Source organism: Scyliorhinus torazame, chromosome 1 (genome assembly GCF_047496885.1).
Source record: "Scyliorhinus torazame isolate Kashiwa2021f chromosome 1, sScyTor2.1, whole genome shotgun sequence".
NCBI classification, from domain to species: domain Eukaryota; kingdom Metazoa; phylum Chordata; class Chondrichthyes; order Carcharhiniformes; family Scyliorhinidae; genus Scyliorhinus; species Scyliorhinus torazame.
Window position 1 is genome coordinate 101,337,579 of NC_092707.1, and position 896,038 is coordinate 102,233,616.

General features: G+C 48.6%; 5 protein-coding genes and 1 pseudogene across 23 annotated transcripts; 4 read left to right on the top strand and 2 right to left on the bottom strand.

Annotated features, from left to right (window-relative positions):
- The first annotated feature begins 75,388 nt into the window (after nucleotides 1-75,388).
- Nucleotides 75,389-75,613, top strand: LOC140416043 (ATP synthase membrane subunit K, mitochondrial pseudogene; annotated as a pseudogene).
- A 28,266-nt stretch (nucleotides 75,614-103,879) lies between these two features.
- pisd (phosphatidylserine decarboxylase) lies at nucleotides 103,880-313,174 on the top strand. 12 transcript variants are annotated; one of them, XM_072498774.1, is made up of 8 exons: nucleotides 103,880-103,974; nucleotides 137,772-137,845; nucleotides 160,309-160,493; nucleotides 292,825-293,061; nucleotides 305,137-305,275; nucleotides 305,598-305,744; nucleotides 308,999-309,159; nucleotides 311,488-313,174. In XM_072498774.1, the coding sequence occupies exons 1-8, from the start codon at nucleotides 103,919-103,921 to the stop codon at nucleotides 311,710-311,712; spliced, it is 1,224 nt and encodes a 407-aa protein (XP_072354875.1). In that variant the 5' UTR covers nucleotides 103,880-103,918; the 3' UTR covers nucleotides 311,713-313,174. The 12 variants fall into 12 exon arrangements, with proteins under 12 accessions (XP_072354875.1, XP_072354884.1, XP_072354928.1 ...); XM_072498783.1 differs by having other exon boundaries at nucleotides 160,312-160,493; XM_072498820.1 differs by lacking the exon at nucleotides 103,880-103,974 and adding an exon at nucleotides 117,460-117,482 and having other exon boundaries at nucleotides 160,312-160,493.
- Nucleotides 313,175-313,437: 263 nt separating this feature from the next.
- sfi1 (SFI1 centrin binding protein) lies at nucleotides 313,438-604,027 on the bottom strand. Of its 5 annotated transcripts, none has more exons than XM_072498747.1 (34): nucleotides 603,983-604,021; nucleotides 603,366-603,494; nucleotides 603,051-603,161; nucleotides 600,604-600,774; nucleotides 596,607-596,678; nucleotides 594,959-595,069; nucleotides 580,466-580,560; nucleotides 574,721-574,838; nucleotides 562,908-563,010; nucleotides 551,576-551,732; nucleotides 539,096-539,257; nucleotides 528,588-528,658; nucleotides 525,760-525,852; nucleotides 507,473-507,570; nucleotides 500,534-500,600; nucleotides 470,903-471,033; nucleotides 464,027-464,108; nucleotides 462,712-462,890; nucleotides 440,149-440,224; nucleotides 431,500-431,595; nucleotides 428,323-428,399; nucleotides 425,731-425,833; nucleotides 423,504-423,600; nucleotides 377,270-377,430; nucleotides 373,758-373,832; nucleotides 372,220-372,294; nucleotides 367,228-367,404; nucleotides 365,556-365,845; nucleotides 355,553-355,648; nucleotides 347,692-348,025; nucleotides 341,370-341,532; nucleotides 335,838-335,958; nucleotides 318,095-318,191; nucleotides 313,438-315,356 (listed from the first exon to the last, which is right to left on the bottom strand). In XM_072498747.1, exons 3-34 carry the CDS (start codon nucleotides 603,155-603,157, stop codon nucleotides 315,249-315,251), a joined length of 3,963 nt encoding a protein of 1,320 aa, XP_072354848.1. In that variant the 5' UTR covers nucleotides 603,158-603,161; nucleotides 603,366-603,494; nucleotides 603,983-604,021; the 3' UTR covers nucleotides 313,438-315,248. The 5 variants fall into 5 exon arrangements, with proteins under 5 accessions (XP_072354848.1, XP_072354855.1, XP_072354838.1 ...); XM_072498754.1 differs by having other exon boundaries at nucleotides 603,366-603,491; nucleotides 603,983-604,020; XM_072498737.1 differs by having other exon boundaries at nucleotides 335,850-335,958; nucleotides 603,051-603,494; nucleotides 603,983-604,027.
- A 59,467-nt stretch (nucleotides 604,028-663,494) lies between these two features.
- Nucleotides 663,495-738,214, top strand: eif4enif1 (eukaryotic translation initiation factor 4E nuclear import factor 1). 3 transcript variants are annotated; one of them, XM_072498867.1, is made up of 18 exons: nucleotides 663,495-664,036; nucleotides 664,537-664,658; nucleotides 670,646-670,719; nucleotides 672,147-672,280; nucleotides 679,736-680,025; nucleotides 680,854-681,055; nucleotides 690,942-691,111; nucleotides 695,310-695,448; nucleotides 706,488-706,676; nucleotides 707,339-707,574; nucleotides 708,857-709,031; nucleotides 710,252-710,337; nucleotides 711,105-711,253; nucleotides 716,280-716,370; nucleotides 722,585-722,711; nucleotides 730,134-730,481; nucleotides 734,695-734,877; nucleotides 736,731-738,214. In XM_072498867.1, the coding sequence occupies exons 2-18, from the start codon at nucleotides 664,557-664,559 to the stop codon at nucleotides 736,934-736,936; spliced, it is 2,901 nt and encodes a 966-aa protein (XP_072354968.1). In that variant the 5' UTR covers nucleotides 663,495-664,036; nucleotides 664,537-664,556; the 3' UTR covers nucleotides 736,937-738,214. The 3 variants fall into 3 exon arrangements, with proteins under 3 accessions (XP_072354968.1, XP_072354975.1, XP_072354983.1); XM_072498874.1 differs by having other exon boundaries at nucleotides 706,488-706,526; XM_072498882.1 differs by lacking the exons at nucleotides 695,310-695,448; nucleotides 706,488-706,676; nucleotides 707,339-707,574.
- Nucleotides 738,215-742,272: 4,058 nt separating this feature from the next.
- drg1 (developmentally regulated GTP binding protein 1) lies at nucleotides 742,273-754,619 on the bottom strand. Of its 2 annotated transcripts, none has more exons than XM_072498895.1 (9): nucleotides 754,441-754,619; nucleotides 748,443-748,566; nucleotides 746,372-746,547; nucleotides 745,767-745,836; nucleotides 745,391-745,560; nucleotides 743,606-743,736; nucleotides 742,783-742,950; nucleotides 742,571-742,693; nucleotides 742,273-742,478 (listed from the first exon to the last, which is right to left on the bottom strand). In XM_072498895.1, the coding sequence occupies exons 1-9, from the start codon at nucleotides 754,477-754,479 to the stop codon at nucleotides 742,379-742,381; spliced, it is 1,101 nt and encodes a 366-aa protein (XP_072354996.1). In that variant the 5' UTR covers nucleotides 754,480-754,619; the 3' UTR covers nucleotides 742,273-742,378. The 2 variants fall into 2 exon arrangements, with proteins under 2 accessions (XP_072354996.1, XP_072355007.1); XM_072498906.1 differs by having other exon boundaries at nucleotides 754,370-754,582.
- A 129,590-nt stretch (nucleotides 754,620-884,209) lies between these two features.
- LOC140410611 (POZ (BTB) and AT hook-containing zinc finger 1-like) lies at nucleotides 884,210-885,726 on the top strand. Its single transcript, XM_072498918.1, has one exon. It carries the CDS (start codon nucleotides 884,509-884,511, stop codon nucleotides 885,724-885,726), a length of 1,218 nt encoding a protein of 405 aa, XP_072355019.1. The 5' UTR covers nucleotides 884,210-884,508.
- Nucleotides 885,727-896,038: the final 10,312 nt, after the last annotated feature.

Genomic DNA, 896,038 nt, shown 5'->3' on the forward strand with positions numbered 1-896,038 from the left:
ATCTACCTAACCTGCACATCTTTGGACTGTAGGAATAAGCCTGAGCACCTGGAGGAAACCCACGCAGACACGGGGAGAATGTGCAAACTCCACACAGACAGTCAACCAAGGCTGGAATTGAACCCGGTCCCTGCCGCTGAATATTGAATATAGAACTGAAGACAGAAGTGAATACTGTCAAGAAGAGAAGAAAGGTGTGCATGAATATCGCAATTTTCACAACCTCGGGATGTCCCAAAGTACATTACAGTTGATTTAAAAAACAAATTAAAAACTAATGAAATAAAATAGAGATGGAGAGTCAGGTGATGTGTTGTTCCTGCATGATGTGAGAGCTGGTGGGACCCAGTGACCACGTCTGCAGTAAGTGTTGGTTGCGTGAGGAACTCCGGCTCAGAGTTTTTTATTTTTTATTTTTTTTAAAATAAATTTAGAGTACCCAATGCATTTTTTCCAATTAAGGGGCAATTTAGCATGCCCAATCCACCTAGCCTGCACATTTTTGGGTTGTGGGGGCGAAACCCACACAAACACGGGGAGAATGTGCAAACTCCACACGGACAGTGACCCAGAGCCGGGATCGAACCTGGGACCTCGGCCGGCTCAGAGTTGATGAGCTGGAGCCTGAACTTCGGACACTGGGACACATCAGGGAGGGGGAGAGGTACCTGGACACTGTGTTTCAGGATGCAGTCACGCCCCTTAGATTAATTACCTTGAATTCAGCCAATAGTCAGGGACAGGAGGGTGTGGCTGCCAGTACGGCAGGTAGAGGGATCCAGAAGGTAGGGTTTCAGAAGCCTCATCCCTTGACCTGTCCAACAAGTTCAAGATTCTTGCTCCCTGCATGGATGGGAATGGGGACTGCACGGAGGATAAGCAAACTGACCACAGCACCGTGGTAAAGGGAGCCACTCAAGTGGGGGGAGAGAAAAGAAATGTAGTCAAATGGGGGATAGCGGAGATGGTTTAGCACAGTGGGCTAAATAGCTGACTTGTAATGCAGAACAAGGCAGCAGAGCGGGTTCAATTCCCGTACCGGCCTCCCCGAACAGGTGCAGGAATGTGGCAACTAGTGGCTTTTCACAGTAACTTCATTGAAGCCTACTTGTGACAATAAGCTATTATTATTGTTATTATAGTTAGAGGCATTGACACTGTTCTCTGTGATCAGGATCGAGAATCCTATACGTTGTGTTGCCTGCCTGGTTCTCGGGTTTGGGATATCTCATCTGGTTGCAGAGGAACTTGGAGTGGGAGGGTAAAGATCCAGTTGTCGTGGTCCACGTGGGTACCAATGACATTGGTAGAACAAGGACAGAGGTTCTGCTAAGGGAGTATGAACAGCTCGGAGCTAAAATAAAAAACAGAACCAAAAAGGTAATAATCTCTGCGTTACTAACTGAGCCACAAGCTAATTGGCATAGGGTCAATAAGATTAACGAGGTAAATGCGTGGCTCAAAGGAGTCTTTTCAGGATTTTGTTTTTAACTTGTTCACGGGATGTGGGAATCGCTGACTGGGCCAATATTTGTTCCCCATCCCTGAGGGCATTTAAGAGTCAACCACTTTGCTGTGGGTCTGGAGTCACATGTAGGCCAGGCCAGGTAAAGATGACAGATTTCCTTCCCTAAAGGACATGAGTGAACCAGATGGATTTTTACGACAATCGACAATGGTTTCGTTGTCATGGTCATCATTAGACTTATTTCCAGATTTTTATTGAATTCAAATTTCACTGTCTGCCATGGCGGGATTCTAACCCGGGTCCCAGAGCATGACTCTGGGTCTCTGGATTACTACACCAGTGACAATAACACTACGCTACTACCTCCCCTGGCAGCCGGTGACTCGTGGTGTGCTTCAGGGGTTGGGTCTGGGACCACAACTTTGCACAATATACATTAATGATCTGGAAGAAGGAACTGAAGGCACTGTTGTTAAGTTTGCAGATGATACAAAGATCTGTAGAGGGACAGGGAGTATTGAGGAAGCAGGCAGGCTGCAGAAGGACTTGGACAGGCTAGGAAAGTGGGCAAAGAAGTGACAGATGGATATGGTGAAACGGCATTTAGCCTTTCTGAAAGTGGAGAAATGTCTGGGGACTTCACAGGAGCAATATCAAATAAAATTTCACAGCAAGCCATAAAAGGATATATTAGGTCAGATGATCAAACCTTGATCAAAGGGATACGCTTTAATGGACATCTTAAAGGAGGAGCAAGAGGTCTTTGTTACTCATTCGCTCGTAGTGTGTTTCACTGGCAAGTAAAGTTACCTCGAGGTTATGACAGTGTGAGGCCACGCAACAGTCCAGAACTTACTGCACAGGGACATCAGGCCTGGCACAAAGAGCAATTCCTTTACGATGTGTGTGTGTGTCTGATTGCACAACATTCTTAAGGGAGGGGGTGGCACGGTGGCGTAGTGGTTATCACAGCGCCGGGGACTCGGGTTCAATCCCAGCTCTGGGTCACTGTCCATGTGGAGTTTGCACATTCTCCCCGTGTCTGCGTGGGTCTCACCCCCACAACCCAAAGATGTCCGCTAAATTGGATTGGCCACACTAAATTACCCTTTAATTGGAATATTTAGTTTTTAAACAAAGGGAACCATGCAATGCAACAACAGGCCCTGCACAGCAAAGGGAAATTAGAGGGAACATTGCTGACAAAGCTAGCATTTATTGTCCACTCTGATTGCTCTTGTGAAGCTGATGAACTTCTGCAGTCTTTTTGGTGAAAATATTTCCACAAAGCTAACAGGCAGTTCCAGAATTTTGACCCAGCAATAATGATAAATCGGCAATATATTTTGAAGTCAGGATGGCGTATGACTTGGTGGGGAACTTGCAGGTAGCAGTGTTCCCTTATGATGCACGATCAATCACTGCTGAAGCAAGATTGTAGTCCAATTGAAGGCTTTAATGAACAAGTAGTTACCCCAGCAGCTCCGGTACAGAATGACTGCTGTGGGTGAAACACAGACTCTTATGCTCCGCCTACTGGGCGGAACCAGCAGGCAGGTTCTACCACTCATACTACAGTATAAGGTACATCCCACCTAGGTACCGCGATACCCCTAATATAGCCTACCACATTCACCCCCTGTTTAAAAAAGAGTCCGGCGGGGGTGGTGGCCTTACTTTTACACTGTTAGAGGTTATAGCGGTACCTTTCGGTGCCTTTACCTGCAATACACGTATTTACAGACAATTATTTACAAGTTCATTTTACAATGAAACTATCAGCCGTTCGGGGACCCTGGTTGTCCTCTGTGATCGTCGCAGTCCCGGCGGTGATGCTGGCGTTGGCTCGGGTATCCGTGGCTCTGGGAGCGGGTCGTCTTCAGCTTCATCGCATCCGGATGGGGCCAGTGGGAGGACGGATCCTCCTGGGAAGGGGGCTGCGGTGGTGTGCGCCGGTGAAAAAATGATTGGGGTTGGTGGGGGGGGGGGGGGTGAGGGTGGGTATCCAGCGGGGGCCAGATCCCGGAGGGAGACCATGTCTTTTCGACCGTCGGGGTGCGCCACATAGGCATACTGGGGGTTAGCATGGAGGAGACGTACCCTCTCGACCAGTGGGCCCGTTGTGTTTGCGGAGTAGGACGGGTCCGGGGGCTGCCAGCCATGTTGGGAGCGAGGTCCCCAAGGAGGACTTCCTAGGGAAGGCAAGGAGACGTTCATGAGGTGTTTTGTTGGTAGTAGTGTACAGTAGTGATCGGATGGAGGGAAGTGCATCGGGGAGGACCTCCTGCCATCGGGACACTGGGAGATTCTTGGACCGTAGGGCCAGTAGCACAGCCTTCCAGACCGTCCCATTCTCCCTCTCTACCTGCCCGTTTCCCTGGGGGTTGTAACTGATCGTCCTGCTGGAGGCAATGCCCTTGCTGAGCAGGAATTGACGCAGCTCGTCACTCATGAAGGAGGACCCCCTATCGCTTTGGATGTAGGCGGGGAAACCGAACAGGGTAAAGATGCTGTGGAGGGCTTTAATGATGGTGGGAGCCGTCATGTCGGGACAGGGGATGGCGAAAGGGAACCGGGAGTACTCATCAATCACATTTAAGAAATACGTGTTGCGGTCGGTGGAGGGAAGGGGCCCTTTGAAATCCACGCTGAGGCATTCAAAGGGGCGGGAAGCCTTCACCAGGTGTGCTTTTTCTGGCCTATAGAAGTGTGGCTTGCACTCCCCGCAGATTTGGCAGTTTCTGGTTACGGCCCTGACCTCCTCGGTGGAGTAGGGCAGATTGCGGGTTTTAACAAAGTGGAAGAACCGGGTGACCCCCGGGTGGCAGAGATTGTCATGGAGAGTCCGGAGTCGGGCCGCGGGACAGGGCATCAGAAGGCTCGTTGAGCTTCCCGGGACGATACAAGATCTCGTAATTATAGGTGGAGGGCTCGATCCTCCACCGTAAGATCTTATCATTCTTAATTTTGCCCCGCTGTGCATTGTCAAACATGAAGGCTACCGACCATTGGTCAGTGAGGTGAGTGAATCTCCTACTGGCCAGGTAATGCCTCCAATACCGCACAGCTTCAATGATGGCTTGGGCCTCCTTCTCGATGGAGGAATGGCAGATTTCTGAGGCGTGGAGGGTGCATTAAAAGGCCACGGGTCTGCGTGCCTGATTGAGGGTGGCAGCCAGAGCTACGTCTGATGCGTCGCTCTCGACCTGGAAGTGGAGGGACTCATCGATTGCGTGCATCGTCACCCTGGCGATGTCTGCTTTGATGCGACTGAAAGCCTGGCGGGCCTCTGCCGAGAGGGGAAAAACCGTGGACTGGATTAGTGGGCGGGCCTTGTCCGCATAATTGGGGACCCACTGGGCGTAATAAGAAAAGAAGCCCAGGCAACGTTTCAGGGCCTTGGGGCAGTGGGGGAGGGGAAACTCCATGAGGGGGCGCATACGTTCAGGATCTGGGCCTATGACTCCATCATGCACTATGTAGCCGAGGATGGCTAGACGATCGGTGCTAAACACGCATTTGTCCTTGTTATAGGTTACGTTAAGGATTTTTGCGGTATGGAGGAATTTGCGGAGGTTGGTGTTGTGCTCCTCGTGGCGACGGGTTTGCAATCGGGGGTAAGGTTTGCAAACAGGAAAGGCGGGTCAACCTTGAGGGTCATGAGGCCGCAGATGGTGAGATTGTCGAGGTACGGGAACGTGGTCCGCAGACCGTACCGGTCAACCATTCGGTCCATCTCCCGTTGGAAGACCGAGACCCCATTTGTGACACCAAAGGGAACCCTTAGAAAGTGGTAGAGCCGCCCATCTGCTTCGAATGCAGTGTACTGGCGGTCGTCCGAGCGAATGGGGAGCTGGTGGTAGGCTGATTTAAGGTCTACTGTGGAGAAAGCCTTGTATTGCGCTATCTGGTTGACCATTTCAGATTTGTGGGGGAGAGGGTACGCGTCGAGCTGCGTATACCTGTTGATGGTCTGACTGTAGTCTATGACCATCCTATGTTTCTCCCCGGTCTTTACAACCACCACTTAAGCTCTCCAGGGGCTGTTGCTGGCCTCGATAATGCCTTCTTTTAGTAACCGTTGGACTTCCGACCTAATGAAGGTCCGGTCCTGGGCACTGTACCATCTGCTCCTGGTGGCGACGGGTTTGCAATCGGGGGTAAGGTTTGCAAACAAGGAAGGCGGGTCGGCCTTGAGGGTCGCGAGGTTGCAGACAGTGAGGGGGGTATGGGGTCGCCGATTTTGAACGTTAAACTTTGCAGGTTACACTGTGTAGCGCACAAAGACTCACGAGAGACGAATAGAGATGAAGTCGATGAGGCTTTATTAAGCGTGACTTGTTCCCCGCAGTTCAGTAACAGACTGGCCTGCGGGGGAGAACTCCTGGTTCTTATACTCCACCTTCAGGGCGGAGCTAGAGGTCAACAGCCAACCAGGACCCAGGATCTGTCAGCCAATGACATCACGGCTTCACAGTCCCACATGACCCCTAATGCATACTACCACATTCACCCCTTGTTAAAAATGGACCCGGCGGGGTGGTGCTTCGCATGGTGGTAGAGGTTTACAAGGCTGGTCCTGGGAGGAAAAACTTTTGCATGTCATCACAGTATGTACAGGGTTTTTTTTTTGTTTTGAACTATTTACAGTATTCGTAAGAGGGAAAAAAGGGAAAAAAATTCTCGTTAAAGTCCACAACATTCTCGTGTTACACCGATGCCACAGGTCGGTCGGGCGGTCTGGTCGTCCTTGTCGATCGCCTCAGCCCCGGTTGTGGTGGTGCTTGTTCCAGTGTTGTCGCCTCCGGGAGCTTTACGGTTTCTGCTTCAGCTTCACTTCTGGTCGGACCTGGGAGGAGGACCGATCCTCCCGGGAAGGGGGCTGTCGCGGGGTGCGCCGGTGGCAGGGAGGGGGTGATTGGTGTTGGGGGGGTGTGCGTGGTGCCGGCGGGCGCCAGATCTCGCAGGGAGACCGTGTCCTGTCGGCCATCGGGGTACTCCACGTAGGCATACTGCGGGTTCGCGTGGAGGAGGTGAACCCTCTCGACCAACGGGTCCAACTTGTGCGCCCGCACATGTTTCCGGAACAAGATGGGTCCTGGGGCCGCCAGTCAGGTCAGCAGCGACGTTCCAGAGGAGGACTTCCTGGGGAAGACAAGGAGGCGCTCATGAGGCATTTGGTTAGTAGTGGTACACAGTAGCGACCGGATGGAGTGTAGGGCGTCCGGGAGGACCTCCTGCCACCGTGAAACTGGGAGATCCCTGGACCGTAGGGCCAGTAGGACGGTCTTCCAGACCGTGCCGTTCTCCCTCTCTACTTGCCCGTTCCCCCGGGGGTTGTAGCTGGTCGTCCTGCTCGAGGCTATACCCTTGCTGAGCAGGAACTGGCGCAGCTCGTCACTCATGAAGGAGGACCCCCTGTCGCTATGGACGTATGCGGGGCAACCGAACAGTGTGAATATGGTGTTAAGGGCTTTAATGACTGTGGCCGCTGTCATGTCAGGGCAGGGGATGACGAAGGGGAAACGGGAGTACTCATCCACCACGTTCAGGAAGTACGTGTTGCGGTCGGTGGAGGGGAGGGGCCCTTTGAAATCCAGACTGAGGCGTTCAAAGGGACGGGAGGCCTTGATCAGGTGCGCACTATCCGGCCTGAAAAAATGCGGTTTGCACTCTGCTCAGATGTGGCAGTTCCTTGTGACTGTACGGACCTCCTCCACGGAGTAGGGGAGGTTGCGGGACTTTATAAAATGGTAGAACCGAGTGACCCCCGGGTGGCAGAGGTCCTCGTGGAGGGTTTGGAGACGGTTAATTTGTGCGTTGGCACATGTGCCGCGGGATAGGGCATCGGACGGCTCGTTCAGCTTTCCGGGACGGTACAAGATCTCATAGTTGAAGGTGGCGAGTTCGATCCTCCACCTTAAGATCTTGTCATTTTTAATTTTGCCCTGCTGTGCATTATCGAACATGAAAGCTACTGACCATTGGTCAGTGAGGAGAGTGAATCTCCTGCCGGCCAGGTAATGCCTCCAATGTCGCACAGCTTCCACTATGGCTTGGGCTTCCTTTTCCACTGAGGAGTGGCGGATTTCTGAGGCGTGGAGGGTTCGGGAGAAAAAGGCCACGGGTCTGCCAGCTTGGTTAAGGGTGGCCGCTAGAGCTACATCGGAGGCGTCGCTCTCGACCTGGGAGGGGAGGGACTCGTCGATGGCGCGCATCGTGGCCTTTGCGATATCCGCTTTGATGCGGCTGAAGGCCTGGCAAGCCTCTGTCGACAGAGGGAAGGTCGTGGTCTGTATTAGGGGGCGGGCCTTGTCTGCGTACTGGGGGACCCACTGGGCGTAATATGAAAAGAACCCAGGCAGCGTTTTAGGGCTTTTGAGCAGTGAGGGAGGGGAAATTCCATGAGGGGGCGCATACGTTCGGGGTCGGGGCCTATTATCCCATTGCGCACTACATATCCCAAGATGGCTAGCCGGTTTGTGCTAAAAACGCACTTGTCCTCGTTGTATGTGAGGTTCAAGGCTTTAGCGGTCTGGAGGAATTTTTGGAGGTTGGCGTCGTGGTCCTGCTGATCGTGGCCGCAGATGGTTACATTGTCGAGATACAGGAACGTGGCCTGCAACCCGTGTTGATCAACCATTCGGTCCATCTCTCGTTGGAAGACCGAGACCCCGTTTGTGACGCCAAATGGGACCCTTAGGAAGTGGTATAATCGCCCGTCTGCCTCGAAGGCTGTGTACTTGCGGTCACTTGGGCGGATGGGGAGCTGATGGTAGGCGAACTTGAGGTCCACGGTGGAGAAGACCTTATATTGGGCAATCCGATTGACCATGTCGGATATGCGGGGGAGAGGGTACGCATCTAGCTGTGTGTACCTGTTGATGGTCTGGCTATAGTCTATGACCATCCTTTGCTTCTCCCCTGTCTTTACTACTACCACCTGTGCTCTCCAGGGACTATTGCTGGCCTGGATTATGCCTTCCTTCAGCAGCCGCTGGACTTCGGACCGAATGAATGTCCGGTCCTGGGCGCTGTACCGTCTGCTCCTAGTGGCGACGGGTTTGCAATCCGGGGTGAGGTTTGCAAACAAGGATGGGGGCTCAACCTTGAGGGTTGCGAGGCCGCAGATAGTGAGTGGGGGTATTGGGCCGCCGAATTTGAAAGTTAGGCTCTGCAAATTGCACTGGAAGTCTAATCCCAGTAATGTGGGCGCGCAGAGTTGGGGAAGGACGTAGAGCCTGTAGTTTTTAAACTCCCTCCCTTGCACCGTTAGGGTCACTATGCAGAAGCCTTTGATCTGTACGGGGTGGGATCCTGCAGCTAGGGAAATCTTTTGCGCACTGGGACGGATGGTCAAAAAACAGCGTCTTACCGTGTCGGGGTGGATGAAGCTTTCTGTGCTCCCAGAGTCGACCAGGCATGTTGTCTCGTGCCCGTTGATCAGCACCGTTGTTGTCGTCGTCTGGAGCATCCGGGGCCGTGCTTGGTCCAGCGTCATTGAGGCCAGACGTGGTCGTAGTGCTTCAGCGTCTTCTTCGAACCCCGTGGAGCCGTCGATGCTGGGGCCCATTGTTGCCGTCCAAGATGGCGGCGGGGGTGAACAAAATGGCCGCCCCCATGCATCGCACATGGCTGGGGGGGGTCACAAGATGGCGGCGGGGGTGGACAAAATGGCCACCCCCATGCGTCGCACAGGGCTGGGGGGTCCCAAGATGGAGGCGCCCCTCCTCCCCTCGTGGTGGCCGGGACCCAAAATGGCAGCGCCTGCGGGTCGCACATGGGGCGCTGGGGGGGTTGGGAGCGTTAGAAACGCGCAGGACTCCTTGTTCTCCGGGGACAGCGGTGGCTGGGACCCAAAAGGGCTGCGCCTGCGGGTCGTACATGGGGCGCTGGGGGGGGGGGGGGTTGGGGAGCGTTAGAAATGCGCAGGACTCCTTCTTCTCCGGGGACAGCGGCGACCTCCCGGGACCGGCACACAGCCGCGAAATGGCCCTTTTTCCCGCAGGTCTTGCAAATCGCTGCGCGGGCCGGGCAGCGCTGCCGGGGGTGTTTCGCCTGGCCGCAGAAATAGCAGCGGGCTCCCCCGGGACGACTTGGCGTCTGAACCGCGCAAGCCTGTGGGATGGGGGGGGTTTTGTCGCGACGGGGGTCCATGGAGCCCAAGGGGCTGCCGCGCGGTCGGGGCCGTAGGCGCGGGCGTTTCACGCGGCCACATCTAGTGAGGCTGCAAGGGCCCGTGCCTCTGAGAGTCCTAGCGACTCTTTTTCTAAAAGTCTTTAGCGGATTTGGGGAGAGTTCATACCAGCCACAAACGCATCGCGAATTAACATGTCCGTGTGTTCAATCGCGTTTACCGGCGGGCAGCTGCAGGCCCGTCCCAAAATTAGCAGCGCGGCGTAGAATTCGTCTAGCGATTCTCCGGGACTTTGCCGTCTCGTTGCGAGTTGGTAGCGTGCGTAGATCTGGTTCACTGGGCGAACATAGATGCTCTTGAGTGCTGCGAACGCCGTCTGGAAATCCTCTGCGTCGTGGATGAGAGGGAAAATTTCCGGACTTACCCTCGAGTGCAGGACCTGTAGTTTCTGGTCTTCTGTGACCCGGCCGGGGGCCGTTCGGAGGTATGCTTCGAAACAAGTCTGCCAGTGTTTAAAAACTGCTGCTGAGTTCACTGCGTGGGGGCTGATCCTCAGGCATTCCGGGATGATCCTGAGCTCCATAGTCCTTTAAGCACGCTTAATAAATTGTAGCGCACAAAGACTCACGAGAGACGAATGTAGATGAAGCCGATGAGGCTTTATTAAGCGTGACTTGTTCCCCGCAGTTCAGTAACAGACTGGCCTGCGGGGGAGAACTCCTGGTTCTTATACTCCGCCTTCAGGGCGGAGCTAGAGGTCAACAGCCAACCAGGACCCGGGATCTGTCAGCCAATGACATCACGGCTTCACAGTCCCACATGACCCCTAATGCATACTACCACACACTGGAAGACCAGTCCCAGGAGTGTGGCAGCGCAGAGATGGGGGAGGACGTAGAGTCAGAAGATATTGAACTCCACGCCCTGGACCATGAGGTTGGCTATGCAGTATCCCCGGATCTCCACAGAGTGGGACCCAGAGGCCAGGGAGATCTTGAGATACCCTCAATTACAACTCAGGAGAGAAGATTGATAATTTAAAGGCTTTAATTAACAGAGAACCAGACAGCTGCCGAGAAGTGTGCTCACTGCATGCTGCCTACTGAACGTAACCTGAAATACAGTTCCCTGAGAGCGGAGCCGGAGTCCCCCAGGGTTCCAAACCCGGTCTTAAAGGGGCCTATGCATTAAAGGTACTTGAGTATACAGATATCATTCATTACAGATCTTTTGTTTAATCGGGTGTACAGCGAGGGAGCAGTGTCTTACCGTATTGGGATGGATGAAGCTCTCTGTGCTCCCAGAGTCGATCAAGCAGGATGTTTTGTGCCCGTTGATGAGTACCGACGTCGTAGCGGTTGAAAGCGATCGGGGCCGAGATTGGTCCAGTGTCACTGAGGCAAGTTGTGGCAGAAGCTGAGAGATCTCGTCGGGCGATTCACGACCACCCGAGTTGGAGGTCCTGAGACATCATCCAAGATGGCTGCCCCCATGAATCGCACATGGCCAGCTGGGAGATCTCATCAGGCGATACATGGCCAGCCGAGTCGGGGTCCTGAGACGTCATCCAAGATGGTTGCCCCCATGAATCGCACATGGCCTGTGAGTAGAGGAATGGCAGCGGGCCCAGTTCGCCTGTGGAGACAGCGGCAGCCAACCGGGCCTGGCATAATGCCACGAGATGCCCCTTCTTCCTGCAGCCCTTGCAGATTGCGGATCAGGCCGGGCAGCGTTGCCGCAGCTGTTTGTTTTGCCTGGAAAAATAGCATCGCCCCCCCCTCCCCCCCCCCCGCCAGGGTTTCCTGGCTGCCGCACTGCACAAGCTTGTGGGGAATTTAGGGGTGCTTTGGAATCGGCCGCGGATGGGGTCCACCCTGTCCATGCGGGTACCGCACGGTCGGGAACATAGGCCTGGGCATTGCGGGAGGCTACATCTAGGGAGTGCGCAAGTTTCCGTGCCTCTTTAAGCCCTGGTGTGTCATTTTCCAGCAGTTGCAACAAAAGGATCCCATATTAAGAGTTCGGTGTGGTCATTGACTGAGACTTGTGGACAGTTACAGTTTCTACCTAACACTAACAATGCATGGTAAAAATCGTCCAGTGAGTCCCCTGGGATCTGCCGTCTGGTAGCTAAAAGATGCCGAGCATATACCTGATTCACAGTGCGGACGTAGTGCTCTTTTAACAAAGTCATTGCGTCCTTGAAACTGTCCGCGTCTTCGATAAGTGTGTAGATTTCTGGGCTCACCCTTGAGTGGAGGACTTGCATTTTCTGTGCCTCCGTGGGGGTAGTCGGGGCCGTCCTGTTGTACCCGTTGAAACATGCCAGCCAATGTTTAAAAGTTGCTGCTGCATTTGCCGCATGGGGGTTGATTTGTAGACACTCTGGCTTGATGCGGAGAGCAGCCATTCTTCAATTCTTGTTCATTAAATTGATGCACGATCAATCACTACTGAAGCGAGATTGTAGTCCAATTGAAGGCTTTAATGAACAAGTAGTTACCCCAGCAGCTCCAGTACAGAATGACTGCTGTGGGTGAAACACAGACTCTTATGCTCCGCATGCTGGGCGGAACCAGCAGGCAGGTTCTACCGCTCATACTGCAGTATAAGGTACATCCCACCTAGGTACCGCGATACCCCTAATATAGCCTACCACACCCTACATCCATTGTCCTTGTCCTTCTAAACAGTAGAAGTTACAGGTTTGGGAGGTGCTTTCAAAGAAGCCTTGACGAATTGGTATAGTGCACCATGTAAATGTCACACACTGCAGGGAGTGAATGTTTAAGGAGGTGGGTGTGATGCCAATCAAGTGGCCTGCTTTATCCTGGAAGGTGTTGAGTTTCCTGACTGTTCTTGGAGCTGCATTTGTTCAGACACACGGAGAGTATTTCATCACATTCCTAACTTGTGCCTTGTAGGGTGTGGACAGGTTTTGGAGCATCAATCTCCAGTTATATCCAGCCTCTGACTTGTTTTTGTAGCCACAGTATTTATGTGGCTGATCCAGTTAGGTTTGCAGTCAATGGTAATGCCCAGGAAATTAATGGTGGAGGATTCAGTGATGGTACTGCCATTGAATGTCAAGGGGAAGTGGGATAGATTCTCTCATGTTGGAGATGTTGTTGCCTGGCACTTGTGTGGTATGAATGATACTTGCCACTTATCAACACAAGCCTGAATGTTACCCAAGGGTGGGATATTCCCCACAATGCATTAAGTGTAGGACATGATCATCTCTTGGCATTGCTTTGGCCAGATGCTAGGATATGCTTCATTCAGCCCAAGCACTGGAATCCTCATTCACTGCTCTCTAATACTGCACTTCTGGGAATAAACATGAGGATAATTATTCATTTAGGAAATTAGATTATATGGGGGGAGGGGGGCTGAGGCTTCCCTTCAGTGAACCATCCAGCACCAACTTGCTAACAGGAGCTTGTCCATTTACCGAATTGCCCTGGGGATCATTATTATATCGGGGTGCAGGTTGTGGAGGGTGGGTGAGGGGGGGGCGTGGACCCGTGGAGGTTCAATCAATCAAGAGAAAAATAATTCTCCTTCTTCTCCCACATGCACAGGGCCAACTCACGTATAGGGCTGGATTCTTCTGCCCCGCCCGCCACAAGAACGCCACGGGCAAGAATACGACAATGGAGAAGTCCATTAACCTCGGGCGGGATTTTCCGATCGCCGGGCAGACTCGGCCGGAGAATCCCGCACATAGACTTTTTTGTCATAGGGAAAATGGTGCTTTCAGGGGTAACAAAGTTGGAATATTGCGATTGTAATCTCCGACAACGCGCCAATTACATGGACATGAGTTCGGAGAAGGACTGGGCCCAGCACTCCCCATGGAGGCATACAGCTCTCCTCGCCGATAAGGAATTCTGCACAAAGATATCCCAAGCCATCAACGGTTATGTTACCAGCAACCAGAATGGGGAAGTCTCACCTTCCGCATTCTGGGAGGCACTGAAGGCTGAGATCAGGTGTGAAATCATAGCTTATGGGGCCCGAAGGGACAGGAAAGAAAGGGTAGCCAAGCAGGGGCTGATTGACTCTATATTGGAGGTGGATCGGCGGTATTCCACAGCCCCAACAATGGAACTGCTGACAGAGAGGAAAGCTGCAGATGGAATTTGATCTGCTCTCCACAAGGAAAGCAGTCCTAGCTATGCCAGTCACGGGGGGCCTTTTCCGAACATGGAGACAAGGCCGCCGCATGTTGGTGCACCAACTAAGAAAGCAAGCAGTTGCAAAAGAGATAGCACAAGTTAGAGACAGAAATGGCTGAATGGTGGAAGACCCAAATGAGCTTAACAAGGCCTTTGCAAACTTTTACCGAGGCCTGTACACCTTTGAACCCCCAGAGGGGGACTCGGAGATGAAGCAGTTCCTCGACAGACTGTACATACCAGGGGTGAGGGAGAATAGAAAACAAGGGCTGGAAGCACCGCTAGAGCTGGACAAAATTGTGCACTGCATTAATTCCATGCAATCAGGAAAAGCGGTGGGACCGGTTGGGTTCCTGGTAGACTTTTACAAAACATTTTCAGCAGCACTGACCCCGCGGCTGCGGGAGATGTTCAATGACCCTGCTGCCCTCGCTGGCCCAGGCCTCAATCTCACTGATCGCCAAAATGCCTGCTGAATGTAATAATGATCCCATCCGGGGAGAGGACCTCAGAGGTGATCATCACCCTGGACGCTGAGAAAGCCTTCCATCGAGTAGAATGGAGGTACCTCATAGAGGTGCTTGAGTGGTTTGGGTTTGGTGCAGTGTTCACCGCGTGGGTGAAGCTCCTGTACAGCGCTCCCATGGCGAGCTTGTGGACAGATGCCATCAGCTCCTAATGACGAATGTGATATAAAATAGTTACTTTAGAGATATTAGTTAATGTAATGTAGAGGTAGGCCAGTCTAATTCTGGTGAGTTCACAGACAAAGGATTTCAGACCGCATGGCAAAGCAGGAAGAGGTGTGTCCACCAAAGGAGGAGAAAAGGATGCTGGGTAATAAGGGGCCAGAGGAAGGGATTGGAAGTGAGCCAATCAGAATATATCAACAGGTCAGGAGGGATATAGGATGACCTATGGGCATCGTGTATGTGAAACTTGATGCCATTTGAATGTATCAGTACAGACTCCTTTGTTCCACATCCTCACTTGATTCCAGAAGTCTACGGAGCAGGATGTGCTTCGTGCTCCTGAGAATTGAGGAAAGCTTGCAAGCTAAATAAAATAACTAATGCTGTACCTGCAAATCCATCTCGACTTTTATTGAGGCCAGACTGACGGGTAAAGAAACTTGGGATTTAACACTAATACTTTCAGCTGCAAAGAGGAACAAAGCAGGGGTACCCATTATCCCCCCTCCTGTTTGTACTGTCAATTGAGCCACTGGCCATCACCCTTAATTCGGCAGAATGGTGGACGGGGGCAGCACGGTGGCACAGTGGATTAGTTCTGCTGCCTCACGGCACCGAGGTCCCAGGTTCGATCCCGGCTCTGGGTCACTGTCCGTGTGGAGTTTGCACCTTCTCCCCGTGTTTGCGTGGGTTTTGCCCCCACAACCCAAAAGATGTGCAGGGTAGGTGGATTGGCCATGCTAAATTGCCCCTTAATTAGAAAAAATGAATTGGGTATGTCATGATATTCAGGTAAACATCATGGTGCAAACATACATACATACTGATGGACAGATCAACGGACCAATCAATACACACACAACACCACAGCCAATCACAGGCAAGAGCATACACACTATAAAATGGGGAACACGACACTTCCCGCTCATTCCAGCAGGAGACAGCTCAGGGCACAGAGCTCACAGCAAGCCACTCAGACATCCACCATGTGCTGAGTGCCACTCCAAGATAGTGTTAGGGATAGGTCCACAGATTCAAGGGTAATGAACGAACCACAATAACCAGCTTACCATTGTAAATATTGTTAGCAATAAAACTGAGTTGTACTATCCGCAACCGTGTTGGTTCGTCTGTGTAGCAGAGCACCCAACACGACAGGGTACACTAAAAACAATGTTTTTTTAAAATGGTAGACGGGCATTCGCAGAGGGGGCAGGGAGCACAGAGTTTCACACTATGCAGATGACCTGCTCCTTTAAGTATTGAACCGCCTAGCCAGCATGGGAAAGATAACAAGACTTCTTAAGGAGTTCAGTGCCTTCTCTGATTAAAAACCTAACCTCGGAAAGAGTGAGATTTTCCTGGTGAACCCCCGAGAGGGAGGAGCAGAGCTGGAAGAGCTACCGTTTAAAGTGACCCAAACCAAGTTCAGGTTCCTGAGGATACAAGTGATCCACACCTGGAGGCGGCTTCACAAGTGGAACCTCTCTAGCCTGGTGGAAGAGGTGAAGAAGGACCTTCAAAGGTGGGACTCACTCCCTCTTTCGCTAGCGGCAAGAGTACAAATGGTCAAAATGAACATGCTGTCTCGATACCTCTTTGTATTCAGACCACTCCTGATCTTCATCCTTAAATCCTCCTTCACCAGGGTCGAAAAGCTAATCATGGCCTTTGTCTGTGGGTGGGGTGTGGGGGTTGGGGGTTGGTGGGGGGGGGGGGGGGGTTGGAGTCCCTAGGATACGTAAGACCATCTTGCGGGCGACACGTGGGAGGCCTAGCCCTACCGAACCTCCTATTCTACCACTGGGCGGCAAACACAGAGAGGGTGAGGGGTGGCTGAAGGAACCGGAGGCAAACTGAGTCCAAATGGAGGAACCCTCCTGCTCGGGGATGTCTCTCTAAGCTACTGCACCACTCCCGCCCCCCCCTGCACACACACTCCAGGAGCTTTCTGGTAGTGGCCACACTGGTGAAGATAGCTACCATGTTTGGGACGTGGGGGCAGGGCAGAAGGACATTGGGAGTAAAGGACATGTACATGGACATTAGACTGGCGACGCTGGGGCAATTCTCGGAGAAGCTCCAACTCCCGAAAGGGAGTGAGCTCAGAAACCTGCAGCTGCGTGACTTTCTCCTCAAGGAGACAAAAACATTCCCCCAGAGACCCAGACACACATTTTTGGACACAATGGTAAGGTAGGACCTGTTAGGGGATGACAAATGTGGCGGCATTTACGGACGACCCATAGAAAAGGTCACGACCCTGCTGGATGAGACCAGATGGAAATGGGGGGAGAAGCTGGGCATGGAGGTAGGGGTAGATTTATAGAGTGAGGCACTGCACAGGATCAGCTCCACCTCCTCTTGCACCAGGCTAAACTAAATGCAGTTCAACATGGTGCACAGGGCGCACCTTTCTAAGACACATGAGCGGGTTCTTCCCGGAGGTGGATTTTAATTGCGAGTGGTGTCAGGGGGGCCCACCCAACTACACCCACATGTACTGGTCCTCCACCATACTCAGGGAGTTCTGGACAACATTTTCTGAAGCCATGTCTAGGGTTGTGGGGGTCAAAATGGAGGCATGCCCATCTGTGGCAGTCTTCAGGGTGTCAGAGCATCCCGAGCTCTGGGCAGGGAAGGGGGTGAACGCACTGGCCATCCCCTCACTTATCGGCAGCTGGAGACTTCTGCTAAGTTGGAAGTCGGCAGCACAACCCAGGACCTCGAAGTGGCTCTCAGGATTGATAGATTCATTGATTGATGGCTCCTTCGAGGAGGGGAAAAGGTGTTAGCTGGGTTTATGAGGGAATGGGAGGGGCAGAGGGGCAGATGTTTTGCAACCACTGGAGAGGGAGTTCTTCTCCCCTGTACACAAGGTGCCGATACTGGGTGAGGTGTTTTCGAGAGGAAGCGGTAGAGGGGTTGCTTGGAAGTGTGTGGGGGCGGAGGGGGGGCCAGCTGGGACTTGGGCCGGGCTGGGACTGGCTTGTCAGACAGGTCCTGGTAAGATAGCCATGGCGGGTAGGAAGGGTGGGGGGGGGGGGAGATGGTGAGAGACCACCGGTCAGAGTGATGGTATGGAATGCGAGAGGGCTTGGGGGACCAGTGAAGAGAACACAAGTTTTCTCGCATCTAAAGTGTCTGAAAGCGGTGCTGTTACAGGAGACTCGTCTGAGGGTAAAGGACCAGATGAGGCTGATGAAGGGCTTCTGGCTTCGATAGTAGGGCACAGGGGGTGGCTATACTGGTGGGTAAGCGAGTGAGCTTCCAAATGGAGGCGGTGGCTGGAGACCATTCAAACCTACCTTGAAAACTCAATGGGGGAACAGGACTACACCCCATCGAAATGAGTGTAAATATAAATAAAGTAAAAGGTTCCGGCGTTGATAACAAATATAAATGTAAATAAGATAATGCGTGTGCGGGGATCTGGGTCACAGGGAAAGTGACAACCTGTTGTACAGATGTTTATGAAGTTGCTATTGCTGGTTTCTTCTTTTGTGTTCTTTCTAATGGCTCTCTCTCTCTTGGTATGTATAGATCTTGTTACTAAATTTTTTAAATCCCAATAAAAATATTTTTGAAAACAAGACTGTTTGAAAGAATAATTCGCTCCAGGAGTGATTGCATGAAAATAAAAGGGCTTTGGTATTTCTCAAACAAAACTTTATTATAAACACAATATTAAACTTTTAAACTCACACCCGAAAAAGAACACCTTACAATTACCCCTGAACACTACTCTCAATTTCCCATTACACAACAAGAAAAGAAACATATATATATTCTAGCTTTTGTTAAAACCGCTTCAGACTCTGGCTGAATGTCTTCAAATAGCTGCTTCAACTCAATTGCTTCATCCTCTTCCTTGTCTTCAGACAAGACTGCTCTGCTTTTAAAATATTATTACTCTTTTTTTAACTATCCAACTGGGGAAAATATTGCCTTCACTTGTGGTCTAAAAACAAGGGTTGCCAGATCAGACTTCACTTCCAAATGCTTTTCTCCAAAACACTGCCTCTCACCACAGCTTTCTCCAAAACTGCCTCTCTCCATAGCTTCTCAAAGTGTCTCCTGGCCTTCCTTGTATCCACCCAGCAATGACCTCACCTTCCCAAACTAAAAAACAAATTAACATTCCAGGGTCTGAAAGAATGTTCATTCCCATTGACTTCCTGGGGCAAACCACTATGCATTTGCCCAGACTGAAAACCCCATCTCTTCATCAATTTCACCTTCTGGCAGCTAAAACCACCCAGACCCTGCAGAACAGAATGATTATTATTTTTAAACATGACTATTGCAGTCAAACACATTCTAACCCCAGGCTTTTGATCCTTAAATTGCCCAATACATTTATGATCTAGTTTTCCTAAAATAGTTCAATCATCACAAGCCCTCACCAGCAGAGCTTCTCCTTATTTTAATTTTGTACTGCACCATTGCTGGAAGATGATGGTACAGAAATTTCATTGCCAGACCTGTCTGAACCCTCCCTGTATGAGTTTGGAAACCCCTTCCAATGTCCTGGAGCTACATATTCAGCTTTCCCTCCCTCACAGACCTCCCCAGCCTCCCCTTATATTCCTTGATCCCATTGTGCTCCTGCTGCATATCTGTTTGATAGCCCCATAACATTTTGAAGTGGATGTGCCTATGCTCCACCCCCCCCCTCCCCCCTCCCCCATCTTGAGGCCACTTATACCCCATACCCACTCTCCCGTCTGAGCACAACTTTCCCAACTCGTAACCCTCAGTATAGATCTAGCCCTGTTGCACGTTCTCTGCCTGATGCCAGTTGTCCCCCTTCCCCAGTACAGCCCTAGTCCTCCAGTCTATGAGAAGCAACCCCTGCCATGCCACTGGTCTGGTAGGCAAAGAGTTATCTGCGACAACTCCCTGAAGGTGATGTGGTGCTGTTTGCGAAGCCAGGAGCTGATTCCTGCAAGCGCTGGGCGATGCAAGATGGGCTAACTCACCTCAAAGTGAGGAACAAAGTGTAGGTTGGAAGGTGCACATTGCTCATGTACCATTGTAAATCACACAGCCTGATGATCCAGGGGTGGAAGGGGGAATGGTGAGATTCCAGCGCACAGGGCTTAGAATGAGATGCAAATGTATTTAAAATTATGTTCCCGACGCGTCACAGCAGGAAACGCGACCCACCAGTGACGGCTGGAACGGACAATCGCAACCTGGATTTACAAAGACGTAAAACAAATTTTTGGCCGTTTCTAGGTATTCTCTGCTCCCAGCCGCCTTGCCACCCATCCGAATGGGGGTGGAAAATCCCAGCCCAGGTCTTCTGCATGGAGCATGAACTAACTAATTATCTGAGGAACTGTAAATAGTACTGAACACTCTGTAATCATCGGTGAACATCCCCACTTCCAATCTTATGCGAGAGGAAAGGTTATTAATGAAGTAGCTAAAGACGGTTGGGCCAAGGACACTGACTTGCGGCGATGCCCTGGGACTGAGATGACTGGCATCCAACAACCACAACCATTTTCCTTTGTGCCAGGTATAATATGAGTCAGTGCAAAGATTTCCCATCATACCCATAAATATCAATTTAACTAGGGCTCATTTTGGGGCAAATGCTGCCTTGATGCCAAAGGCAGTCAACTCTCATCTCACTTTTGGAATTCAACTTTTCTTTTTGTGTTTGGACCAAGGCTGTAATGAGGTCTTGGAGGTGGGTTTCCCTGGCGGAATCCAAACTGAGCAGTGGTGCAGTTCCTAGTGACTAAGTGCCACTTGATAACACCGGCAACCCCTTCTATTATCTTGCTGATGATTGATTGTAAACTAATGGAACAGGAATTGGTCAGATTGAATTTCTCCTGCTTTTTGTGGGAAGGACATACCTGAGCAATTTCCATTGCAGGTAAATGCCTGCAATACTGGAACAAGTCTCAGCACCACACCTAAGAGGTTGCTAACTGGAAGAAAATGTAGGTCTTCTTCAATCAACAATGCAACTCCATCACCTTTTCCTTTCTGTCTGTCCTTCCTAAAACTGAATAGTCCTCAATGTTTAGTTCCCATCCTTGGTCACCTTGGAGCCTTGGCTCTGTAATCCCAACTATATCATATTCCTTTTCATTTATCTGTGGAACTAATTAAACCATTGTACTTTGAATGCTCCACGCGTCCAGGTACAAATCTTAAGACTAGTCCTTTCAATGTTCCTTGTCCTGTCCTTACTATTTTTTACAGTGTCATTTGTCATGGGAGTGTCCCTTTAAAACAGGTTTTTGTCTTATCACATGGCTTCAATGATGTTAGCTCAGTGGGCTAGACAGCTGGTTTGTAATGCAGAACAAGGCCAGCAGTGCGGGTTCAATTCCCGTACCAGCTGAGAATTCTGAATTCTCCCTTTTGTTGCTAACTTTGCCTTAGTTTAATTGCTCTGTTTTATCACCTTTGCTCCTGAGTCGCCAGGTATCTTTCTGATACCGCCACGTGGTTCAAGTCCGAGTAATGATCAATAATCCAATACACCGATTAGTAAGATTTAAATCAAAGCACATTTATTATACACAGTAATCACTACTCATGCATAAATTCTACGTCTAAGCTACTTCTACAACTAACAGGCCTATACTTAACTTGGAACTGGCCCACCAGGTCACGGAAAAAAATGGCCTTTCATTCGGGTTCTGAGCCTGCAGGATTCGAAGTTGGTACAGATTGATAGCTAGGAGCGCCTATCTCGTAGCGAGCGTTGAAGTAAGACTTACAGGTTCGATCGGCTGCTGAAGAGTGACGAGAGCTGGAAGACAGAGCGCCTTGAACTTGGGGCTCTATTCTTATAGTCCCCAGGGGCTTCCCGCCTTTCGGGGCGGATCCTGTACCTGGTTCCAAGTGATTGGACTTTGTCCCAATCACTTGGTTCGATTTTCTCCAATGCTGGAGCGGTTCCCTGATCGATGGGCGGTCTTGAGGTGGTCGTTCACCTCCTTTTGTGTAGGCTTCTGCTGGCGCCGAAGAGTCTGGTTTTGCTTTGTGTGTCTAAATGTTGCTTCTTGTTCCCGGGGATTGTTCATTAGCATGCAATTGGCGGGTGTTTTGTTATGCTGATGGTTGCTGGTATCGATCTTGTCTGGCCTTTCCAGAGGTAAATACACAGCCAACCTGCAGCTGCTCGTTTTTGTCCTGTTGGCTGACTTTCCCATCAGCCTTTGCCGTTCGCCATTTTTAATCGGGAGTTGGCCATTTTAAGTGGCTACATTCCCCCCTTGTGATCCTAACGCGAAGCACGAAGGATCACATAACTATGTTGCTTTCCATTCCCTGACCTGGGGGGGGCGGGGGGGCACTTCCTTCATGGCCTCTGCACTGACCATAGTTATGCAAAAAAATTTAAACTAACAATTCTAAGGGCGCTATGTCAAACAGGGACATGCATTACAAAACAATAAACTGGGAACCTCTAACTATTCTTAATACACTATACTCACTTAAACATTTCATTATCCTAACTTCCTCAACCATACAAACAAAATCATAGCAGTTTATACACAATTTTCCTGGCTTGGCAGTCAAGCTCAGGATCGTACAATTTGCTCATGAACAGTTCTTTACATTTCTTTATTTACAATAAACGCAAGTGAATGCTCTTTATTATAGATCGCGGGGGTCGGGGGTCTGGTCGTATCCGAAAATAGGGGATCTGATCCTATATACCGGGGTTCGTGCGCGGTAGGCTTTTCTTCTCCATTTCCGTAGATGCATAGTCTGCACTATGCAGCAGAGTATCGCTAATACCAGTAAGGTTTCTATTACATAGGACAGGGAGTACCAGGTTATAAACCTGGCACCCCAAGAGGATGTGGTGTCGCTGGTGACTGGGCTCTGTGTACTGCAGGGAAGTGAAACATTAACGGCTGGGGGGCTTGAAGTCATGGGGTTCGCGTTCACGCGCAACCAAATGTCCATAAAGATGATGCTGATCCATGTGAAGGAAGTCCTCATGGCTCTTCTCTTTCCTTTTCTTTCTTCTCTTCTCCGATCCTGGAGCTTCTGGAGTTCTGTGGAAACAAGCATAATGTCTGTAACTATCTTTGTTTAATGTCTCGTACGATAGTGTGTCTGTCCTGTAGTACCAATTACTCCCTTTATAATTGGTCACTTTAAAATGACTCCCTTATTTTCTTTTCCAAAAATCGAATTTTACGACAAGACACACTTCCAAATAATGAACCAGTGCGAGCCGTCTCGCAGACTGTGCAATTTACCATCCAAATGTTTCAGGATGTAAATAGCATGTGGTTGGCAACCTAAAGGTTACTTAAAACAAAACAAAACTTTTTGAACGAAAAGTGCCAAATTGAGGTGCGTATGGGCCGCGACGGGTAAGAGTTGGATGGAGTCCCCGGGTAGGACGGCTACCAATGCCGTGTCTCTCCTACCTGAGCGTAGTTGACCAGAGGGGGGGTTCCCAGGCAGGGCGGGTCCCAAGCCGTTTCTCCACTGCCTGAGCAACCGACAAGAATGGGCAAAAAATGTAGTCAGCATGGTGGGGCTGCCGTAGTGGTTCTTTCATTCGAACCAGAAGGGCAGTTACGAACGGGCGTCTGGTACCTTAACCAGTCTCTGCAGACAAGTCCTCAGAGGTTTCTGCTGAAAAGGCGTGCGGACAAGTTCTCAGAGGTTTCGGTCGAATAGGCGTGGGGCAGTGAAATGTTTTTTTCCCTGTCGGACATACAACATTTAACAAACTTACAAACAACATAAAACATTCTGCAGGTTCCATCAGAAAGGACACCACTTCTCCCAAGCGGTTCCTTTGAAATATCATCTGGACACCTCAGTTCTCGGTTGTGAACAGGGTCGCAAAGGGGTTCTCGGTTTGGGAGTCAGACCCAAGGTCGTCATCTTCTCCCGGGTGCCAAACTCTTGAGTGTATCAGGGCTGAAAGGGCTGCATGGTGTGAGGTGGGGTTGCTCTCGTCGTTACGGACGAGTCGGAACAAGTTATCTCGGTGCCAATAGTTGGTGTCTAGCTGTGTGGGGACAAAATCGGGGTCGTCAGTGTGGTTCGGTGGTCGGTGGTGGGGTTTATTTAGGAAAGTGATCATCAAGGGATCACTTGGATCGTAGTCGGAATCGCTGGGTGTGGGTCCTGTTGCATGGGGATAGTGGGGAGGCGGGCTGTGGCTGTCATCCGAATCACAGTCGCTGTCTCTGCTGCTGCAGTCTGTGGGCGTTCCGGGGCGGAGTGTATACTTCGGGGTGGAGTCAAGGTCGAGTCCGTGGCTGGGCTGGACGTGTTGGGGGATGGTAGGGTTACATTGGCGGTGGGCGGGGTGTGGTGTGCTGCGTCGAGCATGACGTGGTGTGCGTGGTTCGACTGTGTTCCATATGCCTTCAGCTGGTTTATATGGAACCACGCAGTCTTACCGCTGGGGTACTTTATTTTATACACGGAAGGGCTTACTTTTTTAAAATATATTTATTAAAGTTTTTTAACACAATTTTTCTCCCTTACAAACAATACCCCCCCCCCCCACCCCACCCCGTAACAAAAAAACGAGAAATAGCGCAGAGCAAGATATATACATGGCAAAATGATATATTTACACAGCTTTGTACACTGGCCCTCTCCCGTACGTGCCAGTTTCCCCAAGCCTTCATGTTATCTCTTGCTCATCCACCCTCCCAGGCAGTCCCCCCTTTCCTCGCCCCCCCCCTCCCCGGACGTCCCCGTCCCCCGTCCTCCGACCCCCCCCACCCCCAAGGTTGCTGCTGCTGCTGACCGACCTTCCTCTAACGCTCCGCGAGATAGTCTAGGAACGGTTGCCACCGCCTGTAGAACCCCTGCGCAGACCCTCTGAAGGCGAACTTAATCCTCTCCAACTTTATGAACCCAGCCATATAATTTATCCAGGCCTCCAGGCTGGGGGCTTCGCCTCCTTCCACATTAGCAAGATCCTTCGCCGGGCTACTAGGGACGCAAAGGCCAGAATGCCGGCCTCTTTCGCCTCCTGCACTCCCGGTTCGTCCGCTACTCCAAATATTGCTAGCCCCCAGCTTGGCTTGACCTGGACTTTCACCACCTGAGATATTGCTGCCGCCACTCCTCTCCAGAACCCCTCCAGTGCCGGGAATGACCAAAACATATGGACATGGTTCACCGGGCTCCCTGAGCACCTTCCACATCTGTCCTCTACCCCAAAGAACCTACTCAACCTCGCCCCCGTCAAGTGCGCTCTGTGAACCACCTTAAATTGTATCAGGCTGAGCCTGGCACACTAGGAGGAGGAATTAACCCTACCCAGGGCATCAGCCCACAGCCCTTCCTCGATCTCCTCCCCCAGCTCCTCCTCCCATTTACCCTTCAACTCTTCTACTAGTGCTTCCCCCTCTTCTTTCATCTCTTGGTGTATTTCCGACACCTTGCCCTCCCCGACCCATACACCCGAGATCACCCTATCTTGAACTTCTTGTGCCGGGAGCAACGGGAATTCCCTCACCTGTCGCCTCACAAAAGCCCTCACCTGCATATATCTAAAGGCATTTCCCGGGGGTAACTCAAACTTCTCCAGTGCCCCGAGGCTCACAAACATCCCGTCGATGAACAGGTCCCCCATTCTTCCAATCCCCGCCCGATGCCAGCTCTGGAACCCCCCGTCCATCTTCCCCTGGACAAACCGGTGGTTACCCCTGATCGGGGACCACACCGATGCTCCCATTGCACCCCTCTGCCATCTCCACTGGCCCCAGATCCTTAGCGTTGCCGCCACCACCGGGCTTGTGGTATACTTTGTCGGCGAGAGCGGCTGCGGTGCCGTCACCAACGCCCCCAGGCTCGTTCCTTTACAAGACGCCATCTCCATCCTTTTCCATGCCGCCCCCTCTCCCTCCATAACCCACTTGCGGATCATCGCCACATTTGCTGCCCAGTAGTAGCTCCCCAGGTTTGGCAGCGCCAACCCTCCTCGGTCCCTACTGCGTTCCAGGAACCCTCTCCTTACTCTCGGGGTCTTATTCGCCCACACAAACCCCATAATACTCCTACCTACTCTCTTAAAAAAGGCCTTAGTGATCACGATGGGAAGGCACTGAAACACAAACAGAAACCTCGGAAGGACCACCATTTTGACCGACTGCACTCTACCCGCCAGCGAGAGCGGTAACATGTCCCATCTTTTGAAATCCTCCTCCATTTGCTCCACCAACCTTGTCAGATTCAGTTTATGTAGGGTCCCCCAACTCCTGGCTATCTGGATCCCCAGATACCGAAAGCTCCCCTCCGCCCTCCTCAGCGGTAGATCCCTCTTTCTTGGTCCCCCGCCTGTAATACAAAGAGCTCACTCTTCCCTACATTGAGCTTATAGCCCGAAAACTCCCCAAACTCTCTTAGAGTCTGCATGACCTCCACCATCCCCTCCACGTACAGCAACAGGTCATCCGCATATAGCGACACCCGATGCTCTTCTCCCCCATGGGCCACCCCCCTCCATTTATTAGACTCCCTCAATGACATGGCCAATGGTTCGATCGCCAATGCGAACAACAGGGGGGACATGGGGCACCCCTGCCTCGTCCCTCGGTACAGTTGAAAGTACTCCGACCTCCGCCGGTTCGTCACGACATTCGCCATCGGGGCTCTGTAAAGGAGTTTAACCCAACTGATAAACCCTCCCCCGAACCCAAACCTACGCAGCACCTCCCAGAGGTACTCCCACTCTACTTGGTCAAAGGCCTTCTCCGCGTCCATAGCTGCCACTATTTCCGCCTCTCCCTCCTCCGATGGCATCATCATCACGTTTAAGAGTCGCCGCACGTTAGTGTTTAATTGCCTGCCCTTTACGAATCCCGTCTGGTCTTCATGGATCACCCCCCGGGACACAGTCCTCGATCCTCGTGGCAAGCACTTTTGCCAGCAACTTTGCATCCACATTGAGGAGCGAGATCGGCCTGTACGATTCACATTGCAGTGGGTCCTTGTCCCGTTTTAGGATCAAAGAAATTGTCGCTTCCGACATTGTCGGGGGCAGGGTCCCCTCCTCTCTTGCCTCATTAAAGGTCCTCACCAGTAGAGGGGCCAACAGGTCTACGTACTTCCTGTAGAACTCCACCGGGAATCCATCCGGTCCCGGGGCCTTCCCCGCCTGCATACTCCCCAAACCCTTGCTCAGCTCCTCCAACCCAATTGGTGCCCCCAAACCAGCCAGCTCTTGCTCCTCCACCCTTGGGAATCTCAGCTGATCTAGGAATCGTCTCATCCCCTCTTTCCCCGCTGGGGGCTGGGATCTGTACAGCTCTTCATAAAAGGCCTTAAATACCTTGTTTATTTTCGTCGCACTCCGAACCGTGGCTCCCCTTCCATCTTTGACTCCCCCTATTTCCCTCGCTGCCATCCTCTTACGGAGCTGGTGTGCCAGCATCCGACTAGCCTTTTCCCCATACTCGTAGGTCGCTCCCTGCGCTTTCCTCCACTGTGCCTCCGCCTTCCCTGTGGTCAACAGGTCAAACTCTGTCTGGAGTCGTCGTCTTTCCCCAAGTAATCTTTCCTCCGGGGCGTATCTCCTGTCCACTCTCAAAATCTCCCCCACTAACCTCTCCCTTTCCATACCCTCTGTCTTCTCCCTATGAGCCCTAATGGAGATTAGCTCTCCCCTGATCACCGCCTTCAACGCCTCCCATACCACCCCCACCCACACCTCCGCATTGTCGTTGGCCTCCAAGTACCTTTCGATACACCCCCTCACCTTCCCACACACCACCTCATCTGCCAGCAGTCCCACATCCAGCCGCCACAACGGGCGTTGGTCCCTCTCCTCTTCCAGCTCCAGTTCCACCCAGTGCGGGGCATGGTCCGAAACGGCTATGGCCGAATACTCCGTCCCCTCCACCCTCGGGATGAGCGCCCTACCCAGAACAAAAAAATCTATCCGGGAGTAGGCTTTGTGTACATGAGAGAAGAAAGAAAATTCCCTGGCCTGCGGCCTTGCAAACCGCCATGGGTCCACTTCCCCCATTTGATCCATAAACCCCCTAAGTACCTTGGCCGCCACCGGCCTCTTTCCAGTCCTTGATTTGGAGCGGTCCAGTGCTGGATCCAACACTATATTGAAGTCCCCTTCCATTATCAGGCCTCCTTTCTCCAGGTCCGGAATGCGCCCCAACATGCGCTTCATGAATCCTGCATCATCCCAGTTCAGGGCGTATACGTTTACCAACACCACCCACGTCCCTTGCAGCCTACCGCTCACCATTACATATCGCCCTCCATTGTCCACTACAATAGTCTTGGCCTCAAATGACACCCGCTTTCCCACCAATATTGCCACCCCTCTATTCTTCGCGTCCAGTCCCGAGTGGAATACCTGTCCTACCCATTCCTTTCTTAACCTGACCTGGTCCGCCACCTTCAGGTGTGTCTCTTGGAGCATGACCATGTCCGCCTTCAGTCCCTTTAAGTGCGCGAACACTCGAGCCCTCTTCACCGGCCCATTCAGGCCCCTCACATTCCACGTTATCAGCCGGATTGGAGGGGCCCTCACCTCACCGCCCCCCCCCCCCCCCCCCCCCCCCCCCGACTAGCCATCTCCTTTTCTGGGCCAGTCCCGTGTCCACGCCTCCCTCACCCTCCAGTCCCCCAGACGGGGGACCCCCGTCCCGACCACCTCTTCTGTGTCCCATTCCCTTTCAGCCAGTGCAGCAGCAATCCTTTTCCCCCCCCTTCCCCCCCTCCCCTCCCCCCCGCTAGGCCCCGTCTAGCTTTTTTGCTCCCCCTTGTCACTCCCGTAAGTCAGCTGACGCCTGCTGACCCCGGCTTCCCCCGCCGTCCCATTGACATCCCCGTGTGGGAGTCTCCCGATCAATATGCATTCCTTCGTTCCCCTTCCCGCCTTTCTTCCCACGCGCGGGTAAAAACCCCACGCTTTCCAAAGCCGGCTCCGTCCCCTCTGGCGCAGCTCCTGTCGCGGCCTTGTCTCTCTCCCCCAGCCCATGTAACATTTCCTGCGCGTGATTGACCCCCTATGTACAACAACCATCACACATCAAACCTCAAACATCCCCCCCACCCTCACAAACCCTCAGTTAGAGTCCAACTTTTTGGTTTGCATAAAGGTCCACGCCTCTTCAGGCGTTTCGAAGTAATAGTGTTGGCCCTTGTATGTGACCACAGTCGCGCTGGCTGCAGCATTCCGAATTTCACTTCTTTCCGGTACAACGCCGCTTTGGCCCGGTTGAAACCCGCTCTCCGCTTTGCAACCTCCGTGCTCCAGTCCGGGTATATTCGGATCTCTGCATTGTCCCACTTACTGCTCCGCTCCTTGTTGACCCATTTCAGGACCCACTCTCTGTACGTGAACCGGTGAAACCTCACCACCATCGCCCTTGGCGGCTCATTTGCCTGGGGCTTCCTCGTCAGCACCCGATGTGCCCCGTCCAACTCCAGCGGCCTCGAAGGGGCCTTCGTGCCCATCATCGCCTCGAGCATCGTGCTCGCGTATGCCCCGGCATCGGCCCCCTCCACTCCTTCAGGGAGACCCAGGATCCGCAGATTCTTTCTCCTCGACCTGTTCTCCAGGTCTTCGAGTCTTCCCGCCCACCTCTTGTGTAGCGCCTCGTTGTGCTCCACTCTCACCGCCAGGCCCACGAGCTCGTCCTCGTTCTGACTGACTCTTTTCTGTACCTCCTGGATCTTAGCTTCGTGGGCCTTCTGGGTGATCCCGAGTCCTTCAATTGCCGAAAGCATAGGCGCCAACATCTCCTTGCGCATCTCCTCGTGCTGCTCCTCGAAGCAGCGCTTGATGAACTCCTGCAGCTCCCCTTTGTCCCTGGCCGCCGCCATTTTGTTTTTTTCCCCTCGCTTCTCCCGTTGCTCCAGTGCCGCTTTTTTGGCCGTTGCACTTCTGGTCCGTTTCATAGAAGTTGGAGGGGGACCTCTCTCTTCCCTTCCCCACGGGTTGCGTCAAAAAAAGTTCCGTTGGGGCCCCTCCATCGAGCCCGAACGTCCGTGGTAGCGGGAGCTGCCGAATCGTGGTAGCGGCAGCTGCCGAATCGTGCGGCTTAGCTCCGCATAGCCGCAACCGGAAGTCCGGAAGGGCTTACTTTGTCCGCAATGGAATACGGACCCGAGTATTTTGGTGACAGGAATGTGCTGGGGTTATATACAGAGAGCATAACTTGCTGTCCTGTACTGTACTCAGTCGTATGCACTGTCTTGTCGAAACAAGCCTTGCTCTGTTTCTTTCTGGTGCACAATTTTACAGCGGCTGCTAGCTGCGCCTTTTTAACATTTTCAACTAATTGCTGTACTGCTTTCTCGTGTGTGAGGGCCGTCACTTCGGGGCTGGTCAAGTCCAAACCTAATAAAAATTCTGTGCCTTTTATGGGGCGTCCGGCCATGAGGGTGTGTGGGGTGTAACCTGTGGAAGTAGAAATTGTGTTACGCAAAAACATCAGCGCAAAAGGGAGGACTGAGTCCCAAGTGGTGTTGTTCTGCTGGACCATTTTTCTGAGGGTGGATTTTAGGGTCCGATTCATGCGCTCCACGATACCACTCGACTGTGGGTGGTACGCTATGTGGAATTTTTGGGTGATGCCAAATATTGTGAGGACGTTCTGCATGACACGTCCCGTAAAATGGGAGCCTTGGTAAGATGCAATGCTGCGGGGGAGTCCCCATCTTGTAAAGATGTGGTGGGTCAAAATATTGGCTGTGGTTTTTGCAGTGTTTGTGCGGGCTGGGAATGCTTCCACCCATTTCGTAAATGTGTCAATTACCACAAGTACATATATATAGCCATTCCTGCAAGGGGGCAATGGTCCTATAAAATCAATCTGGAGGTTAGCCCAGGGGCCATTAACGGGTCGGGTGTGGCTGAGTTGAGCCTTTTTGGCATATCTGTCCGGATTATTCTGGGCACAGATAACACAATTCTCGATGTACTGGTTTACATCTTCCTTTAAATTCGGCCACCAACAAAGCTGCTTGAGATGGGCTGTAGTGGGATCAATTCCCTGATGTCCATGACTGTCATGGAACAAACAAATCAGTTGATTCCTGTCCTGTTCAGGAACCACATAAAGGGTGTCTTTTAATACCACACCGTCATGTGTGGTCAGTGCATTTTTGAACCTCTCATAGGGAGCTGGATATTTTCCTTTTACAATCTCCCTGAGATTGCTGTCCTGCTTCTGGGCCTCCACTAGATCCTCGATCTTTGTCTGTGAGACCTGAACTGCTCTCACTGGAGCACTTTCGGGGGGTGTCCAAAAATGTCCATGTCTGGAATTTGCTTTAGCCAGTGCGTCGGCTTTCACATTTCCAGGGGGGGAGGAACGATGGTGGCTGCGAATTTTGATTATCCCAAAAGTCCTGTTCTGGGCTCGCTCTAAAATGTGACGGAGCAATGGGGCTGAGGGGAGGGGTTTTCCGTCTGCGGAAACAAATCCTCTTGCTTTCCACAGGGGCAGAAATTCCGTGAGGCTGTTGCAGACATAGAGGCTGTCCGAGTATATGTCTAATGGGCTGGGGAAGGAATCTGGGTGTCCAACTATATATGCGATGGCCGCAAGTTCTGCTGCCTGCGCGCCTAAGTGGCCTGGAAGTTCTAACGATATTTCCTCAAGGGCACGTCGCTGCGCGTCCTTGACATATATACCGCAACCTGTTATGCGCTTCCCATCCAAGACTGTGGAAGATCCATCCACATAGATCTTTATGGGCTCACACGTGTCAGTGTGCTGGGGGCTCTGGGTTGAACTACCTGTCTGTCAGGGGGGTGTTTTTGCAATAAAGGGGCCTGTGTTGTGGTGTGGAGAGATAATTTCACATTCATGGGGGGTTCCGGGGTACTGTAAGTTGTCGGCTAAATAGGTGTGCATCTTTGTCCTTTTCACAGTGATGTCCCGTCCCTGCAAGAGAAGGGTCCATCTAGCTGCTCTAATCTGACTTACTGTACCGTCCTTGAGTCGTCCGTCCAGTAAAAGTTGGGTGGGGGTGTGTTCGGTGAGAATTGTAATGGGGTTCAGTCCGGTAATATATGAAAAATACTGCACTGCCCAGAATACTGCGAGCAGGTGCCTCTCACAGGCTGAAAATCCCTGCTCCACAGCATCTAAAAGTCTGGAGGCATAAGCTACGGGCCTTAACTGGTCGTGCCGTTCCTGGAGGAGCACGGCTGAAAGGGTGCGGTCTGTGGTCGCTACCTCTATGGCGTAAGGGGAAAGCGGGTCTGGAACTTGTAGTGCGGGGGCTGCTATGAGTGCCTGTTTTAAAGAGTCCACAGCATCCGTATGCTGCGGAAGCCATTCCCAGTGGGCTCCTTTCTTTAGGAGGTCTGAGAGGGGTGCTGCCTTGCTGACAAAACCGTCAATGTGGTTTCGGCAGTAGCCAGCCAGTCCTAAAAATGACCGGAGGGCTGAAACGTTCTGGGGAAGGGGCAATTTAGCAATCGAGTCAATCCTTTTATGCTCGATCTCGCGTTTACCATGTGTGATAATTGTTCCCAAATATACCTTTTCTTCCAAAATCTGGGCCTTTTTGGTGTTGACTTTACAACCGATTGAATGTAAGAGTTCTGGAAGTTCGGACAGAAGCTCAATGTGCTCTTCCTTGGTGTCTGTCTGCAGTAATAGGTCATCTACGTACTGTACCAGACATTCGGGGTGAGGGAATATGGCTAAACCATTTGCCAGCTGTCGGTGGAAAATGGAGGGGGAGTTGTGGAAGCCTTGTGGCAGACATGTCCACATGTACTGCTGTGCTTTAAAGGTGAAGGCAAATTTGTACTGGCACGCCTTTGCCAATGGAATGGACCAGAATCCATTACTGACATCCAAAACCGTAAAGAATCGGGAATTGAGTCCCTGCTTGAGCATGGTCTCGGGACTTGTTGCTACTGTGGGGGCTGCTGCGGGGGTGACTTTGTTGAGTTCCCGGTAATCGATGGTCAGTCGCCATGATCCATCGGGCTTTCTCACTGGCCAAATCGGGGCATTATTATTGGAGGCTACTGATCTGAGTATGCCTTGCTCTAATAAGCTTTCTATTACCTTGGAGATTTCTCCCTCTGCCTCTTGGGCAAATCCGTACTGTTTTTGGGGTCTAGGGTCTAGGGTCTTGGGGTCTAGGGTCAGGTCCTGTTATTTGTCATCCAGTCATCCGTCCAGTCGTGCTTGTGGGTCGTGAATGCTGCCCTGTTCTTTTGCAGAACTGCCGTAACCTGCTTGTCCATACTAAGAGTGGTCGGGTTGAACCAAAATTTGCCTACGTCGCTAATTTTGTTTGCGTACTCTCCTATGTTGAGCGTTGCGGGGGCTCTTGCGGATTTTGCCATCTTCCAGACACACTGGTTGACTGGATCGAATGAAAGATTATGGGAATTCATGAAATCAATTCCCAGAATGTGTTCTGCTGTGTGGGGCAGGTCAACTAAAACCACGGGGTGCTTGGTGGCGATGTTACCGATTTGAATGGATACAGGGTTCTGTGATGTGTCCCTGCTGTGAGTGGCCTGTAATGCCGCTGAGGGTGATAGTGGCTGTAGTGGGCAATGTGTCTTTTTGAAACATGGTGGAGGAATTTATTGTGGTGCGGGACCCTCCTGTGTCCCATAGAAATTCGATGGGCTGTCCCCGAATTTTTGCTGCAACTACCGGTCGTCCGGACCTATCCCAAAGAGTGTCGCAGACCCAACTGGGGGAGCCCGTACACCGTCAGTCCGTTCCGGTCAAGTCCATCTGATCTGAACGGGCACTAACGCTATGAATGGGCTCTTTCTTTTTCTTACTCAGAGTGCCCGTCTGCTGGGCTCTCTGTGGCTTTTTAGGGGCATTGCACTCTCTTGCGAAGTGTCCCAACTGTCCGCAGTTGTAACACTCCTGTAACTTGGGTGGGGGGCTGTTCTTTCCCTCATTCACCCATGCGGGGTTCTGGTGGGTTTTTACTGCCTGCATATCTGCTCCGGCCTGCTTTTCCTCGGTATTCTTAATAGCGGGTTTACTTTGAACAGATTGCTCCCAAGCGTGGGACAATCTTTTCACTACCCACTTCTCGTTATGGGCCTCCTCTGAGGGATCATAACTCGTGTAGGCTTTCTGTCCTGTTTCGGTGGCATGGGAGATAAGGGTGCGGGTCCATTTGGCCATGTTGTCTGGGGACAAATGGGCAGGGTCTAAGTCTCCAAAGACTGCTGCAAAGTGAATCCACAGGCATCCAGCAAACGCTGTGGGGTGCTCGGATTTCTTTTGCCTACATTTGTTGAGGCCATCTACGGGGTCACCCCGGATATACCCGATCGCATCCAGGATCGCGGTATGCATTTCTGCAAGGGTGCCTCCTCCTACATTCTGTGGGTCGGGAAGGGCTGCTGCTACTGAAGGGTCTAAACTTAAAACCGTGAGCTTTACATGCTCTCGCTCATCCAGGCCGTACATGGTCGCCTGATGCTTAACTGTGGCAAAGAAATGGTGGGGGTCTGAGGTGGGGAGGAGCGGTGTGATCTTATCACAATTGGGTCACTGTTAACGGGGTGGAATATAGAAATTCCTCATCGTCCGATGTGGCTGTGCGGTGGGTGGTTACTGGGTTCATTGGAACTTGAACTATCTGCTGTGTGGGGGGTTGGGGCGCTTTTCTCTTTTGTGGCTTTCCCTGTGCACATGTTCCCTGAACATATCTCTGCGCTGTTTCGTTCAATTCTTCCCAATCAGGGCCGTCTTCCTGATCTAATTTGTCTCCAAAGGTTTCCTGGAACTCTTTCTGAACAGAAAACAGCGATTGCAGCTCTGCAATCTGCTTCCGACACTTTGCGTGATCTAGCGTGCTTTGTCTTTGTTCTGTGGTGGCAGCATGGAGTGCTCTTAATGCTGCTTTGAGATCGCTGCACTGTCTCTGTAATGCTTCTACCTGTTTTTCTGTTTCCTCATGTACCAGGACTGCACGTTGCGTTTCCTGATAGGCCTTTTCGTATTGAGACTGGAAGCTGCTTAAGTGTGCCAGACAAGACTGGTGTGCCCTTTTAGCATCCTCCACCTCTCCATCTTTTGCTGCCAACTTCCTTCTCAATTCCAAATTCTCCTTTTCTACCTCACTTACATCGACCTTACTCATTCGATGTATGCCCTCAACTTCTTTCCGGAGCATCCTGACGACATCCTCTGTGCCTCGCAATTGTGCCAAACAGGACACGATTGCCATCGGCTTGCGAGCTTTCCCTAAACTCTTTTTGTGGATCTCGCTCAGGATTTCCCACCAAGTATGTCCTATACTCCCGGGACCTGATTCCTCGTTGTCACAGAATTCATTCCAAAGGGGCCATCCTTTCCCTTTGAGATATTTCCTGATCTCTTCCTCCCAAATGGGACACTGTCCCACTCTACTGCTGCTGGTCGCTGCGACCGCAAATTCCTCTGGGTTCATTAGGCGCTGCATTGCCTGCATTGCCATCTTTCCTATCCGAATGCTGCTCTTCAAATTTTGGGACAGGGGTATTAATCCGAATGCTGCTCTTCAAATTTGGGACAGGAGTATTAAGGCGGTGCTGTAAATATGAGTACGGTTTTCGCTACTTTCCGATATACAAACTTCCGACAATTTTGTCGCAACAAAAAATCTATCAGTTTTACCTTATCGCCCTGTTAGTTACGCATGCATACACATACTTCCGAATTATGAGTATTGATCAGAACTGCTTGAACACTTGTGGTTTTCTGTTTCCAATTGGATCTCTAATTCAAATTCTGGGTTCTCCTGGAGTGGTTTTCCACTTCTAGATCAGGTCCCGTCAGGATGTCGCCAAATAATGTTGCTAACTTTGCCTTAGTTTAATTGCTCTGTTTTATCACCTTTGATACAGCTTTTTTTAACCTATGTCATTCGTACTGATGTGTATGTCGATGACTGGTTATTCACCCTCCCCTCCAGAATATCCTGTAACTGCTCTGAGACATCCTTGACCTTCACACCAGGGAGGCAACATACCATCTTGGTGTCTCATATTTGGCCACAGAAATGCCTATCTATTCCCTTACAATGCCTATCTATTCCACTGAAACTATTGCATTCCTACACCTTTTACTCCTCCTCTGCAGCAGAACCAACTGTGGTGCAATAAGTTTGGCTACTTTCCCCTGAGAGGCCATTCCCCTCAACAGTATTCAAAGCGGTATATCTGTTTTGCAGAGGAATGGCCACAAGAGATCGCTGTCCTGCCTGCCTAGCTCTCTTGCTCTGCCTGGTAGTCACCCATTCCCTTCTTGCCTGTGGAGTCTGAGCCTGCAGTGTGGCCACCTTTCTGTACTTGCTATCCATGATACTCTCCACCTCGCGGATGCTCCACGGGGTCCCCAGTCGCCGCTCCAGCTCAAAACCCGGATTTCTAGGTGTAGCTGGAGACACTTCCTGCACATATGATGGCCCCGGACACTGAAAATGTTCCCAGCCTCAAGCATGGAGCAAGAGGGGCAAACCAAGGCTTTGAGTTCTCCTGCTATGACTTACCCTTTTAAATTAAAGCTGTGGAAGGAGCTTGATATTGGATTCCTATCCAATTCTCTATGGTCCTTCTTTCCTTGTCTTCATGACTACCAATTATAGCCCTTGCAGATTATAACCACAAAACTTATTTTCAAACGAGAAGTGATGAAAGTTGCAAAGACTAAACTTATAAAACAAAAAAGAGGGAAAGACTTACCAATTCAATTCCCATTCTGCTTCAAATTCTCTTCTTGTAACAATACAGCACGAACACCCACATCACTTGAATCAATTAGCACCTTAAATTGCTTGGCATAATTCGGAGTGGCCAACACTGGTGCATTGGTTAACATAGTTTTCAGATTGTCAAATGCCTCCTGACATTCTGACATCCAATGAAATTTCCTGTGTGTTTTCAGAAGTTCAGACAGTGAAGCAACCACACTGCTAAAGTTTGGCATGAATTTCACTCATGCCCAGAAATCTCAGAACTTCTCTTTTCGTTGATGTGATTGGGAACTCCCCCATAGCTTTAATTTTCACATTCCGTGGAGCCATCTGACCATGTCCAATCATATGGCCTAAGAATGTGACTTGGGCTTTCGCAAATTCACTTTTAGCTAAGTTTACCACAAGGTCAGCCTTCTGTAGTGGATCAAACAATTCCTTCAAATGTTCAAATGTTCCTTCCACGTTTGACTAAACACTACCAGATCGTCTATATACACTGCACAATGTTTTAGTCCATAAATGACCTTGTTGGTCAGTCTTTGGAATGTTGCTGGCACATTCTTCATTCCAAACGGCATAACTTTACATTGATACAGACGTTTGGCCGTTACAAAAACCTAAACGTCTCTCACCCTTTCTGTCAAATTTGGTGATAAAATTTGTTTGTCCCACCTTCTTAATACAGTGTTCCAAACAACGATTTTTTTTCCTTTTCCTGGTAACTGTGGATCCAGACCACAAACGCCCGAGGTGGCTCCCCAGCTTGGGGCTTCTGTCTCAGCGACCTCTGGGCACGATCCAGCACAGGAAGGGCCGCAATTACCTCCTCCCCCACCATTTCCCAGAGCATTGCGCCATGAATTTCAGAGGATTTGGGCCCTCCAATCTCTCCAGCAATCCAACCACCCTCAGATTTTGTCTTCTCAACCGATTTTCGAGGTTGTCTATCCTAACCCTCAGACCTTTATTATCGGTCGCCACCTTCACCATTTCCACTTCCAAGCCAGCAATCTGGTCGCTCTGCCTCGACAGAGCAACCCCTACCTTCTGCAGCTCCGCACCTTGCTGCTTCACCCCTTGTCTACCTTGGCCAAGGCCTCTCCGATTAAGGAAATTGCCACCACAATTGCCTTCTCATGCTCACCAAAACCTCTTGGTGCAGCTTCTGTAACTACGCAGCCAAAATATCCAGGGTTAGGGGCGTGGCCCCAGCACTATGATCGCCTCTGCCGCCATTTTATTTTTCCTCAATGCTCTCAACGTTGCCGATTTTGAAGTTGTTTCTTTCTTCTTTTGGTATCTGGTTTGACACCTGTTCCACATCCCTTGCTGTGGGGGACTTAAACAAACAAATTAGAAAGTTTGAGCGCAAGTTCTAAGCTTAAAAAGGAAAAAGATCGCAATCCAAGGTGAGATCCTCCACATGCCGCCATATCGCTACATGCCGAACTGGAAGTTTTAATGATATCATTCTTAATCATGTGTTCAAACTCTTTTTATACCTGTGCCAGCTTTAGTGCATTGAGTCTATATGGATGTTGCTTTTCCTACATCCACATCCTAGTACTTCCCAGTTTGTTCTCACATATAGCTCTATGTGACTGTAATAACAGTTTTGGATCACTTTGATTTTCCTCTGGAAGGTAACTAAGTAATTGATACCAATTTCTTATTACTTCCTCATTGTCCAAACTAATTTAATTTGAGGAATGTCAAATTCAGAATCATCGGGATTTATTTCTTCTGAGATATAATAATTCTCCTTCTGCTTTCTTTCCCTATCAAAATACCTTTTGACCATATTAACATAACACACTCTTCTATCTGGTTCTTATCAAATAATTCACATCGCAATTTCCATTCAATTTGATAAGACCCACTAAATCTTGCTTAATGGTTCACCTACCACTGGTAATAATACCAATACTTATCATTGCTTCTGCATATCATTTACATGCTATTCCACCATTTGAGAGGGAGAGTAAGTCAGTACACAGCCTACATTGTTTATTTTTTCCCCAATTTTTCCCCCCCCCCCAATTAATGGGCAACTTAGTGTGGCCAATCCACCTACCCTGCACATCTTTGGATTGTGGGGCAAAACCCACGCAAACATGGGGAGAATGTGCAAGCTCCACACGGACAGTGACCCAGAGCCGGGATCAAACCTGGGTCCTCGATGCCATGAGGCAGCAGTGCTAACCACTGCGCCACCGTGCTGCCCTTGCTGTGACAATTTTAAATGCTTTCTAGCAAAGTCACCAGCCCTAGTTAATCTCTCCCTAAGTTTGACACATAGTCCAACAATGTATTCTCAGAAAGCTGACTCACCAATTGCTCCTTAATCAGTTAAGAAGTGGCCCCCTTACCTCATGGTCAAAAATCAATTCGAATGGACTGATTCATTAGCTGCATCCCTAATTGCAAATAGTACAAATGGAATTCCTTTATCCAAATCCTTTGGATAATCCTGACTATAGGCCCTTAACATGGTCTTTAAAGTTTGATGCCACCTTTCTAACGCTCTCTGTGATTCTGGATGATATGCAGTGGATTTAAATTGCTTCACTCCTAAGCTATCCATAACTTCCCTGAATGACCTCAACATAAAATTGGATCCCTGATCTGATTGGATTTCTTTTGATAGTTTGTATCTGGTAAAAAATAAGTAAATGTCTAACCTCGGACCTCAACTGTTTACAATTTATATAAGCAGGGACAGAATGTAATATAGCAAAATTTGCAGGTGATACTAAAATAGGTGGGAAAGCAGGCAGTGAAGGAGAGATACAGATTTTACAAATGGGTACAGACAGGCTAGGAGATTGGGCCAACATTTGGCAGCTGGAGTTTAATGTAGATGAGTGTGAGGTTATACATTTTGGCCGAAAAGATAGAAAGGCAAATTATTATCTAAATGGAAAGCATATTCAAGATGTGTCTGAGCAGAGGATCTGGGTGCCTTTTTTCATGAATCACAGAAAGTTGCTATGCAGGTACAGCATGTTATTAAAAAGACAAATGGAATGTTAGCGTTTATTGCAAAAGGACTGGCGTATATTAGAGAACTGTTGTTACAATTATATAGGGTGTTGGTGAGACTACATCTGGAGTATTGTCATCTTTTTATTTGAGGAAGGATGTGGTGGCATTGGAGGCAGTTCAGAGGAGATTGACCAGATTAATTCAGGGGATGAACGGGTTGATGTATGAGGAGAGATTAAACAGTTTGGGCTTATACTCGCTGGAGTTTAGAAGGATGAAAATGGATCTGATCGAGGTGTATATAATACTAAATGAGATTGATAAAGTAGACGTAGACCAAATCTAGAATGAGAGGTCACAGATATAGGTTGAGAGGCGGTAAATTTAGAACTGAGATGAAGAGGAACTACTTCAAGCAGAAGGTGGTGAATTTGTGGAACTGTCTGCCCCATAGACCAGTGGAATCTGAATCATTAAATGTTTTCAAGAAAGAGATTGATTATTTTTGATTAAAAAACAGGTTAAAGGGATATGGGCAACAGGTGAGGACGTGAATTTGAAACCAGGAAGAGATCAGCCATGATCTGGTTGAATGGCGGAGCAGGCCTGAGAGGCTGAATTGCCTACTTCTGCTCCTAATTCCTGCGTTCCTATGTTCAAACAAGGAATTATACTTTTTAATCCTGGACAAGCCCCTCATTTTGTTAAGGTCCCAGACCAGATCCCAACATTTGTTAGGCTGCCTAATAAGAACCCCAAACACTAATTTTTCATTTCTAAAACTGTGAGGAAATGATACTTCGCTCCAGGACTGATTCTACTGACCAAATCAAACTTTATTCTGAACTTGGGTTAAACACACTGACATCACAGAAAATAGCTTTTCAATTAAAGTTAAATAATTCTTAAAGTAAAAGGAAACCCTTTTTATGGCTTCATACCTTCTCTATTTCCAATTAACAAAAGCCCATCACAGGTCAACAGCCAGTTATAAATAAAATGAGCAAAAACAAGGGGCACAATTCTCCCATCGGGAGACTCAGTCCCGGCGCCGGAGTGAAAACCAGAGTGTTTCACTCCGGTGTCGGAGGCCGCTCCCAGCCCCCTATTCTCCCGTCCCCGGGGGACTAGGAGCGGTGGCGCCGCCGCATAAAAGTGGCGCCGCGTAAATGATGCAGCTGGCGCCGCGTAAATGACGTCATCTGCACATGCGCAGGTTGACCGGTGCCAACCCGCGGCGTGCGCGGTTGCCGTCCTCCCCGCGGCCGCCCCGCAAGAAGATATCAGATGGATCTTGCGGGGCGGTGGAGGAAAGGAGGTCCTCCTTCAGAGAGGCCGGCCCGCTGATCGGTGGCCGATCATGGCCCAGACCCCTTTTGAGTCCCTCTCCCGGTGCAGGAACCCCCTCCCTGCCCCACAGGCCCCCCCCCCCCAGCGTTCTTGCGCTGTTCCCGCTGGCAGCGACCATGTGTGGACGGCGCCGGTGGGAACCTGTCGTGTTGGGCAGGCCGCTCGGTCCATCTGGGCCGGAGAATCGCTGAGCACCGATTCTCCGAGCGGCCAGCCGTGATTCTCGCCACGCCGGTTTGGGGGGGGTGGGAGAATCGCATGCAGGTGCCTGGGCGGCGTGGCGGGACTCATGCGGCGCCCCGGCGATTCTCCCCGCCGGCCTGAGGAGGGAGAGAATTCCGCCCAGGGTTACTTGTTGGACACTTGAATAGAGATTTATTGGAAACACTGCTTGAAGAGAAAGAGAGATTCTTTCAGGAAAACAGCCGGCAGATCCTCCTGGCTGTACTAGACTATTGCTTAACCAGACAGCTTTTGGCAAAAGCTGCTGCTCAGCTTAAACTCCAAGCTAACAAAACTCCAAGCTAAACTGCTTACTACGTACCTGCTTCCTCCCATTATCATAGAATTTACAGTGCAGAAGGAGGCCATTCGGTCCATCGAGTCTGCACCGGCTCTTGGAAAGAGCACCCTACCCAAGGTCAACACCGCCACCCTATCCCCATAATCCAGTAACCCCACCCAACACTAAGGGCAATTTTGGACACTAAGGGCAATTTATCATGGCCAATCCACCTAACCTGCACATCTTTGGGCTGTGGGAGGAAACCGGAGCACCCGGAGGAAACCCACGCACACACAGGGAGGATGTGCAGACTCCACACAGACAGTGACCCAAGCCGGAATTGAACCTGGGACCCTGGAGCTGTGAAGCAATTGTGCTAACCACCATGCTACCGTGCTGCATTAATTACATCATTAATCCCACTCAGATGCCCTGACCTGTTTACTCAAGTCTAAACACAATATCTCAAATGATCAACTCTCCAGGAATCTTCAACAATCATACCAAAATTCCATTTGTCATTATGTAGGTAAACGATTACATGGTTGGAATGAATGATGATCTCACTTTTACGACAGCTTAATCACACCTTTTATAGACACAGAGTCTGCCTGTTTCTTAAACCAGGATTTTAAAAAATATTAATGCAACAGATATATATATACCTCAAACCAGGATTTTAATGACTGCAATTGATATATATATTACAATGTATGTAAAAATTTCCTCCATTAATCACAAATGGAAGAACACTAATGAGAGGACCAGCTTTAGTTTCTACTGCAGGAGATTGGATTATCAATGCAAATCAGCCATGATTAGATTTACTCATCAGCCAGCAAATTATCTCCTAACCCTGCCTCGCCGTCTGAAATATAATTAGGAACAATTGATTCATTATTTTGATTCTTCGGTTCACATGGAGAAGATGTTTCCACTTATGAGGGAGTCTAAAAATAGAGGCATTAATAATAAGATCGTAAGTAACTAATAAATCCAAGAAAAGGTTCACGAGAAACTTCTCTCCCCAGGGAATGGTTAGAATGTTGAACCTGTTCCCACATGGAGGACTGGTGGAAAATGGCATAGACATCTTTAAGGGAAAGCTAGATAAGTGAGAGAAAGGGACGGAAGGATAAATTAAGTCTAGTGGGAGGAGTTTTGTGTGAAGCATAACGCCAACGTATAGCAGTTTGCAAGATTGGGGAATTGGCCCTGATAATGTAAAAGCAGCCAAACCAATTGTTGCTTTGTAGGAAGAGATTAAGTGGGAAAACGTCCATGGTATATTAAGAAACAGCCAAAGGCACTGGTACTGCAAAGGCTATGGGCCCAATGTTTCGGTAATGGTACTGAAGCTCCAGAATTTTCCGTGCCCCTGGCCAAGCTGTTCCAGTACAGCTACTACACTGGCATCTACCCAGCAATGTTGTCCAGGTATGCCCTGTACACAAAAGGCAGGACAAATTCAAACTGTCTACTTACCGTCCAATCAGTAACATTATGGAAGGGGTCATCAGCAAGTGCTATCAAGCGGCACTTGCATAGCAATAAGCTGCTCACAGATACTCAGTTTGGGTTCTGCCAGGGTCACTCAGCTCCTGACCCCATTATAGCCGTGGTTCAAACATGGACAAAGAGCTGAATTCCAGATGTGAGCTAAGAGTGATTGGCCATGACATCAATGCTACATTTGAGTTAGTTTTGCATCAAGAGCCCCAGCAAAACTGGAGACAATGGGAGTCAGTGGGGAGGATGCTCCACTGGTTAGAGCCATACCTGGCACGAAGGAAGATGGTTGTGCTTGTTGGAGGTTAGTCATCTCATTTCCAGGACATCACTGCACAAGTTCCTCAAGGTAGTGTCCTAGGCCCAGCCAATCTTCATTGCTTCATCTATGATTTTCCTTCCATAATATCAGAAGGAGGGTGGTGGCTGATGATGTTCAGCACCATTCATGATTCCTCAGACACTGAAGCAGTCAATGTCTAAATGCAGCAAGGTCTGGACAGTATCCAGGCTTTGGCTGACAAAAGTGCCAGGCAATGACCATCTCTAACAAGAGAGAATCTAAACATCGTCCCTTGACATTCAATAGCATTACCATCACTGAATCCCCCACTATTAACATCCTGGGGGTTATCATTCACCAGAAACATAACTGGACTGGCCATATAAATACTGTGACTTCAACAGGGGGCTAGGAATCTTGTGGTGAGCAACTCACCTCCTGACTCCCAAAGCCTGTCTACAAAGGCCCACATCAGGAGTGTGATGGAATACTCTCCCTTTGTCTGGTTGAGTGCAGCACCAACAACACTCACCAAGCTCATCCAGGACAAAGGCAGCCCGCTTGATTGCTCCCCCTTCCACAACATTCACTCCCTCCACCACCAACATGCCGTTGCAGTTGTGTGTACCATCTACAAGATGTACTGCAGTAACTCACCAAAACTCTTCAGACAGCGCCTTCCAGACTCACGACCACTACCATCTAGAAGGACAAAGGCAACAAACATAAGGGGACACCACCACCAGGAAGCTCTCCTCCAAGTCACTCACCATCCTGACTTCAACATATATCGCTGTTACTTCACTGCCTCTGGGTCAGGATCCTGGACCTCCCTCCCTAATAGCACTGTGGGAGTACACCACATGGAATGCAGCAATTCAAAAGCAGCTCACCACCACTTTCTCCAGGGATGGGCAGTAAAAATAATAAAGAAAAATCCAATGGAAAAGTAAAATGCTGCAGATGCTGGAAATCAGAAATAAGGACAGAATTGCTGGAAATATTCAATAAGGAATTAATCTGCGGAGGGATGTTATCCAGAAGGGTCTGTCTACTGCATGCTCCTAAATTTAGTCTGTACAGGGAAGGCTACACATTCCTCACAGTTCTACTTGTTTGTCCACGGACAATTTACATGTCAGCAGTCATGACCTACATAATGCAGATTGGAGGTAATTAGCAAAAGAACCAGAGAGGAAGACTAGGAGACTTTTTTTTTACATTGCTACGACCTGAAATGCACTTCTGGAAAGAGTGCTGACAGCATACTCAACAGTAACTTTCAAAAATGAATTTAGAAAAATATTTGAGTGGAAATGTTTTACCGAGCATTGGGGAGAGCGCAGAAGAGTGGGTCTAATTAGTAGCTCTTTCAAAGAGCCAGCACTGTCACAATGGACAGAATGATCTCCATCTGTGCTATAAGATTCAATGATTAAAGATTATTTTCATGTCCGTCCTTTCCTGTGAGCAATGAGAGGACAAAGTTATGTAGGGATATTTTAGTTTTAACCAATCATGGAACTTCCCATAGAATTGCCCATAGATCAACATGAAAATGAACTGAAGACAGAACTAAAAGGGAGACAAGTGACCAACACAACAGCACCAAGATGACTGAATGAGGAGCCATGGGTGTCCTAACCATGTTCACATTACTCACCTTTTAAACTAGGTTTCAGCTGAGGCTTAACGGTAGCAATCTTACCTCTGAGTCAGAAAATTGTGAGTTCAAGCCCCACGTCAGAGACTTGAGCTTGAAAACCAGGCTGGTCACACTGAGGGAATGCTGCACTTTCGGAGGTGGTGTCTTTGGATGAAATGTTAAATCAAGAGCCATGCTTACCTGAAAAATTCGGGCATTCTTCAGCATTTATAAAAGTTCATAAGCAATCAATGCTGATCTGACTCAAATGGTGCAACTTAGAATGTGCATTCATTCACGCGAATAAAGGTTCCTTTATAATGAACACACTTGAAAAAAATCCCTCAGTGAGTATTTTTTAAAAATTTAGAGTATCCAATTATTTTTTTCCAATTAAGGGGCAATTTCACATGGCCAGTCCACCTACTCTGCACACCTTTTGGGTTGTGGAGGTGAGACCCACGCAGACACAGGGAGAATGTGCAAACTCCACACGGACAGTGACCCAAGGCCGGGATCGAACCTGGGATCTAGGCGCTGTGAGGCAGCTGTGCTAACCACTGCGCCACCATGCCACCCTCTTAAAGCCCTCAAAAATGCTTGGAAGGCATAGCTGCTTGCCAAGGTCATGAAAGTGGCCTTCTTCGTTCGGAAGTGATCATTAGTAATTGGAAGCACTTGAGAATTCAAGGAAATAATGCCTTCGCCAACTCTGAGGAAAAGGACACTGTGCCAAGGGTGGCACGGTAAAGAAATAGTCAACAACATAATTAAAAAGTATATGTGGCACCACTAGAAGTAACAGTCAGTGGAATTAAATTTAAAAAGTATGCAAGAAACTAAGAAAGCTAGCAACTTGTATGCAAGAAACTAAGAAAGCTGCAACAGCAGGGGAGGGCAAAGTGCAGGAGAGCGATAGTTATAGGGGACTCTATAGTAAGGGGCACAGATCGGCGCTTCTGTGGACGTGAAAGAGACTCCAGGGTGGTATGTTGCCTCCCGGTGCCAGGGTCAAGGATGTCTCTGAACGAACACTGGGCATCCTGAGGCGGGAGGGTGAACAGCCAGAGGTCATAGTACACATAGGTACTAACGACATCGGCAGGAAGAGTGATGAGGTCCTGCAGACGGAGTTCAGGGAGTTAGGCAGTAAGTTGAAAAGCAGGACCTCTAGGGTTGTAATCTCAGGATTACTCCCTGTGCCACATGCCAGTGAGGCTAGAAATAGGAGGATAGTGCAGCTAAACACATGACTAAACTGGTGGTGTAGGAGGAAGGGTTTCAGATTTTTGGACCATTGGGATCCCTTCCCGGGCAGGTGGGACCTGTACAAGAAGGACGGGTTACATCTAAACTGGAGGGGCACTGATATCCTGGCTGGGAGGTTTGCTAAATTGACTCGGGAGGATTTAAACTAGTATGGCAGGGGGGTGGGAACCAGAATGTGAGCTTAGAAGGTGTAATAACTGAAGGGGAAATAGAGAACCAAAATAAAAGAACAACATCACCCTCAGGCAGAGCAAAAAAGGTGACAAGTGTGAAAAGGGTCAATGCAGGATTGAGGGTGTTGTACCTAAATTCACGCAGTACACGGAACAAGGTAAATGAGCTTGCTGCGCACATCGAAATTGGTCGGTATGATGTTGTGGGCATCACAGAGATGTGGCTGCAAGGGATCAGGGCTGGGATCTAAATATACAAGGATATGTGTCCTATCGAAAGGACAAGCAGATGGGCAAAGGGGGCGGGGTTGCATTGTTTTTTTAAAATATTTTTTATTAAGGTTTTTTAACAACACAATTTTCCCCCTTACAAACAGTAACCCCCCCCCCGTAACAAAATAACGCAAAATCTCCCTGAGCAAGATATATACATGGCAAGATGGTATATTTACATAGCTTTATACACTGGCTCTTGGCCGCACGTACCGTTTCCCCCCACCCTCCATGCTATCTCCCGCTCGTCCATCCCCTCAAACAATCTCTCGTTCCCCCCCCCCAGGGTTGCTGCTGCTACTGATCGACCTTCTTCTAAGCGGGGTTGCATTGTTAGTAAGGAATGAAGTTAAATCGATAGCAAGGAGCGATATAGGATCAGAAGGCATAGAATCTCTGTGGGTAAGGTTGAGGAATCGCAAAGGTAAAAAAAACTCTGATGGGAGTTATGTACAGGCCCCCTAGCAGTAGTCAGGAGGTGGGGCAGAAAATAAATCAGGAGATAGAAAATGCATGTAAAAAAGGCAATATTACAATAATCATGGGGGACTTCAATATGCAGGTGGACTGGGAAAATCAGGTTGGTAGTGGATCCCAAGAAAAGGAATTTGTGGAATGTCTAAGAGATGTTTTTTTGGAGCACCTTGTGACAGAGCCTACTAGGGACAGGCAATCCTGGATTTGGTGATGTGTAATGAGGCAGACTTGATTAGGGATCTTAAGGTGAAGGAACCCTTAGGGAGCACAGACCACAATATGATAGAATTTATCCTGCAGTTTGAGAGGGAGAAGGTGCAATCAGAAGTAACGGTATTACCATTAAATAAGGGTAACTACAATGACATGAGGGAGGAGCTGGCCAGAGTTGATTGGAAAAGGAGCCTAGCAGGGAAGACAGTGGAAAAGCAATGGCAGGAGTTTTGGGGGGTTATTCGGGAGGCACAACAGAAATTCATCCCAAGGAGGAGGAAACATGCTAAGGGGAGGACAAGGCATTCATGGTTGACGAGGGAAGTCAAGGACAGCATAAAAGCAAAAGAAAAAGCAGACAAAGTGGTGAGGATTATTGGGAAGCCAGAGGATTGGGAAGCCTTTAAAAGCAAGCAGAGGACAACTAAAAAAGCAATAAGGGGGGAGAAGATGAAATATGAGTGCAAGCTAGCTAGTAGTATAAAGGAAGATAGGAAGAGTTTTTTTCAATATATAAAAGGTAAGAAAGAGGCAAAAATAGACATTGGACCACTGGAAAATGTGGTTGGAGAAGTAATAATAGGGAACAAAGAAATGGCAGATGAACTGAATAGTTACTTTGCATCAGTCTTCACGGTGGAAGACACCAGTGGGATGCCAGAGCTCCAGGAGAATCAGGGGGCAGAGGTGAGTGCAGTGACCATTACTAAGGAGAAGCCTCTGGGCAAACTGAAAGGTCTGAAGGTGGATAAATCACCTAGACCGGATGGACTACACCCCAGGGTTCTAAAAGAGATAGCTCAGGAGATTGTGGAGGCATTGATGATGATCTTTCAGGAATCACTGGAGGCAGGAAGGGTCCCAGAGGACTGGAAAGTGGCTAATGTAACACCCCTGTTTAAGAAGGGAAGGAGGTAGAAGACGGGAAATTATAGGCCGGTTAGCCTGACTTCAGTCATTGGTAAGATTTTAGAGTCCATTATTAAAGATGAGATCGCAGAGTACTTGGAAGTGCATGGTAAAATAGGACTCAGTCAACACGGTTTCGTCAAAGGGAGGTCATGTCTGACAAATCTGTTAGAGTTCTTTGAGGAAGTAACAAGGAAGTTAGACAAAGGAGAACCAGCGGACATGATTTATTTAGATTTCCAGAAGGCCTTTGACAAGGTGCACTGTTAAATAAGTTTGAGAGCCCATGGTATTCAGGGTAAGATCCTGGCATGGATACTGGACTGGCTGACTGGCAGAAGGCAGAGAGTGGGGATAAAGGGGTCTTTTTCAGGCTGGCAGCCGGTGACTAGTGGTGTGCCTCAGGGGTCTGTGCTGGGAACACAACTTTTCACAATATCCATTAACGATCTGGAGGAAGGAACTGAAGGCACTATTGCTAAGTTTGCAGATGATACAAAGATCTGAAGAGGGACAGGTAATACTGAGGAAGCAGGCGGGCTTCAGAAGGACTTGGACAGGCTAGGAGTGTCAAAAAAGTGGCAGATGGAATACAATGTGGAAAAGTGTGAGGTTATGCACTTTGGAAGGAGAAATGGAGGCATAGACTATTTTCTAAATGGGAAGATGCTTAGGAAATCAGAAGCACAAAGGGACTTGGGAGTCCTTGTTCACGATTCTCTTAAGGTTAACGTGCAGGTTCAGTCGGCAGTTAGGAAGGCAAATGCAATGTTAGCATTCATGTCGAGAGGGCTATAATACAAGACCAGGGATGTACTTTTGAGGCTATATAAGGCTCTGGTCAGACCCCATTTGGAGTATTGTGAGCAGTTTTGGGCCCCGTATCTAAGGAAGGATGTGCTGGCCTTGGAAAGGGTCCAGAGGAGGTTCACAAGAATGATCCCTGGAATGAAGAGCTTGTCGTATGAGGAACGGTTGAGGACTCTGGGTCCGTACTCGTTGGAGTTTTAGAAGGATGAGGGGGGATCTTATTGAAACTTACAGGATACTGCATGGCCTGGATAGAGTGGACGTGGAGAGGATGTTTCCATATAGGAAAAACTAGAAGCAGAGGACACCACCTCAGATTAAAGGGACGATCCTTTAAAACAGAGATGAGGAGGAATTTCTTCAGCACAGAGGGTGGTGAATCTGTGGAACTCTTTGCCGCAGAAGGCTGTGGAGGCCAAATACTGAGTGTCTTTAAGGAAGAGATAGATAGGTTCTTGATTAATAAGGGGATCAGGGGTTACGGGGAGAAGGTAGGAGAATGGGGATGAGAAAAATATCAGCCTTGATTGAATGGCGGAGCAGACCCGATGGACCAAATGGCCTAATTCTGCTCCTATGTCCTATGGTCTTATATTCTAACTCTCCAAAGCTCTTCGAAAGCACCTTCCAAACTTGCAATGTCTGTCGCATAGAAGGACAAGAATAACAGTAGATGCAAACAGACATCACCACCTGCAAGTTCTTCTCCAAGGCACACACCATCCTAACTCACCATTACTTCACTATCACCGAGTCAAAATCCTGGAACTCCCTTCCTAAATGCCCCTTGGCCGCTGCCGCTAGTCTTGATTACCTGGGTTGGATTCTCCAGTGCCCCAGCCGCGTGTTTCTCAGCGTCACTCTGTTCGCTGGCAGTGGGATCCTCTCTTCCGGCTGCTGTCAATGGAATTTCCCATTGAAGACACCACACACCGCCGGGAAACCCACAGGCAGGGGTGCACTACCAGCGGAAACAGAGAATCCCAATGGCAGGGGAATTCCGGCCCTGATCTCCGAGATCCAGGCGCTAGGTGGGCAATGCAGCTCCGGAACCACAGGACGACCGCATCAGCCTCCATAACCTGTAACCCGCTGTCAGCAATGATGAGGAATTCAACAGTCTACTGGGAGGAGTCACCATAGCCCAGGCTCGGGTCCTCTCCAACATCCAGGCCCTGCCTACCCAACAAAACTCAACATCCCAGCAAGATTTATGCCTGAAGATGAAAGATCAGAAAAAGGTAAAAGATAATGTGAATACATTTTTGAAAAGAAAACATGGCCCAATGCATAGATAAAGCTTTCATTGGTGGCTCGAAAAAAAACCCTGGCACTATTTGCAGAGTTGGGGATTTCTCCTTGGTGTCATGGCCAATACTAAATGGACAATCAGGTCATTTATTTAATTGCTGTTTTCGGGAGTTTACCATGTGCAAGTTGGATGCAGCATGTTCCACATTATAACACAAGCAGAAGCCAACAGTCTCTCGTTTCAATGAATATGTGGTAATCTCACTTAAACCTACTGTTATAACCCTACAGGAAGCCTAGGGATCTGCAACCTCAGAGTCCCTGTGGCCTCACCTGAGATGGGGAAGGGGGCGGAGCTATCCTCTTAAACCAGAGACTGCTGGGACATAAATACCCGGCCCAGTTGTGGGCCGACGTGGGAGACCCTTTGGGGAGTAGGAGGTATAAATATAAAGGAAATAAATCTAACTTTTTCTACAGTCGTCACTTCTGAGTGGTCGCTTGCCTGAGACTTTACACTGGCAACGAGGAGACGCCACTTCCTCTGGATCAGGCCCACCTCGATTCGGCCTCAGGAGGTTTCCATTCAGGCAGTGGGGATGCCACTTATCGGTAAGCTGGAGGTGTTCCATGCCGGGACTGGGGATTGGACACAGTACACTGAGCCAATGCACTATTTTGTTCAAATGAATAATGCTGTCGGGGACAACAGGCAGACAGTGACCCTCCTAGCGTCATCAAAAGTTTGACTTTTCCGGACTCACCCAACACCCGTCAGTTTACGGATTTAGTTACCCTGGTAGGCAACCATTTTGACCCAAAATCACCGCTAATTGTCCGCTGTTTCGTTTCCACGTGGCTTCCCAGAACCTGGGAGAATCTGTAATGGAATTCCTGGACTATTTGCAGAAACTCGCCGAGTTCTGCATGTTCGGTCCGACATTATCTGAGGCTCTCAGAGACCGGCTGGTCTGCGGCATCCAGGATGTGGCAGCTCAAGAGCGCTTGTTGGGAGAGACACATCTTGGCCTGAAGAAAACAACCAAAATAGCTTTGTCCCTGGAGGGTGCTGAACGCGGTGTCCAGGAGCTTCGGGGAATGCACGTCCTAAGCCTAGGATACCCAGAAGGTCACAGAGTGCCCCTCTCCTGTGCTGTAATTCTAGACTCCTGCCATTGGAGAAGCACTCCGGGAGACCTGGACCAATGGCAACACTTTCCCAGCGAAGCACACTGTGCCTCCTCCGGGCAATTCACGGATTGGGCTGCTCCGGTCGTGACGGTAATGAAGCCTGACGGTTCCGTCCGCTTTTGCGGAGATTATAAGATGACAATCAATCGAACATCCAATTTGGACCATTATATGATACCCAAGATTGAGGATCTATACGTGAGGCTCAGCGGAGGGCATACCTTCACCAAGCTCGACATGAGCCAAGTGTATCTTCAATTAGTTCTGGACCGGGCCTCGCGGAAAAATGTAACCACCAACACACACAGGAGTTTGTATGAGTACATCAGGCTGCCATTCGGAGTTTCTTCAGCATGTACCATATTCCAATGAGTGATAGAGAATATGCTCCGAGGAATACCACAGGGAGAAGTTTATCTGGATGACATATTGATCACCAGTTCTTCCGACCAGGAACACGTGAAAACCTGGAGGACATGCTACATCGATTCGAGGCGGTCGGGCTCCGCCTATGATGTAAAAAGTACATTTTCCACACAAAGATGTAGTCTACAGGGTGGACAAAAATGGGCGAGACCCAGTGGGCGATAAGGTACTGGCAAACTGACAAGCACCCATGTCAAAAGATCAAACAGAACAGCAAGTTCATCCCAAACTTGGCAACAGTATTGGCCTGCGCACCATTTGTTAAAGAAGAGTAAACATTGGGTTTGAGACCTGCCACAGCAGACAGCTTTCGACAAAGTAAAACGACTATCATTGTTGCATCTGCTGATGCACTTCAACTCGTTAAAACCTTTATTGCTAACATGCGATGCCTCGTCCTAAGGCATCGGGGCCGTCCTGGCACACCAGATGGACAACGATATGGAGCGGGCCATTGCGTTCGCTTCACACACTTTGACGGCAGCAGAGAAAAATTATGCCCAAATAGAAAAAGAAGGTTTGGCGCTGGTTTTCGGAGTAAAACTGTTTCATCAGTATGTCTATGTTCACAGTTTATATGGACCATAAGCCCCTGTTAGGGTTGTTCAAGGAGGACAGGGTGATTTCCCCTGGTGGCGTCTGCCCCCATTTCAGCGTTGGGCTCTGCTCTTGGCAGCATATGAGTATGGTTTGGAACATCGCCCAGGGATGAAGATTCCGCATGCAAACGCCCTGAGCCGCCTCCCTCTGCCCAACAGTATGCCAATGCCGACAGCATCAGACAAGGTGATCACTCCCCTACACTTTATGGACTCTTTACCTGTGACGGCAGCCCAAGTAAAGGCATGGAAACAAACAGACCCACTATTAGCCAGGGTCTGCCACGTAGTGCTGTACAGGGCCCAGCATCGCACCCTCCCAGAGGTCCTAGTGCTTTTACCACAGGACTGGCTGAACTTACAAGACCTCCACAGTGGAATACCTGTTGAAAATGTTGGCCCGGACTTCCGGGTGCGGCGATGACCAGCTGAGTCGCACGTTTCGGCAGCTCCCTGTGAAACGGACTTTTGGGCTCTTGATAGGAGCCCCAACGGCAATTTTAACGGCTGAAAACACCGTGCGGTAAACCAGAAGGGTGTTCCCCCTGGACACGGATGGAAAAAGGAGAGTAAAGTGGCCGGATTGCAGCGGATCCTTTGGAACAACGGCAAGGAAGGCAAGCAGAAACCAAGATGGCGTCGGAAGGTGGCAGTTTCATATGGGGCCCTGAACAACAAGAGTTTTTGAAACGCTGCGTGGAGGAGATAAAAAAGGAAATGAAGAAAGAGTTGTTGGCCCCGATATTACAGGCGATTGAAGGGCTGAAAGAGGAACAAAAGACCCAGGAGCAGGAGCTTCGGGTCGTGAAGGCGAAAGCAGCAGAGAATGAAAACGACATACAGGGCCTGGTGGTGAAGTCGGAGATACAGGAGGCACACCAGAAACGATCTGTGGAGAGGTTGGAGGCACTGGAAAATAACGCAAGGAGGAACAACTTGAGGATTCTTGGCCTTCCTGAAGGTGTGGAGGGGGCGGACGTCGGGGCATATGTGAGCACGATGCTGCACTCGTTAATGGGAGTGGAGGCCCCGACGGGTCCGTTGGAGGTGGAGGGAGCATACCGAGTTATGGTGCGAGGACCGAGAGCAGGAGAAGCTCCCAGAGCCATAGTGGTGAGATTTCTCCGTTTTAAGGATAGAGAAATGGTCCTTAGATGGGCGAAGAAAACTCGGTGTAGTAAATGGGAGAACGCGGTGATCCGCGTCTATCAAGATTGGAGTGCGGAGGTGGCGAGAAGGAGGGAGAGCTTTAATCGGGCCAAAGCGGTACTTCACAAAAAAAAGATAAAGTTTGGAATGCTGCAACCGGCAAGACTGTGGGTCACATATCAAGGGAGGCACCACTACTTTGAGACGGCGGATGAAGCGTGGACTTTTATTGTAGAAGAAAAATTGGAATGATTGGACTACGAAAATGAACGTTTGGACAAAGTGGTGGGACGAGTGGGGGGGGGGGGGGCGAAGAGGGATTGTATGATTAATCCTGCGGTATGGTAACTTTTCTTTCTCCCACAGGTGGTGATGGGGGGAGGTGGGGAGGGAGAGGAGATGGGGCGTTGGCCATGGGAGGCGGGGCCGAGGGAGAGGCGCGGGCTTGGTTCCCGCGCTATGATAATTATGGCGGGAATAGAGAAGCAGGAAGGAGGGGGCGCCGCACGGGGCGAGCCGTGATCACGGGGGGAAGCCGAGGTCAGCCAGAGTTTGCTGACTTCTGGGAGCAACATGAGGGGAGTATTTACGCTAGCGGGGGGTCTAGCGGGGGGGGGGGGGGGAGGGGGGAATTACTGGGTTGCTGCTGCTGGGGAAAGGGGGGAGTGGGTGCGGGAAAGGATGGGCGGGGGGGCACCGTCTGGGAGAAATACAGCCGCGTGGGAACTGGGCGAGAAGCTGGAAAAAGATGATGGCTAACCGGCAAGGGGGGGGGGTGGGAAGCCCCCCAACTCGGCTGATCACGTGGAACGTGAGGGGGCTTAACGGGCCGATAAAGAGGGCACGAGTACTCGCACACCTTAAGAAACTTAAAGCAGATGTGGTCATGTTACAGGAAACGCACCTGAAACTGATAGATCAGGTTAGGTTGCGCAAAGAATGGGTAGGGCAGGTGTTCCATTCGGGGCTGGATGCGAAAAACAGGGGGGTGGCTATATTAGTGCGGAAGCGGGTAATGTTCGAGGCAAAGACTATAGTGGCGGATAACGGGGGCAGATACGTGATGGTGAGTGGCAAATTACAGGGAGAGATGGTGGTGTTGGTAAACGTGTATGCCCCGAATTGGGACGATGCCAATTTTATGAGGCGAATGCTAGGACGCATCCCAGACCTAGAGACCGGAAAGCTGATAATGGGGGGAGACTTTAACACGGTGTTGGAACCAAGGCTGGATAGGTCGAAGTCCAGGACTGGTAGGAGGCCGGCAGCAGCCAAGGTGCTTAAGGATTTTATGGAGCAGATGGGAGGGGTGGACCCGTGGAGATTCAGTAGACCTAGGAGTAAGGAGTTCTCGTTTTTCTCCTATGTCCATAAAGTCTATTCATGCATAGACTTTTTTGTGTTGGGTAGGGCATTGATCCCGAGGGTGAGGGGAACGGAATATACGGCTATAGCCATTTCGGATCATGCCCCACACTGGGTAGACTTGGAGATAGGGGAGGAAACAAGAGGGCGTCCACCCTGGAGAATGGATATGGGACTAATGGCAGATGAGGGGGTGTGCTTAAGGGTGAGGGGATGCATTGAAAAGTACTTGGAACTCAATGACAATGGGGAGGTTCAGGTGGGAGTGGTCTGGGAGGCATTGAAGGCGGTGGTTAGGGGGGAGCTGATATCAATAAGGACACATAAAGGGAAGCAGGAGAGTAAGGAACGGGAGCGGTTGTTGCAAGAACTTTTGAGGGTGGACAGACGGTATGCGGAAGCACCGGAGGAGGGACTGTATAGGGAAAGGCAAAGGCTGCATGTGGAATTTGACTTGCTGACCACAGGCACTGCAGAGGCACAATGGAGGAAGGCGCAGGGTGTACAGTATGAATATGGAGAGAAGGCGAGCAGATTGCTGGCACACCAATTGAGGAAAAGGGGAGCAGCGAGGGAAATAGGGGGGGTGAGAGACGAAGATGGAGAGACGGAGCGGGGAGCGGAGAGAGTGAATGAAGTGTTTAAGACATTTTATAAAAAATTGTATGAAGCTCAACCCCCGGATGGGAGGGAGAGAATGATGGAGTTTTTGGATCGGCTGGAAATTCCCAAGGTGGAAGAGCAGGAAAGGATGGGATTGGGAGCACAGATCACGGTAGAAGAAGTGGTGAAAGGAATTAGGAACATGCAGACGGGAAAGGCCCCGGGACCGGACGGATTCCCAGTTGAATTTTACAGAAAATATTTGGACTTGCTCGCCCCGCTACTGACGAGGACCTTCAACGAGGCAAAGGAAAGGGGACAACTGCCCCCGACTATGTCAGAAGCAACGATATCGCTTCTTTTAAAGAAGGAAAAGGATCCGCTACAATGCGGGTCCTACAGACCAATCTCCCTCCTCAATGTAGATGCCAAGGTCTTGGCCAAGGTAATGGCAATGAGAATAGAGGAATGTGTCCCGGGGGTGGTTCATGAGGACCAAACTGGGTTTGTGAAGGGGAGACAGCTGAACACGAACATACGGAGGTTGTTAGGGGTAATGATGATGGCCCCACCAGAGGGTGAAACGGAGATAGTAGTGGCGATGGATGCCGAGAAAGCATTTGATAGAGTGGAGTGGGATTATCTGTGGGAGGTGTTGAGGAGATTTGGGTTCGGAGAGGGGTATGTTAGACGGGTGCAGCTGTTGTATAGGGCCCCAGTGGCGAGTGTGGTCACGAATGGACGGGGATCGGCATATTTTCGGCTCCATAGAGGGACAAGGCAGTGATGTCCTCTGTCCCCATTACTGTTTGCACTGGCGATTGAGCCCCTGGCGATAGCGCTGAGAGGTTCCAAGGGATGGAGGGGAATACTTAGGGGAGGAGAAGAACACCGGGTATCTTTATATGCGGATGATCTGCTACTATATGTGGCGGATCCAGCGGAGGGGATGCCAGAAATAATGCGGATACTTGGGGAGTTTGGGGATTTTTCAGGGTATAAATTGAACATGGGAAAGAGTGAGCTGTTTGTGGTGCATCCAGGGGAGCAGAGTAGAGAAATAGAAGACCTACCGTTGAGGAAGGTAACAAGAGACTTTCGTTACCTGGGGATCCAGATAGCTAAGAATTGGGGCACATTGCACAGGCTAAATTTGACGCGGTTGGTGGAACAGATGGAGGAAGATTTCAAGAGATGGGATATGGTAGCATTGTCAATGGCAGGGAGGGTGCAGGCAGTTAAGATGGTGGTCCTCCCGAGATTCCTTTTTGTGTTTCAGTGTCTCCCGGTGGTGATCACGAAGGCTTTTTTCAAAAGGATAGAAAAGAGTATCATGGGTTTTGTTTGGGCCGGGAAGACTCCGAGAGTGAGGAAGGGATTCTTACAGCGTAGTAGGGATAGGGGGGGGCTGGCACTACCGAGCCTAAGTGAGTATTATTGGGCCGCTAATATTTCAATGGTGAGTAAGTGGATGGGAGAGGAGGAAGGAGCGGCGTGGAAGAGATTAGAGAGGGCGTCCTGTAGGGGGACCAGCCTGCAGGCTATGGTGACAGCCCCATTGCCGTTCTCACCAAGGAACGATACCACGAGTCCGGTGGTGGTAGCTACACTGAAGATTTGGGGACAGTGGAGACGACATAGGGGAAAGACCGGAGCACTGGGGGGGTCCCCGATAAGAAACAACCATAGGTTTGCCCCGGGGGGAATGGATGGGGGATATGGAATGTGGCAAAGAGCAGGTATAACGCAATTGAAAGATCTATTTGTGGATGGGAAGTTTGCGAGTCTGGGAGCGCTGACCGAGAAATATGGGTTGCCCCAAGGGAATGCATTCAGGTAGATGCAATTGAGGGCTTTTGCGAGGCAGCAGGTGAGAGAATTCCCGCAGCTCCCGACACAAGAGGTGCAGGACAGAGTCATCTCAAAGAAATGGGTGGGGGACGGTAAGGTGTCGGATATATATAGGGAAATGAGAGACGAAGGGGAGACTATGATGGACGAACTAAAAGGGAAATGGGAAGAAGAGCTAGGGGAGGAGATTGAGGAGGGGATGTGGGCAGATGCCCTAAACAGGGTAAACTCGTCGTCCTCGTGCGCCAGGCTAAGCCTGATTCAGTTTAAGGTATTACACAGGGCACATATGACTGGAACACGGCTCAGTAAATTTTTTGGGGTGGAGGATAGGTGTGCGAGGTGCTCGAGAAGCCCAGCGAATCATACCCATATGTTTTGGTCATGCCCGGCACTACAGGGGTTTTGGATGGGGGTGACAAAGGTGCTTTCGAAAGTAGTAGGAGTCCGGGTCGAACCAAGCTGGGGGTTGGCTATATTTGGGGTTGCACAAGAGCCGGGAGTGCAGGAGGCGAAAGAGGCCGATGTTTTGGCCTTTGCGTCCCTAGTAGCCCGGCGCAGAATATTGCTAATGTGGAAAGAAGCCAAGCCCCCGGGGGTGGAGACCTGGATAAATGATATGGCGGGGTTCATAAAGTTAGAGCGGATTAAGTTCGTCCTAAGGGGGTCGGCTCAAGGGTTTACTAGGCGGTGGCAACCGTTCGTCGAATATCTTGCGGAAAGATAGATAGGGGAGAACAAAGAAGGCAGCAGCAGCGGCCCAGGACTTGGGGGGGGGGAGGGATGGGGGGGGATGGGGGGGGTGTGGCCTGAGACAAGGCAGTTGCCAATTAGGGCTAGTTTTTATTTTTTGTTATTTAATATTTATTTATTTGTTGTTGTTTTTGTTTAAATTTAAAAAAGGTCATTACTATCTGTATTGTTACAATGTTGTGTAAAGGATGCACAATGTACTGTGTTGGTTGACCAAAAATTTTCAATAAAATATTATTTAAAAAAAAAAGAAAATGTTGGCCCGGAGCTACGTCTGATGGCCCAGAATAGGTGCAGATATCGAGAAGTCAGCGAAGCAATGCACACGGTGCCAGGAACATCAAAAGCTCCCCCCTACAACTCCACTTCACCCATGGGAATGGCCAGACTGGCCATTGTCGCGCCTCCATGTGTATTTCATGGGGTCTTTTCAAGAGGGGATGTATCTAATCATCGTGAATGCACATTCCAAATTGATGGATGTTCACTGAGTGACCTCGACGACATCACGAGCCACCAGTGAGCAGCTCCATACACGGACTCCCTGAGATACTGGCATCGGACAATGGCACTGCCTTTACCAGTTCTGAGTTGGACAATTTTCTAAAACAAAATGGGATCCTCCATGTTCGAACTGCACCTTACCACCCGTCATCCAAGTGTTGGCCGAATGAACGGTGCAGACGTTTAAACGCGGGATGGGGAAACAGACCTTGAGTTCCCCAGTAACCTGCCTCGCCCGTTTTCATTTTTCTATAGGACCACCCCGCAGGCAACCACCGAGGTAACGCCGACAGAGCATTTGATGTGCACTTGGTTGAGCCTCGTTTCGCCGGATATCGGAGAAAGGATCGGCGACCATCAAGAACCAGCCAGAACGAAACAAACCAGACCCATTCGGGAATTTCTAGCAGGCAATGCCATTTATGTCCAAAATTTCACGATGTGGATCCGGGAACAGTAATAGAACAGACTAGTCCAGTCTCATATGTACTCTAACTAATGCCGAAGCCGGGCTGTACAGATGCCCAAGGACTGGCCGAGGTCCCCAAGGCCGGTAGTGCCCTTCCTCCTGAATAACGGCCGTTGATACCCAGTGAGGTGTCTGAGTCCCTCGAATCAGAGATGGGGGAGGCCGACTTGTCAGACCCAGAGTCAGACATGGAGACTTTACCCACAGAAGCCGAAACAGGTTCGGTGGTGACCACAGGGCAAAGCACAGCAGAACCACCCAGATGTCTGGCCCAAAAACAATGCTGCCTGGCCCATTACACCCTCTGGTCCTGGCACAGCGGATGCTGGATAGGCAGCCCTGGTCAAAGACAGCAAAAGATTCCCCCCCTCCTGTTGTCAAAATGAAAGACGTATCGGAATTGGGGGGGGGGGGGGGGTGCAGGGGATGTTATGACCCTACAGGAGGCCCAGGGATCTGCAACCTCAGAGAGCCTGTGGCCTCAACTAAGTACGATCTATCTAGATGAAGGGGTGGAGCAACCCACTTAAACCAGAGACTCTGGCAAGGTGGGATGGTCTCCCTCTGTCACTGGCGGGTCGGGTACAGGCGGTTAAAATTAATGTGTTGCCGCAATTTCTGTTTATTTTTCAATGCCTACCGATTTTCCTGCCAAAGGCTTTTTTCAGGGAGATTGAGGGAAGGATTACCTCGTTCATATGGGGAGGGAAGGTAGCCAGAGTGAGAAAGGTACTGCTACAGAGGGGAAGGCAGGCAGGGTGTTTGGGTCTTCCGAACCTGATGTACTACTACTGGGCAGCGAATGTGGAGAAAGTGCGGAGCTGGGTCAGAGGGGTTGATTCCCAGTGGGTCAGAATGGAGGAGAGTTTGTGCAGGGGGTCGGGACTGAAAGCACTAGCAACAGCGCAGCTCCCAATAGCTCCAGGGAAATACTCAGGGAGTCCGGTAATAATAGCTTCATTGAAAATCTGGAGGCAGTTTTGCCAACACTTCGGGTTGGGGGCAGGGTCAAGGGAAATGCCGATTCGGGGGAACCACAGATTTGAGCCAGGGAGGTGGGATGGAAATGTTCGGAAATTGGAAGAGAAGGGGATTAAGACGCTAAAAGATTTGTTTCTTAGGGGTCGGTTTGCAGGATTGAAGGAGCTGGAAGTGAAGTATGGGCTGGAGCAGGGAGAAATGTTTAGATACATGCAGGTTCAAGATTTTGTCAGAAAGGAGATACAGAGCTTCCCGGAGGAACCGGCCTCCACATTTCTGGAGGAGGTGCTGACCACAAGGTGACTGGAGAAGGGGGTAGTGTCAGTGGTGTACGGGGCTATTTTGGAAGAGGATAAGGCACAACTGTAAGGGGTCAAAGCAAAGTGGGAGGAAGAGTTAGGAGAGGTTATAGAGGAGGGGGTCTGGTGTGAGGTGCTCCGGAGAGTAAATGCCTCCATCTCATGTGCGAGGTTGGGGCTGATACAGTTGAAGGTGGTATACAGAGCACACCTCACGAGGGCGAGGATGAGCCGATTCTTTGAAGGAGTAGAAGTTGTGTGTGAGCGTTGCGGGGGGGGGGGGGGGGGGGGACGCTAATCACGTTCATATGTTTTGGTCCTGTCCAAAGCTAGAGGATTACTGGAAGGAGGTTTTAAGGGTAATTTCCAAGGTGGTGCATGTGAAACTGTACCTGGGTCCCCGGGAGGCCATGTTCGGGGTGTCGGACCAGCCAGGGTTGGAAACGGGTACGGAGGCAGATATCGTAGCCTTCGCCTCATTGATCGCCCGAAGAAGGATACTGTTGGCATGGGGAGCAGCCTCTCCACCCTGTGCCCTGGCGTGGCGGGGGGACCTGTTGGAATTCTTGACTTTTGAGAAGGTTAAGTTTGAACTGAGGGAAAGGACGGAGGTATTCTACAATTCATGGGCATTATTCATTATGCACTTTCAAGAACTGGATAACATCGAACATTAGTTGGGGGGGATGAGTGGGAGGGTTGGAGGGGAGAGGGGCTGTGTGTATTAAGGGTGACTATGGGTGATCCCTAATTCCTTTTTGTCATTTGATTATGTAAACATGCGTGCTAATGTTTGGGGGTTGGTGGGAGGATGGGACCGTTGTTATTGTTATGGGGATTGACATATTTGTTGCTGATTATTGTTTATTGTTGGTGGGTGTAAATCTGGAAGAAAATGTGAAAAAGGAGGAGAATAAAAATATATTTTTTTTCAAACCCAGAGACTGCTGGGGCTTCAATACCCTGGCCCAGTTATGGGCCGACGCGGGAGACCCTTCGGGCAATAGGAGGTGTAAATATATGAGGAAATCTAACTTTTTCTACGGTCATCGCTTCCGAGTGGTCGTTTGCCTGAGCCTTTACACCTACAAAATACTTAAGGAGATAGACAGGGTAAATGCAGGTGTCATGTGAGATTACCTTTAAGAAATGGGTGTTTTAAAAAATGGACTATATTATTAGACCTGTTTGCGTGTGTTGTTTTTTGAAATGATAAAGTATATTTCCTGTGTGCATTTCTTAAAGGATGGTGAAACGGTGAAAAATGAAACCATCTTGACGTTGATGATTTTTGTTTGTGGGGGGGACGTGTCATGTGAGATCACCTTTAAGAAATGGGTGTTTATAAATGGGTGTGTATATAAATATCTGTAGTGAGAGTACCTTGAAGAAATGGGTGTTTATTACTGCAGTGATGTCAGAGAGGGGGTGGAGCTGGGCTGTGTGTCAGTTTTTTACTTTCATTTTAGGCTGTTTGCTGCAAGGTGTGTTTTAGTTTCGTTTTCAGAGCTGGATAGTTGCAGTCACAGCCAGAAAGTGTATTAGAATCTCCCTCTGTAACCTAAAGACTGTAAATCGATCCTGGTGATTTAAAACTAATAACAGCAATGACTTTAACCTGATGTGCTTCTGGTCAAAGGTGTTTTAAATCTTGTGGCTGTTAAAAGGAAAGCTTAAAGGATTATTTAGTGTTGTATTCTTTGGGGGTTGTATTTGAATTGATGGTTGCTAAGATGTTCACTGTATGTTTTATAAAGGTTAACTTGAGTTCATAGAATAAACATCGTTTTGCTTTAAGAAATACTTTTCCATTTCTGCTGTACCACACCTGTAGAGTGGGCCGTGTGCTCCCCACACCACAATCTAGTTAAAGTTATGGGTCAGGTGAACTCCATGATACACTTTGGGGTTCTCTAAACCCGGCCCATAACACAGGTAAGATAGTTCCCCTGGTTGGGGAAGTCTAGAACCAGGGGACATAATTTCAAAATTATGGGGATGAGGAGAAATGATTTTACTCAAAATCTTTGGAATTCTCTACCTCAAGGGGCAGTGGAAGTTAAGTCATTGAGTCTGTTTAAAGCAGAGATTGACAGACTTCTAAATACCAATGACATCAAGAGATATGAGGATAGTGTGGGATAAAAACATTGACGTGGATGATCAGCCATGATTGTATTGAATGGCGGAACATGTTTGATGGGTTTATCATAGATTATCATAGAATTTACAGTGCAGAAGGAGGCCATTCGTCCCATCGAGTCTGCACCGGCTCTTGGAAAGAGCACCCTACCCAAGATCAACACCTCCACCCTATCCCCATAACCCAGTAACCCCACCCAACACTAAGGGCAATTTTGGACACTAAGGGCAATTTATCATGGGCAATCCACCTAACCTGCACATCTTTGGACTGCGGGAGGAAACCGGAGCACCCGGAGGAAACCCACGCACACACGGGGAGGATGTGCAGACTCCGCACAGACAGTGACCCAAGTCGGAATCGAACCTGGGACCCTGGAGCTATGAAGCAATTGTGCTATCCACAATGCTACCGTGCTGCCCTTCTGCCCGTGAACAGCCTACTTCTGCTCCTATGTTCCAGCGCTGGAGTGTCAGCCTAGATTTTAAGCTAATGTGGGGGGATGAGACTTTCTGGCTGATATTGCCAGTGGGATCTTCCAGTCCCACTGACGGCGAACCCGTGCCGTGGGTATCTCCTCGACGTGGGATGGATTCAGTGAGAAATCCCATTGACAGCGGCGGGACCAGAAGATGCTGAGAAATATGCTGCGTGAGGCACAGAAAATTGCCCCCCCCCCCCCCTTGTCTCTGGACTTGAACTCACAACCTCTCAGACACCAGACTGCTACCCACTAAACCAAGGCTGCCATCTTTTCGGCGGAACGTGGCTGGTACCCGCAAGTGACTAATTGAAGAGACTGGCTGTGGGAAGTTATGTGATGTAACCTCCTGTAGTACATTAGACTTTGCAGCCTGACTTGAAACTGGAGACATTTGTTTTGTGAAGGTCCTTGTTGTTATCCAGACGAATAGGGTTGGAACATCTGGTCACAGATGTCGCAATTCGGTTGACCCAGATATACAAGTTTCTATTCCAAACAGGGGATTCCAATGTACCAGATCACTTCCCATAGCACACAATTGATGCGCAAAGAAATATTTCATGCTCATCCAGGAAAAATAAATATTTGCCTGAATTATTGTGTGCATGTGCCAAATACCAGATTGTGCTTGTGAATTTGAGAATGTTAGAGTTTAAGCAATGCTTCAAAGCATTAACGGGAATCACTGTAGTAGCTTAGTTGAAATGACATCTTAATGGGTATATGTCTTTCTTCTCTGTCCCCATATCAATGGCATATGAGGCAGACAAAGAATGTGTTAAATTCATGAAACTTCATGCTTTGTTTGACTCTGTCCCACTCAATCCAGAGAAGTCTTGTGACACTGTGGGCATTGTCCCTGTCCCTGCCTCTGGGTCAGGAGCACTGGGTTCAAGTCCCACTGACCAGGGACAGTCACACAGTGGGACCAATCAACACACACAACACCGCAACCAATCACCAGTGAGAGCACACGCACTATAAAGACAGGGGGCATCAGAGTTCCTGCTGATTGGGGTTGCAGCTAGCTAGGAGGACAGAGCTCACAGCCTGTAACACAGACAGTCACCATGTGCTGAGTGCATCGACTGGTTAGGCCAAGGCAAAGGTCTTTAGTTAAAGCTAGTATTGTATTCACCCACAATCTGAGTATGTTTATACAGTTAATGATTCAAGTGTTGGTGACCTGTATGTGATCCAGAACACCCAACACATCATGATACCAGGAGTTGAGGGATATTAGCACTTCTTAGACCTACCTGCAAGTGATCTGCCTTCCGCCAGCAGTCCCCTTAGTTTGAGGCTATGCCCCCTAGTTCTGCTTTCACCCGCCAGTGGAAACAACCTGCCCGCATCTATCCAATCTATTCCCTTCATAATCTTATATGTTTCTATAAGATCCCCCCTCATCCTTCTAAATTCCAAGGAGTACAGTCCCAGTCTACTCAACCTCTCCTCGTAATCCAACCCTGTCAGCTCTGGGATTAACCTAGTGAATCTCCTCTGCACACCCTCCAGTGCCAGTACGTCCTTTCTCAAGTAAGGAGACCAAAACTGAACACAATACCCCAGGTGTGGCCTCACTAACACCTTATACAATTGCAGCTGAACCTCCCTAGTCTTAAACTCCACCCTCTAGCAATGAAGGCCAAAATTTCATTTGCCTTCTTAATCACCTGTTGCACCTGAAAACCAACTTTTTGCGACTCATGCACTAGCACGCCCAGGTCTCTCTGCACAGAAGCATGTTTTAATATTTTATCATTTAAATAATAATCCCTTTTGCTGTTATTCCTACCAAAATGGATAACCTCACATTTGTCAACATTGTATTCCATCTGCCAGACCCTAGCCCATTCACTTAGCCTATCCAAATCCCTCTGCAGACTTCCAGTATCCTCTGCACTTTTTGCTTTACCACTTATCTTAGTGTCGTCTGCAAACTTGGACACATTGCCCTTGGTCCCCAACTCCAAATCATCTATGTAAATTGTGAACAGTTGTGGGCCCAACACTGATCCCTGAGGGACACCACTAGCTACTGATTGCCAACCAGAGAAACACCCATTAATCCCCACTCTTTGCTTTCTATTAATTAACCAATCCTCTATCCATGCTACTACTTTCCCCTTAATGCCATGCATCTTTATCTTATGCAACAACCTTTTGTGTGGCACCTTGTCAAAGGCTTTCTGGAAATCCAGATATACCACATCCATTGGCTCCCCGTTATCTACCGCATTGTTAATGTCCTCAAAAAATTCCACTAAATTAGTTAGGCACGACCTGCCCTTTATGAACCCATGCTGTGTCTGGCCAATGGGACAATTTCCATCCAGATGCCTCGTTATTTCTTCCTTGATGATAGATTCCAGCATCTTCCCTACTACCGAAGTTAAGCTCACTGGCCTATAATTACCCGCTTTCTGCCTACCTCCTTTTTTAAACAGTGGTGTCACGTTTGCTAATTTCCAATCCGCTGGGACCACCCCAGAGTCTAGTGAATTTTGGTAAATTATCACTAGTGCATTTGCAATTTCCCTAGCCATCTCTTTTAGCACTCTGGGATGCATTCCATCAGGTCCAGGAGACTTGTCTACCTTTAGCCCCATTAGCTTGCCCATCACTACCTCCTTGGTGATAACAATCCTCTCAAGGTCCTCACCTGTCATAGCCTCATTTCCATCAGTTATAGCCCTGTTAGTACGCATGCAAATAACACACTTCCAAATCTTGGAGGTTTGATCAGTATCGTTTTTTCGCTTGTGGTTTTTTTTCTGTTTCCAATTGGATTCTAATTCAAAGTTTGGGTTCTCTCGAAGTGACTAGGCCACTTCTACGTCGAGTCCCGTCAGATGTCGCCAGTAATGTTGCTCTGTTTCTCTGGTTCTAAATATGGCGGTCAATGTGGTCGCCTTCCTTAATCCTAATTATGTTTGCTTTAGAGTCGCCAGGTATCTCTCGATACCGCCACAAGGTTCAAACCCATGTACTGATCAAAGAGCCAATGCACCAGTTAGTTAGTTCAAAGTCAATACTATTTATTTACAAACACAGTAATATCTACACATGCACAAAGTACTACAAACTAAACTATGTCTAACGCTAACGCCTATACTTAGCTTCGGGTATCCACTCAGTCAGAGGACCAATGGCCGTTGTTCGGATCTGAGGCTGTTGGGTTCAAAGAGGTACAGGAGAACAGCTAAGGTCGTCCGTCTGGTAACGAGCGTTGACCTTGGACTTACTTGCTTCTGGTGCAGCTGGTGAATGTGTCTCTCCGCTTTGAGAGCCGAGTCCAAGAGAGCGATTCTCTCTCGGGGGTTTCTTCTTATACCCGGAGGGGCTTCGCGCGCTTTTGGGCGGGCCTTAAACTTGGCCCCAATTAATTGGGCCGTATCTTGATCACTGGTATTGATCTTGACCAATAAAGGGGTGGGTGCCCTTATGGCTGGGCATGTCCTAGGTGGCCGTTGGCCTGGCTTTGTTTACGCTTTTGGTTTGGGGAACTGGCACCGGGGTGTCTGGAGCTAGATCGGTTGCTTGAGTGTCTTTCCTTTGTTCCTGGAGATGGGCCATCAATATGTTAATTGACCTACAGTTTCAGTCTTGTCTGGGAGCTGCCTTCTCAATACGCATACAGGTTCTGTGCCTGCTTGCTTTCGTAACATTGTCCATAGTTCCCTACATTCATTGCGAGCATCCATTTTGTATTCTGGAAGTGGCCACCCCAAATGGCTGCAGCACGTCTTTCGGGACTTGTGGGAGGAAACCGGAGCACACGCAGACACGGGGAGAACGTGCAGAATCCACACAGACATTGACTCAAGCGGGAATCGAACGTGGGACTTTGGTGCTGTGAAGCAGCAGTGCTAACCACTAGAGGTGGGCAATAAAAATGTTGACCTAGCCAGCAATGCCCACATCCCGTTAAAGAATTAAAAAAACAAATTTACTTTAATAAATGAAAACGACAATGATAAATGTAGCTCTACCTAAATAAGAGTCAGTATGTTCAGAGAAAAAGGTTAACTGAGCAAATACGAACATCTAGGGTGGCACGGTGGCACAGTAGTTAGCACTGCTGCCTCACGGCGCTCAGGACCAGGTTCGATCCTGGCCCCGAGTCACTGTCCATTTGGAGTTTGCACATTCACCCCGTGTTTACGTGGGTCTCACTCCCACAACCCAAAATGTGCAGGCTAGGTAGATTGGCCGCGCTAAATTGGCCTTTAATTGGAAAAAATAATAATTGGGTACTCTAAATTAAATTAAAGAGAACGGCACGGTGACACAGTGGTTAGCACTGCTGCCTATGGCGCTGAGGAGCCGGGTTCGAATCCCGGCCCCGGGTCACTGTCTGTGTGGAGTTTGCACATTCTCCCTGTGTCTGCATGAGTTTCACCCCCACAACCCCACTAAATTTCCCCTTAATTGGAAAAAATAATTGGGTACTCTAAATTTATTTTTTTAATTAATTAATTAATTAGTGAAATGAAAAAAATAGGAACATCTAGGGAGATGCTGAACCAAAATCTTCAGAGGCTGGAGTGCAGATAGGAAAAGTCAGATATAGACAAGGGTGATTCTGGGTTTTATTGCGGAGTGGCGTTGAATATTATAGTAAGGACCAGGTGTTGGCTCGGCCCCAGTTGATAATATTGGGAGCAGTTCTGCTCCCACTTACAAAAGGGAAATTGCAGGTATAGAAAGGGAATACTGACAATCCACGTGGAATAATGGAAGGTTATGGAGTGAAATTTCCCAAGTGTCGCTCTTTGGCACACATTGGGAGAAAATATTGCAAAATTGCTCAGTACCGGCCAAATGCTGTACAACTGAGACTGGGACTGCGTGACTTTGGGATCTGCTCTACTAGTGCACGCCAAGGTTGGCCCATTGGAATTAGTTATTACATAAGACTCTGAAAGTTGTGGGCTAGAAATTCAATGGCGCCACATTTGTTTAATAGGTGACACAAAAACATCCAAAATGGCGGGTTGTGAGTATGCGCACATTCTAGGCATGAATTTTAGGCCCCACTAGGGATAGGATCAGAGGTGACCAGGAACTAAAAGCACCAGCACTGGCCTTGTGCTGGTTCCATGACTCCATCCTGAGAGATGGATAGGTTCGGCAGGGCTACCTGCCCACATGAGACTGGGATTTTCCAGACAACCTGCAGGCTCCCATGGGTGGTGGGTGCCAGTTTAGGTGCCTAGAGACAGCCTCCGGGAAGCAGACCCAGGAGGAATGGGGGAGGGGTGGGGGTGCAGTGTCCCAGGCAGACCTAGAAGCCCTCCCTGCCTATGGGTACTGCAGAAGTCACCAGTCACCCTGCAGAGGGGTTTCCACACTGCACCTTCTCCACCCACACAACGATGGAAGTTGAAGAGCCAGCACCTCCATTTTGGGGGGCATTTTCTCTAGAACCATAGAATTCCTACAGTGCAGAAAGAGGCCATTCAGCCCATTGAGTCTGCACCAACTCTCTGAAAGAGCACCCTACCTAGGCCCATTCCTCTGCCCTATCCCCATAATTCCACCAAACCTACACACCTTTGGGCACTAAGGGGCAATTTAGCATGACCAATCCACCTAACCTGCACATCTTTTGGACTCTCTTACTTACCTTCTACTCCTTTCCAGCCAGAACTCCTCTGGCTGACCCTCCAGCTTTGAGACCCTGCCCACCACATGTCATTGGATGTCGCGTCCTCCCTCTACTCATTAATTCGCCATCCCGGGGAAAATCACATTGAATGACTGTTTGCCATTCGGTGCAAGCTTCAGAACCACATTTCAACCTCACAGCGAGGTTCAGGAACCCGCAGGTCTGGCTGGAGCCCTGGACCCCAGCCCGCAGGATGAACCGACGCCAGGCCGGTGGAGATACTTTTATCTCGTGCCCACCTCCAATCCCAGCCCTCTTAGTGGGAAGTGTGCTGCCATTGTGTTAGCATAAGCATCAAAAAAGAGGTCCAGGGCCTGTGCCCCAAACAGGTATTTGGTCCTTTCCAGATTCAAACCAGTTTGGAGCTGTCATTGGCAGTGGTGTAGAAAAGTAATGGAGCCATGACATTGTCTGTCAGATTAGAGAAGAGGCAAGGAAGAGGCTTTTGTGGCTTCACTTTGCTTATTCACCAGCTGCCTTGTGCGAACAAATAATTATGCTTTTAATTCTAACAGACTTTGTTTGACCTCTTGTTCCTTTCAACATATGATAAAAGCATCGGGAGGAAGGGATCTTGCCATACACTTGATAGATTCTGCAGATATTTCCTCCCAGGGGAAACGTTAAAACTTAAAAATGAGTCTCAGAAACTAAGCTAAGGCTTTTTTCTAAGAAAAGGGTAGCAATTCCAGTAAAATGCAAGTGAAAGGTTTATTACACACAGTAACGGAGCAGGTTGTTCAAATGCATGCAAAAAGCACGAACAGGAGGAAATATACATTTTCTGTTTGTTCTCCGGATTATGGTGACACTGGCAAGGCTAAATTCTTGCTCCTCTCTGACTGCCCTTTAAAGCTATTGGTGGACCATTTCCATAACGGCTGCAGTTGCCGTGGTGATGCTGCTCCAGCACTGTTAGCTGGAATGAATTATTTGCAGAAAATAATTTGCAATGGAAGTTTTCACAGTGATTAGAAATAAACATACTGAGGCTGAAGAGATGTCCAAAAATAATCTACCCATATGTTAAGAACATAGGAACAGGGTTCAGACCACTCAGCCACTCGAGTCTGCTCTGCCATTCAACTAGATCAGGGCTTGAACATGTTCAGCTTGCACAGATTCGCTACCCTCTGAGTGAAGAAGTCCCCTCTCATATTGGTCTGAAATGGCTTTCCCCTTATTTTGTGACTATGCTCCCTGGTTCTAGACTCCCTCCTCCTCCTCCCCTCCCCACACCCCCCTTCACCCTCCCAGAGAAAACATGCTTTCTACATCTACCCTGCTGACCCTGTTCAGAATTTTGTATGTTTCTGTGAGATACAAACATATGCGGCTAGATTCTCCGTTCCCGAGATTAAGTGTTGATGCCGGGGCGGGCTTCGTGGACTCCTACTACAGCAAAACTGGCACCGCACTGTGGTGTTGGGTGCTCTGGTGCACAGATGAGCCAACACAGTTGTATGTGGTACAACTCTATTTTATTATAACTCTTATAATACAGTTCGTTCTGGATACTCTGCACGTGCTGTTTCCCTGAGTGTCCCCGGCTATGGCTGTGTCCTGGTTCTCCCCTGCCGCTCTTTCTGACCACCAGGGGTTGTGTCTGTGCTTTTATATCTTTCTGTCATTGGTTGTGGTGTTGTGTGTTCTGATTTGTCTGTTGGTGTGTCTATCATGATGTGTGTGTTTGAATATCATGACATCCCCCTTTTTTACAAAGACAAGTGCCTACGTGGTTATAAATACAATTGTGTCGTGAGTGCATCTAAGAGTGTGCGTTTGTGTTGTGTACAGCGTGTGTTTATGACGTAACTATTTACATGGGGCGATGTCGGGTGCGTCACACTAACAAGGTTGTACCATAACAAAACTTGGATGCGAGAGAAAAAAAAAACTTGAACATTGGTCCGGTCAGACGATATCTGGAACAATAAACAACAACAGGTTATAATACAGAAGTGTTTGACTTTTTGAACGTATTAACAGCGTTATAAGTCCAGTCTAGTGGGTGACCGCCTCAAGAATGGGCTGGTCCTCAAGCCGGTTCAGCTGTGGAGATTTGTGGTCACACTGGTTCACCTTGGACTGTTGGAGGTGATGCTGTTGCCGAAGTCTCTACTTTACCATTTGTTGTACTTCCTGCAGTGCTTGGTCTTTTTCATTCTTGCAAATATGACATTCAACATCTTTGTTAGTGGTGCCCTGGCTGTGGTTTGGTTCTGGTGGCGATGGAAGGGGCATGATCCGTGGCATCTCCACGAAGTCATCCTTGGGAACCAGTGGAGGATCCGGCGTGTGCGTACGGTGCAGTTGCGAGCGTGGAAGGCGGCACAGAGCCCGCTGATTGCGCCTACACACCAATCCATCCGCCCTGCATGCCAGGAACAAGGTGGAGTCTGTTTTCTTTTTATGTTTGTGGTGGACGGCATCTTGTAGCCGATGGGTCGTTGCCATTGAAGTAGCACCATCACTAATATCATGCAAGGCGATGACTGTGCCAGATGTGGAAGTTGGCCAAGACCGTGTACGCTGGTTCCGGCCACCTGCTGTGCCGGAAGGGCGACTCCGCAGAGAAACGTCGAAGCATGTCGCCTTGGATAGAGAATTGTTGCTCGCATCAACGTCTGGCGATGGCGCGAGTTGGTGTGTCCATCTTGGACCGCCGGTGCTGGTTGCCACTGCCGACCCAGTGGGACTGCCACGCGATCCATTCCCTGTCGCCGTGGCATCTGCCGTCACCCTGAGCGTGCCATCACCGAGGCCGCGACACCGCCCGTCCGGAGCAAGGTCTGGCGTGCGCAGATCAGAGTCGGCGCTTGGCTGCTCCCCATCTGGAGTCCGGTCTGCCTTCCGTCGATGCCCCCCATCCGGAGTCCCAACAGGTTCACTGGAGGCAGCCGAGATTCCCTGAAGCTGCACTTCTGGAGTCGGAACATGCAGGAATGCACCAACCAGTGGAGAGGCTCGAGCCATCGAGGGTGGAAGCGGTGCGCCGCCACCGCAGTCATCAGTGGTCCCACCGTGATCGTTGAGTGCCTTGGTACGCACTAGGCGAGGTCTGTCACCTTGCACCTTTTGCATGGGAAGTGGGATGCTGTCGTCACTCGTCTCACATCCCGTGGATAGATCGTCATTGTCTTGCCATTGTCCTTCATTTGGGCTTTTCTTCTTTGGAACTTTAAATCTTCCCCCAGACATTGCAGAACCTTGTTTATTACCCCCAAATTCTCCCATATGTATGGTCTCGAATATAGTATCCACTGTTTCTATCGACATTGTACCATTTTGAATTGGTGCAGTCTGGGGCCTCTGACATCCTGACGCTCGGTATGTAGCACGTAGGAAGCGACTGCGCATGCTCAGATCGCTGTTCCTTTACCGATGGCCATTTTCTTAACTGCGGATGCGCACCATATTGCGCATGCGCATACGAAACTTCCGGTTCTGCGCACTTCTCGCGCAACTGTGCTAGCGTTATACCTTTAGCAAGATGGCCGTCGACCTCGACCCAGCCTTTTCTTAGGCCCGGGATTTCGGGCTCCGGGATCCCAGCCACGAGGTGAGTACTGCCGCTTTTCTTACCTTTACGTCCCCATTGGATTGCGTATTCTTCACAGTACTTGGCGAATTTGCCCATGACTGCCTGGTAATCGTGCCTTTGCTGCCTCCTGAAGAACCTGAACCTTCTGAACATTGCTCTTGCCCTTGCACCGGCGACGATGAGGAGAAATTCAATTTTTTCCTTGTCATCCAGGTCTTGGAGTTGAGCTGCCGCCAGGAACAATTCGAAATTTTGCCGGAATCGCCGCCAGTTTTCGTGGAGGTCGCCGTCGCACTGGAGCGCCTGCGGAACCGGGAGCTCGTACATCATGTCTGGGCACTGCTGGTTGTCTCTGTACACTGGATGTATGCCGGCAGGTATCGATCCACTCCTGTACCATGTGGTGTTGGGTGCTCTGGTGCACAGATGAGCCAACACAGTTGTATGTGGTACAACTCTATTTTATTATAACTCTTATAATACAGTTCGTTCTGGATACTCTGCACGTGCTGTCTCCCTGAGTGTCCCCGGCTATGGCTGTGTCCTGGTTCTCCCCTGCCGCTCTTTCTGACCACCAGGGGTTGTGTCTGTGCTTTTATATCTTTCTGTCATTGGTTGTGGTGTTGTGTGTTCTGATTTGTCTGTTGGTGTGTCTATCATGATGTGTGTGTTTGAATATCATGACACGCACCTGGACCAATTCAACAACCATTAAGGGGCTAGCACCAGCGCCATGTGGAACACAATCGATTCTAATGAGAAACTGCAGGATTCGTGACTGACACTCAGGAGGCTAACAGCAGTGCTGGAAGAAACTACACAACCTCCTCAGGGCGGCCAGAGTGAGTAGGCAGCACTATGCCCCTGGCAACAACCCCTCTCCCACATACCTGTAACCCCACCCCCCAACCCTGCACCATGTGCTGACACCCATACCAGCCGCCATGGCCGGGTGCCTTGGCCACTGACGCCACCAGCTACCCAACCCCTGGGCTGCATGCTTCATCAGACTGTCTAACACTGTGTTTTTCTGGACCCCCCACCCCCCTCAGGAGAAGGCTGTCCATAACCGCCGGGAGCAGGAGAAGACTGGAAGGGGACCGCCGGACCTGTGGCCCCTCACCGCAGCAGTGCAGAGGTCCCTGGACATGGTCAGCGGCCCAGAGGAAAGGGCAGTCGCCGGGGTGGTGGGCATCGGGCGAGGAAGTGAGACCCCGCCGAGTTGCAGTTCACCGTGACACGTGTGTCACCACCCCCACACCACCCTCACACCACATTCACACCACACTCACACCATTCTCACCCAACACCACCACCAAGCGGGGCAGACTGCCACCTCCTGACTACTCCCCCTTCCCAACACCCCCAGGACTGCAGGTGCAGCAGGAGGAGTTCAACCATATGCAGGGGCAGGAGGTGATGCAGGCCATACGTGCCACCCAGGCCAACACCGCATGGGTAGTATCTCCAGTGGAGGCCTTGGGGGCGAAACCACAACCTCATCACCGTTGTCTGGAAGGAAGAGAGCATGCTGGATGATCTCAGAGATGCCATAATTGTGAGCATCTTCAAGAAAGGAGTCAGGTCCGACTGCAGAAATTACAGAGGGATTTCCCTACTCTCCACCACAGGAAAGGTCATCGTGAAAATACTCATCAATCGCCTCCTCCCAATGGCTGAATAGCTCGCTGCTGAGTCTCAGTGCGGCTTCCGCCCATCAAGAGGCTCAATGAACCTGATCTTCAGTGCTCAGCAAATTCAGGAAATATGCAGGGTGCAGCATCACTTTCTGTACATGGCCTTCTTCGATCTCACAAAGGCCTTCAACTCTGTCAACCATGAGGGATTGTGGAGCATCCTTCTCAAATTCGGCTGCCCACAGAAATTCATCACCATACTCCACCTGCTCCACGATGACATGCAAGCCATGATCTTCACCAATCCACCACAGACCCAAACGTGTGCAAACTGGGGTCAAACAAGGCTGCATCATCGCACAACGCTCTTCTCCACCTTCCTTGCAGCAACACGCCACCCGTCACTCTGACGTTCCCTGCTGGAGTGGAGCTAACCTACAGGACAAGCGGGAAACTGTTCAACCTCTAATGCTTCCAGGCCAGAACCAAGACCATCCCAACCTCTGTCATCGAGCGGCAGTACGCAGACAATTCATGTGCATGCGCACACCCAGAGGCCGAGCCACAATCCATCGTCGACGCATTCACCGAGGCATATGAGAGAATGAGCCTCAGAATAAACATCCTGAAAACAAAGGTTCTCTACCAGCCCACTCCTGCCACACAAAAGTACCCCTCAGCCATCAAGATCCAAGGTGAGCCCTTGGACAATGTGGATCATTTCCCATTCCTTGGGAGCCTCCTTTCGCTGCGTGCAGACATTGACGACAAAACCCAACACCCAACATCAACTCCAATGTACCAGTGCAGTCTTCGGATGCCTGAGGAGCAGAGTATTCGAAGACCCAGTACCAAGCTCATGATCTCCAGAGCAGCTGTGGTCCCGCCCTCCTGTAACATCAGAAACATGGACAATGTATAGTATTCACCTCAAATCCTTGGAGAGCTTTCACCAACGCTGCCGCCGCAAAATCCTGCAAATCCACTGGCAGGATAGGCATAACATGGTAGCACAGTGGTTACAACTGTTGCTTCACAGTGCCAGGGACCTGGGTTCAATTCCCGGCTTGGGTTACTGTCTGTGCGGGGTCTGCATGTTCTCCCCGTGAATGTAAGGGTTTCCTCCGGGTTCTCCGGTTTCCTTCCACAAGTCCCGAAAGACATGCTTGTTATGTGAATTGGACATTTTGAAGTCTCCCTCAGTCTTCCCGAACAGGCGCCAGAGTGTGGCAACAAGGGGATTTTCACAATGACCTCACTGCAGTGTTAATGTAAGCTTACTTGGGACACTAATAAAGATTCTTATTGAACAACGTGAGTGTCCTCTGCCAGGCCAATATCCCCAGTATTGAGGCACTGGACACGCTTGATCAGCTGCGATGGACAGGCCACATTGCCCGTCTCCTTGACACAAGACTCCCAAAATAAGTGCTCTACTCTGAGCTCCGCAAAGGCAAGCGATCACTAGGAGGGCAGAGGTAACGCTACAAGGACACTCTGAAAGTATCCCTAAATAAATGCACCATCCTCACTGACATGTGGGAATCGCTTGCCTTTCTCCAGCACAAGCTGAAGAAGAAGTATCTATGAAGGCGCCAATCATCTTGAGCATCATAAGATGGACCACACGGAGGCCAAGCGTAAACATCAGAAGGGGAGCACAGAATCCAGAGCGTCCCATCCACCAACCTCATCAAGCACCACCTGCCAAACCTGTGGCAGAGTGTGCAGATCTAGGTTTAGACTATTCAGCCACCCAGAACCCACCTCCTCGGAGTGGAAGCAAGTTATCATCGACGCTGAGGGACTTCCCAAGAAGAAGACTTCCAGCTGTGCGATTGTTGGAGCTCGGGGCCTGTGAAGGACACGGAGGGCAGCCGAGTGAAGTTTGTGTGAGGGGTGAGAATGGCGGGTCATGATGCTGGCAGGCAGCACCAGTTCACTGGCTTCCACAAGTACTTCAATGACTACACCATCTCAGGAGGGAGGAATTATGTGACAGCTACATGTACAGGGATTGCAGCAATTTGTTTGTTCTTCAAACCGAGATCCAAGAAGCAAGCACTAGCAGCAATCACTGAAAATAAATTACGTGGAGTTCTCCTCTGGGGCAGGGCCAGTAGAATTTAAGGAACAGCATGTGAAATCTGTGTGACTGTTTGAAACCGTGTCACTATAATGGTTGTATTATAAGTTATCAGTCTTCACAAATAAATCTCATGGGACTCGATGTGCTGCTCAAAAAAAGGAGAATGCCGCCCGCATGCATGTCCGCTCAGGCGGATCCGGCAGTGCGCAGGCCCAGTGCCCAGCGGGGCAGACTGCCACCTCCTGACGTCAGCACGCTGTCCCAGTACCGTGTCCTCCTGACGTCAGCGCACTGTCCCAGGATCAAATGTCTTTTTAAAAACAGCAGAGTCTTCCCACCAGAAGCGGCAGCAGAGAGCAGGTCACGCGTCCAACACGTACACTGACGTCACGCGATCTCTGCTTTGGCTGCGAACCCATGGAAGAGAGATTCTTCAATTTTTTGCAGCTGCCAGCAAGCAAGCAGCAGGAGTGTGTGAAGAACTGGAGATGGATCAGTTTGTAACAAGGAAGAGAGGGCCAGAGACACAAACAGGCCAGGATCTCACAACTGAATCTGCTGGAGAGACCTTCTCAGGAGAATCCACAGCAGGAAAAAGCAGTGCTGGTGTGAGCTCCAGGGCCTCTAAGAAGAAGCTGAAATCCGGAACAAAGCAGTACAAAGATGATTTCTTGAGGTATAGCTTTATTAATTGTGCCAATGCACATCAGGATGCAAAGCCCATCTGTATTTTATGCAGGGAAGTACTGGCAAATTAAACTTCAAAGGCATTTGAAGACTAAGCATGGCGAGTTCAAGGACAAACCTCTTGATTTTTTCTAAGGATGCAGCAAGAACTTGAAATCATCAGCTGAAGTCCTTAGCTTAAATGTAACATTGAAAGCAAGTGAGATCGTGCAAGTGAGATCGTGAAGACCAAGCAGGCTCACATGTTGCATTAATGGTCTCCACCTGAACTGAGCTGGGACCAGTGTTCTGGCGAATAGAATAAATAGGGTGGTCAATAGGACTTTAAACTAAAGATTGGGGGGAAGGGAAAGTCAGGGAACCAAGAGGTGAAGTAATCAGTGGGAAGCGTAGCTGCTTAGGAATACAAAAATGCACGAAAAGACAAAACTCAGGAGAGGTTACGATAGTCCCCATCCCACAAAATATGACACAGTGTATGGAAAGGCTCAGTAAACCAAGGTCCACCACACTAAGAAAACAAAAAGGGACGGTCAATAGAGAATTAAAGGTGCTATATTTAAATGCGAGGAGTGTACGAAACAAGGTAGATGAGCTTGTGGCCCAGATTGTGACTGGCAGGTATGATGTGGTAGGCATCACAGAGACGTGGTTGCAGGGGGTTCAGGACTGGCATTTAAACATCCAGGGATTCACAACCTATCGAAAAGACAGGGAGGTGGGTAGAGGGGGCGGGGTTGCCTTGTTAATTAGGAATGAAATTAAATCAATAGCACTAAATAACATAGGGTCAGATGATGTGGAGTCTGTGGTTCCTCAACTCTACCCACACAAAGGCAAAAAAACCATAATGGGAGTTATGTACAGGCCTCCTAACAGTGGTCAGGACCGGGGGCACAAAATGCACCACGAAATAGAAAGTGCATGTCAGAAAGGCAAGGTCACAGTGATCATGGGGGACTTCAATATGCAGGTGGACTGGGTAAATAATGCTGCCAGTGGACCCAAGGAAAGAGAATTCATTGAATGTTTACAGGAGGGCTTTTTGGAACAGCTTGCGATGGAGCCCACGAGGGGACAGGCCATTCTGGACTTAGTGTTATGTAATGAGCCAGACTTGATTAAAGATCTTAAAGTAAGGGAGCACTTAGGAGGCAGTGACCATAATATGGTAGAATTCAATCTCCAATTTGAAAGAAAGAAGGTAGAATCAGATGTAAAGGTGTTACAGTTAAATAAAGGTAACTACAGGGGCATGAGGGAGGAACTGACGAAAATCGACTGGGAGCAGAGCCTAGTGGGAAAGACAGTAGAACAGCAATGGCAGGAGTTTCTGGGAGTAATTGAGTACAGAGGTTCATCCCAAAGAAAAGAAAGGTTATCAGAGGGGGGATTAGGCAGCCATGGCTGACAAAGGAAGTTAGGGAATGCATCAAAGCAAAAGAGAAAGCCTATAATGTGGCAAAGAGTAGTGGGAAGTCAGAAGATTGGGAAGGCTACAAAAACAAACAGAGGATAACAAAGAGAGAAATAAGGAAAGAGAGGATCAAATATGAAGGTAAGCTAGCCAGTAACATTAGGAATGATAGTAAAAGTTTCTTTAAATACATTAAAAACAAACAGGAGGCAAAAGTTGACATTGGGCCGCTCCAAAATGACGCTGGTAATTTTGTGATGGGAGACAAGGAAATAGCTGAAGAACTAAATAAGTACTTTGCGTCAGTCTTCACAGTAGAAGACATGAGTAATATCCCGACAATTCCGGAGAGAGTCAGGGGGCAGAGTTGAATATGGTAGCCATCACAAAGGAGAAAGTGCTAGAGAAACTAAGAGGTCTAAAAATTGATAAATCTCCGGGCCCAGATGGACTACATCCTAGAGTTCTAAAGGAGATCGCTGAAGAAATAGTGGAGGCGTTAGTTATGATCTTTCAAAAGTCACTGGAGTCCGGGAAAGTCCCAGAGGATTGGAAAATCTCTGTTGTAACCCCCCTGTTAAAGAAGGGAACAAGGAAAAAGATGGAAAATTATAGGCCAATTAGCCTAACCTCGGTTGTTGGCAAGATTCTAGAATCCATTGTTAAGGATGAGATTTCTAAATTCTTGGAAATGCAGGGTCAGATTAGGACAAGTCAGCATGGATTTAGTAAGGGGAGGTCGTGCCTGACAAACCTGTTAGAGTTCTTTGAAGAGATAACAAATAGGTTAGACCAAGGAGAGCCAACGGATGTTATCTATCTTGACTTCCAAAAGGCCTTTGATAAGGTGCCTCACGGGAGACTGCTGAGTAAAATAAGGGCCCATGGTATTCGAGGCAAGGTACTAACATGGATTGACGATTGGCTGTCAGGCAGAAGGCAGAGAGTTGGGATAAAAGGTTCTTTTTCGGAATGGCAACCGGTGACGAGTGGTGTCCCGCAGGGTTCAGTGTTGGGGCCACAGCTGTTCTCTTTATATATTAACGATCTAGATGACGGGACTGGGGGCATTCTGGCTAAGTTTGCCGATGATACAAAGATAGGTGGAGGGGCAGGTAGTATGGAGGAGGTGGGGAGGCTGCAGAAAGATTTAGACAGTTTAGGAGAGTGGTCCAAGAAATGGCTGATGAAATTCAACGTGGGCAAATGCGAGGTCTTGCACTTTGGAAAAATGAATAGAGGCATGGACTATTTTCTAAACGGTGACAAAATTCATAATGCTGAAGTGCAAAGGGACTTGGGAGTCCTAGTCCAGGATTCTCTAAAGGTAAGTCCGTAATTAAGAAAGCAAATGCAATGTTGTCATTCATCTCAAGAGGCTTGGAATATAAAAGCAGGGATGTACTTCTGAAGCTTTATAAAGCATTAGTTAGGCCCCATTTAGAATACTGTGAGCAATTTTGGGCCCCACACCTCAGGAAGGACGTACTGGCACTGGAGCGGGTCCAGCGGAGATTCACACGGATGATCCCAGGAATGGTAGGCCTAACATACGATGAACGTCTGAGGATCCTGGGATTATATTCATTGGAGTTTAGGAGGTTGAGGGGAGATCTAATAGAAACTTACAAGATAATGAATGGCTTAGATATGGTGGATGTAGGGAAGTTGTTTCCATTAGCAGGGGAGACTAGGACCCGGGGGCACAGCCTTAGAATAAAAGGGAGTCACTTTAGAACAGAGATGAGGAGAAATTTCTTCAGCCAGAGAGTGGTTGGTCTGTGGAATTCATTGCCACAGAGAGCGGTGGAGGCCGGGACGTTGAGTGTCTTTAAGACAGAAGTTGATAAATTCTTGATTTCTCGAGGAATTAAGGGCTATGGAGAGAGAGCGGGTAAATGGAGTTGAAATCAGCCATGATTGAATGGTGTAGTGGACTCGATGGGCCGAATGGCCTTACTTCCGCTCCTATGTCTTATGGTCTTATGGCCTTATTAAAGGTAAGCAAAAATGGTGGGTCGCAAAATTTGGGTGGCATAGGTTGCGAAGTTCGGGTAGCATGGGTCGATAAACGGCGGCCGTCATGGGTCACAAAGGTCGGCCGGCGTGGGTCCCGAAGGATGGCTGGTTTGTAAAAATGGGTCCCCGGCAAAATTTGAAAAACACTTATATAGACTGTGGACAGCTGGTGCCCAAGCACTGAACTTTGCAGTACCCAATAGTCACAGCCTGTTAACATGAGAGTGACCAATTTTTTCCTGCTCTCTATTTTCTGTTCATTCACTAATCTTCAATCTATGCCAGTATATTACCCCTAACCCCATCTGCTCTAGGATTCTAAATGCTAATTGTATCAATTGTAAGCACAGGTGAAAAAGGTGAAGGTCGGACTGTTGTATCCGGCCCGTCTCTGGGTCACGTACGAGGAACAGCACTTTTATTACGAGTCGCCTGAGGACGCGCTGGACTTCGTGAAAAGGAAAGGACTGGTGGTGGACTGAGAACTTTTGAACTTTGCTGCAGCATTCATGTTTTTTATTCTTTTTGTTTCTCTGTTCTTTAAAAAAACGTTACTCGTTTTTCGTTTTGTGGAAGCTGTTTGTAATGCCTTCTGTATTGATTTGGGACCAGTGGCAGAGCTGAGTGAGTTAAGGTTTCCATTTGCACTGTTGGGGGATGGAGGTGTGCTTGTTTAGATTTTGGTGTTTTTCTGCCGTGCAATTGTGTGGGGATTGTTTGATGGCGGAGTATGTTTGTATGAGCCGGGTGGGGGGGACAATAGGTGGGAGACTATCTGGGCCACCAAGCTATCTGGGCGGGTTAGCTCACAGAAGCACAGTGGGAGGTGTGCATATGTTCGGCTTATCAAAGGGGTTGGGTTACAGAGTGTTGCTACTAAGGGGGGAGGGGGGGAAAATGTTCTGCTGACGAGGGAGGGACTTGGGCCAAGGGACAGAGAGGAGGTTGGGGGCGGAGGCTGCCTGGGGGCGGGCCGGTGGAGGCGCAGAGCATGGGCTGGAGGCAGGCCCAAAAAAGGGGATGGCTGATTGGCGAAGGGGGGGGGGGGGAAAGAGCCCCCCAACTAGGCTGATCACCTGGAATGTTCGAGGGTTAAATGGGCCGGTCAAGAGGGCACATGTGTCCGCGCATCTTAGGGGACTGAAGGTGGACGTGGTAATGTTGCAGGAGATGCACCTTAGAGTAACTGACTAGATTAGATTGAGGAAAGGCTGGGTCAGTCAGGTCTTTCACTTGGGACTGGATTCAAAAACTAAAAGGTTCACGATCCTGATCAATAAGCGGGTGGTGTTTGAGGCGGGTAGAATAATTTTGGATGTGGGAGGTCGGTACATTATGGTCAGTGGGAAACTGGAGGGGGTGCAGCTGGTATTAGTAAATGTGTATGCGCCAAATTGGGATGATGTTGAGTTTATAAAGAGGATGCTGGGGAAGATACCGGACCTGGACTCGCACAGGTTGGTCATGGGAGGGGACTTCAACACAGTTATTGACCCTGGCTTGGACCGGTCAAGCTCGAAAATGGGCAGGGTGCCAGCAATGGCAAAGGAACTAAAAGGGTTCATGGAGCAGATGGGGGGGTGGATCCATGGAGATTTGGGCAGCCGAGGGTGAAGGAGTTCTCACACGTGCATAAAGTGTACTCCCGGATCGATTTCTTCATTTTGAGCAGGGCCTTACTGGCAGGGGTGGTGGACACGGGGTACTCGGTGATCACAATCTCAGACCATGCTCCGCACTGGGTTGACCTGCAGGTTAGTAACCAGCGCCTGCACTGGAGGTTAGATGTGGGACTTTTGGCTGACAAAGGGGTGTGCGAGCAGCTGAGGAAATGTATTCAGAACTACCTGCAGGTCAACGACACAGGGGAAGACTTCCGGGTGCGGCGATGACCAGCTAAGTCGCACGTTTCGGCAGCTCCCGGTGGAACGGACTTTTGGGCTCTTAATAAGAGCCCCAACGGCAATTTTAACGGCTAAAAGCACTGTGCGGTTAACCAGAAGGGAATCCCCCCTGGATACGGATGGAAAAAGGAGAGGAAAGTGGCCGGATTGCGGTGGATCCTTTAGAGCAGCGGCAAGGAAGGCAAGCAAAAACCAAGATGGCGTCGGAAGGTGGCAGTTTAATATGGGGCCCTGAACAACACGAGTTTTTGAAACGCTGCATGGAAGAGCTTAAAAAGGAGATGAAGAAGGAGCTGTTGGCCCCGATATTACAGGCGATCGAAGGGCTAAAGGATGAGCAAAAGACCCAGGAGCGGGAGCTTCGGGTCGTGAAGGCAAAGGCTGCCGAGAACGAGGACGATATACAGGGCCTGGTGGTGAAGACGGAGATGCACGAGGCACACCATAAACGAAGTGTGGAAAGATTGGAGGTGCTGGAGAACAACGCGAGGAGGAATAATTTAAGGATTCTTGGTCTTCCTGAAGGTGCAGAAGGAGCAGACGTCGGGGCATATGTGAGCACGATGCTGCACTCGTTAATGGGAGCGGAGGCCCCGGTGGGTCCGCTGGAGGTGGAGGGAGCATACTGAGTGGTGGCGCGAGGACTGAGAGCAGGAGAAATTCCTAGAGCCATAGTGGTGAGATTCCTCCGTTTTAAGGACAAAGAGATGGTCCTTAGATGGGCAAAGAAAACTCGGAGCAGTAGGTGGGAGAACGCGGTGATCCGCTTATATCAAGACTGGAGTGCGGAGGTGGCGAGAAGGAGGGCGAGCTTTAATCGGGCCAAGGCGGTGCTTCACAAAAAGAAGATAAAATTTGGAATGCTGCAACCGGCAAGACTGTGGGTCACATATCAAGGGAGGCACCACTACTTTGAGACGGCGGATGAGGCGTGGACTTTTATTGTGGAAGAAAAACTGGAATAAGCGGGTTACTAAAAAAGAACGTTTGAAATAAAGTGGTGGGGCGAGTATGGGGGGCGAAGAGGGGGGAAAAAGGGGGGGAAAGATGAGTTTTATGTTATTAATCCTGCGATGTGGTAACTTTTCTCTCTTCCACAGGTGGTGGTGGAGGGAGGAAGGGAGGTGGAGGAGATGGGGCGTTGGCCATGGGGGGCGGGGCCAAAAGGGAAGCGCGGGCTTTGTTCCCGCGCTATGAAAATCATGGCGGGAATAGGGAAGCAGGAAGGAGGGGGCGTCGCACGGTGCGAGCCGAGGTCACGGGGGGAAGTCGAGGTCGGCCAGAGTTTGCTGACTTCTGGGAGCAACATGGGGGGTGTAACTACGCTAGTGGGGGATCTAGCGGGGGGGTGGGAGGGGGGAGTTACTGGGTTGCTGCTGCTGGGGAGAGGGGGGAGCCGGAATGGGGTGGGGTGGGCGGGGGGGTGCCGCCTGGGGGGGACACAGCTGCGTGGGAACCGGGTGAGGAGCTGGAAAAAGGGGATGGCTAATCGACAAGACGGGGGGGGGGGGTAAAAAGCCTCCCAACCCGGTTGATCACGTGGAATGTGAGAGGGCTGAACGGGCCGATAAAGAGGGCACGAGTACTCGCACACCTTAAGAAACATAAGGCAGACGTGGTTATGTTACAAGAGACGCACTTGAAACTTATAGACCAGGTTAGACTACGCAAAGGATGGGTGGGGCAGGTGTTTCATTCGGGGCTAGATGCGAAAAACAGGGGGGTGGCTATACTAGTGGGGAAGCGGGTTATGTTTGAGGCAAAGACCATAGTGGCGGATAGCGGGGGCAGATACGTGATGGTGAGTGGCAAATTACAGGGGGAGGCGGTGGTCTTGGTAAACGTATATGCCCCGAACTGGGATGATGCCAATTTTATGAGGCGCATGCTAGGACGCATCCCGGACCTAGAGGTGGGAAAGTTGGTAATGGGGGAGATTTTAATACGGTGCTGGAGCCAGGGCTGGACAGGTCAAGATCCAGGACTGGAAGGAGGCCGGCTGCAGCCAAGGTGCTTAAAGATTTTATGGAGCAGATGGGAGGAGTAGACCCGTGGAGATTTAGCAGACCTAGGAGTAAGGAGTTTTCGTTTTTCTCCTATGTCCACAAAGTTTATTCGCGAATAGACTTTTTTGTTTTGGGAAGGGCGTTGATCCCGAAGGTGAGGGGGACGGAGTATACGGCTATAGCCATTTCGGATCACGCTCCACATTGGGTGGACTTGGAGATAGGGGAGGAAACAGAAGGGCGCCCACCCTGGAGAATGGACATGGGACTAATGGCAGATGAAGGGGTGTGTCTAAGGGTGAGGGGGTGCATTGAAAAATACTTGGAACTCAATGATAACGGGGAGGTCCAGGTGGGAGTGGTCTGGGAGGCGCTGAAGGCAGTGGTTAGAGGGGAGCTGATATCAATAAGGGCACATAAAGGAAAGCAGGAGAGTAGGGAACGGGAGCGGTTGCTGCAAGAACTTCTGAGGGTGGACAGGCAATATGCGGAGGCACCGGAGGAGGGACTGTACAGGGAAAGGCAAAGGTTACACGTAGAATTTGGCTTGCTGACAACGGGTACTGCAGAAGCACAGTGGAGGATGGCACAGGGTGTACAGTATGAGTATGGGGAGAAGGCGAGCAGGTTGCTGGCCCATCAATTGAGGAAAAAGGGAGCAGCGAGGGAAATAGGGGGAGTGAGGGATGAGGAAGGAGAGATAGAGCGGGGAGAGGAGAGAGTGAATGGAGTGTTCAAGGCATTCTATAAAAGATTATACGAAGCTCGGCCCCCGGATGGGAAGGGGAGAGAATGATGTGCTTCCTGGACCGGCTGGAATTTCCTAAGGTGGAGGAGCAGGAGAGGGTGGGACTGGGAGCACAGATCGAGATAGAGGAAATAGTGAAAGGAATTAGGAGTATGCAGGCGGGGAAGTCTCCGGGACCGGATGGATTTCCAGTCGAATTTTATAGGAAATATGTGGACTTGCTTGCCCCGATACTGATGGGAACCTTTAATGAGGCGAAGGAAAGGGGACAGCTGCCCCCGACTATGTCGGAGGCAACGATATCGCTTCTCCTAAAGAAGGAAAAAGACCCGCTGCAATGCGGGTCCTTCAGACCTATTTCCCTCCTAAATGTAGACGCTAAGATTCTGGCCAAGGTAATGGCAATGAGGATAGAGGATTGTGTCCCGGGGGTAGTCCATGAGGACCAAACTGGGTTTGTGAAGGGGAGACAGCTGAATACGAATATACGGAGGCTGCTAGGGGTAATGATGATGCCCTCACCAGAGGGGGAAGCGGAGATAGTGGTGGCGATGGATGCCGAGAGAGCATTTGATAGAGTGGAGTGGGATTATTTGTGGGAGGTGTTGAGGAGATTTGGCTTTGGAGATGAGTATATTAGATGGGTACAGCTGCTGTATAGGGCCCCGATGGCGAGCGTGGTCACAAATGGACGGGGGTCTGCGTATTTTCGGCTCCATAGGGGGACGAGGCAGGGATGTCATCTGTCCCCATTATTGTTTGCACTGGCGATTGAGCCCCTGGCAATAGCATTGAGGGGTGCCAGGAAGTGGAGGGGAGTACTCAGGGGAGGAGAGGAACACCGGGTATCTCTTTACGCGGACGATTTATTGGTGTATGTGGCGGACCCGGCGGAGGGGATGCCAGAGATAATGCGGATACTTGGGGAGTTTGGAGAATTTTCAGGATATAAGCTGAACATGGGGAAAAGTGAGCTGTTTGTGGTGCATCCAGGGGAGCAGAGCAGAGAAATAGAGGGCTTACCGCTGAGGAAGGTAACAAGGGACTTTCGCTACTTGGGGATCCAGATAGCCAAGAATTGGGGTACATTGCATAGGTTAAACTTAACGCGGTTGGTGGAACAGATGGAGGAGGACTTCAAGAGATGGGACATGGTATCCCTGTCACTGGCAGGGAGGGTACAAGCGGTTAAAATGGTGGTCCTCCCGAGATTCCTCTTTGTGTTTCAGTGCCCCCCGGTGGTGATCACGAAGGCTTTTTTCAAAAGGATTGAGAAGAGTATCATGAGTTTTGTGTGGGCCGGGAAGACCCCGAGAGTGAGGAAGGGATTTTTGCAGCGTAGTAGGGATAGGGGGGGGGCTGGGGCTACCGAGCCTGAGTGAGTACTACTGGGCCGCCAACATCTCAATGGTATGTAAGTGGATGGGAGAAGAGGAGGGAGCGGCGTGGAAGAGATTGGAGAAGGCATCCTGTAGGGGGATTTGCCTACAAGCCATGGTGACGGCGCCGTTGCCGTTCTCACCGAAGAAATACACCACAAGCCCGGTGGTGGTGGCTACTCTGAAAATTTGGGGGCAATGGAGACGGCATAGGGGAAAGACGGGAGCCTTGGTGTGGTCCCCGATAAGAAATAATCATAGGTTTGCTCCGGGGAGAATGGATGGGGGATTTGGAACATGGCAAAGAGCAGGAGTAACACAATTGAGAGATCTGCTTGTAGATGGGACGTTTGCAAGTCTGGGAGCGCTGGCCGAAAAATATGGGTTGCCCCAAGGGAATGCATTCCGGTATATGCAACTGAGGGCTTTTGCGAGGCAACAGGTGAGGGAATTCCCGCAGCTCCCGACGCAGGAGGTGCAGGACAGAGTGATCTCAAAGACATGGGTGGGGGACGGTAAGGTATCAGACATATATAGGGAAATGAGGGACGAGGGGGAGATTATGGTAGATGAGCTGAAAGGGAAATGGGAAGAAGAGCTGGGGGAGGAGATTGAGGAGGGGCTGTGGGCTGATGCCCTAAGTAGGGTAAACTCATCGTCCTCGTGTGCCAGGCTAAGCCTGATACAATTTAAGGTGTTACACAGGGCGCATATGACTGGAGCACGGCTCAGTAAATTTTTTGGAGTAGAGGATAGGTGTGCGAGATGCTCGAAAAGCCCAGCGAATCACACCCACATGTTCTGGTCATGTCCGGCACTACAGGGGTTTTGGGTGGGGGTGACAAAGGTGCTTACGAAGGTAGTGGGGGTCCAGGTCGAACCAAGCTGGGTGTTGGCTATATTTGGGGTTGCAGAAGAGCCGGGAGTGCAGGAGGCGAGAGAGGCTGATGTTTTGGCCTTTGCGTCCCTAGTAGCCCGGCGCAGGATACTGTTGATGTGGAAGGAAGCCAGGCCCCCGGGTGTGGAGACCTGGATAAATGATATGGCAGGGTTTATAAAGCTGGAACGGATTAAGTTCGTCCTAAGGGGATCGGCTCAAGGGTTCACCAGGCGGTGGCAACCGTTCGTCGAATACCTCACAGAAAGATAGAGGGAATGGAAAAGAAGAAGACAGCAGCAGCAACCCAGGGGAGTGGGGTGGGGGTGGGGGGGTGGGGGGAGGCGGGGGGGGGGGGGGGAGGAACCAGAGGGATTCTCAGGGATGTTAATATATAAGTATAATATGTACAGGTTGTTGTTATAGATAATTGTATATTGGACTGTTAAAACATATTTTTCGAGAATAGTTATCTGGGACAAGGCAGTTGCCATTTAGTTTTGTTTTTGTTTATATATTATTTATTTCTTGCTTATAAAACTGGCCATTGTTATTTATATTGTTATATTACTGTGTAAAGGATACACAATGTACTGTGATGGTTGGCCAAAAATTTTCAATAAAATATTTCTTAAAAAAAAAAACGACACGGGAAATTTCAGCAGCGATGGTCTGGGAAGCACTGAAGGCGATGGTCAGAGGGGAGCTGATCTCGATATGGGCCCATAGGGAGAAGGTGGACAGGGCAGAGACAGACTGACAGGTTAAGGAGATACTACTGATCGATAGGAGGTATGCGGTGACCCCAGAGGCAGGGCTTTTAAGGGAATGGCGGAGGCTACAGGCGGAGTTCGGCTTGTGAACCACAGGGAGGGCGGTGGAGCAGCTGAGAAAGGCGAGGGGGGCAATCTATGAGTATGGAGAGAAGGCCAGCAGAATGCTGGCACTGCAGCTTAGAAAGAGGGAGGCAGCCAGGGAGATTGGGAAAGTAAATGACGGAGATGGAAACCTGGTTGGAGATTCAGCAGGGGTGAATAAGGCGTTTAGGGATTTCTACAGTATGCTGTGTAGGTCGGAACCCCCTACGGGGCCGGAGGGGATGATGCACTTCCTGGGGGGGCTGAATTTCCCAAAGGTGGACGGGGAGCTGGTAGAAGGGCTGGGGTCCCCGATCGGGTTGAAAGAGATAGTGGAGGGTCTGAAGGCCATGCAGACGGGTAAAGCCCCGGGGCCGGACGGGTACCCAGTGGAGTTTTCTAAAGCGTTCTCTGGGATATTGGGGCCGGTGTTGATGAGGATGTTCAATGAGGTAAGGGAAAGAGGGGTGCTGCCCCCGACGATGTCACAGGCCACGATTTAATGATTCTGAAGCGGGACAAGAACCCGGAGCTGTTTGGGTCCTACAGGCCGATATCCCTGTTGAATGTAGATGCCAAACGTCCGGCCAAAATGTTGTCCTCCAGGATTGAGGATTGTGTTCCGGATGTTATTGGGGAGGACCAGATGGGGTTTGTTAAGGGTAGGCAGCTGCTGGCCAATGTAAGAAGGCTGCTAAATGTGATCATGATGCCCCTGGAAGGTAGGGAGGTGGAGGTAGTGATCGCAATGGATGCAGAAAAGGCTTTTGATCGGGTATCTGTGGGAGGTACTGGGACGGTTCGGATTTGGGCCGGCCTTTATTGACTGGGTCAGGTTGCTGTATCAGGCTCCTGTGGCAAGTGTACGGACGAATAGGACAACATCGGACTGCACCGGGGGACGAGACAGAGATGCCCCCTCTCCGCATTGTTGTTCGCGCTAGCTACAGAGCCGTTGGCAATTGCTCTGAGAGCCTCAAGGGACAGGAAGGGGCTGGTCCGGGGAGCACAGAGTCTCGCTCTATGCAGACAACCTGCTTCTGTATGTATCGGACCCATTAGAGGGGATGGAAGAAATCATGAGGATTCTAGGGGAATTTGGCTGGTTTTCGGGGTATAAGCCGAATATGGGGAAAAGTGAGATGTTTGCGGTCCAGGCGAAGGAACAGGAGAGGCGATTGGGGGAGCTGCCATTTAGATTAGTAGGGGGAAGCTTTAGGTACCTAGGCATTCAAGTGGCGCGGGAATGGGACCGGCTGCATAAATTGAATCTGGCCCGGCTAGTAGAACAAATGAAGGACAATTTTCGGAGATGGGACATGTTCCCATTGTCATTCACTGGGAGGGTGCAGACGGTGAAGATGATGGCCCTCCCGAGATTCCTGTCCGTGTTTCAATGTCTCCCCATCTTTATTCCGCGGTCCTTTTTTAAATGGGTCAACAAAGTGATCTCTGTCTTTGTTTGGGCGGGAAGACCCTGCGAGTGAGGAAGGTAATGGTTGAGCAGAGTCGGGGAGAGGGCGGGCTTGCGCTGCCAAATTTCAGTAACTATTACTGGGCGGCGATATAGCCATGATCAGGAAGTGGGTGGTGGGGGAGGGGTCGGCATGGGAGCGTATGGAGGCGGCTTCATGCATGGGCACCAGTTTGGGGGCGTTGGTAACGACGCCTCTGCCGTTCCCGCCGGCACGGTACCCCACCAGCTCCGTGGTGGCGGCCCTGAGAGTCTGGGGGCAATGGAGGAGGCATGTGGGACCATCGATCTGGTCCCCAATCTGTAATAATCACCGATTTGCCCCGGGAAGTATGGATGGGGGGTTCCAGATATGGCGGAGAGCAGGGATTGAGAGGATGGGGGACATGTTTATGGAGGGGAGCTTTCCGAGTATGAGGGCGCTGGAGGAGAAGTTTGGGTTGGCAAGGGGAAACAAATTCAGGTATCTGCAGGTGCAGGACTTCCTATGTAAACAGGTGTGAACCTTCCCGTTCCTAATGATAAGAGGGATTCAGAACAGGGTAGTTTCCAGAGGGTGGGTAGGAGAAGGAAGTGTCTCGGACATTTACATGGTACTTATGGGGTCAGAGGAGACGCAGACCGAGGAGCTGAAGCGCAAGTGGGAGGAGGAGCTGGGAGGAGAGATTGAGGATGGTCTATGGGCGGACACGTTGAGTAGAGTCAACGCGTCCGCAACATGTGCCAGGCTCAGCCTGATACAATTTAAGGTCGTTCACCGGGCTCACATGACAGTGGCCCGGATGAGCAGATTCTTTCGGGTGGAAGTAAGGTGTGCAAAATGCGCGGGAGGACCAGCGAACCATGTTCTGGGCATGTCCGAAGCTTAGGGGATTTTGGCAGGGGTTTGCAGATGTCATGTCCACGGTGTTAAAAACATGGGTGGCGCTGAGTCCAGAGGTGGTGTGGTGGTATGTATTAGGGGTAGTACGGTACCTGTGAAGCTGAGAGGCTATTGGCAGACAGGCACCGGATCCTGGTTGGATCTGCCGCCTGCTGGCTCAGCCCAGCAAGGCGGAGTATAAGAGCCCGGGTTCTCCCAGCAGCCGCATTCTGTAACTGAGCTGCTGGGGAACAAGTCTTGCTTAATAAAGTCTCGATTGGACTTCCGGGTGCGGCGATGACCAGCTAAGTCGCACGTTTCGGCAGCTCCCGGTGGAACGGACTTTTGGGCTCTTAATAGGAGCCCCAACGGCAATTTAAACGGCCAAAAACACTGTGCGGTAAACCAGAAGGGAATCCCCCCGGACACGCATGGAAAAGGGACAGGATAGCGGCCGGATTGCGGAGGATCCTCTGGAGCAGCGGCAAGGAAGGCAAGCTCAAAGCAAGATGGCGTCGGAAGGTGGCCGTTTGTTATGGGGCCCGGACCAACAAGAGTTCCTGCGGCGCTGTGTGGAAGAGCTGAAAAAGGAGTTGAAGAAGGAGCTGTTGGCCCCGATATTACAGGCGATTGAAGGGCTAAAGGAGGAGCAGAAGACCCAAGAGCAGGAGCTTCGGGTCGTGAAGGCAAAGGCTGCTGAAAATGAAGACGAAATACAGGGCCTGGTGGTGAAGACAGAGACGCACGAGGCACAGCACAAAAGGTGTGTGGAAAGGCTGGAAGCACTGGAGAATAATTCGAGGAGGAAGAATTTAAGGGTTCTGGGTCTTCCCGAAGGCGCAGAAGGGGCGGACGTTGGGACATATGTGAGCACGATGCTTCACTCGCTTATGGGATCGGAGGCCCCGACGGGCCCTTTGGAGGTGGAGGGAGCTTATCGAGTTTTGGCGCGAAGACCGAGGGCTGGAGAAATACCCCGAGCTATAGTGGTGAGGTTTCTCCGCTATAATGACAGAGAGACAGTCCTCAGATGGGCGAAGAAAACTCGGAGCTGTAGGTGGGAGAACGCGGTGATCCGCGTATACCAGGATTGGAGTGCGGAGGTGGCGAGAAGGAGGGCAAGTTTTAATTGGGCTAAGGCGGTGCTTCACAAAAAGAAGATCCAGTTTGGAATGTTACAACCGGCGAGATTGCACCAAGGGAAGCACCACTACTTTGAGGCGGCAGAAGAGGCGTGGACATTCATTGTGGACGAGAAGCTGGAATAGTCTGGCGAGAGAAAGAACTTTTGGGACAAAGTGGTGGGGTGATTATGTGGGGCGAGGAAAAAGGGGGGGGGGATGATTTTTCAATTTGTTAACCTTGCGATCCTGTAACTTTTCTCTCTTCCCCATGTTGGGGGGGGGGGGGGGAGTATGAGGAACTGTGGGCGCCGGCCATTAGGGGCGGGGCCGAGTGGGAAACGCGGGCTTTGTTCCCGCGCTATGGTAATTATGGCGGGAACAGGGACGCAGGAAGGAGGGGGCCTCGCACAGTGGGGGCCGAGGACAAGGGGGGAAGCCGAGGTCAGCCAGAGTTCGCTGACTTCTGGGAGCAACATGGGGGGGTGCAACTACGCTAGAAAGGGATCTAGCGGAGGGGGGAGGGCGGGGTTAACTGGGTTGCTGCTGCTAAGGAGAAGGGGGAGCTGTTATGGGATGGGGTGGTCGAGGCGGGAGGGCGCCGTCGGGGGATACACGGGTACGTGGGAACCGGGTGAGGAGCTGGGTTAAAAAAGGGGATGGCTAGTCGACAAGAGGGGGGGGGGGGGTAAAGAGCCCCCCAACCCGGCTGATCACGTGGAACGTGAGAGAGCTGAACGGGCTGATTAAAAGGGCACGGGCACTCGCACACCTAAAGAAATTAAAGGCAGATGTGGTTATACGTTGCAGGAGACGCATCTGAAACTGATAGGCCAGGTCAAACTACGTAAAGGGTGGGTGGGGCAGGTGTTTCATTCGGGTTTGGATGCCAAGAACAGGGGGGTAGCTATCTTAGTGGGGAAACGGGTACTGTTTGAGGCAAAGACCATAGTGGCGGATAGTGGGGGTAGATATGTGATGGTGAGTGGCAGATTGCAAGGGGAGGCGGTGGTTCTGGTGAACGTATATGCCCCGAACTGGGATGATGCAAATTTTATGAGGCGTATGTTGGGACGTATCCCGGACCTGGAGGCGGGCAAGTTGGTAATGGGGGGAGACTTCAATACCGTGCTTGATCCAGGGCTGGACCGATCGAGGTCCAGGACCGGGAGGAGGCCGGCAGCGGCCAGGGTGCTCAAGGACTTCATGGAGCAGGTGGGAGGGGTAGACCCCTGGAGATTTAGTAGGCCTAGGAGTAAGGAGTTCTCATTTTTCTCCCATGTCCACAAAGTATACTCACGGATAGACTTTTTTGTCTTGGGAAGGGCACTGATTCCGAAGGTGACAGGGCCGGAATATACGGCCATAGCTATTTCGGACCACGCTCCACATTGGGTAGACCTGGAGGTAGGAGAGGAAAAAGAACAGCACCCACTCTGGAGAATGGATATGGGCTTATTGGCGGATGAGGGGGTATGTTTAAGGGCGAGGGGGTGCATCGAAAGGTACTTGGAGCTTAATGACAATGGAGAGGTTCAGGTGGGAGTGGTCTGGGAGGCGTTGAAGGCGGTGGTTAGAGGGGAACTGATATCCATAAGGGCACATAAAGGGAAGCAAGAGGGTAAAGAAAGGGAGCGATTGCTGAAAGAACTTTTGAGGGTGGACAGGCAATATGCGGAGGCACCGGAGGAGGGACTGTACAGGGAAAGACAAAGGCTACATGTGGAATTTGACCGGCTGACCACGGGTAAGGCAGAGGCATAGTGGAGGAGGGCACAGGGTGTACAGTATGAGTATGGAGAGAAGGCGAGTCGGCTACTGGCCCACCAATTGAGGAAGAGGGGAGCAGCGAGGGAGATAGGTGGGGTGAGAGATGAGGAGGGAGAGATGGAACGGGGAGTGGAGAGAATGAACGGGGTGTTCAAGGCATTTTATGAGAGGTTATATAAGGCTCAGCCCCCGGAAGGGAAGGAGGGAATGATGTGTTTCTTGGATCAGCTGGAATTCCCTAAGGTGGAGGAGCAGGAGAGGGCGGGACTGGGAGCACAGATTGAGATGGCGGAGGTGGTAAAAGGGATTGGGAGCATGCAGGCGGGGAAGGCCCCGGGACCGGACGGATTCCCGGTGGAATTTTATAGGAAGTATATGGACTTACTGGCCCCGCTTTTGACGAGAACCTTTAATGAGGCTAGGGAAAGGGGGCAGCTGCCCCCGACTATGTCGGAGGCAACGATATCGCTCCTTTTGAAGAAGGAAAAAGACCCGCTGCAGTGTGGGTCCTACAGGCCCATTTCCCTTTTAAATGTAGATGCTAAGCTCCTGGCCAAGGTGATGGCGACGAGGATAGAGGACTGTGTCCCAGGGGTGGTCCACGAGGATCAAACTGGGTTCGTTAAGGGGAGACAGCTGAACACGAACATACGGAGGTTGCTAGGGGTAATGATGATGCCCCCACCAGAGGGGAAGGCGGAGAGAGTGGTGGCGATGGACGCCGAGAAAGCATTCGACAGAGTGGAGTGGGATTATCTGTGGGAGGTGCTGAGGAGATTTGGTTTTGGAGAAGGGTATATCGGATGGGTACAGCTGCTGTACAGGGCCCCGGTGGCGAGCGTGGCCACGAACAGACAGAGGTCTGATTACTTCCGTCTTCATAGAGGGACGAGGCAGGGGTGTCCTCTGTCTCCGTTACTGTTTGCATTGGTGATTGAGCCCCTGGCCATAGCACTGAGGGGCTCCAGGAAGTGGAGGGGAGTGCTCAGGGGAGGAGAAGAACACCGGGTATCCTTGTATGCAGATGATTTATTGCTGTATGTTGCGGACCCAGTGGAGGGGATGCCTGAGATAATGCAGACACTCAGGGAGTTTGGGGAATTTTCGGGGTACAAATTGAATATGGGTAAGAGTGAGTTGTTTGTGGTGCATCCGGGGGAGCAGAGCAGGGGAATAGATGACTGACCGCTGAGGAAGGTAACAAGAGATTTCCGGTACTTAGGGATTCAGATAGCCAGGAGTTGGGAACCTTACACCGGCTTAATTTAACAAGATTGGTGGAACAGATGGAGGAGGATTTTAAGAGATGGGACATAGTGCCCCTGTCACTGGTGGGTAGGGTGCAGGCGGTCAAAATGGCAGTCCTCCCGAGATTCCTCTTTGTGTTTCAGTGCCTTCCGGTGATGGTCACGAAGGCTTTTTTCAAGAGAATTGAGAAAAGTGTCATGAGTTTTGTGTGGGCCGGGAAGACCCCGAGAGTGAGGAGGGGGTTCTTGCAGCGTAGCAGGGATAGGGGGTTGCTGGCACTACCGAGCCTAAGTGAATACTACTGGGCCGCCAATATCTCAATGGTGTGTAAGTGGATGGGAGAAGGGGAGGGAGTAGTGTGGAAGAGATTGGAGATGACGTCCTGCAAGGGAACCAGCCTACAAGCAATGGTGACGGCGCCGTTGCCGTTCTCCCCGAAGAAATACACCACAAGTCCAGTGGTGGTGGCAACACTAAAAATTTGGGGGCAGTGGAGACGACATAGGGGAAGGACGGGAGCCTCGGTGCGGTCCCCGATAAGAAATAACCATAGGTTTGTCCCGGGGAGAATGGATGGGGGATTTGGAGCATGGCAGAGAGCTGGGGTTGTGCAACTGAGAGATCTGTTCGTAGACGGGACGTTTGCGAGTCTGGGAGTGCTGACGGAAAAATATGGGTTGCCCCAAGGGAATGCATTTTGGTACATGCAACTGAGGGCTTTTGCGAGGCAACAGGTGAGGGAATTCCCGCAGCTCCCGACACAGGAGGTTCAGGATAGAGTGATCTCAGGGACATGGGTGGGGGATGGTAGGGTGTCGGATATATACAGGGAAATGAGGGACGAGGGGAGATCATGGTGGATGAGCTGAAGGGAAAATGGGAAGAAGAGCTGGGGGAAGAGATTGAAGAGGGGCTGTGGGCAGATGCCCTACGTAGGGTAAACTCTTCGTCCTCGTGCGCCAGGCTAAGCCTGATACAATTTAAGGTTTTGCACAGGGCGCATATGACCGGAGCAAGGCTCAGTAAATTTTTTGGGGTAGGGGATAGGTGTGGGAGATGCTCGAGAAGCCCAGCAAACCACACCCACATGTTTTGGTCATGTCCGGCCACTGCAGGGGTTCTGGGTGTTGGTGGCAAAGGTGCTTTCGAAGGTGGTGGGGGTCCGGGTCGAGCCAGGCTGGGGGTTGGCTATATTTGGGGTTGCAGAAGAGCCGGGAGTGCAGGAGGCGAAAGAGGCTGATGCCTTGGCCTTTGCGTCCCTAGTAGCCCGGCGAAGGATATTGCTTATGTGGAAGGAAGCCACTCCCCCGGGCGTGGAGACCTGGATAAATGACATGGCAGGGTTTATAAAACTAGAACGGATAAAGTTCGCACTAAGGGGTTCGGCTCAAGGGTTCACCAGGCGGTGGCAACCGTTCATTGACTACCTCGCAGAACGATAAAGGAAATGGGAAGGTAGCAGCAGCAACCCAGGGGGGAGGGGGGGGAGGGCCTGGGCGGGTCCTCAGGGATGTTTGTGTATAGATATTTGTACCAGGTTATGTATATTGGATTGCTCGATTTTATTTTTGGAGAGTTATTATTTTTGATATGGCAGTTGCCATTTAGTTTACATATTATTTATTTATTTGTTAAAATGGCCACTGTTATTTATACTGTTTTATTGTCGAAAAAAGGAAAACCTTTGTATTGTTTTGTTTGGCCAAAAAATTTTGAATAAAATATATTAAAAAAAAATAAAGCCTCAATTGACTTCATCACTTCTCGACTTGAGTGAGTAATTGTTGCGCTACAAGTGGCGATTTTCGGGGTGTCGGAAGACCCGGGAATCCAGGAGGAGAAACAGGCAGACGTGCTGGCCTTTGCTTCCCTGGTAGCCCGGAGACGGATACTATTAGCTTGGAGGGGCTCAAAGCCCCCGAAGTCGGAGACCTGGCTATCGGACATGGCTAGCTTTCTCCGTTTGGAGAAAATCAAGTTCGCCTTGAGAGGGTCACTGTTAGGGTTCGCCCGGAGGTGGCAACTGTTCGTCGACTTCTTCGCGGAAAATTAATCGTCAGCAGAAGGGGGGGGTGGGGGTTAGTTTAGCTTAGAGTAGGGGGTTAATAAAGGTGGGACATGTAAGGGAGGGAGACGGCTTTTGCACTGTGTTTATAGTTTCATGTACATTGTTTATTGTGATGTTGTTGTAATACCAAAAAATACCTCAATAAAATGTTTATTAAAAAAAAGTACACACAGGTGGAGGGCATTGATTGGATGGTTTCTTGAACACATATTAATAGTCCCTTACTGGGATGGATCTAATGGATGGGAAACATGGTGTTGGGCCCATTTCATCATGGGTGAGGCCCCACAGCAGTCTCCCAGTGGCTGTGAAACCTTCTACGATTAAAGAGGGGAGAAGGGACTGACATGGGATTCGTGGTCTGCAGTGGTGGGATACGATTCTTTCATAAGGCAATCGATTCCCATAATAATAATAATAGTAATCACTTATTGTCACAAATTAAGTCACTGTGTAAAGCCGTTAGCTTTAATATAGCTTTTAATAGCTTCTAATGGAGCTCCGCCCTGACAGGCGAAGTATAAGAAACAGCAGCCTTCACTTTCTGTACCGAGGCTGCTGGGGAACAAGTTCTAGTAGATTAAAGCCTTCAGTTATGAAATCCCTTCGTCTTGAGTGTAATTGATCGCGCATCACTGTGAAAAGCCCCTAGTCGCCACATTCCGGCACCTGTTCGAGGAGGCTGGTACGGGAATTGAACCGTGCTGCTGGCCTGCCTTGGTCTGCTTTCAAAGCCAGCGATTTAGCCCTGTGCTAAACCAGCCCCTACAGCCACGTTTGGTAACATGGTATCAGTATCAACTGTTGTTGTGGAGCTGCATACAGATACAGCCAGTGGCTCATCTAACTCATCTTTCGGTGGAGTGGTGTCGAGTAGAGGCAGCACGGTAGCATAGTGGTTAGCACTATGACTTCACAGCGCCAGGGTCCCAGGTTCGATTCACGCTTGGGTCACTGTCTGTGCGGAGTCTGCACATTCTCCCCGTGTCGCGTGGGTTTCCTCCGGGTGCTCCGGTTTCCTCCCACAGTCCAAAAATGTGCAGGTTATGTGGATTGCCATGATAAATTACTCTCAGGTTAGATGGGGTTGCTGGGTTACAGGGATAGGGTGGAGGTGTGGGCTTGCGTGGGGTGCTCTTTCCAAGAGTCGGTGCAGACTCAATGGGCTGAATGACCTCCTTCTGCACTGTAAATTCTATGATCTATGAGTACTGGGGAGTCCACGACCGGAACCATTTCATAGGCCTCAGATAATTCACCATATGCCTCTGGAGCCAGTTTCTCCAGAACGGGTATTATATCTTCCAATATTAGTTTGTTCACAGCTGAGTCGTTTTCCTCCGAGGGGGTCTGCTACTGCAATCTCCACTTTCAGCCTCTGCATACGCCATCTCAGGGCTTTCGCACTTCTTGGTGTGCTGCGCAAACTGGGCGTCCTTTGTGATCACCTCGCCAAACCCGCCAAACCAATGGAATGGCGGTTCACTGGCGCCCCCTTCTGGCTCATCATCCGAATATTCACTTCCCTCATTGTAGTCATGGCTGTCGTAGTTTCCACGTCGTAATGATCATCATTGTATTCAGCACCATCATACTCATCATGATCATCGTCTTCCGTGAAGTATAACAATACTCATGGAATTATGTATTCATGCAGGAACTGACCTATTTTCAAATCAGCAATGAGTCTTGCTGCAGACCTTCCATCTAACACTCCATGCTCTGGAACCTCAGGAGGAGTGAAGAACATAGAACATAGAGCATACAGTGCAGAAGGAGACCATTCTGCCCATCGAGTCTGGACCGACCCACTTAAGCCCTCACTTTCACCCTATCCCCGTACCCAATAACCCCTTCTAACCTTTTTTTTTGGTCACTAAGGGCAATTTGTCATGACCAATCCACCTAACCTGCATATCTTTGGATTGTGGGAGGAAAACGAAACACCCGGAGGAAACCCACGCAGACACGGGGAGAACGCGCAGACTCCGCACAGACAGTGACCCAGCGGGGAATCTAACCTGGGACCCTGGCACTGTGAAGCCACAGTGCTATCCACTTGTGCTACCATGCTGCCCTACTATTTCTACTGGAAGAAGTTGAAAAAAAGAGTAATTTAGCACAGTTTCCGTAACTGCTTTACGAGTAGGCCGACCCTTATGCAACTGTTTCATTTTAATGATTTCCATTGTGACATTTTTTCCTTTCTTCCAGTAGATGTGGCAGCCTGTGCACCCGTGATTGAAAATACAAAGAATACCCATCAGACCACGAATCCATCTGGTATGTCTTTGTGAGCACCTCATTTGTGAATTACTCATTCAATTCAAACTTGAACTCCAGCGTGAAGCTCATTGGCTATCCCGGATCTGAGAAATTTATGGCAACATCTTGTAGACGTTGAAGGATGGGCTCATCATGTTCCTGTATCAAGTTACTGAGCATAACCTCATTTTCGAAGACCCCTAACCAGTAATCTGAGATGTCCTTTGGATCCTCCATCCCTGTCTCTGGTTGATCTTCCTCAACTTTCAGTATCGCTCATATGCCATCGGATAATTGCGCCATCATATCTAGTTGAAAATCGCAGTCATCCTCTGTCTCCTTGCTGACTGGGACGTACAGCCACTCAACTAGGTTCAGGGCCTCACACACAGCTGCACTAATGATGGACTCATGTTTCGTGGCTACAATGGAAAATGGAACAAAGTGACTCCTGTTGTGAACTCATGTTTTGAGTTCACATTCCCCCAGCGTCTCAATTTCATTTCCACTGTAGTCTATCAGTAGTTTTGGTTGACTTAAGACTTTTCGTGGAACTTGCAGCCCGTGCAAATCGCACAGACTGAGAAGGTTTGCCCTCGCTCCCGTGTCGAGCTTGCATCTTATCAGTGTGTCGTTCAGCATCACTGGGATTGCCCATCTGTTTTCGGTAGTATCAGATGGATCATCACTGTTATGCCAACTAGTCATTAATCATAGATTATCATAGAATTTACAGTGCAGAAGGAGGCCATTCGGCCCATCGAGTCTGCACCAGCTCTTGGAAAGAGCACCCTACCCAAGGTCAACACCTCCCCCTATCCTCATAACCCAGTAACCCCACCCAACACTAAGGGCAATTTTGGACACTAACGGCAATTTATCATGGCCAATCCACCTAACCTGCACATCTTTGGACTTATTTGGATTAAGACTTCTTCCTCCTTTATATTCGGACTCATCGTGAACTTGGTTGCATTAGATCGAAGAAAAATAATTCTTCAAGGGCAGCTCATCAATTATGCTAACTGCTCTGATTTGGTCCACTGTCGGCCGCAAAAAACATTGTTTCGCAAAATGATTTGTATGGCCACAGTTGGAACATACTTTTCCATATGCTGGACATTGCCGTGGGCCATGTCGATTGCTACATTTCTGGCACATGATGGCAGCTCCGGTCGGCGGCTTAAAATGGCCGCCTGCACTGAGACCACGTTTTTTATTGAACTGCGTCGCAGTGCTGTGGAGCTGGCGTCTTCTTCCATGTTTGCGCCAAAATGTTTCAAACTGAGTGTGCTGATCTGCTGTGCATGGCAAATCTTAATCACATTTTCCAATTTCAGGTCTTCTTCCCGTAACAATCTCTCACGTAGCTTATCATTTGATATGCCAAATACTATTTGGTCGTGGATCATTGATGATAAAAAGGGCTGGTTAAGCACAGGGCTAAATAAGTGGCTTTTAAAGCAGACCAAGGCAGGCCAGCAGCACGGTTCAATTCCCGTACCAGCCTCCCCGAACAGGTGCCGGAATGTGGCGACTAGGGGCTTTTCACAGTAACTTCATTTGAAGTCTATTTGTGACAATAAGCGATTTTCATTTCATTTCATTTCATTTTAGATTACTGAAATTGAAGGACTGGGCCTTCAGCCTCAAGTCGGTTACAAAGCTGTCAAAAGATTCGCCTGGTTTCTGGGTAAGTGTACAAAAAATGTATCTTTCAAATATTTCATTTTTGTTCAGAGAGCAATGCTGATCGAAGTACTTAATCACCTCATCATAGCTCTTGCTTTCCTCCTCGCAATCAAAAGCAAACGTATTGTAGATTTCAATTGCTTGCGGACCAGCCGCCGCGAGCAGCAACGCAATGTGCTTCTCTTCAGGCTGTGCCTGCAGGCCAAGGGCTGAAACATAGAGCTTAAGCTGCAGTTTGAAAATGCACCAGTTCTCATCTACGTTACCCGAGACTTGAAGCTAGTGGGGTGCCTTTAAACCTTCCATCCCGAACTTCACCGTTTGTTGCATTGAGTTGCCAAAGGCCGTAGTTCACCAGGTCGGGAGAAGAATTTTCTCCGTTTTTGTTCTTCGGCCGGTTTTGCCTCGTCTTTTCTGCTGTTACCTTTAAATGTTCAATACTCCTGGTACCATGTTGTGTTCTGTGACCTTGCCGTTGCAATGAGGCACACAGAATAGCTTGTGACTTAACTAGAATGATGATTTATTGATCAACACGTGGAAGGATAACATACAGAATACTATAAAGACCAGGTTACTACTTGAGTTCTGTGAACTCTCCTGGAACTACCCTATGTGCAACTGTCCTGTTGTACGCCTTACTACCAACTGGCGAGTGTCCCACATCATGTGACCAATGTCTGATAACACCAGCTGGTTGGAGGTCGCATTGCTAACTATGTACATTACTCTTCACAGGCATATCATCACATAAACCATGTTGGGTTTGCCAGCAGCATCCTGGGGGATCGCTCGTTGTCCAGCACTGAAAGCCAAACCTCTGCCCTTGCTCCTGACCCCTCCTAACTTACCTGCCACAAACCCCCACCCCATGGTCACATTCCAGCATCTGCAGTATTTGCTGTTGAATGAGAGAACTGTTTGAGAGGCACAAAGCGACACGTAAAAGAGAGAAAACAATGGAAATACTTGCAGAAAGGGACTGGACAAACAGCCACAGAGACTGTAATGAGGGAAGTGCGAAAATAGTTCAGTTATACAAAGAGAAAAAAAAGACTGAAGAAGTTAGATTGGGAGACAAACGGACGGAATTACAGGGAGTGAAAGACATTTTTCTCCGTGAACATTGCCACTTAAGGTCACACATCTAGAAAAGTAGCTAGAGTAATCGATCCACATAGAACAAAATGTTTTGTGTCTGTACTCAATACTGCGAACATCAAGCAGCATTATTCTTCATTTTTTTAAGGGCACTATGTTTCTCTGCTTATCATTTAGCCATTTCTAATTTTGTTATCTCAGAAAACTATTCTCCCTAAATCTTTTCCCAATGCCCTAAATCCTTTCTCCTGCAATGACAGCAAAAAATAATTCTCAGAAATATATGGGGTAGGATTCTCCGTCCTGCCAGCCCCGTTTTCCGGCGCGCCCCCGCCGGCAGCGGGCTTCTCCATTCCTGCAGCCGGCCAATGGAGTTTTGCATTGTGGGCCACCCCATGCCATCGGGAAATGTGCAGGCGTGGGTACGCTGCCGGTGGCGCGGAGGATTCCTCCGATTGTGAATCCCACTGGTGGCATTATTCATCCAGCACTTACTTGCTTAAAAGTAAAATATCTATTAAAAAAAGTTTCAATGTGTCCAGAAATATTCACAAGCTTACCCATTTTTTCCCCAATTATCTCACTAGAGATGAGGAGGAATTTCTTCAGCCAGAGGGTGGATCTGTAGAACTCATTGCCGCAGGCTGTGGAAGCCTAGTCACTGACTGTCTTTAAGACAGAGATAGGTTCTTGATCAATAAGGGGATCAGGGGTTATGGGGAGAAGGCAGGAGAATGTAGACAAGAAACATATCAGCCATGATTGAATGGCGGAGGAGACTCGATGGGCTGAATGGCCTAATTGTGCTCCTATATCTCATGGTCTATGACCTGATGGATCCCAAAAGTTATGAAAACATCTTCAGTCCCAGTACTGTTAGCCTCTTTCCAAGTCAATGATCTAAAGCACTGTTTTTCAAACTTTTTTGCCCGTGACCCATTTTTACCAACCGGCCATCCTTCGGGAACCACACCAGCCGACCTTCACGACCCGCGCTGGCTGACCTTTGCGACCCACGCTGCCCGAACTCCGTGACCCACCATTTTCAATTATTTTTAATCTGACATGTGCTTTGCTTTTCAATGTTATATTTCTGATAATGACTTCAGCTGATGAGTTAAGATCTCACTGCATCTGTTGAAAAAAGTCAAAAGGTTTGTCCTCAAACTTGCCGAGTATAGTCTTCAAATGTCTTTCAAATTTTGAGGGTTTTAAACTTTCATTTGCCAGTGCTTCTCATGAACATTGAATCCTGATTTGCAGTGGCACAATTAATAACCCACACCTCAAGTAATCATCTTTATATTGCTTTGTTGGTGTTTGCAGCTTCTTCTTCATGGGTTGTTCACCAGAGGCCCAGGAGTTCACATTGGCAGCTGCAAAATGGAGGAATCTCTCTCGTGCCCATAACACGTGATGACAGCGTACATGACCGGCTCTCTACCATCGCTCCAGGCAGGAAGATTCCAGTGATTTTAAAAATACATCTGATCCTGGGTCAGCGTGCTGATGTCAGGAGGAGACATTCTGCCTCGTTGAGCTCTGGGCTTGCGTACTGCTGAGGGGGCACGCAAGCACAGAACCGCCGGCATTCTGAAAGCCGGTTGTGGCTGGCATTTTAAAAAGTCGGTCGTGCCATTGGGCACTACTTCCTGTGATCTGGAGCGCCATGATGCATGACCCCGCGATCCTTCCAACACCCACCCGCTGCTCGCGATCTTGGGTTTCAAAATGCCTGATCGAAAGCAACGATTCCCTTTGTTTCCCTGTCCTGAATCCTTTCTTCCTCCTTCAGTGTAATCCTGAGGGAGTGCTACATTTTCAAAAGCACTGTCCTTCAGGCAAATTGTGAGGGAGCCTCAGTTGGGCATCATTAACCCAGGTTAAATTGACCCTCATTTGTGTGCTTCATCTGGAACCACAGCTCCACCTCGAATTAGCCTGTCCCAAGTTATTGCCATGCATCGTGGCGCCGGTCATCATGGCTGGTTCAGCTGTACTGGGATGTGGGGGTGGGGGGTAAGCGTTGTAGGAGCAAGATTGGGAAAGCAACAATGATAGAAGACTCAGTAGTTTGGGGAACAGACAGGTATTTCTGTAGCTGCTGACGTGATTCCAGAATAGTATGGTATCTCCCTGGTACCAGGGCCAAAGGGTTCACTGAGCATTCCATAGAATTTTGAGGGGGATGGTGAATGGCCAGAGGTCTTGATTCATATTGGTATCTTCCTCACTATCAAACGGGGTGCTGTTTGGTGCTGATCTCCACAAACAGGGTCCAGACGGAATGGCACTCGTGGGGATCTCCCAGAGGACTGGAGGCCCCAAGGTGGCACGGTAGCACAGTGGTTAGCACTGTTGCATCACAGCACCATGGTCCCAGGTTCGATTACTGGCTTGGGTCACTGTCTGTGCCGGATCTGCACGTTCCCCCGTGTTTGCGTGGGTTTCCTCCGGGTGCTCCGGTTTCCTCCCATAAGTCCCGAAAGATGTGCTTATTAGGAGAATTGGACATTCTGAATTCTCCCTGTGTACCCGAACAGGCGACTAGGGCTTTTCACAGTAACTTCATTGCAGTGTTAATGTAAGCCTACTTGTGACACTAATCATTTTTCTTTTTTTTTCATTTTTCAACAGCTCGAATGGACAGAGGTGGCACCAATCTATCTCTCCATCCCTTGCTGCAGTCACCTTTGCCACACCTGCAGCTTCTTCACCCTGAGACTGGCACCTACTGGCGTCGCCATGACAACGTCCCTCCCCCTTCCGCGCGCGCCGATCGCCCGGGGCATCCTGGGAGGGCTAATCAGAGTGGTTGATTGGCCGCTGCTTTGAGGGCGGGGCTTCTGCTATGGCGGCCTCCAGAGCGTGGCTGTTGTCGATGCCCCTCCGGGCCGGCGGCCTCAGGTAAGAAGGTGCCTGAGAGAGGGAGAGGGATCCTGTTCGTGCTGCATCGGTCAGACAGCCTGTCGTGTCAGCTTGTTGAGGAAGGAGCCGGAGTTTCAACCTCGCAGCTTTATTGCTGGAGTCAACGTTTTAACGGTCGGCCGGTTACTCTCAGGACAGCAGCTGCCCCCGCCCCCCTCCCCTATTTAATTAAGTTTAGGCTCTGCGCCGGCATACCAAAGTGATTTCAATGAGCACCCCACCCATATCCGGTTGTGCCATATTCAGCTGAGTTTGTCAAAGAATAGAAGCACTTGTGCTTCTTTAGGATATTCTCAGGAGGTCTGGGCTCTTTGCAGCCAGTGACGTTTCATTATGATTCCCATTCAGGTTATTTGGGGGGGGGGGGGGGGGGGTCATAGTGGTCAGCACTGCTGTCTCATAGCACCGGGGACCCGGGTTCAATTCCAGCCTTGGGTGACAGTCTGTGTGGAGTTTGGACGTTCTCCCTGTGTCAGCACGGGTTTCCTCTGGATGCTCCAGTTTCCTCCCAGAGTCCAACGATGTGCAGGTTAGGTAGGGTTACGGGATTGTGGGGATAGGGTGGGGGAGTGGACCTGGGTAGGTGCTCTTTCGGAGGGTTGGGACAGACCCGATGAGCTGAATGACTTCCTGCACTGTAGGGATTCTATTGATTCTATGAATTACGTTTTGGAAGTGTTATATCGCAATGTAAAAAATGCACAGCAAACTCAGCAATGCGGTGCAGAACAGGTAACTGATTTTATTCCTGTTGGTTGAAGGAAAACTATTGACTTGGACATATGGAGAACTCCTCTGCTGCTCTTTGAAATAGTGTTATGGGATGTCTATGCACCTGAGGGCAGAATAAGGTCTCAGTTTAACCTATAGTTCTTTAAAAAAAACTCTGGCAGCCCAGTACCCTATTTACAGCACTGGGATGGTCAGCCTGCATTATAGAATCCCTACAGTGCAGAAGGAGGCCCATCGAGACTGCACCAACTCTCCAAAGGAGCATCCCACCCAGGCCCATGCACCCGCCCTACACCTATAAGCCCACCAAACGTTTTGGACACTAAGGGTCAACTTATGGACTGAATCTCTGAGGCACTGTGAAAAGTATTGTTCTGCATACAGTCCAGACAGATCGTTCCATACATGAAAAAACATAGGACATACTTAAATACACGTTGTATAATCATAGGTACAGGCATGAGGTGAGCATAAGGCGTATAGTACTACTCAGTAGATAAGATATGTGAAGAGATTAGTTCAGTCCATACGAGGGTCATTCAGGAGTCTGGTAACAGCGGGGAAGAAGCTGTTTTTGAACCTGTTAATGTGTGTTCTCAGACATTTGTATCTCCTGCCTGATGGAAGAAGTTGGAGGACAGAATAACACCGGTGGGAGGGGTCTTTGATTATGCTGCCTGCTTTTCCAAGACAGCGGATGGTGTAGACAGAGTCAATGGATGGGAGGCGGGTTTGCGTGATGGACTGGGCTGTGTTCACGACTCTCTGTAGTTTTTTGCGGTCTTGGGCCAAGCTGTTGCCAAAACAGGCTGTGATGCAGCCAGATAGGATGCTTTCTATGATGTATCTGTAAAGGTTGGTAAGAGTCAGTGTGGACATGCCGAATTTCTTTAATTTCCTGAGGAAGTATAGGCGCTGTTGTGCTTTCTTGGTCGTAACGTCGACGTGGGTGGACCAGGATAGATTGTTGAGGATGAGCACACCTAGGAACTTGAAGCTGTCAACCATCTCCACCTCGTCACCATTGATGCAGACAGGACTGTGTACGATACTTTGCTTCCTGAAGTCAATGACTAGCTCCTTAGTTTTGCTGACGTTGAGGGAGAGATTGTTGTCTCTTTTGGAATTAAACCTGGATCCTTGGTGTTGTGAGGCAGCAGTGCTAACTGCTTTGCCACCCACATGTCCATGTGCTCAAGACTCTATACAGTCGGTGATTCGTGGCTTTTAAACCATCACAAGATTTGGCCCCTTCTCTTTTTGGTTTAAGTTTATAGATGATACAAAAAGCGTGGGTGTTTGGGGGGAGGGAGGAAGGAAGTGTTCTGTGTTTGTACCGGGGAGAAGGGAATCTGCCTTCCCTAATTTTTGGGTGCCTTGACAATTCTTCTTATTCTCGGGTGGGTGCACCCCCTCCAGGCCAGGGCCTGGTGCTGTGGCCCGGTTATCCTGTACCTCTAGGAGCTTGGATTGTCCCCCTCTGAGAGCATGGGGAGGGATTTCCTGGGGGCGCTGGGTTTTGTTTCCCTGCCTCTGGTACCGAGGGGCTGGGGGATGGGGTACAGTTCTGTGCCTTGGTGGTTAACCCCTAGGGAGGTGGGTCAGGGTTTGGGGTTTTGTCACGTTGAGTAGTATACCTGTAACTCCTTGTAGATCTGAGTTTTTGAGCATTTTCTTTTGTTTTTGCAAGCGTGGAGAGTTTTTTTTTGAGCTTGTTGCCTCCACACTCCCTTGAGACCTTTAGTCAAAACAAGGTGATCAACATTTCAAACTGTCACTCTCTTAATGAGTTGTCAAGTATATAAATCAACTCTGCTCTTCTTTGTAAAACTTGCGGTTGCAGACGTCAAAGCTGTTCTAATAAGGGAATATAAACCAAGCTTTTTTTTTGTCCCTTAATTGTTTTGGATTTTTAAATTAAAATACGACTCAGTTCTGTAGTATTTTCGCCGAGAGGTTTCAGGCAACTTCTAATTAGCGTTTGGATATGTTTGAAAAGCAGGGTACTGCAAATGTTGGGAATCTGAAATCAGAACAGAAAATGCTGGAAATACTCGGGTCAGGTAGCATCTGTGGAGAGGGTAAAAGTTAATGTTTCACTTCTACTGAAAAGTCATCAACCAGAAATGTTAGCTCTTTTTCTCTTCACCGATGTTGCCTGGCCTGAGCAATTACAGCATTTTCTGTTAATTTCAGATGTCCAACATCCACAGTGCTGTGCTTTTTTTTTACACCGACTGATTCACTGCTGTTCTATTCCAGGGATGCCCACCTTAAGTTTTGCTCTTCTCTCCACAATTTCTGTTTTTTTCTCTGTTCACCTTCATTGTTTTCTAATTTTCCTTCTAGTGTTTGGTTAGAAATATTTGATCTGATTTTCCACCCCCCCCCCCCCCCCCCCCCCCCCCCCCCCCCAATATGATGAAGCTCTGCAACTTAATTGCCATTGAAATGTTAATCAAACAGTGATTCATATACCTGACAACTCTGTCGGCCTCAAGGGCAGTGGGAACAAATAGCTCATATTTATGTGGTATTTTCAAATGCATTCGAGTGAGGATGTGCTAAAAATGCATTCTTTTCAACACTAGGACATTCATCTTAACCACATGGAACTTCTCCACCAGTGTCAGGCGTAGCGTATCCCACCTCCTAAAATCCCCTCTAACCTATTCCATCAACGTTGTCTAGGTTCCATTTGCGCATCATCGACCACCCCCCTTCACCTGGACCCCCAGATACCTGTCCCTGGCTACCCTAAATGGCAATGCACCCAGATTGGCTCCCCAACATGCCACATTCACCAAAAATACCTCACTCTTTCCGACATTCAACTTTTATGCCGAGAAGGCCCCGAACCTCTCCAGTACACCCATAATTCTCCCCATACTCTCCAACAGGTTCGACACGAACAGCAACAGGTCGTCTGTGTACAGTGACACCTGGTGTTCCCTAATCCCCTCACAACCCCCTGCCACTCCACTGACCCCCTAAGGGCCATCACCAAGGGCTGTACCGTTAGCGCGAACAACAGCAGCAATAGTGGACCCCCTCACCCTCCATAGCTGCCCAATAGCCTTTCCTATCATCAGCCTGTCAAACTGCCCCTGTATCGTTTATCTCACCGCCAACCCCTCCTTGGGAGGAGCTCTCAAATACTTCCTGTCCACCTCGACTATCTCGTCCAACAACTGTCCACACTCCTCTCTCTCTTCCCCCCCCCCCCCATGCGCCTTGAGCGAGATAACCTCTCTTTGAACCACCGCCTTCAATGCCTCCCAAAACGTAGCCGTGGACACATCCCCATTCTGATTCAACTCCACATAATCACTGACCACACCTTTTCACAGAATCCCTTATCCGCCAAAAACTCTGAATCCAGCCTCCATCCTGGCCTCTGCTCCTGCCTCGAACTAAGTCTAACCTCCAACCAGTGCGGCACGTGATCCGAGATCATAATTCCTGCATACTCTGCTCCCATCACTCCCACCAGCACCTCTCGACTCACTACAAAAAAAATCAATTCGAGAGTGTACCTTGTACACATGGGAGAAGAATGAGTGCCCCCTCCAGCCCACTGGGTTCCTAAACCTCCACGGGTCCACTATTCCCATGCATTCCATAAACCCTCCCAATTCCTTCATCATCCTCAAACTTCCCATTGACTTGGGGCTCGATCTATCCACCCTCGGTTCCAGCACACAGTTGAAATCGCCCCCCACAATCAACTGATGCAATCTAGGTCCGGAATCATTCCCAGCAATCCCTTCACAAACCCCACATTGTCCCAATTCAGTACATATACATTCACTAGCACCAGCGGCATCCCCTCCAACACCCCACTCACTATCACATACCTCCCACCTTGGTCCCGCACTTTCTTGGCCCCTACAAACCCCGTCCTTTTGCTCAGCAAAATAACCCCGCGACATTGAATAAAACCCCAAATGGAATACCTAACCAATCTACCCCTTTCTCAACCTGACCTGATCCTTCACCCGGAGGTGTGCCTCCTGCAGAAAGACCACTCCCACCATTAAACTCCTCAGTTGTGCGAAGATCCGAGTCCTCTTCATCCATCTAAATCAAAACTAATCGAAACTAAACTAGCAAGTTGGGGGGAAGGGTAAAGCTATGGACAGTATAATGGTTAATGGAGAGCAAGGCAGCAGGTTACGTGACAGGTTATTATGTAGAGACATGGGTTCAAAGACAAGGAAAATTAGGAGAAAAGGTAAGAGGAAAAATAATTTGTGAAAAGTTACTGATCAAGGTGTTAGGATTCATAACAAAGACATAAAAAACAGCATAAGTGTACTTTACCTGAATGCTCGTAGTATACGGAATAAGGTGAATGAGTTGATGGCGCAAATCATCGTGAATGACTATGATTTAGTGGCCATTACTTAAACATGGTTAAAGGATGGTCACGACTGGGAGTTAAATACCCAAGGGTATCAAACTATACGAAAGGATAGAATGGACAGTAAGGGCGGTGGCGTAGCTTTGTTGTTTAAGGATCGCATCCGGGCAATAGTAAGGGATGATATTGGTGCTATGGAGGACAAGGTTGAATCAATTTGGGTGGAAATCAGGAATAGTAAGGCGAAAAGGTCTCTGATGGGAGTAGTCTATAGGCCACCAAATAGTAACAGGATGGTAGGGCAGGCAATAAGCAAAGAAATAACGGATGCATGTAGAAATGGTACAGCGGTTATCATGGGGGATTTTAATCTACATGTCGATTGGTTTAACCAGGTTGGTAAAGGCAGTCTTGAGGAGGAGTTTATAGAATCTGTCTGGGATAATTTCCTGGAACAGTATGTAATGGGACCTACAAGGGAACAAGCGGTCCTAGATCTGGTCCTGTGTAATGAGGCAGGATTGATTAATGATCTCATAGTTCGGGATCCTCTTGGAAGGAGCGACCACAATATGGTGGAATTTAAAATACAGTTGGAGAATGACAAGGTAAAATCAAACACTAGTGTTTTGTGTTTAAACAAAGGCGATTACAATGGGATGAGAGAAGAACTAGCTCAGGTAGACTGGGAGCAAAGACTTCATGGTGAAGCAGTTGAGGAACAGTGGAGAACCTTCCGAGCGATCTTTCAGTGTTCAGAAAAGGTTCATACCGACAAAAAAGAAAGACGGTAGAAAGGGGAGAAATCGACCGTGGATATCTAAGGAGGTGAGGGAGAGTATCAAATTGAAGGAAAAAACATACAAAGTGGCAAAAAATTAGTGGTAGACTAGAAGTCTGGGAAGTCTTTAGGGGACAACAGAAAGCTACTAAAAAAGCTATCAAGAAGAGTACGCAAAAAGTAAACTTGCTCAGAACATAAAAGCAGATAGTAAAAGCTTCTACAAATATATAAGACAAAAAAGAGTGGCTAAGGTAAATATTGGTCCTTTGGAAGATGAGAAGGGAGATTTAATAATAGGAGACGGGGAAATGGCTGAGGAGCTGAACAGGTTTTTTGGGTCAGTCTTCACAGTGGAAGACACAAATAACATGCCAGTGACTGATGGAAATAAAGATATGATAGGTGAGGACCTTGAGATGATTGTAATCACTAAGGAGGCAGTATTGGGCAAGCTAATGGGGCTAAAGGTAGACCAGTCTCCTGGCCCTGATGGGATGCATCCCAGAGTGTTAAAAGAGATGGCTAGGGAAATTGTAAACGCACTAGTGATAATTTATCAAAATTCACTAGACTCTGGGGTGGTCCCAGAGGATTGGAAAGTAGCAAACGTGACACCACTGTTTAAAAAAGGTCGGCAGAAAGCGGGTAATTATAGGCCGGTAATCTTAACTTCGGTTGTAGGGAAAATGCTGGAATCTATCATTAAGGAGGAAATAGCGGGGCACCTGGAGGGAAATTGTCCCATTGGGCAGACGCAGCATGGGTTCACAAAGGGTAGGTCGTGTCTGACTAATTTGGTAGAATTTTTTGAGGACGTTACCAGTGCAGTAGATAACGGGGAGCCAATGGATGTGGTATATCTGGATTTCCAGAAAGCTTTTGACAAGGTGCCACACAAAAGGTTGCTGCATAAACTAAAGATGCATGGCATTGAGGGTAAAGTGGTAGCATGGGTAGAGGATTGGTTAACTAACAGAAAGCAGAGAGTGGGGATAAATGGGTGTTTCTCTGGTTGGCAACCTGTAACTAGTGGGGTCCCTCAAGGATCAGTGTTGGGCCCGCAGTTGTTCACAATTTACATAGATGATTTGTAGTTGGGGACCAAGTACAATGTGTCAAAGTTTGCAGACGACACTAAGATGAGTGGTGAAGCAAAAAGTGCAGAGGATACCGGAAGTCTGCAGAAGGATTTGGATAGGTTAGGTGAATGGGCTAGGGTCTGGCAGATGGAATTCAATGTTGCCAAGTGTGAGGCTATCCATTTTGGGAGGAATAACAGCAGAATGGATTATTATTTAAACGGTAAGATGTTAAAACATGCTGCTGTGTAGGGGGACCTGGGTGTGCTGGTGCACGAGTCGCAAAAAGCTGGTGTGCAGGTGCAACAGGTGATTAAGAAGGCTAATCGAGTTTTGTCTTTCATTGCTAGAGGGATGGAGTTCAAGACTAGGGAGGTTATGCTGCAATTGTATAAGGTGTTGGTGAGGCCACATCTGGAGTATTGTGTTCAGTTTTGGTCTCCTTACCTGAGAAAGGACATATTGGCACTGGAGGGAGTGCAGAGGAGATTCACTAGGTTGATCCCAGAGTTGAGGGGATTAGATTATGACGAGAGGTTGAGTAGACTGGGACTGTACTCATTGGAGTTTAGAAGGATGCGGGGGGATCTTATTGAAACATATAAAATTATGAAGGGAATAGATAGGATAGATGCGGGCAGGTTGTTACCACTGGTCGGGGAAAGCAGAACTAGGGGGCATAGCCTCAAAATAAGGGGAAGTAGATTTAAGACCGAGTTTAGGAGGAACTTCTTCACCCAAAGGGTTGTGAATCTCTGGAATTCCTTGCCCAGTGAAGCAGTTGAGGCTCCTTCTTTAAACGTTTTTAAGAAAAAGATAGATACCTTTCTAAAGAATAAAGGGATTCGGGGATATGGTGTACGGGCCGGAGAGTGGAGCTGAGTCCACAAAGATCAGCCATGATCTCATTAAATGGCGGAGCAGGTTCAAGGGGCCAGATGGCCTACCCCTGTTCCTAGTTCTTATGATCCATTCAGCCCCCGTACATTCCATCTTATGAATCTTTCAGGAGGCTTACGCCTCCACTCCCCTCTACCGTCCGCCATCATCACTTTCTGATTCTACCTCTTTGAATTTCGTCCTGAACCTGGCCCATCCAAGATGGCCCCCTTCTCCGTCCATCACCACGCCCAATCTCCCAACTTTACAACGTCGTGTCTCTCCCCCTTTGGTCACCTGGCCGTCCCTCACGGCCACCTCCCCCACCTCACTTCCATTCACCAGCATTACCTGCCAGTGTGGCAGCTCCTGCCCGAAGGCCCCTCCTATCTCCCCCTCCCCCCACCTTTCCCTCCTTGGTCTGTGCAAATGGCTCCCTGTGGACTCCACCCTCCCCCACACAAACAAAGAAACATTCAAAGCCACAGGTCAACCTCTCCAAAAAAACAAAATACCACAGACAGAGAGGGGGGGGAAGAGAGAGCAGGTGCAGTTGCCCTGTACAAACTTACAGCCTCCTAGCAAACAACAATAACACAAATTCACCCAACCCAAAAAACACTCACCCTCCGGCTCCCCCACAATATCTACATCTTCCGACCTCTACTGTTCCAGCTCCTCCGTTTCCCATCGACATTCGGTTCTCCCCCAATTAATGGTCTCTTATGAAGTCATTGACCTTTAATGGGGATTTGCAATAATAATAATTTTTATTAGTGTCACAAGTAGGCTTATATTAACAGTCTCTAATGAAGTTATTGTGAAAGTCCCCTAGTCACCACACTCCAGCGCATGTTCGGGTATGCTGAGGGGGAATTCAGAATGTCCAATTTACCTAACAAGCACGTTTTTCAGGACTGGTGGGAGGAAACCGGTGCACCAGGAGGAAACCCACGCAGACACTGGGAGAATGTGCAAATTTCGCACAGGAGAACTAGAGAGCACAGGTTTAAGGGGAGAGATACAAAAGAGACCAGAGGGGAAATTTCTTCACACACAAGGTGGAATGGGGTGGGTACGATTTTGTCTTTTGAAATGCAGTCAGACAGTTACATGGGCAGGGTGGGTATCGAGGGATATGGGCCAAATGCAGGCAAGTGAGACTAGCTTAGTGATAGAAACTGGGCGGCATGGACAAGCTCGGCCGAAGGGCCTGTTTCCAAGCTTTAAACATCTATGATCATGGCAATGACCCAAGCCGGGAATCAAACCTAGGTGCCTAGCGCTGTGAAGCAACCGTGCTAACCACTGTGCTACTGTGCCGCCCGATCATCAAAAGTTACCCATAGTTTCGCCGGGTACAGTATTCCAAACCGAATCTGCCTTCGGTATGGCACCACTTTGGCCTTGTTAAAGCCAGCACACATCTTCGCCAACTCTGCACCGATATCTTGGTAAATCCGGACCCGGTTCCCCTTCCGTTCGCAGTTCCGCTTCTCCCTGGTCCACCGCAGGATCTTTTCCTTCTCCACAAACGTGTGGAGCCTCACAATCACCACCTGCGGCTCCCCCGCTCCCGGCTTTCCCCTATTCACCTCAGGGACCTTGTCCAGTACCCCACTGCCACCAGCACGGCCAGCATCCTTGAAACATATCTTGTGGCACTTGTACCTTCCACACCCTTTGGCAGGCCAATGATATGCAAATTCTGCCTTTTGGACCTGTTCTCCTGCTCCTCTATCTTTGCCCTCGGCGACTTGCAAGGGTCCCCCAGGAGCCCCACCTCCACCTCCAACAACACCACCCGATCTCTGTGGTTGGCCATCACATTCTCCATCACCTGTATCTATGACCCCTGTGCCTCGAGACATGCTCTATCGATCATCTCGGGGGTGCTACTGCTCCCCCAATGGCCTTTGACCGACCGCACCTATTTTCGTTGAGGCGGAACTCTTTAATAAATGCCCTCAACTGCTCCATCTGGGGCTTTCCAACTTGTGACGACCCTTCCCCCTCACTGTCATGAGAATGTCGCTTTAAGAAATAGTTAGCTGCTCATGTTACTGCAGTGTTGTCAGAGTGTGGGTGGAGCTGAGCTCTGGTTCTGCTTTTTAGTTTCACTTTGAGAAAAGCTTGGATGTGTCTCTGTCTTTTTGGTTTCGTTTTCAGTGTGTTGCAGCTGAAGTCAGAAAAAGCAGCTGTACTGTTGATCTCTCTCTGCCATGAAGGACTATCTCTTAATCATTTGGTGAATTCAGAATTATGAATGTTTTCAGTATTGAATGTAGACCCTGATGTGCTTCTGTTTAAAGGTTTGTTAAGTCTTCTGGGTGAAAAGCACATCATACAGATTACTTAGTGTTGTATTCATTTTGGGGTGTATTTGATTTACTGGTTGCTAAAATGTTCACTGTTTCAGAAGGGTTAACTTGAGTTCATAGAATAAACATTGTTTTGTTTTAAAAAATACTGGTCCATTTCTGCTGTACCATGTATGTAGAGTGAGCCGTGTGCTCCCCATACCACAATCTATTAAAAGTTGTGGGTCAGGTGAACTCCATGATACACTTTGGGATTCTTTAACCCTGACCCATAACAATTGAGGGCTCGAGGGGGATAAAAGTCTATCTATTGGATTGGCTGAGTGAACTTAAAGACAGTGAGGGGTGAGCATATTGTGGTTGCTTTTCAGGTGTGGTATTTTAGTTTAAGTGGGAGTGTGTTATGGACAATGGCTCTTTCAGAGGCTCAGAAGTTTTTGAGGTGGAGACGGTCACACGCAGTACCTTATGGACAGAGACTAAAAGCAGACCATTAGATTTGGCAAAAACATTGCAGTTAACATTACCTGACAAAATGTGAAAAGATGAGGTAATTATGGCGGTTGTTAAGCATTTAAGGTTGCCTGAGATACAGTTTGACTCATTGGAAATGGCAAAAATTCAGTTGCAAATTAAACAAATGGAACATGAGAAAGAATTAAAGCAACTTGAATACGAAAGAGAGGAAAAAGAAAGAGAGAGAGACATAGAGAGGACAAAGAAAAGGAGAGGGAAGAAAGAGTAGTCCTAGCAGAAGAAAAAGAAAGGAAGATACAGATCAGGGAAAGAGATAAAGAGAGAGAGTTTGAACTTCGGAAAATGGCCATGAAACATGACAGTCAGTTAAAATTTGCAGACGTAAAGGGAAACGTACAGTTGGATGATAGTTATGAGGATAGTGAGAAAGAGCGTCAAAGCCGAAGGCTTGGTGGGAATCTATTTAAATATGTCCAAGCATTGCCCAGGTTTGACGAGAGAAGCCTTTTTCATTTCATTTGAGAAGGTAGCTAAACAAATGAAATGGCCGCAGGACATGTGGGTATTACTGATTCAAACAAAGCTCATAGGTAGGGCTAGTGAAGTGTTTGCATCACTACCGGAGGAGGTATCTGGGACGTATGAGGAGGTGAAAAAATCCATCTTAGGTGCATATGAACTAGTGCCTGAAGGGCAGCACGGTAGCATTGTGGATAGCACAATTGCTTCACAGCTCCAGGGTCCCAGGTTCGATTCCGGCTTGGTCACTGTCTGTGCGGAGTCTGCACATTCTCCCCGTGTGTGCGTGGGTTTCCTCCGGGTGCTCCGGTTTCCTCCCACAGTCCAAAGATGTGCAGGTTAGGTGGATTGGCCATGATAAATTGCCCTTAGTGTCCAAAAATTGCCCTTAGTGTTGGGTGGGGTTGCTGGGTTGTGGGGATAGGGTGGAGGTGTTGACCTTGGGTGGGGTGCTCTTTCCAAGAGCCGATGCGGACTCGATGGGCCGAATGGCCTCCTTCTGCACTGTAAATTCTATGATTACAGACAAAGGTTTAGAAATTTAAGGAAAGAATTTGGTCAAACATACATGGAGCTTGAAAGGCTCAAACAGAGTAATTTTGATAGGTGGATAAGGGCTTTGAAAATAGACCAAACGTATGAAGCTCTCAGAGAAATTATATTTTTGGAGGAGTTTAAAAATTCAGTTCCTGATGTAGTGGGGACTCGTGACAGAGCAGAGGGTTAAAACTGCGCGATTAGCAGCAGAAATGGCAGATGATTATGAATTAGTTCATAAATCAAAGCCTGGTTTCCGACATTAGTTTCAGCCTGTGAGGGATAGAAACTGGGAACATGAGAAATACTCAAGTGGTAGAGGTAAAGGTGATCTGATGGGAGATAATACGGAGAGTGTACCTCAGATTAAAAAGGAAATCCAGGAGGGTGGAAAAGAAATGAAAAGTTTCAAATGTTTTCACTGTAATAAACTAGGCCATGTAAAGTCACAGTGTTGGTGGTTGAAGAAAAGCACTGGGAAGGCTGATGTAGTAAAGCAGGTTCAGACAGTGGGGTTTGTTAGAGTGGTAAAGGAAAGCCCAAGGGAAGCGAAGGAGGTGCAAAAGATTGTACAGACTGTTCAAGAGGTGATTGATAAGAAGGTGCCAGATGTCTTTAAAGAATTTACTTGTGTGGGTAAAGTTTACTCATGCGTATCAGGAGGAGCAAGTAAAGGAGTCACAATTTTAAGAGATACGGGAGCTAGTCAATCTTTAATGGTAAGAGATGAGGAGTTATGTAGGTGGGGAAGAATGTTGCCAGAAAAGGTGGTAATATGTGGAATTCAGGGCGAGAGGAGTAGTGTTCCATTATATAAGGTAATGTTGGAAAGTCCAGTGAAGAGTGGTGAAGTGGTAGTAGGAGTAATGGAGAAACTATCTTGTCCAGGAATACAGTTTATCTTGGGTAATGATATAGCTGGATCGCAAGTGGGGGTGATGCCTACTGTGGTTGATAAGCCAGTGGAAAATCAGACAACTGAAGTGTTGAAGGATGAATTTCCTGGGATTTTTCCGGATTGTATAATAACAAGGCCGCAAAGTCACAGGTTAAGACGAGGGGAAATCAAAGAGTGAAGATGAAGTTGAAGTGCAATTATCAGAAACGATTTTTGATCAGATGGTTGAAAAAGAACAAGAACAGGTGGAGGATGAGGCGGATATTTTTTAGTTCAGGAAAATTGGCAGAGTTACAACAGAAAGATGTAGAAATAAAACGAATGTAACAGAAAGCATATACGGAAGATGAATCTGAGTGTATACCAGAGTGTTATTACCATAAAAGTGGTGTCTTGATGAGAAAATGGAGACCTTTGCACATGCAGGCAGATGAAAAGTGGGCAGAAGTTCATCAAGTAGTATTGCCGGTAGGGTATAGAAAGAAAATGTTGCGAGTTGCACATGAGGTACCAGTGGGAGGTCATTTGGGGATAAGAAAAACTCAAGCTTAAATCTAGAAACATTTTTATTGGCCTGGACTACATAAAGATGTAGTTAAATTTTGTCAATCATGTCACACATGTCGAGTGATAGGGAAACCTCAAGCAGTGATAAAACCAGCGCCCTTAATACCCATTCCAGCACTTGAGGAACCTTTTACAAAGGTCCTAATTGATTGTGTAGGACCGCTTTCTAAAACAAAAAGTGGGAATCAATATCTTTTGACTATAATGAATGTGTCTCCTAGGTTTCCAGAGGCCATTCCAGTACGTAATATTACAGCTAAAAAGATTGTGGAGGAGTTACTTAAATTCTTTACTAGATATGGACTACCCACAGAAATACAGTCGGATCAAGGTACAAATTTTACCTCAAAGTTATTCAAAGAAGTTATGGATAGCTTAGGAATAAAACAATTTAAATCAATTGCGTACCATCCAGAATCGCAGGGAGCGTCAGAAAGGTGGCATCAGACATTAAAGACAATGTTGAGGGCTTATTGTCACGATTATCCAGAAGATTGGGATAAAGGAATTCCATTCGTACTGTTTGCCATTATGGATGCACCTAATGAGTCAACCAAATTCAGTCCTTTTGAACTAATTTTTGGTCATGAGGTAAGAGGACCACTTAAATTTTCAGCCAGACGTGGACAGATCATTTAAAACATCTGATGGAGTTATTCGATCGACTTCAGGAGGAGGGTTTGGTGATAAACCTAGCCAAAAGTGAATTTGGAAAAGCCCAAGTCACTTTCCTTGAGGAGCTTCCGATACCCTCAAAACAAATGGAAATAATGCGATTTCTTGGCATGAGTGGATTTGATCGAACATTTGTGCAAAAGTTTTGTTGCGTGATTACTCCACTGATGGATTTACTGAAGAAGTGTAACAAATTTCAATGGACAGCGGACTTTCGACAGGTATTTGACTGCCCGAAAGCTGTGATAACCAATGCTCCTGTGTTGGAGAATTGCAAGGGACTCTGTGATCAGATTGAACTAAAGTATCTGATTTTAAAGAGAAATGCAGAGGCGTAGAGAAATGGACGGATCGTGCAGAGATCTTCTTGTTTAAAGAGACTATCAATCATGAAGGATTTCAGTTGGAGGAAGAAGAACAGGAAAAAAATGGACTATATTATTATACCTGTTTGCGTGTGTTGTTTTTTGAAACGATAAAGTATATTTGCTGTGTGCATTTCTTAAAGGATGGTGAAAAGGTGAAAAATAAAACCATCTTGAACGTTGATGGTTTATTTTTTTTTCTTGGGAGGGAGGTGTCATGAGAAAGTGGCTTGAAGAAAGGGTTAGCTGCTCATGTTGCTGCAGTGATGTCAGTGTGGGTGGAGCTGAGCTCTGGTTCTGCTTTTTAGTTTCACTTTGAGAAAAGCTTGGGTGTGTCTCTGGTTTTGTTTTTCAGTGTGTTGCAGCTGAAGTCAGAAAAAGCAACTGTACTGTTGATCTCTCTGCCATGAAGGACTATCTCTTAATCATTTGGTGAATTCAGAAATGTAAATGTTTTCAGTATTGAATGTAAACCCTGATGTGCTTCTGTTTAAAGGTTTGTTAAGGCTTCTGGGTGAAAAGCACAGCATACAGATTACTTCGTGTTGTATTCATTTTGGGGGTGTATTTGATTTACTGGTTGCTAAAATGTTCACTCATTAGGTGCATCCATAATTGCAAACAGTACGAATGGAATTCCTTTATCCCAATCCTCTGGATAATCGTGACAATAAGCCCTCAACATTGTTTTAGAAGGGTTCGCTTGAGTTCATAGAATAAACATCGTTTTGCTTTAAAAAAATAACTTTTCTATTTCTGAAGTACCATACCTTTAGAGTGAGCCGTGTGGTCCCCATACCACAATATATTAGAAGTTGTGGGTCAGGTGAACTCCATGATACACTTTGGGGTTCTCTAAACCCTGACCCATAACATTCACCATCTTCACAATTACTACTGCGCCACAGACCTCCTCCAGTTCCTTGACCAGGTCCTTAACCTTGTTTTGCCGGGTCTGGGACTCATGCCACTCCTCCACACCTTCAGCTGCACTTCCCTGTTGAAGCTACCCCAATTTTGGGTAAAAAGAGCTCAAACGTTCGAGTCGGAGCTGCCCTGTGTGCTTACTCCATGGCAGCCACCAGAATCCAAGGTACCCTCACTGTTGCTCTTGCTGAACCACATTAATGCCTTGCCACCCAATCTGCCTTCATGACCTCATTTTTGTTCAAATTCCTCCGTGCCCCTCCAGAGCTCTGTAACTTCCCCCATGCCCTCCGTATATCTGTAACTGCCCCCATGCCCTCCGTATCTCTGTAACTTCCCCTGTGCTCTCCGTATCGCTGTAACTTCCCCCATGCCCTCTGTATCTCTGTAACGTCCCCCCTGCCCTCCGTATCTCTGTAACTTCCCCCGTGCCCTCCGTACCTCTGTAACTTCCCCCATGCCCTCCATAGCTCTGTAACTTCCCCTGTGCCCTCCGTATATCTGTAACTTTTCCCAGGCCCTTCGTATTTCTGTAACTTCCCCCGTGCCCTCCATATCTCTGTAACTTCCCCGTGCCCCTCCATAGCTCTGTAGCTTCCCCCATGCCCTCCGTATATCTGTAACTTCCCCCGTGCCCTCTGTATCCCTGTAACTTCCCCCGTGCCCTCTGTATCTCTGTAACTTCCCCCCGTGCCCTCCGTATATCTGTAACTTCCCCCGTGCTCTCCATATCTTTGTAACTTCTCCCGTGCTCTCCGTATCTCTATAACTTCCCCATGACCTCCGTATCTCTGTAACTTCCCCCATGCCCTCTGTATCTCTGTAACTTCCCCCATACGCTCCGTAACTCTGTAACTTCCTCCGCATATCTGTAACTTCCCCCATACCCTCTGTATCTCTGTAACTTCCCCCATCCCCTCCGTATCTCTGTAATTTCCCCCATGCCCTCTGTATCTCTGTAACTTCCCCCATACCCTCCGTATCTCTGTAACTTCCCCCATACCCTCCGTATCTCTGTAATTTCCCCCATGCCCTCTATCTCTGTAACTTCCCCCATACCCTCCGTATCTCTGTAACTTCCCCCATACCCTCCGGATCTCTGTAACTTCCCCCGTGCCCTCCGTATCTCTGTAACTTCCCCCGTGCCCTCCGTATCTCTGTAACTTCCCCCGTGCGCTCCGTAACTCTGTAACTTCCCCCGTGCCCTCCGTATCTCTGTAACTTCCCCCGTGCCCTCCGTATCTCTGTAACTTCCCCCGTGCCCTCCGTATCTCTGTAACTTCCCCCGTGCCCTCCGTATCTCTGTAACTTCCCCCGTGCCCTCCGTATCTCTGTAACTTCCCCCGTGCCCTCCGTATCTCTGTAACTTCCCCCGTGCCCTCCGTATCTCTGTAACTTCCCCCGTGCCCTCCGTATCTCTGTAACTTCCCCCGTGCCCTCCGTATCTCTGTAACTTCCCCCGTGCCCTCCGTATCTCTGTAACTTCCTTCGTGCCCTCCGTATCTCTGTAACTTCCTCCCTATATCTCTAACTTCCCCGATGCCCTCTGTATCTCTAACTTCCCCCATACCCTCTGTATCTCGAACTTCCCCCATAACCTCTGTATCTCGAACTTCCCCCATAACCTCTGTATCTCTGTAACTTCCACCTTACCCTCTGTATCTCTGTAACTTCCACCATACCCTCTGTATCTCTGTAACTTCCTCCGTATATCTGTAACTTCCCCCATACCCTCCATATCTCTGTAACTTCCTCCAATATCTGTAACTTCCCCCATGCCCTCTGTATCTCTGTAACTTCCCCCATGCCCTCTGTATCTCTGTAACTTCCCCCATACCCTCTGTATCTCTGTAACTTCCACCATACCCTCTGTATCTCTGTAACTTCCTCCGTATATCTGTAACTTCCCCCATACCCTCCATATCTCTGTAACTTCCTCCAATATCTGTAACTTCCCCCATGCCCTCTGTATCTCTGTAACTTCCCCCATGCCCTCTGTATCTCTGTAACTTCCCCCATACCCTCTGTATCTCTGTAACTTCCCCCATACCCTCTGTATCTCTGTAACTTCCCCCAGACCCTCCGTATCTCTGTAACTTCCTCCGTATATCTGTAACTTCCCCCATACCCTCCGTATCTCTGTAACTTCCCCCGTGCCCTCCGTATCTCTGTAACTTCCCCCATACCCTCCCTATCTCTAACTTCCCCCGTGCCCTCCGTATCTCTGTAACTTCCCCCATACCCTCCCTATCTCTGTAACTTCCCCCGTGCCCTCCGTATCTCTGTAACTTCCCCCGTGCCCCTCCATCGCTCTGTAACTTGCCCCGTGCTCTCCGTATATCTGTAACTTCCCCCGTGCCCTCCGTATCTCTGTAACTTCCCCCGTGCCCTCCGTATCTCTGTAACTTCCCCCGTGCCCTCCGTATCTCTGTAACTTCCCCCGTGCCCTCCGTATCTCTGTAACTTCCCCCGTGCCCTCCGTATCTCTGTAACTTCCCCCGTGCCCTCCGTATCTCTGTAACTTCCCCCATACCCTCCCTATCTCTAACTTCCCCCGTGCCCTCCGTATCTCTGTAACTTCCCCCGTGCCCTCCGTATCTCTGTAACTTCCCCCGTGCCCTCCGTATCTCTGTAACTTCCCCCGTGCCCTCCGTATCTCTGTAACTTCCACCATACCCTCTGTATCTCTGTAACTTCCCCCATACCCTCCGTATCTCTGTAACTTCCCCCTGCCCTCTGCATCTCTGTAACTTCCCCCATACCCTCTGTATCTCTGTAACTTCCCCTGTGCCCTCCGTATCTCTGTAACTTCCCCTGTGCCCTCCGTATCCCTGTAACTTCCTCCGTATCTCTGTAACTTCCTCCGTATCTCTGTAACTTCCTCCGTATCTCTGTAACTTCCTCCGTATATCTGTAACTTCCTCCGTATCTCTGTAACTTCCCCCGTGCCCTCCGTATCTCTGTAACTTCCTTCGTGCCCTCCGTATCTCTGTAACTTCCTCCCTATATCTCTAACTTCCCCGATGCCCTCTGTATCTCTAACTTCCCCCATACCTTCTGTATCTCTAACTTCCCCCATAACCTCTGTATCTCTGTAACTTCCACCATACCCTCTGTATCTCTGTAACTTCCTCCGTATATCTGTAACTTCCCCCATACCCTCCATATCTCTGTAACTTCCTCCAATATCTGTAACTTCCCCCATGCCCTCTGTATCTCTGTAACTTCCCCCATGCCCTCTGTATCTCTGTAACTTCCCCCATGCCCTCTGTATCTCTGTAACTTCCCCCAGACCCTCCGTATCTCTGTAACTTCCTCCGTATATCTGTAACTTCCCCCATACCCTCCGTATCTCTGTAACTTCCCCCGTGCCCTCCGTATCTCTGTAACTTCCCCCATACCCTCCCTATCTCTAACTTCCCCCGTGCCCTCCGTATCTCTGTAACTTCCCCCATACCCTCCCTTTCTCTGTAACTTCCCCCGTGCCCTCCGTATCTCTTTAACTTCCCCCGTGCCCCTCCATCGCTCTGTAACTTGCCCCGTGCTCTCCGTATATCTGTAACTTCCCCCGTGCCCTCCGTATCTCTGTAACTTCCTCCGTATCTCTGTAACTTCCCCCGTGCCCTCCGTATCTCTGTAACTTCCCCCGTGCCCTCCGTATCTCTGTAACTTCCCCCGTGCCCTCCGTATCTCTGTAACTTCCCCCGTGCCCTCCGTATCTCTGTAACTTCCCCCATACCCTCCCTATCTCTAACTTCCCCCGTGCCCTCCGTATCTCTGTAACTTCCCCCGTGCCCTCCGTATCTCTGTAACTTCCCCCGTGCCCTCCGTATCTCTGTAACTTCCCCCGTGCCCTCCGTATCTCTGTAACTTCCACCATACCCTCTGTATCTCTGTAACTTCCCCCTGCCCTCTGTATCTCTGTAACTTCCCCCATACCCTCTGTATCTCTGTAACTTCCCCCGTGCCCTCCGTATCTCTGTAACTTCCCCTGTGCCCTCCGTATCTCCGTAACTTCCTCCGTATCTCTGTAACTTCCTCCGTATCTCTGTAACTTCCCCCGTGCCCTCCGTATCTCTATAACTTCCTTCGTGCCCTCCGTATCTCTGTAACTTCCTCCGTATCTCTGTAACTTCCTCCCTATATCTCTAACTTCCCCGATGCCCTCTGTATCTCTAACTTCCCCCATACCTTCTGTATCTCTGTAACTTCCACCATACCCTCTGTATCTCTGTAACTTCCACCATACCCTCTGTATCTCTGTAACTTCCTCCGTATATCTGTAACTTCCCCCATGCCCTCTGTATCTCTGTAACTTCCCCCATGCCCTCTGTATCTCTGTAACTTCCCCCATACCCTCTGTATCTCTGTAACTTCCCCCATACCCTCTGTATCTCTGTAACTTCCCCCAGACCCTCTGTATCTCTGTAACTTCCTCCGTATATCTGTAACTTCCCCCATACCCTCCGTATCTCTGTAACTTCCCCCGTGCCCTCCGTATCTCTGTAACTTCCCCCATACCCTCCCAATCTCTGTAACTTCCCCCGTGCCCTCCGTATCTCTGTAACTTCCCCCATACCCTCCCTATCTCTGTAACTTCCCCCGTGCCCTCCGTATCTCTGTAACTTCCCCCGTGCCCCTCCATCGCTCTGTAACTTGCCCCGTGCTCTCCGTATATCTGTAACTTCCCCCGTGCCCTCCGTATCTCTGTAACTTCCCCCGTGCCCTCCGTATCTCTGTAACTTCCCCCGTGCCCTCCGTATCTCTGTAACTTCCCCCGTGCCCTCCGTATCTCTGTAACTTCCCCCGTGCCCTCCGTATCTCTGTAACTTCCCCCATACCCTCCCTATCTCTAACTTCCCCCGTGCCCTCCGTATCTCTGTAACTTCCCCCGTGCCCTCCGTATCTCTGTAACTTCCCCCGTGCCCTCCGTATCTCTGTAACTTCCCCCGTGCCCTCCGTATCTCTGTAACTTCCACCATACCCTCTGTATCTCTGTAACTTCCCCCATACCCTCCGTATCTCTGTAACTTCCCCCGTGCCCTCTGTATCTCTGTAACTTCCCCCATACCCTCTGTATCTCTGTAACTTCCCCCGTGCCCTCCGTATCTCTGTAACTTCCCCTGTGCCCTCCGTATCTCTGTAACTTCCTCCGTATATCTGTAACTTCCTCCGTATATCTGCAACTTCCTCCGTATCTCTGTAACTTCCCCCATACCCTCCATATCTCTGTAACTTCCTCCAATATCTGTAACTTCCCCCATGCCCTCTGTATCTCTGTAACTTCCCCCGTACCCTCTGTATCTCTGTAACTTCCCCCGTGCCCTCCGTATCTCTGTAACTTCCTCCGTATATCTGTAACTTCCTCCGTATCTCTGTAACTTCCCCCATACCCTCCATATCTCTGTAACTTCCTCCAATATCTGTAACTTCCCCCATGCCCTCTGTATCTCTGTAACTTCCCCCATGCCCTCTGTATCTCTGTAACTTCCCCCATACCCTCTGTATCTCTGTAACTTCCCCCAGACCCTCCGTATCTCTGTAACTTCCTCCGGATATCTGTAACTTCCCTCATACCCTCCGTATCTCTGTAACTTCCCCCGTGCCCTCCGTATCTCTGTAACTTCCCCCATACCCTCCCTATCTCTAACTTCCCCCGTGCCCTCCGTATCTCTGTAACTTCCCCCGTGCCCCTCCATCGCTCTGTAACTTGCCCCGTGCTCTCCGTGTATCTGTAACTTCCCCCGTGCCCTCCGTATCTCTGTAACTTCCCCCGTGCCCTACGTATCTCTGTAACTTCCCCCGTGCACTCCGTATCTCTGTAACTCCCCCGTGCCCTTCGTATCTCTGTAACTTCCCCCATACCCTCCCTATCTCTGTAACTTCCCCCGTGCCCTCCGTATCTCTGTAACTTCCCCCGTGCCCCTCCATCGCTCTGTAACTTGCCCCGTGCTCTCCGTATATCTGTAACTTCCCCCGTGCCCTCCGTATCTCTGTAACTTCCCCCGTGCCCTCCGTATCTCTGTAACTTCCCCCGTGCCCTCCGTATCTCTGTAACTTCCCCCGTGCCATCCGTATCTCTGTAACTTCCCCTGTGCCCTCCGTATCTCTGTAACTTCCTCCGTATATCTGTAACTTCCTCCGTATCTCTGTAACTTCCCCCATACCCTCCGTATCTCTGTAACTTCCTCCGTATATCTGTAACTTCCTCCGTATCTCTGTAACTTCCTCCAATATCTGTAACTTCCCCCATGCCCTCTGTATCTCTGTAACTTCCCCCATACCTTCTGTATCTCTGTAACTTCCCCCGTGCCCTCCGTATCTCTGTAACTTCCCCCGTGCCCCTCCATAGCTCTGTAACTTGCCCCGTGCCCTCCGTATATCTGTAACTTCCCCCGTGCTCTCCGTATCTTTGTAACTTCCCCCGTGCTCTCCGTATCTTTGTAACTTCCCCCTTGCCCTCCGTATCTCTGTAACTTCCCCCGTGCCCTCCGTATCTCTGTAACTTCCCCCGTGCCCTCCGTATCTCTGTAACTTCCCACCTATATCTGTAACTTCCCCCATGCCCTCTGTATCTCTAACTTCCCCCATACCCTCTGTATCTCTGTAACTTCCCCCATACCATCCGTATCTCTAACTTGCTCCGTATCTCTGTAACTTCCCCCATGCCCTCTGTATCTCTGTAACTTCCCCCATGCCCTCCGTATCTCTGTAACTTCCCCCGTGCCCTCCGTATCTCTGTAACGTCCCCCATACCCACCGTATCTCTGTAACTTCCCCCATACCCCCCGTATCTCTCTAACTTCCCCCATGACCTCCGTATCTCTGTAACTTCCCCGATACCCTCCGTATCTCTGTAACTTCCCCCGTGCCCTCCGTATCTCTGTAACTTCCCCCGTGCCCTCAGTATCTCTCTAACTTCCCCCATGACCTCCGTATCTCTGTAACTTCCCCGATACCCTCCGTATCTCTGTAACTTCCCCCGGGCCCTCCGTATCTCTGTAACTTCCCCCGTGCCCTCCTTACCTCTGTAACTTCCCCCGGGCCCTCGGTATCTCTAACTTCCTCCGTATAGCTGTAACTTCCCCCATACCCTCCATATCTCTGTAACTTCCTCCATATGTCTGTAACTTCCCCCATGCCCTCTGTATCTCTGTAACTTCCCCCCATACCCTCGGTATCTCTAACTTCCCCCATACCCTCCGTATCTCTGTAACTTCCTCCCTATATCTGTAACTTCCCCCATACCTTCCGTATCTCTGTAACTTCCCCCGTGCCCCTCCATAGCTCTGTAACTTGCCCCGTGCCCTCCCTATATCTGCAACTTCCCCCGTGCTCTCCGTATCTTTGTAACTTCCCCCTTGCCCTCTGTATCTCTGTAACTTCCCCCGTGCCCTCCGTATCTCTGTAACTTCCTTCGTGCCCTCCGTATCTCTGTAACTTCCTTCGTGCCCTCCGTATCTCTGTAACTTCCTTCGTGCCCTCCGTATCTCTGTAACTTCCTCCCTATATCTGTAACTTCCCCCATACCCTCTGTGTCTCTGTAACTTCCACCATACCCTCTGTATCTCTGTAACTTCCCCGATACCCTCCGTATCTCTCTAACTTCCCCCATGACCTCCGTATCTCTGTAACTTCCCCGATACCCTCCGTATCTCTGTAACTTCCCCCGTGCCCTCAGTATCTCTGTAACTTCCCCCGTGCCCTCAGTATCTCTGTAACTTCCCCCGTGCCGTCGGTATCTCTGTAACTTCCCCCATGCCCTCGGTATCTCTGTAACTTCCCCCGTGCCCTCCGTATCTCTGTAACTTCCCCCGTGCCCTCCGTATCTCTGTAACTTCCCCCGTGCCCTCCGTATCTCTGTAACTTCCCCCGTGCCCTCCGTATCTCTGTAACTTCCCCCGTGCCCTCCGTATCTCTGTAACTTCCCCCGTGCACTCCGTATCTCTGTAACTTCCTCCGTATATCTGTAACTTCACCCATACCCTCAATATCTCTGTAACTTTCCCCATACCCTCCATATCTCTGTAACTTCCTCCATATATCTGTAACTACCCCCATACCCTCTGTATCTCTGTAACTTCCCCCATACCCTCTGTATCTCTGTAACTTCCCCCATACCCTCTGTATCTAATAACTTCCCCCATACCCTCCGTATCTCTGTAACTTCCTCTGTATATCTGTAACTTCCCCCATACCCTCCGTATCTCTGTAACTTCCCCCGTGCCCCTCCATAGCTCTGTAACTTCCCCCGTGCCCTTCGTATCTCTGTAACTTCCCCCGTGCCCTCCATATCTCTGTAACTTCCCCGTGCCCCTCCATAGCTCTGTAGCTTCCCCCATGCCGTGCGTATATCTGTAACTTCCCCCATGCCCTCTGTATCTCTGTAACTTCCCCCGTGCCCTCTGTATCTCTGTAACTTCCCCCGTGCCCTCCGTATATCTGTAACTTCCCCCGTGCCCTCCGTATCTCTCTAACTTCCCCCTTGCCCTCCGTATCTCTGTAACTTCCCCGATACCCACGGATCTCTGTAACTTCCCCCGTGCCCTCCGTATGTCTGTAACTTCCCCCGTGCCCTCCGTATCTCTGTAACTTCCCCCGTGCCCTCCGTATCTCTGTAACTTCCCCCTTGCCCTCCGTATCTCTGTAACTTCCCCCGTGCCCTCAGTATCTCTGTAACTTCCCCCGTGCCCTCCGTATCTCTGTAACTTCCCCCGTGCCCTCGGTATCGCTGTAACTTCCCCCGTGCCCTCTGTATCTCTGTAACTTCCCCCATACCCTCCGTATCTCTAACTTCCTCCGTATATCTGGAACATTCCCCCATACCCTCTGTATCTCTGTAACTTCCCCCGTGCCCTCCGTATCTCTGTAACTTCCACCGTGCCCTCCGTATCTCTGTAACTTCCCCTGTGCCCTCCGTATCTCTGTAACTTCCTCCGTATATCTGTAACTTCCCCCATACTCTCCATATCTCTGTAACTTCCCCCATATATCTGTAACTTCCCCCATGCCCTCCCTATCTCTGTAACATTCCCCGTGCCCTCCGTATCTCTGTAACTTCCCCCGTGCCCTCCGTATCTCTGTAACTTCCCCCGTGCCCATCCATAGCTCTGTAACTTCCCCCGGGCCCTCCGTATATCTGTAACTTCCACCGTGCTCTCCGTATCTTTGTAACTTCCCCCGTGCCCTCCGTATCTCTGTAACTTCCTTCGTGCCCTGCGTATCTCTGTAACTTCCTCCCTATATCTGTAACTTACCCCATGCCCTCTGTATCTCTAACTTCCCCCATACCCTCTCTATCTCTGTAACTTCCCCCGTGCCCTCCGTATCTCTGTAACTTCCCCCGTGCCCTCCGTATCTCTGTAACTTCCCCCGTACCCTCCGTATCTCTGTAACTTCCCCCATACCCTCCGTATCTCTCTAACTTCACCATGCCCTCCCTATCTCTGTGACTTCCCCCGTGCCCTCCGTATCTCTGTAACTTCCCCCGTGCCCTCCGTATCTCTGTAACTTCCCCCGTGCTCTCCGTATCTCTGTAACTTCCTCCGTATATCTGTAACTACCCCCATACCCTCTGTATCTCTGTAACTTCCCCCATAACCTCTGTATCTCTGTAACTTCCCCCATACCCTCTGTATCTCTGTAACTTCCCCCATACCCTCTGTATCTAATAACTTCCCCATACCCTCCGTATCTCTGTAACTTCCTCTGTATATCTGTAACTTCCCCCATACCCTCCGTATCTCTGTAACTTCCCCCGTGCCCCTCCATAGCTCTGTAACTTCCCCCGTGCCCTTCGGTATCGCTGTAACTTCCCCCGTGTCCTCCATATCTCTGTAACTTCCCCGTGCCCCTCCATAGCTCTGTAGATTCCCCCATGCCCTCCGTATATCTGTAACTTCCCCCATGCCCTCTGTATCTCTGTAACTTCCCCCGTGCCCTCTGTATCTCTGTAACTTCCCCCATACCCTCTGTATCTCAGTAACTTCCCCCATACCCTCTGTATCTCTGTAACTTCCCCCATACCCTCTGTATCTCTAAATTCCCCCATACCCTCCGTATCTCTGTAACTTCCACCGTATATCTGTAACTCCCCCATACCCTCCGTATCTCTGTAACTTCCCCCGTGCCCTCCGTATCTCTGTAACTTCCCCCGTGCCCCTCCATAGCTCTGTAACTTCCCCCGTGCCCTCCGTACATCTGTAACTTCCCCGTGCTCTCCGTATCTTTGTAACTTCCCCCTTTCCCTCTGTATCTCTGTAACTTCCCCGTGCCCTGCGTATCTCTGTAACTTCCCCCGTGCCCTCCGTATCTCCGTAACTTCCCCCGTGCCCTCCGTATCTCTGTAACTTCCTTCGTGCCCTCCGTATCTCTGTAACTTCCCCTGTGCCCTCCGTATATCTGTAACTTCCCCCGTGCCCTCTGTATTTCTGTAACTTCCCCCGTGCCCCTCCATAGCTCTGTAACTTCCCCCATGCCCTTCGTATCTCTGTAACTTCCCCCGTGCCCTCCATATCTCTGTAACTTCCCGTGCCCCTCCATAGCTTCCCCCATGCCCTCCGTATATCTGTAACTTCCCCCGTGCACCTCTGTATCTCTGTAACTTCCCCGTGCCCACTGTAAATCTGTAACTTCCCCCGTGCCCTCCGTATCTCTGTAACTTCCCCCATGCCCTCCGTATCCCTGTAACTTCCCCCGTGCCCTACGTATATCTGTAACTTCCCCCGTGCCCTCCGTATATCTGTAACTTCCCCCGTGCTCTCCGTATCTTTGTAACTTCTCTCGTGCTCTCCGTATCTCTGCAACTTCCCCCATGCCGTCCGTATCTCTGTAACTTCCCCCATACCCTCTGTATCTCTGTAACTTCCCCCATACCCTCTGTATCTCTGTAACTTCCCCCATACCCTCTGTATCTGTGTAACTTCCCCCATACCCTCCGTATCTCTGTAACTTCCTCCATATATCTGTAACTTCCCCCTTGCCCTCTGTATCTCTGTAACTTTACCCATTCCCTCTGTATCTCTGTAACTTCCCCCATACCCTCTGCATCTCTGTAACTTCCCCCATACCCTCTGTATCTCTGTAACTTCCCCCATACCCTCTGTATCTCTGTAACTTCTCCCATACCCTCCGTATCTCTATAACTTCCTGCGTATATCTGTAACATCCCCCATGCCCTCTCTATCTCTGTAACTTCCCCCATGCCCTCTGTATCTCTGTAACTTCCCCCATACCCTCTGTATCTCTGTAACTTCCCCCATACCCTCTGTATCTCTGTAACGTCCCCCATCCCCTCCGTATCTCTGTAATTCGCCCCATGCCCTCTGTATCTCTGTAACTTCCCCCATACCCTCAATATCTCTGTAACTTCCCCCATACCCTCCGTATCTCTGTAACTTCCTCCGTGCCCTCTGTATCTCTGTAACTTCCCCCATGCCCTCCCTATCTCTGTAACTTCCCCCGTGCCCTCCGTATCTCTGTAACTTCCCCTGTGCCCTCCGTATCTCTGTAACTTCCTCCTTATATCTGTATCTTCCCCCATACCCTCCATATCTCTGTAACTTCCTCCATATATCTGATACTTCCCCCATGCCCTCTGTATCTCTGTAACTTCCCCTGTTCCCTCCGTATCTCTGTAACTTCCCCCATACCCTCCCTATCACTGTAACTTCCCCCATACCCTCCCTATCTCTGTAACTTCCCCCGTGCCCTCCGTATCTCTGTAACTTCCCCCGTGCCCATCCATAGCTCTGTAACTTCCCCCGTGCCCTCCGTATATCTGTAACTTCCCCCGTGCTTTCCGTATCTTTGTAACTTCCCCCGTGCCCTCCGTATCTCTGTAACTTCCCCCGTGGCCTCCGTACCTCTGTAACTTCCCCCGTGCCCTCCGTATCTCTGTAACTTACTTTGTGCCCTGCGTATCTCTGTAACTTCCTCCCTATATCTGTAACTTCCCCCATACCCTCTGTATCTCTGTAACTTCCCCCATACCCTCCGTATTTCTAACTTCCTCCGTATATCTGTAACTTCCCCCGTGCCCTCCATAATCTCTGTAACTTCCTCCATATATCTGTAACTTCCCCCATGTACTCTGTATCTCTGTAACCTCCCCCATACCCTCTGTATCTCTCTAACTTCCCCCATACCCTCCGTATCTCTGTAACTTCCTCCGTATCTCTGTAACTTCCCCCGTGCCCCTCCATAGCTCTGTAACTTCCCCCGTGCCCTCCGTACATCTGTAACTTCCCCCGTGCCCTCCGTACATCTTTAACTTCCCCCGTGCTCTCCGTATCTTTGTAACTTCCCCCGTGCCCTCCGTATCTCTGTAATTTCCCCTGTGCCCTCCGTATCTCTGTAACTTCCTCCGTATATCTGTAACTTCCCCCATGCCCTCTGTATCTCTGTAACTTCCCCCATGCCCTCTGTATCTCTACCTTCCCCCATACCCTCTGTATATCTGTAACTTCCCCCATACCCTCCGTATCTCTGTAACTTCCTCCGTATATCTGTAACTTCCCCCATACCCTCCGTATGTCTAACTTCCCCCGTGCCCTCCGTATCTCTGTAACTTCCCCCGTGCCCCTCCATAGCTCTGTAACTTCCTCCGTGCCCTCCGTATCTCTGTAACTTCCCCCGTGCCCTCCGTATCTCTGTAACTTCCTTCGTGCACTCCGTATCTCTGTAACTTCCTCCCTATATCTGTAACTTCCCCCATGCCCTCTGTATCTCTAACTTTCCCCCATACCCTCTGTATCTCTGTAACTTCCACCATACCCTCCGTATCTCTAACTTCCTCCGTATATCTGTAACTTCCCCCATACCCTCTGTATCTCTGTAACTTCACCCATGCCGTCTGTATCTCTGTAGCTTCCCCCGTGCTCTCCGTATCTCTGTAGCTTCCCCCGTGCCCTCCGTATCTCTGTAACTTCCCCCGTGCCCTCTGTATCTCTGTAACTTTCCCTGTGCCCTATGTATCTCTGTAACTTTCCCCGTGCCCTCTGTGTCTCTGTAACTTTCCCCGTGCCCTCTGTATCTCTGTAACTTTCCCCACGCCCTCTGTAAATCTGTAACTTCCCCCGTGCTCTCTGTAACTTCCCCCATGCCCTCCGTATCTCTGCAACTTCCTCCGCATATCTGTAACTTCCCCCATACCCTCTGTATCTCTGTAACTTCCCCCAAACCCTCTGTATCTCTAACTTCCCCCATGCCCTCTGTATCTCTGTAACTTCCCCAAACCCTCTGTATCTCTAACTTCCCCCATACCCTCTGTATCTCTGTAACTTCCCCCATACCCTCTGTATCCCTGTAACTTCCCCCATACCCTCTGTATCCCTGTAACTTCCCCCATGCCCTCCGTATCCCTGTAACATCCCCCGTGCCCTCCGTATCCCTGTAACATCCCCCGTGCCCTCCGTATATCTGTAACTTCCCCCGTGCCCTCCATATATCTGTAACTTCCCCCGTGCTCTCCGTATCTTTGTAACTTCTCCCGTGCTCTCCGTATCTCTGTAACTCCCCCCAAGCACTCCGTATCTCTGTAACTTCCCCCATACCCTCCATATCTCTGTAACTTCCCCCATACCCTCTGTATCTCTGTAACTTCCCCCATACCCTCTGTATCTCTGTAACTTCCCCCATACCCTCTGTATCTCTGTAACTTCCCCCATACCCTCCGTATCTCTGTAACCTCCTCCATATATCTGTAACTTCCCCCATACCCTCTGTATCTCTGTAACTTCCCCCATACCCTCCGTATCTCTGTAACTTCCCCCGTGCCCTCAGTATCTCTGTAACTTCCCCCGTGCCCTGCGTATCTCTGTAACTTCCCCCGTGCCCTGCGTATCTCTGTAACTTCCCCCATGCCCTCCGTATCTCTGTAGCTTCCCCCGTGCCCTCCGTATCTCTGTAATTTCCCCCGTGCCCTCCGAATCTCTGTAACTTCCCCCGTGCCCTCAGTATCTCTGTAACTTCCACCATACCCTCCGTATCTCTGTAACTTCCCCCGTGCCCTCAGTATCTCTGTAACTTTCCCTGTGCCCTCTGTATCTCTGTAACTTTCCCTGTGCCCTATGTATCTCTGTAACTTTCCCCGTGCCCTCTGTGTCTCTGTAACTTTCCCCGTGCCCTCTGTATCTCTGTAACTTTCCCCACGCCCTCTGTAAATCTGTAACTTCCCCCGTGCTCTCTGTAACTTCCCCCATGCCCTCCGTATCTCTGCAACTTCCTCCGCATATCTGTAACTTCCCCCATACCCTCTGTATCTCTGTAACTTCCCCCAAACCCTCTGTATCTCTAACTTCCCCCATGCCCTCTGTATCTCTGTAACTTCCCCAAACCCTCTGTATCTCTAACTTCCCCCATACCCTCTGTATCTCTGTAACTTCCCCCATACCCTCTGTATCCCTGTAACTTCCCCCATACCCTCTGTATCCCTGTAACTTCCCCCATGCCCTCCGTATCCCTGTAACATCCCCCGTGCCCTCCGTATCCCTGTAACATCCCCCGTGCCCTCCGTATATCTGTAACTTCCCCCGTGCCCTCCATATATCTGTAACTTCCCCCGTGCTCTCCGTATCTTTGTAACTTCTCCCGTGCTCTCCGTATCTCTGTAACTCCCCCCAAGCACTCCGTATCTCTGTAACTTCCCCCATACCCTCCATATCTCTGTAACTTCCCCCATACCCTCTGTATCTCTGTAACTTCCCCCATACCCTCTGTATCTCTGTAACTTCCCCCATACCCTCTGTATCTCTGTAACTTCCCCCATACCCTCCGTATCTCTGTAACCTCCTCCATATATCTGTAACTTCCCCCATACCCTCTGTATCTCTGTAACTTCCCCCATACCCTCCGTATCTCTGTAACTTCCTCCGTATATCTGTAACTTCCCCCATACCCTCTGTATCTCTAACTTTCCCCCATACCCTCTGTATCTCTGTAACTTCCACCATACCCTCCGTATCTCTAACTTCCTCCGTATATCTGTAACTTCCCCCATGCCCTCTGTCTCTCTGTAACTTCCCCCATGCCCTCCGTCTCTCTGTAGCTTCCCCCGTGCCCTCCGTCTCTCTGTAGCTTCCCCCGTGCCCTCCGTATCTCTGTAACTTCCCCCGTGCCCTCCGTATCTCTGTAACTTCCCCCCCGTGCCCTCCGTATCTCTGTAACTTCCCCCCGTGCCCTCCGTATCTCTGTAACTTCCCCCGTGCCCTCAGTATCTCTGTAACTTCCCCCGTGCCCTCCGTATCTCTGTAACTTCCCCCGTGCCCTCCGTATCTCTGTAACTTCCCCCGTGCCCTCCGTATCTCTAACTTCCCCCATACCCTCCATATCTCTGTAACTTCCCCCATACCCTCCATATCATTGTAACTTTCTCCATATATCTGTAACTTTCCCCATGCCCTCTGTATCTCTGTAACTTCCCCCATACCCTCCGTATCTCTGTAACTTCCTTCGTATATCTGTAACTTCCCCCATACCCTCCGTATCTCTGTAACTTCCCCAGTGCCCCTCCATAGTTCTGTAACTTCACCTGTGCCCTCCGTATATCTGTAACTTTCCCCGTGCCCTCTGTATCTCTGTAACTTCCCCCGTGCCCCTCCATAGCTCTAACTTCCCCCGTGCCCTCCATATCTCTGTAACTTCCCCGTGCCCCTCCATAGCTCTGTAGCTTCCCCCTTGCCCTCCGTATACCTGTAACTTCCCCCTTGCCCTCTGTATCTCTGTAACTTTCCCCGTGCCCTCTGTATCTCTGTAACTTTCCCCGTGCCCTCTGTATCTCTGTAACTTCCCCCATGCCCTCCGTTTCCCTGTAACTTCCCCCGTGCCCTCCGCATATCTGTAACTTCCCCCGTGCCCTCCGTATATCTGTAACTTCCCCCGTGCTCTCCGTATCTTTGTAACTTCTCCCGTGCTCTCCGTATCTCTGTAACTTCCCCCATGCCCCCCGTATCTCTAACTTCCCCCATGCCCTCCGTATCTCTGCAACTTCCTCCGCATATCTGTAACTTCCCCCATACCCTCTGTATCTCTGTAACTTCCCCCAAACCCTCTGTATCTCTGTAACTTCCCCCATACCCTCTGTATCCCTGTAACTTCCCCCGTGCCCTCCGTATCCCTGTAACATCCCCCGTGCCCTCCGTATCCCTGTAACATCCCCCGTGGCTTCCGTATCCCTGTAACATCCCCCGTGCCCTCCGTATATCTGTAACTTCCCCCGTTCCCTCCATATATCTGTAACTTTCCCCGTGCTCTCCGTATCTTTGTAACTTCTCCCGTGCGCTCCGTATCTCTGTAACTTCCCCCATACCCCCCGTATCTCTGTTACTTCCTCCGTATAGCTGTAACTTCCCCCATGCCCTCTGCATCTCTGTAACTTCCCCCGTTCCCTCTGTATCTCTGTAACTTCCCCTATACCCTCTGTATCTCTGTAACTTCCCCCATACCCTCCGTATCTCTGTAACTTCCTCCGTATCTCTGTAACCTCCCCTGTGCCCTCCGTATCTCTGTAACTTTTCCCTTGCCCTCCGTATCTCTGTAACTTCCCCCATACCCTCTGTATCTCTAACTTCCCCCGTGCGCTCCGTATTTCTGTAACTTCCCCCGTGCCCTCCGTATCTCTGTAACTTTTAATGTTTTAATGTTTTATTATGCTTTTGCTTTACGGTATTCAGTATTTAAGTTCTACATTCTGTGAAGTCCACTTACTTGGTGCTCAGTCAGCTGATTTACTTTTAGGCTAAGGTGCTGCTGGAGGTAGCCATGAAAAAGAGGCTCGGTTTGGAAGAATATGTCTTTGGAAATATAGCTTTTTCCAAAGAAATTCGTAACTCATGCTGGCTGGCTTCAGGAAGCATGCAGTGAATATTTTGCTGGGCATTAGAGCCAGTGACATTGCAACATACGGCATTGAGTAGCATGTTGATGTGAGGATTAACCAAGATCTAATGGACAGCCAGAAAGTGAGTAAGAGACTGCTGACAGCTCTATACCATAGCAACGGCACCCTGAACTCAGTCCATAAGCAGGAAACTCCGTGATAGTCACCTTGTCTTCTCTCAATATTTGCACTTTCTTTCTGAATGTCATTGCTTGGCTGAATCCACCCACAAGCGTACGTGTGTTTGCCCTATTCTCGACAATTCCCAAGGTGACATTGTGCCAGATGCATTCCCATCAAGGGAAACCTTCATCTGTGTGACAATGTAGTTGTCAGGTGGCTGAGTTACTCTTGGGCATTTACTGGTGACACGAGACATCGGAGCAGGCCTGTTCAGCTCTGAGCGTGGTCCCAGGTGAGTGGGGAACCTTAATGTTGCAAGTTAGACAAAGGAAAACCAGTGGATGTGATTTATTTAGATTTCCAGAAGGCCTTTGACAAGGTGTCGAAAAAGAGACTGTTAAATAAGTTAAGAGCCCATGGTGTTAAGGGTAAGATCCTGGCATGGATAGATGATTGGCTGACTGGCAGAAGGCAGAGTGGGGATAAAGGTTTTTTTTTCAGGATGGCAGCCAGTGACTAGTGGTGTGCCTCAGGGGTCTGTGCTGCGACCATAACTTTTCACAATATACATTAATGATCTTGAAGAAACAACTGAGGGCACTGTTGTTAAGTTTGCAGATAATACAAAGATATGCAGAGGGACATGTATTATTGAGGAAGCGGGGGGCTGCAGAAGGACTTGGATGGTCTAGGAGAGTGGGCAAAGAAGCGGCAGATGGAATGCAATGAGGAGAAGTGTGAGGTTATGCACTTTGGAAGGAGGAATGGAGGCATAGACTATTTTCTAAATGGGGAAATGCTTAGGAAATCCGAAGCACAAAGGGACTTGGGAATCCTTGTTCACGATTCTCAAGGTTAAGGTGCAGGTTCAGTTGGCAGTTAAGAAGGCAAATGCAATGTTAGCATTCATGTCAAAAGGGCTAGAATACTAGAGCAGAGATGTTATTCTGAGGCTGTATAAGGCTCCGCTCAGACTCCATTTGGAGTATTGAGAGCAATTTTGGGACCCATAGCTAAGGAAGGATGTGCTGGCCTTGGAAAAGGTCCAGAGGAGGTTCACAAGAATGATCCCTGGAATGAAGAGCTTGTCGTATGAGGAACGGTTGAGGACTCTGGGTCTGTACTCGTTGGAGTTTTGAAGGATGAGGGGGGATCTTATTGAAACTTACAGGACACTGCAAGGCCTGGATAGAGTGGATGTAGAGAGAATGTTTCCACTTGTAGGAAAAACTAGAACCACAATCTCAGACTCAAGGGATGATCCTTTAAAATAGAGACGAGGAGGAATTTCTTCAGGGTGGTGAATCTGTGGAATGCTTTGCTGCAAAAGGCTGTGGAGGCCAAATCACTGAGTGTCTTTAAGACCGAGATATGTTCTTGATTAATAAGGGGATCAGGGGTTATGGGTAAAAAGCAGGAGAATGGGGATGAGAAACATATCGGCCATGATTGAATGGCCTAAGAAGAACTTTCCCTTGTTAATAAGATATCCACTTTCACAAGTGCTATCCTGGGTATCTCTTGAGGTTCGAGCAGAAATGCAGCCATCAATAGGGGCTCCTAGCATGGTTGATGGAGACACAGATTTCTCGTTGTTTTGGATGAACCATTGGTTCTGCTGCAATTTAATGGTGCCTTTTTTCCTGGTTTTCAGTCTGCCATGGTCTGTACACCTTCCCTTACTGACTCCATGCTGCTCGAGGCCGTCCATTCGGAGATTTTCCAGCTGTGAGTACACAATTCGTCCCATTACTTCATGGTGGGGAGTTCCTTAGAATGCCTTAGAGAGGTGGCTTTTTGGGGGTGATGGCGTATTGGCAATAACACGGAACTAGTAAGCCGCAGGCCCAGGGTAAAGCCCATGAGATGTGGCTTCAAATTCTAAATGGCAGCTGGTTGAATTTAAATTTAATTAATTAATAAATTAGTAAAAAGTCTGGAATTGAAAGCTAGTCTGTGATGATGCTGCAATGAAATGTCAACAATTGCTGTAAAAACCCATTTGGTTCACTTATGATCCCTTTAGCAAAGGAAATCTGCAATCCTTACCTGGTCTGGCCTACATGTGACACCAGGCCCACATCAATGTGGTTGATTCTTAACTTCCCTCTGAGATGGCCTTAAAAGCCCCTCAGTTCAAGGGCAATTAGGGAAGGGCAGCAAATTCTGTGCCTGACAGTGACAACTACATCCCGTGAAAGATTTTTTTAAAAACTTGTTCATGTTGCTGACAACGGCATTCCCCAAACAGCAAAGGGACAAATGACTGGATAATTTTTAGTGATGTTGGTTGAGGGATAAATGTTGCCCTGGACACCAGTAAAACTCCCTTGCTCTTCTTTGAAATAGTGCAGTAGATCTGTTTAAGTTCACCTGAGGGAGCAGGTGGGGCCTTAGTTTCAAGACTCCACCAAAAGCTGGCACCTCCGACAGTGCTGCAGTCGCTCAGTACGGCACTACTCACCGGGTTAGACTACGTGCTCAAGTATGTGGCGTGGGACTTGAACCCAGAACCTCTTGACTTAAAAGCAAGCGATCATAAGAACATAAGAACTAAGAGCAGGAGTAGGCCATCTGGCCCCTCGAGCCTGCTCCACCATTCAATGAGATCATGGCTGATCTTTCGTGGACTCAGCTCCACTTTCCGGCCCGAGGACCATAACCCTTAATCCCTTTATTCTTCAAAAAACTATCTATCTTTATCTTAAAAACATTTAATGAAGGAGCCTCTACTGCTTCACTGGGCAAGGAATTCCATAGATTCACAACCCTTTGGGTGAAGAAGTTCCTCCTAAACTCAGTCCTAAATCTACTTCCCCTTATTTTGAACCTATGCCCCTGGCATATTCAACACTAAGCTTTAACACAATACTGGTTCTGCCATGTTAGGGAAGACTCCACATTGGATACTGTATTCAAATAGTACTTCACGTCCAGGTCAGTGGATTCAGCATTGAAGAAGTACTTCCAGTGAGGCAGAGAGGACCAGTGGCTGCAATGAGGATTACAAGTGACTGATGTGTTTCCAGTTGTCCTCCCTGCACAGATTTGGATCCTGTGGACAAGTAGGAGGAGCTGGAAGCCCATTCTTGACCACCTGTTCCAGATCCTTGAGCTATGAGACTCCGACTGCACCCGTTGTCTGAAGACTGCCAACTGAGATTTGTCTGAATTTTCACCATCCACAAATACTGCCGTCAGCAGCCCAGGTCCCTGTGCGGCTAGCAGGGACCACCATACTCCTCTCCTTGAAGGAGCATCTGATCCCCAGACAAAATGACATCAGAGGAGTTGAGGCCAGTAAAAGGGGGATTGCATCAGATGTGCAACCTCTAGAGCTTTCAATCCTTCTGCACCCAGTGACATGGGCTCACTCAATCCAGGATAGGATAAGGGTAGACTCAGAACTTGGCTCCAATCGACTAAAAGACTCACTCATTGAACTTCAAAAGCTCAATGACAGCCTCACAACTATGGTTAGCCCTAAGCAAATGGCAATTTGTAAATATCAAGGTGCAGCATGCAGCATAGTTATGCTACATATAAATAAAGTAAAACAAAACAAAATCCTGGAAACATTCAGCGGGCCAGGCAGCATTGGTTGAGGGTGAGAAAGATAAATTTTCAGGACAATGATCCTTCAGCGCGGTTGAGGTATGTGTCGACTAAAGTGGAATATTTGCAAGGAAGCTTAACCATTCAGGAAGCTACTTGCAAGTTGAAAACCAGAACTAGCTAGGTATCCCATGATCAACAGAACAAAGCTGTTAACCATGCCTCATCCAATTAAGATCAGCAGGAATAGGAGCAAGAATCGGCCATTCAGCCCATTGAGACTTCACCATTCAGTAAGATCATGGCTCAGCCGTAACTTCACTTTCCTGCCTGCCCCCCATACTCTTGACCCCCCCCCCCCTGTCGATCTAAAATCTGTCTAGCTCAGCCTTGAATGTTTTCAATGACTCAGCTGGCACAGCCCTCCATGGAAGAGAATTCCAAAGACTAATGACCTGCTGACAGACGGAATTTCTCCTTGTTTTTGTCTTAAATGGGAAACCTCCTACTTTAAAACTGTGCCCCATAGTTCTAGATTCACCCTTGAGGGGAATCATCCATCCAGCATCTACCCTGTTAAGCCCCCTCAGAAGCCTATGTTTCGAGAGGACCACTTCTAATTTTTCCAAACTCCAACGAGTATAGACCTTACCTGCTCAACCTTTCCCCATTAGGCAACCCCTTCATCCCAGGAATCAGCCTAGTGAACCTTCTCTGAACACTGCTGCCAATGCAAGTGTATTCCTCCTTAAGAAGGGTGCCAAAACTCCAAGCAGTACTCTAGATGTGCTCCCACTGGCAGAGTAGGTTCACGGGGCAAGTGATGATCTACTCATTTGTATATTCGTATGTAATACCTTGTACAGTTGTAACAAAACTTCCCTACTTGTATACTCCACCCCTTTGCAGTAAAGGCCAACAATCATTTTCCCTTCCTAAATTACTTTCTGCACTTGCATACTAAAGTTTTGTGATTCATGTACATGGAGTCCCTTTGTACTGTAGAACTCTGCAGTCTCTGTCCATTTAAATAATATAATAATATTTATTGTCACAAGTAGGCTTACATTAACACTGTAATGAAGTTACTGTGAAAAGCTCTTAATCTCCACATTCCGGCGCCTGTTCGGGTACACAAAGAGAATTCAGAATGTCGAATTCACCTAACAGCACTTCTTTTGGGACTTGTGGGAGGAAACCGGAGCACCCAGAGGAAACCACACAGACACAGGGAGTATGTGCGGATTCCACACAGATAGTGACCCAAGCGGGAATCGAACCTGGGACCCTGGAGCTGTGAAATAACAGTGCTAACCACTGTGCTACTGTGCCACCTATCTGGTTTTATATGTTTTCTGTCTACCTGTCAAAGTGGACAAGCACACGTTTTCCCACCTTGTCCACCTGCTAAATTTTTGGCCTCTCGCTTAACTTTATCCCTTCACAAACTCTTCTGTATCCTCCTCACAACTTGCTTTTCTACCTATCTTTGTATCGTCAGCAAATGAGGCTGCAATACACTGTCCCTTCATCAAAGTAATTACTAACAGATTGTAAATAGGTGAGAGAAACGGCGCAAGCAGAGGGTGAGGGGAACAGCGCGAATAGGGTGCAGGGGCGAGCAGCGCGAGCAGGCAGCGAGGGGAGCATATATATGTGTACACCAAAAATATCAGAATACCAAAATATCAACCTGAATGAACAACCACAAATCCCCAATCTCCCTCGATACTCATCATAGAATCATAGAATTTACAGTGCAGAAGGAGGCCATTCGGCCCATCGAGTCTGCACCGGCTCTTGGAAAGAGCACCCTACCCAAGGTCCACACCTCCACCCTATCCCCATAACCCAGTAACCCCACCCAACACTAAGGGCAATTTTGGACACTGGGCAATGTAGCATGGCCAATCCACCTAACCCGCACATCTTTGGACTGTGGGAGGAAACCGGAGCACCCGGAGGAAACCCACGCACACACTGGGAGGATGTGCAGACTCCGCACAGACAGTGACCCAAGCCGGAATCGAACCTGGGACCCTGGAGCTGCGAAGCATTTGTGCTATCCACAATGCTACCGTGCTGCCCACTCATAACCAGCCTTCCTAATTTTGACCCCCTTATCTCCCCCCTTTCACAGTAACTTCATTGCAGTGTTGATGTAATTAAGAGAAATCAATCCATTCTGTCCTATCCGCCGCCTGTCGTAGGGGTCATAATTTGACACCACTTCATCAATAACCTGTTCACTGACAGTTCAGGCCTGCCAGAACCATCTGGCTCCGTTCCTCCTTACGGCCTTCATTTGAGCAAGAGCTGAATACTAGAAAAGAGATGCACTCGACAGCAAGCGGCATTGGTACTGCAAGTTATGAGAAGACAAAGACCTGGACAATATCCAGGCTTGAGTTAACAAGTGCAGGTAGTATCTGTGCCACATTAGTACCAGGTAATGGCAATTATAGCTTTGGCTGTTCTTCTTTATCTCTATTGTCACAAGTAGACTTACATTAACATGGCAATGAAGTTACTGTGAAAAGCTCCTAGTCGCCACATTCCGCCGCCTGTTCGGGTGTACACAGGGAAAATTCAGAATGTCAATTCACCTAACAGCACGTCTTTCGGGACTTGTGGGAGGAAACCGGAGCACCCAGAGGAAACCCACGCAGGCGCAGGGAGAACTTGCATACTCCGCACAGACAGTGACCCGAGCCGGGAATCGAACCCGGAGCTGTGAAGCAACAATACTACCCACTGTGCTACCGTGCTGCCCTAATGAACAGCAACATTGCTGAATTCCCCACCTTTAACATCTTGGGCATCACCATTGACCTGAGACTGGCTTAGGCACCTATTCTAAAAGCATATGCCCACATACTGCGTTGTTGAAGTATTTAAGTGCAGGAGTTGCCACAGCAGAATGCAGCCCTATCTTAAGGATATACACACACACACTTCCAACAGGAATCTGATAACAACAGGAACCCTGACTGATTTTTCCACATCCTAATCTGAGAGCACTGAGTCAGTAACCGTACCCATCCCTGTGTTCTGACTTGAGATCAGCTACCTCGGCAAAGATGATACAACCTGAAACTTTGTAGTTTGTATGGCCTGGTCACTCTCAGGATTAACTCCACAGGATCTGTGCTTAAATCATTTATAAATCATATATACTTTCCATTTTGGCAGTGATGGTCTGTGATCTTGCCCTACCTGACTAACAGAGATGGGTATGTAAAGCTCATTCATTATTAAGCTACCTGGCTTAGGACTTCCAGTTGCGGCCATGCCTGGATAGGTCGCACGTTCGGCAGCTCCCGCCGGGAACGGACCTTTGGGCTCTCTAGAGGGGCCCCAACGGCACTTGTTCGACGGCTTTCAGTGTGGGAAAGTGGCAGCAAGGTCGCCCCGACAGTATATGGATTGGACCAGGAGTGGAGTGGTGAAAAAAGGGATCTTGGAGCAGTGAAAAGTGAGGGGGAGGAAAAGCAAGATGGCGGCGGGTGGAGACCAAGCAGCATGGGCGCAGTGGTCGCAGGAGTAGCAGGGGTTTCTTAGACGCTGCTTTGAGGAGCTGAAAACCGAAATGCTGGCGCCAATGAAGGCGGCGATTGAGAAGCTAGTGGAGACCCAGAAGGCCCAAGGGGCGGCGATCCGGGAGGTGCGGCAAAAAGCCTCGGAGAACGAGGATGAGATCTTGGGTCTGGTGGTGAAGGTGGAGGCACACGAGGCGCTGCACAAGAGGTGGGCGGAAAGATTTGAGGACCTGGAGAATAGGTCGAGGAGGAAGAATCTTCGGATTCTGGGTCTCCCTGAAGGAGTGGAGGGGCCCGATGCCGGGGCATATGTGAGCACGATGCTTAATTTGCTGATGGGCGCGGGAGCCTTCCCGAGGCCCCTGGAGCTAGCTGGGGCGCACCGGGTCCTGGCAAGGAGACCCAAAGCCAACGAGCCGCCAAGGGCTGTAGTGGTGAGGTTTCACCGCTTTATGGACAGAGAGTGTGTCCTGAGATGGGCCAAGAAAGAGCGGAGCAGCAGGTGGGAGAACACGGAGATCCGAATCTACCAGGACTGGAGTGCAGAGGTGGCCAAGAAGAGAGCTGGCTTTAATCGGGCTAAGGCGGTGCTCCATCGGAAAGGGGTGAAGTTCGGGATGCTGCAGCCAGCGTGATTTGTGGGTCACATTCCAGGATCGGCACCACTATTTTGAAACGCCTGAGGAGGCTTGGAGCTTTATACAGACTGAAAAGTTGGACTCAAATTGAGGGTTTGTTGTTGGGGGGGGGGGGGGGATGTTTGCTGTATATATGGTTTTCATTATGTGTAGGGAATGTTCCCTTGGTTGGGTGCTGGATGGGGATGGGTGAAGGGATTTGATGGGGAGAGTGTGGGCGGCGGTGTTGGAGGGAGGGGAGGCCCGGGGATGGGGAATTGAGGAAAGGCCGCAAAAGGAGCTGCGCCAGAGGGGGCGGGGGAGGCTCAGGAAAGCGCGGGAATAAGCCCGCGCTAGTGAAGGACGGAGGTGGGGGTCGGAGTGGGGGGGGGGGGGGGGGGGGCAGTACTGGAGAGGAGCGCACATTGACTGCCAGGGAGGAGGGGGAGGGGGGATTCCCACACTGGGGGGGGGGGTCGATGGGAAGGCGGGAGAGGCCGGGGTCAGCAGGAGTCAGCTGACTTACGGGAGTGTTATGGGGGAGCAAAAGAGCTAGATATGGATCTAGCGGGGGGAGGGGGGGGTATAGGGTTGCTGCTGCATTGGCCAAAAGGAAGCTGGAAATAGGAGAGGTGGTCGGGTGGGGGTCCGCCGTCGGGGGGACTGGAGGGTGCGGGAGGCGCGGGCACGTGACTGGCCTAGAAAAGGAGATAGCTAGTCGGCAGGGGGTGGGGGTGGTGAGCAGCCCCCCAATCCGGCTGATAACTTGGAATGTGAGGGGCCGGTTAAGAGGGCCCGAGTGTTCGCGCACTTAAAGGGACAGAAGGCAGACGTGGTCATGCTTCAGGAGACACATTTGAAGGTGGCAGATCAGATCAGGCTGAGAAAGGGATGGGTAGGACAGGTATTCCATTCGGGGCTGGATGCGAAGAACAGAGGGGTTGCAATACTGGTGGGGAAGCGGGTGTCGTTTGAGACAAAGAATATTGTAGTGGATAATGGAGGTCGATATATGATGGTGAGCGGTAGGTTGCAGGGGGGTGCGGGTGGTACTGGTAAACGTATACGCCCCGAACTGGGATGATGCCGGATTTATGAAGCGCATGCTGGGTCGGATTCCGGACCTGGAGGTAGGAAGCTTGATAATGGGGGGGGGGATTTCAACACGGTGCTGGATCCAGCATTGGATCGCTCTAGGTCCAAGACGGGGAAGAGGCCGGCTGTGGCCAAGGTGCTTAGGGGGTTTATGGACCAGATGGGGGGAGTGGATCCATGGAGGTTTGCCAGGCCCCTGGCCAGGGAATTCTCATTCTTTTCCCATGTACATAGAGCCTACTCCCGGATAGATTTTTTTGTTTTGAGTAGGGCGCTAATCCCGAAAGTGGAGGGAACGGAGTATTCGGCCATAGCCATCTCAGACCCCGCCCCGCACTGGGTGGAGCTGGAGTTAGGAGAGGAGAGGGATCAGCGCCCGTTGTGGCGTCTTGATGTGGGATTATTGGCGGATGAGGTGAGCGGGAGGGTGCGGGGGTGCATCGAGAGATATTTGGAGGCCAATGACAACGGAGAGGTGCAGGTGGGGGTAGTCTGGGAGGCGTTGAAGGCGGTGGTCAGGGGAGAGTTAATCTCCACCAGGGCCCACAGGGAGAAGAGAGAGGGTAGGGAGAGGGTGCGGTTGGTGGGGGAGATCTTAAGGGTGGACAGGAGATATGCAGAGGCCCCCGAGGAGGGACTACTCCGGGAGCGGCGAAGCCTCCAGACGGAGTTTGACCTGTTGACCACCGGGAAAGCAGAGGCACAGTGGAGGAAAGCACGGGGCGACGTACGAGTATGGGGAGAAGGCGAGCCGGATGCTGGCTCACCAGCTTCGTAAGAGGGTGGCAGCGAGGGAGATAGGTGGAATTAAGGATAGCGGGGGGAATATGGTGCGGAGTGCGGTGAGAGTAAAAGGTATTCAAGGACTTCTATGAGGAGCTGTACAGATCTGAGCCCCCAGCGGGGGAAGAGGGGATGCGATGATTTTTGGATCAACTGAGGTTCCCGAGGGTGGAGGAGCAGGAGGTGGCTGGTTTAGGGGCGCCAATTGGGTTGGAGGAGTTGGTTAAAGGATTGGGGAACATTCAGGCGGAGAAGGCCCCGGGGCCAGATGGGTTCCTGGTCGGGTTTTATAGGAAATATGTGGACCTGCTAGGCCCGTTGCTAGTGAGGACTTTCAATGAGGCAAGGGGGGGGACCTTGCCCCCGACAATGTCCGGGGCGCTGATCTCTCTGATCCTGAAGCGGGACAAGGACCCACTGCAATGTGGGTCGTATAGACCGATCTCGCTCCTCAATGTGGATGCTAAGTTGCTGGCAAAAGTGCTGGCTATGAGAATTGAGGACTGTGTCCCGGGGGTGATCCATGAGGACCAGACGGGATTTGTAAAGGGCAGGCAGCTAAACACTAATGTGCGGAGGCTCCTCAACGTGATTATGATGCCATCGGTGGAGGGAGAAGTGGAGGGAGTGGCAGCTATGGACGCGGAGAAGGCCTTCGACCGGGTGGAGTGGGAGTATCTTTGGGAAGTGTTGCGGAGGTTTGGGTTCGGGGAGGGGTTCATCAGCTGGGTCAGGCTGCTATATAGAGCCCCAGTGGCGAGTGTGGCTACGAATCGGCGGAGGTCGGAGTACATTCGGATGTACCGAGGGACGAGGCAGGTGTGCCCCCTGTCCCCCTTGTTGTTTGCATTGGCAATTGAGCCTTTGGCCATGGCACTAAGAGAGTCCAGGAAATGGAGGGGATTGGTCCGAGGGGGAACATCGGGTGTCGCTGTATGCGGACGACCTGTTGCTGTATGTGGCAGATCCAGTGGAGGGGATGGTGGAGGTCATGCGGATCCTAAGGGAGTTTGGGGACTTCTCGGGCTATAAGCTCAACGTAGGGAAAAGTGAGCTCTTTGTGGTGCATCCAGGGGACCAGGGAAGGGGGATAGACGACCTACCATTGAAGAGGGTGGAAAGGAACTTTCGGTACTTGGAGATCCAGGTGGCTGGGCGTTGGGGGGCCCTGCACAAGCTCAATTTGACGCGGTTGGTGGAGCAGATGGAGGAGGATTTCAAAAGATGGGACGTGCTGCCACTCTCGCTAGCGGGCGGGGTACAGTCGGTTAAAATGAAGGTCCTCCCGAGGTTTCTCTTTGTGTTCCAGTGCCTTCCCATTATGATTACCAAGGCCTTTTTTAAACTAGGTAGGAGCATCATGGGTTTCGTGTGGGCAAATAAGACCCCGAGGCTAAAGAGGGTGTTTCTGGAGCGTAGCAGCGATAGGGAGGGCTGGCGCTGCCGAATCTGTGCGGCTATTATTGGGCAGCTAACGTGGCGATGATCCGTAAGTGGGTAATAGAGGTCGAGGGCGCGGCGTGGAAGAGGTTGGAGATGGCGTCCTGCAGGGGCACGAGCCTGAGGGCGCTGGTGACGGCACCGCTGCCGCTCGCCGACAAGGTACACCACGAGTCCGGTGGTGGCGGCAACGTTGAAGATCTGGGGGCAGTGGAGACGGCATAGGGGCGAGGTGGGAGCCTCGGTTTGGTCCCCGATTCGCGAGAACCATCGGTTAGTCCCGGGAAGGATGGATGGGGGGTTTCGGAGCTGGCATCGGGCAGGGATTAGAAGAATGGGGGACCTGTTTATAGATGGGACGTTTGCGAGCCTAGGGGCGCTGGAGGAGAAGTTTGGGTTACCCCCGGGAAATGCGTTCAGGTATATGCAAGTGAGGGCGTTTGTGAGGTGGCATGTGAGGGAATTCCCGTTGCTCCCGGCACAGGGGATTCAGGACAGGGTGATTTCGGGTGTATGGGTCGGAGAGGGCAAGGTTTCGGTGATCTATCAGGAGATGAAAGAAGAGGAGGAGGCCTCGGTAGAGGAGTTAAAGGGCAATTGGGAGGAGGAGCTTGGGGAGGAGATAGATGAGGGTCTGTGGGCTGATGCCCTGAGTAGGGTTAACTCCTCTTCCTCTTGCGCCAGGCTCAGCTTAATACAATTTAACGTTACTCATAGAGCGCATATGACAGGGGTGAGGTTGAGTAGGTTCTTTGGGATGGAGGACAGGTGTGGGAGGTGCTCGGGAAGCCCGGCGAATCACATCCACATGTTCTGGTCGTGCCCGGCACTGGATGGGTTCTGGAGGGGTTTCGCGAGGACTATGTCCAAGGTGGTGAAAGTCCAGTTTAAGCCGAGCTAGGGGTTGGCACTATTTGCGGTAACGGATGAGCCGGGAGTGCAGGAGGCGAAAGAGGCCGGTATCCTGGCCTTTGAGTCCCTGGTAGCCCGGCGGAGGATCTTGCTATTATGGAAGGACGCGAAGCCCCCTAGTGTGGAAGCTTGGATAAATGACATGGCAGGGTTCATTAAGCTGGAGAGGATAAAGTTTGCCTTGAGAGGGTCTGTGCAGGGGTTCTTCAGGCGGTGGCAACCGTTCCTAGACTATCTCGCGGAGCGTTAGGAGGAGGTCAGCAGCAGCAGCAACCCAAGGGTGGGGGGTCTCCTTCGAGGGGGGGGGGGCTTCCTCAAGGGTGCCTTTGAATGTCATTTGGGGGGGTTGCTATATATGGGGGAAACCCAATGTATAAGTTTTGTATTATTTTCGATTGTTGTGTTTGTGTTCTTTTTTCTTTTTGTTATGGAAGATCTGAATAAACATATATTTTCAAAAAAGCTACCTGGCTTGGAATATGGGGACTATGATGTACACTAGATGTTAAAAGTAAATGTATGCCATTTATGATTTTTCAAAATCTCTCAGTGGCTACATGGTTCCTCTTGGGGGCACTGTTGAATTGTCAGGAGTTGTTAGATGAATCGTTCGCTCTTGTGTACACCCTAGTGGCCTTGGGCAGAACAGCAGAGAACTTGAAGATCATGGGGAGCATTTAATAATCATGGGAGATTTCAACTATTTTGAAATTAACTGGATATGTGAAGGAGGAATAAGATTGGGAGTATTTATGGAGCTCTGTATGCAAGAAGCACATTGCTGAATTTAGTAAAAGGAAATAAAGCAGAGAAGTATGCATCGGGCAAAATATAAGCAATAGCAATCACGGCTTAAAAGTTTTAAGATATAAATAAGACAAAGATCAAAGAGATAGATTGGAAAAATAATAGTTTTGAAGAGATGCGAATGGAACTAGGTAAGGTAAATTGGAAAAAAGCTTCATACTGCGAGAAAGAAGGGCAGTGGGATATATTTTTAAGGTTGTTCGACAGACTTCAGGACAAAAACAGTCCTCTATAATCAAAAACAAGAACGGATTGACCAATTAATAACAAGAATAAATAGCGAGAGTAAGGCAAGTACTAAGTACGTAGACAATAAAAGAGAGAGTAATGAAAGGAACTGTGAAAAGATTAGGAAAGAAGTCAAAAAAACAAATGGGCAAAGATGAACTCTGAAATTACATTAGCCAGTATATAAAAATAAATTGCAAATTATAAAAGTAAAATTGAGATAAGGTTAGGATTACTTTAGGTGGCGCAAAATAAACTCATGTACAAGTAGCAGAGATATATAGTTACTTTGCCTCAGTATTTGCTGTGGAGATTAATGAGATCGGCATGACGTACGAGAAGAGGTCAAAAAAGATATAAAAATATATTTAAATGTAATGAGGGGAGGTAATTGATGAATTAATTACACTTAAGAGGATAAAATCCCTGCTCTGATTTTAGCCATGCATATTAAAATAAATTGGGGAAGAGATGTATTGTATTTCTGTATTTAAAAGGGGGATAGTCCAGTTAACTATAGACTGGTTAGTTTAATGTTGATGGCAGGAAATGTCTGGATCGAGATTCATCTAGAAGCTGAAAGTGAAAGCCATCGTGGAATCCAAAGGGAAGATCATAGAACCATAGAATTCCCACAGTGCAAAATGAGGCATTCAGTCCATCAATTCTGCACGAACCCTCTGAAAGAGCACCCAACCTAAGCCCACTCCCCCACCCTATCCTCATAACCTCACCAAACCTGCACATCCCTGGACACGAAGTGGCAATTTTAGTATGACCAACCTGCACATTTTTGGACTGTGGGAGGAAACCGGAGCACAAGGAAACGGACGACACAAAGGTTGGTGGAATTGCAGATAGCGATGTCAGAGTATACAGCAGAATTTAGATTGTTTGGCGACTTGGGCGGAGAGATGGCAGATGGAGTTTAATCCGGACAAATGTGAGGTAATGCATTTTGGAATGTCTGATGCAGGTAGGAATACACAGTGAATGGTAGAACCCTCAAGAGTACTGACAGTCAGAGAGATCTAGGTGTACAGGTCCACCGGTCACTGAAAGGGGCAACACGGGTGGAGAAGGTAGTCAAGAAGGCGTAAGGCATGCTTGCCTTCATTGGTCGGGGCATTGAGTATAAAAATTGGCAAGTCATGTTGCAGCTGTAAAGAAACTTAGTTAGGCCACACTTGAAGTATAGTGTTCAATTCTGGTCGCCACACTACCAGAAGGATGTGGAGGTTTTAGAGAGGGTGCAGAAGAGATTCACCAGGATGTTGCCTGGTATGGAGGGAATTAGCTATGAGGAGAGGTTGAATAAACTCTGTTTGTTCTCACTGGAATGACGGAGGTTGAGGGGCGACCTGATAGAGGTCTACAAGATTATGAGGGGCATAGACAGGGTGGATAGTCAGAGACTTTCCCAGGGTAGAGGGGTCAATTACGAGGGGGCATAGGTTTAAGGTGTAGAGTAGATGTACGAGGCAAGTTTTTTTGCACAAGAGGGTAGTGGGTGCCTGGCACTCGTTGCCGGAGGAGGTGGTGGAAGCAGGGATGATAGTGACGTTTAAGGGGCATCTTGACAAATACATGAATAGGATGGGAATAGAGGGATACGGACCCCAGAATTGTAGAAGATTTTAGTTTAGACGGGCAGCATGGTCGGCACAGGCTTGGAGGGCCGAAGGGCCTGTTCCTGTGCTGTCCTTTTCTTTGTTCTTTGAAACCCACGCAGACACAGGGAGAACGTGCAAACTCCATACAGACAGTCACCCAAGATCGGAATTGAACCCGGATCCCTGGCGCTGTGAGGCAGCTGTTCTAACCACCATGCCGCCATCATACTTGACTAAACTTGCTGAATTCATTTAAAAATGAAGTAGTAAGGGTAGTGAAATAGATGTAATATTTTAATTTCCTAATGGTTTTTGATAAAGTGCTGGAAAGTTGACTCAACATGGTGGAATCAGGATGCAACATAGAAAATAGGCCCTTCGAGCCTGCACTACCATTCAATATGATCATGGCTGGTCATACAAATTCAGTATACCACTCCTGCTTTCTCTCTATACCCCTTTATCCATTTAGCCACAAGACCACGTCCAACTCCCTCTTGAATATATCCAACGAGCTGGCCCCTACAGCTTTCTGTGGTAGAGAATTCCACAAGTTTACAACTCTGAGAGAAGAGGTTCTTCCACATCGCAGTCCTGAATGGCTTACCCCTTATTCTTAAGCTATGACCCCTAGTTCTGGACATCCCTTACATTGGGAACATTCTTCCCGCATCTAGCCTGTCCCATCAGGATTTTATATTTTTCTATGAGCTCTCATTCTTCTAAACTCCAGTGAGTACAAGCCCAGTTGATTCAGTCTTTCTTCATATATCAGTCCTGCCATCCCAGCAAATAGTGTGGTGAATCTTTGCTGGACTCCCTCAAACTGGGAGACCAAAATTACACACTACTCAAGGGGCAGCACGGTAGGACCGTGATTAGCACAGTTACTTCACAGCTCCTGGGTCCTAGGTTCGATTCCTGGCTTGGGTCACTGTCTGTGTGGAGTCTGCATGTTCTCCCCATGTCTGTATGCGTTTCCTCTGTGTGCTCTGGTTTCCTCTCACAGTCCAAAGATGTGCAATTAGGTGGATTGGCCATGCTAAATTGCCCTTGGTGTCCAAAAAGGTTAGGTGCGGTTACAGGGATAGGGTGGAGGTGTGGGCTTGGGGAGGGTGCTCTTTCCAAGAGCCAGTGCAGACTCGATGGGCCAAATAACCTCCTTCTGCACTGTAGATTCTGTAATCTGTGTGGTCTCACCAAGGTCCTTTATAACGGCAGCAAGACATCCCTACTCCTGTACTCAAATCCTCTCGCTATGAAGGCTGGTATGCCATTAGCTTTACTCACTGCCTGCTGTACCTGCATGCCAACTTTCAGCGATCGTTCCATCATGACACCCAGGTCTCGTTGCACTTCCCCGTTTCCTAAACTGCCACCATTCGGATAATGTGCCTTCCAGTTTTTGCCACCAAAGTGGATAACCTCACATTTACCCACATTATATTGCATTTGCCAAGTATTTGCCCACTCAGCCAACCTGTCCAAGTCACCCTGCAGTCTCTTTGTATCCTCCTCACAGCACACACTGCCTTCCAGCTTAGTGTCATCTGCACGTTTGGAGATATTGAATGCAATTCCTTTGTCCAAATCATTAATGCATATTGTGAACAGCTGGTGTCCCAGTACTGAACCCTGTGATACCCCACTCGTCACTGCCTGCCATTCTGAAAAGGACCCGTTTATTCCCACTCTCTGCTTCCTGTCTGCCAACCAGTTCTCTATCCACATCAATGCATTACCGCTAATGCAATGAGCTTTAATTTTGCTCTCTAATCTCTGATGTGAGACTTTGTCAAAAACCTTTTTAAAGTCCAGATACAAAGCATCCACTGGACCACCCTTGTCCACTCTACTGGTTACATCCTCAAAAGATTCCAGATGATTTGTCAAACATGATTTCCCTTTAATGAATCCATGCTGACTTGGACCGATCCTGTCCGCACTTTCGATCCTGTCCGCACTTTCCAAATGCTCAGTTATTTCATCCTTAATAATTGACTCCAGCATTTTCCCCACACCGATGTCAGGCCAACCGGTTTATAATTCCCCATTTTCTCTCCCTCCTTTTTTAAAAAGTGGGGTTACATTACCTACCCTCCAATCCATTGGAACTCTTCCAGAGTCTATAGATTGCTGGAAAATGATCACCAATGCGTCCAGTCCACTATTTTTAGGGCCATTTCCTTAAGTACTCTGGGATGCAGAGCATCAGGCCCTGGGGACTTAGCAAGTTTTAATCCCATCAATTTCCCCAATACAATTTCCTGACTACATAGAACATAGAACATACAGTGCAGAAGGAGGCCATTCGGCCCATCGAGTCTGCACCGACCCATTTTTAAGCCCTCATTTCCACCCTATCCCTGTAACCCAACAACCCTTCCTAACCGTTTTGGTCACTCAGGGCAATTTATCATGGCCAATCCACCTAACCTGCACGTCTTTGGACAGTGGGAGGAAACCGGAGCACCCGGAGGAAACCCACGCACACACGGGGAGAACGTGCAGACTCCCCACAGACAGTGACCCAGCAGGGAATCGAACCTGGGACCCTGGCGCTGTGAAGCCACAGTGCTATCCACTTGTGCTACCGTGCTGCCCATACTAATAAGGTCATTGTAGTGCAAGATCCTTTAGGGAAGAGTGACCATAATGCAGTAGAATTCTTCATTAAGATGGAGAGTGACACAGTTAAGTCTGAGACTAGGGTCCTGAACTTAAAGAAAGCTAACTTTGATGGTATGAGACGTGCATTGGCTAGGATAAGCTGGCAAAAATACTTAAGGGCGGAACGGTAGCACAGTGGTTAGCACAGTTGCTTCACAGCTCTAGGGTACACAACTCCCACTAATATTTTTTGCCCTTTGGTGATTCCTTCAGTTCATGCTAGACCCTCTGTCCTCTAGTATTTCTGGAAGGTTATTTGGGTCCTCCTTCGTGAAGACCGATCCAAAGTAATTAGAACATAGAAAATACAGCACAAAACAGGCCCTTCGGCCCACGATGTTGTGCCGAACCTTTGTCCTAGATTAATCATAGATTATCATTGAATCTACAGTGCAGAAGGAGGCCACGCGGCCCCCCGAGTCCGCACCGGCCCCCGGAAAGAGCACCCCACCCAAACTCAACACCTCCACCCAACACCAAGGGCAATTTGGACATTAAGGGCAATTTATCATTGGCCAATTCACCTAACCCGCACATCTTTGGACTGTGGGAGGAAACCGGAGCACCCGGAGGGAACCCACACAGACACGGGGAGGACGTGCAGACTCCGCACAGACAGTGACCCAAGCCGGAATCGAACCTGGGACCCTGGAGCTGTGAAGCAATTGTGCTATCCACAATGCTACCGTGCTGCCCTTGAGAACAAATAAATCTACACTATATCATTTTACCATAATCCATGTGCCTATCCAATAGCTGCTTGAAGGTCCCTAATGTTTCCGACTCAACTACTTCCACAGGCAGTGCATTCCATGCTCCCACTACTCTCTGGGTAAAGAACCTACCTCTGATATCCCTCCTATATCTTCCACCTTTCACCTTAAATTTATGTCCCCTTGTAATGGTTTGTTCCACCCGGGGAAAAAGTCTCTGACTGTCTACTCTATCTATTCCCCTGATCATCTTATAAACCTCTATCAAGTCGCCCCTCATCCTTCTCCGCTCTAATGAGAAAAGGCCTACCACCCTCAACCTTTCCTCGTAAGACCTACTCTCCATTCCAGGCAACATCCTGGTAAATCTTCTTTGCACCTTTTCCAGAGCTTCCACATCCTTCCTAAAATGAGGCGACCAGAACTGTACACAGTACTCCAAATGTGGCCTTACCAAAGTTTTGTACAGCTGCATCATCACCTCACGGCTCTTAAATTCAATCCCTCTGTTAATGAACGCGAGCACACCATAGGCCTTCTTCACAGCTCTATCCACTTGAGTGGCAACTTTCAAAGATGTATGAACATAGACCCCAAGATCTCTTTGCTCCTTCACATTGCCAAGAACTCTACCGTTAACCCTGTATTCCCTGTGTTCAACTGGTCTGCCATCTCTTTGTTGCCCATTATGAATTCACCTGATTCTAACTGTAAGGGACCTACATTTGTCTTCACCAGTCTTTTTCTCTTCACGTACCTATAGAAGCTTTTGCAGTCAATTTTTGTTTTCTGCAAACTTACTCTCATTCTATTTTCCCCTTCTGAATTAAACCCTTTTTCCTCCTCTGCTGAATTTTAAATTTCTCCCAGTCCTCATGCTTGCTGCTTCCTCTGGCCAATTTATATGCCTCCTCTTTGGCTTTAAAACTATCCCTGATCTCCCTTGTTAGCCATGGTTGAGCCACCTTCCCCACCTTACTCTTGCGCCAGACAGGGATGTACAATTGTCGGAGGTTCATCCATGAAAATGTCTGCCATTGCCTATCGACTGTCAACCCCTTAAATCATTGAATCGTAGAATTGACAGTGCAGAAGGAGGCCATTCGGCCCATCGAGTCTGCACCGGCCCTTGGAAAGAGCACCCCACCCAAGCCCACACCCCCACCCTATCCCTGTAACCCAGTAGCCTCCACCTAACCTGCATATCTTTGGACTGTGGGAGGAAACCGGAGCACCCGGAGGAAACCCACATAGACACAGGGAGAATGTGCAGACTCCGCACAGACAGTGACCCAAGCTGGGAATCGAACCTGGGACCCTGGACCAACTGCACTTTACCCACTAGCGAGAGCGGCAACATGTCCCATCGTTTGAAGTCCTCCTCCATCTGCTCCATCAGCCTCGTCAGATTAAGTTCATGTAGGGCCCCCCAACTCCTAGCTATTTGGATCCCCAAGCACCGAAAGCTCCTTTCCGCCCTCCTCAGCGGTAGATCGTCTATCCACCTTTCCTGGTCTCCTGACTGTACTACAAAAAGCTCACTCTTCCCTACATTAAGCTTATAGCCCGAAAAATCCCCAAACTCCCTTAGAGTCTGCATGACCTCCACCATCCCCTCCACTGGATCCGCCGCATACAGCAACAGGTCGTCTGCACAAAGCGACACTCTATGCTCCTCTCTCCATCGGACCACCCCCCTCCATTTCCTAGACTCCCTTAATGACATGGCCAAGGGTTCAATTGCTAATGCAAACGACAGGGGGCACCCCTGCCTCGTCCCACGATACAGCCGAAAATACTCCGACCTCCGCCGATTCGCAACCACACTCACCACCGGGCTCTGTATAGGACCTTAACCCAACTAATAAACCCTCCCCCAAACCCAAACCTCCGCAGCACTTCCCAGAGGTACTCTACTCGGTCAAAGGCATTCTCCGCGTCCATGGCCGCCACTATCTCTGCCTCTCCCTTCTCCGGTGGCATCATTATCACGTTTAGGAGCCGCCGCACATTGGTGTTTAGTTGCCTGCCCTTTACAAATCCCGTCTGGTCCTCGTGGATCACCCCCGGGACACAGTCCTCGATCCTCGTAGCCAGCACTTTTGCCAGCAACTTAGCATCCACGTTGAGGAGCGAGATCGGCCTGTACGACCCACATTGCAGTGGGTCCTTGTCCCGTTTCAGGATCAAAGAGATCGTCGCCTCAGACATTGTCGGGGGCAGGGTCCCTCCCTCCCTTGCCTCATTAAAAGTCCTCACTAGCAACGGGGCTAACAGGCCTACTTACTTCCTGTAGAACTCAACCGGGAACCCATCCGGTCCCGGGGCCTTCCCTGCCTGCATACTCCCCAGACCTTTGATCAGCTCCTCCAACCCGATTGGTGCCCCCAAACCAGCCACCTCCTGCTCCTCCACCCTCGGGAACCTCAGTTAGTCCAAGAATCATCACATCCCCTCTTCCCCTGCTGGGGGCTGGGATCTGTACAGCTCCTCATAGAAGGCCTTGAATGCCTCATTTACTTTTGTCGCACTCCGCACCGTAGCTCCCCTTCCATCCTTGACTCCACCTATTTCCCTCGCTGCCATCCTCTTACGGAGCTGGTGTGCCAGCATCCGGCTCGCCTTCTCCCCATACTCATACGTCGCCCCCTGCGCTTTCCTCCACTGTGCCTCTGCCTTCCCTGTGGTCAACAGGTCGAACTCCGTCTGGAGATGTCGCCTTTCCCTAAGTAGTCCCTCTTCAGGCGCCTCTGCGTATCTCCTGTCCACTCTTAAAATCTCCCCCACTAACCTCTCCCTTTCCATGCCCTCTATCTTCTCCCTATGAGCCCTGATGGAGATTGGCTCTCCCCTGATCACCACCTTCAGCGCCTCCCATACCACCCCCACCTGCACCTCCCCGTTGTCGTTGGCCTCCAAGTACCTTCCAATGCACCCCCTCACCCTCCCACATACCGCCTCATCTGCCAGCAGTCCCACATCCAACCGCCACAACGGGCGTTGGTCCCTCTCCTCTCCCAACTCCAGTTCCACCCAGTGCGGGGCGTGATCTGAAATGGCTATGGCCGAATACTCCGTTCCCTCCATTTTCGGGATCAGCGCCCTGCCCAGAACAAAAAAATCTATCCGGGAGCAGGCTTTGTGCACGTGGGAGAAAAAAGAAAATTCCCTGGCCTGCGGCCTGGCAAACCTCCACGGATCTACTCCCCCCATCTGGTCCATAAACCCCCTAAGCACCTTGGCTGCAGCCGGCCTCTTTCCGGTCCTAGATCTGGAGCGATCCAGTGCTGGGTCCAACACCGTATTAAAATCCCCACCCATTATCAAGCTTCCTACCTCTAGGTCCGGAATGCGCCCCAACATACGCTTCATGAATCCAGCATCATCCCAGTTCGGGGCGTATACGTTTACCAATACCACCCACGTCCCCTGCAACTTACCGCTCACCATCACGTATCGACCTCTATTGTCCACTACGATATTCTTGGCCTCAAACGACACCCGCTTCCCCACCAATATTGCCACCGCTCTGTTCTTCGCATCCAGCCCCGAATGGAATACCTGTCCTACCCATCCCTTTCTTAATCTGACCTGATCCGCCACCTTCAAATGTGTCTCCTGGAGCATGACCACATCTGCCTTCAGTCCCTTTAAGTGCGCGAACACTCGGGCCCTCTTTACCGGCCCATTCAGGCTCCTTGCATTCCACGTTATCAGCCGGATTGCCATCCCCTTTTCTAGGCCAGTCCCGTGCCCGCGCCGCCCTCACCCTCCAGTCCCCCAGACCCATGTCTAGCTCTTTTGCTCCCCCCAAAGCACTCCCGTAAGTCTGCTGACCCCGGCTTCCCCCGCTGTTCCATTGACCCCCCCCGTGTGGGAATCTCCCAATCAGTGTGCGCTCCTCCATTCTCCCCCCCCCCCCCCCCCGTCCTTCCCTAGCGTGGGAAAAAGCCCGCGCTTTCCTAAGCCTGCCCCGCCCCCTCTGGCGCAGCTCCTGTCACGGCCTTGTCTCATTTCCCCCATCCCCGAGCCTCCCCTCCCTCCAGCACCGGCGCCCACCGTCTCGTACAGTCTTCTCACCAGGTCCCTTTCCCCATCCCCATCCATCACCCAACCCGTGGAACATTTCCTGCGCGTGATTAACACCCTGTGTACAACAAACATCGAACGTCCCCCCCACCCTCACAAACCCTCAGTTTGAGTCCAACTTTTCAGTTTGAATAAAGGTCCAAGCCTCCTCAGGCGTTTCAAAATAGTGATGTTGATCCTTGAATGTGACCCACAATCGCGCTGGCTGCAGCATTCTGAATCTCACTCCCTTCCGATGCAGCACCGCCGTGGCCCGGTTGAAACCCTCTCTCCTCTTTGCTACCTTCGTGCTCCAGTCCGGATAGATTCGGATCTCCGCATTCTCCCAGCTGCTGCTCCGCTCTTTCTTTGCCCATTTCAAGACCCTCTCTCTGTCCGTGAAACGGTGAAACCTCACCACAATCGCCCTTGGCGGCTCATTAGCCTTGGGCCTCTTCGGCAGCACCCGATGTGCCCCATCCAGCTCCAGAAGCCTCGGAGGGGCCTCCGCACCCATCAGCGACTCGAGCATCGTGCTCGCGTATGCCCCGGCATCGGCCCCCTCCACTCCTTCAGGGAGACCCAGGATCCAAAGATTCTTTCTCCTCGACCTGTTCTCCAGGTCTTCGAATCTTTCCGCCCACCTTTTGTGCAGCGCCTCGAGCGCCTCCACCTTCACCGCCAGGCCCAAGATCTCATCCTCGTTCTCATTAACTTTTTTCTGCACCTCCTGGATTTTTACCTCGTGGGCCTTCTGGGTCATCGCTAATCCTTCAATCGCCGACAGCATAGGCGCCAGCATCTCTTTCCGCAGCTCCTCAAAACAGCGCTTAATAAACTCTTGCAGCTCCGGCCCGCCTTCCACTTTATCTCCAGCCGCCGCCATCTTGTTTTTCTTCCCTCGCTTCTCTCGCTGCTCCAACGTCGCATTTTTAGCCGTTTCACTTCTTGTCCGTTCCATATACAGTGAAGGGGGACCTCACTCTCACCTTCCCACACGGAACGTCTTCAAAAAATTCCCGTTGGGGCTCCTCCGGAGAGCCCGAAAGTCCGTGATCACGGGAGCTACCGAATCGTGCGGCTTAGCTCCGCATCGCCGCAACCGGAAGTCTGAATGGTGCTTTTCAGATGCAACTCTTAATTCATCACCTCCAATCCCTCTTGCTAAGTAGAAACCTGTAAATAACAGTTCCTTCATTCTTCTGTTGTATAATTCAAATTATTGTCTCCAGGTACAACTTGAATTTGGAAATCAAAAATTACACAACCTGGATTTCATCGAAACATAATTCTGACAGGGCTGGACAAACTTGGATGCAGGGATGATGTTCCCCCTGGCTGCAGAGTCAAGGGTCTCCGAATTCAGGGTGGGCCATTTAGGACTGAGACTGAAATGAGAAATTTCTTCACTCCAGAGGTGATGAACCTTGGAATTCTCTACCACAGAAGGCTGTGGAGCTCTTGCCACTGAATTTATTGAAGAAAGAAATATATTGCTAAAGACGAAAGGCGTTAAGGGGTTTGGGGAGAGCGGAGGAGTGTGACATTGAGATATATGATCAGCCATGATCATTGTATGCAATCATGGAAATTACAGTGCAGAAGGAGGCCCATCGAGTCTGCACCGGCCCTTGGAAAGAGCACCTCTACTTAAGTCCACACCTCCACCCCATCCCCATAACCCAGTAATCCCATCAAACCTTTTGGACACTAAGGGGCAATTTGGAATAGCCAATCCACCTAAACTGCACATCTTTGGACTGAGGGAAGAAACCGGAGCACCTGGAGGAAACCCACGCAGACACTGGGAGGAAGTGCAAACTCCACACAGACAGTCACCCAAGGCCGGAATTGAACCCGGGACCCTGGAGCTGTGAGTAAGCAGTGCTAGACACTGTGCCACCCATGAAATGAAAGATCGACGAGTATGGAATTCGAACCCACGCAGGCAGAGCACAATGGATTAGCACTCCATCACCGTAACCACTCGGCCACCTGGTCCTCGTATTGAATGTTGGAGCAGACTTGAGGGTGGAATGGCCTAGTCCTATTTTCTGTGGTTCTATGGAGTATTTGTGAAAACTGGTAAAACTGTATGTTAGTAGGTTAGTCAAACCTTATATTCTAATCTCTACTTGCTTTTGGTCCAAGCAGATCACCGGATTCTGCAGATGATCGCTTTTGGAATTGCGAGTCGTGTCCGTCCGTTGCACTTGTTAGTGGCCACGAGTGGCGGATACGTGGGATACTGTCAGTACCATAAGTACAAGCTGCGAGAACTCGAGCACTCTGGAATAGAAGACCTGGTGCAAAAGAGCTTAGCTTCTGAGTGGCAGGTGGGTCAATGGACACGGTGATTGAAACCATCAATGGTACTTGTTTTACAGCATTATGATAGATCAGATGCCGATCAAGAGTGTAGCATGCAAGCAGGGGGGGCGGGGCAGGGGGGGCAGCAGCATGGTGGTGCAGTGGTTAGCACTGCTGCCTCACGGCGCCGAGGTCCCAGGTTCGATCCTGGCTCTGGGACACTGTCCCTGTGGAGTCTACACATCCTCCCCGAGCTTGGTGGGTTTCGCCCCCACAACCCAAAGATGTGCAGGCTATGTGGATTGGCCACGCTAAATTGCACCTTAATTGGAAAAAATAAATTGGGTACTTCGAGTGCAGCACACCATTCTTTAACACTTTTTACTAGTGAAACTTTAAGCAACTTTGATATGATCCCATTTTAAAACCACTTGGCCCCACTTGAATCCGGCACAGATGTTATGGCTAAGTCAGCAAGTTTTTGTTTAGAGAATATCTCCAAAACATTTGCTCCTCTTGTCTTTATGCTTTTTATGCTTTCGGGGAAGTTTATATAACCTGGGAAGAGTGAATTTATTTTCAAACAATTTTGTATCTTTTTGTATTGTATCTTATTACTGTTTAGAAAATGGACTAATATGGAACAAAAAAAAATCCACGCCGTTAGAGTATGGAATCAAAGGAGTGGGGAAAGTAAGGGCTAATATAAGCCATAGTGCTAGAATATATGGGAGGAAATGATATAGGAATGAAACTAAACTGGTCATAAATTGATTGAAGGAGCACTAGGAAAATGAAGGAGAAGCTCTCCAGGTTTGAGCTCTGATAGTACTAGATGTTTACCTAAAATTATGGGAATAAGTGAGTGTTAACTGTTTAAACTTAATTAAACTGTATTGGTACAGGAAAAAATGAGTTACTTCTGGATAGGGCAGGATCAGAAACACTGATGATTAAAATAAGACTGAGGTAGAAACGGAATGTAAAATTATAAATGTATATTTAGAAATGCTCACCAAAGAGATTTGATGGGAGAGTTAGGGAACTGGAAAACTAGTGAGAGTACTGGGATAATCGGGATGGGGAGAATAGAGGGATATCAAAGATAAGGGCTTCAAGGGTATGTGCAGGACGACCTTCAGTGGAGAATTGACAGTACTGGGATAATAGTGAATGTACTGGAGAAAAGGGCCTCCATGGAGAATAATGGGCGTTCGGAGACTGGGTACTGGAAATAAGGATAGTGAGGGTACTTATAATAATAGTAACCTTTATTGTCACAAGTAGGCTTACATTAACACTGCAATGAAGTTACTGTGAAAATCCCCTAGTCTCCACACTCCAGCGCCTGTTTGGGTACACGGAGGGAGAATTCAAAATGTCCAAATTACCTAAGAGCACTTCTTTTGGGACATGTGGGAGGAGACCGGAGCACCTGGAGGAAACCCACACAGACACGGGGAGAACTTGCAGACTCCGCACAGACTGTGACCCTAGCTGAGAATCAAACCGGAGACCCTGGTGTTGTGAAGCAACAGTGCTAACCACTGTGCTACTGTGCCGCCCTTACTGGTAGAGTGTGGTTTTGGAGAGTGGGTCTGGAGGAATGGGCTCCAATGGGAAGGGGAGGGGAGTGAGCGTACCAATTGCCAAGGAATTTTTCTTGTCCTTGACTTAATGTTCTCGAATGACAAATTGGGATTTAATAGCTCTTTTTACAGAATTTTAATTTGTAGCATGAAGAAGGCCATTCGGCTGTCACGTCTGTGCTGGATGTTTGAAAGGGTAGTCATGAATTCCCATGCCTCCTGCTTTTTGTTGTAACCCTGTATGTTCTTCATCCAACTCTCCTTTAAAATTCTTTAGCGTCGGGTGGCATGGTGGTGCTGTGGTTAGCACTGCTGCCTAATGACGACGAGGACCTGGGTTTGATCCCGGTTACTGTCTGTGTGAAGTTGCACATTCTCCCCATGTCTGCGTGGGTCTCAACCCCCCCCCAACCCAAAAGATGTGTTACCAAAGGGTAGATAGATTGGCCAAGCTAAATTCCCCATAAATTGGGAAAAGCATAATTGGTTATTCTAAATTTATATTTTAAAATAATTCTATAGAGGACAGCTCTACCACCTTTATTGGTTAGTGTTTCTGTAAGTGAAAATTATTCTTCTCCCCACTAAATCTTTTGCCTAGTTATTGACCCAGTTGCCAGAGGGACAACCTTTCCCTATCTGCTGTTTGTTTTATATTGTACAGGTATCCCAAATTTAGAGCGCTAACCATGTTGATGGTTTACTCGGAACTTTTAGTCTGGGAGAAGCTGGGAAGCTGCAGACACTTTAGAAACATGGTCGCAAAGCAACCACAGCTGGGATCTAAATATCCCATTTGACATTTCAGAAGGAAAGGAAGAAAGAATAAGGTAACTGTTAATAAAGGATCCGATCAATACAGTAGTAAGAAATTATCTTGATTCAGAAGATCAAGATGTAGAATCCGTTTAGGTGAGGTGGGAAACAGCAAAGGGAAGTATTCACAGGTAGGAGTATTTTATAGTACCCCTGACAGTAGCCACATTGTGGGATGGAGTATAAATGAATAAATAATAGAGACTTGAAAGAAAGGTACTGCAATAATTGTGGAATGTTTCAATCTTTTTGTATAGATTGAATTAATCAAATTAGCAAAGGTAGCTTGAAGGATGAGTTCATAGTGTATTTGGGACAGTTTCTTAGGACATTACCTTCTGAAACCAACGAAAGGTAAAGGCTTTTTTGGACCTTGTCAGGATTAATTAATGATCTTCTAGGTAAAAGTGATCAACTGAATGTAAAATTTTATCATGTTATGGAGAATGGGTCTGAAACTAGAGTCTTAAACTTAAAGACAATTACAAGAGTATGAAGACAGTTGGCTGAAGTGGAATGGGAAAAGGCGAGACAGTAAACTAGTGGCAGACATTTAAGGAGATATTACATAACCCTCTGAGGCATATGCAACTTGGTTAAGGGTGACATAAAATTGAAAGAAAAGATGTACAATGCTGTGAAGATTAGTAGTAGCCCAGAAGATTGGGAACATTTTAGAAACCAGCAAAGAATGACTTTAAAAAAACACAGAAAATTGGAGTATGAAAGAAAAGTACCAAGAAATGTAAAAACAGACAGTAAAAACACTTATAAATATATAAAAGCATTGCTGCAAAAAAAAAAAGACTCAATTGCCAAATGACGAAGTATATGAAAATGAAAGAGTAACAAAAGGAAGTATTAGTCCCTTAGAGTGGAACTTGGGTTTAATAATGGGAATGAAGGAAATGGCAGAGACTTTGAACAAACATTATGTATCTGTTTTCACAGTACAGAGCACAAAGATTACCCCAAGAACAGTTAAAAATCAAGAGGGAAATGGGAGGAGCTTTAACAATCTTGATCACTGGATAAAAAATAACCCCAAAATTAATGGGACTAAACACCGACAAGTGTTTAGGAGACAAGGAGCTAATGGCCTTCATCCTCTGGTCTGAAAACTGTAGGCCGGTCAGCCTAACATTTCACTGGGAAAATACTACAACACATTATTAAGGAGGTAGTTGCAGGGCATTTAGGAAATCAATACAATCTGGTTGGGACAGCAGATTTTGTGAAAGGGAATTCATATTTGACAAATTTGTTAGAGTTCTTTGAGAATATAACAAACAGGGTGGATAAAGGGGAACCAGTTGATGTGGTGTTTTAGATTTCCAAAGGATAAGTTACGACACAAGATAGGAGGTCATGGTGCAGCATGGTGGCGCAGTGGTTAGCACTGCTGCCTCATGGCGCCGAGGATCTGGGTTCGATCCCAGCCCCAGGTCACTGGAGTTTGCACGTTCTCCCCGTGTCTGCCTAGGTCTCATCCCCAAAACCCAAAGATGTGCAGGGTAGATGGATTGGCCATGCTAAATTGGAAAAAAAGAATTGGGTACTCAAATTTATAAAAAGAAAAAGGAGGTCATGGTGTTGAGAGTGACATATTAGCATGATAAAATATTAGCTAACTAACAGGAAATAGGGTTGGACTAAATGGGTGATTTTCAATAAAGATTGCAAATAGTTGAGGCCCGGAGACAGTGGTGGGGTCTCAACTATTTGCAATCTTTATTGATAACTTTGATGAAGGGACCGACTGTATTGTAGTCAAATTTGCTGCTGATACAAAGATAGGAAAGCAGGTTGTGAGGTGGATGTAAAGAGATTTGGCAGATGGAGTATAATACATAGATACATGGAACATACAGTGCAGAAGGAGGCCATTCGGCTCATCGAGTCTGCACCGACCCACTTAAGCCCTCACTTCCACCCTATCCCCATAACCCAATAACCCTTCCTAACCTCTTTGGACACTAAGGGAAATTTAGCATGGCCAATCCATCTAACCTGCACGTCTTCGGACTGTGGGAGGAAACCGGAGGAAACCCACGCAGATACGGGGAGAACGTGCAGACTCCGCACAGACAGTGACCCAGCGGGGAATCGAACCTGGCACCCTGGCGCTGTGAAGCCACAGTGCTAGCCACGTGTACTACCGTGCTGCCCTAATGTGGGAAAACGTGAGACTGTCACTTTGGTAGGAAGAATGGGAAAGCCGAATATTACTTAAATAGGAAGGGAGACTGCAGACTGTGATACAGCGATCTGGATGACCTGTACACATGAATAACAAAAAGTTTTTTAAAATGTATTTTGTTACAAACGTGTATCAAAACAGGCTACAGCAAATAAACACCCGAGAAACAGACTTCCCCAGCAATTAACTATACAACTACAGATTGTTTTCCTTTTCACCTCCCCCCGCGACGAACAGCTCCTCAAACATGGTCACAAACATCCCCCACCTTTTCTCAAACCCCCCGTAGAGTCCCTTAACTCATACTTTATCATCTCCAACTGCAGGAAGTCATGCAGGTCACCCAAGCAAGCCGCTACCCTCGGTGGCGATGCTGACCGCCACTCCAGTAAAATTTGCCGCCGTGCAATTAGAGAGGTGAATGCCACAGCATCGGCCTTTCTTCTCTCCATGAGCTCCGGCTTATCTGAAACCCCAAATATCGCAACCATAGGGTTCGGATCCACTTCCTCCTTCACTATCCTAGCTAAGACCGCGAACACTCCCGCCCAGAATCTTCCCATTTTTCACAACCCCAAAACATGTGCACATGATTCGCTGGCCCTCGCCCACACCTCTCGCACTCATCTGCTACCCCCTGAAAGAACCCACTCATTCTCGCCCGAATCATGTGCACCCTGTGCACCAACTTAAACTGTATCAGGCTCAACCCTGCACAAGAGGAGGTTCCGTTTACCCTACGCAGTGCCTCACTCCATACTCTCCAATTAATCTCCCCTCCCAACTCTGCTCCCATTTCTCCTTGATCTTCACCACCTGCTCCCCCAGCCACTTGAATATATCCCCAATTCTTCCCTCCCCTTCCACATCTGGAAGCAGGTGCTCCAGCAGGGTGTATCCCAACAATCTAGGGACCCCCTCCAGACCTTTCGCGCAAAGACCCTAACCTGCAGATACCTGAACTCGCTCTCCCTTGGCAGTTCTACCCTCTTCCTTAGCTCCTCCAAACTGGCAAGCCCTTCCTCCAAATACAAATCCCTCACCTTGACCAGCCCCACTTCCCTCCACCTCCTGTATACACTATCCATCCCCCCCGGCTCAAACCTATGATTCTCGCGCAGCGGCGTTAGCACCGACATCCCTTCTACCCTAAAATTCCTCCTCAACTGATTCCATATCTTCACCGTGGACTGCACCACCGGGCTCCCTGAATACCTGTTCGGAGCCATTGACAATGCTGTCATCACCATAGCCCTCAAACTAGACCCCTTACAAGATTCCTCCTCCATCCGAATCCACTCTACCCCTTCTCCTTCCCACTAATGCTGCTCCTTGTCTACATTCGCCACCCAATAATAATGAAGCAAGTTTGGCAAAGCCAACCGCCCATGCTTGCTTGTGCCTCTGTAGCAGCGTCCTCCCCACCCTCGACACCTTCCCCGCCCATACAAGCCCGAAATGATAGTGTCCACTTTCTGAAAAAAGGCTTTTGGTATAAAGATCGGGAGAGCTTGAAAGATAAACAAGAACCTCGGCAGAATATTCACTTTCATCACTTGAATCCTCCCTGCCAATGTTATGTCCAGTATATCCCACCTCTTAGAATCACATAAGTTAGCATGCAGGTACATCAAGTAATTAAGAAGCCAATTGCAATATTGGCTTTTATTGTAAGGGGGCAGGGAGGGAGACATGCAAAGTATAAAAGTAAAGAACCATAGAATCTATGGCACAGAGACAGACCCTTCGGTCCAAACTGGTCCATGCCAACCAAAAACCCCATCTAAGCTAACCCAATTTGCTTGCAATTGGCCAATATACCTCTAAATATTTCCTATCCATGTATCTGTCCAAATGCCTTTTAAATGTTGTCAATGTACCTGTGTCAACCACTTCCTCTGGCAGCTCATTCCACTTGCGTACCACAGTGTTTTTAATTTTAAAAAATTTTTTAAATAAAAATTTGGTCCTCAGGTTGCCATTAATTCTTTTCCCTCATTTTTTTTAATAAACATTTTATTGAGGTATTTTTGGTATTACAACAACAAAATAAACAATGTACATGAATCTATACACACAGTGCAAAAGCCGTCTCCCTCCCTTACAGGCCCCATCTTTATTAACCCCCTACTCCAAGCCAAACTGAACCCCCCTCCCCCCCCCCCTCTGCTGATGACGATTAATTTTCTGCAAAGAAATCGACGAATGGTTGCCACCTCCGGGCGAACCCTAACATTGACCCTCTGAAGGCAAACTTGATTTTCTCCAAACAGAGAAAGCTAGCCATGTCCAATAACCAGGTCTCCGACTTCGGGGGCTTTGAGTCCCTCCAAGCTAATAGTATCTGTCTCCAGGCTACCAGGGAAGCAAAGACCAGAAAGTCTGCCTCTTTCTCCTCCTGGATTCCCGGGTCTTCCGACACCCTGAAAATCGCCACCTCTGGACTCGGTGCCACCCTTGTTTGTAACACCGTGGACATGACATCTGCAAACACCTGCCAAAATCCCCTAAGCTTCGGACATGCCCAGAACATGTGGATATGGTTCGCTGGTCTTCCAGCACATTTTGCACATCTCTCTTCCACCCGAAAGAATCTGCTCATCCGGGCCATTGTTATGTGAGCCCGATGAATGACCTTGAATTGTGTCAGGCTGAGCCCAGCACATGTTGTGGACACGTTGACTCTACTCAACGCGTCCACCCATAGACCATCCTCTATCTCTCCTTCCAGCTCCTCCTCCCACTTGTGCTTCAGTTCCTCGATCTGCGTCTCCTCTGACCCCATATGTTCCTTGTAAATGTCAGAGACGCTCCCTTCTCCGACCCGCCCTCTGGAAACTACCCTGTCCTGAATCCCCCTTGGTGGTAGGAGCGGGAAGGTTGACACCTGTCTATGTAGGAAGTCCCGCACCTGCAGGTACCTGAATTTGTTTCCTCTCGACAACCCAATCTCCTCCAGCGCCCTCATGATCGGAAAGCTCCCCTCTATAAACATATCCCCCATCCTCTCAATCCCTGTTCTGCGCCATATCCGGAACCCCCCCATCCATATTTCCCGGGGCAAACCGGTGATTATTTCAGATTGGGACCAGACTGATGCTCCCTCTCCTCCCACATGCCTCCTCCATTGCCCCCAGACTCTCAGGGCCGCCACCACCACGGGGCTGGTGGAGTACCGTGCCGATGGGAACGGCAGAGGAATGCCCCCAGACTGGTGCCCATGCATGAAGTCTCTCCATACGCTCCCATGCCGACTCTCCCCCCACCACTCACTTCCTGATCATGGCTATATTCGCCGCCCAGTAATAGTTACTAAAATTTGGCAGCGCCAGCCCGCCCTCCCTCCGACTCCGCTCAATCATTACCTTCCTTACTCGCGGGGTCTTGCCTGCCCAAACAAAGCCAGTGATTACTTTGTTGACCCGTTTAAAAATGGACCGCGGAATAAAAATGGGGAGACACTGAAATACAAACCGGAATCTAGGGAGGACCGTCATCTTCACCGTCTGCACCATCCCAGCCAATGACAACGGAAGCGCGTCCCATCTCCGAAAACCGGCCTTCATTTGGTCTGCGAGTCGGGCCAGATTTTATTTATGCAGTTGGTCCCATTCCCGCGCCACTTGGATGCCTAGATACCTAAAGCTTCCCCCTACTAATCTAAACGGCAGTTCCCCCTGTCCCCTCGCCTGGGCCGCAAACATCTCACTTTTCCCCATATTTAGCTTATACCCCGAATACCGGCCAAATCCCCCATGAATCCTCATGATTTCTTCCATCCCCTCTATTGGGTCCGATACATACAGAAGCAGGTCATCTGCATAAAGCGAGACTCTATGCTCCACTCCATCCCCGGACTGGCCCCTTCCAGCCCCTTGAAGCTCCCAGAGCAATTGCAAGCGGCTCTATAGCTAGCGCGAACAACAGTGGGGAGAGGGGGCATCCCTGTCTCGTCCCCCGTGCAGTCTAAAGTAGTCCGATGTTGTCCTATTCGTCCGTATGCTTGCCACAGGAGCCTGATACAGCAACCTGACCCAGTCAATAAAGCCCCCACCCAAATCCGAACCGTCCCAGTACTTCCCACAGATATTCCCATTCTACCCGATCAGAAGCCTTCTCTGTGTCAATTGCGACCACTACCACCACCTCCCTACCTTCCGGGGGCATCGTGATCACGTTTAATAGCCTTATATTGGCCACCAACTGCCTACCCTTAACAAATCCCGTCTGGTCCTCCCCAATAATGCCCGGTACACAATCCTCAATCCTGGAGGATAAAAGTTTGGCCAGCAGTTTGGCGTCCACGTTCAACAGGGATATCGGCCTGTAGGACCCACACAGCTCTGGGTTCTTGTCCTGCTTCAGGATCCGCAAAAACGTGGCCTGTGACATTGTCGGGGGCAGCACCCCTCTCTCCCTTGCCTCATTGAACATCCTCAACAACAACGGTCCCAATATCCCAGAGAACTTTTTATAGAACTCCACTGGGTACCCATCTGGCCCGGGGCTTTACCCGACTGCATGGCCTTCAGACCCTCCACTATCTCTTCCAACCCGATCGGGGCCCCCAGCCCGTCTACCAGCTCCCCGTCCACCTTTGGGAAATTCAGCCCCCCCTAAGAAGTGCCTCATCCCCTCCGACCCTGTGGGGTTTCCAACCCATACAGCCTACTGTAAAAATCCCTAAACGCCTTATTCACCCCTGCTGAATCTCCAACCAGGTTCCCATCTCCCTCATTTACTTTCCCTATCTCCGTGGCTGCCTCCCTCTTTCTAAGCTGCTGTGCAAACATTCTGCTGGCCTTCTCTCCATGCTCATAGATCGCCCCCCCTCACCTTTCTCAGCTGCTCCACCACCCTCCCTGTGGTTAACAAGCCGAACTCCGGACTTCCGGGTGCGGCGATGACCAGCTAAGTCGCACGTTTTGGCAGCTCCCAGTGGAACGGACTTTTGGGCTCTTAAAAGGAGCCCCAACGGCAATTTAAACGGCCAAAAACACTGTGCGGTAAACTAGAAGGGAATCCCCCCCGGACACGCATGGATAAAGGAGAAGATAGCAGCCGGATTGCGGAGGATCCTCTGGAGCAGCGGCAAGGAAGGCAAGCTCAAAGCAAGATGGCGTCGGAAGGTGGCCGTTTGTTATGGGGCCCAGACCAACAAGAGTTCCTGCGGCGCTGTGTGGAAGAGCTGAAAAAGGAATTGAAGAAGGAGTTGTTGGCCCCGATATTACAGGTGATTGAAGGGCTAAAGGAGGAGCAGAAGACTCAAGAGCAGGAGCTTCGGGTCGTGAAGGCAAAGGCTTCTGAAAACGAAGATGAAATACAGGGCCTGGTGGTGAAGACAGAGACGCATGAGGCGCAGCACAAAAGGTGTGTGGAAAGGCTGGAAGTACTGGAGAATAATTCGAGGAGGAAGAATTTAAGGGTTTGAGGTCTTCCCGAAGGCGTAGAAGGGGCGGACGTCGAGACATATGTGAGCACGATGCTTCACTCGCTAATGGGATCGGAGGCTCCGACGGGCCCTTTGGAGGTGGAGGGAGCTTATCGAGTTATGGCGTGAAAACCAAGGGCAGAAGAAATACCTCGAGCCATGGTGGTGAGGTTTCACCGCTATGATGACAGAGCGATGGTCCTAAGATGGGCGAAGAAAACTCGGAGCTGCAGGTGGGAGAACGCGGTGATCCGCGTATACCAGGATTGGAGTGCGGAGGTGGCGAGAAGGAGGGCAAGTTTTAATCAGGCTAAGGCGGTGCTTCACAAAAAGAAGATCCAGTTTGGAATGTTACAACCGGTGAGATTGTGGGTCACACACCAAGGGAAGCACCACTACTTTGAGACGGCAGAAGAGGCGTGGACATTCATTGTGGATGAGAAGCTGGAATAGTCTGGCGAGAGAAAGATCTTTTGGGACAAAGTGGTGGGGTGATTATGTGGGGCGAGGAAAAAGGGGGGGGGGGGGAATGATTTTTCAGTTTGTTAATCTTGCGATCCTGTAACTTTTCTCTCTTCCCCATGATGGGGGGGGGGGGGGGGGAAAGAGTATGAGGAACTGTGGGCGCCGGTCATTCGGGTCCGAGTGGGAAACGCGGGCTTTGTTCCCGCGCTATGGTAATTATGGCGGGAACAGGGACGCAGGAAGGAGGGGGCCTCGCACAGTGGGGGCCGAGGACAAGGGGGAAGCCGAGGCCAGCCAGAGTTCGCTGACTTCTGGGAGCAACATGGGGGGTGCAATTACGCTAGGAAGGGATCTAGCGGAGGGGGGGGGGGGGTTAACTGGGTTGCTGCTGCTAAGGAGAAGGGGAGCTGTTATGGGATGGGGTGGTCGAGGTGGGAGGGCGCCGTCGGGGGGATACATGGGTACGTAGGAACCGGGTGAGGAGCTGGGTTAAAAAAGGGGATGACTAGTCGACAAGGGGGGGGGGGGGTAAAGAGCCCCCCAACCCGGCTGATCACGTGGAACGTGAGAGGGCTGAACGGGCTGATTAAAAGGGCATGGGTACTCGCACACCTAAAGAAATTAAAGGCAGATGTGGTTATGTTGCAGGAGACGCATCTGAAATTGATAGACCAGGTCAGACTACGTAAAGGATGGGTGGGGCAGGTGTTTCATTCGGGTTTGGATGCGAAGAACAGGTGGGTGGCTATCTTGGTGGGGAAACGGGTACTGTTTGAGGCAAAGACCATAGTGGCGGATAGTGGGGGTAGATATGTGATGGTGAGTGGCAGATTGCAAGGGGAGGCGGTGGTTCTGGTGAACGTATATGCCCCGAACTGGGATGATGCAAATTTTATGAGGCGTATGTTGGGACGTATCCCGGACCTGGAGGCGGGAAAGTTGGTAATGGGGGGAGATTTCAATACGGTGCTTGATCCAGGACAGGACTGATCGAGGTCCAGGACCGGGAGGAGGCCGGCAGCGGCCAGGGTGCTCAAGGACTTCATGGAGCAGATGGGAGGGGTAGACCCCTGGAGATTTAGTAGGCCTAGGAGTAAGGAGTTCTCATTTTTCTCCCATGTCCACAAAGTATACTCACGGATAGACTTTTTTGTCTTGGGAAGGGCACTGATTCCGAAGGTGACAGGGACGGAATATACGGCCATAGCTATTTCGGACCACGCTCCACATTGGGTAGACCTGGAGGTAGGAGAGGAAAAAGAACAGCACCCACACTGGAGAATGGATATGGGCTTATTGGCGGATGAGGGGGTATGTTTAAGGGTGAGGGGGTGCATCGAAAGGTACTTGGAGCTTAATGATAATGGAGAGGTTCAGGTGGGAGTGGTCTGGAAGGCGTTGAAGGCGGTGGTTAGAGGGGAACTGATATCCATAAGGGCACATAAAGGGAAACAAGAGGGTAAAGAAAGGGAGCGATTGCTGAAAGAACTTTTGAGGGTGGACAGGCAATATGCGGAGGCACCGGAGGAGGGACTGTACAGGGAAAGACAAAGGCTACATGTGGAGTTCGACCTGCTGAACACAGGTAAGGCGGAGGAACAGTGGAGGAGGGCACAGGGTTTACAGTATGAGTATGGAGAGAAGGCGAGTCGGCTACTGGCCCACCAATTGAGGAAGAGGGGAGCAGCGAGGGAGATAGGTGGGGTGAGAGATGTAGATGCTAAGCTCTTGGCCAAGGTGATGGCGACGAGGATAGAGGACTGTGTCCCCGGGGTGGTCCACAAGGATCAAACTGGGTTCGTTAAGGGGAGACAGCTGAACACGAACATATGAAGGTTGCTAGGAATAATGATGCCCCCACCAGAGGGGGAGGCGGAGATAGTGGTGGCGATGGACGCCGAGAAAGCATTCGACAGAGTGGAGTGGGGTTATCTGTGGGAGGTGCTGAGGAGATTTGGTTTTGGAGAAGGGTATATCGGATGGGTACAGCTGCTGTATATGGCCCCGGTGGCGAGCGTGGTGACGAACAGACAGAGGTCTGATTACTTCCGTCTTCATAGAGGGACGAGGCAGGGGTGTCCCCTGTCTCCGTTACTGTTTGCATTGGCGATTGAGCCCCTGGCCATAGCACTGAGGGGCTCCAGGAAGTGGAGGGGAGTGCTCAGGGGAGGAGAACACCGGGTATCCTTGTATGCAGATGATTTATTGCTGTATGTTGCGGACCCAGTGGAGGGGATGCCTGAGATAATGCAGACACTCAGGGAGTTTGGGGAATTTTCGGGGTACAAATTGAATATGGGTAAGAGTGAGCTGTTTGTGGTGCATCCGGGGGAGCAGAGCAGGGGAATAGATGACTTACCGCTGAGGAAGGTGACAAGAGATTTCCGGTACTTAGGGATTCAGATAGCCAGGAGTTGGGGAACCTTACACCCCTTAATCTAACAAGATTGGTGGAACAGATGGAGGAGGATTTTAAGAGATGGGACATGGTGCCCCTGTCACTGGTGGGTAGGGTGCAGGCAGTTAAAATGGTAGTCCTCCCGAGATTCCTCTTTGTGTTTCAGTGCCTTCCGGTGATGGTCACGAAGGCTTTTTCAAGAGAATTGAGAAAAGTGTCCTGAGTTTTGTGTGGGCCGGGAAGACCCCGAGAGTGAGGAGGGGGTTCTTTCAGCGTAGCAGGGATAGGGGGGGCTGGCACTACCGAGCCTAAGTGAATACTACTGGGCCGCCAATATCTCAATGGTGTGTAAGTGGATGGGAGAAGGGGAGGGAGCGGCGTGGAAGAGATTGGAGATGGCGTCCTGCAAGGGAACCAGCCTACAAGCAATGGTGACGGCACCGTTGCCGTTCTACCCGAAGAAATACACCACAGGTCCAGTGGTGGTGGCAACACTAAAAATTTGGGGGCAGTGGAGACGACATAGGGGAAGGACGGGAGCCTCGGTGCGGTCCCCGATAAGAAATAACCATAGGTTTGTCCCGGGGAGAATGGATGGGGGATTTGGAGCATGGCAAAGAGCTGGGGTTGTGCAACTGAGAGATCTGTTCGTAAACGGGACGTTTGCGAGTCTGGGAGCGCTGATGGAAAAATATGGGTTGCCTCAAGGGAATGCATTTCAGTACATGCAACTGAGGGCTCTCGCGAGACAACAGGTGAGGGAATTCCTGCAGCTCCTGACGCAGGAGGTCCAGGATAGAGTGATCTCGGGGACATGGGTGGGGGATGGTAGGGTGTCAGATATATACAGGGAAATGAGGGATGAGGGGGAGATCATGGTGGATGGGTTGAAGGGGAAATGGGAAGAAGAGCTGGGGGAAGAGATTGAGGAGGGGCTGTGGGCTGATGCCCTACGTAGGGTAAACACGTCGTCCTCGTGCGCCAGGCTAAGCCTGATACAATTCAAGGTTCTACACAGGGCGCATATGACCGGAGCACGGCTCAGTAAATTTTTCGGGGTAGAGGATAGGTGTGGGAGATGCTCGAGAAGCCCAGCAAATCACACACACATGTTTTGGTCATGTCCGGCACTACAGGGGTTCTGGGTGGGGGTGGCAAAGGTGCTTTCGAAGGTGGTGGGGGTCCGGGTCGAGCCAAGCTGGGGGTTGGCTATATTCGGGGTTGCAGAAGAGCCTGGAGTGCAGGAGGCGAAAGAGGCTGATGTCTTGGCCTTTGCGTCCCTAGTAGCCCGGCGAAGGATATTGCTTATGTGGAAGGAAGCCAAACCCCCGGGCGTGGAGACCTGGATAAATGACATGGCAGGGTTTATAAAACTAGAACGGATAAAGTTTGCACTAAGGGGTTCGGCTCAAGGGTTCACCAGGCGGTGGCAACCGTTCATTGACTACCTCGCAGAACGATAAAAAAAATGGGAAGGTAACAGCAGCAACCCGGGGGGGGGGGGGGGGGGGGGGGGTGGCGGGTGGCGGGTGGCGGGTGGGTCCACAGGGGTGTTTTTGTATAAATATTTGTACTATGTATATTGGATTGTTTGATTTTACTTTGGAGAGTTATTATTTTTGATAAGGCAGTTGCTATTTAGTTTATATATTATTTATTTATTTGTTAAAAAAGGCCACTGTTATTTATACTGTTTTACTGTTATAAAAAGGAAAACCTTTGTATTGTTTTGTTTGGCCAAAAAAATCTGAATAAAATATATTTAAAAAAACAAGCCGAACTCCACCTGTAGCCTCCGCCGTTCCCTTAAAAACCCTGCCTCTATGGTCTCCGCATACCTCCTATCGATCTGTAGTATCTCCTTTACCAGTCGGTCTGTCTCTGCCCTGTCCACCTTCTCCCTATAGGCCCGTATTGAGATTAGCTCCCCTCTGACCACCGCCTTCAGTGTTTCCCAGACCACCGCTGCTGACATTTCCCCCGTGTCGTTGACCTGCAGGTAGTTCTGAATACATTTCCTCAGCCGCTCGCATATCCCTTCTTCAGCTAAGTGTCCCACAATCTAGCCTCCAGTGCAGGCGCTGGTTACTGTCTTTACTGACCTGCAGGTCAACCCAGTGCGGAGCATGGTCTGAGAATGTGATCGCCGAGTACCCGGTGTCCACCAACCCGTCAGTAAAGCCTTGCTCAGAATAAAGAATTCAATCGAGGAGTACACTTTATGCACGTGTGAGTAGAAGGAGAACTCCTTCACTCTCGGCTGCCCAAATCTCCATGGGTCCAACCCCCCATCTGCTCCATGAACCCTTTTAGTTCCTTTGCCATTGTTGGCACCCTGCCCGTTTTTGAGCTTGACCGGTCTAAGCCAGGGTCAACAACTGTGTTAAAGTCCCCTCCCATGACCAACTTATGTGAGTCCAGGTCCGGTATCTTCCCCAGCATCCTCTTTATGAACTCCACATCATCCCAATTTGGCGAATACACATTTACTAATACCACCTGTACCCCCTCCAGTTTCCCACTGACCATAATGTACCGACCTTCCACATCCGAGACTATTCTACCCGCCTCAAACACCACCCGCTTATTGATCAGGATCGCGACCCCTCTAGTCTTTGAATCTAGTCACGAGTGAAAGACCTGACTGACCCAGCCTTTCCTCAATCTAATCTAGTCAGCTACTCTAAGGTGCGTCTCCTGCAACATTACCACGTCCGCCTTCAGTCCCATCAGATGCACAAACACGCATGCCCTCTTGACCGGCCCATTTAGCCCTCGTACATTCCAGGTGATCAGCCTAGTTCGGGGGCTCATTGCCCCCCCCCCTTCCTTCGCCGATCAGCCACCCCCTTTTTTGGGCCAGCCTCCAGCCCGTGCTCCGCGCCTCCACCGCCCCCCCCCCCCCCCCCCAGGCAGCCTCCGCCCCCAACCTCCTCTCTGTCCCTCAGCACAAGTCCCTCCCTCGTCAGCAGAACATTTCCCCCCGTCCCCCCTACTAACAACACAATATAACTCAACCCCTTTGATAAACCTAACATATGCACACCCCCCACTACGCTTCTGTGAGCTAGCCCGCCCAGCTAGCTTGCTGGCCCCATCCCTGGCGCCGAAAAGTCTCCCACCTATTGTTCCCTCCCCACCCACCCACTCCCGCTCATACATACATATTCCAATGACAAACAATCCCAACGCAATTGCCCGCCAGAAAAAACAGGAAGAAAAAAACCCGCTAACAAAGATTAAGTAAGAGATCCAAAATCTAAACCAGCACACCTCCAACCCCCAACAGTGCAAATGTAAACCTTAACTCACTCAGCTCTGCCACTGGTCCAAAATCAATACAGAAGGCATTACAGATAACTTCCACAAAACAAAAACGAGAAACTTTTTTAAAATTAAAAAAACATGAACGTTGCAGCGAAGTTCAAAAGTTCTCAGTCCACCACCAGTCCTTTCCTTTTCGCGAAGCCCAGCGCGTCCTCAGGCGACTCCAAATAAAAGTGCTGTTCCTCGTACGTGACCCAGAGACGGCCGGATACAACAGTCCGAACTTCACCTTTTTCTTAAAAAGGGTCGACCTGATCTGGTTAAAGCCTGCTCTTCTCCTGGCCACCTCCGCACTCTGGTCTTGGTAGATCTGCAGGATACTGTTGTCCCATTCACAGCTCCGTGTCTGCTTGGCCCACTGTAGAATGCGCTCCTTATCCAAGTACATGTGGAATCTCACCACCATTGCCCTCGGGGGTCTCGCGTTTGCGGCTTCCTCGCGAGTGCTGTGAGCTCTGTCCACCTCCAAGGGCCGGGAGAATGCCCCATCCTCCAGCAGCTTCTCAAACATGTCCGCGATGTATGCCCCAGTGTCCACTTCTTCGGACACCTCTGGGAGCCCAACGATTCTCGGGTTCTGCCGGTGGGACCTATTCTCTAGGTCCTCCACCTTCACCAGGAGCAGCTTCTGCTGGTCTCTCAGCATCCCCACCTCCAACTCCACCGCAATTTGATGTTCCTCCTGCTCAGCCAGCGCCTTCTCTACCTTCTGGATTGCCCGATCTTGGGCATCGAATCTAAGCTCCAGCCACTCAATTGACTCTTTTATTGGGTCCAAACAGTCCCATTTCTGCTTAGCGAAGCCTTCCTGAATAACTTGCATCAGCTGCTCCGTTGACCGCTGGGTCGACAAGCCAGAGGTCCGGTCACCCGCCATGCTGTCTCCTGCTGCAGCTTCAGCCCAAGCCTTCTCTGTCTTTCTGTTTCTGCCTTTACGAGCACTTCTCATCCTCCTCTCCATGCACCGATGTGGGAATTCAGTACACAATTGCCTCTGCCTTCAGTTTTTCAATTCGAGTCCGGTAGAAAATCGGGGGAAAAGTTCGACCCGAGCGGGAGCCATCAAATGTGCGACTTACACCTTCATAGCCGCCACCGGAAGTCCAATTCTTTCCCCTCTTAACTTATACCTATGTCCTCTAGTTCTCGATTTCCCAACCCTGGGAAAAAGACTGAGTGCATTCACCCTATCCATGCCTCCCATGATCTTGTACACCTCTATAAGATCACGCCTCAGTCTCCTCCGCTCCAAAGAAAATTGCCCTAGCCTGGCCAGTCTCTCACTATAACTCAGTCCCTTGTGTCCTAGCAACATCCTTGTAAATCTCTTCTGCACTCTCTCCAGTTTAATAACATCTTTCCTATAGCAAGGCGACCAAAACTGAACACACTACTCCAGGTGTGGCCTCACCAATGCCCTGTACATCTGCAACATAACTTCCCAACTTCTATACTCAATGCCCTGACTGATAAAGGTCAGTGTGCCAAAAGCCTTCTTCACTGCCCTATCTACCTCTGATTCCACCTTTAGAGAACCTGAACTCCAAGGTCCCTCTGACCCACGATAATCCCAAAGGTCCTACCATTCACCATGAAAGTCCTACCTTGATTTGACTTTCCAAAATGCAACACCTCACACTTATCTGTATTGAACTCCATTTGCCATTTCTCGGCCCACTTCCCCAGCTGATCAAGATCCTGCTGCAATTTTTGATAACCTTCCTCAGTGTCTACAATACCACCTATTTTAGTGTCATCTGCAAACTAACTGATCATGCCTTGTACATTCTCATCCAAATCGTTGATATAGATAACAAACAGCAATGGGCTCAGCACTGACCCCTGAGGCACACCACTGGTCACAGGCCTCCATTCCGACAAGCATCCTTCCACCATTACCCTCCGCTTCAGACTATCAAGCCAATTGTACATCCAATTTGCCAGCTCTCCCTGGATTCCATGTGATCTAACCTTCCAGAACTTTATCAAAGGCCTTACTGAAGTTCATATAGACTACGTCTATTGCCCTGCCCTCATCAACTTTCCTGGTCACTTCATCAAAGAACTCTAACAAAGTTGTATGGCATGATCGCCCATGCACAAAGCCATGCTGATTACTCCAGATCAAACCCTGTCTTTCCAAATGCCCATATATCTTATCCCTCAGAATCCTCCCTAGTAACTTACCCACCACAGATGTTAGGCTTACCGGTCTATAATTCCCAGGTTTTTCTTTGCAGCGCTTCTTAAATAAGAGCACAACATTTGCTACCCTCCAGTCTTCTGGTACCTCACCGTGGCTAATGATGATGCAGATATCTCAGCCAGGGCTCCCACAATTTCTTCTCTAGCCTCACGCAGTGTTCTTGGATATACCTGGTCAGGGTCAGTCTTGTTCCAACGGTAGAGGATATTTTGAGCCTGGACTTAGTTACTGCATACAGTTTTGGTCTCCTACAGTTTTGGTATTCTTCCTTAAGACAGGATCTACACTTTGGAAGAAGGTTCATTCGGTTGAAGTGATTGTCTTACAAGGGAAGGTTGGGCCTATGCGCATTGAATGAAAGGTGATCTTATTGAAACAGAAGATTCAGAGGGGGCCTGACAAGGACAGTGTTGAGGAGATGCTTCTCTACCCTTGGGGAAATCTAGAACCAGAGGGCATAATTCAAAATAAGGGGCCTCCTGTTTAAAATGGAGATAAGGAATTTCTTCTCCCAAGGTTATTAGTCTTTGTAATTCTCAGTTGCTTCACAGCTCCAGGGTCTCAGGTTCGATTCCCGGCTTGGGTCACTGTCTGTGCAGCGTTTGCACGTTCTCCCCATGTCTGCGTGGGTTTCCTCCAGTGCTCCGGTTTCCTCCCACAGTCCAAAGATGTGCAGGTTAGGTGGATTGGCCATGCTAAATTGCCCTTAGTGTTTAAAAAGGTTAGGTTGGGATTACTGGGTTACGGGGATAAGTTGGAAGTGTGGGCTTAAATGGGGTGCTCTTTCCAAGGGCCGGTGCAGACTCGAAGGGCTGAATAGCCTCCTTCTACACACTAAATTCTATGATTCTATGATAAAGGCCAGTTTGGGGATTTTTTTGAGGTCACTTTTTTGAGGTAACTGGTGTGGTTGTCGTGAGCATGGAGGTAGGTAGTAGTTAATGCTGTCTGGTGCAGGAAGATAACCCACGCTTATTGCATGTCACTTTATGATAGAATTATTTTTGTATAGCGCACCATTTCTTCTTAGGCGTGCTAAATGAGAGATAGCTGCACGAGCAAAAATATAAAATGTAACTGGTTACATTTCAAAGGTTTTTTTCAAAGTATTCAATTTTCTTTATCCTGATTTATCAGTGCTGAAGATGTTTCCTGGCATCCATGCACTTTTCAGCATGAGTCACTGGATCGTAAACCATAGCTGATCTCACCCCACCTCCTGCCAAACCCAGGGGGTTCCCATAATTGCTTCCCCAATGTATTTTTACAATTCAGCTCAAAGCGTACACCTGTGTTGATTTGGTACTACAACAGGCCATGCCTTTCGCACCCCACCAATCCCACTTGGCCATGAGAGAGGAGTCTGTACAGGTTGCAAGTCAGAGCATGCGTGTGTAAGGCTCTGTATAAACACAAAATTGGCAGATGTCATATATTAGCATAAGTCATGTAATATGGTGCTGCATGATTGATTATTATGAAGATTTTTTCCCACAACTGATACACCACATTAGATTGAATTTGGCATGAGTTACCAGGCTGGTACAGCAAAGGCTCTGACTGGAAACAAAAGCCACTTCATGTCCAATATTTGTTTTAAATCAGTGTGTTAAGCTGCATAGCGTCTCTTCGCAGGCATAATGTGTTTGTACACTCGTGTGTATTTTGTCCTCTGGAACAAAAAGGTGCCTCTATCATTAATGTGTATCTGATTTTTGTTTCATTGTGATCTGCAAGAATGTGATGACAATGTAGGTACTTGGGTGTTGGGATTGTTTATTCTGTTCAGTCTGGAGACAGACCCTGTTGCCACAGGGGTTGTGAAATGATCTCTATCTTCAACTGAGTGCCTGCTTCCACTTGCACCAGTTCTACCTGAAGGGTTCAAAGAGCTGAGTCAGTTGTGCAGTGTGATCCTGGTGTTACTGGACAGTCAATGTTTAAAGCTCTTTGAAACTGGTTTGATGAAATAAGTGTTTCTGTTCTAATTCAACATTGATGTTTTATTTTCAGTCAATGTTGAATTGATATCGACTGAAAATAAAACATTGGCGATTTCTCAGTAGTGAGAAAATGAAAGAATTTCAACTAGCTGTGTGCTTTTTGTATGTATTTCTCCCTCTTTCCCATTCCCCAAAGTTGAATATTTTCATAATATTTTCTGCCTTTCACTGGTGTCTCCAGCTGATAGCGTAACAGGGGCAACCTGCTGTGTGAGGTGACCTGTGACAAATGATGGCCCTCTCCCCACCACCATGTTATGTTTTTGTTTGATTGTCAATGGAACGTCAAGCAGATTTGTTAAACTTCAAAGATTGTAAACTGCTGTATGTTTTATCATGCTCATTTCACATATGACATGTTGACGCTGTGACCTGTGATATTGCTGATTTTTAAGTACCCTGCTCCAAAGCGTGCGTTGTTGGTCTGCACAAAAGTAACATTTAGTGCTTCTGCACAAGCCTTTGGAAAGCTGATATCCGCAGAAAGCCTGCTCAGTGGCCTGCAGAGAATTTTAGTGTAAGCCTTTAAAAAGAATTGTGCACAGTTGTGAAATCTGCAGCTTCCAAACGAGCCTTGGGATTGATCAGCGTGATGCCGTTTAGTTGTTTTGATGATCATGGTGTAAATAGCTGGCTGGTTTATTATTTCCTTTTGTTCAGAATTACTCGATGCAGGGTTTCAGAAACGTCTGACATTTTCGAGTTGTTTGTTGAATGTTGCTCTTGGGATTTCAGAACATGTGTTCCAAATATTGCTTTCTGTTATATCATTCTGATACAAAATGTTTTTTGAGAAAATGTGTTATCACCTTAATTGTGGTTAGCCGCTTGTTGTCTACTTTGTCTTTGCCTTTCAGGTGCTGTGAATCCCGATGTCTATATGAAGTAGACTGCTTCAAATTAATTTGCACACAGGGTACAAGTATGACCATTCAGTTTTGATTAGCTGTTGAAAAAGGAAATCATAAGAACATAAGAACTAGGAGCAGGAGTAGGCCACCTGGCCCCTCGAGCCTGTTCTGCCATTCAATGAGATCATGGCTGATCTTTTGTGGACTCAGCTCCACCTTCCGGCCCGAACACCATAACCCTTAACCCCTTTATTCTTCAACAAACTCTCTATCTTTATCTTAAAAACATTTAATGAAAGAGCCTCTACTGCTTCACTGGGCAAGGAATTCCATAAATTCACAACCCTGTCGGTGAAGAAGTTCCTCCTAAACTCAGTCCTAAATCTACTTCCCCTTATTTTGAGGCTATGCCCCCTAGTTCTGCTTTCACCCGCCAGTGGAAACAACCTGCCTGCATCTATCCTATCTATTCCCTTCATAATTTTATATGTTTCTATAAGATCCCCCCCCCCCCCCCATCCTTCTAATTTCCAATGAGTACAGTCCCAGTCTACTCAACCTCTCCTCGTAATGCAACCCCTTGAGCTCTGGGATTAACCTAGTGAATCTCCTCTGCACACCCTCCAGTGCCAGAACATCCTTTCTCAAGTAAGGAGACCAAAACTGAACACACTACTCCAGGTGTGGCCTCACAAACACCTTATACAATTGCAGCATGACCTCCCTAGTCTTAAACTCCATCCCTCTAGCAATGAAGGACAAAATTCCATTCGCCTTCTAAATCACCTGTTGCACCTGTAAACCAACTTTTTGCGACTCGTGCACTAGCACACCCAGGTCTTGCTGCACAGCAGCAAGTTTTAATATTTTATCATTTAAATAATAATTCCTTTTGCTGTTATTCCTACCAAAATGGATAACCTCACATTTGTCAACATTGTATTCCATCTGCCAGACCCTAGCCCATTCACTTCGCCTATCCAAATCCCTCTGCAGACTTCCAGTATCCTCTGCACTTTTTGCTTTACCACTCATCTTAGTGTCGTCTGCAAACTTGGACACATTGCCCTTGCTCTCCAACTCCAAATCATCTATGTAAATTGTGGGCCCAATCCTTTCAATGTGGGCTGTGAGGGACAACATTGTGGTGCAGTGGTTAGCACTGCTGCCTCATGGGGCCGAGGTCCCAGGTTCAATCCCGGCCCTGGGTCACTGTCCGTGTGGAGTTAGCTCATTCTCCCCGTGTCTGCGTGGGTCTCACCCCCACAACCCAAAAGATGTGCAGGGTAGGTGGATTGGCCACGCTAAATTGCCCCTTAATTGGGGGAAAACAAATTGGAGAAAAAAAATAAACAATGTAGGCTGTGATCTGACTTTTACTCTCTTTCTCAAGTGGTGGAATAGCATGTAAATGATATGCAGAAGCAAAGATAAAGCTGTTACTGAAAAACCTTTTCAAGGCTGAAGGTGGGACAGTGTGGTGGGCCACAGATATGAGTCAGAATTTCCTGCACTTCATAGCTTTCACATGAGCATATTGTCTAGACTCTAGAGTTACAGTCTGCAATACTGTTTTAAAGATAAGTCAGTTGAAGATTTCCTCTATTTTGTGTTGTGGCAGGCATTTTGTACTTCCTTGTATTTGTATGCACTGGACAATTATTTCGTAAGACTGGAACTTATGTTTTATTCACTGCTGTGTTCAGGTTTGCGTGCTCCAAGTTTCACAGTTGAGCCTAAATTGTGGCACATTACTTTCTGGAAAACGTGTGTTCTTCCATCACTTTTCAAAGTCGGAGTTAATGTTACTAGGCCGATGCTTACTGTTAAATTATTTACAGGCAAAATAATACATAGAAACAATAAGACACCATATGGTACTAGTAACTAGGATTTTCTGAGTCCCTCATCAGAGATGCCACTGACAATCTGGTCTCTGATGAGGGAGTCACGGAGGGTCTCATAATTACAGGATTGGGCCCGCAGCTTTAAGTCAGTGAGAAAACTGCTGAATGATTCTCTTGGTCTTTCTATACGCCTGGTGAACTTCACCTCCGATTTGCAGTGGGTATCGAATTATTTCATAATTGTGTCCCACTTATCCTTGTCCTCCCCTTCGGCGTAGGTAAATGAGTTATATATATCTCCATGGCCGGTTTCCGTGCCGCAGTTCAGAGGTATGCTATTTTTTTTTTAAATCTGGCGCAGCGGTCATGTCCTTAATTTCCAGAAACAAATTAAATTGTTGCAGGAAAATCTTCCAATTATACTGGAGATTACCAGAGGTTTTGAGGTGTTCTGGAGCTGGAAGTGATTCCATCTTACCAGTTTGTGCCCGAGAGATCCGAGTGTGGCGATGCCTTCCTTGACCAAATATCTCATCCGAGTTTCTTTTTTCTTTTTCTTGTCCTTCGAACCTAATCTAGCTAGTTTCTGTTTTTGTTGTTAAGGCCAACACTCCTTGGTACCATGTGGTGTTACCTGCGTGGTCGATAACACGTGTTACTCAATCCTTGGTTGATGGTGAGGTCCTTTGAATCTTGTTGAAGAAGACTTGAACTCGTCCAGTAACAACAAAGATTTATTGAGTAACTGTAACTATTAATGCATGAGTTCTTTACCTTAACATGGAAACTAGGAATTGGTTAGCAAGATTTAACAATAATAACTAAATGTAACTCCTCTAACTATCTATGTGATTCTGATGTTACCCTGTTCACAGTACACCCATGAGAGAGAGAGAGAGACCCTGTATGGCTGCTTTTTATACCCCTGTTGGTCCAGCCCTCTAGTGATCATGTGGTGCTACTATTTACCCATTAACCCTTATGTGCATGCACCTACAGAGATCACTGCAGTAACCACTAAATAGAACAACAGAATTGGGATTGTCTTACAAGGGGTTGTGTGCCTTGTTCAGAACCATGTTTCGTATAAGCTATAAAGTCTTAATAAAAGATTGCTACAGGACAAATGAAGGCAACTTGGCCGATCGTATCCCTTCTGGCTCTCTTAAGGAGCAATTCACATGCTGCCACTCCCCGCCCTCTCACCACGTCCCTGCATTTCAGATAAATGAAGAGTCTTTACCTCAAACCTTAAAGTTGTGACAAATGTACGTGATGCCATTTTTAATTTGTTGATGGTGTTGGTTCTTACAGGCTGACACCAAGGCTGCAGGTGAATCCCACAGTGTTCTTGCAGTTTCAGTGTTTAAAATGAACCACTCAAGGAACTAGATGATGAAAGACACAGTACATAGAACATAGAACATTACAGCGCAGTGCAGGTCCTTCGGCCCTCGATGTTGTGCCGACCTGTGAAACCACTCTAAAGCCCATCTACACTGTTCCCTTATTGTCCATATGTCTATCCAATGACCATTTGAATGTCCTTGGTGTTGGCGAGTCCACTACTGTTGCAGGCAGGACATTCCACACCCATACTACTCTGAGTAAAGAACCTACCTCTGACATCTGTCTTATATCTATCTCCCCTCAATTTAAAGGTATGTCCCCTCGTGCTAGACATCACCATCCGAGGAAAAAGGCTCTCACTGTCCACCCTATCCAATCATCTTGTATGCCTCAATTAAGTCACCTCTTAACCTTCTTCTCTCTAACGAAAACAGCCTCAAGTCCCTCAGCCATTCCTCATAAGATCTTCCCTCCAAACCAGGCAACATTCTGGTAAATCTCCTCTGCACCCTTTCCAATGCTTCCACATCCTTCCTATAATGCGGCGACCAGAATTGCACGCAATACTCCAAATGCGGCTGTACCAGAGTGTCGTATAGCTGCAACATGACTTCATGGCTCCTAAACTCAATCCCTCTACCAATAAAAGCTAACACACCGTACGCATTCTTAACAACCCTCTCAACCTGGGTGGCAACTTTCAGGGATCTATGTACATGGACACCAAGATCTCTCTGCTCATCCACACTGCCAAGAATCTTACCATTAGCCCAGTACTCTGTCTTCCTGTTATTCCTTCCAAAATGAATCACCTCACACTTTTCTGCATTAAACTCCATTTGCCACCTCTCAGCCCAGCGCTGCAGCTTATCTATGTCCCTCTGTAACTTGTAACATCCTTCCGCACTGTCCACAGCTCCACCAACTTTAGTGTCATCTGCAAATTTACTCACCCATCCTTCTACGCCCTCCTCCAGGTCATTTATAAAAATGACAAACAGCAGTGGCCCCAAAACAGATCCTTGTAGTACACCACTAGTAACTGGACTCCAGTCTGAACATTTCCCATCAACCACCACCCTTTGTCGTCTTCCAGCTAGCCAATTTCTGATCCAAACTGCTAAATCACCCTGAATCCCATGCCTCTGTATTTTCTGTAGTAGCCTACCATGGGGAACCTTATCAAACACTTTACTGAAATCCATATACACCACATCAACTGCTTTACCCTCATCCACCTGTTTGGTCACCTACTCAAAGAACTCTAAGGTTTGTGAGGCACGACCTACCCTTCACAAAACCGTGTTGACGATCTCTAATCAAATTATTCCTTTCCAGATGATTATACATCCCATCTCTTATAAACCTTTCCAAGATTTTGCCCACAACAGAAGTAAGGCTCACTGGTCTATAGTTACCGGGGTTATCTCTACTCCCCTTCTTGAACAAGGGGACAACATTTGCTATCCTCCAGTCTTCTTGGCACTATTCCTGTAGACAAAGATGATTTAAAGATGAAGGCCAAAGGCTCAGCAATCTCCTCCCTAGCTTCCCAGAGAATCCTAGGATAAATCCCATCCGGCCCAGGTGACTTATCTATTTTCACATTTTCCAGAATTGCCAGCACCTCCTCCTTATGAACCTCAAGCCCTTCTAGTCTAGTAGCCTGAATCTCAGTATTCTCTTCGACAACATTGTCTTTTTCCTGTGTGAATACTGACGAAAAATATTCATTTAGCACCTCTCCTATCTCCTGGGACTCCAAGCACAACTTCCCACTACTGTCCTTGACTGGCCCTACTCTTACCCTAGTCATTTGTTTATTCCTGACATATCTATAGAAAGCTTTAGGGTTATCCTTGATCCTACCTGCCAAAGACTTCTCATGTCCCCTCCTGGCTCTTCTTAGCTCTCTCTTTAGGTCCTTCCTAGCTAACTTGTAACTCTCGAGCGCCCTAACTGAACCTTCATGTCTCATCTTTACATAAGTCGTCTCCTTCCTCTTGACAAGTGTTTTGACTGCTTTAGTAAACCATGGTTCCCTCACTCGACCACTTCCTCCCTGCCTGACAGGTACATACATATCAAGGACACGCAGTAGCTGTTCCTTGAACAAGCTTCACATTTCCATTGTGCCCATCCCCTGCAGTTTTCCTCTCCATCCGATGTATCCTAAGTCTTGCCTCATCGCATCATAATTGCCTTTCCCCCCAGATATAACTCCTGCCCTGCGGTATATACCTATTCCTTTCCATCACTAAAGTAAACGTAATCGAATTGTGGTCACTATCACCAAAGTGCTCACCTACTTCCAAATCTAACACCTGTCCTGGTTCATTACCCAGTACCAAATCCAATATGGCCTCGCCTTTCGTTGGCCTATCTACATACTGTGTCAGGAAACCCTCTCGCACACATTGGACAAAAATGGACCCATCTAATGTACTCGAACTATAGCGTTTCCAGTCAATATTTGGAAAGATAAAGTCCCCCATAACAACTACCCTGTTGCTTTCGCTCCTATCCAGAATCATCTTTGCAGTCCTCTCCTCTACATCTCTGGAACTTTTCGGAGGCCTATAGAAAACCCCTAACAGGGTGACCTCTCCTTTCCTGTTTCTAACCTCAGCCCATACTACCTCAGTAGACGAGTCCTCATCAAACGTCCTTTCTGCCACCGTAATACTGTCCTTCACTAACAATGCCACCCCTCCCCCTCTTTTACTACATTCCCTGAGCTTACTGAAATATCTAAATCCTGGCACCTGCAACAACCATTCCTGTCCCTGCTCTAGCCACGTCTCCGAAATGGCCACAATATCGAAGTCCCAGGTACCAACCCATGCCGCAAGTTCACCCACCTTATTCCGGATGTTCCTGGCATTGAAGAAGACACACTTTAAACCACCTTCCTGCCTGCCGGTACACTCTTGCAACTTTGAAACCCTACTCATGACCTCACTACTCTCAACCTCCTGTATACTGGAGCTACAATTCAGGTTCCCAAGCCCCTGCTGAACTAGTTTAAACCCTCCCGAAGAGCATTAGCAAATTTTCCCCCCAGAATATTGGTACCCCTCTGGTCCAGGTGCAGACCATCCCGTTTGTAGAGGTCCCACCGACCCCAGAATGAGTCTCAAATTTCCAGAAATCTGAAACCCTCCCTCCTGCACCATCCCTGTAGCCACGTGTTCAACTCCTCTCTTTCCCTATTCCTCGTCTCGCTATCACGTGGCACGGGTAACAACCCAGAGATAATAACTCTGTTTGTCCTAGATCTAAGTTTCCACCCGAGCTCCCTGAATTCCTGCCTGACATCCCCATCCCTTTTCCTGCCTGTGTCGTTGGTACCTATGTGGACCACGACTTGGGGCTGCTCCCCCTCCCCCTTAAAGATCCTGAAAACACGATCAGAGACATCACATAGGAACATAGGACGGGAATAAGGAATTTGGTTGCTTGGGTCTTTACTCCTGGCGTTCAACCTGCGGCCTAACTCCATATCCCATCCTTGTTCCATACCTGTTTGATTTCTGTTAACCAAGCTGTATCAATACCAGATTTATTTATTTATTTATTTAAATTTTCCAATTAAGTGGTAATTTTGCAAGCCAAGCCACCTACCCTGCAGATCTTTGGGTTGTGGGGGTGAGACCCACACCGACACGGGGAGAATGTGCAAACTCCGCACGGACAATGACCTGGGGCCGGGACCGAACCCGGGTCAGCAATGCCGTGAGACAGCAGTGACAACCACTGCGCCACTTGTGCTGCGCTTTCAATCCCAGATTTACAATTAACAATTGATCTAGCATCTGCTGCCATTGGCAGAAGAGAGTTCCAAACCTCCTCCACCTTTGTATGTAGAAGGGTTTATGAGCTTCACTCCTGAAAGCCGCCTTCTAATTTTGAGGTGAAATTCTGTAGTTCTAAATTCCCTATTCCCCAATCAGTGGAACGTGTTTCTATCGACCTTATCCGTTCCCCTAATATAGATAGATCACTTGGTTGCATGGTGTACCGAAAACAATCTCTCTCTCAATGCTGGAAAGATGAAGGAACTGATCAATGACTTCAGGAAGCGTAGCACGAGCACGACACACCCACACACCTCGTCTACATCAATGGCTCCGAAATAGAGATGGTCGATAGTCTTAAGTTCCTGGGGGTCACCATCACCTACAGTCTATCCTGGTCCACTCACGTTGATGTTATAGTCAAGAAAGCCCAACAACCTCATTACTTCCTGACGAAGCTAAAGAAATTCAGCATGTCTGCATCAACTCTCACAAACTTCTACAGATGTGCCATAGGGAGCATCCTATCCGGCTGCATCACAGCCTGGTAGGTCAGTTGCTCGGTCCAAGATCGCAAGAAACTGCAGAGTGTGGTGAACTCAGCCCAACGCATCACACAAGCTTACCATCCTCCCATTGATTCTGTATACACCTCCCGCTGCCTCAGGAAGGCAGACTTCATTGTCAGAGACCCCTCACACCCAGGCTTTGCCCTCTTCCAGACCCTTCCATCAGGCAGAAGATACAGAAGCCTGAAGACACTCACATCCAGACATAGGAACAGCTTCTTCCCCACAGTTAGTGGACTCTTCAATGACTCTCTTTTGGACTGATATGTTCCCTGTAAGAGCACTAATCACAAGGCCCTATGCTGCTCTTGTTTGGCCTTGTTCCGCACTATAACCAATCACTATTTGATAATGCACCACTGTCCATGTACTCTGTCGATTATTCTTTTGTCTACTATGTACATACTGTGTACGTTCCCTTGGCCGCAGAAAAATACTCTTCACTGTATTTCGTTACATGTGACAAATATCAATTAATCCTGAAAACTTTGATTAAATCATCTGTCCTCAATTCTAGAGAATTTAAAAAAAAAAAATTGCTTCCTTATTTTATCATGCTGCCATCAATTTTCAAGAAGCACATATTGCTCTTAAATGCCCCCACTTTCTCTAATATTGTAAAGTTTTTTGATTTTGATGTCCCTTGCAGCATTTCTTTACTGTTTTATTATCCTTTGCTGATCTTTTTGCCAGAATCTGTGGTATTTTTGTATGCTTTTTCTTTCAGGTCTTTAGATGTCCATGTTTTTTATAGGTAAAACTCCAAAGGAATATAGATTGGTTTTGTATCAGAATTATTTCTTCCACTGATCTAATGTCATTTTATCCACCCTCCCATTGTAGTCAGACTTGCGTAAATCTAGAACCTTAGTAGCTGTTTCCCGTTTCTCAACTTCATCTTTTGAAACACAACATTGAACTCATCACATTATGATCACTATTTTTTAAAAAAAATATATTTTATTCAAGATTTTTTGGCCAAACATAACAGTACATAGTTTTTCTTTTAAACAACAATAAAGCAATATAAATAACAGTGGCCAGTTTTAAACAAGTAAATAAATAATATATAAACAGAAACAAAAACAAAACTAAATGGCAACTGCCTTGTCAAAAATAGTTACTCCAAAGATACAATCCAACAGTCCAATATACATTACCTATAACAAATGTCTATACATATACAATGACATCCCTAAGAGCCCGCCCGGATCCTCCCCCCCCCCCCCCCCCCCCCCCCCCCGGCTTGCTGCTGTTGTCTTTCTTTCTTTTCATTCCCCTCTATCGTTCTGTGAGGTAGTTGACGAACGGTTGCCACCGCCTGGTGAACCCTTGAGCCGAACCCCTTAATACGAACTTGATCCGTTCTAACTTTGTAAACCCTGCCATGTCGTTTATCCAGGTCTCCACGCCCGGGGGTTTGGCTTCCTTCCACATCAACAATATCCTGCGCCGAGCTACTAGGGACGCAAAGGCCAAAACATCAGCCTCTCTCGCCTCCTGCACTCCCGGCTCTTCTGCAACCCCGAATATAGCCAACCCCCAGCTTGGCTCGACCCGGACCCCCACCACCTTCGAAAGCACCTTTGCCACCCCCACCCAGAACCCCTGTAATGCCGGGCATGACCAGAACATGTGGGTGTGATTTGCTGGGCTTCTCGAGCATCTCCCACACCTATCCTCTACCCCGAAAAATTTACTGAGCCGTGCTCCAGTCATATGCGCCCTGTGTAGAACCTTGAATTGTATCAGGCTTAGCCTGGCACACAAGGACGACGAGTTTACCCTACGTAGGGCATCAGCCCACAGCCCCTCCTCAATCTCCTCCCCCAGCTCTTCTTCCCATTTCCCTTTCAGCTCATCTACCATGATCTCCCCCTCGTCCCTCATTTCCCTGTATATGTCCGACACCCTACCATCCCCCACCCATGTCTCTGAGATCACTCTATCCTGCACCTCCTGCGTCGGGAGCTGCGGGAATTCCCTCACCTGTTGCCTCGCAAAAGCCCTCAGTTGCATATACCGAAATGCATTCCCTTGGGGCAACCCATATTTTTCCGTCAGCGCTCCCAGACTCTCAAACGTCCCATCTACGAACAGATCTCTCAATTGTACTACCCCAGCTCTTTGCCATGCTCCAAATCCCCCATCCATTCTCCCCGGAACAAACCTATGGTTATTTCTTATCGGTGACCGCACCGAGGCTCCCGTCCTTCCCCCATGCCGTCCCCACTGCCCCCAAATTTTTAATGTTGCCACCACCACCGGGCTTGTAGTGTATTTCTTCGGTGAGAACGGCAACGGTGCCGTCACCATTGCTTGTAAGCTGGTCCCCTTGCAGGACGCCCTCTCCAATCTCTTCCACGCCGCTCCCTCCCCTTCTCCCATCCACTTACACACCACTGAAATATTGGCGGCCCAGTAATAATCATTTAGGCTCGGTAGTGCCAACCCCCCCTATCCCTACTACGCTGCAAGAACCCCCTCCTCACTCTCGGGGTCTTCCCGGCCCACACAAAACTCATAATGCTTTTCTCAATTCTCTTGAAAAAAGCCTTCGTGACCATCACCGGGGAGGCACTGAAACACAAAGAGGAATCGCGGGAGAACCGCCATTTTAACCGCCTGCACCCGACCCGCCAGTGACAGGGACACCATGTCCCATCTCTTGAAGTCCTCCTCCATCTGTTCCACCAATCGTGTTAAATTAAGCCGGTGCAAAGTTCCTCAATTATTGGCTATCTGAATCCCCAAGTATCGGAAGTCTCTTGTTACCTTCCTCAGCGGTAAATCCTCTATTTCCCTGCTCTGCTCCCCCGGATGCACCACAAACAACTCACTTTTCCCCAAGTTCAATTTATACCCCGAAAAATCCCCAAACTCCCCAAGTATCCGCATTATCTCTGGCATCCCCTCCACCGGGTCCGCCACATACAACAACAAATCATCCGCATACAGAGATACCCGGTGTTCTTCTCCCCTAAACACTCCCCTCCACTTCCTGGAACCCCTCAGTGCCATGGCCAGGGGCTCAATCGCCAGTGCAAACAATAACGGAGACAGGGGACATCCCTGCCTTGTCCCTCTGTAAAGCCGGAAATAATCAGACCCCTGTCCATTCGTAACCACACTCTCCATCGGTGCCCTATACAGCAGCTGTACCCATCCGATATATCCATCTCCGAAGCCAAATCTCCTCAGCACCTCCCACAGATAATCCCACTCCACTCTATCAAATGCTTTCTCGGCATCCATCGCCACCACTATCTCCGCTTCCCCCTCTGGCGGGGGCATCATCATTACCCCTAGCAACCTCCGTATGTTCGTGTTCAGCTGTCTCCCCTTCACAAACCCAGTTTGGTACTCATGTACCACCCCCGGGACACAGTCCTCTATCCTCGTCGCCATTACCTTGGCCAGAATCTTAGCATCCACATTTAAAAGAGAAATGGGCCTATAGGACCCGCATTGCAGCGGGTCTTTTTCCTTCTTTAGGAGGAACGATATCTTTGCCTCTGACATAGTCGGGGGCAACTGCCCCCTTTCCCTAGCCTCATTAAAGGTTCTCGTCAGAAGCGGGGCCAGCAAGTCCATATACTTCCTATAAAATTCCACCGGGAATCCGTCTGGTCCCGGGGCCTTCCCCGCCTGCATGCTCCCAATCCCTTTCACTACCTCCTCCATCTCAATCTGTGCTCTCAGTCCCGCCCTCTCCTGCTCCTCCACCTTAGGGAATTCCAGCTGATCCAGAAAGCACATCATTCTCTCCTTCCCTTCCGGGGGCTGAGCTTTCTATAATCTTTCGTAGAATACCTTGAACACCCCATTCACTCTCTCCGCTCCCCGCTCCATCTCTCCCTCCTCGTCTCTCACCCCCCCCTATCTCCCTCGCTGCTCCCCTCTTCCTCAGTTGGTGGGCCAGCAACCGGCTCGCCTTCTCCCCATATTCATACTGTACACCTTGTGCCTTCCTCCATTGTGCCTCTGCATTACCCGTAGTCAACAAGTCACATTCTACATGTAGCCTTTGCCTTTCCCTGTACAGTCCCTCCTCCGGTGCCTCCGCATATTGTCTGTCCACCCTCAAAAGTTCTTTCAGCAACCGCTCCCTTTCCCTACCCTCCTGCTTTCCTTTATGTGCCCTAATAGATATCAGCTCCCCTCTAACCACTGCCTTCAACGCCTCCCAGACCACCCACCTGAACCTCCCCATTGTCATTAAGCTCCAAGTACCTTTCAATACACCCCCTCACCCTTAAACATACCCCCTCATCTGCCAATAGTCCCATGTCCATTCTCCAGGGCGGGTGCTGTTCTTTTTCCTCCCCTATCTCCAGGTCCACCCAATGTGGAGCGTGGTCCGAGATAGCTAATGCCGTGTACTCCGTCCCTGTCACCTTCGGGATCAGCGCCCTTCCCAATACAAAAAGTCTATCCGTGAATATACTTTATGGACATAGGAGAAAAACGAGAACTCCTTACGCCTAGGCCTGCTAAATCTCCAGGGGTCTACTCCTCCCATCTGCTCCATAAAGTCCTTGAGCACCCTAGCTGCAGCCGGCCTCCTCCCGGTCCTGGACCTCGATCTGTCCAGCCCTGGGTCCAGCACCGTATTAAAGTCTCCCCCCATTACCAACTTTCCCGCCTCTAGGTCCGGGATACGTCCCAACATTCACCTCATAAAATTGGCATCATCCCAGTTCGGGGCATATACGTTCACTAGAACCACCGCCTCCCCTTGCAATCTGCCACTCACCATCACGTATCTACCCCTGCTATCTGCCACTGTGGTCTTTGCCTCAAACAGTTCCCGTTTCCCCACTAATATAGCCACCCCCCTGTTCTTTGCGTCTAACCCCGAATGAAACACCTGCCCCACCCATCCTTTGCGTAGTCTGACCTGGTCTATCAGTTTCAAATGCGTCTCCTGCAACATAACCACATCTGCCTTTAATTTCTTTAGGTGTGCGAATACCCGTGCCCTTTTAATCGGCCCGTTCAGCCCCCTCACGTTCCACGTGATCAGCCGGGTTGGGGGGCTCTTTACCCCCGCCCCCCTTGTCGACTAGCCACCCCCTTTTTTAATCCAGCTCCTCACCCGGTTCCCACGTAGCCATATCTCCCCCCGACGGAGCCCTCCCGCCTCGACCACCTCACCCCGTACCAGCTCCCCCTTCTCCCCAGCAGCAGCAACCCAGTTAATCCCCCCCCCCCCCCCCCCCCCCCCCCGCTAGATCCTCTTCTAGTGTAATTGCACCCCCCATGTTGCTCCCAGAAGTCAGCAAACTCTGGCTGACCTCGGCTTCCCCCCATGACCTCGGCCCCCACTGTGCGAGGCCCCCCCTTCCTGCTTCCCTGTTCCCGCCATGATTACCATAGCGCGGGAACAAAGCCCGCGTTTCCCACTTGGCCCCACCCCTAATGGCCGGCGCCCACAATTCCTCATCCTTCCCCCCCCACCCTCCCCACGACATGGGGAAGAGAGAAAAGTTACAGGGTCGCAAGATTAACAACTTGAGAGATCATCACTTCCCCCTTTTTCCCCCCCTTCACCCCACATAATCACACCACCACTTTGTCCCAAATGTTCTTTTTCTGGCCCGCCTATTCCAGCTGCTCCTCCACAATAAATGTCCACGCCTCTTCTGCCGTCCCAAAGTAGTGGTGCTTCCCTTGGTGTGTGACCCACAGTCTTGCCGGTTGCAGCATTCCAAATTTGACCTTCCTTTTGTGAAGCACTGCCTTGGCCCGATTGAAACTCGCCCTCCTTCTCGCCACCTCCGCACTCCAATCTTGATATACGCGGATCACCGCGTTCTCCCACCTACTGTTCCGAGTTTTCTTCGCCCATCTGAGGACCATCTCTCTGTCATTATATCGGAGAAATCTCACCACTATGGCTCGAGGTATTTCTCCAGCCCTCGGTCTTCGCGTCATAACTCGATAAGCTCCCTCCACCTCCAATGGGCCCGTTGGGGCCTCCGATCCCATTAACGAGTGAAGCATCGTGCTCACATATGCCCCGACGTCCGCCCCCTCCGCACCTTCGGGAAGACCAAGAATCCTTAAATTCTTTCTCCTCGCATTATTCTCCAGCACCTCCAGCCTTTCCACACACCTTTTGTGTTGTGCCTCGTGCATCTCTGTCTTCACCACCAGGCCCTGTATTTCGTCTTCATTATCAGCGGCCTTTGCCTTCACGACCCGAAGCTCCTGCTCCTGGGTCTTTTGTTCCTCCTTTAGCCCTTCAATCGCCTGTAATATTGGGGCCAGCAGCTCCTTCTTCATCTCCTTTTTAAGTTCTTCCACACAGCGCCGCAGGAACTCTTGTTGGTCAGGGCCCCATACTAGACTGCCACCTTCCGACGCCATCTTGCTTTGTGCTTGCTTTCCTTGCCGCTGCTCTAGAGGATCCTCTGCAATCCGGCCAATTTCCTCCTTTTTCCATCTGTGTCCAGGGGGAATTCCCTTCTGGTTTACCGCACAGTATTTTAGCCGTTAAAATTGCCGTTGGGGCTCCTATTAAGAGCCCAAAAGTCCGTTCCACTGGGAGCTGCCGAAACGTGCGACTTAGCTGGTCATTGCCGCACCCAGAAGTCTCATTATGATCACTATTAAGTACTTCAATTCAAAAGAACAAAATCTGGTAGAATCATGTGGTGCATCCCTAATGGCATATAACATAAATGGAATCCTGTTGTCCCAATTATGAGGCTAACCTTGACCAAACGCTCCCATCATGGTTTTCAAAGTTTGATGCCGCCTCTCTAATGCTCCATGTGACTCGGGATGAGATGCCAATGGTTTGTACTGTTACTTTTCTCCAGGCTAGTCATGACCTCTTTAAAGAGGAGTTCCTCAGGGTAATGTCCCAGGCCCAACCATCTTCAACTGCTTTATCAATGACCTCCCTTCCATCATAAGGTCAGAAGTGGGGATGTTTGCGGATGACTGCACAATGTTCAGCATCATTCATGACACCGCAGAAAATGAAGCAGTCCATGTCCAAATGCAGCAAGACCTGGATAATATCCAGGCTTGGGCTGACAAATGGCAAGTTACATTCGTGCCACACAAGTGCCAGGCAATTACCATCTCCAAGAGAGGATCGAACCATCACCCCTGGACATTCAATGGCATTACCATTGCTGAATCCCCCACTATCAACATCCTGGGATTACCAAAAATTGAACTGGACTAGCCATATTAATACTGTGGTTACCAGGGCAGGTCAAAGGTTAGGAATCCTACGGCGAGTAACTCGCCTCCTGACCCCCCCCCCCCCCCCCAAAGCCTGCTCACCATCTACAAGTCAGGAGTGTAATGGAATGCTCTCCACTTGCCTGGATAAATGCAGCTCCAACAACACTCAAGAAGCTTGACACCACCCAGGACAAAGCAATCTGCTTGATTGTTCCCCCTTCCACATACAGTCAAACCCTCCGCCACCGTTGAACAGTGGCATCCATGAGTACATCTAAAGATGCACTGTAGTAACTCACCAAGGTTCCTTAGACAGCACCTTCCAAACCCCCAACCACTACCATCTAGAAGGAGACAAGAGCAGCAGATATCTGGGAACCCCACCACTTGGAGGTTCCCCTCCAAGTCACTCACCACCCTGACTTGGAAATATATCGTCACTCCTTCAGTGCCCTGGAGCAACATCCTGGAACTCCCTCCCTAACAGCACAGTGGGTGTACCGATACCTCAAAGACTGCAGTGGTTGAAGAAGGCAACTCACCACCACCTTGTGAAGGGCAACTTGGGATGGGCAATAAATGCTGGCCTACCCAGCGACGCCTACATCCCTAAAAGATTTTTTTTTTAAATGACACGAAATTTGACTCCTGATCTGATTTTATCTCCTTCAACAAGCCATATCTAGTCAAGAACATGGTTAATTCTTCTACCACTCTGCTGGCTGGAATCAATCTTAATGGCATGGCTTCAGGAAATCTAGTGGATATATCCATAATAGTTAACTAGTATTGATTTCCACCTCATGTTCTCAGCAACGGTCTCACACAGTCGATTAGAACTATTATAAAACATTCTTCAAAAGCTGGAACAGGGATCGAGGATGCTGGTTTTATTTCGGCAAGTGGTTTCCCTATTACTTGGCAAGTGTGACAAGTTTGACAGAAGTTACTTACATCTTTATGTAGTCCAAGCCAGTAAAACTGTTTTGGGGTCTGTGCTTGGGTTTTCTTTATTCCGATATGTCCCCTAATGGAATTTCATGAGCTACCATTAGAATCTCTTTTCTGTACTCTGGAGGTAATACAATTTGGTGTATTTCTTCCCATTTGTCACCTGCACTAACCTGTGGTGGGTGCCATCTTCTCATTAGTGATTGGTCATTCACATAACATTCAGGAATACACTGAGCTTCCAATGCTGAGTAGGCTGTCTGATACGTTTATTTTAATTTGGAATCATCCTGTTGCAATTCTATCAAGTCTCTGTGAATTAAACACATCTGTCTCTTTCCCTTTGTCTGTTTCACCTTCATTCAGCTTTCTAAAAGTTGTATCAGATAACCTGATCTCATTTGTCACACCCTGTGCTCGCACCTCCTCCTTTTTTTGTCTTTATCTTATGAACCTGTGATCGCATCACTACACAATCCGGAAAACCCTCCCGGAAGGTCTGTTACAATTTCTCAGTAGCTGTGTTTTCTATTGGCTATTCAATTACAATAGGCATCACTATTATCTGTGATCTTGCTTTATGTTATTCCCCAGAATGAAGTGAATCCCTGCAAAGGGCAGTATTTCTACCATTCCTACAACCATCTCTCCCGCTACAACTTTACCAAAGGTTTTTTCTTGTTTTGCCATGAATGCTATTGACCAGGACCTCTTCCTTCAATATTCCTTCTGGACAACAGATTTCTTTACCCCACATCAGTAAGGATTGACTCACCCCTGTATCTCTTTAAAAAAAAAAAAAAACAGGGAAATACTTGACCGTTGCACACAAAATCCTTAAAACACATCAACCACTTGCTGGTCACTCTGCCCCTGTACCATTTGTGCACACGCTTTCATTCCTATTGTTTGCTCTTTTCCTTGTGTGTAAATCCTACCTGTTTCTCCTGTCCTCGAGCCTCTGATTTCATATTTCCCGTCTTTTCCTTGTGTATAAATCCTCCTACCTGTTCTCCAGCCTCTGATTTGATATTTCCCGTTATAAGAGTTATAACTCCAACTGGCTACCATTTAATATTCAGCATATACTGACTTCGTGTGGCCCAGTTTATTACAATGAAAACGTCTAACTTTCCTAATTTCTCTTATCCCCTCAGCACTATCTTTTTTTATCTTGAGGTGAAGTCTCCTTGAAATTTTCAACCACTCCCTCTGGTGCTTAGCTGTACTTTTTCGCACCTTTCCATTTTCTATCTCAGGTTTAAAAAGGTGTTGGAAGAGCGGCTTTGAGCTATGAGCTAACTCATGATGGTCAGCAAGCTCCGCTGTATATCTTGCAGCTCTAACTCTCCACATTGGGGTGGCACGGTGACATAGTGGTTAGCACTGCTGCCAGGGACCCGGGTTAAATTCCAACCTTGGGTGACTGTGTGGCGTTTGCACGTTCTCTCCGTACCTGCGTGGGTTTGCTCCGGGTGGTTTCCTCCCACAGTCCAATGATGTGCCAGTTAGGTGGATTGGCCATGCTAAATTACCCCCTTAGTGTCCAAAGGTTAGTTGGGGTTACACGTATAGGGGAGGAGTGGGCTCAGGTGGGGTGCTCTTTCTGGGGGGGTGGGGGTGGGGGGGGGGGGGGGGGGAGGTGGAGGTCAGTGCAGACTCGATGGGCCAAATGATCTCTTGCACTGTAGTGATTCCAGGAGTCCTTATCATTGGTAACGAGTCTTTCAAATCTTCCAACAGAATTACTTCTCTAAAGGCATCATGGGTTTCTTCTCTTTTTAATGCCCTTATCAAAGTTACTTTGTTTAACCCTTTCTAATTCAATATTAGTCTGTTCAGATTGTTTTCTTATATTTCAACTTTTGCCTGGATGACCAGGATACAAACTCATAAGGACTCTGCATAGCTCTCTTCACCATTCGTATTCCCCAGCCCTTTCCTATGACAAAGAGGTATAAACTTCACTAGCCCTACCTACAAGTTTATTTTGTAAGAACAGCGTCCAAATATTTTGTGACTATTTCAACTGTTTAGCTATTTTCTCAGAAGCGTTACCAACTGCCTCGGTGTCCCTTTCAACAAATTTTGGAAATGCCTGTACAAATCTGAACATCTCCCCACACGGTTCATGTCTGGAGCTACTTTCTTCCACACCCAGCTCTGTCGTCCTGGCTGCAATGCGCTACATTTCAATTGATCTCTCTCCCTATCCTTTCTGTCGTGGCTAACTTCTCCAATTCCACCTCCCTTTGGAAAGCTCTTTCTTTTTCTTGCATTTCTAATTTCTTCATTTCACTCTCTCTTTGTAATTGAATTTCAACATTCAATTTCCCCACTTAAAGTACTGGGTCTGTCTGACACCACTTGTATCTTTAAATGGGTTCTATGCATTCAGGTACTTCATCTTTCTTAACCCCTGGAGATAATCTGCCAATTCCATCAATTAAGCTTTGGGAATGCTTTTCAAATTTTCTAAGGTTATATTGCCTACTTCCAAATAAGTCTGGTCTAGAGCGAGAGCCATTCTTGCAATCTCCTTATTTTAAATAATGCGTTCTTACTTGCTTCCGCACGTTCCTCATGCTTTAACATTTAAAAAGTCACATTCCCTGCATGCAAAAGGAATTATGCTTTTAAAAATTCCACCAAGAACATCCAATTTTGTTAAGAATCCCAGTGGTGTTATCTGCGACGGTGGCTCGAAACCCCAAAGGATAACTTGAAACACTGGTTCTCAGTGGTGCATATTTGTTTGGAGTAATGTGAGGAACAATGTACAATCAATGAGAAAAAAGTCCAGTCATTGAGTAAACAACAAATAAAGAATATTTATTGAACTAAAAGCAAAAAATACACAACAAATGACTAATCTACACTATGACACTTGGGTATTGTTATAACCTGCCTACTTACCATGGGCTGGAGACTAATGACAATCCCACAATCCTGTGGGAGTATGAGCTTCCCCAATGAGGGGGGCGGAGAAATCATTAGCAGACTCCCTGTATAAATAAAGCTGGCCAGTTTGGAACCAGCTAGGAATATATATATATTTTATGTATATATATATATATATATATATATATATATATTATTGTACATAAATGTTATTTCTTTGTATCCTTAAAACACGTGCTGGATTTTTTTGTGGCCCTCACAAAACTGGCGACGAGGGTTAAAGTGAATAGTTGTCTACACTGCTGAAGCCACCTCCCTGGATTTTTGTTGGATACAGGTTGGAAGTTGTTTTCCATTACACCATGCCTCTGTACGGACGTTTGGATGTTTTTGCCGCTGCGCTGGAAAGCTGGAACCAGTACGCACAACGGATGCGTTACTATTTCCAGGCAAACAACATCACCGAAAACGAGCGGCAGGTGGTCATATTGCTCACCGCCTGCAGCCCGCATACGTTTGGGGTGATTAGGAGCTTTGCGTACCCAGCTGCGCCGGACACCAAAACGTTTGATGATCTTGGTTTGCACTGAGTGCTGAATTTGGTGCATTTTGAGTGCTATAGTAAGAGTTTGGTGACCGAGGGAGTATAAGGCTTCATTTTTAGCTAAAGTTTAGTCTTTCTTTTATTTAGTTAATTAACTTAAAATTTGCTGTTTGGTTTAGAAGAAGGTGAATTTTCAATCGGCTTTAAACAAGCTTCTACTTGTAGGCACTTGCAGCTGGAGCTTGTTAATTAATTGGATTAGGCCAGTTTTCAGAGGCTAGATTCACAGTATAAAAGTGATCCCCTACAGTGCAGACTTTGTTTGCACTGAGTGCTGAATTTGGTGCATTCTAAGTGCTATAGCAAGAGTTTGGTGACCGAGGGAGTTAGGTGAGGAGGGAGTAAGGTGCTCCTTTCATTTTGTTTCCGACATTTCCGCAAAGTGAGAAGAGAGCCAGGAGTTTACAGAAAGTGTAGCTGACTGGGAGCAGAGTCGGAGGGCGGAGATCTAGTTAGTCCACAGGGCAGCTATATTCTGTCAGGTAAGAGGGGATGGAGGCTAGGCCAGTTGCATGCTCCTCCTGTAGGATGTGGGTGGTGAGGGATACCACCGGTGTCCCCGCTGACTATACCTGCGGGAAGTGCACCCAACTTCAGCTCCTCAAAGACCGTGTTAGGGAACTGGAGCTGAAGATGGATGAACTTCGGATCATCCGGGAGGCAGAGGGGGTGATTAAGAAGAGTTACAGGGAGGTAACCACACCCAAGGTACAGGACAAGAATAGCTGGGTTACAGTCAGGGGGAAAAAAACAAACGGGCAGACAGTGCAGGGATCCCTCGTGGCTGTTCCCCTTCAAAACAAGTATACCATTTTGGATGCTGTTGGGGGGGGATGACCTACCGGGGGAAAGCCCTAGCGGCCAGGTCTCTGGCACTGAGTCTGGCTCTGGGGCTCAGAAGGGAAGGGGGGAGAATAGAAAAGCAATAGTTGTAGGAGATTCAATGGTTAGGTGAATAGATAGGAGATTCTGTGGTCGCGAGCGAGACTCCCGGAAGGTATGTTGCCTCCCGGGTGCCAGGGTCAGGGATGTCTCGGATCGTGTCTTCAGGATCCTTAAGGGGGAGGGGGAGCAGCCAGAAGTCGCGGTGCACATTGGTACCAACGACATAGGTAGGAAAAGGAGTGTGGAGGTAATAAACGAGTTTAGGGAGTTAGGCTGGAAGTTAAAAGCCAGGACAGACAGAGTTGTCATCTCTGGTTTGTTGCCGGTGCCACGTGATAGCGAGGCTAGGAATAGGGAGAGAGTGCAGTTGAACACGTGGCTGCAGGAATGGTGTAGGAGGGAGGGCTTCAGGTATTTGGATAATTGGAGCGCGTTCTGGGGAAGGTGGGACCTGTACAAGCAGGACGGGTTGCATCTGAACCAGAGGGGCACCAATATCCTGGGAGGGAGGTTTTCTAGTACTCTTCGGGAGGGTTTAAACTAATTTGGCAGGGGAATGGGAACCGGATTTGTAGTCCAGCAACTAAGGTAGCCGATATTCAGGACGCCAAAGCGTGTAATGAGGCAGTGGGGAAGGGAACACTGACAAAGGAGAGTACTTGCAGGCACGGAGATGGGTTGAAGTGTGTATACTTCAACGCAAGAAGCATCAGGAATAAGGTGGGTGAACTTAAGGCATAGATCGGTACTTGGGACTACGATGTGGTGGCCATCACAGAAACTTGGATAGAAGAGGGGCAGAAATGGTTGTTGGAGGTCCCTGGTTCTAGATGTTTCAATAAGATTAGGGAGGGTGGTAAAAGAGGTGGGTGGGGTGGCATTGTTAATTAGAGAAAGTATAACAGCTGCAGAAAGGCAGTTTGAGGAGTATCACCCTAATGAGGTAGTATGGGTTGAAGTCAGAAATAGGAAAGGAGCAGTCACCTTGTTAGGAGTTTTCTATAGGCCCCCCAATAGTAGCAGAGATGTGGAGGAACAGATTGGGAAACAGATTTTGGAAAGGTGCAGAAGTCACAGGGTAGTAGTCATGGGTGACTTTAACTTCCCAAATATTGAGTGGAAACTCTTTAGATCAAATAGTTTGGATGGGGTGGTGTTTGTGCAGTGTGTCCAGGAAGCTTTTCTAACACACGTATGTAGATTGTCCGACCAGAGGAGGGGCAATATTGGATTTAGTACTTGGTAATGTACCAGGGCAAGTGATAGATTTGTTAGTGGGGGAGCATTTTGGAGATAGTGACCACAATTCTGTGACTTTCACTTTAGCAATGGAGAGGGATAGGTGCGTGCAACAGGGCAAGGTTTACAATTGGGGGAAGGGTAAATACAATGTTGTCAGACAAGAATTGAAGTGCATAAGTTGGGAACATAGGCTGTCAGGGAAGGACACAAGTGAAATGTCGAACTTGTTCAAGGAACAGGTACTACGTGTCCTTGATATGTATGTCCCTGTCAGGCAGGGAAGAGATGGTCGAGTGAGGGAACCATGGTTGACAAGAGAGGTTGAATGTCTTGTTAAGAGGAAAAAGGAGACTTATGTAAGGTTGAGGAAACCAGGTTCAGACAGGGCATTGGAGGGATACAAGATAGCCAGGAGGGAACTGAAGAAAGAGATTAGGAGAGCTAAGAGAGGGCATGAACAATCTTTGGCGGGTAGGATCAAGGAAAACCCCAAGGCCTTTTACACATATGTGAGAAATATGAGAATGACTAGAGCGACGGTAGGTCCGATCAAGGACAGTAGCGGGAGATTGTGTATTGAGTCTGAAGAGATAGGAGAGGTCTTGAACGAGTACTTTTCTTCTGTATTTACAAATGAGAGGGGCGATATTGTTGGAGAGGACAGTGTGAAACAGACTGGTAAGCTCGAGGAAATGCTTGTTAGGAAGGAAGATGTGTTGGGCATTTTGAAAAACTTGAGGATAGACAAGTCCCCCAGGCCTGACGGGATATATCCAAGGATTCTATGGGAAGCAAGAGATGAAATTGCAGAGCCGTTGGCAATGATCTTTTCGTCCTCACTGTCAACAGGGGATTGGAGAGTGGCCAATGTCATGCCCCTGTTCCAAAAAGGGACTAGGGATAACCCTGGGAATTACAGGCCAGTTAGTCTTACTTCGGTGGTAGGCAAAGTAATGGAAAGGGTACTGAAGGATAGGATTTCTGAGCATCTGGAAAGACACTGCTTGATTTGGGATAGTCAGCACGGATTTGTGAGGGGTAGGTCTTGCCTTACAAATCTTATTGAATTCTTTGAGGAGGTGACCAAGCATGTGGATGAAGGTAAAGCAGTTGATGTAGTGTACATGGATTTTAGTAAGGCATTTGATAAGGTTCCCCATGGTAGGCTTCTGCAGAAAGTAAGGAGGCATGGGATAGTGGGAAATTTGGCCAGTTGGATAACGAACTGGCTAACCGATAGAAGTCAGAGAGTGGTGGTGGATGGCAAATATTCAGCCTGGATCCCAATTACCAGTGGCGTACCGCAGGGATCAGTTCTGGGTCCTCTGCTGTTGTGATTTTCATTAATGACTTGGATGAGGGAGTTGAAGGGTGGGTGAGTAAATTTGCAGACGATACGAAGATTGGTGGAGTTGTGGATAGTGAGGAGGGCTGTTGTCGGCTGCAAAGAGACATAGATAGGATGCAGAGCTGGGCTGAGAAGTGGCAGATGGAGTTTAACCCTGAAAAGTGTGAGGTTGTCCATTTTGGAAGGACAAATATGAATGCGGAATACAGGGTTAACGGTAGAGTTCTTGGCAATGTGGAGGAGCAGAGAGATCTTGGGGTCTATGTTCATACATAGAACATAGAAAAATACAGCACAGAACAGGCCCTTCGGCCCACAATGTTGTGCCGAACCTTTGTCCTAGATTAATCATAGATTATCATTGAATTTACAGTGCAGAAGGAGGCCATTCGGCCCATTGAGTCTGCACCGGCTCTTGGAAAGAGCACCCTACCCAAAGTCAACACCTCCACCCAACACTAATCTTTGAAAGTTGCCACTCAAGTGGATAGAGCTGTGAAGAAGGCCTATGGTGTGCTCGCGTTCATTAACAGAGGGATTGAATTTAAGAGCTGTGAGGTGATGATGCAGCTGTACAAAACTTTGGTAAGGCCACATTTGGAGTACTGTGTACAGTTCTGGTTACCTCATTTTAGGAAGGATGTGGAAGCTTTGGAAAAGGTGCAAAGAAGATTTACCAGGATGTTACCTGGAATGGAGAGTAGGTCTTACGAGGAAAGGTTGAGGGTGCTAGGCCTTTTCTCATTAGAACGGAGAAGGATGAGGGGCGACTTTATAGAGGTTTATAAGATGATCAGGGGAATAGATAGAGTAGACAGTCAGAGACTTTTTCCCCGGGTGGAACAAACCATTACAAGGGGACATAAATTTAAGGTGAAATGTGGAAGATATAGGAGGGATATCAGAGATAGGTTCTTTACCCAGAGAGTAGTGGGGGCATGGAATGCACTGCCTGTGGAAGTAGTTGAGTCGGAAACATTAGGGACCTTCAAGCAGCTATTGGATAGGCACATGGATTACGGTAAAATGATATAGTGTAGATTTATTTGTTCTCAAGGGCAGCACGGTAGCATTGTGGATAGCACAATTGCTTCACAGCTCCAGGGTCCCAGGTTCGATTCCGGCTTGGGTCACTGCCTGTGCGGAGTCTGCACGTCCTCCCCGTGTCAGCGTGGGTTTCCTCCGGGTGCTCCGGTTTCCTCCCACAGTCCAAAGATGTGCAGGGTAGGTGGATTGGCCATGATAAATTGCCCTTAGTGTCCAAAACTGCCCTTGGTGTTGGGTGGAGGTGTTGAGTTTGGGTAGGGTGCTCTTTCCAAGAGCCGGTGCAGACTCGGGGCCGAATGGCCTCCTGCACTGTAAATTCAATGATAATCTATGATTAATCTAGGACAAAGGTTCGGCACACCATCGTGGGCCGAAGGGCCTGTTCTGTGCTGTATTTTCTATGTTCTATGTTCTGAATTTAGTGGGCAATATTTTAACCCAACCCCGTCCACGATAGTCCAACGTTACCGGTTTAGTACTGCTGAGAGGACCCCAGGGGAATCCCTTGCCGACTTTCTATCCAGGCTACGCAAGATTGCGGGAGTACTGTGACTATGGTGAGACCTTGTCAGAAATGTTACGCGACCGTTTGCTTTGCGGTATTAACACTGCGGCCACCCAGAGAAAGTTGTTAGCTGAGCCAACATTGACTTTTCAACAGGCCATTTAAATATTATTGTCCCGAGAGAGTGCAGAACGAGGAGTGCCGGAGCTACAGGGAATGGAGGTGCACGCCTTGGGGCGCAACCCCTTCCGTCCGAAAATGTCCCCCCGCACTCCTGCGGTACCTTGGGCGAGGCGATGTCCGGATCGATGCCAGTGGCCGTCGGACATTCCTCCCCGAAGGGAGCCTTCTCCAGAACCAATGGATGAGGAGCCATGGGCCGGTCCTAGGGGCGCCAGAGGCGCCGTCGTTCCGACCGAAACTGGGACCAGCCCAGGGGTCGTACCTTCCATGTGGATGAACCTGCAGCGACTACTCCCGAGGACGTGGACATGGAGGACGACTGCCTGCAGCTGCATTGTGTGGCAGCTCCCCGTGTGGCCCCCATTAAGGTGACAGTACGGGTAAATGGTCACCCGCTTGAGATGGAGTTGGACACTGGCGCAGCGGTCTCCGTGATCGCCCAGAGGACATTCTACCGCATCAAGACCCTTACATTAACCGACACACCGGCCAGGTTGGCCACCTACACAGGGGAACCACTGGATATTGCAGGAACTACGATGACCCCTGTTGTTTATGGATGCCAGGAGGGGCGTTTCCCACTTATCGTGGTGCGCGGCCATGGGCCCAGCCTGTTGGGTCGGGACTGGTTGTTTTGCAGTTGCAGTGGCAGCACATCCTCCAGACAGTTTCTGGAGGGTTGACTGAGGTGCTAGGACGATACCCAGATGTATTCCAGCCCGGTTTGGGGAAAATAAAAGGGGCCATAGCCCGTATCCAAGTCGAACCAGGAGCCACGCCGCACTATTTCCGGGCGTGCCCGGTGCCTTACGCCTTGTTCGAGAAGGTAGAAGGGGAGCTCACTCATTTGGAGACTTTGTGTATTATCAGGCCCATCCGTTTCGCTGACTGGGCAGCACCAATTGGACCTGTAATGAAGCCAGATGCCACAGTTCGCTTGTGCAGCGGCTATAAACTTACAGTGAATACGGCTTCCCGACTCGACCGATATCCAATGCCTCGCAGAGGATCTCTACGCGAAGCTTGCAGGCGGACTCTCGTTCACAAAATTAGATATGAGTCACGCCTCCCTACAGTTGGAGCTGGACCCTGCCTCCTGACCATATGTAACGATTAATACACACCGGGGCCTGTATGAATATACACGTTTCCCTTTGGAGTATCCTCTGCCTGCGCTATTTTTCAACGCGTTATGGAGGGCATTTTGAGATTACCGCGTGTCGCTGTCTACTTAGATGACGTTTTGATCACAGGGATGTCGGAGCAGGAACATTTGGAAAATCTGGAGGCTGTCCGTAGACCCTTTTCGGAGGCTGGAGTCCGTTTACGTCGCACAAAGTGCTTCTTTCAGGCGAAGGAAGTAGTCTACCTGGGTTATCGGGTGGACCGCAAAGGTTTGCACCGCGTCGCAGAGAAAATGCGCGCGATTCAACAGGCCCCCGCCCCGACTGACACTTCGCATCTTTGTTCTTTTCTCGGCCTCGTAAACTATTACGAGAAGTTCCTCCCCAATCTGGCAATTACGCTGGACCCATTGCACCTTCTGCTATTATTTAACCCTAACCAATCTCTGGATTACTACCGGAGCCACGTGCCAATTGGCATAGGGTTGAGAAAATTAGGGAAGTTAACACGTAGCTAAAGGAGTGGTGCGGGAAAGAGGGATTCCATTTCATGGGGCATTGGCAACAGTACTGGGGCAGGAGGGACCTGTACCGTTGGGACAGTCTTCACCTGAACCATTCTGGGACCAGTGTTCTAGCGAATAGGATAAATAGGTTGGTCACAACGACTTTAAACTAGCAAGTTGGGGGGAAGGGAAGGGTAAAGCTATGGACAGTATAATGGTTAATGGAGAGTAAGGCAGCAGGTTACGTGACAGGTTATTATGTAGAGATATGGGTTCAAAGACGAGGAAAATTAGGAGAAAGGGTAAGAGGAAAAATAATTTGCGAAAAGTTACTGATTAAGGTGTTAGGATTCATAACAAAGACATAAAAAACAGCATAAGTGTACTTTACTTGAATGCTCGTAGTATACGGAATAAGGTGAATGAGTTGATGGCGCAAATCATCATGAATGACTATGATTTAGTGGCCTTACTGAAGCATGGTTAAAAGATGGTCACGACTGGGAGTTAAATATCCAAGGGTATCAGACTATACGAAAGGATAGAATGGATGGTAAGGGCGGTGGTGTAGCTTTGTTGTTTAAGGATGGCATCCGGGCAATAGTAAGGGATGATATTGGTGCTATGGAGGACAAGGTTGAATCAATTTGGGTGGAAATCAGGAATAGTAAGGCGAAAAGGTCACTGATGGGAGTAGTCTATAGGCCACCAAATAGTAACAGGATGGCAGGGCAGGCAATAAGCAAAGAAATAACGGATGCATGTAGAAATGGTACAGCGGTTATCATGGGAGATTTTAATCTGCATGTCGATTGGTTTAACCAGGTTGGTAAAGGCAGCCTTGAGGAGGAGTTTATAGAATGTGTCCGGGATAATTTCCTGGAACAGTATGTCATGGAACCTACAAGGGAACAAGCGGTCCTAGATCTGGTCCTGTGTAATGAGGCAGGATTGATTAATGATCTCATAGTTCGGGATCCTCTTGGAAGGAGCGACCACAATATGGTGGAATTTAAAATACAGTTGGAGAATGACAAGGTAAAATCAAACACTAGTGTTTTGTGCTTAAACAAAGGCGATTACAATGGGATGAGAGAAGAACTAGCTAAGGTAGACTGGGAGCAAAGACTTCATGGTGAAGCAGTTGAGGAACAGTGGAGAACCTTCCGAGCGATCTTTCACAGTGTTCAGGAAAGGTTCATACCAACAAAAAAGAAAGACGGTAGAAAGGGGAAAGATCGACTGTGGATATCTAAGGAGGTGAGGGAGAGTATCAAATTGAAGGAAAAAACATACAAAGTGGCAAAAATTAGTGGGAGACTAGAGGACTGGGAAGGCTTTAGGGGACAACAGAAAGCTACTAAAAAAGCTATAAAGAAGAGTAAGGTAGACTATGAAAGTAAACTTGCTCAGAACATAAAAGCAGATAGTAAAAGCTTCTACAAATATAGAAGACAAAAAAGAGTGGCTAAGGTAAATATTGGTCCTTTGGAAGGTGAGAAGGGAGATTTAATAATAGGAGACGGGGAAATGGCTGAGGAGCTGAACAGGTTTTTTGGGTCAGTCTTCACAGTGGAAGACACAAATAACATGCCAGTGACTGATGGAAATAAAGATATGATAGGTGAGGACCTTGAGATGATTGTAATCACTAAGGAGGCAGTATTGGGCAAGCTAATGGGGCTAAAGGTAGACCAGTCTCCTGGCCCTGATGGGATGCATCCCAGAGTGTTAAAAGAGATGGCTAGGGAAATTGTAAACGCACTAGTGATAATTTATCAAAATTCACTAGACTCTGGGGTGGCCCCAGAGGATTGGAAATAGCAAACGTGACACCACTGTATATAATAGGAGGTCGGCAAAAAGCGGGTAATTATAGGCCTGTAAGCTTAACTTCGGTTGTAGGGAAAATGCTGGAATCTATCATTAAGGAGGAAATAGCGGGGCACCTGGAGGGAAATTGTCCCATTGGGCAGACGCAGCATGGGTTCATAAAGGGTAGGTCGTGTCTGACTAATTTGGTCGAATTTTTTGAGGACGTTACCAGTGCAGTAGATAACGGGGAGCCAATGGATGTGGTATATCTGGATTTCCAGAAAGCTTTTGACAAGGTGCCACACAAAAGGTTGCTGCATGAACTAAAGATGCATGGCATTGAGGGTAAAGTGGTAGCATGGGTAGAGGATTAGTTAACTAACAGAAAGCAGAGAGTGGGGATACATGGGTGTTTCTCTGGTTGGCAACCTGTAACTAGTGGGGTCCCTCAAGGATCAGTGTTGGGCCCGCAGTTGTTCACAATTTACATCGATGATTTGGAGTTGGGGACCAAGTGCAATGTTTGCAGACGACACTAAGATGAGTGGTGAAGCAAAAAGTGCAGAGGATACCGGAAGTCTGCAGAAGGATTTGGATAGGTTAGGTGAATGGGCTAGGGTCTGGCAGATAGAATTCAATGTTGCCAAGTGTGAGGCTATCCATTTTGGGAGGAATAACAGCAGAATGGATTATTATTTAAACGGTAAGATGTTAAAACATGCTGCTGTGCAGGGGGACCTGGGTGTGCTGGTGCACGAGTCGCAAAAAGTTGGTGTGCAGGTGCAACAGGTGATTAAGAAGGCTAATCGAGTTTTGTCTTTCATTGCTAGAGGGATGGAGTTCAAGACTAGGGAGGTTATGCTGCAATTGTATAAGGTGTTGGTGAGGCCACATCTGGAGTATTGTGTTCAGTTTTGGTCTCCTTACCTGAGAAAGGACATATGGCACTGGAGGGAGTGCAGAGGAGATTCACTAGGTTGATCCCAGAGTTGAGGGGATTAGATTATGACGAGAGGTTGAGTAGACTAGGACTGTACTCATTGGAGTTCAGAAGGATGCGGGGGGGATCTTATTTAAACATATAAAATGATGAAGGGAATAGATAGGATAGATGCGGGCAGGTTGTTTCCACTGGTCGGGGAAAGCAGAACTAGGGGGCATAGCCTCAAAATAAGGGGAAGTAGATTTAGGACCGAGTTTAGGAGGAACTTCTTCGCCCAAAGGGTTGTGAATCTCTGGAATTCCTTGCCCAGTGAAGCAGTTGAGGCTCCTTCTTTAAACGTTTTTAAGAAAAAGATAGATAACTTTCTAAAGAATAAAGGGATTCGGGGATATGGTGTACGGGCCGGAGAGTGGAGCTGAGTCCACAAAGATCAGCCATGATCTCATTGAATGGCGGAGCAGGCTCAAGGGGCCAGATGGCCTACTCCTGTTCCTAGTTCTTATGTTCCTCAATGAAGGTGCTAACATTTATACTGGATAAAAGCAAAGGGTCATCTGAACTCGAAACGTTAGCTCGTTTCTCTCCCTACAGATCTGCCAGATCTGCTGAAATTTTCCAGCGTTTTCTTTTTGGTCTAACATTTATACTGCTCAGTCTCTTTGATATCCCACCTTGTGGATTTGGCTGTCTACATATCTAAAATTCCCTGCCTTTAGAAGTTACCAGTTGTATAGACCCATTGATCTCTGGTAAACAATGTTTCTGATATGGCCTTTCCCACCTCTATGTCTCTGGACACCTGCAAATCATTTTACTATGCAAATCGCATCTCATTATTCCCACTAGTCTTATTACTGGTCTATTATTTTAGATTTCATCTGTTCACTGTTAACCTCGTCAATTTCCCAAATTCCTAACAGTTGCCATTCAATCTGTTTCTTATACACCGTGGATAATGGGGTAGCTAATGATTCACTTGGATACAAATATTAATTAAAGTGTAGAATTTGCATCCAGAGCAAAGCCCTTTAATATGTCTGAATTCCAAATCTTTCTATCCTCGATTTTAAACTAGAATAAGAAGTTCCCTTCCATTTCAATTTTTGAAATCACTAGAAATACTTAGCTTCGCTGGATGTGAGACACATCTGGCCCTAATTGCCCCAAAGATGCTTCAGGGTCTTCCTGAACTGCTGCAATTCCTGTGGCGATATTGCTCTTGTAATGGCATTAGGAGGGAAATCCCAGCATATTGACTGCCACAGTGGAGGAAGGATGATTTATGCCCACGTCAGATTGTGTGACTTGGAGAGCAGTATGGAGCTGATGTTCCCATGGTAGTGCTACCCTTTTCATCCCAAGTGATAGGCATTTCAGAGAAGGATGATCTTGTTGAGTTGCCGCAGTGCACCCTAGTAAATGGTACATTGGTGGGCACAGTGCACTTCAGAATCACAGAATAATACAGCGCAGAAGAGGTCCTTCATCCCATTGAGTCTGCACTGATGCATGAAAAACACCTGACCTGTCTACCTAGTCTCATTTGCCAGCACTTGGCCCATAGCCTTGAATGTTATGGCATGCCAAGTGCTCATCCAGGTACTTTTTAAAGGATGTGAGCAACCCGCCTCTACCACCCTCCCAGGCAGTGCATTCCAGACTGTTGCCACTCATGGTAAAAAAGGTTTTCTTCAAATCCCCCCCTAAACTTCCTGCCCCTGACCTTGAACTTGTGTCCCCTCATAACTGACGCTTCAACTAAGGGGAACAGTGGCTCCATATCCACCCTGTCCATGCCCCTCATAATCTTGTACACCTCGATCAAGTCGCCCCTCAGTCTTCTCTGCTCCAGTGAAAACAAGCCTATCCAACCTCCAGGCAACATCGTGGTGAATCATCTCTGCACCCCCTCCAGTGTAATCACTTCCTTCCTATAACGTGATGACCAGAATTGCGCACACTACTCCAGCTGTTGCCTCACCAAAATTCCGTACAACTCCAATATGACCTCCCTGCTTTTATAATCTATGCCTCGATTGATAAAGGCAAGTATCCCTTCTGCCTTTTTCACCACCTTATTAACCTGCCCTTCTGTCTTCCGAAACCTATGGACAAACACGCCAAGGTCCCTTTGTTCCTCGGAACTTCCCAGTGTCATGCCATTCATTGAAAATTTCTTGTCACATTTCTTCTAACAAAGTGTATCACCTCACGCTTTTCAGGGTTAAACTCCATGTGCCAATTTTCTGCCCATTTGACCATTCTGTCTATATCTTCCTGTAACCCAAGACACTCAGCCTCACTGTAACCACCCAGCCAATCTTTGTGACATCTGCAAACGTACTGATCCTACCCCCCACATAGTCATCTATGTTGTTTATATAAATGATAAACAATAGGGGACCCAGCAGCACAGATGCCTGTGGTAGGCCATTGCACACTGGCTTCCAGTCACTAAAGCAGCCGTCTGTCATAACCCTCCGTCTCCTACAGCCAAGCCAATTTTGAATCCACCGTGCCAAGTTACCCTGTATCCCATGTGCCTTTGCCTTCTTTCTAAGTCTCCCATGTGAGACCTTGCCAAAGGCTTTGCTTAAATCCATGTATACTACATCTACACACCTGATCACGTGTTCAAAAAATTGAATCAAATTAGGCATGACCTCCTGACAAAGTGATGCTGACTATTCCTGATCAAACCTTGACTCTCCAAGATTCCCTCCTTCAGAATTTTCTCCGATAGTTTTCCTACCACTGACATGACTCACTGGTCGGTAGTTCCCTGGCTTATCTGTACAACCTTTCTTAAATAATGGGACCACATTAGCTGTTCTCCAGTCCCCTAGCACCTCCCCTGAGGCCAGAGAGGAATTAAAAATTTGGGTTGGAGCTCCTGCAACCTCCTACTTTGCTTCCCAAAGCATCCTGGGACACAATTCATCCGCACCTGGGGATTTGTCCACTTTTAAGCCTGCCAATACCTTGTTACTCCCTATGACAATTTGCTCAAGAACCTCATAATCTCGCTTCTCGAGTTCAATATCTACCTCCTCATTCTTTTGTGTGAAGACCGATATGAAGTATTCGTTCAACACCCTACCACATATTTCCCTGTTGGTCCCTAATGTGCCCTGCTCTTTTCCAGGTTATCCTTTTCCCATTGATATACATATAATAATAATAATAAAATATCTTGGGATTTTCCCTACTCTTATCATCCAGAGCTTTCTTTCATCCCCTCTTTGCTTTCCTAATTGCTTTCTTAAATTCCACCCAACACTTTCTGTATTCCACTGATGCCTCTGTTGATTTGCTCTCCTTGTACTTGCTAAAAACCTCTCTTTAGCTTCTCAAAGTGTCCTTTAATGTCTCTGGTCACCTTTGGTTCTCTGGGCTTGATACTCCTTCCTATTACCCTAGAGGGAACATGTGGTACTCTCCCCCATTTCCTTTTTGAATGCCCTCCCACTGCTCTTCTGTAGATTTCCCCACAAGTAACTCTTGGCCAGATCCTGCCTTATTTTACTAAAATCAGCTCTCCGCAATTCACTTCCTTTTTTTTGCATCTTATCCATTTCTTTGCCCATAACAAACTTTAAATTGTACAATGTTGTGGTCGCTATCACCAAAATGCTCCCCACCAACAAATCAACCACCTGTCTGGCTTCAATCCCCAGAATTAGGTCCGGCACTGCCATCCCTTGTTGGACCCTCTACATGTTGAGCTAAAAGGTTTTCCTGAATACATTTTAAGAACTCCACTCCATCTAAGCCCTTAAACAATGGCCATCTCAATTAATATTGGGAAAAGTTGATATCACCTAATATAGTTACCCTATTATCATTTTTACACACCTCTGCGAATTGAACATATATTTGCTCCCCAATTTCCCGTTGACTATCTGGGGCTATAATAGACACCTAGCAATGTGGCTGTCCGTTTTTTGTTTCTAAGTTCTACCCAGAAAGCCTTGATGTCCCCTCCAAGATATCATCTCTCCTTACTGCAATAACTGACACCTTAACTAATAATGCAATGCAAGAGCCAGGAGGGGACATGAGAAGTCTTTGGCAGGTAGGATCAAGGATAACCCTAAAGCTTTCTATAGATATGTCAGGAATAAAAGAATGACTAGGGTAAGAGTAGGGCCAGTCAAGGATAGTAGTGGGAAGTTGTGCTTGGAGTCCCAGGAGATAGGAGAGGTGCTAAATGAACATTTTTCGTCAGTATTCACACAGGAAAAAGACAATGTTGTCGAGGAGAATACAGAGATTCAGGCGACTAGACTAGACGGGCTTGAGGTTCATAAGGAGGAGTTGTTCGCAATTCTGGAAAGTATGAAAATAGATAAGTCACCTGGGCCGGATGGGATTTATCCTAGGATTCTCTGGGAAGCTAGGGAGGAGATTGCTGAGCCTTTGGCCTTGATCTTTAAGTCATCTTTGTCTACAGGAATAGTGCCAAGAAGACTGGAGGATAGCAAATGTTGTCCCCTTGTTCAAGAAGGGGAGTAGAGATAACCCCGGTAACTATAGACCAGTGAGCCTTACTTCTGTTGTGGGCAAAATCTTGGAAAGGTTTATAAGAGATGGGATGTATAATCATCTGGAAAGGAATAATTTGATTAGAGATCGTCAACACGGTTTTGTGAAGGGTAGGTCGTGCCTCACAAACCTTATTGAGTTCTTTGAGAAGGTGACCAAACAGGTGGATGAGGGTAAAACAGTTGATGTGGTGTATATGGATTTCAGTAAAGTGTTTGATAAGGTTCCCCATGGTAGGCGACTGCAGAAAATACAGAGGCATGGGATTCAGGGTGATTTAGCAGTTTGGATCAGAAATTGGCTAGCTGGAAGAAGACAAAGGGTGGTGGTTGATGGGAAATGTTCAGACTGGAGTCCAGTTACTAGTGGTGTACCACAAGGATCTGTTTTGGGGCTCCTGCTGTTTGTCATTTTTATAAATGACCTGGAGGAGGGCGTAGAAGGATGGGTGAGTAAATTTGCAGATGACACTAAAGTTGGTGGAGTTGTGGACAGTGCGGAAGGATGTTACAAGTTACAGAGGGACATAGATAAGCTGCAGCGCTGGGCTGAGAGGTGGCAAATGGAGTTTAATGCAGAAAAGTGTGAGGTGATTCATTTTGGAAGGAATAACAGGAAGACTGAGTACTGGGCTAATGGTAAGATTCTTGGCAGTGTGGATGAGCAGAGAAATCTCGGTGTCCATGTTCATAGATCCCTGAAAGTTGCCACCCAGGTTGAGAGGGTAGTTAAGAAGGCGTATGGTGTGTTAGCTTTTATTGGTAGAGGGATTGAGTTTAGGAGCCATGAGGTCATGTTGCAGCTATACAATACTCTGGTGCGGCCGCATTTGGAGTATTGCGTGCAATTCTGGTCGCCGCATTATAGGAAGAATGTGGAAGCATTGGAAAGGGTGCAGAGGAGATTTACCAGAATGTTGCCTGGTATGGAGGGAAGATCTTATGAGAAAAGGCTGAGGGACTTGAGGCTGTTTTCATTAGAGAGTAGAAGGTTAAGAGGTGACTTAATTGAGGCATACAAGATGATCAGAGGATTGGATAGGGTGGACAGTGAGAGCCTTTTCCTTTGGATGGTGATGTCTAGCACGAGGAGACATACCTTTAAATTGAGGGGAGATAGATATAAGACAGATGTCAGAGGTAGGTTCTTTACTCCGAGAGTAGCAAGGGTGTGGAATGCCCTGCCTGCAACAGTAGTGGACTCGCCAACACTAAGGACATTCAAATGGTCATTGGATAGACATATGGACAATAAAGGAATAGTGTAGATGGGCTTTAGAGTGGTTTCACAGGTCGGTGCAACATCGAGGGCCGAAGGGCCTGTACTGCTGCTATGTTCTATGTTTTCTTTTACCCTTCTTCTGTCTCGCCACAAGATTCTATATCCCAAGATATTAAGCTGCCAATCCTACCCCTCCCTCAACCATGCCTCCATGATGGCTACTATATTGCAATTCCACGTATCAACCTTCACCCTTAACACATCCAATTTACCTGTAATACTCCTGGCATTAAAGTAGAGGTCATCCAGCCTTGTTTTACTCCCTTGAAACTTACTACCACTGTGTTCCCTCTGTTGCTCTTTTTAACCTTAGTCTATTTGCTCTGTTTACGTCACCTTTGCTCATGAGTCGCCAGGTATCTTTATGATACCGCCACGTGGTTCAAGTTCAGGTTATGATTAATAACACAGCACACTGCTTAGTAAGGATTAATTAAAACAACGGTCATTTATTATATACAACAAGCAGTATTAATACCCTAATACTACTTTCTATATAATAAACCTATCACTACTGGCCAATACTTAACTTAGGAAGAGCCCACCAGGTCAGGGAAACGAATGGCTTGTCCAATCAAATCTGGCCCGCGGGATTCAAAAGGCTGCTACAGGTCGGTGGCTAGGTGTCTCTACCGGATAGCGATCGCTGGATTCAAACTTACTATACACGGTGGCTGGTCTTGCGAAGGTCTCGAGCAGGCGAAGATGAGAGACAGAGAGATCTGAACTTGGACCTTTACTTTTATAGGGCCCAGGGGCTTCCCGCCTCCCGGGCGGCCCTTGACCCTGAGTCCCAAGTGATTGGATTCTGTCCCCAGTCTCTGGGGTCGATGTGTCCAATGGTGAGGTGATTCCTCGATCGGGGGGTGGTCGCTCACCTGTCTTTGTTTCGGCCACTGCAGGCGCCGACAGGTCTGGCCCGGTATTCAATTGCTAATATGTTGCAATTGTTCCCGGGGATAGCCGATTTAACTGTGGATGTCTGAATAGATTAGGTGTAAACAGTCCTGAATGCAACTGCAAATACCTGGGTGGAAGGGCTGTTGATAGCCCTGAGTATCGATCTGGGCTACGTTCCCAGAGCTGAATATGCGAACCTGTCTGCAGCTGCCTGCTTGTGTCTTCTTGGCTGCTTTTCCCAGCAGTCTTTCGGGTTAGCCATTTTAAACTGGGTTTTGGCCAGATTAATCGGAACGCAGCCATTTTACATGGCTACACCTCTGACTATTGTTTCCCTGTGATACACTGTGTCCCTATTCTGCTAACCGTTTGCGTTCCCTTCCCCTGCCGAATTAGTTTAAACTCCTCCCAGCAGCACTAGCAAGTATGTTAGTCCCACTCTGGTTCAGATGTAGACCGTCCTGCTTGTACTGGTCCCACCTTCCTAGAAATGGGGTGAAATTCTCCGGTATCGGCGCGATGTCCGCCAACCGGCGCCAAAAACGGCGCAAATCAGTCCGGCATCACGCCGCCCCAAAGGTGCGGAATCCTCTGCCCCTTGACCGGCCGAGCCCTCACCTTGAGGGGCTAGGCCCGAGCCGGACTGATTTCCGCCCCGCCAGCTGGCGGAAAAGGCCTTTGGTGCCCCGCCAGCTGGCGCGGAAATGACATTGCCGGGCGGCGCATGCGCGGGAGCATTAGCGGCCGATCACAGCATCCCCGCGCATGCGCTGAGGAGGGAATCTCTTCCGCCTCCGCCATGGTGGAGACCGTGGCGAAGGCGGAAGGAAAAGAGTTCCCCCACGGCACAGGCCCGCCCGCGGATCGGTGGGCCCCGATCGCGGGCCAGGCCACCGTGGGGGCATCCCCCGGGGCCAGATCGCCCGCGTCCCCCCGCAGGACCCCGGAGCCCGCCCGCGCCGCCTTGTCCCACCGGTAAGAGAGGTGGTTTAATCCACGCCGGCGGGACAGGCATTCTAGCAGCGGGACTTCGGCCCATCCGGGCAGGAGAATCTCCGGTGCCGGAGAATTCGGCAACCGGCGGGGGCGGGATTCACGCCAGACCCGCCGATTCTCCAACCCGGCGGGGGGTCGGAGAATCTCGCCCATGGTCTCAGTGGTCCAAGAGCCTAAAACTCCCTCTGCACGAACTGTTAAACCACGCATTAATCTGTGCTATTCTCCTATTCTGTACTTGCTAGCACGTGGCACTGGGAGTAATCCAGAGATTACAACCCGAGGGGTACAATTGGGTATATTTTTGTGTCTGTTGATAAATAACGAGGTTGGAAATTGACTACTTTGACCATGTAGTGTCAGCAAAGGGCACCTCCAGTACAATACATGCAAAATACATCCCCCTTGCTCCACTGATGTTAACAGCTTCATTATCTGTTGTAATATAGTGCCATGGTGTACATCCATTGGTTTCATATACCAACAATGTTTTTTTCATGTTCTCTATTTCCCTACTCATTCTCATTATGAACATTGCTCAAATTGTGAGCATCATGATGCCCCAGATTCAATTTCCCCAAACTGATTTGTGCAGGACCTTAACAACCAACAGAAAGGGTAGCATTTCATCCTACCAAGTATATGAGCTATCTGTTATACCCTGTGTAGTTGCCTGCATACACAAGTGAGTTTTGAAAGGTGTTGATGAACTGTGTAATGTAATCTGGAGGCTGAATTGATGCACAGCAGATTCAGAGATGTTGTGCCTACGTTCTCATGTTAGACTGAAAGTTAGCATACTCTGCTGTCAGCCGATTGCTTTAACTCTGTTCTGAATAATGTCCAATCCAGCTACTCGTTCTGTTGAGGATTTTCAGGCTAAATGTAAAATGGAACGATTATGAGCTTGACAAAAGAGATCTCTTGTATTTTTTTGTGTGTCCCTTACCTACCTAGTTCAGTGTTTTTCAAACTTTTTTTCTGGGAACCTATTTTTACCAACTGGGTGATCTTTGCAACCCATGCCGACCGACCTTTGCAACCCACGCCATCCGAACCTCACGACCCACACCGCCCGAACCTGGCAACCCACCATTTTCGATAACCTTTAATGCAACAGGTGAGGCTGCTTGGTCCTCACATTCTCACTTGCTTTGTCATTTAACGTTACATTTTTCTGTCTGGGTTGTACATCCGAGGTTCTGGAGCTCACACCAGCACTGCTTTGTCATGCCATGGACTCTCCTGCGAAGCTCTCTCTAGATTCCGATCTGAGATCCTGACCTGTTTGTATCTCTGGCCTTCTTTTCTTTTAATTTAGCATGGCCAATCCACCTACCTTGCATATCTTTGGTTTGTGGGGGTGAGATCCACGCCGACCTGGGGAGAATGTGCAAACTCCACACAGACCGTGACCCAGAGCCGGGATCAAACCCAAGTCCTCGGCGGTGTGAGGCAGCAGTGCTGTCCTGGCCCCTTCTTCCTTATTCCAAAACGTTCACACGGTCCTGTTGCTTGCTTGCTGGCAGCTACAAAATGGAGGAAGCTCTCCCCAGTAATTTTGTGCCCAGAGTACGTGATGTCAGTCGCTGCTACCACTTCTGGTGGGAAAACTACATCGATTTTTTTTTTTTTTTTTTTTTTTTTTTTTTTTTTTTTTTTTTTTTTTTTTTTTTTTTGTTGTTGTTGTTGTTGTTGTTGAAAAATCTGCTCCTGGGACAGTGTTGCCGTACGGAGGTAATGGCCTGCCCCACTGAGCTCCAAGCCTGCGCACTGCTACATCCGGCTGAGGGGGCACGCATGTGCGGGACGGCCAGCATTCTTGAAAGCGGCCAGTATTTTTAAAACCGGTCGTGGCCGTTGGGCACTTCCTCTTGCGATCGGGAAAGCCGCGACCGATTGCCCCGTGACCCTCCCGACACCTGCACATGACCGACCTGCGGGTCGCGACCCTAAGTTTGAAAATGACTGACCTTGTACACCAGTCAATAGATTCCATATGTTCTTACTATTCTTGCAATCATAATTCTGCACTTTTACTTTTGTGCTCAGTGGAACTAATTTAGTCTGGTTTTAACAATCCTCTTTGTAGTTAATGACTGATTTGGAAATTAACTGAGATGTTTTGTGACAGAAAATATCTCGTACTGCAATAATACAACGCAAATACTGTACACAGTGAAAGTATGGAAAAGATCAGTGCAGTCCATAATGTGCTGGTTTATTGCTTCATACTTCAAATGTTCTTCCACTGAAAAAATAACGTGTGGCAAAAAACTATTCTAGTCGGCTCACTGGTTTTCATCCTGGAATATCTAATGCTGTAATACCTGTTATAGGGAATTTGTAAGCCAAACACGTCCAGTCTTCCCAATGCCAGAAAGTCAAATATGACCATTCAACCCCGAAAGATTCTCTTGACATCCAGGTTTCTTTCACAAACTGTTCATTATGAACCAAAACAGTCGGTACTGATTTGACGTGACAGTTGTGGCTTTTCTGATTGTAATTTATTTGACTTCACCGAATCATAAATGAGAAGTGAAATGCGCACAATCTAAAATTTAAAGCTAAGTGCATGATGCAGGACATGCTTTATTTGCAAAGTAAACTGTGCACTTTAAAGAAATGTTGTCTGAACTGCTTTAAAATGGAGTTTGAGAGATGTGATAAGGTGTTGTTTAAATGCAGTCTTTATTTAGCTATTAACCCTTAAGGGTTGATAGAAACCTTGGGAATTGTAGAATTAGCTGATTGCAACAATTTGCAGCATAATCTTAATCCACACACATGTCGAGAGATTCAGTGATTTTGTGCAGCCATTTTAGGTTTCAACAAAGTGAGTTGCACCATCTCGGATAAAAGTTTCACTGCTCTTGGGCACATTCACAATTTGGACAGTAAATTACTTAAAATGTGATGCACTAAATGACAGAAGCAATTTTTAAGGACAGTGGATCCTCATCTGATCTTTGTGCTAAACTAGACTGATTCAGAACACATGGGGCTGAGCCTTTATCTTGTCTGTGAATCATAGAATCATAGTATTTACAGTGCAGAAGGAGGCCATTCGACCCATCGAGTCTGCAACGGCTCTTGGAAAGAGCATCCTACTTAAGACCACGCCTCCACCCTGTCCCCGTAACCCACTAACCCCACCTAATCAAGTGTGTGAATCATAGGGGCAGCATGGTGGCGCAGTGGGTAGCACTGCTGCATCACGACGCCGAGGCCCCAGGTTCAATCCTGGCTCTGGGTCACTGTCCGTGTGGAGTTTGCACATTCTGCCCGTGTTTGCGTGGGTTTCGCCCCCACAACCCAAAGATGTGCGGAGTAGGTGGATTGGCCACGCTAAATTGCCCCTTAATTGGAAAAATTAATTGGGTACTCTAAATTTATTTTTTAAAAGTGTGAATCATAGAATCATAGTATTTACAGTGCAGAAGGAGGCCATTCGACCCATCGAGTCTGCACCGGCCCTTGGAAAGAGCATCCTACTTAAGACCAAGCCTCCACCCTATCCCCGTAACCCACTAACCCCACCTAATCTTTTGGACACCAAGGGCCAATTTAGCATGGACAATCCACCTAACCTGCATATCTGTGGGAGAAAACTGGAGCACCAAGAGGAAACCCACGGGGAGAAAGTGCAAACTCCACACAGACAGTCACCCAAGGCCGGAATTGAACCCTGGTCCCTGGAGCTGTGAGGCAGCAGTGCAAACCCCTGTGCCACCATTTTGTCCTATACAAAACATTCCCAATTGGTGACATGTCCAACAGATACCGATCTTGTTAGGTAAAGTGGAACATTACTCTGGTCCAATATACCTTAACCCCTGACATGCGAATAACACCCACGAGAATCATACAGCATAGAAGGAGCCCATTCAACCTGTTGTGCCTGTGTTGGCTCTTTGAAAGAGAGTTCACTTTGTCACAGTCCCCAGTTCTTTCCCTCTAACCCTGCATATTGTTTCTTCTCCACTAGTGCTCTGCATTTCATACTTCCTCTTTTCACTAAATTTACCAGTTTTCATAGAATCGCTACAGTGCAGAAGGAGACTATTCGGCCCATCGAGTCTGCACCAACCCTTCGAAAGAGCACCCTACTCAGGCCCAAACACCCTCACTATTCCTGCAAAGGGGCAATTTAGCATGGCTAATCCACCTGACCTGCACACTTTGGACTATTCTTTCCACCTTTCTCTTCTGCTTGCCTAAATATGAATCAGAACAGCATGGACTCGACTTCCTTCTGTGCTGTTACGGCTCAATATGACAATTGATGCTGTGGTGCTGCTGACAGACATTTTTTTAAAAAGTATATTTATTAAAGTTTTACATATTAATATAACTAAGAAATCAACCAATGAAGACGCAAGAGTGCCAAGTCAAAAATTACAAACAAATCCCCAATAAAAACATGGAAGACCTCCAGCTAAGCAACATTTGCCTCTGGGCCACCAGTGAGGCAAATGCGACAATGTCCATCCCTATCCCAGAGTGAAATGCTGGTGAATCTGACACTCCAAAAATGGCTACCAAAGGACCTAGATTTAGAATCACCTGAAGAATCTCTGATATAGTGTTGGAAAGGGAACCCAGAAGCTAGCAAGTTTGAGGCAGGACCAAAAAGAGTGTGGCTAGATGGGGCAAAGTGAACACCAATCACACCTGTCCTCCACGTTTTGGAAAAAAAACACTCCTCCTTCCTTGGTCAAGTGCGTCCTGTGTAACACCATGAACTGAATCAAATTCAAACGGGCACAAGAGGATGTGGAGTTGACCCTCCAGAGGGCCTCCCTCCAAGCCTCCTCAGTAAGCGGAGGACACAGATCCCTCTTCCATCTCGCCCTCACCCCATCTATTGGGGCCGGAGCCGACGGGAGAATATATCCATATAGGTCTGAAATAGACTCCTCGCCAGGTTGAGCCAAGAATGAAACCTTCAAGGTTTGGGGCCAAAGGAAAGGAAGGAAAAGCCTTATGGGGAAAGTCACAAATCTGAAAATAATGAGAAGCTTGAATTGGGCAACCAAAATTTGTCAGCCAGCTCCCTAAAACTGGCAAACCTCCCCTCTACAAATATGATGCAAAAATGCTAAAGTCCCTTTGCCTCCCACGAAGAAGTGATTGTCACAAATAGGGGCTGGGGAAGACCGGGAAAGGAGCTTAAAATGCTGCCGAAACAGATTCCAAAGCCTGAGGGAGGGGACCACCACTGGATTTGGGTAAATCTAGCAGGAGTGAAAGGCAGTGGTTAGTAATTATGGCATGAAGAGCATAGGTAGTGCACGAGCAAGCCTCCATTCAGTCCAAACTGAACTCTTCTCCCAGAGGCGTTCTCCAGAAAACACTCGCTCTTGCCTAGATTCAATTTATAACCAGAGAAGGAGCCAAATGTATCAAACGTCTTCATTTATGCTGTTTATGGAGAGAGTTGAATCGTAATGTACCATAAGTAGGTCATCCGCATAAAGCAATACCTGATGCACCACCACATCACAACAAATACCCATCCATTGACCAAAGACCCTCAACACTATAGAGAGAGGCTCCATTACCAAGGCTAAAAAAAGGGCAGCCCTGTCTGGTGCCTCTATTTAAGAGGAAGTAATCTGAATGTAGTGTTTGTGAACGCTGGCAGTAGGGGCATTATACAACAAACCAGTCCAAGAGTCAAATCTATGGCCGAATCCAAATCTCCCGAAAATCTCGAATAGATATTCCCATTCCACCCTATCAAATGCTTTTTCCGTCAAGAGATACTATAACCTCAGGATCAGTACTGTGGAGGGTCCCAGGTTCGATTCCCGGCTTGGGTCACTGTCTATGCGGAGTCTGCATATTCTCCCCATGTCTTCGTGGGTTTCCTCCGGGTGCTCCGCTTTCCTCCCACAAGTCCCGAAAGACGTGCTGTTAGGTGAATTGGACATTCTGTGTTCTCCTTCAGTGTACCCTAACAGGTGCCGGAGTATGGCGACTAGGGGATTTTCACAGTAACTTCATTGCAGTGTTAATGTAAGCCTACTTGTGACAATAATAAAGATTATTATTATTATAAGGCTATGTATATTGGCCGACAATTGTCAACCCTTCATAAAACTTGTTTGATCCTCCAAAATTATACCTGGGAGGCAAGGTTCCAGCCGGAAGGCCAGAACCTTAGCCAGCAGCTTAACGTCCATGTTTAAAAGTGAGAGGGGTTGGTAGAACCGCACTCGGCTTGGACCCTGTGCCCCTTAAGGAACAAGGAAATAGAAGCTTGAGTGAGGGTCGGTGGCAATGAATCCTAAGATAGTGAGTCATTGAACATATCCAATATTAAGGGTATGAGCTGTTCAGAGAACCTTTTGTAGAACTCGACCGATAAACTATCAGGGCCCGGGGCCTTGCCACGTTGCAATCCATCTTAAAATATCACCCGTGCTTAATGGGGAATCCAACTCTCAGTTTTTGCCCACCTCAGTAGTTGGGATGCGCAGACCATCCAAAATGTCAGCCATGATCGATTTACCTGCAGGGGGCTCTTATTTATACAGGTCACGATAATGGCACCTAAAAGCTGCGTTGACCTGGAGAGTGGCGGAAACGAGGTTGCTGCTTTTATTGCATGTCCTAGGATTCTCACATGAGGCTGCTTACCGTTAGAGTTGGTGAGACAGAAGATGACTGGCCTTCTCCCCGTGCTCATAAAACGTACGCCTGGTACATTGTAACTGACGTACAGCCTTACTAGTAGACATTAGCTCAAGCTGGGTCTGTATTTTCTTTCCTGTTTGCCAGTAGCTCTGGAGTAGAATCAAGCGAGTATTGGTGGTCCACCTCTAGAATGGAATCCACCAGCCTCTGCTGCTCTAACTTCGTTGACTTCAGCATATACGCTCTATAAGAAATTTCCTCCCTAATGACGGCCTTAAGAGCCTCCCATAGTGTAGAGGGAGAGATTGAGTTGGACTTGTTTAGTTTAATATAAACCTCCTATGGAGGTACACAAACGTTCACAAAATTTTGTCGGCCAGCAGATTAGTGTCTTGTCTCCAGGGCGTGCGTTGGGCAGGGTCGAACTCCAACAGTAGTTAGGCAAAATGAGGGGTGTGGCCAGAGATAACAATTGCGAAGTACTCAGCCGCAATCACAGAAGGGAGGAGAGCCCTATCAAAAATATGCATGATGGACATGTGAATCAAAATCCTTTTGGGTGCAAAAAGTGCCAGGGATCCACTCCCCTCATCTGTGCCATAAAATACGTTAAAGCCCTAGTCATCCCGGATGGGACAAGAGATTTAGGTATGGAACAATCCAATTTTGGCTCCAAAACACAGTTCAGGTCAACTTCTTCTAAAATCAGCTGGTGTGACTCATGGTTGGGGAGAGATGATAAAATTTGTCATCCAAGTTAGAGGCATAAACGTTAACCATGGGTACCTGAGTTCAACAGGAAGCCACAAACAATAATATGACAACCAATGGGGTCAGCTACAATCTGAGAGGAGGAGAACTGAACTCTCTTATTAATTAAAGTTGCCATCCCCCTGGCTCTGCCATTAAAACTGGAGTGAAAAACCTGCCCAACCCTTGCATAACCTGGCTTGGTCCTTAACACGCAAGTGGGTTTCCTGCAAGAAAACAATGTCGGAGTTTAGGCTCTTGGGATGGGCAAGAGCCCACTACCGTTGTACTGGGCCGTTCAGACCCCAAACATTTCAGGTAACCAAACAAATTGGAGTTCTCAGCCATTCCCAGAGAGCGATACCAAACAAGGGACACTGAAATGGTAAAGTAAAGAATTTTACTCTATTTTACACAAGCCAAGTCAGATGACTCGAAAAAAGGAGAACTCTCAGATCGTCAGCAAACTAACACAAACTCTCCCCCTCCCACTCCACCTCAATACCATATTGAAAAGTAAAAAGAAAACCTTGTCCCCAAACCTACAGTTAATGAAACATAACTAACTACACAGTGTAAGCTCATTCTCATGGACTATTGTGAAAAGCTGGAGAAATCCCTTTATCCCCATTCCCGATAACTAACCCCTTTGTCAACAGTGAGGCTCCCAACTCAAAAATAAAACCTTATCTAGCTTACAAAACCACACACATTAGTGTTTAATTATCGCGTCCAACAACAACGTTGCAAAGCGGAAGGGAGCAATAAATTGTAACTTTTTTTTTTAAACGAATAGCAGAAAACCCTCAAATTTAACCAAAGGTGTGAGCACATGAGGATACATAAAATATGAAGTGCCCATAGGACCATAACATAGATTAAACAATTTGAGCTTTTGCAGAGTCCGCATCTTCCAGCATGTGAAAAAAGCATTCCTTTTCCCATACAGTCAGTCACTTGAAGGCGAGCGGGGTAGACCATTCCGAATCTGACTCCATTTTTGTACATGATAGCTTTCACTCCGTTGAAAGCAGCTCTTTGTTTTGCTAGGTCCACACTCCAATCTTGGTACAGCCTAATGGCGTGGCCTTCCCATTTGATATCTTGATGTTCTCTAGCCCAGCGAAGAACCTGTTCCTTTTCCATGAAGCTATAAAACCATACAGTAACCGCACAAGATGGATTTCCAGACAGACTTTGGATTCAGCGAGCGATGGGCCCGGTCCAATTCTGGGGGGGATGTAAATATATCCTCATCCACCATCTTGTAAACATGTTCGAATCTGATTTGTGAAACCTGTTCGAAATTTGTTCCAAATTTAATTTTCCCCAATGACCTACTGGATAAAGTTCACTTGACTGAACCTCGGATGGGGAGGGGGGCTATCTTATGAGGAACGGCTTTAACTGCTGGGCCTGCATCCTTTGGAGTTTAGAAGATTGAGAAGTGATCTTATTGAAACATACAAGATCCTGAGGGAACTTGACCTGAATTCTGACAGGATGTTTAGCCTCGTGGGGAGGCTAGAACTAGGGGACACAGTTTAAAAATACGGGTCTCACATTTAAGACTGAGATGAGAAGAATTTTGTTTCTCTGGAGGCCATGAATCTTTGGAACTCTCTTCGCCGGAGAGCAGTAGAGGCAGGGTCTTTGAATAATTTGAAGACCGAGGTAGATAGATTCTTGATCAACAAGGAAGTTAATGGTTACCGGGGGTAGACAGAATGATAGAGATAACGTCACAATCCGATCAGTCATGAATGTTTGAATGGCAGAGCAGGCTTGTGGGGCCTGATATCCTATCACTCCTAATTCATGCATAAAGGTGCCAGTGGATATGGCATTACTATGTACAGACCTGTAAGATCCCATATTGAGTGTTGGTCTTTGCTGATTTAGCTGACCCTCACAGCAATATTTGGGATACTACAGTTAGTCTCACTGACTTTGAATTTGACAGAGAAATTGGGTTGGAATCCTGCTACTAATAACTAAACATCCCAAGTCATTTTACAGGAGCATTATCAAACAAAATTTAACACCGAACCATGAGCTATTAATGCAGGTAATAATGGGATAGGCTGGAGGCGTGGGCTTAGGTAGGGTGCTCTTTCCAAGGGCTGGTGCAGCCTCTTTCTGCACTGTAAATTCTATGATTTTAGATGGAGACATGTTTATGGAGTGTCGTAAAGGAAGAGAGAGCATTCTAAATGTGAAGTTTAATGAGAGAATTCCATAGTTTAGGGAAGGCCAGAGGTGAAGCGATGAGCATCAGGGATGCACAAGAGGGCTGAACTGGAGGAGCGCAGGGATCTTTGGGGATGTTGGAAAGAGGAAACTGGGGCAAGGCCTCGAGGGATTAAAGATTAAAGAAGTTTAAAATCAACCAGCGCAAGGAACTGTCACATATTTTAAAAAGGCTTCTTGGAGCATTGGCAAAGGGGCCGACCCTGCTCTCCCCCCCACAAGAGTTGGTTGAGGGAAAGGGGCTAAATTGGGAGAAAGAAAATGCCTTGAGAGGTCCATACACTGTGGGCAGTGCAAAGTGTCAAAAGGCGGATCCCCGGTATCAGGAAAGAATGATGATGAGAAGAAAGGAGTTAGAACATAGAACAGGCCCTTCGGCCCATGATGTTGTGCCGACCACTTATCCTAATCTAAGGTCAAACTAACCTACACCCCTTCAATTTACTGCTGTCCATGTGCCTGTCCAAGAGTCGAGAGAATATCTTGCAAAGATACATAACAAATGGAATTAGTACAGAGAAGGTTTACTCAACTGGTATCTGGGATGAAAGGGTTGTCTTGTGAGGAAAGGCTGGGCTTGTGTCTAGAAGAATGGGAGGTGATCTTACTGAAACATACAAGATCCTGAGGGGACTAACCAGGTGGATGCTGAAAGAATCACCTTGTGGGAAATATTAGAAGTAGGTACACAAATTAAAATGAGGTCTCTCAATGAAGACTAAGATGAGGAAGGGCGGCACAGTAGTGCAGTGGTTAGCACTGCTGCCTCATGACGCTGAGGACCCTTGTTCGATCCTGGGTCATTGTCCGCGTTGAGTTTGCACATTCTCTCCGTGTGTGCGTGGGTCTCGCCCATACAACCCAAAGATGTGCAGGGTAGAGGGATTGGCCATGCTAAATTGCCCCTTAATTGGCGAAAAAAAACATTTTTAAAGACTATTAGATTTTTTTTCTCTCTGGATCATTAGTCTATAGTATTCACTTCTCTAGAGAATAATGGCGGCTGAAGCATTTAATGCTTTTAAAGCTGAGTTAGATTCTTGACTGACTAGGACGTCAAAGCATCTATGGGGAATGGTGTTGTTGGTCGACTGGAAAGTATAGGTCATGATCTTATCAAATGATGGAGCAGGCTTAAGGGGTTGAATGGCCTACTGCACCTCATTTGTATGTTTGTATGCAATTTGTAAATCTATTAAAAAATTTGACAAGGTAGATGCAGAGAAGTGATTTTTCCTCTGTGGGGAACCATAAACAAGGAGGCACAATCCCAAAGCAGAGCTCAGCCATTCAGGATGCATTTTTTTCATGCAAAGGGTAGTGGAAATCTCAACGCTGTCAAAATGTACTGGATGTTGGAACAATTTGAGCTTTCAAGGCTGAGTGTGTTAGATTTTCATTCATTAAAGATGGCAAGGGTGGGTAAATGGAATTTGAGGTTCAGATTAGTCAAGATTATGATCAGACAGGACTAGCCTTGAGGGGCTGAATGGCTGAATTCCTGTTGCTGTGTTTCCACAAACTGCTATATTATTTTAAACTGAAGACTTAAAGGTAGATGTTCAGACTAACTAAAGGTTTTGAGGCTGCATGAAGATGGAACAGTGGAGCGAGAAAAATTCAGTTGAGAAATGGTGAATGACATGGTGTTTAAAATTTTGGGTTTTAAAAGTTTGTCGATTGCAAAAGAAAGATACAGCCAGGAGCAGTGGGATTACACAGTTTGATTTCAGTTTATAGCTCTTCGTGTGTAATACAGTGAATAATATTTTAATTTAGTAGGAATGGAATTTAGAGCCCTGAGCAAAATGTGTGATCTTTAAAACAATTCTCCACTCAGCCAGTTGATTCCCTTCAACCTTGGCTAGACAAATAAAGCTGTTGTTTCAGTTGCTTGGGATGACGCCCCATCACATCCTGTCACAAGATACAAGCTCATTGTGAGGCGTTGACATCATAAATGCTGAGTTGTCCCATTGTCTCTTTCTTTCATTCAATGTTCACGGATAAATCTATGTTGTAAATAATAACTGGACTGATGTGGTTTTATTTTTAAGTAAGTGCATCCAATTCCTTCCCTGGTTCCCAGTACTGTACCCGTTCCCAACCAGCTGCTATTTCTCTGTGCATGCGTATGTGTTTGAAAATCTTTAGTAGGCTCACATTAACATTGCAATGAAGTTACTGTGAAAAGCCCCTAGTCGCCACACTTTGGCACCTATTCGGGTACACTGAGGGAGAATTCAGAATGTCCAATTCACCAAACAGCATGTCTTTCTGGACTTGTGGAAGGAAACCGGAGGAAACCCACGGGGAAAACGTGCAGACTCTGCACAGTCAGTGACCCAAACCACGAATGCTAACCACTGTGCTACTCACTGTTAGAGTGAGAAATGTTTCTGTTCATTAGGGCACAGTATAACAGTGAAGACACATGAGTATTGAGTGCTGTTCTCGATTTACCCTCATTGTGTGCTGATTGAGCATGCTGGGTCGTTATTTTTTTTTCATGGCATTCATCTGGAGATGTGCACAGGACATTTTAGGTATATGGCATTATCTAATACATGGAATTTCAGCCCCATTTATCTTAATAAACAAGGGGAGGCAATGGCGTAGTGGTATTGTTGCTGGACTAGTAATCTAGGTTATTTTTCCAGGGACGTTGGTTCAATGGGGCGGCACGGTAGTACAGTGGTTAGCACTGTTGTTTCACAGCGCCAGGGTCCCAGATTCGATTCTCGGCTTCTGTCTGTGCGGAGTCTGCACATTCTCCACGTGTCTGCGTGGGTTTCCTCCTGTGTTCCGGTTTCCTCCCACAAGTCCCGAAAGACGTGCTCTTAGGTAATTTGGACATTCTGAATTCTCCCTCCGTGTATCCGAACAGTGCTGGAGTGTGGTGATTAGGGGATTTTCACAGTAACCTCATTGCAGTGTTAATGTAAGCCTCATTGTGACAATAAAGATTATTAATCCCACCATGGCAGATGGTGAAATTTGAATTTAATAAAAATCTGGAATTAAAAGTCTAATGACCTTGAAACTATTGTCGGTAGTCGTAAAAACCATCTGGTTCACTAATGTCCTTTAGTGAAGGAAATCTGCCTAGTCTGGCCTACATGTGACTCCAGATCTAGAGCAATGTAGTTGGCTCTTAATTGCCCTCGGATATGGGCGTTAAATGCTGGCCCAGTCAGCAATGCTTGCATTTCATGAATGAATAAAAATAACCTCGGCACCAGAACCATAAGACATAGGAGCTGAATTAGGCCACTCGGCCCATCGTGTCTGCTCCACCATTCAACCATGGCTGATATTTTCTCATCCCCATTCTCCTGCCTTCTTCCCATAACCCCTGATCCCCTTGTTAATCAAGAAAACCACACCACTTGCTGCCACCAAACACCAAATTTAAAATTGCTATCAACCATTACACAAAATTACACTATTTGGTGCAAATATGATGAAAACATAGTTTGAAAAAAGGTTGAAAAATTAGTCCATGTGGTCCATTGTGCCTGTACTCCCCTCCTTGCAATAGTTTTTTCTTTCGTCCTACCCATTTGACCCTCTTTAAATGTATATCCAATTCCCTTCCCTTCTGAAGATATCGTTCTTCGAGGAGGTGAGAGTGAACTCCGGATGGAGTGCATCAACCTCCAAACACCTCACCTACTCAACACTTGAAGAACAACCTGCCCGCGTGTGGCAGAGTCTGCAAGCCATCTCAGAACCCATCAAAGCAGAGTGGGAAACAAGTCATCCTCAATTCCGAGGGACTGAGTGAGATGAGAAGAGTGACTGTTTGACATCCCATGCAGCTGTTTATTTGCTAAAATGTTGCAGACTGAGTGAACTCAATTGTGCTGAGCTCTGTGACCTGCAGGAAAGTGGGATCCTTCTGTGTCTTAAACAATCGTGATGTGGAGATGCCGGCGTTGGACTGGGCTGAGCACAGTAAGAAGTTTTACAACACCAGGTTAAAGTCCAACAGGTTTGTTTCGATGTCACTAGCTTTTGGAGCGCTGCTCCTTCCTCAAGTGAACACAGGTTAAACAATCGTGATCACAGTCCGGCCTCGGTGCCCTCCCTGGGCTTTGGGGGGCAGGAATCAGCCAGTGTTCTTTACACGGAGAATGGCCGAGAGGCGGAACTGAGCTGAAGCATGAGCATCTCTGGAAGAAAAAAAATGGACCTGTTGAATTAATTGAATTTGATTTCCAAATGCATTATAGTAGGTGTATGATGTGTTGCTATCTCGTGGATTGAGCAAGGGTGGTACAGTTGCTCCCCTCTCAGTTTATGGCAGTTGGCTTTGTGTTGTTCAGGACATGTCCATTGTATCAACAACGGGGATTTGCCGACCAGACGGTGAAGGTGGGGGTGGGGTGGAATTAAACGATGCAAGGTCCTGTATTTTTGTTTGCTTTTAAGAGCTCGCTGTCGTTGCATTTGCTGGGCAAAGCTGCGATAAGTGTAGGAGGAGAGTTCTGTCAGCAGCTCGGGGCTGTTCCCTGTGGTCAGTCTCCCTCTGGTGTTAGTGCAGAGCGTGCTTTGCAGGACACGGTGGTGTGAGGGTGAGTTACTGGCGGCACCGGGGACCTCTTTGTAAAGATAGACCGGGAGGGGAGGGGAGGGGGGGGAAACGGCCTCAAAGCTGTAAGAAAGGATTTAGTGTCATCCGAGAAGAGGAGGAGAAGAAGGGGAGGGGGGGGGGGGGGGGGGAGGAGGAGAATCGCTTGATCCGTTCCTTTCCCTCCAGTTGTCTATTTCGAGGAAACGAGAACAGAAATGCCGTTGGTTTCTTGTGGAAGGAACGCTAAATTCGGATTGATCGATGTGGTTTATATCTGCCTAAATGCTATTTTTTTAAATGCAAAATTCAAAATGGTGATTGCCCATTTTTGAGCAGCTATTGTATACACTGAACAAAGGAGCAGTTTAATAGTTTATATTTGAGACTGTGGGGGTGTGATTAATTAGAAAGATGTATTGGGTAATCGAGTGCACTTTATTGAAATTAGCACGAGAGACAAACAATTTAAAACGGGCGTCTGAATATATCCTGTCGTGTCCGTTTGGTGTGTAGCCTCCTGCCCCCCCCCCCCCCCCGCTTCAAATTAGCCGTTTGCAAAGTAGTTTGGATTCAAATGGAAGGCCCGCCCGATCTGGTGACTTGTTGGAGCATCAGGCGGTTTCCTCTCACCAGCTCTGTCCTCCCACCCTCTGACCCTACACTTGCAGAGCTGACCTTGTGGCTTTTTCCACTCTGCTGCTATGCTGTGTCTGAGAGCATTGATCCATACCCCCCCCCCAACACATGTTTTTGTTTAAATTAAAGCAGCTATTAATCTCGGGTTTCGCTTTTCGAAGCATTTATTTCCTCACAGGGTTTGAAAAAATTCCCTTTCTGGGCCCCAGGACACTGCAATCCCGAAGCTGACCTCTTCTAATTTCACTGCCAGAGTGGGAAACTTTTACAATAATAACATTGCAGTTTGTTTTCCCTTGCAAGACCAGAGACATTTGAAGGATTATGATTCTAGGCTGGAGTATAGAGCAGATTTTGATACTTTTTTGAGATAGGGTTGTGTCAGGAAAAAAAGTAGTTGTGTGACTGTAGAATTGTTTCAGGATTGCTTATGCCATCAATTCTGAGCCCAGTGTCACTTTTTTATTACTCTTTTCCCAAGCTTTACAATCTGTACCGCAGCAGTTAACATTGATACTGGAGATGGAAATGTTTTCAGCTACTATCTTATTCGATCCAGAGTAAAGACCCCTTGCCCTCAAATTTGGTGTTAATGTAATCATAGCTTCATTAATTTGGCTTCTTGGCTTTTCAATTGTGGCTCTTGACTCTTCCGTATTGTAAGAAACACACTCAAAAAAACAGCTCTGCTCCAATTCCCATCCATGAGGATGACATCTTCCATATGTTGTTGTAGTGTTCTGGTGGACTTTAATCTTAATCTGTCTAGTGATTATGAAGAAATGCAATGCAACAATTGAAGGTTAATCCATGTGGCCAAAATAGTAGGGTACTAACTGCAATGTGAGCAATTTAACAACATTTTAACTTTTTTATTTTAAGATTCAGTGACATAGTGTGAAATGGGGCATGGTGTCTGCCTGATGGGTAGGAATTGGCATTGATATAAGCCAGCTAGATTATTACCTGGGGCCTGCCCAAAAAAAATCCCATTTTTATTGGTGGAATTTGAGTTTATGCCCTCTGAATTGCTAGCCCAGTACCAACACCGCTGGTGACTTGTACTCTTTGAGTAAAAGTTGAAGAATCGTGTGCTATTCGGCTTAATGGGAGATGTTTAAATACATTAGGGGACAGAAGTGAGAAATTCTGATTACAACATTGAGCTAACCAGTGACGTTTGGATAAGAGGTGAGAGGTTCAAGCGACAAAAGACAAATTTAGGACTCGTACCAGGATGATGTCCTTCGCATGGTGATCAACAAGCAAATGAGATAATCAGGCAGAAAGTCTGGAATAATTCAGTAGATGTTGTGAAAGGATCTGGGCACTTATCGGCCTTTTCTATATTAAGTGGAACCAAAAGACCTTTTATTCACATATTTATTGTATCAGTCATCCATGTGAGGTTGTGAATTTTCGATTTGGACTATGTTCATTAGAGATTGCCTCAGTCTCATTTCACTTCTGAGTCATAGAGCTATGAGTTTCTATCGATCTGAAGAGGCAGAGTGAATGTGCACATCCTGACAAAGATGAAGCAGCTTTCTTTTGATTTAGTTTTATTCAGCTCCCTTTAAAATCAGTCACAGTCTAGAGTTTTTTGAAAAATCACTCTCATATCAATACAAATGTAGATATTGGCAGTTGTCTGCTCAGGAAGGAGCTTGGCTAATTTTGATCAAACAGAGGCTCTGTAGCTAGTTATGTTTACACTATCTGAATCGTTTTTGAATGCCATCAATGGATATTCAAACTCAGAATCCAGAATTAAGGGAAAGTTTTATGGGGCTGAAGTTGTTTGAATCCTAGAATCAATTTGGAACTTCCAAGATAATAGCGTTGACAAGCACAGTCCTCGCAGTGTTCAGAAACACGAGAAGAATATAAACATTTGTGCATAAAAGTTATTAACAAATGTTAGCTTATGTTTCAATTGCATTGTTTTCCTTTCAGGAAATGCAATGGTCGATTTGATTTAAAATATATAGATAGTGTGTGTGTACTTTTTTATATATATCATTCCTCTTCAGATTTTTTTAGTTCAGAAAAATGAATGGCATGGAAGACGGCCACTCTGCCCATTGCCCCAACTTCATCCCATTTTCCAGCAATTGGTAAAAATGACCCAAAACTTAATGCTCACTAACTGGGCTACCAAATGACTAGATTGCTGATCTATCTTGTGCCAGTTATTTTCTTCAAATTCAAATTAACAACCGTTATTTTTAAAAAATCTATCCTGATGAAGCAGTTGCAAATTGTGAACCTTATTTAGCATATTTGTTTCAAATTATGTAAATTCAAGTATCATTTAATATGATTTAATCGGCAGCATCTTCTTCCGTAATTCTTTCTTCAAGCTGTTAGGTGTGGCTCAGTTGGTAGCACTTTCCATGCGAGTCAGAAGTCGTGGATTAGAGTCCCACTGCAGAAGCTTGAGGCTGCCACTCCAGTGTAGTGCTGAGGGAGTGCTGCACTGTTGGATGTAAACTTTTCGAGGCACAATTTGAAGAAGAGCCAGAGAGTTCTCCCAATGACCTGGCTGATACTTGTCCCTCAAACCAGTCCCCCAAAACAGGTGATCTGATCAACATCACATTGCCGTGAAGCTCTGAAGAAGTCTTAAATTGAAACGTTAACTCTGTTTCTCTCTCCACAGATGCTGCCAGACTGGCTGAGTGTTTCCAACATTTTGTTTTTATCTCACATTGCTGTTCATCAGCCCTTACTGTACACAAATTGGCTGCCATATTTCCTACATTATGACAGACTTTTATTTTTACTGGGTTGTAGGCACATCGAGATATCCTGAGACCATGAAAGGTTCTACATAAATGCTAACTTCCCTTTCTGCCATCAGTTACAACTGTAGCAGCAGCAACTTTAATTTCTATAGTGCCTCTAATGTAGTAAAATATCCCAAGTGCTTCGCAGAGGTGTTATCAAACTAAATCTGTCATCGAGCTACATGAGATATGAACCAGGTAGGCTTTAAGCACTATTTTAAAGGAGGAGAGAGAGGTTGTATTGTTTAGGGAAGGTATTCCAGATGTTAAGGTCTAGGCAGATGAACATACGGCTGACAGTGGTGGAGCGAAGGAATTCCGGGATGTGCAAAAGGCCACAATTGAGTAGAAATTTTAGAGGGTGATGGGTCACAAGGACAAAGGGGACCAGGCCGTGAGGCATTTGAAAACCAGGGTGAAAATTTTAAAATCGAGGCATTGTTGGATGCAGGTCTGTAAGTACAAAGCTGAATGTTTTGAGTAATGATATGGGTAAAAGAAATTTGGATGGGCTCAAGTTTCTAGAAGGTGGAATTTGGGACGGTCACAAGACCATTAGAATACTATTTGCACTTTCTCCACACACACTCCAGCTTATGAAGGACAAAATCTAAAAATGTTTCTCTAAATGTTTTCCATGATTCAAGAGGATTACTGGAAAAGTATCATATCCACCGTTGCGATAAGCAGAAATCTTGGTAAAGGCATGGATTGTTGCAGCCTGCTAGTGTCTGCCGATCTATGGGGGGAGGCGGGAACAGGTTGTTGAGTTGGATGATCAGCCGTGATCATAATGAATAGCAGAGCAGGCCCTCCTATTTTCTGTTTATACTTTCAGTGGAAGGGCCAGAATTTACCCATGAAGTAAACAGCCAGCCACAAACCATACGAAAGTATGGACTTTCATTTGATGTAAAGGCAATGAATTGTCACAGAATACTGTACGCCTGTTTATTTAGAACCCCTTCAGCAATAGATCTATGAATTTGTGCCTCCTTATGTACACTTGCTGTAAATTGTGGAATGCATGAATGGTGTCTATCTGTAGCCCAACCCTTGAAGAAAAGTAATAAAGTATTAAAGCTCTCTTGTTCTGATAATAAACTTTAATGATAGTGGTGGCTGTGAATAAGAAAGAAAACTTCTTGGAGCCTGTCACGAAGGTCCAGATTCCATGAAAATGATAATCAGTGGGATCTGATCTGATAGTTTGTCATAATGTATCAGATCGCAGTTTTTAACAAAATGGATGGAAGAAGTATTTAGGAGGTGATCATTCCCGTGCATGTATTTTCTATCATGCTCCCTTTTCACTCATTGATTTTGATTTGGCCCAGTTCTGTGTCTGGCTCTGTTGGTAGCATTCTTTTGGTCAGAAAGTTGTTTGTTTGAGTCGCACAATAGAGACTTGAGTATAATTTAGTGCAACACTTTTGTGGGAGTGCTGGAAATGCTGTCTTTCACATGGGGCATTAAACCGAGGCCTTGTCTGCATTCTTGCATGGTCAGTCGGAAAATATCCTACGGCATTGTTTTGACAAAGGACAGGGTATTCCTCGCTGTACTGGCCAAAATCTATTCCTCAACCAACCTCACAAAAAGAGGTTATCTGGCCATTATCTCATTGATGGTTGTGCGAACGTGTTTGGTGCTGTTTTACTGCCATATTTCCTGTTATATCAGTGACTACACTTCTGGATTTGGATTTTGTTTATTGTCACGTGTACCGAGGTACAATGAAAAGTATTTTTTCTGCGAGGAGCTCAACAGATCATTAAGTACATAAAAATAAAATAAAAGGGAAATACATAATCGGGCAACAAAAGGTACACAATGTAACTACATAACACCGGCATCGGGTGAAGCATACAGCGGTATAGTTTAATCAGGTCAGTCCATAAGAGGGTCATTTAGGAGTCTGGTAACAACCGGGAAGAAGCTGTTTTTTGAGTCTGTTCGTGCATGTTCTAAGACTTTTGTATCTCCTGCCCGATGGAAGAAGTTGGAAGAGTTACTTCTAAAGTACTTCATTGGCTGTAAAGTGCATAGGAATGTGCATGAAATCATTAATGGAGCTATATAGGTACAAACTTTGGATAAAAGCAAATTACTGCGGATATTGGAATCTGAAACAAAAGAGAAAATGCTGGATAATCTCAGCAGATCTGGCAGCATTTGTAGGTACAAACTTTCCTGGCTGAAGGGATCCGAAGTGAAACACCATCTGGGGCATGTTTACCTCTATAGAAACCCATGAGTTACGATTCCAATGTCTTTTGGGACTGCTTTTTCTGTCAGTATTGAGGTGGGTTCTGAAGCACCTCCCCTGAAAGCAATGATGGGGACCATTGGACTGACCTGGGCGCTGATCGGGGACCATCCGTTTATAGGGATGCTCACTACCACCTCCAGAAGCAGAGTACTCCCATCTACCGTCAATTCTTCTAGATTCTACACATCCTTTGTTTTTATGACAATGTTTTTGTTCTTGAGTACCCAATTATTTTTTTCCAATTAAGGGGCAATTTAGTGTGGCCAATTCTCCTATCCTGCACATCTTTGGGCTGTGGGGGTGAAACCCACGCAGACATGGGGAGAATGTGCAGACGCCACACAGACGATGACCCGGGGCCAGGATCGAACCCGGGTCCTCGCGCTGTAGGCAGCAGTGCTAACCACTGGGCTACCGTGCCGCCCTGTTTTTATGACAATTGAGTAGAAATCCTGTTCAGGGTTCTCCTGGGTGAGTTTGGTTCGCCAGACATATTGGTAGAAATCCTAAGTTGGCACTCGCTTGTAGTAATGCGCCGTTCATGACTCTCGGGTATTGGCAAACGCTAAATCAATATAATGACCAAGGGCATTAATCCAGCATTAGTGAGACAAATATGTAGTAAAAAGTTAAACTAAGAAATTCACACATCTCAGCTCAGCGACACATCATTTTCAGATTTTGAAGGGTTACAGAGAGCCAATGTACTGGTATTGTAAATCAAAGGTTGAAGTAAATTTAAGCTTTTGTCAACTTACGTAAACATAAATTGTATTTAATTTTAATATAATGTAATTTATTTCAATGAAACTTGGATTTCCCACAGAGTAATGAAGTAGAGAGCTGAACAGAACACTGCACTATTGCTCATAATGCCAGGGTGCCGGAGTGAGTTGTTGGTTAGCTTCAGAGGGAGTGTTTGCTTCCAGGCTGCCAGTGGTAATACTGGACCATTCAATGCAGAATCTCAGCCAGGGCTGAGCTGCTCCATTGTTGAATCTCAAATTTGGTTGAGCGCATGAGCAAGTTCCAACTTGATTGTTTAAAGATTCCCCAAGCTGCAAACTGCTGCATCTTTCTATGAAAGGCCATTTTAAAAAACAAAAAGGTATTTTTACTGAAGTTTTTCATTCAGGAATGGTATTTACAGCACTAAAAACCTCTGTATATATGAATATAAAGGGACCAGGAGAACAGCAATATAATTGGCTCAGTATAACTATTAGACTCAACTTGGTGCTTCTATTTCATAAAATCCCTACAGGGCAGAAAGAGGCTATTAGGCCCATCGAGTCTGCACTGACCCCTTGAAAGAGCACCCTACCTAGGCCCACTCTCCTGCCTGATCCTCGTAACTCCACCTACCCTGAGGGGCAATTTGACATGGCCAATCAATCTAGCCTGCACACCTTTGGACCATGGGAGGAAACCTACGCAAACATGGGGCGAAAGTGCAAACTCCACACAGACAGCCACCCAAGGCCGGAATTTCCCCTGGGTCCCTGGTGTTGTGAGGCAGTAGTGCTAACCACTGCCACCGTGCCGCCCCTATGCGCACCACCAGAGGACAAAGGAGAGCAGGATAAGGCCATGAAAACATGGTAAAATGGTGCACACCTTCCCATGCGGCCATTGTTCACAATGACCACGAGAGTTCAGGATAAATCTTTTGGGTACGCACCAGCACTCGCCTCCCTCAATTCCAGCAACACCAGAGGTGCCAATGACATATTGTAACCCCCTCCCCTCAGACGTCAGACTCTCTTGTACCCCTGCAGGAGCCAATCACGGATTTTTAAACCCCACCAAAACAAAAATAGAAAAATACAAAGAGAATATGCGAGAACCCCAGTTTTAGAAGGATGTTTTACATATGTCACACAACTCCATGTAATCCCAGCCTCCGGCACCGTACAGTACGATCATCATTCCACATTCATACAGAGAGGACCAGTAGCCATATATTCAGATTATGCTCGTGTTGTCGGTGCTTCCTAACATGTTAGACAAAAGGGAGAGCCATCAGGAGCAAAAGTTCTCGGGTGAAAAGAGGACCAAGATAAACTATTAAGTCTGTATTTGTCCGACGATGCCCACCCCCCGAAGGATGAAGAAGAGAAAAAGCTGCTCAGTCATATAAGGGAACTTTCCAACCATAAGGGGGGCAATAGGATATCAACCACCGTACAGGACCCGGCTCAACCCCAAGCCCTCATGCACTTAGGAGTCAATAACCAACGGTATTCAAGCACATCAAAAAACTCATCCTCTCAGGATATCCCTAATAAGTGCCTTCCAGAAGGGACATCCCAAGCGTGACGGCAACAGGATATCAATCACAGCATTGGACTTGGCCTAGTCCAGCACATTCTGACGCAAGGAGTCAGTACCCCCAGGACCCACCACCCAGCTGGCCCTGCAGCTCATTAACCCCACCCAGGGAAACCCACCACCCAAAACGGAGCTTATAACAGCACGTCGCACACCCTGATGAAGTGAAGAACCGCACCACACCCCTCCCCAAGGGAGGAACACCAGAGTTAACCCAAGAACATTGGACCCAGACTAGCTGCATGCCCTTGCAAGAAGGATATTCGGGGACAGGCCAGCGCTGCATCAACAAAGACAAAGACACTGCCTACCCATGGACAACCCAACCACAACAGGGAGGACACTCAGGAAACCAATATACAAGACCACCTGGAGGAGGGTGTCAAACTCTCCCATCAAACCTACCCCAAAACCGAAGAAGAGCTACGACAATGCAGAGACACCGCATACAGATTCACTTCAACAAACTGAACAGGGATAAACTGATCACACCCAGGCATGCACCACCGCTCATTTCCCCCTACCCCAATAGCTCTAAAAACACCAACCACAAAAAAAGAATCAGAAGGATCCCAGTCCTCGCCAGGATTCATGATCTTCACAGTTCTTCAATGGAGACAATTACAGATTCTCAAAATTCAAAGCAACATAAAAAAGCAAAATGAAAACCCGATACAATTAGTTCTAGCTGGGGGCTTTCCTCGATCCAACTGAGGGCTAATCTAACCCTACCATCCACCACCACACCAACCATCCACCCATCATTCCACTGTGGCTCCACTCATCTGTAAAGCAGAGGAACTACAAAGATGATTGCAGGATGTGGGAGGTTTAAGATGGGGGAGCAGGGTGTGAAGGGACATCTGTCAAAGACTGCTATATGTTTCCCACCACAGAGACAGAGAGAGGGGAGGGTTTGGAGGAGCCTCCCCAGCTTAAGCCAACAGCACCCCATACTAAAGCAAAATACTAAAGATGCTGGAAACCTGACACAAAAACAGAAAATGCTAGATAAACTCAGCAAGTTTGGCAGCAGCCATATCTTGTACTTTATAATAATCACCAAACTAAGATTTTTTTTTTTTTTTTACAACAAACCGGTAAATGCCTAGAACCTTTAACATAGTAAAACATCCCAAGGCACCTTACAGGCGTATTATCAGGTAAGCATTGAAACCAAGCCATGTAAGGAGATATTGGAACAAGTTTGCAAATGTTTGGTCAAAGGCGTCGGTTGTAGAGCAGCACGGTGGCACAGTGGGTTAGCCCTGCTGCCTCACGGTGCCGAGGTCCCAGGTTCGATCCCGGCTCTGGGTCATTGTCCGTGTGGAGTTTGCACATTCTCCCCGTGTTTGCGTGGATTTCGTCCCCACAACCCAAAGATGTGCAGGGTAGGTGGATTGGCCACGCTAAATTGCCCCATAATTGGAAAAAATGAATTGGGCACTCTAAATGGCGTAAGTCAGAAAGGAGGAGAGAGGGGAGGAAAGGTTTAGGGAAGGGATTCAAGCGCTTATAACAGCGAAAGGCATGGCCACAGTTAGGTTCAGCAGTGGAAGGGGGTGACATTCTCACTGGCCCAGATCCAGTTACTGATTCAGTCATCCCACTGACATGCCTGATCCAGGGCAGGCGAGCAAGACCTAGTCAAACGACTTTATTTTAAAAAGTAGCTCCGGTCCAAGTGAAGAATGAGGATAATCATCTGTCTGCATTCAAAATAAGGTCTTTCATGAGCCTGCTTATTTCCTCGAGCAAGACTGTTTGATGAATTGGGTTATCTGTACAGAAATAGTTCCGAAATTAATGGTTTTTGAGATGAAAGGTGCTCTGTCCATAGGGTGGTGTCTGGAAGGAGAAGCCTGATAGCAAAATAATCCTCTGCAAGCTGTACTCTTGGACCCAGCTTCAATTTGTGTCCTTTTACTTACTCTTAACCTCACATTTCTGTAACACCTAAGAAAGAACTTGCATTTATATAGTACTTATTGTGACATTAGGATGCTCCAAACCACTTCACAACCAATGAAGTATTTTCTGAAATGTGGTCATGCAGCAGCCGTTTTGCACACCATTAACGCTGATGGACAGAAATGATATTAAGGACCAGGTAATTTCTTTGCATTGTTGATTGAGGGATAAATTTTGACCACACTGGTGAGAGCACCTTTGCTTTGCTCTTTGAAAAGTGTGGTGGAATCCTTTGTGTTCATTCAAAAGGACAAATGGAGTCTCAGTTTTGTTTAATTCAAAGGCAGCACCTTTGACCGTGCGACATTCCCTCAATCACAGCACTGGGTTGTTGGCCTGGATTATGTGCTCATACCTCTGGAGTGGGACGTAAACCCACCACTTTATGATAATTTGGAGGCGGGAATGCAACGGTTGACACCTACCCCATTTTCTTTTCTTTTTTCAACCCTGCGTACCTTTTTTTTAAAATTCCAAATGTACAATGCACTGGCCAAAGTAAACAACTCTGAATTGTGCATTGTGAGTAGCGAAGGGAAATGCTGGCTGCGGGATGTTGTCTGCAGACTTTGGGCACACTCCTTTCTCATAATGTTTTTTTCGGGCACCAGCCTTACAGATTTTTTTTATTTTTGTGTGTCCAAGAAGCAACATTTAGTAGATTGTTTGGCCTGTAGCAGTTGCACACTTCAAAAGAGAGCACAAGGGGTTTAACGTGATACCACCAAGCAATCAGTTCTCAATTGTCAGCTGCGACTGATCTGTTTGGCCTAATAAATTAATCTCTGAAACGAAAGGCAGATTGCCATATTAAGCATGACATTAATTTGTGTTGTTATACAGTTATAACCTCCTATGCTGCATGAAGCAGACCGCGGATTCAACGGGTGGAGCAGTGAAGAAATATTTTGCCATCATTACTGACAACGGTAACCTATTGGTTCACGTACATGTACTAATGACCTGGAGACATGCGTTTGAATCCCACCATGGCATCCAGGGAATTTAAATTTAGTCAATTAAGTCTAAATCTGCAATGCAAAGCCAGCATCTTTAAACATAATTATGTAACTTTCATTGTTGTAAAACTTACCTAGTTCACCAATGTCCCTTGGAGAAAACTGTGCCTGGTCTGGCCTGTTTTTGACTTTAAATTTACAGCAATGTGGTTGACTATTAACTGAACCCCAAAATTGGCTAGGGAGCCATTCAGCCAAACTGCTCTGACAAATTATAATAATTAAACTAGGCAGATTACTTGGCATCAGATTTGGGCACAATAAAGGCAGTGCCAGCTCAGTCAGCCCTGCAACGTCCTCCTCACTAAGCTTTCAACTTATGCCAAAATTGAGAGAACTGTCCCAGGTTAGTCGTTTACAGCAGCCGTACCTTTTTGGTCAACATCCCAAACTCCTCCATCATCATTCCTGGGTATGTCCTGTTCCACCATTAAGACAACCCCACCAGAAGTGGGGGTGCAGTAGTCAACAGTCTGGAAGGAATGGACCTGGTAATCCTGAACGTTGACTTTGGACTGCATTAAATTTCATGGGCGTCAGGTCAAACATGGGCAAGAAAACCTGCTAATCACCTTCTACCACCCTCCCTCAGCTTATGAATCCATTCCTTCTCCCTGCAGAACACTCACTTGGAAGAGGCACCTTAGCAAGAGTACGGAATGTACTCTGGATGGGGAACTTCAGCATCCCATCAACAAGAACGGTTCTGTAGCATCACTGCTGACTGAGCTGGCCGCGTCCTAAAGGACATATCTGGTTCCTTTGACCTGACTTCCAATCTCAGGATCTTTAACACCCAGAATAACGAGTAGCAGGTGCATGGGAACATCTTCACCCTTAAGCTCCCCTCAAGTTGCACACTATCCTGACTTGGAAATATATTATGGTCCCTCCATTGTTGGGTCAAAATCTAGCAGCTTCCTCCTGAACAGCACTATGGGTGTACCTACACCTTGCAGACTGCGGCGGTTAAAGATGGCAGTGCTGCATGACCGTGTCAAAGGCAAATAAGGATGGGCAATAAATGCTGGCCTCACCAGTGTCAACCTTGTCATCTAATTAATGAATTAAAAATAAAAACACAAATCAACTCAAAGCCTGGGACATAAAAGAGCGAATGAGATTCAGTTTTATGACGTGCACAGAAAGGATGGTGAGGTAAAATACTTCTTAAAAAGTACTTGAGAATTTTGTGACTGTAAATCATCTATAAATTCAATTTAACACTAACCTCGGTTTCATCGATGATGGATTTTTACTGGACGTTTTGATATGGTTTTATATTTTGTGGTTGAATTGATGAATGACAGATTACTAAATGTACTGACGATATTTTTGGTAACCTTTAATTCATTTTATTTACATGTCTGTTGAGAAACATCCAGCCGGCAGTTAAATGGGCAGCAGTGCCCCTAATATTGCGTCTTTGAAATAAAAGCGATTTGGATTGTAAGGTTACAGTAGACATATATAATTTTAAAATGTCAAGTGTTGTCTTTATTTTTTATAATATGGCTAAATAGTGTTTCATGCATGCGAGTACAATTAAAATGTTCCTGCTGTGGTGATCTCTGCGCTGAAGTTTTAAAAATGGTTTTCCTATCGTGCCCAAGATTTTTAAAAATCCTTTTGTGTGTCTAATGAATTGGGTTCTGATTTCAAATAAAGACCGAAAATGTTTGAAATACACATCAGGCCAGTCAGCATTTGGAATGAGAAAAGAGGGATTTATGTTTCAGCTGCGTATCCTTCACTTGAAAGACAAGTGAGAATTTTAATAAAAATATAGTCCGATAAGTAGGAGTGAGAGTAGGCCATTTTACTCCTCCAACCTGTCTTTATCAACTGCTGTATGTCTCTGTCATAGCAGACGATTTGAGGAGAGGGGTGATGGCAACAGATTTGACGTGATCCATTAACAATATGGGATCCAGGAAGAAAAGCTGGATGCTCAGTTTGGGTGGGTATAGTATCCAGGGAGCAGGAAGTGGGGCTTCATGGACAACTTGAGCTCAGGGACGACGAATGGGGAAACAGAGAAACTGGGAGAATATTGCAAGTTCCGAGCTGGGGCAGTAGGAAGCCGTAGAGGAAGCTTGGTCTGCTGGGCTAGGGGAAGGTGGGGAAGTGGCCAAGGCAGCTGATCAGAAGGTTTTGAGTCCCAGCCCATTGGCTAATTTGATGGTAGTTGTGATTCTGCATGAACAAAAGAACTTGCAAGCATGCGTCATGGGCAACTTGAGCTCAGGCCATTGAATGTGGCCTTTCATATTCAATGCTTGGCTTTTGAAGTGCAGCCATTGTCATTTAGGTAAGCACAGCAGACAGTCTTTACATGGCAAGGTCTCAAAAACAGTAATGTGGTAAATAATCAGATAATAAATAATCAGATAATCTAAAAGTAAAATGCTGGAAATCTGAAATAAAAACGGGAAGTACTGAATAAACTCAGCGGTCTGGCAGCATCTGAGGTGAGACAAGCAGTGAATGTTTCAGGCTCTGATGAAAGGCCATCACTCAAAGAACAAGACAGCACAGTAACAGGCCCTTCGGCCCTCCAAACCTGTACTGGTCACGATATCAACCTTTGCCAAAACCAAAGCACTTGTGCCGTATCCCTCTATACCCATCCTATCCATGTGTTTGTCAAGATGCCTTTTGAACGCCATTAATGTAGCTGCTTTCACAACCTCCCTGGCAACACGTTCCAGGCACTCTTATCATAGAGGCACTTAATAGAGTTTACAGTGCAGAAGGAGGTCATTCGGCCTATCGAGTCTGCACCGGCCCTTGGAAAGAGTAACCGACTTACGCCCACGCCTCCACCCTATTCCTGTAACCCAGTAACCCCACCTAACCTTTTTGGACACTAAGGGCAATTTATCATGGCGAATCCACCTAACCTGCACATCTTTGGACTGTGGGAGGAAACCGGAGCACCCGGAAGAAACCCACGCAGACACGGGGAGAACGTGCAGTCTGCGTGCAGACAGTGACTCAAGCCGGGAATAGAACCTGGGACCCTAGAGCTGTGAAGCAACTGTGCTAACCACTGCTAACGTGCTGCCCACTCACCACCCTCTGCGTAAAAAACCTGCCTCGCACATCTCTAAACTTTGCCCCACGGTCCTTAAACCTATACTCAACTATAACTCTCTCCCCAGCCGTTATTGCTAAACCTCTGGAGTATTTTCCCCCATTCTCTATTTTGACCCAGATTCATCTGATGATGTCTGAGGGAGGAATGTTGGCCAAGACACCAGGCGAACAGCTAGCTCTTTTACAGATATCGCCATGTTATCATCTACATTCACGTAAACAGGCCGGTGGGGCCTTGATTAATCTCTCATCCAAAAGTCAGCATTTCTGATAGTGCAGCTCCCTCTCAACTCAGTACTATACTAAAATGTTGGCCTCGGTTTTAAACTCAAACGCTGGATTGGGGCTTGAATCCACAACCTTGGATTTGGCTACGGGTGTTATTAACTGCATTTTTTAAGAAATGTCAATGGATATTATAAAGTAAGAATCCTACGGCGAGAAACGCTGGGGAGGTTTGGGTTTGGTGAGGGCTTTATTGGCTGGGTGAAATTGCTGTACCAGGTGCCTGTAGCAAGTGTATGTACAAACCGGCTGAGGTCGGGGTACTTCGAGCTTCACCGGGGAACGAGGCAGGGGTGTCCTCTCTCCCCGTTATTTGCCCTAGCTATAGAACCGCTAGCTATGACGCTGAGAGCCTCGAGGAACTGGCGGGGACTGGTTCGGGTGGGGGGGGGACATCGGGTCTCGCTATATGTGGATGATTTTCTCCTGTACATTTCGGATCCTGTGGAGGGGATGGGGGAGGTTCTGCGGATCCTGAGGGATTTTGGTAGTTTTTCAGGGTACAAACTGAACATGGGAAAGAGCGAATTGTTTGTGATCCAGGCCAAGGGGCAGGAGGAGAGACTGAAAGCTGCCGCTCAGGATGGTAGAGAAAAGTTTTCGTTACCTGGGTGTACAGGTGGCCAGGAAAAGGGATGCCCTGCACAGGCTCAACCTGACCCGGTTGGTGGAGCAAATGGAAGGGGACTTTAAAAGGTTAAAAGGTGGGACATGCTCCCGCTGTCACTGGCAGGGAGGGTGCAGACCGTGAAAATGACTGTCCTCCCCAGATTTTTGTTTGTCTTTCAGTGCCTCCCCATCTTCATCCCTAAGGCCTTTTTTAAGCGGGTTAGTAGGATCATTTCGGGCTTTGTATGGGCGAATAAGACCTCGCGAGTAAGGAGATTGCTGTTGGAGCGCATGCGGGGGGTGGGTTGGCGCTGCCGAACTTTCGCAACGACTACTGGGCGGCCAATATAGCTATGATTAGGAAATGGGCGATTGGGGGGGGGGGGGGGGGGGGGGGGGGAGCAGCTGGAGGCAGCGTCATGTAAAGGTACTAGTCTGGGAGCTTTGATAACGGCTCCTTTGCCGTTCTCGCCGACCCATTACTCCACAAGTCCGGTGGTGGTGGCGATACTGCGGATCTGGGGACAATGGAGGAGGTACAAGAAGGTGGGGGGAGCGTCGGTCTGGACTCCGCTATGTAACAACCACAGGTTTGTCCCGGGTAGGATGGATCGTGGGTTCCCGAACTGGCAGAGGGCAGGCATCAGAAGGATGGGTGACCTGTTCATAGATGGAAGCTTTCCCAGTTTGAAGGCGCTAGAGGACAAATTTAATCTGCCGCCAAGAAACGCCTTTAAATAACTGCAAGTACGAGCCTTCCTGAAAAAACAGGTAGTGGCCTTTCCGACGCTGTCGCCACAGAGGATGCAGGACAGGGTGGTCTCCAGCACGTGGGTGGGGGAGGGGAAGGTGTCGGATATGTACCAGGAACTACAGGAGGCATGGGAAACACCGGTGGAGGAGTTCAAGGGCAAGTGGGAGGAGGAGCTAGGTGAGGAGTTGGAAGCGGGTCTATGGGCTGAGGTCCTGGGCAGGGTTAATTCCTCCTCCTCATGTGCCAGGCTCGGTCTAATTCAATTTAAGGTGGTCCACCGGGCACACATGACGGCAGCGAGAATGAGCAAGTTTTTTGGTGTAGAAGACAGTTGTATGAGGTGCAAGAGCAGCCCTGCAAACCATGTCCACATGTTTTGGGCATGCCCGGAGCTTAGAGAGTTCTGCAATGGGTTCACGAGGGCAATGTCCAAGGTGCTTAACACACGGATGGTGCCGGGTCCAGAGATAGCGATCTTTAGAGTGTCAGAAGACCCGGGAGTTCAGGGGGCGAAAGAGGCCGACGTCTTGGCCTTTGCCTCCCTAGTAGCCCGGAGACGGATTTTATTAATGTGGAGGGACTCGAAGCCCCCGAGTGGAGAGACTTGGGTTAACGACATGGCTGGGTTTCTCAGCCTCGAGAAAATAAAGTTTGCCTTAAGAGGGTCTACGCTAGGGTTCTCTCGGAGGTGGCAGCCGTTCGTCGACTTTCTCGGGGAAAATGAAAATGTCAGCAGCAGCAGTAACTGGGGGGGGGGGGGGGGGGGGTGGTGAGTGCTTCATTGAGAAGACTGAGTTGTGTGGGGTAATGTCTATTTAATTGTTATTGTATATTCTCTTTTTGCACTATGTTAATGTTCACTCTAGTTTGTTTTGTTATTATTGTTACTACTGTTTTATTATGAAAAATTCTGCAAAACCTTAATAAAAATACGTTTAAAAAAAGAATCCTGACCCCCCCCCCCCCCCAAAAAAAAAGCCTGTCCACCATCTACAAGGCACCAGTCAGGAGTAGAATATGGAATACTCTCCACTTGCCTGGATGAGAGCTGCTCAAACAACACCCAAGAAGCTCAACACCATTCAGGAGAAAGCAGCCCGCTTGATTGCTCCCCCTTCCACAAACAGTCAAACCCTTCACCACCGATGAACAGTGGCAGCCGTGTGTACAAGATGCATTGCAGAAACTCACCAAGGTTCCTGAGAGAACACCTTCCAAACCCACCACCATCTAGAAGGACAAGAGCAGCAGAATCCCACCACCTGGATGTTATCTCCAAGTTCCGTCACTGCCGCTGGGGCAAAATCCTGGAACTCCCTCCCTAACAGCACAGTGGGTGTACCTGCACCTCAAGGACTGCAGTGGTTCAAGAAGGTAACTCGTCACCACCTTCTGAAGGGCAACTAGGGATGGGCAATAAATGCTGGCCTAACCAGCAATGCCCACATCCCATAAATTAATTTTAAAAATATGTTTAATTGCCAGGGTTCGCAGTTTTGTAATGTGAAGTGAGGTTTCCATGAATCAATTGGAGATCACTCCTGGGAAAAGGCAGTCGTGTTCCGATGGATTACAGTTTTAATCTAATCTGGATGTTTAGATGATCACTCGATCTCACTCCTTTGACTGAATCGGGTTGGTTTAGATTACTGCCTTGAATTTACTCCTGCAAAATAAGGTACCATGCCTATTAAGAAAATGTAGCACGGGAGACATTTGCCATTTCCTGGAATACCCCGTTCTTTCTATTGCATGCCCGCTGCCGAACGTTTCTGAGTAATGTAGCAATGAACAGTATGACTGGAAATAAGATGCATGGAATGATGGCAAGTTCATTAAATCCTTTACATCTTTGCAAAATCTTCACAACTTACCACGATTGTTACAGCACAGAAGGGGGGCCATTCAGTCTGCCCCACCAGCTCTCCAAAGAAGCCCAGCACATTCTTCCTTTTCAGATAATGCCTCCAGTGCATTCCATTACCTAAACACTTGTTGTATGAAAAGGTTTTTTCTCATGTATCTTGCTTCTTTTGCCAATTATCTTAAATCTGTGTCCTCTTGTTCTCGATCCTTCCACCAATAGGAAATTTATTTCCCTATCTGCTCTGTCCAGAATTTTGAATACAGCTATCAAAACTCCTCTCGACCTTCTTCAAGGAAAATAGTCCCTTTCTGCACAACGGAACCTCTTCGTTCCTGGAACCATTTGCTGGAACCATTTGCTGGAATCTTTTCTGCACTTCCTCCAATACTTTCCCAAAGTGTGGCATCTCGAACCGGACTCAATACTCCAGTTGAGGCCAAATCAGTGTTCTGTACAAGTTTAACGTAGCCTAGGGTGTGCAGTATACTTTATTAACCTCACTCTCAACCTGTCCTATCACCTTCAATGATATATGCCGTTGCAATTATGAAGGTAGAGGCACTAAATAAAAGAGATTCATAATTGGAAGGAACATGGCTAATCGGTTTTTAACACAAACCCCCATGTGTCTTGTTCTAAAATCTTATGCCTTTAAGTAGTGTGGTTGATACATTAACAGGGTGTGCTCACAGCTATTTGCAACGATTCCTTTGGGATAGGACTTGGTCAATGCAACCTATGCCTTGGTGGTGTGGTATGGAATGGAACTATCCAATAGAGTTTCTGTACACTTTCCCCTGTTCTTCATGTGCTGCCAGGAAGCAATGGTGAGTATAAAGGAGTTGTATTCGGCCCTCTTGAGCTGTGGAAAAATGCCAAATGTCATAGTTGTGGTGTCCTTCCAAACATGGGTTGTGTGTAGAAAGCATTGTGACTGTAACATGAGAATAAAGTACTGGTGGGCCATTGGCGATAGAAGAAAAGGGAAAAGAAAGACTTGCACTGTGTTATGCAGCGTTATTGGCGACCACTAAATTTCTCATCGCTTTATAGCCAATTAAGTACTTTGTGTTGTCCTGTTGTAGGAAGTCTGGCAGTAAATCTGAGCTCAGCAAGCTCCCACAAAGAGCAATATAATGTTGATTGAGTGATAAATATTGACGAGTGTCATGATGTGCACTCGATGCACATAATGAGATACAGACAGGCAGTGACAGACACCCAGTACAGCCAATCACCAGGCAGAACACTAGAGAGGGGTTTCCCACTATAAAACACAGGAGGCATCAGCACTCTGCCTCATTCCACTGGTGACAACTATAGTGACAGTCAGGGTGTATATATAAGTTAGCACCTACACGTGGCTCAGAGCTAGTCTGGTCTAGTTAGTTATAGTTAGCACGCTTAGATTAGTAGAGTGTCAACCCACAGCGAACTGTGTGCACTGCTGAGCAAGTTCAATAAAGCGTATTGAACTTACATCAAAGTTTGGTGCCTACTTTCAAGTACAATTGCATCCAATTGCAGTCCGTGTTACTCCAGGGTGAGTAACACGACAACGAGGACATCAGCAATAACTCCTTTGATCATCATTGAAAAAGCGCCACAGGATATTTAAACCATGTCCTACTTGGGTGGGTGTAAATGTCCCATCCAAAAGACAGCATGCCTAACTGGTGGTTTAGCTCTATTTCCCACAGTGAGTACCTGCTGATAGCTGTGGTTTAGTTTCTACCCAATTTAAGAATGTTTCACTTTCTTATTTTTGGTGTTAAATCTGTGTCCCAGTATAGTTGAATATCGTGGAACTTTCCTTTTTATAGTAGTTTTTTTCCTTGTCAAAATTGGCATTGGGAGAGCTCTCTGCCCTCCCAATTTAGTTCAGATTGTTACAAGGCTGCATTTGTATTGAGGCTGACCCAAACGCTCCCACTATAAACAACACACAGAACACATTTGCAGTCTCATCAACTCCGAGCTTTAATTGATGTAAACAGTAAAGCAACCTTGATTCGAATTTGCTCACTCGCTTGGGAATATTGACATGGCACTGTGGGAACACAGGCCAAGGAGTCTGCAGTCCAGAACCTTCAACCTGTTCTGCCATAGGATCGTGACATGTTTCCATCTACCTGCTTGGTTCCGTAACCCCTTAATTTCCTTGATGAACAAAAACCTTTCAACAACCATTTTCAAATTTTCAATTGTCCCCAGCCTCAGCAACTTTTTTGCAAGCTGGAGGGGGAGAGAATTCTTGATCTCCACTATCTATTTGGAAAATAGTTCTTAGCTCTAATTTAAAGGTTATGCCCCCTATTTCTGCCCCCCCCCCCCCCCAAATCATGCTCTCCCCACCCCCACAAGGAAAATAGTTTTGAATCAGTGTTTTATCCTTTGTTCCTAGGCAGTGAATGTTGTTATTCAAAGGAATCTGAAATGATTGAATAGCTTTATTTCCTTATGTGACTGGTATCGACAGTCTTTAAATACTGCTGGTGTTGGCTTGGGGATGCTTCTAGCTCATTTGTCTCATCTGATTCCTGATGATTGTGACAAAGCAATCCTCCAAAAACATTGTGTCTTCATTATTGATCTTGTTAGACACAATGTCACATAGGGAGCCCCACATCAAACCTGCATCATAGCTGAGTCCAGAATGCAGAGGTCCATGAGGTAGTTAGTTCACTCGGACTCCCGACATTACAATCAGTTGACTCAGCACTACATCATTTGGTATCAGCTTTGAGCTGAGCTGCTGGCAATTCCAACTTAATGCTCAAAAACCATGGCATTTTACTTCTTGATTGTCTTCTGCAATGACAGTGTTGTGATGTGTGTACTTCAGTTTTCCACATCTGACTTCTCCACATACATGCGCATCAGGACAAATCAAACCCGGCCAATCACCACTACATTAGTCTACTCTCAAACATTAGTACAGTGATGAAAGGGGCCATCAACAGTGTTATCGAGCGGCACTTGCTGAGCAAGAACCTGCTCACTGGCCCTCAGTTTGGGTTCCGTCAGGGGAACTCATTTCCTGACCTTACGACAGCTTTGGTTCAAACGTGGACGAAAGAGCTGAACTCCAGAGTTGAGATTGACTGCCATTGACATCAAGGCAGAATTTGACAGAGTATGGCATCAAGGAGCCCTAGCAAAACTGGAGTCAATGGGAATCGGGGGGAAAAGCCTTCACTGGTTGGAGTACCTGGCACAAAGGAAGATGGTTGTGGCTGATGGTGGTCAGTTACATCAGTCCTGGGACATCACTACAGGAGTTCCTCAGGATAGTGGTCTAGGCCCAACCATCATCAGCTGGTTCATCAATGACCTTCCTTCCATCATAAGGTTAGCTGTGGGAATGTTCACTGATGATTACACAATGTTCAGCTCCATTTATGACTCTTCAGATACAGAAGCACCAAATGCATCAAGACCTGGACAATAAAGTAAAGGCACCACACTCCCAGATGACTGTGGGCAGCACGGTGACACAGTGGTTAGCACTGCTGTCTCACTGTGCCAGGGACCCTGGTTTGGTTCTGACCTCTGGTAACTGTGGAGTTTGCAACTCCCTGCGTGGGTTTCCTCTGGGTGTGACAGTTTCCTCCCACAGTCCAGGAATGTGCAGGTTAGGTGGATTGGCCATACTAAATTGTCCCTTACTGTCCAAAGGCTAGGTTGGATTACAGAGGTAGGGTGGGGTGCTCTTCCAGAGGATTGGTGCAGACGCGAGGGGCCGAATGGCGGCCTCCTGCACTGTAGGAATTCCATGAATCTTGATCATAGACTGCTTTCCCCTTTGAGCGGGTGGGCTGGCTGGTGGTGATTTAACCTGAGGATCACCTCTGGTGAGGGGCAAGGTTGAGAAGGCGGGCCAGTTTAGCTAGACAGGTGGTTTGATGCAGAGCGAGGCCAGTAATTCCCCAACTGGCAGAGTTTATTAATAGAGGCCTGCCCACTCAACTATGCCCCTCTCCTGAGGTGTGGTGACCCTCTGGTTAAACCACCACCAGTCAACTCTTCCCCCTCAAAGGGTAAAGCAGCCTATTGTCATCTGGGACTATTGTGACTTTACCTGAACAATATTCAGGCTTTGGCTGAAAAGTGACAAGTAACATTCACACATTCACGCCACATGTGCCAGGCCATGATTTCTCAGCAAGAGAGAATCTAACCATTGAACCTTGATATTTAGTGGCATTGCCATCACTGGATGCAGTGCAGGAACTTAAGGGTGGCACGGTAGCACAGTGGGTAACACAGTTGCTTCACAGCCCCAGGGTCCCAGGTTCGATTCTCGGCTTGGGTCACTGTCTGTGCGAAGTCTGCACGTTCATCCCGTGTCTGCGTGGGTTTCCTCCTGGTGCTCCGGTTTCCTCCCACAGTCAAAAGATGTGCAGGTTCGGTGGATTGGCTGTCCAAAAACTGCCCTTAGGTTAGGTGGGGTTTCTGGGTTACTGGGAAAGGGTGGAAGTGTGGGCTTAAGTAGGGTGCTCTTTCCAAGAGCCAGTGCAGACTCGATGGGCCAAATAGGCTCCTGCACTGTAAATTCTATGAATCTCCATCATCAACATCCTGGGGGTTACTATTGACCAGAAACTGAACTGGACTAGCTATATAAATACTGTGGCTACAAAAGCAGTTCAGAGGCTAGGAATGCTGCGACAAGTTAACTTGTCTCTTGTTGGACTTCAGGTGGCGTTCGCGAGCGGAGCGACCGCATTAAGGAGAAGCTCCCGCTGGTCCGTGATATCGCGGTCTTTTTTGGGGGGGTTCCCCGCTGGTTTTTTAAAAAAAAAATTAAACTGCTGCGGGGTCGGCCCTGCCTCCCTCGCCCTGTTAAACCGTCAAAGCTCCGTTTCACTGAGCCGGAGGGTTGGAAGGGCGGGAGAGGAGAGACTGGTCCCGGTGGGTTTGGCGGAGCGGCTGCACGTGGAGGAGGAACGGGGATTGCGACTTTGTTCCCTAAGAAATAACCTGAAAGCTGGGTTGGCCAAAGAGCACGGAGAGAATTTTTTTTCCTCCCTCTCTCCAGAAAATTTGAAAGGAGCAGCGGGGGCGGAGCCAAACGGATGCCGAGGCGGCAGGCCCGAAGCCAGGGTGCGATGTAGGTGAGATGTCCCACATGGGATGGCTCCCACCTAGAATGTGGTAAGAAGACTGAAGCCCGGTCGGTCCCAGGGAAATTCTGGAGGAGTACAAAAAAGAAGAGAAAAAAGTTTTAAAGAAATTTGGTAAGTTTTACCCCATTTTTTTTTTTTTTTTTTTTTGAAGGGAAAAAAAAAAATCCTATTTATATTAAAAAAAAAAGAAGGAAAGAAGGGTTAAAAAAAGAAAAAGGGAAAATAAGCCGTTAAAGGATGCGAAAAGCAGCGTTGAGGAAGGGAGGAAACGCGGGCTTGCCGTTGAATAAGAGAACGAGCAAAAGTGCTGACAAGATGGTGGATGCCGGACCGCATGGTGGGGCCACACTACTTACGGTCGTAGGTGATGGCGGTGGAGCTGGAAAAGCAGTTTGCGAGGCACATGGAGGCTTTGAGGAAGGAGACGGCAGTCGCATTGAAGTCATTGGAGGAGGAGGCAATCGCCCCAGTGAGGGTAGCTGTGGCAAAGACATCGGCCGAGGTGAGAGAGCAGGGTGAGAAGATGAAGGAAGTGGAGGAGGCCATGTGGCAGCACAGCGACCAGTTCACCTCGATGGGGGACGAGCTGTGGAGGGTGGTGGAGGTCAACAGAGGACTCCGAGCAAAGTTTGAGAACTTGGGGAACCGCTCGAGGCGGCACAATCTGAGAATTGTGGGCATGCCTGAAGGGACAGAGGGTCCAAGGCCAACAGAGTACTTTGCTAAGAAGTTGGCGTAGCTGATGAGGGAGGGTGAGAACCCCTCCTGGTACGAGCTGGACCGAACTCATCGGTCATTAAGGCAAAGCCTAAAGTGAATGAGCCGCCAAGAGCAGTAATTATCTGCTTCCATAAGTACTGCATGAAGGAGAAGGTGTTAAGCTGGGCGAAGCAGAAGCGCAAGGTGCAGTGGGATGGTGCTGGAGTTCGGATCTACCAGGACTTGACGGTGGAGTTGGCAAAAAGATGAGCGGCGTTGGGGCGAGTGAAGGCGGCACTGTACAAAAAGGGTGTGTGATTTGGTATGGTATACCCGGCGAAGCTGAGGGTGACGTATGATGCCAATTATTTCGAGACAGCGGAGACGGCTGAGGTGTTCGTGAGAGCAGAAGGCTTGGGACAGACGTGAGGAGCGGAGCTGGAAGAGAGACTGGACTGATTGGGGAGCTGGAAAATGTATAAATGCTATAACTTTTTACTGATGTGTATTGTAATTTACTTCACTTCACATTGTTACAGAGTTTAAGTTATTGGTTGGGTTGATTGGCATACTGTGTTGCGACGGTTATATCTTAGTTTAGTGAATTGTACTGGTTGGATTGTTGTTTTTGTTTTTTGTTTCCCTGGGACTGGGCGGGAGGGAACGGTATATCTTGGCGGGGGAGCTAACTAAAATCAGCTAGTGAACGGAGGTGAGGTGAGAGGAGGGCTGCGGACATTGGAGCCTGGTTAGCAGGTTTTGATGGGCCTACGAGGTGAGCGAAGAGGGGAGAAGGGATTGATGCTGGGAGATGTTTTTTCAAGAGGAAATGTAGGGGGGGTTTTGGGAGGGGTAAGGGGAAGGGGTTCAATGTTAATAATGAATAGGGGCGGGTCAGGCTCACTGGGCAGGGCACGGTGGTATGATGATGGTGGATAAGAAGGTTGGGGGGTGTGAGAGACCCCCAGTTAGGATAGTCACATGGAACGTGAGGGGGTTAGGAGGTCCGGTCAAGGGTGCTTGCGCATCTTAAAAGTTTGAAAGCCGATGTAGCAATGCTGCAGGAGACTCACTTGACGGTGAAGGACCAGGTAAGATTTCAAAAGGGCTGGGTTAGTCAGGTGTTTCACTCTGGATTTGACGGAAGGGCTCGAGAGGCAGTGGTAATGGTCAGCAAAAGAGTACACTTCCAGATGGAGAAGGTGATGGCAGATCAGGGGGGTAGATATGTGATTGTGACAGGGGCACTGGAGGGGAGGTTAGTGCCGCTGTTCAGCATATACGGCCCCAATTGGGACGATGTGGGATTCGCAAAGAAGGTGTTTGGGGCCATCCCCGACTTGGACACACAAACTGATAGTGGGGGAGGACTGGAACTTAGTGCAGGAGCCAAGGTTGGACAGGTCACGGCCGCGCTCGCTGGTCCCATCAGGGGGGGGCGAAGGCGCTGGCTGGGCTAATGGTGGAAATGGGAGGGGTGGACCCTTGGAGGTTTCTGCACCCAAGGGAATGGGAGTACTCGTTTTTCTCAGCGGTGCATAAGGTATACTCGCGGATCGACTTTTTAGTGGTGGGGAAGGCTTTGTTGGTTGGGGTTAAGGGGTGGGAATACTCGGCAATTGCAGTGTCAGATCACGCTCCACATTGGGTGGATATGGTGCTGGAGAAGGAGGTAGCGCAGAGGCCGGGGTGGAAATTAGATGTGGGACTTTTGGGGGACCAAGTGTTCTGTGACAAAATTGAAACGGTAATTAAGGAATATGTAGGTTTCAACTGTACGGGTGAGGTGTCGAAGGCAGTTGGCTGGGAGGCTCTAAAAGTGGTGGTGAGGGGGAGGTGATTTTGTTTCAGGCCAAAATGGACAAAGAGGAGAGGTTGGAGCGGCAGAGGGTAATAGATGAGATGTTGGAGGTATATAGGAGGCACGCAGAAGATGGGGACCCAGCAAAGCTGGAAAAGAGGAAGGAACGACAGGCGAGCTTTGACCGACTATTTACCAGGAAGGCGGTGCGCCAACTGAGACGAGCAAGGGGTGCAGTTTACGACCATGGAGGTAAGGCAGGTATGTTAGCAGGTCAGATCTGGAGGGAAGCAGCGGCAAGGGAACTTGTGCAAGTGAGGGATAGGGCAGGGAAGTTGGTGGTGGCTCCGGATATGATCATCAAGGTTTTTGAGGAATTTTATGAGAGGTTGTACAGTTCAGAGCCACCTGGGGGAGACCATGAGATGCAGGAATTTCTAGATGGGTTGGAGTACCCGAGGTTAGGGGAGGGGGACAGGACTACATTAGAAGGAGCGATAGTGGAGCAGGAGATAAACAATGCAATTGGAAGGATGCAGTTGGGGAAGGTGGCAGGGCGGATGGGTTTCTGGTGGAATATTATAAAAAATTCATGGATAAGCTGGCACCCCTGATGGTGGGGATGTTTGAAGAGGCGATAGGGAAGGGGGTGTTGCCACAAACTTTGGGGCAGGCATCGATTTCCCTGTTGCTAAAAAAAAGATACGGATCCGACAGAGTGTGGGTCGTATAGACCCATATTCACTTCTGAATGTGGACACAAAAGTATTGGCGAAGGTCCTGGCGGGTAGGCTGGAGGAGTGCCTCCCGAAGGTGATAGGTGAAGATCAGACGGGGTTCGTGAGAGGGAGGCAGCTCTTTTCAAACGTCAGACGGGTATTGAACGTCGTTATGGCACCGGCAGAGGGGAAAGAAACAGGTGGTTGTGGCACTGGATGCTGAGAAAGCGTTTGACCGGGTAGAATGGGGGTACTTGATGGTAGTTCTGGAGCGGTTTGGGATTGGACCAAGATTTATGAACTGGGTAAAGCTACTATATAAGGAGCCGTGGACGAGTGTCCGCACAAACAACATCAGTTTGAAATACTTTTCTCTCCACCGTGGGACTAGGCAGGGATGTCCTATGCCCCCCTGCTGTTTGCACCCGTGATTGAGCCATTGGCCATCGCATTAAGAAGTTCAGGGGTATGGAAAGGAATAGTGCTGGGGGGGGGGGGGGGGGAGGGGAGAAATAGAGCATAGGGTGTCCTTGTATGCCGATGACTTGCTGTGATACGTGTTGGAACTGAGTGTGTCGATAGGGGGAATATTGGAGCTGCTTCGAGTGTTTGGGTCTTTCTCTGGGTACAAACTAAATCTAGACAAGTGAGTATTTTGTGGTGTCTCGGCCGGGGGTGGGAGCAGGGGTGGAGGGGCTGCCATTCCATGGGGCAGGGACTCACTTTAGGTACCTGGGGGTGCAGGTTGCCCGGGAGTGTGGGGGGGGGGCTCCGCAGGTACAACATTTCTAGTTTGGTGAGGAGAGTGAAAGCTGATCTGGCAAGGTGGGATGGTCTCCCTCTGTCACTGGCGGGTCAGGTACAGGCGATTAAAATGAACATGTTGCTGCGATTTCCATTTATTTTTCAATGTCTGCCGATTTTCCTGCCAAAGGCTTTTTTCAGAGAGATTGAGGAAAGGATTACTTCGTTCATATGGGATGGGGAGGTGGCCAGAGTTAGAAAGGTGTTGCTACAGAGGGGAAGGCAGGCAGGGGGTTTGGGTCTTCCGAACCTGATGTATTACTACTGGGCGGCGAATGTGGAGAAGGCGCGGAGCTGGGTGAGAGGGGTTGATTCCCAGTGGGTCAGAATGGAGGAGAGTTTGTGCAGGCGGTCGGGATTGAAAGCACTAGCAACAGCGCCGCTACCGATAGCCCAGGAGAAATACTCAGGGAGTCCGGTAATAATAGCTTCATTGAGAATTTGGAGGCAGTTTCGCCAGCACTTCGGGTTGGGGGCAGGGTTAAGGGAAATGCCGATTCGGGGGAACCACAGATTTGAGCCAGGGCGGTGGGATGGAAATTTTTGGAAATGGGAGGAGAAGGGGATTAAGACACTAAAAGATGTGTTTCTTGGGGGTCGGTTTGCAGGACTGAAGGAGCTGGAAGCGAAGTATGGGCTGGAGCAGGAGGAAATGTTTAGATACATGCAGGTTCGAGATTTTGCCAGAAAGAAGATTGGATTGGATTGGATTTGTTTATTGTCACGTGTACCGAGGTACAGTGAAAAGTATTTTTCTGCGAGCAGCTCAACAGATCATGAAGTACATGGGGGGGAAAAAAGGAATAAAAGAAAATACATAATCGGGCAACACAAGGTATACAATGTAACTACATAAGCACCGGCATTGGATGAAGCATACAGGGTGTAGTGTTAATGAGGTCAGTCCATAGGAGGGTCATTTAGGAGTCTGGTAACAGCGGGGAAGAAGCTGTTTTTGAGTCTGTTCATGCGTGTTCTCAGACTTCTGTATCTCCTGCCTGATGGAAGAAGTTGGAAGAGTGAGTAAGCCGGGTGGGAGCGGTCTTTGATTATACTGCGCGCTTTCCCCAGGCAGCGGGAGGTGTAGATGGAGTCAATGGATGGGAGGCAGGTTTGTGTGATGGACTGGGCGGTGTTCATGACTCTCTGAAGTTTCTTGCAGTCCTGGGCTGAGCAGTTGCCATACCAGGCTGTGATGCAGCCAGATAGGATGCTTTCTATGGTGCATCTGTAAAAGTTGGTAAGGGTTAATGTGGACATGCCAAATTTCCTTAGTTTCCTGAAGAAGTATAGGCGCTGTTTGCTTTCTTGGTGGTAGCATCGATGTGGGTGGACCAGGACACATTTTTGGAGATGTGCACCCCTAGGAATTTGAAACTGCTAACCATCTCCACCTTGGCCCTGTTGATGCTGACGGGTATGTACAGTACTTTGCTTCCTGAAGTCAATGACCAGCTCTTTAGTTTTGCTGGCATTGAGGGAAAGATTGTTGTCGCTGCACCACTCCACTAGGTTCTCAATCTCCCTCCTGTATTCTGACTTGTCGTTATTCGAGATCCGGCCCACTATGGTCGTATCGTCAGCAACCTTGTAGATGGAGTTGGAACCAAATTTTGCCATGCAGTCGTGTGCGTACAGGGAGTAGAGTAAGGGGCTAAGTACGCAGCCTTGCGGGGCGCTGGTGTTGAGGACTATTGTGGAGGAGGTGTTGTTGTTTATTCTTCCTGATTGTGGTCTGTTGGTCAGAAAATCGAGGATCCAGTTGCAGAGTGGGGAGCCAAGTCCTAGGTTTTGGAGCTTTGATATGAGCTTGGCTGGGATTATGGTGTTGAAGGCGGAGCTGTAGTCAATAAATAGGAGTCTGATGTAGGAGTCCTTGTTGTCGAGATGCTCTAGGGATGAGGGTATGGCCAGGGAAATGGCGTCTGCTGTGGACCGGTTGCGACGGTATGCGAATTACAGTGGTCAGGGCGTTCTGGGAGTATGGAGGTGATGCGCTTCATGATCAACCTCTCGAAGCACTTCATTACGACTGATGTCGGGGCCACCGGACGGTAGTCATTGAGGCACGTTGCCTGTTTCTTCTTTGGCACCGGTATGATGGTGGTCTTCTTGAAGCAGGTGGGGATCACGGAGTGGAGTAGGGACAAGTAAGATGTCTGCGAGCACTTCTGCCAGCTGGTCCGCACAGGCTCTGAGTGCACGACCAGGGATCCCGTCCGGGCCCGTCATCTTCCGAGGGTTCACCTACAGGAAGGCCGATCTGGCTTCTGAAGCTGTGATGATGGGTATGGGTGAGTTATGGGCTGCTGGGGCACTCGACAGCGGATTGTTGGTTACCTGCTCGAACTGAGCATAGAATGACAGGGATTCCCGGTGGAGCCGGCCTCCACATTGCTGGAGGAGGTGCTGACGACAGGGGGACTGGAGAAGGGGGTAGTGTCAGCGGTTTACGGAGCTATTTTGGAAGAGGAGAAGGCACCACTGGAAGGCATTAAAGCAAAGTGGGAGGAAGAGTTGGGAGAGGATATGGAGGAGGGGTTCTGGTATGAGGTGCAACGGAGAGTGAATGCCTCCACCTCGTGCGCAATACAGAGCACACCTCACGAGGGCGAGGATGAGCCGGCTCTTTGAGGGGGTAGAAGATGTGTGTGAATGTTACGGGGGGGGGGCCCCGCTAATCACATTCATATATGTTTTGGTCCTGTCCAAAGCTAGAGGATTACTGGAAGGAGGTTTTTAGGGTAATTTCTAAAGTGGTGCACGTGAAACTGGACACGGGCCCCCGGGAGGCCATATTCGGGGTGTCGGACCAGCCAGAGTTGGAAACGGGTGCGGAAGCAGATGTTGTAGCCTTCGCCTCGTTGATCGGTCGAAGGTGGATCCTGATCGGTTGGAGAGCGACCTCTCCACCCTGTGCCCTGGCGTGGCGGGGGGACCTGTTGGAATTCTTGACTCTTGAGAAGGTTAAGTTTGAACTGAGGGGGAAGGATGGAGGGGTTGTACAATTCACGGGCATTATTCATTATGCACGTTCAAGAACTGGAGAACAACGAGCATTCGTTGGGGGCGGGGGGGGGGGGGGAAACGGTGTGTGTTAATGGTGACTAGGGGTGATTCCTGATTCCTTTTTGTTTATGTTATGGGCGAGGCGTTTTCAGAACCCCAAAATGTATCATGGAGTTCAACCAACCTCTCCCTTTAATGGATTTGTTGCTTTTCCTAGCACACGGCTTTTCCCTAGGTGTGGGATTACAATTATGGACACGTGGGTTTTTAAATACAAAACACTGTTTATTCCATGAACTCAATTTAACATCTTAAATAAACATCGAATCTCTTAACATCCCTTACTTCAAAGATAACTCAGAAAATATTGCAACAGTAAATAATTCCTTAAAATGGTCCTTCAAACTTCCAAGAGACTTAACACCTTTAAACAAAGTCACATCAGGTTAAAGGCTTTACTTTAAATCCCCAAATGATCCAGAGATAGTCTTTCATGGCAGACATCACAGCAAATCCAGCTCACTGCAAAACAGACACTCAAGCTCTTTTCAAACTGCAAAACTAAACTGCAAAATGGCTGACCTGGCCTCAGCTCCACCCACTCTCTGACATCACTGTTTTCTCACAGGTACATTGCTTAAACATCCATGTCTTAAAGGTACTCTCACATGACACCTCCCCCCCAAGAAAAAAAAAATAAACCATCAACTTCACGATGGTTTCAATTTTCACTTTTGCACCATCCACTAAGAAATGTACACAATAAATATACCTTTTTGTTTTTAAAAAACAACAACACATGCAAACAGGTATTTTTGTTTGTTCTTCCTCCAACCGAAATACTTCTCGATTGACAGTCTCTTTGAACAAAGTCTCTGCATGATCCATCCATTCCTCTACTCCTCGGCATTTCTCTTCAGAATCAGATACTTTAGTTCAATCTGACCACAGAGTCCCTTGCAATTCTCCAATACAGGAACATTGGTGATCACAGCTTTCAGGCAGTCAAATGCCTGTTGAAAGTCCGCTGTCCATTGAAATTTTTTAGGTTTCTTTAGCAAGTCCATCAGTGGAGTAATCACGCCACAAACCTTTTGCACAAAGGTTCGATCAAATTAATTCATGATAAGAAAAGGCATTATTTCCCTTCATCTTGAGGGTCCTCTTACCTCATGACCAAAAATTAGTTCAAAAGGACTAAATTTGGTAGATTCATTAGGTGCATCCCTAATTGCAAACAATACGAATGGGATTCCTTTATCCCAATCCTCTGGATAATCTTGACAATACGCCCTCAACATTGTCTTTAATGTCTGATGCCACCTTTCTAACGCTCCCTGTGATTCTGGTTGGTATATAGTTGATTTAAATAGTTTTATTCCTAAGCTATCCATAACTTCTTTGAATAACTTTGAAGTAAAATTTGTTCCTTGATCCGATTGAATTTCTGTGGGTAGTCCATATCTAGTAAAGAATTTAAGTAACTTCTCCACAATCCTTTCAGCTGTAATATTACGAACTGGAATGGCCTCTGGAAACCGAGTAGACACATCCATTACAGTCAAAAGATATTGATTCCCACTTTTTGTTTTAGGAAGCGGTCCTACACAATCGATTAGGACCCTTGTAAAGGGTTCCTCAAATGCTGGAATGGGTATTAAGGATGCTGGTTTTATCACTGCTTGAGGTTTCCCTATCACTTGACATGTGTGACATGATTGACAAAATTTAACTACATCTTTATGTAGTCCAGGCCAATAAAAATGTTTCTGGATTTTAGCTTGAGTTTTCATTATTCCCAAATGACCTCCCACTGGTACCTCATGTGCAACTCGCAACACCTCCTTTCTATACCCTACCGGCAATACTACTTGATGAACTTCTGCCCACTTTTCATCCGCCTGTATATGTACAGGTCTCCATTTTCTCATCAAGACATCATTTTTACGGTAATAACTCTCTGGTATACTCTCGGATTCCTCTTCCGTATACGCTTTCTGATATATCCGTTTTATTTCTATATCTTTCTGTTGGAACTCCGACAATTTTCCTGAACTAAAAATATCCGCCTCATCCTCCACCTGTTCTTGTTCTTTTTCAACCATCTGATCAAAAGTCGTTTCTGATAATTGCACTTCAACTTCATCTTCACTTTGATTTCTCCTCTTGTCTTAACCTGTGACTTTGCGACCTTGTTACTACACAATCCGGAAAAATCCCAGGATATTCATCCATCAACACTTCAGTTGACTGATTTTCCAATGGCTTATCAACCACATCACTCCCACCTGTGATCCAGCTATATCATTACCCAAGATAAACGGTATTCCTGGACAAGATAGTTTTTCTATTACTCCTACTACCACTTCACCACTATTCACTGGACTTTCCAACCTTACCTTATATAATGGAACACTACTCCTCTCACCCTGAATTCCACATATCACCATCTTTTCTGGCAACATTCTTCCCAAACTACATAACTCCTCATCTCTTACCATTAAAGATTGACTAGCCCCTGTATCTCTTAAAATTGTGACTTCTTTACCTGCTCCTCCTGATACACATGAGTAAACTTTACACACACAAGTAAATTCTTTGAATACATCTGGCACCTTTTTAACAATTACTTCTTGAACAGGTTGTACAATCGTTTGCACCTCCTTCGCTTCCCTTGGGCTTTCCTTTACCATTCTAACAAACCCAACTGTCTTATCTTGTTTTACCACATCAGCCTTCCCAGTGCTTTTCTTCAACCACCAACACTGTTACTTTACATGGCCTAGTTTATTACAGTGAAAACATCTGCAAATTTTCATTTCTTTTCCACCCTCCTGGATTTCTTTTTAAATCTGAGGTACACTCTCTTTATTGTCTCCCATCAGATCACCTTTACCTTTTACCACTTGAGTATTTCACATGTCCCCAGTTTCTATCCCTCACCGGCTGAAACTGATGTTGGAAACCAATTTTTGATTTATGAATTAATTCATAATCATCTGCAATTTCTGCTGCTAATCTCGCAGTTTTAACCCTCTGTTCTTCCACATGAGTTCTCACTACATCAGGAATTAAATTTTTAAACTCCTCCAAAAGTATAATTTCTCTGAGAGCTTCATACGTTTGATCTATTTTCAAAGCCTTATCCACCTATCAAAATTTCACTGAGCCTTTCAAACTCCCATGTATGTTTGACCAAATTCTTTCCTTAAATTTCTAAACCTTTGTCTGTAAGCTTCAGGCACTAGCTCATATGCATTTAAGATGGATTTCTTCACCTCCTCAAACGTTCCAGATACCTCCTCCGGTAGTAATGCAAAATCTTCACTAGCTCTACCTACCAGCTTTGTTTGAATCAGTAACACCCACATGTCCTGTGGCCATTTCATCTGTTTAGCTACCTTCTCAAATGAAATGAAAAAGGCTTCCACTTCCTTCTCGTCAAACCTTGGCAATGCTTGGACATATTTAAATAGATTCCCACCAAGCCTTCGACTATGACGCTCTTTCTCACTATCCTCATCACTTCATCCAACTGTACGTTTCCCTTTACATCTGCCAATTTTAACTGATTGTCATGTTTCATAGCCATTTTCAGAAGTTCAAACTCCCTCTCTTTATCTTTTTCCCTGATCTGTATCCCTTTCTTCTTTTTGTTCTGCTAGGGCTATTCTTTCTTTTCTCCTTCTCTTTCTCTTTCTTTTTCCTCGCTCTCTCTTTCTCTTTCTTTTTCCTCTCTCTCACTCTCGTATTCCAGCCGCTTTAATTCTTTCTCATGTTCCATTTGTTTAATTTGCAACTGAATTTTTGCCATTTTCAATGAGTCAAACTCTATCTCAGGCAACTTTAAATGCTTAACCACTGCCATAATTACCTCATCTTTTCGCATTTTGTCAGGTAATGTTAACTGCAATGTTCTTGCAAAATCTTACAGTCTGCTTTTCGTTTCGTTCCGTAAAGTACTACGTGTGACATTCTCCACCCCCAAAAACTTCTGAGCCTCCGAAAGAGCCATTGTTCACAACACTCTCCACTTAAACTAAAATACCACACTGGAAAAGCAACGATCCTTCACTGTCTTTACGTTCACAAAAGCCAATCCAATAGACAGACTTTTATCCCGGACAAGTGCCCAATTGTTATGGGCGAGGCGCTTTCAGAACCCCAAAATGTATCATGGAGTTCAGCCAACCTCTCCCTTTAATGGATTTGTTGCTTTTCCTAGCACATGGCTTTTCCCTAGGTGTGGGATTACAATTATGGACACGTGGGTTTTTAAATACAAAACACTGTTTATTCCATGAACTCAACTTAACATCTTAAATAAACATTGGATGTCTTAACACCCCATACTTCAAAGATAACTCAGAAAATATTGCAACAGTAAACAATTCCTTAAAATGGTCCTTCAAACTTCCAAGAGACTTAACACCTTTAAACAAAGTCACATCAGGTTAAAGGCTTTACTTTAAATCACCCAAATGATCCAGAGATTGTCTTTCATGGCAGACATCACAGCAAATTCAGCTCACTGCAAAACACAGACACTCACACGCTCTTTTCAAACTGCAAAACTAAACTGCAAAATGACTGACCTGACCTCAGCTCCACCCACTCTCTGACATCACTGTTTTCTTAAAGGTACATTGCTTAAACATCCATGTCTTAAAGGTACTCTCACATGACAATGTGAACATGCGGGCTAATGTTTGGGGTTCGGTGGGAGGATGGGATCGTTGTTATTGATATGGGTAATTGACATTTTTTACTGATTATTGTTTATTGGTGGGTGTAAATTTGGGAGAAAATGTGAAAAAGGAGAATAAAAAATATATATTTTTAAAAACTTGTCTCGTGTATCTCCAATGCCGATCCACCATCCAAAGATGTGCAGGTTAGGTGGATTGGCCATGCTAAATTGACTTTAGTGTCCAAAAAAGTTACGTGGGGTTACTGGGTTGAGAGGCTAGGGTGGAGGCGAGGGCTTGAGTAGGGTGCTCTTTCCAAGGGCCGGTGCAGACTCGATGGGCCAAATGGCCTCCTTCTCCACTGTAAATTCTATGATTCTATCTACAAGGCACAAGGCAGGAGTGTGATGGAATACTCTCCACTTACCTGGATGAGTGCAGCTTCAACAACACTCAAGAAGGTCGACACCGTTTAGGACAAAGCAACACACGTGGTTGCCACCTCTTCCACAAACATTCACTCCCTCCACCACCGGATGCACTGCAGGAACGTAAGGTTCCTTAGGCAACACCTTCTGAACCCACTATCATCTAGAAGGACAAGGGCCAGAAGATACTTGGGGACACCACCACCTGCAAGTTCCCCTCCAAGCCACTCACATCCTGACGAGCAAATATATTGCTGTTCCTTCTCTGTCGCTGGATCAAAATCCTGGAACTCTGACCCTAACAGTACTAGGTGTACCTTCATTTAATGTATTGCAGCGGTTCAAGGTGGCAGCTCACCACTGCCATCCCAAGGGTAATTAGGGCTGGGCCTAGCCATCGAAGCCCACATCCCTTAAATGTATAATAAAAATCTTGTGTACAAAATTGGACTAGCTCCGTTTTTTAAAAAAAAACTAATTATCATTTTAGCTTTCTAGTTCTTAAAGATTTGAGGATTCCTTTATATAGGGAAGGATCGTGGTTTTGTAAACTTGACAGTTTAGCATCCTTTTCTTTTTCTGACCATGTTGGAACCTGTCTGGTGTGGTTCTAAGAGTGCCAACTGCTGGTGCCTGCCGGGTGTGGTTCTAAGAGTGTCAGATGCTGGTGCCTGCTGGGTGTGGTTCTAAGGGTGCCAGCTGCTGGTGCCTGCCGGGTGTGGTTCTAAGGGTGGCAGCTGCTAGTGCCTGTCGGGTGTGGTTCTAAGGGTGCCAGTTTCTGGTGCCTGCCGGGTGTGGTTCGATGGGTGCCAGCTGCTGGTGCCTGCCGGGTGTGGTTCTAAGGGTGGCAGCTGCTAGTGCCTGTCGGGTGTGGTTCTAAGGGTGCCAGTTTCTGGTGCCTGCCAGGTGTGGTTCGATGGGTGCCAGCTGCTGGTGCCTGCCAGATGTGGTTCTGTGAATACCAGTTGCTAGTGCCTGCCGGGTGTGGTTCTCTGGCACCATTAGTTCTAAGTGGCTACTCTCCTTGTGTTAGCCGAGATGGTGAATGCTGAAGGTTGTTTGAAACACGAGCCATCACATCTGAACCTGCTTCTGTCCACTAAGGAATATGATCCCTGCTGCTGTTCCTCACCTCTACCAACTTCCCCAGTGTCTATCCCAGGGACATTGATACCAATTGCTGTATTCCCTTCAGTGTCTAGTTGAAATCCGATAACTTTGCACAGAGTGCCCGTCTAGTCTGTGAGCTGCACATCGCTTCCCAGCAAGGCCACCAGGGTTGTCACAGGCTACGAGATTGTGGAGGGCATCACACTGGAGCCTGATCTCACCTCACCGCACAAACCCAGATCGATTTTCCCATTGATGGGTCAGAGATGCTGGGACAAGTGGCAACCAGAGTCCTGCCTTCAGTCATCTAATTCTGTCCAGCCTGAAAATTAAACCATTCCATAACCGGTAGCGAGTTTGCTGACTGATGCTAACTTTCTAGTTAAATCAAAGAGACCCTCTTTCCCAGGATGAGTCCCTGAAACCTGAATGAGCTGGTATAACCTGATATGATATTTGGAGCACTGTGAAAATTTGTTCGAAATGTGTCAAGTCAGAAGCTGGGAGATAATTTCAAGAATGCATAAACTGCAACTTTTGTTGCAATATTGGGAGGAAATACCATTCTACTTCCTCCAAGATGGCATAGACCAATTTCAGGTCTGGTAGTGTCGCTTTTCGCAGCAATTTCTAGACATCAGGTATTTGGGCAGTGCCCTGTTCTGGATGATATAGACACCTTGGACTCCTGCTGTGAATAATGTTTACTGCTCGCATCATCATGTAGCTCAACAGCACATGAGGCAATGCTGCTGCAGGCTTGCGGGTTACGAAAAGAGGACCATCACATCCCCGCTAACCCTCTTGCTCCTTATCTTAAATCTATGCCCCTGGTTATTGACCCCTCCACTAAGGGGAAAAGTTCCTTCCTACCCACCCTAGCTATGTCCCCCATAATATTATACACCTCAATCTTGTTGTGTCAAACCCCCCACCCCCAAGCCTCCCTGTTCCCAAGGAAAATGTCCCCAGCCTATCCAGTCTCCCTTATTAAATGCAACACTCCAGCCAAGGCAACATCCTGGTGAATCTCCACTGCACCCCCATGAGTGCAATCACAGCCTTCCTATAGTGTGGTGACCAGAACTGCACACAGTACTCCAGCTGTGGTCTAACCAGTGTTTTATACAGCTCCATCAAAGCTTCCCTGTTCTTATATTCTGTGTCTTGGCTAATAAAGGCAAGTATCCCATATGCCTTCTTAACCACTTTATCTACATATCTGCTGTCTTCAGGGGTCTATGGACATGCACACCAAGAACCCTCTGCTCTTCTGTACTTCCAAGTGTCCTACCATTAATTGTATATTCACTTGCCTGGTTAGTCCTTCCAAAATTCATTACCTGTCACTTTTCAGGGTTGAATTTAATTTCCCACTGTTCTGCCTATCTAACTAGCCTGTTTGTATTGCCCTGTACTCTAAGGCTTTCCTCCTTGCCATTTACCACACCACCATATTTTGTCTCATCTGCAAACTTACTCATCATACCTCCTATATTCATATCCAGATCATTAATGTACACTCCAAAAAGCACAACACACCGATCCCTGTGGAACACCACGGGTCATAAGCTTCCAGTCACAAAAATAACCTTTGACCATCACCCTCTGCCTCCTGCCACAAAGCCAATTTTAGACCCAATTTGCCAAAATGCCCTGGATCCCATCTTACCTTCTTAACCAGTTTCTCATGCAAGACCGTGTCAATAGCCTTACGAAAGTCCATGTGGACTACATCAACTGCACTATCTTCATCTATACACCTAGTCATCACCTTGAAAAATTCAATCTAATTTGTAAGACATGATCTCCCTTTGACAAAGCCATGCTGACTATCCTTGATTAATCCTTGCCCCCACCCCCAAGTGGGGATCAATTCTGTCCCTCAGAACTTTTCCCAATAGTTTCCCTACCACTGAAGTTTCACCCACTGACCTGTAATTTCTTGGTTTATCCCTACCACATTTCTTGAATAATTGCACTACATTAGCTGTCCTTGAGTCCTCTGGTACCCCCTGCCCCCCCTGTGGCCAGAGAAGATTTGAAAATTAGTGTCAAAGCTTCTGCATCCCTTGCCTCCCACAGCAGCTTGGGATACATCTCATCTGGGTCTGGGGATTTAGCCACTTTTAAGTCCGCTAAAACCGTTCATACCTCCTCCCTCGCGATGTTAATTTGTTCAAGTACGTCACGGTCCCCCTCGCTGATTTTTATACCTACAGCATCCTCCTCCGTAATGAACACTAATCTTAGAAACAAAAAGGGGGCAAACACATTACTGGGAGTGTATTATCGGCCCCCAAACAGGGAGAGATAGAAGGGCAGATATGCAGGAAAATCTCAGAGAAATTAATCCTCACGATCCCATGGTTTTATATATATTTCAAGGAGATGATTTACTAATCCGTATCACTCACCTTTGTTGTATAGTCTTCACTTGGCATCATGTTTTGTAACAGATTGACAAAAAAGAACATACATTTATAATGGTATCTTTCGATGCACAGACATCCTTGGCACCACACTGCAATGTTATCAGAATATTTTAAACTGCTCCAGATCACTTACTTTAGATACCCAGTTTCGTTTTTCCCCTAAACTTTGCATTGAAACAAAATAGATTATTTTATTGAGTAACTAAAGGTGGAAAATGTTTTTGCAAGAAAGGATGTTCGGCCTTGAAAAATTCCAATTAATTTTTTTTAAAGCCTTTGTTTTGAAACCGAGAACGAAGAGCCCAAGAAATCTGTAGTGAAAAGAGAATATGGACTGTTTCTTTTTGCCGAGGCTGGAATGGAGGCTGTTTTTGTGTGAAGCTCCTGGTGCTAAGGACACGTTGCAGAGCCCTTTCCAGATTGAGCAAATGGCAGGGAACCCCAAATGGGTGGGTGTATGCAGATTAGGTTTAGGGGGTGAGCTGAGAAAGCAGTTGAAAAGGCAAACCTTAATGAGACTTCTGATGCAGTTAGATATAGCACTTGGGGCGAAGGGGATCAAAGGAATATAGGGGTTGGATGATCATCCATGATCGTAATAAATGGCGGAGTAGACTCAAAGGACCGAATGGTTTCCTCCTGCTCTTATTTTCTATGTTTCTATGAAAGGGAAGGGAGGAGTCAAAGCAAAGAGATTTCTGGCACGCAAATGGCTAGATGATGAATTGAGGTCACGGCAATTGTTGAGATAGGATTGTCAGCCAGAGGGCCACTTGAAGGCAAGTATAGGGCTCTATAAGTTGATTTACATGGACGTGGGGAGCCAGTGGTGAGAACACATGAAAAGAAAATGTGGAAAACTGGGCAGTAGTTTTGAAAGTCTGTCCAGACAGACTTAAAACGACAACTTGCATTTTTTTAGTGCCTTTGATCCTGGGAAGGGACAGGCTAGGATGTTTAGATAATGTAAAAAGGGAATGCTAAACCAAACGAGGAAAGGTGAATAAAAATCTTAGTTGAAGAGATAAATGTGAATGAGGATCTTTTTATTAAAAAAAAAGGAAAAAGATGATTATGAGGAAGAGAATGTTAGAGAATGGGGGGCTTTGTCACTGAACACTAAACAATGGTGGAGTGAGAGGCGGGAGAATGCACAAGAGGTGAGGATCAGTGAAATGGAGAGTTAGGGGAGGATATTAAAGATACAAAAGACCAAGGCCATGGGAGGGTTTAAACACGAGGATAAGAATTATAAATTGGAGCACGGTTGGGGCCTTGAGAACCTCATAGGTTTGGGTGCACAGGAGTGACAGGTGAGCAGGACCTGGTGCCTGATAGATACATCAGCAAGGCTTAAGAGGAGCTGAGGTTTCTAAAGGATAGAAAATGGAGGGATGGCTAAGACAGCAAGAACATACTGTCTGGAACACAAGAACAGTAGTGGGCTATTTAACCCCTCAAGTTTCTGACACTAACTGTGATCATGGCTTATAGCTTAACTCTTTCTAAGCACCGTTGATCCATATTCCATTGCAAAATAATTTATTGATCTGTTTTGCTATTTTCAATTGAACCAACAATCACAGCATTTGGGAGTAAATATTCCAGATTTTTACAACCCCTTGTGTGGAAAAGAAAACCTAAATGACCTAACCTTTAATTTGAAGATTGTGCCCCATGGACTCTGATTTACCCAGCAAAGGAAAATTAGTTTTTAAGCATGCTACCCTTTTATTGTTTTAAACACCTTTATTCGATCATCCCTCAATGGAAATGCAGTACAAACTAAGTGCCCCGCAGCTTAATTCCTTTCAGTCCTGGTATCGTTCTGGTATCCCCAAAATCTCTCCTTCCTGTGGTGCAGTGTCCAAAAACTGAAATACTGTTCCAGATGGGGTCTGAGCAAAGCTGTGTACAGCTGAAGGATCATTTCCTTTCTCTTATAATCCAACACGCCTTTAACCTTGTGATTACATTTGTACCTGTCTGGAGGGATGTAAATTTTGTCAAAAGATGGGTTGACGCACGGCCATGGACTCTGTTAAATTGGGCGGTCTTCATGATAACGAATATGGTGGTGACAGCTTAGCTTGGGGGTCAAATTGGTCACCAACATTGCAGACAGGCTGGTGCTCACTGAGAGAATGACTGAGGAGTATGAAGAGTTTGTGGTGGAAGTACAGAACTTGTGGCAAGAGTTAAAGATGGTTTTAAATCTCCAAAGTATAAATGAGTCTTATTGGCAGAAGGGGAGTGGTAGCAGCAGAGATGGGCAACATACTGCTGAAGATACAAGAAAGTATTTCATTGGCAATGTAGCCGGCTGTTGCTGTGATGCAGATCATCCAATTCCACCCATTCCCTGGTGAGTTCCCATTCTTGGCTGGTCTGTTGTGGGGATATCTGTATAGAGAGAGGCAGGATATTTCCTGCACAAGTGGACTGAGGCCAGTGTAGCTCAGTTGGCTGCATGGCTGGTTCGTGATGCAGAGCGCAGCCAGCAGCACAGGTTCAATTCCTGTACCAGCTGAGGTTATTCATGATGGCCCTGTCTTCTCAACCTTGCCCCTCAGCTGAGGTGTAGTGATGCACAGGTTGAATCACTACCAGTCAACTCTCCCTCAAAGAGGAAAGCAGTCTGTGGCAACTTGACTTTTATTGAGGGTGGCTGGTATTTGTCGTTTGGTTGCTTTAATGCAACTTATGGTACTTTCTGTTGAATGAAACTGAAGAGAGTCTAAATGTTTATCAAAGTACCAATCAATGCTACCACTACTTGCTAGAAGCCTCTCTCTGAATTGCTGTCACTAAAATATCAACCTCTGCTTTAAGCTGGCTAGTTCTATCATTGTAACCACAACTGCAATGTTCCCTGTGCTGTATCTGCAATTCCTAACCTCCTTTCCTGAAACTACTGACTCTCTCCCCTCCCCAGTGAAACTGCCGACTCTCTTTCCCCCCCCCCCCCTGAAACTGCAGACTCTCTTTCTCCCCCCCCCCCCGAAGCTGCTGACTCTCTCCCCTCCCCACCCCAGAAACTGTCGAGTCTCTCCCCTCCCCACCCCAGAAACTGTCGAGTCTCTCCCCTCCCCACCCCAGAATTGTTGAGTCTCTCCCCTCCCCACTCCAGAAACTGTCGAGTCTCTCCCCTCTCCACCCCTGAAACTGCCGACTCTCCCTTCCCCATCCCTCCACAAACTGCCGACTGCCCCCTCCCTATCATTTATGTTTATCGGTGCATGCTGCGTGCAAATTGACTCCATTACCAGTGTTACTATATTCCTAAAGTACCCATTGTCTGTAAAGTGTTTTGTGATGATTTGCGGTTGTGAAATACGCTATATGAATACAAGCCTATGTGTGTGTGTCTTCCAGTACTCCAGTAATGTTAAGGAATCGGTTTTAGTTTTTAATTATGCTGGCTTAGCAAAGTCACTTGTGAAAACCCCTACCATCCCTCGAGCAGAGGTTCTAAAAGTGTGAATTGAAGCCAGAGTCATGGCGATGTGTGCAACACTGATACAGCTTTCTGCTGTAGTTGACCCATGGGGGAAATCATCCTTTAGAATTTAGATGGTCACGTCATTCTCAAACTTCAAGCAGCTCTGTTTAAGGGAAGGTGTTTCCGTTTGCATGTTCGTGCCTGCGTTAGTGTTCAACCCCAGGAATAAATACTGAATGACTCTATATTTCCTGGAAGGTATCAAGTGTGGCCTTTGTACAGAGTTAGCTCATTATCATCCCCTGATACATCAAACAAAAGATTTCACTGAGCTCTCTGAACAGCAGCTTCCGTTTCTCGCATGGGGTTTCCCTACTGTAATTTTTTTTTAAAACTGGCAGCCTTGTTAGGTAGCCTCTACCTGCGCTTATTACTGAACATCGCACTCTCTTTCTCCTGCTCTGGTCCATCAAACAGGCCCAGGGCATGTTTAGCACAATTATGCAAAAGCAAAATACTTTGGCTGCTGGAAGTCCGAAATATAAACACAAAGTATTGGAAATACTCCAGTTCAGATGGTCTGCGTTGTGAAACAGTTAACATTTCAGGTCGAGATGACCAATCATCAGAATTAGTTCACCGGTCATCTCAACCTGAAATGTTAACTCTGCAGATGCCACTGGACTGCTGAGTATCTCCAGCATCATTCCGTTTAATTTCATATACAGGTTAGATCCAGGGTAAAACTTTTACTCCACAGTGCCATATCATTCAGAGGGTCAGAAAATAGGTTAGACACAGACTTTGCTAAGCCAGCGTAATTAACTGACAGCAAAACACACACAGGGCAAATGCAGCATGGATTAGATGCAGCATAAAAGTTCACGCAATTCTGGGATTCCTCACATTGCAGCTTGTGTTCAGAGGTAAGATGTTCCAGCAAATGTTTAATGTTTTACATAATTTGGGTACCTGTTTCTAGAAGTTGATATTTTCTGGAATACTGTGAAATTAACTGGTGGATGAGTTGGATGTGAACGCCTGTGCTGTAAAATCTCATAATGAAAGTTTACTCTATGCTGTAGTTATTCAAAGATAGAAGTTAGTTCCAGTTGTTGAAAAATTGTGTTCCAAGGTAGCAGATATTTTGGCTAAAAATAGACGTTCTGCATTAGTGGCCACCAAAGTTTCATTGATGACTTAAAAAACAGTTACAATACTGTTTTCTTAAAAACAGCCACGAGCATAATAGGTCCAATGCGAGGTGAGAGTGACTGCCCTTGATATCAAGGAGAACAAGCAAAACTGGTTAATGGGACTCAGGGAAAAGTCTCCAATGATTGGGTCATACTTAGCATGGAAGAAGATGTTTGTGATTATTGGGGGTCAATTATCTCCATCCCAAGACATCACTGCAGGGGTTCCTTTGGTAGTGACCTAGGCCCAACCACCTTCAGCTGCTTCATCAATGACCTTTCATCATAAGGTCAGATATTTGCTGATATTCAGGGCACAATGTTCAGCACCATTCACAACTCCTCAGATACTAGTAGTCTGTGCCAATATGCACCTAGACCTGGACAACATTCAGGCTTGGAATGACAAATGGCCAGTAATATTTGTGCCACATAAAAGCCAGGTAAACACCATTTCCACCAAGAGAGAATCTAAGCATTTCCCCATGACATTCAATGGTAATACTATTACTGAATCCCCCTCTATCAATATTCTGGGGGTTACCATTGACCAGAAACTGAACTGGATTAGCCATATAAATACTGTGGCTACAAGAGCAGGTCAGAGGCTGGAAATTCTACGGTGTGTAACTCACCTCCTGACTCCCCAAAGCCTGTCCACTATCTTCAAGACACAAGTCAGAAGTGTGATGGAATAGTCTGCATTTGGCTGGATGAGTGGAGCTCCAGTAACACTCAAGAAGCTGGACACCATTTAGGACAAAATGGCATGCTCCATTGCCCCCCCCCCGCCTCCACTATTTTAAACATTCCCTCCCATCACACACACTGGCAGTCGTGTGTACCATCTACAAGGTGCAGTATAGCAACTGACCAAGGTCCATTTGACTGCAACTTCCAAAGTCACGACCATTACCACTTTGAAGGACACAGGCAGCAGTTACATGGGACACTACCACTTGCAAGTTCCTCCAAGAAACACATCATCCTGACTTGGAAATATATCACCGTTCCACCACTGTCGCTGGGTCAAAATCCTGGATCTCCCTCTCTAAAAGCACAGAGGATGTAGTGTTTCAAGAAGGCAGGTCACCACCACCACATCGAGGACAAGTAATGCTGACTAAGCCAGCTCCGCCCACATCCCATGAAAGAATTTTTTTTTAAATTCTTGCGATGGCTATCATAGAATGATTGCTAAATGAGTAGAGAAGATGGACTTTGGAGATTAGTGTCTAGTGTCAGGGATATGTGCCGGAGGTAGAGGTATGCAGCTTACAGTCAATGGTTTCACAATTATACAGTTTAAAAACAAATTTGCACATCCTGCCAGATTGGAGAGGTTGCCATCAATATTGAGGAGGAGTGAGACAAAATACAGCAAGACATTAATAACTTTGCAGAATGGGTGTATAATTGGTTGATGAGTTTCACTATAGATTAATATTAATTAATACATTTTCATGGGAAGAATATGGAAGACCAAATACTCTGAAAGATAAATGTGTAAATGGGGTAATAGCAGGATATGCAGACATAAGGTAAGATGGGAGGAGGTCCATGTGGAACTAAAACAGTAGCATGGTCTTTCTCTCCAATATACTTTACAATACTTGGTAAGCAAAAATCCCAACACAATGGTAGGGTTGGGCTGTTTAGGGGACGACAAATGTGGCAACATCTACAGACGACTCATAGAAACAAATCAGGACCCCACTGGACGAGACCAGATGGAAATGGGAGGAGGAGCTGGGGCATGGAGATAGCAGGACTCTGAATTGAGGCACTGCATAGGATCAACTCCACCCCTGCGCCGGGCTTGGCCTGATGCAGCTCAAGGTGGTGCAAAGTGCACCTTACTAAGACCAATATGAGCAGGTTCTTCCCGGAGGTGGAAGATAGGTGTGGGTGGTGTCGAGGGAATGGCCAACTACAACCACGATCTGGTCCTGCCCCAGACTCTTGAGTTCTAGACGGCCTTTTTCGAGGCTATGTCCAGAGTGGTAGGAGTCGAGATGGAGCCGTGCCCATCTGTGGCGGTCTTCGGGATGTCAGAGCATCCAGAGCTCTGGACAGGGAAGGGGTAGACGTCCTGGCCTTCGCCTCACTGATTGCGAAGCGGAGACTTCTGCTATGCTGCAAGTTGACAATGCTACCCAGGGCCTTGGAGTGGCTCTCAGACCTGGCCACATTCCTGCAACTAGAAAACCCCAAAAGATTCTCGATAAGGGGGTCCAAGGAGAGATTCCATGACATGTTGACAAAGTTCACAAACCTCTGCAGACCTGTTCATAACCAGCAACTAACTAGGGGGGGAGGGATAGGGAAGTGGGGGGCAGGGGGCACCACCTGGATGAAAGGGAACTCACTAAGAGCAGAGAAGGAATGGTGAGGGAGGCCAGTCGCAGAAGGGGACACAGATCCCTCCCACACGGGCCAAACCAGGAAGGTGGACCATCCTAACCTCCCTCCAGAACTCTAGGGTGGAACAGGAATCTCACTTCACCTCTTCTTTCCCCCCCCCCCGGCCCCCCACACACAAAACAAATGTAATTATGTATTTGGCTGTAATTGTAAATACGTATGTAAAGTTGTGTACAAGTCTTATTCCTAAAAGTTGCAATAAGAACACTTTTTTTAAAAAAACTGAGATACACACCAATGTAAATAATGTAGGGAAATGATAGCACTGGGACTACTGTCATAGCCACGATGGCAGCTTGTGATACTTGTGTTGCTGTTGTTATTTTGGTTATTATTGTTTTTATATTCTGCAAAGTTTTGATATTAAGTGCAAAAATTCCAATAAAAATATTTTCAAAAAAATCCCAAGTTGCAGCAGTAATACGAATTATAGCTGAGGGATTTCCTTTCACTACAATAATTATCCCTCCGATTTAAAGAAAGAAAGTTCATAGTTTGCTGGCATCATTCAATTCTTATCTTTCCAGACTTGTACATGTGAGCTCCCTCTATCTTGCTGTTGCTCGCCCTCAGTCTCCTTATCTCCCCCTGTTTGTTTGAAAGTGCTCCTATTAAGCACCATGTGATGTTTTATTGCATTAAAGGCAGGAGAAATATGCAAGTCCCAACCCAGGGCTGTAGGTCAACATTAATGCAACAACAGAGAAGAGCAAACTCAGGAGAATAGGGACTTGAATATGGGATCCCCGTGCGCTACCAGGGCAGAGTGAGAGATCCTCCCACTTGTGTCCAACCAGCGGGGCTCTGCGCTCTCATTGAATTCCGAACATGTAAATCTCTATGTATTACAAATTTTCATGTTTGCTCAGTGTTTTTTCTAGGGGCTGGATCAAATTGCTTGTGCATTATGCAGTGGTAGTTGTGTAATTCCTTTTGAGCTTCAGGACCCCAACATCTGGACCAAATAGCAGACTTTCTGGGAGCCAGGCCAGAGTAGCTACAGCATTGACGACAAGAGTACCTCAAAATGAAGGCACCCTCGGAGTTAAAATAATGCAATCTTTCAGAGTGGGGAATGGTTGGCAGACCCCACGGAAAGGAGCGGAAGACTCTCTGGGATAATCATTGTGACCGCGGGATGTGGCTTTCCTTCCTGTGGTCCAGTCAGTAGGGCACAGAGATTCCAGCTCTGATGACCTTCACCTCATCCTGCAATAGGGAGGCCATTTGTATTGAGTTAGCAATCCCCCCCAACCCCCTCTGCTGGCAACAAAATGCCAATGAGCCAGAAATATCATCTCAAACTGGAGTCCTAATTACTTAAATTGTCAGTAAGTGGACAGCCAATCTGTGTCTTGACCCAACTGGGCGACTTCCCCAGCAGCAGGAATGTGTCGGGAAGATGTACTGATACAGTTTTGTGATATTTTCCACACCCAAGGTTGGGAAAATTCAGCCGTAGGATTCTGATGCCCTCCTTCAGGTTATAACTGATCCACAAATTTGTCTTCATTTGAGGTATGGAGGTCATGCAAACACCAGTGGGAGAGTCCCCTAACCTGTGTCTCGGAAGAGGAATATCAATCAGTTAGCCTATTGTCACATTCCTTGTACTGTATCAAAATGCTTGACAATTTGCCTGTCTTCCCCTCTGGGTGCTGCTTCTTACCTGGGTAAAAGAATCCTGTGTTTGCTCTGGGCTGTGATATTTTTTTTTCTGGCCCATAATTTGAGGGGAGGGGGAAGGGAATCAAAAGTCAATGTTAATTCATATAATATTCAGCAATACGTAGTAGGTAACCTGGGAGTTAGAGACTGTCCTATTGGAGATACATTGGATGTAGAAGCACAGGAAAAAATGATTGTGGTGATAACAGTACTGAGACTGTAACTATCAGGAAAGTTTGAACATGCTGGGGTGCTTATCTCCAGAAAAGTTGAGGGGTCACCCGATTCAATCTCGCTCACTCTCAAATTATGGATGGGTTTAGATGGGGATAGAAGTAGAGAAAATATTTATTTTTGTGGTGTGGAGATAAATATAATTCAGGATTTTTTGAGAAACTTCTTTACCTTGGAATAACCAGTATATTGGGTCCTGTTTTGGTCGTCATAGTAAAGATGCAGAGGAGGTTTAACAGAATGGTTCCAGAGATTTTAAGCCACATGTTTAGATTGGAAAATGTAGGGTTCTCCTTCGAGCAGAGGGATAAAGAGCGGGTGGGGGAATGGATTGGCTTGCAGAGTCAATATAGACTGGATGGGCTGAATGGCCTCCTTGTGACATGCTGACTGATAGGAATGTGTAACTGGCTGCCGATGGGAGAGTAGGCCGATAGGGTACTCTTTCAGAGGATCAGTGCGGAACGCGATGGGCCGAATGGCTGGCCCCTACACTTCCGGAATTCTATGGACCATAATGAAAAAGAAAGCCGATAAGCAGAGGGACATGAGGGCTCTGTCAGACTGTATTGATGGTGAAGAGTGTTTGTGACCGGGCCGCTCTCTCTGTTTAGGTGCCGGTTCCAGACTACCTTTCCCTTGGACATCCGTTTGCTGGTGACAGGGGGAACGCGCGAGTGACGTCACTGCCGGTTGCTCTTTCTCTCGTCCCCCGCCCTCACGGGAAATCCAGGTTCTAATCCCCGGGTCATGTGTCAATCAAACCAGCAGCAACAACAGCAGCAGCCGGCGGCGCTGAAGGGAGGGAAATGGTGAGATGTCGTAAATCTTTGCATAATAGTGCCTCTACATGTTACAACCTGCACAGAGTTAAAATTCATGTCCGGAGATCACGTTGCACCGATGCAAGCCAGGCAGAGCTGCAAGAAGCCGAAGGCTCGGTGGTGTCTAATGCTGCTGGCTCTAGCAGGCGAGCACGCTTCAGGTACTGTGGAGGATATCTCTTTATATCTCTCTATGTAATGGGACCTGCAGAACCGAAAGCCCCTGCCTGACCCAGTCGTCGCCGTTACATGCTGCGGTGTAACAGCTCGTAGCCTGGATAGCCTCTGGGAGAGGACGAGAGTAGCTGCTGTAGTTAGTTGGGTGGAAACGCGTAGCTGGGAGAAAAGAGGGTAACTGCTGGCGTTCGCTGGGAGGGAGAGAGTAGCTGCAGGTGTTAGTTGGGAGGAAGAGGGTAGCTGCTGGGGTAAGTTGGGAGTGAGAGGTTGGCTGTTGCCGTTAGCTGGGAGGGAGAGGGTAGCTGCAGTAGTTGGGAGGAAGATGGTAGCTGCTAGGGTTAGTTGGGAGGGAGAGGGTAGCTGCTGGCGTTAGCTGGGAGGGAGAGGGTAGCTGCTGGCGTTAGCTGGGAGGGAGAGGGTAGCTGCTGACGTTAGCTGGGAGGGAGAGGGTAGCTGCTGTCGTTAGCTGGGGTGGAGGGTAGCTGCAGGAGTTAGCTGGAAGACCGAGGGTACCTGCTGCCGTTAGCTGGGAGAGGGTAGCTGCTGGCGTTTGCTGGGAAAGAGAGGGTAGTTGCTGGCGTTAGCTGGGAGGGAGAGGGTAGCTGCTGGCGTTAGCTGGGAGAGAGAGGGTAGTTGCTGGCGTTAGCTGGGGTGGAGGGTAGCTGCAGGAGCTAGCTGGTAGAGAGAGGGTAGCTGCAGGGGTTAGCTGGGAGGATGGGTAGCTGCTGAGTTAGTTGGGAGGGAGAGGGTAGCTTTTGGAGTTGGGAGGGAGGGAGACGTTAGCTGCTGGAGGTGGGCGGGAGGGAGAGGCTAGCTGCTGGAGGTGGTCAGGAGGGTCAGGTTAGCTGCTGGAGTTGGCCGGGTGGGAGAGGGTAGCTGCTATAGTTACCTGCGAGGGAGGGGAGCTGCTGGAGTTAGCTGGGAGGGGGAGGGTAGCTGCTGGAGTTAGCTGGGCGGGAGAGGGTAGCTGCTGGAGTTAGCTGGGAGGGGAGGGTGCCTGCTGGAATTAGCTGGGAGGGAGAGGGTAGCTGCTGGAGTTAGCTGGGAGGGGGAGGGTAGCTGCTGGAGTTAGCTGGGCGCGAGAGGGTAGCTGCTGGAGTTAGCTGGGCGGGAGGGTAGCTGCTGGAGTTAGCTGGGAGGGAGAGAGTAGCTGCTGGTGTTAGCTGGGCAGGAGTGGGTGCTTGCTGGAGTTCGCTGGGAGGGAGTAGGTGCCTGCTGGAGTTAGCTGGGCGGGAGTGGGTGCTCCTGGTGTTAGCTGGGAGGGAGAGGGTGCTTCCTGGAGTTTGCTGAGCGGGAGAGGGTGCTTCCAGGAGTTAGCTGAGCAGGAGAGGGTGCTCCTGGAGTTAGCTGGGAGGGAGAGGGTGCTTCCTGGAGTTAGTTGGGTGGGAGAGGATGCCTGCTAGAGTTAACTGGGTGGGAGAGGGTGCTTGCTGGAGGCAGAGGGTGCCTGCTGGAGTTAGCTGCGGGGGCAAGGGTGCCTGTATAGTTAGCTGGGAGGGAGAGGGTGCCGGCTGGAGTTAGCTGGGAGGGAGAGTGTACCTGCTAGCATGAATGTTGGGTGAGGGCAGCTGCTGGAGTTAATTGGAATGGAAAGGGTCAATGCAGACGTTGGCATGGGAGGAGAGGTTAGTTGTTGGAGTTGCCTGGGAGAGGGTGGCTGCCTGCTGTAAGTTAGCCGGGAGGGAGTGATTTGCTGCTGGAATTAGCTAGGGGGGAAGATTGTATGAAGTAGTTATATGGAAGTGGTGGACTGGGTGCCATTAAGTGTTATAGTGGCATGTTGGGTTTTGTGGGGGGGGGGGGGGGGGGGGGGTGTGCAGATGTGAGGCGGTTGATAGAAAGAATACCAAAGGAAGATATGAGAGTAGGGGGAGGGTGTAAGCAGGAATTGAGCAGAACAACAAAGACAGAACTGTGATTCATTGCTTGTAAAGCTATCAGTTTGATGCTGAGAGGGATGCAGGAGATGAGGATTGGTGTTCTTCTGCAGTGATGCTGCTGGCTGTTGATTGGCCGGGTATTCTCTGCAGTAGAGAGAGGGAGGGATGGAAATGGCCCTTGTTTTGGGAAGCGCGGCTAAATGAGTGCACAGCAAGTGTGCACTGTCGAGCAGAGATGGTGCGTTTCTGGTGAGTGATGCTGGCTGTATTTCCTCTGGACAGTTTGGGAAGGTTTGCTGGGCCAGCAGCAGGAATACTGGCAAAGGATGGCGAATAGTGGGTTTTATTCATGCCCAGATTTAATGAATGAATTAAGGCAATAAAATTGAGGGGTTGTAATGAGTTGGAACAGTGAAAGAGGGGGAAGGGCCACCTCATCTGCTACAGGGACGTAGAGGGACTGTTATCGTGGGAGTTGAAGGGATGTGTCATTGTGTGGGTTAAAATGGAGGGACACTCCTGCAGCTATCCAGGCCACATTGATATTTAGTGAGGGTAGAGATCTTTGCTTTCCCCTCTCTATTAAGATGCAGTACCTTCCTGAAGTGGTGTTGACCCTCCAGTGCAGCTGCTGTTGTTTCCCCACCACCCTTCTCCTCTGCAGGCTGTTTATGTATCAAAGCAGAATATCCAGAGAACATTAGGCACTTCTCACTCAATGTGTTCAGCTGGTGATTTTTCAATCACTTCTGCCCCAGAATGAAACTGCTATGCTCAAAGTTCGCTCCGCTTTCCAACCTTTTAACATTTTAACCCTTTGATCACTCGACCCACACTGGGCTTGTCAAAACACAAACCATGTTCCCGGTAGAAGAACAAGAATTCTTGTACCAAGAGTGACTGCTAACAATGTAGAACTCACAGGATCTCTTTACAGATTACAAAGTATTTGACTGAGAGTTCCGGGGTATGCAAGTCTGGAGTACATTATATGGTTGTGCCTTGTGTTTTTAGGACAAAGTGAAATGAAATTATTCATGAATGTTGCTCTGCATTGGCAAGTTATTCTTTAGGGCTTGATGTTAAACTGACCTTGAAAACCTACTTGAAAACAGTAGGCTTATGTTAGTATAAAAGCAAATTACTACAGATGCTGAAATTTGAAACAAAAACAGAAAATACTGGATCACAGATGGCCTGACAGCATCTGTGAAGAGAGAACGGAGCTAACGTTTCGAGTCCGGATGACTGAGTGTGAAAATCAAATCATTAAAGGAGGCAAATTTATCCAGATTAAACTGGTCATAGATATAAGCTATTCCTTTCACACACCTCATGATCTGGCTCAGTCACCACTGCAGACCCAGATTTGGGCACATCCCCAGTGCCGTGTCCCGGTCTCTCCATTTTCACTGATGCCAGGGCCCGGCCTCATCCCACAGCAGCCCGGCCTCTCATCTCCTCCCCCCCGCCCAGCAGCACAGCCCCTTGTTCTCTTTCTGCTCCTCGGGTGGAATCTCTGCTTGTCTGATGTAGATCAGCCCTCAGGGCCTACATTTACCCGTTGCTCTCACATTCTGCGCTTCTAGCAAACGGCCTCCCTTCAAATCACAGCTTGCAGTGGACCATCCTGGATTTTCACCTATGCTCCTTGACCTTTACCTCTGCCATCAATTTAAAAAAATAATAATTTAGAGTACCCAATTCATTTTTTCCAATTAAGGGGCAATTTAGTGTGGCCAATCCACCTACACTGCACATCTTTGGATTGTGGGGTCAAAATCCACGCAAACGCGGGGACAATGTGCAAACACCACACGGACAGTGACCCAGAGCCAGGATCTCTGTACCATCAATTAACCCAGTTTCACCATGAGATCAAACTTGGTTCCTGATTAAATATACCTGGCTTGAAGAGTGGCAGTCATTGAGTATAACATTGTCAGGGAGGTTTTGTGATTAAACTTCAGCTGGTCACCAGTGTGCTGCACTGCCGTCTTGGTGCCCATTTATTCCACATTCTCTTCCAAATTAATTAACAGCGTGATATCCGTTATAGCCTAAAGGGTGCATATTTGACTTAACACCCTCTGTTCCATCATTGAAGACTGTATACCGCAGCAATTCACAAGCTGTGCTTCGGGCTGTGGGGGGGGGGGGGGGTCAGCCTTTCTAGGCACACAGGATGAAAAGTGCATCAGTGCTCCTGACTGCTATTGGAAAACATCCACTGGAGGATGTGTGTCGGTCAAAGGCGGACGTGAGCTGGGTTGCACTGCCTGCCACAGCTGTATACCCTGCGGGGAGACAGTGCAAGCTCACAAGTGATGAGTATCTGCTTTGGCGAGTACTCGGGCAAATCCAGTGTTTTATGAAGCTGCACTTTAACACGGGTCAGTGACTTAAGGGGAGGAAAAACTTCCATGTACTGTAGGTCACTTCACTCAGCCCTGTTTTACTGAGGCTTGTCCTCATTTATTGCTGCTCCAACAGGGGTCAGAAACAGCCGCCTAGTTGACCAGTGTTGTTGGCTTGTGATTGAGGAGCAGCCTGTGCTCGCTGTCTTTGTGGCTGGATCACACAACATGGCATGAAATCAAATGGGATAAGATGGTTACATCCTATCGGCACTGCCTTCCACCCTCATGACAGTTTCAGGGTCCCGCAGCCCCTCCATGACCTCCCCAAGTTTGCCATACTTCCAACCTGGCACCTAAGTTAACTAAACATCATGGATGATCCACAGACTGATTCAGATTAATTCTGTGGTTGCTGAAGGTTGTTCAATCTAACAGAATTTTGTTACAAAACAATTGGCTGAAATGATGCCGGGTAGAAGATGGCCGATCGGTCCATCAAGCCTATGCTAACTCATTTAGAGAGGTGGCCAGTAGTCCGATTCCCCTACCCTTTTCTGATTTTTGCGAAAATTTTGTCCACTTCCTTTTGTAAAAGCTAGTATTACAGAGCCGGCTGTTGCTGGGCAGTAATTCCTAATGTGTTTTAGCTCTCAATTTTTTTGCCAACCTTATATTCCACTAAATTGCTGCCGTGCCAAACAGAGGGATTAGCTTTTTTCTGATTTGTTTGACCAAAACATTGAGCACTTCAATGAGATCTCCTCTTAATCTCTCTATTGTGATTGAAAAAGTTTCCTGATTTTCCTAGAATCTCCTTGGAACTAAAGCTTTTCTTTCACCTGACATCATTACAGGGCAGTCTCCTCTGCTGTCTCTGCAAGGCCTGGCTAACTTTCTTATCAATGTATGCCCAAAGTAACTGTCCCACTGTGTAACTGTCACTATAACAATGTTAGAACTCTAGACCTTGTGCTGTTGTAATTAGCAGAGGTTGGCAGTGACAAAGCTGTTCATTGTCTTAACAATTCTGAATCACCAAAGTCAGTTTCCCCACATCATCTGCTCAAACAGTAGGTTCGCTTTGGAGGATCTCTTATTGCTTTTGCAGTTCTCCCCAGTGTCCTGACGATTTGCTCAGGAGAGACATTTATGTTGGTCTAATTTGCCAAGCCTGCCATTTTGGGGGCACTGTGGTGGGATGGCAACTGTGTACAATCCTTGGCATCCCACCCTGCCCCTTGCGTCCAGCTACCAAATAAATCTTTAAAGAACTGGGTTGGCAAGGAGCAGTTCGAGTAAGTGCAGCAAGATAAATTGAATATACGGAGTTGTAAGAACTGATCAGGTGGCAATGCTACAAGAATATCGGAAGCTTTCAATGAAACCGATTTTAAACTGGGAAATGAGAGCCATTTTCACTGTATTAGTACTGCAGTCCGGCAATTAATCTGTTGTACACATCACTTCCCTACCTCAGGAATTTAGAAGACCCTGTTAAGAATGGGCTTGGATTGGTGGAAGTTTTTCACTCCTTGACGTTTAAATTTCAATTACTACACTTCACCTGGGCGCTGTCATCTTCCATGTTCCGAGTTGGCACAAATGTAGGTTTCTTTTAAAAGTGGTGGGGGTAAAAGAAAATTAAAGATAAACATGAAACAACAAAGTAGCGTGTGTATGAATCTCCCCATTCAGGCCAGCTAACATCAAGCCCTGAGCAGAGTGGATTTTGATGCTGAAGTTATATTTGGGGTTGATGCGTTATGTTTGGGGCTGTTGTATTGGCTGACCAGCTGTATATGTATAATTCCACAGGTTACATTTCCCCCAGCTGGCATTGCGACGCAGGTTAGGCCAGTTGAGCTGTATGTCCAAACCTGCACTCAAGCTCCGTTCCTGGCCTCTGTCTTTTCTCTATTTCTTCCTGCCATTTAGTGTCCTTAAGCCTCTTACGAAAGTAGGATGGCGGCCAACAAGCAGGGTAAGTATGTGGTATTTCTGGGTTTGGGGTTGTGGCACGGGAGTGTGAATACCAGGCTGCGGAGTCTGTCTACTGTTTAACTTGCCATGTATTTGTTCCCTTGCTGTATAATTATGTACCATGATTTATGCTGCTTCAAACGTTGCTTCTGATTGTTCTGTTTATTTTATGTGGCCCAAAGTTGGTAATTAGGTAGCTTTATGTTAAAATAAGCTTGCATAAAGTGAGTGTCTGTGTATGTGGCTATAAGTGCATTCTCCAACTCTTGTCTTTGTCCCTTCCCTCACCACCCCACCATTGGCAGCCATACCACCAGCTGACTTTGCAATTCTCTCAAACCTCTCCACCTTTTTCTCCTCCATTGGGGCATCCCTTTAAACTGATTTCCATCCTAACCTCTCGCAAAATGTCTGATTGTGCGGCCCTTTAGGACTTTTCACCACTTTTAACGATACAATGTATGTAAATTGCTGTTTATGACTGGCATCATTCAGTTTCATTAACTTGGCAGCCTGCTTCCTTGTAAGGATTTGTCACCACGTTGCAGACGAGGAATTTTGTTAATTAGAAATTTGCACCTCAGTGGGATTGAAGCTTTGATTGCTATTCAGTGAGTGCATTATTGGAGTGGCCATTAGCGAGCAGTGAGATCACATCTTCTCCAGTGGGAGGTTCAACATTTCCATCATTCTGCCTTTTCTGCTCCTAAATAGATGTGCATATACGCATTATAAGCCAAAACAAAGCAAGCAAAGCCATTGGTTGGGAGCTGTGGCTAGGTTTAAACTACGATCAGACCATTTTCTCTTTCTAAAGAACTGTGCAGTGCAGTTTGGAGCATTACATTGTGCAGGCATGGCAATACTGACTGTACGCCAATGCCACATTCTTGGCTCGGCTCAGCTCAGGCACACAGTTACTCACTGTCAGCACTAGCAACATAAACTTAACTGGAATGTTAAACAGACTTGGTTCCCATCGAGCTCATCAAGCTCTGTTGCTGGGGTAACATGCCTGACTCAAGTCAAGACCCGCGATGGTTTTATTTATCTTTTGAAAGAGCTGAATTGGAGCATTTTGCGACTTTAAAGTTTATATTGAAAAAAAGTAGATCTATGTTTTTGCGCTATCCTTAATGCTCAGCTGGTGAAACATTGTAAGCAACGAATTTGAAGCATGTAGACCTATTGTTTCATGTACAATGCCCCGGGTGCCAGTGTTATTCCAGCTGTGTGGTCAGAGTTCAGGAACTCCCTGCCTTAAACCGCCCTGCCTGTCTCCAACTTTATAACCCTGCTTCAAATCTGCTGTATTGACCAAGCTTTCGTTAGCCCACCCAGTGTCTCTTCAGTGTCAACCCAAACTAATTATGCTTGTATGAAGTGCCTTAGGGCTTGTTTCCTATGTTAGAATTCTGTATGAATGGAAGGTAAGGTTTGAAAACTTGCCTTCTTAAAAAAAAAATCTCCTTTTAGTTAGACTTGAATAAGCAAACCGTTGTTTGAGCATATTTTCCTCGAGAGATTAGGAACACTACCCCTTGCCAATTTTTAAAAAGGGCCCTTGTTCCATTATTGGAGTCTGTAGTATTGTTGAGGAAACCAGCAGTCAAATTCAGTTGGTTAGTGTGGAGAGGGTGCCGTTGCATACAGGCACTATTACGATCAGGGATTGCTGAGTTGGGAATTTGTTTTATTTTAGAAATTCCTCACTTTCTGCTGTCATTTTTGTCTGGTGTTTGTTCTCCGTTTGAGTATCAGGCTTTGTTTTTTGGCTCTTTCATCTTTGATGAGCAGACACTTTGTCTGTACGTACTCAGGAAAGCTTTGTTATTTTCAGCTCTCCGTGATGCTATTTGCCCTATTAAGGTTTTCTAGAAGTTGATCATCTACAGGTAGATGCCAATTTCAGAAGGGATGATGGCACCATATGTCCATTTGTTTGGCAGCTCCTGGCACTCTGCTCCAGCCATTTTATCCCAGCCTTCAACCATTGCGGGCCATTCCGTTTCAATGTTATCTGATGCTGGCTCAATCGAAGTGACGTGACATGCCCACCTTGTTCACCGCAGGCTCTGCCGCACACCAGCTTCAATCAATCTGGTGTAGAGTGGCTAATTTTGAGGGGTCTCTGTGTTGGAACCTACAACTTCACAGTTAGAATCACCCCTGAACCTGCAGTGGCTGAAGTGTTGGAACTCTTTTTAATGAAGGTAGCACCATGCTCAGTACCCATCCCAAACATCCATCTCTGTCGATTCTGACGCAGTTTACAGCAACCTGATGGTGTTTGAAATTGAGGAAGGATGAGACAGCTCGATGGAAGTTGGACTGTTGCTGTAACCCCATAACCTAACCTGCACATCCCTGGGCACTAAGGGGCAATTTATCATAGCCAATCCACTTAACCGGCACATCTTTGGACTGTGGGAGAAGCCGGAGCACCCGGAGGAAACCCACGCAGACACTGGGACAACGTACAAACTTCACGCAGACAGTGACACAAGGCCAGAATTGAACCCGGGTTCAATGGGGGATGAAATGTTGGAAACTTGGGACAGAGGCCAGGAGAAAGGGTGAGTTGAAGATTGCGGAATTCACCTCTAAGGTTAGAGTTTGAGGCAGAAACCGTCAAGATTGCTTTTATCTGATGGAAAAGATTGGATCTCACAACAGGGTGGGCAAATATGCTACCGGCGATTAGGGGGGGGGGGTTACCGGGCTGGGTGGCCTGTTTTGTCATGATGTACCAGAAGGAGGCAGTTGCAACCATTTGTAAATGGGACTGTTACAAAAGAAGCAATGCCCATCACCAAGCCATGCCCGAGCAGATTTCTTTAGACGGTGTCATTTGGGTTATTGAGCCTTCTTAGCTGATGGTAGATCTTATGCTGACGCAGCAACACATTTGAACTAACCCTGAAGACCTGTAGAGATTGGACACTGGTAGTTCCCAGTTTTAGATCTGACCACCATGGTCACTAGCTGAGAATGGTGGGTTTTACAGAGTGAAGAAACATAGCCCTTGAACAGAAAATGATTGGTATAAGGATGGAGACGAAGTAGTAATTTGCTGTTCATGGGAAGGAGTGATCAATCATTCTTCCTCAATCACAAAGTGTGCACTGTGGAACCCTGGGGCCACCTATAAAGTTCTCATTAATTGGCTTGTATCTCTCAATGCTGATACTAACAGATTTTAGCGTTCTGATTTAGGATTTATCCACCAATGAGGCAACAGTGCTAAAACAGTGGGTCTTGCCTATCAAATGGAAGTACAAAATGTAAACCCACCCAGCACCGAGAGTGAGTTTTGAGAGTTTAATGCCAGGATTCAGTCTGTACATGGAGCCTACAGGCTGAAGCCTGGTACCCCTGGTTTTGGGGCATCAACAAGCAAAGGAACCTTCCTCACTGTACACTCATCCCCAACCTTCCTTTCCTCTCTGAAGTCCTTGAACGTGGTAAATGCGCCTCCCAAATTTATGCTTTGTTCCCTCCGACCTCGTCTATGCCCCTGTCACTGAAACAGACATAAATGATACTCTTTGTGAGTACGACACGCAATCCTTTCTTGACCTGTCTATCCTTTGATGCAACACCTCAACTCCGTTGTGCTGCTGTGTGGGACTAGTTCCAGTCCTTTCTATCCAGTTATAGTCAGAGAATTTCCTGCTTCTCTTCCCACTCCTGTGCTGTTAACTCTGGAGTTTCTCAAGGATCTTTCCCCAGCCCCCTTCCTATTTTTCATCTAGCTGCAGTCCCATGGCGACATCACATGAAAACACACCAGATTCCACATGTATGCTGGCAACACCCAGCTCTCCTTTCAGAATTGTCTTCCTCTCTGTCCCCTCTGATTTGTTACACTGCTTATCTGGCATCCAGTATTGGCTGAGCAGAAATTTCTGCCAGTTAATAACGGGGGGAGGAAAGTCATTGTCTTTAGTCCTCACTGCAACCTGCATTCCCTAGCCCACAAGTTCATCCCCTCAGCCAACAACTGTCTTGGGCTGGATCAGGCTATTTGAAGACTTTTGTGTCTCACTTAACCCCGAGCTGGGATCTGAAGCCATATTCTTTTCTCACCAAGATTATATATTTCTTTGTTGTATCATAACCTACTTCAGCTCATTCCGCTGCTTAAACCCTCCTTCCTGCCTTTGTTACCTGCAAACAAGATTATTCCCAGACTCACCTGGTCACCGTCCCAGATTCTACTCGTTGACAAGCTGAGCTCCTGCACAAGTTGTATCCTAACTTGCACTCAGTTCTGGTGTCCCATCACCATCTCTATGCTTGCTTACCTACCTTGGCCGTGGCCCTGCATCATTGAGGATTCCAAATCTCACTGGTGATTTAAATCTCCTATCTCTGTAACCTCCTCCCAACCCTATAAACCTAAGATCTTTGCACTCCTCCAATTCTACCATCTTGGACAACCCTGATTTTAGGACTTTCTAGGACTTGAATCCTCTTCCTAAACCTCTTAAAACACCCCATACTGCTTTGACCAACTTTTGTTCTACTTTCCCAGTGTCTTTCTGTGGTGTGGTGTCCAATGTTGCTACTGTGCATCACCTGTGGAGCACCTTGGGATGTTTGATCATGTTTAAGGTGCTATTTTTTGCCAATAATTAAAATACAGCAGCTGCAGTTGTTTTCAATTTTAGTTAGACAGACACTAACCATCATCTACCCCTGCCAGGACTAAAGCAAGCAACCTTACGGCATGGGTATACCCAAATTTGGGCTCGACCAAGTCCTTCCCACTGTCTCATAATATTTTGGTTTCCCTATAATTTAAAAAAAAAAATTTAGAGTGCCCAATTCAATTTTTCCAATTAATGGGCAATTTAGCGTGGCCAATCCACCTCGCCTGCACATCTTTGGGTTGTGGGGGTGAAACCCATGCAAACACGAGGAGAATGTGCAAACTCCACACGGCAGTGACCCAGAGCCGGGATTGAACCTGGGACCTCGGCGCCGTGGGACAACAGTGCTAACCACTATGCCACCGTGCTGCCTGGTTTCCCTGTAATTGACATCACCAGACCAATCAAGGGAGTGGGGTTTGAGCAATTCCACTTCGCCAAGGCTATTGCCCAGTTTTCATTTGTTTGCCCCCTTCAAAAGGCGCAGAGCCATCGGTCACTGCTGGGCAGTCGTGGTGTCTGGGGAAGTGAGAATTAAGTAACATTTTTTCTAAGGCAGCTAACTACTCCAGGCAGCTCCCTGGGAGTTTGCTCTTGTTACATCTGAAAATGCATTGGTGTGAAAGAGTGGAGTGCTGCTTCATAAGATTTTGGCAGGTTTTGAACTTTAACGTGTTTCAATTAATTAAAAAAATCATGGTACTGTTGTTGCTAATAATGATTTTGAGCATTTTAAATGATGTGAAAAATAGGGCTGCTAGACTCTGTGACAGTTGAGGAATGTGTGTCCGTTTACAAGTAAATTATTCCTTTAATGATTCATAAAACAGTCCGGCGCAACCTTTCTCTGTCCTCTTACATGTGTGTTTCAAGCCTCATTATGTCCTGTAAAATGTTTAACAGCCGCTATACCATTTTCCCATGTGGTTTTTGCATATCAAAATCAGTTCTGAGCTCAAAGCAGCAGCCTTGCTGATGTCTGGCATTTAAATGTTGTTCTTCTGGCTCTTACAGGTTGGCTTGTATAAAACTATTCCCACTCGATTGCTGTCTCGTGCATGGGGTCGCCTGAATCAGGTGGAGCTGCCCACCTGGATGCGGAAGCCAGTCTATAATCTGTACATATGGACATTCGGAGTTAATATGAAGGAAGCAGCAGTGGAAGATTTACAGCATTACCGAAACCTCAGTGAATTCTTCCGTAGAAAGCTAAAACCACAGGCGCGTCCTGTCAGTAACTCTCATTGTGTGGTAAGAACTTGGTAGCATCTTTTCAGTTTTACAATTCTGAAGATTTTACCAAAAGAAAACCTAAGCCAGGTTACACAAACCTGTTCTAATTCTCCTTTGGTTACGTTTACTTGAATTGCCTGAAGGATAATTCACTTTGGTCCACAAACGAGACTTGTGGCTGCAGAAACCTGGGTTGTTTTTCTGAAGAGAACTTGTCCGCTGAGGCGCAGATGATGCAGTGTGCCTCTGTGCTCTGAGGCAGGGCTTCCTGCTCCTGATTGTCCAGCGCCTCCTGCTGGGAAGAATGAGTGTATGTTGCACGAGGGCAGACTGATCCTCCGCCCTCCCTCCACCCCTGATCCTGCCAGCGTTCTGCTGTCTGAGCTGGCAGGGGCCGCCTGATGCAATAATGTTCTACCTGAGTAAAGGTAAAACCAGTGCTAGTTTTCATTCCAAGCCTGGTTAACAGGTTTTCTATAATTTGAGTGGATGCGAAGGTACGATGCGTGCCGACTCCAGCTTTGGTGCAAATGCAGTTTCACTTTAGTGTATTTTTGTTCTGCCGAATACCACAGAGCCACTACCTTCAAATGGAGCGTTGATGCTGCTAAAAGCAGGTGACAACTATCGTGCATCACATCCGCTCCCAGTGTATAAGGGCGAGAGCAAAATACTGCCGTGGCTGGAAATCTGATATAAACACAGGCAATACTGTGCAGAGAGAAATAGTTAACATTTCAGGTCAGTGACCATCCTAGTGAAAGCTCATTGCCCTGATAGGCTGGGGGGGGCGGGGAGAAATGTATGTAACAGTTAGCACCAAAGATGGGAGAACGTGTTACTACACCAGATTGCCCAGTTTTATTATAACAGGAAACACGTTGATGGGGTCAGGTGCTGTGAGCACGGGAAGCAGCTACAGTCGCGAGCTCTGGTTCTGCTCATCTTGACATCCTTTATTTTAACCAGGTGCATGTTTCATATTTGTCTTTTCCTGGGATATATGTCTTGCGCTATGTCCCTGGGGGATCCTGATTGATATTTTGCGAAGAGGAGCTGAGATAAATCCTAGGCATTCCTCGTTTAACCGCGATGGGCCCAGCCTGCAGTAACGCTGATGAACGGACTTTCGCTCGGCAATGTGCATCCAGATGGTGGCCGCCATTGAGAATGTTGTTCTGGATGAGGATCTCGGCCCTGTGGTGCAGACCTTTGCATGCTCGCTGTGAGAGATTGGTCAAGTCATCCCCCCCCCAGCTGGGGCCTCGGCTGTGGGTTGCTGGAGCGGCAGCATGGTGGAAGTGACGGTGCTTTGTTCATTGGAATCCTTGAGTTCCTGAGGAGTGTTTATTGATCTTGTTTTGCCATCGGCCTTCTCAAACATCATAGGTGGTGACATTATCTTGTAATTCTATAATCCTGGATTTATGATTATGTTATTTATTGCTGTCTTTTATCCTGCAAGGGGGCATGAGGTTGGAGCACAAGGATGAGTGTCGTCTGTTATCCTGTTATGGCAAAAATCAAATTGAGTCGATTGTGTGAAATGTAGTCTGTTTTACTCCTTTTGTCATTGTGTTATGATCCTTAAGTTTATGGGAGGGGAGTGCCTTTTTGATGCCTGTATCTCGCTCATAATGAAGAGTGGAGCCAGGGCGGGGTGGACGGTGGGGGTGGAGTTGGATGTTGAGGTTAGTTAATTCCTCACTACGATTGAGGCTAGCCCCCAGTTAGAGCTGCATCGGGTTTTTATTTAGCTTTTTATTATTTTGGTGTAGTTGAAGAGGCACTGCGCCCTGGCTGTGGTTTGAGGAGGCACTGCGCCCTGGCTGTGGTTTGAGGAGGCACTGCGCCCTGGCTGTGGTTTGAGGAGGCACCGCGCCCTGGCTGTGGTTTGAAGAGGCGCCTGACCTGGCTGTGGTTTGAGGAGGCACTGCGCCCTGGCTGTGGTTTGAGGAGGCACTGCGCCCTGGCTGTGGTTTGAGGAGGCACCGCGCCCTGGCTGTGGTTTGAGGAGGCACTGCGCCCTGGCTGTGGTTTGAGGAGGCACCGCGCCCTGGCTGTGGTTTGAAGAGGCGCCTGACCTGGCTGTGGTTTGAGGAGGCACCGCGCCCTGGCTGTGGTTTGAGGAGGCACCGCGCCCTGGCTGTGGTTTGAAGAGGCGCCTAACCTGGCTGTGGTTTGAGGAGGCACCGCGCCCTGGCTGTGGTTTGAAGAGGCGCCTGACCTGGCTGTGGTTTGAGGAGGCACCGCGCCCTGGCTGTGGTTTGAGGAGGCACCGCGCCCTGGCTGTGGTTTGAGGAGGCACCGCGCCCTGGCTGTGGTTTGAGGAGGCACCGCGCCCTCACTGCGGTTTGAGGAGGCACCACGCCCTGGCTGTGGTTTGAGGAGGCACCACGCCCTGGCTGTGGTTTGAGGAGGTGCCACGTCCCAGGTGTGGCTTGAGGAGGTCCCACGCCACCCAGGGAGTGGTTTGAGGAGACACCGTGCCCTGGCTGTAGTTTGAGGAGGCACCGCGCCCTCACTGCGGTTTGAGGAGGCACCGCGCCATGGCTGTGGTTAGAGGAGGCACCACGCCCTGGCTGTGGTTTGAGGAGGTGCCACATCCCAGGTGTGGTTTGAGGCGGTGCCACATCCCAGGTGTGGTTTGAGGAGGTCCCACGCCACCCAGGGAGTGGTTTGAGGAGGCACCGCGCCCTGGCTGTGGTTTGAGGGGGCACCGCGCCCTGGCTGTGTATTGAGGGGGCACCGCGCCCTGGCTGTGTATTGAGGGGGCACCGCGCCCTGGCTGTGTATTGAGGGGGCTCCGCGCCCTGGCTGTGTATTGAGGGGGCACCGCGCCCTGGCTGTGTATTGAGGTGGCACCGCGCCCTGGCTGTGGTTTGAGGGGGCACCGCGCCCTGGCTGTGGTTTGAGGGGGCACCGCGCCCTGGCTGTGGTTTGAGGGGGCACCGCGCCCTGGCTGTGGTTTGAGGGGGCACCGCGCCCTGGCTGTGGTTTGAGGGGGCACCGCGCCCTGGCTGTGGTTTGAGGGGGCACCGCGCCCTGGCTGTGGTTTGAGGGGGCACCGCGCCCTGGCTGTGGTTTGAGGGGGCACCGCGCCCTGGCTGTGGTTTGAGGGGGCACCGCGCCCTGGCTGTGGTTTGAGGGGGCACCGCGCCCTGGCTGTGGTTTGAGGGGGCACCGCGCCCTGGCTGTGGTTTGAGGGGGCACCGCGCCCTGGCTGTGGTTTGAGGGGGCACCGCGCCCTGGCTGTGGTTTGAGGGGGCACCGCGCCCTGGCTGTGGTTTGAGGGGGCACCGCGCCCTGGCTGTGGTTTGAGGGGGCACCGCGCCCTGGCTGTGGTTTGAGGGGGCACCGCGCCCTGGCTGTGGTTTGAGGGGGCACCGTGCCCTGGCTGTGGTTTGAGGGGGCACCGCGCCCTGGCTGTGGTTTGAGGGGGCACCGCGCCCTGGCTGTGGTTTGAGGGGGCACCGCGCCCTGGCTGTGGTTTGAGGGGGCACCGCGCCCTGGCTGTGGTTTGAGGGGGCACCGCGCCCTGGCTGTGGTTTGAGGGGGCACCGCGCCCTGGCTGTGGTTTGAGGGGGCACCGCGCCCTGGCTGTGGTTTGAGGGGGCACCGCGCCCTGGCTGTGGTTTGAGGGGGCACCGCGCCCTGGCTGTGGTTTGAGGGGGCACCGCGCCCTGGCTGTGGTTTGAGGGGGCACCGCGCCCTGGCTGTGGTTTGAGGGGGCACCGCGCCCTGGCTGTGGTTTGAGGGGGCACCGCGCCCTGGCTGTGGTTTGAGGGGGCACCGCGCCCTGGCTGTGGTTTGAGGGGGCACCGCGCCCTGGCTGTGGTTTGAGGGGGCACCGCGCCCTGGCTGTGGTTTGAGGGGGCACCGCGCCCTGGCTGTGGTTTGAGGGGGCACCGCGCCCTGGCTGTGGTTTGAGGGGGCACCGCGCCCTGGCTGTGGTTTGAGGGGGCACCGCGCCCTGGCTGTGGTTTGAGGGGGCACCGCGCCCTGGCTGTGGTTTGAGGGGGCACCGCGCCCTGGCTGTGGTTTGAGGGGGCACCGCGCCCTGGCTGTGGTTTGAGGGGGCACCGCGCCCTGGCTGTGGTTTGAGGGGGCACCGCGCCCTGGCTGTGGTTTGAGGGGGCACCGCGCCCTGGCTGTGGTTTGAGGGGGCACCGTGCCCTGGCTGTGGTTTGAGGGGGCACCGCGCCCTGGCTGTGGTTTGAGGGGGCACCGCGCCCTGGCTGTGGCTTGAGGGGGCACCGCGCCCTGGCTGTGGCTTGAGGGGGCACCGCGCCCTGGCTGTGGCTTGAGGGGGCACCGCGCCCTGGCTGTGGCTTGAGGGGGCACCGCGCCCTGGCTGTGGCTTGAGGGGGCACCGCGCCCTGGCTGTGGCTTGAGGGGGCACCGCGCCCTGGCTGTGGCTTGAGGGGGCGCCGCGCCCTGGCTGTGGCTTGAGGGGGCGCCGCGCCCTGGCTGTGGTTTTAGGAGGCGCCGCGCCCTGACTGTGGTTTTAGGAGGCGCCGCGCCCTGACTGTGGTTTGAGGAGGCGCCGCGCCGGCTGTGGTTTGAGGAGGCGCCGCGCCGGCTGTGGTTTGAGGAGGCGCCGCGCCGGCTGTGGTTTGAGGAGGCGCCGCGCCGGCTGAGGTTTGAGGAGGCGCCGCGCCGGCTGTGGTTTGAGGAGGCGCCGCGCCGGCTGTGGTTTGAGGAGGCGCCGCGCCGGCTGTGGTTTGAGGAGGCGCCGCGCCGGGTGTGGTTTGAGGAGGCGCCGCGCCCTGGCTGTGCTTTGAGGAGGTGCCGCGCCCTGGCTGTGCTTTGAGGAGGTGCCACGTCCCAGGTGTGGTTTGAGGAGGTCCCACACCACCCAGGGAGTGGTTTGAGGAGGCACCGCACCCTGGATGTGGTTTGAGGAGGTGCCACGCCACCCAGGGAGTGGTTTGAGGAGGTGCCACGTCCCAGGTGTGGTTTGAGGAGGTCCCACGCCACCCAGGGAGTGGTTTGAGGAGGCACCGTGCCCTGGCTGTGGTTTGAGGAGGCACCGCGCCCTCACTGCGGTTTGAGGAGGCACCACGCCATGGCTGTGGTTAGAGGAGGCACCACGCCCTGGCTGTGGTTTGAGGAGGTGCCACATCCCAGGTGTGGTTTGAGGAGGTCCCACGCCACCCAGGGAGTGGTTTGAGGAGGCGCCGCGCCCTGGCTGTGCTTTGAGGAGGTGCCACGCCACCCAGGGAGTGGTTTGAGGAGGTGCCACATCCCAGGTGTGGTTTGAGGAGGTCCCACGCCACCCAGGGAGTGGTTTGAGGAGGCACCGCGCCCTGGCTGTGGTTTGAGGGGGCACCGCGCCCTGGCTGTGTATTGAGGGGGCACCGCGCCCTGGCTGTGTATTGAGTGGGCACCGCGCCCTGGCTGTGTATTGAGGGGGCACCGCGCCCTGGCTGTGTATTGAGGGGGCACCGCGCCCTGGCTGTGGTTTGAGGGGGCACCGCGCCCTGGCTGTGGTTTGAGGAGGTGCCACGTCCCAGGTGTGGTTTGAGGAGGTCCCACGTCACCCAGGGAGTGGTTTGAGGAGGCACCGCGCGCCCTGGCTGTGGTTTGAGGAGCCACCACGCCCTGGCTGTGGTTTGAGGAGGCGCCTGACCTGGCTGTGGTCTGAGGAGGTGCCACGTCCCAGGTGTGGTTTGAGGAGGTCCCACGTCACCCAGGGAGTGGTTTGAGGTGGCACCGCGCGCCCTGGCTGTGGTTTGAGGAGGCACCGCGCCCTGGATGTGGTTTGAGGAGGCACCGCGCCCTGGCTGTGGTTTGAGGGGGCACCACGCCGGCTGTGGTTTGAGGAGGCGCCACGCCGGCTGTGGTTTGAGGAGGCGCCACGCCGGCTGTGGTTTGAGGAGGCGCCGCGCCCTGGCTGTGCTTTGAGGAGGCGCTGCGCCCTGGATGTGGTTTGAGGAGTCACCGCACCCTGGCTGTGGTTTGCGGAGGCGCCTGACCTGGCTGTGGTTTGAGGAGGTGCCACGTCCCAGGTGTGGTTTGAGGAGGTCCCACACCACCCAGGGAGTGGTTTGAGGAGGCACCGCGCCCTGGCTGTGGTTTGAGGAGGCACCGCGCCCTGGCTGTGGTTTGAGGAGGCACCGCGCCCTGGATGTGGTTTGAAGAGGCACCGCGCCCTGGCTATGGTTTGAGGAGGCACCGCGCCCTGGCTGTGGTTTGAGGAGGCACCGCGCCCTGGCTGTGGTTTGAGGAGGCACCGCGCCCTGGATGTGGTTTGAGGAGGCACCGCGCCCTGGCTGTGGTTTGAGGAGGCGCCGCGCCCTGGCTGTGGTTTGAGGAGGCGCCGCGCCCTGCTGTGGTTTGGGGAGGCACCGCGCCCTGGCTGTGGTTTGAGGAGGCGCCTGACCTGGCTGTGGTTTGAGGAGGTGCCACGTCCCAGGTGTGGTTTGAGGAAGTCCAACGCCACCCAGGGAGTGGTTTGAGGAGGCACCGCGCCCTGGCTGTGGTTTGAGGGGGCACCGCACCCTGGCTGTGGTTTGAGGAGTCGCCACGTTCCAGGTGTGGTTTGAGGAGGCACCGCGCCCTGGCTGTGGTTTGAGGAGGCGCCTGACCTGGCTGTGGTTTGAGGAGGTGCCACGTCCCAGGTGTGGTTTGAGGAGGTCCCACGCCACCCAGGGAGTGGTTTGAGGAGGCACCGCGCCCTGGCTGTGGTTTGAAGAGGCACCGTGCCCTGGCTGTGGTTTGAGGAGGCACCGTGCCCTGGCTGTGGTTTGAGGAGGCAGCGCACCCTGGCTGTGGTTTGAGGAGGCACCGCGCCCTGGCTGTGGTTTGAGGAGGCACCGCACCCTGGCTGTGGTTTGAGGAGGCACCGCGCCCTGGCTGTGGTTTGAGGAGGCACCGCGCCCTGGATGTGGTTTGAGGAGGCACCGCGCCCTGGCTGTGGTTTGAGGAGGCGCTACATCCCAGGTGTGGTTTGAGGAGGCACCGCACCCTGGTTGTGGTTTGAGAAGTCGCCTGACCTGGCTGTGGTTTGAGGAGGTGCCACGTCCCAGGTGTGGTTTGAGGAGGTTTCACGCCACCCAGGGAGTGGTTTGAGGAGGCGCCTGACCTGGCTGTGGTTTGAGGAGGCACTGCGCCCTGGCTGTGGTTTGAGAAGTCGCCATGGCCCAGGTGTGGTTTGAGGAGCAGCTGCGCCCTGGCTGTGGTTTGAGGAGACACCGCGCCCTGGCTGTGGTTTGAGGAGGCACCGCGCCCTGGCTGTGGTTTGAGGAGGCACCGCGCCCTGGTTGTGGTTTGAGGAGGCGCCTGACCTGGCTGTGGTTTGAGGAGGTGCCATGTCCCAGGTGTGGTTTGAGGAGGTTTCACGCCACCCAGCGAGTGGTTTGAGGAGGCACCGCACCCTGGATGTGGTTTGAGGAGTCGCCTGACCTGGCTGTGGTTTGAGGAGGTGCCACGTCCCAGGTGTGGTTTGAGGAGGTCCCACGCCACCCAGGGAGTGGTTTGACGAGGCACCACGCCCTGGCTGTGGTTTGACGAGGCACCGCGCCCTGGCTGTGGTTTGAGAAGTCTCCACGGCCCAAGTGTGGTTTGAGGAGGCACCGCGCCCTGGCTGTGGTTTGAGGAGGCACCGCGCCCTGGATGTGGTTTGAGGAGTAGCTGCGCCCTGGCTGTGGTTTGAGGAGGCGCCGTGCCATGGCTGTGGCTTGAGGGGGCACCGCGCCCTGATTGTGGTTTGTGGAGGTGCTGCACCGGCTGTGGTTTGAGGAGGCACCGCGCCCTGGCTGTGGTTTGAGGAGGCGCCGCGCCCTGGCTGTGGTTTGAGGAGGCGCCACGCCACCCAGGGAGTGGTTTGAGGAGGCACCGCGCCCTGGCTTTGGTTTGAGGAGGCACCGCGCCCTGGCTGTGGTTTGAGGAGGCACCGCACCCTGGCTGTGGTTTGAGAAGGCACCGCGCCCTGGCTGTGGTTTGAGGAGGCACCGGGCCCTGGCTGTGGTTTGAGGAGGCGCCTGACCTGGCTGTGGTTTGAGGAGGTAACTCGTCCCAGGTGTGGTTTGAGGAGGTCCCACGCCACCCAGGGAGTGGTTTGAGGAGGCACCGCGCCCTGGATGTGGTTTGAGAAGTCGCCACGTCCCAGGTGTGGTTTGAGGAGGCACCGCGCCCTGGCTGTGGTTTGAGGAGGCACCGCACCCTGGCCGTGGTTTGAGGAGGCACCGCGCCCTGGCTGTGGTTTGAGGAGGCACCGTGCCCTGGCTGTGGTTTGAGGAGGCGCCTGACCTGGCTGTGGTTTGAGGAGGTGCCACGTCCCAGGTGTGGTTTGAGGAGGTCCCACACCACCCAGGGAGTGGTTTGAGGAGGCACCGCGCCCTGGCTGTGGTTTGAGGAGGCACCGCGCCCTGGCTGTGGTTTGAGGAGGCACCGCGCCCTGGCTGTGGTTTGAGGAGGCACCGCACCCTGGCTGTGGTTTGAGGAGTCGCCTGACCTGGCTGTGGTTTGAGGAGGTGCCACGTCCCAGGTGTGGTTTGAGGAGGTCCCACGCCACCCAGGGAGTGGTTTGAGGAGTCACCGCACCCTGGATGTGGTTTGAGGAGGCACCGCGCCCTGGCTGTGGTTTGAGGAGGCACCGCGCCCTGGCTGTGGTTTGAGGAGGCACCGCGCCCTGGCTGTGGTTTGAGGAGGCACCGGGCCCTGGCTGTGGTTTGAGGAGGCGCCTGACCTGGCTGTGGTTTGAGGAGGTGACTCGTCCCAGGTGTGGTTTGAGGAGGTCCCACGCCACCCAGGGAGTGGTTTGAGGAGGCACCGCGCCCTGGATGTGGTTTGAGAAGTCGCCACGTCCCAGGTGTGGTTTGAGGAGGCACCGCGCCCTGGCTGTGGTTTGAGGAGGCACCGCACCCTGGCCGTGGTTTGAGAAGTCGCCACGTCCCAGGTGTGGTTTGAGGAGGCACCGCGCCCTGGCTGGGGTTTGAGGAGGCGCCGCACCCTGGCTGTGGTTTGAGGAGTCGCCTGACCTGGCTGTGGTTTGGGGAGGTGCCACGTCCCAGGTGTGGTATGAGGAGGTCCCACGCCACCCAGGGAGTGGTTTGAGGAGTCACCGCACCCTGGATGTGGTTTGAGGAGGCACCTGACCTGGCTGTGGTTTGAGGAGGTGCCACGTCCCAGGTGTGGTTTGAGGAGGTCCCACGCCACCCAGGGAGTGGTTTGAGGAGTCACCGCACCCTGGATGTGGTTTGAGGAGGCGCCTGACCTGGCTGTGGTTTGAGGAGGTGCCACGTCCCAGGTGTGGTTTGAGGAGGTCCCACGCCACCCAGGGAGTGGTTTGAGGAGGCGCCACGCCGGCTGTGGTTTGAGGAGGCGCCGTGCCATGGCTGTGGTTTGCGGGGGCACCGCGCCCTGACTGTGGTTTGAGGAGGCGCCGCCCTGGCTGTGGTTTGAGGAGACGCCACGCCGGCTGTGGATTGAGGAGGCGCCGCGCCGGCTGTGGATTGAGGAGGCGCCACGCCGGCTGTGGTCTGTGGAGGCGCCACGCTGGCTCTGGTTTGTGGAGGTGCCGCACCGGCTGTGAATTGAGGCGCCGCGCCGGCTGAGGTTTGAGGAGGTGCCACGCCGGCTATGGTTTGAGGGGGCGCCGCGCCGGCTGTGGTTTGAGGAGGTGCCACGCCGGCTGTGGTTTGAGGGGGCGCCGCGCCGGCTGGGGTGCAGCCCTTGGGATGTGATGGAGGCCCTAAAGGTTTTGTCAGTATCTTGTAGCCCCCTGGACCTTGGGATGTGCTTTCTCAAAGGCACTTGTTAGTGACATCCTGAGAGGACTCTTCTGTGCAGAGGTAGCTGGGGCTCAGCCGAGTTTGATGCTTTAGTTGATATCCTTTTGCCCCCTACTTGTGGTCGGGTCAATTCTTATTTGATTGAGCTGTTTTTTTCCCCCTCCATATCAATGACGCTGGGCATGCGCCAGGGGAAATTGACCCACGGTAGGATCTGGACCCTTTGTTATCTTGTGATGATTCCTGACTGTTCCCCATTGTTTTTGCTGGGAGGCGTTGACGGCACTGATCATATACAGCTGCTGGTTCTCTCTATATAATTATGTGGAATGATGTTGGTTCTGTACTGGGTGTGAGGTTGGGGCTTATGTTGCATTGTGCGGTGTATTTTTTTTAAAACAATTTTATTGAGGTATTTTTTGGCATTGTAAACAGTTACAGATTACAGAAATATGCAAACATCAATAGAAAATCAACATTTCAACCCAACCATAATGCACATACCCACTCCTCTCCCACCTACACTCCCCGCCTGTTTATCCCTCCTACTCTACCCTAATCTCTCTCCCCCCTGCTGATGCTCACTCTCCCGCAAAGAAGTCGATGACTGTTTGCCACCTTCGGGCGAACCCCAATACAGATCCCCTCAAGGCGAACTTGATTTTTTTCCATACCCAGAAAACTTGACATGTCCGAAAGCCATAGTCCTTTGGGGGTTTTGAGTCCCTCCATGCCAGCAGTATTCGCCGCCGGGCTATTAGGGAAGCAAAGGCCAGAACATCGGCCTCTTTCTCCCCCTGGACTCCCGGGTCTTCCGAAACCCCGAAAATTGCCACCTCTGGACTCATCACCACCCTTGTTCTCAGCACCCGGGACATGACATCCGCAAATCCCTCCCAGTACCTCCTAAAGCTTAGGACATGCCCAAAACATGTGTACGTGGTTCGATGGTCCTCCCGCGCATCTAGCGCACTTGTCCTCTACCCCAAAGAATTTGCTCATTCGAGCCACCGTCATGTGAGCCCTGTGAACGACCTTAAACTGAATCAGGCCGAGCCTGGTACATGTTGAGTTTACCCTACTCAGAGCTTCCGCCCACAGCCCGTCTTCCATCTCCCCGCCGAGTTCCTCCTCCCATTTGATTTTCAGCTCATCCTTCCGGGACTCTTCCCCCTTCATGAGCACCTTGTAAATATCTGAGACTCTACCCTCTCCTCTTTCTCCTCTAGAGACTATTCTGTGGGAAGGATGGGTCCTGTCTGCGTACAAAGTCCCGCACTTGTAAGCACCTAAAGTCATTTCCTCTTTCCAGCCCAGCTTTCTCCTCCAAATCCCTCAAACTCGCAAAGCTCCCCTCCAGGAACATATAGCCCACCCTCCTCACCCCCGCCCGCCGCCATGCTCGAAACCCATGTTCCCGGGGGCGAATCGATGGTTATCACAAGTTGGAGCCCAGACCAACGCACCCACCTCCCCTGCATGCTTTCTCCACTGGCCCCAAATCCGCAGAGCCGCCCCCACTACCGGGCTGGTGGAGTACCTGGCCGGCGCAAGCGGTAGGGGAGCCGTGACCAGGGCTGCCAAACTGGTGCCCCTGCACTAAGTGGTATATTTTTGTAGCATCCCTTTCAAACTGGGTTCTCGTAAATTTTCTTTGATTTTTTTTTTTATGGGTAGTTATAATGAATCCATGATTGGATCCTGCAGGGTTACAGACGGGTTTGGTATACGATGAGAAGAGGTCGTGGTGTGTGATTGATGTCTCTGGCATTGAGGGAGCTGTGTGCCAGTGCGTGCCCGAACATGGCATGAAAGATTTATCCTAAACTCGTAATTGTGAACAATCGCTATGTGGGAGGGTGTGCACCATTTTGTCATGTTCACATGGCCTTATCCTGTTTCTCCCTTGTTCTCTGGCAGAGCTTTTTGAGGTATCGAGTTGTGTCTAACGATTGTATTGACCCAGTTGTACTGCTGTTCTCTAGTCCCCCTCTGTATTCATGTATGTTGACCCTTTTCTTCGGTGGTGTACCATTCCTGTGGTTTTATTGCATCATTTGTTAAAATGTAAAACCTTAATAAATATAATTTTCAACACGACTGGAATCAGTTAATTGAAATGATAGGAGGCCCTTCATCCTTTTAGGATACCTCTCTGTCCCTGAGTGAATGGTGCATCAAAAAATGAGGATACAGGGCTTCCTGTTACTTGAGGGAATGGGCAGATGAGGGAATCGGTGGGACAGCCCGTCCAACAACTTTGTACTCACTGAATCACGGACACGTTTCTTCATGTTCACTGTGATGGCGCACAAGTAACATATTGATGGTCTTTCTCCTCGTTGCCATTTTCTAGATCAGTCCTTCTGATGGAAAGATCTTACATTTTGGGAGAGTGAAGAATTGTGAGGTGGAGCAAGTAAAGGGTGTGACTTACTCACTGGAGACTTTCCTGGGTCCGCAGACCTGGTCAGAAAACCTTGAGATTAGCAACAGTAAGTTCACTTCCTCAACACCAGATCCGATTGATCTGTTTTTGTGCAGTTTCAGAGAAGCTTCAATTAATGTTCGTGTTGTTTACTAAACATATTCATATTAGTGTGAGCACAACTATGTCCAAGTTCCCCTGAATTTAAATGTCTTCCGAATTGCATTCTGAAAGCATTCATCTCTTAATGTAATTGAGCAAGACTTTGTAAAGCAGTTCCAGTTAGGCTGCACCAGCTGTTTAATATGAAGTTTAATATACTAAGATATTTAGCAGCAGAATCCTATTCTAATGCACAAGTTGCTGTGTGATTTGTTGTAAAACTGCAGGTAAAAGTGAGACAACTTTCCAAGACCATTTGGTGACCAGGGAAGGCAATGACCTCTATCACTGTGTTATTTATTTGGCACCTGGGGATTATCACTGTTTTCATTCGCCAGCTGATTGGCGAGTCGCACACAGGCGTCATTTTCCAGGTAAGAGTTTCACTGTTTGCTTCGGAACTGAATCAAACCCGTTGTTAATTCAGACTGAATCTACTTCAGGTTGTACTGAGCTGCAGGGTGAACTCTGGCCTTTTGGGACCTGGGTTCAAAGTGCACCCAGGCATAGGGATGAAAGTTTTCTCTAGCTACTTGACTATTAAGGGTTCTGACTGGGTTTGGTGGTTTCAAGATTGCCGAGGTTGATGGCACTAACTCATTAATTTGACCGTAATTGACAAGCTCGCTTGGGAATGTTGAATACCGAGGCAAATGTATCAAACTGGCGCGGTAGTGGGTGTTTTTCCAAGGTTGGGGTTCAAGTATATATTGTTGGGACCGAGAAGAGGAAGCATTACTTTGCATCCTGTTGTGCTGTACCTGACGTGGGAGAGTTTGTGGAGCTGGCAAATGAATGGCTGAACTGAAAGATGTTTCATGCCCTGTCACCAACATCTGACCCCTAAGGAAGATTAAAGTTTTAATGTTACCGGTGCATGATATTCCCTGACAGTGAAGAAAGTAAGCATTGTGAGAGAAGCAAAGTGGAATTAACCCTCTGTTCCGACAAACAAATGCTGAGGTGGACAATGAGGGGAGGAGTGCTCCGAGATTCGCATTGTCAAAGTTGGTTTTTTTGTCAGCTCCGACTAGTTTGCCCATAAACATTCTTTGTTGAAATGTGAACGTGTCCCGTACCAGTTGGAAATATCCCTCAATCCATTTCTATTCTTTGGCCCCCTTGCCTCTGTTAGCAACTGATACTGACCTTCAAGAAAAGTCAAAATATGGTGTTGTTTTACCAAGTGAAAGATCTGGTTTTTTGTTCAAAACATTTCTACCCAATACAGCTGAGTTTAATTCCAGCTCTCATGCTAATTCAATAGCACTGGCTGCAATCTATTCTAACCCAAGACGGCTTCCCTTTTCTGCCAGTTTTAGTCATAGTCATACAGCACAAAAGAGGTCCTTCAACCCATCATCTTTGCGCAGCCATCAAGCACATTTTCCATCATTTGGTCCGTAGCCTTGCATGTGTTTCAAGTGCTCGTCCCGCCTGTACCCCCTTTTTGGGCAGCAAGTTTCAGATTCCCACTGCCCTCTGGGTGAAAATGTTTTTCCCAGATCCCCATACTCCAATCTCTGTACACAGCTCCGAAAGGCACTTCCTCCTGGCTGGACTATAATTGTATAACTCCCTCTTGTACCTGGCTCCCTTTGGCCACTTTTTAAGCAAATCCTTGTCCACACTTGTGCACTTCTAGCAGGGGTGCTAGCCAACAGCGAGGAGTGAGAACTGTGTTTACCCATCTTGGGGATCTGAATTAGACTACCATCACCCAGTTCACTAATCAGAGCACTGGGTTTAACTCAAATCCTATCAAATTGCTGGGTCGTTAGAGAAGCACCTCATTCTCACAGTGACTGAACCCAAGTATCCACATCAAACTAGGTTCAGGTGGGAGTTGCAGCCAAATCTAGTTTCCAACAAAAATGGATCCTGGTTTAAAAGATCCAATGGTGGTGCATTGTCATTATGAATTTGTTTTAATGCACAGATCAGATCTTATGGACCATAACCTGTGCAAATCTGCAACATCAAACCCCAAATATTCATAGAGCTGAATATGGCCACATTTGTACATTATGGGGTCACTATACTCCCCTTCTACAACAGGATGGTAGTTGACCTGCGAATAGTCTTGAGTGATTTCATACAAATGCCCGTTATGAGACTCTGCCAGTTCCACTCTAGATTCAACTAAATTACTATGGGAGAAAAACTCAGGGGCAGGACATTTGGCCCCTTGCCTGATTTTATTCCCACCGCCTACCTATGGGAAAAGCCTCCAGCCTCCTGCAGACCATTCTCAGAACCAGTTTCAGTGTTGTGGGTCTGTTACAATGTGCTGGGGGTACATCAGCCCAGTTCAGCATAGCGCTGTGTACAAATGTCAAGCAACCAATATTTGATAAGGTCTCCAGCTGTGTCGTCTCCTGGTACAAAGCCACCTTTTAAAGATGGTTCTTGAGAAGGATGTGAATGAGGTGGATTTAAGAAATGTTTCACTCAACATGTATTTGGTATTTATGCAAACTCTTGGCCGGGAGGAAGCTACCGGATTAGAACCACTTTCTGCACAGATTGACAACACTGCAGAGAGTCCTTTTCATTACGTAATCTCTAAATAGGATTCACAGAGCTGCTGATGATCAGGTCATGAAGTATCAGCTGCCTCACTGGATTCTATATTTAAATCTGTGTCACTGTAAGAGAAGGAGGAGACACACCAGCTCCAAAAATAACGTGTATGATTTTCACATTTCTCTCAATCGCCTTAGCCCAAAACCCAAAAGAAAATCTTAGTGGAGTTTTACGAGGATGAGCAGAATGATGACCGGTTATGAGGGATGCGGTTTTGGAAGAGATGGGTGAAGTAATGATTGTTCTTGGAGTTTCAGGAGAAATTCAATGGATATGTTCTAAATGGAGGGGTCTAAAGAAGAAAATAATTATTCCCACAGATAAGATTACTAGAATCCCTACAGTGCAAAAGGAGGTCATTTAGTCCATCGAGTCTGCACCGACCCTCTGAAAGAGCACCCTACCTATCCGACACATCTTTGGACACTAAGGGCAATTTAGCATGGCCAACCCACCTAACCTGCACACCCTTGGACTGTGGGAGGAAACCGGAGCATCTGGAAGAAGCCCAGACACGGGTGAATGTGCAAACTGCACACAGTTACCCAAGGCTGGAATTGAACATGGGTTCCTGGTGCTGTGAGGCAGCAGTGCTAACCACTGTGCCATTCATTTTTTTCATATAACGAGTTATGAGCTGAAATGCCCCACCTGAGAGGATAGATGAAGGTTCATTGATAACTTTCAAAAGGAAATAAGCTGAATGCTTAAAAAAGAAAAGATTTTCCAAGCTATAGGGGAGTGGGTATAATTGGTTAGCTACTGTACAATGGGCCAAGTCAAATGGCTTCCATTGCTAAGATTATATAATTGGAATGCGGATTGTAATTTACCATTTACTGCTAATTTGAGGGAGACTGCTGTGTTGGATCGCTATGTTCTTGTGTGTGGTTACCAGTTTATTGACATGCTGTAGTGTATGCAAAAACTGCAACATTGATTATGTGTTTAAATGTCAGGCAGCATTAGAAAAGTCCTTTATAAAAGCAGTTTGTCTTATTTTGGGAGGATTGTTCTAACCTGCCCCCTCATCTTTATTCAGGCTCCCTTATGTCGGTTAATCCTGGTGTCGCTCGTTGGATTAAGGAGCTCTTCTGTCACAATGAGCGAGTTGTCCTAGCGGGGGACTGGACTCATGGTTTCTTCTCGCTCACTGCAGTCGGTGCCACAAATGTCGGATCTATTCGTATTTACTTTGACAATGTAAGTACAGTGGATATGTCTCAGAATGGAAAGTGGGCATTCAGTTTTTAATCTAGCTCAGTACATGATTTCTTGCTTGATGTTGCACACCCTATACACCGGCCAGTGTGAGTGTGGTTTGGTAATCGGGGAGCTGTGCTTAATTCCACTACTTGCCAATGTGTGTTTAAGAACTGATCTGATGGCGAGGGGGAATGGATGTGCACAAAGGATATTGTATGTGTGTATGGGAGAGAGGAAGGTCTCAAGCGGGACCCTAAAACCTCTTCACCCATGTACAACTATAAATTAGAAATCTATATACACCAGAAATTCATCTCTGTACTATTCTTGGAACAAAGAGTTTGTAAAAGGCAAAGTATTGAAATCAGAATGTGTGAGTAATAATAATCTTTATTATTTTTATTATGATCACAAGTAGGCTTACATTAACACCAATAAAGTTACTGTGAAAATCCCTGAGTCGCCACACTCCGGTGCCTGTTTGGGTGCACAGGGAGAATTCGAATTGTCCAATTTACCTTACATGCATGTATTTCAGGACTTGTGGGAGGAAACTGGATATTCCTATGGGAGTATCCATAGGCTTCTTTCTCTCTCTCTCTTTTCCCCCCCCCCCCCCTTTATACACACACACACACACCTTCAATGAAGCTTTGAACTTCTGCTGAGCTGTGGGAGCTCTCCAGAACAGTAGCGCACTGCCCCAGTCAGACTCAATCACTTAAGTATTAATTTACAGCAATATTAACAGTTTTGGACAAAGAGCAGCTTGTTTTTTTTAAAGTAAAAATAACATTCTCAGGAAAACAGTTTGGAACAAGAAATAAAACAATAAGCCCGATAAACTTACCTCTCTGATAATCTAATTTTCCCATCAAAGCCCATTCCTCCAAAACTGTTAACTCTTCCATTGAAACGTATCTGTGCGGTGCCGCAGTTGCATTTTGACATCTTTTGTTACTATTGCCACCTCTGCAGATTCTCTCTAATCCTAGTTCCTGAAGTAATATGGATCTTGTTTTGGCCGTTTAACACCCCTTACTGAGGGTTCTTCTTCAATCATCCTTCTCTTTACCTTTGGAATCAGTCACCTTGTGCTTCTTTCCAATGCTTCTACATATTTTTAGTGTCTGGAATTGAACATTATTGTCTTAAATTCCATTAAAACTAACAAACCTTCTGCCATGCGGGGTTCCTACTCTTACACACTGATTAGTGATTTCAAAAGTTAGTTATGAATTAATAATGATCTCTATTATTGTCACAAGTAGGCTTACATTAACACTGCAATGAAGTTACTCAGTGAAAATCTCCTAGTCGCCACAATCCGGCACCTGTTCGGGTACACAGAGGGAGAAATCAGAATGTCCAGTTTACCTAACATCATTCGGGACTTGTGGGGGGAAACCGGAGCACCCGGAGGAAACCTACGCAGACACGAGGAGAACGGGCAGACTCCACACAGTGACTCAAGCCAGGAATCGAACCCGGGTCCCTGGCGCTGTGAAGCAACAGTGCTAACCACTGTGCTATCCCTAGGGATTGTTATTGTCACAAATGTGTATTTAATATCCGGGACGGCACGGTGGTTACACATCTCTCTCTGGAGTTTACACGTTCTTCCCTTGTCTACGTGGGTTTCCTCCGGGTGCTCCAGTTTCCTCCCACACTCCAAAGATGTACAAGTTAGATGGAGTGGTGAGGTTAAATTGCCCCAAGGTGGGATTACGGAGAATAGGATGGGATTAGGCCTAGCTGGGATGCTCTTTCAGAGGGTGGGTGCAGACTCAATGGGCCGAATGGCCTCCTGCACTATAGGGATTCTAGTAGATTCCTGCAGTGCTTCTTTTTTCCTGCTATTTTTCATTATTTCCGTTTGATTACCTCTATTCATTTACTTTGATCATTTGTGTTTAGTCGGCATTTATTTTTTGCCGCAGATCTGTTCATTTCTTGATGCTCTTTCGTCTCCGGTAAATCAGACCTCGAGAATTGGGGGGGGGGGGGGGGGGGGGGGGGGTGTGATATGTGATTGGAGCATTAAACAGAAGCTGTGGGTCAGGAACTCAGTTTGACTCCCTTAGAGTTCGCTAGAAGGAAAATCGGCCAGTTTCTGTAAAACACCCAAGCTATAGGCTCCAGTGGGAATCACCAGCAGTCCACCCGAGCGATGCTCCTAGAATCCTGATTGATCATCGTCTGTCTAGACTTTAAGGTAGATCTAGGATTTAAATGGAAATGTTTTTCTTGCATTTATTGTCAGATACTATTAAGCATCTTTGATTGCTGGCGGAAAGAATTTTTATTGTAATTTGTCTTCTGAAGGACCTGCACACCAACAGTCCCCGCTACATGAAGGGCTCTTACAATGACTTCAGCTTTGTTACAAACAACAATGAAGGCGGGATTACCATGCGAAAGGGCGAGCACCTGGGCGAGTTCAACCTGGGCTCCACCATCGTTCTCATCTTTGAGGCACCAAAAGACTTCACCTTTAGCCTTAAACCTGGACAGAAGATCAGGTTTGGCGAGGCCCTGGGGTCCATCTAATATAGAATTACCATCAATGGCATCTCAGATTGGATGGGAGCAACGAGGAGTGAATTGGGACTAAGGAATAGTGAAAAATGGTCATTACTGAAATGCGGTCTTAATTCGTGCTCCTCCTCCTCCTTTCGTCAATACTGCAGAAGCATCTCCCATTGCCTCCATATAAGGGACCAGCTCTACCAGTACTGGCAATATGGATTCTCTTGAAAGATGTACTGACCTGACTCAGTTGCTCCCATATAAAGGAAGTTGATGGGAGGATAGGACTTTACGAGCATGTGCAGTGCCATACTCTCTCCGTGCACAGGGAGAACCTGGCAGGTCACCAGGAATAACAGGACTTTGAAAGATGGGCTGAATTTGAAGGTGCTGGTCTAAATGGGAGTGGCGGGGGATTCTGATAAACCTCTTAAGGAGCTGGTGATGCTTGATTGTTTGCTGAATAGCTCCATGCAGGTGAACCAGTGGATCATTCTAACTTTTAGTTAGTGCAGTATTTTTATATACTAAAAAAGAAAAATCAGTGTAGTTTCTCATCAATTTACATTTCGGAGAATATAAATTTAATGACTATGCCAAAACTCACTGCAGCTGATCTCTGTTCTTTGGTTAACGTGGGTGTGTTTTTTCTAAAACTGAGGGTGAAATTCTAAAACTTGTGCTGCTTCATTTTGGTTTAAGCTTTATTGCGGTTGTCGATTCTCTTGAACGAGGGAAAAGGAAATGAAGTTTGGTGCAAGATGTAAAAACAGGTCACCTAATATTGTGAAGAACTGGATACTGACTCAGGTTTGACAATCTGATGCAAAATGAGTTTCTATTTTTTACTGTTGATTCTGTAATTATGTCTATGCAATGGAAAAGTCTAAGGAACCTTATTTCCTACACTGTCCATTACTTTTGATGCATAACGTGTACTAGAGCCGTGAGGGGGTGGTCGGTGGCAGAGCAGATGTTTATTTTGTTGATGATTTAGTCGAACACTTTGTTCCACAGCAAAGCATTACCATGTTCATAAACTGATGAGCAGTGGCCACTGGTTCACGGTGCCTGTTAAGTTCTGTGACTTTCTTTCCTCCCACCATGTGTTCTAAGAATCTCTTGTCCATTTAAATGTCGATGTCCTAAAGCAGTAGCCATGACAAACTCTCTGAAATGTCTTTTTGGAACCTGAGACCACTTTACTAATTTTCTTTCACAGATTTTGTGTGTGTATGTGTGATTGAGTGACTGAGAAAAGGGGCATCACTTATCTGCAGCGTTGTGATGAGGAACAAGGTTTTTTTTAAATTTAATTGTGCCAGTCAAGTTGTATTTTTGTGATCTGTTTCTTTTGTGTGGTTGCTTCAAGAGTACCTGGTTAAAAGTGTTTATTATTCACTGCAGTTTGATTTCCATGTGGAGCAGTGAAAGCTGCCACAGTGGCCAATGAATAAAATAAAATTCTAGTATTTCGCAAGAATTTTTTGCTGATTTCCTTGATTTATTTTGAAACTTCCTCACAATTGCACTTTAGAGAGTCAGTCACACAGATGAACTCAATGCAGCACAAGAATGCCATTTGTGTTTCTTCCTGTACATTGGTCACTGCCCATCAATGCACCTTTCAAAGCTTTTATCACATCCCACTGCACATCTTCCTGTTGGAAATGAAAATCCTTACACATTTCTCTCTCCCTTCTGCCCCCTTACCATGTTCTCAGTGTAGATTAGAACTCTCCTCGATTATTCCAGCTCAGACTCACAGCAAAGAGCCCAATGCTTGAGATTTTAATGCCCCTCACGCCCCTCCAAAGTTTTGCCTTCCATTGTTACAGTCAGTGGCAAAGACATAGCAAAACAACCCAAAACACTTCTCAGGAGCCATTATCATCAATATTTAAAACTGAGCCACAGGAGATATTAGGACAGATGAATATAGGTTTGAAGGAGTATCTGAAGAGGCAGAATGGTTTGGGTCCCGTGTCGATGGAAGGCATGGCCTTTATAATTTTTTGATGGGTTGTGGGCTTTGCTGGCAAGAGCAGTATTTTTATTTCCTGTCCCTAATTTCCCTTCAGAAGGTGGTGGTGAGCTGCCTTCTTGAACCGCTGCAGTCCATTTGGTGTAGGTACACCCACAGTGCTGTTGGGAAGAGATTTTGACCCAGAGACAGCGATATAATTCCAAGTCAGGATGGTGAGTGATTTGAAGGGGAATCCCATGTGCCTGCTGCCCTCGTCCTTGGTAGAGGTCTGGAAGGTAGTGTCTAAGGAGCCTTGAGCCAACCAGAGATGTAGAAATTAAAATTGGGTGGGATGTAAATTGGAGAATCGCAAAGAATTGTACGGCTGGAGGAGGTTACAGAGATAGTTTGGGGCAAATCATTGGAGGCTTTTGAAAACCGGGGTGAGACATTAATAGAGCCCAGAGCACACAGGTGAAAGGGAATTGAGATACAGGCAGCAGAGCTTTGGATGAGCAGATGTTCATATTGAATGGAAGCTTGAAGTTTGGCCAGGAGGTCATTGGTATATAGACCAGCTTTCTAGTAACATGAGCATTGGATGAGGGTTTCAGCAGCAGCTAAACTGAGGTGAGTTCAGAGTTGGGCGATGATGTAGGCATTGTTGGAAGTGGAGCAGACAGGTAGTAGAAGTTCATCTATGGCTCAAAAACAAAGGATCGGGGGTAATATATTAGCTTGGCAAACTGTATTTTCAAATTATGCATGGATTATAGCAAATTACAATCTGTATTAATGACTTGGATGAAGGGATCCAATGTAATCATGTTTGATGATACAAACTAGGTGGAAATGTAACCTGAGGACACAGGGGTTGAGTTGGTGGTATTAATGTAGGGAAATGTGATATTTTTTATTCTTCTCATCCCAGTGAATTAGTATTTGGTGTAGCAAGGAGTAAAGGGAATGGCATTCAGTCTTCCAAAATTTGTGCTTCTCCAATTCCTGAATATTGGGACAGCAGTGTGACAAATCAGAAGGCAGGGGAATAGAGTTGGTGAAAAGGTGAAGTGAACGGTGTCGGGTGTACCTGTGAGGAAGCGCAGGTGGATGAGAAATACAAGGAGGCTAAGCACAGATCTTTGAGACTCTAGATAATTGAAAGATTGGGAAGGAAGGCGGTGCAGTTTAAACTGCAAACTTTTAAAAACCAAGTTTTGATAACCCTTTTTATTCTGGAATGCATTTACATTAGATGTGCATGATTAAATACACGCGTTAGACAAAGTCAACATTCAGTCAGTACTGCCCATTCTTTCTCTTAGTCACATATGCAATACAGCGTCACGAGGGGCCACCATCTTTCATCATAATATTGTGTGAAGACTGTTGGAAATATTTCATAATAAACACGGATTTTGCTTCTGTTACAATTCTTTTTGGATCACATTGCCCAAAGTCCAACTTTCACTCAGTTCTCCTCCTTTGCAGGCTGGGGTTGATTAAGCGTGCAAGACCTTCTGCCAACGCATAACACTATTTCCTATTCTTGCATGGACCAGGCAGGAAAAGGGCAAAGTGGTGGATGTTCTCACACGGTCAGGATTTTCCGAATCTCCTGTACTCTGGCAAGTTGACCCTGTATATAAGGCACGTCCTCAGTCAGCTTCTTCGAAAGCTTTTCAATATCTCTCTCCAGCTATAAATGAACACAAACATTTGTCCAAAGGATCAGCACACTAGCGACAAATCCTATTTGTGCTTGTTGGTAATTTTCATGATGGCATTAGAACCATTACACCGGCCCATTTTCCTCAACTACTGGGTTCATTCACAGGATGGTGATTTTGCCTGATGAAATGTAGGAGCAATGGAGTCAAATCCTAGTGGCCACAATCCTACAACTTCTGTTTGTCAGCAGACCATGTGATGCTCTCCCACTCATTAAATGATGGACAGCATGTAAAAGTCAATAAAAAATAGAACCAAAACCTCCCCCATTCGCTCCTGTTGTACAAAGTTTCCAGCAGAAATATCAAATATGTTTATTTAGGTTCTCTCCTATTACAGTATTTTAAGTCTGTTATGTAGCAAACAAACTTTAAATAAGTACAAGGATTGCTCTATGGAGCAAATGGGCTCTCATTCATTGAATAAGGTATGTTCTCCGAGAGGATGATCTAGCTTTGGATTCAAGGAAACCACACGTCACACTCCTCAAATGACATTTTGACATACGATTTCAGGTAGTATGTGCTCCTGCATCATAAACATGGTATAGTGCCAGTTCACTCTTCACCTGAGAAATACCTGCCAAAAAGCGCACAAGGGCACAGGCAGGAGAGAGCACAATTTTTGGAGGATACAAATTATCTGATGACCTATGGTGTTAAGTAGTATACAATCCTCATTCTCTACACACTCAACTGTACAACGATTAAAAGGTAAGCCTTTAGCTGGGATCTAGAAACCGAAACCAGCAAGATAGATTCACCAATCAGTCAAGTGGAGACATTATTTAGTAAATGTATGGAAGTTTTAAGTGCGTTCTCATTGGGAGGCCTTGGATCACATGAAGCAGCAGCCCTGCAGTGAGGGAAAACAGGCAGAAAGGTTAAATGTACCATAGTGAGGAAGCCCATTTGCAACCGCTTGCAGTTGGCTCACAATTTTAGACAAAACAGGGCAGTTGTTGACATCTTTTAGCTTCTGCTGGCACGATTTGGTACTGACGACTTATTATTGAGATACAAAAAGCAACTTGCTGAGCGACTAGCTGCACAAGTGCATCAGCATCTTTGTCATAGAGAAGGGTTGTGTGTGCAGTCATTGTCTTTTCCAGCTGTCAAAACAGCTTTGTCCAGTGGCAGGATTGGGCCTCTTAAGGTTTGGGAATATGTGGGTAAGTTAAAAAGCCCAGCTGTTGCCAGCTAAAATTGGTCAAGAACTGCCATTTTGTCTAAAATTGTGAGCCACCTGCAAATGGTTGCAGGTGGGCCTCCTCGCTATGACACTAACCTTTGACATGGTTTTCCCTTGCTTCAGGGCTGCTGCATCAGTAACTCAGCCAGTTTGATTTAGTGCTGCCTGGTGTTCTTGCTATGCTAGAATAAAACAGCATTAGTTAATGAAATGTAAATAAGTTAATTGTTGCTGCAATTAAGGCTGTCTGGGAGTTAAAGGATTATCTGCGGTTCATCGATTTTCTCCTCATCTGTTTGGTCTGCAGGGTGTACTGGGAATCACATAACTACAAATACCATGACCACCACCTGAGACACCCATCAGCAGGAAGTTTCCATTCCGTGCCTACCTAATCCACCTTCGATCAGAAACAGCGAGCACAGTACAAACCAGAGCCCAATGCCTCTGGTCCCAGTGTCCGCTCACTCCCACAGTAACCATTAATAGATGAGGATTATAGCAAATCCCAACAATTGACAGTGGATTAAAAACTGAATACATCGCTATAGAGGAAAGACAATTACAACCAGCTGTCACCAGCAAAACAAAATCAGAAAAACTTCACAGTGAAGAAAAATGCAGAAAATGAAATCTAGAGCTGGAATTTATTTCCCAATTATTCCTCCCCACCCAGCCCAGCCACCATGCTGAGATACAGCTCTCTTGTGCACACTAGGTTCCAGTACCTCAGTGAGAAATGGTGCACTGCTGGAACATGAAGCCTAAACCTGTCTCCCAAGGACACAGGGTGGCACAGTGGTGCACTTGTGACACACAGGTCCCTGGTTCAATTCCTGCCTTGGGTGACTGTGTGGAGTTTACACATTCTCCCAGTGTCTGCGTGGGTTTCCTTCCGCAGTCCAAATATTTGGAGGTTAGGTCGATTGGCCATGATAAATTGCCCCTTAATAATCGAAAGATGTGCATGTTAGGTGGATTGGCCATGGTCAATGCGTGAGGTTAAGGGGATAGGGCGGAGATCTCCGAGGTAGGATGTTCTTTAAGAGGGTCCGGACAGACAAGATGGGTCAAATGGCCTCCTGCACGGTCGGAATTTTATGGAAACTCATCCTCAACCTCTATCTAAACATATAGGAACTTGCCACAAAGGCAGCCAACATGAGCAGAAGTTCAGCCCTATTTCTCTCCCACTTTAACCCAGGGACTCCCAACAGATATAATTGCAAAACCTTATCATGCACAAAATTTGAATGGTTTTTCCACCACAGCACCAAGGCTATTTCTTCCCAAGTGTCATGGGCAGAACTGGAGGCCCTAGAAACAGTCCAGAGAAATCAGTTAACCAGCCGACAAGCTGCGTCTACCTCAAACTCTCGATTCGGGATTAAAGAGTAGTGCAAGTTTGAAATACCTGCCTCTTAAGTATCAGGTGACTGAATAATGTCTGTGAAACTAACCGTTTCCATCTATTCCATTCAGGCCCTGTGAGGCTGTTCACCGGCACTGATTTACCTGCTTTAGTTCCTGTCTGATCTCCAACACTTCCTCTCCATCAGCAGTATTTACTTGAAGCCAATTTTGGAGCACTGAGCCCTGTTTCTGCCAGGATCTGTAAAGAAAAGTATAGACTGATTATTGTTTTAAATAATTATATCCCAGGCAGCATATAAGATAGCTCCATACTGTGAGGACTTCAGATAGGGTATGCAAATAAACTACAATTTTTTAAAATATAAATTTACAATACCCAACCAATTTCTTTTCCAATTAAGGGGCAATTTAGCATAGCCAGTGCACCTACCCTACATATTTTTGGGTAGTAAGGGTGAGACCCATGCAGACATGGGAAGAATGTGCAAACTCCACATGGACAGTGACCCGTGGCCGGAATCGAACCCAGGTCCTCAGCACTATGGCATTGATGTGGGTAGACATGGACAGATTTTTGGTGATGTACATACCTCGTCACCATTGATGCAGACAATCTAATAAATTTTCTACACACTATACAAGATGAGTATCCCTTATCTGAAATCCCAGAAAGTCTGCAGTTTTTTTCGAGTGCCGACGTAATGTCACAAATCCCTGGGCAATGCGCAGGTCCCAACACCCCACACATGCGCAGTTCCCAACGCACCACATGCACATTATATTCAGAAATCAAAAAAAATCCCCAAATCCAATACACACTCGGCCGTAAGCATTTTGGATAAGGGATGCTCAACCTGTATTCCTGTATATAACCTATCTAATAAATAGTGATTGGTTTAAAGGTCCTCCATAATAATAATCATGTCACAAGTAGGCTTACATTAACACCGCAATGAAGTTATTGTGAAAATTCCCTCTTTTGCCTCTTGATTTTCTACTATATTTGGGATGCTTATGTTTTATAATGTGAAGACGAATACAAAATATTTGTTCCAAGTCTCAGTCATTTCCTTCTTTCTATTATTAGTTCCCCAGGCTCACCCTGAGAAAGGACCAATGCTCACTTTAGCTACTTTTTTTTTTTAAATGTACTTTTCGAAGCTTTTACTCTCTATTTTTATATTTCTTGCTACTTTTTACACATTCTCTTATTTCTCCCTCTGTCATTCTTTGCTAGTTTCTAATATTTTCCCAATCTTTTGGTCTCCAACTAATCTTCAAAGCATTGTACGTCTTTTCTGAACACACATCCAGGGAAAGTAAATGTGGGTAAGAGCGTCAGTGCCAGAACTGGATGGACAGACAATTAAAGATGGAAATTAAAGACTGAGGAATAATGAGAAGAACGGAAGAATTTACCAAAACGGGCGATGAAGTGGTGGGAAGCTGCCTTCTTGAACTGCTGCAGTCAGTGTGGTGTAAATAAACCCCCAGTGCTGTTCGGAAGGGAGTTCCAGAATTCTGACCCAGTGACGGCGAAGGAATGCGGATATATTTTCAAGTCAGGATGGTGATGGCTTTGAAGAGAACTTGAAGGTGAGGTGTTACTAAGCGCCTGTTGGCCTTGTCCTCTGCCATGGTGGGGCTAGCGCATTTGGACGTTGCTGCTGAAGGAGCCCTGAGTTATCTGGAAAGACTAGAGAAGGTGAAACTTCTGACAGCAGAGGGTTATAAAGGGGAAGATTTGATACAGGTATTTAAAACTACGAAGAGCTTTGATATAGTAGATAGGAAGAAACTAGGCATTAGTAAAAGGATTCGTAACTAGATTTGAGATAATTGGCAAAAAAGCCAGGGGCGAAATAAGAATTGTTTTGACTCCTTTTAATCTGGAATGCATTGAAAGGGCTATGGAAGCAGATTGAATAGGAACTTTCAAAGGGGAACCGGATAAACACTTAAAACAGAAAATAATTGAGGGCTGTGGTGCAAAAGCAGGGGAGTGGAACTATTTAGATAGATCTTTCAAAGAACTGACACAGGCACAAGAGGTTGAATAATTTTGTACAGTGCCATTTTGTTCGGTAATAGAGGATTGCAGTTAGAAGGAAATTAGAATTCTCAAGATTAAAGCTGAGCATAAACTGAAAAGAGTAATTAAAATATGAAATAACCATTTTCTGTAAGTATTCACCAGAGAATTGCATGGTCTTGCTACTCATTGTAGGACATCTGCCCAATCACAAAGGAGTTTGAGACCAGCATGGCAGACGTATATGCTATGTTAATGGATCTGAACCAATAAATATCCCAGGCCAGAAGGGATCTGACCTAAAGGAGTTCATGGAGGAAATAGATAGGTTCAGCTATTATTGTTGATAAATCACTGGGAGGTCATGAAGGAGGATTGGAAGCTTGCAGGCATGGAACCCAGAGTTAAAGACATTAATCTGATCTAAGCAGTTACACCCGATAATGAAAATTAATATTGAGGGGATACTGGAGTAATAACTTGAGTAACGTAATAAGAAATAGCACTGTGCTCTGATCGTTCCAGCTCCACTGATCAGATCACATATTTGCAGCACTGTGCATACCTGGAGAGTGCAACACAAAAGCATGATAGTGCACTGGGGACAGCTGGGGAAGATCAACCCAGGGATAAACTGGGGAATAAATCAGGCACATAGGGCAAGATTCCCTGGCCTCCCTGCGGCATATTTCTCGGCAGTGGGAGACGGCCCACCATTGCCTGGCAGCGAGGTCTTCTGGTCCTTCGGTGTCAATGGGATTTCCCACTGAATCTACCCCATGCCACCAGGAATCCGGTGCTGGGGGTGCTGCGTGACGGGACCGGAAGATCCCGCCGGTGTGAACAACGGGACCATCTCGCCCTTAATCTTTACAGTCCAGAAAGGAGCAATGTCAAAGATGTACACAAAATATTAAATTGCACCAATAGGTTAACTCAGGCATTTTCAGGGTCGGGGGCGCGACCCACCGTCTCACGGCGCTCCCGATTGCGCAAATTTGCGGACAACAGCCGCAGCAGCCGGCTTTTAATAATGCCGGCTGCGAGCGGCCTTCAAAAAGGCTGCTCACATCCGGCATTGTTAAAAGCCGGCTGTTCCCCGCGAATTTGTGTAATCGGAGACGCAGAAGATTTTTTAATTCTATGTTATTTTCCTGCCTGATGGGAGGCAGAGAACAGGTCCCCCGCCCCCCCGAACATTGACATAACGTGCTTTGGGCACGATTGTGATTCCTCCATTTTGTCAACAAAAACAAGGTAAGAGAAAATGGTGGGTCGCGAAGGTCAGCTGGGTTGGGTCCTGATGGTTGGCCAGTTGGTAAAAATGGGTCCCCAGATAAAAAGTTTGAAAAACACTGGGTTAACTGATCCATTTACATTAAAACAGCAAATTGGAGAAGAAGAATGAGAAATATGTTATGATCGCCTTCAATGAAGACTGATTGATATTAAAGGAGAAACTTGCATTTACACAGTATCATTCATGGCCATGGGAAATCCCAAAGTGTCTTATAGCTAATACTTTTGAAGTGTGGTTGGAATGTCGGGAAAAAACAGCAATTTGTTAACAGTAAATGCCCACACACAGCAATATGATGACAGTCAGGTAACCTGTATTTTGCAATGTTTTAAAAAATAAATTTAGAGTACCCAATTCATTTTTTCCAATTAAGTGGCAATTTAACGTGGCCAATCCACCTAGACTGCACATCTTTGGATTGTGGGGGCAAACCCACGCAAACACGGGGAGAATGTGCAAACTCCACACAGACAGTGACCCAAAGCCAGGATTGAACCTGGGACCTCGGTGCCGTGAGGCAGCAATGCTAACCACTGTTCCACCGTGCTGCCCCTGTATTCTGCAATGTTGATTGAGTGATAAATATTGGCTAGGACAGCAGAGATAATTCCACTGCTCTTCTTCAAAATAGTGACATGGGATCTTTTACATTCACCTTACACCTCAATTGAACATCAGCACCCTTGACAATGCAGCACTATCCTGGAGTGTCGGCCTAGATTTCAGCGTACAAGTGACTGGAGAGAGGAGTTTCAGTGAATATTGGAGAGGGCGCAGAAAAGATTCATGAGAAGGTTCCAGGGATGAGGAACTTTGTTATGTAGATATATTGGAGAAGTTGGGCCTGTTTTCTTTGGGGAAGAGGATTCAGAGGAGATTCCATGGAGGTGTTTATAATCATGAGGGGTCTGGGCAGAGTAGATAGGGAGAAACTGTTACTTCAAAACATACATAGAAAATAGAAGCAGGAAGAGGCCATTCAGCCTTCGAGGCTGCTCCGCCATTCATTATGATCATGGCTGATCATCGTGTTCAATGCAAAAAGTGTGACAGGTAAGGCAGATGAACTTAGAGCTTGGATTAGTATGTTGCTATTACAGAGACTTGGTTGAGGGAGGGACAGGATTAGCAGCTAAACATTCCAGGATTTAGATAGGATTCAGGTGGGATGGAGGGGGATGCAAAAGGGGTGAGGGAGTTGCATTAGTGGTTAAGGAGAATATCACAGCTGTACTGTGGGAGGACACCCGAGGGCTCATACAGCGAGGCAATATGGGTAGAGCTCAGGAATAGGAAGGATGCAATCACAATGTTGGGGATTTACTATAGGCCTCCCAACAGCCAGCAGAAGATAGAGAAGCAGATATGTAGGCAGATTTTGTAAAGATGTAAAAGCAACAGGGTTGTTGTAGGTAATTTTACCTTCTATAATATCTGGACTCACAGTGCTAGAGGCTTGGATGGGGGAGAATTTGTAAGGAGCATCCAAAAGGGTTTCTTAAAACAATATGTAAATAGTCCAACTAGGGAAGAGGCCGTACTGGACCTGGTATTGGGGAATGAGCCTGGCCAGGTGGTTGATGTTTCAGTAGCGATCATTTCAGGAACAGTGGCCATAATTCCGTAAGAATTCAGGATCAACATGTTCCTATGAGGATGAAGGATAAGTATGGCCAGTTTCTGGAACCTTGGATAACGAGCGATATTGAGAGCCTAGTCAGAAAGAAAAAGGAAGCATTCTTAAGGTCTAGAAGGCTAAGATGTGGAGATGCCGGTGTTGGACTGGGTGAGCACAGTAAGAAGTCTTACAACACCAGGTTAAAGTCCTACAGGTTTGTTTCAAACACTAGCTTTCGGAGCACTGCTCCTCATTCACCTGAGGAAGGAGCAGTGCTCCGAAAGCTAGTGTTTGAAACAAACCTGTTGGACTTTAACCTGGTGTTGTAAGACTTCTTAGAAGGCTAAGAACAGACAAAGCCCTTGAAGAATATAAAGAAAGTAGGACGGAACTTAAGCAAAGAGTCAAGGCTAAAAGGTGTCATGGAAAGTCATTGACAAACGGTTAAGGAGAATCCCAAGGCATTTTATACATATATAAAGAGCAAGAGGGTAGCCAGAGAAATGGTTGGCCCACTCTAGGACAGAGGAGGGAATCTATGTATGGAGCCATAGTGTTATGGGCCAGGGTTTAGAGAACTCCAAAGTGTATCATGGAGTTCACCTGACCCACAATTTTTAATAGATTGTGGTTACGGGGAGCACACAGGCTTACCTTACAGGTGTGATGCACCAGAGATCCACAGTACTTTTAAATTAAAACAATGTTTATTTATGAAACCAGTTAACACTTTATAAACCCACAGTAAACATCTTAACTATCAACACCAATCCTCCCCACAGATACAATATTCTATAAGTAAACCTTAATCTTTCCTTTTTTTTTTTTAAATTCAACTTTTTCACATTTTCTCCCACATTTACATCCATCAACAATAAACAATAATCAGCAAGATATGTCAGTCCCCATAATAACAACGATCCCATCTACCCACCAACCCCCAAACCTCAACCCGCATGTTTACATAAACAAATGACAAAAAGGAATCAGGGATTACCCGTAGTCACCCTTAATCTTACACAGCTCCCCCCCACCCCAGGTCTCCAGCTCCTCCCATCCACAGCCTCTTGTAAAACTCCTCCTCCCAACCTCGGTTCCTTCCCCCCAACTTTCCACCCCGGCTAGACCACTCGAACCCTGTTCTGCCAGGCTCCGATAGCCGCAGCCCGTCCCCCCACCTCACTCCCGTTCACTGGCCGGCTTAAACCGGCCAGCGTGGAGGCCCCCGCCCGGGTCCCTTTCCCACTTGCCCGGCCCTAGGAAAGCCCAAAGATCCCCTTTTAGCACACAAACCCCGCATATCCACCTACACCCCAAAGAACCCTCATTTCGATTGAAAGTCCTGTCACTTCCCTTGTCCAAATATATACCACATTGGCTCCTTTAGTCTCCACACCCACGCGCAGTGATACAAAAAATAAGAAAATACAGTCATGAGGTTACATCGGCACATGGCCATTCCTCAATATGTCAGTTCTACCACAGTCCTGCTTTCGCAAACTCCTCCGCTGCTTCCGCCGTTCCAAAATAAAAGTCCCTGAGCTTGTAAGTCACCCTCAGCTTCGCTGGATATACAATGCCGCACCGCAGCTTGCTAATGTACAGTGCCCTCTTCAACCGGTTGAAGGCAGCCCGCCTCCTTGCCAGCTCCACCGTAAAGTCCTAGTATACACGTATACCAGCTCCAGCCCACTGCACCACCTGCTTCTGCTTGGCCCAGCCAGGACCTTCTCCTTCACACTGTACCTACGAAAGCACAGAGTCACTACCCTTGGCGGCTCACTCGCCTTTGGTACAGGCCTCCACAACCGATGAGCCCGATCCAGTTCATATCGTGAGGGATCCTCCCCCAATAGTTTTGCCAGCATCGCGGCAAAATACTCAGTCGGCTTCGGTCCTTCAGCTCCTTCGGGCAGCCCCACAATCCTCAAATTCTGTCGCCTGGATCTGTTTTCCAGGTCTTCCATTTTTCCTCGCAGATCCTTGTTAGTGTCCATCACATTCCGCATCTCTTTCCCCATCAAGGCAAGTTGATCACCATGCTGCAATAACGTCTCCTCCACTTCCTTCAGCGCCTCCCCTTACTCTCGCACCTCCGCCACTGCGCTCGCCACCTCCGTCCTCACCGGGGAAACCGCCTCCTCCACCAGCACACTCAAAACCTCCCTCATCTCCTTCCCCACCGTCTCCATGCATTTCGCAATCTGCGCCAACTGCTTTTCAAATTCCGCAGCCATCACCTTAGTTATTTCTTCAGCCGTAAGCAGTGCGGCCTTCCCTGGTGCTCCAGCCTCCATTTTCCTTGGTGACCCCGCGGTGACCTTTCCACTCCCCGACGGACCTTCAGCTGGTTTTTTTCCGGCCTTTTTTTGCTCACCCTCGACATATTTCTTTGTTTTGTTTTTCCTCCTGTGTCTTCACTGTGCCTCCTCCGTGCCTTCTCCCTGCTTCTGCCGCCTCCGTGGACCCTGGGACCGGGCTTAAAGCCCCGAAAATGCCGTTCCCGAACGGGAGCCCTCCATTGTGCTCCCGCCCACCGTCACCGGAAGTCTTCTAATCTTTCCTTATTAACATCCATAAGACAAAAGACCCTTTTTAACACCAAGATCAGGTTTAAATTCGCTACTGAGAGCAGTCAGCACTTTGAAATCACCCAATTGATCTGGACAGTCTTTAGTTTGCAGAGAGATCCTTATACAGCACCTTGCTTTGCCTGCAGCTATCCAGCTCTCAAAACGAAACTAAAACACACCCTGGAGCAAACAGCCTAAAACGAAAGTAAAGCAGACAGATAGCCCAGCTTCACCCACACTCTGACATCACAGATAAACACCCATTTATTAAAGGTACATCCACTAGAGATATTTTATAAACACCCATTTCTTCAAGGTACTCGCACATGACAATAGGAAATGGGTGAGGTCCTAAATTAGTACTTTGCATCAGAATTCACCAAAGGACTTGGTGGATGATGAGTCTAGGGAAAGGTGTGTAGATAGTTTGAGGCATGTCAATATCAAAAAGGAGTTGTTGGGCATCTTAAAAAGCATTAAGTTAGATAAGTCCCCAGGGCCTGTTGGGATCTACCCCAGAATACGGAGGGAGGCAAGGGAGGAAATTGCTGGGGCCTTGACAGAAATCTTTGTATCCTCATTGGCTACAGGTGAGCTCCCAGAGGACTAGAGACTAGCCAATGTTGTTCTTTTGTTTAAGAAGGGTAGCAGGGATAATACAGGAAATTCTGGGACGGTGAGGGAAATTATTGGAGGTTTCCTTTTCTTTTTTTAACGTATTTTATTACAAACTTGTATCAAAGCAGGTTACAGCAAGTAAACATCCCGGGAAACATACTTCCCAACAATCAACTATACAGTTGCTACAGATTTTTTCCCTTTTTCAACCCCTCTCCCCATCAACCACCCCCCCCAATCCCTGCGACGAATAGCTCCTCAAACACGGTCACAACATCCCCCACCTTTTCACAAACTCCCCCGCTGAGCCCCTTAACTCATACTTTATCTTCTCTAACCGCAGGAAGTCGTACAGGTCACCCAACCATGCCGTTACCCCCCGGTGGCGATGCCAACCACCATTCCAGCAAAATTCGTCGCCGTGCAATCAGAGAGACCAAGGCCACGACATCGGCCTTCCTCCTCTCCATGAGTTCCGGCTTCTCTGAAACCCCAAATATTGCCACCAAAGGGTCCGGGGTCCGCCTCCTCCTCCTCTATCCTGGCTAAGACCGCGAACGCTCCCGCCCAGAATCTTCCCAACTTTTCACAACCCCAAAACATGTGCGTGTGATTCACTGGCCCCGCCCACACCTCTCACACTCATCTGCTACCCCCTGAAAGAAACCATTCATTCTCACCCGAGTCATATGCACCCTGTGCACCGCCTTAAACTGTATCAGGCTCATCCTTGCACAAGAGGAGGTCCCATAAGACATAGGAGCGGATGTAAGGCCATTCGGCCCATCGAGTCCACTCCACCATTCAATCATGGCTGATTTCAACTCCATTTACCCGCTCTCTCCATAACCCTTAATTCCTCGAGAAATCAAGAATTTATCAACTTCTGTCTTAAAGACACTCAACGTCCCGGCCTCCACCGCCCTCTGTGGCAATGAATTCAACAAACCCACCACTCTGGCTGAAGAAATTTCTCCTTATCTCTGTTCTAAAGTGACTCCCTTTTATTCTAAGGCTGTGCCCCAGGGTCCTAGTCTCCCCTGCTAATGGAAACAACTTCCCTACGTCCACCCTATCTAAGCCATTCATTATCTTGTAAGTTTCTATTAGATCTCCCCTCAACCTCCTAAACTCCAATGAATATAATCCCAGGATCCTCAGACGTTCATCGTATGTTAGGCCTACCATTCCTGGGATCATCCGTGTGAATCTCCGCTGGACCCGCTCCAGTGCCAGTATGTCCTTCCTGAGGTGTGGGGCCCAAAATTGCTCACAGTATTCTAAATGGGGCCTAACTAATGCTTTATAAAGCTTCAGAAGTACATCCCTGCTTTTATATTCCAAGCCTCTTGAGATAAATGACAACATTGCATTTGCTTTCTTAATTACGGACTCAACCTGCAAGTTTACCTTTAGAGAATCCTGGACTAGGACTCCCAAGTCCCTTTGCACTTCAGCATTATGAATTTTGTCACCGTTTAGAAAATAGTCCATGCCTCTATTCTTTTTTCCAAAGTGCAAGACCTCGCACTTGCCCACGTTGAATTTCATCAGCCATTTCTTGGACCACTCTCCTAAACTGTCTAAATCTTTCTGCAGCCTCCCCATCTCCTCCATACTACCTGCCCCTCCACCTATCTTTGTATCATCGGCAAACTTAGCCAGAATGCCCCCAGTCCCATCATCTAGATTGTTAATATATAAAGAGAACAGCTGTGGCCCCAACACTGAACCCTGCGGGACACCACTCGTCACCGGTTGCCATTCCGAAAAAGAACCTTTTATCCCAACTCTCTGCCTTCTGCCTGACAGCCAATCGTCAATCCATGTTAGTACCTTGCCTCGAATACCATGGGCCCTTATTTTACTCAGCAGTCTCCCGTGAGGTACCTTATCAAAGGCCTTTTGGAAGTCAAGATAGATAACATCCATTGGCTCTCCTTGGTCTAACCTATTTGTTATCTCTTCAAAGAACTCTAACAGGTTTGTCAGGCACAACCTACCCTTACTAAATCCATGCTGACTTGTCCTAATCCGACTCTGCACTTCCAAGAATTTAGAAATCTCATCCTTAACAATGGATTCTAGAATCTTGCCAACAACCGAGGTTAGGCTAATTGGCCTATAATTTTCCATCTTTTTCCTTGTTCCCTTCTTGAACAGGGGGGTTACAACAGCGATTTTCCAATCCTCTGGGACTTTCCCAAGATCATAACTAACGCCTCCACTATTTCTTCAGCTATCTCCTTTAGAACTCTAGGATGTAGCCCATCTGGGCCCGGAGATTTATCAATTTGTAGACCTCTTAGTTTCTCTAGCACTTTCTCCTTTGTGATGGCTACCATATTCAACTCTGCCCCCTGACTCTCCTGAATTGTTGGGATATTACTCATGTCTTCTACTGTGAAGACTGACGCAAAGTACTTATTTATTTCCTCAGCTATTTCCTTGTCTCCCATCACTAGATTACCAGCCTCATTTTGGAGCGGCCCAATGTCTACTTTTGCCTCCCGTTTGTTTTTAATGTATTTAAAGAAACTTTTACTATCATTCCTAATGTTATTGGCTAGCCTACCTTCAAATTTGATCCTCTCTTTCCTTATTTCTCTTTGTTATCCTCTGTTTGTTTTTGTAGCCTTTCCAATCTTCTGACTTCCCACTACTCTTTGCCACATTATAGGCTTTCTCTTTTGCTTTGATGCATTCCCTAACTTCCTTTGTCAGCCATGGCTGCCTAATCCCCCCTCTGATAACCTTTCTTTTCTTTGGGATGAACCTCTGTACTGTGTCCTCAATTACTCCCAGAAACTCCTGCCATTGCTGTTCTACTGTCTTTCCCACTAGGCTCTGCTCCCAGTCGATTTTCGTCAGTTCCTCCCTCATGCCCCTGTAGTTACCTTTATTTAACTGTAACACCTTTACATCTGATTCTACCTTCTTTCTTTCAAATTGGAGATTGAATTCTACCATATTATGATCACTGCCTCCTAAGTGTTCCCTTACTTTAAGTTCTTTAATCAAGTCTGGCTCATTACATAACACTAAGTCCAGAATGGCCTGTTCCCTCGTGGGCTCCATCACAAGCTGTTCCAAAAAGCCCGCCTGTAAACATTCAATGAATTCCCTTTCCTTGGGTCCACTGACAGCATTATTTACCCAGTCCACCTGCATATTGAAGTCCCCCATGATCACTGTGACCTTGCCTTTCTGACATGCACTTTCTATTTCGTGGTGCATTTTGTGCCCTCAGTCCTGACCACTGTTAGGAGGCCTGTACATAACTCCCATTATGGTTTTTTTGCCTTTGTGGTTCCTCAACTCGACCCACACAGACTCCACATCATCTGACCCTATGTCGTTTAGTGCTATTGATTTAATTTCATTCCTAATTAACAAGGCAACCCCGCCCCCTCTGCCCACCTCTCTGTCTTTTCGATAGGTTGTGAATCCCTGGATGTTTAAATGCCAGCCCTGAACCCCCTGCAACCACGTCTCTGTGATGCCTACCACATCATACCTGCCAGCCACAATCTGGGCCACAAGCTCATCTACCTTGTTCCGTACACTGCGCGCATTTAAATATAGCACCTTTAATTCTCTATTGACCGTCCCTTTTTGTTTTCTTAGTGTGGTGGAACTTGGTTTACTGAGCCTTTCCATACACTGTCATATTTTGTGGGATGGGGACTATCGTAACCTCTCCTGAGTTCTGTCTTTTCGTGCTTTTTTGTATTCCTAAGCAGCTACGCTTCCCACTGATTACTTCACCTCTTGGTTCCCTGACTTTCCCTTCCCCCCCCAATCTCTAGTTCAAAGTCCTATTGACCACCCTATTTACTCTTTTCGCCAGAACACTGGTCCCAGCTCAGTTCAGGTGGAGACCATCCCAACGGTATAGGTCCCCCCTGTCCCAAAACTGATGGCAGTGTCCCATGAAAAGGAACCCCTCTTTCCCACACCACTCTTTCAGCCACGTGTTAACTTCCCTTATTCTTGCCTCCCTATGCCAATTTGCACGTGGCTCCGGCAGTAATCCGGAGATTATGACCCTTGAGGACCCGTTTTTTAAATTTGAATCCTAGCTTTTTATAATCTCTAAACAGGTCCTCTTTTCTAGACTTGCCTATGTTGTTGGTACCGACATGGACCACAACAACTGGATCCTCCCCCTCCCTCTCCAGTATCCTTTCAAGCTGGTCAGAGATGTCCCGCACCCTAGCAGGCAACATACCACGCGGGACTCTTTATCCTGCTCACAAAGGATACTATCTATCCCCCTGATAATAGAATCCCCTACAACTACAACTTGCCTATTTACTCCCTCCCCTTGAATGGCCTGCTGAACCATGGTGCCTTGGTCAGCTGACTCATCCTTCCTGCAGCCCTGTTCGCCATCCACACAGGGAGCAAGTGCCTCATACCTGTTGGACAGGGTCAAGGGCTGAGGCTCCTGAGTTCCTGACTGCTGGTTCCCTTTACCTGCCTGACTTGCAGTCACACCCTGCTGTCCCTGGGCACTGGCAGGATTTAAACTACTTACTCTGACAGGTGTGACTGCCTCCTGAAACACAGTGTCCAGGTAAGTCTCCCCCTCCCAGATGTGCCTCAGTGTTTGAAGCTCAGACTCCAGCTCATCAACTCTGAGCCGGAGCTCTTCGAGCAGCCAACAGTCCCGGTTACCCTTCGCAGTGCCTCACTCCATACTCCCCAATTGATCTCCATTCCCAACTCCACTTCCCATTTCTCCTTGATCTTCACCACCCGCTCACTTCCCCGCTCCCCCAGCCACTTACATATATCCCCAATTTTTCCCTTCCCTTCCACATCTGGAAGCAGCAGTCGCTCCAGCAGGATGTATCCCGGCAACCTAGGGAACCCCTTCCAGACCTTTTGTGCAAAGTCCCTAACCTGTAGATACCTGAACTCACTACCCCTCGGCAGCTCTACCCTCTTCTTTAGCTCCTCCAGACTGGCAAACCCTTCCTCCAAATACAAATCCCTCACCTTGACCAGCCCCACTTCCCTCCACCTCCTAAATATACTACCCAGCCCCCACCCCCAGCTCAAACCCATGATTCTTGCACAGCGGCGTTGACACCAACATCCCTTCCACCCTAAAATGCCTCCTCAGCTGATTCCATATCTTCACCGTGGACTGCACCACTGGGCTCCCTGAATACCTATTCGGAGCCATTGCAATGCTGCCATCACCATAGCCCTCAAACTAGACCCCTTACAAGATTCCTCCTCCATCCTAACCCACTCTACCCCGTCTCCTTCCCAACACCGCCGCACCTTGTCCAAATACACCGTAAATCCTAAGGACAGGATTTACTCACATTTGGAAACAAATGGACCTATTAGCGATAGGCAGCATGGTTTTGTGAACGGGAGGTTGTGACTCACTAACTTGATCGAGTATTTTGAGGAAGTGACAAAGATGATTGATGAATAAAGGGCAGTGGATGTTGTCTACATGGGCTTCAGCAAAGCCTTTGACAAGGCCTTCATGTCAGACTGGTACAAAAGGTGAAGTCACACGGGATCAGACATGAGCTGGCAAGATGGGTACAGAACTGGCTCAGTCATAGAAGACAGAGGGTAGCAGTGGAAGGGTGCTTTTCTGAATGGAAGGCTGTGACTAGTGGTGTTCCGTAGGGATCAGTGCTTGGACCTTTGTTGTTCATAGTATATATAAATAACTTGGGAGGAAAATGTAGTTGGTCTGATCAGTAGGTTTGCGGACGACACAAAGATTGGTTGAGTTGCAGATAGTGAAGATGATTGTCAGGGGATACAACAGGACAATGATCAGTTGGGAGACTTGGGCAGTGAAATGGCAGATGGAGTTTAATCCGGACAAATGTAAGGTAATGCATTTTAGAAGGTGTAGTACAGGTGGGAATTATACAATAAATGGCAGAACCCTTAGGAGTATTGACAGGCAGAGAGATCTGGGTGTACAGGTCCACAGATCACTGAAAGTGGCAACGCAGGTAGATAAGGTAGTCAAGAAGGCATACGGCAATCTTGCCTTCATCGGTCAGAGCACCGAGTATAAAAATTGGCAAGTCATGCTGCAGCTGTACAGAGCCTTAGTTCAATTCTACGTACAATTGTGGTCGCCACACTAAAAGAAAGATGCGGATGCTTTGGAGCGGGTACTGAAGAGGTTTAACAGGATGTTGTCTGGTCTGGAGGTTAAAAGCTATGAGGCGAGGTTGGATAAACATGGATTATTTTCAAACAATGGGGGTTGAGGGGTGACCTGATAGAGTTTACAAAATTATGAGTGGCATGGACAGAGTGGATAGTCAGACGTTTTTTCCCAGGGTGGAAAAGTCAATTACGTGGGGACAGAAGTTTAAGGTGCGAGGGGGAACGTTTAGAGGAGATGTGCGAGGTACGATTTTTACACAGAGGGTGGTGAGTGCCTGGAATGCGCTGCCGGGAATTGATGGAAGCAGAAACGATAGCAACGTTTAAGAGGCATCTTGACGAATACATGAATAGGATGGGAAATGCAGGAAGTTTTACTTTAACAGACATCATGATCGGCGCAGGCTTGAAGGGCCAGTTCCTGTGCTGTACTATTCTTTGTTCAATAACCTGATCCCGCCTTCTCCCATATCCCTTGATTCATTTAGCCCCAAGGGCTATATCTAATTCCTTCTTGAAATTACACAACCTCAACTACTTACTGTGGTAGTGAATTCCACAGATTCACCATTCTCTGGGTGAAGAAAGGTCTCCTCGCCTCAGGCCTAAAAGGTTTACCCCTTATCCTCAAACTGTGACCCCTAGTTCTGGACTCCCCCACCATCGGGAACATTCTTTCTGAATCTGCCCTGTCTAATCCTGTTAGAATTTTGTAAGTTTCTATGAGATCCCCTCTCAATCTTCTGAACTCCAATGAATATAATCCTAACCAATTTAGTCTCTCCTCATGTGACAGTCCCGCCATCCCAGGAATCAGCCGGGTAAACCTTCGCTACACTCCCTCCATAGCAAGAACATACTTCCTCAGATAAGGACACCAAAATTGCACTCAATACTCCAGGTGTGGCCTCATCAATGCCCTATACAATTGCAGTAAAACATCCATATTCCTATACTCAAATTCTCTCGCTATGACGACCAACATACCATTTGCCTTCTTTCCTGCCTGCTGTACCTGCACGCTTACTTTCAGCAACTGATGCACGAGGACACCAAGGTCTCGCTGAGTATACACCTCTCTCAATTTACACCTATTCAAATAATCTGCCTTCCTATTTTTGCCACCAAAGCAGATAACCTCACATTTATCCACATACTGCATCTGCCATGCATATGCTCACTCAATCAGCCTGTCCAAATCCCACTGAAGCAGTTCTGTACCCTCCTCGCAGCTCACCCTCCCATCCAAATTTGTACACCTGCAAATTTGGAGATAATACATTTAGTTCTCTCGTCCAAAACATTAATATAAAATGTGAACAGTTGGGATCCTTGCACAGATCCCCTTCTGTACCCCACTAATCATTGCCTGCCAATCGGAAAAAAGGACCATGTATTCCAACCTTTTGCTTCCTGTCTGCTAACCAGCTTTCTATCCACCTCAAGATACTATCCGCAATCCCATGCACTTTAACTTTACACAGTAATCTGCTATGTGAGACCTTGTCGAAAGCCTTCTTGATAGTCTAAATAAACCACACCCATTGTTCTCCCTGGTTAACTCTACTAGTTACAGTCCAGTAATAATAGCTTCATTGAGAATTTGGAGGCAGTTTCTCCCAACACTTCGGGTTGGGGGCAGGGTCAAGGGAAATGCTGATTCGGGGGAACCACAGATTTGAGCCAGGGAAGTGGGATGGAAATTTTCGGAAATGGGAGGAGAAAGGGATTAAGACACTAAAAGATTTGTTTCTTAGGAGTCGGTTTGCAGGATTGAAGGAGCTGGAAGCCAAGTATGGGCTGGAACAGGGGGAAATGTTTAGATACATGCAGGTTCGAAATTTTGCCAGAGAGGAGATACAGAGCTTCCCGGTGGAGCCGGCCTCCACATTGCTGGAGGAGGTGCTGACGACAGGGGGACTGGAGAAGGGGGTAGTATCGGCAGTTTACAGAGCTATTTTGGAAAAAGGAGAAGGCAGCACTAGAAAGGATCAAAGCAAAGTGGGAGGAAGAGTTGGAAGAGGATATGGAGGAGGGGTTCTGGTGTGAGATGCTCCGGTTGGGGCTGATACAGCTGACGGTGGTATACAGAGCACACCTCACGAGGGCGAGGATGAGCCGATTCTTTGAAGGAGTAGAAGATGTATGTGAACGCTGTTTGGGGGGGGGGGGGGGGGGAGGGGGAAGAGTCCCGCTAATCACGTTCATATGTTTTGGTCCTGTCCAAAGCTGGAGGATTACTGGAAGGAGGTTTTTAGTGTAATCTCTAAAGTGGTGCACGTGAAACTGGACCCGAGCCCTCGGGAGGCCATATTCGGGGTGTCGGACCAGCAGGGGTTGGAAACGGGTGCAGAAGCAAATGTTGTAGCCTTCGCCTCGTTGATCTCCTGAAGGTGGATCCTGATGGGTTGGAGAGCAGCCTCTTCACCCTGTGCCCTGGCGTGGCGGGGGGACCCGTTGGAATTCTTGACTCTTGAGAAGGTTAAATTTGAACTGAGGGGAAGGATGGAGGGGTTCTACAATTCATGGGCATTATTCATTATGCACTTTCAAGAATTGGATAACATTGAACATGAGTTGGGGGGGGCGAGGTTGTGAGGGTTGGGGAGGGGGACTGTGTGTTTATGTTGACTTTGGGTGATTCCTGATTCCTTTTTGTCATTTGTTTATGTGAACATGCGGGCTAATGTTTGGGATTTGGTGGGAGGATGGGATTGTTGTTATTATTATGGGGATTGACATTTTTGTTACTGATTATTGTTTATTGTTGGTGGGTGTAAATTTGCGAAAAAATGTGAAAAGGAGAATAAAAATATTTTTTTAATAAACTCTTCTAGTAGATTTGTCAAGTATGATTTTCTGTTCGTAAATGAGCATTGAGAAAAGGGCTCCGATTTAAGGCAATTGGCAAAAGAATCAGTGGGGACAGGAGGGGAAACTTTATCACACAGTGAGTGGTTAGGATCTCTCATGCACTGCTGGAGTGCTGTGGAGGCAGATTCAATCATGGTTTTTAAGAGAATTGGATCATTATCTGAAGAGGGAAAACCAAAATTGTCCTTAGTGTTGGGTGAGGTTACTGGGTTATGGGGATGGGGTGGAGGTGTGGACCTTGGGTGGGGTGCTCTTTCCAAGAGCCAGTGCAGACTCGATGGGCCGAATGGCCTCCTTCTGCACTGTAAATTCTATGAAATACAGGGCTGCAAGGAAAAGACAGTGAAGTGGCATTAGGTGTCTGGGCCAGCAGTCACGACAGGCCAAATGGCCTCATTCTGTGCTGTAACGATCCTCTGAATCTATGAATGACTTTTTCGCTCCTTTTTTCTTATTCGGTCTTAACTCAGCTTCAAACCTCGAAGAGGTTCGAACCCAGCAGCACAGAGTTAACAGAAGAATTATGAGGAAAAAGCACATAGGATTCTTCCAGTTACTGATCAGTTTAACTGCCCTTATAACTACACTAATCTTTGCTGAGTATCTGGACTGCCAGAGGGGCCTAGGAACAAACGTCCTTCAGAACTGGATTACACAGCATGTTGCTGAGCTGCTCCAGTGATATTAAGAGCTGAACAAAGGCAGCTTACCCAACAACCCACCTCAGGTTCTGCTTGTTGTCATGGAAACGCTGCACCTCCTGACGTATCCCTTGTAGTTCTGCCTCCAGCTGGCATTGCTGATTATATCCATCAAAATCATCATCTGAATCTTGTAAGCAGGGAAAAAAGCAAAAAGAATTAACCATTAGCATTTGGCACTTAAAGCAGAGCTGATATGTTCTCTCGGGAAAATAAAATATGACCTTCACAGAAAATATTCAAACATCACCAGAAAAATTAAATCACCCAGACTACGGGGTCTTTATTTGGTGGGACATTCTGTACACACCCCTTAGATTAACCTGATTGCTTCCAGAAAACCTTGTGCGGGATTCTCTGAACCCCGTCGGGTCGGAGAATCGCCGGGGGGGCGGCGTGAATCCCGCCCCCGCCGGCTGCCGAATTCTCTGGCACCGGGGATTTGGCGGGGGTGGGAATCACGCCGTGCCAGTCGGCGGCCGCTTGCAGCGCCCTCCCCCCTCCCGGCGATTCTCCAGCCCGCGATGAGCCGAGTGGCCGCCCGTTTTCGGCGGGTCCTGCCGACGTATGTTACGACAGGTACTTACCGGCGGGACCTGGCTGCACGGGCGGCCTTGGGGGGGGGGGCGGCGCGCGGGGCGATCTGGCCCCGGGGGGTGCCCCCACGGTGGCCTGGCCCGCTATCGGAGCCCACCGATCCGCGGGTGGGCCTGTGCCGTGGGGGCACTCTATTCCACTGTGCCAGCTGGTGTATCAGCCCGCGATGGCCGGCGCGGAGATGAACCCCCCCCCTGCGCATGCGCTGGGATGAGGCTGCTGGCACTCCCACGCATTCGCCAACACGCGTCGGCCGGCGGAGGCCCTTCGCCACGGTTAGCGTGGCGCCAAGTCCCTTCCGTGCCGAGCGGCGCAAACCACTCCGGCACCGGCCTAGCCCCTGAAGGTGCGGAGGAATCCCACCTTCGGGGCGGCCCGACGCCAGAGTGGTTCACGCCACTCCTTCGTGCCGGAGCTGCCCGCCCTGCCGGTTTCTGAAGAATCCCGCCCCTTGTGTTTAGAGCACACATGGAAATGTGTTTAAGATGTTACAGCTAAGACGATGATGCACGTGGTTCCCCCCCACCTCCCGACCAGCATCGTGTTAAGTTTCCAGCAACACAAATCGCCGTGTGTAGAAGAATAGAAAGAGTGATTTTGATGTGGAGTAAACAAATCTGTGAGGCTGTAGTTTTAGGCTGGCATTACATCTCCAGAAGTCTCATAATTCATTGTGCTCCCTTTAGCTCAACAAATAGAAACAGGGGCCAAAGCAGCAGTATGCAGGTTCACGCATTAGGACACAAATCCATTGGGGGTCAATTAGCTCTGTTGGCTGGATGGCTGGTTGGTGATGTAGAGCGCGTTCAACAGCGAAGGTTCAATTTCCGTATTGGCTGAGCTTATCCATAAAGGCCCCACCTTCTCAACCTTGCCCTCGCCTGAGATGTGGTGACCCTCAGTTAAATCATCACCAGTCAGCCCTCTCTCTCTTTTTAAAAAAAATATAGTTTATGACAATTCGTATTAAAAAGTTACAACACATAAAACATCTTGGGAAACATGGTTCCCAACAATCAACTACAGTCTGTACAACTTTTTCCCCCCCTTTTCACCCCTCCCCCCTTACGACGAATAACTCCTCAAACACGGTCACAAACATCCCCCACCTTTTCTCAAACTCCCCTGCTGAGCCCCTTAGCTCATATTTTATCTTTTCCAGTCGCAGGAAGTCATACAGGTCACCCAGCCAGGCCGCTACGGCAGTGCCTCACACCATACTCCCAATTAATCTCCCCTCCCAACTCCCCTTCCCGTTTTTACTTGATCTTCATCACCCGCTCACATCCCTATTCTCCAAGCCACTTGTATATATCTCCAATTCTACCCTCCCCTTCCACATCCGGAAGCAGCAGTCGCTCCAGCAGGGTGTATCTCGGCAACCTCAGGAATTCCTTTCAAATCTTCCGCCTAGGTCCCTCACCTGCAGGTACCTGAACTCATTCTCCCTCAGCAGCTATACCCTCTCACTCAGCTCCTCCAGACTGGCAAACCCTTCCTCCAGATACAAATCCCTCACCTTGACCAAACCCACTTCTCTCCACCTCCTCTCCATGCTGACCATCCCCCCAGTTCAAACCCACGATTCTCACGTCGTCAACACCGACATCCGCTCCATCCTAAAATGCCTCTTCAACTGGTTCCAAATCTTCACCGTTGACTGCACCACCGGGATCCCTGAATACCTACTCCGCACCATTGGCAACACTGCCGTCACCATAGCCCTCAAACTAGACCCCTTACAAGATTTTTCCTCCATCCTAACCCACTCTACCCCTTCTCCTTCCCACCACCGCCGCTCTTTTTCTACATTCGACGTCCAATAATAATGAAGCAGGTTCGGCAACGCCAACCCCCCTGGTGCCTCTGCAGCAGGATCCTCCTAACCCTTGGCATCTTCCCTGCCCATACAAAGTCCGAAATAATGAAGTCCAGCTTCTGAAAAAAGGCCTTTGGTATAAGGATCGGGAGTGTCTGGAAACTAAACAGGAATGTCGGCAGAATATCCATCTTTACCACTTGGACCTTACCTGCCAAAATCAATTGCAATGTATCCATCCACCTCTTAAGATCCTCCCTGGCCTCCTCCACCAGCTTTGTTAAGTTCCACTTGTGGAGCATCGTCCATTCCCTCGCTACCTGGATCCCCAGGTCTCTGAACCTATCCCTAGCCACCTTAAATGGCGTCCCCCTTAAATTGGCTCGCCGTCCCAACTCATTCACCGGGAACACTTTGCTTTTCCCTACATTCAACTTATATCCCGAGAACTCCCCAAACCTCCCCAGCAGGCCCATGATCCTTCCCATACACTCCAGCGGGTCCGAAACATACAACAGTAGGTCATCAGCATAGAGCGACACCCGGCCTGGTGCCTTCCCCGACTTCATACCTCTGATACAATCCAGCACCTCTCTCAGCCCCAGGGGCTCCTCCAGTGCCTGCCTTGTTACTTCCTCCAGCTGAGGAAACTCCAGCTCATCCAAAAACCTTTCCATGTACCGCTCTTCTCCCCCGGGGCCATCTTGTTCAATCCCTGGTAGTACTCCCTAAATGCCTCATTTATCTTCCCCGGTTCCGATACAACATCCCCAGCCCCATTCCGTATCTGCATTATTTCCCTGGATGCAGCCTGCCTACGCAGCTAGTGCGCCAGCATACGGCTCGCCTTCTCCCCATACTCGTATACCACCTCTCTTGCCCTACGCAGTTGCCCTACCGCCCTCCCCATTGTCAACCTATCGAATTGGCCCTGTAACATTTTCCTCCTCGTCAGCCCCCCCGTGGTGGGCACCCTCGAATACTCTCTATCCACCTCCACTATCTCGCTCATTTGACGGTCATATTCCTCCCTCCTTTCCCTATCTGCATGAGCCTTAAACAAGATAATCTCCCCATGGACCACTGTCTTTAGCGCTTCCCAAAAAGTGGCCGCCAACACTTCCCCATTCTGATTCAACTCCACATTATCCTTAATCGCCAATCGCACCTTATCACAAAAACCTCCATCTGCCAACAACCCCGAATCAAACGTCCATCCCGTCCTCTACTTTCGTCCCAGTCTAAGCCGAATCTCCAGCCAGTGGGGCGCATGGTCCGAAATTACTATCCCTGCGTAGTGTGCCCCCTCCACCCCTACCATCATCTCCCGGCTCACCACAAAATAATCAATCCTCGAATACACAACATGTGAAAAAACGGAATACCACCCCTCCTCCCCCGGGTTCTTAAAGTTTCACAGATCCACCAAACCCATCCTTTCCATAAATCCACCCAGCTCCCTTGCCATTCGTACCCTACCCATCGACCTGGGGCTCGACCACCCTCAGCTCCAGGACACCGTTAAAATCTCCTCCCATAATCAACTGATGCGTGGCCAAATCTGGGATTGCTGCCAGCAGCCCCCTCATAAAACCCACATCATCCCAATTTGGGGAATACACATTTACCAACACTACCGGTGCCCCTACCAATACCCCACTCACAATAATGCATTTCCCACCCGGATCCCTCACCTCATTCGCACTCTCAAATCCCGTTTTCATGCTCATTAAAATTGTCACTCCCCTCGATTTCGAATCAAATCCTGTGTGGAAAACCTGCCCGACCCACCCCTTCCTTAACCTAACCTGGACCTTCATGCGGAAGTGCATCTTCTGCAGAAAGACCATCCCCACTTTCAAGCTCCTGAGGTGCGCAAATATCCGTAATCTTTTAACTGGTCCATTAAGCCCAAGGACATTCCACATTACCAGCCTTACCGGAGGCTTACGCCTCCATAGCTCTCTCTCTCAAAAGGAGAGAGCAGCCTATGGGATTATGGCAACTTTCATTTAACTCAACCCCATTTCAGTTGCTATGTTAAAACCCTCAGCCATGAATAATAAAACTGTCATGGGCCATTTAGAACTGTGAAGGCCTGATACCCAGTTCAGCTAACTCAATTCTAATTGCACTTTATATTCCTTACTTGATGTTCTGGTTCTGGACTGGTCCGAGCCTTATCAGTACGTTAATTTGGACAACTCGAGAGTGGCCATCCAGACGCAGGGACATATACAGAAACAACACATCCAAGGTTGGAGCACAATAGGGAGGGGGAATGCTTATATTTACGTAAGGGTCTTTCACAAGCAAGGCGAGTCACAAAATTCCGTAGCCGTTGCCTTTGAAGTATAGGCACTGTTGGCTTATAGGCAAATTCAGAGCCAATTTGCTCATGGCAACACCCCCAAACGGCAATCAGAAAGTTGGTGGTGTTAATTGTGAGATGAATGACGGCCTGGATGCAGATTCCCCACATTCCTTTCTTCTTCTTCAAAACAGAATCGCCACATCTTTTACCTCCACCTGAACAGGCAAACAAAGCCTTTGAACATTTCACTTGATACGAGTGCTGCACTGAAATGTGAGGCGAGATTATGGGCACATATCCTGCAGTGGGACTTGAAACCATGACCTTTTAATTTGGAGGAGAGTGCTTCCACAGTGTCAAGCTGAAATGTGGGTGGCATGGAAGCACAGTGGTTAGCACTGTTGCTTCACAGCACCAGGGACCCAGGTTCAATTCCTGGCTTGGGTCACTGTCTATGCGGAGTCTGCGCGTTCGCCCCGTGCCTGCGTGGGTTTCCTCCGGGTGCTCCAGTTTCCTCCCACAAGTCTCGAAAGACGTGCTTGTTAGGTGAATTGGACATTCTGAATTTTCCCTCAGTGCACAGGAGCCGGAGTGTGGCGACTAGGGGTTTTTCACAGTAACTTCATTGCAGTGTTAATGTAAGCCTACTTGTGACACTAATAAAAATTATTATATGTCATATACATAGCCTAGAATGGCACTAAGTTTGTCATGTTGACATTGTATTGGCTGAATTTCAGCTTCTTTTCATGGTTCGCTTCTGTACTGTGTTAATATTACTTTAAAATATTACCGGTAGTTATCCATTTACCTGTGTCCTGAAATACTAAACTACGGCATCCAGGCCTAACTCTGAAATCATCTGGAGAGAGCAGCTGTGGATTTGTGTGGGACTGGCGATTCAAAACCCTCTTGCCCTTTTGAATATGGTCAGTATCAGCGAAGTCACTGTGCCTATTCAGATCCATGTTTGTCTAAAATCAAAGGAGGAACATTCAGTTAGACCCACTCCCTTTCATGCCCCCCTATAAAGACACAAACAAAAAGAGATTTTATCTAATGATAGAGTGGGCTCGAGGAGCCGAATGGTCGACTAAGCCCCTCTGAAACTTGCACTTACGCAGTGTCTTCTCATTTCTCTCAGAAATTTTCAAAATACTTCAAAATGAATCATCCTGATGAGCTGTCTGGCCTAGAATTCCAATAAGGACATCACTCAGATTCCCTCAATATTCAAGACACTGAGAAATCACACTGGGGCCATCAAATAGACCCAATAATGCTGCTTCATTAATTCACTGTCCAGCCTGTCAGGTTGACTCGTGACTTCTCTGGAAATCACTGCTAGCTAATATAATTTGAACAACTGGCAATGCTTACATTGAGTGCATTTGCGAACAATTTGCTTTATGAGACCTTCAAAGGTTGGTGTGGGAGAAATGGGTCTAAATTCATGGGAAATTGGGCACCAGTCCTGGGTAAGGAGGGAGCTGTCCCGATGGGGCGGTCTTCACCTGAATCATGCTGGGACCAGAGTTCTGGCAAATCACATAATTAGGGCTATAGATAGGGCTTTAAACTAAATAGTGGGGGTGAGGGTTCAGTTGTATGGAAAAGGGCTCAGGAGAGGTTAGTAATGTTTCCAGAACAAGTAATAGGACAGAGAGTATGGAAAGCAGCAGGAATCTAACTTGAGGTACAGCAGAAGGTAAGAGAGCTTGGAGCGCAATGAGCTTGGGAGCGCACATTGAAATTGGCGGGTACATTATTGTGGGTATCACAGAGACGTGGCTGGAAGGGGATCAGGGCTGAGATCTAAATATCCAAGGATATGTGTCCTATCGAAAGGACAGGCAGATGGGCAAAGGGGGCGGGGTTGCCTTGTTAGTAAGAAATTAAATTAAATCAATAGCAAGAAGCGATATAGGGTCGGAAGGCATATAATCTGTGTGAGTAGAATTGAGGAATCGTAAAGGAAGAAAAGACCCTGATGGGAGTTGTGTACAGGCCTCCTAGCAGTAGTCAGGATGTGGGGCAGAAAATAAATCAGGAGATAGAAAAACCATATTAGAAAGGCAATATTACAATAATCATGAGGGACCTCAAAATGCAGGTGGACTGGGAAAATCAGGTTGGTAGCGGATTCCAAGAAAATAAATTTGTGGAACGTTTAAGAGACTGAAGCAAAGTATGGTTTTTTGGAGCAGCTTGTAGTAGAGCCCATTAGGGAACAGGCAATTCTGGATTTGGTGATGTGTAATGAGACAGACTTGATTAGGGAACTTAAGGTGAAGGAACCCTTAGCAGTGACCACAATATGATAGAATTTACCCTGCAGTTTGACAGGGAGAAGCTGCAATCAGATGTAATGGTATTACAATTGAGTAAAGTAACTACAAAGCCATGAGAGAGGATCTGCCAGAGTTGATTGGAAGGGGAGCCTAGCAATGAAGGACAGAGGAACAGCAATGGCAGGGTTTTTTGGGGGTTATTCAGGAGGCACAACAGAAATTCAACCCAAGAAGAGGAAGCATGCTAAGGGAAGGACTTGGCAACCATAGCTGACAAGGGAAGTCAGGGAAAGCATACAATGTGACGAGGATTAGAGGGAAGCCAGAGGATTGGGAAGCCTTTAAAAGCAAGCAGAGGACAACTAAAAAAGCAATAAGGGGGAGATGAAATATGAGTATAAGCTAGCTAGTAATTTAAAAGAAGATTGCAAGAGCTTTTTTGATATACAAACGGTAAGAGAGAGGCAAGAATGGACACTGATCCCTATAAAATGAGGTTGGAGAAGTAGTAATGCAGAACAAGGAAATGGCAAAGGAATTGAATAGTTACTTTGCATCAGTCTTCACAGTGGAAGACACCCAACGGCATAGCAGAACTTCAAGAAAGTCAGAGGGCAAAGGTGAGTGTAGTGGCCATCACTAAGGAGAAGGTGCTGGGGGAGCTGAAAGGTCTGAAAATGGATAAATCACCCGGACCGGATAGATTACACCCCAGGGTTCTGAAGGAAATAACCGAGAAGATTGTGGAAGCATTGGTGATGATCCTTCAGGAATCACTGGAGTCAGGAAGGGCCCGAGAGGACTGGAAAATGGCTAATGTAATGCCCCTGTTTAAGAAGGGGGAGAAGCAAAAGATGGGAAATTATAGGCCGATTAGCCTGACTTTGGTCGTTGGTAACATTTTAGAACCTATTATTTTTAATAACAATATTTTTAATAATCTTTATTGTCACAAGTAGGCTTACATTAACACTGCAATGAAGTTACCGTGAAAAACCCCTATTAAGGATGAGATTGCAGAGTACTTGGAAGTGCATAGTTTAGATCCGTTAAAATAGGGTTGAGTCAGCAGTTTTGTCAAGGGCCTGACAAATCTGTTTGAATTCTTTGAGGATGTAACAAGGAAGTTAGACAAAGAAGAGCCAGTGGACATGATCCATTTGGATTTCCAGAAGGCCTTTGAAAAGATGCCGTACAGGAGGCTGCTAAATAAGATAAAGAGCCCATGGTGTTAGGGGCAAGATACTGACAGTGATAGAGGATTGGCTGAGTGGCAGAACGCAGAGTGGGTATAAAGGGGTCTTTTTCAGGATGGCAGCCAGTGACTAGTGGTTTACCACCGGGGTCAGTGTTGGGACCACAATTATTCATGATATACATTAACGATCTGGAAGAAGGAACTGAGGGCAGTGTTGCTAAGTTTGCAGACGATACAAAGATATGTCGAGGGACAGGTAGTGTTGAGGAAGCGGGGAGGCTGCAGAATGACTTGGGCAGGCTAGGAGAGTGGGCAAAGAAGTGGCAGATGGAATACACTGTGGAAAACTGAGGTTGTGCATTTTGGTAGGCAGAACAGAGGCACAGACTTTTCTAAATGGGGAAAGACTTTGGAAATTAAGAGTCCTTTTTCAGGATTCTCTTAAGGTTAATACGCAGGTTCAGTTGGCAGTTAGGAAGGCAAATGCAAAGGGCGGCACGGTGGCGCAATGGTTAGCAATGCCATGGAGCCAAGGACCAGGATTCGATCCTGACCCTGGGTCACTGTCCGTGTGGAGTTTGCACATTCTCCCCAGGGGTCCCATCCCCACAACCCAAAAAGATGTGCAGGGTAGGTGGATTGGCCATGCTAAATTGCCCCTTAATTGGAACTAAAATAATTGGGTACTCCATATTTATTTTTAAAAAAGGAAGGCAAATGCAATGTTAGCATTCATGTCGAGAGGGCTAGAATACAAGAGCAGGGATGTATTGCTAAGCTGTATAAGGTTCTGGTCAGACCCCATTTGGAATATTGTGAGCAGTTTTGGGTCCCGTAAGGAAGGAAGGATATGCTGGCCTTGGAGGGGATCCAGAGAAGATTCACAAGAATGATCCTGGGAATGAAGGCTTGTCACACGAGGAGAGGTTGAAGACTCTGGATCTGTATTTAATGGAGTTTAGAAAGGTGAGGAGGGGATCTCATTGACATTTGCAGAATGCTGAGAGGCCTGAATAGAGTGGCCATGGAGAAGATGTTTCCACTTGTAGGAGAAATTAGAACCAGAGGGCACAACCTCAGACTGAAGGGACGATCCTTTAAAACAGATGAGGAGGAATTTCTTCAGTCAGAAGGTGGTGAATCTGTGGAACTCATTGCTGCAGAAGACCGTGGAGCCCAAATCACTAAGTGTCTTTAAGACAGAGATAGATAGGTTCTAATAAGGGGATCAGGGGTTATAGGGAGAAGTCAGGAGAATGGGGATGAGAAACATATCAGCCATGATCGAATGGCGGAGCAAACTCGATGGGCCGAATGGCCTAATTCTACACCTACATTTTATGGTCTCAGGGATTACCTTTCTTCAAATATAATCTGTTCAGGAGAAAAAAGCTAAACTGTTATGAAGCCCTGGGGTGCTGCTGCAGATGATTCACTGTCAAAACCAAGGAACTACCTATGTCTAGACATGGAGTACTAATTTGTGTTTAACCCTCCAATTTTCTCCCATCCTATCCTTGAGACACTAATGTCTTGCTGAGGTACAGTTTCCCAGATGCCTATTAATTTCCATTACCTCATGTGTGAGCCTTGACTACAGAGGCATTGAAGTCAAACCCAATTCAGTCACTCAATCCTGCTGCCCTCATTCAACCTTAAACTGAACAAGGGGAATGGTAAGGTACCCTGACTAAGTCAACTCTTCCCTATGCCAGACTTGCTGAGGCCAGGTGCAAAACTCCACTGTTCCCACATTTTGGAACAGCTCCCTCCAGGCAACACAGTGGCGGAGTCGTTAGCACTGCTGCCTACGGCGCTGAGGACCCGGGTTCGATCCCGGCCCTGGATCACTGTCTGAGTGGAGTTTGCATATTCTCCCTGTGTCTGTGTGGATTTCACCCCCACATATCAAAGATGTGCAGGTTAGGTGGATTGGCCATGCTAAATTGCCCCTTAATTGAAAAATAAACAATTGGGTACTCTAAATTTACACAAAAAAAAATAAAGGAACAGCTGCTTCAGATCTACCAACTCTATCTGACTCAGCAACCCCCCTATCCAAGGAATGAAGCTGCATTTATATAGTAATATCTGCGGATTGCACTTATTCCATGTTATTTTCTGGACCACATTGTTGGTTATTGTTGTTACAAATACAAAGTTAATAAGATTGTTATGTTTTGGAACTGCCTCTTTAATTTAAGGCAAAATGAAGTAGTAAAGGGGTCATGTGACTTGCTCTGAATTTTGCCTGTCAACAAGCCGAGGGGGCTTGGTTGCTGTGGGGGCACCTGAAGTAGAGAAAATGCTGATTCTATTGCTCACCACGCAGAACGCGAGTAGGAGCTTGTGGGGGATAAAAGGGGTTGGAATATTTTCCTAGCTTGAGCTAGAGGGAAGGTATCTCCAGTGTAACCCTCAGTGAGAAAGTCCTGGAATTATGTTACCCTGCAGAGAAAGGAAAAGAAAGGAAGGCCTCGAGTGAAAATAAGTTTGAACTGGTTCTCGAAGTATGAAGTGTCCACTTAAGGGACATCGTAAAGTATAACTGTAGCTGGAGCTTTTCAGTTCTGTTAATAACTAAATGGGGAATTTGTTGTCCATATTTCAGGGTATAGGTTGCCTCCTGAATAGTGTGTAGTGTTAGAACCATAGAATTCCTATGTGCTGAAGGAGGCCATTTAGAACATCAAGTCTGCACAGACCCTCTGAAAGAGCACCCTACCTAGACTTACTCTCCAGCCCTATACTTATAACTCCACCTAACCTGCACACCTTTGTACTATGGAAGGAATCCGGAGCACCCAGAGGAAACTCAGCAGACACAGGAGAAAGTGCAAACTCCACACAGACAGTCACCCAAGGGATCATAACATTTTCCATACGTTTAAGACACAGCAAGAACCCAAATTAGCAGGAGATGTATTTTAGGACAAGAACCGGCAAGTTGCAGCTTACGAACATGGATAATTGACCAAGAGGGCACTACAGTATTTGAGCCTCAAGGTGCTGATGGTATGGTTGAATGTTTCAGCAGCAGAGGGGGTGAGCCAAGTGGTTGAAATTGGGAGGTGGAAACGAGCATCCTTGGTGATGGCGACATGCAAAGCTCAGCTCACTGTCCAGCACATCACAGGTTCTGCCTCAGTGAATAGCCGGCAAGGGAGACAGGATACTGAATCAGTGGCTGTGCCAGGGGCAGGGGGGCTCATCCAACATTAGAAAGCATAACCACCGTTGCACATTCTTAATTTTCCCAATAAATCAAACCTATTTCAGTGATGTAATGCATGCACTTTTATCCACACTCACATCTGCAACTCCTTATCGCAGAGGTTTACTGCTTTGAGTCACATTATGGTCAGACAAAATGTTCATTGTTTTTCCTATAAAATGAGCGCCTATGCCACTAGAGAAAATGAATAGTTCCTCCTTTGTTATTCAGGCCACTTCAGCACTCAGCCTGCAGAGCCTGTAGGAAGCTGGAGAGTGCAGCAATAGGTAACTGGGTCTTCATGCTCAGGCTTACACATATGTTAAGAAATCAGGAGGGTGTCTGGTCTAACTGGAACTAACCACAAGAAGCAGCATCTTCAAAGAGGGAAGAAGGTTGGCAAAAACACATAGCTGAATAACAGTCTTACATTGACTTTTTCTTTCCCAAGTAACAGGAATGCAGATGGGGGCAGTAGGAGCTCCTTTTGCGGTGGCTGCTCCTGCTGGTTATCCATGATTATCCTCGAAGGAACAAAGTGGTCAATGGGAAAGGAGGTCTTTGGCTGCACAGTTTGTAGATTCTCTGTCTCTTTGGCAATACATAATGATTGACAGGAAGCACCTTTAGTGGTATCACTCTTCAAGTTTTCATTTAGACTGCTGTGATCCCTCACGTCAAGCCATCTGGTTTGTGCCGGGCTCTCCTTTACTGGCGGGGCAATTGTAGTCGCTGCTGCGGAATCCAATCTCAATGCATCGCCACTGAAACCAATACAAGATTTAATCGTAAATTAATAGTGGTATGCTAATAATTCAGTATTTCAACATTAATCTGGAAATCATATTGGCCAATAGCAATTGAAAGCTGTCAATGTTGGAACTGAATCATATGATTAATTTGCAACTGCTGAAATCCTAACCCGCCAGGAGTCCATATCTGCTTGAATTGCACTCTACAGCACGGGGTTGGTTAGCTCCGTTGGCTGGACGACTGGTTTGTGGTGTGGAGCGACCCCAACAGCGCGGGTTCAATTCCCGTACCAGCTGGGATCTCAACCTTGTCACTTGCCTGAGATGTGGTGATCCTCAGGTTAAATCACCACCAGTCAGCTCTCTCAAAGGAGAAAGCAGCATACGGTGACATTTATATGTCAGCAACCACAGAAAAGAAAACCCACAGCTTATGTTTTAGATCAAATTAGGAGGAGATTAAACTCAGTTTCTAGCCTATGAAGCTAGCAGTGTCAGTAAGAAGGAACTTACAATCTTTGAGCAGGATGCTGTCCCTTTCTGCTAATAGCGGGAAGATACTACATTTATTTTCCACCTTTTTGGGGGAATTTATTTCCTTCCCTTCCTCCTCTTAAATCTTGTTTGTCCTACACTTCTCTTACCACAGACGGTGGGTAATTGTCCCTCTTCCTTCACAGGAAGATACTCATGTGCGTCTCAGCTTGAAAGGTCCTTCAACTTTAATTTGTGTTGAATTCCCCCCCCCCCCCATCAACCTTTGTCCCTCTTTGACCTGACAAACAATAGATTGTCAGTGGGCTACTCACCAAAGGGTAATTCCATCTTGTCCTCACACCTACGCACTAGCATTCTCTAGCAGTCGCTACGCAGCCATCGGCAGTGGGAATCCTGACCACCCAATTATCATACACCCACGCAACAACACAATACATACCCCAGAACATTCCTAGAGAGCCCCAACTCTGACCAAGGACCAAGTTTATGAATTCCTGAACTATACAGCACAGAATTTCCCAGCAGGGAGAAGCTACAATGCCATAGGTGCTGGTAGCTGGTTCATTTCATGATCAAGCACACTGCTAGGCATTACCCAATAAACATGCATCCGGTTTACAAAAATGGTAGATCATTTTTTAAAAACAGGGACATTTTCTGCCACATTACAGTGTTGTTTCTATCTAATCATGTACGGCTCTCATACAATACATAATAAACAAGGCAGCTCCTTCAGGACTGGCTCCTAGGCAAAGACACTCTGTTGCAGACAACCCATTAGGTTTGATTCCCTTTATGATCCGAGTTGGCGAATCTCAGAGGTGGTACGAGTTCTACAAGTACCAAAATCCCCTGGGTTAGGTAGGAGAAAAACTAAACTCAGCCAGAATCCTCGTGCCTGTTTATTAACTAGCGGTATCTGCTGAAAAGCCTGCATTGACGGGCAAGATCAGGATCAAGCTGGGTTGTGATGACCTTCATAGTCAAATAACCAACCAATATTCTAACCTAATATTTTAGGTCTAAACTCTCGCAGAAACAATGTGACTTGTGTGAGCTACAGGAAGATGGCTGGAAATTCCAGAGTCCTCACACTGGAAAGCAGGGGGGAAAAACTGGATAATGAATAATACATTGAATTTGGATGTCAAAAATTATTTGCAGATTGAAAGCGAAAAGATCAATAAAGTTCCATTCATGTAACACCTTTTGCAACATCAAGATGTCTGAAATGTAGGGCAGCACGGTGGCGCAGTGGTTAGCACCGCTGCCTCACAGTGCCGAGGTCCCAAGTTCGATCCCGGCTCTGGGTCACTGTCCGTGTGGAGTTTGCACATTCTCCCAGTGTTTGCGTGGGTTTCCCCCACAACCCAAAAATGTGCAGGGTAGGTGGATTGGCCATGCTAAATTGCCCCTTAATTGGAAAAAATGAATTGGGTACTCTAAATTGTTTTTAAAAAGGTGTCTTAGATCTGCTGTAACTGTCTTAACATCGAGGAAAATGGTACCAACTTGCATGGAGCAAGATTCCACACATAAATGAGCAGATCATCAGTTTAGGTGATGTAGAGGGGGATAAATATTGGTTTGGAGACGAGGAGGACACTCCTCCTCTCCTTCAAATAACGCCCCAGAATTTTCTTACATCTGTTTGAGAGCACAGTGAGTGGGCTGCAGTTTGATCAGAAAGACAGCAACTCCATCTAAGCCTTTTCTAAGTTGCTACCTCTCACATCTCTAAGTAATAATAATCTTTATTAGTGTCACAAGTAGGCTTACATTAACACTGCAACGAAGTTAGTGTGAAAATCCCCTTGTCGCCACACTCCGGCACCTGTTCAGGTACACAAAGGGAGAATTCAGAATGTCCAATTCACCTAATCAGGAGGCTGTGATTTCAAGTCCCACTCTAGAGATTTGAGCTACACTTCAAAAGTATTTATTTGTCAGTAAAGGTTTTTTGGAGCATCACAAGGTCGTCAAAGGCCCCATACAATTGTACATTTATTCTTTCTTTCAGAGCTCTGGAATGGGGCTTACTCCCACAACCTTCAGACTCAAGAAGGGACACGGCAGATACCAAGTGCAAAATATATGACAAAAGTGCACACTGCCAGGAGGAGGTCATATAGCACAACAGTGCACGCAGTGTTGGGAGAACAGAGACGCATCCGGAAGCAGCAGTCGCCCCAGCAGGGTGTATCCTGGCAACCTGGGGAATCCCCTCCAGACCTTTCGCGCAAAGTCCCTAACCAGCAGATACGTGAGCTCACTCCCCCTTGACAACTGTACCCTCTCCCTTAGCTCCTCCAGACTGGCGAACCCTTCCTCCAAATACAGATCCCTCACCTTGAACAGCCCCACTTTCCTCCACCTCCTGTATACACTATCCATCCCCCCCCCCACTCAAACCCATGATTCTTGCACAGCGGCATTCACACCGACATCCCTTCACCCTAATATGCCTCCTCAACTGATTCCCTATCCTCACCGTGGACTGCACCTCCGGGCTCCCTGAATACCTACTCGGAGCCATTGGCAACGCTGGTTTAATTTCACCTGATTACGGTTTTTGCTTTCTTTGCCTTACAAATAGCTGGGAGGGAGGTTTTCTAGTACTCTTCGGGAGGGTTTAAACTAATTTGGCAGGGGAATGGGAACCGGATTTGTAGTCCAGCAACTAAGGTAGCCGATATTCAGGACGCCAAAGCGTGTAATGAGGCAGTGGGGAAGGGAACACTGACAAAGGAGAGTACTTGCAGGCACGGAGAGGGGTTGAAGTGTGTATACTTCAACGCAAGAAGCATCAGGAATAAGGTGGGTGAACTTAAGGCATGGATCGGTACTTGGGACTACGATGTGGTGGCCATCACGGAAACTTGGATAGAAGAGGGGCAGAAATGGTTGTTGGAGGTCCCTGGTTATAGATGTTTCAATAAGATTAGGGAGGGTGGTAAAAGAGGTGGGGGTGGCATTATTAATTAGAGATAGTATAACAGCTGCAGAAAGGCAGTTTGAGGAGTATCAGCCTACTGAGGTAGTATGGGTTGAAGTCAGAAATAGGAAAGGAGCAGTCACCTTGTTAGGAGTTTTCTATAGGCCCCCCAATAGTAGCAGAGATGTGGAGGAACAGATTGGGAAACAGATTTTGGAAAGGTGCAGAAGTCATAGGGTAGTAGTCATGGGCGACTTTAACTTCCCAAATATTGAGTGGAAACTCTTTAGATCAAATAGTTTGGATGGGGTGGTGTTTGTGCAGTGTGTCCAGGAAGCTTTTCTAACGCAGTATGTAGATCGTCCGACCAGAGGAGGGGCAATATTGGATTTAGTACTGGGTAATGAGCCAGGGCAAGTGATAGATTTGTTAGTGGGGGAGCATTTTGGAGATAGTGACCACAATTCTGTGACTTTCACTTTAGTAATGGAGAGGGATAGGTACGTGCAACAGGGCAAGGTTTACAATTGGGAGAAGGGTAAATACGATGTTGTCAGACAAGAATTGAAGTGCATAAGTTGGGAACATAGGCTGGCAGGGAAGGACACAAGTGAAATGTGGAACTTGTTCAAGGAACAGGTGCTACGTGTCCTTGATATGTATGTCCCTGTCAGGCAGGGAAGAGATGGTCGAGTGAGGGAACCATGGTTGACAAGAGAGGTTGAATGTCTTGTTAAGAGGAAAAAGGTGACTTATGTAAGGCTGAGGAAACAAGGTTCAGACAGGGCATTGGAGGGATACAAGATAGCCAGGAGGGAACTGAAGAAAGGGATTAGGAGAGCTAAGAGAGGGCATGAACAATCTTTGGTGGGTAGGATCAAGGAAAACCCCAAGGCCTTTTACACATATGTGAGAAATATGAGAATGACTAGAGCGAGGGTAGGTCCGATCAAGGACAGTAGCGGGAGATTGTGTATTGAGTCTGAAGAGATAGGAGAGGTCTTGAACGAGTACTTTTCTTCTGTATTTACAAATGAGAGGGGCGATATTGTTGGAGAGGACAGTGTGAAACAGATTGGTAAGCTCGAGGAAATACTTGTTAGGAAGGAAGATGTGTTGGGCATTTTGAAAAACTTGAGGATAGACAAGTCCCCCGGGCCTGACGGGATATATCCAAGGATTCTATGGGAAGCAAGAGATGAAATTGCAGAGCCGTTGGCAATGATCTTTTCGTCCTCACTGTCAACAGGGGTGGTACCAGGGGATTGGAGAGTGGCGAATGTCGTGCCCCTGTTCAAAAAAGGGACTAGGGATAACCCTGGGAATTACAGGCCAGTTAGTCTTACTTCGGTGGTAGGCAAAGTAATGGAAAGGGTACTGAAGGATAGGATTTCCGAGCATCTGGAAAGACACTGCTTGATTAGGGATAGTCAGCACGGATTTGTGAGGGGTAGGTCTTGCCTTACAAATCTTATTGAATTCTTTGAGGAGGTGACCAAGCATGTGGATGAAGGTAAAGCAGTGGATGTAGTGTACATGGATTTTAGTAAGGCATTTGATAAAGTTCCCCATGGTAGGCTTCTGCAGAAAGTAAGGAGGCATGGGATAGTGGGAAATTTGGCCAGTTGGATAACGAACTGGCTAACCGATAGAAGTCAGAGAGTGGTGGTGGATGGCAAATATTCAGCCTGGATCCCAGTTACCAGTGGCGTACCGCAGGGATCAGTTCTGGGTCCTCTGCTGTTTGTGATTTTCATTAATGACTTGGATGAGGGAGTTGAAGGGTGGGTCAGTAAATTTGCAGACGATACGAAGATTGGTGGAGTTGTGGATAGTAAGGAGGGCTGTTGTCGGCTGCAAAGAGACATAGATAGGATGCAGAGCTGGGCTGAGAAGTGGCAGATGGAGTTTAACCCTGAAAAGTGTGAGGTTGTCCATTTTGGAAGGACAAATATGAATGCGGAATACAGGGTTAACGGTAGAGTTCTTGGCAATGTGGAGGAGCAGAGAGATCTTGGGGTCTATGTTCATACATCTTTGAAAGTTGCCACTCAAGTGGATAGAGCTGTGAAGAAGGCCTATGGTGTGCTCGCGTTCATTAACAGAGGGATTGAATTTAAGAGCCGTGAGGTGATGATGCAGCTGTACAAAACTTTGGTAAGGCCACATTTGGAGTACTGTGTACAGTTCTGGTCGCCTCATTTTAGGAAGGATGTGGAAGCTTTGGAAAAGGTGCAAAGAAGATTTACCAGGATGTTGCCTGGAATGGAGAGTAGGTCTTACGAGGAAAGGTTGAGGGTGCTAGGCCTTTTCTCATTAGAACGGAGAAGGATGAGGGGCGACTTGATAGAGGTTTATAAGATGATCAGGGGAATAGATAGAGTAGACAGTCAGAGACTTTTTCCCCGGGTGGAACAAACCATTACAAGGGGACATAAATTTAAGGTGAAAGGTGGAAGATATAGGAGGGATATCAGAGGTAGGTTCTTTACCCAGAGAGTAGTGGGGGCATGGAATGCACTGCCTGTGGAAGTAGTTGAGTCGGAAACATTAGAGACCTTCAAGCAGCTATTGGATAGGTACATGGATTACGGTTAAATGATATAGTGTAGATTTATTTGTTCTCAAGGGCAGCACGGTAGCATTGTGGATAGCACAATTGCTTCACAGCTCCAGGGTCCCAGGTTCGATTCCGGCTTGGGTCACTGACTGTGCGGAGTCTGCACGTCCTCCCCGTGTCTGCGTGGGTTTCCTTCGGGTGCTCCGGTTTCCTCCCACAATCCAAAGATGTGCGGGTTAGGTGAATTGGCCAATGATAAATTGCCCTTAATGTCCAAATTGCCCTTGGTGTTGGGTGAAGGTGTTGAGTTTGGGTAGCGTGCTCTTTCCAAGAGCCGGTGCAGACTCAAAGGGCCGAATGGCCTCCTTCTGCACTGTAAATTCAATGATAATCTATGATTAATCTAGGACAAAGGTTCGGCACAACATCGTGGGCCGAAGGGCCTGTTCTGTGCTGTATTTTCTATGTTCTATATATGTTCTATTTGTACTGCAGCTAGAAACAATAAAATGGTTGAGTTGTCAATTCCCAGGATATGGATCACATTGAGAAATAAAGAGTTCATCAACAAGGAGAGGCTCTTTTGCTTAATAAGGAGATTGAAATAGTAAACAGTGACATTAAAAAGCAGGACAACAGGCCCCTAGACGACAAAATAATAATAATCTTTATTATTGTCACAAGTAGGCTTACATTAACACTGCAATTAAGTTATTGTGAAAAGCCCCTAGTTGCCACATTCTGGCGCCTGTTCGGGTACATGGAGGGAGAATTCAGAATGTCCAATTCACCTGACAAGCACGTCTTTTGGGACTTGTGGGAGGAAACCGGAGCACCCGGAGGAAACCCACGCAGACACAAGGAGAACATGCAGACTCCGCACAGATAGTGACTCAAGCGGGAATCGAACCTGGGACCCTGGAGCTGTGAAGCAACAGTGCTTGGCCAGCTGCTTTTCTCGTCAACAACAACCTCTCATTTCTGAGAGTTTTGTTCACAAAATCTCTCAGCATTCCATATTCAAACAATAAGGATAACATTCATGACCAACGGCCTATAAAAATCTTGATGTTTGAGTTGTAGAGACAAGAACGACAGAACCAACAATGGTTAGGACTCTACTCAAATCGTGAAACAATAGTTTATTTCTCTGTAAGACTACTGCTTAGACATTGATTGTTTCAAAACTCAGCCAAACACATCAAACAGTTCAGCTGTGACCAGATTTAGTGTCATCAAAGTCTCTTACAGAATATAAAGAGGGAAGGAAAATAAGAGCGGAGATGGAAAAAGGAGAATGGAAAGTAGAGGAAAAGGAAAAGATTGGAGATGAGGATTTGGAAGGTACAGAAGGAGAACAGGAGGGATGGATGGAGAGATACGAGACAGTCGAAAATATGCACTATATGGAAGTGTTTTACTGTTTGTTCGTGAGGGAAGCCCAGAAGGAAATCACTGCTCACGTTCTTGATGAATGAGTGAATGCCCTTTAGCACGGAACAATCAACAAATCACATTGGGCTGTTTGCCCTATAGATATTCATACCTGCTGTTCATACAGTCCAGAAGATCCTTCTTTTGCAACGATTCTAAAAGAAACCCTGGTCTTCTTGGCTGTAATCTTACCGGATGTGCAAGCGGTCTATTGATAAAATGGAGGGCTGAATTAATCTTCAAAAGGAGATGGTTGCCATATTCTTTCTGCTGTATAATGTATGACTAAATTCCTTCCTTTTGAATAATTTCGGAATATTTGCTGGACACTCCCAGCCCATCACAAGCCTGTGCTAATGTCATTCCTAGTCCATTTAATGAGGAATTTGAATAATGTAATTTACCCTAGGGTGAAATGTCCATATTTTCTTTATCAAATGGCATTTGAAAATGTTGCCCCATACATATGCTGTTAACGATCCGTCCATTTTTAATATCTGATTTTTAGCGAGTGTGGCAGTCTTCCGAAAAGGAATTTTACTCCTTCCTCTTCTGTATTTCTTCCCTCACGACCTCTGACAGGGCGAGGGCAACCTACTCTTAGACTTGCACGAATATCAATCTGAACCTGCCTCAAGAACGAGTGCAGAACAAATGTAAAGATGCACATACAGGACATTACACTCCAAACTAGTCTGTTGGTAGAAATGTTCGTAAGATAGTGAGGAGATGATCACAAAGGTGATGGTGACTCGTGTCCTGGACCGAGGACAGAATGAGCTCTGTTGGTATCCTGTCTGATAGTCTTCCAAGAGTTTAGGAGCAGGAAAAGGTTAAAGGCTTAGCGTCTGCTGCTGGAAACATAATTATTGCCGTTGCTACCTCTCCTTTATCCCTGGTAAAATACCCGATTATTTGAGGGTCACTTGAGGGATTATGTTGTAATTTTACACAGGGCAGGGCGAAAAAGCATGTCCCAGGTCTATCTCAGCCAGAATGGAGAGCGAACCTTGCTGTTGATGTTATTCACACTAGCCGTCACTGGTCCCACTCCTTGCTACCTTTAGATCTGTCTATCCCAACGCACGTTTGGCTGGCATTCCACAGCCTATACTCCTAAACTTGAGATCATCCAAAACTCTGCTGCCCATGTACTAACACACACTAAATTCCAATCACCCATCACCCCCTCTGCTCTCTGACCTACATTCGCTCCCAATCAAACAGTACGTTGATGTTAGCATTCTCGTCCTTGCTTTCAAATCCCTCCGCCTCCTTGTCCCTCTGTGGTGGCAAGATCTTCCGGCTCTTCATGCCGGTGGGAATTTTTGGTCCCATCGATGGCGCACTCCCGCCGCAGATTTCCCGGTGGAGTAGGCTAGAGTCAATGGGAAATACCATTCACAGTGGCAGGACCAAAAGATCCCACCGCTGGCCGATGGTGGGCCACCTCCCGCCGCCGAGAAACCCCAGGGGAGGCCAGAAAATCTCGACCCCACCTCCTCCAGGCCCACAATCGTCCAAGGTATCCACAGTCCTCTCATATCAGCTTCTGCTGCAACCCCGATTTTAATCGCTCCATCTCTGGTAGCTGCACCTTCAGCTGGCTGGGTTCAAAGTCTTGGAGTTCCCTCTCTCCTCCTTTAAGGTGCTCCTTAAAACATACCACTTCGACCAAACTTTGACCATTTGCCCTAATATCTCCTTATGTTGCTCGGTGCCAAATTTCCCTTGAAGACACTCCCGTGAAGCATCTTAGCGTATTTCATTAACTATTTTCAGTTCACTCTCTGTTTCTCCTCCCATCTTTAACATTGTACCATTTAGTTCATAGGGGACTGGTTTGGTTCAGTTGGCTGGACAGATGGTTCGTGCTGCTGAGGAGGCCAGCAGCGCAAGTTCAATTCCCAGCTGAAGTAGTTCCTGAAAGTCCCGCATTCTCAATCTTGCACGTCTCCTGAGGAGTGGTGATCATCAGGTTAAATCACCACCAGTCAGTTCTCCCCCTCAAAGGGGAAAGCAGTCGATAGTCACCTGGGACTATGGTGACTTTATCATAGATTATCATAGAATTTACAGTGCAGAAGGAGGCCATTCAGCCCATCGAATTTACTATTTAGTTCATATCGGCCCTTTCATTCTTCCCACATAAATGAATCACTTCATATTTTTCAGCAGTATATTTCACCTGCCATGCAGCTGCCCTAGTCACCACCTTTTCCACGGCCTCCTGACGTTATCACACTTCTCGTTATTCACTACGTTTTCATCATATTATCTGCAAACTTTGAAATTATGCCCTGTATACAAAACCAAGTCCAGGTCATCCAGGCCATATCAGAAAGAGGAGTTCCAATACCAACCTCTGGGAACACCACTGGATATCTCCTTTCAGTCTGAAAAATAACTACTCGCCCATTACGGTTTGATTTCCATCCCTTGACCAATTTTGTATCTGCATTGCCACTGCAGATCCCAGGGCTTCTGATTTTGCTAACAAGGGGTGGCACGGTAGCACAGTGGTTAGCACTGTTACTTCACAGCTCCAGGGTCCCAGGTTCGATACCCGGCTTGGGTCACTGTCTATGCGGAGTCTGCACGTTCTCCCCGTGTCTGGGTGGGTTTACTCCGGGTGCTCCGGTTTCCTCCCACAATCCAAAGATGTGCAGGTTAGGTGGATTGGTCATGCTAAATTGCCCTTAGTGCCCAAAAATGTTAGATGGGGTTACTGGGTTACGGGGATAGGGTGGAGTTGTGGGTTTAGGTAGGGTGATCTTCCCATAGGCCGGTGCTGATTTGATGGGCCGAATGGCTTCCTTCTGCACTGTAAATTCTATGTTCTAAGTCTGATCTGCAGTACTTTGTCGAATACCTTTTGAAAGTCTTTATACACATTCATCAACCCCACAATCCGCATCAACCCTCTCTGTTATTTTATAAAAAAACTCCACCTAGTTAGTCGAAAACCGTGGGCTACCCTTTAGATCACAAGTACTGCTCTCAAAGTAGGATAGTTTAGAAAAAGAAAAGGTTAATAGTATTTAAAGCCATGCAGACTTGTCTGAGGACAAGGGGAAAGCAGAAAAAACCCAGTTGAAACAGCATTCTGAAGACATCCAGCCAGAGTCTGCGGGGCTCTGACAGGAGCCAAATCTGTGCTGAAAAGCAAGTATTACTCTGTGCCATTGGGATGTAGGAGGGATTGGGAGCTGTATGTTTTTTTCTTTCTTGTTGTTCAATTGGAAATACAGATAGTAATTAAGATATATTTACTGTACTGAGTAGTATTGTTTAAGGGGTAATTGTAAGCTATTTTCGGGTGTGAGTTTCAGATTGTGTTAATAATAAAGTTTTGTTTTAAAATACCAAATCCCTATTTTTTTGTGCAATCACTCCTGGAGAAAAGTATTCTTTCCGCACAGTCTTATAAAATATACTAAAATATTGGGGTTCGGTCCAGTATCCTAGCCATGTTAGGGTCTGGTCTGGGATCCTAATAATTTGTAATTTTCCAGTCCTCTGGCATCACTCCCGTATCGAAAGAAGGTCAAAATTAGTCAGTACATCACAATTTCCATCCTTACTTCCCTCACCAATATTTGATGCATTCCATCTGGACCGGATGACTTTTCTGCTTTGAGGACTGTCAACATTGTAAGAACCGCTGTTTCAAGCTGATCAATATTGCTATTGTCTCCTCCTTTATCACTACACGAGCAAAATCCTCTTCTTTTGTAAAGACAGATGCGAAGGGACTTCCGGTGGCGGCTATGAAGGAGTACGTCGCACATTTGGTGGCTCCCGCTCTGGTCGGACTTTTGGACCTTTGCCCCTGATTTTCTACCGGAATTGAATTGTAAAACTGATGACAGAGGCAATTGTGTACTGAATTCCCACATCGGTGCATGGAGAGAAGGACGAGAAGTGCTCGTAAAGGCAGAAACAGAAAGACAGAGAAGGCTTGGGCTGAAGCTGCAGCAGGAGACAGCATGGCGGAGGACCGGACCGCCTCTGGTTTGTCGACCCAGAGGTCAACGGAGCTGCTGATGCAAGTTATTCAGGAAGGCTTTGCTAAGCAGAAACGGGACTGCTTGGAGCCGATAAAAGAGTCAATTGAAGGGCAGCACGGTGGCGCAGTGGGTTAGCCGTGCAGCCTCACGGCGCCGAGGTCCCAGGTTCGATCCCGGCTCTGGGTCACTGTCCGTGTGGAGTTTGCACATTCTCCCCATGTTTGCGTGGGTTTCACCCCCACAAACCCAAAAGATGTGCAGGCGAGGTGGATTGGCCACACTAAATTGCCCCTTAATTTGAAAAAATGAATTCTGTACTCTAAATTTTAAAAAATTTAAATTAAAAAAAAAGTCAATTAAGCGGCTAGAACTTAGATTGGACGCCCAAGATCGGGCGATCCAGAAGGTAGAGAAGGCGCTTGCTGAGCAGGAGGAACATCAAACTGTGGTGGAGTTGGAGGTGGGGATGCTGAGAGACCAGCAGAAGAAGCTCCTGGAGAAAGTGGAGGACCTAGGGAATAGGTCCGCCAGCAGAACTTGAGAATCGTTGGGCTCCCGGAGGCGTCCGAAGGAGCGGACGCTGGGGCATACATCGCAGGCATATTTGAGAAGCTGCTGGGGGATGAGGCATTTTCCCGGTACTTGGATGTGGACAGAGCTGACAGAGCACTCGCGAGGAAGCCGCGAACGGGAGACCCGCCGAGGGCAATGGTGGTGAGATTCCACAGGTACTTGGATAAGGAGCGCATTCTACAGTGGGCCAAGCAGACACAGAGCTGTAAGTGGGACAACAGTATCCTGCGGGTTTACCAAGACCTGACTGTGGAGGTGGCCAGGAGAAGAGCAGGCTTCAACCAGATTAGGTCAATCCTTTCTAAGAAAAAGGTGAAGTTCGGACTGTTGTACCCGGCCCGTCTCTGGGTCACGCACGAGGAACAGCACTTTATTTTGAGTCGCCTGAGGACGCGTGGACTCTGCGAAAAGGAAAGGACTGGTGGTGGACGGAGAACTTTTCTGCAACGTTCATGGATTTTTTTTTTGTTTTTCTGTTCTTTTTTTTAAATGTTGCTCGTTTTTCATTTTGTGGAAGCTGTTTGTAATGCCTTTTGCATTGATTTGGGATCAGCAGTAAAGCTGAGTGAGTTAAGGTTTTCATTTGTACTGTTGGTGGATGGAGGTGTGCTTGTTTAGATCTTGGTGTTTTTCTGTCGGTCAATTGTGTGGGGATTGTTTGATGTTGGAGTATGTTTGTATGAGCGGGGGGAGGGCACAATAGGTGGGAGACTATCCAGCGCCAGGGATGGGGGCCACCAAGCTAGGTGGGCGGGCTAGCTCTCGGAAGCGTAGTGGGGGGTGTGCATATGTTCGGTTTATTAAGGGTGTTGGGTTAGAGAGTGTTGTTACTGGAGGGGGTGGGGAGGTAAAGGTTCTGCTGACGAGGGAGGGACTTGGGCTAAGGGGCAGAGAGGAGTTTGGGTGCGGAGGCTGCCTGGGGACGGACCGGTGGAGGTGCGGAGCATGGGGTGGAGGCGGGCCCAAAAAAGGGGATGGCTGATCGACGGAGGGGGGGGGGGGGGGTGGAGGCAATGAGCCCCCCAACTAGGCTGATCACCTGGAATGTTTGAGGGTTAAATGGGCCGGTCAAGAGGGCACATGTGTTCTCACATCTTAGGGAACTGAAGGCGGACGTGGTAATGTTGCAGGACACGCACCTTAGAGTAACTGGCCAGATTAGATTGAGGAAAGGCTGGGTCAGTCAGGTCTTTCACTCGTTACTAGACTCAAAGACTAGAGGGGTCGTGATCCTGATCAATAAGCGGGTGGTGTTTGAGGCGGGTAGAATAATCTCGGATGTGGGAGGTCGGTACATTATGGTCAGTGGGAAACTGGAGGGGGTGCAGGTGGTATTAGTAAATGTGTATGCGCCAAATTGGGATGATGTGGAGTTTGTAAAGAGGATGCTGGGGAAGATACCGGACCTGGACTCGCACAGGTTGGTCATGGGAGGGGACTTCAACACAGTTATTGACCCTGGCTTGGACCGGTCAAGCTCGAAAACGGGCAGGGTACCAGCAATGGCAAAGGAACTAAAAGGGTTCATGGAGCAGATGGGGGGGGGGGTGGATCCATGGCAACTTGGGCAGCCGAGGGTGAAGGAGTTCTCCTTCTACTCACACGTGAATAAAGTGTATTCCTGGATTGATTTCTTTATTTTGAGCAGGGCCTTACTGGCAGGGGTGGTGGACACGGGGTACTCAGCGATCACAATCTCAGACCATGCTCCGCACTGGGTTGACCTGCAGGTTAGTAAAGACAGTAACCGGCCCCCGCACTGGAGGTTAGATGTGGGACTTTTGGCTGACGAAGGGGTGTGCAAGCGGCTGAGGAAATGTATTCAGAACTACCTGCAGGTCAACGACACAGGGGAAATTTCAGCAGCAGTGGTCTGGGAAGCACTGAAGGCGGTGGTCAGAGGAGAGCTGATCTCGATGCGGGCCCATAGGGAGAAAGTGGACAGGGCAGAGACGGACGACTGGTAAAGGAGATACTACAGACCGATAGGAGGTATGCAGAGACCCCAGAGGCAGGGCTTTTAAGGGAACGGCGGAGGCTACAGGCAGAGTTCGGCTTGTTAACCACAGGAAGGGAGCAGCTGAGAAAGGCGAGGGGGGCGATCTATGAGCATGGAGAGAAGGCCAGCAGAATGCTTGCATAGCATCTTAGAGAGAGGGAGGCAGCCAGGGAGACAGGGAAAGTAAATGACGGAGATGGGAACCTGGTTGGAGATTCAGCAGGGGTGAATAAGGTGTTTCGGGATTTCTACAGTAGGCTGTACAAGTCGGAACCCCATCCGGGACCGGAGTGGATGAGGCACTTTTTGGAGGGGCTGAATTTCCCAAAGACGGGGAGCTGGTAAAAGGGCTGGGGGCCCCGATCGGGTTGGAAGAGATAGTGGAGGGTCTGAATGCAATGCAGTCGGGTAAAGCCCCGTGGCCGGACGGGTATCCAGTGGAGTTTTATAAAAAGTCATCTGGGATATTGGGGCCGGTGTTGAGGATGTTCAATGAGGCAAAGGAAAGACGGCTGCTGCCCCCGACGATGTCACAGGCCACGATTTTGCTGATTCTGAAGCGGGACAAGAACCCGGAGCTGTGTGGGTCCTACAGGCCGATCTCCCTGTTGAATGTCGATGCCAAATTGCTGGCCACAATTTTGTCCTCCAGGATTGAGGATTCTGTTCCGGACGTTATTGGGGAGGACCAGACGGGGTTTGTTGAGGGTAGGCAGTTGGTGGCCAATGTAAGAAGGTTGTTAAATGTGATCATGATGCCCCCGGAAGGTAGGGGGGTGGAGGTAGTGATCGCAATGGATGCAGAAAAGGCTTTTGATCGGGTAGAATGGGATTATCTGTGGGGAGGCACTGGGGTGGTTCGGATTTGGGTGGAGGCTTTATTGACAGGGTCAGGTTACTGTATCAGGCTCCTGTGGCAAGTGTATGGACGAATAGGACAACATCGGACTATTTTAGACTGCACCGGGGGACGAGACAGGGATGCCCCCTCTCCCCACTGTTGTTCGCGCTAGCTATAGAGCCGTTGGCAATTGCTCTGAGAGCCTCAAGGGGCTGGAAGGGGCTGGTCCAAGCACAGAGTCTCGCTCTATGCAGACGACCTGCTTCTGTATGTATCGGACCCAATAGAGGGGATGGAAGAAATCATGAGGATTCATGGGGAATTTGGCCGGTTTTCGGGGTATCAGCTAAATATGGGGAAAAGTGAGATGTTTGCGGTCCAGGCGAGAGGACAGAAGAGGCGATTGGGGGAGCTGCCGTTTCGATTAGTAGGGGGAAGCTTTAGGTACCTAGGCATTCAGGTGGCACGGGAATGGGACCGGCTGTATAAATTAAATTTGGCCTGACTAGTAGACCAAATGAAGGACGATTCCTCTTTGTATTTCAGTGTCTCCCCATCTTTATTCCACGGTCCTTTTTTAAACGGGTCAACAAAGTGATCACTGGCTTTGTTTGGGCGGGCAAGACCCCGCGGGTAAGGAAGGTAATGCTTCAGCGGAGTCGTGGAGAGCGGACTGGTGCTGCCAAATTTTAGTAACTATTACTGGGCGGCGAATATAGCCATGATCAGGAAGTGGGTGGTGGGGGAGGGGTCGGCATGGGAGCATATAGAGGCGGCTTCATGCAAGGGCACCAGTCTGGGGGCATTGGTAACTGCGCCTCTGCCGTTCCCGCTGGCATGGTACTCCACCAGCCCCGTGGTGGTAGCGGCCCTGAGAGTTTGGGGGCAATGGAGGAGACATGTGGGAGCAGAGGGAGCATCGGTCTGGTCCCCAATCTGTAATAATCACCGCTTTGCCCCAGGAAGTATGGATGGGGGGTTCCGGATATGGCGGTGAGCAGGGATTGAGAGGATGGGGGATATGTTTATAGAGGGGAGCTTTCCAAGTATGAGGGTGCTGGAGGAGAAGTTTGGGTTGGCGAGGGGAAATTAATTCAGGTATCTGCAGGTGCGGGACTTCCTACGTAAACAGGTGTCAACCTTCCCGCTCCTACCACCAAGGGGGATTCAGGACAGGATAGTTTCCAGAGGATGGGTAGGAGAGGGGAGCGTCTCTGACATTTGCAAGGAACTTATGGGGTCAGAGGAGACGCAGACTGAGGCGCTGAAGCGCAAGTGGGAGGAGGAGCTGGGAGGAGAGATAGAGGATTGTCTATGGGCGGACGCGTTGAGTAGAGTCAATGCGTCCGCAACATGTGCCAGGCTCAGCCTGATACAATTCAAGGTCGTTCATCGGGCTCACATGACAGTGGCCCGGGTGAGCAGATTCTTTGGGGTGGAAGACAGGTGTGGAAAATGTGCGGGAGGACCAGCGAACCATGTCCACATGTTCTGGGCATGTCCGAAGTTTAGGGGATTTTGGCAGGGGTTTGCAGATGTCATGTCCACAGTGTTAAAAACAAGGTGGCACTGAGTCCAGAGGGGTGTCGGAAGATCCGGGAATCCAGGAGGAGAAAGAGGCAGACATTCTAGCCTTTGCTTCCCTGGTAGCCCAGAGACGGATACTATTAGCTTGGAGGGACTCAAAGCCCCCGAAGTCGGAGACCTGGCTATCGGACATGGCTAGCTTTCTCTGTTTGGCGAAAATCGAGTTCGCTTTGAAAGGGTCACTGTTAGGGTTCGCCCGGAGGTGGCAACCGTTCGTCGACTTCTTCGCGGAAAATTAATCGTCAGCAGAAGGGGAGGGGGGGGGGTTAGTTTAGCTTAGAGTAAGAGGTTAATAAAGGTGGGACCTGTAAGGAAGGGATACGGCTTTTGCACCATGTTTATAGGTTCATGTACATTGTTTATTTTGTTGTTGTTACAATACCAAAAATACCTCAATAAAATGTTAATTAAAAAAAAAAGAGACAGATGCAAAGTATTCCTTTACTATTTTACAAAACCATCTGCATTTTGGTCCCGAATTGGCCTGATCCTTCCTTTGACAGCCCTGCTACTCCTTACATGTTTTTAAAGTTGTGTGTCCTCTCGTCTCCCCTATCCATTCATCGCAATCTTTGCTTTAAAACTTGTACCACACATCTGTGTAATAGTTTAAATCTTGCCCTACTACCCCAGATACCCTCTGCAAGAAATTGGTCCCAATTTGGTTCAACTGAAAAATACTAGAATATTTAATCACACAATCATCTCATCTGCTAACCTCTGAATTATTTTACACATGCCAATGCAATTCTTTTATTAGGTGACTGGAACAAAACATAGTATTCTAGATGGGGGTTTGTACGGTACGTTTTGCACTCATTGATAACCTCTTGTACATAATGCTACTCTAAAAGGGCTACCTGACCTCACTCCCTAAAACAATTTGAATCCATTTTTGTTCTAGATTGCCATAGCAGAGTTAGCATTATTTTTGAAAAGCTATTTGTTTGTGAGACGTCTCTGACATAACCTTTTGGTTTCTCCACACACTCTCAAGCCATGGTCATTTCAGGTGAGTTCCAATATTCCACAATACCACGAGAAAATGACAACTTTAGAGTCAACGGTCTAATCAAACAGACAGAAATGTAATTAATTTACTTACAAATTGGTGATATTCATGTCTCCGCCAGACAGCATTGTTGGTAAGTCGTCATATATGATTGGATTTGGTACAGTCGTTGAAATCCTTGTCCTAGATTCACTCTTCAAGATCCCAGTTTTCATACTGATACTTTTCTCTTTACAAACCTCAGAAATTGGAAGCTTGAAAGCCACAATTTTTTTGCATGTCACAGCAGTAGACTTGTGCTTCAACCTCTCTCTCTTGCAGAGTGCTCTTTGCTTCCAGATCATAGCACAACGATAGACAACCTGATGGAGGCTGTAAGCAGTCTAGGGAGACAGATTTAAGGCAGAATTAAGTGGCACTTATTTAATTAATAGATTATTTTATCTTCCAAAAATTCACTTGTATTCGGTTAACTTTATTAACAGTACAAAATTCAACGTTACTGGGATCAAGATGCCAACTATTTTGGTTCACATTCGTGACTACCTCCGGTTAGTACCTGCAATATCATCTCTGGTCCCCTTCCACCAGCCATCTGCTTAGATGGGATGAGTCTTGTGGAAAATTAATGTATGTTGACAAAACAGATTGTTATTAATGCAAAATTGACCAGCAAATTCAAGAGGTTAAGACATAAACTGTGAATTGTGAATCTTCAGAGCTTGCTGGTGAATTTCATAGGACGGCGCGGTAGCACGGTGATTTTCATAGAAATTATCATAGAATTTACAGTGCAGAAGGAGGCCATTCGGCCCATCGAGTCTGCACCGGCTCTTGGAAAGAGTACCCTACCCAAGGTCAACACCGCCACCCTATCCCCATAACCCAGTAATCCCATAACCCAGTAACCCCACCCAACACTAAGGGCAATTTTGGACACTAAGGGCAATTTATCATGGCCAATCCACCTAACCTGCACATCTTTGGACTGTGGGAGGAAACCGGAGCACCCGGAGGAAACCCACGCACACACGGGGAGGATGTGCAGACTCCGCACAGACAGTGACCCAAGCTGGAATCGAACCTGGGACCCTGGAGCTGTGAAGCAATTGTGCTATCCACAAGACTACCGCGCTGCCTTTGCACTGTTGCTTCACAGCGCCAGGGTCCCAGGTTCAATTCCCGGCTTGGGAATCCCGGTGCAGAGTCTGCACGTTCTTCCCGTGTCTGCGTGGGTTTCCTCCGGGTGCTCCGGTTTGTGCCATTTTGCCGCCCAGTTTCAGCATAAAAATGTTTCAAGCTGAAGGAGGTTGTAAAAAGTTTAATTAATGATAGACACCTCTAAGTGCTCCATGCTAGCAAGATTTGGCTATTCATGTAGTATTTCAAATTAAGTTATTATGTACCTGGCTCCACTTCCTTCACTATTGTGCTTGAAGGGGTCCCCAGGAGACCCTGATTGTATAGCTCTGTCATTACAAGTGTAGTGAAGGGTAAGGAGGTTGCAAAAAATGAGATTTTCTGAGCCTGGTGCCAAATGGAGAAGTTTCATAACTGCCTATACCTGACCTGGGAGTGCCAGAGATGAGAAAACATTCTATTCTGTTTTTCTGAAAAGATCTTTCTGAAACAACAATTACAGCAGAAAAGGAAATCATACCATCAACTGGAAAATGGCATTGCTTAAAGATGCCAAAGGTTCAGGTAGATCTGCTGGTGAAGACTCTGAGAATTGAGAGAAGAATTCTGTTCCAGGCATACTTACCTTCATCTGATGCTCAGCTGCAATCTGTCTGCGAAACTGCATCATGTCAGAGGTGTAGTGAAGAATCGCAGTAACCCCTGTTCTTAGCAGGTGACTGCGATAGATTTCAGCTGCTTTTGCTGTGCGTACCCTTTTCCTGTGCCGTTCCAATGTATACATAAACCAGGCATCGAAGACCTGGAACGGAAACATGCTTGTGAAATTGGAGGCCTTAACTACAGGAAGAGCACTACTTAAGCTTTTACATTTGCACTGTAATATTTTTTGGACTCTATTTCAGTGATGGACAGGTTCTGGTTGACACATGTTCAAGAGCTTACCATTTTACAACATTTGGTATCAGAGATAAAAGCTCTGCAATGGCAGTACTTGGTTATTGATATTGGAGATTGACATCATACCTGCCAGTTAGAAATGTGAAGTAGCACGAATTGCCACCGCACGAGTACTGCAATCTTTCAGTTGGGACGGAATTGCCCCAGGAGTCCTCAACATCGACTCTGGACCACATGAAGTCTCATGGCATCAGGTCAAATGTGGGAAAGGAAACCTCCTGCTGATTATCACATACCATCCTCCCTCAGATGATGAATCAGTACTCCTCCATGTTGAACACCACTTGGAGGAAGCACCAAGGATACCAAGGGCACAGAATGTACTCTAGTTGGGGGTCTTCAATGTCCATCATCAAGATTAGCTCAGTAGCACCATTACAGACTTAGCTGGCTGAGTCCTAAAGGACATGGCTTCTTGACTGGCTCTGCGGCAGGTGGTGAGAGAACCAATAAGAGGGAAAAACATACTTGACCTCATCTCACCAATCTGCCTACCGCAGATTTATTTGTCCATGACAGTATCGGTAGGAGTGACCTCCTACATGTCAGCACTGCATGGTGGGGTGTTAGGTATTTAGTTGGTTTGATTATTTGCAGCCCATATGGTTTACTTTGTTTTATGCTTGTGTTTGATGTGTAAATATATAAATGTCTCAAAAAAATATTTTTCAAAAAAAAAGTAATACCGGCTGAGGTTATTCATGTTCGCCCTGTCTTCTCAACCTTGCTCGTCGTCTGAGGTGTGGTGACCCTCATGTTAAATCACCACCAGTCAGCTCCCTCTCAAAGGGGTGTGCAGCCTGTGGCCCTATGGGTCAATGGCAACTTTCATTTTCATAATAGTACTTAATCAAAGGTCTTATAGAAATCTACATGTATTACAGCTACTACATTACCTTTGTCTACACTGTTTCCACTTCAAATTCAATGAGGTTCATCAAGCAGGATTTTGAAATCAGTGTTAACTATTTGTTATTTGTGACTTGCTGTTTTTCTGCTATCGTGGGTTTTTCTTTCCCCCTATACCTGTTAAGCCGAGTGGTTTATAATTCCCGGGACACATCATAATCAATTCACAAATTACTTGCAGCAATTGAGTTAAAAGTAATTGTTAATAAATTAACAAAGGTTAATTTGTTCTGCTTTCACTGGGTTTCAGTGGATCTAGTGCATAATGATGGGTCTACTAGATTTTTCAATGAATTAATTTGTACAATACGAAAAAATTAGGAGTGAAAGAAAATTACAAATTACAATGTCCTTGCAATATCAGTTCTTTCACATTTCACAAGCAGCTGTATCACCACTTGACTGGTGCAATATACGTTACATAGCATTTACAGCAGAGAAACAGGTCTATTGGCCCAACAGTTCAATGCCAGTGTTTACTCTCTACAGGAGCCACCTCTTCCCCACCTTTTACCTAACCCCATCCACTTTTCCTTCTGTTCTTTTCCCCCTCATCTCTTTATCTAGCTTCTATTTCAATATATCTATGCTGGTCACCTCAACTACTCCTCGAGGTAGTGAGCTTCACATTCTAACTATTGTCTGGATTTTTTCAGTTTTGGAGTGTGTAAAACTTACCCCAAATCAGCAGAAAGTAAAAATTATGAACTAACCAAAACCCCCAAAGTCATAACTGACAGCCCATCAGAAACATACAATGAATTTTGGTGGAGAGGGGCAGTTTTGCAATGGATAATAACTGCATATTCTATATCACAGGTTGACCACTGCATGCATTTCAGAGAATGTGTAAAGGAGTCTCTTTACACATGAGCAAGAAATGAGCAAGGCAAAAAGTAACAATGTCTTAATGGTGAGATGGAAATAAATATATAGGTGGTTCATTACTTCTTAATTGTTATATACATACACTTACAGATATAATACATGAACAAACATGGGAAAGTTGACGTCGTTTCACTAGTAAAGGTGCCAGTAGTTAAACCATGACACTGTGAAGCAGTTGTACATTTGAATTTAGGTGGCCACAGTATCACAGTTTTCTTGAGAAAGGGAGGGAAAGTGTTGAGGAAGGCGCTTGTTGCCATAATAGAAATGACTGTTGCAAGTACTCGTATAGTTTGGGAAGTAATTTAAGCTCGTAAGCAAATTGGCAAGTTGGAACCAGAAACTGGCAGAGAATTTGTGATTTGAGTCCGAGGTTGCTGAAGTTGCACAATAAGGAATGGATACCACTAGCCCATTGTGATGTCACTAGTTGGGGAGGGTTCTTCAGCTGTACTCATTTTCTTTTGCACATAGGCACCTTTTAAAGTTTTTTCATACAAAATATACTGAATTTACTAAGCTAGCCTGTGCGCTCCAACGAAAGTCAAAATGGCTCAGAATAGATTTGTTTAAAGTCACCGTTTGCCACCATTATTAAAATGTTTTTTAGATAAATTAATTTACAGCTGTATTACTACAAAAGGTTACCATTTACTCTTAAACATATCAAGAATTACATCTTAATAGAAAGAAAACAATTAATTGTGTTCTATTATGCCAATTGGGCAAGTTTAAGGAAGATTTTATTTGTAATCAGACAAATGATTTTTTGGAGAACGGTGACTAGACCATGACAATTGTGAGCACGTTGGGTAAGATTTTTCAAACTGCCAAAATCAGAAACTCTACACTAGGAAACATATCTATAAAAGCCTGCACTTTGCTTGTACGCGTCACATCACATTTTTCAAATGCGAGCACATCTCACGGCAAAGCATCACAGCCTTTCTGTGAAGATTCCAGGTGTAAAGGTTCATGCCATATCACTTGTATATTCAAACACATATATGGATATTCAGTCAGCCTTTAACTGCCATACAAGGCTACTCTATGACATAGAGTCCTGTGGGATTGACAGCAGGTCACCAGCGGTCTTAAGAAGTGTTTTATTCTGAAAGTCAAATGGTTTTATTAATTGTAGTGGTTCTCTATAGAGACCGGCTATTAGTAGAGTCCGACAGGGATCAGCGTTAGGCTCAAAACCCTTCTCGATCTACCATAGATTTCCTGCAGTGCAGAAGGAGGCCATTCGGCCCAGTCTGCACTGACCGTGAGCACCCTACCCAGCCCACACACCCCGCCCTATCCCCATAGCTCCACCTAACCTGCACATCCCTGGACACCAAGGGGCAATTTTAGCATGGCCAATCAATCTAACCTGCACATCTTTGGACTGTGGGAGGAAACCGGAGCACCCGGAGGAACCCACGTAGATACAGAGAGAACGTGCAAACTCCACACAGTCACCCAAGGTCGGAATTAAACCCCGATCTCATGCGCTGTGAAACAGCAGTGTTAACCACTGTGCCAACATGCTGTTAATGATCTGTAAAAAGGTACTGTAAAACTGTCTGCAGGTTCACAAACAATATAAAGATCTGTGAATGTGAGGACCTTGGATGAGGAAAATGTCTACAGACATAACAAGATGCAGCGGGGGAAGAGCCTCGGCCTAGAGGCTGTCATTTAATATAGATAAATGTTATGTTAGTGATAGGACTAATGTTATCTAAAATACACATTGTAGGGTTCCAACTTAAAGACCATTGAACAGGAAAGCAACTGACAGTTTTAATCATCTAAATCTGAAGGGGTTCACAACCAGTGCTCTGAAGCTATGACAATGAGCAATCCAATGTTACCCAAAAGCACCATGTTGTCCTTGTATAAGACCAAGGATACTGGGTGAGGTAGCTCTTCGTCAGTAGTGTGAATAAGATGGTTAGTAAAGCAGCATATCATTTGAAAGGCAAGATATGACTACTGCAAGCCAAGTGCAGAACTGTTATAGATACATTTCCTAGCTTATCTGTAGATTATGTTGGTGGGGACTAACAGGGAGCCAAAGATTGATTCAGAGGTGGGAAGAGAAGTTGGTGCTGATTAAATCGGGATAGCGACGAGTAGGACCACATGATGGGACAAAAGAGAGACAATGATGCAGGATGGTGCATTCAACATTTTCAAACCCTTAAGAGAGGTTAAGAAAGATAAACAAGAGGCTGAAAGAATTTGAGTTGCACTACCTTGAAAAGGGAACTCACCAGCAACAGGGAGAAGGCAGCAACTGAAAGCATGGCCACCAACATCCCAACTGTTCAATAATGTAATACCCTCACTACACGTACTCAACAATTCAGAAGAAAATATTTAGGGTAGAGTGTTGAACAGTTCCAATAATTTTTTTTTCTCGAAGAACTTCAAACACTTTAGATGATCCAAAGTACCAGAAAGTGCTAGTCAGATCAATGGTACAGCAAGTGGTAGCGTTTGCATTGCACTGTTGCTGCCTTTGTTCTTCATCCAGAGTTTTGTCTGGCACCTCAGTTTTTCTATCATTCACTATTGCAAATGAATGTTCAAGTCTTGTTGCCCGAAGGTTATCAGTAGCAGTCAGTTCTGTTCCAATTCAACTTGTTCTGTGATGCAGCTGATTAGCATTTACCGTCATTGCAATAATCCCACTGGAGTAAAACTGAAGATCAGATTGATTACCCATGATGGTAAACTAGTACTGTCAGTTGCCATGTGCAGTTACCTTCTAATTATAACCCATGTTTCAAATGCAATGGGCAATATTAGACTGATGTTTGTGAAAGTTTGGATGGGAATTGAAACTTTAATTCTTGCTATCTCTTACCTTCCCTTGAAGTGAGAGCGACCAATTCCATAAAGCAATTGTGGACTGCTTGTGCTCCTGATGTTTTGCTAACAGCTGCAGACAAAATTAAGTAAATTTAATGAGATTTTGTATGTACTGCAAGAAAAGCTATGAGTACACATTGTCAATTCACTGCAGTCTTCATTTTACCATGTTCTGAATACATGCCCTATTATCTATCTCTCAGAGTCGAGAGGAGGATAGGGCAAGATGTTTATTACAAGGGCAAGTTTTTCCACTGGAGAAAAGCAAATTACTGCAGATGCTGGAATCTGAAACCAAAAGAGAAAATGCAGGAAAATCTCAGCAGGTCTGGCAGCATCTGTAGGGAGAGAAAAGAGCTAACGTTTCAAGTCCAGATGACCCTTTGTCAAAGTTAAACGGCATAGAAAGTGGGAGATATTTATACTGTGGGGTGGGGAATGAAAGATGAGTCATAGCCACAGAACCCAAGGGAAAAGAATACAATGTAGATGGCAGTCCACAGAGAGAATAAAAGGTGTAAAAGGCCAAACAGCAGAGAAACTAAAATCAAAGCTGTGACAGATGTAGGGGGGAAGGGGGACGCAAAGGGGAGAAAAGGTAAGGAGAGGGGGGATACGATAGGGGGTGGGAAATATATATATATAAAGAAAGACAAGAAAGAAATAAAAGGTAAAAGACAGTTAAAATGAAATGGAATGAAAACAAAGGGGTCGAGGTGGAGTAGAGCTCATCATCTAAAGTGTTGAATTTGATGTTGAGACCGGAAGGCTGTAGCATGCCTAACCGGAAGATGAGATGCTGCTCCTCCAGTTTGCGTGGAGCTTCACTGGAACATTGCAGTAGGCCAAGGACAGACATGTGGGAATGGGTCTTGTGTTAAAATGGCAAGCAATGGGAAGGTCAAGGTCCTGAATGCGCACAGACTGTAAGTGCTCAGCAAAGCGATCATCCAGTCTACGTTTGGTCTCTCCGATATAGAGGTGACCACATTGGGAGCAGCGAATGCAAGTTTTTCCACTGCTTGTCTGAGGGCAGTGACTCACCAGGTACCTCACCCAAATACCCATTGTTCCTGTGCATGTTTTGGCAACCTATTCAACCAAGTGGGCAGAAAGAACATTGCATTTTTTCCTTTCCTGTCAACCTAAACCCAGATTAGCAGTGGTGGAAACCATGGCTAATTCCTTTTTTTTCTGTTCGCACTTCATGGTTTCATTGGATTCAATGTAGACAGAATCATAAAGGGATGGATGCTTCCTGAAAACAAAATAGTGGCAGCACCGGGTTGTACCCATGTACTAATCATTTCAACTGAACTGCCTGTAATTGAAGAATCTGTGGCCAAGAAGTTCCAAACAAAAGCAGTTAAATGTAGACGGAATGGATATAGGGATGGAGCAAAAAGGCAAAATGTTGGATCATCTGAACTTTTGGAGCAGATTGGTGTGCTGCTCTTTTGCTTAAATTAAATTCAAATGAACACAAGGGATGGATGAACTCCATGCATATTAAGTATCCTATTGACTTCTTACTTTTATTTTCCAGTCTGTGAAGTAGCGTCTACAAAGTCGCAGTGCTTGAAACCACTCTCCTTGTCGCTGTAACAACTGGAACACAATCAAGAACAAAAATTTGTATCTGTCTTTTTTACAGTACTAATAAGCACAATGAAAATCATTATCACAGAATATCACAGGTCATAAACGTGGGAAAGATTCCACCCTTTCCTTCTTCGTGATGAATAGTTCCACAGATGCAGGCAGCTCGCAAGTGGCCCTCGTCATGTATTCTTTTGGGAGAGGGCAAGCAGCCAGAGATCAAGGCCCGCACCGGGACCAGCGATATAGGTAGGAAAAGGGACGAGGTCCTGGAAGCATATTTTAGGGAGTTAGGAAGTAAATTGAAAGGCAGGACATTGAAAAGATGGTATCTGAACAGTGGGCTACCTTCAAAGAGATAGACCTGTAACTTCCCTAACACCCCCCACCACTTTGAAAAGGGGTGCAAGGATAATGCCGCAACTGTAAACCAGTCAGGTTTACTTCAGATGATGGAAACTATAGATTGGGACAAAACCAATAGTCATTTAGACAAGTGCAGGATAACTAATGAATCCATGCTGTTTCTCCTCAAGGGAAAATCATTTTTAACTAACTTGGAGTTTTTTGAGAAGGTAACAGACAATGTTGATAAGAGCAATGCTGTTGATGTGGTGTGGATGCAGTGCCACACAACAGACTTGTGAGAAACATTCTAGCCCATGGGATAAAAAGGTAAGTAGACACTTGGATAAGAAATTGGCTGAGTGACAGTAAACAGAGAGTCGTGAAAATTAGTTGTTTTTCAGATTGGAGGAAGGTTTGTATTGGAGTACTGCAGGGGTCAGGGTTGGGGACCCTTGCTCTTTCGGATATATATTAATGACCTAGACTGTGGTGCGCAGGGCATGATTTTAAAATGTGTGGATGACACGAAGATTGGAAATGTTGTCAACTGTGATGAGGATAGTCTTGAACTTCAAAAGGACATAGACATATTGGTGGATTGGGCAGGCAAGTGGCAGAGGAATTTCAACAAGGAGAAGTGTGAGGTGATTCACTTCGGCAGGAAGAATGTGGAGACACAATATAAGGGAGAAACTCTTAAGGCGGTACAGGAACAACCGGACCTCGCTGTAGAGCAGTTAACAAAGTGTAAGATATCCTAGGCTTCATTAATAGAGGCATTAAATACAAGAGCAAAGAGATTGTGCTGAACTTGTATAAGACACTAACTAGTTATGCCTCATCTGGAGACTGCACCCAAATCTGGGTGCAATACTGAAGGAAGGATGCAAAGGCATTGGAGAGGGTACTGAGGAGATCCACATGAATGATTCCAGGAATAAACAACTGTAGCTATGAGGATAAATTGGAGAGACTGGATCTGTTTCCTTGGAGAAAAGGAGACTGAGAGGAGACTTGATAAGAGGTATTTGAGATCCTGTCTGGTATGGACAAGTAAATAGTGAGAAACTGCTCCTTCTCAAGTACTTCAAGAATGAGAGGGCACAGATTCAAAATAATGGGTAAAAGGAGTAAAAGTGATACAAGGAAAACATTTTTGTCTCAGAGGGTGGCTGGTGCCTGGAACAAACTTCCTGAAAGGGTGGAAGAGGCAGGTTTGATCGGGGAATTACAAAGGGAATTAGATCGCTATCTGAAAAGAAATAATGTGCAAGGTTATGGGGAAAGGGCAGGGGAGTGGGATTAAGTAGAATGAAATTTCAGCGAGCCAGTTCAGACTTGATTCTTTTAAAGTAAATTTAGAGTACCCAATTAGTTTCTTTTTCTAATTAAGGAGCAATTTAGCGTGGTCAATCCACCTACCTTGCACATATTTGGGTTGTGGGGGTGAAACCCACACAGACGCGGGGAGAATGTGCCAACTCCACACGGACAGTGACCCAGGGCCGGGATTTGAACCCGGGTCCTCAGTGCCGTAGGCAGCAGTGCTAACCACTGTGCCACCCTCAGTTCAGACTTGATTGGTCAAATGGCCTCCTTATGCACTCAAAAGATTCTGTGATTCACTGTCCGTGTGGAGTTTCCACATTCTCCCCATGTCTGCATGGGTTTCACCCCCACAACCCAAAGATGTGCAGGTTAGGTGGATTGGCCATGCTAAATAACCTCTTAATTGGGGGAAAAAAAATAATAATAATTGAGTATTCTAAATTTATTTTAAAAAGATTGTGATAATGACACTAATCTATTCATCAATGGAGGATATTGCAGGCATCCCCATTCCCACCCACGCTCTGTTCAAATCCATGTCCCATGACACTATTTGTGGAAGAGCCGCACAGTTTTCACAGTGACCTGGCCAATAGTTATTCCTGTTCAACAAAGGAACTGGCTCTTTAAGACAAGGCTGTTTTGGAACTTCAATACATGCAAACTGGCTGCTGTGTGGGCCTTCATTTCACAGGCAATTCATTGGCTATGAAGTGCTTTGCAACATAAAAGATGCTAGGTCATTGCAAGGTTTTGCTTCTTTCTATACATGTCACATTTGTGGATGATGATCAAATGTGTTGGGTTTCTTTTTCCCATTTCTTAGCTTCGGGGCTAAGGGGTTGACAGTTACATGAACTGTGAAAGTGTCAGGAGCAGAGATTAAAATTATTCTACAAGAAACTTTGATGATTTAATTACTGTGCTTTGAATAGGGAGAAAATGGTTGGAATATTATTTTGACTCTCCTGTACATGCACAGGCTGCACTCGTTAAGGCTACAGGGAGGCTGTTACTATTATTAGCCGCAATATGCCAATGAATTATTTCATATTTCACAACTATGCTTACAAGTCTGCACCCTGCAGCTGGCCTGTTTGATAATCTGATCTACAAGCTCGTCATGGGTATAATTTGTGCAGCTCTGTAGCTGATCTGCAATGTTTGGGGTTGAGTGACCCAGAAGAAACATAATGCATTGGGCAGGCATAAACAAAATCTGGCCTGACTGACTCTGGGCTTTAGAGAGCCTAAACCGCTGAGTCTAGCATAACTCAGGCAAAGCATAGGACTTAATTTATGAGGATGCCTCTCCTCAATACTCACAAACACATATCACAGGCTCACGTGCGGAGACGGTGATTGTCAATGTCTGTTAAATCACACCCCAGAAGGGCTTACACTCTTCAAGAATAGAAGCTGAAAATTAAAAAATGCTAAAAGCATTCCATGAAATTTCTTACAAGTAATTGTAGTTTATGCAACAAAGAAGACACTATGCCAAAATGGCCCCAGCGTTCGGTTACAGGAGGCACTGGTAGTGTGCAGCCAATAGGCTATTGATGAGGAGATAACAGGTCAGTCGGTCAAAGAAGGAAAAATTCAGAAATTTACCCAGAAAATATTCCCAATGGGAAAAGGAAAGTTTAAATTAACCTCTTGTGCAATTGAGTTTTTAAATCCCAAATTACGACCATGTCATGTAGTTTTGTTTCCAGGTTCCTTTTAATGTGTGGTTGTGGTACCAAGCATCATTTTATTGTACTCACCACTGCTCTCAAACAATAAGAGTGATGCTGCCTCCAGGACAAAAGGCACTTCACCATAATCTTCCGTCCATAGTGTTGGGCAGCAGTCTCCATTTTGCCTCGTTGAGCTGTTGAACTTCGATTGAGTTGCTTCCAGTGGGAAAACGCATGCCGCAGCTGAACTGGAGGAGGGCAGAAAGACAGATCACAACTCACACTGCTCAAGTCCTAAAGAACCAACTGTTCTTAAGATTTTACACAACTCTATAACGCAGCGCAGGGGCAACACAGTGGCTCAGTGGTTAGCACTGCTGCCTCACGACACTGAGGACCCGGGTTCAATCCCGGCCCCAGGTCACTGTCCATGTGGAGTTTGCACATTCTCCTCGTGTCTAAGTGGGTCTCACCCCCACAAACCAAAAAGATGTGCAGGGCAGGTGGATTGGCCACACTAAATTGCCCTTTCATTGTTAAAAAGAGAATTGGGTACTCTAAATTGATTTTTTAAAATATATATAATGTAGTGCAGGATACAAAAATCGGGCAACATCAAGCTTGTCACTCCCTGCACCACAACCAGGTGTGGTGCTGCTATTTATCGAGTATTTTCTTGGGTATTAACTGGGGGCAACAGGCACTATTCAATTGTTTGTGTAGGTTTTCTGGGGTAATTTCTTAGCTTCTGCTTTTTACCAGCTCCCGTCACCCCCAGAAGGAATTTTTACCCCTAGATAACTACTTACATTTAAATGTTTATGAAATGTTTTAATGTTGCCTGGTAATATTTTCCCATTTCTCCCTTTGCTCCTTGCATTATCTTTTTCAATTCCCTCCTGTACTTCCATAATCTTTCTGCTTATTAACTAAATCCTTATCCTAATGTTTGTCATGAGTCTCCTTTTTCTGTTTTATTTAAGTTTTTATTTCCTTTGTCATCCAGGATATCCAGTTTGAAATGCTCTACCTTCTCTGTTTAAAGAAACATGCTTAATTTGAACCAGAATTATCTCTTCCTTAAAGACGCTCCATTGCTCTGCTAATTGATTTACTCTGCAATCACCTTTTCCAATCTACCCATGTTGGGTACCTTCTTAAATAATCAAAATTCACCTTCATCCAGTTGAGCAATTTTACCGTTGATATATTCCAGTCTCTCTCCGTAATTACTCTAAACTAAGTTATATTGTGGTCACAGTTAGCCAGATTATTTTCTATTGGAACACATTCCACTTGCCCTACTTCATTTCCCAGAACAAGGTCCAGCACTACTTCCTTCCTTATTACACTGGAGACATATTGTTCACAAAAATTCCCCTGAATTGCATATCAGATATTTCTGTTTTTCCCCAGCCTTAGCATACTGAAAGTCTCCTAATAGTTTGCTATGTTCATTGAAATTTGCCAACAAATTTATTCATCTACCTCCTGTTCACGGTTTTAAAACACCCAACCGTGTAACAGCTTCCCCTCTGTCCTTCAACTCAAGTCAAATAGATTAAGTCCCAGAGTCATCTAGTAAATCCTTTCTATTTAGAACTGTAACATAATCTATAATTAAATCTTCCACGCGCACTCTCTTCCCCCCACCCTCCCAGTTTTTCCTGAATGTTCGACAACCAGGAATATTAAGTACCCGTTTGTGGCCTTGTTTGACCATGTCTCTGTTAATGCAGCCATGTCATAATCCCATGTAGGAACCCATGTCTGCAGATCACCAACCTTATTAATTACATTCTGGACATTAATATGTGTACAATTTAATACTTCCTTTGCCAGTGCTGCCATTTCACTCAACCTGGTCCCTGCAACTTTTAAGATATTTCTAATATTATTGATATTTATATCTCGCTGACCCCATTTCTGCTATTTTTGATTCTGCTTCCCCTCCCCATCAACCACCATTTTCAGCATTAATTTGTCCCAATTCAGTCATGGTTTATGTGATTGAATTAGCCTCTCCCATAGACGATTGCAGTGGGAGTGTAATAGAGGGTACAACATGGACATATTTGACTCGGCCATCTCAAACAGCCCAGCCCAACCAAATGTGGGAAATGCTAACAATCTTAATTCTTCAGGACAACTCCCTCCAGGTACTGACCTGGAATGGAAACAGTGATATGCTCTGAATTTAGTGAGAGTTGGAAAGAGGAGACAATGGTGAACCTCATTCTGGGAAATTAAGTAGAGCAAATGCAATGTGTTACAATAGAAAATAATCTAGCTAACAGTGACCACAATGTAACTTAGTTCAGAGTAATTACGGAAAGAGACTGAAATATATCAATTGGTAAAATTGCGCAACTGGATGAGGGAGAATTTCAATTATTTAAGAAGGGACCTAACATGGGTAGATTGGAAAAGGCGATCGGAGAGTAAATCAATTAACAGAGTAATGGAGAGCCTTTATGGAAGAGATAATTCCGTTGCAAACTAAGCGTGTTTCTTTAAACATATGCATAGGGTTATCTGGAGCAAGCAAACAGCGATCACATGTAATAATAACCTTTATTAATGTCACAAGTAGGCTTACACTAACACTGCAATGAAGTTACTGTGAAAATCCCCTAATCGCCACATTATGGCGCCTGTTCGTGTAAACTGAGAAGGAATTCAGAATGTCCAATTAACCTAACAAGCACGTCTTTCAGGACTTTTATGGTGATATGCATACATAATTGGCTAAGTTGCAGAAAGTAAAGGATGTTTGGTGGGTAGATTTGTTCCAGACTGAGAGATATTTTGGCATTGGTGTTCCCCAAAGGACAGTTTTGGATTCATTGACTTACAATTTTTTACCAACACCCTAAACTTGGGTTTATGGAACAGCATTATAAAGTTTACAACGTGGAATGTTATAGTCTTCAGGATGACATCGGCAGGATGGTGAAATGGGCAGAAGCATGGCAGACAGAGTTCAATGCAAAAAAGTGTAAAGCGCCATGTTTTGGAAGTTCAAACACGGGAAGAAAATGTACCATAAATGGCATAATTCTAAAAAGTGCAGGCAAGCAGAGAGTGCCATGTACTCAAATCCTTGAAGGTGGCAGAGCAAGTGAGGAACTTAGAAACAGGAGGAAGCCAATTAGTCTCTCAAGCCTGTTCCACATTCAATTAGCTGATGGTCAATTCTATATAATTCCAGATCATTGCCGTTGCCATATCCCTCAAAACCTTGGGCTAACAAAAGTCTATCAATTTCAGTTTTAAAATTAACAATTAACCGAGCATTAATTGCAGTTTGCAGAAGAGAATTCCAAACTACTACCACCCTCTGTATGAAGAAATGTTGCCCAATTTCACTCCTGAAAGATCAGCCTGTAATCTTTTGGGCCATGTCCGAATCCTACATCTCTCCCACAACTGGCACAAATTGATTCTCTCAATCTACCCTCTCGGTTACCTTCAGTAACGTGAAAACTTCAATGAATCAATCATCCTTTAACCATCTAAATTCCAGGAACTAAATCCCTAGTTTGTTTAATCTCCCCTTGAATTTAACCTTTGGAGTCTAGGCATCATTCTACATTAATCTGTGCTGCACTTCTTCAGAAATCAATATATACTTGCAAAGGTGTTGTGCCCAGAACTGGTCATAATACTCCAAAATGAAAGAAAAATACTAGAGGCTAGAAATCTGAAACGAGAACAGCAAGTGCTGGAAAGGCCCATAAGGCCCAGCAGCATCCATAGAGAGAGAAACAGAGTTAATGTTTCAAGTCTGTATGAGTCTTCTTCAGAGCGAAAGAGAGGGAGAAATGTGATTAATTATACACTGCATAAGAGGAGGTGGGGCAAAGTAGGTCAGTGCTAGATATTATTAACGCAGTACTCCAAGTGTAGTATAACAAGGGGTTTGTTGAACTGCTGCATGACTTCCACACCCTTCAACTCTGTGCTTCTAGGACTTCCGGTGGCGGCTATGAAGGAGTGAGTTGCACATTTGGTGGCTCCCACTCGGGTTGAACTTTTGCACCTTTTCCCCCGATTTTCTACCGGACTTGAATTGAAAAATTGATGACGGAGGCAATTGTGTACTGAATTCCCACATCGGTGCATGGAGAGGAGGACATGAAGGCAGAAATGGAAAGACAGAGAAGGCTTGGGCTGAAGCTGCAGCGGGAGATAGCATGGCGGAGGACCGGACCTCTGGTTTGTCAACCCAGCGGTCAACGGAGCAGCTAATGCAAGTTATTCAGGAAGGCTTGCTGAGCAGAAACGAGACTGCTTGGACCCGATAAAAGTGTCAATTGAACGGCTGGAGCTTAGATTGGATGCCCAGATCAGGCGATCCAGAAGGTAGAGAAGGCGCTGGCTGAGCAGGAGGAACATCAAACTGCGGTGGAGTTGGAGGTGGGGATGCTGAGAGACCAGCAGAAGAAGCTCCTGGAGAAGGTGGAGGACCTAGTGAATAGGTCCCACCGGCAGAACTTGAGAATCGTTGGGCTCCCGGAGGGTCCGAAGGAGCGGACGCTGAGGCGTACATCACGGACATGTTTGAGAAGCTGCTGGGGGATGGGGCATTCTCCCGACCCTTGGGCATGGCTAGCTTTCTCTGTTTGGAGAAAATCAAGTTTGCCATGAGGGGGTCAATGTTAGGGTTCACCTCCGGAGGTGACAACCGTTCGTCGACTTCTTTGTGGAAAATTAATCGTCAGCAGAAGGGGGGGGGGATAGTTTAGCTTTGAGTAAGGGGTTAATAAAGGTGGGACCTGTAAGGGAGGGAGATGGCTTTTGCACTATGTTTATAGATTCAAGTACATTGTTTATTTTGTTCTTGTTGTCATACCAAAAATACCTCAATAAAATGTTTATCAAAAAAATACTCTGTGCTTCTATGTAGTATTTCTTGAGCCTATTTGATTATTTTCTTCACTGGTTTCTGACATTTTAATGATCTGTATACCTGGGCCCCCAAGTCTCTCTGGACAGTTTATTTTTGGAGACCGTGGTGCAATTAAAGCATCATAAAAGTTGGGCTAATGGAATTTTGTTTATATAAAGAGGGTTCCCTGGGTATAGCTAATTAGAGACATTGGGCAGGATTCGGCGTTAGCCATCGCCGAAATTCAGACGTGCAATCAGGTGGCGAAAAGCTCCTGAACCAAAATTGTGGCATGCGCCAGTTTGACGCTGAATCGCTATGCTCCGTCATCTCGAAAACGGCGTCAATGCGATGCACGGTGCGCGTACTCTAATCACCGTTTGCATATCATTAGTGGGCCCACCCGGGATTTTCCGCCTCTGATGGCCCGAGTTCCGGATGGCATGGTACACGTATGCTCTCAAACATCGTGAACCTGGCGTGGTGGCTTCTTAAAGAGAGAGGGGGCTTACGAACAGTGACCAGCATCACCATACTTCGCTGACAACCGTGCCGCTGGCCGGGGGGTTTGTGCCAGGACCAGGGTGTAGTGGGGGGGTGGCCTGGAGGTGGGCTGTGGGGTCGGGGTGGACAGATACCAACACCATTACCGCAGCCGGCAAGGCAGCCATGCAGCTGCGCTTGTCGCTGACAGCCCGCTTTAAAATTGGTGCCCTAGGTCGTCTTGGTGACGCCCCCCAGGATACTCCCCAGGTGCCCTCTGGCCCCAGCCGACCCATCAGCTGTATGGGCGCTCCAGCACAACCTGTCCCATCTTTTCAGCCTCAATCAGTGTGTGTGCGTGTGGTGTACTGTTTATACGCGACAGCAGCTTGTCAGCCCTGCGGGTGTCCATCACGGACATAACAAATCCCGCACCGTTTTTCATGGGATTCGATGGTGTTCCATGCGGCACCGGTGCTAGCCCCTCACCGGTAGTGGGATCAGTGATTATGCGGTGCCGATTTTCCTGTCGTAGAACTCCACAGATTCTCCGTGGGCGTCAACACTTACGGAGAATCCAGCCCATTGTGTTTAGCTTAGTAAGATGGTGTCGGGCAGCATGGTAGCACAGTGGTTAGCACTGTTGCTTCACAGTGCCAGGGTCCCAGCTGTGATTCCCACTTGGGTCACTGTCTGTGTGGAGTCTGCACGTTCTCCCCACATCTGCGTAGGTTTCCTCCCACAAGTACCGAAAGATGTTCTGGTAGGCGAACTGGACATTCTGAATTCTCCCTCTGTGTACCCGAACAGGTGCCGGAATGTGGCGACTAGTGCTTTTCACAGTAACTTCATTGCATGTTAATGTAAGCCTACTTGTGACAATAAAGATTATTAAAGATTATTAATTAATTCACCGAAAAATTTGGTAGACCAATCATTATGCACTAGATCCACTGAAACCCTATGAAAGCAGAACTAACCTTTGTTTATATACAAAAAAAGAGGAACTTATGCTCCTCAATTGCTGCAAGTAATTTGTGAATTGATTGACATGCTGTGCCCGGGAATTATATACCATTCAGCTTAACAGGTACAGGGGGAAAGAAAAACCCACGAAAGCAGAAAAACAGCTAGTCACCAATAACAAATAGTTAACACTGATTTCAAAATCCTGCTTGATGAACCTCATTGAATTTGAAGTGGAAACAGAAAGTGTAGACAAGGGTAATGTAGTAGCTGTAATACATCTAGATTTATATAAGTCCTTTGATTAAGTACTATTATAACAATGAATGTTGCCATTGTCCCAGAGGGCCACAGGCTGCACTCCCCTTTGAGAGGGAACTGACTGGTGGTGATTTAACCTCAGACGACGAGCAAGGTTGAGAAAGCAGGGCGGACGCGAATAACCTCAGCCGGTGCTATTAAAGTTCTTTTTTTTTTTTAAATTTAGTTAATGGGAGGAGCCAGGGCCTGAAGCAGTCAGGTGTCGAATTTTCAGTTTTGAAATTCAGATTTAGATTGGGATGTAGACAGGCAAAAATCTGCAAGCTGGCTCGTGAAGGATCTCTCTTTCTTAAAGAGGGTTGTTGTTTGAGTGAAGATAAAGACAGCAGTTAGGAATTATTGTTTCATTGTATTGTTAAGCATTGTTTACCTGGTAAATGTAAGCTATTGTCTCTATATTAAAGTTAATAATAATGTTTGGTTGTAAAGTTTGTTTTAATGTACCATATCTCTATTTTTGTGTGGAATCACTCCTGGAACGAAGTATCATTCTTTCAGTCTTACAAATTAGATAGAATATTGGGGTTTCTGTCCAGTATCCAAGCAACTGTTAGGGTCTGGTATGGGATCATAATAGCCCCTCCATCCTTTTTTGAATAGAGGTGTTACATCTGTGGTAATCCAATCCGCTGGGGCCTTATCAGATTTTAGAAAATCCAGTATCTCGACGCCCACGTCTTTTAAGACCCCCGAAGGAGATATTAGAGCAGGTGACCAAAAGTTTGGTCAAGGAGGTAGGTTTTAGGAAGCATCTTAAAAATAAGAAAGCTAAAGGCCTTGACTGCTGAAGGCACAGCCACCAATAGCAGAACGATTAAACTTGGGGTTGATCAGGAGGCGAGAATTAAAGGAGCACAGCAATTGCAGAGAATTGTTGAGATTGGGGAGGGCAAGGCCATGGAGGCATCTGGAAACATGGATGAGAATTTTGAACTTGAGTCATCGCTTAATGGGGGCCAATTTAGGTAATCGAGTACAGGGGTGAAAGGGGTTTGGTGCAAGTAAGAAGATGGGTAGCAGAGCTTTTGGACTGCCTTAAGTTTATGGAAAGTCGAATATGAGAGGCTGGCCAGGATATGTTGGAATAGCCAAGTCTAAAGGCAGTATAGGGTTGGATGAGTATTACAGCAGCAAACGAGTTGAGGTCGGTGCAGAATTGTTATGGGGAATGGAGCCCTGGCCCCAAGCCTACTGGGAAATATGGGCAAGTTAAAAGTGACACTATCGCCTGATGGGTATTTGAAAAGACACCAGCAAAGCGAAGACATCAGCAATATTTTAAAAGGCCAACTCTGTATCAGCATAAGCAGCATAAACATGGGTGGGTCTACAGTGAAGAACAGGATGTTCAGTCAGGAAGTGAGCAGAGGAGCTGATTGGACAATGGCTGTCGATATGTCTTGGACAGACAGTGATTGAACACAGACCGCTCTGTGTCGTGTTCCTGAGAAGAAATACAATCCCTGAGTGAGTTACGACTCTTTTAACATTCGTGACCAGAAAATACATTGATTGATTAGGCTGCCCTGTGAGCACATGACTAGAAGCACGAGATCAGTATAAGAAGGAGAGACAAAGAGATTTCATCAGCGGAACCTCGAGGAACAACATCGCAGAAGAAAGAAGCCTCAAGCCACCAGCTTGAAGACAGAGTCCAATTACCACTTGTGCCTGGCCAAGTGCAGAGTGGGGTAATAATGTCCTCCACAAATCCACTACTAGAAGTTAGATAAGTATTAACAGTTTAACCTATGCTGCTTAACCTGTAGTGGTAGCAAAGTAAGGTAGAATCATTTATGTGTTTTCGATGCAGTGTATAATAGAACCTCTCTTGTAGTAGTGATGAGCAGAGGGATCTTATATTGTGTTCAATAAAGACGTGATTTGATTTAAAGATAACTTTGTGGTGTCTATAAATTGACTGGAGCAAGGGTTTTGGTCAACAAGATAGAAATAGGCGGTCTCAGTGATCACACGTATGTGAGATGTAAGCTCAACTCAGGGTCAAATGTTTAGTTCGTCCTCCAAAAGTTGCCAGGGAGTGAGACAGAGTCAGTGGATTGGGAGTGGCTTGTGTCGTGGGCACGAAAGACCATGGGTGCAGTCTCTTCATATATAACTGAAATAAATTTCTGCTTATCCAGTACATGACGTCAAAAAAGTGTGAAGAAGCCACAAGGGAGTTGGATGCTTTCATCATACATGTGAAAACTACAGCTGTGTCTTAGGATGATGTCGCCAGGATGCAGCATGTAGATAAGAAAAAGAGGGGCATGGATAGATACTTGGGGCTTACCAGATGTTATATTACCGGAGCAGGAAGAGAAGCAGGTGATTCTCTGGCTGCAACTTACAGAAAAGAATGGAACCAGGTGAGTCCAATCCCATTCAGCAGGAGGCTAGCAGAGAGGAGCTGGAAGAGGATAGTGCAGTCAAACATTTTAAAGGCTGTAGATAGGTTGAGAAGGATGAGGTGGGATAGTTTACCTTACTAACAGTCACAAAGAATGGTGTTTTGGTAATGTGACAGGAGGGATTCAAATGCAGAGTTCTGGGAAAGGAGGGCATAGATTTTCCAGGCATAAACAGGCTCCTGGACTTGAGAGGAAAGGGAGGTTGGATATTGAATTTATTTGCAAAGATGGTGGAGTCAAAAATCATTGTCAAGAGTTCTGGTGGGGAGATGAGGAGGCATTTTTTTCATTTCAGAGAGTTCTCGGGATCTGGAACGCACGCCGTGAAAAAATGCTGTAAGTTTATTCCAAAGATATTTTGAAAGGAGAGGTACTCGAGGATTATTGGAAAGGGGGGTGTGGGACTAAGCACAGCAACTCTTTCAAAGAGTCAGCACAGACATGATGGGCTGAATGGCCTCCTTCTGAGCTGCATATTTCTGATTTTATGACTTGAAACATCTGTCAAACATACCGCTCTCTCTGCAAATCCTTTTTTTCAGGATATGATTTATTGTTCATGGTATGTGGACATTGCTGATATGACCAGCATTCATTGCCCATCCCTAATTACCCTTGAGAAAAATTATGTGGTCTTCCAGGATTTTAGCCAACAGTGAAGCAACGGCGATGTACTTCCAAGTCAGAAACGTCCTTACTTCTGCAGGCCTCGTCTTTCTAGGTGATAAATGTCATGGGTTTAGAAGGCTGTTGAAAAGGCCTTAATGAGTTGCTGCAGTGCACCTTAATGATGGTACATGCCACAGTCACAGTGCACTGTTGGTGGAGGGAGTGAATGTTTAAGGTGTGAATAGATGTCAATCAAGAAGACTCCTTTGTCTTGGATGGTTTTGAACTTTGGGTGGCCCTGCACTATTCCAGGCAAGCAAAGAATATTCCATCCCACTCCTGACTTTTGCTCGTCATTGATGGACAGGCTTTGGGAATCAGGAGGTGTGTTACTCACCACAGAATATCCAGCCTTTGACCTATTCTTGCGGCAACAGTATTTCACTTCTTAGCCCTGTTAAACATTTGGTCAATGGTAAGCCACAGGATGCTGATAGTGACTGATTTGGCAATGGTAATGCCACTGAATATCAAGGGGTTATGATTAGATCATCATAGAATCATTCAAGTCTGCAATGACCTCTCTCAAAGAACACCCTACACCTAGGCCCACAACCCACCCTATCCCCGTAACCCAATAACCCCACCTAACCTTCTGAACACTAGGGAATAATTTATCATGGCCAATCCACCTAACTTACACATCTTTGGACTGTGGGAGGAAACCAGAGCACCCGGAGAAAACCAATGCAGACACAGGAGAGCGTACAAACTCCACACAGACAGTGACCCAAGGCGGGAATTGAACCCGGGTCCCTGGCGCTGTGAGGCAGCAGTGCTGACCACTATCCCACCGTGCCACCCTTAGATTCTCCATTTGTTGGAGATGACCATTGCCTGGCAGTTGTGTGGTGCAATGTTACTTTCCAGTTATCAACACAATCTGAATGTTGTCCAGGTCTTGCCGTGTGCAGACTCGGACAGCTTCATTATAGGAGTTGTGAAAAAACCGAACACTGCAAATATCAGTGAACATCCGCACTTCTGACCTTAGTTGGGCCTAGGACACTGTCCTCAGAAATTCCTGCTGCGATGTCCTGGGATTGAGGTGCTTGGCCTCCAACAATCACAACCATCTTCCTTTGTGCCAGCTATGACTAGAGATTTTCCTTCTTATTTCCATTGATTTGAGTTTTGTCAAGGTTCGTCAATGCTATACTCAAATCAAATGCTACCTTGATATCAAGGGCTGTCATCTTCACCTCACCTCTAAATTCAGTTCACTTATCCATGTTTGGATCAAAGCTGTAATGAACGGAGTGGTCCAGGCAGAACCCAAATGGAGCAATGGTAAGCAGGTTATTACTGAACATGCATGACTTGATCATACAGTCATCAATACCTTCCATCATTTTGCTGATAGAACATAGAACAGCACAGCACAGTACAAGCCCTTTGGCCCACGATGTTGTGCCGACCATTTAATCTAATCTACGATCAACCTAACCTACACCCCTTCAATTTACTGCTGTCCATGTGCCTGTCCAAGAGTCGCTTAAATGTCCCTAATGACTCTGACTCCATCACCTCCGCACCCACCACTCTCTGTGTAAAGAACCGACCTCTGACATCTCCCCCATACCTTCCTCCAATCACCTTAAAATTATGTCTCCTCGTGACAGCCATTTCCGCCCTGGGGAAAAGTCTCTGACTATCCACTTATCCATGCCTCTCATTACCTTGTACACCTCTATCAAGTCACCTCTCTTCCTTCTTTGCTCCAGTGAGAAACGCCCTAGCTCCCTCAACCTTTTTTCATAAGACATGCCCTCCAGTCCAGGCAACATCCTGGTAAATCTCCACTGCACCCTCTCCAAAGCATCCACATCCTTCCTATAATGAGGCAACCAGAACTGGACACAATATTCCAAGTGTGGTCTAACCAGGATTTTATAAAGCTGCAGCAAAACCTCCCCTCTCCTGAACTCAATCCCCCTGTTAATGAAAGCCAACACACCATACGCCTTCTTAACAACCCTATCAACCTGGGTGGCAACTTTGAGGGATCTATGTATGTGGACCCCAAGATCCCTCTGTTCCTCCTCACTTCCAAGAATCCTGCCTTTTACCTGTATTCAGCATTCAAATTCGACCTTCTAAAATGACTCACTTCACATTTATCTAGGTTGAACTCCATCTACCACTTCTCAGCCCAGCTCTGCATCCTGTCAATGTCCTGTTATAACCTGCAACAGCCTTCGGCACTATCTATAACTCCACCAACCTTTGTGTCATCGGCAAACTTACTAACCCACCCTTCCACTTCCTCATCCAAGTCATTTATAAAAACCACAAAGAGCAGAGATCCCAGAACAGATCCCTGGGGAGCACCACTGGTCAGCGACCTCTAGGCGGAATACTTTCCATCCACTACCACATGGTGATTGAAGTAGGTTGATGAGGCAGTCATTGGTGTGGTGTTGGGTGCTCTGGTGCACAGATGAGCCAACACAGTTGTATGTGGTACAACTCTATTTTATTATAACTCTTATAATACAGTTCGTTCTGGATACTCTGCACGTGCTGTCTCCCTGAGTGTGTTTGGCAATAGATGTGTCCTGGTTCTCCTCTGCAGCTAATACTGACCACCGGGGGTCGTGTCTGTGCTTTTATATCTTTCTGTCATTGGTTGTGGTGTTGTGTGTTCTGATTTGTCTGTTGGTGTGTCTATCATGATGTGTGTGTTTGAATATCATGACATCCCCCCTTTTTACAAAGATATGTGCCTACGTGGTTATAAATATAATTGTGTCGTGAGTGCATCGAAGAGTGTGTGTGTGTGTTATGTACAGTGTGTGTATATGACGTAACTATTTACATGGGGCAATGTCGGGTGCGTCACACTAACAAGGTTGTACCATAACAAAACTTGGATGCGAGAGAAAAAAAAAACTTGAACATTGGTCTGGTCAGACGATATCTGGAACAATAAACAACAACAGGTTATAATACAGAAGTGTTTGACTTTTTGAACGTATGAACAGCGTTATAAGTCCAGTCTAATGGGTGACCGCCTCAAGAATGGGCTGGTCCTCAAGCCGGTTCAGCTGTGGAGATTTGGTTCTGGTGGCGATGGAAGGGGCATGATCCGTGGCATCTCCACGAAGTCATCCTTGGGAACCAGTGGAGGATCCGGCGTGTGCGTACGGTTCAGTTGCGAGCGTGGAAGGCGGCGCAAAGCTCGCTGATTGCGCCTACGCACCAATCCATCCGCCCTGCATGCCAGGAACAAGGTGGAGTCGTTTTCTTTTTATGTTTGTGGTTGACGGCATCTTGTAGCCGATGGGTCGTTGCCATCGAAGTAGCACCATCACTAATATCATGCAAGGCGATGACTGTGCCAGATGTGGAAGTTGGCCGAGACCGTGTACGCTGGTTCCGGCCACCTGCTGTGCCGGAAGGGCGACTCCGCAGAGAAACGTCGAAGCATGTCGCCTTGGAGAGAGAATTGTTGCTCGCATCAACGTCTGGCGATGGCGCGAATTGGTGTGTCCATCTTGGACCGCCGGTGCTGGTTGCCACTGCCGACCCAGTGGGACTGCCACGCGATCCATTCCCTGTCGCCGTGGCATCCGCCGTCACCCTGAGCGTGCCATCACCGAGGCCGCGACACCGCCCGTCCGGAGCAAGGTCTGGCGTGCGCGAATCAGAGTCGGCGCTTGGCTGCTCCCCATCTGGAGTCCGGTCTGCCTTCCGTCGATGCCCCCCGTCCGGAGTCCCAACAGGTTCACTGGAGGCAGCCGAGATTCCCTGAAGCTGCACTTCTGGAGTCGGAACATGCAGGAATGCACCAACCAGTGGAGAGGGTCGAGCCATCGAGGGTGGAAGCGGTGCGCTGCCACCGCAGTCGTCAGTGGTCCCACCGTGATCGTCGAGTGCCTCGGTACGCACTAGGCGAGGTCTGTCACCTTGCACCTTTTGCATGGGAAGTGGGATGCTGTCGTCACTCGTCTCACATCCCGTGGATGGATCCTCATTAGCAGCTTGCTGTTCACTAGGGTTGGGTAAATTGTCAGAGTTTTCATCTGGTGGTGCACACCATGTCGGTGGACTGTCATTGTCTTGCCGTTGTCCTTCATTTGGGCTTTTCTTCTTTGGAATTTTAAATCTTCCCCCAGACATTGCAGAACCTTGTTTATTATCCCCAAATTCTCCCATAGGTATGGTCTCGAATATAGGATCCAATGTTTCTATCGACATTGTACTATTTTCCAAAGAACATTCCGTTTCACTTTTCTTCTCAGGTGCCTCATGTGTATCTTTGTCTAATGTACATGCCTTCATGGTCTCTGGGTCTGATTTTGCTGGGACTGGCATGGTCACAGTCTCTCTTTTACTGTTCTCAATTGCCCACCTTATACTCCCCATACATAACTGCTTAATCACTGGGGTTAGTGTGGTACAATGGATAATCGGGTCGACCTTATCTGCATCTTCACCATTAGTGGAAAGCACACTTAGTTCACTTGACACTGCTGTGGGTTTTAAATTCGTTATCTGGCTACTCGATGTCGGTGTCCTCAGGATTCTTGCTCCAATGTTCTGCTCAATAATCAGTGGAGCGTGTATAGGTTCAATGCAATTAATGTTCCCCTCAAGGTTTGAAGAGTCATTACTGACTAACTGCTGGTCTCCGAAGTTGGGATTTTGCGGTGTTGTGTTGAAGGGAGACATTTGTCCCTGCTGTAGATATGATTCAGGTTGTGTTATTTCCATTACCTGAGGATCAATGTCTTGTCCATTTTTTCGATCCGTACTAAAACACTGGCAATTCTCAGTCTGCTCCTTGCAAGTTAAACATTCAATTAATTTCGTTAGCAAATCCTCAGCATCCTTCTGTGGCCGTGCAGCATTATTAATCTCTGTTCGGCTATAATGATCCTGAAGGTCAGCGCATAAACCTTTTTTCTTCGGGCTTGGACGAGGCGATTCCTTTGGCTTGTCTTCAGTTGGGCTTGAGCAGTCTTCAGCGCTGTGCCCTTCATTGTAGCATGAGAGACCGTCATGGTCATGCTGCTGTGTAGTGGAGCATGGTAGGCTGTTATAGCCTTCTTGCTGTTCACGTGAGCATGGCAGACTTGCATCGTCTGCCGCTGGTTGGTCAGGAGAGGTTGCTAGACCCTCATGGTCTTGTTCCTGCAAGGACTGCGCTTTGGAGTCTTGCGTTCCTTCCATCGTGGAGTCCGTCCACGAGCTCTCTGTGGAGGCTTGTGACACTGGAGTCACTTCTTGTTCGTGCAAGGACTGCGCTCTGGAGTCTTGCGTTGCTTCTATCGTGGAGGCTGTCCACGAGCTCTCTGTGGAGGCTTGTGACACTGGAGTCACTTCTTGTTCGTGCAAGGACTGCGGTCTGGAGTCTTACGTTGCTTCTATCGTGGAGGCTGTCCACGAGCTCTCTGTGGAGGCTTGTGACACTGGAGTCACTTCTTGTTCGTGCAAGGACTGCGCTCTGGAGTCTTGCATTTCTGCAATTGTGGAGTCTGTCCACGAGCTTGCTGTGGAAGCTTGTGACACTGGAGTCACTTCTGGTTCATGCGAGGACTGCACTCTGGAGTCTTGCATGTCTTCTTTCATAGAGTCGGGAACGTTGAGCGGGACGTGGACCATGCTCTGTGTGGCAGCAGGGCACTCTCCGTGTGCTTGCACCGCTCCCTGTCTGTTAATGTCAGGCTGCAGCATCATCCGGTACTGATAAGTTGGAACGTCATATCTGCTGGATTGAAGATCCTCAAATCCGAAAAATGAATCCGCATCTGCGTCGGATTCAATGTGGGGGCCGCCAATGTGCAACACGAAAGGTTCGTCCGAGTCATAGTCATATAGGACCACGGAGCTATCATTGGGCTCGCGAGGTCCGGAAACACTGTAAAAATCGTCATCGAAGTATTCAAGGTCGGAATCATCGGCTTGTGCGTAGGTAACTGCTTGTCGGAGGGTTCTTCGGAGGTCAAATTCATCTCCTGGGTCAATTTGCGGCACTGTGCTGTCATTCCAGGTGAGGGAAGGTTGTTTTACAGCTTTAACAGATTTTTGTTTTTTTGATTTGGGACATTTCCCTTTTAAATTGGATTTGGGACGTTTCCCTTTTAAATTGGTGCAGTCTGGGGCCTCTGACACCCTGACGCTCGGTATGTAGCACGTAGGAAGCGACTGCGCATGCTCAGATCGCTGTTCCTTTACCGATGGCCGTTTTCTTGACTGCGCATGCGCAGCATCTCGCGCAACTGTGCTAGCGTTATACCTTTAGCAAGATGGCCGCCGACCTCGACCCAGCCTTTTCTCAGGCCCGGGATTTCGGCCTCTGGGAATTCGGGCTCCTGGATCCCAGCCACGAGGTGAGTACTGCAGCTTTTCTTACCATTAAGTGCCCATTGGATTGCGTATTCTTCACAGTACTTGGAGAATTTGCCCAGGACTGCCTGGTAATCGTACCTTTGCTGCCTCCTGAAGAACCTGAACCTTCTGAATATTTCTCTTGCCCTTGCACCGGCGACGGTGAGGAGAAATTCAATTTTTTCCCTATCATCCAGGTCTTTGAGTTCTGCTGCCACCAGGAACAATTCGAAATTTTGCCGGAATCGCCGCCAGTTTTCGTGGAGGTCGCCGTGGCACTGGAGCGCCTGCGGAACCGGGAGCTCGTACATCATGCCTGGGCACTGCTGGTTGTCTGTGTACACTGAGGTATGCCGGCAGGTATCGATCCACTCCTGTACCATGTGGTGTTGGGTGCTCTGGTGCACAGATGAGCCAACACAGTTGTATGTGGTACAACTCTATTTTATTATAACTCTTATAATACAGTTCGTTCTGGATACTCTGCACGTGCTGTCTCCCTGAGTGTGTTTGGCAATAGATGTGTCCTGGTTCTCCTCTGCAGCTAATACTGACCACCGGGGGTCGTGTCTGTGCTTTTATATCTTTCTGTCATTGGTTGTGGTGTTGTGTGTTCTGATTTGTCTGTTGGTGTGTCTATCATGATGTGTGTGTTTGAATATCATGACAATTGGCTGGATTGGATTTGTCCTTTTGGTGTATTGGACACGCTTGGGCATGTTTTGACTTTGTTGGATATATGCCAGTGTTGTTGCTGTATTGAACAGCTAAACTCTGAAGCACGGGTGTTCATCACAACAGCCAGGATGTTGTCACAAGACATTTGGATTAGCATGAATGGGCCATCTGGCATCCCACACATGCTCTGCCATTTGATAAGATCATGCTGATCGGATTGTATCCTCCACTTTCCTGTCTACCACCTATATCATTTGACTCTGTTATCAGTCAGGAATCTATCACAGGCTTAAAAATATTTAATCACCCTGTCTCCACTGATCTCTGGGGAAGCAAATTTCACAAACTAACAACCCTCAGGGAAAAACAAAATCTCCATTTTAAATAGGAGCCCCCTTATTTTTAAACTATGCTGCCTAGTTCTAGTCTCTCCCTTAAGAGCCCGTAGATTTTGATACATCCAGGTCAATCATCTCAGCTCCAGGACATCACTGCAGGAGTTCCCCAGGGTAGTCTCTTAGGCCCAACCATCTTCAACTGCTTCATCAGTGACCTCCCTTCCATCATAAGCTCAGAAGTGGGAATGGTTCGTGGATGACTGCATAATGTTCAGCACCATTTGCGACTCCTCAGATAATGAAGCAGTCCATGTCCAAATGCAGCAAGACCTGGATAATACCCAGGCTTGGGCTGACAAGTGGCAAGTTACACTCGTGCCACACAAGTGCCAGGCAATGACCATCTCCAACAAGAGAGGATCGAACCATCGCCCCTTGACATTCAATGGCATTACCATCGTTGAATCCCCCAATATCAACATCCTGGGGTTACCATTGATCAGAAATTGAACTGGACTAGCCATATAAATACTGTGGCTCAAAGGCTAGGAATCCTACGGCGGGTAACTCACCTCCTGACCCCCCAGAGTCTGTTCACCATCTATGAGGCACAAGTCAGGAGTGTAATGGAATACTCTCCACTAGCGTGGATAAGTGCAGCTCCAACAACACTCAAGAAGCTCTTCACCATCCAAGTCAAAGCAGCCCGCTTGATTGCTCCCCCTTCCACAAACATTGCAGGCACGGTAGCACAGTGGTTAGCACAGTTGCTTCACAGCTCCAGGGTCCCAGGTTCGATTCCCGGCTTGGGTCACTGTCTGTGCGCAATTTGCACTTTCTCCCCGTGTCTGTGTGGGTTTCCTCCGGGTGCTCTGGCTTCCTCCCACAGTCCAAAGATGTGCAGGTTAGGTGGATTGGGCATGCTAAATTGCTCTGTGTCCAGAAAGAGTGGGTGGGGTTGCTAGATTGCGGGGAAAGGGTGGAGGTGTGGCCTTGGGTAGGGTGCTCTTTCCAAAGGCCGGTGCAGCCTCGATGGGCCGAATGGCCTCCTTCTGCACTGTAAATTCTATGATTCTATGATTCAACCCTCCACCACCGACGAACAGTGGCAGCCATGTGTACCATCTACAAGATGCACTGCAGTAACTCACCAAGGTTACTTAGACAGCACCTTCTAAACCCACGACCACTATCATCTCGAAGGACAAGAGCAGCAGATGGATGGGAACCCCACCACCTGGAGGTTCCCCTCCAAGTCACTCACCACTCAGACTTGGAAATATCACCGTTACTTCATTGTCGCTGGGGCAACATCCTGGAACTCACTCCCTAACAGCACGGTGGGTATACCTACACCTCAAGGACTGCAGCAGTTCAAGAAGACAACACACCACTACTTTCTGAAGGGCAACTAGGGACGGGCAATAAATGTTGGCCTAACCAGCGCCATCCACATCCCGTAAATGAATTTTTAAAAACGTAACTGTTTTCTGCAAATAATTCAAATTGGCTGAAGTCTGGCTTCTGGGAACCTCAAGAGGACCACCAAATCGATCATCACTTCTGTCTGAAGATAGTTGCAAATACTCCACTCCTGCATCCTGCAGCTCAGTCAAAATGGTTGCTACATAGCCACTCTTGGTGATGGACATTGAAGACCTCCACCCAGGCTTCTCTGCCTTGCTACTGTCAGTGCTTCTTCCAAGTGGTGTATGCAAGCTGAGGAAGCACAGTAAGGGGTAATCAGTCGGACATTTCCTTGTCCATGTTTGACCTGATGCCATGAGACTTCATGGAGTCCAAGTCAATATAGATGAATCCCAGGTATATTGTTTCCTGACTGTATACGACAGTCATTGTCCCTGTTGGGTTTGCCCTGTTGGTGGGACAGGACATAACCAGGAATGGTAATGGAGGAGTCAGAGACATTGGCTGTAAGGTATGCCTGTCTCAGTATGACCATGTCAGGCTGTTGCTTGACTAGTCTAGGGGACAGCTCACCCAATTCTGGCATGATTACCCAGAAATTGGTGAGGAGGATTAGGCAGGTTGACTGGCTGGGTGTTCCTTGTCATTTCCGATGCCGAGGTCAATGAAAGGTGGTCTGTCCGATTTTATTCTTCTTAAAAACGTCATAAAAGTTCAATTCAACTCATTGCTCGGCCTTTTCAGAGGGAAGTTAAGAGTCAACCACATTGCTGTACATCTGAAATCACATATTGTCCAGATTTAATTCCCAAAAGAACATAAAGGCATAACCACCTTTTCTTTGCTCCAAGCACCAGTCTCCAAACCTAACCATCAGGTGGGCCCCTTACTTAACAAAAACACCGAGTTGAGCTACGCATCTTCATAGAGCGATAGAAGTCAGCCATGTAGTGTGAAACAGAAGTCATGCGCAGGCCAGACTACAAGGAGGTGGGAAGATCCTTTCCAGGAGGAATATCAATGAAGGCTTTAACAATAGCACAAGTTTCATGGTCATTTTTTCCAGTGCCAGCTTATAAACTACCACTTTTATTGAGTTACATTTCCCAATTTGCCAAGCTAGAATTTTAAACATACAGCGTCTGTAATTTTCTCTTTTCTAATTGGTTAATTTCTTATAACAAGAAGGACGTAAAGCATGGGAGAAGCCTCTGTGAGGAAAGGCCATAAAGCAGAAGGTGAAGAATCTGAAACAAGTTTTGAATCTGAAAAAGTGACGTGTGAGAAATGGTGAAGCCTGAGGATCTACAATCAAGTGATTCATCTATTTTATAATTAAGTCAAGCGTATGGTTTCTTCTAATTAATTTTAGTATTTAATAAATCAGATCTAGGGGGATAAAATTAAAAGTAACTAAATGGGGATATGAATAGTAAATCGATCTGAATTTTCATCAAGGTAAAATTTCACATGGATAAATAACAAGATTTATGTAAGTAACAAAGTAGAGAAGCTAATAAACAAAAACAGAGCAAAACATAAAAAGAACTTGAGCACTTTAAAAAGGAATCCTAATTTTAATGAAATTTTAAATAAATAAACAAATAAAGGCTATGTTGGGATAGCAGGTGGCATGCCACCAAACGCAGCAAAGAGTTTGTGCATCAAAATCCGAGACATCCACACATGCAGCAAGTCTCTAGATCTCGACGACCTTCAGCTCAGAATTGTTGAGTTGGTCTCTGATGTTTAGACATATCAGGCCAGCAGCAATGGGAACAGTTACCCGGATCCCTTGTTCCAGGAGGCAGTCACACCTCGTAATTAGGTCATGATACAGATTTGATTAATGGTCAGCGACAGGAGGATGTGATTGCGAGGGAGAGGTAAAGAGGGCCCCAGATGCCGTGCACAAGGAGCCTCAGCCTTTGTCCTTATCCCAGAGATACTAGGTTTTTACTACCTGTGTGGGTGAGGGTAAAGTCTACAGGGTGGAGGAGCAAATTGACCATGGCACCATGGTACAGGAGGCCATTTAAAGAGGAGCCAAAAGAAATGTGGTGGGGGCAAGTGAAGTATAGTCAGCTGCAGCCTGGGTTTCAAAGGTTATGTGGCCTACTTGCAGCCAGGGTTAAGGGCTCTTGCAGCTGCAGAAGAACTGAGTGTGGGTGGAAGGAGAATCCGGTTGTATTGGTCCATACAGGAACCATTCCCATAGGTAGAACTAGGAATGAGGTTCTGCTGAGAGAGTTTGAATCCAAATATAATAATACATAATCTTTATTAGTGTCACAAATAAGCTTACATTAACACTGCAATGAAGTAACTGTGAAAAGCCCCTAGTCGCCATACATGCTCGGGTACACTGAGGGAGAATTCAGAATGTCCAATTCACCTAACAAGCACGTCTTTCGGGACTTGAGGGAAGAAACCGGAGCACCTGGAGGAAACCCGCGCAGACACGGGGAGAACGTGCAGACCACGTGACCCAAGCCGGGTATCGAACCGGGATCCCTGGCATTGTGAAGCAACAGTGGCAACCATTGTGCTACCATTAAGGTAATAATCTCTGGATTGATGACTGAGCTACCCATCAGTTTGCACAGAGATAATCAAATTAGGTTAAATGCATGAGGAAGTGGTGAGCGGGGCAGGGTTTCGCTTCTTGGGTCACTGGTACAGGAGAGCGAGCTGTATGTTCTCATGTTCTGTTGGGACAGGCTCCACTTAAACTATTGTCCTGGAGAATCACATAACTAGGGCAGTACAGGGAAGGCAAGCATAGGAAAGAATAAAGCAAGAGGGACCTTGATGGCAATGGAATAAATCGAGTTTATAGAACAAGAGTTTCAAAAGATGGTTAAATATAAACTGAAAGAGCTTAATATGGAAACGAGTGAGATGTTTGCGGTCCAGGCGAGGGGACAGGAGAGGCGACTGGAAGAACTGCCGTTTAGGTTAGTAGAGGGAAGCTTTCGGTACCTAGGCATCCAGGTGGCGCGCCACCTGTCCCCTGAATGGGACCGAATGCATAAATTAAATCTGGCCCGGCTGGTGGACCAAATGAAGGACGATTTTCGGAGATGGGACGCGCTTCCGTTGTCTCTGATTGGGAGGGTGCAAAAGGTGAAGATGACGGTCCTCCCGAGATTCCGGTTTGTATTTCAGTGTCTACCCATCTTTATTCCGCGGTCCTTTTTTAAGCGGGTCAACACAGATTATCATAGAATTTACAGTGCAGAAGGAGGCCATTCGGCCCATCGAGTCTGCATCGGCTCTTGGAAAAAGCACCCCATCCAAGGTTAACACCTCCACCCTATCCCCATAACCCAGTAACCCCACCCAACACTAAGGACAATTTTGGACACTAAGGGCAATTTATCATGGCCAATCCACCTAACCTGCACATCTTTGGACTGTGGGAGGAAACCGGAGCACCCGGAGGAAACCCACGCACACACGGGGAGGATGTGCAGACTCCACACAGACAGTGACCCAAGCCGGAATCGAACCTGGGACCCTGGAGCTGTGAAGCAATTGTACTATCCACAATGCTACCGTGCTGCCCCACTCTGTCAACAGAGTGATCATGGGCTTCGTCCTGGCGGGCAAGACCCCGCGGGCAAGGAAGGTAATGCTTGAGCGGAGTCGGGGAGAGAGCGGGCTGGCGCTGCCAAATCTTAGCAACTATTACTGGGCAGCCAATATAACCATGATCAGGAAGTGGGTGGTGGGGGAGGGGTCGGCATGGGTGCGTATGGAGGCGGCTTCATGTAAGGGCACCAGTTTTTGGGCGTTGGTAACTGCGCCTCTGCCGTTCCCGCCGGTTCGGTACTCCACCAGTCCAGTGGTGGTGGCGGCCCTGAGAGTTTGGGGCCAGTGGAGGCGGCATGTGGGAGCAGTGGGAGCATCGGTCTGGGCCCCAATCTGTGATAATCACCGGTTTGTCCTGGGGAGTATGGACGGGGGGTTCTGGTTATGGCGGAGAGCGGGGATTGAGAGAATGAGGGATATGTTCATCGAGAGGAGCTTTCCGAGTATAAGGCGTTGGAGGAAAAGTGTGGGTTGGCGAGGGAAAACAAATTCAGGTATCTGCAGGTGTGGGACATCCTTCAAAAACAGGGATCAACCTTCCCGCTCCTACCGCTAAGGGGGATTCAGGACAGGGTAGTTTCCAGAGGGTCGGTAGGAGAAGGGAGCATCTCGGACATTTGTAAGGAGCTTATGGGGTCAGAGGAGACTCAGACCGAGGAGCTGAGGCGCAAGTGGGAGGGAGGAGCTGGGAGGAGAGATAGAGGATGGTCTATGGGCGGATGCGTTGAGTAGGGTCAACACGTCCGCAACATGTGCCAGGCTCAGCCTGATGCCTGATACAATTTAAGGTTGTTCACTGGGCTCACATGACAGTGGCCTGGATGAGCAGATTCTTTGGGGTGGAGGACAGGTGCGTAAAATGTGCGAGAGAACCGGTGAACCATGTCCACATGTTTTGGACATGTCCAAAGCTTAGGGGATTTTGGCAGGGGTTTGCGGACGTCATGTCCATGGTGTTAAAAACAAGGATGGCGCTGAGTCCAGAGGTGGCGATTTTCAGGGTGTCAGAAGACCCGGGAATCCAGGAGGAGAAAGAGGCAGACGTTCTGCCCTTTGTTTCCCTGGTAGCCCGGAGACGGATACTATTAGCATGGAGGGACTCAAAGCCCCCAAAGTCGTAGACCTGGCTATCGGACATGGCTAGCTTTTTCTGTTTGGAGAAAATCAAGTTCGCCTTGAGTGGGTCACTGTTAAGGTTCACCCGGAGGTGGCAACCGTTCGTCGACTTTCTTTGCGGAAAATTAATCGTCAGCAGACCGGGGTGGGGGGGGGGGGTTAGCTTAGATTAGAGTAGGGGGTCAATAAGGGTGGGACCTGTACGAGAGGTAAATGGCTTTTGCACTATGTTTATGGTTTCATGTATATTATTTATTTTGTTGTTGTTACTATACCAAAAAACCTCAATAAAATGTTTATTAAAAAAAATATATAAACTGAGAGGAAATCCTATTAAAATGAGTTTAAAACGTCTGTACAGTAATGGGCCATGTCTGTAATAATAAGGGGAGTTAAGGCAATCCTACACTGGGAGGAATCAGGTATGCTTGGGATTACTGAGATACAGCTACAAGAAAAATCTGTACCTTTAATTAAACATTACAGGGTATAGAAAAGATCGAGAGGGAAATATGGGAGGTGCAATCGTTGTACTGATAACATAATTGCAGTGGAAAATGGGGATTCAACTATCAGTAAGATAAAAATAAATTCCATACGATCAGAGGTAAAATGTAGAAAGGTTCACTCACGGCAATAGGTGTAGTCCAAAGATTACCCTGTAGTGGAAGGGAGGTGGAGGATGAAATCAGACAAATTGGAGAATTGGGTGGAAAAAAAAAAAAGAATATTAATCATGGGGGTTTCAATTACTCTGGTATTAACTGGGCAAAAGAGGTAGGTAAATGAGAGAAAGGAATGGAGTTCCCACAATGTGTACAAGACTCCTTTCTCGCCCAATATGTAAAAAGTCCAACAAGGATAGATTGCTTTATTCATTCACAGGATGCGGACTTTGTTGGCTAGGCCAACATTCACTGTTCTTTGAGAAGATTGTGGTGAGTTGCCTTCTTGAACCGCTGCAGTCCATGTGGTGTAGGTACACCCACAATAGGGATGGCATTCTAGGATTTTCACCCAGTGACAGAACGGTGATGGATTTCCAATCAAGATGGTGAATGGGTGGGGCGGCATGGTGCCGCAGTGGTTAGCACTGCTGCCTCATAGCGCTGAGGATCCGGGTTCGACCCCAGTCCGGGTCACTGACTGTGTGGAGTTTGCAAATTCTCCCGGTGTCTGCGTGGGCCTCACACCCACAACCCAAAGATGTGCAGGGTAGGTGGATTGGCCACACTAAATTGCCCCTTAATTGAAAAATAAATTGGGTACTCTTAATTTATTTTTTAAAAGATGGCGAGTGAGTTGGAGGGGAACCTCCAGGTGGTGGTGTTCCCATGTATCTGCTGCCTTGGTACTTCTAGATGGTAGTGCTCATGGGCTTGCAAGGTGCTGCCTGAGGAGACATGGTGAGTTCCTACAGTGCATCGTGTAGATGGTGCACACAGCTGCTACTGTACTTTGGTGGTGGAGGGAATGAATGTGTGTGGATGGGATGCTCTTGTAGCCACAGTATTCATGTGGCTAGTCCAGTTCAGTTTCTGGTCAATGGTAACCCCTAGGATGTTGATAGAGGGGAATTCAGTGATGGTCATGCTATTAAATCCTCTTATTGGAGAATGCAAACACTGTGCACGGCAGCACAGTGGTTAGCACTGTTGCTTCACAGCCAGGGTCCCATGTTCAATTCATGTCTTGGGTCACTGTGTGTGGAGTCTGCATGTTCTCCCCATGTCTGCATGGGTTTCCTCCGGGTGCTCCGGTTTCCCCGCACAAGTCCCAAAAGACGTGCTGTTAGGTAAGTTGAACATTCTGAATTCTCCCTCCGTGTACCCGAACAGGCGCCGGAATGTGGCGACTAGGGGCTTTTCACAGTAACTTCATTGCAGTGTTAATGTAAGCCTACTTGTGACAATAAAGATTATTATTAAAAAATTGGAGAAAAACTGATTTAGAGAGGCTGAAAATAGAATTTCGAAAAATAGAAATGCGCACAATATTGGCAAACAATGATGCAGAATAATAATGGGAAACGTTGAAATGATGCTCAAAGTCCATAAAAAATATATTCCACTAAAAGGAGAGAACAAACTAAAACCATGTGCGACTCTGTGGATGAATAAACACATAAGGGAACAACTGAGGTCTAGAAACGAGGCACGCATTAAGCACATAGACAACAAACAAATGCATGAAAAGAGAGAATGCTAAGCGATTAGAAGTCAAAAAAACAATTGGAAAGCTGGGGGGGGGGGGGGGGGGGGGGGGGGGGGGAGATCCCAAGGGGCGGCAGAGAGCACAGAGTCTCACCCTATGCAGATGACCTGCTCCTCTACATTTCGGTCCCACAAAGCAGCATGGACGGAATCATCGCGCTCCTGAAAGAGTTTCGCGCTTTCACGGGCCACAAACCCAACATGAGCAAAAGCGAGATCTTCCCGGTACACCCACTAGTAGGGAGGGCAGCACTAACGGGACTGCCGTTTAAACAAGCCCGACACAAATTCCGCTACCAGGGGATCCAAATAGTCCATGACTGGAAAGGGATACACAAATGGAACCTCACCAGTCTCACAGAGGAAGTAAAAAAGGACCTGCAGAGATGGAACACACTCCCACTCTCCCTTGCGGGGAGAGTGCAGACGATCAAAATGAACGTGCTGCCCAGGTACCTCTTCCTACTTAGAGCCATTCCGATCTACAACCCCAAAAGGCCTTTATCAAAGCACTAGATAAACTAATCATGGGGGGAATAATTCATATGGGGGGGAGGAATGCTAGGATCCCAAAGAAGGTCCTACAAAAAACAAAATCCTGTGGGGGGCTAGCCCTCCCAAACCTACAATTTTACCACTGGGCGGCGACGGCCGAGCGAATAAGGGGGTGGATCAAGGAGCCAGAAGCCGAGTGGGTGCGCGCGGAGGAGGCCTCCTGTAAGGGGACCTCCCTCCGGGCCCTCGCCACGGCGGCACTCCCATCCCCACACAAAAAACACTCCAGCAGCCCGGTGGTGATAGCCACCGTCTGTCCTGGAACCAACTACGGCAGCAATTTGGCCTGACCAAAATGTTGGACAAAGCTCCCATCTGCAACAACCATAGGTTCACACCAGCGCTGACTGACGCCACCTTCAAAAAGTGGGGACAGGATGGAGGGACAATGACAATCAGGGACCTATACACTGACGGCAGGATCGCAACACTGGACGAACTGACAGAGAAATTCCAGCTAGCCAGGGGGAACGAGCTAAGGTACCTGCAACTCAAAAACTTCCTACAAAAAGAGACAAGGACGTACCACAACCGCCATGACAGACATTACTGGAAGAGTTACTGGACGCAAGCATCCTAGATAAAGGGAACTGTAGCGACATGTATGACCGACTGGTAGAAAGGGCCGACACCGTACTGGACGCAACAAGCAAGAAATGGGAGGAAGACCTAGGGATTGAAATAGGGTGGGGACTTTGGAGCGAAGCACTGCATAGGATCAACTCCACCTCCATCTCCAGCCTGACGCAACTAAAAGTGGTACATAGAGCCCACTTAACATGAACCCGTATGAGTAGGTTCTTCCCGGAGGTGGAGGATAGATGTGAACGGTGCCAAGGAGGCCCGGCCAACCAGGCCCACATGCTCTGGTCTTGCCCCAGACTTGCGGGGTACTGGACAGTCTTCTTCGAGGCAATATCCAAAGTGGTGGGGATGAGGGTGGAGTCATGCCCGAAAGTGGCGGTCTTCGGGGTATCAGACCAGCCAGATCTATTACTGGGGAGGAGGGCGGACGCCCTAGCCTTTGCCTCCCTGATCGCCCGCCGTAGAATCCTGTTCGGCTGGCGGTCAGCAGCACCACCCAAAGCTGCAGACTGTCTGTCCGACCTCTCGGAATCTCTCCAAATGGAGAAAATCAAATTCGCCATCCGAGGGTCAGAGTACGGCTTCCACGGAACGTGGGAAACATTCGCCCAATTGTGGCGGGACCCGTTTGTGGCCAACGAACAAGCAGAAGAATAGCCAGGTAGTCAAGAATCAGGGGAAAGTAGCCAAGGCATGAGAGGGAGAGATAGACCGGGGGGGGGATACGGCTAAACCTAAGAGGAAAGAAAGGCAAACCACAGGAGGGCGGGAGGGGGGAAGAGGGCGGGGGGGGAAAAGAGTGAAGAGACAGGGAACAATAGAGGAGAACCAGAGAGGTGGGGGGGAGGCAGGGGAATGATAGCCGAAAGGAGGGCACGGGAAACGATAACAAACTTGGCATCTACAGGAACAGAGAGCAAGGAAAATCCAGGCGAAAGACAGGATGAACGGCTGAAGCGGAGGTGAACGCGAGACGACAACTGCAGCGAAATCCGTCCGGGAGAAGCAAGTGACAACACCAACACCAGACTCATTCGCGTATTGCCCTCTGTAATTCTTTCTCCGGCACCCAAATGTATATCTACTTACCCAGTTCCCCCCCCCCCCCAAACAAACAGATGCCTACTTGTGTGTTGTAAATAATATTGCCAATTGTACAGAGTTGCTGCTGTTGAGCTGGTGCATAATACCTTACCAGTTATTTTAGTTTATTTTTTATTTATTTTTTATTATTTTTTATTTTGTGGTGTGTTTGTGTGTACCCTTCTCTTCTATATATATATATATATATACACACATATATATATCTTATTCTGTGTACATAACGGTAAATATACGTTGTTCAAAAACCCAATAAAAAACATTTATTGAAAAAAAACAATTGGAAAAGCAGAGAAAACCTATGAAATTAAATTATTAAGGAACATAAAACGAGAGTAAAATATTTTACAAGCACATGAATAAAAAAAGGATGGCTGTTATGAGAAAAAGATAATTAATGGATAGACATGATAATACCACAACTAATGATAGAGAGGTGGAAGAAATATTAAATAGTTATTTCACTTTGATGTTTACCAGTGAGATAGAACAAGTGGGTTTGATACTGAATGATTAGATGAGCAATGAGAGAAGTGTATTTAAAATAAAAGAGGCTACATTGAATTAACTAAATAAACTCAAATAGGACAAAGCCTCTGATCCGGATGGATTGCACCTGCGTATTTTAGAAGAATCTAGGGAAGATATAAGAAGGGCATCACTATACAAATTTCATAAATGGTTAGAAAAAAAGTATCATGCGAGAGGACTGGCAGATAGCAAATAACATTCCTATATTTAAGAGGTACAGAACATGGAAATGATAGACCAGTCAGCTTGCACTCCATAACCCTAAATTCCCTGTTTGATCAAAAAGTTTCATTTAACTCAGCTTTGAATATACTCAATAATCCAGTCTCCACTGCTCTCAGGGCTAGAGAATTCCAAAGATTAATGACAAAGGAAATTCCTGCTCTTCTTAATCTTAATTGTGAGATCCCATATTCTGAAACTGTGCCCCCTAGTTCTAGATTCTTCACCCCCCCCCCCCCCACCCCCCCCCCCACCCCACCCCAACCTGCTCAGCCTTTTTCTCATAAGACAACCCTTCCAAATTTGGATTATTGGTATGTCTTTCAGGGAAGGTGGGACCTGTACAAGAAGGATGGGTTGCACCTAAACTGGAGAGGCGCAAATATCCTGGGTGGGAGGTTTGCTAATGTGGTTTGGGAGGTTTGCTAATGTGGTTTGGGAGGTTTGCTAATGTGGTTTGGGAGGATTTAATCTAGTATGGCAGGGGGGTGGGAACCTGAGCAGCAGGCCAGCAAGTGTAAAGACTGGGAAGATTTGATTTGATTTATTATTGTCACATGTACTAGTATACAGTGAAAAGTATTGTTTCTTGCATGCTGTACAAACAATGCATACCGTACATCGGGAAGGAAGGAGAGACTGCAGAATATAATGTTACAGTTATAGCAAGGTGTAGAGAAAAGATCAACTTAATACAAGGTAGGTCCATTCAAAAGTCTGATGGCAGCAGGGAAGAAGCTGTTCTTGAGTCGGTTGGTACGTGACCTCAAACTTTGGTATTTTTTTCCTGACGGAAGACGGTGGGAGAGAGTATGTCCGGGGTGCGTGGGGTCCTTAATTATACTGGCTGCCTTTCTGAGGCAGCGGGAATTATAGATGGAGTCAATGGATGGGAGGCTTGTTTGCGTGATGGATTGGGCTACACTCAAAACCTTTTGTGGTTTCCTGCGGTCTTGGGCAGAAAGGGATCCATACCAAGCTGTGATACAACCAGAAAGAATGCTTTCTATGGTACATCTGTAGAAGTTGGTGAGAGCCGTAGCTGATATGCCAAATTTCCTTGGTCTTCTGAAAAAGTAGAGTCGTTGGTGGGCTTTCTTAACTATAGTGTCATCATGGGGGCCCAGGACAGATCGTTGGTGATCTGGACACCTAAAAACTTGAAGCTCTCGACCCTTTCTACTTCATTCCTATTGATGTAGACAGGGGCACGTTCTCCACTACGCTTCCTGATGTCGATGACAATCTCCTTCGTTTTGTTGACATTGAGGGAGAGATTATTGTCGTCGCACCTTTTCACCAGATTCTCTATCTCATTCCTATACTCTGTCTCGTCATTGTTTGAAATCCGACCCACTACGGTGGTGTCATCAGCAAATTTGAAAATCGAGTTGGAGGGGAATTTGGCCTCACAGTCATAGGTGTATAAGGAGTATAGTTGGGGGCTGAGGACACAGCCTTGTGGGGCACCGGTGTTGAGGATGATCGTGGAGGAGGTGTTGTTGCCTATTTTTACTGATTGTGACCTGTGGGTTAGAAAGTTCAGGATCCAGTAGCAGAGGGAGGAGCCGAGGCCAAGGCCACGGAGTTTGAAGATGAGTTTCGTAGGAATGATGGTATTGAAGGCTGAGCTGTAGTCGATAAACAGGAGTCTGACATAGGTGTCTTTGTTATCTAGGTGTTCCAGGGTAGAGTGCAGGGCCATGGAGATGGCGTCTGCTGTGGACCTGTTGCAGCGGTAGGCGAACTGTAGTGGATCAAGGCAATCCGGGAGGCTGGAGTTGATTCGTGCCATGCCTAACCTTTCAAAGCACTTCATGATGATGGATGTCAGAGCCACTGGACGATAGTCATTAAGGCACGCTGCTTGGCTTTTTATTTGGTACGGGGATGATGGTCGTCTTCTTGAAGCAGATAGGGACCTCAGATTGTTATAAAGAGAGGTTGAAGATGTCTGCGAATACCTCCGCCAGCTGATCCGCGCAAGACCTGAGTGCTCGTCCGGGTAACCCATCCGGGCCAGTGGCTTTCCGTGGGTTGACCTTCGAGAAGGCTGCTCTGACGTCTGCAATGATGATCTCAGATAGTTCATCTGCAGCTTCTGGGGTGGAGAGCTCGCTCTCGCTGACCTCTTGCTCAAAGCGTGCATAGAATGCATTGAGCTCATCAGGGAGGGGTGCATTGGAGCTGGCGATTTTACATGCCTTTATCTTGTAGCCCATTTGCTATGTGGGAGTCTTTTAAAGACCAGTTGATTAGAGTGCAGGACAGGCATGTCCCTGCAAAAATGAAGGTCAGAAATGGCAGGATTAGAGAACCATGGATGATAGGGGAAATTGTGAGATTAGTCAAAAAGAAAAAGGAAGCATACATAAGGTCCTGGCAACTGAAAATAGACAAAGCTTTTGAAGAATATAGGGAAAGTAGGAACAAACTCAAACGGGGAGTTAGGAGGGCTAAAAGGGGACATGAAATGTCATTGGCAAGCAGGGTCAAGGAAAATCCTAAGGCCTTTTACACATATATATGGAGCAAGAGAGTAGCTCAGGATAAAGTAGGCCCACTCAAGGACAAAGGAGGGAAGTTATGCGTGGAGTCAGAGGAAGTGAGTGAAATCCTTAATGAGTACTTTGCATCAGTATCCACCAAAGAAAGGGACATGACGGATGTTGAGGTTAGGGATGGGTGTGTGAATACTCAACGACATAATGAAGGAGAAAGTGTTGGATATCTTAAAATGCATTAAGATAGACAAGTCCTCTGGGCTGGATCGGACATATCCCAGGTTACCATGGGAGGCAAGAGAGGAAATAGCTGGGGCCTTAACAGATATCAGTGCATCATCTTTGACCACAGGCGAGTTTCCAGAGAACAGGAGAATAGCCAATGTTGTCCCTTTGTTTAAGAAGGGAAGCAGGAGTTAATTTGTCTTCCATGTTATGCTTCTTGCACTGAAGCAAACGCACTCCAGACCTCCGGACTTGTTGAGTTCAGTGACCTAATCCAGGTAATTATAGACCGGTGAGCCTGATGTTAGTGGTGGGGAAGTTGTTAGAGAAGATACTGAGGGACAGGATTTATTCACATTTGGAAGCGAATGGACTGTTAGTTACAGGCAACATGGTTTTCCGCAGGAAAGGTCAGGTCTTATTTTTGAGAGAAAGGCTGAGCATGTCATCTACATGGACTTTAGTAAGGCGTTTGACAAGGTTCCTGCATGGCAGACTGGTACAGACTGGGATTCGGGGTGTGCTAGCTAGATGGATAAAGAACTGACTTGGCAACAGGAGACAGACAGTAGCAGTGGAAGGAAGATTTTCAGAATGGAGATCTGTAACTAGTGGTTTTCCACAGAGATCAGTGCTCGGACCACTTTTGTTTGTAATATATAAATATATATAAACGATCTGGAGGAAAATGTAGATGGTCTGGTTGGCAAGTTTGCAGATGACACTAAGATAGTTGGAGTTGCAGATAGTGAAGGGGCCTGTCAGAGAATACAGCAGAATATAGATAGATTGGAGTGTTGAGCAGAGAAATGGCAGATGGAGTTCAATCTGGACAAATGTGAGGTGATGCATTTTGGAAGATCAAATTCAGGGTGTGAATTATACAGTAAATGGCAGAACTCTTAGCACCATCGGCATACAGGGGGATCTGGGTGTTCAGGTCCATAGTTCCATGAAAGTGGCAATGCAGGTGGATAAGGAGGTCAAGAAGGCATATGGCATGCTTGTCTTCATTGGCCGGGGCATCGCGTGCATTAGGTGGCAGGTCATGTTATAGTTGTATAAAACTTTAGTTAGGCCACATTTGGAATAGTGCGTGAAGTTTGGTCGCCTCACTATGGAAGGATGTGGATGCTCTGGAAAGAATGCAAAGAAAGTTTATCAGCATGTTGCCTGGGATGGAGGGTATTAGCTATGAAGAAAGGTTTAATAAACTTGGATTGTTTTTGTTCGATAGACAGAGGCTGAGGGGAAACCTGATTGAGGTCTACAAAATTACAAGAGGTATAGCCAGAGTGAGTAGTCTGAAGCTTTTTCCCCCCAGAGTAGAAAACTTAATTACAAGGGGGCAAAGGTTCAAGGTGAGAGGGGGAAGGTTTAGGGGAGATGTGCGGGGAAAGTTTTTCTTGCAGAAGGTGGTGGGTGCCTGGAACGCGTTGCCAGTGGAGCTGGTGGAGGCAGGCACGATAGCAATGTTTAAGATGTATCTTGTGTCATGGGAGTGTCCCTTTAAGAAACTTTTTTGCCTTATCACATAGCTTCAGTAATGTCATTGTAGGGGAGGAGCTGGGCGATAATTGCTTTCATAGAATTTACAGTGCAGAAGGAGGCCATTTGACCCATCGAGTCTTCTCCGGAAGGAATTCAAATCTGCTGTTTGAAAAGTGGAATAAAGTATCAGTAACAACAGTCTTAGTCAAGTGACAATACAGTGTTCTGGGCCATGCCTTTAAAAATGGGTTTCTGGTTTTATTTGGATTTTGTTATTGAATTGAAACAGTTAATGGGAATTAATTAAGGGTTTTACATAGATCACTGAAGCTGTGTGGGATCTTTGTGTTTGTAATTGATAAAAATTCTTGCTGTGTGTTTATACAAATGTTAACTAAATTCTCAGAATATAGCTTGTTTTTTTGATTAAAAATGCCTAAGAAGTCTGTTGAATAACACCTAAAAGGAAGGCTCTTGTGCTCATCCTATCCAAATTCAACATAAAGGTTGTAAGTCAGGTGGACTCCGTAATCCACTTTGGAGTTTTTAAACCCTGGCCCATAACACTTGATAGACACATGAACATGCGGGGAATGGAGGGATGCAGATCGTTTGGGCAATAAGTGGTCGGCCTAAATAAGGAATCTGGATTGGCGCAGGCTTGGTGGGCCGAAGGGTCTGTTCCTGTGCTGTAATGTTCTTTGTTCTCTTTATTCTTTGTTCAATCCAGGAACCAGCCCAGTGAATCTTCTCTAAACAGCCTCTAATGCAAGTATATACCTCCTTAAGGAGACTAAACCCATAGATAGTACTCTAGGTGTGGTCTCACCAACACCCTGTACAGTTGCAAGTCTTTCCTAGTTTTTTACTCCATCCCCCTTGCAATAAAGGCCAATATTCCACCTGCCTTTCTAATTACTTGATGAACATGCATGCTTAATTTTCATCATTCACATGGAAAGGCACCCAGAGCTCTCTGTACTGCACATTCTCCCCGTATCTGCGTGGGTCTCACCCCCACAATCCAAAGATGTGCAGGGTAGGTGGACTGATGTCCCATTTATCCCGACTCTGTTTCTTGTTCTCAGCCTATTCTCTATCCATCCTAACGTATTATCCCCAACACAATGAGATTTTATCCTGTGCAGTAACTCTGAATGTGACACCTGATTGAATGTCTTTACTACATTTACTGGAGCACCTTTATCCACTCTGCTTGTTCCATCCTCAAAGAACTTTAATAAATTTGTCAAACACGATTTTCCTTGCATAAAACCACATTAAGGAAGCACGGTGGCAAAGTGGTTAGCATTGCTGCCTCATGGCGCCGAGGTCCCAGGTTCGATCCCGTCTCCGGGTCACTGACCATGTGGAGTTTGCACATTCTCCCCGTGTTTGCGTGGGTTACGCCCCCACAACCCAAAGATGTGCAGGGTAGGTGGATTGGTCACGCTAAATTGCTCCTTAATTGGAAAAAATGGATTGGGCACACTAAATTTATAAAAAAAACAAAAATAAATAAATAAAACCACATTAAGTCTGCTTTGCTATGTTACGATTTTTTGTTCTGCTATTATTTTCCTAATAATGATTCCAGCATTTTCCCAATCAGGAACGTTGGGATATATGGTCTATAGTTTCCTGTTTTCTATTTTTTTTAAAAAATAAGTGTTACATTTGCGATTTTCCATCCACTGGGACCTTTTCAGAATTTGGAAGATTACAACCAATGTATCCACTGCCTTTGCAGCCATTTCTTTTAAGGACCTAGGCTGTGGGTCATCAGGTGGAGAGGATATCAGGTTTCAGTCCCATATGTTTTCCACATTACAACTGCGACTACACTTCAAAAATACTCCTTTGACTGTAAAGCACATTGGGACCTCTCAAGATCATGAAAATGGTATATAGATGCAAGCCTTTCTTTTTCAAAGTTCACCCCCTTGATGCTTTGAGATCTTCAAAGCTGATAGGATGGATGAGAACGGAAGACGCAAATTCAGAAGCACCAGAACATGAATAGAAATGAATAGTGGAGAGGCTTTTCATCTGCATTAATAAGATGCAGCAGCTAATGTTGGTCATCCTATAATGGAACTTAGCAATACATTAGCTACTACCCATATGATTGTTGGCAGGACTTTACTCAGCTACAGCATGGTAAATGTACACATACAAAGTAGAACCATAGAATGAAACAGCACAGACCGAGGCCATTTCGCCCATCATGCCTGTGCTTGCATTTTGAAAGAGATATCCAGTTAGTCCCACTCCCCTTGTCTTTCACCATACTGGGGCAGCACGGCAGCACAGTAGTTAGCACAGTTGCTTCACAGCTCCAGGGTCCCAGGTTCGATTCTCAGCTTGGGTCACTGTCTGTGTGGAGTCTGCACGTTCTCCCCGTGTCTGCGTGGGTTTCCTCCGGGTGCTCCGGTTTCCTCCCACAGTCGAACGATGTGCGGGTTAGGTGGATTGGCCATGCTAAATTGCCATTAATGTCCAAAGAAAGGTTAAGTTGGGTAACGGGGACAGGGTGCAGGTGTGGGCTTGAGTGGGGTGCCCTTTCCAAGGGCCGGTGCAGAATCGATGGGCCGAATGGCCTCCTTCTGCACTGTAAATTCTATGATATATTCCCCTTCAGCCATGGGCTTCAATTTTGCTAACATGGAATTGCGCATTGTGTGGAATTTTACCAAATGCTTTTTAAAGTTCATACACACATTTACAAAATAAAACAAATATGGTCTGTTTGCTTTAGTTTTGTACAAATGATGTTTTGCGACAGAACAAGGTAGAAGACCTTGGTAGAAGACAAGGTAGAAGAGGCACGGGGTGAAATGCAGTCATTCCTCTATTATTGACTGGCCCTTCAATTTGTAAAACATAGATTTTTCAATTCCATATTAATGTGTAAACCTTTTCCCCTTAAGTTGATATTTTACCAAGAACTAACATTTAATTACAATGCTTGTAAATTGCAGAAAAAATATTTCAGAGACCAAGACATTTTGTAAGCCTTCAAAAATCCCTCATTTTACACAAATACCAAAATTGAATAGATTGGAGGTGGAGGAGCAGTCTCTGTCAGCGAGAGAACCTGAGAACATCTCAGAAGGTAAGCAAGTGATTTCTACTTTTATACCTGTTTTTCAAATTGTGTGTCGGGGGGAAACTGAAGTGACATCACAGAAAAGCTGTGACCTGAGTGGCTGGTTGGGATTCTAACCTAAATTTTTTTGAGTATTTGGGAACTAATTAAACATAATAACTTAATTATAATTTAGAGGATATCTAAGCCAGAGATCGGAGAATATTATAGTTAGCTATCGCATTTCTATTAGAAATCTAGTGCTAGGAAACAGATAGTTGACAGTAACTTTGAAATTTAAAAAAAGTATTTATAAAAAAAAAAAAGACAAATTTTAATTTTAATTAATTGACGCAATGTCAGTTAGAGGGGTGCTGTGCTCTGACTGTGAGATGTGGCAGGTCCGGGAGGCTTCCAGCGTCCCGGATGGCTTCATCTGCAGAAAGTGCACCCAACTGCAGCTCCTCACAGACCGCATGGTTCGGTTGGAGCAGCAATTGGATGCACTTAGGAGCATGCAGGTGGCGGAAAGCGTCATAGATCGCAGTTATGTAAGTGTGGTCACACCCAAGGTGCAGGCAGAGAAATGGGTGACCACCAGAAAGGGCAGGCAGTCAGTGCAGGAATCCCCTGTGGTTGTCCCCCTCTCGAACAGATATACCCCTTTGGATACTGTCGGGGGGGATAGCCTATCAGGGGAAAACAGCAGCAGCCAGAGCAGTGGCACCACGGCTGGCTCTGATGTTCAGAAGGGAGGGTCAAAGCGCAGAAGAGTAATAGTTATAGGGGACTCTATAGTCAGGGGCACAGACAGGCGCTTCTGTGGACGTGAAAGAGACTCCAGGATGGTATGTTGCCTCCCTGGTGCCAGGGTCCAGGATGTCTCCGAACGGGTAGAGGGAATCCTGAAGGGGGAGGGCAAACAGGCAGAGGTCGTTGTACATATTGGTACTAACGACATAGGCAGGAAGGGGCATGAGGTCCTGCAGCAGGAGTTCAGGGAGCTAGGCAGAAAGTTAAAAGACAGGACCTCGAGGGTTGTAATCTCGGGATTACTCCCTGTGCCACGTGCCAGTGAGGCTAGAAATAGGAAGATAGAGCAGACAAACACGTGGCTAAACAGCTGGTGTAGGAGGGAGGGTTTCTGTTATCTGGACCACTGGGAGCTCTTCCGGGGCAGGTGTGACCTGTATAAGATGGACGGGTTGCATCTAAACCGGAGAGGCATAAATATCCTGGCCGCGAGGTTTGCTAGTGTCACACGGGAGGGTTTAAACTAGTATGGCAGGGGGGTGGGCACGGGAGCAATAGGTCAGAAGGTGAGAGCATTGAGGGAGAACTAGGGAATAGGGACAGTGTGGCTCTGAGGCAGCGCAGACGGGGAGAAGTTGCTGAACACAGCGGGTCTGGTGGCCTGAAGTGCATATGTTTTAATGCAAGGAGCATTACGGGTAAGGCAGATGAACTTAGAGCTTGGATTACTACTTGGAACTATGATGTTGTTGCCATTACAGAGACCTGGTTGAGGGAAGGGCAGGATTGGCAGCTAAACGTTCCAGGATTTAGATGTTTCAGGCGGGATAGAGGGGGATGTAAAAGGGGAGGCGGAGTTGCGCTACTTGTTCAGGAGAGTATCACAGCTATACAGCGAGAGGACACCTCAGAGGGCAGTGAGGCTATATGGGTAGAGATCAGGAATAAGAAGGGTGCAGTCACAATGTTGGGGGTATACTACAGGCCTCCCAACAGCCAGCGGGAGATAGAGGAGCAGATAGGTAGACAGATTTTGGAAAAGAGTAAAAACAACAGGGTTGTGGTGATGGGAGACTTCAACTTCCCCAATATTGACTGGGACTCACTTAGTGCCAGGGGCTTAGACGGGGCAGAGTTTGTAAGGAGCATCCAGGAGGGCTTCTTAAAACAATATGTAAACAGTCCAACTAGGGAAGGGGCGGTACTGGACCTGGTATTGGGGAATGAGCCCGGCCAGGTGGTAGATGTTTCAGTAGGGGAGCATTTCGGTAACAGTGACCACAATTCAGTAAGTTTTAAAGTACTGGTGGACAAGGATAAGAGTGGTCCGAGGATGAATGTGCTAAACTGGGGGAAGGCTAATTATAACAATATTAGGCGGGAACTGAAGAACATAGATTGGGGGCGGATGTTTGAGGGCAAATCAACATCTGACATGTGGGAGGCTTTCAAGTGTCAGTTGAAAGGAATACAGGACAGGCATGTTCCTGTGAGGAAGAAAGATAAATACGGCAATTTTCGGGAACCTTGGATGACGAGTGATATTGTAGGCCTCGTCAAAAAGAAAAAGGAGGCATTTGTCAGGGCTAAAAGGCTGGGAACAGACGAAGCCTGTGTGGCATATAAGGAAAGTAGGAAGGAACTTAAGCAAGGAGTCAGGAGGGCTAGAAGGGGTCATGAAAAGTCATTGGCAAATAGGGTTAAGGAAAATCCCAAGGCTTTTTACACTTACATAAAAAGCAAGAGGGTAGCCAGGGAAAGGGTTGGCCCACTGAAGGATAGGCTAGGGAATCTATGTGTGGAGCCAGAGGAAATGGGCGAGGTACTAAATGAATACTTTGCATCAGTATTCACCAAAGAGAAGGAATTGGTAGATGTTGAGTCTGGAGAAGGGGGTGTAGATAGCCTGGGTCACATTGTGATCCAAAAAGACGAGGTGTTGGGTGTCTTAAAAAATATTAAGGTAGATAAGTCCCCAGGGCCGGATGGGATCTACCCCAGAATACTGAAGGAGGCTGGAGAGGAAATTGCTGAGGCCTTGACAGAAATCTTTGGATCCTCGCTGTCTTCAGGGGATGTCCCGGAGGACTGGAGAATAGCCAATGTTGTTCCTCTGTTTAAGAAGGGTGGCAGGGATAATCCCGGGAACTACAGGCCGGTGAGCCTTACTTCAGTGGTAGGGAAATTACTGGAGAGAATTCTTCGAGACAGGATCTACTCCCATTTGGAAGCAAATGGACGTATTAGTGAGAGGCAGCACGGTTTTGTGAAGGGGAGGTCGTGTCTCACTAACTTGATAGAGTTTTTCGAGGAGGTCACTAAGATGATTGATGCAGGTAGGGCAGTAGATGTTGTCTATATGGACTTCAGTAAGGCCTTTGACAAGGTCCCTCATGGTAGACTAGTACAAAAGGTGAAGTCACACGGGATCAGGGGTGAACTGGCAAGGTGGATACAGAACTGGCTAGGCCATAGAAGGCAGAGGGTAGCAATGGAGGGATGCTTTTCTAATTGGAGGGCTGTGACCAGTGGTGTTCCACAGGGATCAGTGCTGGGACCTTTGCTCTTTGTAGTATATATAAATGATTTGGAGGAAAATGTAACTGGTCTGATTAGTAAGTTTGCAGACGACACAAAGGTTGGTGGAATTGCGGATAGCGATGAGGACTGTCTGAGGATACAGCAGGATTTAGATTGTCTGGAGACTTGGGCGGAGAGATGGCAGATGGAGTTTAACCTGGACAAATGTGAGGTAATGCATTTTGGAAGGGCTAATGCAGGTAGGGAATATACAGTGAATGGTAGAACCCTCAAGAGTATTGAAAGTCAAAGAGATCTAGGAGTACAGGTCCACAGATCACTGAAAGGGGCTACACAGGTGGAGAAGGTAGTCAAGAAGGCATACGGCATGCTTGCCTTCATTGGCCGGGGCATTGAGTATAAGAATTGGCAAGTCATGTTGCAGCTGTATAGAACCTTAGTTAGGCCACACTTGGAGTATAGTGTTCAATTCTGGTCGCCACACTACCAGAAGGATGTGGAGGCTTTAGAGAGGGTGCAGAAGAGATTTACCAGAATGTTGCCTGGTATGGAGGGCATAAGCTATGAGGAGCGATTGAATAAACTCGGTTTGTTCTCACTGGAACGAAGGAGGTTGAGGGGCGACCTGATAGAGGTATACAAAATTATGAGGGGCATAGACAGAGTGGATAGTCAGAGGCTTTTCCCCAGGGTAGAGGGGTCAATTACTAGGGGGCATAGGTTTAAGGTGAGAGGGGCAAAGTTTAGAGTAGATGTACGAGGCAAGTTTTTTACGCAGAGGGTAGTGGGTGCCTGGAACTCACTACCGGAGGAGGTAGTGGAGGCAGGGACGATAGGGACATTTAAGGGGCATCTTGACAAATATATGAATAGGATGGGAATAGAAGGATACGGACCCAGGAAGTGTAGAAGATTGTAGTTTAGTCGGGCAGTATGGTCGGCACGGGCTTGGAGGGCCGAAGGGCCTGTTCCTGTGCTGTACATTTCTTTGTTCTTTGTTCTTTGTTGTTCTTGCGACACTCGACTGTTCGTCATCATCAATAATGGTTTCAATGTCTATTTATAGAAATTATTTTATTTCATGATTATTCTTTAATTATCATTCATTAACATGCCTAACCAATATGGTAGATTCACCAGAGGAATTTCACTGATCAGCTGCTGTCTGTACAAATATTTCAACTGCTTGCTAAACCCCCAAGACTGATCCATATAAATATATAGCAGTAATTCAACTGAATAAATATCTGTGGTCTGTTTCTTCGATTCCTGATCAACTATTTTCTTTTTGCCTCCTCAGTAATTCTGCACAAAAGCATAATGTTATTCCACGGGGGCTGGGGGGGGGGGGTTCTGTTTCTGTCAAGACCATAAGACATAGGAGCAGAAGTAGGCCACTCGGCCATCGAGTCTGCTCCACCATTCAATGAGATCATGGCGGATCTGATATAATCTTCAACTCCACTTTCCCGCCTTATCTCCATAACCCATGGTTCCCTCACAGAGGCGACTGGCTTTTAATGAAATATATTATTTTGAAAATTGAGGGCTATTGGAAGAAAAATGTCAGAGAAAACGAGGAGACGCCCGAGGCTGTTGCAGCGAAACCTCAGTCAATTAATAAATAGGTTGTTGATGCAGGTAGACATGGGCAACCAGGAACCTGCTTGACGCTTAGAAATCAGGCTTTGCAGAAGCCTGGAACTCAACTTATGAGGTGCTGTGAATAGAGAGAGAAACAAATGGGGTTCAATTCTGGCCTTGGGTGATTGACTGTGAGGAGTTTTCACGTTCTCCCAGTGTCTGGGTAGGTTTCCTCCGATTGTTCCCGTTTCCTCCCACAGTCCAAAGATGTGCAGGTCCGGTGGATTGGCCATGCTAAATTGCCCCTTAGTGTCCAAAGATTTACAGATTAGATGGGGTTACGAGGATAGGACAGGTGAGTGGGCCTGGGTAGGGTGCTCTTTCAGAGGTTTGGTGCAGTCTCGATGGGCCAAATGGCCTCCTTCTCCACTGTAGGGATTCTATGACTAGATAGCATGGGAGATGTTCTAGGAAATAAATTACAGTGTTGTACAGATCACAACCATAGGTTTGTGCGTTATGACAAGTTGCTGTTGCAGTAGTTTTTGCCTCCAAGAAAACAATACTCAGCTGCTGGGTTACTTCAGCAAGTGCTTTGATTTTGTTTTAACTCTGCCCAAAATGCTCCTAACCTCTCCCTTCCCCAAATGAAAATCCTGACTCTCATTTGGAGTACAGTTCCATGAGTGCCAGCTGATCCTGCTAACTTGTCCATATGCTCATTCTTCATGTCTGTAGCAGTGAGTGACAAAGAAGAACAAAGAAAAATTACAGCACTGGAACAGGCCCTTCGGCCCTCCAAACCTGCGCTGATCCAGATCCTCTATCTAAAACTATCGCCTATTTTCTAAGGATCTGTATCCCTCTGCTCCCTGCCCATTCATGTATCTGTCTAGATACATCTTAAATGACGCTATCGTGTCCGCCTCTACCACCTCCGCCGGCAATGCGTTCCAGGCACCCACCACCCTCTGCGTAAAGAACTTTCCACGCATATCTCCCTTAAACTTTTCCCCTCTCACCTTGAACTCATGACCCCTAGTAATTGAGTCCCCCACTCTGGGAAAAAGCTTCTTGTTATCCACCCTGTCTATACCTCTCATGATTTTGTAGACCTCAATGGTGTCCCCCCTCAACCTCCGTCTTTCTAATGAAAATAATCCTAATCTACTCAACCTCTCTTCATAGCTAGTGCCCTCCATACCAGGCAACATCCTGGTGAACCTCCTCTGCACCTTCTCCAAAGCATCCACATCCTTTTGGTAATGTGGCGACCAGAACTGTACGCAATATTCCAAATGTGGCCGAACCAAAGTCTTATACAACTGTAACATGACCTGCCAACTCTTGTACTCAATACCCCTTCCGATGAAGGAAGGCATGCTGTATGCCTTCTTGACCACTCTATCGACCTGCGCACGAACCTTCAGGGTACAATGGACCTAAACACCCAGATCTCTCTGTACATCAATTTTCCCCAGGGCTTTTTTATTTACCGTATAGTTCGCTCTTGAATTGGATCTTCCAAAATACATCACCTCGCATTTGCCCGGATTGAACTCCATTTGCCATTTCTTCCCCCAACTCTCCAATCTATCTATATTCTGCTGCATTCTCTGACAGTCCCCTTCACTATCTGCTACTCCACCAATCTTAGTGTCATCTGCAAACTTGCTAATCAGATCACCTATACCTTCTTCCAGATCATTTATGTATATCACAAACAACAGTGGTCCCAGCACGGATTCCTGTGGAACACCACTGGTCACAGTTCTCCATTTTGGGAAACTCCCTTCCACTACTACTCTCTGTCTCCTGTTGCCCAGCCAGTTCTTTATCCATCTAGCTAGTACACCCTGGACCCCATGAACTTCACTTTCTCCATCAGCCTACCATGGGGAACCTTATCAAATGCCTTACTGAAGTCCATGTATATGACATCTACAGCCCTTCCCTCATCCATCAACTTTGTCACTTCCTCAAAGAATTCTATTAAGTTTGTAAGACATGACCTTCCCTGCACAAAACCATGTTGTCGATCACTGATAAGCCCATTTTCTTCCAAATGGGAATAGATTCTATCCCTCAGTATCTTCTTCAGCAGCTTCCCTACCACTGATGTCAGGCTCACGGGTCTATATTTACTTGGATTATCCCTGCTACCCTTCTTAAACAAGGGGACAACATTAGCAATTCTCCAGTCCTCCAGTACCTCACCCGTGTTCAAGGATGCTGCAAAGATATCTGTTAAGGCCCCAGCTATTTCCTCTCTCACTTCCCTCAGTAACCTGGGATAGATCCCATCCGGACCTGGGGACTTGTCCACCTTAATGCCTTTTAGAATACCCAACACATCCTCCCTCCTTATGCCGACTTGACCGAGAGTAATCAAACATCGATCCCTAACCTCAACATCCGTCATGTCCCTCTCCTCGGTGAATACCGATGCAAAGTACTCTTTAAGAATCTCACCCATTTTCTCTGATTCCACGTATAACTTTCCTCCTTTGTCCTTGAGTGGGCCAACCCTTTCTCTAGTTACCCTCTTGCTCCTTATATATGAATAAAAGGCTTTGGGATTTTCCTTAACCCTGTTTGCTAAAGATATTTCATGACCCCTTTTAGCCCTCTTGAACTCAGTCCAACCATGCATGGCATCACACAGCTGACATCAATCCTGTTCTTTATGTTCCCACAAAACAAATGATGCAGCTCGGTGGTGCTTGGTAACAATCAGGACCAGCAAACCTGAACTGACTTTTCTGCTCTGGGAATCGTCTCAGCTAACTCAGCACAAACTGGAGAATGGCAAGGTCTTGTTCTAGTGGCTCTTGACCTTAGAATTTACCCACAAGCTACTTTGGGATTAGTTATAAAGTTTGATCCTCTGTTGGTGAGGTATACTTTCCCTATGATTGTTACTGCAATATGCATTTCACACACCATCTCACTATTTCTGAACGTGTTTCCAAAAACAAAATGTCGGAAAGACCAAGGGACAGATCATCGACTTCAGGAAGAGTAGCACAACACCACCCACCCACCACCCCCACCACCCCCGTGGAGATGGTTGATAGCTTTAGGTTCCTGGGGGTCACCATCACCAACAGTCTGTCCTGGTCCACTCACATTGATGCAACAGTCAAGAAAGCCCAACAACGTCTCTACTTCCTACGGAAGCTAAAGAAATTTGGCATGTCTGCATCGACTCTCACAAACTTCTACAGATGTGCCATAGAGAGCATCCTATCCAGCTATATCACAGCTTGGTATGGCAACTGCTCGGCCCAAGATCGTAAGAAACTGTAGAGTGTGGTGAACTCAGTCCAACGCATCACACAAGCTTGCCACCTGCACATTGATTCTGCCTACAACTCCCGCTGCCTCAGGAAGGCAGGCAGCATTATCAGAGGCCCCTCCCACCAGGCTTAAACTTCTTCCAGACCCTACCATCAGGCAGAAGATACAGAAGTCTGAGGACCCACACATCCAGACATAGAAACAGCTTTTTTCCCACAGCTACATGACTCCTCAACGACTCTCCCTCGGACTGATCTGTGCCCCGTAAGAACACTATTCACGGCGCCCTGCGCTGCTCTTGCTCATGTATTTGCTTTGTTTGGCCCCTTGTTCCACACTGTAACCAATCACTGTTCGTCGATGTACTATTTGTCAATGTACTCTGTCGATTATCCTTTTTTTGTCTACTATGCACGTACTGTGTACGTTCCCTCGGCCGCAGAAAAATACTTTTCACTGTACTTCGGTACATGTGACAAAAAATCAAATCAAAGTGTGCATGCATCTGTAAAATCATGCAAATTCTACATCAGGATTACCTTTAGCCTCCACTTCACAATTCAACGATCAGAACTCCTCAGATACTGAAGTAGCCCATGCAAGGCCTGGACTACATTCAGATTTGGACTAATAAATAGCAAGTAATTTAACGCCACACAAGTACCAATGGCAATCTCCAATAAGAGAGAATCTAACCAAAACAGAAAATGCGAGATAATCTCAAAAGGTCTGACAGCAACAGTGGAAAGAGACGGAGTTAATGTTGAGGATTACTCTTTGTTAAAGAATCTAACCACTTTCCCTTGACATTCAGTGACATTATCATTCCTGAATCCACACCATCAACATCCTGGGAGCGGCAGGTAAGAGGTTGGGAATTCTGTAGTGAGCACCTGATCTGACTTCCCAAAGCCTGTCCACTAAGGGGAGGGATGGCGCAAAGGCAGCAGAATGAATGGCCTCAATATTAAAGGCAAAAATGTCCACCAGTTCCTCACACTTGCTGTTGGAGATGAGGGTGGAGGAAGCAGGGATCAGCATTTGAAGGAGATGCTTAGTTTGTACAAAATAAACAAAGTCTCCTTTGCTCTCCAAGTCCTTGGCAGTTTTGCAAGAGGACAGCAAGGGCCAGTTATGTTTGGTGTGTTCCAGAGAGATTTGACAATAGATAACTACATCAGTTTACACCAAAGCTCAAATCTGTACCCTAGGACTTGAGCCCCATACTTGGGTCACAGAAGGAAACAGGGAGGGTTCATATCGTCTACCTGGTTTGTCACTACCTCAAAGGAATAAAGGAAATTTGTCAGGCAAGATCTATGGTATCCAAGACCAGACTACAGTTTACTAGATTGTTGTTGGTGTAAAGATATTCTTCAACTTTCTTCATGCTGATGAATTTATTCTATTATTTCACACTGAATTGTAGGACTGGTTTAGCTCAGTGGGCTAGACAGCTGGCTTGCAGTGCAGAACAAGGCCAGCAGCGCGGGTTCAATTCCCGTACCAGCTTACCCGAACAGGCGCCGGAATGTGGCGACTAGGGGCTTTTCACAGTAACTTCATACTTGTGACAATAAAAGATTATTATTAGAATTGAAGACTCATAGGTCTTTACTACCTATGTCTTGAAAGATTTACCTATGTCTGATCAACTGGTACCTCCCAAATCCCAGGGAAACCGTTGCATAGTGGTATTGTCACTGGACTAGTAAACCAGAGACCCAGAGTTGCTCTGAGGATCCAGGGTTCGAATCCCACCACTGCAGAGGATGACATTTGAATTCAATAATAAAATTGGGAATTAAAAGTCTAATGATGACCATGAAAACCATTGCAGATTGTCGTAAAAACCCAGCTGGTTTCACCACTGTTCTCCTTTAGGGAAGGAAATCTGCCATCCTTACCTGGTCTGGCCTACATGTGACTCCAGACCCACAGCAATGTGGCTGACTCTTAACTGCCCCCTCAAGGGCCATTAGGGGTGGACAATAAATGCTGGCACAGCCTGCGATGCCCACATCCCATGAATAAAAAAAATAATGACTCTCTCCTGAAGTCAGTGACTCGTATATCTCCTTCCTCTCTCAGCACTCCGAGAAAAATTGCACCTAACATTAGCATTTATTTCTTTAAAGCTTCATTGAACACCTTTGATGAAGGGATGTTTGACCATCACATTTTTCCACAAGAACCACACAAATTAACACAGCACAGATCTGTTGATATAGTATAAAGATGTTCTGCAGGGATCCCCTCACCGATTTTCACTGAAGACAAGTGAAACAGGTATAAAGTTTATTGTTTGGTTACATCGTCATGCCAAAATGTAAAGAAGTAGGGTGGGTAACTGCATTGAACATTTTATCGACAAAGGAATTGTATTTTAGCACTTACGAAAGCCAAAACGTTGTCTTGCTTCTCTCACACGTTCCTCCTCCCGTTGTTGTTGGTACACTTGAAGTGAAATTGCATATCTCCAGTACTCAAGAACCTTTATAAAAGATAAAGTCACAGAACGATCAACAAGTTCAGCTGCAGCAAATCAGTCCTGCCCTGGCAACCCCCACAGTCAGCCAGTTTAATATAATAAAATAAAGTGATATATGTACCGGGGAAGATGGTGGTAAAGTGATGTCACTAAAAAGGCCCAGGCTAATATTCTGGGGACAAGGGCTCAAATCCCATGCCAGCTGCTGGTGGAATTTAAATTTCAGTAACAAAATCTAGAATTGATAGCTCGTCTCAGTAATACTGACATTCAAACAATCATCGACTTTTGTGAAAGAACCATCTGGTTCCTCTTTTCCACCCACTTTTCCATCTTGATTCTCCCTTACCACTGCCTCCACCCCCCCACCCCCACCCACACCCCGCACCCCCCACTGTTCCCTGTTCCAGGTTGTCTTTCGACACACTGCCTACCATTGTTCTACAATGAACACATTCTGATCTCCTAATGTGCCACTATCAGCGCCCTTCTTAGCCATCATCACCATTTAAATTCCCTTTATCCGCAACATCTCTGTCAATCTCTCCCCAGACTCCACCTATTGCTGGCCCACTATCCAGCCAGACTACAATTAGGCATTGGGAATAAAATGGTGACCATGCCAGCGATGCCCACATCCCGTGAAATCATTTCTTAAAAAGTAACCAAATTACAATTTTGCTCAAGAGTGTAATTTAGCACAATGGTATTTCACAGAATGACAGGAAAACCTCACTGTGAGTTTGGTCAGGTCATCCTGTATAGAGGGCCAAGCACTCTCTGGGGAAGGATAAACTATTACTAATCATGCCCACATCGCTCCCTCTCTTACAGGCACCAATTATTGATGGGATAGGTATCTAATGGTGCTGTCAATCTTCACCCAAGTGACTATTCAGATACGAGTCCAGATTGTGAGAGGTAGCAAGCAATTGGATCTTTGGGGCATCACCGAGCATGCCAGCCATTGGATAAAACAGCTGATTGCTATCCTCTGTGGTCCCCTTTAATCCCTTCAGGTGTTCGGGCAAATGTGACACCCAATCAGTAAATATGCATGAAAGAAATAATCAAACTTGAGGCCATTCCTGGCATCAATTAATTCATCACTGAGCAATGAGGCGACCTTACCTGTGGAGAAGCTCGAGTTGAAGAAAATGATAAGCAGGAGTAGATTATTTTGTAAAAATCCCCATCTTTCACACAAGGCGTGATTTTATTAAATGGGAACAAAGTCCCAGAGCGAGTGAGTTTAGCCGGGTGTTTCCCAGTGCTCGCAACACCGAGAAACACAAAGCTATAAAACGCCACTCACGTTTGATAAAGGGTCTCAGCGGGGAACGCATGGCCGAGGCCACACATAGCCCCATTTTGTGCACTGAGGAGCTCCCCTCACCAGAACTCCTCCGTGTAGCGAGAGATGAGGACGCCATTTTTAAAAGGCGCCCATTTAGGGCAGCACCGTGGCACAGTGGTTAGCACTGATGCTTCACAGCGCAAGAACCCAGCTTCGATTCTGACCTCGGGTAACTGTCTGTGTGGAGTTTGCACATTCTCCTGTACCTGCATGGGTTTCCACCGGGTGCTCCGGTTTCATCCCACAGTCCAAAGGTAGAATTTACAGTGCAGAAGGAGACAATTTGGCCCATCGAGTCTGTACCGGCCTTTGGAAAGAGCATGCTACCTAAGCCCATACTTCCACCCTATACCCACACCTCCACCCTATTCCTGTAACCCCACCTAACCTTTTTTTGGACACAAAGGGCAATTTAGCATGGCCAATCCACCTAACCTGCACATCTTTAGACTGTGGGAGGAAACCGGAGAACCCGGAGGAAACCCACGCAGACACTGGGAGAATGTGCAGACTCTGCACAGACAGTGACCCAAGCCGGGAATCGAACCTGGGACCCTGGTGCTGTGAAGCAACTGTGCTGACCACTGTGCTACCGTGCTGCCCATGTGCAGGTTTGGTGGATTGGCCATGATAAATTGCCCTTTGGGTGGAGTTGCAGGAATAGGGTGGGGGGTTGGGTCTAGGTAGTGTGGTCTTTCGAAGGGTCAGTACAGACTTGATGGGCCGAATGGCCTCCTTCTGCAGTATAGGGATTCTATGATGAAACTGAGCCGTACCTTAGATAAAAGGACACAGTGATAATGATGATCTGCTCTAGCAGTCTCCCGAGCTTCATCAGCCAGGAGGTGTGCATTGTCTTTCCAGATGCCGAAAGAAAATCTAGGTGAGAAAGAAAATAAATGTTTAAAAACAGTAAATAACCCATGCGCCACGTGCTGGTCCAAGCAAAGCAGAAGATAAAATCTCAAGGGATGACCCATTGTTGCTAAAGGCTTAAGTAAATAATAATACTGACACACCAAAGTAACCGAGGAGGCAGCTCAGAAATTAAAGGACAATAGATGTGAGTGGGAAGAGCGGAATTTTAGATAAAAGTGAAATACAGTACCTTTTTGAATGGCAATGAGAATCAACCATATTGTGTGAATGGTTTTGTGTTAGCTATTAACTAATGTTGAAGTAGCCTACACATCGGCATGTCCAATCAATGGCAGCACAGTGGTTGGCACTGCTGCCTCACAGCTCCAGGGACCTGGTATCAATTCCAGCCACGGATCACTGTCTGTGTGGAGTTTGCACTTTCTCCCCATGACTGCGTGGGTTTCCTCCGGGTGCTCTGGTTTCCTCCCACAATCCAAAGATGTGCAGGTTAGGTGGATTGGCCATGCTAAATTGCCCTTGGTGTCCAAAAGGTTAGGTCAGGTCACTGGGTTTACGAGGAGAGAATGGAGGCGTGGGCTTAAGTAGGCTGCTCATTCAAGGGCCGGTGCAGACTCGATGGGCCGAATGGCCTTCTTCTGCACTGTAAATTCTATGATTCTATGAATGCACAGCTTCATACAATGGAAAGTTAGCGACAGACGTCTGTAATGAAACTGCTTGTGCTCTGATCAAATTGAACATGAGGATTGGTGATGAAAAGAAGCCAGCAGATCCTAAGAAGGGCTGAATAAAATGCCAGCCAAGGACAGCAAGTGGAGGAGGCAATCCATAAGACCATAAGACATAGGAGCGGAAGTAAGGCCATTCGGCCCATCGAGTCCACTCCACCATTCAATCATGGCTGATTTCAACTCCATTTACCCGTTCTCTCTCCATAGCCCTTAATTCCTCGAGAAATCAAGAATTTATCAACTTCTGTCTTAAAGACACTCAACGTCCCGGCCTCCACCGCCCTCTGTGGCAATGAATTCCACAGACCCACCACTCTCTGGCTGAAGAAATTTCTCCTCATCTCTGTTACAAAGTGACTTCCTTTTATTCTAAGGCTGTGCCCCCGGGTCCTAGTCTCCCCTGCTAATGGAAACAACTTCCCTACATCCACCCTATCTAAGCCATTCATTATCTTGTAAGTTTCTATTAGATCTCCCCTCAACCTCCTAAACTCCAATGAATATAATCCCAGGATCCTCAGACGTTCATCCAGAAAGGAGAGTTACTCCATCTACAAAATGCTGAAGCAGGTTCACCCAGAAACTGGCATCTCCTTTCTTTAAGGCCATGAGAATCATGAACTCGCTTGTCAGCGACATCTTCGAGCGAATCACGGGCAAGGCATCCCCTCTGGCCCATTACAACAAGCGGGCATACCATCAGCTCCCGGTGGGTCCAGACCGCTATGCCCGGGGAACTAGCCAAACCCGCCATGTCAGAAGGGACAAAGGCGGTGACCGAGTACACCAGCTCCAAGTAAAGCCACACCACCTACTGAAAAACTCACACCAACAGATTTGGTGCACCGGGTCGCTGTGATACTAGGATTAGGCAGCACTAGGCACAGTACAGGAATGAGCAATGAGGCTAGTTTTGTAGCCTTGAAGGTTCCGTAAGGTGGAAAGATCTGAGAAAGGTAAGTTTTCAGCTGAAAGAGGAAATGACTGTGAACTGAAAGGGGGAATGTAAAAACATAAGAACATAAGAACTAGCAGCAGGAGTAGGCCATCTGGCCCCTCGAGCCTGCTCCACCATTCAATAACTTCATGGCTGACGTAAGATTTCAAACAATCTGGAAAAGGTCATTCTGAAAATTACTTTCAATTGTGAGAATAGGATGAGGTTCAAACTTGCAAAAAGCAAATTTAAGATTGTTTTGGCCCTTTGGAAGAGTTCATAAGAGTGATCAGTACATCAAATGGACTTCCAGTGAGAAGTAAAACCCTGGAATCATTTAAAAAAACAATTGGATATCTTACAGGAAACTTGGGGTCATTGCAGGAGGATGAGTTGTGACGGATTGGATAGCCCAAAATAAATATCTTTGCAGGCTGCCTGTAGGTTAGAAAAATAATCCTCTGTTCTGCAGTAAAAGAGGTCACAGAAGCAGAATTTCATTTTTAGGCTTCAATCATGGATATTAAAATAGGAGCTATAGATAGAATGAGAAGTTATGTAATTCCACCAGTGAAGTGCAGGTTAGGTGGACTGGCCATGCTAAAATTGCCCCTTAGTGTCCCACGATTAGGTGGGTTACGGGGATAGGGTGGAGTGGGCTTAGGTCGGGTGTTCTTTCAGAGGGTTGGTGTAGACTCAATGGGCCGAATGGCCTCCTTCTGCATTGTACGGATTCTATGATTTGCAATCCACGCAGCACCTTTGACACGTTATTTGTCGCATATATAAGGAGTGCAGAAATAGTTTTGCAACATTACCTCAACAATTTTCTTCTCCTTTTCTTCTCCTTATCATCTACCTTATGCAGAATCTGCTGTGTGTTCCAATGGTAAACCTGGAAAACGGGCAGGGGTTATGTAATGCAGCTGTCAGGATCACACTAACCTTTAATATTAGAGTTACCAGACAATTTTCTTGAACATTGAACAAGCATTGAAAAATCTGGGAGACTGGTTCCAATGTCAACAGAGGACATCAACTGATCGTATTAAGGTTGTGTTCTGAGGTAGGTCGATTGGCCGGCCTCGGATGTGTATTATCTGAAACACCTAGCTGTAACAACTTTCAAACTTAGGTGTGCTGTGGTCAGCAAGAAAGAATCCAACAACTAACCCCACAGATAAAAATGCTTCATTTCCTCCTCATGCTGCACAATTTTGTTAATTGTCCCTTACATCTTGCTGTAACTCTCATGATGTTGTGCCATTGTAGAATTTATTCAAAATCACCAGTTACATCTGGCCTGAGGCTTAGTGCACAAATCACATGCACCCTCTGTGGTGCTGTGCATCACTGTAAATACACAAGGGGTTAATGTAAATACATGTAGGCTAGCTAGACACTAGAGGGAGCACCAGAGACATCACACACACACTCAACCAATAGATCAGTTAGATAGGACACGACCAATGGACATTCACGATACACACAGAGGTGACACGACCACAGGAGGGCATTACACCAACCCATACATAAAGGACACCACACACATAGAACATAGAACATTACAGCGCAGTACAGGCCCTTCGGCCCTCAATGTTGCGCCGACCTGTGAAACCACTCTAAAGCCCATCTACACTATTCCCTTATCGTCCATATGTCTATCCAATGACCATTTGAATGCCCTTAGTGTTGGCGAGTCCACTACTGTTGCAGGCAGGGCATTCCACGCCCTTACTACTCTCGGAGTAAAGAACCTACCTCTGACATCTGTCATATCTATCTCCCCTCAATTTAAAGCTATGTCCCCTCGTGCTAGACATCACCATCCGAGGAAAAAGGCTCTCACTGTCCACCCTATCCAATCCTCTGATCATCTTGTATGCCTCAATTAAGTCACCTCTTAACCTCTTCTCTCTAACGAAAACAGCCTCAAGTCCCTCAGCCTTTCCTCATAAGGTCTTCCCTCCATACCAGGCAACATTCTGGTAAATCTCCTCTGCACCCTTTCCGATGCTTCCACATCCTTCCCATAATGCGGCGACCAGAATTGCACGCAATACTCCAAATGCGGCCGCACCAGAGTTTTGTACAGCTGCGAAAACTCAATCCCTCTACCAATAAAAGCTAACACACCGTACGCCTACTTAACAACCCTCTCAACCTGAGTGGCAACTTTCAGGGATCTATGTACATGGACACCGAGAACTCTCTGCTCATCCACAGTGCCAAGAATCTTACCATTAGCCCAGTACTCTGTCTTCCTGTTATTTCTTCCAAAATGAATCACCTCACACTTTTCTGCATTAAACTCCACTTGCCACCTCTCAGCCCAGCGCTGCAGCTTATCTATGTCCCTCTGTAACTTGTAACATCCTTCCGCACTGTCCACAACTCCACCGACTTTAGTGTCATCTGCAAATTTACACACCCATCCTTCTACGCCCTCCTCCAGGTCATTTATAAAAATGACAAACAGCAGTGGCTCCAAAACAGATCCTTGTGGCACACCACTAGTAACTGGACTCTAGTCTGAACACTTCCCATCAACCACCACCCTTTGTCTTCTTCCAGCTAGCCAATTTCTGATCCAAACTGCTAAATCTCCCTGAATCCCATGCTTCCGTATTTTCTGCAGTAGCCTACCGTGGGGAACCTTATCAAATGCTTTACTGAAATCCATATACACCACATCAACTGCTTTGCCCTCATCCACCTGTTTGGTCACCTTCTCAAAGAACTCAATAAGGTTTGTGAGGCACGACCTACCCTTCACAAAATCGTGTTGACTATGTCTAATCAAATTATTCCTTTCCAGATGTTTATACACCCTATCTCTTATAAACCTTTCCAAGATTTTGCCCACAACAGAAGTAAGGCTCACTGGTCTATAGTTACCGGGGCTGTCTCTACTCCCCTTCTTGAACAAGGGGACAACATTTGCTATCCTCCAGTCTTCTGGCACTATTCCTGTAGACAAAGATGACGTAAAGATCAAAGCCAAAGGCTCAGCAATCTCCTCCCTAGCTTCCCAGAGAATCCTAGGATAAATCCCACCCGGTCCAGGGGACTTATCTATTTTCACACTTTCCAGAATTGCGAACACCTCCTCCTTATGAACCTCAAGCCCTTCTAGTCCAGTAGCCTGAATCTGAGGCATGATCTGCCTCTTTCCAGTGGAGACAGTCAGTGAGTAGAGACACAGGGTTGATTCAACATCACACCCACCAGGTGGATTGTAGCAGACTGGTTAGTCAATCTGAGTAGCTATAGAAGGATTGACAGTAGTGGCGAACCCGAGTAGGAGAAGTGTAAATAGTTTAATAAACGTGTTCAAGTTATCTCCACGTCTGAACTTTCCTTTGTCAAGTGCACCACAAGGAAGCCGCTTATGCTACGCCTAGAGCATAACAAGACACCCTCCGGCACAGGCGCAGGAATCCAACCTGATCTGTTTGCCTTTCAGGTGCACTAAAGTCAATTGTGGAAGCTCTATTACTGACACAGCTGATAATAGCTCCTTCTGGGATGTAAGGCATAATTTAATAAAGGCACTGTCAAACTCTATGCCACAGAAAAACATCACTTCAAACAAAAGGACTGGGAAAAAACATTTTTTAACATAATAAAAGTGCTGCCCATATTTCAGATAGCAACAGGAGACTTACACGGAGGGGAGATATTGATTGCAGTATGTATTTAATGCAAAGATCCAGATTCGGCCACACTCACAATCATTAATCCTAAATTTCCTTGGGTGAATAAATACAAATGCAATAGGCTGCCAAAGCTGACATGTAATATTCTAAATCCTGGCCAAGGTACTTGAGATTGCATGCGTTCAAATCCAGCCCAAACTGATGGGAAGAGGGGCATCTCTATTTCTATCAGAGTACAGAATAGAATGTACCTTTATTCAGCATATGGTATAAAAGTGCTACATCTGACGAAATAGGAGGCAACCATCGGTCCACATTACACTGTCTGTCACTCACCTTCCATTCATGCAAGGCTTTGGACAGTACTACTTGCTGATAATGCACATCGGCAGACTTGAGCTTCTCCCACTTCTCACGCTTTTTCTGCACGTACTGCAAAGTTAAAAAATACGATTTGCACACGGGTGTTAAATTCATGAACTCCGCCACTAAACATTTCTGCTGGAGAATGAGCACTTAAAGCCTTCTGCTCATTGCTAGATTTTAAATTCATCAATAATTTAATCTCATCTCTTTATTCCTTAGTTCAGAGATGGGGCAGTAGGGGGAGTCAGGGATGGGGGATGATGTAGGCAGCGGGGGCACTTCTAGGGAGAGGTATCTTGTCAGTCACTGGCAATGTATGCCTGACTGGCCCAATGGGAAAGCAGATTTGCACCACGAGGATGCAGATGGCAGGAGCAACCAGCCACGAGGGCCTGAGTTCCATGAGGCAAATGCTCAAATAGCTGGTCTGTGGATATTCTGTTGGCGGACTCCACTCCAACCAATTGAATCGCAGTGCCATTCCTTCTGCCCTAGAGGAGTGTCTGGCTGTGGAGAAGGTGCTACTGCTGGTGTTGCTCCATCTACAGCTGGAGTATGTGAAGTTGGCCCCCACCCCTCCCCCCGCCGTAAAGCTGCATAGGTTGCACCAGTGCCGCTCTTAAAACTGACATGGGGAAGTGCAGCTGAGGGGAAATAAGTGCTGTACAGGTGAAATGCTTTCCAGGCAGTGTGCACTCATCTGCCAAGCAGTGGTAAGACTCTGAGGGGAGTAGTCACTCATCTGACTAGGTCTGCAGCTCTTCAGTGCAGCCAATCAGCCAATCAAAGCATTGAGGGCTTGTCAGTTTCACGGAGCCAATCTCTCTAGCTGTGCTCTTACTTGCTCCTAGCTACCAGGTTGGACAGATAGCACAAGACTGTTCTGCTGTTGGCAAAGAGGGATTACAACAGGAAAATTCCTTTTCACTGTCTCTTTAATGAGTTCATTTGCTTTCCCGCCTCAGGGGTTCCCAACTTTTCCAACAATGGTCCCCGGGATGAGTGAGCCGCACATTCGGTGGCTCTCACTAGGGCGGGATTTGAGGACCTGGTTCCCCGGTTTTGCGGGACTGCGGAGCGCTGGAAAGACGACCACGGAAGTGCTGAGGAACGGGCAGAGCTGCATGGAACCGCGGGAGAGCAGAAAGCAGCGAAAACGGGAGAGGAAGGGACAAAGGCAAGGTGCAGGGGAGGCTGACCTGGGAGCAAAGATGGCGGACCTACGAACCTCGAACCCGGCGATCCAGCAAGTGCTGGGAAACATGCTGCAGGTGATAAAAAAGCAGTTTTGAATCGTTGAAGCGGGATAACTTGGACCCACTTCAGAAGGCAGTGGATCATTTGAACCAGAGATTGGATGCCCAGGACGAAAAAGTTAAGGAGCTGGGACAGGCAGTGGAGGAGCAGGCGGACGCGCAGACGATTGCTGCGCTAGAAGTCGATGGGTTGAAGGAGAGACAGAGAAGACTGCTGGACAGAGTAGAGGAGCTGGAAAATAGAGCCCGCAGACAAAATCTGAGGATCATTGGCCTCCCGGAGGGGGCTGAGGGAGCAGATGCCACAGCGTTTGTGGCTGACCTGTTGAAGCAGCTGATGGGGGCTGACGCCTTTCCGCGACCACTGGACCTGGACTGATGGTCGACTGTTTACTGCTTTAAAGGTGCCATGTGTTGTATTTTGGGGCAGCTTTTGCCTACCGGGGGGGGGGGGGGGGGTCCCTCTCTCGTATGCTCTTTTTTTTTCTTTTCTCTTTTTTCTGCTGTTGTTGGTATCTTTCGTCGTGTTCTCTGGGTGTGCTGGAGCCTTCATTGTAACATAAAGGCGGCCGGTAAGCAATGGGGATTAAAGGTGTTGGTTGGTTTTTTGGCTCCGAAAGCTAGTGACATCGAAACAAACCTGTTGGACTGGTGTAAGACTTCGTACTGTGCTCACCCCAGTCCAACGCCGGCATCTCCACATCATGTTTTTTTTTATGTCTATGGTTTTTATGTTTGTTTCGGGTGGGTGATATACGGGTACTGTGTTACTGTGTTGCTATTTTTTTAATGCTCAGAAAGGAACGTGGGTTAACACTTATCTGTGTACACAGCTGGAACTGTATTGTACCTGGACAGCCTCCCGGTGCTGTTTGATGTTTCCATCTTGTTTGATCTTTCCCATTTTAGTGAGACTGCTCCAGTAGGTCAGATCGGGGAATGGTGTGTTGATGAGTGGGAGATGAGGTCGGGGAAACAATGGGAGTGAGACAAGTGGGCCCGGACGGATGAGTCACCGGGCTACCAGATTGGCTAGTCAAGGGAGTCAGGTGGGGGTGTGAATTCAGCAGGAGAGACATTTGAAAGTGTCTGACCAGACTAGGCTAAGGAAGGGCTGGATCAGTCAGGTCTTCCACTCGGGCTTGGACTGCAGGCGGAACTGGGGGTGCTATCCACGAGTAGGGCCGTGGAACAACTTAGGAAGACAAGGGGAGTGGTGTAGGAGCATGGGGAGAAGGCCAGCAGATTGCTAGCACAGCAACTCAGGCAGAGGGAGGCAGCCAGGGAAATACGTAGAGTGGTGGACGGGTAGGGGAGCAGAGTGGAGGACCCGTTAGGACTGAATAAGGTATTTCGGGACTTTTATAGTAAGCTTTACACTTCAGAACCCCCGGAGGAGCCGAAGGAGATGAAACGGTTCCTAGACGGACTAACCTTCCCAAAAGTAGGCGGAGGACTAGTGGACGGGCTGGGGGCCCCGATTAGAGCAGAGGAGGTACTGGGGGGCCTAAAGGCCATGCAGTCGGGGAAAGCCCCGGGACCGGATGGATACCCAGTAGAGTTTTACAAAAAGTTCTCGGAGATAGTGGGACCGGTCCTGACTAGGGTTTTTAATGAGGCGAGGGACAGAGGACCCTGCCTCCGACGATGTCGCAAGCCACCATCTCGCTGATATTAAAGCGGGACAAGGACCGGGAATCCTGTGGGTCATACAGACCAATCTCCCTGATCAATGTGGACGCCAAGCTCCTGGCCAAGGTCCTGGCGATTAGAATTGAGGACTGCGAACCGGAGGTGATTGGGGAAGATCAGACAGGGTTTGTGAAAGGCAGGCAGCTGACAGCCAACTTGAGATGATTGCTTAATGTGATTATGATGCCCCTGACAGGCAAGGATGTGGAGGTAGTGGTGGCAATGGACGCTAAGAAGACCTTCGACCGGGTGGAGTGGGACTATTTGTGGGAGGTACTCAGACGGTTTGGGTTCGGGGAGGGACTGGTTAATTGGGTCAGACTATTGTACCAGGCCCCAAAAGCGAGTGCAAGGACGAACAGGATAATGTCAGATTATTTCAGACTACATCGCGGGACCAGACAGAGCTGCCCACTCTCCCCGTTGCTGTTCATGCTGGCCATAGAACCGTTGCCGATTGCGCTGAGAGCTGCAAAGGGGTGAAAGGGAATAACTTGGGGGTGGAAAGGGGGGGGGGGGGGGTGGAGTACAAGGTCTCTCTCTATGCAGATGACCTGCTCATGTACGTGTCGGACCCACTGGCCGGGATGGAAAATATACTGGAAACATTGAGGAAGTTTGGTCGGTTCTCAGGGTACAAATTAAATATGGCTAGGAGTGAGATGTTTGTAGGGCAGGCAAGGGGCCAGGAGATTAGGCTGAAGGAGCTGCCATTTAGGCTGGTTGGGGAAAGTTTCCGGTACTTGGGGATACAGGTGGCACGAGACTGGGGCAGTTACACAAGTTAAATTTGACTAGAGTGGTGGAACAAATGAAGAGCGAGTTTCGGAGATGGGATGTACTCCCGCTGTCACTTGCAGGGAGGGTGCAGAAGGTAAAGATGACAATCCTCCCTAGATTCCTGTTCATCTTCCAGTGCCTCCCGATCTTTATCCTACGGTCCTTCTTCAAAAGGACCGGCAAAATCATCATGAGCTTTGTCTGGGCGGGAAAATCCCCGCGGGTGAGGAAAGCGATGCTTGAAAGGAGCCGCAGCGAGGGGGTCTAACATTGCCGAATCTGATCAACTACTACAGGGCGGCTAACATAGCCATGATAAAGAAGTGGATGGTGGGTACGGGGTCTATCTGGGAGCGGGTGGAGGCGGCTTCGTGCAGGGACACCAGTTTGGCAGCCCTGGTCACAGCTCCCCTACCGCTTGCGCCGGCCAGGTACTCCACCAGCCCGGTAGTGGGGGCGGCCCTGCGGATTTGGAGCCAGTGGAGAAAGCATGCAGGGGAGGTGGGTGCGTTGGTCTGGGCTCCAATTTGTGGTAACCATCGATTCGCCCCCCGGGAACATGAATGGAGGGTTTCAAGGGGGTGGGGAGGGTAGGCGATATGTTCCTGGAGGGGAACTTTGCAAGTTTGAGGGAGTTGGAGGAGAAAGCTGGGCTGGAAAGGGGAAATTACTTTAGGTACTTACAGGTGCGGGGCTTTGTACGCAGACAGGTCCCATCCTTCCCACGCCTCCCGCCAATAGGGATCCAGGACAGAATAGTCTCTAGAGGAGAAGGTGGAGAGGGTAGAGTCTCGGATATTTACAAGGTGCTCATGAAGGGAGAAGAGTCCCAGACGGAGGAACTGAAACTCAAATGGGAGGAGGAGCTCGGCGGGGGATGGAGGACGGGCTGTGGGCAGAAGCCCTGAGTAGGGTAAACTCAACCGCAACATGTGTCAGGCTCAGCCTGATTCAGTTTAACCGGGCCCACATGACAGTGGCTCGGATGAGCAAACTCTTTGGGGTAGAGGACAAGTGCGCTAGATGCGCGGCTGGACCAGCGAACCACGTTCACATGTTTTGGGCATGCCCTAAGCTTAGAGGGTACTGGGAGGGATGTGGTGGCAACCATTCATCGACTTCTTCGCAGGAGAGTGAACTTCAGCGGGGGGGGGCCTCACCCCACCGCAAATTCCACCCCCAACACACTGGGAAATGTTCACCAATGTCGACACAGCAGACAGCGATCGGGGAGCAGATGAATGTGAATACCATCACCTACAAGCTCCCCTCCAAACCACACGCCATCTTGATCTGGAATTATATTCCACTTCATCGCGGTCATTGGGTCAAAATCCTTAAACTTCACTCCAAACAGCACAGTACCTATATTGTTCCACTGTGTAAGGGTCCTGTTTATTCCCCTTATTTCTCCTTTATTTTATTTTGCCATTCTTATTGCGATCCTTTGATGATTAATGGGTGCGTCTCTTTAAGACAAGCAGCTTTAGTCTTTAATTCAAGCAGAAGAATCCAGAAGCTTAAGGAAAGATCACTTGCTGATTTAAACCGGAGAAGCAGATTTTTCAGCATTTTCGGTGAGCGATGTGGTTGAGACTCGGCTTGATTGGCCGGCGGCTAATGAATTGGCCCGAAAGACTGCACTCTGCCCAGTAACAGGTGGTGATTGGATCTCATCCCACTGGTATATTTTTCAGAGTCCCACGGTTTCAGTTTTGATTCTGGGAGCATGGAGAAAAGATCCAGCTAACTCTCTCCAGAATGCTGCTATTAGTACTCTCTTTCCAGAAAGCCTGTGAGGGCTGTATTCCTGAAACTAGAGCAGCCCAAAGACAAATCACAAACTGAAAGCAAGGTTTGAAGAGAAATACTTCAGAAACTCTTCAGAAAAGCTGTGAATACTGCATTTCTAAACTACAGAGAACCTGAATAAATGGATCTACAGAGAAGACCATTACTGGCTGCAAAGACTTTAATCTGCAAGTTTACTGTGAAGGAAAGTCTGCTAAAAATCATCATCTGAAACAAAGACGCTTTTTCCTTTCACTTTATGACTTTTGCCGCTTTCCACCCTCTGTATTTGTCGATCTTGTGTGTGTGTGCGTGTATGGGGAGAGGGTAAGTTAAAGTGGGAGTTAGGAATCAGTTAAGAGGCTGCACTACAGGTCATGTAAAAACAAACTGTAATCGTGTTTAAACTTACAAACCTGGTGACTGTAATTATTGGGCAGCCAAGGGCCAAAGACTTCAGGTTTTTTAAATGAGAATTATTGGTTCATTCATTTGTGTTGTGACTCCAGAACCAGTGGGCTGGAATTGACCGTGCACTTGCCCAGGGTGTTGTTAGAAATGGATCAAGAAGGTGGAAAACCACCACATTTCCAGGGCAATTAGGGATGGGCAATAAAATATTGGCCTGGCCAGCGACGCCCACATCCTCTGAATGAATAAAAGAAAAGGAGTGAGCAGCCTCACTGATTATTCTTCTCCACAAACAATATTATCCAGACACTAACTCAGAAAAGTTCCATCCATTGTTTTAACAACGACCCACAATGACCATCTTTGTGACCTAATGAAGATTGTTAATTTAATCAGTGGGGGGAGGTGTTTGAGTCCGTGGCCATTAGAAACTGGACAAAGACACGTCTTACAGGATTTTAACCCAGGTATCAAGTGAAAGGACATTGCATGCAAACCCACCAAACCTCCTGACCCCAATGAATTTAGCATAACCACTAAGTAATCCCCAAACTGTTCTTTCCCCTCCACATTTTCCCTGCATCTTTCTCAATCATGCTATTAGATACGTCTTGGATTGACACCAGACTGAAGCAAATGTAACTACTTTAGACTCACACAGAGGTTTCTGCTAAAATTGTCAATGAGGTATTCTTTTTTTTTTTAATGTTTTTATTCTACATTTTCACATTTTCCTTCAAAATTTATACCCCACCCACAAACAGTAAACGGTAACAAATACAAAATCAATCCCCTTAACAATACCAACGATCCCATCCTCCCACCACCCCAAACAACGGCCCACCTGTCAATATATGCATCCAATAAAACAAACCCTCCCACGGTGGCAACAAAAAAACAAAGTACTGTACATGATACCCAGGAGTTGTACCCCCCCCCCCCCCCCACCACCAGTCTCCAACTCCTCCCGTCCACTGCCTCTTGTAAAACTCCTCCTCCCAACCTCAGTTCCTTGCCCCCAACTTTCCACCCCGGCTCGACCACTCAGACCCTGTTCTGCCAGGCTCCGATAGCCGCAGCCCCTCCCCCCACCTCACTCCCGTTCACTGGCCGGCTTAAACCGGCCAGTGTGGAGGCCCCCGTCCGGGTCCCATTCCCCCTTGCCCGGCCCTAGGACAGCCCAGAAATCCCCTTTTAGCACACAAACCCCGCATATCCACCTACACCCCAAAGAGCCCTCATTTCGAGTGAAAGTCCCATTACTTCCCTTGTCCAAATATATACAACATTGGCTCCTTTAGCCCATACACCCGCACGCAGTGAAACAAAAAAGAAGAAAATACAATCATGAGGTTACATCGGCACATGGCCATTTCTCAATTTCTCAGTTCTGCCACAGTCCTTCTGCCTTCACAAACTCCTCTGCTGCTTCCGCCGTTCCAAAATAAAAGTCCGTGAGCTTGTAAGTCACCCTCAGCTTCGCTGGATATACAATGCCGCACTGCACCTTGCTAATGTACAGTGCCCTCTTCACCCGGTTGAAGGCAGCCCGCCTCCTCGCCAGCTCCACCGTAAAGTCCTGGTATACACGTATACCAGCTCCAGCCCACTGCACCACCCGCTTCTGCTTGGCCCAGCTCAGGACCTTCTCCTTCACACTGTACCTACGGAAGCACAGAGTCACTACCCTTGGCGGCTCACTTGCCTTTGGTACAGGCCTCCACGACCGATGAGCCCGATCCAATTCATATCGGGAGGGATCCTCCCCCAATAGTTTTGCCAGCATCGCGGCAAAATACTCAGTCGGCTTCGGTCCTTCAGCTCCTTCGGGCAGCCCCACAATCCTCAAATTCTGTTGCCTGGATCTGTTTTCCAGGTCTTCCATTTTTCCTCGCAGATCCTTGTTAACGCCCATCACCTTCCGCATCTCCTTCCCCATCGAGGCAAGTTGATCATCGTGCTGCAATACCGTCTCCTCCACTTCCTTCAGCGCCTCCCCTTGCTCTCGCACCTCCGCCACTGCGCTCGCCACCACCTTTGTTACCGGGGAAATCGCCGGGGAGGGGGGGTAAACTCTTGGGTATCATGTACAATCGCCTCCAGAAGGGGATGGAACAAGGTCGACAAATAATGTGTGATTTTGTTCAATGTTACCGAGAAATGTGGAGCTTAAACAGCCAGTTAGAGCAGGAAATTCTGTACCAAGCCTATTTCAATACAACACTGCAAATTTTGGCACTGAGTGTCTTTGAGACAGAAATAGATAGGTTCTTGATTAATAAGGGGATCTGGGGTTATGGGGAGAAGGCAGGAGAATGGGTTAAGAACCATATCAGCAATGATTGAATGGTGGAGCAGACCCAATGGGCAGAGTGGCCTAATTCTGTTCCTATGTCTTATGGTCTTATGATGGGAAAAGTACAATTCAAACTAAATACTGTCAATAATAAGTTCATTTTCTATTGGACTAATAATTTATTTTTAAATTAGAACAGAACAGAATTTGGATGATTCTGGTTGTTGAACTTTGTACATAACTGCAATATATATGTTTGCAAAAAAACTTTTCACTTAATGAATTGTCAAACTGCGAAGTGTGGACACTGGAATATATTCAGTTTCATTTCATTCCAATTTGGTTGCGACTTCTTGTAACACATCTAATTGAAGCAGATGTTTAATTCCTTACCAGCTGCCAAGCACTCCAGGTTCCACGCAAGCGATACTTGTACCAGTGTCTTATGGCTCGCATTTCATGGTCTCTTCTGGGGTAGAGACAGACATAAGAACATAAGAAATCAAAGCAGGAATAGATTAAATGGTTCTTTGAGCCGACTCCACCATTCAATACAATTACGCTGATCTTCTGCCTCAACCCCACTTTCCCACCAGTTCCCCATATCCCTTGATTCTCCGAGAAGTCAAATATCAGTCAAAACCAGCCTTAGATACACTCAATAATATAGCATCCACAACCCTCTGGAATCTTAGGATTCCAAAGGTTTACAATCCACGGAGTTAAGAAATTCCTTCTCATCGCAATCCTAAATGATCAATTCCTACTCTGAGACTAGGCCATCTTCTGGATTATCCACCCAGGGGAAGCAATCGCTCAGTCTCTGTCAAGCTCCTTCAGAATCTTAAAACACAAACAGAAAATATTGGAAAACCTCATCAGGTCTGGCAGCACCTGTGGAAAGAGAGCTAACGTTTTGAGTCTGGATGACTCATCAGGGTAAAATTCCTTCAGAATTGGGGACTTCCACTCGCGTAATGTAGGGGAAAGAAGCACATGAATCATAGAATTCCTCCTACAGTGTAGGAGGCCATTTGGCCCATCGAGTCTGCACCGACCCTCCAAAGGATCACCCCACCCAGGCCCATGCCCCCACCCTATCCCCATAACCCCAGCTAACCTTTTTCTTGGGATACAAAGGGGCAATTTTGCATGGCCAATCCGCCTAACCTGCACATCATTGGACTGTGGGAGGAAACCGGAGCACCCGGAGGAAACACAACTGTAGACAAGGGGAGAACATAAAAACTTCAAACAAACAGTCACCCGAGACCAGAATTGACCATGGGTCTCTGGCACTGTGAGGCAGCAGTGCTAACCACTGTGCCGCCATGCCGCCCATGGCTCCCGCTAGAGTACTGTACTTTTTGTCCCTGTTTCTTAGTATCAGGTGTTTTCTTTTGAAAATTCACATAGTTAATGGAATAAGGATCCTGTATGACTGAAATGCCCAAACGTGAGGGGAAAGAAGGTGGACAGCAGAAGCTCGTTGACGGAGTTGGAGGCCTCTCAGAGTTGGTTGGCAGGTAAAATGACGGAGTCAACCTCTGGGACTCCGTCCAGTCCACTAATGGCCGAGTTGCTTTCTAGTACCTTGGCAAAGGAATTTGATAAAACACTGATGGATTGTGTCGGAGGACCTCCAGAAATCAATGGAAGAGGCCTTGGGCCCAATCTGAGCGGCTCTGGAGAAAACAAATGAAACCATGAAAGCCAATGGAGCCATATAAAAGATATGGAGGTGACTATTTCGAGCCATAGTGATCAGATTGCCTCACTGGAATCAGAGCTGTCTTCGGTGGCCAAAGCAAACAAATCGTTGAAGGTCAAGATGAATCAGTCCAGGAGGCAAAACATTTGAATTGTGGGGCTGCCTGAGGGCATGGAAGGCCCAATGCCCATGGAATACTTCACAGATATGTTTGATAACAATGCGGGTGAGGGTGGATTCACATCCCCTCCTGAATTGGACCAAACCCATCATACACTCCGGCAGGGACCTCATCCTCAGGATCTACCCCTGAGGTAATAGTGAAGTTTCATAGCTTCAAAGAGAAACAGCAGGTTCTGAGATAGGAAAAGGAGCTTTGGGACTTTAAATGGAAAGGCCATCAGATTCTACCAAGAAGGGAGAGCAGAGTTGGTGAAGAAGAGAACTGCATTCAGTAGAGTGAAGGCTGCCCTGTATAAAAGTGGACTCCAGTTCAGTGTGGTCTACCCTGTTCAACTTTAGCAAGTAACGCTCGATGGAAAGGACCATTTATTTGACGCAACTGGAGAGGGGGACTCCTTTGTTAAAAACATCAAGTTGGGCATGGTGTAATTGAGGTTTTGGGTAAGGGCATATTGAATTGTTGGGGTTTCATGTTTGTTCTCGTATTTTGTCCTTGGGTTGAATTTTTATAGTCCTTGTTTAGATTTGGAGTTTAGTTCTATGTGGGGTTCTGTCTGTCATGATAATATACAGCTCTCTCTCAGAGCACAAGGTTTGTGGGGTTTTAGTATTCTGTTGTTTGTAACCATTTTTCATAACTCTAGTCAGGACCCTCCCTGCTAACCCAAGGGTTAGCTAATGGGAGCAGTGTTGAAGGATTGGCTGCAGCTCATTAGATTGGGTTTTTTAGATAATGAACATGGTGTTTTTGCTTTGTTTACGTTTGGTAGAAGTAGATTTTAGTTGTTTGTGTTTGCCATGTCTTTATTTGTATGGGTATTTGGGTGTGGTTGTGTTCAAGGGCGATGGCATGGAGGGGATGGAGGTGGGGGTAGTTTGCTAACGATGTCTGCAGATTTTTCTTTGCTCAGTCTTTTGATTTGTTTGGTAGCCATCTTGGGTGGGCCTGCGTGCTGTCCTTTTAAGTATCTTTTGGGTAATCTCTCTTGGTAGAAATGGCTGACTCTGGACTGAGGGGGTGGGAGATAGCAGTTTGCTTGGTTAGCTGGAACCTTAGGGGGTTGAATAGCCCAGTGAAAAGGGTGGGTTAGACAGGTTTTTCATTCGGGTTTCAATAGTAGGGCCCAGGTTGCGGTAATATTAATTAATAAAATAATTCAATTTTCTGGCTCTAAGATTTTGGCCGACCCCAATGGCAGACATGTTATTGTCACTGGCTCTCTGGTAGTTATGGTTAATATCTACTCCCTGACCTGGGACGATAGTCATTTTATTAACAATCTTCTGATCTCCCACCCCAATTTAGACTTGCATCAGCTACTTTTGGGTGGGGCCCTAAACTGTTTCCTGGACCCTAGACTGGATTGCTCCAAACCCAGATGAGGAGGTAGATCCTGGGAGGATCTAGGTGATAAAGATTTTTCGTTTTTCTTGCACGTTCAATGAGGTATATTCGCGAATTGATTTTTTTGTGGTAGATAGGTCTCTCCTCCCTTCAGTGGTGGCAACAGAGTCTGCATGGAGGTTAGACACAACATTACTAGTGGATAAAAAAATTTGTGAACACATATCCACTGCCATTGAAGACTATATAATATTTAATAAAACTGAGTCACTCTCACCTTAGGCGGCCCTTTCGGGGGGAAATTATCTCCTATAAAGCGTATGTGGTGAAGACAGCGAGGGTGGAGCAGCAGAGGCTGGTGGACTCCATTCTTGAGAAAGACCACCTGTACTTACTTGACACTACCCCAGAATTGTTGCCAAGTATTGCTATTATCAACAGCGGTGATGCTCAAGGGACATGTTTTACGAATACGGGGAGAAGGCCAGTTGTCTTTTGGTTCACCAGTTTAAGCGGCAGGCGGACTCCGGGGAAATCATACAAATACTCAATTAGAGTGGTAGCCTGGTTTCCGCCCCTCCTCAGGTTAATGCGGCTTTTGAATCGTTCTATCGTGATCTTTATAGATCGAAGCCTCCGGAAGAAAGATTGGTCATGACTGACTTTTTTGACAGCTGTGGTGGTGGATAGGGCAATGGTGAGCCAAAAGGCAAGTAGCCTTCTCCCCATATTTGTAAAACATGCCCCTTCGGCGTCACAGCTGGCCTACCACTCTGCCTGATGACAATAGCTGTGTTTGTAGTGTTATGGGAGAGGAGTTTTCAGAACACCAAAATGTATCATGGTGTTCACCCAACTCCCACCTTTTAATGGATTGTTGCTTTTGAAGCACACGGCTTGTTCCCCAGGTATAGTATTACAATTATGGACACGTGGTTTTTAAAACAAAACAATGTTTATTCCATGAACTCAAATTGACCTTTTAAATAAACATTGGATCTCTTAACACCCCTTACTTCAAAGATAACCCCGAAAATAATACAACACTACCCAATCCTGCAAACTGTTCCTTTACGAACCCAAAAGACTTAACAAATCCTTCAAACAGAAGCACATTAGATTTATATTCAATACTGAGATCTTTTTACAATTCCGATTTCACCAAAGGATTAAGAGATAGTCCTTCATGGCAGAGATCACCAACAATGCAGCTCACAGCCACACCCAAGCTTTCTTCAAACTGGCTTTCTCCTTTCAAGCAGTTCACAGCAAAACAGCCAGCCACTTTTCAGCTGCTCTCTCTCAAAACTGAAACTAAAACTTCAAAATGGCCGAGCTGAAGCCCAGCTCCATCCACACTCTGACATCACTGCATTTCTTAAAGGTACATTGCTTAAACATCCATTTCTTAAAGGTACTCTCACATGACAGTAGCTTTTTCCTACTTGCCAATATCAGACTGGTAACCGACTGAATTTTAGAACACGCTCTCAGAGCAGCTGGTGCCTTAAATTCTGGATATCATCAATGATTCCTTATCCCGGGGTTTGTTGCCCTCTGCCCTCACACAGGCCTCGATCCCCTTGATTATCAAGGACAAAGACCCAACAGAGTGTGGGTCTTACTGACCTATCTCACTGTTGAACGCAGAGGTCAAGTTACTTGCCAAGGTGGTAATCTCAGAGGATCAAGCTTTGTTAAGGGTCAACAACTGTCAGCCAATATACATTGCCTGTTAAATGCGGTCCTTTTCCCCTCCTCGGTGCCCAAACCGGAGTTGATTGTTTCTCTAGATGCCGAAAAGGCATCCGATTGAGTAGAGTGGGTGTATCTGTTTGAGATTCTTGGCAGGTTCGGTTTTGACCACAAATTTATTTCCTGGATAAGGCCCCCACTGCTAATGCTTGTACGAATGTCCTGCACTCTGGTTACTTTCCATTGAATAGGGGCATGAGACAGGTGTCCACTTTCTCCGCAACTGTTTGCTTTGGCAATAGAACTACTCACAATAGCGCCGAGGTCCTCTATTAAGTGGAGTGGGATAAATCGGGGAGAAGTGGAGCATTGAGTGTCCCTTTACGGGGATGACCTACTTCTCTATATTATGGACCCAGTACCCTCCATGGATAAGATGCTTATTATTTTTGGCGACTTCTCTGGTTACAAGTTGAACTTTGACAAGAGTGAATGTTTCCCAGTCAACCTCATATGTAGGACAGCCCAACTGGAGACGTTATCTTTTTGCCTTTCCAAGACTAGTTTTCGCTATTTGGGGTCCAGGTGGGCCACAATTGGGCCTCACTTCATAAATTCAATAACACTAATCTGTTGACAGTATCAAAACAGACTTACAGAGGTGGGATAAACCTACCTCTATCCTTGGTGGGTAGGGTTCAGACTATTAAAATGAACATGCTCCCGCAATTTTATTTCTCTTTCAATGTCTCCCCTTTTTACTCCCCAAATCCTTTTTTGTTAAAGTCAACAAATTAATGTTCTCCTTTATTTGGGTGGGTAAGACTCCAAGAGTCCATGGGGCTTTGCTCCAAAGAGACAGACAATTGGGGGGACCTGGCCCCACTCAATTTATTGTTTTACTATTGGGCAGCCAATATTCAGAAGATATTGTTGTGGTTCAGCGATCCTGGTTCCATATGGTGACAAATGGAAGTGAGCTCCAGCACTGCTTCTAGCCTTCATTCAATACTTACTGCATCCTTGCCTTTCTCTCGGTGAGATTTCACCGAATTCAGTGGTGGTCTCCACTCTGAGAATTTGGAAGCAGTTCAGGCAGTATTTCAGGCTCTGTTCCCTGTCTTTGCTCGTCCCCATCTGCAACAACCACCTTTTTCTGCTGGCAGGTTTGGACCCAATGTTTAAGTCTTGGGAGGGAAGGGTCTGGAGAGGTTTGGAGACCTTTTTTTTTCTAATTAAGGGGCAATTTAGCATGGCCAATCCACCTAACCTGCACATCTTTGGGTTGTGGGGGTGAAACTCACGCAGACACGGGGAGAATAATGCAAACTCCACACGGACAGTGACCCAGGGCCGGGATTCGAACCCAGGTCCTCAGCGCCGTAGGCAGCAATGCTAACCATTGTGCCACGTGCCGCCCCATAGAGGTTTGGAGACCTATTCGTGGAGGGGAGGTTTGCTAGTTTTTAAGGAACTGGCTGAGAAATTCCAACTGCCTGGTTCCAGTCTTTTCAAGTACTTTCAAATTTGCAATTTTTCACGCAAGGCTTTCCCCTCCTTTCTCTTGGCGTCACCCTCTTCCGTATTGAAGAGTATTTTGTCTTTGGCAGGTCTGACGGGGGGGACAATTTCAGGCATATATGGCCATATCCTTTCAATAGAGTCTACTCCGTTGAGTGAGGGGAGGACAAAAATGGGAGGGTGAGGTATGGAGTGAGACCCTTCACAGGGTCAACTCCACGTCTTTATGTTCTCGGCTAAGTTAGATTCAACTCAAGATTGCAGAGGACACATCTGACGAAAGCAAGGATGGGGCAGCACGGTTGCGTAGTGGTTAGCACTGCTGCCTCACGGCGCCGAGGATCCGGGTTCCATCCCAGCCCTGGGTCACTGTCCGTGTGGAATTTGCACATTCAGCCAGTGTTTGCGTGGGTCGCACCCCACAACCCAAAGATGTGTAGGGTAGGTGGATTGGCCACGCTAAATTGCCCCTTAATGGAAAAAAAATGAATTGGGTATTAAAGTTTTTTTTAAAAATAAAGTGAGGGTGAGCGGATTCTTCTCCGGGGTTAAAGATAAGTGTGAGCGTTGCTCTCAGGGGCTGGCTAACTACGCACATATGATCTGGTCCTGTCCCAAGGTGATAAGCTTTGGACCTCTTTCTTTAACACCATGTCAGAGATATGGTGTGTAGATTTGGATCCATGTCCGCTGGTGGCCATATTCAGGGTGTCGGACTCACCGGGGCTTCAGTCGGGGGTGAAGGCAGATGTCCTCATCTTTAACTCGTGGATGGCCCAGAGAAGAGTTCTGCTTGGATGGAGGTCTCCTACTCTGCCTAGTGCCTCGGCTTGGTTAGGTGGCCTCATGTCTTTTCTACATTTGGAGATGGTTAGTTGCGCCATCAGATTGCCGGTGGAGGGGTTGTACCTAAGATGGCAGCCATTGATTTCCTTTTTTAAGGAGCTAGTCACTGTCAGCTGTTAGAGGGTTTAGTTTAGTTTTTGTGGTTAAAGTTAATTAGGTGCTGTATGTGTCTTGTCTCTTTTGTCTATTGTGTATTTCAGTTTGATTGTTTCCGGTGATTTTGTTTAATATGAAAATTTTGTAATAAAAATATTTTTTTTAAAGACTCCTTCAGAATCTTTTATGTTTCAAAGAGATCACCTTTCATGCTTCTAAAATACAAAGCGAACAGACCCTGTTTATTCAGTCTCTCATCATTGGGCAAACGTCTCATCCCAAGAAACAATCCAGTGAACTTTGGCTGCACCGTATCAAAGGCAAATTTATGCCTCCTTAGATATGGAGACCAATACTGCACACAGCACTCCAAGGTGTGGTCTCACCAAAGCCCTATACAATTTACCAAGACCTCCTTGTCCTTGCACTTCAGTCCCCTTTGCAATAAAGGTTAACATGCCATTTTCATTCGTAATTGCTTGCTGTAACGACTTGCTGACTTTATGTTCTTTAGACGCGTACACCACCTCTCAGTGCATCAACATTTACAAGTTCAACCCAATTCTGTTTTTCTGATCCTATTCCCAAAGTGAATCTCATACTTATCTCATATCATGCTCCATCTGCCACCTTGTTGCCCACTCACTTAACCTTTGCAGCCTCTTGTGTCCTTCTTACACTTACATTCCCACCTACCTTTGTTTCCTCAGCCTCACAGTCTCTTTGCCCAAGTCATGAACATAGATTGTTAATAGCTGAGGCTCTAGCAGTGATCCTTGTAGTACTCCACTGTCACAGCCTGCCAATTTGAAAATGTCCATTTTATCTTTAATCTCTGTTTCCCGTTCATTAACCGATTGTCTATCTATGCTAATATATTACCCCTTACTCCATGAACCCTTATCTTGATTATTAACCTTTCTCGTAGTACCTTCATGAATTCCTTCCAGAAAATCCAAGTGCATTGTATGTGTTGACTCTCCTTTATTAACCTGTCTACTTCCAGCCTCAAAAAACTCTTCATAAATGTCTGAAACGTTTCATGTAATTGTACTGTTGGGTAAACAGTTCGAGAGATAGCCAAGCTTCTAGTCCAATGTCTTAATTGTTCCTTATGTGGCTTAGTGTCAAATTTTGTTTGATAACACTACTTTGAAAGACCTGAAAACTGTTTAACTATGTAAAATGCAAGCTATTGTGCACACAAAATTTCATTAGGGCACTGAATAATATCTGACAACGCTAACATGGCTCTCAGGTGGGGACAGAGGATGCAGGAGTTGGACAACAGTGGTCCTGGGAAGAGTGATGGAAGAAACGTAGGTGGAACAAACAAAATTGTTCCTTTACAGTCATACAATACAGAAGAGGCCCTTCGGCCCATCGAGTCTGCACTGAAAAAAACTACACTAAATCTACATTAATCCCACTTCCCAGTACTTGGCCCATAGCTTTCAATGTTATGCATGCATAGGAAATAGAAGGAGGCCATTCGGCCCTTCGAGCCTGCTCCGCCATTCATTATGATCATGGCTGATCTCAAATCCAGTACCTTGATCCCGCCTTCCCCCCCATATCCCTTCAGCCCCAAGAACTACATCTAATTCATTATTGAAATTACACAACACGACATTTCAAGTGCTCATCCACGCACCTTTTAATGTTTGCAAAGTTTCCCACCTCTATTACCCACCCAAACAGTGCATTCCAGATTCCCATCACCCTCTTGGGCCTCTTGTCTCTCACCTTAGCATTATGCCCCTTCGTTATTGACCCTTCAACTAAGGTGAACAGCTGCTTCCTACCCACCCTGTCCATACCCCTTATTTTATTTTATTTTTTAAAATATTTTTATTCAAATTTTTACATATTTTCAACAAAACCCCCCCTTACAGAAAAAAGAAAAACAAAGAACACATAAATAAACATCTTACAACTACATCACGAATTCCCCCAATATACAAACCCCCCATTAAGCAATAATAAACACAGTAGTAAACACAAAGTACACCCCCGCCCCTCCCCCTCCCCTGGGTTGCTGCTGCTGCTGACCACCTCCTAACGCTCTGCTAGAAAGTCTAGGAACGGTTGCCACCGCCTGAAGAACCCTTGCACAGACCCCTCTCAAGGCAAATTTTACCCTCTCCAATGTAATGAATCCTGCCATGTCGCTGACCCAGGCTTCCACGCCTAGGGGCCTCGCATCTTTCCACTGTAGCAGAATCCTCCGCCGGGCTACCAGGGACGCAAAGGCCAGAATACCGGCATCTTTCACCTCCTGCACTCCCGGCTCGTCCGATACCCCAAATAGTGCTAACCCCCAGCTCAGCTTAACCCGGGTGTTCACCACCTTAGACACAGTCCTCGCAACGCCCCTCCAGAACCCATCCAGCGCCAGGCACGCCCAGAATATATGGGCGTGATTTGCTGGGCTCCCCGAGCACCTCCCACACCTGCCTTCCACCCCAAAGAATCTGCTCAGTCTCGCCCCTGTAATATACGCTCTGTGAAGAACCTTAAATTGTATCAGGCTAAGCCTGGCGCAAGATGAGGAAGAATTAACCCTACCCAGGGCGTCCACCCACGTACCCTCTTCTATCTCCTGCCCAAGCTCCTCCTCCCATTTACCCTTTAGCTCCTCCACCGAGGTCTCCTCCTCCTCCTGCATCTCCTGGTAGATCGCCGAGACCTTGCCTTCTCCAACCCACACCCCCGAGAGCACCCTATCCTGGATCCAACGTACTGGAAGCAGCGGGAACTCCCTCACCTGCTGTCTTACAAACGCCCTTACCTGCATGTACCTGAAGGCATTTCCGGGGGAAGCCCGAATTTTTCCTCCAGCGCCCCAAGGTTCGCAAACGTCCCATCTATAAACAGGTCCCCCATCCTTCTAATTCCTGCCCTGTGCCAGCTCAGGAACCCTCCATTCATTCTCCCCGGGACGAACCGATGGTTCTCTCGGATCGGGGACCAAACCGAAGCCTCTACCTCACCCCTGTGGCGTCTCCACTGCCCCCAAATTTTCAAAGTCGCCGCCACCACCGGACTCGTGGTGTACCTTGTCGGCGGGAGCAGCAGAGGTGCTGTCACCAGCGCTCTCAGACTCGTGCCCACACAGGACGCCATCTCCAGCCACTTCCACGCCGCCCCCTCCCCCTCCATTACCCACTTGCGTATCATCGCCACATTGGCAGCCCAGTAGTACCCACACAGATTAGGCAACGCCAACCCTCCTCTGTCCCTACTCAGTTCCAAAAACACCCTTCTCACCCTCGGGGTCTTTTTCGCCCACACGAATCCCATGATGCTCCTGCTGACCCACTTAAAAAAGGCCTTAGGGATCAAGATGGGGAGGCACTGGAATACAAAAAGGAACCTCGGGAGCACCGTCATTTTCACCGACTGCATCCTACCCGCCAGAGAGAGTGGCAGCATATCCCACCTTTTAAACTCCTCCTCCATCTGTTCCACCAGTCACGTCAAGTTGAGCTTGTGTAGGGCCCCCCAGCTCCTGGCCACCTGAATCCCCAGGTACTGAAAACCCCTTTCCGCCCTCTTCAATGGAAGCGCGTCTATCCCCCTTCCCTGGTCCCCTGGGTGTACCACGAAGAGCTCACTCTTCCCCACGTTGAGCTTATACCCGGAAAAGTCCCCAAACTCCCTGAGGATCCGCATCACCTCCGGCATCCTCCCCCTGGGTCCGCCACATACAGTAACAGGTCATCGGCATACAGCGATACCCGGTGTTCCCTCCTCCGATTCGGGGCCACACTCGTCATCGGGGCTTCGTAAAGTAGCCTAACCCAACTAATGAACCCCTCCCCGAACCCAAACCTCCTCAACACTTCCCAAAGGTACCCCCACTCCACCCTATCGAAGGCCTTCTCCACGTCCATAGCCACCACTATCCCCGCTTCCCCCTCCACTGCAGGCATCATGATTACGTTAAGGAGCCTCTGCACATTGGTATTCAGCTGCCTTCCCTTCACAAAACCCGTCTGGTCCTCGTGAATCACCCCCAGGACACAGTCGTCAATTCTGGTAGCCAACACCTTCGCTAACAGCTTCACGTTCACATTGAGGAGTGAGATTGGCCTATACGCCCCACACTGTAATGGGTCCTTGTCCCGCTTCAAGATCAGCGAGATCAGCGCCCTGGACATCGTCGAGGGTAGGGCCCCCCACCCCACTCCCTCGCCTCATTGAAAGTCCTCACTAGTAGAGGGCTCAGCAGGTCCACGTGCTTCCGGTAAAATTAAACCGGGAACCCATCTGGCCCCGGTGCCTTCCCCGCCTGCATACTCCCCAGCCCCTCAGTCAGCTCCTCCAGCCCTACCGGCGCCCCAAGCCCAGCCACCTGCTCCTCCTCCACCCTCGAGAACCTCAGCCAATCCAAAAATCGACACACACCCCCTCCTCCGTCAGGGGCTCAGACCTATACAGCCCTTCATAAAAGTCTCTAAATACCCCTTTTATTCCCACCGCACTCCGCAGCGTGTTCCCCCCTTTATTCCTAACTCCCCCAATCTCCCTCGCTGGCTCCCACTTCCGAAGCTGGTGTGCCAACATCCGGCTAGCCTTCTCCCCGTACTCATACACCGCCCCTTGCGCTTTCCTCCACTGCACCTCTGCCTTCTTGGTGGTCAACAGGTCGAACTCGGCCTGGAGGCTTCGTCGCTCCTTGAGTAGTCCCTCCTCGGGGACCTTTGCATACCTCCTATCCACCCTTAAAATCTCCCCAACCAATCTCTCCCTCTCTCTCCTCTCCTTCCCCTCCTTGTGGGCCCTAGTGGAGATTAGGTCTCCCCTAATCACCGCCTTCAGCGACTCCCAGACCACCCCCACCTGCACCTCGCCATTATCGTTAGTCTCTAGATAGCTTTCAATGCACCCCGGATCCGCCTGCTCACCTCTTCATCCGCCAGCAAGTCCACATCCAGGCGCCACAGCGGGCGCTGGTCCCTCTCCTCCCCTACCTCCAGCTCCACCCAATGCGGGGCATGGTTTGAGATGGCTATGGCCGAATACCCTCCACCCTCGGGATTTCGGGGCATATACATTCACTAATACCACCCGCACCCCCTGCAGCTTACCACTCACCATCTGCCACCCTCAAATGCATCGATTCTTTGCGTCCAACCCCGAGTGGAAAACCTGCCCTACCCACCCCTTTCTCAGCCTAACCTGATCTGCCACCCTCAAATGCATCTCCTGGAGCATGACCACATCTGCCTTCAGTCCCTTCAGATGCGCGAACACACGGGCCCTCTTGACCGGCCCGTTCAGGCCTCTCACATTCCAAGTTATCAGCCGGATCAGGGGGCTCTCTTCTCTTCTCTTCCTACCCCCACTCGCTCCTCGAGTAGTCCCTCCTCGGGGACCTTTGCATACCTCCTATCCACCCTTAAAATCTCCCCCACCAATCTCTCCCTCTCTCTCCTCTCCTTCCCCTCCTTGTGGGCCCTAGTGGAGATTAGCTCTCCCGCACCCCCTGCAGCTTACCACTCACCATCTGCCACCCTCAAATGCATCGATTCTTTGCGTCCAACCCCGAGTGGAAAACCTGCCCTACCCACCCCTTTCTCAGCCTAACCTGATCTGCCACCCTCAAATGCATCTCCTGGAGCATGACCACATCTGCCTTCAGTCCCTTCAGATGCGCGAACACACGGGCCCTCTTGACCGGTCCGTTCAGGCCTCTCACATTCCAAGTTATGAGCCGGATCAGGGGGCTCTCTTCTCTTCTCTTCCCACCCCCACTCGCTCCTTGAGTAGTCCCTCCTCAGGGACCTTTGCATACCTCCTATCCACCCTTAAAATCTCCCCCACCAATCTCTCCCTCTCTCTCCTCTCCTTCCCCTCCTTGTGGGCCCTAGTGGAGATTAGCTCTCCCGCACCCCCTGCTGCTTACCACTCACCATCACATACCTATCTCCATTGTCTGCCATGATGTTCAGCGCATCAAACGACACCCGCTTCCCCACCAAAATCGCCACCCCTCGATTCTTTGCGTCCAACCCCGAGTGGAAAACCTGCCCTACCCACCCCTTTCTCAGCCTAACCTGATCTGCCACCCTCAAACGCATCTCCTGGAGCATAACCACATCTGCCTTCAGTCCCTTCAGATGCGCGAACACACGGGCCCTCTTGACCGGCCCGTTCAGGCCTCTCACATTCCAAGTTATCAGCCGGATCAGGGGGCTCTCTTCTCTTCTCTTCCCACCCCCACCCCCGCCGATTATCTTTCCATCAAACCGGCCACCCCCCCTCTCTGGCGCAGCTCCCTTTTGCGGCCCAATCCCAGCTCCCCCACCTCGGGCCTCCCATCTCTCTTCCCCCCCCCCCCCCCCCCCCAAACGGGGCCCCGTCTTTCCAACCACCGACGCCCACACTCTCACAAAACCCCCACTTCGAACCATTTCACCCTACCCCACCCAGCACCCAAGGAAACAGAACATCCCCCAACATCCTCGCCAGGACTCGGTGGGCCCCATCCAGCTCGGGAAGGCACCCGTGCCCATCAACGTGTTCAGCATCGTGACCACGTATGCTCCAGCATCCGACACCTCCACTCCCTCCGGGAGACCCAGAATCCACAGGTTCTTCCTCCTCGACCGATTCTCCTTGTCCTCAAACTTCTCCTGCCATTTCTTATGCAGCGCCTCGTGCGCCTCTACCTTCACCGCCAGGCCCAATATCTCGTCCTCATTCTCCGAGGCCTTCTGCCGCACCTCCCGGATCGCCGCCCCTTGGGCCTTCTGGGTTTCGACCAGCTTGTCGATCGAAGCCTTCATCGGCTCCAGCATCACTGCTTTCAATTCCATGAAGCAGAGCTTGAGAAACTCCTGCTGCTCTTGTGACTACTGGGTCCACGCTGCCTGGTCTCCACCCGCTGCCATCTTGGTTTTCCTCCCACGCACGTTTCCCTGCACCAAAATCACTTTTTTCACTGCTCCACTCCTGGTCCAATCCATACAATGCCGGGGAAATCGTACTGTCACCTTCCCACACTGGGAACTGTCGAACAAATGCCGCTGGGGCACCTAAAAAGAGCCCAAAAGTCCTTTTCTGGCGGGAGCTGCCGAACGTGCGACTTAGCTCAGCATAGCCGCAACCGGAAGTCTCCACACCCCTTATAATCTTATACACCACAATCAGGTCCCCCCTCAGCCTTCCCTGCTCTAAAGAAGGCAACCCAGGCCTATCCAGCCTTTGTACATTGCTCAAATGCTCCATCCCAGGTGACATCTTGGTGAATCTCCTCTGCAGCTTCTCCAGTGCAATCACATCTTCCTATAGTGAGGCGACCACAACTACACACAGTACTCCAGCCCTGGCCTAACCAAAGTTTTGCATAGCTCCAACATAACCTCCCTGCTCTTATAATCCATGCCACGATTGATAAAGGAATGTGTCCCAAATGCCTCTTAATTCGCCTCATAATCTCTCCTGCTGCCTTCAGGGATTTGTGGACAAGCTCCTCAAAGTCCCGCTGTTCCTCTGAGCTTCCTAGTCCTGCCATTCATTGAGTACTCCCTTCTCTTGTTACTCCTTCCAAAGTGCATCACCTCACACTTTTCAGGGCTAAATTCCATCTGCCACTGATCTGCCCATCTAACCAACCCGTTGATACCTTCCAGCAACCCAAGGCTTTCTTCCTCACTATTAAACACCCTGCTAATCTTTCTGTCTTCCACAAACTTACTTATCAATCCCCCACATTCTCATCTACATCATTTATATATATCATGAATAATAAGGGATCTAGCACTGATCCCTGTGGTACGTCACTGGACACCAGCCACCAGTCACACCAATAGCCTTCTACCACCACCCTCTGTTTCCTACCACTAAACCTGTTTTGGATCCAACTTGCCAAGTTACCCTGGATCTCATTTGTCTTTTACCTTCTTTATCAGTCCTCCATATGGGACCTTATCATAGGCATTCCTGAAATCTACATAAATTACATCAACCACACCCTCATCTCCACACCCATAACTTCCTTGAAAAATTCAATCCAATTCATTAAGCTTGACCTCACTGCGACAAAGCCACTCTGACTGTCCCTGATCAAACCTTGCCTCTCCAAGTGGAGATTAATTTTCTCCCTCAAAACTTTCTCCAATAGTTTCACAAACAATGATGTGGAACTCATTGGTCTCTAATTCCCTGGTGTATTTCTACCACCCTTCTTGAAATGTGGCACCACATTAGCTGTCCTCCAATCCTCTGGCACCTCCCCTATATCAGAGAGATATTAAAAATTTGGGTCAGAGACCTGTAATTCCCTCCCTTGCCCCCCCCCCCCCCCTCTCCACCCGCACCTGGGGATTTGTTCACTTTTAAGCCTGCCAAAACCTCCAATACCTCCACAGACTACCCCTTTGGTCCCTAATGGGACCTACTCTTTCCCTGGTTATCCTCTTCCCCTTAATATATTTATAGAATTGTGGCAATATCATGGTTGTGTTGTAATTCACCGATTGACCACTAGGAGTCTCATTAGTATATAAGTGAATGTTAGAGTCAGGTGACCGCTCAGACTGACTAGGGAGCTGGGAGAGAGGTTGCTTGTGCATGTTCATACTGTTATTCATCTGTTGTTTTGTATATATTTGACCCACAGTTAATGTTAATAAATCATTTATAGCTTTAGCTACAATTGTTCTCGTAATATAAATCAGGCCATCCGACAAGAACATTACAAGAATATCTTGGAATTCTCCCTAATCCTACCCACCAGTGCTTTTCATACTCCTTCTTTGCTCTCCTAACTGCTTTCTTAAGTTCTCCCTGAACTTTCTATACTTCACTAAGATCTCTGCTGATTGCTCTCTTTGTACCTGCTAAAAGCCTATATTTTCTTTCTTATCCAGTCCTGAATATTCATAGACATCCAAGCTTCTCTGGGTTGGCTGCTTCTCCATTTCACCCTAGCGGAACATGTTGGGCCTGTACCCTTCCCATTTCCTTTTGGAACTCCCCCCCCATTGCTCTGTTGTAAATTTTCCCAGAAGATGCTGTCCAGAGTCTACTTTGGCCAGATCCTGCTTTATTCTAATAAAATCTTCCTTCCCCCAATCCAAGACCATTTTTTGCAGACCATTTTTTTCCTTTTCCACAACAAACTTCAATTGTATTGTGTTGTGGTCGCTATCACTATAATTCTCCCAAACTGCCACCCCGAACATCTGTCCGGTTTCATTCCCCAGAATTAGATCCAGCACCCCGCAGTCCCTTGTTGGACTTTCTACATACTGGCATAAATAACTCTCCTGAATACATTTCAAGAATTCCACCCCCTTTAAACCCTTTACACTATGACTATCCTAATTAATGTTGGAGCAGTTAAAATCCCATAATAATTACCTGATTAATATTTTTACACACCTCAGTTAATTGTCTATATATCTGCTCCTCTATTGCCTGCTGACTGTTTGGGGGCGTATAATACATTTCCAGCAATGTGACTGATCTCTTTTTATTCCTAAACTCTACCCACAAAGTTCCACTTAAAAGAGAGGCCATCCAGCTTTGCCTACTCCCATGGAGCTCAACATGACTGAACTCCCTCTGTCTTGGTTCCTTTACTATGGTATAGTATGTACCTATTGTACTCACACTCTGTCCCCTCCCCCTGCCAAACTAATTTAAACTCCTACCATGAGCACTAGCAAACCCACTCGCAAAGATGTTGGTCCCAATCTGGTTCAAGTGCAGACTGTCCTGCTTGTACGTGTCCCACCTTCCCCAGAAACGGTCTCAGTGATCCAGGAATTTAAAACCCTCCCTCTTGCACCAACGCTTGAACCACACATTCATCTGCCCCATTCTCCTATTTCTGTATTCGTTAGCATGTGGCTAACGGGAGTAATCCAGAGATTACAACCATCTGAAGTGCTGATTTTTAATTTGGTGCCTAGCTCCCTGAATTCTTGATGCAAAACCTCATCCGTCATTCTACTTATATCGCTAGTATTAAGGTGTACCATGACCTCTCACTTATCACCCTCCCCCTTTAGGATGCCCTGCAGCCGTTCAGTGAAGTCCCTGACCCTGACCCCAGGGAAGCAACGTACCATCCTGGAGTCATGTCTGCGGTCGGAGAAATGCCTGTCTGTTCCCCTAACTAATGAATCCCCTCTCACTGTCACTCTTCCTTCCTCCTTTCCTGTACAGTCAGGCCACGTGCGGAGCCAGAAGCTTGGTTCTGACTGCACTCCTTGAGGAACCAGCTTCCAAAATGGAAAACCAAATTGAGAGCGGGACCCAGGGCACTCCTGCACTACCTACCTGTTTCTCTAGGACTGTCCCTTCTATCCTCCAGTCACTTGAGCTGCAGTATGACCACCTCTCTAAGCGGGCTTTCCACATAGCTCTCAGCCTCGCGGAATCGCCGAAGTGTCTCCAGCCACCACTCGAGCTCCGAAACCTGGAGCACAAGTTTCTGCAATTGGAAGCATTTCCTGCACATGTGGTAATCTAGGATGCTGGTATGGTCCATGACTTCCCATTCAGGGCAGGTCACACATTCCACTCTGCTGATCTCATCTTCCATGACTTAAACTAAACATACTTTGTCTTACTTGCTAACTTTTCAAATTACTTAGTCTTAAAAGATACACCTCTCACCTTAACTTAAGTCTCCTTGTCTAATACTACTTCGACCTAGTTATCCTTCTATTACTCATTATAATTACTTATCACTTTACTTTATTTATTTATTTATTAAAACACATTTTATTCAAACTTGTATCAAAGTAGGTTACAGCAAATAAACACCCCGGGAAACATTCTTCCCCCCCCCACGACGAACAGCTCCTCAAACACGGTCACAAACATCCCCCACCTTTTCTCAAACTCCCTTGCTGAGCCCCTGAACTCATACGTTATCTTCTCTAACGGCAGGAAGTCATACAGCTCACCCAACCATGCTGCTACCTCCGGTGGCGATGCCGACCACCACTCCAGCAAAATTTGTCGCCGTGCAATCAGAGAGGCGAAGGCCAAGACATCGGCCTGCCTCCTCTCCATGAGCTCCGGCTTCTCTGAAACCCCAAATATCACCACCAAAGGATCCGGGTCCACTCCCTCCTCCACTATGCTGGCTAAGACCGCGAACACTCCCGCCCAGAATCTTCCCAATTTTTAACAACCCCAAGACATGTGTGCATGATTCGCTGGCCCCGCCCACACCTCTCACACTCATCTGCTACCCCCTGAAAGAACCCACTCATTCTCGCCCGAGTCATATGCACCCTGTGCACCACCTTAAACTGTATCAGGCTCATCCTTGCACAAGAGGAGGTCCCGTTTACCATTCGCAGTGCCTCACTCCATACTCCCCAATTGATCTCCATTCCCAACTCCGCTTCCCATTTGTCCTTGATCTTCACCACCCGCTCGCCTTCCTGCTCCCCCAGCCACTTATATATATCCCCAATTCTTCCCTCCCCTTCCACATCCGCAAGCAGCAGTCGCTCCAGCAGGGTGCATCCCGGCAATCTAGGGAACCCCTTCCAGAACTTTTGTGCAAAGTCCCTAACCTGTAGATACCTGAACTTACTACCCCTCGGCAGCTCCACCCTCTCCCTTAGCTCCTCCAGACTGGCAAACTCTTCCTCCAAATACAAATCCCTCACCTTGACCAGCCCCACTTCCCTCCACCTCCTGTATACACTATCCATCCCCCCCCCCCCCCGGTTCAAACCCATGATTCTCGCACAGCGGCGTTAGCACCGACATCCCTTCCACCCTAAAATGCCTCCTCAGCTGATTTCATATCTTCACCATGGACTGCACTACTGGGCTCCCTGAATACCTACTCGGAGCCATTGGCAATGCTGCCATCACCATAGCCCTCAAACTAGACCCCTTACAAGATTCCTCCTCCACCCTAAACCACACTTCCCCTTCTCCTTCCCACTACTGCCGCACCTTGTCCACAGTCATCGCCCAATAATAATGAAGCAAGTTTGGCAATGCCAACCCCCCCCCCCGCTGCCTCTGCCTCTGTAGCAGGGTCCTCCCCACCCTCGGCACCTTCCCCGCCCATACAAAGTCAGAGATGATTGTGTCCACTTTCCAAAAAAAAGCCTTTGGTATAAAGATCGGGAGAGCCTGAAAGATAAACAAGAACCTCGGCAGAATATTCATTTTCACCATTTGGACCCTCCCCGCCAACGTTAAGTGCAGTGTACCCCACCTCTTAAGATCCTTCCTGGCCTCCTCCACCAGCTTCGTTAAGTTCCACTTATGGAGCCCTGTCCATTCCCTCGCTACCTGAATCCCCAAGTACCTAAACCTATCCCTCGCTACCGTAAATGCATCCCCCTAAATTAGCCTGCTGTGCCAGCTCATTCACCCGGAATACCTCGCTTTTCTCTACATTCAGCTTGTATCCCGAGAACCCTCCAAACCGTCCCAACAGGCCCATAATCCTTCCCATACTTTCCAACGGATCCAAAACATACAGCAAGAGGTCATCGGCATAGAGCGACACCCGATGCTCCCGCTGTCCCCTCATTATCCCCTGCCACTCTGCCGACCCCCTGAGAGCCATCGCCAATGGCTCCTATGGCCAGCGCAAACAGCAGCGGCGACAGCTGGCACCCCTGCCTCGTACCCCTGTCTAAGTCAAAGCTTCGTAAGCTCATATCATTCGTCCTCACCCTCGCTCTTGGCACCACATACAGCAACCGCACCCATGCCACAAATCTCGGCCCACACCCAAACCTTCGAACAAGTACCGCCACTCCACCCGATCAAATGCTTTCTCCGTGTCAATGGACACCACCACCTCCGGTACCAGAGCTCTCGACGGATTCATCACCACATTCAACAGCCGTCTTATATTACTCGTGAGCGGCCTGCCCCTCAAGAAGCCCGTTTGATCTTTTGCAACCACTCCCAGGACACAATCCTCCATCCTCCCCACCAACAACTGAACCAATACTTTCACATCCGTGTTCAATTGTGATATGGGTCTATACGACCCACATTCCACCGGATCCTTCCCTTTTTGGGGATGAGTGTGATGAGCAGTAATCACACTCCAGTGCTTCATTAAACGCCCCCAACAGATGCGGTGCCAGGTTCGCCGCAAATTTCTTATAAAATTCTGCCGGGTACCCATCCGGCCCAGGGGCATTCCCCGACCTCATACCCCTGATACTATCCAGCACCTCCCTCAACCCCAGGGGCTCCTCCAACGCCTGCCTCTTTGCTTCCTCCACCTGGAGAAATTCCAGCTCGTCCAGAAACCACCCCATGTCCCCCTCCTCTCCTCCTTGGTCTGCCTCATAAAGTCCCTGGTAATACTCTCTAAATGCCTCATTTATCTTCCCTGGCTCTGACACCACGTCCCCAGCCCCAGTCCGGATCTTCAATATTTCCCTGGACGCAGCCTGCCTCCGCAACTGGTGCGCCAGCATGCGACTCACCGTCTCCCCATACTCGTATTGCACTCCTCTTGCCCTACGCAGTTGCCCTACCGCCCTCCCCGTTGTCAGCCTGTCAAATTGCCCCTGCAACTTTTTCCTCCTCGCCAATCCCTCCATGGTGGGCACCCTCGAATTTTCCCTGTCCACCTCCAGTATCTCGCTCACTAGACGGTCATGTTCCGCCCTCCTTTCCTTATTCGCACAAACCGTAAATGAGATAATTTCTCCCCGGACCACTGCCTTCAGTGCTTCCCAAAAAATGCCCGCCGACACCTCCCCATTCTGATTGAACTCCACATAATCCCTAATCGCCAACCGCACCTTATCACAAAAACCTCCATCCGCCAACAACCCCGAGTCAAACCTCCATCCCGGCCTCTGCTCTCGACCATTACATAGTGCCAGCACCCCAGTTCCCAAGCATTGTCCACTCAGTTCACCCCCAGTTTATGCTCCTTAAAGTAGTCTTCGGCCGCTTCTGGGGTCTCAAAATAATACTCCCGGCCTCCGAACGTCACCCATAATTTCGCCGGGTAGAGCACCCCAAACCTGATCTGCCGCCGGTACAGCACCGCCTTGGCCTTGTTGAAACCTGCCTGCTGTTTTGCCAACTCGGCTCCGATGTCCTGATAAATCCGGACGTTATTTCCCTCCAAGTCGCAGCTACGCTTCTCCCTGGCCCACCGTAGAATTTTCTCTTTCTCCACAAATTTATGGAGTCTCGCGATCGCCGCCCTCAGCGGCTCCCCAGCTCTAGGCTTTTGCCTCAGAGACCTATGCGCTCGGTCCACTTCAGGTGCCTCATCTAGCACCCCTTCTGCCACCAGTCCCACCAGCATCTTTGAGACGTACCTCGTGGCACTCACACCTTCCACTCCTTCAGACAGGCCCACTATTCGCAGGTTCTTTCTTCTCGAGGTATTCTCCTGCTCCTCAACCTTTGCCCTCAGCGTTTTACAAAGGTCTCCTAGGAGCCCCACCTCCGCCTCCAGAGCCACCACACGATCGCTGTGGTCCGAGATTACTCCTTCAATCTCCCAAATCTGTGACCCCTGCACCTCCAAACACCTCTCCATCCGCTCCAAAGTACTCTTCAGGGGTGCCACAGCTTCTGCAATGGCCTTTGCATGATCCTCATGCATTTCTTTCCTCTGTTTATGGAATTCCTCCTTGATAAAAGTAATCAGTTCCTGTATCTGGGGCCTTACAGCTTGCCCCTCCCCTGCCTGCATGCTGGAAGAGACTGTCTGTGAAGCACAAGACTGTTTCAACTTTCCAGCCAAATCTCTCACTGTTTTCTGCCAGGTCCGGTGATCAGAAGACATACCATTCCAGGGGTAAACTACTCCTCTAACATTCACCTACGCCTTTTCATCAACATTCCACCCGGATCTGCGTGAAAAGAGCCCTTTTCTGTGACTTTGAACAGGAACAGCCCTTTACGTGACCAATCACTCCATGGTCACCAGCGGAAGTCATCACTTTACTTTATTATGCTGGCTCTGACTTTTACTTATCCCTAGTGCTTCTTAGTTAATTTTTTTCAAACTAGAACTGACTGCAGGACACGGTTTCCGGACTGCTTCACTGCGTTACTGACTGCAGGACACTGTTTAATATTAATATGAATTGTTGGAGTGCCACCTTTTTGGTGGCATTAAGAAGACATTTTGAGAAATATACATTTGTAAACAGCTGCTGGTTTTACTCAGTTTTCTCACCTTCCTTGAAAACACAGCTCGCTCTGCAGTATAATCTTATGAACCCCAACAAGCCTCCAGCATCTTACACAAGTAGCCATCCTTTATGTGAGAGCTTAGAAAGCAAGAATCAGGCTATTTGAGCATAAGGGGACCACAGACTAAGCTATATTACCTGATGCCCACACATGCTCACATACGTTTCAGCACCACATATTGGACAGTCGTCTTAAGTGGGACCTAACTATACCACTCTATCAGGCCAGTTAACTCAATATAGAATGAGCACAAAGCTGGGATCTATGTAACTCCTTGTTCCACCACAAGATTCATTTACTACTCAGCCATTACATACCAAATATTAAGTTCAGTTGACTAAGGAAACGTCAGTAACAATTTTTTAAAAAAACATACTCTGCTTTCTGCTCAGCTGCAGTCTCTCTCCAAAAGTTTACAGATTTGAGCAGTAGCTGCTGTCTAAAGTGATCTGTAGCCATGGCCTCCTTCTCTTTCTCCTCCAGGCAGATGGCAGTCTTCTCACGCCAGCTCCACCAATACCGCAAAAACATGGAACGAACAGAATGAATCACAGCCTGCAGAAATAGAAATATTTCTATCAATTCCCTCCCAATGATACACGAGTTTCCCTTCCTGGGATCCACATTAGCTGATATTGTTAATGGTTCTCTCGCTTAAGGGGTTCTCACCCCTCCTTCAAATCTTCTCACATTACCCCTCTCCTCAAAAAAAAAAACCCTTAACCTCTCAATCCTTGTCCCATCTCTAACTTCCCTTTAATCTGCTCTAATGTGGCCGAACATGTCAAACGCTGCTTTATAGCACTCCTGTGAAGTGTCTTGGGATGTTTTATTACATTAAAGGCTTTTCATAAGCACAAGTTTTATCAAATAGAAACTGGAGTAGCTGGAATAAAACATGGCTCCCCTCACAAACCACTTTCACAGCTACGGAGTCATTTCTGAACCTCAGTCGCTAATTGTAATCACACTGTAATGGAAATGTGGCAGCCAATTGTAGATACAAAATTCCCAAATTCAGCAATGAGATCAATGACCAAATCATCTGTTATGTTGCTGCTGGATGAGCAATAGATGTTGGTCAGGATGCTGGGAGAACTCCCCTGGCACTTCCAGTAGTGTTGTAAGCTCTTTTACTCCCACCCGAGGGGACAAATGGATCGCAGCTCAAAATTACATCCAAAAGACAGAATCTCTGACAGTGCCGCACTGCTGTGTCCACCTGGATTCGGAACCCAAGTCTATAACAGAGTGGGCTGTTCACTGAGCCAAGGCTGACAACGTAATTAGTTCAACACTTACACTCACTCATTAATCTATTTTTCTATAAATTTAGAATACCCAATTATTTTTTTTTCCCAATTATGGGGCAATTTAGCGTGGCCAATCCACCTATCCTGCACATCTTTGGGTTGTGGGGGTGAAACCCAAGCAAACACGGGGAGAATGTGCAAACTCCACACGGCCAGTGACCCAGGGCCGGGATTCGAACCCGGGTCCTCAGCGCCGTAGGCAGCAATGCTAACCACTGTGCCACCGTGCTGCCCAATCTGTTTCACTGCGGCCTCAATTAATCTATTTCCCCAGGCCAATTTGACAACTGAACAGATCCCCCGAACAGTATAATTCAGAAAGTTTATTTTGTTACCTTCACTTATGATTGACAGTTCAAAGGATGAAGGTATATTTACCAGTCTTTCGGTCATTCGATTCTCACGCTGACGATCCATCTTCTCCCACCAAGTGTAAAATGTCAGTTTCAGCACTGTCTCTCTATGAAGGCAGTAAGTTAGATCTTATAGTTTATGGTAATGAACAGTCATACAGTTTTGTTGGGTAGGTACCTGGGCAGTGTCCTTCACAAGCCATTGTGGTGAATCCATTGGAGTTCTGACTCAAATGAATTGTTTGAACACCTCAATCCTGTCATGGCTGATCTGTATCTCAACTCCTTTTACCCAACTTGGGTAATTGTCTAATTTAACACAAATTAAGCTATCTCAGTTTTGAAATTTTCAATTAACTTTTTCAATTAACTCTTTTTGGAGATAGTGTTCCAGATTTCTCCTTGCCTTGGTGAAAATAAATACTTTCCGATATTATTTCTTCTCTAATTTTAATTCCAATTTTAAAGGTATGTCCCCTTTTTCAGGACTTACCCATCATCTCCAAATACTTTCTCTTCCAAAGGCTATGGCTCCTTGCACGGTTATCATCCACTGGTACCAAGCCCTTCGGTAGCTCATCAGTGGTTATTATTTATATTTGAGCGCTAGCTGTGTCAGCAAGGATAACAAAGTTGAGATTACACCTGCCCTCACCATTATTAATTCCCAACAGGAGGCATTGGGTCATGGTCAGGTGCCCAGAATCATGATAGGGTTACCCTTGTCCTCACCTTCTTCTCCCCCTCTGCCCCCCACCACCATCACCATCACCACCACCTGGTTCCACACACAACAGATCATCCATCACCATTTCTGCCACCTCCAGTGTGATTCCACTTCAAAACACATCTTCCCCTCCCTTCCCCTCATTGTGAAAGGACCATTCCTTTCCCAAATCTCTGGTCCAATTCTATCGAACCCCCAATTCCTCCTCCCCTTATTATGGTGCCCTCCCATACAAGTGTAGGACATACAGCACCTTCCCATTTATCTCCTTCCTTCTCAACATCCCCAAAACACATCCCCCTGTTCAAATAGTGACTATCGTACTTGACTATTGTGAAGAGAGACATTAACATCTTGCACCCATCAGGACAAACATAGGAATGTCAAATTTCAGAGAGTCACTGTTATGGGCCAGGGTTTAGAGAACCCCAAAGTGTATCATGGAGTTCACCTGACCAACAGCTTTTAATAGATTGTGGTATGGGGAGCACACGGCCCACTATACAGGTGTGGTACAGCAGAAATGGAAAAGTATTTTTTAAAGCAAAACAATGTTTATTCTATGAACTCAAGTTAACCTTTTTAAAACATACAGTCAACATCTTAGCAACCATTAATTCAAATCCAACCCCCAAAGAATACAACACTAAGTGTCTATTGCCATATAATCCTTAATAACTTCACAAACAACATCCAGAAAACAAAAGAACACCTTTTAACAGAAGCACATTAGGTTTACACTCACTACTGAGTACCATAAGACCATAAGACATAGGAGCGGAAGTAAGGTCATTCGGCCCATCGAGTCCACTCCACCATTCAATCATGGCTGATTTCAACTCCATTTACCCGCTCTCTCTCCATAGCCCTTAATTCCTCGAGAAATCAAGAATTTATCAACTTCTGTCTTAAAGACACTCAACGTCCCGGCCTCCACCGCCCTCTGTGCCAATGAATTCCACAGACCCACCACTCTCTGGCTGAAGAAATTTCTCCTCATCTCTGTTCTAAAGTGACTCCCTTTTATTCTAAGGCTGTGCCCCGGGGTCCTAGTCTCCCCTGCTAATGGAAACAACTTCCCTACATCCACCCTATCTAAGCCATTCATTATCTTGTAAGTTTCTATTAGATCTCCCCTCAACCTCCTAAACTCCAATGAATATAATCCCAGGATCCTCAGACGTTCATCGTATGTTAGGCCTACCATTCCTGGGATCATCCGTGTGAATCTCCGCTGGACCCGCTCCAGTGCCAGTATGTCCTTCGTGAGGTGTGGGGCCCAAAATTGCTTACAGTATTCTAAATGGGGCCTAACTAATGCTTTATAAAGCTTCAGAAGTACATCCCTGATTTTATATTCCAAGCCTCTTGAGATGAATGACAACATTGCATTTGCTTTCTTAATTACGGACTCAACCTGCAAGTTTACCTTTAGAGAATCCTGGACTAGGACTCCCAAGTCCCTTTGCACTTCAGCATTATGAATTTTGTCACCTTTTAGAAAATAGTCCATGCCTCTATTCTTTTTTCCAAAGTGCAAGACCTCGCACTTGCCCACGTTGAATTTCATCAGCCATTTCTTGGACCACTCTCCTAAACTGTCTAAATCTTTCTGCAGCCTCCCCACCTCCTCCATACTACCTGCCCCTCCACCTATCTTTGTATCATCGGCAAACTTAGCCAGAATGCCCCCAGTCCCGTCATCTAGATCGTTAATATATAAAGAGAACAGCTGTGGCCCCAACACTGAACCCTGCGGGACACCACTCGTCACCGGTTGCCATTCCGAAAAAGAACCATTTATCCCAACTCTCTGCCTTCTGCCTGACAGCCAATCGTCAATCCATGTTAGTACCTTGCCTCGAATACCATGGGCCCTTATTTTACTCAGCAGTCTCCCGTGAGGCACCTTATCAAAGGCCTTTTGGAAGTCAAGATAGATAACATCCATTGGCTCTCCTTGGTCTAACCTATTTGTTATCTCTTCAAAGAATTCTAACAATTCTTGTAGTTACCTTTATTTAACTGTAACACCTTTACATCTGATTCTACCTTCTTTCTTTCAAATTGGAGATTGAATTCGACCATATTATGATCACTGCCTCCTATGTGCTCCCTTACTTTAAGATCTTTAATCAAGTCTGGCTCATTACATAACACTAAGTCCAGAATGGCCTGTTCCCTCGTGGGCTCCGTCACAAGCTGTTCCAAAAAGCCCTCCTGTAAACATTCAATGAATTCCCTTTCCTTGGGTCCACTGGCAGCATTATTTACCCAGTCCACCTGCATATTGAAGTCCCCCATGATCACTGTGACCTTGCCTTTCTGACATGCACTTTCTATTTCGTGGTGCATTTTGTGCCCCCGGTCCCGACCACTGTTAGGAGGCCTGTACATAACTCCCATTATGGTTTTTTTGCCTTTGTGGTTCCTCAACTCTACCCACACAGACTCCACCATCATCTGACCCTATGTCATTTAGTGCTATTGATTTAATTTCATTCCTAATTAACAAGGCAACCCCGCCCCCTCTGCCCACCTCCCTGTCTTTTCGATAGGTTGTGAATCCCTGGATGTTTAAATGCCAGTCCTGAACCCCCTGCAACCATGTCTCTGTGATGCCTACCACATCATACCTGCCAGTCACAATCTGGGCCACAAGCTGATCTACCTTGTTCCGTACACTGCGCGCATTTAAATATAGCACCTTTAATTCTCTATTGACCGTCCCTTTTTATTTTCTTAGTGTGGTGGACCTTGGTTTACTGAGCCTTTCCATACACTGTGTCATATTTTGTGGGATGGGGACTATCGTAACCTCTCCTGAGTTTTGTCTTTTCGTGCTTTTTTGTATTCCTAAGCAGCTACGCTTCCCACTGATTACTTCACCTCTTGGTTCCCTGACTTTCCCTTCCCCCCAATCTTTAGTTTAAAGTCCTATTGACCACCCTATTTATTCTTTTCGCCATAACACTGGTCCCAGCTCGGTTCAGGTGGAGACCATCCCAACGGTATAGGTCCCTCCTGTCCCAAAACTGATGCCAGTGTCCCATGAAAAGGAACCCCTCTTTCCCACACCACTCTTTCAGCCACGTGTTAACTTCCCTTATTCTTGCCTCCCTATGCCAATTTGCACGTGGCTCGGGCAGTAATCCGGAGATTATGACCCTTGAGGACCTGTTTTTAATTTGAATCCTAGCTCTTTATAATCTCTAAACAGGTCCTCTTTCCTAGACTTGCCTATGTTGTTGGTACCGACATGGACCACAACAACTGGATCCTCCCCCTCCCTCTCCAGTATCCTTTCAAGCCGGTCAGAGATGTCCCGCACCCTAGCACCGGGCAGGCAACATACCATGCGGGACTCTTTATCCTGCTCACAAAGGATACTATCTATCCCCCTGATAATAGAATCCCCTACAACTACAACTTGCCTATTTACTCCCTCCCCTTGAATGGCCGACTGAACCATGGTGCCTTGGTCAGCTGACTCATCCTTCCTGCAGCCCTGTTCGCCATCCACACAGGGAGCAAGTGCCTCATACCTGTTGGACAGAGTCAAGGGCTGAGGCTCCTGAGTTCCTGACTGCTGGTTCCCTTTACCTGCCTGACTTGCAGTCACACCCTGCTGTCCCTGGCCACTGGCAGGATTTAAACTACTTACTCTGACAGGTGTGACTGCCTCCTGAAACACAGTGTCCAGGTAAGTCTCCCCCTCCCGGATGTGCCTCAGTGTTTGAAGCTCAGACCCCAGCTCATCAACTCTGAGCCGGAGCTCTTCGAGCAGCCAACACTTACTGCAGATGTGGTCGCTGCAGCTCGCAATGGGATCTGCCAGCTCCCACATCAAGCAGCTCAAGCAATTGGATTTTTTGTACATTTATAATTCTGAATTCACCAAATGATCAAGAGATAATCTTTTCATGGCAGAGAGATCAACAGTACACCTGCTCTGTCTGGCTTCAGCTCCAACACTGAAAACGAAACTAAAACACACTCTGCAGCAAACAGCCTAAAATGAAAGTAAAAAGCTGACAGACAGCCCAGTTCCACCCACACTCTGACATCACCGCAGTAATGAGCAGCCAAACATTTCTTAAAGCAACATTCTCACGACAGTCACAAACACTTATACCACAGGAGAAAAAGGTGATTGATGGTTGGCAAGTTGGCTTTGATTGGTCGAGGCGTTGTCATGGCGAACGCATGGAGTTTCTTATTTCAGAAAACATTCAAGTTCTGTCCTACCAAGTATCTTATTTATCCTTTTTTCAATTTAGCGTACTTTATTCACTGCTCACAATCCCACCCTCTATCTGTTGAGGAGTCCAAATGCAGTCTTGGTGAACCATTTTGTAAGACACGTCCAGCCAGCCCCAAAACTTGACGCAGAGCTTCCGGTTGCTTGTCATTTTAATTCTCCATTCCACTATAACCTTCGCTTCGAACACTGTGACAACAAAGTGCAGCGTACGCATGAGGTACAGGCAACCATCCAATCTTAACATTAAGTTGAATAATTTCAGATCACATTTGCTGTCCCCCATTCCCTTTACCTTTTTTTGATTTTTCTCTCGTCATAGAATCATAGAATTTACAGTGCAGAAGGAGGCCATTCGGCCCATCGAACCTGCACCGGCCCTTGAAATGAGCACCCTACCCAAGCCCATGCCTCCAACCTATCCCCTTAACCCAGTAACCTCACCTCACCTTTTTGAACACTAAGAGCAATTTAGCATGGCCAATCCACCTAACCTGCACATCTTTGGACTGTGAAAGAAAACCGGAACACCCGGAGGAAACCCACGCAGACATGGGGAGAACGTGCAGACTCCACACAGACAGTGACCCAAACCGGGAATCGAACCTGGGACCCTGGAGCTGTGAAAGAAACTGTGTTAACCACTGTGCTACCGTGCTGCCCCGTGTTTTGTTCTTATGTGTATTTTGGGCAGCTATTGTTTGTGATTATTTTGCCTTCCCCATTTACAACTCCTCAAGATCCATCTTTTATTTCTATAATTGCTGCGTTACCATCTCCTTTTGCCTTGCAAAATCATCCCTTTTGCCAATTGATCTCTCCTGCTTTCCAACCTCTCACAGACCTTTGTGTTAGTTTTCTCCATCTCACCCCATAAAGTGCTTTAAAGTGCTTTAAAACTCTCACATCCTTAACTTTTCCCAATTCTGATGAAAGATCGTCGATTTGAAACATTAACTCGATTTCTCTCACCACAGATACAGCCAGAGCTGTTGAATATTTCTAGAATTTTACATTTTTATTTAAGAACAGGAAAGCCAGGGCAGCACGGTGGCGCAGTGGTTAGCATTGCTGCCTCACGGTGCCAAGGTCACAGGTTCGATCCCGGCTCTGGGTCGCCGTCCGTGTGGAGATGCACATTCTCCCCGTGTTTGCATGGGTTTCGCCCCCACAATCCAAAGATGTGCAGGTTAGGTGGATTGGCCACACTAAATTACCCCTTAATTGGAAAAAATGAATTGGGTACTCAAATTTTTTTTAAAAAAGAACAGGAAAGTCCCAAATTGATCCCCAGTCTGTGCCAAGCGAGCTGATTTCAGTCCAGGTGAAGAACATAGAACATACAGTGCAGAAGGAGGCCTTTCGGCCCATCGAGTCTGCACCAACTCACTTAAGCCCTCACTTCCACCCTATCCCCGTAACCCAATAACCCCTCCTGACCTTTTTGGACACTAAGGGCAATTTAGCATGGCCAATGCACCTAACCTGCACATCTTTGGACTGTGGGCTTAAACCGGAGATCCCGGAGGAATCCCACGCAGACACGGGGAGAACGTGCAGACTCCGCACAGACCCAGCAGCGAATCAAACCTGGGACCCTGGTGCTGTGAAGCCACAGTGCTACCCACTGTGCTACCGTGCTTCCCTAAAGGTTGAGACATTATTGATTTTACTGTATTAAGAGCTGAAGATCACCAGAGATTTCACCATCCCTTCCCCTCCCACTCCCCACCAATGAAATATTAGTGGGGACATCCGATGAAGGGCTGACCAAGCTCAGCCGTGATGTCCCTACAGTCAAATTACTTTCCAGTTTACAAAAAACAGCTACATGGGCCTCACAGAACTTGGTACATTCAGGATTGCAGGAGGCAAATAGGATAAAAAGCCTCTAGAAAGAACTTGGACAGTACCTGTGAAACTCCCATGCAGTCTCTTTCATCTTATCCAAGCATTTCTTTTCACTGACAAATATTTTCCACTTCTTTAGATATAAAGGCAATATCGTCCGACTGTAAAGAGCATTAGCCTTCTTATCCTGAATCTGAAAATAAGTCCAAACAAATGCATTAAACAGGGAAGAAGCTCTGTCTCCAATTAAGAGGTAAATTTCTGTGCTGCGTTCCTCTTTGGGATACATGGCCCATGACCACCACCACCCCTCCCCCTGCCCCACAAAAAACTAGACCATATGGCCATGAATTCCTTGCAGTACCTACTTTTTCTTTTCCAAAGGAAGTGGTGCCCACCCCAAGGAGACACAGATTCAGCTCTTGACTGAAGCAATTCAGTGAATCAGGGCCCACAACACCAGACCTGTCCCAGAGGATCAGTATTCTTTCGGAAAAGAACCATCACCTGACATCTGACCAAGATCTGGCCTTATATGATTTAGAAGTGGGATTCCCAGTCCTCCCTTAACTATTTAATTGGAACAAACTATTAATTTGAACAGAAACGATCCTTCATTATCTTCAAAACCTCAATCAGATCACCCTTTAGTCTAAGCTTCGCTCTAGTATAGAATGCCAAGTCTTTTAGCCTATCTTTTATCCAGTGAGGAGACTGGGCCTATAATCTCTTGAGTTTAGAAGGATAAGAGACGATCTCATTGAAGCATACAAAATTTTTATTGGGAACGACAGGGTAGGTGCAGGAAGGATGTTTCAACTAACTGATGGTCGACACGAGGCAACCTCCTCGGAGGTGAACCTTTAAGTTCTCTACTCCAGAGGGGTGTGGAGGCTCAGTCATTGAGCATATTCAAGACAGAGATCGATAGATTTCCAGATGGTAAAGATATCGCGTGATATGGGATAGTGAGAGAAAATGTTTTTGAGAGCGATCATCAGCTATGATCTAGTTAAATGGTGGAGTCTACTCGGGGAGCCAAATGACCTATTCTTGCTCGATTTTCTATGGTACAATCTTGCCAGTCAAGGTGCTTTATAATCACTGGTGCTTCCAAAGACTCAATATCACTCACCATGTGAGAAGCCCAAAACTGGACATGGTATTCCTGACCAAGGTCTTGTACTAGGACATATAGTCTGCCTCATCTTGTTTTCAACTGTTCCATGGGTGTACCTCAACATTCTATTTGCTCCAGCTATCGTTTCACAGCACTACTCATGAGCCTTCAGTAATGGAGGCTCTAGAATGCCCAGATTCCTTTGTTTCCTACATTTTCAAAAGGCTTTTCCCTGAGGGGTGTAGGAATATGGAAGCCAGGACAACCAGCATTCAAAGACGACAAGTCATTCATCAAGTTGCATGTCATAATGAGGCAGAGCAACAGCAGAAAAGGAAGGAAATTCTACATTCCGAATCCCACTACTGCATGCAACATCCAGATCCATGTGCCCAAAGATATATGGGTCAAAAATGATCCTGCTCAGCCACATGAAGACCCATGGCAGAAACCCATGACCCCGAGTAGGCACCATTCTTAAAGCAAGGGACAGCCAAGTAATAATAATCGTTATTAGTGTCACAAGTATGCTTACATTAACACTGCATTGAAGTTACTGTGAAAATCCCCTATTCGCCACACTGTGGCATCTGTTCGGGTAAAGACAACGACGTTTCGTATTTGGCCCACCAACATGCATAAGATTGCACTTGTCCAAGTTATACATCAATTGCCAATTTAAGCACAACCTCCAAACAGATAAAGATCTGCCTGAAGCAAAAGGGGTTAATCTACACTGCTATCACTCACACAGATCGTAATGTCTTTTCCAAATTTACAGATTGAGCCCCCAATACTAACGTCCATGCTTATAAGAACCAGCCATATAAATACTGTGGCTACAGGTCAGAGGCTGGGAGTTCTGTGGCAAATAGCATGCCCCCTGACTCTCCAAAGCCTGGCCACCATCTACAAGGCACAAGTCAGGAGTGTGATGGAATATTCTCCACATGTTTGGGTGAGTGCAACTTGAGCAACACTCAAGAAGCTCAACATCATCCAAATAAAAAGCAGCCCACATGGACAGCAACACCCACATCCAAAGAACAAATTAATTTTTTTAAATCTTGATTGGCACCCATTCCACCACCTTCAACATTCCCTCCCTCCATCACCAATGCATAGTGGAGGTAGTGTGTACCATCTACAAGATGTCCTGCACATCTCACCAAGGCTCCTTTGATAGCACCTTCCAAACCCACAACCTATACAAAGAAATGTACAGCACAGGAACAGGCCCTTCGGCCCTCCAAGCCCGTGCCGACCATACTGCCCGACTAAACTACAATCTTCTACACTTCCTGGGTCCGTATCCTTCTATTCCCATCCTATTCATATATTTGTCAAGATGCCCCTTAAATGTCCCTATCGTCCCTGCTTCCACTACCTCCTCCGGTAGTGAGTTCCAGGCACCCACTACCCTCTGCGTAAAAAAACTTGCCTCGTACATCTACTCTAAACCTTGCCCCTCTCACCTTAAACCTATGCCCCCTAGTAATTGACCCCTCTACCCTGGGGAAAAGCCTCTGACTAAGAACAAAGTGGGCAGATATTTGGGAACATTGTCTCCTACAATCTCCCCTCCAAGCCAAACATCATCCAGATTTAGAACTATATCGCCGTTCTTTCATCGTCGCTGGATCAAAATCCTGGAATTCCCTCCCTAACAGCATTGTAGATGTATGTACATCACGTGGACTGCAGTAGTTCAAGGTGGCACATCATCACCACGTTTGCAAAGGCAATTAGGGATGGGTATTAAATGCTGGCCTAGCCAGCAAGGCCCACATCCCATGAAATGATCATTTAAAATGCTTTTTAAAACTAGTAAAGAGCAACATTTCCTGAGGGACACCACTGGTACCTAGTCTGCAAATCCAGCTATACCTACTTTGTGCCTACATCCCTCCAGCCAGATGTCAATCTAACCCAATATTACCACTAATACCAGAGAAAAGCCTCTTGTGTGGAACATCATCAAAAGGTTTTGGAAAATCCAAGTTGGCAATATCTTCTGGGCTTCACTCATCCATCAACTTCGGAACACCTTTAAATTTAGAATTGTAAAACATGACCCTTTTTACGATGCCATGTGGATGTCACAATATGTTCCTCTTGAAACAATCATTCATATATTGCATCTCTGAGGATTCTCTCAAGCATTTTTTTCTATTACTGATATTAACGAGTCTACAGTTACCTGGTTCCGTCTTATAACCTTTTTTCAAAATAGGTTTGTGACATTTCAAACGAGTTGTGACATTTCATATCATACGTCACACAAGATGAAATCAAAACATGCATCTACAAGAATTTACAGCAACTTAGTTTTGGTTATTTTACATAGGATGTGTCTTCTCGATATGTGGAGCTCATCATTCAGGGTGTGTTAGCTACGGTCATAAGGTAATTGAGCATGACACAAAGATACCGTAAGAAAAAAAATGCAGTTGAGGGGGGTGCCCCGGTTTGGGAGAACCCACCACCCCAACAGTTGGCCTTTACGGTTGTACGGCCTGCCCTACAGTGGGAGCGTTCAGCCAGGACGGACAGCCAGTGGGTGTGTACACAACACACCTCTCAGTAAAAGGTCGCAATGGCCTCCTTAATCTCATCCGGCGTTGCGACTTGTTTGCGTTCCTATCCCTCACCCAAGTTAATCCTCTCGTGGATGCCTGCTTTCTCAGCTGCTGAGCCAGCAGGCGGCTGGCCTTGTCTCCATGTTCATAAAAGGTCCCCCGTGTCTTGTCGGAGCTGGTGCAGTGCTTTCCCAGTGGAGAGCAGGAGAAAGCCCATTTGTAGCTTTTTCCTCTCCGCCAGTAATTTCACGGTCGGGACCGTGAAGTACCACCGCTACACCTCCAGTATGGAGTCGTTTAGCTGTTGCCTAGCTGCCAACTGCTTCCTATCTACAGGACGTACAGTAGTCCTGTATGCAATAATCTCCCCCCTTATCACCGCTTTCAGTGAGACCTCCACATTCTGGTTGCAGGCACACAGAATGCCTTGTCGGCGAGGAGGGCTCTGTCCAACTGCTATCGCTGGAAGCATGATTTTCCCCACTACAAAGAAGTCGATCCTAGTGTGGACACTGTGGACCTGGGAGAAGGAGGAGAACTCCTTCTCCTTTGGGTGTGCGAGCCTCCATGGGTCCACTGCACCCGCCCCGGTCCCGTAACACGACTGGTTTGTCTGTCCCACCCAGCTCTTTCTTACCCACAGGTCTCTTGAAGGAAGATTCGGGGAGGCTGTGACATAGTGGTATTGTCACTGGACTAATAAACCAGAGGCCCAGGGTAATGTTCTGGGTACCTGGGTTCGAATCCCACCATGGCAATTGGTGGAATTTGAATTCAATAAAAATCTGGAATTTAAAGTCTAATATTGACCATGAAACCATTGTCGATTGTCATGTAAACAAGTAAATTCACAAGTTCAAGACATTAATTTCCTGCTCCTCCACAGGGATCACCATTTATTATTGCAGACAACAATCTTCTAGAAATCACTGGACTGACAAGATTGCCCCCTTTTATGTGATACTATCGCTGTTGAAAGCCCTGAAAAAATTGTTAAGTAGGTGTAACTGTGTTTATAGCTAAGCTGGGACTTCTGAACAACCTCTCTGACCCTGGAAATCAAATTTTATATTTGTGTAATGTCAAATCTTTCCATGATGATAAAAACTTCCATAATTTTAGAAAAACTTATGATATTTTAGCTTTTAATGCGTACATTGCATTCTTTATTTTGCTCTGCAAAATTTATAAAAGGGGTCATATAATCAGTGCATTTTACCTCCTAGTTTGCTGTAAGAATTCTTCAATGTGTAACTGAATTAAAGATTAATACCATGAAAAGAGGCCTTGAAGGTAAAGGTACTGGGTGATTCTTAAAATACATTTGATTTCTACATGCGTCACTTTGCCGATCATGACGTGGCTGCCATTGTTACTCAGGTTACGTACAAAGTACAGTCACACCTCAGTTCCAATATTGCTAGTTATTAAACAACAATAAAATAATCCGACTTCCGGTGGCGGTGATGCACTGCTAAGCCGCACGTTTCGGCAGCTCCCGTTCTAACGGATTTTGGGCTCTTTTCGGGAGCCCCAACGGAAATTTTTTCAGACCAAACCCAGTGTGGGGTGACGAAGGAAGGAGTTCCCCCCGGGTGTGCATGGAAAGGATCGGTGGTAGTGGCCAGATTGCGAAGGATCCTTTGGAGCAGCGGCAGAGAAGAGAAGGAAGAAGCAAGATGGCGACGGATGGAGCCCAGACGACATGGGGCCCGGACCAGCAGGAATTCCTCCGACGGTGTGTGGAGGAATTAAAGAAGGAGGTGCTGGCGCCGATGTTATTGGTAATCGAAGGGCTAAAAGAAACACAAAAGGCCCAGGCGATAGAGCTCCGTGGGGTGAAGGCAAAGGCATCCGAAAACGAGGATGAGATTCTGGGCCTAGCGGTAAAAATGGAGACGCACGAGGCGCTACATAAGAGGTGTATCGAAAGGCTCGAAGTCCTGGAGAACAGCTCGAGGAGAAAGAACCTCCGGATTCTGGGTCTCCCCGAAGGAGTGGAGGGAGCTGACGTTGGGGCTTATGTGAGCACGATGCTTCATTCGCTAATGGGAGCTGAGGCCCCCTCAGGCCCCCTGGAGGTGGAAGGGGCTCACCGGGTCCGTGTGAGGAGACCAAAGGCTGGAGAACCACCAAGGGCGATAGTTGTGAGATTTCACCGCTTCACCGACAGAGAGGCTGTTTTGAGCTGGGCCAAGAAGGTACGGAGTAGCAGGTGGGAGAATGCGGTGATACGAGTGTATCAGGACTGGAGCGCGGAGGTGGCGAGAAGGAGGGCGAGCTTTAATCGGGCCAAGGCGGAGCTTCACAAGAAGAAAATAAAGTTTGGGATGCTGCAGCCGGCGCGATTGTGGGTCATGCACCAAGGCAAACATTACTACTTTGAAACGTCGGATGAGGCATGGACCTTCATCCAAGAAGAGAAACTGGACCAGAACTGAGGGACTGATGCTGTGGAGGAGACGACGATGTCGATGTATAGAAATGTAAATTGGGGAATGGGAGGTTCACAGTATCGAGACGATAGACGGGGTTTTTTCTCCTCTTGACGGGGGGGACACTGAGAAATGTGGGCTCCGGTGGAAAAAGGGACTGAGGGGGGGGGATGGGGAATGGGGGAGCTGCGCCATAGGGGGCGGGGCTGATCCAGGAAAGCACAGGTTTTTTCCCACGCTAGGGAGATGATGGCGGGAAGATAGGCGCAAGAAGGATGAGAGTTCCACACACGGGGGGGGGGGGGTCAAAGAGAGAGCGGGGGGAAGCCGGGGTCAGTTGGAGTCAGCTGACTTTCGGAAGCATCATGGGGGGAGTAACCAAGCTAGATGGGGATCTGGCGGGGGCGGGGGGGGGGGGGGTGTCAACTGGGTTGCTGCTGCTGGGAGCGAGAGGGAGCTGGCAAGGGAAGAGGTGGTCGGGACGGGAGGGCGCCGCCTGGGGGACGGGTGGGTGCGCGGGACCCGGACGGGGAACTGGCCTAGAATAGGGGATGGCTAATTGGCGGGGGGGTGGGGGTGGGGGCGGGCGGCCCCCAATCCGGCAGATCACGTGGAATGTGAGAGGCCTAAATGGGCCGATTAAGAGGGCCTGAGTCTTCGCACACTTAAAAGGACTGAAGGCAGATGTGGTCATGCTTCAGGAGACGCATCTGAAGGTGGGCGGATCAGGTTAGGTTAAGGAAAGGATGGGTGGAACAGGTGTTCCACTCAGGGTTGGATGCAAAAAAATAGAGGGGTGGCGATATTGGTGGGGAAACGGGTGTCGTTCGAGGCTAGGAATATAGTGGTCGACAACGGGGGTAGATATGTGATGGTGAGTGGTAGATTGCAGGGAAAGGAGGTCGTGCTGGTAAATGTATATGCCTCGAACTGGGATGACGTGGGATTTATGAAGCGGATGCTGGGACGTATCCCGGACCTGGAGGTGGGAAGCCTGGTAATGGGGGGGGATTTCAATACTGTGCTGGATCCAGGGTTAGATAGATCTAGATCCAGGACCGGAAGAAGGCCGGCAGCGGCCAAGGTGCTTAGGGGTTCATGGAGCAAATGGGGGGAGTGGATCCGTGGAGATTTGCTAGGCCGTTGGCCAAAGAGTTCTCCTTTTTCTCCCATGTCCATAAGGTATACTCCCGAATAGATTTCTTTGTTTTGAGCAGGGCACTGATTTCGAAGGTGGCAGGAACGGAGTATTCGGCCTTAGCTGTTTCAGACCATGCCCCGCACTGGGTGGATCTGGAACTAGGAGAGGAGAGGGAACAGCGCCCACTCTGGCGACTGAATGTGGGACTATTGGCGGATGAGGGGGTCTGTGGAAGGGTGCGGGGATGTATTGAGAGGTACCTGGAGGCCAATGACGACGGTGAGATCCAGGTGGGGGTAGTATAGGAAGCGCTGAAGGCGGTGGTTAGGGGAGAGTTGATCTCCATTAGGGCTTATAAGGAGAAAAAAAGAGGGCAAAGAAAGGGAGAGATTAGTGGGGGAGATTTTGAGGGTGGATAAAAGATATGCAGAGGCCCCGGACGAAGGACTATATAGAGAGAGGCGAAGACTTCAGACGGAGTTTGACCTGCTGACCACAGGGAAGGCAGAAGCACAGTGGAGGAAGGCACAGGGGATGAGATACGAATATGGGGAAAAGGCGAGCCGGCTGCTGGCCCACCAGCTTCGCAAGAGGATAGCGGCGAGGGAAATTGGGGGAGTCAGGGATGAAACGGGAACTACGGAGCGGAGAGCAGGGAAGGTAAATGAGGTGTTTAAGACCTTTTATGAGAGGTTATATAGGTCCCAACCCCCGGAGGGAAAAGAGGGGATGCAGCAGTTTCTGGACCAACTAAGGGTCCCGAGGGTGGAGGAGCAGGAGGTGGCAGGTCTGGGGGCGCCAATTGAGGTGGATGAGGTGACTAAAGGGCTGGGGAACATGCAGGCAGGGAAGGCCCCGGGACCAGACGGGTTCCCGGTGGAATTTTACAGGAAATATGTGGACTTGTTGGCCCCGCTGCTGGCGAGAACCTTTAACGAGGCCAGAGAAGGGGGGACTCTACCCCCGACAATGTCGGAGGCGACGATATCACTAATCCTGAAGCGGGATAAAGATCCGCTGCAATGCGGGTCATACAGGCCTATCTCGCTCCTGAATGTAGACGCCAAGTTGCTGGCAAAAGTGCTGGCGATGAGGATCGAGGATTGTGTCCCGGGGGTGGTGCATGAAGACCAGACAGGGTTTGTAAAAGTGAGACAACTGAATGTCAACGTGCGACGGCTGTTGGGGGTGATAATGAAGCCCCCAGCGGAGGGGGAGGCAGAGATAGTGGTAGCGATGGATGCAGAGAAGGCATTCGATAGGGTAGAGTGGGAGTATCTATGGGAGGTGTTGACGAGGTTTGGGTTCGGGGAGGGGTTTGTCAGTTGGGTCAAACTCCTATATGGAGCCCCAGTGACAAGTGTAGTCACAAATCGGCAAAGATCGGAGTATTTTCGGTTACATAGGGGAACAAGGCAGGGGTGTCCCCTGTCCCCATTACTGTTCGCGTTGGCAATTGAACCACTGGCCATAGCGTTGAGAGACTCTAAGAAATGGAGGGGGGTGGTTAGAGGGGGAGAGGAACATCGAGTGTCACTCTACGCAGATGACCTACTGCTATATGTGGCGGATCCTGTAGAGGGGATGACAGAGGTTCTGCAGATATTGAGGGAGTTTGGAGATTTTTCCGGGATATAGGCTAAATATGGGGAAGAGTGAGCTTTTCGTAGTACACCCTGGGGATCAGGGAAGAGGGATAGACGCCCTGCCGCTAAGGAGAGTGGAAAGGAGCTTCCGATATTTGGGGATTCAGGTAGCCAAGAGCTGGGGAACTCTACACAAACTCAATCTGACGCGGCAGGTGGAGCAGATGGAGGAGGATTTCAAGAGGTGGGATATGCTGCCGCTCTCACTGGCGGGCAGAGCGCAGGCGGTAAATATGATGGTCCTCCCAAGGTTTCTTTTTGTGTTTCAATGTCTCCCCATTCTGATCACTCAGGCCTTTTTCAAGAAAATAGACAGGAGTGTTATGAGTTTCGTGTGGGCAGGGAAGACCCCGAGGGTAAGGAGGGGGTTCCTGCAGCGCAGCAGGGACAGAGGGGGACTGGCGTTGCCGAATTTGGACGACTACTACTGGGCCGTCAATGTGGCGATGGTTTGTAAGTGGATGAGGGAGGGAGAGGGGGCGGCGTGGAAGAGGCTGGAGATGGCGTCCTGTAAAGGAACGAGCCTAAAGGCGCTGGTGATGGCGCCGCTGCCGCTTTCCCCGAAAAGGTATACCACAAACCCAGTGGTGGTGGCAACCTTAAGGATCTGTGGCAATGGAGGCGACACAGGGGGGTGACGGGTGCCTCGGTGTGGTCCCCGATCAGGAAAAACCATAGGTTTGTCCCAGGAAGGATGGACGGAGGGTTCCAGAGCTGGCATCGGGCAGGAATTAGGAGATTGAGAGACTTGTTTATTGATGGGGAGTTTGCAAGCCTGGGAGTGCTGGAGGAAAAGTATGAGTTGCCCCCGGGGAATATCTTCAGATATATGCAAGCGAGGGCGTTTACGAGGCAACAGGTGAGGGAAATTCCGCTGCTCCCGACACAGGGGATCCAGGATAGAGTGATTTTGGGGGTATGGGTCGGGGAGGGCAAAGTGACCGAAATATACCAGGAGATGAGAGAGGAGGGGGAGGCGCTGGTAGAGGAGCTGAAAGGAAAATGGGAAGAAGAGCTGGGGGAGGAGATTGAGGAGGGGCTGTGGGCTGATGCCCTGAGTAGGGTAAATTCCTCTTCCTCGTGTGCCAGGCTTAGCCTGATACAATTCAAGGTTCTACACAGAGCACACATGATGGGAGCAAGACTGAGCAGGTTCTTCGGAGTGGAGGACAGGTGCGGGAGGTGCGTGGGAAGCCCGGCGAACCACACACGTATGTTCTGGTCGTGTCCGGCACTGGATGAGTACTGGAGGGGAGTGGCAAAAGTGTTTTCAAAGGTGGTGAAGGTCCGGGTCAAGCCAGGCTGGGGGTTAGCTATATTTGGGGTAGTGGAAGAGCCGGGAGTGCAGGAGGCGAAAGAGGCCGATATTCTGGCCTTTGCGTCCCTGGTAGCCCGGCGAAGGATCTTACTTATGTGGAAGGAAGCGAAACCCCCCGGCGTGGAGGCCTGGATAAACGATATGGCAGGGTTCATAAAACTGGAAAGAATGAAGTTTGCGTTGAGAGGATCGGCTCAGCGGTTCTCCAGGCGGTGGCAACCGTTCCTTGACTATCTCGCGGAACGTTAAGGGAAAATAGATAGTCAGCAGCAGCAGCCCAGAGGGGGGGGGGGGGGGAGCACTATTTTTTGTTACTTTGTTAGTTCACTATTTTATTTAAATAATGTTACTTATTAGCTATTGTGTTATTTTTTATGTTGATTTGTAAAGTGGAAAAATTGTGTTTGAAAACTTTAATAGAATATATATATTTTTTTAAAACAATAAAATAATCCTGAACTGTTCAGGATGTCTGATCACCAACTTAATCAAGTAATTAGAGACCTCAGGAGTAATTTAATGAATCAGAATTGCAATGTAGATCAAGACACACATTAATATGTGTAATTCAGTAGGGACTCTCTTACAGACCGAAAATTAATTATTTTTCACAAGAGTTCCTAGTTACTTTCCAAGTTTGTCCGCATAGTTGGGGACCCACTGGGCATAGTGGGAGAAAAGCCCCAGGCATCGTTAGAGTACCTTGAGGCTGTGGAGAAGGGGAAGTTCTGTGAGGGGGCGCATGCGGTCGGGGTCGGGCCCTAGGACTCAGTTTTCCACGACATAGCCGAGGAAAACGCATTTCTCCTGGTTGTAGGTCAAGTTAACGAGCTGGGCAGTGTGGAGAAATTTCTTGAGGTTAGCGTTGTGGTCCTGCTGATCATGGCCGCAGATGGTGACATTATCTAAGTACAGGTGTGTATCCCGCAGCCCGTACTGGTCCACCATTTGGTCCATCGCTCGCTGGAAGACCGAGTCCCCATTGGTGACGCCGAAGGGAACCCGGAGAAAGTGGGAGAGGCGGCCAGCTGCCTCAAAGGCAGTGTACTGGCAGTCCTCTGGGCAGATAGGGAGCTGGTGGTACGCGGACTTCAGGTCCACGGTGGAGAAGACCCGGTACTGCGCAATCTGATTGACCATGTCAGATATGCGGGGAAGGGGGTACGTATCGAGCTGCGTGTACCGGTTAATGGTCTGACTGTAGTCGATGACCATCCGGTGCTTCTCCCCAGTCTTGGCGACCTCCACCTGAGCTCTCCAGGGGCTGTTACTGGCCTCTATTATCCCGTCTCTCAGGAGTCGCTGAACCTCCGACTTGATGAAGGTCATGTCCCGAGCACTGTATCGTCTGCTCGTAGTGGCAACGGGCTTACAGTCTGGGGTGTGTTATGGGTCCGGGTTTACAGAACCCCAAAGTTCATGGAGTTCAACCGACCCACAACTTTTAATAGATTGTAGTGTGGGAAGCACACGGCGTGCTCTCCAGGTGTGATACAGCAATTATGGACAAATGGTTTTTAAAACAAAACAATGTTTATTCTATGAACTCAAGTTAACCCTTTTAAAACAAACATTGAATGTCTTAACACCCATTACTTCAAAGATAACCCCAAAAGACTACAACACTAAATAATCCTTCAAACTGTTCCTTTAAACATCCAAAAGACTTCAAACCTTCAAAAATAAGAACACATTAGATTACATTCAATATATTTATAGTCTTTGGATTGCAGACATCAGCAGACCAGCTCTGTGTTTCTTCCTGCAGCTCTCAGCAAAACACACAGACACTCCCAGCTGCCTTCTGAAACTGAAACTCAAGAAAGCAGAAGTGAGCTCAGCTCCCTCCACCCTCTGACATCACTTCAGTAATATGATCAGCTCAATTTCTTAAAGGTACATTGCTTAAACATCCATTTCTTAAAGGTACTCTCACATGACACCTCCCACCAAGAAAAAAAATACCCCATCAACTTCAAGATGGTTTCATTTTTCACCTTTGCACCATCAATTAAGAAATGCACACAGTAAAAACACTTCACAGGTTCAAAAAAAAAAACAACACACGCAAACAGGTATAATAATATAGTCCATTTTTTTTGTTTTTTCATTCTTCTTCCTCCAACCTTCTCGACTGACAGTCTCCTTTCTATACCCTACCGACAATACTACTTGATGAACTTCTGCCCACTTTTCATCCGCCTGCAGATGTACAGGTCTCCATTTTCTCATCAAGACATCACTTTTATGGTAATAACACTCTGGTATACACTCAGATTCCTCTTCCATATATGTTTTCTGATATATCTGTTTTATTTCTAGATCTTTCTGTTGGAACTCCGACAATTTTTCTGAACTAAAAATATCCGCCTCATCCTCCACCTGTTCTTGTTCTTTTTCAACCATCTGATCAAAAATCGTTTCTGATAATTGCACTTCAACTTCATCTTCACTTTTTGACTTCGCCTCTTGTCTTAACCTGTGACTTTGCGACCTTGTTACTACACAATCCAGAAAAATCCCAGGATATTCGTCCTTCAACACTTCAGTTGTCTGATTTTCCACTGGCTTATCAACCACAGTAGGCATCACTCCCACCTGCAATCCAGCTATATCATTACCCAAGATAAACTGTATTCCTGGACAAGATAGTTTACCTATTACTCCTACTACCACTTCACCACTCTTCACTGGACTTTCCAACCTTACCTTCTATAATGGAATGCTACTCCTCTCACCCTGAATTCCACATATCACCACCTTTTCTTGCAACATTCTTCCCAAACTACATAATTCCTCATCTCTTACCATTAAAGATTGACTAGCCCCTGTATCTCTCAAAATTGTGACTTCTTTACCTGCTCCTCCTGATACACATGAGTAAACTTTACCCACACAAGTAAATTCTTTAAAGACATCTGGCACCTTCTTATGAATTACTTCTTGAACAGGCTGTACAATCTTTTGCACCTCCTTTGCTTCCCTTGGGCTTTCCTTTACCACTCTAACAAACCCCACTGTCTTATCCTGTTTTACCACATCAGCCTTCCCAGTGCTTTTCTTCAACCACCAACACTGTGATTTTACATGGCCTAGTTTATTACAGTGAAAACATTTGAAACTTTTCAACTCTTTTCCACCCTCCTGGATTTATTTTTTAATCTGAGGTACACTCTCTTTATCGTCTCCCATCAGATCACCTTTACCTTTACCACGTGAGTATTTCTCATGTCCCCAGTTTATATCCCTCACCGGCTGAAACTAATGTCGGAAACCAAGCTTTGATTTATATGAACTAATTCATAATCATCTGCCATTTCTGCTGCTAATCTCGCAGTTTTAATCCTCTGCTCTTCCACATGAGTTCTCACTACATCAAGAATTGAATTTTTAAACTCCTCCAAAAGTATAATTTCTCTCAGAGCTTCATACGTTTGGTCTATTTTCAAAGCTCTTATCAAAATTACTCTATTTGAGCCTTTCACACTCCATGTATGTTTGACCAAATTCTTTCCTTAAATTTCTAAACCTTTGTCTGTAAGCTTCAGGCACTAGCTCACATGCACCCAAGATGGATTTTTTCACCTCCTCATACATTCCAGATACCTCCTCCTGTAGTGATGCAAACACTTCACTAGCTCTACGTACCAGCTTTGTTTGATTCAGTAATACCCACATGTCCTGTGGCCATTTCATTTGTTTAGCTACCGTCTCAAATGAAATGAAAAAGGCTTCTACCTCTTTCTCGTCAAACCTTGGCAATGCTTGGACATATTTATATAGATCCCCACGTCTTCGACTATGATGCTCTGTCTCACTATCCTCACCAATCTCATCCAACTGTATGTTTCCCTTTGCGTCTGCCAATTTTAACTGATTTTTATGTTTCATTGCCATTTTATGAAGTTCAAACTCTCCCTCTTTTTCCCTTTCCTCTCTATCTCTATCTTTGTTTCTTTCTTCTCTCTCCTTTTCTTTTTCTCTCATTGCATATTCAAGCTGCTTTAATTCTTTTTCATGTTCAAATTGCTTAATCTGCAACTGGAGCTTTGCCATTTCTAATGAGTCAGAATGTATCTCAGGCAAAATTAAATGCTCAGCTACTGCGGTAAGTACCTCATCTTTTCGCATTTTGCCAGGCAATGTTAACTGCAATGCTTTTGCCAAATCTAAGTCTGCTTTTAGTCTCTGTCCGTAAGGTATTGCATGTTACCGTGTCCACCCCCAAAAACTCCTGAGCCTCTGAAAGAGCCATTGTCCACAACACACTCCCCACTTAAACCAAAATACCACACCTGTAAGGCAACCACAATATGCTCACCCCTCACTGTCTTTAAGTTCATCAAGCCAATCCAATTGATAGACTTTTATCCCCCTCGAGCCCCCAATTGTTATGGGTCCGGGTTTACTGAACCCCAAAATGTTTCATGGAGTTCAACCGACCCACAACTTTGAATAGATTGTGGTGTGGGAAGCACACGGCGTACTCTCCAGGTGTGATACAGCGAGGCCGAGACTGGTCTAGGGTGATGGAGGCGGCCACTGGACGGTGGGTTGGCTTCGGACAGTGGGCGGGCCGAGAGCAGCAGAGGCCAGCTGACGGACGGCGAGCCGGAGTTCCAGGAGGCGGCGGTGGACTTCTAAAATGGCGTCGGAGTTGCGGTGGTGGGCTTCAAAAATGGCAGCGAAGATGCAGCGGTGGACTTCAAAAATGGCGTCGAAGATGGCGGACCCCGCGGGTCGCACATGGCGGGTGGTGTCAAAGATGGCGGCCCCCGCATCCCCAACGGTGCCGCGTGGTTGGAGGCATAGGCACCCACGCCACTGAAGGCCACCTCCAGCGATTCAGCAAGCTGCACCGTTTCCCGGAGATCGAGTGTCTCCCTCCCTAGCAGGTGCTGACGAACGCAGTGTGAGTCAATGCCGGCAACATAAGCGTCCCAGATCCGAAGTTCGGTGTGCTTAGCAGCCGACACCGCCTCGCAGTTGCAGGCCCCGCCGAGCACCCGCAAAACGTGCAGAAATTCTGCCAGCGACTCTCCAGGGCACTGACGCCGTGTGGCAAGTAGGTGCCTGGTGAACAGTCCATTAACCCGCCTCACATACCGTCCTTTCAAGAGAATAATGGCTTCATCAAACGAGGCCACGTCCCAGAAGATGAGAAAAATCTGCGGGCTCACCCGGGCGATGAGGACTCGCAGCTTGTGTTCCTTGGAGACGGCGACGGCGGCAGAATTGCTGAAGGATTCGAGACAGCGAAGCCAGTGTGCGAACAACACATCGGCGTCAGCTGATTGGGGGTCAACCTGCAGGAGGTCCGATTTGAGACCTGGATCCATGTTAAACAGTTCTTTGATTTAATGTAAGTCAATTAAATTGATATGCCATCGATCAAAACGGAGAATGCAGAGTGAATTAACTATGGCTTTAATTGACTTACAACAGAACTGGCAGCGTGCCCCAGAATGAGGCAATATGAAAGGTCGGCAGCCTATATACCCAGGCCCTAGGGGGAGGAGCCACGGGCAGAGCCAAAACCGTATAACATGTGGCAATATTGTACAACACGTAATACTGTGGCAGCACAATACAACATAGTGGTTTCACCACAAGCACACGACTCACTCTACAGGTATGGTACAGCAGGGAGGTCAATGGGACGGCGGGGGAAGCCGGGGTCAGCAGGCGTCAGCTGACTTACGGGAGTGACATGGGGGGAGCAAAAAAGCTAGACAGGGGTCTAGCGGGGGGGAGGGAAGGGGGGGAAGTGGGGGGGGGGGGGGGGGGAAGGGTTGCTGCTGCACTGGCCGAAAGGGAATGGGACACAGAACAGGTGGTCGGGACGGGGGTCCCCCCTCTGGGGGACTGGAGGGTGAGGGAGGCGTGGACACGGGACTGGCCCAGAAAAGGAGATGGCTAGTCGGCGGGGCGTGGGGGGGGGTGAGAGCCCCTCCAATCCGGCTGATAACGTGGAATGTGAGGGGCCTGAATGGGCCGGTGAAGAGGGCTCGAGTGTTCGCGCACTTAAAGGGACTGAAGGCGGACGTGGCCATGCTCCAAGAGACACATCTGAAGGTGGCGGACCAGGTCAGGTTAAGAAAGGGATGGGTAGGACAGGTATTCCACTCGGGACTGGACGCGAAGAATAGAGGGGTGGCAATATTGGTGGGAAAGCGGGTGTCATTTGAGGCCAAGACTATTGTAGCGGACAATGGAGGGCGATATGTAATGGTGAGCGGTAGGCTGCAAGGGACGTGGGTGGTGTTGGTAAACGTATACGCCCCGAACTGGGATGATGCAGGATTCATGAAGCGCATGTTGGGGCGCATTCCGGACCTGGAGATAGGAGGCCTGATAATGGGAGGGGACTTCAATACAGTGTTGGACCAGCACTGGACCGCACCAAATCAAGGACTGGAAAGAGGCCGGCGGCGGCCAAGGTACTTAGGGGGTTTATGGATCAGATGGGGGGAGTGGACCCATGGCGGTTTGCAAGGCCGCAGGCCTGGGAATTTTCTTTCTTCTCCCATGTACACAAAGCCTACTCCCGGATAGATTTCTTTGTTCTGGGTAGGGCGCTCATCCCGAGGGTGGAGGGGACGGAGTATTCGGCTATAGCCATTTCGGACCATGCCCCGCATTGGGTGGAACTGGAGCTGGGAGAGGAGAGGGACCAACGCCCGTTGTGGCGGCTGGATGAGGGACTGCTGGCGGACGAGGTGGTGTGTGGGAAGGTGAGGGGGTGTATCGAAAGGTACTTGGAGGCCAACGACAACGGGGAGGTGCGGTTGAGGGTGGTATGGGAGACGTTGAAGGCGGTGCTCAGGGGAGAGCTAATTTCCATTAGGGCTCATAGGGAGAAGACAGAGGGTATGGAAAGGGAGAGGTTAGTGGGGGAGATTTTGAGAGTGGACAGGAGATATGCAGAGGCCCCGGAGGAAAGATTACTTGGGGAAAGATGACGGCTCCAGACGGAGTTTGACCTGTTGACCACAGGGAAGGCGGAGGCACAGTGGAGGAAAGCGCAGGGGGCGACCTACGAGTATGGAGAAAAGGCTAGTCGGATGCTGGCACACCAGCTCCGTAAGAGGAGGGCAGCGAGAGAAATAGGGGGAGTCAAAGATGGAAGGGGAGCCAAGGTTCGGAGTGCGACGAAAATAAACGAGGTATTCAAGGCCTTTTATGAAGAGCTAAATAGATCCCAGCCCCCAGCGGGGGAAGAGGGGGTGAGACGATTCCTAGATCAGCTGAGATTCCCGAGGGTGGAGGAGCAAGAGGTGGCTGGTTTGGGGGCATCAATTGGGTTGGAGGAGCTGAGCAAGGGTTTGGGGAGCATGCAGGCGGGGAAGGCCCCGGGACCGGACGGATTCCCGGTGGAGTTCTACAGGAAGTACGCAGACCTGTTGGCCCCGCTACTGGTGAGGACCTTTAATGAGGCAAGAGAGGAGGGGACCCTGCCCCCGACAATTTCTTTGATCCTAAAGCGGGACAAGGACCCACTGCAATGTGGATCATACAGGCCGATTTCGCTCCTTAATGTGGATGCGAAGTTGCTGGCAAAAGTGCTGGCCACGAGGATCGAGGACTGTGTCCCGGTGGTAATCCACGAGGACCAGACGGGATTTGTAAAGGGCAGGCAACTAAACACCAATGTGCGGCGGCTCTTAAACGTGATAATGATGCCATCGGAGGAGGGAGAGGCGGAGATAGTGGCAGCTATGGACGCGGAGAAGGCCTTTGACCGAGTAGAGTGGGAGTACCTCTGGGAGGTGCTGCGTAGGTTTGGATTCGGGGGAGGGTTTATCAGTTGGGTTAAGCTCCTTTACAGAGCCCCGATGGCAAGTGTAGTGACGAACCGGCGGAGGTTGGAGTACTTTCGACTGTACCGAAGGACGAGGCAGGGGTGCCCCCTGTCCCCCCTGATGTTCGTATTGGCGATCGAACCATTGGCCATGTCATTGAGGGAGTCTAATAAATGGAGGGGGGTGGTCCGAGGGGGAGAAGAGCATCGGGTGTCGCTATATGCGGATGACCTGTTGCTGTACGTGGCGGATCCAATGGAGGGGATGGTGGAGGTCATGCAGACTCTAAGGGAGTTTGGGGAGTTTTCGGGCTATAAGCTCAATGTAGGGAAGAGTGAGCTCTTTGTATTACAGGCGGGGGACCAAGAAAGAGGGATAGGGGGCCTACCGCTGAGGAGGGCGGAGGGGAGCTTTCGGTATCTGGGGATCCAGATAGCCAGGAGTTGGGGGACCCTACATAAACTGAATCTGACGAGGTTGGTGGAGCAAATGGAGGAGGATTTCAAAAGATGGGACATGTTACCGCTCTCGCTGGCGGGTAGAGTGCAGTCGGTCAAAATGGTGGTCCTTCTGAGGTTTCTGTTTGTGTTTCAGTGCCTTCCCATCGTGATCACTAAGGCCTTTTTTAAGAGAGTAGGCAGGAGTATTATGGGGTTTGTGTGGGCGAATAAGACCCCGAGAGTAAGGAGAGGGTTCCTGGAACGCAGTAGGGACCGAGGAGGGTTGGCGCTGCCAAACCTGGGGAGCTACTACTGGGCAGCAAATGTGGCGATGATCCGCAAGTGGGTTATGGAGGGAGAGGGGGCGGCATGGAAGAGGATGGAGATGGCGTCCTGTAAAGGAACGAGCCTGGGGGCGTTGGTGACGGCACCGCTGCCGCTCTCGCCGACAAAGTATACCACGAGCCTGGTGGTGGCGGCAACGCTAAGCATCTGGGGCCAGTGGAGACGGCACCGGGGTGCAATGGGAGCATCGGTGTGGGCCTCGATCAGGGGTAACCACCGGTTTGTCCCGGGGAAGATGGACGGGGGGTTCCAGAGCTGGCATCGGGCGGGGATTGGAAGAATGGGGGACCTGTTCATCGACGGGACGTTTGCGAGCCTAGGGGCACTGGAGTAGAAGTTAGAGTTACCCCCGGGAAATGCCTTTAGATATATGCAGGTGAGGGCTTTTGTGAGGCGACAGGTGAGGGAATTCCCGTTGCTCCCGGCACAAGAAGTTCAAGATAGGGTGATCTCGGGTGTATGGGTCGGGGAGGGCAAGGTGTCGGAAATACACCAGGCGTTGAAAGAAGAGGGGGAAGCGCTGGCAGAAGAGTTGAAGGGTGAATGGGAGGAGGAGCTGGGGGAGGAGATCGAGGAAGGTCTGTGGGCTGATGCCCTAGGTAGGGTTATTTCCTCCTCCTCATGTGCCAGGCTCAGCCTGATACAATTTAAGGTGGTCCACAGAGCGCACTTGACGGGGGCGAGGTTGAGTAGGTTCTTTGGAGTAGAGGACAGATGTGGAAGGTGCTCAGGGAGCCCGGCGAACCATGTCCATATGTTTTGGTCATGCCCGGCACTGGAGGGGTTTTGGAGAGGAGTGGCGGGAGCAATATCTCAGGTGGTGAAAGTCCGGGTCAAGCCAAGCTGGGGGCTAGCAATATTTGGAGTAGTGGACGAACCAGGAGTACAGGAGGCGAAAGAGGCCGGCATTCTGGCCTTTGCGTCCCTAGTAGCCCGGCAAAGGATCTTGCTAATGTGGAAGGAGGCGAAGCCCCCCAGCCTGGAGGCCTGGATAAATGATATGGCTGGGTTCATAAAGTTGGAGAGGATTAAGTTTGCCTTGAGAGGGTCTGCGCAGGGGTTCTACAGGCGGTGGTAACCGTTCCTAGACTATCTCGCGGAGCGTTAGAGGAAGGTCGGTCAGCAGCAGCAACCTTGGGGGGTGGGGGTGGAGGGGACGTCCTGGGAGGGGGGGGGGGGGAAGGGGGGACTGCCTGGGAGGGTGGATGTGCAAGAGATAACATGAAGGGTTGGGGAAACTGGCACGTACGGGTGAGGGCCAGTGTACAAAGCTGTGTAAATATATCATTTTGCCATGTATATATCTTGCTCTGCGCGATTTCTCGTTTTTTTTTTGTTACGGGGGGGGGTGGGTTATTGTTTGTAAGGGAGAAAAATTGTGTTAAAAAACTTTAATAAATATATATATTTTTTAAAAGGTATGGTACAGCAGAAATGGACCAGTATTTTTAAAACAAAACAATGTTTATTCTATGAACTCAACTTAACCTTTTTAAAACAAATAGTGAATATCTTAGCAACCATTAATTTAAAGATAACCCCCAAAGAATACAACACTAAGTAATCCTTTAAGCTGTCCTTTTAATATCCAAAAGACTTAACGAATCCTTAAACAGGTTCACATTCACTACTGAGAACATTTATAATTCTGAATTCACCAAATGATGCAGTCTTTGTTTAACTTCAGCTGCAGCTCAGTGGAAACCCCAGACCACCCAAGCTTTTCTCAAAGTGAAACTAAAAAGCAGAACCAGAGCTCAGCTCCACCCACACTCTGACATCACAGCAGTAACATGAGCAGCTAACCATTCCTTAAAGCGACATTCTCATGACACTTGTAAGAAAGGTACGGCAATCATCATGGATGATTTTAATAAGCTCATCGTCTGGAAGAATCAAATTGGCAAGGGTAGCCTGGAGGCAGAGTTCATTGCATGTATTAGAGATTGTTTCTTGGAACCGTATCATAGAATCTACCGTGCAGAATGAGGCCATTCGGCCCATCGAGTCTGCACCGGCCCCTGGAAAGAGCACCCCATGTAATCCCACATCTCCACCCTATCCCTGTAACCCGGTAACCCCACCCAACCTTTTTGGACACTAAAGGCAATTTAGCATGGCCAATCCACCTAACCTGCACGTCTTTGGACTGTGGCACAAGTATACTGGGCAGGAAGACTAAAAGGTAGGACAACTGATGAGCTGTGGCAGTTGTTTAAGGAGATACTCAATTCCTCACAGCTAAAATATATCCCTGTGAGGCCAAAAGATGGTAAGAGAGGTTAAAAAAAAAAAAACATCCATGGCTAAACAAGAAGGTCAAGGGCATTATAAAGACAAAAAAATAAGGTATATCATATTGCAAAGGCCAGTGGCAGGCTGCAAGATTGGGAAACTTTAAAACATAATCAAAGGGATAATAAAAAAGTAATAAAAAGACCCAAGATAAATTATGAAAGAAAACCAGCACAAAATATCAAAAAGCTTTTATAAGTAAATAAAAGGGAAGCTAAAATGAATGTTGATCACTTGGAAGATGAAGCCGGAGAGTTATTAGTGGGGAACACATAAATGGCAAAGATGCTAAATCAATACTTTACCTCAGTTTTTACGGTGGAGAACACTAGTACCATTCCTATGGGAACGGGCAATTCAGACGTAGTAGAAAAGGATGAAGTTAGAATAATCAACATCAATAGGGAAACGGTACTCAATAAACTATAGGGATTGAGTGCAGACAAGCCCCCCCGCCGGGCTTGATGGCCTACATCCTGGGGTGTTAAAGAAAGTAGCAGTAGAGATAGTGGATCCATTGGTTATAATATTCCAAAACTTCCTGGACATGGGAAAGGTTCCAATGGATTGGAAAAATGCTGATGGCGCACCCTTACTCAAAAAGGGAGAGAGGCAGAATGTGGGAAATTACAGACAAGTTATTTTAACATCTGTTGTTGGGAAAATGTTAGAATCAATTATCAAGGAAGTAATATCAGGACATTTGGAAAGTCAAAACGCTATCCATCAGAGTCAGCATTGTTTTATGAAGGGTAAATCATGTATGACTAATTTGCTAGAGTTCTTCGAAGATGTAACAAGCAAAATGGATAATGAGGATCCTGTAGATGTAGTATATCTGGTCTTCTGGGAAGTGTTTGATAAGGTGCCGCACAGAAGGTTAATTCACAAGGTTAGATCACATGGAATTAGGTGTAATTTATTAGCTTGAATAAAAGACTGGCTGACGGACAGAAGACAAAAAGTCGGGATAAATGGATACATTTTTCTGGATGGTAAGATGTGCCAGATATCGGTCCTTGGACCCCAGCTATTTACAATCTATATAAACAACTTGGATACAGGGATAGAAGGTTTTTAGCCAAATTTGCAGATGAATCTAAAATAGGTGGCACAGTAAGTTTCAATTCGGAAATAAGAACCTTACAAATGGATAGAGATAGGTGAAGAGAGTGGGCCAAAATGTGGCAGATTGAGTTTAATATGGATCAGTGGGAGGTCATGCAATTTGGTTTGAAAAATTGGGATGGTAACTTATTATCTAAATGGTGAGAGACTTTGGGGTGCTCCATTTCAAAGGAATCTGGGGACCCTTGTTCATGAGTCACAGAAAACTAGCATGCAAGTACAGCAGGTAATAAAGAAAGCAAATGGAATGTTGGAAATTATAGCTAAAGGAATAGAGTGTAAAGGTAAGGAAATGTTTGTTGCAACTGTACTAGGCAATGGTGAGACCACAGCTGGAGTATTGTGCACACAGTTTGGTCCCCTTATTTGAGTAAAGATGTAGTGGCATTGGAGGCAGTTCAGAGGAGGTTCACTAGGTGGATTCCAGAGGTGAGGGTTTATCGTATGAAGAGAGATTGAACAGTTTAGGCCTATGCTCTCTGGAGTTTAGAAGAATGAGGGGAAATCAAATTGAGGTACACAAGAGGATAACGTAGATGTGGAGCGGATGCGTCCTCTTGGGGGCATTCTAGAATGAGAGGCCTTAGTCTGAGGAGAAGAAGTAGCAAATTTAAAACAGAGTTGAGGAGAAACAACTTCTCCCAAAGAGTTATGAATCTGTGGAATTGGGCAGCGTGGTGAGGCAGCAGTGGGTTAGCCCTGCTGCCTCACGGCGCCGAGGTCGCAGGTTCGATCCCAGCTCTGGGTCATTGCATTCTCCCCATGTTTGCGTGGGTTTCGCCCTCACAACCCAAAAGATGTGCAGGCTCGGTGGATTGGCCACGCTAATTTGGAAAAAATGAATTGGGTACTCTTTAAAAAAAATGTTAAATAAATCTGTGGCATTCACTACACCAGACAGTGGATGCTGGGTCAGTGAGTAAATATTTTTTGTTGTTTTTGATATTTTTATTCAAATTTGTAACATATTTTCGCTCCCCCCCCCACCCCACCCACCACATTTACAGAAATAAGAAAAAACAAAGACCACATAAATAAACATCTTATAGCTATGTCACGTATTCCCCCAATATACAAGCCCCCCATTAAACGATAATAAACACAGTAGTAAACACAAAGAACCCCCCCCCCCCGCCCTGGGTTGCTGCTGCTGCTGACCACCTCCTAACACTCCGCTAGAAAGTCTAGGAACGGTTGCCACCGCCTGAAGAACCCTTGCACAGATCCTCTTAAAGGCAAATTTTACCCTCTCCAATTTAATGAATCCTGCCATGTCACTGATCCAGGCTTCCACGCTTGGGGGCCTCGCATCCTTCCACTGTAGCAGAATCCTCCACCGGTCTACCAGGGACGCAAAGGCCAGAATACCGGCCTCTTTCGTTTCCTGCACTCCCGGCTCGTCCGATACCCCAAATAGTGCGAGCCCCCAACTCGGCTTAACCCGGGTGTTTACCACCTTAGACACCGTCCTCGCAACGCCCCTCCAGATCCCATCCTGCGCTGGGCATGCCCAGAACATGTGGGCATGATTTATTGGGCTCCCCGAACATCTCACACACCTGTCCTCCACTCCCAAAACCCGACTCAGCCTTGCCCTCGTCATGTACGCCCTGTGCAGAACCTGAGATTGTATCAGGCTAAGCCTGGCGCAAGAGGAGGAAGAATTTACCCTACCCAGGGCGTCCGCCCACGTACCCTCATCTATTTCCTCCCATTTACCTTTCAGCTCCTCCACCGAAGCCTCCTCCTCCTCCTGCATCTCCTGGTAGATCGCCGAGACCTTGCCTTCTCCAACCCACACCCCCGAGAGTACCCTATCCTGGATCCTACGTGCTGGCAGCAGCAGAAATTCCCTCACCTGCCGTCTTACAAACGCCCTTACCTGCATGTACCTGAAGGCATTTTCAGGGGGGAGCCCGAATTTTTCCTCCACGCCCCAAGGCTCGCAAACTTCCCATCTATAAACAGGTCCCCCATCCTTCTAATACCTGCCCTGTGTCAGCTCAGGAACGCCCCATCCATTCTCCCCGGGACAAACCGATGGTTCTCTCGGATCGGGGACCACACCAAAGCCTCTGCCTCCCCCCTGTGGCGTCTCCACTGCCCCCAAATTTTGAGGGTCGCCGCCACCACTGGACTCGTGGTGTACCTTGTCGGCGGGAGCAGCAGTGGTGCTGTCACCAGCGCTCTCAGACTCGTGCCCACACAGGACTCCATCTCCAGCCTCTTCCACGCCGCCCCCTCACCCTCCAATGCGTATCATCGCCATTGGCAGCCCAGTAGTACCCACGCAGATTAGGCAACGCTAGCCCTCCTCTGTCCCTGCTCCGTTCCAGAAACACCCTTCTCACCCTCGGGGTCTTTTTCGACCATACAAACCCTATGATGCTCCTGCTAACCCGCTTAAAAAAGGCGTTAGAGATCAGGATGGGGAGGCACTGGAATATAAAAAGGAACCTCGGGAGCACCGTCATCTTCACCGACTGTACCGTACCCGCCAGGGAGAGTGGCAGCATATCCCACCTTTTAAACTCCTCCTCCATCTGCTCCACCAGCCTCGTCAAGTTGAGCTTGTGTAGGGCCCCCCAGCTCCTGGCCACCTGGATCCCTAGGTACCGAAAACTCCTTTCCGCCCTCTTCAGTGGAAGCTCGTCTATCCCCCTTCCCTGGTCCCCTGGGTGTATCACGAATAGATCACTCTTCCCCACGTTGAGTTTATACCCGGAAAAGTCTCCAAACTCCCTGAGGATCTGCATCACCTCTAGCATCCCCCCCACCGGGTCCGCCACATACAGTAACAGGTCATCTGCATACAGTGATACTCGGTGTGTCGCCCCCCCCCCCACACACACACGCACACACACACACACACCAGCCCCCTCCAGTTTCTGGACTCCCTCAAAGCCATCGCCAAAGGTTCAATTGCCAACGCAAATAAACAGGGGGGATAGTGGGGGTACCCTGTCTCGTCCACCGGTACTGCCGAACGTATTCCAACCTCCTCTGATTTGTGGCCACACTCGCCACCGGGGCTTCGTACAGTAACCTAACCCAACTAACGAACCTCTCCCCGAACCTCCTCAACACTTTCCACAGGTACCCCCACTCCACCCTATCGAAGGCCTTCCGCATCCATAGCCGCCACTATCTCCGCTTCCCCCTCCACTGCAGGCATCATGATTACATTTAGGAGCCTCCGCATATTGGTGTTTAGCTGCCTTCCCTTCACGAAACCCGTCTGGTCCTCGTGGATCACCCCCGGAACACGGTCCTCAATTCTGGTAGCCAACACCTTCGCTAACAGCTTTGCATCCACGTTGAGGAGCAAGATTGGCCTATACGACCCCCCCCCCCCCCCCTCACCCGCCTCATTGAAAGTCCTCACTAGTAGTGGGCCCAACAGGTCCATACACTTCCTGTAAAATTCCACCGGGAACCCATCTGGCCCCGGTGCCTTCCCCGCCTGCATACTCCCCAGCCCCTCAGTCAGCTCCTCCAGCCCTACCGGTGCCCCAAGCCCCGCCACCTGCCCCTCCTCTACCCTCGGGAAACTCAGCCTGTCCAGAAAACGACGCATCCCCCCTCCTCCGTCGGGGGCTCAGACCTATACAGCCCCTCATAGGAGTCTCTAAATACCCCATTTATTCCCACCGCACTCCGAACCATCTTCTCCCCTTTATCCCGAACTCCCCCAATCTCCCTCGCCGCCTCCCGCTTCCGCAGCTGGTATGCCAGCATCCAGCTAGCCTTCTCCCCGTATTCATACACCACCCCTTGTGCCTTACTCCACTGCACCTCCGCCTTCTTGGTAGTCAACAGGTCGAACTCGGCCTGGAGGCTTCGTCGCTCCTTGAGTAGTCCCTCCTCGAGGACCTCTGCATACCTCCTATCCACCCTTAAAATCTCCCCCACCAATCTCTCCCTCTCTCTCCTCTCCTCCCCCTCCTTGTGGGCCCTAGTGGAGATTAGCTCTCCCCTAATCACCACCTTCAGCGCCTCCCAGACCACCACTACCTGCACCTCCCTATTATCATTCACCTCTAGGTATCTTTCAATGCACCCCCGGATCCACCCGTTCACCTCCTCATCCGCCAGCAAACCCACCTCCAGGCGCCACAGCGGGCGCTGGTCCCTCTCCTCCCCTAGCTCGAGCTCCACTCAGTGCGGGGCATGGTCTGAGATGACTATGGCTGAATACTCCGTGTCCTCCACCCTCGGGATCAGCGCCCTGTTCAAAATGAAGAAGTCAATGCGGGTGTAGGCTTTATGGACGTGGGAAAAGAAGGAGAATTCCCTGGCCCCCGGCCTAGCAAACCTCCATGGGTCCACTCCTCCCATCTGGTCCATAAACCCCCTCAACACCTTGGCCGCTGCAGGCCTCTTACCCGTCCTGGATCTAGAGCTGTCCAATGCAGGATCCAATACCGTATTAAAGTCCCCCCTCATTATCAAGCTCCCTGCCTCCAGGTCCGGAATCCGGCCCAACATGCGCCACATAAATCCGGCATCGTCCCAATTCGGAGCATACACATTCACCAAGACAACCCGCACCCCCTGCAGCTTACTGCTCACCATCACGTCCCTACCTTCATTGTCTGCCACGATGCTCAGCGCCTCAAACGACACCCGCTTCCCCACCAAAATCGCCACACCTCGATTCTTTGCGTCCAACCCAGAGTGGAAAACCTGCCCTACCCACCCCTTTCTCAGCCTAACCTGGTCAGCTACCCTCAAATGCGTCTCCTGGAGCATGACCACATCTGCCTTCAGTCCCTTCAGATGCGCGAACACACGGGCCCTCTTTACCGGCCCGTTCAGGCCTCTCACATTCCAAGTTATCAGCCGGATAAGGGAGCTGCTGCTGCCACCACCCCCCCCCCGGCCGATTAGCCATCTCCCTTTCTAGGCCAGCCGCGTGCCCGCGCCTCCCGCACTCTCCGTTCCCCCCAGCAGCAGACCCCCACCCCGACTCTCCCTTCAGGCTCCAGCTCCCCTTCGGCCAATGCAGCAGCAACCCAGTTCCCCCCACCCTACCCCCCCAGCTAGGTCTCCCCCAGTTGCGTTGCTCCCCCATAGCACTCCCGTAAGTCAGCTGACTCCTGCTGACCCACGGCCGCTCCCGTCACTCCATCGACCCCCCCAGTGTGAGAATCTCCCCCCCCCCCCCTCCTCCTGTCCATCAGCGGGCGCTCCTCTCCAGCACCACCCCTCCCCCTGGCCCTGCCCCCTTCCTTCCCTAGCGCGGGAAAAAAAAAAAACGCGCTTTCCACCAAGCCGGCCTCGCACCCTCAGGCGCAGCTCCCTTTCGTGGCCTGATCCGAGCTCCCCCACCTTGGGCCTCCCCTCTCCCCTCCCCCCCCAATGGGGCCCCCCTCTTCCAACCACCGACGCCCACACTCTCACCAAACCCCCACTACGAACCATTTCACCTTACCCCACCCAGCACCCAAAAAAAAAAAGTACCAAACAGAACAGAACATCCCCCCAAAACACAACAATCACACCAATCCCCTCTCGGCATCCCCTCGCAACCGACCCTCAATCCGAGTCCAACTTTCCGGCCTGGATAAAGGTCCAAGCCTTCTCCGGCGTCTCAAAGTAGTGGTGGTGGTCTTTGAAAGTGACCCACAGTCGCGCCGGCTGCAACATTCAAAATTTCACCCCCTTCCGATGCAGAGCCGTCTTAGCCTGATTGTACCCAGCCCTCTTCTTGGCCACCTCCGCGCTCCAGTCCTGGTATATCCGGACCTCTGCATTCCCCCACCTGCTGCTCCGCTCCTTCTTTGCCCACCTTAAGACACACTCCCTGTCCACGAAGCGGTGGAACCGTACCAGCAACGCCCGCAGCGGCTCGTTGGGCTTGGGCCTCCTCGCCAGGACTCGGTGGGCCCCCTCCAGCTCCAAGGGCCCCGGGAAGGCGCCCGCGCCCATCAACGTGTTCAGCATCGTGACCACGTATGCTCCAACATCCGACCCCTCCACTCCCTCCGGGAGACCCAGAATCTGCAGGTTCTTCCTCCTCGACCGGTTCTCCATGTCCTCGAACTTCTCCTGCCATTTCTTATGCATCGCCTCGTGCGCCTCTACCTTCACCGCCAAGCCCTAGATCTCGTCCTCGTTCTCAAAGGCCTTTTGCCGCACCTCCCGGATCGCCGCCCCCGGGCCTTCTGGGTCTCGAACAGCTTGTCTATCGAAGCCTTCATCGGCTCCAACAGCTCTGCCTTCAATTCCGTGAAGCTGCGCTGGAGAAATGCCAACTGTTTCTGCGACCACTGCGCCCATGCTGCCTGGTCTCCACCCGCCGCCATCTTGATTTTCCTCCCTCTCACTTTTCGCTGCTCCAAAACTACTTTTTTCACCGCTCCACTCCTGGTCCAATCCATAGTGCCGGGGAAATATTATTATCGCCTTCCCACACTGGGAACTGTCGAACAAATGCCGCTGGGGGGCCTAAAAAGAGCCCAAAAGTCCGTTTCTGTCGGGGGCTGCCGAACGTGCGACTTAGCTCCGCATAGCCGCAACCGGAAGTCTCCGACAGTGTGTAAATTTAAGGAGTTAGACAGATTTTTAATTGGTAATGGGTTAAAGGGTTATGGAGAATGGGCAGGGTGGTGGAGTTAAGGCCAGAATGAGATCAGTCATGATCGAATTGGCGGAACAGACCCAATGGGCCAACTGGCCTAATTTTGCTCCTATATCTTATGACTTATGAGCAAGGTTGGATAGGGTGGCATGGTAGCACAGTGGTGAGCATGGTTGCTTCACAACTCCAGGGACCCGGGATCGATTCCCGGGTTGGGTCACTGTCTATGCAGAGTCTGCATGTTCTCCCCGTGTCTGTGTGGGTTTCCTCAAGGTGCTCCGGTTTCTTCCCACAGTTCAAAGATGTGCGGTTTAGCTCGATTGTTCACGCAGTGACCAATTACCCCGTAGTGTCCAAAAGCTGGGGTTGCTGGTTTCCAGGGATAGAGTGGAGGTGTGGGCTTAGGTAGGGTGCTCTTTCAGGGGCCGGTGTAGACTCGATGGGCCGAATGGCCTCCTTCTGCACTGTAAATTCTATGACTACGACTAAGGTGTGCAGAGGAGCAGGGCAAATTCTAGGGAGCATAGTGAGGGGCAGAAGCATACTGATACTAAGGGAGACATTTTGTTAAATTGCTTTTCAGTTCTTTAAACTGTCATTTCAAAACAATTGAAACTCTTGTCTGTTTTAGCAGCAAGGCATATTTTAAGTGTGAAACTAAAATGTTAAACTTTCCCTGAGGCACTTCAAAACTGAAAATTTAACAACCTGAAATTTTGCAGACGCAAGTCTTTGATTGAACTTGCCTTATTCTGATCTAAAGGCTAAGTTCCCATAACTTGCAGTCCATCAACCCACAGAACCACTGGAATTTCTGTAGAGATTTACTCCAACATTCTTGTCCTGGATCACATTCCTCACCTGAGACCACTTTCTCCTTTGAATGCGCTTTATCCAGCAAAGCAGAGACTTGCTCAGCAATACCTTCCTATAACCGAAAGATACATTGATTTCAGTTAAGTCAGTAACATGAAGCACAATTGAAGTGTTGGGTTCGATCGGCATTTTGATGGCAATAAACTAGAATTAACTGAAGTGGCATTGCTTCTAACATTGGTTTACTTCCATATAAAACAGAAAACTTGTTCTGGACTTTTCCATTAACCAAACTGCGCTGTGCAGTTGACTTAACTTATTAATATTCTAACTGTCACAAAGCTGCACCATTTAATTACAGTGCTTCCAGGCTGCTTTGTGCATGCTGCATTTGTATTGCAGGGAGAGATTGCGATGTATTACCCTGTTCAACCGTGAACACAGCTGGCAATTGGAAACAGTGGGCATTTCCCAAGGACTCACAGCATCTATAATGGCTCAGGAAGGTCTCATGGTAAATGGCAGCAAAACCACTCTATCAGACAGGCCTGATTCAATTAGTGTTCGATCAGAAAGGGATACAAGAACATACAAAAGCTGACAGACCAGGCAACAATCAACTGGTCCATCTCCAAAAGCAAAATACTGCAGATGCTGGAAATCTGAAATAAAAATTAAAAACCCTGCAAATACCCTGTTTCTCTCCACAGCTGAAACCAGAGATGTTGGGTTAACGTTTCATGTCAATGCCCTTTTATCAGAACTTGAAACATGAACTCTCTTCTCTCTCCACAAATGCTGCCAGGCATGCTGAGTATTTCCTGCAATTGTTTATATAATTGGCTCATTTAGCTTCTCCATCTTGTGCATCACGGAACAGGCACTCCCCATCCATCATTTACTGTCCTGGAAGAGGCCAAATGTCAGATTCCACAAACAGATGAATTATGGGGGAAAATTGGACTATTTCTGAGACCCTTTGGCAACCAAACCCAGTCCAAGAGATCACTGTGACCCTGATTAATGTTATGCATCTTGTACAAGGTGAACGCCAACCCCGCCAGAAACAGGTTTCAAATACTCATGCCAGGCAGCTTCTGTGGAGAGAGAAATAATTAACATTTCTTTATTAAAATAATTTTATTAAGACATTTATATGAACAGTAAATCCAAACCAACACAAGAGCAAGAAAAAACAGGAACCTCGCAATAACTAACCAACATTCCAACCCCCCTGCCATTCCCCTCCTCCCACCCTGCCTTCCCCATTTTAACCCCTTAATTCCCACCCCTCCCACTGCAAACACCTCAATTCTCCTTGAAGAAGTCAATGAATGGCTTCCATCTCCGGGCTAACCCATCAACCTACCATCTTAAGACGAACTTGATTTTCTCCAATCTTAGGAACTCTGCCATGTCACTCATCCACACCCCCAGTTTCGGTGGGCAAAGGCCAGAACATCGGCCTCTCTCGCCCCCCCTGGACTCCCGGGTGTTCTGACATTTCAAACATCGCCACATCTGGACTCGGGACAACTTTCATCCGCAGCACCTTGGACATTACATCCACGGACTCCTGCCAGATCCCCTTCAGTTTTGGACATGTTCAAAATATGTGAACAGAGTTCACGGGCCTCCCCGTGCATCGCCTCACACCTGTCCTCAACCTTCTCAAAAAACCTGCTCATCCTATCCACCGTCATGTGCGCCCTATAGAACATAGAACAGTACAGCACAGTACAGGCCCTTCGGCCCACGATGTTTCACCGACCACTTATCCTAATCTAAGATCAACCTAACCTACACCCCTTCAATTTACTGCTGTCCATGAGCCTGTCCAAGAGTCACTTAAATGTCCCTAATGACTCCGACTCCACCACCTCCGCTGGCAGTGCATTCCACACACCCATCACTCTGTGTAAAGAACCAAACTCTGACATCTCCCCTATACCTTCCTCCAACCACCTAAAATTATGTCCCCTCGTGACAGCCATTTTCGCCCTGGGGAAAGGTCTCTGGCTATCCAGTCTATCCATGCCTCTCATCACCTTGTACACTTCTATCAAGTCACCTCTCTTCCTTCACTCCAGTGAGAAAAGCCTCAACCTATCTTCATTAGACATGCCCTCCAGTCCAGGCAGCATCCTGGTAAATCTCCTCTGCACCCTCTCCAAAGCATCCACATCCTTCCTATAATAAGGCGACCAGAATTGGCCACAATATTCCAAGTGTATTCTAACCACACTTTTTAATGAAAGCCAAAACACCATACTCCTTCTTAACAACCCTATCAACGTGGGTGGCAACATTGAGGGATCTATGTACATGGACCCCAAGATCCCTCTGTTCCTCCACATTTCCAACAATCCTGCCTTTTACCCTCTATTCAGCATTCAAATTCGACCTTCCGAAATGAATCACTTCACATTTACCTAGGTTGAACTCCATCTACCACTTCTCAGCCCAGCTCTGCATCCTGTCAATGTCCTGTTATAACCTGCAACAGCCTTCGACACTATCTACAACTCCACCAACCTTCGTGTCATCGGCAAACTTACTAACCCACCCTTCCACTTCCTCATCCAAGTCATTTATAAAAACCACAAAGAGCAGAGGTCCCAGAACTACCTTAAACTGGATCAGGCTGAGCCTCATGCACGACGAGGGTGCATTCACCCTCCTCAGAAACTCCTCCCACAACCCTGCCTCCATTTCCACCCCACCCCCCTAGTTCCTCCTCCCATTTCCGCTTAACAACTTATCCTGTAGTCCCGAAGGAGGCAAATCAGGAAAGGGTGGCACCTGCTTCCTCACAGAGTCCCGTACCTGTAAGTATCGGAATCCGTTCCCACTAGACAGCTCATATTCCTCCTCAAAGTCCTCTAAACCCGTAAAGCTGCCTCCCACAAACAGGTCCGCAAACCGTTCGATCCCTGTCTGCGCCCCCGAAACCTCGCGTCCAAACCCTCGGTTCAAATCTGTGATTGTCGAAAATCGGTGCACACACTGAGGCACCTTACCACCTAAGAATCTGCCGCCACTGTCCCCACACCCACAAGGCCGCCGCCACCACCACAGGGCTTGTGGACTACTTGGCCGGCGAGAACGGCAGAGGCATCGTCAACAATGCCCTGCACCCCCACGCCAACCCCTTCTCCACTACCCATTTCCTCACCATAGCAATGTTTGCTGTCCAATAATAATTCATTATGTTTGGCAAAGCCAACTCGCTACCCCCCTCGCCCCTGTTCCAACAGCACCTCATTAACCCCTGGGGTTTTCCCCACCCAAACAAACCCCAAGATCAAAGTATTGACTTTCTTAAGGAATGATTTTGGGATGAAGATCTGGAAGTTCTGAAAGACAAATAAGAGCCTCGGCAGCACCGTCATTTCACTTTCTGCACCCACCCCGCCAGCGACAGTGGCAGCACATCCCACCTCTTAAAATCCCCCCAACTGTGCCAGATTCAACTTGTGCAGCTGTTCCCATCCCCGCGCCACCTGGATACCCAAATATCTGAAGCTTGTCCCCACCACCTTGAATGGCAGATCACCCAACATCCTCTCCTTCCCCCTGGCCTCGATCGGGAAGATCTCACTCTTCCCCATGTTTAGCTTATATCTGGAAAACAGGCAAACTCCTCCAGAATACTCAAAACTCCCCAGATACCTCCCAGTGGATCCGAGATATAAAAGCAACAGGTCGTCCGCATATAGCGAGACCCTGTGCTCAACGCCCCCCACACAATCCCTCTATTGCCAAGGCAAAAAAAACAACGGGCTAAGCGGGCACCCCTGCCTTGTCCAACGGTGCAGCCCGAAGTACCCTGAGCTCATCTGATTCGTCCGCACGCTTGCTATCGGCGTCCTATACACCAATCGGACCCAGTCCACAAACCCCTGCCCGAACCCGAACCGTCCTAACACTTCCCACAAGTACTCCCATTCCACCTGATCAAAAGCCTTCTCTGTATCCATTGTTACTGCCACCTCCATGTCTTGCCCCTCCAGGGGCATCATTATCACGTTTAGTTGTCTCCGAAAATTCGCTGACAGCTGACTCCCTTTTACAAACCCCACCTGATCGTTCCCTATCGCCTCAGCACACAGTCCTCAATTTGTGAGGAAAGGATCTTTGCCCGAAACTTGGCGGCCACATTTAAAGCGATATTGGCAATAGGACCCACACTGCTCTGGATCTTTATCCTTCTTTAGTATTCGGCATATGGACCCCTGCAATAATGTAGGGGGGGAGCTCCCCCTTTTCCCTCACCTCATTATATGCCCTCAATAGCAGGGGCCCCAGGTCCCCCCCAAAGTCTTATAAAATTCTACAGGAAGCCCATCTGGGCCCGGGGCCTTCCCTGCCTACATCACCCCCATGCCCTCCATCACCTCCACCACTCCAATGGGGGCCCCCAGCCCCTTCACCAGGTCCTCCTCCACCTTGGGGAACTCCAATCCATCCAGGAACGGCGCATTACACCCACCCCCTGGCCAGGGGCTGAGATTCGTAGAGTCTCCTATAAAACTCCTCAAATACCCCATTCACCCCCACCGAGTCCAGTACCACTCTTCCCCTCCTGATCTCCCTTGTGCCTCCTGTTTACTGAGTTGGTTGGCCAGCATCCTACTTGCCTTCTCCCCATACTCATACACTGCCCCTCTGGTCCTCCGCAACTGCCCAACTGCTTTCCCAGTGGACGTCAAACCGAACGTCTTTTCTTGCTGTGCCACAGCAACCACACCTTTGTCAGCAGCCAACCCCCTCCACCAAACAATCCCATCCCCCTCTACTACTAAGCTAACCACCTGACAACCCCCCCCACTGTGCTCCTGTTAACTGGCCCGCCCACCTAGCCTGGGCGCCCCCACCCAAGGCGTCTGAGCCTCCTCCCCCGCACTGATTCCCCTTGCCCCCGCTCACATACCTCCATAACACAAACAACAATGGAACAGGAAAAAAGGTGCATTCACCCTCAATGCTCCCCAAACATCCCGCCACCAAACTCAACAAAACATCTCAAAGGGGAAAAGTTCTCCAACAACCAACAAACAAAAAGCAAAAAACAGAGAAAAAACAAACATCTCCTCACACCTCCACCAAAGTTCAGTTTCCTACTTCTCCTGCCAGTCCATTGTCTCTTTAAAAACTCCATTGCCTCCTCATGCGTCCCGAAATAATGTTCTCGGCCATTATAAGTCACCCAAAGGCAGGCCGGGCACAACATCCCGAACTTCATCCCCTTCTTAAAAAAGGCAGCCTTCACCGCTTGAACCCGGCTCTCCTCTTCGCCAGGTCCGCACCCAGGTCCTGGTACACCAAGACTTCATTGCCTTCTCAGGTGCACCTCCTCGTCTGCCTAGCCAGCGTCCGCTCCCTCAATGCCTTCAGGCATCCCCACGATCCTTAGGTTTTGTCTCCGGGAGCGATTCCCCTTCTCCTTTAGCCGCTTCTAGGTCTCCCGCATCATTCCAATCTCGGCCGCCAACGTGGTAAGCTGCTCCTCATGCTCTCCCACCGTCTCCTCCAATTTCCGAATGACCTGGCCCTGGGACTCCAGCCTCTGTTCCACCGACTAATTCCCGCTTTTAGTGGTTCCTTCATAGATTATATCATAGAATTTACAGTGCAGAAGGAGGCCATTCGGCCCATCGCGTCTGCACCGGCTCTTGGAAAGAGCACCCTACCCAAGGTCAACACCTCCACCCTACCCCCATAACCCAGTAACCTCACACAACACTAAGGGCAATTTTGGACACTAAGGGCAATTTATCATGGCCAATCCACCTAACCTGCACATCTTTGGATTGTGGGAGGAAACCGGAGCACCCGGAGGAAACCCACGCACACACGGGGAGGATGTGTAGACTCCACACAGACAGTGACCCAAGCCAGAATTGAACCTGGGACCCTGGAGCTGTGAAGCAATTGTGCTATCCACAATGCTACCGTGCTGCCCCAAGCCCGTTCCTGGGTTTTCCTCCTCTGCAAGCGGAACTTATCATTTAAGTCCGCCAGCTGCTGCGTTAACCACTGGGCAGGCAGAGCTGACCCTCCGCCATCTTGACATGTGGCGCACAAAGAATCTCTTGCTCCAACTGCTCCCTTCTTCTCGACCCACTTCTGATCCGTGGATCCTTCCACCAGCACCAGCAGTGGAGTTTAACTTTCCTCAGCCACTCCTGCACCTTTTTCCACCTAAACATCCCCCAGCAAATGGGGAAAAGGACTGAAAAAACCACCTCGAGCAGGAGCTGCCAAATGTGCGGCCACTCACTCCATGGCCACCACCAGAAGTCAACAATTAACATTTCAATCAATGACCTTTCATTATTGGGCTTTTCACACATAAAAGGTCACTGATCAGAAGCATGAACTCGGTTTCTCTCACCACAGGTGACCTGCTGAGTATTTCCAGCACTCTGTTCTACTTCAGATTTTCAGCATCTGGAATATTTTAGTTTTGTAGACAAAAACAGCAAATTAGCACGAGCAGACAGTTTGTTTCATTAGCCACAGCCTCCCAGTTAACTGACGTCTCTGTTGCCATTGGATGGTCAGGCTGAACCCACCGCTTCTTGGCGTTGGTGATGTCTTCAGGCTCTTGAACACCATTTGAGTTACATTGTCTGGTTGCTGTCAATTTAGAAGCCATCATCAGTACAATGCAATCGTGCAATGACAGGTCTATTACTCAGCAGCATTCTCAACCTGAACAGATACAGGTTGGTAGATAGATAAGCAGACGCAAGTCTTTGACATTTATAAATGAGACTGACAGTTTTCCCAGACTTGACTGTGTAGATTTCTAAGCCAGATCTCTGTGGAACATCAAGAGAGTCAAGGCAAGGCAAGTGGGGTAGATAAGAGTACATATGCTTGAGAACATAAGAGTGCATTTCCACCTTTTCAAGACCTCTTATTATCTTTTCAGTTGAGAAACTAAAGGGTTAACCCAGCCACAGAGGATAAGCATACCTGAAATGGTTTTGGGCTTGTCCAGTCAGTTCCTGATGTTCAAACTCCTCATGCTGTTCCAAACATGAATTCCACTGATACCAGCACCTTCGCAGCATCTATCAAAACAGCAGAAAGTTAGGAAGCAGGAATACAGGCTCAGGTCCCAGTGCGGCTGTATTTATGGAACGGCACAGTTAAATGGGTCCAGGTGACATGATAGGGAATTAGTCACAAACACATTTGTCAGCCAGTTTTATTTGCAAATGTACTTTCCATAGTTTTCTCGCCACTGGGCTCTGTGCATCACCACAGAATAAACTCACTTTACTTGGGAGAAAGTTAATAGTTTGGTTTGTAGCTTTAATGATAGATGCAATGAAGGTCAACGATTTCTCTTTCCAAAGAAGCTTTTGTGTTTCTGTCTCTCTCCTTGGAATAGGTGGTAATGTTACTAGACTAGCAATCCAGAGGCCCAGGCTTATTGGTCACAGCCAGTGGAATTTAAATTCAATTCATAAATCAAGAAATAAAAAGCTAGCCTCAGTAATGGTGACTACAAAGCTATCATTAGATTGTTGCAAACAACAAAAAAATAGGAATGGACCACGAATGCTGATCATAATGCCTGCATCCCATGGAAGAATTTTTAAAAAGGTTGTCTTGAGACCATATAACCTTACATCCAGGAATTGAACTGTTGGAGGTCAATGGAGGTCAAGGGACAGACTGCTTTCAAACCTGAACTTCAAATAAAAGGAAACATTTCAACTACTAAACTTATACCTTCTCTATCTCAAATTAAGCAAAGCCGATTACAGGTCAAAGCAGGTCATATCGCTCTTCAGAGAGACGGAGCGTGAGAGAGAGAGCGTGAGAGAGAGAGCGTGAGAGAGAGAGCGTGAGAGAGAGAGCGTGAGAGAGAGAGCGCGAGAGAGAGAGCGCGAGAGAGAGAGCGCGAGAGAGAGAGCGCGAGAGAGAGAGCGCGAGAGAGAGAGCGCGAGGGAGAGAGCGCGAGGGAGAGAGCGCGAGGGAGAGCGCGAGGGAGAGCGCGAGGGAGAGCGCGAGGGAGAGCGCGAGGGAGAGCGCGAGGGAGAGCGCGAGGGAGAGCGCGAGGGAGAGCGCGAGGGAGAGCGCGAGGGAGAGCGCGAGGGAGAGCGCGAGGGAGAGCGCGAGGGAGAGCGCGAGGGAGAGCGCGAGGGAGAGCGCGAGGGAGAGCGCGAGGGAGAGCGCGAGGGAGAGCGCGAGGGGGAGCGCGAGGGAGAGCGCGAGGGAGAGCGCGAGGGAGAGCGCGAGGGAGAGCGCGAGGGAGAGAGCGAGGGAGAGAGCGAGGGAGAGAGCGAGGGAGAGAGCGAGGGAGAGAGCGAGGGAGAGAGCGAGGGAGAGAGCGAGGGAGAGAGCGAGGGAGAGAGCGGGGGAGAGAGCGAGGGAGAGAGCGAGCGAAAGAGAGCGCTAGAGAGAGAGAGGGCGAGAGAGAGAGAGGGCGAGAGAGAGACAACGTGAGAGAGAGAGCACAAGAGAGAGAGAGAGAGCGCGAGAGAGAGAGAGCGCGAGAGAGAGAGAGCGCGAGAGAGAGAGAGCGCGAGAGAGAGAGAGCGCGAGAGAGAGAGAGCGCGAGAGAGAGAGAGCGCGAGAGAGAGAGAGCGCGAGAGAGAGAGAGCGCGAGAGAGAGAGAGCGCGAGAGAGAGAGAGCGCGAGAGAGAGAGAGAGAGCGAGAGAGAGAGAGCGCGAGAGAGAGCGCGAGAGAGAGAGAGCGCGAGAGAGAGAGAGCGCGAGGGAGAGCGCGAGGGAGAGCGCGAGGGAGCGCGCGAGGGAGCGCGAGGGAGCGCGAGGGAGCGCGAGGGAGCGCGAGGGAGCGCGAGGGAGCGCGAGGGAGAGCGCGAGGGAGAGCGCGAGGGAGAGCGCGAGGGAGAGCGCGAGGGAGAGCGCGAGGGAGAGCGCGAGGGAGAGCGCGAGGGAGAGCGCGAGGGAGAGCGCGAGGGAGAGCGCGGGGAATTGCGCGAGGGAGAGCACGAGGGAGAGCGCGAGGGAGAGCGCGAGGGAGAGCGCGAGGGAGAGCGCGAGGGAGAGCGCGTGAGAAACAGAGAGCGCGTGAGAAACAGAGAGCGCGTGAGAAACAGAGAGCGCGTGAGAAACAGAGAGCGCGTGAGAAACAGAGAGCGCGAGAAACAGAGAGAGAACGAGAGAGAGAAAGAGCGAGAGAGAGAAAGAGCGAGAGAGAGACAACGTGAGCGAGCGCGCGAGAGAGCGCGCGAGAGAGAGAGCGCGCACAAGTGAGAGCGCGAGAGAGAGAGAGCGCGAGAGAGAGAGAGCGCAAGAGAGAGCGCGAGGGAGAGCGCGAGGGAGGGCGAGAGGGAGGGCGAGAGGGAGGGCGAGAGGGAGGGCGAGAGGGAGGGCGAGAGGGAGGGCGAGAGGGAGGGCGAGAGGGAGGGCGAGAGGGAGGGCGAGAGGGAGGGCGAGAGGGAGGGCGAGAGGGAGGGCGAGAGGGAGGGCGAGAGGGAGGGCGAGAGGGAGGGCGAGAGGGAGGGCGCGAGGGAGGGCGCGAGGGAGGGCGCGAGGGAGGGCGCGAGGGAGGGCGCGAGGGAGGGCGCGAGGGAGGGCGCGAGGGAGGGCGCGAGGGAGGGCGCGAGGGAGGGCGCGAGGGAGGGCGCGAGGGAGGGCGCGAGGGAGGGCGCGTGGGAGGGCGCGAGGGAGGGCGCGAGGGAGGGCGCGAGGGAGGGCGCGAGGGAGGGCGCGAGGGAGGGCGCGAGGGAGGGCGCGAGGGAGGGCGCGAGGGAGGGCGCGAGGGAGGGCGCGAGGAAGGGCGCGAGGGAGGGCGCGAGGGAGGGCGCGAGGGAGGGCGCGAGGGAGGGCGCGAGGGAGGGCGCGAGGGAGGGCGCGAGGGAGAGCGCGAGGGAGAGCGCGAGGGAGAGCGCGAGGGAGAGCGCGAGAGAGAACGCGAGGGAGAACGCGAGGGAGAACGCGAGGGAGAGCGCGAGGGAGAGCGCGAGGGAGAGGGCGAGGGAGAGGGCGAGGGAGAGGGCGAGGGAGAGGGCGAGGGAGAGGGCGAGGGAGAGGGCGAGGGAGAGGGCGAGGGAGAGGGCGAGGGCGAGGGCGAGGGCGAGGGCGAGGGAGAGGGAGAGGGAGAGGGAGAGGGCGAGGGCGAGGGCGAGAGAGAGTGCGAGAGAGAGTGCGAGAGAGAGCGCGAGAGAGAGCGCGAGAGAGAGCGCGAGAGAGCGCGCGAGGGAGAGCGCGAGGGAGAGCGTGAGGGAGAGCGCGTGAGAAACAGAGAGCGCGAGAAACAGAGAGCGCGAGAAACAGAGAGCGCGAGAAACAGAGAGAGAGAGAACGCGAGGGACAGAGGGCGAGAGAGAAAGAGCGAGAGATACGTGAGAGAGCGCGCGAGAGGGGGAGCGAGAGTGCGAGAGAGAGAGCGCGAGCGAGAGAGAGAGCGCGAGAAAGAGTGAGAGCGCGAGAAAGAGTGAGAGCGCGAGAAAGAGTGAGAGCGCGAGAAAGAGTGAGAGCGCGAGAAAGAGTGAGAGCGCGAGAAAGTAAGAGAGATCGTGAGAAAAAGCAGGAGAGAGAGAGAGCGCGCGGGAGAAAGAAAGGCGAGCGAGAGAGAGAGAGCGCGAGAGAGAGAGAGCGCGTGAGAGAGAGAGCGCGTGAGAGAGAGCTTACGAGAGAGAGCGCGAGAGAGAGAGCGCGAGAGCGCGGGGGAGACAGAGAGCGCGAGAGAGAATGAGCACGCGAGAGAGAATGAGCACGAGAGAGAGAGGGCACGAGAGAGAGAGAGAGAGAGAGCACGGGAGGGAGAGAGAGCCCAAGAGAGAGAGTGCGAGAGAGGGAGAGCCCGAGAGATGGAGCCTGAGAGAGAGAGCGAGAGACAGAGTGCGAGAGAGAGAGTGCGAGAGGGAGAGCGCGAGAAGGAGAGCGCAAGAGCGAGAGCGAAAGCACGAGAGAGAAAGCACGAGAGAGAAAACACGAGATAGAGAGAGAGAGCGAGTGAGAGCGCGAGTGAGAGCGCGAGAGAGAGCGCGAGTGCGCAAGAGAGAGAGAGCGCGAGAGAGAGAGAGAGAGAGAGCGAGAGAGAGAGAGAGAGAGAGAGCGCGAGAGAGAGAGAGAGCGCGAGAGAGAAAGAGAGCGCGAAAGAGAGAGAGAGCAGGAGAGAGAGCGTGAGAGAGAGAGCGTGAGAGAGAGAGCGTGGGAGAGAGAGCGTGGGAGAGAGAGCGTGGGAGAGAGAGCGTGGGAGAGAGAGCGTGGGAGAGAGAGCGTGGGAGAGAGAGCGTGGGAGAGAGAGCGTGAGAGAGAGAGCGTGAGAGAGAGAGAGCGTGAGAGAGAGAGAGCGTGAGAGAGAGAGCATGAGAGAGAGCGCGAGAGAGAGCGCGAGAGAGAGAGCGAGAGAGAGAGCGAGAGAGAGCGCGAGAGAGAGCGCGAGAGAGAGCGCGAGAGAGAGCGCGAGAGAGAGAGCGCGAGAGAGAGAGCGCGAGAGAGAGAGCGCGAGAGAGAGAGCGCGAGAGAGAGAGCGCGAGAGAGAGAGCGCGAGAGAGAGAGCGCGAGAGAGAGAGCGCGAGAGAGAGAGCGCGAGAGAGAGAGCGCGAGAGAGAGAGCGCGAGAGAGAGAGCGCGAGAGAGAGAGCGCGAGAGAGAGAGCGCGAGAGAGAGAGCGCGAGAGGGAGAGCGCGAGGGAGAGAGCGCGAGGGAGAGAGCGCGAGGGAGAGAGCGCGAGGGAGAGAGCGCGAGGGAGAGAGAGAGAGCGAGAGCGCGAGAGAGAAATCATTCATATTTCATTAAAATTATATTAGACAATAATAAACATTGCATAAATTATAACTGTATCTGTCAAGCGAAGTTAACCATTTAGTAAGTTCAGGATTTCCTGGATACTCAAGAGATGAGTGTCTGGAAAGCTCAATGAGACCACAAATGTTCCAGCTGAGCAACCAACAGGTCAACAAGGCTACCAGCAGCTCAAGCTTGGAAGACTATCCAGAATGCATTTCATAATGTCTGAGAGAAACCTCATTCTTTTATCCTCACCTGTCATTTTTGCAGAGGCTGATCTTCCTCTGTAATTAGCAATTTGCCTTGTCTTAACTCATTGTATTCAATGGTACTGATAATGAAAATAGCTATTGCACATATTTACAACATTTGCTATTTACATATTACTTATATGGCCATCAAAACAAAGTGACATTTAATTAGGATTGCCAAAGCTGCACGTCACAGTCACTCTTCAGTTGCATCACTCTGCCACTAGAGTGTGATGAATGTAAGAAATTGTCATAATTTATATTTTTAGCAGTAATGTTATGAAAGCCTGGGTTAAGATGCACATAGACAGTATGACTGCCCATGCGGTGATTAAGGTGTCATACAAGAGGTAATCATTGATTTGCAGATAAAGTGTTCTGCTAATAAATCTTGAGAACTATTTACTTGTTTACAGATAGTTAACTAATGGAATATTGTTCAGGTTTGAAAGACTCCCGAGTGTCAATAATGTATGAGGGGCATTGTGTTTGGTCATGGCTAAACAAGTCGAGAGACATTTTGTAAGAAGAGACAAAAGAATGCCTTACGTTTTGCGTACAAATGATGTAGTTAATGGGAGAAGCCAGGTCAATCTGAAGAGTCAGTAGGTCATAGAACTGTAATCTGAACAGATGTTTCAATTTGGTCCTTAAAAGGTTCTCCATCCAAAGACTCTGGACAACGAAAAGCAAGCTGAAACCTGGTTGATAACTTCATTCACCAGTGGTATTTGAAATATATTGATTTGCTTAATTAGAATAGAGTGGTATTTGAAATATATTGATTTGTTTAATTGGAATATAGTGGCAGGTTTAGGAAGTACGTTAAGGTTTTCTCTTTTATTTAAGAATTGTTCTAACTGTTAACTGTAAAGCTATTTATTTGTTACTAATGTGGTTAATTATGTGATTAAATTAAATTTGCTTCAACTTAAATGATACCTATTGGTCAGTGTTATCACTCTTGTGGATCAGTAACATTTCCTCACAGTTTTACAAATTGAAAACAGTTGAGTTCTCATTCGGGATCCAAACAAGAGAGAGTCTCAAGGTACAGAATCTGCAGATCCTGCAGCAAACCAACACTTAAAGCATCACCAATGCACCGAAGGAAAGGTGCTTGATCCTGGCATACTGGTAGTAATAGCATGGAGACTCACTGTACAAGGAATGGGACAATTATTATTTGAGTATTCCATACACCTTCATATTATTGTGTACATTCCACTGCTGCAGATTACTTATTTCTCAAAAATACTCTCCAGTCTCTCCTGAAGGCTAGCTGAACTACGTCTCCACAATCACAGTAGCCCTCAACCAAGTTGCTATTTCTCATGTGACAACAGCTGCCAGTGGGCAACAAGACTGTGAAAGACACCCATCCATGCAAGATTCTGGTTCAGAAATACACATGCATTTCTGTGCAAGAGTCATTGAATGGCAATCAGGGATGGGAGCTGGCTGACTGATTCCACTTGCACATCCAAAGTACAATGAATCCAATCAGAGCATTTTCAACTTTCCCAAGGTGGGATTAGTTAACGCAGCAACTCCTGGAATCAAACTTGAAACATCCGATGGTATCCAGCCTTTAACATACACACCACATGTTAGCTCCAAGATACAGACACTAATCATATATACAAAGGCTTCCTTGAAGAAAGAGCCATGCGCAGGCAGGTGGCATCCGAACTGCTGTCTGTTGGAGCCGCAGCATTACTAACAACAGTGGTTGCGTTCGTGGTCCTTTTCCAAAATTCTATAATTTTGGAACTGTTCCTGCAGATTAGAAGGTAGCAAATGTCACCTCACTATTTAAGGGATGGTGGGAGAGAGAAAACAGGGAACTGCAGATCTGTCAGCCTGATACCAGCAGTAGGGAAAATGCTAAAGTCTATGTGAGAACTGAATACTTGGAAAATAGTGGTAGGATTGGGCAGATCTCGACATGGATTTATGAAAGGGAAATCCTGTTTGACAAAACTGTTAAGAGCCTTTTGAGGATGTAAATAGTCACATAGATAAGTGAGAACTAGTGGATGTGGAGCACCTGGATTTTTTGAAGGCTTTAAATAAAGTCCCACACAAGAGGTTAAGTAAAATTAGGACACATGGGATTGGGGTAATATACTGATATGGATTGAAAATTGGTTAACATAAACATAAGAACATAAGAACTAGGAGCAGGAGTAGGCCATCCTACCCCTCGAGCCTGCTCCACCATTCAATGAGATCATGGCTGATATTTTGTGGGCTCAGCTCCATTTTCCGGCCCGAACACCATAACCCTTAATCCCTTTATTCTTCAAAAAAACTATCTATCTTTATCTTAAAAACATTTAATGAGGGAGCCTCAACTGCTTCACTGGGCAAGGAATTCCATAGATTCACAACCCTTTGGGTGAAGAAGTTCATCCTAAACTCAGTCCTAAATATACTTCCCCTTATTTTGAGGCTATGCCCCCTAGTTCTGCTTTCACCGCCAGTGGAAACATCTGTCCTATCTATTCCCTTCATAATTTTATATGTTTCTATAAGATCCCCCCTCATCCTTCTAAATTCCAACGAGTACAGTCCCAGTCTACTCAACCTCTCCTTGTAATCCAACCCCTTCAGCTCTGGGATTAACCTAGTGAATCTCCTCTGCACACCCTCCAGTGCCAGTACGTCCTTTCTCAAGTAAGAGAGAACGCAGAGAGTAGGAATAAATGGATAATTTTCAGATTGATAAGCTACTAGAAGGTTCAGTACTTGGGCCCCAGATATTCACAATCTTTGTCAATGACTGGGATGTTGGGCCCAAATGCATTAAATATTTAATTCAAGGCATTTTCATAGAAACAAACAAAAGCAGAAGGAAAATCATACAACATTATAAAAAACAAGCAACCACAAATGCCGATTCAGGGGAACCATAGATTTGAGTCAGGGAAGCGGGATGGAAATTTTTGGAGATGGGAGAAGAAAGGAATTAGGACACTAAACGATTTGTTTCTTGGGGGTCGTTTTGTGGGATTGAAGGAGCTGGAAGCGAAGTATGGGCTGGAGCAGGGGGAAATGTTTAGATACATGCAGGTTCAAGTCTTTGCCAGAAAGGAGACACAGAGCTTCCCAGCAGAGCCGGCTTCCACATTGCTGGAGGAGGTGCTGACGACAGGGGGACTGGAGAAGGGGGTAGTATCGGCGGTTTACGGGGATATTTCGGAGGAGAAGAAGGCGCCACTAGAAGGGATCAAGGCAAAATGGGAGGAAGAGTTGGGAGAGGGTATGGAGGAGGGGTTCTGGTGTGAGGTGCTCCGGAGGGTGAACGCCTCCACCTCGTGTGCGAGGTTGGGGCTGATACAGCTGAAGGTGGTGTATAGAGCTCACCTTATAAGGACGAGGATGAGCCTGCTCTTTGAGGGGGTTTGAAGATGTGTGTGAACATTGCGGGGGGGTGCCGCAAACCACGTTCATATGTTTTGGTCCTGTCCAAAGTTGGAGTATTACTGGAAGGAGCTTTTTAGAGTAATCTCTAAAGTGGTGCACGTGAAACTGGACCCGGGCCCTCGGGAGGCCATATTCGAGGTGTCGGACCAGCCGGGGTTGGAAACGGGCGTGGAGGCAGATGTTGTAGCCTTCGACTCGTTGATCGCCCAAAGGCAGATCCTGATAGGGTGGAGATCAACCTCTCCATCCGGTGCCCTAGCGTGGCGGGGGGACCTGCTGAAATTCTTGACGCTTGAAAAGGTCAAATTTGAACTGAGGGGAAGGATGGAGGGGTTCTACAATTCATGGGCGTTATTCATTATGCACTTTCGAGAATTGGATCACATCGAACATGGGGGGGTTGGGGTCTGGGGAGGGTTGAGGGGAGGGGGACTGTATGTGTTAATGGTGACTATGGATGACTCTTGATTCCTTTTTGTCATTTGTTTATGTTAACATGCGGGCTAATGTCTGGGGTTTGGTGGGAGGATGGGATCGTTGTTATTGACATGGGGATTGACATTACATTCATCACTGATTATTGTTTATTGTTGGTTGTCAATTTGGGAGAAAATGTGAAAGAGGAGAATAAAAAATATATATATTTTTAAAAACAGCACCCACTCCCCCCCACCCGGTTGTTCCCCACTATCGCCCAATTCTCCCATCCTGCCTTCCCTATTTTAGCCCCCTTACCCCCTCGCTGACCCCTCAATCCTCCTTAAATAAGTCAATGAACAGCTTCCACCTCCGAGTGAACCCATCAACTGACCCCCCTCAGGATGAACTTTACCTTCGCCAGCCTCAGGAATTCTGCCAGATCACTCACCTGCTGCTTTCAGCGGCTCCAAGTCCCTCCATCCAAGTAAAATCCGTCTCTGGGCTATCAGGGAGGCAACAACCAAGACACTGGCCTCTCTCGTCCCCTGGACTCCCAAGTCTTCCGACACCCCAAATATCACTACCTCTGGACTTGGGGCCACCTTCACCCCAAACACCTCGAACATTACATCCGCAAACCCCTGCCAGAACCACTTCGGATAAGCCCAAAACATATGGACGTGGTTCGTGGGCCTCCCTGCGCACTGCCCACACCCATCCTCTACCCCCTCAAAAACCTACTCACACTTGCGACCGTCATATGTGCTCAATGAATTACTTTAAACTGAATGAGGCTTAGCCTCGCACACGACGACAACGCATTCACCCTCAGCAGGGCCTCAGCCCACGTCCTAGCCTCCACTTCCTCTCAAAGCTCCTCCGCCCATTTATACTTTATATCCCCCTCCCAATCTATGAGGTCCTTGTAGACCTTGGACACCTTCCCCTCCCCCATCTCCTCCTTCAACAGTACCTTATCCTGCAACCCTAGCAGCAGTACCCCAGGAAAAGACGACACCTCTCTCCTCACAAAATCCCGCACCTGCAGATACCTAAAACCATTCTCCATAGGCAGCTCATATTCTTCCTCCAGGTACACCAGTTTTACAAATCTGCCCCCAATAAACAGATCACCGAATCGCTCAATCCCTTGTGCCCCCACCCCCGAAACCTCGCATCCAGTCCTCCCTTTGCAAACCTATGATCAGCCATACCACTTTTGGGGCCAGCCCGTGTCACGCGACCCTTCATGTTAAGGAATGGGTTAAGAGTCATTCCAATTAGATGTCTCATTGATGTTAAGTATCCAATAATTGACACTGATATGTCAAGAGGCTGCAGGTGGTCTTTGTGGGCATGTGATGTGGTGATTGAGTTTGGTACAGAGCTGTGTTCAAGGAGAATAAACATGTTTGCAAAAAGTAGCAGAATTCTTGAATCTTTACTCAACAGTAGCTGAAAGCTGACACTTCAGGCCCACCCTTGGATGACCACCGTCATCGATCCTTTTCCAACTGCGCCACATCAACTATGCCCTTGTCAGCAACCCTCTCCCCCACTCTTAAATGAAACATCAACCCCATCTCCCTCCCCTGCACCTACCTCCTGACAACCCCCCACTGCATTCCCGTTAACTAGCCCGCCCAGCTAATACTTCTAAGTTTCATGGTGACACAAAACTAGGCGGGAAACTGAGTTGTGAGAAAGACAAAACCACAGTACACTGGCGATTTTGAGAGCCTGCACTAGCTGTGCACGGGATTGATGGCATGGGCGGAAAATCGCGCAACAATCGGGAAATGTGATTCTCACCGGAGAGAATTGCCGGCAACTCAAAAATGAGTTGCTCATTTTAACAGATTTCCATAATTTTAAATGTAATTAGCAGGCCCCCCACTACATGAACACCCCCTCCCCCCACTAAATGACCCGATGTGAAGCAATCAAGGGATCCCTCTGGGGGCGCAGTATAGCCCCTGAGGAGGAGAGAGGCATGCCCAGGCAGTGCACAGATTTGCACTGCGCCAATGTGTCAGTGCCAACCTGTGCTGGGGGAGGGCCTTCGGTGGAGACCCATGGGGGTAGGTGGTTCATTGATGTGAGATGGGGGGTGAGGACGAAGATAGGACACGGGGGGGGGGGCGGAATATTTGGAATTTGTGATGGGGGCTGGGGGCCATTAGGCTTCAGTGCTGATCGGGGCGACCCAATTTCTGTGGAACCCGGGAGCCGGCTCCGAGGCCCTGCCCTGCCAGAGTGGTGGCATAAACCATGTCTACTCATTTTGTTTCTTCAGAGAGGCTCAATATTTTGAAAGAAAATTGGTCTTTGCAACTGGAGAGTTACACATCAGTCTTTAGTCTGAGCCTGACAAATGGGCAAATTCTGGTAAGATTCCGTCCACAGTCACAGGGTAAGGGGCAGGCCATTTATGACGGAACGGAGGAGGAATTTCTTCAATCAGAGAGTGATTAATCTTTGGAATTTGCAATCACTGATGGCAGTAGAGGCTCAATCATTAAGCATGACCAAGACAGGGATTGATAGATTTCTAAAGATGAAAAGTATCAAGGGCTACAGGGATAGTGCAGGGTGTGTGCACGTGTGCTCGTCTGCATGTGTGCGTGACTGATTTAATTAAAATGAAAACAGAATGTCTACAGAGTTGAAAACATCAAGGTGTGAAAAGCCAGCATTTGAAGTGAATAGGGCCAAGTTGGATGCTCTGCCGGTAAATAAAACATGGGTTGAAATTTGCATTCGGTGATAGGTAAGGGTTTGGATTTCAGTTATTAACTTTCAGGTGGTAATAAAAGGTTTCACAACTTGGGAAAGGTCATGAGAAACCTAGGAATGGGTGATTTGACCCGAGGGAAATAGAGAGAGAAATTGAAAGATTTTAATATTGTGAAGACAGTTAAGTTCAGTGAGATATTGCGAAGAGTGTTTTTAAAGATGAAAGAGGAAAAACATATTAATGAAAAGGTTGGGACCTATGTTCAGGGAAGCGACCAGATAAGACTCTGCAGTGTGCTCTGTATTGGGTCAGAGCTGTGAAAAGAAGCAAAGTGAAGCATCCTGCAGCCACCCAGAAGAGTGCCTGTTGCCTTCAGGAAGCAGGGTTTTGTTCTTTTTCCCCCCCCCATTTTTTTCTCTTTTTTAAAATAAATTTAGAATACCCAATTATTTTTTTTCCAATTAAGGGGCAATTTAGGGTGGCCAATCCACCTTACTTGCATATTTTTGGGTTGTGGGGGCGAAGCCCATGCAGACACGGGGAGAATACGCAAACTCCACGTGGACAGTCACCCGGGACTGGGATCGAACCCGGGTCCTCATCGTTGTCGGCATCAGTGCTAACCACTGTGCCACTGAGCCGCCCTAGGGTTTTGTTCTGAAGCTTCTGGAATTCTCCGCAGCAGAAAGAGAAGCCCTGTGACATATCTTCCCCAAAGCAACAACAGTGGTCTTGTGATATTACTAAAATCTTTAAGATTAAATATATGTCGGGACTGCTGCCGAAAGGGATGCTTATTTGTGAGTTGAACCAAGTAGAAATCTTTTTGAGGAGAATGTGCTGAAAGACTAATTTTAACTGTGTAAATGTGAACATGTGTGTTAAGTTTTCTTTTGTTAATAAACGTTATAATTTACTCTGTAAAATCTTCAAAAATGTAATTGGAAAATGTAACTTCTGACTTCAGCACGCATATCTTCTTGTTGTAAAGATGTGCAGGTTAGGTGGATTGGCCATGCTTAATTGCCTCTTAGTGCCCAAATATATGTAGATTAGGTTACAGGGATATGGCGGGGAGTGGGCCTAGGTTGAGTGCTCTTTCGGAGGGTCGGTGCAGACCTAATGGGCCAAATGGCATCCTTTTGCATTGTAAGGATTCCATGATTCTATGAAAGTACAAATTGAAATTGGTTGTGATAGCTTGCCAAGTTTCCCTTTGGGATTTGGTTAGCACAGCAATTACCACCTGCCACATCATAAAGCAGGAAGATCAGCTAATTGAAGGGTGGGGCAGACTTAAGGGGTCGAATGGCTTTCTCCTGATTCTATATCCCTAACAAATGGTTTGCTCCTGTTAGGTATGCACGTGAATCGGTACATGAAAATGGTAGTAATTCAACTGAACAAAACACCGGCAACATTAGACAGAGAACAACGGTCAGTTGGAAGTGAGGAATAAAGCTCTACTTAATTGAATGGTCCAAAGGTTGTTGCAAATCGACCTGAGAACTCCAGTAATGAGTTAAAAATTCAGCAAAATACCTAGAATTAAATCTAGCTTTTACATGCCCTGCATCTTAAGGTACATAATGAAAATGAGAACTGACAGGGCGGCATGTGGCACAGTGGTTAGCACTGGGACTGCGGCGCTGAGGACCCGGGTTCGAATCCCGGCCCTGGGTCACTGTCCGTGCGGAGTTTGCATATTCTCCCCATGTCTACGTGGGTTTCACCCCCACAACCCAAAAAGATGTGCAGGTTAGGTGGATTGGCCACGCTAAATTGCCCCTTAATTGGAAAAAAAATAAAAATAATTGGATACTCTAAATTTATTTTAGAAAAAAAGAAAACAAAAAGAAAAAAAGAAAATGAGAACTGACTGAAGATGAGATAGACTTGTTATGTTGCATTTTCTTGTTACGGATGGGTGATGCAAAAGGAAGGTATTTTGTTTCAAACAGCATAATTACAGAGCAACTGAAATCTGCCTACACTGCTCAGGGCGGCATAGTAGCACAGTGGTTAGCATTGTTGCTTCACAGCACCAAGGTTTCAGTTCAATTCCCAACTTGGGTCACTGTCTGCGCGGAGTCTGCACGTGATCCCCGTGTCTGCGTGGTTTCCTCCGGATGCTCCGATTTCCTCTCCCAAGTCCCAAAAGATGTGCTTGTTAGGTGAATTGGACATTCTGAATTCTCCCTCAGTGTACCGGAACAGGTGCTGGAGTGTGGCATTAGGGGATTTCACAGTACTTCATTGAAGTGTTAAGTAAGCCTACTTGTGACAATAAAGATTATTATTATAGCTGCTACACAAATGTCAAGAAAACGGTTTTTGTATATTTGTGATTGATACACAACTACAAGGGCATGGTTACCAGTATGGACTACCTCCTGCGTGTCAATACCTGATATAATTTACACTGGATAATATTACTGTACTACCAGTACATGACACCATTATGTGGTGAGGCTCCTCCAAGACATTTGCCTTGCTGAAAGAACTACTCTGGGTGGCACGGTAGCACAATGGTTAGCACCGTTGCTTCACAACTCTAGGGTCCCAGATTCGATTCCCGGCTTGGGTCACTGTCTGTGCGGAGTCTGCACGTTCTCCCCGTGTCTGCGTGGGTTTCCTCTGGGTGCTCCGGTTTCCTCCCACAGTCGAAAGATGTGCAGTTAAGGTGAATTGGCCATGCTAAATTGCCCTGAGTGTTCAAATAAGGTTAGGTGGGGTTACTGCGTTACGGGGATAGTGTGGAAGTGTGGGTTAGGTAGGGTGCTCTTTCCAAGGGCCGGTGAAGTCTCCTTGGGCGAAATGGCCTTCTTTTGCACTGTAAATTCTATGATTCTAATCCACTTCCTAACTTATCCTGGATTGCTTAGTGGCAGGATCTGCATTTGGCGAGATACCATGTATGAATGGACTACTGCCAGGGCCAGGCATGGGCATCACAGGAGCCAGTATGCCAAAGCGTGGCATTAAACAGGAGCCCTACTGCACAGGACACAAATGAGGACTTTTATTGAGCAGTTGAGAAAAGGTTGATGGGAATGTACTCTAAATACTTAATGCATTGACAGGCCTGCCAGAAAGCCTGTGGTCATTATCAAGGCGCATGGAGGAGTCCGGCTCCAAATAGCGCAGGGCCAGTGGAACTTGAAAACTATCCCATAGGCATGGGAGTGGTGGCCAACTACACAAGAGAATTTCTCGATCAATTCACAATGCAGCTGCATAGTTTAGCTTACTGCCATGTAGGTTCAAACTGTTTGTCACCATGGCTGTGGACACCAGTTATCAGTGAAGCTTGCAGGGTGTCCCCCAATAGATTGGCAGGATTGCTGAGACACTGCCTTGGGAAGTGGCTGGCATCATGGAGTACAAACTTGCCCATCACTCGCAGGATGACAACATTCCGTCCCCCTGCCCACTCACCAACACTGCCAATCCACTGGTGGCCTTGTTCTGGCCTGTCAGCCAACTAGACCAGACTTCTGCTGCCCATGCAGTTGAATCTGGACCTCGTGGGCCCAGAGCTGTTCAAGGTCATCCTCCAATGGCATCTATAGTCTTCTCCACCGGCAAGCAGCAGCCTTCAACCAGCCATGCTGCGGCTACTAGGGTCGCAGTGTGGTGGAGCACTACAACAGGTAACAGCACAGAGAAAAGACACACCAGTGGAATGCACAGGAGTAATTAGTTTACTTTTGTGTGCAATATGGCATGGTTTATTTACAAACCTGTTTTGGAATCTTTATTTCAATCTATGTTTACATTATGGCCAATCGGATGCTATGATGGTCAGTGACAGTGTGACAGAGCGACTGCAAGATGTGGGATTGCTGGTGAACAGGGAATTGAAGTTGTATTTACAGGGATGGCAGTTCGATGAGTTGATCACAGATAGCCCGGTCAGAAAGGGGCTGTGAACATTGCCCCCTCATTTTCTTTTTTTTTTTAAATTTAGAGTGCCCGATTCAATTTTTCCAATTAAGGGGCAATTTAGCGTGGCCAATCCACCTACCCTGCATATCTTTTGGGTTGTGGGGGCGAAACCCACGCAAACACGGGGAGAATGTGCAAACTCCACACGGACAGTGACCCAGAGCCGGGATCGAACCTGGGACCTTGGCACCGTGAGGTAGCAGTGCTAACCACTGTGCCACCGTGCTGCCCCACCCCCTCATTTTCTCATTCCTTTCCTCCACAGCTGGAGACGATGTAGCTGGTGGCAAGAATGAACACATTATGGTGGGGACCAGCAGACCCCCATGAATTTCAATACGCACTCTCCCAAGTACTGTAAGGCTCCTCCAGAACTATTACTTCAACATCCAATAATCAGGGCAGCACAGTGGCGCAGTGGTAGCACTGCAGTCTCACGGCACCGAGGTCCCAGATTCAATCCCGGCTCTGGGTCACTGTCCATGTGGAGTTTGCACATTCTCCCCATGTTTGCGTGGGTTTCGGCCCCACAACCCAAAGATGTGCATGGTAGGTAGATTAACATGCTAAATTGCCCCTTAATTGGAAAAAATGAATTGGGTACTCTAAATTTATTTTTTTAAATACCCAATAATCTGGTTGCATTTCATGCACGCTGCCGACTTGTGCATCAATTAGGTACCAGAGCAACGAGTGGTGCCATGAGCAGATAGTCCTCATTATCCAGTAATCACCCCCTGGATTGTACAGATTCAAATGCAGTTGGTACAAGTGGACAGTGGCAGAATGAGGCATCATGACTGCTACCATAGACCTGCCTATAAGTTGCAAACAGGTGCACACCAGCTGGATGTAGAGGGAGTGGGATCCCTTCCAGTTGTGGTACATGTCAGTATTCACAAGGGCCAACCACAAAGTAATCTGTGAGCACTTAATAATGCTCTGCATCCTGGGGAAGCCTGCAATCCTCACAAAGCAATGCACCCACTGACCTGCTTCTCTCTGGCAAGGCAGAATGAATAATAATCAGCTCTCTTAAAACAGAGTCTCATTGATCTCCTTTATGCAACAACGGATGGCAAACTGGGAGACTATGCAAAACTCACCCCCTCCAGCCTGAAAGGGGTCAGACAAGTTCATCATCGTGGTTAACTCACAGCCACTGCCAATGTCATCCTGGCCCTGGAGGCACCAGCTGGGGCTGCAGCAAACAACAAATTTCAGGTAGCACATACTTTGTGAAGTAGAGACTGCCCGATACAGCTCCACGCTGAGGTTCAGGGAGGAGAATTGCTCTCTGGACACATATGGCCTCATGCGGAGAGATCTTCCCCCCTCCTCTGTTCCCTCTTCCATAAGTTTGCTCTTCCCTGTGCCACCTCTGCTCATTCACCACGTTGTGCTATAGAATCAATCAGTACAGCAACAAATAGCTGTTTGTTTGTATTGGTGGCAGCCGTTAGAATTACACACAGCACTTCTGGATGAAAGAATAGAATAATTGAGTTCCCACCTCAATCTCTGTCCAGCAACTCCTGGCAGACAGTGGGTGTGTGGAGGACATCAGATGATCAAAATTTCTAAAACTTTTGCTGGACTCTGCCATCATGCCCTCAAAATGTCAAGCTGTCATTCGGCTCTATTGCTTTCTTACTTCTTCACATTTATTTAGCCACAATGATCACCCTCAGGAATCCCATAGACCTCACCAACTGTTGTGAGACTTGAGGGGCAGCTTTCCTTGATAACATTAAAGAACAAAGAAAATTACAGCACAGGAACAGGCACTTCAGCCCTCCAAGCCTGCACCGACCATGCTGCCCATCTGAACTAAAAACCCCTACCCTACATTTCCGGGGACCATATCCCACTATTCCCATCCTACTCGTGTATTTGTCAAGACGCCCCTTAAAAGTCACAATTGTATCTGCTTCCACTATCTCCCCCGGCAGCGAGTTCCAGGCTCCCACCACCCTCCATGTAAAAAAACTGGCTTTGTTCAACTCCTTTAAACCATGCCCCTCGCACCTTAAACCTATGCCCTCTAGTAATTGACTCTTCCACCCTAGGAAAAAGCTTCTGACTATCCTCTCCGTCCATGCCCATCATAATCTTGTAGACTTCTAACAGGTCACCCCTCAAACTCTGTCATTCCAGTGAGAACAAACCAAGTTTCTCCAATCTCTCCTCATAGCTAATGCCCTCCATACCAGGCAACATCCTGGTAAATCTTTTCTGTACCCTCTCCAAAGCCTCCACATCCTTCTGGTAGAGGCAGCCAGAATTGAACACTATATTCCAAGTGCAGCCGAACTAAAGTTCTATAAAGCTGCAACATGACATGCCAATTTTTAAACTCAATGCCCCGGCCGATGAAGGCAAGCATGCCTTATGCCTTCTTGATTACCTTCTCCACTTGCATTGCCACTTTCAGTGACCTGTGTACCTGTACATCCAGATCCCCCTGCCTATCAATACTCTTAAGGGTTCTGCCCTTTACTGTATATTTCCCATCTGTATTAGACCTTCCAAAATGAATTACCTCACATTGTCTGGATTAAACTCCATCTGCCATCTCTCCGCCCAAGTCTCCAACCGATCTACATCCTCTCCTACCGATCTATATCCATATTAAATGGGTGAAGAAGTGTCCCTGACTTTATATCATTTGTGGAAGGAGGTCTGATGGACCCAATGACCTCTCACATTGATCAAAACGTTATTGCCCTATGTACTCAGACTTATTGCAGAAGAAACTCTTACCCAAATATGGGACTGTTGGTGTGCAAGATTATTCAGCATCTGTTTTAGTCGAATGCTCTTCACGTTGAACCTCAGAGTGGTAATGCCCGATTGCTGTTAAAAGAGAATAATTCCTTTAAATAACATCACAGGACAACTACACCTACCAATGGCTCTGAATGGCACAGCTTCATTCCTCCTGGTGAGGAAGATTCATAAACTATTTTCATGAGGTGTGATGGAAGGGGGCTTAAACATGCTGCTTCACACACAGAATCAGACTGTAGATCCTTACTGATCTTCAAGAAGGAACCTCTGCCAAAACAAATCACTGTGCAGACAGAAGGAGATGTGTTGCTCAATGGTTCAACAGCAAATTTACTTCTGAACTCAGGTAATATAAACAAGAGGGGTTCAATTCCCTGTCATGGCTGAACGAGTTGATTTGTATGGAGTTAAAATTGAACTCAACACTTCTAGGTAATGGAGTTCCCATCTCAATCTCTGCCCAACAACACCTGCTAGATAGTGGATGTGTGGAGGACATTAAATGACCACAGGATGACCAGACAAAGTGGGCATTATTTTCGGAAAGGGGAATTAAGTTTGGCAAATTTATTTCAGCTTTTGAGGACATAACTAGCAGGCTGGATAAAGGGAGTCCAGTAGATGTAGTATACTTGGATTTCTAAAAGACAGCTGATTAGGTGCCATACAAAAGATATGGACTCATGGACTGAATAGAGGGTTGGTTAACAGACAGGAAGCAAAGTGTCAAGGGGCAAGGAGAATTTTCAAATTGTGACTAATGAACTGCCACAGGGATTGTCCTAGAGCCTCAGCTATATTAGTATCTTAGGCGAAGAGAATGAAAGCAATGTATCTAAGTTTGCTGACAATACAAAGTTAGGTGAAGACGTAAGCTGTGAGGAGGACAAAGAGACTGCAAAGAGATGCAGGTGTGTTAAGTGAATGGGCATCAAGGTGGCAGATGGAGTATAATGTAGAGAAGTGTGAAGTTATTCACTTTGGTCATAGGAACAGAAATATCTTTTTAAAGGCACGAAACTTTTAAACATTGATGGTCAAAGACGACTTGGGTGCACACGTACAAGAACACACGGTTAGCATGCAGGTACAAAAAGCAATTAGGAAGGTAAATGCATGTTAGCCTTTAGCGCAAGGGGACTGGAGTACAAGAATAAGGACGTTTTGAAACAACTGCACAGATCTTTGGTGACTACAGAGATTACATCGCAAGTACAGTGCACACAGTTTTGCTTTCCAGATTTTAAAAAGATACACTTGCCTTGCAAGCAGCAGAATGAAGATCCATTAGATTTATTTGTGGGTAGGCGGCACGGTGGGGCAGTGGTTAGCACTGCTGCTCATGGCGCCAAGGACCCGGGTTCGATCCCAGCCTCGGATCACTGTCCATGTGAAGTTTGCGCACTCTCCCCGTGACTGCATGGGTCTCAGCCCCACAACCCAAAAAGGTGTGCAGGGTAGGGGAATTGGTCATGCTAAATTCCCCTTAATTGGAAAAAAAAAAGAATTGGGTACTCTTAATTTTATTTTTATAAAAATATTTGTTTGTGGGTGTGGTGGTTATTCTTGGATAAGAGGCTGAATAAATTGGGGATATACTCTCTGGAGTTTAGAAAACTGAGAGGTGATCTTTGTGAAACATACAGGACTCAGAAGGAGTTTGACATGGTAGATATTGAGAGGTTGTTTTCTCTGACTGGGGAATCTGAAACATTCAGGACTGAGAGGAGGATAAATGCCTTCACTCAGAGGGTTCTGAATCTCTGAAATTGTCTATCTCAGAGGACTGGGGTTGATCCACCAATTAATCATTTAAGGCTGAGATAGAAAGATTTTTGGTCTCCGAGTGAATTGGGGGGAGATATGGAGAGTGACAGGGAAAGCAGAGGTCAAGCTGAAGAACAGCCACAATTGTCTTGAACGACAGAGCACGCTTGAGAGATAATATGATTTACTCCTGTCCCTATTTCTTATGTTTTTATTTTCTTATGAGCCGAGGTTGACCTTGCTTACGATGCATTCCACAAATGGTTTACTGAAACTGTCAAAGACGGGAAGCTTGAGAGGGAACGGTGGAGCAAGGTACTGCACCCAGAATTTATATGTAACTTTGAGGTTGGAGAGGGAAGCAGTGTTGCAGTAACTATACCATTTATTAGGAACAAAACAACAGCAGCAGTCATTTCAACCACTGAAACCTGTTCTGCCATTCAATTAGATCATGGCTGATCTATATCTTAATTCCATCTGCCTGTTTTGGCTTTGTAACCCTTTAATACTCTTGCCGAACAAAAATCTAACAATTGCAACTTTGAAAATTTTAATTACCTCCCTCGGCCCCCACCATCACTGCCGCAGTCTCAACATCTTTTTAAAGGAGAGTTCCAAATTTTCACCATCCTCCATGGCATGCACTTTCTCAACATCACCTCTGAACAGCCTCGCTCAAAATTTTAATGTTATGCCCCTTTTTCGGTACTCCTCCCATAAGGAAAATAGTATCTATTGACCCTATAGAATGCTTAATCATATTAAACACCTCAATTAAACTACCCTTGAATCTTCTATACTCAAGGAATAACAAGCCTATACTGCCTGTCCTCATAATTTAATTCCAATGCAACTGGGCTGTGGAGGGGTTAAACAGTCTAGAGCTCCACATTACTGAATATCAAAATGAGTTGCTGATAACTGAGACACTAACTCACTCACTGAATAAAACAAGCACGTACTTATAGAGCAGGCCAAAGTCAGTAGCAATGTAGTACTAGATTTAACGTGTGTATGTGCTGATGCCTTACCAGCAAGTGGTGGCAGTAATGGTCTTGTGCCAATTTGCAGAGCTTGGCCTTTTCAGCACGAAGGGAAACATCTGGATCGAAGTTAAGGCATTCACAGCTGACATGCAAATTTGGTTAACATCTAGTGCCTCAAAGATGAGCAGACAACACACAAGGGAGACAAAAACAGAAATGGACAGAAATCAGAAAGCAAAATAAACAAATGCCAAGATAGAAAGTGATTAAAAGTATTTACTAAATCCTGATAGCCATGTGCCTCGTTTATCAGTACTTAGCAATATTTTTTGGCCTCATCAAATGGCACTGTTACAGTTCCTAGCATTACAGTTCCGAGAATGAAACCAACATCTCACTGGAGTAATGGAATCCCAGTTATACTACCAGCTGTGCCTCTCTCCCCTTGCTCAGTTCAGCTGATCCAAAATTGTTATGATGACAGTCAACTCCTCGCTGAAAAACCTTTTGATTCAACTGAAAAAGCATCTTTTATTTCAAAATAGTTGTAATTATGCACAGCCTATCGGAAGCCATAGCAGCACGAGTCCAAAACTTCTTGAGATGGGCTCACTCCCACTTCCCAGAACCTGATCTAATGGTTGCAGGACATCCTTCTGGGAGAGGGTGAACAGCCAGAGGTTGTGGTCCATATTGGTACCAATGACATAGATACAAAGAGGGATGAAGTATGGAAAGCAGATTTTAGGGAGGAAATTAAAAAGCGAGACCTTAAGAGCAGCGATCTCAGGATAACTCCCACAATCTTGTGAGCATATGAATAGGAGTAATCGATTGAATGGATGGATGGATAATTGGTATAGCAGGGACGGCATCAGATTTCTGAGGCATTGCGACATGTTCTGGGGCAGGTGAGACCTGTACAAGTAGGCTGAGTACCATAACAGGATTGGGATTAATATCCTAAAAGGGGAGTTTGCTAGCGCTGCTGGAGAGGGTTTAGACTAGCTTGTGGGGGGGGGGGGGGGGGGGGAGGAGACCCGGTGGGGGGGGGTAGCTCAAATTAGAAGGAAGTAAAGCGAGTAACGGAAAGTATAAAAGTAGCAAGAGAAACTAGAAGGCAGGCAAACAAAGGCAAGCAGTAACTAGGCTTAGAATGCAGAACGTCAACAAGATAACATTAAGGCCACTCTACCCAAATGCACACAGCATTTGCAACAAGGTAGATGATTTAAAGGCACAAATTGAGGTAAATGGGTATGATCTAACTGCCATTACAGGGAAATGGCTGCAGGTTGACCAAGACTGAAATAATCAAAGATATTCAACATTTAGGAAGGACAGACAAAAAGGAAAAGGAGGTGGAGTTGCGTTGATAATAAGGGATGGGATCAGTATGTTAGTAAGGGAGGATCATAGATCAGAAGAACAAAATGTGTAATCTGTTTGGGTGGAGCTAAAAAAAACAGCAAAGGACAGCAAAAGACATTATTCGGAGTTGTTTATACACCACCTAATAGTAATGTGGGGCATGATGCAAATAAGGAGATTAGAGCATATAGTGTCGGTGTAATGTCACCATAGTCCCAGGTGACCATAGGCTGCTTTCCCCTTTGAGGAGAGAGAGCTCACTGGTGCTGATTTAACCCGAAGATCACCACATCTCAGGGGAGGGGCAAGATTGAGAAGGCAGGCCTTCATGAATAACCTCAGCCAGTACGAGAATTGAACCTGCTGGCCTCACTCTGTATCACAAACCAGCTGTTTAGCGAACTGAGCTAAAGCAGCCCCCAGCATATAGTGCGGGTAAAACAGTAATCATGGGTGACTTCAATCTGCATATAGACATGATAAACCTAATGAAAAGTAATCCTGTGGAGGTCGTGTTTCTGGAGTGTGTTAAGGATGGTTGTCTAGAGCAATATGTTGAACCAACTAGAGAACAGACTATTTTAGATCTGGTATTAAGTAAGGAAGTTCAATCTGAAACCAGGAGCGAAATTCTCCATCCCGCCCCGCCACATTTCTGCCCCGACCCGCCGGCGGGATGCTCCGTTACACCGGCCGGTCAATGGGGTTTCCCATTGTGGGGCAGCCCCACGCCGTCGGGAAACCCCCGGGCGCCGGCAAAACGGAGACTCCCGCCGGCGGAGAATGACGCCCCAGGGTGTTAAAGTTGAATGAAGGAAATTATGAAGATATGAGGGGAAAACTGGCTGAGGTGAATTGGGAAATTAAAAGGTCTGACTGTACATAGGAAAGTCTTTAAAGAACTATTGCATAGTTTACAGAACCTACACATTCCTTCAAGGCACTAAAACCCAAAATGAAATGTCAGTCAACCGTGGCTAACAAACAAAAGTTAAAGATTGTATAAATTTAAAGAAAAAGGCTTATGAAGCTGCCAGAAAAAAGTGCCAGCAAACCTGAGGATTGGGAAGGTTTTAGAATACAGCAAAGGAGGACCGAGAAACTGTTAAAGAAAAGGAAAATGTAACATTAACGTAAACTATCAAAAAAACATAAAAATGAAATGTAAAAGCTTCTACAGGTACGGAAAAAGGAAACATTTGGCGAAGACAAATGTGTGTCCATTACAGGCAGAGTTAGGAAGATTTATAATGGGGAATAGAGAAATGGCAGAGAAGCTCAATGGTTACTTTGTGTCTGTCTTCACTGAAGAAGATCTTCAAGAATTAGAGGGAATTGAAGGATTCATATTTAAGCAAAATGTCACCCCACAATTAAGAAAGTGCGTGAGAGAGAAAAGAGCGAACCACTGACCAGTTAGCCAGGCATCAGTAGTAGAGGAAATACTAGAATCTATTCTAAAGGATGTGATAAATGGACACTTGGATAACAGTGATCAGTTAGGCATAGTCAACATGGATTTACAAATGGGAACTCATGTTTGACAAACCTGTTGGGGTTTTTTGAGGATGTTACTAACAGAATTGATTTGGTTTTTTTTGTATAAATTTAGAATACCCAATTCATTTTTTCCAATTAAGGGGCAATTTAGCATGGCCAATCCACCTACCCTGCACATCTTTGGGTTGTGGGGGCGAATCCCACGCAAACACAGGGAGGATGTGCAAACTCCAAACGGACAGTGACCCAGGGCCGGGATCGAACCTGGGACCTCGGCGCTGTGAGGCAGCAGTACTAACCACTGCGCCACCGTGCTGCCCCTAACAGAATTGATAAAGGGGAGTCAGCGGACATAGTACACTTGGATTTTCAGAAAGCTTTTGATAAAGCCCCCACAGGAGGTTGTTAGCAAAATTAAAGAACATGGGATACACTGAGAAATTTCGAGAGCCATCTTAAAAGGCTCCAGATTGAAGATTGGTTAAAAGGCAGAAAACAGAGTTTGAATAAATGTGTTATTCTCCTATTGGCAGGCTATGAGTAGGGGGGTGCCACAAGAATTAGTACTGGGGCCACAGCTGTTCACAATATATAACAAGGATCTGGACGTGGGGACCACATGCAATGTTTTCAAGTTCACAGATGACACAAAGTTAGATGAGGTTTGGTTTGAGGAAGATGCAAAACGGCTTCAATTTGGACAGACTTAGTGAGTGTGCAAAGACAACACAGATGGAATAAAATGCGGAAAAATGTGAGGTTATCCACTTTGGTAGGAGGAACAGATGTGCAGGATATTTCTTATATAAGAGATTAGAAAGTGTAAATGCACAAAGAAGCCTGGGTGTCCGTGTCCATGTCAATAAATCATTGAAAGCCAACATTCAGATGCAGCACGCAATTAGGAGGCTAATGGTACGTTAGCCTTTATTGCAAGAGGATTTGTGTAAAGGAGTAGCAAAGTCTTGCTTCAACTGTGTAGAACCTTGGTTAGCCCGCACCTGGAGAACTGTGCAGTTTTGGTCCCCTTACCTACTCATAGAGGGAGTTCAATAAAAGTTCACCAGACTGGCAGAACTGTCCTATAAAGAGAGATTGGGGAATCTGGGTCTGTATTCTCTTAAGAGTTTCAAAGAATGAGAAGTGATTCTCACTGAAACCTACAAAATACTTAAAGGATAGACAGGGTAGATCCAGGAAAGAAATTTCCTCTAATTGGGGAGTCTAGAATCAGGGGACACTCTTGCAAAATAAGGGGGAAGTCACTGAAGACGAGAATGAGAAATAAATTTTACTCAGAATTGTTAATCTTTAAATTCTCTACCCAGAGAGCTGTGGATTCTCAATCATTGAGTATATTTAAAGCAGAGATTAAAATATCAATGACATAACAGGATATGAGATAGTGTGGGTAAAAGGCATTGAAGTGGATGATCGGTCATAATCATATTGGACTAACACAGAAAATTGCAATTTTTGGCGAACTCCAGAATCCATCACAAGCATCTTCATGAATTAAGACACTGCAGTGCTTTATGTACTTTCCCCAGTTTAAAAAATGCAGAAATAAATGAATTTGGGGAGGGTGGGCTATATATAAAGAACAGCAACAGCCAATTTGTTTGTAATCTTGTGGTTTCTAACACCCCCTCTCTTTGTGGCCACCTCTCTGCTGTAGAGCACAAACTCAAAGCCTCAATCAGCCTCTCCTCTACACAATGACTGAGCTGATGGGCATTCTGCCACATTATCTGTTTTGATTACAATTGCAGATTTCCTTTTGCTGCTAAGGTTACATAGAATTTACAATGCAGAAGGAGGCCATTCGGCCCATCGAGTCTGCACCAGCTCTTGGAAAGAGCACCCTTCCCAAGGTCCACACCTCCACCCTATCCCCATAACCCAGTAACCCAACCCAACACGAAGGGCAATTTTGGACACTATGGGCAATTTAGCATGGCCAATCCACCTAACCCGCACATCTTTGGACTGTGGGTGGAAACCGGAGCACCCGGAGGAAACCCACGCACACACGGGGAGGATGTGCAGACTCCGCACAGACAGTGACCCAAGCCGGAATCGAACCTGGGACTCTGGAGCTGTGAAGCATTTGTGCTGTCCACAATGCTACCGTGCTGCCCGTTGATTTATTCCTTACTGTTATAGAGTGTTCTGATTATGCATCTTATTTAAATCCATTGTTGAAGTCATCAGTAAGTGCAATGACGTCATTAGTTGTTGTTGTTACCTTTGAATATTCATATTTAACATATCTAATTCTATTCTGTTACCGTTATTTCGATGTTTCACTAGTTGCTCCCGTTTTTGAGTCCATACTGAATTTTAAACTTCACTATTTTATATATATATTAAAGAAGATTAACTTTCAAAACATTTTGACTACCTTTTTGTGTTCAAGTTACCACCCCTTTTTGGCGTTGAGAAGAAAATATTTGAGTTTCAGCAAGTTCAACACAAAGTTATGCTAAGTTTACCAATGGAAGGCAAGTCAACAGCACCATGACTGTGTTTGCGTCTATCAGTGAGTTTGTGGAAGAGACCAAAGACTGGACTGAATACATGGAAAGGTTGGAACATATTTTCTTGGAAAATGGGATCGCAAATGAGGCTAAAATGTGCTCAATTCTGCAACTGGACCTACCCTCTATCATGTGTCTGCTGATGTGCAACAGCCTACCCATGTTAAACGTTGTCCCGCACCAGGCATCTACCTGGAGGAAACCAGCACACCCCACACACATACAAACCCTGCGGTGATTGGTAAGACAGGATCGTGAGATTTGGACGTCCCTTGATTCGGACCGGCATATAGATGGTGAAGTTTGATTCAGTCGTCTCACTCTTACAATTGGAACAGGAGAGCATTTTGGCAGCATTCGTCATGACTGAGCAGCCCTCTCAGGACCCACTCTGCTCACCCTGCATAGGGAAAGGTCTAGAAAAAGTGCCCTAAATATAGTGTGTTCCATCCCCAACCTGGTGGGAAAACCACTTCCAACAGGCTCATCTATCTACAGTGAGAAAACTAAGGTTAAACTCAATTTCAGAACCTGGAATGTACAAACCCTCAATGGATAATGAGCCAAACAATCAACCAGAACAGAGAACTACCCTTGTTGCCCGTGAACTCAGGTGCTTCAACATTGACATCGCTGCTCTGCAAGAGATCTGAAGAGTAGGCAAAGGGCAGCAGAGGGAAGAGGCCGGCGGTTACACCTTCTTCTGGAGAGGATCAGCCCAAAACGCCAACAAGAACAAACTCGTCAATCTGAGTTGCCTGTCAGAGCTCCCTGCCGGAGCGCCTCACGACACTCCATCTATAACTTGCCAAGAACCAGGAGGCAATCATCATGAGTGCCTACGCTCCAACCCTCGGGCGGCACGGTAGCACAGCACTGTTGCTTCACAGCTCCAGGGTCCCAGGTTCGATTCCCGGCTTCGGTTACTGTCTGTGCAGAGTCTGCACGTTCTCCCCGTGTCTGCCTGGGTTTCTTCCGGGTGCTCCGGTTTTCTCCCACAGTCCAAAGATGTGCAGGTTAGGTGGATTGGCAATGCTAAATTGCCCTTAGTGTCCAGAAAGGTGAGGTTACTGGGTTAAAGTGGAGGAGTGGGGGGGTGCTCTTTCCAAGAGCCGGCATGGGCTGAATGGCCTCCTTCTGCACAATAAATTCTATGATTCGATGCAGAGTCCAAAGAAGGCTTCTACTCCAGCGTGGACAGCTCATTCTCCAACATTTCTAAGGAAGATAAGATCACACACCTTGGGGACTTCAATGCCAGGATTGGAAAGGACTCCCAAATCAATAACGGAACCATCGGAAAGGAGTCGGAAATTGCAACTTCAACGGGTTCTCCTGCTCGCCAAATGTGCGGAATCCCAGCTTTTCATCACTAATACACTGTTCGGCCAAAAAGTCAAGTTAAAGACTTCCTGGAGACATCCATGATCAAAGCACTGGCACATGATCGACTTTGTCATCATTTGATCCCGGGACCAAATAAATGCCCCATCAACAAAGTGATGACCCATGCAGATGACTGCTGGACAGACCACCGGCTCATCCGTTCCTTTTATGCCCAAAAGCACTAGAAGCAGCGCAAGGTGAGGAAAAAGCTCAGAAAAAAAGATCAACGTTGAGCAGCTTCAAGAACCAAGCATGCTGGTGAACTTCCAACGATGTCTTCTCCAAAATCTCCAAAGTGTCTATCTTATTGGAGTGGAGGAAAACTGGAAATATCTGAAGACAGACATCATCTCAAGTCATGAAGAAACCATCGGCTATAAGAGGAAACACCAAGACTGGTTTGACGAAAACGGCCACATCATCCAAGACCTCATAGACAAGAAGAAAGCTCTCCGCGCCTGGCAAAAAGATATAACCAGCAAAACAAAGGAGAGCTCATCAATTAGCCAAGGCGGAGGTACAAAGAACACCAAGGAAAATCCAAAGAGGTGCAGGTTACAGCTATGAGGAGAGGTTGAATAAATTTGGTTTGTTCTCACTGGAACAACGAAGGTTGAGGGGCGACCTGATAGAGGTCTACAAAATTATGAGGGGCATAGACAGAGTAGATAGTCAGAGGCTTTTTCCCAGGGTAGAGGGGTCAATTACTAGGGGGCATAGGTTTAAGGTGCGAGGGGCAAGGTTTAGTGGAGATGTACGAGGCAAGTTTTTTACACAGAGGGTATTGGTGCCTGGAACTTGCTGCCGGAGGAGGTGGTGGAAGCAGGGACAATAGTGACATTTAAGGGCATCTTGACAAATACATGAATAGGATCGGAATAGAGGGATACAGACCCCAGAAGTATAGAAGATTTTAGTTTAGACGGGCAGCATGGTCGGCGCAGGCTTGGAGGACTGAAGGGCCTGTTCCTGTGCTGTAATTCTCTTTGTTAGGTGGATTGGCCATGCTAAATTGCCCCTTCATATCCAAAGGTTGGGTGGGGTTACAGGAATGAGACAGGGGAGTGGGCTGAGGTAGGGTGCTCTTTCAGAGGGTCAGTGCAGACTCAATGGGCCAATGGCCTCCTTCTGCATTGTAGGGATTCTAAATTAAGAACCAATAGTGGACTGAGAAAGCGAAGGAGCTGCAATTCCTCGCTGACAAGCAGGGCACCCGGGGCTTCTTCAGTGGCACTAAGATAATATATGCACCCAATCCCTAGGCCTCAAACCAATGCGGAATTAGGACAAAACCCTCTTGATAAAACATCGGCCTTCGATGGAGAGAACATTTCAAAGAACTCCTAAACTGTGCTATAACCATAGATGAGGATGTGTTTGAGGAAATACCCCAAACTCCACATCAAAGATGATCTTGGTCTCCCAACAAGCATGAATAAAGTCAAAGCCGCCATTAAGCACATGAAGAATGGAAAAGCCGCAGGAGTAGACAGGATCCCAGGAGAGATTTTTTAAATTGAAGGAGAAAACCAGTCTGGCTTCTGGCAAAACCGTGGAAGAGACATGATTTTCACTGCTCCACAACTTCAAGAGAAATGCCAGGCAAAACATCAACCAATCTACATGGCCTTCATCGATCTGATCAAGGCTTTTGCCTCAGTCAATTGGGAAGTGCTATGTAAGACCCCGTCAAAGGCCTGCTATCCAGAGAAATTCATCAACTTTTTTCAACTCCTCCATGACAAGATGTCAGCGACAGTCCTCACCAATGAAAGACAGAAATCTTAACGGTCAAGACTGGATTCAAGCAGGGATGGGTCTATCTTCATCGCCATCATCCTTCACCTTGTCACGACCAAGCTTCCCAGTGGAGTGGACATTGTTTACAGTGTGGATGGAAAACCTTTCAACCTCAACCGGTTGAAATCCAAGAAGAAAATGACATTGACATCGCTCGTTGAGCTTCAGTATCATCAGAGTTGACAGAGGCACCGGAGGTACTGACTGTGCAGACCTCAACACAGTCGCAAAGCTCCTGAAAAGCTGACGTATAATTAAGACATTAGTGACATCGTATTTCTGTCGAAGCGGGATTAAAATTTAAGGAGGGTGCTATAGAGTGTTATTATTAAGCATTTATTTAAATCCATTGCTGTGTCTACAGTTAAGTTCTGTGATGTCATTAGTTGTTATTACTAGTGTATATTTATTGAAACATGCTGCTGTGCAGAGACCTGGGTGTGCTAGTGCATGAGTCGAAAACTGTTGGTTTACAGGTGCAACAGGTGATTAAGAAGGCAAATGGAATTTTGTCCTTCATTGCTAGAGGGATGGAGTTTAAGACTAGGGAGGTCATGCTGCAATTGTATAAGGTGTTAGTGAGGCCACACCTGGAGTATTGTGTTCAGTTTTGGTCTCCTTACTTGAGAAAGGATGTTATGGCACTGGAGGGTGTGCAGAGGAGATTCACTAGGTTAATCCCAGATCTGAAGGGGTTGGATTACGAGGAGAGGTTGAGTAGACTGGGACAATACTCGTTGGAATTTAGAAGGATGAGGGGGATCTTATAGAAACATATAAAATTATGATGGGAATAGAGAGGATAGATGCAGGCAGGTTGTTTCCTCTGGCAGGTGAAAGCAGAACTAGGGTGCATAGCCTAAAAATAAGGGGAAGTAGATTTAGGACTGAGTTTAGGAGGAACTTCTTCACCCAAAGGGTTGTGAATCTATGGAATTCCTTGCCCAGTGAAGCAGTAGCGGCTCCTTCATTAAATGTTTTTAAGATAAAGATAGATAGTTTTTTGAAGAATAAAGGGATTAAGGGTTCATAGAATTTACAGTGCAGAAGGAGGCCATTCGGCCCATCGAGTCAGCACCGGCTCTTGGAAAGAGCACCCTACCCAAGGTCAACACCTCCACCCCATCCCCATAACCCAGTAACCCCACCCAACACTAAGATCAATGTTGGACACGAAGGGGCAATTTATCACTGCCAATCCACCTAACCTGCACATCTTTGGACTGTGGGAGGAAACCGGAGCACCCGGAGGAAACCCACGCACACACGGGGAGGGTGTGCAGACTCCGCACAGACAGTGACCCAAGCCGGAATCGAACCTGGGACCCTGGAGCTGTGAAGCAATTGTGCTATCCACAATGCTACCGTGCTGCCCCCTTCATCGATCTGATAAAGGCTTTTGCATCAGTCAATTGGGAAGTGCTATGTAAGACCCCGTCAAACGCCTGCTATCCAGAGAAATTCATCAACTTTTTTCAACTCCTCCATGACAAGATGTCAGCGACAGTCCTCACCAATGAAAGACAGAAATCTTAACGGTTATGGTGTTCGGGCCGGAAGGTGGAGCTGAGTCCACAAAAGATCAGCCATGATCTCATTGAATGGCGGAGCAGGCTCGAGGGGCCAGATGGCCTACTCCTGCTCCCAGTTCTTATGTTCGTATTTAACTGCCATTAGTTCTATTCTGTTGCCGTTATTTCGATGTTTAACTAGCTGCTCCAGTCTTGGAGTCCATACTGTATTTTAAACTTCCATTGAAGAAGATTAACTTTCACAATGCATTTAGACTACCTTTTGTGGTCAAGCTACCACATATATTAATGTATATTTTAAACACTTTCAGCCATTCAGAATGATCCCACAGACCTGATCAACAAGTGAATGGCTTAACTTGTCCCTAGTAATGCACAAACACAGAAGAGTTTCAAATCTGTGGGTTTCAGGGTGAAAGGATACAGTAATTCCAGTGGGTAAATACCCTCCGCAGAGTGCTCCTCCTGCCCAAATCACAGATGTGACTCTCATGTGCATGGATGCTTTTTCGAAGACGCCAGTTCGAATTCCACGATGAAAAGTACTTCTGCAAAGCAGAACTTTTATAAACCTGTTCAGCCAATCCTGTATGGCAGAGAGTGACAAACCGACGAGAATGCAAGTGAGCAAAAACAAAAATAACAAGCAAATATAAAACCAAAAACATATAATTAAACTTAAACACCAGAACTCAACCCCCTAACAGCTGATGGTGTCTAGATACTTAAAAAAGAAAATCAATGGTTGCCACCTCAGGTAGACCTTCCCCACCAACCCCTGAGGGTGTATTTGATTTTCTCAGTGTAGGAATAATATTAAATCGCCCAACCAGATTGAAGCATTGGGCGCAATAGGAGACCTCCAACTAAGCAATATTTACCTCCAGGCTATCGGTGAGGCAAAGGCGACAACGTTCGCCTCTGCACCAGACTGAAACGCCGGTGAATCCAAAACCCTAGACATGACTACCAATGGACATGGATTTAAATCCACCTAGAGTATCTCCAATATAATGCCAAGAAAGGACGCCCAGAAACTGTCGAGTTTGGAGCAAGACCAAAACATATGCATATGGTTATCTGGAGCAAGCAAACAGCGATCACATCTAATAATAATATTTATTAGTGTAAGAAGTAGGCTTACATTACACTGCAATAAAGTTACTATGAAAATCCCCTGGTCTCCACACTACGGCTCCTGTTCGGGTACACGGAGAGAGAATTCAGATGTCCAATTCACCCAACAAGCACGTCTTTCGGGACTTGTGGGAGGAAAAAACCCACGCATCCTCGCCTTGGTCAAGTGTGTCCTGTATAACACCTTGAACTGAATCAGGCTCAACCGGGTACATGAGGACATGGAGCTGACGTTGTAAAGGGCCTCCCACCAAGCCTCACTAGTATGTATAGGACCCAGCTCACTTTCCCATCTCGCCCTCATCCTATGAAGTGGGGCAGGATCCGATGAGAGAATATGGCCATATAGGTCCGAAACAGACCCCTCACTAGGCTGAACCAAGGATATAAACCTCTTCATCAAGGAAGAAGGTGACGCAAAGGCAAAGGGAGGGCAAGCCTTACGAGAAAAGTCACATACTTGAAAATAACAAAAATGCTAGAATTGGGTAGCTGAAATTTGTCAGCCAGCTCTCTAAAGCTGGCAAACCTCCTCTCTACAAATAGATCCATAAAATTCTCAAGTCCCTTTGCTTTCCTAGATTTAAATGTTGGATCCAATCCAGAAGGTAAGTAAAGGTGATTGTTACAAATAGGGGCTAGGGAAGGCAGAGAAAGGAGCTTAAAGTTCAGCTGAAACTTTCCAAATCCCAAGAGAGGAGAACACCACTGGGTTTGAGGAAAATCTAGCAGGAGAAAAGGGCAATGGTACAGTAATTATGGCAAGGAGAACAGTAGTGCAGGACCAAGCCTCCATTCGGCCCCAAACAGAATTGGGGTCACTAATCCAGAACAAAATGTTTTGTGTGTTAGCAACCCAGGAATAAAATAATAAATTTGGGAGAGCCAGGCCCCCTGCCTGTCCGTCCCTTTGGAGCAAGCACTATGGATTCTGAGATTCTTACCCGCCCAATTAAAAACAGATATCAATTTGTTAACCTTAATAAAAAAAAGAATTTGGGCATAAATTTGGGGGACATTGAAAGAAAAATAGAAACCTCGGGAGCACATTCATTTTAATTGTTTGGATCCTACCCGCCAGAGACAGAGGAAGGTTGTTCAACCTCTGTAGATCCGCTTTAACATTATTGATCAGGCTACAGAAGTTTAACTTATGAAGTGAGGCCCAATTGTGGACCACCCTATAATAACTCATAAGGAAGCAGTCAGCAACGAAGGTGAATTTATGTACATATTTACAATAGTCTGCGTAATGCAGCATCTCACTCCCAGTGCAATCCCATCGAGGAGGATTTGTTACACCAGACCTCGAGTTAGGCCTGCTTTTATATCTTGCTCATAAGAGCCCCAGGTGGTTGGCCTCCAGCCCCGACCTAAAGAGCGTGTACTCCACGAGTCCCACAGGGAGATCGATGGTTGTTTCTCCATGATCCTCATGGAGTTATGACACACCTGGACCCAAAATAGGGAAACTTGTATTAGAAAGGCAGAAAGCTAATGAGCCTAATTGATCTCGCCTACCAAGGTAGGTTAACCGGAAAACCTTCCCACTTGCCTTGATTTAATTAACAGCCAGGCAAGGAGCCAAAGGTATTAAGTGTCTTCATTATGTTGTCTATGGAGGGAGTTAGGTTCATAATATACAGAAGTAAGTCATCTGCATAAAGCGATACCTATGCTCCACCCCATCAAGACAAATACCCCTCCATTGAAAAGAGGCCCTCAACAGAATAGAGAGAGGTTCTATTGCGAAGGCAAACAAAAGTGAGTAAAAAGGGTAGCCCTATCTAATGCCCCTATTTAAAGGGAAGTAATCTGAGTGTAGAGAGTTTGTGTGAACGCTGTCCGTAGGGGCATTATATAACAAGCGAATCTAAGAGGCAAATTTATGGCCGAGTCCAAATCTCCCTTTAATCTCAATAAATATTCTCATTCAACACTATCAAATGCTGTTTCAGAGTCAAGAGATACTATCACCTCAGGCTTGGGTGAGGGAAGGGCGAAAGAATTACATTTAAAAGGCAACCTATATTGGCCAATAATTGTCGGCCTTTTACAAAGCCTGCTTGATCCTTCGAAATTATACTTGGGAGGTAAGCCTCCAACAGGAGCGCCAGAACCTCAACAAGCAGTTTAATGTCCATATTTAAAAGTGAGATGGGTCGCTACTCAGCTGCGTCCCTGTCCTCCTTAAGGAGCAAGGAAATAGAGGCTTGAGTGAGGGTTGGAGGCAATGAACCCCGGGATAGGGAGTCACTGAACATATGCAATGACAAGGTACGAGCTGTTCCGAGAACTACTTGTAAAACTCGACCAGGAAGCTACCTGGTCCCAGGGCCTTGCGGGACTGCATCAGCCCAATACATTTTAAACTCTCATCAGGGCAAAACGGGAGTCTAACTACTCACAGCCCATGTCCACCTCAACAGTTGGGATGGACAGACCATCCACAAAATCAAGCATAGTCAATTTATCTGCATGGGGCTCGGATTTATACAGGTCGCAGTAAAAGGATTTAAAAGCTGCATTGACCTGGAGAGGGGCGGAAACGAGATTGCCACCTGAACTGAGTATCCAAGGTGTCTCGGGGAGGCCGCCTGTCATTTGAGTTGGTGAGCCAGAAGATGACTTGCCTTCTATCCGTACTCATAAAAGTACCCCTGAAGCGCTTTAACTGTCTTGTCAGTGGACAGCAGCTTGAACTGGGTCTGTAATTTTTTCCTGTTCGCCAATAGCCCTGGAGTAGGATGAAGTGAATGTTGGTGATCCACCTGCAAGATGGAATCCACCAGCCTCTACTGCTCCAACTTCATTGTCCTCAGCATGTACGCTCTATAAGAAATAATTTCCCCCCTTAAGGACAGCCGTAAGAGCCTCCCATTGCACGGAGGGCGAGATTGAGTCGGATAGCATGGTAGCATAGTGGTTAGCACCGTTGCTTCACAGCTCCAAGATCCCAGGTTCGATTCCCGGCTGGGTCACTGTCTGTGCGGAGTCTGCACGTTCTCCCAGTGTCTGCGTGGCTTTCCTCCGGGTGCTCCAGTTTCCTCCCACAGTCCAAAGATGTACGGGTTAGGTGGATTGGTCATGCTAAATTGCCTTTAATGTCCAAAAAGGTTAAGTGGGGGTTACTGGGTTACGGGGATAGGGTAGATATGTGGGCTTGAGTAGAGTGCTCTTTGTGAGGGCCGGTGCAGACTCGATGGGCTGAATAGCCTCCTTCTGCACTGTAAACTCTATGACTAATTTAATTTAATATAATCATCTATGGAAGTAGACAAACGCTCACAATTGTTTTTAACTGCCAGCAGAGTATAATATCTAATCTCCATGGTGGGCGTTGGATGGGGCCAGACTCCAGCAATAAACCACCAAAATATGGGGTGTGGTCAGAAATAACAATTGCCGAGTACTCAGCTGCAACTACCGAAGGGAGGAGAACCCTATCCAAAATAAAACAATGTGGGAATATGCATGATGGACATGTGAAAAAAGAAACATTCCTGTCATTCGGTTGCAAAAAGTGCCAGGGCTCTACCCCACCCCTATCTGTGCCATAAAAAGAGGACAAAGCCCTGGCCATCCCAGATGAGACAGAGATTTAGGTTTGGAACGATCCAATTTAGGATCCAAAACACAGTCTCCTAAAATTAGCTGGTGCGAGTCAAAGTTGGGGGGAGAGTTGATAATATTTGTGTCATCCCAATTAGGGGCATAAACATTGATCATGACAACTGGGGTGTTCGACAGGGAGCCATAAACAATAAGGAGAAGAGGGAGGACAACTGAACTCTCATCGATTAAAATTGCCATACCCCTGTCATTGACACTGGAGTGAAAAACCTGCCCAACCCAACCTTTGCGTAGCCTTGTCTGATCCTTAAAACAGCATCAGAGTTTAACAGTCAACATCGGGAACAATAGACTGACATAAAAAACAAATAGCAAAGATCCCTCAAATCTAACCAAAGAGCAAACCCAAAAGATGTTAAAAAAATGAAGCACCCATCCATAGAGCCACAAAACCGACTTGAGGTTTTGAACGAAGGAGTCTGCATCTCCCCACATGTCAAAAAGGTGGCCTTTTCCCCCAAACATCACTCAAAGGCGAGCTGGATAGACCATCCCTAACTTGACTCTATTCTTGGTACAAGACGGCTTTCACTCGTTAAAATCTGCTCTTCTTTTTGCTAGATCCTCACTTATATTTTGGTACAGCCTAATGGAGTGGCCTTCCCACTTGAGATCATGATGTTCCCTTGCCCATCGAAGAACCTGTTCCCTTCTCTTTAAAACTACAAAATCATACGATCACCACACAAGGTGGCTCTCCATATCAAGGCTTCAGTCGTAGTGAGCGATGGGCCCAGTCTAATTCTGGGGGGGGGGGGGGGGGGGGGGGGATGTAAATACACCCTCATCCACCATCTTGTATAACATGACCGAGAAATATTCAGTGGTGTTGCGGCCTTCAGTCCCCTCCAGTAGCCCCGCAATATTCTCCATGTCATTCAGTTGGGACTTTACTAATTTGTCAACTTCAACCATCGAGGTGATCCGATCACTGTGAGCCGATAATGCCGTCTCCATCTCCAACGCTCTTAATTGTAGCTCAATGTGCTTCGACTATCTTACTTTGTGTTATCAAGAGCCAAATGAATGGGGACCAAGGCCTCTTCAATTGATCTTTTAAGATCCACCGACAAGTTCTGTCCATGTTTATCTAGCTCGCTTGTCAAAATGCTGGTGAGAGCCTCGGTCGTTAGTGGAATAGTCAGAGAGGAAGAAGCCACCCCCGCCATCTTACCTCCAGATCCCAGAGAGGCTTCAGAATCAGTCGACTGATTTCAGTTCGAATTCTTCTTGGCTTTATCTGTCCTGGGCATCTCAGAAAAGGGAAAACTGTATCCCATTAAATTACCAGAATTCCTGAGAAATAAAAGGTCCATGGCATCAGGAAAAAGGGCAAAAGGATCAGCTTTCCAGCGGGAGCCACCTCGTGTACATCTTCTCCTCACATCACACCACCGGAAGTCCAAACTGCATCAGTGCCTCTAACATAGGCTTTCCTTCTTCCTCAACTGATGTTCCCCCATCATCGCGGTTGACTGGGCCCCTGACTGTCCGTCCAATTTTCTGCATTACTGCTCTCACCCCTTCCCCTCCGTCTCAGAACATTGACAGGTTTCTTTGTATCCATCGGATTCAATCATTATCACATTTTAAAGGCCACAAGCCGATCACCCCCCTCAATCTTCCATAATCAAGGAAATGCATGTGTCTGCAAGCTGTCCTCAGAATTCAGCACTCTCAGCCCCTGCCCTATTCTAGTGGATCTGTGTTGCACCCTTCCGTGGCAACCTGTGCTTCGTATACAAAAGGAACTTTTACCCTGCCGCACGCATTAATTTGCTGACGTGGGAGGGTAAGAATTTGCTGACCTGTAAGAGCTCTGTGCTGACATAATCCATTACTCAGCGCCACAGTGAACGGAATGATTCTCTGTGTGCTGTTTTATCTTAAGCCAAGTTTCAGGCTTTATTACAGACTGTCCATTTTAGCCACTGCAACATGCCTACCTCAGCACTGTTGAGATCCTTATCCATGTCACCTCTATACTCGAGTATTCTTAACACAGTCCTGCTATCTTCTACAAACTCCAACCAGTGCAACACACGGGTAAATCCAAATCATGTTTGGACACATGCCTCATTTTAGGAAGGATGTGGAAGCTTTGGAAAAGGTGCAAAGGTGATTTACCAGGATGTTGCCTGGAATGGAGAGTAGGTCTTACGAGGAATTGGTTGAGGGTGCTAGGCCTTTTCTCATTAGAACGGAGAAGGATGAGGGGCGACTTGATAGAGGTTTATAAGATGATCAGGGGAATAGATAGAGTAGAGAGTCAGAGACTTTTTCCCTGGGTGGAACAAACCATTACAAGGGGACATAAATTTAAGGTGAATGGTGGAAGATATAGGGGGGATGTCAGAGGTAGGTTCTTTACCCAGAGAGTAGTGGGGGCATGGAATGCACTGCCTGTGGAAGTAGTTGAGTCGGAAACATTAGGGACCTTCAAGCAGTTATTGGATAGGTACATGGATTACGGTAAAATGATATAGTGTAGATTTATTTGTTCTTTTTTTTAAAAATATATTTTATTTAAGTTTTCAAACACAATTTTTCCACTTTACAAATCAACATAAGAGATAACACAATAACTAAGAAGTAACATTATTTAAAGAAAATAGTGAACTAGCAAATTAACAAGAAATTCCCTCACCTGTTGTCTCGTAAACGCCCTCACTTACATATATCTAAAGATAGTCCCCGGGGGCAACTCATACTTTTCCTCCAGCGCTCCCAGGCTCGCAAACTCCCCGTCAATAAACAAGTCTCTCAATCTCCTAATTCCTGCCCGATGCCAGCTCTGGAACCCTCCGTCCATCCTTCCTGGGACAAACCTATGGTTATTCCTGATCGGGGACCACACCGAGGCATCCTTCACCCCACTATGTCGCCTCAATTGCCTCCAGATCCTTAAGGTTGCCACCACCAGTGGGTTGGTGGTATACCTTTTCGAGGAAAGCGGTAGCGGCGCCGTCACCAGCGCCTTTAGGCTCGTTCCTTGATAGGACGCCATCTCCAGCCTCTTCCACGCCGCCCCCTCTCCCTCCCTCATCCACTTGCAAACCATCGCCACATTGGCGGCCCAGTAATAGTCGTCCAGATTCGGCAACGCCAGTCCCCCTCTGTCCCTGCTGCGCTGCAGGACCCCCTCCTTACCCTCGGGGTCTTCCCTGCCCACACGAAACTCATAACACTCCTGTCTATTTTCTTGAAAAAGGCCTGAGTGATCAAAATGGGGAGACATTGAAACACAAAAAGAGACCTTGGGAGGACCATCATCTTTACCGCCTGCACTCTGCCCGCCAGTGAGAGCGGCAGCATATCCCACCTCTTGAAATTCTCCTCTATCTGCTCCAGCAGCGGTGTCAGATTGAGTTTGTGTAGAGTTCCCCAGCTCTTGGCTACCTGAATCCCCAAATATCGGAAGCTCCTTTCCACTATCCTTAACGGCAGGGCGTCTATCCCTCTTCCCTGATCCCCGGGGTGTACTACGAAAAGCTCACTCTTCCCCATATTAAGCCTATATCCCGAGAAATCTCCAAACTCCTTCAATATCTGCATAACCTCTGTCATCCCCTTCACAGGATCCGCCACATACAGCAGTAGGTCATCGGCGTAGAGTGACACTCGATGTTCCTCTCCCCCTCGAACCACCCCCCTCCATTTCTTAGAGTCTCTCAACGCTATGGCCAGTGGTTCAATTGCCAACGCGAACAGTAATGGGGACAGGGAACACCCCTGCCTTGTTCCCCTATGTAACCGAAAATACTCCGATCTTTGCCGATTTGTGACTACACTTGCCACTGGGGCCCCATATAGGAGTTTGACCCAACTGACAAACCCCTCCCCGAACCCAAACCTCCTCAACACCTCCCATAAATACTCCCACTCTACCCTATCGAATGCCTTCTCTGCATCCATCGCAACCACTATCTCTGCCTCCCCCTCCGCTGGGGGCATCATTATCACCCCCAACAACCGTCGCACGTTGACATTCAATTGTCTCCCCTTTACAAATCCTGTCTGGTCTTCATGCACCACCCCCGGGACACAATCCTCGATCCTCGTCGCCAGCACTTTTGCCAGCAACTTGGCGTCTACATTCAGGAGCGAGATAGGCCTATATGACCCGCATTGCAACGGATCTTTATCCCGCTTCAGGATTAGTGATATTGTCGCCTCCGACATTGTTGGGGGTAGAGTCCCCCCTTCTCTGGCCTCATTAAAGGTTCTCGCCAGCAGCGGGGCCAACAAGTCCACATATTTCCTGTAAAATTCCACCGGGAACCCGTCTGGCCCCGGGGCCTTCCCTGCCTGCATGTTCCCCAGCCCTTTCGTCACCTCATCCACCCCAATTGGCGCCCCCAGACCTGCCACCTCCTGCTCCTCCAACCTCGGGAACCTTAGTTGGTCCAGAAACGGTTGCATCCCCTCTTTTCCCTCCGGGGGTTTGGACCTATATAGCCTCTCATAAATGGTCTTAAACACCTCATTTACCTTCCCTGCACTCCGCACCGTAGTTCCCGTTTCATCTCGAACTCCCCCTATTCCCCTCGCCGCTATCCTCTTACGAAGCTGGTGGGCCAGCAGCCAGCTCGCCTTTTCCCCATATTCGTATCTCATCCCCTGTGCCTCTGCCTTCCCTGCGGTCAGCAGGTCAAACTCCGTCTGAAGTCTTCGCCTCTCTCTATATAGTCCTTCGTCCGGGGCCTCCGCATATCTTTTATCCACACTCAAAATCTCCCCCACTAATCTCTCCCTTTCTTTGCCCTCTTTTTTTCTCCTTGTAAGCCCTAATGGAGATCAACTCTCCCCTAACCACCGCCTTCAGCGCTTCCCATACTACCCCCACCTGGATCTCACCGTCATCATTGGCCTCCAGGTACCTCTCAATACATCCCCGCACCCTTCCACAGACCCCCTCATCTGCCAATAGTCCCACATCCAGTCGCCAGAGTGGGTGCTGTTCCCTCTCCTCTCCTAGTTCCAGATCCACCCAGTGCGGGGCATGGTCTGAAACGGCTAAGGCCGAATACGCCGTTCCTGCCACCTTTGAAATCAGTGCCCTGCTCAAAACAAAGAAATCTATTCGGGAGTATACCTTATGGACATAGGAGAAAAAGGAGAACTCTTTGGCCAGCAGCCTAACAAATCTCCATGGATCCACTTCCCCCATTTGCTCCATGAACCCCCTAAGCACCTTGGCCGCTGCCGGCCTTCTTCCGGTCCTGGATCTAGACCGATCTAACCCTGGATCCAGCACAGTATTGAAATCCCCCCCATCACCAGGCTTCCCACCTCCAGGTCCGGGATACGTCCCAGCATCCGCTTCATAAATCCCGCGTCGTCCCAGTTGGGGGCATATACATTTACCAGCACAACCTCCTTTCCCTGCAATCTACCACTCACCATCACATATCTACCATCGTTGTCCGCCACTATATTCCTGGCCTCGAACGACACCCGTTTCCCCACCAATATCGCCACCCCTCTATTTTTCGCGTCCAACCCTGAGTGGAACACCTGTCCCACCCATCCTTTCCTTAACCTGACCTGATCCGCCACCTTCAGATGAGTTTTCTGAAGCATGACCACGTCTGCCTTCAGTCCTTTTAAGTGCGCAAACACTCGGGCCCTCTTAATCGGCCCATTTAGGCCTCTCACATTCCACGTGACCAGCCGGATTAGGCCCCCCCCAACCCCCCCCCCCCCGCCCCGCCGACTAGCCATCCCCTATTCTAGGCCAGTCCCCCGTCCAGGTCCCGCGCACCCACCCGTCCCCCAGGCGGCGCACTCCCGTCCCGACCACCTCTTCCCTTGCCCGCTCCCTCTCGCTCCCAGCAGCAGCAACCCAGTTGACCCCCCCCCCCCCGCTAGATCCCCATCTAGCATGGTTACTCCCCCCATGATGCTTCCGAAAGTCAGCTGACTGCAACTGACCCCAGCTTCCCACGCTCTCTCCTTGACCCCCCCGTATGTGGAACTCTCATCCTTCCTGCGCCTATCTTCCCGCCATCATCTCCCTAGCGCGGGAAAAAACCCGCGCTTTCCTGTATCGGACCCGCCCCCCATGGCACAGCTCCCCCATTCCCCATCCCCCCCCTCAGTCCCTTTTTCCACCGGCGCCCACATTTCTCAGTGTCCCCCGTCAAGAAGAGAAAACACCCCGTCTATCGTCCCGATACTGTGAACCTCCCATTCCCCAATTTACATTTCTGTACATCGACATCAACGTCTCCCCCACAGCATCAGTCCCTCAGTTCTGGTCCAATTTCTCTTCTTGGATGAAGGTCCATGCCTCATCCGACGTTTCAAAGTAGTAATGTTTGCCTTGGTGCGTGACCCACAATCGCGCCGACTGCAGCATCCCAAACTTTATTTTCTTCTTGTGAAGCACCGTCTTGGCCCGTTTAAAGCTCGCCCTCCTTCTTGCCACCTCCGCGCTCCAGTCCTGATACACTCGTATCACCGCATTCTCCCACCTGCTACTCCGTACCTTCTTGGCCCAGCTCAAAACTGCCTCTCTGTCGGTGAAGCGGTGAAATCTCACCACTATCGCCCTTGGTGGTTCTCCAGCCTTCGGTCTCCTCACAAGGACCCGGTGAGCCCCTTCCACCTCCAGTAGGCCCGAGGGGGCCTCAGCTCCCATTAGCGAATGGAGCATCGTGCTCACATAAGCCCCAACGTCAGCTCCCTCCACTCCCTCGGGGAGACCCAGAATCCAGAGGTTCTTTCTCCTCGAGCTGTTCTCCAGGACTTCGAGCCTTTCGATACACCTCTTATGTAGCGCCTCGTGCGTCTCCATTTTTACCGCTAGGCTCAGAATCTCATCCTCGTTCTCAGATGCCTTCGCCTTCACCCCACGGAGCTCTATCGCCTGGGCCTTTTGCGTTTCTTTTAGCCCTTCGATTGCCAATAACATCGGCGCCAGCACCTCCTTCTTTAATTCCTCCACACACCGTCGGAGGAATTCCTGCTGGTCCGGGCCCCATGTCGTCTGGGCTCCATCCGTCGCCATCTTGCTTCTTCCTTCTCTTCTCTGCCGCTGCTCCAAAGGATCCTTCGCAATCTGGCCACTACCACCGATCCTTTCCATGCACACCCAGGGGGGACTCCTTCCTTCGTCACTCCACACTGGGTTTGGTCAAAAAAAAATTCAGTTGGGGCTCCCAAAAAGAGCCCAAAAGTCCATTAGAACGGGAGCTGCCGAAACATGCGGCTTAGCAGTGCATCGCCACCACCGGAAGTCCATTTATTTGTTCTTAAGGGCAGCACGGTAGCATTGTGGATCGCACAATTGCTTCACAGCTCCAGGGTCCCAGGTTCGATTCCGGCTTGGGTCACTGTCTGTGCGGAGTCTGCACATCCTCCCAGTGTCTGCGTGGGTTTCCTCCGGGTGCTCCGGTTTCCTCCCACAGTCCAAAGATGTGCAGGGTAGGTGGATTGGCCATGATAAATTGCCCTTAGTGTCCAAAATTGCCCTTAGTGTTGGGTGGAGGTGTTGACTTTGGGTAAGGTGCTCTTTCCAAGAGCCGGTGCAGACTCAATGAGCCGATTGGCCTCCTTCTGCACTGTAAATTCAATGATAATCTATGATTAATCTAGGACAAAGGTTCGGCACAACATCGTGGGCCGAAGGGCCTGTTCTGTGCTGTATTTTGCTGTGTTCTATGTTCTATGTCCGCCCAGTCTCCCCCACAACACTAATTTAAAATCCTCATCTTCAAATCAATTCCTCTATAATATCTTTATAACACATCCTTTAGCATCTATACTCCCTGCTTCCAAACACCGAAAAAAGATCTGTTTTTATGCCTCTGATCTCTCATACATCCTATGCCACCTGTCACCCCACCACCGAGGTCTGTATCTTCAGGTGCCTTGATCAGATTCTCTGGATTTCCCTCACTTAAAATCCAGCTTTCTTGTCCTCACCTGAAGTTTGCATTCATGTGCCTTATAAAAAGACGAAATGAGACAGACTGACCAAGTCTCACTATAAATGATGAGCACTGGTCGGCCCTGGAATTTAGTCACAGACAGATTTCATCTCTGAACAGTTAACGGTGACACCTCAAAAAGCTAAGGTTCAGGAAACCAAGCAGCGCTTGGGTTTCAAGCCTCCATCCCAGAAACTTACTGTATTGGCATTTCTTATCCCGGCAAACCTGGACATATACCAGCCAAGCCAGCAGAGATCGTCGCAGACAATGGCGCTTGTATATTTGCTGTGCTTGGGCATCCCTCTCCTGCTCCTGCTGCAATAGATGCAACAATGCATTCCACTGAAGCCATGCCTGCATTCAAAGCAGAAAGAACACCAGTTAATTGGTACAGCTCACAAAATACAGCAATAGAGTCTTCCAGCATTCATCTTCTACCCAATTGCAACTGGCACATGTATCACAGCGTTCATCTTTAAGAAAGTTTCTACAATATGTAGAAATAAGTAGTGCAAATCAGAAACAAGTCAGCATCCGACAAATAGGTTTAGTTTCATGTTTTGAGTCTCACTCAGAACCATCTTGAGCATATGGGTAGCACGGTGGTCAGCAATGCTGCCTCACAGCGCCAGGGATCTGGGTTCAATTCTCGCCTTCGGTGACTGTCTGTTAAGAGTTTGCATATTCTCCTCATGTCCGTGTGGGTTTCCCCGGGAGCTCAGATTTCCTCCCACAATCCAAAGATGTGCAGGTTAAGTGGATTGGCCATGCTAAATTGCCCCTTAGTGTCCAAAGATGTGCAGGCTTGGATAGGGAGTGGGCTTGGGAGGAGTGCTTCTTCAGAGGGTCGGTGCAGACCCGATGGACCAATTAGCCTCCTTCTGCACTGTAGGGATTCTATATTTCCCAGGCAATGACTGAAAATGAGCTAACCACAGGCAGAACAGCAGTAGGTGCATTAGCTTCAGCAGACCAGATTTGGAAAGTAGAAAAGCCAAGGTTCCTGGGCACTTTCCTGCTGGAAAGCCAATGTGTTGACGCCAGCATTGGACTTGGCTTTCATGTCCTTGCCAAATACTACATCTGCAGGAAGTGTAACTAATGGCAGCTCCTCACAGACCGCGTGGTTCGTTGGAGTGGAGGTTGGATGCACTTAGGAGCATGCAAGTGGCAGAAAGCGTCATAGATAGGAGTTATAGAAACGTGGTCACACCCAAGGTACAGGCAGACAGATGGGTGACCACTAGAAAGGGCAGGAATCAGTGCAGAATTCCCCTGTGGCTGTCCCCCTCTCGAACAAGTATACCATTTTGGATACTGTTGGGGGGATAGCCTATCAGAGGAAAACAACAGCAGCTAGAACCGTGGAACCACAACTGGCTCTGTTGCTCAGCAGAGGAGGGCAAAGTGCAGGAGAGCAATAGTTATAGGGGACTCTATAGTAAGGAGCACAGATAGGCGCTTCTGTGGATGTGAAAGAGACTCCAGGATGATATGTTGCCTCTCTGGTGCCAGGGTCAAGGATGTCTCTGAACAAACACAGGACATCCTGAAGGGAGAGGGTGAACAGCCAGAGGTGATAGTACACTAGGTACTAACGCTATAAGCAGGAAGAGCAATGAGGTCCTGCAGAAGGAATTCAGGGAGTTAGGCAGTAAGCTAAAAAGCAGGACCTCTAGGGTTGTAATCTCAGGATTACTCCCTGTGCCACATGCCAGTGAGGCTAGAAATAGGAGGATAGTGCAGCTAAAGACGTGGCTAAACTGGCGGTGTAGGAGGGAGAGTTTCAGATTTCTGGGCCATTGGGATCTCTTCCGGGGCAGGTGGCACCTGTACAAGAAGGACGGGGTGCAGCTAAACTGGGGGTATACCAATATCCTGGCTGGGAGGTTTGCTCGAGTCACTCGGGAGGATTTAAACTAATATGGCAGGGGGGTGTAATAACTGAAGGGGAAATAGAGAACAACAACATCACCCGGTTGGCTCAAACGCAGTAGTCTGAAGTGTATTTGTTTCAACGGCAGAAGTCTAGCAGGTAAGGCAGATGAACTTCGAGCACTGATTAGTACTTGGAACTATGATGATGGTTAAAGAAAGGGCAGGGTTGGCAGCTGAATGTTGGAGGATATAGATGCTTCAGGAGAGATAGAGGGGGAGGTAAAAGGGGTGGGGAATAGCTTTACTTGTTAAGGAAAATATTATAGCCGTACTGCGGGAGGACACCTCGGAGGGTTCATACAATGAGGCAATCTGGGTAGAGCTCAGGAACAGGAAGGGGGGAATCACAATGTTGGGGGTTTATTACAGCTCCCCCTCCCCCCATCAGCGAGAGTTGAGAGAGATTTTGGACAGGTGCAAGGTGTATCCAGGAAGGCTTCTTGGTGCAATATGTAGATAGTCCAACCAGGGAAGGGACAGTACTGGACCTGGTATTGAGGAATGAGGTGTTTGAGGTTTCAGTGGGGGAACATTTTGGGAATAGCGACCACAATGCCGTACATTTTAAGATACCTTTGGATAGAGATGAGGGTAACCCTCGGGTTAACTGGGGAAAGGCAAATGACGATAACATTAGACAGGGATTGAAGAATTTGGATTGGGTGCAGCTGTTGGAGGATAAATCAACATCGGACATGTGGGAGTCTTTCAAGTGACAGTTGATTAGGATTCAGGAAAGTCACATTCCTGAGAGAACAAAGGAAAAGTATGGGAAGTTTAGGGAGCCTTGGATAACGAGGAGTATTGTGAACCTCGTCAAAAAGAAAAAGAAGGCTTTTGTACGGTCTAGAAGAGTGGGGACAGACGAAACACTTGAGGAGTACAAAGAAAGTAGGAAGGTACTTAAGCGGGAAATTAGGAGGGCTAGGAGGGGTCATGAAAAGACCTTGGCAAGTAGGATTAAGGTGAATCCCAAAGCTTTTTATTCATATGTAAAAAGCAAGAGGGTGGCCAGGGAAAGGATTGGACCACTTTGAGACAGTGGGGGGAATCTATGTGTTGAGCCAGAGGAAATGGGTGAGGTACTAAATGAGTACTTTGCATCAGTGTTCACCAAAGAAAAGGACTTTGTGGAAGATGATTCTTGGGTAGGGTGTGGGATAGTCTGGGTCATGTTGGCATCAAAAAAGGAAGAGGTATTGGTGTTTTAAAAGACATTATGGTAGATAGGTCACCTGGGCCAGATGGGATTTACCCCAGAATACAGAGGGAAGCAAGGGAGGAAATTGCTGGGGCCTTGACTGACATCTTTGTATCTTCATTGGCTACAGGTGAGATCCCAGAGGACTGGAGAATAACTAATGTGGTACCGCTGTTCAAGAAAGGTAGCAGGGATAATCCAGGAAACTATAGGCTGGTGAGCCTCACATCAGTTGTAGGTAAATTATTGGAGAGAATGCTCAGGGACAGGAATAATATCATTTGGATTCATTAGCGATAGCATGGTTTTGTGAACGGGTGGTCGTGCCACAGTAACTTGATCAAGTTTTTTGAGGAGGTGACAAAGATGATTGATGAGGGGAGGGTGGTGGATGTTCTTTATATGGACTTCAGTAAAGCCTTTGACAAGATCCCTCATGGCAGACTGGTATAAAAGGTGAAGTCACACGGGATCAGAGGTGAGGTGGCAAGATGTATACAGAACTGGCTCGGTCACAGAAGGCAGAGGGTAGCTGTAGAAGGGTGTTTTTCTGAATGGGAGGTTGTGACATGTGGTGTTCCACAGGGATCTCTGCTGGGCCTCTGTGTTTGTAATATACATAAACGATTTGTAGGAAAATATAGCTGGACTGATTAGTAAGTTCGCGGATGACATCAAGGTTGGTGGAGTTAGGATAGTGTTGAGGATTGTCAGAGGATACAGCAGGACATAGATAGGTTGGTGACTTGGGCAGAGAAATGGCAGTTTAATCTGGACAAATAGGCCACCAAATAGTAACATTATGGTGGGGCAGGCAATAAACAAAGAAATAACTTATGCATGTAGAAATGGTACAGCAGTTATCATGGGGGATTTTAATCTACATGTCGATTGGTTTAACCAGGTCGGTCAAGGCAGCCTTGAGGAGGAGTTCATAGAATGTATCCGCGATAGTTTCCCAGAACAGTATGTAATGGAACCTACGAGGGAACAAGCGGTCCTAGATCTGGTCCTGTGTAATGAGACAGGATTGAGTAATGATCTCATAGTTAGGGATCCTCTCGGAAGGAGCGATCATAATATGGTGGAATTTAAAATACAGATGGAGGATGAGAAGGTAAAATCAAGCACTAGTGTTTTGTGCTTAAACAAAGGAGATTACAATAGGATGAGAGAAGAACTAGCTAAGGTAGACTGGGAGCAAAGACTTTATGGTGAAACAGTTGAGGAACAGTGGAGAACCTTCCAAGCGATTTTTCACAGTGCTCAGCAAAGGTTTATACCAACAAAAAGGAAGGACGGTAGAAAGAGGGAAAATCCACCGTGGATATCTAAGGAAATAAGGGAGAGTATCAAATTGAAGGAAAAAGCATACAAAGTGGCAAAGCTTAGTGGGAGACTAGAGGACTGGGAAATTTTTAGGGGGCAACAGAAAGCTACTAAAAAAGCTATAAAGAAGAGTAAGATAGATTATGAGAGTAAACTTGCTCAGAATATAAAAACAGACAGTACAAGATTCTACAAATATATAAAACAAAAAAGAGTGGCTAAGGTAAATATTGGTCCTTTAGAGGATGAGAAGGAAGATTTAATAATGGGAGATGAGGAAATGGCTGAGGAACTGAACAGGTTTATTGGGTCGGTCTTCACAGTGGAAGACACAAATAACATGCCAGTGACTGATGGAAATCAGGCTATGACAGCTGATGACCTTGAGATGATTGTTATCACTAAGGAAGTGGTGATGGGCAAGCTAATGGGACAAAAGGTAGACAAGTCTCCTGGCCCTGATGGATTGCATCCCAGAGTGCTAAAATAGATGGCTAGGGAAATTGCAAATGCACTCGTGATAATTTACCAAAATTCACTAGACTCTGGGGTGGTCCCGGCGGATTGGAAATTAGCAAACGTGACACCACTGTTTAAAAAAGGAGGTAGGCAGATAGCGGGTAATTATAGGCCAGTTAGCTTAACTTTGGTAGTAGGGAAGATGCTGGAATCTATCATCAAGGAAGAAATAGCGAGGCATCTGGATGGAAATTGTCCTATTGGGCAGATGCAGCACGGGTTCATAAAGGGCAGGTCATGCCTAACTAATTTAGTGGAATTTTTTGAGGGCATTACCAGTGCGGTAGATAACGGGGAGCCAATGGATGTGGTATATCTGGATTTCCAGAAAGCTTTTGACAAGGTGCCACACAAAAGATTGCTGCATAAGATAAAGATGCATGGCATTAAGGGTAAAGCAGTAGCATGGCTAGAGGATTGGTTAATTAATAGAAAGTAAAGAGTGGGGATTAATGGGTGTTTCTCTAGTTGGCAATCAGTAGCTAGTGGTGTCCCTCAGGGTTCAGTGTTGGGCCCACAATTGTTCACAATTTACATAGATGATTTGGAGTTGGGGACCAAGTGCAATGTGTCCAAGTTTGCAGACGACACTAAGATGAGTGGTAAAGCAAAAAGTGCAGAGGATACCGGAAGTCTGCAGAGGGATTTGGATAGGTTAAGTGAATGGGCTAGGGTCTGGTAGATGGAATACAATGTTGACAAATGTGAGGTTATCTATTTTGGTCGGAATAATAGCAAAAGGGATTATTATTTAAATGATAAAATATTAAAACATGCCACGATGCAGAGAGACCTGGGTGTGCTAGTGCATGAGTCGCAAAAAGTTGGTTTACAGGTGCAACAGGTGATTAAGAAGGTAAATGGAATTTTGTCCTTCATTGCTAGAGGGATGGAGTTTAAGACTAGGGAGGTTATGCTACAATTGTATAAGGTTTTAGTGAGGCCACATCTGGAGTATTGTGTTCAGTTTTGGTCTCCTTACCTGAGAAAGGACCTACTGGCGCAGGAGGGTGTGCAGAGGAAATTCACTAGGTTAATGCCAGAGCTGAAGGGGTTGGATTACAAGGAGAGGTTGAGTAGACTGGGACTGTACTCGTTGGAATTTAGAAGGATGCGGGGGGGGGGGGGGAGGGATCTTATAGAAACGTATAAAATTATGAAGGGAACAAATAGGATAGATGCGGGCAGGTTGTTTCCACTGGCAGGTAAAAGCAGAACTAGGGGGCATAGCCTCAAAATAAGGGGAAGTAGATTTAGGACTGAGCTTAGGAGGAACTTCTTCACCCAAAGGGTTGTGAATCTATGGAATTCCTTGCCCAGTGAAGCAGTGGAGGCTCCTTCATTAAATGTTTTTAAGATAAAGATAGATCGTTTTTTGAATAAAGGGATTAAGGGTTATGGTGTTTGGGCCAGAAAGTGGAGCTGAGTCCAAAAAAGATCAGCCATGATCTCATTGAATGGCGGAGCAGGCTCGAGGGTCCAGATGGACTACTCCTGCTCCCAGTTCTTATGTTCTTATGTTCTTAAATGTGAGATAATGCATTTTGGTAGGTCTAACATCGAGGGGAAATATACAGTAAATGGCAAAACTCTTAAGAATTTAGAAAGTCAGAGAGATCTGGGCGTGCAGGTCCACAGATCTTTAAAGTGGCAACACAAGTGGACAAGGTAGTCAAGAAAGCATACGGAATGCTTGCCTTCATTGGATGGGGCACTGAGTAATGGGCATTACAGTGGCACAGTTGCTTCCCAGTGCCTGGGTCCCAGGTTCGATTCCCGGCTTGGGTCACTGTCTGTGTGGAGTCTGCACGTTCTCTGTGTCTGCATGGGTTTCCTCCGGGTGCTCCGGTTTCTTCCCACAGGTCCCGAAAGACGTGCTGTTCGGTGAATTGGACATTCTGAATTCTCCCTCTGTGTACCCGAACAGGCGTCGGAATGTGGCAACCAGGGGCTTTTCACAGTAACTTATTTGCAGTGTTAATGTAAGCCTGCTTGTGACAATAATAAAGATTATTATTATTAAAAACTGGCAAGTCATGCTGCAGTTGTATAGAATCTTGGTATGGCCACACTTGGAATATTGCGCACAATTCTGGTCCCACACTACCAGAAGGATGTGGAGGCTTTGGAGAGGGTGCAGAGGAATTTTACCAGGGTGTTGCCTGGACTGGAAGGTGTTAACTATGTGGAGAGGCTGAATAGACTCAGACTGTTTTCATTAGAATGACGGCGGTTGAGGGGCGACCTGATAGAGGTCTACAAGATTATGAGGGTCATGGATAGGGTGGATGGGCAGGCATTCTTTCCCAGGGTGGAGGGGTCAGTCACATGGGGCGATAGATTTAAGGTCCGTGGGCCAAAGTTTCGAGGAGATGTGCGAGGCAGGTTTTTTTACACAGAGGATGGTGAGTGCCTGGAACGCACTGCCGGGGAGGTTGTGGAAGCAGGTACATTAACAGCATTCAAAAGGCATTTCGACAAATACATGAATAGGATGAGTATAGAGGGATACGGCACTAGGAAGTGCTGAGGGTTTTGGCCAAGGGTTGTATCATAACTGGTAGAGGCTTGGAGGGCTGAAGGGCCTATTCCTGTGCTGTGTTGTTCTTTGCTCTATAAAGATAGCCGATCCTGCCTTTATTAAAGGTTCTGGAATGTTCTATCTCACTGTGCCCAGATTGTTTGACTGGTTTTGTCACCGTTCAGCTAAGTTGTTCAGTGGGGCTGCAGAACTATAGATAACAGATTCCAGTCAGTTAAATACAGACACACACGAACATGCCTGCCACCTGCTGGATGAACACAGATCAGCTTTAGCTTTGAGAGCAGGGAGCAGTACAGCTCATTCAGGCACATGAACACAAGTCATGAAAATTGAGGAAGAATCAGGAATAAATAAATAAATCAATCTTGAGACACAGCCTATTCACTGTTGAAATCAATGATTTTTTTTTAACGTAGCTATCACAAAACAAACATGTGAATGGCACATGTCCTTAAAGGCTCGATTCCATTGTACTGTTTTTCACCTGACCAACTCTCTGCCTTCCTCCTTCTGCCGGCTGAAAAGCCAGACCTTCTCATCCAAATCATTGATATATATAATGTGAATTGCCAGGGCCCAAGCACTGATCCCTGCGGTATCTCACTAGTCACCATCTGCCACTCCAAAAAAAGATCCATTTATTCCTGTTTCCGGACTACTAAACAATTCTCAATCCATGCCAAATATTATCCTCTATCCCATGTTCTTTAATTTTGCACACTAACTTCTTAAGTGGGACTTCATAAAAAACTTTCTAAAAATCCAAACACATCGCATCCACGTTTCTCACTTATCTATTCTATTATTTGTGTCTGCTGAGTTTTTCCAGCATTTTCTGCTTTATTTCAGATTTTCAGCATCCACAGTATTCTGCTTTAATTATTGTGCAGGTCCAGAGCATCTGTGCACCCGCTATTACCTTGACAAGTTTCCATCATTTCTGGTCTGCTAGATTTTGTGACTGCAGTGCCAGAAGGGCATTGGTGAAATTGCCATTAGATTAAATACGGTGCTTTAAGGGGTTAGACCGAAAGGCCTTCCTAGCTGGAAAATGTAGCTTAGAGAATTAAAGCAGGCTGAAACAGAGTGCTTCAGACAACAAACTTTAGCTGAAAGATTGAAGGAATATTCACACCTATTCTTTTTTTTTTTAAATACAAATTCTTTATTTAAAAAAAATCACATTAAACAAAAACAAACGCTAAATTGTTTGAACTAATTTAAACAAATGGTGACAATGTACAGGCTTCGAAAACTGCCCAAGCGAGGACAGTTTCAAAACCACCGTACATCCTGCACGCAGGCTTTTGCATTCAGTTGCCGCACAAGGATTACAAAAAGAAATACACCCGTCCTTTGTGGAGCGAAGCACAAAAGAACTGTTCCTCTGTCAAATTCAAATGAGGGTTCGTTGGACACACCGGGAACACATTTCTTAGCAAAAGGAAGAAATCCTAAATAGGAACTACGCATATTGATGAGTTTCGGAGCTGGCTGTTGGCGAACAGGAGTGTTACCGTAGTGTCACAAAGGGTCAGGCACTGGAGATAATGAATGGCGGTTTGGCGTCAGAGAGGAGGCGGGGGGGGTTAAAGAGCTGAGTTGTAAAGCCATTATTTTGTTTCCTCAGCTCAGGCTAAGAAGAAGGGTGCCCCCAGACTGATGGGCAAGTGGTGTACAACAAAATGAAGGCGGACAGTGCCATGGAACGGAGCCCTTATCACTCCCGGTGCAAAGAGAGAGGAGAGCTGGGGAGCCTGCACCTGGCCAAACTTGCCACAAACTTGTCCAGGCAGCGGGCGACCAAGGGGGGGGTCATCCGACCCGACTGTCTGCCCCTCTACCGTGGCTACATTTGCAGCTGGGTGTCCCTGGAGAGGGAGCACGGGGTGTCCACTGGCACCACTGAGGCCTTCTGTGCTCGCTAGGCGCCCCGGTGACTGGGGTGCCTCAATCACATTTTGGTTTGGGTTTTAAGTTTCATTTGTGATTGTTTTTTTGTTCAAGACAGGATCTTTAAGAGGCTGCCCCTTTTAATTTGTCCCTCCGTCTACATAATTTAGTTCATTTGGTTTATTCACATCTATTCAAGGAAAGGGTTTTTTTTAACGTAAGCCCAGCATTGAAGACAACAGAATATTCCATAGAATCCCTACAGTGCAAAACGAGGCTATTGGGCCCATTGAGTCTGCACCGACCCTCCGAAAGAGCATTCCACCTAGGCCCACTCCCCCACCCTGTCCCCGTAACCCCACGCATTGATCATGGCCAATCCACCTAAATCTTTGGACTGTGGGAGAAAACATAAGAACTAGGATCAGGATTAGGCAATTCAGCCCCTTGAGCCCACTCCACCATTCAATACAATCATGGCTGATCTCACCTCAGCCACAACTCCACTTTCCTGCCTGTTCTCCATAACCCTTCAACCCATTACTAATTAAAAATCTGTCCATCCTTTCCTTAAATTTACTCAAAAGTCCCAGCATCCACCGTATTCAGGGGTAGTGAATTCCACACATTCATGACCTTTTGAGAGAAGTAATTGATCCTCATCTGTTTTAAATCTGCTACCCCTTATCCTGGGACGGCACAGTAGCACAGTGTTAGCACTGTTGCTTCACAGCACCAGGGTCCCAGGTTTGATTCCCAGCTTGAGTCGCTGTCTGTGCGGAGTCTGCACATTTTCCCCGTCTGTGTGGGTTTCCTCCGGGTGCTCCGGTTTCCTCCCATAAGTCCCGAAAGATGTACTGTTACAAAATTTGGACATTCTGAATTCTCCCTGTGTACCCGAAGAGGCGCCGGAATGTGGCGACTAGGGGATTTTCACAGTAACTTCATTGCAGTGTTAATGTAAGCCTACTTGTGACAATAAAGATTATTATTATTGTAAAACTATGACTTGTTGTTCTAGATTGCCCCACAAGAGGAAGCATCCGCTCTACATCTACTTTGTCAATACCTTTTATCATCTTATAAACCTCAATTAGACCTCCTAGAATCCGATCACCCAGAGGAAACTCACACAGACATGGGGAGAAAGTGCAAACGCCACACAGTCACCCATGGCTGGAATCAAAACCAGGTCGCTGGCATTGTGAAGCAGCAGTGCTAACAATTGTGCTACCGTGCACAGTGGGAGAGGGGTTAGTCAGTCTAGCTGACCAAACTATTGTGGAACCTCTGGATGGGGAAGAAGTCAGACACTTCACCTTTCCCCTTGCTGTGAATATACAGGCCCATCGGAGGAAGGAGGCATATGGGCTGAAGCGCAAATACAGATTGTTTTCCCCCCCCTAAAATTGACTTTTGAATACAACGTTCCAGGCCTCATAAAAAAGCACCACATTCACTACAATCCTCTGCAAAACACTGAATTCACCAGGTAGCCATTTTGTTCATTCAATTTACTTTGCTTCGTTATCCCGGAGCAATGCATTGGTATTTTACAACAAAAGAAAACTGCCCTGATGACTCAGTAAATGGTCTGTACAATTCAGAATAAGAGACTCCCTTAATGTGAAATGCAGCTGGGTTCCTACCAATGGCATCACCAGCTGCAGATGGGGACATATTCACGCAAAGTCATCGTTCCTGATTATCACCCCATGCCTCCTGGCAGTGAAGTGCTTATGAGTGGGACAACACCCGAAGATGGAGCAAGAATCAGCCATGATGTCCTCTGTGGTTCTCATGCTGACACCCACTCTCAAGGCCGTATGGCCGCTGGCTGGTGCCCTTGGAACTGGACTTTTAAAGGGTTGGTTAGAAGAGGGAAATATGAAAATGAACAGACAATGAATATTTTACGAGTTCCACAATGTTATGTAATTCTTTCTTTCGAGGATTGTCAACATTGCAAATATGGATACAAAAAGGCAGATATAGTGAGAATATTCACCAAAGTGGACACGTACAACAACAGAAAGCCAACATTTCCTGAATGCTTTGGTGTGGAAATCATTGTGACACGTGCAAAATCTACCATCATACATACCTTGTGCTGCAAGGTTTCTGCCCAATGCTGCATTGCTAAATCGTCCATTTTGCGATTTCTTTCCTTCCTGTCCAACTGTTCAGTCCAAATGGACCACACAGTCCTATCAAGAAACATTGCTGGTTAATATGGTAAGTTCCACCATTAACACTTTACTAACACCGGGCTGAGCAGCTTTTACCGACTATAATATATAACAGTGAAGAAAGCATAGAGAATAGGATCTAGTGAAAATACAAAGAGACCTGGGACAGTCTGTATTGATAGAGAACTTAAAATTATCCAGTAATAGCCTGTGATATAACCCTAATAGTGATGGACAAGGGATTTGTAGATTTAATTCTGCACTGTTTTATAAATGCAATGAAAAATAGAGCACTGGACATTCAGAGTAAGAAATGAGGCCAAATGTTGACCTGAAGGTAAGAAACTACCATCCATGCTTTCGTTCCCTTCAAACTCAATGCTACCAAAAGCTCTCTTGACCAACCTCCCACCTTCCACCATATATGACCTTGAGCCCATCCAAAATTCTGTTAGAATTATCGCATCATTCATCTCAAAATGAAACTATTCACCTAATAGGTCTGCGCCAGATTTATCGTAGAGCATTCTACTTCCCTTGCATATGATGCGCCTTGCGTCTCAACTTTCGGTTGGGCTCATTGCAGCCCTCAAGACTCAATGATGAGTTTGGCAGCTTTAGATTTTGTCCATTCTCCCTTTCTCCTCCATCTTAACCATCCCCCTCACTTTGTTTTTAAAATATCCGCACCCCCTCCTCCGGCCATGCTAATTGTTTGTTCTTAAAGTTGCTACGTATTCTTGCAATTTCCACAGCTCTAACACAGTCTCCCTCCTTTCAGTTCCGCAAAGTGTCATAGGGCTCAAAACGTTAACTCTGTTTCTCCAATAGGTGCTAGCAGACCAGCTGAGTTTTTCCAGCATCCTCTGTTCTTGTTTTCAGATTCCAGCATCCATATTATTTTGCTTATTCCCCTGCAATTTCTGGATAATTTTAGTTCTCTTACCTAGTAACAGCAGTAACACAAATTTATCAAGACGTAATAGGATGCGATTTGCCCAGCAGCACGTAGAAATCTGCCTCCCAACAGCAGGAACCAGTATTCAAAAGGCCAATGAGATGCGTTTTTCCCAGTGACAAGATTAGCAGACATGGAGGTGTGAATCAGGTGTGAATCACATTTAGTAGAAACAAGGGAGGCCGTGGTGCAGTGGTATTTTCACTGGACTAGTAATCCAGAGACCCAGGGAAATGCTCTGGGGACCGGATTTGAATCCCACCAGGGCAGATGATGGAATCTGAATTCAATAAAAATCTGGAATTCAAAGTCTAATGACGACCATGCAACCAGTGTCAATTGTCGTTAAAAACCCATCTGGTTCACTAATGTTCTTTAGGGAAGGAAATCTGTCATCCTTATCTGGTCTGGCCTACATGTGACTCCTGACTCTTACTCTTAAATGCCCTCAGGGATGGGCAATAAATGCTGGCTCAGCCACCGATGCCCACATCCCATGAACGAATAAAGAAAGAAAAAGCTTACCTGGACGATTGGGAGATCAATGAGTACATACATGCTCATTTCTAGAATCAAGGAACTTGATAGAGGCTGACAGCCAAATATACAGAATGTAGAATCAAAGGGGAGAATTGCCAGCACCCTCAGAAGAAGGCAGGCCAATTTACATCCAGCAGCCTGGAGACCATTTTACCTCTAGCCGCCTGGGAGCCAGTTTTATATCCAGCAACTGAGAGCACTAGTTTTAGATCTAGCAGCCTCTGAGTCTTTGAGTCAAGGCTGTGCAAAAACTTTTATAAAGGCAGTTTAAATATCTTCTTTGGACCAGGACAAGATGTTCATCGAGACTTGATAATCATCCCTGTATTGTGCGGTATATATAAGGTGGTTTTGACTTTTTGATTTGGATGTTGTTTGGGGAAACGGGAAGCCTTTTTAAAAATTATTTTTATTAAGATCCACAACCAAGATCAAAAAGATAACCAAAAGGTAACAAACAGGAGGTCACATCGTACCTCAATGAGTAACCGACAACCGTGCCGCACCCTCCCTTCCATAACACCCCCCCCCCCGCCCCCCCCCCCCTCCCACCCTCTCTGCCTCCACTTTTTCTTGTTAACCCCAGTTTACCCTCCCCCCATCCCTGCTGACTTAACTGTCCTGGAAGAAGTCAATGAACGGTTTCCATCTCCTGGTAAACCCTTCCATAGACTCCCTTAAGGCAAATTACATTTTCTCCAATCTAAGGAATTCCACGAGTTTGCTCACCCATACCCCCGGTTTCGGAGGCTCCGAGTCCTTCCGCCCCAACAAGGTCTGTCTCCGGGCTACTAGAGAGGCAAAAGCCAGAATATCAGCCTCTTTCACCCCCTCAACTCCCGGGTCTTCTGACACTCCAAACACTGCCAATTCTGGACTCAGAACCACCTTCACCCTCAGCAGCTCTGACATCACGTCAGCAAACCCCTGCCAAAATCCCTGCAACTTCAGGCAGGCCCAAAACATGTGAACATGATTCGTGGAACCCCTGCACACCGCCCACACCTATCTTCCACCCCCTCAAAGAACCTACTCATTCTGGCCACCGTCATATGCGCCCTATGTACTACCTTAAATAGAATTAGACTCAGCCTGGTTCACGAAGAGGACCTATTCACCCTCCTCAAAGCTTCCTCCCATAGCCCAGCCTCCAGCTCACTGCCCAGTTCCTCCTCCCACTTTCGCTACTGCTATCGGGGTGCCCTCCCAGTCCATCAATTCCTTATATAACTCTGACATCCTGTCCTCTCCAAACTCTGTTTTCGACAGCACCCCGGGGGCGGCAGATCAGGAAAGAACGGCACATGTTTTCTCATGTAGTTCCGCACCTGTAAGTATCAAAACCCATTTCTGTTGGGCAACTCATACTCCTCTACCAGTCCTTCCAAGCTCAGGAAGCTGCCCCCAACATGAATAAATCCCCAAACCACTCGATCCCCGCCCATTGCCAACCCTGAAACCCCCCGTCCAGTTCCCCCGGAGCAAACCTATGATTCCTGCAGATAGGAGTCCAAACCGAGGCCCCTTCGACCCTCAAGACTTGTCACCACTGTCCGTACACCCTCAGGGCCGCCACTGCTGCTGGACTTGTGGAGTACCTTACCGGCGAGAACGGCAGAGGCGCCTTCAAGAACGCTCCCAAACTAGTACACTTACACGAGGCTGCTTCCATCCGCTCCCATACCGACCCCTCCCCCACTACCCACTTCCTTACCATGGCTATAATCACCACCCAATAATAACTCATTAAATTTGGCACAGACACCCCCCCAAACCCCACCCCTGCCCCTGCTCCAACAGCGCCTTCTTTACCCGAGGGGCATTCCTCACCCACATAAATCTCAATATCAGTGAGTTAACCTTCTTGAAAAAGGCCTTGGAGATAAAAATCGGGAGGTTCTGGAATACAAACAAAAACTTCGGGAACACAGTCATCTTTACGGACTGCACCCGCCCTGCCAATAATAATGGAAGCAGATCCTATCTTTCAAATTCACCCCTCATTTGCTCCACCAACCGAGCCAGATTCAACTTGTGTAATTGTTTCCACCCCCAGCCTAGATACCTAAAACTCGCCCCCACTACCTTAAACGGCAGTTCGCCCAGCCTCTTTTCCTGGATCGGGAAGACCTCACTGTTTCCCATGTTTAATTTGCACCGCGGAAACCGGCTGAATTCCACCAAAATGTCCATAATACCCCCGATGCTTTCCAGTGGGTCCGATATATACAACCACAGGTCGTCCACACATTGGGACACCCTACGCTACAGACACACACCAGGGGTGTGGTCGAGCGGTGCTTCGGCCTCCTCAAGATGCGCTTCAAGTGCCTGGACCGCTCTAGAGGGGCCCCCCAGTACGAGGCTGAGAGGGTCGTCCGCATCGTGGTGGCCTGCTGCATCCTCCACATTATAGCACAGAGAGGGACGATGTGCTGGAGGAGGAGAATGAGGAGGAAGGGCAGGCCTCGTCCGACGAGGCGAATGCGGGGGAGGGGGACGATGAGCGGGACATGTGGCCCGGGCAGGCACAGAAGGCCGCACAACGCCATCGCCAGGGCTAGCGTGCACGCGACACCCTCATCGCCTCATGTTTCACCGACTGGGCGGGTTTGCTGGCCAGGGGCACGGACACCACCATCCCAGACCCACACCCCCTCACCTCCCACATCACCAAACTGTCCGCATGCACACTCACTCCATGACACATACTTGCGACGCTTCGAGCTGGGGCACTGGGTTGGCAGTGACAAGGGTCTGGTCCAGGGGATGGAGGATGATGACAACCCGCTCTGCAATGAGCTCTGGTTCTCCACATCGTATGGTAAAGTCTGACTCATGCCCACAGTCGCAGCTCCCACCTGGGTGATCCCTTCATGCGAGCTGGCCAGTCCATCACACGGTCCCATCGAATCCCTGGAGTGGGGCTGCAAGGGACGGTCCACTCATGGGGCCTGCACCCTCCACACCCCTGGCCGTTACTGACCAGCCCACCCCCAGACCGAGCACCGAGGCAGATTTCAACGGTGTGAACATGTGTTTATTGGGGAGAAATATATACAGTTTGTGCCCTAACTTCTATGGCTGAACTGTACTCTACACCCATGCCAACTAACTGGTGTCTAACTTTCTGGCCTTACGGGCTCTAACGCTACGCCTAGGTGGTTCCCCAGGTGGTACAGCAGGACTGGAGGTGGCCTGCTGTGACTCCTGCCCCGCGACAACGGTCCCCGTCGGCCCACATCTCCTGGGGCCTGGATAGCACACACCCGCCCCCCCCGTCACCTGGCGCTGCCAGTCCTGGAGGCCCGCTCTGGTCTGGGCCAGGGTCTGCTCATTCGCGGCCATGAAGCACAGGGAGTGGACCATCTCTGTCTGGGACTGCGCCACGTCACACTGCGACTGTGCCACCACCCTGAGGGTCTGTGCCACATCAGCCAGTGACTGGGCCACCTCCCTCTAGGACTGGGCCACCCTGCTAGGTGTCTGTGCCACGCCGGCCAGCGCCTGAGCAATGCAGCCGATGTTCTCAGCCATGACCTGCTGTGACTGGGCCACCCTGAGGAGTGCCACTGCAATGTTCAGGTGGCTCAGGCACATGGCTGCCTGTGAGAGGGCAGCCCTGTCCTGGGCCTCTGCCCCCACCTGCAGAGAATGCTCCAGGCCTTGGACACTCAGACCCATATCCGACACCGTCGCCCCCCCATTGCCTCCACCACGGACGCCACCAGTGCTGTGTCGGCCTGGGTGGCATGCATGACCGGCACCACCTCGTGCACGCGAATGGACTCCCCCACATGCCTGCAGGTGCAGGATGCCCACCGTCATCCCCTCCTGTAGTCCCTGGGTCTCTGACTGCATCTCCACTGTGGCTGGGACTGGATGTTCCAGGAGCCCAGGACCCGTCTGGAAGGCAGCTGCTTTCTGGGGCTGGCCTGCCTTCCAACCGTCCGGGCCCTCAGCTGCTCCTACCTCCACCTGCTGTACCTGATGCGATGTGTGGTGCGCACCAGATAGTGTCCCAGGAGCCTCTTCACTAGTGCCAACCGAGGTGGTAGTCTCCGAGATGGTGGAGGGTGTTGGAGACAGCTGTGACGGAAAGTCCGTGCCCTCCTCCGACCCGAACTCCGGGGTGTCTTGAGTCTCGGTCGGGGGGGCTGGTGTTCGGGCTGCTCTCCCCGTCAGTGCTCAACCGACTGGGGGGCACCGGCTCTGGCACTGGCTGCGGGCGGGGGACTCCGGATGGACCCGCCCCATCTCAGGCAGGTCCTGCAAGACACAAGACGACATGTACGATTAGGGTGCTAGTGCCAGGGGCACAGCGCTGTCGACTCACCCTGACCGCCGAGGAGGTCGTGCAGTTTCTTCCTGCACTGGATGCCAACGGACGATGCTGCCCACGGCGCGGACCACGTCAGCCACCTGCGCCTAGGCTCGGCGAACGCCGGCGCCTGGCAGCCTTCCTCCCGGGCCGGGGTGTTAAGTAATGGGTTAAGAGACATTCCAATTAGTTGTCTCATTTATGTTAAGTATCCAACAATTGACACGGATATGTAAAGAGGCTTCAGATGGCCTTTGTGTCAGGTGATGTGATGTTAGAGTTTTGTGCAGAGTCTGTTGCAGTAAATTAAAGGTGTTTGTAGAAAAGGAGCAGAACCTTTGACTCTTTATACAACAGCAGCTACACATATAACAAATGGTAGGAGAGGATGGTTGCTGTGCAAATGTGAAGGGTTGAAAGATACAACTTTTCCAGACCAAACCAAGGAGTGAGTGAGAAGAAAAATAACCAAAGATATATGGCTGAACCTAGGATAAAGATGGCTGGATATGACTACCCCCACTTATTTTCTGAAAGGGGATCGTACGACCAATGGAGAAGTGCAGTAGTTATGTGGACTAAGGTAACTGCCTTGAGAAAGAGAAAACAAGGTATGGCATTGGCTCTTTCTCTACCTTATGACAGTAAAATCCGGAGCAAAGTGTTTTCTGAGCTGGAATTGGAAGAGGTAGACTCAGAAGAAGGTCTGCAGACTCTATTACGTTATATGGATAAGATTCATAAGAAGGATGACTTCTTAAGTGCGTATGAAGCATGGTCGGATTTTGATTGGTTCAGGGAAATCGAGGTTCTCTCCATTGAAGACTATATAATGGAATTTGGCAGACTGGAGTTTAGTTTGCGGATAAGGATACCTTATTCGATCAGATGACAGAAGCTTTAAAAAAGATACTGGGGAAACATTTGATTCCGATGGCTCTGATGGCCCAAATAGGTCAGCCTGCAATAAAGCAGAATATGGAGGATACACTACTAACAGGATGGCAAAATTGGACGGCTACAAACAGGTTCCAAGACTATAGAAGGAGATCGGGACCCGGAATTTATGAAGACAGAAACCCAGGTCGAACCTACAATAGGAAGATGAACCCCAGAAATGCACGGGGCATGGTAAATCGATGTTTTCGATGTGACTCTCAATACCATTACGCTTTCAACTGTCCAACACGTTATAATAGAGTGTTTGATGCGTCACATGACACGGAATAGTCAGAAGAGGAAAAAGATAGTGACCAGAAAGAAGGCATTGTCCTATTAACAAGCAGTTTTACGCCGGTAATGAGGGTGTTGGTTGCAGAATCCTTCAATTGTGCTGTATTGGACAGTGGCTGCACATCTACTGTGTGTGGAATTGACTGGTTAAAATGTTACCTGGACTCCTTGAATGCTGAAAATCGTAACAAGGTTAAGGAATTTGAAAGTTCCACAAGTTTCAGGTTTGGGGATGATAGTACTCTGAAGTCACTGAAAAGAGTGGTGATCCCTTGCAATATTCCTGGAGTGAATCATTTCATTAGCACGGATGTTGTGTTAAGTGAGATACTTTTACTTCTGAGCAGACCATCAATGAAGAAAGCACACATGAAACCGGATAGGAACAGGATAAGGCAACAGTTTTTGGAAAGACGGTGGACTTACAATTTACACAGTCGGGACACTATTGTATTCCATTACTGACAAATAATATTTCAAGTAGAGTGGTTAACGATGTGTTAACGGCAGTTAAAAATGGGACTTTAGCTGATAAAAAGCTTGTTGTATTAAAACTGCATAGGCAATTTGCGCATCCATCTCCTCGGAGGCTGAAACATTTATTAAAGGATGCAGGGTTAAGGGATGAAGACTATACTAAGCTAATAGAACAGATTAGTGATCACTGTGAAGTTCGTAGGAAGTACAGAAGGACACCAGTACGACCGATAGTAACCCTACCTTTGGCCAGGGGTTTTAACGGCATTGTGGCCATGGATCTTAAGATCTGGAATAAAGCCAATTATATATTTATTTTGCATTTTGTAGATTTAGCAACCAGATTTAGTCAATCAATGATTGTACAAAGTAAAGAAAAGAGTAATTCTGGTTCAAATTGTGGAAAAATGGATAAGGATAGGAATGGGCCCACTGGCAAAATTCCTTATGGACAATGGGGAGAATTTGCTCGTGATGAGTTTCGGGATGTGTGTGAAAACGTGAGTATCACAGTTCTGGATATGGCTGCAGAAAGCTCATTTAGTAATGATGTGTGTTAAAGAAATCATGCAGTAATAGATGACATGCTCCGGAAAATTTTGGCAGATAGACCAAACTGCAAGCTAAATTCAGCTCTAGCATGGGCGGTACATGCAAAGAGTTCATTGCAGATGGTTGGGGGCTATAGTCTCTCTCAATTAGTGTTTGGTAGAAATCCTAAAATTCCGTCCATTTTGGATGACCAGCCTCCAGCTTGGGAAGGGACTACAATTAGCTCTGCCTTTGCTGAGCATTTAAATGCATTACGTCACAGTAGAAAAGCTTTTTTGGAAGCAGAAGTCTCGGAAAGAATTCGCAGCGCTTTGAGGCATAATGTACGGCCATCAAATACCGTTTTTCAGCAAGGAGACATAGTATACAATAAGAGAGACAATTTTAATGAATGGAAAGACCCAGAGAAGATAATAGGCATAAATGGCAAAACAATTATTTTGCAACATGGTAATCCAACTGTTAGGGTACATTCATCAAGGATAATGGGTACAGATTACAAATTTTCAAATTTAGACAGAGCAGACAGACATGACGAGGAATCAGGGTCATCTGGTACGCACATGTTACAGAACTATGAGGGCAAGTTAACTGATATAGACAGGGTTTCTGTAGAGGAACACAACACTTCTGATGATTTAGAACAGGCCATTTTTCCAAAAGGACAACTGCCAAAAGTTGGTAATAAAGTGCCTGAAGGGTCTAGTCAATGGCAGGATGCAACTGTTATTAGTAGAGCAGGAAAAGCCACTGGAAAGTATAAACATTGGTTGAATGTACAGCATTCAGGGGAGAGAGTCAAGACAATGGATTGGGAACACGAAGTTCAAAAATGGAGGGCACAGAAATGCAGTGCCAGTTCAGATAGTACATCGGATAGTGAACAGGTCCGCAGGAAAAGGTTGAGAGCTATTGAAAGGACATCCCACAGCAGAAGAGAAAGACCAAGCAGTAGCAGTACAGTACGAGATACCAGGCGGGAGAGGGGACGTAGTTTATCAAGGTCTCGGAACATGTGTAAGACTACAAATGCGAATAGGAGTAGAAGCCCACATGCACATGAGAATTTGGTGGCTTCTAATAAGTTAGATGAAAAAGTTATCAAAGATGCCAAACAGCAAGAACTGCATAGTTGGAGTGAATTTGGGGTATACACGGAAGTACCGGATAGGGGACAAGAGCTCTATCCCACAGATGGATACACGGAAAAGGTTCTTCCGGGTGGAACTTAGAAGGCAAAGGCCAGGCTTGTGGCGAGGGGATTTGAAGAAAACTTAGAAGATCAGGATTTAAGGGTAGATTCACCTACGGCAGAAAAGGTTATTTTAAAGATCTTCTTGACTCTATTATCCACAAAGGCATGGGAATGCAAATCTATAGATATGAAAGCTGCCTTCTTGCAGGGGGATCAGCTCTAGAGAAACATTTTTCTCCGTCCTCCTAAAGAGGCAGCTAACACAGGAGGAGTACTCTGGAAGTTGAACAAATGTGCATATGGATTAAATGATGCGTCTGGAGTCTGGTATTTTTCGGCAAGGTCCGTTTTGTTAAAGTTAGGCTGTTGCCAGTTGAAAGCAGGTCCGGCAATGTTTTACTGGCACTAAAAAGGAAATCTTTCTGGCATCTTTATAATGCATGTCAATGATTTTTTGTGGGGTGGGACTAGTGATTTCGAAGTTATTGTAATCTCTGGTTTGAGGAAAGAATTCAGGGTTGGAAGTCAGGCTTCCAGTGCATTTAAATATATTGGACTGGAAATCGGACAGACTAAGTTAGGGGCAACTTTACGTCAGCAATCTTATTTGGAAAGCACCAGCCCAATAGCAATTAGCCGTGGCCGGGTTTCACAAAAAGACGCAATGGTTTCAAAGATGGAAAAAGAGCAACTGCGAAGTTTAATTGGGCAACTGAATTGGTAGACAGACTAGACCGGATGTGAGTTTTGATGTCTTACAGTGGAGTACAAAAATGAATGATCCCAAAGTGGAAGACATAATAAGGGTAAATAAAGCGTTGGTCAAGCTAAAAATGCAGGAGTGTGTTTTGAGGTTCTCGGTTTTAGGTGACCTTAGGCACTTGAAACTTATAGTTTATAGTGATGCATCCGATGCAAATTTATGTGATGGGGTTTCAAGCGCAGGAGGTTTTATAATTTTCCTTTTGGGGAACAATGGTAAATGTTGCCCTCTTGTGTGGGAAACAAAGAAAATAAGGAGAGTGGTCAAAAGCACTTTGGCTGCTGAGACGTTAAGCCTTGTAGAGGCAGTGGATATGATCTTTTATATATCTCAGATATTGACAGAAATTTTGGGATTAGGGGATTTGGGTAACATACCTGTTGAATGTCACATTGACAATAAATTCCTGTGGGAAAAGTGTGCACTCTACAAAAAGTGTCAATGAAAAAAGGTTAAGGATAGACATCGCAGGTTTGAAGCAGATGTTGGACAGAGGGAAGATAGCAAAAATTAAATGGGTTGACAGTAGCTATCAATTGTCAGACTGTTTTACAAAAAGAGGGGCTAGCTCACAGAAACTTTTGGATATTGTTAATGAAGGGCGCCTGTTTCTGTGAGTGTTTTTTTTTCTTCCAAAAATGAAAAAAAGAAGGGAGGAAATTGTGTGTGTTTTTGAGTTTCTTGTAATTTTGTTTTCACCTAATTATTTTTTTCTCCAAGGAAGGCCAGCCATGCCTACACCTCATGAAAGAAGTTTTTTTTTTAACTCCTCCAACCTGACAACTGTCCGATAACTCAGCATTCCTCAAATTCTGCCCTCCTGTGCAAGCCCTACTTTCTACCTCCGACCAGGGACAGCTGCCTTGGTCCTTGATTCTCAAATTCCCTAAGCCTCTCCACCCCGCGCTCCTTAAAACCCATTTTTTTGGACCAAACTTAAATTTGCTGTCCTACATTCTCGTTCTTATGTCTCAACACTCTTTTTGTGGAACACCTTAGACTGTGATGTGATGCTCAAGTTGCTATAGAAATACAAGTTATTATTGAGGACATTTGGGAGCCAGTGAACGGAACAGAATTAGAGATGCAGTCGGGAATGACAAAAAAAAGTCTCTGTCTAAACAAAGCTGCTGGACTGATAAAGTGCAAATCAGTTAAGATGGAAAAGAACTAACTTTGATTAATCAGGCAGAACACTGACAATATATAAACTATTACGCTGGTTACATACAGAGCCTTCTGCCAAGTGCAAAAGTGCTGTATGTGAGTTATAATTTGGATATAAAACTTGCTTGTACAGATGAATCCAGCCACTGATGTTTCTGACCTGGCACTTGTGTCCACTAATGCATTTGACTCTTGCGATATCTGGCCTGGTTTCAGTGGTGCTGACAAAGTGCTCAAAGTAAATTCCTCTGGTTGTTCACCATTGACATCCCCCATTTAAATGAACACAAAGTCTGATTGAAATATGTCCCAAGAGTCCAAAACGTGAGGTGGATTGTCCATGCTAAATTTCCCCTTAGTGTCCAAAAGGTTAGGTGGGGTTACGGGGATAGGGTGGGGGCGTGGGCATGGGTACGATGCTCTTTCAGAGGGTTGGTGCAGACTCGATGGGCTAAATGGTCTCCTCCTGCACTGTAGTGATTCTATGATTCTATAATGTAACAGTCAGTGGTTTGCACTTACTGAAGAGTTGATTTTACATGGAACTCATCCGCTTCAGCCAACATCATATACTTGGTTTTCCGTAGGTCTACATACAAGGACCAATGAATCCAGATCTTCCGCATCATCTGTGAATGAGCTGAAGGAAACAGAAAGGAACATCGGTGCATAAATTCAAATTTAACCAGGGTAGTTGCAGACTGCTGGCAGTAAAACTATGTTTATGACATACAAACATATGAACATATAAATTAGGAGGAGTAGGCCACACGGCCCGTCAAGCCTGCTCCGCCATTCAGAAGATCACGGCTGATTTGATTTGTAGCATAAACCCACATTCCTGCTGACCTCTGATAACCTTTTACCCCCTTGTTCATCAAAAATCTATCATCTCTGCCTTAAGAATATTCAAAAATTCTGCTTCCACTGCCTTTTGAGGAAGAGTGCAAGTGACTCACAACCCTCAGAGGAAACATTTCTTCACATCTCGGTCATAAATGGATCACCCCTGATTTTTAAACAGTGACCACTAGTTCTAGATTCACCAACAAGAGGAAATGTCTGCTCCACATCCACTCTGTCAATGCCCCTCAGGACCTTAAAAGTTTTGATCAAATTGCCTCTTACTCAGGGCAGCACGGTGGCGCAGTGGGTAGCACTGCAGCCTCAAGGCACCGAGGTCCCAGGTACGATCCCGGCTCTGGGTCACTGTCCGTGTGGAGTTTGCACATTCTCCCCATGTTTGCGTGGGTTTTGCCCCCACAACCCAAAAGATGTGCAGGGTAGGTGGATTGGCCACACTAGATTGCCCCTTAATTGGAAAAATGAATTGGGTATTCTAAATTTTAAAAAGTAAATTAAATTAAAAATTGCCCCTTACTCTTAGGTCGAGTGGATCTCTCCAACCTTTCCTCAGAAGACAACCCGTTCATTCCAGGTAAACCTTCTTTGAACTGTTTCTAATGCATTTACATCTGCCCTTAAATAAGGAGACCGAACTGGGCACAATGCTCCAGATGTAGTCTCAGCAATGCCCTGTACAACTAAAGCATAACCTCCCTACTTTTGTAATCAATTCCCTCACAATAAATGATAACATTGCTTTACTAATTGCTTGCTGCAATTGTATACTTTTGTGCTTCATGCACTAGGACACCCAGACCCAGCAGCACCTCAGCGCTCTGCAATCGTTAGCGTCAATATTCATACAGCACGGAAGAGGCCCTTCGGCCCATCTGGATTGCACTGACAAAACTACACTAAATCTACACTACTTTCCAGCACTTGGCCCAAAGCCTTGAACATTATGACATTTCAAGTACTCATCCACACACTTTTTAAAGGTTGTGAGGTTTCCCACCTCCAGTACCCTCCCAGGTAGTGCATTCCAGGCTCCCACACCCTCTGGGTGAAAAAGGCAATATAGAAAAAGGTTTTTCTCAAATTCCCTCTGCTCCTCACCTTAAAATTATGGCCCCTCATTATTGACTCTTCAACTAAGGGGAACAGCTGCTTCCTATCCACCTTGTCCATACCTCTCAACCTTTTACGCTTCAACCAAGTCTCTCCCCAAGCTTCTCTGTGCTAAAGAAAACAACCCAGGCCCATCTAGCTTCTCTATTTAGAAAGAACAAGTGGCATACATTTCTGGTGGTACCCGATGACTACGGATCGAGCAGGTGACCCCAAGTTAGGTTAATTTGTTCTGTGGCCAGGAAACATAATTCAAAACAAACTCACTGACAGAGGTCACAGGAAGGCCTGTTGGGGGACTAGAACTCTGGAAAAGTGGACTGCTGAAGCACAATTTGACATCAAAGCACGTAAGGAGGCATGAGGGCAGATGATCCGAAGAGTAGTCAAAAGAGGCAGTTTTTGAGGAGGAAAGTGACATTTGAGAGGTCGAGGGAGGGAATTCCAGAACCTACACATTGTGGAAATAATTAAAACTGGCAGATCTCAAGACCCAGAATTAAAGGGGCGTGGCGATCTTCAAGATTGTGTGGCTGTATGAAATTACAGGAGTTCGGGGTGGGGGAACTGTGGAGCAATTTAAAACAACATAATATTCAAAATAATAATATAGGGTGGCATGTAGCGCAGTGGTTAGCACTGGGACTGCAGCGCTGAGGACCCGGGTTCGAATCCCGGCCCTGGGTCACTGTCCGTGTGGAGTTTGCACATTCTCCCCATGTGTGTGTGGGTTTTGCCCCCATAACCCAATGATGTGGATTGGCCACACTAAATTGCCCCTTAATTGGAAAAAAATAATAATTGGGTACTCTTTAAAAAGAAAAAATGTTTAATAATAATATTTCCTACAACTTGGGCTTGTATCTAGAGTAAATATGGGGAAACTGTTCTTCCACTGATAGGACATTTGGCACAGCGAGGACCCAGAGAAAAACCAAAGGGCAGATGAAGATATTTTTTTAAACATAACAGATGATGTGATATAAAATATGAGCCTAAACAAGTGGTGGAAGCAAATTCAATAGCAACTACCAAAAGGGAATTGGAAAAAAAAGTTGGATGTAGTTTTTTTTAAAAGTCGCCATAGACCCAGATGATCATAGGCTGCTTTCCCCTTTTGAGTGGGAGAGCTGACCGGTGGTGCTTTAACCTGAGAATCACCACACCTCAGGTGAAGGGCAAGGTTGAGAAGGCAAGACCTTCGTGAATAACTTCAGCCGGTACGGGAATTGAACCAAGGCTGTTGGCCTTGCTCTCCATCACAAACCAGTTGTCTAGCCAACGGAGTTAAACTGGCCCCCAGATCTATATTGGATATATATTTGAAAAGGCAATATTTGCATAGATACAAGGGAAGGGGAGGGTGGTGGAATGAATTAAATAGTTATTTCAGAGAGCTAGCACAGATGTAATGGGTTGAATGACTCCTTCTGTGCTCTGGGATTCTAGGAACACTGCATGTGGTGTTGGAAATTGCTTCACCCACCCCCCTTCCTACACTGTAGGTGACTTCACACACAAGTCAGACTGCAAGAAGTTTGACTTAGGAAGAATTTCAAAATTACTTTGCTCAATAAAACCAACTGTGTGCTAAGTCTGAGAATGTGTGCTTTTGTTCAAAGCTTCTGTACAAAATGAGCCACAGCAAAATGGCAATTGACATATTTTATCCCACCGTCAAACTTCTCCTCCAAACTAACAAGTTACTGTTGCGAATGCAAATAAAGTTTAATCCCCTCTCAAAAAACTTGAATTAAACAACAATGGTACAGGTATTTTGAGTCCCCTAAGTCTACTTTACATGTCAATGGTCTATACATTTTAATCATTTCATATTTGGTAAATTAAAAAAAAAAGAACAAAAATGTAGATTGGATCTTCTAAGTTAAAAATCTAAATTGTTGATCCCACAAATGGTTAAATAATTGCTCTGTCCGCTCACTATAATAATCTGTGTCCCCTCACCAAAGACACCCACTAGATGTCACCAGAGCACTTTATAAACCAGTTTCCAGTCTAAAAAGAATGGGAGAAGTTGGAAACGCACAGGGTCCTGTTCGCATCTCTGAAAAGGGGAAATAAAGTGTTTTTCTCATTTGCCAAATATTAAAGATTAAAAATATTTTATTTTTATAAATGTTAAATATTTATAACAAAAACTATATTATCTGTCAAACATGTCTCCCAGAACTCATACACAAGTAATTACAGATCAATTGTGATCTCAAACAATGAAGCTCATTGTTTCCCACAATATAGAGCAACAGAAAAAACAACATATTCACAATATTTGCCACTGTTTACACAGAGATAGCTTCTTTCTCACATACACAGAAGAATTCTACTTGCTTCAGAGGCTAGGAATCCTATGGCGACTAACACAAATAAGTGAAACTCGGTCATTATAATAAACTAATACATGTTTAAAAAGTAGTGTAAGAAAAGTGAAGTTAGTATAAGAGAGGTAAGTCAATAGTATTCTAATTTGGGGCGGCACGGTGGCACAGTGGTTAGCACTGCTGCCTCATGACGTCAATGTTCCAGGTAAAAGAATTAATTGGGTACTTTAAATTTTTTTGTTTTAAAAAAGGAACAAATAAGGGAATTAAGGGTAGACATGGCAGGAGAGCTTGCACCCGTAATATGCACCTTCTGAGCTATGTGGCAAATCATGGAAGCTTTGGTGACCACATGTGCAGGAAGTATGTCCAACTGCAACTACTGGCTAACCGCATTTCGGAGCCAAGTCGAGGATAGCATGTTCAGAGAGGTGGTCATACCGCAGGTGAAGATTGAACAGGTAGACAGGGCATAGGTGACCGCCATACAGGTAGTGCAGGGGTCCCCTGTGGCCATCCCTCTTTCAAACAGATATACCATTTTAGATATTGTTGGAGGAGATGACTGTGTAAGGGGAAGCAGTAGCAGCCAACTTCATGGTACCATGGGTGGGTCTGTTGCACAAGAGGGGAGGAGGAAGAATATCAGGGCCATAGTGGTAGGGGATTCAATTATAATGGGAACAGACAGGCGTTTCTGCGACCGCAAAAGAGGTCCAGGATGGTATGTTGTCTCCCTGGTGCCAGGGTCAGGGATGTCACTGAATGGCTGCATGGCATACTGATGGGGGAGGGCAAACAGAACAGATATTGTGGTACACATTGGTACCAACGATATAGGTAGAAAATGTGAGGTCTTGCAAGCGGAATTTAGGGAGCCAGGAAGTAGTTCACAAAAACAGGGTGGCGCAGTGGTTAACGCTGCTGCCTCACAGCGCCGAGGACCGGGTTCAATCCCGGCTCTGGGTCACTGTCCGTGTGGAGTTTGCACATTCTCCCCATGTTTGCGTAGGTTTCGCCTTCACAACCCAAAGATGTGCAAGGTAGGTGGATTGGCCACGCTAAATTGCCCCTTAATTGGAAAAAAATTAATTGAGCACTCAACATTTTTTTAAAAAGATATGATTTGGCCAGAGTGGACTGGGAGAAGGTAAATCCGTGATAGAACAGTGGATGCAGTCAAGAAAAAATAGGGAGAGTAAAGAGCCAACATGTTTCAATCATGAAAAAGGGTGGGACCAACAAATCCAGTGAGCCCTGGATATCGAGGGATATGCAGCATTGGGTTAGGAGAAAAAGAAAGGCTTATGGCAGATATTGAGGGCTCAAAACAGCAGAAGCCCTAGAGGTGTATAGAATGGGCAAGTGGGAACTCAAAAAGGAAATCAGGAGAACAAAAAGGGGACACTTCTGTTGCTAATTCATCTGTTTGCATGTCAATGGTCCTAATCACATGGCCAACAGGATGCTTGGAGTGAAATGACCAATATTTAACTTTCTGCAGTGCGTTTATTTCGTACCTACCAAGCTAACACAGCAAGTGTGTTATTCAATGCATTTCCAGCAGCAGGATAGAATTTGTGTTCGGTTAACAGCAGAATGGGTCAACTGGGACAACAACCTTTGGATATTTGTATTTAATTGCACTTCCCGCCTAAAGATGTTGGACCATTTAAGCGTAAGTAAAGACAAATGTCATTAACCCAACATTATTTTGACAACAAATCATTAGTCGGCTGTGAGCATAGAGCAGTGCCGAAACTTCCTTTATTGTTCACTCACTGGTTACTACAAGCACACAGCACCAAGATCTCCAGAGGTTATTTGATCTTGGGACTTGGTAGATTAGAAATGCTGGTCAGGTTCAGTTCAGAAGAAACCAGTGCTATCTTGCATCTGAAAATGGAGGTTAATCAAGATTAACTCATTAATTGTGAGCATCTCCATCTCTTACCGTGTGAAACTGCCATCCTGTATTTTGCTTTCTTCCTTTGCTGTTGAAGGATGTACGTCTGCCAGGCTCTCCATGTTTGATTATATTTAGAATACCTGTTACGAGCAGGAATGTGACATTACAGAAACGAATAGATCTTCATTCTGATGCATTTCACATCAACCTCTCTTGCGACCATTCTCACTTCTCATCTAAATATCAGTCTGACTCATTCTGCAGCACATTTCCAGGTGGTGACTGAATTTTGCTACCTTGTAAGGTCAATATCCATAATGAACACGGATCTGGTGGCTATTCCAATGCGGCGTGGGGAGGGGGGGGCAAACTAAAAACAAATCCTATACTTTTCCAAAATCCCCAACACTTTCCAAAAACCATGGCTGAGTTCCCTCAAAACCTCCTTCCCTGACCTGGGAGAGAGTGGTTCACGTGACGTACCACTTCTGCTGTGCCTGGCATGGTGCTGGCTAACTCAGCTTAAAATGGAGAATGAAACCTGGAATGGTTATTTGCTATGTCACGCTTTCATTACTTTAGTCATTCAACCATTTAATTCTGTACTTTAGAAAAGAACACTGTTGCCTTAGCAAGCTATTGTCAGACATCAAATACCAACTTATGCATGAAAGTGAAATGTCATGAAATGAAAATACTGCTGTGTGGCCCCCAAATCATTTAGATCAATCAATCTACATGCATGCATTTTAATCACCAGTTCACTTTGTCAGTTAGATGGTCGAAAGCCAATCAAGGGAATTTTTAAAAATTCATTCATGGGATATGGGTGTCGCTGGCTAGGTCAGCATTTATTGTCCATCTTTAATTACCCTTGAAAGGTGGTAGTGAGCCGCCTTCTTGAACCGCTGCAGTCCATATGGTGTAGGTACACCCACAGTGCTGTTAGGAAGGTAGTTGCAGGATTTTGACCCAGTGACAATGAAGGAACAGCGATATATTCCCAAGTCTGGAAGGTGTGCAGGTTGGAGGGGAAGTTCCACGTGTTGGCTGCCCTTGTCCCTCAAGATGGTAGCGGTCATGGGTTTGGAATAATAATAATCTTTATTGTCACAAGTAGGCTTACATTAACACTGCAGTGAAGTTACTATGAAAATCTCCGAGTCGCCACGCTGCAGCACCTGTTTGGGTACACGGAGGGAGAATTCAGAATGTCCAATTCACCTATCAGCACGTCTTTTGGGACTTGTGGGAGGAAACTAGACCATCCGGAGTAAACCCAAGCAGACACGGGGAGAACGTGCAGACTCCGCACAGACAGTGACCCAAGCCAAAGATGGTGTTTGAGAAGTCTTGGGGAGTTCCTGCATGGCATCTTGTAGATGATACATACTACTGCTACTATGCGGTGCATCGACGATCGAGGTAGCGAATGTTTGTGGATGGGTTGCCAATCAAGCGGGCTGTTCTGTCTGGACGTTGTCGAGCTTCTGGAGTGTTGTTGGGGCTGCACTCATGAAGCAAGTGGAGAGTCGATAGTGGACAGGCTTTGGGAAGTCAGGGTGAGACGTATGCACTGCAGGATTCCTCACCTTTGACCTGCTCTTGTAGCCACATATTTATATGGCTGGTCCAGTTCAGTTCCTGGTCAACAGTACCCCCCAGGGTGTTGGTAGCAGGCTGCACCACAGCGGTAATAAACTTATATTTTTTTTAAAATCTTTTTATTGGCATTTCTCATATTTATAAACAGTTGTATATATACACATCACATTTTTCTCGCCTGCGCTAATTTCCTTTATTATACAGAGGTTTAGTTTGTCCTTCGTTTAACTGACCCTATGTGTCTTTCATTGTCCTCTGGATCGGTCTATGGTTCCCCCCCCCCCCCCCCCCCCACCCCCCGGCTTCGGCTGTGCTTTTCTTTTATTTTCCGGACAGAGTGGTTTCCCTGCCTTCCTTCCGCCTCCGCCGTCTCCCCCCCCCCCCCCCCCCCCCCCGGGCTGCACGATCTTTTGGTAACTCATCTATCTTGGTGTTTTAGTAATAAATTTTTAAAATTACAATTCTTATTAGGTTACTCCTCGTTGTTGGCCTCGAACAGGTTTTGGAACAGGCCGACAAATTGCCCCCAAGTATCCAGGAAGCCTTCCTCTGACCCTCGGGTGGCGTACTTGATCTTCTCCAGGTGGAGAATTCCGAAAGGTCAGCGAGCCAGTCTGCAGCTGTGGGTGGTGCTGCCGAATGCCAGCCGAGCAGGATTCTCCGGCGTGCGATTAGGGAAGCGAAAGCAAGGGCGTTGGCCCCCTTCCCCATGTGTAACTCTGGCCACTATTGGGCATGGCTTCACCCTCGCCCCCACAACCTTGGACAATGCCTCGGAGAAGGCTGTCCAGAACCCAGCAAGCTTGGGACAAGCCCAAAACATGTGGGTGTGGTTGGCCGGGCCCCTCTGGCACCGCTCACATTTGTCCTCCACCTCCGGGAAGAACCTGCTCATTCAAGTTCTGGTCAGGTGTGCTCTGTGCACCACTTTGAGCTGCATTAGGCTTAGCCTTGCGCAGGAGGAGGTGGAACTCACCCTGCTCAGTGCTTCGCTCCAGAGTCCCCATCCTACCTCTGTCCCCAGTTCGTCCTCCCATTTTTGTCTGGTCTCGTCCAGTGGAGTCCGGGCTCTGTCCAGTAGCTGTCCATATATTTTCCCACATAGCACCCCCCTTCTCGTTGCTTGTGCCTATCAGGTTCTCTAGTAGTGAGCTTTCTAGGGCCCCAGGGTACCCCACTGTCTCTTTGTGGAGGAAGTGTTTTATTTGGAGGTGTCTCATTTCCTGTCCTTTTGCTAGCCTCAACTTCCTCGTCAGTTCGTCTAGTGTCGCCAGTCTGTGCCCTACATACAAGTCCCCGACCATCAATGTGCCCCCGTCCCGCCTCCATCTTTTGAAGGTGGTATCTAGCATGACTGGGAGGAATCTGTGATTGCCGCAGACGGGGGCCATGGGGGCCATTTTAGTTATCCCGAAGTGTTGTCTGAGCTGGGTCCATGTTCTCAGCGTGGCCGCTACCACTGGGCTTGTTGTGTATCTTGTTGAGGGGGATGGGAGTGCTGCTGTAGCCAGGGCCCGGAGGATCGCTCCTTTACAGGATGCCTCCTCCATTTGTACCCAATCTGTGTCAGGTTCTTGTACCCATCCCCTCACTCTTTCTGCCGTTGCTGCCCAGTGGTAGTATTGTAGGTTTGGTAAGGCCAAGCCCCCTTTGATTTTCCTTCTTTGCAGTGTCTGTTTTGGGATTCTCGGGTTCTTACCCCACCCCCCCACACAAACGCTATGATTAGACTGTCTACGTTTTGGAAAAAGGCCTTGGGGATGAAGATCGGAATGGATCTAAACAGGAAGAGGAACCTTGGCAGTACGTTCATCTTGATCGCTGCACTCTCCCCGCCAGGGAGAGTGGGAGTGAGCCCCACCTTTGAAGGTCTCTTCTTACTTCCTCCACCAGGCTGGTCAGGTTCCACTTGTGGATCTGTGTCCAGTCTCTGGCTATCTGGATCCCCAGGTAGCGGAATCTGTCTGGGCTGTTTTGAACGGGAGCCCCTCCAGCTCTCTCCCTCCCCCGTTTGGGTTCATTGGGAATGCCTCGCTTTTGCCCAGGTTAAGTTTGTAGCCCGAGAAGGTTCCAAACTCTTTCAGCATTTGCAGTATTGCTTTCAGTCCCTCCTGTGGCTTCGAGACATAGAGGAGCAGGTCATCTGCATAGAGTGAGACTCTGTGCTCTCTGTCTCTTCTCTGGATTCCCTTCCAGCTTTTCGCGTCCCGCAGGGCTATCGCCAGGGGTTCGATGGCTAGCACGAACAAGAGTGGGGACAGGGGGCAGCTCTGTCTTGTTCCTCTCTGCAGCCCTGGAAGTATTTAGAGCTGGTGGTATTAGTTCGGACGCTCGCTTTGGGAGCGTTGTACAAGAGCCTCACCCAGGTGGTGAACCCCGCTCCTAGCCCAAACCGTTCCAGTACCCCGAGGAGGTATTTCCATTCGACTCTGTCGAAGGCCTTTTCTGCGTCCAGGGAGACGATCACCTCTGGTGTTCTCTCCCCAGAGGGGGTCATTATTACGTTCAGCAGCCGCCTGATGTTCGCTGTGAGCTGCCTACCCTTGACAAAGCTGGTTTGGTCCTCTGCGACCACCTCTGGTACACAGCCCTCCAGCCTTTTGGCCAGGACCTTTGCGAGTATTTTCGCATCCACGTTCAGCAGTGAAATGGGTCTGTATGATTCGCATTCCGTCAGGTCTTTACCTTTTTTGGGTATCAGTGAAATTGTGGCCTGCGCTAGCGTTGGGGGCAGGGTGCCCCTTGCCAGTGAGTCTGCGAACATGTCCCTTAGGTGTGGGGCCAGGACTGGTGCAAATTTTTTGTAGAAGTCCGCTGGGAACCCATCGGGTCCCGGTGCCTTCCCCGCCTGCATGGAGCTGATGCTCTCCATGATTTCTCCCAGGTCTATTGGTGGTTCCAGCTCCACCCGTCTGTCTTCCCCCACAACTGGTAGTTCCAGTCCGTCTAGGAACAGTTTCATCCCCGCGACGCCGTTGGGGGGCTCGGAGGTGTACAGTCCCCGGTAGAAGGTCTCAAATGCCCAATTGACCTCATTTGGTTCTGTTATCAGTCTGCCTCTGCTATCCTTTACCTGCGCTATTTCCCTCGTGGCTGCCTGCTTTCTCAGTTGGTGAGCCAATAGGCGGCCAGCCTTGTCTCCGTGTTCGTAGAAGGTCCCCCGTGTCTGACGGAGTTGGTACACTGCTTTCCTATTGGACAGCTGGTTAAAGTCCATTTGCAGCTTTTTCCTCTCCGCCAGCAGCCCTACGGTCGGGGCCTCGGAGTATTTTCTGTCGACTTCCAGGATGGAGTCCACCAGTTGTTGCCTGGCCACCCTCTCTTCCCTATCTCTGCTTGCCTTGTAGGCTATGATCTCTCCTCTAATCACGGCCTTTAGTGCCTCCCAGAACGTGGAGGGTGAGACCTCCCCGTCTTGGTTGTTACTCACGTAGTCGCCTATGGCCCTTGATGTTTTCTGACAGAAGGCCTTGTCGGCCAGGAGGTCCGTGTCCAGCCTCCATGTGGGGCGCTGGGCACGGCCTGTCTCCAATCTCACATCCATATAGTGTGGAGAGTGGTCAGAGATAACGATCGCGGAGTACTCCGTTCCAGTGATCCCTGGAAGCACCAATTTCCCCACTGCAAAGAAGTCGATACGGGTGTACACCTTGTGTACTTGTGAGAAGTATGAAAATTCCTTCTCTCCCGGTGCAGGAACCTCCATGGGTCCACTGCCCCCATATGCTCCATAAATGCTCCTAGTTCCCTAGCCATGCCAGTCTTTTTCCCTGCTCTGGGGTTTGATCGGTCGGTCAGTGTGTCCTGTACACAGTTGAAGTCGCCCCCCCATGATCAGTCGGTGTGTGTCAAGGTCGGGGATTTCTGCCATGGTCTTCCTTATGAATTCTGTGTCGTCCCAGTTGGGAGCGTACACATTTGCCAGTACGACCGGTGCCCCTTCCAGGACACCGCTGACCATGACGTACCGTCCCCCTGGGTCCGTAACTGTCTTGGTTTCCGTAAACCTCGTCCTCTTACTCATTTTTTAAAAAATATATATATTTATTAAAGTTTTTTTAACACAATTTTTCTCCCTTACAAACAATAACGCCCCCCCCCTGCCTCGTAACAAAAAAACGAGAAATCGCGCAGAGCAAGATATATACATGGCAAAATGATATATTTACACAGCTTTGCACACTGGCCCTCACCCGTACGTGCCAGTTTCCCCACCCCTTCATGCTATCTCTTGCTCATCCACCCTCCCAGGCAGTCCCCCCCCCCCCCCCCTCCCTCCCAGGACGTCCCCTCCACCCACCTCCCCCCCCCCAACCCCCCCCCCAGGACGTCCCCTCCACCCACCTCCCCCCCCCCCCCCCCCCCAGGACGTCCCCTCCACCCACCTCCTCCCTCTCCTCCTCCCCCCCCCCCCAGGGTTGCTGCTGCTGCTGACCGACCCTCCGCTAAAGCTCCGCAAGATAGTCTAGGAACGGTTGCCACCACCTGTAGAACCCCTGCGCAGACCCTCTCAAGGCGAACTTAATCCTCTCCAACTTTATGAACCCAGCCATATCATTTATCCAGGCCTCCAGGCTGGGGGGCTTCGCCTCCTTCCACATGAGCAAGATCCTTCGCCGGGCTACTAGGGACGCAAAGGCCAGAATGCCGGCCTCTTTCGCCTCCTGCACTCCCGGTTCGTCCACTACTCCAAATATAGCTAGCCCCCAGCTTGGTTTGACCTGGACTTTCACCACCTGAGATATTGCTCTTCCATGCCGCCCCCTCTCCCTCCATAACCCACTTGCGGATCATCGCCACATTTGCTGCCCGGTAGTAGCTCCCCAGGTTTGGCAGCGCCAACCCTCCTCGGTCCCTACTGCGTTCCAGGAACCCTCTCCTTACTCTCGGGGTCTTATTCGCCCACACAAACCCCATAATACTCCTGCCTACTCTCTTAAAAAACGCCTTAGTGATCACGATGGGAAGGCACGGAAACACAAACAGAAACCTCGGAAGGACCACCATTTTGACCGACTGCACTCTACCTGCCAGCGAGAGCGGTAACATGTCCCATCTTTTGAAATCCTCCTCCATTTGCTCCACCAACCTCGTCAGATTCAGTTTATGTAGGGTCCCCCAACTCCTGGCTATCTGGATCCCCAGATACCGAAAGCTCCCCTCCGCCCTCCTCAGCGGTAGGTCCCCTATCCCTCTTTCTTGGTCCCCCGCCTGTAATACAAAGAGCTCACTCTTCCCTACATTGAGCTTATAGCCCGAAAACTCCCCAAACTCCCTTAGAGTCTGCATGACCTCCACCATCCCCTCCATTGGATCCGCCACGTACAGCAACAGGTCATCCGCATATAGCGACACCCGATGCTCTTCTCCCCCTCGGACCACCCCCCTCCATTTATTAGACTCCCTCAATGAAATGGCCAATGGTTCGATCGCCAATGCGAACAACAGGGGGTACAGGTGGCACCCCTGCCTCGTCCCTCGGTACAGTCGAAAGTACTCCGACCTCCGCCGGTTCGTCACTACACTCGCCATCGGGGCTCTGTCAAGGAGCTTAACCCAATTGATAAACCCTACCCCGAACCCAAACCTACGCAGCACCTCCCAGAGGTACTCCCATTCTACTCGGTCAAAGGCCTTCTCCGCGTCCATAGCTGCCACTATCTCCGCCTCTCCCTCCTCCGATGGCATCATTATCACGTTTAAGAGCCGCCGCACACTGGTGTTTAGTTGCCTGCCCTTTACAAATCCCGTCTGGTCCTCGTGGATTACCCCCGGGACACAGTCCTCGATCCTCGTGGCCAGCACTTTTGCCAGCAACTTTGCATCCACATTAAGGAGCGAAATCGGCCTGTATGATCCACATTGCAGTGGGTCCTTGTCCCGCTTTAGGATCAAAGAAATTGTCGCTTCCGACATTGTCGGGGTCAGGGTCCCCTCCTCTCTTGCCTCATTAAAGGTCCTCACCAGTAGCGGGGCCAACAGGTCTGCGTACTTCCTGTAGAACTCCACCGGGAATCAGTCTGGTCTTCCCCGCCTTCCCCGCCTGCATGCTCCCCAAACCCTTGCTCAGCTCCTCCAACCCAATTGGTGCCCCCAAACCAGCCACCTCTTGCTCCTCCACCCTCGGGAATCTCAGCTGATCTAGGAATCGTCTCATCCCCTCTTCCCCCGCTGGGGGCTGGGATCTGTACAGCTCTTCATAAAAGGCCTTGAATACCTCGTTTATTTTCGTCGCACTCCGAACCGTGGCTCCCCTTCCATCTTTGACTCCCCCTATTTCCCTCGCTGCCATCCTCTTACGGAGCTGGTGTGCCAGCATCCGACTAGCCTTTTCCCCATACTCGTAGGTCGCCCCCTGCGCTTTCCTCCACTGTGCCTCCGCCTTCCCTGTGGTCAACAGGTCAAACTCCGTCTGGAGCCGTCGTCTTTCCCCAAGTAATCTTTCCTCCGGAGCCTCTGCGTATCTCCTGTCCGCTCTCAAAATCTCCCCCACTAACCTCTCCCTTTCCATACCCTCTGTCTTCTCCCTATGAGCCCTAATGGAAATTAGCTCTCCCCTGATCACCTCCCATACCACCCCCACCCACACCTCCCCGTTGTCGTTGGCCTCCAAGTACCTTTCGATACACCCCCTCACCTTCCCACACACCACCTCGTCCGCCAGAAGTCCCACATCCAGCCGTCACAACGGGCGTTGGTCCCTCTCCTCTCCCAGCTCCAGTTCCACCCAGTGCGGGGCATGGTCCGAAACGGCTATAGCCGAATACTCCGTCCCCTCCACCCTCGGGATGAGCGCCCTACCCAGAACAAAGAAATCTATCCAGGAGTAGGCTTTGTGTACATGGGAGAAGAAAGAAAATTCCCTGGCCTGCGGCCTTTCAAACCGCCATGGGTCCACTCCCCCCATCTGATCCATAAACCCCCTAAGTACCTCGCCGCCACCGGCCTCTTTCCAGTCCTTGATTTGGAGCGGTCCAGTGCTGGATCCAACACTGTATTGAAGTCCCCTCCTATTATCAGGCCTCCTATCTCCAGGTCCGGAATGCGCCCCAACATGCGCTTCATGAATCCTGCATCATCCCAGTTCGGGGCGTATACTTTTACCAACACCACCCATGTCCCTTGCAGCCTACCGCTAACCATTACATATCGCCCTCCATTGTCCGCTGCAATAGTCTCGGCCTCAAATGACACCCGCTTTCCCACCAATATTGCCACCCCTCTATTCTTCGCATCCAGTCCCGAATGGAATACCTGTCCTACCCATCCCTTTCTTAACCTGACCTGGTCCGCCACCTTCAGATGTGTCTCTTGGAGCATGGCCACGTCCGCCTTCAGTCCCTTTGAGTGTGCGAACACTCGAGCCCTCTTCACCGGCCCATTCAGGCCCCTCACATTCCACGTTATCAGCAGGATTGGAGGGGCTCTCACCCCCACCACGCCCCGCCGACTAGCCATCTCCTTTTCTGGGCCAGTCCCGTGTCCACGCCTCCCTCACCCTCCAGTCCCCCAGAGGGGGGACCCCCGTCCCGACCACCTCTTCGGTGTCCCATTCCCTTTCGGCCAGTGCAGCAGCAACCCTTCCCCCCCCCCCCCCCCCCCGCTAGACACCTGTCTAGCTTTTTTGCTCCCCCCCCATGTCACTCCCGTAGGTCAGCTGACGCCTGCTGACCCCGGCTTCCCCCGCCGTCCCATTGACCTCCCCGCGTGGGAGTCTCCAAATCCATATGCATTCCTTTGTTCCCCTTCCCGCCTTTCCAAAGTCCGCTCTGCCCCCTCTGGTGCAGCTCCTGTCGGCCTTGTCTCTCTCCCCCAGCCCATGTAACATTTCCTGCGCGTGATTGACCCCCTATATACAGCAACCATCACACATCAAACCCCAAAACATCCCCCCCCCCCACCCTCACAAACCCTCAGTTAGAGTCCAACTTTTCGGCTTGTATAAATGTCCACGCCTCTTCAGGCGTTTCAAAGTAATAGTGTTGGCCCTTGTATGTGACCCACAGTCGCGCTGGCTGCAGCATTCCGAATTTCACTTCTTTCCGGTACAACGCCGCTTTGGCCCGGTTGAAACCTGCTCTCCGCTTTGCAACCTCCGTGCTCCAGTCCGGGTATATTCGGATCTCTGCATTGTCCCACTTATTGCTCCGCTCCTTCTTGGCCCATCTCAGGACCCGCTCTCTGTCCGTGAACCGGTGGAACCTCACCACCATCGCCCTTGGCGGCTCATTTGCCTGGGGCTTCTTCGCCAGCACCCGATGTGCCCCGTCCAACTCCAGCGGCCTCGAAGGGGCCTTCGTGCCCATCATCGCCTCGAGCATCGTGCTCACGTATGCCCCGGCATCAGCCCCCTCCACTCCCTCAGGGAGACCCAGGATTCGCAGATTCTTTCTCCTCGACCTGTTCTCCAGGTCTTCGAGTCTTCCCGCCCACCTCTTGTGTAGCGCCTCGTTCTGCTCCACTCTCACCGCCAGGCCCACGAGCTCGTCCTCGTTCTGACTGACTCTTTTCTGTACCTCCTGGATCTTAGCTTCGTGGGCCTTCTGGGGGATCCCGAGTCCTTCAATTGCCGAAAGCATAGGCGCCAACATCTCCTTGCGCATTTCCTCGCGCTGCTCCTCGAAGCAGCGCTTGATGAACTCCTGCAGCTCCCCTTTGTCCCTGGCCGCCGCCATTTTGTTTTCTTTCCCTCGCTTCTCCCGTTGCTCCAGTGCCGCTCCTTTGGCCGTTACACTTCTGGTCCGTTTCATAGAAGTTGGAGGGGGGCCTCTCTCTTCCCTTCCCCACGGGCTGCGTCAAATTAAAGTTCCGTTGGGGCTCCTCTAACGAGCCCGAAAGTCCGTGGTAGCGGGAGCTGCCGAATCGTGCGGTTTAGCTCCGCATAGCCGTAACCGGAAGTCGAGAGGGAATCCTTTTGGCAGTGTTCGCTTCACCTGTCTGCCCCAAAAAGTCTATGGAAACTCTGAAAAAGGTCTGAGAGTCAGTTCCAGACGGGAGCTGCCGAATGCGCGACCTACTCCTCCATGGCCTCCACCGGAAGCCTCGTCCCTGCTTCTTCAATGGCCTTGGTAGATCTTTTCACAGTTGTTCCCTCTGCTGCTAGAATTCACCTTTAGAGTCAAGTCAGATTGCAGCTTTAAGCTTGCCCTTCCCCCGCCTGCATGCTGGAAGAGGCCTTTGTCTATTGCTGCAGCTCAAGCCAAATCTTTTACTGTTTCTGCCGGGTCTGGTAGCCAAAAGACATAACATTCCTGGGGGACACTGTCAGGGGAATGCTGCAGTCTTCTTCCCACACTGGGAAATGTCAAACAAATGCCGTGGGGGCCCTGTAAAAGAGCCCAAAAGTCCGTTCCAAGCGGGAGCTGCCGAATATGCGACCTAGCTCTGCATAGCCGCACCCGGAAGTCGTCCTCTTACTAATTAATATTGCTACTCCCCTAACCCTCGTCCCGTAGCTTGAGTGGTATGTCTGTCCCACCCAGGCCTTCCTTACCAGCCGTCGGTCCTTCTCCCTCAGGTGCGTCTCTTGTAGGTAGATTATGTCTGCTTTCAGGCTTCTTAGGTGGGTGAAGACTCTGGATCTTATGACCGGGCCGTTGAGTCCCCTTACGTTCCAGGTAGCAATCCTGGTGGGGTTCTTCTGACCCCCCCAGTCCTGCGGGGCCACCCATACTTACCTGGTGGATGTGTCCCTGCCCTCCGGGGTTTCCCTTTGTTAGGGGGCCGTACAAAATGGCCGCGGTCACCGCTCGACCATGAGGTCGGGCCCCAGGGTTTCCTTTTGTCCAGCAGGCACCCACCATGGCCGCCAGCTGGGTGTACGCCACGTGGCTGCGCCCCTGCACTCCAGGGTCTCCCTTCATCCTGAAGCCCTCCTGAGTGGCTGTTTGTGGCACCATCTTGGTTCCTCGCCCTGCTCCATGCCTGCCGAGGCCTGTGTTCGTGTTGATTATCTACCTCACCCTTCCCTTTGCTTCTCTTTTGTTCTGCGCTCTCCCCCAGACTCATCTCCCCCCCCCCAGTCCCTGTTCCTTTGTCCCCCCCCTGTGTTCTTCCCCCCCCTTCAGCCCTGCCCCCCTCTCTTTGCGCCAGGCGCTCCCTCTCCCCTGAGAAGCGTGCCGCAGCCCTCCTTTCTTCCTGCTCTCCCGTGTTAGCCCTCCTCGCTAGCACGGTGGCCCCCCCTCCCAGCACTTGCCCTGTTCTGGTCCTGTTTTACCTTCCTTTTGCTAGCCCTTGTCTCGCCCTCCTGTCCGCCTTTTTCACCCTCATTCACCTTGCTTCGCTCCCCCCCATTGCATTGAGAGGTGGAACGAGCCCGGGAACGAGTCAGCACAGTCCCGCACAGTGCACCAAACACGTGTGTACAGTCCGTGATCGTATTGTCTCTGTTTGCGGTCTGCCTGCTGCTCTTTGTTCCGATTCTTCCTTTCTTTTCCATCCCCGTCGCTTTCATGATGGCCGTTGTGGCTGTCCCTCCCCCAGTTTGCTTCCTCTAACGAACTCCTCTGCTGCCGCTGGGGTGTTAAAAAACAGCTCCTTCCCCTCAAATGTTACCCAGAGTTTGGTCGGGAATAACATCCCAAATTTAACATTACTTTTGTAGAGTGCTGATTTGGCCCTGTTGGATTCAGCCCTTCTCTTGGCCAGGTCTGCCCCAATGTCCTGGTACACCCTTATGGTCTTCCCTTCCCACATGCTTGCTTTCGTCTGCCAGGCCCACTTTAGGATTTTTTCCCTGTCTTGGAACCTGTGCAGCTTCACAATAATCGCTCTGGGCTGCTCCCCGGCTTTGGGCCTGGGTCGGAGCGACCTGTGCGCCCTGTCGATTTCTGGGGGGGGGTTGGAAACTTCTCCCTTCCCACTAGCTTGCCCAACATTTGGGTGACGTAGCCTGTTGGATTTCTGCCCTCCATCGCCTCTGGCAGACCCACTATTTTAACATTCTGCTGTCTGGACCTATTTTCCTGGTCCTCCACTTTCCCTCTTAGGCTCCCCTGGGTCATTACCAGCCTTTTCACCTCGGTTTCCTGAGTTAGCATCCTGTCGCTCTGGTCCGAGGCAGCCCTCTCCAACTCCTGAACAGTTTTCTCCTGCACCTCCACCTTCCTTTCCAGGCCATTGATGGTTCGCTGCATTTTTTCTGTTGTCTCCGCCAGCATCGCCTTCATCATTGTGTGGAGCTCCGACCTCAGTGCACGCTTCTTCATTCCTCCCCGTGCGGGGGGGGGGGGGGGGGGGGGGGGGGGATGGTCGCCGCGTCCTGTTCCTGCTCAGCTCGCCAGCTTTTCCGCTTCCTGATTCGCCTGAACCTCCGCCTCGCCCCGTGGGGTCGTCTGGCTGCATGGCCGCAGCTGCTGCTTTTACCCTTCACTGCTGTTCCTTCTTACATCTCGCCGTCCCCTCAATTTATTATTTGGAGGCATATCTCGGTCTGTGTCTTCCTTTTAAAAACAATTTTTTTTTTAATAAAAAGGGATTTTCTTTTTGGGGGGGGGGGGGGGGGGGGGGAGTTTTTTTTCCCCCTTTAAAAAAGTTTTTCTTTTTTTTTTTTAATTTGCAGGAGAGGAACAAGGAAGGTTGAATTTAAAAATTCTTATTTTGTCCTTGTGATCCTCTCCGTGCTCCGACTTTCAGGCCATTTCTGAGCGATCACCACTCCTCCTCCACGTGCAGCTCACCGGGACCAGTCTCTCCTTTTTTTTCCTCTCCCTCTCCAGCTCCGTGGATCGGAGCTTTGGTGCCTGGGCAGGGCCGAATTCGCGGGGCCCAAGGAATTTTTTTTTAAAATTCCCCGTGAAAACCCCCCCAAAAAAGCCGTGATTTTGTGGCTGTGCGGGAGCGTCTTTGCTGCGGCCGCTCGGTTCGCGATCGCCATCGGAAGTCCAGCGGTAATAAACCTAACTTTTAAAATAATGTACAGTATACTACACAAAATACATGAGGAAAATGATATTACTTAAAGAATCAGGTACATCAAGTCAGATGATCTCAGGCTCTGCGACTCTCCTCATTAGCCAAGATTCTTGTTCACTATACAGAAATTCCTCTGAGAGTGCATACACTTTTTGGGGTTTTTTTTTGTATTTTTTAAAATAAATTTAGAGTACCCACTTCTTTTCTTTCCAATTAAGGGGCAATTTACCATGGCCAATTCACCTGCTAGGCACATCTTTGGGTTGTGGGGGTCAGACCCACACAGACACCCTGCAGCCCTGGGAGTGCATAAACATGTGATTTCATAGAGTTCCTACATTACAGGAGACTCCAATTTGGCTTATCGATTCTTCATTGACCCTCTGAAAGCACACCGACCTAGGCCCACACCCCCGCTCCATCCACATAACCCCACCTAACCTACACATCTTTGGACAGTAAGGGGCAATTTAGTATAGCCAAGCTACCCAACCTGCACATCTTTTGACTGTGGGAGGAAACCAGAGCATCCAGAGGAAACCCATGCAAACAAGGGGAGAACTTGCAAACTCCATACAGACAGTATACAGAATATGGTCCTGGCGCTGTGAGGCAGCAATGTCAATCTGGGCAGCACAGTGGCGCAGTGGGTTAGCCCTGTTGCCTCACGGCACCGAGTTCCCAGGTTCGATCCCAGCTCTGGGTCACTGTCCGTGTGGAGTTTGCACATTCTCCCCATGTTTGCGTGGGTTTCGCCCCCACAACTCAAAGATATGCAGTCTAGGTGGATTGGCCACGCTAAATTACCCCTTAATTGGAAACAAAATGAATTAGGTACTCTAAATTTATATATTTTTAAAAAATTTTAAAGCAATGTCACTCTGTGCCATGGACAGAAAGACAGGACTGGCAATATCATTGATATTTTTCTGCTATTTGGGGGGAGGTGTTTAAGGAACATTTAGCACTTGAGAGACCATGTCCTAACCAGGGTGGAGGAAGAGAATAAAAAACAGCTACCTGTAGTGGCAGTCCGCTCTGACCATCAGTTTCCATTCTATCCGCACACTCCACCATTGTTCCTTCCATTCATCAAATGCTTTGCTCACCAATGCATGACAGTAGTGGGATCTGGCAAAGGGAAATACAGGCAGTTTGAAAAGGTAGTATCTTTTAATGGCTGGTGGAAGTTTCATTCCAAAAAAGTTTATTAAGAGTTAAGTGGCTTTATTAAAGCCCTGTAAAAGAGTAACTCTTATCCTGACTCTTATATGTCAATTCCCTTACAAAACAACATTGACATACCATTTGCCTTCTTAATGCTTTTCACAATTGCTTTGCCCTGGAAGCAAACCCATCTTTTATTTTATTTTCTAAATTTAGAGTACACCATTATTTTTTTTTCCAATTAAAGGGCAATTTAGCGTGACCAATCCACCTAACCTGCACATCTTTGGGTTGTGGGGGTGAAACCCACGCAGACATGGGGAGAATGTGCAAACTCCACACGGACAGTGACTCAGGGCCGGGATTTGAACCCGGGTCCTAACCACCGCGCCATATGCTGCCCCAGTCTTTTATTTGTATCTTTATTGTAATTGTTAATTTGCATTGCTCCTTCTAATGACTGGTGAATGTACGCATATAGATCTCTTTGCTCCTTCACTCTAATCACACTCTTATTTTTCAAAAATTACGTGACTTCCTTAACTCTCCAATTAAAATGCATCAAATCTGTGTTGACTTATTTTTCATTATTTTCAGTTTCTTGTTGTCTCAATAGCCACACAATTCCATGGCCAAAAATCACCATGGAAGCAAATTAACTTTATCTGCTCTTCTAGTGATAATACTGAGCCTGTACCTCATCCAACCAGCAAATTCGTGAACACCTGATTAACACCAATGCAAAGCCAATTCTGGATTTGCAGAGAGGACACAAGCGAGGCTGGCTACAACATTACTAAACCCCAGTCTAAATGTTGTGACACCGTACTAACATCCAGCTACACAATGAATTTCAAATTCAGCATTTCATCTGGCCTGATCTTTAAAAACAAATTTAATTTAAAAACACTGGTTGGTGCAACATTGGCTCAAGCCCCACATGTGTAACGAGGTGAACCATTCAGCCACTGGTATAAAGTGGAGTCAAGGGTGGAATGGGACATTGATGCAGTCATCACAACTCTTGCCTGCACCAAGTTTCACAGCAGTAGAATGTTAGCCTGGAAGCAGCTCATTTGCCTTAATGGATATGGAAGGGAGAAAAATACTTCAAAAAGTCATGAATTTTCCAGTGGCTCAGATGGTTGCTCAGATGTAACTAAGCCACGCTGGGTAATCCGGGATTTGACCTGTGATCTATGTTGAGTTGTTGATTTCAGCTCAGGCAGTAGCTGACAAATGACAACAGGGTCCAGTAACCCTGGACGAGGGAGTGGCTCCAGCAACAGTTCCAAAACTGATTACTAACACCTCCGGCAAACCCCTCCACAGAACCCCTCAAGGCAAACTTTATTTTTTCTAACCTGAGAAACTCTGCCAGGTCACTCAATAAGATACAGTTTCTAACACAGCATCAATTCAGAATGAGGGTCTCTGCATGCAAACTAACATTCTGCACCCATCTTCAAAAACCATGGAAGAAAACTAAATGGTACCTCACCTAGCTTTGGATGGAAGGATTCTCCCAAATGTCTTCCATATCCACAAATGCAGAAACTTCCTTGCAAAGTGCCTGGATTAATGAGACAGTGTTACCAATCGATGCAGTTTCCTTAAAAGCTCAGGAACGTTAAATTCTTCAAGTAAAAATATTTGGACAAAATATAGATCTTGGTTGACCCAACTTGAAATAACGTGAAGCATTAGCTAAATATCTGTACATGATGCTGGGATACCAATTTATGAGGTTTCACCCTTAATGAAAGCACTGCAATGTCTTCCAATTCCCCATCTTAGGCCAGGGAGGAAGTGAAATTCAAATCCCTTGGCACATTTCTATTGTACCATTCTTTAAAGACAACAAAGCTCAATCTGTTTGAGACAAGCTCATCACAGTCTACTGGACACTTAACTTGCTGATGATAGAAATTTAAGTGGAAATATAAGATGTAAGGAGCGCAGAGAAAGGCTGCAAAGAGATAGAGACAGGTTAAATGAGTAGGCACCAAAACGGAGTATTATGTGGGGAATGTGTGGGTTTTCACTTTAATCCTAAAACTAGAATATTTTTCATAGGCGTGAAACATTGGTGTTCTGGGAGATTTGGGTGTGTTCGCACAAGGGGCACGGTCAGCATACAGGTACAGCAAGCAATTAGGAAGGCAAATGGAGGGCAGCACGTTGGCGCAGTGGTTAGCACTGCTGCCTCACGGCACCGAGGTCCGGGGTTCAGGCCTGGCCCCGGGCCAGTGTGGAATTTACACATTCTCCCCGTGTCTGCATGGGTCTCACCCCACAACCCAAAAGGATGTGCAGGATGGGTGAATTGGCCACGTTAAATTGCCTATTAATTGAAAAAAAAGAAGTTGATACTCTAAATTTAAAAGAAGAAGGCAAATGGCATGTTGGCTTTTACTGCAAGGGGATTAGAGTACTGGAATAAATAAGTCTTGCTACAATTGCATATGGCTTTGGTAAGGCCTGTTAGGAAGTCGGGAAATGGCCACAGTGAATTGGAGATAAAAACAAAATACAGACATACAAACATACATAGAAAATAGAAGCAGGGGGAGGCCATTTGGCCCTTCGTGCCTGCTCCCGCCATTCATTACGATCATGGCAAATAACAGACAATTAACAAGACGAGCAGACGTCCAGAGGAATAATGAGATGTGATTTGCATAGTAACAAGATTAGCAGGCATCTAGAGACATGGTGGTGCTAATGGCCATATCAGAAACATTATTTACCAGAAATCAGTGGGGCTATACAAATGATAAGTTCGAAAGGCAAGAGATGTAGAAGGTTGAATCCATAGGGTGAAAAATCAAAGAGACTGAACAGTGTAACTGCTGGCATCCACATTAGTAAGCAGGCTAGGTCTCCACCCAATGTTTAGAACCACGGCAGATTGCAGATATTCTCCCCTGAAAAACACAGGTTTGTGCCTTTGCTAAACCAGGAAGAGATGTTTTCCCAGATTAGGTCACCAAGTGGTATTGTGGGGTAACTATTAACTGGATTTGACCTATAAGGGTCATTAAAATTGGATGTTGTTTGGGAAAATGGTGTCTCAGTGAGTTCAGGGAACATGGGTATATTTCGGGAACAAGAGGTAGCTTAAGCTAAAACGGTGTGTTTAGTTATTCATATATTTAAGTGTCATAAAGTATATTAGACTTTTGCTGTGTGTTTTTTCTTTTACTTCAATAAATATTCTCTATAAATTGTTCACACAACGACTGGACTGGCTCCTCATTGGGTGTACATTGTTCCAAACAAATATATACCACTAAGAAACATTGTTTCAAGTTATCCTTCAGTTTTTGAGACACACTCACAGGTAACATCAGTGGGATGATGTTAACAGACCATATCTGGAACAGTAGGTGCAAATTTGGTCTCCATATTTAAGGAATGGTAAGCTTGCATTGGAGGCAGCACAACAAAGATCAACGAGATTGGTTTCATGGAATAATGGGGTGAAAGGGTTGTCCTATGATGAGAGACTGAGTAAATTGGGCTTCTAGTCTCTGAAGCTTAGAAAAATGGGAGGTGATTTCATTGAAACATACAAGATTCTGAAATGGTTTGATGGGAAGACACGGAGGGAGTTTTAACTGGCTGGGGAATTGAAAACGCAGGAACACAGTCTCAAGAGATGGAGTTTGATGTAGGACTGAAATTAGGTAAAATGTCTTCATTCAAAGGATTCTGAATTCTCTTCCCTATCATTGAATATATTTAAGGCTGTGTGGCAGAACAGACGTGACCGGCCATATGGTTCCTACCATGTTCTTAAGATCCATCAGATGTTTACAGCCAGTGTGAGTACACCCCATTAACTATGTGCCACGACACACATATACAAAGTTGGGACTTTTCCACCTAATTACATTGCATAGCATGGAAATTTATAACCTGATACTTGATCATTCAGGGTGGTCTGCACTTAGGTCTAAAATTCTAGCTCTGCCGTATTGAGCAAGATTGATGCACAACATTTGAAATTTGATGGCAAAATTTTAGAATTTGAACAAGTCAGTGCTTCTTGAAACCTTGAACTCCCAGCGCAATAACAACTATGTTTTATACTTGAAACTTATTGCATAGAATGGATGTTATACAACAAAGCAAATCACAGGGACTTTCGGTCATATTTTAACATGGATCTATGAAATGTAGGAACTGATTCCCTATTCTTCAATATATGTGTCAGAAAATCTGTGTAACCAGATAGTTGGCCCTTTTATTAAAGTCCTGCGCAATCAGAATTTAGAGAGAGAGGCTCTTTAGGCTAATGCATTTCAGCCAGTGCAATCGTGTCCAGTTTGTAAATGATAGAGCTTTGTGTAGGATACAGTCGATTTTTTCTCAGAAATCTGTACATTGGTTATGGTTAAAATTCAAATTCTGATTATTGCATAGATCAACAAAATTACATCATAACACAAGATCATTCGGCTAGAGCTCCAGCATTTAGGCCCAATCTAATTTTGTTTTCAACTCTCTGCTTTCCCAAACACGCCCCTTCTTCAAGTGTTTATCTAATCCCTCAAAGATAGCATTAGCAACATGAGATAATGTACTCATGCCTCCTTGTCACTAATTCAACCAACTGAAAGGAAATAATATTCCATCATTTACCTTTCAAACCTCCTGGAATCTCTTCCCATTCCTGGAAATTCAGTGAACTGGTGATCCAAACATGCTTTTATAACGGAGTGTCAAAGCATGTGCTCTAAACATGACCTGGCTGATTTATATCCACTTGACATTAAGATTGGAGCAAAATATTTTATCTGGACTATGTGTAACAAAATCACAACTCATTTACAATTTCAATACAGTTTGCAGAAAATCTGCTGCTATGGTCAGCAATTGGATGTAGCAGGAAAATTAGAATATCTCTCCCTTCGTATAATTGAGAAAACTAGGTGAAGAGCTAATAGGAACATGGGTCACCAGCCAAGCTGAAAAGAATAAATAAGATCATCAGTGTTAAAATCCTGTGGGCTTCGGGAGGAAAGGTAAACAGAGAACAATAAGGAGTCCAAAAGTTCCGAGGCCCCAGAAAAGGACAAGTAGGACTTGCAATGGGTCTTCAATTCAATTGTGACAGTGTAGAGAGAAGAAATGTTTAAAAAATTGTTTACTGGAGGTTCTCCATTACGATTGGAAGTATTTTTCCAGACAGTAGACACTAAAGACATCAGGGGATATGGAGAGTGAGCAGGGAGTATGGCATTGAGATAGAGGATCAGCCACGGTCATATTGAATGGCAGGCTCGGTGGGTCAAATGTCCTACTCCTGCTCCTATTTACTAGGTTTCCATGTATTTTCATAAAGGCAAAAAGATGGTCTTTTGAATGCCTCCAGTCATATTTGAATAGCTGGCTTTTTTCAAATTTGCTTGCATAAACTATGTTTTGGATAAAATATTGGACCTCAAAGATGGAACAGCAGTCTTTCAGTATTCACTAACTGCAAACATTACCTGATACGAAGTTCCTTCAATCGCCCGCCTCTGTTCCAGGTATAATTCACTCGGTAAGGAATCAAGCTCTTTTTGACACAATGTACATTAGTCCCACTGTGCTTTATAGAATGTCCCTGAAATATACTTTTGGGAAGCTGGGTATTCAATGGAGGGTGCACCCTCATAGCACTGGGGGAACAAAGGAGAGAGTAGTGTTAATCTTACAGAAACATGAGTAACTTCACAACTAATCTCCAGAAGAATAGCAGTCAACATAAAACCGAACCAATCATTTTAGTTATTTCTCAGCCAAAATCACCTACAGGCAATGAATCGCTTCAAGTTTCTGTCAAAAATGTTTACCAACAGGGTAAATGACCTCAGGTCACATATTTTTAAACATTCTTTCATGGGTGTGGCCTTTGCTGACAAGACCAATATTTGTTACCCATTCCTTCTTGAACCACAACAGTCCTTGTAGCCATTTGGTACAAATGAGCGGCTTGCTAGGCCATTTCAGAAGTCAGTTAACAGAAACCACAAAGCTATGGGTCTGGAGCCACATGTAGGCCAGAAGAGGACATTAGTGAACCAGATGAGTTTTAACAATAATTGATGATGGGCATCAGCACTCAGGCAAGCCTTCAATTCAAAGTTTTTATCAATTAACTGAATTTATTGCATCTCAATTCCACCAGCTGCTGTGGTGGGATTCAAAACAGTGTCCCCAAGGCATTAGTTTGGGCCTCTGGACCACTCATCCTGTAACATTACCACTGGGTCATGATCGCCCTTTGCTGGTTCACACCTATACAAGTAAAAATACAACAGCAAAATTCAGGGGTGGGGTTGGTGGTGCCATTGATTATACACTGTCCTTTTCCTCTGATCATAATCTACGTTTAACTGCCTGAAAACCTTCTCTATTGTTTCCAAAGAAACATCAGAGCAGGAATAGGGCATTCAGCCTATCAATCCTGTTCTGAGGAAACCTATGCACTCACCCAGTGGAAATCCATGCAGATACGGGTAGAACGTGCAAACTCCACACAGATAGTCATCAAAGACCGGAATCGACACTGGGTCCCTGGCACTGAGACAGCAGTGCTAACCACTGTGCCACCCTCTCAAGAGTACAAGAGTTGAATCACAAAATCTTGATTCGCTCCATATCCTTCAATAGGAAAATCAAAGTTGGATTTCTTTCGATCCTTAATAGATAGCACTTTGGGCTTTCAGTAACACGAATGGATGCTCAGGTACTTCTGTTAGCAGAATACATCCAAGTAAACCTCAAATCGCTATCACACAATGGATACATTTGTCTCATTATAACGCAAATTACATTCACCAGAAAGTAGTCAAACATTCCCAAGTCTTTGAAATTGCTGTCTACGATAACAGCAAAATTCCAGGCTGTGTGGATGAGATCAAAGACTTGGCTGCGAACTCTACCTGTTAATGAAAGCTATTCCCTGTACCCCCGTTCAAAACCAGACAAGGTGCTCAGCAATTGGCAAGTGAACATTAATGACAAATAAGTTTATCGTCAAAGATCCAATGGCAACCCTCAGATATCTGTTTGAAACAAAGCAAATAAATTATTCCTCCGCTGCAACACCACAGAACTAAGTGAAAGTGCATCCCAGGAGCCAAGAAACAGCAGAGTTCAGGTGCTGTTCCCAGCTCAATCCTCCAAGGGAAGTCAAATAGCCTCAGACAATCCAGTTTGAGATCAGAGAATCCATTTCCCCATCCATAGCCACCACACTACATTTTATACAGTATTAAGGACCTGGATGACAGACCTTTTCCCTAGATTTCAGCAAACATCAACACAACTGATAGACCAGGAGTCACAAGAACACAGACCATAACACAGGAGATCTAGATTTTAAAGACCGGCAAACCAGAATAGGCCAGTAGCCATCTCAAGTTGCATGCTAAACAGTCACCAACCTACTACTCAAACATCAACACTGATAGCTAAATTGCACACTGATTGAGGGAACAGATCACACAAAAATGTCCAAACAAAAAAAGTCAACTCATGCATCTCACCTGTGCCATACAGATATGGTGCACTCTCACACACCATCAACTTAACATCATTTCCTGAGAGAACTGGGGTGGGGGAAGAGTAATTCCTAGGCCCAACGAGTGGGGATGTTCACTGACGATTGTACAATGGAGAATTTCACATTTTCCCACATTATACTCAATTTGGCAGAACTCTGCCCACTCATTTAGCCTGTATCCATTTGTTGCCTCCTTATGTCCTCTTCACAATTTTCTTTCCTACCAATCTTTGGGTCATCAGCAAATTTGGCAACCATATGTTCAGTCCCTTCACCCAAGTCAGTTACATAAATTGTGTCCTGCTGTGCTGTAATCATTCTATAATTCTATTATCCCCATGAGTCATTGGACTGAACTGTCTCCTACATCTTTTTTCTAAAACTTACCTTTGATGATCTTTCTTCAACAAGTGATCATCTTTCTTCATTCTTAAGTCCTTTCTGATTGGAATCTTCGTAGAACTTGAAGTAATTTTATTTATCTTTTGATCCATTTGACTGCACATGTGAGGGAAACAATATCAACATGAAGCATCAACCATCCTGGGATAAGATCACTGATGTTTCTTTCAAGCAATTCTTCACCAAATGTCTCTGGGTTTGACAACATATGAAGTACTAAAGTGATTGACCGTGACAGTATTCTCAAAGGATCTGCATTAATGATTTATTAGAATTATAGGAAGTAGCTGCCAGCTTTACCAGTGTTTGTAGGGATGTAATAGGGATATTTCAGAGAATGCAGGTGGGTAGCTTATTTCCTTTGTTTCATTGCTGTTGTGTCTGTCCTTCAGATTGCTGAATTCCCGGCCAATTAAGCTCTTGAGACTGCTGTAAAAAGGGTTCAAATAAACATTTTGCATAAATCCTTGGCTTCCCAGTTATAACTCGCAACTGCCATAATACATATATCATTTTAAAGCTGCATCACCTTCATAGGAAAATAACATTTGCAAACCTCCGGTTACAAACACTTGTGTATTTTGCTTAAAGACATCACCCCATCACATGCCTGTTTCACTCCTGTGACAACAACGACCAACATATGCCCGGGTGGTGGAGTAGGGAATTGGGGCCGGGGGGGAGGGGGGTGCAGTTAAGGCAAAACTACAATTACCAACGAACCAGGTTGTCCTCTCTGAGGCCTAAATGTGGGAACCTCTGCCTGACTCATTCACCCGTCCCCCTCATTCTTCCACCCTCCGTCAGCTTCCCTCATCCTCCCTTCCTCCCACATTCTTCCTCCCACATTCTCCCTCCCTCATCCATCCTCTCTCACCCTGGCTCCCACTCTTCCTCAGTCATTCTCTGTCACTCACCGCTCCGGTGGCCGCCATTTCTCCCGCTCCCAGCAGACAGCGCGCGCTGCCTTATTTCCATGGTAACCGGACGCCGGAAGCTGATGAGTGGAAGACAAGCTGGAGCCAAATGGGAATAACAGACAGTCAGGAATGTTCCCAATATCATCCTGACTTGTGTGCTATCCGTGTTTTAAAACCTATTTCTAGCTGTGAAAAGTTCATTAATAAATGACGCTTCTTCAGTTTATAACAGTTAAAATTAAAGATGCCATGGGAAGGGAATACAGACAATAGCTTAAATGAAAAGTCCAAAATATACAGTTGCCAACATATCAGATTAATCACCACCTCTCGGGTCAAAATGTTAATGGGAAAAAGTATATTTCAGAAAATTAATTTTTATCAGCTCAAAAAGACCTTTGTCTTTTCAGGAACCTAGCCAACCATGCACACGTCTATCTCTCAAAAGAAGAGATATTGGAGGGCAGCACGGTGGCGCAGTGGGTTAGCCCTGCAGTCGCACGGCACCAAGGTCCCAGGTTCAATCCCGACTCTGGGTCACTGTCCGCGTGGAGTTTGCACATTCTCCCTGTGTTTGTGTGGGTTTTGCCCCCACAACCCAAAAATGTGCAGGCTCAGTGAATTGGCCATGCTAAATTGTATTGCCCCTTAATTTGAAAAAATGAATTGGGTACTCTAAATTTTTTTTTTCTAAAGAAGGGATATTGGAATCGTGAACTCCTTGATCAATAATCCTTTTTTGTTCGTGTGAAAGATACATAGCCAGAGATATGTTATATTACTCTTGGTGGTAATATGTTGTGTTCTTTGTCTTTTCTTCCAGAATGTTGTGATGTGTTGATGACAAAGAATCCACCTATCATTAGATTGTAACAAAACTAATTTATTGTAAAACTATTAATTCAATGAAGTTTGCGCACTCTACTGAGCTACAGTTAATAATAAAATAATATTGAATCTGTATATCAGTACTCAATTATCTAAATAGTCACTAACTGTACCATGATCTAACCTCATGTTAATTCTTGCCTAATGTAATCTTTTCCTCATGCTGTTCTCAAGCTTTCTCCTTCACCAACTACCCAGAAATCCCTCAGGTCTGATTTAAATACAGAGAAGTGGTGGTGCCCTCTAGTGTTTGAATTACACAGAGATGTAATAATTAACCCTTCACTAACTTGACTATATACATATTATTACAAGGCAGACTTACACTTTTTGGGGCCTGGCGTTCTCACTCTTTGTGGGACTCCTACGTTATGCCCCTGAGAGTCGGGTTGAGCCTGCATCTGGTCTCCTTAACGACCTGAGCTTGCAGGTCTGTTAGTGGCGGCTCACTGGCTGCTGCTACTGGCTTTCTGGCCTTGCCTCTTCTTTCTTGCCCTCACAGGTCGGATTACCGCCCAGCCCTCTCTCTCACTCACCCTCAGCTCTGCCTTCAGGCTCTGGTCTAGTTGCCCTGCTGGTCATTACTCCCTGAAATCCATGATGTTGGCGCTTGCCTGGCCTTCACAAATCCCAACTGCTCATCTCTTGGCTTTTGCTCAGGTGTACTCCAGGCTGGCTGCTGCTGCTGGGTACTGCCTTTTTCAGGCCTGGCCTCTGTTCTTTGTCTGGTTGGTTGCCTGCCATCTCTCCTCAGCACTGTTTTAGGGTACTGAACCAGACCACAACTTTTGTTAGGATACTGGACAAGAACACCAAGTGATTTTTTTTAAAATTGTTTATCTCTGAGGTAAAGATACTTCACCCCAAGAGTGATAAGTATTTAGTTTTCTGGAAAAATAATATGAGTGGCACAGTGGTTAACACTATTGCCTCACAGTTCCAGGGACCCGGCTTCAATACCGGCTTCTAGTGACTGTCTATGTGGGTTTCCTCTGGGTGCTCCTGTTTCCTCCCACAGTCCAAGATGTACAGTTTAGATGGGTTGGCCATGGTCAACTGCCCCTTGATGTCCAAAAGTTTAGGTGGGGTTACAGGGATAGTGCGGAGGCATGGGCTTAAGTAAGGTGCTCTTTCTTCTGCACTGTAGGAATTCTATAGCCAACAGGTCTTTCTATACCATCATTGTCTTTTTGTAACAATACAGCTGCCTACGGTGTTGAGAACCCGGGTTCGATCCCGGCCCTGGGTCACTGTCTGTGTGGAGTTTGCACAGTGTCCCCTGATCTACGTGGGTTTCACCCCCACAACCCAAAGATCTGCAGGTAGGTGGATTGGCCATACTAAATTGCCCCTTAATTGGAAAACAAATAATTGGGTGCTCTAAATTTATTTTTAAAAACCTGATATTTGTCAAGCTTTTTCTTTGCCATTAACATGGTTAATTGTCTGTTGAAATTCGAAGTTTGTTTGAACATAAAAGACACCCTAGTCTAATGTGCGGTCAATTCCACCCATACTTATCCCAGAGATGCAACTCAATCGAAATTCACTATTAATGTTTGAAAAACACCCAAAGTCTTTGGCTGCCCAATAACTACAGTCACCAGTTTTGTAAATTTAAACACAATTAATTTTTATTTCTAACAATAACTATAATTAAATAGGCAGCAAATATCACCGGTTAACTATTTTCTCCTTCCTATCCCCCTTCTTTAACTTGCTCTACACATACACACGACAAAAAAACATACAGGGGAAAGTGGGGTTTAAAAAAAAAGAATAATACAAAGAGGAAAATTATAAAATTGTCTGTTACAGATGTACACCATCCAATTAGGTTCTTTTTAGTCTAGGCCATCAGTTGGGTGTTCTTGTTTACAGTCTGTAATGGTATTCACTGTAGATTAATCAAGGTCTCAAGACTTCTCTGCAGATTCAGAAAAGGCAGGAAGATGCAATTTTTGGAGAAAAAGAGAGAGAAACAGCAATTCACAGCTTCTTCTCTCAGCGTCCAGGCACGTTCTGTTTCCTGGGTCTTCTGAAAACATCCCACTTGGCAGGACCCAATCACTGTCTGTTGCCAGACACAATATGGTCTTTGGCCACCATTCATAGATTATCATAGAATTTACAGTGCAGAAGGAGGCCATTCAGCCCATCGAGTCTGCACCGGCTCTTGGAAAGAGCACCCCACCCAAGGTCAACACCTCCACCCTATCCCCATAACCCAGTAACCCCACCAACACTAAGGGCAATTTTGGACACTAAGGGCAATTTATCATGGCCAATCCACCAACCTGCACATCTTTGGACTGTGGGAGGAAACCGGAGCATCCGGAGGAAACCCACGCACACACGGGAGGATGTGCAGACTCCGCACAGACAGTGACCCAAGCCAGAATCGAACCTGGGACCCTGGAGCTGTGAAGCAATTGTGCTATCCACAATGCTACCGTGCTGCCCTTTGGCCACCAGCCAACCGATTGAACCGAATCCCTCTGATCCCTAAGGTGCCAAGAAGTCCGAGTCCTTCTGTTCAAAATCTAAATCTTCAGAGCACAGTGTACTATTTTGCAACTTTTGAGTTCCTCATTTCCTTTACTCAACTTAAAGATAAATGTCTATTAAATATCCATGGATCAAAAGTGATAACGTCAAAGTTAAAGAAATGGGAAATAAAGAAATCAACGGTAAGGGTCCTTACAGCCATCACTCTGGGGGTGAAGTATCAGTTCCTCACTGCTTTACAAATCAAAAAATTGTTTGAGGTTCTTGTCCAATATCTGATCAAAGGTTGCGGTCTGGTCTGGTATCCCAACAAAATTAAGGTCGAGTCCAGCATCCTAACAAAATTGGGGGCTCATCCAGGATTACAAAGTATAATTTCTAGTTTGATTTGGGATTATTGAACTTAAACATCGTGTGTGAGGAACTGATGCTTTCTTTCAGGTGTTGATACTTTTGTCAGTTTAAATAAGGAGTGACTGGTAAAATGGCTCTTTCAGTAGCTAAGAGTTTCCAGGGTGTTGAAGAGGTCACTCTGGTTAGTTTACAAAGGGTGGTTAAAACAAAGTTTTTGGCAGTCAACTGTAGTAGACTTTACCTGAAGGGGTGAGGAAGGTGGAAATAATTCATATGATAGCTCAGCATTTAAATTAGCCAATGACACAGTCTTAATCATTGGAGTTAGCTAAAATTCAATTACAAATGAAACAGTTGCAACATGATAAAGAACTGAGCCAGCTTGAATTGGAATTGGAATTAAAGGTAAAGGAGAAAGACAAGGAGAGAGAGGAAAATGAGAGAGCGGCAATGGCAGAGGAAAAGGGGGGGAAATAGCTTCTTAAAAGGCAATTGAAATGAAGAATCTTGAGCTGGAAATGGAAAGATAGATTAGCAAGGGAAGAAAAGGATAAGGAGAGAGAGAAAGAACATCAATTTAACATGTTGTCTTGGGAGTGTCCTTTTCAGAAATGTTTTTGTCTTATCACATGGCTTCAATGATGTCATTATGTGGGTGGAGCTGGGCTGTGGCTCTGAATTTTACTTTTGCTTTGAGTTTTGGAACTGGTTTGTGGCTCTGTGAGTCTTTACCTTCATTTTCACATTTGGCTGCTGTCGACTTAGACAGAGGTGTATTTTGGCCTGTCTCTCTATTTTCAATTTTAAAGAGCTATTCCAAGGAAGAAATCCAATGATTATACTTACCTGCTGTTTTGGTAAAAAGGGGTTTTGGTTTATGGGATCTTATTATTGAATTGGAACAGTTAAGGGGGAATTCATTAAGGCTTATACATAGATTACTGTAGCTGTGTGGTGTCTTTATGTTTGTAGTTGATAAAGATTCTTACAGTGTGTGTTTATACAATTGTTAACTAAATTTGTAGAATAAAGCTTATTTTTTGATTGAAAGCACCCAAAACCTCTGTTGAATAACACCTGAAAGGCAGGCTCATCGTAACCAAAATCAATAAACAGTGTAGGTCAGGTGAACTCCATGATATACTTTGGAGTTTTCTAAACCCTGGCCCATAACAAAGTTTTTGATAAAGGTTGAGGACAGTTTCGAGGGAGGATAACCAAAAAGCCTAGTGGGGATATGTTTAAAAATATTCAAGCACTGCCAAGGTTTGACGAGAAAGATGTGTTGTTTTTAATCTCATTTGAGAAAGTAGCAAAACAATTGAAGTGGTCAAAAACCACGTATATATTGCTGGTTCTAATGAAGTAAGTAGAGCTTGTGAGGTGTTTGCATCATTATCAGAAGAGGTATCTAGGGTTATTATGAGCTGTGTGAAACCAGTTTAAGTGCATATGAACTAGTGCCAGAAGCCTACAGACAAAAGTTTAGAAATCTAAGAACCAGGTCAGACGTATATAGAGTTTGAAAGAATCAAACAAAATATTTTTGATAGATGGCTATCCCACGGTGGAAACAAAAAACAAAGGGGGAAAAGAAAAAGGAGTCTGGGACCGCCCATGGTCACCATTAACCTATAGAGTCCACTCCCCCCACCACCCCCCCCCCCCCCCCCCGGCCCCGCTACACTCAACGCCATCCAACCTCTGAACGAGTGCCATACATGTTACCCAAGAGTTGTAAACACCCCCCCGCCCCCACTCTCCAACTCCTCCCGTCCACTGCCTTTTGTAAAACTCCTCCCCCCAACCTCGGTTCCTTCCCCCAACTTTCCACCCCGGCTAGACCACTCGGACCCTGTTCTGCCAGGCTCCGATGGCCGCAGCCCCTCCCCCACCTCACTCCCGTTCACTGGCCGGCACAAACCGGCCAGCGTGGAGGCCCCCACCCGGGTCCCTTTCCCACTTGCCCGGCCCTAGGAAAGCCCAGAAATCCCCTTTTAGCACACAAACCCCGCATATCCATCTACACCCCAAAGAGCCCTCATTTCGAGTGAAAGTCCCATCACTTCCCTTGTCCAAATATATACAACATTGGCTCCTTTAGCCCATACACCCGCACGCAGTGAAACAACACAGAAGAAAATACAGTCATGTGGTTACATCGGCACATGGCCATTTCTCAATTTCTCAGTGCTGCCACAGTCCTTCTGCCTTCACAAACTCCTCCGCTGCTTCCGCCGTTCCAAAATAAAAGTCCTTGAGCTTGTAAGTCACCCTCAGCTTCGCGGGATATACAATGCCGCACTGCACCTTGCTAATGTACAGTGCCCTCTTCACCCGGTTGAAGGCAGCCCGCCTCCTCGCCAGCTCCACCGTAAAGTCCTGGTATACACGTATACCAGCTCCAGCCCACTGCACCAATCACTTCTGCTTGGCCCAGCACAGGACCTTCTCCTTCACACTGTACCTATGGAAGCACAGAGTCACTACCCTTGGCGGCTCACTCGCCTTTGGTGCAGGCCTCCACGACCGATGAGCCCGATCCAGTTCATATCGGGAGGGATCCTCCCCCTCCCCCAATAGTTTCGCCAGCATCGCGGCAAAATACTCAGTTGACCTCGGTCCTTCAACTCCTTTGGGCAGCCCCACAATCCTCAAATTCTGTCGCCTGGATCTGTTTTCCAGGTCTTCCGTTTTTCCTCGCAGATCCTTGTTAATCTCCATCACCTTCCGCATTTCCTTCCCCATCGAGTAAGTTGATCACCGTGCTGCAATAATGTTTCCTCCACTTCCTTCAGCGCCTCCCCTTGCTCCTGCACCTCCGCCACCGCCGTCGTCACCGGGGAAATCGCCTCCTCCACCAATACATTCAAAACCTCCCTCATCTCCTTCCTCATTGTCTCCATGTATTTCGTAAACTGCCTTTCGAATTTCGCAGCCATCACCTTAGTTATTTCTTCAGCAGCATCATAGTTCTCCGCCTCCTTGATAAGGGTGTAGATCCCAGGGCTGACCCTTGAGCGCAGGAGATGCATTTTCTGTCCTTCTGAGGGGGTGCCTCCGGCCGTCTCGAGGTAGCCTTTAAAGCACGCCAGTCAGTGTTTAAATATTGCAGCCGAGTTCTCCGCGTGAGGGCTGAGTTGACGGCACTCCGATTTGATTCGGAGATCCATCCTTCCAGCTTAAGTCTAGTAGATTAAATTGATGCGCGATCAATTACAGTCAAGACAAAGTGATTTCATAACTGAAGGCTTTAATCTACTAGAACTTGTTCCCCAGCAGCATCGGTACAGAAAGTGAAGGCTGCTGGGACGGTACCATTTCTTATACTCCGCCTGTCAGGGCGGAGCTACGTAACAACAGCCAATGGTAAACTCCATGGGTCTAACCAATGGTCATCAGCCTCTTAGGTACCGCAATACCTGGTACTACCACACCTACTCCGCTCCAGGAACATCCTTCTCACCCTCGGAGTCCCTCGCGCCCACACAAACCCCGTTATGCTCCTGTTGACCCGCCCAAAGAAGGCCTTCAGGATAAAAATGAGGAGGCACTGGAACACTGGCCACTCGCTGGAAGACTGAGACCCCATTAGTGACACCAAAGGGAACTCTTAAAAATTGATAGAGTCGCCCATCTGCTTCGAAGGCAGTGTACTTGCGGTCACTATTACGGAGGGGTAGCTGGTGGTAGGCGGACTTGAGATCCACCGTGGAGAAAACCTTGTATTGTGCGATCCTGTTTACCAGGTCGGCTATACGGGGGAGAGGGTACGCGTCCAGCTGCGTAAACCTGTTGATGGTCTGGCTGTAGTCAATGACCATCCTATGCTTCTCCCCGGTCATTACCACCACTACTTGAGCTCTCCAGGGACTGTTGCTCGCTTCGATGACCGCTTCCCCCAGCAGCCTTTGGACATCTGACCTGATGAAGGTCCGGTCCTGGGCACTGTACCGCCTGCTCCTGGTGGCGGCGGGTTTGCAATCCGGGGTGAGGTTCGCAAACAGGGAAGGCGGGTCGACCTTAAGGGTCGCGAGGCCGCAGACAGTAAGGGGGGGTATAGGGCCGCCAAATTTAAAGGTCAGGCTTTGCAAATGGCATTGGAAGTCCAGCCCCAGGAGGGTAGCCGCGCAGAGGTGCGGCAGGACATACAGGCGGAAATTGTCGAATTTCCTGCCTTGGACAGTGAGGTTCGCTAGGCAGAACCCCTTTATCTCCACCGAGTGTGACCCGGAGGCCAGGGAGATCCTTTGGTTTACAGGGTGGGTTACTAGTGAACAGCGCCTTACCGTGTTGGGGTGAACAAAGCTTTCCGTGCTCCCAGAGTCAATCAGGCAAGACGTCCCGTGGCCGTTGATGAAGACCGTCGTTGTAGCTGTTGCGAGTGTCCGGGGTCGACTTTGGTCCAGTGTCATCGATGCCAGATGAAGCAATTGCGAGTTCTGATCGGGCAGCGTGTAGTCGGCTGTGCTGAGGGCCTGCGGCTCCATCCAAGATGGCGTCACCCATGTGTCGCACATGGTGTCCGGAGATGAACAAGGTGGCGGCGGCGATGGACAAAATGGTGGCGCCCACCCGTACAGCATGGTGTCCGGGGGGCAAGATGGCCGCGCCCGTGGGTCGCACGTGGCCCTAGGATAGGGGGGTGGTGGTGAGGGCTGGCTGGTCGGGGCCTGAAGGGGGGGTTGCCGCGGCGGTCCAGAGTCGCTGGAGACCGCAGCCACAGCGCAGACCCCCACAAAGTGGCCCTTCTTGCCGCACTCTTTGCAGGTGGCGGTGCGGGCCGGGCAGCGCGGGCGGGGATGATTCGCCTGACCGCAGAAGAAACAGCGGGGTCCGGCGGCGTTAGCGGGCCGTCTCGTAGCGCAGGCCTGCGGGGTCAGGGGGAAGGTCTGTGGGGCTGCCGCTGCGGGCTGCCACGCAGCCCAGGGAACCGCCGCGCGGTCGGGCACATAGGACTGCGCGTTTTTGTAGGCAAAGCCCATGGACCCTGCCAGGGCCTGTGCCTCTCTAAGTCCCAGGGTGTCCCTTCCTAGGAGTCTTCGACGGATATCTGAGGACCTCATACCTGCTACGAAAGCATCCCTGATTAAAAGTTCCGTGTGCTCACTCCCCGAAACTTGCGGGCAGCCACAGTTTCGGCCCAGCACCAGTAGTGCCCTAGAAATCTTCCAACGATTCCCCGGGGCTTTGTCATCTCGTTGCAAGCAGGTGACGTGTGTAGACCTGATTTACAGGGTGGATATAATGTCCTTCTAACAGTTCGATCGCAGCATCATAGTTCTCCGCCTCCTTGATAAGGGTGTAGATCCCAGGGCTGACCCTTGAGCGCAGGAGATGCATTTTCTGTCCTTCTGTGGGGGTGCCTCCGGCCGTCTCGAGGTAGCCTTTAAAGCACGCCAGTCAGTGTTTAAATATTGCAGCCGAGTTCTCCGCGTGAGGGCTGAGTTGACGGCACTCCGATTTGATTCGGAGATCCATCCTTCCAGCTTAAGTCTAGTAGATTAAATTGATGCGCGATCAATTACACTCAAGACGAAGTGATTTCATAACTGAAGGCTTTAATCTACTAGAACTTGTTCCCCAGCAGCTTCGGTACAGAAAGTGAAGGCTGCTGGGACGGTACCATTTCTTATACTCCGCCTGTCAGGGCGGAGCTACGTAACAACAGCCAATGGTAAACTCCATGGGTCTAACCAATGGTCATCAGCCTCTTAGGTACCGCAATACCTGGTACTACCACACCTACTCCGCTCCAGGAACATCCTTCTCACCCTCGGAGTCCCTCGCGCCCACACAAACCCCGTTATGCTCCTGTTGACCCGCCCAAAGAAGGCCTTCAGGATAAAAATGAGGAGGCACTGGAACATGAACAAAAACCTTGGGAGCACCGTCACCTTAACTGACTGCACCCTACCCGCCAGGGACAGCGGCAGCGCATCCCACCTCTTGAACTCCTCCTCCATTTGCTCCACCAGCCTCGTGAAATTAAGTCTATGCAGGGTCCCCCAGCTCCTGGCCACCTGGACCCCCAAGTACCTGAAGCTCCTCTCCGCCCTTTTTAGTGGGAGCTCGCCAATCCCCCTCTCCTGGTCCCCTGGGTGAACCATGAACAACTCGCTCTTCCCCATGTTGAGCTTGTACCCTGAGAAATCCCCGAACTCCCTGAGGATCCTCATTACCTCCGGCATTCCCCCCACCGGGTCCGCCACATATAGCAGCAAGTCGTCCGCATAGAGCGACACCCTATGCTCCTCCCCACCCCGCATCAACCCCCTCCAGTTCCTCGACTCCCTCAGTGCCATAGCCAGGGGTTCAATCGCCAGTGCGAAGAGCAGGGGGGACAGGGGAAACCCCTGCCTCGTCCCTCGATGCGACCAAAAGTACTCAGACCTCCTCTTGTTCATGGCCACACTCTCCATCGGGACCTCGTACAACAACCTAACCCACCTAACAAACTCCTCCTCAAACCCGAACCTCTTCAGCACCTCCCACAAGTACCCCCACTCTACCCTATCGAAGGCCTTCTCAGCGTCCATCGCCACCACTATCTCCGCCTCCCTCTCCCTCACCGGCATCATAATAGCGTTCAGGAGCCTCCGTACATTCGCGTTCAACTGCCTCCCATTCACGAATCCCGTCTGGTCTTCGTGGATCACCTGCGGCACACAATCCTCAATCCTCATGGCTAAGACCTTCGCCAGCACCTTGGCATCTACATTTAACAACAAAATCGGCCTGTAAGACCCACACTGCAGGGGATCCTTGTCCCTCTTCAGGATAAAGGATATCTGTGCCCGGGACATCGTCGGGGGCAAAGCACCCCCCTCCCTTGCCTCATTGAAGGTCCTAACTAGCAACAGGCCGAACAGGTCCACATATTTCTTGTCGAATTCGACCGGGAAACCATCCGGCCCCGGTGCCTTCCCCGCCTGCATGCTCCCTATCCCTTTGATCAGCTCCTCCAGCCCAATCGGTGCCCCCAATCCCGCTACCAGTCCCTCCTCCACCTTCGGAAACCTCACTTGGACAAAAAGCGACCCATCCCTCCCTCCTCCCGTGGGGGCTCGGACCGATACAATTCCTCATAAAAGTCCCTGAAGACCCCATTGATGTCAACCCCACTCCGTACCACACTCCCTCCCCTATCCTTAACTCCCCCGATCTCCCTAGCTGCGTCCCGCTTCCGAAGCTGATGCGCCAGCATCCGACTTGCCTTTTCCCCATACTCATAAATCACCCCCTGGGTCTTCCTCCACTGCGCCTCCGCCTTCCTGGTGTTCAACAGGTCGAATTCGGCCTGGAGGCTACGCCTCTTCCTCAACAATCCTTCCTCGGGCTCCTCCGCGTATCCCCTGTCTACCCTCACCATCTCCCCCACCATCCTCTCCCTCTCCCTCTGCTCTCTCCTCTCCTTGTGGGCCCTAATGGAGATCAGCTCTCCCCTCACCACCGCCTTCAGCTCCTCCCATACCATCCCCACTCGGACCTCCCCGTTATCGTTGGCCTCCAGGTATTTCTCTATGCATCCTCGGACCCGCTCACTCACCTCCTCGTCCGCCAACAGCCCCACCTCCAAGCGCCACAACGGGCGCTGGTCCCTCTCCTCCCCCAGGTCTAGGTCTACCCAATGCGGGGCGTGATCCGAAATGGCTATCGCCGACTACTCTGTATCCTCTACTCTCGCTATCACCACCCTACTCATAATAAAGAAGTCGATCCGAGAATAAGCCTTATGGACATGCGAGAAGAATGAAAATTCCCTAGCAACCGGCCTTGCAAATCTCCAAGGGTCCACCCCTCCCATCTGGTCCATAAACCCCCTCAGCACCTTAGCTGCCGCCGGCTTCCTACCCGTCCTAGACCTGGAGCGATCCAGTGCCGGATCCAACACCGTGTTAAAGTCCCCCTCCCCATTATCAGGCCCCCCACTTCCAAGTCCGGGATCCGACCCAACATGCGCCACATAAAACCCGCATCGTCCCAGTTCTGGGCGTACACGTTGACCAGCACCACCCTCTCCCCTTGCAGCTTACCACTTACCATTACGTACCTGCCGCCATTGTCTGTCACAATGCTCGACGCCTCGAACGACAGCCTCTTTCCCACCAAGATCGCCACCCCCCCGATTTTTGGCATCCAACCCTGAGTGAAACACCTGACCTACCCACCCCTTCCTCAATCTTACCTGGTCTGCCACCTTCAAGTGTGTCTCCTGGAGCATGACCACATCCACCTTCAGCCCCTTCAGGTGTGCGAACACCCGGGCCCGCTTGACCAGCCCGTTCAGTCCCCTTACATTCCAGGTTATCAGCCGGATCGGGGGACCACCCACTCCCCCTCCCCGCCGACTAGCCATAACCCCTCCTTGGCCAGCCACGCGCCCGCACCCCATGCCCGGCCCATTCCCCACGGCGGCAGACCCCCGTCCCAACCCCCTCTACTCGCTCCAGCTCCCCCTTGACCATAGCAGCAGCAACCCGGTGCCCACCACCCCCCCTCCCGCCCCCAGCTAGGATCCCTCCAAGCTGCTTTACTCCCCCCATTGCACTCCCGCAAGTCAGCTGACTCCTGCTACTCCCGCCTCTCCTTCGACTCCTCCCATTGTGGGACATATCCTCCTCCTCCATTACCCATCCACAGGCTCGCCACCTCCCCCTCCCATCCCAAGCGCGGGAAAGAACCCTCGCTTCTCCGCTCCGGCCCTGCCCCCTCCAGCCTTCAGCGCGGGAAAAAGCCCGCGCTTTCCACCTGCCCGGCCCCGCCACCCCTGTTGCCGCTCCTTTTACAGACCCAGTCCTCTCACCCCCGACTCGGGCCTCCCCCTCCCCCGCGGGGCCCCATCCACCCCCTACCGGCCATCCGCCCCTACTCCATTTACTTACCCCCCTCCAGGAGCCCACCCGACAGACCCAACCAAAACAGTGCCCAACCCACCCGAACCACCCTCATCGAACCAAACAGAAATAAGAGCAAAGAACCCCCCCCTCAAACCCCAACAACAATCCCCGACCACCCATCCCGACTCTCAGTTTGTGTCCAGTTTCTCGGCCTGGACAAAGGCCTACGCCTCCTCCGGAGACTCCAAATAATGGTGCCGGTCCTTGTAGGTGACCCACAGTCGCACCGGCTGCAGCATGCCAAACTTCACCCACTTTCTGTGCAGTGTGGTAGTATCAGGTATTGCAGTACCCGAGAGGCTGTAGACCACTGGGTAAGCCTAGCAGCTTAACATTAGCTGTTTGGTATGTGGCTCCGCCCTGACAGGCGGGGTATAAGAACAGGTGCCGTCCCAGCAGCCCTCATTCTGTACCGAAGCTGCTGGGGAACAGATCTAGTCTATTAAAGCCTTCAGTTATGATGCAACCTCGTCTTCGAGTTTAATTGATCGTGCATCAATTTAATAGACAACTCTTGAGCTGAAAGAATGGATCTCCGAATCAAGCCGGAGTGTCTACAACTCAGCCCCCACGCGAAGAACTCGGCGGCGATATTTAAGCACTGGCTGGCGTGTTTTAAAGGCTACCTCGAGACGGCCGGAGGCACCCCCTCAGGAGAACAGAAACTGCATCTCCTGCACTCGAGAGTAAGCCCTGCAATCTTCTCCCTCATCGAGGAGGCATGGGACTATGATGATGAGATCGAACTGCTAAAGGGACATTATATACGCCCTGTAAACCAGGTCTACACATGTCACCTGCTTGCAACTAGACGGCAAAGCCCCGGGGAATCGCTGGAGGACTTCTACCGTGCGCTACTGGTGCTGGGCAGAAACTGTGGCTGCGGCAAGTTTCGGGCAGCGAGCACACGGAACTTCTAATTCGGGATGCCTTCGTAGCAGGTATGAGCTCTTCAGAGATCCGCCAAAGACTTTTAGAAAAGGACACCCTGGGACTGAGAGAAGCACGGGCCCTGGCAGGGTCCATGGATGTTGCCTCTAGAAACGCACAGTCCTATGCGCCCGACCGCGCAGCGGCCCCCTGGACTGCGTGGCATCCCGCAGCGGCAGCCCCACTGACCTTCCCCGTGTCCCCGCAGGCCTGCGCTGTAAGACGGTCCGCTAGCTCCGTTGGGCCCCCTTGCTTCTTCTGCGGGCAGGCGAAGCACCCCCGCCAGCGCTGCCCAGCCCGCAGCGCCACCTGCAAAGGGTGCGGCAAGTAGGGCCATTTTGTGGTGGTCTGCCAAGCACGAGCCGTGGCCGCGGTCTCCAACGACTCCGGACCGCCATGGCAACCTTCCCTTCGGGCCCCAGGCGGCCAGCACTCACCGCCACCCCCCTATCCGAGGGCAACTCCCGACCCACGGCCACGGCCATCTTGCCCCTCGGACGCCACGCTGGACGGATGGGCGCCGCCATTTGTCCATCCCCGCTGCCATTTTGTACATCCCCGACCACCATGTGCGATCTATGGGAGACGCCATCTTGGATGGGGCCCCAGGTCCCCAGCACAGCCGACCACATGCTGCCCGATCACAACCCACAACTGCTCCATCTGGACCAAAATCGACGTCGGACACTCGCAACAGCAACGACGACGATCTCCATCAACGGCCACGGGACGTCTTGCCTGATCGACTCTGGGAGCACGGAGAGCTTCATACACCCCAACGCGGTAAGGCGCTGTTCACTTGTTACCCACCCTGTAAACCAAAGAATCTCCCTGGCCTCCGGGTCACACTCAGTGGAGACAAAGGGGTTCTGCCTAGCAAACCTCACTGTCCAAGGCAGGAAATTCAACAATTTCCGCCTTTATGTCCTGCCGCACCTCTGCGCGGCTATACACCTGGGGTTGGACTTCCAATGTAACTTGCAAAGCCTCACTTTTAAATTCGGTGGCCCTATAGCCCCCATTACTGTCTGCGGCCTCGCAACCCTTAAGGTCGACCCGCCTTTCCTGTTAGCGAACCTCACCCCGGATTGCAAACCCGTCGCCACCAGGAGCAAATCCACCTAGCCTGCACATATTTGGGTTGTTGGGGTGAAACCCATGCAAACACGGGGAGAATGTGCAAACTCCACACAGACAGTGACCCAGAGCCGGGATCAAATCTGGGACCTCAGCACCCTGAGGCAGCAGTGCTAACCACTGCACCACCATGCTGCCCGTCATGCAGGTTAAAGTGGTGCACAATGCGCACCTGACCAGAACCTGAATGAGCAGATTCTTCCCGGAGGTGGAGGATAAATACGTACGGTGCCAGGGAGGCCTGGCCAACCACACCCACATGTTCTGGGCTTTGCCCCAGACTTGTAGGGTTCTGGACAGCCTTCTCCAAGGTGATGTCCAAGGTTGTGGGGGTGAGGGTGGATCCGTGCCCGAGAGTGGCAACCTTTGGGAAATCAGAACAGCCTGAACTACATATGGGGGAGAACAAGAGTTCTGGGACAGAACACCCAGAACCAAAAGAGGGGGATGCCAAGGAGGGGTCAGGGAGGGGAGACTGGACTTCCGGTTGCAGCTATGCGGAGCTAAGTCGCACATTCGGCAGCTCCCATTAAAAACGGACTTTTTGGCTCTTTTCAGGGCCCCCAACGGCACTTTTGCGATGTTTCCCGGTGTGGGAAGGAGATTGCAATAGTTCCCCAACAGTGTATGGCTTGGACCAGGAGCGGGGCGACTAAAAAAGTGGTGGTGAACCCAAAGAAGGTGCGAGGGAAGAAGAGCAAAATGGCGGCGGGCGGGGACCAGGCAGCGTGGATGCAGTGGGCATCTTTAATAGACTAGATCTGTTCCCCAGCAGCTTCGGTACAGAATGAGGGCTGCTGGGACGGCACCTGTTCTTATACCCCGCCTGTCAGGGCGGAGCCACATACCAAACAGCCAATGGTAAGCTGCTAGGCTTACCCAATGGTCTACAGCCTCTTGGGTACTGCAATACCTGATACTACCACATTCACCCCCTGTTAAAAAGAGTCCGGCGGGGGTGGTGGCCAGTGATTACAATTGCATTGAACATGGTATGATCAGATATTGAGGTACCGTGAGTATTTACAAGTGTGGAAGATATATACAGTCAGTGTTCATTTACAGTTACAGTGTAGCAATCAGTCAGTCGGGTGGCCTGGTCGTCCTCCTGGATCATCTGAGCCTCTGTGGTGGTTCTGGTGGGGGTCCGGGCGTCTGCGACTCCGGGAGCGTGGCTTCTTCCATGGCAGCTTTGTCACCCCTAGACGGTACTGGTGGGGCAAATGGTTGACACGAGAGGGGGACGCCTGTAGGGGGCATCAGTGGGTGAGATGGCCTATGTAGGAGCGGCGGGAGGACCGACCCCCCAGTGAGATGCTGTGGGGGGAGAGGGGGTGGGGGTAATGGTTCGGGTGCGCATGGGGTTCCGGCGGGCGCCAGATCCCGGAGGGAGACTGTATCTTGCCGGCCGTCAGGGAACGCCACGTAGGCATACTGGGGGTTAGCGTGCAGCAGGTGGACCCTCTCGACCAATGGGTTGGACTTGTGCGCCCGCACGTGTTTCTGAAGCAGGATGGGTCCGGGTGTTCCTAGCCAGGTTGGGAGCGAGGTCCCAGAGGAGGACTTCCTGGGGAAGACAAGGAGACGTTCATGAGGTGTCTGATTGGTAGTTGTACAGAGCAGCGACCGAATGGCGTTGAGGGCCTCCGGGAGGACTTCCTGCCAGCGGGAGACGGGGAGAGTCCTGGACCGCAGGGCCAGTAGGACGGTCTTCAAGACCGTTCCGTTCTACCTCTCTACCTGCCCGTTTCCCCAGGGTTGTAACTGCTCGTCCTGCTTGAGGCGATGCCCTTGCTGAGCAGGAATTGACACAGTTCGTCGCTCATAAAGGAGGACCCCCTATCACGGTGTATGTACGCGGGGAACCCGAACAGTGTCAAGATACCCTGGAGGGCCTTGATGACAGTGGTTGTGGTCATGTCGGGGCAGGGGATGGTGAACGGGAACCGGGAGTACTCGTCAATCACGTTCAGGAAATACGTGTTGCGGTCGGTGGAGGGGAGGGGGCCTTTGAAGTCCATACTGAGGCGTTCAAAGGGACGGGAAGCCTTTATCAGGTGCGCCCTCTCTGGCCGTTAGAAGTGCGGTTTGCACTCCACGCAGATTTGGCAGTCCCTGGTGACTGCCCTGACCGCCTCGATGGAGTAGGGCAGGTTGCGGGCCTTAATGAAGTGGAAAAAGCGAGTGAGTCCCGGGTGGCAGAGGTCCTCGTGGAGGGCTCGGAGGCGGTCCACTTGTGCGGTGGCACACGTGCCGCGGGACAGGGCATCGGAAGGCTCGTTTAGCTTCCCAGGACGGTACAAGATCTCGTAGTTGTAGGTGGAGAGTTCTATCCTCCACCGCAAGATCTTGTCGTTCTTTATCTTGCCCCGCTGTGCATTATCAAATATGAACACCACCGACCATTGGTCAGTGAGGAGAGTGAATCTCCTACCGGCCAGGTAATGCCTCCAGTGTCGCACAGCTTCTACTATGGCTTGTGCCTCCTTTTCGACCGAGGAATGGCGAATTCCGGAAGCATGGAGGGTACGGGAGACGAAGGCCACGGGTCTGCCTGCTTGGTTGAGAGTGGCGGCCATAGCTACGTCGGACGCATCGCTCTCGACCTGGAAGGGGAGGGACTCGTCAATGGCGCGCATCGTGGCCTTTGCAATGTCTGCTTTAATGCGGCTGAAGGCCTGGCGGGCCTCCGTCGACAGGGGGAAGGTTGTGGACTGGATTAGGGGTTGGGCTTTGTCTGCGTAGTTGGGGACCCACTGTGCGTAATAGCTGAAAAACCCGAGGCAGCGCGTCAGGGTCTTGGGGCAGTGAGGGGGGGGAAATTCCATAAGGGGGCGCATGCGTTCAGGGTCGGGGTCTATAACTCCATTTCGCACTACGTAGCCGAGAATGGCTAGGCAGTCGGTGCTAAAGATGCATTTATCCTTATTGTACGTTAAGTTAAGGATTTTCGCGGTCTGGAGAAATTTTCGGAGGTTGGTGTCATGGTCCTGCTGGTCATGGCCGCAGATGGTGACGTTATCGAGATACGGGAACGTTGCGCGTAAGCCGTACCGGTCAACCATTCGGTCCATCTCGTGTTGGATGACCGAGACCCCATTAGTGACACCAAAGGGAATCCTTAAAAATTGTTAAAGCCGCCCATCTGCTTCGAAGGCAGTGTACTTGCGGTCACTAGTACGGAGGGGTAGCTGATGGTAGGCGGACTTGAGATCCACCGTGGAGAAGACCTTGTATTGCGCGATCCTGTTCACCAGGTCGGATATGCGGGGGAGAGGGTACGCATCCAGCTGCGTAAACCTGTTGATGGCCTGACTGTAGTCAATGACCATCCTATGTTTCTCCCCGGTCTTTACCACCACTACTTGAGCTCTCCAGGGACTGTTACTAGCTTCAATGACCCCTTCCCTCAGTAGCCTTTGGACCTCTGACCTGATGAAGGTCCGGTCCTGGGCAACGGGTTTGCAATCCGGGGTGAGGAAAAAAATTAATTGGGCGCGCTAAATTTATATTAAAAAATAATCTCCATGAGGCCTAAGCCTTGCGCAGGAGGAGGTGGAGTTAGCCCTGATCAGTGCTTCGCTCCAGAGTCCCCAACCCACTTCTGTTTGCAGTTCGTCCCCCCATTTTCGTCTGGCTTCGTCCAGTGGCAGTCTCACCCTGTCCAGTAACTGTCCGGTCCTTTTCCTGCAGTTTCCCCCTTCCTCACTGTTGGTGTTTATCAGGTCCTCTAGTAATGTGGATCTCGGGGCCCTGGGGTACATTACCATCTCTTTGCAAAGAAAGTGCTTTACCTGAAGGTGCCTCGGTTTCTGTCCTGTTGGTCGTTCCAGATCCTCCGTCAGTTCGCTCAGTGTCGCTCGTCTGTCTTCCACGTAAAAGTCCCTAACTGTTAGCGCACCCCCCCCCCCCCCCCCCACGACCTGTCTCCATTTTTTGAAAGTGATGTCGAGCATGGCTGGTGGGAATTTATGGTTTCTGCAGATGGGGGCCGTGGGAGACATCCCGGTCAAACCAAAATGTTGCCTCAGTGTAAGTACCACCGCTGGGTAGGATGTGTGTTTTGCCAGGGGGACTGGGAGCGCTGTCATGGCGAGGGCCCGAAGTGTTGTTCCCTTGCAGGAAGATTCCTCCATTCTCACCTATTCCGTGGTGGGTTCGCGTATCCATCCCCTCACTCGCTCTGCCATTGCTGCCCACCGGTAGTATTGTAAATTTGATACTGTCAGGTCACTCATGATTTTTCTCCTCTGCAGTGTTGGTTTGGGGATTCTTTTTTAAAATAAATTTAGAGAACCAATTCATTTTTTGCAGTTAAGGGGCAATTTAGTGTGGCCAATCCACCTAACCTGCACATCTTTGGGTTGTGGGGTGAAACCCACGCAGATACAGGGAGAATGTGCAAACTCCACACGGACAGTGACCCAGATTCGGAATCAAACCTAGGACGTCAGCACCGTGAGGCAGCAGTGCTACCACTGTGCAACATGCTGCCCCGGTTTGGGGATTCTTGGATTCTTTCCCCCCCCTCCCCCCACACACACACACACGCAAACGCCGTGATCATTAGTCTATGCTGTGGAAGAAGTCCTTGGGGATGAAGATTGGTATAGATCAGAACAGGAAGAGGAATCTTGGCAGCACGTTCATTTTGATCGTTTTGATTTTGTGTCCAAGTTTGCAGACGACACTAAGATGAGTGGTAAAGCAAAAAGTGCAGAGGATACTGGAAGTCTGCAGGGGGATTTGGATAGGCTACGTGAATGGGCTAGGGTCTGGCAGATGGAATACAATGTTGACAAATGTGAGGTTATCCATTTTGGTAGGAATAACAGCAAAAGGGATTATTATTTAAATGATAAAATATTAAAACATGCTGCTGTGCAGAGAGACCTGGGTGTGCTAGTGCATGAGTCGCAAAAAGCTGGTTTACAGGTGCAACAGGTGATTAAGAAGGCAAATGGAATGTTGTCCTTCATTGCTAGAGGGATGGAGTTTAAGACTAGGGAGGTTATGCTGCAATTGTATAAGGTGTTAGTGAGGCCACACCTGGAGTATTGTGTTCAGTTTTGGTCTCCTTACCTGAGAAAGGACTTACTGGCACTGGAGGGTGTGCAGAGGAGATTCACTAGGTTAACCCCAGAGCTGAAGGGGTTGGATTACGAGGAGAGGTTGAGTAGACTGGGACTGTACTCGTTGGAATTTAGAAGGATGAGGGGGGATCTTATAGAAACATATAAGATTATGAAGGGAATAGATAGGATAGATGCAGGCAGGTTGTTGCGGGTGAAAGCAGAACTAGGGGGCATTGCCTCAAAATAAGGGAAAGTAGATTTAGGACTGAGTTTAGGAGGAACTTCTTCACCCAAAGGCTCCTTCATTAAATGTTTTTAAGATAAAGATAGATAGTTTTTTGAAGAATAAAGGGATTAAGGGTTATGGTGTTCGGGCCGGAAAGTGGAGCTGCCGAAGAGGTGTGCGAGCGGCTGAGGAAATGTATTCAGAACTACCTGCAGGTCAACGACACAGGGGAAATTTCAGCAGCGATGGTCTGGGAAGCACTGAAGGCGGTGGTCAGAGGGGAGCTGATCTCGATATGGGCCCATAGGGAGAAGGTGGACAGGGCAGAGATGGACCAACTGGTTAAGGAGATACTACAGATTGATAGGAGGTATGTGGAGACCCCAGAGGCAGGGCTTTTAAGAGAACGGCGGAGGCTACAGGCGGCGTTCGGCTTGGTAACCACAGGGAGGGCGGTGTAGCAGCTGAGAAAGGCGAGGGGGACGATCTATGAGTATGGAGAGAAGGCCAACAGAATGCTTGCACAGCAGCTTAGAAAGAGGGAGGCAGCCAGGGAGATAGGGATAGTAAATGACGGAGATGGGAACCTGGTTGGAGATTCAGCAGGGGTGAATAAGGTGTTTATGGATTTCTACAGTATGCTGTATAGGTCGGAACCCCCTACGAGGCCGGAGGGGATGAGGCATTTCTTGGGGGGACTGAATTTCCCAAAGGTGGACGGGGAGCTGGTAGAAGGGCTGGGGGCCCCGATCGGGTTGGAAGAGATAGTGGAGGGTCTGAAGGCCATGCAGGCGGGTAAAGCCCCGGGGCCGGACCAATAGTTGCAATTCCTTGCGAGTAGGGTCAGGTTCTCAGGGTACTCGTCCAGCGATTCCCCGGCGCGTTGACGGCGAGTAGTGAGGAGGTGCCGCGTGAACACCTCATTTACCGGCTTCACGAAATGCACCTTCAGAGTCGCGACCGCCGCCTCGTACGTGTGGTGAACCACTGTATTATATTGTACATATTGTTCTTACTTATTGTACTTACTGTTCTTACTGTTTATTACATGTCTGGGTTTGTCCCTGCTGGCTCCACCATTCGGGCTCAAGTATAAAGGTACCTAACCTCCAGCCCTGCCCTCATTCTGAGACCGGCTGCCAGCAGGTGTCTTTTAGCTGATTAAAGCCACAGTTTACTCTTCCAACTCTCGTCTGTCGTCATTGATGGTATATCAGTACGTGGCAGCTTTCTCTATCATTACGGAGATTCGATGGCTCACCCCTGCGTGGAGGAGGCGCAGCTTGAGGGTTTCGGAGGGAGGTGTTGCGGAGGAGTCGAGGTAAGCCTCAAAACAGCAAAGCCAGTGGGAAAAGATCTCCTTAGCTTCTGTTGCTCGTGCGTCAACTTCGAGTTTATCTGGCTTTCGAGCAGCTTCCATGGTGATGTCGCTGGATAATAAATTGATATACCATCAATTCGCTGCGAGACTGTGAGAATGAGTGAACATAAGGCTTTATTATCCAGGAACTTGCCTGCCAATGTCTGTTGTACAAATGAGTGCCGCCCACAGGTGGCCGGTCTGTATATCGCCCTGGGGAGGGTGGAGCCAGAGGCGGAGCCCACTAGGGTTCCAGTACAATACCTGGAAGTAGACCGTATTATCATTTCCTGGTCATAGGTCACAGTACTATACAGACAGTTCATATTCAGATGAACACATTCACCACACAGGGACAGTTTGACAGGCTGACAACAGGGAGGGCGGTAGGGCAACTGTGTAGGGCAAGGGGGATGCAATATGAATATGGGGAGAAGGTGAGCCGCATGCTGGCGCACCAGTTGCGGAGGCAGGCTGCGTCCAGGGAAATATTGAAGATCCGGACTGGGGCTGGGGATGTGGTGTCAGAGCCAGGGAAGATAAATGAGGAATTTAGGAAGTACTACCAGGGACTTTATGAGGCAGACCCGAGAGGAGAGGAGGGGGTCATGGGGCGGTTTCTGGACAAGCTGGAATTTCACCAGGTGGAAGAAGCAAAGAGGCAGGCGTTGGAGGAGCCCCGGGGGCGTAGGGAGGTTCTGGATAGTATCAGGGGTATGAAATCGGGGAAGGCCCCTGGGCCAGATGGGTGTCCAGCGGAATTTTATAAGGAATTTGCGATGGACCTGGCACCACATCTGTTGGGGGCGTTTAATGAAGCACTGGAGAAGGGGGAGTTGCCGGAGACGATAACGCAGGCAGTAATCACACTAATCCTGAAAAAGGGGAAGGACCTGATGGAATGTGGGTCGTACAGGCCCATATTACTATTGAACACGGATGTGAACGTATTGGCTAAATTGTTGGCGGGGAGGAGGGAGGAGTGCGTCCCTGGGGTGGTGACAGAAGATCAAACAGGCTTCGTGAAGGTCAGGCAGCACGCGAGTAATATAAGACGATTGTTGAATGTGGTGATGAATCCATCGGGGGCTCTCGTACCAGAGGTGGTGGTGTCCTGGACGAGTACCCTGAGAAGGCATTTAATCGGGTGGAGTGGCGGTACTTGTTCGGGTTTTGGGAAGGTTTGGGTTTGGGCCGTGATTTGTGGCATGGGTGCGGTGTCTGTATGAGGCACCAAGGGCGAGGGTGAGGACGAATGATATGAGCTCACCAAGCTTTGACTTACACAGGGGTATCAGGCAGGGGTGCCCGCTGTCACCGCTGTTGTTTGCGCTGGCCATAGGAGCCATTGGCGATGGCTCTCAGGGGGTCGGCAGAGTGGCAGGGGATAATGAGGGGACAGAGGGAGCATCGGGTGTCGCTCTATGCCGATGACCTCTTGCTGTATGTTTCGGATCCGTTGGAGAGAATGGGAAGGATTATGGGCCTGCTGGGGATGTTTGGAGGGTTCTCAGGGTACAAGCTGAATGTAGGGAAAATCGAGGTATTCCCGGTGAATAAGCTGGCACAGCGGGCTAATTTTGGGGGGATGACATTTATGGGAGCGAGGGATAGATTTAGGTATTTGGGGATTCATGTAGCGAGGAATGGACGGTGCTCCATAAGTGGAACTTAACAAAGCTGGTGGAGGAGGCTAGGAAGGATCCTAAGAGGTGGGATACACCGCACTTAACGCTGGCGGGGAGGGTCCAAGTGGTGAAAATTAATATTCTGCCGAGGTTCTTGTTTATCTTTCAAGCTCGCCCGATCTTTATATCAAAGGCCTTTTTTCGGAAAGCGGACATGATCATTTCTGACTTTGTATGGGCGAGGAAGGTGCCGAGAGTGGGGCAAAGGCAGCAAGGGGGGGTTGGCGTTGCCGAACTTGCTTCACTATTATTGGGCGGCGAATGTGGTCAAGGTGCGGCGGTGGTAGGAAGGAGAAGGGGTAGAGTGGGTTAGGATGGAGGAGGAATCTTGTAAGGGGTCTAGTTTGAGGGCTATGGTGACGGCAGCATTGCCAATGTAGGTATTCAAGGAGCCCGGTGGTGCAGTCCACAGTGAAGATATGGAATCAGTTGAGGAGGCATTTTAGGGTGGAAGGGATGTCGGTGCTAACGCCGCTGTGCGAGAATCATGGGTTTGAGCCAGGGGGGATGGATAGTGTATACAGGAGGTGGAGAGAAGTGGGGCTGGTCAAGGTGAAGGATTTGTATTTGGACGAAGGGTTCGCCAGTCTGGAGGAGCTAAGGGAGAGGGTAGAGCTGCTGAGGGGTAGTGAGTTCAAGTATCAGCAGGTTAGGGACTTTGCGCAAAAAGTCTGGAGGGGGTTCCCTGGGTTGCCAGGATACACCATGCTGGACCGACCGCTGCTTCCGAATGTGGAAGGGGAGGGAAGAATTGAGGATTATATGCAAGTGGCTGGGGGAGCAGGGAGGCGAGCGAGTGGTGAAGATCAAGGAGAAATGGGAAGCGGAGTGGGGAATGGAGATCAATTGGGGAGTATGGAGTGAGGCACTGCGAAGGGTAAACGGGACCTCCTCTTGTGCAAGGATGAGCCTGATACAGTTTAAGGTGGTGCAGAGGGTGTATATGACTTGGGCGAGAATGAGTGGGTTCTTTCAGGGGGTAGCAGATGAGTGTGAGAGGTGTGGGCGGGGGCCAGCGAATCACGTGCACATGTTTTGGGGTTGTGAAAATTGGGAAGATTCTGGGCAGGAGTCTTCGCGGTCTTAGCCAGGATAGTGGAGGAGGAGGTGGACCCGGACCCTTTGGTGGCGATATTTGGGGTTTCAGAGAAGCCGGAGCTCATGGAGAGGAGGAAGGCCGATGTCTTGGCCTACGCCTCTCTGATTGCACGGCGACAAATTTTGCTGGAGTGGCGGTCGGCATCGCCACCTGTTTTGACACATGTTTGTAATTGAATACATTTTTTTTAAATGACCCGAGAAGGTTTCAAACTCTTTCAGGAGCTGAATGATTACTCTCAAGCTTTCCTGTGGTTCCGAGATGTAGAAGAGCAGGTAATCTGCATAGAATGAGACTTTGTGCTCTCTGCCTTCCTTTGGATGCCCTTCCAGCGTTTTGGGTCTCGCAGTCGATCATCAGGGGTTCAATTGTTAGGGCAAACAGGAGCGGGACAATGGGCATCCCTGTCGAGTGTCTCTGTGCAGCTGGAAGTATTCAGAGCTGGTGGTGTTGGTTTGAACGATTGCCTTGGGGGCATTGTACAGGATTTCCACCAAGGAGGTGAACCCTGCTACTAGCGGGGCTGGGCTGGGGGGGGTTAATTATTATATTCACCAGGCACTTGATGTTTGCAGTAAGCTGCCTACCCTTGACAAAGCCCGTCTGGTCCTCTGCGACCACCTCTGATCTCCAGTCTCTTTCCAGGACCTTCGTGAGTATCTTGTTTCAGTTGGAAAAAGGTGGCAGGAGGAGCTGGGAATAAGACGGAACTGCAAAAAGCAGATTTCACACAAAAACATGAGAAAGTGCCAGGAACTAGGGAGTGGGCCAAAAACTAAAATCCCAGTTGAGGAACAATAGGGCGGCATGCGGTGCAGTGGTTAGCACTGGGACTGCGGCGCTGAGGACCCAGGTTCGAATCCCAGCCCTGGGTCACTGTCCGTGTGGAGTTTACACATTCTCTCTGTGTCTGCATGTATTTCACCCCCACAATCCAAAGTTGTGCAGGTTAGGTGGATTGGGCACACTAAATTGCCCCTTAATTGGAAAAAAAAATAATTGGGTACTCTAAATTTAAAACAAAAGGTTGAGGAACAAAGGCCAGAGTCTGAACCAGGTATTTTTCAGTGAAGTTATAGGGCAGAGGGAAAGGTTCCAAATTATAACGAATAAAGCAGCGGGGCATAGAACCAAGGCAGAGTGGGCTTGTGAGAAGCCAGAAGATCCACGGAGAGAGCCAAAGGTGGATGACTCGCTAATACAGGTCGCTGAAGCAGTGGTGTTCTGTTGGCACAGCTGAGTATCTGAGAGAGTGTGTAGAAGGCTAAGATTGAATGCAGGTGATGATCCAGTGGAGAGGAACATCAGAAGGAGAGATCGTAACCCTGGAAATGGATCCTTTTTGAAAATGTCCATGAGAAACATTTGGGTGAAGAATCCCAAGCAAGTTCTTCATGTGTTGAGATTGGAAACCCTCTGGAGAAAGACGGAGTTCCTTGAGACCGGTTGGCTCATGGAGTGATAAATATTTGGAGGGAATTGATAAGCGATCCAAAGAAGTTGCTTTGGCCTGGCATCTATCACTTAGTTTTTGGGGGTGGTGTGTCTGGCCACTGGTCACCTATTGGTTTACATGGATTGTGTCGTTACCGTGAACATTAGAATATAAGATAGCTTTTTGCAACTTGAGTTATCCTTACAAATCTGTCTCTACCTAGAAACATGTTGTTGTGGGTGAGGGAGTAGTGTATTATAGTTTATCTTTTCGTGTTTGAGAAATGTTTTATTATTTTGTTAAAAGTTCATCAGCAGACACCTGTGACTCTGTTCAGTAGTCACCCTCCATGCTTCTGAACAAAAATGAAAGTCAGGGGGTCGGATTCTCGGTTTCGGAGTCTCAGTGCTGAAGCCAATGGAGAATCCATGGACTTTCACATCAGAAAGACCGGCACCACACCTGCACTGATTCTGCTACTGGTGAGGGGCTAGCACTGGCGCCGCGGGAACACCGTTGAAACCCACGAAAAACGGTGCAGGAATCGCCGGGCCCTTGATGGACACTCGCAGGGCTGACAAGCTGCAGCCACGCTTAAACAATACATCCCCCACACACACATTGATCGGGGCCGAAAAGATGGGACAGGTTGTGCTGGAGCGCCCATAGAGCTAATGGGTCGGCTGGGGCCAGAGGGCACCAAAGTGGTGCCCCGGGGGGGGTCACCTATTAAACCCAGGGCACCAGGTTTAAAGTGGGCTGTCAGCGGCATGCGCAGCCGGATGGCTGCCTTGCCGGCTGCGGTAATGGTGTTGCGTACCCATCCACCCCGACCCCACAGCCCACCTCCTGGCCACCCCCACTACTTCCCCCAGCCCTGGCAGAAGCCCCCCGGCAAGCAGGCATGGCTGTCAGCGAAGTATGGCGGTGCTGGACATTGTCTGTACGTCCTCTCTCAGCAGCCACCATGTCAGGTTCGCGATTTGTGACAGCACACATGGACCGCACCATCGGGAACTCGGCCCATCAGAGCCGGAGCATCGTGGGTGGGCCCACTAATGATATGCGAATGGTGTTTCAACTACGCGCGGTGTGCATCGCATTGGCGTCGTTTTCGGGGTGATGGAGTATCTCAATTCGGGGTCAAACCGGCGCCTGCCGCGATTTCAGCATTGGGGTCTATTCTCCACTTGATTGCACGCCCTGATTTCGGCATTAGCCAATGGAGAATCTCACCCAGGGTCTATAAGGCCGGTTCCAAGCTAGGATCTGTCTTATCCAGTTGTAAAATCAGCTGGGGTGATAACACCAAGGAACTATGTTTGGTGTGGCCTGACAATGCCCTGAAAGAGGGTCTTCCATTTTATTGTCTGTATTGTTGCAAAGTTTGAGTGTTTTTATCAATTTACAAAATATTAAATATTTTAAGACAATTTGACTTCATTATCAGAATAATCAAGTCTGTTTTCGCCCACAAAACTGATGTTGTCTCTAGTTTGCTGCATTGGAACCTGATGGAACAAATCCAACTCGATACTAAAATTTCAATGCCCTCCTTCCCCAGGTATGTCACAATTCAAAGAGAATCCATGTGGAGCCCATTGATTCTGTACAATCAATTATATTTGAATTATTTATGGTTGAAATGTATGCCCCTCCCCAATAAATCACAGCCACCACCCTTCCCATGAATCACAAACTCTCAAAAATCACAGCCTCCCATGATATCCTGCAGTGCTGATATACTCGGTGCTCAAAGTCCTAAGTTAGTGTCCCTTCAGCTCAGTACTGTTAACTTTTCAATTGAGGACTTCCGGTTGCGGCTATGCCTAGGTAGGTCGCACGTTCGGCAGCTCCCGCCTGGACGGACTTTTGGGCTCTCTAGAGGCGCCCCAACGGCAATTGTTCGACGGCTTCCAGTGTGGGAAGGTGACAGCAAGGTCCCCCCGACATTATATGGATTGGACCAGGTGTGGAGCGGTGAAAAAAGTGATCTTGGAGCAACGAAAAGTGAGAGGGAGAAAAAACAAGATGGCGGCGGGTGGAGACCAAGCAGCATGGGTGCAGTGGTCGCAGGAGCAGCAGGGGTTACTTAGACGCTGCTTTGAGGAGCTGAAAACCGAAATCCTGGCGCCAATGAAGGCGGCGATTAAGAAGCTACTGGAGACCCAGAAGGCCCGAGGGGCGGCGATCCGGGAGGTGCGGCAAAAAGCCTCGGAGAACGAGGACGAGATCTTGGGCCTGGTGGTGAAGGTGGAGGCGCACGAGGCGCTGCACAAGAGGTGGGCGGAAAAATTTGAGGACCTGGAGAAGAGGTCGAGGAGGAAGAATCTTCGGATTCTGGGTCTCCCCGAAGGAGTGGAGGGCCCGATGTCGGGGCACATGTGAGCACGATGCTCAATTCACTGATGGGCGCGGAGCCTTCCTGAGGCCTCTGGAGCTAGATGGGGCTCACCGGGTCCTGGCAAGGAGACCCAAAGCCAACGAGCCACCAAGGGCTGTAGTGGTGAGGTTTCACCGCTTTATGGACAGAGAGTGTGTCCTGAGATGGGCCAAGAAAGAGCGGAGCAGCAGGTGGGAGAACACGGAGATCCGAATCTACCAGGACTGGAGTGCAGAGGTGGCTAAGAAGAGAGCTGGTTTTAACCGGGCTAAGGCGGTGCTCCATCGGAAGGGGGTGAAGTTCGGGATGCTGCAGCCAGCGCGACTGTGGGTCACGTTCCAGGATCGGCACCACTATTTTGAAACGCCTGATGAGGCATGGAGCTTTATACGGACTGAAAAGTTGGACTCAAATTGAGGGTTTGTTGCGGGGGATGTTTCCTGTGTATATGGTGTTTATTACGTTTAGGGAATGTTCCTCTGGTTTGGGTGCTGGATGGGGATGGGTGAAGGGATTTGATGGGGAGACTGTGGGAGAGTGTGGGCATTGGTGTTGGAGGGGCAGACCCCCACGAAGGAAGAGGGGGAGCGGAGGCCCGGGGGTGGGGAATTGGGGTAAGGCCGCAAAAGGAGCTGCGCCAGAGGGGGCGGGGCCGGCTCAGGAAAGCGCGGGAATAAGCCCGCGCTAGAGAAGGACGGGGGTGGGGGCCGGGGGGGGTGGGGATGGGCGGTGCTGGAGAGGAGCGCACACTGACTGCCAGGGAGGGGGAGGGGGGATTCTCACACTGGAGGGGGTCGATGGAATGGCGGGAGAGGCCGGGGTCAGCAGGAGTCAGCTGACTTACGGGAGTGTTATGGGGGGAGCAAAAGGGCTAGATGTGGATCTAGCGGGGGGAAAAGGGGGGGGAGAGGGGGGTTATAGGGTTGCTGCTGCATTGGCCAAAGGGGAGCTGGAAGTAGGAGAGGTGGTCGGCTGACAACTTGGAATGTGGGGGGGGGGGGGGGGGGGGGGGGGGGTGAGCAGCCCCCCAACCGGCTGACAACTTGGAATGTGAGGGGCCTGAATGGGCCGGCCAAGAGGGCCCGGGTGTTCGCGCACTTAAAGGGACTGAAGGCAGACGTGGTTCTGCTCCAGGAGACACATTTGAAGGTGGCAGATCAGGTTAGGCTGAGAAAGGGATGGGTAGGACAGGTGTTCCATTCAGGGCTGGATGCGAAGAACAGAGGGGTTGCAATACTGGTGGGGAAGCGGGTGTCGTTTGAGGCAATGAATATTGTAGTGGATAGTGGAGGTCGATATGTAATGGTGAGTGATAGGTTGCAGGGGGTGCGGGTGGTACTGGTAAATGTATATGCCCCGAACTGGGATGAAGCCGGATTTATGAAGCGCATGCTGGGTCGGATTCCGGACCTGGAGGTGGGAAGCTTGATAATGGGGGGGGATTTCAACACGGTGCTGGACCCAGCACTGGATCGCTCTAGGTCCAGGACGGGTAAGAGGCCGGCTGCGGCCAAGGTGCTTAGGGCGTTTATGGACCAGATGGGAGGAGTGGATCCATGGAGGTTTGTTAGGCCCCAGGCCAGGGAATTTTCATTCTTTTCCCACATCCATAGAGCCTACTCCGGATAGAATTTTTAATTTTGAGTAGGGCGCTAATCCCGAAAGTGGAGGGAACGGCGTATTCGGCCATAGCCATCTCAGACCACACCCCGCACTGGGTGGAGCTGGAGTTGGGGGAGGAGAGGGACCAGTGCCCACTGTGGCGCCTTGATGTGGGACTGTTGGCGGATGAGGAGGTGTGCGGGCGGGTGCGGAGTGCATTGAAAGATATTTGGAGGCCAATGACAACAGGGAGGTGCAGGTGGGGGTAGTCTGGGAGGCGCTGAAGGCGGTGGTCAGGGGAGAGTTAATCTCCAACACGGCCCACAGGGAGAAGATGGGGGAGATCTGAAGGGTGGACAGGAGATATGTAGAGGCCTCCGAGGAGGGACTACTCAGGGAGCGGCAGAACCTCCAGACGGAGTTCAACCTGTTGACCACAGGGAAAGCAGAGGCACAGTGGAGGAAAGTGCAGGGGGCGACGTATGAGTATGGGGAGAAGGCGAGTCAGATGCTGGCACACCAGCTTCGTAAGAGGCTGCGAGGGAGATAGGTGGAATTAAGGATAGCGGGGGGAATACGGTGCAGAGTGCGGTGAGAATAAATGAGGTATTTAGGGACTTCTATGGGGATCTGTACAGATCTGAGCCCCCAGGTGGGGAAGAGGGGATGTGACGATTTTTGGATCAGCTGAGGTTCCCAAGGGTGGAGGAGCAGGAGGTGGCTGGTTTAGGGGCGCCAATTGGGCTGGAGGAGCTGGTTAAAGGATTGGGGAGCATGCAGGGAGGGAAGGCCCCGGGGCCAGATGGGTTCCCGGTCGAGTTTTACAGGAAATACGCGGACCTGCTAGGCCCGTTGCTAGTGAGGACTTTCAATAAGGCAAGGGAGGGGGGACCTTGCCCCCGACAATGTCCGGGGCGCTGATCTCTCTGATCCTGAAGTGGGACAAGGACCCACTGCAGTGTGGGTCGTAAAGACCGATCTCGCTCCTCAATGTGGATGCTAAGTTGCTGGCAAAAGTGCTGGCTACGAGAATTGAGGACTGTGTCCCGGGGGTGATTCATGAGGACCAGACGGGATTTGTAAAGGGCAGGCAGCTAAACACTAATGTGCGGAGGCTCCTCAATGTGATTATGATGCCCTCGGTGGAGGGAGAAGCGGAGGTAGTGGCAGCTATGGACGCGGAGGAGGCCTTCGACCGGGTGGAGTGGGAGTATCTTTGGGAAGTGTTGCAGAGGTTTGGGGGAGGGGTTCATCAGCTGGGTCAGATTGCCATATAGAGCCCCGGTGGCGAGTGTGGCTACGAATCGGCGGAGGTGCGAGTACTTTCGGCTGTACCGAGGGACGAGGCAGGGGTGCCCCCTGTCCCCCTTGCTGTTTGCATTGGCAATTGAGCCTCTGGCCATAGCACTGAGGGAATCTAGGAAATGGAGGGGATTGGTCCGTGGGGGAGAGGAACATCGGGTGTCGCTGTATGCGGCCGACCTGTTGCTGTATGTGGCAGATCTAGTGGAGTGGATGGCAGAGGTCATGCGGATCCTAAGGGAGTTTGGGGACTTCTCGGACTCGGTTGGTTCTTACATTTGCAGACTCAAAATCGAACGGAAGGCCATTTGTTCCCCTGACCCGGTGGGCCAGTTCCAAAGCTAAGTATAGGCCTTTTAGTGTTAGAGATAGTCTCGTAAGTAGAGTTTTATGCATGAGTAGTGATTGACTGTGTATAATAAATGTGTTTTGGTTTGAAACTTACTAACTGGTGCATTGAGTTATTGATCAGCACTTGAACTTGAACCTCGTGGTGGTAACATAAAGATACCTGGCGACTCTAGAGCAAAGGTTGTAGAAACAGAGCAAATTAAGAAAAGTCACAACGAGCAACATTTAAGAACCAACCAAAAGTTAGCAACATTTACTGGCGACTCTGGTGGGATTCGAACCCCCAACCTTTGAATTAGAAGTCCAATTGGGAACAGAGACATTCACAAGTGTTCAAGCAATTCTGATCAATCCTCATAATTCGGAAGCGTGTTAATGCATGCGTAACTAACAGGGCTATAAGGTAAAACTGATAGATTTTGTTGCGGAAAACTGTCGGGAGTTTATGTTCCGGAAAATAGCGAACACCTTAGTACCCCTCGTTCCAAATTTTAAAAGAGAGCATTCAGATAGGAAAAATGGCAATGAAGGCAATGGAACGCCTCGTGAACCCTCAAGAATTTGTGGTCGCAGCGGCCAGCAACAGAGTAGGTTAGTGTCCCGTTTGGGAAGTTAAGATTAGAAGGTACCTCAAAGGGAAGGGATGGCCCCTTTGAAGTGACTTTTGTTCAAATGAGGAAACAGGTCCCGGGAGTATAGGACATACTTGGTGGGAGAACCTGAGCGAAATCCATAAGAAGAGCTCAGGGAAAGCTCGCAAGCCGATGGCAATCGTATCCTGTCTGGCACAATTACGAGGCACAGAGGAGGTCGTTCGGACGCTCCGCATAGAGATAGAAGAGAGACATCGAATGAGCAAGGTCGATGTTAGTGAGATCGAGAGAGAGAATGTAGAATTGAGAAGGAAGTTGGCAGCAAAGGACGGAGAGGTGGATGATACCAAGAGGGCACACCAGTCTTGTCTCGCGCATCTGAGCAGCTTCCAAACCCAATACGGTAAAGTCTTGGAGGGGATTATAAGAGACAAGATTTATAATCATCTAGATAGGAATAATATGATCAGGGATAGTCAGCATGACTTTGTGAAGGGTAGGTCATGCCTCACAAACCTTATTGAGTTCTTTGAGAAGGTGACTGAACAGGTAGATGAGGGTAGAGCAGTTGATGTGGTGTATATGGATTTCAGCAAAGCGTTTGATAAGGTTCCCCACGGTCGGCTATTGCAGAAAATACGGAGGCTGGGGATTGAGGGTGATTTAGAGATGTGGATCAGAAATTGGCTAGCTGAAAGAAGACAGTGGGTGGTGGTTGATGGGAAATGGTCAGAATGGAGTACAGTCACAAGTGGAGTACCACAAGGATCTGTTCTGGGGCCGTTGCTGTTTGTCATTTTTATCAATGACCTAGAGGAAGGCGCAGAAGGGTGGGTGAGTAAATTTGCAGATGATACTAAAGTCGGTGGTGTTGTCGATAGTGTGGAAGGATGTAGCAGGTTACAGAGGGATATAGATAAGCTGCAGAGCTGGGCTGAGAGGTGGCAAATGGAGTTTAATGTAGAGAAGTGTGAGGTGATTCACTTTGGAAGGAATAACAGGAATGCGGAATATTTGGCTAATGGTAAAGTTCTTGAAAGTGTGGATGAGCAGAGGGATCTAGGTGTCCATGTACATAGATCCCTGAAAGTTGCCACCCAGGTTGATAGGGTTGTGAAGAAGGCCTATGGAGTGTTGGCCTTTATTGGTAGAGGGATTGAGTTCCGGAGTCGGGAGGTCATGTTGCAGCTGTACAGAACTCTGGTACGGCCGCATTTGGAGTATTGCGTACAGTTCTGGTCACCGCATTACAGGAAGGATGTGGAGGCTTTGGAGCGGGTGCAGAGGAGATTTACCAGGATGTTGCCTGGTATGGAGGGAAAATCTTATGAGGAAAGGCTGATGGACTTGAGGTTGTTTTCGTTGGAGAGAAGAAGGTTAAGAGGAGACTTAATAGAGGCATACAAAATGATCAGGGGGTTAGATAGGGTGGACAGTGAGAGCTTTCTCCCGCGGATGGAAATGGCTGGCACGAGGGGACATAACTTTAAACTGAGGGGTAATAGATATAGGGCAGAGGTCAGAGGTAGGTTCTTTACGCAAAGAGTAGTGAGGCCGTGGAATGCCCTACCTGCTACAGTAGTGAACTCGCCAACATTGAGGGCATTTAAAAGTTTATTGGATAAACATATGGATGATAATGGCATAGTGTAGGTTAGATGGCTTTTGTTTCGGTGCAACATCGTGGGCCGAAGGGCCTGTACTGCGCTGTATTGTTCTATGTTCTATGTTCTATGTTCTATGATAAGGCCTATCAGGACACGCAACGTGCAGTCCTGGTAAGAGAAGAGATAGAGAAACAGGTAGAGGCATTGCAAAGGCAGTGCAGCGATCTAAAAGCAGCGTTAAGAGCACTCCATGCTGCCACCACGGAGCACAGACAAAGCTCAGTGGATCATGCAAAATGCCGGAAGCAGATTGTGGAACTGCAGTCTTTGCTTTCAGTGCAAAATGGGTTTCAAAGCACCTTTGGATCACTTATTAGATAGAGAAGACGGCCCTGATTGGCAAGAACTAAACAAAACCACGCATAGATATGTACAGGGAACATGTGCGCAAGGAAAGCCCCAAAGGAGAAAAGCACCCCAACCCCCCACAGAGCAGATAGATCAGGCACCCATCAATCCAGTAACTACCCACCGCACAATCACATCGGACGGAGACGCGGAATTCCTTTACACCACCCCCTTAACCGTGACCCAATTATGGGACGCGTGCGAAAAGATCACACCGTTCCTCCCCACCTCAGACCCCCACCACTTCTTTGCTAGAGTGAAGCAGCAGGCGACCATGTACGGCCTGGATGAGCGTGAGCAAGTGATGCTCATAGTTTTAAGCTTAAACCCTTCTGTTGTAGCAGTCCTTCCCGACACACAGAATGTAGGAGGAGGCACCCTTGCAGAGATGCACACGGCGATCCTAGATGTGATCGGTTAGAACAGAGGTGACCCAGTAGAAGGCCTGAATAAGTGCAGGCAGAAGAAAACAGAACACCTCACAGCGTTTGCTGGACGCTTGTGGATCCATTTTACAGCCTTTTTCGGAAACTTAGACCGCGCCCATTTGTCCCCAGACAACATGGCCAAATGGACCCACACCCTTATCTCCCATGCCACAGAGGCAGGACAAAAAGCTTGGACTAATTATGACCCCTCGGAAGAAACGCACAACGAAAAGTGGGTTTTAAAAAGGTTGTCCTGCGCCTGGGAGCAATCTGTCCACAACAAACCCGCGATTAGAAAACCCGAAGACCAGCAGGCAGAGGCAGATATTCAAGCAGTTAAAGCACACCAGAACCCCGCATGGGTGAACAAAGGCATGAACAGCCCCCTACAGAAACCACAGGAGTGTTACAACTGTGGACAATTAGGTCACTTTGCACGAGAGTGCAATGCCCCACGAAAGCCACAGAGAGCCCAGCAGGCAGGCACTCTGAATAGAAACAGGACAAAGCCCATACATAGTGTAAGCACCCGTTCAGACCAGACAGACATCAACGGAACTGACTGACAGTGTTCGGGCTCCCCCACCTGGGTCTGCGACACCCTTTGGGATAGGTCCGGCCGACCAGTCGTTGCAGCGAAAATACGGGGACAGTCCATCGAATTTCTCTGGGACACAGGAGGGTCCTGCACCACAATTAATTCCTCCAACATGTTCCAAAAAGACACATGGCCCACTGCAGCCACAATCACCCTCAGTGACTTCACAGGCCACTCACAGCAGGGACACATCACAGCCCCTGCACCCATTCAAATTACAACAAAACACCCCATAGTTTTGGTCGATCTGCTCCACACAGCAGAACACATTTTGGGCATCGATTTCATGAACTCCGACAACCTGTCATTTGACCCAGTAAATCAATGTGTCTGGAAAATGACAAAGTCAGCAAGAGCCCCCGCAACGCTCACAGTAGGTGAGTATGCTAATAAGATTAGCGCAGTCGGCGATTTTTGGTTTGACCCGACCACGATTAGCACAGACAAAAAGGTTAGGGCAGTTCTCCAGAAAAACAGGACCGCATTTGCAAGTCATAAACATGACTGCGGCAGGATGGCTGGTTCGGTTCAAATGACAGGACCTGACCCTAGACCCCAGAAGCAATATGGATTTCCCCAAGAGGCAGAGGGAGAAATCTCAAAAGTTATTGATAGTTTATTAGAACAAGGCGTACTTAGATCAGTAGCCTCTACAAATAATGCCCCGATTTGGCCAGTGAGAAAGCCCGATGGATCATGGCGACTGACCATCGAAAACCGGGAACTCAACAAAGTCACCCCCGCAGCAGCCCCCACGGTAGCCACAAGTCCCGAGACCATGCTCAAACAGGGACTCAACTCACGATATTTTACGGTTTTGGACATCAGTAACGGATTCTGGTCCATTCCATTGGCAAAAGCGTGCCAGTACAAATTTGCCTTCACTTTTAAAGGTCAGCAGTACACGTGGACATGCCTTCCACAAGGATTCCACAACTCCCCCTCCATTTTCCACCGATAGCTGGCCAATGGTTTATCAAAATTTTCTCACCCCGAATGTCTGGTCCAGTATGTAGACGACCTATTACTGCAGACAGACACCAAGGGAGAGCACATCGCGCTTCTGTCCAAACTCCTGGAACTCCTCCAGTGAATTGGATGTAAAGTGAACCCCAAGAAGGCCCAAATTTTGGAAAACAAAGTGGTATATTTGGGAACGATTATCACGCAGGGTAAACGCGAGATCGAGCATAAAAGAATTGACTTGATTGTCAAATTGCCCCTTCCCCAGAATGTTTCCGCCCTCCGGTCGTTTTTAGGACTGGTTGGCTACTGCCGAAACCATATTGATGGTTTTGCCACCAAAGCAGCGCCCCTCTCGGAACTCCTAAAGAAAGGAGCCCCATGGGAATGGCTTCCGCGGCACACGGATGCTGTAGATGTTTTAAAGCGCGCACTCATTGCAGCCTCCGCACTACAGGTTCCAGACCCGCTTTCCCCCTATGCTATAGAGATAGCTAGCACAGATCGTACCCTTTCGGCCGTGCTCCTCCAGGAACGGCATGAACAGTTAAGACCCGTGGCTTACGCCTCCAGAGTTTTAGATCCTGTGGAGCAGGGATTTTCGGCCTGTGAAAGGCACCTGCTCGCAGTTTTTTGGGCAGTTCAATACTTTTCATACATCACCGGACTAAACCCCATCACAATCCTCACGGAACACATCCCCACCCAACCTTTACTTGACGGACGACTTAAGGACGGTACAGTAAGCCAGATCAGAGCAGCCAGATGGACCCTTCTTTTGCAGGGACGGGACATCACTGTTAAAAGGACCAAGACCCACACTTTCCTAGCCGACAACCTTCAATACCCAGGCACCCCCCACGAATGTGAAATCATCTCACCGCACCACAACACAGGCCCCTTTATCGCGAAAACACCCCCCAAAAAGATAGGTAGTTCATCCCAGAGCCCCCAGCACACAGACACGTGTGCACCCTTGAGAATATATAGAACATAGAACATAGAACGATACAGTGCAGTACAGGCCCTTCGGCCCACGATGTTGCACCGAAACAAAAGCCATCTAACCTACACTATGCCATTATCATGCATATGCTTATCCAATAAACTTTTAAATGCCCTCAATGTTGGCGAGTTCACTACGGTTGCAGGTAGGGCATTCCACGGCCTCACCACTCTTTGTGTAAAGAACCTACCTCTGACCTCTGTCCTATATCTATTACCCCTCAGTTTAAAGCTATGTCCCCTCATGCTAGCCATTTCCATCCGGGGGAGAAGGCTCTCACTGTCCACCCTATCTAACCCCCTGATCATTTTGTATGCCTCTATTAAGTCTCCTCTTAACCTTCTTCTCTCTAACGAAAACAACCTCAAGTCCATCAGCCTTTCCTCATAAGATTTTCCCTCCATACCAGGCAACATCCTGGTAAATCTCCTCTGCACCCGCTCCAAAGCTTCCACGTCCTTCTTATAATGGGGTGACCAGAACTGTACGCAATACTCCAAATGCGGCCGTACCAGAGTTTTGTACAGCTGCAACATGACCCCATGACTCCGGAACTCAATGCCTCTACCAATAAAGGCCAACACTCCATAGGCCTTCTTCACAACCCTATCAACCTGGGTGGCAACTTTCAGGGATCTATGTACATGGACACCTAGATCCCTCTGCTCATCCACACTTCCAAGAACTTTACCATTAGCCAAATATTCCGCATTCCTGTTATTCCTTCCAAAGTGAATCACCTCACACTTCTCTACATTAAACTCCATTTGCCACCTCTCAGCCCAGCTCTGCAGCTTATCTATGTCCCTCTGTAACCTGCTACATCCTTCCGCACTGTCGACAACACCACCGACTTTAGTGTCGTCTGCAAATTTACTCACCCACCCTTCTGCGCCCTCCTCTAGGTCGTTGATAAAAATGACAAACAGCAACGGCCCCAGAACAGATCCTTGTGGTACGCCACTTGTAACTGAACTCCATTCTGAACATTTCCCATCAACCACCACCCTCTGTCTTCTTTCAGCTAGCCAATTTCTGATCCACATCTCTAAATCACCCTCAATCCCCAGCCTCCGTATTTTCTGCAATAGCCTACCGTGGGGAACCTTATCAAACGCTTTACTGAAATCCATATACACCACATCAACTGCTCTATCCTCGTCTACCTGTACAGTCACCTTCTCAAAGAACTCGATAAAGTTTGTGAGGCATGACCTACCCTTCACAAAGCCATGCTGACTATCCCTGATCATATTATTCCTATCTAGATGATTATAAATCTTGTCTCTTATAATCCCCTCCAAGACTTTACCCACAACAGACGTGAGGCTCACCGGTCTATAGTTGCCGGGGTTGTCTCTACTCCCCTTTTTGAACAAAGGGACCACATTTGCTATCCTCCAGTCCTCTGGCACTATTCCTGTAGCCAATGATGACATAAAAATCAAAGCCAAAGGCCCAGCAATCTCTTCCCTGGCTTCCCAGAGAATCCTAGGATAAATCCCATCAGGCCCCGGGGACTTATCTATTTTCAGCCTGTCCAGAATTGCCAACACCTCTTCCCTACGTACCTCAATGCCATCTATTCTATTAGCCTGGGTCTCAGCATTCTCCTCCACAACATTATCTTTTTCCTGAGTGAATACTGACGAAAAATATTCATTTAGTATCTCGCCTATCTCTTCAGACTCCACACACAACTTCCCATCCCTGTCCTTGACTGGCCCTACTCTTACCCTAGTCATTCTTTTATTCCTGACATACCTATAGAAAGCTTTTGGGTTTTCCTTGATCCTACATGCCAAATACTTCCCATGTCCCCTCCTTGCTCGTCTTAGCTCTCTCTTTAGATCCTTCCTCCCTACCTTGTAACTATCAATCGCCCCAACTGAAACTTCACATCTCATCTTCACATAGGCCTCCTTCTTCCTCTTAACAAGAGATTCCATTTCTTTGGTCAACCACGGTTCCCTCGCTTGACGCCTTCCTCCCTGCCTGACCGGTACGTACTTATCAAGAACACGCAGTAGCTGTCCCTTGAACAAGCTCCACTTATCCAGTGTGCCCAACACTTGCAGCCTACTTCTCCAACCTATCCCCCCCAAGTCATGTCTAATGGCATCATAATTGCCCTTCCCCCAGCTATAACTCTTGCCCTGCGGTGTATACTTATCCCTTTCCATCACTAACGTAAACGTCACCGAATTGTGGTCACTGTCCCCAAAGTGCTCTCCTACCTCCAAATCCAACACCTGGCCTGGTTCATTACCCAAAACCAAATCCAAAGTGGCCTCGCCTCTTGTTTTTTTTATTAAATATTTTATTGAAAATTTTTGGTCAACCAACACAGTACATTGTGCATCCTTTACACAATATTATAACAACACAAATAACAATGACCTATTTTATAAACAAAACAAAAAAATGAATAAATAATAAATAACAAAAATGAAAACTAGCCCTAATTGGCAACTGCCTTGTCACAAGTAACACTCTCCAAAAATATAATTTAACAGTCCAATATATAATTATCTGTAGCAACGACCTATACATACTATACAGTATATATTAACAACCCTGAGAGTCCTTCTGGTTCCTCCTCCCCCCCCCCCCCCCCCCCTCCCCGATCCTGGGCTGCTGCTGCTGCCTTCTTTTTCCCATTCCGTCTATCTTTCTGCGAGGTATTCGACGAACGGTTGCCACCGCCTGGTGAACCCTTGAGCCGACCCCCTTAGGACGAACTTAATCCGCTCTAGCTTTATAAACTCCGCCATGTCATTTATCCAGGTCTCCACCCCCGGGGGCTTGGCTTCTTTCCACATTAGCAATATCCTGCGCCGGGCTACTAGGGACGCAAAGGCCAAAACATCGGCCTCTCTCGCCTCCTGCACTCCCGGCTCTTGTGCAACCCCAAATATAGCCAACCCCCAGCTTGGTTCGACCCGGACTCCTACTACTTTTGAAAGCACCTTTGTCACCCCCATCCAAAACCTCTGTAGTGCCGGGCATGACCAAAACATATGGGTATGATTCGCTGGGCTTCTCGAGCACCTCGCACACCTATCCTCCACCCCAAAAAATTTACTGAGCCGTGCTCCAGTCATATGTGCCCTGTGTAATACCTTAAACTGAATCAGGCTTAGCCTGGCACACGAGGACGACGGGTTTACCCTGCTTAGGGCATCTGCCCACAGCCCCTCCTCGATCTCCTCCCCCAGCTCTTCTTCCCATTTCCCTTTTAGTTCATCTACCATAGTCTCCCCTTCGTCCCTCATTTCCCTATATATATCTGACACCTTACCATCCCCCACCCATGTCTTTGAGATCACTCTGTCCTGCACCTCTTGTGTCGGGAGCTGCGGGAATTCCCTCACCTGTTGCCTCGCAAAAGCCCTCAGTTGCATATACCTGAATGCATTCCCTTGGGGCAACCCATATTTCTCGGTCAGTGCTCCCAGACTCGCGAACTTCCCATCCACAAACAGTTCTTTCAGTTGCGTTATTCCTGCTCTTTGCCACATTCCATATCCCCCATCCATTCCCCCCGGGGCAAACCTATGGTTGTTTCTTATCGGGGACCCCCCCAAGGCTCCAGTCTTTCCCCTATGCTGTCTCCACTGTCCCCAAATCTTCAGTGTAGCCACCACCACCGGGCTTGTGGTGTAGTTCCTCGGTGAGAACGGCAATGGGGCTGTCACCATAGCCTGTAGGCTAGTCCCCCTACAGGACGCCCTCTCTAATCTCTTCCACGCCGCTCCCTCCTCCTCTCCCATCCACTTACTCACCATTGAAATATTAGCGGCCCAATAATACTCACTTAGGCTCGGTAGTGCCAGCCCCCCCCTATCCCTGCTACGCTGTAAGAATCCCTTCCTCACTCTCGGGGTCTTCCCGGCCCACACAAAACCCATGATGCTCTTTTCAATCCTTTTAAAAAAAGCCTTCGTGATCACCACCGGGAGGCACTGAAACACAAAGAGGAATCTCGGGAGGACCACCATCTTAACCGCCTGCACCCTCCCTGCCATTGACAGGGATACCATATCCCATCTCTTGAAATCCTCCTCCATCTGTTCCACCAACCGCGTTAAATTTAACTTATGCAATGTGCCCCAATTCTTAGCTATCTGGATCCCCAGGTAACGAAAGTCCCTTGTTACCTTCCTCAACGGTAGGTCCTCTATTTCTCTACTCTGCTCCCCTGGATGCACCACAAACAACTCACTTTTCCCCATGTTCAATTTATACCCTGAAAAATCCCCAAACTCCCCAAGTATCCGCATTATTTCTGGCATCCCCTCCGCCGGGTCCGCCACGTATAGTAGCAAATCGTCCGCATACAAAGATACCCGGTGCTCTTCTCCTCCCCTAAGTACTCCCCTCCACTTCTTGGAACCCCTCAACGCTATCGCCAGGGGCTCAATCGCCAGTGCAAACAATAATGGGGACAGAGGGCATCCCTGCCTTGTCCCTCTATGGAGCCGAAAATATGCAGATCCCCGTCCATTCGTGACCACGCTCGCCACTGGGGCCCTATACAACAGCTGCACCCATCTAACATACCCCTCTCCAAAACCAAATCTCCTCAACACCTCCCACAAATAATCCCACTCCACTCTATCAAATGCTTTCTCGGCATCCATCGCCACTACTATCTCAATTTCTCCCTCTGGTGGGGCCATCATCATTATCCCTAACAACCTCCGTATATTCGTGTTCAGCTGTCTCCCCTTCACAAACCCAGTTTGGTCCTCGTGGACCACCCCCGGGACACATTCCTCTATTCTCATTGCCATTACCTTGGCCAGGACCTTGGCATCTACATTTAGGAGGGAAATAGGTCTATAGGACCCGCATTGTAGCGGGTCCTTTTCCTTCTTTAAGAGAAGCGATATCGTTGCTTCAGACATAGTCGGGGGCAGTTGTCCCCTTTCCTTTGCCTCATTAAAGGTCCTCGTCAGTACCGGGGCGAGCAAGTCCACATATTTTCTATAGAATTCGACTGGGAATCCATCCGGTCCCGGGGCCTTTCCCGCCTGCATGCTCCTAATTCTTTTCACCACTTCTTCTACCTCGATCTGTGCTCCCAGTCCCACCCTTTCCTGCTCTTCCACCTTGGGAAATTCCAGCCGATCCAAGAAGCCCATCATTCTCTCCCTCCCATCCGGGGGTTGAGCTTCATATAACTTTTTATAAAATGTCTTGAACACTCCATTCACTCTCTCCGCTCCCCGCTCCATCTCTCCTTCCTCATCCCTCACTCCCCCTATTTCCCTCGCTGCTCCCCTTTTCCTCAATTGGTGTGCCAGCAACCTGCTCGCCTTCTCCCCATATTCGTACTGTACACCCTGTGCCTTCCTCCATTGTGCCTCTGCAGTGCCTGTAGTCAGCAAGTCAAATTCTACATGTAGCCTTTGCCTTTCCCTGTACAGTCCCTCCTCCGGTGCTTCCGCATATTGTCTGTCCACCCTCAAAAGTTCTTGCAGCAACCGCTCCCGTTCCTTACTCTCCTGCTTCCCTTTATGTGCCCTTATTGATATCAGCTCCCCTCTAACCACCGCCTTCAACGCCTCCCAGACCACTCCCACCTGGACCTCCCCATTATCATTGAGTTCCAAGTACTTTTCAATGCACCCCCTCACCCTTAGACACACCCCCTCATCTGCCATTAGTCCCATGTCCATTCTCCAGGGTGGGCGCCCTCCTGTTTCCTCCCCTATCTCCAAGTCCACCCAGTGTGGAGCGTGATCCGAAATGGCTATAGCCGTATACTCCGTTCCCCTCACCTTCGGGATCAATGCCCTACCCAGCACAAAAAAGTCTATTCGCGAGTAGACTTTATGGACATAGGAGAAAAACGAGAACTCCTTACTCCTAGGTCTGCTAAATCTCCACGGGTCTACACCCCCCATCTGCTCCATAAAATCTTTAAGTACCTTGGCTGCTGCCGGCCTCCTTCCAGTCCTGGACTTCGACCTATCCAGCCCTGGTTCCAACACCGTATTAAAATCTCCCCCCATTATCAGCTTTCCCATCTCTAGGTCCGGAATGCGTCCTAGCATCCGCCTCATAAAATTGGCATCATCCCAGTTCGGGGCATATACGTTTACCAAAACCACCGTCTCCCCCTGTAGTTTGCCACTCACCATCACGTATCTGCCCCCGTTATCCGCCACTATAGTCTTTGCCTCGAACATTACCCGCTTCCCCACTAAAATAGCCACCCCCCTGTTTTTCGCATCTAGCCCCGAATGGAACACCTGCCCCACCCATCCTTTGCGTAGCCTAACCTGGTCTATCAGTTTCAGGTGCGTTTCCTGTAACATAACCACATCTGCCTTAAGTTTCTTAAGGTGTGCGAGTACCCGTGCCCTCTTTATCGGCCCGTTCAGCCCTCTCACGTTCCACGTGATCAGCCGAGTTGGGGGGCTTCCTACCCCCCCCCCGCCTTGTCGATTAGCCATCACCTTTTTCCAGCTCCTCACCCGGTTCCCACGCAGCTGTATCTCCCCCAGGCGGTGCCCCCCCGCCCATCCTCTCCCATACCAGCTCCCCCCTCTCCCCAGCAGCAGCAACCCAGTAATTCCCCCCTCCCACCCCCCCGCTAGATCCCCCGCTAGCGTAATTACTCCCCCCATGTTGCTCCCAGAAGTCAGCAAACTCTGGCTGACCTCGGCTTCCCCCCGTGACCACGGCTCGCACCGTGCGACGCCCCCTCCTTCCTGCTTCTCTATTCCCGCCATGATTATCATAGCGCGGCAACCAAGCCCGCGCTTCTCCCTTGGCCCCGCCCCCAATGGCCAACGCCCCATCTCCTCCACCTCCCCCCATCACCACCTGTGGGAGAGAGAAAAGTTACCACATCGCAGGATTAGTACATAAAACCCCTCTTTGCCCCCTACATTCGCCCCACCACTTTGTTCGAACGTTCTTTTTAATAACCCGCTCATTCCAGTTTTTCTTCCACAATAAAAGTCCACGCTTCATCCGCCGTCTCAAAGTAGTGGTGCCTCCCTCGATATGTGACCCACAGTCTTGCCGGTTGCAGCATTCCAAATTTTATCTTCTTTTTATGAAGCACCGCCTTGGCCCGATTAAAGCTCGCTGGCCTCGCCTCTTGTTGGCCTGTCAACATATTGTGTCAGGAAACCCTCCTGCACCCATTGTACAAAAAACGACCCATCTAATGTACTCGAACTATATCTTTTCCAGTCAATATTTGGAAAGTTAAAGTCTCCCATAATAACTACCCTGTTACTTTCGCTCTTATCCAGAATCATCTTCGCCATCCTTTCCTCTACATCCCTAGAACTATTTGGAGGCCGAAAGAAAACTCCCAACAGGGTGACCTCTCCTTTCCTGTTTGTAACCTCAGCCCATACTACCTCGGAAGAAGAGTCCCCATCTAGCATCCTCTCCGCCACCGTAATACTGCTCTTGACTAGCAGCGCCACACCTCCCCCTCTTTTGCCTCCTTCTCTGAGCTTACTAAAACACCTAAACCCCGGAACCTGCAACATCCATTCCTGTCCCTGCTCTATCCATGTCTCCGAAATGGCCACAACATCGAAGTCCCAGGCACCAACCCATGCTGCCAGTTCCCCTACCTTATTTCGTATACTCCTGGCATTGAAGTAGACACACTTCAAACCACCTACCTGAACACTGGCCCCCTCCTGCGAAGTCAAATCTGTGCTCCTGACCTCTATACTCTCATTCTCCCGTACCCTAAAACTACAATCCAGGTTCCCATGCCCCTGCTGCATTAGTTTAAACCCCCCCAAAGAGCACTAACAAATCTCCCCCCCAGGATATTTGTGCCCCTCAGGTTCAGATGTAGACCATCCTGTCTGAAGAGGTCCCACCTTCCCCAGAAAGAGCCCCAGTTATCCAGAATTCTGAATCCCTCCCGCCTGCACCATCCCTGTAGCCACGTGTTTAATTGCTCTCTCTCCCTATTCCTCATCTCATTATCACGTGGCACGGGCAACAACCCAGAGATAACAACTCTGTTTGTTCTCGTTTTGAGCTTCCATCCTAGCTCCCTGAAAGCCTGCCTGACATCCTTGTCCCCTTTCCTACCTATGTCGTTAGTGCCAATGTGGACCACGACTTGGGGCTGCTCCCCCTCCCCCTTAAGGACCCGGAAAACACGATCCGAGACATCACGTACCCTTGCACCTAGGAGGCAACATACCAAACGTGAGTCTCTCTTGCTCCCACAAAATCTCCTATCTGTGCCCCTGACTATCGAGTCCCCAATTACTAATGCTCTGCTCCTCTACCCCCTTCCCTTCTGAGCAACAGGGACAGACTCCGTGCCAGAGGCCCGTACCCCATGGCTTACCCCTGGTAAGTCCCCCCCCCACAAGTATCCAAAGCGGTATACTTGTTACTCAGGGGAACGACCGCAGGGGATCCCTGCAGTGACTGCTTCTTCCCAGTCCCTCTTACAGTTACCCATCTATCTCCAATCTTTGGTGTAACTAATTCCCTGAAGTTGCTATCTGTGACCCCCTCTGCCTCCCGAATGATCCGAAGTTCATCCAACTCCAGCTCCAGTTCCCTAACTCGGTCTTGGAGGAGCTGGAGATGGCTGCACTTCCTGCAGGTAAAATCAGCAGGGACACTAACGGCATCCCTCACCTCAAACATCCTGCAGGAGGAACATTGCACTCCCTTCCCTGCCATCCCTCTAACTTCCAACCAAGATCTGGCTAATCAGTAAATTAAAAAAAAAAGAAAAAAAATAATATAATATGGCACTTTCCTCACACCAATGGATCTTATTATTAGGTTAGAGGAGGAGGGTGGGTGGGAGACACTACACGTGTAGTGTCTCGGGTTTCCTCTCCACCCAAATTTATTGGTTGGGGGGGGGGGGGTCCAGAAGTCCGCGGGTCGAAAAAAATAAAACAGAAAAGAAGTGCTTTAGTGTTTTTAAAGGCGAAACTTACCTCCCAGAAATCACTTGCACACCACTCCCGCCGAAATCCAATGGCCTGCTCCTGTGAAAGTAACTGTTTTTAAAGGAGAAACTTACCACCCAGAAATCACTTGCGCACCGCTCCCGCCGAAATCCAATGGCCTGCTCCTGTGAAAGTAAGTGTTTTTAAAGGAGAAACTTACCTCCCAGAAATCACTTGCGCACCGCTCCCGCCGAAATCCAATGGCCTGCTCCTGTGAAAGTAAGTGTTTTTAAAGGAGAAACTTACCTCCCAGAAATCACTTGCGCACCGCTCCCGCCGAAATCCAATGGCCTGCTCCTGTGAAAGTAAGTGTTTTTAAAGGAGAAACGTACTTCCCAGAAATCACTTGCGCACCACTCCCGCCGAAATCCAATGGCCTGCTCCTGTGAAAGTAAGTGTTTTTAAAGGAGAAACTTACCTCCCAGAAATCACTTGCGCACCGCTCCCGCCGAAATCCAATGGCCTGCTCCTGTGAAAGTAAGTGTTTTTAAAGGAGAAACTTACCTCCCAGAAATCACTTGCGCACCGCTCCCGCCAAAATCCAATGGCCTGCTATGTGGATGGTTCTTCCACTATATTAAACGGGAAGCGCATTACAGGATGCGGCATCTATGTTGAGGACACGCAGGGGCGCGCCCTAGAAGAAATCTCCTTAAAACTGCCAGGACACTTAGGCGCGCAGGCGGCAGAACTAGCAGCCATTGCATACATTGTAGATCACCCAGATTCCTTCCCCAGCCCAGCAGACATATACTCGGACAGCCTCTATGTCTGTAACAGCCTCACAGAATTCCTACCTCTGTGGAAAGCAAGAGGATTTGTTTCCGCGGACGGAAAACCCCTCCCTTCAGCCCCATTGCTCCGATACATTTTGGACAAAGCACAGGACAGGATATTTGGTATTGTTAAAGTTCGCAGTCACCACCGTTCTTCCCCACCTGGAAATGTAAAAGCCGACGCACTGGCTAAAGCAGGTTCCAGACATGGATATTTTTGGAACCCCCCCGAAAGCGCCCCAGTGAATGCAGTTCAGGTCTCACAGACAAATATCGAGGATTTAGTGCAGGCCCAGAAGCAAGATAGTAACCTCAGGGAGATTTTAAAAGGAAAATTTCCAGCCCCATACAATAGGTTTAAAAATGCACTGACCACACATGACGGTGTGGTCCTAAAAGACACCCTTTATGTGGTTCCTGAACAGGACAGGAATCAGCTTATTTGTTTGCTACATGATAGTCATGGGCATCAGGGAATTGACCCCACTACAGCCCACCTCAGGCAGCTCTGTTGGTGGCCGAATTTAAAGCAAGATGTCACGCACAATGTAGAAAATTGCCTTATCTGTGCCCAAAACAATCCGGACAGATATGCGAAGAAAGCTCAGCTTAGCCACACCCGCCCCATTAATGGCCCCTGGACTAACCTCCAGATTGATTTTATAGGACCATTGCCCCCTTGCAGGAATGGTCACAAGTATGTGTCAGTTGTTATAGACACGATATTTGGCATTACCCAAAAATTCCACATCGCATACCACCCCCAGTCAAGTGGTCTCGTGGAGCGAATGAATCGGACCCTAAAAGCAACCCTCAGGAAAATGGTCCAACAAAACAGCACCACTTGGGATTCAGTCCTTCCTTTTGCACTAATGTTTTTGCGTAACACTGTTTCGACATCCACAGGATACACCCCACACACTCCCATGACTGGACGCCCCATGAAAGGCACAGAATTTTTATTAGGACATGACTTGACCAGCCCCGAAGTGACGGCCCTCACACACGAGAATGCAATGAAACAATTAGTAGAGAATGTAAAAACAGCTCAGCTAGCAGCCACAGTAAAATTAGGCACCAGGAAGAAACAGAGCAAGGCCTGTTTCGACAAGACAGTGCATGCGACTGAGTTTGATGTAGGACAGCAGGTCATGCTCTCCATTTAGAACCCCAGCACATTCCTGTCACTGAAGTATTCGGGTCCGTACTCCGTTGCGGACAAAGTAAACCCCTATGTTTATAAGATAAAGTACCCCAACGGGAAGACCACGTGGTTTCATATTAACCAGCTCATGGCATATGGCTCGCAGTCTAACCATACACACCACGTCATGCTCGAAGCAGCAGACCACACCCCGCCCACAGCCAACGTATCCCTACCCTCCCCCAACACGCCCACCCCATCCACGGACTCGACCTCGACTCCACCCCCGAACTCTAGACTCCGCCCCGGAACGCCCACAGACAGCAGCAGCAGCAACAGCGACTGTGACACAGACGATAGCCACAGCACGCCTGACTACTATCCCCATGCAACAGGCCCCACACCCAGCGAATCTGAACACGATTCAAGTGATCCCTTCCTGATCACGTTCCTTAACAAACCTCACCAAAGACCACCGCCCTACGATGACGACCCCGACTCCATCTCCACAGAATTAGACACGACTATTTGGTACTGTGACAATTCGTACAGGCTCGTCCGAAACGACACACCTAAGTCACACCATGCAGCTTTAGCAACCCTCATCCATTCAAGAGTATGGCATCCGGGAGAAGATGATGACATTGAGTCTGACTCCCAAAATGAGAACCCCTTTGCGACCCTGTTCGCAACTGATAACTGAGGTGTCCAGATGATGTTTTAAAAGGAACCGCTTGGGAGACATCCTTTCTGATGGAACATGCACCATGTTTGTTGAATGTTTGTTCGATTAGTGTTATCGTTAAGTGTTGTGTGTAAACTCGGAAAGTTTTTCACGGCCCCAATCACCACTCCTTTAACTCCCCCCGGCTGTTAATGGAACAAGTTTGTCCCAGACAATAGTTCAGAGGAGTTACTCTGTCGACAGAACTTTGTTAATGGAACAAGTTTGTCCCAGACAATAGTTCAGAGGAACTAGTTTGTCGACAGAACCTAGTTAAAGGTACAAGTTTGTCCCAGACAATAGTTCAGAGGAGCTACTCTGTCGACAGAACCCAGTTAAAGGTACAAGTTTGTCCCAGACAATAGTTCAGAGGAGTTACTCTGTCAACAGAACCTTGTTAATGGAACAAGTTTGTCCCAGACAATAGTTCAGAGGATCTAGTTTGTCGACAGAACCTTGTTTTTTTTTTTTTTGTTGAAATTTTTAATTTAAAACAGATTTGTAACATTTACAGAGAAAAAAAAGGCCATATACAAAAGCCTTAACATATTGAAAACGAACAGTGGGAGAGAATAAACATATTAATAAAGCACTTCCCCAACCAGCTCTATTTACCCATGCCCCACGTGCTCAACTAACCTAATGTGGCTCTAACACCCCCCCACTTCCCCTCCCCTCCGGGTGCTGCTGCTGTCGGTTTCCCTGCAAGCGACTATCTGCCCCGGGGATTTCTGATCCCCCCCCCCACTACCCTCTTAAATCTTCTCTGCTCTCCCTCCCGGCTGCCCCCCCCTCCCGACCTCCCCCGAGGCCTGCCCTGCCAGGTCCGCCCCGCGCTTGGCCCTAGCCCGCCCCTTCTCCTACTCTCCCTGGTGCCGCCCGACCTACGCTAACTACGTTGACCCCTGCCCTTAGCGCCTGGCTGTCTCCCGCCCGAATGCTCGGGCCCTCCCCCCACACCCCAAAGACCCATTAACCTGATTGTATCTCCCTGTGCCCTTTCAAGTCCCTTACCCAGCCCCTAGCCCATCCCCCTATCAGAGGCCCCGGTCTCCCGCCAAAAGGTACCAAGCGCGGGACCCCCTTTGCAGGCCCCCCCCCCCCCCCCCGTTGCAAGCTCCCAAACTCGCCCTAAGCAATGCGCCCTCCAGTCCCCGTTCTCTGTCCAGGCTGAATACAATCTTAAATAAAACATTACAGTGCAGGATAATTTAACGGACCGCCGCCACCCAACAACTCTGTGAGCCCAGAGTCCTTTAGTTCAAGTCCAGCTTCTTCTTTTAATAAAAGTCCATTTCTAGTCAAAACAAGTTAAGTTAACATACCGCTGCCACTGTAGAGCATTGAAAAACAAACCAAATGTCCGTTAGTTCAAGTCCAGCTTCCTCTCTTTAATAAAGGCCCAAACCTGTTCTGGTGTCTCGAAGTAGTAATGAAGTTCCTCAAACGTCACCCAAAGCTTCGCAGGATACAGCATTCCAAATCTCACCTGCTTTTTGAAGAGGGCTGCCTTTACCTTGATGAATCCTGCACGCCTCTTGGCCAGCTCCGCTCCCAAGTCCTGGTAGATGCGCACCTTGCAGTTCTCCCATCTGCTGCTCCTCTCCGCCTTGGCCCATCGCAGCACCCGATCCCTGTCGGCAAGCCGGTGAAAGCGAACCACCAAAGGCCTCGGTCGGTCACCCGTCCTGGGCTTCCTTGCGGGGGCTCCATGCGCCCCATCCAACTCCAGGGGTCGAAGGAAGGCCTCCGGTCCCATCAGCGCCTCGAGCATACCCATCACGTATGCGCCCGCATCCGATCCCTCACAGCCCTCGGGGAGGCCCACGATCCTCAGGTTCTGCCTCCTGGCTCTATTCCCCAGCTCTTCAAGCTGCTCCTGCATCCTCCTCTGGCGGGCGTTCAGCTCCTCTACCTCGTGCTCCAGCTCCGTTACTGTGTCCGCCTGGGTGGAGAGCTTCACCTCGACCTCCCTGAGCGCCTTCTCTTGGACCGCCTGCGCCTCGACCATTCGATCCATCACCGCCCTCATCGGGTCCAACGTGTCCCTCTTCAAGTCGGCGAAGCAGCTCCGGAAAAACGCCACCTGCTGCTCCCTTGGCCAGTGAGCCTCCGCTCCCTGTTCCCTGCTGGCCGCCATGCTTCGCCGCTTGGTCAGAGGTCCCCGCTGCTCCTGCTTCGAACTTCGCCGCTCCACTCGACCACTTCTGGTCCGACTGTCCATACCCCGGGAGGAAAACCTCTTCTTTTCGTCTCCTCCGCCGATTCAGGCCGCCAGGTCCCGAAGAAATCCTGCAAAACAGGTCCGTTTGCCCATCGCGGGCGGGAGCGATCCGACCTGCGACCTGCTTCCTCAAGGGCGCCACCGGAAGTCAACAGAACCTTGTTAAAGGTACAAGTTTGTCCCAGACAATAGTTCAGAGGAGCTAGTCTGTCGACAGAACCCGCTCATAGTTGCTCTCCTAATTCGAGAGGCAGCCCCCCACGACGACCACATTCTTACCCGTTCTTGCCGGTTGCTCAGGCAGTGGAGAAATGGCCTGGTCCCTGCCCTGCCTGAGGACCCCCCTCTGGTCAGCTACACTCGGGTAGAGCACATACGGCATTGATCATCGTCCTACCCGGGGATTCCATCCAAATCTTACCCGCCGTGGTCCAGATGCACCCCATTTTGGCTCGTTACGTTCAAAGTTCTTTTGTTTGGTTTTGGCAACCCTTAGGTTGCTTCCCTCTGCTATTTACATCCTCAAACACTGGGGTGGTAAATCACACAGGCTGCGAGACGGCTCACAGTACGGCAGTATTTTCTTAGATGTCTTGTCCCAATATTCGGTTTAAAAAAATTTTAAATGAGGGAGTCACACATGGTGACCAATTATAAAAGGAAATTGGCACTAAAAGACAGACATGCTAACGTACAAGATATTAAACAAGATAGTAACAGAAACTATGCTTGATCCACAGAATTCCAGAAGCTCCAGGAAGAGAGACGGACGAAAAGGAAGAGAAGAGAAGAAAGAAGAGAACAATGAAGACATCATACGTGTTTTTCGTTATCAGCATAATTTGTATTCGGTTACGTGCGAACGCGAACCCCCTGACTCCAACCCCCCCCGGCCGTCAATGATTCACTTCCCCATAGCACCCAGAGCCCAGTGACAAGTAACAACACACCATCATGGTGTGATCGGTTTATAACGTGGTACTCCCTTTCATATGTAATTGAATCCCTTTTAGCATTGGCGATATTCTGCAGCATCGTGCAGACTATCCGCATGAGAAAATGGCGAAGGAGAGCTTACTGCTCTCGCACCCCGGTATACAGGACAAGAACCCCTATTTTCGGTTTCAACCAGGCCCCGAACCCCTTGATCTACAATAAATGACATTCGTTTTGCGTCATTTGTGAATAAAGAAACATGTCTCATTTGCAACTGAAAGATTGTACAACTCAGTGCTTGACCGCCAAGCCAGAGGAAAATGTGAATGCTGCTATTATTTTTGTATTGTTAGGAAGTTCGTATGGTTGAATGTTTAAGTGAGAGTAGTTTATGGAAGATAGTTAGAGGTACCGTTTTTAAAAATATGTTGTACTGCATGTCCCTGTTGTGACATAGCGCCACTTAGAATTATCAGTTAAAATGTTCTTGCATAGTTATGGTCAGTGTAGAGGCCATTGAAGAGTGCTCGTTGGGTCAGGGAGTGAAGACGACACAGTTAGTGATCCTTCACGCTTCGCGTTAGGGATCAGGGAACAGCTCCAGTATTGGAGAAATCGATCCAAGTGATCAGAACTTAGTCCAATTACTTGGAACCAGGTACGGGATCCGCCCAAAAGGGTGCAAAGCCCCTGGGGACTATAAAATAGAGTCCCCAAGTTCAATTTGTTCTTCTTGGCAGGGTCTCTCAGCAGCTCGAAACAACCCTTGACCGTAACCTGCCTAGTAGCTGCACCAACCAAGTAAGTCTCCAGTCAACGCACGCTACGAGATAAGCGCTCCTAGCTACCAGTTTATACCAGCTTTGAAGCCTGCAGACTCAGAATCGAACGGAAGGCCATTTGTTCCCCTGACCCGGTGGGCCAGTTCCAAAGCTAAGTATAGGCCTTTTAGTGTTAGAGATAGTCTAGTAAGTAGAGTTTTATGCATGAGTAGTGATTGACTGTGTATAATAAATGTGTTTTGATTTGAAACTTACTAACTGGTGTATTGAGTTATTGATCAGCACTTGAACTTGAGCCTCGTGGTGGTATCATAAAGATACCTGGCGACTCTAGAGCAAAGGTTATAGAAACAGAGTAAATTAAGAAAAGATACAACGAGCAACATTTAAGAGCCAACCAAAAGTTAGCAACAAGATATACAAGGAGTTGATGGAGTGCGAAGGGGCCCCTATCAGAGAGGGGAAGAGGAAGTGGGAAGAGGAGCTGGGAGGAGAGCTGGAAATTGAACTGTGGGAAAAAGCCTTGAAGAGAGTCAATTCATCCTCGTTGTGTGCCAGACTTAGCTTCATCCATTTCAAGGTGGTCCACATGGCCCACATGACGGCAGCCCGGATGAGCAGGTTCTTTGAGGAGGTGGAGAACAGATGTGGGCGGTGTGGGGGTAGCCCGGCGAACCATGTACATATGTTTTGGGCATGTCCGAAGTTGAGGGGATTCTGGCAGGGATTTGCGGACATTTTGTCAGAAGTCCTGGAAGGGAGGGTAACTCCCAGCTCAGAACTGGCAATATTTGGGGTATCGGAAGATCCGGGGCCAAGGAAGGGAGGGAGGCCGATGTCCTGGCCTTCTCCTCTCTGGTGGCCCGGAGACGGATTTTGCTGGGATGGAGGGACTCGGAGCCCCCAAAGGCAGGAGTGTGGGTCAGCGATATGGCAGGGTTTTTCAGCGTGGAAAAAAAATCAAGTTCGCCTTGAGAGGATCAACTCAGGGGTTCTCCCGGAGATGGCAACCATTCATTGATTTCAAGGAAAATTGAACGTCAGCAGTAAGGGAGGGCAAAAGGGGTTGGGGGAGGAAAACAGGAAGCATGGCAATGTTAGATAAGGACAGGGAACTTAGTATACGGGTAATTAAGGAATAGGGCGGGGGTAGTAGGGGCCGTTGTTTTCTGTGTTTTGTTCGTTTATGGGTTTTGCGTGTGTCAGCCTGCCCAGTTGTTTAAGAAATGTTAATGTGTTAAACTGTGAAAATTTCAAATGCTTCAAGAAAATATTTTATTTAAAAAAACATTTGAATTTAGTTGCAGCATAGTAAAAACGTAAATGTTGCCACAGTCCCAGAGGCTGCTTTCCCCTTTGAGAGCACGGTAGCATGGTGGTTAGCACAATTGGTTCACAGCTCCAGGGTCCCAGGTTCGATTCCCGGCTTGGTTCATTGTCTGTGCGGAGTCTGCACGTTCTCCCCGTGTGTGCGTGGGTTTCCTCCGGGTGCTCTGGTTTCCTCCCACAGTCCAAAGATGTGCAGTTTAGGTGAATTGGTCACGCTAAATTGCCCTTAGTGTCCAAAATTGCCCTTAGTGTTGGGTCGGGTTACTGGGTTCTGGGGATGGGGTGGAGATGTGGGCTTGGGTAGGGTGCTCTTTCAAAAAAAGAGCCGGTGCAGACTTAGATGGGCCGAATAGCCTCCTTCTGCACTGTAAATTCTATACTTCTAGAGCTAACTGGTGGTGATTCAACCTGAGGAACACCATACCTCAGGTGAGGGGCAAGGCTGAGAAGGTAGGCATTCATGAATAACCTCATCCAGTGCAGGCATTGAACCCACGCTGTTGGCCTTGCTCTGCATCACAAATCAGCCATCCAACCAACTGAACTAACCAACCTCCCTCAGCATAATCGACCCGATGTCTTGACTGAAATCTCCCTGTTCAGCTCGTGGATCCTTAGAGAGAGGAGGCCATCCAGCTGGGGTTCATTGGAACTGAATTTAAAAAAGGGTGGCATGGTGGCACAGTGGTTAGCTCTGCTGCCTCACGGCACCAAGGACCCGGATTCGATTCCGGCCCTGGGTCACTGTCCGTGTGGAGTTTGCACATTCTTCCTGGTCTCAGCCCCACAACACAAAAAAATGTGCCGAGTAGGTGAATTGGCCACGCTAAATTGCCCCTTAATTGGAGAAAAATAATTGGGTACTCGAACTTTATTGAAAAACAAAATAAATTTTAAAAACTGAACGAAAAAGAAACAGCCCGAGCAGGCACCGGCATGTTGGTTGTCCCAACAGGAACTGTGATTGTAGATAGTTACTGCCGTGTATTGTCATGAGTCTTCCTCCTGCTGGCTTCCTTGCTCATTAATGTATGTAACTAGAAGCTCACCTCAGGATCAGATATGACATCAAGAGTCTGGTTCAGCCTCAGTTCCCAGGAAGACGGATGGAGCCAAAGCCAAGGGAGTGGAGTTTGTGGTGGGAATCAGAGACAATGGCTTGAGTGTTCCCAATATTTAATTGGAGGAAATTTCTGCTCGTCCACTGCCGGATATTGGACAAGCAGCCTGACAATTTAGAGACTGTGTAGGGGTTGAGAGAAGTGGTGGACAGGCAGATCTAGGTGCCGCAGCATGCACGTTGAATCCGAATGTGTTTTTGGATGATGTCACTGAGTAGAAGCATGTTAATGAGAAATAGGACCGGGTTAGGATTGATCTTGAGGGACACCAGAGGCAATGTTCCCAGAGTGGGAAGAGAATTCAATGCAGGTAATTGTCTGACTACGACTGGATAGATAAGAGAGAGACCACGCGAGTGCTGTCCTGTCCAGCGGGACAATGATGGACAAGGATAATGTGGTCAACCAGGTCAAAGACTGCAGTTAGTTTGAGAAGACAGGGAGGAATCATTCATCCCGGACGCAATCACATTGGATGTAATTTGTGACTTTGAGAAGTGTTGTGTTGGTACTATGGCAGGGGCAGAACCCCAGACATGCTAACTCTTGTGAATTGATTGCTGGAGATGCGATTTTTCACTCACATTCATTCAGCCTTACTCACAGCCTTGCAAGAGGACTGAAAATGTGGCATTTTTAATAGTCCTTCTGCACATGCGCACAGGGGTGGGTGATTCCTCCCTATCTTCTGAAACTGCAGCCTTTGAACTGGTTGACCACATCATCCTTGTCCAATGTGCTCCATCATTGTCCAGCTGGATAGGACAGCACTCACGTGGTCTCTCTCTTATCTATCTAGTCGTAGTCAGACAATTACCTGCATTGAATTCTCTTCCCACTCTGGGAACATTGCCTCTGGTGTCCCTCAAGATCAATTCTAACCCGCTCCTATTTCTCATTAACAAGTTTCTACTCAGTGACATCTTCCAAAAACACATTTGGATTCAATGTGCATGCTGACGGCACCTTGCGCACTCGATTTTGGACCATTACTACACATCTCACATGCCTAAATTGAGAGGAAAACCAGGAATGGAGTGTACCAAAACACATTGCTTTGAGTTTGGATGATGAAATAATAATAATTATTGTCACAAGTAGGCTTCAATGGAGTTACTGTGAAAAGCCCCTAATGATGGGCTGTGTGCTGATAAACTTGCAAGAATGATGCAATGATGTAGGGTGTTTTGTGATGTAGGGATAAGGGATAAGTATACACCGCAGGGCAAGAGTTATAGCTGGGGGAAGGGAAATTATGATGCCATTAGACGTGACTTGGGGGGGATAAGGTGGAGAAGTAGGCTGCAAGTTTTGGACACACTGGATAAGTGGAGCTTGTTCAAGGATCAGCTATTGCGTGTTCTTGATAAGTATGTACCGGTCAGGCAGGGAGGAAGGTGCCGAGCGAGGGAACCGTGGTTTACCAAAGAAGTGGAATCTCTTGTTAAGAGGAAGAAGGAGGCCTATGTGAAGATGAGGTGTGAAGTTTCAGTTGGGGCGATGGATAGTTACAAGGTAGCGAGGAAGGATCTAAAGAGAGAGCTAAGACGAGCAAGGAGGGGACATGAGAAGTATTTGGCAGGAAGGATCAAGGAAAACCCAAAAGCTTTCTATAGGTATGTCAGGAATAAGCGAATGACTAGGGTAAGAGTAGGGCCAGTCAAGGACAGGGATGGGAAGTTGTGTGTGGAGTCTGAAGAGATAGGCGAGATACTAAATGAATATTTTTCGTCAGTATTCACTCAGGAAAAAGATAATGTTGTGGAGGAGAATGCTGAGCTCCAGGTAAATAGATTAGATGGCATTGAGGTAAGTAGGGAAGAGGTGTTGGCAATTCTGGACAGGCTGAAAATAGATAAGTCCCCGGGGCCTGATGGGATTTATCCTAGGATTCTCTGGGAGGCCAGGGAAGAGATTGCTGGACCATTGGCTTTGATTTTTATGTCATCATTGGATACAGGAATAGTGCCAGAGGACTGGAGGATAGCAAATGTGGTCCCTTTGTTCAAAAAGGGGAGCAGAGACAACCCCGGCAACTATAGACCGGTGAGCCTCACGTCTGTAGTGGGTAAAGTCTTGGAGGGCATTATAAGAGACAAGATTTATAATCATCTAGATAGGAATAATATGATCAGGGATAGTCAGCATGGCTTTGTGAAGGGTAGGTCATGCCTCACAAACCTTATCGAGTTCTTTGAGAAGGTGACTGAACAGGTAGACGAGGGTAGAGCAGTTGATGTGGTGTATATGGATTTCAGCAAAGCGTTTGATAAGGTTCCCCACGGTAGGCTATTGCAGAAAATACGGAGGCTGGGGATTGAGGGTGATTTAGAGATGTGGATCAGAAATTGGCTAGCTGAAAGAAGACAGAGGGTGGTGGTTGATGGGAAATGTTCAGAATGGAGTTCTGTCACAAGTGGAGTACCACAAGGATCTGTTCTGGGGCCGTTGCTGTTTGTCATTTTTATCAATGACCTAGAGGAAGGCGCAGAAGGGTGGGTGAGTAAATTTGCAGACGATACTAAAGTCGGTGGTGTTGTCGATAGTGAGGAAGGAAGTAGCAGGTTACAGAGGGATATAGATAAGCTGCAGTGCTGGGCTGAGAGGTGGCAAATGGAGTTTAATGTAGAGAAGTGTGAGGTGATTCACTTTGGAAGGAAAAACAGGAATGTGGAATATTTGGCTAATGGAAAAGTTCTTGAAAGTGTGGATGAGCAGAGGGATCTAGGTGTCCATGTACATAGATCCCTGAAAGTTGCCACCCAGGTTGATAGGGTGGTGAAGAAGGCCTATGGAGTGTTGGCCTTTATTGGTAGAGGGATTGAGTTCCGGAGTCAGGAGGTCATGTTGCAGCTGTACAGAACTCTGGTACGGCCGCATTTGGAGTATTGCGTACAGTTCTGGTCACCGCATTATAGGAAGGACGTGGAGGCTTTGGAGCGGGTGCAGAGGAGATTTACCAGGATGTTGCCTGGTATGGAGGGAAAATCTTATGAGGAAAGGCTGATGGACTTGAGGTTGTTTTCGTTAGAGAGAAGAAGGTTAAGAGGAGACTTAATAGAGGCATACAAAATGATCAGAGGGTTAGATAGGGTGGACAGTGAGAGCCTTCTCCCGCGGATGGAAATGGCTAGCACGAGGGGACATAGCCTTAAACTGAGGGGTAATAGATATAGGACAGAGGTCAGGGGTAGGTTCTTTACGCAAAGAGTAGTGAGGCCGTGGAATGCCCTACCTGCTACAGTAGTGAACTCGCCAACATTAAGGGCATTTAAAAGTTTATTGGATAAACATATGGATGATAATGGTATAGTGTAGGTTAGATGGCTTTTGTTTCGGTGCAACATCGTGGGCCGAAGGGCCTGTACTGCGCTGTATTGTTCTATGTTCTATGTTCTATGTTGTCTCAAGGTTTTTGCTTGAACTGGAAAGGATTTATCAGCAGATTTGGGACACTCAGACATGTCGCATGGGGAAGCTAAGGGACCCCGAGGAGGAAAAAGGGCTCGGACATCTGGGTTTGTTCACACTATGAGCCAGGGGAATCTATGTGCCATTTCCTGAGGCCTAGATTTGGGAAATAGAGACAAAAGAAGGCCCCTGCTCATAAACCATCACCCCACCCCATGGTAAGGAGACATTGGTGGCCAAAGCCAAGGTCCTAGCTGGCTGGATGCCTGAAAAATGGCCTGACTCAATCTCGGTCAGCTTGGGTCACAGTCTGTGCGGAGTCCGCACATTCTCCCCATGAATGTGTGGGTTTCCTCTGGGTGTTCCGATTTCTTCTCACAGCTCCCGAAAGGCATGCTTGTAAGGTGAATTGGACATTCGGAATTCTCCCTCAGTGTACCCGAACAGGCGTCGGAGTGTGACGACGAGGGGATTTTCACAGTAATTTCATTGCAGTGTTAATGTTAGCCTACTTCTGACACTAATAAAGATCATTAATATTCAGGTCTTCTTGGACATACAGACACATTGGTGACTGATATCAGACATCTGGGTAGGCAACACATGCTAATTCACTCCATACCTCTTGCACACCTGTCAGTATGTAGTGCATTGGTTTCAGGCAGGATTATTAAGAGCTCCAAATTATTCAGATGAATTAAGCCAATGGCAACTCATGATTTCTGCACCAGACCTCTTAATTTTAAAGTTTGCCATCTGATGATTTATACGACAGGTGATGTTGGCATTACTGGAAAACCTGGTCGAGTGATTCAAACATGGGCACTGGTGTATGTCATGTTGGCAGGTTGGAGAGGGGTATGTGGGGGGGGGGCAGAAAACCATTCACAATATCAACCGACATGGGCCATCATGTGACATCAATCGAACTTAATCAACAAGGATGATGTGATCCCACTGACTGCCCCATATGGGGACACAAGCCTCTTGAGAAAAGCTGCTTCCCTCCAGGGGCAGCACCTTCACCGAGAAGAGCTGCTCAACTCCAGAGGCAGCACCTTCACGAAGAGGAGCTGCTAAACTCCAGGGGCAGCACTTGCAATCAGGTAAATGCGTAATTGGATTGGCTGGATGACGTCGACTGGCCCCACCCATCTCCCGGTCTCTGATTGGCTGAGAGAGAAAACGATATAGTCGTCGATCCTATTTGCCTGAGGGGCCTTCGCTTTTTTTGGGGGGGGGGAAAGAAAATAAGTGGGGGAGAAAGAGTGCGATTGAAGGTGTTTTAAACACGCATTTAAAAAAATAAATAAAGAAAGGCGTGTTGGGAAGGAGTGTGTCTCGGGTGTGTGTGTGGGTTTTTGTTTTGTGTGGTGGAGAGAAGAGGGGGGGTCAGGCAGGCGGTTGGTCTGTACATCCGGGTGTGTGTCAAGACGGCTGCGGCTTCTGCTCGGAGCGGCGGCGGCTGTCACTGACTCGGAGGCGGCCGGCTGGCTGGCTCGCCGGCTGCGGGGAGAGGAGCTGGTGTCGCTCCTACCGTTACAGCCTGCGGCCTGGGAGCCCGTCACTCGGTACTCGCCGGCCGTTAGTGAGCGGCCACCTCCACCCTCTCGGCTGCTCTTCATCCCTGTGTTGTCCCGGGGGCTGCCGCTCGGCCTCTCTCTCTTCCGGCCACCCCAAATCCCCCTCTCTCGGTGAGTTGTGTTGAGAGAGGGGGGAGGGGGAAAGGTGCCAATTCACCTCCTTTCCCAGAGGCCTGATAGACCCTACTGGGAGCCTCTGCCCCGCTTTCAGGTATGTGGAGAAGCGGTCACTCCTGGGCTGGGTGGTGTGTCAAGAGGCGATAGTCGTGTTATTCCAGCTGCGGCTGCTTATTCTCTCATACGTAAAGCCCCATCCATTGCTTTTAGCCACTTAGCGATTCAATAATTAGCCTCAGCAGACTGTTCCCATTCCACCGTGGCTGTTTGTGTCATAAAGAACCAGTATGAGCTTCATCTTGAGCCTCTTTGGCCGAAGATTGGTCTGTTAGAGCTTTCTTCGTTGAATGGAAGAATGATTGCAGCTGCCTTTGCATATTGAGTGAAGTGACCGAATCTGTTTCCTGTGCAGTTAATTTAAGTAACACTTGTACCATAATGTCATGCATACGGTGTTAAAATGATATTGGGTCGCTCTTTAGTTTGCTTGAATGATTTCAGTTGATTCACTTACCTTGTGATGCTGCAGTGACTTTAAAATTTACTCCTCCAGTTGATTTCCTTGAATTTCAAAGTTTCTTGTTCTGATTAAAGGTCTGTGTTCCTACTCCTTTATGGCAGCCATGGATAAAAAAGAATGGATTGAAGAAAACGGAGAACCATTAATTGACCCGCAGAGAATGTGTGGTATGAGAAAAGCATATAGATATTCCAAGGTAAATATGAGCAGGTGGCTATGTATTCTTGACTTGCCATATTAAATATTTTGTAGCAAGGAACTGCTGACATGGCTGCTGCCTGTAACTTCTTCCTTGCTTTAACAATAATGGGTCACAATGATGGTCAGGTTGAGTGAAATTGTTCTACTGATCGAGAACTATTTTGAAGTGTGTCCTGGTGGCTATGCTGGTCATATCTTTTTATTAAAACAGTAAAAAATATATACAAGGCCAAAAAGTACAAAATAATTGTGTTGGAGAAACAGGGGACCCTCGGGACCCTCCTCAGTACCAATGTATGGAGGGGGGGGGGAGGGATACTCTGATTATTAAAACAGTTCAACACTATTCTACAAAAAACAAATGGTACAAGCACTAAACTTTGCGCTGAAGAGACCAGATACCCTCGCCTCTGTACCAACAGAAGGGAAAGGAAGGTGGTGGGAGGGAGGGGAAAGGAAGGAAGGTGGTGGGGAGGGAGGAGGAAGGAAGGTGGTGGGGATGGAGGGGAAAGGAAGGAAGGTGGTGGGGAGGGAGGGGAAAGGAAGGAAGGTGGTGGAGAGGGAGGGGGAAGGAAGGAAGGTGGTGGGGAGGGAGGGAGGGGGAAGGAGGGTGGTGGGGAGGGAGGGGGAAGGAGGGTGGTGGGGAGGGAGGGGGAAGGAAGGAGGGTGGTGGGGAGGGAGGAGGAAGGAAGGAAGGTGGTGGGGAGGGGAAAGGAAGGAAGGAGGGTGGTGGGGAGGGGGAAGGAAGGAGGGTGGTAAGGAAGGAGGGTGGTGGGGAGGGAGGGGAAAGGAAGGTGGTGGGTGGGGAGGGAGGGAGTCGGGGTGTTGGTGGGGCTGGGGGGCCCAATAGGGCACTGCCTGAACTATCTACGGAGGCAGAAAACTAAAAGAACCTTCAGTTATGATGTGCCAGATTCCAGGAGTCCCCCAGAGGGGATGAGGGGTGACGGTGTCAAGCCAAGTGTAATTAGACTCTCCTTAATTGTTTCTACTCAGCTGTACTGAATTTGTTTAATAGCTGAAAGGAATCTCAACAGTTGATTTGAGGTTATGGTTTTATGTTGGGATGTTCTGCATGAGCTTTTAATCTTCATCTTGGATGTAAAGATTAGTTCTAGATTTCCAGACAACAAAAGTTTTGCTAACATTACCCATCCCTAATTGCGTTTGTCAAGGTGGCGTAAGTTATTATCTTGGAAATACTGCTTTGCATGAGATGTAGGTGCACTAAAATGCTGTATGGGAGAAAGTTCCAGAATTTTGACCCAGCAGAATAAGATACAATATCGGAAACTCTTGTGCGTGCATACAGACCAGTTTGAGTAGTCCTTAAGTCCATATCCTGCTACAGTTTAGTGTATAAGGCAGAACCACTTTAACCATCATGTTAGTGTTGTACATAATATCTTCAGGTTTCTGTATGCTAGCTGAAGAATTACTTCGAAAAAGCGCAGAGCTTTAAGACGATATTGCTTGTGTGGGGAGACCTTTAAGAAGATATTGCTTATGTGGGGAATGTCATGTAGTGGGAATCTCTTTTCTTAATCGAGGCAGAAGATGGCAATGTTTTGGAAAATGTTTTATTCTGGATATTTTGTAAGTCAGGAGTACCATGGCAGGGCAGCACGGCGCAATGGTTAGCATTGCTGCCTCATGGCACCGAGGTCCCAGGTTCGATCCCGGCTCTGGGACACTGTCCATGTGGAGTTTGCACATTCTACCCATGTTTGCGTGGGTTTCGCCCCCACAACCCAAAGATGTGCAGGCTAGGTGGATTGATCACGCTAAATTACCTCTTAATTGGAAAAAATGAATTAGGTACTCGAAGTATATATTTTTTAAAAAGGGAGTACCATGGCCATATACAGAATAAAATTTGAGAACCCATGAATGTGGGTGTCACAGAGAACTTGTAACAGAAAAGAGATAATTTGGATTATGGAACTGCTTCTGATTGGGAATGTTTATAATTCACAGGCAGGCCAGCAGTATATTAAATGATGTGGTTTGGCATACCCAGTTGGTGATTCAATTTTACTAAATTGTCATTTAATGAATTGAGTTCTCTTTTAAAAGATGGTGCTGAACTTAACATTTGGTCAGTTGGAATTAATAGCTTGGGGTTTGAATAATTCTTTTATTGATTAGTATTTGCCTGGACCCTTGGACACTAGTTTATTTCTATTGATGCACCAACCAAAGACACCTGTGTACAATTTAACAGTTGGAGTTGTACCCTATACTTGTTCATTGCTTATGTATGAGCTGAGACTGAGGTGGTTCAACTGAGCCTGACCTGACATCTCCAGCAATGACATCCCAGGAAGGTAAACATACGATTGTTAGGAGTGAGTCTTATTCTTGGCCTCTTCCTCTTGTTGTGAAAACCAGTTGGTGCCTGCACTGCTGCAAGCTGATGACACATAAGTTAGTGAGTGATTTGCTGCATCACCATTGAAATCATTTGCATTTGTTCCAATATATGCTACTCTACTAGATACGTGGAACTGGAATAGTGAAAGATTATAATGGACCCTTGTGTCAGCTACCCAATTTGTCCCATTTCCCTGCTCTTCCATAGGCCTGCAAATTTTCCAAGCATTCAATTTCCTTTTGATGGTAATTACTGAATCTACTTCACTGTACTTTCAGGTTCTGCTTTACAGATCATCACAGCTGTTAATAGGAAGAAAAAGTCTTCCTTTGCTATCTTAATACTGTGGCCCAGACCCTCCTGCCAGTTGACCTGGTTACTCCTATTCACTCCTAACCCTGTATAATTTTGTACACAAGCCTGTCATCTTCTATGGCATAAGGAGAACATTTACTGTCTGCTTTAATCTCTTCACATAGCTGAAATGGCTTTTCCCTGGTCCCATTTTAATAAGCTTTGCCCAGAATTGGCTATGTGACTTGTATCAAAATTTAGTTCAGTTTTGTTCTCCTCGACTCTCCCAGTGTCTTCTGTGCCTATAATAGCCACATCAACTTGTCCTGCCCTTTTCAAAGATTGGTGACTGTGGAATCTCTGGTTTTGGTTGCAGCACCTTCCATTTTTTAAAATGTGCTTTTACTTTATCTTCTCTCCACATCACTCTTCTCATTTTCAACTGCCATGTGTCTGCTCATTTCACTATCTATTATCCTCTTGACTATTCACTAAGTTTAGAAATTTAAAAAAAAAAGAGTACCCAATTATTTTTTCCAATTAAGGGGCTAAATTGCTAAATTGCATGGCCAATTCATCTACTCTGCATATTTTTGGGTTGTGGGAGTGAGACCCATGCCGACACAGGGAGAATGTGTAAACTCGACACGGGCAGTGACCCAGGGCTGGGTGAAACCCGGATCCTCAGCGCCATGAAGGAGCAGTAGTAGCAACTGTACTGCCATTCACAATTTTTTAATATCATCTGTTAACTGTGAAAGTATACTCCAGTACCCAAATCCAAGTCATGGATATATCAAAGCGCAGTATTCCTAAAACTGATCCCTGTGGGGAGAATGCCACTCTGCTTCCCTCCAATCCAAGGAATGGTTCACCACTGTTCTCTGCTTTAGCCTCACCAGTTCCTATTCTTGTTGCCACTGCTGTATTATTTTTGCCAAGTCTATTTTATGGCGCATTATCAAATGTCTACAGTCCATACACCCCACTATCTCCATCAGCCTCAACAACTCCCTCTGCATTATTTAATTGATGTTATTTTGCCTTCATCGAAGCAGTGGTCATTCTCTCTTGCCCACGTGCTTGTAAACGGAGATGTTTTCCTGTGTCAGAATAAATCTAGTTTCTGTTTTAGGCCACGTTTAGAGCTAAATGACTAAGCATTTCCTGTTTGGAGTTCTGTGACTAAGTCACTTGCTTGTGCTGCAGCAAGTTGTGGTATGATTCACCTAGTTACTACCTGTATCTCTGTATATTTTCTGAATACACTGGGTGGGTGAGCAAATGGAGATCTGCAGGCTGAAGTATCCAGAACACTCTTGATTTCTCTTGCAGCATTCCAAGAATGTCTTTTTGAGCATTGCATCCTCTGAAACAGCTGTGATATTTGGATTTCAGTTGGATAGTTCAGCAACACATGCTGAAGTTGGTCCAACATCCCACTATCATTTTACAGAGCAGGGTACACTGGATGGTATCTGAATTGAATCCTGCTTCCCAAATTCTGGTAGTGTCCAAATTCAGATCGCCCGTGCAAATATGGGGTAGTTCCACATCCCTCTAGCTCCTGAAATATGGCTGAAGGCTGCTCCCATGGCCTCGGCCAATTTTTCAATTCTGACACCAGATGTGATTGAAAATAATTTATCTTCCAAAACGGGGTTGCTTGATGCATGGAGCAGTAACAGGAGATAGGAAGTTGTGTGGTGGGGGGGTGGTAACAATGCCAGCCTGAAATTGGCATTTTTTGTAGGTGTGGCATTTTTTGTAGGTGTGACTATCTTGAAGGCGAAAGATGCTGAGCCTAAAAAAAAAACAAGGTGAGAAACTCTGATGAACTAAGTTTCCTCTAGGGTGTTACACAACTTGCTAGCAGTCCATGTGCTCCATTGGATGGGGTTTGGAGAACCTGCCAAAGCTAGTGGTGTTCCACATGGATCTGTGCTTGGGCCCCTGTTGTTTGTAGTGTACATCAACGATTTAGAGGAAAATGTAGCTGGTCTGATTAAGTTTGCGGATGATGTCAAGGTTGGTGGAGTGGCAGATACTGTTGAGGATTGTCAAGAGGATACAGCAGGACATAGGTTGGAGACTTGGGCAGAGAAACAGCAAATGGAGTTTAATCAGGACAAATGTGAGGTAATGCATTTTGGTAGGTCTAACAGCGGGGGAATATACCGTAAATGGCAAAACTCTTCGGAATATAGAAAGTCAGAGGTCTGGGCATGCATGTCCACAGATCTTTGAAGGTGGCAACACAAGTGGACACGGTAGTCAAGAAAGCACGGAATGCTTGCCTTAATTGGATGGGGCGTTGAGTATAAAAACAAGTCCTGCTCCAGTTGTACAGAACCTTGGTATGGCTGTACTTGGACTATTGTGCACAATTCTGGTCGCCGCACTAACAGAAGGATGTGGAGGCTTTGGAGAGGGTGCAGAGGAGGTTTACCAGGATGATGTCTGGCCTGAAGAGTGTTAGCTATGTGGAGAGGCTGAATAAACCCGGACTGTTTTCATTAGAAAGACTGGGATTGAGGGGTGACCTGATTGAGCTCTACAAGATTGAGGGGCATGGATAGTGGATGGGCAGATGCTCTTTCCCAGGGTGGAGGGGTCAGTCACCAGGGGGCATAGATTTAAGGTCCGTGGGGCAATGTGCGAGGCAGGTTTTTCATGCAGAGGGTAGTGTGCCTGGAATGCGTTGCCAGGGGAGGTTGTGGAAGCAGACACATTGTGGACAGCACGGTAGCACAGTGGTTAGCACAGTTGCTTCACCACTCCAGGGTCCCAGGTTCGATTCTCGGCTTGGGTCACTGTCTGTGCAGACTCTGCACAGACATTCTCACTGTGTCTGCGCGAGTTTCCTCTGGGTACTCTAGTTTCCTCCCACAGTCCAAACATGTGCAGGTTAAATGAATTGGCCATGCTAAATTGCCCTCCGTTTGCAAAAAAAGGTTAAGTGTGGCTACTGGGTTACAGGGATAGCATGGAGGCGTGGGCTTGAGTAAGGTGCTTTTCCAAGGGCCGGTGCAGACTTGATGGGCTGAATGGCCTCCTGCACTGTAGATTCTATGAAAGGCGTTCAAAAGGCATCTTGACAAACACATGGATAGAATGGGTATAGTGGGATAGTGCATAAGGAAGTGCTGAGGGTTTTGGCAAAGGTTGATATCATGACTGGTGCGGGCTTGGAGGTTTTGTTCTTGATGATAAGGCAGTGTTATTGTATCCATTCTGAAATGTGTGCTCAGGAAGATCTCCATGTCGGCCTGTATTTTCCTAAAGTAGTTTTAACTTATTTTTCCCTTGTGCAGGAAAAACTACTAGAAATCAAAGAGTACCCATATGCCAAACAGAGACCAGCATGCCTTTTGGAAAAATATGACAGGTAAATATCCATTAACTTAACACTTCAATAAATACATTTTTAGTTGCCAATATTTATGAAATATAATGAGATTTGAGGCATTCAGTCAGTTTGAAATAATTGCTGATGTAGAAAACATAACTGCCAATAAAATTAATTTACTAATAGATATACTACAGTAACAATTCCAATTTAAAGGTTTGAACATGCCAAACACCTAGAGCATGTTCCTGAAGCAGCTGATGTCTGAATGTGCCAAACCTTCAGAGCAGCAATTTGTTTCAAATGGTTTCATTTTAGAAGTTTTGGGGTCATTTTAGAAGTTTGCTCCAAGTGCTGAGTACCAAATGCACAATCAAAACAAATGTTTAAACCTGATTTTCAAAGATCAGCACAAGTTAATTTAATTGTGAAATGTCTTTGGGGCGGTGGTAGAATCAAGACTACAAGATTTTCATGTTGGAGTCCATTTGTTAAGAGAGATGTCCTCCTGTGTTGGCCATCAACAAAGATGGTAGTATAGAGCCTTGTGTGCAATTTCTTAGCAATATGGCATCTGAGCGTTATAATGAAAAAGAATAGTTGTCCCGTCGTGTCTCTAAATCACTGTTGCCAGTTTGCCTTGGAACCGTGCCACTTTTGGGGAAGGCCATGACCAATACTGAAACGAGCTTTGTATCCCCATGACTGGCCAGCACTACAGGGTATGGTTTCTCAGTTTTAAGAAATAGGCCACCACAAGCTAGTTGAGTGAGCTGGTAAGGGAGTTTGCTGTGAATCCTGCATTTTTCTGTGTTAAATTTATCAAAAAATGAGCATGTTACACTAGAAATTTTAAAAGCGCTGTTTAGGTCCCAGCATCATTCTAGGCATCACACTTCAGGAAATAGGTTAGGCCTTGGAGACGAGGCAGAGGAAAAACACTAGAATTACAGGTTTCTGATTTGAAAGTGGAGTGGTTCCCTTGAGTCTGAACCATTTTACGGGGAGATTGCTAAAGGTATTGAAGTCATGCTTTTGAGGAAGAAAGGGAAAAACACAATGGCAGAAGCATCAGTAACTGGATGATCCGTATTTAAGGCAATTGAAAAACACCATAGATGGCATGTTACTGTGATCTGGCATGAAAGGGAGGTGGAAGCAGCTTCAGTGGTTTTTTCAAAAAGAAACTTGATAATATTTTAGAGCATGGCTGTCTGTGGGGGAAGAGCAAAGAAATGTGATTCATTGAAAAGCTCTTTGAAAGAGCAAGTGTAGTGGACCAAATGGCCATCTTTGCTATATTCTAACTCCGTAGGTTCACATTTTCAAATTTTAAAATACAAAATGTTTGTTTAGTTAGTCCCCTAGCTTCATGGTGCTGTGTGAAGCACCAAGCAGTGAAAACCTCCAATTTGCATATTGACAAGTCAATTTTCAGGTTGATAATTCTACTTGGTTTCTTTTAGTGAAGGGATCTGGGACCCTGAGAAGTGGCATGCATCCTTATATCCCAGTTCGGGTAGAAGTTCACCATCAGATGGAACCAAGAAGGATTATGCTTCAGATCTGGACAGGGCAGTCCTCAAACGGAGAATTGCAGGTGAGTGGTGTAAAACATAATGGACACCTGGCAGAGTCAAATTTGTATTTTTCTGGATGAAGTTTCATCTTTTGAAGAAACTCATAAATGTTAATTCTTTTCTGTCATATAAATTGTAGGTGGCCGTGTAATGGGACTAGTATATGAATTGCTCGCAAATCTGTTCTTGAAGTGACAGTTTTCTGAAGAGATAACTTTGCCACTAAATTGGCATTTGGTTCCTTGTGCGTAACCCAGGGATTCTTCACTATCTTGCCACCTGTGACATGCTAATAGCTTGGTAGGGAACCAGTGCACTGATTTCTGTTTGTTCTTGGCAAAACAATCTCCCAAATGTTCATATGACAGCCCACGCCAGAGCTCAGTTTGTAAAAATTTTCAATAATGACATGCATATAAAATCATGATTGGGGTGTATATCATGCTTTCTGGTGCATTTAAAAGGTCCCAAGTAGTCTCAGTCGCTCATTCCCATGTCAGTTTCATCTTGTCCTGCACCTGCAGACCTTGTACTTGAGGAGGCAGATACTGAAATTCTTAAGTGGTCATGGATTTACTTACTCCTTCAAACTAAATATTGCACTTGTATTTAAATTGGGTTTCAGTTTTATTTACTTTGTATGGTAATCCTGTTGTGTTCATTGCTTTTATTTTTGAATTTTGGGGCAATTAATCTGTGAAGCTGTCTATCTGAAAGAGGCCTCACACAGATTTGAAGATAATGGCTTGTAGTTCATACTGCTGCATGAGCCATATGTTCCCGTTGGATCCTGCACAGCCAGGTTGTTTGCCGTGCTTTTGAGAAACAGTGCAATGTAGTTAGTCATCATGAATCTCTGAGATAATTGTTCCACATCTTGTCAGACCAGTCAATGAACATATAACTAGACAGATGATCCAGAATTGAATGTCTGATATGGTATAGAATGCAACAGGGCAGTGCAAACTTGGAAGTTCAGTTAACAGCAAGATGTGCCATTTGTCCTCTGCACAATTTGCATGTTTCTCTTCTGCCATTTTCTGCTTGTCCAAGCCAGACTGCAGCTTAGCCATTTACTATGTGAACAGCTAACTATGTGGCCAATGTTCGGAACAATCCTCGGGCTGCTACAGCACAACAAACGCAGCCACCTTCAAATTGGTCACTGCTTCTTAAATTCACCAGAATGACTTCAAATATGCATTGGATTTCTGCTATTGTAGATATAGTAAAACCAGCTTGCAAGTTCTAAAAGGATTGGCAGAATGTTAAATTACCTAATATTCAAAGATCCAGATAGTCAAAATTTTTTCGGTTTTCAGGAACATTCTAATTGAGCTTTAAATCCTAGAGTCACTGATGTAACTTGATAACAGCAAGCTCTTGAACTAGAAGGAAAGCTGAACGTTTTTTTCCCATAGCACAAAATTGCCTCAGTTTGCCAAGGAGCCTAGCAGGCAGGGATCTTTAATTGATAAGGGTACACATGGGAGGGTTTAAACTAGTATGGCAGGGGGATGGGCACAGGAGCAATAGGTCAGAAGGTGAGAGCATTGAGGGGGAACTAGGGAATAGGGCCAGTATGGCTCTGAGGCAGAGCAGACCGGGTGAAGTTGCTGAACACATCGGGTCTGGTGGCCTGAAGTGCATATGTTTTAATGCAAGGAGCATTACGGGTAAGGCAGATGAACTTAGAGCTTGGATTAGTACTTGGAACTATGATGTTGCCATTACAGAGACCCGGTTGAGGGAAGGGCAGGATTGGCAGCTAAACGTTTCAGGATTTAGATGTTTCAGGCGGGATAGAGGGGGATGTAAAAGGGGTGATGGAGTTGCGCTACTGGTTAGGGAGAATATCACAGCTGCACGACAGGAGGACACCTCAGAGGGCAGTGAGGCTATATGGGTAGAGATCAGGAATAAGAAGGGTGCAGTCACAAGGTTGGGGGTTTACTACAGGCCTCCCAACAGCCAGCGGGAGATAGAGGAGCAGCTAGGTAGACAGATTTTAGAAAAGAGTAAAAACAACAGGGTTGTTGTGATGGGAGACTTCAACTTCCCCAATATTGACTGGGACTCGCTAAGTGCCAGGGGCTTAGACGGGGCAGAGTTTGTAAGGAGCTTCCAGGAGGGCTTCTTAAAACAATATGTAGACAGTCCAACTAGAAGGGGCGGTACTGGACCTGGTATTGGGGAATGAGCCCGGCCAGGTGGTAGAAGTTTCAGTAGGGGAGCATTTCGGGAAGTGACCACAATTCAATAAGTTTTAAAGTACTGGTGGACAAGGATAAGAGTGGTCCTAGGGTAAATGTGCTAAATTGGGGGAAGGCTAATTATAACCATATTAGGCGGGAACTGAAGAACCTAGATTGGGGGCGAATGTTTGAGGGTAAATCAACATATGATGTGGGAGGCTTTCAAGTGTCAGTTGAAAGGAATTCAGGACCGGCATGTTCCTGTGAGGAAGAAGGAGCAATACGGCAATTTTAGGGAACCTTGGATAACGAGAGATATTGTAGGCCTCGTCAAAAAGAAAAAGGATGCATTTGTCAGGGCTACAAGGCTGGGAACAGACTAAGCCTGTGTGGAATATAAGGAAAGTAGGAAGGAACTTGAGCAAGGAGTCAGGAGGGCTAGAAGGGGTCACGAAAAGTCATTGGCAAATAGGGTTAAGGAAAATCCCAAGGCATTTTACACATAAAAAGCAAGAGGGTAGCCAGGGAAAGGGTTGGCCCACTGAAGGATAGGCATGGGAATCTGTGTGGAGCCAGAGGAAATGGGCGAGGTACTAAATGAATACTTTGCATCAGTATTCACCAAAGAGAAGGAATTGGTAGATGTTGAGTCTGGAGAAGGTTGTGTAGATAGCCTGGGTCACATTGAGATCCAAAAAGACGAGGTGTTGGGTGTCTTGAAAAATATTAAGGTAGATAAGTCCCCAGGGCCTGATGGGATCTACCCCAGAATACTGAAGGAGGCTAGAGAGGAAATTGCTGAGGCCTTGACAGAAATCTTTGGATCCTCACTGTCTTCAGGTGATGTCCCGGAGGACTGGAGAATAGCCAATGTTGTTCCTCTGTTTAAGAAGGGTAGCAAGGATAATCCAGGGAACTACAGGCCGGTGGGCCTTACATCAGTGGTAGGGAAATTACAGGAGAGAATTCTTCGAGACAGGATCTACTCCCATTTGGAAGCAAATGGACATTAGTGAGAGGTGGCAAGGTTTTGTGAAGGGGAGGTCGTGTCTCACTAACTTGATAGAGTTTTTCGAGGAGGTCACAAAGATGATTGATGCAGGTAGGGCAGTGGATGTTGTCTATATGGACTGCAGTAAGGCCTTTGACAAGGTCCCTCATGGTAGACTAGTACAAAAGGTGAACTCACACGGGATCAGGGGTGAGCTGGCAAGGTGGATACAGAACTGGCTAGGTCATAGAAGGCAGAGAGTAGCAATGGAAGGATGCTTTTCTAATTGGAGGCCTGTGACTAGTGGTGTTCCGCAGGGATCAGTGCTGGGACCTTTGTTGTCTGTTGTGTATATATAAATGATTTGGAGGAAAATGTAACTGGTCGGATTAGTAAGTTTGCAGACGACACAAAGGTTGGTGGAATTGTGGATAGCGATGAGGACTGTCGGAGGATACAGCAGGATTTAGATTGTTTGGAGACTTGGGTGGAGAGATGGCAGATGGAGTTTAATCCGGACAAATGTGAGGTAATGCATTTTGGAAGGTCCAATGCAGGTAGGGAATATACAGTGAATGGTAGAACCCTCAAGAGTATTGACAGTCAGAGATCTTGGTGTACAGGTCCACAGGTCACTGAAAGGGGCAACACAGGTGAAGGTAGTCAAGAAGGCATACGGCATGCTTGCCTTCATTGGCCGGGGCATGGAGTACAAGAATTGGCAAGTCATGTTGCAGCTGTAAAGAACCTTAGTTAGGCCACACATGGAGTATAGTGTTCAATTCTGGTCGCCACACTACCAGAATGATGTGGAGGCTTTCGAGAGGGTGCAAAAGAGATTTACCAGAATGTTGCCTGGTATGGAGGGCAGTAGCTATGAGGAGCGGTTGAATAAACTCTGTTTGTTCTCACTGGAACGACAGAGGTTGAGGGGCGACCTGATAGAGGCCTACAAAATTATGAGGGGCATAGACAGAGTGGATAGTCAGAGGCTTTTCCCCAGGGTAGAGTGGTCAATTACTGGGGGGCATAGGTTTAAGGTGAGAGGGGCAAGGTTTAGAGGAGATGTACGAGGCAAGTGTTTTTACACAGGGTAGTGGGTGCCTGGAACTCCCTACTGGAGGAGGTGGTGGAAGCAGGGACGATAGTGACATTTAAGGGGCATCTTGACAAATAGATGAATAGGATGGGAATAGAGGGATACGGATCCAGGAAGTGTAGAAGATTGTAGTTTAGTCGGGCAGCATGGTTGGCACAGGCCGAATGGCCTGTTCCTGTGCTGTACCTTTCTTTGTTCTTTGTTCTAGTAGAGATGTCAGAAATTGTATGATTTAAAAAAATATATATATATATTCTCATTTCCTTCCAAATTTACACCCACCAACAATAAACAATCAGTAATGAATGTCAATCCCCATATAAATAACAAGGATCCCATCCTCTCACCAAACCCCAAACATTAGCCCGCGTTCACACACATCTTCTACCTCTAGCTTTGGACAGGACCAAAACATATGAACGTGATTAGCGAGCCCCCGCCCCGCAGCATTCACACACATCATCTACTCCTTCAAAAGAATCGGCTCATCCTCGCCCTTGTGAGGTGTGCTCTGTATACCACCTTCAGCTGTATCAGTCCCAACCTCGCGCACGAGGTGAAGGCGTTCACTCTCCAGAGCACCTAACACCAGAACCCCCCCTCCATATCCTCTCCCAACTCTTCCTCCCACTGTGCTTTGATCCCTTCCAGTGGTGCCTTCTCCTCTTCCACAATAGCTCTGTAAACCGCCAACACTGCCCCCTTCTCCAGTCCCCCTGTCATCAGCACCTCCTCCAGCAATGTGGAGGCCGACTCCACCGGGAAGCTCTGTATCTCCTTTCTGGCAAAATCTCGAACCTGCATGTATCTAAACATTTCCGCCTGCTCCAGCCCATACTTTGCTTTCAGCTCATTCAATTCTGCAAACCAACCCCCCAAGAAACAAATCTTTTAGTGTCTTAATCCCCCTTCTCCTCCCATTTCCGAAAATTTCCATCCCACTTCCCTGGTTCAAATCTGTGGTTCCCCTGAATCGGCATTTTCCTTGACCCTGCCCCCAACCTGAAGTGTTGGCGAAACTGCCTCCAAATTCTCAATGAAGCTATTATTCCCAGACTCCGAGTATTTCCTCGGGGCCATTGGGAGCGGCGCTGTCGCTCGTGCTTTCAATCCCGACCCCCTGCACAAACTCTCCTCCATTCTGATCCACTGGGAATCAACCCCTCTGACTCAGCTCCACACCTTCTCCACATTCGCCGGCCAGTAGTAATACATCAGGTTCGGAAGACCCAAACTCCCTGCCTGCCTTCCCCTCTGTAGCAGCCCCTTTCTAACTCTGGCCCCCTTCCCTCCCCATATGAACGAGGTAATCATTCCTTCAATCTCTCTGAAAAATGCCTTTGGCAGGAAGCTTGGCAGGTATTGGAAAATAAACAGAAATCGCGGCAACACGTTCATTTTGTCTGCCTGTACCTGACCCCCGACCCGCCAGTGGCCGAGGGAGACCATCCCATCTTGCCAGATCAGCTTTCCCTCTCCCCACCAAACTAAAAATGTTGTATCTGCGGAGCACCCCCTACTCCCAGACAACCTGCACCCCCAGGTATCTAAAGTGAGTCCCTGCCGTACGGAATGGCAGCCCCGGCCGAGACACCATAAAATACTCACTCTTGTCTAGATGTAGATTGTACCCCGAGAAAGACCCAAATACCCGAAGCAGCTCCAATATTCCCCCTATTGACGCACTCTGTTCCGACACACCTGTAACAGCAAGTCGTCAGCATATAAGGACACCCTATGCTCTGTCGTGTCCCGTGTTTCCCCCCCCCCCCCACACTATTCCTTTCCATACCCCCGAACTTCTTAATGTCATGTCCAATGGCAGAAATTTTATGAATTTATTATCTAGTACCTTACCGGCTTTAGTTGCTGCCTCTTTACTGACCTCTAACTTCCTAATATGGTTCCATCCCCCTGACACATCAGTTTAAAACCTCCCCAACAGTGTTAGCAAAAGCACAAAGTATTTTCTAACCCCTCTGCCTCACTTGGGTTAACTTTAAATTAATGCCTTTCTCATTGATTCTATAACTGAATAGGGAATTGCCATATTCACGAACAAAATTGAATGTCTTAAAATGTTCACTTGTCTCTACTTCAAATGTTCCAATGTTAACTTTTCTGTTATCTTGGGTCTACCATACAATTACAACCCCTTAAGTGATCCTAATCTCTTGTTGCTCTATCAAGTCATTTTTTAACAATGGAATGCTCTAAACTGCACTTTGTGCCTTTGATCCTAAAGCCAAAACTTTGCTTATTGAATGTCTTTAACTACCTGAACTTGCAATTTTAGGCGATTGATGCATTGGAACTTGGGTTGTCTCCACGTCTTGGGTGGTTCCCATGTCCTCGTCTTTCTCTTGCTTTTGCTCTGCAATTGATTCCTTGCCAACTTTTTTTGCCGTATCACTATCTCTTCAAATTTCCTTTTACATTTAACCTAGCTTGTTGCAACTCCCAACATCCTTCATGCCAAAACCTGAAAATAACTTGGGTGTGACGTTGAAATGCACCCATTTCAACTGCTAACTAAGCAACATCCAGTAACAAACTTTGCATAAATGCTGCAATCCCTTTTGTCATATCTGAATTTTCTCGAGCCATAAAAAACCTCAACAAAAAATGTGATGCAACTTGTGTATACTGCATTCCTTAATCCCATTAGTTTCCCATTGAACTGAAATAAATTTAAGCTTGCCTTTAATCAATCTGTGAAGCTCATTGATTAACCCATTCTTCTTTTAGCTAAAGATTTGTTAAACTTTGCCGGCAAAAGACTGGTTTATCTTTCTGTCCTTTTGTGAACTAGCATTTGCCAGTTCAACCATTTCCACATCGTGGAAGAGTGCAGCAATTGAATCCTTCCTGAAGTTGACGGTGTTGCAAGTATGCTATAGAGACCCTGAAGCTCCCAGATTTGGTTGCTGGTCTGCTTCATGCTCCCGATCTCAAAATACAAGAGGTCTGCAGTGCTGCCACACATTTCAAAGTGTGTGATATTTATTGTGTCTCTCGTATGGAGCAGCCCATTTTTGATCAAGATATCGAAGGGTTGCTCTAGTTGTGGCAGTAGCCTACTTGTGCTTTATTAGGAAAGCTAACGAAAAAACTTGCGCTTGTGATTGAGCAGGATGTTTTCAAACCGATTTATTGTGAAGTTTGCTGATCAGTTATCTGTTGTCTCTAGATCCACGAGAGAGAATCAAGGAAGAAGATATTGACGTAGTGCTCAGTCCACAGCGGCGGAGCTTTGGTGGGGGCTGTCACGTGATTAATGCTCCTAACTCCAGGAGATCTGGAAGCCCACTGGAAAATAAAGAAAATGAAAATATCCGTGGATTGGGAGGCCAACGGAGAATTGGCAGTGGACGGATAATTACATCAAGGACCTTTGATCGAGATGGCCGTGACAAAGACTTGCGTGACCGAGATGTGCGAGAGGGCCGGGATCGAGATTACAAGGAAAAACGCTTTCGGGTTAGATGTGTTACTAGATTTCACTTGGCTTTTGTATGCCACCTTCTACATTTATGACTGGAAAGATTAGCCAGTGGCTTAAAATAATTGTGGCATAGAATCTCGGGTCCAAGTTCACTTACCAACTGAAATTCATTTCTCTGGGTAGTATTAGAGGGAAAAATGGGACGTGGCCACTGGACGAGGTGAGATGGCTGTAAAAGAGGTGGGGTAGGGGTGAATGTTCGTTGCCACTTGGACTGGAAGCTCATATGGAAATTGATTACTTGAGTATATTTAAGAGAACAAGGAACAAAGGCCTTTTTAAGGCTTTTTGGGCTCCATGATCTAACCGTTTTCAGCATCCAAGTAAGTTTTGACTATGTGGGCAGCATTGAACTGGAAGCTCACCATATTTGGTGAGGGTTTTCTTTTTAGCATCTCGTGAATTCACACGTTTACTTTAAGATGATTAGCTTTTTCAACATTATATTGCCTCTTTCGGTCCCTTCTAGATTCAGTCCCTTCTAGTTATTGAAGGGTAAGCAATGTGAATTGAGTACGTGCAGCCATTCCAATACACCCACTTGAATGAAGTGCCTATTGTTGCATTAAATTGACATTTGTTGTGCAGGGTGGTAACCCATTGAATATTGGTCCCCAAAGACTCAACTTATAAACTGAAATGTTTGCATGTAGAAATTGTAAACAAGACATTGAAATGCAATACGGCATCAGTGATGCAGCCTGTTTAAATATTCATAACTTAATGGGTTTGCATCACTGCCCTTGCTCCTCCAAATGAAAATTAACTCCTGCCAACAATCATTTTTTCCTCTTGCTTTGCAGAGGGAGTATGGTGATGGTAAACGCGTTTTTGGTGAGCGGAGACGATGTGATTCATACACTGAAGAGGAGCCAGAATGGTTCTCTGCTGGCCCCACTAGTCAGTCAGAAACAATTGAGTTGACAGGCTTCGATGATAAAGTACTAATGGAGGATCCAAGACGGCCGAAGCGGTGGAGGAAGCGATCAGAAACTCTAAAAGAAGGCAAGTTTGGTTGTTCATTGAAGTTGTCAGGATCGACATCTTAAGTTGGCATGGAGTCTAAATTATTCTTGTTGAACATGGTGATTCTTAAACGTTCTTGATCCTAATGCGGATGTACAAGTAGACACCCATCATGCCCCTGCACAAATCCTTTTGCAAGGGTAAACATTTGCAAATTGGCTGGTGAGCCATTGAGAATTTGGTCAAGGTCTCCTCACTTTTCCTTCACTAGAGTCTTGGATTTCAACCAGCAGATCACCAAGTTAGGTGTTTGTGAATTGGAATGCAGCTCTGGATGGTTTCAGTGGTTTTAATTATAAACTTTTGGTAAACTTTCATGAGTTGCAATGGTCGCATGATGCTTGGCAATCATGTCCATTTTAAATAAATGTTCCACAGACTTCTCCAAGAGTAGAGTCCATATTTGTATGGATAAGATATGCTTTTACTGGGCACAACAGGTCAAATAAATAACCAGGTAATCTTTTATAGTTGGAGGCAGGGTTTAGCCGGATGAGGCAAACTCATGTCTGGGGTGACCAATCTGTGCCAGTTTCCCAGGGCTATCCCATAATTTAGCTCCCCCCCCCCCCCCCCCCCACCCCCCCCCCCCCCCCCCCCCCCACCCTAGGGTCTTCCTAAGATGCATCTCAGTAAGTTGGGCACCGATGCATGCTTTGTCTGTGGTAGGCTGGTGTTTTGTGTTAAGAGGGTGTTCAGAGGGTGCGATTTGAACCGGCATTATCAGACTCTGGGCTGTGGCAGTTGTTTCCTAATGAGTCTAGGACTGATTTTGCCAACTTCTACCATGGCCTCATCAGCCATGAGTGCGTGCCTCCATCCCACCCCTGTTCCCATGGCCTAATACCCTGGAATCAAGAACTCCACATTGGGCAGAAACATTGGCCCAATTACATGCTCTAGTCTTTAGGATAGAATTTGTACCCATGACCTAACTAATGCAAGAGTGTTGGAGTGGAGCTGTTGTGGTCATGCCCACCCACTATGATGTGGTTTAAAGCCATGTTCCTTTGTTGGGTTCGGTAGAATGAGGGGAAAAGTAGTACCTTACAGGGGTGCAGGAGAATACCTGAAACTGCACGTAAGCAAATCTTTAAAGGCAACAGTACATTTGAAAAGACTGTGCAATCCATATGGAATCTTTCATCATTGAAAAATACAAGTATGAAAGCCACCAACATTTTGATTGTGCATCAGATTCTTGCTAGAGTGTCTAGTACAATTCTGGAAATGGCACAGAATGATGTCAACGCTTTGGAGGGTGTAGTGGATATTTACAAAATCGGGTGGGGGACTTTGGTTATGTAGTGACACCAAAAATGCTTTGCTAGGGTAAATAAGGAAACATTTTCCAGAAGCAAAATTGTCTACAGAACAAAGAACAAAGAAAAGTACAGCACAGGAACAGGCCCTTCGGCCCTCCAAGCCCGTGCCGACCATGCTGCCTGACTAAACTACAATCTTCTACACTTCCTGGGTCCGTATCCCTCTATTCCCATCCTATTCATGTATTTGTCAAGATGCCCCTTAAAAACGTCATTATTGTCCCTGCTTCCACCACCTCCTCCAGTAGTGAGTTCCAGGCACCCACTACCCTCTTGTGTAAAAACACTTGCCTTGTACATCTACTCTAAACCTTGCCCCTCGCACCCTAAACCTATGCCCTCTAAACTTTGCCCCTCTCACCTTAAACCTATGTCCCTTAGTAATTGACCCCTCTACCCTGGGGAAAAGCCTCTGACTATCCACTCTGTCTATGCCCCTCATAATTTTGTAGACCTCTATCAGGTCGCCCCTCAACCTCCGTCGTTCCAGTGAGAACAAACCAAGTTTATTCAACCTCTCCTCATAGCTAATGCCCTCCATACCAGGCAACATTCTGGTAAATCTCTTCTGCACCCTCTCTAAAGCCTCCACATCCTTCTGGTAGTGTGGCGACCAGAATTGAACACTATACTCCAAGTGTGGCCTAACTAAGGTTCCATAGAGCTGCAACTTGACTTGCCAATTCTTGTACTCCATGCCCCGGCCAATGAAGGCAAGCATGCCGTATGCCTTCTTGACTACCTTCACCTGTGTTGCCCCTTTCAGTGACTTGTGGACCTGTACACCTAGATCTCTCTGACTTTCAATACTCTTGAGGGTTCTACCATTCATTGTATATTCCCTACCTGCATTAGACCTTCCAAAATGCATTACCTCACAATTGTCCGGATTAAACTCCATCTGCCATCTCTCGACCCAAGTCTCCAAACAATCTAAATCATGCTGTATCCTCTGACAGTCCTCATTGCTATCCGCAATTCCACCAACCTTTGTGTCGTCTGCAAACTTACTAATCCGACCAGTTACATTTTCCTCAATCATTTATATATACTACAAACAGCAAAGGTCCCAGCACTGATCCCTGTGGAACACCACTGGTCACAGCCCTCCAATTAGAAAAGCATCCTTCCATTGCTACTCTCTGCCTTCTATGACCTCGCCAGTTCTGTATCCACCTTGCCAGCTCACCCCTGATCCCGTGTGAGTTCACCTTTTGTACTAGTCTACCATGAGGGACCTTGTCAAAGGCCTTATTGAAGCCATATAGACAACATCCACTGCCCTACCTGGATCAATCATCTTTGACCTCTTCGAAAAACTATCAAGTTAGTGAGACACTACCTCCCCTTCACAAAACCATGCCGCCTCTCACTAATACATCCATTTGCTTCCAAATGGGAGTAGATCCTGTCTCCATAAGACCATAAGACATAGGAGCGGAAGTAAGGCCATTCTACCCATCGAGTCCACTCCGCCATTCAATCATGGCTGATTTCAACTCCATTTACCCGCTCTCTCTCCATAGCCCTTAATTCCTCGAGAAATCAAGAATTTATCAACTTCTGTCTTAAAGACACTCAACGTCCCGACCTCCACCGCCCTCTGTGGCAATGAATTCCACAGACCCACCACTCTCTCTGGCTGAAGAAATTTCTCCTCATCTCTGTTCTAAAGTGACTCCCTTTTATTCTAAGGCTGTGCCCCCGGGTCCTAGTCTCCCCTGCTAATGGAAACAACTTCCCTACATCCACCCTATCTAAGCCATTCATTATCTTGTAAGTTTCTATTAGATCTCCCCTCAACCTCCTAAACTCCAATGAATATAATCCCAGGATCCTCAGACGTTCATCGTATGTTAGGCCTACCATTCCTGGGATCATCCGTGTGAATCTCCGCTGGACCCGCTCCAGTGCCAGTATGTCCTTCGTGAGGTGTGGGGCCCAAAATTGCTCACAGTATTCTAAATGGGGCCTAACTAATGCTTTATAAAGCTTCAGAAGTACATCTCTGCTTTTATATTCCAAGCCTCTTGAGATGAATGACAACATTGCATTTGCTTTCTTAATTATGGACTCAACCTGCAAGTTTACCGTTAGAGAATCCTGGACTAGGACTCCCAAGTCCCTTTGCACTTCAGCATTATGAATTTTGTCACCGTTTAGAAAATAGACCATGCCTCTCTTCTCTTTTCCAAAGTGCAAGACCTCGCACTTGCCCACGTTGAATTTCATCAGCCATTTCTTGGACCACTCTCCTAAACTGTCTAAATCTTTCTGCAGCCTCCCCGCCTCCTCCATACTACCTGCCCCTCCACCTATCTTTGTATCATCGGCAAACTTAGCCAGAATGCCCCCAGTCCCGTCATCTAGATCGTTAATATATAAAGAGAACAGCTGTGGCCCCAACACTGAACCCTGCGGGACACCACTCGTCACCGGTTGCCATTCCGAAAAAGAACCATTTATCCCAACTCTCTGCCTTCTGCCTGACAGCCAATCGTCAATCCATGTTAGTACCTTGCCTCGAATACCATGGGCCCTTATTTTACTCAGCAGTCTCCCGTGAGGCATCTTATCAAAGGCCTTTTGGAAGTCGGGATAGATAACATCCATTGGCTCTCCTTGGTCTAACCTATTTGTTATCTCTTCAAAGAACTCTAACAGGTTTGTCAGGCACGACCTCCCCTTACTAAATCCATGCTGACTTGTCCTAATCTGACCCTGCACTTCCAAGAATTTAGAAATCTCATCCTTAACAATGGATTCTAGAATCTTGCCAACAACCGAGGTTAGGCTAATTGGCCTATAATTTTCCATCTTTTTCCTTGTTCCCTTGAACAGGGGGGTTACAACAGAGATTTTCCAATCCTCTGGGACTTTCCCGGACTCCAGTGACTTTTGAAAGATCATAACTAACGCCTCCACTATTTCTTCAGCTATCTCCTTTAGAACTCTAGGGTGTAGTCCATCTGGGCCCGGAGAGTTATCAATTTTTAGACCTCTTAGTTTCTCTAGCACTTTCTCCTTTGTGATGGCTACCATATTCAACTCTGCCCCCTGACTCTCCGGAATTGGTGGGATATTACTCATGTCTTCTACTGTGAAGACTGACGTAAAGTACTTATTTAGTTCCTCAGCTATTTCCTTGTCTCCCATCACTAGATTACCAGCGTAATTTTGGAGCGGCCCAATGTCAACTTTTGCCTCCCGTTTGTTTTTAATTTTAATGTATTTAAAGAAACTTTTACTATCATTCCTAATGTTACTGGCTAGCCTACCTTCATATTTGATCCTCTCTTTCCTTATTTCTCTCTTTGTTATCCTCTGTTTGTTTTTGTAGCCTTCCCAATCTTCTGACTTCCTACTACTCTTTGCCACATTATAGGCTTTCTCTTTTGCTTTGATGCATTCCCTAACTTCCTTTGTCAGCCATGGCTGCCTAATCCCCCCATCTGATAACCTTTCTTTTCTTTGGGATGAACCTCTGCACTGTGTCCTCAATTACTCCCAGAAACTCCTGCCATTGCTGTTCTACTGTCTTTCCCACTAGGCTCTGCTCCCAGTCGATTTTCGTCAGTTCCTCCCTCATGCCCCTGTAGTTACCTTTATTTAACTGTAACACCTTTACATTTGATTCTACCTTCTTTCTTTCAAATTGGAGATTGAATTCTACCATATTATGATCACTGCCTCCTAAGTGCTCCCTTACTTTAAGTTCTTTAATCAAGTCTGGCTCATTACATAACACTAAGTCCAGAATGGCCTGTCCCCTCGTGGGCTCCATCACAAGCTGTTCCAAAAAGCCCTCCTGTAAACATTCAATGAATTCCCTTTCCTTGGGTCCACTGGCAGCATTATTTACCCAGTCCACCTGCATATTGAAGTCCCCCATGATCACTGTGACCTTGCCTTTCTGACATGCACTTTCTATTTCGGGGTGCATTTTGTGCCCCCGGTCCTGACCACTGTTAGGAGGCCTGTACATAACTCCCATTATGGTTTTTTTGCCTTTGTGGTTCCTCAACTCTACCCACACAGACTCCACCATCATCTGACCCTATGTCATTTAGTGCTATTGATTTAATTTCATTCCTAATTAACAAGGCAACCCCGCCCCCTCTGCCCACCTCCCTGTCTTTTCGATAGGTTGTGAATCCCTGGATGTTTAAATGCCAGTCCTGAACCCCCTGCAACCATGTCTCTGTGATGCCTACCACATCATACCTGCCAGTCACAATCTGGGCCACAAGCTCATCTACCTTGTTCCGTACACTGCGCGCATTTAAATATAGCACCTTTAATTCTCTGTTGACCGTCCCTTTTTGTTTTCTTAGTGTGGTGGACCTTGGTTTACTGAGCCTTTCCATACACTCATATTTTGTGGGATGGGGACTATCGTAACCTCTCCTGAGTTTTGTCTTTTCGTGCTTTTTTGTATTCCTAAGCAGCTATGCTTCCCACTGATTACTTCACCTCTTGGTTCCCTGACTTCCCTTCTCTCTCCTCTTCTCCCCCCCCCCCCCCCCCCCCCCCCCCCAATCTTTAGTTCAAAGTCCTATTGACCACCCTATTTATTCTTTTCGCCAGAACACTGGTCCCAGCTCGGTTCAGGTGGAGACCATCCCAACGGTATAGGTCCCCCCTGTCCCAAAACTGATGGCAGTGTCCCATGAAAAGGAACCCCTCTTTCCCACACCACTCTTTCAGCCACGTGTTAACTTCCCTTACTCTTGCCTCCCTATGCCAATTTGCACATGGCTCGGGCAGTAATCCGGAGATTATTCTCTCCTGTAATTTCCCTACCACTGACGTAAGGCCCACCGGCCTGTCGTTCCCTGGATTATCCTTGCTACCCTTCTTAAACAGAGGAACAACATTGGCTATTCTCCAGTCCTCCGGAACATCACCTGAAGACGGTGAGGATCCAAAGATTTCTGTCAAGGCCTCAGCAATTTCCTCTCTAGCCTCCTTCAGTATTCTGGGGTAGATCCCATCAGGCCCTGGGGACTTATCTACCTTAATATTTTTCAAGACGCCCAACACCTCTTCTTTTTGGATCTCAATGTGACCCAGGCTATCGACACACCCTTTGCCAGACTCAACATCTATCAATTCCTTCTCTTTGGTCAATACTGATGCAAAGTATTCATTTAGTACCTCGCCCATTTCCTCTGGCTCCACACATAGATTCCCTTGCCTGTCCTTCAGTGGGCCAACCCTTTCCCAGGCTACCCTCTTGCTTTTTATGTGTAAAAAGCCTTGGGATTTTCCTTAACCCTATTTGCCAATGACTTTTCGCGACCCCTTCTAGCCCTCCTGACCCCTTGCTTAAGTTCCTTCCTACTTTCCTTATTCAACACAGTCTTCGTCTGTTCCCAGCCTTTTAACCCTGACAAATGCCTCCTTTTTCTTTTTGATGTGGCCTACAATATCTCTCGTTATCCAAGGTTCCTGAAAATTGCCGTATTTCTCCTTCCTCACAGGAACATGCCGGTCCTGAATTCCTTTCAACTGACACTTGAAAGCCTCCCACATGTCATATGTTGATTTACCCTCAAACGTCAGCCCCCAATCTAGGTTCTTCAGTTCCTGCCCAATATTGTTATAATTAGCCTTCCCCCAATTTAGCACATTCACCCGAGGACCACTCTTATCCTTGTCCACCAGCACTTTAAAACTTACTGAATTGAGGTCACTTCCCTAAATACTCCCTACTGAAACTTCTACCACCTGGCCGGGCTCATGCCCCAATACCTGGTCCAGTACAGCCCTTTCCCTAGTTGGAATATATTTGTTTTAAGAAGCCCTCCTGATGCTCCTTGCAAACTCTGCTCTGTCTAAGCCCCTGGCACTAGGTGAGTCCCAGTCAATATTGGGGAAGTTGAAGTCTCCCATCACACCAACCCTGTTGTTTTTACTCTTTTCCAAAATCTGTCTACCTATCTGCTCCTCTATCTCCCGCTGACTGTTGGGAGGCCTGTAGTAAGCCCCCAACCTTGTGACTGCACCCTTCTTATTCCTGATCTCTACCCATATAGCCTCACTGCCCTCTGAGGTGTCCTCTCGTAGTACAGCTGTGATATTCTCCCTAACCAGTAGCGCAACTCCGCCACCCCTTTTACATCCTCCTCTATCCCGCCTGAAGCATCTAAATCCTGAAACGTTTAGCTGCCAATCCTGCCCTTCCCTCAACTGGGTCTCTCTAATGGCAACATCATAGTTCCAAGTACTAATCCAAGCTCTAAGTTCATCTGCCTTACCCGTAATGCTCCTTGCATTAAAACATATGCACTTCAGGCCACCAGATCCGTTGTGTTCAGCAACTTCACCCAGTCTGCTCTCCCTCAGAGCCACACTGTCCCTATTCCCTAGTTCTCCCTCAATGCTCTCACCTTCTGACCTATTGCTCCTGTGCCCACTCCCCTGCCATACTAGTTTAAACCCTCCCGTGTGACACTAGCAAACCTCGCGGCCAGGATATTTATGCCTCTCCAGTTTAGATGCAACCCGTCCTCCTTATATAGGTCACACCTGCCCCGGAAGAGCTCCCAGTGGTCCAGATAACGGAAACCCTCCCTCCTACACCAGCTGTTTAGCCACGTGTTTAGCTGCTCTATCTTCCTATTTCTAGCCTCACTGGCACGTGGCACAAGGGAGTAATCCCGAGATTACAACCCTTGAGGTACTGTCTTTTAACTTTCTGCCAGCTCCCTGAACTCCTGTTGCAGGACCTCATGCCCCTTCCTGCCTATGTCATTAGTACCAATATGTACAATGACCCCTGCCTGTTTGCCCTCCCCCTTCAGGATGCCCTCTACCCGTTCGGAGACATCCTGGACCCTGACACCAGGGAGGCAACATACCATCCTGGAGTCTCTTTCACGTCCACAGAAGCGCCTATCTGTGCCCCTGACTATAAGAGTCCCCTATGACTATTGCTCTTCTGCGCTTTGCATGCTCCTAAGTGCATCCAACTGCTGCTCCAACTGAACCATGCGGTCTGTGAGTAGCTCCAGTTGGGTGCACTTTATGCAGATTAAGCCAACCGGGACGCTGGAAGCCTCCCGGACCTGCCACATCTCACAGTCAGAGCACTGCACCCCTCTAATTGACATTGCGTCAATTAATTAGTAAATTAAGTTTAAAAGTTTTTTTTTTTTTAAAAAGTTACTGTTAACTGACTAATTTGAGATCTGGCATTTATGGGCCAGGGTTTAGAAAACTCCAAAGTATATCATGGAGTTCACCTGACCTACACTGTTTATTGATTTTGGTTACGATGAGCACAAGAGCCTGCCTTTCAGGTGTTATTCAACAGAGGTTTTGGGTGCTTTCAATCAAAAAATAAGCTTTATTCTACAAATTTAGCTAACATTGTTATAAACACAGTAAGCATTTGTCAACTACAAACACACATACCCCACACAGCTACAGTAATCTATTCATAACCCTTAATAAATCCCCTTAACTGTTCCAATTTTAATAAGATCCCATAAACCAGAAACCCCTTTTCCAAGGTGTGGTCCAGCGCACAGCACTCAAGACCTGGCATTGATACTCTTGTTTCCTTTCCAAAACAGTAGGTTTGAATTCCTTTCAGAAAGCAATTATCTCTTTTCAAATTATCAAACAGACTGGAAACAGCTTTTAAAATGAAGAGAGAGACAGGCCAAGATACTCCTGTCTGAGTACAGCAGCCAAATGTGAAAACAAAAAGTGAAATCACAAAGCAGCTCCAAATCAAAGCGAAAGTAAAACCACAGAGCCAAAGCCCAGCTCCACCCCAACAATGACATCACTGAAGCTATGTGATAAGACAAAAGCATTTCTTAAATGACACCAGGGAGGATTTTATTTTACCCAGCAATTTGTGATCTGGGATTGCACTCAGCGATTGAAAAGAGATATTTGCCTGGTTATGGGGTAACGGGGGGGGGGGGGGGGGGGGGGGAGTAGGAATCATTGGCAACTGCTTCAAAAAGCTGGAAAAAAACAGTTGGCTACCTGGCTTCTGTCTGCTGTATCTGACTGGGTAGATGGAATCAAACTAGCAGTTGAATGGTCAAGAATGAGGGGCCACATATAAAGTTAAATTTAAGATATTTAAAATGGCACATGAGAAATTGCTTTAGAGTTCTGAGGTGGAGTTGACTTTCAAGGTTAGTGGAGGAAGAAGCTGCCAATATAGATTTGGAAAGGAGGATGCAGTGGACTTCGTTGAAGATTGCTGAACTAGAAAAACTGTAGGAGGAATGAGCATTGAAAGTTCAATAAGTAATTTTCAAAATGGGCTCCAGTATGGCTTTTTATGATTTTCTTTTCACTCTCCCAAAATCAACATTAAGCAAGTGACACAGCTGGGTCTGATTTGTTTAGTCCAAAGTATTTTTTTTTTTTTTTTTTTTTTTTGTGTGCTCTGCTTCCATTGGTGAAAATGTAGCCTCTCGGGTTTTGTCATGTATGGAGTGATTTTGCTCAAGTTCTTGAATTGGATTGCCTAACAAGTAATTGTGCTAAAATAAAGTTCATGGTCTTTCTAGGTGTAGAATGCAATGGCGGTAGTGGTCAAGAAGCAGATACATCCAGTGTTCCTGCAACAGAAGCTGACCAAGAAGTTCCTCAGGAAGCTGTTTTACCTGAATCAACACCAGGGGATTTTGACTTCAATGAGTTCTTTAACATGGAAAAGAGTGTCCCTGGACTGGCATCGGTAAGCGGACACTTCTGGTGTTGAGGCAGGGGAGTGCAATGATATTTTAATCCACAAGTAGATAACCACTGTTGGATAATGGATTCAAGGGGGAAAACCTATGACCCATGCTTGGGTTATACTGGGAATGCTTAACAAGATGGCAAATGCATATTGGCGTTTGAAAACCTTTTTTGCCTTCCAATTCACTTACTTGATCAGAACTTATCACCAGCATACGGTGATGCTAGATTCCAAAATGTACAACACAGCACAGTTTTAATACTTTCTGGATGCTAACTTTCTGGACGCTAATGTTTGAGGCATGCTTCATTTCATCCCTGCCACCTTTCCCATTGCCATCTGATTTACTGTTTTTCCTGCCTAGCCCCATCCTTCCAGCCTTGATTTGGAGGATTTATTTATCATTGCAATGGAATTTAGTTATTTCTATGTTTTGCATGGGTGGTCATGAATTCACGGAAATCCCTATCTATGTCCCTTTTTCATTTGAGGCGTTTGTGTCCTTATAAAATGTTAATTGGACTTGTCACTATGGGGCACCTAAAACTATTTAAAAGACCTTACTGTTGGATGTAGGTACAGGTGAATATATTGGACCATGAAAATACACTTGTTTGTACACTGGTGCATTTAAGGTGATGGATAGTCACAGCATGCAATGTTTTAACCTATGCTGCTATTTGTAATAAAAGTACTGGAGTATGTGCAGCAACATGTGCAGTTACAAGTATCAGCTTGATTAAAATATTTTGTGCGATTTCAACAAGGGGGAAGGGGAGGGGTGGTGTGTTTGGGCCACAGACCATGTGACTGCTTTTAGTACTGCCCTGGCTGAAGGGGTGTTGTTGGATGGAGAGTTCAAGGTTGGAAGTAAGCTCTGGACATGGATTCAGTGTTACATAGGATTGATTAGGCTTCCTTTTGCCAATCATTTAGCACATTTTATTACTTTGAATTAACTCATAACTGCTCCCCATGACACACCAATTGCTTAAAACTGCTTATAGTTGGCATGTGTACAATTTGCTTGTTGTTTGTCTTGCAGCAATGCCCTCCATTTGTTTTCAGCTGAGCATGGGCAGTGGATTCCAGAGGGCAAGACTGTGCCCAGTGATGGGATGAAGAGAGTGGGGTGGAAGGGGTTTGGAATGAATTGTCCAGTAGGACTTTGAGGATCTGTTTGCTGAGGCCACTGACTTGCTTTTCAAGGGCCAATGTTTGCTCAGTGTGAAGGAAGCCCAATAATTTGAATTGGCTGATGTGACTGACTAAACTGGCAAGAAGTCGTCTCAACATTTGTATGGTTTGCAACTTCAAAACTTTAGAGCGCCGCGTGTTTGGTCCAAATTCAGTGTCTCAAAGCTCAGCTGTTGCACTGACTATGTGGGGAGTGATTGAGGACTGAAAGAAGAAAGCAGATGATCTTATTTCTCCTGAAGCAGATGGTCATCCAGGATGTTAGCAAGTCAGGGAAAACAGCATTTGGAACAAATATGGGCGGCACAGTGGTTAGCACTCCTGCCTCACAGTGCCAGGAATCTGGGTTTGATTCTGACCTCGGGTGTGTCTGTGTGGAGTTTGCATATTCTTCCCGTGTCTGCATGCACTTTCTCCCACTGTCCAAAGATGTGCCGGTTAGGTGGATTAGATATGCTAAATTGTCCCTGGGTGGGGTTACAGGGCCGAAGTGGGCCTGGGTAGGCTGAATGGCTTGCTTCTGCACTGCAGGGATTCTATTCTATGAAGCTCTGGGTAGAAGAACATTTGCTGAGATGTTGGGGCCATAAAAATGGAGCTTTATGAAAATTAATGCCATGATCAGTTGATCTTACAGATGTTGAGGAATAGGAGGGGCAGTGATACTGATCAGGGTAGTTTCATACCCTTGGGGTCATAAAATTGAATTTATGGTGCAGAAGAAGGCCATTCAGCCCATCGAGTCTGGACCGGCCCTTGGAATGAGCAACCTGCTGAAGCCCACACCCTATCCCAGTAATCCTACCCAACATTTTTGGACACTAAGGGCAATTTAGCATGGCCAATCCACCTAACCTTCACATCTTTGGACTGTGGGAGGAAACCGGAGCACCCGAATAAACCTGCGCAGACACGTGCAGACTCTGCACACAGTGACCCAAGCTGGGAATTGAACCTGGGACCCTGGAGCTGTGAGCAACTGTGCTAACCACTGTGCCGCCGTGCTGCTCTCTGGGTGAATTGACAAGTTTAAGGTTACATCAAGGATCTCAAATGGAACACCTGTAATAGGGTGATGGTTGAAGAAAATAGAGCATTTGTGAATCGGGTGGAGATGAAACCCAGGAAGGGTCTAACAGCTGAGCTTGAGATGTAGAAGTATAACTTCGGTAGTTCGGAACTTGGTGTGTGCATGAGCTGCTGGCTGGGCTTCTGGAAGGGAGAAGTTTAATGTTGCTAGATGCAGGATGTTGACATGTCAAACATTGTCAAAAGACCTTGTGATCTATTGCATTTATTTTGCACATTTTCTTTGAGATGGTGGGCTGGGTAGAGCAATAAGCAAAGGCAACAAAGCTGCTTTTATAAAATGAATAAATTAATTTTGTTTGCTGTGGATTAGCATGGACCATGCTGGCAATGAAGAAGGTTTGCATTTCTTTAAAGGTGAATTCAATTGTCCAGCCTTGAAGATTTTTGGAATTCACATTTTCGGTTTGCTGTGGTGAGCTTTGACTGCAGCTGTGCACTGCACAAATGCATTTCTGTTGTGTATTGATGTACCTGAAGGAATCTAACGTCTAACATTTGCAACTGTTTTAAGTTGGAAGGAGAAAGAAAATTTAAATTTTTAGGTAATGCTTGATAAAAACAGTGATCCATCAACTGTCTAAAGGTCTCTGGCATCAATGAAACTTCCAAGGTATTGGCTGTAAAGAAACCTGCCATTTTGGCTTAAGTCTTATTGCAAGGCAAAATTCAGAAAGGCAGAAGAAATTCTTCAGATCTACTTGTAAATTTTCAAATTAATTGTTCAAACAACATGCCTTTCAAGGGAATATGACTCTTGATGTAAATCTTTCTAATGTACAATTAATTCTCTGGGACATTGAAGCTGTGTAAGTTTTCACTTCCTTTGAAATGATGGTGCCATGAGTATTGCAAGCAATTGGAAGACAAATGTTATGTTGGCCTATTCTGAAGGTGATTGGAGTGCAGGGATAAGGAAGTCTGGACCAATAGTTCCAGGGCTTCAGTGAAACCACAACTAAAATACTATGTGCTGTTTTGGTCTCCATATTTAAGGAAGAATGTACCTACATTGGAGATAGTACATTGAGGGTTCATGAGATTGGTCCCAAGAGGGTATGATGGACTAAGTAAATTGTGCCTACATACTCTCGTTTAGAAGAATGAGTCAGTCCCATTGGGACACTATTCCGAAGGGGCTTGACATGGTAGACACTGTTCTTTCCCTTGGCTGGAGAATCTAGAACAGGAGGGGCACAGTCTCCGAATAAGGAGTTGATCATGTAGGAATAAGATGAGAAATGTTTTCACTTGGGAATGTGATCTTTGGAATTCTCTACTGCAGAAGGTTGCAAATGCTTCATCGTTGAATATATTTAAGACTGAGGTGAAGTTTTGATCTTTCATGAATTGTATAGAGGGAGGGTGTGTAGAATAGAAATGTGGAGCTGAGGTAGATCAGCTACGATTGCAAAGAATAGCAATACAGATTTCTCTTCGCCTTCTATTGATGTATTATTACATCTCCAGTATTATTTGATACAGGGCTAATGAGATCACTGACTTAAAATATTAACTTTGAATATTTAGAGGCTCTCAACTGGTTTGGTGTGCTCGCACACTTCTTACCAAATTGGTGATACTTAAGGCTGCCAATAAAAGCTCAATTGAATGTCTATTATAATGCCCATCACTAACTATGAATGGATGTGTAACTAAAATTAAATGGTGTTATGATTTTTTTGGGAGGGGGTGATGTCTGTTGCACTAATTGAGCAGCCAGCCAACGATGTGGAGATGCTGTCAGCTGCCCCATCTGTCGTGTTGGGAAATGGAGTTCAAACTCATCATCCAAATTTAGCGCCAAGTCACTGTATGATGACGTAAGTTCAAAGCTCTTCTGTGTAGTTTGCTCATTGAATTTGACTTGATTATGACATATAATATTTGTTTTTGTTTTATTGATAAGATGATTGAAGAGGTGCTGGGCGAAGGATCTGTGTCATCCAGCCGGTTCAGCCAGTGGTTCTCGAGTAACTTGAGTAGACCAGGTAGTCGATCCAGTAGCTTGCGATCTACTCCACATGAAGAACTTGAAAGACTTGCTGGTAAGATCTTTTTGAATGCAAATAAATACATGACTTAAACTTTACAGACTTTCAAGCTTGTCTTATGTTCTTGTCTTGAGTGAACTGTGAAATGGAAATCTGACATTAGGGCCATATCAAATTGGGTAGATTATTTTCCAGTCTGCAGTTGTAAACAAAGTGAGCACTTAAATAAGGCATTATATGTTAAACCAAACTTGAGCACTGATCTTCGGGAACAAACTTGGAGTCCTGGTATCGTGATGGCTTAATTTGAGCACTGTATTAGGTCTCGGGTGAAACGGTGTAAAACTGAGGAACTTGAAATAAACTAGTATTGGTCTAAAAGGTTGACAGATTTTTGGACTGATTGACCTACATCCTAGGTTTTGAGGTAGCTACAGAGATAGTGATAGAACATAGAACATTACAGCGCAGTACAGACCCTTCGGCCCTCGATGTTGCGCCGACCTGTGAAACCACTCTAAAGCCCATCTACACTGTTCCCTTATTGTCCATGTGTCTATCCAATGACCATTTGAATACCCTTAGTGTTGGTGAGTCCACTACTGTTGCAGGCAGGACATTCCACACTCTTACTACTCTCTGAGTAAAGAACCTACCTCTGACATCTGTCTTATATCTATCTCCCCTCAGTATCTCCCCTCAATTTAAAGGTATGTCTCCTCGTGCTAGACATCACCATCCAAGGAAAAAGGCTCACTGTCCACCCTATCCAATCCTCTGATCGTCTTGTATGCCTCAATTAAGTCGCCTCTTAACCTTCTCTCTAATGAAAACAGCCTGAAGTCCCTCAGCCTTTCCTCATAAGATCTTCCCTCCATACCAGTAACATTCTGATATTTCTGAAATATCAGTGATATCTGATATTTCTGAAATATCAGTGATAACTGATATTTCCTAGATGCTTCGTCAGTTCCCATGAATTGGAATCTAGACCTATTCAAAGAAGGGGGAGGAGTTGTCAAACTGACAGCAAGAACCCACTATTCCTGAGAACGGGGCACAGACTCTTGTAATTGGACAGAGGCAGGCAGCATGGATTTGTGAAGTAACAAAGAAAAGTACAGCACAGGAACAGGTCCTTTGGCCCTCCAAGCCTGCGCCGACCATGCTGCCCGCCTAAACTACAATCTTCTACACTTCCTGGGTCTGTATCCCTCTATTCCCATCCTATTCATGTATTTGTCAAGATGCCCCTTAAACGTCACTATAGTCCCTGCTTCCACCGCCTCCTCCGGCAGCGAGTTCCAGGCACCCAATACCCTCTGTATATTAAAAGAAAACTTACCTCGTACATATCCTCTAAACCTTGCCCCTCGCACCGTAAACCTATGCCCCCTAGTAATTGACCCCTTTACCCTGGGAAAAAGTCTGACTATCCACTCTGTCTATGCCCCTCATAATTTTGTAGACCTCTATCAGGTCGGCCCTCAACCTCCTTCGTTCCAGTGAGAACAAACCTCCTTCGTTCCAGTGAGAACAAACCAAGTTTATTCAACCTCTCCTCATAGCTAATGCCCTCCATACCAGGCAACATCCTGGTAAATCTCTTCAGCACCCTCTAAAGCTTCCACATCCTTCTGGTAGTGTGGCGACCAGATTTATAGAACATAGAAAATACAGCACAGAACAGGCCCTTCGGCCCACGATGTTGTGCCGAACCTTTGTCCTAGATTAATCATAGATTATCATTGAATTTACAGTGCAGAAGGAGGCCATTCGGCCCCCTGAGTCTGCACCGGCTCTTGGAAAGAGCACCCCACCCAAACTCAGCACCTCCACCCAACACCAAGGGCAATTTTGGACACTAAGGGCAATTTATCATGGCCAATCCACCTACCCTGCACATCTTTGGACTGTGGGAGGAAACCGGAGCACCCGGAGGAAACCCACGCAGACACTGGGAGGACGTGCAGACTCCGCACAGACAGTGACCCAAGCCGGAATCGAACCTGGGACCCTGGAGCTGTGAAGCAATTGTGCTATCCACAGTGCTACCGTGCTGCCCACGGTATTGGACACTATACACTTAAGTGTGGCCTAGCTAAGGTTCTATACAGCTGCAACATTTTTATACTCCATGCCCCGGCCAATGAAGGCAAGCATGCCGTATGCCTTCTTGACTACCATCTCCACCTGTGTTGCCCCTTTCAATGACCTGTGGACCTGTACTCCTAGATCTCTTTGACTTTCAATACTCTTGAGGGTTCTACCATTCACTGTATAGTCCCTACCTGCATTAGACCTTCCAAAATGCATTACCTCACATTTGTCCAGAGTAAATGCCATCTGCCATCTCGCCGCCCAAGTCTCCAAACGATCTAAATCGTGCTGTATCCTCACTATCCGCAATTCCACCAACCTTTTGTGTCGTCTGCAAACTTACTAATCAGACCAGTTATATTTTTCTCCAAATCAAAAACATTTGACATCTTTGTAGCTGGCACATGGTAGGCAAGGGAACCAAGTATATTTAAATTTTCGAAAGTATTGCTGCACCACAAGTTACGACACAAAATTGCGTCTTATGGATTCTGTGTAATGCATGGATTAATCGATGCACAGAAAAGAGTAAGAATACATGGGTTAGAGGTTGGCAGACAGCAACTAGCTGGATATTGCAAAGATCCTCATTTGGATCATGGCTATTTCCAGTGGATGAGAGGACCTAGTCAAATGCGTAAAATGTTTGTTGACAATAGAAAGTAAGTGGACATTAAGCTGTGAGGATGATGTGCAGAGGGATAGACAGATTGCCATGTTCTTGCTCACTCAGATGAAATACAATGTGAGCTACTGTGTGAAGTAACTAACTTTTTTAGGACGGGAATAAAGCCAAGTACTTATTGAATAGTGAGACATTAGGAAATGTTGGTATTCAGAGGGACCTGGGTGCCCTTGACCATGAATCAACCAAGTTAATATGTAAACAAATTAGCAAGGCCAATAATATATTGGCCTTTAGTCCAAGTGTGGCCTCCCCAACTTTGGCTTATTTTGTCATATGAATAGTGTGCAGATTTCATCTCCTTGCCTCAGAAAGATGTATGTCTAGATGGGGTGCAACAGAGCTTCACTAGATGGGTAATGAGAAAGTTACCCTCTTGAGAGATTTATTAGACTAGGCCTGATGATCTAAATGAAACCTTACAAGATTCTTAAGGGGCTTGACCGAATAAATGCCAGGAGGATGATTCCCATGACTGGGGACTTAGTTTCCAAATAAGAGATCAGCTATTTAAGATTGAGAACAAGATTGAGCTGTGGGTGCTCTGTAGTACAGAAGGAGGACATTCGACCCATCAAGCCTGCACTGACCCCCTGGAAAGAGCATCCCACCTAGGGGCAATTTAGCATAGCCAATCCACCTTATCTACACATCTTTTGACCGTGGGAGGAAACCGGAGCACCCAGAGAGAATCCACACAGGTATGGGAAGCATGTGCAGCACACTAGGTCAGAATTGAACCCAGGTCTCTGTGCTGTGAGGCAGCAGTGCTCACCACTGCCACCGTGCCAAAGACACTTGACATTTCTGGGTACTGAGGGAATTGAAAGGATCTGAAGAAGGCTTGAATGACCCCGTGCTCCTGTCTGAACTATGAAATTATGTAAACCCTAACTCTGCTGCAAAATATGGCAAGTATGATTTTTAAAAATATATAATGAGGAAGGTGTTTGAACTTGATTCTAATTCAAGTGATCGAATTGCAACCAAAAAAGTAGCAAAGATTTGTAGGAAGCATTTGGATCAAGTACGCAAATGGTACATTTATACTGAAGAATTGCATATTTTAACATACTCTTATGAGATATATGAACGGTAAAAGTAAATTACTGCTGACTCTGGAATCTGAAACAAATGCTGGACAATCTCAGCAGGTCTGACAGCATCTGTGGCGAGAGAAGGGAGCTAACGTCGTTTTGAGTCTGAATAATTTTGTCTCGGCTAAAGAAAACTGGAAATAGGTTGAGATTTACACTGGGGGGGGGCATGGAGTAGTGGGACTGGGTAGAGGACCAGTGATGGGTGACATTTGACCAAGATGTGGATAGAAAGACGAGAAATGTACATGGCGGCGATGATGGCTAAGAAAGGTGCTGCTGGTGTCACAAAATGGCAGAAGAGAAGTTAAGCAGTGTGTCAAAGGACAACCTGGAACAAAAAACAAATGGCCCGACTGGGGTGAGGGAAAAATGGATCACTGGAAGAAATGAAAATTAATTGATAGAAATAAAAATGGGGTGAAGGTGGAGGAGAGAGTCCACAGTACGTTGAACTAATCTGAAGATGTAATGCTGTTCCTCCACTTTGTCATGGGATTCACTGGAACATTGCAGCGCATTGGGCTTCACTGGAATATCGCAGCAGGCCAAGGATGGACATGAGAGCAGGACGGCGAGTTGAAATGGCAAGCGACTGGAAGGTCTGCGTCCTGCTTGCAGGTCGACTGAATGTATTCTGCAAAATGGTCACCCAGTCTGCGTTTAGTCTCAAATGTAGTGGACTGCATTGGGAACAACAAATGCAATAGACCAGATTGAAGGAGGTGCATGTGAAGCGCTGCTTCGAATGTTCAGGCTGTTGGATAGTCAGCAAGAAGGGTGTTGCACTTTCTGCAATTGCACAGGAAAGTGCTGTTGGAAGAGGGTGAGGTTTTGGGGGTGGAGTGGACCAGAGACTCTTGGAGGGAATAGTCCCTATGGAATGCTGACGAGGGAAGTGAGGGGAAGATGTGTTTGGTGGTGGAATTGTGCTGGAGTTGGTTGAACTGGTGAACGGATATATGAATTGTGGACAGTGACTTGGGGCAAATAGACTTGGAATTTTACTGTTGGAATAATCCACCATTGCTCAAAATGAAAGTTGATGGGTGCAAAATGTTAGGGGTCAAGGAGAATGATGTACCCCAAGGTTGAAGGAAATCTTTTGTTTCAGTAGGACATGGGTTTGTTTATGTTCTTAGCAATCTAGTTTATTTTGTACTCTACTCGTTTCTGCAAGTTCAACTAGTACTTAATAGCACCTTTTAGAGCTCCTTTGAAATGAGGTCAGGAACCTTAATAACAAGTATATTTAATTTAGTCAAGCGCAATATTGTGCTTGACAAGCAGTCAATGCAAATAATGATTTCCAAGCTTAAAACTTATCATTTCATTAAGCAAAATATTAAAAGAAATAAACCCCTTGACCTATCAAATCTATTTTGGTGCTAATTGAGGTCGGGTATCGCATGAATCCTTACTGAGCCGCATGTGGCTAAGAAGTACAGGTTGGTTAGATTCTGTACTGGAGCAATTCAAACTATATAGAAACTGACCAGTCCTACTGTGGGCCATGATTGCATCTCCCCTTTGCCCCAGTGGAATGGACATTTTGCTGCGTTTCAGAGTCCTGTTCTTGCCCTGAAGTGGAAAACTGCTATCAACCGTACTTTCAATTTCCATCTTTCTCTCTCTTTCACATGGTCTTTCTTGACTTCTCCACCTTTCTGGGATTACATTTTAATCACTTGAGCTACCATAAATAAAACCAAAAAGAAAATGCTGGAAAATCTCAGCAGGTCTGGCAGCATCTGTCGGGAGAGAAAAGAGCTAACGTTTCGAGTCCAGATGGCCCTTTGTCAAAGCTAAAGACCGAGAAAGTGGGAAATATTTATACTGTGGAGTGAGAATGAAAGATGAGTCATAGCCCCAGAAACCCAGGGAAACTGGGTGCTAAAAGCCACAAAAAGCAAGGGGAAAGAGTGCTAATGGCAGTCCCCAGAGAACAAAAGGTGTGAAAGGCCAAACCGTAGATTCACCTGAGCAAGAAGCAGTGCTCCAAAGGCTAATGATTCAAAACAGACTTGTTGGACTTTAACCTGGTGTTGTAAGACTTCCTCCTGTGCTCGCCCCAGTCCAGCGGCGGCATCTCCACAAGAGGGTAAACTGTGACAGATGTAGATGTGAGCATAAAGATCTAGGTATTTGAGTATAAAAATTGGCAAGTCCTGTTGCAGCTGTATAGAACCTTAGTTAGGCCACACATGGAGTATAGTGTTCAATTCTGGTCGCCACATTACCAGAAAGATGTGGAGGCATTGGAGAGGGTGCAGAAGGGATTTACCAGGATGTTGCCTGGTATGGAGGGCATTAGCTATGAGGAGAGGTTGAATAAACTTGGTTTGTTCTCACTGGAACGACGGAGGTTGAGGGGCGACCTGATAGAGGTCTACAAAATTATGAGGGGCATAGACAGAGTGGATAGTCAGAGGCTTTTTCCCAGGGTAGAGGGGTCAATTACTGGGGGGCATGGGTTAAAGGTGTGAGGGGCAAGGTTTAGAGGCGATGTACGAGGCAAGTTCTTTTACACGAGGATAGTAGGTACCTGGAACTCGCTGCTGGAGGAGGTGGTGGAAGCAGGGACGATAGTGACGTTTAAGGGGCGTCTTGAAAAATACACTACTAGGAAGGGGATAGAGGGATACGGACCCCGACCCCGAAGTGTAGAAGGTTTTAGTTTAGACTGGCAGCATGGTCGGCACAGGCTTGGAGGGTCGAAGGGCCTGTTCCTGTGCTGCATTTTTCTTTGTTCTTTGTGGGGAGGGGAAGAGGGAAGCAAAGGGGAGAAAGGGTAACGAAAGGTTGATAAGATAGGGGTGGGGGGGGGGGGGGTGAGGTGAGAGAAAGAAATGGTAAAATTGAAATGGGATGAGAACAAATGGGTCGAGGTGGGGTCGAGCTAATCATCTGAAGTTGTTGAATTCGATCTTGAGACCGGAAGGCTGCAGTGTGCCTAACCGGAAGATGTTCCTCCAGTTTGTGTTGAGCTTCACTGGAACATTGTAGCAGGTCAAGGATTGACATGTGGGCATGGGAGCAGGGTATTCTGGTGAAATGGTAAGCATCTGGAAGGTCAGGGTCCCAAATGCGCACAGACTGAAAGTGCTCAGCAAAGCGATTACCCAGTCTGCGTTTGGTCACTCCGATTATAGAGGAGACCACATTGGCAGCAGCGAATGCAATAGACCAAATTGGGAGAGGTGCAAGTGAAACCCTGCTTAACCTGGAATGCGTGTTTTGGGCCTGGGATGTTGAGCATGGAAGAGGTAAAGGGGCAGGTGTTACACATTCTGCGATTGCATGGGAAGTTCCCATGGGTGATGGGTGAGGTGTTGGGTATGGTGGATGAGTGGACTAGATTATCTCGGCGGGAACGGTCTCTATGGAATGCTGACGGAGGGAATGAAGGGAAGATGTGTTTGGTGGTGACATCACGCTGGAGTTGGCGAAAATGGCGGATGATTATGCTTTGCATACGATGTCTGGTGGGGTGAAATGTGAGAACGAGGGGGACTCTATCCTTGTTCTGGGAGGGCGGGGAAGGGGCGAGGGTAGTGCCGCGGGGGATGACCACACTGTTGAGGGCCCTGTCAACAACTGTAGGTGGGAAATCATGGTTGAGGAAGAAGGGACACATTTTCGAAGCACCATTTTGGAAAGTGGCATCATCGGAACAAATATGATGGAGGCAAGGGAGCTGAGAGAAAGGGATGGAGTCCTTACAGGGTGTAGGGTGCAAAGAGCTGTAGTCCAGATAGCTGTGGGAGTCGGTGGGCATCTGGTGGATATTAGTAGATGGTCGATTGCTGGAAATGGAGACAGAAAGATCAAGGAAGGGAAGGGAAGTGTCTGAGATGGACCAGGTGAAAGTGATGGAGGGGTGGAAACTGGAAGCGAAGTTGATGAATTTTTCCAGGTCTGGACGAGAGCATGAAGCGGCACAAAAATACTCATCACTGTAATGGTAAAGGAGTTGTGGGAGGGGACCCAGGTAGGCCTGGATCAAGGAATGTTCCACATACCCCATAAAAAGGCAAGCGTAGCTAGGACCCATGCTGGTAACCATTGCTACACCTTTAATTTGGAGAAAATGGATGAGTTAAAGGAGAAGTTGTTGAACGAGTTCAGCCAGGCAGAGGAGAGTGGTGGTGGATGGGAATTGACCAGGCTTCTTTTTGAGAAAGAAGCTTGGAACTCTCAGGCCATCCTGGTGTGGGATGGCGGTGTAAAGAGATTGCACATCCATGGTGAATATGCACATCCATGGTGAATCGGAGGCGGTTGGGGCCCGTGAACTGGAAGCTGTCAATATGACGCAGGGCATCCGAGGAATCCCAGATGTAGGTGGGGAGGGTAAGGACCAGAGGAGTGAGGATGGAGTCCAGGATGGGGCAGGAGCATGCTAACACTGGGCCTGCCGGGACGGTCTTTTTTTGTGGAGCTACCATTCTTTCAATTTGTCACATCTGTTTTGAAGGTGCAATTTTTTATTCCCGATCCCACCAGCAAGGATTGCCCTTGACTGTCCATTTTGTTTCTCACACTGGAGTGCTCTCTTTCTCCTCCCCATCCCCCCTCTCACAATCATTGTGGGTTTCCCCTTTCCCTCTTCCTCGCAGCCTTCAGCAGCTCAATAGCCACTTCCAGCATGTACTGCCACCAAACCTCCCATCTTCACTCCTGCATGCAGAAGTGACTTTCCTTCCTTGGTCGATTCCTTAAACATCCCCTATCTTGTGTGGCAGCCTTCCACATGAGTTTAGGAGATACCACACTTGCTGTTCTACCTCTTCTCACTGTCCAAACACTCCTTCCAGGTGAAAGTGATTTATTTTGAAGATTAGTTTCATGTAGTATACTGTAGTTTCTGATCACAACATGATGGTGAAGACCAAATGACTACTTTGGTTCACACTTGCTCAATAACCTGAGCTCCCAATTACCTATCATCTTGATGCTATACCTGTTCTCTCCCTGGCCTTTTTGATCTGTTAGTGTTCCAAAGAAGCTCAATACGAGTGTGAGGAATGCCACCCTATCTTTCGAGTTGACACTTGCTCTGGACTTGGATGGAAACCTCTGCTCACGCAGTATTTTGCATCGTTTCTCTGGTTTGTTTTTCTCTTTGTTTCAGCTGCTGCATGAAGGCAAAATATTCATCCTGCATGGGAGATCTAGACATTTTTCCATTTACACTCTTTGGCCTTGTACCATGAAACCATTGGTCACTTAATCTGTCCTGCCTACTCCCTTTTATACCCTTCACGTTTTTTTCTCTTTTCTCTTCCCCCCCCCCCCCCCCCCCCCCCCCCCCCCCCTGTTTTTAAAAAGAATACAAAATTTCGAGCACCCAATTATTTTTTTCTAATTAGGGAGCAATTTAGCGTGGCCAATCCACCTACCCTGCACAACCTTGGGTTGTGGGGGCGAAACCCATGCAAACACTGGGAGAATGTGCAAACTCCACATGGACAATGACCCAGAGCCGGGATCGAACTTGGGTCCTCGGTGCCTTGAGGCAGCATTGCTAACACTGTGCCACCGTGCTGCCCCTTGTTCTGGCCCTGTTGCTGCTAATGCTTCTGCTTCCATTTTCAGTAAAGCTCAGCTGTAAACAAAATTCTAAAAGTTGAGCTTTAAAGTAACGATTGGAATTGAAGGATGGTGATTTAATTGTGACCTGTAATATAACATCTGAGTGTTATTGCCATTCAAGTTTTGGCCACTCTTTTTAGTGAATGTGAATAGTTGATGCACTCGCCCTGCCAAACGTGCAAGTTCTTTTGTTGGTCTGCATGCAATAGGTTCCCTCCCTAACAGCACTGTGGGCATACCTACACCTCTGGGACTGCAGCGGTTCAAGAAGGCAGTTTATCACCTTCTGAAGGGCAACTAGGAATGGGCAATAAATACTGGCCTAGCCACATCCCGGAAATAAATTAAAAATAATAGGGAGTTGAAACTCCGACAGAAGGTTTTTATCTCCAGGTGGAGTCCAGGGCTCGTGACTTATTCCGATGTAGTCATGCCATTACAGAATCGTTATGGTGCAGAAAGAGGCCGTTTGGCCCATCTTGTCTGCACCAGCTCTGCAAACGAGCATTGATTTATATCATTCTTCTGCCCCCCCCTGCTCATTTTTCCCTTATCCCCTGCTCACTGTTTCGATTCAAACAATCATCTAATGCCCTCGAATGCCTCGATTGAACCAGCCTCCACTATAATTCAAGGCAGTACATTCCAGACCCAAACCACCCGTGTGGAAAGGTTCCAGGATAGCCACTCCAAACCTTCACGCAGCCTGAAAAATATTCATTGACCATTGTTCTCTGCTTCCTACTATCCAGCCAATTTTTTGCTATTGACCCTTTTATTCCATGAGCTATAGCTTTTTTTCACATGTTTCATGAATGCTGCATTAATGAAGATACCTCATTGTTGAGCTGATATATTTGCCAGAACGATAAGATCACATTGCATTATTTGAACAGGTTCATGGAGTCCATCTACTGTTTTGGTCAACATCACTTCCTTACTGACCGGCCCAGCTTTCATGGTCAACAGCACTTCCTTGCTGACCGGCCCAGCTTTCATTTTGGACACAATTCAGTGCTATATTTGTCTAATGACTGTACTTATTTCAGTAGGTGACGAAAAGTAATGAAAGGCATTGCATGTTCTTTTGTCACAAAATAAATGTGGAAAGCTTGAGGCCCAAAATATTTTTGGACTTTATTGTAATTTCACGATTGAACAAGGAAAATAACTGACATGTAGCTCCTTTTATAGATAGTGATGGAATTAAATGTTACTATAAATAGCATGATGTTGATGCATTTCTAGGCATAGGAGTGAATGACATGCTTATTGATTAACAGTTAAGTATGAAAATGTTGCATTGCTTGTCTCTACACACTGCCAGCATGCAGCCAAGAAAAGGATGCCTGATATGATTGGTTACCTCTAAATTGTTATTGCTAGATACTTAGCTGCCATCTAAGATGAGACATGGCTGCAACAAGTGGCTGCTTCCGTGCCCCCCCCCCCCCCCCCCCCCCTCCCCATGCTATACATTTTTTAGCATTCTTGTCAAAGCTGGGACAATGTTGATGTAAAACTATCAAGAATATGCCAATTCCTGATTAGCTACCTGTCCAACTCGGTTGTTCATGTGCTGTATGTTTGCTAAGCATTATTTTTGCTTTGGACAGGTCTTGAACAGAGGATCCCAACACCTGTTTCACAGCTCGGTAACTACTTTGCTCCCATTCAATCGAGAGAAGATAATAAGGATGTTAATAAAAAGGTTGATATTCTAGAGATACTGCGAAAAGCAAATGTGGATGTGAAACCACTGCTGTCCAATCTCACTGCCAACAAGGAGAAACTAAAGGAGAGTTGTATGTGTCTATTTTTGTACTTTTCTCAGCTGAGCGTCGTTGAAGTGCAATCTCAAACTTGCCCAGTGGCTCGTCAGAAGCTTTGAATGAGTTGCCAACCATATGTTTCTAACTGATCTCATTTTGGGCTGACTTATGTTTCTTTGCAAGATGGCATCAGTACTCTTTAGTTGTGTTGAGATTTTTGGTGCATTTGTCAAGGCAACAAATTGTCCAGGCAGCTTCAGTGATCATGTAAACATGCTGAATCTGTTTTTTTTTTTTTTTTTTTTTTTTTTTTTTTTTTTTTTTTTTTTTTTTGCAGCTAGTAATTGAAGCCTGTTATGGCATCTGGGAGTATTGTTGTGTTCAGTGAATCATGGACAAAATTCCAAGCTTCCAGTTATAATTGATAGAACAAGGGGTAACAAAGCAAATGTCCACCCAAAGTTGGTTGTGACTCAGTCAAAAGCTTTTGTATCCAAGAAATTGAGCATGGCCTGAAGTTTAGTTGTCCTTTGCGAACGTGGCAGCCTGTATTGATGTAAAATGTGAATTTGTATGCTGACTGAAGACAAAATTGCATGTTTCCATCGCAGCATGAATGGAGTGCCCACTTTTTAACTCTGACAATTACTGCAAGTGTCAATGGGGATGTGTAATTGTCTTCATCTGCTTTACAGCACAGACTGGAGTGGTGCTATCTGTGGAGGAAGTGGAAGCGGGGCTGAAAGGCCTCAAAGTGGAACCAGAAAGGAAACTTGCCACCCCATTCATGGTGGAACATCTGGAACAAACTTTGACTGCAGCGTCAGGCCCCAAACTAATACAACAGAGAGATACGGACATGACTGCTTTCAATAAACTGGTTAACACTATGAAGGCAAGTGGGACTCTGCCATCACAACCAAAGCCCCCTGTAAGTAGAAGGTTGACCGTAGATTCAAGTCTCTGACTTGATCTTGTTTTTATGTAGTGGCTTGACTATTTCATATGTAGTGATGGGCATAATAGGCAATGTCATAACAAAAATTGAGCAGAACTTTGAGATTTGAGTTGTGACTATGAAGCCCCAACACTGGGCTATCACTCGTAGTAAAGCAAGGGATAATGTGTGACCATTTTGTAGCATTTGATTATACATCTATTATGCCTTGTATTTTCTGAATGTTATTTGCATACCCAAGTTATGAAAGCCTTCTGAATATTACAACCAGCTCCATGTGAGTGAAGGGCAAAATAATAGACCTTTTTAAAAGGTTTCCAGTGTATATTTAGCTTGGATGATGTATATTTATCTATTGAAGCTAGTTTTGAAGTGTTTTTTTTTAAAAATGTCCGCATAGTTCTAAGCTTTTGGAATAGCTGCTCTGTAGCATTTTACCTAATGAAAATAGATGATCTTTCTGTCATTCTGTTGGGAAATTGTTAAATATGTTCGATTGTTTTCTAATTTGCAATGATAATTTGCAATTAATTTATTTACTAACTCATTTTCCCTAACTCCAAGGTACGTTGTTGACTCAACTGCCAACTATACTGACAATTAATTTTTCATATGTTGCATTGGAAATGAGATTGACAATTGGATCCAATAGTAGTAAATTTATCGGTGCAAAAATTGACCCGTAATTGCTGGTGGGGTTATTTGACAATAGTGCCTCTTTCAGCTTGGTCTCTACTGAATACTGCCTGGTACTAAAATGCAATCTACTTGAGTTAGCCAAAGCTTTTGATTTTCTTTGTTGAACTGTCACAAATAGGAATTGTTGATGATGAAATTTCCTACTTTTGGAAAATGCTAGCTGCTGAATTCCAAATATAATGGGCTTCACTGAAGTAGGTACTGTTGTTCAATGTACAGAATTGTTCCTTACAGAGCAATAATTGTGCTCAATTTGAGCTATTTGTATCTCAACTTTGGTTTTAACTGTGGCAGTCAGAAAGCTGAATTTGTCCGAGACACTTCGGGTGTAGTTACACCATTGCACAAGTCCAGATAAGCTCAAAATATACGTTTATTGGCCCTTTTTGTGGCTGCAAAGAAGCATGGGGAATTTTGGAATGTGATTTTCCTCTTTGATCTCTTGGATCTGGAAGTCTTGTTTCTCCAATTGGTTGCAAAGGTCTGTGGCCCATTCTTTAGTTAAAAGATTCTACGTAGTGTATCTGCTTGGACCAAATTTTGCATTTTTGTATAGGAGATTCTACCACTCCATGTAATGGGACCTCCATCGCCAGATATTCTAGGTGACCTGCTTGGCAGTCAGAATCATCATACGTCTGCTTTACTAAATCAGCGAGTCCATGCCTCTCCAATATCAACATTCCAGCAGCCATCCCCATCAGAGTTCTTCAGAGTCAAGTCACCAATTGGTAAGTCCTAAAATCTCCAACATCAAATTGCACATGACAGTAATGTCGTCTACTATGTGCCTTTTAACTGCCACCAGTTTTACAGTACTAGTTTATCTTGATATATTTAAGGAGCATATTTGTACTGCACTTGTGGCTGTCAGACTGTATTTGAGATATATAAGCCATTTTGAGGCTTATGGAGACAACATTTTAAATGCTTCAGTATACAGGGTTAATGATCCATTCATTTGAACTCTAGTCTTTGACCTTCGCAAAAATAATAATTCCTACCTGGTCTGTAATCCCTCACTTCTGTTCACTAGTAAAACTAATCAATTTAAAGGATATGGTGTGTTCATGTCACTGGATTAGTAATCAAAGTCCGTACTAGTGCTGTAGGAACATTAATTCCTGTCCCACCATGGCAACTGGTGGAAATTTAATTCAAACCATCTGAAATATAAAGCCGGTCTCAGTAATGGTGAGCATATTACTGTTGTGCAAACGCATCTGGTTCATTGATATCCTCGTTAGGGTAGAGAAGGAAATCTGCCATCCTTGCCTTGTCTGGACTGCATGTCACAACTGCCCTCTGAAATGGTCCAGCACGCCACTTGGCAATGAAGGACTGGCCTTGCCTGTGACACCCACATCGCATGAGGAAAACAAAAAATCTCTTCTTTTTTTTTGTGCATTAGGTGGTGTGACTGGGTTACGGGGATAGAGTGGAGGCATGGGCTTAAGTAGGGTTCTTTTTCCAAGGGCTGGTGCAGACTCGATGGGCTGAATGGCCTCCTTCTGCATTGTAAATTCTATGACTTCTTAGGGAGTGTAATTGCTATTACATGAGCTGCATGAGGAGATACAATCTGAAATGAGTGAATTAAATTTTCCAAGTAGTCGCAAAGCAAGTCGAAATTTAAAATTTCATGGAACAAGCTAATTAATGTTGAGGTTCACAAAAGTTGCCGATAGGATATAGGATAAAGTTTTGCAAGTAGTTTACTAATGGTAATAGAAAATGTCTAAAAATGATGGCTGAAAGAAGTGAGATGGAAGAGCTGGAGGGTGTTGTCTTGCTTTTTCCAAGGGAATGGAGTGCTTAAACCGACATTTGAGCCCTTAGTTGCAGCATAAATGCTACTTGTAGTAAATGACAGTGTGACAGGAAATAGTTTGTTTGCAACTATAACAGTCATTGGTACCAGATACTGTCCTTCCAATTTTACTCTTTGTAGGTTATGCTCCAAATGCACCCCACATTCGTGATCACTTCCAAGGATTGCCATTGCCCAAAAATGTATCTCCTATCCCAGCTCCACAGGTATGAAAAACCTTAATTACAATTGTTTTGAGAAGCTGACTTTTTATTTCCCCAGGAAGATGACTAATGATTGTCAAATGTTATTTTAATATAAATCTCAACGTCCAACCGATTAGTGCTTTAACTCATTGTGGCTTAACAGCCAATTGTCTATCCTGATGAATGTTGCTCAGTTTGTACCTTCACTTTTGATTTTTCCATCTTTTGAGGCTGTTTTGGCTCAACATGATCTATTCCTCATGGCTTCAGATTAATTAGAGCATGCAAACCAGTCAGGAGTTGACTCTTGCTGTGTATTGCTCACCTATATGGTGACTTTCCCCTTCGAAAGAGACAAACTTTGATGTGCAACAAACTCTCTCTCCAGGCAGAACTGCCAATAAGGTGCTCAAACACAAGTAACTCGTGCAAAAATTGTTTCTGTAATGAATCATTTCCTCCAAACCTGTTGCCTCCTGTATGAATAAATGATTAACCAATCGAACAAATGACTGCTTGCTGTGAATGGGAACAGTGGAAAAGGCCCCATAGTAAACCTTTTCCACACATGGTGACTAGATTATCTTGCGTTAACATACCACAATTTGGTCCATTTGCAGTAATGAACTGTATGTAACTTGTATGAATCCACACCTCATTCCAATCCAATTATACAGTGCAACATTGCATTTCCAACTCTTCGATTTTGGTCTTTGCTACTAAATGCTGTAGTCTTCCTTGTAGTTTCTTTAATTTAAAACTGAACTCGGTTCTTTGATATATTCTAGGCTGTTACTCCATCCCAACTGAATATGCGACAAGGGGCCATGGAAGGCCTTCCCTTTGCACAAGATTTGCATATGCCAGGTGGGGATGTTTACCAACCTGGATATGGAAAGATGCACCATGATCCCAGCAGAGATGGCTATCGGGTCAGGTATGGAAAAGTGCACAGTTGCCGTACATAAAATCAATAACACTGTAAACGTTTGTACATACGTAGGACTTGGGATCAGTAGTAGGCCATTCAGCCCTTTGAACCTGCTCTGTTATTCGAAGGGGCGGTACGGTAGCACAGTGGTTTGCACTGTGCTTCATGGCACCAGGAACCTGGGTTCGATTCCCAGCTTGGATCACTGTGCGGAGTCTCCACGTTCTCCCTGTGTCTGCGTGGGTTTCCTCCGGGTGCTCCGGCTTCCTCCCACAAGTCCTGAAAGACGTGCTGTTTAGTGATTTGGACATTCTGAATTCTCCCTCTGTACCCAACCCGGTAACCGTTGACTCCTTTGTCGCTCAAATCTGTCCAGTTCTGTCTTGAATAAACTTGGGATACATTTTTGTTGCAGTCATTACTGTGGATTGTAAATAGCTGAGGCTCCAACCTTGCAGGACTTTATTAGTTATGCCAATAGCCTGCCAACCTTTATTTCCTGTTTATCCCTACACCTGCCTGTCGACCAAACCACCATTCATTCCAGTATATTAACTCCCAACTCTTAAGGGGGTAGTGTCAGCGGTTTACGGAGCTATTTTGGAAGAGGAGAAGGCACCACTGGAAGGGATCAAAGCAAAGTGGGAGGAAGAGCTGCGAGAAGATATGGAGGAGGGGTTCTGGCGTGAGGTGCTCTGGAGAGTGAATGCCTCCACCTCGTGCGCGAGGTTGGGGCTGATACAGCTGAAGGTGGTATATAGAGCACACCTCAAGGGCGAGGATGAGCCGATTCTTTGAAGGAGTAGAAGATGTGTGTGAATGTTGCGTGGGGGGGGGCTCGCTAATCACTCTCATATGTTTTAGGCCTGTCCAAAGCTAGAGGATTACTGGAAGGTTTTTAGGGTAATTTCTAAAGTGGTGCACATGAAACTGGACCCGGGCCCCCGGGAGGCCATATTTGGGGTGTTGGACCAGCCAGGGTTGGAAACTGGTGCGGAGGCAGATGTTGTAGCCTTCGCCTCGTTGATCGCCCAGAGTCGGATCCTGATGGGCTGGAAAGCAACCTCTCCACCCTGTGCTTTGGAGTGGCGGGGGGAGTTGTTGGAATTCTTGACTCTTGAGAAGGAAGGATGGAGGGGTTCTACAATTCATGGGCATTATTCATTATGCACTTTCAAAAACTGGATAACATTGAACATTAGGTTCAATTAGAACATTAGGAAGAGAGAGGAGGGCTGGGAGGAGGGGGGGCGGTGTGTGTTGATGGTGACTATGGGTGATTCCTGATTCCTTTTTGTCATTTGTTTATGTGAACACGTGGCCTAATGTTTGGGAGGGAGAATGGGATTGTTGTTATTGATATGGGGGTTGACATATTTGTTACTGATTATTGTTTGTTAGTGGGTGTAAATTTGGGAGAAAATGTGAAAAAGGAGGAGAATAAAAAATATTTATTAAAAAAAACTCCCAGCTCCCATCAGCCCGTAGATTGTGTATTAACCTTGCATGCGGGGGAAAAAAAGCATTAAAAGTATTAGCAGACTACTCGGCCCTTCAAGCCTGCTCTGCCATTCAATAAGATCATAGCTGATTTAACTGTAACCACCTGCTTCTCTCTCTCTCTTCCACCCCCACAAGAGAAACATCCCCAACAACATTCACCATGTCAAGACCCTTCAAGATAAATGTTTCAATCAAGCCGCCTCTTAACTCTCGCTAAACTCCAGTGGATACAGGTTGAGCCTGTCCAACCTTTTTCCCATTCCTATTATTAGTCTAGTAAACCTTTTCTGAACTGCCTCCTGCATTTACATGCTTAAATGAAGAGACCAATACTGTACACCGTATTTCTAACCAATTCTCTGTACAACTGAAGCATTATGCCTACTTTTCAATTCTCATAATAAATAACATTCTAACTGTCCAAATAACTGCTGTATCTGCATAAATCCTGTTTTGATTTGTGCACCAGGACACAGGTCATTCTGAATCTATGCTCCATTCTCGCAATTTTAGATCATCTGTCTGTTCTTCCAAAATGGACAGATCTATATTTCCCCACATTATACTCCATTTGCCAGATCCTTGCCCACTGAGGTATTCACAAATGTTCCTTTTTTTAATTACATTTTACAGAGTTCCCAATTAAATAATAATAAGGGTTTGGTGGGAGGATGGGATTATTTTTTTCCAATTTAGTGTGCCCAATCCGCCTAACCTACACATCTTTGGGTTGTGGGGGTGAAACCCATGCAGACACTGGGAGAATGTGCAAACTGCACACTGACAGTGACCCAGGGCCGGGATTCGAACCCGGGTCCTCGGTGCGTAGGCTGCAGTGTTAACCAGTCTGCCACATGTCTCCCAAACAAGTTCCTTGATATGATTTTGAAGTCTCCAAATGGTTGGTGTCTCACTTATTTAAATGATTAATGGTAACTTGTTCAACAATGGTTTTTCTCGGGCAACCAAAATTGTTTTACACTGACTTGATCAGAATTGCATTGCTTGACTTTTCAAATGTTCCTCTCCAAAGGAAATTTAATGAACAGTTGAAAGGGAAAAGTCTGCAAGGGCTAATGGAGACATGTGATTAGTTGGGTAGTTCTTTTAAAGAACAGCCTCTTGGGCAAGATGTGTCCAATATCCTCTGTTCAAGTGGTTCCATTTAGTTCTGTTTCTGAGGTATATGTCAACTTCAACTCGGTTAGCAGCATCCTTGATTTTAGGTAGGTTTTTCCGTTCCAAGTCTCACTAGACGCAAGTACAAACATTTATGGTGACTCTTCATGCATTACCAAGTGCTACACTGATTACTGATTAACACCTTAGTCAAAAGAGGCACCTCCCGCAAAAGTCATATCTGTCCTTGGGTGGACTGTACCAGTATTTTGAAGAGTTGGGGAGTGGGGTGTGTTTGTTAATTAGCTTCCAAATTTCCTGTATTAATTTTTTTTTTAAACAAACATTTTATTAAAGCATTTATGGCTTTATAACAAAAAATACAAATATAGATGTAAACATAGTTCAGTGCATAACCCCCCCCCCCCCCCCACCAACAACTATACCCTGTCAACTTGGCCTATACACACTCCCAAGTCCCTCCATCTCTTCTTGTCTTCTTGCTGTACCTGCCTAAACTAAACTCTCTCTCCCTTACCACCCCCCCCCCCCCCCTTTATTGTATCTGCTAACCCAGTATAGTTTTCCCCGAAGAAGTCGATAAACTGCTGCCACCTCCAAACGAATCCTGACACTGATCCCCTTGGGGCGAGCTTTATTTTCTCAAGCTTGAGAAACTCAACCATGTCGCTAAACTATACCCCTGATTTCAGGGGCTCAGAGTCCCTCCACGCCAATAAGATCTCTCTCCAGGCTACCAAGGAGGCAACTGCCAAAACGTCAGCCTCTCTGCCCCCTGGACTCCCGGGTCATCCGACGCTCCAAAGATTGCCACCTCCTGGACTCTGTGCCACCCTCGTTTTTAGCACCGTGGATATGACATCTGCAAATCCCTGCCAGAATCCCCTAAGCTTCGGACGTGCCCAAACCATGTGGACATGATTTGCGGGCTCTCCTGCACACCTCTGCCCAAAAAAACCTGCTCATCTGGGCCACTGTCATGTGTGCCCAGTAAACCACCTTGAATTGTATCAGGCTGAGCTTGGCACATGATGAGAACGTGTTGACTCTGCTCAAAGCATCCTCGCCTCTGACTCCTTTCCCAACTCCTCCTCCCTTTTATGCTTTAACTCCCCTAACTGGATTCCCTCCCACTCCATAAGTTCTTATAGATTTCCAATTCGCTCCCCACCCTGTTCGAGAAACTAGCTTGTCCTGTATCCCCTGTGGCGGTAGATGCGGGAAGGTCGAAACCTGCCTTTGCACAAAATTCCTCACCTTCAGATAACAAACCCCATTCCCTCCCAGCAGTTCAAATTCCTTCTCCAGTTCCTCCAAACAGGAAAGCTCCCATCAGTAAACAGATCTCCCAGCCTCTCAATACCTGCTCTCTGCCAGCTCTGTAATCTCCCTGCGACAAATCGGTGATTACCACAAATTGGAGCCCACACCGATGCTCCCTCCACACTCTTATGCTTCTGCCACTGCTCCAGACTCTGAGCCGCCACGACTACTGGGCTTGTACAGTCCCGTGTCGGTGAGAACGGCGGAGGTGCTCCTAAACTTGTGCCCATACATGCTGCCTCTACCTGCTCCCACATCGTCCCCTCCCCCACTACCCACTTCCTGATCATGGCTGTATTTGCCACCTAGTAATCGTTCCTGAAGTTCGGTAGGGCCAAACTCTTCTCTTCCCCCCCCCCCCCCCCCCCACCCCACTCCAGCAGTATTTTCCTTACTCGTGGGGTTTTACGCCTCCCACATGAACCCGCTTAAAAAAGGCCTTTGGTATTAAAAATAGGGAGACACTGAAACACAAACAAAATCTCGGGAGAACCGTCATCTTTATGGTCTGTACCCTCTCCGCCAGTGAGGATGGGAGCATGTTCCACCTCTGAAAATCCTCCTTCATTTGTTCAACTAACCGGGCCAGATTTAATTTTTGCAACTGCTCCCATCCCCATGACACCTGGATTCCCAAGTATCGAAAACTCCCTTCCACCATTTTAAACGGCAACTCTTCAAGTCTCCCCTCCTGCCCTCTCGCCTAGATCTCACAAACCTCACTTTTTCCCATATTCAATTCATACCCTAAGATCTGCATAATCTCTCCCATTCCCCCTCCTAGCGAGTCAGAAATATACAGGAGCAGGTCGTCCCCATATGACGAGACACTGTGCCCCCCCCCCGGCCTCTCCACATTGTTCTGGGTCCTTCTCCCGCTCCAGCAGTTCAATGAGAATTTCCTGCATTAATAGTGACCACACTTCTTCAGGTACTTGATTATGGAAGGCAACCCAAGTATTGCTTGCCTCCACTTGCATTTTTGGTGGCTTAATTGTACCTAGACTATAATTTGGGCACAGATCAGTGTTGGGTCATTCTCTAATGTCATTTATCCTGGTTCTAGGCAGCAACGAATTAGCCGATCACCTGGGCCGATTAATCAACACCGACTTAATGCAGCATCACCGTCACAAGCCTCCTCATTTACAAATATGGTAAGAATTTATACCACACCTTGGATGCCCTTCTGAAAGGAATTAGATTAGTTTCCAATAATTGGATCTGAAGTGAAAGGCTATAGACACAAGATTACACCTAGAAATCAACCACAGAAGAAACTTAAAGCATAGAATCTCTGTAATGAATGGTGGAAGACACCAGTGGAATGCCATAGCTCCAGGAGAATCAGGGGGCAGAGGTGAGTGCACTGAGGAGAAGGTTCTTGGGAAACTGCAAGGTCTGAAGGTGGATAAATCACCTGGACTGGATGGACTACACCCCAGGGTTCCAAAAGAGATAGCTCAGGCGATTGTGGAGGCATTGGTGGTGATCTTTCAGAAATAACTGGAGGCAGGAAGGGTCCCAGAGGACGGAAAAGTGGCTCATGTAATACCGCTGTTTAAGAAGGGAGGGAGACGGGAAATTATAGGCCAGTTAGTCTGACTTTTGTCATTGGTAAGAGTCCATTATTAAAGTTGAGATCGTGGAGTACTTGGAAGTGCATGATAAAATAGGACCGAGTCAGCACGGCTTCGTCAAAGTGAGGTCATGTCTGACTAAGAGTTTTTCTGGACAAAGGAGAACCAGTGGACGTGATTTATTTAGATTTCCAGAAGGCCTTTGACAAGGTGCTGCATAGGAGACTGTAAAATAAGTTGAGAGCCCATGGTGTTAAGGGTAAAACCCTGGCATGGATCGAGGATTGGCTGAGTGGCAGAAGGCAGAGTGGGGATAAAGGGGTCTTTTTCAGGATGGTAGCCGGTGACTAGTGGTGTGCCTTGGTCGGTACTGGGACCACAACTTTTCACAATATTGTCAGGTGGATGTACCTTTAAGAAATGGGTGTTTATCAAATAGCTGCAGTGATGTCAGTGTGTGGGTGGAGCTGGGTTCTGGTCGGCTTTTCACTTTCGTTTTGTGCTGCAAGCTGGTTTTGGCTCTGTTTAGTTTTGCTTTCAGTTGGAGAGCTGTATGTGAACCAAGCAGATGTGTGTATTGATCTTTCTCTCTACAAGCTAAAGAATGTCTTCAGCTCATTGGTTTCAAAGTAATACCTGTTTCTGGAGAGAATTTAAACCTGGTGTCTTTGTTAAAAAGTGTTTTGGGCTTATGGATGTTGTTGGGAAAGTTACTAAGGGTTACCTATGGAATATTGTCTTTAGGAAAGTATCAGTGTTTGTAGTTGATGAGATATTTACTGTGTTTATAAAGTGTTAACTGAATTCATAGAACAAACATTGTTTTGTTTTTAAAAATACCTTGGATCTCTGCATCGCACCTGTAAATTGGGCCCTTGTGCTCCCCATAACCAAAATCTAGTAAAAGTTGTGGTCAGGTGAATTCCATGATATACTTCAGAGTTTTCTAAACCCTGATCCATAACTATATACATTAATGATCTGGAAGAAAGAACTGAAGGCACTTTTGCCAAGTTTGCAGATGATACAAAGGTCTAGAGGGACATGTCGTATTGAGGAAGCAGGCAGGCTGCAGAAGGACTTGGACAGGCTAGGAGAGTGGGCAAAGAAGTGGCAGATGGAATGCAATGAGGAGAAGTGTGAGGTTATGCACTTTGGAAGGAGAAATGGAGGCATAGACTATTTTCTAAATGGGAAGATGCTGAGGAAATCAGAAGCATAAAGGGACTAGGGAGTCCTTGTTCACGATTCTGTAGGTTAAGGTGCAGGTTCAGTTGGCAGTTAAGAAGGCCAATGCAATGTTAGCATTCATGTCGAGAGGGTTAGAATACATGAGCAAGGATGTACTTCAAGGCTCTAACTTAAAGTTGCTGTTTGGTTTAGAAGAAGGTGAATTTTCAATCGGCTTTAAACAAAGGTTCTACTTGTAGCTACTTGCAGCTGGAGTTTGTTAATTAGTTAATTGGATTAGGCCAGTTTTCAGAGGCTAGAGTCACCATATAAAGGTGAGCCAGCTACAGTGCAGACTTTGCACTGAGTGCTGAATTTGGGTGCATTTGAGTGCTATAGTGAGTTTGGTGACTGAGTGAGTTGGGTGAGGAGGGAGTTTGGTGCCCTTGGGTGGAGGGAGTAAGGTGCTCCTTTCATTTCATTTCCTACATTTCCTCAAAGAGCGTGAAGGGAGCCAGGAGTTCAGCTGAACTGGGAGCAGAGTCTGAGGGCGGAGTTCCAGTTGGTCCACAGGGCAGCTATATTCTGTAAGGCAAGAGGGGATGGAGGCTAGGCCAGTTGTTGCATGCTCCTCTTGTAGGATGTGGGTAGTGAGGGATACCACTGGTGTCCCCGCTGACTATACCTGCGGGAATTGCACCCAACTGCAGCTCCTCCGAGACCGTGTTAGGGAACTGGAGCTGGATGAACTTCGGATTATCCGGGAGGCAGAGGGGGTAATAGAGAAGAGTTACAGGAAGGGAGCCACACCCAAGGTACAGGACAAGAATAGCTGGGTTACAGTCAGGGGAAAGAAAACAAACAGGCAGACCGTTCAGGGATCCCTAGTGGCTGTTCCCCTTCAAAACAAGTATACCCTTTTGGATGCTGTTGGGGGGATGACCTACCGGGGGAAGGCCCTAGCGGCCAGGTTTCTGGCATTGAGTCTGGCTCTGTGGCTCAGAGGGAAAGGGGGAGAGTGGAAAAGCAATAGTGATAGGAGACTCTATGGTTAGGGGAATAGATAGGAGATTCTGTGGTTGCGAGCGAGACTCTTGGAAGGTACGTTGCCTCTTGGGTGCCAGGGCCAGGGATGTCTCTGATAGAGTCTACATGATTCTTGAGGGGGAGGGGGAGCAACCAGAAGTCGTGGTACACATGGGCACCAACGATGTAGCTAAGAAAAGGGATGAGGATCTAAAGTGATTTTGGAGAGTTAGGTTGGAAGCTAAAGAGCAGGACAAGCAGAGTATTGATCTCAGGATTACTACTGGTGCCACGTGCAAGTGAGGCAAGGAACAGAGAGCGAGAGAACACGTGGCTACAGGACTGGTGCAGGAGGGAAGGCTTCAGATATGTCGATCATTGGGATATCTTCTGGGGAAGGTGGGACCCGTACATGAAGGACTGATTGCACCTAAACTGGAGGGGTACCAATATCCTGGGTGGGAGGTTTGCTTGAGCTCTTCGGGAGGGTTTAAACTAGTTTGGCAGGAGGATGGGAGCCAGAGCTATAGATCAGAGGATAGGGTAGCTGTTGAACAGGCAGAAATAGTATGCAGCAAGTCTGAGGAAGGATAGACAATTGATGGGGCAAAGTTGCACTCAGTGGAATGTGTTATAAGTGTCTGTTTCAATGTAAGGAGTGTCAGGAATAAGGGAGATGAACTTTGAGCATGGATCAGTACTTGGAACTATGATGCTGTGGCCATTACGGAGACATGGATTTCACAGGGGCAGGAATGGTTGTTAGATGTTCTATGAAGAATAGGGAGGGAGGTAAAAGAGGAGGGGGAGTGGCACTGTTAATTAGGGAGTGCACCACAGCTGCAAAAAAGGAGGTAGTTGAGGAGGGTTTGTCTCCTGAGTCAGTATGGGTGGAGGTCAGAAACAACAAGGGAGCAGTCACTTTATTGAGAGAGTTCTATAGATCCCCCCCCCCCCCCCCATAGCAGCAGAGAGATAGAGGAACAGATTGGCCGTCAGATCTTGGGAAAAGTGCAGAAGTAACAGAGTTGTTGTCATGGGTGACTTCAACTTCCCTAATATTGACTGGAACCTCCTTGGTGCAAATGTTTTGGATGCAGCAGATTTTGTCAGGTGTGTACAGGAAGGATTCCTGACTCAGTATGTAGATAGGCCGACTAGGGGGGAGGCCATATTGGACTTGGTGCTCGGCAATGAACCAGGCCAGGTGTCAGATGTCTCGGTGGGAGAGCATTTCGGTGACAGTGACCACAACTCCTTGACCTTTACCATAGTCATGGAGAGGGATAGGAACACAGTATGGGAAGGTATTTAATTGGGGGAGGAAAAATTATACTGCTATTAGACAGGAGCTGAGGAGCATAAAGTGGGAACAATTGTTCTTCGGGAAATGCACAATAGTCATGTGGGGGTTGTTTAAGGAGCACTTGCTGCGAGTGCTAAATTGTTTTGTCCCATGAGACGAGGAAGAAATGGTAAGGTGAAGGAGCCTTGGATGACAAGAGAAGTGAAGCTTCTAGTCAAGAGGAAGAAGGAAGCTTACGCAAGGTTGAGGAAGCAAGGATCTGACTCTGCTCTAGAGGGTTACAAGGTAGCCCGGAAGGAACTCAAAAATGGACTGAGGAGAGCTAGACAGGGGCATGAAAAAGCCCTGGCGGGAAGGACTAGGGAAAACCCCAAGGCATTCTACACTTTTATGTGAGAAATAACAGGATGATCAGAGTGCGAGTAGTGGATGTGGTGTATATGGATTTCAGTAAGGCATTTGATAAGGTTCCCCATGGTAGGCTCATTCAGAAAGTTAGGGGGCATGGGATACAGGGAGATTTGGCTGTCTGGATACAGAATTGGCTGGCCGAAAGAAGACAGCGAGTGGTAGTGGATGGAAAGTATTCGGCCTGGAGTTTGTGACCAGTGGTATCACGCAAGGATCTGTTCTGGGACCTCTGTTCTTTGTGGTTTTTATAAATGACTTGGATGAGGAAGTGAAAGGGTGGGTTAGTAAGTTTGCCGATGACACGAAGGTTGGGGGAGTTGTAGATAGTGTTGAGGGTTGTTGCAGGTTACAGCAGGGCATTGACAGGATGCAGAGCTGGGCTGAGAAGTGGCATATAGAGTTCAACCTTGATAAATGTGAAGTGATTCATTTTGGAAGGTCGAATTTGAATGATGAATACAGGGTTAAAGGCAGGATTCTTGGAAGTGTGGAGGAACAGAGGGATCTTGGGGTCCACATACATCCCTCAAAGTTGCCACCCAGGTTGATAGGGTTGTTAAGGTGGCGTATGTTGGCTTTCATTAACCGGGGATTGGCTTAAGAGCCGCGAGGTTTTGCTGCAGTTTTATAAAACCCTAGTTAGACCACACTTGGAATATTGTGTCCAGTTCTGGTCGTCTCATTATAGGAAGAATGTGGATGCTTTGGAGAGGGTATGGAGGAGATTTACCAGGATGCTGCCTGGAGTGGAGGGCATGTCTTATGAAGAAAGGTTGAGGGAGCTAGGACTTTTCTCACTGGAGCGAAGAAGGCAGAGAGGTGACTTGATAGAGGTGTACAAGGTGATGAGAGGCATGGATAGAGTGGATAGCCAGAGACTTTTCCCCAGGGTGGAAATGGCCGTCACGAGGAGACATAATTTTAAGATGATTGGAGGAAGGTATTGGGGAGATGTCAGAAGTCAGTTCTTTACACAGAGTGGTGGGTGTGTGGAATGCACTGCCAGCAGAGGTGGTGGAGTCAGTCATTAGGAACATTTAAGCTACTCTTAGACAGGCACATGGACAGCAGTAAATTGAAGGGGTGTAGGTTAGGTTGATCTTAGATTAGGATATTCTATGTTCTATGCTCTGATCAGGTTCCATTTGGAGTATTGTGAGCAGTTTTGGGCCTTGTAACTGGATGTGCTGGCCTTGGAAAGGGTCCGGAGAAGGTTCACAAGAATGATCCCTAGAATGAAGAACTTGTCGTATGAGGAACGGTTGAGGACTCTAGGTCTGTACTCGTTGGAGTTTAGAAGGATGAGGGGGGAATCTTATTGAAATTTACAGGATACTGCGAGGCCTGGATAGAGTGGACGTGGAGAGGATGTTTCTACTTGTAGGAGAAACTAGAACCAGAGGACACCATCTCAGACTGAAGGGACAATCCTTTAAAGCAGAGTTGAGAGGGAATTTCTTCAGCCAGAGGGTGGTGAATTTGTGGAACTCTTTGCCGCAGAAGGCTGTGGAGGCCAAATCGGAGTGTCTTTAGGACAGAGATAGATAGGTTCTTGATTAATAAAGGGATCAGGGGTTATGGGGAGAAGGCAGGAGAATGGGGATGAGAAAAATATCAGCAATGATTGAATGGCAGAGCAGACTTGATGGGCCGAGTGGCCCAATTCTGCTCCTATGCCTTGTGGTCTTCTAAATGCCACACAAATATGTTGGGAAGAGAAATCACATGTAATACAGGACGATGGGATTGAATTACTCCTAGAAGATGATTGCAACACTAACTGTGCCAAATTGTCTGTGGGTGTAATTCAATCCCTCAACGTTTTATTCATTATTTTATTTCTCTTTTTCTCCCCCCCCCCCCCCTTTTCCAATTAAGCTTTCTCCATCATTCACCCCTACCTCAGTAATCCGGAAGATGTTTGAAAGCAAAGACAAGGGCAAGGATGGGAAGGAGAATCATCCTGCGAAAGACTGTGCTGAGGATGGACACATTCTGATAGAAGGTATTCTATGGCACCAATGCATTCATTTATTTCCAGTGAATATGTCCATTGCCACCAGGGAGCAGACAGGCAAGTGTGCAGGCTCTAGCTGATCGTTTGTTCAAAGTATCCTATCTTTGTAAGTCACTGTGCTTGTACCCCACACTTAGCCCATCTCAGTCAAATTAATTGAGACCAGGTACCATTATCTTTTTTTTAAATTGTGAGTACCCAGTTCATTTGTTCCAATTAAGGGGCAATTTAGCATGTTTCTTGCACATCTTTTGTTGTGGGGGCGAAACCCACGCAAACACGGGGCGAATGTGCAAACTCCACACAGACAGTCACCCAGAGCCGGGATCGCACCTGGGACCTCGGCGCCGTGAGACTGCAGTGCTAACCACTGCCACCCTGCTGCCCATAGATACCATTTTCACGTGGCCATTTCATTGCTGCTTTTACTAATTTCAGTGATCCAACTTCAAAAATATACAATCAGATTGCTTCACTAACTCCTTCCAATCATGCTCCAGCACACCTTTTTGGGTAATGATGCTACATGTTCTCAAAGTGGACTGTGCTTCATGATACTGGACTAAATTCAGAGGCCCAGCTTTGCGACTAGTTCCAATCCCACCGCAATAGCTGGAGTCGAGTTTAAATTAGACTACATTTGAAATAAAATGCAAATCCTAGTGAATGTGGTTGTTTGGGGAGAAAATCTGCCATCCTTACCTAGTCCGGCTTGCATTAAATTCCATTGATCGGTGAGGCAGAGGTTTATGAAAATAGCTCGTGATTTGCAATAAAGATAATTTTCAGTGTGGAAGAAGGATTCGAGGAGAGGGATAAATCCACCCTTGTTTTTTTGTCTTTTATAAATTTAGAGTACCCAATTATTTTTTTGCAAGTAAAGGGCAATTTAGCGAGGCCAATCCACCTAACTTGCACATCTTTTTGGTTGTGGGGGGGTGAAACACACGCAGACACTGGGGAGAATGTACAACTCCACACAGACAGTGACCCGGGGCAGTAATCGAACCAGAGTCCTCAGCTCTGTAGGCAGAAGTGCTAACCACTGTGCCACCCTAAAATCAACCGTTGTTAACCAAGGAAGTGTAGGATAGTTTTAAACTGAAAGGAAAAAACATATAATGTGGCAAAAAATAGTAGTGGTAAACCAGTGGATTGGGAAAGTTTTAAAAACCAACAAAAGATGATCAAAAAAAGAGGGAGAAGATGAGGGCAAGTATAAAGGTAAACAAGCTGGTGGCGCAGTGGTTCGCACTGCTGCCTTGCGCGGCCGAGGTCCCAGGTTTGATCCTGGCTCTGGGTCACTATCCGTGTGGAGTTCCACATCTCCCCGTATTTGTGTGGGTTTTGCCCCCACAACCCAAAGATGTGATGGATAGGTGGATTGACCATGCTAAATTGCCCCTTAATTGGGAAAAATGAATTGGGTGCTCTAAATTTATTTTTTAAAAGGGTAAACAAGCAATTAATATAAAAGCAGACAGTAAGAGCATCTTTAAATATACAAAAAGGAAGAGTGGCTGAAGTGAACACAGGCCCCTTAAAGAATGATATTGGGGAAATGGCAGAGGCGTGAAACAAATACTTTGCGTCACAGTGGAGGACACTAATAACATTCCAAAAACACCAAATCAGGGGTGGCATGCGGGACGCGGGGAAAAAGGGTGGGGTGGGAGGAAATAATACAATAACTATCACTAGAGGAAAAGTACTAGGGAAACTAATGGGGCTAAAGGCTGATTAGTCCCCTGGACAATGATGGGTTGCATCCATGATGTTAAAGGAAGTAACTATGTAGTCAATGCAGTGGCAGTGATCTGCCAAGAATCCTTGAATTCTAGAAAAGTCTCGGGATTGGATAACTGTCAGTGTAACACGCTTATTCAAAATCGGAGCAAGACAAAAATGGGGAACTATAGACCAGTTGGCTTAACATCTGTCATTGGGAAAATGTTAGAAAGGATGTAATAACAGAGCATTTCAAAATATATAATCAAGCAGAGTTAGCATGGCTTCATTAAAGGGAAATCATGCCTGACAAATTAATTCGAATTGTTTGAGTGGTAAAGAAGGGACCAGTAGATGTAATGCTTGGATTTCTAAGCATTTGATAAGGCACCACACAAGGCTACTTAAGATAAGAGTCTGTGGTGTTGGGGGTAGTATGGATAGAGGATTAGAAAGAGTTGGGATAAAAGGGACATTTTCGGGATGGAAACCTGTAACTAGTAGCGTGCCACAGGGATCTGTGCTGGCGCTGCAATTATTTATAATAAATCTACTAATGGCTTGTATGAGGGAAGTGAATGTACTATTGCCAAGTTTGAAGATGATGAAAAAATAGGTGAGAAGGCAAGTAGTAATGAGGATTACAAAGTCTACAGAGAGACATTGACAGGTGGGAAAGTCCAGGACCAGCAAGGCATAATCTGTGTGGAGTCACCCATTTAAAACCAATGAGGAATTTCTTCTCCCAGATGGTAGTGGAATTATTTAACGTAGAGGCTGGGTCGTTGGCCATGTTCAAGGCTGAGACTGATTTTTAATCAGTAAGGGAATCGAGGGTTATGGGGGTACGGCAGGAAAGTTGAGTTGAAGATTATCTCCTCAGATCAGTCGTCATGCTCTCATTGAATGTGGGTCCGTAAGACATGGGAGCAGACTCAATGGGCTGAATGTGCTACTTCTACTCCCATGTCTTACGGACCCACAGCAATGTGGTTGACTCTTGGACTAGCAAATAACTGGCCTTGCCAGCAAAAGCCATATCCCATCAAAGAATAAAATTTGATTTGACTTTGACTGTCCTCCAAAGGCCTAGCAAGCCACTATTCAAGAGCAATTGGGATTGAGCAAGAAATGCTGTCCTTGCCAGCAATCTTCATGTCCCAGAACAAAGACTCTGCAGCAAAATGAATGTTGTCTTTTATATGTAATGCTGCAACTTTATACCCGAGCATTTAACCATTCTAAATCTTGACATCAAGCTGCCATCTAGTTGTCTTGGATGGCTACGAAGTAACAAACTTGCTAAAGTCAATTTGGATTCTCTCCAATTACGTAGAGGAACCCCAGTACATGTATAAAGTTGAAGACCCTTTTCTAATTTCCTTGGGATTATTGATTTATGCAACAATCTGCAAAATGTTGCTGTTAAGGAAATGTGTGGTCAGCTAGATTTATTTAGGACCATGAGGGCAATACATGAGCCTGCTCCTCCACCAATATGTTATTGGCTGGCCTTTTGCCTTCACTTCACTTTGCTTGCTTGCAATATCCCTGGATTCACAGACCCAAAATTAAATTGGATTGGATTTGTTTATTGTCACGTGTACCGAGGTACAGTGAAAAGTATTTTTCTGCGAGCAGCTCAACATAAGTACATGAGAAGAAAAGGGAATAAAAGAAAATACATAATAGGGCAACACACGGTATACAATGTAACTACATAAGCACCGGCATTGGATGAAGCATACAGGGTGTAGTGTTAATGAGGTCAGTCCATAAGAGGGTCATTTAGGAGTCTGGTGACGGTGGGGAAGAAGCTGTTTTTGAGTCTGTTCGTGCGTGTTCTCAGACTTCTGTATCTCCTGCCCGATGGAAGAAGTTGGAAGAGTGAGTAAGCCGGGTGGGAGGGATCTTTGATTATGCTGCCCACTTTCCCCAGGCAGCGGGAGGTGTAGATGGAGTCAATGGATGGGAGGCAGGTTTGTGTGATGGACTGGGCGGTGTTCACGACTCTCGAGTTTCTTGCAGTCCTGGGCCGAGCAGTTGCCATACAGGCTGTGATGCAGCCTGATAGGATGCTTTCTATGGTGCATCTGTAAAAGTTGGTACGAGTTAATGTGGACATGCCAAATTTCCTTAGTTTCCTGAGGATGTATAGGTGCTGTTGTGCTTATCTTGCCTGTCTTGATCTGTACTCTTAGGAATAGACGTCTCCAACCCTGTGTTAGATTGCTATGTATCCGTACTGAGTGAAGACGTTTCTTCTCTTTATCCTGAGACTTTGCCTTCATTTTTTTTTTTAGAAAATATTTTATTGAGGCATTGATCATTTTAACATTCTAAACAACAGAGCGGTGCAGCACACTCAACCCCACAATAACATACCCAACCTCCGGCTGAGCCTGGCACACAACGAGGATGCATTGACTCTCCTCGGGGCCTTCTCCCATAGCCCGACTTCCAACTCCCCTCAACTCGTCCTCCACTTGCTTTTCACTTCTCCAATATGGACCCCTTCCCACTCCATCAGTTCCTTATATATTTCTGAGACCCCCCTCCCCAACCCCTGTTTTAGACATCACCGTATCCTGTAGTTCCCTTAAAGGGAGGTGAGGGAAGCTTGGAACTTGCCTCCGGACAAAATTCCGTACCTGCTGGTACTGGAATCCATTCCCACCCGGTAACTCAAACTCCTCCTACATCTCCTCCGGGCTCGGGAAACCCACCTCAATGAAAAGATCCCCAAATCTCAATACCTGCGCGCTGCCACCTCCGAACACCCTGTCCAGCCCCCCCCCCCCCCCCCCCCCCCGAGCACACCTGTGAGTATCACCGATCGGTGACCATACCGACGCTCCCTTCAGTCTCGTGTGTTGCTCCCATTGCCCCCACACTCAGGGCTGCCACTATGACTTGTGGAGTAACGAGCTGGTGAGAATGGCAGTGGTGCCATTAAGAGCCTTCAGACTCATGCCCTTGCAAGGTGCCGCCTCCACTCGCTCCCACACCTACCACTCCCCTACTACCCATTTCCGAATCATCGAAATATTGGCTGTCCTGTAATAGTTAATAAAGTTCGGAAGGGCCAAGCCCCCTCACCAAGCCCCCGCTCAAGAAGGACCACCTTCACCCTCTGGGATTTCCTGGCCCATATAAAACCCGAGATTGCCGCATTCATCTTCCTAAAAAATGCCTTGGGGATGAAGATTGGGAGACACTGAAACATGAACAGCAATCTCGGGAGGACTGTCATCTTCACAGTCTGCACCCTCCCTGCCAATGACTGTGGGAGTATGTCCCACCTACGGGAGTCCCCTTTCATTTGCTCAATCACCCTGCCCAAATTTAGTTTATGAAGCTGACCCCAGTCCCTTGCCACTTGAATTCCCAGGTACCTAAAACTCCTTCCCACCACTTTGAACGGCATCTCCCTCAGTCTCCTCTACTGCCCCCTTGCCTGGATCGCAGAAACCTCACTCTTGCCCATATTCAGTTTATAACCTGAGAACCGGCCAAATTCCTCCAGTAATCCCATAATTCCTGCAATTTTCCCCACAATGGATCTGTTTGTAAAGAGAAGTAAATCATCTGCATAGAGCGAGACCCAATGTTCCATTTTCCCCCCCCCCCCACCCCCACTATCCCTGCCAAATGTTCGATGCCCTCAGCGCCATTGCCAGAGACTCTATGGCCAGGGCAAACAGTAGTGAGGAGAGTGGACACCCCTGCCTTGTCCCCCTGTCCAGATTAAAATACTCTGATCGAACCGGGTTGGTCCTTACACTGAGAATGTTCTACATTCCTCCAGAGAAGGGAAACAATATCTGTCGAGCCCCTTTGGAATCTGATGCTTCAATGAGATCTTCCCTTGTTCTTCTAAACTGCAGAGAATATGGGTCATTTTATTCGGCCACTCTTTGTAGGCCAACGCATCCTCAATCAAGTGAGCCTTCACACTACTCCAGCTGTGGTTTCACCAAAGTGCATACAATTGAAGCTAAATTTGTTTATTCTTGGACTCCAATTCCCTTTCAATAAAGGACAGCTTCCTATCACCTTCCTGTCTGTTTGTTGCACCTATGTTCCTTGTGTGAGTACACCCAAATCTCTGAATCTAAAGTCTTGCATCAACTTTTTATTATTTTCAAATTAATAACCTTGTACTTCACAGTATCAAAGGCAATAGCTATAAATAGTTGTGGCTCCAACACTTATCCTCAAGAGTTTTCCTGTCCATGGATGCTTAAGGGAGCTGAGTTTACTTTGCTACTTGCTAAAAATATTAAATAGATTATTAATATTTTGGTCACTCCATGAAAACTGTCTCCGAAACATCATGGGCACAGGATACCATTCAGCACATCCGTTCATGCTGTTTGTTGTTCTTGGCCCTTCGCCCCTACAAATTGTAACCATTTGCATCCACTTCTACTATCCCCATCGGTAGCACGTTACAGGTCATTACTGCTCACTGTATGACAGTTCATTCTTAAATCTGTGTCCTTGAGTCCATCAGTTAATTGGAACAGGTCTTCATTATCTCCAAGGAGAACAACCCCAACCTCTCCAAAGAAACACTAGTTAATTTCCCCCCCCCCCCCCTCGATAAGCAAGTTTCTATAAATCCCTTCACCTTTCCAAGGACCCTTGCATCCATCCTAAAGTGTGGGAGGACCAGAACAGCATGCATACTCAACCAGAGCTTTATTAAGATTTAGGATAATTTGCCTGCTTTTAAAATGCCTCCATTTATGAAACTTCTCCAACCCCCAAGATCCTATACACTTTTACCCTTCTCGATATGTCCTGCTGCCTTGCAAGATCTGTGCCTGCATTTCCAACTCCCTCTGTTCTGGCCACTCTTTAGAACTGTGCTATTAAATATATATTGCTGCCTCCTAATCTTCTTGCCAAAATGCATCACCTTTCAATTTTAGTGTTAAATTCCATCTGCCTATTCTGCTAGCTGATCCATGTTCTATTGCATTCTATTTGTATCATCCTCTACTTTGGTATCGCTTGAAAATACTATAATTTTGCTGCATATTGCTAATATTGACCATTAGAACACCACTGTCCATCACCCTCTTATCCTGGAATAAACAATTTACCACTAGTTGCTGTTTTCGACTCATTTTTTAAAAATCCAAGCTGACGCTGACCCTTCTGGTCAATTTTGGGGCTGTTTCCTTAGGAGACCGGGGGGGGGGGGGGGCGCTCATGATTACGATGTATGAAATCCCCATCTCCTCTCCAGTATTTAGTGAAGAATATGGCGAGCCCTTCTAGCTTCACTCTCACTTCAATCTGAGATGCAAACCATCCAGACCAGGTGGCTTATCCACTAGTCGGCCTTTCCACTCCATCCCTCTATCTATTATCCCTAATCAGCATCCCCTTAAACACTGATACAAGGACTCATTGTGTTCTATTTTTTTGTGCCTGTGATGGGCCCCAATCCCATCTCTTACGCTAACTATTTACATGCTGGCTTCCAAAATTCTTCCCTTTGGCTTGCCACCATTCATTCTTCCCACGCTATAAGCCTCTTTTAACCTAATTCACCTAATCTCTAGGAAGCCATAGATGGATCTTGTTTTTGTTTATGATAGAACACATTTTTTAACCTTTTCCATTGTTTTCTGCCTGTTTGATGTAGAACTATGTTGAATTCTCCTGCAGATCATCTCTCTCCTGGCTCTTCAATGGAAAACGCAGACAATGGGGCATCTCCTATTAGGGGGGCAAGATCAACCTACCATCGATCTGCTTGTACGACTCCCCAGTTAAACCAGATGCGTTTCACCAAAGACCAAGACTACAGACCCAGATCCACAGGAAGGAGAACTCCCACCAGAGTTTCTCCAGTTCCAGGATCTCCCTTTCCTCGTCCTATTTGTCCCATACCAATCATGTCACATGTACCACTTGTCCGCCAGTCTCCTCCTCACCTGCCACCTGGGGTCGTTCAGAGGATGCTGGCGCAAGGGATGTCACCACAGCAGTTGCATCCAGCACTTCTACACACAGGTGAGTGAGCAATTTTCCATTTTAATCTTGGATCATAGCCATCCAGTTTCTTTTTTTTTTTCCTGTGAAAGTATTTTTGGGTTGGATAAATATTCAATGAAGGGTTTCCAATCTTGGCTAGGGGAGCCTGAACTACAATACAAGACATTGAAGATACTTGCTCAGTACCTAAAGGAAGATGTTATAATAGAATGTTTTTAGAAATCAGTCTCTTAAGCTGACCCTAATGCAAGGCTAATGGAAGAACAGATTGTGTTTAGAGCTTCTAACTTTACATTAATGACTCTATTAGCCCTTGAAGACCTAAAGGAGGCATTGCCCAATCTGGTCATAACGTCCTAAGAGGTATACAGCACGAAAATGAGCTCTTCGGCTCAACTTGACCATGCTGCCCAGTTTTTACCTCTTAAGCTAGTCCCAATTGCCTGGGTTTGGCCCATATTCCTCTATGTACCCATCTTTCCCATGTAACTGTCTAAATGCTTTTTAAAGGACAAAATTGTACTCATCTGTACTACTACCCCTGGCATCTTATTCCAGACACTCGCCTCCCTCTGTCTGAAAAAATTGCCCCTCTGGACTCTTTTGTATCTCTCACCTTAAACCTATGTCCTCTAGTTTTAGACTTCCCTACCGTTGGAAAAAGATGTTGACTATCTACCTCATCTATGCCCTTCATTATTTTACAGACTTCATAACATCCCCGAAGCCGCCTCCGTCCCAGACTATCGAGCCTCTCCTTGTAACTCAAACCATCAAGTCCCCGTAGCATCCTAACTTTTCTGCACTCTTTCTAATTTCATAATATCCTAATTTCATAATATCCTTTCTATAATAGGGTGACCAGAACTGTACACAGTATTCCAAGTGAGGCCTCAGTAATGTCTTGTACAACTTCAGCAAGACGTCCCAACTCCTGTATTCAATGTTCTGACCAATGAAAACAAGCATGTCGAATGCAACCTTCACCACCCTGTCCACCTGTGACTCTACTTTCAAGGAGCTATGAACCTGTACTCTATCTTTGTTCTGTAACTCTCCCCAACACCCTACCATTAACTGAGTTGGTCCTGCCCTGATTTGATCTATCAAAATGCACCGGTTGTTGCATAAGGTTAAATCCCATGGGACCCAGAGTGAAGTAGCCAATTGGGTACAAAATTAGCTTGACGGCTGAAGACAAACTGTGGTTATAGAGGGTTGTTTTTCAAACTGGAAGCCTGTGACCAGTGGTGTGCCTCCAGGATCAGTGCTGAGTCCACTGTCATTGGTTATTTATATTAATGATTTGAATGACAATTTAGGAGGCATGGTTAGTAAATTTGCCGATGACACCAAGATTAGTAGAATAGTGGACAGTGAAGGTTATCTAGGACAAGGGGATCTTGATCAATTGAGCCAGTGGGCCGATGGAGTTTAATGTAGACTAACATGAGGTGCTGGGAAATTAAGTGGATCAAGTATCTGTAGGGAACACTTGGTAAAAGTGATCATTGACATGTAGACTAATAATGCTGAAGGACAGAGTGGCAATGCAACACCCTTAATCAAGAAAGGATACAAGGACTGTCCAAGCAACGACGGGCCAGGTGCAAAGAGTTTGAAAGATAGATCATTCTTGACTAATTAATAAATTTTTTGCACAGAAGGTTGATGGGAAGATATCTATCTGACTAGGTACAACAATTAGGTTTACAACGGCTCATGGAATAAGAGGGTCAGAGGGTGGCATGTGGTGCAGTGGTTAGCACTGGGACTGCGGCGCTGAGGACCCGGGTTCGAATTCCGGCCCCGGATCACTTGTCCGTGTGGAGTTTGCACATTCTTCCCATGTCTGCGTGGATTTCACCCCCACAACCCAAAGCGATGCAGGTTAGGTGGATTGGCCAGGCTAAATTGCCCCTTAATTGGAAAAAACAAAAAATTGGGTAAATTTATTTATTTTTAAATGAGGGTCCGTGTCCAATTGCATAAAAATGATCTTAAGGACTGAAAATGGTTGTGCTAAATTTTTCAGACTGGATGATGGTGCTTAGCAGAATGGGCAGACAAGTGGCAGATGGAATTTGAGTGCAAAGTGATGCAAAAGGATAGGGAAAGGCAATATAAACCTAAATGGCACAGTTCTAAAGAGGGTGCTAGAACAGAGGGACTGGAGAAGGCATGTACACTTTCATTTTTTTTTTCCATTAATATTTCGAAAATGGCAAGACCTATTGAGTGACTAGCAAAGCATATGGGATCGTAGGCTTTATAAATACAGCTTTTTAGTACAAAAGCAGGGAAGCTCTGGCTTGGCCCCACCTAAGTATTGCATCCAGTCCACACTTCAGGAAGGATGTGAGGCCTTTGAGAGGATGCAGAGGAGATTATCAGAAGAATGGATCCAGCAATGAGGGATTTTAGTTAGAGGATTAGGTTGGAGAAGCTGGGGTTGTTCTCCCTGCAGCAAAGGAGATTGAGGTGAGATTTGATAAAGGAGAACAAGATTATGACCCCTTTACATAATGAAGACAAAGACCAGCTGTTCCATTTACTGATAGAAGGACGAGGAGGACATGTTTGGCAGTAAGATATAGACTACATGGGGATGGCATTGACTGGATTGCACTGTGGAGGACCGGCATAGACATTTAACATTTGGCTCATTGTAAGTTTTGCAGCACAGAAAATAGGCCCTTTGGCCCTCATGTCTGAACCAGCCATCAAGCACATATCTACTTTAATCCCATTTTCCAGCACTTGGTCAGTAGCCCTGTATGTTGGGTCCCCTTCTCTGCCATCCTTTCGGGCAGCGATTTCCAGATTCTCACCACCCAGGTGAATGGTTTTTCCTCAAATCCCCTCAATCTCCTGATACTTACCTCCAATCCATGTCCCCTGGTTATAGACCCCTCTACTAGGGGGAAACCTTTTTTCCTAGCTATATCTCATTTTGTAAACCTCAATCAGACCTCTGCCTTCTCTGCTGTAAACAACCCAGCCTGTCCATCGTCTCTTCATAACTGAAACCCTCCAGCCCAGGCAACATCCTTGTGACTCTCTGCAGGCTCTAGTGCAATCATACCCTTGCTATATTGCGGCGACCAGAACTGAATATAGTTATCCAGGTGTGGCCTAATGAGTGTTTTTGCACCATTCTATCATAACCTCCCTTCTCTTCTATTCTGTCTCTGCCAATAAAGGCACATATCCCAAATGCCGCATCTACCTGTCCTGCTGATCCAGCTGCCTTCAGGGATCTATGGGCGTGCACCCCAAGATTCCTCGGGTCCTCTGTATTTCCTAGCGTTCTACTGTTCAACAGTTCATTGTGTATTCCTTTGGCTTGTTAGACCTCCCAAAAAGCATCACTTCTTGCTTTTCAGTGTTAAATTCCATTTGCCACTGCTCTGCCCATCAGACCAGCCTGTCTATATCTCTGTGATCTAAGGTTTTCCTCCTTGCTATTTACCACCCCACCAATTTTTGTCATCTGCAAACATACCTGTAGACCTGGGTGGCACAGTGGTTAGCACTGTAGCTTCACAGCGCCAGGGTCCCAGGTTCGATTCCCGGCTTGGGTCACTGTCTGTGTGGAGTCTGCACGTTCTCCCCATGTCTGCATGGGTTTCCTCCGGGTGCGCAGCTTTCCTCCCACAAGTCCTGAAAGATGTGCTGTTAGGTAATTTGGACATTCTGAATTTGTCCTCTGTGTACCTGAACAGGTGTCGGAATGTGGTGACTCTGGGATTTTCACAGGTGCCAGAAAAGAGTTAACACTGGTAATTTCAGGTTAGGCTGCAGAAATTTTGTCAAAACATTAATCTGCTTTTGCTACAGCTCACGCAATGCCCTCCAGTGGTGTAAATACCAAGAATGAAATTGGCAGCATTTGATTCTCATTCACTTGAGCAAAAGAATCTGTCTTGTGTCCTTCAGGGAGCAGTGTTGGCTTTTTTCAGATCCACTTTACATAGCAGTTATAGACACTGAACTGGTTAATACTCTTGCCAGTGAGCTGCTCATTATGTTTTGGATCTGTACAATTGCATCAGTGTTAGAAATAGCTTTTTAAAGTGAATTTTCTATCTGAATGCAACTTGCTATTCTGATTTATACAAAACACTGAAAACAACTGTAGTCTCCAGTAAACTATGGTAATGTAACTACATGCCAGTGATGAGCGAATTAGAATCTTTTAACCACTTGCCTCCTGAATCTACCTTGGCAGGCATGTTTCCATCGGGTGTGGATCTGTCTCATTTGCAGAGCATCCCTCCACCCCTCCTTGGGCAGCCTTTCTACCCTCTTCCAACAAGTGGAATTTCTCTCCTAAATCCTCGAGCGACGCTCTCCACAACACAAATTCCAGCATCTGCAACACCCTTGCAGCACCTAGCCATGATGAGACAAGGTAATGCTTGTGTATAACCTTTCCTGGATATGCATGTATTTGTTTAAACATCTGCAGAGTTTGTATGAGTGCTTTGAAGTTTGCAATGACTTGGGGTGGTTTCTGTTTCAGTTCTGCTTCGTTCAGGTAGGTAGTTTAAAAGCTGGGAGGTGTAGATGGTGTAGTGTAGGAATGCAAGTCAGCCTCCAGTCTTGGGCTTTGGATAGCCATGGGGGTGTTGGGGCAAGAGGAGAGTCAATGGAAAGCTGGGCATTGGATTTGTATGCATTGGGCTCTGCAGTGCTCGTGACTCTTGCCATATCCCACATAATGAATAATCTGCTCATTCAACATTCATCTGTTGAAAGTCCAGGTATTGAGGTGGTAATGACAGTAATCAGTTCATTTGAATTGATCACTTCCATGGACTCGTACTGTAAAAGACAAGTTATTTTAAATGGTGTATTAAGTTCATAATTACTGCTAATTTACTGGCCCTGAACTAATTTCTCCACAATTCACATTAAAATGTTTAGAAGTTTATTGTTTCTATCTTAATTGAATCATTTGCTTCACTGTCTGAAAATTTAAATTAGAAATGAAGGCTAAGTGCTCTATATTCCTGGGTTTGATGCATGAGATTGGCTTCTTGCCTGCTGGCTGGCATTACTGCAGCATATGCAGGCATCCATCTTGGCTTGACACCAAATGCAAGATGCCATTGGGAAAGGCAAAAGCCACCACATGCACTGCCGACCTCCACCAATCAACACAAACCCCATCCAATCACTAATGCCTTTTAGGGAAGGAAATCTGCCATTTATACTGGTCCGGCTTGCAGGTAACTCCAGTGTGGATGCCCAAAGAAAGCAGTATGTTGACTCCTAATTGCCCTGTGAAATGGCCCAGCAAGCAGGGATGGACAAAAAAATGTTGGACATGCCATCCCATTATTTTGCAGTGTGGGCATGATCTTTTAGCGCATGGGTCTTTTGGTGGAGAAGATACAGACTCAAGTATTTTGTGTCAAAAGTGGAAGAGGTGGAGGATGGAGTTGGCCAAGAAGTGGTTTGTAGCAAGAACCAGAGGATTTGTACCTGTCTGGGACTTGTCCATTGCCATCAGTTCTCCATTGTGATGTACTTTTCCTCCACTGCAATATTCCCGTTGCTGTGCATTTCCAAAACAAAACAAAACCTTAATTCTGGAGACAATGCTGCTGTTGCTTCATGGCTACCATTATTTTTTGTACTTGTCAAGTCATGCATGTAGTGACCTATCCAGACCCTCCTTAATACAGAGTACCAACATGCCAGGCAAGATTGCCAAGGAAGAAACTCTGAAGCTGTCATGTTAAATGGAAACTAAATTCCAATCAATTCCTGAATCTGCCTCTTTATACTGGGGAAAATTAAGATGGTTGGATATAGTTTATAAGTTACAGGTAATCAGGGCAGCATGGTGGTGCAGTGGTTAGCACTGCTGCCTCACGGTGCCGAGGTCCCAGGTTCGATCACAGCTCTGGGTCGCTATGTGGAGTTTGCACATTGTCCCCGTGTTTGCGAGGGTTTCACCCCCACAACCCAAAGATGTGCAGGTTAGGTGGATTGGCCCCACAAAATTGCCCCTTATTGGGGAAAAAAATTAATTGGGTACTCTTTTTATATTAAAAGTTGTAGGTAATTTGCTTGAGCTACTCAGGCCATCTGCTAGATGTGCATATTGTCACTACTATACGAACATAACAGGACTTGCAGAGAAGTGGTAATTTGGGTCAATTCTAAAAGGGTCTATATCAATTAAAATATATAGGAAGGCAAGCTTGTAGTAGTGAAACTTTATTTTGTAAGTCTAACTCTTGCCTCCTTTTTCAGTGCTGCAGTCTCCCAGTACAGCTGGCCAAGGATCTGGAGCCCACTTGCACCTGAACCAGCAGAATTCTACCCTGCGGCCCCTTCAACAGAGAAGCGGATCCCCTGTTAATCTCTCCAAGTGGTTCGGCAATGATGTTCTTCAGCAGCCATTACCATCTATGCCCAGCAAAGTAATCAGTGTGGATGAACTTGAGCTCCATCAATAGCAATGTGGCAATATAGAACATGATATTTGGAGAGACAGTTTTAATAACGTACCTGCAGGCATCCAAGTACAGGGGGGGGGGGGGGGGGGGGGGGGGGGAGATTGGGATAGTGTCCCTCGAAAATGGATTTTCTTTTGTTAGCCCAGTATTTCTTGGCCCCTATTTTGACTTCTGTACTGACCATGGGGATAAAGCTACTCGAGCACCACCACCTGGGGATTGTAACTAAACTGTGCCAGTCAAACAGAAGGGTGGCGAAGGTCTGAGGTAAGTTTGTCTGTGGGGCAAATGCTTGCATTAAACATTGGATACTTTGAAAGAGAATCCAGTGAGCCCTTCATGTTCCAATGAAAATGCAGCCAGAAAGGGTTTCTTGGGGGAAGGGATTTTACAAACATTCTAAGCCACCATGAGAATTGTATAGGCCCTTGTGTACAGAAACATGTGTAAAATAACACTGCTTACATCTGTACATAAGCATCTGCAGTGGCTGACAATGACTGTATATAAAATGCTGCTGGAAGGACAAATGGAATGACACTTGTACTCCAGTTTTGCTGAAATATATTTTGTAAGTTTTTCTTTCTTTTGTGGAATTTGCAGCATGAATGACTTTTGAGGGAATTTTAATTTCCAGTGCACTACATGGTTCCTGAGGTCTATTGGTAGTGACCAGTAAGTAGGGACTAAACAGGCATCGCTGTACTTGGGAGTGTTCTATGTGTATATACTAGCTACATTTTAATACTGGGAGCAGGAAAAGGCAAAAGACCCTGTATGTAGATTTTTTTTGTTGGGAAATCTAGGTCCGACCAGATCCGGTTTATATTGCCGTTGGGTGGGCTGGGAACCGAAGGCTTTCAACATGAAGCCTTCTCAATTCTGCTACTTGACTCATGTCCACAAAGGGACAGGGTGGGGCTTGATTTCAGGAACTTTCTTTTTGTAACGGGCTGAACGCTCTGGAATCTGACAGCTGCGTACAGGGGATGCTAGCCCCTGTAGCACCAGTATGGACAATGCGTTGCCTGTTTGTGCTAAGTAACTTTATTTTGTGTGCCTTTCTGTTCTGTGGCTGAAATGCTTTCATTATTTTCTTTTGTCAGTCTCCCCTTGCCCACCCTACCCAATTTAATGTACAGCCCCTTCACTACACTGAAGAACACTGCTTTGTATTGTCCAGAAATGAGATCCGTGACTTTTCTGGAGTTTGCTGTTTTAGGGAAGGGAAAAGCACAAATTGATTTAAAAATGAAGAGAATAAAATTTCACATCTCATGCGTTTCTCTTTTTATGTCTAGTAAACTGCTGTAATTCTTGCCAGAAATGCTGCACTTTCAATTGAACTTGCAATTGACAGCCCCATTACCTGAAGTAGTTATTACCTGTTTTACTTGTACCATGCTGAGCTTGGTCACAGCATCTTGTACTTCAAATAAAACGTGCACTGCTGCCCTACCTCTTTTCTCTCCTCTTCCCCCCCCCCTTCCAAATTGGGAGAATAATTTGCATATCTTTTTGCACAAACATCCCAAAGCTCTCTACAAAATATTTCAATGCAGCCAAATTGCTCATTGGACGATCTAGCAAGCAGCAGTATGGTGAGCAGAAAATCAATTTGTGACATTGGCTGAAGATTAATATTGACCAGGACAGGGACACTCTCCTGTGAAGAACTTTTAAATTTACCCGAGTTCCGACTGTGCCCCTTTCACCTCTAACCTGTGTGCTACAGTGAGTTGGTCTGGATTTTGCAGTAGGGCTTGAATCCACAATTTTCTGCTCCTATAGCAAACCTATGGAATGGCTGTTACCCTTTAGACTCCTTTTTTTCCTAAAGTACTTACTCCTGTTAATCTACTGTGTCCTTGAGTACCAGAGGACATTCTATATTTACATGGCTAGCCAACTTAAGAGGGCATCACCGTTAACCCCATTCCTTTACTTCACGCCCCAAGTGTCCTGGTAAGTATTGCTGGAGACCATGTGAAAGCAGGAATCTGGGTTTGGGGATGTTGATGTCTATTGTTTCAACTACGCCCAACAATCCTGGATGAAATTAGCCAACCTTGAGTCACAATGATCTTTGAGACCATTTTTTTCTGTGGTCAGTTCCACAACCCTGAGTGAAGTACCTCTTTGAATAAGGTTTTTGACTCTACGGTTGGACTATGTAGAGCATTTATCTATTCCTCTTGTCTCCATACTGAATTTGCCTTTAGTGCTATCTTTTTCTCCACAGTTTAGCTAGTTTATAATCTTTATTGTTACAAGTAGGCTTACATTAACACTGCAATTAAGTTCCTGTGAAAATCCCTTAGTCGCCACACTCCAGCACCTGTTCAGGTACAGGGAGAATTCAGAATGTCCAATTCACCTAACGAGTGCATCTTTTGGGATTTGCTGGACCCATCCGGAGGAAACACACAGACACTGGGAGAATGTGCAGACTCCACACAGACAGTGACCCAAGCTGGGAATTTAACCCAGGTGCCTGGTGCTGTGAAGCAACAGTGCTAACCACTGGACTACTGTGCTGCCCATCTGTGCGCCATGTCAACTGTTTTTATAACCTACAGAATTTTGGAAGATGGCCACCAATACCTACATCTCTAGCATTCTCATGATGTAGATCGAAGTCTGGGGATTTACCAAAATTCAGTCCCATTCATTTCCAGTACTTTTTTTTTTTTCAGGTCCACATCTCATTAGGCCTTTGGTTCTCTAGTACCTGTTTTCTTTTTGCATCTTTGTCCATGAAGACCGACCCTGTATTTATTTTGTTTCTCTGTCTGTAATGGCCCCAACCTTGTCTTTGCTGATTGGTTCATTTTTACATACCTATTGAAGTCCATTTGTGTTTCTCATTAAGTTTTCCATCAGCTTCTTGTTCCTCCATTGAATTCTAAAATGCCCCAATCCTCAGGCTACTTTATCTGGCAACTTTACAAGCTTCTTCCGTTGATCCCTACAATCTTGAACTTGCTAGCCATGGTTGGATTATTTGTGCCTCAAAGGACCATGTTGTAAACTATGTATAGCCATTGCTGGTCTAAGTCATACCTTTTTTAAATATAGTTTCTCTATCTGCCACAGCCAACCTGCCCCTCAAGCCTAGTTTCCTTTGTTTAGATTAAGATTGTTTCAGATTGAAATAGCAACTCTTCCCCCAAAGGTTCCTTTGATTTTTTTTTTTTTGTTGTAAATTTAAGAGTACCCAATTTTTTTCAAATTAGTGTGGCCAATCCACCTCATCCGCACATCTCTGGGTTGTGGGGGTGAAACCCATGCAGACATGGAGAATGTGCAAATTCCACACACTGGGCCGGGATCGAACCAAGGTCCTGTGCTGTAGGCAGCAGTGCTAACCACTGCACCGCCCTGGCCCTCATTGCAAAATAAATCTAAAATGCATGTTTTCTAGTTTGTTCTTCAACAGACTATTGTAGAAAACCTTCTTGCATTCCAGCAATTTATCGTCTATTAGTGCAAATTAGATTATCCTAGTCTATGCAGGTTAATATTTCACATGATTACACCTGTTACAAACACCTTTTACTATGATGTTTCAGTGGTCAATAAATAACATCCACAAATGGTTATTGCCCCAAACTGTTCAACTGGATTGTCTTTGCCTACCTATCCTTCCTAACCTAAATGTCAAATCTATATTCAGTTCTTGACCCTGGTCACACCTCTAATAGTATAGTATGTAAATCCTACCTGCTTTCTTCCATTTGTGCTGTCAAATTTACTTTGTTGTGAATGCTGCATGCATTGTGTTTGCCAGCTTTGTTTCAGTTCTCATTCCAATTCTCTCCAAGGTTCTCATCCCTCTACCAACCTAGATTAAACCTCACCAGCAAAGTCTCATCTACCCTATAAATCTTTTTTCTATTGTCACAAGTGGGTTTACATTAACACTCCAATGAAGTTGTGAAAATCCCCTAGTCACCACACTTCAGTGCCTGTTCAGGTACACGGAGGGAGAATTTAGAATATCCAATCCACCTAACAAGCTTGTCTTTTGGGGCTTGAGGAAACCGGAGCACCCGGAGGAAACCCACGCGGACACTGAGAACGTGCAGACTTCACACTAACTCAAGCAGGAATCAAACCTAGGACCCTGATGCTGTGAAGCAACAGTGCTAACCATTGTGCTACCCTACAACCAGTGCCACAAGACATCTAAAGCCCTCTCCTGCACCATCTCTTAGCCACTCATTCATTTGCTGTATCCTAGGTTTACACTGTGCTATATTCTAATATTGCCTTTTGAAGATCTGCTTTTTAATCTTTGATACGGATGTCGGCCATGGGCTCTGTGTTGCCTCGTCTATTCCCCTATCACTATTGTTCTTCCCCTCCGGTGCAGCTGAGCCACAGACTTGCCTCAGGCTGTACTGATGAACCATCTGCACTCTTGACTCCTGTATTTCCTGTCTAATCCTCAGATGGTCTGGCAGTCACCTATTCCACCTCTGCCTTCACTCAACCCGTGCTGTTATTCCATATCCTGTTCATGTAATTTTCAGCCCGAGTTCTAAACAAAGCAAGGATTATAAACTAGTGACCAATGTGATTTTCTTTTTCTGCAGGTCGTTTTAGTGTTACTCCAGTAACACCCCCCCCCCCCCCCCCCCCCCCCCAAAAAATAGGTTGGGAGTGGTTCCTCTGCACTGATGCTCATTTCTATGCTTCCTGTACATGAGGTTTAACAGCATTTAATTTCAACGTGCTCAATTCTCAGCTCCACTAAATCTTCTATTTTATTAACCAAGGCCATTCAAGGCCCTGTGAATGGTTTTTCCTAGCTTATTGTCACTGAAGTAAGAATTACTACATTGAGGTTTTCAACAGCCTGTGCAGGTAGTCTCCATTCTTGGACATGTTTACTATTAGAAATGCACTCCCAGCCACAAGCACATTTGAGGAGGGGAAGAGGCTGTTTGATTTTTCTTTCCCCTATAGGAGTATTGGAGTTTCTGAACAGGATAGCTCAAACCTTGGGGAACCATTTGCAAGGTTAGATACATACATAGAAGATGGGCCAACCAAAAATGAATCCTATTTACAGGTGAAGTAACCAGGCTTTGCAATTTAGACACTTGTGCTATCTGGGAAGGTGAAATAAAACAATTCAGGATCTCAATTTCTCCACAAAACAGCTGTTTGAGATTAGCTTGACTGAATGAAGCCACAAATGTTATTGCTGCAAAACTGTCAATGGCACAATTATGTCTCAGGATATTTTATTAGCTATGTTATACCACAATGTCTTTACTTCCTTTTGCACCCAGTGTGGATGAAACAATGTCTGCAGTTTAATCAAGAGGTTCTCATTCAAACACTTGCAAGTTTATTATGCATGGTAGTGTGGAGATTGGTACCAACAGGGATACAGGAGAAAGCAGCTTCAATCAATGATGGGCATGTCCAATTTTACTTTTTGACTATCTGAATTACATCTTCATCTTCCATCACATGGTCCTTGCCAACTTTCTGTGGGTTGTATTTCACAGAAGAACCCCATACCAAAGCACTGGGGGGGGAAAAAAACAGTTGTTACTCACTGCATCCACTTTTTGAGCCTTGTCTTATCACTTTGCGGGGAGGGGCAGGAGCAAAACTTACTATTTGAACTCTTTAATTAGGTTTTTGTGAATTTTCATGCAGAAATCCTCGACTGCAGTTTTTCGATGTGGTAACACAACTGGGGACGTGTAGTCAGGTAACTGTCCCTTGGGTTTGGTATAACTACAACAAAAAGTTCAGACCATTTAGCCAAAGACTCCCAACAAAACGAGCACGTATTGAGTTACCATCCCCACTTCGCTGATACCTACATCCGTACAAGTTGTAAGTAATCCCATAATCTTTCCAGTAAATCATCAAAGTTCCAGCGATGATGTGCAGAGATTGGCACACAGTGTGGTATTTTGTAAATGACATCCAGTTCCTCCAATGATATCTGATCAATTTTGTTTAGAACATAAAGACAAGGGATGTACACCCTACAACACATTAAACAAGACAGCAAGTCAGTATGCTACCCAAACTGAACTGTGAAAGGCTGGAAATAAACTTTTATGCAATAGGCCAAATTCTCTTTCCTTTTCCACCCAACCCACCGTGATTTTTTTTTTTGGGGGGGGGACAGTGGAGGCAGCTCACCATTGGCTACAGGCAGAATCTTAGTCCTGATGTCAACATGCATTTTGAGTGACTTGTCCACTCCACAGTGAGGGGTCACCTTCAGCAGAACCCGACAATCCTGCCCAATGTCTCAATCAATAGAAGTGCAGGAAAGTATTGCAATCTTGTTGGTCTTGGGCTCATTGTAATTTCAAATTTTAAACTCTTTAGAAATTTTACTTGACAAAAATAGTTAAAAATCAAGAGTATCAACATTCCTATTATTGAGGCAATGGAGCATCAGAAATTGAGCTTAGGAGTCCATATATTTTTCACAAAAGATGTAGAACATACAGATTACTTAAAATAACCTACATTCACACACATCTCAGCTATTTCCATTACAAATTCCTACTTCCACATTTGTTACAAACTGCAGAACACAATCAATTTCCAAAAAGAGATGATACCTAATTAGATTGAGGCTGAATAATTTGCAAGGCGGTATCTGATAAGACACCAAAGAGCACTTACCGATTACCCTCAACCACGTCAATTAGGTCATCTGCTGTTGAATCGCTGCGTAATGTGATGTCCGCATTGTGGATTTTGTATTCAGCAAGGATACTTTTAACAGTTTCCATGTCCAATTCACTCTGCACGCACTATCAAGGGGGAAGAGGGATCAAACAGGCTAGCTCCAGTGGCGCAATCAGTTAGCGCAATCATCAAGATTGCATCGAAGGAAATTCAAAACATTCCGCGATATACACAACTCTTTAGAGCACCCAATTTTTTTTATCCAACCAAGGGGCAATTTAGCATGGCCATTCTACTGACCCTCTACATCTTTTTGGGTTGTGGGGGTGAGACACATACACACACGGGGAGAATGTGCAAACTCCTCTCGGACAGTGACCCGGGGCCACAGTCGAACCCGGATCCTCGGCACCATGAGGCAGCAGTGCTAATCACTGACACCATTCTGCCTTATACACACAACTCTAAATACAACTGGAGATTAGGCATAGTTTTGCCAAGTGATAATTAAATCGATCAATCAATTTGCATGACCAGTACAGAAGCAATTTGCCCTACAGATTCACAGGGTCACTGCATCCTCCAGGTTTGCTATTTTAGGCTCTCTTTATAATTATTACCACAAATTATCCTTCAGTATTTGCACTGTCCGTGTGGAGTTTGCACATTCTCCCCGTGTTCGCCTGGGTTTTGCCCCCACAACCCAAAGATGTGACGGGTAGGTGGATTGGCCATGCTACATTGCCCCTTAATTGGAAAAAATTAATTAGGTACTCTAAAATTTTTTTTTTTTTTTTTTTTTATAAAGTATTTGGGCAGTGCAACCTTAGTAAAAAAAAAAAAAAAAATCCACTTTGTCACTATCACATTCAAACTATTTTGAGCACACTCTACAAGAACATGGCCTAGAACTTATTTCCAAGCAAAAGCATAGACCCTGATGAGATTGGTTCCAAACCAGTGAAAGCACAGGTACAAAACGTAACCAAAAATGCTAATAGAATGTTGGTTTTTATCTCAATATGAAGTTGGATTACAAGGCAAGGATGTTATGCTTAAATTGAACCTTGGATCCCATTTTCACTCCGATTTGGGCTCTCTACCTCATGAAGGACAGTTTGGCCTTGAAATGGATGCTACGCAGATTCATGTACTAAAAGAGCTAGGTGATGTGGTGAGGTTGAATAAACTTGTTTTGTATTCTCTCGAATTTCAAAGATAGAGAAATAATCAAATTGAAATATTTAAAGTAAGATAATTTGTTCAGGTTGATTGAAAGAAACACTCAGAATACCTTTTCCTGAAAGGTCATCGACCTGAAATGTTAACTCTCCACCGATACTGCCAGACTTTCTCTCTCTGTCAGATTTACAGCATTTGCAGTATTAAAAGAGGGGAGTTACATCTAGATTATGGACTAATCCTTAAATTGAACATTCATCGGGTTCATTAGATATTAGAAATAGTTGTGTAAAAATCCTCAGATGCCATTTTCACCTATCCGTCTTCAATTTAATGCGTTTTGAAAGAGCAAAGAAACTTTGAATGAACTCTCAAAAGTGTTCACATGCAAAAAGCACACCACATAATTTAAAGGACAATTTTGTTTTAAGTCATACAACACAACCCAAGTCTACAGTGCACACACACCATCACGAAGCAACTGCTTCAGTTGATTTCCAATGAGGTAACTAACACCAGCACTGATCAAACCAGTTCACAGCTTAGTGAATTCGGATTTGATTTTAACTGTCACCCACTTAAATTCTTCTCACTCACTGTTGATGTCAGGTTAATGCCTCCTTTGTCCTTCTTCCTGAACCCAATGTTGGGTGGCTGCTTGTTAAGCCGGATTCCAAACCCTTCCACCTCGTTCTCAATTATCTTCTTGTGTGCCAACGGTTTCAGCACATCCAGTACAATCAGGATTAGGTTGCAAGTTCGAGCCACTGAAAGACATGAGCGATGCAATGATTGAGTCAAGTGGATCAACTGATGCTCCTAAAAAAAGGCAGATATTTACCTATACCTTTCCACCCAGAATCACTAGTACTTCATTCTGCACAGGTACAGAGAGTAAAATACAATACAGCCCTTTACTCAAAATAATTCTATTTCATTTTTAATTGTACACCAGTTGAAGTGTACAACTTACCAGCAATAACTTGTCGCCCTCGGCCTTTACCGTCTTTGGCTCCCTCAATGATACCAGGAAGATCTAGCAGCTGGACAGGACACACAAACATTTAAACAGTAAGTGGCCAAACAAGTGAATTAAACATTACTCAAATTAAACATTTTCAAATTCCACCTGAACACAGCATTTCAAAACCACATTCAACCTGCCTTTTGAGGTGAGAGGAGTGAGCGGGGGAGGGAGCACATGACTGGGGTAACATTGCACACAGGGACTGAGTGACTGACTGTGGGAGTGTGCGCCAACACGCCCTCCCCTCCCCCGCCCCTGCACTAAATTAAAACATTTTTTTAAACAGTATGGAGTCATAACCTGCGGCTCAGGAGGCCATTTTACTGAAGCCAGTGGCATTAACTTAATAGTAGATGCTTTGACGCTTGCTGTTGGTTGCAGTGAATGGAGACTCCCGCACATCGTGAGTTAAATCCCCTACTTTGCTTACAATGTCAAGCTCATACTATGAGAGTAGAGCTAGTCAGTCTAAGGAAAAGCAAGAGACATTTTTATCTAACTGCGCACACCCTAGCTCCGCCTGTAGTGATTGAGTGTATTTCCATTTATACCTGTATCTTGGCTCCTTTATAGCGAATCACACCTGGTACTGTGGTCAAGGTGGTAAACTCGTAGGCTGCAACCTCAGAGTATACTCCAGCCAGGTTACTCAGTAATGTCGATTTTCCAACAGAAGGGAAGCCCACAAACCCAATCCGGGCATCCCCAGTCTTTGCAACGTCAAATCCTAATAACAATGGGAATAAAAAATAAATTTGCATCATGGCAATGGTTCAGCAAACATAACAGCAGAATAAAAGAAATACTTTGTGAACAATGTGAAGACATTTAAGGGTTTAATCTTTAGAAATTTCATATCAATATCCAAATATCTTTGCATGTTTCCTAAATCTGAAAATCAGAACACCCCTTGTTGTAAGGGCCCTTCCAATTGATTCCTTCATTTTCCAATTTATTTTGTCATTATCGTTTTTGGTCCATGTATCTTTAATGGAGACGTACCTTTTAAGGTTTTTTTTTTTAAATTTAGAGTACCCAATTATATTTTTCCAATTAAGTGGCAATTTAGCATGGCCAATCCACCTAACCTGCACATCTTTTGAGTTGTGGGGGTGAAACCCACGCAGACACGGGGAGAATGTGCAAACTCCACACGGACAGTGACCCAGGGCCAGGATCGAACCTGGGTCCTCAGTGCCGTAGGCAGCAGTGCCACCATGCCGCCCCTACATACCTTTTCGTTGATCAGAGGAAGTAAGGAACTAAAATGTTTCAAAATAGTACACTGCGATGGAGTTTTAGCTTTTGAACAAACTTATGCCACCTGAGAGATTGATTGGGCAGTATTCTGCCTGGCAACAGACAGTGATTGGGTTCTGCTGGGTGGGGTTTTCAGAGGACCCAGCAGAAAGCTTATGGACTGCGAAAGGGGAGGCTGTGTTCTCTTTTTCTCTCAAATGTTGGCTGCTTGCTGTTGCTGTGAGTGCGGGAAGCCACTGGACTCTCAAGGTGGAAGCAGCTCTCTCTCTGCTGCCTGTCGAAAGGCAAAATCTTTTTTTTTTTTTTTTTAATTCGTTCTTGGGATGTGGTAGTCGCTGGCTGGGCTAGCATTTGTTACCCATCCCTAATTGCCTTGAACTGAGTGGATTGCGAGGCCATTTCAGAGTAGGGCAGTTAAGAGTCCACTGCATCGCTGTGCGAGTCTGAAGTCACATGTAGGCCAGGCTGGAGAAGATCGGCAGATTTCCTTCCCTGAAGGAAATTAGTCCTTCACGACAATCAGCAATGGTTTTATGGTCATCACTAGACTTTAGTTCTAGATTTTTTTTAAATTCAAATTTTACCATCTGCCATGATTTGGGATTTGAACCCAGGACCCCAGAGCATTACCCTGGGTCTCTGGATTACTGGGCCATTACAGACCGAAGACAAAGATATCACCCAACTGTAGGTCGAGACTGAAGAAAGAATTTAATTGGAAGACATGCATCTGAAACAAAAACTCTTAATCTTTTACTATTAGTATTATTTTTACACCCCTCTGTGTTTGTTTGTCGAGTGTGTGTGTATCAGGTAGCACAGTGTTTGCACTGTGGCTTCACAGCGCCAGGGACTCATGTTCGATTCCCGGCTTCGGTCACTGTTTATGCGGAGTCCGCACATTCTCCCTGGGTCTGCGTGGGATTCCTCCGGGTGCTGCAGTTTCCTCTCAGAAGTCCCGAAAGACATGCTTGTTAGTTGAATTGGACATTCTGAATTCTCCCTCTGTTGTACCCGAACAGGTGCCGGAATGTGGCGACTAGGGGCTTTTCACAGTAACTTCATTGCAGTGTTAATGTAAGCCTACTTTTGACACTAATAAAGATTATATAAAAAAGGGGGTTTAGAAAATAGATAGTTAACCAGTTGTATTTGTTGCCTATTTAATTATAGTTACTGTTAATAATAAAAAATGCTTTGTGTTTAAATTTACAAATCAAGTGACTGTAGTTATTGGGCATTTAAAGTTAATTTCAACTATGTTGTGACTTCGGGTCAAGTAGGGCTGGCACTAGTCCAGGTAGTCGAACATTGTAAATCCATTGCTTCTCAAACCTTTCCACATAAACCAAGACACTGTACCTTCACCAGGTCCTCCTCCACCTCCACCCTTAGGAGTGATAAGTTCTCGCCGTAGTTTGGCCAGGCGGGCTTTCAGAAGCCCCAAATGGTGAGCTGTTGCTTTGTTCTTCTGAGTTCGGGCCATCTGACGAAGAGACCAAGACAGAGATTTAGCAGGGTTCGTGGGGGGATGGCGGAGAGGGGGCTGGGGTCGGGAAAGGTGACAGATAGTGAGCTGAGGTCCGGGGGGGGGGAAAGAGGAGAGTTGGCTGGGGTCGGGGAGAGGTGGGTGGGGGGGGGGCGCGCGCAGGGGGTCGGGAGTGGGTGGGGGGGGGGGGAGTGGGCAGGGGGAGTGGGCGGGGAGTGGGCGGGGAGTGGGGGGGGGGGGGAGTGGGGGGGGAGTGGGCGGGAGTGGGGGGGGAGTGGGCGGGAGTGGGGGGGGAGTGGGCGGGAGTGGGGGGGGAGTGGGGGGGGAGTGGGCGGGAGTGGGGGGGGTGTGGGCGGGAGTGGGGGGGGTGTGGGCGGGAGGCGGGCGGGAGTGGGGGGGGAGCGGGCGGGAGTGGGGGGGGAGCGGGCGGGAGTGGGGGGGGTGTGGGCGGGAGTCGGGGGGGAGCGGGCGGGAGTCGGGGGGGAGCGGGCGGGAGTCGGGGGGGAGCGGGCGGGAGTCGGGGGGAGCGGGCGGGAGTCGGGGGGAGCGGGCGGGAGTCGGGGGGAGCGGGCGGGAGTCGGGGGGAGCGGGCGGGAGTCGGGGGGGGAGCGGGCGGGAGTCGGGGGGGGAGCGGGCGGGAGTCGGGGGGGGGAGCGGGCGGGAGTCGGGGGGGGGAGCGGGCGGGAGTCGGGGGGGAGCGGGCGGGAGTCGGGGGGGAGCGGGCGGGAGTGGGGGGGAGCGGGCGGGAGTGGGGGGGAGCGGGCGGGAGTGGGGGGGAGCGGGCGGGAGTGGGGGGGAGCGGGCAGGAGTGGGGGGGAGCGGGCAGGAGTGGGGGGGAGCGGGCAGGAGTGGGGGGGAGCGGGCAGGAGTGGGGGGGAGCGGGCAGGAGTGGGGGGGAGCGGGCAGGAGTGGGGGGGAGCGGGCAGGAGTGGGGGGGAGCGGGCAGGAGTGGGGGGGAGCGGGCAGGAGTGGGGGGGAGCGGGCAGGAGTGGGGGGGAGCGGGCAGGAGTGGGGGGGAGCGGGCAGGAGTGGGGGGGAGCGGGCAGGAGTGGGGGGGAGCGGGCAGGAGTGGGGGGGAGCGGGCAGGAGTGGGGGGGAGCGGGCAGGAGTGGGGGGGAGCGGGCAGGAGTGGGGGGGAGCGGGCAGGAGTGGGGGGGAGCGGGCAGGAGTGGGGGGGAGCGGGCAGGAGTGGGGGGGAGCGGGCAGGAGTGGGGGGGAGCGGGCAGGAGTGGGGGGGAGCGGGCAGGAGTGGGGGGGAGCGGGCAGGAGTGGGGGGGAGCGGGCAGGAGTGGGGGGGAGCGGGCAGGAGTGGGGGGGAGCGGGCAGGAGTGGGGGGGAGCGGGCAGGAGTGGGGGGGAGCGGGCAGGAGTGGGGGGGAGCGGGCAGGAGTGGGGGGGAGCGGGCAGGAGTGGGGGGGAGCGGGCAGGAGTGGGGGGGAGCGGGCAGGAGTGGGGGGGAGCGGGCAGGAGTGGGGGGGAGCGGGCAGGAGTGGGGGGGAGCGGGCAGGAGTGGGGGGGAGCGGGCAGGAGTGGGGGGGAGCGGGCAGGAGTGGGGGGGAGCGGGCAGGAGTGGGGGGGAGCGGGCAGGAGTGGGGGGGAGCGGGCAGGAGTGGGGGGGAGCGGGCAGGAGTGGGGGGGAGCGGGCAGGAGTGGGGGGGAGCGGGCAGGAGTGGGGGGGAGCGGGCAGGAGTGGGGGGGAGCGGGCGGGAGTGGGGGGCGAGCGGGCGGGAGTGGGGGGCGAGCGGGCGGGAGTCGGGGGGAGCGGGCGGGAGTCGGGGGGAGCGGGCGGGAGTCGGGGGGAGCGGGCAGGAGTCGGGGGGAGCGGGCAGGAGTCGGGGGGAGCGGGCAGGAGTCGGGGGGAGCGGGCAGGAGTGGGCAGGAGTGGGGGGGGGTGTGGGCGGGAGTGGGGGGGGTGTGGGCGGGAGTGGGGGGCGAGCGGGCGGGAGTCGGGGGGAGCGGGCGGGAGTCGGGGGGAGCGGGCGGGAGTCGGGGGGAGCGGGCGGGAGTCGGGGGGAGCGGGCAGGAGTCGGGGGGAGCGGGCAGGAGTCGGGGGGAGCGGGCAGGAGTCGGGGGGAGCGGGCAGGAGTCGGGGGGAGCGGGCAGGAGTGGGCAGGAGTGGGGGGGGTGTGGGCGGGAGTGGGGGGGGTGTGGGCGGGAGTGGGGGGGGGTGTGGGCGGGAGTGGGGGGGGAGCGGGCGGGAGTCGGGGGGGAGCGGGCGGGAGTCGGGGGGGAGCGGGCAGGAGTGGGGGGGAGCGGGCAGGAGTGGGGGGGAGCGGGCAGGAGTGGGGGGAGCGGGCAGGAGTGGGGGGGAGCGGGCAGGTGTGGGGGGGAGCGGGCAGGAGTGGGGGGGAGCGGGCAGGAGTGGGGGGGAGCGGGCAGGAGTGGGGGGGAGCGGGCAGGAGTGGGGGGGAGCGGGCAGGAGTGGGGGGGAGCGGGCAGGAGTGGGGGGGGAGCGGGCAGGAGTGGGGGGGAGCGGGCAGGAGTGGGGGGGAGCGGGCAGGAGTGGGGGGGAGCGGGCAGGAGTGGGGGGGAGCGGGCAGGAGTGGGGGGGAGCGGGCAGGAGTGGGGGGGAGCGGGCAGGAGTGGGGGGGAGCGGGCAGGAGTGGGGGGGAGCGGGCAGGAGTGGGGGGGAGCGGGCAGGAGTGGGGGGGAGCGGGCAGGAGTGGGGGGGAGCGGGCAGGAGTGGGGGGGAGCGGGCAGGAGTGGGGGGGAGCGGGCAGGAGTGGGGGGGAGCGGGCAGGAGTGGGGGGGAGCGGGCAGGAGTGGGGGGGAGCGGGCAGGAGTGGGGGGGAGCGGGCAGGAGTGGGGGGGAGCGGGCAGGAGTGGGGGGGAGCGGGCAGGAGTGGGGGGGAGCGGGCAGGAGTGGGGGGGAGCGGGCAGGAGTGGGGGGGAGCGGGCAGGAGTGGGGGGGAGCGGGCAGGAGTGGGGGGGAGCGGGCAGGAGTGGGGGGGAGCGGGCAGGAGTGGGGGGGAGCGGGCAGGAGTGGGGGGGAGCGGGCAGGAGTGGGGGGGAGCGGGCAGGAGTGGGGGGGAGCGGGCAGGAGTGGGGGGGAGCGGGCAGGAGTGGGGGGGAGCGGGCAGGAGTGGGGGGGAGCGGGCAGGAGTGGGGGGGAGCGGGCAGGAGTGGGGGGGAGCGGGCAGGAGTGGGGGGGAGCGGGCAGGAGTGGGGGGGAGCGGGCAGGAGTGGGGGGGAGCGGGCAGGAGTGGGGGGGAGCGGGCAGGAGTGGGGGGGAGCGGGCAGGAGTGGGGGGGAGTGGGCAGGAGTCGGGGGGAGTGGGCAGGAGTCGGGGGGAGTGGGCAGGAGTCGGGGGGAGTGGGCAGGAGTCGGGGGGAGTGGGCAGGAGTCGGGGGGAGTGGGCAGGAGTCGGGGGGAGTGGGCAGGAGTCGGGGGGAGTGGGCAGGAGTCGGGGGGAGTGGGCAGGAGTCGGGGGAGTGGGCAGGAGTCGGGGGAGTGGGCAGGAGTCGGGGGAGTGGGCAGGAGTCGGGGGGAGTGGGCAGGAGTCGGGGGGAGTGGGCAGGAGTCGGGGGGAGTGGGCAGGAGTCGGGGGGAGTGGGGGGGAGTGGGCAGGAGTGGGGGAGGGGGTGGGGAGCGGGCAGGAGTGGGGGGGAGTGGGCAGGAGTCGGGGGGAGTGGGCAGGAGTGGGGGAGGGGGTGGGGAGCGGGCAGGAGTGGGGGGGAGTGGGCAGGAGTCGGGGGGAGTGGGCAGGAGTGGGGGGGAGTGGGCGGGAGTGGGGGGGAGTGGGGGGGAGTGGGCAGGAGTGGGGGAGGGGGTGGGGAGAGGGCAGGAGTCGGGGGAGCGGGCAGGAGTCGGGGGGAGCGGGCAGGAGTCGGGGGGAGCGGGCAGGAGTCGGGGGGAGTGGGCAGGAGTCGGGGGGAGTGGGCAGGAGTCGGGGGGAGTGGGCAGGAGTCGGGGGGAGTGGGCAGGAGTCGGGGGGAGTGGGCAGGAGTCGGGGGGAGTGGGCAGGAGTCGGGGGGAGTGGGCAGGAGTCGGGGGGAGTGGGCAGGAGTCGGGGGGAGTGGGCAGGAGTCGGGGGGAGTGGGCAGGAGTCGGGGGGAGTGGGCAGGAGTCGGGGGGAGTGGGCAGGAGTCGGGGGGAGTGGGCAGGAGTCGGGGGGAGTGGGCAGGAGTGGGGGGGAGTGGGGGGGAGTGGGCGGGGGAGTGGGCGGGGGAGTGGGCGGGGGAGGGGGGAGGGGGGAGGGGGGAGGGGGCGGGGGAGGGGGGGAGGGGGTGGGGAGCGGGCAGGAGTCGGGGGGAGTGGGCAGGAGTGGGGGAGGGGGAGGGTTGGGGAGTGGGCAGGAGTCGGGGGGAGCGGGCAGGAGTCGGGGGAGCGGGCAGGAGTCGGGGGGAGCGGGCAGGAGTCGGGGGGAGCGGGCAGGAGTCGGGGGGAGCGGGCAGGAGTCGGGGGGAGCGGGCAGGAGTCGGGGGGAGCGGGCAGGAGTCGGGGGGAGCGGGCAGGAGTCGGGGGGAGCGGGCAGGAGTCGGGGGGAGCGGGCAGGAGTCGGGGGGAGCGGGCAGGAGTCGGGGGGAGCGGGCAGGAGTCGGGGGGAGCGGGCAGGAGTCGGGGGGAGTGGGCAGGAGTCGGGGGGAGTGGGCAGGAGTCGGGGGGAGTGGGCAGGAGTCGGGGGGAGTGGGCAGGAGTCGGGGGGAGTGGGCAGGAGTCGGGGGGAGTGGGCAGGAGTCGGGGGGAGTGGGCAGGAGTCGGGGGGAGTGGGCAGGAGTCGGGGGGAGTGGGCAGGAGTCGGGGGGAGCGGGCAGGAGTCGGGGGGAGCGGGCAGGAGTCGGGGGGAGCGGGCAGGAGTCGGGGGGAGCGGGCAGGAGTCGGGGGGAGCGGGCAGGAGTCGGGGGGAGCGGGCAGGAGTCGGGGGGAGCGGGCAGGAGTCGGGGGGAGCGGGCAGGAGTCGGGGGGAGCGGGCAGGAGTCGGGGGGAGCGGGCAGGAGTCGGGGGGAGCGGGCAGGAGTCGGGGGGAGCGGGCAGGAGTCGGGGGGAGCGGGCAGGAGTCGGGGGGAGCGGGCAGGAGTCGGGGGGAGCGGGCAGGAGTCGGGGGAGCGGGCAGGAGTCGGGGGGAGCGGGCAGGAGTCGGGGGGAGCGGGCAGGAGTCGGGGGGAGCGGGCAGGAGTCGGGGGGAGCGGGCAGGAGTCGGGGGGAGTGGGCAGGGGTCGGGGGAGTGGGCAGGAGGGGGGGGAGGTTTGGGGAGCGGGCAGGAGTCGGGGGGAGCGGGCAGGAGTCGGGGGGAGCGGGCAGGAGTCGGGGGGAGTGGGCAGGAGTGGGGGGGAGTGGGCAGGAGTGGGGGGGAGTGGGCAGGAGGGGGGAGGGTTGGGGAGCGGGCAGGAGTCGGGGGGAGCGGGCAGGAGTCGGGGGGAGTGGGCAGGAGTCGGGGGGAGCGGGCAGGAGTCGGGGGGAGCGGGCAGGAGTCGGGGGGAGCGGGCAGGAGTCGGGGGGAGCGGGCAGGAGTCGGGGGGAGCGGGCAGGAGTCGGGGGGAGCGGGCAGGAGTCGGGGGGAGTGGGCAGGGGTCGGGGGGAGTGGGCAGGGGTCGGGGGGAGCGGGCAGGAGTCGGGGGGAGTGGGCAGGAGGGGGGGGAGGTTTGGGGAGCGGGCAGGAGTCGGGGGGAGCGGGCAGGAGTCGGGGGGAGTGGGCAGGAGTGGGGGGGAGCGGGCAGGAGTGGGGGAGGGTTGGGGAGCGGGCAGGAGTCGGGGGGAGCGGGCAGGAGTCGGGGGGAGCGGGCAGGAGTCGGGGGGGAGTGGGCAGGAGTCGGGGGGAGCGGGCAGTGGTTGCAGGGTGGAGAGTGAACAGTCCTCCTCACCCTCTGCCTGTGTTAGGCCCGCATGTGGACAGTCCGGTCTCCTCACTGACTGACTGTCGGTCCGGTCTTACCTCGGCCTCAATCTCGGAGATTTTCTGTAGGATGCTCATGTTGGTGTCGGTGTTGCTCCGTTTCCCGGAGGCCCCGGTCCGCTAACAGGGTAAATTCTCCTGTCACAACCCAACAACCGGCCGCGCCGGTCGCCGCAAGGAAACTTCCGCGAGATCAACCGCTCAACGGGATTTGGACCCCCGCGGGGCGGGGCCTCTGCGGAGGACGGGCCTGACGACAGGGGTGGGGCCACTCGGCAGGGGCAGGACCTCAACGGGCGGGGCCACTCGGTAGGAGCATTGGGCGCGGTCTCTAGGCAAGGGCGGGGCCTCAGCGGATTGGGTCATGGGGCGTTGCCGGCTCCAGCGCACGCGCAGACCCTCACCCATCATTTAAAGGTGTTGAGATGCCGGCGTTGGACTGGGGTGAGCACAGTTCGAAGTCTTACAACACCAGGTCTAAGTCCAACAGGTTTGTTTGAAACACTAGGTTTCGGAGCGCTGTTCCTTCCTCAGGTGAATGAAGAGGTCTGTTCCAGAAACACATATATAGACAAATTCAAAGATGCCAAACAATGCTTGGAATGCGACCATTAGCAGGTGATTCAATCTTTACAGATCCAGAGATGGGGTGACCCCAGGTTAAAGAGTTGTGAATTGTCTCAAGCCAGGACAGTTGGTAGGATTTCACAGCCCAGATGGTGGGGGGTGAATGCAATGCGACATGAATCCCAGCTCCCGGTTGAGGCCGCACTCGTGTGTGTGGAACTTGGCTATAAGTTTAAAGGGGCCATTAACTGTGAAGTACGAGACCAGGGGGTTACTTAGCAAGTATGTGTTGGATGTTGCAAAAAGATTTGTTCTATTCTTTCAGATTGTGTGCGTGGTGGGCATTTCCAAAATTTGTTGCCATCCCTAATTGCCCTTGAACAGAGTGGCTGGCTGGGCCACTTCATGGAGTAATAGGGCTGGTTCCGCAGCAGTGAATGGAAGATTTGTCTGAGCACCAAATTCTCCATCCTTGCCCACCGTGTCTGTGCCGGCCATCAAACACCTATCTGCTCTAATTCCATATTTCAGCACTTTGTCTGTAGTGTATGCTGTGGCGTTTCATGTGCTCATCAAAATGTTTCTTAAATGTGAGGATTCCTGCCTCTACCACCCTTTCAGGCAGTGAGTTCCAGATTCCCACCACCCTCTGGCTGAAATAGATTGTCCTTAAATCCCCTCTAAACCTCCTGTCCCTTACCTTAAATCTATGCCCCCTGGTTTTTGACACCTCTACCAAGTGGAAAGGTATCGATAGCCCTCATAATTTTATACACTTCAATCAGATCCCTGCTCAGCCTTCTCTGCTCTAAGGAAAACAATCCCAGCCTAACCAGTCTCTCTTCATAGCTGAAATGCTTAAACCCAGGCAACATCCTGGTGAATCTCCTCTGCACCCTTTCTAGTGCAATAATTTCCTTCCAATATGTGGTTACCAGACTCTAGCTATGGCCTAACGAGCATTTTACACAGTTCCATCATAACCTCCCTGGTTTATATTCTATGCCTCAGCTAATAAAGGCAAGTATCCCATATACTTCTTAACCATCTTATCTACCTGTCCTGCTGCCTTCAGGTATCTGGACATTCACCCTAGGATCCCTCTGGTCCTCTGTACTTCCTAGCATCCGTTTGTTGTGTATTCCCTTGCCTTGTTAGTCCTCCCAAAATGCTTCACCTCACACTTTTCAGGGTTAAATTCCATTTGCCACTGTTCTGTCCATCTGACCAGCCCATCGATACCATCTTGTATTCTAAGGCTTTCCTCCTCGCTATTTACCATGGCACCAATTTTTGTGTCATCTGCTAACTTACTGATCATACCATCCACATTCACATCTAGATTATTAATGTACATTACTAACAGCAGGGACCCAGCACCGATCCCTGCAGAGCACCACTGGACACAGGCTTACAGTCACAAAAACAACTTTTGACCATTACCCTCTGCCTCCTGCTGTTAAGCCAATTTTGGATCCAAATTGCTCTGGTTCCCAAGGTCTCTTATCTTCTTGATCAGTCTCCCATGCGGGACCTTGCAAAGCCGTACTGAAGTCCATGTAGACTACATCAACTGCACTACCCTCATCTACACACCTCAAAAAATTCAGTCAATTTTGGTGGACATGATCTGCCACTGACAAAGCCATGCTGATTATCCTTGATTAAACCTTGTACCTCCAAGTGGAGATTAACTCTGTCCTTCAGAATTTTTTCCAATAATTTCTCTACCACTAAAGTTAGACTCACTTGCCTATAATTACCTGTTTTTTCCCTACTATCCTTCTTGAATAATGGCACCATATTAGCCGTCCTCCAGTCCTCTGACACCTCTTCCGTGGCCAGAGAGGATTAGAAAATTAGCATAAGAGCCCCTGCAATTTCAACCCTTGCCTCATACAGCAGCCTAGGATACAGTTCATCTTGGTCTGGGAATTTATCCATTTTAAGAAAAAATATTTTAATTCAATTTTTATCATTTTATACATAAAACAAAACAACACAAAGCAAAAAAAACAAGAGAAGAATCTCCCTTCTACCAACCAATATATATATTTTAAAAATAAATAAATAAATTTAGAGTACCCAATTCAGTTTTTTCAATTAAGGGGTAATTTAACATGGCCAATCTTGCACACCTTTAGGACGTGAGGGCGAAACCCACGCAAACACAGGGAGAATGCGCAAACTCCACATGGACAGTGACCCAGAGCGGGGATCGAACCTGGGACCTCGGCGCCGTGAGACAGCAGTGCTACAACCAATATATACATGACTCAAGAAAAAAAATCCCGCCCTTGCCCCCCCCTCCCAAACTCCACCCGTTCCCCTTTAGCAGCTGACGGTGACCAACTCTTTAAAGTGAACAAAGACAGACTTCATCTCTTATGAAACCCCTCAATCTCCCCCCTCAAGGTGAACTTAATCTTCTCAAGATACAGAAACTCCAACAGATCCCCCTGCCACACTGAGGCACAGGGCGGAGAAACTGACCGCCACACCAACAGGACCCGCCTGCGAGCAGTCAGCGAGGTGAATGCTAAACCCCCCATCCCTGCTCTTGTCTGCAGCTCCAGCAGGTTCAACACCCCAAATATGGCCCCCAGGGGACTGGGCTCCAAGTGCAAGGTCGGCAACATAGTGCTGAAGAAAGAACCCCCAAAACTTCTCCAACCTTGGTCAGGACCAAGGGGAAAGGATTATGAGTGGAAGAGCAATAGTGTTAGGATACTCTATAGTGAGGGTGCAGACTGGCATTTCTGCAGCCGAAGATGTGACTCCAGTGTTGCCTCCCTGGTGTCTGGGTTGAGGATACCACTGAACGGCTGCAGGGCATTCTGATGGGGGAGGGTGAACAGTCATGTGTCATGGTTCACATTAGTACTATAACCGGAATGAAACCAACATCCTTGCAGGGGTGTGGCACAAGAAAACCTGTCTCTCTTTGCACTGCCTTCCAGACTGACCTGGGTTTTTATCCACATTTGGCTGTGCATCACCCCCACTGTACCTCCAACTGTGACCCATTCCCCTGCCAAATTAGTTTAACCACACCGCTGCAAGGATGTTGGTTTCATTCCGCTTATGGTGCAACCCGTCCAACTTGTACAGGTAACACCTTCCCCAGAAACAGATCCAGTGATCCAGGAGACTAAAGCCCTTCTTCCTACACCATCTCTTCCGCCATGCATTCATCTACTGTATCCTCCTATTCCTATACTCACTATCACATGGCACTGGGAGTAATCCAGCCATTACAACCTTTGAGATCCTGCTTTTCAATCTGCTACCTAGCTCCTTAAATTGAAGCCAGTTCCAGATCAACGATCGCTACCAGACGGATGAGCCCAGCAGAACCGAATTTACTTCTCCAGACCCAGCCACTCCAGATCCGAACAAAGGCCTTGTTCCTCTGCCAAAGCCGGGTGCCTGAAGTTAAGTACAGGTTGTTGCAGTATTAGGTATAATTTAGCTTGTAGTGCTTTTATGTTGCATGTGTGAGCTAATCTTGTGTGTAAATAAACTATTATTGAACTTGAACTAACTGACTGTTGGGTCTTTGATCAATATCCAGTTGAACCTTGTGGTGGTATTATCTGATACCTGGCGACTCTGAAAAGCAATATCACTCAATATTAAAAAGGGCAACATTATTGTCGTCTCCGGTGCGAATTGGCAACATTATTGGCGACCTCTGATGGGACTCAACTGAGAAGTGATTTTGTCACTCCGAGAGAACCCACAAAACATTGAATTAGAAACCCAATTGGAAAAGTGAAAGAAACCACAAGTGTAAGACCCGTATTGATCAAACCCCCAAGATTCGGAAGTGTGTAGTAATTTGCATACGTACTAACAGGGATATAAGGTAAACTCGTTAGATTTTGTTGCCTTAAAACTATCAGGAGTTTTGTGAACCGGAAAATAGCTTAGGCCATACCCGCTGTTTGCATCGCCGCCCTATTCCCCCCGTCCCAAATTTAGGATACAAAAAAGAGATACCAGTAGAAATGGCAACAATGGCAATGGAACGCCTTATGAACCCACAGGAACCCGAGGTCGCAGCGACCAATAGAGCAGAGCAGTGTCCCATATGGGAAGGGGAACTAAGGAAATATTAAAGGGGAAAGGATAGCCCCTTTGGTCTGAGTTTTGTTTGAATGAAGAGTCAGGTCCTGGTAGTATCGGACAAACTTGGTGGGACAACCTAACCGAGATACACAAGAAGAGTTTAGGGAAAGGTCGTAAACCAATGGCAATCGTGTCCTGTCTGGCACAATTGTGAGGCACAGAGGAGGTCGTGAGGATGCTCCGCAGACAGCTTGTAGAGAAAGAGAAGAGTGAGGGAAACATTAGCAAGTGTGAAAAGGTTAATGAGCAACTCCGAGAGCAGCTAGCAGTAAAAGACAAGGAGATGGCTCATGTCAAACGGGCACACCAATCTTGTTTAGTCCACTTAAGCAGCTTTCAGACACAATCCGATAAGGCCTAACAAGATACACAACGTGCAGCGGGCGACCATGCCGGGGGCCCCCTGGACGGAGGGAAGCCTCGGAGTGCAGGGGTCCGACCGCATGGAGAGAGCAGTGACAGCGACCATACAGGACGGCCCCCTAACAAGGGGGAACCCCGGAGGCAGGCGCGCTTCCACCAGGTGAATATGGTTAATCCCACAGGAGCGATAGGACAGAAGGCCCCCACCAGGACAGTCACCTGGAACGTAAGGGGACTCAACGGCCCAGTGGAAAGATCCAGAGTCCTCAATCACCTAAGAAACATGAAGGCAGACATAATCTTCCTTCAAGAGACGCACCTGAGAGAGCTGGACCGACTGCGGGTAAGAAAGGGCTGAGTGGGACAGACCTACCATTCCTGTTACGGGACAAGGGCCAGGGGGGTGGCAATACTGGTCAGCAAAATGGACGATGTTTAGGGCGACAAAGACGGTTGCGGACCCAGGGGGACGGTACGTCATGGTAAGCAGGACCCTGGATGGGGCACCGGTAGTACTAGTTAACGTGTACGCGCTCAACTGGGACGACCCGAGCTTCATCAAGAAGACCATAACAGAAATCCATGACATAGCAACGCACCGGCTAATCATGGGGGAGGACTTCAACTGTGTACAGGACCCAATGACTGACAGATCGAACCCCAAGACGGGGAAAACCGCAAACATGGCAAGGGAACTCGGTCACTTTATGGAACAGATGGGAGCGGTGGACCCCTGGAGGTTTACCCACCCAGGGGAGAAGGAGTTTTCCTTCTTCTCCCCAGTACACAACGTATACACCAGAATTGACTTCTTTGTGGTGGGGAAAACGGTGCATCCGGGGATAGACAAAGTGGAATACTCCGCAATTGTGATATCAGACCACGCTCCACACTACATGGACGTGAGGCTGGAGACGGGCAGGGCCCAACGCCCCACATGGAGGTTGGACATTGCCCTACTAGCTGACAAGGCCTTCAACGAAAGGATATCGCAGGCCATAGCAGAATACACGGAGAACAATCAGAACGGGAGGTCTCGCCCTCCACGTTCTGGGAAGCGCTAAAGGCCATACTAAGAAGGGAAATCATCGCTTTCAAAGCGCAAAGAGATAGGGAGGAAAAGGCAGCTCGGCAGCAGCTGGTCGACTCCATACTGGAGGTAGACCATAAATACTCCAAGGCCCCGACCGTAGAGCGCCTGGCGGAGAGGAAAGAGCTGCAAAGGAACTTTGATCTGCTCTCCACCAGGAAAGCAGTGCTTCAACTCTGCCAAGCACATGGGACCCTATACGAACACGGAGACAAAGCCAGCCGCCTGCTGGCACACTAGCTGAGAAAGCAGGCAGCCACCAGAGAAATTGCACAAATCAGGGATACTAGAGGCACATTACAAACAGAGCCAGAAAAGATCAACAAGGCATTCGGGGCCTTTTACCAAGGGCTGTACACTTCAGAGCCCCCAACAGGGGAGGCCGGGATGAAACGGTTCCTTGATGGACTGGATATACCAGTCATGGGGGAGGGCAGAAAACGGGGTCTGGAAGCACCACTAGCACTGGGAGAGATCATGGACAGCATAAGCTCCATGCAGGTGGGGAAGGCACCAGGACCAGATGGATTCCTGGCGGACTTCTACAAAAAATTTGCGACAGCACTGGCCCCGCACCTGCGGGAGATGTTCACAGACTCGCTGGCAAAGGGCACACTGCCACCCACGCTAGCACAGGCCTCAATCTCGCTGATACTTAAAAAAGATAAAGACCCAACAGAATGTTTGTCATACAGACCCATCTCACTGCTGAACGCAGATGCCAAAATACTGGCCAAGATTCTAGCCAAAAGGCTAGAAGACTGCTTGCCAGAGGTGGTCGCAGAAGACCAGACGGGCTTTGTCAAAGGTAGACAGCTTAGCTCCAACATCAGACGCCTGCTGAACGTGATAATGACTCCCTCCGGGGAGAGAACACCAGGGGTGATCGTCTCCCTAGACGCAGAGAAGGTCTTCGACAGAGTCGAATGGAAATACCTCATAGAGGTACTGGAGCGGTTCAGGCTTGGAACAGGGTTCATCTCCTGGGTAAAACTCCTATACAACGCTCCCATGGCGAGCGTACGGACAAACAACACCAACGCCCGATACTTCCAGCTGCACAGGGGCACCAGACAAGGATGCCCACTGTCCCCGCTGCTGTTCGCCCTAGCGATCGAGCCACTAGCAATTGCGCTCAGAGCGGCAAAAAGCTGGAACGGGATCCAAAGGGGCGGCAGAGAGCACAGAGTCTCACTCTATGCCGATGACCTGCTCCTCTACATCTCGGACCCACAAAGCAGCATGGACGGAATCATCGCGCTCCTGAAAGAGTTTGGCGCCTTCTCGGGCTACAAACTCAACATGAGCAAAAGTGAGATCTTCCCGGTACATCCACTAGTAGGTGGGGCAGCACTAACGGGACTGCCGTTTAAACAAGCCCGACTCAAATTCCGCTACCTGAGGATCCAAATAGTCCATGACTGGAAAGGGATCCACAAATGGAACCTCACCAGTCTGACAGAGGAAGCAAAAAAGGACCTGCAGAGATTGAACACACTCCCACTCTCCCTTGCGGGGAGAGTGCAGACGATCAAAATGAACGTGCTGCCCAGGTACCTCTTCCTATTCAGAGCCATCCCGATCTACATCCCCAAGGCCTTTTTCCAAGCAATAGACAAACTAATCATGGCGTTCGTATGGGGGGGAAGAATGCTAGGATCACAAAGAAGGTCGTACAAAAAACAAAATCAAGGGGAAGGCTAGCCCTCCCAAACCTACAATTTTACCGCTGGGCGGTGACGGCCGAGCGAATAAGGGGATGGATCAAGGAGCCAGAAGCCGAGTGGGTGCGCGCGGAGGAGGCCTCCTGTAAGGGGACCTCCCTCCGGGCCCTCGCCATGGCGGCACTCCCATCCCCACCCAAAAAACACTCCAGCAGCCCGGTGGTGATAGCCACCCTCCAGTCCTGGAACCAGCTACGGCAGTAATTTGACCTGACCAAAATGTCAGACAAAGCTCCCATCTGTAACAACCATAGGTTCACACCAGCACTGACCGACGCCACCTTCAAAAGGTGGAGACAGGACGAGGGGACACTGACAGTCAGGGACCGATACACCGATGGCAGGGTTGCGACACTTGTCGAACTGACGGAGAAATTCCAGCTGACCGGGGGAACGAGCGAAGGTACCTTCAGCTCAGAAACTTCCTACAAAAGGAGACAAGGACTTACCCACAACCGCCAAGACAGACATTACTGGAAGTGTTACTGGATGCAAGCATATTAGAGAGAGGAAACTGTAGCGACATGTACGACCGACTGGTAGAAGGGGCCGACACCGTACTGGACGCAACAAGGAGGAAATGAGAGGAGGACCTGGGGATCGAGATAGGATGGGGACTCTGGAGCGAAGCACTGCATAGGGTCAACTCCACCTCCAGCTGCGCAAGGCTCAGCCTGACGCAACTAAAAGTGGTACATAGAGCCCACTTAACAAGAACCTGTATGAGTAGGTTCTTCCCGGAGGTGGAGGACAGATGTGAACGGTGCCAAGGAGGCCCGGCCAACCATGCTCACACGTTTTGGTCTTGCCCAGACTTGTGGAGCACTGGACAGCCTTCTTCGAGGCAATGTCCAAGGTGGTGGGGATGAGGGTGGAGCCATGCCCGAAAGTGGCGGTCTTCGGGGTATCAGACCAGCCAGATCTGTTTCTGGGGAGGAGGGCAGACGCCCTTGCCTTTGCCTCCCTGATCGCCCGCCGTAGAATCCTGTTCGACTGGCGGTCAGCAGCACCACCCAAAGCTGCAGACTGGCTGTCCGACCTCTCGGAATCCCTCCAAATGGAGAAAATTAAATTTGTCATCCGAGGGTCAGACGACGGCCTCCACAGAACGTGGGAACCATTCACCCGATTGTTCCGGGACTTGTTTGTGGCCAACAAACAAGGAGAAGAATAGCCAGGTAGCCAGGAACCAGGGGAAAGCAGCCAAAGCATGAGAGGGGGAGATAGAACGGGAGGGGACGGACAACTCATTCTAAGAGGAAGGAAAGGCGAACCACGGGGGAGGGGTGGTGGAGGAGGAAAGAGACAGGGAACAATAGAGGAGAGCCAGGGAGGTGGTTGGGGGGGGGGGGGGGGGGGGGAGGCAGGGAAACGTTAACCAACCTGACATCCACAGGACCAAATTTAGACCAGGAAGATGGCCCCGATTGGCAGGAACTCAATGAAACTGCCTATAGATATGGAGAAGACACTGAACGTCAGAATAGAGCCCCCCAGGCCCCGAAAAGCAAAGCACCCGCACCATCAACTGCACAGGCAGCACACAACCCCATGAATCCAGTCACCACACAGCGCACGTCACAGGAACGCGAGGAGCCCGATTCCATTCACAACACCCCACTAACCATCAACCAATTGAGAGATGCCTGCGCCAAAATTGAACCATTCCAACCCACAGCAGACCCACCCCATTTCTTTGAGCGAGTAAGACAACAGACAGTTATGTACGGTCTGGGCGAACCGGAGGAAGTGAAACTTATAGTGATGAGCCTTGACCCATCCGTTAGTTCAGCATTACCCGATCCACAGAATGTAGGAGGAGGAAGCCTCCAGGACATGAAGGCAGCTATTTTAGATGCAATTGGTTGTAACAGAGGAGATCCCATAGAAGGTCTAAATCGCTGCAGTCAAAAGAAGGGAGAGCATCCGACTGCATACGCAGGACGCCTTTGGATACACTTCAAAGCGGTATTTGGAGATTTAGTCCGCGCACACTTAAATGTCGAAAACACAACCAAATGGACCTGTATTTTAGTCTCCCACGCCACAGAAGCAGGTCAAAAAGCCTGTGCGAATTATGACCCCCTCAGACGCCACACAAAATGAAGTGTGGGTTCTGAAGAGACTTTCTAGAGCTTGGGAACAATCCCTACATAAAAAGGCAGAGCAGAAGAAAGCAGGAACAAATTTGGATCCAGTAAGGACACATCAGGACCCCGCATGGGTAAATGAGGGTAGACAAGACGGACAGCACCACAGAGCACAGGGATGCTATAATTGTGGGCAAAAGGGACATTACACCCACGAATGCAATGCCCCCCCGAGCCAGCAACGGAATCAGCAAGCGAATGCCCCACATAGGAACAATGCCAGGCCTATACACAGTATTAGCGCCTGCCCAGATAATTCTGCCATAAATAGCACAGATTGACGGTGTTCGGACTCCAACGTGGGTCTGCGACACACTCTGGGACAAGTCAGGTAGACCAGTAGGCACAGGCACAGTCCGGGGACACCCCGTAGAGTTCCTTTGGGAGACAGGAGGGTCCCGCACCACTTTAAACTCCTCCACAATGTTTCAGCGAGACAAATGGCCTACTACAGACACTATCACACTTAGCGGATTTACAGGACATATCCAGCAGGGATATATTACGCCCCTGTAGATATCCAAATCGGAAACGTTAATGCCAAGCACCCCGTTGTTTAGTAGATTTGCCCTGAACAGCAGAACACATTTTAGGGATCGACTTCATGAGTTCACACAACCCTTCCTTTGACCCCATGAATAAGTGTGTTTGAAAAATGGCTAGAACAGCGAGAGCCCCCGCCGCACTCACAGTAGGAGACTACGAACACAGAATCTGCTCAGTAGGCTGGTTTGATCCGCAAGCCATTAGTACAGATAGGACAATTAGAGAGGTCCTATGGAAACACAAAGCATCCTTTGCCCAGCACAAGCACGATTGTGGAAAAATTCCGTGAACAGTCACCATTACAGGTCCCGATCCCAAGCCCCAGAAATAATACGGCTTCCCACAGCAAGCCGAGGGAGAAATTGCAAAAGTAATTCAAAGTTTGCTCGACCAAGGTGTAATTCGGCCCGTAGCCTCAACAAACAATGCCCCAATTTGGCCCGTAAGGAAACCAGACGGTTCATGGAGACTGACCATCGATTACAGAGAACTCAATAAAGTAACTCCATTAGCAGCCCCCACCGTTGCCACGAGTCCCGAGACAATGCTGAAGCAGGGAGTACAGTCCAGGTATTTTACGGTACTGGACATTAGCAATGGCTTCTGGTCCATTCCATTAGATAAGAATTGCCAATATAAATTTGCCTTTACTTTCCAAGGACAGCAATATACGTGAACATGCCTTCCGCAAGGTTTCCACAACTCCCCCTCCATTTTCCACCGACAATTGGCAAATGGATTATCCAAATTTTACTGACCCGAATGCCTCATTCAGTATGTGGGCGACTTACTCCTACAAACTGATACCAAGGACGAGCACATTTTGCTTCTTTCCGAACTATTAAGTCTCCTACACTCAATTGGATGTAAAGTCAACCCGAAAAAGGCGCAAACCCTAAAAGAAAAGGTATTTTATTTAGGCACAGTCATCACGCACGGAAAAAAAGAGATAGAGCAAAAACGGATTGATTCGATTGTTAAATTGCCCTTGCCCCATAATGTCACTGCACTCCGGTCATTTTTAGGACTGGTTGGTTACTGTAGGAACCATAGAGACGGTTTCGCCACCAAGGCAGCCCCACTTTCCGAGCTCCTAAAAAAGAACGACCCTTAGGAATGGTTTCCACAGCATACGGATGCCATTATACATTAAAACGCGCCCTCGGTGCAGCACCCGCTTTGCAGGTACCAGACCCACACTCCCCATACGCCATAGAAGTAGCGACCACCGACCTAACCCTATCGGCTGTACTACTCCAAGAAAGGCATGATCGTTTAGGACCCGTAGCCTATGCCTCATGAGTTTTGGACCCAGTGGAGCAAGGATTTTCAGCCTGCGAAAGGCACTTGCTCGCAGTTTTTTGGGCTGTTCAGTACTTCGCATACATCACAGGCCTCAACCCCGTAACGATTTTAACCGAGCACACCTCAACACAACTACTGTTAGATGGTAGGTTAAAGGACGGTTCAGTTAGCCAGATTAGAGCAGCACGCTGGACCCTACTCTTACAAGGAAAGGACACCACAGTAAAAAGGACAAAGACACACATTTTTAGCAGATAATTTGCAGTATGAAGGAACCCCACATGAATGTGAAATCATCGCAGCCAGGCACAACACAGGACCCTTTATTCCTAAATCGCTACCCACAAAAGCAGACATCAGACCGCAGAGAACCGAGCCCACGGATAAATCTTTAAATATTTATGTAGATGGCTCCTCCACCGTTGATAATGGAAAAAGGATCACAGGATGTGGTATATATGTGGAAGATGCGCAGGGACGCGCATTGGAGGAGATATCGCTAAAATTACCAGGACATTTAGGATCGCAGACAGCCGAGTTAGCAGCCATCACATACATAGTGCAGCACCCACCCAGATTCTTTCCCGACCCCCGCAGATATATATTCGGACAGTTTATATGTCTGTAACAGTTTGACGGAATTCCTGCCCCTGTGGGAATCTAGAGGATTCATATCCGTCAACGGTAAACCCCTACCCTCAGCGCCATTACTGAAGCACATTCTGGAAACAGCTAAAGACCGCAAATATGGCATAATAAAAGTCAGAATCATCGTTCCTCCCCACCCGGCAACGTAAAAGCAGACGCCCTAGCAAAGGCAGGATCATGACACGGTCACTTTTGGCAACCCCCCGAGAGTGCCCAGTACACGCAGTCCAGGTCTCACAGACGAATATCCAAGATTTAGCACAGGCCCAAAAGGCCGACGACACTCTTCAACAAATTTTAAACAATAACTTTCCAGCCCCCTACGACAAATTCGAGGACACACTGACGGTACAGGACGGAATTGTATTAAAGAATGGAATTTATGTGGTCCCCACCCAGGACAGGAACCAGATTATTTGTCAATTTCATGACAGACACGGACATCAGGGGATAGAAAACACCATTGCCCACTTAAGACCTTTGTGCTGGTGGCCTGATTTAAAAGCAGACGTCACACATTATATTCAAAATTGTTTAATTTGCGCTCAAAATAATCCAGACAGATACTCCAGGAAAGGTCAATTAAGACACCCGCCATGTTAATGGCCCATGGACGAATTTACAGCTAGATTATATTGGTCCCCTCTACCCCTGCAGAAATGGTTTTAAATATGTGTTGGTGGTGATCGACACCTCCACAAAATGGGTGGAAGCATTTCCCTCCAGGACAAACACGGCTAAGGCAACAGCCAAGATTTTAACACAGCAAATATTTACACACTGGGGATTCCCCTGCAGCATTGAATCGGACCAAGGTTCGCATTTTACACGAAGAATGATGCAGAACGTTTTGATGATTTTTGGGATAAAACAAAAATTCCATATTGCCTAGCGCCCACAATTGTGGAACGTATGAACAGAACCTAAAAGCAACTATCAGGAAAATGGTGCAACAGCACACCACTACAAGTGACACAGTTCTCCCATTTGCACTTATGTTTATTAGGAACACGGTATCAAGCTCCACAGGATTCACCCCCCACACCCTTATGACCGGACAACCCATGAAAGGAACTGAATATTTATTAGGACTTGATTTAGCCAGCCCCACAGTCACCGCCCTCACCCACGAATAAGCAGTCCAACAGGTAATGGAAAATGTCATGGCAGCCCAGCTCGCTGCAGCTGTCCGACTAGGCGCTAGCAAAAAGCAGAGTAAGGCCTGCTTTGATAAAACAGTACACCCAGTGGAGTATATAGTCGGTCAGCAGGTGATGATTTCCCTATATAACCCCAGTTCATTCCTCTCCCCTAAACTTGCAGGACCCTACTCAATTTCAGATAAAGTAAGCCCCTCAGTATATAAAATAACGTATCCTAATGGAAAGTAAGGATGGTTTCATATCAACCAACCAAGGTTTATGGATTCCAGTGCAGCCACTCACACCATGTCTCCCTGGCAATAGCAGACGATTACGCCCCGCCCACTGACAACCTAGTCCGACCCTCCCCCAGCCAGGACAGCACGTCCACAGACCCGACCTTGTCTCCGCCCCCAGGAACGACTTTCCACCTTAAACTTGATTCGGACGCTAGCGACAGCGCTCCAGACTTACTTGAAATCAATGACCAATGGTACAACTGCCCAGGCCCCAATCGCTCCAGCCCCAGGGACCCCGACCAAGATATGTTTGGCCCCTCGTACCCCCTTTCATTGCCACAACAAGAGCCATCGCCCGACGATAGAAATCTGCCCTTTGCAGCTACCACCCCTTCTGACCAAAGAATTCCCCATTGGCCCCGCGATAACTCTTGTCGATTGGTGCGGAACGACGATTCGGATCCCACGACGGCCCACGCTGCCATGGCACAAAAACGGCAGGCACGAGTTTGGCAACCGGGAGATGGTGATGACTCAGAATCTGACTCCTATTATGGTAACCCTTTTACAACGCTTTTTGAAATAGAACCCTGAGGTGTCCAGATGATGAGAAAAAGGAACCGATTGAGATTTACAGTGTCCTATTTTCTGATGGAGCCTGCACGCCTCTATTTCTCGAATTTCTTGATACACTTTATTCTTCCGGTCTCGGATGTTTAATTATTGTCACCCATCCACTAAATTTCTTGATGCAGTCATGATTACTCGTCTGCACATTCTCGGAGTCCATATGTCACAAACTCTTTCCGCTCGTGTAAGGTCACCCAGCCAGTGGAGTAACGGTACTAATCCGGCCCTGCCTGAGGACCCCCTATGTATTCGGTCAGCAAACGCGGGTAGTGGATGTTATTGAAAATATGGAAAGATGTGTCATTTGAAGCATGGAAGTCTGGCAATATCTGGTCTGAGAGAAACATGAGAGGATCCAGGGAAAGATCCCACAAAGGGTTAACAGCAGCTGCCAGGGCAGGATTGTAAAATGCAGATAGCCTTGGTCAAGCAGGCTTAGCAAACAAGACAAACAGGATTTTGAATGAAGCCAAAAACAATGGCTCATACCTTCATTGAAAGTAACTATCTTAGCAGCTGGAAAAGAAAGGATGAGGTTCAGTTGAATTTGGTGATAATTCTAGGTGTGAAAATTTGCTAAACCAGGTAAATTAAAGAAAACTGGAGACTATCAGTCTACTAGAAACATAATTCAAAGCCAAAATTATGAGCTGAGGACACAATTAGAAAATAAAACTATAGAAATGGCAGGAACCAAACCAAAAGTAACACCTCTTGAAGTCAAAGCATTTTGAATATCACAAAGGAAACAATGTAATCAGATCAATGAGATGAAGTCATGTCAAATGAATACTTAGTTGGATTAGAAAGTTTAGATCAAAGATACTTTTTACAAACAAAGTGAAAAATATTACTTTACAATAACGTCATAAAAACTTAATAACTGTTAGAAAAATATGTAAACCTAGAGACCAGAGCAGGAACTACCCAGAACCAGAACTCAGAGAGAATCAGAGAAGGAACAAGAGAAGCAGCTCGGAGTCAGATTACAGTCAGCTCGGCCATGGGAAAGGGACAGGGCAAAGCAACCAAGCTAAAATACCTAATACATCTAAGAAAGACTAGAATTTAAAGAGTAGCCAGAGTCAGCTCAGAGATAGCCAGCAGAGTCAGCTCTCATAGCTCGGTACATGGGAAAGACAGGACACAGCAACCGAGCTAACCAGAAAACCAGACTTTAAAGAAGATTGATTGTCAAGGTGGGCCTGAAGGTCCCTTCAACCAACCAGAAGGATCCAGAAGCAAGATCTTTTTACTTTCCTGTAGAGACAGTAATTGCAGCTTTTAAAAGAAAACATATAATAATAAAATAACTTAATTTAACCTGAAATAGTGGTTATTCCAAAGTCTACTTTACTTACTTAGCAATGCGGGAACCAGGATCGATGCTACTAAGTGGTAAGTAGATGAAATCTTCGGAGAAGGTATAGGTTATATCGGGGGATATCTTGAAAACATAGTTTGACCTGAATAGCACCCACCGAAGCTTGCATCGGAGTTGGGGAGTGAGAATCCCTGATCACCATTTAGAATGTCGGCCCTTATTGGTATAGGGGGAATTCCAAGAATAGTGGTGAGTTTTCAAAAACATGGAGCAATGGCACCGCCTTATCCGGGGATTCCACCCATTCTTGCGCGCGGCTCATACGCACCCCATGTTCCCATCACTGATTTGGAAAACTTTTTTAAAAATCTTTACTGTTTCCCCTGATCTGTTCTTTTTTTGCATGTGGTTTAAAGAATGCTCTTTGCCACAGTCTCTGCACCCAACTTTGGTTTCCGGCGACCCTTCAGTCGCTAACCCCAACTGCTATTTACACGTTCAACACACTTGGTTGAAACATAATTTGCTGCTATTACAAAAACTACCTCCGCGCTGGATGGAGAAATTGTCCTCCCACTCAATGCATCGGCCACAAGCTGCGAGAATCCCTTGCACTTTAACATAATGGGCGAAATTCTCCCCCAACGGCGCGATGTCCGCCGACTGGCGCCCAAATCGGCGCCAATCAGACAGGCATCGCGCCGCCCCAAAGGTGCGGAATGCTCCGCAACTTTGGCGGCCTAGCCCCAACATTGAGGGGCTAGGCTGACGCCGGAGGGATTTCCGCCCCGCCAGCTCGCGGAAATGGCGTTTGTTGCCCCACCAGCTGGCGCGGAAATGTGGCGCATGCGCGGGAGCATCAGCGGCTGCTGACAGCTTCCCGGCGCATGCGCGGGAGCGTCAGCGGCCGCTGACAGTTTCCCGCGCATGCGCAGTGGGGAGAGTCACTTCCGCCTCCGCCATGGTGGAGGCGGTGGCGGAGGCGGAAGGGAAAGAGTGCCCCCACGGCACAGGCCCGCCCGCGGATCGGTGGGCCCCGATCGCGGGCCAGGCCACCGTGGGGGCACCCCCCCGGGGCCAGATCGCCCCGCGCCCCCCCCCCCCCCCCCCCCCAGGACCCCGGAGCCCGCCCACGCTGTCTGGTCCCGCCGGTAAATACCAGGTTTAATTTACGCTGGCGGGACAGGCAATTTCTGGGCAGGACTTCGGCCCATCCGGGCCGGAGAATTGAGCGGGGGGTCCCGCCAACCGGCGCGGCCCGATTCCCGCCCCCGCCCAATCTCCGGTACCAGAGACTTCGGCGGGGGTGGGGGCGGGATTCACGGCGGCCAACGGCCATTCTCCGACCCGGCGGGGGGTCGAAGAATGACGCCCAATGTTCTTTTCGGATGTCTTGGGCATCATTCTCCGCCGGCGGAGTCTCCGTTTTGCCGGCGCCCGGGGGTTTCCCGACGGCGTGGGGCTGCCCCACAATGGGAAACCCCATTGACCGGCCGGTGTTACGGAGACTCCCGCCGGCCGGTCGGCGCAGAAATGTGGCGGGGCGGGTAGGAGAATTTCACCCCTTGTCTCCAAAATGGTTGGTTTAAAAAAAAAATGAGGGAGTCACACATGGTGACAATTCTAATGGGAAATTGATATTAAGGAGAAACAGACAAACAAGATATTAAACAAAGATAATTACAGATATTATGCTTGCACCCCCAGGAATATACAAGGATACAAGGAACAAAAAGACAAGATGAAGACAGAACTCATTAAAAAAAAAAATTTTTTTCAATAAATTTAGAGTACCCAATTCATTTTTTTTCCAATTAAGGGGCAATTTTAGCGTGTTCAATCCACCTACCCTGCACATCTTTGGGTTGTGGCGGCGAAACCCACGTAAACACGGGAAGAATGTGCAAACTCCACACGGACAGTGACCCAGAGCCGGGATCGAACCTGGGACCTCAGCACCGTGAGACTGCAGTGCTACCACTGCGCCTCCATGCTGCCCTGAAGACAGAACTCATGACCTCCATCATGATCGTCGTTGGATCACTACAGTTGCGTGAGTCGACGGCCCCTGTAACCCACACACTTTGGGCCCAAACACAACCATACCACACAATACCTCTAACCCGGACACCACACCTCACATGAAAATAAACACTGATAATGGTGCGATAACATCGTAAAATGGTATTCCCTCTCATACACGGTAGAATCTCTATTAGTTATTGCAATACACTGCAGTGTCGTTCAGACACTTAGACTTCGAAAATGGCGAAGGAAAGCCTCCCGCTCCCCGATATATACACTCCGAGCCCCTTTTGTTGGACTTCAACAGACCCCACACTCTTTTTGAACCCTTTTCTGATAAATAAAGTTTGCATTTCGGTAAATGTAACAAGGTAAGTAGGAATGTGATGCTGCTATCGTTTCAAATTTTTGTACTGTAATATAAGTTCTTTTTGGTTATTAGCTAGCAGCATAAGTGTAGTTTAGGTAAGGACATTTAGAGGTTCCCCTTGTGTAAAGAAGTTAAATGAATGATGAAATGTTATTGTGCCCCTTTAGAATTTATGAATGTGTGATGTACAAAAACTTAGGTAAATGCACCAATACATAGGACAGAGTAGTATAGAACCTGTCCTTGACCAAGGGTACCCGGCACACCAAAGAACAGATGAAGGATCAGCATTGTGATCCACCACGCTTCGTGTTTAGGATCAAGAAGACGGACTGTAGCCACCTGGGATGGCCACTTACAAAGTAAACATGGATATTTGCAAAGACTCAAGGGAAATATAGCCAATACAGGATTCAGGCAAACTCAGAGCCTAAATGTATATTTGCTAACAGAGAACCAGACAGTATCGAAACCCCTAGCCGATTTGCATTCTAATGACCTATTTCTCCAGGTCTCTGGATTATTGGTCCGGTGACAATACCACGACACCACCACTGATTTGTTTTACATCTTATTTAATGTCAACTTTGAACAGTTACATAATGTACTTTTATAAATTTTATGCCCGGGAGCCACTGCAACACTGGCAGGAGCACTGCCACTGTGGCTGTGCCAGGGTGCCCAAGTGCTAGGACGGTGCTGCCAAGGGTCAGCGTCTGAGGGGGGCCATGCCCATGAAAGGAGATGAGGGGTGTTATGAAGTGTGGGGAGTACAGGGTGGGTATGAAGGGGCCTCCGGAAGGTTGGGTGGGGGAGGGAGGGGGGGCGTGTGTAGGGTGGGGGTCCTGGAGGGGGGAGCCCAAAAGATGACGTGGGCAGGCCTGAAAAGTGACCCCATTGCGGGGTGCCATCACTTGCGGGGGGGTGGGGTAATGCCCATGTGTGTGGGAGTGTCATTACCCATGGATGGGACGTGTAGGGGACCCACCACCCCACTGAGAAATCTGGGCACCCTTTCAAAATGGCAGCCCGATCTCTGAGGAGCCAGTCTGGCCAATGAGTTCAGCTCCCCATTGATGAAAATAAGTGTGGGCTAGACCAGTGAGAAACTCCCCAGGCCTCAAAAAAATGACAGAGTGGTTAGATAGTGGTGGGGAATTCGCCGACGGAGCTGGCGGGAAACTACCTGCGAAACCCACCATAAAAGACACTTAGAAGCTTTTTTGTTAGATCGTGCCCAGAGTTTTGTTGAAAGGAAACGTGCAAGATTCTCTCCAAATAAACTTACTGTTTGGCAGTTTTAGAACAGGCCATGGTGTCGAACCAGGTGTCTGAGAAATAGCGCAGAGACTATGGCCAGGATTTACCCACCGTATTGCACCCGAAAAGCAGTGTAGCAATGCAACCGGTAAATGCCAGGTGTGCAATGTGGATCCCGCCCATTGTGGGTGAGATCACTTTCTGGCAAATCTGCACATTAGAGTGAGACAGCTAGTCTCACTCGAATATGCATTCCCGAGATCGGAGGACCACAGGCGCATGTCCTCTGGGCAAGGTGGCACCTTGGCAGTACTGGTACCACTTGGGCACCCTGGCATTGCCAGCCTGGCACCCTGGCATTGCCAAGGTGCCAGGTTGGCATTTTTTGCACGGTGAGGATAGGGCCCAGGCTTGCCCTGTGTGGGTGTAGGGAGGGTGTGGGGGCAATTGAAGACCCCCTTATATTGTGTTGGGGCTGAGGGGTTCAGAGGTCACGTCAAGGGTTTGAGAGATCAGGATGCCTTTGAAGAAAAAGTGCAGCCTCGGCTACGGGTTCCCCGCTGAGGCCCCTGATCTATCCACATGTTGTTAGATAGTGGAGTATTTCTTGGCTCTCTGAGCGCAGGGAAACACCGGCTAATTGCTCATGTTGCGGAACTCTGTCCCCCATTTGGGTAGATCGCGCCCTATGTTATTATGTGTGCTATATAGTTTGAAGGAGCGGAGAGATAAACACAAGAAAGACAAGGGATTGTGTATGGGACAGGACCTATTGCTGAGCCAAAGCCAACAGACTCACAGAAGGGACTCTCTGGGAATGATGTACTATCAGTATTGTTGTGACCTGAGTGAGAGAAGGTTAATAGACATGTGCCTTGTCAGTGTTAACCATGTCCATCAACTTTGAATGGAATACAGTTGCTAGTGAATGATATTCAAGGGCTAAAATGGATTAGGTGGGAATTGAGTGATCCTACATAGGTGGAAGCCAAGTTGGAAAGATTGAACATGCTGCCACATTTGGATAGGAAATAATGTGAGTGCTTTTAAGGTGTGAAGTGATTTTTAAAAATATATTGCCTGCCTCTTAATTGATGTTTGAATTATGTTGATTTTAGGTGATTTGTTACAGTAAAATATATTTTGTTTAATCCTTGTCGATCAGTTTTATTTCCTTTGGCTTCAGGAATTCCTTTTAATATTTATTGGCCTCCACAGGGATCATGAAAAATTTAAGTCACATGGAAATGGGAACTAGTCACCTTTAAACTAGTCATCCTTGTTTGGATAAAATGGCCTTAGTAATTTTTAATAAATTCAAATCAAAACATAAACTTTCCATTTTGTAATGGCACAAAAATATTATTTATTTATTATTATTATTATTAATTTGGGTATATAAAAGATTATTTTTCCCAGTCATTCATTCTTTGAAGGGGTACTGGTTTAGCTCACTGGGCTAAATCACTGGCTTGTAATGCAGAACAAGGCAGCAGCGCGGGTTCAATTCCCGTACCAGCCTCCCTGAACAGGCACCGGAATGTGGTGACTAGAGGCTTTTCACAGTAATTTCATTGAAGCCTACTTGTGACAATAAGCAATTATTATACTGTGAGGAAAAAAAACAAATAGATATGTGTGTAAGATATTTAGACACGCATGCAGTACAGACACACCCACAGAATGTGCGGAAATATAGACTTTAGGCGTGATGTAACCACCGCATGTGTCCGATGGGAGTTGGGTGTGCTGGTTAATTAGTGGGAAAGGCGACTTCCGGTTGCGGTGATGCCGAGCTAGCCGCACGTTTCGGCGGCTCCAGCTCCGACGGACCTTCGGGCTTTTTTAAGAGCCCCAACGGGGAATTTTTCGACGACGCGACCCGGTGTGGGGTGTGTGGGAAGGGAGACCCCCCCGAACGAAGAAGGAAGAAACCGGCGGCGGCGGCTGCAGCCCGAGGAATCATCGAACAAAAGGTCAGAGGGAGAGAAATACAAGATGGCGGCGGAGAAAGCGCAGGCGACATGGGGGCCTGAGCAGGATGAAATCGTGAGACGGTGCGTGGAGCTGCTGAAGAGGGAGGTGCTGACCCCGATGCTACAGGCAATTGAGGGGCTCAAGGAGACATTAAAGACCCAGGAGACTGAGCTCCGCGTGGTGGAGCAGAAGGTGACAGATATTGAGGACGAGATCCTGGGCCTGGCGGTTAAGACTCAGACGCACGAGGCACTTCATAAAAAGTGCACTGAAAGGATCGAGGCCCTAGAAAACGGAGCGCGAAGGAAGAACCTTCGGATACTAGGTCTCCCTGAGGGTGTGGAAGGAGTGGACTGTGGAGAGTACGCAAGTAAGATGCTAAGCTTGTTGATGGGAGCTGAGGCCCCTGCGGGCCTCATGGAGGTGGAGTGGGCAAATCGGATTCCGGTGAGAAGACCAAAAGCGGGAGAACCATCGAGGGCGATAATCGTGCGATTTTACTGCCTTAAGGTCAGAGAAGAAGTCCTGAGATGGGCTAAAAAGGTGCGGTTAAGCAAATGGGAGAATGCGGTGGTACGGATATACCAGGATTGGAGTGCGGAGGTGGCGAGAAGGAGGGCGAGCTTCAACCGAGCCAAAGAGGTGTTGCATAAAAGGAAGATGAAGTTTGGGATGCTGCAGCCGGCAAGACTATGGGTCACGTATCAGGAGAGACACTATTATTTCGAGACGGCGGAGGAAGCATGGTCCTTCATCAAAGAAGAGAAATTGGACCGGAACTGAGGGACTGATGCTGCAGGAAATGTTATTGTTATTGTTTTTGTTAATGTTATGGTGGAAGTTAATTGAGAAGTAAACAGGGAAGGGGGGAGACACTGGGGAAATGTGGGCGCCGGTGAGGGGGGAAAGACGGGACATAGTCGGAGAATGGGGAAGGAGAGGGGGAGGGGAAAGGGAGCTGCGCCATAAGAGGCGGGTCAGGTAAAGGGATGTTCCCGCGCCAGAAAGAATAAGGCGGGAAGACAGGCGCAAGGCGGATGGGAGTTCCCCCACACGGGGGGAGTTGAGGAGTGAGCAGGAGCAGCCGGGGTCAGTTGAAGTCAGCTGACTTACGGAAGTGATATGGGGGGAGCAATCATGCTAGATAGGGATCTAGCGGGGGGGGGGGGACAACTGGGTTGCTGCTGCGGAAATCCAAAAGGAAATGGCTAAAGAGTGGGTGGGCGGGGATGGTGTGCGACGCTGGGGGAGCGAGCGGGAGCGCGGAGGCGGGATATGGGACTGGCCTAGAGAAGGTAATGGCTAGTCGACACGGGAGGGGGGCAGATAGCCCCCTAGTGCGGCTGATCACGTGGAACGTGAGAGGCCTGAATGGACCGATAAAAAGGGCCCGAGTGCTCGCGCATTTGAAAGGACTAAGGGCAGATGTGGTTATGCTCCAAGAGACGCACCTAAAGGTGGCGGACCAAGTTAGGCTAAGGAAAGGATGGGTGGGACAGGTGTTCCACTCAGGACTGGATGCAAAGAACAGAGGGGTGGCCATCTTGGTGGGGAAACGGGTAGCATTTGAAGCAAAGAACATCGTAGCAGATAGCGGAGGTAGATATGTAATGGTGAGTGGTAGGCTGGAGGGAATGGAGGTCGTGTTGGTTAATGTGTATGCCCCAAATTGGGACGATGCGGGATTCATGAGACGGATGCTGGGGCGTATACCGGACCTGGAGGCAGGAAACTTGATTTTAGGAGGGGACTTTAATACGGTGCTGGACCTGGGGCTAGATAGATCCAGCTCAAGGACCGGAAGAAGGCCGGCAGCGGCCAAGGTACTTAAGGGGTTTATGGACCAAATGGGGGGAGTGGATCCATGGCGATTTCTTAGACCTAGGGCTAGGGAGTTTTCCTTCTTCTCCCATGTCCATAAAGTGTACTCCCGGATAGATTTTTTTGTTTTGGGAAGGTCGTTGATCTCTAGGGTGGAAGAAGCGGAGTACTCAGCCATAGCGGTTTCGGATCATGCCCCACATTGGGTGGACCTGGAAGTAGGAGAGGACAGGGAGCAGAGAACACTCTGGCGATTAGATGTGGGACTGATGGCGGATGAGGGAGTGTGTGCAAGAGTGCGGGGGTGTATTGAGAGATACCTGGAGGTCAATGACGACGGCGAGGTCCCTGTGGGAGTGGTCTGGGAAGCATTAAAAGCGATGGTCAGAGGAGAGCTGATCTCTATTGGGGCCCACAAAAGGAAAACAGAGGCCAAGGAAAGGGAAAGATTACTGGAGGAGATTTTAAGGGTGGACAGGGAATTTGCAGAGACCCCGGAGGAGGAATTGTACAGGGAGAGGAGATGACTCCAGATGGAGTTTGACCTTCTGACCACCAGAAAGGCGGAGGTACTGTGGAGGAAGGTACAGGGGAGGAGGTATGAATATGGGGAAAAGGCTAGTCGCCTGTTGGCGCATCAATTGCGAAAGAGGGCAGCAGCGAGGGAGATAGGAGGAATTAGAGACGAAAGGGGAGACACGGTGCGAAGGGCAGGAAAGATAAATGAGGCGTTCAAGACCTTCTATGAGGAACTGTATAGGTCTCAACCCCCAGAGGGAGAGGAGGGGATGCGGCAGTTCCTGGACCAATTGAGGTTCCCGAAAGTGGAGGAGCAGGAGGTGGCAGGCCTGGGGGCGCCGATTGAGGTGGACGAGGTTATTAAGGGACTGGGAAGCATGCAAGCAGGGAAGGCCCCGGGGCCAGACGGGTTCCCGGTGGAATATTACAGAAAATATGTGGACTTGTTGGCCCCGTTGATGGCGAGGACGTTCAATGAGGCCAGGGAAGGGGGGACTTTACCCCCGACGATGTCGGAGGCGACGATATCGCTAATTTTGAAGAGGGACAAAGATCCGTTGCAGTGCGGGTCCTATAGACCTATTTCACGATTGAACGTGGACGCCAAATTGCTGGCAAAGGTACTGGCATCGAGGATAGAGGACTGTGTTCCGGGGGTGGTGCACGAAGACCAGACAGGGTTCGTAAAAGGGAGACAACTGAATGTTAACGTGCGACGACTATTAGGGGTGATAATGATGCCCCCAGTGGAGGGGGAGGCAGAGATAGTGGCGGCAATGGACGCAGAGAAGGCATTTGATAGGGTGGAGTGGGAGTATTTATGGGAAGTGTTAAGGAGGTTTGGGTTTGGGAATGGGTTTATTAGCTGGGTTAGACTTCTTTATGGGGCTCCAACGGCAAGCGTAGTTACAGGTCGACATAGATCGGAGTATTTCCGATTATATAGGGGAACAAGACAGGGATGCCCGCTGTCTCCATTGTTGTTCGCGTTAGCAATTGAACCTCTGGCCATGGCGTTGAGAGACTCCAGGAAATGGAGAGGGGTGATTAGAGGGGGAGAAGAGCACCGAGTCTCGTTATACGCAGATGACCTATTGTTATACATGTCGGACCCAGCGGGGGGGATGATAGAGGTTATGCGAATTTTGAGGGGGTTCGGGGAATTCTCGGGGTATAGGCTAAACATGGGGAAGAGTGAATTATTTGTGATACATCCAGGGGACCAGAGTAGAGAGATAGAAGGCTTACCGCTAAGGAAAGTGGAAAGAAACTTCCGATACCTGGGGATTCAGATCGCTAGGAGCTGGGGAACCTTGCACAGACCTAATCTGACACGGCTGGTAGAACAAATGGAGGAGGAATTCAAGAGGTGGGACATGCAGCCTCTATCGCTGGCGGGCAGGGTGCAAGCAATTAAGATGATGGTCCTCCCGAGGTTCTTATTTGTATTTCAATGTCTCCCTATACTAATCACCAAGACCTTTTTTAATAAAATAGATAGGAGCATCACGAGCTTCGTGTGGGCAGGGAAAGTTCCGAGAGTAAGGAGGGGGTTCCTTCAGCGTAGTAGGGACAGAGGAGGACTGGCACTACCGAACTTGGGTGATTACTATTGGGCCGCCAATGTGGCAATGATACGTAGATGGATGATGGAGGGTGAGGGAGCGGCGTGGAAAAGACTGGAGAGAAAGTCCTGTAAAGGGACGAGTTTAGAGGCGCTGGTGACGGCGCCGCTACCGTTCTCACCTAAAAAGTTTACCACAAACCCGGTGGTGGCGGCAACACTGAATATCTGGGGACAGTGGAGGCGACAGAGACGGGTGCGAGGAGCCCTGGTGGGGTCCCCTATCAGGAACAACCATAGGTTCGCCCCAGGAAGAATGGATGGAGGATTTCAGAGCTGGTACCAGATGGGAATTAGGAAGGTGGGAGATTTATTTATAGATGGGACTTTTGCGAGCTTGGGAGCATTGGAGGGAAAGTATAAGTTGCCCCGGGGAAATTTTTTGCGATATATGCAGGTGAGGGCGTTTACTAGACAACAGGTGAGGGAATTTCCGTTGCTCCCGACACTGGGGATACAGGACAGGGGTGTGGGTCGGAGAGGGCAGGGTGTCAGAGATTTATAGAGAGATGAGGGAAGAGGGGGAGGAGTCGGTGGGCGAACTAAAAAGAAAGTGGGAAGAAGAATTAGGGGAGGAGATAGAGGAGGGTATGTGGGCTGATGCCCTAAGCAGGGTAAATTCCTCTTCCTCATGCGCCAGGCTTAGCCTGATTCAATTTAAGGTGCTACATAGAGCACACATAACGGGGGCAAGATTGAGCAGGTTCTTTGGAGTGGAGGACAAATGTGGGAGGTGTGGCGGGAGCCCGGCAAACCACGCACATATGTTTTGGGCGTGCCCGGCACTGGAAGGGTATTGGAAGGGAGTGACGGGAGTGATTTTGCAGGTGGTGAAGGCCCGGGTCAAACCAGGCTGGGGGTTAGCTCTATTTGGAGTTGCGGAAGAGCCGGGAGTGCAGGAGGCGAAAGAGGCCGATGTCGTGGCCTTTGCGTCCCTAGTAGCCCGGCGCAGGATCCTACTCATGTGGAAGGAGGCGAAACCCCCCGGACTGGAGGCCTGGGTAAACGATATGGCGGGGTTCATTAAACTGGAGCAGATAAAGTTTGCCCTGAGAGGATCGGCTCAAGGGTTCACCAGGCGGTGGCAGCCATTTCTCGACGACCTAGGGGAACGTTAGAGGGAAGACAGATGACCAGCAGCAGCAACCCAGGGGGAGGGGGGGGGGGGGGGCTTTAGTTTAGTTTAGGTCAATAGATAATGAGGTTTTGTTACTTGTGTATCGTTAAAAATCTCTGTTTTGTTATTGTTTCGTTTGCTTTGTAAGAGGGAAAAATTGTTGTTTGGAAAAAATTTTCAATAAAATATATATCTTTTTTAAATCAGTGGGAAAGGCCAAAATTGCGATTTGTACCGGGCGCAAATCAGTTTGCCATCTAACCAGCCCACCCACGATGGCAAGTTCCGATCATGCCCAGTTATGGCGAGCATATCATTAACCTTCATTTACATTAATTTCCATCTCATTAGCGAGATTGAAGTCGAATGCAATGGCTTCCCGGGAATTAAATGGCACCCCAGCGAGAAATCTCACGGGTGTCGTTTAGCACACCTTTTTTTTAAAGTGAAGCTGGCGCAATGGCTGCTGAGGGGAAGTGAGGGGGTGAGTAGCCATTTTCATTTTCTGACATGCAGCTCACGGGCACTGGAGCTGCTGCCCCAATGCTCATGGGAGGGACCCCTCAGGGGGGTTGGACTTGGTCAGGGGATGAAGGGTTCTAGGTCGGGGGTCACCCTGGGTCGGGGAGGTGAGGGCTTTTAGCCTGTGAGGCCTTCAAGCCATCTTTAAATATTATGGATACCCACAACAGGAGCAACTACAGTTGCTACCTGTCTGTCCAACCAAACACTTCCAGGACAGAGCCTTTCTCTTGGATTTATGCTGAAGATCACTTTGATGTCCTTTGACTGTGAGCAGCCTCCATCTTCACAGCTGAATTCTTCAATGAGGAATTGGCCTTTTTAGTTGTGAAAGCACTTCAGAAAGTTGTGTTTGCTGCTGGCTCCTGCTGGTGGCTGCAAATGCCTGGAGGCTCCTGTTGCTGTTTCCTTCCTTTTCTGGAAAGAAGAACAATTTTTTCTAAGATACCTGGGTTCTGGAACACTGGGCTCAGAGCGATGTATGAGTCCAGAAGGCAATCCTGTTTGAAGCAAGAAGACACTGCGGGACCTGGTGTGTAATACTGATTCCAATAGGCCACCTGATGATGCCGCTGAAGAAATGCTTTTGCAGATTGCTGATGCTTTTGTTGCTGGTGTGGTGAGTGCTGCATGTAACTGGCACATCACCGTGGGTTAAACATACTGGAAGTCAAAGATGATCAATTGCAGGTACTGGAGCAGGGTGAGAAAATGAAGGGAATGTAGGAGGCCTTGTCACAACACAGCGATCAGCTCACCTTGATGGGTGAGGTGCTGCAGAGGGTGGTTGAGGCCAACAAAGGTCTGCGAGCCAAGTTGGACATCCTGGAAATCGCCTGCTAAGTTGAGGGCAACCTACAACTACAAAGACTTTTATTTCGAGAATGTGGAAGCGGTGGAGGCATTTGTGAAGGCAGGAGGACTGGGGCAGAAATGAGAAATGGGACTGAGGATTGGTCTTGTACCGAGGGTAGGGGGATGGAAGATTGTATATAGTTCTATTTTTTATTTCACGTTATATGGGTTAAATGGGGTAAAGTTGCCTATTTGGATGAGGTAAGAGTGGGGATTTTTTGTAACAATGGTTTTCTGGGGTTTGTGTGTTTACACTGAGGTTGCGTGTTGAAGGGGTGTTTTCCTGGGACCGGGGAGGGGAGTGGGGCCTCGGCAGGGGCCTAGCAACCTTAAGTCGGCTAGTGAATGGACCTGTGGTGGGGGGAGGGGCTGCAGCCATTGGAGCCTGGTTAAACAGGTTTTGATGGACCGAGGAGGTGTGAAAAGGGGGGGTGGGGACTGATACTGGGTGAGGTGTTTTCGAGAGCAGGTGGATAGGGGGATTCTGGGAGGGGGGGCAGGAGTTTGATGGCAACAATTGGACGGGGCGGGCCTGCCAAGTGGACAGGGTCCAGAGTTATGATGGTGGTGGATAGGAGGGTCGGGGGGATGAAAACCCCCTGATCAGGTTAATCACGTGGAACGTGAGGGGTTTGGGGGGCCAGTAAAGAGGCCGAGGGTGTTTGTGCACCTAAAAAGTTTAAAGACTGATGTGGTTATACAACAGGAGACTCATCTAGGTGAGGCTCAGGAAGAGCTGGGTAAGCCAAGTACTTCACTCGGGGTGCGACAGCAGGTCATGTGGGGTAGCGGTTTTGGTCAGTAAAAGAGTGAGGTTTCAGATGGAGAAGGTGGCGGCGGACCAGGGGGGTAGATACGTGATAGTAACAGGGGTGTTGGCGAGTGTGTATGGCCCTAACTGGGATGATGCAGTGTTTGTGAGGAAGATGTTTGGGGCCATCCCGGACTTGGATTCGCACAAGCTAATAGTGGGATGGACTGGAACTTGGTGCAAGAGCCAAAAGTGGATAGGTCGCAGCTGCGCTCACTTGCCCAGTCGAGGGGGTGGGGCGAAAGCATTGACTGGGCTTATGAGGGAGATGGGAGGGGTGGACCCATGGAGGTTCTTGCGCCTGAGGGAGCGGGAGTACCTGTTTTTCTCTTGGGTTCACAAGGTTTATTCGAGGATAGACTTTTTTGTAGTTGGGAAGGCATTGCTGGCCAGAGTAAGGGGATCAGAGTATTCGGTGATAGCAATTTTGGATCACACGCCGCATTGGGAGGACGTGGACTTGGAGAAGGGGACAGTGCAGAGACCGGGATTGGAAAATGGACGTGGGGTTGCTGGGGGACTGAAGTTTTTGTGAGAAGATCGGGAGGGCAATTGAGGAGTACGTGGGTTTTAACTGCACAGGGGAAGTATCGCAGTCAGTGGTATGGGAGGCCCTGAAGGCGATGGTGAGGGGCGTGGTGATATCGTTTAAGACCAAGGTGGATAAAGAGGAGAGGCAAAGGCTGATAGATGAGATGTTAGAGGTGGACAGGAGGTAAGCGGCGATGCAGATCCAGCACTTTTGGATAGAAGGAGGGAGTTACAGGCTAGCTTCGATCGGTTGTCCACGGGGAAGGTGGTGCGCCAACTGAGGTAGATGAGGGGAGCGATTTATGAGTATGGGGAGAAGGCGCATGCTGGCAGGCCAACTTTGGAGGGAGGCAGCGGCGAGGGCAATTGCCCAGGTTTGGGATAGGACGGGGATATTGGTGATGGCCCCAGACCAGATTAATAAGGTATTTGAGGAGTTCTGTGAAAATTTGTATAGGTCGGAGCCACCGGTGGAGGATCAGGGTATGCGGGAGTTCCTGGACGGATTGGAGTACCAGAGAACAAACAAAGAACAAAGAACAAAGAAATGTACAGCACAGGAACAGGCCCTTCGGCCCTCCAAGCCCGTGCCGACCATACTGCCCGACTAAACTACAATCTTCTACACTTCCTGGGTCCGTATCCTTCTATTCCCATCCTATTCATATATTTGTCAAGATGCCCCTTAAATGTCCCTATCGTCCCTGCCTCCACTACCTCCTCCGGTAGTGAGTTCCAGGCACCCACTACCCTCTGCGTAAAAAACTTGCCTCGTACATCTACTCTAAACTTTGCCCCTCTCACCTTAAACCTATGCCCCCTAGTAATTGACCCCTCTACCCTGGGGAAAAGCCTCTGACTATCCGCTCTGTCAATGCCCCTCATAATTTTGTATACCTCTATCAGGTCGCCCCTCAACCTCCTTCGTTCCAGTGAGAACAAACCGAGTTTATTCAACCGCTCCTCATAGCTTATGCCCTCCATACCAGGCAACATTCTGGTAAATCTCTTCTGCACCCTCTCTAAAGCCTCCACATCCTTCTGGTAGTGTGGCGACCAGAATTGAACACTATACTCCAAGTGTGGCCTAACTAAGGTTCTATACAGCTGCAACATGACTTGCCAATTCTTATACTCAATGCCCCGGCCAATGAAGGCAAGCATGCCGTATGCCTTCTTGACTACCTTCTCCACCTGTGTAGCCCCTTTCAGTGATCTGTGGACCTGTACTCCTAGATCTCTTTGACTTTCAATACTCTTGAGGGTTCTACCATTCACTGTATATTCCCTACCTGCATTAGCCCTTCCAAAATGCATTACCTCACATTTGTCCAGGTTAAACTCCATCTGCCATCTCTCCGCCCAAGTCTCCAGACAATCTAAATCCTGCTGTATCCTCAGACAGTCCTCATCGCTATCCGCAATTCCACCAACCTTTGTGTCGTCTGCAAACTTACTAATCAGACCAGTTACATTTTCCTCCAAATCATTTATATATACTACAAAGAGCAAAGGTCCCAGCACTGATCCCTGTGGAACACCACTGGTCACAGCCCTCCAATTAGAAAAGCATCCCTCCATTGCTACCCTCTGCCTTCTATGGCCTAGCCAGTTCTGTATCCACCTTGCCAGTTCACCCCTGATCCCGTGTGACTTCACCTTTTGTACTAGTCTACCATGAGGGACCTTGTCAAAGGCCTTACTGAAGTCCATATAGACAACATCTACTGCCCTACCTGCATCAATCATCTTAGTGACCTCCTCGAAAAACTCTATCAAGTTAGTGAGACACGACCTCCCCTTCACAAAACCAAGAGGTTGGAGGAGGAAGATAGGACCGCACTGGAGAGCTCAGTAGGGGAACAGGAGGTAAAGGAGGATATTGGGAGGATGCAATCGGGGAAGGTGGCAGGGCCAGATGGGTTCCCAGTGGAGTATTACAAGAATTTTATTTTTTATAAATTTAGAGTACCCACTTTTTAATTCTAAATATGGGCAATTTAGCGTGGCCAATCCACCTAACCTGCACATCTTTGGGTTGTGGGGGTGAAACCAACGCAGACGAGGAGAATGTGCCAACTCCACACGGACAGTGACCCAGAAACGGAATGAAACCGGGTCCTCAGTGTCGTAAGCAGCAGTGCTAACCACTGCGCCTCCGTGCTGTCCTATATTACAAAAAATTTAAGGATAAATTGGCGCCGCTGATGGTGGGGATGTTTGAGGAGGCAATAGGGAAGGGGTGCTACTACAAACATTGGGGTAGGCCTCACTCTCCTTGTTAAAGAAAGATAAGAACCCAACGGAGTGTGGGTCATACAGGCCGATATCGCTACTGAATGTGGATGCAAGGATATTGGCGAAGGTACTGGCAGCTAGGTTGGAGGGGTGCTTCCTGAAGATGATAGGGGAGACCAGATGGGGTTTAGAAAAGGAAGGCAGGTATTCTCAAATATTAGGAGGTTACTCAGTGCAATCATGACGCCGGTTGAGAGAAAGGAGACAGAGGTGGCGGTTGCGCTGGACATAGAAAAGGTATTTCATAGAATTTACAGTGCAGAAGGAGGCCATTCGGCCCATCGAGTCTGCACCGGCTCTTGGAAAGAGCAACCTACCCAAGGTCAACACCTCCACCCTATCCCCATAACCCAGTAACCCCACCCAACACTAAGGGCAATTTTGAACACTAAAGGCAATTTAGCATGGCCAATCCACCTAACTTGCACATCTTTGGACTGTGGGAGGAAACCGGAGCACCCAGAGGAAACCCACGCACACACGGGGAGGATGTGCAGACTCCGCACAGACAGTGACCCAAGCTGGAATCGAACCTGGGACCCTGGAGCTGTGAAGCAATTGTGCTAGCCACAAGGCTACCGTGCTGCCCACTCGATTTGATCGAGTAGAATCCTCCATATTTGATTGCTGTTCTTGAGAGGTTTGGGATCAGGCCAGGATTCACAAAGTGGGTACGGCTATTATATAAGGAACCAAGGGCGAGTGTCTGCACACACAATATGAGTTTGGGGTATTTGCTCTGTTCCGGGGAACTAGACAGAGGTGTCCTATGTCCAATCTGTTATTTGCAACGGCGATTGAACCTTTGGACATCACTCTAAGGAGCTTGGGATTGTGGAAGGGAATAGTACGGGTGGGGGTGGAACATAGGGGGCGGGATTCTCCGGTCGCCAATACCGAAATTGTGTTCGCGATCGGCCGGAGAATACCTGTTTCCGCTGAAATCGGGGGGGGCGGCGCCGCTTTTGCGATGCTCCGCCGCCTCCAAAGCGGCATACTCGTAGAGTACGGCGCGCGCCGTATCGACGGCCTCAGGAAGCTGTCTGAGGCCTTCCCCTTGATGCTCCGCCCCTGACCAGCCGAGTTCCCGATGGCGTCGGTCGCGTGTGCTATCATCCGTCGGGAACTCGGCATGGTGGCTGCGGACTCAGTCCAGCGCCGCCACAGTCGAAGGAGGGCAGGTGGACTTTGTCAGGGGCTGGGGGCACTGTTGGGTGGTAGTCCGGGGCTCGCGTGCCGGCCAAAGGGGGGGCACTATTTTGCAGGCCGAGTCCGTGTGCGGCTGGCGCATTGTTGCATGGTGCAGCCGCTGCAGGCCGCCGCCATGCGCCTGCGCGGCCATGGACCAGCCAATTCTCCGGGCCGTATCGGCAGCTAGATCTGCCCCAGGTAAATACTCTGGGAGTCCGGTGCTGGTGGCAATGCTGAAGATTTGGAGGCAGTTGAGGCAGCACTTTAAGCTGGGGGCTGGGTGAGGGGAGATGCCGATTAAGGGGAGTCATAGGTTTGAGCCAGGGAAGCTGGACGGGAGCTTTCGGGGATGGGAGGAGAGGGCGTCAGGGTATTAAAAGATCTGTTCCTGGGGAACATTTTGTGAGGTTGGAAGAGTTGGGGGAGAAATATGGACTGGGCCAAGGTGAAGGGTTTAGGTACCTGCAGCTCCAAGACTTCGCTAGGAAGGAGGTTCAGAGCTTTCCGATAGCGCTGGCCCCCTCATCGTTGGAAGAGGTATTAATGGCAGGGGGAACGGGGAAGAGGGTTGTGTTGGCGATCTACGGGAGGATTCTGGGGGAGAATGGGGAGTGGAGGGGATCAAAGCCAAGTGGGAGGAAGAGTTGGGGGAGGTTATGGAAGACTGTGGTCTGTGGTGTGAGGTGCTCCGCGAGATTGGGGCTGATACAGCTGAAGGTTGTGTATAGTGCGCACCTCACGAGGGCGAGGATGAGCCGGCTCTTTGAGGGAATGGAGGATATATGTGAGCGATGTGGGAGGAGCCCCACAAACCACATACATATGTTTTGGTCCTGCCCGAAGCTGGAAAAGTATTGGAGGGAGGTTTTCAGTGTCTTCTCAGGGGAAATGCATGTGAACTTGGAACTAGGGCCCCAAGAAGCCATTTTCTGGGTGTCGGACTGGACAGGGCTGCAGGTGGGTGGGGGGGGAAGATGTTTTAGTCTTCGCCTCGCTGATTGCCCGGAGGCGGGTCCTGTTGGGGTGGAGGTCAGCTTCTTCACCCTGTGCCTTGGCTTGGCGAGGGGATCTACTGGAATTTCTGACTCTCGAGAAGGTGAAGTTTGAGCTGAGGGGGATGAAGGAGGGGTTCTACAATTCATGGGCATTGTTTATTATGCACTTTTAAGAATTGGTTGCCATCGAACATTAGGAGGGGGAGGGGGAAGGGTTGGGGTTATATGTTCTTGAGTACACGGTTTACTGATTGATTATTAATTTTTCTTTCTTTTTTACTTGGAATGTACGGGTGATGTTTTGGTTTGTATACTTAAGGGGATGCTGTTTGGGGGATTGGTACTGCATTAGTTTTTGTTAGTTTTCTTTTGTTATTTATTTGATGAAAATGTTGAAAATGAGGAGAACAAAATTTTTTTATAAAAAATGATCAGCTGCACCTTGAGCGTCAGTGGAATGTATGGCTGCCAGGATTTGTTTCGGGTGCGATTGGGTAGTCAGGGAGGGCCTGCACAGCTGGAGCTCCTGGATGGGGAATGGCACTGATATGTGGAACACGTCACACATTGATGGACAGATCATTTCTACGACAAAGTTCTGGGCATGATAAAGGATTCTCGGGCTTATCTTCCATTTCTGGTGAGGAACCTGCGAGGGGTGATAGCGTGTGTTTGTTTTTGTAAAAATGAGCTGATATGGCTTTGTGTTGCTACCAATATGGAACAGTGATGTTTCTTTATAAAAGCAAATTACTGCGGATGCTGGAATCTGAAACGAAAGAGAAAATGCTGGAAAATCTCAGCAGGTCTGGCAGCATCTGTAGGGAGAGAAAAGAGCTAACGTTTCGAGTCCAACTCTTTGTCAAAGCTAACAGACAGAGAATGTGGGGCATGTTTATCCTGTGGAGTAAGAATGAAAGATGAGTCATAGCCACTGAAACCCAGGGAAAAGGGGTGCTAATAGCCGCAGAAACCAAGGGGAAGGAGTGCTAATGGCAGTCCCCAGAGAGAACAAAAGGTGTGAGAGGCCAAACAGCAGAGAAACTAGCATCAGAGGGTGAACTGTGACAGATGGAGATGTGGGGGGAGGGGAAGGGGGAAGCAAAGGAGAGAAGGAGTAAGGAAAAGTGGATAAGATTGGGGGGAGTTAAATATATATTAAGAAAGACAAGAAAGAAAGAAATGGTAAGAGACAGTTGAAATGAAATGGGATGAAAACAAATGGGTCTAGGTGGGGTAGAGCTAATCATCTGAAGTTGTTGAATTCGATGTTGAGACCGGAAGGCATGTCTAACCGGAAGATGAGATGTTGTTCCTCCAGTTTGTGTTGAGCTTCACTGCAACATTGCAGCAGGCCAAGGACAGACACGTGTTTGTGGGAGCAGGGCCTTGTGTTAAAATGGCAAGCAACGGGAAGGTCCGGTCCTGAATGTGCACAGACCGAAGGTGCTCAGCAAAGCGATCACCCAGTCTGCATTTGGTCTCTCCGATATAGGGGAGACCACATTGGGAGCAGCGAATGTTTCTTCATTGCCGGACTGCTCACTGCTGGAGCAGTGATGTTTCTTTGTTGTTTAATGGTTAGTGTGTAATGTGGAATGTTATATAGTTGATTTTAAAATCTTTGTTCCATTTGACCGTTGTGGTAATACCAGGTATTGCGGTACCTGAGAGGTGGATGACCATTGGCTAGACCCAGGAGTCTACCATTGGCTGATGCACATAGCTCCGCCCTGAGAGGCGGAGTATAAGAACCAATGCCGTCCCAGCAGCCTTCACTATCTGTCTCGAAGCTGCTGGGGAACAGTTCTAGCAGATTAAAGCCTATTAGTTATGACTCACGTTGTCTCGAGAGTAATTGATTGCGCATCAATTTAATCTGCTACAACTTCAGTTGAAAGGATGGATCTCCATATCAAACCGGAGTGCCTTCAGCTCAGCCCCCACGCGGACAATTCTGCTGCTATCTTCAAACTTTGGCTGGCGTGTTTTAATGGCTACCTCGACACGGCCGCGGACACCCCCACGGAAAGACAAAAGATGCACCTTCTACGCTCGCGGGTCAGCCCTGGGATCTACCCTCTGATCGAGGAGGCGGAGAATTATGCTGCAGCAATCGAGCTGCTAGAAGGACACTATATCCGCCCTGTGAACCAGGTCTACGCCCATCACCTGCTGGCAACTAGGAGGCAAAGCCCCAAAGAAACGTTGGAAGACTTCTACCGGGCGCTGCTGATGCTGGGCCGAAACTGTGGCTGCCCGCCAGTTTCGGGGAATGAGCACATGGAACTTTTGATCAGGGGTGCTTTCGTGGCAGGTATGACATCCCCCGATATCCGCCGAAGGCTCCTAGAAAGGGACACTCTGGGACTTACTGAGGCCCGGGCCCTGGCGGGGTCCATGGACGTTGCATATAACAACGCGCTGGCTTTTGCTCCCGGACGCGCGGCGGCCCCCTGGGCTGTGTGGCACCCCATTGCAGCAGCCCCTCAGACCTTTCCCCTGACCCCGCAAGCCTGCCCAGCGAGACGGCCCGCTACCGCCGCCGGACAACGCTGTTTCTTCTGCGGGCAGGCGAATCATCCCCGCCCGCGCTGCCCGGCCCACACCGCCACCTGCAAAGGGTGCGGCAAGAAGGGCCACTATGTCGGGGTCTGCCAGGCCCGCGCCGTGGCCGCGGTCTCCAGCGACTATCGGCAGCCCCCTTTTCAGGCCCCGGCCGTCCAGCGCCCACCGCCTCCCCCCTACCCTCAGGCCGCGTGCGACCCACGGGCACGGCCATTTTGCCCCCCGGCCACCACGCTGGATGGATGGGCGCCGCTATTTTGTCCCTCGCCACCGCCATCTTCTTCATCCCCGGACTCCATGTGCAACCCATGGCTGACGCCATCTTGGATGGGGCCCCAGGCCCCCAGCACAGCCGACGACACGCTGCCCAACCAGAACTCTCCAATACTGCAGCTGGCCTCGGTGACTCTGGACCAGAGTCGGCCCCAGACGCTTGCGAAAGCTACAACGACGATCTCCATCAACGGCCACGTGACGTCGTGCTTGATCGACTCTGGGAGCACGGAAAGCTTTGTTCACCCTGACACGGTAAGGCGCTGTTCTCTTGTCACCCATCCCGTAAACCAAAGGATCTCCCTGGCCTCTGGGTCACACGCGGTGGAGATAAAGGGGTTCTGCCTAGCGAACCTCACTATCCAAGGCAGGGAATTCCGCAATTTCCGCCTGTACGTCCTGCCGCACCTCTGCGCAGCCACCCTCCTTGGGCTGGATTTCCAGTGCCATCCGCAAAGCCTGACTTTTAAATTTGGCGGCCCTATACCCCCCCCCCCCTTACTGTCTGCGGCCTCGCGACCCTTAAGGTCGACCCGCCTTCCCTGTTTGCGAACCTCACCCCGGATTGCAAACCCGTCGCCACCAGGAGCAGACAGTACAGAACCCAGGACCCTTTATCAGGTTGGAGGTCCAAAGGCTGCTGAGGGAAGGGGTCATCGAAGCAAGCAACAGCCCCTGGAGGGCTCAAGTAGCGGTGGTAAAGACCAGGGAGAAACATAGATGGTCATTGACTACAGCCAGACCACCAACAGGTTTACGCAGCTGAATGCGTACCCTCTCCCCCGTATAGCCGACCTGGTGAACAGGATTGCGCAATACAAGGTTTTCTCCACGGTGGATCTCAAGTCTGCCTACCACCAGCTACCCCTCCGTAATGGTGACTGCCAGTACACTGCCTTCGAGGCAGATGGGCGGCTCTATCACTTTTTAAGGGTTCCCTTCGGTGTCACGAACGGGGTCTCGGTCTTCCAACGTGAGATGGACCGAATGGTTGACTGGTACGGCTTACGCGCAACGTTCCCGTATCTTGATAACGTCACCATCTGCGGCCATGACACCAACCTCCGAAAATTTCTCCAGACCACGAATATCCTTAATCTGACTTACAATAAGGATAAATGCGTGTTTAGCACCGACCATCTAGCCATTCTAGGCTACGTAGTGCGAAGTGGAGTTATAGGCCCCGACCCTGAGCGCATGCGCCCCCTCATGGAGTTCCCCCTCCCTCACTGCCCCAAGGCCCTGAAGCGCTGCCTCGGCTTCTTCAGCTATTATGCACAGTGGGTCCCCAACTACGTAGACAAGGCTCGACCCCTGATCCAGTCCCCAATCTTCTCCCTGTCGACGGAGGCCCGCCAGGCCTTCTGCTGCATCAAAGCAGACATTGCAAAAGCCACGACGCGCATCATCGACGAGCCCCTCCCCTTCCAGGTCGAGAGCGATGCGTCCGAAGTAGCTCTGGCGGCCACCCTCAACCAAGCGGGCAGCTTCTCCCGCACCCGCCATGATTCCGAAATTCGCCACTCCTCGGTCGAAAAGGAGGCCCAGGCCATAGCAGAAGCTGTGCGACACTGGAGGCATTACCTGGCCGGCAGGAGATTCACTCTCCTCACGGACCAACGGTCGGTTGCCTTCATGTTCGATAATGCACAGCGGGGCAAGATTAAGAACGACAAGATCTTGCGGTGGAGGATAGACCTCTCCACCTACAATTACGAGATCTTGTACCGTCCCAGGAAGCTGAACGAACCTCCTGATGCCCTGTCCTGCGGCACTTGTGCCACTGCACAAGTGGACCGCCTCCGATCCCTCCACTAGGACCTCTGCCACCCGGGGGTCACTCGTTTCTTTCAGTTTATCAAGACCCACAACCTGCCCTACTCCATCGAGGAGGTCAGGACCGTCACCAGGGACTGCCAAATCTGCGCAGAGTGCAAACCGCACTTCTACCGCCCAGAGAGGGCGCACCTGATAAAGGCTTCCCGTCCCTTTGAACGCCTCAGCATGGATTTCAAAGGCCCCCTCCCCTCCACTGACCGCAACACGTATTTCCTGAACGTTATTAACGATTACTCCCGGTTCCCATTCGCCATCCCCTGCCCAGACATGACCACAACCACCGTCATCAAGGCCCTCCAGGGTATCTTTACGCTGTTCGGTTTCCCCGCATACATTCACAGTGATAAGGGGTCCTCCTTTATGAGTGACGAACTGCGTCAATTCCTGCTCAGCAAAGGCATCGCCTCGAGCAGGACGACCAGTTACAACCCCCAGGGAAACGGGTAGGTTGAGAGGGAGAACGGCACGGTCTGGAAGACCGTCCTGCTGGCCCTACGGTCTAGGAATCTCCCAGTCTCCCGCTGGCAGGAAGTCCTCCCGGTGGCCCTTCACTCCATCCGGTCGCTGCTCTGTACTACCACAAATCAGACACCTCATGAACGTCTCCTTGTTTTCCCCAGGAAGTCCTCCTCCGGGACCTTGCTCCCAACCTGGCTAGCGACACCCGGACCCATCCTGCTTCGGAGACATGTGAGGGCGCAAAAGTTGGACCCGTTCGTCGAGACGGTCCACCTGCTGCACGCTAACCCCCAGTACGCCTATGTAGCGTTCCCTGACGGCCGCCAAGACACGGTCTCCCTTCGGGATCTGGTGCCCGCTGGAGCCCCACGCGCACCCGCACCAGTGCCCCCACCCCCACCCTCCCGCAGCACCTGACCGGAGGGTCAGTACTCCCGCCGCCCCTGCATAGGCCCGAACAAGCCCCAACGTCCCCTACAGGCGCCCCCCCCTGCCCACTTTTCACCCCAACAGCGCCGCCTAGGGGTGACAAAGCTGCCTGGGAGGACGACACCATGTTCCTGGAGTCGTAACCGCCGGGACCCCCATCAGGATCACCGCCGAAGCCCAAACGCTCCAGAAGGACGACCAGGCCACCCGATCGACTGATTGCTGCCCCATGAACACTTTGCTATTACCCTCGACATCACGGCACCTCCATACCTGGTCCTACCATGCGAAAGGTGACATTAACGCTGGACATCACCCCGCCGGGCTCTTTTTAACAGGGGGTGAATGTGGTAATACCAGGTATTGCGGTACCAGAGAGGTGGATGACCATTGGCTAGATCCAGGAGTCTACCATTGGCTGTTGTACATAGCTCTGCCCTGAGAGGCGGAGTATAAGAACCAATGCCATCCCAGCAGCCTTCACTTTCTGTATCGAAGCTGCTGGGGAACAGTTCTAGCAGATTAAAGCCTATTAGTTATGACTCACCTTGTCTCGAGAGTAATTGATTGCGCATCAACCGTTAATAAACAAAATATTCTCAAGTGGTGCTGCACGTTGTGTTTGTTGCTTGCTGCTGCTTGTGGCTGCAAAAGCCTGGAGGCTGCTGCTGCTGTTTCCTTCCTTTTCTGTAGCTGGAAAGAAGGGCCATTTTTTCAAAGATACCAGGGTCCTGGAACACCGGGCTTAGGGGGAGGTATGAGTCCAGAAGACAATCCTGTTTGAAACAAGAAGATTCTGCAGGACCTGGTGCGCGACATTGTTCCAAATGGGCCACCAGATGAAGATGTTGAAAGAAATGCTTTCGCAGGTTGCTGATGCTTTTGTTGTCGGTGTGGTGACTGTTGCATGTAACTGGCACGTCACCTCAGGTTAAACACACTGGAAGTCAAGGATGTTCAACTGCACCTTAAGCACCAGTGAGATTGAGCCATGTGGGAGGGCCTGCACAGCTGTAGCTCCTGGATGGGAATGGCACTGATATGTGGAACAAGTAATACATTGATGGACAGATCATTTCTTTTTTTTAATATAAATTTAGTGTATCCAATTAATTTTTTCCAATTAAGGGACAATTTAACGTGGCCAATCCACGTACCATGCACATTTTTGGGTTGTGGGGGCGAAACCCACACAAACACGGGGAGAATGTGCAAACTCCACACGGACAGTGACCCAGAGCCGGGATCGAACCTGGGACGTGAGGCAGCAGTGCTAACCACTGTGCCACCTTGCTGCCCTGGCAGATCATTTCTTTTTTTTTTAAATAATATTTTATTGAAAATTTTTGGTCAACCAACACAGTACATTGTGCATTCTTTACACAACATTGTAACAATACAGATAATAATGACCTTTTTAAATTTAAACAAAAACAACAACAAATAAATAAATATTAAATAACAAAAAAAATAAAAAATAAAAACTAGCCCTAATTGGCAACTGCCTTGTCTCAGGCCACCCCCCCCCATCCCCCCCCCATCCCTCCCCCCCCCCCCCCCCAAGTCCTGGGCCGCTGCTGCTGCCTTCTTTGTTCTCCCCTATCTATCTTTCCGCAAGATATTCGACGAACGGTTGCCACCGCCTAGTAAACCCTTGAGCCGACCCCCTTAGGACGAACTTAATCCGCTCTAACTTTATGAACCCCGCCATATCATTTATCCAGGTCTCCACCCCCGGGGGCTTGGCTTCTTTCCACATTAGCAATATTCTGCGCCGGGCTACTAGGGACGCAAAGGCCAAAACATCGGCCTCTTTCGCCTCCTGCACTCCCGGCTCTTGTGCAACCCCAAATATAGCCAACCCCCAGCTTGGTTCGACCCGGACTCCTACTACTTTCGAAAGCACCTTTGTCACCCCCATCCAAAACCCCTGTAGTGCCGGGCATGACCAAAACATATGGGTATGATTCGCTGGGCTTCTCGAGCACCTCGCACACCTATCCTCCACCCCAAAAAATTTACTGAGCCGTGTTCCAGTCATATGTGCCCTGTGTAATACCTTAAACTGAATCAGGCTTAGCCTGGCGCACGAGGACGACGAGTTTACCCTGTTTAGGGCATCTGCCCACATCCCCTCCTCAATCTCCTCCCCTAGCTCTTCTTCCCATTGCCCTTTTAGTTTGTCCATCATAGTCTCCCCTTCATCTCTCATTTCCCTATATATATCCGACACCTTACCGTCCCCCACCCATTTCTTTGAGATGACTCTGTCCTGCACCTCTTGTGTCGGGAGCTGCGGGAATTCCCTCACCTGTTGCCTCGCAAAAGCCCTCAATTGCATGTACCTGAATGCATTCCCTTGGGGCAACCCATATTTCTCGGTCAGCGCTCCCAGACTCGCAAACTTCCCATCCACAAATAGATCTTTCAATTGCGTTATACCTGCTCTTTGCCACATTCCATATCCCCCATCCATTCCCCCCGGGGCAAACCTATGGTTGTTTCTTATCGGGGACCCCCCCAGTGCTCCGGTCTTTCCCCTATGTCGTCTCCACTGTCCCCAAATCTTCAGTGTAGCTACCACCACCGGACTCGTGGTATAGTTCCTTGGTGAGAACGGCAATGGGGCTGTCACCATAGCCTGCAGGCAGGTCCCCCTACAGGACGCCCTCTCTAATCTCTTCCACGCCGCTCCTTCCTCCTCTCCCATCCACTTACTCACCATTGAAATATTAGCGGCCCAATAATACTCACTTAGGCTCGGTAGTGCCAGCCCCCCCCTATCCCTACTACGCTGTAAGAATCCCTTCCTCACTCTCGGAGTCTTCCCGGCCCAAACAAAACCCATGATACTCTTTTCTATCCTTTTGAAAAAAGCCTTCGTGATCACCACCGGGAGACACTGAAACACAAAGAGGAATCTCGGGAGGACCACCATCTTAACCGCCTGCACCCTCCCTGCCATTGACAATGCTACCATATCCCATCTCTTGAAATCTTCCTCCATCTGTTCCACCAACCGCGTCAAATTTAGCCTGTGCAATGTGCCCCAATTCTTAGCTATCTGGATCCCCAGGTAACGAAAGTCTCGTGTTACCTTCCTCAACGGTAGGTCTTCTATTTCTCTACTCTGCTCCCCTGGATGCACCACAAACAGCTCACTCTTCCCCATGTTCAATTTATACCCTGAAAAATCCCCAAACTCCCCAAGTATCCGCATTATTTCTGGCATCCCCTCCGCTGGATCCGCCACATATAGTAGCAGATCATCCGCATATAAAGATACCCGGTGTTCTTCTCCTCCCCTAAGTATTCCCCTCCATCCCTTGGAACCTCTCAGCGCTATCGCCAGGGGCTCAATCGCCAGTGCAAACAGTAATGGGGACAGAGGACATCCCTGCCTTGTCCCTCTATGGAGCCGAAAATATGCCGATCCCCGTCCATTCGTGACCACACTCGCCACTGGGGCCCTATACAACAGCTGCACCCATCTAACATACCCCTCTCCGAACCCAAATCTCCTCAACACCTCCCACAGATAATCCCACTCCACTCTATCAAATGCTTTCTCGGCATCCATCGCCACTACTATCTCCGTTTCACCCTCTGGTGGGGCCATCATCATTACCCCTAACAACCTCCGTATGTTCGCGTTCAGCTGTCTCCCCTTCACAAACCCAGTTTGGTCCTCATGAACCACCCCCGGGACACATTCCTCTATTCTCATTGCCATTACCTTGGCCAAGACCTTGGCATCTACATTGAGGAGGGAGATTGGTCTGTAGGACCCGCATTGTAGCGGATCCTTTTCCTTCTTTAAAAGAAGCGATATCGTTGCTTCTGACATAGTCGGGGGCAGTTGTCCCCTTTCCTTTGCCTCGTTGAAGGTCCTCGTCAGTAGCGGGGCGAGCAAGTCCAAATATTTTCTGTAAAATTCAACTGGGAATCCGTCCGGTCCCGGGGCCTTTCCCGTCTGCATGTTCCTAATTCCTTTCACCACTTCTTCTACCGTGATCTGTGCTCCCAATCCCATCCTTTCCTGCTCTTCCACCTTGGGAATTTCCAGCCGATCCAAAAACTCCATCATTCTCTCCCTCCCATCCGGGGGTTGAGCTTCATACAATTTTTTATAAAATGTCTTAAACACTTCATTCACTCTCTCCGCTCCCCGCTCCGTCTCTCCATCTTCGTCTCTCACCCCCCCTATTTCCCTCGCTGCTCCCCTTTTCCTCAATTGGTGTGCCAGCAATCTGCTCGCCTTCTCTCCATATTCATACTGTACACCCTGCGCCTTCCTCCATTGTGCCTCTGCAGTGCCTGTGGTCAGCAAGTCAAATTCCACATGCAGCCTTTGCCTTTCCCTATACAGTCCCTCCTCCGGTGCTTCCGCATACTGTCTGTCCACCCTCAGAAGTTCTTGCAACAACCGCTCCCGTTCCTTACTCTCCTGCTTCCCTTTATGTGTCCTTATTGATATCAGCTCCCCCCTAACCACCGCCTTCAACGCCTCCCAGACCACTCCCACCTGAACCTCCCCATTGTCATTGAGTTCCAAGTACTTTTCAATGCATCCCCTCACCCTTAAGCACACCCCCTCATCCGCCATTAGTCCCATGTCCATTCTCCAGGGTGGACGCCCTCTTGTTTCCTCCCCTATCTCCAAGTCTACCCAGTGTGGGGCATGATCCGAAATGGCTATAGCCGTATATTCTGTTCCCCTCACCCTCGGGATCAATGCCCTACCCAACACAAAAAAGTCTATGCGTGAATAGACTTTATGGACATAGGAGAAAAACGAGAACTCCTTACTCCTAGGTCTACTGAATCTCCACGGGTCCACCCCTCCCATCTGCTCCATAAAATCCTTAAGCACCTTGGCTGCTGCCGGCCTCCTACCAGTCCTGGACTTCGACCTATCCAGCCTTGGTTCCAACACCGTGTTAAAGTCTCCCCCCATTATCAACTTTCCGGTCTCTAGGTCTGGGATGCGTCCTAGCATTCGCCTCATAAAATTGGCATCGTCCCAATTCGGGGCATACACGTTTACCAACACCACCATCTCTCCCTGTAATTTGCCACTCACCATCACGTATCTGCCCCCGTTATCCGCCACTATAGTCTTTGCCTCGAACATTACCCGCTTCCCCACTAATATAGCCACCCCCCTGTTTTTCGCATCCAGCCCCGAATGGAACACCTGCCCTACCCATCCTTTGCGCAACCTAACCTGATCTATCAGTTTCAGGTGCGTTTCCTGTAACATGACCACATCTGCTTTAAGTTTCTTAAGGTGTGCGAGTACTCGTGCCCTCTTTATCGGCCCGTTAAGCCCCCTCACGTTCCACGTGATCAGCCGAGTTGGGGGGCTTCCCACCCACCCCCCCCCTTGCCGGTTAGCCATCATCTTTTTCCAGCTTCTCGCCCAGTTCCCACGCGGCTGTATTTCTCCCAGACGGTGCCCCCCCGCCCATCCTTTCCGTACCCACTCCCCCCTTTCCCCAGCAGCAGCAACCCAGTAATTCCCCCCTCCCCCCCCCCCCCGCTAGACCCCCCGCTAGCGTAATTACTCCCCCCATGTTGCTCCCAGAAGTCAGCAAACTCTGGCTGACCTCGGCTTCCCCCGTGATCACGGCTCGCCCCGTGCGGCGCCCCCTCCTTCCTGCTTCTCTATTCCCGCCATAATTATCATAGCGCGGGAACCAAGCCCGCGCCTCTCCCTCGGCCCCGCCTCCCATGGCCAACGCCCCATCTCCTCTCCCTCCCCACCTCCCCCATCACCACCTGTGGGAGAAAGAAAAGTTACCATACCGCAGGATTAATCATACAATCCCTCTTCGCCCCCCCCCCCCCCCCACTCGTCCCACCACTTTGTCCAAACGTTCATTTTCGTAGTCCAATCATTCCAATTTTTCTTCTACAATAAAAGTCCACGCTTCATCCGCCGTCTCAAAGTAGTGGTGCCTCCCTTGATATGTGACCCACAGTCTTGCCGGTTGCAGCATTCCAAACTTTATCTTTTTTTTGTGAAGTACCGCTTTGGCCCGATTAAAGCTCGCCCTCCTTCTCGCCACCTCCGCACTCCAATCTTGATAGACGCGGATCACCGCGTTCTCCCATTTACTACACCGAGTTTTCTTCGCCCATCTAAGGACCATTTCTCTATCCTTAAAACGGAGAAATCTCACCACTATGGCTCTGGGAGCTTCTCCTGCTCTCGATCCTCGCACCATAACTCGGTATGCTCCCTCCACCTCCAACGGACCCGTCGGGGCCTCCACTCCCATTAACGAGTGCAGCATCGTGCTCACATATGCCCCGACGTCCGCCCCCTCCACACCTTCAGGAAGGCCAAGAATCCTCAAGTTGTTCCTCCTTGCGTTATTTTCCAGTGCCTCCAACCTCTCCACAGATCGTTTCTGGTGTGCCTCCTGTATCTCCGACTTCACCACCAGGCCCTGTATGTCGTTTTCATTCTCTGCTGCTTTCGCCTTCACGACCCAAAGCTCCTGCTCCTGTGTCTTTTGTTCCTCTTTCAGCCCTTCAATCGCCTGTAATATCGGGGCCAACAACTCTTTCTTCATTTCCTTTTTTATCTCCTCCACGCAGCGTTTCAAAAACTCTTGTTGTTCAGGGCCCCATATGAAACTGCCACCTTCCGACGCCATCTTGGTTTCTGCTTGCCTTCCTTGCCGTTGTTCCAAAGGATCCGCTGCAATCCGGCCACTTTCCTCTCCTTTTTCCATCCGTGTCCAGGGGGAACACCCTCCTGGTTTACCGCACGGTGTTTTCAGCCGTTAAAATTGCCGTTGGGGCTCCTATCAAGAGCCCAAAAGTCCGTTTCACAGGGAGCTGCCGAAACGTGCGACTCAGCTGGTCATCGCCGCACCCGGAAGTCCTGGCAGATCATTTCTAAGACAAAGTTCTGGACATGATATCACATTCTCAGGCTTATCCTCCGTTTCTGTAGAGGAACCTGCATACCGTGTCTTTGTCTTTTTGTGTGAAAATGAGCTGATATACCTTTGTATTGGTGCCTCTACGGAACAGTGATGTTTCCTTGTTGATCAGTGGTTAGTGTGATCTGTGGAATGTTATGTGATTGACTTTTGATTCTCGTTAATGTTGACTGTTTTTGCCAATAAAATATTACTCAAGTGGTTTCTCGTGGGTACACGCGCCATGTCTCAGACAATGATTATTGCATTGTATTTCAATCAAACTTCGAAGCCGCAACAGTTTACCTGACCACTAGAAGTGTCAGCAACATAGAGGCAGCAGCCAACAATCAAACACTCAAGAGTTGGGCTTCAGCACTTACGACTATAGGGTGAGTGTGAGAATCAGGGGAGGCAGCTGAGCACGGTCTCCCTAATGTTCCTGGCAGGGTTCTGGGGCCTAAGGGCTCCAGCTTTGGCTGAGGGTGAGTGTGCAGAGCAAGGTTTTCCAGCACAATTGGCTCAGTGGATGGCACCCTGAGAGAAGGCGGGATACGGAAGGGTGGAGGAGGCTTGGGGGATTTGAGGGTCCCGGGGTGGAAGTCCTAACTGATTGTCGTTCTCTCTCCTACTCTGGTTCCTTACAGATATACAAAATATGGCTGGTTATGTCAGTCCTGCAGTGGCTGCTCTCGCAGTGCTGGTGGCAGCCCATATGGCCAGATGCCGGAGAAGGTGGCAGCATCACTAACGCAGGGTCGAGGTGGCACCCATGTGCAGCGGGCCGCCGCATTCCCTGAAGACCCGGCCGCACATCAGGCTGAGGAAGAACCCAGAAGGGGACACCAGTGACGGCCCATGGTGTACAGGCGTTGTTGGTCTTGCAAGGCGATAATGAGCAGCATGTGATGCAGGAGACTCCAAAGAGACAACAAAGAGACAATGCTGCACTAATGCCACATCCTCACAGAGGAGGAGGACACCCGTTCCTGATGACCCTGAAGGTCACTGCAGCCTGGACCTCTATGCAAGCGGTTCATTCCAGGGCTTGAGCGGGGGCTTGTGCGGCACAAGTGCATCCGTGAGTTATGGACAGGCATCAGACCATATCAACTCTGAGCTGGAAGAGGCCCACCAAGATGCCCGGGCTGCAGGGTTCTCCGCCATTGCCAGGATGCCCCAGGTCGAGGGGGTAATTGATGCCATGCATGGCGCTTTGTGTTCACAAGGGCATCAGGGACTACCCATCATTAACAGGAAGGGAATGTTCAACTCATGTATGACCACCGCCTCCAGATCATTCACGTGTGTGCATGACAGCTACATGCTGGGACACTCTGAGATCCCCGGCATCTCAAGGACTACCCCAGGATGATGGGTTGGCTCTTGGGGGATAAGGGGTGCCCACTAAGGCCCTGGATGATGACACCAGTACAGAGTGTTCTTATAAGCCTTTCTCCTATGTAATTCTTTTACTGGCTTCTGTTGAGTGTCCTGAGAATGTACGAGCTTTGGGCAGGTTTTTTCAGTCTGCAAGAGGGCAATCTGTAAGCAAGATCTAAAGAACAAAGAAAATTACAACACAGGAACAGGCCCTTCGGCCCTCCAAGCCTGAAATGACCATGCTGTCCACCTGAACTAAAAAACCCTACCCTTCGGGGGACCATCTAAAGAACAAAGAAAATTACAGCACACAAATTACTGTTTTACTCCAGCTCCTGTTTTCATTTTTATTACTGTGACTACTGTTTTGCTGAGTTACTGTCATTGTTGTGGTAGTCACCACTGTTGTATTATATTGTATATATGGGTATTACGGTAAGGTCCCTGTACTACAGGTACGGGGGTAGATACCTGCCTGCTGGCTCCGCCCAGGAGGCGGAGTATAAGTGTGTGTGCTCTCCGAACAGCAGCCATTTCGTAAGCTGCTGTAGGAGGCCACACAGCTCTGTGTAATAAAGCCTCGATTACATTCTACTCTCGTCTCATCGTAATTGATAGTGCATCAATTTATTACACAGAGATTTTTCAGAGATGGATCTCCGTATCCAGCCGGATCGCCTGCAGCTGCATCCTCAAGCAGACAATGCCAAAAAGGACTTCCAACATTGGCTAGCTTGCTTTGAAGCATACATCGGGTCTGCGCCAGACCCAATCTCAGAAGCACAGAAGCTCCAGATTCTGTACACGCGGCTGAGCTCCAATGTTTTTCCCATCGTCCAGGACACGTCTACCTACGCAGAGGCCATGGCGCTACTGAAGGAGAATTACGCTCAGCAGACCAACAAGATCTACGCCAGGCACCTCCTATCCATGCGGCACCAACTTCCCGGTGAGTCTGTGGAAGATTTCTGGCGTGCCCTGAAATGGTGAGAGACTGTGACTGCCAGGCCGTTTTGGCCACTGAACATTCAAACCTGCTAATGAGAGACGCGTTCGTTATGGGCATAAGGTCTGACTACATCCGCCAGCGCCTCTTAGAAGGGGCCACGCTTGACCTTGCGGCGACCAAGAAACTAGCGCTTTTGCTCACGGTCGTCTCATGCAACGTACAGGCTTATGCCCCCGACCGCACGGCCCACCCCCCCTGTGCATCGTGGACCCCGCCAGCAGCCACGCCATCATGGACCCCATCAGCGACTGCCCTCAGCCAACCCAACGCCTGAGCCGCACGGCAGCCAACCAACCCCGGGGGACCCAAGTGCTACTTCTGCGGACAGCCAAAACACCCCCGGCAGCGCTGCCCAGCGTGGAGTGCGCTCTGCAAGGCCTGTGGCAAGAAGGGATATTTCGCTGAAGTGTGCCAGGCCTCAGACCACATGCGGACGGTGGGCGCCGCCATCTTGCTTGCCTCAGAACCAATGGGCACCGCCATCTTGCCTGGCCCAGGACATGTGCGGCCCGTGGGCACTGCCATCTTACCCGCCTCAGGATCCCTGCCCGTCGGGCACCTCATCGGGCCGCTCATCGCCTGCAACCGCTGACGACCAGCCGAGTCTCGCCTCGGTCACGATCGACAAGTCTCAACCGCACAACCTCGCGACCGCTTCGACAAAGGTGAAAGTCGACGGCCACGAGATATCCTGCCTTCTGGACTCTGGGAGCACTGAGAGCTTCATCCACCCTGATACGGTAAGGCGCTGCTCCCTCGCGGTACACCCCCCTAACCAAAGAATCTCCCTGGCCTCCGGATCCCACGCCGTGGCGATCCGGGGGTACTGCATCGCCACCCTCACCGTCCAGGGCGTAGAGTTCAGCGGCTTCCGGCTCTACGTCCTTCCCAACCTCTGCGCTGCCTAGCTACATGGCCTGGACTTCCAGTGCAACCTCCAGAGCCTAACCCTGAAATTTGGCGGGCCCCTACCACCCCTTACTGTTTGCGGCCTCGCGACCCTTAAGGTCGATCCACCTTCCCTGTTTGCGAACCTCACCCCGGATTGCAAACCCGTCGCCACCAGGAGCAGACGGTACAGCGCCCAGGACAGGACCTTCATCAGGTCTGAGGTCCAGCAGCTGCTGCGGGAAGGTATCATCGAGGCCAGCAACAGCCCCTGGAGAGCCCAAGTGGTAGTGGTGAAAACCGGGGAGAAAAACAGGATGGTCGTTGACTACAGTCAGACCATCAATCGGTACACGCAGCTCGACGCGTACCCCCTCCCACGCATATCTGATATGATCAATCAGACTGCACAGTACCGGGTCTTCTCGACAGTGGACTTGAAATCTGCCTACCACCAGCTCCCCATCCATAAGGTGTTTGAAGCAGTCGGCCGCCTTTACCATTTCCTTAGGGTTCCCTTCGGCGTCACCAACAGGAGATGGACCGAATGGTTGACCGGTACGGGCTGCGGGCTACTTTCCCATACCTGGACAACGTCACCATCTGCGGCCACGACCAGCAGGACCACGACGCTAACCTTTCCAAATTTCTCGACACCGCCATACTCCTCAACCTAACTTGCAACAAGGAGAAGTGTGTGTTCAGCACAAACCGATTAGCCATCTGTGGTAGTCTGTATAGAGGTATTACGGTACCTGATAATGCTGGAACACCATTGGTAGATATTGTATGTTTCCTATTGGTCAAGCTGTATGGTAGCTCCGCCCTGCTAGGCAGGGTATAAGAGCCCGTGCCGCCCCAGCAGCCTTCATTCTGTACCTGAGCTGCTGGGGGAAACATCTAGCTTATTAAAGCCTTCAGTTGGAATACAACCTCGCTTTAGTGGTCATTAATCATGCATCAATTTAATAAGCTAGATTTAGAAGGATTGAGCTCCGAATCAAAGCTGGAGTGTCTGCAACTCAGCCCCCATGCGGCGAACTCAGCGGCAATCTTCAAGCATTGGCTGGCGTGTTTTAAAGGATATCTCGGAACGGCCGAAAGCACACACATGGGACAACAGAAATGCAAGTCCTGCACTCGAGGGTGAGCCTGGAAATTTACACCCTCATCGAGGAAGCGGAAGACTTCGATGCAGCAATAGAGATGCTAAATGGACATTATATTTGCCCGGTAAACCAGGTCTACGTCCGACATCTGCTAGCAACGAGGTGACAAATCCCTGGGGAATCGCTGGAAGAATTCTAACGTGCACTCCTGGTGTTGGGGAGAAACTCCAGCTGCCCGCAAGTTTCAGCGAGCGACCACACAGAACTCTTGATCCGGGACGCTTTCGTGGCAGGTATGCTGTCCTCCCAAATCTGCCAGCGATTGCTCGAAAAAGACACTCTAGGCCTCAAGGAGGCTCGGGCCCTTGCAGGCTCCCTGGATGTGGACTCCAGAAATGCCCACGCTTACGTTCCCGACCACGCGGCAGCCCCCTGGGCAGCGTGGAACTCCTCCGCAGCTGACCCCGAGACATCTCCCATCCCCCCACAGGCTTGTGCTGCAAGGCGGCCTGGCAACCCCGGGGGCCCCGCTGCTACTTTTGCGGGCAGGCCAAGCACCCCCGCCAGCACTGCCCGGCCCGCGCATCCACCTGCAAGGGATGCGGTAAAAAGGGCCACGTTGTGGTGGTATGCCAGGCCCGTGCGGTCGCCGCCGTCTCTGGCGGCGAATGCGGACCACCACCACAAACCTCTCCACGGTCCCCATGCGGCCAGCGGGCGCCGCCATCTTCCTACTCCAGGGCCACGTGCGGTCCCCGGGTGCCGCCATCTTGTCCTGCGGACGCCACTTTCGATGGATGGGCGCCGCAATTTTGTGCACCTCCAGCCATGTGCGACCAATGGGAGCCACCATCTTGGATGGACTCCCAGGACCCCAGCGCGACTGAACACACACCGCCCGAAGAGAACACTCAACTGCTGAGATTAGCCTCGGTGACCCTGGATCAGTCCCTGCCTCGAACACTCTCAACTGCTACAACTGTACTAATCAACGGGTACGAGACGTCCTACTTAATCGACGCTGGGAGCACAGAGAGCTTCATACACCCCGACACGGTAAGGCGCTGTTTTCTCCTCGTCCACCCCGTTAATCAAAAAATCTCCTTGGACTCTGGTTCCCACTCAGTAGAGATAAAGGGGTTTTGTGTAGCAAACCTCACAGTCCAGGGAAGGGAGTTTGAAAATTACCGGCTCTATGTCCTTCTCCACCTCTGCGCGGCCACACTCCTAGGTTTAGACTTCCAGTGTAATCTCCAAAGTCTAACTTTCAAATTCGGCCCCCCCTCACTGTCTGCGGCCTCGCGACTCTCAAGGTCGATTCGCCTTCCCTGTTTGCGAACCTCACCCCGGATTGCAAACCCGTCGCCACCAGGAGCAGACGGTACAGTGCCCAGGATCGGATCTTTATTAGGTCAGAGGTCCAAAGGCTACTGAGGGAAGGCGTCATTGAAGCGAGCAACAGTCCCTGGAGAGCTCAAGTAGTGGTGGTAAAGACCGGGGAGAAGCATAGGATGGTCATTGACTACAGTCAGACCATCAACAGGTTTACGCAGCTGGACGCGTACCCTCTCCCCCGCATATCCGACATGGTAAACAGGATCGCGCATTACAAGGTCTTCTCCACGGTGGATCTTAAGTCCGCCTACCACCAGCTCCCCATCCGCGCTAGTGACCGCAAACACACTGCCTTCGAGGCAGATGGGCGGCTCTACCACTTCTTAAGGGTTCCCTTCGGTGTCACCAACTGGGTCTCGGTCTTCCAGCGCGAGATGGACTGAATGGTTGACCGGTACGGTTTACGGGCAACATTCCCGTATCTCGATAATGTCACCATCTGCGGCCATGACCAGCAGGACCACGACACCAACCTCCGAGAATTCCTCCAGACCACAAAGATCCTTAACCTTACATACAACAAGGATAAATACGTGTTTAGCACCGACTGCCCAGCCATCCTCAGCTACGTAGTGCGAAATGGAGATATAGGCCCCGACCCTGAATGCATGCGACCCCTGATGGAGTTCCCCCTCCCTCACTCTCCCAAGGCCCTGAAGCACTGCCTAGGGTTTTTCTCTTACTATACCCAGTGGGTCCCCAACTATGCGGACAAGGCCCGTCCCCCGATCCAATCCACAGCTTTTCCCCTGTCGATAGAGCCCCGCCAGGCCTTCAGCTGCATCAAAGCAGACATTGCAAAGGCCACGATGCACGCCATCGACGGGTCCCTCCCCTTCCAGTCGAGAACGACGCGCCTGACGTAGCTCTGGCGGCCACCCTCAACCAAGCGGGCAGACCCGTGGCCTTCTTCTCACGTACCCTCCTTGCTTCCGAAATCCGCCACTCCTCAGTCAAAAAGGAGGCCCAGGCCATAGTGGAAACTGTGCGACACTGGAGGCATTACCTGGCCGGCAGGAGATTCACTCTCCTCATTGATCAACGGTCGGTTGCTTTCATGTTCGATAATGCACACCGGGGCAAGATAAAGAACGATAAGATCTTGCGGTGGAGGATAGAACTCTCCACCTACAACTACGAGATCTTGTATCGTCCCGGGAAGCTAAACGAGCCTCCTGATGCCCTGTCCCATGGCACATGTGCCAACACACAAGTGGACCGCCTCCGAGACCTCCACGAGGACCTCTGCCACCCGGGGTCACTCGCTTTTTCCACTTTATCAAGACCCGCAACCTGCCCTACTCCATCGAGGAGGTCAGGACAGCCACCAGGGACTGCCAAACCTGCGCAGAGTGCAAACCGCACTTCTACTAGCCAGAGAAAGCTCACCTGATAAAGGCTTCCCGTCCTTTTGAACGCCTCAGCATGGACTTCAAAGGCCCCCTCCCCTCCACCGACCGCAACACGTACTTCCTGAACGTGATTGCCGAGTACTTCCGGTTCCCATTCGCCATCCCCTGCCCCGACATGACCGCAACCACCGTCATCAAGGCCCTCCATAGCATCTTTGCACTGTTCGGGTTCCCCGCTTACATACATAGTGATAGGGGGTCCTCCTTTATGAGTGACGAACTGCATCAATTCCTGCTCAGCAAGGGCATTGCTTCAAACAAGACGACCAGTTACAACCCCAGGGGTAACGGACAGTAGAGAGGGAGAACGGAACGGTCTGGAAGACCGTCCTACTGGCCCTACGGTCCAGGAATCTCCCAGTCTCCCGCTGGCAGGAAGCCCTCCCGGATGCCCTCCACTACATCCGGTCACTGCTTTGTACCACAACCAACCAAACACCTCACGAACGTCTCCTTGTCTTCCCCAGGAAGTCCTCCTCTGGGACCTCGCTCCCGACCTGGCTGGCAGCTCCCAGATCCATCCTGCTCCGAAAACACGTGCGGGCGCACAAGTCGGACCCGTTGGTCGAGAGGGTCCACCTTATCCACGCTAACCCCCAGGTGGCGTACCCTGACGGCCGACAAAATACGGTCTCCCTACGAGACCTGGCGCCCGCCGGAGCCCCACGCACACCCCAGCCACCAGTCCCACCCTCCCTCCCACCTGTGGACCTTACAGGAGGGTCGGTCCTTCTGCCTGCCCCGTCTAGGCCCCCCCACCTACCGATGCACCCCGCAGACGCTCCCTTCCCAGATCATCCGTTTTCCCCACCAGCGCCGTCTAGGGGTGTCGAAGCTGCCACAGGGATCGAGGCCACGCTCCCGGAGTCACAGACGCCCGAGCCTCCACCGGAGTCACCACCGAAGCTTCAACGATCACAGAGGACGATCGACTGATTGCTTCATTTTAAAGTGTATACTTAATGATGAATCATAAATTGTAAATAGTAAATAGAATTGTAAACAGTTACAAAACGCTGTACGGAGGTATTACGATACCTCCATAACTATAATTTCTACCACGTTACCATGCTGTAACGTCAGGCCACCACCCCCGCCAGACTATTTTTTAACAGGGGTTGAATGTGGTGGTCTGTGTAGAGGTATTACGGTGCCTGGTAATGCTGGAATACCATTGGTAGATATTGTATGTTTCCTATTGGTCAAGCTGTATGGTAGCTCCGCCCTGCTAGGTGGGGTATAAGAGCCCGTGCCGCCGCTGCAGCCTTCATTCTGTACCTGAGCTGCTGGGGGAAACATCGAGCTAATTAAAGCCTTCAGTTGGACTACAACCTCGCTTTCGTGGTCATTGATCGTGCATCACCATCCTCGGCTATGTGGTTCAGAACGGAGCTCTCGGGCCCGACCCCGATCGCATGCGCCCCCTCATGGAACTCCCCCTCCCCCACTGCCCCAAGGCCCTCAAACGATGCCTGGTGTTCATTTTCGTATTACGCCCAGTGGGTCCCAACCTATGCGGACAAGACCCGCCCACTCATTCAATCCACCGCTTTCCCACTGACGGCCGAGGCTCACCAGGCCTTCAGCCATATTAAGGCAGACATCACCAAGGCCGCGATGCACGCGGTCAACGAGACACTCCCCTTCCAAGTCGAGAGCGATGCATCAGACGTCGCTCTGGCCGCCACCCTCAACCAGGTAGGCAGGCCCGTGACATTCTTTTCCTGCACCCTCCATTCCTCCAAAATTCAGTATTCCTCCGTCGAAAAGGAGGCCCAAGCGATCGTTGAAGCTGTGCGGCATTAGAGGCATTACCTGGCCAGCAGGAGATTCACTCTCCTCACTAACCAACAGTCGATTGCCTTCATGTTTAACAACACACAGTGGGGTAAGATCAAAAATTATAAAATCTTGAGGTGGAGGATCGAGCTCTCCACCTACAATTACGAGATTTTGTATCGCCCCGGTAAGCTCAACGAGCCCCCCGATGCCCTGTCCCGAGGTACATGTGCCAGCGCACAAGTGGAACGACTCCGGACCCTGCACGACGATCTCTGTCACCCGGGAGTCACCCGCTTTTACCACTTCATTCAGGCCCGCAATCTGCCCTACTCCATCGAGGAAGTCAGGGCTGTCACCTGAGACTGCCAGGTCTGCGCGGAGTGTAAACCGCACTTCTGCCGGCCAGACCGTGCGCGCCTGGTGAAGGCCTCCCGCCCCTTTGAACGCCTCAGCGTGGACTTCTCCACCGACCGCAACACGTACTTTCTTAATGTGGTCGGCGAGTATTCCCGATTCCCCATCGCCGTCCCATGCCCCAATATGACGTCTGCCACCGTCATCAAAGCCCTCAACACCATCTTCGCTCTGTTCGGTTTCCCCGCCTACGTCCACAACGACCGGGGATCCTCATTTATGAGCAAGGAGCTGCGCCAGTACCTGCTCAACAGGGGCATTGCCTCGAGCAGGACGACCAGCTACAACCCCAGGGGAAATGGGCAGATGGAGCGGGAGAATGGGACAGTCTGGAGGGCGGTCGAGCTGGCCCTATGGTCCAGAAATCTCCCGGCGTCCCACTGGCAGGAGGTCCTCCCCGACGCACTTCACTCCATTCGGTCGCTCCTGTGCACCGCGACCAACGAAACCCCCCATGAACGTCTCTTTGCCTTCCCCAGGAAGTCCACCTCCGGGGTTTCGCTCCCAACGTGGCTGGCAGCTCCAGGACTCGTTTTCCTCCACAAGCACGTGCGGCTCCACAAGGCGGACCCGTTGATTGAGAGAGTACAGCTACTCCATGCGAACCCGCAGTACGCCTACGTAGCGTACCCCAATGGCCGCCTAGACACAGTCGCCCTCAGGGATGTGGCACCAGCTGGGTCCCCACACACACACACCCTGCCCCGGCGGCACCCACCCCTCCCCCGGTGCACCCCACCGCAGCCCCCGCTCCAGGACAATCCGTCCTCCCCTTGCTCCCACCCGGGGATGAAGAGGATTTCGACATGCTCCCGGAGTCACCGAAGCCCAAGCCGAGCCTGAGTCGCCACCAGCACTGTGGCGCTCTCAACGACAGATCAAGGCACCCGATCGTCTAAATTTGTAACCTTCTCTGTAATTTTAAAACCAATCTGTATGTATATAGTTTTCCACCACCCCCGCTAGACTCATTTTTAACAGGGGGTGAATGTGGTAGTCACCACTGTTGTATTCTATTGTATATATGGGTATGAAGGTAAGGTCCCTGTACTACAGGTATGGGGGTAGATCCCTGCCTGCTGGCTCCGCCCAGGAGGCGGAATATAAATGTGTGTGCTCTCCGAACAGCAGCCATTTTGTCAGCTGCTGTAGGAGGCCACACATCTCTGTGTAATAAAGCCTTGATTACATTCTACTCTCGTCTCGTCGTCATTGATAGTGCATCAATTGTAAAACTCCATTATTTATTTACATGAAGAAGCTCCTTCTTTCAACAACATATTCGACTACATTCTTTGTGGTCTCAAGTTACCACTTGTAACTTGTAAGTTTGTGGTCTCAAGGTACTATTTAAAAGCAGAGCAGGGGTGTTCTTCTTGTTGTCCTGGCCAATATATATCCCTTGTTACAGACTGAAAGAGGGTTAATTTAAACAGCACTAATTTCTCCTCTCACCACCCTCCATCAGCAAATTTGTTTCCCTCTTTATAAGCGGTGGTGTGTTTCCCCAAAACCTTGATTTTTGGGCGATCCAAGTTGCAATCTATATCCCCCACAGCAAACTCGAGATGAATTCAAAGTTTATTTCACTCAAAACGCAGGAAGGAGGGTTCGCAACATCATTCCACACACAGAGAGTAAAGAGAGGAACAGGGAAAAGACCTTTTACAGGACAAAGGTCGCGGAGAAAATAAATATTGTTTCACCAACAGACCGCAATCTGTCAGGATAGGCATCAGTACCCCCTCCACAATAGTCCTCAACTCCGGGGCCCGGCAAGGATGTGTGCTCAGTCCTCTGCTGTATTCCCTATACGCACACGACTGTGTGGCAAGATTTAACTCCAATTCGATCTATAAGTTTGCGGATGATACGACTGTGATGGGTCGTATCTCAAACAACGACGAATCAAGCTCCAGAAGGGAGATAGATCGCTTGGTTGCAAGGTGTACTGGAAACAACCTCTCTCAATGTCAGCAAAACCAAGGAACTGATCATCGACTTCAGGAAGCGTAGCATGACACACACCCCGTCTACATCTTAAGGTTAACGTGCAGGTTCGTTCGGCAGTTAAGAAGGCAAATGCAATGTTAGCATTCATGTCAAGAGGGCTAGAATACAAGACCGGGGAGGTGCTTCTGAGGCTGTATAAGGCTCTGGTCAGACCCCATTTGGAGTATTGTGGGCAGTTTTGGGCCCCGTATCTAAGGAAGGATGTGCTGGCCTTGGAAAGGATCCAGAGGAGGTTCACAAGAATGATCCCTGGAATGACGAACTTATATGAGGAATGGTTGAGGACTCTGGGTCTGTACTCATTGGAGTTTAGAAGGATGAGGGGGGATCTTATTGAAACTTACAGGATACTGCGTGGCCTGGATAGAGTGGACGTGGAGAGGATGTTTCCACTTGTAGGAAAAACTAGAACCAGAGGACACCATCTCAGACTAAAGGGATGATCCTTTAAAACAGAGATGAGGAGGAATTTCTTCAGCTAGAGGGTGGTGAATCTGTGGAACTCTGCCGCAGAAGGCTGTGGAGGCCAAATCACTGAGTGTCTTTAAGGCAGAGATAGATAGGTTCTTGATTAATATGGGGATCAGGGGTTATGGGGAGAAGGCAGGAGAATGGGGATGAGAAAATATCAGCCATGATTGAATGGTGGAGCAGACTCGATGGGCCGAGTGGTCTAATTCGGCTCCTATGTCTTATGGTCTTATGGTCTAATGGCTCCGAAGTGGAGATGGTCGATAGCTTTAAGTTCCTGGGGGTCACCATCACCAACAGTCTGTCCTGGTCCACTCACGTTAATGCAACAGTCAAGAAAGCCCAACCAAGTCTCTACTTCCTACGGAAGCTAAAGAAATTCGGCATGTCTGCATCAACTCTCACAAACTTCACCAGATTTACCATAGAGAGCATCTTATCCGGCTGCATCACAGCCTGGTATGGCAACTGCTTGGCTCAAGATCGCAAGAAACTGCAGAGTGTGGTGAACTCAGCCCAACCCATCACCAAGCTTGCCACCCTCCCACTGATTCTGTCTACACCTCCCGCTGCCTCAGGAAGGCAGACAGCATTGTCAGAGACCCCTCCTTCCCAGGCTTTTCCCTCTTTCAGACCCTTCCATCAGGCAGAAGATACAGAAATCTGAAGACCCGCACATCCAGACATAGGAGCAGCTTCTTCCCCACAGCTATTAGACTCTTCAACGACTCTCCCTCGGACTGATCTGTTACCTGTAAGGACACTGTTCACGACGCCCTATGCTGCTCTTGCTCATGTATTTGCTTTGTTTGGCCCTTGTTCTGCACTGTAACCAATCAGTATTTGTCAATGTACCATTTGTCAACTGTTATGGGCCAGAGTTTAGAGAACCCCAAAGTGTATTATGGAGTTCACCTGACCCACAACTTTTACTAGATTGTGGTATGGGGAGCACACGGCCCACTCTACAGGTGTGGTACAGCAGAAATGGAAAAGTATTTTTTAAAGCAAAACGATGTTTATTCTATGAACTCAAGTTAACCTTTTTAAAACATACAGCGAACATCTTAGCAACCATTAATTCAAATACAAACCCCAAAGAATACAACACTAAGTAATCCTTTAAGCTTTCCTTTTAACATCCATAAGACTTAAAAACACCTTTTAACAGAAAGACATCAGGCTTAACTTCACTACTGAGAACAGTTACACGTTGAAATCAGCAAATGGACACTCATAAGCTTGCAGAGATTCACACACATCCTGCTGTGATTGCAGCTTCTCCAAAACTAAAATGAAACCAAATCCACCCTGCAGCAAAAAGCCTAAAGCAAAAGTAAAAAGCTGACAGACAGCCCAGCTCCACCCACTCTCTGACATCACTGCAGTAATAAACACCCATTTCTTAAAGGTACTCTCACTATAGATATTTATATACAGACACATTTATAAACACACATTCCTTAAAGGTGCTCTCACATGGCAGTACTCTGTTGATTATTCTTTTTTGTCTACTGTGTATGTACTGTGTATGTTCCCTTGGCCGCAGAAAAATACTTTTCACTGTACTTCGGTACGTGACAATAAATCAATCACTCAATCAAACCTGCATTCCAGAATCAAAGTCCAACAAGATATTCCTTAATGGAGGTCAGCAGGTTAAAAGCCAATGTTGCAGAATTCACTTTTCCAGTGGCGTTGACTTCAGAAGATGAGATAGGCATGCAGAGGTGAATGTGTGTTGTAGGCAATGGTACAGCACCTCAGACAAAACCAGGTTAGATGAGGCCAGGTGTCCAACCTGGGCAGAACTCCTGTGTGGCTTGTCAGTCGATTGTTAAAGCAGCAGCTTAATATTTATAAGTGAACATTAACTTTGTTATTTGTTTTAAATCTATGAAACTTCTATATAAATTGGCAATATATTATTAGCTAACTTTATATGTGTGTGCCTAAAAGTGTTTGTATGTTTTAATTCAGAATATGGCAACTCAAAATTTAGTCATGAAGAAGAGAAGTCAGAGCTTCACAGATGACGAGTTGGATACAGGGTGTATAGATGGGGGTCATTCTCTGGCCTCGTTACGCTCTTGCTCAAGCAAAATGAGGCCGGTGAATAGTGGGAGAGGCAGAAAACGAGAACTGCGGCAGGCGCTAAACAATTTGCGATGCAACCAGCCCGCTCCCCTAGGCGAAATCGGGATCTCGCCGTAGCGTGGCGAGAAACCAATTATAATAATAATAATCTTCATTAGCGTCACAAGTAGGCTTACATTAACACTGCAATGAGGTTACTGTGAAAAGCCCCTAGTTGCCGCACTCCGGCGCCTGTCCGGGTACACTGAGGGAGAATTCAGAATGTCCAATTCACCTAACAAGCACGTCTTTCGGGACTTGTGGAGGAAACCAGAAAACCCGGAGGAAACCCACGCAGACACGGCGAGAATGTGCAGACTCCACACAGCCAGTGACCCAAGCCGGGAATTGAACTTGGGTCCATGGCGCTGTGAAGCAACAGTGCTAACCACTGTGCTACCTTGCCGCCTCTATCACCACTTAAGTCCTATTTCCATACAATTAATGGGAGCCACCCCTTATCCTACGGCCTCCTGTCATTCATCGGCCTCCCCAGCAAGTGTTCACGCTGGCGCCGATTAGTATTCCTTTTGAAAAACGTGAACCTAGCAGAAGGGCTTCTGTGGAGACTGGGGAGGTGAGTAACCATCTTTACTTACAAAAAGGCCGGGCATACTGAGCTTGCCATGCCAATGCTGACGGGGCGTGGGTGACCCTCGGCAGGGATGGGCGACCCTCTGCAGGGGTGGGCCACCATGGGAGGGTGGGGGGAGGCACTAGGGGGAAACCAGGGGGGGCAAACGTGGACCACACCACCATGCCAACCCATGGATCTGTGTACCCTTTCCGGGGGCAACCTTTGCCCCTGTCCGTCTGCCCTACCGACTGCCCACAACCCCCATCGACTGTCGAGGCCTCTGGCCGTGCGCCTGAGGCTATTGCTGACAGGGAATTAACAATCGTGGTTAAGTGAGCTCTTCACACAACCCAAGTGGATTCCTGTGGGTGGGTGGGCCATGTAGCATGTGGGAGTCATTGCCTAGCATCCCAATCACACCCTGATGCATGGACACTGTGCCTGAACACTGTGGGAGGCAATACCACACACGCAGCAGCCAATATCTGAACACCCAGGGGCTAGGACACGGCTCCAGGGACATGTCCGCGGCCGGAGGATAAGTGCCACGGGGAGAGGGGATGTCTGGAGAGATGGGCCAAGGGTTCTGAGGTTGGCCCATATTGCGGAAGAAAGTGACAGAGGTGTCATGCTGGTTGTACACGATGGTGTTTATTGTGTGTAACAATTCCCCACAGTCGCAATGGTGCTGCCCCACCCCCACCCCTCCATCCTCGCCCGGTGCCATCAGTGATCCTCAATATTCTTTGCCTTCCTAGCTCCACCGCTATATGGAGGTGTGCCTCCAGGATGCACATCAGAGGTAGAGGCAGCAGCTGCTTACCACGTCCCGTGGTTTTCAATGCCCCTGGCAGGTGTCCTCTGGGCCGAAGGGCCTCGGCACACACCACATGCACAGCCGTGGCACCCTGTCCCGAGTGCTGATTTTGAGACTCGGCCTCATCAGAGGGGTGGAACTCAAGGGAGCTGGTGGCCACCATCGCCACTCCATGGGACAGGTCCAGGCGCCCCCTCCTCCCGGTCGGTGCCTATAGGGCCCTGGGGTTCATTTTGGGGCAGAGGGGCAGCTGGTTCGAGCCCCAGCTGCCCCTGCACTATCTGGCTCTGGCGGTTCCCTATGGTCTGCACCATCATGTCGCCGCCTTCGGCGATGCTCCTCAGTGACTGGTACATAGAATCATAGCATTTACAGTGCAGAAGGAGGCCACTCAGACCATGAAGTGTGCAGCAGCCCTTGGTAAGAGCACCCCACCCAAGTCCACACCTCCATCTCATCCCCGCAGCCCAGTAACCCCACCTAAACCCTTTGGGCACTAAGGGGCAATTTATCATGGCCAATCACCTAACCTGCACATCTTTGGACTGTGGGAGGAAACCGGAGCACGCGGAGGAAACCCACAGACACAGGGAGAAAGTGCAAACTCCACACAGACAGTGACCCCAGCTGGGACCCTGGAGCTGTGAAGCAACAGTACTAACCACTGTGCTACCATGACCCCCTACTCTGCAGCGCTCTGCAGCACCTCGTCAATGCCCACCTGTGACTGGGACAAGCTCTGCAGCGCCTCGGCCATTCTCATCTGAGAGCGGGACATGTCCCGCAGAACCTCATCAAGGTTGGCCTGGTACTGGTTCACATCCCCCAGCGAGGCGGATATTCTGCTGAGACCCTTAGCCATGGCTGTCATCGACTGCGTGACACCTTGGACACCTTCACTAATGGTGCTGACATCATGCACCAGGCTCTCCACCGTGGTCGCCACCCTGGCAGTGTTGGCCTCGGTGCCACGCATTGCCAGCAGCATCTCCTGCGCCCGTAGCCTCTGCGACTCCTACAATCGGCTGTGGACCTGCTGGAGTGTCGCTGAGATCATCTTCTGAATGTCATGGCCGCACCCTAACATCTCCATCAGCTCTGGGAATACCGCTTCCACAGGCTCTACTTCCTGGGATCCAGCAGCCCTCCGACTGCTGTCTCACCTGGGGGTTCCTGCCGACACCTGACGTACATCAGCAGCTGTGTGGTGTTCACCAGATTGTGCCCCAGAAGCCTGACCACTAACATTTCCCACCGAGGTTTGTGTATCTGCGCTGGTGGAGGGTGGGGGTGGCAGCTGTGACGCTTCGATCGAGTCTTCCTCCGAGCTCTTCTCCGAGGTGTTCTCCTCGGAGTCAGGAGAGAGGGCCACCTGGGGTGGGTCGGCGGCGGTGGCTGGAGGACCTGTGGGAGAATGGTCATGTGGTCAGTGGGAGGGATGGCTCTGTCAGTAAGGCAATAACACTCATGTTTGACAGGTCCTTTGGCTGGGGCCCAGAGGTTCCTCACCTCTGCGGCATCCGCCAGCGTCTGCTTTGGTGCGTGCTTTGCCCTCAGCCACCCGAGTCACCTCCAAGGCCCGCTCCTCAAAGGAGGTGAGGATCCGTATGTCCGGCACGCCTCCGCCCTTTCCCGACGATTGTGGGAGAGGTTTTCCTGAGGAGATACAGAGAGGGCATCATTAGCCACACACGTGGTTCACATGGTGGGGGTGTGTTTGAAGGAAGAGTTGGGAGGTTGAACGGATGGGGGGTTGGGGGTCTCATGGATAGTCGATGGTGGATGCTCGCGTGGGGGCGGAAAGGTCTCAGTAGAGGGTTGGGGGGGGGGGGGGGTTGGTGTCTACTCACTTGTGCTGCCCGATGTAGATCATTGACCTTTTTCCAGCCCTGAAGGCCAGTCCTCCTGGTCACACTCCTGGCGCTCACAGCCTCTGCCCCCTCATTGCAGGCAGCACTGGCTGCCCTGTGGCTCACCCTCTGGGACCCTCAGGGGAACAGGACATCCCTCCTGGCCTCCACTGCCTCTAGGGGCCTCCCCAGATCTGCATCCCCAAATCTTGGGGCTGGTCTCCTGGGCGACATTGTTGCGAGCTGGCTGGGGTTGGCTGAGCAAGAACCATTTAAGTGCTGCTCGACCTTGTTAGCAGAGATGTGGAGATGCCGGCGTTGGACTGGGGTGAGCGCAGTAAGAAGTCTTACAACACCAGGTTAAAGTCCAACAGGTTTGTGAATTCACCTGAGGAAGGAGCAGCGCTCCAAAAGCTAGTGATTCGAAACAAACCTGTTGGACTTTAACCTGGTGTTGTAAGACTTCGTACTGTTGTTAGCAGAGGACAGCCTAGCGCGGTGCCAGTGAATCAGCTGTCGCACCTAAATTTGGGGCGAGAAGTCCACGAGGTCTCGTTAAGTGGACCAATTAACCTTGAATAGTGTTGCCAGCCTCGCTGGGCCCAGTGCTGGGAAGCATGCGGCAGTTCCTGCTCGCTACCACACTTAGAAATCTTTCCGGATTCACGGGCTGAAGGCTGGCCCAGGAGGGGTTATGGTTGATCGGTCGGACGGGGCGGGGGGTGTGAGGTGCCCCTGACCAGGCTGAACACTTGGAACTTGAAAGGGTTGAATGGGCCAGTCAAGAGAGCCCGCGTGTTCGTGCATTTAAAAAGCTTAAAGGCGGACGAGGCAATGATACAGGAGACACACGGAGGGTGGTTGATCAGACTAGGCTGAGGAAAGGATGGGTAGGGCAGATATTCCATTCGGGGCTAGATTCCTAAACAAGGGGGGTGGCGATTTTGATCAACAAGGGGTTGCCTTTGAAGTGGGAAGCATAGTGGCTGACTCGGGGGTTAGATATGTTATGGTGAGTGGGAAGTTGGAGGGGATGCCGGTGGTACTGGTAAACATTTATGCTCCGAACTGGGATGATATAGAGTTCATGAGGTGGGTACTGGAGAAGATCCCTGATCTGGACTCGCACCGGCTGATTATGGGGGGGGGGATTTAATACGGTTACAGATCCAAGGCTGGATCAGTCAAGCTCGAGGTCAGGGAGGGTGTCGGCGGCAGCGAAGGAGCTAAAGGGTTTATGGAACACATGGGAGGGGTGGATCTGTGGAGGTTTAGGCGGCCAAGAGCGAAAGAGTACTCATTTTTCTCCAATGTGCACAAAGTGTACTCCCGAATTGACTTCTTTATTATGGATAGGACATTGCTGGCGGGGGTGGTGGACGTCAAGTACTCGCCGATTGTGGGGTCTGATCATGCCCCACACTGGATGGACTTGCGGGTGAGTATGGGGGGGGGGGGGCAACACCCGCAAGGAAGGTTAGATGTGGGGTTGTTGACAGAGGAAGAGGTGTGTGAGTGGGTGAGGGAGGCCATTCGGAGGTATGTGGAAATAAATGATACGGGGGAGGTTTCGGCAGCTACGGTACGGGAGGCGTTGAAGGCAGTGGTGAGAGGGGAGTTTATTTTGATACAGGCACACAGGGAGAAGGCGGAGCGGGTGGAGATGGATAGGTTAGTGGAGGGGATTCTCCAGGTGGACAGGAGGTATTCGGAAGCCCCGGAGGTGGGGCTGTTGAAGGAGTGGCAGAAGCTGCAGATGGAGTTTGGGTTCCTATCTACAGGGAAGGCGGTGGGGCAGCTGAGAAGGGTGAGAGGGGTGGTGTACGAATATGGGGAGAAGGCTAGCAGGATGCTAGCACACTAGCTGAGGAAGCGGGAGACGGCGAGGGAGATTGGGAAAGTAAAGGACAAAGGGGGAATACGGTCTTGGACCCCGTTGGGGGTGAATGGGCTGTTCAGGGACTTTTATAGCAGGTTATACATATTGGAACCCCCAGCCGGGATGGAGGGGATGAGACGGTTTTTAGAGGGATTGGGGTTTCCGAGGGTGCAAGAAGATCTAGTGGAGGGCCTCGGGGCCCCATTTGCGCTTGTTGAAGTGATAGAGGGGTTGGAGGCGATGCAGTTGGGCAAGGCTCCGGGGCCAGATGGGTACCCAGTGGAGTTATACAAAAGGTTCTGGAGTGTGCTGGGGCCCCTGCTGGTAAGGGCGTTTAATGAGGCTAGGAAGCGAGGGGTGCTCCGCCCGACGATGTCACAGGTCTCGATTTCTCTCATCCTGGAGCGGGTAAAGGACCCGGAATAATGTGGGTCGTACAAGCCAATCTTCCTGCTAAATGTAGATGCTAAGCTACTGGCAAAGATCTTGGCCTCGAGAATAGAGGATTGTGTGCCAGGCGTGATAGAGGAGGACCAGACGGGGTTTGTGAAGGGGAGACATTTGGCGGCAAATTTTAGAAGGCTGTTAAATGTGATAATGATGCCGTCTGAGGGACGACAGGTGGAGGTGGTGGTCGCCATGGATGCGGAAAAGGCCTTTGATCGGGTGGAGTGGGAATACTTATGGGACGTCATGGGCCAGTTTGGGTTTGGGCAGGGTTTTGTGGACTGGGTCCGGTTGCTGTACCAGGCACCGGTGGCGAGTGTGCAGACGAACCGGGCGAGCTCGGATTATTTTAGGCTGCACCTGGGGACGAGCCAGGGATGTCCACTCTCCCCATTGCTGTTTGCCTTGGCTATAGAGCCACTGGCGATGCCGTTGAGAGCATCAAAGGACTTGCAGGGAGGGGATAAAACGCGGGTGGGTGGGTGGAGCACAGGGTCTCGCCATACGAAGACGACCTGCTTTTGTATATTTCTGACCCGCTAGGGGGGATTGGAGGGATTATGGGGTTGCTAGAGAAATTCGGCCGGATTTCGGGGTACAAATTGAATATGGGTAAAAGCGAAGTCTTTCCGATTCAAGCAAGGGGACAGGAGAGGAGGTTGGGGGGGTTGCCGTTCAAGATGGTGGCAGGAAGCTTTCGGTATCTGGGCATCCAGGTGGCACGGGAGTGGGAGCAGCTGCATAAGCTGAATCCAGCTCGGTTGGTGGAGCAGATGAAGGGGGACATCAGAAGATGAGATGTGCTCCCGTTGTCACTGGCGGAGAGGGTGCAGACGGTGAAGATGACGGTTCTCCTGAGGTTTTTGTTTATAGTTCAGTGTCTGTCCATTTTTATCGCCAAGGCTTTCTTGAAGACGGTGAATGCGGTGATTTCTGGGTTTGTGTGGGCGGGTAAAACTCCGCGGATAAAGAATGTGCTGCTAGAACGATGCCGTGGGGGCAGGGGGGGCTGGCCCTACTGAATTTTAGAAACTACTATTGAGCGGCGAACATAGCAATGGTCAGGAAGTAGGTAGTGGGGGAGGGGACGGTGTGGGAGTGGGTGGAGGCGGCCTCATGTAGGGGCACAAGTTTAGGGGCACTGTTAATGGTACCTCTGCTGTTCTCGCCGGCTCGGTACTCCACAAGCCCGGTAGTAGTGGCTGCCCTGAGGGTGTGAGGTCAGTGGCGGAAGCATATGGGGGTGGAGGGGGCGCGGTATGGGCACCAATTTGTGGCAACCATCGGTTTTGCGGGTGGCAGCGAGCTGGGATCGAGCGATTTGGGAACTTGTTCAACGATGGGGGCTTTCCATGTTTGGAGGAATTGGTGGAGGAGTTTGAGCTGCCTGGTGGGAATGGGTTCCGCTACTTGCAGGTGAGGGACTTTGTGCAGAGCCAGGTTTCGACCTTTCCGTACCTGCCACCTCAGGGGGTACAGGACAAGGTAGTGTCGAAAACGGGAGTGTGGGAGGGGAAGGTCTCGGAAATTTATGAAGAGCTCATGGAATGGGAGGGAACCCCGATAGGGGAGGTGAGGCAAAAGTGGGAGGAAGGACTGGGCAGGGAATTAGAGGCGGGGCTGACGGAGGAGGCCCTCAGTAGAGTCAACGCATCCTCGTCGTGTGCCAGGCTCAGCCTGATACAATTCAAGGTGGTCCACAGGGCGCATATGACTGTGGCCCGGATGAGCAGCTTCTTTGAAGGGGTGGAGGACAGGTGTGGGTGGTGTGCAGGTGGGCCCGCAAATCATGTCCATATGTTTTGGGCATGTCCGAGGCTTAGGAGGTTTTGGCAGGGATTTGCCGATGTCATGTCAAAGGTATTGAAGGTACAAGTGGTTCCGAGTCCAGAGGTTGTGATGTTTGGTGTGTCGGAAGCCCCGGGAGTCCAATGGGCGAGAGAGGCTGATATTCTGGCCTTTGCCTCCCTGGTAGCCTGGAGACGGATCTTATTGGCGTGGAGGGACTCGGAACCCCCAAAATTGGGGGTATGGGTGAGTGACATGGGTGGGTTTCTGAGGCTTGAGAAGATCAAGTTTGCCCTGAGGGGATCGATGCTAGGGTTCACCCAGAGGTGGCAGCTGTTTATCGACTTCTTTGGGGAACATTAAGCTGTCAGCAGAGTGTGGGGGGGAGGGGTAAAAGGAAAGAGGGAGGCATGGGGAATGGATGAGGTGGGAAATAGTTAGTCGGAAAGGGGAATTGGGGAATTGTGTGTGTGAGCCACGTTGGCTGGGTTTGGTTGTTGGTTGGGTGGGTGTTATTTACTTTGTTGTTTTTCCTCTTGAAAATTGTTAAAATTATATATGCCTTAATAAAAAGATTTTTTTAAAAAGAAATCTTTCCGTAGAATCCCGCCTGGTGTCTCCTTGCTAACTTTCTGAGGTGTCATAAAATGCTGTTTGAATAAGGACACGACGACTTAAATAAGAAACAAAGTTTATTTACAAGAATGTTGCGTACCCGGTAGATCCCAGCCGGGTTCTCCTCTGGTTGGTGCCTACCTGGCCGATCTTTTATACGGTGATTAACAAGATACCTGATATACCGTCAATTACCACAAGACGAGACTGGTGAAACAATCGAGGCTTTATTGCACAAGATGTTGTGCCTCCTGCAGCTGGAACCAGAATGGGAGCAGCGCAGGAGAGCATATACTTTTATATGCCGCCTGCTGGGAGGAGCCAGCAGGCTGGGATTTACCGTTGTACCTGTAATACAGTATCAGTACCGTAATACATGCAATGTGTTACAAGTAGTGTTCACCACATTCACCCCCTATTTAAAAAGAGTCCGGCGGGGGTGAAGAAAACATTACAGATTGAGTCTGTCAGGGGCTCTGACCCTCCGCTGCGATCGCCTCAGTCCTGGTGGTGATGTGGGCGCTGAGGTGGTCACCTGCGACTCCGGGAGCGTGTTGTCCTCTTCTTCGTCACCCCTTAATGGATCCTGTCATGTGAGAGTACCTTTAAGACATGGATGTTTAGGCAATGTACCTTTAAGAAAACAGTGATGTCAGAGAGTGGGTGGAGCTGAGGTCAGGTCAGCCATTTTGCAGTTTAGTTTTGCAGTTTGAAAAGAGCTTGGGAGTGTCTGTGTTTGCAGTGAGTTGGATCTCTTCCATGAAAGACTATTTCTGGATCATTTGGGTGATTTAAACTCATAATAGTAAAGCCTTTAACCTGATGTGATTCTGTTTAAAGGTGTTAAGTCTCTTGGAAGTTTGAAGGAACATTTTGAGGAATTATTTCCTGTTGCAATATTTTCTGAGTTATCTTTGAAGTAAGGGGTGTTAAGAGATCCAATGTTTATTTAAGATGTTAAGTTGAGTTCATGGAATAAACATTGTTTTGTGTTTAAAAACCTACGTGTCCATAATTGTAATCCCACAAATACATTAAAGGGGGGGGTTGGTTGAACTCCATGATACATTTTGGGGTTCTGAAAACACCTCGCCCATAACAATCCTATGAGGGGACGGATCCTGCTGGGGTGGGGGCTGCGGCGAGTTCGCTGGTGGGAGGGTGGATGGCGCAGGGCTGAATGAGGCAACCGGGGGGGGGGGGAGGAGTGGTATCAGGTCGGGGGTTGTGGGTGGGGACCCAGCAGGTGCCAGGTCCCGGAGCGAGACTGTGTCCTGTCGCCTGTCGGGGTGTGCCACGTAGGCGTACTGCGGGTTTGCATGGAGGAGGTGGACTTTCTCAACCAAGGGATCTGATTTACGGCTCCGCACATGCTTCCAGAGGAGGACGGGTCCAGGAACTGTCAGCCATGTTGGGAGCGAGACCCCGGAGGTGGACTTCCTAGGGAAGGTAAACACTCGTTCGTGAGGGATCTCATTAGGAGCGGTGCACAGGAGCAACCGGATGGAGTGGAGCGTATCGGGGAGGACCTCCTGCCAGCGGGAGACCGGGAGATTTCTAGACCGAAGGGCCAGCAGGACGGCCTTCCCGTTCTCCCTCTCCACCTGCCTGTTTCCCCAGGGGATGTAGCTGGTCGTCCTGCTCGACGCGATGCATTCTGGTTCCAGCTGCAGGAGGCACAACATCTTGTGCAATAAAGCCTCAATTGTTTGGCGGTATGGAGGAATCTTTGGAGGTTCGCGTCGTGGTCCTGCTGACCGTGGCCGCAGATGGTGACGTTATCTAGGTACGGGAAGGTGGCCCGCAGCCTGTACTGGTCAACCATTCGGTCCATCTCTCACTGGAAGACCGAGACCCCATTGGGAGCTCTAAGGGAGTGATAGAGGCGGCCATCTGCTTCGAACGCAGTGTATTGGCGGTCCTCTGGGCGGATGGGGAACTGGTGGGAGGCGGACTTCAAGTCAACTGTGGAGAAGACTCGATACTGCGCAATTTGATTGACCATGTCAGATATGCGTGGGAGGGGGTACGCGTCGAGCTGCGTGTACCGATTGATGGTCTGGCTGCAGTCAATGACCATCCTGTGCTTCTCCCCAGTCTTCACTACCACCACTTGAGCTCTCCAGGGGCTGTTGCTGGTCTTGATGATCCCCTCCCGCAGAAGACGTTGGACCTCCGACCTGATGAAGGTCCTGTCCTGGGCACTGTAACATCTGCTCCTAGTGGCGAAGGGCTTGCAGTCCGGGGTGAGGTTCGGAAAAGGTGTGGCTCGACCTTAAAGGTCGTGAGGCCGCAGACGGTGAGGGGGGGCAGGGGTCCGTCGAATTTCAGAGTAAGGCTTTGGAGGTGGCATTGAAAATAAAGACCTAGTAACAGGGCAGCGCAGAGATGGGGAGGACGTAGAGCCTGAAGTTGCTGAACTCTATGCCCTGAACGGTGAGGGTCACGATGCAGTACCCCCGGATTTCCACGGAATGGGATCCGGAGGCCAGGGAGATTTTCTGGGTGACGGGGAGTACCGGGAGGGAGCAGCGCTTTACCATTGCAGGGTGGATGAAACGCTCTGTGCTCCCGGAGTCAAAGACGCAGGTTGTCTCGTGCCCGTTGATCTTCACCATCGTCGTAGCGGTCGCGAGGTTGCGGGGCCGAGACTGATCCAGGGTGATGGATGCGTGCTGCGGAAGGTGTTGGGAGGACCCGGGCTGATCAGCAGTGGCGGAGGTATCAGTGGGCAGCGAACGGCCAGACGAGCAGGGGTCCTGAGGCACGGTCCAAAATGGCGCCGAAGATGGCAGCGCCCAAAGGGCGCACATGGCGGGCGGCATCAAAGATGTCAGTACCCACGGGCCGCACGTGCCTTGTGGTGGAGATGATGGCGGTTCCCCTGGATCACATTTGGGGTGTGTAGCAATGCCAGACCTGGAAACAGCGGCGACCGACCGGGCCTGGCAAACGGAAACAAAGCGGTTCTTCTTCCCGCACCCGTTGCAGGTCGCGCTCCGTGCCGGGCAACGCTGCCTGGGATGTTTGCTCTGGCCACAAAAATAACACTTGGGCCCCCCGGAGTTGGCTGGCTGCTGTGCGGCGCAGGCTTGTGGTGAGCTCGAGTCGGCAGCTGGTGGGGCCCACGATGCCCACGAGGGTGTCGCGCGGTCGGGGGTGTAGGCCTCCAGATTACGGGACGCCACTTCTAGTGAGTTAGCAAGCTGCCTAGTCTCTGCAAGATCGAGTGTACCCCCTTTCAATAGTCGCTGGCGAACATACGTAGACTTCATGCCCGTGGCATAAGCGTCTCTGATTAATAGTTTGGTGTCTTGGACTGCCGAAACTGCCGAACCCAGTCACAGTTCCTACCGAGAATCTGTAGGGCCCGCAAGAAATCGTCTAGAGTCTCCCCCCGGAAGTTGCCGTCTCGTGGCCAGGAGGTGCCTGGCGTACACTTGATTCACCGACTTAACGTAATGTCCCTTTAGTAGCGTCATCGCTTCGGTGTAGGTGGGCGCATCCCAGATGAGGGGAAACATTTCAGGGCTCACCCGTGAGTAGAGGACTTGGAGCTTCTGTGGGTCCGAGAGTTCTTCAGTGGCTGCTCTGAGGTAGTCTTAGAAGCAGGCTAGCCAGTGGTCGAAGGTGGGCGTGGCGTTGGCTGCGTGAGGGCTCAGCTCCAGGCGATCAGGCTTGATTAAGATGTTCATCTTTTAAAATCTTGTGCAATAAATTGATGTAACAGCAACTACCACGAGACGAGAATGGTGAAACAATTGAGGCTTTATTGCACAAGATGTTGTGCCTCCTGCAGCTGGAACCAGAATGGGAGCAGCGCAGGAGAGCAGACACTTTTATACGCCATCTGCTGGGAGGAGCCAGCAGGCTGGGACTTACCGTTGTGCCTGTAATACAGTATCAGTACCGTAATACATGCAATGTGTTACTAGTGGTGTTTACCACAATACCCTGCCCCTAGTGGGGGCTCATACTCTGCAAAGAGCACGGAGAGGACAAGCATTCCCACACAGTAGGTCCCGTGCGGGGTATTACAGCTGTTTACTGGAAAAAGTCCCCAAGGGCACAAGCTTTCAGCTGTCTCTGTGCTTGACATTTCCATTCCTTTCTGCAGGCAAAGTAGGCCCGTACTGCCCAGAAGTGTTCACTGACTGGAGGGCGGCTGGCGTATCATCCTCTTTCCTTTCATATGCTGCTTTTTAAATTGTTCTATGCAGCTGGCCACCGACTTGATGTAAAATGTAGGGTTGGATTGCTGGATTCTCTATTCCTGCCGCTGTCAATGGGAATTCCCATTGAAACAACCCCACATCACCGGGAAAGCTGCAGGCGGGGGCCACGCTGCCAGTAGGATCAGAGAGCCTCACCACCAGCGAACGGCCGGAGAATTCCAGCCGTGATTTATGATGTTTGATTATTTTTTGGATTGGTGTTTATCATCAGTATTTTTCTGCCTTGTTTACTTCAAAATGTTATTCAGTTGCAGCCCATATATGTTTTGTTTGATGTTTCAATTTGCAGAAGTTTGTAAAGTTTAATGAGAAACATTTATGAACAAATATAATGCTATAAATAAAAAACATTGATACCATGTTAACATTTCAGCTGCTGTATGATATTTCATTGAATAAATACCTCAGCCGGCCACATATCTTGCAATAATATATATTTTGTCACTTTAACATGATGGCAATTTATTTTTAACACAACGGTGCTTTGTCTTGTTTTTAAAGGGTAGGGAGAGGAGAGGAGCGTTATGTTCACTCCAAACCTCATCAGTAAGAATGGGGCCCAATTTACTTTCCCATTTCGCCCTCATACCGCTTAACGGAGCAGAATCCGATGAAAGAATATGGCCACATAGATCTGAAATAGACTCCTCGCCAGGAGGAGCTAGGGACAGAATCCTCCTCGTCAGGGAAAAAGGTGGCACCAAAGGAAAGGAAGGAAAAGCGTGACGTGAAAAATCGCGAACTTGAAAATACCGAAACAGGCAACTGGAATTTATCAGTTTATGCCCTAAAACTGACAAACCTCCCCGCCACTAACAAATCCCCAAACCGCTCCATCCAGACTCTTCACTTCCCAAGATTTACATATTGAGTCCAACCCATACGGCAGGAAAAGGTGATTGTTGCAATTACGGACTAGGGAATCAAGGGTAAGGAGCTTAAAATGCAAGCTAAACTGTTTCCAAATGCTAAAACAGGAGACCACCGTTGGGTTTAAGGAAAATCTAGTGGGGAGTGGAGGGCAATGGTGCAGTGATTATGGCAAGAAGGCACAGTAGCACAGTGATTAGCACTGTTGCTTCACAGCACCAGGGTCCCATGTTCGATACCCGGCTTGGGTCACTGTCTGTGGAGTCTGCATGTTCTCTCTGTGCCCACGTGGATTTCCTCCGGATGCTCCGGTTTCCTCCCGCAAGTCCCGAAAGGTGTGCTGTTAGGTAATTTGGAGATTCTGAATTTTCCCTCTATGTACCCAAACAGGCGCCGGAATGTGGTGACTTGGGGATTTTCACAATAACTTCATTGCAGTGTTAATGTAAGCCTATTTGTGACACTAATAAAGATTATTTAAAAAAAAGAGTAGAAGTAGAGCTGAACTGAGCCTCCATCTGTCCCCAAACAGATTCAGGATCACTAATCCATGACAGTATTTTTTTAATGTTAGCAGCCCAGTAATAGAACAATAAACCGGAGACTGCCAAGCTCTCTGACTGTCTGTCCTTTTGTAGCAGAACGCTGCGGATTCTAGGATTCTTTCCCACCCAAATAGATGAGGAGATCAATTTATTGCCTGATGCGCGATCAATTACACTCAAGATGAAGTGATTTCATAACTGAAGGCTTTAATCCACTAGAACTTGTTCCCCAGCAGCTTCGGTACAGAAAGTGAAGGCTTCTGGGGCCGCACTGTTTCTTATACTCCGCCTGTCAGGGCGGAGCTACGTAACAACAGCCAATGGTAAACTCCTGGGTTTAACCAATGGTCATCAGCCTCTTAGGTACCACAATACCTGGTACTATCACATTGCCCTTGATAAACAAAGGACATGGGAGAAAAATGGGAAGAAACTGAAAGAAAAAGAAAAACCTTGGGAGCATGTTCATTTTAATATTCTGAACCCAACCCACTAAGGATAGAGGAAGACTATTCCACCTCTGCAAATCTGTTTTCATACTAGTAATCAGACTCGTGTAGTTCAACTTATGAAATGAGGCCCAATTGTGGGCCACCCGGACCCCCATATAGCGATAACCTGTCTTAGAAAGGTGAAAAGGTAACCTCCCCAGTTGGGCTCACCTCCGGGGGGGGGGGGGGGGGGGGGGGGGGGGAGGAGGGTGTTAACTGGGAAACATTCACTCTTGCCTAAGATCAATTTATACCCTGAGAAGGAGCCGAAGGTGCTAAGCAGCTTCATTATGCCGTCTGTGGAGGGTCTGTAATGTAAACAAGTAGGTCATCAGCATAGAAAGACACCTGATGCTCCACCCCATCCTGGCAAATACCCTTTCACTGACCTGAGGACCTCAGTGCTGGAGCGATGGCTCTATTGCCAGAATGAACAGAAGTGGCGAAAGTGGGCCGCCCTGCCTAGTGCCCCTCTTCAAGGGAAAATAATCAGAGTTCAGAGCGTTCATACGAACACTGGCAGTAGGGACATTATATAGTAGGCAAATCCAGGACGCAAATTTATGATCAAATCCAAACCTTCTAAGAATGTCAAATAAATACTCCCACTCCACATTATAGAAACTATCACCTCCGGCTTGGATACTGGGGAGGGGGAAAGGATAACATTTAAAGGCGACGTATATTGGCTGACAACTGTCAGCCCTTCACAAAGCCTCTTTGATCCTACCAAATTATGTTTGGGAGGTGATGCACAATCAATAACCTCAGAAACGAGATTGGAGACAATTGAAGGCTTTAATACGCTAGATGTTTCCCCCAGCAGCGTAGTTACAGAAGCAAGCTGCTGGGGCAGCACGGGCTCTTATACCCCGCCTTGCAAGGCAGAGATAACATGCAAGCTTATCCAATGAAACAAGTACATTCTCCACCAATGGTATTCCGGCATTACTAGGTACCGTAATCCTCCGAACACCACCGACCACCCTCACCTCCCACACCACCGACCACCCTCACCTCCCCCACCACCGACCACCCTCACCTCCCCCACCACTGACCACCCTCACCTCCCACACCACCGACCACCCTCACCTCCCACACCACCGACCACCCTCACCTCCCCCACCACTGACCACCCTCACCTCCCACACCACTGACCACCCTCACCTCCCACACCACCAACCACCCTCACCTCCCACACCACCGACCACACTCACCCCCCCACACCACCGACCACCCTCACCTACCCCACCACCAAACCATCCGCATGCACCCCCCTCCGTTATATATAACTGCGGCACTGGGTTGGCAGTGACAGCGGGTCTGGTCCATGGGATGGAGGATGATGACAGGCCGCTCTGCGATGAGCTCCATTCTCGACATCGTTAGACAATGTCTGTCTCATGCCCACAATAGCATCCTCCACCTGGGTGATCACTGCATGTGAGCTGGCCAGTCCATTACATGGCCCTGTCGAATAGCTGGGGACAGAGTGATGGGGACGTTCGGGGGTGGGGGGGGCACATGGTCCACCCACTGGGCCTCACTCGTCCACCACCCCTCACTCCCAGTGGCCATCACTGACCACCCTACCCCCACACATCAGACAGAGCACCGAGGCAGGTCTCAACGGTGTTAACATGTGTTTATTGTGAAGAGGTATATACAGTCTGTGCCCTAGCCCCTATAACTCAACTGTGCCCTGCACCCGTGCCAACTTAACTGGTGTCTAGCTTTCTGGCCTTACGGGCACTAACTCTATGCCTTTGTGGTTCCCCAGACGGTACAGCAGGAGTGGAGGCGGACCGCTGGGACTCCTGCCCTGCGACGAGGGTCCCCGTTGGCGCTCGTCCCCTGGATGGCCCAGCCTGGATGTGCCCGGCTGCTCTTCGGACGTTCCGGGTGGCGTGATGTGCCCGCTGCCCACCAGATGCCCCAGAGACAGGAGGGGGTGTCCGAGGTGCTGCGGTGTTCCGGGACCTCACCTGCAGGAGTCACCGGCACAGGTCCCAACACCTCCTCCTCCCTTGGGGTGGCCCCCGGGCTTCTCCATGGGACGGGGGTGCGAGCAGAGTCATCCCCTGAGGCCCCCCCCCGACACCTGGTGCTGCCAGTCCTGGAGGCTCGCCCTGGTATCGACAAGGATCTGAACGTTAGCGGCCATGGAGCATAGGGAGTTGGCCATCTCTGTCTGGGACTGTACGATGCCGGCCAGCACCTGGGCAATGGCGACGATGCTCTCAGCAATGGCCTGCTGTGACTCGGCCATGCTGAGGAGCGCTGCTGCAATCTCGAGTTGGCTCTGGCACATGGTTGCCTGTGAGGGACAGCCCTATCCTCGGCCTCGGCCCCTGCCTGCACAGAATGGCCCAGGCCTTGCAACCGTTGACCCATGTCCGACACCGTCAACCCCATAGCCTCCACTGCGGATTCCACCCGTGCGGTTTCGGCCTATGTGGCACACATGACCGGCACCACCCCTGCTCCTGCACGTGGATGGACTCCTCCACCTACCCCTGCAGGTGCTGGAAGCCAGCCACCATCTCCTCCTCTTGTCCCTGGTCTCTGCCTGCACCTGCACTATGGGTGGGACTAGATCTTCCAGGAGCCCGGGACCCATCTGGGCAGCAGCTGGTTCCTGGGGCTGGGCTGCCCTCCGACCGTCCGGCCCCTCGGTTGCTCCTACCTCCACCTGCTGTACCGGACCGACTGTGTGGTGCGCATCAATCAGTGTCCCAGAAGCCTCTTCACTAATTGCCCAACCGAGGTGATAGTCTCTGAGATGGTGGAGGGTGTTGGAGACAGCTGTGATGGACAGTCTGTGTCTTCCTCTGACCCGAACTTCTGGGTATCCTGGGTCTCGGGCAGAAGGCTGCTATTCCGGCTGCTCTCCCCATTGCTGCTTGGCTGTCTTGGGGGCACTGGCTCTGGTGCTGGCTGGGGGCGGGGGGCCCCGGATGGCCCGGGCACATCCCCAGCTGGTCCTGTAAGACACAAGATGGCATGTATGGTTAGACAGCAGGATAGGGGTGAGGCTTGAGGTGGTGAGGGCTGGAGTGAGGGGGGTTTGGGTGTGGGGTGAGGGTGGTGAGGGCTGGGGTGAGGGGGGTCAGGGTGTGGGGGTGTGGAGGGTTGGGGTTTGGTATGGGCACATATTTATTGCGGGGACCCACAACCAGGCGGGGGGGGCTCACTTTGTGGTGCGCCGCCGACCTTCGCTTACGGTGAGGGGCCGCAGGTCTGGTGGTCCCCCTCTGGTCTTCCCCCGCTCCCAGCGGTTGTGCGCAGCCTTGTCTGGGGGTGGGGGGCAAACACAAACAACGACAGTGTTACACGGTTTGACACATGCAGCCCAGTGGTTGGATAGATGGTGGCATCAGTGGCCAGGGCACACGCCCATTGTGGCTGGCGTGGGTGCTGGCATGTGGGTCAGGTTGGGGGTCCGGCCGTCCCCGGGGGGTGGGGGGGGTCACGTGTGTGGGGGGTAGGGGGGGTTAGTGCCAGGGGCACAGCGCTGGGTACTCACCCTGGCCACCCTGCGGAGGTCGTGCAGTTTCTTCCTGCACTGGTCCGGGCCACCACCCCAATGCCGCTGATGGCGGCTCTCACCTCCGCCTGGGCAAGGCGAACGATGGCGCCTGGTGACCTCCGTCGCGGCCTGGGGTACAGCAGCCTTCTCTCCTCCACGGAGTCCAAGAGGGTCCTGAGTTTGGCATCCCGGAAACGCAGCGCTGCTCTCTTTGCGGCCATGTTGGCTGCGTCGCTTGTGTGTGGGAGGGAGAGAATGACTTAGGTCCAGCCGCAGCGTCGCATCAATCACGGAATCGGCAAATCGGCCGCGTTCCGTTAACAGCGTGGAGTTCCACGATACGCCCGTGCTAGCCCCTTAGGACCGGTTGAATCGCTGCTGCTGTGGACCCGATTGCGCCGTCGTGCAACTCCACGGTTTTCATGACGGCTTCAACACTTAGTCTCCAGAATGGAGAAGTCAGCCTTTAGTTCTTCTGTTGCCATTTTTATTATCCAAACTGAGAAATGGGAAAAGGAAAGACTTGCATTTATTAGAAAATCTATCCTGATCTCAGAATGTCTCACAGCCCATTAATAGATCATAGAATTTACAGATCATAGAATTTACAGTGCAGAAGGAGGCCATTCGGCCCATCTTGGAAAGAGCACCCTACCCAAGGTCAACACCTCCACCCTATCCCCATAACCCAGTAACCCCACCCAACACTAAGGGCAATTTTGGACACTAAGGGCAATTTATCATGGCCAATCCACCTAACCTGCACATCTTTGGACTGTGGGAGGAAACCGGAGCAGCCGGAGGAAACCCACGCACATACGGGGAGGATGTGCAGACTCCGCACAGACAGTGACCCAAGTTGGAATCGAACCTGGGACCCTGGAGCTGTGAAGCAATTATCCACAATGCTACCGCGCTGCCCAAATGAAGTCCACAAACTGAATTTTTGTACTTAAAATCTAATACTCTAGTCACTCGTATCACTTTGAACTCCCCATTTGTCTATATTATATTGGAAACCTTCTGCAAGCACCTCTTGTTAATTTTTCCCAATGTAAGTTGTGGTGTCCATATTTATGCCTATGTAAACTTGTCACACTGCAATTACTCGCTGCTCCCACGGGAGGTATTATAACACCACCAAAATGTCATTGCAACATGATACTCTTATGTTGACAGTTTCAGTTACAAATATATAATTTATAGCTTATAAAATATATACGAGAAAAAGATCATTGTGTATGGCTACAAAATGAGGATTGAATTACGTCTGTAAACATTGGGCCAATTATCTCCTGCTAACTATGCTTCACCTGAACTACACTTGCTTTTAATTTCCTGCATATAATGCAATGGGCGGTCATCTAATAAAAAATAACACGCTCCTAATTAGACTTCTAAAAAATGTGAACCTTTAGAACATAGCTCAAACAGGTTGATTATCAGCCTGCAAACCTTTCCAAATTGCCTGATAGCAGGTAGTAAGTGTGGGAGAGTTTCCTGGTCAACCATACTGCGGAAGGCCATGGATAACCACTGGAGTACTTTGGCAGGCATGATAATGGACCAATCCAATACAAGTCAATCGTCACCAAAGTCCCATTAGGGCACGATACCTGAAGGTTGGATGTATCCATAGCTACTTTAACTTTAACATCCTTCTAATTAAGGACACCAAGACTGATTACAAGCATCAAAGTCCTTCATTATGAGGAAAATCTGTATAGGCGATTGAGATTTGCGATACTGAATGTAATTGAAATGTTGAATCTTGAGGGTGCTTTGCCAAATTGGACAGTGATTGTGGCAAAAGGGGTCATTAGTGCCAACTGGTAAAAGGCAAGTTCAGGCTAGAAGGAGGCCATTTGGCCCATCGAGTCTGCACCGGCTCTTGGAAAGAGCACCCTACCCACGGTCCACACCTCCACCCTATCCCCATAACCCAGTAACCCCACCCAACGCTTAAGGGCAATTTTGGACACTAAAGGCAATTTTTTTTTAATAGCATGGCCAATCCACGTAACCTGCACATCTTTGGACTGTGGGAGGAAACCGGAGCACTCGGAGGAAACCCACGCACACACGGGGAGAACGTGCAGACTCCGCACAGACAGTGACCCAAGCCGGAATCGAACCTGGGACCCTGGAGCTGTGAAGCAATTGTGCTATCCACAATGCTACCGTGCTGCCCTCAGAATGCTTAATAGCTGGAATGGACTTTGGCGAGGGTGAGAGAGCAAAAACTCAACAATCATTCAAAAGGCAGTTTAATGCTATAATGGGACAACCATAGGATTCTATGGAACGGTGGTTGACCCCTATCATTTTTACTTCTCTTGTATAAAAAGTCTCAGAGAAAACAAATAGAAAATTAACGTGAATGAGAATTTCAATGGTCTATTAACATTTTCCATGTTATTCCTTACATTAATTCTCTTCAGATTCTAGAGGACATGTATTTCCATAATTTTTTTTATTCGTTTGTGGGATGTGGGCGTCGCTCTCTGGGCCAGCATGTATTGCTCATCCCTGACGGCATTTCAGAGTCAACCACATTGTTGTGGGTCTGGAGTCACATGTAGGCCAGACCAGGTAAGGATGGCAGATTTCCTTCCCTAAAGGAGATTAGTGAACCAGATGGGTTTTTACAACAATTGACAATGGTTTCATGGTCATCATTAGAATTTTAATTCCAGATTATTTTTATTGAATTCAAATTTCACCATCTGCCGTGGCGCGATTCGAACCTGGGACCCCTGAGCATGACTCTGAGTCTTTGGATTACTAGCCCAACGACAATACCACTACACTACTGTTTCCCCTACAGCTGTAACAAATTCTCCACTCAAAGACTGTTATTGGGTGACATGAAGCAGGGACGTGGGAAAATAACTTGATGCATACGTTAATTATTTTCCCAAAATTAGGACCAGAACCCGATCAGAATGGTGATGTGGAACATGAGAGGGTTGGGGGGACCGGTGATGGGTTTTCTCACACTGGAAGAGTTTGAAAGCTGATGTGGTGATGCTGCAAGAAACCCATCTGAGAGTGAAGGACCAGATGAGGCTTAGGAAGGGCTGGGTGAGCCAGGTGTTTCATTCGGGGTTTGATAGTAGGTCTCGTGCTGTGGCGATTTTGGTGGGTAAGCGGGTGACGGGTGAGGTTTCAGATGGAGACACTGGCGGTGGATCAGGAGGGTAGATATGTGCTGGTAACGGGTGCACTGGAGGGGTGGTTGGTTGCGTTGGTTAGTGTATATACCCCCAATTGGGATGACACGGGCTTTGTGAAAAAACACTGGCTGCCAATCCAAATCTGAATACCCATGAGTCGATTTTGAGGGGGTGGATTGGACACAGTGCTGGAACCAAGGGTGGGCAGGTCCCAGCCACGCTTGTTGACTGTGGTAGTCACCACTGATGTATATATTAGGAGATGTGTGGTAAGACCCTGTACTACAGGTACGGGGGTAGTCCCTGCCTGCTAGCTCTGCCCAGTAGGCGGAGTATAAATATGTGTGCTCCCTATACAGCAGCCATTTCGCCAGCTGCTGTAGGAGGCCACACGTCTTAGAGTAATAAAGCCTCAGCTGTATTCAACTCTTGTTTCTGTGCAATTGATCGTGCATCAATTTATTATTCTAAGGTTTTCAGAAGATGGACCTCCGCATCAAGCCGGATCGCCTGCAGTTGGATCCGCAATCAAGCGACGCCAAAAAGGACTTTCAACACTGGTTAGCTTGTTTCGAAGCTTACATCAGGTCTGCACCAGACCCAATCTCGGAAGCTCAGAAGATCCAGATACTCTACTGGTGGCTGAGCTCCAACGTCTTTCCTCTTATCCAGGACACGCCGAACTACGACGAAGCCATGGCGCTACTGAAAGAGAGTTACGGCCAGCAGACGAACACGCTCTTCGCCAGACACGTACTCGCTACTCGCAGTCAACTCCCTGGTGAGTCCATAGAAGATTTCTGGCGTGCTTTAATTCCCCTGGTCAGAGTCTGTGACTGTCAGGCCATCACGGCCACGGAACATTCGAACCTCGTCATGCGGGACGCCTTTGGTACAGGGATAGGGTCAGACCTCATACGCCAGCGACTTTTAAAGGGGGCCACGCTCGAACTCACAGCAACAAAAAAACTGGCGATATCGATGACGGTCGCCTCGCGCAATATTCAGGCCTACACCCCCAGCCGCACGGCCCACCCCTCCTACACATCGTGGACTCCGCAGACGGCCGCCCCATCGGGGGCCTCACCCAGCCAATACGCCTGTGCCACGCAGCCAACCCTGGGGGCCCCCGATGTTACTTCTGCGGGCAACAGAAACACTCCCGCCAACGCTGCCCGGCCCGCACCGTCCTTTGCAAGGTCTGCGGCAAGAAGGGGCACTTCGCTGTGGTGTGCCAGGCCCGCTCAGTCGCCACTACTGCCCCGACCCCCCTCGCGTAAGGACAATGGGCGCCGCCATCTTCACCTCCCCGGACCACGCGCGGCCAGCGGGTGCCGCCATCTTCTCTCCCTCAGACCACGCGCGGCCCATTGGCGGTGCCATCTTTTTCGACCTCCGCCACGTGCGGCCCGTGGGCGCCGCCATCTTGTCCACCCCAAGATCATCAGGCGCCGTCATCTTGTCTTCCCCACGGCACATGGACACCACCATTGTTCCAGGACCCGTGCCCCCCGGGCACCCCATCGTTCGACACCAGCACAACTCGCCTCGTTCACGATCGACCAGTCTCGCCTGCACAAACTAGCCACCGCCTCGACAAGCGTGAAGATCGATGGGTACGAGACCTCGTGCCTACTGAAACACTGGGAGCACCGAAAGCTTCATACATATAGATACGGTAAGGCACTACTCCCTTGCGGTACACCCCGCCAATCAAAGAATCTCCCTGGCCTCCGGATCCCACTCCGTGGCGATCTGGGGGTACTGTATAGTCACACTCATGGTCCAGGGCGTAGAATTCAGCGGCTTCCGTCTCTACGTCCTCCCCAACCTCTGCACTGCCCTGCTACTCGGCCTGGACTTCCAATGTAACCTCCAGAGCCTAACATTGAAATTTGGCAGGCCCCTACCACCCCTTACTGTGTGCAGCCTCGCGACCCTAAAGGTCGACCCACCTTCCCTATTCGCAAACCTAACCCCGGATTGCAAACCCGTCGCCACCAGAAGCAGACGGTATAGCACCCAGGACAGGACCTTCATCAGGTCCGAGGTCCAGCGGCTGCTTCGGGAAGGCATCATCGAGGCCAGCAACAGCCGCTGGAGAGCCCAAGTGGTAGTGGTGAAAACTGGGGAGAAACACAGAATGGTCATGGACTACAGCTAGACCATCAGTCGGTACACGCAGCTCGACGCGTACCCCCTCCCACGCATATCTGATATGGTCAATCAGATTGCACAGTACCGGGTTTTCTCAACTGTAGACCTCAAAGCCGCCTACCACTAGCTCCCCATCCGTAAGGCGGACCGTACATACACTGCCTTCGAGGTAGATGGCTGCCTCTACCATTTTCTCAGGGTTCCCTTCGGCGTCACCAACGGGGTCTCGGTCTTCCAAAGGGAGATGGACCAAATGGTCGACCGGTACAGGTTGCGGGCCACCTTCCCGTACCTAGACAATGTCACCATCTGCGGCCATGATCAGCAGGACCACGATGCCAACCTTGCCAAATTTCTCCACACCGCCACTCTCCTAAACCTCACCTATAACAAGGAGAAGTGCGTATTCAGCACGAACCGCTTAGCAATCCTCGGCTATGTGGTCCAGAACAGAGTTCTGGGGCTTGATCCCGACCGCGTGCGCCCCCTCATGGAGCTCCCCCTTCCCCACTGTCCCAAGGCCCTCAAACACTGTCTGGGGTTCTTTTCATACTACGCCCAGTGGGTCCCAAACTACGTGGACAAGGCCCGCCCACTCATCCAGTCCACCCTTTTCCCCCTGACGGCCGACAGTCAACATACCTTCAACCATATTAGTGCCGATATCGCCAAGGCCGCGATGCACGTAGTAGACGAGACGCTGCCCTTTCAAGTGGAAAGCGACGCATCAGACGTCGCCCTAGCCGCCACGCTCAATCAGGCAGGCAGGCCATGGCATTCTTTTCACGAACCCTTCATGCCTCCGAAAAGCCATCGTTGAAGCTGTGCGGCACTGGAGGCATTACCTGGCCGGCAGGAGATTCACTCCCCTCACTGACCAATGGTTGGTAGCCTTCATGTTCAATAACACACAGCGGGGTAAGATCAAAAATGATAAAATCTTGAGGTGGAGGATCGAGCTCTCCACCTACAACTACGAGATTTTGTATCGCCCCGGCAAGCTCAATGAGCCTCCAGATGCCCTATCACGAGGTACATGTGCCAGCGCACAAGTAGACCGACTCCAGACATTGCGCGACCACCTTTGTCACCCGGGAGTCACACGGTTGTACCATTTCATAAAGGCCCGCAATCTGCCCTACTCCGTCGAGGAAGTCAGGGCAATCACCAGGGACTGCCAGGTCTGTGCGGAGTGCAAACCGCACTTCTACCAGCCGGACCGCGCGCGCCTGGTGAAGGTCTCCCCTCCCTTTGAACGCCTCAGCGTGGATTTCAAAGGGCCCCTCCCCTCCACCGACCGTAACACGTATTTCCTCAGTGTGGTCGACGAATACTCCAGATTCCCCTTCGCCATCCCATGCCCGACATGACGTCTGCCACCGTCATCAAAGCCCTCACCACAATCTTCGCTCTGTTCGGCTTCCCCGCCTATATCCACAGTGACAGGGGATCCTCATTCATGAGTGATGAGCTGCGTCAGTTCCTGCTCAGCAGAGGTATCGCCTCTACCAGGATGACCAGCTATAACCCCGGGGAAAAGGGCAGGTGGAGAGGGAGAACGGGACGGTCTGGAGGGCTGTCCAGCTGGCCCTACGGTCCAGAAATCTCCCGGCCTCCCGCTGGCAGGAGGTCCTCCCCGATGCACTGCACTCCATTCGGTCGCTACTGTGCACCGCCACTAACGACACACCCCATGAGCGACACTTTGCCTTCCCCAGGAAGTCCACATCCGGGATGTCGCTCCCGACTTGGCTCTCAGCTCCAGGACCCGTACTCCTCCGTAGGCACGTCCGACTCCACAAGGTGGACCCGTTGGTAGAAAGGGTGTAGTTTCTCCATGCGAACCCCCAGTATGCCTACGTAGCGTACCCCGACGGCCGCCAGGATACTGTCTCCCTCAGGGACCTGACACCAGGAGGTTACACACACACACACACCCCTCCGGCCCGGCACCACCCCCACTCCCCCGGCGCACCCAGCAGCAACCCCCCCAGGACCATCCGTCCTCCCCCTGCCCATGCCCGAGGATGAAGAGGATTTCGGCACACTCCCAGGGTCACCAAGGACCAGACCAACACCGGAATCGCCACCACCACTGCGTCGCTCCCAACGCCACATCAAGGCCCCGGACCGGCTAAATCTATAATTGGTTCGGGACTGTCAAACCACCTTGTACTGGACTTCAGAAATAATTTTTTTTCCCGTTTCTGTATATTAAACTTGCTCTGTATATAATTCTCCACCACCACCGCCGGACTCAATTTAACAGCGCGTGAATGTGGTAATTGTCGTGTTGGGTGTCCCGATACACAAACGAACCAACACGGTTGTGGATGGTACAACTCTGTTTTATTATTCTGTACAATAATAACTATTAACTTCTGGCTGTGGTTCGTACTTCACCAGCTAACCTGTGGACCCAGCCCTAGCACTATCTTAGTGAGGCACTCAGCACATGGTCTATGTCTGAGTGGCACGCTGTGAGCTCTGTGCTCTGAGCTATCTCCTGGTAGAATCAGCGGGAACTGTGGTGTTCCCTCTTTTATCGTGCGTGTGCTCTCACTGGTGATTGGCTGCGATGTTGTGTGTGTGTTGATTGGTCCGTCTACCTGTCCATTAGTGTGTGTGTGATTGCACCACGATATGTTAATGTGGATATCATGACAGTAATCACCACTGATGTATATATTAGGAGATGTGTGGGAAGACTCTGTACTACAGGTACGGTGGTAGTCCCTGCCTGCTGGCTCTGCCCAGTAGGCGGAGTATAAATATGTGTGCTCCCTATACAGAAGCCATTTCGGCAGCTGCTGTAGGAGGCCACACATCTTAGAGTAATAAAGCCTCAGTTGTATTCAACTCTCGTCTCTGTGCAATTGATCGTGCATCACTGACCCCGTCAGGGGGGGTGGGGAGGGAGAAGATGTTGGCTGTGCCTGTGAGGGAGATAGGACAGGTTGACCCGTGGAGGTCTTTACAACCGAGAAATCAGGAATATTCAGTTTTTAAAATAAATTTAGAGTACGCAATTCATTTTTTCCAATTAAGGGGCAATTTAGTGTGGCCAATCCACCTAGCCTGCACACCTTTGGGTCGTGGGGGTGAAATCCACGCAAACATGGGGAGAATGTGCAAACTCCATACGGACAGTGACCCAGAGCCGGGATCGAACCTGGGACCTCGGCACCGTGAGACAGCAGTGCTAACCACTACGCCAACGTGCTGCCCTCGGAGTATTCGTTTTTTCCCCTGGTTCACAAGGTTCTCGAGGATTGATTATTTTGAGGTGGTTGGGGAAGCCGCTGTTAGCTGGAGTTAAGAGGGCAGAGTATTTGGCAATTGTGATTTCGGATCATGCTCCACATTGGATGGACGTAGTCCTGGCGAAAGGATTGGCTCAGAAGCTGGGGTGGAGGATGGATGTGGGGTTGTTGGTGGACCAGAGGTTCTGTGATAGGATGGGGAAGATGATTGAGGAGTATATGGGGTTTAACTGTACTGGGGAGTTCTCACCGTCGGTGGTTTGAAGGTTCTGAAGGCAGTGGTGAGGGGGAGGTGATTTTGTTTAAGGCTAAGGTGGATAAGGAGGAGAGGGAAGAATGCCAACGATTGATAAAAGATATCTTGGAAGTGGACAGGGGACCTGGACCCAGGGCTCTGGTGACGAGGTTTGATCTGCTGCCCACGGGGAACGTGGTGTGTCAGCTGAGGAGGATGAATGGGGCTGACGGTGAGTTTGGGAGAAGGCACGTTGTATGTTGGCAGGTCAGCTCCGCAGACAAGCAGCGGCAAAGGAGATAGTTCAGATTCACGATAGGACGGGCGAGCTGGTGGTGGCCCCGGAGCAGATTAATAAGATGTTTGAGGAGTTTTAGAGAGATTTGTATAAGTCAGATCCACCAGAGGATGAGCAGGAGATGAGGCAGTTTTTGGGGAGGTTAGAGAGCCCGAAGGTCGGTGAAATGGAGAAGGCGGGGCTGGAGGAGTCAGTGCGGGGAGAGGAGCTGAAGGAGGCAATTGGGAAGATACAGATGGAGAAGGCGGCGAGGCCAAATGTGTTACCGGTGGATGGAAAATGATGGGACAGGCCTCCATCTCGTTGCTGCTAAAGAAGGATAAGGGCCTGGTGGAGTGTGGATCCTACAGGCCCATATCTTTGCTGAATGTAGGCGCCAAGATATTGGCAAAGGTGCTGGCGTTAAGGTTGGAGGTGTGACTTCCGAGGGTGATTGGGGAGGATCAGGCGGGGTTCATTAAGGGTAGGCAGCTGTCATTGAATGTGTGGCAGTTGCTGAATGTGGTGCTTTCTTCGGCAGAGGGAAGGGACTTGGAGGTGGTGGTGGCTTTGGATGCGGGGAAGCATTTGATCGGTTGGAGTGGAGTTACCTGATTGTGGTGTTGGAGAAGTTTAGGATTGGGCCTAAGTTTGTGGCTTGGGTGAAATTGCTGTATAAGGATCCGATGGCGAGTGCCTCTATGAATGATATGAATTTAGGGTATTTTCCGCTGCACCGGGGAATGAGGCAGGGCTGCCTCATGTCGCCTTTCTGTTTGCGTTGGCGATACAGCCCTTGGCCATTGCACTGAGGAGCTCGAAGTAGTGGAAGAGGATAGTGAGGGGGTGGGAGGTGGAACATTGGGTGTCCTTGTACGCGGATGATTTGCCGTTACACATTTTGGAGCTGGGCTCCTCGGCGGGGGACATAATGGATTTGCTTCAACGATTTGGGCATTTTCGAGGTACAAGCTGAACTTGGAGAAAGTGAGTATTTTGTGGTTTCCATCGAGGGACCGGGGTCAGGGTGGGGTGTTGCCATTCCATGTAGCAGCATCTCATTTTAGGTATGTGGGGGTGCAGGTGACTCGGGACTGAGCAGTCTTTGGAAGTTGAATTTTTCAAGTTTGGGAGGGAGGGTGAAGGCAGGTTTGTTGAGGTGGGATAATCTTCCTCTGTCATTGGCGGGCTGGTACAAGCGATGAAAATGAACATTTTACCCTGGTTTTTGTTTCTATTTCCGTGCCTGCCAGTTTTTTTGCCTAACACGTTTTTCAAGGGGGTGGATAGGCTGATTTCTTTGTTTGTCTGGCCTGGGAAAGTGGCCTGGATAAGGAAGGTGGTACTGCAGGGGGGACAGCAGTCGGGTGGGTGGGGGGGTTAGGCCTCCCGAATTTGATGTATTATTACTGTGTGGTGAATGCAGAGAAGGTACTGGGTGGGACTAGGGGAGCGGAAGCTTTGTGGGTAAGGATGGAGGCGGGTTCATCTAGGGGGGTTGAGGTTGGAGCGCTGGGAATGGCGTCGCTCCCATTGGATGTATTTGGGAAGTCTGGTGGTGGTGGCCACACTGAAGATTTGGAGGCTGTTCCAGCAGCACTTTAAGTTGGGAGAGGGGTCGATCAGGGAGAATCTGGGGGGTCACCTCGGCAATTTACGGGAGGATTTTGGAGGAGAATAAGATGTCCATGGAGGGGATTAAGGCTAAGTGAGAGGAGTTGGGGACAGTATTAGAGGAGGGATGCAGTGTGAGGTGCTGTGCAAGGTGAATGCCTCATCCTCATATGCGAGGCTGGGGTTGATACAGCTGGTGTACAGGGAGCACCTGACAAAGTCAAGGATGAGCCGGCTGTTTGAGGGGGTACAGAACATCTGAGAGGTGTGGGAGGGATCCTGCTAATCATGAGCATATGTTCTGGTCTTGCCCGAAGTTAGAAAGGTTCTGGATGTCAGTTTTAAGCACCATCTCAGTGGTTTTGTATGTAGATGTGGAGCCCGGTCCCCTGGAGGCCATATTCAGGGTGTCAGGCCAACCGGAGTTGCAGACGGGTGCAGGAGCAGATGTTTTAGCCTTCGCCTCGCTGCTTGCTCGCAAGTGGGTCTTATTGGGTTGGAGATCAGCTTCTCCACCCTGTGCCTCAGCGTAGTGGGAGGACCTATTGAAGTTTTTAACCCTGGAGAAGGTGAAATTTGCCCTAAGAGGGCAAGTGATGGGTTCCATAAGAGTTGGGGTTTGTTCATTTTGCATTTTGGAGAGTTGGTTACCGTCGACTGTTAAGGAGGGGGAGGGGGGTGGGAAGGGGGGTTCATATGGGATGGGGGTTTTATATGTTGGATGTGTTGTGTTCTGTAAAATATTGAAAATTGGAATAAAAATGCTATTCAACGGAAAATGGAGACCGAGGAACAAGTCCATTTTGTAACTACAATTTTCTAATTTCTTCCCGTCAGTTATGTTGGAAATATATTACACCCGTAGGATACCCATTTTATATGACAGAAGGTTATGGATTCAAGCCCCAATTATTTTTTTTAAATATATTTTATTCCAAACACTATCAACAAACCACACAGTCATCAAAACATACAACCAAATTGCAAACAGTTTGTCATTTTCCCCTTTTTCACCCTTTTTTAAAAAAAATATATTTTATTGAAATTTCTTTCCCTGAGCAACATTTTTCCCGCTTACAAAGCAAGCGAAACGATAACAGTAACAAAACAGAAATTTTAAAACTTTTTAACAATAATAATAATGATAATATACAAGTAACAAAACCTCGTACTCTATTGACCTATACTCAACTGAGCCTCCTCCCCCCCTCCCCCCCACCCCCCTCACCCCTGGGTTGCTGCTGCTGGTCATCCGTCTTCCCTCTAACTTTCCCCTAGGTAGTCGAGAAATGGCTGCCACCACCTGGTGAACCCTTGAGCCGATCCTCTCAGGGCAAACTTTATCTGCTCCAGTTTAATAAACCCCGCCATATCGTTTACCCAGGCCTCCAGTCCGGGGGGTTTCGCCTCCTTCCACAGGAGTAGGATCCTGCGCCGGGCTACGAGGGACGCAAAGGCCACGACATCGGCCTCTTTCGCCTCCTGCACTCCCGGCTCTTCCGCAACTCCAAATAGAGCTAACCCCCAGCCTGGTTTGACCCAGGCCTTCACCACCTGCGAAATCACTCCCGTCACTCCCTTCCAATACCCTTCCAGTGCCGGGCACGCCCAAAACATATGTGCGTGGTTTGCCGGGCTCCCGCCACACCTCCCACATTTGTCCTCCACTCCAAAGAACCTGCTCAATCTTGCCCCCGTTATGTGTGCTCTATGTAGCACCTTAAATTGAATCAGGCTAAGCCTGGCGCATGAGGAAGAGGAATTTACCCTGCTTAGGGCATCAGCCCACATACCCTCCTCTATCTCCTCCCCTAATTCTTCTTCCCACTTTCTTTTTAGTTCGCCCACCGACTCCTCCCCCTCTTCCCTCATCTCACAATAAATCTCTGACACCTTGACCTCTCCGACCCACACCCCTGAAAGCACCCTGTCCTGTATCCCCTGTGTCGGGAGCCGCGGAAATTCCCTCACCTGTTGTCTAGTAAACGCCCTCACCTGCATATATCTCAAGAAATTCCCCTGGGGTAACTTATACTTTTCCTCCAGTGCTCCCAAGCTCGCAAAAGTCCCATCTATGAATAAATCTCCCACCTTCCTAATTCCCAACTGGTACGAGCTTTGAAATCCTCCATCCATTCTTCCTGGGGCGAACCTATGGTTGTTCCTGATAGGGGACCCCACCAGGGCTCCCCGCACCCCTCTCTGTCACCTCCACTGTCCCCATATGTTCAGTGTTGCCGCCACCACCGGGTTCGTGGTATACTTTTTCGGTGAGAACGGTAGCGGCGCCGTCACCAGCGCCTCTAGACTCGTCCCTTTACAGGACCTTCTCTCCAGCCTTTTCCACGCCGCTCCCTCACCCTCCATCATCCATCTACGTATCATTGCCACATTGGCGGCCCAATAATAATCTCCCAAGTTCGGTAGTGCCAGTCCTCCTCTGTCCCTACTGCGCTGAAGGAACCCCCTCCTTACTCTCGGAACTTTCCCTGCCCACACAAATCTCGTAATGCTCCTATCTATTTTATTAAAAAAGGTCCTGGTGATTAAAATAGGGAGACATTGAAATACAAATAAGAACCTCGGGAGGACCATCATCTTAATTGCTTGCACCCTGCCCGCCAGCGGTAAAGGCTGCATGTCCCACCTCTTGAAGTCCTCCTCCATTTGTTCTACCAGCCGTGTCAGATTAAGTCTGTGCAAGGTTCCCCAGCTCCTAGCGATCTGAATCCCCAAGTATCGGAAGTTTCTTTCCACTTTCCTTAGCGGTAAGCCTTCTATCTCTCTACTCTGGGCCCCTGGATGTATCACATATAATTCACTCTTCCCCATGTTTAACCTATACCCCGAAAATTCCCCGAACCTCCTCAAGGTTCGCATAACCTCTATCATCCCCCCCGCTGGGTCCGACACGTATAGCAATAGGTCATTCCGCGTATAACGAGACTCGGTGTTCTTCTCCCCCTCTAGTCACCCCTCTCCATTTCCTGGAGTCTCTCAGCGCCATGGCCAGAGGTTCAATTGCCAGCGCAAACAACAATGGAGACAGCGGGCATCCCTGTCTTGTTCCCCTATATAATCGGAAATACTCCGATCTATGTCGACCTGTAACTACGCTTGCCGTCGGTGCCCCATAAAGTAGTCGAACCCAGCGAATAAATCCGTTCCCAAACCCAAACCTCCTTAACACTTCCCATAAATACTCCCACTCCACCCTATCAAATGCCTTCTCTGCATCCATTGCCGCCACTATCTCTGCCTCCCCCTCCACTGAGGGCATCATTATCACCCCTAATAGCCGTCGCACGTTAACATTCAATTGTCTCCCTTTTACAAACCCTGTCTGGTCTTCGTGCACCACCCCTGGGATACAGTCCTCTATCCTCGATGCCAGCACCTTTGCTAGCAGTTTGGCGTCCACGTTCAATAGTGAAATAGGTCTATAGGACCCACACTGCATCGGATTTTTGTCCCTCTTCAAAATTAGCGATATCGTCGCCTCCGACATTGTCGGGGGTAGTGTCCCCCCTTCCCTGGCCTCATTGAACGTCCTCGCCAACAACGGGGCCAACAAGTCCACATATTCTCTGTAAAATTCCACCGGGAACACGTCCGGCCCCGGGGCCTTCCCTGCTTGCATGCTTCCCAGTCCCTTAATAACCTCGTCCACCTCAATCGGCGCCCCCAGGCCTGCCACCGCCTGCTCCTCCACTTTCGGGAACCTCAACTGGTCCAGGAACTGCCGCATCCCCTCCTCTCCCTCTGGGGGCTGAGACCTATACAGTTCTTCATAAAAGGTCTTAAACACCTCATTTATCTTTCCTGCCCTTCGCACAGTGTCTCCTTTCATCCCTAATTCCTCCTATCTCCCTCGCTGCTGCCCTCTTTCGCAGTTGGTGCGCCAACAGGCGACTAGCCTTTTCCCCATATTCATACCTCCTCCCCTGTGCCTTCCTCCACAGTACCTCCGCCTTTCTGGTGGTCAGAAGGTCAAACTCGGTCTGGAGTCGTCTCCTCTCCCTGTACAGCTCCTCCTCCGGGGTCTCTGCAAATTCCCTGTCCACCCTTAAAATCTCCCCCAGTAATCTATCCCTTTCCTTGGCCTCTGTTTTCCTTTTGTGGGCCCCAATAGAAATCAGCTCTCCTCTGACCACCGCTTTTAGTGCTTCCCAGACCACTCCCACAGGGACCTCGCCGTCGTCATTGACCTCCAGGTATCTCTCGATACACCCCCTCACTCTTGCACACACTCCCTCATCCGCCATCAGTCCCACACCTAAACGCCAGAGTGTTCTCTGCTCCCTGTCCTCTCCTACTTCCAGGTCCACCCAATGTGGGGCATGATCCGAAACCGCTATGGCTGAGTATTCAGCTTCTTCCACCCTAGAGATCAACGACCTACCTAAAACAAAAAAATCTATCCGGGAGTACACTTTATGGACGTGGGAGAAGAAGGAATACTCCCTAGCCCTGGGTCTAAGAAATCGCCATGGATCCACTCCCCCCATTTGGTCCATAAACCCCTTAAGTACCTTGGCCGCTGCCGGCCTTCTTCCAGTCCTTGAGCTGGATCTATCTAGCCCCCGTATTGAAGTCCCCTCCTAAAATCAAATTTCCTGCCTCCAGGTCCGGAATACGCCCCAGCATCCGTCTCATGAACCCCGCATCGTCCCAATTTGGGGCATACACATTAACCAGCACGACCTCCATTCCCTCCAGCCTACCACTCACCATTACATATCTACCTCCACTATCTGCTACGATGTTCTTTGCTTCAAATGCTACCCGTTTCCCCACCAAAATGGCCACCCCTCTGTTCTTTGCGTCCAGTCCTGAGTGGAACACCTGTCCCACCCATCCATTCCTTAGCCTAACTTGGTCCGCCACCTTTAGGTGCGTCTCTTGGAGCATAACCACGTCTGCCCTTAGTCCTTTCAAATGCGTGAGCGCTCGGGCCCTTTTTATCGGTCCATTCAGGCCTCTCACGTTCCACGTGATCAGCCTCACTGGGGGGCTATCTGCCCCCCTCCCGTGTCGACTAGCCATTACCTTCTCTAGGCCAGTCCCATATCCCGCTTCCGCGCTCCCGCTCGCTCCCCCAGCGTCGCATTCCTCCCCCGACCACCCTCTCTTTAGCCATTTCCTTTTGGATTTCCGCAGCAGCAACCCAGTTGTGTCCCCCCCCCCGCTAGATCCCTATCTAGCTTGATTGCTCCCCCCATATCACTTCCGTAAGTCAGCTGACTTCAACTGACCCCGGCCACTCCTGCTCGCTCCTCGGCCCCCCCGGTGTGAGGGAACTCCCATCCGCCTTGCGCCTGTTTTCCCGCCTTATTCTTTCTGGCGCGGGAACATCCCTTTACCTGACCCGCCTCTTATGGCGCAGCTCCCTTTCCCCTCCCCCTCTCCTTCCCCATTCTCTGACTATGTCCCACCTCTCCCCCCTCACCGGTGCCCACATTTCCCCAATGTCCCCCCCTTCCCTGTTTACTTCTCGATTAACTTTCACCATCCCATTAACAAAAACAATAATAACAACAATAACAGTTCCCTGCAGCATCAGTCCCTCAGTTCCGGTCCAGTTTCTCTTCATTGATGAAGGACCATGCTTCCTTCGCCGCCTCGAAATAATAGTGTCTCTCCTGATGCGTGACCCATAGTCTTGCCGGCTGCAGCATCCCAAACTTCACCTTCCTTTTGTGCAAAACCTCTTTGGCTCGGTTGAAGCTCGCCCTCCTTCTCGCCACCTCCGCACTCCAATCCTGGTAGATCCTTACCACCGCATTCTCCCATCTGCTACTCCGCACCTTTTTAACCCATCTCAGGACCTCTTCTCTGTCCTTAAGGCGGTAGAATCGCACGATTATCGCCCTCGGTGGTTCTCCCGCTTTTGGTCTTCTCGCCGGGATCCGATTTGCCCACTCCACCTCCAAGGGGCCCGCAGGGGCCTCAGCACCCATCAGTGAGCTCAGCATCTTACTTGCGTACGCTCCACAGTCCACTCCTTCCACACCCTCCGGGAGACCTAGTATCCTAAGGTTCTTCCTTCGTGCTCCATTTTCAAGGGCCTCAATCCTATCAGCACACTTTTTATGAAGTGCCTCGTGCGTCTGAGTCTTGACCGCCAGGCCCAGGACCTCGTCCTCAATACCTGATACCTTCTGCTCCACCACGCGAAGTTCAGTCTCCTGGGTCTTTAAAGTCTCCTTAAGCCCCTCAATTGCCTGTAAAAACGGGGTCATTACCTCTTTCTTCAGCAGGTCCACGCACCGTCTCACCACCTCGTCCTGCTTAGGCCCCCATGTCACCTGTGGTTTCTCCGCCACCATTTTGTTCCACTCACTCTGACCTTCTGGCTGCAGATTCTTCGGGCTGCAGCCTCCGCCGCCGGTTTTTCCCTCCGTCGTTCGGGGTGGACTCCCTTCCCTCGCGCCTCGCACCGGGTTTTACGGCCGTCCAAGGGGGTCTTAAAAGAGCCCGAAGTTCCGTCGGAGCTGGAGCCGCCGAAACGTGTGGCTAGCTCATCCCTGCCGCAACAGGAAGTCCCCTTTTTCACCCTTAACTAACACAACTGGGCAGCACGGTGGCACAGTGGTTAGCACTGCTGCCTCACAGTGCCAGGGACCCAGGTTCAATTCCGGCCTTGGGTAGCTGTCTGTATGGAGTTTGCACTTCCTCCTCGTGGGTTTCCTCCGGGTGCTCCGGTTTCCTCCGGATCCAGTACCACTCTTCCCCTCCCGTCCTTCACCCTTCCAATCTCCCTCGCCCCCTCCTGCTTTCTGAGCTCCTGCTCGCCTTCTCCCTGTACTCATACACTGCCCCTCTGGCCCTCCGCAGCTGCCCTACAGCCTTCCCTGTGCTCACCAACCCGAACTCCAGCTGGAGCTTCTGCCTCTCCTTCAGCAACCCTGCCTCCAGGGCCTCCGAATACCTCCTGTCCACCCTCAGAATCCTGTCCACTAGACTTGCCATCTCTTTTTTTAAAAAAATATTTTATTGAGGCATTTATAATTTTAACATTTTCACATTTTAAACAGAAAGATCTAAAACACGCAAAACCCCCACAATAACATGACAAACTCTCCCCAGCCCTAAACACTAACTACCCAGATATTAGATTCATTCCCTGCCCTTATTCGTCACTTCCATGCTTCCCTTTCCCCTCGCCCCCCCCCCCCCCCTGCTGACGGTCAATTCTCCTTGAAGAAGGCGATGAACGGCTGCCACCTCCGAGCGAACCCCTGTACTGAACCCCTTAAGGCGAATTTAATTTTCTCTAAGCTAAGAAACCCTGCCATGTCACTGCCCCAAACCCCTGACTTTAGAGGCTCCGAGTCCCTCCATCCCAGCAAAATCCATCTCCGGGCCACCAGGGAGTCAAAGGCCTCTCTCCCCCCCTGGTCTCCTGGATCTTCCAACACTCCAAATATTGCCACGTCTGGGCTCGGAGTCACCCTCCCTTCCAGGACCTCAGACATGACATCTGAAAATCCCTGCCAGAATCCCCTCAACCTCAGACATGCCCAAAACATATGTACATGGTTCGTAGCACTTCCCCCACACCGCCCACACCTGTCCTCCACCTCCTCAAAAAACCTACTCATCCTGGCCACAGTCATATAAGCCCTGTGGACCACCTTGATCTGGATCGGGCTAAGCCTGGCACATGACGAGGATGCATTGACACTCCTCAGAGCCTTCTCCCATAACCCGACTTCCAGCTCCCCTCCCAGCTCTTCCTCCCACATCCTCTTCACCTCCCCAATTGGGACTCATTCCCACTCCATCAGTTCCTTGTATATTTCCGAGACCCTCCCCTTCCCAACCCCTATTTTTGACATCACCTTATCCTGTAGTCCCCTTAGTGGGAAGCTCGGAAAGCTCGGGACCTGCCTCTGGCCAAAATCCCATACCTGCAAGTACCGGCACCCGTTCCCATCTGGCAACTCAAACTCCTCCTTTAGCTCCTCCAGGCTCTGGAAACCCTCCTCAATGAAGAGGTCCCCAAATCTTTCAATCCCTGCCCGCTGCCACCTCCTGAACCCCCATCCAGCCCCCGCCCCCCCCCGCCCCCGAGCGAACAAGTGGTCGTCACAGATCGGTGACCACACTGATGCCTCCTCCAGTCTCATGTGCTGCCTCCATTGCCCCACACTCTCAGGGCTGCCAGTACCACTGGGCCTGTGGAGTACCGAGCCGGCGAGAACGCAGAGGGGACATTAACAAAGCCTTCAGACTCGTGCCCTTCCAAGATGCCACCTCCACTCACTCCAACTCCGACCCCTCCCCCACTACCCATTTCCCAACCATTGATATATTGGCCGCCCAGTAGTAATTAATAAAATTCTGAAGGTCCAAGCCCCCCCTCCATGTGTCCCCGTTCAAGAAGGACCTTCTTCACTCTTGGGGCTTTCCCGGACCAAATAAAACCCGAGATCGCCCTATTCATCATTCTAAAAAGTGCCTTGGGGATGAAGATTGGAAGACACTGAAACACGAACAGCAATCTCGGGAGGACTGTCATTTTCACAGTCTGTACCCTCCCCACCAGTGACAGCGGGAGCACATCCCACCTACGGAAGTCCCCTTTCATTTGCTCAATCAGCCTGCCCAAATTTAGTTTATGAAGCTGACCCCTGTCCCTTGTCACTTGAATTCCCAGGTACCTAAAACTCCCCCCCCCCCACCACTTTGAACGGCATCTCCCTCAGTCTCCTCTCCTGCCCCCTTGCCTGGATCGCAAAAATCTCACTCTTGCCCATATTCAATTTGTAACCTGAGAACCGACCAAATCCCTCCAGTATCCCCATAATTCCTGCAATTCCCCCCAACAGGTCTGTTATATAAACAAGCAAATTGTCTGCATAGAGCGAGACCTTGGCCGGGATTTTCTAAGCCTCTGCACCGCAATTGCGCTCGGTGCGGGGGCAGAGAATGGGGCGTCGGACCCGCAATTGCGCGCGCGGTCGATGCGGCGCCGGTCGGGGGCCATTGAAAGAGGCCCCCGCGGCGATTCTCCACGGACGACTGGCCGAGTTCCCGCTGGCGTGGTTCACGTATGGTTCTACCTGGTGGGAGCTCGGAGCCGCGGCTGTGGTGGCCGTCCTGGTGGGGGGCGGGGGGATCCGTCACTGCGGGGGGGGGGAGCCACTGATCGGCGAGTGCGTGCGATCTGGGGGGGCCTACTCCTTCAGCGCCTGCCCGCTGTGTGGGTCCGCCATGTCTCACGGACCCGCGGCCGGAGGTGCAGGGCCCCGTATCGGCAGACGGAACAGCGTGGAGCACTCCGGGGCCCTGCTAGCCCCATTAAAAATGGAGAATCACTCCGGACTTTCTAGAAAAAAGACCGGAGCGATTCGCGCCCGTTTTATCGCGGGCATGGGAACATAGCCCCATTTTTGGAGAATCCCGCCCCTTATGTTCCAAGCCCCCCTCTCACTATCCCGCACCAAATGTTCGATGCTCTCAGCGCCATTGCCAAAGGCTCTATGGCCAGGGCAAACAGTAGTGGGGAGAGTGGACACCCCGTCTCTTCCAACGGCACAGACTAAAATATTATTTTTAAAAAATAATATTTTATTAAGGTATTTGAAAATGTTTATAACAGTAACATAAAAAATGACATCAACATGGTAAAATAAACATCCCCCCCCCCAGCCCAATCTTCATGCACCGCAACCATACAACAACAATCTGCCCACCGCCCCCACCCCCCTTTGGAATACTGCATCTGCTGATATTTTTAATTTCCCCGAGAAAGTCGACGAATGGTTGCCACCTCCGGGAGAACCCTAACATTGACCCTCAAACGCGCGAGCCCTCTTGACCGGCCCATTCAGTCTTCTCACGTTCCATGTGATCAGCCTGGACGGGGGGCTTCCCACCCTGCCGACTAGCCATCACCCTATTTAAGCCAGCCTCGAGCTCGCGCCCTCTGCTTCCTCGAGTCCCCACTCGGGCTGTTGCCGTTCCCGACCTCCCATTTGTCCCCTAGTAACAGTTACTCCCCTGTCAGCAAAGCAGCTTCCCCCTCCCTCCCCCCCTAGCAACAACACTAGAAACCCAATCGCCCAAGTCAAGCTCCAGATTAACACCTGCTCACCCCCCACTGCGCTTCCGAGAGTCAGCTGACCCATGCTGACTTGATAGCTCCCGTAGTCTGTCTTCCTATTGCACTCTCCTCTCCCCTTCCCCCCCCCCACATGAATAAAAATTTTTAAATCATCACATTCCCCAGTAAACAAACAACAGAAAAAACAGTGAAGAAACAGTCACTTTAGAAGAATAGTCACCCAAAAAGCAGAACTAAATTCAAAGCCCTTCCCCCCCTCTTACAAGGTCCCTGCAAGGCAGAGCAACCTTTAACCATCCACACAGCCCATTATTTCACACAGAGCTACTTAAATTTATACAATCCAGCACCACAAATCACCGCCACAGTACTTCTCCATGGCTTAAGTGTCTTTTAATTCACCTCCAGCTTCATTTCTTTAATAAAGGTCCATACTTCGTCTGGCATTTCAAAGTAGAAGTCTCGTTCCTCAACAGCCCGGAAAACTTTTTACAAAACTCAACCGGGTATCCGTCTGGTCCCAGGGCCTTACCCGATTGCATCGCCCCCAACCTGCCTATAACCTCCCCAAGCCCAATTGGGATTCCCAAATCCTCCACCAACTCCTCATCTATCCTCGGGAACTCCAGCCCTCCCAGAAATCGCTTCATATCCTTATCTCCGGCTGGGGGTTCTGATTTATACAAATTACTATAAAACTCTTGAAACACATCATTTACCCCCGCCGGACCCAGAACCCCCCCCACCCCCCCCCCCCCCCCCCCCCCATCTCTCACTTTCCCAATCTCTCTCGCCGCCTCCTGTTTCCTCAGCTGGTGCGCCAACATCCTGCAGGCTTTTTCCCCATATTCATACACCACCCCCTTTACCCTCCTCAGCTGTCCCTCCACATTACCTGTGGACAGGAGCCCAAATTCCAGCTGCAGTCTCTGACGCTCCTTCAAAAGCCCGTCATCCGGAGACTCCTGTCCAACTGTAAAATTTCACATACCAATCTGTCCCACTCCGCCCGCTCAGCCTTTTCCTTATTGGCCCGAATTAAGATGAATTCTCCCCTAATAACCACCTTCAGTGCCTCCCACACCACCCCAGCCGAAGCCTCCCCCACTCACATGCCTCCTCCTCCACTAATAGCCCCACATCCAACTTCCATTGCAGGTGCTGGGCCTTTCCCTTGCTAACTTGCAAGTCCACCCAGTGCGGGGCGTGGTCTGACACCACTATTGCTGAATATTCAGCATCTACCACCTCAGGCAGCAGCGTTTTGTATATCACATAGAAGTCTATCCGGGAATACACCTTATGCATATGGGAGTGGAACGAAAACTACTTACTCCTTGGCCTCCCAAATCTCCACGGATCGACCCCCTCCACGCGCTCCATGAACCCCCGAAGCTCCTTTGCCATAGCTGATACCTTCCCAGGCCTAGAACCCGACCGGTCCAGCCTTGGATCCAGGACCGTATTGAAATCGCCCCCCCATTATAAAAATAAATACATTTAGAATACCCAATTCATTATTTCCAATTAAGGGGCAATTTATCATGGCCAATCCACCTAGCCTGCACACCTTTGGGTTGTGGGGGCGAAACCCACGCAAACACGGGGAGAATGTGCAAACTCCACACGGACAGTGACCCAGAGCCGGGATCGAAACTGGGACCTCAGCGCAGTGAGGCAACGGGGCCACCGCGCCACCGTGCAGCCCTGAAATCTCCCCCCATAATCAGTCGCTGTGCATCTAGGTCTGGGATCTTCCTCCAGAACCCGTTTAACAAACTCAGCGTCATCCCAGTTCAGAGCATAGATATTTACCAATACCACGGCCATTCCCTCCAGCTTCCCACTAACCAGAACATATCTAGCCCCAGGCGGAGCTGGCTCAGGAAAGCGCGGGCTTTTTCCCACGCCAAAAGGGGGGGGGGGGGGGATGAAGGAAGAGGAGAGGCTCCCACACGGGGGAGATCAACGGGAAGGCGGGGGAAGCCAGGGTCAGCAGAAGTCAGCTGACTCACGGAAGTAATATGGGGGGAGCAAAAGAGCTAGATGTGGATCTAGCGGGGGGGCGGGGGGATTCCAGGGTTGCTGCTGCATTGTCCGAGGGGGAACTGAAAATGGAAGAGGTGGTCGGGGCGGGGGTCCCCCGCCTGGGGGACTGGAGGGTGCGGGAGGCGCGAGCACGGGACTGGCCTAAGATAGGAGATGGCTAGTCGCGGGAAGGGGGGGGGGTTAACCCCCCAATCCGGCTGATCACGTGGAATGTGAGAGGCCTAAATGGGCCAGTTAAGAGGGCCCGAGTGTTCGCGAACCTAAAGGGACTGAAGGCAGACGTGGTCATGCTTCAGGAGACACATCTGAAGGTGGCAGATCAGGTCAGGTTAAGGAAGGGATGGGTGGGACAGGTGTTCCATTCGGGGCTGGATGCGAAGAATAGAGGGGTGGCAATACTGGTGGAAAAGGGGGTGTAGTTTGTGGCCAAGAACATAGTAGCGGACAAGGGAGGTCGATACGTGATGGTGAGTGGTAGGTTGCAGGGGACGGAGGTGGTACTGGTGAATGTATATGCCCCAAACTGGGACGATGCTGGATTCATGAAACGGATGTTGGGGCGTATTCCGGACCTGGAGGTAGGGAGTTTGATAATGGGTGGGGATTTTAACACGGTGCTGGACCCAGCATTAGATCGTTCCAGATCTAGGACGGGGAAGAGGCCGGCTGCGCCCAAGGTGCTTAGGGAGTTTATGGATCAGATGGGGGGAGTAGATCTGTGGAGATTTGCCAGGCCTTTGGCCAGAGAATTTTCTTTTTTCTCCCACGTTCATTTAAAAAAAATATATATATTTATTAAAGTTTTTTAACAACACAATTTTTCTCCCTTACAAACAATAACCCCCCCCCCGTAACAAATAGCAAAAAATCGCACTGAGCAAGATATATACATGGCAAAATGGTATATTTACATAGCTTTATACACTGGCTCTCTCCCGCACGTGCCAGTTTCCCCCACCCTTCATGTTATCTCTTGCTCATCCTTCCCCTCAAGCAGTCCCCCATTTCCCCCCCCACCTCCCAAGACGTTCCCCCCCCCCCACGCCCGGGTTGCTGCTGCTGCTGACCGACCTCCCTCTAATGCTCCGCGAGATAGTCTAGGAACGGTTGCCACCGCCTGTAGAACCCCTGCGCAGACTCTCTCAAGGCAAACTTTATCCTCTCCAGCTTAATGAACCCAGCCATGTCGTTTATCCAGGCCTCCACGCTGGGGGGCTTCGCCTCCTTCCACATTAGCAAAATCATTCGCCGGGCTACTAGGGACGCAAAGGCCAGAATGCCGGCCTCTTTCGCCTCCTGCACTCCCGGCTCATCCATAACTCCAAATATTGCTAGCCCCCAGCTTGGCTTGACCCGGACTTTCACCACCTGAGATATCGCTCCCCGCCACTCCTCTCCAGAACCCCTCCAATGCCGGGCATGACCAAAACATATGGACATGGTTCGCCGGGCTCCCCGAGCACCTTCCACATTTGTCCTCTACCCCAAAGAACCTACTCAACCTCGCCCCCATCAAGTGAGCTCTATGAACCACCTTAAATTGTATCAGGCTGAGCCTGGCACACGAGGAGGAGGAATTAACCCTACCTAGGGCATCAGCCCACAGACCTTCCTCGATCTCCTCCCATTTACCCTTCAACTCTTCTACTAGCGCTTCCCCCTCTTCTTTCATCGCCTGGTGTATTGCCGACACCTTGTCCTCCCCGACCCATGCACCCGAGATCACCCTGTCTTGAATTTCTTGTGCCGGGAGCAACGGGAATTCCCTGACCTGTCGCCTCACAAAAGCCCTCACCTGCATATATCTGAATGTATTTCCCGGGGGTAACTCAAACTTCTCCTCCAGTGCCCCTAGGCTCGCAAATGTCCCGTCAATGAACAGGTCCCCCATTCTTCTAATCCCCGCCCGATGCCAGCTCTGGAACCCCCCGTCCATCTTCCCCGGGACAAACCGGTGGTTACCCCTGATCGGGGACCACACCGAGGCTCCCACTGCACCCCTGTGCCGTCTCCACTGGCCCCAGATCCTTAACGTTGCCGCCACCACCGGGCTCGTGGTATACTTTGACGGCGTGAACGGCAGCGGTACCGTCACGAACGCCCCCAGGCTCGTTCCTTTACAGGACGCCATCTCCATCCTCTTCCATGCCGCCCCCTCTCCCTCCATAACCCACTTGCGGATCATCGTCTCATTTGCTGCCCAGTAGTAGCTCCCTAGGTTTGGCAGCGCCAACCCTCCTCGGTCCCGACTGTGTTCCAGGAACCCTCTCCTTACCCTCGATGTCTTATTCGCCCACACAAACCCCATAATACTCCTACCTACTCTCTTAAAAAAGCCCTTGGTGATCACGATGGGAAGGCACTGAAACACAAACAGAAACCTCGGAAGGGCCACCATTTTGACCGACTGCACTCTACCCGCCAGCGAGAGCGGAAACATGTCCCATCTTTTGAAGTCCTCCTCCATTTGGTCCACCAACCTCATCAGATTCAGTTTATGTAGGGCCCCCCAACTCTTGGCTATCTGGATCCCCAGATACCGAAAACTCCCCGCCGCCCTCCTCAGCGGTAGGTCCCCTATCCCTCTTTCTTGGTCCCCTGCCTGTAATACAAAGAGCTCACTCTTCCCTACATTGAGCTTATAGCCCGAAAACTCCCCAAACTCCCTTAGAGTCTGCATGACCTCCACCATCCCCTCCATTGGATCCGCCACGTACAGCAACAGGTCATCCGCATATAGCGACACCCGATGCTCTTCTCCCCCTCGGACCAACCCCCTCCATTTATTAGACTCCCTCAATGACATGGCCAAGGGTTCGATTGCCAATGCAAACAACAGGGGGTACAGGGGGCACCCCTGCCTCGTTCCTCGATACAGCCGAAAGTACTCCGACCTCCGCCGGTTCGTCACTACACTCCCCACCGGGGCTCTGTAAAGGAGCTTAACCCAGCTGATAAACCCTCCCCCGAACCCAAACCTACGCAGCACCTCCCAGAGGTACTCCCACTCTACTCGGTCAAAGGCCTTTTCCGCGTCCATAGCTGCCACTATCTCCGCCTCTCCCTCCTCCGATGGCATCATTTTCACGTTTAAGAGCCGCCACATATTAATGTTTAATTGCCTGCGCTTTACGAATCCCGTCTGGTCCTCATGGATCACCCCCGGGACACAGTCCTCAATCCTCGTGGCCAGCACTTTTGCCAACAACTTAGCGTCCACATTGAGGAGCGAGATCGGCCTGTACGATCCACATTGCAGTGGGTCCTTGTCCCGCTTTAGGATCAAAGAAATTGTCGCTTCCGACATTGTCGGGGGCAGGGTCCCACCTCTCTTGCCTCATTAAAGGTCCTCACCAGTAGCGGGGCCAACAGGTCTACGTAATTTCTGTAGAACTCCACCGGGAACCCGTCCGGCCCCGGGGCCTTCCCCGCCTGCATACTCCCCAAATCCTTGCTCAGCTCCTCCAACCCAATTGGTGCCCCCAAACCAGCCACCTCTTGCTCCTCCACTCTCGGGAATCTCAGTTGGTCTAGGAATCGTCTCATCCCCTCTTCCCCCGCTGGGGGCTGGGATCTGTACAGCTCTTCATAGAAGGCCTTGAATACCTCGTTTATTTTCGTCGCACTCCGAACCGTGGCTCCCCTTCCATCTTTGATTCCCCCTATTTCCCTCGCTGCCGTCCTCTTACGGAGCTGGTGTGCCAGCATCCAACTAGCCTTTTCCCCATACTCATAGGTCGCCCCCTGCGCCTTCCTCCACTGTGCCTCCGCCTTTCCTGTGGTCAAAAGGTCAAACTCCGTCTGGAGCCGTCGTCTTTCCCCACGTAATCTTTCCTCCGGGGCCTCTGCGTATCTCCTGTCCACTCTCAAAATCTCCCCCACTAACCTCTCCCTTTCCATGCCCTCTGTCCTCTCCCTGTGAGCCCTGATGGAGATTAGCTCTCCCCTGATCACCGCCTTCAACGCCTCCCATACCACCCCCACTCGCACCTCCCCGTTGTCGTTGGCCTCCAAGTACCGTTCGATACACCCCCTCACCTTCCCACACACCACCTCATCTGCCAGCAGTCCCACATCCAGCTGCCACAACGGGCGTTGGTCCCTCTCCTCTCCCAGCCCCATTTCCACCCAGTGCGGGGCGTGGTCCGAAACGGCTATGGCCGAATACTCCGTCCCCTCCACCCTCGGGATGAGCGCCCTGCCCAGACAAAAAAATCTATCCGGGAGTAGGCTTTGTGCACGTGGGAGAAGAAAGAAAATTCCCTGGCCTGCGGTCTTGCAAACCTCCATGGGTCCACTCCCCCCATCTGATCCATAAACCCCCTAAGTACCTTGGCCGCCGCCGGCCTCTTTCCAGTCCTTGATCTGGAGATGTCCAGTGCTGGGTCCAGCACTGTATTGAAGTCCCCTCCCATTATCAGGCCTCCTACCTCCAGGTCCGGAATGCGCCCCAACATGCGCTTCATGAATCCAGCATCATCCCAGTTCGGGGTGTATACATTTACCAACACCACCCACGTCCCTTGCAACCTACCGCTCACCATCACATAACTCCCTCCCTTATCCACTACGATAGTCTTGGCCTCAAATGACACATGCTTTCCCACCAATATTGCCACCCCTCTATTCTTCGCGTCCAGTCCCGAGTGAAATACCTGTCCTACCCATCCCCTTCTTAACCTGACCAGGTCCGCCACCTTCAGGTGTGTCTCTTGGAGCATAGCCACGTCTGCCTTCAGTCCCTTCAAGTGCGCGAACACTCGAGCCCTCTTCACCGGCCCATTCAGGCCCCTCACGTTCCATGTTATCAGCTGGATTGGAGGGGCTCTCACCCCGCCGCCCCCCCCCCCCCTCCCCGACTAGCCATCTCCTTTTCTGGGCCAGTCCCGTGTCCGCGTCTCCCTCACCCTCCAGTCCCCCAGCCAGTGCAGCAGCAACCCTTTCCCCCCCCTCCCCCCCCTCCCCTGCTAGACCCCTGTCTAGCTTTTTTGCTCCCCCCATATCACTCCCGTAAGTCAGCTGACACCTGCTTCCCCCGGCTTCCTTCGCCGTCCCTTTGACCCCCCCCCCCCCCCCCCCCCCCCCCCCCTGTGTGGGAGTCTCCCGATCAATGTGCGTTCCTTCGTTCCCCTTCCCGCCTTTCTTCCCGCGCGTGGGAAAAAACCCGCGCTTTCCAAAGCCTGCCCCGCCCCCTCTGGCGCAGCTCCTTGTCTCTCTCCCCCAGCCCATGTAACATTTCCTGTGCGTGATTGACCTCCTATACACAACAACCATCACACATCAACACTCAAACATCCCCCCCACCCTCACAAACCCTCAGTTAGAGTCCAACTTTTCGGTTTGTATAAATGTCCACGCCTCTTTAGGCATTTCAAAGTAGTAGTGTTGGCCCTTGTATATGACCCACAGTCGCGCTGGCTGCAGCATTCCAAATTTCACTCCTTTACGGTACAACGCCGCTTTGGCCCGGTTGAAACCCGCTCTCCGCTTAGCAACCTCCATGCTCCAGTCCGGGTATATTCGGATCTCTGCATTGTCCCACTTGCTGCTCCGCTCCTTCTTGGCCCATTTCAGGACCCACTCTCTGTCCGTAAACCGGTGAAATTTCACCACCATCGCCCTTGGCGGCTCATTTGCCTCGGGCTTCCTCGCCAGCACCCGGTGTGCCCCGTCCAGCTCCAGCGACCTCGAAGGGGCCTCCGCGCCCATCATCGCCCCGATCATCGTGCCCACGTATGCCACGGCATCGGCCCCCTCCACTCCCTCAGTGAGACCCAGGATCCACAGATTCTTTCTCCTCGACCTGTTCTCCAGGTCTTCGAGTCTTCCCGCCCACCTCTTGTGTAGCGCCTCGTGCTGCTCCACTCTCACCGCCAGGCCCAAGAGCTCATCCTCATTCTCACTCACTCTTTTCTGTACCTCCTGGATCTTCACCTCGTGGGCCTTCTGGGTTATCCCTAGTCCTTCAATTACTGCCAGCATAGGCACCAGCATCTCCTCGAAGCAGCGCTTGATGAATTCCTGCAGCTCTGGCCCGCACTCCGCTTTGTCTCCGCCCGCCGCCATTTTGATTTTTTTCCCTCGCTTCTCCCACTGCTCCAATGCCGCTTTTTTGGCCGTTGCACTTCTGGTCCGGTCCATAAAAGTTGGAGGGGGACCTCTCTCTTCACTTCTCCACGGGTTGTCGTCAAAAGAATTCCGTTGGGGCTCCTCCAATGAGCCCGAAAGTCCGTAGTAGCGGGAGCTGCCGAATCGTGCGGCTTAGCTCCGCATAGCCACAACCGGAAGTCTCTCCCACGTTCATAAGGCCTACTCCCGGATAGATTTTTTTTGTTCTGGGCAGGGCATTGATCCCGAAAGTGGAGGGAACGGAGTATTTGGCCATAGCCATTTCAGACCATGCCCCGCACTGGGTGGAGCTGGAGTTGGGGGACGAGAGGGACCAACGCCCGTTGTGGCGGTTGGATGTGGGACTGCTGGCAGACGAGGAAGTGTGCGGGAGGGTGCGGGGGTGTATTGAAAGGTATCTGGAGGCTAACGACAACGGGGAGGTGCAGGTGGGAGTAGTATGGGAGGCGCTGAAGGCGGCGGTCAGGGGAGAGTTAATCTCCATCAGGGCTCACAGGGTGAAGAGAGAGGGCAGGGAAAGGGAGAGGTTAGTGGGGGAGATTTTAAGGGTGGACAGGAGTTATGCAGAGGCTCCAGATGAGGGACTGCTCAGGGAGAGACAAAGTCTCCAGACGGAGTTCGACCTGTTGACTACAGGGAAGGCAGAGGCACAGTGGAGGAAGGCACAGGGGGCGATATATGAATATGGGGCGAAGGCGAGCCGGATGCTGACACACCAGCTCCGTAAGAGGATGGCAGCGAGGGAAATAGGTAGAGTCCAAGATGGCAGGGGAACTACGGTGCGGAGGGCAGGGAAGGTGAATGAGGCTTTTAAGGCCTTTTATGAGGAACTGTATAGGTCCCAGCCCCCAGGGGGAAAAGAGGGGATGCGGCGATTCTTGGATCAGTTGAGGTTCCCAAGGGTGGAGGTACAGGAGGTGGCTGGTTTGGGGGCACCGATTGGGGTGGAGGAGCTGGTTAAAGGACTGGAGAGCATGCAGGCAGGGAAGGCCCCGGGGCCGGATGGGTTCCCGGTGGAGTTCTACAGGAAATATGTAGACCTGTTAGCCCCGTTGCTGGTAAGGACCTTCAATGAATCAAGGGAGGGGGGAACCCTGCCCCCGACAATGTCGGAGGCGACGATCTCTTTGATCTTGAAGCGGGATAAGGACCCACTGCAATGTGGGTCGTATAGACCGATCTCGCTCCTTAATGTAGACGCTAAGTTGCTGGCAAAAATATTGGCCATGAGGATTGAGGTCTGTGTCCTGGGGGTGATTCATGAGGACCAGACGGGATTCGTAAAGGGTAGGCAGTTAAATACTAATGTGTGAAGGCTCCTGAATGTGATAATGATGCCATCGGTGGAGGGAGAAGCGGAGATAGTGACAACCATGGACGCGGAGAAGGCCTTTGACCGGGTAGAGTGGGAGTATCTCTGGGAAGTGTTGAGGAGGTTTGGGTTCGGGGGAGGGTTTATTAGTTGGGTTAAGCTCCTGTATAAAGCCCCGGTGGCGAGTGTGGTCATGAACCGGCGGAGGTTGGAGTATTTCCGGCTGTATCGAGGGACGAGGCAGGGGTGCCCCCTGTCCCCGCTGCTGTTCGCATTAGCAATTGAACCTTTGGCCATGGCGTTAAGGGAGTCGGGGAAATGGAAGGCGGTGGTTCAAGGGGGAGAGGAACATCGGGTGTCGCTGTACGCAGACGACCTGTTGCGGTATGTGACGGATCCAGTGGAGGGGATGGTTGAGGTTATGCAGATCCTACGGGAGTTTGGAGATTTTTCGGGCTATAAGCTCAATGTGGGAAAGAGTGAGCTCTTTGTGATCCATCCGGGGGGCCAGGGAAGAGGGATAGACGACCTACCGTTGAGGAGGGCGGAAAGGAGCTTTCGATACTTGGGGATTCAGGTAGCTAGGAGCTGGGGGGCACTGCACAAACTTAATTTGTCGCGGTTGGTGGAACAGATGGAGGAGGATTTTAAAAGGTGGGACATGTTGCCACTCTCGCTGACGGGTAGGGTACAGTCGGTTAAAATGGTGGTCCTCGCGAGATTTCTTTTTGTATTCCAATGCCTCCCAATTGTGATCACTAAGGCCTTTTTTAAGAGGGTAAGCAGGAGCATTACGGGATTTGTGTGGGCAAGCAAGACCCCGAGGGTAAGGAGGGGGTTCTTGGAGCGTAGCAGAGACAGAGGAGGGTTGGCGTTGCTGAATTTGGAGGGTTACTATTGGGCAGCCAACGTGGCAATGATCCGTAAGTGGGTGATGGAGGGAGAGGGGGCGGCGTGGAAGAGGTTGGAGATGGCGTCCTGCAAAGGAACAAGCCTGGGGGCGCTGGTGACGGCACCGCTGCCGCTCTCGCCGACAAGGTATACCACGAGCCCGGTGGTGGCGGCAACGCTAAGGATCTGGGGGCAGTGGAGACGGCATAGGGACGCAACGGGAGCCTTGGTGTGGTCACCGATTAAAGACAACCATCGGTTTGTCCCAGGAAGGATGGACGGGGGATTTCAGAGCTGGCATCGGGTAGGGATTAGACGAATGGGGGACCTGTTCATTGACGGGACGTTTGCGAGCTTAGGGGCGCTGGAGGAGAAGTATGGGCTACCCCCGGGAAACGCCTTCAGGTACATGCAAGTGAGGGCGTTTGTGAGGCGGCAGGTGAGGGAATTTCCGCTACTCCCGGCACAGGGGATTCAAGATAGGGTGATTTTGGGCGTATGGGTCGGGTAGGGCAAGGTGTCGGCGATATACCAGGAGATGAAAGAGGGGGAGGCTTTGGTAGAGGAGCTGAAGGGTAAATGGGAGGAGGAGTTGGGGGAGGAGATTGAGGAGGGGCTATGGGCTGATGCCCTAAGTAGGGTTAATTCCTCTTCCTTGTGTGCCAGGCTTAGCCTGATACAATTTAAGGTGGTTCATAGAGCGCACGGGGGCAAGGCTGAGCAGGTTCTTTGGGGTGGAGGACAGATGTGGGAGGTGCTCAGGAAGTCCGGCGAACCATGTCCATATGTTTTGGTCATGCCCGGCACTGGAGGGGTTCTGGAGGGGAGTGGCGGGAACAGTATCTAAGGTGGTGAAAGTCCGGCTCAAGCCAAGGTGGGGGCTAGCACTATTTGGAGTAGTGGATGAGCCGGGAGTGCAGGAGGCGAAAGAGGCCGGTATTCTGGCCTTTGCATCCCTAGTAGCCCGGCGGAGGATCTTGCTAATGTGGAAGGAGGCGATGCCCCCCAGCGTGGAGGCCTGGATAAATGATATGGCTGGGTTTATCAAGTTGGAAAGGATAAAGTTTGCCTTGAGAGGGTCTGCGCAGGGGTTCTACAGGCGGTGGCAACCGTTAGAGGAAGGTCCCCGGAAGGCGGGGGGGGGGGGGGGGGGGGAGAGAAGAGGTTGGGGGGGGGGGGGGGGGGGGGGGGGGAGGTGGTGGGGGGGGGGGGGGGGAGATTTTTTTTTCTGGGGGGCATTTGAACAAGAAAACACATGGTAGGATCCGGAAACTGACATGTACGGGAAGAATCCACTGTACAAAGTTTTGTATCTTACTGACTTGCCATGTTCATGTTTTGCCACGCAAGTTCTTTTTTCTTTGTTTTGTTATGGGGGGGGGGGGGGGGTTTGTTTGTAAGGTAGAAAATATTGTTATTGAAATATTCTTAATAAAAACATATTTTAAAAAAACAACATATCTACCCCCGGGTCCGCTTCTATATTCCCCACCTCGAATGCCACCCCTTATTAACCAAGATCGCCACTCCCCTTGTTTCAAAGTCTAACCCCGAATGGAACACTTGTCCAACCCATCCCTTCCTTCGCCTAATCTGGTCCCCCACCTTCAGATGTGTCTCCTGCAACAGAGCCACTTCCACCTTCTGTTGCCTCAAGTGCACGAACACACGGGCCTTTTTTACTGGCCCATTCAGTCCCCGAACATTCCACGTTATCAGCCTGGTTGGGGGTCATCCCGTCCCCTCCCTTGCCGATCAACCATAACCTCTCCTAGGCCAGTCTGCGGCCCATGTCCCACACCTCCCCTGGCCTGCCCTTGGGCAAGTACTGTCACTAACCCTCCTCCTCCTCCACTTCAAAAGTCCCCTCCCCATCAGCAGTATAATCACCCCCGTGCCCAACCCCCCCACTCCCATTCCCCCTCCCATAACCCCTCCCCCCACATCGATCTTCAGCTCACCCCCCACTTTGCTTCAGTGAACTAGTCCACCCAGCTAGCCTGGCAGCCCCCGCCCATGGTGCCTCGCATCCTATCCCCCACGGATTCCACTACCCCCGCGCTTAGTGCAAACAGTCAAAACAAAGGCAAGAAGTAAAAACAAACAAACAATCCCTCCCAAGGTCCGAACACAGAGACCCACCCCTCATCCCTTAACAAAGCACTGCAAACTGACCAAACCCCAACCAGAACCGAAGAACGGGAAAAAACGAAAGAGATCCAAACAACATAAACCCAAAGTTTTTCACAACATGGTTCAGTTCTCCTCAATCAAAGTTCAAGGTCCTCCTTCGCCTGCCAGTCCATTCTCCTTCATAAAGTCCGCTGCCTCATCCGCCGAGCCAAAGTACAACTCCCGGCTCCCATAGGTCACCCATAGGCGAGCCGGGTACAGTAGTCTGAACTGTACGCCCTTCTTGTACAGGGCCGACTTGACCCTATTAAAACTCGCCCGCCTCTTCACGAGCTCTGCTCCCAGGTCTTGGTACACCCGAATCTTCCCAAGTGCATTGCCTCGTATGCCTGGCCCACCTCATGATGCATTCTTTGTCCAGGAACCGATGCAATTGCACCACCATCGCCCTTGGCACTCACGCCCCTGGGGCTTACATATCAGTGCCCTGTGGGCCCGATCCACCTCCAACGGCCGGTCAAATGCACCTTCCCCAAGCAGCTGCTCCAGCATCTTCCCACCATATGCACCCGCATCCGATCCTTCGATTCCCTCTGGTAGACCCACGATCTGGATGTTCTGCCTCCGAGAACGGTTCTCCAGGTCCTGCACTTTCTCCAGCAGTCGCTTCTGCTGGTCACGCATCAGCCCAATCTCTGCTGCCATCGAGATGGACTGTTCCTCATGCGCCCCGCCAGCTCCTCCAACCTCTGGATCGCCTGTCCCAGGGCCACCACTGCCTTGATTGAATTCACTGCCCGGGCCAGGTCCTCCTCACTTTCCTTCCGCCGTTGGGTGAACTTCTCATTTAGGAAGCTCACCAACTGGTCCATCGACCACTGAGCTGGCAGGGCCAGACCCTGCCCGTCCGCCATCTCCGTGTGCGTTGTCCACACCACACTCGCCTCAACCAACTGTTTTGCTTTTTCCCGGGCACTTCTGGACCGCAGCTCCCGCTTGTTTATCAGTACCGCTACCCCCCTCATCTTCATGTCCAACCTCGAGTGAAAGACCTGCCCTACCCACCCTTTCCTTAACCATATCTGATCCCCCATCTTCAGATACGTTTCTTGTAAAGAAAAGCCACGTCCACCTTTCAGTGCATGAACACACGCGACCATTTGACTGGCCCATTCGGCCCTCTCACATTATATGTGGTCAACCTGGTTGGAGGGCACCCCGCCCCCCTCCCCTGCCAATCAAGCATATCCTTTCTTGGGCCAGCCCCCGTCCAGTGTCACGCAACCCTCCAGGATCACCCTCAGATGCCCACCGTCATCATTCCTTTTCTTCCTGCACCACAGCAGCCCCCCCCCTTCCCCTCTTCTTTAAACAAAACAACAACCCTGTCCCCCTCTTCTACGCTAACCACCTGGCCACCCCCAACTGTACTCCCACTAGCTAGCTCGCCCAGCTAGACCGGCAGCCCCCACCTAAGACTACTAATCCTCCAACCCCCCACTGATTCCCCTACCCTCTGCTAGCATACCTCCATGGAACAAACAGCAAAGAAACAAGAAAAAAGGTGCACTCATCCTTGACGCTTCCCAAGCATCCCGCCATCTAACCCAACATAACTTCTCAAAGGAGAAGGATTCTCCAACAATCATCAAACGAAAAGACAGAAAAAACAAACATCTCCTCACACCTCCTTCAAAGTTTAGTTTCCTTCCTCTCCTGCCAGTCTATTGTCTCTTAAAAATTCCATCGCCTCCTCTGGTGTTCCAAAATATTGTTCTCGGCTGTTAAATGTCACCCAGAGGCAGGTCGGGTACAACATCCTGAACTTCACCCCCTTTTTAAAGAGGGTAGCCTTCATCCGATTGAACCCGGCTCTCCTCTTCGCCAGGTCTTGGTACACCTGAAGCTCGTCTCCTTCCCAGGAACATCTCCTCGTTTGCTTCGCCCATCGCAATATCTCCAGGCAACGGTCAAAGGACCCCTCCCCCATCAGCTTCTCCAACATCTTGGCAACATATGTGCCAGCGTCCACCCCCTGGATGCCTTCAGGCATCCCCACGATTCGTAAATTCTGTCTCCGGGAGCGATTCTCCAGGTCCTCCACCTTCTCCGTTAACTGTTTCTGAGTCTCCCGCATCCCACCTATTTCGGCCGCCAACGAGGTAAGCTGCTCCTCATGCTCCCCCACCGTCTCCTCCGCCTTCCAAATAGCCTGGTCCTGAGACTCCAGCCTCTGTTCCACACGGTCAATTCCCGCTTATAATGGTTTCACTGCCTTGGCTAGGTCCTCCTGGGCCTCCCTCCTCTGCCGGCCGAAGAAATCCACCAGTTGCTCCATCAACCACTGGGTGGGCAGGCCCTGCCCTTTACCCTCCACCAACTTGACCTGTGGTGACAGAGATTCTCTTGCTCCAACTGCTCCCTTCTTTTCACCCCACCAGCCACATAGTGGAGTTTAACTTTCTCCAATCACCGCTGCAACTTTTTTCAGCAAAAACGTCCACCCTACAAGTGGGGAAAAGGTCCGAAAAAAACGCCTCGAGCGGAAGCTGCCAAATGTGTGACCACTCACACCATGGCTGCCACTGGAAGTCCCAGAGGTGAATTTACAATGAATCACAGTGCCTAGGCAATCAATGGGGCTGATCCCACGCTGGCCGGTGTCTGTGAGCACCAATCAGAGCCTGATAACTCTGCATTTGCTGATAGGCTCAACTAATACAAATGAGCAACATCAGATTCTGATTAATTGAGTCCCCTTAGAGCAGGAAAACAGACTGGTTCGAACGCTGAGGCACGCGAATGCAAGGAACGAGAGACGACTAGGCAAGGAGGGAGAGAGGTAGAAGCAGAAAATCCCATGTTTAGCTTTTACCAGTAGGTTTTCGATTCAGGGTTGAGGGCAGGCCAGCCTGCAACACCAAAGCGAGGCGGGAGGTGTCAGGCAAAAGCCATGAGCTAAGGTGAGCCAGCTGGTCATGAGCCGTCGAGCAGCGAGGGGTGACCCAACCCAGCCAAGGCCGAGGAGGACAGACCAGCCAACAACAGCAAAGCGCCAAATCAAGCCTTACCAGCATGAGGAGATAATGAGTGAGGCAGGAGGCTGCCTTGAAGACCCCAGGTGAGAATGGTTTGTGAGAATAAGGAAGTGGGGGGAAAACTGTGAAGGGCTGGGGGCTGGTGTTGGGGGGTGGGGGAGAGACTATGAGGGTGTGGGGGCACTGGAGGGAGTAAAGTGTGTGAGGGGAGGTTAGCCAGGGTTGCAGACATACACTGAAGCAGTGTTCATATTGTGCATGTTTGTGGCTTGAGCCTTTGCGTTCTGTGGGGTAACGGTGGATGGGGTCGGAAGGGGCATGGCGTCATGAAGGGGACCCAGGAATATGGGTGAGTGCGGGGCCCGACAAGTGTAAATCCGTCTCTGCAAACGTAATGGCCATCACAGAAAGTGCAATGGTATTCAAGTTTTCTACATAGATCATATTACACTCTGAGGTGCTCCAATAAAATAAATTTATAGTAATAATAATCTTTATTGTCACAAGTAGGCTTACATTAACACTGCAATGAAGTTACTGTGAAAAGCTCCTAGTCGCAACATTCCGACGCCTGTTTGGGTACACAGGGGGAAAATTCAGAATGTCCAAATTACCTAACAGCATGTCTTTTGGGACTTGTGGGAGGAAACCGGAGCACCCGGAGGAAACCCACGCACACATGGGGAGAATGTGCAGACTCCGCACAGACAGTGACCCAAGAGAGAATCAAACATGGGACCCTGGCACGTGAAGCAACAATGCTCACCACTGTGCTACCGTGCTGCGAGCACCCAATTTTGTTTTCCAATGAAGGGGCAATTTAGTGTGGCCAATCCACCTAACCTGCACATCTTTGGGTTGCGGGGGTGAAACCCATGCAGACACGGGGAGAATGTGCAAACTCCACACAGCCAGTGACCCAGGGCCAGGATCGAACCCGGGTCCTCAGCAACATAAGCAGCAGTGCTAACCAATGCGCCACCGTGCCGCCCAGCTTCAATGCAATTGTGATATGTAAGATTCACTGTATACATTCAAATTTTGGGTTTTGTTCTTTATTCTCCCACCATATTTTCCCTGTACCCAACCTTACAAAGCCTTACGACATCTCTATCACATTGCCCCTCAACCTTTTATTCTCAAGGAAATACAAGCACGCCAGATTTATGCAACCTGCCCTCACAATTTAACCTTCTAAACCATTGCATCATTATCCCTTGAGTAACATCACTAAAACATAGAATGTGGTCACTGTTGTTTGTTGGGATTCTGCTGTGTACAATTTGGCTGCCTACACAGTAACAGTGATTACACTTTAAGAGTACTTTTGTGGTTGTGAAACACCAGGAGGCATACCAGGGATCAGACGCTACCTGAATCCAAATGTGTCTTTCAGCATTATCTTCTTTACATTTGGTGGGTCATAGAATCCCTACAAGTGCAGAAGGAGGCCATTTGGCCCAACAGGTCTGCACCGACCCTCTGAAAGAGCACCCTACGTGAGCCCACTATCTGCCCTAACCCTGTAACCCCGCCTAACCTTTGGACTCTTAACGGGCAATTGATCATGGCCAATCCACCTAACCTGCACATCTTTGAACTGTGGGAGGAAACCGGAGCACCCGGAGGAAACCCAAGCAGACACGGGAGAATATGCAAACCTGAGATTGGAATTGAACCCAGGTCCCTGGCGCTGTGAGGCAGCACTACTGTGCCACCATGCTGCCCTCAATCTGAGCTTTCATAAAGTCAGCGTATCAAACTTTTTTTTCCTATATATATCAGTTTCATGTTTGGCTCTGGCTGGAATGTATGTGGATGTAGGTACCAGTGTGTGTGAGGGCCAAAAGGCAGCACTTGCTAACATAAAGCAACACTTCTGATGCCAGTTTAGCACACTGGGCTAAATCGCTGGCTTTGAAAGCAGACCAAGGCAGGCCAGCAGCACGGTTCAAGTCCCGTACCAGCCTCCCCGAACAGGCGCCGGAATGTGGCGACGAGGGGCTTTTCACAGTAACTTCATTGAAGCCTACTTGTGACAATAAGCGATTTTCATTTCATTTCATACTTAACTGCACAATGCAGCCGCAGTAGTCCGAAAAACAAAAACGATTTATTTTCACGTCTACCCATAAATGATTTTTTTAACAAACTGCAATGTATTCGCTAGCTCATGGGTGCCGAACATAACGTTGCACTGTAGAAACGCGCAGTTAGGTTATTGGGGAACATTCAGCGTTGTGTCGGAATGAAACAGGAATGCATGTGTGTGTATCGTGTGTGTGGGAGGGTTTCTCGTCGAAAATGAAGCTTGATTTTCCCGAAACTACATATTCAATGTGATATGCCATCAATAAACACACGACGAGTGATGAACGTAACTGAGGCTTTAATACACTAAACAGCAAGCCTCCTGCCTCTGTACCCGAACTGGGTCGGAGGCGGAGACTTGCCACCTTTATACATAAACCCGAGGGGAGGAGCAACAGGCGGAGCCAGCCTGGACAAGCCCAGGCATCTACAACACAATGCCATACAATGCAATACCGTGGTTTACCACAGTCACCCTCTGTTTAAAAAAAGAGTCCGGCGGGGGTGAAGTGGTCTTAAAGGTCAAGTCTGTCGGGGGCCTTGACCTTCCACCGTGATCGCCTCAGTCCCGGCTGTGGTGTGGACACCGGTGTCGAGACCTGCGCGTCCGGGAGTGTGTTGTCCTCTTCTTCACCCAGTTGTTGAGTCGGTGAAGGGGAGGGGGCGGTATATGGGCGGAGGTGGTGGTGATGGTTGCGGTGGGCCTGCGGGTGCTAGTTCGTGATGTAGGTGGGCAAGGGTGAGGGAAGACGGTGTAGGGTCAGGGGTGGTGGTGATGGTCGCTGAGGAACCTGCAGGTGCCAAATCCCGAAGGGAGACTGTGTCCTGCCGCCCGTCCTGGTGTGCCACGTAGGCATATTGTGGATTTGCATGGAGGAGCAGGACTTTCTGGACGAGGGGGTCGGTTTTATGGCTCCTCGCCTGCTTCCGGAGAAGGACGGGCCCTGGGACTGCCAGTCAGGACGGGAGAGAGACCCCGGAGGTGGATTTCATGAGGAGTCTCGTTGGTGGCTGTACCCAGGAGCGACCGGATGGAGTGGAGCGCGTCGGAGAGGACCTCCTGCCAGTGGGAGACTTCTAGACCGTAGGGCCAAAATGTCGGCCTTCCAGACCATTGCGTTCTCCCTCTCCACCTGTCCGTTTCCCCGGGGGTTATAGCTGGTCATCCTGCTGGAGGCGATGCCCTTGCTGAGCAGGAACTGACGCAACCCGTCGCTCATAAAGGAGGAACCCCGATCACTGTGGATGTAGGCGGGGAACCCGAACAGGGTGAAAAGACTGTGGAGGGCCTTGATGATGGTGGCAGAGGTCATGTCAGGGCACGGGATGGCGAAGGGGAATCTTGAGTATTCGTCAACAATGTTGAGGAAGTACACGTTACGGTCAGTGGAGGGGAGGGGCCCTTTGAAGTCGATGCTGAGGCGCTCAAAGGGGCGAGAGGCCTTTACCAGGTGTGCCCTGTCTGGCCGATAGAAGTGCGGTTTGCACTCCGCGCAGACCTGGCAGTCCCTGGTCACGGTCCTGACCTCCTCGATGGAGTAAGGCAGGTTGCGAGCCTTGATGAAGTGAAAGAAACGTGTGACCCCCGGGTGACAGAGGTCATTGTGGAGGGCCTGGAGTCGGTCTACCTGTGCGCTGGCACATGTACTGCGGGATAGGGCATCTGGGGGCACATTGAGCTTCCCGGGTCGCTACAAGATATCATAGCTGTAGGTGGAGAGCTCGATCCTCCACCTCAGAATCTTGTCATTCTTAATCTTGCCCCGTTGTGTGTTATTGAACATGAAGGCAACCGACCGTTGGTCAGTGAGGAGAGTGAATCGCCTCCTGGCCAGGTAATGCCTCCAATGTCGCACAGCTTCTACGATGGCTTGGGCTTCCTTTTCGACGGAGGAGTGTCGAATTTCGGAGGCATGGAGGGTACGGGAGAAGAAAGCAACGGGCCTGCTCACCTGGTTGAGTGTAGTGGCCAGAGCAAAGTCCGACGCACCGCTCTCCACCTGGAATGGGATGGATTCGTTCACAGCGTGCATCGCGGCTTTGGCAATATCTGCCTTGATGCGATTGAAGGCCAGTTGTGCCTCAGCCGTCAGGGGAAAAATTGTGGATTTGATCAGTGGACGGGCCTTGTCCGCATAGTTGGGAACCCACTGGGCGTAGGACGAGAAGAACCCCAGGCACCTCTTCAGGGCCTTGGGGCAGTGGGGGAGGGAGAGTTCCAGGAGGGGGGCGCATGCGGTCGGGGTGGGGCCCTAGGACTCCGTGTTCCATGACGTAGCCGAGGATGGCTAGGTGGGTTGTGCGGAAGACGCATTTTTCTCTACTATAGGTGAGGTTCATGAGTTTAGCGGTGTGGAGGAAGTGCCGGAGGTTCTTGTCATGGTCCTGCTGGTCATGGTCGAGATGGTGACATTGTCTAAGTACGGGAACGTGGCCCGCAGCCCGTACTGATCAACCATTCGGTCCATTTCTCTTTGGAAGACCGAGACCCCGTTGGTGATGCCGAAGGGGACCCTGAGGAAGTGGTACAGGCGGCCATCTGCCTCGAAGGCTGTGTATGGCGGTCCTCCGGGCAGATAGGGAGCTGGTGATACGCGGATTTCAAGTCAACTGTGGAGAAGACTCAATACTGCACAATCTGATTGACCATGTCAGATATGCGGGGAAAGAGGTACGCATCGAGCTGCGTGTACCGGTTGATGGTCTGGCTGTAATCGATGACCATCCGGTGCTTCTCCCCAGTCTTGACGACCACCACTTGGGCTCTCCAGGGGCTGTTACTAGTCTCAATGATCCCCTCTCGCAGGAGTCGCTGGACCTCCGACCCGATAAAGGCCCTGTCCCGGGCACTGTAGTGTCTGCTTCTGGTAGCGACGGGCTTATAGTCCGGGATGAGATTTGCGAAGAGGGAGGGTGGGGCGACCTTAAGGGTCGCGAGGCTACAGACGGTGAGGGGGAGCAGGGGTCCGCCAAACTTTAAAGTAAGGCTCTGGAGATGGCACTGGAAGTCGAGCCCCAGTAATAGGGCAGCTCACAGATGGGGAAGGACGCAGAGTTTGAAGTTAGCGTACTCTACGCCTTGCACAGTAAGGGTTGAAACGCAGTACCCCCGGATTTCTACTGCGTGGGATCCGGAAGCCAGGGAGATTTTCTGGGTCACGGGTAGGATTGGGAGGGAGCAGCGCCTTACCGTATCTGGGTGTATGAAGCTGTCTGTGTTCCCGGAGTCGAAAAGGCAGGCCGTCTCGTGCCCGTTGATCCGGACGGTCATTCTAGACTTCGCGAGGTGGTGCGGCCGGGACTGGTCGAGCGTGATGGAGGTGAGCTTCGGAAGGCGGTCGGTAGGCCGGTCAGAGGTAGCGGCGACAAGCATACGGTCGGGTGAGCTGGGCTCCCGGGAGGCTGCGGAGTGGTCCCAAGATGGCGGCCCCCATGAGTTGCGTGTGGCATCGGCGATGGCGTCCAAGATGGTGGCCCCCATGGGTCGCACATGGCGGCCGAAATTGAAGATGGCGGCACCAACGGGTCACACATGGCGGGTGGCGCGGCAGCTGAAGGCAGCCCCGACAGGCTGCAGGCAGCGCTGCTGGGCCTAGACGTTTTAAGGGGAGATCGGGCCTGGCAGGCTTTTGCAAAGCGGCCCTTTCTCCCAGACCCGTTGCAAGTTGCGTTCCGTGCTGGGCAGCGTTTTCTGGGATGATTAATCTGGCCGCAAAAGTAGCACCTCAGGCCTCTGGCGTTGGCGGGCTGCTGCACGGCACAGGCTTGCGTCGCACCCGGGTCGGTTGATGGCTGCACCCACGAGGCCCACGAGGGTGCCGCGCAGTCGGAGATGTAGGACGCCATGTTCTGGGAGGCCACCTCCAGCGAGTTGGAGAATTGCACTGTCTCTGGGAGGCCGAGTGTCCCACCTTCTAGTAATCGCTGGCGGATATAGTTTGAGTTCATGCCTGCGACATAAGCGTCCCTGATCAGCAGCTCCGCGTGCTGGGTAGCCGATATCGCCCGGCAATCACAGTTCTGGCAGAGTATACGCAAGGCACGCAGGAATTCTGCAAGTGATTTCCCCAGGGCATTGCCATCTCGTGGCGAGAAGGTGCCTAGCATACACCTCGTTAACGGATTTCACGTATTATCCCTTCAGCAGCGTTATTGCCTCCGCGTACGGGGGGGGGCGCCCCTGATGAGGAGAAAGAATCTTGGGTTCACGCGTGCGTGGAGGATCTGCTTCTTCTGGATGTCTGTGAAGTCTTCGGTGAAGGATGCGAGGTACGCTTCGAAGCAGCTTAGCCAGTGCTCAAACGTTTCTGTGGCGTTGGCTGCCTGTGGGTCCAGCTCCAAGCGATCGGGCTTGAGTGATGAGTTCATCTTTAGAAGTTCAGTGTATTAAATTGATATGCCATCAATAAACACACGACGAGTGATGAACGTAACTGAGGCTTCAATACACTAAACAGCAAGCCTCCTGCCTCTGGACCCGAACTGGGTCGGAGGCGGAGACTTGCCACCTTTATACATAAGCCCGAGGGGAGGAGCCACAGGCGGAGCCAGCCTGGACAAGCCCCGAAGCTCCAGTTGCAGATTAAGCAATTTGACCATGAAAAAGAATTAAAGCAACTTGAACATGAAAAAGAATTAAAGCGGCTTGTATATGCAATAAAAGAAAAAGAAAGAGATAGAGATAGAGAGGAAAACGTAAAGGAGAGAGAAGAATGAAACAATGAAAGAGATAGAGAGGAAAGGGAAAAAGAAAGAGAGTTTGAACTTCGGAAAATGGCTCTGAAACATGAAAATCAATTAAAATTGGCAGACGCAAAGGGACACGTACAGTTGGAGGAGATGGCTGAGTATAATGAGACAAAGCGTCATAGTCGAAGACATGGTGGGGATCTATTTAAATATGTCCAAGCATTGCCAAGGTTTGACGAGAAGGAGGTAGATGCCTTTTTCATTTCATTTGAGAAGGTAGCTAAACAAATGCAATGGCCACCGGACATGTGGGTATTACTGATTCAAACAAAGCTGGTAGGTAGGGCGAGTGAAGTGTTTGCATCACTACCAGAGGAGGTATCTGGAACATATGAGGAGGCGAAGAAATCCATCTTAAGTGCATTTGAGCTAGTGCCTGAAGCTTACAGACAAAGGTTCAGAAATTTAAGGAAAGAATTTGGTCAAACATACACGGAGTTTGAAAGGCTCAAACAGAGTAATTTTGATAGGTGTATAAGGGCTTTGAAAATAGACCAAACGTATGAAGCTCTCAGAGAAATTATACTTTTGGAGGAGTTTAAAAATTCAATTCCTGATGTCGTGAGAACTCGTGTGGAAGAAGAGGGTTAAAACTGTGAGATTAGCAGCAGAAATGGCAGATGATTATGAATTAGTTCATAAATCAAAGATTGGTTTCCGACATCAGTTTCAGCTGGTGAGGGATAGAAACTGGGGACATGAGAAATACTCAAGTGGTAAAGGTAAAGGTGATCTGGTGGGAGACAATAAATAGAGTGTACCTCAGATTAAAAAAGAAATCCAGGAGGGTGGAAAAGAGATGAAAAGTTTCAAATGTTTTCACTACAATAAACTAGGCCATGTAAAGTCACAGTGTTGGTGGTTGAAGAAATGCACTGGGAAGGCTGATGTGGTAAAACAGGATAAGACAGTGGGATTTGTTAGAGTGGGAAAGGAAAGCCCAAGGGAAGCGAAGGAGGTGCAAACGATTGTACAGCCTGTTCAAGAAGTAATTGTTAAGAAGGTGCCAGATGTCTTTAAAGAATTTACTTGTGTGGGTAAAGTTTACTCATGTGTATCAGGAGGAGCAGGTAAAGAAGTCACAATTTTAAGAGATACAGGGGCTAGTCAATCTTTAATGGTAAGAGATGAGAAATTATGTAGTTTGGGAAGAATGTTGCCAGAAAAGGTGGTGATATGTGGAATTCAGGGTGCGAGGAGTAGCGTTCCATTTTGGAAAGTCCAGTGAAGAATGGTGAAGTGGTAGTATGAGTAATAGATAAACTATCTTGTCCAGGAATACAGTTTATCTTGGGTAATGATATACCTGGATCGCAGATGGGAGTGATGCCTACTGTGGTTAAAAAGCCAGTGGAAAATCAGACAACTGAAGTGTTGAAGGACGAATATCCTGGGGTTTTTCCGGATTGTGTAGTAACAAGGTCGCAAAGTCACAGGTTAAGACAAGAGGAGAAATCAGAGTGAAGATGAAGTTGAAGTGCAATTATCAGAAATTATTTTTGATCAGATGGTTGAAAAAGAACAAGAACAGGTGGAAGATGAGGTGGATATTTTTAGTTCAGGAAAATTGGCAGAGTTACAAAGAACAAAGAACAAAGAACAAAGAAATGTACAGCACAGGAACAGGCCCTTCGGCCCTCCAAGCCTGTGCCGACCATACTGCCCGACTAAACTACAATCTTCTACACTTCCTGGGTCCGTATCCTTCTATTCCCATCCTATTCATATATTTGTCAAGATGCCCCTTAAATGTCCCTATCGTCCCTGCCTCCACTACCTCCTCCGGTAGTGAGTTCCAGGCACCCACTACCCTCTGCGTAAAAAACTTGCCTCGTACATCTACTCTAAACTTTGCCCCTCTCACCTTAAACCTATGCCCCCTAGTAATTGCCCCTCTACCCTGGGGAAAAGCCTCTGACTATCCACTCTGTCTATGCCCCTCATAATTTTGTATACCTCTATCAGGTCGCCCCTCAACCTCCTTCGTTCCAGTGAGAACAAACCGAGTTTATTCAATCGCTCCTCATAGCTTATGCCCTCCATACCAGGCAACATTCTGGTAAATCTCTTCTGCACCCTCTCTAAAGCCTCCACATCCTTCTGGTAGTGTGGCGACCAGAATTGAACACTATACTCCAAGTGTGGCCTAACTAAGGTTCTATACAGCTGCAACATGACTTGCCAATTCTTATACTCAATGCCCCGGCCAATGAAGGCAAGCATGCCGTATGCCTTCTTGACTACCTTCTCCACCTGTGTAGCCCCTTTCAGTGATCTGTGGACCTGTACTCCTAGATCTCTTTGACTTTCAATACTCCTGAGGGTTCTACCATTCACTGTATATTCCCTACCTGCATTAGCCCTTCCAAAATGCATTACCTCACATTTGTCCAGGTTAAACTCCATCTGCCATCTCTCCGCCCAAGTCTCCAGACAATCTAAATCCTGCTGTATCCTCAGACAGTCCTCATCGCTATCCGCAATTCCACCAACCTTTGTGTCGTCTGCAAACTTACTAATCAGACCAGTTACATTTTCCTCCAAATCATTTATATATACTACAAAGAGCAAAGGTCCCAGCACTGATCCCTGTGGAACACCACTGGTCACAGCCCTCCAATTAGAAAAGCATCCCTCCATTGCTACCCTCTGCCTTCTATGGCCTAGCCAGTTCTGTATCCACCTTGCCAGTTCACCCCTGATCCCGTGTGACTTCACCTTTTGTACTAGTCTACCATGAGGGACCTTGTCAAAGGCCTTACTGAAGTCCATATAGACAACATCTACTGCCCTACCTGCATCAATCATCTTAGTGACCTCCTCGAAAAACTCTATCAAGTTAGTGAGACACGACCTCCCCTTCACAAAACCGTGCTGCCTCTCACTAATACGTCCATTTGCTTCCAAATGGGAGTAGATCCTGTCTCGAAGAATTCTCTCCAGTAATTTCCCTACCACTGAAGTAAGGCTCACCGGCCTGTAGTTCCCGGGATTATCCCTGCCACCCTTCTTAAACAGAGGAACAACATTGGCTATTCTCCAGTCCTCCGGGACATCCCCTGAACAGAAAGATTATCATAGAATTTACAGAGCAGAAGGAGGCCATTCAGCCCATCGAGTCTGCACCGGCTCTTGGAAAGAGCACCCTACCCAAGGTCAACACCGCCACCCTATCCCCATAACCCAGTAACCCCACCCAACACTAAGGGCAATTTTGGACACTAAGGGCAATTTATCATGGCCAATCCACCTAACCCGCACATCTTTGGATGTGGGAGGAAACCGGAGCACCAGGAGGAAACCCACGCACACACAGGGAGGATGTGCAGACTCCGCACAGACAGTGACCCAAGCCAGAATCGAACCTGGGACCCTGGAGCTGTGAAGCAATTGTGCTATCCACAAGGCTACCGTGCTGCCCTCAAAGATGTAGAAATAAAACGGATATATCAGAAAGCATATACAGAAGAGGAATCCAAGAGTATACCAGAGTGTTAGTACCATAAAAGTGATGTCTTGATGAGAAAATGGAGACCTGTACATATGCAGGCGGATGAAAAGTGGGCAGAAGTTCATCAAGTAGTATTGCCGGTAGGGTATAGAAGGGAGGTGTTGCGAGTTGCACATGAGGAACCAATGGGAGGTCATTTGGGAATAAGGAAAACTCAAGCTAAAATCCAGAAACATTTTTGTTGGCCTGGACTACATAAAGATGTAATTAAATTTTGTCAATCTTGTCACACATGTCAAGTGATAGGGAAACCCCAAGCAGTGATAAAACCAGCGCCCTTAATACCCATTCCAACATTTGAGGAACCTTTTACGAGGGTCCTAATTGATTGTGTAGAATCGCTTCCTAAAACAAAAAGTGGGAATCAATATCTTTTGACTATAATGGATGTGTCTACTAGGTTTCCAGAGGCCATTCCAGTACGTAATATTACAGCTAAAAGGATTGTGGAGGAGTTACTTAAATTCTTTACTAGATATGGACTACCCACAGAAATTCAATCGGATCAAGGATCAAATTTTACTTCAAAGTTATTCAAAGCAGTTATGGATAGCTTAGGAATAAAACAATTTAAATCAACTGCGTACCATCACGAATCGCAGGGAGCGTTAGAAAGGTGGCATCAGACATTAAAGACAATGTTGAGGGCGTATTGTCAAGATTATCCAGAGGATTAGGATAAAGGAATCCCATTCGTATTGTTTGCAATTAGGGATGCACCTAATGAGTCTACCAAATTTAGTCCTTTTGAACTAATTTTTGGTCATGAGGTAAGAGGACCACTTAAATTGATTAAGGAAAAATTGGTGGGTGAGAAATCGGAAATTACACTATTGGATTACGTGTCAAATTTTAGGGAACGATTAAATAGAGCAGGTGAATTGGTTGGACAACATTTGAAAGTTGCACAAAATGTGATGAAACGAGTAGCGGACACGGAATCCAAAGTTCGTAGTTTTGCCAGTGGGGATAAAGTTTTAGTGTTGTTACCAGTGGTAGGTGAGCCTTTAAAAGCTAGGTTTTGTGGACCGTATCAGATTGAAAGGAAATTAAGTGAGGTGAATTATGTGGTTAAAAACACCAGATAGAAGGAAGACTCACCGAGTGTGTCATGTGAACATGCTTAAAAGGTACTTTGAAAAGGAAAGAGAGTAAAAGGAGGTTTTAATGATTCTAACTCAAAGTGACGAACCAAATCCAGAATACTGTGAATTTGACCTACCTCAAATTAAATTGGAAAATGAGGCTGTTCTTAAAAATTGGGATGAATTGTTAAGTTACCTTCCAGAGGAAAAAAAAACTGACCTGAAAGAGTTATTGATATCACATGGGCAAGTTTGTGGAGATAAATTGGGAAGTACTAAAATGGCTATACATGGTGTAGATGTGGGAAATGCTGTTCCGATCAAACAACATCCATATAGACTTAACTCTTTAAAATTGGCACAGGTTAACAGAGAGAATGAGAGTATGCTTAAAAATGGCATAATTGAAGTGGGTTGCAGCCAATGGAGCTCACCCATAGTGATGGTACCAAAACCAGACGGTACCCAACGGTTGTGTGTGGACTATTGAAAGGTGAAAGTAGTTACAAGAACGGACTCTTATCCTGGCCCAGCATTGGGACAATCTGCTTTTATTTCCAACTTCCAGACATGGAAAGAACATTTAAAACATCGTATGGAGTTCTTCGATTGACTTCAGGCGGCGGGTTTGGTGATGAACCTCGCCGAAAGTGAATCTGGAGAAACCCGAATCACTTTCCTTGAGGAGTCTCCGATACCCTCAAGACGAAGGGAGACAATGCAATCTCTTAACATGAATGAATTTAATCGAACCTTTGTGCAAAAGTTTTGTGGCATGATTACTCCACTGATAGACTTGCTAAAGAAACGTCAAAAATTTCAATGGACAGCGGACTTTCAACAGGCATTTGACTGCCCGAAAGCTGTGGTAACCAATGCTCCTGTATTGGAGAATTGCAAGGGTCTCTGTGATCAGATTGAACTAAAGTATCTGATTCTAAAGAGAATTGCCGAGGAGTAGAGGAATGGATGGATCGTGCAGAGACTTTGTTCAAAGAGACTGTCAATCGAGAAGGTTTTCGATTGGAGGAACACTAAATAATCCTTCAGTTATTCTTTTCAACATCCATGAGACTTAACAGCTTTAAACAGAAACACATCAGGTTCAAGGCTTTACTAGTATGAGTTTAAATCACCCAAATGATCCAGAGATAGTCTTTCATGGCAGAGATCACAGCAGATCCAGCTCACTGCAAAACACAGACACACACCCAAGCTCTTTTCCTCAAAACTGAAACTTCAAAATGGCTGAACTGAGCTCAGCTCCACCTACTCTCTGACATCACTGTTTTCTTAAAAGTACATTGCTTAAATACCATTTCTTAAAGGTACTCTCACATAACAGTTAATGGATTTCACATATTATCCCTTCAGCAGCGTTATTGCCTCTGCATACGGGAGGGTCGTCACTGATGAGGAGAAAGACTCTTGGGCTCACCCGTGCGTGGCGGATCTGCTTCTTCTGGAGGTCTGTGAAGTCTTCGGTGAAGGATGCGAGGCACGCTTTGAAGCAGCTTAGCCAGTGCTCAAATGTTTCTGTGGTGTTGGCTGCCTGTGGGTCCAGCTCCAAGCGATCTGGCTTCAGTGATGAGTTCATCTTTAGACGTTCAGTGTATTAAATTGATATGCCATCAATAAACACACGACGAGTGATGAACGTAACTGAGGCTTTAATACACTAAACAGCAAGCCTCCTGCCTCTGGACCCGAACTGGGTCGGAGGCGGAGACTTGCCATCTTTATACATAAGCCCGAGGGGTGGAGCCACAGGCAGAGCTAGCCGGGACAATCCCAGGCATGTACAACACAACACAATGCCATACAATGCAATACCGTGGTTTACCACACAATGTAAACATTTTTTTAAAAACAATTCGATCATTGCAGTCTGAAAATGTTGTCTTCACCAGCCAACCACCAGTTAAACACGGGCAGCAAGTAACTTTATCTTTAGGGTGAGAAACACATGGTTGTTTTTTGCTATAGCGGACGGTGCATGCTTTGGTCAGCATGCCTTCGTAGCTGCTGAATTTATCAATTGCACGTTGTTTTTATGCAATCTACACATCCCACACTTCCAACCCGCACAAAACCTTGTTTGGTTTTAAAATGTGGAAATGGCAGGAACACGTAATGTTATGAAGGAAACATCAGGGATTTTCCCTGTAACCCAGAGCCTGCCTTTGTTGGAGGCGGGATCTGGGAGATAACTGCTTTCCAATTTTATACTTACTGTTCAAGATATACACATAGTTCATGCAATATATTGCACAATTAAAAATAAACCAACATACGTAAAAATAAACACAAAAGCGTATGATCTTGCAAACTTTTTAATTGAATGAAGGACTAATGCAAAGAGATATCTTTTGATAAAAAATGTTATTTTGATGAACATCGACTCCAGCTGAATCTCCCTCCGAGGGGTGATGAGCCGGGTGAGGGGTAGAGCAGGAAAGGGGGAGGAGGAAGAAAGCTGAGGGATGAAGAGGGGGAAAGAGGGTAAAAGGAAGGGGGAAATAAGGGGTGGGAAAGAAAAAGGGGAAGGTGGGTAGCAGGGGGCTGGGAGAGAGGGGGAGGGATGTACTGTTGGGAGTGGAGGACAATAGCAGTGAGGGAGGAGTAGGGGATGATGATGAGGGTTGGGGTGAGGGTAGAGAATGGTGGGGATGATGGATGGAGGGGTTGGGTGATGATGGGGGTGACAATAGGGGTGGGTAGGGAGATGATAGGTTGGGGAATGGGAGAGTGTGGGAGTAGGAGGGTGGATAGTGGGGAGAGTTAGGGGATGACGAGGGTTGGGGCGGTGGATCCAGGAGGAGGTGGGGTTTGGAGGATAATGGGGGTTGATAGGGAGGGGGATAATGAGGGTGGGGGTGATTGGGGAGGAGGAATGGAGATGGGGTGGTGATGATTTAGGGGCGTGGGGTGGTGAGGGGATGATTGGGGGATGGGGACGACGACGAGGGTTTGGGGTTGATTGGGGATGGAGTGGGGTGACTGGGGGATGGGGTGGGGATAACTGGGGGTTGGGGATGTCTGGGCGGATGGGGTGGGGATGACTCGGGTGGATGGGGATGTCTGGGCGGATGGGGTGGGGATGGATGGCGTGGGGGTGACTGGGGAATGAGGTGGGGGTGACTGGGGAATGAGGTGAGAGTGACTGGGGAATGAGGGGGAGATGACTGGGGGGGTTGGGGTGGGGATGGCTGGGGCGATGGTGTAGGAATGACTGGGGGGATGGAGTGGGGGTTACTGGGGGAATTGGGTGGGGATGACTGGGGGTTGGGGATGGGGATGGCTGGGGCGATGGTGTAGGAATGACTGGGGGGATGGAGTGGGGGTGACTGGGGGAATGGGGTGGGGATGACTGGGGGTATGGGTGGGATGACTGGGGGGATGGGTGGGGATGTCTGGGAGGGTGGGGTGAGGATGACGGGGGGGGTGGGGTGGGGATGACGGGGGGTTGGGGTGGAGATGACTAGGGGGGTAGGGTGGGGTGGGGATGACTTGGTGGGGGGGAATGTTTGGGGGCGGAGGATGACTGGGGGGTGGGGATAATAATAATAATCTTTATTGTCACAAGTAGGCTTACATTAACACTGCAATGAAGTTACTGTGAAAAGCCTTAGTCACCACACTCCGACACCTATTCGGGTACACAGAGTAAGAATTCAGAATGTCCAATTCACCTAATAGCACGTCCTTCGGGACAGGTGGGAGGAAACCGGAGCACCCGGAGGAAACCCACGCTCACGGGGAGAACGTGCAGACTCCGCAGTGACCCAAGCCGGGAATCGAACATGAGACCCTGGCGGATGGGGATGGCTGTGGGGTGGGGATTGTTGAGGGGGTGGAGTGGGGTGACTGGTGGGTATCACTGGAGATGGGGGTGGACTGGGGATGACTGAGGATGTTTGGGAGGTATATTGGGGGTGGGAATGTTTTGGGGGAGGGTGGAGTGGCAGTGGCTGAGGGGGGGGGGGGTGTTTGGGGGGGGGGGGGGCGGAGTGGGGTTGGGATGACTGGGGGTGGGGATGGTCCGGGGGGAGGGTCGCTCCGAGCGGAAGCTCCGGCGCTGCCATGTTGTTTGGAGGCGGCTCCGGATGGCGGGGGCCCGGGCTCGGAGGTGAAACAAAAGCGGCTGTGAGAGCTCCCCCCGCGGCTCCGGCCTGGCCTGGCCTAAATTCCCCCATCCACCCCCTCAATCTGTCCTCAGAGCCGGGCTGTCCATGCGGCCTCAGCCCCGGGGTCGGCCGAGTTGCAGAGAGAGCTGCTGTTGCTGCTTTTTGAACCGTCCGAGTGCCCATTCTTTATGATTTATTTCTGTGGTCGGTGAGGGGGTGATTTTTTTCCCTGATAATCTGTGAGTGGGGCAGGCGGGCGGCTGCCATGGAAAGAGCTGCCGAGCAGGCCTGGAACAGCTACACCTACCAGGTGAGCCAGCACAGCGCCGACATGCTGAAGAAACTTAACGGCCAGAGGAAGAACGGCGGCCGCTTCTGCGATGTGGTGCTGCGGGTGGGCGACGAGAGCTTCCCCGCTCACAAGGCCGTGCTGGCCGCCTGCAGCGACTACTTCGAGTCGGTGTTCGGCTCGGCCATGGACGAGACGGCAGGCCGCGAGTTGGAGATGCACACCATCAGCGCCAAAGTCTTCAGGGACATCCTGGATTTCGCCTACACGTCCCGCATCGTGGTCAGGCTGGAGAGCTTCCCCGAGCTCATGACGGCCGCCAAGTTCCTGCTCATGAGGTCCGTCATCGAGATCTGCCAGGAGGTCATCAAGCAGTCCAATGTCCAGATCATGGTGCCCCCGGCCAGGGGGGACATGATGCTCTTCCGCCCTGCCAATGTGGACTTCGGCTTTACCCTGGACCTGGCTGCAGCTGCTGCTGCCAACTGCGCCAATGGCAACTTTGTGGGTGAGAATGGGCACTTGCCTGTCGCTGGTGAAGTCAAGGTGGGCAGTCCCGGTGCCCCTGTGGCCACCCTGCCACCCCTGCAAGGCTCCCTGTCCGCCATGGACGGCTTGGTGACCTCACCCACTGCGCCAACCCTCGTGGCTGGTCAGTTCCAGGCCCCGGTGAACTCCATGGGTATCGACCACACCAAGATCGTCAAGAGGGGGCGCGGGCGACCCCGGAAATCATCTTTGCTGGACCTGCCGCTGCTGACGGCCCCGTTGGCAATGAGGGACGAGGGTTTCTACCCCTGCAGCTTCTGTGGGAAAGTGTTCAAGAACGCCAATCGTCTGCTACTCCATGAGGCCCAGCACACCGGACTGAGCATGGAGCTGGGATCGGGGGAAAATCAAATTCCAGGCCTTGGGGACAGTCTGTTGGCATCTTCGAGCGGCCTCGACCTTCCTCGTAAAAGAGGGAGAATGCGGAAAAATGTGGCTTGTGAGCTCTGCGGCAAAGCTTTCAGGGACGTTTACCACTTGAACCGCCACAAACTGTCGCACTCAGGGGAAAAGCCGTTTGAGTGTCCCATCTGCCACCAACGATTTAAGCGGAAGGACCGGATGACTTACCACATTCGATCTCATGACGGAGCGGTGGGGAAACCATACATTTGCATCAGTTGCGGAAAGGGCTTTTCAAGGTGAGTGGAAAGGGTTAATTTCCCCTTAACACTTAATGTGCCCATAAGGAGGATCTCTACCTGGTTGGCACGCACTGTGCAAGTGATGGGTACAAGCCTGACTTGAGAAACAGAAATTTCGGTGAAATTGCAATTCCAAGAGTTTGAAATTTTCAAATGAATTCCACTTGAAATGTGTCAAGCATTCAGCAGTACAGTTATAGTTTCCTGGCCTTCAGGCGCATGCATCTTGAATGTAATGTATAACACTTGGTACAGATCTGGTGGTGGGAACAGTTTCATGCTAATTAAGAAGCATTTTGCAACAGATCTTAATTTTGTCTCTCCCTCCTGCAACCCCCCCCCCATTATAATGTGTTGGTATCAATGTACCGGCAAACCTGGAGAAAGGACTTATAGAAAAATTGGAAAAAAGAGGAAGTTATGTAAACTCGCAACAGGTTGTTGGTATTTGAATTTGAAAGTCTAGTTTAAACAAGATTGAGGATTCCATTAAAAGAGCATTGGCACCCTATGTGACTGGCACTCAAAGCATTGGACATTCTTGCTGAGGACAGTGTTCCTAAACAGTACTGTTGCTGGCAGGAAGTCTCCCCGTATAGTTTACCATTAAAAATAACAGGTGTACTGTGCTGTTTCAGTTTTCAAACTTTGTACTTTGCTTCCTTGCATGTAGGTAATTGTGTTTTCAATTCTGGATTTAATTTGGGATTAAAAAAGGGGGAAATATTCAATATTTTGTGCCATTAAATTTGTGATCATGTTGAAGGACTTTAACAGGGCTTGTTAGACAAAGAAGCAGCGTGGAGTTAGAGCTCCTATTGTTTTCAAATGACACAAAGTTCGAATCTCTGAACTTGAATTGGGGATTGCAGTAAAATAAGGCAGACTTCATTTCTGAAAATCCGTGCTCTTTATTTATTTTAGCACATAGTTTAACAAAAAGAGCCCTGTTTTCTACCTCTGTTTCCACCATTTTGTGCTAACACTAACATTCACCTCCCCCAACACCCCCCCCCCCCCCCCCCCTCTAGCCCGCCCCCAAGTGTTATCCACAGAGCGTTGGTAGGCACAATCTGTGATTCTCCATTAGCCATCAACAGACTAGGCATGTGTAAGCAGCACTGTTTAGCTCAACTTCTGAATTTTCTCTCTCATCCTCTCTCTCTGCCTTCAAGATTGCTCAGCTGAGATTTTAGAAACATGTATTTTGCTAGCCTGCATGTTAATGCTTTCTGTTACAATGACCCAGGCCTGCACTCTTTCTTCTGACTTTTTATTATGTTATTTTCCTTCGCTCCCCAAGGGTACGAAGGAGGGTCAGATGGGTGAGCAGTAAACTCCCAGGCTCAACTAAAGGCACCATAAAACTGGTTGCTGGGTGCAAGATATTGGCCATTTAATTGTTTTGTCTCTTCATCCCACCTTGCTCCCCAATAGGCCTCTTACTCCCCGCAGTAAGATGGCTGAGACTTGCAGCTGGCTCTAAAGGAGCTAGGGAACCATACATGAAGCCATTCTGTCATTGGCATGGGACATTGGAAGCAGTTCAGAGAAGGTTCACTAGGTCAATTTCTGCGATTAAGGGATTGTCTTACAAGGAAAGATTGCGCAGATTGAACCGATACTCATTGGAGTTTAGAAGAATTGGAGGTGATCTTATTGAAGCATAGAAGATTCAGAGGGTGTTTGATAAGGCAGATGATAGGAGGATGTTTCCCCCTTGTGTCGGAATCTAAACTAGGGGCACAGTTTAAAAATAAGGTGTCTCCCGTTTAAGATGGAGATGAGGAACTAGCTCTTTGAGGGTGGTTAACATTTGGAATTCTTTACCCCAGAGAGCAGAGGATGCTGCGTGATTGAAAATACAGATTTTTTTTATCTTTAAGGGAGTAGAGGGTTATAGGGAGAAGGCAGGAAAATGGAGTTAAGACCACAGCCCAATTTGCCATGGTCTTATTGCATGGCAGAGCAGGCTTGAGGGGCAAAATGACCAACTCCTGCCCCTATCTTATGTTCTTGGTACTCGTGTTGCACTACTATATTCATTTTACTCCTTATGCTTGATGTATAGTTTTTACCCATATTTCAGATTGAACTAGTGTGACCACTAGGCTTTGATTAATAGTGTCCTGTGGAGTTAAAATCTTCAGACTGTGGGAAAACAGCAGTAACGGTATGGATTTTGAGCTACATTTGTAGACAATGGGTGGAAAGTATGGCCTGCTGGATCTCATGATTGTGTTGCTTGTTGAGAGCACCTAGTATGTCAGAGTGCTCTTACAGGTGTGTTTCTAGTGATTTGAACAATTACGGGATGAGTTAAGATGTAAGCATCGATGCTGGGATGGCATTTATTGTCCATCCCTAATTGCCCTTGAGAAGGTGGTAGTGAGTCCATGTCATGTAAGAAGACCCACTGTGCTGTTAGGAAGGCAGTTCCAGGATTTGACCCAACAACAGTGAAGGATCTGTTATCTAATTCCAAATCAGGATGCTGTGTGGTTTGGAGGGGAACATGGATGTGATGTAGTCCCATCCATCTGCTGTATTTATTCTTCCAGATGTGAGAGGTTACGGGTTTGGAAGGTGCTATTGAAGAAGCCTTGGTGAGTCTATGCAGTTGCATCTTGTAGATGGTGCCACCTCTGGGTGAACCCAACCATTGATCCTCTTAAGGCGAATCTTATTTTCTCGAGACTGAGAAACCCAGCCATGTCACTAACCCAGGTCTCTACACTCTGTGTGTGGGGGGGGCTACGAGTCCCTCCGCATTAATAAGATCCGTCTCCGGGCTACCAGGGAGGCAAAGGCCAAGACGTCGGCCTCTATCGCCCCTTGAACTCCCGGCTCTTCCGATACTCCAAAGATCGCCACCTCCGGATGCGGCACCACCTGTGTTTTGAGCACCGTGGACATTGCCTTAGCGAAACCGTGCCAAACCCTCTAAGCTTCGGGCATGCCCAAAACATGTGGACATGATTTGCTGGGCTCCCTGCGCACCTCGCACACCTGTCCTCTACCCCAAAAAACTTGCTCATCCGGGCCACCATCATGTGTGCCCGGTGGACTACCTGGCTAAGCCTGGCACATGATGAGGATGTATTAATCCTGCTGAGGGCATCCGCCCACAGACCCGCCTCTATCTCTCCTCCTAGCTCGTCTTCCCACTTGTCCTTAAACTCCTCTACCGGAGTTTCCTCCGGTTCCAAAAGTTCCTGGTAAATATCTGATACCTTCCCCTCTCCCACCCAGGTACTGGAGACTACTCTGTCTTGTATCCCCCGTGGCAGCAGCAGCGGGAAGGCCGGAACCTGCCTTCTCAAGAAGTCTCGCACCTGCAGATACCTAAACCCATTCCCTGCTGGCAATTCAAATTTATCCTCCAAGGCTTTCAAGCTGGGGAAGCTCCGTCTATAAATAGATCCCCCATCCTCCTAATTCCTGTCTTTGCCATCTCCGGAACCCACCATCCAGCCGACCCGTACAAACCGATGATTATTATAAATCGGGGTCCAAACCGATGCTCCCTCCACTCTCTTGTATCTCCTCCACTGCCCCCAGATTCTTAGAGCCGACACCACCACCGGACTTGTGGAGTATCGGGCGGCGAGAATGGAAGAGGTGCCGTTATCAGTGCTCCCAAACTTGTGTCGTTACATGATGCCGCCTCCATCCGCTCCCACACCGAACCCTCCCCCACTACCCACTTCCTAATCATGGCTATATTAGCTGCCCAGTAGTAATTGCAAAAGTTCAGCAGCGCCAACCCACCCTCCCCCCGACTACTCTCCAGCAACACTTTCTTCACTCGCGTGGTTTTACCCGCCCACACAAAGCCCAAAATAACCTTATTCACCCGCCTGAAAAAAGTCCTAGGGATGAAGATGGGGAGACATTGAAAGAGTCCTCCTTCATTTGTTCTGCGAGCCGGGATAGGTTTAACTTGTGCAGTGCCTCCCATTCCCAGGCCACCTGGATTCCCAGATATCGAAAGCTCCTTCCTACCATTCTAAACGGTAGCTCTCCCAGTCTCTTCTCCTGCCCTCTTGCCTGGATCGCGAACATCACGCTTTACCCCATGTTCAAATTATACCCCGAAATATTACCAAATTCCCCGAGGATCCGCATAACTTCCTCCATCCCCTCCAACGGGTCTGAAATATACAAGAGCAGGTCATCTGCGTAAAGCGAGACACGGTGCTCCACCCCCTCCAAACCAGCCCTTTCCAGTTCCTAGAGGCTCTTAACGCCAAGGCCAGTAGCTCTATGGCCAGAGCAAAGAGTAGCGGGGAGAGGGGACACCCTTGTCTCGTCCCTCGGTGTAGTTTAAAATATGCCAACCTTAACTGGTTCGTACGCACACTTGCTACTGGTGCCTGATAGAGCAACCGCACCCAGTCAATGATGCCCTCACCAAACATAAACCTTCCCAGCACCTCCCACAGGTAATCCCACTCCACCCGATCAAAAGCCTTCTCCGCCCGATCAAAAGCCTTCTCCGCATCCATCGCTACCACCACTTCCATCTCCTCTCCTTCTGAGGGCATCATAATAACATTTAAAAGCCTTCGGACATTGGCCGTGAGTTGCCTGCCTTTTACAAATCCCGTATGGTCTTCCCCTATCACACCAGGACACAATCCTCTATCCTTGTGGCCAATATCTTAGCCAGCAGTTTGGGGTCCACATTCAGTCGAGACTTTGGCCTGTATGACCCGCATAAGACCATAAGACATAGGAGCGGAAGTAAGGCCATTCGGCTCATCGAGTCCACTCCACTGAGTGGGTTTGCACTGAGTGCTGAGGTTTGCACTGAGTGCTGAATTTGGTGCATTTGAGTGCGATAGTGAGAGTTTGGTGACCGAGGGAGTTAGGTGAGGAGGGAGTAAGGTGCTCCTTTCATTTTGTTTCCGACATTTCCGCAAAGAGTGCGAAGAGAGCCAGGAGTTTACAGAAAGTGTAGCTGACTGGGAGAAGGGTCGGAGGGCGGAGATCTAGTTAGTCCACAGGGCAGCTATATTCTGTCAGGTAAGAGGGGATGGAGGCTAGGCCAGTTACATGCTCCTCCTGTAGGATGTGGGTGGTGAGGGATACCACCGGTGTCCCCGCTGACTATACCTGCGGGAAGTGCACCCAACTTCAGCTCCTCAAAGACCGTGTTAGGGAACTGGAGCTGAAGCTGGATGAACTTCGGATCATCCGGGAGGCAGAGGGGGTGATTGAGAAGAGTTACAAGGAGGTAACCACACCCAAGGTACAGGACAAGAATAGCTGGGTTACAGTCAGGGGGAAAAAAACCAAACAGGCAGAAAGTGCAGGGATCCCTCGTGGCCGTTCCCCTTCAAAACAAGTATACCGTTTTGGATGCTGTTGGGGGGGATGACCTACCGGGGGAAGGCCCTAGCGGCCAGGTCTCTGGCACTGAGTCTGGCTCTGGGGCTCAGAAGGGAAGGGGGGAGAATAGAAAAGCAATAGTTGCAGGAGATTCAATGGTTAGGGGAATAGATAGGAGATTCTGTGGTCGCGAGCGAGACTCCCGGAAGGTATGTTGCCTCCCGGGTGCCAGGGCCAGGGATGTCTCGGATCGTGTCTTCAGGATCCTTAAGGGGGAGGGTGAGCAGCCAGAAGTCGTGGTGCACATTGGTACCAACGACATTGGTAGGAAAAGGGGTGTGGAGGTAATAAACAAGTTTAGGGAGTTAGGCTGGAAGTTAAAAGCCAGGACAGACAGAGTTGTCATCTCTGGTTTGTTGCCGGTGCCACGTGATAGCGAGGCTAGGAATAGGGAGAGAGTGCAGTTGAACACGTGGCTGCAGGAATGGTGTAGGAGGGAGGGCTTCAGGTATTTGGATAATTGGAGCGCATTCTGGGGAAGGTGGGACCTGTACACGCAGGACGGGTTGCATCAGAACCAGAGGGGCACCAATATCCTGGGAGGGAGGTTTTCTAGTACTCTTCGGGAGGGTTTAAACTAACTTGGCAGGGGAATGGGAACCGGATTTGTAGTCCAGCAACTAAGGTAGCCGATATTCAGGACGCCAAAGCGTGTAATGAGGCAGTGGGGAAGGGAACACTGACAAAGGAGAGTACTTGCAGGCACGGAGATGGGTTGAAGTGTGTATACTTCAACGCAAGAAGCATCAGGAATAAGGTGGGTGAACTTAAGGCATGGATCGGTACTTGGGACTACGATGTGGTGGCCATCACGGAAACTTGGATAGAAGAGGGGCAGAAATGGTTGTTGGAGGTCCCTGGTTATAGATGTTTCAATAAGATTAGGGAGGGTGGTAAAAGAGGTGGGGTGGCATTATTAATTAGAGATAGTATAACAGCTGCAGAAAGGCAGTTCGAGGAGTATCCGCCTACTGAGGTAGTATGGGTTGAAGTCAGAAATAGGAAAGGAGAAGTCACCTTGTTAGGAGTTTTCTATAGGCCCCCCAATAGTAGCAGAGATGTGGAGGAACAGATTGGGAAACAGATTTTGGAAAGGTGCAGAAGTCATAGGGTAGTAGTCATGGGCGACTTTAACTTCCCAAATATTGAGTGGAAACTCTTCAGATCAAATAGTTTGGATGGGGTGGTGTTTGTGCAGTGTGTCCAGGAAGCTTTTCTAACACAGTAGGTAGATTGTCCGACCAGAGGAGGGGCAATATTGGATTTAGTACTGGGTAATGAACCAGGGCAAGTGATAGATTTGTTAGTGGGGGAGCATTTTGGAGATAGTGACCACAATTCTGTGACTTTCACTTTAGTAATGGAGAGGGATAGGTATGTGCAACAGGGCAAGGTTTACAATTGGGGGAAGGGTAAATACGATGTTGTCAGACAAGAATTGAAGTGCATAAGTTGGGAACATAGGCTGGCAGGGAAGGACACAAGTGAAATGTGGAACTTATTCAAGGAACAGGTGCTACGTGTCCTTGATATGTATGTCCCTGTCAGGCAGGGAAGAGATGGTCGAGTGAGGGAACCATGGTTGACAAGAGAGGTTGAATGTCTTGTTAAGAGGAAAAAGGTGACTTATGTAAGGCTGAGGAAACAAGGTTCAGACAGGGCATTGGAGGGATACAAGATAGCCAGGAGGGAACTGAAGAAAGGGATTAGGAGAGCTAAGAGAGGGCATGAACAATCTTTGACGGGTAGGATCAAGGAAAACCCCAAGGCCTTTTACACATATGTGAGAAATATGAGAATGACTAGAGCGAGGGTAGGTCCGATCAAGGACAGTAGCGGGAGATTGTGTATTGAGTCTGAAGAGATAGGAGAAGTCTTGAACGAGTACTTTTCTTCTGTATTTACAAATGAGAGGGGCGATATTGTTGGAGAGGACAGTGTGAAACAGATTGGTAAGCTCGAGGAAATACTTGTTAGGAAGGAAGATGTATTGGGCATTTTGAAAAACTTGAGGATAGACAAGTCCCCCGGGCCTGACGGGATATATCCAAGGATTCTATGGGAAGCAAGAGATGAAATTGCAGAGCCGTTGGCAACGATCTTTTCGTCCTTACTGTCAACAGGGGTGGTACCAGGGGATTGGAGAGTGGCGAATGTCGTGCCCCTGTTCAAAAAAGGGACTAGGGATAACCCTGGGAATTACAGGCCAGTTAGTCTTACTTCGGTGGTAGGCAAAGTAAGGGAAAGGGTACTGAAGGATAGGATTTCTGAGCATCTGGAAAGACACTGCTTGATCAGGGATAGTCAGCACGGATTTGTGAGGGGTAGGTCTTGCCTTACAAATCTTATTGAATTCTTTGAGGAGGTGACCAAGCATGTGGATGAAGGTAAAGCAGTGGATGTAGTGTACATGGATTTTAGTAAGGCATTTGATAAAGTTTCCCATGGTAGGCTTATGCAGAAAGTAAGGAGGCATGGGATAGTGGGAAATTTGGCCAGTTGGATAACGAACTGGCTAACCGATAGAAGTCAGAGAGTGGTGGTGGATGGCAAATATTCAGCCTGGATCCCAGTTACCAGTGGCATACCACAGGGATCAGTTCTGGGTCCTCTGCTGTTTGTGATTTTCATTAATGACTTGGATGAGGGAGTTGAAGGGTGGGTCAGTAAATTTGCAGACGATACGAAGATTGGTGGAGTTGTGGATAGTACGGAGGGCTGTTGTCGGCTGCAAAGAGACATAGATAGGATGCAGAGCTGGGCTGAGAAGTGGCAGATGGAGTTTAACCCTGAAAAGTGTGAGGTTGTCCATTTTGGAAGGACAAATATGAATGCGGAATACAGGGTTAACGGTAGAGTTCTTGGCAATGTGGAGGAGCAGAGAGATCTTGGGGTCTATGTTCATACATCTTTGAAAGTTGCCACTCAAGTGGATAGAGCTGTGAAGAAGGCCTATGGTGTGCTCGCGTTCATTAACAGAGGGATTGAATTTAAGAGCCGTGAGGTGATGATGCAGCTGTACAAAACTTTGGTAAGGCCACATTTGGAGTACTGTGTACAGTTCTGGTCGCCTCATTTTAGGAAGGATGTGGAAGCTTTGGAAAAGGTGCAAAGAAGATTTACCAGGATGTTGCCTGGAATGGAGAGTAGGTCTTACGAGGAAAGGTTGAGGGTGCTAGGCCTTTTCTCATTAGAACGGAGAAGGATAAGGGGCGACTTGATAGAGGTTTATAAGATGATCAGGGGAATAGATAGAGTAGACAGTCAGAGACTTTTTCCCCGGGTGGAACAAACCATTACAAGGGGACATAAATTTAAGGTGAAAGGTGGAAGATTTAGGAGGGATATCAGAGGTAGGTTCTTTACCCAGAGAGTAGTGGGGGCATGGAATGCACTGCCTGTGGAAGTAGTTGAGTCGGAAACATTAGGGACCTTCAAGCAGCTATTGGATAGGTACATGGATTACGGTAAAATGATATAGTGTAGATTTATTTGTTCTCAAGGGCAGCACGGTAGCATTGTGAATAGCACAATTGCTTCACAGCTCCAGGGTCCCAGGTTCGATTCCGGCTTGGGCCACTGTCTGTGCGGAGTCTGCACATCCTCCCCGTGTCTGCGTGGGTTTCCTCCGGGTGCTCCGGTTTCCTCCCACAATCCAAAGATGTGCGGGTTAGGTGAATTGGCCAATGATAAATTGCCCTTAATGTCCAAATTGCCCTTGATGTTGGGTGGAGGTGTTGCGTTTGGGTAGGGTGCTCTTTCCAAGAGCCGGTGCGGACTCGGGGGGCCGAGTGGCCTCCTTCTGCACTGTAAATTCAATGATAATCTATGATTAATCTAGGACAAAGGTTCGGCACAACATCGTGGGCCGAAGGGCCTGTTCTGTGCTGTATTTTCTATGTTCTATGTTCCACCATTCAATCATGGCTGATTTCAACTCCATTTACCCGCTCTCTCTCCATAGCCCTTAATTCCTCGAGAAATCAAGAATTTATCAACTTCTGTCTTAAAGACACTCAACGTCCCGGCCTCCACCGCCCTCTGTGGCAATGAATTCCACAGACCCACCACTCTCTGGCTGAGGAAATTTCTCCTTCTCCCGTTTCAGGATCAATGAAATCGAGGCCTGCAATATTGTTGTTGGGGGGGGGGGGGGGTGGGGTGGGGGGTGGGGGGGGGGGTGGGTGGTGGGGGGGGGTGGGGTGGGGGGGGTGGGGGTGGGGGGGGTGGGTGGGGGGTGGGTGGGGGGGTGGGTGGGGGGGGTGTGGGGGGGGTGGGGGGGGGTGGGGGTGGGGGGTGGTGGGGTGGGGGGGGGTGGGGGGGGGGGTGGGGGGGGGTGGGGGGGGGGGTGGGTGGGGGGTGGGGGGGGGGTGGGTGGGGGGGGGGGGTGGGTGGGGGTGGGGGGGGGGTGGGGGTGGGGGGGGGGGGTGGGGGGGGGTGGGGGTGGGTGGGGGTGGGGGTGGGTGGGGGTGGGGGTGGGGGTGGGGTGGGGGTGGGGGGGGGGGTGGGGGTGGGGGGGGTGGGTGGGGGGGGGGTGGGGGTGGGGGGGTGGGTGGGTGGGGTGGGGGGGGGGGGGGTGGGGGGGGGGAGGACCCCCTTCTCTCTTCATTAACTGTGCTTACCAGCAGTGGGCTCAATATCTCTGAAAACATCTTATAGAATTCCACCGGGTAGCCATCAGGCCCCGGGGCCTTGCCCGACTGCATGCCCTCCAGCCCCTCCATTATTTCCTCAATTTCAATTGGGGCTCCCAGCCCTTCCACCAGATCTTCATCCACCCTCAAGAACCTCAACTGACCCAAAAACTGCCTCATCCCTGGTTTAGGGGTTGGTTTAGGGGCTAGTTTAGCACAGTGGGCTAAATAGCTGGCTTATAAAGCAGACAAAGGCAGGCCAGCAGCGGGGGTTCAATTCCCGTA

Coding starts and splice junctions, on each gene's coding strand:
- eif4enif1 (XM_072498867.1), top strand. CDS start 664,557: ATGGCAGCCATGGATAAAAAAGAATGGATTGAAGAAAACGGAGAACCA. Junction 691,112..695,309: donor GTGTCCCTGGACTGGCATCG/GTAAGCGGACAC, acceptor TTTATTGATAAG/ATGATTGAAGAGGTGCTGGG. Junction 706,677..707,338: donor GGAGAAACTAAAGGAGAGTT/GTATGTGTCTAT, acceptor TCTGCTTTACAG/CACAGACTGGAGTGGTGCTA.
- sfi1 (XM_072498720.1), bottom strand. CDS start 603,169: ATGTGCAGTCAAATGGATCAAAAGATAAATAAAATTACTTCAAGTTCT. Junction 462,891..464,026: donor ATCGAATGACCGAAAGACTG/GTAAATATACCT, acceptor CTATTTCTGCAG/GCTGTGATTCATTCTGTTCG. Junction 431,596..440,148: donor CCTGGAGTGCTTGGCAGCTG/GTAAGGAATTAA, acceptor TTAACTTTGCAG/TACGTGCAGAAAAAGCGTGA.
- LOC140410611 (XM_072498918.1), top strand. CDS start 884,509: ATGGAAAGAGCTGCCGAGCAGGCCTGGAACAGCTACACCTACCAGGTG.
- pisd (XM_072498767.1), top strand. CDS start 280,744: ATGGTGAGATGTCGTAAATCTTTGCATAATAGTGCCTCTACATGTTAC. Junction 280,920..286,990: donor AGCAGGCGAGCACGCTTCAG/GTACTGTGGAGG, acceptor ATAATTCCACAG/GTTACATTTCCCCCAGCTGG. Junction 305,276..305,597: donor AAACCTTGAGATTAGCAACA/GTAAGTTCACTT, acceptor GTAAAACTGCAG/GTAAAAGTGAGACAACTTTC.
- drg1 (XM_072498895.1), bottom strand. CDS start 754,479: ATGAGCATCCTACAGAAAATCTCCGAGATTGAGGCCGAG. Junction 748,567..754,440: donor TCTCCGAGATTGAGGCCGAG/GTAAGACCGGAC, acceptor TCTCTTCGTCAG/ATGGCCCGAACTCAGAAGAA. Junction 743,737..745,390: donor GCATTAACCTGACATCAACA/GTGAGTGAGAAG, acceptor CCCCCTTGATAG/TGCGTGCAGAGTGAATTGGA.